At 44.6% G+C, this 1,153,433-nt stretch overlaps 5 protein-coding genes and 1 long non-coding RNA gene across 7 annotated transcripts; 3 read left to right on the forward strand and 3 right to left on the reverse strand.

Annotated features, from left to right (window-relative positions):
• Window positions 1-35,341: 35,341 nt before the first annotated feature.
• ITGAL (integrin subunit alpha L) lies at window positions 35,342-465,738 on the reverse strand. Its single transcript, XM_030209478.1, has 30 exons — window positions 465,451-465,738; window positions 372,259-372,376; window positions 366,787-366,881; window positions 339,801-339,871; window positions 325,895-326,009; window positions 323,062-323,192; window positions 316,933-317,078; window positions 295,733-295,889; window positions 258,758-258,905; window positions 255,625-255,686; window positions 255,248-255,383; window positions 241,230-241,387; window positions 240,132-240,269; window positions 209,718-209,921; window positions 208,069-208,190; window positions 184,456-184,616; window positions 183,660-183,811; window positions 183,337-183,459; window positions 171,451-171,524; window positions 142,435-142,576; window positions 142,169-142,288; window positions 136,980-137,059; window positions 123,473-123,559; window positions 123,067-123,142; window positions 98,266-98,373; window positions 97,206-97,295; window positions 95,833-95,913; window positions 69,732-69,827; window positions 37,127-37,237; window positions 35,342-36,475 (listed from the first exon to the last, which is right to left on the reverse strand). The coding sequence occupies exons 1-30, from the start codon at window positions 465,497-465,499 to the stop codon at window positions 36,344-36,346; spliced, it is 3,483 nt and encodes a 1,160-aa protein (XP_030065338.1). The 5' UTR covers window positions 465,500-465,738; the 3' UTR covers window positions 35,342-36,343.
• Window positions 465,739-470,753: 5,015 nt separating this feature from the next.
• Window positions 470,754-605,093, forward strand: LOC115473918 (septin-4-like). The gene is made up of 12 exons (XM_030209123.1): window positions 470,754-470,770; window positions 475,350-475,455; window positions 476,073-476,160; window positions 502,618-502,704; window positions 510,658-510,781; window positions 511,107-511,241; window positions 540,170-540,287; window positions 556,050-556,151; window positions 561,044-561,143; window positions 576,195-576,360; window positions 587,490-587,574; window positions 604,913-605,093. Exons 2-12 carry the CDS (start codon window positions 475,453-475,455, stop codon window positions 604,991-604,993), a joined length of 1,089 nt encoding a protein of 362 aa, XP_030064983.1. The 5' UTR covers window positions 470,754-470,770; window positions 475,350-475,452; the 3' UTR covers window positions 604,994-605,093.
• Window positions 605,094-628,183: 23,090 nt separating this feature from the next.
• Window positions 628,184-650,442, forward strand: LOC115474942. Its single transcript, XR_003942942.1, has 4 exons — window positions 628,184-628,194; window positions 633,691-633,694; window positions 646,701-646,709; window positions 650,163-650,442. It is a non-coding gene; the product is annotated as an uncharacterized LOC115474942 (long non-coding RNA).
• A 2,450-nt stretch (window positions 650,443-652,892) lies between these two features.
• On the reverse strand, window positions 652,893-671,464 carry MYLPF (myosin light chain, phosphorylatable, fast skeletal muscle). Its single transcript, XM_030209777.1, has 7 exons — window positions 671,356-671,464; window positions 667,874-667,969; window positions 661,010-661,085; window positions 658,902-659,006; window positions 658,691-658,769; window positions 657,950-657,998; window positions 652,893-653,417 (listed from the first exon to the last, which is right to left on the reverse strand). Exons 1-7 carry the CDS (start codon window positions 671,356-671,358, stop codon window positions 653,313-653,315), a joined length of 513 nt encoding a protein of 170 aa, XP_030065637.1. The 5' UTR covers window positions 671,359-671,464; the 3' UTR covers window positions 652,893-653,312.
• A 47,827-nt stretch (window positions 671,465-719,291) lies between these two features.
• Window positions 719,292-860,901, forward strand: TBC1D10B (TBC1 domain family member 10B). The gene is made up of 9 exons (XM_030209494.1): window positions 719,292-720,597; window positions 788,498-788,597; window positions 794,972-795,079; window positions 795,182-795,288; window positions 795,815-795,929; window positions 796,041-796,106; window positions 856,674-856,863; window positions 857,153-857,307; window positions 857,780-860,901. Exons 1-9 carry the CDS (start codon window positions 719,699-719,701, stop codon window positions 858,620-858,622), a joined length of 2,583 nt encoding a protein of 860 aa, XP_030065354.1. The 5' UTR covers window positions 719,292-719,698; the 3' UTR covers window positions 858,623-860,901.
• Window positions 860,902-897,940: 37,039 nt separating this feature from the next.
• On the reverse strand, window positions 897,941-906,325 carry LOC115474255 (sesquipedalian-1-like). 2 transcript variants are annotated; one of them, XM_030209641.1, is made up of 2 exons: window positions 906,091-906,325; window positions 897,941-898,771 (listed from the first exon to the last, which is right to left on the reverse strand). In XM_030209641.1, exon 2 carries the CDS (start codon window positions 898,745-898,747, stop codon window positions 898,058-898,060), a length of 690 nt encoding a protein of 229 aa, XP_030065501.1. In that variant the 5' UTR covers window positions 898,748-898,771; window positions 906,091-906,325; the 3' UTR covers window positions 897,941-898,057. The 2 variants fall into 2 exon arrangements, with proteins under 2 accessions (XP_030065501.1, XP_030065500.1); XM_030209640.1 differs by lacking the exon at window positions 906,091-906,325 and adding an exon at window positions 904,944-905,038.
• Between the last annotated feature and the right edge of the window lie 247,108 nt (window positions 906,326-1,153,433).

Genomic DNA, 1,153,433 nt, shown 5'->3' on the forward strand with positions numbered 1-1,153,433 from the left:
TTGCTTTAGGTAGGGTGGTGCAGTGTGCACTTCTGACTTTGTGTCTAGTTTCCCTGCTTGCTTTTGCTAAAGGCCAGGTTAGTGTTAGTGCAGTGTGCACTGGTGACTGTGTGTTTAGCTTTCCTGCTTTTCCCTTATGGTTCCCCTGCTTTTCCCTCTTGGTTTTGGAAGCTCTGTTGTTGATAGAAGTACTTCAGGGTTTGGTGTTGTTAGGAACACTGCAGAGTTTGCTGTTAGAAGTACTTCTGGGTTTGTGCTATTGGGAGCATTGCAGTCTTTGCTGTTGGTGTTTGGTGATTTAGAATCACTTTTGGCTTATGTGTTAGCTTCCCTGCTTTTTCCTTGTGGCTCCCCTGTCTTCCCTTTTAGTGCTAGGAGCTCTTCTGGTTGCTTGCCAGAGTAGTGCTTAGGAAGCACCTTGTTAGTTGTATCTAGCTTGCTAGAGCAGTGCTTAGGTAGCTTGTTAGTTTTGTGTTTAGCTTATTAGTGTAGAGCTCTGCTTGTAGCTTGGTGCTTAGTAGCACCTGTGTTAGCTTTGTGTTTAGTTCCCTGCTCTGTTAGTTTAGGGCTTAGGAAGTCCCTTTCTTGAGCAGGGCTTAGGAGCTCCTGTTTAGTATAGGGCTTAGGAAGTCCTTTTGTCAGTTTACTGTTAGAAACACTCCTGCTGGTTTAGGGCTTGGGAGCATGTACAGTGGTGGAAATAAGTATTTGATCCCTTGCTGATTTTGTAAGTTTGCCCACTGACAAAGACATGAGCAGCCCATAATTGAAGGGTAGGTTATTGGTAACAGTGAGAGATAGCACATCAGAAATTAAATCCGGAAAATCACATTGTGGAAAGTATATGAATTTATTTGCATTCTGCAGAGGGAAATAAGTATTTGATCCCCCACCAACCAGTAAGAGATCTGGCCCCTACAGACCAGGTAGATGCTCCAAATCAACTCGGTACCTGCATGACAGACAGCTGTCGGCAATGGTCACCTGTATGAAAGACACCTGTCCACAGACTCAGTGAATCAGTCAGACTCTAACCTCTACAAAATGGCCAAGAGCAAGGAGCTGTCTAAGGATGTCAGGGACAAGATCATACACCTGCACAAGGCTGGAATGGGCTACAAAACCATCAGTAAGACGCTGGGCGAGAAGGAGACAACTGTTGGTGCCATAGTAAGAAAATGGAAGAAGTACAAAATGACTGTCAATCGACAAAGATCTGGGGCTCCACGCAAAATCTCACCTCGTGGGGTATCCTTGATCATGAGGAAGGTTAGAAATCAGCCTACAACTACAAGGGGGGAACTTGTCAATGATCTCAAGGCAGCTGGGACCACTGTCACCACGAAAACCATTGGTAACACATTACGACATAACGGATTGCAATCCTGCAGTGCCCGCAAGGTCCCCCTGCTCCGGAAGGCACATGTGACGGCCCGTCTGAAGTTTGCCAGTGAACACCTGGATGATGCCGAGAGTGATTGGGAGAAGGTTGCTGTGGTCAGATGAGACAAAAATTGAGCTCTTTGGCATGAACTCAACTCGCCGTGTTTGGAGGAAGAGAAATGCTGCCTATGACCCAAAGAACACCGTCCTCACTGTCAAGCATGGAGGTGGAAATGTTATGTTTTGGGGGTGTTTCTCTGCTAAGGGCACAGGACTACTTCACCGCATCAATGGGAGAATGGATGGGGCCATGTACCGTACAATTCTGAGTGACAACCTCCTTCCCTCCGCCAGGGCCTTAAAATGGGTCGTGGCTGGGTCTTCCAGCACGACAATGACCCAAAACATACAGCCAAGGCAACAAAGGAGTGGCTCAGGAAGAAGCACATTAGGGTCATGGAGTGGCCTAGCCAGTCACCAGACCTTAATCCCATTGAAAACTTATGGAGGGAGCTGAAGCTGCGAGTTGCCAAGCGACAGCCCAGAACTCTTAATGATTTAGAGATGATCTGCAAAGAGGAGTGGACCAAAATTCCTCCTGACATGTGTGCAAACCTCATCATCAACTACAGAAGACGTCTGACCGCTGTGCTTGCCAACAAGGGTTTTGCCACCAAGTATTAGGTCTTGTTTGCCAGAGGGATTAAATACTTATTTCCCTCTGCAGAATGCAAATAAATTCATATACTTTCCACAATGTGATTTTCCGGATTTAATTTGTGATGTGCTATCTCTCACTGTTACCAATAACCTACCCTTCAATTATGGGCTGCTCATGTCTTTGTCAGTGGGCAAACTTACAAAATCAGCAAGGGATCAAATACTTATTTCCACCACTGTAGATCAGTTTAGGTTTAGGAGCACTTCTGCTGTTTCCAGTCCTGGTCCCTGTGTCATCCGGTATCCAGTAAGTCCTGCCGGCTACTTGAACCCAGGAGCTCAACTCCTGGGGGGCTTAGTAGCTAAGTGCAGGTGAAGCTGTGTGGACCAGTCCGGTGTGCTCCAGTCCGGTGTTCCAGTCCTGTGTCCTCCAGTCCGGGGGATTCCAGTCCATGTGTTCCAGTTCGCTGGGCAGTGCCTGCAGTCCCTGCTGGTGTGCTTGCCCAGTGTTGGTTGGTGGGTTTTGCCTGCTGCTGTCGCTCCTCGGCAGCAGCCCAAGGGCTCATGTTTGCTCCAGAGCCCGGCCCCGTGGGCTCTGAACCTGAGAACCTGACAAAAGCCCACCTTTTTAAGGCTGATTTTAACTTCTAACTCCTGTTGGCTATTTTATTATTCCCACCTTAAGTAATTCCCTTATCCCGTATTTGTCCTGTTTGTTTGTCTTGATTAGGTTATAAGCTCTGTCCAGCAAGGACTGTTTCTTACATGTTTCATGTACAGTGCTGCGTAGGTCTTGTATTTATGGAATGATAAATAGTAGTAGTAGGATGCTTGACATCAGTGATCAACCAAGTGTTGAAACAGTCCGGATGAAAACACTCAGAGCAAATATTCAGCTGGTGAGAAAACATATAAGACATACATTTAGGACTAGATTCTATATATGGTGCCTAGGTGTATTCTGTAAACTGTGCCTAGATTTAGGCGCGGTTTATAGAATACTAGGAAAAAAGGCCCGTTTCTGACACAAATGAAATGGGCGCTAGCAAGGTTTTCCTCGGAGTGTGTATGTTTGAGAGAGTGTTTGTGAGAGTGATTGTGTGTGAGAGAGAGAGAGAGAGAGAGTGAATGTGTGAGTGTGTGTGTGTGACAGAGAGAGAGTGAGACTGGGTGCGAGTGTGTCTGTGAGAGAGAGAGTGTGTCTGTGAGAATGAGAGTGTGTGCCAGAGCCCTCGCCTCCCTCCAAGTTACAGGGTCACCCCCTCCCTCCCTCCCAGTTCCAGGGTCGTCCCCTCCCCCACTCCCTCCCAGTTCCAGGGTCCCCCTCCCCATAGGCGCCCGGTATTGGAGGCTTGGGGAGGCTAAGCCTCCCCAGCCGCAGCGACGGTGGTGTACTAATTCTTCGGGGCAGTCTTGCCTGCCTGCCTGCCCACCCCGCTGCCAGCGTTGATTCCCCCGCTGGCGCTGCGCTGCCGGCGTTCGCGCTTTAAAAATGGCTGCTGAGACTTCCAGCGGCCTCGCGAGACTTCTGTAAGTCTCGGTGGCCATTTTGAAGCGTGAATGCCGGCAGCGGCAGCGCCAGTGGGGGAGAGTCAGCACTCGCAGCGGGCAGGCAAAACTGCCTGCCCGCCCGGCACCTGCCCCAAAGAATTTGAAGTCAGGATCCGGAGGGAGGGAGGAGAATAATTCATGCAGGGCAGGGGAGGGTCACTGCTGGACATGGGTGGCTGGAGGGCAGGGGAAGGAGGGTCACTGGGCATGGGTGCATGCAGGACAGGGGAGAGGAGGGTCACTGCTGGACATGGGTGGATGAAGGGCAGGGGAGAGGAGGGTCACTGGGCATGGGTGCATGCAGGGCAGGGGGAGAGAAGGGTCACTGCTGGACATGGGTGGATGGAGGGCAGGGGAGAGGAGGGTCACTGGACATGGGTGCATGCAGGGCAGGGGAGAGGAGGGTCACTGCTGGACATGGGTGGATGGAGGGCAGGGGAGAGAAGGGTCGCTGGACATGGGTGGATGGAGGGAGGGCAGGGGATAGGAGGGTAGAGAGAAGAAATGCTGGACATGGATGGAGGGGAGGGAAAAGCGAGGAAGGAGATAAGATGAGGGAAAAGGAAGAGAGGAGAAAAACTGCACATGGATGAAGAAAATAGGCAGAAGCTGAGGACCAGAAATGAAGAAGAAAGGCGGAAAGTAAAAGAAATAAATGGAAAGGAAGCCCTGGAAACGGAGTTAAGAGGACAGATAGTAGCAGAATCGGATACTGGGCCAGCATGATCAGAAAAACAAAGTCACCAGACAACAAAGGTAGAAAAAAAATCATTTTATTTTCATTATAGTGTTTGGAATATGTCCACTTTGAGAATCAGGTGCTCAACATTAAAAGTTTATATTTATTTACTTATGTATGGCATTTTATCCCACATTAAACATGAATTAGGATGTTTTGTGGCTCTACATGAGAATTGTGATATTATGATCCCTTGTTTCATATTGTTGACAGTCTGCATTTTCCGTATGGGTGGTATATTGGTGTATTAGGTTCTGCCCAGTGTAATATTTATGGTACAGTAAGGTTCTGTGTGTGTTTTTGCACAAAGTTGTGCATAGTGTTTTGCAGTTGAGCGATTGTGGTTAGTATATGCTTTGAGCAACCACTTTATTCTTTGACATATGATACATAGCTAATATCTAAATTTAATAAAAGGTATTAATTGTGACTTTTATTTATTTTTTCTGTGTGTTATCAGACAATTATGGATTTAAGCTCCACCCCTGGCCCCACCCCTAACCCCACCCCCTTTAGCCTCCCCAAACAGTTGGGCCACCGACCGCCTATGCCCCTCCCTCCCAGTTCCAGGGCCTCCCTACATCCCAGTTCCAGGGTCGCCCTCCCCCCTCCTTCCCTCAGTCACCTTTGGGGGCATACCTTACTTCAAGGTCCCTGCCTCCCCCTTTACTCTCATCTGACAGGATTTTGTGCTCTCTGCTTGGATCTCTCATTCTCTCCTCACTTTGGAAAAAAAAATCTGTGAACCATAAAATTTATTTTAAACAAAGAATTTGCGGAGAGTTAGGGAGTTACCTGTCCGACTGACTGCTGCTGTTTTCAGAGCCAGAGCGTTTCCCTTGGCTCCGGCTGTCAGTGCTGCGCTGCAGGGGGGATCAGCTGGTAAGTGCCGGCTTTGTTTTTTTTTGTAGTGGCATGGCGATTCGGGAGGGAGTCGGTCGGGGAGGAGGGGGAGGTCCGAAGTTGGAGAGGAGAGGGCAGGTGTCTGAAGTCGGACAGGAGAGGGAGGTCTGTGGCAGTGTGCATCAGTCCGTTGGTGTGCCTCGTGCTGCTTTCATGTGGTTGGCCAGTGTCTCTGGTGACATATCAGGAAGTACTGACGTCAATTCATGAGATGGAGAGCACGAATGCCTCAAGGTTTAAGTGCCACGGAGTCAGCTTCAGAACGTTGGAGGTGCTTTTTATTATATAGGATGCCTAGTGGCCATGCCTACGCCTAACTCTAGGTGTATCTAATTTTCCAAGTAAAACGTGATGAAAATACCAGCACCTAAGTTAGGTGCAGAGTAGGTGTATTCTATAACCATATGGCCACATCTCCTTTTTGGCAGTGCTCATTAAAATTTGCACGCACCATTTTACAGAATATGCCTTTCAAGTTGTGCATGCAAATTCTAATTAATGTCAATTAGTGTCAAAAATTGCCTAAGTGACAATTATCAGCACTGATTGGCTTGTTAAGTAATTAAATTGCGTGTGCAAATCCAGAATATGTGCTATATAGGATCTGGGGGTTAAAGTTAAAAGTACATTCTGTGAATTTATGATTAATAGAACAAATGTTAATTTTTAAGTATGTCTATCTCCTGGATTCTATATAGGTCATCCAAATCTGCATATCTACTAATTAGTTAACAAGCTGCTATCAATTATTTAAGTTAACCAGCACTAATTAGGACTTCTTGCATATCTGCCTGCACGCCATTCTACAATGCAGAGTGGAGGAGTGGCCTAGCGGTTAGAGCACCAGTCTTGACATCCAGAGGTGGCTGGTTCATGTCCCACCGCTGCTCCTTGTGAGCTTGGGCAAGTCACTGCCTCAGGTACAAAATTAGATTGTGAGCCCTTGAGGGACAGAGAAATACCCAGTGTACCTGAATGTAACTCACTTTGAGCTACTAATGAAAAAGGTATGAGCAAGATATAAATAAAATAAAAATAAAATGTTGTCTCACATACAACTCAAAAGGGGGTGTGGCCTTGGGATGGGCATGGTCAGGGCATTCCCAAAATTTGGATGCAGTGTTATAGAATACCAGAGTTATGTGCACATGTTGCCCCTGGATTTACTCCAGATTTCAGCAGCCATAAGTCCTCATACCTAAAGTTGAGCCTGGAAATCTGTGCTAAGCACTATTCTCAAAGGGGGCTCAGCCTGGAGCATCCTTTATAGAATAGCGCTTAGTGCAGATTTTTCCCAGTGTCTAAATTCGAGCACCATTTACTGAATCTGGTTTAATATGACAGGCTTGTTTATTTTTGTTTGTTTGTATTGGATTTTATCCCATGTATGTTGTAAGGCATCTGGAAATTTGTGACAGATGCATTATAAATCTTTTAAAATAAATATATAATAAATTAATAATTGCTTGCTGAAGATAAATTTTAACTTTAAATATACTTTATGGGTCCGATATTCAGCTGGCAGTGGACAGTGTGTTTGCTGTCCACCGCCAGTGTTAAACCCAGATAGTCAATGCCAGGCCATTTCTAGCAACCAGCGATTATTAACTGATTCAACGGTCAATAATATTTTTCTGCTTCTCTTTCTTCTTTTAATCCATTGTTTTCCAGTTCTGCTTCTGAAATTGTCAGTGATTTGAATAACACATTGATCGCATGGCTCCCTGTCACCCCAGCTCTAGTTTGGCAAGACATTTTGCTCCTTGGTTCACTAGTAATCTTAAATTAATTCGTGCCCAGCTGTGAAGGGCAGAACATCAATGGTGCAAATCTAAGTCTTCATCTCTTCTTCTAATCTATCGTAAGCGATGTCAGGAATACCGTCTTGTCACTAAGAATGCCAAATGGAAATATTTTGACGAATGTATTGCTCAAGCTAACCAACCACAGGATCTTTTCTGATTTTTAACAAAATTTCTCCTACTGATACTCTCATTTCAACATATAAGGACAATGTACTCCCTCGCTCTGCTTTGGGAGATAGATGGCAAGACAAGATTCGGCTTCTACATGCTTCTTTCATTGCATCACCTTAATACCTTTCTTGCTCCCTAGTACAACCCCCATTCTCAGCTTCAACATGGTGAGCTTTCAACTTGCCATCAGCTTCTACAGTTTATAAGGTTGGTTATTCAGTCTCTCAATCCTACTTTTACAGCAGACCCATGGCCAGCTCATTTAGTTAAGCGGCTTGCCTGCCCTCTTCTTCTCCCATTGCTTCATGCACCTCTCTCCACCGGTGTGATTCCCTCTGTATTCCTTTCTGAGAAGTTCTGAGAGAAGAGGACATTATTTTATTCTGAGCTTGGTAACTTAAAGATTAGGGTTTAAAATAGGAATTGTAGGATATTGATAAACACAGTTAGAATTTTAAAATAAAAAAAAATAAGCAAGCAAACTTTATTAACTAGTCTCCAGACCCTTTTCCCCATAGTTATAAAACTTGAAGTTTCTGCCACAGCTTAAGGGTTAGGGTTTAAAAGAGGAATTGTAGGATATTGATAAACACAATTAGAATTTTAAAATAAAAAAAAAAGCAAGCAAATTTTATTAGGTAGTCTCCATACCCTTTTCCCCATAGTTTTAAAACTTGAAGTCTTCCATAGCATTAAGAGATAGTCTGTAGAAGGCACAGAAGAGCTCAGTTCAGTCCCCATTCCTGCCCACTCGCCCCATCTCCTGCCCACCCCTATCTCAACTCTTCATTTGTAGTCAATTATTCTAATTAAGACAAGAGGGGAATTTTCAATTTTCATTAGAGTCTGAATTACATTTAATTAGTTTATAAGAAGCAAACCCTAAATAAATTACAAATTACAACAGTCAAAAGAATCAATATATTCACCTGATATCCCTAGTACCTTAAGAAGTTTTAATTAAACAACTCTATAATACTAAGATGCAGTCAGTAGTCCAGCAGCGAGAGGGGTTGCATTGAGTGTCACATGTATGACTGTCTCCCAGTTGGTGAGATGTCATATGTGTGCTTGTTGCAAAGAGCTCCTAGCTTTCAAGAGAACAGACTCATTTTCTGAGTTTCTATGTACCTCTCTGTCTCCCTCAGCTCCTCCAAGTCTGCTACTCTAGCCTCAAGAGGAGGCTAGCGTAGCAGACTTGGAGGAGCTGAGGGAGACAGAGAGGTACATAGAGGAGGCCTACAGGGATGTTGTAGAGAAGTCCCATCTCCAATCTGGCAGCCCCTGTGCTGCCTTGGAGGAGGGAGGTCTCCTAGAAGGATAGCATTACCCTGTTGAAGTAGGAAGTACTCCTGTAGACAGGATCTGCCCATCAGGGTGATGAACTATCGTCTTGCACCGAGGTTATGTCTCCAAGTGCTGCCCGGGAGGGAAGGGTTAGGACAGCTGTTGTAGTTGGTGATTCGATCATTAGGCATATAGATAGCTGGGTGGCTGATGGACGTGAGGATCGCCTGGTGACCTACCTGTCTGGTGCGAAGGTGGCGGACCTCACGCGTCACCTAGAAAGGATTTTAGATAGTGCTGGGGAGGAGCCGGCTGTCTTGGTACATGTGGGTAGCAATGACATAGGAAAATGTGGGAGAGAGATTATGGAAGCCAAATTTAGGCTCTTAGGCAGAAAGCTCAAATCTAGAACCTTTAGGGTAGCATTTTCTGAAATGCTACCTGTTCCACGCACAGGGCCCAAGAGACAGGCAGAGCTCCAATGCGTGGATGAGACAATGGTGCGGGAAGGAGGGTTTTAGATTTGTTAGGAATTGGGCAACATTCTGGGGAAGGGAGAGCCTATTCTGAAAGGATGGACTCCACTTTAACCAGGGTGAGTCCAGGCTGCTGGCATCAGCATTTAAAAAGGAGATAGAGCAGCTTTTAAACTAGAGACTGGGGGAAGGCCAACAGTTGCTCAAAAGCGCATGGTTCGGAATAAGGTATCTTTTGAGGATATCACTAAAACAGGAAAAATAGGGTATCCCGATAGTGAGCTTGCAAAAGAGACCATAGTAGATGTGCTAGTGTCCTTAATTAAAAATAAAAATCAGACAAAAGATTGCAAGTTAATACTGTCAAGTACTGAGCATGTTGTAAATAGGAACAGCAAACATAGTTTGAAATGTCTATATGCGAATGCTAGAAGCCTAAGAAATAAGATGGGAGAGTTAGAATATATGGCACTAAATAAAAAATTAGATATAATAGGCATCTCTGAGACCTGGTGGAAGGATGATAACCAGTGGGACACTGTCATACCAGGGTACAAATTATATTGTAGTGATAGGGTGCATCGAATTGGTGGAAGGATAGCATTGTATGTTAAGGAGGGCCTTGAATCAAACAGATTGAAAATTCTGCAGGAGACAAAACACATCTTGGAATCCCTATGGATTGAAATTCCACATGTAAAGGGGAAAAGGATAGTGATAGGAATGTACTACTGTCTGCCTGGCCAGAATGAACAGACAGATGTAGAAATGTTATAAGAAATTAGGGAGGCTAACAATGTGGGCAATATGATAATAATGGGTGATTTCAATTACCCTGATATTGACTGGGTAAATGTAACATCGGGGAATGCTAGAGTGGTAAAATTCCTTGACGAAATCAAGGACTGCTTTATGGAGCAGCTGGTACAGGAGCCGACTAGAGGAGGAAAAATTCTAGACCTAGTCAGTGGAGTAGGTGATCTGGTGTGGGACTTAATGGTGATGGGGCTGCTTGATAAAAGTGATCATAATATGAACAGATTTGATATTAGCTTTGGAGTAAGTATAAACAGGAAATCCAATACATTAGCGCTTAATTTTCAAAAAGGAGACTATGATAAAATAAGAAGAATGGTGAAAAAAACTTAGAGGAGTGGCTGTGAGGGTCAAAGATTTACATCAGGCGTGGATGCTGTTCAAAAATATCATCCTGGAAGCCCAGGCCAAATATATTCCTTGAATTAAAAATGGAGGGAGGAAGACCAAACGACAGCCGGTATGGTTAAAAAGTGAGGTGAAGGAAGCTATTAGAGCTGAAAGACGGCTGAGGGGAGATATGATAGAGGTCTATAACATAATGAGTGGAGTTGAACGGGTAGACGTGAATCGTTTAATACTAGGACTAGGTCGCAAGCGATGAAGCTACAAAGTAGTAAATTTAATATGAATCAGAGAAAATTTTTCTTCACTCAACGTGTAATTAAACTCTGTAATTCATTGCCAGAGAATGTGGTAAAGGCGGTTAGCTTAGCAGGCTTTTAAAAAAAAGTCTGGACGGCTTCCTAAAGGAAAGTCCATAGACCATTATTTAATTGACTTGGGGAAAATCCACTACTTATTTCTGGGATAAGCAGCATAAAATGTATTGAACTTTTTTGGGATCTTGCCAGGTATTTGTGACCTGGATTGGCCACTGTTGGAAACCGAATGCTGGGCTTGATGGACCTTTGGCCTGTCCCAGTGTGGCAATACTTATGTAGTTATGTATTGAAGCATGCTATAGTCACTCTATTGCTTAAGAAACCTCACTCAGACCCCTCTCAGGCATTCAATTTCCATCCGATCTCCAATCTGCCATTCTTCAGAAAAAATTTAAATAAATTACTATTGTATCAATTGACTCATTTTTTGGAACAGATTAATGTCCTTCCTCTATTCCAGTCTGGTTTCTGCACTTCACACAGCACTGGAATTCTTCTCATTTCCCTTTTATGATACTATTTGGGTATCTTTAGACCAATGTTTTACTGTTATTGTAGTATTTCTTGACCTTTCTTCTACATTTGACTCAATGGATCACCGTCTTCTCCTTCATTTTCTCATCTCTGTTGGAATCTCAGGCACTGGGCACTCTTGGTTCTAGAGCTATCTCTCAAACCATACATTCCAACTTAGTCACTCTGGGTCTTTTTCTTTGATCTACCTGTTCTTTCTGGGGTACTTCAGGGTTCTATTCTTTCTCCCACTTTATTTAACATCTTTCATTCTCCTTTACTCACTCTCATTCAAGAACAAGGTTGTCAGCCATATTGTTATGCGGACAACATAGAGATACTTTTTTGTACTTTGGGGTCTTTGTCATCCACTCCACATACTTTAAACTCTTGCCTTTTTGCTGTGTCTACCTGGCTGTAGAACAGTGGTCTTTTCTTAAACAGAATTAAATGTGAAACTATAGTTTTCTCCAACCCGAATGTACCAAGCCCTCTACCTCCAACCTTGGATGATACTCCACTTGCCTATAGTGAATCTATCAGAATTCTAGGTGTAATATTTGATTTTAAATTAATCTTTAAAGAACAGATAGATAACATAACCAAATCTTCTTTTTTTGCACTTTCACGTATTTGTTCAGTTAGACTGTTTCTATCTCAATCTATGCATTCCCTTATTTTGGCACTTATCACAAGGTTGGGTTACTGTAACTTTCTGTATGCTGGCCTACCACTTTGAAGCGACTGCAGTTAATACAATCTACTGCAGTAAAACTTATACATAGGGCACATGTTTCGACCACGTCACCCCTCTTCTTCATCTTGAACACTGGCTTCCAGTTTCTTACCGCATCAAATATAAACTTCTTATGTTAACGTTTAAATGCCAAGATTCTTCAGTTCCTGCATAAGCTCCCGATTCCTTACTCCCTGCCATGCTCTCCACGATCTTCTTCGGGTAATTTACTTTGTGTACCTTCACCAACAGCTCTTCGCCTATTCATTTCACGCGAGACAACTTTCATCTACTTAGGGCCCAGATCTTGGAATGATCTTCCCACATCTCTTAGAGCTGATATGTCCCTGTTGAAGACCTTCCTCTTCTCTGCTGCTTTTCCACATGACCTATAGTTTTTTTTCTCCTCCTCACTCGCAATTACAGAAAGGACTTATTATTTTTTAATTATTGTTAACTGCTAGCTGCCTGTATAGGCTCAATTTGCAGTCTATCAAGGTGGTATATAGTTTGGGTGCTGAATATCCATGCCTAACTGGGTAGCAGGCTTATTTTTGAAAGAGAAGGGTGCCCATCTTTCCACACAAATTGCAAGATGGGCATCCTTCTCCCAGGGTCGCCCAAATCAGCATAATCGAAAGCAGATTTTGGGTGTCCTCAACTGCTTTCCGTCACGGGGATGACCAAAGTTCACAGGGGCATGTCAGAGGCATAGCGAAGGCGGGATTGGGGCGTGCCTAACACATGGGTGTCCTTGACCGATAATGGAAAAAAGAAGGGCGTCCCTGATGAACACTTAAGACTACTTTACTTGGTCCTTTTTTTCTTACGACCAAGCCACAAAAATGTGCCCTAAAAGACCAGATGACCACCGGAGGGAATCATGGATGACATCCCCTTACTCCCCCAGTGGTCACTAACCCCCTCCCACCCTCAAAACAATTTTTAAAAAATATTTTTTCCAGCCTCTAATATCATACCCAGCTTCATGACAGCAGTATGCAGGTCCCTGGAGCAGTTTTAGTGGGTGCAGTGCACTTCAGGCAGGCGGACCCAGGCCCATCCTCCCCCTACCTGTTACACTTGTGCTAATGCATTCCTCTGTACCATGTATGTATGCACATTAATGCAAAACCATTTGTATGCAATACCACAATGTACTCTTCTTTACCAAGTATGTATGAACCTAAATGTAATACCATTTTAAATCCTGTACCCGGAAATGGCGATCGCCATCACGGCATAATGTAAGCCACATTGAGCCTGCAAATAGGTGGGAAAATGTGGGATACAAATGCTACAAATAAATAAATAAAATAAAATAGCCTAGAACTACAGTTGTCTTTCTACCTTGTCTGGTTTCAGTTATCTTTTGGACAATCCCTGGAGGCACAGACTTGAAGGATTCTTGCAAGCATCTGAACTATGGCCACTCCACTCTTCATTGGAACTCCCCTCAGGTACTGCAACCAAGCCAGAACACTCTGGGAGGATCCTTCTCGGTGCCTTCCTGTTCTGTTCCACTCTAGGGCTTTAACCTCCTTTCTGCCTGAGCCCTGCCATTCTGACTCAGCAGGCTAAATAAGCTATTCCCTGCCTTAAGGTAGCTTAGTTCTAGCCTCAGTTATTGAGTGTCCTTAGGAAAACCCTATCTTGTACCACTCAGTCTCTCACAGGGCATCTCTTATTCTCTCCACCATTTGCTCTTTGGCCATACTCTTGGATCTAGCAGTATCACTTATCTGCTCATCACTTATCATGCTATGAACTAGCTCATTCAAACTCTCCTCAGCTAGTAAAATATCAATATCTTCTGATTCTGGAAATTGCTCACATGGTACATAGAAACAGAGAAAATGACAGAAGATAAAGGCCTATTCCTTGCACTGTCCCTCCCCAATCTTTTCCCCCTCCAACCGCCATCTACCACACGATCTCACTACCCATCCCTGTCCTCTTCCGTCCTCCTCGCTACTCCAATACCCTACCTACCCCTGTCCCCCACCACCTCACCATCCCTACTGTCTTCCTCCTCCTTCCTAGCTCTCAACCTTCAACACCTCCTTCCTGCCATGAACCCTTCCCCTTTCTTCCTAAGCGCATCCCGTCTTCGTCGACCTTCCTCTCCCACCCTTCTCCGCACTGTCTTGCTCCTTCTCCTGCTATCCACGGGAGACATCAATCCCAACCCAGGTCCCCCACACTTGTCCTCGCCTTCACCTCATCTATGCAAACGTTCCCGCGATAGCTCCAATCTCATCTCTATCCCCCTCCTCCCTCCCCTTCTCGTGCGCCCTGTGGAACGCCCACTCCATCTGCAACAAACTTCCCTTTACCCACGATCTCTTCATCTCCCATTCCCTTCAACTGCTTGCCCTAACTGAAACCTGGCTCACCCCTGACAATTCTGCCTCAATCGCAGCCCTATGCCACGGTGGATATCTTTTCTCCCATTCGCCCCGCCCAGCTGGCCGCGGTGGCGGCGTCGGGCTACTACTTTCGCCCTCCTGCAGTTTTCAACCTCTCCCCCTACCTCAGTCTCACTGCTTCTCATCCTTTGAAGTTCATTCCATCCGTCTATTCCACCCACTGCCACTCAGAGTTGCAGTCATTTACCGCCCCCCCGATAAATCCCTCCATTCCTTCCTTACCGACTTCGATGCCTGGCTCACCGTTTTTCTCGAGCCCTCATCCCCAACCCTCATTCTTGGCGACTTCAATATTCACACTGATAACCCATCCGACTCATATGTTTCTCAGTTCCTCACTCTTACCTCCTCCTTCAACCTCCAACTGAGCCCCACCACCCCTACTCATAAATCTGGCCACTGTCTTGATCTCGTCCTCTCTTCCACTTGCTCTCCCTCCAATTTCTGCGTTTCAACTCTTCCTCTCTCTGACCATCACCTAATCATATTCACACTTCAGCACCCTCCCCCTCAACCTCACCCCACACTAACTACTATGTCCAGAAATCTCCAGGCTGTTGACCCCCCCACCTTATCCTCTTGTATCTCTGACCTCCTCCCTTCCATCTTGTCCTCCAAATCTGTTGACAAAGCTGTCTCCACTTACAATGCCACTCTCTCCTCTGCTCTTGACACCCTTGCACCGCCCATCTCCTGTCCCACAAGGCGTACCAATCCCCAGCCCTGGCTGACCCCTTGCACCCGATACCTTCGCTCCTGCGCCCGTTCGGCTGAACGCCACTGGAGGAAATCTCGCGCCCATAATGACTTCATTCATTTCAAATTCATGCTATCCTCCTTCCAATCCTCCCTATTCCTCGCTAAACAGGACTATTACACCCAATTGACTAATTCCCTCAGCTCTAACCCTCGTCGTCTCTTCGCCACCCTCAACTCCCTCCTCAAAGTGCCCTCCGCTCCCACTCCCCCCTCACTCTCTCCGCAATCTCTGGCCGACTACTTCCGTGACAAGGTCCAGAAGATCAACCTTGAATTCACCACTAAACCTTCTCCTCCTCCTATAATCCACTCTCTCAACCAACCTACCCAGGCCTCCTTCTCCTCTTTTCCTGCTATCACCGAAGAGGAAACCGGCTATCTCCTCTCCTCCTCGAAATCCACCACCTGTTCCTCAGACCCCATCCCCACCAACTTACTTAACACCGTCACTCCTACTATCACCCCCACCATCTGTCATATCCTCAACCTCTCTCTCTCCACTGCAACTGTCCCAGACACCTTCAAGCATGCCGTGGTCACACCACTCCTCAAAAAACCATCACTTGACCCTACCTGTCCCTCCAACTACCGCCCCATTTCCCTCCTACCCTTCCTCTCCAAGATACTTGAACGCGCCATTCACAGCCGCTGCATGGATTTCCTCTCCTCTCATGCCATCCTCGATCCGCTTCAATCCGGCTTTCGCCCCGTACACTCGACAGAAACAGCACTATCTAAAGTCTGCAATGACCTGTTCCTCGCCAAATCTAAAGGTCACTATTCAATCCTCATCCTCCTCGACCTATCCGCCGCTTTTGACACTGTCAATCACAACCTACTTCTCGACACACTGTCCTCCTTTGGGTTCCAGGGCTCTGTCCTCTCCTGGTTCTCCTCTTATCTCTCCCATCGTACCTTCAGAGTGCACTCTCATGGCTCATCCTCCTCCCCTATCCCGCTCTCTGTTGGAGTTCCCCAGGGTTCTGTCCTTGGGCCCCTTCTTTTTTCAATCTACACCTCTTCCTTAGGCTCCCTAATCTCTTCCACTATCATCTTTATGCTGACGACACCCAGCTTTATCTCTCCACACCAGAAATCACTGCGGAAACCCAGGCCAAAGTACTGGCCTGCCTATCCGACATTGCTGCCTGGATGTCCAACCGTCACCTGAAACTAAACATGGCCAAGATGGAACTTATTGTGTTCCCACCCAAACCCACTTCTCCTCTCCCTTCACTCTCTATCTCAATTGATAACACCCTCATCGTCCCTGTCTCATCTGCCCGCAACCTTGGTGTCATCTTCGACTCCTCCCTCTCCTTCTCTGCGCATATCCAGCAGATAGCCAAGACCTGTCGCTTCTTCCTCTATAACATTAGCAAAATTCGCCCCCTCCTCTCCGAGCACACCACTCGAACTCTCATCCAATCTCTCATTACCTCTCGCCTTGACTACTGCAACCTACTCCTCACCGGCCTCCCACTTAGCCATCTATCCCCCCTTCAGTCCATCCAGAACGCGGCCGCACGTCTTATCTTCCGCCTCAACCGATATACTCATATCACCCCTCTCCCAAGTCACTTCACTGGCTTCCGTTCAGATACCGCATACAGTTCAAGCTTCTCCTACTCACCTACAAATGCACTCGATCTGCAGCCCCTCCTTATCTCTCTACTCTCATCTCCCCTTATGTCCCCACCCGTAACCTCCGCTCTCTTGACAAATCCCTCCTTTCAGTACCCTTCTCCACCACCGCCAACTCTAGGCTTCGCCCTTTCTGCCTCGCTTCACCCCATGCTTGGAACAAACTCCCTGAGCCCATACGCCGGGCCCCCTCCCTACCCATCTTCAAATCATTGCTCAAAGCCCACCTCTTCAATGTCGCCTTCGGCACCTAATCACTACACCTTTTCTCAGGAAATCTAAACTACCCCAACTTGACATTTCGTCCTTTAGATTGTAAGCTCTTCTGAGCAGGGACTGTCCTTATTTGTTAATTTGTACAGCGCTGTGTAACCCTAGTAGCGCTCTAGAAATGTTAAGTAGTAGTAGTAGTAGTAGTATATGGTCTATCCGGTGTGCCCATGTACTCCAGTTAAGAGGCTCTACAATTGCTTCCTGTCCCTCAAAGATCCTCTGTACTTGTCCCATGCTTTCTTTAATTTAGATCCCTTCCTCATCTCTACTAACTTTACTGGGAAGCTGTTCTGTGAATATGCTATCCATTTCATAAAGAAATAATTCAGTAGAGTACATCTGGGTCTATCTTCTTTCACCCTCATCCTATTACCCTTCATTCCAGAAATTCCTTTCAATAGAAAAAGGCCTGCCTCCTGTGCATTTATACTATATAGGCATTTAAATGTTTCTATCATTTCTCCTCTGCCTTGCGTTTCTTCCTAACTACTGTATAGATATTCATATAAAAAAAACATAAAGAGGTGAACTTAAAGTGCATATAGTGGAGGTGCATGTAAATAGGGAGTGACTATTATTGTCACCTCCACTATATGCATTTTTAGATACATACTTCTTAGACCTTAAGGTTTTTTTTTTTGGTTCATCTCTTTATGTTTTTATACACAATTGCACTTTTATGCTTTATTTATTTATTTACCTCAATATTCCTTCTCTCACAATAGAATTCAACCTAAACCTGAAAACCTCAGTGATGCACCTTTCCAGTAGTTTTACCTGTGGCAAGAATTGCTTGCACCCACCTTGTCATCTGTTCTCAAGTGGTTTTGAAAATCATAAATACAAACTTCCCAATACTTTTTCTGTGTTGTAAATGCTTGAATGCTTCAGGAAACCTATTTAAATACAATGTTAGCTTTAAATTGCATAAACTTTATCAAGCTGCTGGTTTCTCTCCCGCTTCCCAGAAACATAATGGTGTAGCAATACTGAATTGCAGATCCTGTCACCATCATAAAGCAAGCCTATAATAATTATGGTAGAGGGGATATTGTTGGATATAAATATCTGTAATTGCCATTTTCTGATGGTTAATCTGTACACCGCAAATGCGGACTCTCCTCAATTTTTCCACAATATTACTACTGCAATTACTGATATAGGTAGTTCCCAGATCATATTAAGAGGAGACTTCAATCAAGTACAAGATCTCATTTTAGACAGGAAGTCTTCTTGCCCCTCCCCCCCAGGTTGACCAAATCTTTGACCAAAATAGCAGACTTAAAAACAATCTTTGGTTTATTTGACCCTTGGTGCCTGTTTCACCTCATGGAAAGAGCCTATACATTTTTTCTCCCCCTCCCCATAGTTTCTCCCATATTGATTATTTTAAATCTCCGCTTCCCTGATCCCCAGTGTACTTAATGCAGACATTCTTGGCAGTTTCTTCTCTGACCACTCTCCGATTTCTATTAACTCTGGGTAATGTCGTTACTAATAATAAACCCACTTGGAGATTTAACTCTGCACTCCTTCAGGATAAGGCATTTGTTAAATTCATGAGATGTAAAATATCTGATATTTTTTGTTTTAAACCCATTTAATGATACCAAAGCAAGTGTCTGGTGGGACTCAATGGAAGCTACTCTGAGAGGCCATATAATAAGTTATACTGTCGGTAAACATCGCGAACACAAAAAGAAATTACTGAATCTTGATTCTCATTCATCAGGCTATGATATTGCTCAGCAGTTTCAAAATTATTACAAGAAGCTTTATGCTTCTGAAATACAATTTACTTCAGAGGCCTTTAAGCAATTCACTGGGGATACTGCACATCCCTCTGTTTCACTTTCCAGAACTCTCTTCTGGACAGAAAAATCTCAGATCAGAAGATTCTAGAAGCCATTAAAGCTCTCCCTAAAGGCAAGGCACCGAGAATGATAGTGTCATGGTGGAATTCTATCAGGCTTTTTCAGACCTACTAGTGCCTCCATTAGACTATGTTTTAAAATCACTTAGGGGGGGTCTTTTGGTAAACTGCGGTAGCATTTTTACCTCACGGTAAATACTTTTCAGATATGATACAGATGTTCAAATATTTGAAAAGTATTAGTCCGCAAACGAACCTTTTCCGGAGATGCGAAGGAGGTAGAACGAGAGGACATGAAATGAGATTGAAGGGGGGCAGACTCAAGAAAAATGTCAGGAAGTATTTTTTCACGGAGAGAGTAGTGGATGCTTGGAATGCCCTCCCACGGGAGGTGGTGGAAATGAAAACGGTAACAGAATTCAAGCACGCATGGGATAAACATAAAGGAATCCTGTTCAGAAGGAATAGATCCTAAGGAGCTTATCCGAGATTGGGTGGCATAGCAGGTGGCGGGAGGCGGGGATAGTAGTGCAGACTTATACGGTCAGTGCCAGAGCCGGTGGTGGGAGACGGGGCTGGTGGTTGGGAGGCGGGGATAGTGCTGGGCAGACTTACACGGTCTGTGCCCTGAAAAGAAGAGGTACAAATCAAGGTAAGGTATACACAAAAAGTAGCACATATGAGTTTATCTTGTTGGGCAGACTGGATGGACCATGCAGGTCTTTTTCTGCCGTCATCTACTATGTTACTATGTTACTATTTGTCCACATTAAATTTCATCTGCCATTTGGACGCCCAGTCTTTCAATTTCCTAAGGTCTTCCTGCAACATTTCACAGTCTGCACGTGTTTTAACAACCTGGAATAGTTCTGTATCATCTGCAAATTTGATCACCTCACTCGTTCCGAATTTCATATCATTTATAAATATGTTAAATAGTACTGGTCACAGTACAGATCCCTGTGGCACCCCACTGTTCACTCTCCTCCATTGAAAGAAAAGACCATTTAATCCTACCCTCTGTTTTCTGTCCAATAACCAATTCCTAATCCACACCAGAACCTTGCCTCCTATCCCATGACTCTTTAATTTTCTCAGGAGTCTCTTATGAGGAACTTTATCAAAAGTTTTCTGAAAATCTAGATACACTACTTCAACTGGCTCACCTTTATCCACATGTTTAGTCATGCATTCAAAGAAATGAAGCAAATTGGTAAGGCAAGACTTCCCTCTGCTGAACCTATACTGACTCTGTCCCATTAAACCATGTTTGTCTACGTGTTCTGTAATTTTATTCTTTATAATAGATTCCATTACTTTGCCCAGCACCAAAGTTAGGCTTACCGGTCTATAATTTCCTGGATCTCCCCTAGAACCCGTTTAAAAAATCTATGCATGTTGTTATAGAATACATCACCTCTGCACCTAATTTAGGTCTTGGGATTTATGACAAGTTAAAACATGGCGTAAATGGCAGCAACTAAATTTGGTCACGTGGAAAGGCTCTCGGCGTATTCTATAAAATATAGGTGCACTTTATAGAATACACCTAGGTGTATTTTTTTCTGAGCAGAATTTTCAGGTGCCATATATAGAATCTAGCCCTTTGGGGCTAATTGACTAAAAGAGTATGTAGAAAAGTATTTTACATGCCAAAGTACTCATAAAATTGTTTGGGGCTATAGAATACACAAGTAGATGAACAGCTACACAGAGCGTAATTTTATAGGACACACACGATCCCTCATGTTTTTCTGGGCATGACAGGAGTGATTTGCCATTGTTTTCTCCTATGCAATGTGAGGCACAACTATGTTGCCATTGCCCAACATAGGGGCCAATTCTAAGAACTCCGGCACAGTGTTGGAAACATCGCAGGAAAGAGCACAGATAAAAAGCTTCCCAATGCTGAGCATTGGGAAGTTAAGGGGGAGGAATATGCCTGGCACATGAGCACAAGAATTTTGTGGTAAGTGCAGCTCTTGTGCGCATGCTCAGGTAAAAGAGGAAGTGCAACCACACATTGTTGCCATTGTTTTGCATCCTTAAATATAAGCTTTTCAAAAATTGAATGTTTGAATAGTTGTATTTAAGCGTAGAAAAACAGGCACATATGTGAGCTTTCACTTTTGGTTGTGCCTGGCCCTGGACATGCTCACGTTTGTTTTTTCACTGTCAGTGGCAGAGGCTACACAGACTGCCCTTCTGCTTCAAACCCCCGCCCCCTCAAAACTGGCAGTTACAGTTAGATGTTTAGAAAATACTTTCAACAACCTCCTGAATGACACCTCCAAGCTGGCTGTAATTTTTCTGCATTCTGTTTCTGTGCTGTGTTCTGAGGTATTGGGGGGGGGGGGGGGGGGGGGGGAATACCAACTGACTTCATTAATAAAGCATTTGAATGTATTTAAATTCAAACTGTGCACATCTTTGGTGTGCATGTTCACAGTGGTGGTATGGCCCTCTGAATATTCTGCTCAGAATAATGCTGGTGTTACTCCAGCGTAACACCAGCATTATTCTGAGCAGAATATTCAGAGGGCCATACCACCACTGTACTAACCCCTAGGCTACACCTCTACTCCACACAAGAGGTGCCCCAAATGACCAGATGACCACTGAAGGGAATCGGGGATCACCTCCTCTTACTTCCCCAAATCACAAAACATTTTTCCAAACAGTATTTTCAAAATGAAAAGATAAACTTTTTTTGGTAGAAAATAACCTTTCCTGTTCTGATTTTGGACGTTTTACAAAAAACGGCCAAATTCAGACTTAATTGTCATATCCAAAAATGCCCCTTGTGCATTTGACTTGCCCAAAGTCACAAGGAGTAGCAGTGGGCATTGAACCCATGCTATCAGGACCAAAGCCCACTGCACTTACCATTAAGCCACTCCTCTGTTTTGGATGTCTTGCATTTGGACGTCTTTTGTTTGAAAATTGACCAAAAAAGGGCCCAAGAGACAGGCAGAGCTCCGGAGTCTCAATGCGTGGATGAGACATTGGTGCAGGGAGAGGGTTTTTAGATTTGTTAGGAACTAGGCAACATTATGGGGAAGGGGGAGCCTATTCTGAAAGGATGGGCTCCACTTTAACCAGGGTGGGACCAGGCTGCTAGTGTCTGCTTTAAAAAGGTGATAGAGCAGTTTTTAAACTAGAAATGGGGGGAAGGCCGACAGTCGCTCAAAAGCGCATGGTTTGGGATAAGGTATCTTGCAAAGATACCTCACAAACAGGGAAGATAGGGGTTCTGGATAGTGAGGTTGCACAACAGACCGTGGTAGGCCAGGTGCCCTTAAACACAACTAAAGATCAGACAAAAGATGGCAAATCAGTAGTGTCCAGTACTAAGCATCATGCAAATAGGAACAACAAACATACTTTGAAATGTCTATATGTAAATGCTAGGAGTCTAAGAAATAAGATGGTAGAGTTGGAATATATTGCACTAAATGAAAAATTGGATATAATAGGCATTACTGAGACCTGGTGGAAGGAGGATAACCAGTGGGACACTGTCATACCGGGGTACAAAGTATATCGTAGTGATAGGGTGGACCGGACTGGTGGAGGGCCCCTCCAGGGGTAGCATTGAACAGACCGTGGTAGGCCAGGTGCCCTTAAACACAACTAAAGATCAGACAAAAGATGGCAAATCAGTAGTGTCCAGTACTAAGCATCATGCAAATAGGAACAACAAACATACTTTGAAATGTCTATATGTAAATGCTAGGAGTCTAAGAAATAAGATGGTAGAGTTGGAATATATTGCACTAAATGAAAAATTGGATATAATAGGCATTACTGAGACCTGGTGGAAGGAGGATAACCAGTGGGACACTGTCATACCGGGGTACAAAGTATATCGTAGTGATAGGGTGGACCGGACTGGTGGAGGGCCCCTCCAGGGGTAGCATTGAATATTAACGAGAGCCTTGACTCAGATAGAATACAAATTCAGCAGGACACAAATCACACCCTTGAATCATTGTGAGTTGAAATTCCATGTATAAAAGGGAAAAGGACGGTGATAGGAGTGTACTACCGTCCGCCTAGCCAGGATGAGCAGGTAGACGCAGAAATGATAAAAGAAATCAGAGACGCAAACAAAATAGGCAATGTGATAATAATGGGTGATTTCAATTATCCAAATATAGACTGGGTAAATGTAATATCGGGACAAGCTAGAGAGGCACAATTCCTTGATGAAATCAAGGACAGCTTTATGGAGCAGCTGGTGCAGGAGCCGACGAGAGAAGGAAACATTCTAGACTTGGTCCTTAGTGGAGCGCATGATCTGGTGAGGGACATTATGGTACTGGGGCCGCTTGATAACAGTGATCATAATATGATCAGTTTTGATATCAACCTTGAAGTAACTATACACAGGAAGTCAAATACGTTAGCGTTTAACTTTAAAAAAGGAGACTATGATAAAATGAGAAGAACGGTGGAAAAAAAACTTAGGGGGACAACTGAAAGGGTAAAAACTGTACAACAGGCATGGACGCTGTTCAAAAATACCATCCTGGAGGCCCAGGCCAAACATATTCCACTAATTAGAAAAGAAAGACGGAACTCCAAAAGACAGCCGGCCTGGTTGAAAAGTGAGGTAAAGGAAGCTACTAGGGCTAAAAGAAATGGAAAATGGAAGAAGGAACCATCTGAAAATAACAAGAAGCAGCATAAGGAGTGTCAAAGCAAATGCAAGGCGCAGATAAAGAAGGCCAAGAGGGATTACGAAAAAAAGATAGCATTAAAGGCAAAAAAGCATAGTAAAATTTTTTTTCAGTATATTAAAAGCAGGAAGCTGGCAAAAGAATCGGTTGGGCCGCTGGATGACCGAGGGGTAAAAGGGGCGATCAAGGAAGACAAAGACGTAGCAGAGAGATTGTAACATAGTAGATGATGGCAGAAAAAGACCTGCACGGTCCATCCAGTCTGCCCAACAAGATAACTCATATTTGCTGCTTTTTTGTGTATACCCTACTTTGATTTGTACCTGTGCTCTTCAGGGCCAGCACTATCCCCACCTCCCAACCACCAGCCCCTCCTCCCAACCACCGGCTCTGGCACAGACCGTACAAGTCTGTCCAGCACTATCCCTGCCTCCCAACCACCAGCCCCGCCTCCCGATCTTGACTAAGCTCCTGAGGATCCATTCCTTCGGCACAGGATTCCTTTATGCTTATCCCACGCATGTTTGAATTCCGTTACCGTTTTCATTTCCTCCACCTCCCGCGGGAGGGCATTCCAAGCGTCAGTCGTTGTCAGACAGAGGGCAGGAAGGAGGTGCGGTCAGAGGCTCTGAGGAAAGGGAGCCAGGCCTGGTCCCTTCCCCAGCTATGCGGAGGGGGCCTGGGGAGAGAGGCCCAGGAAACTCCCAGGCTATGGGGCCTACAAGGCCGAAGGATCTGAAGGCCCGGCGGAGTAGCTCTCAGCCAGTCCCTCCTCCAGCACGAAGGGAGCGTAGTCCCCTGGACCGTAAAGCGCCCAGGGCCAGGGAAGATTGTGGATCTGAAGCCTCCTCCATGACCCAGCGGCGTCCAGGTAAGGAGCCTGAAGATCATGGGGGAGGAAGGAGGAAGGTTGAGGCCCTAAAGGTGCAGACCCAGAAGGAGCAAGGACAAGAAGGAATGGAGGTGGGGCAGGAGGCCCAGTTGGGATTTGAGGCAGCCGGCAGTGAAGAAGAGTGGTCAGAAGAAGGGGAGGAGGCCGGTGAGTGGGAGAATATGGACCCAGGACAGTGTGCCAGAGAAACGGTGGAGCGGGTGAGGCACATCAAGTCTCTGGAGAAGGAAATAGAGGAGCTGGGGAAACGGTTGAAAATGACTAAAGCCATGAGTAGGCTGGCCCCAGCAGAGCATGGTCAAAAGTATAAGACTGAAGAAAAGCGCTTAACAAAGTTGCTGAAACAGAAGGAAAAAAGAATTGCTTGTTTAAAAACAGGCTCTGCAAATCCCTTGAGGGAGGTTTATGAGAATCAAGAGAGGATGCAGGCTGGCACATCTAAAACTATGAGCCAGGAGGTTTTTTCCCCAGCACAGGAATCTACCAGTTTAAGCTCAGGAACATTGTTTCACAAAAGGCAGTTGGTAACAGAGATTGTACAAAGTCCAAACAGTCAAAGTACATTGCAAACTATGAAAGCCCTGATGAGCCCAAGGGAAGAGGGAGTACTCAGGTTGGATACAGCTCCAGGAGAAGGGGGAGGGGCGGATTGTTTGGCCTCAGGTATTACGGTAGAACAGAAAGGAAAAGACACAAAGTTACAACACTTTCATATTATTGAAACGGATGGAGACAGGTTTTCCACCCAGGACACTTTTTTAGTACCCACTAGTGGGGAAGAAGAACAGGGTGTGGAAAAAAGTATTGAACTTACCTGTGTGGAGAGATTGCAAGAGAAGCAAAAACCAGCAGGCTTCCAACTGCAGGAGCACTCCAAAGGTGCTCTGATTGAGGCAGCAGTTTCTGGTGATCAATTATCATCAGCTGTGCAGCTTGGCTCAGAGCAGGTCTGCCCGCGAGGTCAGGACGGACAGGAGGAAGAATCAGGAGAGATCTCTGTTCAATCTGCAGCCAAGTTTGCAGGGGACCTGCTAGGGTATGGTGCCCAGGACATAGAGAATCAGCAGGAGAAAGAGGAACTGGAACAGGAGTTGCATGGAATGGAGCAGGACATTGGACCAATTGCTCAGACCAGAGTAAGCTCTGAAAGTGCACTAATTTTTAAAGCTCCTGATGTCCCAGTTGAAGGTCTGGGTTTGAACTGGTTGAGGGGGGGCTGTGTGCGAGGGGAGGGTGGGGGGCGGGGGGAGGGTCTTGGTCAAGAGAGGGGTATGCTTTCTTGTCGGAAGGTGGGGGAGGGGGATGTGGGGAGCCGGGATTCGGAGGAAGGGAAGAAGGGTAGGGGAGAAGTGAGGGGGGCGGGGGAGGGGCAGGGTGCTCTTTCCTTTGCGGCGGTGGTGAGGGGTGAGGGGGGAGGGGAGATGGGGGGGCGGCCAGTGTCTGTGGAGGGATCAAGGGGGAAAGGGGGGGAAGGGAGAGGGGCGGGGCAAATCCCCAAATGAAGGAATGTGGTGCAGATTAGATGGGTGGGGGAGGGGGCTATGCCTTCTCGGGAGACGGTTTTGAGGATGGTCATGGGCCTGGGGTTTGTGCCGGAGGACTTCTATGCCTGTATTCACCCAGTTAATTTGCCTGAGTACGATGTTAGTTTTCTAACGCAGAGGGGTATGGAAATCTTTTGGGAGAGGTATGAGGGGGTGAAAGGAAGGGGGGATTGGAGCAATTATGTGGTTATTCCTATTAGTAGACCTGACTTGGTGCGAAACGAGTCCATTTCAGGGGCAGACCTGGCCTACTGGTTACAGCGGCATGCGGATTTGAGAACCCCGTTATCCAAACTCCCGGATCCAAGTAGGGTGTGGGCAGGGGGGTGGGGGGCTTGGGTTAAGCTAAGACAGGAAGGGCAAGTGGTCAAGCACATTCCTTCTGCGGCTTTTATTGGCCGGGACAGGATTCTCTGTTTTTACAAGGGACAGCCACGGCAGTGTTTCCGTTGCGGATCCTTTCGCCATTATAGTATGTCTTGCCCAGTACAACAGTGTGTAAAGTGCGGGAGTAAGGAGCACTATACAGAAAATTGTTCCTCTATCCGTTGCAATTTGTGCGGGGGTCTGGGGCATGCCTTTAGAGACTGCCCGAGGGCGCGTCATAATAGGAGGGATGAGGGCAGGGGGAATATGATTCGGGGAGAGGGGCAGGATCTAGGTCAGGGTTCTGGGGGTCTGGGGGTTGGGAGGGCTTGGGAGGAAGGGGGAGGAGAGGGAGGTTTGGGGGTACAGGGGAGGGGTGGTTTGCAGGGGGAAGAGGAGGGTTTACGGTTAGAGGAGGGCGGGGGTCTAGAGACTAGAGGGGGACAGGAGGAGGAGGGAAAGGGAGAGTGGGTTCAAGTGTCAAAATTAAAGAAACGGAAGGTTTCAAAGGGAAAGGGTTTGACATTACAGGGGTTGCCTGGGGTGGGGCAGGGGGGTAATCGATTTCAGATTTTGGAAGAAGAGGATGGGGGGGCAGAGATACAGGGGAAGGGGGATGATGGGGAGAAGGGACCTCAGGAAGAGGGAGGAGGGGAGAGGAGTCGGGGAAAGGTCAAGGGGGAAAGGAGTCAAGGTAGGAAGGGAAGGGGTACCCATGACGAGGAGGGGGGGATGGAAGTGGAAGATGTTGAGGTTGGGGAGGAGGAGGGGGTTCCGGTAGGGAAGGGAGGGGGGGGGGAAGAGGAGGATGGGGCAGGGGGTGGTTAGCCAGGAGCAAGCTCAAGGGGACGGTAATGTAGAGGTAGGAAAGGAGGGGGAGGGGGTGCAGAGGGGAGAGGTTCAAGAGGGGAAGGTTGCAGGGGGGGATTCCGTAGGGTTTAAAAAGAAGAAAGGGAGGAAGAAAGGTATGAGGGAGGGGGGAGGGGAAGGTTGGGATCAGGATACAGGGATACGGGACTGGGCGGCAGAGATAGGGGATAATGGAGAGGAGGATTACATTCTGGGTAGCAGGTTGCCACAGAGAGTAGATAGTATGCAAAGGAAGGAGGAGAGTGAGGAGTTGCATGAGTCTTAATGGGGGGTATGGCAGGGCTTCTTCTGACGTTCGCCACCCTAAATGTGGCGAGTGTGGCTTCCCAGAGAGCTCAGTGTTTGGCCTATGAGTGCTTTTCTCAGGTTAAGGCCGATTGTTTTCTGCTTCAGGAAACGCGTTTGCAGAACCTGGAGCAGCTGAGAAGGGCGCGCAGGGATTGGAGATGGGGACCCTCGGTGTGGGGGCTGGCAGGGGAACGATATGGGGGAGTGGGGATTTTATTTAAGACACATAAGGTGGAAATTCAGTGTGTGATGGAACTCGGGGTGGGGAGGTGTTTAGTGGTAGACGTATTATGGCAGGGTATGGCGTTGCGAATTATTAATCTTTATGGGCCGCAGACTAGGAAGGAGCGCAGTTTGTTATTAGGGAAGATCAGGCCTTACTTGTTTACTGCACGCCAGGTAATTTGGGGGGGAGATTTCAATTTAATTATTAGGAAACAGGATAGTGGGGGTACTAAGGTACAGGTGACATATGATGGGGTGCGCTTGCTCGGGATCATGAAAGAGGGGGGGCTGATAGATGTTCACATAGAACATTTCCCAGATGAGGATGGATTCACGTTTAGCAGGGGGAGATGTAGGAGCCGAATTGATCGGTTTTCGGTTCGTAGAGGGGTATGCCAGCGGGGTCCTCGCCTGCTGGACGTGGATTTTTCCGACCATAAACTGCTTCTTGTGGAAGTAGGGGGGTCGGCGGCTCATAGGATAGGTAGGGGGTTGTGGAGGATGAATTTAAGATGGGTCCAGGATGAGGAGGCTCAAAAGAAATATTTGAATTTTTTAGAAGACCAGTTATCCTTACGGGGGATCTTTCCCTCCAGAGGAGAATGGTGGGAGGTGGTGAAAAAACGGACGCGTTTCCTTTTCATGGGACAGGCACGGAGGAGGGGAAGGGAAAGGACACGTTTGGGGATGGCCTTGAAGCAAAGGAAGGATTATTTGATTTCCAAGGGAGGGAGGAAAGAGGATATCCAAGAATTACAGTCTCTGTTAGAGAAGACGCAATACGATCGGTATTCCTCTTTAGTTTATGAGAGGGACTTTGGTAAATTGATTAGCCCAGATCCCTTCGTTTGTTGTAGGGAAAGAAGAGAGCATAGGGTGGTGGAGGGTTTTAGGGATACTAGGGGGGTGATGCAGGATTCCAAAGAGGGAATATTGAAGGTGGTGGAAGAGCACTTCAGGGGTTTTTTTTCGGATCAGCACTTGGATGGGGGGAGGATGGATCAGTATGTGGAAGGGACTCCGGGGGTGGGGAATTGGGGGTCTCATCTCCAGGCCCTTTCGTGCCCCTGGACACTGCAGGAGGTTGAGGAGGCTATAGGGGCCCTGAGAAAGAGGACATCTCCGGGGCCGGACGGGCTGCCGGCAGAATTCTATCATACGTTTCGCAGGCGCCTGGCTCCGATTTTATTGGATCTCTGGGAAGAGGCACGTCAGAGGGGGTCTCTTCCAAAATCCTTGTTGGAGTCTGCATTGATTTTGTTAAGTAAGGGCAAAGATCCGCAGCTGTTAACTAACTGGAGGCCTATTGCGCTACTAAACTGTGATCGTAAGATCTTTGCGCAGATGCTCTTCAAGCGTATGCGGCAATTCTCGGGGGACTTGTTGGCAGCCTCACAGGCTTGTGGGGTGCCGGGTAGAGGGGTGCTGGAGGCTGCGGCATGGGTGAGGGAAGGTTTAGAGCGGAGTCGGGAGGAGGGGTCAGGGTGGCTGATGGTGGCGCTTGACCAAGAAAAAGCCTTTGACAGGGTCCAATGGGGATTCCTCTGGCGGGTTTTAGAGTATTACGGGTTCCCTAGGGATTGGGTGGCACAATTACGGTTGTTATATTCTCATGCACATGCATTTCCATTGATCAATGGGTGGAAAGGGGGGGAATTTGAGCTGACGGCAGGGGTTCGGCAAGGGTGCCCTTTAAGCCCTTTGCTGTATGCATTTTCTATAGACCCTTTTATTAGGCGTCTGGAGCAGGGTGGGGTGGGAGGATTGAGGGGGGTGGAGGTAAGCACGGGAGAACAGTTGCGGGTGGTGGCATACGCAGACGATATTACTGTGTGGGTGGCAAACAAAGCAGAAGGGGATAAACTTTTGGAGTTCATCCACGATTTCGCAGGGGATACAGGGTCACGGGTGAATATCCACAAATGCAACAGTTTGTGGTTAGGGCCAGTAGGGGAGCAGTTTGAATTAGGAGGGGGTTTCCCGGGGGTGGTGGATAGAATGAGGGTTTTGGGGATTTACTTTGAGATAGGAGATTATGCTAAATTCAACTGGGACCGTTGTCTTCAGGAAGCAAAGGGGCGGGTGGACAGGTGGAAGAGGTGGAAAATGTCCATGGAAGATCGGGTGAAACTCATCAAGACCCATTTGGTGCCCCTCTTTTTGTTCATCAGCTACATTTGTTTGGTACCTGAAAAGTGCTATGCCTCGTTGTATAGCATTTTCTTCCAGCTGCTGTGGGGCAATCGGTTGAATCCAGTCAAACGAAACACCACATATCTATCTAGGAAGGAGGGGGGGGGTAGGGATGATCAATCCGGTTTTGTTTTTTAGTTCTTTGTTTGTGCACTTTAATCTAGGGAGAGCGGTGGGTCAGGCTCCTCCAGGGTGGGCGAGTAGTGTGCTGGGGTGGTGGGAGAGGGTTTGGGTGGGGTGGAGGAGAGGGGAGAGGGTAGGGGTATTGCGGAAAGGGGCTCCGGAAAGGGTAGGGTACTATAAAACGTTAGTAAAATTAGTTCGGGTCTGGGGGATTCTAGTGGGGGAGATTAGGGATGGGAAGAGAGGAATCTGGGTGGAGAGAGTGCGCTCCCAGATGTTCTCGTCCCCTCTGGTACTTAGGGATGCTCCCGGGGAAGTGCTGAGGCAAGGGCTACGGAATATCAATTCGGAGAGGATTCCGGCTAAATATCGGGACATTGCCTGGCTGTCCCTACACGGCAAATTATATGTCAGAGAGAATCTGAGAGATAGGAAGATCCAGGACAGGAATTGTCCAAGGGGGGAATGTGTGGGGAAGTTAGAAACCATGGACCACTTTTTGAAGGACTGTCCCTTTTCCCGGGGGGTGGGTGACAGGGTTTCTGCTCTCCTCCAGATCCCCACGTTCCGTTCCTATACGTATGCGGACTGGGTGTATGGATATCGATTCAAGAGAGGTCAGCTGGATCCGGGGACGGGGTTCTTGATTTCGCTCATTCTCCGGTTCTGTCTTTGGATGGCTCGTTGCCGGGTATCCCTGCACCAAGAAGATCGATCCATTGAACAGGTCAGTTGGGATGTGGTGCGGGCTGTACAGCAAGTGGCGCAATGGGAAAGAGTGGAGAGGGATTCACAGATGGTGTCCCTGTGGTGGAAGCATGTGAGGTTAAAGGCCTTATGATTATAGTTACTGTGATGTTGTGTTGGTTGTAATTTTAGGGGGGGAATAAGGGGGGGAAAAGGGAGGGGGAGGGGTGTATATATGTATAGGGGCAGAAGGGATTGTTTTGGTGATAGAATGGTTTGTGTTAGGCATGTGAATATTGGTATTTATATGATTTCTGTATTTTTGTTATTCGTTGCTGTAAATAAAGAAATCTCCAAGCATCCACTACTCTCTCCGTGAAAAAATACTTCCTGACATTTTTCTTGAGTCTGCCCCCCTTCAATCTCATTTCATGTCCTCTCGTTCTACCATCTTCCCATCTCCGGAAAAGGTTCGTTTGCGGATTAATACCTTTCAAATATTTGAACGTCTGTATCATATCACCCCTGTTTCTCCTTTCCTCCAGAGTATACATGTTTAGTTCAGCAAGTCTCTCCTCATACGTCTTGTAACGCAAATCCCATACCATTCTCGTAGCTTTTCTTTGTACCGCTTCAATTCATTTTACATCCTTAACAAGATATGGCCTCCAAAACTGAACACAATACTCCAGGTGGGGCCTCACCAACGACTTATACAGGGGCATCAACACCCCCTTTCTTCTGCTGGTCACACCTCTCTCTATACAGCCTAACAACCTTCTAGCTATGGCCACCGCCTTGTCACACTGTTTCGTCGCCTTCAAATCCTCAGATACTATCACCCCAAGATCCCTCTCTCCGCCTGTACCTATCAGACTCTCCCCGCCTAACACATACGTCTCCCGTGGATTTCTATTCCCTAAGTGCATCACTTTGCATTTCTTCTCATTGAATTTTAATTGCCAAACCTTAGACCATTCTTCTAGCTTCCTCAGATCCTTTTTCATGTTTTCCACTCCCTCCCAGGTGTCCACTCTGTTACAGATCTTAGTATCATCCGCAAATAGGCAAACTTTACCTTCTAACCCTTCGGCAATGTCACTCACAAATATATTGAACAGAATCGGCACCAGCACCGATCCCTGAGGCACTCCACTACTCACCTTTCCCTCCTCCGAGCGAATTCCTTTCACCACCACCCTCTGGCGTCTGTCCGTCAACCAGTTCCTAATCCAGTTCACCACTTCAGGTCCTATCTTCAGCCCCTCCAGTTTATTTAAGAGCCTCCTGTGGGGAACCGTGTCAAAAGCTTTGCTGAAATCTAAGTAGATTACGTCCATAGCTCGTCCCTGATTCAATTCTCCTGTCACCCAATCAAAGAACTCAATGAGATTCGTTTGGCACGATTTCCCTTTCGTAAAACCATGTTGTCTCGGATCTTGCAACTTATTGGCTTCCAGGAAATTCACTATCCTTTCCTTCAGCATCGCTTCCATTACTTTTCCAATAACCAAAGTGAGGCTTACCGGCCTGTAGTTTCCAGCTTCTTCCCTATCACCACTTTTGTGAAGAGGGACCACCTCTGCCGTTCTCCAATCCCTCAGAACCTTTCCCGTCTGCAAGGATATATTAAACAAATCTTTAAGAGGACCCGCCAAAACCTCTCTGAGCTCCCTCAATATCCTGGGGTGGATCCCGTCCGGTCCCATGGCTTTGTCCACCTTTAGCTTTTCAAGTTGTTGATACACACTTTCTTCCGTGAACGGTGCTCTATCCACTTCATTCTCAATTGTACTACTTCCAATCCATCGCAGTCCTTCTCCAGGATTTTCCTCTGTGAAAACAGAACAAAAGTATCCATTTAGCAAATTTGCTTTTTCTTCATCATTTTCCACATAGCGGTTCACAGTATCTTTTAGTCTCACAATTCCCTTTTTAGTCATTCTCCTTTCACTAATATACCTGAAGAAATTTTTGTCACCCCTCCTTACATTTCTAGCCATTTGTTCTTCCGCTTGCGCTTTTGCCAGTCGTATCTCTCTCTTGGCTTCTTTCATTTTCATCCAGTATTCCTCTATGTGTTCCTTTTCTTGAGTTTTTCTGTATTTCTGGAACGCCAACTCTTTAGCTTTTATTTTCTCAACCACTTGCTTGGAGAACCATATCGGTTTCCTTTTTCTCTTGCTTTTATTTACTTTCCTTTACTAAAGGTTCGTGGCCCTATTCATAGCTTCTTTCAGCCTGGACCACTGTCCTTCCACTTCTCGTACTTCCTCCCAGCCCATCATCTCCTTCCTCAGGTATTCCCCCATTTTACTAAAGTCAGCATGCTAGAAATCCAGGACTTTGAGTTTTGAGTGGCCGCTCTCCACTTTAGCTGTTATATCAAACCAAACCGTTTGATGGTCACTGCTGCCCAGGTGGGCACCCACTCGGATATTTGACACGCTATCCCCATTTGTGAGCACCAGATCCAGTGTCGCTCCCTCCCTCGTGGGTTCCATCACCATTTGTCTGAGCAAAACACTTTGGAAAGCATCCACGATCCCTCTACTTCTTTCCGATTCCGCAGACGGAACCTTCCAATCTACATCCGGCAGATTGAAATCTCCCAGCAACAGCACCTCTCTCTTGCTTCCCAACTTTTGAATATCTTTTGAATGAATTCTTTGCTTCGGTCTTCACCGAGGAAGATTTGGGTGGGATACCGGTGTCGGAGAAACTTACTGACTTCACAGTAAACCTGGAGGACGTAATGGGGCAGTTCAGCAAACTGAAGAGTAGCAAATCTCCTGGACCGGATGGTATTCATCCTAGAGTACTGATAGAACTAAAAAATGAGCTTGCGGAGTTACTGCTAGTGATATGCAATTTATCCTTAAAATCGAGCGTGGTACCAGAAGATTGGAGGGTGGTCAATGTAACGCCCATTTTTAAAAAAGGTTCCAGGGGAGATCTGGGAAATTATAGACCGGTGAGTCTGACGTCGGTGCCAGGGAAAATGGTAGAGGCTATTATTAAAAACAAAATTACAGAGCACATCCGAGGACATGGATTACTGAGACTGAGTCAGCACGGCTTTTGTCTGGGGAAATCTTGCCTGACCAATTTACTTCAATTCTTTGAAGGAGTAAACAAACATGTGGACAAAGGGGAGCTGGTTGATATTGTGTATCTGGATTTTCAAAAGGCGTTTGACAAGGTGCCTCATGAAAGGCTACAGAGGAAATTGGAGGGTCATGGGATAGGAGGAAAAGTCCTATTGTGGATTAAAAACTGGTTGAAGGATAGGAAACAGAGATTGGGGTTAAATGGGCAGTATTCACAATGGAGAAGGGCAGTTAGTGGGGTTCCTCAGGGGTCTGTGTTAGGACCGCTGCTTTTTAATATATTTATACATGATTTAGAGATGGGAGTAACTAGCGAGGTAATTAAATTTGCTGATGACACAAAACTATTCAAAGTCGTTAACTCGCGACAGGATTGTGAAAAATTACAGAAGGACCTTACGAGACTGGGAAACTGGGCGGCTAAATGGTAGATGATGTTTAATGTGAGCAAGTTCAAGGTGATGCATGTGGGAAAAAAGAACCCGAATTATAGCTACGTCATGCAAGTTTCCACGTTAGGAGTTACGGACCAAGAAAGGGATCTGGGTGTCGTCGTCGATAATACATTGAAACCTTCTGCTCAGTGTGCTGCTGCGGCTAGGAAAGTGAATAGAATGTTGGGTATTATTAGGAAAGGTATGGAAAACAGGTGTGAGGATGTTATAATGCCGTTATATCGCTCCATGGTGCGACTGCACCTTGAGTATTGTTTTCAATTCTGGTCGCCGCATCTCAAGAAAGATATAGTGGAATAGGAAAAGGTACAGCGAAGGGCGACTAAAATGATAGCGGGGATGGGACGACTTCCCTATGAAGAAAGACTAAGGAGGCTAGGGCTTTTCAGCTTGGAGAAGAGACGGCTGAGGGGAGACATGATAGAGGTATATAAAATAATGAGTGGAGTGGAACAGGTGGATGTGAAGCGTCTGTTCACGCTTTCCAAAAATACTAGGACTAGGGGGCATGCGATGAAACTACAGTGTAGTAAATTTAAAACAAATCGGAGAAAATGTTTCTTTACCCAACGCGTAATTAAACTCTGGAATTCGTTGCTGGAGAACGTGGTGAAGGCGGTTAGCTTGGCAGAGTTTAAAAAGGGGTTAGACAGTTTCCTAAAGGACAAGTCCATAAACCGTTACTAAATGGACTTGGGAAAAATCCACAATTCCGGGAATAACATGTATAGAATGTTTGTACGTTTGGGAAGCTTGCCAGGTGCCCTTGGCCTGGATTGGCCGCTGTCGTGGACAGGATGCTGGGCTTGATGGACCCTTGGTCTTTTCCCAGTATGGCATTACTTATGTGCTTATGTGTTTGAAAATGCTATGGACGTCTTGTAATTTGGACGTCCCTTTTTTGGTCCATTTTCAAAGAAAAGACGTCCAAATGCAAGACGAGGAGTGGCTTGATGGTTAGTTGTCTATCTTTTTCAAAAATTACCTGTTCAGAATTTGGACGTTTTTGTAAGACGTCCAAATTCTGATTTAGATGTTCTATCGAAAATGCCCCTCCATACCTCTCATAAACAATTTTTTTTAGGGATCCTCAGAATTACAGCATACTCTAAGCACAATCATTTTTCTCAGTGCTAGAGATGCCTTTCCTCACTGGTCTCAACTTTTTATATGAAAAACATCTTCTTCTGACATTTTTAATAACTTCAGCTGCATAAACATAAAAAAAATACTTATCTTGAACTGCTATTCAGCACTCTGCTCAAAATGGTTTTAATTGTTTTTATATATAATTATAGACCCCTCATAAGATCTATCCGAATCTTGCCAGGTCGGGTCTTGTTTCTAATAAAATCTTGTTTGGATGAACTCTTGCCCAATCTTCTTTCCCTGGATTGTTGCTGCTGTTGTTATGCCGTTTGCTTCTATTCTGCAGTGGGTGGCTCCTGTTTGTTTTCATCTTCTAAATAACAATGGTCAGCTTTTTTAGACATGGATGTCTCTTCCCCTTCTGTGATCGGAGTTGGATGTCTATATTTTGACCCTTTCTAAACACCCCCCCAGACCATGCCCCCTTGCCATATGGACATACAGCAGTGTAAGACATCCTTTACATAACTGTAATTTGGACGTTCATGCAATATGGACATCTAAATGCCAGTTTTTCACACGTCCATAACAAGAATAGAGCTTGTACAATAACCACCACAATATGTAAAATCTTGTCATAGCATCTGTAGTTTGCCACCATTCTCTGGCATGACACAGTCAATGAATAACCTCTTCTTGATTTCCTCTATTGCTCTTCTGTGACATCCTGACTGCCGAGACAGGCCAGCTGCCCTGATTCCAGACACAAGTTTCAATCTTCTGTTTAAAATACACTAATACACATTTTCCTACTCAGTTCCATTAATTAAAATAAAAAACAATCGTCTCATATAATTGTTTTCAGTGGATATGTACCTAACATTGATTAAAGTCACTAAATTAAACCTATAGAGGACAAACCTCTGCAAGAGTTTGACCTTTAAAAAAGAAATTCTAGCAAAAACCATAACGCCCCCCCATAAAAAACAAACAATAAAACCTCTGCTATGATATAAAAAGTGGTCCATTAATGCTGGAATTTTCTGTTTGGAAAGAATTAAACCACTCTCATGGGAAGCTGAAAGCCAGTCTCTTCCCGTCTTTAACAGTCTGCAGAGGAAGGAATATGGTGATCTTTATTCACTGACTGCTGGTTCATTGAGAGGCTGATGAGAGTCTTTCTCCTGCTCTTCCCCTTCCATGGGACTCTGCTCTTGATCCTCTGTGATTTCCATCTTGTCTTTATAAGAGCGTTTGAAGAACCCACACTGAAAAAGAAAATGGAAATGAAGAGTATGCTAAGATCAGATTCAATACAAGTCTTGGGTTGTAATCTCAGCTTGGGCTCCAGTCCCTGAGGCTGAAGTGTTGCTGACATTTAAGAAGATTTGGACTCTGTTCTTGGCTTGAGCTCCAACTTTTCATCTCATGCTCCTGCAGTTAAGCTAGCAGTGCTGAAAATGTTTATGAGACCTGGACTTCACTCTTGGTTTGGTCTCCAGCAGTGCCATAGCGAGGGTGCCTGACACCCGGGGCGGGTCGCCGCTGCGCACCCCCCCCAGGTGCAGGGCACGGCGCCCCCACCCCCTCCAGAGCGCACCCCCCTCCGAAATGCACCCTACCTTGCGGCGGGGGGGCAGGCGGGAGGGCCGATCCGCCCCCAGTGCACGTCACTGGGAGCTGCGTCGGCTCTACTGCTTCCCTGCTTTCTCTGCCCCGGAACAGGAAGTAACCTGTTCCGGGGCAGAAAAGAGCAGAGAACCAGCGAGCCGACCCCCCCCCCCCAGCGCGTGCACCCGGGGCGGACCGCCCCATCGCCCCCCCCTTCCTAAGCCACTGGTCTCCAGATCCTTAGTCTATAAATGCTACAGAGATTAAGCGACATAGCTTCCATTACTTCTAGAAAACAGAGCTCTTACCTTGTACAGGGCTATGCCAATGAGAAGTACAAGCACTAGACCTCCTGCACTGCTGCCAATGATAATGTAAAGGAGGTTCTCAGGCTCAAACAGATCCACCTGGGTTATAGCCTGCAAACACAAAAATCAGAAGAGGAACATAAAAGAAACTACAATAGATGGAGAGGTCAAACACAAATCCTATAGCAGGAGGTTTAGATATATTGAAAGTGATACCTCACATTTGTTGTTAGCTTCTGTTGGACTATCCTCTGATATTTTCATTCCTTGAGAAATCAACTAGTACATCTAGGGGCACTTTCACAAAGCCACGTGGAGGGGCATAATCGAACGTCGCTGGCGCTACAGCTGGCCGGAACCATATTATCGAAAAAGATGGCCAGCCATCTTTTTTTTTCGATAATACGGTTTAGCCCGGCCAAATGCCGTGGAGTTCACTGGGTTTGAGATGGCCGGGTTTGTTTTTCAGCGATAATGGAAACTTATGTCGGCCATCTCAAACCCCGGCCAAATTCAAGGCATTTGGCCATGGGATGAGCCAGCATTTTTAGTGCACTGGCCCCCCTGACATGCCAGGACACCAACCAGCCACCCTAGGGGTCACTGCGGTAGACTTCAGAGAAGCTCCCACGTGCATAGCTCCCTTACTTTGGGAGCTGAGCCCCCCCAAACCCTCCCCCCCCAAACCCACTACCCACAAATGTACTGCACCCACTAAAATTGTTCTAGGGACCTGCATACAGCCTCTAGGACTTATTGCTGCTGTATAACTTTGGCACACCAGTTCACACCTGAAGACTAATCTCTCTGAAAAAGTCCTTTCTTGAAATAACCACGTTTACTCACAGTTAACTGCAGATCAGAGGTTGTGCCCCACTGGCAAAGAGTCCCCTGGTACTAAGATTAGCAGTAGGTCAGAGCTGGCACAATGGTGTACAATGCCCTCTTTCAGCACCATTCAAGGTAAGAACTACGTTCTCTAACGTGGGTAACACAGAAAAGGGAACTAAAACTGGCTTACAAAAATGGCCACTACCGCATGGACTACAACAGGAAACAAAACAGGGCACAGTCTGACCCAGTTAGCAGGGGGGAAAAGCACCATGGGAGTAGAGCGCAGTACCCTACACCCACCACAATGCATTGCTAATGTGACTCTGCAGGGCACCTAACAGAAAAGGTGTCACACTCACCCGAGAGCCACATCGCAACCAGGGAAAGGCTGTCGGAGGATACAACACATTCTGCTGTCATGGAGGTGGGTACGGCATTTGAGGCTGGCATACAGACTGGCAAAAAAGGTTTTTAGTTTTATTTTTTTAGTTTGGAAGGGGATTGGTGACCACTGGGGGAGTATGGGGAGGTCATACCCCATTCCCTCCAGTGGTCATCTGGTCAGTTGCGGCACCTTTTTGAGGCTTGGTTGTGAAAATAAAAGGACCAAGTAAAGCCGGCGAAATACTGCTTAACGCCGCTTTTTTTTTCCATTATCGGCGAAAGCCATGCCCATGTCCCGCCTTCGCTAATCTACCAACCCGCCCCCTTGAACTTTCGCTGGCGAAGCGACGGGAAAGCGGCGATGCTGTCAAAATGCCGCTTTCGATTATACCGATTTTGCCGCTTTTAAGAAATCACCGGCCATCTCCCGATTTGTGTCGGAAGATGTCCGGCGATCACTTTCGATTATAAGCTGGATAGGTGCCCATGCGTGTCCAATGCGTGCCAAGTCAGAGTTACTGCCCGGATACCGTATGGCTCGTGCGGTAATTTCATTTTTTACGGCATCAGCTATGCACACCAGAAAATATATTTTATTTTCTGGTGCGCAGAAAATTCGGGCGGTAACTCCAACTTGAAGCGCGTAGGTGATTACCGCACGGTTAACACGAGAGACCTTACTTCTAAGTCAATGGCTGGCGGTCATGTCTCAGACCCAAAATGGACGCGTGACAGTTTTTATTTTGCCACACGCCCATTTTCATCAACATTTTTTAAAAAAGGCATTTTTTGCAGGTGCGCTGAGAAATGGATCTGCGTGCGCCCAAAATTAAATTAAAATTAAATTATGCACCAAAAAAAAATCAAAATTATGCAAAAGTAAATACTTGTATTTTTCACACAACACATTAAATACCAACTACTAAATAAATTAAAACCCTGCATATTAGAATCTAAGAGTAACAAATAGGAAGTTCATGTTAATATTTTGGCAGCAGGTTGGATGAGATGCATGGGTGGATGGTAGGCTGGTGCTAGAGAAGTGAACATGAGGAATGTCTAAAGGGGTATAGTTGGTTCTCCACAGGTAAGCAAGGGAGATGTATGTAGGCACACTGAATAGTGATGTCATCCAGCTGAACCTGTGTATGGAGCTCTCCTGTAGCTCAAGAAAGTCTCCCTCCTTGGTCAATCTTTTCCTGTGACCTGAGAGGCACAACTTTTATCTCTCCTCAGAGAAAGCACACAAAAAACTTTAAATTTCACCAGCACTTTGTCAAAAAGCAGCAGAGCGTCTCAGGTGCAAGATGCTCAGGTGACTGCAAACCTCCAAATCAGTGGCCCATTGGACCAAGTACCTGTACCCATGGGAACCACAAGCCACACTAAAACTCTCTCTTCTTGCCAAGACCCCACCCTGATATTGTCATTGGGAGCAAGTTCAGACTACAAAAACCAGCTTCAAAGGCACCAGCATGCCACACCAACCACGAGAAATGCCAACAGTACTCGGCATGCTTTCCTGGGAGGTAATCAGCTGGTATCAAATTTCACTTCAGTGTTGCCTGCCTCTAATGGCTCCCACAGGAGACAGCAAACTGCCCCTGTATCCACAGCAACGGAATCTATAACCCAAAGGTATTCCCCTTACACTGCCCAGCTTCTAGCAGAGCATGGAGACATAGTAACATATAGTAACATAGTAGATGATGGCAGAAAAAGACCTGCACGGTCCATCCAGTCTGCCCAACAAGACAAACTCATGTGTATACCTTACCTTGATTTGTACCTGCCTTATTCAGGGCACAGACCGTACAAGTCTGCCCAGCAGTACTTCCCGCCTCCCAACCACCAGTCACGCCTCCCATCACTGGCTCTGGCACAGACCGTATAAGTCTGCCCTCCATTATCCTCGCCTCCCAACCACCAACCCCTCTTCCCCCCACCTGCTCCGCAACCCAATTTCGGCTAAGCTTCTGAGGATCCATTCCTTCTGCACAGGATTCCTTTATGCATATCCCACGCATGTTTGAATTCCGTTACCGTTTTCATCTCCACCACCTCCAGCGGGAGGGCATTCCAAGCATCCACCACCCTCTCCGTGAAAAAATACTTCCTGACATCTTTCCTGAGTCTGCCCCCCTTCAATCTCATTTCATGTCCTCTCATTCTACCGTCTTCCCATCTCCGGAAAAGATTTGTTTGCGGATTAATACCTTTCAAATATTTGAACGTCTGTATCATATCACCCCTGTTCCTCCTTTCCTCCAGGGTACACATGTTCAGGTCAGCAAGTCTCTCTTCATACGTCTTGGAACGCAAATCCTGTACCATTCTCGTAGCTTTTCTTTGCACCGCTTCCATTTTTTAACATCCTTTGCAAGGTACGGCCTCCAAAACTGAACACAATACTCCAGGTGGGGCTTCACCAACGACTTGTACAGGGGCATCAACACTTCCTTTCTTCTGCTGATCACACCTCTCTCTATACAGCCTAGCAACCTTCTCACTACAGCCACAGCCTTGTCACACTGTTTCGTCACCTTCAGATCCTCAGATACTATCACCCCAAGATCCCTCTCCCCCTCAGTACCTATCAGACTCTCACCGCCTAACACATAAGTCTCTCTTGGGTTTCTACTCCCTAAGTGCATCACTTTGCACTACTCACCTTTCCCTCCTCCGAGCGAACTCCATTTACCACCACCCTCTGTCGACTGTCCGTCAACCAGTTCCTAATCCAGTTCACCACTTTGGGACCTATCTTCAGCCCATCGAGTTTATTTAAGAGCCTCTTGTGGGGAACCGTGTCAAAAGCTTTGTCACACTGTTTCGTCACCTTCAGATCCTCAGATACTATCACCCCAAGATCCCTCTCCCCCTCAGTACCTATCAGACTCTCACCGCCTAACACATAAGTCTCTCTTGGGTTTCTACTCCCTAAGTGCATCACTTTGCATTTCTTCGCATTGAATTTTAATTGCCAAACCTTAGACCATTCTTCTAGCTTCCTCAGATCCTTTTTCATGCTTTCCACTCCCTCCCGGGTGTCCACTCTGTTGCAAATCTTAGTACCATCCGCAAATAGGCAAACTTTACCTTCTAACCCTTCGGCAATGTCACTCACAAATATATTGAACAGAACCGATCCCTGAGGCACTCCACTACTCACCTTTCCCTCCTCCGAGCGAACTCCATTTACCACCACCCTCTGTTGACTGTCCGTCAACCAGTTCCTAATCCAGTTCACCACTTTGGGACCTATCTTCAGCCCATCGAGTTTATTTAAGAGCCTCTTGTGGGGAACCGTGTCAAAAGCTTTGCTAAAATCTAAGTAGATTACGTCTATAGCACGTCGATGATTCAGTTCTCCAGTTACCCAATCAAAGAATTTAATGAGATTCGTTTGGTACGATTTTCCTCTGGTAAAACCATGTTGTCTCGGATCTTGCAACTTATTGGCTTCCAGGAAATTCACTATCCTTTCCTTCAGCATCACTTCCATTACTTTTCCAAAAGTCAGAATAGGCAGCATGCAGAGTTATTCAAAGTTGGACTCTAAACTCACGTAAGCCATCCATCTTAAAGCAGACTACAGTGAGAACAAAAGGCACAAGAAAAAAAAATCCAAACATTTAAATGGAGATAGAAATATACCAAAAGACCATTTTCTCCACAGCAGGAGATTCCTTCTGAACCTCCTCAAAAGTGCATCAGGTCTGAAGTACTGAGCAAGCAGATGCCATTGCTCTCCACTTAGCATCCATTACCAACAGCAATAGTTCTACCTAGTGGTCAGGAAGTCACTCACAGTAATGTGCTGCTGCTCCTTCAGAAATTTATCCAGGATATTTCACTGTTTCTTCAAAGTACTAATGTGATAGGGGATTCACACAGTGTTCCACAATCCTACTTTCTATAGTCTTCTTTGCTTCAATCGCCTCACATTTCTCCTAGGACTCTCCAGCCCAAGAGGTTTTGGGCCTTCCTGATTCAGATGATGCCCACTCCTTCCATAGCCTCATATATTCTTGAAGCTGTGAAAATGTGGAAGAAGAGAGCCCTTTAAATCCAGAAGTTCAGCCACCGGACCCTTTAATTATTTCACCAGAGGAGCATCTAGAAGACTATTCATATTCAAAATTTCTCTTGAAAATCTCAAAGGTGTTGCAGTTTGGTCCTTCACAGGCAGCCAGTAAAAAGGCCAACTTCTAAGGCATTCTACAGTTGCTTAGTGATTTAAAGGAAGCCATTGCCCTCCCATTGCACCAAGTTCTGCAAGATTTCGAGCTAAACACTCCTCCCTCCCTCCCAGTCCCATCCTATCTTATCTAATTTATCTAGGAATCTTCACGATATTGACCCTTCATCTCTATCCTCCCATGTTTCAAACCTCCTCTCTACTGTGGCACCATCCACGTCTGTCAACGAGGCTGTTTCTTCTTACAACAATACTCTACACTCTGCCTTAGACACTCTTGCACCTTTGATGACCCGCCCTATAAGGCGTACAAAACCCCAACCTTGGCTGATTTTTAATATCCGCTACCAACATTCCTGTACCCGCTCCGCTGAACGCCTCTGGCGGAAATCTCAGGCCCTTGCTGATTTCTTACACTTTAAGTTCATGCTGACCTCCTTCCAATCTGCTCTTTTACGCACCAAACAGGATTATTATATCCAACTGACCAACTCTCTTGGCTCTAACCCTCGACTTCTCTTCACCACATTGAACTCTCTCCTCAAGGTGCCCCCTCCCCCAACTCCCCCTTCATTATCTCCTCAGACCCTTGCTGAATTCTTTCACGACAAGGTTCAAAAGATAAACCTTGAATTCTCTACCTCGCCACCTCTCCCTCCACTAGTCTGTTCCCCTCTCTCTCCTTCCCCTCATTCCTTTTCCTCCTTTCCTGAAGTTACTATAGAGGAAACTACACTTCTCCTTTCTTCCTCAAAATGTACCACCTGTTTCTCTGATTCAATTCCAACCCACCTTCTTAATGCCATCTCACCTGCTCTTATTCCTTTTATCTGTCACATTCTCAACCTCTCACTTTCCACTGCAACTGTCCCTACTGCTGTGGTCACACCTCTCCTTAAGAAGCCTTCCCTCGACCCTACTTGTCCCTCTAATTACTGACCCATCTCCATCCTCCCTTTTCTCTCCAAATTACTTGAGCGTGCTGTTCACCACTGCTGCCTTGATTTTCTCTCCTCACATGCTATTCTTGACCCACTACAATCTGGTTTTCGCCCTCTCCACTCAACTGAAACTGCGCTTACTAAAGTCTCCAATGACCTATTACTGGCTAAATCCAGAGGTCTCTATTCCATCCTCATTCTTCTTGATCTTTTCGCTGCTTTTGACACTGTCGATCACAGCATACTCCTCGATACCCTGTCCTCACTTGGATTCCAGGGCTCTGTCCTTTCCTGGTTCTCTTCCTACCTCTCCCTCCGCACCTTTAGTGCTCACTCTGGTGGATCCTCTTCTACTTCTATCCCTCTGCCTGTCGGCGTACCTCAGGGTTCTGTTCTTGGTCCCCGCCTCTTTTCTATCTACACTTCTTCCCTTGGTTCATTAATCTCATCCCATGGCTTTTCCTACCATCTCTATGCTGATGACTCCCAAATCTACCTTTCTACCCCTGATATCTCACCTTGCATCCAAATTAAACATGACCAAAACCGAGCTTCTCATTTTCCCCCACAAACCCACCTCCCCACTCCCCTGTTTTCTATTTCTGTTGATGGCTCTCTCATTCTCCCTGTCTCCTCAGCTCGAAACCTTGGGGTCATCTTTGACTCTTTTCTCTTCTTCTCTGCTCATATCCAGCAGATCGCCAAGACCTGTCATTTCTTTCTTTACAACATCCGTAAAATCCGCCCCTTTCTTTCCGAGCACTCTACCAAAACCCTCATCCACACCCTTGTCAACTCTCATTTAGACTACTGCAATCTGCTTCTTGCTGGCCTCCCACTTCGTCACCTCTCCAGTCGGTTCAAAACTCTGCTGCCCGTCTCGTCTTCCGCCAGGGTCGCTTTACTCATACTACCCCTCTCCTCAAGACCCTTCACTGGCTCCCTATCCGTTTTCGCATCCTGTTCAAACTTCTTCTACTAACCTATAAATGTACTCACTCTACTGCTCCCCAGTATCTCTCCACACTCGTCCTTCCCTACACCCCCTTCCCGTGCACTCCGCTCCATGGATAAATCCTTCTTATCTGTTGCTTCTCCACTACTGCCAACTCCAGACTTCGCGCCTTCTGTCTCGCTGCACCCTACGCCTGGAATAAACTTCCTGAGCCCCTATGTCTTGCCCCATCCTTGGCCACTTTAAATCTAGACTGAAAGCCCACCTCTTTAACATTGCTTTTGACTCGTAACCACTTGTAACCACTCGCCTCCACCTACCTTCCTCTCCTCCTTCCTGTACACATTAATTGATTTGATTTGCTTACTTTATTTTTTGTCTATTAGATTGTAAGCTCTTTGAGCAGGGACTGTCTTTCTTCTATGTTTGTGCAGCACTGCGTACGCCTTGTAGCGCTATAGAAATGCTAAATAGTAGTAGTAGTAGTAAACACCTGGAAAATTTCAATCCCAATTCTGAAGGGATCCAGATGTCTTGAGCTCAAATACATAGTTCTTTCAGCACCAGGTTATGACCAGCCACAATAACCTCATCAACCTGTGGTAATCCAAAGCATTTTTAATAAATCTAAACCCTCAAAGCCTTATGTGCAGATACCAGCAGTAAAGGACCAGAAAATCAAAGATACTGTAGGAAAGAAAGTCTACCAAGTAACAATGCTGAAAATGAAAGTTCTGGCACATCAGTTGCAAATTTTACACTACCATCACTCACTCCTTCAGTAGATGGGAGAAGTCCTAACTGCACCATTCAAACGGCTGCAGGACCATATATCTAAATTACATTGTAACCTTCAAAAGTGTACTTATCATCTTATTCACACTACATACAATGCCTATGATATGGTTTCCTGCACAGCTGCAGTAGAGCAAGAAGAATGGCATAGCAGAGAGTCTCTGAACTCTTCAAGGAGCACCTAGACGATGCTCCTGGCCTAAGGGACAACATTTTTGCAGACAAGGTTAAGGATGTGATGTCTTAAGGTTAAGGACAGTTGTTCTGGGGATCACGTGATGTGTTGAAGAAAGCGGAGGTGGTACAGCTCTCCTCCTAGGCCGAACCCTCCCCGCCGACTAGAACGATTGAAGTTACACTCCAAACGAATAAAAATTCAAAACGCGAAGATTGCGCGAGTGCATGGACAACTTTGTTACTTGCCTTGATTCGAAGATGCCGCCGAAAACTGTAAAGAAAGATGCGGACAGGCCTTGCACGGCGGAAAATAAGATGGCGATAGATCCGCCGACAGAAATGCCTGCTACGTTGTTCATCACGCCGCAACTGGAACAAATAACTGCGGCGGTGAAACAAGCGTTGGACCCACAGCTACAGCAACTTTCTAGCCAACTAAAAGCAGTGGAAAGTTTGCTGGCTGACACGACGAGATGAACAGGGGACCTTGAACAACGAGTGTCCACAATAGAAGATGAAGGGACCGGAACAGCAAAGCAGCGTAAAGAATTAAGGAGCCTCGTGCACAAGCAAGCGCAACAACTGGACGATCTTGAAAATCGATCAAGACGAGGTAACCTGCGAATATTAGGAATACCTGAGAGGGTATTTGATCGTGCGCTGCCTTCGATACTAGAAAAATGGCTACAGGCGGAATTCGCGCTGTCGGATGGAATGGGCCCGATTTGCCTCGAGCGCGCACACCACGTGGGAAGGAAGCCTGAACATAACCAGAGACCTAGAATGGTAATGATTAAAATCCACAATTTTGTGCACAAAGTAGAAATACTAAGGGGCGCAAGCCTAAAATGAGATACCCTGACCTTTGAGGGCTCACCTGTTAGAATTCACCAGGACTACTCCCTTGCTTTACAAGAACGGAGACGGGCATACGGTCAGATCTGCAATATGCCGATACAGGCAGACAAGAAATTCATGTTAATATACCCAGCCACTCTACAAGTCAACCATCAAGGTAAATGGCATGTTTTAACAACCCCCAAAGAAGCACAGGACTGGGTGAATACAATTCCTCGCCCACAACAGAGCAAGGACAGCCAGCAAGAAGCCACAGAAACCTGAGGCTGGTCCCAATCAGCATGGCCAAGAGTCTCTAAATTGGAGGTACTGGATAAATATTGCAATTAAGAAATGGCGGGGGGGATGGGGGAGGCCCACATCATTGATCTTCCCATTTCTCACTTTAGACAGGTGGGAATAGGTTGGGGTTTAGGGATGGGCAGGGGGGTAGAAGAGTGTTGGGGGGGAAGGGGAAGGGAGCAAAATCATAGAGGGAGGGTTAATAAGGGTAGATTTCAATTAGTGACCATGACACTGTTAATATATATAGTTCAAAGAATTATAATAGGTATCTGTATAAATATATATAAAAACGTGCAAAGGAAGATCATTCAAAGGAAAACATGCATCATGCGTATAGAAAACACCTTTATACTCACGCGTCTTCAAGAGCGTCCCAGAAGTGGAACCTAAAACATAAATTACTAATTGGCGGAAAGCCCTATGCTTTTGCCGCAGGTTAAATAAACAGACAATTGAAAGTTACAAAGGTGAAAAGTGTAAGAAAATAGAGCAGAAGGTGTTTAGTGTCAGCTATTATATATTTATACTACTCTATCCCAAATTAATAAATACTACTCCCCAGAGTGTGCTTCTAAAGGCGTAAAGAAACCCAGTTTCCCAGCCTACCAAGAACTATTCCGTATACATGGCAGAGCCCCCAAAAAGGGACCTTGCAAACACTCCCAAAAAGGACTCAAGAAACCAGCGAATAAGGTGTCATGAGTCGAAGAGCAGCGGTCCAATGGGTTTTCGCTGACTAGTGAACTTCTCGTGTGCGTTTGAACTTCTCGTGTGCGTCTAATCACCCCAAAGGACCTGTAGTTTGAGAACTTCTCATGTACAACAACCCACTCAAAATTTTGTGGTTAGGAAACATCTCGTATATGACTAACCAAACTACAACATTGGAAAGTTAGGAAACTTCTCGTGTAAAAGCTAACCATCCAAAAATATTGAATGCCCACCTTAGTACGGACACCCGATCGGCATAGCACACTGCAGTCCAGAACTCCTGGACTCAAGCGATCCGCCAGTCTCAGCCTCCCCAGTAGCTGGGATTACAGGCACGCGCCACCGCGCCCGGCTTTCCAATTCAATAACACAACATATCAGTGGACCCGTCTCCCTCAGGGATTTACTGACAGTCCTACAGTTTTTTCCCAGACCTTAGCCGCACACATACAAGAATTCAAACAGTACAGATATAGCCTCCCACCACAAACTTCCATTGTTCAGTATGTAGACGACATGCTCATCACCTGCCCCGATTTTGACACATGTGTTCAGGTCACCTGTGACTTTCTTGGCTTTCTTGCTACGAAAGGTTACAAGGTTAACAGAAAGAAATTAAAAGTTGCTCAGACACATGTTACCTTTCTTGGCCATCACATTGGCCCCCGTCAGAAGGGCCTAGGTCCCGACACTTTGCAACATGTCTCCTCCTTGCGTTTGCCCACCACCATTTCTGATCTCAGAGGTGTCCTTGGCATGTAAAATTTTTGTCGCCTGTGGATACCAAATTATTCAGCCCGAACTCAACCCTTTTATATGAAACTACAAGGCAAACAGAAAGCAAAACATGAACCCGTTCTTTTTACACCTCAAGAAACAGCTGATCTTATGGCCCTTGTAAAGGATGTTATGCTTTCCTCACCATTGGCAACCATTGATGTCTCTCAGGATGTGCACCTTTGGGTCGTGCATACTGAGAATACCTGGTCTTGCCTGATCACTCAAGAACATGATGACCTTGCTTGTGGTTATCTCTCGGGTACTTTTTCACCTGTCGAAAGAGCTTTTGCTACTTGTGAGAAAGGCCTTGTTGCCGCCAGCACAGCTGTTACAAAACTATACAGCTACATTCCTCACCTTCCGGTGATTCTTCACACATCCCATGATGTTAAATATCTGTTGGATAAACAGATCAGTCACATGACTGTCTGCCGATTACAAAAGTATCAAGTGCTCTTGTTCAGTGTAGTGCACTCTATTCACCCATTAACTTTAACTGATCTTCAACGCCTGGATCCATTACTCACTGTAACAGAGACAGCACAAAATGCTATTTTTCCCCATGAGTGCACTACCCGATTATCTGTTCCTGAATCACTCCATCTACATTCAGAAATCTTGCAAAGTGGCGAGGTTTGGTTTACAGATGGTTCTCAGCAAAACGGAGTTGCCGGTTTTGCCGCCCTCCGTTATACACCAGAAGAAGATATTCTGGAGCCTATACAATTCAGGTTACCTGATTCATTCACAGCCCAAACTGCAGAACTTGCAGCAGTTCTGTATGTTATACTATTTAAAGCACTACACTCAGATTTGAGCATTGTCACCGACTCAGACTATGTATTCACTTCCTTGCATTCCCATGTTCGCAAATGGAACCAGAGGGGTATGATCTCCTCTATCGGGCAACCCCTAAGTCACTTACCTTTGTGGACTGCACTTTTTGAAGCACTGGAGAAGCGCCATCAAAAAGGCCTTCGCACCAGTATCTCCTGGATTAAAGCACATCAGGAGACAGTTTTCTCTTTCGCCATTAATGGTAACCATGCTGCAGATGAACTAGCCCGTGAAGTCACTTCCTTTTCCAATCTTCCTACTATATCCACTTGCGATGTTACACTTCCTGTACTCGCGTCCGAAGCGCTTCCCTTTGAGACGCCCCCTTCTACTCCCACGGATTCATCACCCTCTAAATCCTCCTCCCCTGACATCCCACCTGCTTTCAACACTCCTCCTGTCATCACCTCCTTGCAATCTCCTGAATCTGAGCCCCCGGTAACGTCCCCTCCCTCCGAATCCTTAATCTCAGACTTCTCTACTACCCTCACTTCCTCCCTTTCACAAGCAGAACTCACTTTGTGGAAGCAGGCAGGATGTTTCCTAAATCCGAATGGAATTTGGACCCATCCCAATGGGCAATTATGTATTTCACAGCATGTTTTATCTCTTCTTTTGCATGCCCTCCACTACCCCTTACATTTAAATGCTACTACACTGTATGATCAATTGTCTTCCAGATTATGGGCTCCCCAAATGATGCCCATGTGTCACACCGTAGTTCATAATTGTTACAAATTACTCGGCATTACTCACAGAACTGTCTGTGTTTACAAACCCACCAGTAATGGTCTGGTTGAACGATACAATGGATTGCTCAAAACAAAAATGCGTCAGCTTATGGCAATGGGATAAAGAATTGGCTAGATGCCCTTCCTTTGGCACTATTATCTCTCCGTGCCACTCCATCCTCTTCCCTTAAACTGACGCCGTTCCAATTATGTACAGGTCGCCAGATGCGACTCATACCTGGCAATCCAGACACTCAAGTACCCGATCAATACTCAGTATATTGGGATATCTTGCAAACTATTGTAAGTTCTCTGTCCTCAATTCCACAGGCCATTTCGGACAGAAGAGGGGATTGTGATGCCGATAGATCCCCCCCTTATAAAGTGGGAGATCTGGTGCACCGGCGTTACTACACGCACAAGACCTGGCGAGATCCGATCTACGTTGGGCCCTTCAAGATAGAAGCCCTGTCAGCCACAGCTGCAAAGCTGGAGGACCACACATCCTGGGTCCATCTGAAAGATATACGAGCTTATCCAAATACCCCATCAGGTCTCCTGGATATTCCATTGATGTTCCCACGAACCCAATCTCCACCGCCATTGTTTCCAGCACATCAGTCACTGGAGAGACCAGTCCCAGTACGAACCCCATCACCACCGCCCCTGAGCCCGAGACCACCGACCCCGCACCCAACACTTTTGAATCATCTTGATCAACTTGACCAAAGACTTAACCACCTTATCCCCTCTCCTGAATCACACCTCCTTGATCTGGCTGACATTATTATCCAAGCCTTCGCAGAATCTCCAGAGTCACCATCTGAACAACCACCTGTATCTGAACCAGTATTTGAGTTGCCTTCTTCACCTCCACCTCCCACAGTTCCTGTTCATCCACTTCCCTATGTGGATCTTCGCATCCGCCTCATCAGAATCCGTAATCTGGCAGACGATCTCCTCCAAGTCCGCAACCTAGCAGGACAGTTGACCCCGGAAGACCGAGAGTCCATTGTATTTCCCACAGTAAACATTTTGCACAGCAACACCTGTGAGCTGCTCGATATTCTACATCGGTACTTCCCGAATCAAGCCAGATAAATGCCACAGCAAATTCCGCCGCTGTGCACTTCAGAAGAACCTATCCCCTTACAGACTGTTTCTCTACATAAGTGTGACTCTGAACAGGTATCTGATACAAATTCCCATTGGTCCAAAGACTTGGATGACAATTATCTGGAAGCCGACACCATTTCTGATGACAAGGTCGGAACCAGCGCTCGTCCAAGTGTTGCCTCTGCTGTAACGGTGTTACATCAATACACCCTCTTCTTCTGCTTCCCATCTGCCAGACTGTTTGCTGTTGGACTCGTGTGCATGATCATACTGTGTATAGGTTTGGTTTTGCTTTTCACTACCTTGTTTACCTATACTGCTGCCAGTGATCTTTGGATCACCCTTACTGCCTTTCCCACTGGCAACGTTACCTTGCCAGCCGGAAACGCTACGGTACTTGCAACTACTTCTGTACTTGCAATTACCCCAACAGTACTTGCAACTACTTCTGTACTTGCATCTGCTCCTGCTCCACTACCTACTACAGTAGCCAACACAAAGCTCCAACAGAACATCACATTCCCACGCCTGGTTGGATATAGCCCCCCCCAGACGATCTCAAAGATCAGCCTCGCTGCCACCAGTCATCCCACCCCCTGGGCAGACACATCTGCCACGACAGACTTTTCAACTGGCAATCCTCCAGATCCTATTGAAACCTCTGCAACTACTCCTTTCCTCACTGATCCTCCTGTTTTGTATTCTACAACTGTTCCCAATCCTATCAGTAGCTCGGTCCATATTGTCCCCAATCGTACAACTATTTTTGGGGATAATATTGCCTTGCTTGAATTACAACCCACCCCTCCTCTTTATTCTCTGTCTCCTGCTAGTGACGCTCCTCCTCCCACACATACTACTTTAGCCACACCAGTCACCACTGTCCCAGCCACTCGTCCTCCCAGATAGCTCAAGTGATCATCAATATATGTCCCAGAATTTACCAGACACTTCGCCTTCTCCATCTGATCCTCCCCCACCGTCGCCTTTAAATTTAGGTGCACACTTGATCCCTGAAACCCCAGAAAGAGAATTACTGTATCCTCATTGGGACCCTGCTCCAGAAGACGATCCCAATTGGGACCCCTTTACCCGATACCACACGCTGTGTGAAACGTTGTTTGACAGTTGGACATTAGGTCCTAGCCGTACGGTTACACATACTCAGGTATTGTTTGGAGGAATCTTAGGCTTACAAATTGAACAAACAGACGACCTCCTAATCAGACCACAAACTAGTGAAGTTGTAGACTTTTGGGTAATTACATACGCTGTATTGGGCACTGACTGGATTCCCTTCCTGTTCATCAGAAAAGTTGGATTGGGACCTTTGGAAGTATATGGTATTTTCGAAATCCCAGATCCAACTGAAATAGGGGCTATTAGAATTTACCCCCCATACCCAAATACCTGTTGCTAAACCCTTGGGATAATTTTGTCACTGTCCTTAATCAGTAGCCGTTACTCACCCTTCATACAATTACAGTGCCTCATTATGAAAACTACCAACATGAACTGCGTAGCTCTCCTGTTGTGTGTGCTCACCACACCCATGATACATGGAACACAGCACCTAGAAAATTTTCGGGAACACCTTACAACCACTTATGATATAACATTACCCACTTCCAAGGACACAACCACAATCACCCTTGATGTGTGTGCTTACACAATGTGTGGGGAACATCCTGTGCAGCAATATTTGTCAGCTTTTGAAGTATACCTGTGTCCCTTCCCCAATTGTGGAAGTTGGGCACAAGTATGGTGGTATACAGGTTCATGGGTTCCCTACTCAGGTACTGAGATTCCAGATCTAAAAAGGAGCATTTCCATCATGAAATTGCGAGTCACTGGCCTCTGCCAAATGACCAAATGTAATCCAGTGGCTATCACTTTTAGAGGAGTGACGGATGTTACATACAGAACTTATTCCATAGGAATTGATGCCACAGGTAGAGATCCCATAGGAAACTTCAAGGTTGTCCCACCCCCCGCTGTACCAGAAAAGAATGAAACTAATCCCTTAATGCCAACAACAATCCCAGAAATAAAAATCCCTTACCAGATTGTACGAATTAATGATTCTAAAGATTTAATAGCACTAGAAACAGGATTTGGAGAGACAAACCTATGGCTCGAATGGGCCCATTATACTACAAAGAGTTTGAATGTCTCTAATTGTTATTTTTGTTCCCATGCCAGAGCAGAACCAACATTAGTTCCTTTCCCGTTAGACCTCCACAATGATCCAGATGGATTTTGGTGTATGTTGCAGTTATTGCAGGTTAAAGATGACATAAATCAGTCTTGTCTACATCTTGACGAGCACCACCCCTACTTACCTCCTCGGATGAGGATTCCACCTGCATTCAGGATTCCAAATCCTGCTACCAAATATCATACATGTCTGGAACGATATGGGGTGAAACAGACACGGTTTTTAGGAAACTTAACCAATTGTAACACAACCTTAGGAAATGGGACTCTGAAAAATCTGACCCTAACACGGTTCTCACAAGCTAGAGCAGACATATGGTGGTACTGTGGAACCCGCACTATTCGCCATACACTTCCTAACAACTGGACAGGCAGATGTGCCCTAGTCAAATTGGTCATTCCAATCATTATAGCATCCTTGCCTCCTCCTCATAGCAGCTCTTCCTCACGAGTGAAGAGAAATGCAATGCCTGGATCTTTTGATGATCGGGTCTATATAGATACTATTGGAGTTCCAAGAGGGGTTCCTGATGAGTTTAAAGCCAGAAACCAGATAGCCGCAGGATTTGAATCAGTTTTCTTTTGGTGGGCGACTATCAATAAGAATCTGGACTGGATCAACTATATATATTACAACCAGCAGAGATTTGTGAACTACACTAGGGATGCAGTTCAAGGAATTGCAACACAATTAGACGCCACTAGCCGGATGACGTTGGAAAATAGATTAGTTCTTGACCAGCTTCTAGCAGCGGATGGCGGGGTGTGCCAAAAGATAGGTACCCAGTGTTGCACCTTTATCCCCAACAATACAGCTCCAGATGGATCAATTACCAGAGCTTTAGAAGGCTTAACCTCACTGTCGCAAGAATTGGCAGAGAACTCTGGCGTTGATACATCCTGGACAGGTTGGATGGATAGAGCTTTTGGTAAATGGAAAACATTTATCATCTCAGCAGCCACGACAATAATCATAGTGGTGGCAATTTTTGTTTTAGTAGGATGTTGCATAATCCCTTGTGCTAGAGGCTTAGTAGAACGCTTAATTGAAACCGCAATAATGAAAAGGACCACAGCAGGACAATATGCCCTGTACGAAAATCTCCTTCCTAACACCACAGGAGATAACACATTGGACTATCTCTCTCTGAGAAGGACCAATCGCTATGCAACTGTTAGAGACACAGAGATGTCTGCAACTGTATAATCAGATAATAGCACAGGGGGGATAGAATGTAACCATATAAAGCTATATAAGATGATATGATCAAGTGTGCAAATCTATGCAAATGTATAATTAAGATATAATCAGTATATAACCAAAGAATTTTTGATTGATAGTAATGTATATATAATCACATAGATAAGATTAAGACAAAACATGCATTCTTAAAGGTTGAAGCAAAATAATAAAATTGTACCAGTTGATCTTAAGACGCAGACAATTTGATGGCCTCCTAGAATACCTTCTGGAATGGATGGTACCAAGGTACGTTAACCCTGGTGTCACCCTATGGGATAGGGTGAAGAGGGGAATGTTAATATATGGCCTAGCTTTAAGGCTACCACTGGAATATTGCTGGCCAGAGCTATGCAGCCTAAAAACAACTGAAAAAGTACTGACCAGGCCAAACAACAAGTAAATGATGTAATATTTGAAGAATCTGCAAAAAGCAGGTCTGAACAATGAGTTCTGCCACAAATTGGTACAATTTTTAATTCAAATATAGCACCTGTAATGAAAGATCAGATGAATAAAATGGAGCTTATTAGTTTTGGTATACAATGATACAGAGGTAATACAGAGTTCATGAGAAAGGTATGAAAAGTATTGCAGCCGGAAGATGTGAAACTGTTATCTCAACGCTTCCCAAAACATGTTGATAATTAGCAGTAGCTGAGAACGGAAGGAGGTGGGCACATCAGATAGCAGATCACATGGGAAAGTATGATCTCAGGAAGTTGAGACATATTAGGAGCTAGGTATCTCACCATTCACTTCTATGGAGAAGATAGAGTATAAAAGAGGGGAGAGTTTGGCTCAGTTTGAGAGTCTCTTCTCCAAGGCTTCAGTCAGACGGCGAAGCCCTGTGCGGTTGAAACCAGAATCTGATGTCTGTATTTGTACCAATTTGAAGACTTGTCTTTGGGTAAGAAATAAAATGTATCTATTTATCTAAACCTATCTCTGTCTCTATTTTTATAGATTCTGTCTTCTCTTTACCTAACATTTAGCCTACAAGGTAGATCATATACAAGTGACACTCAGTCTTTGCAGAAACTTAGACAGATGTTTAATAAGATTTATGTGGGAACATAAATGGTCCAGAATATACCTAGATCTAGAAAAACAGAAAGCAGTAGTTATGGGAATTAGTTTTCAATTACGGCTCCTAATGCCACCCCAGAACAGACCCCCTTATGATTGGGTGACAATGGAGGTTAGAGAAACTATACAGAACCTGATATATGAAATAGGTACTATTAGTCCCCCGTGTGAAGGAGTCAGATAGAGGTCTAGCAGAGGGGAAATTAAAACAACACATATCTTACTTAGGAGATCCTTGCATACTCCAGGAGGAACGGGGATGGGAGATACACCACATAGAGCCTTAGGTGAGGCTGGGCACCTGAGGCAGATAAGGCAAGGCACTTGGCAATGTAGCAGTTTCCAGTTTAAAGCACATTAAAACAATCCGATTTGCTTCCTGGAATGTGTTGGAATGTATTGTATTTTACATGCATTGCCTGTCACCTATTATTTCTCTGTGATTACTCTGTGACCTCTGATGTGAATTACTTAGAGAGGTCACACAGCTATGCAACTTCCTGTGGGGGTTAGACACAGTAGATGCAGCAGATGCAGCACATGGAGCACATGGAGCTCATGATCTCTCCTAACCTGAGAGGATCTATGGTGGTGTGAGCATCCATTACCATCTAAGCACATGGAAGGAGCTGATAAGACAAATGTATAGTAATATGTAAATATAAGCCTGTCTGATTATAATCTAACTACAAACTGTGAGTAAACAGATGTTTTGTTACTTCAACTTTAAAGTGACTCAGCAGTGAATTATTCAGGGGTGAATGAGAGAGAGATGAAGAAAGAAATTAACATTTCTAAAGCTGAAGCTGTGTGTACTAAAATCTGCTAATTATTTACTACAAATAATCCAACAAAAGGGTTATGGGCCCAGGGTCCAGGAATTGAAAAAGAAGAGAAATATTACCAGGCAGAAAAAAAGGCCACATTTTTCTCTTAAGTTTTAAAGGAAAGATTCAGTCTGTCTCTCTCTCTCCCCCCACACAGCAGACAGAAGGCTAAGAAAATGGCTGAGGGAAGAAATTCACCATTGTTCTATTCTCTCAAGGTGCCTAAATTAACTGAGTTTAATTATCGGCAGTGGGAATTAAGATTCATATGTCTCCTTCGAGCAAAAAGATTAAATATATGCTTAGATCAAGACAGAACAGCTGAAAATATGGCTGAATGGGACAATGCAAACTATTATGTGAAGTGCATGCTTTTGGAAGCTCTCTCAGAGAAACAAGCCATATTAGTGGAGGGAAAAGATACACCAAAGGACATTTTATATAAACTGAGAACTATGTATGCAACTACATATGCAAAGCAGCAACCAATTTGGTTGGCAGAGTTGAATGAAACCAAATTAAGGGATAAAAGTAAATGTAATGATCACATTATGCATCTTATGTCTTCATTTCAAAAGTTAGAACTTTCAGGAATTCCCATGTGTGATGCATTGAAAAGAGCATTTCTTTTTACCTCACTATCAAAGAAGTTTGATGTTTTTAGGTCTGTAAATGAGGCCATTGAAGGGCAATCTTTTGAACAGGCAACATCAAAACTAAGGCAGGAATGCATAATAAATGATTCTGAGGAGATGTGTTCTCAAAGCAAGTCAGAGAGAAATGAAACAAATTTCTTGGCAAAGAACAGAGGAAGGCGGAGCTATGGGAAAACTCCACCCAAGGGCAAGCTGATTTGCTACTCATGTGGAAAGGAGGGACATGTATCTAAATGGTGTAAGGAAACACAAAACACTCCCTCTAGCTCACCTAAGCCAATGGAACTAAAGAATTTTCAAACCAGGAAATGTATGAAGGACAAAGATAAACACAAGGGCTTTCTAATGGCAGAAAAATCTTTGACTATGGTAAATAATAATTCAAATGAAAGTACTTGGATTTTGGATTCGGGGAGCACATGCCATTTAACCAATTGTAAGAATTTCTTTCAGGAAATGTGTCCAGAAGAAGGAATTCTTAAAACTGCAAACGCAGGGACTGCTAAGATCCAAGCAAAAGGTATTGGATTCTTAAAATGCAAAGTGTCTAATGAAGTTAAAGAAATTCCTGTAAGTGATGTCTTGTATATTCCCCAAGCAGTTTGTAATATGCTTAGTGTATCTACATTAGATAAGAAGGGATTTGTGATTCATTTTGAAAACAGTAAGTGCACAATCTCTAAAAATGATGAAGTGTATGCTGAAGCTTTTATGCATAATGATGTTTATAAACTGAGCATTTCAGGTGAAGCCTCACATATGGCGCAAGTAAGGAAGAATGATGGTAAATGTAGTCTGGAAATCTGGCACCGCCGCCTGGGACATCGTGATTCTAAGGTGATCCAGGATCTTTACAGTAAGCAACTAGCCACTGGCATTCAGATAAGTGCAGATGCTGGTAAAATGGAGAAATGCATAGACTGTGTTACTCAAAAAGGTGTGAGACCCTCATTTCCTGCATACACAGGAAATAGGAGTAATAAAGTGCTGGACTTAATACACAGTGACTTATGTGGACCGTTTAATATCCCATCATTGGGAAATAACAGATTTGTGCTAATATTCTTGGATGATTTCTCTAGATACTGTGTGGCCTATTTGCTGAAAGAAAAAAGTCAAGTCACAGACATGCTGAAGAAATACGTAGCCATGGTGAGCAATAAATTTGAAAGAAAACCAAAGGTTCTTCAGACCGACAATGGTGGTGAGTTCACTTCACAAAGCATGCGCACATTTCTAGAACAAGAAGGCATTCAGCATATCACAACAGTAGCTTATACACCAGAGCAAAATTCTGTTGCAGAGAGAAAATTTAGGTCAATTGTGGAAATGACCAGATGTATGCTGTCAGATAGCAATCTCCCTAAAAGACTATGGGGGGAAGCCATTCTCACAGCAGTGTACCTACAAAACAGAATGCCAACTAAAGGCGCTGAGCGCACACCACATGAGACATGGCATGGTAGGAAGCCAAACCTGTCACACATAAGAACATTTGGAAGTACAGCATATGCTCATGAACCAAAGCAAAGAAGGCATAAGCTGGATTCCACAACAGAAAGGGGCATTTTAGTTGGCTATGCTCCAGGACACAAAGGATATAGAATTTTGAATCTGAAAACTGGCATTGTTGGCATAAGACATGTTACATATTTTGATGAAAACAAAAGGGTTGATAAAGGCTGGATTATCCCAGATGAGCCTTATCATCCAGAATATGAAACTAGAACCATAATAGACATGCCAGTGTATATAAATGCCATACCAAGGCAGATGTCTGAAAGCAACTCATCTGTATCTAACGAGGAACAGACAGAGGAAGCAGACACAGAAAGGATCATTGAAGAAGACAGTACAGTTGGAGAAGGGGAATCAATTGGAGAAGAACTCTCAGATTTTGAGGATGCGGAAAGGTCAGACCAACCTGTTGTCAGACGCTCATCCAGGGAAAACAAAGGTGTTCCACCCCCAAGACTGTCTTACCTAACAAAGTCAGCAGAAGCTCAAGAGCCCTTAACATGGGATGAGATTGAGAAAATGTCAGCAGAAGAAGCTGCTGAATGGCATAAAGCTGCACAAGAAGAAATTGATGCATTGGATAAAAATAATACTTGGATTCTTACAAAATTACCTCCTGGCAAGAAAGCTATAGGATGCAAATGGGTATTCAAGTTAAAAAGGAATGCACAAGGAAAAGTGGAAAGGTATAAAGCCAGATTAGTGGCAAAGGGATATCTTCAAAAATATGGAGAAGATTTTGATGAAGTGTTTGCACCTGTAGTGAAACACACGACAATAAGAACACTTCTGAGCATTGCAGTCTCAAAAGGCATGCAAGTCAAACACATTGATGTGAAAACAGCGTTTCTTCATGGAGATATAACTGAAGACTTGTACATGGAACAACCAACAGGTTTCATAAATACAAAACAAAGACAGCTAGTGTGTAAATTAAACAAAGGTCTTTATGGATTAAAGCAAAGTGCAAAATGTTGGAATGAAAAATTGCATGAAATATTGACAAATTTAGGATTTAAGCAAGGTGAAGCAGATAAATGCTTGTACACTAGGTGCACAAATGGACAATATGCATACATTTTAGCTTTTGTTGATGATCTGCTCATTGCAAGCAAAAGTGAGCAAGAGTACAAGGGCATTGTAAAGTGTTTAAACCACAATGTTGAGATAAAAGAACTGGGTAATGTGTCATACTATCTTGGTATAGAAATTGAGAAACAAAATGATGGTTCTTATCTTCTAAGCCAGAAGCAGAAAATAAATGAGCTTATTGAAAGTTTAGGTATGCAAGATGCCCAAGTTGTAAGCACTCCCATGATCACTGATTTTCTGAAGGATGAAACAGTAAGAGAACCTTTACCAGATAACATCCAATATAGATCAGCCATAGGTAAGCTTTTATATCTAGCTACCACATACAGGGCTGATATAGCAAATGCAGTAGGAATTTTGAGCAGAAGGGTCAGCTCACCTACCAAATCAGATTGGACTGCAGTTAAAAGGATGGTAAGGTATTTAAAGGGTACCATTGATTGTAAATTAAAGATTTCAGCCAATAGTAATCCAAAACTAATATGTTACTGTGATTCAGATTGGGCAGGGGATCATTCTGATTATAAATCCACAAGTGGATATGTGTTTATGTATGGAAATGTACAAATTTCATGGGCCAGTCATAAACAAAGTATTGTGAGTTTGTCTTCTACAGAAGCTGAATATGTGGCCGTATCGGAAGCGTGCAGAGAACTGATGTGGATTGAAAAACTTTTGCTGGATTTTGGTATAGCTGAACAGAGACCAATCCAGATAATGGAAGATAATCAGAGCTGCATCCGACTGTCACAGAATGACAAGGTTCAGTCACGCACCAAGCACATCGCAACGAAATACCACAACGTGCGAGAGTTGGTGAAAGAAGGGGTCATCAGTCTACACTATTGTCACACCAGTGAGATGACAGCTGACATCATGACCAAACCGTTACCCAGAGAACATTTTGAGGATCTGCGTATAAAGCTTGGACTTTGTATGAATAAATAATTGCATGACAGTTATGCATGAGAAGGGGTTTGTTGGAATGTATTGTATTTTACATGCATTGCCTGTCACCTATTATTTCTCTGTGATTACTCTGTGACCTCTGATGTGAATTACTTAGAGAGGTCACACAGCTATGCAACTTCCTGTGGGGGTTAGACACAGTAGATGCAGCAGATGCAGCACATGGAGCACATGGAGCTCATGATCTCTCCTAACCTGAGAGGATCTATGGTGGTGTGAGCATCCATTACCATCTAAGCACATGGAAGGAGCTGATAAGACAAATGTATAGTAATATGTAAATATAAGCCTGTCTGATTATAATCTAACTACAAACTGTGAGTAAACAGATGTTTTGTTACTTCAACTTTAAAGTGACTCAGCAGTGAATTATTCAGGGGTGAATGAGAGAGAGATGAAGAAAGAAATTAACATTTCTAAAGCTGAAGCTGTGTGTACTAAAATCTGCTAATTATTTACTACAAATAATCCAACAGAATGTGGGAGGCATAACGACCCCAATTAAGCGGACAAAAATCTTAGCAAGCCTCAAAAGACACAAAGAGGACGTTGGGTGTCTCCAGGAGACAAAATTAACTGAGGAAGAACATAACAAATTGAAGAGACAGTGGGTGGGGGAGGTTTATGGAGCATCCTCGGGAGATCGTAAAGGAGGAGTGGCAGTGCTCATACGCAAAGGGTCTGGGGCCAAAACAGAACTAGTGAGAGCAGATCCGAAAGGACGCTATGAGGCATATTTTCAAAGCACTTAGCCTTCCAAAGTTCCATAGGTTTCTATGGAACTTTGGAAGGCTAAGTGCTTTGAAAATATGCCTCTATGTCTTAGTAAGGCTATGGATTCAGCAGAGAACCTTTCTACTTTTAGGAATATACGGGCCCAATACTTATGACCCAAAATTTTACCTGAGCCTTGTCCAGCTGTGCCTCCAGTATAAGTCAGCTCCCCTGATAGTAATGGGTGATTTTAATTTAGTAGCCGATCCTACTGCAGACTGTTCTAACCCGAGAGTGACTTCCAGAGGAGGGCCCCAGGCGCACACTTTAACATCATTTCAACGTTCACTTAACCTGGTAGACACTTGGCGCAGCTTACACCCTGGGGAGCGCGACTTTACCCATCTATCCAGGGCCCATGGTACGCATTCCAGAATAGACTACATATTTATAGCCCAGAAGGCATTTCCGTGGGTGTTAGCCACTGAAATAGGCCCGGAGGAGATATCGGACCACTCTATTTTATGGATGGATGTGGAGGTGCCCGGTTTTTATCAGCAGGGTGGGAGATGGAGGTTCCCTAGCTATCTTTTCCACAATAGTGAACTGAAAGAGTTTGTTAGTCGGAAATGGGAGGATTATGCCCATAACAATAAGGAATATATCGATAGACCCGGTCTGTTCTGGAATGCCGCCAAAGCAGTTCTCCGAGGAGAACTAATTGCTTTTATCCATGCTAGGAATAAAAAACAATCAGCAGCAATAGTGAGTCTCGAACAGAGCCTTAAGAAAGCTAAAACCCAATATATTAAGCAACCGACCCAAAGAAATAGAGAACAACTTAGAGCGATACAGGTGACACTTAACGCCCTATTACATGAACGAGGCAAGAGGTTCTTAGCCCATCAGCAATTCAAATTTTGTAGATTTGGAAATAGATCTGGAGCGATGCTAGCAAATTTAGTTTCAGCATGGGGGCCACGCAAACCGATAGTCACACTCCAGGATGAGGCTGGGCATACTCATAATAAGAGCGAGGAAATTGTGGAGATTTTGACAAAATTCTTCACCGGACTTTATAGTTCTCCCGGAGACCCTAAAGAAGTGGAGATACACAACCTTTTGGAAAAGGCAGGACTCCCCAGGCTAACAGATAGGGAGCGAGCGGATTTAGAAAGGCCCTTAGATGGCCGGGAGATCCAGGAGGTTATAAAGACCCTGCCCCTGGGATCGGCACCCGGACCTGATGGTTATTCTGGGGTATTACGAGCAGGTGGCTAGAGATGGGCATTTCCCAGAACATGCAAATATGGCCCTGATCTCTTTGATTTTGAAGCCTGGGCGGTCTGAACAACAGGCAAATTCCTATAGGCCCATCTCATTAATAAATGTTGACTTAAAAATTTTGGCCAAGATCCTTGCAAACAGACTGGCGAGCATTTTACCTAGATTAGTGGACGAGGAGCAAGTGGGCTTTGTCAAGTCCAGACAGGCAGCCAAAAATGTCCGCCGATTGTTGTTAGCAATGGCAACTGGACAGTTGACAGAAACCCCCACGTCTATGTATTCATTGGATGTAGAGAAAGCATTTCATCAGGTGGGATGGTCCTACTTATTCCAAGTCCTAAGCTATATGGGATTTGGAGGCTGGTATTACCAAGCCATCGCAGCTTTATACTCAAATCTGATAGCCTCTGTGATAGTGAATGGGATTTGAGCTAAACCATTTGGGATTTTCAGGGGTACCAGGCAGGGCTGCCCTTTATCGCCTGCACTGTTTATTTTGTCATTAGAACCACTCCTAAAACTCATAAAGAAGGAGAAGGGAATTCCCGGGGTACGGGTGGGGGACGAAGTCATTAAAGCCCTAGCCTTTGCAGACGATCTGCTGATAGTGTCTAGTCAGCCACATGATTCCTTAACTGAGCTGTTGAGGCTGATTCGGGAATTTGGACGAGTGTCGGGTTTTACCCTGAACACTCAAAAATCCCAAGCCATGGCCATATACCCGAGTAGAGCCCATCAAGAAGGGGGAGACTGCCCCATAACTAACATAGAAGGGAAGATCAAGTATTTAGGAACCTATATTCCGCAGGATTTAACCAAGCTATATCAAGAAAATGTGGAGCCACTTTTAGAGACAACTCAATTAAAGCTTAGACTGTGGGAAAACTATCCATTATCCTTCACGGGACGAATTGCCATATTTAATATGATGATAGCGCCAAAGTGGATCTACAAATTCCAGACTCTTCCGTTATTTTTAAAAACAGAGGATGAAAATCATCTAAACCAGCACATACAAAGATTTCTATGGAAGGGACGAAAAGCATGTATTCCGATAAAAACTTTACAAATACCACGAGAGTATGGAGGCATGGGCCTACTCAGCATCAGATATCTCACAGTTGTCGGCGGTATGCGCCATATCTCTGACTGGTTTAGGTCCACCTCAGATTTTTCAGCAACCAATTTGGAACTCAGCCTGACTCAGGGACTACATTTCAGCCACCTACTACACGCAGGAGGAGGACTCATTCCAAAAGCTCTACAGCAATCTCATATACTACCCACAGCGAAGGCGGTTTGGCAATGGGTGTGCCGATACCATCGATTTTCGGGACGAGTTACACCTTTCCTATCAATCTGTGACAACCCGCAGTTTACACCGGGAACCCTGCACCACAGATTCCGACAGTGGCAGCAGAGTGGAGTGGTGTATATCCTTCAGGTGTTGACAGCAGAAGGGCGTATTAAACTTTTTGTTGAACTTCAGACCCAATACGCATTTAAGTCCGAAGACAAGTTTTATTACTGGCAATTAAAACATTACATAAACAGTCTACCCTGGGTATGCCTTACAGAGGATGTACAAGAAGAACTTTCGTCAGCTTACTCTTTGCAATCACAGGGCAGAGTGTCATTAACCATGCATCATAGACATTTAAGAGATATGACAGAAGAGCTTGACTACTCTACACTGGCAAAGTCCTGGAATGAAGAATTACATACAGAAATGACCCCTCAGGCATTGCAGGAGTACATTTATTCGATTCATAAATCCTCCAAGATGGCTTTGTACAGTGAAATGGAATACAAATTTGCTTTAAGAACTTACATTCCACCTCATAGAGCCTTCCATATGGGGGTCTCCCCGGACGGAGCATGTCCCACAGGGAGCAACATTGGGACATATGTTTTGGACATGTAGAAAAGTTCAAAGATTTTGGAATAAAGTTACGCAAATGACTTCAAGCATGTGGGGCGCAACATGGAAAAAGGGTCCAATGCAGCTGTTCGGCCGGCCAATAATAGTTCGCCCTGCGCCACCAGGCTTCCAGGGCTTCACTCTCAGAGCCATAATGATGGCGAAAAAATTAATCCTCACAGAGTGGATTACAAATAAAGAGCCAACATTACAACACTGGCGATGCCTGCTTATAGAGTATATGAGGTTTGAAAAGAAAATGGCAGAGTATAAAGGGGATCGAATATTTACAGATAAAGACTTCTTTCGCATATGGACCCTGTTCTGGCAGACCATACCCTCAGGGGGTAGAGGACGTATTTTGAATATGTGAGGATAGGTCAGTACAATATTATAGAGCACCAGATAGAACATTATAGGGGTGAGATGGGGAGGTTCGGTGGGGGGGGGGGGGGGGGGGGAGATATAGAGGGGGAGAACTTGTGTATAGCGAGGAAGTTACCAGCATAAAGTTTGGGGTTTTAGGATAATATTAACAACTAGAATCTGCAACGAGAAGGCAATGTTTCATAAGGGTTATAGACTAGTCGTAGAATACAGAAGATAATTCTATTCTTATGCTGTAATGCCACTTATAAACCTGTATGTTGTTGCATTATGTTGTGAAAATCAATAAACAAAATTGAAAATAAAGGATAGTTGTTCTACCATACATGAACTGTTGTCCTCAATCATTAGAACAAGAATCTCAGTTACACAGAGCACAGAAGTCATTTTACAAGAAAGCCAACCATCAACAATATTTCCAACAGTTCTATGCACAGTGGCATTACCAGCCTTATATAAGAACTACCATTCACTGCCAGTCACCTTAACCCTATGCTCAAAGGTCTAAAGAGCTGAGGATTCAGTTGATCATGCAGGCTGCAACTAGTAAACCTAATCCTAGTTTTTTGACAGTTGGGCTGGAGGGAGGCAGGATTCAGTATTTGGAGAGGTTTGGTAATCTATCAGCATAATTGTTGGGTGCTATAGAATAACATTTTGTCACGGGTGCAGCCATGCCCTTTGTCCTGATTTACCCTTTTCTTCCAGTGGTTGGGCTCTGTGGCTTCTCCAGACTGTCTCTCCCTGCATTGATATCACTGTTGCCTGTTTCCCTGTTTCTCAAGCCTCATTCCAAAGATTATCCAAGCCTCACTCTGGTGTTCCTGCATTCAAGCGTCATTCCAGAGTCTACCCAAGCCTCAGTCTGATGTTCCAGTATTTTTTTTTTTATTTATTCTTTATTCATTTTCACTTATACATTTACATAAAATAAATGCCAGAAAAATAAAATATCATACCATAATTACTCAAGTTAAATAGCGGGAAAAATAACATTTAAATTCGTCAACAAATAACTCCAAGATATAAGGAAATTATTTAAAGAGAAATGTATTATTTCAATCTTTAACAAAAAGAGATATTATGAGAGGCTAGGACTCGTTACACAACCCGCGGTTTCAGCTACCTGTTGGAGCAGTCAAGGACCGCTCAGCTCACCTGTGTCACTTTCCTTATGGGAGATAAGTTGTGCCAATTTACCAGGGTCAAAAAAAACATAATTAACTGAGTTCAGAGAAATTAAACATCTACAGGAAAATTTTAAAGTAAAAGTGCCACCCAGTGCTAAAATATGTGGCCTCAGCACTAGGAATTCCTTTCTCCGCCTCTGAGTAGCTTTACTTAAATCCGGAAAAACTTGTATCTTAGACCCAAGAAATTGTTGAGAAATGTTTCTGAAGTAGAGCCTCAAAGCATTATTTCTGTCAGACTCGAAGGTGAAGGTTACCAATAAAGTTGTACATTCTGTAATTACCTCCAAAGAGGTTTGCAATAACTCAGATAAATTTTGTGATACATTTGGGACAGACGGTACTCTCTGTCCTGTAATATAATATGCCTTTACAATAGATGGAAATAAATCAGTTGGTATTCCCAAAATTTCCAAGAAATATTTTCTCAACATTTCTATTGCAGGTAACATTGGTGACTTTAGAAAGTTCAGGAATCTGAGATTATTCCATCTTAACTGATTTTCTAAGTATTCAGTCTTCTTCTGAGCCTTATCAGTATCAGCAATCAGGGTTTCAGAGCACACTTTTAACTTTTTAATCTCAGAACTATTAAACTCACATTTTACTTCTTGTATCTTCACCCTTTTGTCTAACATATGATGTTGAAGTTTCCTTTCAGCTACTTCAGCTTTAAGCAAATCATTAGTTTGTTGCACAGTCGAACCCAAAGCCTGGATTGCCTCCAACAGGGTTTCCAATGTAACAACGGCAGGGCTTACAAATCTTCCAGGACCCATCGCTGGGGTCGCCAGGATAGGGGAGGCTGAAGAGATATTCCACTCAGGCCACCTTCAGTTGATAAGTTTCCCAGCATTGACGTTCCCGCAGGGCCTCCTGTAGATGCTGTCGATATCTGCAGCAGCTCTCCTTGCGGAACAATCACTCCAGCAGGTCTTGGAGGTGCCGTTTGTTGAGGCGGGCTCAATGAGACCGTCTCTGAGCTAAGATCTCCAGAAAGGACCCCCGGAGACCCAACCAAGGTCGGTAACTGTAGTCCTTGTAATGGGGTGTAAAACGTCTCTATCGTGGTCTGACGCGCACCAGGGATAAGACCCGGGCTAGAGGAGGCTTTAGCCACTGTTTTCCCCTTTCGTTTCCCCATTGATTAAGGGGTTAGAAAGAAAGCGCAGATTGGCGGAGAGTTAAGAACGCTCACAGCACAGCGCCTCTCACGAACGCCATCTTGTCTCCCAGCGATGTTCCAATATCTTAGCCTCGTTCTGGTTCCCTGCTGTGTTTCTCAATGTGTTCCACGCCTCATTCCAAGTTGTGACATCATCTGTGAGGACCTTTATAAGGAATCTTGGGACTTTCATACTTTGCCTTCACAAGAGGTCTTTTAGCCTTATCTTTGTGTTCCTGTTTTGTTCCAGTTCCTGCCTTGGCAAGTTCTTGCTTAGTTCCTGCTCCAGCTTTGTCAAGTTCCTGCCTTGTTCCTGTGAGTTTTGCTCCTGAATCTTTGTTCCTGTGAGTCTTGCTCCTAAAGCTTTGTTCCTGTGTATCTTACTCCTGAAGCTTTGTTCCTGCAAACCTTGCTCCTGAAGCCTTGCTCCTTTGTACTCTGCTCCTGGTTTTTACTACAGCCAAGCTCTGTTCCTGGTTCCTGCTATAGCCAAGCCCTGATCCTGATTCCTGCTACAGCCAAGTCATGATCCTGATTCCTGATACAGCCAAGCTCTGATCCTGGTTTCTTCTTCAGTCAAGTCCTGTTCCTGGTGTCTGCTACAGCCAAGCTCTGTTCCTGGTTTCTGCTTCAGCCAAGCCCTGTTCCGGATTTGACCTCTAGCCTTGCTTCTGTTGTTCCTGTTGCCTCTAGCCTTGCCTCTGTTTGTTCCTGTAGCTTTTCCTTGTCTAGTCCAGTCCAGTCCTGTCTGGGTCTAGTTCTTGCCTCGTCCTTCTCTTGCCTTTTCTGGACCCAGTTTTAACCTAGTGCTGTGTCTTGCCTTGTTCTGCCTGGATTCCAGTTCTAACCCTTTGCTTTCATTTCCTTGCCTCGTCTGGATCTGGTCCCTGTCTTGTCTTTGGTCCCTTGCTTTTTCTGCCCTTTAGCCTTTGTTTAGCCTTGTCTAGCCCAGCCTTGTCTTGTTTTGCTTGGTTTATTCTAGCCTTGTCTTGTCTAGTCTTGTCTTGGTTCTTGTTCTGACTCCTGCACAAGGTGGTTCTAGGTACTCATCCCAAATTCCTCCCCAAAGTCGATTCCAAATTTCACATCAATTAGTCCATCACTCTACCAGTGTTTTTTCCTGTGCCACTCCAGGGTTTGCTGGAAGACAATCTTCATTCTCTAGATCGTAGAAGAGCACTACTTTATTATCTACTATGAAAGTCTTGCACAAAGCTTCATAGCTCCTTGTGACCTACAACCTAGGAATACCAGCATCAAAACACACTCCCTCCACATGAGTCTCAGATTGTGTAACTTATCATAAGGCCAATCTACCATTTCAGGGCACAATTGGGCACCATCGCCTTAGAGCTGTAGCAGCAATCATCACAAACTCCACATGGCTATAATAAGAGATAACTGCAAGGCTGCAATTTGGCTTTCAGTTCACACATTTACCAAGCACTATAGTGTGGAACAGTGGTGTAGCCATGATGGGGTCCCTTGGGGGCCTGGGCCCCCTACTTTGGTCTCAGGCTCCCCCTATGTGCAGCTCTTGTTAAATGGCTGGTGGGGATGCCGAAGCCCCACAAGCCAAAGAAATTCATTGCCGAACTGCTCCCTCCTCCTCACGCTGCTGCAGTATAGAAGAGATTAGTGGCGTGCCTCCAACTGCTGACGCCAGAAGTCCTTGCATATGCTCAGTTCGCATCTTCCATGTCAAGACAAAGCCTTTGGACAAGTAACGCTTTGTAATCTATATGCTTACAAAAGTTAAAAAGAAAATTTTCCAACCGTCCATATTGAATCTATGGATTTCCTACAAACTATCCTGCAAATTCACTTATGGCTCTAAGGCAACTATCAGGTTTGAAATCACACTTCAGTGTGCCTGCATCTACCCAGCTTGTCTGCAGAAAAAGCAGAATTGCTTACCAGATAGCAGAGGGGTGCAGCCACACTTTTCCACCCTACCCGCACATGTTAAGGGAAGCCAAAAGTCTTTCCTGTGCTACAGAAGGGCTCTGCACACAGGTTTGTCTAGACAACATCATCATTCTGTGCAGTTGCATTCCCCTGCTTTTCCCCATCAATGAACCCTTTTTCTCCCACATCAATCTCTCCTTTGCTTCCTGCTCCTTTCCTCATCAAGCACTTGCCCATCTAATTCCCCTTTCCCTTCTCCATCCTCATTAGGTACTCCTTCTTTCTTCAGGTCCACCCTTTTTTTTGTACCCCGCGCTTTCCCACTCATGGCAGGCTCAATGCGGCTTAGGTACTTATTTGTAACTGGGGCGATGGAGGGTTAAGTGACTTGCCCAGAGTCACAAGGAGCTGCCTGTGCCTGCAGTGGGAATCGAACCCAGTTCCCCAGGACCAAAGTCCACCACTCTACCCACTAGGCCACTCCTCCACAAAACACCTTCACTTTCTCCCCTTCCCCATTAAGTCCCCCTGCTCTACCCATGAGGTACCCCCCCTTTACTTCCTTCCTCTCTATCAAACATCCTTTCTTCCACCTCCCCCCATTGGGCACCCCAGGCTTTTGAAATCTCCTTCCCTGTCAGAACCCATCTCTTTCCTTCAGGTAAGGCATCTTCAGGGCCTGTCTGTATACCGTCAATTTATGGGACTTAATGAAATTATGCACATGCTTATTAATTATGCACAAAGCTAGGTGTGCACATAATCATGTAATTCCTTGGGGCATATATAGCAATGGAGACATTACATAAGAATCTGTTACCTGTGCTTGAGTGAAATCAATGCTGTATAAACTAACGTATTTGCTGGTGTTGAAACTGATCCAGAGTGCACTATGAAACTCAAAACTGGATGCATCCTGCAAAAAGAAAGAGAGACTGAGTGAGAGACAGATGTCTGATTGTAGATCTTTCTATATACTTTGGCTATTGCCATAATTCACAGCCCTATTAGTCAATATACCGAGGTAATTTTCAAAGGCATTTGTTGGTAAAATGGTACTTTGGGTGTTTACAAAACTACCTGCCTGATATGCAAGTAAAGTTACACGTGTGAAGGGCAATTGTATGACTGTGTGCCTGCATTTACAAGCCCCTTGTATAGAATATACATTTCTGTACAGAAATGTACAGAATACTAGCACTTATGTGCGTTAAGTGCGCACTTACCCGCTCAAGTGCCAGCAGGGTCCCTTAGCATATTTCTGTAATGGTGCACGTAAGTAGCACAGCATGTAAATGCAAGGGGGCATGCATATGGGCAGGACATAGGTGTATCTCCCACTTATGTGTGTAACTTACAAAATACTGTAAGATACACATGTCTCTGCTGCATTTATGTGACCTTACTTTTTACACCAGGTCTATGGCTGATATAACTGCTGGTACATAAATGTAAGGTTTATTGATACCGGGTTAAGCTAGTCTTCTATAATGGAATCTGGGTGCCTAGACTCCCTTATAGAATAAGCTCTCCTCACGGAATGTCAGGGCACATACATGGAGGTGTCCACTTATAGATTTGCTCCCCCTCCCCCATAGAGTACACACACCAATTTTTACCTGCTTCTAAACAGGCATAAATTTGTGCATGAGAGTTTTCATGCTGTTGGGGCTGGATCTGGATGCCCATTTTATAAAGGCACACAGGTGCCCATGTTGCATTTATAAAATAAGATGTCTGTCTGGACTCTGGAGTGCCACATTTCATCCATGTTTCACCCATACTTAGGCAGCATCACTGGCTACTGATTACTTTCCACCTGCAATACAAGATTCTCATCTTAACAGTGCTCTGTAAGCCACACTGAGACTGCAATAGGTGGGAAAATGTGGGATAAAAGTGCAATCAATCAATCAATCAATCAATAAATAAATAAATACACACAAACCCCTGCATATTTATCATCATTGATTATACCATATAGCCCTATACGTACCCTGTGCTCTTCAATCCAAAACCAGCTAGTTATTCCTTCATTTACACACACTAGACTCCAATCTACCTGTCACTCAGCTTTTTCTTTCTGTTACTCTATCCCTAATGGAACACTTTTTGCCCTTCACGCTGAACAATCCTATCAGAGTTTTAAGGTTGCTCTAAAATCCCATCTATTTATCTTAGCTTTCCCTAGTTACCCCTGAGTTGAAGGTGGGCCAGCTGGCTGGGCAACTATCAGGCTTATTTAGGAAAGAGAAGGACACCCATCTTTCAACACAAATCGGAAGATGGGCGTCCTTCTCCCAGGGTCGCCCAAATCGGCATAATTGAAAGCTGATTTTGGGCGTCCCCAACTGCTTTCTATCACGGGGATGACCAAAGTTCCCGGGGGTGTGTCGGAAGCATAGTGAAGGCGGGACTGCGGCATGCTTAACACATGGGCATCCTCGGCGATAATGGAAAAAAGAAGGGCGTCCCTGATGAACACTTGGCCGACTTTACTTGATCCATTTTTTCTTGCGACCAAGACTCCAAAAGGTGCCCGAACTGACCAGATGACCACCGGAGGGAATCGGGGATGACCTCCCCTTACTCCCCCAGTGGTCACTAACCCCCTCCCACCCTAAAAAAAACTTTAAAAATATTTTTTGCCAACCTCTATGCCAGCCTCAAATGTCATACCCAGCTCCATGACAGCAGTATACAGGTCCCTAGAGCAGTTTTAATGGATACAGCAGTGCACTTCAGGCAGGCGGACCCAGGCTCATCCCCCCCTACCAGTTACACTTGTGGTAAATGTGAGCCCTTCAAAACCCACCACAAACCCATTGTACCCACATCTAGGTGCCCTCCTTCACCCCTTAGGGCTATGGTAGTGTTGTACAGTTGTGAGGAGTGGGTTTTGGGGGGCTCAGCACACAAGGTAAGGGAGCTATGCACCTGGGAGCAATTTATGAAGTCCACTGCAGTGCCCCCTAGGGTGCTCGGTTGGTGTCCTGGCATGACAGGGAGACCAATGCACTACTGGCTCCTCCCATGACCAAATGGCTTGGATTTGGTCGTTTCTGAGATGGGCGTCCTCAGTTTCCATTATCTCTGAAAACTGGGGATGACCATCTCTAAGGACGACCATATCTAAGGTCGACCTAAATGTTAAGATTTGGGTGTCCCCGACAGTATTTGTCTGTTCGTCTGTCCAATTTAGATTGTAAGCTCTATTGAGCAGGGACTGTCTTTTCATGTTAATTTGTATAGTAGCGCTATAGAAATGTTTAATAGTAGTAGTAGTAGTATTATCGAAACGTAAGATGGACATCCATCTTGTTTCGATAATACGGGTTTCTCCGCCCCTTCCCAAGGACGTCCTACCAGGACACCCTCTGGAAAACCTGGGCGCCCTGTTCGATTATGCCCCTCCTTGTGTCCTGTATTTATTTCTCTCTCTTATTTTCTTGCTGCCCTAACTTCTCTTTTTCTTTAAGGTTGGGTTTTTTTCCTTTTTCTATTGATTTTATAGAATAAATTGTAAACCGCTTTGATTATATGAAAGGCAATATACTAAGCCTCAATAAACTACATAAGTACATAAGTAATGACATACTGGGAAAAGACCAAGGGTCCATCGAGTCCAGCATCTTGTCCACGACAGCAGCCAATCCAGGCCAAGGGCACCTGGCAAGCTTCCCAAACGTACAAACATTCTATACATGTTATTCCTGGGATTTTGGATTTTTCCAAGTCCGTTTAGTAGCGGTTTATGGACAATGGTGTCCTTTAGGAAACCGTCCAACCCCTTTTTAAACTCTGCTAAGCTAACCGCCTTCACCACATTTCCGGCAATGAATTCCAGAGTTTAATTACACGTTGGGTGAAGAAAAATTTTCTCCGATTTGTTTTAAATTTACTACACTGTAGTTTAATCGCATGCCCCCTAGTCCTAGTATTTTTGGAAAGCGTGAACAGACGCTTCACATCCACCTGTTCCACTCCACTCATTATTTTATATACCTCTATCATGTCTCCCCTCAGCCGTCTCTTCTCCAAGCTGAATAGCCCTAGCCTCCTTAGTCTTTCTTCATAGGGAAGTCGTCCCATCCCCGCTATCATTTTAGTCGCCCTTCGCTGCACCTTTTCCAATTCTACTATATCTTTCTTGAGATGCGGCGACCAGAATTGAAAACAATACTCAAGGTGTGGTCGCACCATGGAGCGATACAACGGCATTATAACATCCTCACACCTGTTTTCCATACCTTTCCTAATAATACCCAACATTCTATTCGCTTTCCTAGCCGCAGCAGCACACTGAGCAGAAGGTTTCAGCGTGTTATCGACGACGACACCCAGATCCCTTTCTTGGTCCGTAACTCCTAACGTGGAACCTTGCATGACGTAGCTATAATTCGGGTTCTTTTTTCCCACATGCATCACCTTGCACTTGCTCACATTAAACGTCATCTGCCATTTAGCCGCCCAGTCTCCCAGTCTCGTAAGGTCCTCTTGTAATTTTTCACAATCCTGTTGCGAGTTAACGACTTTGAATAACTTTGTGTCATCAGCAAATTTAATTACCTCGCTAGTTACTCCCATCTCTAAATCATTTATAAATATATTAAAAAGCAGTGGTCCTAGCACAGACCCCTGAGGAACCCCACTAACTACCCTTCTCCATTGTGAATACTGCCCATTTAACCCCACTCTCTGTTTCCTATCCTTCAACCAGTTTTTAATCCACAATAGGACATTTCCTCCTATCCCATGACCCTCCAATTTCCTCTGTAGCCTTTCATGAGGTACCTTGTCAAACGCCTTTTGAAAATCCAGATACACAATATCAACTGGCTCCCCTTTGTCCACATGTTTGTTTACTCCTTCAAAGAATTGAAGTAAATTGGTCAGGCAAGATTTCCTCACACAAAAGCCGTGCTGACTCGGTCTCAGTAATCCATGTCCTCGGATGTGCTCTGTAATTTTGTTTTTAATAATAGCCTCTACCATTTTCCCCAGCACTGACGTCAGACTCACTGGTCTATAATTTCCCGGATCTTCCCTGGAGCCTTTTTAAAAAATGGGCGTTATATTGGCCACCCTCCAATCTTCCGGTACCACGCTCGATTTTAAGGATAAGTTGCATATCACTAGCAGTAGCTCCGCAAGCTCATTTTTCAGTTCTATCAGTACTCTAGGATGAATACCATCCGGTCCAGGAGATTTGCTACTCTTCAGTTTGCCGAACTGCCCCATTAGGTCCTCCAGGTTTACCGTGAAGTCAGTAAGTTTCTCCGACTCGTCCGCTTGAAATACCATTTCCGACACCGGTATCCCACCCAAATCTTCCTCGGTGAAGACCGAAGCAAAGAATTCATTCAGTCTCTCCGCTACGTCTTTGTCTTCCTTGATCGCCCCTTTTACCCCTCGGTCATCCAGCGGCCCAACTGATTCTTTTGCCGGCTTCCTGCTTTCAATATACCGAAAAAATTTTTTACTATGTTTTTTTGCCTCTAATGCTATCTTTTTTTCGTAATCCTTCTTGGCCTTCTTTATCTGCGCCTTGCATTTGCTTTGACACTCCTTATGCTGCTTCTTGTTATTTTCAGATGGTTACTTCTTCCATTTTCTGAAGGCGTTTCTTTTAGCCCTAATAGCTTCCTTCACCTCACTTTTCAACCAGGCCGGCTGTCTTTTGGAGTTCCGTCTTTCTTTTCTAATTCGCGGAATATGTATGGCCTGGGCCTCCAGGATGGTATTTTTGAACAGCGTCCACGCCTGTTGTACAGTTTTTACTCTCTCAGTTGCCCCCCTAAGTTTTTTTTTTTACCGTTCTTCTCATTTTATCATAGTCTCCTTTTTTAAAGTTAAACGCTAACGTATTTGACTTTCTGTGTACAGTTACTTCAAGGTCGATATCAAAACTGATCATATTATGGTCACTGTTATCAAGCGGCCCCAGTACCATAACGTCCCTCACCAGATCATGCGCTCCACTAAGGACCAAGTCTAGAATTTTTCCTTCTCTTGTCGGCTCCTGCACCAGTTGCTCCATAAAGCTGTCCTTGATTTCATCAAGGAATTGTATCTCTGTAGCGTGTCCCGATGTTACATTTACCCAGTCTATATTTGGATAATTGAAGTCACCCATTATTATCACATTGCCCATTTTGTTCGCATCTCTGATTTCTTTTATCATTTCTGTGTCTACCTGCTCATCCTGGCGAGGCGGACGGTAGTACACTCCTATCACCGTTTTTTTTCCCTTTTATACATGGAATTTCAACCCACAATGATTCAAAGGTGTGATTTGTGTCCTGCTGAATTTGTAATCTATCTGAGTCAAGGCTCTCGTTAATATACAATGCTACCCCTCCACCAGTCCGGTCCACCCTATCACTACGATATACTTTGTACCCCGGTATGACAGTGTCCCACTGGTTATCCTCCTTCCACCAGGTCTCAGTAATGCCTATTACATCCAATTTTTCGTTTAGTGCAATATATTCCAACTCTCCCATCTTATTTCTTAGACTCCTAGCATTTGCATATAGACATTTCAGAGTATGTTTGTTGTTCTTATTTGCATGATGCTTAGTACCTGACACTATTGATTTGACATCTTTTGTCTGATCTTTAGTTGTATTTAAGGGCACCTGGTCTACCACGGTCTGTTGTGCAACCTCACTATCCAGAAACCCTATCTTCCCTGTTTGTGAGGTATCTTTGCAAGATACCTTTTCCCGAACCATGCGCTTTTGAGCGACTGTCGTCCTTCCCCCCAACTAAACTAAACTAAACTTTCCACCTACTGTGGGCTCACTTGCAGGCTAGAAAAAAAGTCATGCCTTATAACTATTTGCAAGGATGGAAAGACTATCTTTTACACCAAGGATGTCAAACTACAATCCTGGGGAAAGGTCAGGATTTTAGAATATCCTTAATGAATATGCATGAGAGAGATTTGCATGAATTGTCTCCTTTGTAAACCAAACAGAAACAGCACCAAAGGAGTGGACTGCCAGTTTCTTTTGTAGCTACGTAGAGAACCTTTGGAGTGTTCTCATATATTGTTCTTGGTGAGATGAAATTCCCAGTTTGACATCCTATATGCTGTACTTCTGACTGACCCCTGATGCAGGCGATTGCTGAAACATGGGCTGTGTTGGGTCTTTGAATAAACATTGTTTCCTTTGACTTCTGTGTCTGCCTTGTAGTTCCATCTGCGGCCTGCTACACTCTTTTTATCTGATGACATTTTGTGTTGTTATTCCCTCTGATTTGCCTGCTACTATACGGACAGAGCCAAGGTGGCTATTGCCTCTTACCGCTGGTCAGCCCTGAATCTGGATACTCAGTGCTGGTCAGTATCCAGATACTGGTGCTGAATATCCAGTTTTATTTTCACCATGGCGGTCAGCGTTTTAAAAAATGCTGACTGCTGTGGGCTGAATATCGGTCCTAAGTTTTTCTCACGTACGTTTGCACCTGCTCTATGTGTGTCATCTTGCTGTTTTATGAAAAATGTTTTATGATAGACCAGCAAGGCCCATCCATCTGCTCAGAAAGGTGGCTAGGGTACATGTGACTCCATATGGGTTGTAACTGATGCCCTTGTGCAGTCAAGCACCATCTATGCTTTTTTTCCCCTTTAAATTATGATAGTTATTTAAGTTTTACTGCAAATGGAAATGTTCTGTACATTTATTCCATCTTCTCACCATACAGGGAACCTCTGTGTTTATCCCATGCTTTATTGAACCCTGTCACCATTTTTGACCCAAGCAATTCCCGTGGAAGAGCATTCCAGACATCCACCCTTTCTGGGAAAAAGTATTTCCTGATTGATTTCTTTGACTGGGTGACAGAAAAACTAGATCAAGGGCATGTGCTAGATGTGGTCTACTTAGATTTCAGCAAAGCCTTAACATCAAAACCAGAACACTGTACCAGTGATTTTATGGTAAGGATCCTGAAAGGGAACTTTAAAACAATACAGGAACGTAAGACGTGGAGAGGAATAATGGAACGGCGCCGGCGATGTATTTTGGCAGCGCCGCAAACAGCTGGCCAGACCCGTATTTTCGAAAAAGATGGCCAGCCATCTTTTGTTTCGATAATACGGTTCCGGCCAGCCAATTGCAATGGATTTGGCCAGGGTTTGAGATGGCCGGCTTCATTTTTTAGCGATAATGGAAAGTTATGTCGGCCATCTCAAACCCCGGCCAAATTCAAGGCATTTGGCCATGGGAGGAGCCAGCATTTTTAGTGCACTGGCCCCCCTGACATGCCAGGACACCAACCAGCCACCCTAGGGATCACTGCGGTGGACTTCAGAAAAGCTCCCACGTGCATAGCTCCCTTACTTTGGGAGCTGAGCCCCCCAACCCCCCCCCAACCCACTACTCACAAATGTACTGCACCCACTAAAACTGCTCCAGGGACCTGCATACTACTACAGCCTCTAGGACTTATTGCTGCTGTATAACTTTGGCACACCAGTTCACACCTGGACTAATTTCTCTGAAAAAGTCCTTTCTTGAAATAAGCACGTTTACTCACAGTTAACTGCAGATCAGAGGTTGTGCCCCACTGGCAAAGAGTCCCCTGGTACTAAGATTAGCAGTAGTTCAGAGCTGGCACAATGGTGTACAATGCCCTCTTTCAGCACCATTCAAGGTAAGAACTACATTCTCTGACGTGGGTAACACAGGAAAGGGATCTAAAACTGTCTTACAAAAATGGCCACTACCGCATGGACTACAACAGGAAACAAAACAGGGCACACTCTGACCCAGTAAGCAGGGGGAAAAGCAGAGCCTACCAATACCTATACCCACCACAATGCATTGCTGATGTGACTCTGCAGTGCAAATAACAGAAAAGGTGCTACACTTACCCCAGAGCCACATAAAAAGCAGGCAAAGGCTGTCGGAGGACAGAACACATTCTGCTGTCATGGAGGTGGGTACGGCATTTGAGACTGGCAAAAAAGTATCTGTAACCTGTTTTTTATGCTGGGAGGGGGTTGGTGACCACTGGGGGAGTACGATTCCTTCCATAGTAACATAGTAGATGACAGCAGAAAAAGACCTGCATGGTCCATCTAGTCTGCCCAAGATAAACTCATATCTTGAATTTGTACCTGTCTTTTTCAGGGCACAGACCGTATAAGTCTGCCCAGCAGTATTTCCCGCCTTCCAACCACCAGTCCCGTCTCCCATCACCGGCTCTGGTACAGACCGTATAAGTCTGCCTCCCCTATCCTAGCCTCCCAACCACCAACCCCTCTTCCCCCCACCTGCTCCGCCACCCAATTTCAGCTAAGCTTCTGAGGATCCATTCCTGCTGCACAGGATTCCTTTATGCATATCCCACGCATGTTTGAATTCCGTTACCGTTTTCATCTCCACCACCTCCCGTGGGAGGGCATTCCAAGCATCCACCACCCTCTCCGTGAAAAAATACTTCCTGACATCTATTTTGAGTCTGCCCCCCTTCAATCTCATTTCAAGTCCTCTCGTTCTACCGCCTTCCCATCTTCCGGTGGTCATGTGGTCAGTTCGGGCACCTTTTTGAAGCTTGGACCTGAAAAAAAAGGGACCAAGTAAAGGCAGCCAAATGCTCTTCATCGCCGGGTTTTTTTCCCCATTATGGGCTAAAGCCGGCCATTTCGTAACCCCGCCCATACCCGCCCATGTCCCGCCTTCGTGTTGCTGCCAACACGCCCCCTTGAACTTTCACTGGCTCTGCGATGGGAAAGCGGTGATGGTGTCAAAATAGCGGCTTCGATTATACCGATTTGGCCGCTTTTGCGAGATTGCTGGCCATCTCCCGATTTGTGTTGGAAGATGGCCGGCAATCACTTTCGAAAATGAGCTGGATAGTAACATAGAGGGGCATAATCGAACGTTATGTCCAATAAAAAAGGTATCATCTAATTTTCTTTTCCATGTTTTATTTCTATTGATTACCTTTAAAAGTGGACTAACATGGCTACCACACCTCTCTACTCAATAAAAGACGACATCTTATAAACTATTTTTTCCAATACTGTAGAGAGGAAATGTAAGTTTGATATTGGTCAGTAGTAGACTGGTATTTGAGGGTCTAGTGAAGGTTTCTTTAGAATGGAGTGTAGCAGTGGTGTACCAAGGGTGGAGCGGTGGGGGCGGTCTGCCCTGGGTGCACGCCGCTGGGGGGTACCGCGGCGTGCGCCTGTCGGCTCCGAGTTCGCTAACTTCGCTCATTGCTGCAGCTCCCTCTGCCCTGGAACAGGTTACTTCCTGTTCCGGGGCAGAGGGAGCTGCAGCGAACGAGCGAAGTTAGCGAACTCAGAGCTGACAGGCGCGTGCCGCGGCACCCTCCCCAGCGGCGTGCACCCGGGGGTGGGTGTCATTTTGCAGGGGGGCGCATCGGCGATCCGCCCCGGGTGCCATCCAAGCTAGGAACGCCACTGGAGTGTAGTATCTCAGATTTCTAAGAGGTTGGTATTGTCCAGATGAAAGGCTAGTATTGATTAATGATAGGATCTTTGGTAGTAGTTGCAGCTCAGAAGCTTTCAACCAGGAGAATATTGTCTGAGGATCTCAAGGTGACAAAGCAATGTGACAGGGCAGTGGCCAAGGCCAGAAGAATGTTTGGCTGCATAGAGGGGGCATAATCAGCAGAAAAAAAAGAGGTGATAATGCCCCTTTATAAGTCATTGGTGAGACTGCATTTGGAGTACTGTGTTCAGTTATGGAGGTTGTATCTTGCCAAGGACATAAAGACTTGAAGCTATTCAGAGGAAAACAACCAACATGGTATAGGGTTTGTGCAAGGAAACATATGAAAAGAGACTTGAAGTCTTAACTGGAGAAGAGGAGGGACAGGGGAGATATGATACAGACATTTAAACTCTAGAAAGATACTTGTAGTTCCATTCCAATGTATCTTAGCCTGTAAACCACTTAGTTCTGTTCTTGGTTATAGCAGTATAGCAAATGTGAATAAAGAATAAATAGCGGCACTCTTTATGTCTATCTTGATTTGAATTGATTTATTAACTTGATATACTGCTTAAAACAACAAAGTTTTAAAATGGTTTACAATAATACTGCAAAGATATAACATATTATTACAACAAATCAAAAAGCATTATAGTATATAAAAGAACATTGCAACCAAAGAAAATAACCAAAATTACTCACAAAAAGCAAGGCCTTTAAGGCTTTACAATGCCAACATAACTAGTAATGCTGCTGTTTTCAGCTGACAGAGAGTTCCACAAAAAGGGTCCCATGTAACAAAAAGTTCTATTCCTAGTGGAAGTTAGTTTGATTGAACTGAGTGAAAGGAATTGAAGCAAAGTAAGTATTGATGCATTTGTTTGCGGAAATCATCAGAAAGATATTTAGAGGTACCCATGTGAAAAGACTTGTAAACAAGGGACAACTTAAAGGTAATTCTTGCAGAAATTGGTAGCCAATGGTGCTCATTTCTGAAGCACACAGACTTACAAAGTTACATGGAGGGGCATTTGCAATATGACATCTAAGTCCAACTTTGAATGTTTTGCATAAAATACGAGAGAAGGTCATTTTCGAAAAAAGGAATACATCTATCTTTTTTTTTTTCAAAAATACCGTTTTGAACAAAGTTTTGTACTTTGTACATTTTTTTTGACCATTAAAAAACAAAGTGAAAAACAGAGAAAATCAAACCATTGGGATGTAGAAGGGGCCAGAAGTTTTAGTAGACTGGTCCCCCAGACATTCAACGAGAACAATGGGGCAACCTAGGAGGCACTGCAGTAGACTTCAAATAAATACTCCCAGATACATATCTCTCCATTGCTCCCTTATCTTGTCTGCTGAGCCCCCCAAATCCCATTACCCCCAACTGAACACCACTACAATAGCCCTTATAGGTGAAAGGAGTATCTATATGTGGGTACAGTGAGTTTCTGGTGAGTTTTGGAGGGCTCACAGTTTCCACCACAAGTGTAACAGGTAAGTAGAGGTATGGGACTGGGTCCACCTGTCTGAAGTTCACTGCACCCACTAGACTACTCCAGGGACCTGCATGCTGCTCTAATGGACCTGAGTATAATAGCGGAGGCTAGCATAGAGCATGTTTTAAACCACATTTTTGGAGGTAGGAGGGGGTCAGTGACCACTGGGGGAGTAAAGGGAGATCATCCCTGATTCCCTCATCTGATCATTTTGGGTACCTTGTTTGTGCCTTATTCATTATAAGAACAGGTCTAGCTCAAAACATCTTAGTTTTAGTCCTGGATGGTTTTGTTTTGTTCCATTATGGCTAAAAAACATCCAAGGAATACCCAAATCCCACCCTTAATACACCCCTGACATGCCCCCTTGAGATTTGATGCACTACATACAAACAGCATAGAAAAATGTCTAAAAAACAGGTTTTGAAAATACTAATTGTATGTTTTTGTGAGAAAAACGCCCAAATGCTGCTTTAGGCCACTTTTTAGATGATTTCTCTTTCAAAAATGAGCCCCATAGAGGGGCGTAATCGAACGTCGCCGGCCAAATAGGTCGCCGGTGATCTATTGTGGCGGCGGTGCTACAGTTGGCCGGAACCGTATTATGGAAAAAGATGGCCAGCCATTTTTTTTGATAATACGGTTTAGCCCGGCCAAATGGCATGGATTTCGCCGGGTTTGAGATGGCCGGGTTTGTTTTTCAGCGATAATGGAAAAAAATACTGGCGATCTCCAACCCGGCGAAATCCAAGCCATTTGGTCGTGGGAGGAGCCAGCATTTGTAGCGCACTGGTCCCCCTGACATGCCAGGACACCAACTGGGCACCCTAGACATGTGGGTACAGTGGGTTTTGGAGGGCTCCCATTATCAGCACAAGTGTTACAGGTAGGGGGGGATGGGTCTGGGTTCGCCTGCCTTAAGTGCACTGTGGTACCCACTAAAAGTGCTCCAGGGACAGGACTTGTTGCTGCTGTATAAGCTTGCCACACCAGTTGACACCTGAACACTAATCTCTTTGAAAAAGTCCTTTATTTGAATAAGCACATTTACTCACAGTTAACTGCAGATCAGAGGTTGTGCCCACTGGCAAAGAGTCCCCTGGTACTAAGATGAGCAGTAGGTCAGAGCTGGCACAATGGTGTACAATGCCCTCTTTCAGCCACATTCAAGGTAAGAACTAAGTTCTGTAACATGGCTAACACATGAAATGGATCTAAAACTGGCTTACAAACATGGCCACTACCTCATGGACTAACGGAAGTAAAACAGGGCACACTCTGACCCAGTTAGCAGGGGGAAAAGCAGCATGGGAGTACAGCCCAGTACCCTACACCCACCACAATGCATTGCTGATGTGACTCTGCAGTGCACCTAACAGAAAAGGTGTCACACTCACCCGAGAGCCATATCACAACCAGGGAAAGGCTGTAGGAGGATAGAACACATTCTGCTGTCATGGAGGTGGGTACAGCATTTGAGGCTGGCAAAAAAAGTTTTTAATTTTATTATTTTAGTGTGGGAGGGGGTTGGTGACCACTGGGGGAGTATGGGGAGGTCATCCCCCATTCCCTCCGGTGGTCATCTGGTCAGTTGTGGCACCTTTTTGAGGCTTGGTCGTGAAAATAAAAGGACCAAGTAAAGCCGGCGAAATACTGCTTAAAACTGGGGTTTTTTCCCCCCATTATCAGCATAAGCCGGCCATCTGGTAGCCACGCCCACACCCGCGTCCCGCCTTCGCTTAGCCGGCGACACACCCCTTTGAACTTTCGCTGGCGAGGCGACGGGAAAGCGGCGATGCTGTCAAAAACGCAGCTTTTGATTATACTGCTTTTGCCGCTTTTCTGAGATCGCCGGCCATCTCCCAATTTGTGTCGGGAAATGGCCGGCGATCACTTTCGATTATCAGCTGGATAGTAACCTATGCAACTTTGTAAATCTATGTGTTTTGAAAATGAGCCTCAATGTAAGTCAGCTAAATGAGGAAAATATGATCCGACTTTTTCCCCCCAACAACTAGGCACACTGTTGTACTATGCACCAGCTGAAGTCTCTTTAAATTAATCTTGGTAAGGCCTTGAAAAAGCAAGTTACAATAGCAGATTGTGGACTTTTCTTCCAGGAAATTGTCCAATCCTTTTTAAAATCCAGATATGCTAACTGGTTCCAGGGCCTAACTATTCACTGAGTGAAAAAAAAAACATTATTTTTCTCTTATTTGATTGAAATGTTTTAACATGTAACTTCATGGAATGCCCCCTAGTCTTTGTACTTCTTGAAAGAGAAGGCATTCTATTCTAATCAGGCTTTTGTAGACCTCTATCATATCCCCACTCAGCTGCCTCTTTTCCAAGCTGAAGAGACCTAATCTCTTAAGCCTTTCCTCATATGAGAGGAGTTCCATCCCCTTAATCATTTGGTTTCCCTTCTTTGAAACATTTCTAATTATGCTATATCTTTTTTGAGATACAGCAACTAGAATTGCACACAATATTCAAGGTGAGGTTGCGCCACAAAGCAATATTCTTTGTCTTATTTTTTAACACTTTTCTAATAATTCCCAGAATTCTGTTTGCTTTTTTGACTACTGCAGCACACTGAGCAGATAACTTCAACGTGTTGCCCATGATGACCTTTTTCTTTGATGATGACTCCTAAAGTGGAACCTATCATCAAGTAGAGGTCAACTAAATTTTGCTCATTTTTGGCTGAAATTGAACCTCTCTCGTGCCCCTCTTCCTGCCCGAACACTCATAGGCCCTCCCAGGGCTTACCTTTGTGAAGCCCTGGTGGTCTAATGGCTTCTTCGGGGGCAGGAATGAGCCCCACTTTTTCCTGCCCTGTGCGTTGTTCCAATCCAAATGGCTGTTGAGACTGCCACGGGAGGTCTTGGCAGCCATTATCTGATTGGAGCCAACATGGACAGAGATTGAGATTTTTGAAAATGATGTTATTTATACTCACTTACAGTTATCCAATATTCTGCTAGTTTTGTATGCTGGAGAGGATACCGGGTGCTAGACACTCACATTCAGATGTTGTGATCCTGGGCCCACATATCACATTTCTTGAACTTAGTGGCAACTGAAATTGGCTCCATCACTAATTTTTATTTTGTTCTCACCCTCACATTTTGTTTTTATTGGATTTATGGAGTAGGATTTTCTTGGGAAGAAGACTCAGATTATTCATTTCACAGCTAATTCACGCTGCATATTTGTTTCTGGTTAATTTCTGGAATTGTTGCTTAGTTTTTTTGGAAGCAACAGGTGCAAAGATCAACATTTCCAGAGATTTGCTTTTTAGCTGAGGGTGACCTGGAAAATTGCATCAAAATTTGGAGGCCTACTAGTCCTGCTCTAAGAATCTATAAATGATATCCTCTCTCATGCATGAATTTTGATTTTTTTTCCCTCCTGTTTTTCAGTTTCGTGGTGTAGAACAGATGCTGCTCTCTCTGTTTAAATTTTATTGTATTACTGTGCTCTTAATGCACCTTGATTTCCCATGAGAGTCACCAACCTGCAGTATCTCTGCACCACAAATTGCTGACTCCCGTGGTAATGGACTGCGAGCCACCACACAAGCATAGTTAGCCCATCGGACTGGTAGCACTCAGCTGCCAAGCCACAGCCTTTTTCCGGCCATCTCTTACAGGGGCAGCACCAGTAATAACAGTCCCCTGTGTGTCCCTTCTCAATATACGTCCCTGTGTGTGCTCCTCCACCCCGAACGTGCCCCCAAGTTCAGAAAGACACCCGAACCCTCCATGACCCTCCCTCATGCTTACCTTAAAATATCCGTGGTGGTCTAGGGAGTAGGCAGGAGCAATCCCCAGTCAATCCTGCCTTGCCAGCACCAGGATCCAAAATGGCACCAATGACCCCTAGGGGTAGTCTTACAAAGGGTCATATTTCCAGATAAGGGCATATATGGGCAAGGGAAGGTCTTTCTGAACTTGGGGGGGGGGGACACCCTTCAGGGAGGAGAGACACAACTGTGGGGGAGTATATTGAGGGTACTAATTGGGGGGGGGGGTGATCTTGATGGGGAGTGTGAAGCTGCACCTGCCTTAGGGTTATCAACAATCACACAGATCCACCCCCAACTCTGTATCCAACTTTTGTGCCCTCCCTGTGCAAGCCCCTGGGGGAGAGGCAGAAACATTCCAGTCCTCCTTGGTTCAAAAAGGCTTTACTCAGTTCACATCAATGCCAAAAATCTGTGGCAACAATACTCATGAATAGCTTTATTCAAAAAGTCTCCCAACAATCACATAAAAAGAAGAAGAAAGGCCATGCATGTTAGTCCACCTATCACCACTCTCTCATATATCCTGAAATTTAATTCCTACTCTAGGGATACATCGTCCTGCTGGCAGGTAAAATAACAAAACAAAAAAAGAAATTCAGTTTAGGTTCCCAGGCAGCTCAATGCCATAGTCCCAAGATAGAAATATCAAAATAGTTTGTATGTTATTGGTACTTGCTTGTCATTTGGCCAGGAGCTCCATACTCTTCGGTCCCTTAGTGGAGCCTCAGCCCTGCTTTGTTTTCTCTCCTGTTATAGAGCTGTTGATTCCTCTTCCTCAGTGTTGCCAATTACCCGTCCCCAAAAAACGTCCAAAAGTTCACACCCCCAGCCCCCACTGTCATCAACCCTGCCCCCGCCTTAATCAACCCGCCCCCGGCGTAATCAACCCCGCCCCGCCGTCATCAGCCCCACCCCCGCCATCATCCAACCCCGCCTCCTCCGTCATCAAACCCAGCCCAAAACATCATTAGCCCCGCCCCTGTGGCCCGAAAAAACCGCACAAAAACCAGGTCAAACCCCCCCAAAATAGCCCAAAAAACCGCGACCCGCAGCGGACAAAAATTTCCCGTAGCGGGTCGTGGAAAACCGCCCACCTGGCAACCGTGCTCCTCCTCACCCTGGTTCTACCCTCTCTGATTGGCCAGGAATTTGTTCTCCCCCAGATCTCTTTGCTGAGGCATTAGGTCTGTACTGATTGGCTTGGAACCTATCCCTGCCCAGCTTCCCCTGCTGAGGCTTTAATTCTGTGCTTCAATGATTGGTTAGGGACCTATCCCCATCCAGCTTTCCCTACTGAGGCTTTATTTCTGTGGTACCTGCTGCCCTCCTGGCATTTCTTCTGTCTTTATTTGAGACTTAAATTCTCTGGTAAGCATTTTCTCTCCCCTGAGCTTCTACTACTACTATAAATCATTTCTATAGCGCTACCAGTCGTACGCAGCGCTTCACAATTGAACATGAAGAAAAGACAGTCCCTGCTCAAAAGAGCTTACAATCTAAATAAGGACAGACAGATAGGACCAATAAGGATAAGGGTAGGACAGATAGAAGGACACATAGGGAAAGGGACTATTGAAGAGAGGAAGACAAGATAAAGGTTACGAGCAAGTGACAAGTTAGGAGTCAAAAGCAGCATCAAAAAGTAGGCCTTTAGCCTGGATTTGAAGGCGGCCAGGGGATGGAGCTAGACGTACGGCTCAGGAAGCTCATTCCAGGCATAAGGTGCGGCGAGACAAAAGGAACGGAGTTTGGAGTTAGCGATGGAGGAGAAGGATGCAATTAGGACAGATTTGCCTAGTGAACGGAGTTCCTGGGAAGGAGTGTAGGGAGAGATGAGGGTGGAGAGGTAGTGAGGGGCTGCAGACGTGAATGCACTTATCTTCTAATATAATAAAACGCACCCTCAACGGTTCTGAGGACAACGTTCTGTGAAGCCTTGAAGCTTGAAGCCTGAAGCCTTGAAGCCTGAAGCCCTGAAGCCTTGAAGCCATGAAACCATCTGACGTCACTCCCAGGCTGAAGGGTTCGCGCCGGATTCGTGGTGTGAAGCCTTCAAGCCAGCCAGCCGTCTTTGCCCCGCCCTCGCCTCAACCAAACAAATCCGGAAGCGAAGCGTCAGGGAAGGAGGCGGCGCTCCCGACGTCTAGCCTTCCCTTCGCTGTGTTCCGCCTTCAAAAGAAGGCGGGAGACAGCGAAGGGAAAGCAAGATGTCGGGAGCGCCGCCTCCTTCCCTGACGTTTCGCTGCTACGAACCGCCACGGAGGTAAAGTTAAAACGAAGAAGAAAAAAAAAAAAGGGATGCATGGATGCGAAGGGGGGGGGGCATGGATGCGAAGGGGGGGACATGGATGCGAAGGGGGGGGGGAGAAGAGGGCGGGCCAGGCTGGGACATGGGAGAGAGAGGAGCATGGATGCGAGGGGGGGGGGGGTCATGGAAGGGAGAGAGGGGACTTGCTGGAAAAGGATGAATGGAGGCGGCAGGGGACAGAGGAGCATGGATGGGCATGGAATGGGAGGGCAGGGCTCAGGGAGAGAGGGGAATTACTGGAAATGGATGAATGAAAGGGCCAGGGGACAGAGGAGCATGGATGGGCATGGATTGGGAGGGCAGGACTAAGGGAGAGAGGGAAATTGCTGGATAGGGATGAATAGAGGGGACAGATGGGCATGGATGGATATGGATTGCAGGGCAGGCCTCAGGTAGAGAGGGCAATTGCTGGATAGGGAAAAATGGAGGGGCCAGGTGACAGATGAGCATGGATTGGAAGGGCAGGACTAAGGGAGAGAGGGAAATTGCTGGATAGGGATGAATAGAGGGGACAGATGGGCATGGATGGATATGGATTGCAGGGCAGGCCTCAGGCAGAGAGGGGAAATGCTGGATAGGGAAAAATGGAGGGGCCAGGTGACAGAGGAGCATGGATGGGCATGGATTGGAAGAGCAGGACTCAGGGAGAGGGGAATTGCTGGATAGGGATGAATGGAGGGGACAGATGGGCATGGATGGATATGGATTGCAGGGCAGGCCTCAGGCAGAGAGGGGAAATGCTGGATAGGGATGAATAGAGGGGCCAGGTGACAGAGGAGCATGGATGGGCATGGATTGGAAGGGCAGGACTCAGGGAGAGGGGAATTGCTGGATAGGGATGAATGGAGGGGACAGATGGGCATGGATGGATATGGATTGCAGGGCAGGGCTCAGGCAGAGAGGGGAAATGCTGGATAGGGATGAATGGAGGGGGCAGGTGACAGAGAAACATGGATGGCCATGGATTGGGAGGGCAGGGCTCAGGGAGAGAGGGGAATTGCTGGAAAAGGATGAATGGAGGGGGCAGGGGACAGATGGCCATGGATTGGGAGGGCACGGCTCACACTCTCTCTCTCATATACAATGTCTTTCTGACTCTCACTCTCACACACTCTGTCTCACACTGTATCACATTCACTCTCTATGTGCCACACAGTCACTCACACACTCGCTTGGTCTCATACACACACTCTCTCTCACACTGTGTCTCACATACACACTTGCACACACTCTCATTCTCACACACACACTCTCTCACAAACACACTCACACCCAGACTCACTCTCTCTCTCACACACTCACACTTTCACTCTGACTCTCAAACAGTCACTCTCACATACACTCTCCCAAACATACACACTCCAAGGAAAACCTTGCTAGCGCCCGTTTCATTTGTGTCAGAAACGGGCCTTTTTTACTAGTAAGTCAATAAGAGGAGCTTGAATTTTATACGGAAACGGATAGGGAGCCAGTGAAGTGACTTCAGGAGAGGGCTGATATGGGCATAACGACTTTGGCGAAATATTAGTCGTGCAGCAGAATTTTGAACAGATTGAAGAGGAGAGAGGTGGCTGAGTGGAAGACCTGTGAGAAGCAAGTTGCAGTAATTAAGCGAGAAGTGATGAGAGTATGGATGAGGGTTCTGATAGCGTGTTCAGAAAGGAAAGGGCGAATTTTGGCGATATTATAAAGGAAGAAATGACAGGTTTTAGCAATCTGTTCAATATGTGCAGAGAAGGAGAGGGAGGAGTCGAAGATGACCCCAAGTTCAGTGGCGTAGCTAGGGTAGTTGACACCCGGGGCCGGTCATTTTTTAACACCCCCCCCCCCGGAATCGAGTACTAGGCATACCGAGAATACAAAACACTCAGGACCTATAGAGCAATTCTACCATACCATAAGCAGTAATTTGTACGAGTCACACAAGGAAAAGGAATGCATCTTAAACACTACAGTGAGCACTAGAACATCAATTCACCTATTGTAAAACAAAAACAGACAGATTAGTACAGATCGTCGATCCTGCACAGTCAATGCCAACTGAAAGCCATGTCTTTTTCACAAATAGATACACCCTAATCCACTATAGAATAAGTAATCACAAACTTTCTATTTAGACAAAAATTAAACTGAACCCCCGATGCCAGACTCTGCATACAATGCAACACCACAGAAACAGAAAATGTCCTCTAGTACTGTGCAAAATATAAAGACAGCAGATGTAAATTTGAAAAAACTAACAAATACCAATCACCACTTTACAAATTAACAAATAGAAATAAAACAAATAATATCATTTTATTGGACTAATACATTTAGCTTTCAGAGGCCAAAACCTCCTTTCTCAGGTCAATTCAGTATAGTACTGTTAGTGTCCTATCCTGACCTGAGGAAGGGGGTTTTGTTCTCTGAAAGTAAAATGTATTAAAATTAGTCCAATAAAAAGATTACCTTATTTACATGTTCTATTATAAACATTTATTAACACAGCTACAATACTACTTTATCCTAAAGCAAAAAAATAAAAATATATATTTACAGTTCGTTGTCTCTGGTTTCTGCTTTCCTCATCTTTTCACTGTCTTCCTTCTGTCCAGCATCTGTCTTCGCTCTCTCTCTGCCGTCCAGTGTCTCTCTCTCTGCCCCTTCCATCCACTGTCTGCCCTCTCTCCCTTTCATCCACTTCTGCCCCTTCCATGCACCATCTGCCCCAGTCTGCCATCTCTCTCTCCCCCTTCCATCAACATCTGCCCTCTATCTCTGCCCCTTCCATCCACCATTTGCCCCAGTCTGCCCTCTTTCTCTCTCCCCTTCCACCCACCATCTGCCCTTTCTCTCTGCCCCTTCAATCTGTCTGCCCTCCCTCTCCCATTCGTCCAGGGTCTGCCCTCCCTCATGTGCCCCCCTTCCATCCAGGATCTGTCCCCTCTCTCTCTCTGCCCCCTCTTTTCAGCCCCCAGTTCCAGTCCCCTTCATCCACCACATGCCTTGCATCCCCCCCTTTCAGCCCCAGAATCATTCTCCCACCTGCCCCAGGCATGGACCCATTTTCCCTCCTGCCCCCTTGTCAGACCCCAGTTCCAGCTTCAGACCCCTTCTCCCATCTGAGCACTCCCCTCCCCCCCAATCCCCTTCTCCCCTCTCTGAGCACCCATCTGAGCTCCCCCACCCTCTCTAATCCCCTTTAAGCACCGCTCTGAGCTCCCCCACCCTTCCCAATCCCCTACTCCCCTCCTTGATGCTCTCCCACCCTCCCTAATCCCCTTTAAGCACCCCTCTGAGCTCCCCCACCCTTCCCCAATCCCCTTCTCCCCTCTCTGAGCTCCCCCACCCTCCCTAACCCCCTTTAAGCACCCCTCTGAGCTCCCCCACCCTTCTCCCCTCTCTGAGCTCCCCCACCCTCCCTAATCCCCTTTAAGCACCCCTCTGAGGTCCTCCACCCCTCCCCAATCCCCTTCTCCCCTCCTTGATGCTCTCCCACCCTCCCTAATCCCCTTTAAGCACCCCTCTGAGGTCCCCCACCCCTCCCCAATCCCCTTCTCCCCTCCTTGATGCTCTCCCACCCTCCCTAATCCCCTTTAAGCACCCCTCTGAGGTCCCCCACCCCTCCCCAATCCTCTTCTCCCCTCCTTGATGCTCTCCCACCCTCCCTAATTCCCTTTAAGCACCCCTCTGAGCGCCCCCACCCCTCCCCAATCCCCTTCTCCCCTCTGTCCCCCCCCGACCCGACCCAAGGTCCGTTCTCCTACCCTGTCCTGCTTTAAAAAAATTTTTCGAAGCGCCGGAGAGTGGCAGGCAGCACACCTCGTGTCTGCCCTGCTAGTAAAGAAGATCTCGCTGACGTCATCGCCCTTCCCACATTGAGTCCCGCCCCCCTCTGAGGCAACTTCCTATTACTGCGAGGGCGGGCGGGACTCAGTGTGGGAAGGGCGATGACGTCAGCGAGATCTTTTTTACTAGCAGGGCAGACGCGAGGCGCGCTACCTGCCACTCTCCAACGCTTCGAAAAAAAAAATTTAAAGGCGGAGCAGCGGGAGCGGAGCACCCCCTCACCCGATGACACCCGGGGCGGACCGCCCCCACCGCCCCGCCCTTGCTACGCCACTGCCCAAGTTACAAGCAGATGAGACAGGAAGAATGAGCATGTTGTCGACAAAAATAGAGAATGGGGGAAGGGGAGAGGTTGGTTTAAGTGGGAAGATAAGGAGCTCAGTTTTGGACATATTGAGCTTCAGGTGGCGGTGAGACATCCAGGTAGCAATGTCAGAGAGGCAGGCAGATACCTTGGACTGATTTCTACCGAGATTTCTGGTGTTGAGAGGTAGATCTGGGAGTCATCAGCGTAAAGGTGATACTGAAAACCGTGGGAAGAGATCAGAGCATCAAGGGAGGAAGTATAGATGGAGAAAATGAGAGGTCCTAGGACGGATCCTTGAGGTACTGTTATGACCCGGTAGTAGTGAGCCCCTGTGCCCCGACTGAGCACGGCAGAGATGGAGTGACGCCGCACTCGGTCAGGCAGCCAGACAACCCCTAGCTTCACCTGGGAAGCGACCACTATTCACCAAGAGTTGAGCTCCCAGCTGCAGGTGGCCACCAGGACTTCTGGAACCAGCGGGGTTGAACAGCCGCTGACCAGGATGGCAGGAACCAGTACTCTGACAGGCAAAGAATAGTCAAAATCAGTCCAGGGTCAAGGCAGGCAGCAAACAAGCGTTATCCAAGAAAATTAGCCAAGGTCCGGTGCACAGGTAAACAGGAACAGAAGAATAGTCAGAACAGCACTCCCACAGCAACTCCTCAGAATAATTGAGGCCAAAGCAATGAAGGCCTGGAGGCAGTGCTTTAAATAGTGAAGCAATCTGAGCAAACCAAACTCAGGTGAATCCAACATGGCTGCCCCCATAGGCGATCCTCCCAAGCCCAAATATGGAGTTCCTTCCTGTTCTCGTTTATACAAGATGGCTACCCCATCCTGAGCTAGCCAAGATGGCTGCTGCCCTTGCTCCAAGCCTGATGACAGCTGCCAGACTTAGGAAACTGAAACAGACCCTCCTAAGACTGAACCTTGTCCCTTTTGGACGGAGCTGAGGAATGACTTAGCCGGGAGGAGCGTTGAACAGGTGAGGGACGTAACAGGTACACCCACTGACAGCGGGATAGAGGACTTTAGTAATGGGAATGGGATATACACCCCATCACAGGGGGATGCCTACACAGGAGACTATTACTACAGGTAATGTCCCTTTAAGAGATGGTCCAGAAGCATCAGGCAGTGGCTTGGCAGCCTGATGTTTTCAGGCAGTAAATAACCCCAGCTAAAAGCGAGCGACTGTACTCTATTTCTCCAGAACCAATGCGATGGGGAAACATTACCTATCCAATAACATGTTACATCAGGGCTTTTTTTGAGGGGGTACTTGGGGGTACTGAGTACCGGCACCTTTTCCATTGTCTACTAAAATTGACCCATGGATCCCAAGTTTTAATGAAAGAACTCAGGCTCTACACAACAATTCTGCCTTGTCATAGATTCTGTGACTGGTTGCAGGGGGCCTGGCTATTGTGGGGTGGGTCCCTCAGTGATCACCCCACCCCGTCATTTGAGTACAGGCACCTTTTTCGCTAGAAAATATGCACTGTGTTACATTATTTCACCACCAAATCATTTTGTACCAGGGACGTAGCCAGACTTCGGCGGGAGGGGGTCCAGAGCCCAAGGTGAGGGGGCACATTTTAGCCTCCCCGGAGACCGGGGCTGAAGAGGACTTCGGCTGGCAGGGGTTGGGGACCCCCGTCAGCAAAGGTACCTGACGGCGGCGGCAGCAGCGGGGGAGGATTGAGGACAGCGGGAGGGGGAGTCGAATGTGGCGGGGGAGGGTTGGCAGCGGGGGGGGGGGGGGGGTGAAAGCAGGGGGGCCAGGGCTAAATCTGCGAGGGCCCATGCCACGTGGTCCCACCTAGCTACGCCCCTGTTTTATACGCAACCAACCATGGCACTCTTGGAGATCTGCAGAAACAAACAGGAGACAGTCTACTGCAGAAGCAGAACAGACAACCAAACAGCTGTTTGGTTGTCTGTCCACTCTTAGAGGTCTGCACCATGCACGGCCTTAGGGATTTGCTTGAGAAGGGTCTTAACATCAAGAGCATGTACTCCCATACCTAAATCGAGTTCTCAACAGCATAGAAGTTGTTCAAAATTCTTTGGAGGTGTGATTTGGGCCTTATGGTAAACGAAAACAAACCCCGATGCAAATGTTCAGAACCCAGTGCTTCCTAATGAGTAGTTATGTATGCTCCCAGAGCCTGTGTGTGTGTGTGTGTGTGGGGGGGGGGGGGTCCAAAGAATTAATATAATAGACTGTGCATAGGCAAACTGTTCTCCCCCAGTGATAAGTTGTAACTTTTTCTGAAGAGATTCATAGGGTATCAATGAACCATCCTCCCTTAAAAAGTGCTCAACGCAGGCAAGCCCTCTCCTATATCAATTCTGTATTATCCCTGAGTCCATTCCCCTAATAAGGGAAGCAATTCACTGCATGTTGTAGAGTACCCTCAACAAGATATTAAAGAGCGCCACAGCTGGTGCAAAGGTTGCAACAAAATACTGTTTTCTATCAAGGGGTAGATGGTCTGATGTCTTACAGTGGGGGAAATAAGTATTTGATCCCTTGCTGATTTTGTAAGTTTGCCCACTGACAAAGACATGAGCAGCCCATAATTGAAGGGTAGGTTATTGGTAACAGTGAGAGATAGCACATCACAAATTAAATCCGGAAAATCACATTGTGGAAAGTATATGAATTTATTTGCATTCTGCAGAGGGAAATAAGTATTTGATCCCCCACCAACCAGTAAGAGATCTGGCCCCTACAGACCAGGTAGATGCTCCAAATCAACTCGTTACCTGCATGACAGACAGCTGTCGGCAATGGTCACCTGTATGAAAGACACCTGTCCACAGACTCAGTGAATCAGTCAGACTCTAACCTCTACAAAATGGCCAAGAGCAAGGAGCTGTCTAAGGATGTCAGGGACAAGATCATACACCTGCACAAGGCTGGAATGGGCTACAAAACCATCAGTAAGACGCTGGGCGAGAAGGAGACAACTGTTGGTGCCATAGTAAGAAAATGGAAGAAGTACAAAATGATTGTCAATCGACAAAGATCTGGGGCTCCACGCAAAATCTCACCTCGTGGGGTATCCTTGATCATGAGGAAGGTTAGAAATCAGCCTACAACTACAAGGGGGGAACTTGTCAATGATCTCAAGGCAGCTGGGACCACTGTCACCACGAAAACCATTGGTAACACATTACGACATAACGGATTGCAATCCTGCAGTGCCCGCAAGGTCCCCCTGCTCCGGAAGGCACATGTGACGGCCCGTCTGAAGTTTGCCAGTGAACACCTGGATGATGTCGAGAGTGATTGGGAGAAGGTGCTGTGGTCAGATGAGACAAAAATTGAGCTCTTTGGCATGAACTCAACTCGCCGTGTTTGGAGGAAGAGAAATGCTGCCTATGACCCAAAGAACACCGTCCCCACTGTCAAGCATGGAGGTGGAAATGTTATGTTTTGGGGGTGTTTCTCTGCTAAGGGCACAGGACTACTTCACCGCATCAATGGGAGAATGGATGGGGCCATGTACCGTACAATTCTGAGTGACAACCTCCTTCCCTCCGCCAGGGCCTTAAAAATGGGTCGTGGCTGGGTCTTCCAGCACGACAATGACCCAAACATACAGCCAAGGCAACAAAGGAGTGGCTCAGGAAGAAGCACATTAGGGTCATGGAGTGGCCTAGCCAGTCACCAGACCTTAATCCCATTGAAAACTTATGGAGGGAGCTGAAGCTGCGAGTTGCCAAGCGACAGCCCAGAACTCTTAATGATTTAGAGATGATCTGCAAAGAGGAGTGGACCAAAATTCCTCCTGACATGTGTGCAAACCTCATCATCAACTACAGAAGACGTCTGACCGCTGTGCTTGCCAACAAGGGTTTTGCCACCAAGTATTAGGTCTTGTTTGCCAGAGGGATTAAATACTTATTTCCCTCTGCAGAATGCAAATAAATTCATATACTTTCCACAATGTGATTTTCCGGATTTAATTTGTGATGTGCTATCTCTCACTGTTACCAATAACCTACCCTTCAATTATGGGCTGCTCATGTCTTTGTCAGTGGGCAAACTTACAAAATCAGCAAGGGATCAAATACTTATTTCCCCCACTGTATGTAACAAATCATGTTCCGTGGTGCAAAAAGGATCTGTTCATAAGTAATAGGGGTAAAATAGTCAGACATACATACCCTTTAAGAAATTCCAATGTCCATTTGAAGCAATGTATCTTAAATTGCTTCCCTCATACTCCAAAGATAATTCAAAAATGTTGAAAGAGAGGAAAAAGCCTCAGAGCCCAACTGGAACTCAAAGTGTTGCTCTCAGATTTAACGGATCAAGTCACCTCATTGTCTGAAAAAACCTCCCTCTACAAAGGCAAACTTTCAGTAGAAATTTTCAATACAGTGCCTAGTGTCCATAATTCAAAACAGGTATATTACATAATTGTCTATTAAAAATCTTTCACGATCATCAACTGAATTTATATTGTAGAAAAAAATCACTTAGCTGTAAACTTTTTCATGCCGGTAAAATGGTCCCACTGACAATGACCAATGTTTTGCCAGGGAGCTGCTTCAGAGTTTTAAGGACCATATTATTCAAATTACTGCTGTTAGCAGTCCACCGCAACCAGTCAGAAAGGTGCCAAAGCTGACACACCTAATTCCTTACCCCCCCCCCCCCCCGGCTTACCTCACTCTTATTCTGGATGAAGAGGTCCCCAGAGATGTCATATTGTACCATGTCTATGCCTTCCATGCTGCATTGAAAGACCTAGGGAAATAGGCAGGGACAGAAATAAAACAGCAAAGAGTGGGGTCAGGTCAGGGTGGGTGCAGGAGGAGACAGACTATCATAAGGCTCAGGGGAGCAGGGAGAGACAGAACAGTGTGGGGCAGTGACAGATAAAACAGGGGGCAAGGAGAGACAGAATAGGAATAGGAGGAATGGGAAGGCAGAGCAGTACCAGAGTAAAAGGGTAAAGGAGAGAGAGCAGGAAGACACAAGTCAGGACCAAATAGGTCAGGGAAATAGAGAGAAGAAAATCAGACAATCAGGAATGATTGAAAAACAAGAAAGCCATGCAACCTGGATCACTATCACTCCAAGAAGAGGGGATGCACTGAGCACTAGAGTCTAGTGAAATAGTTGTCAAGCCAGTCCTTGGGTCATACTCTGTCAGTGAGGTTTTCAGGATATCTACAATGAATTTGCATGAGATAAATCTGCATGCATTGCCTCTATTGTATTCAGACCTATCTCCTGCATATTCATTGTAGATATCCTGCAAAGTTGTCAAGCTGGGTGTGTCCTGAGGACTGGCTTGAGAACCACTAGTTAAGAGGTTTAGATACATTGTAGAGCATATTTACCAAGCTGCAGTAAAATAGCACATTTCTACTCCATTTTGTCATGGGTAAATTCCCATGAAAAGTATTACAGTTCATTGAATCTCATGATGGTCCTCACTTGCTCCTGCTCTGAAAGCCCTGGGTTAAAAAATGGTCACTATGACTTTCCTGTTGCCATTTTAGCAAGCTATTTACAAATTGTCATTGAAATAAAGTTTCTTGCATCTGAAAAATCTGAATCTATATCACTAGCATTTTCAGGTATCATTTTGAAGGTTTTGAGACTTCCCATATCAATTAAAGGATAGGCAGCCTCAGACTATTTAATTGCTTATCTTCTTTTCCCCTTTCTATTAATTCATTCTGCTTTGAAAGGAGAATGGTTGCACCTGATTTCACCTGCGAGAATTTCTCTTTTGGATCCCACTGCCAGACAGGCCTTAGCTCCCATGGTTTCATATAGGTGGAAGAAATAATGATCTGCAGCTATGGCTTCTCCAGTCATATGGCCCTAATTTGGCCCTACCTAATGATACCACAATTAGAAGAGTTCCATATTGCAGGTCTTTCAGCTGCACTGTCTTCTTCCTTCCATCCGCAATTACCCCAGAACTTGAGGCAACAGGGTCCCTGTTGCTTTTATGAGGTTGCTTAATTCCTTTTCGCCTTGTCATTCCCTTTGACTTTCCCTGTACTTAATAGAAAAAAAATTACCAGGATCTTCCCGGAGATGTTTTTAATCAAGTGTGCTTGTGATATTTCTCTCTCACCATCCAGGAGTGGTCTACATGGCACCTTAGGGACCTGAATGGAAAAATAATCAGTGATTAGCTAAAGATGGATAAAGAGAATAAGATAGACAGGATAAAGGGGAGCGGGAAGTGGGAAGGGATGGAAGAGTGGAAGAGATTGTTGAACCAAAAGATATAAGAAAACAACCTATTGGCTCATAGGAGTATCTTATTGTAACAAAGTTACTTCACTGGCTTCCTATCCGTTTCCGCATTCAGTTCAAACTCCTCTTATTGACTTATACATGCATTCACTCTGCAGCTCCTCAATACCTCTCCACTTTCATCTCTCCCTATATTCCTCCCCGGGAACTCTGTTCACTGGGTAGATCTCTCTTATCTGCACCCTTCTCCTCCACCGCTAACTCCAGACTCTGTTCCTTTTATTTTGCTGCACCATATGCCTGGAATAGACATCCTGAGCCGGTACATCAAGCTCCATCTCTGGCCGTCTTCAAATCTAAGCTAAAAGCCCACCTTTTTGATGCTGCTTTTAACTCTTAACCCTTATTCACTTGTTCAGAACCCTTATTTTATCATCCTCACTTTAATATTCCCTTATCTCTTGTTTGTCATATTTGTCTGTCCTAATTAGATTGTAAGTTCTGTCGAGCAGGGACTGTCTCTTCATGTTCAAGTGTACAGCGCTGCGTATGTCTAGTAGCGCTATAGAAATGATAAGTAGTAATAGTAGTAGAAGGGGGAGGAGATTACAGTGGATTTTGCATATATAAAGTCAGATAATGTTTTGGTCTTTTTTTTTTTATTCATTGAAATCTATATACTTTGCTTTGTTTAATAAAAAGATTTAAACAAACAAATAAATAAAAATAGCCAGGATATGGATTTTGGGGAATTCTATGCTAGTGGTGGTATTGTATTTATACAAGACATATTTCATCTTTCAGCACAGCAGCATGATGTGAGAAGTAATCTAGCAGTAATGGAAGAAAGACTACTCCACTCGGTTATCCAGTACTTACTGTTGTTATATTTGTCACATTCCACACCAGTCCTTTGGGGAAGGTGACAGGCACTTCTAAGGTGACAGTAATTGGAGGACAAGGATACTTCAGGAGGAGGTTCTGTACCTGTAAGAGGATACCTAGGTTAGTGCAGTCAGCCAAGGATGAGAGAAAAACACTCATATTTAGAAATATTGTCCATGAGACTCATAGGAGAGATGTGAAACCATATTCTAGTTGATATGACAGAAACTTTATTAGGCCAACTACCAAGGAGAAGCATGCAGGGTAATTTTATAAAGAAGATTATATAGAACCAGCTAAAGGGTCCTTGGGAAAAGGGAGAGGGAAAATTACAGGAAGTGGGACAGTCAGAACTCTGCCCCTTTAATCCAGCTGAACCCAGATAAGGCTTACATAAGAACCATGGGTGTGTTGTAAATGTGGCTGCTGGGGCAAGAAAGAGGAAGTCAGGTATAGACTACAACAGTCAGAGGTTCAATGGAAAACCTGCACCCCCTGGAGGATCAAACGACCAGAAACAGACAGAGCTACATTTCCAAGACATAGGCACCATGGTATAGCAAAGAGAGGGAACAAAGTACAAGCAAAAGTCCAAACAAAGAAAACAGCACCAAGGGCCTTAAAAAGAGGGACACAGTTCTTTAATTATAAACTTTGATAAAAACAGTCATTGGAGAAAGACCCGACACGGGCCGTGTTTCAGTGCTCCGCATCTGCGTCAGGGGTCTACATAAAATACAAAACAATGAACATTGAGAAAATAACATAATATAATAAAATAAAATATACACTACAGTCAAACATGAATACAAATTATATTCAAATAGGAACCTGTAATAAATAATGTAAAATAATAATGATAAAGATGCACTCATCAAAACAATTAATATCATTTCAAAAAAACTTCACACTGGTATATAAAAAACCATATGATGATATATAAAGAATTACATACTAGTATATATCTATTCAAAAAATCTACATAATGGTATGTAAAATATAGAAAATAATGCAAGGGATGAGTATTTAGGAAAATAGCTCAGGAAATCTACATAATAAGATGTGAGAGTTACATAAAAGAATCCTAACATTGTCCAGATAAGGTTTAAAATGTGGCAAACATTTCATATAATAGTATTTTCAAAACCATATCAAACAAAAAATATATTGGTTCATCAAAAATAGGATGCCTTGAGATGTGAAACACAGATCGTGTAGTCAATTAGTGTGAACAGTATATTGTAAAACATTTAACAAACTTAAAAGAGACTCACCACGATAATGACGGGGAACATATTTGTAGGGTAACTCGAAACAGCTGATAGTCAGGGGCGTAGCTACGGGTGGGCCCAGGCCCGCCCAAACTTAGCTGAGGCCCGCCCAGTTTGTCCTGCTCCAATGGGTGCCGGTCTTCTAGGCACTGGTTAGGCAGCAGCTGCACTGTGGAAGTGCACAGTGACATAGCCTTTTAGTTTGCCATGGCTCAGCCATGTGTGTTTAGGAAGCATCTCCTACCTGCAGCAGCGGAACCAACATTTTTTTGTGCAGGTCCAGGTCGGGAATGGTGGCTCCTTCCAGTGCTGCACCATTGCTCCTCCCTCATCAGTTTTTATATCCGATTTACCGCATCGCTCAGACTCAGATCTGGAGGATTTCCTCTTTAGAGAGAGCCGTGGAGCACGCCTAGAACTGCCACCATGAAAACTCCCTCAAAACTTCCTTTAAAAAGGAAACCAAAGTGCTGAAGACCCTTTGCAGTCACTGCTCTCCGACCAGTCCGACGAGCGTCTCACTCAGGATGCCTGCCTTGCATTGTCCCCATCCCCCGCACCGAGCAGGGAAAATCTGCTGCCAGTGCCGCAGCTCACTCTTGGCCTAGAGGGTTTCCTTCACTGTTCCAGCCAGGCTGCCAGCAATAGTTGAAAGGTTTCTGCACCAGCCCGCGGCTCCAAACAGGCACAGGAGTCAGCACAAGGAGCACACTGCATTGCTGTCTCGTTTACACAGATAAGCCCAGTTGCCAGGTAAAACAAATGTTTTTTTTTTTTAAATATATGTACAGTGTAATGCTGGTGGTGGGCTATTCACTGCCTGGGGGGGGGGGGGGGGAAGTATATTTGTTTAATCATTAAATACACCTTTTTTTTTCCTCCTTGGCAGTGAAGAGCTTACCCCCACCCAGAAACCCACCAACATTAAAACTTTTTGTTGGTGGGTTTCTGGGTGGGGTGGGCTCAGTGCTCAGGTTAAAATTTTTAAAAAGGTGTATTTTTCATGTTGGTGTGGGTTTTTGAGTGGCGATGGTTCTGCAGTACCCAGGTTAAAATTTAAAAAAAATGTTTTATATGTAATGGAGAGGTTTCTGGTTAGGTTAGTCTCTGCAGTACCCAAGACATTAAAAACAAAACCCCAAATGTTTTATATTTAAAAATGTTGGTGTACTTCAGAGTGGGGGGAGGGGAGATGCCACACTATGGGGGGTGGTGGGTAGGAGGTAGGACAGGGCTGATGCTAGGCTACAGGGGGGAGTGGGGGTGGGGTAGGGTAGGGCTGATGCCTAGCTATGGGATGGTAGGAAAGGGAAGGGCTGATGCTGGGCTATTAGGATGGATTGGGGGGGGGGGGGGTAAGGATGAAAGGGCTGATGCCGGGCTATGGTGATGGATGGATGAGGGGCTATGAGGATGGATGGATGGGGGATAGGGAAGGGCTAATGCTGAGCTATGGGGAGGGAAAGGAAGGGGTAATGCCTGGCTAAGCGGATGGATAGTGCCCACCCATATTAGCTTTGGGCCCACCCAAAATGTCAGGTCTGGCTACGCCACTGGTTTTCAGATATGTCTACAGTATATATTCCTTATAAAGATAAATGTCATGTTTATTTATTTTATTTATTTATTTATCACATTTGTATCCCACCTTTTCCCACTGATTGCGGGCTCAAAGTGGCTTACAATAATACTGTGGTAAAGTTACAATGCAAGAAGTACAATTTTTGCAAATTGAGAGCAGGATAGAAATAACAGTTAACAGAAAGGTATTGAAGTAAGATATAATTAACAATTAATCAGTAGTAAATAAGAAGATAATAAGGTGTAATTAGAGTCCATTGGATATTATAATAGTAAGGGATAATTCTGATTATGTTGAACCTGAGGAATAAGCCTTCTTGAACAATATTGTTTTCAATGATTTCCTAAAGTTTAGGTAGTTCTGGGTAGTTTTTGTTAATTTGGGTAAGGCATTCCACAGTTGAGTGCCAATGTAAGTGAAGTTTGAGGTGTAAATTGATTTATATTTTAAGCCATTACAGTCTGGGTAGTGTAAGTTCAGATATGATTGTGAGGAACTAGTTCTATTTCTGGGTGGTAAATCAACCAATTCAAGCATGTATTCTGGTACCTCACCATAGATTATGTTAGTAGAGATACTTCCCAATGCGGCAGGCATTGATGAATTAATCGGCAAAACTTATATCGCTAAAAGCAGGAGTATATTACGTCTAACCGCGATGTATACAGCTTGCAATAAAATCTAAAACAGTACGACTGCGATGCGTATGTATTGTAATAGTAAATATCTTGCTCATAAATAACAGGCATTGAAATTCGAAAACGGTACATTACAATCTATGTTTTCAATAGTTAAAAGTGAATGAAAGCACTTACCTACGCATATTCGGAAAAACAGTACTCATAAGATACAGAGCTAGCACTCTCTTTTGATATTGGTGTCCGATAGATGAAAAGAGTACATTTTACAGAACCCAGTTTAAATGTGTACAACCTAGTGACGTCAGTGATGACGTTTGACGTTCGGTATTGTAAAAGAAATTAAAAATAGCGATATAATTTAATTTTTGAAAGATGTGTTTTAATTCAAAGTGTTTATTACAAACTGCAGCAATAATAACCTGAATAATGAGATAAATATAACTTAAGCGCTAAAAACGTCATTGATGACGTATAGATTCAAATAGCCTACTGTTTATGTATAGGTTGTAGCTCCCGCATTGATAAAATTAAAAGAAGTTCAAACAACATAAAAGAAAATGTAAAATCATATAAGAATGACTTAATGGTGTCAAGGCGATAATAGCCAGAATAATAACAAAAAATGGTTTGTTAAAAACGTCAGCGATGACGTATGAGTTCACATATTTACAGTCAATGTATAACTTCTGGCTCCTGTGTTAATAACGTCTTCTAATGTCAACCTTATGGGTGTTTGGGAATTTAACAACCTTGTTTTCCTGTGTATAAAAGGGAAATTAGAAAAATGTAAAAATTAGAAAAATGTATCACTTATTTATGTTAATTTTTTAACTCTCTGCTCTTAAATTTGTTTCATTTAAAACCCTGCAGTTTTCTGTCTAAATAGATGGATGTCCTTTAAAAGCCTGCAGTTTATTGTCCCCTTATATGACATTGTTACTAGTGTAGTAGGTCTCACTGCCTTGCATTTATAGGGTATCTTTTACAATATATATTTAATGGATATCCCTTACAATTTGCTCACCCAAAACACATAGGGTTTAAGTTAGCCGCCTGCACTGCTCTTACGTGGGCTCATCAAGGCTTCCTACATGATATCATTACTAGCGCTGTAGGCTGTAATGTACCGTTTTTGAATTTCAATGCCTGTTATTTATGAACGTGATATTTACTATTGCAAGAAGTACGCATCGCGGTTGTACTGTTTTAGATTTTATTGCAAGCTGTATACATCGTGGCTAGACATAATATACTCCTGCTTTTAGCAATATAAGTTTTGCCGATTAATTCATCAACGTCTGCCGCATTGGGAAGTATCTCTACTAACATGACATTTATCTTTATAAGGAATATATACTGTAGACATATCTGACAACTATCAGCTGTTTCAAGTTACTCTACAAATATTTTCCCCGTCATTATCGTGGTGAGTCTCTTTTAAGTTTGTTAAATGTTTTACAATATACTGTTCACACTAATTGACTACACGATCTGTGTTTCACATCTCAAGGCATCCTATTTTTGATGAACCAATATATTTTTTGTTTGATATGGTTTTGAAAATACTATTATATGAAATGTTTGCCACATTTTAAACCTTATCTGGACAATGTTAGGATTCTTTTACGTAACTCTTACATCTTATTATGTAGATTTCCTGAGCTATTTTCCTAAATACTCATCCCTTGCATTATTTTCTATATTTTACATACCATTATGTAGATTTTTTGAATAGATATATACTATTATGTAATTCTTTATATATCATCATATGGTTTTTTATATACCAATGTGAAGTTTTTTTGAAATGATATTGTTTTGATGAGTGCATCTTTATCATTATTATTTTACATTATTTATTACAGGTTCCTATTTGAATATAATTTTTATTCATGTTTGACTGTAGTGTATATTTTATTTTATTATATTATGTAATGCAGCTGCGGAGCACCGAAACACGGCCCATGTCAGGTCTTTCTCCAATTACTGTTTTTATCAAAGTTTATAATTAAAGAACTGTGTCCCTCTTTTTAAGGCCCTTGGTGCTGTTTTCTTTGTCAAGACATAGGCACCAACATTTCAAAAGATGGAGGTGTGAAACGCATTACAAATTACCAAAATGAAAGAATTTACTCAATATTGGGGGTACTCAGCATCCACTGGCACCCACAGAGCTGACTCCTATGTTCCAAGTTATTCAGCTCCAAAAAAGTAAAAGTAAGGACTTCTGGTTGAATCTTGAACAAGATGGCTGCCTGATTAGTGAGTTTCCACTGCTATTTCTCATCTTTTTCCTCGCCTTGGCATCTTATTTTACTTCAATTTAATATCCTATTTGACTACTATATGACACAAGATGAAGAACAAATCCAAGGCAAATTACATTTCCTCTAACTTAAAACAGCTCAAATCTAACCCACCTTCACCCAATAAAACCAGTGGGCCATGCGTTGACTCTGCTAATAAAGATCCTGTTTTATCTGAGCTCCGTAGTATAAAAGAATTAATGTATAATTATATGGCAATCTTTAGGGATACGAGGCAGGAACTCAAAATGATACACTCGCAGATAGTTGCTTCACAGCAAACTATTGAAGACTTCTCCTCCTGTACCATGCAGCTTGAAGCAACAATGCTGCAGATAGAAACCATCTCTTCAGCCATTAACATACTTAAAGACAACCTCGAGGATCTGGCAAACTGCAGTTGGAGAAACAATATTTGGATCCTGGGTCTCCCTGAGGGTGCAGAGGGCTCAGATGTTACTTCCTCCCTAGAGACCTGGCTTCCAAAATGTCTTGATATTGATTTGTTGTTCTGCCATACATGATAGGCACTATGACTGTGAAAGCATTAATCCATAAATTCTGGGAGGTACTCTCTATTCATCAATCATCCTATAGTAGCCTATAAGCATGGAAAAACAATAGGGGAGATTCTATCTTACAAACGCCTTGATTATGAAACATCTCAACAGACATTAACTGGCCATACTACTTGTATGCATTGCCAATGGTGCAGTTCTGCTATTATAGGCAATTTCCTGTAGGGTACCGGGAGTGAATAAACTTATATATGCTCATGTTGATGCCAACTGTGATAGCCAAAATGTGATTTATACTTTGATCTACCCTTGTAATAAGGTTTATGTTGAGCATTCCATCACACCCATTAAACTTAGGCTTGCTGAACATAAATCTTGCAACAGAAAGTCATTTCAGCTCCCATTGTTTTATAGATTTTAAACATACTATACAAAAGCTACAGTGGAGGGTTATTGATAAAGTAGATTTAGGGTGGGTGGGGGGGGGGGGGGAATACTGAAAATGTATTGAATTATAAGGAACAACATTGGATATGCATTTTGGACACTTTCAGGCTCATTTTTGAAAGGGAAGGGCATCCAAAAAGCGACACAAAAGGCACATGGGCATCCCTGTGAAAGAAGATCGTCCAAATCCAATAATCAAAACAGGTCCACAAGGATGTCCTCAGCACGAGGATGCCCATCTAAGGACGTCCCCACAGGAGGCGTGTTATGGGTGGCGTTACAAGATGGGTGCCTTCAACGTATAACGGCTAGCGAAATGGTTTCGCATGGGTGGGAACATGGGCGTCCTTAGTTAGACCTGAAACAAAAGCGACCAGGGTAAGGGGGAAGTCGTCTTTAGACCCATTAGCGATTTTGTGGAGTTAGAGAGTGGCGAGATCATTGTTGGGAGAGAAAGCTGAATTGTTTTTTGGAGAGAAAGCTAAGAGTTTGTTGAGTACCTGATACCTTTGTCTGTGTCCCCTAGTTGGAATGTTTTCACCCTCACCTGCCTCTTTTGTGTTTTACCTTTTCAGCTTTCCCTATCCCTTCTAGCCCCCAAACCCACACACCACTACTCCTTCCTCTATCTTCCCCATCCCCTCCCCCTATCCCTCTACATTCACTGTCCCCAAGTTCATATTTCATTCCCTTACCTGTTTGTTGTCTCTGTTTGTCTCTTTGTCCTGTGCACTGCTGCAGCGTGTTTGTGAAGACTGCCATTTGCTGCTTGGAGAGTGAGTGGCTAGAGGGTGTGGCAGGAGAGTTTGTAGTGGGTCAGAGAGTGCTTGGAGTGTGGCTCTGCTGTGTATGACCGCATTGTTTGTCGGTGGTGGGAGAGTGAGTGTCAGCTTCTGTTTGTTGCTGCTGTGTTTCACCAAGTTGGTAGGGAGAGATGAGCACTGGTGGCACTGCATTGCACCTGTAGTGTGGGGAAATGGAGGCACTAAATGCACAGGTGGCTTACATGTTAGAGGAAGAGGGGAGGCACCGCAGGAGGTACTCACGCCCCAGATTTTTCAGGCCCCGTAGCAGTTTCCTAGACATCACTGACCTGCAGTGTCTCACTAGGTGCCGGTTTGATAGGGCTGCCATTCAGCACCTTTGTGACCAGCTCCAATCCCTCCTGCAGCCCAGGACCCATAGGAACAACCTCATCCCTGTGCACCTAAAGATCACTGCTTCTCTATCTTTTCTGGTCACTGGGAGTTTCCAGTCTGTCCTATCTGTGAACACAGGTCTCACCCAGGCTTCCATTTCTAACTACCTCACCCAGTTCCTTGATGCCTTCCTTACACACACCTCTGAGTACATCACCTTCCCCACCACCCCCAGGCCCTGCAGAACAACATGGCTGACTTCGCCATAGCTCGCTTCCCCTCGGTCATAGGCACCATTGACTGCACACATGTCACACTCAGACCCCCCCCGGGCCCGAGAGGCCACTTATAGGAACAGGAAAGCATTCCATTCACTCAATATGCAAGCTGTGTGTGACGCCCAGGGGGAGATTCTAGACGTGTGTGCCCGATACCCAGGTTCCACCCATGACGCCTATATATTGCAGCACTCAGGAATCTTCCGCAGGTTTGACAGAGGGGAGATCACCGGCGGATGGCTCCTAGGTAAGGGCAGCATAGATCTGCCCAAACTATACCTCCTCCACCGGGCAACCCTCAGCACTGTCTCCCTCCAGCTCACTCCACAACCCACTATTCCCCCCCCCCACCTCCACAAGGTACTCACTCCAAACACTCATATTTCTCATCCTGCTTCTCTCCAAAGGTGACAGAGGCTGCCCACAGCGGAGTTGGCTCATGACCCCCATAGTGCACCCAGAAACAGGGTCGGAGAACTACAACAGTAGACATCGGACCACACGTGGCATCATCAAGCGCACCTTCGGACAACTTAAAAACAGGTTCCGATGTCTGGACTGTTCTGGAGGGGAGCTCCTGTACAGCCCCCAAAAGGTGGCAAAGATATTTCTGGTCTGCTGCATGCTACATAATTTGGCAATGCACAGAGGACAGGTCCTCCCAGAAGAGCCACAACAACCACAGCAGCAGGCCCCAGATGAACAGGATGAGGAGCCCCCTCCACCTCCCGCCCACAGAGCACAACAGAGTGCACACCAGCTGGGGGTCAGAGCCAGGCAAAAACTGATCGAGACAAGTTTTGTGTGAGAGTAAGTTGACATTTATTTCTATCACAGACTGTTTACACACCACCCCCACACCCCCCTCCTACCACCATCACCCGTTGTGTGCATATTCCCCTCCCTCCCTCCAACCCTCACCCCCACCCCCCACCATGTCCCATCACTTTCCCCGCCCCCGGCCTCATCCCTGTTCCCTCCTACCCCTTCCACTGTGTTCCTATGCAGCTGGTGCTGCAGGGGAACTCTGTTGAGAGTTCTCCTCTGATGAGCTCCCACTCTCCTCCTCTGTGTCCACAAGGCAGCCTGCTGCCTTGGCTGCCCTGTGGAAGTATGGCCACCTTGCAACCTGGGCACAGGACCCAGAAGGGGAGCTGGTGTGGTGGCTGCTGGACCAGTGGCTGGGGAGGCTGAGGATCTCAAGCACCTCTTCTTTGTGGGTGGTTGCTATGCAGTGGTGGAAGTAGACGTCACTTGTTGCTGCATCAGGGCTGTACTAGGTGCTTTCAGGTCATGGCGTAGGCCCTCAATGCTGTGCTCCAGCCGTTGGAGCTGCTGTACCACTTCACGTTGGTCCTGTACCGCTTCCTGTTGTAGCTCCAATTTCTGGCGCTGGTATTCTTCCAGGTGCACATTGTGGCCCAGCAATCGTGTCGCGAGGCACAGTAGCTGCCTCCTCTGGCTGGATGACCTCTGCTGAGGATGTGCCCCCCCTTCTGCATCTTCTTCTTCTGTGCCACCATTAGCAAAGGCTGCGGGTGGTGGAGGGAGAGCCTCTGCTGTGGGTGGTGGAGGGAGAGCCTCTGCTACGGGTGGTGGAGAGCTGGCGCTGCTGCTGCTGGGTCCTGTGGTTCCACCCCTTGTGACTGGTCTTGCGTGCTTTCTTGTGCAGGCACACCTCCAGACCCACTGGTTTGCTGCTCTGTGTGCTGGGGCTGGTGGCCACTAGGGCCAGCTTCTTCCTCTGACTGGCTGTCATCACCTGCATAGCAAAAGGGGAGGAAGTGTGTTGGTCACAATAAACCACTTTTGGTTTTCAGCATTCATATACATAGCCCCACATGCAAAGACCCAGCAAAGAGATGGTGAGGAATGGGATTGGCAGGCAAGCCAGTGATGTCATTGTACATGGTACAGAGCTGGAGACAAGGAGCGCAGTGTACAACAGAGACTGATGTGCAAGAGAGTCACACAGGCAGGTGGGTAGACATAGAACTGTGGAAGGAGTGCAGAGGACACAGTGGCTACAGCACAGAGGTGTGGGAAGGAGATATGCACAGTTTGGTGATGGGAAAAGAGGAGGGAGTGTGGAAGGCCCCCAAAGCTGTGAAACAGTGGTAACCTACACACACATTTCTGGAAACCCTCCCCCTCCCCCTGGCTATTCCCTGTGTCATGGTCTGTAATGGATAGTGATTTGTATTGCATGTGGTGTTCTCACCCCTTCCCCTACTTAGGAGCACCACACTGTCCCCCACTTGTGTAAAACAGAGTGTAGTGCAGCACAACACAACAGATACCCCAGGTTCCTAATGGTGAACCTACCTGAGCCCTCAGGCTGTGCTGATGTGTCCAGGGACCCAATGCCGTGGATCCCCTCCTGGGGCAAGAGCCCATGAATGATGCGCTCGAGGGGGGTCAAGTTAGCAGTGTCATCTGCTGAGGGGTTGGCACCAGCCTTCTTTCTGACATCATGTCTCAGCCGGCACCACTTCCACTTACAATCTTCCACATCCCTGCCACAGTGGAAGACCGCATTGACCCGGTCCCTTACTGCTTACTATTCTCTCTGCTTTGTTGTAGCAGCCAGCTTCTGGCCCGTGGGAGCAAAGAGATGTGTGTGCCTTCTCTGGATTTCCTGAACCAGCAGTTCAATTTCAGGGTCGCTAAAATTACTCTTGCGGGTGGGTGCTTGCTTTGGTGCCACTGTACCAATGCGATGCAAAGATTCGAAAATACTAAGAAGGGCGCTTAAATACTATCCCAGGGACGCCCATGTAAGAACTCGATGGGCGTCCCTGAGATGGGCGTCCTTATTTCGATTATTGACAAAATCCCTAAATGTCCACAGCTGCTGTGGCGATTTGGGCGTCCTGGGGGAACTATGGATGACCCCAGCTGCTCTGTGTTTTGGACGCCCTAATTTCGATTATGGGTGAAAATGATTAACGTCCCCAGCTGCTCTTCCGATTTGGAAGTTTACATTCCCTTTATTGGTGCCTCTTTAAAATGGCTTTCTCTGTGCTTGCACTTTAGAGGTTTTTCTTTAGATTATAGGGTGGTATTTGAAAGCGTTTTAGCTTCAGTTATAGTAAACCTTGTTTTTGTCACTGTATGATTTTCGTACACTTGTTTGTTTTTTTGGGGGGAAAACATTTTTGCAAATTCTTGAAAGATAACTGATGTGTGGGCTTTGTAGCTTTCCTTTCCAAAAGTTTCAGACTGGGTATTTGCTGGTAGCTTAGCATATACTCTGCATTTTCTACATCTGACCAACTATCCATTCTCTACCCTCCAGGAGCTCCTTGCTGTGTGTGATGTGCTCCCTCACTGCCCCCCATTCTTTCTCTCCTTTGTTGAAGCAGGCAGCCTCTGGTCCCCTGGAGCCAACAGATTCTTGCACCACAAGTTCAAGGTAAGCTCATACCTCTCAGCCACCTCTTCCCTTTCTGCCATGTAAGTGCTAAACAAACACGTCTTGCATCTTGCAGGACAGCTGGTCAAGAGGATTGCAAGATTCAGCAGTGAACTGTAATACACTGGACTCTGAGAGCCATGATTGTTTCTACCCAATTCATTGTACAGATGTCTTGTTCTCTATTGGACACACTCAGTTGTGGCTGCCTGTTGGGTGGGGGAGGGGAAGAGGCCCTGAGAATGGATGTGTGCATCCCTCATTGTCAATGGCTCCCCATTCTCTGTATGTTCTCTGCATTCAAATCTTACCTCTATTTTCACCAGGTTCACGGGTATCCACAGCTGGTAGTTTTTCTCCCGCTTTGCACCTCATGTGTCTCCCCGCTAGGTTCCATCCTTCTTTATGTGGTGAACCCCAGTCCCCTTTTATGAAGTGCCCACCCATTCTCAAGGTTGTTGGGGGTGGGCAGGGGGGACGCATATATGCACTCAATGTCTGTTCCACATTATTCAACACAGTTCTACAATCCTCCATAGTTATGAAACAACAAAAAAACTAAATTCTATCCTGCAAACCATTTTCTAGGTGGCCACAGGTGCGTGCCTACCACGGTCTTCAGCCCTTAAGTCATGGTGAGGGAGAGGGGTTCTGGTTACAGTTCTTATTCTAAATTACCTGCAGGTGGCTACAGCCTGGTGCCTATATAATTCCCCTAGCCTGTGCCCTTCTGTACCTGAAGTATTACATTGCAATTGTGATGAAGTAAACATCCATCTAATGCTTTTACTGTTGTTTTCCCTTTTCTCCTGAGCACTATATACCATTGCTGATACATTCAATGTGAAAAGATGACCCAGCTGTTTGTAGCTCCTTCCTCGCCCTCACCAATGTGGTTTGGTTGTGGTTAACAGTGTCTAGTGATCAGAGAGCAAACATCGTCTATGAGCTACCTATGGTTATCTGCAAGTTTGTACTTGGCAGATCACTAGTGCTAGACAACATACCTATTATTTACACAACTCTGTGCTGTGGGACTCTATGGTAAGGGGGGGGGGGGGGGGGAGAGGTTGGATGGGCATTTCTGTTCCTCAACAGAAATGCCCACCCAGCCTCCCTCCCTTACCATACAGCCATGCAATTTGGAAGGAACAGGTGACCTTCTGTATGGCCACACTTATGACACATATGTACCAAAGTTTCTCTGTCACAGTTCACCTGTCATGCAACCCAGATTGCTGCCTCCTCTCACATCAACCCCAGCATTTGATAATATGTAGTGCACAAAGTAGAGACACACACCCTGTTATGTCAAAAATATGAAATGTTTATTTAACAAAAAAAAAAGAACTATTTACAATTATTTTTCCCAAAGTCTCTCAAGGGAGGCCACGTCCTCTTCCCTGCATGGCCTTTTGCAGCAGGCTAACGAGCAGCACCAGGAGCAGCCTCTGTGCCCTGAAGTGCTGCTCATTATCCTGCCTCATCGCTGCTGACACCTCCTGCAGCAACTGGTTTTGGCTATGCACCAGTTGCTGCAGGAGGTGCAGTGCTGGTGCTGGGGCTGGTGTGGAGAGGGCTGGTGGCATTGGGCCCTCCTCCTCAAGGGAAGGCATATCATGCCAGGGGTCTGGCCCTTCTGCTATCGCCTCCTCCTTCTCCTCCACCACCGGTGCAGGCAGTCCTGTTTATAATACTTACATCGACCCCTGAGGCGCTGTCGCACACTCCTGATGATATAAGGGTGGTCCTGCCGTTCACGGCGGAACCTTCGCCTTAGGAACTCAAGGCCCCTCCTAATGCCAAAACATCTGTAAGATACAAGTTTGTACACCAGGAGTCAGGGGATGGCCCTTCTTGCCTTCACAACATAAAATCATTTGGCAGCCAAATTGTAGAGACACACAACACTGATGAGAGGGGGAACATGATATTGGTACAGGTGATGTCATTGAAGTGGACATGAGGACAGAGAGTACCATTTGTGTGCAGTATTGTTGGGAAGTGAGAATGTTTTTCCTTTCTAGTAAATTGATTCTATTAGTGAATGTGCGTGTGCACATACTGATTACCCTTGAATGCAGACTACAGTTAGTGCTTACATTGCTGAGGAAGCTCTTATATGTGTAGCTACAAGAGGGGGACCTGATAGGCCAAGACCAGGGGGGGGGGGAACAAACAGTTACCTTTGCAAACTGTCTCTTATATGACTCCAGGCTCATATAGAGACAGTCCTGGGAGGCAGGTGGTGGTGGTGGTGCATGAAAAGTGCACGCTGGTGCCTCAGGCACAGCTCGATGAGCCGTAGATTTTCAGCAACGCTGAAATTTGGCTCTTGCCGTAAAGACATGTTTGTCAGTGAATAACCGTTGGAAAACATGCATCGCCTTATATGGACTTCCATGCGTGATGGATGTCTTTAGATGCATAGTTCCATCTATGGATGTCCTGGCATATATAATGGGTCCGCACGTGGACGTCCATGATGTGCATGGACTGTCGTCACGCGTGCGGGGCCTTATCTGGATGAGTACGTGTTCACACATGTGGAACCTTCCTTATATGGATCATTATCAAGCGTGCAAACCTCTTCATATATTTATTTATTTATTATTTATTTATTAGGATTTATTTACCGCCTTTTTGAAGGAATTCACTCAAAGCAGAGTACTGTAAGAACAGATCAAACATAAGCAATAGGCAATTAGAGCAGTAAAAATATTCGAATAACAATACAAAGTATGGCATGGTATACTACTTATAATACAGACAGAGAGGGTAATACAGTATACAATCAGAGAAACTAAAAGAAAAAAGCAACATTGGGCCTTCAAGACTAGTACTCCTGTTGTCCTAGTCTTGAAGGCCCAGTGTTGCTTTTTTCTTATGGTATACTACTTGCAATGACAACACAATTTCCAGCTTATAATCGAAAGAGAAAAACGCCTATATTGCGACCCAAATCGGCAGATGGGCATCTTTCTCCTGTGGGAGCCCAAATCGGTATAATCGAAGCCAATTTTGGGCGTTTCCAACTGCAATCCGTCACGGAAATGGGTAAAGTTGACGGGGGCGTGTTGGAGGCGTGGTGAATGCAGAACTGGGGCGTGGTTATCGGCCGAGGAGAGATGGGCGTCTTTAGCTGATAATCGAAAAAAAAGGCGTTTTTACCGCGATTTTGGCTCACTTTTTTGGACCCTTTTTTTTCACGAACAGGTCCCAAAAAAGTGCCCCAACTGACCAGATGACCACTGGAGGGAATCGGGGATGACCTCCCCGGACTCCCCCAGTGATCACTAACCCCTCCCACCAAAAAAACCCCCACTTTAAAAACTTTTTTTCCAGCCTGTATGCAAGCCTCAAATGCCGTACCCACTTCCATGACAGCAGAATGTGTTCTATCCTGTGACAGCCTTTCCCTGGTTCTGTGGCTCTCAGGTGAGTGTGACACCTTTTCTGTTAAGGTCACATCAGCAATGCATTGTGGTGGGTGTAGGGTATTGGGCTCCGTGATTCCACTAGCTTGTGTTAAATGTTCACGATGTTGGTAGTTGGTAGGCTCTACTCCCATGGTGCCTTTCCCCCTGCTTACTGGGTCAGAGTGTACCCTTTTTGTTTCCGGTAGTCCATGAGGTAGTGGCCATTTTTGTAAGCCAGTTTTAGATCCCTTTCACGTGTTAGCCACGTTACAGAACTTAGTTCTTACCTTGAATGTGGCTGAAAGAGGGCATTGTACAGCATTCTGCCAGCTCTGACCTACTGCTCATCTCAGTACCAGGGAGACTCGTTGCCAGTGGGGCACAACCTCTGATCTGCAGTTAACTGTGAGTAAGCGTGCTTATTCCAATAAAGGACATTTTCGGAGAGATTAGTCTTCAGGTGTCAACTGGTGTGCCAATGTTATATAGCAGTAACAAGTCCTAGAGGCCTGCGTGTATGCAGGTCCCTGGAGCACTTTTAGTGGGTATTGCAGTGCACTTCAGCCAGGTGGACCCAGGCTCATCTCCCCCTACCTGTAACACTTGTGCTGGTAAATGGGAGGTCTGCAAAACCCACTGTACCCACATGTAGGTGCCCCCTTCACCCCTAAGAGCTATGGTAGTGTTGTACATTTGTGGGTAGTGGGTTTTGGGGAGGGGGGGCTGGGTGCTCAGCACCCGTGGTAAGGGAGCTATGCATGTGGGAGCGTTGTATGAAGTCCACCGCACTGACCTCTATGGTGCCCAGTTGGTGTCCTGGCATGTCAGGGGAGCGAGTGTACTACGAATTGTGGCCCCTCCCACGACCAAATGGCTCGGATTTGGACGTTTTTGAGCTGGGCGTTTTTAGTTTTCATTATCACTAAAAAAAACAAACGCCCAGCTGAAAAACGTCAATTTTTTCGAACATACGGTCTGTCCTGCCTCTTCACGTACCCGTTTTCGGACATAGTCGCCCATGGAGATAGGCGTTCGCGTTCGATTATGCCCCTCCACATGTACTAGAGCATTATAATTGGTAGTGAAGGGTAAGGTAAAGTTGTAATATATAGATGAGTAAGAAAGTAGGAAGAATTAGAAAGTAAGGTGATTGATTTGAAGAAAGTTGCACGTGAGGTCAGAGAGATGGTTAAATATTATCTCAGCTAGGGTAGGAGTGGATAAACATGTCCCGCTGCAGTATATGCAGCCCGAGTCAATCCTTGTGTGTGTGAGTGAGACTAACAAGTTAGTTACTTCTTCCATTAAAGGCTTGGTTGAAGAACCAAGCTTTCACCTGCTTCCTGAAGTAAAGGTAGTCTTGTCTTAAGCGGAGCCTTTCAGGCAATGCATTCCAGAGTGTGGGGGCTACTCCGGAGAAGGCTCGCATGCGGGTGTCACATCGTTTAATGTCTTTTGGAGAGTGTGTAGTTAGTGAAAGTCCTTGGGAGGACCTTAGTGTCCTTGGTGGTGTGTGGAGGATCATCCTATTCTTCAGATACTCGGGGCCATTTCCTTTCAGGGCCTTGAAGATCAGACATAGAGTTTTAAGTTTAGCCCTGTATTGTACTGGTAGCCAATGAAGTTTTTGCAAAAATGGTGTGATGTGGTCACTTCGCTTGCAACCTTCTATGAGTCTTGCTGCTGCATTCTGAATCAACTGGAGCTGGTGCAGGCCCTTTGTAGTCAGACCATTGTATAGTGCATTGCAGTAATCCAGTCTTTATGTTACCATGGCATGCACAACTGGGATAAGATTTACCTTCTCGATGTAAAGAGAGAGGCAGCGTAGCTGTCGCAAATAGTAGAAGCAGCTCTTGAAGGTTGCTTGGATTTGGGGAATCAGAGTAAGTGTTGAATCTAACTGTATTCCAAGGTTCCTGACTTGTGATTTGAGGGGGAGTTCATACTTCCCAAAAGGGATTTTGATGTCAGGTATGTATCCACTTATGTTAGGGACCCAGAGAAGCTCGGTTTTACTTGGGTTCAGGCAAAGTTTGTTGTGTTTAGCCCATTCTTGAATTGATGTTAGACAAGTGATCAGTTTATTCAAAGCTGTAGGTAAGTCAGGTTCAATGGGTATGAGTAGCTGCACATCATCCGCATAGATGTAGAACTGAGTGTCCATTGACTGAATCAGCTCAGCTAGTGGCTTGAGGTAGATATTGAACAGAATAGGTGACAGTATCAATCCTTGTGGTATCCCACAGGTCAGTGTCCATGGTGGTGATGAGTTGCTGCCAATCATTATGGATTGTTGCCTGTCTGATAGGTAGGATCTGAACCAAGCAAGTACTGTTCCATTGATACCTGTTTCTGTCAGTCGTGCTAGCAAGGACCGAAGGACAGTTCTGTGAGAAACACGTCCTTGTTACTGTACTTTGCACTTATGAATGTTCCTTATATTTCCTGTATCTGGATGTCCACAACTACAAGCACTGTACCTGCGGAACAACCAGGTACATCAGAGAAGTCCAAAGTATAGTAATAAGGACGTTTTTCTCGTAGAACAGCCAAAGGACATTCATATGGCAAATGTTGGCAAGTAGAAAACATGTCTTGGGGACGTCCTTTGGCGGTTCTGGAAGATGGGTGTCCTTTTTTACTATATTTTGGACGTCCCTGACTTGGGCGTTTCGCACTGCGATAATGGAATGTCTAAGGATGTCGATACTATTTTTCGATTATACCTACCTGATTTTGGACAACTTCATGAGGACGTCCTAATTCAGACTTGGACAACCTTTCGAAAATGCCCCTCCACATTCCCACATGGTCTAAATTGTAAAACCTATGTGAGCCTGCTTGTTTTACGAACATAATCCTTATAAGCTAGAGTTGGGCGTTAGGTTGGTTTCTGTTGACAGAAAAAATATTGACATTCTTCTATTACAAGAAACACATTTAAATTTTGAAGATTGTTCTAAAACTAATTTTATCTGGTCTGGTAATTATTACTTTTCCCCTGCTCAATCAAAAAAAAAAAGATGTTTCCTTTTTGTACACTGTTGTTGTTAAATGATTATCATATTTGGAAATGAGAACATCCAGGAAGGATATTTGAGAGGAATGGTGGTTCAGCGTGAACTGAATATTCTGATGGCATGTATTCAGCCACTCAAAAAATTGGAATAATCTGTCCTCTGTATCAGTCCACAACAACAACAGTGTAAAAAAAGGAAACAGATCGCAACACATTTTTTCGCTTTACTAGTGATCCTTCTCCTCTTCTAAAAGAGTCTCCCCTTCTCGAGATTCCGTCGTATTTGTACTAATGTCTCTGACTTCAAAATGGAATCCAAGGCATTTAAAGCATGCCTTTCAGAATGGGGATATCCTAAACGAATCATTCACGGAGCATATACAAGAGCACGTTTTTCGAACTGTGATTTATTGTTTGCTTCAAGACCGACAACAAATAAATCTGAGGATTGTATAACGTATTCTGAAATATACTCCAGGCATTGAGAAAATTTCAAAGATTATCAAAAAACATTGGAACATTCTTTACATCTCACCCACGTTTCTAAAACCCATTTACGTTTTGTATATACCAGAAATTCAAATTTGAAGGAGCTTACAAGCCAATCGGATATCTCCAAGACAATTCCTAGAATGAAATTACAAGGGAGTCATTTGAGATGCTTCCGTTGCTTTTTATTCCATAATACTTTTGAGGTTGTGGAACATTTTATTCATCCCACAACCTGAAAAAAATTATTTTTGAATTTTAAAACTACCTGTTCATCAGACTATGTAGTATATCTGATTATGTGTCCTTGCCCAAAAATCTTTGTGGGGGAAACTACGCGTCCTTTAAGAAGACGGATTTCCGAACACAAAAGCTGTCTAAAACAACGAAGAATAGAAGCTTCAATTGTATCACATTGCTTGGAGATGGAACATGGTTTTTCCTCACTTCAGATCTGTGCGGTTGATTATATTCCAAAAGATTCCCCTAATAGATTGAGAAAATTGTTAGAAAGGGAACAATTTTGGAGATTTACATTGAAGACAGAAGAACCTGTGGGCTTGAATCTAAGGTTAGGATGGAGAGGTTTCCTGTTATTAATCTCTGCTTTATTTGATTGGGATCCTCTAGTCACACCATGATTAGAATGGAGACGTTTCCACGATAAAAAAAATTTGCTTTATTTAATTGCGATTCTCTAGCCATACCATCATGAGATAATTGTAATCTATAATAATTTTTTAATACATTCTTAAGGCAGGTTGTTGGCATTATACAAGATTACTAATATAAGATCACCAATATACTATGTTTGCTGTGATGAATACCACAGGATATGACATCATAGGATATTGGGTAGTAAACCTATAAAGAACAGAAAACACCATGGTCATTTTGATAGGGATCCTAGAGCAGGAAGTTTGAACGCGTTGAAACTGCTTGGCAAGTACTTTCTTTTGAACTATTTTTTTAATTTTGACTTTTTGGATCTGGCACATATTTTGACACTTTGATGTTTACATGTGTTTTGTTTTGCCACTAATGTTTGTTCACTTTTTAGTTTATGCATGTTTTTGTTTTTTAAAGGTTTGCTCATGCCTTGAGACAGCTACTATATAGCGAAACTCTGGCCAAAGTCGGTGTGTTGGACCGATTATCTACATGAGATATCTTCCCTGCATTTGAAAGTTGAAGTTAAGTTTGAAATTAAGTTTATAATTTTCTTCACACTTCTCTGGATCTGTAGTCAGTTCTGTGAAGGTTTAGCATCTCTTGCACTACAAAATGGAAGGGTTTTTTTGTGCCAATGATAAGGAACCCATGATTTCTTCCAACCTGTGTTATTAAAGATAATTATTTGTTTTGGAGGATGGGTGGATTTCAGAGGCTTTTTCCCTTTCGTATTTTTAAAGTTTAAAGCTTGATGCACTTCACAGAACTTTAGTCTACTTTAAGTACAAATTTTGCCTTTTTTGAAGAGAGAAAGTTTGTGTGATAACAAATTGGTTCTATAACATTATCTATAATGAATATTTATATTCCCAGTGTTGACTTCCTCTTTTATGATCTTTCTGAGAAACTCTTATGGAATACAGTATTCATCCAATTTTAATTGGTGGAGATTTTAACCTATCCTTAGACACTATACTTCATCGTCAGTCACTTTGCTCATTTCATCCATCCAAAATGTGGCAAGACCTACATCATATTATTAAAGACCTCGGACTATGTGATCCATGGAGAATACTTCATCCCACCAACAAAGAATTCACATTCTACTCATCCCCTCAACAATAATACTCATGGATTGACTTCTTCCTCATCTCCAAATCTCTGTTACCTATGACCAAATCTGCTAATATTTATCCAATTGTCATATCTGATCATGCTTTGATCTCCTTACAGATAGAACTTCAGCCTTCTAAGCTATCTGTCTGCTGGAGAATGAATACTTGTTGACTGATCCAATTTTTGTAAATTAAAAATTAACTCTTTTCTAACATTTCCACACCAATACCCATTCTGTTTCTTCCTTTAATATTGTATAGGCTGCCTTCCAGACATGTTTAAGAGGTGAGATCCTCAGTTACATAGCCTGGCGTAACAAGCAAGAACAAGCTCACTTCAACTCACTTGAAGAGGAAATTTCAAAATTGGAACAGGCACACACATATTTTCTCTGGTCTCTATTCTTTTCCTTCAGAGTTATTACCTCTTAAATATGAGTTCAACAAATTGTGTAGCGACAGCTCAGCAAGACGTGGAGGGGCATAATCGAACGGAAATGCCTATCTCCATGGGCGTTTATCTCCGAGAACGGGTCCGTGAATGGGCGGGCCGAACCGTATTTTCGAAAAAAATGGACGTTTTGAGCTGGGCGTTTGTTTTTTTTAGCGATAATGGAAACTAAAAACGCCCAGCTCAAAAATGTCCTAATCCGAGCCATTTGGTCGTGGGAGGGGCCACGATTTGTAGTACACTGGCCCCCCCTGATATGCCAGGACACCAACTGGGCACCCTAGGTCAGTGCGGTGGACTTCAGAAAAAGCTCCCACATGCATAGCTCCCTTACTATGGTTGCTGAGCTTCCAACCCCCTCCCCCAAAACCCACTACCCACAAATGTACAACAGTACCATAGCTCTTAGGGGTGAAGGGGGCACCTACATGTGGGTACAGTGGGTTTTGGAGGCCTCACATTTACCAGCACAAGTGTTACAGGTAGGGGGGGGATGGGCCTGGGTCCACCTGGCTGAAGTGCACTGCGGTACCCACTAAAAGTGCTCCAGGGACCTGCATACACGCAGGCCTCTAGGACTTGTTACTGCTGTATAACATTGGCACACCAGTTTACACCTGAAGACTAATCTCTCCGAAAACGTCCTTTATTGGAATAAGCACGCTTACTCACAGTTAACTGCAGATCAGAGGTTGTGCCCACCACTGGCAACGAGTCTCCCTGGTAGTGAGATTAGCAGTAGGTCAGAGCTGGCAGAATGCTGTACAATGCCCTCTTTCAGCCACATTCAAGGTAAGAACTAAGTTCTGTAACGTGGCTAACACAGGAAAGGGAACTAAAACTGGCTTACAAAAATGGCCACTACCGCATGGACTACAACAGGAAACACAACAGGGCACACTCTGACCCAGTAGGCAGGGGGAAAAGCACCATGGGAGAAGAGCCTACCAACTACCAACATCGTGAGACTGTAACACAAGCTAATGAAATCATGGAGCCCAATACCCTACACCCACCACAATGCAATGCTGATGTGACCCTGTAGTGTACCCGAGAGCTACATCTGACCCAGGGAAAGGCTGTCAGAGGATCGAACATATTCTGCTGTCATGGAGGTGGGTACGGCATTTGAGGCTGGCATAGAGGCTGGAGAAAAAGTTTTTAAAGTGGGTTTTTTTCGTGGGAGGGGTTAGTGACCACTGGGGGAGTCCGGGGAGGTCATCCCCGATTCCCTCCAGTGGTCATCTGGGCAGTTGGGGCACTTTTTTGGGACTTGTTCGTGAAAAAAAAGGGTAAAAAAAAAGTGACCCAAAATCGCGGTAAAAATGCCTTTTTTTCCGATTATCAGCTATAGACGCCCATCTCTCCTCGGCTGATAACCACACCCTAGTCCCGCCTCCACCACGCCTCAGACACGCCCCCGTCAACTTTATTCGTTTCCACACGGAGTGCAGTTGGAAACGCCCAAAATTGGCTTTTGATTATACCGATTTGGGCGCCTTTGCGAGAAAAACGCCCATCTCCCGATTTGGGTCGAAATATAGGCATTTTTCTCTTTCGATTATAAGCTGGATCATGTTACAACACTTTGGTCAATATACTTCGGCCAATAAGACCGGTCAATACCTTGCAAGATACCTAGCTAATCGCTAGCAGAGATCTAGAATTGCCAGCATTATCAATACTAATGGCCTTTCTCTACCTGATGATGTTGTCATTACCAAAGAATTTGAGATCTTCTATCAGAAGTTATACACCTCTTCGCTGCAAGGTTCCTTTACTTCTTCTGCTGACATCTTTTTTGCAACATTTACCACATCCAACTCTTTCAGAATCTCACAACATATCTTTAGATGCTCCAGTAACCAAAGAGGAAATCAAAGTGGCCATTAAATCTCTCACAGAACATAAAACTCCTTTATCAGGTGGTCACCCTGCTGAATTCTTAATTTTTTTTTCCTCATCATTATCTCCCATATTGTGTGAACTGTTTGCTTACCTTAAAACTCATCCTACAGATCAAGGTAGATTCACAGAAGCACAAATCTCTGCTCTCTCCAAACCTGGACCACTCTAAGGTTTCTAACTAAAGACCCATTTCCCTTTTGAATCTGGACTGTAAGATACATGCTAAAGTTCTCTCCCATCTTGAGAAAATTCTTGGCTACATTATCCATCCATACCAGGTTGATTTTATAAAGGGTTGCTACATTGATTATAATGTTTGCACCTTTCATTCAATCATTGATCTGGCCCACAAATACAACCAACCAGCTATCACCATTTCACTCAATGCCAAAAAGGCGTTCAATATAGTTGAATGGCCTCATCTTTTTAACATTCTTAAATGGTTTGGCTGTAATGACAATTTTATACAATGAAGACAGATTCTTCATCCCTTTCTCTAGGTTAAAAATTAATGATGCTTTATCTAATCCAATTAGATTAGATAGGGGTACCAGACAAGGCTGCCCCTTCTCCCCTTTACTTTTTAATATTGCCTTAGAATGCTTGTTAATTGCTATTAGATCCTCCTCCATAATTTATGGTGTATCCTTTGGCTCTGAACAACACAAGACTCTGTCATACAAACATGGCCTTATTACTTTCCTTTCTCAACCATCTATCTCTATTCCTATGTTATTGAACTTAGAGGCATATTTTAAAGCACTTAGACTTACAAAGTTCCATAGTACCCTATGGAACTTTCTAAGTCTAAGTGCTTTGAAGATGAGCCCCTATGCCTTCCAGTTCTCGTCTTTGCAGGCTACTGCATCAATTGGGACAAATCTGAGGTTATGCCCTTAAATGATGTCACATCTCAATCAGATATTGGTTCATCCAATTTAAAATGGTCCTACACACAACTGAAATATTTAGGAGTTCTCTTTCATAAAGTCTGTGACCATCTTATGTCCGTTAATCTTAATGCTACTATCAGTTACAAGCAGGAATGTTTACTTAACTAGAAACGCTGATAAGAACCCCCCCCCCCCCCCCGTTGCTATGGCAGCCCAATAACTACCCCTCCCCATGAGAACTAATTCTTTGTGGCTGAGAATCTTTCATTCATTCTTTCTTTCTTCCTTTCTTTCTCTTCTTTCTCTCAGCTGTGACCTTTGTATGATAGTGAGGAATAAATTTTCCTTCCTCCTTTTTCTCTTTTCTCTAAGTTCAGACTGATTCTTTTACAGATTCCAAAGCTACTGTTGTTAGACTGTTCTGTAAAACCACTAATGCTGAGAGCCAATACTATTTTTTGTACTGCTGTGGTAATAGCATAGCCAAAGAATAGCATAGCCAAACGCTGCCATTACACTGTAGAGGAGGGGACCCAGGCCAATAATCTGCTACACTTATGGTGGAAAGTGTGAGCAGTGGCGTCGCGAGGGCAGCTGACACCCGGGGCGGGTCGCCGCTGCGCACCCCCCCCAGGTGCAGCGCGACGCACCCTCCTCCCTCCATAGCGCAACACCCCCCCCGCCCCGCCCGCCCGCGAAAACATACCTAGAAGACGGTGAGGGGCGGGTGGGCGGGCCAATCCGCCGAGAGCACGCCGCTGGGGGGAGTGTCGGCGCCTCGCTGGTTCCCTGCTCGCTCTGCCCCGGAACAGGAAGTAACCTGTTCTGGGGCAGAAAGAGCAAGGAACCAGTGAGGCGCTGACACCCCCCAGCGGCGTGCACCCGGGGCGGACCGCCCCACCGCCCCCCCCCCCTTCCTACGCCACTGAGTGTGAGCACTCAACAACCCACCAAAAACCCACATGGAAGTCACCTTACAAAAAACAATTATGATTCTCATGTCATCTGAGAAGTAGCTAAAGTGTTTATCTATTGCTAGGCTCATCTGTTGTCTCCTTAAAAGACCAGTACCTCTATTTTACCAGGAAGAGAAAAAGTGATGTGCTATCAAATGAACATAGACCTGAATGGCTAGTTTTGGTGTCTCCTTCCCTATAACCAGCTTGAGCACAATGCCATTTAATCACACACAGAGACAGAAAGAGATAGAGACAGACAGGCAACCTCACCTGATAAGAATGTTTAACCAACTTAAATTCTTGCTCCTTAGTGCTGAAGTTAACATACTGAGTGGAGTCTTCAAGCCTATAATGGGTGATAAAAGCAATTGGCCAAAAGATAAAGAAATAGTTTTTCCTTATATGGCATCCTTGCCTTGCTCAGTGCATCCCAGAATTTACCACATGGGGAAGGGTGCCGCCATTTATGCTGTGCCAAGATAAACTCACACTAAGCACCATCCTTCATTGCTCACCTTGTGGTATCCATGCAGCAGAGCTTGTGGTTGCTTTCTGCATTGGTCCTTCAGAGAACTAACCTCTAAGGACCTTTACCACACACACACACACACACACACACACACACACACACACACACACACACATGTATATAAAAGTAGGATATAAGAATATGTACTCTTTAGCAATGATGTTGATGGGGTACAGGACAGGAATCTTCCAATCTGCTACGTTGTCCTTCAATGTTTCGTTTTTCTCATTGTCACTGAGAGAGAATCAGACATAACAGAAAACATAAATCTATCTATATAAAGTAAGATAGTAAAATTCATGTGTCAGGGCATTAAAGGAGCAATCATTTCATCTTTAGTATAATATTATACAGAGTACTTAATGTATCAAAGAATAAAGGAAGTCCATATTTTATCCTTAATATACTGGTAAATTTACACAGTGTATCTCAAGAACTCATGCAATTGGAATAACATGAGAATAGGCACTTTGGGGCATGTGTACTAAAACACACGTGTGCTAGTGCCATATAATAGCACAGTATGCATGTGAGGGACTAATTCTATAAACTGCCTAAATGGATAGCATATAGTAGTGTATTCTGTGATAAGAAGCATAGAAGCCAACTTTTCAAAATGATTGGTGGTGCTAAACCCAATGGAAAATTTTCCTCTTTGGCACAGTCAAGGAGTTTGTTCAATATTGAGGGTGTCCAAGCAACCTAAAAATATGCAATGGAAATTCAGGTGCCCACAACCTGTAGAATACAAGTGGCTCATTTTCAAAGCACATAGACTTACAAAGTTACATAGGTTACTATGGGGTTCATTTTCAAAAGAGGAAAACGTCCAAAAACTGGCAAAAATCTGCATTTGAACATTTTTCTCATAAAAATGTCCAAATTGGTATTTTTGAAACCAATTTTTAGACATTTTTCTATAAAGTCTGTCAGAAGTGTGTTCAAATCACAAGGGTGTGTGTCAGGGGCATGTTAAGAGTCGGATCTGGGTGTTCCTAATACTTACACATTTTTCTGCCATAAAAAGTAGTTACTTACCTGTAACAGGTGTTCTCCGAAGACAGCAGGCTGCATATTCTCACAAGTGGGTGACGTCACGTCGGCCCTGGAGGATTTTAAAGCAGAATCTAAAAATCTCTTTAACGGCGTTCCGTCACGCGAGCGATCGCACTGCACATGTGCGCACACATCTTCCCGCTTGCCGTGCAGACACGCCCCTCAGTTAAATCCAAAAGATGAAGGAGACAACTCCAAAAGGGGAGGTGGGAGGGTTTGTGAGAATATGCAGCCTGCTGTCTTCGGAGAACACCTGTTACAGGTAAGTAACTACTCTTTCTCCGAAGACAAGCAGGCTGATATTCTCACAAGTGGGGTATCCCTAGCTTCCAAGCTTACACAACACAACAAACAGTGGTCAATTGAGTCTCGCAACGGCGAGGCCAGAATAAAAATTGACCTGAAAAGAAGAAACATCTAAATGAGTGTAGCCTGGAACAGAACAAAAATGGGCCTAGGAGGGTTGGAGTTGGATTCTAAACCCCAAATAAGTTCTGCAGCCCCGATTGTCCAAACCGACTGTCGTGTCGGCTATCCTGCTGAAGGCAGTAGTGAGATGTGAATGTGTGGACTGATGACCACGCCGCAGCTTTGCAGATCTCTTCAATAGTGACCGATCTTAGATGAGCCACCAACTCAGCCATGGCTCTAATTTTGTGAGCCGTGACATGGCCCTCTAGAGTCAGTCCAGCTTGGACAAAAATGAAGGAAATGCAATCTGCTAGCCAAGAAGAAATGGTGCGGTTTCCGACAGCAACTCCTCTCTATTGGCATTAAAAGACATAAACAACTGGGCGGACTGTCTGAGGGGGCTTGTCCGCTCCACGTAAAAAGTGCGCAACTTGCTTTCGCCAGGGCTTGTAAGATGAGGGAGAAAGAATGTTGGCAAGACAATTGACTGGATCAGATGGTACTCCGATACCACCGCCAGTAAGAACTTTGGCTGCATGCGGAGAACTACCCTGTTAAGATGAAAAGTAAGGTAAGGCGCTTGAGCTACTAGAGTCTGAAGCTCACCGACCTTACGAGTTGAAGAAACAGCCACCAAGGAAAACGACCTTCCAGGTCCAATACTTCAGATGGCAGGAATCCAGTGGCCCGAATTGAGCTTTCAGCAGCTGGATGAAAACGACGTTGAGACCCCAAGATTCTGGAGAAGGATTGATAGGGGCTTTGACCGAAGCATAAGAGCCAACTTTCAAAATTATTGGGGGTGCTAAGCCCAACAGAAATAACCCCCCCTAGACACATACAAGGAATTCTCTCAATATTGGGGGAGAAGTAAACCTCTCATGAAGTGGACAGCTAAAGGCTGACCTTCTACACGTTGATGATAAGCACTTATTGCACGAAGATGAACACTGACAGAGTTGGTCTTGAGACCAGACTCAGACAGGTGTAGAAAGAACTCAAGCAAGGTCTGTATAAGACAAGAGGCAGGATCTAGGGCCTTGCTGTCACACCAGACGGCAAACCTCTTCCATGAAAAAGAATAACACCTCTTCGTGGAATCTTTTCTGGAAGCAAGCAAGACTCGGGAGACTCTCTCTGGAAGACTCAACGAAATCCACACTCTCAACATCCAGACTGAGCCAGAGATTGGAGGCTGGGATGTAGAAGTGCCCCCTCGTTCTGCGTAATGAGAGCTGGAAAACATTCCAACTCCAGAAGAAGAGGGAACCATATCTGACGCGGCTAGAAGGGAGCAATCAGAATCATGGCTCCACAATCTTGCTTGAGAATCAGCAAAGTCTTTTCCACCAGAGGTATGGGAGGATACGCATACAGAAAGCCTGTCCCCCAATGAAGGAGAAAGGCATCCGATGCTAGCCTGCCGTGAACCTGCAGCCTGGAACAGAACTGAGGGACTTTGTGATTGGACTAAGTGGCAAAAAGATCCACTGAGGGGGTGTCTCACTCCCGGAAGATCTTTCGAGCTACAGCCATGCTCAACAACCATGACTGTAGCATTATCCTGCTCAGCCTGTCGGCCAGACTGCTGTTTACGCCAACTAGATAAGTGGCTTGGAGAAAACATGCCGCGTTGGCGGGCCCACCGCTACATCTGCATGGCATCCTGACTCAGAGGGCAAGATCCAGTACCCCTTTGTTATCGAGTACATCGCAACCCGATTGTTTGGTTGAATTAGAATAATTTGGTTGGATAGCCGACCCCAGGAGAGATGCAACCTTCGCCAGCAGCTTTTGTGGCTGAGGAAGTTGGATGGGACGCCCCAGAATCAAATTGGAGAGAATTGACCACCTCTGAAGGGAATTCCGAAAACTGGTGAACAGTTGGGTCACATCCTCTAGATACCCTGAACCTGATACCACTGGGAAGCTAGGATGCACTGAGCGGATGTCATGTGTAAATGTGCCATGGGAGTTACGTGAACTTTGGAAGCCATGTGCCTAGAAGTCTCAATATTTACTGAGCTGTAATCTGTTGAGACGGGCAATCATTGGGATAAGGGAACACATGCACTCCCAGTCCATGAAGAGACGCTGCAACAACAGCCAGGCACTAGGAAAACATACTCTGGATGCAAACTGGGTATAAGTATCCTGTAAGTCCAGAGAGCATAGCCAATCGTTTTCCTGAAGTATGGGAAGAAGGATGCCCAGGGAAAGCATCCTGAACCAAATATCTGTTTAGGCCCCTTGTATCTGTGATGGGACGCAACCCACAAGGAAGCACCTGGAATAGAATCTCAACCCTTCTTGCCCTGGTGGAACGGGCTCGACTGCATTGGCGCTGAGAAAGGCGGAGAGTTCCTCTGCAAGTACCCACTTGTGATGGAAGCTAAAGGATTAAGCTCCCAATGAGCAATGTGGAGGGTTTGATTCCAGATTGAGAATGTATCCTAACCGGACTATTTGAAGAACCCACCGGTTGGAGGTTACAAGAAGCCACCTTTGGTGGAGAAAATTTAAACCTCCCCCCGACAGGCAGATTGACCGGTATGGACATTTTTTTTTTTTATGGTGGCTATGCTGAATTGGAGCCAGTCAAAAACCCGTCCCTGGTTTTTGCGGAGTAGCTGCAGGGGCCTGATTAGGTGCACGCCGTTGACTAGAACGAGCGTGCTGTGGCATAGCCTGAACCGGCTGTCGAGAAGCAGGAGTATACGTACGATCCCTTAAGGCACAAGGAAAACTTCTCTTCCCTTTAAAGAACTTCCGAGATGAGGAAGTGTATGCACAGAATATCTACAATTTTTTGCTGAGTCCCCTCCTCCAGGTGAAAGGCACGCAGTCATGAGAGTCTGCGCATCACTATACCCTGAGCAGAAATCTAGATGTTACATTACAAGTGTCGAAAATGCCCCTGGACAGGAACCTGCGACACACCGTGTGCTACCTGACCACCTGGTGAAAAGGTTTAGCCTGCTCCGGTGGGAATGCTCGTAAAGATCTGGCAGGACTCGATTTTGGACGCGATAATGCCAGCCTGGTACGCCGTTCTCCCAAAAGAGGCTAAGGATGTATGCTCTGGCCCCGGGGGCGCCGAAGCAAGGTTTTAGAACTCCTATCTGTTCTGAGAGCAGAATCCACCACCGCAGAATCATGAGGTAACTGAGGCCTAATGAAACTGGGTTCCCCGTGGATCCGATACTGGGATTCAGTCTTCTTGTATCATGTGGTAGAAGACTTAGGTGAAGATGGATAGTCCAGGACCTCGAGCATCTGGGGCCTTGGGCTGATTCACAATCTCCACTGTAATGTGTCGAGACAGATAGAAGATCTAGAGAATTCTCAGCAGAGAAAACCCCATGACCTTCATGTTCATCAGATGAGCCATCATTGAATTGAGCTAACAACTCAGACAGAGCAGCTCAGATCCAAACCCGTCCGACATGGAGGCGCGGTAACCTCTACGACAGGGTCGAGAAGTTGACTCTCCAGACGACTCCAGTGAAGGAGAATCGACCCAGTAGGCTGCGAACACCAATACCGGAGGCAGCATCGGTGAAGGAGATCTAATCCCAGGTGAAAAGCTAGATGCCGCAGGAGGCGCTAGCACCAATGGCACCCGATGGTACCCATGGTACCGAAGCCGAGGGCAGAATCTGGAAATGCTGGGGAATCGATACCAGACTGCCAGATGACTTGTGTGTCCATAACAGAGATGGGACCGATGGTACCGATAGTACCCATGGCACCGACGGTACCGATGGTACACATGGTACCGATGGTACCCATGATACCCGGTACCGATGGTATCCATGATACCTGGTACCAATGGTACCCATGGTACTGATGGTACCTGGTACCGATGATAGTCATGATATCTGGATTCGATGGTACCTATGGTACCGATTATACCTGGTACCGATGATACCCATGACATCTGGTACCGATGGTACCCGTGATACCTGGTACCGATGGCACCGACGGTACCGATGGTACACATGGTACCGATGGTACCCATGATACCCGGTACCGATGATACCCATGATACCCGGTACCAATGGTACCCATGGTACTGATGGTACCTGGTACCGATGATAGTCATGATATCTGGTATCGAGGGTACCCATGGTACCGATTATACCTGGTACCAATGGTACCCATGATACCTGGCACCGATGGTACCTGGTACCGATGGTACCCATGATACCTGGTACCGATGGTACCCATGGTACCGATGATACCTGGTACCGATGGTACCCATGACATCTGGTACCGATGGTACCCATGATACCTGGTACCGATGGTACCGACGTCCGATGCCAGGATACCTCCATAACAGAGGAAGCAACGCTCTCGGCACCGACCGACGTCTGATGCCAGGATACCTCCATAACAGAGGGAGCAAAGCTCTGGGCACCGATGGTACTGACGTCCGCCGATGCGCCCAAATGACCTGCAAAGCAGGAGGCGCCGAGGCAGGTAGAGACCCACTCGATGCATCACTGTACCCAGCGTGCATCGGTCTCTATCGGACTCAAAAATTGATCTCCTTTGGGCATCCCTGGCAAGTAGCATACGTCTCGTCATTTTGAGACACTACTTGCACTTCTCAGGGAGATGATCCGGCCCAAGACACGTCCGCTGATGCGCCCGAATGACCTGCAAAGCAGGAGGCGCCGAGGCGGGTGGAGACTCACTCGATGCATCCGGTTGCAGCGGGTACAAGGCTTAAAGTCAGTGGTGTGCTGGAGCAGGCTCTCACAGCTCTCGAGAGCCATTTGTTAAGTTTTTAAGAATTTTGGGACTTTAACAAATGGATCCTAAAATGTGGGCTTGGCCTCCTGAATTCTCTTTTAATTTACTGGCGAGAGAGAGCCCACAGATAACAATTTATCAGCACACTCTTCTTTAATAAGAAAAAAGAAAAAAAGAAACTTATAAAGAAATACCTATAAGTTTTGATTCTCATTTCAGGCACAGCCCCTTGTGACTCTGGCAATTACTTAACCTTTCCTTGCCCCAGGTACAAAAAGTACCTGTATATGTAAGCCACAATGAGCCTGCCATGAGAAAGTACAAATGGAAAAAATAAAGAACACCCAAAAGGGTAAAATAAAAAAGAGATTTAACTCCAAGGACCTGAAGAAAACACGAAGCATTAACGAACTCCGTGTCTCCTCAGACGTGGAAAAAGAAGAACTGAGGGGCGTGTCCACACGGCGAGCGGGAAGATGTGTGCGCACATGCGTGGTGCGATCGCTCGTGCGACGGAACGCCGTTAAAGAGATTTTTAGATTTTGCTTTAAAATCCTCCGGGGCCGACGTGACGTCACCCACTTGTGAGAATATCAGCCTGCTTGTCTTCGGAGAATGGAACAACCCCCCCCCCCCCCCCCCCCATCCATTGTAACATAGTCTATAATGGCAGATAAAGACCTGTATCCAGTCTGCCCAACAACATAAACTCATTATACATGGTATGTGATACTTTATATGCCTACCCGAGTTTGATTTGTCCTTGCCATTTTCAGGGCACAGACTGTAGAAGTCTGCCCAGCACTATTCTTGTACTAAAATTTCTGAAGTTAACATTGAAGCCCTTAAAATTTACACTCCAGCCAATCCATATCTATTCAGTCATGATCAGGGCACAGAATGTAGAAGTCTGCCCAGCACTGGTTTTGCTTCCCAATTACAAGTGTTGCCACCCAATCTCCACTAAGATTCCATAGATCCATTCCATTCCTTCTAAACAGGATTCCTTTGTGTTTATCCCACACATGTTTGAATTCTGTTACCATTTTCATCTCCACCACCTCCGCGCGAGGGCATTCCATGTATCCATCACCCTCATCATGAAAAAATACTTCCTGACATTACTCCTGATCTGCTCCCTTCAACCTCAATTCATATCCTCTAGTTCTACTGCCTTCCCATCTCCAGAAAAGGTCTGCTTGCGGATTAATGCCTTTCAAATATTTGAACGTCAGTATGATGTCACCCCTGTTTCTCCTTTCCTCCAAGGTATACATGTTCAGGTCGGCAAGTCTCTCCTTGTACGGTTTGCAATGCAAATCCCATACCATTTTTGTAGCTTTCCTTTGCACCGCTTCCAGTCTTTTTACATCTTTAGCAAGATACGGCCTCCAAAGCTGAACACAAAACTCCAAGTGGGGCCTCACCAACAACTTGTAGAGGGGTATCAACATCTCCTTTCTTCCTCTCTATGCAGCCTAGCATCCTTCTGGCCATGGCCGCCGCCTTGTCACATTATTTCTTCACCTTCAGATCCTTGGACACCATCACCTCAAGGTTTCTCTCCTGAGTCAAGCATACTAATCTCTCCCTTCCTATCCAGTATCTTTCTTTTGGGTTTCTGCAACTCAAGTACATCACTCTGCACTTCTTGGCATTAAAGTTTAACTAAAATTACTAATTAGGGGATAACTCTTTTAATTCCAGAGTCACTTTTAATATCTATTACACAAAGACTCCAGTATTTTTTTCATATCACAAAAACGTTTTATTGTATTGCAATGCCCACTAACCTCACCAGCACTGCTACCTAATGTTAAAACCTCACACATTCATTCCTCCACTCACCTTGCACCACCTGTATTTGAATACAAAACAACTGGTTTTACATTTTAAACTGCATACTTATGCTGTTTCTTATTTTACATATGTTTTACCATACTTATACATTATATCATGCACAAATGATCAGAACTCAGTCCTGCCAGCTAGATAGTCCTTTTCCTACAGACGCCATGCCTTCCGCTTGGACGCTGTAAAAGTGTTTCCACGTAAATGCTGGATGACTGCTCTTCATGGAAAAACAGTGTATGTCTATTGACCCTCCGTTGGCTGATTAAATACGCCACCTCCAATCATCTGTATGAATCACAATACAAGTGCTGTGTGCTCGATGACTAACTCAACAGTCCACCATATCTGTTTCATATTGTGCCCTTCTCATTGTTTCTACTCCCTCCAGAATATCCACTCTATTGCCTATCTTCGTGTCATCTGCAAAAAGGCAAACCCTTCAGCAATATCTCTCACAAATATATTAAACAGAATCGGCCCCAGCACCGACCCCTGAGGAACTCCACTGCTCTCCTTCCTTTCCTTCGAGCAGATTCCGTTTGCCACCACACTCTCCCACCTCTCAGTCAACCAGTTTCCTATCCAGTTCACCACTTTGGGTCCTAAGTTAAGCCCTCTCAGCTTATTCACAATTTTTCTGTGGTGGACTGTGTCAAAGGCTTTGCTGAAATCCAAGTAGATTACATCTAGCACATGTCCTTCATCCAGTTCTTTGGTCACCCATTCAAAGAAGTCAATTAGATTTGTTTGGTCTGGATATTCCTTTGGTAAAGCCATTTTGCCTTGGATTCTGTAACCCATTGGCTTCTAGAACTATTCTTTCTTTCAGCTGCGACTCCATTATTTTTCCTACCACCGATGTGAGACTTACTGGCCTGTAGTTTCCCACTTCTTCCCTCTCTCCACTTTTGGGACCACATCTACTTGTCTCCAATCCCGCAAAACTTCTCCTGTCTCTAAAGATCTATTAAATATATCTTTAAGAGCTCCTGCCAGGACATCTCTGATCTCCCTCAGTATCCTGGAATGTATTCCATCTGGCCCCATAGCTTTGTCCACCGTCAAATTCTCGAGCTGTTTATAAACACTTTCTTCTGTAAATGGCACAATATCCACTCCATTCCCAGATATTCCTTCAGCAGCCGACTGTGGTCCTTCTCCAGACTTTTCCTCTGTGAACACCGAAGAGAAGTAATTATTTAGCATGTTGATTTTATCCTCATCTCTCTCCAAATAGCTATTCTCAGGGCTATAAGTTGGATGTTTTGGTCTAGACCTGCTTTATTAAAAAGTAAGCCACAAAAGAGTGCCCTAAATGACCAGTTGACCACTGCAGAAATAATGAATGACACCCCCTTACTCTGTCAGGGGTCACTGACCTCCTCCCACCCCACAAAGATGTAAATTAAACAGTACATAGCAGCTTGTATGACAGCTTCAAATGGTATGGTCAGTCCTATTAGAGCAGCAAGCAGGTTCCTGGAATAGCTTAGTGGTTGGTGCATTTCACTGCAGAGACGGTGACTCATGACCCATAATCCAATATAGCTATTACACTTGTGGTGGAAAGTGTCAGCCCCCCCCCCCAAAAAATAAAAACTCAGACCTACTGTACCCACATATAGGTGACACCTGCAGCCATGAGGGCTATTGTAGTGGTGTATAATTGGGTACAGTAAGTTTTTTGTGGGTTTTGAAGGGCTCACCATATAATATAAGGGGGTGATGGTGAAATGTGTACATAGGACCTTTTATGTGAAGTCCACTGCAGTGCCCCCTAGGGTGCCCCACTGCTCTGCTGGGTAACTGTGTGGTAGGTCCTCCTATATTTCCAATGGCTTGATTTTGTGTGTTTTTCACATGGATTTTTTTTTGTTTGAAAATGGTCCAAAAAGATAGACATACTAAGCACAACAGCGTCTAGGAAATGGTCATTTTCAAAGAAAAAAAGATAGACGTTTTTCTGGTTTGAAAATGGTCATTTTCACTATTTGATTTTTTGATGTTTTCAGCAAAACATTCACAGTCGGATTTAGACGTCATATCGAAAATACCCCTCCATGTAACTTTGTAAGTATATGTGCTTTCAAAATGAGTACCACAATATCACGAAGCAACCTGAAATTATAGCTGAAATGAATCACAACCACACTATGAAAGAGAGAGGAAAAAAGACCTTGGAGCTCATACTATTCTATAAATATGAATATATCTTACACGGTGCGTATTTACTGGTGCATATCACTGGCACTTAGGCATACACCCTTATGCTGACTCTATGGTTGGTGTAAGTACTTACACCTAAGTGAATACACATATCTATCCTGTTAAGCTAATATTTTATAAAAGAAAGTAGACACCTGTGTTTCTTTATAGAATAGGCTCCTGGTGCCCTTGTGCCCTCTGGGTGCCTAATTATAGATATCCAGTTATAAAACTACCTTCAAAGATACTACTATTCATGCTTAAGTATTTCAGCAAAATGTTAGTGCAAATTTAGCACACATGCACGTGCAAATTAAGAATGTTGATAGAAATTTGGATTAAGAGTGTGCACGAGAAATAATATGATGTGTTATCCACCACACTCTAGTTAGAATGTGTCCACTAAGACCTAAAATGTAATACCTAAATTTTACATTTTCTTTAAAAGGCTTAATAACAGGATGCACTTAGAGTTAGAGATCATAGAGTTATGAATGCCACAGAGTACCCTTAGTCAAGCTGTATGTTTCAAAGAATCCTTAAATAAACAGAAGCTAACAACTTCTACATAATTATTGCAGTTGTCTGGGTCTTGTGCATCTGAGTAAGTGGAACCAACATTTCAGCCGTCATGCTGTGGCTTTCTTCAGGGTAGGTTGTGAAGTCTGCAGTTATAGTGGGTTCTCTATATATAGGTCTTTATATATAGTGGGTCCTCAAATCTGATTGGCTAGGGTTTGAGGTAGGTGGCTTCCTCAGGAAGGAAGGAGATTTCGGCAGGAAATTGAGGGGGAAAGTCCATTGGTCACAAATTTGAATTTTGGAAGGAAAGTTTGTTGGTCAGAATTTTAAATTCTGGCAGGAATGAGGCTGGAAATTCATTGGGACAGTTCTGCTTCTGGAGGGGGAAGGAATTTTTGTAGGTCATAATCTAAAACTTTGGGAGGGGTGGGGGAAGCAGACACTAAATTTACACTACATTACTTTTTGAAAGAGTAGTTGTCATGCTTTGTTTAGGATGAGCCCTTTGTTTCCATTGAAGTTATTAGATTGTCTTGCTATTTCTTTTGCTTCTTTGATTCTTCTTGGGCACCAATGATCTTCTTTCTCCAACATTTGTGTGTCCTTGGAGAAAGAAGATCATTGGTGGCCGAGAAGAATCAAAGAGGCAATAGAGACAGGAAGACACCAAGTCCCTCTTGTTGTTCTTTGATGCAGTAGGAGATTTTAGGTTGGGCCTATCAAGTTCCTCTTTCTGTTCTTGCTGGAGTTGGAGGTATGGTGATGGGATAGAGCTGCCTAGTCCCTCTTGTTGTTTGGCACATCTACTGAATTCTCTGTTGTTAATTTTACTGCACACAACTGAGTACTACCAAAGCAGTTTACATATTATATACATGTACTTTCTCTGCCCCTAGTGGGCTCACAATCTAAGTTTTACTCTTCTGGAATCCTTTCAGGTACTTATCACCTGGTTTGGCCACTGTTGGAAACAGGATACTGGGCCTGATGGACCTTTGGTCTGAACCATTATGGCAATGCTTTTGTGCTTGTAACAGCATTTTTAACCACCTATAGTATCCGTAATGTAGAGGCGGGAAGAACAGAACAGACAGCACCAAATTAATCAACATATAAGATCACTAATCATTGAATTACACCTTGAAATTTGTCTGGATTTAAATATAGCTTTAATTGGTAAACACTGCATAACTCGAAGAAAACATTTTTTTACAGTAGCTTTCATTTACTAAGTCACTAAAAAACTGGGGTACATTGTGAGCCCAAAATGAATAGGTATGTTTGCTGCAACAATTCTGCTTAAATAATAATTTGGTTTTACCAATACTTAAAGCAAGTTTATACTCAGACATCTGTGAAAGCCAGGCCATTCTGCCTCCCAAGAGCTGTGTACTTTCCTTAAACAGATTCCCCAGATCTGACCAGTCTGAGAATGGGAAGCTAGGTCCAAAATTGAATTCAACTCTCTTATGCAGCAAAATATTAGTTTATAAAATATTACACTGGTGAACCACACTATCTTGTTTCACCATTTAATTCCTATGCATAAACCCACCCTCCCACTCTGTCAGACAGTCAAAGTAATGCTTTGATGTTTCTCTCATATATACTATCTGCTACCTCATTTGCTTATTTCCGATCTGAGGAAGAAGGGCAACCTTCGAAAGCTAATCAAGAAATGTATTAAGTTATGTCCAATAAAAAAGGTACCATCTTATTTTCTTTTCCATGTTTTATTTTATTTTATTTCTATTGATAACCTTTAAGAGTGGACTAACACGGCTACCACACCTCTCTACCATTTAATTCCCAATGCATCCAATCACGATTTGAAGTCTTCTGAACAAAATTTGCTAATTGTTCCTTCTTTTAGGTTTGTTTAGACCCTATCCTCTGAATTCTGTAAAAAGCGCAAAATATTGTGTGTGCAAATTTGGACATGAAATTTAATTGAATAACAAACTAATTAGCACCGATAATTGACTTTTAACCAAGCAATTATTGGCACTAAAAAGAATTAATTAAAATATTCATACCTAAATTTTATGTGCAAGTGAAAAAGGGGGGGGGGGGGGCACAGAAATGGGAGGGTCATGGGTGAATTGGGAGCATTCCTTTCAGTTACATGTATAATTATAGAATAAGTTGGGATCTGAACCTAATTTAGATATGAACATTTTCACCAAGTTTCTACTGGTGTAAATGGCCGCACTTAAATGTAGTCATAGTTCCTGGGCATAAGCACTATTCTATAAACCACACCTAACTTTAAGTACAGTTTATAGAATAGTGCTGAGCGTTTTTTTTCAGCAATTAATTTTTAGGTACCATATCTAGAATTTAGTCTTACTTGTGCCATAGCACCCATTCTTTGGAACAATCTGCTTTTGTACCTCAGATTGGAGCAACCTATTCAAAAATTTAAGACTGGCCTTACAACTTTTTTTTTTTTTAACAAAGGTTCCTAGATTCTTAATTCTATCCATTTGTATGTAATTTTTGTTTGGGAGGGCATCAGCAGGAGCAGTGATCCCTGGGACGTTCAACACTGGTTTTTATTTTTGAATTTTATATTGCTTTTGTCTCTCTGAACTGCATCTTTCATATTTTGACTGTAACTTCCTTTCCTTTTATAATTTGATAATTTGATTCTATTTTATTTATATTTGGTCTTTATTTTAATGAATATCTATAATTGTATTTTTATGTAAACCACCTAGATAGTTCACTAATAGGAGGTATATTAAAATAAATCTGAAACGCATTGCTGTCGGCAGGCTGTCAGACTAGCCATTAATACACTGTGACTTATGTATTGGAGACAGTAAGAGGAACAGACTTCTTCTACCTGCTGACCCAAGCTCTCATATCCAGAAAGTCTTCCCAGGAACTGTTTGTAAGCACATCAAACATCAGATGAAGCACAGCCTGATACAGGAAAAAAATGAGATACTATGAGGACACAAATTCTTAGAAAATCGAGACAGGCATTTATTTTGGCTGAGTCCTAAATGCATCACAAACACCTGCAATTTAATTGGCCGACACAACATGAGTACCTTATATCGATACATATGTATGTGTATGTGTCAACTATACTGAGTGTGGCGAGATGATGTCCATTATCCCTTCTGAGTCCACGTGAATGCATATATGTGTTATGGCATGGGTGTAAATTGATTAGTTACAGAACATTACATGCAAGCCCCCTGAAGACTTTTGCTGCTGTGTTTGTGAGACAAAAATAGAAGTGGCTGCATTCACACTGAGGGATTCTGCTATATGGGGACCCTAATATATATTGAGGAAGCACTAGTAACTGGTTCATATAACTTACATGAAACACCTATCACTGTTACAGTATGTTAAGTTTGTTTCTCCCTGCAAAAGCCCTAATATATATTGAGGAAGCACTAGTAACTGGTTCATATAACTTACATGAAACACCTATCACTGTTACAGTATGTTAAGTTTGTATCTCCCTGCAAAAGCCTGCTAACTGCCTAAGCAAAAAAGTTAAAACAGGTGGGGGTATTTTTACAAAGCTTTTTCCGCATGTCAAGAATGTTTAATATATGGCAAAATGCACTTACAAAATTGTGTGGAGTTTACATGTGTGAAATCTAGTTGCATAGAAAGACATGCAGACATTCCTGGGTGCATAGTTTGGGTAGAGCTGGGGTGAAGTTGTGATATATACATATATTTTATAAAATACATGAGTACATGCATATAGTGGAATGGAACGGCTGTAAAGAAGATATAGCTACAAGCTAAGTACTAGCTCATTTTTTCTAAGAATTTAAATAAATACATTAACTAAAGACTTAAGGGAGGTTTTTAAAGCCAAAGATGATGTTGTGAACTCTGTGAAATGTTGGGCTTGGAGCCTTAAAATGAGTCAATTGAGGCTTTTTCCTTCCGTCTTAGATGATATATATAAAAACATAAAAATTAAAAAAAACTCATTACTATATACTCATTTGAAGAGGATTGTGTTTAAGCAGGTATATGATATTATCATCCTCGTGAACCCCTGGTAAAAGTATTATACATGCATATAGTACACACATGCATTTACACTTTCATCAAAACAGGTATAAATTTGTGCAACAGGATTTGGAGGCTCCTGGGGCTGATTCTAGGTGATTATTTTATAAAGGCACATGGGCACCTATGTTGCTATTATTAAATAGATACGTTTTGCAACATTTCACATAGGTGCCCTGTTATAAAATCAGGTTCACAGTGTGTGTGATTGACAGAGACTGCTGTTCTGCAGCCGCCTAGCCAGACAGCTGATATAGGGCAGGCCCAAGCTCAAAGTGGGTGGGCCATAAATTTCACCTCCGCCCCTCCCTGCAACGAAAACAAAACCATAATTTGATTTCCACCGCCCCTCCTGGCACCCCTCCTAAAGTAAATGAAATAACTGCGCTGTCAGGGATCCCCAAGCCCTGCCAGCTGAAGACCTCTTTCCCACTGAATGAACTTATATCTTGGTCAGCTGGCACTATCTGCTGCTTCCATGTATGCTCAGTTTCGAGCATGTGTGAAAGCTGAGCATGTATGCAGGGTGGGGGGGGGGGGGGGGGAAGGAGGGCCTGCAGCTGGCAGTAGAGACTCGGGGACAGTGCTGGCAGCCACCGAAGATGTAAGTTTGTTCATTGGGGAGGAGGTCTTCAGCTGGCAGGGCGAAGGGAGAATAAATTTTGGGTGGGTCTGAGCCCAATGTGTTCTGTCTGGTTAGCCCTATCGAGCTGAGAAAGAGCTTTTGACTTGTGATGGGGATCTGATTGGGTCACAGAACAGTGTTCCTGTCATAGGAGCCAACTTTTCAAAATAATTGGGGACACCAAAAAATGACAAATGGTGTTTTGGTCCATTTCACCTGCTTCTGGGGAATAAACAGTATCTGGCATCTCTTTTAATTCTTTCCTTCAGGGGTCAAACTTAACCCAGGGAACTGCAGCCTGTGTCCTTTCTGTCTCTTCTCTCTTCTTCCTCTTTAGCTCCTTCATATAATGCCTTTTGCCTTGTCTCCTTCATATAATGCCTATGGGTTCAAATCCAACCCTTTTCATTCTAAGGAGCTGGCTTTTAAAAAGTCTGATGTCCAGATGCTAACATGGATTTGGGTGTTTATCAGCATAGGAATAAATGGGTTACCTCATTAAATGCCTGAAAGATTGAATCATGCCAATATAAGGCTTAATCTTCCAGTCTTAGTGCTAAAGAGGTGCCCAAAAAGGCCTGGCAAGGGCAGCAAGAATGAACTTTATCTAGTGATTTCAGGTCACTCAAGATTCTAGTTATCTGTATTCATGTGATTACTGGTATGGGGAAGGACAAATCAAAGATCATCAACATGTGATCAGTCCAAGAAAGTGAAATAGCGGTAACAGTGGTCAGTGAATCAACTGAAATCCTCAAGGTAAACAAGAGATCAATGGTCTAAACACCTGAATGTGTTGGCGTATTGACCCACTGAGAGAAATCTGTGGCTTCAATCAAAAGGAACTCTACCTTTGGTAACATAGCAACTTAGTAGGTGAGAGCAGATAAAAAGACTTGTATGGTCCATTCAGTTTGTCCAACAAGATAAACTCATTACATATGGTATGTGATACTTACTATGTATACCTGACCTTGATAAGGACAAATCAAGGTCAGGTATACATATTATACCATTTTCAGGGCACAGACCAAAGAAATCTGCCCAGCACTGGCTTTGTTTCCCAATTACCAGTGTTGTCACCCAATTTCCGTTAAGCTTCTGTGGATCCATTCCTTCTAAACAGGATTCCTTTCTGTTTATCCCACTCATTTTTTAATTCCATTACCATTTTCATTTCCACCACCTCCCACGGAAGGGCATTCCAAGTATGTATCACCCCCTCCATGAGAAAATTACTTCCTGACATTCCTGAGTCTGCTCCCCTTCAACCTCAATTCATGTCCTCTAATTCTACCACTTTCCCATCTCTGGAAAAGATTTTTTTGCAGATTAATACCTTTCAAATATTTGAACATCTGTATCATATCACCCCTGTTTTTCCTTTCCTCCAGCATGTTCAGGTCAGCAAGTCTCTCCTTGTAAGTGTTGTAATACAAATCCCATACCATTTTTGCAGCTTTTCTTTGCACCACTTCAAGTCTTTTACATCCTTAGCAAGATACGGCCTTCAAAACCAAACACAATACTCCAAATGGGGCCTCACTAATGACTTTTCCAGAGGCATTAACACCTCCTTTATTCTGCTGGTTATACTCTTCTCTATGCAGTCTAGCATCCTTCTGGCTGGGGCCACCGCCTTGTTGCATTGCTTCTTCACCTTCAGATCCTCGGACACCATCACCCCTAGGTCCCTCTCCCCTCCTATCTGGTATCTCTTTTTTTGGTTTCTGCACCCCCTCAATCGGTATAATTGAAAGCTGCTTTTTTGATAGCATCGCCGCTTTCCCGATAATGGAAAAAAAAAACCCTGGCGATAAGCAGTATTTCACCGGGTTTACTTGGTCCTTTTATTTTCACGACCAAGCCTCAAAAAGGTGCCCCAACTGACCAGATGACCACTGGAGGGAATGGGGGATGACCTCCCCATACTCCCCCAGTGGTCACCAACCCCCTCCCACACTAAAAAATAAAATTAAAAACCTTTTTTGCCAGCCTGTATGCCAGACTCAAATGCTGTACCCACCTCCATGACAGCAGAATGTGTTCTATCCTCCTACAGCCTTTCCCTGGTTGTGAGTGTGACACCTTTTCTGTTAGGTGCACTGCAAAGTCACATCAGCAATGCATTGTGGTGGGTGTAGGGTACTGGGCTGTACTCCCATGCTGCTTTTCCCCCTGCTAACTGGGTCAGAGTGTGCCCTGTTTTACTTCCGTTAGTCCATGAGGTAGTGGCCATTTTTGTCAGCCAGTTTTAGATCCCTTTCATGTGTTAGCCACGTTAGAGAACTTAGTTATTACCTTGAATGTGGCTGAAAGAGGGCATTGTACAGCATTCTGCCAGCTCTGACCTACTGCTAATCTCAATACCAGGGAGACTCTTTGCCAGTGGGGCACAACCTCTGATCTGCAGTTAACTGTGAGTAAACGTGCTTATTCAAATAAAGGACTTTTTCAAAGAAATTAGTCTTCAGGTGTCAACTGGTGTGCCAAGCTTATACAGCAGCAACAAGTCCTAGAGGCCTGCGTGTATGCAGGTCCCTGGAGCACTTTTAGTGGGTACCGCAGTGCACTTAAGGCAGGCGGACCCAGACCCATCCCCCCCTACCTGTAACACTTGTGCTGGTAATGGGAGCCCTCCAAAACCCACTGTACCCACATGTCTACGGTGCCCAGTTGGTGTCCTGGCATGTCAGGGGGGACCAGTGCGCTACAAATGCTGGCTCCTCCCATGACCAAATGGCTTGGATTTCGCCGGGTTGGAGATCGCCTGTAGTTTTTTCCATTATCGCTGAAAAACAAACCTGGCCATCTCAAGCCTGGTGAAATCCAAGCCATTTGGCCAGGCTAAACTGTATTATCGAAAAAAAAATGGCCGGCCATCTTTTTTGATAATACGGTTCCGGCCAGCTGTGGCGCCGCCGCCACAATAGATCGCCGGTGAACTATTTGGCCGGCGACGTTCGCTTATGCCCCTCCACATTATATTTGTATCTTTATAAAATGGCTGCTCCTGCTGTATGAGCCGGCCAATACATATGCACTTCTGCAAATATTTTTTAAAAGGCTCTGTATAGGCAGATAATTTTCTAAAATACCATTGGAACTGAACACGTCCTCACCCAGATATCTCAATTCCAATCTCTACATTCTATGTAATGGCCACAAATCTACCCTGCATTCCCATTTCTTTGTTTATATTTGTAGACGCACATTAGGGAAATCATCTTAACTACAAGCACACATTGTTGGGTTCCATATTAGGAAATTACTACCCACTATAGCCTGAAATTGTGATACTGGAAAAATTGCTCCCTGCCTACCACTACAAAAGCTAACAGTCGTACACAGATTGGACTAACCTTAATATTCCTTCTGAAGATGGGATGGCTGATGTTGCAGGATACCTTGCTGGAGTTTTCTTTCTCCTCACCCTCCAGCTTCAACATTTCAGCACAACTTACAATGGTCTTACCAGTGGACTGTGGAGGAGAATAGTAGTAGATGTTTCATAAACATGTAATATAATGCTGCTATTTGCAAATTCAGAGTTACTTCAGTCTATGGCTCAAAGCCTCAATCCTCCATTCTTTTTATTAATTAGATGGTTTTCTTTTTACTTTCATACCTTCTTTACAGATGCCTTCCTGAAGGAGAGGCCCTGAGGGAACTCAAACCACAGCACAGTGCGATAGGAATCTTCTCCATTATTCTCCAGCTCCAGGCTAGGGTTCACAGTGGCAGCTTCCCTCAATACCATATTCTTATCTCTGCAGGGCAGCAAGGATGTTACTTCTAGTTATTATGTGTGTGGGAGGAGAAGATGATTTAAGATACAAAGCTAATAAGAATTTTCTAATGAGATGACATTTTGAAGTGCCTTTCAGCCCTATTTGTTTTTAATTCCAAAATGTTGTGAATAGCAAAATATCATCACTTATCATCACTTGGTGCTACACCTAGATATCAATACAACTCAATTCATTCACATGAAAAGGTAATTGGATGGTTCCAGCTCATCAGGGACAGGCTGAATCAATCCTTGTTCTTCCCCTTTTCCACTTCACCCATGGAACTTATAGTTTCTATTCTTCAAAATTAAAGCTGGAACTACAGATTCCATCATACAAACAGGGCTGGGCCAAATTCTTTTGCAATTACTGCTGACCACCTAAATGGTATTTCTTGTGACTTTGTAATATATAGAGGGACCTTTGCGGAGAAAATATGGGGGACCTTAAAAAAATGTCTTGATCAATTTTTTGTTTATCTTTGGAAAACACCCCCCCTTGAAAATTGCCCCTATGGAGGAACATAGATAGCGGATGGGGGTGGGGGGGTGGGGGAGTAGGCCTGAGTCAGCAGAAATATGTACCAGGAGTTTTGTTGAAATCCCCTTGTCTGCCTCCTTCTGCTTTCCCGGCATACTTTGCACCTGCAAAATATGTGGGGAAAAGCCTCCTTACAGCACCACCTGCACAGCAGAATTTGAAAAGGAATCTCCATGGGGAGTTTCCCTTTCAAAATTTGCTAGCATTCCTGACCTTGAAAAAGACCTTCATTATGTATAGAATTATGTGCACATGCATTATTTTGAATACACTAGAGCATCAATGTGTTACTTATGTCAACCTATACAGAAAATTATTTCTTATTCGTACCTCTTTGAAGTGCACTTCCTGTCCCAAAACTCCACAGATAAATACACAGACTACCTTGAAGATCTGATAGATAAACACACAGACTATCGATGTCCTCTCTAAGGAAGTGGTAAAATACTAGTGCAATTCAGGGCTGCCAAAAGGGAGGGTCGGGGGGGGGGGGGGGTGTCAAAATTTCCCGGGCCCGGGCCTCAGGGCCGTGCTGACACGGTAAGCAAGGTAAGCAATGCAGGGGGGCGCCGACCTCTAGAGGGCGCCACTCACTTGCAAAATCTTTTACCTGAAGTTGTGATTCTCCTCTCTCCCCTGCCCGCATCAGGAAGTGAAGGTAGCCCACCAGTGCTGAGACAGACACTCTGCTCTGCTAAAGCTGTTTGAAAGAGTACAACCAGCAGCTATTTATGGCTTTGGTGTGTGAACAACTTTCATTCAGGGTAAGCTGGAACAACATTCAAATTAAAGAGAACAGGTTTGGAGGCAGGTGTGCAAGTGAGACTGGGGAGAAATAAAAAATAAATAGTGTAATTGTTATCTGTAAGTGGTTCAAAGTTTTTGTTTTTTGAGCATGTACACTGAGAAGAGGGCATGACTGCAATGATGTGTACATAATTATCATAGCTACAGCTAGAATCCATTTAATTGGCTGAGGTTCAAAGAGGAAGTTTAGCTGACGTATAGTGTAGAATAGCTGGTAAGTAAAAATCTGATTGCTTTTTTTGTGTGTTTGTTTTTATATAAAACATTCTGCTTGGATAGGGAGAGTTTGTGATATTTGAAAATACATTTTGCTTTAATGAAATTGCTAAACTTTAGAGTCAGAGACTTATCAATGAGGGATACATACAGTGGAAAGGAAGCCTTGGAAACAGAGTTAAGAGGACAGATACCAGCAACAGAATCAGATACTGGGCCAGCATGATCAGAAAAAGAAAGTCACCAGCCAACAAAGGTAGAAAAAAAATCATTTTATTTTCATTTTAGTGTTTGGAATATGTCCACTTTGAGTATTTACATCTGATATCTTATTTTGCAATGTATAGCAGTCTCCAAGAGACTGGGCTCCCAGTGAGCCAGGGAGGTCAGACTGTGTAAATGAGATGGAGACCCCCCCCCCCTGTAACAAAGACAGGAACATGCATAATCAAAGCTTAGGTCTCTGCAGTTACAAGGGCTGGCCATTCCTAATTATGCTAATAGTGTTAAGTAGTTTTTAATAGGCTAAGTCCCACTGAAAAGCCTCTTTATAAAGGCAGTGCTTTCTCTGGAGAGTAGTGTTAAGAAACAGCAGGAATTGTGTTTATTTTTTTAAACTGCTTTCCTGTGTAAGCTAATTTACAGTTTTCTAGTATATGCTTGACATTGAAGGGTGTGGTAGACCCTTTTGTCAGGTCTGGCTGGGCCTGTAGTTTTCAGTCTAAAGGAAAGACAGGTAGCAATGGAGAAACATCTAATGAAGAAGTGAGACGGGGGGGGGGCACCAACTGATAGTCTGCAGGGGGGCACCAGAGACCCTTGGCATGGCCCTGCCGGGCCTCCAATGGGGGCCCAGCGTTGGGGTCTCTCTCTCTCTTTCCTGCTCCTGATGGGACCCGAGCAGGAGCAGGAGAGAGAGAACTCTGGTGCCGGGCCCCCCTTTGAGGCTGGGGAGGACCCGGAGCTTCCTCCAGCGCCGCTCTACTGAGCAGCTGCTTTTCCTCTCAGGCGTGCATACTCGGTTTTGAAATCGAGCATGCCCTGAGAGAAAAAGCAGCCACAGGGGCAGGCAGTCAGAGCTGTAGGAAGACATCTTCTGCTGGCGGGGGCCTTGGGATCCCTGCCAGCCAAAGTATTTCCTGTTGCGGCAGCGATGGGGGGGGGGCTGCGGCGGCAGTGGCAGTGATCAGGAGGGTGGCAGCGTACGACGATTGAGGGGGGGGGGGGAGAGGCAGCGGCCCTGCCCTGGGCCAGGCAGCGGGAGCCCTGCCCCGGGCCCAGTTCAGTCTGTCAGTGGCCCTGCTGCAATTCTCACCTAAAATGTAAACTGTAAGTCACTTTGAACCGAAACTTGTTTTTGGATAACAGTGGGATACAAGAATGCAGAAATAAATAAATTTACATGGGTAAGCCATTTTAACATTCTAGATATTTGGTCTTTGTTCTAGTCTATAACATGTATCTTATAAGCTCTTTGAGCAGGGATTGTCCTTCTGTTGTACAGCGCTGCGTAACCCTGGCAGCGCTTTAGAAATGTTAAGTAGTAGTAGTAGTACATACTCTTTTCTGAAAGGTATAGTCAACTTCTTTTCAGTTAATGAGCTTTTGATTATAGACAGAACTGCTAGGATCTATGACATTGCTGTGTATTGTGCATGATTATCCACCTTCTTCTATACTTTGTTTAGATTGGCTGTTAACCATTGTGAAAAACAAAATTCCATAAACATTGGCAGAGACATATTGAAAACTTTTGCATGAAAAAATACTTCCTGACATTACTCCTGAGTCTGCCCCCCTTCAACCTCAATTCATGTCCTCTAGTTCTGCTACCTTCCCGTCTCTGGAAAAGGTTCGTTTGCGGATTAATACCTTCCAAATATTTGAACATCTGTATCATGTCACCCCTGTTTCTCCTTTCCTCCAAGGTATACATGTTCAGATCAGTAAGTCTCTCCTTGTACGGTTTGCAACGCAAATCCCATACCATTTTTGTAGCTTTTCTTTGCACCGCTTCCAGTCTTTTTACATCTATAGCAAGATACAGCCTCCAAAACTGAACACAATACTCCAGGTGAGGCCTTACTTGGAGTATTGTGTTCACTACAAAGAAAAAGAATACTGAAGTACATTGCTTTTTTTTTATCGGTTGGAATAGATTGCTGTATCTGACCTTGGACATTTTGGTGGTAAGGCATGTTATAAATTAACTTCTTGATATTCAGCCTATGGTAAGTGAATGATCTTAAAGAAGCTGACTATTACAGACTGAATCTGACCTGGATATTCAATGCCAGACACTGGTATTGAATATCCAGGTCTTTAGTGGCCACTAGAAGTTACCTGACATAGGCCAGTATTCAGATTGGTGCCCGGGAGACAGGAGAATGAGACTGGGAGAATTACTTGCCCTATCTACTGTTTGCATACAGAGAAGTACCCCAGGAGTTTACAGGGTTCTCCCCATTTGAACTACTTTATGGCTGGAAGGTGAAAGGGCCTCGACCTAATAAGAGAACATTGGGAGATCAACTCTGACACCACTGTAGTTGAATATGTAGTTAATATGCAATAGAAATTAGAAGACCTTATGGGCTTTGTCACAGATAACTTGCATGCGGTTCAGACTAAGCAAAAGACCTGGTATGATTGCAAGGCCTAAAATAGAGAATTTTATGAGGGCCAACAGGTACTTGTTTTAGTCCCAGTACGTCAGAATAAACTTCAGGCTAATTGGGCGGGACCTAACAAAGTCATAAGGCGCCTGAATGATACAAACTATGTTATATCTATGGACTCTCAAGACAGAAAGCAGTGTACCTTTCATGTAAATATGTTAGAAGTCTATGCAAATTGCACAGCCATAGTACTAGCTGTGTGTAGCCCACCAGAACAGTGTTAGGATAGTGAATCCATACCTGACCTTCTAGCAGGGACATTACCCGAGGGATCTGACACTGAAAGAGACCATCTAAATGCACAGACTATGGAAAAACCTTCAGTCAAAAAGGAGAACTACAAGGACAACCGGAAACATGTACAAAAGAGGCACATTTTATATGCTCTAAGTGTGAGAAAGATTTCAGTATGAAGAAAGAGCTAATGCAGCACCTGAAAAATAATAAAGAAACTGGAATTTGTACAAGTGTAGAATATGGAAAAAGCTGTATCAATAAAGCAAACATTACAGAACATCAGGAAAGCATTCATAACAGAATATCTTCATGTCCTGGTTATGACATTAGCTTCAATCAGGAAGAAAGCTCCTCAAGAAATGCAAAATTTCACCCATAAAAGAGACCAGTTTCAAGTACGGAATATAAGAAAAGTTTCAGTTGCAGGAAATTATTGTCAAAGCAGCACAGAATCCATTCACGATTGAATCCGTTTACATGCACTGAATGTAGGAAAAGCTTTATTTATAAATCACAGCTAACAAAGCACCAGAGAATCCACACAGGAGTAGCATATGCTGAGTGTGATAAAAGCTTCTGTCAGAAGATACTCCTCACTATTCACAAATTGAAGCATACAGGATTAAAACTGTTAGCATGTACTGAGTGTGGTGAAAGCTTCTGTTATAAGCACTGGAAGGGCAATGAACATGGTAATGCTGATAGACTCTCTAGATAGGAAGAGCCAGAAATGCCCTGACACTGGACTGTTGAGACCCAACCAGAGGTCTATAGAGGCTGCAGTTTGGGGTCTCTCTCTTGAGGGAGGTGCAACAAAACAGTGGGTTTTAAGCCTATCAATTGTATTGATTATTTCTTGAAGTGTATCTCTCTAGTTTGGCCATCAGGTGGTGCAAGTTTATGTTTAAAGCTGTTACAGAGAAATGACTGTTCCTTCTTTAGTTAGCACACAGAGAAGAAGTTAACCTGCAGTGATGAGGCCAGTTACTTTTAAAACTTGTTGTTCTGGGCTCTGATTGGCTCAGGAGCTCAATTTCAGCTAGGATGTACTGGCTTTTTCTCCAGTCTTTGCCATGAAGAAGAGAGAGAAAGACCTCTTTGCTGAGGTCCTGTGAACAGTTATATTTGATAACCTGTGAGCAGCTATATGTCCTGATCTCCCCAGGTACTATTTAGATAGTAAACAAATGTTTAGATAGTGTTATATTTGATCCGTATTTTAGTTACCTGTTATTGTTTTGCTGATTGCACCTTTTCTGTTCATTGTTCTAATTTTTCATGACAATAAACATTTTTAGTTTATTGCCTCTACTTGTCTGGAATGACTAAGAATCCTGGTGGTTTGTGTATTGGGTCTGTGGGTGCTTTCTAAGAACTATGGGACCACTGGGAGTGTGGCCCCAGTAACCTAGGAATCAATGGGAATAATTTGACAGCAGGACACTCACCAAAGAGGTGGCTGTGACCCAGTTGGCAGGAGGAGGGTGCTAGTGTACAGCACAAGTGGCAGATGCAGATGGACCTGAGCTATGCTGGGGATAGACCCTCTAAGTGGCTGTGGGGTAGCCCCAGGTGGGTGGCTAGGCATTTCATGACATAGTGCTAACTTTATCTGGGTACTTAGTCCCAGCTCAATCCTAACTCCACTCTCAAACCACCCTGGCACTAACTGAACAGTACCACGGAGGTCTGTGCTAATATTTAATGTTTAAGTGCTGTTAAATATCAGTGGTATAGCCTGCCAGAAGAATTTAATCAGGTAGGAGCCTTCCTACCTGGTTAAATTCCACTGAATATCTACCCCTAAAATGTTATGTTGTGCTATGTTAAAAAATTTAATTCTGTGTGTTGCAGGATCCAGAACATAATGGTTTGAAAAGAGGGAGGATGTGTCAAGCAAATTTGATCAGTTTCTTTGTGTGAGTAGAGAATTAGATAAGGGGCTTAGGCTTCATGTGGTGTGCTTGGATTTCAGCAAAGTTTATTTTATTTATTTATTAGGATTTATTTACCGCCTTTTTGGCGGGTTCACTCTGTTTAGTATTTTCATGAGCTATATTGCCAAAGTGTCCTTAGGAAAAGTTCAGTATATTTATGATCAATATTGCTGAAGTGTCTTTAGATAGAATACCTTCTTTTCTGTTGAAAGATCCTTCTCCTGAGTTATTGAATTGACCAGCTTTTTTTGTTAGCACTACTCTGGCTTCTGGTTGGTTTAAAAACAAAATTACAGAGCACATCCGAGGACATGGATTACTGAGACCGAGTCAGCACGGCTTTTGTGTGGGGAAATCTTGCCTGACCAATTTACTTCAATTCTTTGAAGGAGTAAGCAAACATGTGGACAAAGGGGAGTCGGTTGATGTGGAGGGGCATATTTGAACAAAAACGTCTGTCTCCATGGGCGTTTATCTCCGAGAACGGGTCCGTGAAGGGGCGGACTGAACTGTATTTTCGCAAAAAATAGACGTCCATGTTTTATTCGACAATTTGTGAGCTGGGCGTTTTTGTTTTTCAGTGATAATGGAAAATGAAAGCGCCCAGCTCAAAAACGAATAAATCCAAGGCATTTGTTCGTGGGAGGGGCCAGGAGTCGTAGTGCACTGGTCCCCCTCACATGCCAGGACACCAACCGGGCACCCTAGGGGGCACTTTTACAAAAACAAAAAAAAAGGTGAAAGAGCTCCCAGGTGCATAGCACCCTTCCCTTGTGTGTTGAGCCCCCCAAATGCCCCTCAAAACCCACTGCCCACAAGTCTACACCATTACTATAGCCCTAAGGGGTGAAGGGGGGCACCTACATGTGGGTACAGTGGGTTTGGGGGGGTTGGACGACTAAGCATTAAGCAGCACAATTGTAACAGGTGGGGGGGATGGGCCTGGGTCCACCTGCCTAAAGTCCACTGCACCCCCTAATAACTGCTCCAGTGACCTGCATACTGCTGCCAGGGAGGTGGGTATGACATTTGAGGGTGAAAATAAAAAGTTGTGAAACGGCATATTTTGTGGTGGGAGGGGGTTTGTGACCACTGGGGGAGTCAGGGGAGGTCATCCCCGATTCCCTCCAGTGGTCATCTGGTCATTTAGGGCACTTTTTGGGGCCTTATTCATGGAAAAACAGGGTCCAGGAAAAGTGCCCTAAATTCTCGCTAAAAACGCATATTTTTCTTCCATTATCGGCGAAAGGCGCCCATCTCTGATCGCCCGATAACCACGCCCCAGTTCCACCTTCACCATGCCTTCGACACGCCCCCATCAACTTTGTCCGCATCCCCGACGGAGTGCAGTTGAAAATGTCCAAATTCGGCTTTCGATTATACCGCTTTATTCGTTTTTGTGAGATAAACGTCTATCTCCCGATTTGGGTCGCAATATAGGCGTTTTTCTTTTTCAATTATAAGCTGGATTGTGTATCTGGATTTTCAAAAGGCGTTTGACAAGGTACCTCATGAAAGGCTACAGAGGAAATTGGAGGGTCATGGGATAGGAGGAAATGTCCTATTGTGGATTAAAAACTGGTTGAAGGATAGGAAACAGAGAGTGGGGTTAAATGGGCAGTATTCACAATGGAGAAGGGTAGTTAGTGGGGTTCCTCAGGGGTCTGTGCTAGGACCGCTGCTTTTTAATATATTTATAAATGATTTAGAGATGGGAGTAACTAGCGAGGTAATTAAATTTGCTGATGACACAAAGTTATTCAAAGTCGTTAACTCACGACAGGATTGTGAAAAGTTACAAGAGGACCTTACGAGACTGGGCGGCTAAATGGCAGATGACGTTTAATGTGAGCAAGTGCAAGGTGATGCATGTGGGAAAAAAGAACCCGAATTATAGCTACGTCATGCAAGGTTCCTCGTTAGGAGTTACGGACCAAGAAAGGGATCTGGGTGTCGTCGTCGATAACACGCTGAAACCTTCTGCTCAGTGTGCTGCTGTGGCTAGGAAAGCGAATAGAATGTTGGGTATTATTAGGAAAGGTATGGAAAACAGGTGTGAGGATGTTATAATGCCGTTGTATCGCTCCATGGTGCGACCGCACCTTGAGTATTGTGTTCAATTCTGGTCGCCGCATCTCAAGAAAGATATAGTAGAATTGGAAAAGGTGCAGCGAAGGGCGACTAAAATGATAGCGGGGATGGGACGACTTCCCTATGCAGAAAGACTAAGGAGGCTAGGGCTATTCAGCTTGGAGAAGAGACGGCTGAGGGGAGACATGATAGAGGTATATAAAATAATGAGTGGAGTGGAACAGGTGGATGTGAAGCGTCTGTTCACGCTTTCCAAAAATACTAGGACTAGGGGGCATGCGATTAAACTACAGTGTAGTAAATTTAAAACAAATCGGAGAAAATGTTTCTTCACCCAACGTGTAATTAAACTCTGGAATTCATTGCCGGAAAATGTGGTGAAGGCGGTTAGCTTAGCAGAGTTTAAAAAGGGGTTGGACGGTTTCCTAAAGGACAAGTCCATAAACCGCTACTAAACGGACTTGGAAAAATCCAAAATTCCAGGAATAACATGTATAGAATGTTTGTACGTTTGGGAAGCTTACCAGGTGCCCTTGGCCTGGATTGGCCGCTGTCGTGGACAAGATGCTGGGCTTGATGGACCCTTGGTCTTTTCCCAGTATGGCATTACTTATATACTTATATACTTATATACCCATGATATGGGGAATATTGTACTGACTCCAATTCCTAAACAGGTAGATGGTGATTTATCTCAGGTTTCTTACTTTAGGCCTATTACTAATATTCCATTTCTTACTAAACTGGTAGAATTTGTTGTGGGGTCTTAGTCATCTGATTACATTGAAAGACTTACCTGCTTATAATCGAACGAGAAAAACGCCCAAGTTCCGACCTAAATCGGGAGATGGACGTTTATCTCACAAAAACGAATAAAGCGGTATAATCGAAAGCCGATTTTTGGACGTTTTCAACTGCACTCCGTCGTGGATGCGGACAAAGTTTATGGGGGTGTGTCAGAGGTGTGGCGAAGGCGGAACTGGGGCGTGGTTATCTGCCGAACAAAGATGGGCGCATTTCACTGATAATGGGAAAAAAGTATGCGTTTTTAGCTAGAATTTAGGACACTTTTCCTGGACCCTGTTTTTTCACGAATAAGGCCCCAAAAAGTGCCCTAACCAGCTTATAATCGAACGAGAAAAACGCCCAAGTTCCGACCTAAATCGGGAGATGGACGTTTATCTCACAAAAACGAATAAAGCGGTATAATCGAAAGCCGATTTTTGGGCGTTTTCAACTGCACTCCGTTGCGGATGCGGACAAAGTTTATGGGGGCGTGTCAGAGGTGTGGCGAAGGCGGAACTGGGGCGTGGTTATCTGCCGAACAGAGATGGGCGCATTTCACAGATAATGGGACAAAAGTATGCGTTTTTAGCTAGAATTTAGGGCACTTTTCTTGGACCCTGTTTTTTCATGAATAAGGCCCCAAAAAGTGCCCTAAATGACCAGATGACCACTGGAGGGAATCGGGGATGACCTCCCCTGACTCCCCCAGTGGTCATAAACCCCCTCCCACCTCAAAAAATGATGTTTCACAACTTTTTATTTTGACCCTCAAATGTCATACCCACCTCCCTGGCAGCAGTATGTAGGTCCCTGGAGCAGTTGTTAGGGGGTGCAGTGGACTTCAGGCAGGTGGACCCAGGCCCATCCCCCCCCTACCTGTTACAATTGTGCTGCTTAATGCTTAGTCGTCCAACCCCCCCCCGAACCCACTGTACCCACATGTAGGTGCCCCCCTTCACTCCTTAGGGCTATAGTAATGGTGTAGACTTGTGGGCAGTGGGTTTTGAGGGGGATTTGGGGGGCTCTACACACAAGGGAAGGGTGCTATGCACCTGGGAGCTCTTTTACCTTTTGTTCTGATTTTGTAAAAGTGCCCCCTAGGGTGCCTGGTTGGTGTCCTGGCATGTTAGGGGGACCAGTGCACTACGACTCCTGGCCCCTCCCACGAACAAATGCCTTGGATTTATTCGTTTTTGAGCTGGGCGATTTCATTGTCCATTATCGCTGAAAAGCAAAAACGCCCAGCTCATAACTTGGCGAATAAAACATGGACGTCTAATTTTTTCGAAAATACGCTTGGGTCCGCCCCTTCACGGACCCGTTCTCGGAGATAAACGCCCATGGAGATAGGCGTTTTCGTTCAATTATGCCTCTCTTAATCTACTTTATGGATCTCAACATGCATTCTAATCTTTCCACAGCCCTGAAACTTTACTGTTATCTCTGACCTCTGAGGTCAGGCAGGTTCTGTGTCAGGGCGGCGAGATGGTGTTCCTACAGTTCAACATCTGTGCTAACTTTGACACAGTTAACCATGAAATATTACTATCAGGGGCATTTTTGATAGAACGTCTAAATCAGAATTTGGACGTTTTACAAAAATGTCCAAATTCTGAATAGGAAAGAAGGTCATTTTCGAAAAGATAGATGTCTATTACTACTACTACTACTATTTAGCATTTCTATAGCGCTACAAGGCATACGCAGCGCTGCACAAACATAGAAAAAAGACAGTCCCTGCTCAAAGAGCTTACAATCTAATAGACAAAAAATAAATAAAGTAAGCAAATCAAATCAATTAATGTGAACGGGAAGGAAGAGAGGAGGGTAGGTGGAGGCGAGTGGTTACAAGTGGTTACGAGTCAAAAGCAATGTTAAAGAGGTGGGCTTTCAGTCTAGATTTAAAGGTGGCCAAGGATGGGGCAAGACGTAGGGGCTCAGGAAGTTTATTCCAGGCGTAGGGTACAGCGAGACAGAAGGCGCGAAGTCTGGAGTTGGCAGTAGTGGAGAAGGGAACAGATAAGAAGGATTTATCCATGGAGCGGAGTGCACGGGAAGGGGTGTAGGGAAGGACGAGTGTGGAGAGATACTGGGGAGCAGCAGAGTGAGTATATTTATAGGTTAGTAGAAGAAGTTTGAACAGGATGCGAAAACGGATAGGGAGCAAGTGAAGGGTCTTGAGGAGAGGGGTAGTATGAGTAAAGCGACCCTGGCGGAAGATGAGACGGGCAGCAGAGTTTTGAACCGACTGGAGAGGGGAGAGGTGACTAAGTGGGAGGCCAGCAAAAAGCAGATTGCAGTAGTCTAAACGAGAGGTGACAAGGGTGTGGATGAGGGTTTTGGTAGAGTGCTCGGAAAGAAAGGGGCGGATTTTACGGATGTTGTAAAGAAAGAAACGACAGGTCTTGGCAATCTGCTGGATATGAGCAGAGAAGGAGAGAGAAGAGTCAAAGATGACCCCAAGGTTTCGAGCTGAGGAGACAGGGAGAATGAGAGAGCCATCAACAGAAATAGAAAACGGGGGGAGCGGGGAGGTGGGTTTGGGGGGGAAAATGAGAAGCTCGTTTTTGGTCATATTTAATTTCAGGTGGCGTTGAGACATCCAGACAGCAATGTCAGACAAGCACGCTGAAACTTTGGTTTGGATGCAAGGTGAGATATCAGGGGTAGAAAGGTAGATTTGGGAGTCATCAGCATAGAGATGGTAGGAAAAGCCATGGGATGAGATTAATGAACCAAGGGAAGAAGTGTAGATAGAAAAGAGGAGGGGACCAAGAACAGAACCCTGAGGTACGCCGACAGGCAGAGGGATAGAAGTAGAAGAGGATCCACCAGAGTGAACGCTAAAGGTGCGGAGGGAGAGGTAGGAAGAGAACCAGGAAAGGACAGAGCCCTGGAATCCAAGTGAGGACAGGGTATCGAGAAGTATGCTGTGATCGACAGTGTCAAAAGCAGCGGAAAGATCAAGACGAATGAGGATGGAATATTGACCTCTGGATTTAGCCAGTAATAGGTCATTGGAGACTTTAGTAAGCGCAGTTTCGGTTGAGTGGAGAGGGCGAAAACCAGATTGTAGTGGGTCAAGAATAGCATGTGAGGAGAGAAAATCAAGGCAGCGGCGGTGAACAGCACGCTCGAGTAATTTGGAGAGAAAAGGAAGGAGGGAGATGGGTCGGTAATTAGAGGGACAAGTAGGGTCGAGTGAAGGTTTCTTAAGGAGAGGTGTGACCACAGCATGTTTAAAGGCAGCAGGGACAGTTGCAGTGGAAAGTGAGAGGTTGAGAATGTGACAGATAAAAGGAATAAGAGCAGGAGAGATGGCATTAAGAAGGTGGGTGGGAATGGGATCAGAGGAACAGGTGGTACATTTTGAGGAAGAAAGGAGAAGTGTAGTTTCCTCAATAGTTTAAAAATGCGGTGGACATCTTGTGATTTGGATGTCCTTTTTTTGGTCCATTTTCGAACAAAAGACATCCAAATGCGATACATCCAAAACAGAGGAGGAGTGGCTTAATGGTTAGTGCAGTGGGCTTTGGTCCTGGCAACATGGGTTCAATTCCCAGTGCTGCTCCTTGTGACTTTGGGCAAGTCATACAGTGGTGGAAATAAGTATTTGATCACTTGCTGATTTTGTAAGTTTGCCCACTGACAAAGACATGAGCAGCCCATAATTGAAGGGTAGGTTATTGGTAACAGTGAGAGATAGCACATCACAAATTAAATCCGGAAAATCACATTGTGGAAAGTATATGAATTTATTTGCATTCTGCAGAGGGAAATAAGTATTTAATCCCTCTGGCAAACAAGACCTAATACTTGGTCTCATGATGAGCTTTGGGTTTGGCTTGGGGGTTCTGGTTTATGCCCCACATGAAAGTTGGCGGTGTGCCTTGTAAGAGACATGAGTTCTAACTGCTAGGTAAAGTAGAAGCGGTTCCTCCATGGGCAATGGCTTTCTGCTGCACTGCAGGTGCTTCCTGGTCAGCACCACAGGTGTCCACCATACCTGACTAGCTTTGGGAATGGCGTTTTCCAGACCAATCTTCCACAAGGGGTGCACTTGCATTCACCATCTGATATTATGTCCTCTGGGACCGTGCCATCTGGAGTCCGAAAAGCAGTGACTTTTCCATTCCCTGGTGTGTAGTGTAAACACTTTGTGGGTTTTTGCAATAGCTGTGTTAGCGAATATTCAATTTTAATACTTTTAGCAGGTTGGAAGGAAAGAAATTGGGTAGGTTGCGGAGTTTGAGAACTGTGATTGATGTCTGTATTTAAATTTAACATATAAATAAGTAACTAAATACATAAGTACATAAGTACATAAGTATTGCCATACTGGGAAAGACCAAAGGTCCATCTAGCCCAGCATCCTGTCACCGACAGTGGCCAATCCAGGTCAAGGGCACCTGGCACGCTCCCCAAACGTAAAAACATTCCAGACAAGTTATACCTAAAAATGCGGAATTTTTCCAAGTCCATTTAATAGCGGTCTATGGACTTGTCCTTTAGGAATCTATCTAACCCCTTTTTAAACTCCGTCAAGCTAACCGCCCGTACCACGTTCTCCGGCAACGAATTCCAGAGTCTAATTACACGTTGGGTGAAGAAAAATTTTCTCCGATTCGTTTTAAATTTACCACACTGTAGCTTCAACTCATGCCCTCTAGTCCTAGTATTTTTGGATAGCGTGAACAGTCGCTTCACATCCACCCGATCCATTCCACTCATTATTTTATACACTTCTATCATATCTCCCCTCAGCCGTCTCTTCTCCAAGCTGAAAAGCCCTAGCCTTCTCAGCCTCTCTTCATAGGAAAGTCGTCCCATCCCCACTATCATTTTCGTCGCCCTTCGCTGTACCTTTTCCAATTCTACTATATCTTTTTTGAGATACGGAGACCAGTACTGGACACAATACTCCAGGTGCGGTCGCACCATGGAGCGATACAACGGCATTATAACATCCGCACACCTGGACTCCATACCCTTCCTAATAACACCCAACATTCTATTCGCTTTCCTAGCCGCAGCAGCACACTGAGCAGAAGGTTTCAGCGTATCATCGACGACGACACCCAGATCCCTTTCTTGATCCGTAACTCCTAACGCGGAACCTTGCAAGACGTAGCTATAATTCGGGTTCCTCTTACCCACATGCATCACTTTGCACTTGTCAACATTGAACTTCATCTGCCACTTGCACGCCCATTCTCCCAGTCTCGCAAGGTCCTCCTGTAATCGTTCACATTCCTCCTGCGACTTGACGACCCTGAATAATTTTGTGTCATCGGCGAATTTAATTACCTCACTAGTTATTCCCATCTCTAGGTCATTTATAAATACATTAAAAAGCAACGGACCCAGCACAGACCCCTGCGGGACCCCACTAACTACCCTCCTCCACTGAGAATACTGGCCACGCAATCCTACTCTCTGCTTCCTATCTTTCAACCAGTTCTTAATCCATAATAGTACTCTACCTCCGATTCCATGACTCTGCAATTTCTTCAGGAGTCTTTCGTGCGGCACTTTGTCAAACGCCTTCTGAAAATCCAGATATACAATGTCAACCGGCTCCCCATTGTCCACATGTTTGCTTACCCCCTCAAAAAAATGCATTAGATTGGTGAGGCAAGACTTCCCTTCACTAAATCCGTGCTGACTTTGTCTCATCAGTCCATGTTTTTGTATATGCTCTGCAATTTTATTCTTAATAATAGCCTCCACCATCTTGCCCGGCACCGACGTCAGACTCACCGGTCTATAATTTCCCGGATCTCCTCTGGAACCCTTCTTAAAAATCGGAGTAACATTGGCTACCCTCCAGTCTTCCGGTACTACACTCGATTTTAGGGACAGATTGCATATTTCTAACAGTAGCTCCGCAAGTTCATTTTTTAGTTCTATTAATACTCTGGGATGAATACCATCAGGTCCCGGTGATTTACTACTCTTCAGCTTGCTGAACTGACCTATTACATCCTCCAAGGTTACAGAGAATTTGTTTAGTTTCTCCGACTCCCCCGCTTCAAATATTCTTTCCGGCACTGGTGTCCCCCCCAAATCCTCCTCGGTGAAGACCGAAGCAAAGAATTCATTTAATTTCTCCGCTACGGCTTTGTCCTCCTTGATCGCCCCTTTAACACCATTTTCGTCCAGCGGCCCAACCGACTCTTTGGCCGGTTTCCTGCTTTTAATGTATCTAAAAAAATTTTTACTATGTATTTTTGCTTCCAACGCTAATTTCTTCTCAAAGTCCTTTTTTGCCCTCCTTATCTCCGCTTTGCATTTGGCTTGGCATTCCTTATGATCTATCCTGTTACTTTCAGTTGGTTCTCTTCTCCACTTTCTGGGATTGGGATTGGGATTGTAGCAGCTCTGACCACTATCCATGTGTTAGTGGTGGTCAGTTCCTTCGTGGTTCATTTGGTTTGAGCAATTGTGCTATTCATCGTGGTAGTAGAAAGGGAGTACAGGTCACCTTCTGTAGGTCCCATGACATACTTCTGCCCTCCTTGCTGCATACCTTAAAGCTTACACCATCTGCTGGTGGCCATCTTGGTGAGGTCAGATACTGCTGCTTTTTCATGGCACTATGGAGAGGTCAGTTGCTGCTATTTCCATCAGGGGATTGCTTCAAGATGTGGACATATTAATTCAGTCATTATATAACTTCCAACTCATCATGTTTGACAATATTGGTGACATATGGGACAGCAGACCTGTAGTGTGCAAAGTTCATTAAGTATGGTTTGAACATAGGCCTCTGATAATGGCCATTTTTTACATATAAAATATTAACTAGAGCGCTTTATTGATGACATATGGAGACAGCAGCCATGTATAGCGCAAATTACATTACGTATGGTTTCAGTATATGCCTCTGATAATGGCCCTATCTAGTACTGTAATTGCATGCATGCTTATAATAATGCCCTTCTTGAGTTGTTTTACAGACATGCCTCTGGCTATGAGGTGGCATGCTAGCCTTCTGCTTGGAGCAGTGCCCTTTGATCCAGGTGAGGGATGTTTGTTTCCACTACAGCGCATTGTGGTGCTGGCCAAGTCACATATGTTAGGTGGAGCCTGCTAAGTGCTCATGGATGGCGAGCTGACCACAAAGAGCACCGCCTGAGCACAGGAAGCACCTCTGATTGCCTCCCGAGCCTTGGCTATGTGCCTTGGTGACCTCTAAGACTTAATATCTTTAGGTTGGCAGACAAGGCCTAGGCATTATTATTTTATATATTTATTTTCTTTCTTCTCACTGTATACCTCAAGTGATCCCAGAGGCCATTATGTGGTTTACAATTTCAATTTACAGGTGGTCATTACTAGCATATGTCAGGACCAGGCTTACGAAATATCAGTCATATTTGCCTCACTAGCATGATGTTAACTACACGAAATATAGTTCTATCCTCCACAGCACTAGTTTCATGTTCGTTTTCAGAGAAGGGATGCACACTGAGGTATTTACTGCATTACCTTATGGACATTAGAGTCAGGGGCAAGGGAGCTTAAGAATTCTATTTTGCATCCACATCAGATGGGATTTCCTCCATCATTTATTTCCATGAACCTGTTTTCAGGCTTGGGTGTCAGGGTAGAACTGTGCATGGAGGTTGTTGTTATTTCATGTGCATCCATACAGTTAGCTTCACTCCGCATTCAGTGCTAATACACAGCTAAGTTGCTCAGTTGCATTTACCTCTGGGCATGGGGATATGAGCTATGGGACTTGAGGAGCACAAATGCTGGCAGTAGGTGCTAGTTATCTCAGGTTGGTTTGGCCAAGGTACTTGCTCAAACCTGCTTTCTGTGTGGGATGTTGTGGAGTTTCTGTTGAGTGATTGCATCAGCTCATGTGTTTTCATCGTTAAGATATTGTTTTTGATATTGCATTTGCAACGGAACGTCAGGTCTCGGGGTCAGTTGCGGTTTAACTTAAGGGCTTAAGGAGCTTACTTGTCGGCAGGAGTTGCCGCATTTATATTAGAATGGATTTCACACTGGAGCTCCCACAGGAGTAGCAGCAGTAACTTGTTTACATGGTGATATAATTTTGGAAGAAACAGAAATGGTACTGTACTTTCATCAGCACAGAAGTTTTACTTCCCAAAGGAGCAATGGCATTCCCTGGTTCACTTTGCTAGGTAATCTTTGATCTAATACACACTGAATTAGTACTGTTAATTCATTAGCATTGCAGTTTGCACAAGCAGTTTTCATCTGCATAAAATGTTGTTGTGTCCAGTGTAGGTTTGACATGGAAAGAGGACGTGTCGGAACTGTTAGCATTCACTCGGGACAGCAGATCCTGAGTCATGTTACCTATGGGTTTTCCTCCTATTGCCAGCTGACATACCTGAGTCTTTGATCTGCATGTACCTAGGCAAATTCTGCTCTGAACCACAGGACTTGTGGTAATAGGTTAAGGAATCCCTGGGAGGACTTTAGCAATTTTGGAGGTTCAGAGAGGGAGATCCTGTTCTTCAAGCAGTTTGCCCCATTCCTGCTAAGCGGCCTTGAAGATCGACGTTGCAGTATTGGGTATGTTGCACAGTAGTAGTTGGAGGAACAATTGCTCAAACCTCTTAGGAATAGTTGCTAAACTTCTTTTTCATTTGTCTGGCTTTCACCGAATAATTTTGGATGGCCTTTCAGTTGTGTTTTACTGAATAATTTCGCATAGCCTTTGGGTTAGGTTTTGGCATCCTTGCATTAGCTATAATGGGCATTGAACTGCTTGTTGATTGCATACATCAGGGCATCGTTGTCATGGGTACATATCGTTTCCACTTCAGTCTGTTTGTTGCAGGACTTCGCATCACAATTCGGCTATTGAACTTATCTTTTAGGTCGCTAGCAAGGGACTCTGAATACCTCATTGCCGCTTATGTGAGGATTGCATTCTGGTTTTATGTTGGCAAGGATTTATTTAAATATCTCACTTCAAGCATCATATTGTTGCATTTATTAGGGATGAGTTGTTTTTTTTTATTGAAGGATATCACATCGCAAACTGAAGCTTACTGTTGCAACTTCCTTCAGGTTCCAAGCAAAGGACTTCTTCCTTTAGGTTCCAAGCACAGAACTTAAGGCTCTTCATGGTTGCATTTGTCAGGACAAAAGTCTGGTTTTATATTTGAGGGATTTCACATTGAAGCTACAGCTGTCTAATGCTTCTAGCTATTTTTAGTTCAGTGATGCTAGACACCAGGTATAATTGGAAACAAATTAGTTAATTTAAACCTCAGTCAACTTTGTAGGAGGAAGAAGATTCAAACAAAAATCTGAAAATAAAACACCCTTATTGAACAGTCAATTTCAGCACAAACAAAAAACACAAGGCAAAAAAACAGTTATAAAATCATCAGGAAGACAGAAGTAGAGCATATAGGAGCAAGCAGCTGTGCAAATGAGAGGACAGAAAGCCCCCCCTTTTTTTCTCCTGAATAGGATAGATGGAGGTAAAGTCAGCAAATCATAGAACTCCTGGAGATGTACCCACCACCAAGACACTAAAACCTTCATGAGCCAGTAGAAATTTCAGCAGTTGTTTGGGTTAAGAGAAAATATAAAAATGTTACCATTGTACATAACAAAACTTAGAAGACAATTTCAATATACATGTGGCACCTAGTACAAACACTTGCGTACAAAGTGAAGAAATTCTTCCTGCACTTTTGTGTCACTTGAGCCAAATCAGGAAAAATATGAACAGTGGAGTGCCCAAACCACTCTTGTAGATTTAATTTAATTTAATTTAACTTTAGAATTTATAATCCGCTTTCCAATCGAGTTCAAGTTAGAGAATAACTAAAAAAGGATACAATTAAATACAAAGATCTTAAGATTTCTGCATAATCTAAATACAATCAGTTCAGCTTATAATAAAATAAGAAACAAAATTCAGTTCCAAAAGACAAATCAGCATCCAAAATATTTTTGAAAAAGCCAGGTTTTCACTGATCATCAAAAGCTCATATAGTTCGTTATCAGTCTGATTCCAGTAGGTAAAGAATTCCAAAGTTCTGCTCCTCTTTCAAGTATAGATGACAAAAATAAAGCTGAATAACTAAATTACAGTCATGCTGTAAGGCAAAAGTCACAAGGGATGTAGTCCTGTTGGTGATGACATAATAGGAAAGCTCTCAAGATAGAATGAGGCTCTTTTGCAGTACTTGGAATAGAATTACTTGGTAAGCTCCCCAATACAAGATATTGTGCTCTCACTATAGGGGGCATCATCTCTGTTAGTAATAGCAATATCTCTTGAAGATATTTCTAAACCATCTCTGGCGGGGATATCAAAGGAGACTGGAAAATTCATGTCTATTATTCCTCTGCTACTGATTTTCCATGTATTCCACCTTACGGCTTATCGCTTCTCTTTCTTTAACCAGTGTCATTTCCAGCTTTCTCATTTCACTCATTTGCTCTTCTAATTTCCTCAGTCTTGTCAACATCTCTCAAATTCAAATTTCCAACCTTTGCAATTTATTTTCAAAAAGGAGTCTAGAGTCTTAAAGGCCTCCTAGATAGCATCCAGATCGACTAATGCTGGCTTCTTTAAATCCCTAAATGTGTGGACTACTTGAACTGCAGTGGGATCTCTCACCTTGGTGCATCTCAGGGTAGATCTTGACCCCAAAAAGAAACTCCTCTAATTGAAGTTGCTTGAGACTCTGATAGCCCTTCAGAATCAGGGCATGATTCCTCACATTCTTTGGCTACTGGCTTGCTCGTACTAATACGTTTGCAGCACTTCTGGTATGTTGGGGAGCCAGTCTCTGTTGTAGGCTCAGTAATGACCAGGTGACATTAAGGTTCATGGTTTCACTTACTTGGGTTCTGAGTCAGCTGTCATAACTCCACAGAGAAGAATGCCAGAACCCAAGAGAGGCATTTGGATCAAGCAAGGAAACTGATCATTGCTCAGAAGGTAAGTGCAGTTCTTTTTGCATTCTCATTTCTTGGTAGTTAAGCAGAAATGTTGACCAGATGCAAAGTTTGGAGAACACTCTCACCACACTTCTGCTCCTAATGCCATTTTGGTCTCACTTTGTACTTCAAATGTTTTTCAATGGCAAGGAAGAAGAAATCATGACATATGGCCCCAAGAGAATAGACTCAGAATAACACCAGCAACAATTTCTTTACAGAAAGGGTGGTTGATATATGAAATAGTCTCCTTTAGAGGTAGTAATGGGAAAAACAGTAACAGAATTTAAGAAGGTATGGGATAAACATAGAGGATCTCTTGTTTAAAAGACAAGATGAGAAAGCCAGCTAGGAGTGGCCTAGTGGTTAGCATAGTGGACTTTGGTCCTGGGGAACTGGGTTCAATTCCCACTACAGGCACAAGCAGCTCCTTGTGACTCTGGGCAAGTCACTTAACCCTCCATTGCCCCAGGTACAAATAAGTACCTGTATATAATATGTAAGCCACATTAAACCTGCTATGAGTGGGAAAGTATGGGGTACAAATATAAATATATGAAGTCTATGACATTGCATCAGACTAATTGGACTCTATGATCCTTATCTGCTGTCATATGCTTGACATTCATGAAAAATATTTTATTTATGGTATGCATTGCTTATACTGATATTTACATGGAACTTGGTTTTATTGTTTCTAAATCCTCATTTTTAGTTAAAAGCAGTAGACATATAACATATATTTTTACTTTTTAATCACTTCAGTTACAGACTGGTTGAATATGATAGACTTACAGTTGTTTATACTTTATGGAATATTTTTTGTTTGTAAAAACTGTTAAAATAATACTCATACCATAGGTTTGCCTTTTGTAACTGTATTTATAGTATGATTTTAGATAACTATCAGCATTACTCCAACCTATTACATTTTCTTAGTGTGACTTAGTAAACAGGGGGGCCAGTTAGTAGACTAAATATTGCCAGTAACTGGATAACATTCGATTTTGCCTTTGCTTTGTCTCTGTACAACCCCAGCACTATCCGGATAGCGCTGCTCAACATTAAAAGATATCCCCAGTAAGTAGCACTTATTCAGACAACAGGTGCTACTACCTGGATACATGCATTTGAATATTTGGCCCATAGTGGCTGATATTCAAAGTGATTTAGCTGGCTGCTGACTGGTTAAATTGCTTGGTTGGGGCTAGCTGCTAAGTTTCAGTGACACCTAATCGGCTATGTGCTGCTGAAATTTGTGGTTAGTGTCTAACTCAAAACTGGCTATGCTGGGGGCATTCCAGAGGTGGAGTCAGCAGTTGGCTGCTTAAGTGCTGATATTGAGCCTTAAGCGGCCATGTTTAGCTCATAAATTAGGACCATAAATGGGACGCATAAAAGTCTGTCCTATTTTTATGTGCTACCCCATGGCACCTTAAGTGGCTATCAGACTTATTTTCGAAAGAGAAGGACGCCCATCTTTTGACACAAATCGGAAGATGGGCGTCCTTCTCCCAGGGTAGCCCAAATCGACATAATCGAAAGCTGATTTTGGGCATCGCAAACTGCTTTCCATCGCGGGGACGACCAAAGTTCCCGGGGGCATGTCGGAAGCGTAGCGAAGGCTGGACTGGGGTGTGCTTAACACATAGGCATCCTTGGCCGATAATCATAGGCGCCTGGTATAAGAGGCTTGGTTTAAATTGTTGATTGCAGCAGCTGCAGTGAAAGCCCATCTCTAGCCTTCCAGTTGTAGAAATTGGTGTAATTTGATTACCTTACTGCTGGGAGAGCAGGGTGGTTGGCTGGAGGTGTCGGCTGGAGGTGTCCTGGGTTGCCAGAGAGATATTTAACTAGGATCATGAATTCCTGCACATGAGCAGTTCACACCAAAGAGACTTGCACTGACCCCTGAAATTTTAAAAGTGCTAAAAATAAGTTTTAAAAGTATTTGCATTAAATCGAATTGCAGAATTTAGGTGCTAGGAAGTGAGATTGGTATGCTATGTACTCAAATTTGCTCAAGCCATATGCAAATTAGTCCGTTTTTGGGAGGTTCTCATTTGCATATTTATGGGTAAAAATGGTTGGAAATGTTTACAGCCTTAATGTTAGGGCATGGCTCTGATCAAAAATGTGAAGTTTGATCCAAAAATGAAGGGTTTATCTAGTGTTTTTGACTAAAAATTCCCATTAGAGTGTATGTTAATCTGCATTCAAATAGAGCTCTCTGATTGGATGAGCAGCTCCTGTTAGAAAATCTGCCCGGTAATAGAGAGATTTGACTGAGACAGGATCTGCATGTTTGAGCTCCGTGTGTAAGAAAGGAAAGAAAGAATTGTTGTTTGATCTAAGTTGACTAAAATTATAAAAGAGTGCCTGATTATGTGGTAAATGAGAAAATATGTGAAAAGAGATTGGTGGAAATTTACAAGTTTGAGGTTTCTCTATTGAGAAAAGGATATGAATATTTCACTTGTAAGCCTTCCCTTCGTTCACATCAGTGTCCCGCCTTCTTCTGACATCATTTCCTCTTTCCGCAAGGGCGGGACACTGACGGAAATGAAGGGAAGGCTTAGAAGGCTAGAGACAGGCTTTCACTGCGGCTGCTGCGACGGAGGCAGGGGAGTGAGGAGAATTGCTGGGTGGGTGTGGATGGCTGGAGGGGGGCAGGGGAGAGGAGAGACTAGCTGGGTGGGTGTGGATGGCTGGAGGGGGGCAGGGGAGAGGAGAGAATCGTTGGGTGGGTGTGGATGGCTGGAGGGGGGCAGGGGAGAGGAGAGAATCACTGGGTGGGTGTGGATGGCTGGAGGGGGGCAGGGGAGAGGAGAGTTGCTTGTCATGGATGGAGGAGAGGGAAGGGAGAGAGAAGAAATGCTGGACATGGATGGAGGGGAGGGAAGAGTGAGGAAGGAGATGAGATGAGGGAACAGGAAGAGAGAAAAACTGCACATGGATGAAGAAAATAGGCAGAAGCTGGATCCACTGGACAGTCAAGTCTGCGGAGGACCCAGCTTTTACTTACGGATGTAGGACAAGAAATGAAGAAGAAAGGCGGAAAGTAAAGAAATCAATGGAAAGAAAGCCCTGGAAATGGAGTTAAGAGGACAGATAGCAGCAGAATCGGATACTGGGCCAGCATGATCAGAAAAACAAAGTCACCAGACAACAAAGGTAGAAAAGATCATTTTATTTTCATTATAGTGTTTGGAATATGTCCACTTTGAGAATCAGCTGCTCAACATTAAAATTTTATATTTATTTACTTATTTATGGTATTTTAGCCCAAATTAAACATGAATTAGGATGTTTTGTGGCTCTACATGAGAATTGTGATATTATGATCCCTTGTTTCATATTGTTGACGGTCTGCATTTTCCGTATGGGTGGTATATTGGTGTATTAGGTTCTGCCCAGTGTAATATTTATGGTACCATAAGGTTCTGAGTGTGTTTTTGCACAAAGCTGTGCATAGTGTTTTGCAGTTGAGCGATTGTGGTTAGTATATGCTTTGAGCAACCACTTTATTCTTTGACATATGATACATATCTAATATCTAAATTTAATAAAAGGTATTGTGACTTTTATTTTTATTTAATTATTTTATCTGTGTTATCAGACAATTATGGATTTAAGCTCCACCCCTGGCCCCACCCCTAACCCAGCCCCCTTTAGCCTCCCCAAACAGTTAGGCCACCGACCGCCTATGCCGATAATGAAAAAAAGAAGGACGTCCTTGATGAACACTTGGTCGACTTTACTTGGTCCACTTCTTTCTTACGACCAAGCCTCAAAAGGTTGCCCAAACTGACCATATGACCACCGGAGTGAATCAGGGATGACCTCCCCTTATTTCCCCAGTGGTCACTAACCCCCTCCCACCCTAAAAAAAAACCTTTAAAAATATTTTTTGCCAGCCTGTATACCAGCCTCAAATGTCATACCCAGCTCTATCACAGCAGTATGCAGGTCCCTGGAGCAGTTTTAGTGGGTACTGCAGTGCACTTCAGGCAGGCGAACCCAGGCCCATCCCCTCCCTACCTGCTACATGTCGCGTGCTCGAGGACCTTGGCATACTGTCAGGCTTCTTCCCCGGGAGCACTGGGTTCGTGAGCCCATGGGCCACTACCGTGGAATGGCAGTGGCAGGCAAGATCACCTCCAAGGTAGAGATGAGACAAAACTGGACCGGAACCCCGGACTGGAGTTCTACACCGGAATACACGGAACTGGAATGCACCGGACGGGTGCGCACTGGAGTGGAGCCCGCTGGACTGGAACACACTGGAGGGCCCCACAGGACTGGAACATACAGGAGTGAAACCCGCTGGACTGGAACACACTGGACCTAGGCTTCACCTACGCTTGACCACCTTTCCCCGAGGGTGGAGCCCTCAGGTTCTGGCAGCCGGTAGGACTTACAGGAAAACCCAGAACTGGAACTTGCAAGCAGGAACAGCAGGAATGAAGATCCAGGAGTGCCCCCTGGCACCTAGGCGCAGGCAAGGCCGACAGGCAGGGACTGTCCGGGTTCTGGCAGTCGGCAGGTTTAAACACAATGACTAGTAAACTGTACCTAGGCTAATAGAAACGCTATACCCAGGCAAACCAGTCATACACAAGAAACATACACAGAGCACACTCAGGAGACTTGAAAGCTATACACCAGCTAACAACAAAGCTGTGCCCAAGCTAACAAGTCATGCACTGGAAACAAACACAGAGCACTAGCAAAGCTATACACAGGCTAACAAGCCACACGGTGCCTAAGCTGGCTAGTCTAAACAAACACAGAGCACTAGCAAAGCTATACACAGGCTAACAAGCCACACGGTGCCTAAGCTGGCTAGTCTAAACAAACACAGAGCACTAGCAAAGCTATACACAGGCTAACAAGCCACACGGTGCCTAAGCTGGCTAGTCTAAACAAACACAGAGCACTAGCAAAGCTATACACAGGCTAACAAGCCACACGGTGCCTAAGCTGGCTAGTCAAACATAGAAACTCACACAGAGCAAACACTGAAACAGTGTACAGAGCACTCTATACACCAGGGCCCTTAGATGAAATGCAAAGGCTAGGGCTGTAGTCTCTAAGTGATTAATAAAGCCCTTCCACACCAGAGGCACAGCTGCAGTAATCACCTTGCATCCAAACAGAGGCTTGACACACAGAGAAGTCAGCCCAGCGGGAGCCATCTTGGATACTGGCATAGAGGAGTTGGCGGCAGCCATCTTGGAAAAGGCATAGCCCACACAGGTGAGGTTCAGTAGGGCAATCAGCACACAGAGCCAGAGAGAAACTAAGACAGAGACAGACACAGAGACAAGCAGAAGCCAGCACAGCCACTGACTCCCAGAAACAGGGTAAGTCTGAGGGTGGTCACGGCCACAGACATAACACTACACTTGTGGTGGTAAATGTGAGCCCTCCAAAACCCACCACAAACCCACTGTACCCACATTTAGGTGCCCCACGTCACCCCTTAAGGCTATGGTAGTGTTGTACAGTTGTGGGGAGTGGGTTTTGTGGGGCTCAGCACACAAGGTAAGGGAGCTATGCACCTGGGAACAATTTCTGAAGTTCACTGCAGTGCCCCCTAGGGTGCCCGGTTGGTGTCCTGCTATGTAAGGGGGACCAGTGCACTACAAATGCTGGCTCCACCCACGACCAAAGGGCTTGCATTTGGTCGTTTCTGAGATGGGCGTCCTCGGTTTCCATTATCACTGAAAACCGGGGATGACCATCTCTAAGGTTGACCTAAATGTTGAAATTTGGGCGTCCACGACCGTATTATCGAAACGAAAGATGGACGCCAATCTTGTTTCGATAATACAGGTTTCCGCGCCACTTCACGGGGACGTCCTGTGAGGACACCCTCAAGAAAGCTTGGGCGCCCTGTTCGATTATGCCCCTTCATGTGTTAGCTGGCTCAAAAATAACTGGATATTCAAAGCCAAAGCCTGGACAGGGCCTGGCTTTGAATATTATTATTTATTACATTTGTATCCCACATTTTCCCACCTTTTTGCAGGCTCAATGTGGTTTACATAGTACCGTAAATGGCGTTAACTGATTCCAGTATGAACAAATACAGGTTTGAACAATACAAGGTGAAATTGTGGTAGAATGGGTTGCATGTATGGTAAATACAATTGGGGGAACTAGAGACGGAGAGGAAGAGTTAGGATATGTCCATTATGGTCTTTGGTTACGTTGTGTCGCAGGTATCCAGGTTTTTTTATGTTGGGTCGGTGGGGTATGCTTTTCTGAACAGGTCTGTCTTTAGTAGTTTCTGGAAATTTAGGTGATCGAACGTAGTTTTTACTACTTTGGTAGTGCGTTCCATAGTTGTGCGCTTAAGTAGGAAAAGCTAGATGCATAAGTGGATTTGTATTTGAGCCCATTGATGCTTGGGTAGTGGAGGTTTAGGTATGATCGTGCTGATTTTATTGTGTTTCTGGTTGGCAGGTCGATGAGGTCTGTCATGTACCCCAGTACTTCGCCATAGATGATTTTGTGGACTGTCATGCAGATTTTGAAAGCAATACGTTCCTTTATTGGAAGCCAGTGCAATTTTTCTTGGAGTGGTTTGGCACTATCAAAACGCGTTTTTTCCAAATATCCTCCTAGCAATACTAAAGGAAGGGTCCTTTCACCTTCATTGTGGCACCTGCTGGGGGGAGGCTGCCCCTGCCTCCCAGCTCCCTCTGTGTGCCACTTGTCAAACTTAGATGGTCCCACTGAGCCTCACGGAACCTGCCTTCCACTGAACCTCAACCATGAGCTTGTCCTCCAACAACCTAGTGATCTTGGCTCCTGTGATGGAAAATATTAAGGATTGCTTTTCAGTCTTGCTTTAATCGATAATACATTTTTAAAATCCCCTGTCTTTGACCAAAAGTGACTTTCCTGGTATATCTCAAAGAATAGGCTGGAATGTAAGGCACATCTCAAGAACAATATATGAGATAAGACACACTCAAGAACAATCTATAAGATAAAGCACATCTTAAGAACAATATATGAGATAAGGCACATCTCAAGAACAGGTTGGAATGCCTCTGAAGCAAGCTTGTGCAGGAGGGAGGCAGGGTATGCTTGAGGTTCGGGAGATAAGCCACCTGGCCAGTGGTTTGTTTACCTGAACTGAGAGCATATGACTGAAACCTCATGTACATTCCTGGATAAGTTTTAGCTTACTAAAAAGGGGGCTTTTTGCAGCAGAGCCTTGGGGCTCATTATGTGGATAGACTCATCGTGCAGAAAAGACTTGTTCCTGGTCATATGGAGACTTCGGGCTTTCGCTGCAACGGGCCCCTCAGCTGATGAGATAAGGGCCTGAATGATGTAATTCCTGACCAGTGATGTTGTATATATATATATATATTTCTTATTTTACTTTCCTATAGCCTTCCTTTAGTAATGTACTCGATTAGTGTGTGTATTTCTTAATCATTGTGATGCAGTAACAATAATGACTTATACACTCTCCATTTAAAGTACTAATAAAGAGTTTCATTTACCCAATACAAATCCAAAAGAATCTGTAGTATTTTATTCTGTGAGCAGTCTGTGGTGATCAAGTGAGCAGGCTGCAATACCGAAGCAATACAGCTCCCTAAACTTTTCACCAACTTATCAAGCTCCCTGAAAGGGAAGCCTGCTCAGCTTGGACTTGGATGCCATATCCGCAGACCAGTTCCACAACCAGAAGTGCAATCTCCTTTGCTGCAGCTCAGACTACACACCTAAGCATACTCACATTCAGGTCACATAAAGAAGTACATGCCTTCCTGTCACCAAGTATTGAGTAGGGTAGTTATATCTGGGAATAACTCAGTTGGTGGCGAGCAAAATGCCCACTGCCATCCAGGGCTGCTGTGAGACTGAGCTGAGCCTGGGGCAGGGCTGCTGCTGCTGGGCCCGGAGCAGGGCTGCTGCCTCACCAAGGATTGTCGATGCTGCCACTGCCGCCCCCCAGGATTGTCACCGTTGCTGGCACCGCAACAGTAAATACCTTGGCTGGCAGGGATCCCAAGGCCTCGCCAGCAGAATAGTCTTCCTCCAGCACTGCTCTTCTTCACTCTGCCACATGGCCTGCCCCTGCAGCTGCTTTTCTTTCATGTCACGCATGCTCTGTTTCAAAATCGAGCATGTGTGGCCTGGGGGGAAAAGCATCCACTTAGCAGGCAATGCAGCAGAGTGAAGAAGAGCAGCGCTGGAGGAAGATCTATTCTGCTGGCGGAGCCCAGGGTGCATCCCCACCAGCCTGCTGTGTCTGCTACTCCAGCAAGTCCTCCCCAGCCTCCCATTGTGGCCCAGCACCGGAGTTTTCTCTCTCCTGCTCCTGTTGGGATGTGATCACCTGGGTCCCATCAGGAGCGAGAGAGAGAGAGAGAGAGAGAGACCCCGTCGCCAGGACCCCCTTGGATGCCCGAGCCCGGGGAATTTTGCCCTCCCTTCCCCCCCTCTCAGCGGCCCTGCCGCTGCCAGCTGAATATCAGGACCTCTGTTTTTAGCATATTGATTATATTAGTCTAAAGTCTCTCAGATTTGTAGGAAGAGGAGGGTGAAATGGGCAGGCCTGGGAAGGGGGTGCTTTACATACCCAGAGGAGTGGAAGGCAATTCTCAGATCTGTCTCACATACTCCATCTTCGCCACAGTTCTTCTCAAAAGGAATCTGAAAAAGTGAAAGGGGGAAACTTTAAGGAGTGGCCTAGTGGTTAAAGTACCAGTCTTGACATCCAGAGGTGCCTGGTTCATCCCACTGCTGCCTGTGATGCTGGGCAAATCACCTCCATTGTCTCAGCTACAAACTTAGATTGTGAGCCCAACAGGGAAATACCCAGTGCACCTGAATGTAACTCACCTTGAGCTACTACTGAAAAAGGTGTGAGCAAAATCCAAATAAATATAAATGATACCACAGGTCAGAGGTTGGCCAACTCTTGAGATGACAGGAAAATGATATATTTAATGTGAATAGATGTTTAATAGAATGTCTCTGGCATGCTTGGTATGGTAATGAAATGAGTATCTTTCATCTATCTAAGAGAGAGAGGCTCTCATTTCATTACTTAATCAAAATAATTTATAGAATTTTGGGTTTTATGCAACAAAGTACAGCAGGCATACTATAATATGGCAGTTTAGAGTGTACTAAAAATGGGGTACTATGCAAGTGGGCAGAATTTCATAACAAGATGCCTATAATTTCCAAAAATGTACCTATTTTATAAAAGCAATAGAGACATCACATAAAGGATCATAGATCTGATATAAGGCCATAGGCGGTCGGTGGCCCAAATGTTTGGGGAGGCTAAAGGGACCAGGGGCCAGGGGCGGGGCTTACATCCATAATTGTCTGACAACACATAGAAAAAAAAATAAGTAAAAATAAAATAGTCACAATTAATACCTTTTAATAAATTTAGATATTAGATATATATCATACTAGTAAAAAAAGGCCCGTTTCTGTGAGCTTTGAAACGGGCGCTAGCAAGGTTTACCTGCGGCAGCATCAGGAGGGCGCAGGACGGCAGCATGGCAGCGTGGGGAGGGTGCAGGCGGGTAGTTTTGTTTTTGCGGGCGGCAGCTTCGGGTTCCCGGCAACTCACGTGTTCGGACGGCACTCCTCCCCCTGCATAGCTCGGCGTTTGTCGCTGTGCGTCGGGGGTGGGGGGTGGAGGCCCTGCATTGTCCGCTGTTTCTCGCAGTGCGTGGGAGGGGGGTAGCGTCGGAGGGCGGTGGAACCGGCGATTGGCTGAGTGTCATAGCCCCGCCCTCCACGTCATCACGTTGTGACGCGAGGGCGGGGCATACACTCATGGGATCTTGCAACTACAAATTTGCATTTAGAATGTTGGGGTTGTGAATTATGTGTGGATGGGGCGTGGCTGAGGGCGGGTCTGTGAGTGAGAGTGAGTGGTGCTGACAGCCTAGAAGACTACAGGGCTTCAGTGTTTCCCTGCCACACAGTGAGGTTCTGAACGTTGGAGGTGAGAATTATTTATAGAGATGAAAAAGAATAAAGTGGTTGCTCAAAGCATATACTAACCACAATCGCTCAACTGCAAAACACTATGCACAACTTTGTGCAAAAACATACTCAGAACTTTACAGTTCCATCTAAGCTTAAATCCCTGTTCTCTCACATTCCCATGTCCTCAGTTATCTGCATTTCTGCCTTTTCCCCCATTCCTAAACATCCATTGTTCCTGAATCCTCCCCCATTGCTTTTCCTAGGATAAGCAGCATAAAATCTGGAATCTTTCCAGGTACTTGTGACCTGGATTGGCTACTGTTGGATACAGGATACTGGGATTGATGGACCTTCAGTCTGTCTCAGTAAGGCAACACTTATGTTCTTATTTCTCTCTTTCCCCAGTGTCTTTTCTTGCATATGTCCCTGGTTTTCCCCTTCACAGCAACTGTCATAAGAACATAAGAATAACCCTTCTGGGTCAGACTAATGGTACATCTAGCCCAGTATCCTGTTTCCAGCAGTGGCTAATTCAGGTCACAAGTAGCTGACAGAATCCCAAATAGTCTCTACCTTCAGCGCTGTGCCATTGCAGTATTAGCTAAGTATTAGATCGCTGACCTTTGGTTTTATTGCACAATTTATACATAAAAGTCATTAAAATTATAATAATAATAAAAATTCTATCCCAGTATAGGAGGCAAATGATTAATATGCTGCAGATCTGGAAAAGCTTAGCATTATAGGAAATCACATAGCCTATTCATTTGCTTTATGATGCCTCCTATCTGGTTTGTTCTTGTTAAGCTTTTTTGGGCTTTTTGGTAATCTAACCTTTCGTTTCTCACCACTCTTGTTCAGGTTTGTTTACTCCCTTTACTGTCTTATTTTCTTAGAATCCCAAATAGTAGCAAGATTCATGCTACTGATCCCAGGGACAAGTAGTGGCTTTCCCAATGTCTATCTCAATAGCAGTCTATGGACTTTTCCTCCAGGAACTTGTCCAAACCTTTTTTAAATCCTAACCGCTGATCCTAAGGCAATGAGTTCCAGAGCTTAACTATTTGTTGAGTGAAAAAATATTTCTTCTTGTTTATTTTAAAAGTAGTACCGTGTAACTTCCTTGAGTGTCCTATAGTCTTTGTATTTTTTGAAAGAGTAAAAATCAATTTATGTTTACCCATTCTACATCACTAATTATTATGTAGACCTCTATCATATTCCCCTTCAGCAGCCGTCTCTTCTCCAAGCTGAAGAGATCTTATCTCTTACACCTTTCCTCATATGAGAGGAGTTCCATCCCCTTAATCATTTTGTTCACCTTTCTTTGAACCTTTTCTAATTCTGCTTTATCTTTTTAAAGATATGGTGATCAGAATTGCATACAATACTCAAGATGTGGTCGCATCATGGAGTGATACAGAGGCATTATAATATTCTTTGTTTTATTTTCTATCCCTTTCCTAATAATTCCTAGCATTCTGTTTGTTTTTTGGCTGCCACTACACACTGAATAGAAGATTTCAGCATATTGTCTACGATGACACCTAGATCTTTTTCTTGGGTGCTGGCTCCTAAGGTGGATCTTAGCATCAAGTAAATATTATTTGGAATATTCTTCCCAAAGTGCATCAATTTGCATTTGTCTACATTAAATTTCATCTGCCATTTGGATGCCCAGTCTTCCAAATTTAATCACCTCACTCATCATTCCCATTTCCAGATCATTAATAAATACGTTAAATAGCACCAGTCCCAGTACAGATCCTTGGGGCATTCCACTATTCACTTTAATCCACTGAGAGAATTGGCCATTTAACCCTACTCTCTGTTTTCAATTCATCAACCAATTCCTAATCTACAACAGAGCATTGCCTTCTATCCCATGATACTTTAATTTTCTCAGGAGTCTCTCATGAGGAACTTTGTCAAACGCTTTCTGAACATCTAGGTACTCTACATCGACTGGCTCAACTTTATCCACATGTTTATTCGTTACTTCAAAAAAATGAAGCAAATTGGTGAGGCAAGACTTTCCTTGGCTGAATCCGTGTTGACTCTGTCCCACTAAACCGCATTTGTCTATGTGTTCAGTGATTTTATTCTTTATGATAGTTTCCACTATTTTACACAGCACTAATGTCAGGCTTACCGGTATGCAATTTCCCAGATCACTCTGGATCTCTTTTTAAAAAGGTACTACTGGATTATTTTAACGGCAAGTTACAGATCACTAACAGCAGACCTTTGCTTTCATATTTGAGTTCTTTCAGTACCCTAGGGTGTATACTATCCGGTCCAGGTGATTTGCTAGTCTTTAATTTGTTGATTTGGCTCAATACATCTTCCAGGTTCACTGAGATTTTTTTCAGTACTGCCATATTATCATCCTTGAAAATTGTCTCTTGTACAGGGAGATCTCTCACATCTTCTTCAGTAAAGACTGAGGCAAAGAATTCATTCAGCTTCTCTGTATGGCACTGTCCTCCCTGAATGCCCCTTTTACTCCTTCTTCTGATATACCTGAAAAAGTTATTACTATGAGGCTTTGCCTCTGAGGCAAGTTTCTCTTCATATTCTCTTTTGGCCTTCTATATCAATACTTTGCATTTAACTTGCCAGGGCATAGTTTGCTTCTTGTTTTCTTCATTCAGATATTTTTTTTCCATATTCTGAAAGACATTCTTTTGACTCTAATAGCATCTTTCACATCTCCCTTTAACCATGCTGGCTGTTGTTTGCTGTTCTTTTCACCTTTATTAATACATGGAATATATCTAGTCCGGGTTTCAAAATGGTATTTTTAAACAACATCCATGCCTGAATTAAAATCCTAACCTTTGCAGCTGAGCCTTTCAGCTTTTTTTAAAACCATTTTCCTCATTTTATCATAGTTGCCATTTCAAAAATTAAATGTCACTGCTGTAGATTTCCTTAATGATTACACTCCAGTTAATTTGATCAAGTTATGATCACTGTTTCCCAGACTTGGAGTATTGTGCTCAGTTTTGGAGGCCGTATCTTGCTAAAGATGTAAAAAGACTGGAAGCGGTGCAAAGAAAAGCTACAAAAATGGTTTGGGATTTGCGTTGCAAACCGTTTGAGAGACTTGCCGACCTGAACATGTATACCTTTGAGGAAAGGAGAAACAGACGTTCAAATATTTGAAAGGTATTAATCCGCAAACGAACCTTTACCGGAGACAGGAAGGTGGTAGAATTAGAGGACATGAATTGAGGTTGGAGGGGGGCAGACTTAGGAGTAATGTCAGGAAGTATTTTTTCATGGAAAGGGTGGTAGATACGTGGAATGCCCTCCCATAGGAGGTGGTAGAGATGAAAACGGTAATGGAATTCAAACATGCGTGGGTAAACACAAAGGAATCCTGTGTAGAAGGAATGGATCTATGGAACCTTAGCAGAGATTGGGTGGCAACGCCGGTAATTGGAGAGTAAAACCAATGCTGGGTGGACTTCTACGGTCTGCGCCCTGATCATGGCTGAAAAGATATGGATGGGCTGGAGTGTAAATTTTAAGGGGCTTCGATGTTAGCTTCAGAACTTTTAGTACAGGAACAGTGCTGGGCAGACTTTTATGGTCTGTGCCCTGAGAAAGGCAGGGACAAATCAAACTTGGGTATACATTTAAAGTAGCACATACCATGTAAAATGAGTTTATCTTGTTGGGCAGACTGGATGGACCATTCAGGTCTTTATCTGCCGTCATTTACCATGTTACTATGACCCAACACTGTTATCTCTTGTACTAAGTCCTGCATTCCACTAAAGACTAGATCCAAAATAGCTCCCCCCCTTTTATTTATTTATTTTATATATTTGTTACATTTGTATCCCACATTTTCCCACATATTGTAGGCTCAATGTGGCTTACATAGTACCGGAGAGGTGTTTGCCGGCTTTGGCGAGAACAAATACAAAGTGATGTTGTGGTAGGATAAAGATCATGTGACACAGCCACAATTAGGGACTTGTACAATGGAAGAGTTGAGTTATGTCCATTACGTACTTTAGTTTTGTTGTGTCACAAAGATCAGGCATTTAGGTTGGATTGGCAGGGTATGCCTTTTTGAATAGATTAGTTTTTAGTGATTTCCGGAATTTAGGTGCGTCGTTTTCAAGGCTTTTGGTAGTGTGTTCCACAGTTGTGTGCTTATGTAGGAAAAGCTGGATGCGTAAGTTGATTTGTATTTGAGGCCTTTGCAGCTTGGGTAGTGCAGATTTAGAAATGTTCGTGTTGATTCTGATGTGTTTCTAGTTGGTAAGTCGATCAAGTCTGTCATGTATCCAGGGGCTTCACCGTAGATAATTTTGTGAACCAGGGTGCAGATTTTGAAGGCAATGCGTTCTTTGATTGGGAGCCAGTGTAGCTTTACGCTGAGGGGCTTTGTGCTTTCGTATCGTGTTTTTCCAAATATAAGCCTAGCTGCCGTGTTCTGAGCAGTCTGAAGCTTCTTTAAGGTCTGTTCCTTGCATCCCGCATAAATTCCATTGCAGTAGTCTAAGTGGCTTACTACCAGGTTGCAAAATGTTTCCCATGGGAAGAATTGTTTCAAGCGTTTGAGTTTCCAGATTGAGTGGAACATTTTCTTTGTTGTGGATGCCACTTGGCTCTCTAGCGTTAAGTTAGGGTCTATTGTAATGCTGAGGTAACTTTTCAGTTACTGGACCAGTTGCTCCAAGAAGCAGTCCTCTCACTTCTCCTAGGATCAGCCTCCAGTCCTCTTCTCCCAACCCTCAGCCCCCAGCATTAGCCTCAGGCCCACCTGCCAGTCTCCATCCCCCAGCAACTGCCTCCAGGTCCCATCTCCCAGCCTGTAACACCAACATCAGCTCCAGCCCCCTATATCCAGGCCTCCCCAGGCATTGGTCACAGCTCCCTTCTCCCTGGCCCTCTCCCAACCATTGACCCAGCCCCCTTCTCCCTCCCCCTCAGTATCTGTCTCAGCTCCCTTATCTCCAAATTCACAGCTTCTTAGTATCAGCATCAGCCACAGCCCCATTTCATACCAGCTGCAGCATATTTCTCCACTTCCGCAGCTGTTCTTTTTTCATAGATTGTAAGCTCTCTTGAGCAGGGACTGTCCTTCCCCTTGTCTAAACTTGTACAGTGCTGCGTAACCCTGGCAGCGCTATAGAAATGCTAAGTAGTAGTAGTAGTAGTATTGTGCTTCAGCCTTGGGCTGAGCAGCAGCTTTGAAAAGTGAGATGAGATACTTCCTGTTTCCAAGTGCCTTGTCTTGAATTTCAAAACTGCCTGAGGTAGAAGGAGCAGAGCTTCATAAATCTGGATTTTCCTAGGTTTAGGAATTACTACAGTGAATATAAGTTTATAATAATTACCATACTGGTAAAGGTCCCTTGACCCCAGTATCCTGTTTCCAAAAATGGCTAATCCAGGTCACAAGTAACTGGCAGGATCCAAAGTAGCAAAATTCCATGCTACTTTTCCCCAGGGATAATCATCTTCTGGCAAAGAGTTTCATGTGTTGAATGAAAAAATCTTTGCTTCTGTAAAAGAATGAGGCACTTTACCTGTTCTGAGGGCCTGATTTAACATTTGCAACAACAGAGGAGTAATCAATTAAAGGGATTTCTTATACAATTCCACCAGGAACCCATTGGGAATGGAGGCCTTACCAGATGGGAAAGGGGATAGAATTTGATAGTAACCACAGAAAGGTAGTGTAACAAAGCAGTTTATATATTATGTATAGGTACTTATTTTGTACCTGGGGCAATGGAAGGTTAAATGACTTCCCAGAGTCACAAGGAACTTCCCTGATAAGGAAAGTCTGATTTAATTAAATAAGGGTACTACCATGGTAAGAAGTTTTAATTCTCATTATTTACTTGGGGCTCACAAACTTTTTCTCAGCACTGTATTTTGTCTTCTTTTTATTCTCCTGACTGTTCTGCTTTTGCCATTATCTACCATTGCTCCCTATTCTGTCCTATCTGCATGCCATGTTGCTTGAGTACGGATAACTTAAAAAACTTTCACTGAACTTTAAATATGAAGATAGGCTGATTCTTAAATTCCAAAATATTATGGGACAATTTTCAAAGGAATTTCAGTGCATAAACTAGTATTTATGCAAAGAGAATTACCCGAGACTGCAGGGCTCAATTTGAGTCCCTTTCTTTATGGGGATAAAGTTTGGTCAGGCCATTTGAAGCATGCTCTTTGCTTTCCCCTCTCTCTACACCCCTTGAATTCCAGTAGTCTAGTGGTTAGTGCAGTGGCATGAGAACCACAGGAATTGGGTTCAATTCCCACTGCATCTCCTTGTGAATCTTGGCAAGTCACTTAACCGTCTGTTGCCCCAGGTACCAAATAAGTACCTGTATCTACTATAATAATTTGCACCTCCAACATTCTGAAGCTGACTGCCAGGAAGCTGAAGCCTGGTTCATAATGTCTGAAGCCTTCCGGTGACGTCACCATGTTGCCTGGGAAACCGCGACGCGTCTCAAGCACGGACGCTACGAGTTCGCAGAACTCAGAGTACATGCTGGGTCAACAGGCAGGCAACAGGCACAAAGAGTAGTCAGAGAGCCAGGCAGAGTTCAGCAACAAGGAATCAAGCAGATAGAAAGAAAGTAACAGGGCAAAACAAACACCTACCGAGGTAGAAGCAGAATGCAGGAGGAGAGATCCGTAGATAAAGTGCTGGCGTCTGATGTCAGCAGGGGTCTAGCAAGAAAGGAAGAATAGCCATAGGGCGCGAGGAAGGAGAGGAAATCATCTGGGCCAATAGAAAAGGATCAGAGGGAGGCTATGAAGGAAAAGAGACACCAGATTGGCCAGCAGAGGGGAGAGGGGAGGAACTGCGAAGGCAGGAGTGGCAAATTTAGATACACCAGGGCCGGAGGGAGAAGACGAGGGAAAGGAGACACCAGATTGGATAGCAGAGGGAAGAGGGAGGAGCCGTGAGTCCGGACAAGTTGGGGCCGAGCCAGTGTGAGGTGAGCTGTGACGCGGAACGCCAAAGAAAATAACAAAACAGCCCAGCCTGCGTGTGCCGGAGGTGTGCGCCGCGTAGCTATGTCAGCCCAGGCTCCGTGTTCCCCAATGATGTCGCCTGGACAGGGGTAGGACGGAGGGAGGGAGGGAAGGGGGCCCTGGAACCTTGCTAGTGCCCATTTCCTTTCTGTTGGAAACGGGCCTCTTTTACTAGTATGATATATAAGACTGCTTTAACTGTAACTACAAAAAGGTGATATATCAAATTCCATCCCCTTTACCTTTCATCCTGCCTGCCTCTTCTCTCCCCTCATTGCTTATCTCTGTTGCCGTCCTCTCTCCACCTTTGATTTCTCCTATACAGAGCTACCCTTAGGGTTATGAAGGGCCATCTTAAAATTTTTATATGACACTCATGCCTTCTCTCTTGCTTCTCCCGAAAATTATGCATTTTCTCCTTCCTATCTCTGAGTCTTGTTCTCCCAAGTCCCCACTTTGTTCTCCAACCTTCACTCTCCTCAGTCTTCCTCTCCCCACTTAATTCCACTTTCCCTCCCTCCATTCTGATTATTTGGATCACACTTCCCAACTTAATCCCTCAGTCCACTCCCTACTCTTCTCTCAAACCAATCTCCCATCTCCACTTTTCCCCACCTCATTCCTCAATGCCCAATCTTCATTCCCTAACCTAATCCCTTAGACCCTGTTTCACCTCCCCCAAACCTATTCCCTACTCTTCCTTTTCCATCTCCTCTCTATCCCCATTATCATCCCACAACCTGAACTGTACCACATTCCTGAGTCTCTGCTAATCCCCATGTCTCCAGCTTAAAAGATACTGCCTGTTAGTCCATCCTCTCTCTCAACTCACTCCCCTCTCAGTGATCCAGTGCCCCTGGCGTTTCCTGTTGCTGTAAAGTCCATTCCCTTAAGTGTTGGTCAAATCACCTGTTTGATTGGTGTAGCAGGGAGAGGACTGGGAGGCAGCAGGAACAGGTTAGAAGCACCTGGCCCTTTTTTTCCTTGTTAGTTGGGCTATGGAGGAAGCAGAACAGCATCCTAAATTTTTGGATCTAGTTATCCACAAGCATGTGGAGAAAAGTGGTGATTTTTTTTTTGTGTGTGGCATCCCTGGGCTGCTTTATGAGAGAGTTTAATGATATTACCTGGGAGTAGGGCTACATTGAGTCACATAGAGTCTGGAGTACTAGACCTAGTTCATTAACTTTTAAGAACAGTCCTGCTCGTATCTCTCCCCGTTTTGCTCTTATCTCTTTCCCTTCCCCATTGTTCTTACCTCTCTCTCCTTCCTTCTAGCATTTTCTTCCCTCCTTTCCTCTTATCTCTCTCACTTTCCTCCTTGTACTTTCACCATTTCCCCCTCCACTTCTCTCTAATCATGCTTTTTTCCCATCAGTCTTTGCAGATGATGGCAGCAGCAGCAACAGCAGCAGCACCACCGTGATAGCTACAGGAAGGGGAAAATTGTTTTTCTACATTAGGCTGCGTCTTCCATCTCTCAAAGCTGAATCAAATTACTTGAACGCGCTGTCCACAGCCGCTGCCTTGATTTCCTCTCCTCTCAGGCCGTCCTCGATCCGCTTCAATCCGGCTTTCGCCCTCTACACTCGACAGAAACAGCACTCTCTAAAGTCTGCAATGACCTGTTCCTTGCCAAATCCAAAGGTCACTACTCCATCCTCATCCTCCTCGACCTATCTGCCGCCTTTGACACCAACAATCATAATTTACTTCTTGACACACTGTCCTCATTCGGGTTCCAGGGCTCCGTCCTCTCCTGGTTCTCTTCGTATCTTTCCCAACGCACCTTCAGAGTATTTTCTAATGGCTCTTCTTCCACCCCCGTCCCGCTCTCTGTTGGGGTTCCTCAAGGATCTGTCCTTGGACCGCTTCTTTTCTCGATATACACCTCTTCCCTGGGCTCGCTGATCTCATCACATGGTTTCCAGTACCATCTCTATGCTGATGACACCCAGCTTTACCTCTCCACTCCCGACATCACAGTCGAAACCCAGGCCAAAGTTTCGGCCTGCCTCTCAGACATCGCTGCCTGGATGTCCAACCGGCATCTGAAACTGAACATGGCAAAGACTGAGCTCCTTGTCTTTCCACCCAAACCCTCTTCTCCTCTTCCCCCACTTTCCGTCTCTGTTGACAACGTCCTCATCCTCCCCGTCTCTTCAGCCCGCAATCTCGGAGTCATTTTCGACTCCTCCCTCTCCTTCTCTGCCCATATCCAGCAGACAGCTAAGACCTGTCGCTTCTTCCTCTTTAATATTAGCAAAATTCGCCCATTCCTCTCTGAACAGACCACCTGAACCCTCGTCCACTCGCTCGTTACCTCTCGTCTTGACTATTGCAACCTTCTCCTCGCTGGCCTCCCGCTTAGCCATCTATCCCCCCTTCAATCTGTCCAAAATTCCGCCGCACGTCTTATCTACCGCGTGAACCGATACTCTCATATCACCCCTCTCCTCAAGTCGCTTCACTGGCTCCCGATCGGCTACCGTGTACAGTTCAAGCTTCTCCTATTGACCTTCAAGTGCACTCAATCTGCAGCCCCCCCATTACCTCTCTACCCTCCTCTCCCCGTATGTTCCCACCCGTAACCTCCGCTCTCAGAACAAATCACTCCTATCTGTACCCTTCTCCACCACCGCTAACTCCAGACTCTGCCCCTTCTGCCTCGCATCACCTTATGCCTGGAACAGACTTCCCGAGCCCATACGCCATGCACCCTCCCTGCCCATTTTCAAGTCCTTACTCAAAGCCCATCTCTTCTCCCTTGCTTTTGGCGCCTAACCACCTTCCCCATTCATGATACCTACACTGACTACATAGTTTGTTACCTTTAGATTGTAAGCTCTCTTGAGCAGGGACCGTCCTTCCCCATGTTTAAACTTGTACAGCGCTGCGTAACCCTGGCAGCGCTAAAGAAATGCTAAGTAGTAGTAGTAGTAGTAGTAATCAGTCTGTTCAGGTGTACCAAATAGAGAAAAAGGAAAGCAGCATTCAGGTTCAATGTCATTTCATTCTGGCTCCTACTACTGCCAATTTGGAGCCAGACCTGTAAAGATGGAGAAATAGCTACACTGCCAATCAGTCCTGTGTGATAGCTGCTCCACCCCTCTCCTTCTGCCATCACTTTAAATTCTTTCACCTGCCACTGACAAGCACTGCACCAAGCCAGCTCTGCTACTCCTCTGCACTTTTCTTTAGGCCTCTATAGGTGCAACGGCCATGAGCTTCAGCTGCAGGGCTGGTGAAGTTGCAACATTTATGAAAGCCTAAAAATGGCTCTAACTATTCAGTCCATTCTGTATCTCATGAAGGCTTTGAATGGTGAGAAAATAATTTTATTTTTATTTTATTTTAGCAGTTCCCCTAGCCTATAAACTACCAAATCTAGTGGATAATGCTTGTGAATTCATAGTCAAATGGAAACTTTTGGAACCACATTTAAAGCCACGCTTAATAAAAGATCTATAGCCACATTGATTCTTACCTCCGTGAATGAGATAGCATTGGAAGACAGGTCAAGAACTGGGGTTGGGCCCTCTCTTGAGAGGTCCTGGAAGGAGAAATTGAGGGATACCTTGATGGGAGACACATAATCCTCAATGCAATTCTGCAGGGAAAGAGGGAAGCAAAAATCAGTCATTGAGTAGTAGCAGCGTGGCTAATGTGTCATGGATTGGGCTTCAAAGAGCCAGAAAAACCCACTGCAGAGAAAGAGCAAAAGGGGTTGACTCCTAACAGCATTCGGGAACCTGAAGAAGCAGCAGCACTAGGGTCAGGTAGCAACAAGAAGCAGGAGCAGATACTTACAGGAAGAAGGATCCTTCTGTGGATACACTGCCTCCCTTCAGAGACTTCCAGGCTATCCATTATAGTTCTCTGGTGGCTTTCAAAAATGACTCTGCTTCTCATTCTGCCCGAGTCTAGCTCTAGGCTGTAGGACAAGTTGGCAGACAGTAGATCTAATGGGAATGAAGGTGCAGGATGGAAGAAAAGTATTAGATATTTAGTGATCAATTTTTTGAAAAACACTGACAGCCTGAATTATCCAGCGAAATCTAGCCAACTAAAACTTAAGGGGGAAGTTATTAACATGGGCTACTATAAAGGCATGTTATAACTACGGGGCTCATTTTTGAATGAAAAAAACTTCCAAAAAGTGTCAAAGTACCATTTGGACAGATTTCTTCTCTAAACGTCCAAATCGGTATTTTTGAAACCAGTTTTGCAGACGTTTATCTATGCATTTCATCTGCAGTGCATCCAAATCACAAAGGGGCATGTTGGGGGTGTTTCAAAGGTGGGATTAAGGTGGGCTTAGGGTGTGCCTAACACTTGGATGTTTTACAGCCATAATGGAACAAAAACAAAACATCTAGGTCAAAATCTTCAATGTTTTGGTCTAGACCTATTTTCTGATCAATGAGACACAAAAAGGTGCCCTAAATGACCATCACACATCTTAATGGTAGCCCATACTGATAACTTCCCCCCTACATCCTTTCTTAGCTGGCTACAGCCCTTTCAAAGCTGATCCCCCTTACCCCGAGAAATAAGTCCCAACCCACAGAAGAAGGAGGAAAAGAGACAATGGAGAATATTTGACCTTGGTATGCAGAGGTCACTTTGCTTGCATTGAAGCAGAGAGTGAGGTTGGTCCCAAAATTGCTCCTGCTCCCTGTAGTCCCTTGGCATTCGAAGTTCTGCAATAGTAACTCTGGGGGATCAAATTCCAGGCAGGCAGACACATTCATGATGGGTCTGGACCTGCAGAAAGAAAAACAGGCAATAATACTCACAGGCAACTTTACAACCTGACTTAACTCAGCCTTGGTAGGCTCTGATACTTTAATTCCTTATACTTCCTCTAGACCTCTTCACTCTCAAATCTCATTTCCTGCACCAACGTTTGCTCAACCTGAGGCAACATGTTGTTTGACTTATTTTATTTTTGGCACCTTACTTATGGAATTGTGTTCTCATATTCCTTCAGAATGAAGCCTTCTATCAAGTGTAAAATAGGCCTGAAAGCCTACCTTTTTGCACAGGCTTTTGGTGATAATTGAGTACCCATGCATTGTTGGGACTGTGGAGCAGGCTCAGCATCATTACATCTTTCTTCTTGCTTTCCTTTTAACTATTATTTTTTGTTTATTGCAAACAAGGCCGGCTTAAGGGACTGTGGTGTCCTGAGCCAACTTACCTTGGTGGCACCCCCTCATTGCATTGCTCTCCCCTCCCCCACAGGATCTGCATCTCTTCCTCCCCTCCCATCTCTTTCCCTCTCCTCTGTCCACCTCCCCGCATGTCAAACACTACCTTCTAACTCTCTCACTCGTCTGTGATCCTGAAAAGTGGCAGCAGCATGACAGACTCATCAGAGGAGGCAGGATGCAGCAGGACCACAGGGGAGTGAGAGAGGTGAGGGAAGAGAGAAAGATCTGACTGAGGAGGAGGAAATGCTTAACCAGTACACCAGGTAAGGTCAGAAGCCAATTTTTAAAAAAGGTTCCAGAGGTGATCCGGGAAATTATAGACCGGTAAGACTGACGTCGGTGCCGGGCAAAATGGTAGAGACTATTATAAAGAACAAAATTACACAGTATATTCAAAAGGTACTTGTGATCTGAATTGTCCACTGTTGGAAACAGGATGCTGGGCTTGATGGACTTTTGGTCTTGTCCCAGTATGGCAATACTTATGTGCTTATGGGTATTTTGACACCCTGGAGCAGAGCCTCACCTGGTCCAGTGGTTAAGCCAGCACTGATTACAAACTGTTCTGACATTCTGTGAAGCAGGGGCGTATCTGGACTCCGGCGGTAGGGGGGGCCAGAGCCAGAGGGAGGGGGCACATTTTAGCGCCCCCCCCCCCGCCGCCGCCGCCGCCGCCGCCGCCGCCGCCGAGCCCCCACCGCCACCAATGACTTAGTCTCTCCACCCCCCTCCCGCCGCCAACCCTCCCCCGCTGCCGTTCTTACTTTTGCTGGCGGGGGACCCCAACCCCCGCCAGCCGAGGTCTGCTTCCACCTGCCGCTGCCTTCAAAACTTCTTCTTCAGCCGGCGGGGGACCCCAAACCCCCGCCAGCCGCCCCGCGCTGTTTAAAATTCATCTTCGGCCTCCGTGGCCGTGCTGCTGGGATAGGCGGCGCTGTTGAAATCCACTTCGGAGTCTGACGTCGCAGCACGTACAACGTACAACGACGTCAGACTCCGAAGTGGATTTCAACAGCGCCGCCTATCCCAGCAGCACGGCCACGGAGGCCGAAGATGAATTTTAAACAGCGCGGGGCGGCTGGCGGGGGTTTGGGGTCCCCCGCCGGCTGAAGAAGAAGTTTTGAAGGCAGCGGCAGGTGGAAGCAGACCTCGGCTGGCGGGGGTTGGGGTCCCCCGCCAGCAAAAGTAAGAACGGGCACGGGGGAGGGTTGATGGCGGTAGGGGGGGCCAGGGCAAAATCTGCGGGGGCCCAGGCCCCTGAGGCCCCACGCAGATACGCCCCTGCTGTGAAGTACAGTATATTAAATAATGTATTAATCTAAACTAATCCATTCCTCACTTGCCCCATTGCATCTATGGATTTATACCTTTATACCTTTTTTTCAACTAACTCAGTACATCTGTGACTAGCAGTCAGGAGCTATAATCCCTTTATCAAGTCAGTTTGCAGAGGAGGCCTTAAGATGTAGTTTTCTGCCCAGAATGGGACATGGTCTATTAAGAAAAGCAGTGCAATAAAAGGTTTTAAAATATGTTATCATTAGATGTTGGGACATTTATTGTGAACTATTTTTTTTTAAATATGATTGAAGAAATTATCTTTTCAATATGAACCTAATTAAAAAATTTTTTTTTTAAATGAACACCTATGTCAAAGTTGGGAAAAGACTCCAAGTTTATAAAGGTAGCATGCCTCTACGCCTTTATAAAATAGGCTTCTAGAACCAGGACCAGTAGCACATAAATGTTCTCATGCAAATTTAAACTTGCTCTGAAGAAAGTGTAAATTTATGTGTGTTCTATGCATGTACCTGTGTAACTTATAAAATATGTGTGTACACTGTAACTTGGTTTGGGGGGATGCTTTTCTGGTTGGGAGAAGGAGTCAGGAGGGAGAGTCGGTTCAGTTTGGGAGTGCTTTTCTTGTTGGGTGAGTTTGAGGAGGGTTGGATCAGTTTGTGGAACTGCGTCTTGGGGGAGGGGGTCAGGAGGATGGTCAGATGATGTTGGGGTGGGATGATAAGATCTGATATTCCCTTATGTGGGTCTCTGTTGAATACAGGCCAGAACTCAAATAAGAGCCGGCAGCCAGCACATGCCCGCATTGCTCTGCTTGTGCCTGGACATGGCCCAGCATTGAATATCCAGTGCTAATTTAGCTAACCATGGTTAGGACTTTAAAAAAATGCTGCTGGCTACCAGCTGAATATCATTGGTTATATTTCCAGATTTTACGGGCCTCATATTACCATATTTTTCGGACTATAAGACGCACTTTTTTCCCCAAAAATTTGGGAGGAAAATGGGAGGTGCGTCTTATAGTCCGAAGGTAGATTTGGCTGGCTGGCTGGCTGGCCGCCCGCCCTCCGAGTTCAGGATCGCCCTCCCCCCGGCCCTGTCACCACTTCTCCCTACTCACGTCACGGCGGCCATTTTTAATCTCGCCGAGACCGTCAGACTGCATACAGGAGGATGGAGAGCAGCGCGCTGGGCAGGAAAGAGGGGGCTCTTTCCTGCCCCTACGTCACTAGACCACCAGGGAAGACCGCATGACGTGAGTAGGGAGAAGTGGTGACAGGGCCGGGGGGAGGGCGATCCCGAACTCGGACAAGACGCACCGGAGCACCTAGGTTTTAGAGGAGGGAAAAAAGAAAATTTTTTTTTCCTATTTCCCTCCTCTAAAACCTAGGTGCGTCTTATGGTCCGGTGCGTCTTATAGTCCGAAAAATACGGTAAATCTTGAGCTCCTAAATTTATGCTCCTAAGTTAGTTCACAGCACCTAAATTTGTGTCCTATTTTCAGTCAAACATAGTTATCTTAATTTGTGATTTTGTGATTTGTGATTTTAAAGTTATGGTTATAATTTTAGGCCTCTTTATTCATTTGCTTAAATTTATGAATCTAATTTATGGGTGTTGTGCTGAAAATGAGTATTATACTCCTATTTTTCCCAACCCTAAATCTGCCTCTGTTGCCACTCGCTTTTTATGCTCCTAAATTAAGGAGCTTAGCATAGGTGCCCAGTATAAGAGGCTTGGAGAGGCTTAGCCTTCTCAGCCCCAACCATATTTTTTCTTACCTCCCCCCCCCCCCCCCCCCGTTGCTACCTTCACCTCTGCTGCTGCTTCAAATGACTAGCAGAAGCAGCAGCAAACTGAAACAAGTGTGGCAGAGAGAAGAGGAGAGATACTGGATTGAAGGGGGAGAGGATAGAATGAGAGAAAGACTGAGGAATAAGAGGAAGAGGAATAGGAGAGCCGGGTGACAGAAAGTGATGGAAAACTGTTTGTAGATGCAGAAAAAAAGAGGGAAACTGGATAGTATGAATGAAAGAAATTTGGCCAGTGGCAGAAAAATAATTGAAAGAAAGCTGAAAATTAAAAATCCATATTGGAGATAGATGTAGTGAAGGAAACAAGCAAAAAAGAAAAAAGAATCCACACTCTGCACACAGCAAGCATGAAAAAAACAGCGGAGTCAACGAGAATGGCTGAGAACTTTAATAATAATCCTTCAATCTGACTCGACACGGATGTGTTTTGGCAATATGGCCAGTGTTAGGAGTCTATGGGTACGTGGAAAATACAACAAAATGCACACATATAAATAATACAAATGCAATGATAATATAAAAGTATAAAAACATAAAAACAACTTACCCAAAATATTAAGGTGTGAGAATGCTATGAACATAAGTAAATACTTCATGTCAGTTGCCTCCAAAAAAATGGGTACATGCAAACACATATATAATCATGTAAAATTTTAAATACTCAATCAATATAAACACATGCAAAAAATGTAAAAATATGCTTAAACAACCAGTATAGCATAAATATGGAACACATATAAAAATATGAGTAAGAAAAACCATATATCATAGTGATGTATATATAAAAATAATATGTTAAATGGAAATTAAAAATGACAAAGTACAATCACATACAATGGTGTGCAAAAAAAACATACCTGTAGCTTTTTAGCAAAGAGCATACAGGCCTAGAGTCGAAAGAACGATTAAATCATCAACCTGTTTAAGCACTTAACCCTTGTTATTTGGATAGGAAAAACAGAGGAGAATGTGCAATATACATGGTGTATCTCATAATGGAGACAGAGGAGAAAGTGCAACATGCAGAATATATCTCATGGTACAAAAATCAAATGAGGGTGTGAAATAACATTGATATCTCAACTTCAATGTGGCAAGAAACAGAAAGACATTCCCAGGGAAGTGTGAAAGATTAAAAGTGAAAATAAAGAGGTTAATAAACTATATGGAGAGACATGGCAAACAATGAAATACTATAAACACATATACAGACCTTCCAAAGCTGGAAAATCAATTTGAAACAGCTGCCATCATGAGATACTAACAAAGCAATGTGAGCCATGGATCTATAGAAAGTAAATAGCGTACTTCTTGAAAAACGTATTGAAAGTAAATGGCGAATATCATAAAATAGCTAAATATCAATGTTCATGGAGAGGGACATAATAATGTGACATATGAAAGAATGTCAATACACAATGAGTCAAGCAAGAGAAAAATGGCAAATGGACAGAAAACCCTATCAAGAGAGACAAAAGAAAGCAGAAACCAAAGATGGGACCAACACAATTAGAACAATTAAATGGCCAGATATTTGCCGCAAGGGAATCGTTAGTGTGGCTTTGTAAAAGAAGCCCATTGTGAATAAGTAGAATCCTAAGATCTTAAAGGAGTACTAGGTGCTGCAGTAATAGGAGACAGAGCTAGGACCTCAGCTGTTTTTTCATTGAGGATCGAGGTTAATTATTGATAACTGAACATTTGCAAGGAAAATACCCCCTTTCCCAATCTGCATGACTCCTGTTTCCTCCTCTTCAGTGTAGATGCAGCAACATCTGGGGACATCCAGACTTACAAGCCCATAAATAAAACATTTTTAACCCTGATGAACTTCTTCATAGGCCAGTTTCTATCAGGATCTAGGAAACAAGTTATTAATAAAGTAGAGAAGGTTGCCCTGAGCCAGTCCCCTCTAAAACTGCAGTCAGTTCCAGGCTATCCAGAGTCAGCTGAGCAGGTTGTCCTAAATTCTCTAATTCCCTCCTTCTAGCATGATGCAAGTAGAAGGCTCATGGGGGGATCTTCTGTACAGTAGCTACAAACTTTTTAAACAGATTCAGTGATGAAACTGTTCATGTGGAAAATTCAACAAATGTAAGCTCCTTCTTGTTACAGTGTCTTTCAGGGACTCCAATTTTCTATGCAGGACTGTAGAATCACAAATAAAAGTCTTTTCCCTAACTTGAGATATAGCAGCTTTCCCCCCTATATTTGTGACCAATTGTTTAACCACAATTAAGTCCTGCTCTATATCAGAAACAGGAATTAGGACCCTCAATCTGTTTTGCAAGACCTTGAATCTGAAATGACAGAATACTCCAAGGCCACCAAACCCTCCCAAATGGAATGGAAATCAAGATAGTCAGGTCTGACCAGAGTTGATCTTCTTGAAGCTTCTGCAGCTCCATCAGTGGAGTCCAAGGTTGTTTATTAATATGACCACTCAATACAGCTTCAATCAACCCCTCTGAAGCTGCGATTGATGTCAAGGCACCTTCAGTTCCCCATGATTGTTGTGAGGGTACTCGATTCTTTGGACTGAGGGTAACATCAAGCCCAAGGGAGAATAGAGGTCCTCCTGCTATCCCTTCAACTCCCAATGGACTGCTCAGAGGAACATCCATTGCCAAGGGTCAAGAGACAAGGGACTTATTGGTCCTCTAACCACCAGGGCCTGCCATTCAGTTAAATGTTGCAGCTTCCCCTTGCACTCACTGTTCCTTCTAAGCTAAGTGGGAGTCCTCCAACTGCATTGCTGCCAGTGGTAGGTGGTGCTTCAATATTGTGTTTTCAATAGCTAAGGACAGACAGGTTCCCTGGACTCCTGTAATGTTTGCCTACGCCTTAGTATTGAAAATGTAATAGTGAAATAGCACCTCCCATTGACAGGACTGTAGGTGGAGGACTCCTGCTCAGCTTAGAGGGAGCAGTGCTTGCACTTGCATGCCATTAGTGCTTTTCAGTGCCATTAGTGAATAAGGAAAAAACTCAAACTAAGAAGGAAATACAGGAAACTGTGCAGCACTGATGTTGACTTGATGCCATATTTGATCTCCCCTTGGTGTTTGCCCCTATGTATATTTTCAGTTTAAGGTTACTTCTCCAGCATGAAACGTTTATACCATTTGGCTATTCTATATGAGGCTGCCTTGGGCTCTACTTACTAATGTGCATTAAGTCCTCTGTGTTTTTCTTCCTTGCCCCTGCCCTCTGGAACTCGCTTCCTCAAAGTCTGAGGCTGGAGGATTCATATAAACCTTTCCGAGTACTCTTAAAAACTTAGGGACCCTTTTACTAAGGCACGTAGGCATCTATGCGCGTGCCCCGGGTGGTAATTCCATTTTTGACACACGTCCAAAACAAGCGGTACAAAATATTTTCTACTGCGTGGTGCTTACCCGGCAGTAATTGACAGTTTACGTGTGCTGACGCTTACCACCTGGTTAGCACGTGAGACCTTACCGCTAAGTCAACGCACTATACAATGGTCTGACTACAAAGGGCCTGCACCAGCTCCAGTTGATTCAGAATGCAGCAGCAAGACTCATAGAAGGTTGCAAGCAATGTGACCACATCATATCATTTTTGCAAAAACTTCATTGGCTACCAGTACAATACAGGGCTAAACTTAAAACTCTATGTCTGATCTTCAAGGCCCTGAAAGGAAATGGCCCCGAGTATCTGAAGAATAGGATGATCCTCCACACACCGCCAAGGACACTAAGGTCCTCCCAAGGACTTTCACTAACTACACCCTCTCCAAAAGACATTACACGATGTGATACCCGCAAGCGAGCCTTCTCCGGAGAAGCCCCCACACTCTGGAATGCATTGCCTGAAAGGCTCCGCTTAACACAAGACTACCTCTACTTCAGGAAGCAGGTGAAAGCTTGGCTCTTCAACCAAGCCTTTAATGGAAGAAGTAACTAACTTGTTATTCTCACTCACACATACAAGGATTGACTCGGGCTGTACATACTGCAGCGGGACATGTTTATCCACTCCTACCCTAGCTGAGATAATATTTAACCATCTCTCTGACCTCATGTGCATCTTTCTTCAAATCTTCAAACCTTACTTTCTAATTCTTCCTACTTTCTTACTCATCTATATGTTACAACTTTGCCTTACCCTTCATTACCAATTATAATGTTCTAGTACATGTGGAGGGGCATAATCGAAAGCAAACGCCTATCCCCATGGGCGTTTATCTCCGAGAACGGGTCCGTGAAGGGGCGGGCCGAACCGTATTTTCGAAAAAATGGACGTTTTTGAGCTGGGCGTTTGTTTTTTTTAGCGATAATGGAAACTAAAAACGCCCAGCTCAAAAACGTCCTAATCCGAGCCATTTGGTCGTGGGAGGGGCCACGATTCGTAGTACACTCGCCCCCCCTGACATGCCAGGACACCAACTGGGCACCCTAGAGGTCAGTGTGGTGGACTTCAGACAACGCTCCCATATGCATAGCTCCCTTACCACGGGTGCTGAGCACCCAACCCCCCTCCCCCAAAACCCATTACCCACAAATGTATAACACTACCATAGCTCTTAGGGGTGAAGGGGGCACCTACATGTGGGTACAGTGGGTTTTGGAGGCCTCCCATTTACCAGCACAAGTGTTACAGGTAGGGGGGATGGGCCTGGGTCCGCCTGCCTGAAGTGCACTGCGGTACCCACTAAAAGTGCTCCAGGGACCTGCATACATGCAGGCCTCTAGGACTTGTTGCTGCTGTATAACATTGGCACACCAGTTGACACCTGAAGACTAATCTCTCCGAAAACATCCTTTATTGGAATAAGCACGTTTACTCACAGTTAACTGCAGAGGTTGTGCCCCACTGGCAACGAGTCTCCCTGGTACTGAGATTAGCAGTAGGTCAGAGCTGGCAGAATGCTGTACAATGCCCTCTTTCAGCCACATTCAATGTAAGAACTAAGTTGTGTAACGTGGCTAACACACAAAAGGGAACTAAAACTGGCTTACAAAAATGGCCACTACCGCATGGACTACAACAGGAAACACAACAGGGCACACTCTGACCCAGTAGGCAGGGGGAAAAGCACCATGGGAGAAGAGCCTACCAACTACCAACATTGTGAGACTGTAACACAAGCTAATGAAATCACGGAGCCCAATACCCTACACCCACCACAATGCAATGCTGATGTGACCCTGTAGTGCACCCGAGAGCCACATCTGACCCAGGGAAAGGCTGTGAGAGGATCAAACACATTCTGCTGTCATGGAGGTGGGTACGGCATTTGAGGCTGGCATACAGGCTGGGAAAAAAGTTTTTAAAGTGGGTTTTTTTTTGTGGGAGGGGGTTAGTGACCACTGGGGGAGTCCTGGGACGTCATCCCCGATTCCCTCCAGTGGTCATCTGGGCAGTTGGGGCACTTTTTTGGGACCTGTTCATGAAAAAAAAGGGTCCAAAAAAAGTGACCCAAAATCGCAGTAAAAACGCCTTTTTTTTCCGATTATCAGCTACAGACGCCCATCTCTCCTCGGCTGATAACCACGCCCCAGTCCCGCCTCCGACACGCCTTCGACATGCCTCCATCAACTTTATTCATTTCTGCGACGGAGTGCAGTTGGAAACGCCCAAAATCGGCTTTCGATTATACTGATTTGGGTGCCTTTGCGAGAAAAACGCCCATCTCCTGATTTGGGTCGAAATATAGGCGTTTTTCTCTTTCAATTATAAGCTGGATTGTGTTGTCATTGCAAGTAGTATACCATCCTAATAAGAGGAGTTTGATTAGTATATATAAAGTTAGTTTGGAGGTGTCCCTTTAAATTAATGGAAAAAATTTTCCAACTCTTGTATGAAATGTATATCTCACAAATGGAACCTCAAACCTCCAAACAAGGAACCATACCGAAGTATTGACAATGCCTTGTATAACCAGGAGTAGGTTAATATCATAGGTTCCTATTTAAGGAAGAAAAAGAGAAAAAAACCCAAATGCAAAAACTCATACTACATGAGAAAACCGTATGGGATGAAAAACTCTCTTTCCCTCTTAAAAAGTTATATAGATTATAAATTAAACGGACACCAAACAACCAAACTACCCAAAACTGACCCCAGCCAGAAAAAAGACTACCTAAAGAAGCCCCCCTGGGAGGAAGGAACCTGAAGTTCAATTAAACATAACATAAAGCCTCAGATAGCCGAGGCAAACGTTTATAAACCCACTCTATCCTACCAAAGTGTATAGCAAACATGCCCAACACCTATGGCAAAGGGTTTACTTAGCTTGATCCAGGCGAAACAGCTTCAGGAAAGTTTCAATCAAAAAATCCCCCCCAAGGACTCCGGAGCCTTGTAGAACTTCTACAACGGCGAAAAAAAACGTCGACCCTTCAACAAGAGCGCCTTGTTTTGCCAACCTCGTGGCTGCTTCAGGAAGGGCGCTTCAAATCCATCTGGAAATATAAAGCCAAATCAATACTGAAAACCAAAGCTCAGTCGTATGGATCCCAAAGATGGTGCAGGAGCAGGAACTCCAGATCTAACTGAGTTTTTTAAAGAAACGTGTAGTGACGTCATGATGTCATAGCGTCATTGCATTACATGTCCAATCCTAATGTCCAGAAGGCGAAGGAAACCACACCTCCCCAATTGCACCTCATTAATAGTAAGCATTCCATTCAATGTTTCTATTTAATCCTTGAGGAGCAACTGTTTTAAGTAAATAAATCCAATGTTGTTCCTTACGCCATAGAATTGTTTTTAAATCCCCCCCCCCTCTCTTACCCATAAACACTTGATCAATGATCATGCACTGCAACTGGTTGAACCGATGTTGAGCTTGTTCACAATGACGAGTCATAGGTGCTTCCAACTTGGCATTAGTAATACAATGCCGATGTTCTATGACCCTTGTTTTAAACTGACGAGTGGTGTGACCTATATAGAGCAAATTGCACGGACACCGAAAAAGATAGACCACATTTTTTGATTCACACGTGGTTCTGTATTTCAATTTGTAAATCTTACCGTCCGTGGACTTAAATTCTGTACTTTCCACTGTTATAGAACAAATGAAACAATGTCCACATTTCTGATGATATCCCTCTAATTGTGTGGTATTTGACCACACATCTGCCACGCTAAGTTGGTCTTGTAAATTTTGATTCTGAACATAGGAAAGCATGAGATGATGATCCTGAAATGCTTCCTGAGGAAGCATGACATTCCAATGTTTCCTTAGAATTGCGGAAATCTGAGGAGATCTATCTGTAAACTTCAAAACAGAAGAGATCACTTTCCATACTCTTAGTCCTTTTGTATTGATTATCTTGGATAAGAAGATCTCTATGTTGAAACAGAGCTCTTTTATCCTAGATCAAGCTAAGTAAACCCTTTGCCATAGGTGTTGGGCATGTTTGCTATACACTTTGGTAGGATAGAGTGGGTTTATAAACGTTTGCCTCGGCTATCTGAGGCTTTATGTTATGTTTAATTGAACTTCAGGTTCCTTCCTCCCAGGGGGGCTTCTTTAGGTAGTCTTTTTTCTGGCTGGGGTCAGTTTTGGGTAGTTTGGTTGTTTGGTGTCCGTTTAATTTATAATCTATATAACTTTTTAAGAGGGAAAGAGAGTTTTTCATCCCATACGGTTTTCTCATGTAGTATGAGTTTTTGCGTTTGGTTTTTTTTCTCTTTTTCTTCCTTAAATAGGAACCTATGATATTAACCTACTCCTGGTTATACAAGGCATTGTCAATACTTCGGTATGGTTCCTTGTTTGGAGGTTTGAGGTTCCATTTGTGAGATATACATTTCATACAAGAGTTGGAAAATTTTTTCCATTAATTTAAAGGGACACCTCCAAACTAACTTTATATATACTAATCAAACTCCTCTTATTAGGTTGGTATATTCTCTATAGAGTTTGTATTTTCCTATAGTTGTTAAAGTAGTATACCATGCCATACTTTGTATTGTTGTTCGAATATTTTTACTGCTTTAATTGCCTATTGCTCATGTTTGATCTATTCTTACTGTACACCGCCTTGAGTAAATTCCTTCAAAAAGGCGGTAAATAAATCCTAATAAATAAATAAATGAATTAATGGATGGCAGTAAGGTCTCAGGCCAAAAATGAATGCACACTGGTTTTAATTTTGCTGCATGTCCATTTTCAGCCACAAAAAAAGGACCTGCGCTTGTCCAAAATACACGCCTCCACCAGTGCAGACCACTTTTCAGTGCGCTATAGTAAAAAGGCCCCTTATTTTTTTCAATTTGGCCTTTGGTTAATAATTGGTGCCTCAATTTGGCTTCAGAGTGTCTTTCAGTTCTCTAACCGATCTCTGCAAAGGGAGACAGGAAATAATTTGATGTTTCTATGTCGATGATAATGTAGTTGTATTTATTAACACTGTTTGTAACTGACCTGAATTGGGAGAATGTCTGTGATATTGAGTGTTTGGTCTTGAGCGTTTTGAGCTTTACTATGAATTATGGAGTTCCTTGTGTTTTTATGTTATATTGTTTTTAATTGTTTTACATTTATATTGTAAACTGTTTTGGTTTGACTACAAGAGAAACGGTATATCAAATGTAATAAACGATAAACAAAACTGGTTAACATGCAGTAATGCTATAAAACACTTAAAAAAATGCAAGCCCTATTATTACTAGTGGGGCTTTGTTACTAGCTATACACTTAATTCAAATTACTGCATGTTAATGGTTGTATAGCAACTGGTTAACACACATTAGTAAGCAGAGACCTGAGTTTGTAACAAAATGTTTTTGTATTTCAGCAATCTGGATATTACTGGGTTTTTTTTAACCCCATTGTGTATATATGGAGACACTGTCCTGTTTTTCATCAAGAAATCAATTGAAAAATAAAATTAGAACTACATCTCCATGAATGAATGAAGCATATCATATTCTCCTTGACATGGGGCTACATGGTTATCTCATCTATTCACTCAACACATATTGACTTTTCTTGTACTAAGATTAAGTGCAGAGACTCTATAATATTGAATACTATTTAAAAAACCCAGTCTGTTGATCATATCATCATGTATTAAAGTGATCCTCTAGTAAGAGAATTCCAGTGGCCTCAAATTCTTGAGACCTTTTATTCCTTTGTCTTGAAAGATAAGATGTTTGTATTCCCCTCTTGTTTGGGCTTGACCTATACCCCCACAAGGCTGCATATACAGTGAGAACACAGGAGACAGACTGCAGAAATATCAGAGGTAATATTCAGCCTGCAGTGGTCAGTGTCATTTTAAATGCTAGCTGCTGCAGTCTTTTTGAAGTTCAAACTTTAATTGAATTTTCATTACACAAAGCATATAAAGCCATATGTATACAATAGACTGTAATATAAGACAGTAGTTAGGAGAAAGTGATAATGTACATAGAAGTATCATTATATGGTCATATTAGACATTTACAATTTGCATAGTTGTAAAAATATACCCCTCACACCCACATCCTTGATCTCATTGCTATATAGTTAACTATATTGCTATATAGAGAACCAACTGAAAGTAACAGGATAGATCATAAGGAATGCCAAGCCAAATGCAAAGCGGAGATAAGGAGGGCAAAAAAGGACTTTGAGAAGAAATTAGCGTTGGAAGCAAAAATACATAGTAAAAACTTTTTTAGATACATTAAAAGCAGGAAACCGGCCAAAGAGTCGGTTGGGCCGCTGGACGAAAATGGTGTTAAAGGGGCGATCAAGGAGGACAAAGCCGTAGCGGAGAAATTAAATGAATTCTTTGCTTCGGTCTTCACCGAGGAGGATTTGGGGGGGACACCGGTGCCGGAAAGAATATTTGAAGCGGGGGAGTCGGAGAAACTAAACAAATTCTCTGTAACCTTGGAGGATGTAATGGGTCAGTTCAGCAAGCTGAAGAGTAGTAAATCACCGGGACCTGATGGTATTCATCCCAGAGTATTAATAGAACTAAAAAATGAACTTGCGGAGCTACTGTTAGAAATATGCAATCTGTCCCTAAAATCGAGTGTAATACCGGAAGACTGGAGGGTAGCCAATGTTACTCCGATTTTTAAGAAAGGTTCCAGAGGAGATCCGGGAAATTATAGACCGGTGAGTCTGACGTCGGTGCCGGGCAAGATGGTGGAGGCTATTATTAAGAATAAAATTGCAGAGCATATACAAAAACATGGACTGATGAGACAAAGTCAGCACGGATTTAGTGAAGGGAAGTCTTGCCTCACCAATCTAATGCATTTTTTTGAGGGGGTAAGCAAACATGTGGACAATGGGGAGCCGGTTGATATTGTATATCTGGATTTTCAGAAGGCGTTTGACAAAGTGCCGCACGAAAGACTCCTGAAGAAATTGCAGAGTCATGGAATCGGAGGTAGGGTATTATTATGGATTAAGAACTGGTTGAAAGATAGGAAGCAGAGAGTAGGATTGCGTGGCCAGTATTCTCAGTGGAGGAGGGTAGTTAGTGGGGTCCCGCAGGGGTCTGTGCTGGGTCCGTTGCTTTTTAATGTATTTATAAATGACCTAGAGATGGGAATAACTAGTGAGGTAATTAAATTCGCCGATGACACAAAATTATTCAGGGTCGTCAAGTCGCAGGAGGAATGTGAACGATTACAGGAGGACCTTGCGAGACTGGGAGAATGGGCGTGCAAGTGGCAGATGAAGTTCAATGTTGACAAGTGCAAAGTGATGCATGTGGGTAAGAGGAACCCGAATTATAGCTACGTCTTGCAAGGTTCCGCGTTAGGAGTTACGGATCAAGAAAGGGATCTGGGTGTCGTCGTCGATGATACGCTGAAACCTTCTGCTCAGTGTGCTGCTGCGGCTAGGAAAGCGAATAGAATGTTGGGTGTTATTAAGAAGGGTATGGAGTCCAGGTGCGCGGATGTTATAATGCCGTTGTATCGCTCCATGGTGCGACCGCACCTGGAGTATTGTGTTCAGTACTGGTCTCCGTATCTCAAAAAAGATATAGTAGAATTGGAAAAGGTACAGCGAAGGGCGACGAAAATGATAGTGGGGATGGGACGACTTTCCTATGAAGAGAGGCTGAGAAGGCTAGGGCTTTTCAGCTTGGAGAAGAGACGGCTGAGGGGAGATATGATAGAAGTGTATAAAATAATGAGTGGAATGGATCGGGTGGATGTGAAGCGACTGTTCACGCTATCCAAAAATACTAGGACTAGAGGGCATGAGTTGAAGCTACAGTGTGGTAAATTTAAAACGAATCGGAGAAAATTTTTCTTCACCCAACGTGTAATTAGACTCTGGAATTCATTGCCGGAGAACGTGGTACGGGCGGTTAGCTTGACGGAGTTTAAAAAGGGGTTAGATAGATTCCTAAAGGACAAGTCCATAGACCGCTATTAAATGGACTGGAAAAATTCCTCATTTTTAGGTATAACTTGTCTGGAATGTTTTTACGTTTGGGGAGCGTGCCAGGTGCCCTTGACCTGGATTGGCCACTGTCGGTGACAGGATGCTGGGCTAGATGGACCTTTGGTCTTTCCCAGTATGGCACTACTTATGTACTTATGTACTTATGTACTCATTTATAGAAAACATTTAAAATGTTATGACGCTGATTCAGATACCAAGATTTAATTTTAGAGGTTCCCATATTTTTCTCAGAGAGTTTTTAAGGGACATTTCTGAGCAATATTGGTTTCATGCTAATGTATACAGCATATAGGGCCCCATTTACAAAGCAGCGGTAAGGCCAATGCGGGCTTACTGCTTGCTAAAAAGGAAGAACCACCAGGCTACCACAGCAGCCTGGCTGTAGTTCCCACCCCCAGCACACCATCATTTCTGGTGCTACAAAAATATATTTATTTTTGTAGCGCTGATGTAAACCCGGCGGTAATGGGCAGTGCCATGCACTATCTGGTTACAGCAGGGTTAGCGCAGGAGCCCTTAACGCCACCTCAATAGGTAGTGGTAAAGGCTCCCCTCCAAAATGGCTGTGTGGCAAGTGCTTCACTTGCCGCATGGCCATTTCCTCAAGAAAAGAAAGACGTAAATTTTAACCGCTGCAGGGGGGCATTGGCGTGAGTCAAAAACACACATTGATGCCAGCACAGGCCCCCTTTTGCTGCAGTTTGGTAACAGGGGCCCATAGTTTGCCACCAGCGATGCACATTCAGGTTTTATGGGGTTTTCCAGTTTTTAAAAATGTCTTGTATAGCAGTAGCAGTTAGTATGGATATTAGTCGAGTGTTGTCTTCTGATAAACTGTGCTCTTCCTGAAAAATATTAAAAATTACAGCTTTGTATGATAATGGTTCTGATGTATTCAAAATCTCTTGTATTTTATGCCAAATTTGAGACCAGAAAGTGAACACTATTGGACAATTAAACAGTATATGATCCAATGATCCTTTATCTGTTGTGCAAGACCATCAGCTGTCTGACGAATTTGAAGAAAGTTTTTTTTTAATTTGTCAGATGTCTATATGGATCTGTGAGCCATAAAAACATTGATTGACAAAATGATGATGATTTACAAGGTCAGAATCCTTTAGACCAAAGATCAGATCATTCTAGATCCTCAAGAATTGTTTCCCATAATTTTGTCCAAGAGGTTTTAAATTTTCATAGATTTCTCAGTGTGGAGTTTGATCATTTTATTCCCTTTGGATGTTTCATACTTGGATGCTTGAATTTTAGTACACGAAATTTGTAGGTCTAGTGTTGGAAGACAGTCTTTAAAATCTGCCTTGAGTGTGTGTTTAATTTGTATCCATTTATAACACTGGGTAAATGAGAGACCAAATATTTATGTGCCTCTGTAAATGAAAGGTATTTACCATCTCTTATTATATCTCCAACTCGTTGTCTTCCTTTTCTGGCCCCGGAAGACCAAGTCTGACATTTGCATTCGATCTTTAGTTCGGGATTATTCCGTAATGGCATTGATGTGGCGTTAATATTCCATCATTTTCAGTGATTTAAGAGTAGATGTAAAAATCATAATGGGTTCCTTTTACCAAGCTGTGTAAAAACAGCCCTGCAGTAGCAGTGGGTCTGTTTTACTGCAGTGGGTAAAACTCCCTAAAAAACAAATGGTCATGCGGGGGGGGGGGGGGGCTCCCAAAGTAACCCGCTATAACTAGAAAGCAATTACAGCTGGGTTAGCACCGCGCTAGAAATGACAGAATTATTTTCTGTAGCATCAGAAATGATGCACTTGAGGCAGAACTACCACTGGTAGTCACGTTGGGCTGATGGTAGTTCCAGGTTGTTGTGCAGCAACCCTTTAGTAAATGTGCCCCATTATGTTTTATATGTCTGGGAAGAAATGTTCCAATAACATGTTTCAGTGCAGTCAGATAGCACATATCAACTTCCAAAGTAATCCAACTAGGTTGGTGAAGAATGTTAGAGTCTTGAATCCATAACATTCTGTGTTGCAAGACATAAGCCTGATAATAATTGTATAGATTAGGGAAGTTGAGTCCCCCTTGACTTTCACTAAATATAGTTTGTTCAATGCAACTCGTGGTTGTTTAAAAAGAAAAACAAAAAAGGCAACAGTCTAATTGCTACATAAAAGTCTGTTATAAAAAGTAGACCGATACACATATATAAAAACAAATAAATAATTTATTCAAACCAAGATAAAAGCAGTACCCGACGTGGCCACGTTTCGCCCTCAGGCTGCGTCAGGGATAAAACTATAAATAAAAACATAAAAATAGTGATAACATCATCTCAAGTTATGTATATATATATATATATATATATATATATATAAAGTCATAACAGCAAATGATAAAATAAAGTACAATAAATGCATTACACATTCAAAAGTAAAATGGAGGAGATAAGACAAGCTACTTTCCAAACATATAAAAGTGTATAAAACGTTGGATGGATTTAATCAAATCCAATAATGTATCAATACATACCTAAAAATCAGGGGTGATCAACATACCCCTTCAAAAAAAGCCTAAAACAAAATTAAAAAGATATACATTAATCCCATCTTGATCAGCCCATGTATCACAAACTCTACATCTCACCAGTCAGCTCAATTAAAATTCTCATCATATCAACAATTGACTATATTTCATGGTGTAAAGCATTCAATTACTCACTGTTATAAATCTTCTACAAATACACCACCTTGAATCCTAAAACTTTATCAGCCTTTACTATAACATCATCAAAAGACATGGCTGCATAAATGAAGCTAACTTTCAAAAGACCATAACTCATTCTATAGTAAATATACTTATACATCTGCTTTACTCCATGCTGCCATCTCCCATAACATCACATAGATTAAAGCTGACTACTTGTCAGCAGACACTGCTCTGGATCAAAATGCAACAGCAATACTATCTGTGCTGTGGCTTCCCATTTTTTTTAAAAAGTGAAAACACTCTATTTCTCCCTCAATCACCCAACAAGCTCATTCTTACTACATATACTTGTACATCTACTTTACTCCATTCCAGTGCCGTAGCGGGGGCGGCTGGCACCCGGGGCGGGTCGCTGCTGCGCACCCCCCCGGTGCAGCATGGTGCCCCCCCTCCGGCGCGCACCCTCTCCCCCCCGGAGCACATTGTAACTTACTTTGGCAGCGAGGGGCGGGCGGGAGGACCGATCCGCCCCTGAGCCCACGTCGCTGGGAGCTGCGTCGGCTCCATTGGTTCCTTGCTCTCTCTGCCCCGGAACAGGAAGTAACCTGTTCTGGGGCAGAGGGAGCAAGGAACCAACGGACACCCCTGCAACGTCAGACTCCATCCAACTGGAAGGATGCAGCTTTCACAGCACGAGGATGAAGAAGTTAAAGAAGACCTCGGCTGGGCTGGCGGGGGTTGGGGTCCCCGCCAGCTGAAGTAATATTTTAAAAAACCGGCAGGAGGAAGCGGACCTCGGGGGTAGGTGACAGTGGTAGGCGGGGAAAGGGTTGAAGGCGGTAGGTGGGGAGGGTTAAAGGCGGTAGGGGGGTCCAGGGTGAAATCTGTGTTTTCTCTTTTTTTTAAAAATGTGAAGCCACAGCACAGATAGTATTGCTGTTGCATTTTGATCCAGAGCAGTGTCTGCTGACAAGTAGTCAGCTTTAATCTATGTGATGTTATGGGAGATGGCAGCATGGAGTATAGCAGATGTATAAGTATATTTACTATAGAATGAGTTATGGTCTTTTGAAAGTTAGTTTCATTTATTCAGCCATGTCTTTTGATTATGTTATAGTAAAGGCTGATAAAGTTTTAGGATTCAAGGTGGTCTATTTGTAGAAGATTTATAACAGTGAGTAATTGAATGCTTTACACCATGAAATATAGTCAATTGTTGATATGATGAGAATTTTAATTGAGCTGACTGGTGAGATGTAGAGTTTGTGATACAAGATGGGATTAATGTATATCTTTTTAATTTTGTTTTAGGCTTTTTTTGAAGGGGTATGTTGATCACCCCTGATTTTTAGGTATGTATTGATACATTATTGGATTTGATTAAATCCATCCAACGTTTTATACACTTTTATATGTTTGGAAAGTGGCTTGTCTTATCTCCTCCTCCATTTTACTTTTGAATGTGTAATGCATTTATTGTACTTTATTTTATCATTTGCTGTTATGACTTTATATATATATATATATATATATATGTACATAACTTGAGATGATGTTATCACTATTTTTATGTTTTTATTTGTAGTTTTACCCCTGACGCAGCCTGAGGGCGAAACGTGGCCACGTCGGGTACTGCTTTTATCTTGGTTTGAATAAATTATTTCTTTGTTTTTATATATGTGTATCGGTCTACATTCATGGTTGTTTGCCATTCCATAGACATTATACCAGAAGTTTAGACAGTGTTCTATAGTATTTCTTATCAAAGAAAACAGGTAGCATACTAAAATAATATAAACTCACAGGAAAAATAGACATTTTGATCATCCTAAGTCTACCACACCAGAATAACCATTTTGACTTCCAATTAGAGCATTTTAGATAGTAAGTTTTGTTTGTCAGTATTAACAGCATTATGGGGCCCTTTTACTAAGCCGAGTAAGCATCTACACACGCCCAATGTGCACCAAAATGGAGGTACTGGCTGACTACCACATGGCTCTTGTGGTAATTTCATTTTTGGCGCACGTCCGACACGCGTGTCCGAAAAATATTTTTTTATTTTTGGACACGTGTAAGGGACATGCACCAAGTGGCATTTGACGAGCATAGGTCATTACCTCCCGGTTACCGTGTGAGTCTTTACCACTAGATCAATGGCTGGTGGTAAGGTCTCAGACCCAAAATGGACGCGTGGCAATTTTCATTTTTCCGCACGTCCATCTTTGGCAAAAATTTAAAAAGTCATTTTTTACAGACGCGCTGAAAAATGGATTGGTGTGTGCCCACAACCTGGGCCTATACTACCACAAGCCATTTTTCAGCACGCCTTTGTAAAAGGACCCCTATATGATAGGAAGAAGTTTCAAACCAAGATATTTAAGTCCCTCTGCCTTCCATTGAAAAGGATAGGAGGCGATTAAACCTTTAGTGGCATGTATGTTTAGTGGTAAAATTTCTGATTTACCCCAGTTTATTCTGTAGCCAGAGAAAGTACCAAATCTGTCTATGAGCCTGAGGAGAGATGGAATTATTTCCTCTGGTTTGGTGATGTATAACAGAACATCTTCTGCGAATGCAGATAATTTATATTCACGATCTTGTAAAGAAATACCATGAATCTCAGAATGTTGCTTTATAGCAAGCAATAATGGTTCCAATGCTAAATCAAAAAGGAATAGGGGAAGTGGACATCCTTGGCATGTACCCCTATGAGGCTTGAATGGATTTGCAAGTCTATTTATTAACATATATTCTAGCAGATGGATTGTTATGTAGTGATTTAATCATATGACAGAATTTAGGGCTGAATCTAAACTTTTCCACAACCCTGAGCATATATTGCCGTTCAACCTTATCAAAGACCGTCTTGGCATCAAGAGATATCAAGAAAGCTAGTTCAGATGTTTGCTTTGATAACTGCATCAATTGGAGAGAGAGCCTAACATTGTTAGATGAGTGTCTATTGCTGATAAACCAAGCTTGGTCTTGGTCTGGTTGTATTAGCTTAGAAAAATGTTTAGATAGTCTATTAGTCAAAACCTTAATATACATTTTATTATTTATGTTTATAAGTGACAGAGGCCTATAATGTGAGGTAAGTAGTGGATTTCAACTTAGTTTAGGGGCGGCTGTTTTTGCCATGTGTCCGGGCCCCTTTTACCTCAGCGGGTAAGAAGCTCAAAAGAAGAAATGGCGGTAAGTTCACACTTGCTGTGCGACCATTTCAGAGGGAGCACTTACCGCTCCTTGCAGAAATATTTTTCAAATATTTCCGCTAGTGCTGGAAATGCCATGCTAGGGGTGGAACTACCGCTGGTGCCCACATTGTGCCAGTGGTAGTTCTGGATTGCCATGCAGCAAACCTTTAGTAAAAGGGCCCCTTAGGTAGAACAATAACCAAGGCCTCTGCCATAGTACCAGATATTTCTCCTTTATTTAACATTTCAGTATAAACATCCAATAAAATTGGTATTAGAATGTGTTCTCACCATCTGTGCAGGCTAATGGACTTATAGATCAGAATCCCAAACTTTTATACCCAAATCCACTTCTCAACAACTGAATATTAAAATTCTGGTTAGATTTGAATTTGGAGGATGAAAAGACTTCAGAATCACTGTCGCTTAACTTAATAGCAATTGGTTATTAATATCGTATGTCAAAAACCTCCACCTCCCTTTATTGAATTAATTTTGTACTTTTTCTTTTTTTTGTATCTTAATATTCCAATCATTTAATCTCAATTGCTAGACATAGAGGGGCATAATCGAACGAAAACGTCTATCTCCATGGGCGTTTATCTCCAAGAACGGGTCCGTGAAGGGGTGGACCGAACCGTATTTTCGCAAAAAATAGACGTCCATGTTTTATTCGACAATTTGTGAGCTGGGCATTTTTGTTTTTCAGCGATAATGGAAAATGAAAGCGCCCAGCTCAAAAACGAATAAATCCAAGGCATTTGTTCGTGGGAGGGGCCAGGATTCGTAGTGCACTGGTCCCCCTCACATGCCAGGACACCAACTGGGCACCCTAGGGGGCACTTTTACAAAAACAAAAAAAAAGGTAAAAGAGCTCCCAGGTGCATAGCACCCTTCCCTTGTGTGTTGAGCCCCCTAAATCCCCCTCAAAACCCACTGCCCACAAGTCTACACCATTATTATAGCCCTAAGGGGTGAAGGGGGGCACCTACATGTGGGTACAGTGGGTTTGGGGGGGGGGTTGGACGACTAATAAGCATTAACAGCACAATTGTAACAGGTAGGGGGGGATGGGCCTGGGTCCACCTGCCTGAAGTCCACTGCACCCCCTAACAACTGCTCCAGGGACCTGCATACTGCTGCCAGGGAGGTGGGTATGACATTTGATGGTGAAAATAAAAAGTTGTGAAACATCATTTTTTTGTGGTGGGAGGGGGTTAGTGACCACTGGGGGAGTCAGGGGAGGTCATCCCCTCCGATGGTCATCTGGTCATTTAGAGCACTTTTTTGGGACGCGTTCGTGTGAAAAAAGGGTCCAACAAAAGTGTCCTAAATGTTCGCTAAAAACACCTTTATTTTTTCGATTATCGCCCTAACGCGTACATCTCTCCTCGGCCGATAACCACGCCCCAGTTCCACCTTCGCCACACCTCTGACATGCCCCCATCAACTTTGTCCGCATCCGCGACGGAGTGCAGTTGAAAACGTCCAAAATCGGCTTTCGATTATACCGATTTATTCGTTTTTGTGAGATAAACGTCTATCTCCCGATTTGGGTCGAAATCTAGGCGTTTTTCTCTTTCGATTATAAGGTGGATAATAATTGCAGAAAACAACTTGGCTTTGCAATTACTCACGTCTAGCAATTGACTTATGATGTTAATAACTGGTTGCTATTAAGTTAAGCGACAGTGATTCTGAAGTCTTTTCCTCATCCAAATTCAAATCTAACCAGAATTTTAATATTCAGTTGTTAGAATGTATTTAAATTTAGTATAACATTCAACTGTTACCCATATCAGGGGTTTTACCATGTTGCAGTTCAGATATGGCTTTCAAAACTTAATCTCTAGTAATATCAGCTTCAGGACTTTCACATTCCATATCCGATAATTTAGGCATAGAAAGAGTTTAAAAACTCTTCTCTAATGTTAATATCATGCTGAGTATCAGAGTTATATATAATTTGATAGAAGGAAGTTAATTGTTTCAATATCTCTTGATGATGCGTATGAACACAATTATCATCATCCTTTATGGCTACTATTTGTTCTTTCATTTTTTACCATGCAAATAGGAAGCCAGCAATTTGCCTGTTGACTCATAATAATTTACATTTTGTATGAAAATGTCACCTCTTGCTTTCTTACTCATAAGGGTATTATACTTAAATTTGAGTTTCAATAAACATTCAGATGACCACTTATTCTTTAATCTTTTTTTTCCATTTGTTCAGTGTGTGATTTTTGCAATTAAAGGTTTAACAGTGTATCTCATAATATGATCTCTAATAGATGACTTGAAAGCATCCCATAAAGTAATTATTGATTCAACCGATCTGTATTCAAGTCAAAAAATTCTTGAATGGCCTGTTCCATATAGGTAATAAAATCCTTATCCATTAATGATGAGTTATTAAATCTCCACAGGGAGGGAGGTGTCGGAGGAGTGGTAATGAGGAGTTCTAATATAATACAAAAAATTCCTGGAAAAGATACATAAAAATATTCTGGCTGAACACCCCTATTTGATAGTAGGCATGCAACTAGTATTGATGAAGCCAGCAGGCTAACAGGAAAGATATTTTACTAAGAAACGGGCTCACCTTAACACCAGGACTTTCCCGAGGGCCCCCACCACAACGTCTATCAGTTCATCTCCAGTGAGGTCCATGATTCCGTGGATGGACTGACCAAAGAATTTGACTCCATTGGAACCCAAAATCCGCTGTACAGAGGGGAACAGTCAAGGTCAAGGTCAACTTCAAAAACATGAATAAAGACCCCCAGAGCCATTCTGTCTGGCCCATTTTATTACCCTTCTCCTGCAGACCCTACATGATATCTGATTTCAGCCTCAGTTTCCCTAACTATTTTAAATCCTGTATGCAGGAGGATTGTGAAAAATTACAAGAGGACCTTACGAGACTGGGCGTCTAAATGGCAGATGACATTTAATGTGAGCAAGTGCAAAGTGATGCATGTGGGAAAGAGGAACCCGAATTATAGCTATGTCATGCAAAGTTCCACGTTAGGAGTCACGGACCAAGAAAGGGATCTAAGTGTCGTCGTTGATGATACGTTGAAACCTTCTGCTCAGTGTGCTGCTGCGGCTAAGAAAGCAAATAGAAAGTTAGGTATTATTAGGAAAGGAATGGAAAACAAAAATGAGGATGTTATAATGCCTTTGTATCGCTCCATGGTGCGACCGCACCTCGAATATTGAGTTCAATTCTGGTCGCCGCATCTCAAAAAAGATATAGTGGAATTAGAAAAGGTGCAGAGAAGGGCGAAGAAAATGATAAAGGGGATGGGACAATTTCTCTATGAGGAAAGGCTAAAGCGGCTAAGGCTCTTCAGCTTGGAGAAAAAGCGGCTGAGGGGAGATATGATAGAGGTCTATAAAATAATGAGTGGAGTTGAACGGGTAGATGTGAAGCGTCTGTTCACGCTTTCCAAAAATACTAGGACTAGGGGGCATGCGATGAAGCTACAATGTAGTAAATTGAAAATGAATCGGAGAAAATATTTCTTCACTCAACGTGTAATTAAACTCTGGAATTCATTGCCAGAGAATGTGGTAAAGGTGGTTAGCTTAGCGGAGTTTAAAAAAGGTTTGGATGGCTTCCTAAAGGAAAAGTCCATAGACCATTATTAAATGAACTTGGGAAAAATCCACTATTTCTGGGATAAGCAGTATAAAATGTTTTGTACTTTTTGGGGATTTTGCCAGGTATTTGTGACCTGGATTGGCCGCTGTTGGAAGCAGGATGCTGGGCTTGATGGACCTTTGGTCTTTCCCAGTATGGCAATACTTATGTACTTATGTATGTATAATCCATACTTGTTATTACTTTTACTTAGCAAAGCTCTTCCATGTACCTACCACCATGTGAAGAAAATTCCTGAGTCTGCCCTACCTCCAGCTTTAGACCAGACATTTCTCCTAGAAGTTCCCTTAATCTGAAAAATACTCATGCAATATGCATGATTTGTACATTTGCAGTAGTTTGAAATCTCTATCATATTTTCTCTCATTCCTATTCTCAAAGGGTTATTTACTTAACTGCTTTAATCTCATATACCCTATCAATATTCCTCCTTGAAATGCTGTCTCTTGCTTTGGATAAAACATTTCAGATGCAATCCCCAGTGGCACTAGAATCTTCTGATGATCAGCTAAACGGAAAATTAAAGAGAGCATTTTCTATTTGCAAACCTGTTTTTATCCTACAGGGGATACTCTTTCACTCACCTGACTGTATTTCTGGTGAATCCCAGACGTTTTTCCATTGAATATGTACACAGCTCCCCGTTCCTCACTTTCCATTGGCGCACCAATGGCAACGTCCACCAAACCATCTCCATTGAGATCAGCAAGGTCAGCAATGGCAGCTCCAAACCTTGCAAAGGGATGGCCAATCTTCCCTCTCAAGAATGATCTGCAGGTGATATTGTACTAAAAATAGGAAACAAATGATTGGAAGAGAGCTAAAAAGATTTCTAATCTCTGTTTTTTGCATTCATCTGGACTTTCCAACTAGTTTGAGGCCAGGATTCCAAAAAGCTGAGCTAAATTTAGACAAATAATCTAGGTTCCTAAGGGGTTCTTTTACAAAGCCATGGTAAAAAGTGGCCTCAGTAGTGTGGGTGCATCTTTTAGGCGCACACCGGGCCATTTTTTTACCATGGCTGGGAAAAAGGCTATTTTATAATGGGCTGGGAAATGGGCCTGCACTAATATTAAAACTAACGTGTGCCTATTTATGGCCTAAGCCCTTACCGCCACCCACTGACGTAGCAGTAAGGGCTTACACGCTACCCACACAGTAACCATGCAGCGCGCACCAACATGGGTGCACTGCCGGTTATGCCCCCCGGTACAAAATAGAAAATTATTTTCTGCTGCAGGATTCAGCATGCACCAAACTTGGAATTACTGCTGGGTACACGTGCTACCCCAGCAGTAGTGCCGATTGGGCACACACTACCCTCGCATTAGCCCTCCTGCGCCTTTGTAAAAGGGCCCCTAAATTTGTTGCCTATTTTCAGCCAAATTTAGGAGCCTAAGGGCATCTTTTACTAAGATGCACTCATGTTTTTAGTGCGTGCTAAAATTGTGGGCACACTAAGTTAGAGACGCCAATAGGAATGCATTGGCGTCTCTAATGTAAGAAATATAACGTGAAAAGAGTTGAAAAAAGTTCACAGCAGCAGGAAAGTGCTGACAGTGATTGATTAATGCAACCTCCCCCCCATGTCTTGAGAGAGAGTGCTGCAGAACGGGCAAAGGCAAGGCGCCTGAGTGTCTGTAAGAGAAAGTCTGTGGGATAATGGGAACCAGATGCAGCATATGTTCTGCTGTAGGATTTATGGTATGGTACAGCCTGCAAGCACGTGATATCAGGAGAAGATTATAAGGAGAGTGGAACAAAGAAATAAGTAAGCATTTTGAATTTTTCTTTGTCTGTCTAGAGCATTTTTGATTTGCCTTAAGCTTGCTGTATATTGCTTGTGTGTGTAGATGTGTTTTGAGTAGAAATGCTTCCTGACTACCCCTATTGATGGTAATCAGCTTGTACACTAAACAAATGAGTAAATTTTTTATATTAAATATGAAATTCGTCTAGCCGTCTCTTCAAGTGGCGAGCCAGCCAGGAGTAGGCCGCACACGGAAAAGAGAAGGCGAGACGAAGGACAAATTAAGTTGTTGTTAATGAAGTTTTTTACAGGATTGAAAGCAAAGCAAGCGTTGTTTAAACCTGATGATTTCTGTGCTCCATTGATGTGGGATTGATCAAACTACTGACGTGGACATACAGGTGATAACTCCTGGGCTTGCTAAAAAGAGAAATAAGAAGACGCGTGAGTTTGTTTAGCTTTGTAGTTTTCTTTTTTGTATATTTTCTTTGTTTAAGTGCATTAGTATATTTTTGTAGATTGTGGCTTTATAGGAGAAATTGTAATAGTCAGAATAAAATGAAAGGGAAAGGGGCAGATAAGAAAGAAAAGCCTCCTGTGTATGCTATGTATTTAGATTTAGATAGTTCAAAAAAATGCTCCCCTTTGCAGCATGTCATAGAATTATTCCCATTAGAAAAAAAACAGATTGAAAAAATACATGAGAAATGGGTCAAATATGAAGGAAAAGATTCTGTTTTGAGCTGGTCTCAGGATGGATCGTTTGATCGTCCAAAATTATTATCTCTCCTGAGCTATTTACAAGAAAATAAAAATAAAACTAGGCAGAAGAAAAGCTTAGAGAAGCATCTTACAATTTGGAATTTATTTTCTTTAGCAGCAGATCTGTTTCATGCTGATGTAGATAGGATACAAAAAGAGGCAGAAAGAAATAATCCCCCGTCATATGAATCTAGCAGGGACACGTTGTGCCCCCTAAGGGCGACTGATAAAATGAAGGAATCCAAGGCAAAGCGCCCTGTGCCATGCGCTGGGTATTCGGCTCTTGATGACCCCCCCAGTGAGTCAGAAAGTGAAAAGGGAGGGGATAATGAGGACAGTGATGTGGGGATTAGGGAACAGAAAAAGGAAAAAAAACGGGTGAGACAGAAAGAAAAAGGAAAATCTAGTGCAGAATCAGGCACTTACCCTGATTTGAAAACTCTAATTACATCAGAACAATATGATTTGGCAACGCAGTTCCAAATTGAGGGTAAAATTCGAGTATGCTCTCCAGAAAAGGACATATTCCCTGGTAAGGTTGACAAAGTAACAGATAAATCTGTTCCTGTCATCTTCCGGAAAGAGAATGTTAAGAAAGAAATGGCTGACACAGGCTGCACTAAATATGGTGAGGACTGGTGGGGGGCAACAAAACATTTTTTTGATTCGCGCCGTATTGAAATGCCATGCCACCAGGGAGGTCCTGGAACATTACAGGATATTGAAGTCCTTGCCTCAGCAGTACTGCGCCATGGTTCAGGTTTAGGAAAAGATTCCTTCGTAAGGGAAGGCTTAGAATACTGGGATAATTGGTTTAAGATTCTGGCCAAAATGGAGGCTGAGGACGCTGCCCATTCCTTACATTCCTCATCTAAATTGAAAGAAGGAAAGGAAGGGCTGTCGGAGAGTGCATGTAATCAATCAGCCTTCCCAGTCATGACACGAATAGATGCAGGAGGAAACCGCATGCAGCATTATAAACCATATACTCCTGTAGATGTTACAATGTTGATTTCCAAAATTCCTAGTGTTGTGAAAGGAGCCCGCATGTGGTTAGAAGGGATAGAACAGGTTACAGCAGGCACTCTATTGACTATAGGTGATTTTAAAGCTTTGTGTGCAGCCTCGGGCATTAATATTTCTCAATTGGCAGTACAATGTGGATATCCGCGCCTGCCGTCATATACGGCCGACGGGGATATCTACGCGGGACAAATTAAGGCGCAGCTTGCTGCAGCGTTGCATATTATGTACCCAACCCCAATTGATTTTTCAGCCATTACTGGTAGTAAGTGGGATCCAAAGACTGATTTTGCAGCCCACTTAACGCAGTGTTTGACCTTGTATAAAGCACAGACAGGGCAGGATGCGGATGTAGCTCATAATGTTGCCGTGTTTTTGCATCTTTTTATGTCTACCTTGCCTGGTAATATGCGTAAAAATTTGGATGCTGTTATTGCTCTGTCTTCAAAACCATGGCCAGAAATAAGACAGACTTTGATGCATTTTAGCAATGTGCATCGGAAAATGATAGAAACCCCTCAGAAAGAACAGGCAAAATTAACTTCTAAGTTAATGACTATGCAGTTAAAGGATTTGGAAAGCAAGGAACAGGATAGAAATAAAAAACAAGAAACAATTGTAACACCCTCTGCCTCACCTCCACAGGTCATTTACTATGTACAACCGGGATATAGCCGGCCGTACCAACCAAGGGGACGAGGCATGGTTAGAGGCAGGGGTAGAGGTCGAGGGATGCAAGGATCAGGACCATCACCTAATAGAAGGGCGCATGTACAATGTTGGGGCTGTAATCAATTTGGTCACTATGCTTCAGAATGTTATCAGAATGCAGGAATGCCCCAAGTACAAATGCAGACGCAGCAAGGATTAATGCCACAAGTAGTAGGGATACCTGCGAGTGCCCCGCAGACTGCAATACAGCAGCCGGCGACGCAATCACAGGGACCAGGGGCTGCAGTACAGAGACAGGGTACTGTAAATGCTTTTCCAACTTGGCAGAATACTCCAGACCAATGCTATTGACTGGAAGCAGACCAGTGTCAGGAAGAGGGAATGATTTTCAGATTAGACACAAGGGAACCCTTTATTACATTGACAATTGGCAAATATGGAACTCCTGTGAGATTTTTGATAGATACAGGGGCGAGTACCTCTGTGTTGTGTGCAAAACCACAGGGAGTTAAGCTTTCAAATCAGTATAGAACAACAGTGGGATTTACGGGGATAGAACAAAGAAAAAGGCTAACAGAACTCACTCTGGTGCGCTTGGAATGCCAACCGCACGGTTCAAGGGAGGCTGTGGTACCCTTCTTAGTGGCACCTGATTGCCCAGTAAATTTGTGTGGTAGAGACTTATTGTCTCAATTAGGATTGTGTTTAGATTTTGGAAATAAAGAACTACCAAGTTTGCTCACTATGGTCCAACAGTTGAATAATGAAAATAAAGTAAGGGTTATGGAAGAATTACCACAGCATATTTGGAGTACAAGTGATTCACCATATGGACTAGCCGTAAATGCAAAACCCCATAAGATAGAATTAATAGAAGGGGCAAAGGGGCCGAAGCAAGACCCTTACCCCATACGACCTAAATTAGTATCCAAAACCTTGGAACACATTGGTAAATTATTGAAATGTGGTATTATTGAACCTTCAGTATCCCCGTATAATACCCCATTGTTTCCGGTCCCGAAAGGGGAAAACAATGTAAGGATAGTACATGATTTAAGAGAGCTAAATGAGATTACAAGAAATCAATTTCCGATTTGTGCAAATCCTGCTACTCTTTTGCATACCCAGAATATATATGCATATAACACTGTTATTGACTTGTCTAATGCATTCTTTTCAATACCTCTTCATCCAGAGTCTAGGGATTTGACGTCATTTATAGTACAGAATGAGGCATATCGGTGGACTAGGATGCCTCAAGGCTTTACTGATAGTCCATCGGTATTCTCAAAACAACTAATGATGGATTTAAAGGATTTCAGGAGTCACTTGCCTGACACAGTGTCATTGTTTGTCTATGTAGATGATATTCTACTGTCTGCTGAGACTGAAACAGAATGCCTAGAATGGACTAGAAAATTATTTTTGTTATTAGGAGAGTTAGGATATAAATGTAACAGGGAAAAATGTGTTATAGCTCAGTCTACTGTCACCTTTTTAGGACAAAATGTTTCAGCAGAACATAAGGTCATTATACCGGAAGTTATATCTATTTTAAATGAAACCCCGGTACCGCAAACAGTTACCCAGTTACGTGCTGTTTTGGGAATGTTAAATTACTGCAGACAATGGATACCAAATTATACACAAAAAGTAATGAGACTTTATAAACATTTGAAACTGCCCGCAGCCACACCAAAGAATACACTAATTGTATTGGAAGAACAGGATAAGATGGTATTGGCTAAGATTGTGAGGGATTTATTATCTCCAGGACCGTTAGCAGTAATAGATATCCAATCACCTGTGCATTTGTGGGTAAAAGACATGGGAAATAGTTGGGCAGCTATGATTAATCAAAATAATGAAGTAAATGCACCAGTAGCTTTTTTGTCAGGCTCTTTTAATCATGTGGAAAAAGGAATGAAAGAAATACCAAAGTTACTGACAGCTATAGTGGCTGCAGTAGGTAAATGGAGAGCACAAATGCCTTTTGTTCCTATTGTAATACATACCAACCACACGATTAAAACGCTGTTGAGCCCTAGCCAAACAGCATTGACAGCCACTAGATTTGGAAAATATCAAGCAGTACTTTTAGGACAAGATATAAGAATAATACCATTAACTAAAGAACAGAGAAATAAGATAGATCTGCTTTTTCCTGTCAATCTAGAGGGTGAGATCGATACTATAGAAATCCCTACATTTCACTATCTTACTTTTGAACCCTTATCTGATGGGTTAATATGGTTTACAGATGGAGCTTGTGAAAGGACTGTTGCAGGCTTTGCCTGCGTGCAGGTAGATGAGAATCTAAGAAAGATAATGCAAGTACAATATAAAACCCCTCCTGATCATACTGCACAGCATGCTGAACTTTTAGCCGTTATTACGGCCTTACAACACACTGATATGACTCAAAATGTCACTATATATACTGATAGTGGTTACGTTGCAAGTTCACTACAGTATCATATATTAAAATGGCAACGTAGGGGGATGATAACCAGTGCAGGTAAAAATCTACAACATTACACATATTGGAAATTGCTGTTTGAAATTTTGGCAAAAAGGGAACGTGAAGGTAGAAAAACTGCAGTTGTGTGGACCCCGGCCCACACTGAAAGGCCAACCTTTGAGGCACTAGGTAATGCAATGGCTGATGCAGCAGCAACGGAGGTGGTTAAGCAAAGTGAAAAGATTTTGTATAATACTAGACAGACACAGGAAGGGCCACTTACGAATGTAGATAAGATTGAAATGTGGCAGCCAGAGGAACAGGAAAGTGAAAAATGGTTGAAGAGAGGATGTATGAAATTGGGAAGTGAATGGTTTAATGCAGAAGAAGGATTACCTTGTATGCCAATGAGCCAGGCGATTAAGGTATTGGCTGGTTGGCATGCAACCATGCATTGGAATAAGGAAACAATGAGGCAACAATTTGAGCAAAGATTTTGGACTTTAAAAATTGATAACCTGATTCAACAGGTTGTGCAAAATTGCATGGTATGCAATATTAACATACCTAAACGAGGTCCTAAAATATCACCTGGGACACTTCCAATACCAGAAGGCCCAGCAAAAGAATGGTATATCGATTTCACTGATATGATTGTTCCAGTGCAGGGAAAAACTAAATTGAGAGTATTACTGAAGGCTTTAAACAAGGAAACAGCAGGTAAACCATATACCTGGCTTGATTTGTTACCATTAGCTTTGATGGTTATAAGGGCCCAACCTAATGGGCGTACTAAATTGACCCCATTCCAAATTCAGACAGGACGTCATTTCTTCCCGATGCAGACAGCAAGTACTGATAGCACAGCTCAGTACTGGCAAAAGCTACAACCTATGTTGAACCTGACAAGTGATATGATCCGAACAAATGTAGCATCACAGGCAGGGACTACTAATGATGTTTGTGCTTTTAAAGTAGGTGATCTAGTACTGCGAAAGAACTTTACACATAAAACATGGAAAGATCCTGTGTATGTAGGGCCTTTTGCTATCACGGCCCTTACTCAGACTGCTGCCCGTCTGGAAGGTCATACTTCCTGGATACATTTATCAGATATTCGACGAATCAATAATACTGAAATGGACAAAGAATAAACATGATGGTATTGGACTGTTGTTGTTTGTTAATGGACAATGAACACATATGATAATAGACTTGTTGCAGCGGCCAAGATGTTGAATTTGACTGATTGTATCATATGTGCCCACTGACTGACATCATCCTTGTCCTTGCCAGCTATGATGTATGGGACTACAATGATAAAATTGAGTGGGCACCATGACTGTGATCCCAATAATACCTGTGTAAGAGATGATGAAAACCTTCATTGGACAAATGAGACTATTTATAAGCAAGCCTTGCTTATGGACAAGTACCCACAGACATCATGTTGGTGTTTGATTAATAGTATGACAACTGAACACATTCCCCCGATAAAGTGCACTTACACGCAGAATGTTGTAACAACTGATTCAATGAATATTATGCTTTTAATTTGTGTAATTTTTAATGCCACATCAACTAATGAAAAGTAAGAATGAATGACAGTGTATTCCCCTTTGATGAAGCTCACTGTCTGTATTCAAAGGAAATATAAATTTTGTACCCTAGTACAATTGAATCTGTTTAATGCAACATGTATTAGCATGTTTGCAAAGATGTGCCAGGATGTTTTTAAAATGATAATGATAACTGAAATCAGGAATGAATAGAACTTTAATATGTCAGCTGAAATATTGAAAGATGTATGATAAAGATGATGGAAAGACAGAGCTTGCAGGCATAGCATGCCATAAATAATGAGGGGGTGGATTAGAGGAGGTATATATATATGAATGTCCTATTTTCTAATCTCGCAGACAAAAGGAAGCCAGTACCAGACCCAAAAGAATACTTGCACGCACATAAGAAAGTGTGAGACCTGACAAGTCAGATCTCACAGGGAGGATTGTAAGAAATATAACGTGAAAAGAGTTGAAAAAAGTTCACAGCAGCAGGAAAGTGCTGACAGTGATTGATTAATGCAACCTCCCCCCCATGTCTTGAGAGAGAGTGCTGCAGAACGGGCAAAGGCAAGGCGCCTGAGTGTCTGTAAGAGAAAGTCTGTGGGATAATGGGAACCAGATGCAGCATATGTTCTGCTGTAGGATTTATGGTATGGTACAGCCTGCAAGCACGTGATATCAGGAGAAGATTATAAGGAGAGTGGAACAAAGAAATAAGTAAGCATTTTGAATTTTTCTTTGTCTGTCTAGAGCATTTTTGATTTGCCTTAAGCTTGCTGTATATTGCTTGTGTGTGTAGATGTGTTTTGAGTAGAAATGCTTCCTGACTACCCCTATTGATGGTAATCAGCTTATACACTAAACAAATGAGTAAATTTTTTATATTAAATATGAAATTCGTCTAGCCGTCTCTTCACTAACGTTTAGTGCGCCAAAAACGTGAGCGCGTGTTAGTAAAAGTCCCTCTAAGGAATTATTTTAGAAGTGTTAGATGCTATTTGCATGTGTAAATATCTATAGGCCGTTACTCAAAGGCATTATGTAGGCAGGAACGGCTCTTACCAGAATAAGTGCAGTGGCAGAGATATTGGCAAATCAAAAATCTCAGGGAGACAAAATTAATATCCTCAATCATTCAACTCTTCCAGACCCTTATATAAATATTTTTATTTTTTTTGGACCATCAGATGGTGGACGGATACCTTCAAATAGTCATGTCAACACCAGCATTCTTCATCAGTCCCTTTTTTCAAAAATATCTTCTTATTCTCACATCTCATTTCTCATCTGTTATTTTTCAAATGATCCATACAATTATCAAAAGGCTTAAAATTTAAGATAACCAATACATAGCATTTAAGGGCTAAGCCTTCACTGCTATCACAGAGATATTAGCAGCATTAACTGGATAGTGCCAATGACTATTTCCTCTGCCTTGGCATTATTTGGATAGTGCTGGAGCAGTCCTTGGCTGGAACTTGGGCAGAGCCAGGTGTTATCCAGTTACTGGTGATATTCAGATGGATAACTGGCCACCTATCTAGATAAAGAGGAGAGCAAAAAGGCTGTCCTAACTTTATCTGGATAGCACGCCGTAGTCACACCACTCCTCAAAAAACCATCACTAGATCCTACCTGTCCCTCCAACTACCGCCCCGTCTCCCTCCTACCCTTCCTCTCCAAGATACTTGAACGCGCCGTTCAAAGCCGCTGCCTTGATTTTCTCTCCTCTCGTGCCATCCTTAATCCGCTTCAATCCGGTTTTCGCCCTCTTCACTCGACAGAAACGGCACTCTCTAAAGTCTGTAATGACCTGTTCCTTGCCAAATCCAAAGGTCACTACTCCATCCTCATCCTCCTCGACCTATCCGCCGCATTTGACACTGTCAATCATGATTTACTTCTTGCCACACTGTCCTCATTTGGGTTCCAGGGCTCTGTCCTCTCATGGTTCTCCTCTTATCTCTCCCACCGTACCTTCAGAGTACATTCTCATGGATCTTCCTCCACCCCCATCCCGCTCTCTGTTGGAGTTCCTCAGGGTTCTGTCCTTGGACCCCTTCTTTTTTCAATCTACACCTCTTCCCTGGGCTCGCTGATCTCATCGCATGGTTTCCAATATTATCTTTATGCTGACGACACCCAGCTTTATCTCTCCACACCAGACATCACTGCGGAAACCCAGGCCAAAGTATCGGCCTGCTTATCTGACATTGCGGCCTGGATGTCCAACCGCCACCTGAAACTGAACATGGCCAAGACTGAGCTTATCGTCTTTCCACCAAACCCACTTCTCCTCTTCCTCCACTCTCTATCTCAGTCGATAACACCCTCATCCTCCCCGTCTCATCTGCCCGCAACCTCGGAGTCATCTTCGACTTCTCCCTCTCCTCTGCCCATATCCAGCAGATTGCCAAGACCTGTTGCTTCTTTCTCTTTAACATCAGCAAAATTCGCCCTTTCCTCTCAGAGCACACCACCCGAACTCTCATCCACTCTCGCATTACCTCTCGCCTCGACTACTGCAACCTACTCCTCACTGGCCTCCCACATAACCATCTATCCCCCCTTCAATCCGTTCAGAACTCTGCTGCACATCTTATATTCCGCCTGGACCGATATGCTCATATCACTCCTCTCCTCAAGTCACTTCACTGGCTTCCGATCAGGTACCGCATACAGTTCAAGCTTCTCCTCCTAACCTACAAATGCACTCAGTCCACGGCCCCTCATTACCTCTCCACCCTCATCTCCCCTTACGTTCCTACCCGAAACCTCCGCTCACAGGACGTTCCTTTTCTCAGTACCCTTCTCCACCACCGCCAACTCCAGGCTCCGCCCTTTCTGCCTCGCCTCACCCTATGCTTGGAATAAACTTCCTGAGCCCATTCGCCAAGCCCCCTCCCTGCCCATATTCAAATCCTTGCTCAAAGCCCACCTCTTCAATGTAGCCTTCGGCACCTAACCTTTATACCTCTATTCAGGAAATCTAGACTGCCCCAATTTGACTGCCCTATTTGACTGACTGTACATTTGTCCTTTAGATTGTAAGCTCCTTGAGCAGGGACTGTCCTTCTCTGTTAAATTGTACAGCGCTGCGTAACCCTAGTAGCGCTTTAGAAATGTTAAGTAGTAGTAGTAGTAGTAGTAGTAGTCATCAAGTTAATGGTCTGAATATCACCACTAACCAGATAGCACAACTGGTCAGCTCTGACTGGATATTCAGCAGCAGCCACTATGTCGATTCTGCTGATGAATATCCAGATCTTTTTATCCACAGCGGCTTACATAAAAAAAAAGAATTAGAAGAGCTGCAGGCTCAATATCAGAGAACGAGTGTACACATATAAATGGGCATATATGTGTAAGTAGTGATTATAGAAAAACTGCTACTTACACATGTCTACCCACAATATACATGGATTTCAAGGGGGAGGGGTGTTCTGGGCATGGTTTGGGCAGACTTGAAAAATATATGTATAGTTCAAAAAGTTTCACAGTCACCATTTACACCTGTTCCAAGTCATGCCTAAGTATTTGGGTTTGGATTTAGCTTATGCCTTTCTCAGTAGTTCAAGGTGATATATTCAGGTATTGAAGGCTTCCTGTCGCAGAAGTGACTTACCCAAGATCACAAGGAATAGCAGTGGGATTTGAATCTGGCTTCCTTGGTTCTCAGCCTATTGTTTTTACTGATCAAGTGGAGGACCTGGGCATTGTAGGAGTGATTGAGGGAGCAATTGTGCACACCTTTCTGGTATTCAAAATCATCTAAAGAATCCCCACAGTTGAGCTTTGGTGCTCTACTCCTTATCTGGCACCATTAGTACATGTGTAACTGCTGTTACTTGCACATACAGGTTGCAATTTTATAACAGGCCACATGTGTGTGAAGGTTACATGGGTACCTATATTCTGTAAGTTATGTGCATAAATGTGACACCTGCCCATATGCCGCCCATGCTCCTCCCCTTGTGCATGCCCCCTTACATTTGCTTGCTAAGCGAATTGCGTGCTAAAGTTATATAATACAGATTAGCAGGAGTCACGTGATGCGTTGAGAGAGTAAGACGTGTGTCTTTGCTCTCCGAGGCCCCAACGCCCGTTTTCGCCATTTAAACCGCAGAAAAACCAATAATTAAGTGAATCAACCTGTCAGCAGAAGTAGAAAGCCGATGGATAAGTTTGTAGCGACCAAATCAATGCCGGCACGTAGCGCCAAAAAGGAGAAGGACAAGGCAAAGGCGGTGGACATCGCCGAGAAGGCCCTGCCGCGAAGTGAGCAAAACTTTTCCCCTGCGCAGCTGGCACAACTGACCGCCGCAGTGACACAAGCGCTGGAGCCGCGCTTAGCAAAAATCTCAGCACAGCTAGAACAGTTTGAGTCGTGTTTAGAGGACACAACACAACGGACCGGGGAGCTAGAGCGGCATGTATCTGAGATCGAAGACGCGCAACACCCCGTAAACCGTCAGCTAACGACCATGCAATCCACGGTTGAGGCGCTGCAGCACAAGGTAGATGACTTAGAAAATAGGGCCAGACGGAGCAACCTACGTCTGATCGGCATACCAGAATCAGTGAGTGATTTGGTGCTGGCCACGGTGATAGAAAAATGGCTGAACGATGAGTTTGCGCTGTCCGACCATGCAGGAGCGCTGTGCCTGGAGCGAGTCCACTGAGTGGGCCAGCTTCAAGATGGCCGCCAGGCCCCGCGTGCAGTCATATTGAAAGTGCACAACTATCTGCACAAGATGGAGATTTTGAAAGGCTACTGATTAAAGAGAGATGATACAAAGTTCGAGGGGAAGATTATAAGAATCTTTCAGGATTTCTCGGTGTCTCTACAGGATCGCAGAAAGAAATTTACACCGCTATGCCGACGATTGCAGGATTTGCAGATTAAGTTCATGCTGATTTATCCAGCAGTGCTAAAAATCCAACAAGATGGCAAATGGAAGTCCTTTGATTCAGAGGCTGCTGCTAAAGAGTATATAACAGCGCTGGAACAGAGGAGACCGCAGCCGGTCTAAGGACACTCAGGGGAATGAGGATGGCTTTCTAAGGACTTTACAGTTGGTGAGAACTAATAAAATGGTCATTGTTAGTTGCACACAGTACAGAGAAGATTTACACTGCAAATTTAACAGATCGGGTGGAAGGGCCTCGGGCATGGCAGAGGCTCCCATAAATTTTTGTTGTCTAGGGTATGTTTGGGAAAGCAGAGATAGATAGGGGGAGAGGGAAGTCTGGGAAGGGTAGGGAAGGGAGGGAGGGGGTAGCAAAAGGTAAGGGAAGCATCCATAGGTATTTTAAAATTGCGTGGGAACCTACACAAAGAAGACCAAGATGGCAGGTGTGGAAAAGGGAAGACAGGTCGGAGATATACATGTTGATGCACGGTGGGAGAGAGATGTCTCCGGGGCCAGGCTGGGAGTCCGGGAGGCACAGGCCTCAGATGTATTTACCAATGGAAGTTCCAGGGCACCAAAAGGGGGGTGGGTAAAACGCATTTGATTTCTTGGAATGCATGTGGCATCACATCCCCAACCAAGAGAACTAAAATTCTATCAGCTCTTAAACGTCACGGGGTGGGCATAGCCTGTCTCCAGGAAACTAGGCTCTCCAAAGAGGAAAGTGAAAAATTAAAAAGAGGCTGGGTGGGAGAGGTGTTCTATTCCCCAGCAACAGGCAGAAGGGGAGGGACAGCAATTCTGTTGCATAAATCCTTGATGGGCACTGCGAGAATGATGTTCAAAGATGGAGAGGGGAGGTATGTAGGAATTCAGCTCAGCCTACAAGGGAAAGAGATGCTCCTGGTATCTGCGTACGGCCCTAACACATCAGCTAAACACTTTTATGCTCAGCTGCTGGCCCACTGTCATGCACACTCAGCCCTCCCTATAGTGATCGCAGGAGATATGAACCAAGTGATAGACCCAGTTCTAGATAGGTCGAGGCAATCGCACCCGGGAACTCCATCAGACATGTCCCTGCTAGATTACTTCTGTCAGAGGGTGGGTCTACTAGACCCATGGAGGATACTGCATGGCGAGGAAAGAGATTACACACATACCCCTCGAGCACATCATTCGCAGTCTCGTTTGGATTATATACTAACCTCCCCTGATATATTCCAGAAAATAACAGGAGCGGTCATAGGCCCCGAAGAGATCTCGGACCACTCCATCATATGGGTGGATCTGGTGATAGCAGCACACTTACAGCAATCCCCTGGGTGGAGGTTCCCTGCACATCTGTACTCCTCAAAAGAATTTACAGAGTACATGCACAAGAAATGGGATGAGTTCCAAACACATAATCAGGCACATGCAGAAGATCCCACCTTGTTCTGGTCCACGGCCAAAGCAGTACTAAGAGGAGAGGTTATAGCATACGTAAGTAGACGGAACAGGCAAATAACTCAGGGTATAGTGGAGCTGGAACGGAAGATCCGGGTATTAAGAAGGCAGCATGGCAGGCACCCAACACAGCAAAATCATGAACTTCTCACATCCACGAGGGTGGCGTTTAATAGTTTACTTCAGGAACGCACGGCACGCTCCCTGCTATTCAGAAAATACAGATTGTGTAAATTTGCGGACAAGGCGGGAGGGATGCTAGCGAGGCTGGTGAAGGGCGCATGGAAGCCCCATTACATCGCAGCGATATGCAGGCAATCAGGGGGGATCACCAATAATCCAGACGAGATAGCGCGGATATTTCAACAACACTTTGCCCATTTGTATAAGGGAGAGGACAATGAGAGAGGTGTTAAAGAGGCCATAACAGCATATTTGGACACAGTTAACATGGGGAAGATTCCCTTAGAACAACTAGACCCCTTAAATAAACCGATTGAGGCAAAAGAGCTTCAAAAAGCAACAGGCGCACTGAAGATGCACTCTGCACCGGGACCCGATGGCCTCTCCGGTGAATTTTATAACATGTTGCAGCTGCAGATCTTGGGACCCCTAACCAGTACCTTAATGAAGTCATAGAGACAGGCCGATTCCCATTGCATGCCAACACGGCCCTCATAAGCTTAATACCAAAAAAAGGGAGAGACCCACTGCAACCTAGTTCCTACAGACCAATCTCACTGATTAACGTGGAGGCCAAGCTTTTGTCTCAGATTTTGGCGGACAGGCTGGCCCCACTGTTGTCACAGCTGGTGAAGGAGGACCAGACCGGATTTGTCCGGGGACGTCAGTCAGTCCTCAATGTGCGCAAATTTATCTTGGCCATATTAGCAGATCCTGACACAAAATCACAAAGATTGGCGGTGAGCCTTGACGCAGAACGGGCATTTGACCGGGTACTGTGGCCCTTTCTGTTTGAAACACTACGGTGGATAGGTCTCACGGGATGGTTCCTGCAGGTTGTCACTACGCTATACACTGACCCCCGAGCCATGATATTAGTCAATGGGATAAGAACAGAAGGGTTTGAGATTAGGAAAGGGACACAACAGGGTTGCCCACTGTCCCCGCTGTTATTCTTGTTGTCCCTGGTGCCTTTGCTGAATGAGATCAGAACACACGAGCAAATACAGGGGATCAGACTTCATAAACATGTGATAAAGGTGCTGGCATATGCCGATGATCTGTTGTTGCTGCTGAGTAATCCTCAGACATCTCTTGGGCACCTCCTGCACACGGTTCAAAGGTATGGTAGGCTTTCGGGCTTTAAATTAAATCTTGCAAAATCACTGGCGCTGCCTCTGGACCAGGGGCTGCAGCATGATTGGAAGGATTCATTCCCACTGCAATGGGCAGAAGGGCAGATTCGGTACCTGGGTGTGGTCATTCCCTCTGATCTGGGGCTACTATATGATAAGAATGTAATCCCAGCTCTGACGGAAACAAGGCGTTTGTTACATCTCTGGGGCACATGTCCACTCTTTATCAGGACGCATAGGACTAGTTAACATGATGATAGTCCCCAAATGGCTCTATCTGTTCCAGATGCTGCCCTTATACTTAAGAAAGAGAGAGGAGCTGGCTCTTAATAAATTGATACAGGTGTTTCTGTGGAGCTCGGCTTCCCCTGCACATAATACAAAAACCGAAGGAACACGGAGGGATGGGTCTACTTAATATAAGATACTTGACAATAGCATGCTCGATGAGGCACATCAGAGATTGGCTAACAGGGCATCAGGAATTCTCGAACACACAATTGGAGCAGGCACTCTCTCCCACAGTGCATCTGGGGTGGTGGTTGCATGCATCTGGCAAGGGAGTCATACCCAAGCTTGGAAACAATCCATTAATTCTGTCAGCAAGAGCAGCTTGGAAGTGGCTTTGCAAAAGACATTGGTTTAAATGGACTGCAACACCTTTTTTACCTCTGTTTCACAACCTGGATTTCCCGGAAGGATCATCCTCAGTGGTATTTGCTCGCTGGCGAAAGAAAGGGATTCATTATCTGTACCAGCTGCTGACAGATGAAGGTAAAGTGCAGCCCTTCCAGGAGTTGCAAAGAGAATTTAATCTGCCCGGGGCGGACCAATTTGCGCACTTGCAGATCCAGCATTACCTGGTGGAATTGGGATGGACTAACTTGAGCGAGGACGTGCAAGACACGTTTAACACAGCACTGACACTGGGGGTTCAGAACACAGTGCCTCTGAGGTTTCACCACAGATACCTTCAAGACTCCACAGAGGACATTGACTATCGAGGCAGAGCGCAGAAATGGGCGACAGATTTGGCAGCGGAAGTATCGGACGAGATAGTGCAGACCTTTTTGTCCTTTGCTTTATGCACCTTTGTATACACCCGATACTGGGAATTACAATATAAGTTCGCGTTGCAGCTCTACATTTCACCAGCCAGAGCATCTAAGGCAGGGTTTGGGGGCACTGGAGCCTGCCCTCGCTGTGACCAGACCTCAGTGGACTTGGGCATATGTTCTGGTCTTGCCCTCGGGTTGTGAGATTTTGGTCTCAAATATTAGCTGAAACCAAACAGTATTGGGGCTGCAGCCATAGGCGTAGTTTGACTGTTTCATTTGGGGGGGGGGGGGCAAAGGATGGGGCGGAGCATATTAGCATATTCATTTGCATATATGCATATGCAAATTAATATGCTAATATGGAGGAAGGAATTGAAATTTACAGACAAAATATCACAGATGCACATTTCAAAAAGCTGACATATTTCAGTTAATAAATTCTGAATAAAATACTTTTTTCTACCTTTGTTGTCTGATCATTTAGTTTCTCTATTCGCAAATGATATGTATGCTTAATTTGCAGTTCCCTCTCTTTCAAGCATCCCCTCCTCTGCAGTTTGGCAGCTGGCCTCTCTCTCAACTGTCCTCCTATTGTCCAGCAGCTCACCCTTCTCCCTCTCACCTCCTGATTCTGCAGGCCTTCTCTCTCTCAACTCCCCCCCCCCCAGCCTTGTGATTCAGCTCATTCAACCTCCCTAGTCCAACAGCTTCTCCCCTTTCACCCCCCCCCCCCCCCACTGATCTGGCAGCTTCCCTCTCTCTGACCCCCTCCAATTCGACAGTTCTCCTCTCTCTCAACCCCCCAGGTGCCTGTAATCCAGCAGCTCCCCCTATCTCAATCACTCCCAGCCTGTGTGATCCAGCAGTTCCCCCTCTCTTAACCCCTCCTGCCCCTGTGATTCAAACAACCCCCCCCATTCCAATAACTCTCCTCTCTCTCAAGCCTCCCCACCAGCACTTGCAATCCAGCAGCTCCCTCTCTCTCAAATACTCCATCCATCGACCACCTTCCTTCTCTCTCACCCGCACCAATATGGCAGCTCTCCTCTCCACCCCCCACCCCATCTACTTTTAAATAAATGCTTCTCTTCTCTAGCAGTGGCGAACGGACAAGCGTAAAAACAGCAAGCAAGCGCAGCCAGGCTCAAGTACTCCGTCCTTCGCTTTCTGAATCCTGACCTCTCAGCGTCCCGCCCGAAAGGAAATGACATCAGAGGAAGGCGGGACGCTGAGAGGTCAGGATTCAGAAAGCGAAGGACGGAGTACTTGAGCCTGGCTGCGCTTGCTTGCTGTTTTTACGCTTGCCCGTTCGCCGCTGCGGGAAAGAAGATTAAGTTGTTTTCGTCGTCTTCGTCGTTTGGGGGGGCATTGCCCCCCCTCCCCAGTCTACGCCCATGGCTGCAGCACTATACAGAGACAACCACTGCTACTTTTCGGAAGATACGAGTGTGCAAGGTCTGCCCCTCCAGGTCTAAACTCCTTTCTTCATAGAGCGGTGCTGGTTGGAAAAAAGACCATCCTGCTGAACTGGAGAGAGAGCGGGGGCCCCTCTTTTGGGGCCTGGAGGACACACATGATCAAGCTTTTGAAACTGGAACGATGTGGAATTACAGATCTCTCCTCTGTATAGGGCAGAAAGCTGGAAAAAACCTGGGTGAATTTTTGGGAGACCTTACAACCAGCAGCAAGAAGTAGAATTCTAAATTGAGAGACTGTGTAGGAAGACAAGAAGACTTGAACACGTGTGCTTTGAATAGTAGGTTTACAGGGGCGGGAGAGGGGTGGAGAAAGGGGGTTGAGAGAGGGGGGGAGAGGGGGGTATGGGAAGGGGGGTGGGATAGAAACATGTTAGAAGCACATCCTTTGTTAGTAGCGTTATTAATATGTTAATTCCTTAAAAGAACTGAGCATAATTGTACACTGTTCATTTACATGTTATCAATAAAAATGATTGAAACATAATACAGATTAGCACAAACTAGCACACGCACGCAGAACTGTAACAGTCTCACAAGTGCTAGTGTTCTATAGCTTTATGCACGCAGTTGCTCCCGGATTCTATATATGGTGACTAAAGTTGCATATGCAAATTGTTTAACAAGTCAATTGTTAATTGTTTAACAAGTTAATCAGTGCAAATAATTGATCACTAACAAGCAATTATTGGCACTAATTGGCACTAATTATAATTTATGCGTGCAACTTTCTAGTGTATTCTGTAAATTCGTGCATGTAAATTCTAATACATTGATCTCAAAAAGGGGCACGGGCATGGGAGGGGCCTAAGTGGGTCATGGGCATTCCTAACACTTACATGCACTGTTATATAATATGCCTGATCTGTGCCTAAGTTAGGTGCGAGCACTTACACCAGGTTTAAATGGTAGCACCTAAATTGCACTCATGGGGATGGGCGCTATGTGTATTCTATCAACTGTGCCTAACTTTAGGCAAGGTTTATAGAATAGCACTAAGCAAGTATTTTTTGGTGTCAATTTTTTAGGTGCCATTTATAAAATCTAGTCTTTGATGTTTAACTTTAGGTGACCTGTTATAGAATTAGGAGGAACATGTGTAAATCGTGACAGCACTCTACACAAAATCCTCCCCAGACCATTCCCACATGCAGGTTACATAAAGTAAAAACATTCTTGTCACCAGCAGCAGTGGTAGCAAAACAACAGAAAGCAAGCATGGGGCAGCAGCTGCTGCTCATTGGAAGACGCTGGATGGAAGGGTCGGAAGAGAAAAAGAGGAGATGCTGGATGGAAGGATACAGAGAGAAAGAGGGGAGGATGGGGATAGAGGGGACACACTGAATGGAAAAAGGTAGAGAGAGACACACACTGGATGGAAGGGGAGAGAGGGAGACACTGGATGGAAGGATCAGGAGAGATGGTATATGCTGGATGGAAGGATGGGGAGATAGAGAAGACGCTGGATGGAAGGGTAGGGAGAGAGAGAAAGAAAGAAGGAAGACACTGGATGGAAAAGTAGGGATAGAAAGAGGGGAGATGCTGGATGGAAAGGGAGAGAGGATAGAGTTAGTGAAAGACTGGAGAATAAGAGGAAGGGGCAAAGAGGCGAACAAGGGTGAGGGAAAGATAAAAAGCCGTGCTAGATGAAGTAAAAAAAGAGGGATATTAAAGACTGATAGTAAGAATAAATTAAATCTGGACAGAGAGGCAGAAAAAAAAAACTGAAGAAACCCAAAAGAAAAAGGAAATAGAAAAATGACATATGGACAGGAAGCCCTGGCTAGACTGTTAAGAGAAGATGAAGGAAAGCAGAAACACGAGAATGGGACCAACACAATTGGAAAAAGTAAATGGCCAGATAACAAAGGTAGAGAAAATAATTTTATTTTTAGTTTAGGATAAAGTAATGTGGTAGCTGTGTTAACAAAGGATAATAATATTTATTTATAATAAATATAAATAAAACACTAAATAGAAAATAAGGTGATACCTTTACATTGGACTAATTTTAATACATTTTTGATTAGCCTTCAGAGACCAAAACTTCCTTAGGTCAGGAGAGAATACCATAACAGCAGTATACTGTTTCTGACCTGAGGCAGGAGGTTTTGGCCTCTGAAAGATAACTGAAAAACGTATAGTCCAACAAAAAGGTATTATTTTATTTTCCATTTTCAAGTGCCTGAACTGAGCATATTTGGGAGGTCCAGCATTGGCGGTTGAAGCACGCTGCCAACTGCTGCACTGCTCAAAGAGCATGGTAGGAGGCTCATGCAGTGGACCAGCTAGTGGGGCTTGAGCATATCTGCCAGCGATTCAACCAGTGCCACAATTTTGGAGTAGGCTTAAGCTCAAAGTGGGGGGCCCCCTCACGGTTATGTCCTTGGGGGGAATAGGTACTGGATAGGGGGTGTAATAGAGTGAATTGAAACACTCCCTCTTACCCATCCCTGCTGTCACTGGTGTAAATAAAATATTTTCTGGAATGGCTGTGAAATTGAGGTGTGCCAGGGGGTGGGGCCATGAGGTAGAGTGGACGGGGTCTAGGCAGAATGAGTGAGGCTGGGGGCATGTACTAAAACCTCCCTCTCAAAAATCGGGGTCCCTTTGCAGCTCTGCATCAAGGTAGTAATTCTATAAAAGTTAGGTGCTATTTGCCTATTCAGAATCAACATCAGGTTGTCCAAAAAGCTGTGAATGTGCTCAGTGGTAGTCTATAATAGTAAATCAGGTGCATGCATGTTTGAGGCAGAGAGTAGGTGTGCACTGGGCAGAATCAGCAGCCAAGCACACAGAATTTATTCTATAAATGTTGGCCGTGCAGATGTCACATACAAGATGTGCTCATATGTATACTTTATTCTTTATTCAAATTTACTGTACCGCTATAACTGAATACAGAACTAAGTGGTTTACAGACTAAACACAGCAGGAAAGGAACTCCAAAAATATAGACAGGAAAGCATACCTCCTATAAATAGCAATGAAATGGCAGAGAGGATGTCTCTTTTGACCTACTACTGCTACTTATCATTTCTAAAGCGCTACTGCACGTACGCAGCGCTGTACACTTGAACATGAAGAGACAGTCCCTGCTCTACAGAGCTTACAATCTAATTAGGACAGACAAACAGGACAAACAAGAGATAAGGGAATATTAAAGTGAGGATGATAAAATAAGGGTTCTGAACAAAGTGAATAAGGGTATATTTGGTGCAGTGTGCTGCTAGTTGGCATGTCAGTGCATGGACAGGCCTCACTTTTCCTTTAACTAGTTACCTTACCTCTGCCCTTACCTAACCATTTATAGCCCAATTAATTCCTAATCTGCTTCATTTTGCCCCTTTCTATCTAACACCCTCTCCAAATCCCAAATACCGTCCCCCCTCTTCAGCCCCTCCACTTCATCTCTCTGTACAACAGATAGTGTGTGTGTTTGTTCTTTTGATTGTGGCCTTCTACCACTGCCAATCTGTGTGTCTGAAACAAGCTGTGTCTGTCTAACACAGTAGATGTGTGTGTGTAGACCTATACTATAGTTGGTGGTAGTCACTGGGTGTTTCTGCTGATGGGTATAAATATGAGTGGAAGCAGGGCATTCCTCCTGTGGGCCCTCATAGGAGAGAGGGGTAACAGAGAAGGAGGGCCCTGTGCAGAGGGTATATAGGCTGAGAATGCAGTTCATGGACATGAGAAAGAAGCAGTGCATGCACAGGTTCAGGTCTGGTAAGGAGACTATCGTGTACCTGTGCAATCAGCTAGTGAGGACTTGAAGCCCAATCCATGGAGGACACAAGTCCTGACAGTGTATCTGAAGGCCATTATAGTCCTAGTATTTTTTGCCACTAGAACCTTTCAGACACCTCTAGGGGCAAAAGCAGGCATCAGCCATTCAGCTACTTCATGCTGCACAGCTGTTTCTACAGGCCCTTCTGAGGAGTGACACTCAATACATCCTCTGGCAGAATTCTTTGAGTCAGCACACTTCCCTTTGATTCTAGGACTGCATATACATTGCCATTAGACCACTTGTTGACAAACAGGTCATTTATAGGAACCACAAGTCATACCATTCCCTTAATAGGCAGGTGGTCTGCAATGCCTCCAACATCATAACTGACGTGCATACCGTTTACCCAGGCTCCGGTCACAATCTGGCTTTCATGACTGTATTGAGAGTGGTAAGATCACTGGGGGATGACTGATAGGTGACCTCACTACACTCATTCACAACCTCAAATGAGCCATGCCTCTTCACAAGTTTCACCTGTGCAGATAGTCTCTGATTGAGTCTCATGGACCTACTCATTTCCCTATAAAGGGTCTCATCAACGATCATGGGCCTTCCCTGTCTATCTCCCAACAGACCCTCTCCACACAGGATATCTGTACCCCTGTCTTTATTATGGTGCCTACCTATGATGAAAATAATTATGTCTGGATAGGTGTGCATCCTGATATGCCTTCCTTACTGGGTGTGTTCCTATTCTAGATCATCTAGCATCCCTAGCATGTCCAGTCTGTGCAAATAGCACCGAAGAAGGGAAAAAAGGTCCCTGTTAGGCCAAAAAGGGGAACAATCTGTTCTTCCCAGGACTTGCAGGACAAACAGGGCCTGGACTATTGGAGAACTGCCTACTCACTCTGAATTTAAAGGGAGAAGCCATTAAGGACTCTGTGGTTGGTGGGACCAAAGAGTTGGATCTGGCTCTCTTCCCTTCCTGAAATTGAGAGGCCTTTCTGGAGGAAAAGCATGGTCTATTGGTTGCTGTTGGACTTTTGCTAAAGAATCATGGACTCCTCTTGGTTTTGGAAACAGGTACTCAGTCTACACCTGGGGGGGGGGGGGGGGGGTTCCTTGAGACCACACATTGTGCTGGAACAGCCTGTTGATTCCTACAAAGTGCAGACTCACCTGTACTGCTAGTAAGAGTATCTTGGAGATACAGTTTGAGGATAGAAGACAGGGGTTCTGAGAAGGGCTAGGTAGGGCCTAGTACCCAAAAGGGGAGAGGCACACCTGAAGCTTAAAGGAGTGGAACTTGGTGTTTCTCTCTTTTTCCCATTTGCAGAAGATGGCGTTGGAAGCCTTCATGAAATGAGTCATAGAGCAGATTAGGGGCCAGCAGGAGGCAATGGACTTCCAGTTTTCCAGGACCTTGGAACAACAGACACAACAGCAGCAACCTTTTTTGCAATTACTGGAAACGCAGGCCCTGTAACTAATAAACCTTGCATCTGGTCTTCATAGATGAGAAACCCAATGGTGACTCTGAGGTGAGACTTTCCGATGGAGCAGTTGGGATCTCCCATGTGGAGGGTTATCCCTTACTAAGTTGGAACCAGAGGATGACCCAGAAGAATTTTTGATTACCTTCAAGCAGGTGGCCATGGCCGCAATGTGGCCTCCTGAATAATGAACTATTATTTTGGCCCCTTACTTAACTGGGGAGGTCCAAGATGAGTATAGGGCATTAGATGCCACCCAGGCCTTGGACTATAAGGAAGTCAAAGTGGCTATACAGGACAGGTTGGGCCTCATAGCTGAGGGAGAGTTAGGGTATATAGCACTAAATGATAAAGCTGGAGTTTGTCCACTCTCCCTGACTTTAAAGGGCGAGTGGGCATGGCAGTATGTTATTGGCCCTGACTTCTGTAGCCACTTTTTATGCTGTGGTGCTGAGAAACCACATCATAGGGCATGTCTGTAATGTGCAAAGGCATCCATCCCGTGGGAAAAGACATGCCAATCTGGGGCTGCTCACAGACAATATAAAGCAGTGTTCAATTCATTCATTAGAGCCAGATTGTTTCCTGTTTTATTTCAAGGGATGTGGGGTATGCTGTTGGGATGGACTCCTTCATGTGCTCACTGTTATGCATGTTCAATAGCAAAGGTTTACATTATTTTTATCTTTATATACAGGCATGTAATGGTTTCTCACACTGTTATTGACTGTCTCCTTTTTAAACATTTATTTGTTCATTTTGTCCATAGGTCAGGATGGTTGGGAGGGGAGTTCAGTGGCGGTTAGTGTAGGACCCATTCACATGACCTATATATTGGCAAGATGGGATAGCAGGAACTGTGATGAATGCTGGGGTGACAATGGTGCAAAGGCCAAATTTTATATGGATTACAGTATGTGAAGTGGAATCACTTTATAGCTATATTTTCTCATGTCCTAGTGTCATAAGATATGGCTGGTGCCTTAACATATTGCAACCCCACCCTGCACCCTTGGAAATCATCTGTATGTCTGCTGCAGGGGTTATACATCAGATGAAACATCAGTCTTAACTGTGCTATACTACCATCATAGAGGAAACGAAGGTTGACTTCCTTGTCATTTCTCCCTATGCGCAGTATCATGTGAATTTGGAAAGAAATGAGCTCCATAAAAGGAGTAGCATATGGGATCTAAGTAGCCAATTTGGAGAGGGCAGGCATACAGTACATTTGGGTTGTCTCATGTCCCATACTTCTCTCACCATTATTACAGCTTTGGAGTAGAAGCTGTGCACCAGAATGAGTACATATGGACATGGCAGAGGGAGTGACAAATATAGAGATAACAGGGGAACTTAGACCCTGAAAAAAAATTACCATCATAGGTTAGAACAACTCTATTGCTTATATAAGCTATATGGGGCTAAAAAAAAAAAGAATATTACCAGTGTCCATAAATCACTTCAATAAAATAATGGCAAACCACTAAATTAGGGCTTAGAAACATGCAAAAACATAGTAAAAGAAATACTTAGTTTAGAGATCAATAGAGAACTCCAGTGACTATAAGACCGAAGGAAAGGGATCTAAGCGTCGTCATTGATGATATGTTGAAACCCTCTGCTCAGTGTACGGCGGCAGCTAAGAAAGCAAATGGAATGTTAGGTATTATTAGGAAAGGAATGGAAAACAAAAATGAGGACGTTATAATGCCTATGTATTACTCCATGGTGCGACCACACCTTGAACATTGTGTTCAGTTCTGGTCACTGCATCTTAAAAAAAATATAGTGGAATTAGAAAAGGTACAGAGAAGGGCAACAAAAATGATAAAGGAGAAGGGACGACTTCCCTATGAGGAAAGGCTAAAGTGGTTAGGGCTTTGGAGAAAAGACGGCAGAGGGGAGATATGATAGAGGTCTATAAAATAATGATTGGAGTGGAATTGGTAGACGTGTGAATCAATTGTTTACTCTTTTCAAAAATACTAGGACTAGGGGACATGCAATGAAGCTACAAAGTAGTAAATTTAAAACAAATAGGAGAAAATGTTTCTTCAAACGTGTAATTAAACTCTGGAATTCGTTGCCAGAGAATGTAGTAAAAGCAGTTAGCTTAGTGGGGTTTAAAAAAGGTTTGCATGGCTTCCTAAAGGAAAAGTCCATAAACTATTATTAAAGTGGACCTGTGGAAAATTCACTGCTTATTTATAGGATAAGCAGCATAAAATGTATTGTACTTTTTTGGGATCTTACAGCGCTGCGTACGTCTAGTAAAGCTATAGAAATGATAAGTAATAGTAGTAGTACTTGTGACCTGGATTGGCCACTGTTGGAAACAGGATGCTGGGCTTGATGGAACTTCGGTCTGTCCCAGTATGGCAATACTTGTGTACTTATGGCTTTATCCACCAGATTCTATATATCGCGCAAAGATTTCCGTCCAGAAATCAAAGCATATTCCATAACAATGCACATAATTTAATTAGTTAACAAGCTAATCAGCACTGATAATTGGATGCCAACAAGGAATCAACAGCATTAATTGGAATTTACATGCACTACCTGCTAAGCATTCCTGTAAAGTGGTGCATGCAAATTCTAATGTGTACTGCCAAAAGGGGGCGTGGCCATAGGCATGGGATGGGCGGTTTGTGGGCATTCTGAAAATTTATGCACAGGGTTATAAATAAACCTGTTCTGCATCTAAGTTAGGCACCGATATTTACACCAAGTTTTACATGGCATAAATGGATGCACCTAGAGTAAGGCATTGTCATGGCCGCTAGGCGTATTCTAAAACCCGCTAGGTGTATTCTATAAAGAGCACCTAAATGTAGGCGCTGTCTATAGAATATGCCTAGGTGGAAATTTTTTTGGCACCAATTTTTCAGGCACCATAAATAGAATCTATTCCCATATACTGAAGAGCAAAAGACAGTTTAGCAGCTGAGCCACTCCTGACCGGAGCTCCGTTTCACTGAAAGCTTCATCAGGGCAGGGCACTCATGCAAAAAGGAAAACCAGCCTTCACCAGCAGCAGCCTCCAGAGGCACAAAATGGCTACTTGGCTTTTTGAACTCTTCCCAAACAGACAGAGCCAATAGGGAAGCTTAAACCAAAAGCTTCAAAATAAAGCCTGTGCTCAGTGAACAGACTATGCAAAAAAGGGGGCATTTATGTTTTAAATTAAAATATATATATATATTTTTCAGTACATTGCAATGTTAAGCCCAAGGGACTCAAGGCTCTCTCTATAAATGATAAATCTAGCGTTGCTCTGAGTAGCTTTTTAAAATCACCACCAAGGGGACCAGGCTGCACTTGCTCTATAATCCAGCAGCATAAATCTGAAAATATTTTGCTTTCTTCATCCATTGCAGTACCAAACGTGCTTCTACTTTTTATTTAGAAGTGTAATACTTATGCTCAGTGATACATTTCTTAAATATTCTGGAGGTCTGCCCCATATAAAGACATCTACAGGGATACACCTTTTGTTTGAATGGTTACATCTTTTGAAGTGCAGGATTAGTAAATGCAGACAGTTCAAAAGTGATGTCACATATAACATAGGCACCACAATTAAAATGTCCCTCCCTCCTATCCCTAACCAGTAAAGGATTTTCAATAATACCTGTACTAGTTGGAAATAACAGTTCCTGTAACTGTGACATCTGGTAAAGGCAGTAACCAATTGCGTGTTCTGAAAACAGGAATGAATCTTCAAAATGTGACAATACTTCTTTAAAATTCATGCAAAATAAATAAAGAAAGAGAAAAAATAGAAAACAAAAAAAGGTATACCTTGAGTGTATTGTAGAATGCAAGTAACAATATCCTCCTAGGGAGTTTCTGGTAATCTCCAGGAGTTTCCAGTTTCATGGATTCAGGTGCAGCCTCTTCAGCAGCCACAGTATCCTCCAAGGAAACTGGAGCTCCTTCTCCTACTCTAAGATGATTGGTTCCCTTTCAAATGTAAGGATTGGCCTGGGTAACTCATGTGCCTGTTGCCAAGGTAATACCTTGGATCCTCTCCCCATCCCTGATTCTGCAAGAGTCCTTTCACTTCTGCTGGCTGGGCAGTTTCTCTTGCTTCTACTTTTGCTTCCTCAACACAGTATGTGCTGGTGATATGTCTGACACTTCTGCCAATCAAACCCATGTGTGTCAGTGTTTTGAATTCTTTCATTTTCAAACCAGTCTACTTCCTTTATATATCGGGCACAATCTTCAGAAAATGGTGAGCTCCTAAATTTATGCTCCTAAGTTAGGCCCATAAATCTGTGCCCTATTTTCAAACAAATTTAAGAGCATAAGTTCTGATCTAAGCTCCTCACTTCTTTTCCCCACCTTAAATCCACCCCTGTTACCATCTACTTTTCATGCTCCTAAATTTAAGAGTTTCATAAAATTCAGAGTAAAAATTTATGCACTCAGCCTTAGTAAATTTTCAAAGTGGTCAACTAATGAACATAACTCTCAATGTTAGGAGCATGAATCCTTTGATTATCGGATTCATCCTATCTAGTGCTCTCCTCCCAGCTTCATCCCCCTGTTGCAACTTACCTCTCTGAAGAATGATGCTTGCCCACTGAATCTTCTCCTCAGATCTTTCTCATGTACATTTTGGCCCATCCTCTGGCCAGACACAGAGAACAATTTGTGTTTCCTTGGCAGGAGCCACCTGGCTAGAAGAGGGTGTCTGCAACTCCACATTCGGGGAGTCGAGTTATTGCAGCCATTTTGTGAGTGTCCTCAAATATGCACATATGACACTGCATATGAGTACTTATATTTGTTACAGTATACATGCCTATTCTGTAAAGGGAATGCCCTAGAATACATGCATACATTTTGACGCTGGCATTTAGGTGCATCCTTTTTTTTAAGTGAGTACCCTTTATAGAATTGCCCTTTTAGGGCTTTTACACATTTAAAAGCCACTATTCAAATGTATAAAAGCCAGAAAACACTTCTAAGATGAATTCTTTAAGAGCCTAGTTTAGGTGCCTAGTGATGAAAATAAGTGGTAAGCTCCCAACTTTTTTTCTTTCACGCCTGTGTGCCCCCTTTAAACACTCACTTTTTATGTTTTTATATTTAGTAGCTAATTGAAACTAGAAATGTAAATTTAGAAACACAAGCCTAGTAAATTTTCAAAGAGGCAATATTAGGTGCTTAACTCTCATAGTTAGGAGCCTACACCTTTGAATATCAGCTTCTGTATTGTCAGTATTCCCCCTCTCTGGTGAGAGTGCTTCCTGCTAGTATCAGTAACATATTTCCATTCTTTGTACTCTGAGAAGTATAGAACTCTTCTTTTGTACTGTCAAGCTCGATGATCAAAACTCCAGCATTGTATAGATCAGTGCTAGAAAAATAACACTGGAACAGCATGGCAAAACAGCTCCCTAATGCTCAATGCTAATAGTATATAAATATAAGTGCTCTATTAATATTGAGCATTAGGAAGTAAGGAAGGGGGAACTTGTCCAGTGCATGCGCAGTCAAACTGGGAAGCAGGGAACCTTGGCCAGGGGGAAGAGGCAGATGTGGACCACTTTTAAAATTCCTCCAGAAAGTGCTATCCTTGCCACAGCCTTCTAGCACAGAAGGTTGAGATTTAGCCCGGCTGTAGAGGAAGAAGCCTTCTCCTTGCCTGGGGTAAGAATTGCTATCCCTCCCCATTCCAGGGTTTTATTTATTTATTTATGGTTCATTTGTAGCCCACATTTTCCCAAACATGCAGGCACAATGTGGCTTACAGTAAATTAAGAAAATTTACAATAAAGGAAATATTGCAAAGAGGACAGAGAATAGACAGAAGGAGCAGTAGCTAACAATGGTAAACCAAGCAGGGTGGGGTTCAAGAAGGGTGCATCAATCAGAAGAGAAACTAGGGGAGTAAGCTTTGGCAAAGAAGTGAGTCTTCAGCAACTTCTTGAAGAGGATGTGGTCCACTTGCGTTTTGAGGTGTTGTGGGAGAGCATTCCAGTATTTAGGGCACCAGTAGCGGAAAGAAGAGGTGAACATCTTCTTATACTAGACACCCTTACAGTTTGGGAAGTGTAGATGGGAGATATGACCGTACTGCAGGCATTCCTGGGTGGAAGGTCAATCAAGGGGAGCATATAGTCCGGAGCAGGGAAAGAGCAAACAGGAGTGAAAAAGAAGAGGTTGGAAAGTTTCCCTGAGGAGGAGAAGAGTGAGCTGACACTCACCGGACTTCGGTCCATGTCTGGCAGATCCCCCACCTACTCATGATTTTCTGCTTCTAACTTAAGCTGCTGTCCAGTTACCTAATGCTGGCTCTGAGTTGGTGTAAGGTTTTGGAGCAGTATGGGCACCCTTGTGAAGAGCCCTGTTCTCTGAGCATCGGAGGGAATAGAAAATACCCCTATTTGCATCCTTTTGACTATATTAGCATTTTAATTGTGCAGCTCCTTTACAGGCTCCTTCTTTCCTGCAGTAAGGGTTCTGTGCATTGTGCACTGGTAAATACGGGTGCTAGACTGGCACTAATGGCCTCTAGCACCTGCGTTTACTTCTGAGCATCGGTGCAGGGCCGTGCCAAGGGTCTCTGGCGCCCCCCTGCAGACTACCAGTTGGCGGCGCCCCCCCCCCCCGCACCTGCCTGGCTCCAAGGCAGCGATTCCCCTCTCTCCCCTGCCCTCCCGCTCCCATGTAGGAACTGCCCGCCCTCTTCTCCCCCCCAAGATCCCGTTCCTTTTTTTTTTCTTTTAAATTTACCTTCCTCCGGCAGCGCAGCGTCATTGAAGGAGGCGGCGCTCCCAGTCCCGACGTCTCTAGCCTTCCCTTGTTTGCTGCTCACTGCCCCGCCTTCTTCTGACATCATGACGTCAGAAGAAGGCGGGGCAGTGAGCAGCGAACAAGGGAAGGCTAGAGACGTCGGGACTGGGAGCGCCGCCTCCTTCAATGACGCTGCGCTGCCGGAGGAAGGTAAATTTAAAAGAAAAAAAAAGGAACGGGATCTTGGGGGGGGAGAAGAGGGCGGCAGTTCCTACATGGGAGCGGGAGGGCAGGGTAAGCACGCAGCGGCGGCGCCCCACAGAGGATAGCGCCCCCCTGCGGCGCTTACCCCGCTTACCGCATCGGCACGGCCCTGCATCGGTGCCTCAGTGTTCCCAGTCTGTAGAGCGTGCCTCCTCCTACTTTTAGTGTCCCCCACCCGTCATAAGGAAAGCATCTTCTGCTGATATCAGGGAACATTTTCATTCTTTGCAATCTCAGTCCTGGGAACCTAATGTGCTGTTATTGTCTACCCCACGGCATCTTTTCACCCAAAAGTCACTCACTCCATTAAAGAGACAGACGTGGACTCTTCCTCCTCTTCGGTCTCCATAGTAGAGGGGCTCTCCTATCAAGAGGACATCAGTCTCCTTATCTCCATCCACATCCACGGCACAGAGCTCTGCCCCAAAGTACGAACCAATCTATGACAGATCCCTAGACATCATCAATCATGTGCTAATGTGTGCATATGAGGTCATTACAATCAATATGAAACAAATAGAAGCTAGAATGTGTGAGAAACTGTGACATCATAACCAACAGAGACAGTTATCAGAAACCATTCAGAAATGAGCATTTGTATAAGATGTTTTTTTCAAGACCTACCACATGTTAATATGTGCAAGATTATTCAGATTATGTACGTGCTAAAATGTGTGAAGTAATTTCTGGTGTTGCTTTGAATATTGGAGGGATATGGAAGAGCACAACTGTAAAGGAGATTATAAAGAACTCTCTTAGTACTATAAAAGGCATATAGTCAAACTAGAAAAGGTACAGAGAAGGTCAACAAAAATAATAAAGGGAATGGAACTCTTGCAAAAAACAAAAAAAAGGCTAAACAGGTTAGGGCTTTTCAACTTGAAGAGACAACTGAAAAGGGATATGATTGGATTGAGGCTTATAAACTCATGAATGATGTGGGACAGCTAAATAAGGAATAACTGCTTAACCTTACAAAATAGAAAAAGGAATGAATCACCTCACCGGGATCTGCCAGGTATTTCCTACTAATCTGGCTTAGCCAGTGTCATAGACTGGATGTAAATTTGATGGGCCTTTTATCTGACCCAGCATGGCACATTTTAGGTTCTTGTGTATTATGGTGCATTCTGGTAGCTACAACTTACTAGGACAGGTAAGGACAGCCCCTACAGATCTCAGAAATAAAGTTTTGATAAGGGACTAGAAAATCTAGGAAACATTCATAGAAGCTCTTTCTACTGAGCACACTGAAAAGGCAAAGTAGTTTTATCAGCACAAAGAACACTCATTTGCTGTTCTACCTGTTATAGCTATTGCAGGGCTTATGCACTGTGATTTCAGTATTGTGGGGCAAGTGCAATGCTGATGCAAAGTTACTTCAGAAGTCATGCACTCACCTGTTCACCCATTATATGCTGTCTGTCTGTCCAGTTTGTGTTGAACGGGCTGGAGTGGTTCACCTCATATATAATCACCTTGCCGAAGTGCTGGTACCTGGGAGCTCCTGCAGCATAGAATATCCGCTCCCCATATCTCAGTAGCTTTACAGAGTAACCTAAAATGGCAGCACATATAGAACAGCTTAAAAAAACAGAAGTTTAATCTATGGCAGTAGTTCTCAATCCAGTCCTCAGGATACACCTAACCAGTTAGGTTTGTACTTATGTACTACTACTACTACTTATCACTTCTATAGCGCTACAAGGCATACGCAGCGCTGTACACCATACATGAAAAGACAGTCCCTGCTCAAAGAGCTTACAATCCACAATGAACATGCATGAGATAGATCTGCATACAACAGAGGAAGTATAATCTGGTTCTCACCCATGCACTAGCTCCTGCCCCAGGCCATAAAGCAGATATTTCACATTCAGGGCCACTCTCACTTCACTCAACTATTCCAGTCCACCTGAGGTCGAGCTTGGGAGTGGATCTATGGTCTGGAATAGCGATCTGGGGGTTTGGGAGGTCAGATTCTCTCACCAGTTCTGGGTTCCACTCAGCTCTCCAGAAACCACACAGCACTCCAATATTTGCAAACCGCTGCATCCAGGTTCTGGGATGAGCTCTGCCTGGCTCCAGTCCCCTGCTCCTGGGCTGGGCCTTCTTCTACCCACCCGTAGCACATTGTTTCCCGGTTGCCATTTATTGGAGCCGCAACCTGCCTCTCACAGCCAGTGGATCTCTCCAATTCTCAGGACTCCCCTCTCTCTCCTTCCAGTCAATGGCAGGAGATGTTAAGGCAACTCCAGACCTACAGGCAACCTAAAAGGCATAATTCTAGCTTTATATCCTTTTAAACCCCCCCCCCCCCCCCCCCAATCGTCAGTATCTCTCTGCATTCTATTTCAAAACTACTCCCCATGGGCCAGACCTTCCTTCCACCAGGGACCTCCCAGTCACTCCCCCCCACTCAACAGGAATTCACACTCTCAGTAATCTCCATATATTGGGGGATTACAGAAGTGTATCCAAATTTATTTCATGCATATTCATTGTGAGTATTCTGAAAGCTAACTGATAAGGTGTGTACTGAGGTCTGGGTTGAGAACCCCTGCTCCAGTGTACAGCAAAAGCAGGTAGAATGCATGAGATGATCTGTGTTCTAATCCTGGCTTTGTCATTGACATAGAGGGGCATAATCAAATGTCGCCGGCCAAATAGATCGCCGGCGATCTATGTTGGCGGCGACGCTACAGCTGTCTGGAACCGTATTATCAAAAAAGATGGCCGGCCATCTTTTTTTTCGATAATACGGTTTAGCCCGGCCAAATGCCTTGGCGTTCGCCGGGTTTGAGATGGCCGGGTTTGTTTTTCAGCGATAATGGAAAGTTATGTCGGCCATCTGAAACCCCAGCCAAATTCAAGGCATTTGGCCGTGGGAGGAGCCAGCATTTTTGGTGCACTGGCCCCCCTGACATGCCAGGACACCAACCAGCCACCCTAGGGGTCACTGCGGTGGACTTCAGAAAAGCTCCCACGTGCATAGCTCCCTTACTTTGGGAGCTGAGCCCCCCCAACCCCCCCCCCCCAAACCCACTACCCACAAATATACTGCACCCACTAAAATTGCTCCAGGGACCTGCATACAGCCTCTAGGACTTATTGCTGCTGTATAACTATTTGGCACACCAGTTCACACCTGAAGACTAATCTCTCTGAAAAAGTCTTTTCTTGAAATAACCACGTTTACTCACAGTTAACTGTAGATCAGAGTCCCCTGGTACTAAGATTAGCAGTAGGTCAGAGCTGGCACAATGGTGTACAATGCCCTCTTTCAGCACCATTCAAGGTAAGAACTATGTTCTCTAATGTGGGTAACACAGGAAAGGGAACTAAAACTGGCTTACAAAAATGGCCACTACTGCATGGACTACAACAGGAAACAAAACAGGGCACACTCTGACCCAGTTAGCAGGGGGGAAAAGCACCATGGGAGTAGAGACCAGTACCCTACACCCACCACAATGCATTGCTAATGTGACTGTGCAGGGCACCTAACAGAAAAGGTGTCACACTCACCCGAGAGCCACATCGCAACCAGGGAAAGGCTGTCGGGGGATAGAACACATTCTGCTGTCATGGAGGTGGGTACGGCATTTGAGGCTGGCATACAGGCTGGCAAAAAAGGTTTTTAGTTTTATTTTTTTAGTATGGAAGGGGTTTGGTGACCACTGGGGGAGTATGGGAAGGTCATCCCCCATTCCCTCCAGTGGTCATCTGGTCAGTTGGGGCACCTTTTTGAGGCTTGGTCGTGAAAATAAAAGGACCAAGTAAACCCGGTGAAATAATGCTTAACGCCGCTTTTTTTTTGTTCATTATCGTCGAAAGCCGGCCATCTGGTAGCCACGCCCATGCCCGCCCATGTCCCGCCTTCACTAATCTACCGACACGCCCCCTTGAACTTTCGCCGGCGAAGCAACGGGAAAGCAGCGATGCTGTCTAAAATGCCGCTTTCGATTATACCGATTTCGCCGCTTTTAAGAAATCGCCACCCATCTCCCGATTTGTGTTGGAAGATAGCCGGCGATCACTTTCGATTTATAAGCTGGATAGTGGGCTAGATTTTGTATATGGCTCAGAAAAAAATGAGCACTAAGTACTATTCTATCAACAGTGCTCTAAGTTGGGCGCCATTTATAGAATAGCGTTTGGCACTGGAATCCAGGCTAAATTGTGGGGATGAGGATTTACACCAATTGTAACCTGGTGTAAATCCTCATGCCTGAATTAGACATGGATCTGCCTTATTCTGTAACACTGCGTAAATTCCAGGAATGTCCCTGACCCACCCATGCCCTCTCATGTTCACGGCCCCTTTTCAGATCCAAATGTAAGTTATGCATGCTTCTTTATCAAATAGCAACTATAAAGATGTGTCCGCAAATTCTAATTATTGCCCATTAGTGCCGATAAGTGATGGTTCCAAACATTTCATATCAGATGTAAAATATGGACAACTCAACAATTTTTTCTTTTTATTGGGAAAATCAGATTAGCTGCATATCACAACCATATGAATAGTCTTATTCTTTCGCTCAGGCGAAATGGTGTGTAGCAAATCCTCATATATCTCCCATCAATCCATATTTTTTATACAAAATTTTGTTCTTAAAGATTGTGCATATATATATATTTCACTCCCAAAGGCTGTGTAAGTATGCCCAGAGCATATAGTTTTTACAAACGTTCACTTATCTGTGAAACGGCAATCTAGCAGTAACAGGGAACCCCCGCCGACCTGGCCAGGTTTCGCATAGCGCTTTTTCAAGGAAGAGGCTCTCTTAACATCCTGCTTTACTCCTGTATACCAAAAGATGGCGGCCATCTTTTGGTATACAGGAGTAAAGCAGGATGTTAAGAGAGCCTCTTCCTTGAAAAAGCGCTATGCGAAACCTGGCCATGTCGGCGGGGGTTCCCTGTTACTGCTAGATTGCCGTTTCACAGATAAGTGAACGTTTGTAAAAACTATATGCTCTGGGCATACTTACACAGCCTTTGGGAGTGAAATATATATATATGCACAATCTTTAAGAACAAAATTTTGTATAAAAAATATGGATTGATGGGAGATATATGAGGATTTGCTACACACCATTTCGCCTGAGCGAAAGAATAAGACTATTCATATGGTTGTGATATGCAGCTAATCTGATTTTCCCAATAAAAAGAAAAAATTGTTGAGTTGTCCATATTTTACATCTGATATGAAATGTTTGGGACATAGATGAACATTGATAACTTTTTTGGTCCCCACATTATATGAATAGGGTGAGTTATTCTTAAGATAAGTGATGGTTAGCATCCCATTATTGGTACTAATTGCTCATTATGCAATTAAATTGCATGCACAAATTGGGAATGCACCCAAATTTGTATGTGCAAATTTAGTGCCACAGATAGAATGGGGGGGGGGGGGGGGGAGGAACCTTAGGACAAGTCTACATGATGCAAGGCTCCTCATTAGGAGTCACCGACCAGGAAAGGGATCTAGGTGTCATCGTTGGTGATACATTGAAACCCTCTGCTCAATGTGCGGCGGCAGCTAAGAAAGCAAATAGGATGTTAGCGCTGCGTACGGCTAGTAGACGTGAATCGATTGTTTACTCTTTCCAAAAATACTAGGACTAGGGGGCACGCAATGAAGCTACAACGTAGTAAATTTAAAATGAATTGGAAAAAATATTTCTTCATTCAATGTGTAATTAAACTCTGGAATTCATTGCCAGAGAATGCAGTAAAAGCAGTTAGCTTCCTAAAAGAAAAGTCCATAAGCCATAAGCTATAAGGGCAACAAAAATGATAGCTGGGATGAGATGACTTCCCTATAAAGAAAGACTAAGGAGGCTAGGGCTTTTCAGCTTGGAGAAGAGACGGCTGAGGGGAGACATGATAGAGGTATATAAAATAATGAGTGGAGTGGAACAGGTGGATGTGAAGCGTCTGTTCACGCTTTCCAAAAATACTAGGACTAGGGGGCATGCGATGAAACTACAGTGTAGTAAATTTAAAACAAATAGGAGAAATTTTTCTTCACCTAACGCATAATTAAACTCTGGAATTCATTGCCACAGAACGTAGTGAAGGCGGTTAGCTTGGCAGAGTTTAAAAAGGGGTTGGACGGTTTCCTACAGGACAAGTCCATAAACCGCTACTAAATGGACTTGGGAAAAATCCACAATTTCGGGAATAACATGTATAAATTGTTTGCACGTTTGGGTAGCTTGTCATGTGCCCTTGACCTGGATTGGCTGCTGTCGTGGACAGGATGCTGGGCTCGATGGACCTTTGGTCTTTTCCCAGTATGGCATTACTTATGTACTATTAAAACAGACTTGGGGAAAATCCACTGTTTATTTCTAGGATAAGCAACGTAAAATGTATTGTACTGTTTTGGGATCTTGCCAGGTACTTGTAACCTGGATTGGCCACTGTTGGAAACAGGATGCTGGGCTTGATGGACCTTTGGTCTATCCCAGTATGGCAATACTTATGTTCTTAAGTCATGTGGAGATCTATGTACTAACTCATGCTAGAAGTGATCTATCTGCTGGTTCTAATGCAGATGTTATATCCCACCTTAAGACTAAAGCAATGTAGAATGTGACACTGTCAAAAGAGCCAAATATTTAAAACAATGAACTGTGGCCTAGTATCCAACTACATTCATAAGAACTACTACCACAATAATATAACTCATTAAAGGTAATCCATATAGAAATATTTTTGTGGCCCAGCAGACGGTAAGTCATAAGACATGTTGAATCTTTTATGACTTACCTTCTGATGGTCCACAAAAATATTTGTCAAAAGGGTAGCATTGTTTTGGGAGGGGCATTAGCAAACCATGGTAGGAATAGCCAGTTAACTTTCTTCTTCTTTTCTCTCTCCCAATTGTAGGAAATACAAATCATTTTTTAGGCCCAAAGCCTCAGCAGTTTACTTAGGTGAGCAAGTGTGTTTGTAGTGGATGAGCTGCAGTGAATCCATGGACCTCCCAAGGATAGGTAACTGTGCCAGGGGTATGTGCATGTGCTGCCTTGGGGAGGCTAGAAAAACCAGTGACCTGGGTTGTTATAGTGAATTGTTTGTTAGACAAAGGCTGAGAGCAGGAAGTGAAGTGAAACTGCACTGAAGGAAAAATGCTAAATATAAAACCATGAGCAGGCTATAGGAGCTGTCATGCGTGCAAGGAAGAAGCAAGAACTATATGACAGAAATGAGTGAGTTGCATAAGATCTGGTGGCAGTGCTACACTAAAAAAATCAAAGAAAAAGAGATGGTGAAAACCACAAAGTAGAGGTCTGCAAAAATAAAAGGAGTGAGACATGGGGAGAGATAGAGTATCTACAAATGAAAGATATTGATGAAAGTGATGCTGTTCTGGGAGGAGAGGAGTGGTATAGAAACACAGAAAATTTGTAACTGGTGTTCTCTGTTGACAGCACGCTTAACAGTCCCATGTGGAGATGATATAGTGAGAATGCTAGCTCATTGGCTAGAAGCTTAGAAGGCTTTGCACTTGTGCAGTAGACATTCTATAATAGAGATAGCAGCATGGAGCCTTAAGAGGTGAAAGAGAATATGGGGATGTTAATCCTGCTGTCCATGGAGAACATCAGTTATAGGTAAACAACTTTACTCTTTCCACGGACAAGCAGAATGAACTTGCATTTCCAAGCCAAGAATTGCCTTGATGCCCCCACCAACCACCACCACTATTTGTTTCTACAAGACAACCGTCAGTTGGTCAATAATAGAAGGAATTTAATCACTATAGTTGTGTGCAAAAGTTTAGGCACATTTGGTCACATTGTATGCTTAGGTGAATTCCTAAGTGAACAGAAGCTGACACAACCTCTATATGGTACAAAGTTAAATGTAATGGGGTTGATATTCCAAAGCACTTATAAGTTATGTAGTCAGAAGTGGCACTGATTGCATAAGTGTTAAAAACCCCCCAAGGTAGTTGAATGGACAGTTTTGGATGTATAACATTGTTATATGCCACAAAAAAGTGGGTGTGATTTGGAGCATTCTCGAATGGCACCACCTAGACATATATCCCCAGATTCTATAAATGGCGACTAAAGTTGCATACACAAAATCATCGCGTATAGCCAATTTGCGTGTGCAACTTAATTGCTTAACAAGCCAATCTGCGCTGATAATTTGCCACTAATAAGCAATTATGGGCACTAATTAGAATTTATGTGCTCAATTTTCTAAGCGTATTCTGTAAAGTGATGCGCACATCACAAAAGAGGGCATGGGCGGGGCATGGGCATTATAGATTATCCCCAATCTGCGCCTTAATTAGGCGCAAGCATTTGCACCCGGTTTTAGTTGGTGTAAATGGTCATGTCTAAGTTTTAGTCACAGGGACAGGTGCTACATAATTTCTATAAACTGCGCCTAAGTTTAGGCGAGGTTTACAGAATAGCGGTAAGTGTGGGGGTTTTTTTCAGTGCTGATTTTTTAGGCACCATTTATATAATCTAGTTTATAAAGGGCAAGTCAATATTCTGGGCACCCACACTTACGTTTCCCTTGGGTGCATAAATGTCTAGAGTACATAAGTGTACACTTACCTGCAAAGTACAAAAAGAGCACCTAGGTGCTGTTCTGCAAACACCTACTTAACTTACATGCTCCCAGATTCCATATATAGTGCCCAAATTTGGACACGGAGCAGAGATCTGCATGTAAACTAATTAGTTACTGAGCCAATAGCAATTAGTTATTGATGTTAATTGATACTATTTTGGACTTACACATGGATCTGCCTACATGCTATTCTGTAACTTGGTATGCCCAAAGTGTCTCACATGCAACACAAAAGGTGGCATGGCCATAGGAGGAGCAAAGGAAGAGAATGGATCATGAAGATGAAACAGAGCACTTTTATTAAAAACTGCCAACGTAACCACATTTTGTCAATTGCAGGGGCAACAACTATCAATTAGATATGATCCATAAATTAAACATAAGTCATAAATTAAAACCACAATTACAACACTTAAAACATAAAATCTTCCATAAATAAGTGAACATACTTAATTAAAACCATAAAAACATGCAAAGCTATACAAATCATGCACTGTACCAAAAAGTTAATAACAATAACACAATAATGCTATTTAACTGGCCAGGAATCATTCCTGTGTTATAGAATAGTGCACAGTTAGATTCCCGCAAAAATTCTAATTGGTGCTAATTAATGTCAGTTGATTGCTAGTGTACAACTATTGCTGTTAATGGCTTATTAACCAATTAAGCTGTATGTGTATCTCAGGATCTCGCCCAAATTTGAGCAGTATTTATGGAATCTGGGGACTAGTTTTTAAAAAGTGTTGACTGCAGCATTGACTTGTTTGTTTCTTGGGATACATCTAATAAACGAAGGCATATTTCCAAAAATATACCCTGGAATGGACTTGAGTTCTTCTAAATGTGGAGCAGTGTGAAGCTTTTCCCAGCGTGATCAGGATCAGACCTCCTTTTGAGCAAAACATAACAAACACATTAGGTGGAGGTTCTATCCATACAGCAATATTGAGGGCTTACGGAAAAGGAGAGTCTTATTTTTATTTGAGCTGCCAGTGCAACGCATTTGGGTCAGATACCAACTGTGTGTGTCATACTTGTTTTAAACATAAGGCTAGCCATTAGTAAGCGGTGCCGAACCAAAATGTTAAAACTTGTTGGCCAAATGATATTAAAATATGATTTGGCATCAGCATGTATAATTAGAAGACAATAAAAGATAACTTACCAAAACTAGTTCTATAAAATCTTCCCACATTCAACAAAACAACCTATAATGGTGATCCAGTGGTCCACTAATGCCAGAATGGAACTTCCCTCTGCTGTGACCTGTCCTTGTGGAAGAAGGAAGTTACCTCAGAGAGGGGCAGACCACAGGAGAGAGAAACTCTGGCATCATCAGCACTGGCCAATGTAGCTGCTGGTGCTGCCATTCCTGCATGGAGGAAACAAGATTGTGTGTGTGTGTGGGGGGGGGGGGGGGGGGGGGGTTCGGTGACGGGAGCAGAGCACTGAGGCATAAAGAGATTGGGAGCGTTGTGATCTGTAGAGAGAGTGGTGTGGGCATTAGGCACATCACATGGGAGGTTATCACTGGGCCCCCCACTGCCCTGGGCCCTTGGGCACTGCCCGGTTGCCTGAATGGTCAGCCTGCCCCTGCTCTGATCTCAGAAGGGCCAACAAACATAGTAACATAGTAACATAGTAGATGATGGCAGAAAAAGACCTGCACGGTCCATCCAGTCTGCCCAACAAGACAACTCATGTGTGCTACTTTTGTGTATACCTTACTTTGATTTGTACCTGTGCTCTTCAGGGCATAGACTGTATAAGTCTGCCCAGCTCTAGCCCCGCCTCCCACCACCGGCTCTGGCACAGACCGTATAAGTCTGCCCAGCGCTATCCCTGCCTCCCAACCTCCAGTCCCGCCTCCCACCACTGGCTCTGGCACAGACCGTATAAGTCTGCCCCGCACTATCCCCGCCTCCCAACCTCCAGCCCCGCCTCCCACTACCGGCTCTGCTATCCAATCTCGGTTAAGCTCCTGAGGATCCTTTCCTTCTGAACAGGATTCCTTTATGTTTATCCCACGCATGTTTGAATTCCGTTACCGTTTTCCTCTCCACCACCTCCTGTGGGAGGGCATTCCAAGCATCCACCACTCTCTCCGTGAAGAAATACTTCCTGACATTTTTCTTGAGTCTGCCCCCCTTCAATCTCATTTCATGTCCTCTCGTTCTACCACCTTCGTATCTCCGGAAAAGGTTCGTTTGCGGATTAATACCTTTCAAATATTTGAACGTCTGTATCATATCACCCCTGTTTCTCCTTTCCTCCAGGGTATACATGTTCAGGTCAGCAAGTCTCTCCTCATACGTCTTGTTACGCAAATCCCATACCATTCTCGTAGCTTTTCTTTGCACCGCTTCGATTCTTTTTACATCCTTAGCAAGATACGGCCTCCAAAACTGAACACAATACTCTAGATGGGGCCTCACCAATGACTTATACAGAGGCATCAACACCCCCTTTCTTCTGCTGGTCATACCTCTCTCTATACAGCCCAACAACCTTCTAGATACAGCCACCGCCTTGTCACACTGTTTCGTCACCTTCAAATCCTCAGATACTATCACCCCAAGGTCCCTCTCCCCGTCTGAACCTATCAGACTCTCGCCACCTAACACATACGTCTCCCGTGGATTTCTATTCCCTAAGTGCATCACTTTGCATTTCTTCGCATTGAATTTTAATTGCCAGACCTTAGACCATTGTTCTAGCTTCTTCAAATCCTTTTTCATGTTTTCCACTCCCTCCGGGGTGTCCACTCTGTTACAGATCTTAGTATCATCCGCAAATAGGCAAACTTTACCTTCTAACCCTTCGGCAAGGTCACTCACAAATATATTGAACAGAATCGGCCCCAGCACCGATCCTTGAGGCACTCCACTACTCACCTTTCCCTCCTCCGAGCTAACTCCATTCACCACCACCCTCTGGCGTCTGTCCGTCAACCAGTTCCTAATCCAGTTCACCACTTTAGGTCCTATCTTCAGCCCATCCAGTTTATTTAAAAGCCTCCTGTGGGGAACCGTGTCAAAAGCTTTGCTGAAATCTAAGTAGATTACGTCCATAGCTCGTCCATGATTCAATTCTCCTGTCACCCAATCAAAAAACTCAATGAGATTAGTTTGGCACGATTTCCCTTTGGTAAAACCATGTTGTCTCGGATCTTGCAACTTATTGGCTTCCAGGAAATTCACTATCCTTTCCTTCAGCATCGCTTCCATTACTTTTCCAATAACCGAAGTGAGGCTTACCGGCCTGTAGTTTCCAGCTACTTCCCTATCACCACTTTTGTGAAGAGGGACCACCTCCGCCATTCTCCAATCCCTCGGAACATCTCCCGTCTCCAAGGATTTATTAAACAAATCTTTAAGAGGACCCGCCAGGACCTCTCTGAGCTCCCTTAATATCCTGGGGTGGATCCCGTCCGGTCCCATGGCTTTGTCCACCTTTAGCTTTACAAGTTGTTCATACACACTCTCTTCTGTAAATGATGCTGTATCCACTCCACTATCATTTGTACTTTTTCCAGTCCATCGCGGTCCTGCTCCAGGATTTTCTTCTGTGAAAACAGAACAAAAGTATCTATTTAGCAAATTTGCTTTTCCTTCATCACTATCTACATAGCGGTTCGCAGTATCTTTTAGTCTCACAATTCCCTTTTTAGTCATTCTCCTTTCACTAATATACCTGAAGAAATTTTTGTCACCCCTCCTTACATTTCTAGCCATTTGTTCTTCCGTTTGCACTTTCGCCAGACGTATCTCTCTCTTGGCTTCTTTCAGTTTCCTCCGGTATTCCTTCCCGTGTTCCTGTTCTTGAGTTTTTGTGTATTTCTGTAACGCCAACTCTTTAGCCTTTATTTTCTCAGCCACTTGCTTGGAGAACCATATCGGTTTCCTTTTTCTCTTGCTTTTATTTACTTTCCTTACATAAAGGTTTGTAGCCCTATTTATAGCTTCTTTCAGCCTGGACCACTGTCCTTCCACTTCTTGTACTTCCTCCCAGCCCATCAGCTCCTTCCTCAGGTATTCCCCCATTTTAGTAAAGTCAGCACGCTTGAAATCCAGGACTTTGAGTTTTGAGTGGCTGCCCTCCACTACAGCAGTCATATCAAACCAAACCGTTTGATGGTCACTGCCGCCCAGGTGGGCACCCACTCGGACATTTGACACGCTATCCCCATTTGTGAGCACCAGATCCAGCGTCGCTCCCTCCCTCATGGGTTCCGTCACCATTTGTCTGAGCAAAACACTTTGGAAAGCATCCACGATCTGTCTACTTCTCTCCGATTTCGCCGACGGAACCTTCCAATCTACATCCGGCAGATTGAAATCTCCCAGCAACAGCACCTCCCTCTTCTTTCCTAACTTTTGAATATCCGCGATCAGATCCCTATCTAGTTCTTCCAGTTGTGTCGGGGGTCTGTAGACAACACCCACATGGACTGAGGTTCTATCATCTCTTTTTAAGGTGATCCATATCGCTTCTTCTTTTCCCCAGGTCCCTGTCATTTCAGTCGCCGTGATATCATTTCTCACATACAGAGCTACTCCTCCACCTTTACGACCCTCTCTATCCTTCCTAAATAGATTATAGCCTGGTATGTTTGCATCCCATTCATGGGAACCATTTAGCCACGTCTCCGTGATTGCAACAATGTCTAAGTCTGCCTCCACCATCAGGGCTTGAAGGTCATGAACGTTATTGCTTAGACTGTGAGCATTTGCGGTCATTGCATTCCATCTACATTTCCTGGTATGTGTTTTAGTGATTTGGGGGCGTCTTAACCCTTTGGGTACCTTCCTATCTTTTTGTTCCACCTTCATTCCTTTTTCTTCTGCATCCGTTCTATTTTCAGGACTATCACAGTGCTGTAATGGTGCAAAAGAATTCTGTAGGGGCATCACTTGTGAGGGCGGATGCTTGTGTGTCACATAACGAACTCTGCCTGAGCCTACTGTGAACCATCTATTTTTAGGTGGTTTTATCCTTTGAGGCAGTGGTGTAAATTTGGTTTGATTCTGAGCAGTATGATTTTGTGGAGTCTTTGAAGCTGCTTTAAGTGTATCTAATTCCTCCTTTAGTTTACTGAGCTCCTTTTTTAAACTAGCGAGCTGATGACATACAGGACAAGCTTTTAGTGTCCAGATGATTGGCCTTGAAACTAAAGCACCACAATTATTACAGAGAATAAGAGTCATGCTGATGTATTTGGTATGAATAGGTATGCTATGATGGGGTTAAGAGTATGCAAGATTTACTTTACTCTTAAGCCACACAGGCAGAGAGATTTGTATTTGGGTGGAGTTAATTTGTGATAAATAGTGTATGTAGGTAAAAGAAAAGCAATCATCATTTTATGCTGCTTCTTTTTTTATTTAGAAAGAAATATGACACTTAAAAATCTCAAGATATATACCCTGGATGTACCAGCTGAAAATCACTCTTTGGCGTTCAATCTAACATTGTGGATGGTAAATTTCGCCCCATTGGCAAGTCTGCATACTTTACAACCTTTATGCTTTCACAAGAGTCTGAGATGGAAGTATAAAAAAATATTTGGGTTCTGTATTGGAACTTTGAAAGTAAATCCACTTTGCTCAGCATAGAAACATTAAACCTTGGGTACACTGACATTGTTCAGGTGAAGCAGCATGTACATAAATGTAGCGATTTTAGAACAAGCCGCAGAAGTAGATGTGGTCGCTGTATGTGTAAAAAGCAGGAAAATATATGTTTACGTTCCCTAGCAGCCCAGCAAAACCTCCAGCCCAAGGCAGGCAGTACACATGTATATTTACATTTACTCTGGAGCAGATAAATACTAGAGTTGCACATTTAGGACTCGATTCTATAAATAGTGCCCAAATTTGGGCACTGATAAAAATTTGCGCTAAGCGCTATTCTATAAACAGCGCTCAAAGTAGGGCACTGTTTATAGAATAGTGTTTGGCACTGGGATATACGCCCAGTTTTGGGTGTAAGAATCTACACCAAGTAAAATATTGTGTAAATTCTCACACCTAAATTAGGTGTGGATCTCTCTTTTTCTATAAAACTGTGTGAAAATTCCTGGACTGCCACTGATCCGCCCATGCTCCTCCTGTGGCCACACCCTCTTTTTGGATTCACATGTAAAATTTATGTACAGATCCTGGCGCCTAAAGATATGTCCATAAATTTTACTTATTATCGCTGGTAGTTGATTATTAGTGTACAACTATCAGTACTAATTGTCTCATTTATCAATTAAATTGCACGTGCTTTATCTGTTTTCACTTCAGGTGTGCTCCATCCATTGCAAGGGAAATGAAACTAAGTGGCACATGCTGCTGCAACCCGAGGAAGGAGTGCAGCTGAGAATGTAGACTACTGGGGCTTATGCAGTCACATCTCCTGCCTTTGTGTTTCCTACTGTTGCTGCTACCCCCTCCCCTTCAGAGCCGCTGCCCCCTCACAACCACATTTGAGAGGTGAGATGCTGCACTGTTAGGAAGGGAGAGGGAGAGGGGAGATACTATATGTTGGGGGGGGGGAGGAGAAAAGGGAGATGCTGCACTGTTGGCCAGTTTATGTGATTAATCTTGCAATTAAAAATGTTAATCATGATTGAATGATTACAATTATTAATCAATGTGCAGCCCTAGCAAATATGCCTGTGTATGTTTGCTGGGCTATGCAGCCAGTAAGTGTTACATCATCTGTAAACCCAGTTTGAAAAAAATGCAGTACAAGAGCTTCCTCTTTAACTCTCTGTGCCTTAGTTGGATGGGAAGAAATATACCATATTACTTACCTAGATATGCATTTTTCATTGTTTCAGTGACTGAATCATTGATGTTGATTAGGGTCTCCTGGTTGAAATCCTCCTGTATTTCAATGAGTCCCCCAGCCCAGTCATTAATGCCAACAGCTCCCAGCACTGTTATGTTCTGTGAGAGAGTGGCACCAATGTGGTTAGGGTGTCATAGCAAGGGTTAATAAATCCAGAAAATAGTACAGATCTAATTGAGCATTTTCCTGTTGCCAGTTGTATAGGCAGAGAATTTAATACTTTGCTTGTGCTTTCGGAAACTCATCATTAGATTCCTTTGCGTGCCTATATTCCTGTTTTATTGCTTTTGAAAATGTAAACCCAATAACTTGTGAAAACAAATGGTGCTGAAGACTCACAGGTGACAGATCAGCACTGAACCCACTGGATGACATTTCAAGGTGAAAGGAACTCCCTGTACCTGCCACCAGAAGAGCAAAAAGAGGGATTATTTTTCTTATTTTAGCTCATGCTGAATTGCATTCATATACAGTTAGTTGGTGTTCCCTCGTCCACTAGGGCAGTGCTTCTTAACCCTTTGCATTGTTTTTAATTGATATACATGAGAGAGATTTGCATATGAATGACCAATATATGCAAATGTATTTCATGAATATTCATTGGGGTAATCCTGAAAACCTGACTGACGAGGTGTGTTTCTAAGAGAAAGATGAGAAGCACTACCCTAAGAACTTATACTCTAAGCTTGTACCTGAAGTAGTTTAGTTTTAGATTGGTGATTTAAAATACCAGCCTTTATAACGTCAGTGGTTTACAATTAGGAAAGGAATTCCAACTAATATAAGAAAAAGAGAGGATAGGTAAAGCTAGAAAAATAGCAAACAGAGAAGGAGCATTGAGCTATTCAGACCATCATGCCAGCGGCAATGGGGAGGAGCCTAAAAGGCTTTGGTAAAAAGATAAGTTATGAGAGTAATTTTAAACTAGGAATAAGACTGCTCTGCATGAAGGGGGAAGGTAAGGAATTCCATAAGGAAGGACTGAAAGTAAAGAAGGAAGAGTGAGGAAATAGACTAGAGTGTAGTATGAGAAAGCACAGGAGTTGAAAGTTGATGGGCCGTAGCAGAACGAAGGGTACAGGCAGACCTATAAGGGATTATTAGTGATGACAAATAGGCAAGGGCAGCAGAAAAGAGAGCTTTATGGGTTAACATCAGGACCTTGTACTGTATATGATAAGAAATAGGTAACCAGTGATACTGTTAAACAAGGGAGTGATGAGATGAAAGCGTTGAACACAGGAAAGGATTTGTATGGCAGTATTCTGAACAGTTTGCAACTTTTTGATGAGTGTTGATGGCAAACTAGAGTAAAAAATATTGCAGTAGTAGTTGAGCTTAGAAATTATTAGGGCATGAATCAAGATAGCACAAATGGAACGCAAAGAGCAGAAACAGGAACGTATTCCAGCAGAAACCCGAGGAACAAAGGATAAATGGGTATCAAGGACAATCCCTAAATACTTAAGAGTATCAACCAGCTTTATAGGGTTGCCACAAATTGTAGGACTGGAGGAGGGAATAACTGTAGATCTGGTTAACCAAAGCACTAAAGTTTTAGAAGGATTAAGTACCAAGCAATTAGGCACATTAGGATCATGGGTGGAAAGCAGGAGGATATCATCAGCATAGATATAGAGTGCATCACCTAAGTTTTGGAAAAAGGCAAGCGGGGACAGGAAGATATTAAATAAAATTGGTGACAGAATAGAACCCTGTGGGACACAAGAAAGCCCTTGTGAAGTTTGAACTATAAAGTTATCATCAGAGAGATGTGGGGAGAACCATAAAACGACTGTACCAGAAGTACCTACAGAAACAAGTCGTGCAAACAAAAGAGAGTGATCCATCAAATCAAAAGCAGCAGTTAAATCTAGAGAAATTAAGAGAATATTCTTTCTTTTATCAAAAGGTTTATGAATGTCATACAAAAGGGAAGTAAGGATAGTCCATGGTGAAAACCGAATTGTCTAGGGTGCAAAAGAAGAGAAGCCTCAATATGATCACTGAGTTGGTGAAAAACAATTTTGTCCATAAGTTTCAGAAGAAAGGGAATATGGAAGATTGACCTAAAATTACTAGGATCAAGCTTATTGAGAGAGGATTTTTTCAGTAAAGGATGAACAACTGATGTCTTCTAAGCAGAAGGTATGATATCAGAGGAAAGGTTGTTTCTAATCATAGACAAAACGAGAGGTAGAAGTTCATGGAGAGAGCTGTTAAGCCAAGATGAGGGCAGAGGATCCAATACACAGAATGTTTTCTTTATGGAACTGTAGGTCCTAGAGAGGTCAGAAAGGGATGGAAGATTGAAAGTGAACCAGGAAGAGCTAGAGAAAATGGTAGAAACTACAATAGACTGTGAAGCGAAATCAGATGGTGGATGTGAAGAGGCAGACAGGGTAGAAGAGGGATTGGAAACTGGATAACTGGGCTAAGATGACAAAGGAGCAGGCCTAAGGTTCTGGATCTCTTTAGAGAAACACTGAGCAAAAACATCAGGGGTCAGGGAAGAACGAGACGGTCCAAGTGAAAACAATTTTGAAAGAAGTTGAAAAAGGACATGTGGGACATTGGGTGCTTCACAAACTAGTTTAGAATAGTAATCTCGATGGACATTTCTCAATTGGATAAAATATTCCTGAAGGAGTTGGCGATAGTGGGCGAGGGATACAGGGTTTTTAGGTTTATGCCATTCTCTTTCCGTGTGGCATAGTTTACGCTTAGTCAAACGTAAATCACCATTATATCAAGGCTTGCCAGATTAGGCAACCAAGGTAGGCAGTCGGAGGGGGGCATAAGGTTCAATGGCCAACCTGAGGTTAGTGCACCAGAGGGAAACCTAGTCATTAAGAGGTAGGGAGGTGAAGTCAGCTGGAAAAGCTAACTAAAGAGGAGGAACAGTCGTCAACAGCCCTAAAGTCGAGGAAGGATGGGCTAGAAGAAAGGATAGTAGGATAAGCGGGAATAAGGGACATATAAAATTTTATAAGGTAATAGTCCAACCAAGGAAGGGGAGAATGACTGAATGAAAAAGGAATGGAAGAATGGGTTAGGACTAAGTCTAAGATATGACCTGCTTGGTGAGTGGAAGAAGAAATATGTTAAAGGAAAGAGAGATCAGATAGTAGAGAGAGGAACTGTTGAGGGTGAAGTACCTTTTTCCAAGGTCACAATGATCCATGGGATTGCAATCCTGTCCTCCCTGGTTCTCAGCATACAAGTGTAGCCACTAGACTACTCCTGCACCCCAAAGTTGCTTGTTACTCAAATAAAATATGTATTCATGAATAATGCCACACCCCTGTTGTTAACCCCTGTTCTGCTTCTTTCTTATTATATGTTGATCGCACACACATCCAGAGGTCAATTCCTGAAGTTTGCTGGTGTCTTTTCAGCATTTCTCTCTGAGAACTACTCTAAGGTGTCTAGGTCTTCAGAACAAATTTAGATTCAGTAAATAGTTTCTTACCTTCAATGGAGAAAATCTTTTCCTGCAGCTCACTGAAAAATGACTTCAGTTTCTCAAAGCTGAGCACCTTGACATGTTTCTCCACTGGATGGGAAGCAAATCTAGCTAGGTATGCTGTCACATTCTTGCTGTCAAAGTTGTTCCCAACCTATTGAAATCCAAATTTTATTACCATGTTGAACAGGGCCAGCCCAAGCGTTTCTAATGCTCTAGTGAATACTCAGGAAGTCATTCTCTCCCCACTAGGGGGTCTTTTACTAAGGTGTGCTAGTATTTTTAGTTTGTGCTAAAAATCAGCTGGTGCTAAGCAGAGATGCCCTTTATATTCCTATCGGTGTCTCAGTGTTTAATACCAGCTAAAAACGCTAGCACACCTTAGTAAAAGGCCCCCCATGTGGTGGCTCAAGGCAATCTGCTGCCTGAGACAAGGGATAAGATGGTGCCCCAATGCACCCAAAAAGGAGTGACCATCAAGAGCTCTGGTTAGGGAATAGGGAGGGAGGGTTCCCTCTTCAGAACACTGGTTAAGCAGTTGATCCAAGAAACAAAAATGCAATTTATATTCCCAGGCTATATAATAATGTAATGAAAGCATTGCCGTTGTTGGTTAGGCTCAGCAATAATTGTAGCAGTTACATTATGTAGTCTGGGTCTTTAATATAAAAATACTGACCCTGACCCTACACACTGGACCATCACGTTGTTAATTGTAAACATCTATCCTGCAGAACCAGGAGATTTTCCTATCAAACTTGCTTTGCCTTATTCTGTTTTAATTCTTTACCAGCAACATAAACTGTTTCCAGTACTAGGCATATTATAATACAAAACCCTACAAAAGCCACCCTGGACCAGAGCTCACACAATAAGGAGCCCACTTAGAAAAGGACAGCACTGTAGATGTTGTAATGGGCTGTAGAACAGTGTTTTCTAAACAAACCCTGTAGTACCTCCTAGCTAATCTGGATTTCAGGATATCCACAATGGGTCACATTTTCAAAGAATTTATGCTCTTAACTCTGAGAGTTCACTTCTAAGTAGATCTCAGAAAATTTGCTAGGGCTGAGTGCCTACATTTATACTCAAAGGACCTGACATTCAGCCGGTGGCAATCAGAATTTTGCTGACCGCCGCTGGCGTAATCCCTGGAAATTCAATGCCAGGGACATATCCGGGTTCTGGAATTGAATTTCTGGGTATTAACAGGCTATAAGTGAACCATGTAAAAATAGGACTGTATTTTATGTGATCCTATTTATGTGGTTACCTTGGCCGGTTAAGTGTTGAATTAACTAGCCAAGTGATGACTCCACCCTTGGAATGCCCCCCCCCCCCCCCGAAATAGCCAGTTTCACATTGAGCGCTAACATCTTCAGCAGCACTATCTGGTTAAGTGCCACTGAATATGTCTGATTAGTCCTGGACAGGCAATTTAAACAGCTAGGAGCTTCTTCTGACCGTTTAAATCATTTTAAATATTGGGCTCAGATTTTCATTGAAATTGAAGAGCAGGGACAGATTTAGGACAGGGAAATAAAGTTAGGAATTTGCCACTCATTTTTAGTACTGGGCTCATAAAAATAGACAAATGTTTGTTAAAGTTCAGCTAGCAGCGGTCAGCGTTTTTTTTTAAAGCATTGACCGTCGCTGGCTAAATCAGATCCAGACGTTCAGTTGGCATCAGTCAGCATTTCTTAAAGCACTGACTATCTCTGGCTAAATTAGACCTAGATATTCAATGTTTGGCCATGTCCAGGCACTGGTATTGAATATCCAGATCTGACCAGATAGGTGCTGGCCACCATTTTTGCCTTGTTCCTAGATGGCAAGTTAGTGCTGATAGTCAGTGGCATTGCTTAGTTAATACTGATATTGGTGGCTGGCTCACTGAGCACAAGGGGACAGGAATCTTTCCTGCCTGCTTAAATCATTTTGAATATTGGGCCCAAGATCTTTATCAGGGGAATCAATTAGGGTGGAACCCAGAATATTGATGTTCGGGTTGATGTCTAGAAGAATAAGGAGAAAAGAGAACTTGTTAAAATGGGAATTAGTGCCATAATGGGGCATTGGAAATAGGAATAAGCATTTAGTATTGGAGGAATAGATGGTTTGATAGCTGAACTAGAAAAATTAGGTGACATGTGTAATAATAGGTACAATAAAGAGGGGAAGGAGTGAGAAAGGTTGGCTCAATATTTGAAATAGTAAATATAAGGGGCAGGGGAAGCACTTAAGAAGGTTAAGAGGGGATGGAAAGTAGGGGGAGTTAAGGGAAGAAGGAAAGCAATGATATTATAATATGAAGGAAGGGGGAAAGGGAGAGGGGCTGCTGTTTTTTTTTCTGTAAGTGTGGGATAGATGAAGGTGGGGGCACAGAAGGAACAACTGTACCCCTGTTGTTATAGGGTGATTAGTTTATGGGGAGAAGGAGGGTAATAGACATTAGGGTCTGTGCAAAGTTTCTGGTTGGTTTTTGTATTATAAGTCCCTGAAGTGCAAGGAACCTGGGGAAAGGAAGAAGCTATATGGATCGTCCTGGAAAGAGAAGATGGAGCCTGTATCCACACGGGTGTTGAAGACCTCCAGCACAAATGGAGAAGCTGAACAAGGATCTGATCGAAGATATCCATAGGCTTGGAATGAAAGGGAAAGCGCTATAGCTGGGAGATTTCAACCTGCCTGATGTAGATTGGACATCCCATCAGCAGAATTCAGTAGCGTTCCTAGGGGGGGCTGACACCTGGGGCGGATCGCTGATGCGCCCTGCCCCCCGGGTGCAGCGCCCCCTCTGGTGCAGCGCGACCCCCCCCAGTGAAAGGACACCCCCCACCCTGGCGAAAGAACCCCCTGGGTGCAAGCCGCTGGGGGGATGCTGCGCGCCGGTCTGCTTCGTTCGTTTCCATGCTCCCTCTGCCCCGGAACAGGTTACTTCCTGTTCTGGGGCAGAGGGAGCATGGAAACGAATGAAGCTGACCTGCGTGCGGCACGCACCCGAGGCGGACCGCCCCCGCCGCCCCTCCCCCCCTTGGTACGCCACTGGCAGAATTAGACCTTGAGCTATTACTAAAAAGGGCGTGAGCAAAATCGAAATAAATAAATAAAAGAAGCAGAGAGATCGTGGATGATTGTCAAAGTGCTTTGAACAGACAAATGGTGACATGAACTCACAAGGGAAGGATCAATGCTGGATCTAGTTGTCACAAATGGAGGAAGTGTTTCCAACATCCGGGTAGGTGCCCACTTAGGCAATACTAATCATGCACAAGAAGTCCCAGCATGCTGCTCAGAGCCAGAAACAAGCAGCAGGGAGCCGCAAAAGTCTATTTGGCTGGCGAGGCTCAACATCCCCTCCAGCAAAGTAAAGGGGAGTTCAAGAGGGGGCAAAAGCCCAAATTTTGTGAGCCGACTGTTAAAGTAGCCACAGGGGGCCTACTTTAACAACTGGCTCCCAAAATTTGTAAAAACTTAACAAACGGCTCTCGAGCTGGTGCAAGCCCACTCCAGGACAGCACTATGCATAGATTTAATTTTCAAAACTAAACATATTGTTTTGCACTGGTTTGAATACTTACATAAATAGCAAGTACAAAGTAACTGGGTAGTTTTATTTTAAAAATTAGCTATAAGGTAAAGCAGTCACCTGCTTTTAGATTGTATAAGTTATTGAAAATTGTCACAAATATATATATATACAGTGGGGGAAATAAGTATTTGATCCCTTGCTGATTTTGTAAGTTTGCCCACTGACAAAGACATGAGCAGCCCATAATTGAAGGGTAGGTTATTGGTAACAGTGAGAGATAGCACATCACAAATTAAATCCGGAAAATCACATTGTGGAAAGTATATGAATTTATTTGCATTCTGCAGAGGGAAATAAGTATTTGATCCCCCACCAACCAGTAAGAGATCTGGCCCCTACAGACCAGGTAGATGCTCCAAATCAACTCGTTACCTGCATGACAGACAGCTGTCGGCAATGGTCACCTGTATGAAAGACACCTGTCCACAGACTCAGTGAATCAGTCAGACTCTAACCTCTACAAAATGGCCAAGAGCAAGGAGCTGTCTAAGGATGTCAGGGACAAGATCATACACCTGCACAAGGCTGGAATGGGCTACAAAACCATCAGTAAGACGCTGGGCGAGAAGGAGACAACTGTTGGTGCCATAGTAAGAAAATGGAAGAAGTACAAAATGACTGTCAATCGACAAAGATCTGGGGCTCCACGCAAAATCTCACCTCGTGGGGTATCCTTGATCATGAGGAAGGTTAGAAATCAGCCTACAACTACAAGGGGGGAACTTGTCAATGATCTCAAGGCAGCTGGGACCACTGTCACCACGAAAACCATTGGTAACACATTACGACATAACGGATTGCAATCCTGCAGTGCCCGCAAGGTCCCCCTGCTCCGGAAGGCACATGTGACGGCCCGTCTGAAGTTTGCCAGTGAACACCTGGATGATGCCGAGAGTGATTGGGAGAAGGTGCTGTGGTCAGATGAGACAAAAATTGAGCTCTTTGGCATGAACTCAACTCGCCGTGTTTGGAGGAAGAGAAATGCTGCCTATGACCCAAAGAACACCGTCCCCACTGTCAAGCATGGAGGTGGAAATGTTATGTTTTGGGGGTGTTTCTCTGCTAAGGGCACAGGACTACTTCACCGCATCAATGGGAGAATGGATGGGGCCATGTACCGTACAATTCTGAGTGACAACCTCCTTCCCTCCGCCAGGGCCTTAAAAATGGGTCGTGGCTGGGTCTTCCAGCACGACAATGACCCAAAACATACAGCCAAGGCAACAAAGGAGTGGCTCAGGAAGAAGCACATTAGGGTCATGGAGTGGCCTAGCCAGTCACCAGACCTTAATCCCATTGAAAACTTATGGAGGGAGCTGAAGCTGCGAGTTGCCAAGCGACAGCCCAGAACTCTTAATGATTTAGAGATGATCTGCAAAGAGGAGTGGACCAAAATTCCTCCTGACATGTGTGCAAACCTCATCATCAACTACAGAAGACGTCTGACCGCTGTGCTTGCCAACAAGGGTTTTGCCACCAAGTATTAGGTCTTGTTTGCCAGAGGGATTAAATACTTATTTCCCTCTGCAGAATGCAAATAAATTCATATACTTTCCACAATGTGATTTTCCGGATTTAATTTGTGATGTGCTATCTCTCACTGTTACCAATAACCTACCCTTCAATTATGGGCTGCTCATGTCTTTGTCAGTGGGCAAACTTACAAAATCAGCAAGGGATCAAATACTTATTTCCCCCACTGTAGGCAGCATTTCTCTTCCTCCAAACACGGCGAGTTGAGTTCATGCCAAAGAGCTCAATTTTTGTCTCATCTGACCACAGCACCTTCTCCCAATCACTCTCGGCATCATCCAGGTGTTCACTGGCAAACTTCAGACGGGCCGTCACATGTGCCTTCCGGAGCAGGGGGACCTTGCGGGCACTGCAGGATTGCAATCCGTTATGTCGTAATGTGTTACCAATGGTTTTCGTGGTGACAGTGGTCCCAGCTGCCTTGAGATCATTGACAAGTTCCCCCCTTGTAGTTGTAGGCTGATTTCTAACCTTCCTCATGATCAAGGATACCCCACGAGGTGAGATTTTGCGTGGAGCCCCAGATCTTTGTCGATTGACAGTCATTTTGTACTTCTTCCATTTTCTTACTATGGCACCAACAGTTGTCTCCTTCTCGCCCAGCGTCTTACTGATGGTTTTGTAGCCCATTCCAGCCTTGTGCAGGTGTATGATCTTGTCCCTGACATCCTTAGACTGCTCCTTGCTCTTGGCCATTTTGTAGAGGTTAGAGTCTGACTGATTCACTGAGTCTGTGGACAGGTGTCTTTCATACAGGTGACCATTGCCGACAGCTGTCTGTCATGCAGGTAACGAGTTGATTTGGAGCATCTACCTGGTCTGTAGGGGCCAGATCTCTTACTGGTTGGTGGGGGATCAAATACTTATTTCCCTCTGCAGAATGCAAATAAATTCATATACTTTCCACAATGTGATTTTCCGGATTTAATTTGTGATGTGCTATCTCTCACTGTTACCAATAACCTACCCTTCAATTATGGGCTGCTCATGTCTTTGTCAGTGGGCAAACTTACAAAATCAGCAAGGGATCAAATACTTATTTCCCCCACTGTACATAGCTAGGCTTGGTAGCCATCCAAAAAAGAAAAAGAAATCCAACCTTGAGAAATTATTAAATTAATTTCTACGATGAACTATACACATGTTCTTAATTGCTTTTATAGCTCTAATTACTGCTGTACAATGGAAAAGCAGTGGTACAACAGATCATTCCTGGCCTGTTTAGATGTGATTGATAGTACAACGGCAGCTCCTTTTGCAGTGTGTAGAAAAATCAAGTCACAACTGCAGTTTTTTTTTGTACACTGTGCATATTTCCTACAAATGTAAAAATCATTGAGGCATAGTCTTCCTCTCCTCTCCCCCCCCCCCACCCAAGATCACCAGCACTGTGACATTCTCCCCCACCCCTGCAGTTACCGTGATTCTTACCGGTATCAGTATGCCTGTCGAATCTGAAGCTACCGTTGACACAGAAGGGTAACTGCAAGCTGGGCTGGTGAGGAGCCCTGAGCATTTGTGCATGCTGAAGGCCTGTCCAATCCTGCGGGCCTTGAGCATGCACAGTTGCGCAAGGCCCTGCACCAGTCCAGTTTGCAGTTACCATAGTTATGTGGCAATCGTAGCTTCAGAGGTAGCTGCAAGTTTACTGGTAAGGAGAATCACGGTCACTGCGAGGGGGGTGGAAAACAGGCAGACCAGAAATGTTGTGCAAACTTGACTATAAGCCAATTCCCCAATTTCTGGACTTTTTAAAATATATAAACCGAGATTTTGGGGCTTTTCAAAATTGGGAAATTGGCTTATAGTTGAGTACACATGGTAACAACCGGCTGGCAAAATTGCTCTATAGTTAACAACTGGCTCTGCAGAGCCAATGCGAGCTGGCTCCAGCACACAACTGGATACATCCCAGGATACTGAGGGAGCTCAGAGAAATCCTTGCGGGACCTCTTATGGATTTATAAAATAGATTTTTAGTGACAGAGAAGTTCCATGAGTTTGGAGACAACATGATATGGTCCCTCTTCACAAAAGCAGGGACAAGGAAGAAGTAGTAAACTACAGGCTGGTAAGCCTCACATCGGTGGTAGGAAAATTAATGGAGTCGCTTGCTGAAGGAAAAGATAGTTAACTTTCTAGAATCCAATGGGTTGCAGGATCCTAGGCAAACTGGCTTTACCAAAATAAAATCCTACCAAATGAATCTGATTGATTTTTTTTTTTTTTTACTGGATGACCAATGAACTGGATAAAGGACATGCACTAGATGTAATCTACTTGGATTTCAGCAAAGCCTTCCATAGTGTCCCTCAAAGGAGACTCATGAATAAGCTGAGAGGGCTAAACTTAGGATCTAAAGTGGTGAACTGGATTGGAAACTGGTTGACCGACAGGTGACAGAGGCTGGTAGCAAATGGAATCCGCTTGGAGGAAAGGAAGGTAGTAGTGGAGTGCTTCAGGGGTCGGTACTGGAGATAATTCTGTTTAATATATTTGTCAGAGACATTGCTGAAGGGTAAGAAGAGAAAGATTGCCTTTTTGCAGATGATATGAAGATAGCCAATAGAGTGGATACCCTGAAGGGAGTAGAAACCATGAGAAGAGATCTCCAAAAATTAAGTGCAGAGTGATGCAATTGGGGTGCAGAAATCCAAAGGAGATGCACCAGAATGTTAGGTATTAGGAAAGGAATGGAAAACAAAAATGAGGATGTTATAATGCCTTTGTATCGCTCCATGGTGCGACCGCACCTCGAATATTGTATTCAATTCTGGTTGTCGCATCTCAAAAAAGATATAGTGGAATTAGATAAGGTGCAGAGAAGGGCGACAAAAATGATAAAGGGGATGGGACGACTTCCCTATGAGGAAAGGCTAAAGCAGCTAGGGCTCTTCAGCTTGGAGAAAAGGCAGCTGAAGGGAGATATGATAGTATAGGTCTATAAAATAATGAGTGGAGTTGAACGGGTAGATGTGAAGCGTCTGTTTATGCTTTCCAAAAATACTAGGACTAGGGGGCATGCGATGAAGCTACAATGTAGTACATTTAAAATGAATTGGAGAAAATTTTTTCACTCAACCTGTAATTAAACTCTGGAATTCGTTGCCAGAGAATGTGGTAAATGCGGTTAGTTTAGCGGAGTTTAAAAAAGGTTTGGACGGCTTCCTAAAGGAAAAGTCCATAGACCATTGTTAAATGGACTTGGGGAAAATCCACTATTTCAGGGGTAAGCAGGATAAAATGTTTTGTACTTTTTTGGGATCTTGCAAGGTATTTATGACCTGGATTGGCCACTGTTGGAAACAGGATTCTGGGCTTGATGGACCATTGGTCTTTCCCAGTATGGCAATACTTATGTACTTATGAGGAGAGAGACACCTTAAAGATTCTTGGAGTAACCATTGATTGTAACATTACACTTGAATGCCATGTTAAGAATACAACTAGGAAGATGTTTCAGTCAATGTGGAAACTCAGAAGACTAAAACCTTTCTTCCCTAGAGGCATCTTTCGCAACTACTACTACTACTACTATTTGACATTTCTAAAGCGCTACTAGGGTTACGCAGCGCTGTACAATATAACATAGAAGGACAGTCCCTGCTCGAAGAGCTTACAATCTAATGGACAAATGTACAGACAATCAAGTAGTGGCAGTCAAATTGGGGCAGTCTAAGGTTAGGTGCCGAAGGCAACATTGAAGAGGTGGGCTTTGAGCAAGGATTTGAAGATGGGTAGGGAGGGGGCTTGGCGTAGGGCCACAGGAAGTTGATTCCACGCATAGGGTGAGGCGAGGCAGAATGGGCGGAGCCTGGAGTTGGCGGTGGTGGAGAAGGGTACTGAGAGGAGGGATTTGTCCTGTGAGCGGAGGTTTCAGGTGGGAACGTAAGGGGAGATGAGGGGAGAGGTAATGAGGGGCTGCAGACTGAGTGCATTTGTAGGTGAGAAGGAGAAGCTTGAACTGAATGCGGTATCTGTTTGGAAGCCAGTGAAGCGACCTGAGGAGGGGGGTAATATGAGTGTATCGGTTCAGGCGGAATATAAGACGAGCAGCAGAGTTCTGAATGGATTGAAGTGGGGATAGATGACTAAGTGGGAGGCCAGTGAGGAGAAGGTTGCAGTAGTCAAGGCGAGAGGTAATGAGGTCGTGGATGAGAGTTCGGGTGGTGTGTTCAGAGAGGAAAGGGCGAATTTTGCTGATGTTAAAGAGGAAGAAGCGACAGGTCTTGGCTGTCTGCTGGATATGCGCAGAGAATGAGAGGGAGGAGTCGAAGATGACTCCAAGGTTGCGGGCAGATGAGACGGGGAGGATGAAGGTGTTATCAACCTAGTACAATTGATGACGTTGAGTCATCTAGATTATTGCAATGCGCTGTATGCTGGTTGTAAAGAGTATATCATCAAGAAACTTCACACAGCCCAGAACACCGCAGCTAGACTCATATTTGGAAAGTCAAAATACGAAAGTGCAAAACCCCTAAGAGAGAAGCTCCACTGGCTCCCAGTCAAGGAACGTTCTGTTTTCAAAGTTTGCACTGTGGTTCATAAGGTCATTCATGGAAACGCTCCGGCATACATGTCAGACCTTATTGATTTACCACCCAGGAACGCTAAAAGATCAGCACGCACATTCCTGGGACTTCACTTCCCTAGCTGTAAAGGTCTAAAATACAAACTAGTACATGCATCCTGCTTTTCCTACATTGGCGCACAGCTGTGGAATGCATTGCCACGTCACCTGAAAACTATTCATGACCTCATCAACTTTCGAAAATCACTAAAAACTTTTCTTTTTAACAAGACTTACCATAATGATCAACAATAGGAACTCTAACACATCACCAATTACTTGATAATCTAACTGTTTTCTGATATGTTTTTTGAATTGATTATATCCATTATGTTACACCTGTTCTTTATGTAACCAATTGTTTATTTACTCTTGATTGACGCTTGCTATGATGTACTATTGTAAGCCACATTGAGTCTGCAAATAGGTGGGAAAATGTTGGATACAAATGCAACAAATAAATAAATAAATAAATAAGCACAGCTCAGGTGAGGGACCTTGGGGTGATGATGTCTGAGGATCTCAAGGTGACAAAACAATGCAACATGATGGTGGCCATGGCCAGAAGGATGCTAGGTTGCATAGAGAGGGGTGTAACCAGCAGAAAAAAGGAGGTGTTGATGCCCCCTATACAAATCATTGGTGACGCCACACTTGTAGTATTGTGTTCAGTTTTGGAGACCGTTTCTTGCTAAAGACTTAAAAAGACTTGAAACAGTTCAGAGAAAAGCAACAGAAATGGTATGGGGTTTGCATCACAAGATGTAAGAGGAGAGACTTGAGGACCTGAACATTTATACCTTGGAGGAAAGGAGAGACAGGGGTGATATGATACAGACATTCAATTATTTGAAAGGTATTAATAAACAAACAAACCTTTTCCAGAGACGGGAAGGTGGTAGAAATAGAGGATATGAATTGAGGTTGCAGGGGGGGCCGACTCAGGAATAACATCAGGAAGTACTGCAGGGGTAGTGGAGATGAAAACGGTAATAAAATTCAAAAATGCATGAGATAAACACAAAGGAATCCTGTATGGAAGGCATGGAACCAAGCAAACATAGTGGCAATTAGATGACAACATCAGTAATTGGAAAGCAAAGCCAATGCTGGGCAGACTTCTATGGCCTGTGACTTGATCATGGCTGGACAGAATCAGCTTCAGCAGCAGAACAAGGTCAGTTGCAGGAAAACCTCTACCGCCTGTGCCCTGATCATGGCTGGATAGATTCAGCTTCAGCAGCTGAAGAACAAGGTCAATTGCGGGAAAACATCTACCGCCTGTGCCCTGATCATGGCTGGACAAATTTGGATGGGCTGGAGTGAGGCTTTAATGACTTCAGTAGTTGGAGAACAAAGCCAGTGTGGACAGACTTCTACATCTGTGCCCTGAAAATGGCAAGGACAAATCAAGATCAAGTATGCATATGTAGGATCATATCATACCTTATGCTATGAGTTTATAAGTTTAAGTTTAGCAATTTGATATAGCGCCTGTTTCGAAGCATGAATTGAGGCGATTTACTTATAACTATACAGGTACTTGCACTATCTCTGATGAGTAATGGAGGGCTTAGTGACATGCCCAGTGTCACATGAAGCTACAGAGGGAATTGAACCTGGTTCCCTAGGATCTTAACCCACTGCCGACTGTTAGGCATCAGTGGGAATCAAACCTGGTTCCCCAGGTTCACAACCCACTGGGTATACTGGATGGACCATACAGGTCTTTATCTGCCATCATCTACTATGTAAGTCATTTGATGGATGTTTTATTTACAATACTCAAAAAATATTTATAGCAAAAAAAATTCTCTATCCCCCCAGACATCCTAAATCTCCCCTATCACATACATTACCCCAACCTGGGTCCATGAGTTGCAAAAAGCATACTCCAAAATGTTGTCCACTTCACCATTTTGAAATTCAAATTTGGTAGAGAAAGAGCCTGGGGATTGCTCCTTCCCTTATGTGTATGCAAGGTGGGGGTTAGGCACATGGTAGGGGGATTTTTAAAAAATCTGGTATGTTTATTTGGTCAAATGAAACAAAATCAACCACATGGAAAGAAGGAAAAGCTTCCCTGCATAGCACTAAAATGTCTTTGCTCAATCATTAATACAATACAATAAGTACTTCTACCTCGTAATGTCCCACATGAGTTCTCTACGATTTACAATTTAAAGAAGCTGGGCATTCCCAGGAAAACTGCATTTATATCAAATACCGTGGTTGTTTACTGCTAATGCATTATTGGAATGATTTATTAAAAAGGTAAGCATTAAGAGCCCTTCTACAAGAATTATAATGAGTGAGTTTCCTAATACTCAGCGGTAGAGAATTCCACCACTAGGTGGACTGGAATGAAAACAAACCATTGAATACCATTTTGTAGGCTACTCGTTTTGGGCTTGGATATTGTAACAACAAAGGAAGCCTACCAGAAAGAGTCCTATTCTTGTGAGTAGGATTAACAAGGCTTACCAAATACATTGGAGAGAAACCATGGAAAATAAGAAAAGTCATGGTGCACAGTTTAAAAATAATGTGGGGCCTTAACTAGGAGCTAATGCAGGCTCAGCAGGAAAGGAGAAGCTGATTCAAACCTGGATGATGAATTTATCAGCTGAGCCACTGTATTCTGCAGGGTCTGCAGTTTTTAATCAAACCTTCAGTTAGTCCTACAAATATTGTAATCAGCTATGCTCACGCTCAGTTAACAGTGCTTCGCTGGGATTCTGATGGAATTAGTAGTGGCCAACTCCCAGTTCCCACACCACTGAGCATCAGAAGCTGTACAGGTCACTAACCTCGCCCTTCACTCCCGTGAAGTGAAGGGGGAAAAAAACTAAAAATTAGATTAATCCTGATTTAGGGAAAAACCAGACTTGCTAATATAATTAAATAATTTTGAATTTATTGTATAACACCAAATATTAAAGAGGAGTTGAAATAGCCTTAACAACATTAAAAATTAAACTTTTATTCCTGTTACCAGTTTCTTTTACCGTACCAACACTTTAACAGAAGAAAAACCCTTTAACTTTTTGTTGCTCTTTTTTTTTTTCAGGTATCTCAAGGATCTTCACTCCCGGGAGACTTAAGGTAAGTATGTTCACTGTCTGTTTATGTTAATTGCATTCTTTATCTCTCTTTGTTTCTACAATAGTACTTAGCTGTAGCAGAAATTGTCCATGGGGTCTTTCTTGCGGTGGGGCCCAACAATTCTTCTGGATGGTTGCTCTTTTCTCCGTGCAGTATTCTAGCTACACCTCTCACTTAACAAATTAAACAGGAGCAAAACCCTGCCTTCCTACTTTTAAACTTGAAGAATTTCTATTTATAAGGAATTTTAACAGAAAAACTGTGGGCCGCTATCTAAAGTAAAACAAAATTAATTTAAATACCCTTTCTTTTCCAACCCTGGGCTATGTATTTTTTATTCCCTAAGCTAAAACAGAGTGTTTGATCACTTTCAGCAGTGCAGCACAGCTCTCCACATTCCGCTGACAGGCTTGCTTCCCAACATTCCACTCCTTCACTCTCTTTGCACACGCACAGCCTTTAAAAATTCTTTTCTCCTTTCCCACTTAAGATCCCAAAACCCAACTTTAATCACACTCAACACTGCCACATAGCCTCCCTCCTAGCTTAATTAACCTTACTTTCACTCTCTCTCACCTCTTACACTCCCAAGACATCCCAACTCAAAAATTCTCAAGGAAGCACTCTCCACTCTAAGCTTTAACTCCCACCAAGATGTTTCTTAATTACCCTTAATAATCACATTTCCCTAAAAATATTCGTTCTCTCCTTTTTCTCTTAAAATCACTCCCTCTCACTCACAGACACTGCAGCACTTCCTCACTCACTGAAGACCAAAACCACTCAGAGCTCACTCACACATCATCCTTCTCCTACAAAGCAGCAGGCTCAACACAACTGCCACAAACCCCCGTTTCCTAGGAAACCCCTCCTTAGCTTCCCATTCCAATTGAAGGGGGGCAGACTCAGGAAAGATGTCAGGAAGTATTTTTTCACAGAGAGGGTGGTAGACGCTTGGAATGCCCTCCCGCGGGAGGTGGTGGAGATGAAAACGGTAACGGAGTTCAAACATGTGTGGGATATGCATAGAGGAATCCTGTGCAGAAGGAATGGATCCTCAGAAGCTTAGCTGAAATTGGGTGGAGGGGGTGGTGGTTGGGAGGCGAGGATAGGGGAGGGCGGACTTATACGATCTGCACCAGAGCCGGTGATGGGAGGCGGGACTGGTAGTTGGGAGGCGGGAAATACTCCTGGCCAGACTTATATGGTCTGTGCCCTGAAAAGGACGGGTACAAATTCAAGGTAAGGTATACACATATGAGTTTGTCTTGGGCAGACTGGAAAACTCTTTTTATTGGAAAAAACTAAAAACAAATAACATACAAATCAAAAACAAGCCCCTAGCTATACACGGTCCTCCTATCTATGTACACCCCCTCCCCCTCCTCAATAGTACAGTGGAAACTGTTTATTAGAAAGACCAAAGAAAAAAACCGGACATGCAAATCAAACCCCAGGCTCCTAGCTAGACATGGTCTGCCTATCTATGTACACCCCCTCCTCAATAATACAATGGATCAACCCCCCCCGACCCCCCACAACCCCTTCAGACAACTGGCACACAATCCCCTGGGAAGCATGTCCCCTCATGGCGGCTTAAGCCTCACGTGTCTCCACCACCTCGAAGCCACCCCCACCCCTTTTTCCACCCTTTCCCACTTCGCCGCTTCCTGCACCGCCCTTACCACATCCCAGCTGACTACCTCCGCCGGCCGGACCTCCTGGTACAGGGACACCCTGCAGCGCGCCATCCAGAGGCAGTACCGCAATATCACTGAAATCAGAAAGCGTGTTACCGGATCCCCGCGTCCCTCTCCACCCTCTGGGCCATACACCCAGTCCGCATAGCTGTAGTTGCGGAAACTGGGGATCTGCAGCAACGAGGAAACCCGGTCAGAGACCTGGACTGTAAATGGGCACCTCACCAGGAAATGCTCCATCGTCTCTTCAGTTCCAGCACATTCCTCCCGTGGGCACCCTCTATCCCGCACATTGCGATATTTCAAATTTCCTCGGACGTACAGTCTACCGTGAAAGGACAGCCACGCCAGGTCTTTATACTTCACCGGGATGCGGTTCGAAGCAATCAACCGTAACCCCTGCTGCATCCGTGGGGCCGGCGCGTCCCTCAGCGCCAGAGGAGCTGAGAACACCTGCGCCCGTACTCTGTCCATCCAGACCCCCCGTTGTCCTGCCTTCACCTCCCCCACCGTCAGCCCCCACACCCTCACCAATTTCACTAGGGTCTTGCAATAACTCACCCCCCCCGGAGCCCCCCTTCGCAGTGCCACTACCCTCCCCCCCTCCCGCCATAGGTCCCAATATCTCGGCCACCACTGCAGGACACTCCTAGCCCACCCCGGTGGCTCCCGCCCTACCGCCCTCCCCAGATTGAACTGCAGGAACAAAGCGCTGAAAAACAGGACTGGGTTTATCATGCCCACCCCCCCCTCCCTCCTAGGCAGATAGGTAACATTCCGTTTTACCGGATTCGTCCTGTTGCCCCAGAGCAGCCGGAAGAACACCCCATACAAGGCCGCGTACCGGCTCTCCGGCAGCAGGCAGATGTAACTGACGAACAGAAACAAAGGAACTAAGTGTGCCTTGATGAGCTGTACCCGCTCCCCCATGGTCATTTTCCACCCCTTCCATCTATCCACCCTTCCCTTCACTTCTTGGAGTCACCTATCCCAGTTGTAGAGCCTATAATCCCCCTTCTCGAAGTATATTCCCAAGACCCGTATACGTTCCACAGCTGTAGGAAACCTACCTCCCAACTCAAATTGCAGCCCCTGATCCCCAACCCACAGGCTATTGGACTTTTGAAAATTGACCTGCGACGCTGTTGCCTGCGAGTATTCCTGGATCAGGTTCTGCAATCTACCTCCCTCCCTCTGGTCCGCTACCCACACTGTAACGTCATCTGCATACGCCACGACCCTTAACTGGTTATTGTCCCCCACCTCCACCCCTTCCAGCCCCTCCGCCCCCCCCTTCTCCAGCCGTCTTATAAAAGGGTCGATGGCGTATGCATACAACAGCGGGCTGAGTGGGCACCCCTGTCGGACCCCTGCCCCTACCTCAAACCCCTGCCCTTTCCACCCGTTAACCAGGGGAAAACACCCCGCATGCCGATAGAGTAGCTGTAATTGCTCTATCCAACCCTTCGGAAACCCATAGCGCTCCAGAATGCTCCATAGGACACCCCACTGCACTCTATCAAACGCTTTTTCCTGGTCGAGTGTTACCAACAGCCTACCATGCCCTCCCACTCTACTGCGTTCTACCCCCTCCCGCACCCACGCTGCAGCTTCCAAGACCCCTCTCCCTTTAACCCCACATGCTTGCGAGGCTGCTAGCAAATCCCCAGACACCTGCCTCATTCTCTGGAATAGCATTCGCGCGAAGATTTTTCGATCCGTATTAAGCAGTGCTATAGGCCGCCAGTTGGCCAGCATCGCCGGGTCCTTCCCCTTACTTAGTAGGATAAGAGCCGCCTCTGTCAAGGAACTAGGCAAGGAACCCTCCAACTGGGCTGCCCCCCATACCCTCACCAGGATCGGCACCAGCTGCTCCTTAAAGGCCTGGTAGAACTCAGTTGTTAGCCCATCCGGCCCCGGCGAGGTCTTCCTGTGGAGCGCCCCGATGGCTTCCTCCACCTCCTGTTCTGTCCACGGGTTCAAGAGGGCCTGAAGCTGGGGTCCCCCGTGACCTATCCCCGGGGTTCCTTCCACATAACACTCCATCTGCTCCATATCAATCTTCTGGGCTGAAAGGAACGCCGCAAAGTGGTCCCTCACTGCCCCCAGAATCCCCTCCTTGGTGTCCTGCAGGACCCCCTGTGCATCCTGCACCCCCTCCATCACCCTGCGCGCCCTCCGCTCCCGGCAGCATGCGAAGGGGTCCGGGCTACACATTTTCCCGAAGTCCCGCTCATACACCAAGGAGGTGTAGCGGTTGTACTGTACCTGCTCCAGGAGTGCTTGGAGATCATGTATTTCTTCCTCCCTCCCCCCTTGTGAAATCAATGTGTCCCTCTTTTTCTTTATTGCCATGCCCAACTTTGTCCTTTCCCTCCCCTCCCTTCTCGCCTGTCTGAGAAAGAATCCCCGCGTTCGTCTTTTCACTGTATCCCACCACTCCCCCAATGACTGAAATGCCCCCTGCACTGACACCTGATCTTCCAAAAACCGGCGGTACTCCTCCCGCACCTGCTCGCTACCTAACCACTTTAAATTTAGTCGCCATAACCCCCTCCCTGGCCTCTGTGCTGCCGCCCCCCCCACCTGAAGGAGGACCATGTGGTGGTCTGAAAAGTCCACGTCCACGGTTCGTGGACCCCCCAGACAAACCCCCTTCTTTACCAGGAATCTATCGATTCTACTTTTACACTGCCCTCGAAAGAACGTGAACCCCTCCTGTTCCTCACAGAAGGCCACATGCGCGTCTACCAGCTCCGCCTCCCGCATGATCCCTGCCAGCCTCACCCCGTCATAGCCCACCTGTACCGATCGTCCCCCACTATCCTTTTTCCGCAATATGGTGTTAAAATCTCCCCCCCAGACTACTTGGCGCGAAGTGTTTAGGTAGGGCTTGATCTTCCCAAAGAGGAGCACCCTTTCCTTCTTGCTTTGGGGCCCGTACACATTCACCACCCTCAGTGCTCTATCCTCCCAAATCGCATCCACAACAAGACATCTCCCCACCCCCAGCTCCACCACTCGCTGAATATTCACCCGGTGGGACTTAAATAAGATCCCCACCCCACCATACCTCTCCCCCGCCAACCCCCACACCGAGGGACCCCACTTCCAGGCCCGCCTTGCCCGCCTGATCACCTCAATGGACCGCAGCCGAGTCTCCTGGAGCAGGAAGCAATCTGCTTGGACCCTGGCGAACCAGTCATACGCTAAACCCTGCTTCTTCGGAGAGGCGATGCTGGCCACATTCAGCGTGGCAAATGTCAACACTAAGCCTGCCATCCTCATTGCGAGTCACGGGTCTGCTCACTCCCAACTTCTTTCCTTATCTCCTGGGATACCCCCTTCTTACCCTGAAGCAGGTCCTCTGCTATGCGGTCTACATCATCCCCTGCCAGATCCCCCTCCCCCCCCCCGCAGCCGTCCTGTCTGCACCTTACCCCCCCCTCCCCCTTTCTTCCTTCCTTTCTTCTTTGCTCTATCCGGACCCACCCCCTGATCCCTCCCTCTCCCCTCTTCACCCCCGCCCCCTACCTCCTCCTCCGAGTCCTCCACCTCCCCCAAGTCCTCCAAGTCCTCCAGATCCTCCTCTAGCTCCACTCTGTCCCCCCAAGCCTGCACTTGGGCCTTCACCACCTGCCCGGCCCCCTCAGCTTTCCTCTTACTCCCCTTTCCCCTCCCTCCCTCCCTTCCCTCTTCCTCCTCCCTCACCCCTCCCCCTCCCCCCAGAGCCTTCCCGCCCTTCTTCCTACCACCAGTACCCTCCTCCAGTGCTTCCTCATATTTACGTTTGCCCTCTCCAATCCCCCCTGCCGCCCCCTCTTCCTCCATTAACTCCACCTCTTCTCCTTCCCCCTGTTCTTCCTCCTCCCTCCCAACCTCCCTATCCTCCTCCTCCTCCTCCAACACCTGAAATCTGTTCCCCCCCCTCTTCCCCTGCAGCGACCCCTCCCTGCCCACCCCTACTTTCCCCCCCCTCCGAAACTTCCCTTTCCTCTGTGGCACTTGTACCCACTCCCCCTCTCCCCCCTGCTCCACTCCTGACCCAGCCCCCTGCCGCCCCCCCTCCTGCATCCCCTCCTTCTCCCCCCCTTGCCCCTCCCTGCCTATCAACCCCTGCCCTATCCCCTCCTCCATTACCCCCCCTCCCCGTCCCTTCCCCCACATATCCCACTCGTTATGGGCCGCCCTAGGGCAGTTCCGATATGCATGGCCTAACCCGCCGCAGAGGTTGCACCTGATCGCGGTGCAGTCCTCTGTGGCATGCTGATCCCCGCATCTTCCACACTTTACCACTGGGCATGACATGCTGAAGTGCCTAAACGAACCACATCTGAAGCACTGCCGCGGCTGCCCCTTGTAAAGCACAGTATCCTGTCACGACCGATAAAGGCAGCCGAAGGAATGTGCTGGACCACATGGCTCTCCTGTCTCAATTTGACCAGGGCTCCCCAACCTCCTGCCCAAACCCTGCTTGGATCCGGTAACTTTGTAAGTGGGGATCTCAGCTCCGCGTACCTCTGTAGCCAGTAGGCTAAATCTGCCCCAGAGATAGACTCATTTCTCACGAGCAGGGTGATCTGCACCAGGTCCGGCTTGCTGACTGGAATGGCCCTGAGGTCCCGCCACTCCCCCTTTCCCCTCACCCCCTCGTACCTTTCCCAGAATATTTCCATCCCCCTCTGGGTCATGAAGCTCAAGTCATATTCTGGGATGTTGATGGGGTGTATACACGCGTAAAAGTCCTCGGGTATAAACCCCATCCCCATCACCAGCCTCAAGACCCGATCCCTGGAGGGCATTGCCCCCTCCCCTATCCATTTGAGCTGTACCACATTTCGCCGCTTAGGCAGCTGTCCACCCCCTGTCCCCGCTCCCCCCCAACCCCTCCCTGAGCCCTCAAAACCACCCGATCTCCCCCCCTCCCTCCTTCCCCCTCCCTGGACTACTGCCGCAAAGGACTTGGACCCCAGCCCCCACCGCCCCCCCTCCACACTTGTTCCAGCCCTTCCCTCTGCCTCCCCCCCCTTCTGTCCCTCTGCCCCTCCCCTCATCCCTCTCCCTTCCTCAATATCCACCGCCCCCTCCCCCTCCCGTTGTCCCCCGTCCCCTTCCCTCTCAGACAAACATCCAGCAACGTCCATAGTCAGTTCTGTGGCTTGGGCTGCCTCCAACTGATTGTCCTGCCCATCTCCACTTCCTGGAACGTCCCTGCTCGTCCCTGCCACTGCAGGCTCCAGCCTCTGGGCTAATCGCCTCCTCTCCTCTGTCTCCTGGCGATACTCTGGCACCTGCCCAGTCAGGTCTGCAGCTGGCGATACCAGACTCCCTGCTCGCTCTGCCCCCGAACTCCCTCCAACCTCCGGCACCAGGGGCGAAGCCTCCGGAACTCCGCCGCTCCCCTTGGCTCCTCGCTCCCAGCCGTCCTGCTGGCAGGTCTGCTCCACCACCCGCTGCACATCTGTTAGACTTGCCATGTCCACTTCTGTAGTCAACGAAAGTCTCTCAACAATCGGGTTACTTCCCCCTTGCTTCTGGTGCAGTCCCTCCTGCGTTCTCCCAATGGCTGGCGCTTCCCGGGGGCATGGCTTGTCTGTTCCTGATTCCGCCACAGGCTGGCTGTTAGCACCCCCCGATTTCACCTCTTGTAATGGACAGCTGGTCAAATGAGCTCCCAGCTGCTGCCCGCTCCTATTCCTCTCTCTCCGACCCCTCTCCTGTAAACCGCCAGCTACTCCATGCTCAGGGAAGACCTCCCCTGCTCCCGGACTTCGTGGGCGGGGCTTCTCCAGATGCCATGCTGCTTCGGTTTCCACTTCAGTCATTGCAGACCCGGCCAAAAATACCGGAGTCTGCCTCTGCTGACCCTTTTCCAACAGGGCCTCCTTCACGGCAACTGTCTCTGCTGTTTGCACAACTGCAGGTAAGCCCTCTGAGACTTCGACCACCACCTCTGTAGAAAACAGGCTGCTACCTGCGTCTCCCTCTGCTGCCTCCATTATCTGGAGTTTTGAAAAGTTACTGAGTTCTGTCCTCCCCTCCACAGGTAGGATCTCTACTCCAGCCCCCACCTCAGAGCCATGTCCTGCCGCTGCCTCCTTATCCTCTGGCTGCTGGGTAAGTGCTCTGGACTGTGTTGCCAACTGTCTCATGTATTTTAAAGTGGGGTCACCTCTGAACCCAGACAACTCTTTTGAGTCTAATGCTGCTGAAGACACTGAAGCTTGCTGCAACTGTAGTGTTCCTGAACCCCCAGACTGTGGTATTGAAGCCATCCTTTCTCGGTTAACATAGAGCTCCCTCAAAGGATTCACAGAGCCCTTTTTTAAACAGTTCAACAAGTGTTCTTTTTTCCCCAACAACTTTGATATCCGGGCTTCCTCTTTAACATACATTTGTCTGTGCTCCGCTGGGGCAAATTTACACATAGTTCTTGCCATTTTCAGACGTTTTCCTAGCTCCACTACTTCTTTTACCACCAGCTTAATTCGTCTTACAATATTTACCACACTACTTGCTGGATCATCAGGGTCATAGCTCACTTCAAGGAACTCCTCATCTGACGATCCACTCTCCTCACTCTCACTCTCAGCTGCCTCCAGCAAAGGCTTCTGGCAAACTTCCATCGCCTCTTCCTTCTCCCTTCCTTGGAAGCGCCCTTCTGGGGCCTGTACTATCTTCCTCCCCCCTCCACTGTCTTCTCGCTTACCTTCCGCAAGCTGGGCCATAGAGGGGGAAATGCTCTGGTGGCCTCCACTGGGCTGCTTCTCCCTTCGGTCCACTGGACTCCTTTCCCTTCTCCCGGTAGTCAAACCAGGGAGAGAGCCACTCCTTTCGGCCTTCTGGTCCCGGGCCCCAGGAGGCCCCATAGCCTGGGACTTTCCTGAGGCCTTCTCCCCAGGGACCCTCCTCATCTTTGGGGAGGGAGCTAGGTCTCACTCCCTTTCCACTGGAAGTCAGCAGAGCTCTCTAAAACACCTCCTTCCTCCTCAGCAGACTGGATGGACCATGCAGGTCTTTTTCTGCCGTCATCTACTATGTAACTATGTAACTTCTCAAAATTTAAAGCTACATTGCTGACCGGCGGAATGTTCGCCAGCACAAGTAAATCCCCATTTTACAACTTTGTTTTTTCTTCTTTCCCTAACCCAATGTTACAATATGGCATTACAAAAATCAATATGATATAATAGTAATGTTTGGGTGACAAGTCTAAAGGCAGTGAAGTTAAGACTAGATCTAATCCTTCTCAATTTCCTCATTGCGTAAAATACCTTGCTTAATACCAATTTGATATACGGCTCGAATGTGAAGTGTTCCTCAAATATTTCTGGTAGCAAGTGAATAAGTTTTATATAAGTCAAGGTACAGACAACATGTATCTATTTATGTTAAGAAGGGACTAGAGGTGTTCCACGGACAGAGTCAAAAGGTACATGGCAGCAAGAATTGCTTACATCATATACACCTTTTCTGCTGGATTCTATATATTGCGCCTTAATTTTTGTGTGGAAATCGAAGTGTATTCTATAACAATGCAAATAAATTAATTGGTTAGTTAGCTAACCAGCACTGTCAATTGGATGTTAATTATCAGCACTAAATTGGCATTAATTATGATTTATGTGCACAACTCACTAAAGGCCCTGTTTACTAAGCCGCGCTGAAGGCACACAAACGTTTTAGTGTGAGCTAAAAATTAGCATGTGCTAACGCTAGAGACACCCATGGGTGTCTCTATTATTAGTGTGCACTAATTTTTAGTATGCACTAAAAAGTTAGAGTGCCTTTAGCGCACTTAGAGGGGCATAATCGAATGGGGCGCCCAAGTTTTCGTGAGGGCGTCCCTGCAGGACGGCCCTGTGAAGGTGCAGGGAAACCGCTATTATCGAAACAAGATGGGCGTCCATCTTTCAGTTCGATAATACGGTCGGGGATGCCCAAAGCTCAACATTTAGGTCGACCTTAGAGATGGTCGACCTAAATGTTGAGATGGTTGACCTTAGAGATGGCCGTCCCCGGTTTTCGGCGATAATGAAAACCGAGGACGCCCATCTGAAAAATTACCAAATCCAAGGCATTTGGTCATGGGAAGAGCCAGCATTCGTAGTGCACTAGTCCCCCTCACATGCCAGGACACCAACCGGGCACCCTAGGGGGCACTGCAGTGGACTTCACAAATTGCTCCCAGGTGTATAGCCCCCAACCCCCCCCCCCCCAAACCCCACTCCCCACAACTGTACACCACTACCATAGCCCTAAGGGGTGAAGGGGGGCACCTACATGTGGGTACAGTGGGTTTCGAGTGGGTTTTCAAGGGCTCACATTTACCAGCACAAGTGTAACAGGTGGGGTGGGGGGGGGGGAATGGGCCTGGGTCCGCCTGCCTGAAGTGCACTGCACCCACTAAAACTGCTCCAGGGACCTGCATACTTCTGTCATGGAGCTGGGTATGACATTTGAGGCTGGCAAAAAATTAAAAAAAATTTATTTAGGTTGGGAGGGGGTTGGTGACCACTGGGGGAGTAAGGGGAGGTCATCCCCGATTCCCTTCGGTGGTCATCTGGTCAGTTTGGGCACCTTTTTGAGGCTTGGTCGTGAAAAAAAATGGACCAAGTAAAGTCGACCAAATGCTCGTCAGGGACGCCCTTCTTTTTTCCATTATCGGCCGAGGACGCCCATCTCTTAATCACGCCCAAGTCCCGCCTTCGCTATGCCTCCGACACGCCCCCGTGAACTTTGGTCGTCTCCGCGATGGACTGCAGTTGAGGGTGCCCAAAATCGGCTTTTGATTATGCCGATTTGGGCGACCCTGAGAGAAGGATGCCCATCTCCTGATTTGTGTCGGAAGATGGGCGCCCTTCTCTTTCGAAAATGCCCCTGATAGTAAACAGGGCCCATAGCGTATTCTGCAACACGGTGCATGTAAATTCTAAGTTGCAAAGCTGAAAAGGGAGCATGGCTATGGGTGGGGCATGGGCATTTCTAAATTTTTTGCACATTGTTTTACAATACACTTGCTCTGTGCCTAATTTAGGCATTTGGATTTATGCCAAGTAAAATGTGGTATAAGTGGTTGCAACTAAATTTGTTCGCTTGGAGAAGCACTCGGTGTATATACTGTGTGGAAATTTAAACCCATTCTATAAAATTTAGGTATACTTTAGAGAATACACCTAGGCATATTGTTTTTCTGTGTGGAATTTTCAGGTGCCATATGTAGAATATAGCCCTTTATGACTTCATGTGCAATTTTTGCTTTAGTTAATCACACTTACTTTCTATCTAAACTCATGGTACTCTATCATATCTATCTATATATTTTGCCTCTGTTTACTCCCTATGCTATCTATTAAGATGTTTTAATGCATGTTGTGTTAACATTGAAAGTAACATATTATAATGTATATTGTTATTTGAATATTTTTTTTACTGCTGTGATTGCTTATTGTTTATGTCCAGGTTAATCTTGCTGTACACCGTCTTGGATGAATTTCTTCAAAAAGGCAGAAATAAATCACTAAATAAATATGGATAACAGTGATATACAGTCACCATCTAGAAAGCTTTATCTGTTTAATTGGACCCCATAAATAGCGCTCCTAACTTTAAACAGATTGTGCTATTAGAGATCTTTAAGCAGTGGCTGCTCTGCTGAGTATTGACCTTTCTGGGTTTATGGTTTATTCGGTTTATACGTACGAATACACCAAAGTGGTTTACAAACCAAAATACAAGAAATATACAAAGGAAACTATGAAATATTAGGAAAAGGAATACTATATTCAGACAGGACAGAAAGTGAAAATTTTTTTTAAAGGAGGGGGGAGGGGATAGGCAGGTGCACAGTTCTCAGTGCATATCACATTTGTCATCTATGGACCCCAAAAGCCTGGTGAAAAAGTTAGGTCTTCAGAGCCATCTTGATAGAGTGTTCCATAGAGGGGGGCAGCATCAAAGAAGGCGTGGTGTGGAGCAAAATCTAAGTGAGTGATCCACATAGTGGATATAAAAAGATAGCCATCAGTAAGGCTCTAACCAGCTTATAATCGAAAGAGAAAAACGCCTATATTGTGACCCAAATCGGGAGATGGGCATCTTTCTCCCGTGGGCGCCCAAATCGGTATAATCGAAAGCCGATTTTGGGCGTTTCCAACTGCAATCCGTCGCGGAAACGGGTAAAGTTGATGGGGGCATGTTGGAGGCGTGGTGAAGGCGGAACTGGGACGTGGTTATCAGCCGAGGAGAGATGGGCGTCTTTAGCTGATAATCGAAAAAAAAAGGCATTTTTACCGCGATTTGGAGTCACTTTTTTTGGACCCTTTTTTTTCACGAACAGGTCCCAAAAAAGTGTCCCAACTGACCAGATGACCACTGGAGGGAAACTTTTTTTTTCCAGCCTGTATGCCAGCCTCAAATGCCGTACCCACCTCCATGACAGCAGAATGTGTTCTATCCTGTGACAGTCTTTCCCTGGTTCTGATGTGCCTCTCAGGTGAGTGTGACACCTTTTCTGTTATGCGCACTGCAGAGTCACATCAGCAATGCATTGTGGTGGGTGTAGGGTATTGGGCTCTGTGATTCCACTAGCTTGTGGCAAATGCTCACGATGTTGGTAGTTGGTAGGCTCTACTCCCATGGTGCTTTTCCCCTTGCTTACTGGGTCAGAGTGTGCCCTGTTTTGTTTCCGGTAGTCCATGAGGTAGTGGCCATTTTTGTAAGCCAGTTTTAAATCCCTTTCACGTGTTAGCCATGTTACAGAACTTAGTTCTTACCTTGAATGTGGTTGAAAGAGGGCATTGTACACCATTCCGCCAGCTCTGACCTACTGCTCATCTCAGTACCAGGGAGACTCATAGTAGATGACGGCAGAAAAAGACCTGCACGGTCCATCCAGTCTGCCCAACAAGATAACTCATATTTGCTGCTTTTTGTGTATACCCTACTTTGATTTGTACCTGTGCTCTTCAGGGCACAGACCGTATAAGTCTGCCCAGCACTATCCCCGCCTCCCAACCACCTGCCCCTCCTCCCAACCACCGGCTCTGGCACAGACCGTATAAGTCTGCCCAGCACTATCCTCACCTCCCAACCACCGGCTCTGGCACAGACCGTACAAGTCTGTCCAGCACAGTGGCGTACCAAGGGGGGGGGGGGGGGGGGCGGTGGGGGCGGTCCGCCCCGGGTGCCAGTGGGTGGGGGGTGCTCCGCTCCCGCCGCCTCCCGTGGCCGTTCCCGCGGCGCCTCACATTTAAAAAACCGGCGAAGCAGCGCCTCGTGCCCTGCTTGTAAAAAAAAAAAAAATCAAATCTCCTTCCTCCTTCTCGTCTTGACGTCGACTCAGGCCTTCCAATCAATTTGATTGGAAGGCCCGAGTCGACGTCAAGACGTCAAGACGAGGAGAAGGAAGGAGATTTGATTTTTTTTTTTTTACAAGCAGGGCACGAGGCGCTGCTTCGCCGGTTTTAACGGGACTGAGGTGGGGAAGGAGAGGGGCGAAAGGGACTCGGGTGGGGGTGTTCAGAGGGGAGAAGGGGACTGGGGTGGGGGTCTCAGACAGGGGAGGGGGAGGAGAAAAGGGGACGGGTGGGGATCTCAGAGGGGAGAAGGGGACTGGGGTGGGGGTGGGGGTCTCAGACAGGGGAGGGGAGAAGGGGACTGGGGTGGGGATCTCAGAGGGGAGAAGGGAAGGAGAGGGGAGAAGGGGACTGGGGTGGGGGTGTTCAGAGGGGAGAAGGGGACTGGGGTGGGGGTCTCAGACAGGGGAGGGGAGAAGGGGACTGGGGTGGGAATCTCAGAGGGGAGAAGGGAAGGAGAGGGGAGAAGGGGTGGGGGTGTTCAGAGGGGAGAAGGGGACTGGGGTGGGGATCTCAGACAGGGGAGGGGAGAAGGGGACTGGGGTGGGGATCTCAGAGGGGAGAAGGGAAGGAGAGGGGAGAAGGGGACTCGGGTGGGGGTGTTCAGAGGGGAGAAGGGGACTGGGGTGGGGGTCTCAGACAGGGGAGGGGAGAAGGGGACTGGGGTGGGGGTGTTCGGAGGGGAGAAGGGGACTGGGGTGGGGGTCTCAGACAGGGGAAGGGAGAAGGGGATTGTGGTGGGGGTCTCAGACAGGAGAAGGGGAGGGGAGAAGGGGACTGGGGTGGGGGTGTTCAGAGGGGAGAAGGGGGCTGGAACTGGGGGTTGAAAAAAGGGGCAGAGAGAGAGAGGGGACAGATCCTAGATGGAAGGGGGAGCGAGAGGGAGGGCAGACCCTGGATGGATGGGAGAGGGAGGGCAAATGGTGGATTGAAGGGGCAGAGAGAAAGGGCAGGCAGTGGATGGAAGGGACGGCAGAGAGGGCAGACACTGGATGGCAGAGAGAGAGAGAGAGAGAGAGAGAGAGAGAGAGAGAGAGGAGAGAGAGAGAGAGTGAAGACAGATGCTGGATGGAAGGAAGACGGTGAAAAGAAGATGAGGAAAGCAGAAACCAGAGACAACAAACTGTAAATAAAATATATTTTTTTATTTTTTTTGCTTTAGGATAAAGTATTGTAGATGTGTTAAATGTTTATAATAGAACATGTAAATAAGGTAATCTTTTTATTGGACTAATTTTAATACATTTTGACTAACTTTCGGAGAACAAAACCCCCTTCCTCAGGTCAGGATAGGATACTATAACAGCACTATACTGTACTGACCCAAGGACGGAGGTTTTGGCCTCTGAAAGCTAAATGTATTAGTCCAATAAAATGGTATTATTTTACTTTCTATATTTGTTTTATTTCTATTTGTTAATTTGTAAAGTGGTGATTGGTACTTGTTAGGGATTTTTTTTTCAAATTTACATCTGCTGTCTTTATATTTTGCACAGTACTAGGGGACAGTTTCTGTTTCTGTGGTGTTGCATTGTATGCAGAGTCTGGCATTGGGGGTTCAGTTTAATTTTTGTCTAAATAGAAAGTTTATGATTACTTATTCTATAGTGGATTAGGGTGTATCTGTGTTTGTGAAAAAGACATGGCTTTCAGTTGGCATTGACTGTGCAGGATCTACGATCTGTACTATTCTGTCTGGTTTCGTTTTACAATAGGTGAATTGATGTTCTAGTGCTCACTGTAGTGTTTAAGATGCTTTCCTTTTCCTTGTGTGACTCGTAGAAATGACTGCTTATGGTATGGTAGAATTGCTCTATAGGTCCTGAGTGCTTTGTATTCTCGGCATGCCTAGTACTGGATTTGGGGGGGGGGGGGGGTGTTAAAAAATGACCGGCCCCGGGTGTCAACTACCCTAGGTACGCCACTGGTCCAGCACTATCCCCGCCTCCCAACCACCAGTCCCGCTGCCCACCACCGGCTCTGGCACAGACCGTATAAGTCTGCCCAGCACTATCCCCGCCTCCCAACCACCAGCCCTGCCTCCCGATCTTGACTAAGCTCCTGAGGATCCATTCCTTCGGCACAGGATTCCTTTATGCTTATCCCACGCATGTTTGAATTCCGTTACCGTTTTCATTTCCACCACCTCCTGCGGGAGGGCATTCCAAGCATCCACCACTCTCTCCGTGAAAAAATACTTCCTGACATTTTTCTTGAGTCTGCCCCCCTTCAATCTCATTTCATGTTCCCCTCGTTCTACCACCTTCCCATCTCTGGAAAAGGTTCGTTTGCATATTAATACCTTTCAAATATTTGAACGTCTGTATCATATCACCCCTGTTTCTCCTGTCCTCCAGAGTTGTACATGTTTAGTTCAGCAAGCCTCTCCTCATACGTTTTGTAACGCAAATCCCATACCATTCTCGTAGCTTTTCTTTGCACCGCTTCAATTCTTTTTACATCCTTAACAATACGGCCTCCAAAACTGAACACAATACTCCAGGTGGGGCCTCACCAACGACTTATACAGGGGCATCAACACCCCCTTTCTTCTGCTGGTCACACCTCTCTCTATACAGCCTAACAACCTTCTAGCTACGGCCACCGCCTTGTCACACTGTTTCATCGCCTTCAAATCCTCAGATACTATCACCCCAAGATCCCTCTCTCCGCCCGTACCTATCAGACTCTCCTCGCCTAACACATACGTCTCCCGTGGATTTCTATTCCCTAAGTGCATCACTTTGCATTTCTTCGCATTGAATTTTAATTGCCAAACCTTAGACCATTCTTCTAGCTTCCTCAGATCCTTTTTCATGTTTTCCACTCCCTCCGGGGTGTCCACTCTGTTACAGATCTTAGTATCATCCGCAAATAGGCAAACTTTACCCTACGGCAATGTCACTCACAAATATATTGAACAGAATCGGCCCCAGCACCGATCCCTGAGGCACTCCACTACTCACCTTTCCTTCCTCCGAGAGAGTTCCATTCACCACCACCCTCTGGCATCTGTCCGTCAACCAGTTCCTAATCCAGTTCACCACTTTAGGTCCTATCTTCAGCCCCTCCAGTTTATTTAAGAGCCTCCTGTGGGGAACCGTGTCAAAGGCTTTGCTGAAATCTAAGTAGATTACGTCCATAGCTCGTCCCTGATTCATTTCTCCTGTCACCCAATCAAAGAACTCAATGAGATTCGTTTGGCACGATTTCCCTTTGGTAAAACCATGTTGTCTCGGATCTTGCAACTTATTGGCTTCCAGAAAATTCACTATCCTTTCCTTCAGCATCGCTTCCATTACTTTTCCAATAACCGAAGTGAGGCTTACCGGCCTGTAGTTTCCAGCTTCTTCCCTATCACCACTTTTGTGAAGAGGGACCACCTCCGCCGTTCTCCAATCCCTCGGAACCTTTCCCGTCTGCAAGGATATATTAAACAAATCTTTAAGAGGACCCGCCAAAACCTCTCTGAGCTCCCTCAATATCCTGGGGTGGATCCCGTCCGGTCCCATGGCTTTGTCCACCTTTAGCTTTTCAAGTTGTTGATACACACTTTCTTTCGTGAACGGTGCTCTATCCACTTCATTCTCAATTGTATTATTTCCAGTCCATCGCGGTACTTCTCCAGGATTTTCCTCTGTGAAAACAGAACAAAAGTATCTATATAGCAAATTTGCTTTTTCTTCATCATTTTCCACATAGCGGTTCGCAGTATCTTTTAGTCTCACAATTCCCTTTTTAGTCATTCTCCTTTCACTAATATACCTGAAGAAATTTTTGTCACCCCTCCTTAGATTTCTAGCCATTTGTTCTTCCGCTTGCGCTTTTGCCAGTCGTATCTCTCTCTTGGCTTCTTTCATTTTCATCCGTTAATCCTCCATGTGTTCCTTTTCTTGAGTTTTTCTGTATTTCTGGAACGCCAACTCTTTAGCCTTTATTTTCTCAACCACTTGCTTGGAGAACCATATCGGTTTCCTTTTTCTCTTGCTTTTATTTACTTTCCTTACATAAAGGTTCGTGGCCCTATTTATATCTTCTTTCAGCCTGGACCACTGTCCTTCCACTTCTCTTATTTTCTCCCAGCCCATCATCTCCTTCCTCAGGTATTCCCCCATTTTACTAAAGTCAGCACGCTTGAAATCCAGGACTTTGAGTTTTGAGTGGCCGCTCTCCACTTTAGCTGTCATATCAAACCAAACCGTTTGATGGTCACTGCTGCCCAGGTGGGCACCCACTCGGATATTTGACACGCTATCCCCATTTGTGAGCACCAGATCCAGTGTTGCTCCCTCCCTCGTGGGTTCCATCACCATTTGTCTGAGCAAAACACTTTGGAAAGCATCCACGATCCCTCTACTTCTTTCCGATTTTGCAGACGGAACCTTCCAATCTACATCCTGCAGATTGAAGTCTCCCAGCAACAGCACCTCTCTCTTGCTTCCCAACTTTTGAATATCTGCGATCAGGTCTTTATCTAATTCCTCCAATTGTGTCGGAGGTCTGTAGACAACACCCCCGTGGACAGAGGTTCTATCATCTCTTTTTAAGGTGATCCATATCGCTTCTTCCTTTCCCCAGGTCCCTGTCATTTCAGTCGCAGTGATATCATTTCTCACATACAGGGCTACTCCGCCACCTTTACGACCCTCTCTATCCTTCCTAAATAGATTATAGCCTGGTATGTTTGCATCCCATTCATGGGAACCAGTGTTGCCAGGTGGGCGGTTTTACCGCCCAATTGGGCGGTTTTCCGCGACCCGCCGCGGGAAATTTTTGCCCGCGGCGGGTTGCGGTTTTTTGGGCGGTTTTTAGGGCTTCCGGGCGGCTTTTTGGGCGGCTTTTTGATTTTTTTCGGCCGCGGGGGGCGGGGTTAGTGACGTTTTTGGGCGGGGTTAGTGACGTTTTGGGCGGGGCCGATGACGTGGGAGGCGGGGCCGATGACGTGGGAGGCGGGGCCGATGATGGGGAGGCGGGGCTGATGACGGGGAGGCGGGCCCGATGACGTGGGAGGCGGGGCCGGTGACGGCGGGGCCGGTGACGCGGGGGTGGGGGTGTCAGGGGCGGGGTTTGTGTTTGGGCGGGTTTTGGGCTGGTTTCTGGCCTGGATTGGGCTGGAAAAAAAATTTCTACCTGGCAACCCTGATGGGAACCATTTAGCCACATCTCTGTGATTGCAACAACATCCAAGTCTGCCTCCAACATCAGGGCCTGAAGGTCATGAACTTTATGCTTAGACTGCGAGCATTTGTGGTCATCGCTTTCCATCTACATTTCCTGGTATGCGTTTCAACAATAGTGATTTGGGGGTTTCTTTTCTCTTTGGGAACCTTCATATCTTTTTGTTCCACTTTTATTATTTTTTCTTTGGCTTCCGTTCTGTTTTCAAGAACATCACAGTTCTGTAATGGAGTAAAAGAATTTTGTAGGGGTAACACTTGTGAGGTCGGATGTTTTCTTGTCACATAACGAAGTCTGCCTGAGCCTACGGTGATCCATCTATTTTTAGGTGGTTTTATCCTTTGTGGTAGTGGTGATAATTTGGTATGATTCTGTGCAGTATGATATTGTGCGGTCCTAGATGCTGCTTTAAGTGCATCTAGTTCCTGTTTTACTTTACTGAGCTCGTGTTTTAATCTAGTGATTCGCAGACAGATAGGACAAGCCTTAAGTCTCCAGATAATTAGTCTTGAAACTAAAGCACCACAATTATTACAGAGAATAAAAGTCATCCTGATTGATTGAAATGGGTATGAACAGGTATGATATAGTGAGAACAGCAGCCTATGGGTCTGTTGGCTGAGATTCTTATTTTTAGAGCAGTAATCCTTAGCTGGTGAGTAGAAGACTGGGGATTCCTGTGATAATGAGGGGTTTTCTTTTCAGAGACAGTTGTAATATGGGTGGAGTTAAATTGAGATAATTAGTGTATTTGGGGAAGTTATTTATGAAGTGTCCGTCTTGGGGTGGGTGGGCTTAAGCTTAAGACTGTAGTTATGCTTAAGACTGTAGGAATGTCTCCTCTGTAACCTATCTGAAGAGCTGCACTTAAATTCACCAGAAGAAATTTGCCGGTGTACAGCTCTAAGGATTGGGACATGCAAATCACTATTTTAGCAGAGTATGTAACAAAACAGGAAAGATATAAAGATATAAATGCAGAATTAATCCAGAATTAAAGGCAGAGCAATTCTTATCTGTGTGTATCTTTCAGGCAGGAGCCAGTGAAGACCATGTGGTTTAACTGCTCCTCCTTACAACACAACCTCACCTTTGCCTACAGATTTACAAGCCAGATGGGGGAAGGATACATTTTTAGGGAGCAAACAAAAGATCTAATTCTTTTGCTAGTTTTCAGATTAAACAGATATCAAACCAGTTTAAAACACAGCAAGTAAATCACAATATTAGCAGATATACAGATTTTTTTTTCTTTTTCCTAGGGAAGCTTAAGACTGTAGGAATGTCTCCTCTGTAACCTATCTGAAGAGCTGCACTTAAATACACCAGAAGAAATTTGCCGGTGTACAGCTTTAAGGATTGGGACATGCAAATCACTAATTTAGCAGAGTATGTAACAAAACAGGAAAGATATAAATGCAGAATTAAGCCAGAATTAAGATATAAATGCAGAATTAATCCAGAATTAAAGGCAGAGCAATTCTTATCTGTGTGTATCTTTCAGGCAGAAGCCAGTGAAGACCAGGGTTGCCAGGTGGAAATTTTTTTTCCAGCCCAATCCAGCCCAAAAAACAGCCCAAAACCCGCCCAAACACAAACCCCGCCCCTGACACCCCCCCCCCCGCGTCATCACCCCCGCCCCCGCCGTCATCAACCCCGCCCCCGCCGTCACCGGCCCCGCTTCCGACGTCATCGGCCCCGCCTCCCACGTCATCGGCCCCGCCTCCCACGTCATCGGCCCCGCCTCCTACGTCACTAACCCCGCCCAAAAACGTCACTAACCCCGCCCCCCGCGGCCGAAAAAGCCGCACAAAAAACCGCCCGGAAGCCCAAAAAACAGCCCAAAAAAACCGCAACCCGCCGCGGGCAAAAATTTCCCGCGGCGGGTCGCGGAAAACCGCCCACCTGGCAACACTGGTGAAGACCATGTGGTTTAACTGCTCCTCCTTACAACACAACCTCACCTTTGCCTACAGATTTACAAGCCAGTGGGGCACAACCTCTGATCTGCAGTTAACTGTGAGTAAGCATGCTTATTCCAATAAAGGACGTTTTCGGAGAGATTAGTCTTCAGGTGTCAACTGGTGTGCCAATGTTATATAGCAGCAAGAAGTCCTAGAGGCCTGCGTGTATGCGGGTCCCTGGAGCACTTTTAGTGGGTACCGCAGTGCACTTCAGCCAGGTGGACCCAGGCCCACCCCCCCCTACCTGTAACACTTGTGCTGGTAAATGGGAGGTCTGCAAAACCCACTGTACCCACATGTAGGTGCCCCCTTCACCCCTAAGAGCTATGGTAGTGTTGTACATTTGTGGGTAGTGGGTTTTTGGGGAGGGGGGTTGGGGGCTCAGCACCCGTGGTAAGGGAGCTATGCATGTGGGAGCGTTGTCTGAAGTCCACTGCAGTGCCCTCTAGGGTGCCCAGTTGGTGTCCTGGCATGTCAGGGGGGCGAGTGTACCACGAATCGTGGCCTCTCCCACGACCAAATGGCTCGGATTAGGACGTTTTTGAGCTGGGCGTTTTTAGTTTCCATTATCGCTAAAAAAACCAAACGCCCAGCTGAAAAACGTCCATTTTCTTGAAAATACGGTCTGTCCCGCCTCTTCACGTACCCGTTTTCGGACATAGACGCCCATGGAGATAGGTATAAGGTCTTGCAGCTAACTACCGGAGATATGAGCATAGGGAACCAAGAACAGATGGTGTGTTGCTTTGAATGGTTCGTTTTCACCCTGAAGAAGAGGAAAGAGTCTGCGAAAACAAGGACCTTGTTGGTGGATTGGATCATGATTTTCCGGATGAATATTCTATTCACTTGAGGTCCCTATAGCTAGAGTACCTATAGCTGGATGTTATGGTTGGGAGTAACTCTCAGGACAAAGGCTAAGGCTTATGTCAGACTGAACCCACGCCAGCAAAAGGAAACTAAAAGGCTACAAGACCCCCACATGCACAATAGGACCAGAAAGCAAGATAAAAGAAGAAGAGGCGAAAACACTCATATGGGCTGCAAGGCCAAAATGGAACCCATGCGAAACACAGTCCAGTCACTTGGGACGCAAGGCTGAACTGGAAACCAATCAGTAAGCAAGAAAGGAAAGAAGTGTACAGGAAGCAGACTGAAGGAAAACACAGGGTGAAAGACAAGCCCACACAAACACAAGCAGCAACACGCTGTACTGGAATCACTCAGTAAGCACAAGACTAAAGGCAAACCCACTCAATGTGCAATTAAACTCTGGAATTCTTTGCCAGAGAATGTGGTAAAGGCAGTTAGCTTAGTGGGGTTTAAAAAAGGTCTGGACGGCTTCCCAAAGGAAAAGTCCATAGACCATTATTAAATTGACTTGGGGAAAATCCACTGCTTATTTCTGGGATAAGCAGCATAAAATGTATTGAACTTTTTAGGGATCTTGACAGGTATTTGTGACCTGGATTGGCCACTGGTGAAAACAGGATGCTGGGCTTGATAGACCCTTGGTCTGTCCCAGTATGGCAATACTTACGTACTTATGCACTTAGATACAAGCTGCAACACGCTGCATAGGTAACACTCACAAGCAGAAGGCTAAAGCCAAGCCCACAAAGGCACAAGCACAAGATATCTCAAGACCCATAGCTGAGCGAGAACTGTAAGCTAGGATGGCTTTGATGCTAGAGTGTCTGTTTGAAATATTGGCGGGATTAAATCGGGTCTGGCTTCTGATGTCATGCAAAATAGACACTGGCCCATCCAATCCCCGAAATAAGCTCTATGCATGTCGGCAGAGTGCACCGGTGGATGCAGCTGCAGACTCCTCCTCCACACTCATCAGTGCTCCCGCAGACCTGCCTAGTCCTTGGACATTGCCAAGTCATGGTAGGACCGTGACACTGGATGATAACGGAGTTCCTGTTGCTATGAACTGTGGTTGAACAGATAAGTTTTGAGCTTTATGGCATTTGAAATATTGGAACTGTGTTTCATAATATTGACCATGGATGGAGGGTTTTTATGCCGGTGTACTGTTTAGGTGAATTTTCAGCATTTATGCATGCATCACATATGTATATGCTAGCATTCTATACATTTATACTCATAATTCATGTGTAACATATGGAGGGGCATAATCAAACAGAAACGCCTATCTCCATGGGCGTTTATCTCCGAGAACGGGTCCGTGAAGGGGCGGACCGAATCGTATTTTCAAAAAAACATGGACGTTTATCTTTTTTTGAGCTGGGCGTTTTTGTTTTTCAGCGATAATGGAAACCGAAAACGCCCAGCTCAAAAACGAATAACTCCAAGACATTTATTCGTGGGAGGGGCCAGGATTCGTACTGCACCGGTCCACCTCACATGCCAGGACATCAACCGGGCACCCTAGGGGGCACTTTTACAAAAAAAAAAAAAAAAAAGGTAAAACAGCTCCCAGGTGCATAGCACCCTTCCCTTGGGTGTTGAGCCCCCAAAATCCCCCTCAAAACCCACTGCCCACAAGTCTACACCATTACTATAGCCCTAAGGGGTGAAGGGGGGCACCTACACGTGGGTACAGTGGGTTTGGGGGGCGGTTTGGAGGGCTCCCATTTACCAGCACAAGTGTAACAGGTGGGGGGGGGGGGGGGAATGAGCCTGGGTCCACCTGCCTGAAGTCCACTGCTCCAGTGACCTGCATACTGCTGCCAGGGAGGTGGGTATGACATTTGAGGGTGAAAATAAAAAGTTGTGAAACGGCATATTTTGTGGTGGGAGGGGGTTCGTGACCACTGGGGGAGTCAGGGGAGGTCATCCCCGATTCCCTCCAGTGGTCATCTGGTCATTTAGGGCACTTTTTGGGGCCTTATTCGTGGAAAAACAGGGTCCAGGAAAAGTGCCCTAAATTCTCGCTAAAAACGCATATTTTTTTTCCATTATCGGCGAAAGGCGCCCATCTCTGATCGGCAGATAACCACGCCCCAGTTCCGCCTTCACCACGACACGCCCCCATCAACGTTGTCCGCATCTGCGACTGAGTGCAGTTGAAAACGTCCAAATTCGGCTTTTGATTATACCGCTTTATTCGTTTTTGGGAGATAAACGTCTATCTCCCGATTTGGGTCACAATATAGGCGTTTTTCTCTTTCGATTATAAGCAGGATAGTAACATAGTAGATGACGGCAGAAAAAGACCTGCACGGTCCATCCAGTCTGCCCAAAATGTGTAAATGTTAGCGCCTCCTTTACAGAATTACTCCCAATTGTTTCCACTTTGATGGTATTTTTTTGGATGCTCCAAAGAAAAGTAAATATTTTAAGCTGTCTTTTCATTTGCAAAGCATCACTATGCTTTAATATTTTTAGATTTATACCTCATTTGCATTGCCTGAAAATTCTCACTCTTTAGAATTTGTACTTATTTATTGGGATTTATTAACTGCCTTTATGAACAGATTCACCCAAGGCAGTGTACAGCAGGTCCAGTATAACAATTTTGTTAGCATTGTAACAATAGTAAAATGACCAAATATAAACATAAATACAATAAATAGGGTAAACTTGGAAATATGCTGTCAGTACAATACAAACAATACCATAATAGACAGCATGGAAGAATATTCAAATAACATAGATATAATACGATGTCAGCATAATACCAATAAAACACATAACAAGCAAGTAATTGAACATTCAAATAACATAGATATGATTTTAATGCTTTTCTAGCTACCTGAGGGGCCAAGTGGAGATATATAGACAGGGACAAAATGGGTAGTACAGAGTCAATTGGAATAAATAGATGGGTGGCTAAACTCAAGACAAAATCTTTGTATAGTCAAACAAGATTTGAGGAACTGGTCTAAGTAACATTATTTTAGTTCTTGTAGAGTGCTACACCACTCCCTTGGCACCAAGTACAAGGATAATGAGGAGGGGGGAGGGGGGAGGTGCTGTAATGCATACTTGTATAGCTACATTACTTTACCCCAATGATGTAGCGGACGATTCCTCTCTTTTCAGCCACATCTACAGGATTTGGATTGTACACAATTGTCCCATCACTAGCATCTCCATCAGTTATGATAATCATGATCTGAGTAGCATCTTTCCGGGCTCCTTCTTCCTCGGTGAAACTGTAGTTCCTGAGAAATGGAGGCAGAATGAGAGGTACAGTTACTTTAGTGATAAACTAGCTGGAAAAGGCCAAACACACTGAGAAATCTGAAGTCTAGAAAAGGGCTAATGTCCTTGTAACTCATAGTGCAAGAGGAACACAGAAGTGGAAAGAACAGCAGCCAAAAAAGGAGTGAGAACAGGATCAGGCTCTTTGAAACAGACAAGGGACTCTCAATATATAGTTTGAAACTTTTATTTGGTGATGACTTGACACGGTACCATGTTTCAGCACGTGTGTTCCTACTTCAGGAGCCTGCACAGATATAATCACAAATATAGACATATCTAATATAATAATTCGCACCTCCAACGTTCTGAAGCTGACTCCGTGGCAGCGTGGCAGTGAAGCCAACGTTCACAGCCAACACTTATAGACAAATGCAAAGATCAAGACCATTGAAGAACAGCATAAGCTAAGTTGAAAAGCTTTAATGTTCTTAGTTTAAGTTGTGATTGGAGGTTTTTTCAGCCTATGATGAGAAAGTCCAACTTCGATTGAAGCATTTGGTTGCACAAAAGAGGAGTTTTCTCAAGGCTTTTTCCTCCTAATTATACCCACACCTGTGCCATATTATATGTCAACCCTGCTGTTATTTTTGAATTATTTATACTTTATGACATTTTTTATTGTATTAATATGCCTATTTTTGCGATTTTTTATATTTTTGATTATTTATATCTTTGCAGACTCCTGAAGCAGGTACGCATATGCCAAAACATAGTACCGTGTCGAGTCATCACCAAATAAATTTTTCAAACTACATATTGAGAGTCCCTTGTCTGTTTTGAAGCGCCTGATCCTGTTCTCACTCGTTTTTTGGTTTGTAACTCACAGGACAGCAATAAGCCTATTGCAATGTGTTAACAACTTAAATATAATTTAAAAAAAGAGATAAGCTATTAAGGGGTCCTTTTACTAAGCTGCAGTAAAAAGAGACCCTAGCATGCCCTTATGCGGGTATTTCCTGTGCGCTAAGGCCATTTTTACTACAGCCAGAAAATGGCTGACTCTCCTATTGTCTGCATTAATGGCCATGCACTCATTTTGTAATTAGTATGCAACCATTACAAAAATTAGTGTGTGAGCACTTTCCAACACCTATATTGGAGGCAGTAAGGTTTCACAAGCTAATCCTGTGCTAATCAGTTAGTGCACAGTAAAATAGATGCACTGATTAGAACAGAAATGCCCACTCTTAGTCCCCAGACACGCACCCTCACAGAAAAAGATAAAATTATTTTTTAGTGCATGGTTTGCACATGCAGATCCCAAACTTACTGAGGGATGCCTGAGCACATCCTGCGGTAAACCATTTTAATCTGCAGTAAGAACGTGCTAGCCCTTACCACAGCTTAGTAAAAGGACTCCTAATTCAGGTAAAATATTTAAATTGAGACTTAGTTGTGAAGTCAGTTTTCTTAGGGTTGTTATATTACTCCAGGTCATTAGAAGCAAAACTTAACAAATCCCGATTTTAATTTGACCGTTACGTATTCCCAAACCCACAATTATTATTATTATTTATTTGGATTTTGCACATACCTTTTTGTTTAGTTTAAGAAGAGTTATATTCAGGTATACTAGGTATCAAACCATCACCACCACTACAACATGTGTTTACATTCTTAGATGTCTGTCATGAAATGCCTAGCCACCCGCCTGAGGTTACCCCACGGCAACTTAGAGGGTCTATCCCCAGCACAGCTCAGGTCTGCCTGCACTTGCCGCTTGTGCTCTACACTAGCACCCTCCTCCCACTGACTGGGTCACAACCACCTCTGGGCAAGTCTCCCGCTCTCAAATTATCCCCAGTTATTTCTAGGTTACTGGAGGCCACACTCCCAGTGGTCCCACAGTTCCCCCGAAAGCACTCACAGACCCAACACACAAACCACCAGGATTCTTTATCAGTTCAGACAAACAAATTAGGTGTTAATTAAGGTGTGAGGAAGTAAAATATTTGCAAAGGTTACTAAGGGCAATCTGATTACTGGGCTAGCTTCAAAAGGTTTGTTTGAAACAGTCTCCTTAGAATCCAAACTATATAGAGAAGAAAGGTCCCACTTAACTTTCTTTCTGAGAAGTTCTGAGAGAAGAGGACATCTCTGTTGGTAAGTGACATTATTTTATTCTGTGCTTGGTAGCTTAAAGATTATGGTTTAAAAGAAGAATTGAAGGATATTGATAAACACAGACTTAAAAAAAAAAAGAAGTAAGCAAACTTTATTGGCTAGTCTACATAACCTTTCCCCCATGGTTTTCTGCCACAGCATTAATAGATAGTCTCTAGAAGGCACAGAAGGGCCAAGTTCAGTCCTCATTCCCACCCACCCCTAGCTCAATTCTTCATTTATATAGTCAATTATTCTAATTAGGACAACAAGAGGGGAGTTTTCATTAGAGTTTTAATTACATTTACTTAGTTTCTAAGAAGCAAACCCTAAATAAATTACAAATTACACCAATCTTAAGGCTCATTATATTCATCTGATATCCCTAGTACCTTAAGAAGTTTTAATTAAACAACGCTATAATACAGACAGTAGTCCAGCAGTGAGAGGGGTGTTATCCAGTCTTTTGCATTGAGTGTCACATGTATGATTATCTCCCATTTGGTAAGATGTCATATGTGTGTGCTTGATGCAAAGAGCTCCTAGCTCTCAGAGAACAAGTCCGTTCTCTTGAGGCTAGAGTAGCAGACTTGGAGGAGCTGAGGGAGACAGACAGGTATATAGAGGAGGCATACAGGCAGGGGTGCAGCCAGACTTCGGCAGGAGGGAGGTCTAGAGCCTGAGGTGATGGGGCACATTTTAGCCCTCCCCCCCCGGCACCGCCGACCCCCTTCCTGTCATTTTTGACCCCCCCCCCCCCACCGTCACCACCACCTTTGACCCACCCGGCGCCAACCCTTTCGACCCCCCCCTTCCCACCACCCTCAACCCTCCCCCGCCGCTGCCTTTGGGTACCTTTGCTGGCAGGGGTCCCCAGCCCCGCCAGCCGAAGTCCTCTTCTCCAGCGGAGCTGCGTTGCTGATCTGCAAGGGCAGGCTTCTGTTTCTGTGAGTCTGACGTCCTGGACGTCAGACTCACAGAAACAGAAGCCTGCTCTTGCAGATCAGCAACACGGCCGTGCTGGAGAAGAGGACTTCGGCTGGCGGGGGTTGGGGCCCCCCAGCAAAGGTACCCGACGGTGGCGGCGGCAGGGGAGGGTTGGTGGCGGGAGGGGGGGGTCGAAGGGGTCGGCGGCAGGGGGGGCCAGGGCCAAATCTATGGGGTCCATGCCCCCTTGGCCCCATGTAGCTAAGCCCCTGCATACATGGATGTTGTAGAGAAGTCCCACCTCCAATCTGGCAGCCCCTGTGCTGCCTTGGAGGAGGGAGGCCACCCTGGTGCAGCTGGAAGTTATCTTGTAGACAGGACCAGCACACCAGGGAATACAATATCCTCTCGTACCGAGGATGTGTCTCCAGGAGCTACTGCCCAGGTGGGAAGGGTTAGGACGGCTGTTGTAGTTGGTGATTTGATTATTAGGCATGTAGATAGCTGGGTGGCTGGTGGACGTGAGGATTCCCTGGTGACTTGTCTGCCTGGTGCGAAGATGGCAGACCTCATGCGTCACCTAGATAGGATTTTAGATAGTGCTGAGGAGGAGCCGATTGTCTTGGTACAAGTGGGTACCAATGACATAGGAAAATGTGGGAGAGAGGTTCTGGAAGCCAAATTTAGGCTCTTAGGTAGAAAGCTCAAATCCAGAACCTCTAGGGTAGCATTTTCTGAAGTGCTACCTGTTCCACACACAGGGCCCAAGAGACAGGCAGAGCTCCGGAGTCTCAATGTGTGGATGAGGTGATGGTGCAGGGAGGAGGGTTTTAGATTTGTTAGGAACTGGGCAACATTCTGGGGAATGGGGAGCCTATTCCGGAAGTATGGTCTCCACCTTAACCAGGGTGGGACCAGGCTGCTAGCATCGGCATTTAAATGGAGATAGAGAAGCTTTTAAACTAGAACCTGGAGGAAGGCCGACAGTCATTCAAAAACACATGGTTTGGAACAAAGTATCTTACAAAGATATCGCCAAAACAGGGAAGATAGAGTATCCTGATAGCGAGGTTGCAAAAGTACATAAGTACATAAGTAATGCCATACTGGGAAAAGACCAAGGGTCCATCGAGCCCAGCATCCTGTCCACGACAGCAGCCAATCCAGGCCAAGGGCACCTGGCAAGCTTCCCAAACGTACAAACATTCTATACATGTTATTCCTGGAACTGTGGATTTTTCCCAAGTCCATTTAGTAGCGGTTTATGGACTTGTCCTTTAGGAAATCGTCCAACCCCTTTTTAAACTCTGCTAAGCTAACCGCCTTCACCACTTTCTCCGGCAACAAATTCCAGAGTTTAATTATGCGTTGGGTGAAGAAATATTTTCTCCAATTTGTTTTAAATGTACTACACTCTAGTTTCATCGCATGCCCCCTAGTCCTAGCATTTTTGGAAAGCGTGAACAGACGCTTCACATCCATCTGTTCCACTCCACTCATTATTTTATATACCTCTATCATGTCTCCCCTCAGCCGTCTCTTCTCCAAGCTGAATAGCCCTAGCCTCCTTAATCTTTCTTCATAGGGAAGTCGTCCCATCCCCGCTATCATTTTAGTTGCCCTTCGCTGCACCTTTTCCAATTCTACTATATCTTTCTTGAGATGCGGCGACCAGAATTGAACACAATACTCAAGGTGCGGTCGCACCATGGAGCGATACAATGGCATTATAACATCCTCACACCTGTTTTCCATACCTTTCCTAATAATACCCAACATTCTATTCACTTTCCTAGTCGCAGCAGCACACTGAGCAGATGGTTTCAACGTATTATCAACGACGACACCCAGATCCCTTTCTTGGTCCGTAACTCCTAACGTGGAACCTTGCATGACGTAGCTATAATTCGGGTTCTTTTTTCCCCACATGCATCACCTTGCACTTACTCACATTAAACGTCATCTGCCATTTAGCCGCCCAGTCTCCCAGTCTCGTAAGGTCCTCTTGTAATTTTTCACAATCCTGTCACGATTTAACAACTTTGAATAACTTTGTGTCATCAGCAAATTTAATTACCTCGCTAGTTACTCCCATCTCTAAATCATTTATAAATATATTAAAAAGCAGCGGTCCTAGCATAGACCCCTGAGGAACCCCACTAACTACCCTTCTCCATTGTGAATACTGACCATTTAACCCCACTCTCTGTTTCCTATCCTTCAACCAGTTTTTAATCCACAATAGGACTTTCCTCCTATCCCATGACCCTCCAATTTCCTCTGTAGCCTTTCATGAGGTACCTTGTCAAACGCCTTTTGAAAATCCAGATACACAATATCAACCGGTTCCCCTTTGTCCACATGTTTGTTTACTCCTTCAAAGAATTGAAGTAAATTGGTCAGGCAAGATTTCCCCACACAAAAGCCGTGCTGACTTGGTCTCAGTAATCCATGTCCTCGGATGTGCTCTGTAATTTTGTTTTTAATAATAGCCTCTACCATTTTCCCCGGCACTGACGTCAGACTCACCGGTCTATAATTTCCCGGATCTTCCCTGGAGCCTTTTTTAAAAATCGGCGTTACATTGGCCACCCTCCAATCTTCCGGTACCACGCTCGTTTTTATGGATAAGTTGCATATCACTAGCAGTAGCTCTGCAAGCTCATTTTTCAGTTCTATCAGTACTCTAGGATGAATACCATCCGGTCCAGGAGATTTGCTACTCTTCAGTTTGTTGAACTGCCTGCCCCATTACGTCCTCCAGGTTTACCGTGAAGTCAGTAAGTTTCTCCGACTCGTCCACTTGAAGTACCATTTCCGACACTGGTATCCCACCCAAATCTTCCTCGGTGAAGACCGAAGCAAAGAATTCATTCAGTCTCTCCGCTACGTCTTTGTCTTCCTTGATCGCCCCTTTTACCCCTCGGTCATCCAGCGGCCCAACCGATTCTTTTGCCGGCTTCCTGCTTTTAATATACCGAAAAAATTTTTTACTATGTTTTTTTTGCCTCTAATGCTATCTTTTTTTTGTAATCCCTCTTGGCCTTCTTTATCTTTTAGTAGATCAGGTGTTCTTAAATAAAAATCAGACAAAAGATTGCAAATTAACACTGTCAAGTACTGAGCAAAATGTAAATAGGAACAACAAACAGTTTGAAATGTCTGTATGCGAATGCCAGAAGCCTAAGAAATGAGATGGGCGAGTTAGAATATATTGCACTAAATGAAAAATTAGATATAACAGGCATTTCTGAGGCCTGGTGAAAGGAGGTCACTGTCATACCAGGGTACAAATTATATCATAGTGATAGGGTAGATCGAATTGGTGGAGGGGTAGCATTGTATGTTAAGGAGGGCCTTCAATCAAAAAGATTGAAAATTCTGCAAGAACCAAAACACATCTTGGAATCCCTGTGGATTGAAATTTCATGTGTAAAGAGGAAAAGGATAGTGATAGGAGTGTACTACCGTATGCATGGTCAGGATGAACAGACGAATGTGGAAATGCTATCGAAAATTAGGGAGGCTAACAAACTGGACAACACAATAATAATGGGTGATTTCAATTACTCCGATATTGACTGGGTAAATGTAACATCAGGGCATGCTAGGGAGGTAAAATTCCTTGACGAAATCAAGGATTGCTTTATGGAACAGCTAGTATAGGAGCCGACAAAGAGAAGGAATAATTCTAGACCAAGTCCTTAGTGCAGCACATGATCTGGTGCGGGAGGTAATGGTGCTTGGGCTGCTTGATAACAGTGAATATAATATGATCAGATTTGATATTGGCTCTGGAGTAAGTATACACAGGAAATCCAATATGTTAGTGTTTAACTTTCAAAAAGGAGACTATGATAAAATGAGAAGAACAGTGAGAAAAAACTTAGAGGAGCAGCTGCAAAGGTCAAAAATACTATCCTGGAAGTCCTGGCCAAATATGTTCAGTGTATTGAAAAAGGAGGAAGGAAGACCAAACGATAGCCGGCATGGTTAAAAAGTGAGGTGAAGGAAGCTATTAGAGCTAAAAGAAAATCCTTCATAAAATGGAAGAAGAAACCAACTGAAAATAATAAGAAACAGCATAAAGAATGCCAAGTCAAAAGCAAAGCGCTGATAAGGAAGGCGAAAAGGGACTTTGAAAAAAAGATTGTGTTGGAGGCAAAAACACATAGTAATTTTTTTTTTAGGTATATTAAAAGGAAGGAGCTGGCAAAAGAATCAGTTGGACCACTAGATGACCAAGGGTTAAAGGGGCAATCAGGGAAGACAAAGCCATAACGGAGATTAAATGAATTCTTTGCTTCAGTCTTCACCGAGGAAGATTTGGGATTGATACCAGTGGCATTCAAAGCTGATGAGTCGGATAAACTGAATGAAATCTCTATAAACCTGGAGGATGTAATGGGGCAATTTGACAAATTGAAGAGTAGCAGATCTCCTGAACTGGATGGTATTCATCCCAGAGTACTGATAGAATTGAAAAATGAACTTGCGGAACTATTGTTAGTAATATGTAATCTATCTTTAAAGTCAAGCGTGGTACTGGAAGATTGGAGGGTGGCCAATGTAACGCTGATTTTTTAAAAAGGTTGCAGAGGAGATCCGGGAAATTATAGACCAGTGAGCCTGACGTTGATGCCGGGCAAAATGATAGAGACTATTATAAAGAACAAAATTATTGAGCATATTCAAAAGCATGGATTAATGAAACAAAGCTAACATGGATTTAGTAAAGGGAAATCTTGCCTCACCAATCTATTACATTTCTTTGAAGGGGTGAACAAACATGTGGATAAAGGTAAGCTGGTCAATATTGTGTATCTGGATTTTCAAAAGGCATTTGACAAACTATCTCTTGAAAGACTCTAAAGGAAATTGGAGAGTCATGGGATAGGACAGTGATGGCGAACCTATGGCACGCGTGCCAGAGAGGGCACACAGAGCCCTCTCTGTTGGCATGCGTGTCATCACTGTCCGCCCACACTCCCTCTCTCCAAGCACCAGGCCAGCCTCCCTCCCTCCCACCAACCAAGCACCAGGCCGGCCGCCCTCGCTCCCTCCAACCAACCAAGGAAGCACCAGGCTGCCCGCGCTCCTTCCCTCCCAGCACCAGGGCCCCCCTCCTCCGAAATTTAAAAGGCGTACCTCCGGGTTAAGGCGGTGGGACCAGAGCTTGAGAGACAGAAGGGAAGGCCGAAGGCGCGCCGAGCAAAGAACACATGAACACGCTTGCCGCTGCCTTAACCCGGAGGTGCGCTTTTTAAATTTCGGAGGAGTGGGGACCCTGGTGCTTCCTTGGGTGGTTGGAGGGAGCGAGGGCGGGCGGCCTGGTGCTTGGTTGATGACAGGGAGCGCGGGCAGACCTGGTGCTGGGAGGGAGCGTGGCGGGCGGCCTGGTGCTTGGTTGGTGGGAGGGAGGGAGGCAGGGCAACCTGGTGCTGGGAGGGAGGGAGGCCGACGTGGTGCTGGATGGGCGGGAGGCCTGGTGCTGGGTGGGAGGGAGGCCTGATGCTGGGTGCTGCTGGGTGGGAGGGCGGTGGGAGGGAGCGCGGGCAGACCTGGTGCTGGGAGGGAGCGCGGGCGGGCGGCCTGGTGCTTCCTTGGTTGGTTGGAGGGAGCGAGGGCGGGCAGCCTGGTGCTTGGTTGGTGGGAGGGAGGGAGGCAGGGAGGCAGGCCTCGTGCTGGGTGGGAGGGAGGCCTGGTGCTGGGAGGGAGGGCGGCCTGGTGCTGGGAGGGAGGGTAGGGGGGAGAGAAGGGTGGCTGGACATGGGTGGCTGGAGGGGAGAGGAGGGTTGCTGGACATGGATGGAGGGAAAGAAATGAAGAAGAAAGGAGGAAAGTAAAGAAATAAATGGAAAGGAAGCCCTGGAAACGGAGTTAAGAGAACAGATAGAGAGCAGCAGAATCAGAGACTAGGACCAATATGGATAGAAAAACAAAATCACCAGACAACAAAGGTAGAAAAAATCATTTCATTTTAGTGTTTGGAATATGTCCAATTTGAGAACTTACATCTGCTGTCTTATTTTGCACTGGGTATACTGGAGCTGTAACAGCTTACAGAAATGATTTATAATGAAAAAAAATCATGTTATTTGTTTCTCCTATACTAGTATAATATTTTCAATGATGTCTGTTTATATGTGCCATGGCTGGTGTAAGGGGTGTGGCTATCATAGGGGTGGAGTCATATGTGGTGACCCCGCCCATAATGAGTACCGGCACTTTGCGATAGATAATTAGATTTTGGGTTGCTGTTTGGGCACTCGGTCTCTGAAAGGTTCGCCATCACTGGGATAGGAGATAGTCCTACTGTGGATTAAAAACTGGTTAAAAGATAGAAAACAAACTCTCTGTTTTCTGAGAGTAGGGTTAAATGGTCAGTATTCTCAATGGACAAGGGTAGATAGTGGGGTTCCCCAGGGGTCTGTGCTGGAACCGTTGCTTTTTAACATATTTATAAATGATCTAGAGATGGAAGTAACTAGTGAGGTAATTAAATTTGCTGACGACACAAAGTTATTCAAAGTTGTTAAATCGCAAGAGGATTGTGAAAAATTACCAGAGGACTTCACGAGACTGGGAGACTGGGCGTCTAAATGGCAGATGATGTTTAATGTGAGCAAGTGCAAAGCGATGCACGTGGGAAAGAGGAACCCATATAATGCAAGGTTCCACGTTAGGAGTCACCGACCAGGAAAGGGATCTATCATCGTCGATGATACGTTGAAACCCTCTGCTCAGTGTGATGCGTTGGCTAAGAAAGCAAATAGAATGTTAGGTATTATTAAGAAAGGAATGGAAAACAAAAATGAGGACATTATAATGTCTTTGTATTGCTCCATGGTGCGACCACACCTTGAATATTCTGTTCAATTCTGGTCACCACATCTCAAAAAAGATATACAGTAGTGGAATTAGAAAAGGTATAGAGAAGTGTGACGAAAATGATAAAGGGAAGGGGGACCTGATATACTGCCTTTCTGAGGTTTTTTTGCAACTACATTCAAAGTGGTTTACATATATTCAGGTACTTATTTTTGTACCAGGGGCAATGGATGGTTAGGTGACTTGCCCAGAGTCACAAGGAGCTGCAGTGGGAATTGAACTCAGTTCCCCAGGATCAAAGTCCACTGCACTAACCACTAGGCTACTCCTCCCTATGAGGAAAGGCTGAAGCAGCTAGGGCAGCTTGGAGAAAAGGCAGCTGAGGGGAGATATGATAGAGGTCTAAAATAATGAGTGGAGTGGAACAAGTAGATGTGAATTGCTTGTTTACTCTTTCCAATGAAGCTACAAAGTAGCAAATTTAAAACAAATTGGAGAAAATATTTCTTCACTTGACATGTAATCAAAGTCTGGAATTCGTTGCCAGAGAATGTGGTAAAGGTGGTTAGCTTAGCGGGGTTTAAAAAAGGTTTGGCTAGCTTCCTAAAGGAAAAGTCCACAGGCTATTATTAAAATGGACTTGGGGAAAATCCACTGCTTATTTCTGGGATAAGCAGCATAAAATGTATTGTACTTGTGACCTGGATTGGCCAATGTTGGAAACAGGATGCTGGGTTTGATGGACCTTCGGTCTGTCCCAGTATGGCAATACTTATGTACTTATATTAATGTGGAGGGGCACTTTTGATATGATGTCTAAGTTCGACTTTGGACGTTTTGCAAAAAAAAACAAAAAACGTCCAAAATCTGAATAGCAAAGAAGGTCATTTTCAAAAAACGAAAAATGTCTATGGTAAAATTATGTATCATACCTGATAATTTTCTTTCCATTAATCATAGCTGATCAATCCATAGACTGGTGGGTTGTGTCCATCTACCAGCAGGTGGAGATAGAGAGCAATCCTTTTGCCTCCCTATATGTGGTCATGTGCTGCCGGAAACTCCTCAGTATGTCGATATCCAAGCTCCATCCGCAGGACTCAGCACTTAGAGAATTACACCCACAAAGGGACACTCTGGCCAGCTCACCACCGCCGAAACGGGGGAGGGGAATTAACCCAGCTCATCCCCACACAAGTGGGGGAGGGGAATCCGTCCAGCTCATCCCCGCGGAGCGGGGGAGGGACACCACACCCGCCGATGCGGGGGGATCTGGCTTATCCTGCAACCGCAACCGCGGGAGGAGCTGACTGACCCTAACACCGCCGAAGCGGGAGGGGTACAAAGCTGCCCTACTGCCGCACGAAGCGGGAGGGAGCGCCGGCAGAATTTAAGTCTCAATCCAGCCCCGTAAAACGGAGGGGAGAGGAATGCAGCAGCTCACTGTAACACAAATTCGTCTCAACTCTTGAAGAATCCATTGAAAAACTTGAACACGAAGTCCTCCTGAACAGGAACTGAAGACTAAACTTGAACCTGAAATGCAACCAGAATATAAACAATACAGATATCTGGGAGGGGCTATGGATTGATCAGCTATGATTAATGGAAAGAAAATTATCAGGTATGATACATAATTTTACCTTCCATATCATCATGCTGATCAATCCATAGACTGGTGGGATGTACCGAAGCAGTACTCACCCAGGGCGGGACATAGAAATCCCTGACCGCAACACTGAAGCTCCAAACCGGGCCTCCGCCCGAGCAGCCACAGTCAAGCGGTAATGCCTGGAGAAGGTATGGGCCGATGCCCAAGTTGCCGCCTTGCAAATCTCTTCCAAGGAGACGGACCCGGCTTCTGCCATCGAGGCCGCCTGAGCTCTAGTGGAGTGAGCCTTCAGTTGGATAGGCGGCACCTTCCCCGCGGCCACATAAGCCGCTGCAATGGCTTCCTTGACCCATCTTGCCACTGTAGGCTTAGCAGCCTGCAGACCCTTACGAGGACCTGCAAACAGGACAAACAGATGATCCGACTTCCGGAAATCATTGGTCACTTCCAAGTATCTGATGATGACTCGTCTCACATCCAGATATTTGAGAGCAGAGTATTCCTCTGGGTAGTCCTCCCTACGAAAGGAAGGGAGACAGAGCTGCTGATTCACATGGAAGCGAGAAACAACCTTGGGCAGGAAGGAAGGCACTGTGCGAATAGTCACTCCTGCCTCAGTGAACTGCAGAAAGGGCTCTCGACATGAGAGTGCCTGGAGCTCGGAAACTCTTCTGGCTGAAGTGATAGCCACCAAAAAGACTGCTTTCAACATCAGGTCTTTCAGAGATGCCCTTGACAAGGGTTCAAAAGGCGGCTTCTGCAAGGCTCTTAGCACCAGGTTGAGATTCCACGCAGGCACCACTGAGTGCAGAGGAGGGCGCAGGTGATTAACTCCCTTGAGAAAGCGCACCACATCTGGCTGCGAAGCCAGGGAAGCACCCTTCAGGCGGCCCCTGAAGCAAGCCAGAGCCGCTATCTGGACTTTAAGGGAACTGAGCGACAGGCCTTTCTCCAGACCTTCTTGCAGGAACGCAAACACTGAAGAAATTGGAGCAGTGAAGGGAGAAAGTGAGCCTGCTTTACACCATGCTGCAAAGGTACGCCAAACCCTGGCGTAAGCAGTAGAAGTAGAGCGCTTCCTCGCTCTTAGCATAGTGGCGATGACCTTGTCTGAGAAGCCCTTCTTTCTCAGACGCTGCCGCTCAATAGCCAGGCCGTAAGACCAAAGGGGGAGGGATCCTCCATCACCACGGGACCCTGATGCAATAGGCCCTGCTCCACTGGCAGCCGCAGAGGATCGTCCACTGAGAGCCTGATCAAGTCCGCATACCAGGGACGTCTGGGCCAGTCCGGACCCACCAGGATTATCCGGCCCGGATGCTTTGCCACCCGGTCTAGCACCCTGCCCAACATGGGCCAGGGCGGGAACACATAGAGAAGCTCCTGTGTCGGCCACTGTTGGAGAAGAGCATCTACTCCCAGGGATCGAGGGTCCCGTCCTCTGCTGAAAAAGCGCGGCACTTGGCAATTGGCCGATGACGCCATCAGATCTAGGCTCGGCTGGCCCCAGCGCTTCGTGATGTCCAAGAACGCCTGAGCAGATAGCTGCCACTCTCCGGGATCCAAGGTATGGCGACTGAGAAAGTCCGCCTTGACATTCATGACTCCGGCAATGTGAGCCACTGACAGCTGTTCCAGGTTTGCTTCCGCCCACTGGCATAGATTCATGGCCTCCTTGGCTAGAGGGGCGCTCTTGGTACCTCCCTGGCGGTTGACATAGGCCACAGCCGTGGCATTGTCCGACAGGACCCGTACTGGCTTCAACGCCAGTACCGGGAGGAACTCCAAAAGCGCCAACTGAATGGCTCTGAGTTCCAGGAGGTTGATAGACCACTTTGCCTCTGCAGGAGACCAGAGCCCCTGCGCTGTCCTTCCCAAGCAGTGGGCTCCCCAGCCCGTCAAAGAGGCGTCCGTCGTGACGACAATCCACTCCGGGGTCACAAGAGGCATCCCTGCAGACAACTTGTCTGTCTGCAGCCACCAGCTCAGCGCCTTGCGCACTGCTGGGTCCAAGGGAAGGCGCACAGCATAATCCTCCGACACCGGAGTCCAGCGCTGCAGCAGAGAGTGTTGTAGTGGTCTCATATGAGCCCTGGCCCAGGGCACTACTTCCATCGTGGCCGTCATAGAGCCCAACAGCTGCACATAGTCCCAAGCCCGGAGCGGAGAGGCTACTAGGAACTGGTCCACCTGAGCCTGAAGTTTGACAATCCGATTGTCCGGCAGGAACACTCTGCCTACTTGGGTGTCGAATCGAACTCCCAGATACTCCAGGGACTGAGTCGGGCGCAGCTGGCTTTTCTCCCAGTTGATGATCCACCCCAGGGAGCTCAAAAGAGCAATCACCCGGTCCACAGCTTTGCCGCACTCTGCATAAGAGGGGGCTCGGATCAACCAGTCGTCCAGATAAGGATGGACTTGTACTCCTTCCTTTCTCAGGAAGGCCGCGATGACCACCATTACTTTGGAGAAGGTCCGCGGAGCAGTAGCCAACCCGAACGGGAGGGCTCTGAACTGGAAGTGTCGGCCCAGGACTGCAAAACGCAGAAAGCGTTGATGAGGAGGCCAGATGGGAATATGCAAGTACGCTTCCTTGAAGACCAAGGATGCCAGGAACTCCCCTGCCTTCACTGCCGCTATAACAGAGCGGAGAGTCTCCATGCGAAAGTGCCGAACTTTCAAGGCCCGATTGACCCCTTTGAGGTCGAGGATAGGCCGTACAGAACCTCCTTTCTTTGGTACCACAAAGTAAATGGAGTAACGTCCCTTGCCAAGCTGATTTTCTGGCACCGGAACGACCGCACCCAGGCGGATCAGATTGTTCAAGGTCTGCTGCACTGCCACAGCTTTGACCGGAGACTTGCAGGGAGAGAGTACAAACCCGTCTCTTAAGGGTCGGCAGAACTCTAGCTTGTAGCCGTCTCTGATGACTTCCAGCACCCAAGCGTCTGAAGTTACCCTGGTCCACTCGCCCAGAAACGAGGACAGGCGTCCTCCAATTTGCACTGGGCCATGGACCAGGACCCCGTCATTGGGTACGAGACCCTGGGGGAGGACCGGAGGGCGCACCTCCGGGACGGCGGTCTCTGCGAAAGGAATGCTGCTTGGGGGAGAAGTTCCTCTTGAAGGAAGAGGGGGCAGAGGAGCCCGACTTGCCCGGGCGGTACCGACGGGCTTCCTGAAACCGTCCTCTGGAGATACCGGGGCGAGCACTTGCCCGAGCCCTGACCTCTGGTAACCTCTTGCCCTTAGACGTGCCGAGATCGGTCACAATTTTGTCCAGCTCGACCCCAAAGAGCAGCTTGCCTTTAAAAGGCAACTTAGCCAGGCGGGACTTAGAGGCGTGGTCCGCAGACCAATGTTTCAGCCAAAGCCACCGCCGCGCAGAGACTGTCTGAGCCATACCTTTAGCCGAGGCTCTCAAGACATCATACAGCAAGTCTGCCAAATAAGCCAAGCCCGATTCCAGGGCCGGCCAATCAGCCCTCAAGGAAGGATCCGAGGGGGAAGCCCGCTGCACAATCGTCAGGCACGCCCTTGCCACATAGGAGCCGCAAACTGAGGCCTGCAAACTTAAGGCAGCTGCCTCGAAGGACGACCTTAAGGCCGCCTCCAATCTTCTGTCTTGAGCGTCCTTTAGGGCCGTGCCACCTTCCACCGGCAATGCCGTTTTCTTAGTCACCGCAGTGATTAAAGAATCCACGGTAGGCCAAAGAAAGGCCTCACGTTCACTTTCAGGCAAAGGATAGAGGCGGGACATAGCCCTAGCCACTTTGAGGCTCACTTCCGGGACATCCCATTGAGCCGAAATTAAGGTGTGCATGGCATCATGCACGTGGAAGGTTCTAGGCGGGCGCTTCGTCCCCAGCATAATGGCAGAGCCAACAGGGGCTGAGGGAGAGACGTCCTCTGGAGAGGAAATCTTCAAAATGCTCATGGCCTGCATTAACAGGTTGGGCAAATCCTCTGAGCGAAAGATCCGCGCTGCAGAGGGGTCATCCGCTCCATCCGAGCGGGAATCCGTCTCCTCCAAGAAATCCCCAAAGGACCGTTGGGAGAACTCAGATACGCTGCCCTCATCTACATCAGAGGAGACAGAGCCCTCTAAGCCCTGGGAATCCACCCGAGGGCGTTTACTTCCGGGGGCCTCAACCCCTTTATCGGACAAGGGAGAAGGGGCAGCGTTTTGCATAATGAAGGCCTGATGCAGCAGCAAAATAAACTCGGGGGAGAAACCCCCCAGACTGTGCACTTCAGCAGCCTGGGCCACAGCCCTAGACGCACCCTCAACCGGCGCTCGCAAGAGCGGGGGAGAAACATGCTGCGCATCCAAGATGGCGTCCGGTGCGACACTCCGCGAAGGAGCCGCACGGGAAGAATGGCGCTTAACTTTAGCCGCTTTTTTGCCGTCGCCCAAATCAAGGGCGGCCATGGCATGAACGTCTCCCAGCTCAAGGGCGGCCCAAGAAGAAGCCGTCCGAGCAGAGTGGCCGGCCAAGATGGCGGAGGCGAGCAGCGGGGGATGGGCGTTTATGGCGGGAAAAACCGCCGCACCGGAGGAAGACCCGGGACACTGACCGGCCTCCGAACTGACACCCAACAAGGGCGAATCAGACTTTAATACCCCCGCATCCCCGCTAGGAGCGCACACGCGGTCCGGGGAGCGATTCTTCGCGCCCTCGCCCTCCGACGCCATAGGCCACATGGAGATCAATCGGGGAACCCCCTGCCCGCTATAAAAAAGGTAAAAATTACCTGCTTCTCGCTCCGAGCTGTAACGACCTGGTGTCCCAGTGAGTAGCTGCAATAAACATTTAAATAAACGTCGAAATAAACGCCTTTAAGGACGTCCAAAATTTTTTTTTTTTTTTTTACGGAGCCAGCGGGAGGGGGGAGAAAAGGAGGGACCTGGCGCCACCAGGTTTGCACTTGCTCAAGAAGAGCCCTCAACCCCAGGCACTCAACAAAACCTAAAAATTAGGCTTGGAGGCCTAGCCAGAGCTGCTGCTGTGTGTGACCACCACCTGCTGAGATAGAGAACATACAGAGGAGTTTCCGGCAGCACATGACCACATATAGGGAGGCAAAAGGATTGCTCTCTATCTCCACCTGCTGGTAGATGGACACAACCCACCAGTCTATGGATTGATCAGCATGATGATATGGAACTTTTGTTTTCGAAAATAGAAAGTTTTGTGATTTGGACGTTTTGTTTTTTGGTCCATTTTTGAAAAAAAAATGTCCAAGTGCAAAACACACAAAATGAAACCAATTTGATATAGGAGGAGCCAGCATTTTTAGTACAATGGTCCCCCCGACATCCCAGGACAGCAATAGGGCACTCTAGGGGGCACTGCAGTGGACGTCATAACATTCTCCCAGGTACACATCTGACAATTGCTCCCTTACCTTGTCTACTGAACCCCCACCACAAAAAACCCTCCCAAAGGCCATGACCCCAACTGTACACCACTACTGTAGCCCTTACGGATGAAGTGGGCACCTATATGTGGGTTTCTGGTGAGTTTTGGAGGGCTCACAGTTTCCTCCACAAGTGTAACAGGTAGGAAGAGGTAGGAGCCTGGGTCCACCTGTCTGCAGTGCACTGCACCACTACTAGACTGCTCCAGGGACCTTCATGATATTCTAATGGACCTGAGTATAACATTTGAGGTTGGCATAGAGACTGGCAAGTAATGTTTTTCATCACATTTTTGGGGGGTGGGGTGGGAGGGGGTTAGTGACCCCTGGGGGAATAAGGGGAGGTCATCCCTGATTCTCTCCAGTGGTCATCTGGTTATTTAGGGCAGCTTTTTGTGTCTTGTTCATTATAAAAATAGGTCTAGCTCTAAACGTTTTAGTTTTAGTCCTGGACGTTTTTGTTTTGTTCCATTATGGAGGAAAAAACATCTAACTCTTAGGTACACCCAAGTCCCACCCTGAACATACCTGTGACCCTCCCCCTTCAGATTTGGACGGACTCCTGACGGACTACATGGAAAAACGTCTAAAAATAGATTTTGAAAATACTAAAACGTCCAGCTGCTGCTTTATGCCACTTTTTAGATGTTTTTCTCTTTTGAAAATGAGCCTGACAGTAACCTACAGAAATTTGTAAGTCTAAGTGGTTTGAAACTGAGCCCCAGTGTGTAACAAATGAAAGTTATTAAATTATTTTTTTCCAACATAGAGCTCTGTTTTGTATTTGTTTGGAGGGGAAGGGGCCTTTGCACACATTTTTCTTTTGTCTATAAAATATACATATACATTGCATAACCACCTTTGCTCCATCTAAACTATGTCCCAAGAATTCCTACATGTATATCATGAAAAAGCAGATGCATGTTTTCTGTGCATGTACTTTTTCCGTGCATATATGGTCACATAATTATATCACAACCATATTCCTCATATAAAACAGGCTACATACACAGACAAAATTTTCTAAAATTTTTCCACAAAAGTCCCCTAACAACACACTTCCCTACCTTCTATCTCTTGTGGCTACCTTATTACAGTTGAATTAAAGATTTCAATTTTTCCTTTGCCTTGGAAAATAAAATGTTCAATTTACCCCCTTCCCCACCCTGAAAATCATTACTATGTTATTCAAAACTTAAATGGCAAGGAGCCAAATATATTGATAAAGAAAGGGGGAAGAAATGGAATTTAATGTCCAACCAAAATGGCTCATGCGTCAGATTTGGAAATAAGAATCTCTGTAGGATGAAACAATCTCAGTTGCATCAGTGGTACCTGATGTTTTAATTTCCCTAAGAAAAGCAGGAACTAGAAGTACAAAAGATTCAATATGGATAAAACCAAGACTGTGGTAGCCTGCCTTGACCATCTGGGACCCTCTAGTCATATAAAATTGATCATCAACACTCCCCTGTTCCCCGGAACAATTTGAGATACATTCAAATTAGAAATCGTACAAGCTGCTTTTATTGCCAATTATAATAAAGCTATATTTTGATCTATAAAAAAGTCAATTTGTAAGTAGTACATTCCCTCCTGTGAAACCCCGGCTTTGTCTTGGAGGGAAACTTTCTCCCATGTACTCCCTAGGAAGAGTATGGGGTACAGTAGATGTATATTCAGTCAATTCTGAGATCTTCTAAACCTTCACACATTCCCAGATTCTACAAACACACACATCTGGATGTCACCTACAAACCTGGATCTATCTTTATACACATCACATACAAATGTGCACCCTTTTTCTAAGAACACAGACCCTGCATCTACATATAAGTTTACATAAATGGACTAACCCCTACACTCAGTGGTGTGCTGGAGCAGGCTCTCACAGGCTCTCGAGAGCCGTTTGTTAAGTTTTTAAGAATTTTGGGAGCCGGTTCTCCATGGCTACTTTAACAAATGGATCCCAAAATGTGGGCTTGGGCCCCTCCTGAATTCTCTTTTACTTTGCTGGTGAGAGAGAGTCCCCTGTTAACAATTTACCAGCACACCCCTGCCTACACTTCCAACCCTTAATGCTCAACCACCACTACACACAAACATACACATAGCTATACTGCACAGAAACACAGCTTTCATACAGATGGATGTGTACCCCCTCCCCATACATACTTAAAAACCTCAAAACACAAGTTAGGAAACTAGAACGTGCGTGGAATAAAAAGAAAGATGATCCCACACTTAACGCTTGGAAACAACTCCGAAGAAAATATAAATACACCATAAGACAAACCAAAAGACTATACTACAAAACAGAAATTGGACCAAACTACAAGGACACACACAAACTCTTTCAAATCATGAATAAACTACTAGACACCACACCAGTCACGAACAACAGCAAAGACACACCAGGAGCTGACAACCTCGCAAAGTACTTCAAAGAGAAAATCGTGCAACTACGGCTTATAATACCTGTCAGCCCCATTGAATACACTACACTCCTAGACTGCCTAGACCCAAACCCTGGAGTATACCCAGCAGATAGGATTTGGATTGAATTCAAGATGCTACTGGAAGATCTCATCGCCCAAACGCTTAAAAGATTTGCCAAATCTCATTGCAAACTAGATATATGCCCAAATAACCTCATGAAATTGGCCCCTCAACAATTTATAACAGACCTAACGATACATGTGAATTTCATGCTACAAAATGGACTCTTCCTAAAGGAGAAAGGAAACATTCTACTCACCCCCATACCCAAAGATGCAAAGAAAAATGCGAGTGAACTAATCAACTACAGACCAGTAGCATCCATTCCCTTAATAACCAAAATAATAGAAGGGATAGTGACCAAACAACTCACAGACTATCTAAACAAGTTCTCAATACTACACGACTCCCAGTCAGGATTTCGTTCTAATCACAGTACTGAAACAGTACTAGTTACGCTCATGACTAAAATCAAACAAATGATTGCAACCGGCAAGAACATACTACTACTACAATTTGATATGTCAAGCGCCTTCGACATGATTGATCATGGAATTTTACTACACATCCTTGAATACTTCGGTATCGGAGGTACTCCACATCATGCACTCCTGGGCAGATGCATTTCAGTTGAAACTTAATGCAGAAAAAACCCAATGCCTAATACTCACCTCTCAACACAATACGAACAAATTTACCACCATCAATGCACCAAAACTAAACCTACCAATCTCGGAAACCCTAAAAATCCTTGGAGTTACCATCAATTGGCATCTAACACTTGAAAATCAAGCGAAAAACACAACCAAAAAGATGTTCCATTCAATGTGGAAATTAAAAAGAGTAAGACCATTCTTCCCAAGGACTGTCTTCCGTAATCTGGTACAGTCATTAGTACTCAGTCATCTAGACTATTGCAACTCAATCTACGCAGGCTGCAAAGAGCATGTACTCAAAAAACTCCAAACAGCCCAGAACACGGCAGCCAGACTCATATTCGGAAAACCAAAATACGAAAGTGCAAAACCCCTGCGAGAGAAGCTACACTGGCTCCCACTCAAAGAATGCATCACGTTTAAAGTATGTACCCTAGTTCACAAAATCATCCATGGTGATGCCCCAGCCTACATGTCAGACCTGATAGACCTACCACCCAGGAATGCTAAAAAATCATCTTGCACATTCCTTAATCTCCATTTCCCCAACTGTAAAGGTCTAAAATACAAATTAATGCATGCATCAACCTTTTCCTATATGAGCACGCAATTCTGGAACGCGCTGCCACACAACCTAAAAGCGATCTATGAACTGACCAACTTCCGAAAACAACTGAAGACCCATCTCTTTGACAAGATATACCACAGAGATCAACACATGTGAAACTCCCCACATATATCCAGAAATGTTTATAATGCCTTTTGTTATAGTCTATCGTGTATTCTATTACCATGCAACCCCAAATCCTTCTGTAATACCAAATATCTATTCTCTTCTTACTTCCACTATCCATGATGTATTGTAAGCCACACTGAGCCTGCAAAGAGGTGGGGAAACGTGGGATACAAATGCAATAAATAAATAAATATAGGAGTGCTTCTAGTACTTACATCACATGCTGTATCCCTTTGAAAGTGTGAGTGAGACTCTTCATTTGATTGACATTGGACAGGAGCTTCCTGGGGTCCTTCACATGCAGATAGTCCTTGAATCTGAACTCTGTTTTCACATTCACTGAAAACTGCACTGCTGCAAACTGAGGACAGAGACAGTAAATAAATAAATGAAAAATAGAGGCACAAATATAGTAATATAGAGAGATAGACACAGAGATAGAAAGAGACAGAAGTGGATTTTTAGTTTTCATATTTACTTTGAAAACCTTTGCTGTATGTTAAAGAAATATTGTTTGTGGTTGTTTATTTATGCTATCATTGGAGTGGAGGAGTAGCCTAATAATGCAGAAGGCTCAAAACCAGAGGATCCAGGTTCAAATTACATTACATGACATCTGGACTTATATCCCGCTACCACCTTTCAGTTCTGAGCGGGTTACAGACACCAAATAAAGAGATCAGAGCAAAAATTCCATTGCAGCTCTGTGTAATCTTGGTTGTCACTTAATCCTCCATTGCCTCAGGTACAAATAATTGTGCACCCTCCAGGGACAGAAAAATACCTACTCTACCTGCATAGACACTGTTTTGATAGATTTTGGGCTTGAAGGCAGTATATAAGAAACTGAATAAATACAATTCATTGGTCTCACCAGCCTTGCAATTGGTTTTGTAAACCACTTTGACATTTTGGTAATAAAGGTGGTATATCACATTCTACAATAAACAATAGTGTTGCTAAAAGGCCTATTTCCCACCTACTACATTTATCATTGTACAGTGGTTATAGTTCAGTGTACAGCGCTGCATACGTCTAGTAGAAATGATAAGTAGTAGTAATAGTTCCATAAACAGAAGCAAGGTTGAAATGAGATCACTGTCGCCAATATGGCTGAATTGCACAGAATCATACAACATTGCTTCCCCCCCCCCCCCCCCCCCCCACACACATATTGAGTCCACAGAGTTCAGCATTTTTGATAGTGCTGACTGCCACTGGGAGAATTAGGCTGGATATTCAGCGCTGGCACATATCTGGGTGTTTGGAAGTACCCAGAAATTATCCAGGTATGGTCAATATTCAGTGCTGTACCCAGAAAGCTAACCTGACATAGGGGTCCTTTTACTAAGCTGCGGTAAAAGGGGGCTTGTGATAGCATCAGCATGTGTATTTGACACACCGAGGCTCCCTTTTAGCACAGCGGATAAAAAGCTGTCTTTTTCACAAAAAGAAATAGGCATGTGGTAAGTGAGCCACTTGCTGCATGGTCATTTTTTTTGGGGGGGGGGGGGGAGCACTTATCACCACCCTTTGAAGTGGCGGTAAGGGCTCCCATGCTAACCCAGCGGTAACCAGGCAGCATGCGGCACTACCTGATTACCGCTGGGTAAGCACTGGTGCAACAAAAATAGAAAATATTTTCATAGTGCTGGAAATGGGACACGCTGGAGGTGGGAACTACTGGTGGGCTCCTGTGGTAGCCTGGCAGTAGTTCTGGCGCACGACAAGCCTCTTCCGCGCGCCAATGCTTTAGTACAAGGGCCCTATAGTTAGGACTGTATTATTTGTGATCCATCATGCCCAGTTAGCTATCCAAGCATCAGCACTGAATACCTGTGATGCCGGGATAACTTCTAGGTCTGCTCTGGCATTAACCAGATAGTGCTTCTGTGGTCAGTGCTAACATTCAATGGTGTAATCTGGTTGACACTGCATATTAAAGGTTGGGCCAGCCAGCACAATTTAACCAGGAAACAGCCTCTTTAGCCATGTTAAAATGTTTTGAATACTGGGACCTGCAAATTCTTAATGATATAGTTCATAACCATTTAGTTTGTGGGATCCAGGAAGAGGCATTTCAGTGCTGAGACAAATCTGATCCTTGTGACATAACAGCAAAATGTTTTGGCAGCTGAAATGGTGCTGCAGCACATGAAAGGAATCTAGATCACAGCAACTGATATGGATACTATCAGTCATAATAAGAAAGTAATTCAGCAGCCAGCCAAGGGATTTTCATTTCCAAATGTATTTTAGCTGTGAAAGACAGCATTGATGCTCTATATACAGTTTGAAAGAGGCAGACTGCCATTTTAGCAAAAAAGGTGCATTGAATGAATGCAGATCTAAATTCATCGGAGAGAAGCACAGGTAGAAAAATAAAGATACTTATTCCCAAACAAATGAAATTGACACAGTAATAAGTAATGAGATTAGGAAGGACTACTGCAAGTGTGTCAGATTTTTGGGTTATCATATTAATGTTTCAGGAAATCATCTGACAAAAGACAAGGTGAAGACAATCCAAGATGTCCTCAAACTGACTTCTAAAAATAGTTTTGTTCATTTTTGGAAATGCTCAACTTCAATCATATGCTTCGTTCACAAAAAGCAACACTTCCTGAATCACTATCAGGCTTATTTTCGAAAGAAGACGCCCATCTTCTGACACAAATCGGAAGATGGGCGTCCTTCTCACAGGGTCACCCAAATCAGTATAATCAAAAGCTGATTTTGGGCATCCCCAACTGCTTTTCATCGCGGGGATGACCAAAGTTCACGGGGGCATGTCGGAGGCATAGCGAAGGTGGGACTTGGGCATGCCTAACACATGGGCGTCCTCGACCCATAATGAAAAAAAAAGGGCGTCCCTGACGAACACTTGGACGACCTTACCTGGTCCTTTTTGTCTTACGACCAAGCCATAAAAAGGTGCCTGAACTGACCAGATGAACTCTGGAGGGAATTGGGGATGACTTCCCCTTACTCCCCCCCAGTGGTCACTAACCCCCTCCCACCCTCAAAAAATGTTTTAAAATATTTTTTGCCAGCCTCTATGCTAGCCTCAAATATCATACCCAGCTCCACGACAGCAGTATGCAGGTCCCTGGAGCAGTTTTAGTGGGTCCAGTGCACTTCAGGCAGGCGAACCCAGGCCCATCACCTCCTACCTGTTACACTTGTGGTGGTAAATGTGAGCCCTTCAAAACCCACCAGAAACCCACTGTACCCACATCTAGGTGCCCCCCTTCACCCATAAGGGCTATGGTAGTGGTGTACAGTTGTGGGTAGTGGGTGTTGGGGGGCTCAACACACAAGGTAAGAGAGCTATGCACCTGGGTGCAATTTATGAAGTCCACGGCAGTGCCCCCTAGTTTGCCCGGTTGGTGTCCTGGCATGTCAGGGGGACCAGTGCACTAGGAATGCTGGCTCCTCCCACGACCAAAGGGCTTGCATTTGGTCGTTTCTGAGATGGGCGTCCTTAGTTTCCATTATCGCCGAAAATCAGAAACGACCAAGTCTAAGGACGACCATCTCTAGGGACGACCTAAATGTCAAGATTTGGGCGTCCCCGGCCATATTATCAAAACAATAGATGGGCGCCCATCTTGTTTTGATAATGTGGGTTTCCCCGCTCCTTCACCGGGACGTCCTGCAAGAACGTCCTCACGAAAACTTGGGTGTTCCCCTCCGGGTTGCTTTTTTGATTCTGAGATGCCATGGAAGGGAACCTACCAACATGCAGATGCTTTCCAGGATGTTAAAAAAACCAAACAAACTTCTGACATCAGAGTTTGTGCTCAGTCACTATGATGAACAGCAGACTCTCACTCACCTGTAATACCACCTGAGCCAGCCTTTGTAGATAGTGCAGAAATAACAGTTACTTACTATTACTGAACTTTGCAGTCATCTTAATGGAATTATGATCAGATTGATAGAGAGGTGCTTGCTTTGGTTGCCAGGATTAAAGAGTTCCACAAAACTTTTGAAATCTGTACTGACTAAGGCAATCTCAAATCTCTTATTTATAAAGGCCAAAAAGAGAAATTATAGGCTGAGGATCTGTGTTAGAGAAAATGCCCACTGCCTATTAGAGAATGACAAGGGGACGTGGAGGGGCATAATTGAACGAAAACGTCTATCTCCATGGGCGTTTATCTCTGAGAACGGGTCCGTGAAGGGGCGGACCGAACCGTATTTTCGAAAAAAATAGACGTCCATGTTTTATTCGACAATTTGTAAGCTGGGCGTTTTTGTTTTTCAGTGATAATGGAAAATGAAAGCGCCCAGCTCAAAAACGAATAAATCCAAGGCATTTGTTCGTGGGAGGGGCCAGGATTCGTAGTGCACTGGTCCCCCTCACATGCCAGGACACCAACCGGGCACCCTAGGGGGCACTTTTACAAAAACAAAAAAAAAAAAGGTAAAAGAGCTCCCAGGTGCATAGCACCCTTCTCTTGTGTGAGGAGCCCCCCAAATCCCCCTCAAAACCCACTGCCCACAAGTCTACACCATTACTGTAGCCCTAAGGGGTGAAGGGGGGCACTTACATGTGGGTACAGTGGGTTTGGGGGGGTTGGACGACTAAGCATTAAGCAGCACAATTGTAACAGGTGGGGGGGGGGATGGGCCTGGGTCCACCTGCCTGAAGTCCACTGCACCCCCTAACAACTGCTCCAGGGACCTGCATACTGCTGCCAGGGAGGTGGGTATGACATTTGAGGGTGAAAATAAAAAGTTGTGAAACATCATTTTTTGTGGTGGGAGGGGGTTAGTGACCACTGGGGGAGTCAGGGGAGGTCATCCCCGATTCCCTCTGGTGGTAATCTGGTAATTTAGGGCACTTTTTGGGGCCTTATTCGTGAAAAAACAGGGTCCAGGAAAAGTGCCCTAAATTCTAGCTACAAACGCATACTTTTTTTCCATTATTGGCGAAAGGCGCCCATCTCTCCTCGGCCGATAACCACGCCCCAGTTCCACCTTCACCACGCCTCCGACACGCCCCCGTCAACTTTGTACGCTTCCGCGATGGAGTGCAGTTGAAAACGTCCAAAATCGGCTTTCCATTATACCGATTGATTCGTTTTTGTGAGATAAACGTCTATCTCCCGATTTGGGTCGAAATCTAGGCGTTTTTCTCTTTCAATTATAAGGTGGAAAGTCTGTCTCGTCCCTGCAACAGTACAAATCTCATTCATACAAAAAGCAAGCAATTGTCTTTTATAGAAAATGAAGGAACTAGTGTGGTGGAGTTTGAGTTTGCAGGGATAGGTACAAACTCTGTCTCTGTGTCATTCTCTACTGCCCATCTCTCAAACTAACATCTTATCTGAGCCTTGCTGAACAAAAAGAGAAGAGCAGTAGAGGCTGTGGAGACAAAAAAAATGTGAGACAATTTAAAAACAACTGGAAAAGTATGTACTAAAAGAATTGCATAAAGTCACATTTCCCTTTCTCAATCAAAGTAGGAGCTGGCATAGTGGACTGACAGGTGTGCGGAAAAGGTAACCAATGGTAACATGGAGAGGGGAGAAGAACAGCAATGCCAACTCCAGTAAGGGGAGAGAACTGAGTCAACAGCTCTGGGGGAGAAGGGAGAAATAGAAACCCCCGGGATAAACAAAGTAGCAGCAGCTCCTGGAGACATAAGAGAGAAGAAAAAAACAATTGAGGGAAGGGGGTGGAGGAGTGGCCTAGTGGCTAGGGTGATGGACCTTGGTCCTGAGGAACTGAGCTCAATTCCCACCCCAGGCACAGGCAGCTCCCCATGACCCTCGCCAAGCCACCCAACCTTCCATAGCCCCATGTAAGCCACACTGAGCCTGCATGAGTAGGAAAGCACAGGGTACAAATGTAACAAAACAAACAAGCCAGCTGTCAAAGATAACATAGCCTTCAAAGAACTCAAAGTTTTGTCTATCATTTTCTTTATGACCTAACCCTGCACTTAAGATCCTCATTTTGCCTAATAACTCCCTGCTTCATGTCATGATTGTTCCAAAAGTACAAAGACTAGGTGGACATTCAATGAAGTTACATGGAAATACTTTTAAAACAAATAGGAGGAAATATTTTTTCAATCAGCAAATAGTTAAGCTCTGGCTCTCTTTGCTAGAGGATGTAGTAACAGCAGATAGCATATGTGGGTTTAAAAAAGGTTTGGATAAGTTTCTGGAGGAAAAGCCCATAATCTGTTATTGAGACAGACATGGGGAAGCTACTGTTTCTGCCAGATACTTGTGACCCGGCTTGGCCACTGTTGGAAACAGGATACTGGGTTAGATGGACCATTGGTCTGACCTAGTATGGCTATTCTTATGTTCTTATGCCAGTCATACATTAACTGAGCTGTTTTTCAGCCCCTCCATCACGTTGGTCATAAACTCTATGATGCCACTGAACTGTTCTGGGGTCATGCTGCCTGAGCCATCAAAGAGGAAAACCAGGTCCACGTTTCTCTTCACACATTCTGTTCAGGAAAAACAGAGAGAGAATCCTGTGAGTGCTGAGAAACCAGGGAATAAGAATAAAACCACTTAAAGCCCAGGATGGTCCTTCTGGACCAGAGACAGCACCTTATACTGGAGCTCCTCTTTCCTTCTGATGTAGGCTTTCCCATAGATATTAGTCTTCTACTAATGCAATCAGCCATCAGATACAGAATTAGCCTGTCCTGAATTTGTCATGCAGATCCCCTATGGGTGAGGTTTATAAAGAGGGTGGTACAATAATAAAATCACGGTGTAGGGTCCCACAGTAAACACTCACCACTTAGGGAAGGTACAAAGAAAGATGGGGAAATTCTGTATATTATACAGTGTGCAATTCAAGATGTTAAACGAATTTCCCTAGATGTTACAAAATTTTAATGATGACAATATTGCACACTAAATGTTGGATTTAAATAATTTATTGCACAAGATGGTTTTAAAGTGCAATGAATGTTTTATAATAACAAGTGTAACACACAATAACTTTCAACTCTTGTATAATTTCAAGAAAACATACGCTGTGAAGCGATCAATTTCTATTCAAACCACAACTTTACACATCAGATAAGTACATTAATCAATTTTTCCTCTCTTTACCCAAACTTTCACCAGTTTTCATACACTTAAGCAAAGGAATTGATTCTTTGTGTTCAATTCTTTGTTTCAGAACCCAAATATCTACTTAAAGTGACTCAGACAGTTTATGAACTACACTCAGCAATCAGGTAAGTACCCATATTTAGACATAGTCCCTTAAATTACTGAAAGAGATGGAGGCTGGAACACTTAGCTGCTCTGTAGACTTTTCTTGTAGGATGGTAACTTTTCTTTCGTGGTAGTTGGTGCACTTGTCGCTCCTGCGTTGATCCTCCTGCGTTGGTACCTGTGCTTTAATTAACTGAAAGAATTTGAAACCCTATCTCCCTATTTGACCAGAATTCTGTAAGGGTTTTCTTATTTTTAAGACTGTGGCCCACTTATCTAAATCAAATCAAAAGATAATTAACTTCCCTAAAAATAAGACCTGTCTAATTACTTTTTCCCCTACCTATTGAGGAACACTTTTGGATTTCAGTAGGTCACACCTTATAACCAATCTTGCATTTCTCATTCCAAACAAGAACCATCCAGCAATAGACATAGACTTCACTCTTGCTGGAATTCAGGTTTTACAATATCTGGTCATCAAACTCACTTTACTCACTTCACAGACCAATGTCCTCACAAACACACGGTTACACCAAGGACAACAGTCTCGCTTCAATTTTTAATCAGCACAAATTCTCACTGCAGACAGGTGCAAGGTGATCACAACCCTGCTTCGTGGCAGGTCAGTGGGAACACACCAGATTTGCACACTCACTGTCACTAGCCACCTTCACTTGTTACCAGCAGCTATTATATAGCTTATAGCCTATTTCAAACTCAGGCAAGCCTTTCTGTAGAACCACTTAGCAAATTTATCAGGTATACTGTGATTTTCAGTGTGATTATCAGCCTGTCTAGTCACACAAATTTCTTATACATACATGGGCAGATCATCTTTCATGCAGGTATATCTCCCCTGTACCTTCAGTCTCTCAGCTTTACTGAATTCCACTCTCTCTGTATCACCAGGTGTTCTGATTCAGTCAAATTATACTCTATTGAGGTTTTCCTCCTCATCCACACTCAATTTTCCAAGCACACAGACAGAGCACCTCTCATACTGGTCCTGTCTCTCCTGTGTCTTCAGTTCATCTCACCTTGTATCAGACAACTCTTTATTTAAGCTCTCTCTCCTGTATAAGTCAACTCTTACACAGGCACAGCACCTTCCACACACAGGTCTGTCCTCTCCTGTGTCTTCAGTTCCTCTGACCTGGTCACCAGCTCTGTCTCCCCTAGCAACAGGACTGCAGCTTGGCCCTCTGACCTTACAGCACCAATAGGACACTAGCTTGTGGCAGGTGAAACAACTTTTATAGTTTGCAAACTTTTCCACAAACTCCATTTTGAAATCAAATTTTCCCATTAAAGTGTATGGAGAAAATGGATTTCCATACAAAAGACACGATAAATTACATTACACTTTAATAAGAATTATACCATCATCCAGGCCACATTTTCCTGAATCTAATCCTTGTTCTTTTTTCTTTAAACCATAAACAGGCACCATTTCACATCATTTGCATGTAAAACCCCCCAAAGTGCCAGCAGACCCAGGATGGCTCCTTTACAGGGGACACCCAGCATTTTATTTATTTATTTTTTTAATACCCCATCTACAGTCACATTGCATTTCTGTGGTTACTATGCTAAAGAGTAGAAACTACAGATCTATAGATGCGAGAAAAGAAGGTTGAACTCTACAAATTTCTAGTTTTCCTTGCAAACTAACTAGGTAATTAGGGTTAAGGTTTATGTCCAGACAGCTTCATGTCATAAGGAAAAAAACAAGCTAGTCCCGGTGTTATTCAATTGTGGATCTGCAGCTCCAATACAATTCCTTTAGACACAAAATTACAACTGTCTCAGCCTGTCCCTGATGATCTGTAAGAAGAAAGTATCCTTACATGATACATTGACAAAGAAAACATACCAGTGCTTCAGCAGAGAAAGTTCACTCTTTAAGGGATCAGATTGTCCAAGGTGGATTATATTCTGCCCCATGTAGTTCTGAACTGCAGCTCTTCCTTACCTTGATACCCAGGTGTCAGCTTTCTGGGGCTCTCATGGTGTCTCTTTAAGACATAGCAGACACCACTGAAGTATGTGCTCTTGTCGCACTCACGAGGAAGTCCTGGGCCACACGTCTGAAGAAAGAAGGGCAATTACATCCACACCAATTTTGGGGTAAGACAGCACAAGTAACATATACATTTCTTATCTTTGTGCATTGCTGAAAGTAGGAGGGTGCATCATATTATTGTAAACTCATTATCCAATCTTTCTGGCAGAGAGGTTATAATTGAGCACGATGGAGAAACTCAGCAAGGCTAGTGCCGTCACCTGGTCAGGGGGAACCTAGTGCTTCAGGGCACTTGAAGGTCAGGATTCTAGTCTAGTAAATAAAGCTTTGCGCACATCTATATGTTGTTGTAATCAAATAAAAATTTACTGATGCAAAATGTGAAGTTGGCTGTGTTTATAAAATTACTTCTTTCAGAATTACAATACAAAACCATAGTCACAAATGGAAGTTCCTGAGGTTTATTTGGCTTCCCTTGCCTACAAGACTTCCCTAGTGGGATCAGTTGCATGCACCTTTCCTTTATTACATGCATATTGTTCCCTCAAGTTAGTTGCCCTTATCAGCCTGTTACTCTATCTTACCTATTACTAGGAAAAAAGGCTCATTTCTGACACAAATGAAACGGGCGCTAGCAAGGTTTTCCTCGGAGTGTGTGTGTTTTACAGAGTGTGTGTGAGAGTGATTGTGTGATAGAGAGAGAGTGAATGTGTGAGTGTGTGTGACAGAGAGAGACTGGGTGCGAGAGTGTGTGTGTGAGAATGAGAGTGTGTGCCAGGGGCCCCCCGTCCCTCCCAGTTCCAGGGTGGCCCCGCCCCCTCCCTCCCAGTTCCAGGGTTTCCCACCCCTCCCTCCCTCCCTCCCAGTTGCAGGGTTGGCCCTCTCCCCTCCCTCCCAGTTCCAGGGTCCGCCCCCCCTCCCTCCCACCCAGTTCCGGGGTCGTTGCTCCCCTCTCTCCCTCCCTCCCAGTTCCAGGGTTTCCCACCCCTCCCTCCCTCCCTCCCAGTTGCAGGGTTGGCCCTCTCCCCTCCCTCCCAGTTCCAGGGTCCGCCCCCCCTCCCTCCCACCCAGTTCCGGGGTCGTTGCTCCCCTCTCTCCCTCCCTCCCAGTTCCAGGGTCGTTGCCCCCCTCTTTCCCCCCCTCCAGCCACCCTGTGATGTTTAACTGCAAAATTAGGGAGCTGTGTAGTGTAATAAAACGCACCTGCAACGTTGTGAAGCTGATTCCGTGGCTTCTCTGAAGTGAAGGGTTCGTAAGGCTCGTCAGATTCATCAGTCTGTCACCATTTCTCTCGGCCCTGCCCTCGCACCTCTGATAGGTCCGCCGCCCTCGACGTCTTCACGATTTGACGCGAGGGTGGGGCCGAGAGAGATGGTGACGAATCTGATGAACCTTACGAACCCTTCACTTCAGTGAAGCCACGGAGTCAGCTTCAGAACGTTGGAGGTGCTTTTTATTATAGTAGAGATATTTCACTTCCACATGTCCCCTTTTATGTCTATTAAGATGTTTTAATGTGTATTGTGTTGACATTTTAAGAGGCCTGTTATCTGTTTATTTTACTGTTGTAATTGTTTATTGCCTATGTCTGGGTTATACTTGCTGTACATCACTTTGAGTGAATTTCTTTAAAAAGGTGGTAAGTAAATTCAAATGCAATAAACAAAGTAGAGGAGACAGCAAGAGTAGCAGCTCTGGGAGTATATGCAAAAAAAATCCCACACAGGTAATTGTCTAGGAGAAAACCTTTATTTGCACCAGTATGGACTCAATCTTTTCAAAACTGGTCACGTATAAGATAGCCACATTTGGTACCATACTTGATCCCATCGCTGTGCCACATATTTGTAAGTAATAGTGGTTTAGGAAACAAAAAAAGTTTTTGGTGAGGGCAATAGTCGCTAATGTGATAATAAACCAACTTGAAATGTTAGTAATGTTAGTATTGGAAGCCATTAACATCATTAATGAGGCATTACATGCACGTACTACTGATCGTCGCATTTCAAATTGGTTTATTACCACATTAGCGACTATTGCCCTTATCAAAAACCTTTTTGTTTCCTAAACCACTATTACTTACAAATATGTGGCACAGCAATGGGATCAAGTATGGTACTGATAATTGCCAATAAACAAGCAATTATTGACACTAATTGGCATTAATTAGAATTTACACGCCGAACTAAGCATATTCTATAACATGATGTGAATAAATTCCAAGTCACATAGTTGAAAAGGGGGCATGGCCATGGGCATGGAATGGGTAGGTTGTGGGCATTTCTAAAATCTATGCGTGTTGTTACAGAATACACCCGGTCCCCGCCTAATTTAATTTTCATATTCCCCACATGGCTGAAAATTTTGCAGCTACTTTTTTGCCATAGACTTTGAACCAGTTCTCAACATGAAAAGACACCCATAGACATTTGCATCTGCTGTTCCTGAGGCTATCTTTTTCACATCAAAACAACTTGTGTGGTTTTTAAATATACAAAAGTACATTCATTTTAAATCTTTGCTCTAACCTCACCTCAAGGAACAGTGCCAACAATGCAGGATAAATTATGGATTGTTGTGTATTCTGGCCTTCCTCAGCTGGCCCTGAAATGCCTACAGATCGTGCAAAATACTGTGTTCGGTCTTCTTTCACACATACATAAATTTGACCATGTCTCGCTCCTTCTTGCTCATCACCACAGGTTGCCGGTTCTGCTTCGTATTCAGTTTAAGTTTTTCACTCTGTTTCACAAGGCTCTATATACCCATGACCCTCATTTATCCCTATATCCCATCCAGGCCCCTGAGCTCTGCCCTTTCCTTTCATCTTTCCCTCCCCTCTACCCATTGTTCTCGCCTTGAATCTACCTGTTGCTTTGCTTTCTTTTGTGTGGCTTCTTTCCTCTGGAATGCCCTTCCTCCCTCCCAGGGGCGTAACGACAGGTGGGCCTGGGCCCACCCAATTTTGCCTCATGCCACCCAGAAACACACATCCATTTCTTTCTCACCTTCTCCCACCCCTGCTGTGGCGCTTGCACTTTACTATCGGCATTGCCTGGCAGCAACTCACAGACACGGCGTCCTGCTCCGGGGCCTTCTCTCTGCCGTGTCCCTGTGTAAACAGGAAGTTGCATCAGTGTGGCGGAGGGAGGGCTCCGGAGCAGGACACCACGTCTACAAAGTGCAAGGCAGGCGCTGCCCCTGTGGCAAGGGTGGGAGAGAGGATCGCTGCAAAAGGACGGTATCCATGTAGCTCAAGGGCCCGCGGCAATGATGTAGTCTGTAGAAGGCAGCGCGGGACCTCCCAGTCATGTTACGCTGATGGCTCTGCGGCGCCCGACACGGACTTCCTGTTTCTGAGAGGGCAGGAGGGGCGGGACGGACATCGTTGCTGGGTTTAGCGGTAACTAACCATGGGTAAGGACTGTTGGCAGTTGAAGGGGAGAGAGCTGCTGTAGGGGACAGGAAGACTTGAGAGTGCCAGAGAACAAGAAGGGGAAAATTGGGCATAAAGAAGGACTGAAAAATAGAAGTCATGCTGGATTGGGGGTGAGGAAAAAGGACACTGAGGAGGACAGAAAATAGAGGAGATGCTGAATTGGGGGTCGGGGATATAGGGAAGGAATGCTGCTCACAAGAGAAGGAATGGGAGGGGGGCGTGGACACAGGGAGGAACAGGACATAGAGAGGGCATGCTGGTTATGAAGGAAGAATGGTGGAAGATTTTGGATACCCAGAATGAATGCTCAAAAGGGTTGCTGGATAAGTGAAGGAATGAGGGAAGGAACGGCAGAGGGGGGCGGGGGGAAGAATGGATGCAGGGAAGGACTGGACACAGAGAGGGGTTCATGGACATGAGTCAAAGAATGGGAGAAGAATCTGAACACAAGGAAGGACAGGATGCAGGACATGTTGGACATGAGGTAAGGAATAGGGGGAGATTATGGCCACAGGGAAGGATAAGAGCAGGGTCACAAAGGTGAGGTGCTGGACATGGGGGAGGATAAGAGCAAGGACACAGAGGGAGGATAAAGACATGGACACAGAAGGATGGTGGACACGGAGAGAGAAGAAAGGTCAAATGGACAGAGGATATTGGAAAAAAAGTTAAGAGAAGACAGAGGAATGCAGAAACCAGAGACTGGGACAACATGATTAGAAAAATAACATGACCAGATAACAAAGGTAGAACAAAAATGTTATTTTCTATTTAATCATTGGAATATGGCATGCATGAGCATGCCTATGGTGTCGAAGCCAGTGTCACTAGCATGGAGCAGTGCCTTTGACTGCTGTGCTTTTCTAAACAGGGGTCTGTGGGCCAGTGGCGTAGCCAGACCTGAATCTTTGGGTGGGCCCAGAGCTAACATGGGTGGGCACCAGCACCATGCACATAGGCACGAGCAGTGCCTCTCGGGACACCACAAAACAATGCCCCAGAATGCATCCAATGATGGACCGCCCACCTAGCAACCGCTCCGCACCAACACAAACCACACACACACACACACCCAAAAGGGAAAATGACAAACATAGCTGCACCAACCCACATCCCAAACCCGACCCGATGCAAGTCCACTCCAATGGCAAACATCCCAACACATGTGACAGGATCCCACAGCACAACCACAGCAATGGCTCCACAACAAATGCAAATGACTGACCAAGCAAAACAGGCAAACACCCTACATCCCTCAAAAATATCAATCCCTGTCTGCTCTTCAACACGTCAAAAACCGCACGAAGCACAACTGCAGAACTCCCACCGATGAAATAAGACTTTCCACCAATTAAACAAGAAAAATCCCACTGTCATCATCAAGACACCCCTCCACCCACTGTGGAATCTGTAGAACACAGAACACAACCAGAACATTTCCTCCCACAGCCCCCCACAGGAAAAATGCACTCAAATTCCGGCAGCACCCCAACAACACAAAATCCCTTCACCGCCAGGCACCCCGCGAAGCAACACCAAATCCCACAAAGAATTCCCTCAGAGCCTGCATCACAAACCCCAGCACCAACTCCGAACATGAACACCAACAACAGCACCTCCAAAACCGCACCAGTGAATATACACAACAGCAACGCACATCCCATTGGAAAAGCCAAACAAGCCCTCCACCCCTGCAGCCCTCCCCTCCCCACCATCCACCCCGCAGCTAGGCATCAGACCCTCCCCTCCCCACCCCCATCCACCTCCGCAGCCCAGCACCAGCCCCCCACCCTCCATCCCTGCAGCCCTCCCCTCCCCACCATCCACCCCGCAGCTAAGCATCAGCCCCGTCCCACTCCCCACCCATATCCCCCCACAGTCCAGGCACCTACTCTGCCCCTCCCAGCACCCCCTCACCCACCCACCCACCCACCCTGAAGCACACCAACATCCCACCTACATCAAACATCCTTGAAAAACCATCTTAACCCGAGCATTGCAGAGACCATCCCCACCCGAAAACCCACCAACATGAACAAACACACAACCTCCTTCTTCCTCAATTTCAAACTGGGGACTGAGCCCACCCCCATCCAGAAACCCAACACCAAAATCCATTGCCAGTGGGTTTCTGGGTGAGGGTGGGCTCTTCACTGCCTAGGGGGAAAAAAGGCACATGTAATGATTAAATATACCCTTTTCCCCTAGGCAGTGAAGAACTCACCCCCACACAGAAGCCCAGCACCAGCATCACACTGCAGATAGATACAAAAATTCTCCCTTTCCGTTGCTGTTTTACCTGGGCAGGCACAGACCCAAAGAGCAGTGCAAGTGTGCTCCCCACACCGCCTCCGGGACCGCAGTGGAGTGCACCGCCTGCAGAGGACTGAGGGACTCAACCAAAGGCAGACTGAGCAAGGGGCAAGATGATGAAGCAAGGCCCCAACAGCCCCTCCAGCAGCCCGCAGCACAGTGAGGGACCCGCCCAGCCGAGCCGCAGCACCGGCGGCAGACCCTTCCGTGTGGCGCAGGCATTTGTGAACCACGGCAGACCCCTCTGTGCGGCGCCAACATCCGCGCACACCACAACCCGCGGGGGCAAGGCAAAGCACGCAGGCGCCACGACCGTCGGAGAACGGAGACCAGAGCAGCAGAGCACAGCACTGAGCACGCCAACAGCAGTGCTGCAGCGCGACGCCAGAGCGCCCGCTCTCAACCCGGACATGCACTTCCAAAACATGAGGCAGAAATCTAGGCAGGCCACTGCACTGAGGTAGTCAGCCCGCTGTAAAGCTATCTTTGCTGCTGGCTGCTCAAACACTCCCGACTGAACCGCGGCAGGAATAAAAGGTTGTGCAGTGCACTCACAGTGCACCGACCGGAGGAGGACAACGCAAATGGGGTGGGCCCGAGCCGAGACAGGCCCACCCAGGCCCACCCCTAGCTATGCCCCTGCTGTGGGCTAGAGATCTTCACCAGCTAAAGTATTTCATTTTTTTACGTTCATGGTTGGGGGAGGGGGGGAGGGAAGAGGAAATGCATGCCCAGCCAACCTGCCCACTGGCCCACCCAAAAACTGCCTTTTGGCTATGCCACTGCTCCCACCTGTGTCTTACCACCATTTCTGATCCCTTCTCAAAAGCTCATATCTTTGTGCAGACTTTCCCTTTCTGCAATTGTGCGGTAGTGCCCGGCTCTCTATCCTAACATAAGAATAGCCATACTGGGTCAGACTAAAGATCCATTTAGCCCAGTATCCTGCTTCCAACAGTGGCCAATCCAGGTCACAAGCACCTGGCAGAAACCCAATTAGTAGCAACATTCCATGCTACCAATCCAGGGCAAGCAGGACTTCCCCCATGTCCATCTCAATAACAGACTATGGACTTTTCCTCCAGGAACTTGTCCAAACCTTTTTTAAAATCCAGATATGCAAGCCACCATTACCACATCCTCCACCAGCAAGCTCTAGAGCTTAACTATTCTTTGAGTGAAAGAATATTCCTCCTATTTGTTTTAAAAGTATTTCTATGTAATTTCATTGAGTACCCCTGGTTTTTCTACTTTTTGAAACAGTGAAAAAAATCAATTCACTTCTATCCATTCTACACCACTCAGGATTTTAAAGACCTCAATCATATCCCCCCTCAGCCGTCTCTTTTTCAAGCTGAAGAGCCCTAACCTCTTTAGCCTTTCCTTATATGGGAGAAGTTCCATTCCCTTTATCATTTTGGTCACTCTTCTTTGAACCTTTTCTAATTGCACTATATCTATTTTGAGATACGGCAACCAGAATTAAACACAATAATCAAGGTGAGGTCGCACCATGAAGTGATAGAGACATTATAGCATTCTTGGTCTTATTTTGCATTCCTTTTCTAATAATTCCTAGTATCCTGTTTGCTTTTTTGGTTGCTGCTGCCACACACTGGGCAGAAGATTTCAGCCTATTGTCTACAATGACACCTAGATCTTTTTCTTCAGTGCTGACTCCTAAGGTGGACCCTAGCATCAGGTAGCTATGATTTGGAATATTCTTCCCAGTGCGCATTACTTTGCATTTGTTCACATTAAATTTAATCTGCCATTTGGATGCCCAGTTTTCTTGTTTCCTAAGGTCTTCCTACAATTTTTCACAATCCACATGTGTTGACATCTCTGAATAGTTTTGTGTCATCTGCAAATGTAATCACCTCATTTGTTCTGTTTTCCAGACCATTTATAAATATGTTCAATAGCACTGGTCCCAGTACAGATCCCTATAGCACTCCACTATTTACTCTCCTCCATTGAGAAAAATAGCCATTTAACCCTACCCTCTGTTTTCTGTCCAATAACCAATTCCTAATCCGCAGAAGGACATTGCCTTCAATCCCATGACTTTTTAATTTTCTCAGGAGTCTCTCATGAGGAACTTTGTCAAAAGCTTTCTGAAAATCTAGATACACTACATCAACCGACTCACCTTTATCCACATGCTTATTCACGCCTTCAAAGAAATGAAGCAAATTAAGGAGGCAAGACTTCCTTTGGCTGAAACCATGCTAACTCTGTCCCATTAAACCATATTTTCTATGTGTTCCATAATTTTATTCTTTATAATAGTTTCCACTATTTTTCCCAGCACTGAAGTCAGGTTTACCGGTCCGTAATTTCCCAGTTCACCCCTGGTACCCTTTTTAAATATCGGCGTTACATTGGCCACCCTCCAATCTTCAGGTACTATGGATGATTTTAATGACAGATTATAAATCGCTAGCAACATTTCAGCAATTTCATGTTTGAGTTCTTTCAGTACACTGGGGAGCATTACATCCGGTCCAGGTGATTTATCACTCTTTAACTTGTCAATTTGGCTCAGTACTTCTTCCAGGTTCACCAAGATTTCTTTCAGTTCCTCTGCATCATCACCCTTGAAAACCATTTCCTGTACAATTATGCTACTCCCTCTTCCTCTGTTCTGGATTTTGATGGTGTTCCTTTCTCTTTCAATTTATGATTATGCACTGCTTTAATCTGTAGTGAAGGGTGGTATATGAAATATGTAATAAACTAAGCTAAACTTCTGCAATGCATGTAGGTTTACCTATATACAGGATGAGAAATAGCCTATTTCTGTTGACAAAACTTTGTTTTAGCCATAGGAATAGCTTTGAATGTTGCCTTTTGTACAAAGATTTGAATTCCCTCCTATTTGGGATATAAGCAAATGAAGTAAATACTCCTTTTTATGTACATATACATATGAGGTAACTAGGGGTTCTTATATTATTAATAGATAGTCTATCTATGGCCAGCAATGGCCATCACTTTCTCTCTTTCTCATTAGGTGCTTTGAAGACATGTGACTGCAGTCATGAAGCTTCTCAATTCCTATTAAATAAACTCAGGGCTAACATGGTGGCTTAGTAGAAGCATTATGCACTACCCTGCATAAGGCCATGGGTGTTATTCCCAATTCAGGTGTTCTGCACACACCAGGCTGCAAACCAAGGAAACCAGAGTTCAAATTCTGATTCTCCTTGTGACACTGGACCAGGTGAAGTGGAACACATTTTTGGTTTGGATTGCCAAACTAACCTTTTAAGTACATAATGCCACACTGGGAAAAGACCAAGGGTCCATCGAGCCCAGCATCCTGTCCACAACAACGGCCAATCCAGGCCAAGGGCACCTGGCAAGCTTCCCATTTAGTAGCGGTTTATGAACTTGTTCTTTATGAAACCGTCTAACCCCTTTTTAAACTCTACCAAGCTAACCGCCTTCACCACATTCTCCGGCAACGAATGCAATGCAGGCCAAAGAATTGGATGAACTAAGACCTCAAAGGCCCAATCCACTCTGTTGTCTATACCTTGTTTAGTCACTTCATCCTCTATTGCTTCAAGTATAAAAACTTAGGGCCATACACAGAAGTGTAGCCAGGTTGAGGGTGCAGGGGGAGCAGAGAGCAGTGCATATTTTAAACTCAACAGATCGCATGAAAAATAGGTGCCATTGCCGTCAGAAGTCCATTTGTGGGAGCAGCTGCTCCCCTGGCGACCCATCTAGCTATGCCTCTGGCCACACACATTAATATGAGTTATATGCTTATGAAACAGATCCTATTGAGAATAATGGGGCTTACATTAACATATATTAATGTGTGTTAATACACAGTAACAATACAGATTGGACTCCCCAGCATGAGGTGGTTATTTTATTTTCCCTGATGTTTGCATTATTGGGTGGTTGTTTTTTTTTTCTTCTGATCGTGTGTGTTTATCTTTACTATCATTATTGGAGTTCCTTTCGTTTCTAAACGTTTGTATAGATTGTACACTGCTCTGCTCTGCCTTTGCAGCTAGAGCAGTTTAGTAAGTTCTAATAAACTATAAATTTTAAACTATATTGAATATACATTGGATAAATTTGCGTACAATGGATGCAGTCCAGGCAAATTTTTGTCATGCATATTCATTGTGGATATCTTGAAAAAACAACTGGCTTGATGTGTCCTGAGGACTGGGTTGAGAACCCCTGGTATAAAATTATACCCACATTTTCAGCATTCAGACTTGAATGCATAGTGTTCTGCTCCAGTATTCATAGACGAAGGTTGCTTGTTATTTATATGTATATAGTGGACAATGCTATAGCCAGATTTAGTCCCTGTGCCTTTAAAAAGAATAGGACTACAGATTCTATGTAATTTTGTAGTTCTCTCTAATGGGTTCCATCAGAGCACATGTACAGTTCCCTGTGGATTATGGGAGGCTTCCTATTGGTTGCTTGCCTTCTAGCATGCCAGGCTTGTAGTGCTTGCTCTTCTCCTCTTCTTCTCACCCCTTAGAGCATGGTGGCAGCAGCCCTGTGGCCCAGAAGGTTGTGCATGTCTCCATAGTAACATAGTAAATGATGGCAGATAAAGACCTGAACAGTCCATCCAATCTGCCCAACAACATAAACTCATTGAACATGGTATGTGATACTTTATATGTATACTCAAGTTTGATTTGTCCTTGACATTCTCAGGGCCCTGACCGTAGAAGTCTGCCCAACACTGTTCTTGTACTAAAAGTTCTGAAGAAAACATCGAAGCCCCTTAAATTAACACTCCAGTCCATCCATATCTATTCAGTTACAATCAGGGCGTAGACCGTAGAAGTCTGCCCAGCACTGGTTTTGCTTCCCAATTACCAGTGTTGCCACCCAGTCTCCATTAAGATTCCGTAGATCCATTCCTTCTAAACAGGATTCCTTTGTGTTTATCCCACGTATGTTTGAATTCCATTTTCATCTCCACCACCTCCCGCGGGAGGGCATTCCACGTATTTACCACCCTTTCTGTGAAAAAATACTTCCTGACATTACTCCTGCCCTCCTTCAACCTCAATTCATGTCTTCTAGTTCTACCACCTTCCCGTCTCCGGAAAAGGTTTGTTTGTGGATTAATACCTTTCAAATATTTGAACATCTGTATCATGTCACACCTGTTTCTCCTTTCCTCCAAAATTCACTGTAATTCCATGAAGTCTTTTTTACCCTTTATTATTAAGTCCCTTTACTCTTTACCCTCTCCAATTTACCTGTACTGTCTATCACTCACCATCTGCTATTGCTGTTTAGCATTATCTCTTACCCAGTGGCGTAGCAAGGGCGGGGTGGTGGGGGCGGTCCGCCCCGGGTGTCATCGGGTGGGGGGGGGGTGCTCCGCTCCCGCTGCTCCGCCTTTAACATTTTTTTTCGAAGCGCAGGAGAGTGGCAGGAGGCGCGCCTCGCATCTGCCCTGCTAGTAAAGAAGATCTCGCTGACGTCGTCGTCCTTCCCTGAGTCCCGCCCGCCCTCGCGGTAATAGGAAGTTGCCTCAGAGGGGGGTGGGACTCAATGTGGGAAGGGCGACGTCAGCGAGATCTTCTTTACTAGCAGGGCAGACGCGTGGCGCGCTGCCTGCCACTCTCCGGCGCTTCGAAAAAAAAATGTTAAAGGCAGGACAGGGTAGGAGCAGCAGGAGAACGGATCTCGGGGGGGGGGACTCAGAGGGGAGAAGGGGATTGGGGAGGGGTAGGGGAGCTCAGAGGGGTGCTTAAAGGGGGTTAGGGAGGGTGGGGGAGCTCAGAGAGGGGAGAAGGGGATTGGGGAAGGGTGGGGGAGCTCAGAGGGGTGCTTAAAGGGGGTTAGGGAGGGTGGGGGAGCTCAGAGAGGGGAGAAGGGGATTGGGGAAGGGTGGGGGAGCTCAGAGGGGTGCTTAAAGGGGATTAGGGAGGGTGGGGGAGCTCAGAGGGGTGCTCAGAGAGGGGAGAAGGGGATTGGGGGAGGGTGGGGGTGCTCAGAGGGGGGAGGGGAGTGCTCAGATGGGAGAAGGGGTCTGAAGCTGGAACTGGGGTCTGACATGGGGGCAGGAGGGAAAATGGGTCCATGCCTGGGGCAGGTGGGAGAATGGGCTGAAAGGGGGGGATGCAAGGCATGTGGTGGATGAAGGGGACTGGAACTGGGGGCTGAAAAGAGGGGGCAGAGAGAGAGAGGGGACAGATCCTGGATGGAAGGGGGGCACATGAGGGAGGGCAGACCCTGGACGGATGGGAGAGGGAGGGCAGACAGATTGAAAGGGCAGAGAGAAAGGGCAGAAGGTGGGTGGAAGGGGAGAGAGAAAGAGGGCAAACTGGGGCAAATGGTGGATGGAAGGGGCAGAGATAGAGGGCAGATGTTGATGGAAGGGGGAGAGAGAGATGGCAGACTGGGGCAGATGGTGCATGGAAGGGGCAGAAGTGGATGGAAGGAAGAGAGGGCAGACAGTGGATGGAAGGGGCAGAGAGAGAGGGCAGACACTGGATGGCAGAGAGAGAGCGAAGACAGATGCTGGATAGAAGGAAGACAGTGAAAAGATGAGGAAAGCAGAAACCAGAGACAACGAACTGTAAATATATATTTTTATTTTTTTGCTTTAGGATAAAGTAGTATTGTAGCTGTGTTAATAAATGTTTATAATAGAACATGTAAATAAGGTAATCTTTTTAATGGACTAATTTTAATACATTTTACTTTCAGAGAACAAAACCCCCTTCCTCAGGTCAGGATAGGACACTGTAACAGTACTATACTGAATTGACCTGAGGAAGGACGTTTTGGCCTCTGAAAGCTAAATGTATTAGTCCAATAAAATGATATTATTTGTTTTATTTCTATTTGTTAATTTGTAAAGTGGTGATTGGTATTTGTTAGTTTTTTCAAATTTACATCTGCTGTCTTTATATTTTGCACAGTACTAGAGGACATTTTCTGTTTCTGTGGTGTTGCATTGTATGCAGAGTCTGGCATCTTGGGGGTTCAGTTTAATTTTTGTCTAAATAGAAAGTTTATGATTACTTATTCTATAGTGGATTAGGGTGTATCTATTTGTGAAAAAGACATGGCTTTCGGTTGGCATTGACTGTGCAGGATCGACGATCTGTACTAATCTGTCTGTTTTCATTTTACAATAGGTGAATTGATGTTCTAGTGCTCACTGTAGTGTTTAAGATGCTTTCCTTTTCCTTGTGTGACTCGTACAAATTACTGCTTATGGCATGGTAGAATTGCTCTATAGGTCCTGAGTGTTTTGTATTCTCGGTATGCGTAGTACTGGATTTCGGGGGGGGGGGGGGGGGGTGTTAAAAAATGACCGGCCCCGGGTGTCAACTACCCTAGCTACGCCAGTGCTCTTACCCAGTTCCCTGAATTCAGGGCACACTGGTTGAGAGTGGTAGCAGAAGCTACACTGCCTGTCAAGTAACAAACTGTAAGTTATTTTCTCCTTGTTCAGGTTACTACATTAAAGAAGATTTACTTAAGAATTGAGACTGGAATCTGGGTGATGTTGTATGGTTACAGTTTTGGGTTTAAACTGCATGCTAATCATTCTGGGAGTGAAGTAGCAGAACAGTGATAAAGGCTTGCCTAAAACTTTATTCATTTATTTAGATCTTGCTTATGCCTTTTAATAGTAGCTCAAGGTGAGTTACATGCAGGTACACTGGGTATTAACTTAACACATAGCCCTGCTGAAAGTCCACATAAAGTTAGAAATATCCATATAACTTTAAGCGGTCACCTTTTTACTGTTACCTGTGCTAGTAGATAATCTTTCAATGCCATATGAATTCTCTTCTTCAGATGCTACCTGTTTGCTCTCAAACATTCATGTTGCATCATTATCTTTACATAATTCATATGTTGGTCTAATGCAAAATATTGAAGCATGCAAAGACTCTAACGTCACTAAGGATTTATACAGTTAATACAGCCCCACCCTGTTGTTTGTTCTTCTTCTTCAGGATGTACTGCATAGCAATGAAAACAAAGCAGATGTCTTTTAGAACGGGGCTTCCCATGCAGTCCTTCAGCAGTGTCATGAGTTTTTTGTTGATACAACCAGGAGTTTCAACTGTAATTACTCACAATCAGGCGTGAAGTTACATGGTCTGTCACCAGAGTAAGGCCAAGGTGTGCAGTCTGAGAATCCAATGCTTCTACAATGAGAGAGAGAGAGAGAGAGAGAAAATAAGACGGATATTGAAGTTCAGAAAATCATAACTGTGAACTTTGAGATGTGATCACCATGAGATTGGTGCTGATTAGTAGAGGGAGCAGGGCATGTATCTGCTTTCTTTCTCCTACTGTCTTTCTCCCTAATCCAGATGCTCTTTTTCTCTCTTTCTCATGCAGACATATTTGTACATGCACACACACTCTCCCCCCCACCTTCTTTTTCTCTCTCACACACTTAAACAAGCACACATTTTTTTTCTCTCTTCCTTTGTATTTTACCTTACCCTCTCCAAGGATTACCACAGCTTACTTCTCGTTCCACAGGACCAGCCCCATCATTCCTCCTCCTCCTCTGGTCCCATTTCCCTATCCCTTAATCTAGAACTTTTCCTAGACCCTAGCATCCAATCTCTGCCCCTCCTCCAATAAATCATTCACTGTTCTCTGACATATGCTCTTGTTCCTCCTCCTTTCTGCCCTCAGCCAAGTCCTGAGTCTCTGTATGTTGTTACAAAACTGGCAGACTGGGCATCCAAATGACAAATAAAATGTAATGTGAACAAGTGCGAAGTGATGCACTTAGAGAAAAGCAACTCAAACTTTAACTACATGATGGAAGGTTCCACATTAGGAGTCATCTCCCTAGAAAAGTATCTAGGCCAGTAGGAAAAAGGAGGTAATGATGCCCCTATATAAGACTGGTGAGACCTCATTTAGAATATTGTGAATATTCTGGATATACACAGGATGGAGTCAGTCCAGTGGTCTTTTTCATAGAGTGTATGGGGAAAGAAAGACGAGAGAACAGTGGCCTAGCTTTGGGGGGCCTTGGAGGCCCAGGCCCCACCAACCCTGGTGGCCAGTCCAGTGCCTGGGTTCTGGGCACTACTGGTTGCCCTCCTGCTCCATGCTTCAGCCATCATGCCATCTCCTGTTCTCAATCTAACCGCCTTCGTCAGCTCTCTCCTACTCCTCACAGCCTTGCCTTCTTCAATTTTCCGGGCCGCCGGCAGCGTCAGTGAGGTAAGCATACTGCCTTCGGCAGCCCAGAAGCTATTCCTCTTCTGCAATTTCCTGTCTTGTATAGGTGGGAAACTACAACAGAGCGACAGCTTCCGGGACCACAGAAGGCAGTGTTTTTACCTCACTGACGCTGCCGGTGGCCCGGAAAATTGAAGAAGGCAGCAGTACTGGGAGCCGGAACTAAGGGAGAAAGTAGGAGAGAGCTGACCAAGGAGGTTAAGTTGAGATGGCTGAAGTCATGAGGTTTGTGTCCCTTTCCCTCTCCTCAATGCACCCGTCAACTCATTACCCAAACAAAGCAAGCAAATCTATGAGCATCTCTATCTACATTGTTCTTTATTGTTGGAGGCATTTTTATTTGATCTCACTTATATTTTTCAATATGCTGGCTTGTGCAGCATACAGATGTACACAGAGGAAGTATTGCTTTCATCAGTTAGAGTAGTAACTAGTTCTAAATCGTAATCATTGTGCCATTTGGAGGGGCTGGTTAAAGGGACTCACTATATTCTGATGTTTTCACCTAGTAAAGGGCTACCAAAACAGACATTATGAGTATCAGATGCTTAACAATCAGACTTACTATTTATAAGTACAGTTAACAAAATCATTAATTAGGTTGAGACCTGGAAGCATTTAACACCTTTTTTTCCTGTGCCTATATCAAAAGAAAAGGATGGCATGTGGAAACTTGCTCCTTTTGTTTTGGGGAATGCAGTGGTATATTATAAAAATGCACTTGCCTTTTTTTTAATTACTACTATTTCACAGAGAAGGTATTGAATACTGAGGGAAGGGTTTCCTTCATGCAGAACTGTCCAGAGTCAGTCTAAATGTGCAAACATTGTCCAGTTCAGTACACTATTAGCCGCCAAGTTCATATTGTGTTCAGTGGAAAATAAATCTGTTGGCTCAGGCTGCTTGCTATGTGAAATTTCCATCACTGTTTCATTATTGCTACCAAGTGTTACATGTTAAGGGCATTTGCTTTAAACTTTGTTTTAGAAGAATGTGGCATCATAAAGGATTTCAGACAAGAAGTATGGAAAATAATTTCCTCTATCTTGAACATTACTCAACCTTTCTCCATGAAAATTGATATTTTTGGCTGCCTTTCCCTGGAACCCAATTTGGTCAAACTGGACAACTACGACACTAAGCTTTTCCATATTCTCCTTGCTTTGGCCCTGAAAATAATATTGCAAAATTGGAAGGACATCTCCCATATTAACATTCATTTCTGGTGGCAATCAGTTTTACAGGTTCATAAATTCGAAACTTCACTAGCTGGTAAAAGAGGTTCCTTGTTATCTACTGTCAAGGTATGGGCAAAACTTGATAGATATTTGTCTCATACTTAAGTCATTTTTACTTAGCTTCTAACTAGTTTTCTTCCCAGAGTGTGATGTGATCAGACGATATTAACATATGAATAGTATATATTTCTTTGGTCCTCACCAGGCTGGGTTTTCAGGATTTCCGCAATGAATATGCATGAGATCTATTTGCATACAATGGAGGCAGTGCATGCAAATAGATCTCATTCATATTCATTGGGGAAATCCTGAAAACCAGACTGGATTGTGGCTGTCAAGAGCCGAGGTTGAACAATCCTGTTCTAATGCATGTTCATTTTTAAAATTAAACTGAATGCATGAAACAAACTGAGCAAAATAACCTTAAAATAATGAAAAGTTCTAAAATTTCCAAAAATGAACCAAACTTGTTTTGGCCATGCACATTCCTAAGTAGAGAATGAATGAGAGGGGTTTTAGGAGCAGACAGATGTATTATTTCTAACTAATATTGGACAATAAGTATGTTTTCAATGAAATGATTTGACTAAACACCGTATTGGCCTTGAAGAGGCCAACCAAATGATCAATGTGGAATAATGAATTAGATGAGTAATATCTGGGGATAACCAGGTTAATACCATGGTTTTTGTTTCTGTTTACTGTTTAATTGATCCCCTTATCTTGTTTCACTCTCCCTATTTAGTGGTCTAAGGAAGAGAATAGAATTACCTGACTGAAATAATTCCTACATATTACTTTCTCTGTATTTCTAGCAAGTTGTTTTATCGCTTGTAAAAATTTAAATGGTTATAAATAAAAAAAGAAATAGGAGTAGGAAAACGAGTGAATGGATTGGAGGGTGAGAAAGAGTGTTACTTGCTAATTCAAGAGGTAAACATCATAGTACTTAGGTATGATTCCAACTGCGCTAAAAGTTCAGAGGACCACAGTGTAAATAGTAATATTTCAATTGCACAGTGTGATCTGCTGTGCATACAGCCAGAAAAGTGGGGAAAAAAACAGGGAAAGTCCTCTGTTCAAGTTCAAGCACTTTTAAGCTGGGTCCCTTTAAAAGAGGTTTTACTTTTAACTACAATTCTTAGAAGGCTATGTATTCTGAAGCCAGGAGGGTGGTGCTCAGCAGAGATGGGCAGGGTGGGAAGGGGAGAGGAAGCTGATGACTCATCAGGCTTGCAGTTGAGCTAATTAGCATTGCCAAGATGAAGTGATGTCAGCTGTTGGGATGGCAGCCTGAACTGTGAGCTCCTGCGCATGTATGAGCAACTGTCTCACTCCATCTGAGCCCTTTCTGGTTGCCTGCAAATGTGATTACTGGAAACACTGATACCCACAATGTCTCAAAGACTGAAAACTGGAGACATTAAAGACTCTTTGCACCAGATTCGTCTGGCGGAGAGGAGGCCTCGCAGCCTATGACATGGCCTATACCCCCAGACCCGCGAAAAAGAGCAGACATCACCAGATGCATCCGATGACGAAGATGACTCGGTTCTGATAACCTTAATAAGTTTAAATCGATGTGCTTTTCTGACCTTCGCACTGAGTTGAAAGTTATGAGAGGGGAATTAGCCCCCCGGATCGACATACTGCACAGAGATGTGCATGATTTGGGGACTCATCTTGAAGACATGGAGACCCAAGTAGCAGGGAGAGGCTGTGCTGGATTTGCAAGCAAAATATTCCTCTCTAGCCACACAACATGAGGACCTACAGTATAAAATGGATGACATTGAGAACAGAGGGCGCAGGAATAATTTACGTTTCAGTGGTGTCCCTGAAAGCAATAACCAAGAAAATGTCTCCTTAATAATGCAAACCTTATGTAGTCAATTGCTGGACTTGAATGATGATGTTCCAGCTATCGCAATGGTTAGAGCTCACTATGCCCTGGGAAGAACCTCAGAAATCGTCCATGTGATATTGTGGCTTGTTTTTCCCATTATGTGGACAAAGATACAATTTTATAGAAAGCCTGTTTGAGTGTATCATTATGCTATCAGGATGCAAATGTAATTGTTTACCAGGATTTGTCAGCATTTATGATGTTGAAATGACACAAATTCAAACTGGTTCTGAAAATCCTGAAACTTGAGCAGATAAAATACCGCTGGGCTTTTTCCTTAGCTTTTGTTTCCAATTGAATGGAACTTTGCATTGGGTAAAGATATTAGATCATGCTTGGAAACATTTGCAGGAATTAGGCCTAATGATTAAGACACTTTTTGTGACCAGGCCTACCGTGCAGCCAACTACTAAACTTAAACATTGGGTGTGACCCTCCAACAAAGGAAAAAAGTTAACCAAGTGTGCTGTTGATAATCCTATGTGATTGATGGAATGCTTTGTTGCGTACTACTGATCTCTGATGGAATTACTCAAATCTGGTGAAAGGTTTTCTCTTTTGCCTGTAGGCAGTGTAGGTTATAGTCCAGAGATATTGGACATGGTCAAGTTAATTACACCACTTCTAATGGATCCTACTGTGCTTTGGAATTGAGAGCAGTGTAAAGTTGACTGTATGCAATTTTATTGTTGAACTTTATTTTGTTGCAAACATTTAATGGGTGATTCACAGTGATGTTATATGTTAAATGGAAGAGTGAGTGGTAACTGAGTCTATCGGGTTGGAGTTTGGTTTCCTAGATGGCAGATGAGTCTATCTCATCTCCCTTTGTAGGCCTCTTGGTCTGCCTTGGTTGGGAGTTTCAGGAAGGGTTTGGAGTACTAGAGGGTGGGGGTGGGAGAGAGGTATTTGGGAGGACAATGAGGGGTTTGGTGTACCTCTAAGTAGTTCTCAAACCCGGTCTGGGAGGCACCCCAGCCAGTCAGGTTTTCAGGATATCCACAATGAATATTCATGAGAGAGATTTGCATTCAGTGGAGACAGTGCATGTTACTCTGCCGGTTACTGGTCGAATATTGAAGTGGTTGCATTTGGCATATTAAAAATCCAGCTGTATCTGTGATTATTTGTGGCATCTGTTAGCATCCTCAGCTTGACCAGTGTCTCACTGCAATTTCATGCACATTTTGTGGACATTGTGCACTGTTTCAGGACCCCTGTTGAGTCTGTCCAATAAAATAAGAGTTGATGCCCCTATCTTGAAGGTTCCTTGTGCTTTTGTTCTTCGCTGTGGTGTGAGTGTACTTTGGTTTCCCTCTCTGGTGTTTCCTGTTATTCTGAAAACCTGGCTGGCTGGGGTGCCACCAGGACCGGGTGTCACAGTTCTACCATGACTTGGGGACGTCCAAGGACTGGACAGGTCTGCAGGAGAATTGATGAGTGTGGAGGAGGAGTCTGCAGCTGCATCCACCAGCGCATTCTGCTGGCATGCATAGAGCTGATTTTGGGGATTGGACTGGCCGGCATCTATTTTGGATGACGTCAGACGCCGGACCCAATTTAACCCTGCCAATATTTCAAACAGGCGCTCTAGCATCAAAGCCGCCCTAGCTTACGGTTTTTGGTCAGTTGTGGGTCTTGAGATGTCTTGCTGCTTGTGTTTGTGAGGGCTTCCCTTTAGCCTGTGCTTTGTGAGTGATTCTGTGGCAGCATCTAGCTGTTTGTGTCTGTGTGGGCTTGCCGTTAGCCTTCTGCTTGTGAGTGATTGTTACATCTGTGCTCACCTCGCCCTCTGGTGGCCAGAACCGGTGGCTGCTGTGGACCGTCACCCGTTCCAGATTTCAGCTCAGTCCGGTCCGGATCTTCCAGGCTGCCAGATTTGCTTGTGCTGTTTGAGCCTGCACAGCACCCGTAGCTGCCTAGTGATTGAAGCAGCTGAGTTCCAACTGCTTCTGGGCTTATCAGCCATCTTGGATCATTTCTGCTTTGCCTTTGCATCGCGTCTAAGGCCCTGGTATGTTGGTGCGTGTTGCACATCAGCCTAGTTTGATTCCTGTTCTAGTTCCTTGCCTGATTCTGTTTAGTTTATGTGTAGCTTAGCTTGTACTGCCCTAGTCTTGACTCTTGTTTGTATTTACTGTGTCTGGTTCTGGGTTCTCTGTGTTTCTTGTTTAGTGGCTGCCTGGCAGCTTTCAGTCTGTCTTTTGTTTTTCAGTGTTTGGTTCCCTGCTGCAGTGGCTGTTTACAGCTTTCAGTCTGGTCTTTTGGCTTCTCATTCCCTGCCTCTGTATATTTCTCTCCTCTCTGACCCTCAGTCCTGGTTCAGCCTAGTGGGGTATCCAGTCCTGCCTTGCCCAGTAAGCCCTGCTGGCCACCTGCAGCCAGAAGCTCAACTTTTGGTGAAAAGTGGCCAAGTGCAGGTGAAGTTTAAGGGTGCCTGCTCTGCTTACTTCCTGCCTGTTTGCCTCTGCTGCAACTCCAGTCCGGAGTTCCAGTCCTGTTCTGCCTAGTCTCCGGTGTGGGGTGGTTTTGCCTGCCACTGCCGCTCCTCGGCAGTAGCTCAACAAGGGCTCACAAACCAGTTTCCAGCTTTGAAAACGTGACAGTGATACCAACTCAGCATCTTGCTGCTTGTGTCCGTGTGGGCTTGCCTTTAGCCTTTTGCTCGTGAGTGATAGCAATGCAACACCTAGCTGCTGGTGTCTGTGTGGGCTTGCCTTTAGCCTTCTGCTTGTCAGTGATACCAATGCTACGCCTAGCTGCTGGTGTCTGTGAGAGCTTGCCTTTAGTCTTGTGCTTACTGCGTGATTCCAGTGCAGTGTGTTGCGGCTTGTGTTTGTGCGGGCTTGTCTCTATCCCTGTGTTTTGCTTCAGCCCACTTCCTGTACGCTTCTTTCCTTTCTTGCTTACTGATTAGGTTCCAGTTCGGCTTTATGGCCCAAGTGAGTGGACTCTGTTACACATGGGTTCCAATTCGGCCTTGCGACCCATATGAGTGCTTTGCCTCTTCCTCCTGTATCTTGCTTTCTGGTCCTATTGTGCATGTGGGGGCCTTGTGGCCTTTTAGTTTCATTTTGCTGGCATGGGTTCAGTCTGACATAGGTCTCGGCCTTTGTCCTTGGGCTCACTCCCAACCATAACATCAGGTTTGGGAACCGCTGCTCTAACTTCTATTTGCTGTTGTGTAGATGGGGAGAAGGCATACCTGCCAAGTCTCCACCATTCAGCGAGAGACTCCCGCTTTGGTGGGTCATCTCCCGCTCTCCCACCAAAGCAGGAAAGTCTCCCACTGAGACACACGCCGCCACTGCTTCTGCTGCTGCCACAGCTGCTGCTTCTCTCTTGATTAGCAGCTGCAGCAAAACAAGAAAAACAAGCGCAGTGGCACAGCAGCCTTCAGGTATGTGTTGTCAGAAGAAGGAACTATGTCATACACCAGTACAAAGAACCTACAGCACAAGGGGCCAAATCGACCCACTTGAATTTTGGCAACAGATATATGGCAATAAATGGAAGGCTCGGCCGGATTCCACACATTACCTCTCTGACTGGGATAATAGATGTAGTAGAGTATTAGACAAAATTGCTCCACTTAGTACGAGAATTTCACGAAGACTTAATGTTTTCCACTGGTTCAATGATGAACTTAAAAAACTAAAAACACTTACGAGAAAACTGGAACAAGCATGGAAAAAGTCTAAGGATGAGAATATGCTTTATGCATGGAAACAAACACAAAGAAAATACAAATATACAATAAGGCGAACTAAAAGATCCTATTACAAATCTAAAATAGGACCAAATTACAAAGATCTGAAGAAATTATTCCATCTAGTAAGTACGTTACTAGATACCTCTCAAATCACAGCAAATAATTCAGGAATCCCTCCTGCAGATGAAATGGCCAACTACTTCAGGGAAAAAATAGAAAATTTACGTAATACACTTCCTAAACGCAACACTGTTTTTGGTAGCTTCATCAATGGTATGAATCCAACCAATGAAGAATATCCAGCTGACTGCTACTGGTCTAAATTTGCACAGATCACTGTTTAAGTTGTCACCAAAGCTATTCAGAAATTCTGCAAAAAACATTGTAAATTGGATGCCTGTCCCAGCTACCTACTTAAATCTGCACCCAAGTGCTTCATTGAAGACCTTACATCTTACCTAAATTACATGCTCCAAAAAGGCCTCTTCCCCGAGGATCATGGCAGTATCTTACTCACCCCAGTACCTAAAGACATAAAGAAAAAAACCGAACGACCTAACTAATTATCGTCCTGTTGCATCCATTCCACTAGTAGTTAAATTGATGGAGCGTATGGTGTGCAAACAACTAATGGATTACATAGACAAATTCTCATTACTGCATGAATCACAGTCAGGATTCCGCCCCTTAAACAGTACAGAAACTGTACTAGTCACTCTTCTAGCAAAATTCAAACATGAAATTGCAATAGGTAAAAGTGTTTTCCTCCTCCAATTCGACATGTCGAGTGCATTCGATATGATAAACCACAGTATACTCTTACATTTACTTGATCACCTCAGGATTGGAGGTAACATACTTAAGTGGATCAATGGTTTCTTAACCACAAGGACATACCAAGTTAAATCAAATGTAAATATTTCATCACCATGGAATGCACATTGTGGAGTACCCCAAGGTTCCCCATTATCACCAATTTTCTTCAATATAATGATGTCCCCATTGGCCAACTTTTTATCCAGACAGCGCTTCCAATCGTTCATTTATGCTGATGATGTCACAATTTATATCCCCTTCAGACATGATCTCTCTGATATCTCCAATGACATCGCTTGTTGCCTGAACATCATGGATTCATGGGCTAACTCATTTCAACTGAAATTAAACACTGAAAAAACACATTGTCTTATCCTCTCATCCCATACAATAATTACAAGCCTACAACCCTAAACACTCCTGCTTATTCTCTCCCTATTTCTGATAGCCTCAAAATCTTAGGAGTTATTATCGATAGCCATCTTACACTAGAGAGCCAAGTTAACGCCAGTATAAAGAAAATGTTTTATTCTATGTGGAAACTTAAACTTATAAGATCTTACTTTCCGAGGGATATATTCCATAACTTGACACAATCAATGGTATTGAGCCACACAAATTATTGCAATGGAATATATGGGAGTTGTAAAGTACAGCTTATGAAAAAACTCCAGACAGCCCAAAACACAGCTGCCAGACTGATATTCAACAAAAAAAGATTTGATAGCGCTAAACCTCTTCGATTGAAACTACACTGGCTCCCTATCAAGGACCGCATTACTTTCAAAATTTGCTCTCTGGTCCACAAGATAATCTACGGTGAAGCCCCAGGATATATGATCCTCCAGCCAGAAACAGAATTAGTTCATCACGTACTTATCTGAACCTTCATTATCCAAGCTGCGTTGGACTCAGATACAAATCAACCTATGCATCCAGTTTTTCTTACTTAAGTACGCAAATGTGGAATGCATTACCAAAGAGTGTGAAAACAATGCACGACCATCAAAACTTCAAGCGAACTTTAAAGACCTATCTGTTTTGCAAGGCCTACCCTATTGATTCTACTTAAATGCCTCAACTCTACAATGCATCTATACATCCATTGCAATGGACATTTTATTTCTTATTTCCTTGTGCCTTACTGTACCCATTTACCCCTACCTCACCTGACCCTTTTTCTAATTGTATTTGTTTAATACTTACCGTACTTGGCGTTCACCATTACGGTATTTTGTAAGTCACATTAAGCCTGCTAATATGTGAGAAAATGCGGGATACAAATGTTACAAATAAATAAATAAATAATGTGGTAGCTGTGTTAATAAAGGTTAATAAATGCAAATAAAATACAAAATAGAAAATAAGGTGATAACTTCACTGATTTTAAAACATTTTTGATTAGCCTTCAGAGACCAGCACTTCCTTCCTCAGGGTCAGGAGAGCATACCAAAACAGTATTATACTGTCCTGACCTGACCTGAGCCAGGAGGTTTTGGCCTCTGAAAGCTAATTGAAAAGGGTATTAGGCTAGTAAATAAAATATTTTCTGAAATGGCCATGGGATTGAGGTGTGCCAGGGGGCGGAGACATGTAGAGTGGGTAGAAATAAGGCAGAGTGGGGCGGGGCTGGGAGTGTGTGTACTAAAATCTCCCTCTCAAAAATTGGGACCCCTAGGCAACTCTGAGAAGGTTTGAGACTTTGTTGTGATTTACGTTTTCCATTTTCAGAGGAGGGAGGTATAACATATTACAAATCAGTGGGACATTGTTTTGAATGAACGGAGTCAATCTGTCTTTTGCCTGTGCAGTGACCTCAGATATTAAGGTACTTACCTGGAATGTTAATGGCCTTAACTTGTCGGGTAAAAGACACATGTTATTTTGGGAGTTGATTCGCCAGAATAGAACACCAAGAAGCGGGGTGTTGCACTTCTGTTTCATAAAGATTTATGTTTACAAATTCAGAAAGTGAAGCAGGACCCTGAGGGGCACTATATTTTTGCACAGATCCTTATTGATCAAATTGAACCGACAGTTGCTAGTCTGTATGCCCCAAATACTGATCAGGCTGAATTTTTCAATAATATTAAGGTGTCCTTGGGGGGATTTCTTAAGGGTGCCCTGGTGGTTAGGGGGGGATTGTAATACACGCTTAAATCCAAAATTAGATTCAACAGATATTAGCCCTGGAGGGAGTTCTAAAGCAAGTATAGCATTGAAATCTTTACTACATGATTTTAGCTTATTTGATGTTTGGAGAGAAACTAATGGGCAACAACAGAATTATACTTTTTACTCCTCTTCACATGATTTGTATACTTGTATTGATTACACCTTCCTAGATACCTCTCTTAGGGGCCCTTTTACTAAGCTGCGGTAAAAGGGCCCTGCACTTACCACGTGCCCATGTGAGGGGGAGCACTTACTGCCACCCATTGAGGTGACGGTAAGCGGTCCCCATGCTAACTCAATGGTAACCGGGTGGCGTGCAGCGCTGCCTGATTACCACCCAGTAACTGCCCCACTAATAAATAATGCCCTGTTTTCCCTAGAATGGGAAATGGTGCATGCTAGGGCTGAAACTACCACTGGCATCTGTGTTAGACCAGCGGTAGCTCCAAATTGGCGCGTGGTAAGCCTGCGTTGGGCTTACCGCCGCTTAGTAAAATGGTCCCTTAGAGGCCATATTGGGAAGGCAACTATAGGGAATAGAACACTTTTCAGACCATGCTGCTTACTGGATAGATCTTGAGGCTATACAAGATGAGCCTCAGGAAAGATTTTGGACCCTTAACATTAGTTTTTTGATTAAGGATGAGGAGATAGTCATTAAGTGTTTGTTTATAGTCCTGTACTATCTGGACCATAATTTAAATTCAGGTCTACCCTTTTGTTTTGTTTGGGTGCCTTGAAGGCAGTCACAAGAGGCTTTTTCTAAAACATACAACTAGGAGAAAGGAAAAAAGAGAAACCCAGAGAGAATAATACATGGCTCAGATAACTCAATTTGAAATCCAATATAAACAGATGGGGAGTAAACAGGTTTTGAGCTGGAAGATAGGCTTAGACAAAAATGCTTTGAATACATGGGGAAGGCAAGTTCCTTGTTAGCCTATAAGCCTTGTAAAGCTTGTTCTAAGCGATTGGTGGGAAAGATTAAGGACCAATCTGGCCATTTGTTTTATAAATCTGCTCAGATTAGGAGGCGTTTCTAGGAATTTCTAGAGGAACTGTATACAGGAGATATTCAAATACAACTACATGACATACAGACTTATCTGATTGCCCTGGAACTGCCTGCCCTATCTCCTGCCCAAAGAGATGGTTTGGACGCTTTGGTGAGATCTAAGGAAGGTCTATTCAAGCCTTGGTGTCTAGTATATTTCCAGGTTTGGATGGTCTCTCAGTTGAATTTTATAAAACGTTTGTGCCTGAACTGTCCTCTCTAATGTATGACTTATGAATGGGATGAGAGATGGAGGCCTTATACTGCCTACCATGTTAGATGCATGGATTTGTTTCATTCCAAAAGAGGGCAAGGACGGGTCAGAGTGTCAGTCTTATCAACCCATATCAGTTCTTAACACTGATGTAAAAATGTTTGCCAAAGTACTGGCCATGAGACTTCGATGGGTTTTGCCAAATTTGATTCATCTGGATCAAGTGGGCTGATAATATTAGGAAAATTGTTGACTTGTGCTATATATCCAGATAAACTGCACAGCAAAATTTCTTACTAGGGATCAACATGGAAAAGGCTTTTGAAAGAGTTCTCTGGGGATTTTTGAACTGTACACTTTCTAAAGTGGGTCTTGGGGATGCTTTCTGTGGCTAGGTGAAAGAACTATATTCTACCTCTCGGGCTTGTGTTCGAGTTAATGAAGGCAATTCCTCTATGTTTCCCTTAACTTGAGGTACAAGACAAGGCTGTCCATTGTCCATGCTATATTGGACCAGTGGGAAAACCTGGCTTGGACCATGAATTAAAATAAGATTAGGTAGAGACCTTAAGTAAGAGATTGAGAAACACTAAGGAATATGTGGAGTGTACCTTTATGCAGAAGTTCGTTGCATGCTATTTAATTTAGGCTTATTACAAGAACCTGCATTCTACTGACTTATATTAGACTGTGTCTCATTGTGGGCAGTCCAAAAGATATGGGAGTCTTCCCAGAGCAGAGGGTGAAAGCCTTGTTCTTAGGGCCAGAGGAGGTGTCCAGGTGGGAGTTATCGCAAAAGGAAGTCTAAAACAAACTGAGACCTTATTAATTCATATCATATAGAGGGAATTTTCAAAACTACCCACACTGGTAATAAGCCCACAACTACTAACTTGGAGACTTTGTAACATACCCACAGAGATTTACACTTCTTTTTTCTGTAGAATAATGAAAACTACATGTTGTTGCCTTCCAAACCACCCCAAGAATGCCTCACTTTGAAAGCACTGGTAAAAGTATGAACACTGTAGAGCAATTTGTGCACTTTTACCTGCATAAAGGATGGACAAATTTCACAAAGCTACTTACCTAGATAAATAGTTCATGAAAAAAAAATCTCAAAGGAGAATTATTTTAAGGCAGGCTGAGTGAGTGCCGAAAAGGACACTTGAGCCAGATTGCAGAAAAGTAGGTAAATATTTAATAAAAGACTCAATGGTACGGAGCCTTTAATAAAGTATAACAGCACCAGCCAAAAATGCCAGCAATTTTATAAATAAACTTACTGTCCTCCAGGAAAGTGAGGCAGGGACTTGTACCCCAGGAAATAAAATGTCAGTAGAAGAAAAAAAATAAACAGATGAGGGAGGAGGGACTAGTAAACCAAAAATTAAAACGGAAGAATGAAAAAGGGAAAACTAGGAGGGAGGCAACTATAACCAAATAATTTTCCTTTAAGAAGTATGAATCAGGTGTGACAGGTTCCTGTGACAATCTGAGAGACTGGAACCAAAAGTCAAAGAGCACACTGCTTTATAAATGCTGAAAGATAGAACAGAGCCATTTCTGCCTGGGGATTAGAAGGTGAGGAGCTTGCAGACCAGACTGAAGAAGATCAATATGTTCAAGATAAAGGATGTTTCTCTAATAGAAGTGGTTAGATGTAACTCTGGGAAATAGTTAAAGACCAGACACTACATGAGGGATGATAGACAATTCAGTTGCCAGAGTGGAGGAGTAGCCTAATGGTTAATGCACCAGACTTTGATCCTGGGGAAGTGGGTTTGATTCCCACTGCAGCTCCTGGTGACTCTTGGCAAGTTACTTAACTCTCCATTGCTCCAGGTACAAATAAGTACCTGCATACATTATATAAACTGATTTGAATGTAGTTGTAAAAACCACATAAAAGTAGTATTTCAAGTCCCATTCTCTTTTAAAAGCAAAATTGCAATTCATGCCTGCATATGAGGAACATGTGTATGCCCTCTTATTGAGGATGAACACGGACATTAAGAAACTGGAGAGATCTAGATCCTGGTGGGAAGACAGTTGTACTTGCCTGACTGCTAAAACATGAATATTCTTGTGTAGGACTGCAAATGTACCTTTCTATAAAGTTGCAGGAGGAACATTCTAGGTCTCCGCTCGAGAGAAGGTGCCTATCAAATCTGAATAGCAGGAGGTCTGTTCTGAGTGTGTGGTCCAGTTCATTTGAACTTGAAACATCTAATATAATAAAACGCACCGTGAACGTTCTAATGAGGACAACGTTCTGAAGTCACTAAAACACTCCCTGAAGGGTTCGTGGCGTTCGTGGTGTGAAGCCAGCCAGGCTGCCAGCCGTCTCTGCCCCGCCCTCGCGTCAAGCGTCATGACGTCCAGGGCAAAAGTCATCACGTCGACGGCGCAAAAAAAAAACCGCAGCGTCAGGGAAGGAGGCGGCGCTCCCGACGTCTCTAGCCTTCCCTTCGCTGTGTTCCGCCTTCTTCTGACGTCAGAAGAAGGCGGAACACAACGAAGGGAAGGCTAGACGTCGGGAGCGCCGCCTCCTTCCCTGACGCTGCGCTGCCGGAACCGCCGCCACGGAGGTAAATTAAAAAAAAAAAAAAGGGATGTAGGGGGAAGAGAAGAGGGTGGGCAGTTGAACAATGGGAGCGGGAGGGCAGAGGAGAAACGACAGCAAGGATGCGAAGGGGGGGGGAAGAAGGGGGCGGGACATGCTGGGACTTGGGAGACAGAAGAGCATGGATGCGAGGGGGGGTCATGGAAGGGAGAGAGGGGAATTGCTGGAAAAGGATGAATGGAGGGGGCAGGGGACAGAGAAGCATGGATGGGCATGGATTGAGATGGCAGGGCTCAGGGTGAGAGGGGAATTGATGGAAAAGGATGAATGGAGGGGGCAGGAGACAGAGAAGCATGGATGGGCATGGATTGAGATGGCAGGGCTCAGGGTGAGAGGGGAATTGCTGTAAAAAGGATGAATGGAGGGGGCAGGGGACAGAGAAGCATGGATGGGCATGGATTGAGATGGCAGGGCTCAGGGAGAGAGGGGAATTGCTGGAAAAGGATGAATGGAGGGGGCAGGGGACAGAGAAGCATGGATGGGCATGGATTGAGATGGCAGGGCTCAGGGTGAGAGGGGAATTGATGGAAAAGGATGAATGGAGGGGGCAGGGGACAGAGAAGCATGGATGGGCATGGATTGAGATGGCAGGGCTCAGGGTGAGAGGGGAATTGATGGAAAAGGATGAATGGAGGGGGCAGGGGACAGAGAAGCATGGATGGGCATGGATTGAGATGGCAGGGCTCAGGGTGAGAGGGGAATTGATGGAAAAGGATGAATGGAGGGGGCAGGGGACAGAGAAGCATGGATGGGCATGGATTGAGATGGCAGGGCTCAGGGTGAGAGGGGAATTGATGGAAAAGGATGAATGGAGGGGGCAGGGGACAGAGAAGCATGGATGAGCATGGATTGAGATGGCAGGGCTCAGGGTGAGAGGGGAATTGATGGAAAAGGATGAATGGAGGGGGCAGGGGACAGAGAAGCATGGATGGGCATGGATTGAGATGGCAGGGCTCAGGGTGAGAGGGGAATTGATGGAAAAGGATGAATGGAGGGGGCAGGGGACAGAGAAGCATGGATTGAGATGGCAGGGCTCAGGGTGAGAGGGGAATTGATGGAAAAGGATGAATGGAGGGGGCAGGGGACAGAGAAGCATGGACGGGCATGGATTGAGATGGCAGGGCTCAGGGTGAGAGGGGAATTGATGGAAAAGGATGACTGGAGGGGGCAGGGGACAGAGAAGCATGGATGGGCATGGATTGAGATGGCAGGGCTCAGGGTGAGAGGGGAATTGCTGTAAAAAGGATGAATGGAGGGGGCAGGGGACAGAGAAGCATGGATGGGCATGGATTGAGATGGCAGGGCTCAGGGAGAGAGGGCAATTGCTGGAAAATGATGAATGGAGGGGGCAGGGGACAGAGAAGCATGGATGGGCATGGATTGAGATGGCAGGGCTCAGGGAGAGAGGGGAATTGCTGGAAAAGGATGAATACAGGGGGCAGGGGACACAGAAGCATGGATGGGCATGGATTGAGATGGCAGGGCTCAGGGAGAGAGGGGAATTGCTGGAAAAAGATGAATGGAGGGGGCAGGGGACAGATGGGCATGGATTGGGAGGGCAAGGCTCACACTCTCTCTCTCATATACAATGTCTTTCTGACTCTCACTCTCACACACTCTGTCTCACAATGTATCACATTCACTCTCTATGTGCCACACAGTCACTCACACACTCGCTTGGTCTCATACACTCACTCTCACAGAGAATCTGTGTCTCACACACACTCTCTCTCTCGCACACACACACACTCTCACACTGTGTCTCACATACACACTTGCACACACTCTCATTCTCACACACACACTCTCACAAACACACTCACACCCAGACTCACTCTCTCTCTCTCTCACACACACACTCACACTTTCACTCTGACTCTCACACAGTCACTCTCACATACACTCTCCCAAACATACACACTCCGAGGAAAACCTTGCTAGCGCCCGTTTCATTTGTGTCAGAAACGGGCCTTTTTTACTAGTTTGGAAGAAAGTATAAAAACCTAAAGAGAGAAGCCAGGTCTTCCTCCCTCAGAGAGTGTCCAATAAGGAGCATGTAGAGGAGCAGAAGGTGGGAAACCCACACTGGGTCCCACTAGAGCCTTAGTTTCCTTCCCTAGGGACTAGGGGAAAGGAAAGGGAGGAACAAAGTAAAGGGGGTTGACAGTCATACTCTCAGCTGTCCCCTGGACCTGGAGTAAAGGATAGAAAGAGAACTGTTCCCATATTAAATGACTTGATCAGGGATGGTCAGTCTGACTCACTGCTGCCTCTGAGGCACAGTGTGCCTTAAAGAAGGTCTGATCACAGGGAGACTTAATCCTGAACCTTAGTCAGAAAAGGAACCTAGAGTGAAGCTGTTGACTTTCAGGAGACCCAGTCAGAGAAGGGATTTGAAGGTGGGTGACAGTGAAGCAGTAAGTACTGTCTACCTTTAGTAACAGGGGATAACACACTCATCCATGGGCTTATCCTTAATCTCTTCTACCTAGTTAAAAACATACAACACTTAGGAAACACAGAGAAAAACCTAAGAGTTATTTACCATCTAAAAGGAAGAGCCCAGAAGCCCTGTTGCTACCTGCTAAGATATAAGGGTACCCATAGGGCTTATCTATCAAGTTCAGGAGGAGGAAAAGAAGCTTAATATACCATCTTTCTGCGGTTTTTGCAACTACATTCAAAGAGGCAGTGGCGTAGTTTGACTGTTTCATTGGGGGGCAAAGGATGGGGTGGAGCATATTAGCATATTCATTTGCATATATATATATATATATATATGCAAATGATATGCTAATATGGAGGAAGGAAGGGAAAAAGAGCTGGCTTTTTCGGGAATAACCATAATGAATATGTATGAGATATCAAGCCAGCTCTTTCTCCCTCCCTTCCTTCTTTCCTCCTTACCCAGCACTCCCCCCTCCATCTTGTAAGGCACTGCCTACCCAACAAAAACAGTGTTAGAGATCTGGCCATCTGAATTGATTTATTTTCTCCAGGTTACTTCCTGTTCCGGGGCAGAGGGAGCATGGAAACAAATGACGTTGACCGGCGCGCGGCACCCCCCCCCGGCGGCGTGCACCCGGGGCGGACCGCCCCCCCCCCTTGGTACACCACTGCTGCCTACCCAACAAAAACAGTGTTAGAGACATTTAATATCACAATTGTTGGATGTATTTTCTTTTAAGGATTTTGTGCAAGCTGATTTGCCCTCCAAAATATTTATTGGCAAGGTTGCACTATTGAGAACCATTTACAGAATTAGTAAAGAAAGAGAAAAGGCAGGCAAGTGGTTTCATAAGATAGCCTTTAGGTCCTGCATTGTAGAAAATAATGTGGGGAGGTGCTCAGAAGTCACATGTTCATAGACCCCTCATCTCAAAAAAAAAAAAAAATCAGCCAACAGCCTCCTAAAACACTTATTTCTAACCAGTGGGCACTATCCATAGTCATTCCCTTGTTTGCCAGCAACTAGAAAAATCATTCACCATCTTGGATATTAGGGAGGGGATCTCTTCACATTACCTGATATGCTTATTGCTCTGACTGTGAAAACACTACCATTGTAGTTGATGTTCAAACTTATTGAAAGAATCATGGGTTGGTCAGCTTGCTAAATTAATTATTGCTAATGTACCTATTTTACCAAATTTGAAGCCATACTGTGTCAATATAGGAATAATATTAAATTGAATTTAAACTCATGATACAAAATACCACCCAAAATAGGAGAATATCCAAAGCCGAGAACTTGGAGATACTCCCCCCAAAAAGCTGTCTGATTTCATTATGTACATCTTTTGTACCTGACTCATAATTGTTACAGAAATCAGTTTGATTTTTTTTTAAATAAAATACCCTTCATAAACATAAGAGTTTGTCATTTTAGGCACCTTAAAATTCCTCTTCGGGAAGGAAGTGACGTCATCTTATAGAATGGCAGCCTAGTTCTTGAGCTCCCCGCTGCTCGGACTTCCAAAAGCATTTACAGGCGGCCCCAGGGTCTGTACTTGACTGAAAAACGAGAGACGAGATCAGCAAAGCGCCAGCAACAATGAGTAAATCAGCTGCGGTGCGAAATAAAGAAGCGGAGCGGCTAACGGGAGGTGGGCCTAGCCGGGCGTCTAAGCGCCATGAATCTGCGGCGCACGTGTCTCCGTCGGACTCGGATTCAGCGCTATCCCTGGCCGAATCGCGGCAGCCTCCTAATAAAAAAAAAGGCGTTTCAGTTGAGCTTCGCCAGCTCTTGTCAAAAATACAAGAGGATATTAAGGGCTCGAAGGACGAGATACTCGACCGCATGGAAGCGCTAAGCACAGACTTGCGAGAGTTAGGGGGCAGGGTAGAAGATGTTGAAACAAGAATGGATGAGCATGCCGAAACCCTGAATGCCCACGAGATACAGTTTCAAGATTTGGCAAAGAAAAATGCTGAGCTGGAGTACAAAATTGACGACTTAGAAAATAGAAGCAGGAGGAACAACCTAAGGTTTAGAGGGGTGCCCGAAAGCGAGATCGAGGATGTCCCACAGATTGTGAGAACCCTGTGTGCGGCATTATTGGGCCCAGAGGATGGAGCAGTGGAGATTGTGCTGGACAGGGCACACAGAGCACTTGGCAAAAGGCAGGACAATAAAGTGCGGGATATCATCACAAGATTTCATAAATACGAGGTGAAAGAGAAGATCTTTAACTTAGCGCGGAAGGCGCAGGACCTTGAATATGCTGAAGCTAAAATATCAGTATACCAGGATCTTTCACAATTCACGTTGCAACAAAGACGGCTGATGAAGCCGGCCCTGGAAATACTAGCCAAAGAACATATCCCCTATAGATGGGGGTTTCCCTTCTCGCTCTTATACACACTGCAAGGAGTTAAGCATAGAGCTCAATCACTGAAAGAAGTATGGGGGACCCTTCTTGAAGCGGGCCTGGTCTCGTCGAGTGTGCCGCAGGGGACAATGGCGCCAGCCACAAAGGCAAAGCTGCAAGGATGGAAGCGGGTTCCTGATTCTGGCAACCGGCGCAACTCGAAAAGACGTGGTGGAGCAGAGGAGACCTGATCTACCTCAAGGAAGGTTTGATGGAACTGTTAATTCTGGGGACAAGCTGGAGTTGAGACTTTTTGAGTTTTTGGACAGTAATAAGGGAACCGGAATTCTACTGGGAAGTCTTGAATGTTTTAATGTGCGGAGCAAGGCCTTGCCAGAAGCCTGGGCTTTGGGGTATGGCTAGTGGGGCTGTAAGAAGGTTCTGGGGAATGCTTTGGGAATATATGCAAGAGTGACTTGGGGCCGAATGTGGTGAGCTGTGAAGTGTTATGTTATGGATTGGGAAGCTACAGGATGGAAGAAGGTGGGGTCGGGGGAGTGGGGGAGGGATGAGGGCTGGGCTGTCAGGGATTGATGGGTTGCTTTCTTCATTCCCATTCAGGGGAAATGTGTCCTCTGGTTGGTGTTTCAGTGTGGGGGAAGGGAGATAAGGGGTGGGAGGGTGGGATACTGGGGGGGAGATGGGAGGGAAGGTTAGGTCCAGCCTATTGTTTGAAAAAGGTGGTTTGCCTCTATGATGGATTCACCGGCAGGAAATGCGGTGGACCTTGATATTAAATACACATGAGTGCTGATTTAAAGATTATGTCTTACAATGTCAGGGGCCTGAATATGCCTCAGAAACGGCAAAAATTTTTTAAGGAGCTGATGCACCTAAAGCCGCAAATAGTTTTATTGCAGGAAACGCACCTTCGCCGTAAGCACGAAAAGCTCCTCTCTCATCCCAGCTATCCACTTATTCTATTTGCATCCTCTGCTGAAGGATCAAAGAGAGGGGTGGCGGTGATGCTACATGCATCGGTGGCGGCGCAGATAAGGCAGATTAAACGGGATCCTGGGGGACGGTTCTTGTTTGTGCACATAATGCTTGACCAAGTAGACCTAACTCTGGCCTCTGTGTACGCCCCAAACGAACAACAAGGGGCCTTTTTCACTAAGGTGAAAAACATACTTGCCACTTTTGTACAGGGCCCCCTAATCCTGGGTGGAGATTTTAATGCTGTAATGGACCCAGCACTGGATAGGTCGGGAGTCAGCCGCTCTGGGGACAGTAAGGAGTCAATTGCACTAGGAGCAATGGCATACTCTTTGGGTGTGTTGGATGTGTGGAGGGTGAATCATGGGGGGGAGCGGGATTATACATGCTATTCATCTGTCCACGACTCTTATTCCCGAATTGACTGCATTTTTCTGGACATTGGGCTGGTAGAGAGGGGCCCCATAACAGGGATAGGCAATATGACCTTATCCGATCATGCCCCAGTTTGGGTGACCTTGTCATCTATTCGGGCAGAGGTTAAGGAAAAAAGGTGGACGCTCAACACGACTATGCTCCAAGAGGTAGAGGTGGTGGAGGGTTGCAGGAGAGTTTTGAAGGATTATCTAGAGCTTAACATGGAATCGGGGCCTCCCCTTAGCACGGTATGGGACGCAATGAAAGCAGTCACGAGAGGTTATTTTTTACAATTAGCAAGTAAGAGAGCGAAAATCCGTAGAGCTCAAGTGGCGAGTTGTCTGGGAAACATACAGCGCTTAGAAGCACAGCATAAGGTTGGGAGATCACCAGCAGTATTAGAAGAACTGAGGGGTGAGAGACTTAAGTTGGACTCCATTTACTCAGAGCAACTAAGTCTGTTACAATCTAGAATTAAAAGTAGCACTTATGAGTTTACCAATAAAGCAGGGCGCAGACTTGCCACGAAATTACGCAGACAAAAAATAGACCGTACAGTAACCAGGGTGAGGGACAGTAAGGGTAATATACTCACTACATCTGAGAACATACGTAAGAGGTTTGGGGAATACTACCAAGCCTTGTACGCACAAGGGGGAGATCCGTCCCCGGAGGCCATTGATGAGTACTTGGCAGAGAGTGATCTCTCACCTCTGACATTACAACAAAGAACAGAGCTGGAAAAGCCAGTCACGCCATTGGAGATACAAAAAGCTATACAGCATTTGCCGTCCAGCAAATCTCCGGGGTTGGATGGCTTCCCTAATGAATTTTATAAGAAATTTGCTTTGGAATTGGCGCCCCTGTTGGCAGAAATGTTTAACCAGATTGGAGGGGGTGAGGTTTTGCCCCCTACCATGCTGGAAGCGTGGATTGCCATCTTACCCAAGCCGGATAAGGATCACACAGAATGTGGCTCTTATCGCCCAATATCAGTTCTGAATGCGGACGTAAAAATATTAGCTAAAGTGTTGTCTAACCGATTGGCTCCGTTGCTTCCGGCGATTATCCATCCTGATCAAGTAGGCTTTGTGCCATATAGGAAGGCTATGGATAATACCCGAAGGGTAGTTGATCTAATGCACCTGGCTGGGAGGGTGAAGAGGCCAATGTGTTTCCTTAGTTTAGACGCTGAAAAGGCCTTTGATAGGGTCCAATGGCCATATATGTATAAAGTGTTGGAGGCATTTGGGATAGGCCCCCAGTTTCGCAACTGGATTCACTCTTTTTATGACTCACCCAAAGCATGCGTGCGAGTTAATGGGGCAAATTCAGCTATGTTTACCTTGTACAGAGGAACTCGTCAGGGTTGCCCATTGTCTCCCTTGCTATTCGCCATGGCGATGGAGCCTTTCGCTTCCACAATACGTGCGGATCCAAATATTACTGGGGTTACAGTGGCGGGCAGAGAGCACAAAATGGCGCTCTTTGCAGATGATGTGCTTCTGTTCGTTACTCGACCCCAGGTTACATTCCCTAATTTGTTAGAGGCGATTGATAAGTACTCGGCAGTGTCTGGCTTCAAAGTGAATATGACAAAGTCAGAGGCCCTGAATATATCTCTCCCTGATGAGTTAATGCAGTCATTAAAATCCTCATTTGCCTTCAGATGGGCACCTAAGCAGATTAGGTACCTGGGTGTAAACTTGACAGCAAAGTCCTCTTTACGGCAAATTACAAGGGTTTAGCACAGGTTATTACGGCTGACCTTGAAGGGTGGGGTGACCTGGGACTATCATGGTTCGGCAGAATAGCTGTTGTCAAAATGAACGTATTGCCCCGGCTGCTCTACTTATTCCAGGCCCTCCCAATTAAGATGCCTAAAAAATATCTCTCAGCTTTACAGGATCGTATCGTAAGATTTATTTGGGCGGGGAAAAGACCGCGCTTGTCGCGGGCGTACTTGTACCAGGCTAGGAGAAGGGGAGGTTTGGGGGTCCCTAACTTGAGTTGGTACTATAGAGCAGCTCAAGCACGCGCAGCCATTGAATGGTTTCAGGACTATCCAGATAGACAATGGGTACACTTGGAGCAATACTCTATAGGTCAGAGACCTTTGGGGGCAGTGATGTGGCTCCCCAATCAGTTTCGGGCGCTTGGGGAAGAGTTATGTCCCTCTATCCAGGTTACCTTGCATTACTGGGATAGCCTGTTTCCCAAAAGGAAGTGTGCATTGTCCCGCTTATCTCCTATAGCTTTCAACCCACTATTTTACCCTGGGACAGAGAAGGGGGTATTTACGCGGTGGCACCAAGAAGGATTAAAAATGTGGGGTCAATTGTTTGAAGGGGATCAGTTACTACCGTTCAGTGCTGTGGTGGGGACTTTTCCAAATCTGAAGGGTGACGATTTTGCTTATAGCCAATTGTCACACTTCCTCAAAACACGAGCTGTTAGAGAGGTGGTAAGCAGGAACAAAACCACCTTGGAGGAAATTTGTGAGGGAACCACCATGACTAGTGGACTAATATCACGCTTATATAGCACCATTAATCTGAAGGAGTCTAATTACACTCTTCATAGGAAGAGTTGGCAGAAGGAGTTGGGCATATCTTTGGAGGAGGGGGAATGGGAGAGGTTGGAGAGAGCTACGGCGAGGGTGTCTTCACATGTTCCATTTAGGGAGAATGCGGTGAAGGTGATGTTCCGGTGGTACTTGACGCCGGAGCGCATCCAGCGCATTTACCCCGCATCAACGGGTTTGTGTTGGAGGGGTTGTGGGGTTAAGGGCACGATGGGTCACATCTGGTGGACCTGTAGGAAAGTACAGGCCTATTGGAAATCAGTGCACAGCAGGCTGCAGTACTGGCTGGGATGCGTGGTCCCGTGGAATCCAACTACTTTTCTTTTCTCTGCGAAGGTGGCGGGTCTCCCGCAGGCTCGCCAGACTTTGCTGAGGCATGCTATAAGTGCGGCTAGAGTGATTGTGGCAACTTTTTGGAAGAAGCCCTTGACGCCTCCAATAGCGAGATGGCTTAGTAAACTGAGGTATGTTTGTGAAATGGAAAGGCTCCTGGCGGAAAGGCGTAATCAGCAGCAAAGGTGGCACTCAATATGGGACCCTTTCACCAGCACGACCATGAGTCAGTGAGGCATGTGGGAGACCAAGCATTGTTAGAGGAGGCGAGGACCTAACCGGGAGGGAGGGAGGGGGGAATGGCGTTGGGAAGGGGGGGGGGACTTGGTTAAGTATATAAAAAATGTTCTACAAATTTTGGAGTGTGTGTTTTTGCCTACAAATGAAAGGTTGAACAACAATGACAGGACTGTTGCTGTTAGGTCTTTAATAATTGCGTTGACTGTGGATTGATTTAATGTGGCTTGGTGTTATCTTCTTTTTCCTCTTGTTGTATGTTTACCTTGTCAATAAAGACTTCATGCAAATAAAAAAAAAAATTCCTCTTCATCTTTCAGCCATACATTCAGAAAATTATACTTTAGGATAAATATTACAGCTCATATCTAACACAGTGAATTCTACTTTAAACTTCAAGTTCCGCCATGAGCGTTCAGTGCGATTTACAATTAAAATCAACAAATTCCAGTTAAGAGTCTTTGCAGCAGGAAATCTGCTAAACAGAAGATGCTTTTCCTGGGAAACTGTCTATTTAGCAGCTTACAACACATCCAGCATTCAAACGAGTAAGAACCGCAGCATGGTGATTAAGCAGAAGTATTAGCTATAGTTATGCAACTTTATGCTATTTATACACACAAGGTTCAAATGGGGTAGGTTTGCTTGCTTTATTTTGAGTGAATGGCGACAGCTGCGTGGGGGAGTGGAAAAAAATGAGATTTACCAAATGACGTCTTCTTCCTTCTGTGGACTCAGGACGCTCAGGCTTAGTCACTTCACTTCCACTAAGGACAAGGCTTGCAGCGGCGAACTAGCACCAGTAAAAGCACCAACAGGTAGGCTCGACTCCGTCCTTCGCTTCCCTGCCCTCTCAGTGTCCCGCCCGAAAGGAAATGACATCAGAGGAAGGCGGGACACAGAGAGGGCAGGGAAGCGAAGGACGGAGTCGAGCCTGCCTGTTTGTTGGTGCTTTTACTGCGACTTTGGGTGAAATGAAAGTCGTAAGTCATTTCATTTGGGGGGGCACTGCCCCCCCTCGCCCCCCCCAGTCTACGCCCATGCAAAGAGGTTTACTTAGTATATACAGGCACTTATTTGTACCAGGAGCAATGGAGGATTAAGTGACTTGCCCAGAGTCACAAGGAGCTGCAGTGGGAATGAAACCAGTTCCCCAAGATAAGAGTCTGCTGCACTAATCACTAGGCTACTCCTCCACTCCACTACAAAGTAGCAGAAGTCAAGAAAAATAATAACAGAAGCACCATCAGGAGTATGACACACTTTTTGCAACAAGCCAGAGGTTACATTACACTTACTGTCTGTAGATGACCTGAAGCTCTATAGCTTCAGTGACCAGCAATTAGCGGAACAACTTCAGGTAGTGAAAAGCTTTTCAGATGACATCAAAATTACTTTTGGTCTGGACTAATGTGCTAAGGTGACTTTCATTAGGGGAAAGTTGAGCAAAACTGAAAACTTCTCTCTGACTGATGATTGTAAGATAAAGAAGCTTGAACAGGAAGGTGTATATAAATATCTAGGAGTGGAGGAAGGAACAACTATCAAGCAGAAATCGCTGAGAGAAAAAAAACAGTAAAGAATATTCTAGTAGACTAAAGCTGGTATTGAAGAGTGCAGTAACATCATGGCTATTAATCAACTGGCATTTCCTGCACTCTCATATAGCTTTGGTATTGTAGACTGGCCTCTTAAAGACCTTGAAAAACTAGATATGAGAATGCGAGAACTCTTCCATGTCCACGAGATCATCTATAAGAATCAGTGTATGCCAAGACCGTACATTCCTACAGCTGAGGGAGGAATGGGACTCTTAGAAATAGATTATATTTAGTGAGCTACTATCATAGGCCTGCAGGCTTACTGAACAGTATCATCAGATACAATGCACAAAAAGTGTTGAAAAAGGAAATAAAACTTCCAGAATCCAGTTCCATTTTTAAACTTGGACAAGCATTCCAATGAGTAGAATGAATGGGGGAAAATCCATTGGTACCAAAAGGGAAGGAAGCAACAGCGTTTGTGAAGGAAGAGAAAAAACTCTTTCAGGAATTGGGTTAGCATTCGGAAAAAAGAAGTGGCAAATGCATAAGTACAGCGGGAAATACAAAGTGTTACTCCAGGAACTATGTTGTGCCGTTTGCACATGTCCACAGCACATTTTATAAATTTGCACACACACTACCAGTGAGGAAGGGAACCTTCCTCAGAAAATCAAAAACTTTGCTCTAGAGGAGGTGGATTTAGTAGTCAAAGGGGTAAGCAAATCTCCACAATAAAGCAGTTCTCCAAGCCCCAGTTCTCAAAAGATGAATTAGTTGGAGGCTATGCATGCTTCCGAACAGGTGCTGTTGGGTAAAAGAGCTGAGGTATGTGAGTATCACAATTATAAAATAGGGAATATTTGTATACTTGGAAGGGTTGCCCAGAATATGCTTTCTTTCCATATGTATAAATCTCTGCATTTTGCAGTGTACATATATAAGTTCCACCCTTTATAAAATTGCTAGTTTGTGTATATTTTTCCAGTTATATATGTATCTGGCCTTTTAACCAATATAAGGGCAAGAAATCTTGTAGAGCTTTAGCCAAATTAAGCTTCCTGGTAACAAAGAAATCCCTTCTTGACTGCAACAGAATTACAGAATACATCCCGAGTCTTGAATTCCATTGTCATTCTGCAGGGCCTGAGTATGCCAGAAAAAGGGCCTGTTTTATTACTTTGAGCCCACTTACCATTCAGGTTCAAGGGTTCACAGGACTGTGAGAAGAAGTCACACTCATATAGTCTCCCATTCTCGTTTCTTTCACCAGGGGCCCCAACGATTATCCTAAGAGAAACAATGTACAGAATCAGCAGAAAACAAGGAGGAATAACTGGGTTAGTAGCTGAAACCTATTGTTTAGGAAACCCTGAATAGAGAACTCTTTTAAAAGGAACTTCCAATCACAGGAACAGATCCTTTCATAGAAACCTCAAATCAGAGCAATGGCCCGAGAATTCATCAGTACCATTGCTGAGAAGCCTGCCACTTGTGGTCTCCATGCTGAGGATGCCTGAAGGGTGTTTCTCTGGGCCAGCAAGCTCCTGAGGATGTTGTGAGCACAGTTGGGGATAAGATTTCTTCAGAAGGAGTGCTGAAGACCTTCATAAGACCTGCAACAATTACATTAGAGGTACTTTGGGATTTTCTCTCTGAGTTGAACTCTTCTGTGCAGAAATTGTTGGTTAAAGAGCTGTTGTGGAGCTTTCTCAAGGTTTGACTAAGAATAACACCAGAATGGTAGAGACTAAGATTCAAGAAATCTCTCAATTAACTCAGACACTAGTGAGGGATAACATGTATTTACATAGGTGGAGTAAATGGAAAATCTAGTGAGAGGTAACAACTTATGCTTTTTTTTGTTGTTGTTGTTACATTTGTACCATGTGCTTTCCCACTCATGGCAGGCTCAATGCAGCAGGCAATGGAGGGTTAAGTGACTTGCCCAGAGTCACAAGGAGCTGCCTGTGCCGGGAACCGAACTCAGTTCCTCAGTCCACCACCCTAACCACTAGGCCACTCCTCCTAGATTGCCTCTTATTACACCTGGAGACATGGTTAGGAAGTATTGTATAGATGTGCTAAAATTGCCATCTGAGTCCTTACCACCTATTACTAGAGCTTCCTTCAAGGGGCTAAATAGCTTGTAGACCATGATCATCTTGGCCAGTCTAAGTTTGACCTCACTATTATTTTGGAATCTTCTCTGGAAGTTGTAACTCAAAGGACTACCATGATTGTTACATTTGCGCTTGAGATAGACCACAATAATATATTATCCAGCTTATTTTCAAAAGAGAAAGACGTCCATATTTCGACCCAAATTGGCAGATGGGCGCCTTTCTTACATGGGCGCCTAAATCGGTATAATTGAAAGCCGATTTTGGGCGCCTCCAACTGCAGTCTGTCGCGGGAATGAACAAAATTGACGGGGGCATGTCGGAGGCGTGGTGAAGGTGGGACTGGTGCGTGTTTATCGGCCGTGGAGAGATGGGCGCGCTCGGCCGATAATGGAAAAAAGAAGGGCGGCAGAAGCGAGAATTTGGGCCACTTTTTTTGGACCCTTTTTTCACGAACAAGTCCCCAAAAAGTGCTCCAACTGCCCAGATGACCACCCAAGGGAATCGGGGATGACCTCCCCTGACTCCCCCAGTGGTCACTAACCCCATCCCACAAAAAAAACAACTTTAAAAACTTTTTTTTGCCAGCCTGTATGCCAGCCTCAAATGTCATACCCAGCTCCATCACAGCAGTATGCAGGTCCTTGGAGCAGTTGTTAGTGGGTGCAGTGGACTTCAGGCAGGTGGACCCAGGCCCATCCCCCCCTACCTGTTACACTTGTGCTGGTAAATTGGAGCCCTCCAAACCGCCCCCAAAACCCACTGTACCCACATCTAGGTGCCCCCCTTCAGCCATAAGTGCTATGGTAATGGTGTAGAGTTGTGGGCAGTGGGTTTTTGGGGGGGGGATTTGTGGGGCTCAACACCCAAGGTAAGGGAGCTATGGACTTGGGAGGTATTTTAATTTTTTTTTTTACTTTTTACAAGTGCCCCCTAGGGTGCCCGGTTGGTGTTTTGGCATGTGAGGGGGCCAGTGCACTATGAATCCTGGCCCCTCCCACGACCAAATGCCTTGGAGTTGTTCGTTTTTGAGCTGGGCGCCTTCGGTTTCCATTATCGCTGAAAACCGATACCGATACCGCCCAGCTCAAATCCGATGCATTTGCCCGGCACCAACCGTATTATCAAAACAAAAGATGGACGCCCATCTTTTTCGAAAATACGGTCTGTCCCCGCCCCTTCGCGGACCCGTCCTCAGAGATTGTTGCCCATGGAGATGGGCGTTCGCGTTCGATTATGCCCCTCTATGTCTTTGCTTCAGACATATTAATGATGAGTATTTTTGGATCTAAAGTTCATATTTTTCCTGATCTTTCTAGCATTTCTAAAAGGAAATGCCAGGAATTTCTGACTCTCTGTCCCAGAGCAATAGATCTGGGGGCAAATTTTACTTTGAAATTTCCTTGTCAATGTGTGGTTTTGTTTCAGAATAAGTAATTTTTGTTTTTTGATCCAAAACAGCTTATGGAATTTCTTGAGGCTAAAGAAAAGGTTCATGTCAAGGTTTCATTCTTGGGTTTATCTGCTCTTCCTATAAGTGTGGGCTAATATGAGGGAAGGGGTAATATATATTTTCCTTTACTTGTGGATTGTTTACCTTTAACCTTGCAACTCTTTTTCCCTTATTATTGTCGATGAATGATTGTAATTTTTTCCTTTGCTATTTCTTTATCTTCTAATGGATTTTCCTTATTGCTTATTGTGGTGCAACGGGGGGTTTTCAAGCCTGTGAATTGTAGTATTATAATACAGTGTATTTCTCTTGTTAGGCCAGTAAGTGGTGTTTGTTCTGTGTTTTAAAGCTGTTGCAGAGAAAGCTGTTTTTAGTTTAGCCCTGTGGTAATGCAAGCTGCAGTGCCATTGGCCAGATACTTTCAAAGCTGGTGCTTTGGGCTCTGATTGGCCCTGGAGTTCAAGCCTGCCAGGGGGTACTGGACAGTGTTGCCAGGTGGGCGGTTTTACAGCCCAATTGGGCGGTTTTCCGCGACCCGCCGCAGGAAATTTTTGCCCGCGGCGGGTTGCGGTTTTTTGGGCTTCTTTTGGGTTTTTTGGGCGGTTTTTAAAGCGGGGTTTTCGGCCGCGGGGGCGGGGTTAGTGACGTTTTGGGCGGGGTTAGTGACGTTCTGGGCAGGGCCGATGACGGGGGAGGCGGGGTTGATGACGGCGGGGGCAGGGGTGATGACGCAGGGGTGGGGTGTCAGGTGCGGGGTTTGACTTTGGGCGGGTTTTGGGCTGGATTTGGGCTCGTTTGGGTGGGTGTTATGATTGGGGTCTGAACCCCTCTCAAACTTACCTCTTTCCTGGGGGTCAGCTTCTTAGCTGGCTTCTGTTTCTTTTCTCTGTCCTTTCTGAGCTGGCTCTGTCTCTCTGTGCTGGCAGCTTCCAGCAGCATGGCTCTAATTGTTTCACTACACTGCACCTGTGGGTATGTTGCCTGAGTTGCTCTACCTCTCTTTGGGTGTACTGGCTTCAAGTGTTTCACAGTTTTGCATTGGTGTGGGTTGGGCCTCTCTGGGTCAGTGTGCTTTTGCCTAGGTCTAGGGAGTGTGACATCATCAGGGAGGGCCTTGATAAGGAAGTGGTCTTGTTTCCTTCAGGGCCTTTGCAACAGTGGTGTTTGCTGTAGGTAGGGTGGTGCAGTGTGCACTTCTGACGTTGTGTCTAGTTTCCCTGCTTGCTTTTGCTAAGGTCCAGGTTAGTGTTAGTGCAGTGTGCACTGGTGTTTGTGTGTTTGGTTCCCCTGCTTTTCCCTCTTGGTTTTGGAAGCATTGCTATGTGTAGGGCTTTGGAAGCTCTGTTGCTGATAGAAGTACTTCAGGGTTTGGTGTTGTTAGGAACACTGCAGAGTTTGCTGTTAGAAGTACTTCTGGTGTTTGTGCTATTGGGAGCATTGCAGTCTTTGCTGTTGGTGTTTGGTGATTTAGAAGCACTTTTGGCTTATGTGTTAGCTTCACTGCTTTTTCCTTGTGGCTCCCCTGTCTTCCCTTTTAGTGCTAGGAGCTCTTCTGGTTGCTTGCCAGAGTAGTGCTTAGGAAGCACCTTGTTAGTTGTATCTAGCTTGCTAGAGCAGTGCTTAGGTAGCTGGTTAGTTCTGTGTTTAGCTTATTAGTGTAAAGCTCTGCTTGTAGCTTGGTGCTTAGTAGCACCTGTGTTAGCTTTGTGTTTAGTTCCCTGCTCTGTTAGTTTAGGGCTTAGGAAGTCCCTTTCTTGAGCAGGGCTTAGGAGCTCCTGTTTAGTATAGGGCTTAGGAAGTCCTTTTGTCAGTTTACTGTTAGGAACACTCCTGCTGGTTTAGGGATTGGGAGCATGTAGATCAGTTTAGGTTTAGGAGCACTTCTGTTTCCAGTCCTGGTCCCTATGTCATCCGGTATCCAGTAAGTCCTGTCGGCTACTCGAACCCAGGAGCTCAACTTCTGGGGGGCTTAGTAGCTAAGTGCAGGTGAAGCTGTGTGGACCAGTCCAGTGTGCTCCAGTCCCGTGTTCCAGTCCTGTGTCCTCCAGTCCGGGGGACCAGTCCAGTGTGCTCCAGTCCAGTGTGTTCCGGTCCGGTGTGTGTTCCAGTCTGGTGTGCTCCAGTCCAGTGTGTTCCGGTCTGGTGTGTGTTCCAGTCCGGGGGATTGCAGTCCAGTGTTCCAGTCCTGTGTCCTCCAGTCCGGGGGATTCCAGTCCAGGTGTTCCGGTTCGCTGGGCAGTGCCTGCAGTCCCTGCCGGTGTGCTTACCCAGTGTTGGTTGGTGGGTTTTGCCTGCTGCTGTCGCTCCTCGTCAGCAGCCCAAGGGCTCACGTTTGCTCCAGAGCCCAGTCCCGTGGGCTCTGAACCTGAGAACCTGACAGTGGGAAAAAATTTTTCCACCTGGCAACCCTGGTACTGGATTTTCCCCAGTCTCAGATAGGGAGTGTAGAGGGTAAACATCTCTGCTCTGAGGCCTTGTTCAAGGACTGTGAGCAGCTTTTTCCTGAAACTCCCCAGGTGCTACCCAGGTAGTGACAAAGTGTTTAAATATTGATCCTTATTCAGTTACCTGTTGTTGCTTGTTGTTTTCCCACCTGTTTTATATCATTCACTGTTCTATTTCTGTGATAGTAAACCTATTAGTTTATTATCTCTGATGCCTTTGACTAAGAATCCTGGTGGTTTGTGTTTGGGGTCTATGAGTGCTTTTTAGGACCTGTGAGACCCCTGGGAGTGTGGCCCCAGTGTCCTAGAAATCACTGGGGAATAACTTGAGAGTGGGAGACTAACCCAGAGGCAAGTGGGATCCAGTCGATGGGAGGAGGGTGGTAGTGTAGAGCACATGCCCAGGTGCAGGCAGGCCTGAGCAGTGCTGGGGATAGACCCTCCTGGTGGCCTCAGGGTTAACCCTAGGTGGGTGCTAGGCATTCTGTGACACTTATCATGGAAATATTTTGAAGTGATGTATTACTGAAATTGCATAAATTAAAAAAAAAAAAAAAGAAACCTCAAATCAGACTCCCCTTCTTGTGGAACCATCTGTTGCTGAGACTTCATTTCTTATATTATCCCATTACAGAAACACCACTCACCGTCTCATCTCCTTTCTTGCAAACTGTAGCACTTTGTATCCGAAAAATTGACTGACGTTCCTGGGAATAATGGGGACCATTTCCAGGTCTATGTTGATGGCCATGGAGGGAACCAGTGCTGAAGAAGGGAGAAGAAAATTATCAACTACTGTAAATTATAAGTTGTGTGTGAGAAATCATTCAGGCCAATATTCAGCTGGGAAGGTTAGTATTTTGTTAAATGCCAATTATCACAGCTGAAACAAATCTGTATATTCAGCACCAGTATCTGGATAGTGACTGGATTCAGTGGTGACCACAGGTACTATCTGGATAGTGGCGATATTCAGCCTGTTATCTGGATAATTAACCGGATAAAGTTAGGACGGTCTTTCTTGCTGTCCTAACTTTGGGACCCTTCTACTAAGGGTGATCATATCCCCCCTTATTTTTGTTGTTGTTATTGTATCAGATACAAAGGAATATACCCAGTGCTGGCTTGTAAAGCACAGCCTTCCTCCTTTCTCTACCTCCCCTGTCTTCATTCATCTGTCTCTCCCTCTGTCCTATCAACAATTGTTGATCCATTTTGGCATTACTTCCACCTTCATTTACCTCTAATTATTCTTCTACTCAGTTTTTAGACTATCCAGCTTATTTTCGAAAGAGATCGCCGGTCATCTTCCGACACAAATCGGGAGATGGCTGGCCATCTCCTGAAGTCAGCCAAATTAGTATAATCGAAAGCCGATTTTGGGTGGCTCCAACTGCTTTCCGTCGCCGGGATGGCCAAAGTTCCTGGGGGCCTGTCGGAAGGGTAGCGAAGGCGTGCCGGGGCGTGCTTAAGAGATGGGCATCCTCAGCCGATAATGGAAAAAAGAAGGGCATCCCTGGCGAGAATTTGGTCCACTTTATTTGGTCCCTTTTTTTCAGATCCAAGTCCCAAAAAAGTGCCCGAATTGACCAGATGACCACCGGAGGGAATCGGGGATCACCTCCTCTGACTCCCCCAGTGGTCACTAACCTCCTCCTACCCTCAAAAAAACAACTTTAAAAACTTTTTTTGCCAGCGTCTATGCCTGCCTCAAATGTCATACTCAGGTCCATCACAGCAGTATACAGGTACCTGGAGCAGTTTTAGTGGGTGCAGTGGACTTCGGGCAGGCGGACCCAGGCCCATCCCCCCCTACCTGTTACACTTATGGTGGAAAATGGGAGCCCTTCAAAACCCACCCGAAACCCACTGTACCCACATGTAGGTGCCCCCCTTCACCCCTTAGGGCTATGGTGTAGAGTTGTGGGGAGTGGGTTTTGGGGGGATTTGGGGGGCTCAGCACACAAGGTAAGGGAGCTATATATATATTTTAATTTTTAGAAGTGCCCCCTAGGGTGCCCGGTTGGTGTCCTGGCATGTCAGGGGGACCAGTGCACTACAAATGCTGGCTCCTCCCACGACCAAATGCCTTGGATTTGGCTGGGTTTGAGATGGCCGGCCTCGGTTTCCATTATTGGCGGAAACCAAAGCCGGCCATCTCAAACCCGGCTATCTCTGACATTTGGCCAGCCCGAACCGTATTATCGAAATGAAAGATGGCCGGCCATCTTTTTCGAAAATACGGTCGGCCCCGCCCCTTCGCGGCGCTGTCCTCAAAGATGGGCGCCCTTAGAGATGGGCGTCCCCAGTCGAAAATGCCCCTCTATGTAAACTACTCAGACAATCCTCAATGGGTGGTAGGTATGACAGGGATCGGTGGAGGAGTGGCCGATTGTGACAGCTAGCACACAGGTCTTTACCTTGAGATAGCTGTGCTGAGCAGCTGAACTTACTGCCATCTCAGAGGAAGTGGTAAGTATAGTTGTGCTACTGGACGTCTGTAAATATGCAGAGAGAAATTTGCATGCACTGCCTCTGTTGTATGTAAATCTCTCATGTTAAAGTGAAAACTAACTAACTAAATAAATAAATAAAACCAGACTGGGTCCAGAACCCCTGTACTAGAGCATTTTAGGTTTTAATTTTAGACTGAAGTGCTGCATTGGTCCTACCTAGAACAAAATTCATAATAACTAATGTAGTCAGCCTCTCTGTAGGAGGTGAAGGTCACCCTGGAGGCCCAGTACAAAAGATATTTATAAGGCTGACCCCCTACAGAAAAGATATTTATAAAGGTAGCTTGCTGTAAATAGGGAGAAAACAGAAAAGGTCCTGGTAGATAGGGGAAGACAGATATGAAGGTCTAAACTAGAGAAAATTAAAAGACAAAAAGGCAAAAATATACAGAAGGACACCAATAGGCATGTTTAACTAAAATATTTAGATGATCCACCATAACTATTTACAGTTCTCTAAAGATATGCAAAAGCAATATAATTAAAGGGAATTGGAATCTCATAGTGATTGTCTTGACATAATCTGTAATGCTCTTCCTTTGGGATTCTCCTGTCTTGCTGGTCCATCACCTACAATGCTGTTCTAACATTCCTTCAGATAGTTGAGGTACCTAATAGAGACCCTCCAGCTTAATAGGCCACTTCGGGATTGAAGGAAACATACTTAACTGGATCAAAGGCTTTCTAACCACCAGAACTTATCAAGTAAAATCAAAGACAAACATATCACCACCTTGGAAAGCAGTCTGCGGAGTACCTCAAGGATCACCATTATCACCAATACTCTTCAACATGATGATGATTCCACTGGCACAGTCCTTATCCAACCGAGGCCTTAACCCATTCATTTATGCAGATGATGTTACAATATACATCCCCTTCAGACATGATCTGACAGAAATAACCAACAAAATCAACGATAGTCTGAACATCATGGACTCCTGGGCAAACTCATTCCAACTGAAACTGAACACCAAAAAAACACATTGCCTCATCCTCTCCTCTCCATATAACAAATACAAACCCACAACCATAAATACTCCAGGACATACCCTCCCTACCTCGGACAGTTTGAAAATACTCGTGTCACACTCGATCGTAACCTTACCCTCGAGAGCCAAGTAAACTCTGTAACAAAGAAAATATTCTATTCAATGTGGAAGCGCAAACAATTAAAACCTTTCTTCCCAAGAGCAACTTTTCGATACCTAATACAATCAATGGTCCTAAGCCATGCAGGTTATTGCAACGGAATCTACGTGGGCTGCAAAGAACAACTCATAAAAAAAACTCCAGACCGCCCAAAATACAGCAGTCAGGCTGATATTCAGCAAAACACACTTCAAAAATGCCAAACCCCTCTGGGAAAAGTTGCATTGGCTCCCAATCAAAGAACGGATCATCTTCAAAATCTGCACCTTAGTACACAAAATCATGTACGGCGTAGTCCCAGGATACATGACAGACCTTATAGACTTACCAATAAGAAACAAAGTCAGATCGTCAAGATCCTACCTAAACCTACACTACCCAAATTGCAAAGGACTGAAATACAAAACAACTTACGCAGCCGGCTTCTCCTACATAAGCGCACAACTATGGAATGGGCTCCCAAAAGCTGTGAAAACAATCCATGACCACTTGAACTTCAGGAAACCACTAAAAACCTACCTCTTCAAAAAGGCCTACCCCAACGACCCCACGTAACCCTCTTCACCTACCAACACAGCATGACTATGATCGAACAGGACATCATGCAATCTTCATCCATTCCGACCCTCCACTTATACCTCATGCGATCACTATACAACTTTGTATTTGTTATCCACCGACTGGGCAAACACCTCTGACGGTACTATGTAAGCCACATTGAGCCTGTAAATAGGTGTGAAAATGTGGGGTACAATGCAACAAATAAATTGCTTGTTCTGGGCTATCTGCTAATTTTCAGTGGCACAACCAGTTCTCGCCACTGAAAATTAGCAGTTAGCACCTAAGTGAAAGACGGCTTATGAAGAAAGACTAAGGAGACTGGGGCTTTTCAGCTTGGAGAAGAGACGGCTGAGGGGAGACATGATAGAGGTAAATAATGAGTGGAGTGGAACAGGTGGATGTGAAGTGTCTGTTCACGCTTTCCAAAAATACTAGGACTAGGGGGCATGCGATGAAACTACAGTGTAGTAAATTTAAAACAAATCGGAGAAACTATTTCTTCACCCAACGCGTAATTAAACTCTGGAATTCGTTGCCGGAGAACGTGGTGAAGGCGGTTAGCTTGGCAGAGTTTGAAAAGGGGTTAGACGGTTTCCTAAAGGACAAGTCCATAAACCGCTACTAAATGGACTTGGGAAAAATCCACAATTCCGGGAATAACCTGTATAGAATGTTTGTACATTTGGGAAGCTTGCCAGGTGACCTTGGCCTGGATTGGCCGCTGTTGTGGACAGGATGCTGGGCTCGATGGACCCTTGGTCTTTTCCCAGTGTGGCATTACTTATGTACTTATGTATTTTGGGACATTCCAGGGATGGAGTCAGCACTTAACTGGCCAGGGTAACCGCATAAATGGGACCGCATAGTTCTATCTTTATGAGGCAACCCGTGACCAGTTAAGTTCTGAATATCGACTTAACCGGCCATGTGTTAGCCAGTGCCGCATAAACCAAATAGTCAATGCTGAAGCCTAGACATGGCCTGGTATTGAATATCTGGGAATAATACTGGCAGCGGTAAGCAAAATGCTCACTACCACCAGCTGAATATTGACCCCAAATTATTCTGTTTATCCCCTTGAGAAAGCAGGCTGATAACAGTATTCCAATGGACCCAGGTTATGCCATTTAACTTGTACTATTACCTTTTAAGGCTGCAACTACTCCTCTATGCAAGTTACTTCCAATGCTTTATTATAGACCAATTGAATTTAGAGTTGAAATTGGCACTCTTTGCAGGTTACCCCCAATACTATTTTACTTTTTAGATTATAACTGCTGCTCCATGCAGGTTACCCACATTCTTCATTTCCATCCTTTGTTCACCAAGGATCCTTTGTGTTTATCCCACAATTTATTTCATTCTGCTACTGTTTTTGTCTCTACTATCTCCTAAGGGAAGGCATTCCAGCCACCTACCACCTTTATTTATTTGTTGTTACAAATTTATATTCTATGAGACACTGGTTCTAAAGTTGTTTACAATAAACCACAATTCCTATACAATTACGTAATAAAAGCAATCAGTGAACCATTCCCATTTCATAAAATAATAATCTACTAGCTGAATATAACTCACTTTGAGTTACTTTGAAAAGGCCTGAGTGAAACTAAAATAAATAAATAACACAATCACACAGTCTAAATGTATTGCCTTACAACCAGGTTTTCGACCATTTCTAAGATCTATAATACTGAGTTTCCTCTCATGCCTCTGTAGTCAGAGCATTTCACAACACATGGGTGTATCTTTGAAAACACCCACAGTTTATTAACCACTAAATGAATACATAGGTAAATGACACCAGAGGAAGATCCTGTTGCAAACACCATGCCTGGCAAGTAGGTCTACAGAACTCCAACAAATTCATTAGGCCCCCCATATTATTTAAAAACTATTGACAAGATGTTAAGTGCATCCTATAGGCCACATGTTTCCAATGGAAATCTTTTAATAAGGGGGTAACATGATCAGATCTCTGTTTCTTGAGAAATACCATAGAAGCACTATTTTGCAACAGTGGCAACCATTTCAACTTGAGACCCGAGATACCTTGCTACGGTGGTTTACAATAATCAGTATGATTCAAAATTTTAAAATGAACAACAGTCAGCCGCTCCAAAAACTAATCATTATAGCTGCCTCAGTATCACAAATTAAGTTTTCACAACAGATGCTCTACAAAATGTTGTCCATCTAAATGGAAGTCTAAGAATGTAACCATCCACTTTGGCTAAAGAGACAACCCTTGCATCATAGGAAAACTATGTAGCTCATTGCTAGTCCTACTCAGGTATAATAATTTAATTTTTTTCATGGGTTATGTTTCAACTTATGCAGTTCTAACCAAGAAGCCACATTGTCAAGATAGTCATTCAAGCTATCAGTCATTGTCTGCTGATATCCATAGAAATGAGCAAAGGAATACCATCTACATACAAATGACAAAGGTCATTCCAAAACTCAAGCACAGTGGCATATCTGGTGATAGATAAATATTAAACAATGGAGTGGTACTGAAGACTCTTCATCCCATACAACCTGCTACACTCAGTCTGACAGAACAAATCTAAACACAACACTGTCCCACCAACCCCCACTTTAGTTAACCTTTGCAATACAATAGAATGATCCACAGTGTCATAAGCTTCAGACAAATTGATAATTATTAACAAACTATCCAATCCATTAGCTTTGTACCCTAATTTCATCAGTAATCACCAGGACAGTTTCAGTTCCATGATATTTCCTGAACAGATTGACATGGGTGCAGCACCTGCTTTCTTCTCACAAAAATCTGGAACTGATCAAACACAGCTCTTAATTAGCTTACTCAAAAATGGTAATGTATGGGTGAGTTGATATTGTTCAGGATCAGTAAGAAGCTTAGATCTTCTCTTCAGAAAAGCACATATGACAGCCTTTCAATCTCCCAGGTAAATAACCTTGTTGTAATGATTGATTTACAGCTCATAATAACCAGGGCACCACCCTCTGACCTGCTTTTTAACATAACGATTCAATATGGGATCCAAAATACAACTGCATGCCCTCATACTGTTTAACAATGTACCAAGTCCCACATAATTAAGCACATGAAACTCTACCAAAGTCCTGTTTCTAATCACTCAGTTCACATCAAACTTACTCTCACTCCTCTTAGCCTTTGATTTTCCATGGGCGATGAACTAACTTTGATGCAATTAAGAAAAATCCCTCTGTCCTCACCTACCATTCCTATCATAGAGAATTCATTACTGTTCATATTACCATCCAAATGAAGCCAATTGTCCATTCCCCTTTAAACTTTCAACCTAATGAATCTCTAATCCTCACTATCTTTGCCTACCAAAACAAAAATGAAACAAAATAAAACTCAATTTGTAAAATCCTCACAGGGTAATCCAAATGGAGCCATTTTTCAGCACTTGAAACAGGTCTTATGAACCATCTTCAATGTCACTGAAAAGTTTCTTTTTATTTATCTTAACAGCATTCTTATAAAGTTGAGTAACCTCTCAGCAGTGCACTAAGTTAACCTCTGCCTGTGTTGTAAGTACATTTGCCGCATTTGTTGTTTCAGCACGTGTGAGCCCTCGTGAAATCACGAGGCAGACATTTTTATTCAGTCTAACCAAGACAGTTTTCTCTGGGACCCAACTGTGAAAAATACTACCCATCACTATAATTCTAATCTTCCACCAACTCCTCCAGTTCTTTATCACTAGAATTTCAGACTAGGGTCATTATCTACAAGAAAAGGAGATCCTCCTGTGGCCTCTTGATTGTTCACTCTTTACTACCAGTCTGTGGTCTTATGGAATTCTCTACCTTAGGAATCCTGATTAATCCTAGTTATTTGATATTCCGAAAAACTTTATAAACTTGGTTATTTGAAAAGTATTTTCATTCATCTAACATTCATGACTACCATCCTTTCTGATGATGAAGCATAAATACATAAGTACATAAGTATTGCCATACTAGGACAGACCAAAGGTCCATCAAGCCCAGCATCCTGTTTCTAACAGTGGCCAATCCAGGTCACAAATATCTGGCAAGATCCCAAAAAAGTACAAAACATTTTATACTGCTTATCCCAGAAATAGTGGATTTTCCCCAAGTCCAATTTAATAATGGTCTAAGCAAACACAAGATCTAAAATATGTCCTCCTTTATCAATACAGGCCAACATCCACTGCACTAACCCCAGATCTTGTATTATCTTCTTAAATTCACCAACCAACCTATGTTCCCTATAATGCATCTGAATATTAAAATAATCTTGGACTAATAATGCCACATTCTGCCCACAAACAACCCACCCCCCCCCCCAAAAAAAAAAATCTAATTTCCTCAATCTTTGCTCTTTCTTTTTGTCTGTTGGTTTTTCCTATGCACCTCTGCATCTCTCTGGCTGTAATTGCTGCCTCAACACATTATTTTGCTATACTAAGATCAGATACTATCACCCTGAGGTATCTCTTTTAGTTGGTAGACATACTTTTCCCCTTCCCCCTTTAGCTTTCTGGACACCAAATGCAAGACTGATATTTTTTGCTTTGAATTTTAGTTGACAAGCTTTTGACTGCAAAAGGAGTGTATTTAGGTAACTTCTCTTCCTGTCTGCTGCCTTAGGGAGTCTACTCTGTTGTAGATCTTTGCATCATCCACAAAGACAAATTTCCTTCTGACCCTTCCACAATATCGCTTCCAAAGATAGTGAACAAAATCAGGCCAGGAGAAGGCACAGAGAAAGCATACCCTGATGTCCATTACACCACATCCTTCCTCCGTTGTTGCAAGAACAAATGTAGAAATGTGCAGTCTGGATATTGCGTATTCCCTCCAGTAAGGGTAAAAGTATACACACTGTTCATAGCACACAATTCTTTTACACACCCAACACAAGGGTTGATTTTAGGTTGGTGAAGGAAAAATATGTGTGGAGATTTCATTTTAAAATCTCCATTTATACTTTCCAGCGCAATCTTTTTGAAAAAGAAAGCAATAAATAAAGAAGCAAATACATACCACAACCATGGTGAAGGTATGGGGAGTTGTGGTATGTACATACAGCTGCAAAATCCATGGGTAAGGTAAGAATAAAGGTCATGTATTTGAAATACTGCCTGTCTGTAGTACAACCAAAGCAGTTTACATATTATATACAGGTACTCCAAGAACTTTTTAAACCTGTAAGAGATTTACTCATTTTCAATTTTTGCATTGATTTTCAAAGTAGAAATATGCTAAGATTGTACTTAAAGCAGAAGATCATTCTCAACACAAGAGCTAGGGGATAAATCACTCCCTGGCTGTGTAATCTGATATTTAGAGAAGTAGCATATAGATAGCTTGTGACCAGGGGTGGTCTTGGGGGATAAGGAGGGATTATGAAGTCATATGTAGACACTTACAGGGCAATTCTATATATTAGTGCCTCTGTCTAGGCATCCCAATGCCATGAGCTTAGTGCCAGTTCTATAACAGCATCTTGATGCCAAGTTTCTATTATTTATTTATTTGTTACATTTGTATCCCACATATTTGTAGGCTCAATGTGGCTTACATAGTACCGGAGAGGCGTTTGCCGGCTCTGGTGAGAACAAATACAAAGTGATGTTGTGGTAGGATAAAGTTAAAGTTGCACAGCCACAATAAGGGAGTCGTGTAACGGAAGAGTTGAGTTATGCCATTACGTACTTTAGATTTGTTGTGTCGCAGAGATCAGGCATTTAGGTTGGATCAGCAGGGTATGCCTTTTTGAATAGGTTAGTTTTTAGTGATTTCCGGAGGTTTAGGTGGTGGTGAGTCATTTTCAAGGCTTTTGGTAATGTGTTCCACAGTTGTGTGCTTATGTAGGAAAAGCTGGATGCGTAAGTTCATTTGTATTTGAGGCTTTTGCTGCTTGGGTAGTATTATAAAATACTAGCATAAATTGGCATTGGTGTGGCCTTTTATGTCTTGTCAATGGCAGGTGTAAATTGGTGTGCCTACATGCGCCAAACAAAGTGCGTAATTTATAATATTCTATAAAGTATGGACTAGATTCTATATATGGCACCAAAAAAATCAGTGCTGAAGAAACATGCTTAGTGCTATTCTATAACGTTAGGCATGTTTTGTAGTGAAGCTTGAGGAATGGTCCAATATTTGGCAACTAATATTTAATGCTAAAATAAAAAGCAGGATCATGCACTTGGGTCACAAGAATCCGAGGGAACAGTACAACATAGGGGGTGAAGTGCTTCTGTGTACAAAGGAAGAAAGGGTCTTGGGGGTGATTGTTTCTGATGACCTTAAGGTGGCCAAACATGTAGAAAAAGCGATGGTCAAAGCCAGAAGGATGCTTGGGTGCATAAGGAGAGGGATGACCAGCAGGAAGAAAGAGGTAATGGGGCCCCTATATAAGTCTCTGGTGAGACCCCATTTAGAGTACTGTGTGTGATTCCGGAGACCACACCTATGGAACGTTATAAACAGGATGGAGTCGGTCCAGAGGGTGGCTGCAATAAGCAGTCTTGGACATAAAACATACAAGGACAGGCTTATGAACCTCAACATGTATACGCTGGAAGACAGGAGAGAAACAGGAAATATGATAAAAACATTTAAATATCTCAGGGGCATTAATGTACAGGAAAAGAGCCTTTTTCAAATGAAGGAAAACTCTGGAATGAGGGGGCATATGATGAAGTTAAAAGGAAATAGGCTTAGGAGGAATCTATGAAAGTATCCTTTTATGGAAAGGGTGGTGGAAGCATGGAATGGCCTCCCGGTGGAGGTTGTGGAGACGAGGACTGTGTCAGAGTTTAAGAAAGCATGGGACAAGCATGTAGGATCCCTTAAGAAAAGGAAGCGTTAAGGGTTACGGAGGATGGGCAGACTGGATGGACCATTTGGCCTTTATCTGCCTTATGCTTCTATGTTTGTTTAGATCATAAAGGAGCAAAGGGGGCACTCAGGGAGGACAAGGCCAAAGCAGAAAGACTGAGGTGCCAATGACAAAAGTCCCCGTAAAAAACCTGCTGCTTTTAGATCCCTGGTAAAAGTTAACAAGTGATGCTCAAAGGAAGTCTCATGCAAATGAGTTGCTCACAATTACCGTAAGAAGCTCGGTAGGGAAAGCACCAGCTTATGCATAGAACAGCCACATTCTAAATAGTGCATGTGTAGGACAGTCACTCGCTACGTGTCGATGCTATGTGCATGCCCAGAACAACACCACACGCTACTGCTGCTGCTGCTTTCGAGGAAAGAAGCTTTTTTAAGTCCAGTAGGTGGGATTGCTTAGACTGCACAACTGGGTTGTGATTTCAAGCTCCTGACGCAACCCTATCAGAGGGCGAAATACGGTTGTGTCAGGCTTTTTATTCATTTTTTAATGGATTCTTGTGGTGAATAATTGAACTTTTTATGAAAGCTTTTGGTGTTTTGCTTCTTTTTTTCACTCAATACAATAAAATGACAGCAGGCAGCTCCCCTGAGAAGCCACCGTCATGCTACGACAACTCCTGACCTCCCATTAAAATCCCATGCTACCAATTCCAGGGCAAGCTGTGGCTTCCCCATGTGTGTCTCAATAGCAGACTAGGGACTTTTCCTCCAGGAACTTGTCCAAACCTCGTTTAAACCCAGATACGCTAATTGCTGTTATCACATCCTCAGCAAAAAGTTCCAGAGCTTAACTATTCGTTGAGTGAAAAATATTTCCTCCTATTTGTTTTAAAAGTATTTCCATGTAACTTCATTGAGTGTCCCCTAGTCTTCGTACTTTTTGAAAGAGTAAAAAATTGATTCACTTCTATACTCATTCTACACCACTCAGGATTATATAGACCTTAATCATATCTCCCCTCAGCCGTCTCATTTCTAGGCTGGAAAACATTTGAGAGGAGTTCCATCCCCTTTATCATTTTGGCCACTCTTCTTTGAACCTTTTCTAATTCCACTATATCATTTTTGAGATGTCGAGGGGCATAATCGAACAGGGCGCCCAAGTTTTCCTGAGGGCGTCCTCGTAGGACATCCTGCGAAGGGGCAGGTAAACCCGTATTATCAAAACAAGATGGGTGGCCATCCTTCGTTTCGATAATATGGTCGGGGATGCCCCAATCTCAGCATTTAGGTCGACCTTAGAGATGGTCATCCCTAGAGACGGTTGTCCCCGATTTTTGGCGATAATGGAAACCGAGGATGCCCATCTCAGAAATGACCAAATCCAAGCCATTTGGACATGGGAGGAGCCAGCATTCGTAGTGCACTGGTCCCCCCTCACATGTCAGGACACCAACCGGGCACCCTAGGGGACACTGCAGTGGACTTCAGAAAAAGCTCCCAGGTGCATAGCTCCCTTACCTTGTGTGCTAAGCCTCCCAACCCCACTCCCCACAACTGTACACCACTACCATAGCCCTTAGGGATGAAGGGGGGGCACCTAGATGTGGGTACAGTGGGTATATGGTGGGTTTTGGAGGGCTCACATTTACCACCACAAGTTTAACAGGTGGGGTGGGGGTATGGGCCTGGGTCCGCCTGCCTGAAGTGCACTGCAGTACCCACTAAAACTGCTCCAGGGACCTGCATACTGCTGTCATGGAGCTGGGTATGATATTTGAGGCTGGCATAGAGGCTGGAAAATATATTTAAAAATTTTTTTATGGTGGGAGGGTGTTAGTGACCATTGGGGAAGTAGGGGGACGTCATCCCCGATTCCCTCCGGTGGTCATCTGGTCATTTAGGGCACATTTTTGTGGCTTGGTCGTAAAAAGAAAAAGGACCAAGTGAAGTCGGCCAAGTGTTCGTCAGGGACGCCCTTCTTTTTTCCATTATCGGCTGAGGACGCCCATGTGTTAAGCACACCCCAGTCCCGCCTTCGCTATGCTTCCAACACGCCCCCTTGAACTTTGGTCGTCCCTATAACGGAAAGCAGTTGAGGATACCCAAAATCGGCTTTTGATTATGCCAATTTGGGCGACCCTGGGAGAAGGATGCCCATCTCCCGATTTGTGTTGAAAGATGGGCGCCATTCTTTTTCGAAAATAAGCCTGATAGTGACCATAACTGTACACAATACTCAAGGTGAGGTTGCACCATGGAGCGATACAGAGGCATTAAAGTATTATTGGTCTTATTTACTATCTCTTTCCTAATAATTCCTAGCATCCTGTTTGCTTTTTTGGCCACTGTCGCTCACTGCAGCCCTCGATAAAATCTGTGGTTGACTAAGCTGCACTACAGTGCCAGAGCTCTCAAAGGGGCCCAATTTTTGAGAGGGAGATTTTAGTACACACCCCAGCCCCACCCACTTTGCATCATGACTTCACCCTGTAGCACTACTGAATCTCATGGCCATTCCTGAAATTACTTTATTTATACTGGTGACAACAGAGACTGATGAGATGAACTACAGATATCCATTTCTTCTATTCTTCCTTTCATCTCCTCAACTCTTTTTTGTTTGTTTGTTTTAACTAAGTTTCCCAGCAGTCACTTTCCTTCTCTTAGGATGTAGGATAGCTCTGTAAATAGTATGCCAAGCCCTAGAGCATCAATACAGCTACTATTGCAAAACTAGAACATAGGAACTACTTGCTAACTGAATCCCTCACCTCAACTCCTGCCAGACTTCTGCGCAAAAATAATCAAACTTCTGTACCCAAAATTTGTAAATTCTGCAAGTTTATTTGTCATAATTTAAACAATATTACAGTCTCCATACACAGATATCATCCATAATTCTCCCAGCACTCATAGCATCCACCTTTTTTCCAGTCCCCTGTATCCACACATAACATCCACCTTTTTTCTAGCTCCCCACTCTCATACCATCCAGCCCCCCCATGCACATACTATCCATAAGTTTTTTCCAGTCCCCTATACCTACACTCCATCCATATTTTTCCAGCCCCTCTGCACCCATACGCCATCCATTATTTTTCCAGCCCCCTCCACCCACATTTCATCCATTATACATTTTCTAGCCTCCCCCTGCACTCACACTCCATTATATTTTTCCAGCTCCCCTGCACCCACACTCCATCCATTATATTTTTCTAGCCTCCTGCACCCACACACCATCCATTATGTTTTCCAGCCCCCTACACCCACACTCCATCCATTATTTTTCCAGTCCCTGGTGCACCCACACACAATCGATTAGCTTTTTCCAGCCACCCCTGCACCCATGCACATATAAGTATATAAGTACATAAGTAATGCCACACTGGATAAAGACCAAGGGTCCATCGTGCCCAGCATCCTGTCCACGACAGCGGCCAATCCAGGCCAAGGACACCTGTCAAGCTTCCCAAACGTACAAACATTTTATACATGTTATTCCTGGAATTGTGGATTTTTCCCAAGTCCATTTAGTAGTGGTTCATGGACTTGTCCTTTAGGAAACCGTCTAACCCCTTTTTAAACTCTGCCAAGCTAACCGCCTTCACCACGTTCTCTGGCAACGAATTCCAGAGTTTAATTATGCGTTGGGTGAAGAAATATTTTCTCCGATTTGTTTTAAATTACTACACTGTAGTTTCATCGCATGCCCCCTAGTCCTAGTATTTTTGGAAAGCGTGAACAGACGCTTCACATCCACCTTTTCCACTCCACTCATTATTTTATATACCTCTATCATGTCTCCCCTCAGCTGTCTCTTCTCCAAGCTGAAAAGCCCTAGCCTCCTTAGTCTTTCTTCATAGGGAAGTCGTCCCATCCCCGCTATCATTTTAGTCGCCCTTTGCTGCACCTTTCCCAATTCTACTACATCTTTCTTGAGATGTGGTGACCAGAATTGAACACAATACTCAAGGTGCGGTCGCACCATGGAGCGATACAACGGCATTATAACATCCTTACACCTGTTTTCCATACCTTTCCTAATAATACCCAACATTCTATTCGCTTTCCTAGCCGCAGCAGCACACTGAGCAGGTTTCAGTGTATTATCGACAACAACACCCAGATCCCTTTCTTGGTCCGTAACTCCTAACGTGGAACCTTGCATGATGTAGCTATAATTCGGGTTCTTTTTTCCCACATGCATCACCTTGCACTTGCTCACATTAAACCTCATCTGCCATTTAGCCGTCCAGTCTCCCAGTCTCATAAGGTCCTTGTCCTTCTGTAATTTTTCACAATCCTGTCACGAGTTAACGACTTTGAATAACTTTGTGTCATTAGCAAATTTAATTACCTCGCTAGTTACTTCCATCTCTAAATCATTTATAAATATATTAAAAAGCAGCGGTCCTAGCACAGACCCCTGAGGAACCCCACTAACTACCCTTCTCCATTGTGAATACTGCCCATTTAACCCCACTCTCTGTTTCCTATCCTTCAACCAGTTTTTAATCCACAATAGGACATTTCCTCCTATCCCATGATCCTCCAATTTCCTCTGTAGCCTTTCATGAGGTACCTTGTCAAGCGCCTTTTGAAAATCCAGATACACAATATCAACCGGCTTCCCTTTGTCCACATGTTTGTTTACTCCTTCAAAGAATTGAAGTAAATTGGTCAGGCAATCCATAGTTTTTTCCCTCCACATTCCACACCTACTACTTGAGAAGGAACTGCATCAGTCCTCTTCGGGGCAGGAAAGAACCACACTCTTTCCTTCCCACTGAAGCTGCTCTGGGCCGGTACTGCTTCTTCATCCAAATGACTGCCGAGACTTCATGCCCAGCCTCATGAGATTACCGCTTGAAGTCTCGGCATCCATTTTAAGAAGTGTACCAGTGAGAGAGCAGCAGGACAGGGCAGGAAAGAGTGGGATTCTTTCCTGCCCCCGAAGAGGCCACTAGACCACCAGGGCATATGAAGGTAGGTCCCAGGAGGGAGGGAATGAGGCCACAATGAGTGAGGGAGCGAGGCAGGCCCTACTGAATGGGGTTCAGCGGTGGCGGGCCAGCCAGCCAGCACCATGGCTTTACTGCTACAGTTTAGAGGTATGAGGGTAAAAAGAAAATAGCCCCCGGTGACTTTGCTCATCTACTTGTCTTTGACTCTTATTCCCTCACCAGCCACAGATCCTTCCCTGTAGCTCAACCTTTTGTGACTTCTAGGCCATTTCCTCTTTGTTTTACTTCCTACCCAGCTTCTTATTTCTCCTCAACTTATCTCCCTTTCCATATTCTACACCTGCCAGAATTCTGTGCCCCCCCCCAAAAAATCAAAATTCTGCTCAAACAATTTCAAAATTAAGCGCATAAAATTTGCAAGTTCTGCAAAATTCTGTGCACAAAATTTGCAAATTCTGCAATATTACAGCCCCCATACACAGATACCATCTATATTTTTTCTCAGCCTCCTCCCGGCATTCATAGCATCCGCCTTTATAGCACCCTCCCTCTCACCTACCCACCCAACCACCCACATATATCCACCATTTTTTACAGCTCCCTCCCTCCACACACAGAAAAACACACACTCACACACACAGCATCCGCTTTTTTTACAGCCTCCTTCCTCCACCTACCCACATCCCACATATAGCATCCACCTTTTTTTTTTACAGTTCCCTCCCTGCCTGCACCTACACGTCATCAATATTTTTTTCAGCCCGCCCCTGCACTCACCCCTGAGGTAGGAGCAGGAGGAGCTGCATGGGAGTACCTCTTTGGGGCAGGAAAGAACCCCACTCTTTCCTGCCCACTGCTGCTGGTGTAGGCTGGTGCCACTGCTTTTTACAAATAGCCACTGAGACTTCCTGCAGCAGTCTCATGAGATTACCGCTTGAAGATTCTGTGGCCATTTTGAAACAGCAACGACATAAGCTAGAGAGTGGTGGCAGTGGGCAGGAAAAAATATGGCTCTTTCCTGCCCCTGAAGAAGCCACTAGACCACCAGGGTGTACTCAGGTAGGACAACAAAAACTGGCTGCAGTATATGCTAGAGTTATTGAAAGTAAACTGATACTACAACCCTTGGAACACAGCCTTCAGTTTTTCAAATGAGCAAGCTAAAGATCTGCTCAGCTTCCCTTCAGATTTCAGCATTGAACAACATGATTCAACAACCGACTGTGGATGGAATGAGATCACATTAAAGAATAAGAATATCATCAAAATAGAGTTAAACAGTGGTCTCCTGATTGAATACTGTAAAAAAGAAAGAATTCCTAGGGGCCTTTGTGTAAACAAAGCTCCACAGTGCTTCACTGATGATAAAGAATTTGTGGAGAAATGGAATAGAATACTCAATAAGTGTTCACTTGACCTCATGTTACTTATTCTAGAAAGGAGTCAATCCTGCTTAAACTCATTAAAAGAAGAGCTTGATTCAGAATTAGTTAAACTTAAAAGTAATACAGCACTCACTGATTTTGAAAAAAACCCACCCAAATCTCAAGGAAAACATAGAAAAGTTTTGAGAAAATATCAAAAAATCAAAACTAAAAAAATTTGCAAGGGACAAAAAAGTTTATGTTACTAACAATGTATATCCCTGGACACAAGTATATGAGTCTGAAGTCATGCAGACAGACAAGAAACAATTAAGATTCTATGATTCCTCTTCTTCCAGCAGCAGTGATGATTCAACAAACAATGGCAACTGGAGAGGTTTTTTAGGAATGAGATCCTCCAGACGCGGGAAAGCAAGCAGAAGAGGGCGAATGAGTCAAAGAAACAGACCCTGGACTCGGTCCCAGAAAGAAAGCCAGTGGTAATTAATTTATCCAATAGAATTTTGACATCTACAGAAGAATCTATCTTATCCAAAGGCCTCTCGTTCGTTCCTTCTCTCCAATTCAACGAGTTCCAATTCAGCATTGACCTAGAGAAATTCATAAGGAAATTACAACTCAAGTTGTTCTTCCAAGATCATGCTGAAATCAATGGCAGAACTATCATCAAGCCGAAATCCATCTGGAAACCACAAGGTCCACTAGATCCTGCATTACAAACTTTCAAATCAATGATCCTACAAGATGTAGACAAGTCTAAAAGGAACAACAGACACAGTTTCCACAAACAACACAATCTCTTCAAATCAGAGATGGAAGCTTTGAGGACTTTGCAGAACGATGAGAATATCATCATAAAGAAAGCTGACAAAGGAGGTGCTATAGTCCTTCAAAACCAGAGTGACTACTTGAATGAGGGTCTACGGCAGCTAAATGATACAAAATTTTATAAAACGTTATTGTTGAATCCAACTAAAAGATTACAATCATTAATCACTAGAGTCACCAACAAAGCACTACATGAAGGCATCATTACAATAAGAGATACAAAATTTTTGAACTGCAACAATCTGACTGTACCAGTAATGTATTTTTTACCAAAAATACACAAAAGACTCATCAATCCTCCGGCAGTAGAAATTCTGTTTTGGAACCTCTCTCTACATATGTAAATGTTTTTTTGAAATCTGAGGTTTCCAAAAGCCCATCTTACATTAAGGACAGCACACATTTTTTATGCACAAGAAGATGCTATGCAAACCATAAAAATCACACTTGAAGCCAAGGAGAGACCTCACTTGGTACCAACTGATTTTCTATTGACTCTGGCAAGAATTGCCATGAAAGAAAATTACTTCATGTTCAATGGGAAGTTTTATTCACAAACCAGTGGAGTTGCGATGGGGGCAACATTTGCACCTTCCATTGCAAACCTATACATGTCACAGTTTGAATGAAAATTGATAGCTCGATCTCCATTTAGTGGTGCGATAGTAAACTGGTGGAGATACATTGATGACGTTTTTATGCTCTGGAGAGGCACAACGTTGGATTTAAACAATTTCATGTCATGGATCAACAGTTGTAACTCTGACATCCAGTTCACTGAACAGCATTCTTTTGAGACCATCCATTACTTAGATATAGAAGTAACAATCATTGCCAACACTTTTGTAACTCAGGTCTACAAGAAAAACACTGACCGGAATACTTTTCTACACAACTCTAGTTGTCATCCAGTACAGTTAAGAAACAGTCTTCCGTTTTCACAAATGCTGAGATTGAGAAGGATCTGCACTGACTTACACACTTTCAAGCAGCAAGCAAAATATTAATGATCAATCTAGAAGAAAGAGATTATTCAAAATCAGTTCTTAAAAAAGCATACAGAAGAGCTAAATTTAACAACAGAGAACTACTTTTATCCAGCACCAATAAAAGTAAAACGGATGATGAAATGTTGACCATGGTGATGCAATACACTGAAACCAGTTCTCATCTAGCACGTATAGTCAAGAATAGGGGGGAGGTTATGCAATCTATCCACATTTTTCACAGTACGAATTTGCGCATAGCATTCTCTAGAGGAAATAATATTAAAGACATCGTAAGTCCTGCAGATGTAAGGTTAAAAAGGAAACGCAATATAAATCAGATCCGCAGCCATTACAAGTGTGGGTTGTGCCAGATTTGTCAGATCACTAAACAAACAAAAGAATTCGTCAATCCTCATACCAATAAGATATACAAATGGTATCATTTCACTAATTGTTTGTCTGACCATGTTGTATATTCAATCAGTTGTCCATGTAAAAAGACTTACATAGGAATGACAACCAGACCTTTAAAAACTAGGATTCTTGAACATAAGTCCAATATTAGAAGAATGGTTTGCAAAGAACCCCTTGTAGAGCACTGCACAGAAAAAAAGCATAAATTTGAAGACTTAGAGGCAGATGCAGCAACCAAACGTAAAAAAATCAAAATCGTTAAAGTCCCTAACGATTTTTAAAAAACGAAGAATGCACAAAAAAAAAGAGTCACACATGCTCAGATCGGTATTCAAACGTACAATGTATCAAAGAATCACAATACACATCGGTAACCGGCCCCTAAATCATGCGCAGAGCAGCCAAGCGTTTTGCTGGCTGCTCTGCGCATGCTGCAAACGTAAAAACAAAACCAAAAAAAAGCCACAACAAATACACGTGGCTACCGGGTCAGCAAAATCCAAAAACAAAGGATCGGGAGGGGGCAAGGGCGCTCATCAGGAGCGTCCTGTATGGACGGCCTTGCCCCCCCCCCCCGCTGCTCCCAACTTTCCGCCGCTCCCCCCCCCCGAAAAAGCAAAATACTAGCTGCCCCGGTCCCCCTCCCTTCCTGTTCCTGTGTTCTACAGAGCTAACTCCGCCTCCCGTCATTCTTCTGCCCCGTGCCCCGCCCCCGCTGCCCCCCCTGAGGTCGACTACGCCGCTCCCCCCCCTCCACCGAGACCCCCCTCCCTATTAACGACCCGAGCAGCGCCTCTTACCTCTTTCAGAAGCGCTGCACGGGCAGGAAGATCTATTGTGTTGGTTGTAGTCTCCATGACGTCTCTTCTTCCCTGGCCTAGGCCCGCCTCCTTCTGACGTAAGTAACCTACGTCAGAAGGAGGCGGGGCCTGGGCCAGGGAAGAAGAGACGTCATGGAGACTACAACCAACACAATAGATCTTCCTGCCCGTGCAGCGCTTCTGAAAGAGGTGAGAGGCGCTGCTCGGGTCGTTAATAGGGAGGGGGGTCTCGGTGGAGGGGGGGAGCGGCATAGTCGACCTCAGGGGGGGCAGCGGGGGCGGGGCACGGGGCAGAAGAATGACGGGAGGCGGAGTTAGCTCTGCAGAACACAGGAACAGGAAGGGAGGGGGACCGGGGCAGCTAGCATTTTGCTTTTTCGGGGGGGGGGGGGGAGCGGCGGAAAGTGGGGAGCAGCGGGGGGGGGGGGGGCAAGGCCGTCCATACAGGATGCTCCTGATGAACGCCCTTGCCCCCTCCCGATCCTTTTTTAATTTTTTTTATTTGATGTGTTTTCTGACGTCCTTTGGACCAATCACAGCGCTTTTAGCTCTGCTAATGCGCTGGGATTGGCTCAAAGTTTGTTTATTTTTTCACTTAATGATTTTTCCTGGCACAGAGCTGTCCTAACGAGAGGTCCAGACCTCTCGTTAGTTTTCCTGCCTTTTTCCTGCGTAAAGGCAATCGGAAAAGGTTAGTGCATGTCGTTTCAATGGGGTTTTCACACTAATTGCTCATCTCCATTCCGTTTTCGTTAGCTGCTGGCTTCCTCGGTAAAAGCCCTTTGATGCATGCAACGGATCAAATTTTCCTCGTTGGAGGGTCATTAAAGGCTCATTTAGCTTTAGTGCATCTGCCTCTCAGAGTGCTTTGCAATAGACAAAGTAGATCAATTAAACAGAGGTGGTAACCGTAAATTGCTGTTACAAAGAAGAGAAGCTAAGTGGATTTTTGATTTAAAAACAATCGAACCAAACGGTTTGAACAGCTCTATAGATTGGTACATTTTCAATTAACACGTTAAATCATTGACTGCTTTAGCCAATTTACGTGATTTTTTGAGCAGTTAAATGAGGAGCTTATTTAAACAAGCTGTTCATTCTATGACGCTGAGGCGCCATTTTAAATATTCGAGTGCTTCCACTGCAAGTAAGTGAACCTTCGGGTTGTTGTGGTATGTGCACATTTGACTTCAAATTTTGAAATATTTAACAATTAATCTTTGTCTTTTTAGACCCTCAGCATCTTAATTCAACACTTCGTTCCTGAAGAAGCCTTTTTTCCGGGGTGAAACGATGGCCCCTGTCGAACGAAGACAGTGCTGCATATATGGCCATTTAAGCTAATTGCAAGCTTGTCAATATTTACACAGTTTGATGCTGCCGACAGGGTCGATTTTCAATGTGACTCATAGAAGCTGATTAGAATATTCTTTAAGAGTAAAAAACATACATAATCATACTGTGGAGCTTTTAATGCCCTATGATAGAAATCAAACGTCTGTTACATATAAAAACCATACAACGTAACAACGCTTAAAACCTCAGGCAGGCTGCCTCTGGTTTCTGAGGGCTTTTCTCCAGAGCATGACATAAGCACAATTTATGTAAGAACGTTTCGCTAGAGTCCTGTGGTTGGTAGTATCAGTGTACTCAGGCTCAGGGGGGGGGGGGGGGGGGGTGCCAGGGAGGCCAGCCAGTCAGTCTCAGATCGCAGATTCTATGCAAAACTGCAGAATTCTGTGTGGCTGTGGAATTCTGCAGAAATTATGAGCTCCACAGTCACGCAGAATTCCAGCAGGAGTATAGTGTTTCAAGCTACTCAGCTCCTTTTCGAGTTGAACCTCGTGAAGGAGGGGGGAATGTAGCAGCAAGACAAGCACTATAAAGCACTACCTGCTCATATAACATCTGCTGGACATCTGTATCATCTACTAAGATTGTATAATTACCATATATTGATGTTTATAAGTGCTGTGGGGGTAGAGTAGCTGATGGATTTATAAGACTGTCTAGGACAATGTGTGTTTACTCTGAGCTGTTTCTATGGTGAGATTTTAATTTTATAATATACTTGGTGTGGAGCTAGTTCTTTTATTATTTGGGTGTTTGTGCATGGATCAAAGATAAGAGGGAGCATATTTGCTTCTGACACTTCATTGCCTAATGTTAGTAGTGTAGCAAAGTTCCATTCCTCTGTGATTTATACTGTCAGGTTCACCAATAACACGCCAAAAGGTTTCTATCTGTACGTCCCACAGAAATACATTGACAAATTCACATATACTTTTTAATGGATCAGAACCAAAAACTTAAATATAATTCTGATTGATACCGGCAACCAGTGAAGATGTTTCAACACTGGAGTAATATGCTCTGTTCTAGGCACTCCAGCAATCACACGTGCTGCTGCATTCTGCATGATCTACAGAGCCTGGAGTCTAGCTGATGATCAACCCAAATAAAGAGAATTACAAAAGTCTTGTTTAGACAAAACCAGGCTCTTCATGGTCGCACGGAAATCAGAAGCAGGCACCATATTCTTCAGCTTGCTCAGCATATGAAGCTGACAGAAAGCTGATATAATAACATGATCCACCTGATTTTGCATAGTTAAACAAGCATCTAACATTACTCCCAAATTTCGAATACAGAATTTAACAGTAAGTTTTATTCTCTGATAGTCTATCACTGTTGGTAACAATGGGTCAATAACCCTACCTACATACAAAATTTCTGTCTTGGAAAAATTTAATGACAGCTTATACTGCATCGTCCATTCTTGAAATTTATCACGAGAAACTGTTAGCTTAGAATCAGGATCACACACAGTTTTATCAAGGGGAAAAAAAAACTGTATGTCAGCATACATTCTGTAGGATACATTTAATTTCTGAAAGAACAGATCAATAGAAGACATAAACAAACTGAAAAGTACTGCCAACAGGGCAGAGTAGTGTGGCACCCTGCATGTAATATTAAAATTGTCAGAACTAGCATCCTGAGTCTGGACATGAAAAGATCTATTTTGAAAATACAACACCTTTCCTCTGACACCCTTCTCCAGTCCTCTGGGACCACTCCAGACTCTAAGGAAGTATTGAAAAGGTCAGACAATGGAATTGCTAGAACTTCTAATTCCTTGAGTACCCTCGGATGTATCCCATCAGGCTTCATTGATTTGTCTATTTTTAAATTAGCTAGCTCCTCATGAACAGTCTTCTGAAAATTGGTCCTGGTCTACCACACATCCATTTCCATTTTGTTTTCTGCGGTAGTACCCCCAGCCTTTCATCCGTAAACACAGAACAGAAATAATTGTTAAGCAGTTCAGCTTTATCCTTATCAGCTTCTACATATTCCTCCCCTTCACCCTTGAGCATCGCAATGCCATTTTGGTGCTTCCCTTACATATCTAAAAAATGTCTTGTCCCCCAATTTTACCATATCGGCTGTCTTTTCTTCCATTTGCATCTTTGCTTTCCTGACAGCTTTCCCAGTTTCTCTTACCCTTTTCATGTATTTCTGCCTGTCTTCCTCTTTCTGCGATGTCTTGTAATTTATAAAGGCAAACATTTTACTCCCTTACTTTTTCAGCTAATTCATTTGAGAACCAAAGTGGCCTTCTTTTCCTCTTACTTTTATGTCATCTTTAAAATAGCTCCTTTCAATTTTGTCCACTGCTGTTCTACTTCTTTCAGCTGTTCCCATCCAACTAACTTTACCTTGAGAAATTCCCTCATCTTAAGAAAGCTAGTTCTTATGAATTGTAGAGCATAGAAAGCGTTACATTTATTTTGTCCACTTTTTATCTTACCACACCTGTGGTGTATTATTGGCATGCCCTCACTTTCTACATATACATGTACAACAGGGTTTACAAATATTACATAAAACTACCCCAATACAGCCCTCAATGTTGCTACTCTATTTTGAGCTTATTTTTTTTAATACAATGGCTGTTCCTTCTCTAAGTGTCACCACAATGCATGTGCTTTTACTGAGGCTGTACAAGCATTTTATAAAAGACTTTGATTTCAGTAAGCCTTTTATAAAATAGTCTGTAGATTATGAATATCTTGATTTGGACTCTGCTTTCTAACCTAGATTTTTACAACTATCAGCAATTTTCCAGTCTCACTCCTACATTTTCTTTTCTTTCAGTACTAGAACTATCTAGACTGACCTTGTTTCTGGAGAGAGATTTTCGACCAGTCCAGACTCTTTGACAGTTCTCCTATTGCACTGTGATATTATATAGAGCTGATTTCCAAATGGTAGCTGCAGATTACCATATGGAAGTAATTTTAGAAGCACTATTTGTTCTTTAAATATGGATATCCTAGCACATTCATGTTTAAATCCCCAAAATGTATAAAGCACAATTTTATAACGGGCCGGAGAAAAATGTGAATGTGGCAAAAATAGCAAAAATAGCTGGAGGCGTGTCACGGACATGTCATGGGCAGTGTGCCATTCCCAACATATATCGGCGATTCCAGGTAGCACGTCAACATGCAGGGAATGCAAGAAAAAATGTCTGGACTTTTACCACCGCAGCATTTCTTTGTGATTGCTTGCACTGGTGTTGACTGGAGGAGAAATGATATGAGAGTCTATGAGCCCAGTTGCTCAAACGATTCAGGAACCTAAATCAATCAGGAGGGCAGTTGCTCTACAAATTGGAAAAGGTTTGTCCACCCAAGTCTGTCCATCTTTCACACCCATTGGTCCCACCCATGCCACAGTCCCTCTGGATCACATCTCTCACCCCTCTGCCCTGCCTACCTCTATAAATCTCTCTCCTGCTACCCCTTTCCTATACCCATCTGTGAGCTCTGTTTATATCCATTCCTGTCCCAAATGAATCCTGTCTGCATCTGTCTTGCTTCCTCAATCCCTAGCCCCATATGTAGTCTGTGTCTGTGTCTGCATGTGTATGCAAGTGAGGTGGTGACTGTGTGTCCATCAGTGAGGGCTGCTGCACTGTGTGTCTGTCTGGATGTTAGTGGTGGAGAGCACTCTGGGTTTTGGTGATAGGCTGGGGAGGCCATTCTGCATGAAGCACAACAGAAGAGGAGGGTCAAAAGGCCTTATCCTTACCATGGGATATATAGGACTGTGTGATAGATGGAAGGACCTGCCCCTCTCCCTGAAGGGCAGGATAGCTTTAGTAAAAATGATCCTATTACCTAAGATCTTATACCCGTTACAGGCAGCCCTGATATGGGTTCTTAGGAGGGAGGAGCGACTGTTTTGATCCACCATCCGGTCATTCATTTGGCAGGGGAAAGGGGCACGGATTGGGTTTTCAAAACTATCTCATAATAAGGATAGGGGAGGCTTGGGACTACCGGACCTCCGCCGGTATAATGTGGCGGCGCTGATGCGCTTCATTTATGAGGGAATAGGAGGTTGTTCTCGCTTCCTGCCTAGAGAGGGATTGAAGGAATGGAGTCATCCATGGACCTTCCTTAATCTGCTTCACATGGGTTCAAGTAACAATCTCAGAATCTCTTGTAAACTAGATTTCCTAAAACCTATGAGGAAAGCGTGGACATGGTGGAGAGGGCAACAACAGCATTCCCCAGATGTCTCTCCATACTTGAGCATGACGGGCAATGCAGCATTCCAGGCGGGCATGGGGTACTCCATTTTCTCCAAATGAGGGGACTTAGGCTGCAGGATACTGGGCCAACTCTTTGATGAGGGGAAGGATGTTTTTATGACTTTTGACCAAGTAAAAGAACAGTGGGATATCCCAAACAATAATCTGTTACAGTACTTGCAGGTCAGACATTACTGGTCATCCATTAAGGCGCAACATGGAGACAAGTGGACATGGGGCCCCCTAGACAAAATTTTACTGCGCATTCCCACCAAGGCTAACAGCCTATCTACTTGGTATAAGATCTTAACGGTGAACGGGCAGATGGGGGACATGGAGAAGTTGGTAGCCGTTGGAATGAGGAACTTGGAACTAGGTATACGGGGCAAGAATTCGGAAAACACTTTACTATACTACTAGAAAAGAGGCCCGTTTCTGACACAAATGAAACGAGTGCTAGCAAGGTTTTCCTTGGAATGTGTATGTTTGAGAGAGAGAGTGTGTGTGAGAGTGACTGTGTGAGAGAGAGAGTGAATGTGCGCGTGTGTGTGTGTGTGTGACAGAGAAAGAGTGAGTCTGGGTGCAAGTGTGTCTGTGAGAGAGTGTGTGCGTGAGAATGAGAGTGTGTGCAAGTGCATATGTGAGACAGTGAGTGTGAGAGAGATTGTGCTTCACACAGATACAGTGTGTGTGAGAGAGAGTGTATGTGAGACAGAGAGAGTGTGAGAGAGTATCCGCCTTATTTTCGAAAGAGAAAGACGCCCATATTTCGACCCAAATTGGGAGATGGGCATCTCTCTCCCATGGGTGTCCAAATCGGTATAATCGAAAGCTGATTTTGGGCGTCTTCAACTGCAATCTGTTGCGGAAACGGCCAAAGTTGATGGGGGCATGTCGGAGGTGTGGTGAAGGCGGGACTGGGGCGTGTTTATCAGCCAAGGAGAGATGGGTGTCCTCGGCCGATAATCGAAAAAAGAAAGGCGTTTTTAGCGCGAATTTGGGTCCCTTTTTTGGACCCTTTTTTTTTCACGAACAAGTCCCAAAAATGTGCCCTAAATGACCAGATGACCACAGGAGGGAATCGGGGATGACCACCCCTGACTCCCCCAGTGGTCACTAACCCCCTCCCACCCAAAAAAAACAACTTTAAAACCTTTTTTTTCCCAGCCTGTATGCCAGCCTCAAATGTCATACCCAGCTCCATCACAGCAGTATGCTGGTCCCTGGAGCAGTTGTTAGTGGGTGCAGTGGACTTCAGCCAGGTGAACCCAGGCCCATCCTCCCCCACCTGTCACACTTGTGGTGGTAAATGGGAGTGCTCCAAACCACCCCCAAAATCTACTGTACCCACATCTAGGTGCCCCCTTCAGCCATAAGTGCTATGGTAATGGTGTAGAGTTGTGGGGAGTGGGTTTGGGGGGGGGGGGGAATTGGGGGGGCTCAGCACCCAAGGGAAGGGAGCTATGGACTTCAGAGGTAGTTAATTTTTTCTTTTAATTGTTACAAGTGCCCCCTAGGGTGCCCGGTTGGTGTCCTGGCATGTGAGGGGGACCAGTGCACTACAAATCCTGGCCCCTCCCACGACCTAATGCCTTGGATTTGTTCGTTTTTGAGCTGGGCACCTTTTGGTTTCCATTATCGCTGAAAAACGATACAGCCCAGCTCAAATCCGCAGAAATCTGATGCATTTGGCTGGCACAAACCGTATTATCGGGAAAAAGATGGACGCCCATTTTTTTCGAAAAAACGGTTTGTCCCGCCCCTTCACGTACCTGTTCTCGGAGATAGACGCCCATGGAGATGGGCGTTCGCGTTCGATTATGCCCCTCCACGTGTGCAATACACAGACTGTCTGTGAGACCGAGAGAGTGTCTGTGTGATACAGAGAGTGAATGTGATACAGTGTGAAACAGAGTGTGTGAGAGACAGTGCGTGTGAGTAAGAGAAAGACACTACCTTCCCCCCCCTCTGGTCTCAGCCCCCCCCTCTCTGTGGTCTCAGGCCCCCCCTCTCTCTGACTGGTCTCATGCCCCCCACCTCCCTCCCTCTCTGGTCTCAGGACCCCCTCTGAGGGCTCAGGACCCCCTTCCCCCCTCCCTGTTGTCAGTACCCCCTGTCCCTCACCCCCCCCCCCTCTGGTCTCTGGACCACCTCCCCCCCCCCTCATCTCTGGACCCCCTCCCTGTGCAGAAGCTTGCTTTTCAATTCAAACCAAACTCATCTTACTGTTTCTTTGATCTGTGTTGCAGTGGCCGGCTGTTAGTTACTTTCTTGTGTTTATCCGCTTTCGGTTTTTTTGGGGTGCTTTGCAACTTTTTTGGTAGCTGCTGCTGACGGTTTATTGGGTCTCTTCAGACTCTCTTTCACTCCCGCCGATGCCGCCTTTTTCTGCTTCTTAACAACCTTTTTGTTTTTTGGAGCGCTGTTGTTCGTGTGTGGATGTGTCTTCACGACCGTTTTTTTTTGTTTTTTGGAGAGCTGTTGTTCGTGTGTGGGTGTGTCTTCACGACCGTTTTTTTTTTTGTTTTTTGGAGCGCTGTTGTTCGTGTGTGGGTGTGTCTTCACGACCGTTTTTTTTTTGTTTTTTGGAGCGCTGTTGTTCGTGTGTGGGTGTGTCTTCACGACCGTTTTTTTTTGGAGCGCTGTTGTTCGTGTGTGGGTGTGCCAAATTACCCGTCGATTGAATTATTTCGTCAATTGAAGAAGTTCGGGCGGGTTTGGCAGGTTTTTTTTTTTTAGTCCATTGGTGTTGGTTGGCTCTGCTATGTTGTGATTGGGCACTTTCGCTGCTGACACATCCGGAAGTTGGAGACGTCATCATTTCAGGAGATGGATACAGAAGCACGAATGCCTCAAGGCTTATGTCTACGCAGTCAGCTTCAGAACGTTGGAGGTGCATTTTATTATATAGGATATGGGATGGTCAAGGCAGCAGATTTGCAAGAGACACAATATAAGATATTACACAGAGCGTATATCTCAAGGGCGAAGGAGGCAGTTATGGGACTGTGGACAGTCGATAGATGCAATCAATGTAAAAATATGGGGGGAACTCTTATTCACTCCTTTTTGGAATGCTCGGCTCTGGCACTGTGGAATGAGGCATTTCAGATACTAAGTGCTGTTTTCCAGCGGAATCTGGAATGGGACTATGCAACCCTACTCCTTCCATTTCCCTCTATCTTTCCTTACCATCCTTACTACTCCTTAACCTTCCCTATCTCTTCTCCGTTTGTTACCCATCTTTGATTGCATTTATATCAAAACATACAACTACTCGTTTACTACAATTTGTAATTTTCTTCTCCAGACTCTGTAATTGTATTTACTATGTAAGCCTCATTGAGCTTGCAACATGTGGGAAAGCGTGGGGTACAAATGTAATAAATAAATAAATTATTGGGAGACCAGTCATTACTGGTGGCCCAGGGACTTAGATACCCACATCGGAGATTTTTGTATGTTTCCATGCTGCTGGTCAGGAAAACTATATTGCACTTCGGGATCTCCTCTGAGCAAGTATCTGGGGAGGTGTGGAAAGCAAAGATGAGGGAAGTGGGCAAATATGAGAACCAGATTTATCATGGATCTTTTAAACTGACCAACCAACAATACGCTTACTTGTGGGCCTCTTGTTTAAATATAATCGGATAAGGATCCGGAGGAAGGGGGAGTGGGAGGGTGGTAGGGTGGAGGGGGGCAAGGGTAGAAGGGTGTATGGAGTATGTATGATGTGAAGGGGTGTATATGAGTGAAGGGATGTCAGAGTGTGAATGCAAGGCGGGGGTAAAAGAAAAACTCGATATGGAGTGCATTTCAACCATGAAACCTGTTATTGAATGTCATGTTAAACTACGTATTAACACTTGCTAGCTGAGTGTGTTGTTGTAATATTTCTTTTTTGCGAATGCATTGTGTATTGAGAATATTTTTAAAAAAGACATAATTCAGGAACCTAGATCGATCAGAAAGGCAGCTGCTCTACATACTGGAAAAGTCTGCAAGATATTCATGGTCTGCTGTATACTACACGACCTGGCATTAATGTATAGAATACCACTTCCTGAGGGACTGAAGGCTCTGGATGGGGAGACAGAGGATGAGGAAGAACAGGCACCACCAGCACAAGAGCATGCACATCCACACCAACAAGGCATTGCAGCAAGGAATGAATTTATATACTGCTCATTTCTGTGAAGGTATATTTTCCATTTTAGAGCAAGTGAGGTAAGTGTGCAAAATATTACCCACATCACTTAACCCATTACTATTCTCCACCCCAGTAGGGACTGTCCCTGCCACCACCCATAGGCGCCACCTACAACCAACCACTATTACCATCCCCATCACTCCTAAAGGGAGTGCATGAGAGAGAGAGAAAGACCGGGTAAAGGCTAGGGGAGTACATGAGAGAGACTGGATAAAGGCTAGTGTAGCGGGCTTTGATCCTGGCAACCTGGATTTGATTACCACTGCAGCTCCTTGTGACCTTGGGCAGGTCACTTAACCCTCCGTCGCCCCATGTACAAAAATAGATTGTGAGCACTCTAGGGATCTAAAGTACCTGCATATAATATGTGCAGCGCTGCGTACATCTAGTAGTGCTATAGAAATGATTATTATTGATAGTAGTAGTAGAGAAAGAGAGAGACTGGATAAAAAGCAGGGGGAGGGGTACATGAGAGAGTGAGAGAAATGGGTAAAAGCTGGGGGGGGGGGGTTCATGAGAGATAGAGAGAGAGATTGTGTAAAAGCTAGGGGTTCACAGTGTGTGTGTGTGTGAGAGAGAGAAAGAGAGACTGGGGGTACATGAGAGAGAGAGAGAGAGAAATGGGTAAAAGCTAGGGGGGGGGTTCATGAGAGATATATATAGAGAGAGATTGTGTAAAAGCTAGGGGATCATAGTGTGTGTGTGTGTGTGTGAGAGAGAGAGAGAGAGAGACTGGGGGTACATGAGAGAGAGAGAGAGAGAGAGAGAGAGAAAATGGATAAGAACAGTGGGGGGAGGGGTTATGAGAAAGAGATTGACTAACTCTTGGGGACACAGGCTATGGTAATACGTGAAACAAAGAGGCAATTGCCTCTTTCGTTTACTTACCAAAATGGTGCTGACCGTGCTGTCCCACAGCTGGCAGCATGATTTGGGAAGGGGAAACTGCTGACTTCTACCAGTGACTTGCATAGGCACCTTAAGGAACTGATATACTAAAGTTTCTTTGCCCACAGACACAGAATAGGAAAACAGCCTTAGTAAATCAGTTTCTAAAAGAATTATTGCTGATCTGGGAGGGGATTCCCACCACTCCTTCCTTCCTTCCCTGCCCTCTGCCCCTCCCCCCCAAAAATCAAATTTAATGTGGGCAGTTTGGGAGGACTGGTGAAGGAGAAGAGAGAGAGTTCTCAACTGCTGGCTCCTAGATTTAATAAAAAGTGGTGAGGCCTGCCATAGTTGTGTTTTGTTAGATTCACATCTCTCTCCTATACATTTGTTCCACGTCTAATACGTCTTTGTCGGAGGGGTGGAGATATGTTGATTTTTCTTGCAAATACATGTACAGCCCTGGTCTTGTTAAATATATAGTCAAGAAGAGAGTAGAGGATGAAACAAATGATGATCAGCCGTGGGGATGAGGTCTTCAAGTCTTTATTGAAAGCACCAGTGCAATGGGCCTTGTTTTTGGTGGCCACAGCCACCTGCCTCAGGGGTCACAAGTATAACTGTTTAAAACATAAACGTTAGTTAAACAGAAATGACATTTTCACAAGTATAACTGTATAAAACATAATAGTCAAACAAAAATAACATTTTTAAGGTTGAGACAAATTAAAGAGATAAAACCACGTATAAGCAAGAGAAAGACCTATGAAAAATGCCTATATTCTAATAGTAAAAACATGAACGCATGATTAAAAAACTGAATGATAAAATTCATGTACTATGTGCAATATACAAATAGTAAAAACATGAATACATGATTAAAGAAAGTAAAAAAATAATAAATGGATAAGTAAGTTTCATGTACTGTATGCAATTTTACAGACATTTAGGGTGTCTTTAGTAAAGATTAGCTTGAGTTATGTACAGCAGGGCCCATTTTATTCCTATGGGCCCTGCTGCAGATTACTCAAACTAATCTTTAGTAAAAGACCTCCTTAAGGTGCTAAAAAAAGGGCAAAAAACATGACCTTAGGCTAAGAAGGAGCACACGAGGGTACATCAAAAAGGCAGTGAAATGAAAACACATTGATATAAAAAAAACTTACTTATAAAGCAGGTACGTCTAAGCCTGATATCTGGCTAAAAAGTCTATTTCTGGTGCACAAAAGAAGGGACCGAGCCTTATTATGGGCTAGCGGAGGGGAGAAAAAAAAGTATGAAAACAATTATTAATCTGTTTGAAAGCAAATATTAATCTGTAATTCTAACCAACAAGTAGTCATAAGATCCATCAAAAATAGAGAGAAAACTAACCAGAGAAATCAAAATCTACAATGAACAAGTAAACAAGCAGAAAATGTTAACAAGCAGAAAAAGCGGTCACAAAGCGGGAAATGTACCAGTGAGTCTAAAGAGTCAGCTGCCATTGCTGTTCCAACCAGTGGCGTAGCTACGTGGGGCCACGGGGGCCTCGGTCCCCCCAAATTTCTTCTGGGCCCCTGAAGCATTGTCCAGCGCAGGTGTCCGGGGCCACCACATTGCCTGCCTTCTCTGTCTTCTCATCATGTCCGGCATGCTCCTTTTAGTGAAACTGAGAATTTCACTAACGGGAGCGTGCAGGACACGAGGGGAAGAGAGAACAGGGCAGGCAACGTGGCGGTGGTACCGGAGACCGGTGCTGGACAATGCTTCAGCTGGCGGGGGTTGGTGACCCCTGCAAACCAAGGTATTTGCTGTGGCAGTGGGTGGGGAGCGGCAGGGCAGTGAAGCGGTGGTGGGGGGGCAGGCAGCAGACCAAAATGTGCCCCCCCACATCAGGCTCTGGCCTCCTTCCATGGCGAGGTCTGGCTAGGCCCCTGGTTCCAACTGAACCTGATTTTTTAAAACCATATGAGGCTTATTTTCGAAAGAGAAGAGCGCCCATCTTTCAACACAAATCAGGAGATGGGCGTCCTTCTCTCAGGGTCACCCAAATCGGCATAATCGAAAGCCAATATTGGGCATCCCCAACTGCTTCCTGTCGCGGGGACAACCAAAGTTTCCGGGGGCGTGTCGGAGGCATAGTGAAGGCGGGACTGGGGCGTGCCTAACAGATGGGCGTCCTCGAGCGATAATGGAAAAAAGAAGGGCGTCCCTGACGAGCACTTGGGCGACCTTACTTGGTCCATTTTTTCTTATGACCAAGCCTCAAAAAGGTGCCTGAACTGACCAGATGACCACCAGAGGGAATTGGGGATGACCTTCCCTGACTCCCCCAGTGGTGACTAACCCTCTCCCACCCTGAAAAAAACAACTTTTTTTGCAAGCCTGAAATGTCATACTCAGGTCCATCGCAGCAGTATGCAGGTCCCTGGGAGGGGAGGTATGTGTGTGTCAGCGGAGGCATAGCAAAGGTGTGGATGTCCTTCTTTCAAACATTTTGGATGTCCTAAACTGCCCCCCTCCCCCACTGACAGCCAAATTTCAAAGAGTGTGGCGAGGAGTGGCCTAGTGGTTAGAGCACTGGTTTTGCAATCCAGTGGTGGCTGGTTCAAATCCCACTGCTGCTACTTGTGATCCAAAATCCAAATGAATGAAGAGGGTGGTAGAGGTATAGCAAGCATGGATGTCCTTCTTACAGAAACACCCAGGCATAGACATCCTTCTCACAAAAACATCCACATTTTGAACATCCTCAATTGCGTTGCAGGTATGGAGCCATAACCAAGGACTCCTTCACCCATACTCTAAAAAAAAAAAAAAGACATCCCTGACAAGCACTTGGACGTTTTCACCTGGACTTGCATTTTTCTAAGGTTGTAGACGGCTATTATACACGCAGCTTGTCTGCATGTATGAAGCCATCTTTGGCATGCGCAGAGCAGCCACACATAATGCTTGGCTGCTCTGCACTGGCTTCCCCTCCTTCGGAAGGGAATCATGTGCAAATGAGCTAACAGCGAGCAGCTCATTTGCATGCAATTTCCTTCATGCATGCCCGTTCCTTTCAGAATCGCTAAGGGATCAGTAAGGGTAGGGCTTTTTCCATTCAGTTAGTGCATCAGTTAGTCCACTGCAGTGCCCCATAGGGTGCCCGGTTGGTGTCCTGGCATGTGAGGGGGACCAGTTCACTATGAATGCTGGCTCCTCCCATGACCAAATGAGTTGGATTTGGTCGTTTTTTGAGATGGGCGTCCTCGGTTTCCATTATCACCGAACACCGGGGACGACCATCTCTAAGGTCGACCTAAATGTTGAGATTTGGGCATCCCCAACTGTATTATCGAAACGAAAGATGGACGCCCATCTTGTTTCAATAATACGGGTTTCCCCGCCCCTTCACGGGATGTCCTGCGAGGACGCCCTCAGGAAAACTTGGGCACCCCATTCGATTATGCCCCTCCACGTATTTTAAAAAAACATGAGATTGGATACAATAACCTTTACATGAATGGTGATGAACGGTTGAAAATGCCAGTGCCGCTGAATGTACAAATCAGTAAATGAAGAAGAGCTCTATAATGAAACAGTAAAAACTATGCTTTACCTCAGTTACGGGGGTGTCTAAGGAGCTAGCTGTATGAACTCTGTGGTGAAACAGTAATCAACATTGCCTGCCAAAAATATGGACGCCATGTTTAAATGCATAATATATAAAGGAAGAATACAACACGTTTGGATATGTAAAACACATTTTAATGTATTAAATGATATATAAAAAGGGGAACTGTTTGAAAATTGACTGGTAAGGAATCTATGTATATTAGGATATCAATGTGTAAAAAGGTACCAGTACCACTGAACGCTGTTGAATGCATGTAATGATGAATGAATGTACTTTACATAAATAGTTGTGGTCAGTGCTTTTTTTGTACCGGTACGCAACGATACGGCGTACCGGCACCTTTTTTTTTTGCTCCCCCCCGCCCCGTGAGTCCATGTCCCGCATGCAGTGCCAGCCCCCATTTCCGGCTGCTGCTGCTTCTCCTGTTGAGCAGCAGCGGCCGCTACACAAAGAAAAAGATTTTTAAAAAAATTGGTAACCTGGCTGAAACGCGGCACCCCGGCACTGTAGACAGCCATTAGGCATTGGCTGTTGTTGCCCCGCAGCCACTCCTCCTCTTGCCTGTACGTCACTGTGCTCCTCCGGGGTCTTCCTCCAGGGGCAGTGACGTAGAGACAAGAGGAGGAGCGGCTGCGGGGCAACAGCCAATGCCTAATGGCTGTCTACAGTGCCGGGGTGCCGCGTTTTAGCCAGGTTTTCAATTTTTAAAAAAATCTTTTTCTTTGTGTAGCGGCCGCTGCTGCTCAACAGGAGAAGCAGCAGCGGCCGGAAATAGGGGCTGGTGCCGCGTGCGTCGCGACTTCACGCCGTTCACGGGAAACTTGGCAGGGAGAGGGAAACCAACAGAAGGAAGGATTGGGGAGAGAGAGAAAGAGGGAAACCAACAGAGGGAAGGATTGGGGAGAGAGAGAAAGAGGGAAAACAACAGAGGGAAGGATTGGGGAGAGAGAGAAAGAGGGAAACCAACAGAGGGAAGGATTGGGGAGAGAGAGAAAGAGGGAAAACAACAGAGGGAAGGATTGGGGAGAGAGAGGGGAAAACAGATGGAAGGATGGGGAGAGAGAGAGAGGGAAAACAACAGAGGAAAGGATTGGGGAGAGAGAGGGGAAAACAGATGGAAGGATGGGGAGAGAGAGAGAGGGAAAACATCAGAGGGAAGGATTGGGGAGAGAGAGAAAGAGGGAAACCAACAGAGGGAAGGATTGGGGAGAGAGAGAAAGAGGGAAACCAACAGAGGGAAGGATTGGGGAGAGAGAGAAAGAGGGAAACCAACAGAGGGAAGGATTGGAGAGAGAGAGAAAGAGGGAAACCAACAGAGGGAAGGATTGGGGAGAGAGAGAAAGAGGGAAAACAACAGAGGGAAGGATTGGGGAGAGAGAGAAAGAGGGAAACTAACAGAGGGAAGGATTGGGGAGAGAGAGAAAGAGGGAAACCAACAGAGGGAAGGATTGGAGAGAGAGAGAAAGAGGGAAACCAACAGAGGGAAGGATTGGGGAGAGAGAGAAAGAGGGAAAACAACAGAGGGAAGGATTGGGGAGAGAGAGAAAGAGGGAAACCAACAGAGGGAAGGATTGGGGAGAGAGAGAACGAGGGAAACCAACAGAGGGAAGGATTGGGGAGCGAAAGAGGGAAAACAACAGAGGGAAGGATTGGGGAGAGAAAGGGGAAAACTGATGGAAGGATGCGGAGAGAGAGAAAGAGGGAAGGACTGGGGAGAGAGAGACAGAGGGAAACCAACAGAGGGAAGGATTGGGGGGAGAGAGAGAAAGTGGGAAACCAACAGAGGGAAGGATTGGAGAGAGAGAGAGAAAGAGGGAAACCAACAGAGGGAAGGATTGGGGAGAGAGAGAAAGAGGGAAAACAACAGAGGGAAGGATTGGGGAGAGAGAGAAAGAGGGAAAACAACAGAGGGAAGGATTGGGGAGAGAGAGGGGAAAACAGATGGAAGGATGGGGAGAGAGAGAGAGGGAAAACATCAGAGGAAAGGATTGGGGAGAGAGAGAAAGAGGGAAACCAACAGAGGGAAGGATTGGGGAGAGAGAGAGAGAAAGAAAGAGGGAAACCAACAGAGGGAAGGATTGGGGAGAGAGAGAAAGAGGGAAACCAACAGAGGAAGGATTGGGGAGAGAGAGAAAGAGGGAAACCAACAGAGGGAAGGATTGGAGAGAGAGAGAAAGAGGGAAACCAACAGAGGGAAGGATTGGGGAGAGAGAGAAAGAGGGAAAACAACAGAGGGAAGGATTGGGGAGAGAGAGAAAGAGGGAAACCAACAGAGGGAAGGATTGGGGAGAGAGAGAACGAGGGAAACCAACAGAGGGAAGGATTGGGGAGAGAGAGAACGAGGGAAACCAACAGAGGGAAGGATTGGGGAGCGAAAGAGGGAAAACAACAGAGGGAAGGATTGGGGAGAGAAAGGGGAAAACTGATGGAAGGATGCGGAGAGAGAGAAAGAGGGAAGGACTGGGGAGAGAGAGACAGAGGGAAACCAACAGAGGGACGGATTGGGGGGAGAGAGAGAAAGAGGGAAACCAACAGAGGGAAGGATTGGAGAGAGAGAGAGAAAGAGGGAAACCAACAGAGGGAAGGATTGGGGAGAGAGAGGGGAAAACAGATGGAAGGATGGGGAGAGAGAGAGAGGGAAAACAACAGAGGAAAGGATTGGGGAGAGAGAGAAAGAGGGAAACCAACAGAGGGAAGGATTGGGGAGAGAGAGAAAGAAGGAAAACAACAGAGGGAAGGATTGGGGAGAAAGAGGGAAACCAACAGAGGGAAGGATTGGGGAGAGAGAGAAAGAGGGAAAACAACAGAGGGAAGGATTGGGGGGAGAGAGAAAGAGGGAAACCAACAGAGGGAAGGATTGGGGAGAGAGAGAAAGAGGGAAACCAACAGAGGGAAGGATTGGGGAGAGAGAGAAAGAGGGAAACCAACAGAGGGAAGGATTGGGGAGAGAGAGAAAGAGGGAAACCAACAGAGGGAAGGATTGGGGAGAGAGAGAAAGAGGGAAAACAACAGAGGGAAGGATTGGGGAGCGAAAGAGGGAAAACAACAGAGGGAAGGATTGGGGAGAGAGAGAAAGAGGGAAAACAACAGAGGGAAGGATTGGGGAGAGAGAGGGGAAAACAGATGGAAGGATGGGGAGAGAGAGAAAGAGGGAAGGATTGGGGAGAGAGAGAAAGAGGGAAACCAACAGAGGGAAGGATTGGGGAGCAAAAGAGGGAAAACAACAGAGGGAAGGATTGGGGAGAGAGAGAAAGAGGGAAAACAACAGAGGGAAGGATTGGGGAGAGAGAGGGGAAAACTGATGGAAGGATGGGGAGAGAGAGAAAGAGGGAAGGACTGGAGAGAGAGAGACAGAGGGAAACCAACAGAGGGAAGGATTGGGGGGAGAGAGAGAAAGAGGGAAACCAACAGAGGGAAGGATTGGAGAGAGAGAGAGAAAGAAAGAGGGAAACCAACAGAGGGAAGGATTGGAGAGAGAGAGAGAAAGAAAGAGGGAAACCAACAGAGGGAAGGATTGGGGAGAGAGAGAAAGAGGGAAAACAACAGAGGGAAGGATTGGGGAGAGAGAGGGGAAAACAGATGGAAGGATGGGGAGAGAGAGGGAAAACAACAGAGGAAAGGATTGGGGAGAGAGAGAAAGAAGGAAAACAACAGAGGGAAGGATTGGGGAGAAAGAGGGAAACCAACAGAGGGAAGGATTGGGGAGAGAGAGAAAGAGGGAAACCAACAGAGGGAAGGATTGGGGAGAGAAAGAGGGAAACCAACAGAGGGAAGGATTGGGGAGAGAGAGAGGGGAAAACAGATGGAAGGATGGGAGAGAGAAAGAGGGAAGGATTGGGGAGAGAGAGAAAGAGGGAAACCAACAGAGGGAAGGATTGGGGAGAGAGAGAAAGAGGGAAACCAACAGAGGGAAGGATTGGGGAGAGAGAGAAAAAGGGAAAACAACAGAGGGAAGGATTGGGGAGAGAGAGGGGAAAACAGATGGAAGGATGGGGGGAGAGAGAGAGAGGGAAAACAACAGAGGAAAGGATTGGGGAGAGACAGAAAGAGGGAAACCAACAGAAGGAAGGATTGGGAAGAGAGAGAAAGAAGGAAAACAACAGAAGGAAGGATTGGGGAGAGAGAGAAAGAGGGAAAACAACAGAGGGAAGGATTGGGGAGAGAGAGGGGAAAACAGATGGAAGGATGGGGAGAGAGAGGGAAAAACAGATGGAAGGATGGGGAGAGAGAGGGAAAACAGATGGAAGGATTGGGGAGAGAGGGGAAAAACAGATGGAAGGATTGGGGAGAGAGAGGGAAAAACACAGATGGAAGGATTGGGGAGAGTGGGAAAAACAGATGGAAGGATGGGGAAAGAAAGAGGGAAAACAGATGGAAGGATGGGGAGAGAGGGGGGGGGGGAAACAGATGGAAGAATGGGGAGAGAAAGAGAGGGAAAAACAGATGGAAGGATGGGGAGAGAGAGGGAAAACGGAAGGATAGGGAGAGAAAGAGGGAAGACGCTGGATGGAAGAATGCAGAAAGAAATAGGGGAGACACTGGAAGGATGGGGAGAGAAAGCAGAGCTGCTGGATGGAAAAGGGGAATAGAGAAAGACTGGAGAATGAGGAAGGGGCATGGGGAGAGCAAGGGTGACGAAAAGATGAAAAGCCACAGGTAGATGAAGGAAATTAAAGAATGGATAGTAAGAATGAATTAAATCTGGACAGAGAGAGAGCCTGAAAAATATTGAAGAAAGCAAAGAAAAAGGAGACAAAAATGACAAATGGCACAGAAGAGTTAAGCGAAAACAAAGGAAAGCAGAATCACAGACTGGGACCAATATGGAAAGAAAAACAGTCACCAGACAACAAAGGTAGAAAAAAATCATTTTATTTTCATTTTAGTGTTTGTAATATGTCCAATTTGAGAATTTACATTGGCTGTCTTATTTTGCACTGGGTATACTGGAGCTGTAAGAGCTTACAGAGATTATTTATAATGAAAAAAAATCATGTTATTTTTTTCTCCTATAGTACTATAATATTTTCAATGATGTCTGTTTATATGCGCCATGGCTGGTATAGGGGGTGTGGTTAATGTGGGTGTGGCTCATAGGGGTGGAGCCACATGTGGTGACCCCGCCCATAATGAGTACCGGCACCTTTTTTTCAACAAAAAAAGCACTGGGTTAGATTCACGTACTATAAGTGCCGAGGAGCCGTACAGCCAAAACAGTGAAGCAAGGAAAACTGTGTCTTACCTCAGTAACTGGGGTATCTAAACAGCAAGCACTGTGAACATCGTGGCAGAAAGGTAGACAAAACAGCCAGCCAAATGCTGCTTGTTTACATTGCCTATTTTGATTTCTCTGATTAGTTTTCTCTCTATTTTTTGATGGATCTTATGATTACTTGTTTGTTAGAATTACAGATTAATATTTGCTTTCAGACAGATTAATAATTGTTTTCAAATGTTTTTTTCTCCCCTCCACTAGCCCATAATAAGGCTCAGTCCCTTCTTTTGTGCACCAGAAATAGACGTTTTAGCCAGATATCAGGCTTAGAGGTACATGCTTTATAACTATGTTTTTTATATCAATGTTTTTTCATTTCACTGCGTTTTCGATGCACCCACTCCTTTTTAGCCTAAGGTCATGTTATTTTGCCATTTTTTAACACCATAAGTGCCTGTAAAATTGCATATAGTACATGTATCTTATTTATCCATTTATTATTTTTTTTAGTTTCTTTAATCATATATTCATGTTTTTACTAGTTGTATATTGCACATAGTACATGAATTTATTTTTTAGTTTTTTAATCATATGTTCATGTTTTTACATTACAATATTGGCAGTTTTTCATAGGTCTTTCTCTTGTCTATATTTGGTTTTATCTCTTAATTTGTCTGTTTTAAACAGCTATACTTGTGACCCCTGAGGCAGGTCGTTGTACCCACCGAAACACAGCCCGTGTCGGGTCTCATTGCACTGGTGTTTTCAATAAAGACTTGAAGACCTCATCCCCATGGCTGATCATCATTTGTTTCATCCGCTACACTCTTCGTGACTCTTGTTAAATATATCCCATATTATGCATGTTTTCACTCTAACATGATATTCACTCTTCTACAACCTGTCTAAAATGGTGCTGCACATCAGTGCAGGACTGGACCTAAAGTCTCTTTGAAGAAGTCAGTCCTTCTGCACAGAGCCATCAGAAATACCCTGAGATAATACCATTTTCCACAGCCATAATTGGGCTCATTTTCAAAAGAGAAGGACGCCCATCTTTCGACATAAATCGGAAGACAGATGTCCTTCTCACAGGGTCATCCAAATTGGTATAATCGAAAACCGATTTTGGACGTCCCCAACTGCTTTCTGTCGCAGGGATGGCCAAAGTTCAAGGGGGCATATCGGAGGCATAGCAAAGGCGGGACTTGGGCGTGCCTAACATTAGGATGTCCTCGACCCATAATCGAAAGAAACAAGGACGTCCCTGACGAACACTTGGACGACTTTACCTGGTCGTGTTTTTCTTACGACCAAGGCACAAAAAGGTGCCCGAAATGACCAGATGACCACTGGAAAGAATCGGGGATGACCTCCCCTTATTCCCCCAGTGGTCATTAACCCCCCTCCCACCCTCAAAAAACATCTTTCAAAATATTGATTGCCAGTCTCTATGCCAGCCTCAGATGTCATACTCAGCTCCATCACAGCAGCAAGCAGGTCTCTGGAGCAGTTTTAATGGGTACAGTGCCCAGGCCCATCCCCCCCCTACCTGTTATGTTTGTGGAGAAAACAGTGAGCCCTCCAAAACCCACCACAAACCCGCTGTACCCACATCTAAAAGCTAATCAGGAAATGTATTAAGTTGTGTCCAATAAAAAAGGTATCATCTTATTTTCTTTTCCATGTTTTATTTTGCTTGATTTCTATTGATAACATTATCACCGAAAATCAGAAACAACCAAGTCTAGGGACGACCACCTCTAAGGACGACCAAATTTCAGGTTTTGGGTGTGCCTGACCGTATTATCGAAACGAAAGATGGACGTCCATCTTGTTTCGAAAATACGGGTTTTCCCCACTCCTGGATGGGGACATTTTGCGAGGACATCCTCATCAAAACATGGATGTCCCTTTTGAAAATTCTCCTCTGTCTTCTGAAGAGTTGTCAAATATAGGTTTAAAGCAGGACATGAACACAAGACTCTTGCTAAGGGAATGTTGCCTTGGAGCATGGTGCCTTGGGAAAGGGCTGTTGTAATCACTTCCTATTCCCCACTGCATTTATTCACATACTCAGCTGGAGGCACAGCTCCCAGCCCCACACAGCGGTAGGTTGGGCCAATGTTACCCACCCTAAGGAGTATGGTTAAGATAAGAATAAAGGTCATGCATCTGATGTACTGCATTTTTTGGTACAACCAAAGCAGTTTACATACTAAAATATGTAACCTGGGTTTTGCTAACCAGCTCATTTCTCTCTCTCTAAAGACACAGGCCACAAACAGAACTTTCAGCTTTTCTTACCACCTCTTTCAGTCCTTTTGATTCGAGCTTGGGTGCAGCCGGGCTGGATAAAGATCCAGAAGGCCATAGGATATTAAGCTGGGCTTGTTAGTGAGTATCCTGTAGCAATCCAGGAACAGATTCTCTGCTTTATCTCCCAAAATAATACTCAAATGACTACTACAAAATTTATTATAGAAACATTTTTTTCAAAATAATCATCATTTACATAAAACACTCTCATTCACCCACATTTACATACCACAAAAATACATTTAAATCTATAAACTGTGAACAATTAAGTCCATGAAAGAATCACTTGTCCATGTTGTAAACGATCCACCTTTACATTCCTTAAATAAGTCTTCAATAAATCTTCTTTATATTAATCCAACGATCAATCCCATCATATGATTAATCGTGTCTTAGTAGATCCTTCAATGAACTCCAAATGGAAAAATTTTTGACCAGTCCAAAAGATGAAAAAACTTATCTATTCCAGATAATATTGACCAGTCCAAAAGGTGAAAAGCTTAACCAGTACACATGGAAATTAAGAAAAGAAGAGAGGTTGGTTGAACGGGAGAGGCTGGGGGGCCATGCACAATGTGGAGCGTGTGTTTATTGTAAACATGCGATATCACTGATCGAGTGTGGATTCAGGCAATTGGTAAAGATTTCCAGTTGAAGGGTAGATCTGATTGTAATTCTAAGAATGTCGTGTATGGGATATGTTGTCCATGTAACTTGTGGTATATTGGGGAAACCACATGTAAGATTAAGATGCGTATTGCTCAGCATTTAAGCAACATTCGTCTTCAGAAAATGGATACCCCATTGGTCTCCCATTGGTCGCGATTACAGCACACTGTTAGTGATTTGAAGTTTGTAGTGTTGTTTTGTTGGAGAGGGGAAGGGAGAAACTGTGAAAGTGAATTGATTAAGAGGGAACAGAGGTTGATTTTTAACTGGCAGACGGTGGAACCTTTTGGTTTAAATAAAGAGGTGGATTGGCCATTATTGATGACACTATAAAAGGTGTGGTAAAAGTGTCTAGGGTCATTCTGTTTGTGAAAGTCGATGCAGGCAGTAAGGGGTACTGTCTTGGTGTACTAGACAATGATGTGAAGCTGTTTCAGGTATTGAAATGTATATTTGGTTTAAGGATATTGATATAATTGTATGAGTTGATGTGTGTGATAATAATTCATGTTTGTTAGTAGGTCTCCTGAAGAAGGATATTGAAACACGGCCAGTGTTGAGACCGGATGGAGGGTATGCTCTTGAAGAGAGATTGACATAAGAAGTGGTGTGGAGCAGTTAAGTTTCCATGTGTACTGGTTAAGCTTTTCACCTTTTGGACTGGTCAATATTATCTGGAATAGATAAGTTTTTTCATCTTTTGGACTGGTCAAAAATGTTTCCATTTGGAGTTCATTGAAGGATCTACTAAGACACGATTAATCATATGATGGGATTGATCGTTGGATTAATATAAAGAAGATTTATTGAAGACTTATTTAAGGAATGTAAAGGTGGATCGTTTACAACATAGACAAGTGATTCTTTCATGGACTTAATTGTTCACAGTTTATAGATTTAAATGTATTTTTGTGGTATGTAAATGTGAGTGAATGAGAGTGTTTTATGTAAATGATGATTATTTTGAAAAAAATGTTTCTATAATAAATTTTGTAGTAGTCATTTGAGATTATATTCATGCTGTTTTGACTTACTAGAATTTAATTTAACCCTTGTATTGGAATTGAGTTTGGCCAAAATAATACTCAGCACACCAAGGAGTTGTGATTTTATGCAAAACTTTATTGAACTTCTGCAATGGCAGTAAATCCAAACGTCAAACTCTATTTACAGTCAGCATTTGGTTTAAGAGGTTTTTGTTTTAATCCAGCTAAGACTATTCAATACAGTTTTATCCACTATTCCAACTTCAGATGATAACTCGAGATATGTACAAAATATACACTCCTCCTGTCCATCATCCATCCCTTTGGGTTTTAAAATCCAAGGCTGCTCCTGATGTCTTTGCTCACCATCTATTACCCTCAGGATCAGATGTCTCTGTGTGTCCTCTTTCCAGCGATGCTAAACCCTGGCATTGAACAGGCTTCCCCTGCTCCAACTGCTGCTCCCAGGCTGGGCTCCCCTTACCTACCCGGAGCTCTTTCACCATCACAGTTACTGCTTTTATGGGCAGAAACTCCTCTTTATTTCAGCCTTAGTTTATTCTGCCTTTCCAGGATACCCCATCTCCTTCTAGGGTTCTAGTGGGGGTGAAGGCAACCAAAGATCATGTGCTTCAACAAACAGGAACTTTTATTACCTTCAAACTCCACCCACATTGTCAGTCATTTAACAAACCCCCTTTCTCTCTGCAAAATATTTCACAACACACTCCCCTTGGACTGGGCTGGGCTTCCCTCCCACCCATGGACATCCCACACACCCCTCCCAGTGATTCCAGAGAAGAACCACATCACTCAGTAATCCCCATATAATGGGGGATTACATATATGGGTATTTTCTCTGTGCAAACCCAAATATCTGCAGTGGTCTGGAGGGACTCAAGGAAAGAAATTTATCAGGTAAGATTTAATTTCTCCTTTAAAGGCAGGAAAACCAATCCTTTATTTGTGTAGGTAGGTTCAACACATACAATAAGCTTGTCTTCCTTCTCAGGCTGACAGTTCAGGTTCAACAGAGTCTAAGTCATCCTTCAGCTACTCCCTGGGCTTTTCTGACTTTACTGTACTTGGAAGTTTTATCTTTCCTAATCGAGGCCACAATCTCCTGCCTAGGCTTCCTAGTGTTACAACGATCCACGGAAGATGTGCCTTAAAGGGAACTAGGGTTTGCTTATGCAAATCCTCACAAGCAAGTGGAAAAGAAGGATTGACATCTACATACAAAGTCACTGATTGAAGAAGATGTAAACTGACAGCATGGTTGGTAGGGTCAGAATGGCAGATCATTTGTAAGCAATGTTAGCAAGAAGCAGCAATGTCAAAGAATAGAGAAAGGTGCAGCAGAAGCTTGCTAGAGGCCTCTCCAGTAACATCTGCATGAGGCAGTATAAAAATCTATTTTCCAGGTATAAGCCAAAGCATAGCTACAACCATGATATTCCTTTCAAAATACTTTTAAGTTCTGTGACACGAATAGGAATATCAGTCAAAACAGATTTTAGTAGGTTGCATATCTGACATGGCTGCCACTAATCTGGCGTTAGTTCTTAATCTGGACATTTTGGGTAATGCAGGGAATTCTGTGCCTGGGAATTGGCATGAGACTACATCTGAATTTTCCATAAAGCATCTACTAAGTCCAACCCCAGGAAAGGGGCTGGATGATTATATGATGAGACAATATAAATATAGTTTTGGAGAGAAAAGTATCTTTTTTATGAAACCTAAAAAATCAGAGAGAAGAGAAACATCTTGCCCTAAAACTCAAGCCAATTCACTCAGCAGGGACCTGGAATAGTGAAACACTCTGTTCCAATAAGAGAAGGATGAGTAAAGTGGCTACTTGCTTCAAACGTTGCCCTGGATGCTCTGACTTAGCTCTCACATGTGGCTCAGCATTACCTCAGGTACAATGTGGAAGTATCCATCTGGAAGGCTTCCTTTTTCTATCAAGCTAGCCTGCACACTGGACTATCCAAAGTCAGTGAGGTCTCTAAGCTCACACAGATTTGGAGACAAAATGAAATACTGAAGGTCCCCATATATCTGAACAGAAAAAGGAAAAATAGAGCAGCAGGTGCAATCCGTTCCCCAGGAGAGATTCTGCCATCTCTAATTCAGCAAGGGTCCTGGGAATCTACCTGTTGGGTCTAGGAAGAAATGAGTGAGAGGAATGCAAGAAAGAGCTAAACCCATATGTACCTTGAATTATCCTTTTGTTATTGATAACCCTGAATAATGTCTGTTCCTGGTTACCGTTACACTGGAGTTTGTTATCTGTCCACATGTGGAATGCACTCAGTTATAGCAACAGCCCTTTGAGAGAGAAACCAGAAGGCATAATTCGGGGGACCAGAAGAGCTGGAAAGAAGGTCTCGGAGATAATTTTCCATCCCCCCATGGGATCCATCATCTTATTGTTTGTACATCCCCAGAGATTGCCCTCAAACAAATGCCTGTCTGGGTATCGCTAGTACCATGATACTACAGCTAGAGATAGTGGCGACCATTTTCAAGACATAGCTGCTAGGGGCAGGAGCGAGTAGGCTTCACTCTTGCCCCCATCACCCTACTGGACCACCAATGAGGTGAAGGAAGGCTGAGGGATCTACTGTGAGTGGGGAGGGTGGGTGGGAGAAGAGAGGATCTGTGCTTTTGGAGGGGGTAGAAAAGGGGGTCTGATCTTTGTTGGTGGGAAGGAGGGTCTGAGCCTTGGAGTGAGGGGAGGTTGGAAGAGAGGGGAAGACATTGGTAACATGCTGGATGGTACTGGAACTTATACGGGTCCCGACCAATATTCAGAGCCAGGACCCACATACCTTACTGGTCAAATTTAGGACTACTTTTTATGCAGTCCTAAATGCCTGGTCATCTATGCGGGTTCCGGTACAAAATATTGTCGACACCCACATATCTCCCAGCTCCTCCCTGACTCTGCCCACGTAGCACCCCTGTGCGAACCAGCTCCAAAATGGTCGGTCTGTGCTGATATTCAGTGGCACTGCCCAGTTAAGTGCCACTGAATATTGGCAGTTAGCTGGCTCCAAGTGATTTAAGTAGACAGGAGCCTCTCCTGTCCACTTAAATTGCTTTATCGACTGGACATTTCCTATGCCATTTCAAGTCATTTTTAATCTGAAACAACAAGAAACTTCCCCTCTCTCATTTTTGATTTTGTGAAATATTATGCAGTATTTCAACAAAAAGGCATACTATTTCATAGTAGTGCTCACTATTGCAAGACAGTGCACAGCTTTGATGACATTGCCCCCAAACAAAATAAATAAATAAGATCAAAATGAAAAGAAATATAAACAACAGGGGAAGCTAAACAAAATGAAAAGTTTTACCCTGTACTACTAGATATGATACTGCAAGGTTTGGGGGGAAGTCGCATTCACCCTTCTCCTCACTGATGTCTACGTATCATATGCTGAGTTGTGCAAAAGACACACAACCTTTCCTGCCCCTATTCTGCTGAAGAAAGACTGAGATGTAGCAGGCAGGAAACCAGGAGATAAGCATACCCAGAACATTATCTCCTTACTTGATCTCTTTCTAATTCCTCTTTGTTAAAGAACCATTATGATCAGCCCATTGGAGGTGCAGTGTAAGGAAGTGTGTGTGTGGTGGTGTTAGTGGGGGAATGTCAGTTGATGAGGGATGTCTGGGATAGTGGCACAGCAGGGGTATCTGAGATGGGTGTGTATGTCAGGGATCTATAGCTGTGATACTTCTTATTCTCCAGTTATAGGGTCTGATCATTTTATGTTGAATTTTCAACTGAAATGGGAACAACTAGAGAAACGTAGACAGAAATGTAGTAAAACTTAGTCCACTAGAGGAAAGGTTGACTATGATCAGTTTTGGGAATGTTTTTCTCAAATGGGTAGTTCTGAAGACTTTGATACAGTTTGGAATTCTTTCTGTAAATCTACTTTAGATGATATTGCCCCATTGCGGAGTAAAACCATATTAAATAGGAAGAGTTACAAGTGATGTGATTTGGATTTATTGTTGCAGAAGCAGTTTTATAGGAGGTTAGAGCAAAAACGGCAGAAAACATCTGATTCTGAGATATATAGGGCCTGATTTTATATATGGTGCCTAAAAATTCCAGGCAGAACTAAGCGTATTCTGTAAGATTTAGGCGCAGTGTATAGAATATGCTTAGTCAATTCCATAGTGCCTAAAACTATATGCGCTTATTTACACCAATAAAAACCTGGTGTAAATCCCTGTGCATAGATTTAGGTGCACTGACCATTCTGTAATTATGCATGGAAATTTTGGAACACCCACGAAATGCCCATAAAAAGTCCCTTTTAAGCTACGCGTGCTTATTTTTAACTGAGCACTTTGCAATTTAGACACAGTTCTTTATAGAATAAACTTAGTGATTTCAGCGCATAAATTGTGATAATTGCCAATTAATGTTCATTATTGCTTGTTTAATGCTGTTAAAAATGCTGATTACCTTGTTACACCAATTAACTTACACGCGTATCTCTATGCGGAATCTAGGTGCCATATATAGAATCCGGGGGAAAAGGACTGGAAATTAGCTATTCATAAATATAAAATTTCTTTAAATGCTAAGTGTAAGGCATGGTATTCTATATATACTAGTAAAAAAGGCCCATTTCTGGAACAAATGAAACGGGCGCTAGCAAAGTTTTCCTTGGAGTGTGTATTTTTGAGAGAGTGAGAGAGAGAGAAAGAAAGAGAGTGAATGTGCGAGTGTGTGTGTGTGACAGAGAGTGAGTGAGTGTGGGTGTGAGTGTGTCTGTGAGAATGAGTGTGTGTGTGATGTGTGTGGAAGTGCGTATGTGTGACAGTGAGTGTGAGAGAGTGTGTTTCACACAGATACAGTGATTGGGAGAGAGAGAGTGAGACTGTGCGTGAGTGTCTCTGAGAGAGTGAGTGTGTGTGTGGGAATGAGTGTGTGTGTGAGAATGAGTGTGTGCCAGGATGGTCCCCCCTCCTGCAAGGTGCCCCCTCCCTGTCTCCCCGCCATGTGTGTGTATTTGTGAGAGAGTGAGTGTGTTTGTGAGAGTGTGTGTGTGTGTGGGAATGAGAGTGAGTGTGAAAATGAGAGTGTGGCAGGATGGGCCCCGCTCCCTCAGATGTGGCCCCCTCCCTCTCCTCCTGCCAGGTGCAAGTGTATGTTTGTGAGTGTGAGAGAGTGAGACTGTGTGCGAGTGTCTCTGTGAGAGAGTGTGTGTAAGAATGAGAGTGTGTGCCAGGGTGGCCCCCTCCCTCCCAGGTGCAAGTGTGTGTTTGTAACAGAGAGAGAGAGTGTGTGTGGGGGAATGAGCGTGTGTGCCAGGGTGGGGCGCCTGCCTCCCTCCCCTCCCCCTCCCAGATTTAAGTGTGTGTTAGTGACAGAGAGAGAGTGAGTGTGTGTGAGTGTGTTTGTGAGAGAGAGAGAGTGTGTGTGTATGAAGGAGAGTGTGTGCCAGGGTGGCCCCCCTCCCTCATTGTCTGCTTCCCTGCCAGGGGCCCCCCTCCCTCTCTCCCCACCTCCTCCTCCTCCTCCAGCCCTCCCTGCCACTTGATCCCGTTCTTCGGTACTCCTCCCCCTGCCTGCTAGCACTGATGTCTACCTCCTCCTCTTCTGTCCCTCCCTGCCTCTTGATCGGCGATCTTCGTGACTCCTCCCCCTGCCTGGTACACACCCACCTTCTCCTCCTCCGGGCCGCCCTGCCACTTGATGTTGTATCTTTGGTACTTCTAGGGCTGGTGCTATAAAAAGAAGCGCTCAGCTGTCCTGAGCGCTAACTACAAAAAATGTTTAAGAAAATGTAAAAACGCGGCACCGCAGGCAGCCTTGAGGCATTGGCTGCTGGCTGTGCAGGCTCCTCCCGTCTCTTACGTCACTGCCCCCGGAGCGACGTAGGGGCAGTGACGTAGAGACGGGCGGAGCCTGCACAGCCAGCAGCCAATGGCTCAAGGCTGCCTGCGGTGCTGTGTTTTTTTTGTTTTTTTTTACATTTTTGTTGTTTGCGCTCAGGTTAGTCAGCTGATTGTTTTTTTTTTTTTTGTAGCACCGGCCCTGCTGCTGAACATGAAAAGCAGCAGTGGCCGGCAATGGGAGCTGGGGCTGGCGTGGTGGAGAAAAGTGGGCTGGCAGGGCCCGTCTAGGGCCAGCCGTGGCTACGCCCCTGGCAGCAGTCTTGAGCGATTCTACTCCTCCCCTGCCTGGGTTGGTGTTTGCTGGGGTGTGGCGTTCAGTGTGTTTGCGGTGTCAACCTTGGGGGGGGGGTGTTTTGGTGACGGGCGGCGACTTTGGTGGGTGGGGGACGTGCTGGGGGATTTTGTTCCGTGTGTTAGCGGTGGCAACCTTGGGGGGGGGGTGTTTTGGTGACGGTTGGCGACTTTGGGGGGGGGGGGAAGTTGGGAAGGGCGGATAGTGTGTTTCCAACCTTCTAATGGGACGTCATTTTAGGTTGAGCGCTGTTATTTGCTGAGTGTCATTGCTCCGCCCTCGACGTCATTACGTTTGATGCGTGGGCGGGGCAGACACTCATGGAGCAAAAAAGTGGTCTCAGCCGCCTCATTTTAGAATGTTGGGAAAGTGAGGCTTCATTAGAATGTTGGAGGTGCGTTTTATATAGGCAATGATGTTATGGATATTAAAGCTCTTTTTCATGTAGTTACAACCTTGACTGATATATCTCAAGTAATGCTAGCATGTGTTTTCTACTAATGGGATTCCTAATGATATTTTGATTTCCGAGAAGCAGGTGGAAATTCCAGCAGATCGATCATGATCTATTTTCTCTTCTGATTGGTCTAAGTTTCATTTATTGCATTCAAAATATTCAAAGGCTTTCTGTATTTTGGATATGTGTTCACCTTACTTGATGACCTCCCTTCTACCAGATATTTTAGTTATGTTGTTTAAATGGCTGCAGTATAAACTTTCAACTTTTTCCAGATGGTTTGGGAGAGATAATAATTACTCCAATTATAAAAGATCGAAAAGAATCATGTGGATTATATTCAAACTATAGACCAGTGGCATCTATTCTACTATTCTCAAAGCTTATGGAGGGTGAAATGGGAGAGTAAGGATGAAAACAGAGGGACAAGCAAAGGGAGAGAGCACTAGAGGGAGAGAGGAAAAGGGGATGGGGAGAGGATATATCAACAGCTGAAGCAAACGGGGAAAGCAACAGTGTGTGGGGGTAGGAGGAGAGACTGGGGAGTGAGAGGGTTGAGTAAGAGTGGGACTGGGGAGTAAGGGTTGAGTAAGAGTGGGAGGAGAGTTGAGAGTGAAAATGGAAAGGGGGTAAGCAAGAGGAAGCAGTAAGAGTGGGGAGAGAGGAGAGCATGAAATGGGGCCAGGGAGAACAAAGGTGGAGCATAGGGAGGAGAGGGTGGAGTGGAGGAAGGGAAAGGAGTGAGGGGGAACGGACAATGGATATCAGGAAATGGAGTAGGAGAAGACCCTGGGTTGGGGGACAGAAATAATAATATAGGAGAAACAAATGGAGAAACAGTGAAAGGAGAGCAGATCAGAAGATTACTAAGTAGAGAAAGAAGAAAAAAACAGAGAGGGTCAGAAAGAGAGGGAAGAGAAAGTATTAAAGTATCTGCAGTTGAAGAAAAGCAAGAAAGAAGGAAGTGGTAGTACTGAAATAGAATAGAAAAAGGAAGAAGGGACACTAAGAGGCAAAGAACAAAAAAAAGGAATAGAGACAAGGACAGAAACTGAGAAAAGAGATGTTGAGCCAACTGGGAAACTATTTTACTTTCTGATACAGAATATTAGTTAAGTAGAAAATTGGTGCAGACAAACAACTCCCCCTCCCCCTCACTTCAGCTCTTCAAACAAATGAATTACCAGCTGCCTATGTTCCTAGATATACCCAAGGGATATGTACATTCCTTGCCTAAGGAAAAAAAGAAGAATTCTGATGGGGAATAGGGTTTCAAAAGCCAGAAGTACCCGATGGGGAAGGTGGGAGATGGGATGATTAATGGAGAAGGAGGAGGCAAGGAGGGGTGCCTCGTGAAGAGGGGAGGGAGGAGCTGATGAGAGAGAGAGTGGAGATCCTTGATGGAATAGGAAGGGCCTGAGGAGAGGATCATTCTCTCTAAGAGAGCAGATATGATGATGGGACAGGCCGCTTAAGGGGCATTCCTTGAAACAGCTAGTGTGAAACATGAGCCATGTCAGAGAAGAAGTCCCATGGCTGTGTTAAATATAGATGAGCATTTTTTTCAAATTTTTATTAATGTTAAAAAATAGAAAAATGCATTACAAATTTTGAGATAATAAAATTGAAGAATTGAAGTGAAGATTTATGGGACCGGTGAGGATTACGATCTGTAAGTCTCCCTGATCAAAGTTTATTTAAGGAGTGACACCACTGAGGTCCAAATAATTCTATAAAACAGTTTTGGATGCAAGTATTATTGCTGTTGTGGTTTTCCCTGTATATTATATATTGAAAGACGTGCCTGTATTCACGGTCCTTATCCGTGTTATAAAATGGCTACATAGACAGCTCTGTGTAGTGGAAGAACAACCTAATGGTTAGAGTTGTGGGCCCCACATACGTCAGGATGTGCAGCTGTACACTCGAGGTTGTCTGACTTGTTGTCAGTTCCAGCCATCTTCTCCATCTCATTGAGCACCCCTTAGGAAGAAGGGTATTGCTATGCCCTGGTCAGACATCCAAATTGATTGGGTTGGACCTGTGGTTCGATCCACACAAGGCAATAAGTACATGCTTACTGTCACCTGCCTGTTCACTAAGTGGGTGGAGTGCCTACCTGCACCCAATTGCACCACCGAATCTACGGCTACCTTACTATTGAATCATGTGTTCAGCCGGTGGGGTTTGCCAATGCGAGTGGATTCAGACCAAGGATCTCAGTTTACCGCAGAAGTTATCCAACACATGTGGAAGATGCTAGGAGTGAAGAGTAAATTGCACATTGCCTACCGACCCCAGTCCTCAGGACAAGTGGAAAGAGCTAATCGTACCATCGTTACCATCCTGAAGAAGTATGTATCCTCATCAGGTAAGGATTGGGACATGAAGTTACCATTGGTCCTCATGGCCATACGTGCCACACTCCATTGGTCTACAGCAGTGTCACCTTTTGAGATGATGACAGGTAGGGAAATGATGTTACCAATTCATTTGCTTTACAGGACTAATGATGTGAACTTGTCCAGTGCTACTACCTCTCATGAGTATGTCACCCATTTGCGTTCACATTTGCAAAGTGCCTTTGCCTTTGCCCAAAAGAACTTGGAAAGTAGTGCTAGAGGTAGAAAAGCCTACTATGATCAAGGGACTACCTCCAAAGAATACCAAATTGGCGACAAGGTATTCTATTTCAATTTTGCCAGAAACAAGGTAAAAGAAAAGAAGTTTCTGCCCAGTTGGCATGGTCCTTTCCCTATAGTGGAAAAAGCTTCACCTGTGGCTTATCAAATTTGCCTCAGAAAAAATTCTCAAGGTGAAGATAACCTTAAATGGGTCCACATCAATCAACTGAGACCATGTCACCCCAGTCATTTGGTTCCTGATACATGCATTGTTGAAATGACCCAAACTAACCATGAAGCAGAATAGCTTTGTTTTCCTTTGTTTTTCAGCTACAGAAAAAAAAAGTCTTGAAGATTCGGTGCAGTTGCCAACCGGATTGATCCTGTTTCCGTTCCTGATGTCGTTCTTCAAGATATTCCTGACGCCCTGCTTCCTAATTCATTGGTGGTTTTCAACATTCCTTCCCTTTGTTCCTCATGATTTTCATTGTTTAGTCATAACTGTTGGATTTTCTTTGCCCAAGAATCATTCTTCTTGTTGGGGGGGGGGGGGGGGGGGGATTTGTTTGGTTTTACTTTTATTTCAACCGATCCAGTGTTCCTGAAAGTGAAGTTTTGGATGTGTTTGTTTGTTTGGACATTTCATTGACTTTCTTTTTGAACTGTGTCCAATGCTTATGTTTGAAGACTTTCTTCATCATCACCATTACGTGGACCATTTTGTTCCTGTTTGATGTCTTGTTGATGTGAGAAGTTGTCCATTTACACCTCATCATTCATCAAGATCCACAACCATTGACTTTGTTATATTTTGTGGAGTTCAACCTTGAGTAACTCTCCACTATGCAACATCTTAGTTTGACTTCATATTAAGGACTAATTTTGCTAATGCTTTTGCCATACATTTTACAGTATAATGATGATTAGATGTTGACTATAATTTCATGTGTTAAGACCAGGGGCGTATCTGGAATCCGGCGGTAGGGGGGGCCAGAGCCAGAGAGGGGGGGCACATTTTTGCCTCCCTTCCCCCCCTCCCACCGCCGCCGCCGCCGCCTCTCTCCACCCCCCTCCCCGCCGTCAACCCTCCCCCGCTGCTTACTTTTGCTGGCGGGGGGCCCCAACCCCCGCCAGCCGAGGTCCGACCTGCAGTCTTCATATTTCGTCTTTCTCCGTGGCCATGCTGTAAGGAAGTAACGCTGCAGTGCTGCTTCATTGAATCCAGTTCGGAGTCTGACGTCGCAGCACGTTGTACGCGCGTACAACGTGCTGCGATGTCAGACTCCGAACTGGATTCAGCGAATTAGCACTGCAGCGTTACTTCCTTGCAGCATGGCCGCGGAGGAAGACGAAATATGAAGACTTCGGGTCGGACCTCGGCTGGCGGGGGTTGGGGCCCCCCGTCAGCCAAAGTAAGCAGCGGGGGAGGGTTGACGGCGGGGAGGGGGGCCAGGGCGAAATCTGCAGGGGCCCAGGCCCCTGTGGCCCCACGCAGATGCGCCCCTGGCCGGCAGGACTTACTGGACAGGGCCGGGACTGGATATCAGCTAGGCAGCACAGGGACTGAGGGTCAGAGGGAAAAGGAATAAACAGGGACAGCAAGGCAGGGAAAGGATAGGCTAAAGGACAGGACTGAAAGCTGCGAGCAGCCACTGAAACAGGGAACCAACACAGCTAGACAGGAGACTGAACTGAAAGCTGCAAGCAGCCACTGAAGCAGGGAACAAATACAGATAAACCCAGAACTAGGCAAAGACATACAAACAAGACACAAGACTGGGAAACAATCAATACAGTAAACAAGCAATACCCTAAACTAAACATAGACTAACTAGAACAGGCAAGACTTCAGGCAAGAACTAGAGCAAGGAAACAAACTCAGGCTGAAGTACAAAAGCACCAACATACCAGGGCCTCAGATGCAATGCAAAGGCCAAGCAGAGAGTTTCAAAATGGCTAATAAGCCCAGCAGCAGCTGAGGCTCAGATGCTGCAATCACCAGGCAACCAAGGGTGCTGTGCAGGCACAAAAAAAACAAGCAGGTCCGGCAGTCTGGAAGATCCGGACTGGACTGGGCTGAAATCTGGAACGGGCGATATCACACAGACAATCTAATGCAGCCAGCACACAGAGACAGAGACAGAACTAACTCACAAAGAACAGACAGAAGCCAGCTCAGAAGCTGACCACAGGAAATAAGGTGAGTCTGAGAGGGGGCACGGCCACAGATGTGACACCATCTCTAAGGACAACCTAAATTTGAAGATGTGGGCGTCCCCGACCGTATTATCAAAATGAAAGATGGACGTCCATCCTGTTTCGATAATATGGGTTTCCCCACCCCTTCATCGGGATGTTTTGCGAGGACGTCCTCAACAAAACTCGGGCATCCCTTTCGATTATGCCCCTCTAAGAGTTGTAACTTGCAAGAACTATCCAGAGTTTCGGGAGTGTGGGGAAGGGAGGTGTGTTGTGGGTGGATGAAGATCCAGCCTTGGAGGTGTGCTTAAATAGTAAATGGCAGGAAGAAATTGTTACAAGATTAGTGAATGACACTTGGGGGGGGGGGGTCTAGGAATATGATAAATAGGGGTGTTGCATTGTATGCAGGGACTTTGGTTGCCTTCACCTTTGCCAGGACACTTGGAAGAGAGGGGGTATCCTGGAAAGGCCAAATAATCTAAGGCTGAGTCAAGGGAGAGGTATTGTCAGCCAAAGGCAATAACTGTTGGAGAGGAGTGCTCTGGTTGGGAAGGGGAGCCCAGCTCATGAGCAGGAACAGGGTTGCAGGTCAGAGGGTTCAGCTCAGCAAAGTGGATCTCTGGAGCAGTGGTGTAGCTAAGGGTGGGCCTGGGTGGGCACAGGCCCATCCAGTCAGCAGCCCATGAGGTCCCCAAAACTCTTCAGTGGCAGCGCCTCACTACTCTCTCTTCCTCTTCTCCACTCGTGACCTGGCATATGCCCGTTTCTCTCTGAAACCCCCCGGCCTACCTCAGAGCTACTGCTGTCGGCAATTCCTATAGGCATCCTGCGCCGGCCCTGCAGGCTTCTCTCTATCATGTCCTGCCCTCAGTGATGTCACTTCTTGTTTCTTTGGCGGGGACGTGGTAGAGAGAAGCCTGCAGGGCCAGCGCAGGTTACCTATATGAATTGCGACGGGCAATGGCTCTGAGGTTGGACCAGGGGAGGGGGTTCAGAGAGAAACGGGCAGATATCGGGTCATACTATATTGTATGTGTGTACAGGGGTGGGGGTGGGAAGGACCCACCCAGGTTAACTCTGGGCCCACCCAAAATGACAGGTCTGCCTACACTCCTGCTCTGGAGGACAGGACAGATGAGAAGGTCTGATCCTGGAGAAATTGCTTGTGACAACTAATATTACAAGCACAGTTGGACTATTACTGCCCAAAGGGATGGGTAAGGGACTGAAGAAGCTGTAGATATGTACATAATTTAGGATTGCTACAAGAAACTGTTTAACTAAGAATAAGGCTGTAACCAACAGTCTTGGATGGACAAAGAACCAAATGCTGAAAGTATATAAGGAACTACTAAGCTAGAATCAACTGCCTGTTGCAGAAGTTAAGTAAAATTTGTTTGCATAAAAGATTACTCTCTCTCTCTTCCAAGGAATACTAACCACACCAAGGAGTTAAGAGCTTACTCGCAGACTGTTCAAGGGTGCTCAGTGTAAAGCCCAGCTTAACATCCTACAGCCTTCTGGATTTAAATCCAGCCCCCACCTGTGCCCAAGCTTGAGAGTGGAACAATCGGATTGTGTGTGAACTGTGGAGAGTTGTGATTTCAGATATATTTGAGATATATTTTTTTTGTGACCCGGGTCGGACAGAGAAGTGAGCTGGCCAGTGAGACCTGGGTTACATGTAGTTCTAACTTGTGTTCAGTGCTGCTATCACTTCTTGATTGTCCTTACATTGCATTCTGCAGTCTCATAGGTCAACCTCTACATATGTGATAGGTCAACCTCTACATGTGTCCCTCTCCCTTTAATCATTGAAGTCCTGGAAGATGCTTGCACCTCTGTCCTCTTAGTGACATGCACTGTACTTTAGTCTATAGGTCCCTTTCCTTGCCTACTGGTATTGTGGGTTTTCTTCTTGCTCCCACCTCCCTAGAAGGCAGAATCTCCATTTTGGCTCAGAGCATGCGGTACTGCTGTGCTGTCCTCTTCTCCTCTTGGAAACCAGACCATCACCCCTTTATAAACCCAGTACTCTCACTTTTCTTTTTTCCTAACTTCTTACATTCCTCTGTTTTATGCATGCAGGAAGTAAACTGTTCGGAGAACCACTAGCCTGTCAGGTTTTCACAGAATATCAACAATGAATATGCATGAGATAGGTGGGCATGAAATGGAGGAGGTACATGCAAATCTATCTCATGCACATTCATCATAGATAGTTTGAAAGCCCAATCAACTGGTTTGGGAACCACTGCAATAAACAGTTGAAATTCAGGAAAACAGTCTTGTTTGTGGATGTTAGGCTGTTGGTTTATCTGTCTGGATAGTACTGCATCTGCTTACTTTATGAAGTCAGAACAGCCTCCATAAGACATCATTGGCTGTCAGCGTCACACACTTTCTGTAGCCCTGCAAATGGGGTCACGTTCACAGAAAAATTGTTAAGTACTGACTTGAAATATAAAAGGCCAGAATTTACAAACTCCTGCCAAATAATGTAAGCTATCAGTGGCTGCTGGGAATCCTATTAAGTTCAGACTAGAGAGATCTGCATAAGCTAAGCATTAAGGTAGGACATGCAAACTGCGACATTCATTGGTAGGGAAAAAAAATTATATATGACTGTTATTACACACATAAATAATTATATAACTCTACGGCTAAAAAAAAAAAGAAAAGGAGATATGTTGAGACATATTTTGGAGACAGTGAGAAGGTTTCAGGAATGCTAACTCTCATCCCAACCAAAAAGGTAGGGAGTGGTAACATAGGTCAGCTGGGTTTCAGGCTGCAGAAAAGGTTAGAGTAGGAGAGAGCTTATACATATTGTCCCAGTAGCTGTATTCCTGACACTTGGCTTTTTTGTTGTTGTTGTTGTTGTTGTTGAGAGGGGACAGTTGTTCCAAACTAGGAGAAAGCTGAACTGTAAATCATAAACTTGGCTAGAATCACTAAGAGTTAGAGCCAATAACAGCCAAAGTTACTGAGCAGGATGGCAATCTCTGGTGATGAAAATCCTTCCCAACAAGGAAAGCCGTGCAAGATTTTGTGCTGCTGCTGAGAAGAGATAATGGAAAAGCCGGACAGCAGTGAATTGTGGCTTCAGGTTAAGCAGGACAGGGAGGCAGCAGAGCAATGACCTCCTCTCCCAAAAGCTGGATGAAGGCATGGGTCCCGGCGCAGCAAGGTCCAGTGGTTGAGACAGCAGATGTTCCCAGGTGGCTCAAGTAGAGTGAGGCCCAACAGCTCTTACTTGCCACAACTCCAAGACGGAGGAAGGAATAGCAGTTGAGGGGCAATACCCCTGGCAGAAGAGGTCCAGCAACTGAGAGGTTGCAGAGCCACAGCCCAGGGAGGAGTGGTCTGAAACTAGTTTCAGAAGTGGGGCTTTGGACAGACAACTGAGCAACAGGTCAGGCCAATCACGAAAAGGTCCTCCTGGAACTTGCAGCAGCCATTGGTCTACTCACTCCTGCACATGAGTGATACTTGAGGTACAATGGAGAAAAGGGGGGGGGGGGGGTGACTAAATGGAACCCGAGGGAAACAGAAGGGCTTCATATCTACCTGATAATACTATGTGGGGTTTAGGACCCCCAAACTGAGAGATTATCTGATACTTTATAGGAATCTATAAGGTTCTTTCTGATGGTTATGGTCAACTGCTTAAATGCACTATTGGTATTTTCTATGAATGTAATGTTGTGTAAGTCAATAAAACTGGTAAATACTGCCAGCCAGTGTTGTTCACAGTCACACTTGTTTTCAGTTTTCCTGGGGAACAAGGAGGTAAATCCCACTCGCTAATACTCTTTTTCCACAGGTGCAGACATCAGGCACCAGTTTCTCAGGTACTTACAAAGTCTGCCTGAAGAGGACTTCTATAATACACAAGGAAGTGGGAATGGAGGAAGGCTAGACAAGCCTCAGGAACAATGCAGTTAAAGTTTAATGACAGAGCTTCTGAATTTAGAGCTATGTGGGATAGCCATTTCAGCATGCAGAGACAGTGATGTGCTTGCATTTCAAAGAGTGTGGCAAAGATATTGGAATACACTTCAACCCACCATAAAACGACAGATACTGAACAAGTTAACCAGAATATGACAGCATTTAGAGTCGCCTTCCTTTTCATGAGCTGACTGTTCTTTCATGTGTATTTTTAGAAGTTGGGGTAGGGGGGGAAGAAGGGAGGGAAAAAGGAACAAGGGAAGAACGAGGGGAAGGGGAGGGGGAATAGATGTAAGGATGGGGAACGAACCTGTGAAGTAGGGGTAGTGGGGAGGAAAGGGGGGGGGAATGTTTCTTAACAAAATATTTACTAATGTTTAATGTTCGATATACACGATTTCGCTTAGACATGTTGTTAAAGATATTTTTCAAACATGTGACTGTACTTTCTAATAAAAATGATTTAAACATAAAATGTGTGTAAAAGTAACATAAAATCAATGCTCTAAATACAATGTGTATAAAACAATACACAATAAAATAAATATACTAAAAATTCAGCATTGTACACTAAAAGTAATGTCAGTGCTCAAGAGTCTTTTGTCTAGCCTTCCTCCATTCCCACGTCCTTGTGTATTATTCTTTGTCCCGTGGGACTTTGTTGTTCGGTTACCTTCCGGTTTGAGGAGGACTTATGCCAGACCAGTCCTAGTCCCAAAGATGCCCCTGCAAGATGATTGGGCATTGGGTGTTACATTGTGAAAATGTTCCTGTTATGTCCTGAGTAATGCCAATAGCTCCACCTTTACAGGAAGATTGATTTTGTAATTTTGCTCACCTTTGCACTACCCTAACCTTTCTTGAAAAGACTTTTTTGTAGTGGCTCCATATTTTTTAACCTGTTGTGCTATCAGTGACGTACCTTGATATTTTTTGCTTATATTTGTTTTCCAAAAGCTATTTTTATGTGCCATAAAATTTCTTTTATGTCATTTTTTTTCTTGATTTGTATTATTTAAATCCTGCAAAATTAAAAAAAAAGAGCAATTTTCAGCTAGCTTACAGATCTATGAGTACTTTATACCCACATGCATTCAACCAGGTTATAAAGTGAAAATTATCATGGAGTTTCCTCTAACCCCCCCCCCCCCCCAAAACAAAAAACAGTAGCTGGCTGGTGCTACAGAGATCTTATTCCAGTTTGGAATAACTGATGGACTTCAGTTGCCCCAACTCCATCCATAACTTTGTCTCTTTTCCCACCTGGGAAAGCAGACTGCAGAGTACCTCAAGGATCACCATTATCACTAATACTTTTCAACATAATGATGAACCCACTGGCCAAGTCCTTATCAAAGCAAGGTCTCAACCCGTTCAACTATGCAGATGATGTCATAATATACATTCCCTTTAGACATGATCTAACTGAAATCGCCAATGAAATCAAACTCGGTTTGAACATTATGGACTCATGGGCAAACTCTTTTCAATTGAAACTTAACACTGAAAAAACACACTGCCTTATCCTTTCATCCCAACACATTATGTACAAACCCACAACCTTAATCACCCCAGAACACTCCCTCCCTATCTCAGACAGTCTGAAAATACTCGGTGTCACTATCGACCGTAACCTCACACTCGAGAATCAAGTGAACTCCACAACAAAGAAGATGTTCTATGCATTATGGAAACTTACACACGTAAAACCCTTTCTTCCCGAGGGAAATATTTTGCAACCTAATATAATCAATGGTACTAAGCCATGTAGATTACTGCAACGGAATCTATGCGGGATGCAAGGAACAACTCACAAAGAAACTCCAGACCTCTCAAAATACAGCAGCCAGACTGATTGTTGGCAAATCGCAATTTGAAAGTGCCAAACCCCTCCAAGAAAAACTGCATTGGCTCCCAATCAAAGAACGCATCACCTTCAAAATCTGCACACTGGTCCACAAAATTATCTATGGCCAAATCCCAGGATACATGATAGACCTCATAGACCTACCAATCAGAAACATTACCAAAACATCCCGCACATACCTAAACCTCCACTACTCAAACTGCAAAGGACTGAAATAAAAAGCAACCTATGCATCCAGCTTCTCTTATATAAGCACGCAACTATGGAACGCACTGCCAAAAGCTGTGAAAACAACCTATGACCACCTAAACTTCAGCAAACTACTAAACGAACCTGTTCAAAAAGGCATATCTCACTGACCCAACATAACACCTACACCCTGCAACACAGCAAACCCAATCCTCAAAATGGACACTTCATAACCTCCCTCTCCTCGACCCCTACTGTACCTGCAACACAGCAAAACCAAAACTCGAAACGGACACTTTACAACCTTTTCTCTCTTCAACCCCATTGTACCTGTAACATGTGTACTCTACCCGACCACAATATCACATTGTAACTGTTTCTACCGGATTGGTGAATGCCATTACGGTACTATGTAAGCCACATTGAGCCTGCAAATAGGTGGGAAAATGTGGGACACAAATGCAATAAATAAATAAAATAAAAATAAAATTGAGTGAAAGACTTACCAATAAGAAACAAAGGCAGATCATCAAGATCCTACCTAAACCTACACTACCCAAATTGCAAAGGACTAAAATACAAAACAACTTATGCATGCGGCTTCTCCTACATAAGCGCACAACTATGGAATGGGCTCCCAAAAGCTATGAAAACAATCCACGACCACTTGAACTTCAGGAAATCACTAGAAACCAACCTCTTCAAAAAGGCCTACCCCAACGACCCCACGTCACCCTCTTCACCTACCAACACAGCATGACTATGATCAAACAGGACAACACGCCATACCTCATACGATCACTATACAACTTTGTATTTGTTATCCACCGACTGGGCAAACACCTTTGACAGTACTATGTAAGCCACATTGAGCCTGCAAATAGGTGTGGTACAAATGCAACAAATAAATAAAATAAATACATTTCTCTCCCTTTTTTGCCTTCTCTATCCTTCCTGGACAGAGTATAGCCTGGTACAATCCATGAATGGGACTTCTTGAACCAACTGTGACAGTAGCAGTATCTAGGTCTGCTTTTGCCATAACAGCATATACATATGGAATTTTATTGCCTAGATCAGGACTATTTGCACTCATGGCTTCCAGCTTTCTTTCTTGTTTAAACTCTGTATAGCATTATGCTTGCTCTTTGTCTACCTTGCTGGTCAAAGGTAGCCATTTTAGATGGTTTAAGTATATACTAATAAATTAAACTGCATTACCAGCTGATATTCAGACATGATGTTCAGACACAATGTGTACAGGTACCTTGAATTTGAAAAACATCTGGAATTAACATAAGAACATAAGAATAGCCATACTGGGTCAGACCAATGGTTCATCTAGCCCAGTATCTTGTTTTCAACAGTGGTCTCTCAAGTACCTGGCAGAAACTCACTTAGTTTCAAGATTTCATGCTACCAATCCCAGGCAAGCAGTGGCTTCCCCTATGTCCATCTCAATAATGAATGTTTCCTCCAGGAATGTTTCCTCCAAGAACTTGTACAAACCTTTTTTAAAACCAGAAATGTTGACCGCTGTTACCACATGCACTGGCAATGAGTTCCAGAGCTTAACTATTCTTTCAGTGAAAAAATATTTCCTCCTATTTTGTTTTAAAAATATTTCCATGTAATTTCATCAAGTGTCCCCTGGTCTTTGTATTTTTTGAAAGAGTGAAATATCGATTCACTTTTACATGTTCTACACCACTCAGGATTTTATAGATCTCAATCATATCCCCCCCCCCCCCCCCCCCTCAGCCATCTCTTAAAAAATATGTGCCAGTTAGATGACCTACTAAAAATTTACCCAGTACCCAATAATGCAGGACTCCTCTGCATAATTACTCTCTGTCCCTCTTGTTTCTTAGTTGACTTATGAATTTTGTGATATTGATCCTCAAACAACTAAAAAACAAAGAAACAAAAAACCCCAAAACTGAATAGATAGCTTCTGTTTCCCACACCCGCCCAAACATCTGCCCATCTCAACTGCCAAGAAACACAGTGACATATATATATATACATATGCAAGACCACTTCCTCTATCCTGCCAGCTATTTCTGAGTACCGTACAAGCTACTGCCTAATAGAATATGGAGGGACAGAAATACAATTTGAGCTCTGGGCACAAAACCCTCAAATACCTTTGATTAAACATCTCCTAAGAGTTAAAGAGACAGGTAAGGTAAAGACAGTCAGAAATTGGTACAGCTTCAGTGACTTGGTAATATCACATGACCTTCACTGAAAGATAAATCTGGTCCTAAGCATAAGTGGTTGTGTATCTCACAAATGGCCTGCTTTTCAGCCCTTAGGGGGGCCCTTCTACTAAACTCACTGCATGCTAAATGCTAAGAAGCTCATAGGGATAAAATAGGCTTTTTAGCATTTAGCATGTACTAATTTTGTTAGCACATGCTAACCTTTAGTCTTGGGTGTAGTTTGGGGGGGCGAGGGGGGAATTGCCCTCCCAAATGCAGGACCAGTGCGGTGCAACGCAGCATGCAGCTCTCGGACGGTCCCTCCCCACCCTCAGCTCTCTGACCGACAGCCCTCCTCTCCGTTCCTTCCTCCCCCCCCCCCCGCGTGTTTAACCCTTTTACTTTCAGTCGCAGCGATGACAATGAAGAAGACAACATAGCGGGCTTGCCTCCAGCTTCTCCCTTCCCTCACACAGTGTCCCGCCCTCACAGAAGCAGGAAATACATCATCGCAGAAGGCGGGACACTGTGTGAGGGAACGGAAGCTGGAAGCGAGCCCTCTGTGTTGTCTTCTTCACTGCCATTGCTGTGCCGAAAGTAAGAGGGTTAAACATGTTGGGGGGGCAGGAAGGAATGGAGAGGGCTGTCGGGGAGCTGAGGGAGGGCAGGGAGAATCGCTGGACATGGATGGGAGGGAAGGGCAGGGGGAGAGAAGAGATTGCTGGACATGGAGAGGAGGGCAGGGGGAGAGAAGAGATCACTGGACAGGAGAGGAGGGGAGAGCAGGGGAGAGAGGAGAATTGCTGGACATGAATGGATAGAGGGGGCAGGGGAGAGAGCAAATTTGCTGGATATGGATGGATGGAGGAGAGGGCAGGGGAGAATGGAGAGTTGCTGGACATGGATGGATGAAGGGGAGGCCAGGGGGAGGGGAGAATTGCTGGACATGGATGGATGAATGGGGGCAGGAGAGAGAGGAATTTTGCTGGATATGGGTGGATGGAGGAGAGGGCAGGGGACATGGGCATAGTTTTACTGTTTCATTTGGGGGGGGGGGCAAAGGATGGGGCGGGGCATATTAGCATATTCTCCAGCACGAAGGTCTTGTGGTATGGTTCCCTGATGAAGGATTTCGAAACGGGACCGTTGGAATCAATACGCAAGCTGGAGGAGACATTTCTAAGATAAGTAGTTGTGTGCATCTTACAAATAATTCATTATGTGATATAAAGAGAGTACACATCACTACAATCTACCTGTGTAAAGCACTACATTTAAGAAGAAAATATTAATAAAAATTATATATTGATCATTTTTCTTTTCATGGGGTTTTTTTTTAGTCTATGATGACTTTTTGTGCATGCAATAAGATTCTTTGATATTTATTGCCCCATTGGTTGAGACTTTTTTCCACCCTTTTCTAATATAGACTTTAACTCTGCTGTGGTGTTTTTTTGAGATATCAGATTATTCATCAGCAGTTGTGGATCTGTGTAAGATATTTTGATGATTTAGGCTCTACACCCTTTCTCATGTTTTGGTGCCACCTCAGTAAGGCCAACACACAATCTCTCCACTGCAAAACACTATAAACAAACTTGTGCAAAAACCCACTCATAACCTTACCAAACCGTAACAGCACTAATTCCAAGGACAGGATGAGCTACAACCTTATGCTTGGAAAGGCAGCACTGTAATTACACCAGGCTCTAAAACACCAGTACACTACCTAATGAAAAAGACAGAAGAGTTTTCCCTTTGAGTGCATTAACGTCAGCACACCCCAAGTGGCAGTGTGCTACACCAGTGGCCCTTTAACTTCTGCTGTTCCGAGACACTTGGGCCTTCGGTAACTTTTGTGCTCCTGTTACCCTGACATTTTGCTTTGTTGTACAAAGCTCTCAGACCTTGACTGCTACAACCAAGTCTGTTCCTGATTTCTGATACTGCTTCAGCCAAGTCTGTTCCTGACTCCTGATACTGCTACGGCCGAGTCTGTTCCTGACATCTGATACTGCTACAACCAGGGCTGCTCCTGTCTCCGGTCTTCCTTCCTAGTGGTGTTACTCCAACCAGCTGCCCGCACCTGGGGACTCAACCCCTGGGGAACGGCGTTTGGACTTGGTGAAGACATCAAGGGTTTGTCAGCTGGCCCTAGCCCCCTGGACCAAGTATTTTCCTCACCTTCTTCCTTTTACGGGTGGTTTTTTTCTGGCCCGCAACACATAGTAAGCACAACTACATATAGGAAATGGTCATTTTCAAAGAAAAAAAGATAAATGTTTTTCTGGTTTGAAAATGGTCATTTTTACTACTTGATTTTTGGACATTTTCAGCGAAACATCCAAAGTCAGATTTAGATGTCACATTGAAAATGCACCTCCATATTAACTATTTTTCATACTGTAGAACCCTTTTCCCTATAGTTTTTTTAAATTGGATTTTATATCATACACATATCAAAAAAATTATACAGAGGAATTGAGAACAAACTTTAACAAAGTCAAAGAAAGTAGCAACATCAACAAATGGAGTACATATAGTCCAGATAAAACAGCTGGAATGTGATGGAATTATGTGAAAAAGAAGCCGTTTATTGAGATTTCTGATAATTATCGAAGAGAAGCCATAACTTCTGAAAATGTTGAAGGCATCAAGACTTCATTGCAGCTGATTCTTCATAGGATCGGATAGCACCAAGATGGTTCTACCATTCATGAACATTGAGGTTCCAGTTGTTTTTCCAATGAATTATAATCATATGAGAGGCTATAACCATCATTATGTCAAAAAGTTTACAGGAGGGTTCTGGAACAGGAAGATCTGGGGTATTGGGATGTAGAATAATGATTTTGCATGATATATTGTGTTTAGAGACTACTGAGAGAATTGAGGATATTTTTTGCCATACCTCATACCAGTAAGAGTTAACATCCGGGGCAGAGAAAAAGTAAATTTTCAAGAGTGCCATCTGAAGATAAGCATGGCCAGCAGGTAGATGGAAGCTGATTGCGAGTTACCTTAGATATTTTTGTTGGAGTCCGGTAGGCATTGTGGCTAATAAAGAAGGATGATTTTGAGATTCCAGCAGATAATGTCAGACAATTTATTTTGGACCAAAATATCTTCCAATCTATAGTGTCGCTGGCAGGTTCAAATGGCTTTCCCATGCAAAATATTTTTTTACAGGGATTAGACATTCATGAAGTTGTTTATAAATCTAGAAGCTTTTTTACATTACCCATACAAAGTAATTGACAATGTGAGGAGATTTCAGATTTTGAAGGAGATGTAGAAGAAGTGGTAAGAAAGGAGGATAAGCAATCCTTAAGCTGTGTCCATGAATGGTATTGGTCAAGAGATAGATTGTATAATGAGTTCAGGATTTCTAAAGGTTGTAAAGTGTTGTTAAGGAGAAGTTGAGATATAGATAGAATGCCACAATTACATCATGTTAACTAATTAAGGTAAGATTCCTTATTTTTAATATGAGAGCTAAACCAGAGCGAATTCATTTCAGAAGCAAGATTTAAAAGTTTGAGGGTGTCACTGTATTCTTTTAGGGCAGAAACAGTAGTTTTCAGTAAAGCAAAGCATTCAGGGTATTTGAACTTCTTCATAGATAGTAGGGTATGGAGGGGATATGGATGGGCTATATGTTTTTCAAGAATTAACCACCTTTGGACATCTGGTAATTTGGATTGTTGATACCATAATACTGCCTGAGATAGTCTATATGCTAAGTGAAACATTTTAAAATTGGGAAAGTTAATGCCACCAGAGGATTTATTCATTTTGAATTTTTGTAGCGCAATATGGGGCAGTTTATTATGCCAAAGGAATTTAGATATTTTACTATCAATTTTCTTAAATAGACTAGATGGAAAAGAGAAGGGGACCATACTGAGTATAAAGTTTAACTTTGGAGCTAAAACCATTTTTATTGCCTCCGCTCTACCCCACCACAAGAGGTATAGAGGTGACCATTTGTCAGGGAGAGTAGAAGTGATGTTGATTAAAGATGTTGCATTTAATTTAAGTATTTTACCCTTTTGTATTACTATACCAAATTCCCAGATATTTAATTTTTTGAGGTTCCCAGGTAAAGGGAAATTGAGATACACGGTGTTTAAAAACATAAGGAGAAAGGGGCATAACTGCGGGTTTGGTCCAGTTGTATCTGGAGATTTTTGAAAAAGATTCAATACAGATAAGAATGGAAGGTATAGAACCTATAGTAGTATAAAGAAGAATATCATCTGCATATATCGAAAATTTGAATTCATTATTTGCTAGACGGATTCCTTGTATAGAAGAATTAGACCTTACAACCATGGCGAGTGGATCTAGGGCTAAATTAAATAATAATGCAGGTAGTGGGCATCCTTGTTTTGTACTTCTTTTAAGAGAAAAAGGGGCAGATGATATCCCATTAACAGTAATGGTAGCTTGGGGATTATTATATAGGAGCTGAATCATAGAAAGAAACTTGCTACCAATTCCAAACCATTTGAGGGAATAGAATAGATTGTCCCATTCTATCCTGTTGAATGCCTTCTCCGCATCCAGGGATATAGTTATATATGATTTGGGGGAAGATTTGGAGTACAGCAATTTATTCCAAAATAGTCTGGAATTATAATTAGGGAGACAATAGCGGGTAAAATCGTTTTGATCCCTATAGATAAGGAGAGGTAATGTTTTTTGGAGTGCCAGGAGTTCAGCATAAATTTTGTTATTTATTTATTTATTTATGGCATTTATATCCCACATTATTCCCACCCATGGACAGGCTCAATGTGGCGTACAATAGTCTATTAAACAACATTAATACAAAATACAGGAATTAGCGTCAGAGAAGGGAAAGAGGAACAACAGGAGGGAGAGGGAGAGAGGGGAAGGTGACAATTTGTCGATGTGGCTGCCGTGGCTCAGAGGGATGTAACACCAGGAGGGCCCACAGCATATGCTCTACCGAAAAGGAAGGTCGTGAGCCGCTTTTTAAAGGTCCGGTGATCTATAAATTTTGTTATAGATGTTAATAATGGAGATGGGCCTATAACTCTCAACTTTGAAGTGATCTTTATCAGGTTTAGGAATAACTATTATATTGGATTCGAAGAAGGAGCCCTTAGATAAGTACATAAGTATTGCCATACTGGGACAGACGAAAGCCCAGCATCCTGTTTCCAACAGTGGCCAATCCAGGTCACAAATACCTGGTAAGATCCCCAAAAAGTTCAAAACATTTTATGCTGCTTATCCCAGAAGTAAGTAGTAGATTTTCCCCAAGTCCATTTTAATAATGGTCTATGGACTAGATGAAAGATCATTGAGCACTGAGTTAAAGAGTTATAACAATTTTGGAACCCAAATATCTGAAAATATTGAAGAAAATTCAGAGTTCAATTCATCATTACCATGAACTTTTCCTTTAGGAAGATCTTTAATAGCTGAAAGGATTTCTGATTCAGTGATACCATTTTCCAACATGTTAAGGAGACGAGCTGGTATTTTAGGAGGAGAAATAGAGAGGGGCATTTTCGACCGGGGGCGCCCATCTCCGAGGATGACGCTGTGAAGGGGCGGGGCTGACCGTATTATCGAATGAGATGGCCGTCCATCTTTCTTTTAGATAATACGGTTGGGGGCGACCAAATCTCAACATTTAGGTCAACGTTAAAGATGGTCGACCTAAATGCTGAGATCGCCGGATTTAGAGATGGGCGCCCTTGGTTTTCGCCGATAATGGAAACCGATGGCACCCATCTCAAAAATGAACAAATCCAAGGCATTTGGTCATGGGAGGGGCCAGGATTCGTAGTGCACTGGTCCCCCTCACATGCCAGGGCACCAACCGAGCACCCTAGGGGGCACTACAGTGGACTTCGCAAATTGGTCCCAGGTGCATAACTCCCTTACCTTGGGTGCTGAGGCCCCCAAAACCCACTCCCCACAACTATACACCACTACCATAGCCCTAAGGGGTGAAGGGGGCACCTACATGTGGGTACAGTGGGTTTCGGGTGGGTTTTGAAGGGCTCCCATTTTCCACCACAAGTGTAACAGGTAGGGGGGATGGGCCTGGGTCCGCCTGCCTGAAGTCCACTGCACCCACTAAAACTGCTCCAGGGACCTGTATACTGCTGCGATGGACCTGAGTATGACATTTGAGGCTGGCAAAAAAGTTTTTAAAGTTGTTTTTTTGAGGGTGGGAGGGGGTTAGTGATCACTGGGGGAAGTCAGGGGAGGTCACCCCGATGCCCTCCAGTGGTCATCTGGTCAGTTCGGCACTTTTTTGGGACTTGGACATGAAAAAAAAGGGACCAAATAAAGTGGACCAAATTTTCACCAGGGACACCCTTCTTTTTTCCATTATCGGCCGAGGGCGCCCATCTCTTAAGCACGCCCCGGCACGCCCCTGTCCCGCCCTCGCTACCCTTCCGACACGTCCCTGGGAACTTTGGCCGTCCCGGCGATGGAAAGCAGTTGGCGCTGGCCAAAATCGGCTTCCGATTATTCCGATTTGGCCGGCTTTAGGAGATCGCCGGCCATCTCCCGATTTGTGTCAGAAGATGGCTGGCGATCTCCTTCAAAAATAAGCCGGAGAGTGTGTGAAATCTGAAAAAGCTTGTGATGAAAATTCTATCTCAGGACTATAGAGTTTTTTTAAAATAAAAGTTTTGAAATTGTTGTGCAATTGCAGAATCATGAGTATACATAGATCCAGTGGGATCTGTAATTTGGGCTACTCTTGATCGATTACTTTTAGATTTTAGGTATTGAGCTAACATATGGCTAGATTTGTTATTTTCTGCATAATATTTGGATTGTAGGGAGTGTATACAAGGAAGAGCTTCTTCTGTGAGTATGGAATTGTATTCAGTTTTTGCATTTCTGCATATGTAGAGGATGCATGATTAGTAAGATACAAGTTTTCAAGTGATTTAATCTTATCTTGCATATCTTGTAATATTTTCCTACGTTCTTTATTATTTCCAGCAGTGAAATTTATTATGGCTCCTCAAATTGTAGCTTTATAGGCATCCCACCAACTACTAATTGCGACATCAGAGATGTGATTATTAAAGAAATATTTCTCTGAGGTGTATTTTATAAGGTTAACTAGTAAAAAAGGCCCGTTTCTGACACAAATGAAACGGGCGCTAGCAAGGTTTTCCTCGGAGTGTGTATGTTTGGGAGAGTGTATGTGAGAGTGACTGTGTGAGAGACAGTGTGAGTGTGTGTGTGTCAGTGGCGTAGCCAGACAGCCAGTTTTGGGTGGGCCTGAGCCCAAAGTGGATGGGCACAAACTTTTCTCTGCTCCGCCCTACCTCCACCTCAAAATATAAATACTTTAGCTAATGAGGATCCTCAAGCTCAGTCAGCTGAAGACTTTCTCTGAAGGTGGCCAGAACTCTCTTTTACCAAGCTTGGCAGGCAGTAGCAATGACCCTAAGCCACTGATGCCAGCACCCCACACATGCTTAGCTGTCGATGGCTCAAGGATGCTGTTGTCAGAGCTTGGTAGAAGGGAGTTCTGGCCGCCTTTGGAGGAAGTCCTTAGCTGGGGATGCCTGGGAATCCTCACCAGCTATACAGCAAGGGTTAGGACTGTTGTAAGACCTACTTGGCCCAGGTCAGAAAATAAAGGAGGGCTCCCCTCCCCGATTCCCTCTCCTCTTTGCCTCCCTTCCAATTTTCCACCTGCCATTACTATCACACCAACAGAACCTCACCAAACACAGAACAAGGGATCATAAATTAGAAATAAAAATATTTAGACAAAAATTGAAAAGGAACCCCAAGAAGTTAAACATAGCATTACTGCAACACTGGAGACACAAAACATGCATTTCCTTTTCTACAGAACACAATACAAAGACATTTCCTATGCACATTTCCAAAAGCTAACATATTCCATTTAAAACATTTGAAATAAAATGCTTTGTTTCTACCTTTGTTGTCTGGACATTTTATTTTTCCATCTTGCTGGTTCCAATTTCTCTTTTCTGCTTTCCTCTCTGCCGTCTGCTAATTCTTCTTCAAGCGGCTGTAGTCCATTTGTCTTTTCTCCTCTCTCCTGTCTGTTCCCTCAATATTCCTGCCTCTGACATGTTGGTCATTCCTTTGTAGCTCTTTTCTGCCTCTCTCTCACCCTTCTTTGTCTCCTTTTTACTTTTCAACTACCTATCAAATTTCCACCTTCTTCTTTCACTAGCTCTCCCATTCCCCATCTTACTCCTCCCCATCCCTACTTTCTCTTTTATCTTTAATCTACTCCCCATTACCATATTTCTACCCTCTGTAATCACTATCTCTCATTCATTTCCTTGCCACCCCCTCCTCCCCCTCTTGCCCTCTCCCACAGGGTTCCACCATTCCCATCATATTCTCCCTCCACCCTTCTAACCAGCATCTGATCCCCTCCCCACCCCACCCCACCATGGTAGCCTTATATTTTCCTGCCCCTTCTCTCTTCATTCCTGTTAAATAGTAATAGTAGTAGCCCTCTCCCCCATGGCCCAGCATTTTCCCCCTCACCACCTACTGTGTACCTCTCATCCACCCCCATGTCTATCTCCCCCTCTCATTCCCACTGTCCAACGTCTCTCTCCCCTTCCCATACAGCATATCTACCTTCCTCCCCTCTACCAGCATGTCTAACATTTCTCCCTTCCCTCCACCCCTATGCCCACCATTTTGCCCTCCTCTCCACCCCTATGTTTAACATATTTCCCCCTCTCGCCACCTATCCCCTCTCTATGCAGCATGTCTCCCTCTCCTCCACCTCATATGCAGCCAAGACTTCTCCCTTCCTGACCCCTCCACCCCTTTACTGGATCTCTCCCTTCTTCCCCATGCAGCTTCTCCCCCACCCACCATGCCTCATCATTCCATCTTCCCTCCTCCCTGTGCAGCATCTTTCCTTCCATCTTCTTCCCCCCCCCCCCCCCCGTGCAGCTGCTGTCCCCGTCTTCCCTCCCCCATTCCAACATCTTTTCCCCATCATCCCTTGCCCCGTGGCATGCCACAACTTTCACCCCCATCTTCCCTAACCCTCGCAGGCCCGCCCAGCAGCGATTCCGATCGCAGGCAGCTCCTTCGGCTCGTACATGCTGCCTGCCGGCTGCCGCTCAAATCTCCTTGCAGCTACTAGCAGCGCTAACCCGGAAGCCTCTCCTCTGAGCTTCCGGGTTAGCACTGCTAGTAGCTGCAAGGAGATTTGAGCGGCAGCCGGCAGGCAGCGTGTACGAGCCGAAGGAGCTGCCTGTGATCGAAATCGCTGCTGGGCGGGCCTGCGAGGGTGAGGGAAGATGGGGGTGAAAGTTGCGGCACGCCACGGGGGAATGGATGATGATGGGGACCGGAGCCTCCGGAATTGCTGTGCTGCTGGGCGGGCCTGACCCCAAATTTGGTGGGCCCAGGCCCACCCGGGCCCACCCGTGGCTACGCCCCTGGTGTGTGTGAGAGAGAGAGAGAGTGAGTCTGGGTATGAGTGTGTTTGTGAGAGAGTGTGTGTGTGAGAATGAGAGTGTGTGCAAGTGTGTATGTGAGACACAGTGTGAGAGAGAGAGTGTGTGTGTGTGTGTGTGTGAGAGAGAGAGTGTGTGTGAGACACAGATTCTCTGTGAGAGTGAGTGTATGAGACCAAGCGAGTGTGTGAGTGACTGTGTGGCACATAGAGAGTGAATGTGATACAGTGTGAGACAGAGTGTGTGAGAGTGTGAGTCAGAAAGACATTGTATATGAGAGAGAGAGTGTGAGCCCTGCCCTCCCAATCCATGCCCATCTGTCCCCTGCCCCCTCCATTCATCCTTTTCCAGCAATTCCCCTCTCTCCCTGAGCCCTGCCCTCCCAATCCATGCCCATCCATGCTCCTCTGTCACCTGCCCCCTCCATTCATCCCTATCCAGCAATTCCCCTCTCTCCCTGAGCCCTGCCCTGCAATCCATATCCATCCATGCCCATCTGTCCCCTCCATTCATCCCTATCCAGCAATTCCCCTCTCTCCCTGAGCCCTGCCCTCCCAATCCATGCCCATCCATGCTCCTCTGTCACCTGCCCCCTCCATTCATCCCTATCCAGCAATTCCCTTCTCTCCCTGAGCCCTGCCCTGCAATCCATATCCATCCATGCCCATCTGTCCCCTCCATTCATCCCTATCCAGAAATTCCCCTCTCTCCCTGAGTCCTGCCCTCCCAATCCATGCCCATCCATGCTCCTCTGTCCCCTGCCCCCTCCATTCATCCCTTTCCAGCAATTCCCCTCTCTCCCTGAGCCTTGCCCTCCCAATCCATGCCCATCCATGCTCTTCTGTCCCCTGCCCCCTCCATTCATCCTTTTCCAGCAATTCCCCTCTCTCCCTTCCATGACCCCCCCTCGCATCCAGGCTCCTCTCTCTCCCATGTCCCAGCCTGGCCCGCCCTCTTCTCCCCCCCCCTTCGCATCCATGCTGTCGTTTCTCCCCTGCCCTTCCGCTCCCATTGTTCAACTTTACTGCCCACCCTCTTCTCTCCCCCCAACATCCCTTTTTTTTTCTTTTTAAATTTACCTCCGTGGCGGTTCCGGCAGCGCAGCGTCAGGGAAGGAGGCGGCGCTCCCGACGTCTAGCCTTCCCTTCGCTGTGTTCCGCCTTCTTCTGACGTCATCCTTGACGTCAGAAGAAGGCGGAACACAGCGAAGGGAAGGCTAGAGACGTCGGGAGCGCCGCCTCCTTCCCTGATGCTGCGCTGCCGGAACCGCGTGCGTGGGTGCGATCCGTTTATTTTCCGCCCTCGACGTCATGACGTTTGACGCGAGGGCGGGGCAGAGACGGCTGGCTGGCTTCACACCATGAATCCACGAACCCTACAGCCAGGGAGTGTTTGAGTGACTTCAGAACGTTGTCTTCAGAACATTCACGGTGCGTTTTATTATATTAGATGAATTGTGGATCTTGTAGTAGGGAGGCCTGAAATCTCACCTTGAGTATTACGTTCAATTATGGTCACCGTATCTCATAAGTACATAAGTACTGCTACACTGGGACAGACCAAAGGTCCATCAAGCCCAGCATCCTGTTTCCAACAGTGGCCAATCCAGGTCACAAAAAAGCTCAATACATTTTATGCTGCTTATCCCAGAAATAAGCAGAGGATTTTCCCCATGTCAGTTTAATAATGGTATATGGACTTTTCCTTTAGAAAGCTGTCCAGACCTTTTTTAAACCCCGCCAAGCTAACCGCCTTTTCCACATTCTCCGTCAACGAAGAAAGATATAGCAGAATTAGAAAAAGTTCAAAGAAGAGCAACCAAAATGATAAAGGGAATGGAACTCCTCTCATATGAGGAAAGGCTAAAGAGGTTATAGTTCTTCAGCTTGGAAAAGAAACAGCTGACGAGATATATGATTGAGGTCTACAAAATCCTGAGTGGTGTAGAATGGGTAAAAGTGAATCGATATTTTACTCTTTTAAAAAGTACAAAGACTAGGGGACACTCAATGAAGTTACATGGAAATACTTTTACAATAAATAGGAAGAAATATTTTTTTCACTCAACAAATAGTTAAGCTCTGGAACTTGTTGCCAGAGGATGTGGTAAGAGTGGTTAGTGTATCTGGGTTTAAAAAAGGTTTGCATAAGAGAGGGAAATCAAAGCAAAAAATACAAAACAACAATAACAAAAACAGCACTAAAGGCCTCTAGAACTGGGATATCAAGTAGATCTTTATTGTGAGATCCAACACAGGCCATGCTTTGGCATCTGCGCCTGCGTCAGGGGTCAACCTATGAGATCCTCTTTAGAAACAAGAGCTATCCAAGATAAAAGTCCAAACAATCACTGCTCAAAGTAAATTGCAACTTATCTGAAACTGCATCAAAGACTTTCTATTCCGAAGCGTCACTATGGCGGGTTACTTTCAAACCATGCCACAACCAAAACAAGCACACATGTGCAGTGTGCCTAAATTCTTAGTGCTGTTTTTAAAAAGGTTTGGACAAGCTCCTGGAGAATGTCCATCATCTGTCATTGAGACAGACATGGGGAAGCCACTGCTTGACCTGGGATTGGTAATATAGGTACTTGTGACCTGGACCGGCCACTGTTGGAAACAGGATACTGGGCTAGATGGACCATTGGTCTGACCCAGTATGGCTATTCTTGTGTTCTTATGTACTTTAGCATTCACAAACTATAAGAGACCACAGAAAGTGGAAGACAGGCAACATTTCGAGGAGAAGCTAAGAGAATCTGTTAAAGTAGTCAGGAAAGCAAAGATGCAAATAGAAATAAAAACAGACAATACAGTAAAATGGGGCAGGGTGGAACAAGACATGTTTTAGATATGTTAGTGAAAGAAGTAGAGAGTGACTAAAACTGGGTTTTAAGGCCAAATTCAAATCTATGGCTTAAATCCACTACACAGTTTTGGCCGAAACAAAGCCAAACCAAAACTTAGATGGCATGGCCTTCCCTGAAAGAATGCGGGCCATATGCCCCCCCCCCCCAAAAAAAGTGGGCTGCACAGCCCCTCTGCAGAAAGCAGGCCCCTTGGCCCCTGGTCCCCCCCCCCCCATCAGAAAGCCATCCACTGCCCTCCCACCCATAGTCCCTGCCTGGGCCTACTAGTAGCCTAACCAGGGCAGGTGCAATCCTCAGTCACTCCTCTCTCTATCGTCTCTGCCATAAAACTGACTGCTCAAACCTTCAGTGGCAGTCTCTCAAGACTTCTGCTGAAGATCGCAGAAGTCATTTTGAAATTGGAGCCAGCATAGGCAGAAGTGATTCACAGCTACTCTTGCCTATTCCAGCTCTAATCTCAAAATGGCTTCCGCAGCTCTCAGGGACAGTTTCATGAAACTGCCGTGGAAGGTCCTAGCAGTCATTTTGAACGTGGAGCCAGCATGGGCAGGTGCCAACATGGGCAGGAACGACTGGGGATCACACATGTCCCAATTAGGCCAATAGACCACCAGGGGCTTCTAAGGTAGGCTTGGGAGGGCAGCAGTTGGCTTTTTGTTTGAGGGATTGGGGGCCAGGGAGTCCGCTTTCTGTTGAGTGGTGGGAGGGTGGTGCCTTTAGTTGGGTGTGAGGGTTCTGCTAAAACTGAAATATGGCTGAATCCAAATTTTGGGCTGGCTTTGGCACCAAAGCTGAAGCCGAAATTTGGTTGGCCTCTAGATAGAAGGAAGTGTAAAAGTGGCATTGTGAGACTCAAGGGTGAAGAGCATGAACGTGTACAAGCTGATAAGGATAGAGTGGAATTGCTTAATAAATATTTGTGCTCTGTGTTCACCAATGACGAATCAGAAGTAGGACAGCAGAAAACAAACACATATGTTAATTGAAGTGGGATAGATCTTGAATGATTTTCAGAAGACTAAATTAAAAGCAGGCAAAGCAATGGGGCCATATGGCATACATCCGAGGATACTGAAGAAACTTAGGGAAGATCTGGCAGCTTACCTGTATGACCTTTTCATTGCATCGTTAGAGTCTCAAGTGGTCTCAGAGGACTGGAGAAGGCTGGATATGGTCACTCTCCACAAAAACAGAAGTAAGGAGAAGGTTGAGAACTACAGGCTGATTAGTCTGATCTCTGTGGTGAGTAAATTAATAGAAATGCTTCTAAAACAGAAGATAGTATGGTTTCTGGAATCCAAGGGATTGCAGGACCTGAGGCAGTATGATTTTACTAGAGGTAGGTCTTGTCAGATTAATCTGATTAATTTATTTGACTGTTGGATTGAGTGCGAGTGCTAGACATAGTTCTCTCTGATATTCAGTACTATTTAACCGGTCAGAAATGGCTGCTGACCGGTTAAATAGTGTTTGTGTGGCTAACTGTGAATACTCAGCAGGAGATAACCAGTTATCTCCTGCTGAATATTCGCAGTTACAGCCTACTGCTAAACCAGCTATATCATGTAACTTATCGGTTAGGCATGGATGTTCAGTTAAATCGGACTGCATAAATAGCAGTCCTATCTTTAACCACTATAACTTAACCAGTCAGCTGCTGAATATCAGCTTAACTGGTTAAGTGTTTAGTGGCCAAAAAAACCCTGAATATTCAATGCCGGTCACCAGAAACAGCCTGGCATTGAATATCCAGGTTAAACACTGCTGGCTGAATATGAAAGGGAATGTATTTAGATTTTAGCAAAGCATTTGATACAGTTCCACATCGATGACATATATAAACTGGTTGAGTGAAAGACAACAAAGGTTGGTGTAATTGGAATTCACTCTGAGGAAAGGGGCATTATCAGTAGTGTACTGCAGGGATTCATTCTTGGTCTGGTCCTTTTACAAATTTTTGTAAGCGATATTGCAGAAAGCTACCTGGTAAGGTTTACCTCTTTGCTGATGAAACCAAAATCTGCAGAAGGATAAACATCTCAGATGGTATGTGTGGATAACATGAAACAGAAAAATGTAGGCAAATAAAGACCATATGGTGTGTGCCATCTACTCTCTCTATCGCTCCCTTAGAGATCCTGTGTGCTTGTCCCAGGCTCTATTAAAGTCAGATACTGATTTTGTCTCCACCATTTCCATCAATTCACCACCCTTTCCATGAAGAAGTATTTCATCAGGTTACTTCTGAGTCTATTCCTCTTCTCCTTCATCCTCAGAGCTTCCTTTCAATTGAAAGAGACTTGCCTCCTTTGCATTTTTGCCACATAGGTATTTAAATGTCTCTATCATATCTCCCCTCTCCCGCCTTTCTTCCAAAGAATGCATATTGAGATCTTTAGTAACATAGTAAATGGCGGCAGATAAAGACCTGTATGGTCCATCCAGTCTGCCTAACAAGATAAACTCATTTTCACGGTATGTGATACTTTATATGTATACCCGAGTTTGATTCGTCCTTGCCTTTCTCAGGGCACAGACCGTAGAAGTCTGTCCAGCACTGTTCTTGTACTAAGTTCTGAAGCTAACGTCGAAGCCCCTTAAAATTTACACTCCAGCCCATCTATATCTATTCCATCACGATCAGGGCTTAGACCATAGAAGTCTGGCCAGCTCCCGTTTTGTTTCCCAATTTCCAGGGTCGCCACCCAATCTCCGCTAAGATTCCGCGGAACCAGTCCGTCTAAACAGGATTCCTTTGTGTCTATCCCACGCACGTTTGAATTCCATTACCGTTTTCATCTCCACCACCTCCCACGGGAGGGCATTCCACATATCCACTTTGTCCCCATACGTTTTATGACGAAGATCACTGACCATTTTAATAGCTGCCCTATGGACTGATTCCATCCTGTTTATAAATTTTTCAAGTTGCGGTCTCCAGAGTTGTACACAGTATTCTAAATGAGGTCTCATCAGAGTCTTATATAGGGACATCATCACCTCCTTTCTCCAACTGGCTATTCTTCTCAATATGCACCCAAGCATCCTTCTAGCTTCCACTGTCGCCTTTTCTACCTGTTTGGCCACCTTGAGATCATCACATACAGTCATATCCAAGTCTCATTCCTCTTTTGTGCACAAAAGTTATTCACCTCCTAAACTGTACAGTTTCCTCAGGATTTTGCAGCCCAAATGTATGACCATGCATTTTTTAGCATTAAATCTAAGCTGCCAAATTTCAGACCATTCTTTTAGCTTTGCTAATTCCTCCCTCATGTTATCCACACCATCAGAGGTGTTTATCCTATTGCAGGTTTTGATATCATCCGCAAAGAGGCAAACCTTACCAGATAGCCCTTCAGCAATATCACTTACAATAATGTTAAAAAGAACCGTCCCAAGAGCCAAACTGCGGCACACCACTGGTAGCATCCTTTTGCTCAGAATGAGCTCCATTTACCACTACCCTCTGTTGCCTTCTACTCAATCAGTTCCTAACGCAGTCAGTCACTTTAGGGCCCATACCAAGGGCACTCAGTATATTTATTAGTCATCTGTGTGGAAACGTGTCAAATGCTTTGCTGAAATCTAAATATACCATTCATTCATTTATTTCAGTACTTAGAGGTTGTGGAGAGGAAAACGGTAACGGAATTCAAACATGCGTGGGATAAACATAAAAGAATCCTCCTCAGAAGGAAGGGATCTCCAGAAGCTTAGCCAGTGGTGGGAGGCAGGGCTGGTGGTTGGGAGGTGGGGATAGTGCTGGGCAGACTTATACGGTCTGTGCCAGAGCCGGTGGTGGGAGCCGGGGCGGGTGGTTGCGAGGCGGGGATAGTGCTGGGCAGACTTATACGGTCTGTGCCCTGAAAAAGACAGGTACAAATCAAGGTAAGGTATACACAAAAAATGGCACATGTGAGTTTATCTTGTTGGGCAGACTGGGTGGACCGTGCAGGTCTTTTTCTGCCGTGATCTACTATGTTACTATGTTACTAGACCTAAGCGGTTTACAGTTTCATTATACAGGTACTGGGTCTGTTCCTAGTGGGCTCACAATCCAAGTACTACATTGTACTACTGTTGTACCTGGGGCAACAGAAAGTTAAGTGACTTGCCCAGGGTCACACAGAGCTGCAGAGGGAATTGAACCTGGTTCCCTAGGATATTGAGAAGACGCATATCTATTCTTAATGTTGTACCTTTCATCACCCTCCTTTTCAAGTCCTACCGAATCAACCATCTTGCAGACCATTATCCTCCATGGGTATAAGGCCCTTTGATTGATCTACTGGATGAGGTCCTGACTCCTCCAGACTCTAGGGATGGGGAAGAGCTGCTCCTTCTGGGTGGCTGTGAACTTCACCGGGAGCTAGGTGTATACAGTTACAGTTAGTTAAGTACATAAGTGCATAAGTAATGCCACACTGGGAAAGACCAAGGGTCCATCGTGCCCAGCATCCTGTCCACGACAGCAGCCAATCCAGGCCAAGGGCACCTGGCAAGCTTCCCAAACATACAAACATTCTATACATGTTATTCCTGGAATTGTGGATTTTTCCGAAGTCCATTTAGTAGTGGTTTATGGACTTGTCCTTTAGGAAACCGTCTAACCCCTTTTTAAACTCTGCTAAGCTAACCGCCTTCACCACGTTCTCTGGCAACGAATTCCAGAGCTTAATTATGCGTTGGGTGAAGAAATATTTTCTCCGATTTGTTTTAAATTTACTACACTGTAGTTTCATCACATGCCCCCTAGTCCTAGTATTTTTGGAAAGCGTGAACAGACGCTTCACATCCACCTGTTCTCTTCTACTCCGCTAATACCAAAACATAGTTCATAGCAGATTACAACCAAGAAACTAGACTAAGTAGATCTAGAATGTAACAAAGATAATCAACTATAATTAAAAATGAATTAAAACAACCTTCATTAACAAGGTAAAAAAGTAGTCTCGGAAAAGTAACTGCTCAGAAAAAGTTGGGTTTGTGGACCTGCGGAGCCATTCTGCTGATGTCATTATGCATACCCAGAAAAGTGTGAGTTATGCATGGAGCACACATACATAAGATTTGAGTGCATATTCTCTGTGCTCATATTTTCCTCATAACTATGTACTGTACTTATTTTAGGAAGAGGAGATAGGCATATTTTATAAACTGTGCGGCTTTCTTTGCACATTTAGAAAATATTGACACAGTATTTCTGCACCCCCCCCCCCCCCAGCATGTTCCTGGTGACTTATGCATAATGCACCCTACAATAAAATTACCTTCTGGGGAGGGGCACAGAGTGCATGGGAATTTAGAAACAAGATTAATGTAGACATAGAATCAATTGGACCTACCTCCTCAACCTGATAGATATTTTGTGAATGTTAGCAGACAATTGATGCCATAAGCAAGATTGCTATAGTTAATTTTGCTAAAGTTTTTGATATGATATTATACTTAGGGAGTAATTCCATAAAGTGGACATTAACAGTTACAGGACAATTACACACATAAATGATATACACGTGTGTACATACAAAGGCCAAAATTCCACCTAAGCACTATTCTACTTGACGCCCATACAAAATTTAATTCACTAATACCTTCAGGCACACCCAACACCACGAACCATAGCCAATATGAACACCAACAAATTGCTCATGATAATCTACTTCCTCCCCCTAATCTACCACGCATGGACTACTCCCAACATAAACAACAATCTACCCACAGCACACAAACCCTACAGACAACCCATTCATAGCTCACCAGACCAAAAGAACAACAACCAACTAAAAGGAAAAACAAACGGAAATAACCAACAGAAAGAGAAGAAAGGACATAACAAAACCAGATACCAAGAAAACAGGCAACTAATAAAAATCAACACATCAGTGTCCCGAACCGAACCTTACCACTCAATCCAAATGGGATACGTAAACGCTAGATCAGTAGTAAATAAAACAGAGACTATAACAGACTGGATCACTACAGACAATCTTGACCTCCTATTCATCACTGAAACCTGGATCCATGACATTAAAGACCCCATAATCTTAGACATATGCCCACCAGGATACAAAGTCACTCACTGGACAAGAAACTGAAAAAGAGGAGGAGGAATAGCCATAGAGGGGCATAATCGAACGGAAACGTCTATCTCCATGGGCGTTTATCTCCGAGAACGGGTCCGTGAAGGGGCGGACCGAACCGTATTTTCGAAAAAAATAGACGTCCATGTTTATTCGACAATTTGTGAGCTGGGCATTTTTGTTTTTCAGTGATAATGGAAAATGAAAGCGCCCAGCTCAAAAATGAATAAATCCAAGGCATTTGTTCGTGGGAGGGGCCAGGAGTCGTAGTGCACTGGTCCCCCTCACATGCCAGGACACCAACCGGGCACCCTAGGGGGCACTTTTACAAAAAAAAAAAAGGTAAAAGAGCTCCCAGGTGCATAGCACCCTTCCCTTGGGTGTTGAGCCCCCCAAATCCCCCTCAAAACCCACTGCCCACAAGTCTACACCATTACTATAGCCCTAAGGGGTGAAGGGGGGCACCTACATATGGGTACAGTGGGTTTGGGGGGGCGGTGTGGAGGGCTCCCATTTACCAGCACAAGTGTAACAGGTGGGGGGGGGGATGGGCCTGGGTCTACCTGCCTGACGTCCACTGCACCCCCTAATAACTGCTCCAGTGACCTGCATACTGCTGCCAGGGAGGTGGGTATGACATTTGAGGGTGAACATAAAAAGTTGTGAAACGGCATATTTTTGTGGTGGGAGGGGGTTTGTGACCACTGGGGGAGTCAGGGGAGGTCATTCCCGACTCCCTCCAGTGGTCATCTGGTCATTTAGGGCACTTTTGGGGGCCCTATTCGTGGAAAAACAGGGTCCAGGAAAAGTGCCCTAAATTCTCGCTAAAAATGCATATTTTTTTTCCATTATCGGCGAAAGGCGCCTATCTCTGATCGTCCGATAACCACGCCCCAGTTCCGCCTTCACCACGCCTTTGACACGCCCCCATCAACTTTGTCCGCATCCGCGACGGAGTGCAGTTGAAAACGTCCAAATTCGGCTTTCAATTATACCGCTTTATTCGTTTTTGTGAGATAAACGTCTATCTCCCGATTTGGGTCGCAATATAGGTGTTTTTCTTTTTCAATTATAAGCTGGATAATATACAAATCCGAGTTCACCATCACAACCACAGCTGAATCCATTCTGCCACAACTTGAAATCGCCTCAGTAAGAATCAATCACCCAAATCTGCAGGAAAACCTCAACGCAGTCCTACTCTATAGACCGCCAGGCAATTGGCAAGATTCCCAAACACATTTCATGGACTTTATCTCGAACACTTGCATCTCTACCTCAAACCTTATCATAATAGGAGACATCAACCTGTACTTTGAAGATCTCACCTCAACAAGCACACAATACTGCACGACTCTCAGTCAAGATTTCGGTCTAACCACAGTACTGAAACAGTACTAGTTACTCTTATGACTAAATTCAAACAATTGATCGCAACTGGCAAGCACGTACTACTCCTACAATTTGACATGTCCAGCGCCTTCGACATGGTTGATCATGGAATACTACTACATATCCTAGAATACTTCGGAATTGGAGGCAACGTTCTGAATTGGTTCAAGGGGTTCCTAACCACACGATCATACCAAGTGACATCTAACTCGACCACATCAGCCACATGGATACCTGAATGCAGAGTTCCACAAGGGTCCCCCTTCTCACCGACCTTAATCAATTTAATGATGATACCCTTGGCCAAACTATTATCAAACCAAAACCTCAACCCATACATATACGCAAACAATGTAACGATTTACATCCCATTTAAACAAGATCTCAATGAAATTTCCAATGACATCAACCAGAGTCTACATATAATGCATTCATGGGCGGATGCATTCCGGCTGAAACTCAATGCAGAAAAAAACCCAATGCCTAATACTCACCTCTCAAAACAACACGAACAAATTCACAACCATCAACACACCAAAACTGAAACTTCCAATTTCGGTCACCCTAAAAATTCTTGGAGTTACCATTGACCGTCACCTTACACTTGAGAATCACGCGAAAAACACAACCAAGAAGATGTTCCACTCAATGAGGAAATTAAAAAGAGTAAGACCTTTCTTCCCAAGGACCATCTTCCGTAACCTGGTATAATCAATGATACTCAGTCATCTAGACTATTGCAACGCACTCTATGCTGGCTGCAAAGAGCAAATAATCAAGAAACTTCAGATGGCCCAGAACACAGCAGCTAGACTTATATTCGGTAAAACAAAATATGGAAGTGCTAAACCCCTACGAGAAAAGCTACACTGGCTACCACTTAAAGAATGTATCACGTTCAAAATATGTACCCTAGTTCACAAAATCATTCACGGAGATGCCCCAGCCTACATGTCAGACCTGATAGACCTACCACCCAGGAACGCCAAAACATCATCCCACACATTCCTTAATCTTCACTTCCCCAACTGCAAAGGACTAAAATACAAACTAATGCATGCGTCAACCTTTTCCTACTTGAGCAAACAATTCTGGAACGCACTGCCGCGCAACTTAAAAACGATCTATGAATTAACTAACTTCCGCAAATTACTAAAGACCCATCTCTTTGACAAGATATACCACAAAGACCAACAAATGTGAACTCCTACACATATATCCAGAATTGCCTTACGATAATTGCTTGTTTTCCACTGTCATGCTTTATCATTATCATGTAACCCAAGATCCTTATGCAATACTAATTGTCTATTTTCTTATGTATTTCCACTATTCATGATGCAATGTAAGCCACATTGAGCCTGCCAAGAGGTGGGAAAATGTGGGATACAAATGCAATAAATAAATAAATACATTGCATATTTTACATTGTACATATTTTATAGGTGGACATACACATAGGCCAGTAGTTCCCAAATCTGGTGCTGGAAGCATCCCAGCCTGTCAGGTTTTCAGGATATCCATAATGAATATTCATGAGAGATATTTGCATACACTACCTCTACTGTATGCAAATCTCTCTCATGCATATTCATTGTGGATATCCTGAAAACCTGGCTTGCTGGGGTGCCTCCAGGACCAAGTTTGGAAACCACTGACATAGGCAAAGTTTGGGTGGAGCAAGGTGAGACTCAAACTTATACGCATAGCTGATAGAATATGTGTCTAAATTATACATGTGTATCTAACAAGCAACACAAACAGTGGAGAAGATCAAATTAACGTATTGGACTGGATGTGATAGTAAATAACCACAGCTCTTTATTGGTTAGACCACCTCACATAAAATCTAAAACTGGAGTCAACACAAGTCTTGTTTTACCACAACTGCCTGCATCAGGAGTGCACATCAATCTGATACACATATAATAATCATGGAGAAATGATTCACATCTTAGATTGCAGTATTGTGCTGCAAAGGAATAATGTGCATGATTCAAACAGCTGTAATAAACTCTCTCAAAAGTTGCTTTTGAGAGAGTTTATCACAGCTTGTTGGATCATCCACATTATTGCTTTGGAGCGCAATACTGTAATCTAGGTTGTAAATAATTTCTCAGGCCTCTGCACTACTCATTAAGTTACATAAGTACATAAGTATTGCCATACTGGGAAAGACCAAAGATCCATCAAGCCCAGCATCCTGTTTCCAACACTGGCCAGTCCAGGTCACAAATACCCGGCAAGATCCCAAAAATGTACAAAACATTTTGTACTGCTTATCCCAGAAATAGTGGATTTTCCCCAAGTCCATTTAATAATGGTCTATGGACTTTTCCTTTAGGAAGCTGTCCAAACCTTTTTAAAACTCTGCTAAGCTAACCGCCTTTACCACATTCTCTGGCAACGAATTACACGTTGAGTGAAGAAAAATTTTCTCCGATTCGTTTTAAATTTACTACATTGTAGCTTCATCGCATGCCCCCTAGTCCTAGTATTTTTGGAAAGTGTGAACAGACGCTTCACATCTACCCGTTCAACTCCACTCATTATTTTATAGACCTCTATCATATCTCCCCTCAGCTGCCTTTTCTCCAAGCTGAAAAGCCCTAGCCACTTTAGCCTTTCCTCATAGGGAAGTCGACCCATCCCCTTTATCATTTTCATCGCCCTTCTCTGCACCTTTTCTAATTCCACTATATCTTTTTTGAGATGCAGCGACCAGAATTAAACACAATATTCGAGGTGCGGTCGCACCATGGAGCGATACAAAGGCATTATAACATCCTCATTTTTGTTTTCCATTCCTTTCCTAATAATACCTAACATTCTATTTGCTTTCTTAGCCGCAGCAGCACACTGAGCAGAAGGTTTCAACGTATCATCAACGATGACACCTAGATCCCTTTCTTGGTCCGTGACTCCTAACGTGAAACCTTGCATGATGTAGCTATAAATCGGGTTCCTCTTTCCCACATGCATCACTTTGCACTTGCTCACATTAAACATCATCTGCCATTTAGATGCCCAGTCTCCCAGTCTCGTAAGGTACTCTTGTAATTTTTCACAATCCTCCTGTGATTTAATGACTTTGAATAACTTTGTGTCATCAGCAAATTTAATTACCTCACTAGGTACTCCCATCTCTAGTCATTTATAAATATGTTAAAAAGCAGCAGTCCCAGCACAGACCCCTGGGGAACCCCACTAACTACCCTTCTCCATTGAGAATACTGACCATTTAACCCTACTCTCTGTTTTCTATCTTTTAACCACTTTTTAATCCACAATAGAACACTACCTCCTATCCTATGACTCTCCAATTTCCTCTGGAGTCTTTCATGAGGTACTTTGTCAAACGCCTTCTGAAAATCCAGATACACAGTATCAACTGGCTCCCCTTTATCCACATGTTTGTTCACCCCTTCAAAGAAATGTAGTAGATTGGTGAGGCAAGATTTCCCTTCACTAAATCCATGTTGACTTTCAGGCTTATTTTCGAAAGAGAAGGACGCCCATCCTTCGACACAAATCGGAAGATGGCCTTCCTTCTCCCAGGGTCGCCCAAATCGGCATAATCGAAAGCCAATTTTGGGCGTCCTCAACTGCTTTCCATCGTGGGGATGACAAAAGTTCACGGGGGCGTGTCAAAAGCATAGCAAAGGCGGGACTGGGGTGTGCTGAACACATGGGCATCCTCGGCCGATAATGGAAAAAAAAGGGCATCCCTGACGAACACTTGGCCGACTTTACTTGGCCCTTTTTTTTTTACGACCAAGCCACAAAAATGTGCCCTAAATGACCAGATGACCACCGGAGGGAATTGGGGATGACCTCCCATTACTCCCCCAGTGGTCACTAACCCCCTCCCGCCGTAAAAAAATTTTTTAAATATTTTTTCCAGCCTCTAAGCCAGCCTCATATATCATACCCAGCTCCATGACAGCAGTATGCAGGTCCCTGGAGCAGTTTTAGTGCATACTGCAGTGCACTTCAGGCAGGCGGACCCAGGCCCATCCCTCCCACCTGTTATACTTGTACCACCACAAGAGGGCTATAACCTAGATTGTAAATATGAGCCCTCCAAAACCCACCACAAACCCACTGTACCCACATTTAGGTGCCCACCTTCATCCCTAAGGGCTATGGTAGTGGTGTACAGTTGTGGGGAGTGGGTTTTGGGGTGCTCAGCACACAAGGTAAGAGAGCTATGCACCTGGGAGCTTTTTCTGAAGTCTACTGCAGTGCCCCCTAGGGTGCTCGGTTGGTGTCCTGGCATGTCAGGGGGACCAGTGCACTACGAATGCTGGCTCCTCCTATGACCAAATTGCTTGGATTTGGTCGTTTCTGAGATGGGCGTCCTCGGTTTCCATTATCGCAGAAAATTGGGGACGACCATCTCTAAGGTCGACCTAAATGTTGAGATGTGGGCATCCCCGACCATATTATCGAAATGAAAGATGGACGCCCATCTTGTTTCGATAATATGGGTTTCCCCGCTCCTTCGCGGGGACGTCCTGCGAGGACGTCCTCAGGAAACTTGGGCACCCCATTCGATTATGTCCCTCTTTGTCTCATTAATCCATGCTTTTGAATATGCTCTGTAATTTTGTTCTTAATAATAGTTTCTACCATTTTGCCTGGCACTGACGTCAGACTCACCGGTCTATAATTTCCCAGATCTCCTCTGCAACCTTTTTAAAAAATCGGCGTTGCATTGGCCACCTTCCAATTTTCCGGTACCACGCTCGATTTTAAGGATAAATTACATATTACTAACAATAGCTCCGCAAGCTCATTTTTTCAGTTCTATCAATACTCTGGGATGAATACCATCCGGTCCAGGAGATTTGCTACTCTTCAGTTTTTAGAACTGCCCCATTACATCCTCCAGGTTTACAGAGAATTCATTAAGTTTCTCTGACTTGTCAGCTTCGAATACCATTTCCGGCACCGGTATCCCACCCAAATCTTCCTTGGTGAAGACCGAAGCAAAGAATTAATTTATCCTCTCCACTATGGCTTTGTCTTCCCTGATCACCCCTTTTACTCCTCAGTCATCTAGCGGCCCAACCGATTCTTTTGCCGGCTTCCTGCTTTTAATATACCTAAAAAAAACTTTACTATGTGTTTTTGCCTCCAACGCAATCTTTTTTTCGATGTCCCTCTTAGCCTTCCTTATCAGCGCTTTGCATTTGACTAAACTAGATCCTGCAGTGCCTGCTAGATTCTATCTGTTAATGCTGTGGTATAAAGTTTTTAAAACTAAGTGGAAGAGACTATGGAGATTAGTTGATAACATTTGCTTTTATATTTTTATTTTGCCTAACACTAACCTATAATTCCTCCTTTAAACCCCAATCTTTAAGTTCCCAAAGCACAAAGCAAAATAGAGTTCACTTACCAGAGAAATGCCCTTGTCTCTCGGAACTTCTCAGAAAAGTTACCCTCTGCTCTGCATGGACCTCTGTGTCACCATTTTCTAAATTTTATAAGATGGATGTCCTGTCCCTAGTTCCTCGCCTTCCCCCCCCCCCCCCAATTCATAATTTGGACATTAAATAGATGTTCATGCTGGACATTTCCAGCACATGGACATCCATCTCACATGTGATGTTCTGACTTGGACATCTATATTCTGAGTTAGATGTCCTTTCTAAAATGCTCCTCCACATCTTCTTTGAGTTGGGGTGACCAGAACTGAACACAGTGCTCAAAGTGTAGTTACACTACGGATTTGATACAAACACATTATAATATTCTCCATTTTATTCTCCATTCCTTTTCAAACAATTACTAACATACTATTTGTTTTTTTGACCACTGCTGCATAGTGACCTGTGAATTTTAATGAATTGTTCACAGTGACTCCAAGATCCTTTTCTTAATTGATGATTCCCAACATAGAACTCAGAGTTGGACATATAAAGAGAATAATTTTATGACACTTGATTAGTTATGCAACTAGGCAAAAAGAAGCATATCTTATTATTTGAGAACCATCATGTTTATTTTCCAGATTTCTCAAGAGTTATGTAAAATAGGCACAGAAACTTAGATTCATTACAGGCAAAAAATATTAAGCTGATATAGCAGTTCTGTATCCTGTTCAAATGAGAGTTATTAAGGGTCAAAATGTTCATATTCACAGAATACTCTCGGGCAAAGATTTGCTCGTAGAATAAACTTTCATACTTAAGTCCTTTTGAGTGGGAAGAGAGCAACAGATGTTAAGATGATACTTTAGCAGTTCTTTTTATTAAATGAATGTTAAGAACTTAGAGGTACTTAAAGTGTGCTATCATGTTACTGCTTGCTAATTCAGTTAACACACATTATTATTAATTAGGTCTCATTGCATAAAATGGGACCTGCAGTAAAATAACGTGTGTTAACAGCATCAGTGTGAGCTAATGCGGTTATTCTAGATCATAGTGAGATTATTATTAATAATTTTTATATTTTATAATTTAAATTTATCTATTGGGTACTAGTTAGGTTTTTCCAGATTGCTGCTTACTGCTTTTATTTTATTTGAATTAGTCATTAATAATAGGTCTTGACCTCTCCCATCCTCTGAGTTGGTTTATGTGCTACTGAGAATCAGTCTACTGTTACCCTTTTTTCTTGTATATTTTTAAGGTACTCAAAAAAAATTAAACTTTCCTACATCTTTATATTTATTTACTACACTTTTGATTTTTATATTGAAAAAAGATACAAATAAATGAATATCATTTTTCTTATAGGAAGAAAGGGACCCTTTTACTAAATGCGTTAAGATCTGGGCAGGTGGGGACAGGGAACACAATGGGATATCTGTTCAAGAGAAAGGGAAAGAATCAAATGTTGTAAGCTTATACTGGGAAAACTTAGAATTGAAGATCAGAAGAAGGGTGGGATCAGCAGTGTGTGTGAGAAAGTAGATATGCTGTGTGAAACCTAAATCACCAGTAACAATCTCCCAGCTTTACACCATCAATATCAGGAAGCATTTTTGAGTCAACACATTGTCTAAATCATTTTTTGGACCATCGGTAACATCACAATCCAACAGACAAATCATACTGTCAATGCAGTTAATACTACTGCTCATCTGTATGCTCGTAGTAGTCATCAGTTCCCCAACATGTAATTTTTTTTTTTTACAAATAGTGCAATTTCATTCAATTTCATAACTTCTTAGTCTTTCAATTTCTTAGCTTATTAAGCAATACTTAACTTTTATATCACCACACTGCCAAACCTAAGCCATCCATTTAGGGCCAGAAAGAACAAGTCCCTTTGCCTACAGGAGTTGTCTGTGTGAACTTTAAAATCACTCAGAAACATCAAATTTGGGAAATGCACTGCAAATTTCTGAAACAGACATGCACAGATTATTCTAATTCACCAGATCAACTGAAGGAGGCAATGTAATAACAAAACAAATAACAGAATAGGAAGATTGAGTTTAAATAATACAGATGCTTTGTAAGTCAAAACTGATTGGTCACGCTAAGAAACATGCAAGGCGGTAGAGAAGATAACTGCCATGCCACCCCCTGAGTGGGCTAACACAGACATGGAAAGAAAGGAATAACCAAGCGGAAGACCCGGGGTCATGTAGGCCATTAGTGTGCAGCCATTCTAAAAAATTACCATGTTAGCACTTAACGATACCTTATTTTGTAGGTGGTAAGGGCTTCCACGATAATCCTGCACTAATCAGTTAGTAAGCGGTACTGTGGATGGGCTGTCTGATTAGTGCAATCTCTGCCCCTCAGATGTGCTTCCTCTAAGAAAAATTTATAAAACTTTGTAGTGCATGCTAATTGGGAACTCACTGCAGGATGCCTGAGCGTGACCTGTGATAAGCCATTTTAAGCCATTTTAAGCAGGCCCCCTCCCTGCCCATCTTCAAATCTCTGCTTAAAGCCCACCTCTTCAATGTCGCTTTCGGCAACTAACCTCTACACCTCTACCCAGGAAAGCTAGACTGCCCCAACTTGACATTTCGTTCTTTAGATTGTAAGCTCCTTTGAGCAGGGACCGTCCTTCTTGGTTTATTTTGTACAGTGCTGCGTAACCCTAGTAGCGCTCTAGAAATGTTAAGTAGTAGTAGTAGTGTTAAGTGTGTGGTAAGTGCTTACTTCAGCTTAGTAAAAAGACTTCTTAGTTTATAAATGCAAGGGAGCATTCACCAGAAGAAAAGCAAGGGCAAGACCAACATTTAAGCTCGTAAATTACTGAGGAGCCAATGCAGAAAGCTACCACAAGCTCTGCCACATGGAGACTATTTTTATTACATTTGTACCCCGTACTTTCCCACTCATAGCAGGCTCAATGTGGCTTACATATTATATACAGGTACTTTTTTGTACCTGGTGCAATGGAGGGTTAAGTGACTTGCCCAGAGTCACAAGGAGCTGCCTGTGCCTGCAGTGGGAATTGAACCCAGTTCCCCAGGACCAAAGTCCACCACTCTAACCACTAGGCCACTCCTCCAGCGAGCAATGCAGGATGGGGCTGAGTGCAAGTTTACCTCAGCATGGCACATTACATTCAAATGAATACATATGAGGCCATTAAATATGTCACGCTAATGCACAAAATGAAAATATAGTATTTACTATGTGGTTACCGCATGAAATTTTAGTCCGACTTGATTTCCCTGCCGGTTAGCTTTCTGCACCAGTCTCTACTGGACCCAACCAACTCTCCATCCCAAATTAAAAAAAAAAAAATGTCCTGGTGTCTAAGGTATCTCCCACCCATTACCCCTCCCTACCCAACTAAAAAAAATCACAAATTTCCTGGTGTCTAGTGGCTCTCTTCCCTCCCACCCATCCTCCATCTGACCTGACAATAACATGTTAAAAAAAGAAATGTCCCTGGTGTCTAGCGGAAACCTTCCTCCCCACTTGACCCTTGTCCAGGCCCCTTAGATCCGTTATCTCTAAATGAGGCAGGAGTGATGACCACTTGCTCATGACTCCGGCACCATCATCCTCAAAATGGTGGTGTCCTGGCCTGAACGGTGCATTCTGGGATGCACCGGGCAGGGCCAGGATGCCATATAAGGGAAATGTAGGTACATAGATGCAACATGCACTAGCATTCTATAACAGAATCTTGGCTACCAGATGCCATCATTGAATTAGCACTCAGTGTGCTGTATCTAGATCCCAAATTTGGGCACACATTTTTGGAAACACAAAAGTATGCACATCTACTCAATACTGCCCTTACACACTCTCTCTCTCTCTCACACACACGCACACACATTCATTTTGGGCAATTTTGAAAATCCAGATTTCTGCACAAAAAGACCTGTTTTATGCATGGAAATTCCCTTAAAATGTCTTATAACATGCCTTGTTTGTGATAAATAAGTATGGATTTATTTTTATTTAGGGTTTTTTTTAACTTGCCCATCTGCAGTTCTTGGCAGACAACATATGACATAATCAGTCATTTATATAACACAAAATAGAAACCACAAATAAAAACAGTAAAATCTTAATAAAATGCTTCCAATAAACATCACTCAGCATATATGCTCCACATAGCATCACTGCATTCTAAACTAAATCAAAAATAATCATATTTCCAGTCCACATCTTGTAAGAATGCCAAATAATGTATTTGTCTTGGACATACCTAAAGAATCTGTTAAAAATATATATAGTACTAATAGAAGATTATTGTAACCCATGATTATACTCAGAGCATAATGTAGGTCAGTGATTGAGTTGCTGCGATTTAACTCTATGGTCTGATGGTCCTTTGAGTATTTTCAGTTTATATGGCCCAACTGGGGTTTTTGTCAGCTGAAATGTAACGAACTGGATATTTGGGGGATATATTGCTCTCTGTATGATTTCTATTCCTATGGTGATACCTTTTCTTTTTAGATATGCATAGAACGTATCACATTCTCATAAAAATACAATGTACATGACTACTGAGAAAGCACCAAGATCAGCAAAAATCTGCCATATCCCAGTAGCTAATCTGGTATGAAAAAGGGACTGTGACAGTGGCACAGGGACATACATAATCAGTCATATTCTAAAATGATATCACATTAAGTGGTAACATAATGGCATCAACCTGGGAGCAGAGAGATCGAGTAAGAGAAGAGACTGTGCAGAAAGCAGAAATTTTCAGAATGTACAGCTGAAAATGATCAGGATACTCTAGAAATACAGGGAAAATGTAATGCTTCGTGTCTTGTGAGCTCAGTTCAATTGCATATTGTACTGAATATAGTTTTGTGAGAATTAGAGAGAGAGAGAGAGAGAGAGAGAGAGAGAGTGTTTGTGTGAGTGTGCCTTACCTTGCAGAAGAGACAGAATTGTGAGAGGCCAAGGTACACAAGTCCTCATGTTTGAGACCAGCAGGCTGTGCCTTCTTGAACAGAAGCTCTACAAATTCCCAACAGTTAGGAGCAGTCACCCTTTCACCATCTCTCAGAGAATGTGAGGGCCAGCTGGGGGTTTGCTTGTTATGCTGGACTTAAAAACCAATAACTTCTGCAATGAAGGAGACAATAGAAGTTACAATTTGTAACAGATTCTGCCCCCTGGGAGTCCTGCCAGCCCTTCTTGTCTAGGTCTTCAGGTGACTGAAGCAGCAAGAGTTTTTCAGAGATGGAAATGACTGTTGCTCAATGTGGAAATGATTCGTCACTTCTGTGCTGAAGAAACTTTGGGTGAGTGTTTCTTATCTCATAAAAAGGCTGGCAGTTCTGCAAAGCAGGCACTGGGAGGAAAACAGGTTATTTATTATTTATTTATTAATTAAGATTTATTTACTGTCTTTTTGAAGAAATTCACCAAAAGAGATGTACAGCAAGAATAATCTGGATATGGCAATAGACAATACAATTTATATTATTTGAATATTTTTATTGCAGAAATAGTATGCTATGCCATACTATATAGTATTTATAGTATGGCATACAATGCTACTTAAAATCCCCTAAATTCTATATATGGTGCCTTAACTTGTACACTCTAATTTGGCCACATGGCCAAATTGTATGCACAGCTAAATTGATTAACAAGCCAATCAATGCTGATAATTGGTACTTAACCAATTAGCGGCACTAATTGGTTTTAATCAGAATGTATGTGCACAACTTTCTAGGTGTATTTTACAACACAGTGCGTGTAAATTGTAATGCATGCAGTCGAAAAGGGGCGTGGCCATGGGTGTAGATTGAGCGGGTTGTGGAATACACCCGATCTACACCTAACTTGGGCACAGGTATTTAGGCTTGGTTTAGGTGGCCTAAAGGGGTGTGACTAAATTTTAGTCACAAGAATGGCACGTGAGCATATTCTATAAACTGCTCCTAACTTTAGGCATAATTTTTAGAATCACTCTAACCGCATGGTTTTTCAGTGCCAATTTTGAAGGCACCATTTATAGAATTTGGCCCAATGTCAACACAATATACAGTAAAATACTTTAATATACTGCATAGGATGTAAGTAAAAGTGGAACACGTGGAGCGGCATAATCGAACGCAAACGCCCATCTCCATGGGCATCTATCTCCGAGAACGGGTACGTGAAGAGGTGGGACAAACCGTATTTTCAAAAAAAATGGGCGTCCATCTTTTTTCCGATAATACGGTTTGTGCCAGCCAAATGTGTTGGATTTGTGCGGATTTGAGCTGGGCGGTATTGTTTTTCGGCGATAATGGAAACCGAAGGCGCCCAGCTCAAAAACGATCAAATCCAAGGCATTGGGTCATGGGAGGGGCCAGGATTCATAGTGCACTGGTCCCCCTCACATGCCAGGACACCAACCGGGCACCCTAGGGGGCACTTGTAACAATTAAAAAAAGGTTAACTATCTCTGAAGTCCATAGCTCCCTTCCCTTGGGTGCTGAGCCCCCCAAATCCCCCCCAAAACCCACTCCCCACAACTCTACACCATTACCATAGCATTTATGGCTGAAGGGGGGTACCTAGATGTGGGTACAGTGGGTTTTGGGGGTGGTTTGGAGGGCTCCCATTTACCACCACAAGTGTAACAGGTGGGGGGGGGGGGGGGGGGCTGGGCCTGGGTCCACCTGGCTGAAGTCCAATGCACCCACTAACAACTGCTCCAGGGACCTGCATACTGCTGTGATGGAGCTGGGTATGACATTTGAGGCTGGCATACAGGCTGGAAAAAAAAAGTTTTTAAAGTTATTTTCTTTGGGTGGGAGGGGGTTAGTGACCACTGGGGGAGTCAGGGGTGGTCATCCCTGATTCCCTCCGGTGGTCATCTGGTCATTTAGGGCACTTTTTTGGGACTTGTTCATGAAAAAAAAGGTCCAAAAAAAGTGACCCAAATTCACGCTAAAAACGCCTTTCATTTTTCGATTATCGGCCGAGGACGCCCATCTCTCCTCGGCCGATAAACACGCCCCAGTCCTGCCTTCATCACGCCTCCGACATGCCCCCGTCAACTTTGGCCGTTTCCGCGACAGATTGCAGTTGAAGACGCCCAAAATTGGCTTTCGATTATACCGATTTGGGCGCCCAAGGGAGAAAGACGCCCATCTCCCGATTTGGGTTGAAATATGGGCATCTTTCTCTTTCGAAAATAAGGCGTATAGGCAGATAGGATAGAGCAAGAGGAGTTAGAAAATAAAGGAACAAATTTAAAGAAAGTTGCATGTGAAATCAGAAAGGTGCATGAATGCAGTCTCAGCTAGGATAGGAGAGGATAAGCAAGCCCTGCTACAGTATGTGCAGCCTGTGATAGTCCTTGTGTGTGGGTGTGTAGAAAGTTAGTTGGTTCTTACTGTTATGATTCTACTGAGACAGGCAGGGAAATGACTGGGACGCGCTTCTGATTAGCCTGTCAGGGATTGAGCTGATGTCTGAAGCAGCAGACTTCAGAAGTCAGACCTATTTAAACTTACCTTTCCCTATAGCATACATTCCATGGCAGGAGCAGAGGGGAATCACTCCCACCCTGTGCCAATGAATCAGCAGGGATCAGCTCCACATAAATTCCATGGGTGGCTAGGGAACCCAGGGGGGCTGAGGAGAGTTTGGAGGGTGGGGGAGGACTTGGACACATTTGGACAAAATTTGGCCTAAGAAATCTGGATTATCAGAGGCTCTGGGGGGCAGTGGCATCACTAGACAAAAGTATTTGGGGGCAAAGGGGATGCAACCCAGGTATTGGGAGAGGCTAAAAAACATCCAAGTGTTAGGAACACTCAGATCCCACCCTTAATATGCCCCTAACACACCCCCTTGTGACTTGAATGCACTTCTGGTGGACTTCATAGAAAAATGTCTAAAAATTGGTTTTGAAATTGCCCCAACTCCTTTGTGGCTTACTTTGTGGCTTACTTACCAAAAGATCGTACTACAAAACTAAAATTGGGCCAGATTACAAAAACACGAAGAAATTTATACCATTTCTTTAACAAATTACTAGATACAACACCGGTCATCACAACCAACACTGATATCACATCTGCAGACAATTTTGCCAAATATTTTAATGAAAAAATTGTTAACCTACTCAAAACTTTACCTCAGGACAACACAGACATAGAAAACTTCATGAATGGGCTAGACCCAATCCCCGGTGAATACCCTGCGGACCAAATATGGTCAAATTTCGCCCTCCTCAGTGCTGACACAGTCACTCAGGTGATGAAACGATACTCCAACAGCCACTGTCAATTGGACACCTGCCCCAGCTATCTAATACAATCTGCTCCCCACCGCTTCATAACAGATCTCACATCCCACTTAAACTTCATGCTTCAGCAGGGTATTTTTCCTAAAGGCAACATCCTGCTCACCCCAATACCAAAAGACACCAAGAAAAAAACAAACGATATCACTAACTACCACCCAGTGGCATCCATCCCATTAGCAGTCAAACTAATGGAAGGACTGGTGACCAAACAACTCAATAACTATATAAACAAATTCACTATTCTACATGAGTCACAATCAGGATTTCGACCTCGACACAGCACTAAAACAGTACTACTTACTCTCCTAACTAAATTCAAGCAGGAGATAGCCATAGGCAAAAAGCATTCTCCTCCTCCAATTTGACATGTCATGTGCGTTCGACATGGTTAACCATAACATACTACTAAGACTCTTAGATTACTTCGGAATCAGTGGTAATACTCTCAATTGGATCAAAGGCTTTCTAACCACCAGAACATACCAAGTGAAATCAAGCACGAACATATCATCACCCTGGAAACCAGATTGTGGAGTACCGCAAGGATCACCACTATCACAGATCCTTTTCAACCTCATGATGGTCACACTAGCCAAGGCCTTATCCACCAAAGCCTTAACCCATTTATCTACGCTGATGACGTTACATTATACATCCCCTACAAACATGATTGTTACGTCTGTGGCTGTGACCACCCTCAGACTTACCCTGTTTCTGGGAGTCAGTGGCTGTGCTGGCTTCTGCTTGTCTCTGTGTCTGTGTCTGTCTCTGTCTTAGTTTCTCTCTGGCTCTGTGTGCTGATTGCCCTACTGAACCTCACCTGTGTGGGCTATGCCTTTTCCAAGATGGCTGCCGCCGACTCCTCTATGCCAGTATCCAAGATGGCTCCCGCTGGGCTGACTTCTCTGTGTGTCAAGCCTCTGTTTGGATGCAAGGTGATTGCTGCAGCTGTGCCTCTGGTGTGGAAGGGCTTTATTAATCACTTAGAGACTACAGCCCTGGCCTTTGCATTTCATCTAGGGCCCTGGTGTATAGAGTGCTCTGTACACTGTTTCAGTGTTTGCTCTGTGTGAGTTTCTATGTTTGACTAGATAGCTTAGGCACCGTGTGGCTTGTTAGCCTGTGTATAGCTTTGCTAGTTCTCTGTGTTTGTTCCTAGTGTTAGACTAGCCAGCTTAGGCACCGTGTGGCTTGTTAGCCTGTGTATAGCTTTGCTAGTGCTCTGTGTTTGTTTAGACTAGCCAGCTTAGGCACCGTGTGGCTTGTTAGCTTGTGTATAGCTTTGCTAGTGCTCTGTGTTTGTTTCCAGTGCATGACTTGTTAGCTTGGGCACAGCTTTGTTGTTAGCTGGTGTATAGCTTTCAAGTCCCTGAGTGTGCTCTGTGTATGTTTCTTGTGTATCACTGGTTTGCCTGGGTATAGCGTTTCTATTAGCCTAGGTACAGTTTACTAGTCATTGTGTTTAAACCTGCCGACTGCCAGAACCCGGACAGTCCCTGCCTGTCGGCCTTGCCTGCGCCTAGGGGCCAGGGGGCACTCCTGGATCTTCATTCCTGCTGTTCCTGCTTGCAAGTTCCAGTTCCGGGTTTTCCTGTAAGTCCTACCGGCTGCCAGAACCTGAGGGCTCAACCCTCGGGGAAAGGTGGTCAAGCGTAGGTGAAGCCTAGGTCCAGTGTGTTCCAGTCCAGCGGGTTTCACTCCTGTATGTTCCAGTCCTGTGGGGCCCTCCAGTGTGTTCCAGTCCAGCGGGCTCCACTCCAGTGCGCACCCGTCCGGTGCGTTCCAGTTCCGTGTATTCCGGTGTAGAACTCCAGTCCGGGGTTCCGGTCCAGTTTTTTCTCATCTCTACCTTGGAGGTGATCTTGCCTGCCACTGCCGCTCCACGGTAGTGGCCCGTGGGCTCACGAACCCAGTGCTCCCGGGGAAGAAGCCTGACAGTATGCCAAGGTCCTCAAGCACGCGACAGAATGCAAAGGCCATGAGCCCGGCAAGAACCCCCACCCAGCCGACCCAGCTGGGGTCCAGCTCCGTCATTGTGCTTGATCCTTCTATGACTCTTCGTCAGTATCGTGGGAAACTGTTGTCTCATCCTGTTTTGAAGAAGACCCCGGAAGCGGCAGCTGAGAGAAAACGTGTCCGGTGGCTTGGAATCACTGAAAGCCCAGTTTCAGATATGGACCCTTTCATCACGCTCTCAGAGTATCGCTGCAGCCTTGTCCTGAATCCAGCTTTGTGGGATACTCCAGAAGCTGTCGCTGAGAGAAGACGTCTTGGGAATTCCACGCTCTGGGCCCAGCAGGGGTCCAGTCCCATTCAAGCAGTGCGCGCAGACAAGCCTCTGAATCCAGTCCGAGCAGCGCGTTCAGACAAGCTTCAGAGTCCAGTCCGAGGGACGCTGCTGACCGAGCCTCCTATCCCAGTTCAGGTGGCGCTTCCATTTGAGTCTCTGAGTTCAGTCCGAGGGATGCTTTCTATCGAGTCTCCGATTCCAGTCCAAGCAGCGCTTCAAGCCAAGTCTCTGCGTCCAGTTCAAGTGGCGCTGTCTACTGAGCCTCCTAGTACCAGTTTGGATCCCAGTTCCAACCCCATTTTTGATCTGGATCCGTTTCTGACGCTCCAGGAGTACCGGGTTGCCCTTTTGTCTGATCCAGCCTTGAAGGATACCCCTGAAGCTGCCGCAGAAAGAAAGCGTGTCTCCTGGCTTGGGTTTGAAGAAAACCCAGTTTCTGCTATTGATCCCTCTACCAAGCTGTTCTTTTACCGCTTCCAACTTCTCTCGGAGCCAACCCTACGGGATACTTCTGAAGCCCAAGCTGAAAGAAGGTGGCTTAGTAGTTCCGGACCAAGTGCCAGTCCCAGCCGAGATGCTGAGTCCGTGCTGTGGGCTGAGTCTACACTGAGTACTGAGGCCAGCCATGATGCTGTGTCCACTCCGAGTTGCAGCAGTGGCAGCCAAGATGCTGAGTCTGGATCGAGTTGCAGTTCCAGTCAAGATGCTGAGTCTGGATCGAGTTGGGGTTCCAGTCAAGATGCTGAGTCTGGATCGAGTTGGAGTTCCAGTCAAGATGCTGAGTCTGGATCGTGTTGCAGTTCCAGTCAAGATGCTGAGTCTGGATCGTGTTGCAGTTCCAGTCAAGATGCTGAGTCTGGATCGAGTTGCAGTTCCAGTCAAGATGCTGAGTCTGGATCGAGTTCCAGTTCCAGTCAAGCTCCTGAATCCAGTTCCAGTTACAGTCAAGGGGTTGATTCCAGTCCGGGTCCAAATCCCGGCTCCGTTTTGGATGCCAACCCAGGTTCCAGTTCCAGATCTGCTTCTGTTCAGACTTCTAGTTCTTGTCAAGACTGGGATGCCACTTCGGGCCCCAGCCCGGCTTCTGATGTCAGCTGGGGTAGTGGCTTCAGCCTTGCTCTTGCCATTACATGGAATTCCCAAGAGGTCCAGGACGTTGTGGGTTCCCTCTGGGAAGGGTTACTTTTGAATTTTGTTCCTCTTGATGCATCCATGTTCCTGAGGTTGCCCCGTGGTGATTCAAAGGAGCCTCCTGGTCACAGGTTCTACTTTTGTCTGCCAGTTTTGAACTTCCTTGTGACTTCCAGTCCAGTGATCTATGTCTGGCTTTTGAGACCCATCAGGAGGTTTCACCATAGTTACCCCTGGACACCTGAACTCCTCAGGGAGACCGAGAGGGGGGTCTTGAGGAGGGGGTACTGTTACGTCTGTGGCCGTGACCACCCTCAGACTTACCCTGTTTCTTGGAGTCAGTGGCTGTGCTGGCTTCTGCTTGTCTCTGTATCTGTCTCTGTCTTAGTTTCTCTCTCTGGCTCTGTGTGCTGATTGCCCTACTGAACCTCACCTGTGTGGGCTATGCCTTTTCCAAGATGGCTGCCGCCGACTCCTCTATGCCAGTATCCAAGATGGCTCCCACTGGGCTGACTTCTCTGTGTGTCAAGCCTCTGTTTGGATGCAAGGTGATTGCTGCAGCTGTGCCTCTGGTGTGGAAGGGCTTTATTAATCACTTAGAGACTACAGCCCTGGCCTTTGCATTTCATCTAGGGCCCTGGTGTATAGAGTGCTCTGTACACTGTTTCAGTGTTTGCTCTGTGTGTTTCTATGTTTGACTAGATAGCTTAGGCACCGTGTGGCTTGTTAGCCTGTGTATAGCTTTGCTAGTTCTCTGTGTTTGTTCCTAGTGTTAGACTAGCCAGCTTACGCACCGTGTGGCTTGTTAGCTTGTGTATAGCTTTGCTAGTGCTCTGTGTTTGTTTCCAGTGCATGACTTGTTAGCTTGGGCACAGCTTTGTTGTTAGCTGGTGTATAGCTTTCAAGTCTCCTGAGTGTGCTCTGTGTATGTTTCTTGTGTATGACTGGTTTGCCTGGGTATAGCGTTTCTATTAGCCTAGGTACAGTTTACTAGTCATTGTGTTTAAACCTGCCGACTGCCAGAACCCGGACAGTCCCTGCCTGTCAGCCTTGCCTGCGCCTAGGGGCCAGGGGGCACTCCTGGATCTTCATTCCTGCTGTTCCTGCTTGCAAGTTCCAGTTCTGGGTTTTCCTGTAAGTCCTACCGGCTGCCAGAACCTGAGGGCTCAACCCTCGGGGAAAGGTGGTCAAGCGTAGGTGAAGCCTAGGTCCAGTGTGTTCCAGTCCAGCGGGTTTCACTCCTGTATGTTCCAGTCCTGTGGGGCCCTCCAGTGTGTTCCAGTCCAGCGGGCTCCACTCCAGTGCACACCCGTCCGGTGCGTTCCAGTTCCGTGTATTCCGGTGTAGAACTCCAGTCCGGGGTTCCGGTCCAGTTTTGTCTCATCTCTACCTTGGAGATGATCTTGCCTGCCACTGCCGCTCCACGGTAGTGGCCCATGGGCTCACGAACCCAGTGCTCCCGGGGAAGAAGCCTGACAGTATGCCAAGGTCCTCGAGCACGCGACAATGATCTAACAGAAATCACCAACAAAATCAAGCTCAGCCTAGACAACATGAACTCATGGGCAAATGCATTCCAACTAAAACTCAACACAGAAAAGACACACTGTCTTATCATCTCATCCCAATACAACACATACAAACCCACAAACATTAACACCCCAGAATACACCCTCCCTATATCAGACAGCCTGAAAATTTTTGGAGTAACAATCGACCAAAACCTCTCACTAGAGACCCAAGCTAAATCCACCATAAAGAAAATGTTTCTCTCAATGTGGAAACTGAAACGCGTGGATGCATCTAACTGTAGGCAGTTAGGCACATAACTGCTAGTATTCTAGCAGTCATTTCACTTCACCGGCTTTATGGAACTCTCTGTCACAGCATCTCAGACTTGAAACTTCTTATACATCGTTTTGTGCCTTACTAAAAACACTTTCTGCGTTTAGGCCAGGGTGGATTCAGGACCAAGGCTATTAGATGTTTTTAATCTACTATGTTACTATGTATTTTGTTTGTCCTTTCTTGTCTTTGTATTCTTGTATCACTTTCCTTTCTTGTGTGTGTGACCTTGTATATGAATGGAATAACTTGTTAGTACTTTTCTATCCACAAATGGCATTCTTTTTCTGAGTATTTAGTGTTTTTTTTAACTATTATTGTAAACCGCTTCAATTTGCATGCAACGTAAGTGGTATAATGATAAACGATAAATGCATGCACATAAGTGTTAGCTATGCCCCTGACCCACTCATGTTCCTCTTAGGACCACGCCTCCTTGCAGTTGCATGCTATAAATTTTATGTGTGCAACTTGCAGAATCCTGACAAAGAGTAGTTATCATGTAACTGCTAATTAATGCTAAATAGCACCAATTAACACCAATTGCAGCCAATAGTTATTATATTAAGATACATGTGCAACTGACACTGCTCTACACGGTGTCCAGAAAAAACGGGACCCCAACATTTTTCCAAATACTCACAAAACAAATGTACTATTGTTAAAAAATTATTACTGTTATTGAGAGGTGTTACTGCAAGATACTGTAAAAACTGGATGATCCCTGTTTTCAAAATGATGTCCTTCAGGAAGTGATCATTAAGATCTGTTTTAGCAAAATGGTGTTTAGCAAAAAAAATAAATTTGCGATTAAATTTTTGCAACAAAATTAGGCATACGGCGCAAAGCGCTTACTAAGGGAGTTTCCTAATAAAGGTTGGACTAATTCATTTTCAAAGGTAACACTGACACCATGTATAACTTGCATGTGCAACTTTCCATGCTAATTGTCCAATGTGAGTAAATAGGTGCAATTACTGATGTTACTGACATGATACTGGTTTTGATAAAATTCAGAATACAGGGATTGGAAAATGCCAGAGCAAACTCTGTAAAATGCAGAAAAAGCAAGAGACAGAAGACAGAAATTAATAACTCTCTGGTTCTTTTTCAGTCTGATAGATCTGTCTATCCAAACTTAGTGATTAGCCAATCAGTAACCTCTTCATTGTCTGCTCCCCTGGGCAGGTTGCCTGTAGCACCAGCAATGATAAACAGTCAACCAATGAGATGTGAAATGTGGTTTTTAGTATGAAGCATCAGAGTTTCCTATGTTACCTCGGCAGAGGATGTGGGTGAGATACGGTTCTAGAAGAGATAGCTGTGTTGGAAGCTCTCTACGCTCACGGTATCATGGTGAGTATCCATCTTATCAAAAAGACAGCTACCCCCACACATTGCCCCACTATAGAACAGATACTTCTGGACAGCTGAAATAGAAGTTTCCCTTATACAATGTCCCACCATAGAACAGGTATAATGCGAGCAGCAGCAATGTAAGCTTCCATCAAATATTTTGACCCCTCCCCCCTCTCCCCACAGACAAATACAGCATAGATTGCAGCTGTGCAATCTTTCCTCACACAACTGCCCCATTACCAAACAGGTACAGTACAGGGAGCAACAGTGCAGGCACTCACTCGCACTATCTTTATCAATAGTTTATTTCTTTAGGTGTATGGTCTCAGAATATAAACTCAGAATATAACAAGACATCTTAAGAAGGAAGTTAGTGACACAAATATGCAGCTATGACTGAGGAACTGAAAGTACAGAACTGAGCAAATGCAGTACAGATATGTTCTAAGAAGGAAAGTCACCATGATTCAAAGCAGCTTCTAAGCAACATCCTCAATGCCCCATCTGTTGACAATGAATACATTGCTGCTGTACTTTATTAACATTAGATTTATACAATATCCATATTAAGAGTCCTCTTTGTTTTTCTCTCTCTCTTTCTTTCTCTCTTTAAGGACAATTATGTTGGCTTTGCTACGCTTCCAAACCAGGTTCATCGCAAGTCTGTAAAGAAAGGCTTCGATTTTACTCTGATGGTGGCAGGTAAGAAAATTCTAGCCCTAAGTGTGTATGTAAATTCTGTTTTGACTGCATAATATGGGTTCTTGATGCACTAATAGTGGTGGTTCTTAGTTGGTTTGTCATTCAGACCATGAAGTCTCTAAACAGAAATATTGGGGGGGGGGGGGGGGTCAAATTAAGTATGGAATGAGGCAAACCAAGCATCTTCCAAGATCTCATGAGGCAGGTGGATGCCAGTGGTTGCTGATCACCCTCATTATTGAGCAAGGTCCTTCATTATGTCCAGGGTGTGGTAATTTGCATTTTGTTTTGCACTCCTCCCCCAATCATTTTGAAATGTCGGTGCCTATATTCCCCTTGAAAATCTGATAGCTCTGAGAAGGAGTGAGGTACGAAGTTCTTCTCCTCCCCCAGGATCTTTAATAGGAGCAGCAAGCACAAAAACAAAGCAAAAAGCACAGGGCCTGCGAACCACTGTACCAACCCCATGCATGTTTCCTAGTGAAAAAAAATGGGAGGAGGAGATGGACTGCCACCAGGTTTGTGCACACATATATCACTTCACAGGTGCTGTGCTGACTTTTTTTGTTGTTGTTTACTTTTCTTCATTGCAGATGCACCTAAGGGATTGATATTCAACGTGATTTAACCAACCAGAAATGGCTACTGGCCAGTTAAATCATCAGTTCAGGGCTAACTGCTAATTTTCAGCAGCACTTAACTGGTTAGCGCTTCGAAAAATAGCCGGTTAGCAGGGGCGTAACCAGACACCCAATTTTGGGTGGGCCTGGGCCCAAGATGGGTGGGCAGAAGAACTTTGCCTTGCCCCACAAGTGATATGGTCTCGCCCTCTCTCGCCTGCATGCCATATGGTCTCTCAAACATCCCCCCCCCTCCCGCAATATCTTTTAAATAGTAGATTTTCATTGGCAGTGAGCAACAACTAGCATAGGAGCCAACTTTTCAAAATTATTGGGGGTGCTAAGCCCAAAGGTGATAACCCCTCCCTGGACACATACAAGGTATTTTCTCAGTATTGGGGGTGCTCAAGCACCCACTGCACTCACAGAGTTGGCTCCTATGGCAACTAGTACACACTGCTCATGTTGGCCCCACAGCATGTATCAGTTGTTGTTCGCTACAGATGAAGATCTGCTATTCACAAGGTATGCAGTTGTTGAGAGTTTTCGACTGGTGGGGCTTGGGATCCCTGCCAGCCACATCATAGGTGTGCTGCTACTGAGTGGGCCTGAGCTCAAAGTGGGTGGGCCTGGGCCCACCCTTGGCTATGCCACTGCCGGTTAGCACCTAACTGCAAACCAGCTATTTTGGGGGCATTCTGGGGGCAGAGTCGGCACTTGGCTAGTTAAGTGCCAATATTCAGCACTTAAGCGGCCAGGTTAACCACATAAATAGGACCACATAAAAGTCAGTCCTATCTTTATGCGGTAACCCATAGCCAGTTAAGTTCTGAATGTTGGACTTAACCGGCTCTGCATTAGCCGGCTCTGCAAAACTGTATATGTAGTGCCAAAGCCTGGACAGAGCCCGGCATTGAATATCCAGGAATAATGCCGGCAGCGGTCAACAAAATGCTGAGTGCCGTTGGCTGAATATAGACCCTTAAGGTCTTAGGGATATTTGGACAGTGTTTCTAAACCATTCCAAAAGTATCTTTTAACCAGTCTGTTTTCAGGATACCCACAAGGGGGTAATTCTTTTAGGTGCTGTGTGCTAAGTACAAATTCTGTATCTGTAATTTTAGAATACTAGTGTAAGTTCACATTTGCACACCTAACTTTAGGCTTGACCACTTAATCCTTACGTGGACAACTGACAATATTCTATAACCTTACCCCCGAAATTCAGCGTTACTTAACTGGCCAGCTAATCACTAATATTCAGCGGGAGATAGCTGCTGAATATTCATGGTTAGTGCCGATATTCAGCGCTGGGTTAAGTGGTTAATAGGACCGCTTAAATAGCAGTCCTATCTTTAACTGCTAGGAACATAATCGGTTAACTCTGAATATTGGCTTAACCGGTTAAGTTCTGGCAGCCAAAAATGAAACTGCATATTCAGTGCTGGTCAGTGGGAACAGCCCGGCATTGAAACTGTGGTACATATGCAAGCTGCCTCCTGCTGGCTGACTATCGGGCCATTAGTGCATAAGTGCTTGGCATGTCCCTGAACCCCCTGGTCCCTTCCATGTCTACACCCTGTTAGCAGTCACGCACTGTAGAATTTGCATGCGTGTAAGTGCAAATCAGTGTCAATTACTACCAATTTTGACCAATAATTAGTTATTAGTGCCAACTAACAATTTGTCAATTAAGTTGCACACAACTGGTATACAAGATTATAGAAGAGGAGGCAAATGCATATGAGAAAGATCTGCATACACTACCTCAATTGCATGCAAATATATCTTATGCATATTTATTATATATATACTGGAAATCAGACTGCCTGGGGTACTCTAGTGACCTCCCCTTACTCCCCCAGTGGTCACTAACCCCCTCCCACCATAAAAAACAAGTTTAAAAATACTTTGCCAGAATCTATGCCAGCCTCAAATGCCATACTCAGGTCCATCGCAGCAGTATACAGGTCCCTGGAGCAGTTGTAGTGGGTGCAGTGTACTTCAGGCAGACGGACCTGGGGGGGTTTGGGGGGCTCAGCACCCAAGGTAAGGGAGCTATGCACCTGGGAGCAATTTGTGACGTTCACTGCAGTGCCCCCTAGGGTGCCCGGTTGGTGTCCTGAGGGGGACCAATGCACTACAAATGCTGGCTCCTTTCACGACCAAAGGGCTTGGATTTGGACGTTTTTAAGATAGACGTCTTTGATTTCCATTATCACCGAAAACCGAGGACAACCATCTCTAAGGTCGACCTAAATGTCAAGATTTGGGCATCCCCCACCGTATTATCGAAACGAAAGATGGACATCCATCTTGTTTCGATAATACGTATTGCCTCGCCCCTTCGCGGCACTGTCCTTAGAGTTGGGCACTCTTACAGATGGTCATCCCCTTTCGAAAATGCCCCTCATTATCTACAAAAAGACCCATTTTATAAACTGGACCTTGTGTCAGGAAACATATGATAATGGCATTACTGCACATTAACTGTAACTAAATGACCCCCAGTATGCCTCCTATTGAACAAACAAAAGAAGCTGGACTGCTGTAGATCTTTATACAAAAACTAAACACTAGAAAAACATCTCATTTAATACATAGTAAGGGACCATAAATCAATAAATTAGACAAGTGCAATCAAAAACAAAAATGCAAATTCCTAAAAGACAAACTCTGCATCCATTGAGAAAGAGAACTATACTTCCTCCTATCCTGAGCAAAATATGTTGGGCCCGATATTCAAAAAATGTTGAGCTCCTAAGTTTATGTACTTAAGATATATTCCTAAATCTGTATCCTATTTTCAGTCAAATTTATGAGAATAAATTCAGCTGAAAATTCTTCTTAGTTTAGGAGTTAAAAATTATGCTCTTAAATGTAGGCCTGCCTTTCATTTGCCTAGATTTATTAGCTTAGTGCTGAAAATCAGTTATTGTTCTAAATCCACCCCCATTGCCACTTACTTTTTATGCTCCAAAATTTAGGAGTTTAGTCAGATCATCAATAAAAGCTGAGCTCCTAAATTTGTGCCTATTCTCATCTAAATTTATAAACATAAATTTTTTACTGAAAGTTCATTTTAATTTAGGAGCTTAAAAGTTACGCTTACAAATTTAGTTTGCCATTCATTTGCCTAGATTTATTAGCCTAGTACTAAAACTCACTGCTAAACTCATAACTTATCCCCACCTTAAATCTGCCACCTACTTTTTATGTTCCTAAATTTAAGTGTTGTGAAATTTTCTAAAGTTAATATGCAGCCCATAGCAATCAGCATTTTTTAAAATGCAAACTGCTGCAGGCAGAATTGTCCCCAGATATTAAATGCTAGACCATGTCTGAGCACTGGCATTGAATATGTGGGCCTAATTCAGTATTTGCTAGCCGCCAGGTCTTATGAGGTTCCGGCTGCAGGGCCGGAGTTGGGGGGTAGGGACAAACAGAGCAGCTGTCCTGGGCCCCATAGCTCCAGGGGGCCCCGTGGGTTGCCAGCTCTTATTGTTCTTGCCACCCCATCCAAGGTCTCCGTCCATTCCCCTCACCTTCCCTGTCTTCCTAACATCGCATTTTGTTGACGGGGGGGGGGGGGGGGGGGGGGGGGAGAGATGGTAGCACGGCAGCAATTCTTATACACTGTTTGCGTCTGTCTGGAAGCTGTTTCTCTGTCGCATTCCCCTTTCTTATGCAACTTCCTGTGTCAGCCTCTGAGGAATGCATCATGGCAGAGAAACAGCCCTGGGACAGATGCAGGCACTGTATAAGAATCATTGCTGCACTACCAACACCCCCCCCCCCCCCCACCTCCGTAAATGCGATGTTAGGAAGATAGGGGAGGTGAGGTGAACAGAGGGAGATCTCAGATCTGGGTGGCAAGAATGGGAGAAGGTCGCAGACTGCAGAAGCCTCCTGGATCTGTTTTAAAGTAGACCGGGGAGGGGTTTTAGAGATGGGGACATGCCTGTCATATTAGGAGTTGTGGGTGGATATGGAAGAAGAAATGAAGGACCCGGGAACAGAGAGGAGGAAGAGAGAGAAAGAGAGAGAGAGAGAGAGAGAGAGAGAAAGGACAGACAATAGGGTGGAGGGAAGAAGAAAGAGGGAAAAATGTTGGACCCAGGAGTGGTGGAGAGGGAGGGAGGGAGAAATGCTAGATGGGAGGGCAGTTGGAAAGAAGGAGAAAGATGTTGGACCCAGGTAAGCAAGGGAGGGAGAGGCAGATGCCGAACAAAGGGAGGGTGGGAGGGAGAGATGCTGGTTCATGTGATGTGAGGTGGGATGAGGTGAGGTGAGGTTGGGTGAGGTGAGGTGGGGGAACAACAGCAGGAAAAAGGAGGGAGGTAGTAGACAGTAAGAGAGATGGGATAGGAAAATGATGAGGGTGTAGAGGAAAAGGGACAGGGAGAGGAGATACTGAGAATGGAGAGAAGGAGAGGGAAGGGAAATAGTGGAAATAGCGGAACCACGTGGGAGAGGCCAAGAAGGGGTGGCAAGATAATCAGTGAGAGGTGGAGAGGCGGATAGTGAATACAGAGGTAGAAATGTAGTAATGGAGGGTAGATGAAAGATGGAAGGGAATAGCAGGCTGGAAAAGGAGTGAGATGGTAAATGGGACAGCTAGGGAATAAGAGAAGAATATAGAAAGTTAATAAATAGGAAGTCGAAAGAAGGAGAAAGATGAGAAAGAAGGTGAAATTTGAGTGGATAGAGAGGCAGAAAAGAAAAAAACCTAGCAAGGAAGAAGCAATACGTCAGAGACAGGTGTAGTGAAGGAATAGAACAAGACTGGAGAGAGAAGAAAAGACAAATGGACAAAATCCGTCAGAAAGAGAATTAGCAGGTGACAGATGGAAACTGGGACCAATATGATGGAAAAATAAAATGTCCAGACAACAAAGGTAGAAAAAAGTGTTTTATTTTGAATTTATTAACTGGAATATGTTAACTTTGGGTATATGTATCACAGATGTCTTTGTATTGTGTTCACTGGCATAGTCAGATGGGGAGGGGGAGGGGCAGGGCAGTCTAAACTCAAAAGTAGGTGGGCACCAGTTTTCCCCCTGCCTCCCACCTGAATGCAAAATAAATACCTGAGCTAGCAAAGATCTCCAGGTGAAAACCTCCTCTTCCTTTGCCGCTCCGACAGTCAGAACTCTCCAAACTCTGCAGCCAGCAGTAGGGTCCCCAAGCTGCTGTTGCCACTTTTGACCCACCCCTTGAATGCTTGATTTTTCTGCATTTATGAAAACTGAGCATGCATGGGGAAGGGGCAGCAGTGGCAGGAGCAATTTGGCTGCAAAGTTTGGAGAGCTCTGGCTGCCGGACCAAAGGAGGTGGTCTTCAGCTGGCACAGCTTGGGGATTCATGCCAGCTACAGCAGGGATGATGGGTAATTTTGGGGGGGTTCTCCATGGCTATGCCACCTATTGTGTTCAATACAAAAGGAAATGCATTTCTGTTTTTATTTCTTCAGTGTTGCAGTACTTGCCAAGTTAAGTTCTTGAGGTTCCTTAAGATCAGATTCAATACAAGTCTTGGGTTGTAGGCCCACCCAAAATCTGTTGTCTGGCTACTCCCCTGATTCCTTGTTCAATTTTGCTGTTCATATTTCTATTTCTAATTTCTGATCCCTTGATCTGTATTTGGTGAAGGTGTGTCTGTGTTTCGTGTGTGAAGAAGTCATGTAAAGTTGTTTTATATGTGGCAGTAATGGTGGGTGGGCAGATTGTTGGAAGGGGCTCCCTCTTTAATTTCTGCCCTGGGCCCCAGCATGTCTAAAACCAGCCCTGTCTGACCAATATTCAGCTGGGATCTGTATAAGACACTTATGAGAACCTCGGCTGAATATCGGCCAGGTCCCACACAAGGGTATTTAGTCAGGTGACCAGTTCTCAATCACTCATCTTCCTTACACCCACCCCCTGGAAGATCAGCAGATTCCCCCCCCCCCCCCCCCCCCCCCATTATGATCCCCCTAGAAGTTGTGGCAGACGTTTTGAAGAGGCAGCTGTGATGGGCAGGAGCAAATGTGCATTGCTCCTGCTCATTTTCCACTAGGCCACCAGGGATCAGGATGGTAAGCCCAGGGGTCTGGGGGGTGGGGTTTGTTGATGTTTCAGGGGCTGGGAAGGAGGAAGTAGGGATTCTTGGGGAATTTGTTGATGTTGTAGGAGAGGTGGGAGCGAGGGAGGAAGATCCAGGGGGCTTGTTGATGGCCTGAGGAGGATAGATCACTTCAGGCTGGTACCTAAAAGTTATGCAGGGGCTGGCTGATATTCAATGCTAGGACCCGCATAACTAAATGGAATAGTTAAGTGGGCATAATTAGGACTGCTTTTTGTGCTGCTGAATATGGGCAGTTAGTCCCAAGTGAATCAATTACCTAGAATATTGATCCATTTCAAGTACACAGTTATGCACTCAACCCTAGTACATGTTCAAAGAGGTCAATTTATGAACATAACTCTCAAAGTTAGGCGCATATATCCATTATCAGTTTTAGGAGTGTTTATTTCATATCTTTGGGCCCAATATTCGGAGGTTGGGTAACTATTACAATGGTTTGAGGAATTTTGAAATCCAGGAAGTATATGGTGTTGAAGGATGGTGGTTTTCTCTGAGCACTGGGTGCCCCCATGTGGTGTCCCATAGGGTTCACCAATCTCCTCTTTGTTGTATAACTTTTATATGAGCACATTATGTATGATTCAATTGTTACCAAATGAACGGATTTTTTTCCTATGCTGATGACATATTTCTACTGATTCCTGTGCATGTAGATTTACATCATCTCTACTATAATAAAAAGCACCTTCAACGTTCTGAAGCTGACTTCATGGCTTCAGTGAAGGGTTCGTAAGATCGTAAAGTCTGTCACATCTCTCTCTGCTCTGCCCTCGCGTCAAAACGTGATGACGTCGAGGGCGGTGGACCTATCAGAGGGAACTGCGTCAAAACGTCATGACGCGAGGGCGGGGCACAGACAGATATGACAGACTTACGAATGCGAAACCTTCAATGAAGCCACGGTGTCAGCTTCACAACATTGCAGGTGCGTTTTAGCACATCAACCCTCCCCCCCGGCCACAGACGACCCTCCCGCTGCCAACCCAACGCCGACCCCCTCGGTGCATCACACCCGCCACACCCCAGGCACATCAACCCCCTCGCCACAGGAGGCAGCGGGAACAATGATTCTTCGTAAACATGCAGCGGCTCACTCCCCAACCACCCCTCCAAACATTAAAGCGCCAGGTATGGCTCTCACTTCACCTTTTTCTTTTCTGTCTCTCTCTGGATCTCGGCCGCATGCTGTGTTTTCTCAGGGCTATGTGCTGGCACTGGCAGACACCTGGCGATAGCGCTGCAGGAACTGCCACTAACACACTGCACAGGCTGCTTGCAACGGAATCCACGTTCTGTTTGCATGCAGAAACAGCATCACTGTCACTCACACCCACACACTCCCCGCCAGTGGTGTGCTGGTAAATTTTTAACAACAGGCTCTCTCCCCGGTCCACCTCGGCGCCCCCCATCCACCTCTGCGCCACCCATCCACCTCAGCGCCCCCCCAAAATTGCAGAGCTGGCTATAGCCGGGGGGGGGGGGGGGCAATGCATTACTCTCTCCAGGAAAAAAAAAATGAAATGATCCCAGGTTCCAATCTAATTCGTGTTTAATATGGGATAAATATAAACTTTTAACGTTCAGCACCTGATTCTCAAAGTGGATATATTCCAAACACTATAATGAAAATAAAATTATTTTTTCTACCTTTGTTGTCTGGTGACTTTGTTTCTCTGATCATGCTGGCCCAGTATCTGATTCTGCTGCTCTCTATCTGTTCCCTTGACTCCGTTTCCAGGGCTTCCTTTCCATTTATTTCTTTGCATTCCTCCTTTCTTCTTCATTTCTGGTCCTCCGCACACTTGACTGTACAGTGGATCCAGCTTCTGCCTATTTTCTCCATCCATGTGCAGTTTCTCTCCTCACTTCCTTTCCCCTCATCTAACCTCCTTCCTCTATCTTCCCTCCATGTCCAGCATTTCTTCTCTCTCCCTTTCCTCCCCTCCATCCATGTCCAGAATTTCTCTTGCCCTCCCCTCCATCTATGTCCTGAAACTCTCCTCTCTCCTCTGCCCCCTCTATCCATCCATACACAGCAATTCTCTTCTCTCCCCTGCCCCCTCTACCCATCCATGCCCAGCAATTCTCTTCTTTCCCCTGCCCCCCTCTACCCATCCATGCCCAGCAATTCTCTTCTCTCCCCTGCCCCCTCTACCCATCCAAGCCCAGCAATTCTCTTCTCTCCCCTGCCCCCCTCTGTCCATTCATGCCCAGCAATTCTCTTCTCCCCTGCCCCTCTACCCATCCATGCCCAGCAATTCTCTTCTCTCCCCTGCCCCCCTGTACCCATCAATGCCCAGCAATTCTCTTCTCTCCCCTGCTCCCCTCTACCCATCCAAGCCCAGCAATCCTCTTCTTTCCCCTGCCCCCCTCTACCCATCCATACCCAGCGATTCTCCTCCCTCCCCTGCCCTCCCTCCCACTCCCATCCATGTCCAACGATTCTCCATTGCCCCCATCCTCCCCTCCCGCTCTCATCCATGTCCAGCGATTCTCCATCGCTCTCATCCTCCCCTCCCGCTCCCATCCATCTTTTTCTATTACCTCCATTGAAGTGCCGCGTTATTTAAAGCCCTGCTGCCCGTCTCTAGCCTTCCCTGTTTGCTTCTGATGAGTTTGTGCCCTCAGTCCCGCCTTTGCGGAAAAAGGAAATTACGTCAGAATGATGTCAGAAGGTGGGACTAAGTGCACAAATTCATCAGAAGCAAACAGGGAAGGCTAGAGACGGGCAGCAGGGCTTTAAATAACGCGGCGCTTCAACGGAAGTAATAGAAAAAGATGGATGGGAGAGGGAGGGGAGGGTGGGGGCGAAGGACAATCGCTGGACATGTTTGGGAGTGGGAGGGGAGGTAAGCATGGCCTGCGATGGTGCCCTCCTGCCATGCTTACCTCGTGTAATGGAGCCGGCTCGCCCCGAAGAACAACCGGCTCGCAAGATCTGTCAGAATTTAACAAGCAGCTCTTGCGAGCCGGTGCGAGCCGGCTCCAGCACACCACTGCTCCCCTCCCACCCCTCTTAATACACAAAATGTAAAATGCAAAATCAACATCTCTATCTCTCACTCAGACACACACACACACACACACTCCCCCCCCAAACACCTCCATAACATCATACACAAACTCTGCCACGTGAATCAAGATTTCTGTCTCCCACTCACACCTACACACTCCCCCCCCCCCACAATAAATACACAAGCTGCCATGGAGAATGAACATCTCTCACTCACAAACCCTCCCCCCCTCACAAAAACATACACACACTCTGCCACGGACAGACAGCATCTCTCCATCTCATTCACATACACAAACTCTACCAAGGAAATTCAACATATCTCTCTCAGACTCACACACAGACACATACACAAACTCTGCCATGGTGAATCAAGATCTCTGTCTCTCACTCACACCCACACACTCCCCCCCACCAATAAATACACAACCTCTAACATGCAGAATCAGCATTTCTCACTCACTCACTCACTCACTCACTCACTCACTCACACCCACACACACAACCAACACAAAGAAAAAAAACCAGAAAAACAACAAAAAAGATATTACACATAATACAACAATGTAAATTATTCTTTAGCGTGACAACATATTTCTCCTAACAATTCCTTACAAAACATTAATTGCAGGAAACCAATACCTTGTTAGCGCCCGTTTCATTGGTTTCAGAAACGGGCCTTTTTTCCTAGTTTTGTTATAAGGGTATCAGAAATATTGAATGTTGGTCAGTAAAATCCAGGTTAAAACTAAACATGGAAAAGATTAAGTTTCTATGGTTCAGTATGAAGATAGTATTCCAGAGTCTAGAAATAGTCTCTGCCTTGAAGACAGTACCATCAATTAATTGAATAGAGTATTGGATATTACTACTATTACTATTTAGCATTTCTATAGCGCTACAAGGCATACGCAGCGCTGTACAAACATAGAAGAAAGACAGTCCCTGCTCAAAGAGCTTACAATCTAATAGATATTCTTTTGGATTCATCTTTGACCTTTTAACCACAGGTTAGACCTCGCTTCCGGGGAGGTCACGTGATGCGGTGTGAGTAGCGGCTGTGTTTCAGTGGGATCCCCACCCCCCAACACTCGTTAAAACGCTAAATTTACCTCTTCAAGAAAGCCTCATGTAATATACAATTGTTGTACTCACTGCATGGATCAGTATTTGCGACCGATGCCTTCTGGAGTCGCTCGTCGAGGAACAAAAGCTGACAAAGAAAAATTGTCACCACCTAAAGCTAGCTCCAAAATGGCGGAGGAAAAAGAAGATGGCAGCAGAGAATTCACCGACAAACAGCTATCGCAAATAACGGAGGCGGTGGGCGCAGCTCTAACGCCAAGGTTTGACTTGCTAACGGGGCAGCTGGACAAATTGGAAACAACAATGGCAGATACTATAAAAAGACTGGGTGAGTCCGAAAACAGGATATCAGCCCTGGAAGATGCACGGGCCAGGAGTGATCTGGAGGTTTCGCACCTTCAGGAATTAATTAAGGCCCAGCAAGAAAAGTTAGAAGATATGGAAAACAGATCAAGGCGTTGTAATTTGAGACTCATAGGTCTGCCAGAAAAGATACCAGAAAAATCACTCGGACATATTTTGGAGCAATGGTTATGTAAAGAACTTGCCTTATCTGATAGCTATGGGGCATTGTGCATAGAGCGAGCACACAGAGTTGGAAGACAGCTACAAATTAATCAAAGGCCGAGGATTGTCAAAATAAAAGTGCATAATTATCTGCACAAGGAAGAAATCCTGAGGGGCTTTAGATTGAAGCTTGACTCTTTTGACGTATGAAGGAGCCCAGATTAAGATCTTCCAAGATTACTTGGCTGGAGTACAGGAAAAGAGGCGCCATTTTCACCCCATGTCCTCAACAATGGTGGAGAAGAAAATCCGATTTATGCTGTTATATCCGGCAGTACTAAGGATTCAACACGAGGGTCAGTGGTGCTCCTTTGCTTCAGCGTCGGAAGCGGAAAAATTTGTGGACATTTAACTGCAACTTGAAAGCGCAAGAGAGGAATTCAAGGTCTTATCTTGATTGAGTTTGAAAAGGTGTTATGGAAGAAGGCGAGGCACCATGGAAGAGAGAACGAGATGCAGACAGATGAAAAGTTTGAAGATAAGGTTATTTTCACCATGGTTAAGGCAGTTGCCTAAGAACTTATATAAGTGACTTTGTAATGGTTTAGTTCAGAATTTATATGGAGTTATGAGTTTCAGGGGCATGCTGTTAAAAAGTATTAGGGAAATGCTACTAAGAGGCATACTGGGGTGTGAGGGGGGGTGGGGATCCTGGCATGACTAGGACCCGGATAATGAGCATAGGCTCATCAGTGGAAAGAGGGAAATGTTTCAGGTCCCCCCTCCCTACCTCTCTGGTCCTCCCCCTCGTTACAGCCGGCTGTCGCTTTAAAGTTATTACCTCCTGCACGCAGGGACGCTGGCCGCTTCAGACAGCCTCTTCTTTCACTTGTGTTTCAGCTGTTCCTGTGGTCCCGCCCTCAAGGGCAGGTCCACAGGAACAGAAACCGAAGCGAAAGAAAAGGCTGTTTGAAGCAGCCAGCATCCCTGCGTGCAGGAGGTAATAACTTTTAAGCAGGTGGCTGTAGGAAGGGGATGGCCAGAGAGGGGCGACAGTGTCCTCAGGTGGGTATTTTTTTTTGGAGGGCGGCAGTTTCGGGAGCAGCGTCAGCTGTTTGTTTTTTTGTGGGCGGTGGCAGGTTCGGGAGTTGTTCCGTGCCTTGTCTTCGGGTTGCGTGCTTGGCGCCTGGGGTAATCCGTTGTCGGCTGGTCTGCTTGGTCCCGGTCCGGAGTGTGGCCATTTTCGCCCTGTCTTCAGTTCTTTGAGGTTGTTTGGTTGCTTTTGTGATGCGCGCGGGGTGGGGGTGGGGTGTTGCAGGGAGCACTGCCAGCTGATTCTCCGCGTGTTTCCCTACTCCTCCCCTTGCCTTGGATTCAGCTGTCAGTGACGTTATTTACGTCATTACGTTCTAAGCGGCTTAGCAGACCACATCGAGGGCTCCACGGTCCCAGGCAGGTTAGAACGTTGGAGATGAGTATTATTATATAGGATGTAGGGGGCAGGGAACGGGGGATTTGTGTGATACAGAAAGTTATAGTAATGAGAGCCAGTAGGGATGTTCGTGGGAAAGAAGGGTCTTTGGGGCAGGGCTGGGGCTCAGAGACCATAACTCATTATTCTTGCTGTTGTGAAAGGGAATTCAAACACCACATTGTAGAGTAATCGCGTGGAATGTGGGAGGGATCTCTTCCCTGATTAAGCGGAAAAAGATTCTGGCGCACTTAAAGCGTCTTAAAGTAGGAATCGCCTGTCTGCAAGAAACCCGGTTGACAGATCAGGAGCATGACAAACTTAAGCAGGACTGGGTGGGGCAGGTGATTTATGCTTCTTCAGGGGGGCGAAAAGGGGGAGTGGCAATACTGATTAATAAACGGGTGGCTTATACGGCCGAAACGGTTCTGAAAGACTCTAATGGGCGTTATATAATGACTAGTAAAAAAGGCCCGTTTCCAAAACCAATGAAACGGGCGCTAGCATGTGGCTTTTTTTTTCTGTGTGTATGTGTCACAGAGTTATTTTGTGTGTGTGTGAGGGTGGGGTGTGTGTGCAGGTTGTTGATGAGTGTGTTTTGTTTTGTTTTGTTTTGTTTTTTGCTTGGGGGGTTGGGGGATGTGCTGTGCTGTGCTGGCAAAGTGGGATGGATTGGTGTGTGGTTTTGAGGGTGTGTTTCTGTTGTATTGTGTGTGTGTGGCTTTGTCTGTCAAGGAGGTTTGTGGAGGGGGTCTTTCTGTTGGTGAAATGTAAATGTGGTTGTAGGGGGGTCAGCCTTTGCTGAGTGGTGGATTGTTTTTTCCGGGGTTTTTTTTTTTTTGTGTTGTGCTGAGGCAGCACTGTTGTTTTAGATGGGCGGAAGGTAGAGGAGCAAGTTCTTAATCTGTTTGTATTTTTTGGCTGTTTCAGGGCTGCTGTAGGGGAACGCTGGAAGAGAAATGTGCTGTGGGAAGCAGCGCCGTCTTTTTCCGTTGGGCTGGGGTTCTGGGCATCCTGGAGGTGGGAGACGGCTTGCCTGAGGACGGGGATGGTTGTTTTAAGTTGGCGGAAGGGAGAGGAGCACGGTCTCGGGCCATCGGGTGGTGATCCGGTATGTTCGGTCCATTTCAGGCTGGCTGCAGGGGAATGCTGGAACATGCGCTGTGGTAAGCTGCGCCGTATTTTTCCGGGTGCTCGGGGAATCCCCGAGGTGGGAGATGGCTTGCCTGAGGCTGGGGATGGTTGGGCACGGCCGCTTTGGCAAAAGGGGAAGAGGAAGGGGGTGGGTAGTTACCTGTAGCTGCATGAGAAAACGGGTATTCTTTGTTTTGTATTATTAGTTTGCATTTCTGTTGAAGAAAGAGTGGATGCCTTTTGAATGATGGAGGTGGTGCGTCGGTGTGCGGTTGTTTCGTTAGTTTGGCAGCCAGTCTCCAGCGATTCCTAGGCAGGGAAGGAGTAGGGAAACACACTCCGCGTGTTTCCCTACTCCTCCCCCTTCCTTGGTCGCTGTTTGCTGCTGGCTGGGTCGCGGGTAATCCTTCCAGCTGGGCCGCAGCTTGTCCTGTTCGCCCACGTCCCAGATGGTGACGGGCACGTTGTTTTCCGGCTCCTCTGACTCCATGTCAAGCGATCCCAAATATAGTCTTTGCTATGGGCCCTCTGGCACTCTTCAGTACTGGCATTAGGCATTTAAAAATTTCTTCCCCCCCCCCCCCGGTCTATTTTTGCACATACACACAGCAGGAATATTCTTCTCTCGTTCCAGCGGTGGTTCTGTGCTTTCCGTGCTGCACAGATAATGAGCCATTCTGCTGGGGAATGCTCCTCCCTTATTGTCACGTAGTTTCCTCTGATTGGTCCGTCTTACGTTGCCTAGTGTTGCCTGGGAACGGTGTTGTGATGGTCCTTTGTGTTTCAGAATGTTGAGGGTGTTTTTTCTGATTGGTCCGTCATGCGAGGGCGGGGCAGAGAGACATGGTCAGTGTTGTGGCTTCACCACCATGAATCCATGAACCCTTCAGTGAGTGACTGAGTGACTTCAGAACGTTGTCTTCAGAACGTTGAGGGTGAGTTTTATTATAGTAGATTAAATTGTGGCTGCAGGGGAGGGAATTGTATTTGCTTAATGTCTATGCACCCACACCATCAGAAAGACAGTTTTTCTCGGGACTTGTGGGCAGGCTATCCAATTTGTTGGGGAGAAGCTTGGTCATAATGGGGGACATAAATGCATTAATGAACTTAACTGTGGACTGCACGGGAGTCAGGAGGGAAGAAGCTGAAGGCCGGCAAGGCAGTGGCTTACCAAGGGAGGGGGGGGGCGGTGGGGGAGGTCCACCCCGGGTGCACGCCGCTGGGGGGTGCCGCAGCGCGCGCCTGTGTGCTCCGACTTCGCTAACTTCGCTCGTTCGCTGCAGATCCCTCTGCCCTGGAACAGGTTACTTCCTGTTCCGGGGCAGAGGGAGCTGCAGCGAACGAGCGAAGTTAGCGAAGTCGGAGCCAACAGGCGCACGTCGCGGCACCCCCCCCCCCAGGCTGGAGTTGGAGGCCCCTGAGTGCTTCCAACCGGTCAGGAAATGGAGATTTCCCAGCTATCTTTCTAAAGTTAAGGATTTTCAGAAATTCCTACACACAAAATGGGAAGACTATGTAAAGAATAATGGAGAGCACAAATCTAACCCACTAGTTTTTTGGTTTGCTGGGAAGGCAGTAATAAGAGGAGAGATAATTGTCTTGCCTATGTAACAGCAAGGAGAAGGAAAACTGCACTAAGTCTCATTCATTTAAATAGACAATTACAGAGAACCAGGTGCAGATATACAGTAATGCCCACAGAAGCCCACAGAGATAACTATTTATCAGTGCAAGCGACTGTTAATACGCTGCTACAAGAACAAATGAAGTGTAATCTGACATTCCAAAAGCATAGGTTTGACAGGTTTGGTAATAGGTCAGGAGGAATGTTGGCAAGGATGGTAAAAAAGAAAGGTGGAAATAGAACAATTTCAGTGATGAAAGACAAAAAGGGAATAATAACCAATAGACCAGATGAGATACTTGGGATATTGCATGATGACCATTCCAGACAATTATATTAATTAGATAACTCGGTTAAGCAAGAGGCCATACGAGATTTTCTTTAAAAAGTGGATATGCCACGGTTTGGTGAGGAGGCAATATCCTGGTTAGACTCACCGTTGCAGCCAAAAGAGTTGCTGAAGGCAATTAAAGAGCTGAAGGCTTACGCAGCTCCAGGGGTATTTATTGCATTTGTATCCCACATTTTCCCACCTTTTTGCGGGTTCAGTGTGGCTTACAATATGAGTTGAATGTTGGAAATACAATTTGTTACAGATTGGTTATGGATTACATTGTGCAGAGTTATGCGAAACAATTGAGGTGTCGTTAAGGAATGAAACAATGGAACATAAACATTGAAACTTTGGAAGGAAACAATGGGAGTTTAGAGGGCGATAAAAAGGCATGAAGACGTATGGTATATATCTTTCTGTGAGTAAAGGTATGAGTGATGTGATATTACGGGAATGAGAGTTCAGAGGTGAATGTATGATGCATTAGTGAACAGTAAGTGTGGACTTTATGTGTTTTGTTTCTTTCCGTAAATTTTTTCGAAAAGATGGGTCTTCAATAATCTGCAGAAGGAAGCTTGCTCGTTGATTGTTCTTAAGTTGCGCGGCAGTGTATTCCAAAACTGCGTGCTCATGTGAGAAAAGGTTGACGCGTGTAGCGCTTTGTATTTCACGCCCTTGCAATTGGGGAAGTGGAGGTTAAGGAAGGTTCGGGATGATCTTTTGGCGTTTCTGGGTGGTAAGTCTATCAACTCAGACATGTAGGCTGGGGCTTCGCCGTGAATGATTTTGTGGACTAATGTGCATACTTTAAAAGTGACGCGTTCCTTGAGTGGAAGCCAGTGCAGTTTCTCTCTTAATGGTTTTGCACTTTCATATTTTGGCTTTCCAAAGATGAGTTTGGCTGCCGTATTCTGGGCTGTTTGAAGTTTCCTCAGTGTTTGTTCTTTGCAACCTGCGTATAGTGCGCAGTTATCTGTTCCCTTAAAATTTTATCATCAGCAGTTGAAAGATACAGGGGCAGACCTGGATTATGTGTGCCTGGCTCTCAATTGGTCAGAGGACCTAGATTGTGAGGTCACAGCCAAGCTGTGCAGAATTTATATAAAGTCCTTATACCAACAGAGGCTCTCAATACCACAGAGGGAGAGACTATACAAATGGCTTCTACGAATGTATGTGTCCCCGCGAAGAGCATTCCGGGCGAAGTTCACGAATTGCGGCAGTTGTCCTAAATGTGGAAGCCAACTAGCTACGCTGGGACATATGTTCTGGAAATGTATGTTTATACAAAGATTTTGGAAAAATATACTATGGGGGGTAGACCAGATGTGGAATTGTACTTTTAATTTATGATCCTTTGTTATTATTTTACAACTTTAAATTTTCAACTGACCCACCAGAGGGCTTTAAAAGCTTTGCAAAGATAGCCATGTATTTTGGCATTACTTCTATTCTACAGTCGTGGAGATCTACGGAGGGGCCTTCACTGCAAAACTGGAGGTCACAGTTAATAAAACAAATGCGTACGGATAGATGTGGAATTACAGATTGGGAGAGTGTTCCGGGACTTAGGTTCAGAGCAATGTGGGAACCCATGTGGCTTACCCTTCCCTCTAAGGGTAGGAGTTCCTTGTTGAACTTCTCATAATATGAGTAAAGGGTGGGATAAGGGAGGGGGGAGTAGGGAGGGAGGGATATGTATAGAAAGGTTTGTTTACTGTAATTGAATATGACATAGGGGTTGGGATAAAAGTTTACCAATGGTAGTATTATATGTTTTACAGGTATTGTGGTTTGATATATGTATGGCAATGTGCTAATAATCAGTGTACTGAGATTGTCTGATGTAATTCAGTGTAAACTCAATAAAAGCTACTTGAACATAACCACAGGTTAACCTAGTTGTTAAGAAATCTTTCAAACTAAAACAGTTATGGCTTATTCGATCAAATTTTTATTAAGAACATTTCAAGTATTAGTTCAATCTATGATCTTATCAATGTTGTATACCCCGCACTGTCATCTAAGCTTCTAAGAAAGCTGTGTTTAGTTCAGAATACGGAGTTGGGATGGGCAGGAGAGATGCTAGGCTATGGAGGGGAGGGGGTGTGTTTAAAGGTTCCACCCATGTAAACTCTGGGCCTACTCAAAATGGCAGGTCTGGCTACACCATTGCTCAGCCCTATCCCTAATAAAGAACAAATTCCCTCATAATTTACACTTGTGTGTGCGTGTTCTCTATGCATGGACATGAGTGTCAGGTTTTCCAAAACGATATGTGTAGGAGAACCCAAGTAAGGAGTCGAATGCCATACCTCAAATGTTTGACTTTTTGCAGTGATATAAAAGACCAACGAGATAATCACAATTGCCCTTTCATTTACTACTTGAAACTTCAAATCCAAATGAGCAATTAGTTTACACTTATGTGTAATGGAGAGGAGGTGTAAATGTTAATGGAGAATTTTTTTTTAAAATGTGAATGCTGTTCATAAAATGGAAAGTACATCTAGGGGTCAACATTCAAAGCGATTTAACCTACCAGGAGAGGCTCCTTTCAGTTAAATGGCTTTTGTGGGGCTCTCCACTGATATTCAGTGGCACTTAACCAGTTAGTGTCACTGAATATCAACACTAACCACTAAAACTGTAGCAGGCCATTTTGTGGGCCGTCCGGGGACAGAATTGGCACTTATGATTATGTAACCCATATATTTTAAAAGCCAATACACAGAACATTACACCACCAACATGCCCCCTTGAAATCTCTGCTTACTAGGACATACGTATGAAGGCAGTGGCTTTTCTAAAATAACTACTTATATGTGTATGCCCTTTACATGTGTAAATTAGCTTTTTACATGTATAAATGCTGCCTAAACCTTAGGGGCCCTTTTCCTAAGCTGTGGTAAAAAGTGGCATGTGGTAGTGTGGGTGTGTATTTTTTGGCACATGCTGGGCCATTTTTTACCATGGCTGGGAAAAAGGGCATTTTTAATGGGGGCAGTAATTGGCCGTGCACTGGAATTAAAAGTAGTGCATAGCTATTTACTGCCTGAGCCCTTACCGCCACCAATTGACCTAGTGGTAAGGACTCACGTGCTACATGCTTGGTAACCTTGTAGCACACGCCAATGTAGTCATGTTGCCGATTACCGCCGGGAACACCCCCACGGTAGAAAATAGAAAAATATTTTGTACTGTGGGAAATGGTGAGTACCAAATTTGAAGTTACTGATTGGGGGGGGGGGGGGGTGCACTAGCCCAGTGGTAGTCTTGATTTGGCACGTGCTACCCGTGTGTAAGCCCTACCGTGTCTTAGTAAAAGGGCCCCTTAGTTAGCTATTTTCAACTAAGGAATAGATATTAAAAGCACTTATGCCATTACACTGGGTACTTCTTTTATTTATTTATTTATTGCATTTGTATCCCACATTTTCCCACCTCTTTGCAGGCTCAATGTGGCTTACAATATAACATGATTGGTGGAAATAGATTAGAAAATAAACACTTAGTGTTACAGAAAATCTTAGGTACATTGTGGAAATATAAACAAGCAGATATTAAAAGACAGTTCTGAATATATGTGGAGGGGATGTGTACATTTACGTTTGTTAATCTTTGTTGTATGCCTTATTAAAGAGATGGGTCTTCAGGAATTTACGGAAGTTGGTTACCGTATTTTTCAAACTATAAGACGCACCGGACCATAAGACGCACCTAGGTTTTAGAGGAGGGAAATAGGAAAAAAAAAATTCCTTTTTCCCTCCTCTAAAACCTAGGTGCTCCAGTGCGTCTTGTCTGAATCCCTCCCTCCGAGTTCGGGATCGCCCTCCCCCCGGCCCTGTCACCACTTCTCCCTACTCACGTCACGCGATCTTCCCTGGTGGTCTAGTGACGTCGGGGCAGGAAAGAGCCCCCTCTTTCCTGCCCAGCGCGCTGCTCTCCATCCTCCTGTATGCTGCCTGACGGTCTTGGCGAGATTCAAAATGGCCACCGAGAATTGAAGTCTCGGTGGCCATTTTGAATCTCGCCGAGACCGTCAGGCTGCATACAGGAAGATGGAGAGCAGCGCACTGGGCAGGAAAGAGGGGGCTCTTTCCTGCCCCAACGTCACTAGACCACCAGGGAAGATCGCATGAGTAGGGAGAAGTGGTGACAGGGCCATCCCGAACTCGGAGGGAGGGAGGGCGATCGATCCCGAACTCGGAGAGAGGGAGGGAGGGAGGGAGGGAAATCTCTACCTTCGGACTATAAGACGCACCCCCCATTTTCCTCCCAAATTTGGGGGGAAAAAAGTGCGTCATAGTCCGAAAAATACGGTAGTTCGTAAGTTGTTTTTAAGTTGCGCGACAGTGCGTTCCATAACTGTGTACTCAAGTAGGAAAAGTTTGGCGCATGCGTTAGTTTGTATTTTAAACCTTTGCAGCTGGAGAAGTGAAGATTAAGGAATGTGTGGGATGATCTTTTGGCATTCCTGGGTGGTAAGTCTATCAGGTCTGACATGTAGGCTGGGGCATCTCCGTGAATGATTTTGTGAACTAGGGAGCATATCTTGAATGTGATGCGTTCTTTAAGTGGGAGCCAGTGTAGCTTTTCTCGTAGGGGTTTGGCGCTTTCATATTTTGTTTTTCCAAATATGAGTCTGGCTGCGGTGTTCTGGGCTGTCTGAAGTTTCTTGATTATTTGCTCTTTACAGCCAGCTTAGAGTGCGTTGCAGTAGTCTAGATGACTGAGCACCATTGATTGAACCAGGTTTCGGAAGACAGTACTTGGGAAGAAAGGTCTTACTCTTTTTAATTTCCATATTGAGTGGAACATCTTCTTGGTTGTGTTTTTAGCGTGGCTCTCAAGTGTTAAGCGTCGATCGATGGTAACTCCAAGAATTCTTAGGGTGTCTGATATTGGAAGAAACAGGTTTGGTGTGTTGATGGTGGTGAATTTGTTTGTGTTATGTTGAGAGTTGAGTATTAGGCATTGGGGTTTTTTCTGCATTAAGTTTCAACTGAAATGCATCCGCCCATGATTGCATGAAGTGGAGACTTTGGTTGATGTCATTGGAAATTTCCTTTAAATCTTGTTTAAATGGTATGTAGATCATTACGTCTTCTGCGTATATGTATGGGTTGAGGTTTTGGTTTGATAATAGTTTGGCCAAGGGTATCATCATTAAGTTGAATAGAATCGGCGAGAGGGGGGATCCCTGTGGAACTGTGCATTCAGGTATCCATGTGGCTGATGTAGTCGAGTTGGATGCCACTTGGTTTGATCATGTGGTTAGGAACCCCTTGAACCAATTGAGAACGTTGCCTCCAATTCCGAAGTACACGAGGATGTATAGTAGTATTCCATGATCAACCATGTCGAAGGTGCTAAACATGTCAAATTGTAGGAGTAGAATGTTCTTGCCAGTTGCAATCATTCGTTTGAATTTGGTCATGAGAGTAACTAGTACTGTTTCTGTACTGTGGTTAGACCGAAATCCTGACTGGGAGTCGTGAAGTATTGAGAACTTATTTAAATAGTTGGTAAGTTGTTTGGTCACCATACCTTCTGTTAGTTTGGTTGTTAGGGGAATAGATGGTGCTGGCCTGTAGTTAGTTAAGTCTCCAGCACTTTTCTTTGCGTCTTTGGGTATAGGGGTTAGTAGAATATCTCCTTTTTCCTTCGGGAAGAGTCCATTTTGTAACATATAGTTCAAGTGTTCCGTTAGGTCTGTTAGGAATTGTTGAGGAGCAGATGTTATAAGGTTGTTTGGACATATATCTAGTTTGCAGTGAGATTTGGCAAATCTTTTGAGCGTTTGGGAGATGGTATGCTCTGATAATGTCTCGAAGTTGGTCCAGGTTCTATCTGCTGGGTATTCGCCAGGGTCTGAGTCTAGACAGTCAAGGATTTCCGCGTAGTCGATGGTACTAACAGGTATCTTAAGTCGCAATTTTACAATTTTCTCATTGAAGTATTTCACAAGATTGTCTGCTGCTGGTGCATCTATGCTGTTAGAAGTGACTGGAGTGGTATCTAGTAATTTGTTCACGAGTTGGAAGAGTTTATGTGTGTCCTTGTATTTTGGTCCAATTTCAGTTTTGTAATATGATCTTTTAGTTTGTCTTATGGTATATTTGTATTTTCTTTGGAGTTGTTTCCAGGCATTGAGTGTGGTGTCGTCTTTCTTTTTATTCCATGCACGTTCTAACCTTCTAACTTGTGTTTTGAGTTTTTTCAGGTCTTCGTTGAACCATGGTGTTGAGTTCTTTCTGTGTGAGGTTCTGGTTTGGATTGGAGCAATGTTGTCTAATATGGATCTGCATCTATTGTCCCATTTTTGGAGGAATTGGTTTGTGTCTGTCTTTATTGTCCATCTGTTGTAGTAGATATGTTGCCAGAATATTACTGGATCTCTTTTTCCTCTCGTGGTGTAGGTTTTTCGTCTTGTTTGTTAGGTGTATCTTTTGTTCGCCGTTGGAGGGAGATGTTTGCTTTATAATGATCGGACCATGGTGTGGGTGTCCATTTTGTGTTGTGATCGAATTTGTATGTAACAATGTCTAGTGTGTGTCCTTTAATATGGGTTGGCTGCGTGTTTGGTCTGTGAAGATCCCATAGTTGTAGGAACTCTTCGCATTCTTGGGTGCTTGTTGAGGTAAGATCTTCAAGGTGCAGGTTGATGTCCCCTATTATAATGAGATTTGAGGTAGAGACACATGTGTTCGAGATAAAGTCCATAAAGTGTGTTTGAGAATCTTGTCAGTTGCCTGGCGGTCTGTAGAGTAGGACTGCGTTAAGGTGTTCCTGCAAGTTTGGGTGATTGATTCTTACCGAGGCGATTTCAAGTTGTGGCAAAATGGATTCGGCTGTGGCAGTGAACTCGGATTTGTATATTATGGCTATTCCTCCTCCTCTTTTTCCATTTCTTGTCCAGTGGGTCATTTTGTATCCTGGTGGGCATAGATCTAAGATTATGGGGTCTTTAAGGTCATGAATCCAGATTTCAGAGATGAATAAGAGGTCAAGATTGTCTGTAGTTATCCAGTCTGTTATAATCTCTGTTTTATTTACTACTGATCTAGCGTTTACGTATCTCATTTGGATTGGTTGATAAGGTTCAGTTTGGGACAAGGATGTGTTAATTTTTATTAGTTGTCTGTTATCTTGGTATCTGGTTCTGTTGTGACCTTTCTTCCCTTTTGGTTGGTTATTTCCGTATGTATTTGTTTTTCCTTTTAGTTGGTTGTTGTTCTTTTGGTCTGGTGAGCTGTAATTGGGTTGAATGAAAGGTTTGTGTGCTGTGGGTAGTTTGTTGTCTATGTTGGGAGTTGTCCATGCGTAATAGATTAGGGGGAGAAAATAAATTATCATGAGCAATTTGTTGATGTTCATGTTGGCTTAGTTAGTGTTGATTGGTGGTGTTTGGTAGTGTTAGTGAATGAGGTTTTATATGAATATCAAGCAGTATCTACATTAAGCAGTAGTTAAATGTGGTATCAAACAGTATCAACATTAAGCAGTCAATAAATGTAGTATCAAGCAGTCTTAACATTAAGTAGTATCAACATCAAGCAGTTTCAGCATTAATCAGTACTTAATGTAGTATACATAAACATTCAGCAGTACGGTAATATCTCTTATACTTGGTGTGTTATTTAGTGTAATTTACCACTCTTTAGAAGGTTTCTAAGAGAGCAAAGGACATATCACAGATGAGCGTGAACATTACAGTATTGTTTAAGAAAGAGTTTCTAGAGAGCAAATATTTACAGGTCGTAGCTAAACATGGACATATCAGGACTACAGTAATGAATCGTATTCACTCTGCAAATAGTAATAGTGTGAGCAGTGTCCACATTGCAGTGAGGTAACAATATTTACCATTTATCAGGTTATTGTTGGCTGGTAGTCCGTTTTATTCAGGGTAGTATGCCACGTGTCCTCCTCGTCGGTCAGTTTGTGCTCCATGCGTTGCTATAGTCCAATCAGTGGGATCGTGGAGTGTTGGGCCTCATTCAGGGCCGTGCTGATTCAGTAAGCAAGGTAAGCACCACAGGGGGGCGCCATTGCCCTGCGTCTGCTCACTTGCAAAATCTTTCACCTGAACTTGTGATTCTCCTATCTCTGCTGCCCTCCCCTTTTCATGCAAAGGAGCAGTATTAATTGCAGCACACTCTTCAAATTATGTGAGAATACAACCAGATTGCTATTTATGCTTCAGTTTGGGGCTAGCTCCTCAGTCAGGGTGAGTTTCAGAGCTTGAAACAGCATTCAAATTAAAGAGAACCTGAAATTTTAAAAGTGCTAAAAATAAGTTTTAAAAGTATTTGCCTTAAATCTAATTGCAGAATTCAGGTGCTGGGAGTCTGTACTTGGTTGTCATATGCTCAGATTTGTTTAAATCATATGCAAATTAGTCCGGTGTTTTTCACTAAACATTCCCATGAGTGTCTGTATGTTAATCTGCATTCAAATAGAGCTCTCTGATTGGATGATCAGCTTCTGTTAAGAAATCTGCCCGGGAAGTGAACAGAGTGAGAGCTGTCCTTTGCCAAGAGAGACATCCAGCTGTGACTTCCTGTGTTTGTTGACTGAAGTTATAAAAGAGTGCCTGATTGTGGTAAATGAGAAAATATAAGTGAAAAGAGATTGGTGGCGATTGAAGTTTCTCTAGTGAGAAAAGGATCTGAATATTTCAGGATTACTTGAAGTTTATGAAGAATAGAAAAGGGTGAATTTCAGTTTAAGAGTGTTTAAATCCTATAAGCTATATAAAGGCTAGGTAGATTTAAGTGACTGTAAGCAAGGAAACCTTAATATTTGATCTGAATAAATATTTGATCTGAGATAGTTGATCAGAGATAAATGTTTGATCTGAATTATATCCTTTGGTGCAAAGGAGATTAGAATGCAATAGAGTATTTATTTCTGTTTACCAGTACAGTCAAATAATTCCATTCCACTTAAATAATTTTTTGTTATATATATGAGGGAGTAGTATCTGGATTTATTGTAAATCAAATTGATTCCATTCACAGGAATTCATATTCACCTTCATGCATTCATCCGATATTATCTTTTAAGGATGAAATTTTATTTTATGTTCACTCTGTCTCTTGTGAGCTGAGCACAGTTAGTTTCCTCGGCTGGCACGACTACATATTAGAGGTATTTTGATACTGTGTGAAGTTTTACCACAGATGGGTGACATATATAAAACATTCTCCTTGGATAGGATGTGATATGTGAAAATACATTTTGCTTTAATGAAATTGCTAAACTTTAGAGTCAGAGACTTATCAATGAGGGATACATACAGTGTTATTTTTTCCTGAGGTCCGGCTTACTTGCCTGCTCCCTTCTGTTCCTGCTCTGCTGGATGGGGGGGGGGGGGGGGGGGTGCCAACTGATAGTCTGCAGGGGGGCACCAGAGACCCTAGGCAGGGCCCTGGCCTCATTGGCGGTTGAGTAGGATCCGTGGCTCTGCGTCTCCGAGGTCGCAGGATGCTAGGCGATTTGGACCGTTTGAGTACTTGCCATTGGATGGAGCGATCGCCGCTTGTTTCCGTGTTTGTGTCTTCGGGTGGAGCGGTCATCGCTGGTCTTTGTGGGAAGCTTTGGACCGACTCCGGTCCGCGTTTCAGTCCACCGCTCTCTCACGCTTTCGCGCACGGGTAATATTATTAATAATATTAATATTAGGGTCTACTAAATGGATACCCATTGGTTGGAAAATTCAATGTCGATCCAACACATATCTGTCCAAATTTAGGAGGGGGCTGGGACATTAATCTAGATAGTAGCAATGTTCAGCTGCTATCTGAATAAATATATCCAGTTACGATATGTGTACTGCATAAAGGGCAGTCCTAACAAATGGATAAGGTTAACCTATTAGGTTATCAGTCTAGGACTCTATAGTCAGCAGTCCTACCTAAATGAGGGGTTCTTTTACTAAAGTTTAGCTTGCGTTATCTGCAGCAGGGCCCGTTTTATTCTTATGGGCCCTAATGCAGATAACTCGAGCTAAGCTTTAATAAACAACCCCCTGAATAAGCTTGCTGAATATCAAAGATAAAAAAGAATGGACAGATTATCTGAATATCAGTCCCCAAGGGGGTCTTTTACAAAGTGTCAGTAAGCCCAATGCGTGCTTACTACTCACTAATCCGGAACTGTCACCAGCCCAATGCGGTTGCTGGCAGTAGCGTACGCCATTTCTAACGCTCTGTAAATTTTTTTTCTGTAGTGTGGTGCTAATCCAGCGGTAATCGGGCATCGCTGTGCACTTTCCAGTTACTGTAAGGTTACCGCTGGAGCCCTTACCGGCACCCCTGGCATTCGGGAAAAATGGACCCCGCAGGTACCTTTTATCCCCGCAGTTTAGTAAAAGGACCCCTAAGTTTTTAATACATTTGGTCTTAAGTTTGCTGAACAAACCATAGGTACGTAGCTTTATCTAAAGTCTAACTATTATAACCAGAATCTAATTTGTTTTCTCTCTTTCTTTCTCTCTCTTTGCTTCTCCCCTTTTGTCTCTTTTTCCCCTAGGAGAGTCTGGCCTTGGGAAATCTACTCTGGTGGACAGCCTGTTCCTCACTGACCTGTACAAAACAAGGACCCTACTCAGTGCTCAAGGTGAGACCACAGTTCTCTCTGCTGCATCAGGACAAGAAATTCTATGCTCAGTGTAAAAGTAGTAGCATAGTGAATAAAGAAATAGACTGAGAACCAGGGTAAACCAGGATTAAAATCCATCTTCCTGTTACCTCAGGTACTCACTTAGGACTAGAGCTAATAATGTATGCTATCACGTTATCACGCACTAACTCTGTTAATGTGTGTGTTATTAGTAAAGAGGTCCCATTCCTTAAAGTGGGGCCTGCAGTAAAAGACTGTAAGCTCTTTGAGATGGGGGACATTGCACCTGAATTCTGAAAAATGACATAACACCATCAAGCCTTATTTGAAAAGAGCTCAAACTTCCAAATATATTATTGGTCTGAGCTTTGTAGTACCTGTCCTAGTCCTGGAAAAAAGCAGATTTTCTTTGCAGATCGTCATACTTTATATTAGACAAGTATAATAATTATCTAGAGTTGTTGATCTACATGAGATCACACTGGTCTTTTATTTGAATTAATTCAGTGTAAATGCTTAGGTCTTTTTACCACCTCTCCAAATCTTCATATACCAGTTACCCACAATTTGTAGAGATAAAAGACCGAGGCTGCCGCTTATGAGAAAAATAATTTATTTACTTACCAAGTATAGATACAATTAATATTTTTTCATGGGAGGATAGAACTACTGCATACATATGCTCTCTGTATCTATCGCTCCAACATACTGAACTGAAACAGCTATTTTTATACACTTGTACTTAACAATGATTTACAAGGCTTCAGCAAGTTATCTTACTCAGGATCATCTGGTCTTTTTTCAAAACTATCTGGTTTCCCTCACCTGCTAGACCACATTCTCATGTTTGTTTATGCTTCCTCCTTTCCCAGGCCTGTTTGCCCGTAAGGATATCATATCAGATCATAAGTTCCTGGGCCTTACGATTTATGGCCTTTGCCCTTTGACTGTACTCCAGGGTGCATAACTGTGTTTATTATCTACATCTTCTCCTTTGTCACTTAATGTACTCTCTAAAACTCAAATAGGGAGACATTTTATAACCCTTATTGCACATAAAACAGCATTTTACTCACAGCAGTAAGCACTTTAAAAAATGCCCATGAGTACTCTACACATAAAAGTGCATGTTACCAATGCATGATATATGTAGATTTTCCAGGGGGTGGAGGTTAGGCAGAGTTTGAGATAGTCACATATGTTATAAAATATGTGGAAACTTAGGTGGACCATTTGCAGCTGCCTTAGAGCAGATATAATTGTCTCTGTCAATCTTCTGATATGGAAATTTGATAAAGGTGCATATGGTGCATACGTTGCCTTTATAAAATAATTGATCTACTAAAGAATGCCTGATATCACTATCTGCATATCTATCTTGCATTTCAAAAGGACCTCAGCGGTGACACTCCCCAGCTGAATGGCTCCTCTCTTGCGCTGAGTGCGCTGCGGCGGTCTGCCTGCCCTGTTCCTCCACCACGTATCCGGTTGCGGGTGTCGGTCCAGGCTCACTGTAGTACAGTGATTGTACTACTGTGTAGTGTCTACAGTCTAGCTAGCAAGGTAGAGGGCAGGGCTGGAATAGGATTATAATCCGGCGGATGGTCTCCCAACCCAATTCCTCCTCAGTCATGGTCAGGACAACACAACACAGGTCACAGAGGACAGGAGGAGAAACGAGCAGACAAACTAGAAGAATTGTTATTTTGTAAGGTAATGATTAATTTTATTTTCCAATGCCATTTTCTTATGTACTGACTGTTAAAGAGAGAGACTGGTTCCCAGCAGTGTCCCACTCCTTCCCTGGTCCCCCATCTCCCACATTATATACCGCTTTTATGGGAATATGATTGGCTCCTTATTTTAGGCATAGCTTAAAGTCTATAGTCATTATTGCTTTTTTCTGAAATGACTACTCCTGCTATGCATGCTGGAAATACATGAGTATTTGACGCATCTATCTATATATTTTAATAAAGGCTCCACATTTGGCAGCCTTTTGTAAATTACTGGGGGACTCATAAATGTCTCAATCTGCATCTCAGTTACTATAATGTTTTATGTAAAGTGGGCAGGTCACATGTTTGACTTATGATATGTGGTGCACGGGGTGGGGAGGGCCCTTAAGATTGTTTGCCCTGGGCCTGGCTTTGTCTTTGCGGCCCTGTGAGTCATGTAACATAGTAACATAGTAGATGATGGCAGAAAAAGACCTGCACGGTCCATCCAGTCTGCCCAACAAGCATAGGCGCCCGGTATAAGAGGCTTGGGGAGGCTAAGCCTCCCCAGCCACAGCAGGAAAGAGTTAGACGGCGCCGTGAGTCTCCCTGTTCCCTCCCCTTGTTTACTGACTGCCCCGCGCCATCTTTAATTTACCTGCGTCGGCCCGCCACGTCATTTCAAAGCCCGCCCTGCTGCCTGTCTTCCCTCCCTTTGCGATGTGTTTGTTCGGCAGAGTCCCGCCCTCGAGGAAATGATATCAGAAGGTGGGACTCTGCCGAATGAATCACATCACGAACGGAGGGAAGAATAGAGACAGGCAGCAGGGCGGGCTTTGAAATGACGCGGCGGGCCGACGCTGGGACGCAGGTAAATTAAAGATGGCGCGGGGCAGATAGTAAACGAGGGGAGGGGAAGGGGAGAGGAGAATTGCACTGGCACTGGGTATGCATGGAGGGCAGGGGAAAGAGGAGGGTTGCTGGAATGGGTGGATAGAGGGGATGGCAGGGGAAAGAGGAGGGTTGCTGGAATGGGTGGATAGAGGGGATGGCAGGGGAGAGAGGAGGGTTGCTGGAATGGGTGGATAGAGGAGATGGCAGGGGAGAGAGGAGGGTTGCTGGAATGGGTGGATAGAGGGGATGGCAGGGGAAAGAGGATGGTTGCTGGAATGGGTGGATAGAGGGGATAGCAGAGGAGAGAGGAGGATTGCTGGAATGGGTGGATAGAGGGGATGGAAGGGGAAAGAGGAGGATTGCTGCAATGGGTGGATAGAGGGGATGGCAGGGGAGAGAGGAGGGTTGCTGGACATGGGTGGAGGGGAGGTCAGGGGAGAGGAGATTTGCTGGACATGGGTGGGTGGCTAGAGGGGAGAGGAGGGTTGCTGGACATGGGTGGATGGAGGGAAGGGCAGGGAAGAGAGAGGAGGGTTGCTGGACATGGGTGGCTAGAGGGGAGAAGAGGGTTGCTGGACATGGATGGCGAGACGGGAAGACAGGAAGGAGATGCACATGAATGAAGGGGAGAAATTCTGGACATGCATGGAGGGAAGGGAAGACAGAGGAAGGAGATGAGATGAGGGAAAAGGGGGAAAACCTGCACATCGATGGAAAAAATAGGCAGAAGCTGGATCCACTGGACAGTCAAGTCTGCAGAGGACCCAGCTTTTACTTACGGATGTAAGGCAAGAAATGAAGAAGAAAGGCAGAAAGTAAAGAAATAAATGGAAAGGAAGCCCTGGAACCGGAGTTAAGAGGACAGATAGCAGCAGTATCGGATACTTGGCCAGCATGATCAGAAAAACAAAGTCACCAGACAACAAAGGTAGAAAAGATTATTTTATTTTCATTATAGTGTTTGGAATATGTCCACTTTGAGAATCAGGTGCTCAACATTAAAAGTTTATATTTATTTACTTATTTATGGCATTTTATCCCACATTAAACATGAATTAGGGTGTTTTGTGGCTCTACATGAGAATTGTGATATTATGATCCCTTGTTTCATATTGTTGACGGTCTGCATTTTCCGTGTGGGTGGTATATTGGTGTATTAGGTTCTGCCCAGTGTAATATTTATGGTACAGTAAGGTTCTGAGTGTGTTTTTGCACAAAGTTGTGCATAGTGTTTTGCAGTTGAGCGATTGTGGTTAGTATATGCTTTGAGCAACCACTTTATTCTTTGACATATGATACATAGCTAATATCTAAATTTAATAAAAGGTATTAATTGTGACTTTTATTTTTATTTATTTATTTTTTCTGTGTGTTATCAGACAATTATGGATTTAAGCTCCACCCATGGCCCCACCCCCTAACCCCGCCCTCTTTAGCCTCCCCAAACAGTTGGGCCACCGACCGCCTATGCCAACAAGATAACTCATATTTGCTGCTTTTTGTGTATACCCTACTTTGATTTGTACCTGTGCTCTTCAGGGCACAGACCGTATAAGTCTGCCCAGCACTATCCCCGCCTCCCAACCACCTGCCCCTCCTCCCAACCACCGGCTCTGGCACAGACCGTATAAGTCTGCCCAGCACTATCCTCACCTCCCAACCACCAGCCCTGCCCCCCAACCACCGGCTCTGGCACAGACCGTACAAGTCTGTCCAGCACTATCCCCGCCTCCCAACCACCAGTCCCGCTGCCCACCACCGGCTCTGGCACAGACCGTATAAGTCTGCCCAGCACTATCCCCGCCTCCCAACCACCAGCTCCGCCTCCCGATCTTGACTAAGCTCCTGAGGATCCATTCCTTCAGCACAGGATTCCTTTATGCTTATCCCATGCATGTTTGAATTCCGTTACCGTTTTCATTTCCACCACCTCCCGCGGGAGGGCATTCCAGGCATCCACTACTCTCTCCGTGAAAAAATACTTCCAGACATTTTTCTTGAGTCTGCCCCCCTTCAATCTCATTTCATGTCCTCTCGTTCTACCACCTTCCCATCTCCGGAAAAGGTTCGTTTGCGGATTAATACCTTTCAAATATTTGAACATCTGTATCATATCACCCCTGTTTTTCCTTTCCTCCAGAGTATACATGTTTAGTTCAGCAAGTCTCTCCTCATATGTCTTGTAATGCAAATCCCATACCATTCTCGTAGCTTTTCTTTGCACCGCTTCAATTCTTTTTACATCCTTAACAAGATGCGGCCTCCAAAACTGAACACAATACTCCAGGTGGGGCCTTACCAACGACTTATACAGGGGCATCAACACCCCCTTTCTTCTGCTGGTCACACCTCTCTCTATACAGCCTAACAACCTTCTAGCTACGGCCACCGCCTTGTCACACTGTTTCGTCGCCTTCAAATCCTCAGATACTATCACCCCAAGATCCCTCTCTCCGCCCGTACCTATCAGACTCTCCCCGCCTAACACGTACGTCTCCCGTGGATTTCTATTCCCTAAGTGCATCACTTTGCATTTCTTCGCATTGAATTTTAATTGCCAGACCATTCTTCTAGCTTCCTCAGATCCTTTTTCATGTTTTCCACTCCCTCCGGGGTGTCCACTCTGTTACAGATCTTAGTATCATCCGCAAATAGGCAAACTTTACCTTCTAACCCTTCGGCAATGTCACTCACAAATATATTGAACAAAATCGGCCCCAGCACCGATCCCTGAGGCACTCCACTACTCACCTTTCCCTCCTCCGAGCGAATTCCATTCACCACCACCCTCTGGCGTCTGTCCGTCAACCAGTTCCTAATCCAGTTCACCACTTCAGGTCCTATCTTCAGCCCCTCCAGTTTATTTAAGAGCCTCCTGTGGGGAACCGTGTCAAAAGCTTTGCTGAAATTTAAGTAGATTACGTCCATAGCTCATTGCTGCCACAAACAAAACCCCCTTATGTTTAGCTAAATCCATCTTGCCAATGATTTCTCTTCTTATTTCAGTCAAGATCAGTAGATCAATTATTAAAGTTTGTGTGACACCTGAAAGAGGAATTATTATTGCCACATATAAGTTAGTCTTTGTAAAATAACCAAAACGTATGTGCCTATGTACTTAGTCAGTCTGGGCACCCTGTTCTAAAATTACATTCTCAGTGCATCAAAGTAGGAAAGGCATATATATTGCACCTATTTAATGAAGGCAACATAGGAACATATGTGCCTTTATAAAATAACCTATCTGTATAAAATTATACCTGCAGCAAGGCAGGCATTACACGGTGTGTGTTTGTGCTGGTAAGAATCAGTGCAGATAAATGTATTTCATAAAATAAGCCTGTAAGAGCCAATCATGCCTTTGGCCATCCATTATCCACCCCAGAATGCCTGTGCATTTATTGCATAAAGGTAGACCATATCCCCCAGATTCTATATAGCGTGACCAAAATTGCATGCACAAATCCGGTCATAATCTGGATTTGGATGCACAATTTAATTACTTAAAACACCAATCAGCATCGATAATTGCCACTTAACAAGCAATTATTGACACTTGCTAGGTGTATTCTGTAAAGAAGTGAGCATAAATTCCAATGCATGCTGCCAAAAAGGGAGCATGGCCATGTGCATGGAATGGGCAGACTATGGGTATTCCAAAAATCTATATGCATGGTTATAGAATACACCTGCTTTGCGCCTAATTTAGGTGCCAGTATTTACACCAAGTTTTACTTGGCGTATTCTATAAATCAGCTAAGCATATTCTGTAAACTGCATCTAAATCTAGGCACAGTTTACAGAATATGCCTAGGTGGAAATATTTTCGGCACCAATTTATCAGGCGCCATATAAAGTGCTTAGTTGTAGTTAGATGCAGATTATATTACAATAATGGCATATACGCATGAATGTCTGCACATATACATACATGCCAAAATTCCACCTAAGCTCTATTCTGTAAATACAAATGAACCTCCCCTCCCCCCTCGTGAGGTGGGTTTTGGTAAGAGTAAGAGGCGAGCAGAAATCTTGTTGAAGTGTCTTTTAAAAACACAAACAGGGTTATTCTTTCCGAGTTGATAACTGCCAGTTTGCTTGCCTTAGTGAAAGCTGCCAGGAGTGTGGCTGCTGGTGAACTTTGTCACAGTTTGCAAGAGGAGAGATGGATCCCACATCTCTGCTTGCATGCAAATTTAGACAGATAAGTAGATAGGAGCCTTCCCTCCCCTGGTTTCATGTCCAGCACCATCCCTCCATTCCCTTCCCCCTGCTGCCCCTATTGCCCTACCTCTTCCTGGGCCAATCCAAAAGTGTTTAGGGCTGGTACAGGGGCCTCCACTAGAACCCTGTGCTGAAGGACTACCACATCCTAACCTTATCCCCCCCCCAACCCAAAAGGATGTGTGTCAAAGGCAGAGCAGGACCTGGAATGCTTAAGTGCAGGCCTCTACTAGAAAGCCCCACACCAGCACTAAATACCTTGAAGAGGTAGGGCAATAGTGGTAGCAGCAGGGGGGAGGGAAGGGAGGAGATGCTGGACATGGGACCAGAGGAGGAAAGGGGAAATCAGATACTGGACCTGGGAGGTTAGGGAAGGGAAAAGAAGGGGACATGTTGGACTAGGAGGAATGATAGGGAAACGAAGGAGAGGGATGACATTAAACAAAAGGAGGGTGGTAGAGAAGATGAAGGGAAATGTGGGCTACCTGGGGAATGTAGGAAGAGGAAGGCAGGATAATGGCCACCTAGATGGGGGAGAGGGTTGAGAGAGGAAAGGAGTTGTTGGCTACATGGGGTGAGTGGGAAAAGAAAAAGAAATGCTGGTCACCTTGAAAGGGGGAATGGAGATACTAAATTTATGGGCAGTGGAGAATGCCTTGAGCAACCCTTGGGGATGGAGAGAAGTAGAAAGGAAAAAGAGAGTCCTTGGCCATCTGAAGTAGATAGGAAGGGGAAAGAGGATGCTGGCTATAGGGGGAATAGGGAAGGAAAGGGGAGATTCTGGATTGTGGGAGGCATGGGGGGAGCACATGGGGGGGGGGGGGGAGCCGAAGATTTACCTAGGCTGTCAGATGTCCTTGGGCCAGCCCTATAAACATGTTGAGTGCCTGGATGAGGTGAAGGAAGGAGCTTTTTACATTACATTGTTATAATTTGGGAGTATTTGCCCAATTTTTCTTTCATTACTCTTTTGTAATCCCCATTGAGCTGCACTTGGGTTAAGTGGAATAGAAGTGATCATGTTAGATTAGATTAGATTTTTCAAATCCTCTGTTCATGCCCTTCCATTGCACTTTGTTATGCTGTCACCACTGGGTGATTCCTGTAATTTCAGAGCGTCTCACAAAGACCCTGGAGATCCAGAAGCATGAGGTAGACATTGAGGAGCGAGGGGTCAAGGTGAAGCTGACTGTGGTCGATACACCTGGGTTTGGAGATGCTGTGGATAATTCAGAATGGTGAGATATCAATAGGACTGGCAGACTGAGGGGACAAGAGAGAGGGGGAAAGAGGGATACAAAAGAATGAGACCGAGCTGGAGGAGAAGGAGGAGAGCGAAAGAGAGGGGAACAGGAAATGGCAGGAGCAGAGATGAGAAGAGAAGGAAAGACTAGAGGGAGGAGAGAGGTGCTGGGAAGAACAATAAAGGAATGAGAGAGTGGATAAAGGGTGTAGAGGGAGAAACAAGTGTACAGGGTAAAAGATCCTTCCTATTTCACTAATTGCCTCTTTCTCGCTTCTTCTTCTTCTCTTCCGACATACTTCTCTGTTTCCCCACTATAGCTGGAAGCCTATTGCTGAGTACATCGACCAGCAGTTTGAGCAATACTTCAGAGATGAGAGTGGTCTAAATCGCAAGAACATCCAGGACAGTCGTGTGCACTGCCTCTTGTATTTCATCTCGTCCCTGGGACATGGGTAGGGAGGGGTTTGTCCCCAACAAGAAAACATCATATTTTCTTAACCTGATGTATCCAACTCACTGCCTTCCTTCTCTTTACTTTGTCTTCTTTTTCTTCTCTCTTCACTCTCCTTTCCAAATTTGCACCTCTTACTCTGACTCTTCCCTTCTCTCATTTTATCTTCTTGATCTTTGACTTCTTTATTTTTAGTCTTTCCAACCCGATGGAAGTTGGATTGAATTATAGATAAGAGGTCAAGAATGTTTGTCTGGGGACAAAATAACTCTCTGAAACTGTAAACAGAACAGGATCAAATTTGGCATGCGGATGGGGGGGGGGGGGGGGGAAGACACATCAAGTTTAAAAATGGGTCAGACTGGACTGCGCTTTCAGAGAAATATGCCCCCTAAAATACGGTCCAATGCATTTCCATGGGAGAAACAATTCCAGTTACTGCAGCACGGAAACTTACATACAGTTAACCAAACTGCCCCTACAATCTTCTCTACTTTCCAGGAATGATGCAATCCACTGTGCAAACTGCACAATTGGCATGGGGCAAGCAGCATTTAATAACACTGACTTTCAACTTTGTTTGTAGTCCTACCCCTCAAAACTACTCCACCCAACTAGGCCTCCCATAACTACTCATAATTACCCCCACTAAATCCACTCCTGCCCTTTTTCTCTAAGTCAAAGATATAGAGCTACAAACACACATGGAGGGTTAGAAAGAATTCAATGGGCCACACTCTATATGTTTTCCTATTTTTTTTAGTCTAACATATAATTATTTGTTCCAATTCTAGGTGGCATCCAACTATACTCTATGTAGCTTTGGGGCACCTTCTGAGTGAATTTGATATTAAGATTGAGGCCAATTTGGATAGGAGGAAAGATAACTTTTAAGACTCTGCCTATGTACATTTTTTTTTTTACAACCTCTCTATCGGCAGAAAACTCAGTCACTCTTGGAAAAGATCTTGTTGTCCAATGTGAATGGTTGTTTACGCTGAAAAGGGTTTATACTGAGAAATGTAGCCAGAACTGGTACAGATTCAAGTATTCAGCAGATAATGGGGCACCCTAGGGGTCACTCCAATGGACGTCACATGAAAGGTCCCAGGTATACATCTCACCCGTATCCCCTTATTTTGTATGGTGAGCCCTCCAAAACCCATCAAAAACTTACTGTACCAAACTATACACCACTACAATAGCCCTTATGGCTGCAGGTGTCACCTATATGTGGGTACAGTAGGTTTTTGGTGGGTTTTGGGTGGCTGACAATTTCCACAAGTCTAACAGGGTGGATTATGGGCCTGGATCCCCTTTTCCACAGTGCACTGCACCGATCACAAGGCTACTTCAGGGACCTGCTTGCTGCTCTAATAGAAATGGCCATAACATCTGAAGCTGTCATAGAGACCAGTATGTACTATTTCTTTCACATTTTGGGGGGCTGGGAGGGGTCACTGACCACTGGGGAAGGAAGGGGGAGGGTCGTGCCTTAATTCCTCCAGTGGTCCTCTGGTCATTTAGGGCACCTTTTTGTGGCTTAGCCGTTATTAAAACAGGTCCAGCTTTCTGGAGATTTGGAGACCGTACATCCAAACCCTGGCGCCGCGTGCGCGAAGCTTAATATTAAACAGCCTATAAAAGAATTGTGTGGTTTTTTTTTTGTTTTTTTTTTCAATTAAATGAGGGAACAGAGGGATTTACTTAATGGGTGGTGCAGACGAGCGAGGGGTGAGCAGGGAATACCGCCCCCCGATTCGTGGGCAGATCTTTGTCCCAGGGTACCCCATTAACGGTCCTAAGAGGAAAAGGACCAGGGCGAACAAAAGGCCAGGAGATTATGGATAATGGGATTACCCTGGAAAAGCTAACTGCACAATGGGCTGCGTAAATACTTATTAAGCTTAAAGGGTGAAGGAGAAGGGAGATTGGGGAATGAAGGTTAAAAGGCTAGATATGGTACATAAAGGTTAGTGGGTTGTTTGTAGGAGGGGGGGGGGGCGGAGTGGGGGGGAGGAAGGGGGGGAGGAGGGGGGAAACAGATAAACTATTGATGATGGCATTTTTGATGGTTGCATATAAGTTTATGATGTTGTTTCAAGGACACTTGTTAAATTTTACGTTTGGCCAAGTATTGTATCATCAATAAAAACCGTTAAAACATAAAACAGGTCCAGCTCAAAATGTCTAGCTTTTAGCCCTAAAAGTTTTTGCTTTGTTTCATTATGGCAGAAAAACAAATTGTTAGGAATTCCAATTGTTAGGAACGCCCAAATCCCTCCTCCAACACACTCCCGACATGCTTCCTTGTGATTTGGACGCACTTCACATGAGCTGCATAGGAAAACCTCTTAAAATGGGTTTAGAAAATAGTGATTTGGATGTTTTGGGGAAAGAAAAACCATCAAAATGCCAGTTTGTGACGCTTTTTGGACGTTTTTCTCTTTTGAAAATGAGCCCCATAGGGAGACAAAGAATCCTGTATGCATTTTTGGGTATCAGAAGCTCATTTTCTAAAGCTGAGAATACATAATTCAGAGCTTCCCAAACTGTGGGATTGGGTCACAAATCCTGCTTTGGGGGTCACGACCTAGGTGGGCTCTCCATAGGTAAGTCATTATTCTGCACCTCCAGGGAGGTCACACAGTTTTATTTGACTTCAATCATGGGGTCACAGGCACAAAAAGATTGGGAAGCAATGACTTAGTTAAACAAGTCAGTCTTTTACACTTGTATGAGCACAACAAATTTTTACAGTAATCCATTTTTAAGCATTACAGGGGCCGATATTCAGCCGGCGGGAGGCAGGCCACATAAGTGCTGCGATGGGCGCTGACACCGGATATTCAATGCTGTGTTGTTTCCAGTGAATGTAGTTGAATATTTGGTTTCATTGTTGGCTGCCGGAACTTAAACCGCTATTCAGCACTAACCGGTTAAGCTCCTAGTGGTTAAAGATAGGACTGCTATTTATGCGTTCTTAACTGCTTAACTCAGTTTTGAATATCGGTGTGAACCGGCTCTGACGCATGATATAGCTGGTTAGCTGCTGTGCACTAACTGTAAATATTCAGTAGAGATAACCGGCTACCTCCCGCTGATTATAAGCAGTTAATAGGCTAAGTGCTATTTAAGCGGCTAGGAACCATTCCTGGCCAGTTAAATTGCGTGAATATTGGGGGGTAACTCTTTAAGTAAGGTCAGTGGAAGAATGAGTATTAGTGAACCTTCAGCTTTGTGGTCACTTCAATTAACACCCAAGACTCTAGCATTTGATAATCCAACAGAACAGTTATAATAATCACCTCAACAGTACCCCTCCCATAATGAACAAAACACTCTAGTGGGAACAAGAGAGTGTCAGGGAAGGTGATCACACCAGGCAGCAGCATCTAGCATGTTATGAACAGGCCAAGGCTCCAAACAATGACATGAGCAGCCCAAGTCACTATAATTCTAAAGAAGGAAAACATTTTTTTTAATTGTTGTTTTTCGGGGAAAAACATCTCAATGGAAACAAGAGCACCTAGAGTCGCACTAGCAACATTACAGCAGAGCAGGCAGTGACTCAGTGAGTGGCTCTAGAAACAATAGCCTAGTGGCTAGAGCAGTGCGCTGAGAACCAGGAAAGCTAGTCAAGTCAATTTCACCCTCCACCCACCCTCTAGTACAAACCAGAAATACCAAGGGTAGACTGCCCCAAAAGTGAGATTTACAGGCAATGGGCTAGATTCTGTAAATTGCACCTAAAAACACTTAAGCATTATTCTATAAGCCTCGCCTAAAGTTAGGCATGGTTTATATCGCTTAAGTACTGGGGTCGTGCGTAATTTTAGGCATGTTCATTTGCACCAACGAAAATGTGGTGCAAATATCTGCACTTAAATTTTACACACATAACCCTTATTGCCCACTGACAAAGACATGAGCAGCCCATAATTGAAGGGTAGGTTATTGGTAACAGTGAGAGATAGCACATCACAAATTAAATCCGGAAAATCACATTGTGGAAAGTATATGAATTTATTTGCATTCTGCAGAGGGAATAAGTATTTGATCCCCCACCAACCAGTAAGAGATCTGGCCCCTACAGACCAGGTAGATGCTCCAAATCAACTCGTTACCTGCATGACAGACAGCTGTCGGCAATGGTCACCTGTATGAAAGACACCTGTCCACAGACTCAGTGAATCAGTCAGACTCTAACCTCTACAAAATGGCCAAGAGCAAGGAGCTGTCTAAGGATGTCAGGGACAAGATCATACACCTGCACAAGGCTGGAATGGGCTACAAAACCATCAGTAAGACGCTGGGCGAGAAGGAGACAACTGTTGGTGCCATAGTAAGAAAATGGAAGAAGTACAAAATGACTGTCAATCGACAAAGATCTGGGGCTCCACGCAAAATCTCACCTCGTGGGGTATCCTTGATCATGAGGAAGGTTAGAAATCAGCCTACAACTACAAGGGGGGAACTTGTCAATGATCTCAAGGCAGCTGGGACCACTGTCACCACGAAAACCATTGGTAACACATTACGACATAACGGATTGCAATCCTGCAGTGCCCGCAAGGTCCCCCTGCTCCGGAAGGCACATGTGACGGCCCGTCTGAAGTTTGCCAGTGAACACCTGGATGATGCCGAGAGTGATTGGGAGAAGGTGCTGTGGTCAGATGAGACAAAAATTGAGCTCTTTGGCATGAACTCAACTCGCCGTGTTTGGAGGAAGAGAAATGCTGCCTATGACCCAAAGAACACCGTCCCCACTGTCAAGCATGGAGGTGGAAATGTTATGTTTTGGGGGTGTTTCTCTGCTAAGGGCACAGGACTACTTCACCGCATCAATGGGAGAATGGATGGGGCCATGTACCGTACAATTCTGAGTGACAACCTCCTTCCCTCCGCCAGGGCCTTAAAAATGGGTCGTGGCTGGGTCTTCCAGCACGACAATGACCCAAAACATACAGCCAAGGCAACAAAGGAGTGGCTCAGGAAGAAGCACATTAGGGTCATGGAGTGGCCTAGCCAGTCACCAGACCTTAATCCCATTGAAAACTTATGGAGGGAGCTGAAGCTGCGAGTTGCCAAGCGACAGCCCAGAACTCTTAATGATTTAGAGATGATCTGCAAAGAGGAGTGGACCAAAATTCCTCCTGACATGTGTGCAAACCTCATCATCAACTACAGAAGACGTCTGACCGCTGTGCTTGCCAACAAGGGTTTTGCCACCAAGTATTAGGTCTTGTTTGCCAGAGGGATTAAATACTTATTTCCCTCTGCAGAATGCAAATAAATTCATATACTTTCCACAATGTGATTTTCCGGATTTAATTTGTGATGTGCTATCTCTCACTGTTACCAATAACCTACCCTTCAATTATGGGCTGCTCATGTCTTTGTCAGTGGGCAAACTTACAAAATCAGCAAGGGATCAAATACTTATTTCCACCACTGTATATTGTACACGCAAATTAGGCATGTGCCCAAATTTGTGCATGCAATTCTTGGCAACTTTTATAAAATCAGGGAATGTGTTTGAGGTATAAATTTAGGAAGTTTTAACTTTCAAAAGGGCTTCACAAATGAAACAAGCAAAAGATAATAGCTTTCTTTGATGCCTCTGAGAGGATATAGACAAAATGGAGACAGTATTTGGGCAATTTTCAAGAAAATTTCCCTATGTAACTAAATAACTGGGTAAATTCCCCAGCCTGGGCCTTAGCTATAAAAGACCTGGAGCAAAAAAGTAGATGCTAAGAAAACAGATGCAACTTATGCACCTATATACCTTCCTTGCCTAAGCACCCTGTGGTAAAATTGCCTTCCCTATCTCCTTTTGCTCCAGGGTACTCACTTAGATTGCAAACATTTTGAGGGAAAGGCTTATTACACCTTAAATTTTGTTATAACTGATCTTGAGCTAAAATTGGAAATGCGGGGGTTGATATTCAGCCAGCAGTGCTCAGCATTTTGTTGACAGACATAGAGGGGCATAATCGAACACAAACGCCCATCTCCATGGGCGCCTATCTCCGAGGACGGATACGTGAAGAGGCGGGACACCGTATTTTCGAAAAAGATGGGCATCCATCTTTTGTTTCGATAATACGGTTTGTGCCGGTCAAATGCATCGCATTTGGGCGGATTTGAGCTGGGCGGTATCGGTTTTCAGCGATAATGGAAACTGAAGGCGCCCAGCTCAAAAATGAACAAATCCAAGGCATTTGGTCATGGGAGGGGCCAGGAATCGTAGTGCACTAGTCCCCCTCACATGCCAGGGCACCCTAGGGGCACTTGTAAAAAGTAAAAAATTTTTTTTAAATACCTCCCAGGTGCATAGCTCCCTTCCCTTGGGTGCTGAGCCCCCCCAAATCCCCCCCCCCCAAAACCTACTGCCCACAACTCTATACCATTACCATAGCACTTATGGCTGAAGGGGGGCACCTAGATGTGGGTACAGTGGGTTTTAGGGGCAGTTTGGAGCGCTCCCATTTAGCAGCATAAGTGTAACAGGTAGGGGGGGATGGGCCTGGGTCCACCTGCCTGAAGTCCAATGCACCCAATAACAACTGCTCCAGGGACCTGCATACTGCTGTGATGGAGCTGAGTATGACATTTGAGGCTGGCATACAGGCTGGGAAAAAAGTTTTTAAAGTTCTTTGTTTTTGGTGAGAGGGGTTAGTGACCACTGGGGGAGTCAGGGGAGGTCATCCCCGATTCCCTCCGGTGCTCATCTGGGCAGTTGGGGCACTTTTTGGAGACTTGTTTGTGACAAAAAAGGGTCCAAAAAAAGTGACCCAAATTCTTGCTTCTGGCGACCTTTTTTTTCCCATTATCGGCCGAATGCACCCATCTCTCCTCGGCCGATAAACACGCCCCAGTCCCGCCTTCACCACGTCTCTGACATGCCCCCATCAACTTTGTTCGTTCCCGCGACAGAGTGCAGTTGGAGGTGCCCAAAATCGGCATTCTATTATACCGATTTGGGCGCCCATGAGAGAAAGGCGCCCATCACCCGATTCGGGTCGAAATATGGGCGTTTTTCTCTTTTGAAAATAAGCTGGTTAGCATTATCCTGGATATTCAACACCAGGCCTTGCCTGGGCTTTAATATTGAATATCCGTTTTTGCGGAGCCAGCTAATGCATAGTGTGATATTCAGCACTTAACCAGCTATGGGTTACCCCATAAAGATAGGACTGGTTTTTATGCAGTCCCATTTATACAGTTAACCTGGCTGGTTAGTGCTGAATATCGTCACTTAAATGGCCAAGTGTCAACTCTGTCCCCGGAATGCCCCCAAAATGACTGGCTTGCAGATCGGCGCTAACCGATTATTTTCAGCAGTGCTAACTGATTAAGTACCACTGAAAATGACCAGAAAACCCTGAACAGGGGATTTAACCAGCCAGGAGACATTTCTGGCCAGTTAAATTGCTTTGAATATTGACCCCCGTGGTCTTTAAAATAATAATTATTGCAAACTTATTTTATAAACTATGAAATCATCTGATGGACATTGTCATTTTTGATCAAATCTGCAACCCTGAGTCAGAGACAATATCAGAGTTTCGTGTGGTTTCTGTCCCTTATAAATTTCTTTACCGAACTCAATAGTTTCACCAGCTTTGGTTACAGAAATGTCTGGACCTATGGTGTTGCATATTTCAAAAATTGCAATTGGATTGGATTTATTAATTTGATATACCACAATTTACATCAGTGTCTGAGTGGTTTACAATAATTAAACACATACTGTATATATAAAATATAATACAATCCTACTTCTAAAAACAGCTAAAAATAATATAATCCCTAAAATACATATATATCATATAGACTCACTTAGAATACATATGCATCTTATGGACCTTAATTGTGAATAATATTGTTGAAATAAAGTCTTCAAAAGTTTTCGAAAAGCATAATAGGAAGAAATTTCAAGAAAACTATCCAGCCAAAAGTTCCATAAAAAAGGTCTAACATATGAAAAAGCCCACTTCCTGGTTGATGACAGCTTGATAACATCAAGTCTGGGTAGTTGAAGAAGTCCTTTTTGTGAAGAGCTCAATGCCCGCAGGGAAGAATATCTAGATATTTTCCTGGAGAGATATGTAGGGTGGCTTTAGGCACCCAACTAACTGCAGCTAAATTCTATCCAGACCTCTGACAATTGTATCACATAACAGGGAGGAATATTATATGTGTGGAATCCCATTTTACATCTAATATAATAATTTGCTCCTCCAACGTTCCAATGAGGCTACCTGCGATCGTAACCACCTCTTGATGTCACTGGCCCGCGTCAGGAGATGTTATTACTTCTAGCAGGGAGGTGGGAAGCGCACGAGAAAGGGCAGAGACGTTGCTCTTGAGGAGCCGCTTCAGATCTTTAGCGGACCAGTGACAGCTGAACAGTAGCGGGAGGCGGGAAGCATGCGAGAAAGGGCAGAGACGTTGCTCTCAGGCACAGACATTGCTCTCCAGGAGCCGTTTCAGATCTTTAGCGGACCAGTGACAGCTGAACGGTAGCGGAGCCACGGCAGCGGAAAAAAAGAAGAGCGGGAGTCGCTTCAGCACTCCAAAGACACTGACAGCTGAACGGAAGTGGAAAAAAAGAAGACTGGCAGCTGCGGGAGCTGCTTCAGCTCTTGAACGCCACTGAGAGCTGAACTACAGCGGCCAAAAATGGTAACCCACAAAAAGAAAACTCACACACACTCTCTCTGGAGGCTGGGATGGGGACAGAGAAAGGAAAGAATAGAAAAGCAGATTGGGGATTGGGGGAACAGCAGTGATTGATTGGGAGGATGGAGATGGAGACTTGGACATTGGCTGAAAAAGGTGAGCAGGTAGTGAGCTAATGGAAGGCAGGATGGGGAGCTACAAGGAAAAGGATGATGCTGCTTCCCCGCTCTGTCCGCCACCGGGCCGGGCCCCCTGCATTGAAATTGCAGTCTCACCTCCGTGAAAGCAGCGCTGCAGGTAGCAGAACGCCTCCCTTCGGCCCTCCTTCCCTTCTTGCATCTCGCCCTCGCAGAAGTTGCGTCAGATGAGGGCAGGACACAGGGAGGAAAGGAGGCCCAAAGGGAGGCATTCAGGACATTCAAAATTTGGACGTTTCTGTGACGGGGCAGTTGAGGACGTCCAAATTTTGGACGTTTCTGCAATGGGCAGTTAAGGACATCCAAAATTGGATGTTTTTATGAGAAAGATGTCTTTCTTATAGAAACATCTAATTTGGATGTCCTTAATTGCCCACTACAGAAACGTCCAAATTTTGGACGTCCTCAACTGCCACGTCGCTATACTTCCAACACCCCCTAGAAATTTGGCCGTCCCTGCAACTGATGGGAAAAGGGGGAAGGGAGGGAGGGGGGACACTGGAACTGGGAGGGAGGGAGGGAGGGGACCCTGAAACTCGGAGAGAAGGGAGGGAGAGACCCTGAAACTCGGAGGAAAGAAGGAAGGGGACCCTGAAACTCAGAGGGAGGGAGGGGACTGTGAAACTCGGAGGGAGGGGGACGACCCTGGAACTCGGAGGGAGGGAGGGGACGACCCTGGAACTCGGAGGAAGGGAGGGGGGACGACCCTGGAACGCGGAGGAACGGAGGGATGGAGGGAGGGGTACGACGACCCTGGAACAAAGAGGGAGGGGGGACACTGGAACTGGGAGGGAGGGGGAGCCTTGCACACACTCTCAATCTCACACACACACTCTCTCTCTCACAGACACACTCGCACCCAGTCTCACTCTCTCTCTGTCACACACACACACTTGCACATTCACTCTCTCTCACACAGTCACTCTCACATACACTCTCTCAAACATACACACTCCGAGGAAAACCTTGCTAGTGCCCGTTTCATTTCTTTGAGAAATGGGCCTTTTTTACTAGTAGAACATAAACATTGGAATTGAGACATCCAGGTTGTAATACGTTCAGTTCTGGTGGTATTTTACAAAAGAATCTGCCAACATAGAGCTTTTGCTAAAATAAATACAGGAGTGATAACTGTAGGAGTGTACATGTATTGGCCGGTATGTGCTGTGGAAGTATCCTTTTCCGAAGAGAAACGGGAAAAATCAACAGGGGAAATGCAACAACTTCCATGTGTATATAACAACACATACATGTGTAAGATAGCATTTTGCAACTTCCATGTGTAAGTGTCGGTATTTACAGGCATATGGCTATGTCAGCAAACCTGTTTGAGTGAAAGTTGTTAATTCATTCATTCATTCATTCATTCACTTTCTATACTGCCCTAACTGTCAGACCAGGGCAGTGTACAGACTAAAAAATTACAAATAAATAGTAGGAAAGGAACTACAATTTTGGATAGGAAAGAAATCTCATACATTCAAACAAAGTCAAGTTAAAAGGAAAAGGAAGGTAGGTAGGTAAGTAGGTCATCATGCACGGAAGGGGGAAGAAATAGAAGGGAACAAGGGGAAAGTCAAACCCTGACAGATGGACATCACCCCTCTATACAGGACGAAAAGCAAGGGTAAAAAGCCAGGTTTTCAAAGCAATCTTAAATTGTTTCAGTGATGATTCTGCATGTATGGCTAAAGGCATTGTATTCCAAAGGAATGGTGAAGCGAACAAGAAAGTTCTGTGTCTGGTGGATTCAAAAATAGCCTGTTTGGGGCCTGGGAGAACCAGGTGATGTTCATTCGAAGAGGCCACAATCTTTATTTATTATAATTTTGGAGGTGGAAATAAGCAATTGGGGATTAAAGAGAATAACTCCCTTAATACTTCCTGCAAATGGCTGATTCAATTAAGCATTTTGCAAAGAGCAGTAGCAAATCCCAATGTGGGAATATTAGGTCATACACATGCATTCTCTTTAAGTATAGGGAACAAATGTGTAGATTTTTGACCTGCCAATGCCACAACCAAATCATGTGCCCAACATGCCTCATTGCAATTTCTATGTACTGTGGACATTCACATATAAGTTGAGCCCTTTGTCAAATCACCATTTTCATATGGCTGTTGTTTCCAAGTGTAAGTGCTGGAATTTCGATGTGGAAATTGTAGAAGCCAAGCAGTGGTGTGCTGGTAAATTTTTAACAACAGGCTCTTTCTCTGGGCATAGCCAGCCCTGCAATTTGGGTGGAGGTGGACCCAGGGGTGGACTGGGGGGGGGGGGGGGGGGAACACACTTCTCTCCCCCCTCCCCCGTGCAGGCACGTTAGGCATTCCTTTGCTGGCAGGGATGCTGAGCCCCGCAACCTAATAAATGGACTGCCGCTGCTCCCCACTGCTTGTTTCTGGCTCTGTGCAGAAGAAAAAGCTTTTATTCTATGCCATAGGGAAAATAAAGATGCCTGTTTCTTCACCAGCTCCTTTCTCTTAGTAAAGTTTGTCAAGCTCAGTCTAGTACAAATACAGTCTTTGTGCTTCTCTCTGTACCATTTCATAACATACTTAGTATTCTTTTCCAGGGCTGGCTCCTAGCCTAGCCCAACCCAGGGTCCATTAAGATATTCTCCTGGTTTCCCTCTAAGTACAACCCATCAAGTATTTCCTGACTGTAATTCAGGTGTCTCCTACCTTGGACACGCTATGATTCTTTTGAGGAACTCTTTCCTCCTTAACCTTTTCTCTAGGCTTCTGTATCGAGCCTCTTGCTCGCTTGCTTGCTCTCCTTGGCCCTGCAGCTGAAACCTCTGTATCAGGGCCTCCTGCTCTCTCTTTCTCCTTGGGACCTCTGTATCAGGGCCTCTTGCTCACTCTCTACTTGGAACCTCTGTATCAGGGCCTCTTGCTCGCTCTCTTTCTCCTTGGGACTTCTGTATCGGGGCCGCTTGCTCACTCTCTTTCTCCTTGGGATCTCTGTATTGGGGCCTCTTGTTTGCTCTCTTTCTCCTCGGGATCTCTGTATTGGGGCCTCTTGTTTGCTCTCTTTCTCCTCAGGACCTCTGTATTGGGGCCTCTTGTTTGCTCTCTTTCTCCTTGGGACCTCTGTATCGGGGCCTCTTACTCGCTCTTTTCTCCTTGGGACCTCTGTATCGGGGCCTCTTGCTCGCTCTCTTTCTCCTCAGAACCTCTGTATCAGGGCCTCTTGCTTACGTTCTTTCTCTTTGAGACCTCTGTATTGGGGCCTCTTTGATCTGTACTCTACTGGGTTGAGCATTTGCCACTATCTGGGGCACTCCACCCAGGGGTTGGAGGGTAGTACTCACTAGAGTATCTCGGACTCCAACCGCCATCCGGGGACCACCAACCTGTCCTTGTGCCAAACCCAGAGACCCATCCCAGACAGGCACTGTGCCCATTACTATCATGTGGACAGGGCACATTAAGCAAAGTAGCCATTGGGCCCCGTTACACCAATGGCCTTGCATCATCTCCTACCTTGGACACACTGAGAGGCTTTTTCGAAAGGGACGTCCAAGTTTTGATGAGGACGTCCTTGCAAAACATCCGCATCCAGGGGCGGGGAAACCCGTATTTTCGAAACAAGATGGAGGTCCATCTTTCGTTTCGATAAAACGGTCAGGGACGCCCAAATCCTGAAATTTGATCGTCTTTAGAAATGGTCGTCCCTAGACTTGCTCGTTTCTGATTTTCAGTGATAATTGAAACCAAGGATGTCCATCTCAGAAACAACCAAATGCAAGCCATTTGGTCGTGGGAGGAGCCAGCATTTGTACTGCACTGGTCCCCCTGACATGCCAGGACAGCAACCGGGCATCCAAGGGGGCACTGCAGTGGACTTCATAAATTGCTCCCAGGTACATAGCTCCCTTACCTTATGTGCTGAGCCCCTTCGAACCCCCCCCCCCAAAACCCACTATCCCCAACTATACACCACTACAATAGCCCTTGCGGGTGAAGGGGGACAACTAGATATGGGTACAGTGGGTTTGTGATGGGTTTTTGAGGGCTCGCTGTTTCCTCCACAAATGTAACAGGTGGGGGGGGGATGGGCCTGGGTCTGCCTGCCTGAAGTGTACTGCACCCACTAAAACTGCTCCAGGGACCTGCATATTGCTGTGATGGACCTGAGTATGACATCTGAGGCTGGCAATCAATATTTTGAAAGCTGTTTTTTGAGGGTGGGAGGGGATTAGTGACCACTGGGGGAGTAAGGGAGGTCATCCCTGATTCTCTCCGGTGGTCATCTGGTCATTTTGGGCACCTTTCTGTGCCTTGGTTGTAAGAAAAACACGACCAGGTAAAGTCGTCCAAGTGTTCGTCAGGGTCGTCCTTGTTTCTTTCAATTATGGGTCAAGGACATCCAAGTGTTAGGCACACCCAAGTCCCGCCTTCACTACGCCTCCGACACGCCCCCTTGAACTTTGGCCGTCCCTGCGACGGAAAGCAGTTGGAGACGTCCAAAATCGGCTTTCGATTATACCGATTTGGACAACCCTGTGAGAAGGACGTCCATCTTCCAATTTATGTTGAAAGATAGGTGTCCTTCTCTTTCGAAAATGAGCCCCTAAGTATTCCATTAGTTGTTGTGCTACTGGTCCTAATGAACATAAACATAAGAATAGCCATACTGGGTCAGACCAATGGTCCATCCAGCCCAGTATCCTGTTTCCAACAGTGGCCAATCCAGGTCACAAGTACCTGGCAGAAACCCAGATTGTGGCATACATACAGTGGGGGAAATAAGTATTTGATCCCTTGCTGATTTTGTAAGTTTGCCCACTGACAAAGACATGAGCAGCCCATAATTGAAGGGTAGGTTATTGGTAACAGTGAGAGATAGCACATCACAAATTAAATCCGGAAAATCACATTGTGGAAAGTATATGAATTTATTTGCATTCTGCAGAGGGAAATAAGTATTTGATCCCCCACCAACCAGTAAGAGATCTGGCCCCTACAGACCAGGTAGATGCTCCAAATCAACTCGTTACCTGCATGACAGACAGCTGTCGGCAATGGTCACCTGTATGAAAGACACCTGTCCACAGACTCAGTGAATCAGTCAGACTCTAACCTCTACAAAATGGCCAAGAGCAAGGAGCTGTCTAAGGATGTCAGGGACAAGATCATACACCTGCACAAGGCTGGAATGGGCTACAAAACCATCAGTAAGACGCTGGGCGAGAAGGAGACAACTGTTGGTGCCATAGTAAGAAAATGGAAGAAGTACAAAATGACTGTCAATCGACAAAGATCTGGGGCTCCACGCAAAATCTCACCTCGTGGGGTATCCTTGATCATGAGGAAGGTTAGAAATCAGCCTACAACTACAAGGGGGGAACTTGTCAATGATCTCAAGGCAGCTGGGACCACTGTCACCACGAAAACCATTGGTAACACATTACGACATAACGGATTGCAATCCTGCAGTGCCCGCAAGGTCCCCCTGCTCCGGAAGGCACATGTGACGGCCCGTCTGAAGTTTGCCAGTGAACACCTGGATGATGCCGAGAGTGATTGGGAGAAGGTGCTGTGGTCAGATGAGACAAAAATTGAGCTCTTTGGCATGAACTCAACTCGCTGTGTTTGGAGGAAGAGAAATGCTGCCTATGACCCAAAGAACACCGTCCCCACTGTCAAGCATGGAGGTGGAAATGTTATATTTTGGGGGTGTTTCTCTGCTAAGGGCACAGGACTACTTCACCGCATCAATGGGAGAATGGATGGGGCCATGTACTGTACAATTCTGAGTGACAACCTCCTTCCCTCCGCCAGGGCCTTAAAAATGGGTCGTGGCTGGGTCTTCCAGCACGACAATGACCCAAAACATACAGCCAAGGCAACAAAGGAGTGGCTCAGGAAGAAGCACATTAGGGTCATGGAGTGGCCTAGCCAGTCACCAGACCTTAATCCCATTGAAAACTTATGGAGGGAGCTGAAGCTGCGAGTTGCCAAGCGACAGCCCAGAACTCTTAATGATTTAGAGATGATCTGCAAAGAGGAGTGGACCAAAATTCCTCCTGACATGTGTGCAAACCTCATCATCAACTACAGAAGACGTCTGACCGCTGTGCTTGCCAACAAGGATTTTGCCACCAAGTATTAGGTCTTGTTTGCCAGAGGGATCAAATACTTATTTCCCTCTGCAGAATGCAAATAAATTCATATACTTTCCACAATGTGATTTTCCGGATTTAATTTGTGATGTGCTATCTCTCACTGTTACCAATAACCTACCCTTCAATTATGGGCTGCTCATGTCTTTGTCAGTGGGCAAACTTACAAAATCAGCAAGGGATCAAATACTTATTTCCCCCACTGTAAGTACATAAGTATTGCCATACTGGGAAAAACCAAAGGTCCATCAAGCCCAGCATCCTGTTTCCAACAGTGACCAATCCAGGTCACAAATACCTGGCAAGATCCCGAAAAAGTACAAAACATTTTATACTGCTTATCCCAGAAACAGTGGATTTTCCCCAAGTCCATTTAATAATGGTCTATGGACTTTTTCTTTAGGAAGCTGTCCAAATCTTTTTTGAACTCCGCTATGCTAACCGCCTTTACCACATTCTCTGGCAACGAATTCCAGAGTTTAATTACACGTTGAGTAAAGAAACATTTTCTCCGATTCATTTTAAATTTACTACATTGTAGCTTCATCGCATGCCCCCTAGTCCTAGTATTTTTGGAAAGCATAAACAGACGCTTCACATCTACCCGTACAACTCCACTCATTATTTTAAAGACCTGTATCATATCTCCCCTCAGCTGCCTTTTCTCCAAGCTGAAGAGCCCTAGCCGCTTTAGCCTTTCCTCATAGGGAAGTCGTCCTAGCCACTTTAGCCTTTCCTCATAGGGAAGTCGTCCCATCCCCTTTATCATTTTCGTCGCCCTTCTCTGCACCTTTTCTAATTCCACTAAAATCTTTTTTGAGATGCGGCAACCAGAATTGAACACAATATTCGAGGTGCGGTCTCACCATGGAGCGATACAAAGGCATTATAACATCCTCATTTTTGTTTTCCATTCCTTTCCTAATAATACCTAACATTCTATTTGCTTTCTTAGCCGCACCAGCACACTGAGCAGAAGGTTTCAACGTATCATCAACGACGACACCTAGATCCCTTTCTTGGTCCGTGACTCCTAACGTGGAACCTTGCATGATGTAGCTATAATTCAGGTTCCTCTTTCCCACATGCATCACTTTGCACTTGCTCACATTAAACATCATCTGCCATTTAGATGCCCAGTCTCCCAGTCTCGTAAGGTACTCTTGTAATTTTTCACAATCCTCCTGTGATTTAATGACTTTGAATAACTTTGTGTCATCAGCAAATTTAATTACCTCACTAGGTACTCCCATCTCTAGTCATTTATAAATATGTTAAAAAGCAGCAGTCCCAGCACAGACCCCTGGGGAACCCCACTAACTACCCTTCTCCATTGAGAATACTGACCATTTAACCCTACTCTCTGTTTTCTATCTTTTAACCACTTTTTAATCCACAATAGAACACTACCTCCTATCCCATGACTCTCCAATTTCCTCTGGAGTCTTTCATGAGGTACTTTGTCAAACGCCTTCTGAAAATCCAGATACACAATATTAACCGGCTCACCTTTATCCACATGTTTGTTCACCCCTTCAAAGAAATGTAGTAGATTGGTGAGGCAAGATTTCCCTTCACTAAATCCATGTTGACTTTGACTCATTAATCCATGCTTTTGAATATGCTCTGACGTCACTACCACGTCAGACTCACCGGTCTATAATTTCCTGGATCTCCTCTGGAACCTTTTTAAAAAATCGTTTTGGTCATTAATTAATTTTATTTTTTTATTTGTTACATTTGTATCCCACATTTTCTCACCTATTTGTAGGCTCAATGTGGCTTACATAGTACCAGAGAGGCCTTTGCAGGCTCCGGTGTGAACAAATACAGGGTGATGTTGTGGTAAGATCAAGTTCATGTGGCACAGCCACATTAGGGAATCGGAGAATGGAAGAGTTGTCTTATGTCCATTACGTGCTTTAGTTTGGTTGTGTTGCAGAGATTAGGCATTTAAGTTGGATCGGTAGGGTATGCCTTTTTAAACAGGTTGGTTTTTAGTGATTTCCAGAAGTTTAGATGGTCGTACATCGTTTTCAAGGCTTTTGGTAATGTGTTCCACAGTTGTGTGCTTATGTAGGAAAAACTAGATGCGTAAGTTGTTTTGTATTTAAGTCCTTTGCAGCTTGGGTAGAGCAGATTTAGATAAGATCGTGTTGATTCAGATGTATTTCTAATTGGTAAGTCGATCACATCTGTCATGTAACTCGGGGCTTCTCCGTAGATGATTTTGTGAACCAGGGTGCAGATTTTGAAGGCGATGCATTCTTTGATTGGGAGCCAGTGTGTTTTTTCTTGGAGGGGTTTTGTGCTTTCAAATTGCGTTTTACCAAATATAAGCCTAGCTGCCGTGTTTTGAGTGGTCTGAAGTTTCTTTAAGGTTTGTTCTTTACATCCTGCATAAATTCCATTGCAGTAATCTAAGTGGCTTAGTACCATTGATTGTATCAGGTTGTGAAATGTTTCCCTTGGGAGGAATTGCTTCACGTGTTTGAGTTTCCACATTGAGTGGAACATTTTCTTTGTTGTGGATGCCACTTGGCTCTCTAGTGTTAAGTTATGGTCCATTGTAATGCCAAGGATTTTCAAGCTGTCTGAGATAGGAAGGGTGTGATCTGGGGTGTTGATACTTGTGGGATATCCGCGCTGTGTTGGGATGAGAGGATGAGACAATGAGCTTTTTCTTTATTGAGTTTTAGTTGAAATGCATTTGCCCATGAATCCATGATGTTCAGGCCGAGCTTGATTTCATTGGTGATTTCTGTCAGTTTGGATTTGTAAGGAATGTATATTGTGACATCGTCTGCATATATGAAAGGGTTAAGGCCATAGTTGGATAAGGACTTGGCAAGTGGGGTCATCATTAAGTTGAATAGGATCGGTGATAGCGGTGATCCTTACGGTACTCCACAGTCTGCTTTCCACGGTGATGATATGTTTGAATTTGATTTTACTTGATATGTTCTTGTGGTTAGGAAGCCCTTGATCCAGTTAAGTATGTTTCCACCAATCCCGAACTTATCTAGTAATCTTATTAATATATTATGGTTTACCATGTCGAATGCACTAGACATGTCGAATTTGAGGAGAAAGATGTTTTTGCCTGTTGCTATTTCCTGCTTGAATTTGGCTAGAAGAGTGAGTAATACTGGTTCCGTGCTGTGGAGGGGGTGAAAGCCTGACTGTGATTCGTGTAATATTGAGAATTTGTTTATGTAATCTGTAAGTTGTTTGGTTACCATGCTTTCCATCAGTTTGACCACCAACGGGATAGATGCTACTGGACGGTAGTTAGTGATTTCATTTGTTTTTTTCTTGGCATCTTTTAGTATTGGGGTGAGTAGGATATTGCTATTTTCCTTAGGGAAGAGGCCTTGCTGAAGCATGTAATTTAGGTGGGATGTGAGGTCTGCTATGAAGTGGTCAGGGGCAGATTTCATTAGGTAGCTGGGACAGGTATCTAGATTACAGTGAATGTTGGAAAACCTACTAATCGCCTGGGTAACTGTTTCGACGGTAAGGAAGGCGAAGTTTAACCAGGTCCGATCTGCCGGGTATTCTCCAATGGTTGGTCCAATTCATTAAGGAAGTTTTCAATATCGGTGTTGTTCTGAGGTAGCGTAGGTTTACAATTTTTTCATTGAAGTACTTCGCAAGTTTATCTGCAGATAGGATGTGTTATGTTCTGGTCTGTTGAGAGTTTGTGTGAGATTAAATCAAATGTGTGCCCTTTGACGTGGGTTGCTTGCATTTATGGCCATTTGAGATCGCATAAACGGAGAAATTCCTTACATTCTCGTACGTTGATAGAGTTCGGGTCTTTTAAGTGAAGGTTGATGTCTCCTAGTACTAGTGTATTGGAGTTGGTTACACATATGTTTGAAATGAAGTCCATGAAGTTGGTCTGGCCTTCGTTCCAATTACCTGGAGATCTGTAAAACAAAACACAATTCAAATGATTGCGTAGGGTTTTGTTGTGGATTCTGATTGAGGCAATTTCAAGTTGAGGTGTTATGGACTCAGCAGTGGTTTCGGTGGTAAAGTGGGACTAATAGATTAGTGCTATGCCTCCGCCTCTCTTTTCTTTTCTGGTCCAGTGTGTGATTTTGTATCCTGGAGGGCACAGGTCTAGGATTATAGGGTCCTTTTGGTCATGGATCCAAGTTTCAATGAGGAAGAGTAGGTCGAGGTTTTCTGACATGATCCAGTCTGTTAGTATTGCAATTTTATTTACAGCGGATCTGGCGTTGACGTAGCCCACTTGGATTGTTTGGAATGGGTCTTCTGTGTTTGGTGTTAAGTGAACTTTTGTTAGTTGTCCTTTCTTTGTTGAGGTGAGTTTGTTTGGGCCCTTCTTTCCCTTCTGTTGTGGTTGTTCACATGTAAGTGTTCTTCCTTTGTTTAGGTTGTTTTCAGTTTGGTGAGGTGTGGTGTACCTGATGAATCTATGATAATTGTGTAGTATGGGCATGATGTTTTTTTCTGCAAGTGGGTGGTTAGTGTTAAGTGGATCAGTGTTAAGGAGTAGATTAGGAGTAGTTTGAGGGTATTCATTATGGTATATATTTCCTGTGGTTACTATTAAGACCGTGTTGCCCCAATCTGCTCTCCTCACAAGCCTGCCTTCTCCGGTTGATCAAATGTAGTGCAAAAGGCTCCTTCTCAGGCACGCCCGTCCTGCTGAAGGTGTCTTCAGTTCACTAGCAATTATTCAATTTTTACTTTGGTTTTTACTTTCAGGCCTTTCAAGCCTTGTCAGTTGTAAAGTCTCTATATCTTGAAATATAATAGGCACTTTACTCACGGTCTGGTGATCGGACGCGTTGCCCAGGGCACAGAGACTCCGCAACCCTGGGAGCTGTGTCTATGTTGGAGGTAGACACCAGAGGGGGGCTGCTGCCACTGCTTTGCTCTGAGCACCTTGGACCTTGTCTCCGGGGCTTCCGCTGCGTTGCGCCTTCTCCTCTTGTCACTGCTGCTGTGCTCTGGTCTCGGTGCTGTCGACTAAGCCCTCGGCGGTTCCCTCCGAGAGCGTCCTCATGCCTCCATAACTCTCATGCTCCTGGGGCAGCTCCACCGAACAGTGCTCCCCTTTCCTGCTGCCATCTGAGGAACCGGCGGGCGGGCGAGAAGGCAGAGCCTGGCACACGACCGCTTTCATACAGCCCGTGCGGTCCCCCATGGGAGAGGCTTGATCATCTCTCCCTGCTCTGGGTGGGTGGGTGGGTGAGGAAGCAGAGTCGGGCGCGTGGTCGCTGTCCCGTGAGCCTCGTGCGGTCCCCCGACAGCGGTGCCATTCACCGGACCCACACGTGCCCCCCGAGCGCCGTCTGCTGCCTTGTGTGGTCCCCCTTGGGGGCAATTCAGACTGGTGCCCGATTAACTCAGCACAAGTTAGGGCAGCTGTTTTGCTTAACTTTATGCAATTGCTTAGATGGTAAGTGCAGGCTTGAATTACTGCAGGCAGTGGAGAGGGGAAGAGGAGATTATCTGAGAGGTTCAGGAATTTGTAAGACAAAGAGACGTCATTGACCATAACCATACCTTGGAATGTAGCCAGGGGAAATGCTTGGTAATTTGGTTGTTAAAGTCCAGTATCTAATATTTAACAGGCACTTCTGTTCATCAAAGACATGCAGCAGATGGATGTGTTTCATTCCTGTGAAATTATTTGGAAGTTTTAATGCTGAGGAAGCTTCAACAAGATAACAGAGCTTTAGAGGTAGTATAAGTTATAGATATTAACATTAACTCAAAAGTTGTAGTGGTGGTTTTAGTTAGCAGTTTTTGATCCTGGTGTCCTTTGTTCCAATTGATGCAGATCTCTGGAGGTTTTTCAGTTGTTAATCCAGTTTATTTCACAAGCAAAGAGAGTCAAATATCAAAGGCTTCCAAAAATAGAGAAACAAATGGCTGTACTTAGCACTTCTATGTGAATTTCTTTGGAAACTTAATGCAGGGGATGATGGTTGACTTTAGTTTTAAGAGATCTAACAGATTCAGAGTTTTAGAAATAGTTATGTGGTTAAAATAAAACTTTAACTCGCGGATTGTAGGTATGAACTTTATAGTTTCTGGTTCTGATATCCTTGGATGGTCCAGTTGAAGCAGGTTGCTGTAGGCTTTTTCTTTGTTGTCCAGGAGGAGGGTTAGATGTAAATATAGATCCAGTACCGGTCACAGGGCATGAGGAGAGTTATTTACAATATGAAGGGAAGATAAAAGTTCTTTTCTCCAGCCAAAATAAAAGAAAGAAGTTCAAAGTAAAATTGAGGACTGGTGCCTCAATACAGACAGCGCAGAAGTCACTAAAAATTTGTGTTGTAAATAAGCAAAAAGTGTATTATTTGCAGAGCCTCATGTGAACCCAGCCACCCAGTCAGGCAGCTTCCCTTTAAGCTGAGTGTGGGAAAGAACCTCGCTCTTAAGCCAGGCTATGTTGGGTATGATCTACGTCTTACTGCTAATGCAATTAATGGTATTGAGGCAACAGGTCTATAGTTTGTGAGTTTGTTGATCTTACTGGTGGCATTCTTAGGGATTGGGGTGAGTATGATGTCGCCCTTATCATAAGGAAAAAGACCGTTTGAGAACATGTATGCTATATGATTGGTTAAACGTTTGGTGAACCATTCAGTGGTGAACGTCTGGTGGGTTTTTCATCATGTAGTCGGGGCAGCTATTTAATAGGCAATTGGCGTGTGCGTATTTTGTTGATAGTGCTTAAACTGAGCTGGTTGTAGGTATCTTAAAGGACGATCAGATTCTGTCAGCTGCATTATGATCATTATTGGCTTCACATTCGTGATCATGTAGTGGTGTAGCTACTGTCCCGTTCCCCGGTCCTACCTGTGCCTCCGACGGAGGGGGCGCGGATCCGCGAGCCCCGCGACGCCCGGAATGGCGAAGGGGAGCCGCCGGGAAGACCAAGGTGGTCGCAGGGACCGGCGAGCCGCCCGGGCGAGCGCCGGCCGCGGAGAACGGGGCATCGCGCCAACCAAGATGGCGGCGCCAGCATCGACGCCTCCAAAGGGCGGACCAGCGCTCAGGCTCCGCCCATCGCTCCCGAGATTGGTGCACCGGTCCAGAGGCCCCGCCTGGAGAGCGGGCCGACCAATCTTGAGGCCCATTGTCTCCTGGGGTCGGGTTGGTTGGTTCCTCTCCAGGGGAGGGGGCGGAACGGCGCGACATTTAAACCAGGATGCAGGGAAACTCACTGCTTCCGGTTCGTTGGTTATTGAAGCCGTCACAGTGGGTTTCCCTGTGCTATACTGCTACCTCTTCCTCAGAGACAGTGCTTTCTTGCTAGCCGTCCTGCTAGCCCTCCTGCGGAGACTGTGCCTTCTTGCTAGCCGTCCTGCTAGCCCTCCTGCGGAGACTGTGCCTTCTTGCTAGCCGTCCTGCTAGCCCTCCTGCGGAGACGGTGCCTTCTTGCTAGCCGTCCTGCTAGCCCTCCTGTGGAGACAGTGCCTTCTTGCTAGCCGTCCTGCTAGCCCTCCTGCGGAGACTGTGCCTTCTTGCTAGCCGTCCTGCTAGCCCTCCTGCGGGGACTGTGCCTTCTTGCTAGCCGTCCTGCTAGCCCTCCTCCTAAGATTGTGACTTCGGCTAGCAGTCCTGCTAGCCTTCCTACAGAGACTGTACTTTGGTTAGCCGTCCTGCTAACCTCTCCTTCAGAGATTGTGCCTTTGTGGCTAGCCGGCCCTGCTAGTCCCCCCTTATAGACTGCGTTCTGACTACCATCCAGGTCAGCCGTCACCCCGCGGTTCCAGCAGTCCTGCTGGCCGCCTGCAGCTGAGGGCTCAACCCTCGGTGAACGGCGGTCGCCGCAGGTGAAGATTGGGGTGCTCGGCTGCCCTCTGGGCCTTGCCGGGCCTTAGGGTACCTAAGGGCTCACCAATCGAGACAGGACAGGAACCGGAAGCCATGAGCTCACCGACGCAACCTGATCTACGAGACCTGGCCAAGGTACTTCAGCAGCAGCAGGAGCAGCTGAACGCCCTGTCCGGGGCGCTACAGAACGTGTGTTCTCAACTCTCAACGCTTCAGGTACAGAACCAGGCCGCTGCGGTCCAGGGGGCCGCAGCGGCTCCCCGTTTGGGAGGGTTCCGCACGGGACCTCGGTTCCCTGAGCCGGCTCGATATGATGGGACCCCCGGAGGTTGTCGGGGGTTCCTCAACCAGTGCAACCTGGCCTTCCGGATGCAACCGGAGGCATTTGCTTCGGACCAGAGTAAAGTGGGCTACATTATGGGCCTCTGTGAAGGGAAAGCCCAGGCCTGGGTGGCCCCACTAAACGAACAACAGGACCCCATCTTGGATGACTACAGTGAATTTCAGCGCCATTTCCGGATGGTGTTCGACCTTCCTGGCAGACCCTCGTCCGTGGCGTCGGAACTACTGTGGATCCATCAGGGTGAAGGAACGGTGGCCGAGTATGCGATTCGTTTTCGGACCTTAGCCACGGAGCTGCGCTGGAATCCGGAGTCCTTGATGGCCATCTTCATGGAAGGATTACAAGAACGAATCAAGGACGAATTGGCTGGACGAGAGGTCCCAGGACAATTAGATGCTCTAATTTCGCTCTGCATACGAGTAGATACCCGGTTCCAAGAGCGAGCTAGAGCCCGGGCGGAGCGGCAGAAGTGGGCCCGGGGGACTTTCCGGAGGAGCAAGGGGCCGTCCCCTCGCCGTGGGAACCGGGACTCCAGGGAGAATGGGGAGGAGCCAATGGTAATGGGCCGTCAACGGCTAGCTCCCGCCGACAGGCAGAAACGTTTGTCGAACGGATTGTGCTTCTATTGTGGCGAAGCTGGACACTTCATCCGGACCTGCCCCGCCCGGGCGGGAAACGCCTTCCCCAAGGCACCCTGAGGGGAGGGGTCTTGGGGCACTCCGCTCCCCTACCGGACTCCCTCATAACACTGCCGGTAATATTACGATGGCACGAGACCACGATCCAGACCCGGGCTCTGGTGGACTCGGGGTCCGGGGGTAACTTCATCGGGCTCGAATTGTTGCAACAAATGGGCTGGCCTACGCTCCCACGGAGGCCCGCACTGCAGATAACCTCCATCCAGGGAACTACTCTGCCACAGCCGGTCACGGAGATCACCCCCTCTTTGGGATTGCAGGTGGGGGAGGATCACCGGGAGGAAGTTCAATTCCTGGTGCTATCCCGGACTATTCACCCCGTGGTCCTAGGATTGCCATGGCTACGGTGTCACAGTCCTGTTATTGACTGGACCGGAGGAAGTATCCAGGCTTGGGGTAGTTCCTGTCAGGAGAACTGTTGTAAGGGCCGGACCGGCAGCTGCCCTGCATTAACTATGGTGCCCGGTGGGGGACGGGTAGAGCTGGGCTCTCTGCCCATGGACTATAGAGACTTTGCCGATGTGTTTAGTCCAAGGGAAGCGGAGGTGCTACCGCCTCACCGGTCTTTTGACTGTGCCATTAATTTGATGACGGATACCATGCCACCCCGGGGCCGATTGTATACCCTGTCCCGGGGGGAGTCCAAGGTAATGCAGGAATACATCCGGGAGAACCTGCGGAGAGGGTTTATCCGGCCCTCGACTTCCCCTGCCGGGGCAGGATTCTTTTTTGTCACCAAGAAGGATGGATCCTTGAGACCCTGTATTGACTATCGAGGGTTAAATGCCATCACAGTTAAGGATCGCTTTCCGCTACCACTCATTCCCGAGCTCTTTGATAGGCTGCAAGGGGCCCAGATGTTTACTAAGTTGGACTTGCGGGGGGCCTACAACTTAGTTCGAATCCGGCAAGGGGACGAATGGAAAACGGCCTTCAACACCCACGAGGGGCATTTCGAGTACCGGGTGATGCCATTCGGCCTATGTAATGCCCCAGCGGTGTTTCAGCGACTTATCAACTATGTGCTGGAGGATTTGCTAAACTCCACGGTAATTGTATACCTGGACGACATCCTGGTTTTTTCCAAGGACCCCGCGGAACATACGGGCCACGTCCGTGCAGTGCTGCAGCGGTTACGACAAGCCCGCCTATTCGCTAAACTCAGTAAGTGCGCCTTTCATCAGCGGTCGCTACCCTTTTTGGGTCATATTCTGTTACCCGGGGGGTTACAGATGGAGCCGGATAAACTCCGGGCGATTCGGGAGTGGCCACAACCGCTGGGATTGAAAGCGCTGCAACGTTTCCTGGGGTTCGCGAACTATTATCACCAGTTTATCCCTCACTATTCCCAATTGACAGCTCCGCTGACGGCGCTCACCAAAAAGAACGCGAAAGTCCGGGATTGGCCGCTGGAGGCGCAAGCGGCCTTTCGTCAGGTGAAAGAGGCGTTCAATTCAGCGTCCATTCTCTTGGCTCCGGATCCTGGGAAACCCTTCATTGTGGAAGTGGACGCGTCCGCCTTAGGGGCCGGGGCAGTCATCTCTCAAGTCAACCCCAAAGGGCAACGTCAACCTTGCTCTTTCTTCTCGCGTAAATTCTCCCCGGCCGAACGTAATTACACGGTAGGGGATAGGGAGCTCTTGGCCTTGAAACTAGCCCTGCAGGAATGGAGGCATCTGCTGGAGGGAGCGGAGCATCGATTTACGGTGATCACGGATCACAAAAATCTCCTGTATCTGCAAGAGGCTCAGCGGCTAAATCCCCGACAGGCCCGCTGGTCGTTATTCTTTGCCAGATTTCATTTTCAGTTGGTGTTTCGGGCGGCGATGCAGAATACCCCAGCGGACTCTCTCTCCCGAGCATTCGAGGTTCCGGAGGAGACCAAGGAGGTCCATCCTATGTTAAACCCGGCATGTCTCAGTGCGGCTACGGGGAACGTCTCGCCGACAAAGGAGATAGTGCCGGCCGCCGACCGAGAAAGAATAATGCAATGGGGGCATTCCTCTAGCTGGGCCGGGCATTTCGGGTATCAAAAGACCCTCCGGTTCATTGCAAGACAGTATCAATGGCCTCATATGAGGCGGGATATTCTCCAGTTCGTTACTACATGTCCTGTTTGTGCACGAACGAAACCACTAGTGGGGCCTCCCGTGGGGGACCTGCAACCACTATCCGTACCAACCGCCCCCTGGACCGAGTTATCCATGGATTTTATCACCGACCTTCCCAGCTCCCGGGGGCACACCGTGATTTGGGTGGTAGTGGACCGTTTCTCCAAAATGGCGCATTTTGTCCCATTACCAAGCCTTCCGTCGGCGGCCTCGTTAGCACAATACTTCATTCAACACATTTTTCGGTTACATGGGCTGCCCATTCAGATCGTCAGCGACCGAGGACCCCAATTCACCTCACGCTTCTGGAGAGCCTTGTGCACGGCCTTGGGGGTAGAGACTCACTTTTCTTCCGCCTACCACCCCCAAACCAACGGCATGGTCGAAAGGATTAACCAGACATTGAAAGGGTTCTTGCGGGCATTTGTCAACAAACATCAAGATAATTGGGCCTCTCTGCTGCCATGGGCCGAGTTTGCCTATAATCAGAGTGACCACTCATCCTCAGGACACTCTCCGTTCTTCTTGGTATACGGACGACACCCTCGGCTTCCAGGGCCGTTCCCATCTACAGCGCTGACCCCCGTGGGGAACCAAACTCTAGCAGATCTGCAGAAGGTCTGGGAGTTGGCCCGGGAGCAACTACAAAAGACAGCTGCCCAAAACAAGGTCTTTGCAGATCGCCACCGGCGGCCCGCCCCAGTGTTCCAGCCAGGGCAGAAGGTGTGGTTAAGCACAAGGTATTTGAGACTCCGGGTGCCCTCCAGGAGGCTGGGACCTCGATACATTGGACCTTTTGCTGTCCAGGAACGAATTGGAACAGTAACATACCGGTTAAGGTTACCGACGGCCCTACGAGTACACAACGCCTTTCACATTTCGTTATTGAAGAAATTTCGTGGGTCCAGATGGCACCCTCACCAGCACGAGGATGAAGCCCTCGAGGTTACTCCCGATCCGGAGTATGAAGTGGAGGAGGTGCTGGATTCCAAGAAGCGGCGAGGAAGGCTGTATTATTTGTTAGCCTGGAAACATTTTGGTCCTGAAGACAACTCCTGGGAACCCGCAGCGAACGTTCATGCGCCGGACTTGATCAGAGCGTTCCACGCCCGGTTTCCATCTAAACCCGGGCCCGGGGGAAAGGGGGCATCCGGGGAGGATACTGTCTCGTTCCCCGGTCCTACCTGTGCCTCCGACGGAGGGGGCGCGGATCCGCGAGCCCTGCGACGCCCGGAATGGCGAAGGGGAGCCGCCGGGAAGACCAAGGTGGTCGCAGGGACCGGCGAGCCGCCCGGGCGAGCACCGGCCGCGGAGAACGGGGCATTGCGCCAACCAAGATGGCGGCGCCAGCATCGATGCCTCCAAAGGGCGGACCAGCGCTCAGGCTCCGCCCATCGCTCCCGAGATTGGTGCGCCGGTCCGGAGGCCCCGCCTGGAGAGCGGGCCGACCAATCTCGAGGCCCATTGTCTCCTGGGGTTGGGTTGGTTGGTTCCTCTCCAGGGGAGGGGGCGGAACGGCGCGACATTTAAACCAGGATGCAGGGAAACTCACTGCTTCCGGTTCGTTGGTTACTGAAGCCGTCACAGTGGGTTTCCCTGTGCTATACTGCTACCTCTTCCTCAGAGACAGTGCTTTCTTGCTAGCCGTCCTGCTAGCCCTCCTGCGGAGACTGTGCCTTCTTGCTAGCCGTCCTGCTAGCCCTCCTGCGGAGATGGTGCCTTCTTGCTAGCCGTCCTGCTAGCCCTCCTGCGGAGACTGTGCCTTCTTGCTAGCCGTCCTGCTAGCCCTCCTGCGGAGACTGTGCCTTCTTGCTAGCCGTCCTGCTAGCCCTCCTGCGGAGACTGTGCCTTCTTGCTAGCCGTCCTGCTAGCCCTCCTGCGGGGACTGTGCCTTCTTGCTAGCCGTCCTGCTAGCCCTCCTCCTAAGATTGTGACTTCGGCTAGCCGTCCTGCTAGCCTTCCTACAGAGACTGTACTTTGGTTAGCCGTCCTGCTAACCTCTCCTTCAGAGATTGTGCCTTTGTGGCTAGCCGGCCCTGCTAGTCCCCCCTTATAGACTGCGTTCTGACTACCATCCAGGTCAGCCGTCACCCCGCGGTTCCAGCAGTCCTGCTGGCCGCCTGCAGCTGAGGGCTCAACCCTCGGTGAACGGCGGTCGCCGCAGGTGAAGATTGGGGTGCTCGGCTGCCCTCTGGGCCTTGCCGGGCCTTAGGGTACCTAAGGGCTCACCAATCGAGACAGGACAGCTACGCCCTTATGTTTACCATTTCAAAATATGCTGAGACGCTCTTGGGATGATAGTAGTAGTTATTTATTGGGCTTGGGATTGAGATTGCCTTGTAAGTTGTGATTATCATTATTTATTGTTGTTGGGGTTTTTTTTTTTTTTAATTAAACCATGTGTTCTCAGGCAATGCAGGTTTGCTAGTCAGGAAGTCCCCTTTTTTAATTTGAAAGTGTGTGTGTGTGCGCATGCACTTGAGTCTAGGTTTGGTCTGTGTTTTCTTTTCTTTACCTGCGGGTCAGGTATTTGGTCCTGTGTTGGTTTCTTGGTCACTTTCCTCTGTGGTGTCGATTTCTGTGATGGGGCTCCAGCAGGAAGGATGTTGACAGGAGCAGTTTGCACTCCAGGTGGTCGTTGAAGGCACCGGCATCTCATTCCACATGGTGCTCTATGGTATCAATGCACTTGTTACTATCCCATCTCCTTCTGAAAATATCCCATTTTAAAGATGTTCAGCAAATACTCCTCACATTCTTTTGAGAGTAGGCAGACTCCTTGCAGCAGTAACATAGGTCTCTTTTACAGCCACTTTTAAGAACACGTTCTGAACTATAATGAATTATTTTATAATGGGGAACATTCAAATTATATCCCCATTGAGATACTTGTCTGCCACTCATGGTCTCTTTTGTCTTCCTTCCCTGTAGATTGCGTCCTCTGGATGTGGAATTTATGAAAGGAGTTCATGAGAAGGTGAACATTGTGCCAGTGATTGCAAAGGCTGACACACTGACCCCATCGGAGGTGCAGAGACTGAAGCAGAAGGTGAGGGACAGGAACCTGAGCTCTAGAAGACTGAGTCTTGCAATGGTAGAAGGGATAGAAGACAAATACCTAGTGTACTGAATGTAACTCACTATGAGCAACTACTGAAAAAGATGTGAGGAAAATTCAAATAAATTCATATCATAGGAGGCTCAGGTCTTTTCAAGCAAACTGCAGTTATTTGGGCTGCAAAGGTTTCATAATCCTGTTGAATTACAAATGCCTGTAATGAAAACTCTAGTGGAGTGGAGGAGTAGCCTAGTGGTTAGTGCAGCACCCTTTGCTCCTGGGGAGCTGGGTTCAATTCCCACTGTAGCTCCTTGTGACTCTGGGCAAATCACCTAGCCCTCCGTTGCCCTAGGTACAAATAAGTACCTGTATATAATATGTAAACCACTTGGAATGTAGTTGCAAACCCCACAAAAAGGCAGTATATCAAGTCCCATTCCCTTTAGGCACAGATACAGTGACTGCTCCTGTTGGAAACAGCACAAAACAGCAAAGGTGACAGAAAACACCACACAGTGCTCTTTGAAGTGCCAAAGAGGTTTTTATTATCAACAAATCTTGAGTCCTGATGCAGACCTAGTGGCCAAAGCACAGCTTGTGTTGATTCTTGTTGATAATAAAGACCTCTTTGGCACTTCAAAGGGCATTGTGTGGTGTTTCACTGTTTTGTTGTTATTCTTTATGCATTGCGGAGGTTTGTTCTGTTTTTTCGCCTGTTGGGAATTCACCATCTTTTCCCATCTCTTAAAGCAGCAAAAACCCAATAATTTCAGTGATTACATTGTAAATAGTTTTCTGGAGTCTGCTTTGTTATTTTCAGAAGATTTTGCTGGGGTATATTCATGGCTCTCCCATATTTCTTCATATGGAAACTTGGGCCTAGTAAATACCAGATCAGCCAATAAAAAATTTCCTATGATCCATGATGTCATCAATGAATACCACTTAGACATTTTAGGAATAACTGACTGGGTGAAAGCGAAGGAGTACCATTGGCTGAACTATGTCCCAGAGGATTCACTATCCTGCACCAACCAAGACAAGGGAAGCGGGATGGAGAGGTAGCAGTCCTGATCTGAGAGACAATCAGACTGTGCAGAGTCTCCATCCCCAACCTATCTGAGTCAGAATGCCTGCTAATCCAGCTGGGAGACAAGGGACCAATGTGGCTGCTCATGGTCTACACAGCACCTCGCAACACCACATCATCTGTGCAAGAACTGCTGAATCTGGTGACTGAGGTAACCCTGAGCTACCCTAGGTTACTGATCATGGGAGACTTTAACCTACACATCGAAACTCCAGACACCACTACTACTGCCTTCCTTGATACGATGGCAGCTCTAGGATTTATCCAGGTGATTCCAGGGTTCTGTTCTTTCCTGGTTCTCCTCCTACCTCTCGCTTCACAGCTTTAGTGTACACTCTGGTGGATCCTCTTCCAGTTCTATCCCACTACTAATTGAAGTACCTCAGGGTTCTGTTCTTGGTCCTCTCTTGTTCTCCATCTACACTTCCTCACTTGGCTCTCTGATATCATCCCATGGCTTTCAACATCATCTCTACGCTGACGACTCCCAGATCTACCTCTCTACCCCTGAAATCTCAACCAGCATCCAGACCAATGTTTCAGCCTGCCTGTCTGATATCGCTGCCTGGATGTCTCAATGTCATCTGAAGCTTAACATGGCCAAGACCGAGCTTCTCATCTTTCCCCCTAAACCCACCTCTCCTCTCCCCTCTTTCTCTATTTCTGTGGATGGCACTCTCATTCTCCCTGTCTCATCAGCTCGTGACCTTGGGGTCATCTTCGACTCCTCTCTCTCCTTCTCTGCTCACATTCAGCAGATTGCCAAAACCTGTTGTTTCTTTCTCTATAACATCAGCAAAATCCATCCCTTCATCTCTGAGCACTCTACCAGAACCCTCATCCACACTCTTATCACCTCTCACCTAGACTATTGCAACCTGCTTCTCACTGGCCTCCCACTTAACCATCTCTCTCCTCTTCAATCAGTCCAAAACTCTGCTGCGCGACTCATTGTCCGCCAAAATCGCTATGCTCACTTTAGCCCTCTCCTCAAATCACTTCACTGGCTCCCTATCTGTTTCCGCATTCAATTCAAACTTCTCTTACTGACCTATAAGTGTACTCACTCTGCTGCTCCCCAGTACCTCTCCACTCTTGTCTCTCCCTACACCCCCCTCGGGCAGTCCGTTCTGTTGACAAATCTCTCTTGTCTGTCCCCTTCTCCTCTACTGCTAATTCCAGACTCCGTTCCTTCTATCTCGCTGCACCACACACCTGGAATAGACTTCCCGAGCATGTACGTCTAGCCCCGTCTGGCCATTTTCAAGTCCAAGCTAAAAGCCCACCTCTGACGCCGCTTTTGAGTCCTAACCACTGCTCACTTGCCTGTACCTTTTATCACCTCCTCTTTAATTCCCCTTACCCCTTAGTTGTTCTGTCTGTTACCTGTCTTATTTAGATTGTGAGCTCTTTGAGCAGGGACTGTCTTTATGTATATGGTGTACAGTGCTGCGTATGCCTTGTAGCGCTATAGAAGTGTTAAGTAGTAGTAGTAGTAATGATCAAATCTCCAACCCACGAAAAGGGCCATATGCTAGACTTGGTGTTCTGCAAAGGGGTCGACATCTTGGAACACAAGGCTGGTGGCACAGAGATAACACCCCTATCATTGACTGATCATTTCCTAATCAAATTTTCTATTAAGGACTACAGAAAACAGATGGGCCCAATCAAAGTTTGGAAGTAAATCTGAGACATGAGAAATCTGACAGCTGAAAACTTCCAAGAGGCCTTATCCTACCCCCATGTAGATGAAAAGATGATGACAGTGTCAGAACAGGTTGATATCTGGAATGCATGCACAGCAATGACATTAGAAAAAATGGCCCCTCTAAAGAAGGTCCTTTGCTGCACAAACAAACATTCCCTGTGGTTCTCCCCAGAACTATGGATCCTTAAGTGTCAAGGTCAACCTGAAAGAAAATGGAAAAAATCTCACCTAGATGAAGACAGGCTCAACTGTAAGAAACACATGGCAATGTACTGCTAGGCCATTACAGCAGCCAAAAAAACAATATTTTTCTCAACACATAGAACAAGCTACAAATTCTACCAAGCAGCTATTTAAAATAGTAAACAGCCTACTGCAAACCCTGCAACAGAACCAGTCTTCCCAGTCACAACTAACCAGCAATGACTTTGCCACTTACTTTGCCAATAAAATTAAAGGTCTCCATCAGGACCTACAGATAGTCCCATCAAAGCTCCTACAGGTAATGAAGAGCCCTCTTCCCCACCATCCACGGCCATCTGGGACTCATTCAAAGAGGAAGCTCTTGAAAATATCCTGAAAGGTCTATGGCCTACAACCTACCCTCTTGATCCCTGCCCAGCAAGGATTGTACAACGAGCGAGCACAAGCCTCATTGAAGGGGCCACTAAAATTGTTAACTCCTCTGTTATGGAACTACAGCTACCAACAACACTGAAAAGAGCTATGGTGCACCTTCTATTGAAAAAGAGTTCACTGGACCAGGACTTCGCAAATTGCTCCCAGGTGCATAGCTCCATTACCTTGGGTGCTGAGCCCCCCAAAACCCACTCCCCACAACTATACACCACTACCATAGCCCTAAGTGGTGAAGGGGGGCATCTACATGTGGATACAGTGGGTTTCAGGTGGGTTTTGAAGGGCTCCCATTTTCTACCACAAGTGTAACAGGTAGGGGGGGATGGGCCTGGGTCCACCTGCCTGAAGTCCACTGCACCCACTAAAACTGCTCCAGGGACCTGTATACTGCTGCGATGGACCTGAGTATGACATTTGAGGCTGGCATAGAGGCTGGCAAAAAACATTTTTACAGTTGTTTTTTTTAATGTTTTTTTGAGGTTGGGAGGGGGTTAGTGACCACTGTGGGAGTCAGGAGAGGTGATCCCCGATTCCCTCCGGTGGTCATCTAGTCAGTTCAGGCACGTTTTGGGGACTTGGACCTGAAAAAAAGGGACCAAATAAAGTGGACCAAATTCTCGCCGGGGATGCCCTTCTTTTTTCCATTATTGGCCAAGGGCGTCCATCTCTTAAGCACGCCCCGGCACGCCCCTGTCCTGCCTTCGCTACCCTTCCAACACGCCCACTTGAAGTTTGGCTGGCTCCGAGACGGACTGCAGTTGAGGCCGGCCAAAAGTGGCTTTCGATTATACCGATTTGGCAGGCTTTAGGAGATGGCCGGCCATCTCCCGATTTGTGTCAGAAGATGGCCGGCGATCTCCTTCAAAAATAAGCTGGAGAGACAGTTCTTGTGTCCCCTCTTGATGATCTGCACAGAAACTGTGACAGGGGATTTGCCTTGATCCATTCTGTCTCCCGTTTTATTTAATATGTACCTCAAGCTTCTGGCTGAGCTGCTTCGGTCAATGAACACAAAATTCTACATCTATGCTGATGATGTGCAACTACTCATACCCACTGAACCAGATCTACTCACAGCTCTGAGTAACCTGACTGCCTGCCTAACCACAACTCAAGAATGAGAGAACAACAACAAACTTTGCCTGAACCCAAATAAAACAGAGATTCCTTGGATATCAAGTACAAGTGAAGAAATACCCTTCAAAATACCTTTTGGTAAGTATGAACTCCTCCAAAAATTACAGGTCAGGAATCTTGGAATACTGCTAGACTCATCACTCACTCTGATCTCACAAATTCAAACAACCTTCAAAAATTGTTTATCACCTACAGCAGCTACAAAATCTCTCTCCATAAATTGTTAAGAAGAATCTGACCACAGTGGTCCATGTCATGATAACATCGCGACTAGACTACTGTAATGCCCTGTACACTGGCAAACCAAAAAGAGTTTGTACTAGCTCCAGTAGAGGAGTGTGGTAGCCGTGTTAGTCCACTCTTAAGGTTATCAATAGAAATCAAACAAAATAAAACATGGAAAAGAAAATAAGATGATACCTTTTTTATTGGACATAACTTAATACATTTCTTGATTAGCTTTCGAAGGTTGCCCTTCTTGCTCAGATTACTAGCTCCAGCTAATTCAGAATGCTGCAGCATGACTGATAGAAGGCTGCAAGTGGTGTGACCACATCACACCCTTCCTGCGAAAGCTACACTGGCTACCAGTATCTTACAGGGCTAAATTTAAAACTCTGTTTGATTTTCATGGTCCTCAGACAAAATGAGCCAGAGTACTTAAAGAATAAGCTAGCTCGTTACACACCTTTGAGACCTCTAAAGTCCTCTCAAGGATCATCACTATCTGTTCCCTCATCAAAAGAAATTGTATGATGTGATACCCGCCAGCGAACCTTACATAACGTAAGAACACTAGTAAAAAAGGCCCGTTTCCAACAGAAATGAAACAGGCGCTAGCAAGGTTCCATGCCCCCTCTCTACCTCCCTCCCTCTCTCTCTCTCTCTCTCTCTCTCTCCTCCGAGTTCCATGCCCTCCTACCTCCCTCCCTCTCCTCCGAGTTCCAGGCATGCCTCCACTTCAAATTCCAGGACCCCCCGCCCCCTCCCCTTTAGGTTTCAGGACCCCCTCCCCTCCAAGTTCCAAGGCCCCCCTCTCCTCCGAGTTCCAGACCTCCGCGCCTCCCTCCCTCTCTCTCTCTCCCCTCCGAGTACAAGCACGACCTGTCCTCCGGCAGCCCCTCGCCTTCCTGCGTGCTGGGTGTAATTTAAAAATTCTTACCTCTGGGTACGGCGTCAGCAGTGAAGGCGAGCAGCGCTTCAGACTGCCTTCCCATCTGTCTCAGCTCTGCCTCTGATCCCACCCTCATTTCCTGTTTCCGGAAGGGCAGGACCAGAGGCAGAGCTGAGACAGATGAGAAGGCAGTCTGAAGCGCTGCTCGACTTCACTGCTGATGCCGGAGCCCGAGGTAAGAATTTTTAAATTACACCCGGCACGCAGGAAGGCGAGGGGCTGCCGGAGGACAGGTCGTGCTTGCACTCTGAGGGGAGAGAGAGAGAAGGAGGGAGGCGCGGGGGAGTGGAACTCGGAGGAGAGGGAGGTGTGGAACTCAGAGGGGAGGGAGGGAGGGCTGCAACTCGAAGGGGAGGGGGCGTCCTGCAACTAGGAGGGAAGGAGAGGGAGGGAGGTAAGGGGGCATGGAACTTGGAGGGGAGGGGGCTGGAATTCAGAGGAAGGACAGGGGGGAGGGGGGCGATTCTCTACTCATTTCCAATGTTCTGTGGCTGGCTGGTGCTGGCTTCCCTTCCCTCTTACAGATCCACCCACTGACATCATCACCAGGGCGGACCAATGGGAAGTGTGTTACGAACCCAGGCATCCAGATGGAGGTGCAAATTATTATATAGGATAAGAGAAGCCTTATACTGGGTCAGACCAATGGTCCATCTAGCCCAGTATCCTGTTTTCCAAACAGTGGCCAAGCCAGGTCACAAGTACCTGGCAGAAACCCAAATTGTGGTAACACTCCATACTACAAATCCCAGGGCAAGCAGTTGCTTCCCATGTCTGCCTCAATAGCAGAATATGGACTTTTCCTCCAAAAATTTGTCCAAACCTTTTTTAAATCCAGATACACTAACCACTGTTACAACATCATCCAGCAAAGAGTTCAAGAGTTTAACTATTCATTGATTGAAAAAATATTTCCTCCTATTTGTTTTTAAAGTATTTCCATGTAACTTCCTCGAGTGTCCCCTAGTCTTGTACTTTTGGAACGAGTGAAATATCGATTTACTTCTACTCGTGCTACACCTCTCAGGATTTTGTATACCTCAATCATATCTCTTCTCATCCATCTGTTTTCCAAGCTGAAGAGCCCTAACCTCTTTAGCCTTTCCTCATACGAGAGGAGTTCCATCCCCTTTATCATTTTGCTCGCTCTTCTTTGAACCTTTTCTAATTCTGCTGTATCTTTTTTTAGATATGGCAACCAGAACTGAATGCAATACTCAAGGTGCAGACACACCATGGAGCGATGCAAAGGCATTATAGTATTTTCCATCTTATTCACCATCCCTTTCCTAATAATTCCTAGCATCCTGTTTGCTTTTTTGACCACCACCGCACGCTGAACAGAAGATTTCAGCGTATTATCTACAACAACACCCAGATCTTTTCCTTGAGCACTGACCCCCAAGGTGGACCCTAGCATCAGGTAACTATGATTCAGACTATTCTTTCCAATGTGCATCACCTTACATTTGTCCACATTAAATTTGATCTGCCATTTGGACGCCCAGTCTTCCAATTTCCTAAGGTCTTCCTGCAATATTTCACAGTTCGCACATGTTTTAACAACCTTGAATAGTTTTGTATCATCTGCAAATTTGATCACCTCACTCTTCATTCTAATTTCCATATCATTTATAAATATGTTAAATAGTACCGGTCCTGGTACAGATCCCTGTGGCACTCCACCCTCCTTCAATGAGAGAAATGACCATTTAATCCTACCCTCTGTTTTCTGTCCAATAACCAGTTCCTAATCCACACCAGAACCTTGCCTCCTATCCCATGACTCTTTAATCTTCTCAGGAGTCTCTCAAGAAGAACTTTATCAAAAGCTTTCTGAAAATCTAGATACAGTACATCAACCGGCTCACCTTTATCCACAGGTTTATTCATGCCTTCAAAGAAATGAAGCAAATTGGTGAGGCAAGACTTGCCTCGGCTGAATCCATGCTGATTCTGTCCCATTAAACCATGTTTATCTACTTGTTCTGTAATTTTATTCTTTATAATAGTTTCCACTATTTTGCTTGGCACCGACATCAGGCTTACCGGTCTATAATTTCCTGGATCATCCCTAGAACCCTTTTTAAAAATTGGCTTCACGTTGGCCACCCTCCAATCTTCAGGTACTATGGACGATTTTAACGACAGGTTACATATTACTAACAACAGATCAGCAAAATCATACTTGAGTTCTTTAAGTACCCTGAGATGTATGCCATCTGGTCCAGTTGATTTACTACTCTTTAATTTGTCAGTTTGGCTCAGTACATCTTCCAGGTTCACCGAGATTTTTTTCAGTTCCTCTGCATCATCACCCTTGAAAACCATTTCTGGTACAGGCAGATCTCTTACATGTTCTTCCGTAAAGACAGAAGCCTTCTCAGGAGTATCCCCTATGCTCTGGAATTTACTCCCAGAGGGCTATGTGTAACTCAAGAACTGACATTTTGGGTGGGCTCAGCGCTAATATAGGTGGGCACTGTGTATATATACAGTGGGGGAAATAAGTATTTGATCCCTTGCTGATTTTGTAAGTTTGCCCACTGACAAAGACATGAGCAGCCCATAATTGAAGGGTAGGTTATTGGTAACAGTGAGAGATAGCACATCACAAATTAAATCCGGAAAATCACATTGTGGAAAGTATATGAATTTATTTGCATTCTGCAGAGGGAAATAAGTATTTGATCCCCAACCAACCAGTAAGAGATCTGGCCCCTACAGACCAGGTAGATGCTCCAAATCAACTCGTTACCTGCATGACAGACAGCTGTCGGCAATGGTCACCTGTATGAAAGACACCTGTCCACAGACTCAGTGAATCAGTCAGACTCTAACCTCTACAAAATGGCCAAGAGCAAGGAGCTGTCTAAGGATGTCAGGGACAAGATCATACACCTGCACAAGGCTGGAATGGGCTACAAAACCATCAGTAAGACGCTGGGCGAGAAGGAGACAACTGTTGGTGCCATAGTAAGAAAATGGAAGAAGTACAAAATGACTGTCAATCGACAAAGATCTGGGGCTCCACACAAAATCTCACCTCGTGGGGTATCCTTGATCATGAGGAAGGTTAGAAATCAGCCTACAACTACAAGGGGGGAACTTGTCAATGATCTCAAGGCAGCTGGGACCACTGTCACCACGAAAACCATTGGTAACACATTACGACATAACGGATTGCAATCCTGCAGTGCCCGCAAGGTCCCCCTGCTCCGGAAGGCACATGTGACGGCCCGTCTGAAGTTTGCCAGTGAACACCTGGATGATGCCGAGAGTGATTGGGAGAAGGTGCTGTGGTCAGATGAGACAAAAATTGAGCTCTTTGGCATGAACTCAACTCGCCGTGTTTGGAGGAAGAGAAATGCTGCCTATGACCCAAAGAACACCGTCCCCACTGTCAAGCATGGAGGTGGAAATGTTATGTTTTGGGGGTGTTTCTCTGCTAAGGGCACAGGACTACTTCACCGCATCAATGGGAGAATGGATGGGGCCATGTACCGTACAATTCTGAGTGACAACCTCCTTCCCTCCGCCAGGGCCTTAAAAATGGGTCGTGGCTGGGTCTTCCAGCACGACAATGACCCAAAACATACAGCCAAGGCAACAAAGGAGTGGCTCAGGAAGAAGCACATTAGGGTCATGGAGTGGCCTAGCCAGTCACCAGACCTTAATCCCATTGAAAACTTATGGAGGGAGCTGAAGCTGCGAGTTGCCAAGCGACAGCCCAGAACTCTTAATGATTTAGAGATGATCTGCAAAGAGGAGTGGACCAAAATTCCTCCTGACATGTGTGCAAACCTCATCATCAACTACAGAAGACGTCTGACCGCTGTGCTTGCCAACAAGGGTTTTGCCACCAAGTATTAGGTCTTGTTTGCCAGAGGGATTAAATACTTATTTCCCTCTGCAGAATGCAAATAAATTCATATACTTTCCACAATGTGATTTTCCGGATTTAATTTGTGATGTGCTATCTCTCACTGTTACCAATAACCTACCCTTCAATTATGGGCTGCTCATGTCTTTGTCAGTGGGCAAACTTACAAAATCAGCAAGGGATCAAATACTTATTTCCCCCACTGTAGGTGTGAGTAGTGTTTCTTGGGATGCTCCTAAATAATGCCTTATAGTACATTTGATGGATTTTTAATATACAGTCTGGCCAACAGCTGTCCTACAGCAACATAAACCACATACATATTCGGAACCTATGTTGCAAACCTTAACACCACCAATTTTGAACACTCAAATATCAATAACTGCGCCTTTCAGGGCCGGTCTTAGCAAGTGCGGGTCCCTATGCAGACCAATTTGATAGGGCCCCATCCTAGCCCTGCCCCCATCCTAACTCCGCCCCCACCCAACTCCACCCCCACCCTAGCTCCAGGGCAGGCCACCCCTCCCTCTGAGCTCTCGGGCCGCTCCCTCTGAGCTCCAAGGCCCCCAGCTCCATGGCTTCCCCCCCTAGGGCTCCCAGCTCCAAGGACTCCCTCCCTCCCTCCCTCCCTCCCTCCCTTCCGGTCATTTTTTAACACCCCCCTCCAAAATCCAGTACTAGGTATGCCGAGAATACAAAACACTCAGGACCTATAGAGCAATTCTACCATACCATAAGCAGTCATTTCTACGAATCACACAAAGAAAAGGAAAACATCTTAAAACACTACAGTGAGCACTAGAACATCAATTCACCTATTGTAAAATGAAACCAGACAGAATAGTACATATCGTCGATCCTGCACAGTCAATGCCAACTGAAAGCCATGTCTTTTTCACAAACACAGATACACCCTAATCCACTATAGAATAAGTAGTAATATTTAAACTTTCTATTTAGACAAAAATTAAACTGAACCCCCAAGATGCCAGACTCTGCATACAATGCAACACCACAGAAACAGAAAATGTCCCCTAGTACTGTGCAATATACCTGTATAAAGACAGCAGATGTAAATTTGAAAAAAAAACTAACAAATACCAATCACAACTTTACAAATTAACAAATAGAAATAAAACAAATATAGAACATAAAATAATGCCATTTTATTGGACTAATAGATTTAGCTTTCAGAGGCCAAAGCATCCTTCCTCAGGTCAATATAGTATAGTACTGTTACAGTATCCTATCCTGACCTGAGGAAGGGGGTTTTGTTCTCCGAAAGTTAGCCAAAATGTATTAAAATTAGTCCAATAAAAAGATTACCTTGTTTACATGTTCTATTATAAACATTTATTAACACAGCTACAATACTACTTTATCCTAGAGCAAAAAAATAAAAATATATATTTTATTTACAGTTTGTTGTCTCTGGTTTCTGCTTTCCTCATCTTCTTTTCACTGTCTTCCTTCCATCCAGCATCTGTCTTCGGTCTCTCTCTGCCATCCACTGTCTGCCCTCTCTGCTGTCCCCTCCATCCAATCTCTGCCCTCTCTCCCTGCTCCTTCCATCCACATCTGCCCTCTATCTCTGCCCCTTCCATGATCCATCCACCATCTGCCCATGTCTGCCCTCTCTCTCTCCCCCATCTATTCACTGCCCTTTCTATCCCTTCCATCCACTGTCTGCCCTTTCTCTCTGCCCCTTCAATCCACAATTTGCCCTCCCTCTCCCATCCATCCAAGGTTTGCTCTCCCTCTCGCTCCCCCATCCAGGATCTGCCCCTCTCTCCGCCCCTTTTTTCAGCCCCCAGTTCCAGCCCCACTATCCCACCAGTCCCCCATTTCAGCCCCAGCCCTTTTCTCCCACCAGTCCCGAGCTTCAGCCCCCAGCCACTTCTCCCTGTCCCCTTTTCAGCCCCCAGTTTCAGCCCCTGCCCCTTTTCAGCCTCCAGTCCCAGTACTAGCCCCCTTATCCCACCTACCCTCCTTTTCATCCCCCAGTTCCAGCCCCCTTCATCCACATGTCTTGTATTAGGGACCCCCTTTTCAGAACCATTCTCCCACCTGACCCACGCATGCCCCATTTTCCCACCAGCCCCAGGATGGTCCCCATTTTCCCATATGGCCCCTTCTCAGACCCCAGTGCCAGTCCCCTTCTCCCATCCAAGAACCCCCTCCCCAGTCCCCTTCTCCCATCCAAGAACCCCAGTCCCCTCCCCACCCATCCCCTTCAACCATCCAAAAACCCCTCCCCACCCGTCCCCTTCTCCCATCCGAGAACTCCCTCCCCAGTCCCCTTCTCCCATCCATGAACCCCAGTCCCCTCCCCTTCAACCATCCAAGAACCCCCTCCCCACCCCCTTCTCCCATCCGTGAACCCCCTCCCCACCTCAGCTTTAGAAATGTTAAGTAGTAGTAGTAGTCTCCTTCCCATTTGAGAACCCCCTCCCCACCCTTCCCCCACCTGAGAACCCCCACCCGACACACCCTTCTCCCATCTGAGTCCCTCCCCGACCCACCTACCAGCTCCGTTCTCCTGCCGCCCACCACCCTCACTGCCTTTAAAAAAAGAATTTGGAAGCGCCAGAGGGACAGGCAGCGCCTCGCGTCTGCCCTGCTACTAAAAATCTCTTCGACATCGTTGGGCCTTCTCACATTGAGTCCCGCCCGCCCTCGCGGTAATTGGAAGTTACCTCAGAGGAGGGCGGGACTCAATGTGAGAAGGCCCAACGACGACGAAGAGATTTTTAGTAGCAGGGCAGACGCGAGGCGCTGCCTGTCACTCCGGCGCTTCCAAATTCTTTTTTTAAAGGTAGGACAGGGTGGGAGTAGCGGGAGCGGGGCACCCCCCCCACACCCGCTGACATCCGGGGCGGACCGCCCCCACCATGCCGCCGTCGTGCGCCATCCGAGGGAGGGAGGGAGGGAGGACTGGAGCTCGGGCGGTCGGGGCGACCTCAGGCGCGCCGCGCGGGGCCCCCATGAGTGCGAGGCCCTATGCGGCCACCTCGGTCGCCTCACCTTAAGACCGGCCCTGGCTCCTTTAAAAAGACAGCAGTGAATATACATAATAGCAATACATGTCCCACTGAAAAGCCAGACAAGTCAGAGTCAGACTAATATAGATCCCCACATACACCACATGCCAGCAGTATCGCTTACCTCAATCATAGGCAGAACATAGACCAACCATCATTAATTGCAGAATAAAGGGCCAAAAATTTGAAATTGTCCTGTAGCCTGGCATCAGCCCTACCCTTCCCTACCCCCCATCACTCCATCTCTGTAGCCCATCATTGGCCCTAACCCCCCCCCCCCTCCCCCCATCCATCCCTGTAGCCCAGCATCAGCCCTAGAATGCATTGCCTGAAAGGCTTCGCTTAACACAAGACTATCTCTACTTCAGGAAGCAGGTGAAAGCTTGGCTCTTTAACCAAACCTTTAATGGATGAAGTAACTAACTTTTTAGGCTCACTCACTCACACACACACACAAGGATTGACTCGGGCTGCACATACTGCAGCGGGACATGTTTATCCACTCCTACCCTAGCTGAGATAATATTTAACCAACTCTCTGACCTCATGTGCAACTTTCTTCAAATCAGTCACCCTTACTTTCTAATTCTTCCTACTTTCTTACCCATCTATATGTTACAACTTTGCCTTACCCTTCATTACCAATTATAATGTTCTATTACGTATTGTGTTGTCATTGCAAGTAGTATACCATGCCATACTTTGTATTGTTAGTTGAATGTTTTTACTGCTGTAATTGCCTATTGCTCATGTTTGATCTATTCTTACTGTACACCGCCTTGTGTGAATTCCTTCAAAAAGGCGGTAAATAAATCCTAATAAATAAATAATAAAAATCCTTCCTACCCCCCCCCCAATCAGGAATCTGCTCTACACTTTCCTACCCCCCCCCCCACTCCTCCCAGTAGCCTAGCGTCAGCCCTGCCCTGCCCCCTAGTCTGGCATCTCCCCTGCCCTTTCCAATCTCTCCCTCATCCTGATGCATACCAGCATTAAATATAAAACCTTTTTTTAAAACACGTCCTGAGTACTACAGAACCCACCCCCATACAGAAACCCACCAGCATTAAATGCTGGTGGATTTCTGGGTGGGGGTGAGCTCTGCAATGCCCAGGTTAAAAAAATATTTTTTTTAAACCTGGGCAGTGCAGAGTCCACCCCCACCCAGCGGCCCACCAGCAATACACATACTAAAAAAAAATTTGCTGTTACCTGGTTTTGAGCTTCATATAGAAGTCTACTGCCCCAGTGATTGTGCACATGGGAGTCTGTGTTCTAGGAGCACACTTCCCGGTGTGCTGTGTCTGCCTGGTATGGGGGAGACCCGAGCCATGGCAGACCAGTGTCAACGAGCTGGGGGGGGGGGGGGAAGGAAGACTGTGTGCACATAGCCCGAGACAGGCAGTTTGTGTGCGTGGGCCAAGGGGGAGACTGGCGCTGTGTGCATGGGCTGGGGGGACCAGGTGCAGTGTGCGCGGGCCGCAGAGGGGACACAGGCACTGTGTGCGTGGGCCGCAGAGAGGGAGACAGGCACTGTGTGTGCGGGCTGCAGAGAGGGAGACAGGTGCTGTGTGCACTAGCCAGGGAGATCAGGTGCTGTGTGCATGGGCCAAGAGTCTGGGGACAGGCTCCAGCTAGCAGCATGCAGCAGCAGATACAGCTGCATATCAGAGCATGTTCTGGTGCCTGATTTCCTGAATGCTGCAGCAACAATATAAAAGGCAGGTAGGAAGGCTTCTCTTTGCTTGCTGCCACAGCGCTGGAGGCTTCCACGTGGCTGCATGCTGCTGTGCAGCCTAACTGGCTCTTAAGAAGACAGATATCCAACTGGTGGATCAGAGAGACAGGTACCGATTGGCAGGTCAGAGAGACAAGACAGGTGCCGATTGATGGGTCAAAGAGACTGAGTGGGCCTGAGCTGAGATTGAGTGGGCCTGGGCCCACCCAGGCCCTCCCTTAGCTATGCCCCTGTCTTCAGGAAGCAGGTGAAAGCGTGGCTCTTTTCCCAAGCCTTTAATACATAGGGTGACTGACTATACACTCATTCTACACTTGGACTAGCTTGCTACACACACTGTAACTTAGATCATAGTAACATAGTAGATGACGGCAGAAAAAGACCTGCACGGTCCATCCAGTCTGCCCAACAAGATAAACTCATATGTGCTACTTTTTGTGTATACCTTACCTTGATTTGTACCTGTCTTTTTCAGGGCACAGACCATATAAGTCTGCCCAGCACTATCCCCGCCTCCCAACCACCAGCCCCGCCTCCCACCACCGGTTCTGGCACAGACCGTATAAGTCTGCCCAGCACTATCCCCACCTCCCAACCACCAGTCCCGCCTTCCACCATGGCTCTGGCACAGACCGTATAAGTCTGCCCAGCACCATCCCCACCTCCCAACCACCAGTCCCGCCTCCCACCACCGGCTCTGGCACAGACTGCATAAGTCTGCCCAGCACCATCCCTGCCTCCCGCCACCAGCTCTGCCACCCAATCTCAGCTAAGCTCCTTAGGATCCATTCCTTCTGAACAGGATCAGTTCCTTATCTCTTGCTTAACTAAGAACTTGCCTTGAGTTTAGCTAACCATCAAACTATCCCAGCTGACTCTGTACCACGCATCTTGTTCCCATCATATATCTGCCTTTGGTCTCTCAGCTATATGGTAAGCCATATTGTACAAAATCTTTAGCATCATATCTATGTTAGTCGAATGTTCTAATGCATGCTTATTATGTGTATCATTAATATTATGCTAACATTGTATTAGTATTCTGGTATTTGAATTCCAGTGCTGTTAAATGTATATATTTTTGATGCTGTTTGACTGTAGTTCTATTATTAGGTTTCAATTTACTGTTTTCAAGTTTACCTCATTTGTTGTATTTATGTTTATTCTTGGTTATTTTGCTATTGTTATGCTGTTAAGAAAAGTGTAAGTTTTGTGTTAAACTATACCTGCTGTACACTGCCTTAGGTGAATCTCTTCATAAAGGTGGTGAATAAATCTCAATAAATAAATAAAATATATTCATTATAACCCCTTATCTTTTCTTCCACTCTTCCTCCCAGATCCGTAAGGAAATTGAGGAACACCAAATCAATATTTACCAGTTCCCTGACTGTGACTCTGATGAGGATGAAGAATTCAAACAGCAAGACTTAGCACTCAAAGTAAGAGACAGTTGATGTGATGAAGTCATAGTGACTCTTCCCTGCTTCATGATAGTTTTTAATTCAGATTCAGAAAAATTGTTGACATTAATAGGTTATCCATATGTTGTTCCAAAGAGAGAATAATTATAAAAGCTATTTCCACTGGTTAAGTTTATTAACCACAGATATGAGCTTTATTTACATTTTTTTAAACCTGCCCTATATATACAGCTGCCAGTTTCAGAGATAAATTTTGTGGGAAAAGTTTGAAAATCTTGTGATAATTATATGTGGCATATAAATAACCTTGCTTGGTGTCTGGATATTTTGCTCTTGAGGGAGTTTTAGGAGTAAAAAAAGTCAGATATTGATTTGGGGAGTAGAGAAAGAGGACATCTCAAGGATGGGAAGAGTAAGAGGAGGGGAATCGGGCACAGAGATAGGAGACAGAAGGAATGTTTAGATAGTGAGAGGAGAAGGATTAGGGATAAGGAGGTGAGAAGAGAGAGAGAGAGAGAGAGTATTGAGGAGGAGAAGGCTCTTGGTCCCTTCCTGTACCAAAACACATAACTTTTGACTGTATAGACACTTACACTGCCAAATTTGGCATTATGTATGATGAAGGAAAATGCTGACTGAACAAATCCTTTTGAACACTGCTGATTTTCTTCCTGTTTTTGTAAAAATCCAGAATTGTTTTAGTTGCTTTGGGTTTCATGGTCCTTATTGTGTCTTTTATTAGTTTTTTTTGCGCTTCTGCTATGCATGTTGGAATTTTGTTAAGGCTGGATATAAAATACTGCTGAGGGAGTAGCTTCTACACTGTGGCAGCCATGGCAGGAAGTCATTCTTTACTGTAATGAACCAGTTCCATATTTAACATTAAAATAAAGAGAGAGTGTGAGATTTGGAAGGAAGGGTTACCATCATTTAGATTTTTTAAAAAGCATTAACCAGTCAAAATTAGCCAGGGAATCCTAGCCACATTATAAGGGATTTTTACTGAATAGCTCTATAATAGCACAACATTAGCATAACAAAATTACTAAACTGCTGTATCCAAGTACAGCAGGTTAGTAAATCCTATTGAACTTTTCTCTGTTTTCCAGCTACAGAAATAAATGATATAATCACTTAGGGGTCCTTTTGCTAAGGCACAGGAGAAGTGACTATGGGCAGAGAGTAGGCTAGTGCAGGCACGTTGCTGCACACTGTCCGATTACCATGGTGTTAATGCAAAAGCCCTTAGTGCCAACAAAATGGGTGTTAGTAAGGGCTTCCACAGTATTGGCCACATGCTAATAGAAAAATTAGCACATGGCCATTAAAGAAATATATGACAATGCAGCCATTTTATTGCTGTGACTGCAAAGTGCGGAAAACCCACAAGCTGACAACACCGCTGGCCACTTTTTATCACAGTCTTGTAAAAGGGCCCCTTAGTCAATAGATCAACTCCTTGCAATACCTTCCAGCATTAAACTAGAGTTAGACACCACTATTTTGAAACATGGTTCTGCCAGGGCATGACTTATTGGGAATTGTTCTTGCCCCCGGCTCTATGGCTTTGATAGTTGAGGAAGGGGGCCGAAGAAGGAGCCTGGCTTAGTTATGAAGGGTACAGATAGGCCTACAGGAGGTGGGGCTATCAGGGATGTCTTTGACTTTTACATTTTGTTCTGAACTGCTGCTGGCAGTGTCACTGTTTGGACCACTAGCCTGCCCCAGTATGGCTATTCTTATGTTGGAACAGCAAAGAGGCGCCGAGTGTCTAGCAGCGACAGAAGGAAAAAAACAGAAAGCAGATACTGGAGGTCCAAACAATTTCTTTATTCATACAGACCCGGCATGGCCACGTTTTGCCAATTAAGGCTGCATCAGGGGTAGTAATATAAAACAGCTAATAAAGAAATAAAGGATATATCACAAAATAATAAAACAATTATGGGATATATAAAAAAATATATAAGAAGCACATCAATAAAATCTTTAATTAATAAGTTCTTAAACATCACATATAAATCAGAACAAAAAAAGACTAAAAGGGTAAGCTCATTGAGCAAATAATAAAAGTCAAAGCAATCATACCTAACCAGTGACAAAGAAAGACTTAGCCCAGATGCGCAACTGATCATCCAAGATGACCTAGAGGAATAATGTAAAAGTGTACTAGTAAAAGTGAAAGGCATCTAGCTTAGACACAAGGAAATTGTTTTCAGTCTTATCTGTGTCAGAGCCAAAAAGGTAAAAAAAACTTTTAAAAGAAGTAATGAGACATTCACACAGTATAAGAGCACTGCTGGAATGAAGGCTGAAAATAAGACTAAAATCATTAAACACTCAAGGGTGTGAAAGAAACCCACTCTATAAAAGACCAATATATAACACAACTAGACTGGCAATTCAAGAAATGTTTTAAAATATATGTTTTTTTTGAGAATCATACAGGAGAAGTAAGAATTTGAAAGATTTGTTTAGTGTCGGATTTTAACAAACATAATACATATGAGAAAACGACTCCCCTTGGTCATTACCCTTGTGGTAAATGCTCAGTCTGTCCAGTCAATCCCAAAACTACATCCATTATTCACCCTATCAATAAGAAACCATATATTTCAAAATATTTCTCGAATTCCCAGTCTAGTTGTGTTATATATGCTTGCATTTGTCCCTGCAATCTTACGTATATAGGCAAAACCAAAAGAACGCTCAAAAAAAGAATAATAGAACACAGAAGTGCCATCAAGAGAAGTGTTATAGAGAAACCCCTGGTGGAACATTCCCTAGCACACAGACACAAATTCAAAGAATACAAGTTCTTTGTTATCTGTAAAATCCAACCTTCAAGACAAGGTGGGAATGTAGACAAAATCCTTGTGAAAACAGAACAAAAGTTTATTTTTGATTTTACCACTGTGCAACCTAATGGTTTGAACAAGGACTTGGATCTTGTAACTTGTATATGATGATTTTGTTCTCACAGGCATTTATTTTGATTCTGTGACCTGTTCTTATCTATATATTTTACTCTATGTATTTTTATGCTTTTACTCTTTGAATGTTCATGGTATTTAATGACACCTTTTTACATATAAGTTGTTTTATATAAGCTGGTACCCTTGTTTTATGTATTTTGTAATGGATTGGTTGTTTTTATGTGTATTTATTGATCATCCATATCACACATGCGTCATTTTCACACATGCCTTCAATTATATGAAAATTCCACAATACGTTAGGTAGAGTCAGATGCTTTTAGAATAAGTTTTTTTAGGTTTTAGTAATGTTTTTTTTTACTTCACATGGCTTTGGATTTTATCTGTATGTATGTTTTCAAGCATCCTAGCCACAGGGACGCCCGATGACGTCACTGGAACGCTTCTAAGATGGCCTCTGGAACGCTTATTTTTTCAGCATTTTTTTAACCGTTTTTAAGTGGTGATTTTTACTAAAAATTATATTTTTATGGAGGGCATCACTTAAGGAATCAGATTCTGTACTTAGTTTGTATTTTTATTTTTTAACCCAAAACAACGCTTTTATTTCATCGATTTTTATTTTTTGCACATTTTCTTATGCTTTTATTCTGATTCTTTTAAAGATTTCACAGAGATGATATTTTATTTTTAAGTATTTTCAAACTTTTAAGTTTTAAATCTGAGAATAAGATATCTCAGCATTATAATAGTGGGCTAATCCAAGATGGCGGTCCCCATACAGAGGATTAAAGCTGCTGCTCCACTTATTTCAGCAGTGGTTCCTTCACAGAAGTCTCACATATTTTTACTATTAGAACCTTTTTGCATATAATTGGTCTTTTATAGAGTGGGTTTCTTTCACACCCTTGGGTGTTTAATGATTTTAGTCTTATCTTCAGCCTTCATTCCAGCAATGCTCTTATACTGTGTGAATATCTCATTACTTCTTTTAAAAATTGTTACCTTTTTGGCTCTGACACAGATAAGATTGAAAACAATTTCCTTGTTCCTAAGCTAGATGCCTTCCACTTTTACTAGTATGCTTTTACATTATTCCTCTAGGTCACCTTGAATGATCAGTAGCGCTATCCGGGCTAAGCCTTTCTATTGTCTCTGGTTAGGTATGATTGCTTTGACTTTCATTATTGCTCAATGAGCTTACTCTTTTAGTCTTTTTTGTTCTGATTTATATGTGATGTTTAAGAACTTATTAATTAAAGATTTTATTGATGTGCTTCTTATATATTTTTTTATATATCCCATAATTGTTTTATTATTTGGTGATATATCCTTTATTTCTTTATTAGCTGTTTTATGTTACTACCCCGATGCAGCCTTAATTGGCAAAATGTGGCCATGTTGGGTCTGTATAAATAAATAAACTGTTTGGACCTCCGGTGTCTGCTTTCTGTTTTTTCCTTCTGGCTAATCTTATGGACATCAAGCCCCTGAGGACCCTTTGACACAAGGTGGGGGGAGAAGGACCACTGGCCCACCAGAAAGTTTAACACTTCTATCAATAGAGGACACTGGAGGGTTTTCTTAATTAAGCCAGCATCTTTAAAAATTTCCTGTATTAGGGAGCTGATGTTCCCTGAGAAAATTTAACTATATCTCTGGATTGCACTTTAATGAGCTGATTCGTGTGCATTTGCATGCAACACAGCTCATAACATTACTATGTGTTGGGCCTGGTTTATTTTTATTTAAATGCCATATTAATGCATTTTAACATGCATTAATTGCCCAATAATGAGTGTTAACATGGTTTAGTAAGTAGGGTATAAATCTAGCCAGTCAAGTTCAGCAGAATATTTAACTAAAGATAAATGTCAGAAATTAGGTGGTTATCTCACATGTTCAGTGGACCTTTGAATATTGATCACCAGGTATTTTTGAATATTGACCCCCATGTGTTTTCTTCATTTCTAGCAAAGTATCCCTTTTGCAGTCATTGGCAGTAACACCATCATCAAGGAGACCAAAGAAAAGGCTGTTCGAGGGAGACATTACCCCTGGGGGATCGCAGAAGGTGAGATTAGAGAGGCAGAGAATATATAAAGTAGAATCTCAAGAGACTGTACACAACATGACTGGAGGGTACAGCACAGGCCAAACCCCCTGCAACATCTTGTAGAGGACAAAAGGCTGGTAGCACTATTCCTAGATGTGAACTAGGAAATTATAACATGGATACCTCAGAATTATCATATGTTATAAAATACCCTACACTTCAAAAACATAAGAATAGGCATTGCAATATACAGGGGCACAAAGCTGGAAAGACTGCAATTTTTAGAGGGGGCAGACAGACAAATGTTACTCATGTAAAATGAAAACCATATAAATTGACTATTCTGGACAGATGAGGGCCTGAAAGAGGATTCCTTTAAGACTTCAAAAGCTATAAGGAATGGGGGGATTGTTATATATTTGGTAGGTAGCTAATGTGTACCCAGAATATAGATAACCCCTGTACATAAACAATATTTATTTGGTTAGGACCAAACCCTCCAGAAGACCATAAGTAGCTTTATTCTCCCTCCAAACTCTTACTCACTCAAGCCAGTCAACTCCAAAGGCTGTTGTTCTGAACCAACTGTTTACTTAAATTAAGTCTCTTCAGGAAACAAATACAATGTGACAGAGGCACAATTGGTAACAATTGGCAATGATTATTTACAAAGCTTCTGAGCCTTTATTTCCCATCCAAATTCAAGAGAAAGTCTAGATTGCTCTCTCATTTAAGCCTACTACTTTAGGTATCAGGAGATATTGTTAGATTGATCGTAAGCCCTTGTGCCTAGGCAGAAGCCTAGCAAGAAACTTGGCCGAGGCCTAGGGTAGACCAAACGGATGCTATGCAGTAACAAGGGATGCAAAGTCCAACACACTCGGGAATCAGCAAGCACCACCAGAAAAGGGAAATAGACCACTCATTTGGGCCACAAGGCCGATCAGGAACCCACTTGTACAGAGTCCAAGCGTACGGGCTGCAAGGCCGAACTGGAACCCAATCATACACTAGGGAAAGGAAAAGAACCACGAGAGGTCCCAGAAGGGACTGGAGCTCAGGTGGTGCACACAGCACCGGGCACTGACACAAAGAGGAAGACGTCAGACCAAACTGGCAGATACAGAGAACAACCAGAGGGAGAGAATACAGACGAGGCCTACACGGAACCCAGGTAGCAGTGGGTAGTACCCACAGGGGTAAAAGGGAAAGGCAGGGTCAGAGCAGGACACTACTAGACTCGTAGAACCTAAAGGAGCGAAGCTCCACAGAAATGGCCACCAAGGAAAAGACAAAGAGAAGAGAAGGCAGCTTCTAACTAAATAAACCAGGAAAGGGAACCAGGCTCCCCCGAGCCAAATAACAAACACAGAACACCAAGAGTAAGCAGACCACAGGAAAGGACTGCCTTCAAATACAAAGACAGGGAAAAAGCAGGGCACACAAGAGAACAGAAAGGCTTAAGCAGACTACAGAGATAGGCTGCTTAGAGAGGCGGGGCTCATAAGAGTCAAATACCAAACACTACACACAAATGAGCTAAGCAGATACCGAGAAAGGCTGCTTGAAGAGGCAGGGCTCACAAGAGTACAGAAAGGGTTAAAGCAGACTACAGAGAAAGGCTGCTTACAGAGGCAGGAGCTTACCATGGACAAGTCAACACCACAACCAGGAAGAGAGAGGCAAGCAGAGGAGCGACAACTGACCCAGCTGCACTGCAGTGAAGTAATCAAGGAAAAAGTTAGATACAACCAGCACACACAGAAACTACAGACAAGGGGAAGGGCAAGCAAACTACAGAGAATGCACTCTGTGCCACAAGCACAGGCTAAGCAGAACAACGAGAGCTGACAGCTGCAAGAGATAATGCTAGAGTGTACACTGTAGGGAGAGGTAAGTTTAAATAAGGTCTGATGTCTGACGTCTGCTGCCTCAGATGTCAGCTCAATCCCTGACAGGCCAATCAGAAGCGAGTCCCAGTCATTCCCCTGCCTGTCTCAGTAGAATCATAACAAATGTTCACTTACAGTTCAGGTCAGGATCAACTGAGTTGCACTGGATCCTCAGAAGGCCTTTTGACTTTGATAGTAGAGAGGTGTGGTAACCATGTTAGTCCACTCTTAAGGTTATCAATAGATATCAAACAAAATAAAACATGGAAAAGAAAATAAGATGATACCTTTTTTTATTGCCCAAAAGGGAGGGTCCAAGAAAGCACGAAGGCAGACGATCTGCAAACTCCAAGATGGAAAGCAAAAAGAAGCAGATTGTGTAGAAATGAAATGTAATTTATTTAAACAATACAGCAATATTTATATGAATGCAAACAGCCCGACACAGGCCGTGTTTCGCCCAACTGGGCTGCTTCAGGGGCTATACAAAAAGTCCTTTGCTGCCAAATATAAGGCAAATTGAAGAAGTCATGTATAAAGGATTGGTTTGGAAAAAAACAGCTGAGTCAGAGATTTCAAAACATGATCCGCTGATATAGAGCCAGTACTTCGGTCACGTATCTCTGTTTGCATCTCTGCACAACAGGAGATAGATTGGCCTTGAAGGGGGAGACAAACCAATTGTGTTTGAAATTTTTCCAGGTTATTTGGACCCCTGCACACTAAAGTAAATTCTGACTTTATTTTAAAGTCCAAACTTCTCAACTTTCAGGCTAGAGGTGAGATACCTGATTCTTCTCTTAAATTTAATGCTTATTGCTTAATTAATTAATTAGCCCTGTGAAACCTTTTCTTTCTTTCTATCTTGTCCTGCCAAGCTCTGATTGATAGGAAGAGAGAGGAGAGGCTGTTAAAACAGCATTGAATTCATTTGAGACTCAAAAGTAACATTTTACACAGCTGTAATTATTGGGAATATTTAGATTAAAAAGTTATAATTCTTAGACAATTTTAAAGGTTAATTCAATTGGAAATTCTTTGGTCCTGGTCCCACCCAGCTAGAGAATTCCCTTGATAAAACAGCAGTTAGCTGACACTTGGGGACTTATAATCCCACCCACCCTAGGGTTTTCCACTCATTTATAGCAAACCAAACCTCATTAACTTTACTCCTCAATCATACACAGGCAGTCTTGCAGCCTGTTAACTCCAACATAGTACACCTGTTCATACCCATTTCAACCAATCAGGATGACTTTTATTCTCTGCAATAATTGTGGTGCTTTAGTTTCAAGGCAAATCATCTGGAGACTGAAAGCTTGTCCTATCTGTCTTCAGCTATCTACTTTAAAACAAGAGCTCTGTAAAGTAATGCAAGAATTAGATGCAATTAAAGCAACTTATAGGACTGTGCAGAATCATAACTTCTCACCACTGCCTCAAAGAATAAAACCACATAAGAACAGATGGTTCACAGTAGGCTCAGGCAGACTTCGTCATGTGACACAAAAGCATCCACCAGCACAAGTGTTGCCACTACAAAATTCTTTTGCTCCACTACAGCATTGCGATGTTCCTGAAAATAAAACTGAGGCAGAACAAAAACCAAGGAAGGTGGAACAAAAAGATAAGAAGGTACCCAAAGAGAAAAGACACCCCCAAATCACTAAAACCAAAACACATACTAGGAAATGTAGATGGAAAGCGATGACCACAAATGCTCATAGTCTAAGCAATAAAATTCATGACCTTCAAGCCCTGATGTTGGAGGCAGACTTGGACATAGTTGCAGTCACAGAGACATGGCTCAATGGTTTCCATGAATGGGATGTAAACATACCAGGCTATAATCTTTTTAGGAAGGACAGAGAGGGGCGTAAAGGTGGAGAAGTAGCTCTGTATGTGAGAAATGATATCGCAGCGACTGAAATGACAGGAAACTGGGGAAAGGAAGAAGCGATATGGATCACCTTAAAAAGAGAGGATGGAACCTCTGTCCACGTGGGCGTTGTCTACAGACCCCCGACACAATTGGAGGAACTAGATAAAGATCTGATCGCTGATATTCATAAGTTGGCGAAGAAAAGAGAGGTGCTGTTGTTGGGAGATTTTAATCTGCCAGATGTAGATTGGAAGGTTCCATCTGCCAAATCTGAAAGAAGTAGACAGATTGTGGATGCTTTCCAAAGTGCTCTGCTCAGACAAATGGTGACGGAACCCTCGAGGGAGGGAGCAACGTTGGATCTGGTGCTCACAAATGGGAATAGTGTGTCAAATGTCAGAGTGGGTGCACACCTGAAAAGCAGTGACCATCAAACGGTTTGGTTTGATATGACGGCTGAAGTGCAGGGCGGACACTCTAAACTCAAAGTCCTGGATTTCAAGCGTGCTGACTTTAGTAAAATGGGCGAATACCTGAGAAAGGAGCTGATGGGCTGGGAGGACGTACGAGAAGTGGAAGGACAGTGGTCCAGGCTGAAAGAAGTAAATAGGGCCATAGACCTTTATGTAAGGAGAGTAACTAAAAGCAAAAGAAAAAGGAAACCGATATGGTTCTCCAAGCAAGTGGCTGAGAAAATAAAGGCTAAAGAGTTGGCGTTCCAGAAATATAGAAAATCTCAAGAACAGGAACACGGGGAGGAATACCGGATGAAACTGAAAGAATCCAAGAGAGAGGTATGTCTGGCGAAGGCGCAAGCGGAAGAACAAATGGCTAGAAATGTAAGAAGGGGAGACAAAAACTTCTTCAGGTATATTAGTGAAAGGAGAAAGACTAAAAACGGAATTGTGAGACTAAAAGATACAACAAAACGCAATGTAGAAAATGATGAAGAAAAAGCCAATTTGCTAAATAGATACTTTTGCTCTGTTTTCACAGAAGAAAATCCCGGAGAAGGACCGCTAGGGACTGGCAAAAGTACACCTGAGAATGGAGCGGATAGAGCACCGTTCACGGAAGAGAGTGTTTATCAACAACTTGGATAGCTAAAGGTGGACAAAGCCATGGGACCGGACGGGATCCACCCCAGGATATTGAGGGAGCTCAGAGAGGTTCTGGCGGGTCCTCTTAAAGATTTGTTTAATAAATCCTTGGAGACGGGAGAGGTTCCGAGGGACTGGAGAACGGCGGAGGTGGTCCCTCTTCACAAAAGTGGTGATAGGGAAGAGGCTGGAAACTACAGGCCGGTAAGCCTCACTTCGGTTATTGGTAAAGTAATGGAAGCGATGCTGAAGGAAAGCATAGTGAATTTCCTGGAAGCAAATAAGTTGCAAGATCCGAGACAACATGGTTTCACCAAAGGGAAATCGTGCCAAACGAATCTCATTGAATTCTTTGACTGGGTGACGGGAGAATTAAATCAAGGACGTGCTATGGACATAATCTATTTAGATTTCAGCAAAGCTTTCGACACGGTTCCCCACAGGAGGCTCTTGAATAAACTAGATGGGCTGAAGATAGGACCCGAAGTGGTGAACTGGATTAGGAACTGGTTGACGAGCAGACGCCAGAGGGTGGTGGTGAATGGAGTTTGCTCGGAGGAGGGAAAGGTGAGTAGTGGAGTGCCTCAGGGATCGGTGCTGGGGCCGATTCTGTTCAATATATTTGTGAGTGACATTGCCGAAGGGTTACGAGGTAAAGTTTGCCTTTTTGCGGATAACACCAAGATTTGCAACAGAGTGGACACCCCGGAGGGAGTGGAAAACATGAAAAAAGATCTGAAGAAGCTAGAAGAATGGTCTAACGTTTGGCAATTAAAATTCAATGCAAAGAAATGCAATGTGATGCACTTAGGGAATAGAAATCCAAGGGAGACGTATGTGTTAGGCGGGGAGAGTCTGATTGGCACGGACGGGGAGAGGGATCTTGGGGTGATAGTATCCGAGGACCTGAAGGCGACGAAACAGTGTGACAAGGCGGTGGCCGTAGCTAGAAGATTGCTAGGCTGTATAGGGAGAGGTGTGACCAGCAGAAGAAGGGAAGTTTTAATGCCCCTGTATAAGACGTTGGTGAGGCCCCACCTGGAGTACTGTGTTCAGTTTTGGAGGCCGTACCTTGCGAAGGATGTCAAAAAAATGGAAGCGGTGCAAAGAAAAGCTACGAGGATGGTATGGGATTTGCGTTCCAAAACGTATGAAGAGAGACTTGCTGACCTGAACATGTATACCCTGGAGGAAAGGAGGAACAGGGGTGATATGATACAGACATTCAAATATTTGAAAGGTATTAATCCGCAAACAAATCTTTTCCGGAGATGGGAAGGCGGTAGAACGAGAGGACATGAAATGAGATTGAAGGGGGGCAGACTCAGAAAAGATGTCAGGAAGTATTTTTTCACGGAGAGGGTGGTGGATGCTTGGAATGCCCTCCCGCGGGAGGTGGTGGCGATGAAAACAGTAACGGAATTCAAACATGCATGGGATGTGCATAAAGGAATCCTGTGCAGAAGGAATGGATCCTCAGAAGCTTAGCTACAATTGGGTGGCAGAGCAGGTGGGGGGAAGAGGGGCTGGTGGTTGGGAGGCGAGGATAGGGGAGGGCAGACTTTTATACGGTCTGTGCCAGAGCCGGTGATGGAAGGCGGGACAGGTGGTTGGGAGGCAGGAAAAACTGCTGGGCAGACTTATACGGTCTGTGCCCTGAGAAAGACAGGTACAAATCAAGGTAAGGTATACACATGAGTTCATCTTGGGCAGACTGGATGGACCGTGCAGGTCTTTTTCTGCCGTCATCTACTATGTTACTATGTTACTATATAAATATTGCTGTATTGTTTAAATAAATTACATTTCATTTCTACACGATCTGCTTCTTTTTGCTTTCCACCTTTTTTTATTGGACATAACTTAATACATTTCTTGATTAGCTTTCGAAGGTTGCCCTTCTTCATCAGATCGGAAATAAGCAAATGTGGTAGCAGATAGTATATATAAGTGAGACATCCAAGCATTACTTTGACAGTCTGACAGGGTGGGAGGGTGGGGGTATGCATGGGGATATCAAAGCATTTCATTGATATTCTAACAGGATGGGTGTGGGTAGGTGAGAGAAGGGTGATAAACTTTGATAGTAAAACTTCCTTTAGCTCAGCAAATGTTCCTGGATCACCAGTGGATGGAAGTGTCTATTGAGCTCATTTTCAAAACAGAAAAACATCTAAAAAGTGGCATAAAGCAGCATTTGGATGTCATTCTCACAAAAACGTCCAAATCAGTATTTTCAAAGCCTACTTTTAGACATTTTCCTTTGAAGTCCATCAGAAGTGTGTCCAAATCTCAAGGGGGCATTTCAGGTGCATCTTCAGGGTGGGATTTGGATGTTCCTGAGACTTAGACATTTTTCAGCCATTATGGAAGAAAACAAAAACGTCCAGGACTAAAACTAAGATGTTTTGAGCTAGACCTGTTTTTATATCAAATAAGGCACAAAAAGGTGCCCTAAATAACCAGATGACCACTGGAGGAAATCAGGGATGACCTCCCCTTATTCCCCCAATGGTCACTAACCTCCTTCCACTCCCCAAAATTGTGATGAAACACATTTGCCAGCCTCAGATGTTATACTCAGGTCCATTAGAACAACATGCAGGTCCCTGGACTAGTCTAGTGGTGGGTGCAGTGCACTGCAGACAGGTGGACCCAGGCTTCTACCTCCCCCTACCAGTTACACTTGTGGAGGAAACTGTGAGCCCTCCAAAACTCACTAGAAACCCACTGTACCCACATATAGGTGCCCCCTTCACCCGTAAGGGCTATGGTAGTGGTGTGCATTTGGGGGTAGTGGCTTATGGGTGGGATTTGGGGGGGCTCAGCAGACAAGGTAAGGGAGCAATGGTCAGATGTGTACCTGGGAGCATTTTATGAAGTCCACTGCAGTGCCCCCTAGGGTGCCCTATTGCTTTCCTGGGATGTCAGGGGGACCAATGTATTAAAAATGCTGGCTCCTCCTATATCCCAATGGCTTGATTTTGTGCGTTTTGCACTTGGACGTTTTTTTTTCCAAAATGGACCAAAAAAATAAAATGACCTTCTTTGCTATTCAGATTTTGGATGTTTTTTGCAAAACGTCCAAAGTCGGACTTAGATGTTATATCGAAAATGCCCCTCTGTGTCATCTTTCTGGAAAACAGACTTATAGCCTAGTTCCAATTTTCTCTTCAGAATCTCAGAAGGGATGAAGAGGGCTCTCTATACCTCAGGCACTTAACAGGACAGATGTTTAAGTGTCTTCTTTCACCTTTGTGCTCCTGAATCACTCCCTAACCTTATTATACCAGATAGCATAGTACAGTATACAATCTGTAGAACTTCTGGGATCTCTATGGCTAAGGCTTAGAGTTGAAGGACTCTTCCCTAATACATATAGTCAGAGGCCAGGAAGGCAGTAAGCCAAAGACAGTTATTCACATGCACACGAGGAGTTTCCTACTGAAGATATATAATAACACCCTTTTATCACCTCCACTGTGTTGTTGGTTTCATTGGTTGTGGAGTTTGTTTCTTCTGTGTTCTGCTGGAATCACTGATGTCAGACAAGACAAAATTACATTGATTATAATAGAGGTACTGCAAATCTTTTCAGGCACCCATACTGCAAGATTTCAACTACATATAAAGATAGTTAGACCTACCATAGATACTCATCTATAAGTTGATCTCATGTATGTCAAGGGCAGTTTTAGAACTAAAAATGGCCCAAAATGCTGTGAGTACAACAAAAAAAAGTGGGAGAGCGACCAAGGAAGCCAAAGACAGGAAGATGTACATTAATAAGAATGTTTATTTGAAGTATGAAGACTCGACACAACGTCATATTTCGGCCGTTACGCCTGCATCAGGAGTCTCTTACACAGGATGTTTCTGAAAAATGATGAAGAGAAATCTTCAAAAGTAGCACAATAGTGTGTGCAGAAGTCTGTTTAGACCAATGCGTCCACGCTAGCAACAGTCTTTTTCAAGACTATTGTGCTACTTTTGAATATTTGTCTTCATCATTTTTCAGAAACACTCCTGATGCAGGCCTAGCGGTCGAAACACGACATTGTGTTGAGTCTTCATACTTCAAATAAACCTTCTTATTAATGTACATCTTCCTGTCTTTGGCTTCTTTGATCGCTCTCCCACTTTTTTTTGTTGTACTGTTGTATCTACCATGGGGCGTTTTGAGTTCTCCGTCTTCTGGCGGATTTCTTCTTACAAAAATGCTGTGACCCATGTATAAGTTGAAGCTGGGTCCCACATTACTCCCTCTCTCTCCCTTCCCTCCAGGTCCAACATTGCCCCCTCTCTCTTCCTCCTCTCCAGCATCTCCCCTGCCTTTCCCAACACCCCACCTTTCCCATAGCCCACATTTTCACAGATTTCAACAGGGTCAGAACTGACTTAAAGCCAGAATGAAACAGCTAAATCATCAGATTTTAATATGTAGAATTATATATTTATCCCTCACTGATAAGTCTCTCACTCTACACACTGACAAGTTCACTAAAGGAAGATGTATTCAAGGATAATGTTTTATTCAGGAATCAGTATTTCTCAACACCCACACATATTTCAATTAAAAAAAAGAGCAAAATTTCAGAATTTCACTCACCAACTCTTTCAACATCGTCTCAGCTAAACTTTCTATTTGAATCTACTGCTTGAGCCATCAGCCAGTCAGATGGTCTTTAGCTGTAGATGTTTCCTGGTCACCTTGATAATTATGCATACTTCCCTGCAGGTATGCCCTCCTCTCAGTTTACTTTCAACCACCTAGAACATTTATAGATTTTAAACAGTTACTACGATTTATTTTTATCACTCCCCAATCTTACTTGCTCACCTCCGTCCAAATGTCTTCTCTTTAATTTGAACAATGTGCAAGCTCCTCCTGAATTAAGAGATCTTCCCACACCAGGGACATATATAACACTGGTTGTATACTCTCAAACAGCTTCAGCACAGCCAAAGTCTATTCACCATACTTGCACAAAGTTAGTAAATAGCAAGAGTGTTATATATGAAGTGGAGGAGTGGCCTAGTGTGGAGCATTGGTCTTGTAAACCAGAGGTGGCCGGTTCAATTCCCACTGCTGCTCCTTGTGATCTTGGGCAAGTCACTTAACCCTCCATTGCCTCAGGTACAAACTCAGATTGTGAGCCCTCTTGGGACAGAGAAATATCCAATGTACCTGAATGTAACTCAACTTGAGCTACTACTGAAAAAGGTGTGAGCAAAATCTAAATAAATAAAATAAACAAACATGTAAGGTCTATGGCCAAGAAATGTACTTCTACACTCCTGTCTCTCTCACAGCACACAGGCTAGTAAAGGATCACTTACTAGGGAGCTTAATATGTTAAATGAATTAGTAATTAGGCATAGTAAATCCAAAACAGCAAAAACAGAATGGAAATTGTTGTAGCTTTAAAATAAAAAACTCTCTTTCAATGGGCTCTCCAGTAATGAACAATTATATACAAAAGAAAGATTATGAAAACCAAATTAAAAATAGACTGTAAAAGCAGGTTGCATAGTTTCAAAAAGAATCAAATATTTTTATCCGACATATAGCTCTTGGTCTCCTCTGTGCAGCGTCATTCAGCTCAAACTCCAATATGACTCGCACTTCTTCCCTAAGCTGGTCAGTTGTAAAACTTCTTACACTTCCTTTTGGTGCCTTTCTCTTCCTCTTCCTCTATGCTACTCTGTAGCCTTTATTTCCTTTATTATTTGGTGTATTTTTTTAGAGCAAAGATTAAGCCATATACCTCTCTCTCTCTCTCTGGGCAGCAACAGGTCTTCTGTGCTTTTATTCCTTTGGTGATCACTCTAGCTCTCCTTTGTGATTCCTTGGGTGCTATACATCCCTTGTTGAACAGGTTAATGAATGAGACCCATCTTTGCTACTTAAGGTGTTGGTACTATTCACAGCTCCACTAGTTCCAGCTTTCAGGTCCTTTCCAGTACTGTCTTGTGATGGCAGCTTCATTTTTTTTAGCTCTCTTTGACACAGGACTTCTATTAAGTTTCCCCAATGACCAGACTCTTCTTCCTTAAGGCATTCCATGCTTCAGGGGACAGCTAATCAGTTCAGTCAGTGTGAGAACACACTTCTTTCCTCCTTTATGTACCAGAGGACAGCTGTGAACCAAGATGGAAACCCCTGTGATTACTGCTCTCCTTCACTGCTCTTCTTCAGCAGCTAGGGCAAAGAGCTAAGACTCAGATGGGCCCTTGAGTAGGGTTACCCATCTGTTGCTGTTCTACATGCACCTCACTTAACTCAGAGTTTTATACTTCACCCCAAAAGCTCAAGCTTAAATGATATTGGGTCGAATTCTCAGAATAGACCTCCTCCTATTAACATTTTATTGGTAGCCTTCTGGAGTATAGCCTGCTACATATGTGTGTACTGCAGCAGTTGGATAACAGCAGCAAGGATGAAGACAGGCATAAAGGAAACAGAATCACATTTTTGTGACTCACAGGCATTTCCATGGAGTCCCCAAACCCAGGTAGTGCTGGGAATGATTGGGAAGGAGGGGGCGCAATGCTGTCAATAGAGAAAAATGAATTGATGTGGCTATTGCATGCTCACTCCTTATGTCAGGTCAGGAAGGGATAAGGTTCTTAGTGACATAAAATTAGAGTCTTGTCCAGATAATAGACAGAGAAGGAGACAGTTGCCACAGCTGGCGGAGGATTTCTTTATCAGCTGGAGTCTAGGGACACCAATAATGGCTTTCTACCTGTGGACTAGTGCTGCAGACAAGTACCAAGACTCAAGCTTACAACAAGGGAGATTACTTCTCTACCACCCCATATCCCTTCTGCCAGGTCATGCAGTGGAGCAGCATCAGGGTCCCTTCCTTTCTTATCTCACTTTCTGTTTTCTCAAGTGTCTCTCTCTGGTGTATTTTCAAATTCACAGGACCACTACAAGGGTATTAGGCATTCTAGGTAAATCTTCAGTTTTTCACTCCCCTTCCCAATTAACTTTCAAGTCTCTAGCCCTCTCCCTCCAAGAATTTGATAATTAAACTCAGCAATCATGATTACCCCAACATTATGCTTTGTTGGAATGTACTATACCACCTTTCATTAATGAAGTCAAAGCAGTTCACAATACTCAAACAATGTTACAGGTCTAGGAGGGTGAGCCCTTGGATCACCGCTGGGTTCCCAACCCGAAGGCCAGGAGGCCCCAACAGATGGCAGGTGAGTTGCTCAACGCAGGGAAGAGACCAATGGGTGGTCCTGAAAAGAGTTCTTGGGGGCAGGCACAACAGAACCAGGACCTGAGGCAGCTCTGGAAAGAGGCAGACCCAGGACCTGAGGGGTGGAACACTGGGCTAGTGGGAGATAGGAACAATAGGTGGGCTTGGGGCAAGAACACCAGGCAGGCTGAAGGCAGGAACCACAGACAAGCAGGAGATATGAACGCTGGACAGGCAGGAGTCAGAAGTGCTGGGTAGGTGGCCCATTGTGAAGATGGAGAAGAGGAGCTCAGGGATCCCTTAAGAGTCCCATGCCTCATGACATCTCCTAACACCCGAACCCAATGCCTGCCTCAGTGTCTTCAAAAATTCCATCTTCGGTGTGTGTGGGCACCCAGGGAGAAGGTACATCAGAGGAGTAGAATGCTGGGCTGAACAGTGGGTGTTCTGGCAAGACCAAAGGACTGCTGGAGGCCTGGACCAGCTGCACGGCCCAACCGCCAAGCGCTGAGTAGGTTGGGGTGTGGGAACACAGCCATGGCTGACAGCCCCCGTGGCCATGACAGTACCCTTCCCAAAAAGCTCCTCCTCCTCCTGGATCCAAGTTTGGATTTGTGGGAAAACAAGAGATGGAACCTTCTTAGGAGCAGTGGAGCATGAACGTGGGTCACAGTTTCCCAGGAGTTCTCCTCAGGTCTGTATCCCTTCCAAGCAATGAAGTACTGGAGTTTTCCCTGTACCCTCCGAGAATCCAAGATGCCCTGGACTTCATACTTCACATCGGGGTCAACCTCAATGGGAACTGGTGCTGGAGGTGCCCTACCTCTCCATCTTAGCACAAGGGGTTTCAGGAGGGACTCATGAAATGTGTCATGAATACGCGGAGTAGCAGGTAGCTTCAGTTGGTATGAGACTGGGCCACCCTGACAGATGACAGGTAAAGGCCCAGTGAATCATGGAGATTTCGGATAGGTAGCCAGACTAAATCCCCAGGAGAGAGAGAAGGGGCCAGGTGCTGTTTATGGTTTGCCTGCTTCTTGTACCTCTCAGTTGTCTGCTTTAAGAGTTCCCGTGTGCCTTTCCAGAGATTAGCTAGTGACTGAATCACTGCCTCTGCAGATGGAGTTGTGTCATCCGAATACGATTTGGAATGGGGAGGTACCAGTGGACTTGTTGACATGGTCGTTATAACAGTATTCAGCCTATGTCACTAGCTGTGAACAGATGCTATGCTGGGTGGAGACGTAACTGCGCAAAAAAGACTTTAGGACTTTGTTAATCCTCTCTATCTGCCCGTTAGTCTGAGGATGATAGCCCTAGGAGAAGTCCAGTTGGATCTGTAAGTTCTTACAGAGGCTGCACCAGAATCTGGGTGTGAACTGGGCTCCATGACCTGAGACAATGGTTTCTGGCAACCCGTGTAACTGAAAGATTTCTTTGAAGAAGTACCGAGCTAAAGCAGGTGCTGATGGTAAAACTGGGAATCTTTTCAACCACTAATAGTTGAGGATGTAAGATCAATGCTGTTGAAAATGCTCCCGAGCCAACTGCTCCCTGGATCAATGCCCAAAACACCTACTCAAATCCATCCCTAAAGAAGCAGTAAACTGGTTACTCAATAAACTCAATAAGCTGTTAAAAACTGGCTCTCTTCCTCCTGACATGGGCAAAATTGATCTTACTCCACTATGGAAGGGATCTGGGCTAGACGTAATATCGCCTGCAAGCCAGTGGCAAGCATACCCCTTTTTACTATAGTATTAGAAACCTACATTAGTAAACATCTCTCTTTATATCTGGAAACATTTTCTATTTTACACTGGTCACAATTTGGCTTCAAATTGTCACATAGTACGGAAACATTGCTGCTAGCTCTAACTACATATGTCAAACAACATCTATGCAAAGGTGACCAAGTAATTCTTCTCCAATTCGATATATCAGCGGCATTCGATGTGGTTGACTACACATTGCTACTCGAACGTCTGGATCAGATAGGAATAACAGAGACTGTGTTCAACTGGTTCAGTGAATTCCTTTGAAATCAAAGTTGTTCTGTCAAAACAACCAACTTTCCAACTTCTGGTCTCTTAACTGCGGGGCTCCACAGGGATCTCCCCTTTCACCTATCCTGTTTAATTTATTTATGTCATCCTTGGCCTCAATACACCTGGGACTTAATGAACTACTATTATCTTATGCGGTTGACAACCTGCTTCTCTTACCAGTGGCAGCATCAAACATAGATCCAACTCAGTCTGAGGTGAATGGTATGACCTAGGCCCTGACCAATAAACTGAAATTGAATGCACAAAAAACAAGGTCCTGTGGTTCCAGAATCAGGGAGTTGATGTCCCATCATCAATATCCTTGACCAATGGTCAAATCATTATAGTCGAATCTGAAACCAGAGTACTAGAGGTCTTGCTTGATTCTTTACTCACCTTTGCTTCCAATATTAACCAGTTATGGAAGAAAACACTATTCAAAATGAGACAGCTACGTCTAGTCAGATCACTGCAGGGGGCAGCAACACTGCAGTTAAACTTTGTGCAAGCTGGGGGAAGGGTGAGAAGAAAGGAGGGGGGCCATAAGGGGAATCATGGCAGCTTAGGAGATTTTTAAAGTTATATGGGTGCCAACCTGATATTTAGTGCCGGCATCTGCAACACCAAGTAGCTTTTGAGCTGTCTTAAATTAGGCCGCTTAGCGATGAGGGTGCTGGAACAGAATATTTTCCTGTACCTGCATAACCCCAGGCTCTTCCTTAACACTACCCCCAGTACAACTCCTGATCTGCCCACTTTTTTTTGTGAGCGGCCAGAGACCGATATTCAACAGCACTGCCCGATTTATTGCCTCTGAATATCAGGGGTAGAGTAGCCCCAGGGGATTTAAGCAGGAAGGAGCCTCTTCTGTCCACTTAAATTGCCTGAATATCGGGCTCAATATGATTACTCTTTCTTCTTACCTTGCAGTGGAGAATGCACTTCACTGTGACTTTGCCAAGCTGCGAAACATGCTGATTCAGACCCACATGCAAGACCTGAAGGACATGACGCAGGAGGTGCATTATGAAAATTATCGGGCCTGCTGCATCCAGAGCATGACACGTGTGGGAGCCAAAGATCGCAGCAGCCGCAGGTAATGTACCATTCTATCTTCTATCACTGTGGTCTCTGCTAGCAGGATTTAATTTTTTATTTAAATTCAGGTGTTAGCACAATGTTTATAACAAAATGCCCTCCCGCGGGAGGTGGTGGAGATGAAAACGGTAACGGAATTCAAGCATGCGTGGGACAGGCATAAAGGAATCCTGTGCAGAAGGAATGGATCCACAGAAGCTTAACTGAAATTGGGAGGCAGGGGGAAGAGGGGTTGGTGGTTGAGAGGCTAGGATGGGGGAGGGCAGACTTTTTATACGGGGTCTGTGCCGGAGCCGGTGATGGGAGGAGGGACTGGTGGTTGGGAGATGGGAAATACTGCTGCACAGATTTATACGGCTGTGCCCTGGAAAAGACAGGTACAAATCAGGGTAAGGTATACACATATGAGTTTATCGTGGGCAGACTAGATGGACCGTGCAGGTCTTTTTCTGCCGTCATCTACTATGTTACTATGTTACTATGTAAAAATAATGGAAATAAAAGCAAAACAAAACAATAATAATTACGTATAACACCAGGAAATACCACAGTTAATCCAGCACTTTTTATTTTATTGTCTCTTTTATGAGGAACTCTCTGCCTAGTTCTCTTAGATCTGAAACTTCCTTCTGACAAATTAAGATAGATCTCAAAATCCATTTTTTAAAGTTAGCCTTTGAACATAAGAACATAAGTGTTGTCATACTGGGGCAGACCGAAGATCCATCAAGCCCAGTATCCTGTTTCCAGCAGTGGTCAATCCAGGTTACAAGTACCTGGCAAGATCCCAAGACAGTAAAATAGATTTTATGCTGCTTATCCTAGAAATAATCAGTGGATTTTCCCCAAGTTCAACTTAATAATGGCTCATTAATTTTTCTTTAGGAAGTTATCCAAACGTTTTTTAAACCCTGCTAAGCTAACTGCTCTTACCACATTCTGTGGCAATGAAATCCAGAGTTTAATTATACATTGAGTGATGAAATATTTTCCCTAATTTGTTTTAAATTTACTTAATAGCTTCATTGCATGCCACCTAGTCCTAGTATTTATGGTAAGGGCTACTCCAAAGTGATGCTTAGCTTGTGTCCTCTTTCCCCCTACCTTGAGTATCCTTGCGTGAGAGACTTATTATTGCAGGTGGTTGTTTTGGTTGACTGATTACCTGTCCTTTAATACTATGCCATTCTTTTCGTAACTGAGCTGTATGCTTATTTTATTGTACTGTACTCCACCTTAATTTGCTTTAGTGATTTAATTAAATGAAATAGGGAAAAAATAAGGTGACGGGAATAACATTATTAAGGAAAAACAGAGCTAACTGCCCAAAATCCACTATCTAAAATGAATTCATCCCCTTACCCCACATTACACTATGCCATCTGATTTCTTATCCAACAGAAATTTCTCCAAATGCTGAGGGCCCTAAAAGACTAGATTGCTACCCTTATAGGAAACTAGTAAAAAAAGGCCCATTTCGAAACGCTATGAAACGGGCGCTAGCAAGGTAATTTCCCACCCATCCTCCCTTCCTTCCCTCCCGACTTCCATACCCCTCCCCCCTCACTCCCGAGTTCCATACCCCTCTCCCTCCCTCCCTTCCTTCCTTGCTGAGTTGCAGAACTCCCTCCCTCGCGAGTTGCAGACCCCCCTCCCTCCCAGTTCAAGGGCCCCACCCAAAGCACATCCACACACCCACCCCACCCACACACATGTCCCTCCCTCCCAGTTCAAGGGCCGTCAAGCCCCTCACCACTTTCCAGACTACCCCCTCCCTCACATTCAAAACCCCCCCTCCGCTTTAATGACCCCTGCACCCCCCTACCGCGACCCTTTGTACAACACCCTTCCCTCCGAAATACCTCCCCTGAAGCCGTCGCGTACCTCTGCTGAGCTGACGGATCAAGTTCTGTTCTTTCTCAGCTGCGGGGCATGGCTTCATGATTGAGCATCTGTTGAAGCCTCTTCACGTACCCGTTTTCGGACATAGACACCCATGGAGATAGGCGTTTGCGTTCGATTATGCCCCTCCACATATACTTACTTCAAAGCTAATATCAAATCCGATCATATTATGATCAGTGTTATCAAGCGGCCTCAGCACCATTACCTCCCGCACCAGATCATGTGCTCCCCTAAGGACTAGTCTAGAATTTTTCCTTCTCTCGTCGGCTCCTGTACCAGCTGCTCCATAAAGCTCTCCTTGATTTCATCAAGGAATTTTACCTCCCTAGCATGCCCCAATGTTACATTTACCCAGTCAATATCGGGGTAATTGAAATCACCCATTATTATTGTGTTGCCCAGTTTGTTTGCATCCCTAATTTCCTTTAACATTTCTGCATCCGTCTGTTCATCCTGGCCAGGCAGACGGTAGTACACTCCTATCACTATCCTTTTCCCCTTTACACATGAAATTTCAATCCACAGGGATTCCAAGATGTGTTTTGGTTCTTGCAGAATTTTCAATCTTTTTGATTGAAGGCCCTCCTTAACATACAATGCTACCCCTCCACCAATTCGATCTACCCTATCACTATGATATAATTTGTACCCTGGTATGACAGTGACCTCCTTTCACCAGGTCTCAGAAATGCCTATTATATCTAATTTTTCATTTAGTGCAATATATTCTAACTCGCCAATCTCATTTCTTAGGCTTCTGGCATTCGCATATAAACATTTCAAACTCTGTTTGTTATTCCTCATTTTGCTCAGTACTTGACAGTGTTAATTTGCAATCTTTTGTCTGATTTTTATTTAAGGACACCTGATCTACTACGGTCTCTTTTGCAACCTCACTATCAGGATACCCTATCTTCCCTGTTTTGGTGATATCTTTGAAAGATACCTTAACCCGAACCATGCGCTTTTGAACGACTGTCGGCCTTCCCCCCATTTCTAGTTTAAAAGCTACTCTATCTCCTTTTTAAATGCCGATGCCAGCAGCCTGGCCTCACCCTGGTTAAGGTGGAGCCCTTCCTTTCGGAATAGACTCCCCCTTCCCCAGAATGTTGTCTAGTTCCTAACAAATCTAAAACTCTCCTCCCTGCACCATCATCTCATCCACGCATTGAGACTCCAGAGCTCTGCCTGTCTCTTGGGCCCTGCACGTGGAACGGGCAGCATTTCAGAAAATGCTACCCTAGAGGATCTGGATTTGAGCTTTCTACCTAAGAGCCTAAATTTGGCTTCCAGAACCTCTCTCCCACATTTTCCTATGTCATTGGTACCCACATGTACCAAGACAGCCGGCTCCTCCCCAGCACTATCTAAAATCCTATCTAGGTGACACGTGAGGTCCGTCACCTTCACACCAGGCAGGCAAGTCACCAGGCGATCCTCATGTCCACCAGCCACCCAGCTATCTATATGCCTAATGATCGAATCACCAACTACAACAGCTGTCCTAACCTTTCCCTCCCAGGCAGCACTTGGAGACATATCCTCGGTGCGAGAGGATAGTGCATCCCCTGGTGGGCAGGTCCTGGCTACAGGAGTACTTCCCACTTCACCAGGGTGATACTTTCCTTCTAGCAGACCTCCCTCCTCCAAGGTAGCACAGAGGCTACCAGGCTGGAGGTGGGACTTCTCTACAACATCCCTGTAGGTCTCCTCTATATACCTCTACGTCGCCCTCAGCTCCACCAAGTCTGCTACTCTAGCCTCAAGAGAACGGACACGTTCTCTAGCTAGGTGCTCTTTGCATCGGGCACAAACATATGACATCTCACCAACTGGGAGATAATCATACATGTGACACTCAATGCAAAAGACTGGATAGCACCCCTCTCACTGCTGGACTGCTGACTCCATCTTAGCGTTTTTGAGTTTTTCAATAATTTAAAACTTGCTACAGTATTAAGGATATTAGCCTAATAGAATAGTCTCTTTTAGTTTATATAGTATATTGTATGATTTATTTAGTGTTTCCTTCTTAGATGGTAATGAAATGTATTTAACACTCTGTAAGAGCACTCCTTGCTTGTTACCCTAATTACAATGACTGACTACAAATGAAGAGTGGTGGGCGGGTGTTGGGGAGGGTGAATGGGAAGAGTAAACTAGATCCTGCAGTGTCTGCTAGATTCTATCTGTTAATGCTGTGGTACAAAGTTTTTAAAACTAAGTGGAAAAGACTATGGAGATTAGTTGATAAAATTTGCTTTTTATATTTTTATTTTGCCTAACACTAACCTACAATTCCTCCTTTAAACCCCAATCTTTAAGTTCCCAAAGCACAAAGCAAAATAGCGTTCACTTACCAGAGAAATGTCCTCTTCTCTCGGAACTTCTCAGAAAGAGAACAAACTATGGTTGTTGTTCCTAATTACATCTTGCTCAGTTGTTGACAGTGTTATTTTGCAATCTTTTGCCTGATTTTTATTTAAGGACTGATCTACTATGGTCTCTTTTGCAAGCTCACTATTGGGATACCCTATCTTCCCTGCCTGTTTTGTTGATATCTTTGAAAGATACCTTGTTCTGAACCATGTGTTTTTGAATGACTTTCTGCTTTCTCCCAGGTTCTAGTTTAAAAACTGCTCTATCTCCTTTTTAAATGCCAGTGCCAGCAGCCTGGTCCCATCCTGGGTTAAGGTGGAGCTCATCCTTCCGCAATAGACTCCCCCTTCCCCAGAATGTTGCCCAGTTCCTTACATATCTAAAACCATCATCCCTGCACCATCAACATAAGAACATAAGAGTAGCCATGCTGGGTCAGACCAATAGTCCATGTAGCCCAGTATCCTGTTTTCCAAACAGTGGCTAAGCCAGGTCACAAGTACCTGGCAGAAACCCAAATTGTGGCAACCCTCCAAACTACAAATCCCAGGGCAAGCAGTTGCTTACCTTGTCTGCCTCAATAGCAGACTATGGACTTTTCCTCCAGAAATTTGTCCAAACCTTTTAAAACCCAGATACACTAACCGCTGTTACCACATCCTCTGGCAAAGTGTTCTAAAGCTTAACTATTCATTGAGTGAAAAAATATTTCCTCCTATTTGTTTTAAAAGTATTTCCATGTAACTTCCTCGAGTGTCCCTTAGTCTTTGCACTTTTGGAATGAGTAAAAAATCGATTTACTTCTACTCGTTCTACACCACTCAGGATTTTGTAGACCTCAATCATATCTTCCCTCATCCGTCTCTTTTCCAAGCTGAAGAGCCCTAACCTCTTTAGCCTTTCCTCATACGAGAGGAGTTCCATCCCTTTTATCATTTTGGTTGCTCTTTTTTGAACATTTTCTAATTCTGCTATATCTTTTTTAAGATATGGAGACCAGAACTGAACGTAATACTCAAGGTCCGGATGCACCATGGAGCAATACAAAGGCATTATAGTGTTTTTGGTTTTATTCACCATCCCTTTCCTAATAATTCCTAGCATCCTATTTACTTTTTTGGCCACCACCACACACTGAGCAGAAGATTTCAGCGTATTTTCTACAACAGCCAGATCTTTTTCTTGAACGCTGACCCCAAAGGTGGACCCTAGCATCAGGTAACTATGATTCGGATTATTCTTTCCAATCTGCATTACCTTGCATTTGTCCACATTAAATTTGATCTGCCATTTGGACACCCAGTCTTCCAATTTCCTAAGGTCTTCCTGCAATATTTCATATCCGCACGTGTTTTAACAACCTTGAATAGTTTTGTATCATCTCCAAATTTGATCATCTCACTCGTCTTTCCGGTTTCCATATCATTTATAAATATGTTAAATAGTACCAGTCCCGGTACAGATCCCTGCGACACTCCACTGTTCACCCTCCTCCATTGAGAGAAATGACCATTTAACCCTACCCTCTTTTTTCTGTCTAATAACAAATTCCTAATCCACAGCAGAACATTGGTTCCTTTTCCATGACTCTTTAATTTTCTCAGGAGTCTCTCATGAGGAATTTTATCAAAAGCTTTCTGAAAATCTAGATACACTACATCAACCAGCTCACCTTTATCCACATGGTTATTCACGCCTTCAAAGAAAAATAGAAAATTGGTGAGGCAAGACCTCCCTCAGCTGAAACCATGCTAACTCTGTCCCATTAAACCATGTTTGTTTACGTATTTTGTAATTTTACTCTTTATAATATTTTCCACTATTTTGCTCAGCACTGATGTCAGGCTTACCAGTCTATAATTTCCTGGATCATCCCTAGAATCCTTTTTAAAAATTGGCGTCACATTGGCCACCCTCCAATCTTCAGGTACTACGGACGATTTTAACGACAGGTTACATATTATTAACAGCAGATCAGCAATTTCATGCTTGAGTTCTTTCAGTGCCCTTGGATATATGCCATCAGGTCCAGGTGATTTGTCAATTTGGCTCAGTACATCTTTCAGGTTCACCAAGATTTCTTTCAGTTTCTCTGCATCATCACCCTTGAAAACCAAATCTGGTAAAGGCAGATCTCTTACATCTTCTTCCGTAAAGACAGAAGCAAAGAATTCATTCAGTTTCTCTGCTATGGCCTTATCTTCCTTGAGCATCCCTTTTGCTCCTTCATGATCTAACGGTCCCATGGATTCTCTCACAGGCTTTCTGCTTGTGATGTACCTGAAAAAGTTGTTACTTTGAGTTTTAGCCTCTGCGGCAAGTTTCTCTTCATATTACCTTTTAGCCTTCTTTATTAATGCTTTGCATCTGACTTGCCAGTGCTTATGCTGCTTCTTATTTTCTTCATTTGGGTCCTATTTCCATTCTTTGAAGGACAATCTTTTGGCCTCTTTTACTTCACCTTTTAACCATGCTGGCTGACGTTTTCTCTTCTTTCCACCTTTGCAAATAAGTGGAATGCATCTGGACTGGTCTTCCAAGAAGGTATTCTTTAATAATGTCCATGCCTGATTTAGCATCCTAACTTTTGCAGCTGATCTTTTTAGCTTCTTTTTAACCGTTTTCCTCATTTTATTATAGTCGCCCTTTTGAAAATTAAATGCAGCTATAGTAGATTTCCTTTGTGGGTTCATCTCAGATAGTAGCTCAAACTTGATCATGTAATGATCACTGTTTCCCGGGGGACCCAACACTGCCACCTCTCGCACTATGCTCTGCACACCACCATCACCTCATCCACACATTGAGACTCTGGAACTCTGCCTCTCTCTTGGGCCCTGCGCGTAGAATGGGCAGCATTTCAGAAAATGATACCCTAGAAGATCTGGATTTGAGCTTTCTACCTAAGAGCCTAAATTTGGCTTCCAGAACCTCTCTCCCACATTTTCCTATGTCATTGGTACCCACATGTACCAAGACAGCCAGCTCCTCCCCAGCACTATCTAAAATCCTATATAGGTGATGCATCAATCTGCCACCTTTGCACCAAGCAGGCAAGTGTCCAGGTGACCCTCACATCCACCAGCCACCCAGCTATCTACATGCGTAATAATCGAATACCAACTGCAACAGCCATCCTAACCCTTCCCTCCTGGGCAGTAGCTGCTGGAGACACATCCTCAGTGCGAGAGGATATTGCATCTCTTGGTGTCCTGGTCCTGGCTACAGGAGTACTTCCAGCTGCACCAGGGTGATGCTTTCTTTTTAGAAGACCTCCCTCCTCCAAGGCAGCACAGGTTCTGCCATATTGGAGGTGAGACTTCTCTACAATGTTCCTGTAGGGCTCAGGGCTCCTCTATGTACCTTTCTGTCTCCCTCAGCTCCTCCAAGTCTGCTACTCTAGCCTCAAGAGAATGGACTAGTTCTCTGAGAGCTAGGAGCTCTTTGCATCGAGCATACACATATGACCTCTCACCAACTGGAAGATAATTATACATGTGACACTCAATGCAAAAGACTGGATAGCATCCCTCTCGCTGCTGGACTACTGTATGCATTATACAGTTGCTTAATTAAAACTTCTTAAGGTACTAGGGATATCAGATGAATATAAAGAGCCTTAAGATTGGTGTAATTTGTAATTTATTTAGTGTTTGCCCCTCACTTGCCTATCTGCAGGCTGGGACCCCTTGCCACTGAGAAGTGTCAACTCCTATTTCCACCCCTTACAAGGAAGAGCTTTTCTTCCCCCACTGCAGGCACAGCTGTAAGCTGACAGACTTAAGCCTTGCCCTGCACTCTATGATCCTCTTCTGCCTTTCTGTAACCCTGGAGGGCTAAGCTTCCTCTCTTTTACAAAACTAAAAGCCTATAAATTACCATTCTCTCATTCCTGGGAAAGCAACAGCTAATTAGCCCAGCCGGAAGCCTGAGTACAGCCCTCTAGGCTTCAAAGCATATAGCCTTCTGGGATTTGTAGTCAAACTGCCTTTTAAAGGGACCAAACTTAAATATACCTGAACTTGAACAAAGAACATTCCATGGGGTTTTTTTTTTCACTTTTCTGGCTGCATGCATAGTATCCCCCAGGCTGCATACCACAGGGTATGGAATGTGAGGGGAAGATCCTTCAGAACCAGGGGAGAGTAAAAACTGGCATCCAACCCAGTGGCGTAGCCAGACAGCCAATTTTGGGTGGGCCTGAGCCCAAAGTGGGTGGGCACAAAATTTTTTTCTCTGCCCTGCCCCCTTCCTCCCCCTATTCTCCATCTCTCCCCAGCACCTCCCAACTCAAAATAGAAACAGAAACACTTTAGCTCATGAGGATCCCCAAGCACTATTAGATGAAGATTTCCTCTGAAGACGGCCAGAAATCCATTTTACCAAGCTTGGCAGGCAGCAGCAGCAACTCCTCAAGGATGTTGCTGCCGCCTGCTAAGCTAAGTAGAAGGAAGTTTTGGCTGCCGTCAGAGGAGGTCTTCAGCTTATGGGGCTTAGGGATCCCCTCCAGCCACAGCAAAGGTCAAGACTGGTGTTTGACATGCTAGGGCCCAGGGCAGAAAATAAAGAAGGTTTACCCCTCCCCAATTCCCTCTTCTCCCTTTCTCCCCTCCAATCTCCCCACCTGCCATTGCAATCACACCAACAGACCCTCACCAAATACAGAACAAGTGACCACAAATTAGAAATAAAAATATTAGACAAAAAATTGAACTGGGAACCTTGGCATATACTGCAGGTTCTAGGTCAGTTTGCACCTAGGACAATTACCACCTAACCAATTCCCACTGCTCCAGGGAGGACAATTCCCACCCTTAACAATCATGAAACATCACAGTCTTAAATTTATCTCCTTCCCTGTTTGGGGGAGGGGGTAATGCCCCCCCCCCACACTCAAATATTACCTTTAACACGCCACACCAAAAAAATTAAAATAAGCCAAAATCCAAATTAACACAGAGCTTAAAATGTTATATATAAAAACTTACACAAAATATTACCAACATGTCCACAACACGCAACAACACTCCTCATAAAAAAATATGATGCATAAGAACCCCCCCCCCCCTCACCCCCCAACAAAACATCAACACAAAAAAACAAAACAAAACTACATGCCGGTAAGAACTAGCCAGGGGGGAACAGACCTAGGAGGGAATTGTCCACTTTGGGTAAACGTCCTAGGAGGGAACTGTCCAGGCATGAATTGGTGAGTGGCAACTAGCCGGATACCATACTGCAACAGTGGAGAAATAAAAATAGAAATATATGTCTTTTTCTACTGAGCACAATAAAGTGACATGAGCTATGCACATTTCTCAAGCTATCATATTTCAGTTAAGATTCAAAATAAAATGCCTTTTCTACCTTTGTTGTCTGGTCATTTTCTTTTTCCATCATGTTGATCCAGTTTCTCTTTTGAACTTTCCTATCGTTCTGCTATTTCTCCTTCAAGCAGCTGCTGTCCATTTGTCTTTTTCTCCTCTCTTGTTCCATTCCCTCACTACACTTGCCTCTAACATATTAAGCTTTCCATTTTAGCTCTTTCCTCTCTTTTTTTACTTTTCTGCTCTCTGTCCACCCAAATTTTATCCTATCTAACCCTTTACTTTTCAGATACCTGTCAAATTCCTTTTCACCCACTAGTTCTCCTATTCCCCATCTCTCTACTTCCCCAGCCATCCATTCCCTTCCATCTTCAATCTATTCCCCCTTACAATATTTCTTTCCCCTTTAATCACCATCCTCCTTGCGTTCATTTTTGGCCTCTCCCACATGGTTCCACATTTCCCAATGTCACTCTCCCTCCACCCTTCTAGCCCAGCATCTGCTCCCTCTCTTCTCCCCACCCTTCACCCCCTCCCAGCATCTTCCTGTCACTCCCTCTTTCCTTTTGCCCCCTCTCCCGTGATCCAGTATGGCCAGGATCTCCCCCATTCCTTCCCTCATGCCCATCACCCCCTCTCTGTGACCTGTCCCTCCCCATGGCAAGGATCTCCCCCCCATTCCTTCCCTCATACCCAGCACCCCCTCTCTGTGATCTGCCCCTCCCTGTGGCCAGAATTCTAACCCCCCCCCCCCCCCCCCGCACCATGCCCTCTCTCTGTCCAGTCTCTCCCTGTGTGTAGAATCCTCTCTCACTCCTTTCTTCAAGTCTAACATTCCTTCTCTATAAGCTTTTTCTTCCCCCCCCCCCCCCCCACCCAATCTAGCATCTCCTCTTTATTTCTTCACCCTCCGATGTCTTTATTCCCCAACTCTGGTGCCCTTACACGATCTAGGTCATATTTTCAAGCCATTCACCCCTCCCCATTTCCCCCTCTCTCCCTTCAGCTCTCTTATCTTCCGTTCACTGCAGCAGCTCCTTTCCAATGCAACATTGCTGGACCTTCATTAGTGCTTGCGTCCAGATGACACGAAGATCCGTGGGGAGATGGCATCCATTCCTCATACTGCAGCGTGGGACCAGCCGCATGCCCGCTAACAGCTTTGCAGCGTCCCAACTCCGAGTCCCGCCCCTTACAATACAAACTTCCTGTTTCTCTGTGTCGGAAACAGGACGTTTGTATCTTAAGGGGCGGGACTTGGAGTCGGAACGCTGCGCAGAGCTGTTAGCGGGTAAGTGGCTGGTCCCGTGCTGCAGATCTGCGGATGCTGCCGATTCGTCGCTGCTGAAGCTACAAAAACGGAGGAGGGAGGCTGGTTTTCCACTCTGGGTGGGCCTGGGATGAAAATGGATGGGCCCAGGCCCACCCGTGGCTATGCCCCTGATCCAACCTGAATACCTCCTTCCCTGGGGGCTGACATTCAGTACTAATCACTTTTTATTTTCATTTCTTACAGCAAGCTATCACGACAGAGTGTGACAGAGCTTTCATTGCTACCTCTAGCTGACACGGAAAAGCTCATCCGAGAGAAAGATGAAGAGGTAAGGAAAAGTCTGTAAAACCATCAACATTAGATGACTTACTCTACAGTATGTCCTCTACTACCACTGAATGTTGGCTACCTTGTGAGATATCTTGTTTGAACATTAACTCTCTCATTCTATTACGTCAGCACCTAAAGATACGCTTTGTATGTGTGCTCAGGCCATAGATTTCTAGCACTTGCACGTGTAAATGTTTCAGAGTTGTGTGTCAGTGCTACATGGACACAGTGTGGTATTCTATAATCTTAACAAGCAATTTGCACAGTGTGCAAATGCAGGTGGGGCATTCACATGGGTGGGGCAAGGGCATTTCCCACAATTATGCACACATGTAATAGAATAGTGTCATTTACACGCCAAGTGCAGCATTTAGGCACATGCATAGATATGGCATAAGGGGGCACACCTAAAAATTGGTGCATAGATGGTAACATGTTAGTATTATATAATGGAATCTGGGCGCCCAGATGTCGTTATACAATTAACACTTAGGGGCGCTATTTGCACACTTTATAGAATTGCCCCATGATATGAGTGCCCCAGGTACCCTGTAGGTGCAGTTACTTGTCCCCTTACTCAACCTTACTTTTGATCCTTCTGGTAGTCCTCTAGTGCTATTTCTACCCCTCATACTCAAACCACAGTTTCTCCCCTTCCTTATCCATCTATTCTCTCCTCTCCCCTCCCCTCGTGGGCAATCATTCCCCATTTCATCCCCAGCCCAATGATCCTTGATCTTTCAGGCTCATCTTTACGCCCCTCCAATGTTCTTTGTGCACCTACTTCCTGATGGTCTTCTTTGAGATTCCATGATCCTACTCCTGTAAACTCTCAAGGCTCCCTCCTTTCTTTCTGTCTCAGAAATCTTCAGATCGCCCCAGCCTCATTCCAATTCCCCAGTGGTCCAAAAGCCCCTTCACTAGTATCATGAGACAGGGACTGACCTGCCTAAAGGGGGAAGGGGTCAGGGGGCAACTGCCTGAATTAATGGCATTTGTTCTGGAAGGAGGACAGTCACCAGTGGAGGAGAATATGGGGATTTCTCCTGAAGAACTCAGAACTTCAGTTCATTTAAAAAAAACTTTTTATGTATCAACATTTAAACAATCACAACCAAGCAAAAATGCTTGCACAGAAAAGTAAAACTTCCAACATAATAACAGGAAGGAAAAACCTGTAATATAAATAAAGAAAATAATTAGCATTGGAAGTTAAACTCGAGTCCACTTCAATGGATCCAAGACTACAGATAGTGGAGATAAAAATGGATCCAAGACTGCAGGTAGTGGAGATAAACTACATTTAAGGAAAAGAAAATATTAAGACAAATGCACCTGACATGATGACAGGATTCTCAATAATACAAAATAGAGCTAAGAGTCACGAAAGTATCAACTAAACCCCCATGACATGTTTGTTGCAAGGAATGTCATGAGATGAGAAGGTTCAGAAAATACATATTTAACAGGCTGGTACCTAACTACACATTTACAGGGAGAACGTAAATAAAAAGTAGCACCAATCTGGAGTACACCTGGTTTCAGCAATAAAAATTGCCAACGTCGCTTCTGAGTATCTCTTGAAACATCACATGAAACTTTAAAATGTTTTTCAAGAATAAAGAAAAGACATTCTCATCAACCAATTCTTATCTGGTGCCAACGTTACAGTAGTGACCAATGTTGATGCAGCTGCAAAGTCTGTATCTAAGACTCCAAAACAGCAGAAACATCCAAAGACATAGGCGCTGACTCCGTGGGTGCTGTGGGTGCTCGAGCACCCTCAATATTGTCACCCGCTGGAAGTCGGAAGTTCCCTTCCCAGCCAGCCCGACCTGCCTGGTGCCCGCCCTCTTCTCCCCCAACAGTCCTCTGCTCTCGCGTTCCTGCGTGTTGCCCAGCCCAGAATTTTAAAAGTCTTCTTACCTCGGGGTCCCGGCGGCAGCAGTGAAAAGCGAGCAGTCTCGACGCTTCAGCCTTCCCTTCTCTCTCAGCTCTGGTCCCTCCCTTGCAGAAACAGGAAATGAGAGCGAGACCAGAGCTGAGAGAGAAGGGAAGGCTGAAGCGCTGAGCCTGCTCGCCTTTCACTGCTGCCGCCGGGACCCTGAGGTAAGATTACTTTTAAATTCTGGGCAGCACGCAGGAAGGCGAGGGCGGAGGACTGTTGGGGGAGAAGAGGTCGGGCTGGGGTCGGACTGGCACTCGGAGGAGAAGGGGGGCCTGGAACTCGGAGGAGAGGGGCTGGGCCTGGAACTTAGAGGAGAGGGAGGGGGGCCTGGAACTCAGAGGAGAGGGAGGGGGGAATGCACCACCTAAAAAAAAAAATTTCAGCACCCCCAATCATTTTGAAAAGCTGGCTCCTATGTCCAAAGGTGGAATATTCTGATCCAAATTTTGCTAAACATCCAGAGTTTTAAATGGTAGGTAATACACTTGACAGAAAAGTGGGATATTTTCCTAGGCAACCCCTAAATTCTTCTTGATATATCGTCTAAGCATATCCCTAGGGGTAATAGCAAAAGCCTTAGGAAAATTCAGGGAGTGAAGGTTGTTACTTCTAATAGTGTTCTCAAACGATTCCGCCATTCATCTCAAGGTAATCACATCCTTGATAATCATAGTTTGAACATTCTGGATGTTAACCAAATCTTTCTCCTGTTTATCAACCCACACATTTAGAGTCTTGGTTCAGAATCAATTTCCTTCAGTTTCCCTTTAAACAAAACTAATCTTTGCCCAGTTTTTGAACCTGGGGACACAAGGCTTTACCTAGGTCCACTATTAAAGCCCACAAGCTGTCCAAGGTCACCTCAGTTGGCTTTGCAAACAAAAAAGCAGGAATTTGTGAAGCAGGTACCTGTTCCATTGTAAAAGGAATGCCTTCCCACTCACTCCCCACAACCTCTGACTCTCCTGAGGTGGAAACCAAAGCCAATGTCTGTGGGGTTTCCAGCTCATCCTTTGGTTGACTCAGTGCCTTCATTGCACAGTCTCTGCAATACTTCCTGAAAGCTGAGTTGGTGATTCTCATAGCTGCAGGGAAGGAGCTCTTAAGTCAGGGCTAAGGGTGACTTCTAGCTCAGGGAATGCCATGGAGTCACCACTTACCCCATGTGATTCCAGCGGGCTGCCCTCCGACAGTGTAAGAATCCCGGTTCTCTGCACAAAGCTATCCATGGAGTGGACAACTGGAAGATTTGACTGCTGAGAGGCCCCAGTGGTGGACCTTTCCCTTCGCTTCAGCATAGTACAAGGTAATCACTACCAGGAACAAGGAGAGACATAATACACATCAGGTATGTGCAGCCATCTTGGATCCCCCTCAGAACTTCAGTTCAGTTGAGTGGAGTTTGCAGAGACTATTCCTAGCAGTCATAGCCTGTGACTGGGATCAGGTTAGTGAGAATATCTGAACAGTGAGAGGTTCACTAAGGAGCTCTAGAAAGCATCCTGGAAACGGTGGTTCAAACCTATGAGAAGTGTATGAATTGTCATAAACTAAAACTTTGTTGCTGGAAGAAATGTTAAACCCTTCCAGTGTTGTTTTGCATAAATCCTTTTGGAAGTAACGGGGCTGCTGAGAGACTGGGCCGGGCCCGGGACAAGGCCTCCCCTGGGCCCCCCCTAAGGTCGCCGCTGCCACTCCCCCCTCCACCCCCGCACCTAGGGGCTCAACCTCTGGAGAACGTTGGTCATCGCAGGTGAAGTATCAGGGTTGCCCGACCACTGAGTCAGGACCAGGACTTCTCCAGGAGCTACTCGGCATAAGGACTCACGAGTCTGACAGTAAGCCGAAGCCATGAGTTCATCGGACAAACCTGACCTGGCTCAAGTCTTGCAACAACAGGAAGCCCAGATTAATTGCTTGTCTGGAGTCCTGCAGGACGTTTGTTCACAATTGACTACTCTTCAGTCTCGGTGGCAGAACCCTGCCAAACAGGCTGGACCGGCACCACCCACACTGGGTCTGCAGTTGCCAGAACCCCCTCACTTTGATGGTACCCCCTCAGCTTGTTGCAGATTCCTTAATCAAATTTTGATGTTATTTGTGTCGCGTGCTCGAGGACCTTGGCATACTGTCAGGCTTCTTCCCCGGGAGCACTGGGTTCGTGAGCCCATGGGCCACTACCGTGGAGCGGCAGTGGCAGGCAAGATCACCTCCAAGGTAGAGATGAGACAAAACTGGACCGGAACCCCGGACTGGAGTTCTACACCGGAATACACGGAACTGGAACGCACCGGACGGGTGCGCACTGGAGTGGAGCCCGCTGGACTGGAACACACTGGAGGGCCCCACAGGACTGGAACATACAGGAGTGAAACCCGCTGGACTGGAACACATTGGCCCTAGGCTTCACCTACGCTTGACCACCTTTCCCCGAGGGTTGAGCCCTCAGGTTCTGGCAGCCGGTAGGACTTACAGGAAAACCCAGAACTGGAACTTGCAAGCAGGAACAGCAGGAATGAAGATCCAGGAGTGCCCCCTGGCACCTAGGTGCAGGCAAGGCCGACAGGCAGGGACTGTCCGGGTTCTGGCAGTCGGCAGGTTTAAACACAATGACTAGTAAACTGTACCTAGGCTAATAGAAACGCTATACCCAGGCAAACCAGTCCTACACAAGAAACATACACAGAGCACTAGCAAAGCTATACACAGGCTAACAAGCCACACGGTGCCTAAGCTGGCTAGTCTAAACAAACACAGAGCACTAGCAAAGCTATACACAGGCTAACAAGCCACACGGTGCCTAAGCTATCTAGTCAAACATAGAAACTCACACAGAGCAAACACTGAAACAGTGTACAGAGCACTCTATACACCAGGGCCCTAGATGAAATGCAAAGGCCAGGGCTGTAGTCTCTAAGTGATTAATAAAGCCCTTCCACACCAGAGGCATAGCTGCAGCAATCACCTTGCATCCAAACAGAGGCTTGACACACAGAGAAGTCAGCCCAGTGGGAGCCATCTTGGATACTGGCATAGAGGAGTCAGCGGCAGCCATCTTGGAAAAGGCATAGCCCACACAGGTGAGGTTCAGTAGGGCAATCAGCACACAGAGCCAGAGAGAAACTAAGACAGAGACAGACACAGAGACAAGCAGAAGCCAGCACAGCCACTGACTCCCAGAAACAGGGTAAGTCTGAGGGTGGTCACGGCCACAGACGTAACAATTTGAGATGCAGCCAGCAGTCTTTTCCTCGGGTAGGCTGAAGATCACTTATATTATTTCCCTACTGTCGGGGTCCACCCTGACTTGGGCCTCGCCCGTTTGGGAACAGCAGGACCCCCTGCTGTCTGACCTCTCAGAATTCCTCCACCGCTTCAGATTGGTGTTTGACATTCCGGGACGCCCCTCCTTCTCTGTGGCAGAACTCTTATGGATTCAACAGAGCAATCTCTCCGTGGGGTCTATGCGGTACGTTCCCGAACTCTGACTTCAGAGGTAAGATGGAACCAGGAGGCACTGACGGCCATCTTTTGGAAAGGTCTGACTGACCAGATTAAGAATGAATTGGCCGGCAGGGAACTTCCGGCCACCCTCTGTATCCATACTGATGTACGGTTCCAGGAAAGAACTCAGGAGCGTCTAGGTCAACGCCGGTTTCTGAAACCACCTCCTTCGGTGTCCCAATCTTCCTCTCCCAGAAGAAGCACTAGCTCTACTTGTGGTCCCACTGAAGAACCAATGGTGATCGGGCATCACTGCCTTTCGGAGAAGGAGAGGACTCATCGCCATGATAACCAATTATGTCTTTACTGTGGGCAGGCTGGTCACTTTCTAAGACAGTGTCCTAACAAGTCGGGAAATGCCTAGACCCAGGGCCTCTGAAGAGGGTAGCCCTGGTCGATATTCATCTCTTCCGGATAACCTGATTTCTGTACCCGTCTCTCTGCTCTGGAATCATCTCCAACTCAACATTATCACTTTGATTGACACTGGAGCAGGGGGAAATTTTATTGGCACCCGACTCCTGTCTCAATTGGGGGCTTTGGCCATTTCCTGCAGACCCACTCTGCAGGTGACCTCCATTCAAGGATTAACTCTTCCTTTTTCCATCACCCAAGTTTCACCCCCTTTGCTGATGTAAAGAGATCCAGTTCCGAGTACGTCCCCAGGCCATCCATCCCATTCTTTTGGGCTTATCCTGGTTACGCCAGCACTCCCCAAGCATCAACTGGACCATTAGTAATACATCCAGATGGGGGGGCCAACTGTTTTTCTACTTGCCTCACTTCGGTGGCATCTCCCACTAGGAGTGTTGTGATGTCCTCTACCTTCCTTGCTCCCTGCGATGCTTCTTGGCCTACAGAATACATGGACTTTCAGGATGTCTTTGACGCTGAAGAGGCTAACTGCTTATTTTTTATTTATTTATTTATTTATTGCATTTGTATCCCACATTTTCCCACCTATTTGCAGGCTCAATGTGGCTTACAGAGTTTTGTTATGACATAGTCATTACATGATATCAGATACAATTAGTAATGTACAAAGAATGTACAAAGAATAAGTAAGGGAAGAGAGAAGGAAGGTGTTATGGAGGATGGTATAGAAGGTGGACTTTAATAATTGGGTGGATTGGTGAGGTGGTTTGTGAGGATATGGGTTCTCTTTGTAGGCCTTGTTGAAGAGGTGTGTCTTCAATGATTTGCGGAAGTTAGTTATTTCGGCAATAGCTTTCAGAGATATGGGTAATGCATTCCACAACTGCGTGCTCATGTACGAGAAGGTGGTGGCGTGTATCAGCTTGTATTTTAGTCCTTTACAGCTGGGGAAGTGCAGATTGAGAAATTTGCGTGATGATCTTATGGCGTTTCTGGGAGGCAAGTCCACAAGGTTTAGCATGTAGATTGGGGCATCTGCATGAATGGTTTTGTGTACAATTGTGCAGATCTTGAATGTAATGCATTCCTTAAGTGGGAACCAGTGGAGTTTCTCTCTTAGGGGTATTGCATTTTCATATTTAGTTTTTCCAAATATGAGTCTGGTGGCGGTATTCTAGGCTGTTTGGAGTTTTTTGATACTGTTCTTTGCAGCCAGCGTATAGTGCATTGCAGTAGTCCAGATGACTTATTACCATTGACTGTACCAGGGTGCGGAAGATATATCTCTGGAAGAAATGTTTTACTCTTTTGAGTTTCCACATGGAGTGGAACATTTTTTTCGTTGTGTTCTTCACGTGATCGTCAAGTGTTAGGTTTCGATCAATGGTAACTCCAAGAATTTTCAGATTTTGTGCGACAGGGAGAGAGCAGTATGGTGTAGTTATGGTGGAGTATTTATTTTTGTTGTGTTGTGAGGTGAGTACAAGACATTGCGTTTTTTCTGCGTTCAGTTTTAGCTGAAATGCATCCGCCCATGAGTGCATGATTTGGAGGCTCTGGTTGATCTCGTTGGTGATTTTGTGTAGATCATGTTTGAACGGGATGTAGATCGTGACATCGTCTGCGTATATGTAGGGATTGAGGTTTTGATTGGCTAGAAGTTTGGCTAAAGGTATCATCACTAGGTTGAAGAGAGTTGGTGAGAGGGGGGATCCTTGGGGAACTCCATAATCGGGTATCCATGGGGGTGATGTGTCCTCATTCGTTGTTACTTGGTAAGATCTTGTGGTCAGGAATCCTTTGAACCATTTGAGAACTGTGCCTCCTACTCCGAAGTATTCTAGTATATGTAATAGTATTCCATGATTGACCATGTCGAAGGCGCTGGACATGTCGAATTGTAGGAGGAGTATGTTGTTACCAGTTGCAATTGCTTGTTTGAATGAGTTCATTGCGGATACTAGTACAGTTTCGGTACTGTGGTTTGACCGAAATCCTGATTGAGACTCATGCAAAATTGAGTGTTTATTTAGGTATTCAGTGAGTTGTTTTGTCACTATGCCCTCCATGAGTTTGGTTATTAGTGGAATGGATGCTACTGGGCGATAATTGGTTAGGTCCATTGTGCTTTTCATAGCATCTTTCGGCAGCGGGGTAAGTAGGATATTTCCTTTCTCCGTGGGGAAGAGACCATTTTGAAGCCTGTGCTTTATGTGATTCATGAGGTCATTTTTGAATTGTTTGGGGGCGGATCTTATTAGGCTAGTGGGGCAAATATCTAATTTGCATTGTGACTTGGCATATTTTCTGAGCCAATGTGAGATTGCATCTGACAATATTGTGTCAAAGTTGGTCCATGATCGATCTGCTGGGCATTCCCCAGGTTTTGGATCAAGACATTCAAGGATGCTTGTGTACTCAGTGGTGTTGGTAGGCATCTTGAGTCGGAGCTTTATAATTTTTTCATTGAAGTAGTTCGCTAGATTGGTTGTGGATGGTGTGTCTATGTTGTTAGTGGTAACTGGTGTAGTGTTTAGGAGTTTATTTACGAGTGAGAAGAGTTTGTGTGTGTCCTTGTAGTTTGGTCCTATTTTGGTTTTGTAGTACGTTCTTTTAGTTTGACTGATATTGTATTTGTATTTTCTTTGTAGTTGTTTCCAGTCTTTAAGTGTGTGTTCGTCTTTTTTCTTGCTCCATGCTCTTTCTAATCTTCTGACCTGTGTTTTTAGTTCTTTCAATTCTTCATTAAACCATGGTATTGAGTTTTTTCTGTGTGAGGTTCTGGTTTGAAGTGGTGCTATATTGTCTAGTACTGTTCTGCATCTGTTGTCCCATTCTTGGAGAAATTGGGGTGAATCTGTAGGTGTTGTCCATTTGTCGGTATAGAATTGCTGTCAGAATGTTGGTGGGTCTATTTTGCCTTTCATAGTGTAGGTTTTTTGCTCTTGTTTTTGTTGTGGCTTTTTTGTTCTCCAGCGGAGTGAGAGGTTTGCTTTGTAGTGATCGGACCATGGCGTGGCTGTCCATTTTGTATCTATAAGTGTGAAATTAGGTTCTGATGAGAATTTGTGGGTGATAATATCTAATGTGTGTCCTTTGTTATGGGTGGGTTGCATGTTTGGCCAGTGAAGCTCCCATAGTTGGAGGAATTCCTTGCATTCACGTACATTACTTGATGTAATATCTTCAAGATGAAGATTGATGTCTCCTGCTATGAGAAGGTCCTGGATGGAAACGCAAGTATTCAATATGAAATCCATAAAGTGTGTTTGTGAGTCTTGCCAATTGCCCAGTGGTCTGTAAAATAGGATTAGGTTTAGGTGATCACGTAGTTTGGGGTGGTTGATTCTGACTGAGGCAATTTCAAGTTGGGGATGCATAGATTCTGCTGTTGTTGTGACTGTGAATTGAGATTTGTAAATTATTGCTATGCCTCCTCCTCTTTTTCCATCTCTTGTCCAGTGGGCAATTTTGTATCCTGGAGGACAGAGCTCTAAGGTTATTGGATCTTTGGAGTTATGGATCCAAGTTTCGCTAATAAGTAGATGATGTTCATCGGTAATCCAATCGGTTATAATTGTGGTTTTATTAACTGCCGATCTGGCATTGATGTAGCCTATATGTATTAGTTGGTGGTGTTCAGTTGAGTTCGGAGTGGTGGTAATTTCTATCAGTTGTCTGTCTTCTTGATATGTGAGTTTGTTGAGTTCTTGCCTCCTCACTGCACTTTTATTGCCCTAACGAGTTAATTCCAGGGAAGATGCCTCCTCGGGGCCGACTTTACACCCTCTCTAGGCAAGAGTCTAAGGCGATGCGAGCCTACGTATAAGAAAATCTTCAAAAAGGCTTCATTGGGCCATCCTCCTCCCCGGTGGGGACAGATTTCTTCTTCATGACCAAGAAAGATGGCTCTCTCCGGCCCTGTATTGACTATAGGGGATTAAATGAGGTAACCATTAAAAACCAGGACCCTCTTCCCCTGATTCCGGAGCTGTTCGACCGACTACGGGGGGAATCTATTTTCACCAAACTGGATCTCTGGGGAGTGTACAATCTGATTCGAATTTGTCCAGGGGACAAATGGAAAACTGCCTTCAACACCTATGAGGGACACTTTGAGTACCTGGTAATGCCATTTGGCCTTTGTAATGCTCCTGCAGTTTTTCAACAGTTCATTAACTTTATCTTTCAAGACCTTCTCTACTCATCTGTCGTCTACCTGGATGATATCCTAGTCTTCTCGGCCTCCGTCCAGGAACACCTTCATCACATTTGCACGGTCCTCCAGCGTCTTCGGGACAACCATTTGCTCGCCAAGCTGGAGAAGTGCTCTTTTCACCAGCGTGCCATTTCATTTCTGGGATATATCATTTCCTCTGAGGGTCTCTGGATGGATTCCACTAAGCTCCGGGCCATCCAAGATTGGCCCGTACCACAAGGACTCAGCACTTTACAGCATTTTTTAGGGTTTGCCAACTATTACCGAGAATTCATCAATCAATATTCTATCATCATGGCACCTCTGACCGCCTTCACTAGGAAGGGCACCGACATCAAGAGCTGGGCACCCAAGGCTCGCAAGGCCTTCTCCTTGAAACAAGCCTTCCTGACAGCTCCGGTGCTTCGGTGTCCCGATATCCCAGCTGCAAAGGACTGAAGTACAAACTGATGCATGCCACTACCTTCTCATATATGAGCACGCAGTTATGGAATGCACTACCCACAGACTTGAAAGCAATCAACGAAACAACCATCTTTCAAAAATTGCTGAAAACATTCCTCTTCAACAAGGCCTACAATGAGCACCCACAACCTCATTAACTCACCCCACCAACCCTCTCAACTATGAAAGCTTACCTTACACAGCTATCCAATTCACTCCCCCCTTTCTTCTTCTCTTCCCTTCTAGATCACTACACACTACTAACTGTATCTGATATCCTGATATGACAATGTCAATAAATCTATGTAAGCCACATCAAGCCTGCAAATAGGTGGGGGAATGTGGGATACAAATGCAATAAATAAATAAATAAATATAACTAAACCGTTTGTCCTGGAAGTGGACGCTTCTTCACTAGGAGCCGGGGCTATCCTGTCTCAAGACTCCAATCTAGGCAAACGACATCCTTGTTTCTTTTTTTCGAAAACATTTTCCCCGGCTGAGTGTAATTATATGATTGGAGACCGTGAGCTACTGGCCCTTGTTGGCTCTTCAAGAATGGTGACATCGTCTGGAGGGGGCCCTGCATCCCATCACTGTGATTACGGACCATAAGAATCTTCTGTACCTCCAAGATGCAAAGAGACTGAACCTTCGGCAGGTTCGCTGGTCACTCTTCTTTGCCTGCTTCAACTTCTGCCTAGTATTTCAGCCAGCTGAAAAGAATATACTAACGGATGCTCTCTCTAGGGCCTTCGACGCTCCTGAGGAACCCGAGGAACCCTACCCGATGTTGAATCTTGCCTGTATTACCGCCACTAGAACCTCTGTTCCACCTCGGTCCAGGAAGAAAGTGCTCCAGTGGGGATACTCTTCTACCTTTGCTGGGCATCCTGGATTCCATAAAACTCTTAACCTAATTTCTCAATACTACAAGTGGCCACACATGGTCCAAGATATTTTACACTTTGTATCAACCTGTCCTACTTGCGCCCAAAACAAGTCTTTGCCAGGTAAACCTTGGGGGCTTCTGCGTCCACTACCTGTCCCACAGTCCCCATGCAGGAGGTCTCAATTGACTTTGTCACTGATCTACCTCCTTCCCAAGGCCACATGGTCATTTGGGTAGTGGCTGACCAATTTCCCCGAATGGCTCATTTCATCCCTATGCCGTCTCTCCCTTCTGCTGTAAGCCTTGCTAAAGCTTTTATCTGACACATTTTCCACCTACACGGACTTCCTCTATGACTCATAAGTGACTGGGGTTCCCAATTCACCTCCAAGTTCTTGTGAGCCTTATGTTCTGCTTTCAAGATTACCACCCACTTCTCTTCTGCGTACCACCCACAGACCAATGCACTTGTAGAGCGGGTCAATCAAACCCTCAAAGCCTTTTTACAGATGTACACGAATAACTGTCAAGATAAATGGTCCACATTTCTCCCCTGCGTGGAATTTGCTTACAACAACAGCCTTCACTCTGCCTCAGGCATTTCGCCATTTTTTACTGTATATGGATGCCACCCTAGACTACCCCTTCCTATTTCGGCAGTACAAGGCTCACCCCTGCTTCAACGGACCCTTACTAACATCCAGGACATTTGTAATAAGGTTCAGCAGCATCTTCAGCAGGCCTCTGACTGATATAAACTCTTTGCTGACTGAAAATGTCATGCCACTGCAGGTGTTCCAGAGTAGTGAGCCCTTGGGCTGCTGCCAGAGACCGGGAACAGCAGGAAAACCACCCAGACTGCTGGAACTGACTTGGCTTGGCTGGACTGGAACCAAATGCTGGAGCGGACTTGGCTTGACTGGACTGAAACCAAATGCTGGAGTGGACTTGGCTTAGCTGTACTGGAACCAAATGCTAGAGTGGACTTGGCCTGGCTGGACTGGAACCAAACGCTGCAACGGACTTGGCTTAGCTGGACTGGAACCAAATGCTGGAGCAGACTTGGCTTGGCTGGACTGGAACCAAACGCTGGAACGGACTTGGTTTGGCTGGACTGGAACCCAGATTAGCGAGCTAGACAGATCCAAGCAGGGTAAGGCAGAAGCTAGGATTTCCAGGATGATACAAACAAGAAAGAAGCAAGAGCAGACACACAGAGCAGCTAGATACAAACAGTAAGGAACTGAAGCTTAAAGACTCACAAAGCAGCTAGATACAAACAGTAAGGAACTGAAGCTTTAAAGACTCACAAAGCAGCTAGATACAAACAGTAAGGAACTGAAGCTTTAAAGACTCACAAAGCAGCTAGATACAAACAGTAAGGAACTGAAGCTTTAAAGACTCACAAAGCAGCTAGATACAAACAGTAAAGAACTGAAGCTTAAAGACTCACAAAGCAGCTAGATACAAACAGTAAGAAACAGAAGCTTAAGACACATAGGACAAGAACTAGCAGGGCTAGAACTGCAACAAACACTCCCAGACGAACGCACATCTGAAGACCTCTGTTGCAAAGGCAAAGCCTGCAAGTTTCCAGGTGCTTAATAAAGGCAATTACAGATGAGGTCACAGGTGAGGCTTGGCAGCAGAAACCTCAGGGCAAGTCTGGAATGCTGGAATGCCAGGACCGGAATAGAACCTGGAAGATGTCTGAGAAACAGGGAAAAAAACAGTCCACAGCAACCACAAAGCTCAGTCACCCGGGGGCCAGGTGAGTGTCGACATGGAATATAGTCACAGTCGTGACAGAAAAAGACAAGCTGCCACTGTTTTCCAACCTGGACAAAGGGTGTGGCTTAGTACCAAATATTTGAAACTCCATCTGCCTTCCTTCAAATTTGCTCCCCGATATATTGGACCTTTTGCAGTACGATCTCTGGTGGGAGCCATTACCTATCGCCTACAGCTACCTCCTACTCTCAAAGTTCATAACGCTTTCCACGTTTCTCTACTAAAACTATTTTTGTCTTCCAAATGGCATCCCGAACCTAAAAAGAGCATCATCCCGGACAGGGACCCAGATCCTGAATTTGAAGTAAATGAGGTCCTTGATTCTAAACTTCAGAGGGGACGACTGTTTTATCTGTTATCATGGAAACATTTTGGCCCGGAAGACAATTCATGGGAGCCCGCTGCTAATGTCCATGCACCTGACCTGATTCAAGAATTTCATGACCGCTACCCATTGAAGCCCGGACCGAGGCAGAGGGTGGCCCCTAAGGAGGGAGTACTGTCATGTCCCCTACCTCAATGCATGCAGCGTCCTCGGGCAGCGCGGGGCCCCGTCGACGTGCACTCTTGACCGGCACAGCGCATGCTGCCAGTTCCCTTGAGCTTGCGCTTATTCGGTGCTTTCATGCTGCGGTGTCTCTCGTGTTGCCTGGCTCCTGGCTTGCTCTGGGATTCTCTGCCCTGCCTCCTGTCCTGCAGGGGTTTGGATGCCCCGGCAGTCTGTTTCCTTGGCTCCTCCTCATTTCTCCTCCCCTGGCCTATCGGTGTCTTCCTTTCCTTTTGTCTTCCCTTGCTCCTCTCCTATTGGCCTCCTGGTTTTTTCCTCTTCCTGCTCGCTATCCTATGGCAGCACCCCTTCACCCTGCTGGTTCCTGCTGACGTCAGATGCCATCACTTTATCAGCTGATCTCCTCCTGGGCTCCATGCTTCGGCTTCTACTCTGGTAGGCCTTGCTTACTCCGCTGTGTGTACTTGCCCCGTTTGCCTGCCTTTTAACCCAGTGTGTTCCTGACTACCCTCTGTGCCTGCTGCCTGCCTTTGACTAGTGCGTTCCTGACTTCTGTCTGTGCTGGCTGCCTGCCAATTGCCCTCTGGGCTTCTGTCAGATCCAGACCCCAGTTCTCTGCCTTTTGGCTCCCATTCCACTCGGCCCCTGCTCACTGAAGCCCTGTCGGCCACCCGCACTAGGGGCTCAACCTCTGGGGAACGGCGGTCATCACAGGTGAAGTGTCAGGGTTGCCCAACTGCCGAGTCAGGACCAGGACGTCTCCAGGTGCCACTCGGCATAAGGACTCACGAGTCTGACATGTTAGTAGCAAGAATGGTGGTTGCATAAAACTGGAAAAAGGTGGAAAGACCCTTGCTTGGAGCTTGGTTGGAAAAGGCCGGGGAGATGATTAAGTATGGCAAACTTAGGGCACTAATTAAACACTAGAAAGGGATCTTTGAAGCCCCCCACTTAACATTTATGGAGAGTTTTTTTGAGGGGGGGAGAGGGAGTAAACAGAAATAATTTATTGCTGCTATTGCTTGGAGTGGAGGAGTAGCCTAGTGGTTAATACAGTGGACTTTGATCATGGGAAACTGGGTTCAAGTCCCACTGTAGTTCCTTGTGACTCCAGGCAAGTTAAGCCTCTATTGCTCCAGGTATAAAATAAATACCAGTATATGAGCCTCCATTGCCCCAGGTACACAATAAGTACCAGTATATAATATGTAAATAACTTTCCCTTCTCCCCCCCCCCCCCCCCCCCCCCCCCCCCACTTCCTTAGGAGTGGGAGGATTTGTTTTCTTTGGACTGGGGATGAAAAAACAAAATGGAAACATGGAGGGAATTGAAAGATTTACTGAGAAAGGGAAGGGCAGGGGACTGAGTTTCTGGAATGTATATTGGATAGTTATTAAGTTATTGTTACATAAGTACATAAGTATTGCCATACTGGGAAAGACCAAAGGTCCATCAAGCCGAGCATCCTGTTTCCAACAGTGGCCAATCCAGGTCACAAATACCCGGCAAGATCCCAAAAATGTACAAAACATTTTATACTGCTTATCCCAGAAATAGTGGATTTTCCCCAAGTCCATTTAATAACGGTCTAGGGACTTTTCCTTTAAGAAGCCGTCCAAACCTTTTTAAAACTCCGCTAAGCTAATCACCTTTACCACATTCTCTGGCAAAAAAATTCCACAGTTTAATTACACATTGAGTGAAGAAAAACTTTATCCGATTCATTTTAAATTTACTACATTGTAGCTTCATCACATGCCCCCTAGTATTTTTGGAAAGCGTGAACAGACGCTTCACATCTACCCATTCAACTCCACTCATTATTTTATAGACCTCTATCATACCTCCCCTCACCCACCTTTTCTCCAAGCTGAAGAGCCCTAGCCGCTTTAGCCTTTCCTCATAGGGAAGTCGTCCCATCCCCTTTATCATTTTCATCGCCCTTCTCTGCACCTTTTCTAATTGCACTATATCTTTTTGAGATGTGGCGACCAGAATTGAACACAATATTCGAGGTGCGGTCGCACCATGGAGCGATACAAAGGCATTATAAAAACCTCATTTTTGTTTTCCATTCCTTTCCTAATAATAACTAATATTCTATTTGCTTTCTTAGCCACAGCAGCACACTGAGCAGAAGGTTTCAACATATCATCAATGACGACACCTAGATCCCTTTCTTGGTCTGTGACTCCTAACTTGGAACCTTGCATGACATAACTATAATTCGGGATCCTCTTTCCCACATGCATCACTTTGCACTTGCTCACATTAAACGTCATCTGCCATTTAGATGCCCAGTCTCCCAGTCTCGTAAGGTCCGCTTGTAATTTTTCACAATCCTCCCATGATTTAACGACTTTGAATAACTTTGTGTCATCAGCAAATTTAATTACCTCACTAGTTACTCCTATCTCTAGATCATTTATAAATATGTTAAAAAGCAGCGGTCCCAGCACAGAGCCCTGGGGAACCTCACTAACTACCCTTCTCCATTGAGAATACTGACCATTTAACCCTACTCTCTGTTTTCTATCTTTTAACCAGTTTTTAATCCACAATAGAACACTACCTCCTATCTCATGACTCTCCGATTTCCTCTGGAGTCTTTCATGAGGTACTGTGTCAAACGCCTTCTGAAAATCCAGATACACAATATCAACCAGCTCCCCTTTATCCACATGTTTGTTCACCCCTTCAAAGAAATGTAGTAGATTGGTGAGGCAAGATTTCCCTTCACTAAATCCGTGTTGACTTTGTCTCATTAATCCATGCTTTTGAATATGCTCTGTAATTTTGTTCTTAATAATAGTCTCTACCATTTTCCCCGGCACTGACGTCAGACTCGCCGGTCTATAATTTCACGGATCTCCTCAGAAACCTTTTTTAAAAATCGGCGTTACATTGGCCACCCTCCAATCTTCCGGTACCACGCTCGATTTTAAGGATAAATTACATATTTCTAACAATAGCTCTGCAAGCTCATTTTTCAGTTCTATCAGTACTCTGTTGAGAGGTGAATTGAATGTTCACATTCAATGTGTTACGATATAATTCTGCCAGAAATAAAAAATTGAAGCTGAAAAAGAATTTTGCTAAAATACCAACATAAAGTACATTACAGTAATCTAAAACACACATAAAAAAAGACTATACAACATAGCATATATAGGAAAAAATCTGATTCACTAGGGAACAGGAAAAGCCATGAAAGAGCCAGTCAGTGCAGGGTCAGTGGTGGTTATCTTGCTCTTTTTTTTGGTTACATTTGTACCCCGTGCTTTCCTACTCATGGCGGGCTCAGTGTGGCTTACATGGGGCAATGAAGGGTTAAGTGACTTGCCCAGAGTCACAAGGCGCTGCCTGTGCCTGAAGTGGGAATTGAATTCAGTTCCTCAGTTCCCCAGGACCAAAGTCCACCACCCTAACCACTAGGCCACTCCTCCACTCCACTGTTCTGATGGTTAATGGCTTGACACATTGTTATTCTCTCAGGTCAACATGCACTGCCTTTACAGAACACAATTCTTGTGGGAGGACCCAGACACTGGTGCTGCACTCTCGGGATTTGTTCCTGGGCAAATGTTTCCCCTCACCATGCCCTCATGGTGTACTCTGCATTAATAATGAATGTTCATTCTTCTCCCCTTACAGTTGCGCCGCATGCAAGAAATGCTGCAGAAAATGCAGCAGCAGATCCAGCAGAGCCAAGGAGAGCAATCTGATACCCTGTAAGAGAAGATGGCATTTCAAGGACGGAGTGAAACTGAAAACTTTTCTTACTTTGAACAAGTTTTTCTTCTAAGAATTCAAAATAAAGTAAACTTTCAAAGACCATCTGCTTTTTTTTTTAGATAGGTTCAATCTTGCTGCTCTTGTTCCCAGAATTCCATGGCAAGTGTTTCATTTCTATGTAAATGCTAATAAATTTTTCTTCCAGTTTCTCCTGTAGACTTATGATAGCAGACAGCTCAACAAGCTCTGAACGTCCCGATAGAACTAGAATGTTCAGAGCTTGTTGAGCGATTGTGAAAGAAAAGCAAGTGACGGTAATTTGAGTACAGTACCCCCAATCGCATTGGACTCCTGATGCAGGCCAGGTGGCCAAATCACAGGCCTGTGTCGAGTGCCTTGATTGGATTAAAAGTTTTATCAGCATCAATATTGACTGGTTGTGTTTCCATTGTCATCTTCACTTTGTTCATTATATGTGATATCTGCAAAAATTGTTTCTTCTGTTTTGCTGTCCAAGAGTGAATCAAACCACAATGGGCAGATCAGTTAAACATTAAAGCAATAAACATAAAAGTAAATATATAAATGAAATGTTACAAACATATTTCTTTGAAAAGAATGAGCCCTCTATCTAACAGGAATAACTAAATACCCAACATGGCAATCAATATAAAAACAATCACAAAGGTTGTCATACAAATTTACAGCTTTTCCAGAGAAAGTGTAAATGTATGCATAGAGTCAAATAGTTCTGACCAAACTATGCCCAGGGAACATCAAATTGCATGAAAACAGGAACTATCTTGCTATGAGGAAAGTCAAAAAGAAGGCAAAGCAACAGCAAAAAAAAGCTGTAAAAAATAAATAAGCAAATAAAATCATTAGAAATGTTTGTCTTTGAAAACAATAAACACTTTATCAAATTAACATGAACAACAACAACAAAAAAAGAACATAGCCATGTTTTGGCATGTGCCCGTATCAGGGGTGCAACATAAAAATACTCAAATAGCAATCTATATAGAATCAGTCATAGACTATGCCTGTGTAGATTGTATCTCTGGTCTTTCTGTGAGAAAAGTCCAGAACTGTATGGAAAAGATCAGTCTTCTGCCTCCTAGGTTTGGAAAGATGCAAGAGAGGTTTGTCTTCTGTTCTCACATATCTTTGGAGCTTGAGGAAGAAAACTGTCTCTCATATAGGGGGGAGAAGGGGGGTTATAAAGGTGCAGTAAAAGTTGGACTGTTATCATACCTTGATTTACCATGGGACTCATCAACCTATCAACCTGGACCCATCTTTGCCAAAATCCTTGGTTTCTAGTAGTACAGGTAGGAGCACATCCCTAATCTTTATCTATCTATCTATCTATCCATTAGGGGTGTGCATTCATTTGACCCCTTGTTATTTGATATCCAGAGGCATAGCCAGGTTTTGATCTCAGGGGGAGCAGACTTTTATAAAATAGGCGCCAGTTGGTGTCAGCTAGACAGCAGTGTCTGCGTTGTTGCTCAGGGGCTGTGGCGGGCAATGATTAATACAGACTGTCTCGGTTACGTCCTGCCTACAAGGAAACAGTAAGTTACATCAGGAGGCAGGACACAGAAGAGGTCCCTGGACTGGCCAGAGCAGGCATCCTGTCTTCTTAACTTCAAATAAAAATATTCAAATTGTGACCATCACCTCAGGAATAGCACACCCAGTCCTTCCACTGCTGGACACGTTGTTTAAATCAAGATGGACTTTTGTTTATGTGGTGACTCTACAGGATGTGAAGAACACTAGTCTTGAGCATTTTTATTTTGGGTGACCTTGCCCCAGAGCCTACTTTCAAATAGGGCTAGACACTTTATGAAATAACACAAACCCCTGCAAAAAGACGCCCAAAACCTATACTGAAAACTTACCACACCATAACAGCCCTAACCCATCTATGAAAAGACAGTGCTAGAATATTACAGTGGAACCTAGAGAAGTGTTTCCCTAGTTGGTCCTGGAGTACCCCCTTGCCATTCAGGTTTTCAGGCTATCCACAATGAATCTACATGAAAAAGATTTGCATGTAATGGAGGCAGTATATGCAAATCAATGTCATGCATATTTATTGTGGATATCCTGAAAACCTGACTGGCAAGGGGGCACTCCAGAACTGCCCTAGAACACAAAACATATATATATATATATATATATATATATATATATATATATATATATATATATATATATATATATATATATATATATTACACTGGGCTCTGGAGCACCAATATACCTACTATTGGGAAACTGGAACAAGCTGCACTGTTACACATTCCTACACAGATACTACATGCTAGCAGAATTCTTCACCTCAGTCACACATGCAGAACATGGACAGACCCTTATCTATATAACATAAGAGTGGCCATACTGGGTCAGACCAATGGTCCATCTAGTCCAGTATCCTGTTTCCAATGTGGCCAACCCAGGTCACAAGCACCTGGCAGAAACCCAAATTATGACAACATTCCATGCTACCAATCTAATGCAGAATAGGGAGCCACAAAAAAAAAAAACCCAACAACAACAAAAATTGAAATAGAGACACCCCCCCCCCCCCCCAAGGAAGCCAGACTAAACAGTGCAATACTGGTAAAAAAAAAAAAAAAAAAAGGAGACAGAAATGCATTTTCTCCTGTACATTTTACAAAGCAGGTACATCTCAGTCCTTACAAAGTATTAAATAAAAATAATTTTTTCTACCTTTGTTGTCTGGGAATTTGGCTGGTCCCAGTCTTTTTTTCCATGTTCCATGAGTCAGCCTTACAAATTCTTTTCCAGGTTGCCTTTCCATTTCTTCTCTCGCCTCTTGTCTTCTTCCTTTCCTTCTCTACATCTGTCTCCAAGTGCACCATCCTTTTTTCCTCTGCACCACTATTTGTCCTGTCCAGCATCTCCCATCTGTGTCCCTTGTCCCTATCCTGCCCCCAAGTTTAGCATCTGCCCTTTCTGTGTCCCCATCTCCCCCCTTTTCAGCACAAGCCTACCTGGTCTCCTCATCTCCCCCTTTCTAGCATCTGCTGTCCTGGTGTCCCCACCTCTCCCTTTTTCTAACATTGTCCTGTGTCCCCATCTTCCCAGCATTACCCCTGTTACCATCTTCCCCCTTTTCCAGCATTACCTCTTTCTCCCCATCTCACCCCTTTTTCACCATTGTCCACATATCCCCCTTCCAGTGGTGCCCCTCTGTGTCCCTATCTCCTCCCCCTTTCCAGTAGTGCCTTCTCTGTGTCCCTATCTCCTCCTCCCCTTTGTGTCCCTATTTACTCCCCCCCTTTCCAGTAGTACCCCTGTGTCCCTATCTCCTCCTCCCCCTTCCCAGTGGTGCCCCTCTGTGTCCCTATCTCCTCCTCCCCCTTTCCAGTAGTGCCCCTGTGTCCCTATCTCCTCCTCCCCCTTTCCAGTAGTGCCCCTGTGTCCCTATCTCCTCCTCCCCTTTGTGTCCCTATTTACTCCCCCCCTTTCCAGTAGTACACCTGTGTCCCTATCTCCTCCTCCCCCTTCCCAGTGGTGCCCTCTCTGTGTCCTTATCTACTCTCCCCCCTTTCCAGTAGTGCCCCTGTGTCCCTATCTCCTCCTCCCCCCTTCCAGTAGTGCCCCTGTGTCCCTATCTCCTCCTCCCCCTTTCCAGTAGTGCCCCTCTGTGTCCCTATCTCCTCCTCCCCCTTCCAGTAGTGCCCCTGTGTCCCTATCTCCTCCTCCCCCTTTCCAGTAGTGCCCCTCTGTGTCCCTATCTCCTCCTCCCCCTTTCCAGTAGTGCCCCTGTGTCCCTATCTCCTCCTCCTCTTTGTGTCCCTATTTACTCCCCCCCTTTCCAGTAGTACACCTGTGTCCCTATCTCAGCCTCCCCCTTTCCAGTAGTGCCCCTGTGTCCCTATCTCCTCCTCCCCCTTTCCAGTAGTGCCCCTGTGTCCCTATCTCCTCCTCCCCTTTGTGTCCCTATTTACTCCCCCCCTTTCCAGTAGTGCCCCTGTGTCCCTATCTCCTCCTCCCCCTTCCCAGTGGTGCCCTTTCTGTGTCCTTATCTACTCTCCCCCCTTTCCAGTAGTGCCCCTGTGTCCCTATCTCCTCCTTCCCCCTTCCAGTAGTGCCCCTGTGTCCCTATCTCCTCCTCCCCCTTTCCAGTGGTGCCCCTCTGTGTCCCTATCTCCTCCTCCCCCTTTCCAGTAGTGCCCTTGTGTCCCTATCTCCTCCTCCTCCTTTCCAGTAGTGCCCTCTTTGTGTCCCTATCTCCTCCTTGCTTGTTTTGAACCGAATGGTGGTGGTGGGGGGGGGGGGGGAGTGGAAATAGATTACTCAAATTGGCTTCACCCTCTCTTCTGCCCATCTCTCCCATCTGTATGGTCACTTTTTACTTCCCGAAGCGTTCTCCCTCCGGCACCGGCGATTCACAGTCATTCAGCCTGCCAGCGTCGGGGCTTCTCCTCCTCAGGTGCGTCCTGACTACTGTAAGCAACTTCCTGTTTTCCACAGAGGTGGGACGCGCCTGAGGAGGAGAAGCCCCGACGCTAGCAGGCTGACTGTGAATCGCCGGTGCCGGAGGGAGAACGCTTCGGGAAGTAAAAGTGACCTCGCGGACTGGAGAGCACGGGCAGAAGAAGAGAGAGCAAAAGATTAAAGACTCGGAAGGGAGCAGAAAAAAATATTTATCGGGTTGAGGCGCATAGGCGCCATTTTTTTAAACAGCTGTTTAGGGGAGCGACCGCTCCCCCTGCGCCCCACCTGGCTACGCTTCTGTTGATATCATTTCTAGCCCAGATGACAGGAAAAAAACAAAAATGTCAGTTTTCTTTCCATTGTTAATAGCTATCAGCTACAAGCCAGCCTTGAACTTATGACCCTTGGGTTGGAAGGCAAGAGGAACTATTCTGCCTCTTGGGAGTCTGCCCATTCTTAGCTGTTTCTTGTGTTTCTGGTGATCTTAGTTTCTGTTTTCTGATTGGCTCAGCAAGTACAAGAAGCAGGCTTGAGGATTTCTGCCCCACCTCTGGGCTTATTTCCTGTTGCCTCAATGTTGTATTCTTGTCCATTTTTCATGCATTTGATTCCTGTTTTTTACCTTAGGATTCCAGCATCTTGTCAAGCTCTTTGCTTTGATCCTTGTTTGCCCTTTTGTGGAGGATGAACTTCTTGGAGTTAAAGTAATATTAAGACTTGCCTATTTTTTGTCTTGCTGTAATCTATTTATTTATTTATTTATTTATTGCATTTGTATCCCACATTATCCCACCTCTTTGCAGGCTCAATGTGGCTTACAATATATCATGGGTAGTGGAAATAATAGGAGAGTTGACATTTAGTGTTACAGAAGTGTTTTGAGTTGCGTGGTAATCGAAAACATGATAGTAATATGATATAAGGCATTCCAGACATAGGAGCCAACTTTTCAAAATTATTGGGGGTGCTAAGCCCAATGGAAATGACCCCTACCTGGACACATACAAGGAATTTTCTCAATATTGGGGGTGCTCAAGCACCCACAGCACCCACAGAGTCGGCTCCAATGATTCCAGAAATCCCTGCTAGGGGACTCGGTGACAGAATGAACAAGCTAAATTAAAGGTACCTAGATGTATTCGATGGACAGTATATCAAATACAAGTAAACTGTAAATAAATTATACTGAAAGATTGACTTGGACACATACATTTTAAAAAGATGGTAGAAGAACTCAGTTAAATTTGAGTACCCACATCAGCAGAGCTGCCAAATTACCCTATTCAAAAAGGGAGATTTTAAGCCAGTCCTAACTTTCTGACAATCCTATCATGATACATTATGGGACCTGCAGCATAAATTTCAATGGGTAGAATCAAGAACCATAAATCCCATTCTGTATGGTATAAGTTCAAAACCAGGATTGGACAAGTTTCCCTCCTGGAACTGGGTAATTTGGCAGCTTTGCATTAGAGAGGTTCCTTATGAAATGATTCCAGTGGTGCATCCACAAGAGATTCTTATAGAAAACGCCCAAGTGGGCTTTATTGCCCTCCTCAAAGGAAAAGCCCTATCTTGGGTTACTCCCCTGCTGGATAAGAACAGCCCACATCTATGTAAATTTGAAAAGTTTTATAACTAAGGTGCCCTCACATTCTCCAAATGCGCATTTCAAAGCCTCCAGCTTCCAATACTCCAACTCCTAGTATTCCAATCTAGGAGTTACAGCTACTTTTACTTTAGTGCAATGGGACTGGGAGCAAAGGGAGATCACATGCCCCAACATTATACCACCTATGAGTTTGTTGGGGGGGGGGGGGGGGGTTGCATTGGCTAATGCTGGTGATTGAGGGGACAGGAGGGGGTCAGGTAATACTCTTAGGAAGGTGCAGGTTATCTTTGGGGATTCAGCTGCAATTCAGTTGTGCATGGTGGCCCAGATTAAGAGAGACTGCTTCACTTCTGTACAGCCAGTAGCAGCTGCTGCTTGGGAACACTGATAGGTTGTCTTTGCTGTGGATGCACAGAGGAGAGGCAAGAATCCCACTCTGGGAGCCAGTGGAAGGAAGGAGAAAGGATGTAGAAACAGCAAACAGCTCAGACAGGCGTTGGGCAGCTGGTGGACCTGGTGTTGGAGAAGACCCAGTTTTGGAGAGAAATGCTGCCATTTTGTGTACAGCTTTGGCAGAAGCACTTGGAGATGGGCGACCCTGGCAGAAGGACGTCCATCTCCCGATTTGTGTCTAAGGATGGGCACCCTTCTGTTTCGAAAATAAGCCTGATAGTGTTCTAACTAGAGAATGATGCAGGGACATAGTTTGTCCCCATCACCACGAGCTCTGTTCTGGTCCTGTCCCTGTCCCTATGAGCTCTGTCTGATCCCATCTGCACAAGCCTCGAACAGGTATGATTTTATATTTAAATCATTTTATTAAAGTATAAAACAAAACAATATTCTGTACAACTGTCATTTTATCAGTGCTTTTTTTGTAGAAAAAAAGGTGCTGGTACTCATTATGGGCGGGGTCACCACATATGGCTCCACCCCTATGATAGCCACACCCCCTATACCAGCCATGGCGCATATAAACAGACATCATTGAAAATATTACAGTACTATAGGAGAAAAAAATAACGTGATTTTTTTTCATTATAAATAATCTCTGTAAGCTCTTACAGCTCCAGTATATCCAGTGCAAAATAAGACAGCCAATGTAAATTCTCAAATTGGACATATTACAAACACTAAAATGAAAATAAAATGATTTTTTTCTACCTTTGTTGTCTGGTGACTGTTTTTCTTTCCATATTGGTCCCAGTCTGTGATTCTCCTTTCCTTTGTTTTCGCTTAACTCTTCTGTGCCATTTGTCATTTTTGTCTCCTTTTTCTTTGCTTTCTTCAATATTTTTCAGGCTCTCTCTCTGTCCAGATTTAATTCATTCTTACTATCCATTCTTTAATTTCCTTCATCTACCTGTGGCTTTTCATCTTTTCCTCACCCTTGTTCTCCCCATGCCCCTTCCTCTTATTCTCCAGTCTTTCTCTATTCCCCTTTTCCATCCAGCAGCTCTGCTTTCTCTCCCCTTCCTTCCAGTGTCTCCCCTATTTCTTTCTGCATTCTTCCATCCAGCGTCTTCCCTCTTTCTCTCCCTATCCTTCCGTTTTCCCTCTCTCTCTCCCCATCCTTCCATCTGTTTTCCCTCTCTCTCCCCATCCTTCCATCTGTTTTCCCCTCTCTCTCCCCAATCCTTCCCTCTGTTGTTTTCCCTCTCTCGCTCTCTCCCCAATCCTTCCCTCTGTTGTTTTCCCTCTTTCTCTCTCTCCCCAATCCTTCCCTCTGTTGGTTTCCCTCTTTCTCTCTCCCCCCCCCCATCCTTCCCTCTGTTGGTTTCCCTCTTTCTCTCTCTCCCCAATCCTTCCCTCTGTTGGTTTCCCTCTTTCTCTCTCTCTCCCCAATCCTTCCCTCTGTTGGTTTCCCTCTTTCTCTCTCTCCCCATCCTTCCATCTGTTTTTTCCCCTCTCTCCCCAATCCTTCCATCTGTTTTTCCCTCTCTCTCCCCATCCTTCCATCTGTTTCCCCTCTCTCTCCCCAATCCTTCCCTCTGTTGTTTTCCCTCTTTCTCTCTCTCCCCAATCCTTCCCTCTGTTGTTTTCCCTCTTTCTCTCTCTCCCCAATCCTTCCCTCTGTTGTTTTCCCTCTCTCCCCAATCCTTCCCTCTGTTGGTTTCCCTCTTTCTCTCTCTCCCTAATCCTTCCCTCTGTTGGTTTCCCTCTTTCTCTCTCTCCCCATCCTTCCATCTGTTTTTCCCCTCTCTCCCCAATCCTTCCATCTGTTTTTCCCCTCTCTCCCCAATCCTTCCATCTGTTTTCCCTCTCTCTCCCCATCCTTCCATCTGTTTTCCCCTCTCTCTCCCCAATCCTTCCCTCTGTTGTTTTCCCTCTTTCTCTCTCTCCCCAATCCTTCCCTCTGTTGGTTTCCCTCTTTCTCTCTCTCCCCATCCTTCCATCTGTTTTTCCCCTCTCTCCCCAATCCTTCCATCTGTTTTTCCCCTCTCTCCCCAATCCTTCCATCTGTTTTCCCTCTCTCTCCCCATCCTTCCATCTGTTTTCCCCTCTCTCTCCCCAATCCTTCCCTCTGTTGTTTTCCCTCTTTCTCTCTCTCCCCAATCCGTCCCTCTGTTGTTTTCCCTCTTTCTCTCTCTCCCCAATCCTTCCCTTTGTTGTTTTCCCTCTCTCCCCAATCCTTCCCTCTGTTGGTTTCCCTCTTTCTCTCTCTCCCCAATCCTTCCCTCTGTTGGTTTCCCTCTTTCTCTCTCTCCCTAATTCTTCCCTCTGTTGGTTTCCCTCTCCCTGCCAAGTTTCCCGCGAACGGCGCGAAGTCGCAACACACGCGGCACCAGCCCCTATTTCCGGCCGCTGCTGCTTCTCCTGTTGAGCAGCAGTGGCCGCTACACAAAGAAAAAGAAGATTTTTTTAAAAAAATTGAAACCTGGCTGAAACGCGGCACCCCGGCACTGTAGACAGCCATTAGGCATTGGCTGTTGCCCCGCAGCCGCTCCTCCTCTTGCCACTACGTCACTGCCCCTGGAGGAAAACCCCAGAGGAGCGCAGTGACATAGAGGCAAGAGGAGGAGCGGCTGCGTGCGGGGCAACAGCCAATGCCTAATGGCTGTCTACAGTGCCGGGGTGCCGCGTTTCAGCCAGGTTTGAAGTTTTAAAAAAAAATCTTTTTCTTTGTGTAGCGGCCACTGCTGCTCAACAGGAGAAGCAACAGCGGCCGGAAATGGGGGCTGGCACTGCGTGCAGGACATGGACTCACGGGGCGGGGGGAGCAAAAAAAGGTGCCAGTACGCCGTACCGTTGCATACCGGCACAAAAAAAAGCACTGCATTTTATAAAATCACAAACAATAGAGAACAAGGATCAGCAAAACCCTTGTCTTCCCTCCCCCTTCACAAATATCCCCTCCACTATCTGGAAAACTGAACAAGCCAAATTACTACAGAATGCTACATAGAAAATTCATACTAACAGAATACTTCGCTCAAACACATACAGAAAAAAATGTCAAATGGACTTGAGGAAAATCCACTATTTCTGGGATAAGCAGTATAAAATGTTTTGTACTTTTTTGGGATCTTGCCAGGTATTTGTAATCTGGATTGGCCACTGTTGGAAAGAGGATGCTGGGTTTGATGGACCTTTGGTCTTTCCTAGTATGGCAATATTTATGTACTTATGTAAATACATAATAGCAGACCAAAAATAATAAACATATATTAAACCAAATCCCAAGAAGCCACACCAAAGAAACAAAGAAATGCATTTCCTCTTATACTGTGCAAAATATATTTATTTATTTATTATACTTATATCTTGCCTATCCATGACACCTATACGGGTTACAGCTAACACACTTACTATCAAATCAAAATTACAAACAAAATAAAACAAATAAGAAAAAAAACAATTCAGCAAAAGGCCTCCCAAAACAAATACGTTTTCAGACATTTCTTAAACAACTAGTAAAAAAGGCCCATTTCTGACACAAATGAAACGGGCACTAGCAAGGTTTTCCTCGGCTCCCCTGCAGCCACCCATGTCCAGCGACCCTCCTCTCCCCCTGCGCCCACTGCAGCCACCCATGTCCAGTGACCCTCCTCTCTCTCCCGCCCCCCCTGCAGCCACCCATGTCCAGCGACCCTCCTCTCTCCCCTGCCCCCCCTCCAGCCACCCATGTCCAGTGTCCCTCCTCTCTCCCCTGCCCCCCTCCATCCACCCATGTCCAGCGACCCTCCTCTAGACATGGATCAGCTGTGAGGCATGTTTTGTTTTCCTCCAGGTTCTGAAGTTGACATCATAATGGCTACGGTGATGTCAGCCTGATCTACAGAGCCTAGCAGACCAACTCAGAATGAGCCACGGTCCCAGGCAAGTCAGAACGTTGGAGGTGAGAATTATTATATAGGATGACAAAGCAATAATCTGACACAACTCCTAAGGGAGGGCATTCCACAATGTGGGTCCAGCCACCGAAAACATTCGTAGATGGCCGTCTTGATGACAGAACTGATACAACGAAGGGACCACCAGCAGGTGGGCATCCTGAGATCTCAATGCTCTCAGGGGACGGTAGGCCCGCAAATAGTGAATATTGGCCTCTGAGGCATCATCATGCATGGACTTAAAAAACAACAATAAAATTTTAAAATTAATGCACCAGCCCACTGGAAGCCAATGCAGATTGGTTAACTGTAGGGTGATACGACCCACCTTACTCAACTCAACAATTATCTGAGCTGCAGCGTTTTAGGCAACCTGCAATGCCCTCAGAGATGCACACATGCCAGGGTTAGTATTAGGGGAATGCAACTAGGACAACTGCTTCATGTCCAGAGAGAGTCCTAAGCCTGCTGGAAGCTGAAGAAAATAAATTGTTTTAAATTTAAACCCCAAGGGAGAGATATATCAACCAATGTCTATAAGTAGAATCAATCCCGCAGAAGGATATGTATACAATTATAAATCACTTAACAGCAATCACAGGAATTGTTTAAAGACACTTGTGCTGTATTTTAGGTTCAGAGCAAATGAGAAGCTTTCAGTATAGGCTGTCCTTTACTACCGAGCTAAATTTTTAGTGAGAAAACACCGGACTTCAGCTCACTTAAATGCTCTATTCATCATAATGCTTCTCAATATTTTCTAACACCATTTGTTTCTATACGTGATTCTTCAACTTACAATGTTAAATGTTAGTGAAAATTTCATCAGCTATATCAATTTCCTAGAAGCTGAACAAGTGCAATCAATTTTGGTCTGCTGAAAATGATACCTCTCAATTCAAATAGCTAGGTCAAAGTCATTTAATATTAATAGCACAAGATTTGCAAAAACAGCACAGCAACAAAAACTTATCTTAATATTTCTGTATGCTTCACTTATCTGCTTTCTATATTGTCCAACAGAGCACCCTGTTCAGGAAGCTGAAGAAGGTATGGCCTGATAGTGGGCTTTGGGGCCCCCTCCCAAATTTCTGCCCTGGGCCTTAGCCACGTCTATGACCAGCTATGGCAGGATATACATTTCAAATCTGACATATTCTAATCACAAAATAGAAAACAAACTTTTCTTCTACCTTTTGCTGTCTGGTCATTTTATTTTTCAAATCATGTTGGTCCCAGGCTCTGGTTTTTGTTTCCCACTGTCCTCTCAACTCACTTACCAGGGTATCTTGCCCATTTGACATTTCTTCTTTTTCCATGCTCACCATCCATCTTCCATTTCTGTGTACCTATCTTTCCCCATATTCAGCATCTCCCTTCTCTGTGTCCCCTATACTTCCCTGTCCAGCATCTCCCCTATGTCCATCTCCCCACATTCATTATCACCACTATGTCCCTATGCCTTCCTCCATGTCCAGCATCACTCCTCTGTGTCACTATGCCCCCAAAGTCCAGCATCTCCCTTCTGTGTTCCTATTCTCCCCCATGTCTAGCATTGTGCCTCTGTATCTATATACCCAATCCCATGCATAGCATTGCCCTCTCTGTGTCCATATACCATCCACATGCAGCATTTCTGCTTTGCGTCCCTGTCCCTATGCTCCTCTCTATGCATATAATCTCCCCTCTGTTTCTATATACCTCCCTATGTCCAGCTTCTCCCCTTTCTTCCCTTCCCACACCAATATGTCTCTTTCCCTCCCTCCCTCCCTTTCTCCACTGTCTGTTTAGTATTTCCCTTCTCTGTCCTCCCACATGCAGGTCCAGCACCTCTATCCCTTCCCTCCAGTAGCTCATCCATGGGTACAGCACTCTTCCTTCCTTCCCTCCCTCCAGCACCTCTATCACTTCCCTTCAGCTCCATCCCTGGTCTCCCTCCCTCCTACAGGTCCAGCATCTCTGTCTCTTTCCTTCCCTCCAGCGCTGCCTCTGTCCCCTTCAGTTCCAGCCCCAGCCCTCCCTCCAGTGCTGCCTTTGCCCCCTTCAGATCCAGCCCTTCCTCCCTCCAGTGCTACCTCTGTCTCCTTCAGTTCCAGCCCTCCATCCCTCCCTCCAGCACTGCCTCTGTCCTCTTCATTTTCAGCCCTCCCTTCCTTTCCCTCCAGTGCTTCCTCTGTCCATTCAGCTACAGCTGTCCCCTTCCTTCCAGCGTTGCCTCTGTCCCATTCAGCTCCAGCCTTCCCTCCCTTTCCTTCTCTCCAGTGCTGCCTCTGTCCCATTCAGCTCCAGCCCTCCATTCCCTTCCATTCAGCATTGCCTCTGTCCCATTCAGCACCAGCCCTCCCTCCCTCCCTCCCTTCCCTTCCTTCCAAAGCTGCCTCTGTACCATTCAGCTTCAGCTCTCCCTCCCTTCCCTTCTCTCCAGCGCTGCCTCTGTCCCATTCAGCTCCAGCCCTCCCTTTTCTTCTCTTCCCTCCAGCACTGCCCCCCAACACACACACACGGGTCCAGCATTTTGTTTTCACTGCTAAGAAGATCCCCCACAAACCTGCTCTGAGCCTTCCCTCCTCTGCCTGCTCTCGCTTTCTGATGTAACTTCTTGTTTCACGAAACAGTAAGTTGCTGGCTGTTGCTTCAGTCTTAGCCCGGGAGGAAAGAGAGACAGATCTCTTTGTTGAGGCTCAGTGAATTATATGTTCTGACCTTCCCAGGTACTGTTTAGACAGCATATAGTTGTTTAGTTAGTGTTATAATTGATCCATATTTCAGTTACCTGTTATTGATTGCTGATTGCACATTTTTGTTCACTGTTCCAGTGTGGCAATAAACCTGTGGTTTGTGTGTTGGGTCTGTGAGTGCTTTCTGGGAACTGTGGGACCACTGGGAGTGTGGGTTAAAAATTGGTTGAACGGAAGAAGACAGAGAGTAGTGGTAAATGGCACTTGCTCTGAAGATAAGGATGTTATTAGTGGAGTACCACAAGGATCAGTCCTAGGGCCGGCTCTTTTTAACATCTTTGTGAGTGATATTGCAGAAAGGCTGTCTAGTAAGGTTTGTCTCTTTGTGGATGATACCAAACTCTGCAACAGGGTAGACACCCCGAAGGGTGTGGATAACATGAGGAAGGACATAGCAAATTGAGGAATGATCCAATATTTGGCAACTAAGATTTAATGCTAAAAAATGCAGGGTCATGCACTTGGTCACAAGAATCCGACGGAACGGTACAATATAGGGGGTGAAGTGCTTCTGCTCACAAAGGAAGAGCGGGACTTGGGGGTGATTGTGTCTGATGACCTTAAAGTGACCAAACGTAGAAAAAGCCAGAAGGATGCTTAGGTGCATAAGGAGAGGGATGATCAGCAGAAAGAAAGGTGAGGCCCCATTTAGATTACTGTGTGCAATTGTGGAGACCGCACCTACACATTTAATTACATGTTGAGTGAAGAAAAAGTTTCTCCGATTTGTATTAAATTTACTACTTTGTAGCTTCATCGCATGCCCTAGTATTTTTGGAAAGAGTAAACGAATGATTCACGTCTACCCGCTCCACTCCACTCATTATTTTATAGACCTCTATCATATCTCACCTCAGCCGTCTTTTCTCCAAGCTGAAGAGCCCTAGACACTTCAGCCTTTCCTCATAGGGAAGTCGTCCCAACCCCTTTATCATTTTTATCACCCTTCTCTGTACCTTTTCTAATTCCACTATATCTTTTTTTGAGATGCAGCGACCAGAATTGAACACAATTGCACCAAGGTCCGATACAAAGGCATTATAATGTCCTCACTTTTGTTTTCCATTCCTTTCCTAATAATACCTAACATTCTATTTGCTTTTTTAGCTGTCGCAGCACACTGAGCAAAAGGTTTCAACTTATCATCATCAACAGCGCTGAGATCCCTTTCTTGGTCGGTGATTCCTAATGTGGAACCTTGCATTATGTAGCTATAGTTCGGGTTCCTCTTTCCCACATGCATCACTTGCTCACATTAAACGTCATCTGCCATTTAGAGTCTCCCAGTCTCTTAAGGTCCTCTTGTAATTTTTCACAATCCTCTCACAATTTAACAACTTTAAATAACTTTGCGTTGTCAGCAAATTTAATTACCTCACTAGTTACTCCTATCTCTAGATCATTTATAAATATATTAAAAAGCAGCAGTCCCAACACAGACCCATGGGGGACCCCACTATCTACCCTTCTCCATTGAGAATACTGACCATTTAACTTACTCTCTGTTTTCTATATTTTAATCAGTCTTTAATCCACAATAGGACATACCTCCTATCCCATGACTCTCCAATTTCTTCTGGAGTCTTTCATGAGGTACTTTGTCAAATGCCTTTTGAAAATCCAGATACACAATATCAACTGGCTCGCCTTTATCCACATGTTTGTTCACCCCTTCAAAGATATGTACTATAATACATTGGTGAGGCAAGATTTCCCTTCACTAAATCCTTGCTGGCCTTGTCTCATTAATCCATGCTTTTGAACATGCTATGTAATTTTATTCTTTATAATAGTCTCTACCATTTTTCCACAACGATGTCAGGCTTACCGGTCTATAATTTCCAGGATCCCCTCTGGAACCTTTTTAAAATATCGGCGTTACATTGGCCACCCTCCAATCTTCTGGTACCAGGCATTTAAAGATAAATTAAATATTACTAACAATAGTTCTGCCAGTTCATTTTTCAATTCTATCAGTACTCTGGGATGAATACCATCCAGTCCAGGAGATTTGATACTCTTCAGTTTGTCAAATTGCCCATTACATCCTCTAGGTTCATAGAGATTTCATTCAGTTTCTCCGATTCGTCAGCTTGCATCAGTGGCGTAGCCAGACAGCCAGTTTTGGGTGGGCCTGAGCCCAAAGTGGGTGGGCACAAAATTTTCTCTGCTCCGCCCTACCTCCACCTCAAAATATAAATACTTTAGCTAATGAGGATCCTCAAGCTCAGTCAGCTGAAGACTTTCTCTGAAGGTGGCCAGAACTCTCTTTTACCAAGCTTGGCAGGCAGCAGCAATGACCCTAAGCCACTGATGCCAGCACCCCACACATGCTTAGCTGTCGATGGCTCAAGGATGCTGTTGCCAGAGCTTGGTAGAAGGGAGTTCTGGCCGCCTTTGGAGGAGGTCCTTAGCTGGGGATGCCTGGGAATCCTCACCAGCTATACAGCAAGGGTTAGGACTGTTGTAAGACCTACTTGGCCCAGGTCAGAAAATAAAGGAGGGCTCCCCTCCCCGATTCCCTCTCCTCTTTGCCTCCCTTCCAATTTTCCACCTGCCATTACTATCACACCAACAGAACCTCACCAAACACAGAACAAGGGATCACAAATTAGAAATAAAAATATTTAGACAAAAATTGAAAAGGAACCCCAAGAAGTTAAACATAGCATTACTGCAACACTGGAGACACAAAACATGCATTTCCTTTTCTACAGAACACAATACAAAGACATTTCCTATGCACATTTCCAAAAGCTAACATATTCCATTTAAAACATTTGAAATAAAATGCTTTGTTTCTACCTTTGTTGTCTGGACATTTTATTTTTCCATCTTGCTGGTTCCAATTTCTCTTTTCTGCTTTCCTCTCTGCCGTCTGCTAATTCTTCTTCAAGCGACTGTAGTCCATTTGTCTTTTATCCTCTCTCCTGTCTGTTCCCTCAATATTCCTGCCTCTGACATGTTGGTCATTCCTTTGTAGCTCTTTTCTGCCTCTCTCTCACCCTTCTTTGTCTCCTTTTTACTTTTCAACTACCTATCAAATTTCCATCTTCTTCTTTCACCCACTAGCTCTCCCATTCCCCATCTTACTCCTCCCCATCCCTACTTTCTCTTTTATCTTTAATCTACTCCCCATTACCATATTTCTACCCTCTGTAATCACTATCTCTCATTCATTTCCTTGCCACCCCCTCCTCCCCCTCTTGCCCTCTCCCACAGGGTTCCACCATTCCCATCATCTTCTCCCTCCACCCTTCTAACCAGCATCTGATCCCCTCCCCACCCCACCATGGTAGCCTTATATTTTCCTGCCCCTTCTCTCTTCATTCCTGTTAAATAGTAATAGTAGTAGCCCTCTCCCCCATGGCCCAGCATTTCCCCCCTCACCACCTACTATGTACCTCTCATCCACCCCCATGTCTATCTCCCCCTCTCATTCCCGCTGTCCAACATCTCTCTCCCCTTCCCATATAGCATATCTACCTTCCTCCCCTCTACCAGCATGTCTAACATTTCTCCCTTCCCTCCACCCCTATGCCCACCATTTTGCCCTCCTCTCCACCCCTATGTTTAACATTTCTCCCCCCTCTCACCACCTATCCCCTCTCTATGCAGCATGTCTACCTCTCCTCCACCTCATATGCAGCCAAGACTTCTCCCTTCCTGACCCCTCCACCCCTTTACTGGATCTCTCCCTTCTTCCCCAGGCAGCTTCTCCCCCACCCACCATGCCTCATCATTCCATCTTCCCTCCTCCCTGTGCAGCATCTTTCCTTCCATCTTCTTCCCTCCCCCCCCCCCCCCCCGTGCAGCTGCTGTCCCCGTCTTCCCTCCCCCATTCCAACATCTTTTCCCCATCATACCTTGCCCCATTGCATGCCACAACTTTCACCCCCATCTTCCCTCACCCTTGCAGGCCCGCCCAGCAGTGATTCCGATCGCAGGCAGCTCCTTCGACTCGCACACGCTGCCTGCCGGCTGCCGCTCAAATCTCCTTGCAGCTACTAGCAGCGCTAACCCAGAAGCTCAGAGGAGAGGCTTCCGGGTTAGCGCTGCTAGTAGCTGCAAGGAGATTTGAGCGGCAGCCCAGCCGGCAGGCAGCGTGTGCGAGCCGAAGGAGCTGCCTGCGATCGAAATCGCTGCTGGGCGGGCCTGCGAGGGTGAGGGAAGATGGGGATGAAAGTTGCGGCACGCCACGGGGGAATAGTATCGCTGTGCTGCTGGGCGGGCCTGACCCCAAATTGGGTGGGCCCAGGCCCACCCGGGCCCACCCGTGGCTACGCCCCTGGCTTGCATACCATTTCTGGCACCGGTATCTCTCCCAGATCTTCCTTGGTGAAGACTGAAGCAAAGAATTCATTTAATCTCTCTGCAAAGGCTTTCTCTTCCCTGATTGTCCCTTTTACCTCTTGGTCATCTAGGAGTCCAACTGATTCTTTTGTTGGCTTCTTGCTTTTAATACACCTAAAAATTTTTTTACTATGTGTTTATGCCTCCAACACAATCTTTTTTTCAAAGTCCCTCTTTGCCTTCCTTATCAGCGCTTTGCATTTCACTTGACATTCCTTATGCAGTTTCTTATTATTTTTAGTTGATTCCTTTGCCCATTTTCTGAAGGATTTTCTTTTAGCTCTAATAGCTTCCTTCATCTCACTTTTTAACCTCCTTTTTTAATACACAAAATATATTTGGCCTGGACTTTCAGGATGGTATTTTTTAACAGCATCCACACCTGATGTAAATTTTTGACCCTCGCAGCCGCTCCTCTAACTTTTTTTTCACCATTCTTCTCATTTTACCATAGTCTCCTTTTTGAAAATTAAACACTAGCGTATTGGATTTCCTGTGTATACCTACTGCAAAGCTAATATCAAATCTAATCATATTATGATCACTGTTATCAAGCGGCCCCCATCACCATTAGCTCCCGCACCAGATCATACACTTCACTAAGGTGCCAGGGAGATGACATTTTTAGATGTAATAAATGACTGCTTCTTGGAGCAACTAGTCCAGAAGCTGACAAAAGGGAGAGCTATTTTGGATCTGGTCCTTGGTAGCGTGCAGGGCATAGTGCGAGAGGTAGTGGTGTTGGGTCCCCCGGGGAAACAGTGATCATAACAAGTTCGAGCTACTATCTGGGATGAACCTGCAAAGGAAATCTACTGTAGCTTCATTTAATTTTTTGAAACGGCGACTATAATAAAATGAGAAAAATGGTTAAAAAGAAGCTAAAAGGATTAGCTACAAAGGTTAGGACACTAACAGGCTTATTTTAGAAAGAGAAGGGCGCCCATCTTTCAACACAAATCAGAAGATGGGCGTCCTTCTCACAGGGTCACCCCCAAATCGGCATAATTGAAAACCGATTTTGGGCTTGCTCAACTGCTTTCCATTGCAGGTACGACCAAAGTTCACAGGGGCATGTCAGAAGCATAGCGAAGGTGGGACTGGGGCGTGTTTAACACATGGGCATCGTCAGCCGATAATGGAAAAAAGAAGGGCGTCCCTGACGAACACTTGGATGACTTTACTTGGTCCTTTTTTTTTTTTACGACCAAGCCACAAAAATATGCCCTAAATGACCAGATGACCACTGGAGGGAATCGGGGATGACCTCCCCTTACTCCCCCAATGGTTACTAACCCCCTCCCACCCTAAATATTTTTTCCAGGCTCTATGCCAGCTTCAAATATCATATCCAGCTCCATGACAGCAGTATGCAGGTCCCTGGAGCAGTTTTAGTGGGTACTGCAGTTCACTTCAGGCAGGTGGACCCAGGCCTATCCCCCTCCTACCTGATACACTTGTGGTGGTAAATGTGAGCCCTTCAAAACCCACCACAAACCCACTGTACCCACATGTAGGTGCCCACCTTCATCCCTAAGGGCTATGATAGTGGTGTACAGTTGTGGGGAGTGGGTTTTGGGGGGGGTATGGGGGGGCTCAGCACACAAGGTAAGAGAGCTATGCACCTGGGAGCTTTTTCTGGTCCACTACAGTGCCCCCTAGGGTGCCCGGTTGGTGTCCTGGCATGTGAGGGGGACCAGTACACTACAAATGCTGGCTCCTCCCACGACCAAATGGTTTGGATTTGGTCATTTCTGAGATGGGCGTCCTCCAGTGGCGTACCAAGGGGGGGGGGGGCGGTGGGGGCGGTCCGCCCCGGGTGCCAGTGGGTGGGGGGTGCTCCGCTCCCGCCGCCTCCCGTGGCCGTTCCCGCGGCGCCGCACATTAAAAAAACCGGCGAAGCAGCGTCGCAGGCAGCGCCTCGTGCCCTGCTTGTAAAAAAAAAATCAAATCTCCTTCCTCCTTCTCCTCCTCGTCTTGACGTCTTGACGTCGACTCGGGCCTTCCAATCAATTTGATTGGAAGGCCCGAGTCGACGTCAAGACGAGGAGAAGGAAGGAGATTTGATTTTTTTTTTACAAGCAGGGCACGAGACGCTGCCTGCCACGCTGCTTCGCCGGTTTTAACGGGACTGAGGTGGGGAAGGAGAGGGGCGAAAGGGACTCAGGTGGGGGTGTTCAGAGGGGAGAAGGGGACTGGGGTGGGGGTCTCAGACAGGGGAGGGGAGAAGGGGACTGGGGTGGGGATCTCAGAGGGGAGAAGGGGAGGTGAGAAGGGGACTGGGGTGGGGGTGTTCAGAGGGGAGAAGGGGACTGGGGTGGGGGTCTCAGAGGGGAAAAGGGGAGGGGAGAAGGGGACTGGGGTGGGGATCTCAGACAGGGGAGGGGGAGGGGAGAAGGGGACTGGGGTGGGGATCTCAGAGGGGAGAAGGGGACTGGGATAGGGATCTCAGAGGGGAGAAGGGAAGGGAAGGGGAGAAGGGGACTGGGATGGGGGTGTTCAGAGGAGAGAAGGAGACTGTGGTGGGGGTCTCAGACAGGAGAAGGGGAGGGGAGAAGGGGACTGGGGTGGGGGTGTTCAGAGGGGAGAAGGGGGCTGGAACTGGGGGCTGAAAAAAGGGGCAGAGAGAGAGAGGGGACAGATCCTAGATGGAAGGGGGAGTGAGAGGGAGGGCAGACCCTGGATGGATGGGAGAGGGAGGGCAAATGGTGGATTGAAGGGGCAGAGAGAAAGGGCAGGCAGTGGATGGAAGGGACGGCAGAGAGGGCAGACACTGGATGGCAGAGAGAGAGAGAGAGAGAGAGAGAGAGAGAGAGAGAGAAGACAGATGCTGGATGGAAGGAAGACGGTGAAAAGAAGATGAGGAAAGCAGAAACCAGAGACAACAAACTGTAAATAAAATATATTTTTTTATTTTTTTTGCTTTAGGATAAAGTATTGTAGATGTGTTAAATGTTTATAATAGAACATGTAAATAAGGTAATCTTTTTATTGGACTAATTTTAATACATTTTGACTAACTTTCGGAGAACAAAACCCCCTTCCTCAGGTCAGGATAGGATACTGTAACAGCACTATACTGTACTGACCCGAGGACGGAGGTTTTGGCCTCTGAAAGCTAAATGTATTAGTCCAATAAAATGGTATTATTTTACTTTCTATATTTGTTTTATTTCTATTTGTTAATTTGTAAAGTGGTGATTGGTACTTGTTAGGTTTTTCTTTTTCAAATTTACATCTGCTGTCTTTATATTTTGCACAGTACTAGGGGGCAGTTTCTGTTTCTGTGGTGTTGCATTGTATGCAGAGTCTGGCATTGGGGGTTCAGTTTAATTTTTGTCTAATTAGAAAGTTTATGATTACTTATTCTATAGTGGATTAGGGTGTATCTGTGTTTGTGAAAAAGACATGGCTTTCAGTTGGCATTGACTGTGCAGGATCTACGATCTGTACTATTCTGTCTGGTTTCGTTTTACAATAGGTGAATTGATGTTCTAGTGCTCACTGTAGTGTTTAAGATGCTTTCCTTTTCCTTGTGTGACTCGTAGAAATGACTGCTTATGGTATGGTAGAATTGCTCTATAGGTCCTGAGTGTTTTGTATTCTCGGCATGCCTAGTACTGGATTTGGGGGGGGGGGGGGGGGGGTGTTAAAAAATGACCAGCCCCGGGTGTCAACTACCCTAGGTCCTGGCGTCCTCGGTTTCCATTATCGCTGAAAACCGGGAACGACCATCTCTAAGGATGACCATCTCTGAGGTCGACCTAAATGTTAAGATTTGGGCGTCCCCGACCGTATTATCAAAACGAAAGATGGACGCCCATCTTGTTTCGATAATACAGGTTTCCCCGCCCCTTCCCGAGAACATCCTGCGAGGACGCCCTCAGGAAAACTTGGGTGCCCCTCCACGTGTTAAAGGTTTAGCACAACATTCTAAAGCAACTTTTACTGCACTGAGGCCAGAATGGGAAAATTGCTCGAGTAATTCAGTTCAGAGAGGGTGGTAGAGGCCCAGAAAAACTTCTCAGCAAAAGGAGTGGAAGCCAAATCTGTTATAACAGGGTGGGATAAATACAGGCAAGTCACTTCACCCTGTTTATTGAAATACAATTTAGGATTAGATTATTAATAGAAATCAAACAAAATAAAACCTGGAAAAGAAAATAAGATGATACCTTTTTTATTGGACATAACTTAATACATTAAGAGTGGACTAACATGGCTACCACACTCCTCTATTTAGGATTAGATTATTGTAATCTGATCTACTTGGGTGCTATGAAGCAGTTAATTAAAAAACTGCAAACTATTCAGAACACTGCAGTTAGACTAATTTTTTTTGTTTGCAGAAATTTTACAATGTTATGAGACTGGAAGGTGAGCACTTGGACTGCAGTTAGGTCCGTGACCGGAAGACCAAGAGGCCCAGGCCGACAGCAAATGAGTCACTGAGGGGGGCAGATGGAAGGCTGGACGGAAGACAACCATAGGGAATTAGGTGGAAGGCCAGAACTAGAGATGGGCTCAGCAGGAACTAGGACAGGAGATAAGATAGCGTTGGCTGGAACTGGAACTGGAGAAGGAACAGCAGGAACTAGTACTCGGACCAAGATGGCCTTGGCTGGAACTGGAGCAGGAACAGCAGAAACTGGTACTTGGCTGGAATTGGAGCAGGAACTGATACTGGAACCAAGATGGGCTTGACTGGAACTGGAGCAGAAACAGCAGGATTTATAGGAGCCAGGCAACCCATGGTTAGGTAAGGTTGGCAAATGTTGTGAAGGTGATGAGGGAAGGACTGGCCACCTTAAGTAGTCAAAAGTACTGATGTCATCATCGGGCGCCAGAGAATGTGGTAAAGGCGGTTAGCTTACTGGGGTTTAAAAAAGGTCTGGACAGCTTCCTAAAGGAAAAATCCATAGACCATTATTAAATTGACTTGGGGAAAATCCACTGCTTATTTCTGGGATAAGCAGCATAAAATGTATTGAAATTTTTGGGGATCTTGCCAGGTATTTGTGACCTGGGTTGGCCACTGTTGGAAACAGGATGCTGGGCTTGATGGACCTTTGGTCTGTCCCCGTGTGGCAATACTTATGTACTTATTATCAGGAATGACAGTTTAAAGTATGTTAAAGTTATCACTCTAAGAATGATTTTCTCACTCCCCAGCTTCAATCTACTCTTCTTTGGTAAAAGTTTCATCTAACCTCGTGCACTCCATCTTCCCCCACCTCTTTCTCCTAACAATTACTTCAGGCTAACAGATGGAGGCCAAACCTTTTAGGCATCCACCAGCTGTGTGTATCACCAGACAGGCTCTGCTACTCTCTGATAACATCAGCTGTTGAAACATCCATAACATCGTAAAACATTTCCCCAGAGGCATGTTAAAGTGACTCTTTCAGTGATTAACAGTAACAACTGTGTCCATGTCATTCAGATCTGAGAATTAAAAATCAAAATAGAAAAATTTTGAAACTGGAGAGCTAAAGATTTGATTAATTATGTTGTTCACTCATCAGAGCCGCAGCAGACAGCAATCATTCTGCAAATGGAATCTGTGTGCTGACCGCTATATGTGCCTGACAGGGTATGACATTTTATTTTAAATACCTGTATTTCTGTGGGGGGCACTGACAGAGAAAACAACCAAAGGAGCAGAACCAAACTCCATTAATGACTAAAGTATTAAGATCTAGAAAGCTACAGAGCTTGTAGGAAATAAATCTGAACTTAAATTCTAAAAATTAACAAAAAAATAAGATTTAGGAAGTGGGATAAAACAAATTTTAAATTGGAAGTAAAAACTGGGGTTTATCTCCATCCAATGATGTCCCTTTTTTAGACAGGAGTTAAAGACTGGCAGGTGGGAGATACAAGAAGGACATTACTAAAAGGAAAGCGGTAGACATAACATCAGCAAAACCTGCATCCACTAGGGCTACTTGATCTTAATTACTGGGGAGAGTTCTACACACCAGCAGGACCCCCCCCCCCCGGAATCCTGTGAGACAGCACAGCAGCAGAACAGCATACCAGACAGATTCCTATGATGGGGGTAGAGGGGCAGAATTATTTGCTGGGAGGACATCACATCTTCCAGTTTTAAATCAAATTGGTTAGGAAAGAATTAGTATTTTTTAAAGGAAGCGTTAAAAATATTAATAAGTGGGCAACTAAAAATAAATATAAACTGAACTTCTCTTTAGCTGGAAGCAGGGAAGTATCTGACACAGAAATCCACAAGCTGGATGTACTCTCAAGAATATGGCAGCCCTCTTACCCTTCCTTTCTACCTAAGAAATGGGCATTCTTGAAGTGATAGCCCCATGGCAGTACATAACTGCCCTTGTTTCTTGTTCGACACCATAAGGATGGAGGCAAATGTGGCTACCAAATTAAAGAAGCTCTCATTCATAATACAATGATGTGCTGCACTTTTAGATCATATCCTAGCTTCATAAAATCGGGATTTGGATGTCCAAAACACGAATAGTTTCTAAACTAAGGGCAATAGAATGCAGTAATAATGGCAAGCTGGAAGAAACAGGTAAAATAAGTGAATGAGGCAGCTTGAGTATTTATTTAATCATATGAAAGTTTTAGAGAGACAAACAGGAAAAAATGCCTGCCTGCGGGCAGAGTGGTGGTACAATTGCATCAGGTTTCCAAGAAGACTGGGGTAAACTGTTCAGATCGTCCATGGTTAAAACAAACATTAGTGACTATGGGTAATATGCATGTTTGATCCTCGAGGGCCACAACTCTTTCGTTTTTTCAAGATTTGCACAATGAAAATTCATGAGATCTATTTGCATACAATGGAAGCAGTACATGTAAATCAATTTCATGCTTATTCATTGTGGAAATCTTGAAAACCTTACTGTGTTGTCCACTCCTGTTTTAAATATATCCTCACAAATTTCTGGTGATAGAACATGAAAAGAACTTTGGTGTTGGATTAAGTATTGGTCTTGTAAATATCACAAAGGAAGACAAGGCCTGAATTAACCTACCAGTAGAGGCCAGGACTATAACATAATTTAGAGATGCTTTGAACTTAAAATAGAAGAAAGTGTTAAGAGTGGGGTTGAGAAGTCAGGTAAAATGCATGGGAAGCCACTGTTTCAGGAGGAATTGTACCTAATGTGGCAGAGAACTAGAGAGAACAAATCTCTTCTGGGCAGACCAGATTGTTCAATTGGTCATTTTTGGCCATCATTTATTATGATAATATTAGGTCTTAGAAAGATAAACAGAAAAACAATTTCCTTCAATGATGGTTACTCACAAAAGCTGTCACTTCTCCAACCTCCTCAACCAGTGCCAGCAGAAGGTTGTGAGACTGATGATACAGGTTCTAGTTCTCTCTGAAGTGAACTTTGCCTGCAGCTGCTGACTAACTCCAGTGAGGAAGGACACTAAAGTGGGCAATTTTCAAAACAGTCCCCATAGCAGCAAGTTCTCAAGGAGAACGAATTAACATACTTCTATTTGAAAACTGCCTGGGGAAAAGGTACCTACACACATAAGCAGCAGAATGGAGTAATCCACTAGAGCAATGGACCAACTAACTTTTTGCTCCACACAGTATCAACAACTAGAGCGCTTGGGGAGTCAGGGACAAAAGTGTCCTGCTGCTGTTGCCTACAGAAATTGATACCACCTTTTTTATGGGTACTCGTTCCCCTTTAAAATAGTTTACGTAGTTTGACAATGCAAATCTATATGCACTATTGTCTCAAGTCCTCAACCAACCTAACCCCACTCTGAGCTTTCCTACTTTATCCCTGGATAAAGCTCAGGTTTTGTTGCTCCCCATGTATTTTTAAATGTGGTAAGGTTAGATATTTTCAGTAAGGTAAATATCTATCCTGCTAAATAGCTTTTCAAAATTGCCCTCATAATAACTGTCCCCTTAGAAGAAGAAGAATATGGTTTCACTGACCACAGCATGTCCCTTTTCAAGCAAATAATTCTTGTTATAATCACATTACTTTCATTCTCAGTGTATCCTTTCCTTTATAATTTAATAACATAAACAATTTTCTATTCAGCTAGTAGGATGAACAAAAATAGAGTTGAACCTACGCTTGATACCCAAATGTACAAATATTTTATACGTTATTCCCAAAATTGTGGATTTTTCCCAAGTCCATTTAGTAGCGGTCTATGGACTTGTCCTTTAGGAAACCGTCCAACCCCTTTTTTAAACTCTGCCAAGCCAACCACCTTCACTACATTCTCCGGCAACGCATTCTAGAGTTTAATTATGCGTTGGATGAAGAAAACTTTTCTCCTATTTGTTTTAAATTTACTACACTGTAGTTTCATTGCATGCCCCCTAGTCCTAGTATTTTTGAAAAGTGTGAACAGACTCTTCACATCCACATGTTCCACTCCACTCATTATTTTATATACCTCTATCATGTCTCCCCTCAACCGTCTCTTCTTCAAGCTAAAAAGCCCCAGCCTCCTTAGTCTTTCTTCATATTATTGCTGGATATGGATACAAGGGAGGGAATAGAAAGGAGACATGCTGGACATGGATGGAGGGGAGGAGAGAGGAGAAATGCTGGACACGGATGGAGAGGAGGAAAGAGAAAAGAAGAAGATGCATGTGGAAAGGGAAGAGAGGAGAAAAACTGCACATTGATGGAGAAAATAGGCAAAAGCTGGATCCACGTTATACCTCCTCCAATAAATTCCACGGAGGACCCAGCTTTTACTTATGGATATAGGACAAGAAATGAAAAAGAAAGAATGAAAGTAAAGAAATAAATGGAAAGGAAGCCCTGGAAACAGAGTTAAGAGAACAGATAGAGAGCAGCAGAATCAGAGACTGGGACCAACTTGATCAGAAAAACAAAGTCACCAGACAACAAATGTAGAAAGAAAATCATTTTATTTTTCATTTTAGTGTTTGGAAAATGTCCAATTTGAGAATTTACATCTGCTGTCTTATTTTGCACTGGGTATACTGGAGCTGTAACAGCTTACAGAAATTATTTATAATGAAAAAAAATCACAAGTTATTTATCTCTCCTATACTGGTATAATATTTTCAGTGATGCATGTTTATATGTGCCGTGGCTGGTATAAGGGGTGTGGCTAATGTGGATGTGGCTATCATAGGGGTGGAGCCATAGGTGGTGACCTTCGCCCATAATGAGTACTGGTATCTTTTTTCCTACAAAAAAAGCACTGAGAATGAGAGAATACCTTTTTGCTTTCTTCTAGAGTAATACACCCCTCTCTTCTCCAAAGATGTTTATGACAGTTTTTTTTCCTTTCTTTCTGTGAGAGACACAGTAGTAAAGTATCCAGTGGCTGTGTGTTTTCTTTTGGGCTGGTGAAGTTCAAATCACTTCTTATGATTTCTCAGGTCCTGTGTGAGTTTCTAGATCAAACGTTTTTCTCTCCAGCTTGCACACCTGCACTTCTCCAAACCCTACTACTACTACTTAACATTTCTAGAGCGCTACTAGCATTACGCAGCGCTGTACAGTTTAACAAAGAAGGACAGTCCTTGCTCAAAGGAGCTTACAATCTAAAGCGCAAAATGTCAAGTTGGGGCAGTCTAGATTTCCTGAATAGAGGTATAGTGGTTAGGTGCCGAAGGCGACAATGAAGAGGTGGGCTTTGAGCAAGGATTTGAAGATGGGCAGGGAGGGGGCCTGGTGTATGGGTTCAGGGAGTTTGTTCCAGGCGTGGGGTGAGGCGAGGCAGAAAGGGCGGAGCCTGGAGTTGGCGGTGGTGGAGAAGGGTATTGAAAGGAGGGATTTGTCTTGAGAGCGGAGGTTGCAGGTAGGAACATAAGGGGAGAAGATAAGACGTGCAGCAGAGTTCTGAATGGACTGAAGGGGGGATGGATGGCCAAGTGGGAGGCCAGTGAGGAGTAGGTTGCAGTAGTCAAGGCGAGAGGTAATGAGAGAGTGGATGAGATTTCGGGTGGTGTGCTCAGAAAGGAAAAGGGCGAATTTTGCTAATGTTATAGAGGAAGAAGCAACAGGTCTTGGCTATCTGCTGGATATGTGCAGAGAAGGAGAGGGAGGAATCGAAGATGACTCCGAGGTTGCGGGCAGATGAGTCGGGGATGATGAGGGTGTTATCAACTGAGATAGAGAGTGGAGGGAGAGGAGAAGTGGGTTTGGGTGGGAAAATAATAAGCTCAATCTTGGCCATGTTCAGTTTCAGGTGGCGATTGGACATCCAGGCAGCAATGTCGGATAAGCAGGCCGATACTTTGGCCTGGGTTTCCGCAGTGATGCCTGGTGTGGAGAGATAAAGCTGGGTGTCGTCAGCATAAAGATGATATTGGAAACCATGAGATGAGATCAGTGAGCCCAGGGAAGAGGTGTAGATTGAAAAAAGAAGGGGTCCAAGGACAGATCCCTGAGGAACTCCAACAGAGAGCGGGATGGGGGTAGAGGAAGAACCATGAGAATGTACTCTGAAGGTACAGTGGGAGAGATAAGAGGAGAACCAGGAGAGGACAGAGCCCTGGAACCCAAATGAGGACAGTGCGGCATGAAGTAAATTGTGATTGACAGTGTCAAAAGCGGCGGATAGGTCGAGGAGGATGAGGATGGAGTAGTGACCTTTGGATTTGGCAAGGAACAGGTCATTGCAGACTTTAGAAAGTGCCATTTCTGTCAAGTGTAAGGGGCGAAAGCCGGATTGAAGCAGATCGAGGATGGCATGAGAGGAGAGAAAATCAAGGCAACGGCTGTGAACGGCGCGTTCAAGTATCTTGGAGAGGAAGGGTAGGAGGGAAATGGGGCGGTAGTTGGAGGGACAGGTAGGGTCAAGTGATGGTTTTTAGAGGAGTGGTGTGACTACAGCATGCTTGAAGGTGTCAGGGACAGTTGCAGTGGAGAGAGAGAGGTTGAGGATATGACAGATGGGGGGGGGTGACAGTAGGAGAGATGGTGTTAAGTAAGTTGGTGTAACACTAGGGGGCGCTGTGCTTATGACAACACAAAAGCCACCAGACACAATATGCGGTATATCGCTTTTATTGGTGATACATATGTGAACACATACACCAAGATACTTACAGCACCCGCAATTCAGTCAGCATCTGGGAAGACCACCAGGGAAGCACTAGCTCTTCCTCAGAGATTGCAGGGACATCACTGAACAAGGCGTCCCTACGTTCAGGCAAGCTTCTAAAGCAAGTCCCGTGCTCTCCCCTCTTTTATAGTGTGAAACAGAGGTGCCTTTCCCAGACTTGCACAAGCTGGCATCCCTTAAACAACCAGCCTGTTTCCCATAACAGAGAATAACTCTCCCAGACCTGCACAGGTTGAAGGTTCCTTTCCCAGAGGTGCTGGCATCCTTTAAACAACTAGCCTGTTTCCCATAACAGAGAATATCAACACATAATTACAGCCAAAACATTCCACTCATTCCATCCCCAGCTGACCTTCAATCCCATGTATTACATTCCACCCCTTGATATTCTCTGCTTATGAGGAGACAGAAGTATACATAGTATTATGGACCACCATAGGTCGTTTATGGAAAATCTTATATGAAGATAAAACCCCTGTACAGAATCGATCAGTACAGACTGTACTCTCTGAATGTGGGAACAACCACTCATCAACTGGAATATATCCAGCGAAAAGGGTCTGCAACTGGGTATGCATCCCCAATTGTAGAGCCATCTGGACTCTGTCCCGCTGATGCAAAGCGTACAACGTCTGTAATGAACACCAAGTATAATTCAATGCTTTTGTCAAAGTAGTGTCAGTATCATTTTCAAACTTAAAAGTTTGGGCTAATAAATTATTAATGTCTGCTATCGCAGGCACCATTAATTGTCCTGTTCCTGGAATGGCAGGTAACCAATTGGCTAAAATATTCAGTTCAGTATGCAAGTCCTTACCTAGATAGTGTAGTTTACTAAACAGAGTATCTGTATCTACAGTATTCAGAATTCCCAGTCCAGTTCCCGCACCCCCCAAAATAGTATCATACCATGCTCGCCGTACCCTAGTACAGCGAGGCAAGTGTGGAAATGTAACATTGTAAGTTAATACTGTCTTTCTATACTGCATAGACATGTTTTTGCATGTAGTGGGAATGCGTGACAGTGCAGCAGGATTAGTCATATTACTAACAGCAAGCAACACATGCAAGAAGTCCATCCAGGGTGTAAAACGGTTTGCAATTGGTGTAGCATTAGTGAAAATCCATTCAGCAGTTCGATTCAAAGTAATATTTACTATAGAGCTGTTACAAGTTTGGAGGAACTGCATTTTGCGTGTCCGATTCCATAGTCTCCATATCTGGTCCCGGAATCCCATAGGCTGGATGCACATAACCCAGGACGTAGCATTATGGATAGTCACATTCACAAAACTGGATGAAACAACTACAAAGCGCTGTTCAGTTTTATGAAACACAGCTTGGGAAGCAGTTACGTTCAATACCGGACATGCAGTATGACATGTATAATTATCTTGCTGTAAGGTCGAGTTATTTTTGTTGCTCCACCAATAGTGGACACGCGAGGTCACTCCCAGCACCCGCTCGCCGGGAGTACGGGCATCGAGTTCCCAACCCAAACAGAGAAACAGTATGCCCTGAAAGAAAAAGAAATAGAGAAACACATATAAATCCTATTCCCTTAAATAACAATGATCAGCAGGAACATTCGTCCAACTCTGTTGTCCTGGCTGAACTACTGTAACAGTATTGTCCTCCCCTCGGGCTATAATTTCAGCAGGTTGAGGAGGACCTGGGTGTGTAGGGTCCTGATGCCATACCCGACCACCCACACCCCTCCCAGTAGACCCAAACCCCTGTGTACCTCGCTCAGTGACTCCCACAAAATCAGAAATTTGAGTAAAAGAGGAGGAATTGACAGGAATTATCAACAATTGTGCTATCCTATCCCCAGCCTGCACCATTACATCCTCCTCAGTGTGATTCATCAGAAGGACTATGACCTCCCCCTGATAATCTCTGTCAATGACACCTCCCACAGGAAGTAAGCCACGAAGAGCCCAACTGGAACGGGCCACAATCTGAGCATAATGGCCAGCTGGGAGAGATAAAGCAAACCCGGCTGGAAATTTTGTCACCACTCAGGACGCACAAAGAGTGTCAAAGAGGGCTACAAGATCAAAACCAGCAGTGTCAACCGTATGACGGAGCGGTATAACAGCTTTCGGATGTAAGAGCTTAACTCCCAGGGTGACATGTGTACTGGGCAAGACTTGAAGATGGGGAGTCAACATACGCATCAATGGTGTTTCACTCTCCCCTATTGGACGATTATTGAGGATAGTAACTGCTGGGTACAAATATTTGCGCCATTGCGCAAGAGTGTGAGTAGGAGTTAATTTCTGGATCTGTGTTTTCAACAGACCGTTCATACATTCCACAAGACCAGCAGCTTGTGGATAATAGGGAATATGGAAAACCCATTAAATGTTAAATTGGGCGCAAAAGGCAGTAACAGGATGATTTTTGAAATGAGAGCCATTATCACTTTGAATTTGCAGTGGAACGCCATAATGTCTACATATGGATTCCAAAAGAACAATGGTCTGCTGAGCTGTAGCTCTACGACAAGGGTGGACTAGCAAAAATCCGGAATAAGTATCCATGGCAACACAGACATATTGACATCCCTGCGAAATTGGTAAAGGGCCAATATAATCTAGTTGCCAAATTTGGCCAGGTAACTTACCTCGAGCAAGTGTACCTTTGACTGGGTGTGGTATAGGGCGTTTAGTCAAATGTTGACAAACAGGACAGTGAGCAATAACATTTTTAATGGTAGAAAGAGACAATGCTAACCCACGCTGCCGCGCCCAGTGATAGGTGGCTTGCTCTCCGAGATGTCCACATTTTTGATGTGCCCAGCTTGCAATACCAGTCTCTTCTTCACCCCGATGAATAGTAGAATCATCTGTTCCAGTGATGACATTCGTGTGAATGGTAGCTAAGGAATCTGCTGTCTGATTAAAAATATGATCAGAGGTTATAGGGGAAACATGTGCATCAACATGATAGACATAGGCAGAAGTAGATTGCAAAAATTCACTAATTTCTTGCCATAACTGTGATCCCCAAACCAGTTTAGTATGAATATACCAATCATTCTGTTTCCATGTAGGTAACCAGGTTGTTAATCCATTTGCCACAGCCCATGAATCAGTATATATGTATGCCTCTGGCGCATTTTGTTTAAGTACCAGATAGACTGCATATAATTCAGCATATTGACTACTCCCATCTGGGCCCATGTTCTGCAATATCTGTTGTGTATGAGGATTGTAGGCCACACTTTTCCATGCCCGCTTACCATCAGTATACTTGGCTGTACCATCAGTAAACCAGGCATACTGACGTTGGTCAATAGTTAATTGGTCGTAAGGTACTCCCCATTTAGCAACACGATGGGTGGCACTACCACTACCACCCCCAGACACTAATACTTCCTCCCCCTCACCTACGGGAATCTGAGCAATTTGTTCATGTAATTGCGAGACCCCATTGGGACCACTTTTAGTCTGCCTATTTTGGATGTACCACTTCCACTTTATAATAGATGCCTCCTGTGCATGGCCAATTTTATGGGTATGTGGTTCACTATTAATTCAAGTTAAAATTGGAATTTCTGGTCTCAAAATTACTTCATGCCCCAAAGTTAGTTGTTCACTTTCCACAAGAGCCCAATAACAAGCCAACAATTGTTTCTCAAAGGGTATATATCGTTGAGCTGCATCGGGTAATCTACATGTCCAAAATCCTAACGGACAACGTTTCCCATCTTGTTTCTGCCACATGCTCCAATTGGCATACTCTGCATGCACTGATACTTGTATTTCAATTGGATCATTGGCACATATTGGCCACAGACTGACACTTTGTTGTACTACTAACTTGGCTTGGTCAAAAGCCTGTTGCTCTGTAGCACCCCACTGAAATACACATTTCTTTCGTGTTACTCTGTATAATGGCTGTAACACCTGCCCCAAGTGTGGGATATGTTTACGCCAAAATCCAAACAACCCAATAAATTTCTGTGTTTGCTGTTTGGTAACTGGTACCGGAAATTCTGCTATTTTGTTTAGTGCTTTCTCAGTAATTTCCTGGTGTCCCTTATTCCAATTAATTCCCAGAAACTTCACTGTCTGGGCGGGTCCCTGGATTTTTGCTGGGTTAATTTCCCAACCCTTATTCTTCATATGTTGTACTAGTTGTTCTAGCCCAGAGGCCACTAACTCCTCTGTATCCCCTTGGATTAGTATGTCATCAATACAGTGGCGTAGCCAGAAGACAATTTTTGGGTGGGCCAACAGGTTGGATGGGTGGGCACTAGAGTTGCCAACTTTTTTGAAAGAGAAAAAACAGCAACCTGATGCACCCATGCTCTGTCCCTACCCCACTCCCCATAACTTCAATGAGGGTTGCAGTGCAGGCTTCAGTGGCTGCAGGCCAATTGAGAGCTAAGGGAAGTACAATAGACTGCACTATTCAACCCCATTGAGCCACACATTCTGCATCCAGAGAACCTCCTGGCTCTCCACCAACAATGGATACAGAGCACAGCAAGGACAATTCTCCATAAAACTCATCATACAAAGAAATTTTGTTTTCTAGTGTAATCTCAATTACAGACATATTATAAATTAACTTTAAAAAAATCTATAAAACAAAAGTCACTCAGAACCTAGAGCAAAATACTATAGAATGCTACATGGAAACTTCATGCTAACAGAATACCTCAGTCACACACACAAGACACAAATGCCAAATACAGAATAAGAGACCACAAACTCTAGAAATATAAATTAAAGGAAACCCCAAGAAACTAGACCTTGCATGTAGTACAACACCAGAGCAACAAGAAAGAAAGGCATTTGCTTCTGTGCAAAATATAAAGATGGCACATGCCAGGGATGGTGTTAGGGGATGGAACTAGGGCAATTGTGCTTGGTTCCTTGGCCAGAGAAAGCCTGCATGCAGGAAGCTGAAGGCGCAGCCTGGTAATGGACTTTGGGGTCCTTTCCTAGATTTCTGTCCTGGACCCCAGCCATGTTTAACATCAACTTTGGCAAGATGTACATTTCAAATCCAACATGTTATATTCACAACATTGAAAATAAAATATTTTTTTATACCTTTTTGTTGTCTGGTCATTTTTTCTCAAATCATATTGGTCCCAGTCTCTGGTTTCTCCTTCCCTCTGTCTTCTCTTAACTCACTTGCCAGTGTCTCCTATTTGACATTTCTTCTTTCTTCATGTCCATCATCCATCTCCCATCTCTGTTTTCCTATATTTCCTTGTCCAGTATCTCCCCTGTGTTCATATCCCCTCATCCATCATCATTCCTCTGTGCACCTATGCACCCCATGCCCAGCATATCCCTTCTGTGTTCCTATTCTCCCCCTTGTCTGGTATCTCTCCCCCCCCCCCTCTGTGTCCATATACCCCCTCTCCAGTGTCCAGCATTTTATCTCTATTCCATATCCCCGTCCCCCCCCCTTGTCAGGCATTACCCCTCTGTGCCCATGTGCCATCCCCATACAGCATCTCACATTTGTGTCCCTGTCCCCATGCTCCAACCTAATGCCCATCATCTCCCTTCTGTATCTGTATACTTACCCTATTTCCCCTTTCTCCCTCCTCCACACCAATGTGTCCCTCTCCTCTCTGATCCCACCCCCCAACCAGCTTCTCTTCCTCTCTTTCCTTCCCCTTATGCATCTGGCTCTTTCTTCCTGCACCTCTCTCCCTTCCCTCTAACCCCTCCCATAGGTCCAGCACCTTTCTCCCTTCGCTCCAGCCCTCCTTGCAGGTCCACATCTGTCTGCCTTCCTTTCAGCCATCATCTGCATATCCAGCACCTCTCCTTCAGCCCCCCCCCCCCCACATGTCCAGCATATCTCTCCCTTTCATCCAGCCCCCCTACATGTCCAGCACCTCTCCCCTTCACTTCAACCCTCTGTGTATCCAACACATCTCCCCTTTCCCTCCACCCCCTGCATATCCAGCACCTCTCCCCTTCCCTCCAACACCCCCTGCAAATCCAAAACCTCTCCCCTTCCCTCCAACCTCCCCTCTTCCCTCCAACCTCCCCTCTGCAAATCCCAAACCTCTCCCCTTCCTTCCAACCTCCCCTCTGCAAATCCCAACCCTCTCCCATTCCTTCCAACCTCCTCTCTGCAAATCCCAACCCTCTCCCCTTCCCTCCAACCCTCTGCCCCTGGCAAGTCCAGCACACTTCACCCTTCTGTTCCCTCCCCTCCCCTTCCTGGGCCAGCACCCTGACTTCCTCACCCTCTCCCACCCCTGCAGCGCTTCTTTTAATGCTGTTGGCTGCTGTGCACAGTCTCCCACCCCCGCGGCGGCGCTTACACTTCCCTATGGCGCTGCCCGCCTGCCAGCAACTCTACAGATGCGTCACCGACGTCTGACGTCCTGCTCCGGGACCTTCCCTCTGACGTGCTGATGTAACTTCCTGTTTACGGAGGCTGGACGCGGAAGGCCCCGGAGCAGGACGTCGGACGTCGGTGACGCATCTGTAGAGTTGCTGGCAGGCAGCGCCATAGCTAAATGTAAGCGCCGCCGTGGGGGTGGGAGACAGTGCACGACAGCATTAAAAGAAGCGCTGCGGAAGGGGTGGCAGAGGGTAAGGATCTTCTTTTGGGCAGGCATGAGGCTAAACTGGGTGGGCCTGGGCCCACCCAGGCCCACCCGTAGCTACGCCCCTGCATCAATATAGTGGGTTAACTCTAGACCTGGTGGCAACGATAGTGCATCTAGATGTTGCGCTACCACCCTATGACAAATTGTAGGACTATGCAACCATCCCTGTGGCAACCGTGTAAAAGTGTACTGCCTTCCCTGCCACGTAAATGCAAATTGCTCCCAAAATTCCTCTTTCAAGGCTATTGTAAAGAAGGCATTTGCTAAATCTATCACTGCATACCATTTTCCTTTTCTATTTTGTATGTTCTCAATTAAAGTTACAATGTCGGGGACTGCAGCATGCAACGGGGGTGTAACCTTATTCAATTGACGGTAATCTACTGTCATCCGCCAGGATCCATCAAATTTCTTCACTGGCCATACTGGATTATTCCATTTGGTAGTAACTGGGACAATAACCCCTACTTCTTGTAATTCCTGTATTGTTCGCGTAATTTCTGCAATACCACCAGGAATCCGATATTGCTTTTGTGCAACTAATTGAGTGGCGGCTGGTATGGTGAGAGGCTCATCAACAATTTTTCCCACTAATACTGTGTGAATATTATAAGTGGAAATATACTTCAAACGCCGGGGAACTGCGGGAGACGTTCCAAATTGCCAACTTCCCCCTTCAATAGTAAGTTTTAAACCTCTCAGAATATCCATACCAATTATATATTCCGGCACTGGCGTAATCATTACAGCATACTTTTGGAGCTGTAAATCCCCAATTTGCATAGCCAATTGTGTTTCCACTGCAGGAATACTCTTCCCCCCTAGTCCTACAATATTACACTTTGGTCCTTTAGAAGGGTTACCAGCTGTAATTGTTGCTTCTGCTCCGGTATCTATCAAAGCTCGTACTTGTTGAAAATTTCCCGGACTCCATTGTATTACAACATCAATATAGGGACGCGGATCAATTTTTACATTGCATCCCCGTACTAGTCAATCCTCTCTAAACGGATTGGTTTCTGCTTTAGATGGGGGCAGAGTAGTAGTAGATGGAAGTGTCATTCTCTGCAGGAGAGTACAGACCTCATGATACAAATCTGAATAGTCCGGACCCTCCACAGGTGGGGCTGAAGGAAGTTTTTCTTTTCCCACTGTCCGGGTTTTCCGAACCGGTTTCATCCCTCTCTTATCCAATCCTAATTTTTTATATTGCTGCCATAACTCTCCAGTGGGAATTCCATCTATTTTCTCCCGAGCCACCCCCGCTTGTAGTAGAGCGGCAAACATATCCTTACGAGATACTTGCTCTACCTCTGAACCTTGCCCCTTCGGCCCTTCCCCAATTCTCTGCCCCTCATTATTTTTCCTATCTGTCAGCTTCAGACTCTAATCCCCCCAAACTTCTAATTGCTCGATTTTATCCATAATGCCCTCCAACGGGTTATCTGTTTCATTCATCAACAGAGTCAAAATAACTTGTTTATACATTGGAGGAGACCCTTTAATTACTTTGTTTCTAATTGCCGCTGACATAGGCACTTGGGTAAGTGTATCCATCTGTCCTGTGACAATACACACTTTCATTGCCTCTTCCTTTAATCGCTGGATACAATCTTTCAAAGTATACCAAGGCTTGTCATCCCCAGGCCAATCTGATTCTAAAGGGTACTTTCTACGACACCCTGTTCCCACTAACTCAATCAGAGTAGTAGCCTCTGACCCATTCCCATCAGGCATTGCTAAACTATGTTCCCGAAATGCACTTTGAATTATAGCATCTCGAGATAAAGGTATAAATTTCAAACAGTCCTCATTGTCCATCCGTATCCCCATTGTCCCAGTATCATGCAGCCTTACACACCAAGCAATAAGGGATTCATTTGGACGCTGCTGGAATTGCTGCATGATATTGAGAATTTCTTGTTGCATATAGTCTTCTGCTAAATCCATGCGCACTGGTGCTGCCCCACCCAACTGTGCTTGTCGCCGAATTATCGGCTTCATTTCCGGAGCAGCACTTTCCTCACCCCCTGACTCACTTTCGGATGTGGAAGTCCAGATATCCCCATCCCACGTCTCAGGATCCCATCCGTTAGGATTCTGTGTGGCAGTAGCCATCACCTTTGCAACCTTTACCTTACTCACACGCCCTCTCCTTTTCTGATACTTATACTGCGCTACTCGCACCGCCGCCCGCTCAGCAATTTGCTGGTACCCCGTACACTTATCCATCATCAATTTGCCCTGACACTGTGACATTACCAAGTCGCTTTTCAATGTCAGAATCTCAGCCTGTGATTCCAACAGCTTCTGTTGTAATAACAGATTCTGCTGGTGCATCAGGTGATATGCCGACAACAAAATCCACCCTCTCCGACCCACCGTTCTTAACTCTTTCCCTTTAACCACAGGGGCATTTTGTAAACATTTCAACACATCCTCACACGTTCCCTCTCCTAAACATACCTCCCAATTCTCACTCAACCCCGTATCTGTCGCCCATTCTGTTGCCAATGCCTGATATGGGTATTTATCCCATCCAGGAATTGCAAACAGCTGCGGAAGCTGTGCCTGCACAGCCTCCTGATGAGATTTGCTCTTCTTCCCTTTCTTCAACATATTCACAAAACAATAAAACAAGTATATATTCACAAATGTAATCACCATAACAACAATACGATATCCTGCCGACTACGCCAAATTGTAACACTAGGGGGCGCTGTGCTTATGACAACACAAAAGCCACCAGACACAATATGCGGTATATTGCTTTTATTGGTGATACATATGTGAACACATACACCAAGATACTTACAGCACCCGCAATTCAGTCAGCATCTGGGAAGACCACCAGGGAAGCACTAGCTCTTCCTCAGAGATTGCAGGGACATCACTGAACAAGGCGTCCCTACGTTCAGGCAAGCTTCTAAAGCAAGTCCCATGCTCTCCCCTCTTTTATAGTGTGAAACAGAGGTGCCTTTCCCAGACTTGCACAAGCTGGCATCCCTTAAACAACCAGCCTGTTTCCCATAACAGAGAATAACTCTCCCAGACCTGCACAGGTTGAAGGTTCCTTTCCCAGAGGTGCTGGCATCCCTTAAACAACTAGCCTGTTTCCCATAACAGAGAATATCAACACATAATTACAGCCAAAACATTCCACTCATTCCATCCCCAGCTGACCTTCAATCCATGTATTACAGTTGGTGGGGATGGGGTCAGAGGAACAGGTGGTGCATTTTGAGGAGGAAAGAAGATGGGCAGTTTCCTCTTCGGTGATATCAGGAAACGAGGAGAAGGAGGCCTGGGTTGGTTGGTTGAGGGAGCGGGTTATAGGGTGAAGAGGAGGAGATGGTTTGGTGGTGAATTCGAGGTTGATCTTCTGCACCTTGTCACGGAAGTAGTCAGCCAGTGATTGAGGAGAGAGTGAGGGGGGGGGGGGAGTGGAGGGCACTTTGAGGAGGGAGTTAAGGGTGGCGAAGAGACGACGAGGGTTAGAGCTGAGGGAATAGTCAACTGGGTGTAATAGTCCTGTTTGGCGAGGAATAGGGAGGACTGGAAGGAGGATTGCATGAATTTGTAATGAATGAAATCAGTATGGGTGCGAGATTTCCTCCAGAGGCGTTCAGCTGATCGGGCGCAGGAGTGAAGGTATCGGGTGCAAGGGGTGGGGATTAGTACGCCTTGTGGGACAGGAGATGGATGGTGCAAGGGAGTCCAGAGGAGAGAGTGGCATTGTAAGTAGAGACAGCCTTGTCGGACAGACTCGGAGGACATGATGGAAGGGAGGAGATTAGAGATACTAGAGGATAAGGTGGGAGGGTCGACAGCACACCTGCACTTCTCCAAACCCTCTCTCTTCCCTACTGGCTGTTGCTCTAGGTTGAGCCAGTGTTGCCAGGTAGTTGTGGAAAAATAAGCACATTTTGCTTTACAAGCAAGCACAAAACAAGCAATATCAGTTCAAAAACAAGTCTAAAAATAAGCCCAATTTTTTATGTGTCTTATAAAGTATGTCCCAGGTGTCAGAAGGCAGCCCTAATACAGGGGCTGTGCATGTTGTGATTAACTCCTTCCATAGCTAATGAGGAAATGAAAGAGGACAGAAAAAGGCGGGACTGAGTGCAGGCTGACACACTTACTTGCCATGTTATCATGGTGACAATTGTGGGCGATTGGTGGTATATCAAGTCAATTAAAAGAATAAAAGTACAAGCCCAAACACAAGCTGCCCACAAATTCAGAAAAAATCCCCACAACTTCAAAAAGTAGCGAGCTCAAACTTGAGGGAAATAAGCTAGTTTGGCAACACTGGGCAGAGGTCCTAGTTTTTCAAAGTAGCCAATAGTGGCAACTGTGTTCATGCAGTGGGAGGTGTCCAGGCAGTGTTCCACTAATAAATGATTAACTGGCTTTCTTGAAAGGATTAAATAACATTTGGATGCATGACTAGGGTCAAAATCAAACTTATTTATTCAGTATTACAATTCCTCATGTACACCCACAAAACAACCTTTTAGAGTGGATAGTGTTCACAATGAGTTCCTTTTATTATCGACCAGATAGAAGAGATAAAAGAGTTTTCAATTTTGGCACAGTATAAGTCATCACAAGAACAAACTATAAGAAAACCATTGGGCTGAATTAGGGGTGTATAGCTCATTTAGTTATGTTAAAATAAATCTGCAAAACATGAAGTGAAGATGTGATTCCATGAGCCCCAATGAAATGAGAGTTTAATTTTACTTCCATTTAGATTCAATATATTCCATCATCTTACAACAGTTAAGTCCTCCCCCCCCCCCCCCCAATAATAAAAACGTCCTTTTCGGATGTGCTTCACTCAGCTGAGAAACCTGGAAGTCTTTGAGCCAATCACAGCGCGTTTAGCTCAGCTAAATGCGTTGTGATTGGCTCAGAGACTTCAAGGTCTCTCAGCTGAGTGAAGCACGTCCAAAAAGGACGTTTTTATTATTCGGGTGGGGGGGGGGGGGGATGTCCAAAAAGGACATCTTTTTGGATGGACGTCCTCAACTGCACTCTTCTGCTACGATTGAGTCTACTACTACTACTACTACTTAGCATTTCTATAGCGCTGCCAGGGTTACGCAGCGCTGTACAAGTTTAAACATGGGGAAGGAGTCGCATTGGAGCCTTCCTGCAGCAGGCTGTGGAGGGGTTGTGCGGCGCGGCATCTTCCTTTCGGGCAGCACAGAGGCGTATTTGGCATTTGCAGAGCAGCCAGCATAACGCTTGGCTGCTCTGTGTATACTCGACTGGCCGAGTGGCTGACTGTTTACCGATGGAATAGAGAATGCAAGTGAACTACAATGAGCAGCTCATTTGCATTCCTTTTCCATGATGCATGCACGTTCCTTACCGATTCGCTAGGGGAATCGGTAAGGGAAGGGCTTTAACGATTTTTTAGTGCATCTTGGCCCGTCTTCATCCAACTTCCTTGGCTGATACCTACTCCAGTTCTCAGTCTAACCTCCTTGTTCCTCCCCTTCCATCCCTGAAATCTGCTTTTCTTTAGCAGCCCCTGCAGCGATAACACGCTGCCCGAGCTGGTGCTGAATGCTTCCCTCCTCTGCCGCGACCCACCCTCGCGTAAACAGGAAGTTGTTGTGTCAGAGGGGTGGAGCAGAAGGAAGCATTCAGCGATAGCTCAGGCAGCCTGTCAGCACTACAGGGCAGCAAGGAGGGGCTGCTAAAGAAAGCAGGTTTGATGGACTGAGGGGGAAAGGAAAACAGAAAGCGAAAGTGGTGTCTGCTAGACTTGGGCGGGGCGGGGGGGGGGGGGGGGATGGACGGTTTTGGTATGGGTGGGAGAGAGAGAAGAGTTAGTTATGCCACAAAGTTTACAATAAAATCCATGGTGCTGTGTGGTGGACCAGCAGCAAGAGAGGTAGGCGCCATTTTCCTTTGAAATCTGATTGGGGGAGCGGTCGCTCCCCTTGCACCCCACCTAGCTAGACTACTACTGGAGATGAAGACATCTTTGATTGTCTGTCAACTTCAAAGAATAACTTTCCAGTAGCCGAATCTGGAACAAAGGAAAAGGTTGAGGCTTAGTCAGACCTTACAATGGGAGGGGGCCAGAGCCCGAGGTTGGGGGCACTTTTTGAGTGCCACCCCGCTGTCACCCCACCAACTGCCGTGCCTCACTTCACCTTCCCCCCCCCGCTGCCACCGCCTCTTGCCTTCTTGCACCCCCTCGCCTCCTTGCACCCCCCTCGCCTCGCAAATACCTTTGCTGGCAGGGGTCCCCAACCCCTGCCAGCCGAAGCCTTCCTTCAGCACCGTCTCTGGCCATGTTCCTGCCCTGCTCTTCTTGCTCCTTCTGTCCTGTGCACGCTGACGCTCCTTCTCAGTTTCACATAAAGGAGCGTCAGCGTGCACAGGACAGGAGGAGCAAGAAGAGTAGGGTAGGAACACAGCTGCGCCGGAGACGGCACTGAAGAAGGCTTCGGCTGGCGGGGGTTTGGGACCCCCTCCAGCCAAACCAGGGGCCCAGACATAATTTGTGGGGGCCTAGGCCCCCGTGGCCCCCCATAGCTACGCCCATGGGTTGAGCATTACATGGAATGTTCAGACATTCCACAAACAGCTTGCTTGCATTTCCAAAAGTGGCAAAGGCTTTTATCAAGTTCAGTGCTGCACTTCCCAGCAGAGCAGCAGTAGAACGGTTATTTAGTTGCTAAGTAGAAATTTTAGTGCCACGACAATGTTCTTTTAGTGATGATAACTTTAAGAAACTGTTTTTTCTGCAGTATAAACTGAAGTAACATATTGAGAATTCTGAGACTTTAAACATAAAGCAGAATAATCATAGAGTATTTATAGGGCTGTTCCATTTAATGCATTTTAACATGATTAATCACATTAAAATTTTTAAGTTGCAGAAATAATTTTAACTCGATTAATTGCATCATGCTGCTTTCTCCTACCGCTACCCCCTCTTGCCCCGGTGTTTCTGCAGCTTGTTCTCTCCTACACACCACCATACACTGGTAGCCTTTTCTCTCCTACCACCCCGCTCTCTGGCATCTCATCCCGCCCACCCACCACCCTCTCTAGCATCCTGCCTTCTCTGATGAAATTCCTGTTTCCTGCTGCAGGAGTCAGATGCTAGAGAGAAGAGATGGTGCCCACGGAGTGGGAGGAGAGACCGGAGGAGATGGTACCCATGGAGGGGAGGAGAGAGGAGATGGTACCCATGGGTGAAGGGGAAAGGAAGGAATAGATATAAGGAGGCAGAAAAATGGCAGAAAGTTCAATGTGAAAGATGTTATAGGGGAAGAAGAGAGCAGGTGAGAAAAGAAATAGTGATGAGAGAAGAGGCTCTAAAAATAGAGTTCAGATCACAGAGGAACAGAACCAGAAAATAAGATTACTACTACTATTTAGCATTTCTATAGCGCTACAAGGCGTACGCAGCGCTGCACAAACATAGAAGAAAGACAGTCCCTGCTCAAAGAGCTTACAATCAAATAGACAAAAAATAAAGTAAGCAAATCAAATCAATTAATGTGTACAGGAAGGAGGAGAGGAGGGTAGGTGGAGGCAAGTGGTTACAAGTGGTTACGAGTCAAAAGCAATGTTAAAGAGGTTGGCTTTCAGTCTAGATTTAAAGGTGGCCAAGGATGGGGCAAGACATAGGGGCTCAGGAAGTTTATTCCAGGCGTAGGGTGCAGTGAGACAGAAGGCGCAAAGTCTGGAGTTGGCAGTAGTGGAGAAGGGAACAGATAAGAAGGATTTATCCATGGAGCGGAGTGCACAGGAAGGGGTGTAGGGAAGGACGAGTGTGGAGAGATACTGGGGAGCAGCAGAGTGAGTACATTTATAGGTTGATTAGAAAAATAAAATCACCGGACAACAAAGGTAAGAAAATGATTTTATTTTCAGTTTAGTAATTAAAGTATGTCAGTTTTGAGAATTGACAGCTGCAGGCTATATTTTGCACTATACAGGTGAAAATTAGTGGGGGACTCTTTATGCGATTAATCATGCAATTAAAATTTTTAATCGGTGAACAGCATTAAATATTTAGCATCAATTAGTGATTTGCTGAGAATTTATCAGCTCTGCTTTATGTGCAATGGCTGTGCAATTGATTTTAAGGCAAATTATAACACCATTGAATTAGGGTTTCATTTACAAAGCTGTGCTAGTGATTCCTGCGTGGCAAATGAGAGGAAGCCCATAGGAATTGAATGGGCTTCCTCTCATTTGCCACACCAGGATCAGTAGCACGGCTTTGTAAATGGGCCCTTAGTTAACTGCTAATTCTTTTGCAGTAGTTGTCTCATGTAGTTAAACTGTACTTCACAACCTGTTTCTACCCAAACTGTTCCAATCTAATTACATTTATAATGATGTTATTACAAACACCGCTAATACCAATCAGTGTTACTACAAAGTTTGTACAAACACTGCTTATACCAATCAGATTCAAACTATCCCACACCACATGACAATATTGGTTACCTTCAACTGAGACTATCTAATTGCTTATTATGTAACAATTTACCCTGTCATTGTTCAGTCTATGGCACAGCTTGCTTCCTCCAAAACTGCTGAATGCATTGACTTGTTTACTGTGTAATCGTTTGTTTAAACAACAACAACAACAAAAAAAAAAATAAAAACACCTCATTCAAGTGGTTCTTAAAATCTCATTTACTATGTAACTGATACCTATTATATGCAACTTGGTCCTGTGTCAAGAGCCTGTTGCTCAAAATATTGTTTGTTCTCCGTCTAGAGGTTAGCGGTTAAGCGGATTATAAATGTCAAAATTAAATTTAATTAAATTAAAAGAAAATGTAGTTAACCAGGTAAACTACCTTTTTTTTTTTTTTTAGTAAAGTAACTATAGTTAAAGTTAACTGGGGAGGGGGTATAGACCTGGGAGGGTGGGCTGGGAGGTATGGATCTTGCCTCATAAGAGGGGGGAGGGGAGGGATTGGACAGATGATGTGCTTTGGGGATAGAGGGGGATTGGGGTCATCTTTGACTCTTCTCTCTCCTTCTCTGCTCATATCCAGCAGATTGCCAAGACCTGTCGTTTCTTTCTTTACAACATCCGTAAAATCCGCCCCTTTCTTTCCGAGCACTCTACCAAAACCCTCATCCACACCCTTGTCACCTCTCGTTTAGACTACTGCAATCTGCTTTTTGCTGGCCTCCCACTTAGTCACCTCTCCTCTCTCCAGTCGGTTCAAAACTCTGCTGCCCGTCTCATCTTCCGCCAGGGTCGCTTTACTCATACTACCCCTCTCCTCAAGACCCTTCACTGGCTCCCTATCCGTTTTCGCATCCTGTTCAAACTTCTTCTACTAACCTATAAATGTACTCACTCTGCTGCTCCCCAGTATCTCTCCACACTCGTCCTTCCCGTGCACTCCGCTCCATGGATAAATCCTTCTTATCTGTTCCCTTCTCCACTACTGCCAACTCCAGACTTCGCGCCTTCTGTCTCGCTGCACCCTACGCCTGGAATAAACTTCCTGAGCCCCTACATCTTGCCCCATCCTTGGCCACCTTTAAATCTAGACTGAAAGCCCACCTCTTTAACATTGCTTTTGACTCGTAACCACTCGCCTCCACCTACCCTCCTCTCTTCCTTCCCGTTCACATTAATTGATTTGCTTACTTTATTTATTTTTTGTCTATTAGATTGTAAGCTCTTTGAGCAGGGACTGTCTTTCTTCTATGTTTGTGCAGCGCTGCGTATGCTTTGTAGCGCTATAGAAATGCTAAATAGTAGTAGTAGTATGCAGGTCTCGGCCAATATTCAGCATGTGTCTTATGGGGGTCCCGGATGAATAATGACTTGGACCCACATAAGCTCCAGCAGCCAGCAAAACTTACATTAGTCCTGGTTATTTAGTGCACTAAATATCCAGGGCTAATTTAGCTGATGATGGTCAGCATTTAAAAAAGCACTGACTTCCGCTTGCTGAATATTGACCAGAAAGTGATTAGTTGCAGAGCAGCAAAAATCTGGATTTGCCTTTCTTTCAAATTACCAGTCAAGAGGACCATGGATAACCTTTACACAATTAAAGCATCAACAATGCAGCCATGCTTCATGTTAACACTGCTGCTTCCTGGAGTTTTATTGGAATCTGAACCAACTGTTGATAAAATAAGATTTTATTGTCCAGTGAGATGAAAGTTTTTTAGGACTTCTTTTATGAAGCAGTGCTACAGATTAGCGTACACTGAATGCAAAGAAGCTTATTCAGGGGCCCTTTAACTAAGCCACATACGCACGTCCTACGTGTCAGTTTTGAACTACCGCCCAGATATCGAGGCCCGGGCGATAATTTCATTTTTTACACGCGTCCACTAGGCATGCCAGAAAATTTCCGGTGCATGGCGCTAACCAGGCAGTAATCGGCATTCTACATGCGTAGACCATTACCGCCCAGTTAACGTGTGATACTTTAACCAGTAGGGCAATGGGTGGTGGTAAGGACTCGGGCCCAAAATGGACACGTGCCAATTTTTATTTTGCCGCACGTCCATTTTCGTCCAAAAAAAAAACAAACCAGAGGCCTTTTTTGCAGGTGCACTGAAAAATTGACCTGCACACATTCAATACACACGTCTATACCAGCGCGGGCCATTTTTCGGCGCACCTTAGCAAAAGGACCCCTAATTCCCATGGGCTTCTTCACATTCAGTGTATGATAATCAGTTGCGCCGCTTTGTAAAAGGAACCCAGAGTTTTATAAGTTTTAAATAACTAAATAAATCAGTTGTGCTGCTTTGTAAAAGGAGCCCATAGAGTTTTATATGTTTTAAATAATTAAATAATACATTTTAGACTAGCAGGTATCCAGAAGTTCTACCTTGAATTGCTCTTGCAGTTGGGGAGCCACCATTTTGTGCTGCAGTCTCCTCATTGTGTAAAAAAAAGTGGGAGTGGAGAGAAATAAAGTGACACTGCTATCTCTGCTACTCCTAGAAACAGCACTAATTTTGGCATACCTCACACCATTGTAAAAAAAAAAAAAAGAAGGGAAATGGTATCACTCTGACTGTTCTGCTGCTGCAGGAAGTGGTTATTATATGAAGTATTTTCTGTGTGTAAAGTATATTTTACAAGCAGAAAATAGCTATTATATGCTTCCATGGTTGAATATATGATCTGTACTTAGGTGTTCCTGAGAGTGGTATTTGAGCAGAGCTGGGGCATAGTTCTGAGATATATGCGCACTTTATATAATATGTGCATTCCCACCTAAAGTACACACACTTAGCTGCACCTGCCTTGGACCAAGTGTAGCTGTGCAGGATCGTTTCTGCACTACTAGGGACTATTCTAGAAACCTATTTTAGATAGGCACATGAAACCCTATGCTGCCTCCATAAATAAAGGAGCATTTTTCAAATTTGAATAGGCATCCTGTTATAAAATTATACCCTTTAGATTAGATTATATAAATAGTGCCTAAAAAATCAGCACCGAAAAAGATAGCACTTAGCACTATACTATAAACCGCGCTTAAAGTTAGGCGTGATTTATAGACTAGTGCTTAGTGCCAGGAACCGTGATTACAATAAGGGGCGACCATTTACCCAAATGAAAACCTGGTGTAAGTCCCAATGCGTAAATTAGGCTACGATCCCTCTAATTCTATAACAGCGTGTATATATTTTAGAAATGCCCCTGACCCACCCATGCAGCTCCCATGGCCATACCCAGTGGTGTGCTGGAGCAGGCTCTCACAGGCTCTCAAGAGCCGTTTGTTAAGTTTTTAAGAATTTTGGGAGCCGGTTCTCCATGGCTACTTTAACAAATGGATCCCAAAATGTGGGCTTGGGCCCTTCCTGAATTCTCTTTTACTTTGCTGGCGAGAGAGAGCCCCCTGTTAACAATTTACCAGCATACCCCTGGATCCACACATTAGAATTTATGTGTACCTCTTTGTATAATACCCCTAAAAAATGTGTGTATAAATTCTAATTACCAATTTGTGCCCATAATTGCATGTTATTGCCTAATTATCAGCACTGGTTGGCTCGTTATTCAACTAATTTGCACACAAATTGGACGTGTGTCCAAATTTGTGCATGCAACTCAAAGTGTCATATATAGAATCCGGGGGTTTATGTTGTAGCAACTATTTTGTATGAAGGAACTGATATCACCATTCCACTGTTTCTATCACAAAATGGTTGTCTCAAAAGTTTTAGATCAAAGTCCAATTTGGTATTTGGGACCTCAATCAGAGTTAGAAACAAGCTTCATTTCTTCAGGGCAGGTTGATTTCTAGTCCATATTTTACCTCATTGTTTACTGGGACTTGCAGGACAAGTAATGATGGGAAGGAGAATTAGGGAGAGAGAGATAGAAACAAAAGGGGCCCAACACAACATAAAAGAGGGAGAAAGTTAAAGAAAAAGGGGAAGACAGAATGAAAACAAATAAATATATAAAAGACGCAAGGAAACTCAAAATTCAGAGATAGGGAAAGACAGAGATAGAAGAAACAGAAAAGATGGAAACCAAGATTAGAAAAGAGAGAAAGGAGATAAGACAAAGCATACTTTACAGTTCCTCATTTCTTCTTCTTTCCTCTCATCCTATCATATCCCCATTTCTTCCACTGTCTTGCCACATATCCACCACCATCCCTCCCTTAACCTTCCAGACCTTCAACACACAGAGTAGGAAATCAGGAAGAGAAGTACAAAAAGACTTGACTGTTTCTTTATTGTCAATGGTGTAATGCATCAGCTGAGTTCTCAGAGGATTCAACCATTCACGGAAGGATGCTTTTTGGTGTTCTTTAAGACATTTACAATGGTGAGGAAGAGAGAAGAGCATCAGGAGGGGACATCCCTTTATGAACTAGTAAATAAGTCCCTACCTAACCCTCGCACCTCAATAAATAAAAAAGGATCTTTATTGAGATTGTTGTGGCATGTTTATAAAACACAATAAAGAAGAAGAGATAAGAAATTTCACAGCGAGAGAGAAATCTTGGAAAGGAGGAATTCCAACAACTGACACGCTGTCAGTTCCAGGGATATTTTGGAAGACAAAAGAGGAGGTGGCAGGCTGGGAGGAATGGGGAAGTCACTGGGTGATGTCTAGGGTATATGCAGGCTTCTATTCCTGGTCTTTCTCCTCTCCATGGGTGAGGACATAGCAGATGTTCTTGTAGTCCACATTGCCAGCTACATCTGGGGGGAATGCAGTCCACATGTTCTTGATCTGGGAAAGAGAAACTGGATTCAAACTGGTATCAGGAAAGAACTGAGACAACACATTCTATGACTGAATTGACCAGCCTGTATGATTTGTGAAATCATCGCTGCCCCGGAGGCCTGGATTTTAGAAAATAGTTTTTTGGGTTAGTCTTAGCTTTCTTGAACATATAACCTAGGGCATTGTGTTATTTGTAGCCTTTGCTGTTTCTTCCATTTGAAATCAGCACTATGAGTGCATAAATACTGTGCAGAACCAGCTAATTTTCAAACTAAAAGTGTTCCAGGGAATTTATACCAATGTCAGTTTTAAAAAAAAAACAAGCATGCATATGTAATATTAAGAAGTATATTTTTTGCGGACCTCAGTGTGGGGGATCAGACGGTTTATAACTTTTTACCATACAAAATCACCCAGTATTGTCACTGGCCCTTATTAATTATGTTTTTAGCACAACTTCATGTTGAAAACAAGGTTCATATTGAAAAGCAATCTTCCTTCTTTCAATTTTCAAAATTCAAAAATGTACTATTACTTTAACTTTATATAATGTGACTTAACTTTATAGTGTCAGCCACGGACGGTCTCTTCAATCCAACATGAGTCAAGGGCTTAATGCAGAATTAGAATGGGTTATCTTAATTTGATCTCTGTTTCCTGATTGGTGGATTTCATAATCAGCTGTTCTTTAAACGTCAAGAACAAACACGCTGCCACCATCTTGACAGTGTGGTTTGGTCGGCATGTATGGCTAGGCATTAAAACTGGTAAGACACATGCTTTTCTGCAATAAATTTGCTTTAAGTTATTGTATAGATCCTAACTGGATTTTTTTCACATGGGGGGGGGGGGGGGGGGGGGGGTTGTTCCTTGACGCAGCCACTTGTCAGCGAAACATGGCTCATGTCGAACAGAAGAGACACTCCATAGCTGACACTATAAAGTTAAGTCACATTATATAAAGTTAAAGTAATAGTACATTTTTGAATTTTGAAGATTGAAAGAAGGAAGATTGTTTTCAACATGAAGTTGTGCTAAAACATAATTAATAAGGGACAGTGAGGACACTGGGTGATTTTGTACAGTAAAAAGTTATAAACCGTCTGATCCCCAAACTGAAGGCCACAAAAAATACATTCCTTAATATTGCATATAAGTACATAAGTACCGCCATACTGGGAAAAGACCAAGGGTCCATCAAGCCCAGCATCCTGTCTCCGACAGTGGCCAATCCAGGCTTCAAGAACCCGGCAACCCCCTCCCCCCCCCCCAAAAAAAAAAACTTAATTCTTAATAATGTTCAATGGACTTTTCCCTCAGGAATCTGTCCAAACCAAGGCCAGCTGCTGTCACTACATTTTCCGGCAACATGTTCCAGAGTCTAACTACACGCTGAGTAAAGAAAACCTATTTGTTTTAAATCTACCATATGCAAGCTTGTTGTTTTGAAACTGACATTGGTATATGTGCATCAAGTTTGTTAATCCACTTTTATATTTTGCCAAGTATGTATTGATTGCCAGGGAATTTATATGCATATATTTAAACCTATTTTTTTGGTATGCACACATTTAAATGGGGTAAAGTACATGCATAGGCACATGTTTGCAAACCCCTCCTATGCCCCACCTCCAGGAAAGCCATCTTTCAGTCCAGCAGAAACTTTTGCACCTACAGGCTGTCCCCTGTATTCTATATATGGTGCCAAAAATTGGGTACCGATGTTTGAGAACCGATCGAAAATGTGCACCTAACTAAACTGGTTAATGTGCCAATAATTGGTTGCTAATTGGAACTAATCGGCACCAATTTGGATTTGCATGTACATCTTGCTATATGTGATTTGTGCAACCCAAAATGAGGTGTGGCCATGGGTAGTTCATGGGCAGGTCAGGGAAATTCCTAAAATGAATGCGCAGTGTTACAGAATACTGGGGATGTGCATCCAAATTGGGTACCAGGAATTACACATGGTTTCAGCAGGTGAAAGTCCTGGCACCCAAATTTGAGCACCAAAATTGGCACTTTATTGCTGTTCTATAATGGGTGCTCATCTTTGAGGGTCCCTTATAGAAAGCATTGAGTGCCAATTTTTTTCAGCACAGATTTTCAAGCACCATTTACTGAATCTAGCCCTGTATGTACATAAGTTTATCCACAAATTTCTGCATATAAAACCAAAGGTTGTTGACCCAGTCCTTGAGACATACCAGTCCTTGAGCACAGTCCCAACCATTTTGGACTCAAGTCCACCCAGCAGTGGCCAGGGCCGCCGAGAGACACAGCTGGGCCTGGGGCAAGACCGTCCCCCACACCTGGGCCGCTGCCACCGCTGCTGCGGCGCCACCTCCTACACCGCCCCCTCACATTCGGGCTGCCTGCTCCCTTATCTTGTGTGTCTGACTGCTCCTGCTTCTGTGTGGCAGGACCCAAATGATTGCATTAACACAATATCCTGGGTCACCCGGGTTATTGTGTTAATGCAATCATCTGGGTCTCAGCCGGCATGCAGGAGTAGGAGAGAGACCTGGAAGAAGCTTGTCAGTGCCGGGCCTCCCCCCCCCCCCCCACCTTGGAGGCTGGGCCTGGGGAATTTTGCCCCCTCCCCCCGTTGGCAGCCCTGGTAGTGGCACAACACTGATGGGATCCCCAAGTCCTGCCAGCTGAAGACTCCCGGCATCTTTCCAGGAGATTTGGGGGGGGGGGGGGGGGGTCACTTAACTGTACTCCCCCAGCCCCCCCCAAGTGCCTTTAAATCCTTTAGTTCTTCACCAGCAGCAACACATTACCCCTACTTGTACCTGCCGAAGTCTTCCCTCCATGTTGGGTCAGAGGGAAGGCTTGGAGCCAGCACAAGAGGAATGAGTTGCTGCTGGCAAAGACCTAAAGGATTTAAAGGTAGCAGGGTGGGGGGGGGGGGGGGTCAGGGGAGTGGAGTTAAAAGATCCCCATTTGGAGGGGGAGAGAGAGATACCAGGTGGGCAGGGTTGGGGGTAGTCGTACCCACCCACTTTGGGCTCAGGCCCACTCAAAATTGGGTGTCTGGCTACACCCCTGAGACACACCCAGCCAGTCTAGTTTTCAGGATACCCATGGCATAAATCTGGATGCACTGCCTCCACTGTACAATACCTCATGCATAGTTATTGTGGATAACTTGAAAACTAGACTGGCTGCGTGTGTCCCAAGAACTGGTTGAGAACCCCAACCCCTGATGTAAAGTTCTGTTTTACTGATAGAAATGCCTTTCAAAATTACCCTCCCTAGATAGCAGGAGAAGAGTTGTAAAGTGGCCAGGGAAGAAAACTTCAGAACAGTTCTGGTTTATTTCTGACACCCCTGTAACAACATCCTTTCAATCCTGACCAGCTTTTGTTTTTGATTCCTACAAGTTCATTTCTGCTTGTACTGATAGTGTCATCAAGCTGCCAGGTGAGAGAAGTTGCATATGTGCAAGTGTGTGGGGACACATATGCATACCGATAGACTAAGAAAGCACGAAAGTAACTACACTGCAACATTGGAAGCTCCATATATTAAGAAATGTGTTTAGCTCAATCTCAAGTCTTGGTACTGATTTCTCAAACATATTGGGATACTACAAACCCCTCCTCATTCACTGGACCCACAGTGCTGGTGTCAAGTGGAATAAACAGTGACTACAAGAGTAACACCATGCCTTAGAATACAAGTTCCTAAAGTCTAGGAATGATCAAAAGCTTCCCTTTAAGAATAGGATTGCTTTGGAGGTTAGGCAGGATATATCTTTTAGTAGGCAGAAATTAGCCAAAGAGTTTCAAGTAGGCAGTAACATAGGGCCTCCCAATTCTTCTACTAACCAATGAGGGAGTTCGCTTTTCTAAGCCATATTCTTAGCTACCTATTCAGATTTCTGTTAGGCAGAAACCATAGGGATTACAGTAAGAAAATTGGAATCTTTATAGGCTGTGACACTTTTTTAAAGGCCCAACAAGAAAGATATTATATTATGAGTTATTGAACTCAAATAAGCCTATTCAGATGTGGATTAAAGTAATGTAATTATCACCAACACACCAAAGGAAGAAAATACATGCTATTTTACAGAAAATAATAGGTTCAGTTTATGAGGTCATTGTCAGTAAAATAATTACTCATGGTCCTAGAATGTATTGCAACTGATGAGAATGAGATTGCCACAGTGATTTTTGATAACATCACAAACAGAATTAAGGTTCTGCCTGTGGCATCATTATTGTCCTTCTTCCAGGGGAAAGGAATGAAGAACCATATAGCAGCTTATTTTTCTAACTTAATAAACGGCATCACCTGCAATTCTGAATGAGGAACAGCATACATATACAGTAAATTCTAAACTTATGGCCTCTTACAGTGAAATAAGATTGGCCTTAGGATTTTTGCTATGCTACTGTACCTATTGTAGGTGAAAGGAGAATTGAAAGAACGGAGTGGTTTGATATAGAAGAGAGCAGCACTTAGAATAGACTGAGGGATGGAAACTGAATGAAGAAATTCTGTGACTAGTGCAAGGTGCTCACCTCCTCCTTTGAGAATCTGTCACACTGGGTAGTCAACAGCTCCTCAAGGCTGTGTGAGAGAGACGGAGAGAGTGAGAGAGGTAGCCATAGTCAGTAACAGATGGATAAAAGACAGAAAAGAGGAAGAGACACAATAGAAATAGAGGCAGACATGCATTGCCTTGTGCACTGTGCAATACACAAAGATATAAGAACTGCATAGTTTCCAAATCTAATTTCAGAAAATTCGAGCAACAAATGAATGAACTAGAAAAATTGTGAGTAATCCTGGCTGAAACATCCAGATATTGAGCACTGAAATCTGGATTGTGGCTGGCGCTGAATATCTGGACAGAAAGCGGATTGAATACTGGTACTAACTGCACAACTAGCAGCTCTACCCTAGTTCCCCTCACAGACTGTGGATAGTATCGAGGCAGTCTGTAAGGATGTTGAATGATGCTGATGAATATCCCTGGATAGCCATGGATATGGGAAATATCCAAATAACTGCCACTGCTATCTGGATATTTCCGTTTCAATATCAGGCCCATTGTTTCCTGATACCAGGGCAGAAACTTTATATAGAGATAACATTGAACAAATAAATACTGTATCTATTTTTCTTTTGTACATTGTCATTTTTTTTTTTTAACAATTTCACATGGTACTTGGGTAACATACCTGCAAATTGTCATGCCAATACATTTTCTTAAATCAGAGAGACATAGAAAGGAAGACAGACAGAAAGCTAATACTCACAATTGCTTCTTGATTGAGCCTTTGCCCTCATGGTCTAGGATTTTGAAAGCTCCTGTGATGACATCCTCAGGATCAGCACCTGTATGGACAGGGGAGCCACTATGTTAGGTATGACAGGAGATATCACCATCAGCTAATCACAAGCTAACTGACAAGCAGTATGATACAGTTTTCAGCAAGATGCTGGGAGGAAAGAGAAAGATGGACTCACCCTTCAACTTCTCACCAAACATGGTAAGAAAGACAGTGAAGTTGATGGGGCCATTGGCCTCCTTGATCATCTCATCTAGCTCCTCATTCTTCACGTTAAGACGACCTGCAGAGGGAAGGGAGAGGGATAAGAGACATGTAAGAGGAAGACCACCTTCTCTTATATAGCTCAAAACTGACCCATTTTCCACATTTCCTTTCCAAAATGTTGTCAAAATGTTGTCAGACTGTGCATTCTACATTGGCTAAGAAGAAGACAACACTATGACTAGTTGCATAAAGCAGAGATTCCCAAACCTAGTCCTAGAGGCACCCCAGTTAGTCAGGTTTTCAGGATATCCACAATGAATATTAATGAAAGAGATTTGCATGCAATGAATTCCAGAGTTCAGTTACACATTGAGTGAAGAAATGTTTTCTCCGGTTTGGTTTAAATTTACTATTTTGTAGCTTCATTGTATGCCCCCTAATCCTAGTATTTTTGGTAAGAGTAAACAAGTGGTTCATATCTACCCATTCCACTCCATTCAGTATTTTATAGACCTCTAGCTCCCCTCAGCCATCTCTTCTCTAAGTCAAAGAACCCTAGTCTCTTTATCCTTTCCTCTTAGGGAAGTTGTCCCACCCCCATTATCATTTTCATCGCCCTCTGCACCTTGTTGTTGTTGTTTGTTACATTTGTACCCTGCGCTTTCCCACTCATGGCAGGCTCAATGCGGCTTACATGGGGCAATGGAGGGTTAAGTGACTTGCCCAGAGTCACAAGGAGCTGCCTGTGCCTGAAGTGGGAACTGAACTCAGTTCCTCAGGACCAAAGTCCACCACCCTAACCACTAGGCCACTCCTCCACTCCCTAATTGTCTAATTCTGTTATATGTTTTTTGAGATGCAGTGAACAGAATTGCATATGCGCGCCTAGAGATCTGTGCCAAAATCCAAGCATATTTTAAAACAACATGCATAACTTAATTGACTTAACAAGCTAATCAGTGTTGATAACAGCTCTTAACAAGCACTGAGCACTAATTGCCAATAATTATAATTTACATGCACTTGGTAAGCGCATTCTGTAATGCAGTGCACCTAACTTATAAAGCGTACAGGCAAAAATGGGCATAGTTATGGGTGGGGGAATGGGCGCTTTGTGAGCATTCTGAAATTTACGTGCATAGTTATAGAATATGGCCTAGTATGCCTAAATCTATGCATCGGAATTTACACCACAATTTCATTGGTGTAAATGGAGGTGTGTAGTTTTAGGTGCTGAGATATCAACTAAGTGTATTCTATATACTGTGCCTAAATCTAGGCACCACTTAGAGAATATGCTTAGTTGGCACTGATTTCAATGCTGATTATTAAAGTGTCATATATAGAATCTCCCTCAGTATTCGAGGTGCAGTCACACCATGGAGTGATACAAAGGCATTATGGCATTCTCATCTTTGTTTTCCACTCCTTTCCTAATAATTCCTAACATTCTATTTGCTTTTCTAAGCTGCCGCCGCAAACTGAACAGAGGGCCAATATGATACCTAGATCCAGTGGCGTTCCTAGGGGGGTGACACCTGGGGCGGATCGCCGATGCGCCCCGCCCCCACGGCGAAAGAACCCCCCCCGGGTGCACGCCGCTGGGGGAGGGGAGGGGGTGCCGCGCCTGCCGGCTCTTCGTTTTCATGCTCCCTCTGCCCTGGAACAGGAAGTAACCTGTTCCGGGGCAAAGGGAGCATGAAAACGAAGAGCCAACAGGCGCGCGGCACCCCCCCCCCCCCCAGCGGCGTGCACCCGGGGAAGACCGCCCCCACCGCCCCCCCCCCTTGGTACGCCACTGCCTAGATCCTTTTCCTGGGCGGTGATTCCTAATGTGGAATCTTACATCACATAGCTATAGTTTGGGTTCCTCTTTCTCATCTGTAGATTATTTATAAATATGTTAAAAATCAGTGGTCCCAGCACAGAAACGTGGGGAATCCCACTATCTACTCTTGTCCACTAAGACTAAAGCTCATACATATTTGTCTGGATATAATCTTAAAACTAGCCTGACTAAGTGGGTCTCTAGGACCTGGTTGAGAACCACTGCAAGTATAGTGTGTCATGTTTTCTTACCCATGGCAGCAAAAGTGTCCCTCAGATCTTCCTTGTCAATGATGCCATCTCTGTTCTGGTCAATTACAGTGAAAGCCTTGGAGAGCAAAGAGAGAATAATATCATGGAAGAGCAGAGGCTGACAGGGGAATCAACAACACAAAGAAGAGGATGGACTTTCTGGAATGTGCCTTGATGTCGATAAGGGATGAGAGAAGTAGATATTGGGTACTAGCCTTAACGGCCCTGATGATAATAATAGTCTCCATTGGATCAGCATGGGCATTATCCAGAATGATGTATTCAAGCTTTCCAGACTACATAGGTTCCATTCTGGTCCCTCAAATGGAGAAAGAACCACCTCAGGAATGATTATTTTTGTGTGCATCCCCACTGACATTTTAGTTATGAGGGATTTGATGGAAGTTGAACTCTAAGAACCAATGACTCCTTATGCTCAAATTACCTCTGTAAAAATGTCTCATGAAGTCATTTCATGCTTAAGAAGGCAGCATCTCCTTGAGCTACAGACAAGGAACTTTAGACTTGGGAAGGGAGGAGGAGGGAGGTAACTCAATCCCTCTACAGCTGTTTAGTTTTCTATCAATAAGACACTTTGATCCCCCCCTTCTTCCCTAGCACACATCATCAGATCTCCTTCTTTCTCCTCCCCCTCAAGCCCTCTCATATTCTGCTGATGGAAAGAATGTTGGGAATGAACTTTAACATCCCCAAAGAGACACATTGGCATGCCCGAGGAGTCCTGAATGACACTTAAGGGAAAAAGGAAGAGCCAGTAGCTCCTGAATAGTCTCTCTCAAATGCGCCTCTTTTATTTCCTCAGCTCACATACACCCAGGCACATACTTAAAAATCTTTGAAAGCTATTTTGGGCTCTTGATTGTAGGGGAAGAGGGAACTGAAGGCAGGAAAGCTTCTGGCTGAAATAGGGTTACAAAATCATTTCAGAATTTTAAAGAAGGCTTAAATGGTCATATTTGGAAATGAAGGTTTAAACTCCATTCCATTCTTGACAGGAGGTAAGAAACTTTTGTCAGAGGTGAGGGGGCATCATAGATGATAAGTTTAATATCTGTAATAGATCTGAGAGTATAGAGGCCTTAATTTCATTTTTAACCATTACAGGAGACAATAATCAAAGAAGTTTCAGTGGATGAACTTATGTTTATAACATTAAATCACAAGCTAAAACTGTTCCACCACTCTGTGGCTAAAAAGTATGGAGATATTCACAGTGTGTGCATTTTTACCTGCCTGACGTAATAGGCATAGTTATCATATATACCGATGTATAGATCACAAAATTGAAAACCAATTTAAATGCCAAGGTCGGGGAGGTGACCTATACAAGAGTCTATTCACAGGTGCACCATTTCTCCTTCCTCTCCCTAGCCCTCCCAGGGTCAAGTGTCTCACCTCTTCCAGTGCTGTATAGGTTCATGCTTATGTGTTCTCCCTAAAAGGAAATGCATCACAGGAGATCTTTGAAAAGAGGGCAAGCTCTATAAGCACACTCTCTTTTCAAAGAGAAACCATGATGTATTTCCTGTCGGGAAGAGGGTGACACACTTTGCAGCACCAGAAGAGATGAAAGGCACAGAAGGTGAGACTCTGGACCCCAAAAGGGGAAAAGAGGGTAAGGGGAGATGCAGGATCCAGCATGAGTAGGTAGGGAAGGGAAATGCTGAACCCATAGATAGTTGGGATTGGGGTGGCCTATATACAAGTCATCACATGTTCACAATAATTAATGCGGAAAGTGAGGGTGACCTATATGTAAGTATTTGCAGTATCAAAGGAAAAGAAAAATGTATGGACTGTAAGGTTGTGTAGCCCAAAAATGTTCATTTAGTTTCTGTTTTTGCAATGACACAGGAAAAAAATAAAGGGGGGGTGGGTGTTCCTGTCATTTCAGGCAAAAAAAAACCCCAAATGACAATATGGAAAACTGTATTTCCCATGTTGCTTCACCAGCCACATTTTCAAAGGGAAACTCTGAGCAGTTTCAGGGCTACAGCCCCCATGAGAGATTCACTATTGGTCTCCCCATTCAAACTGAGATGTGGGGGAGAGAGCAGATAGGCAGAGGCAGATTGCCTTATCCAAAAACAGGCATCCTTAGCTATGTTTGGGCAGTACCCAGGTAGCGGCAGTACTACTAATGCAATGCTAGTGACAAGGCACTTAAAGGCATAGGGGTTTATTTATTTTTATTTTTTGTTACATTTGTACCCCGCGCTTTCCCACTCATGGCAGGCTCAATGCGGCGGGCAATGGAGGGTTAAGTGACTTGCCCAGAGTCACAAGGAGCTGCCTGTGCTGGGAATTGAACTCAGTTCCTCAGTTCCCCACGACCAAAGTCCACCACCCTAACCACTAGGCCACTCCTCCATTGGAAGCATTGGAATCATTGTCCTTGACTATCACTGATCATGGCTTTGCTCATTTTAACATACTTTCTATAATAATACATCCAAAATAAATAAATAGATGTCCTGAATCCTCTTATTTTTTTCTGTGTCACATAAATAGATGTCCTGAACCCTCTTATTTTTTTCTGTGTCACTTGATTAGATTCTAAGTTCCATGGAGCTCCTCTAAGGGTGTACACTAGAAGGAGCTGCACTGCCATAGTTTCATGATATTGGCAACTGGCATAGGCTTGGAGACCTAGAAGCTAAAGGTGGTCACCCAGAAATGAGTGGACCTGGAGTTCTAGCAGTCTGCAGAGTTACAAGGTGAGAGCAGTAAGGAGGGGAGGAATTTCAAGGAGTGGAATTAGCTTTTACCTCTTTCTACAGCCCATAGGCACCCTGTATAAGAGACTTGGGGAGGCTTAGCCCCAAGCACTCAATCCCCCCCACCCCCCGCCTGAGTCTGCAGTGGCAAAAACAAATAGAAATGGTGATCTTCCTTTCCCTTCCCTGCTGCTGTCTCCCCAACTCAGAGGCTGCAAAGAGAATTAAGCATGTGCAGGGCCAGAACCCATGTGCACCATGCCAGCTCTGCTCATCTTCCTCCCTCCCTGCAACAGGAAATTACATCATGGGGGAGGGAGTAGAGCTGATAGCGGTGCGCACAGAGCTCCAGCCCCACAAATGCATTTGTGAAGAGGCCAGTTATGCTGATAGCATTGAATGTCTGTGTAGAATCAATCTGTACTAATCCAGTTTGTTTAGTTATGTTCTGTGATGGTATGGCAGATTTGCTTTATTGGTCCTGTGTGACTTTAAGGTTTTGTATACTTCACATTATGCCTAATACTATATTTTGGGTTTGGATTTAGCTCATGTCATTCTCAATTATAGCTCACTGTTCCCATGGTCATCAGGAAGATGCTGGACTTGGAAGCTAAGCTGACCAGGAGCCAAGTGTTAAAGTATCTCCATCTGTTTCCAGAATGCTGCAAATATTGTTTTCTTTAATATGTTGTATTAGTTTGGTGCATTACTTTGATTTTTTTGACACATAACTCCCTGGAGTGTGTTCAGTGTGTATAATAATATGAGTAATCGAGTTACTAGGTTGGGTGGGAGGAGGTAGTTGTGTTCAAAGTGCCCCCACTGTCCCTTTCCTGGTGACTCAAAGTTGAATGTGTCGCACCCCAAGAATTTTAACTTGGACCATCACAACCCATATCACCATGCCCTAGCCCCACCCAAGCCTCACCCTACTTTAGCCTCCCCAAACGTCTGAGTCACCGACCGTCTATGATACAGCCAATATCCCAGGACTGCCCCATCAACACCAGGATCTTAGCTTGGCCTCCTTCCTACCCCTATCCTTAAAATACAACTTGACCCAACTATTTCCTGAATTCATTCCACTCTTCTACCTCCCATAAGGGTCCCTTTTATCTATGCCTGCTCCTTTTCCTCCCCATAACCTTTCTTGTAATTCCTAGGCAAGATACTACATTGTATGCCTTATTCCCTCACTGTGTGCTTACTTACATCAAGAACTGAATTATAGAAAATGAGTAAATGCCAGTATCTAATTATAAGGATGTTGGGCACTTTAGAAGCACATGTTCTATTATTCAGTTCCAGGGAGCATCAGGGGAAGACTTGAAGATACATTAAAAGCACAATTATTCAGTTTTATGGAATCTTAATAAAAAAACATGTTATAATGCATTTTCATTCAGCTCTATAGAACCTTAAGAAAATGTTTAGAATGCGATATTATGAAGCTCAGTAATTCACTGAGATTGATTATGATATCAGCAGCTGATATCATCCTGCCCCCACTCTGGCCATATTCAAATGACTTCTAAAATTCCAGGGGGTAATATTCAGCCTGTGACAGAACTTGGCTTATATGCCGCTTCCAGCCACAGGCTGATCTAAACCCAGATACTCAATGCCAGGGCATATGTGGCTCCAGACACTGAATATTTGGGTATGTGTTTTGACTCAGAAGTTAACTGGCCACCAGCCGATGTTCAGACCGGTGCGGGGTTAACTCGGTATATAAATTACGCAGAGGCTTAGTTAGGTGGGTCACCAGGGGAGTGGCCACTTCCCAAGCAGACTTCCAGTGATGCCAGTGCCTATTTTTCATGTGATCTATCACGTTTAAAATACACGCTGGCGTCTTCAGCAGTCCACTCTCCACTCTCCCCCACGCCCTGAACCTGGCTACACTTCTGAAATTAGGACAGCCTTTTTGCTGTCCCAACTCTAAATGCACTCACTTAGCTAGTTAGTGGGCTGAATATCATTGCTAACCAGCTAAGTGCTGGCTCCTCCCAAGCTCTATCCCTGGATCACTTCTAACCTAGATGATTAGAGAATTAGCAGAGATAATCAGTGGCACTATTTGGTTAAGTGCCACTGAATATCAGTGGCCAGCCAGCGGCGTTCCTTGCCTATTTGCCACTCAGGGTGGGTCGCCGCTGCAACCCCCCCCCCCCCTCCGGTGTGTTACCCCCCCCCCTTAAGCGCATCACACCTCCCCCCCCCCCCAAAGTGCATCACCAGACCTTTCCTCCCAGCAAGGGGGGTGTGCGGTACAGGCATGCGGCTGTCGGCTCTGCCGGTCGCCTGCCACGGAACAGGAAGTAATGTTAGAAGAGGCAGGGGACCGGCAGAGCTGACAGCCACACGCCTGCTCCGCACACCCACTTGCTGCCTGCACCTAGGGTGTATCGCCCCCACTGCCCCGTCCTTGGCATGCTATTGCAGCTAGCTCAGCATCATTTAATCAGGCAGGAGCCTGTTGTGCACAGTTAAACCCTTTTGAATATTGACACCCCCCCCCCCCTTTTTAGGACTATTTTTAAATCTTAAATCTTGATGATCACTGATCAAAGCCTTGTTCATTTTAACCATGCTTTCTTTAATAAATACATTTCCTAAACCCTCTTATTCATCTATATCTTAACTAGATTGTAAACTCCATGATGCAGGCACTGACTCTTATGAGTAACTAACTGCACAGTACAGCATATGTCTAGGTGCCCTATAGAAATAAAAAATAGCAGACACTACAACATTGTATGAACCCTTGCTAGGAGGAAAGGAGTGGAGGAGTGGCCTAGTGGTTAGGGTGGTGGACTTTGGTCCTGGGGAACTGAGGAACTGAGTTCGATTCCCACTTAACCCTCCATTGCCCCAGGTACAAATAAGTACCTGTATACAATATGTAAGCCACATTGAGCCTGCCATGAGTGGGAAAGCGCAGGGTACAAATGTAACAAAAAAAAAATATGCAAGTTAGCATTTATGATAATAAGAATTTCAAAAACAAAATTTTTGATGACAGATATTTAACATAAAGCGTGAATATCACTTCTTGACATATCAGGCCATGATTCCTGTGGTGGTCCAATAAAAATATTTTCCAAAAATGAACCTTTGAAGCCACATAAATTCATTTTTCAGTTTGCTATGCCTACTTATGAAGAATTAGATAATTCATTGGGACAGAACATAACTAATCCTTTAGTGGGTCCTCTTTAAACATTGGACACTCCACCATAATTTAAATACATTTTACATCCCCACAGCTATAGCTACTACATGTATGTCACATTAATGTGGAGGTTTAAAAATACTCTCAGATCCCCCAGAAAGCACTCAACTCTTCACAACACACATTCTTTCCTTCTCTCTGCTTTCAGACATCAGCAAACAGTCTCTTCTCTCCACAGACCCCAGCAAGCATTACTCTGTTCACCATATCCAGATCCCAGGAAGCACTCTTTCCCTTCTCTACTCCAAGACCACAGTAGTCCTGAAACCAGTAACTCCCCTATAATCCACTCTGCCTCCCCTCAAACTCTCCACACCTGTTTGGCTAGTCACTACTTCCTGCACTTTTGGATGTTGTAGGGTCAGAGTGGGAAGAGGCAACATGCAGTGGTAGCTGATACTACCCTTTTATGAATGCTGGCCTATTTCCAATATGATGCCAAATGCACCATGTTGGCTAATGACACAAGCAGGTGATGATGTCATCTCATGTGCTATGTAGGCCAACGCAGCAGCCACAGCTCACAACATAATCTGTTTCTTGAGCAGGGCCCAGGAGAGATTAAGGCATATCTAACAAGGAACGTCCCCCACCACCACCACTACCAATTTTTGAGCTCTAGGCATATGCCTAGTTTATTTATGCCCTTAATCCCACCCTGCATGGAGAGTATTTCATTGAAAAGAAACAGTTTCCCTCTATAAGTAGTACTTATGATGGAATAATCCCATTGCTGAAAGCATCTTTCTATGGAAGATACACTCAAGCCACAACATATTCAGCCAGCTCAGCCATTTGATACATGATGTCACATAATCCCTACTTACCCCAACCCATTTTTCTCATTTCCCCAACCCCTTCCAAATAGGGCTACAACAACTTATTCACCTCTTTGAACTCCTGAATTTGGGTTTGGTCGAACATGGAGAAGACATTGGAAGAACCGCCCTCTGCTGCTGCCTTTCTTTTGGCCCTCTTTGCTGGCTGTGGGAATCATTACAAAATATATATTTAAAGAAATATTTATTTACACAAATGTTAAATATACATCAAGCAATACACTTGAGAAGAAACAAAAAACTGATTACGAAAAAGAAAATCAGTTATGGAGATAAACCTAACCCCCTTCCCCTCCAATAACAAATCAATTCCAGGCCTCAAACAACATATATGTTTAAATAACAATCACAGTTTGACTAGCTGTGATGCCTTTCACCAAAACAAATAATCTGCTTTCAATGCAAGCTGCCACCTCTGAAGTGAATAGTATACCAGTGCAATTTAGGCAGAAGGGGCGAAGAAACAGTATTAGTATTAATTACTATAAATACCCAGTAATGGTTAGAAAAAAATGAGGCACAGGGAAATAAAGGGGCCCTTTTACAAAAGCTTTGCATGCACTAATGGAATTAGCATGCACTAAATGCTAAGAAGCCCATTTTAGGGCTTCCTAGCATTCAACGCATGCCAATTCTATTAGCAAGTGATAAAAGGGCCTCAAAGTGATTTTGGGGCCCTTTTACTAAGCTGTGCTAAACAGTGGGTTTCCCATGCGCTGCAGCCACTTTTAGCGCAGCAGTAAAATGGTTGCATTTGCTAATTTCCCAATTTACGCCTGGCCATCACCGCGGGAACTCTTACCAACACCTATTTTGTAGGTGCTAAAGGCTCCCGTGTAACCCTGTGGTCATCGGGCAGCGTGCAGCAATGTTCCTGTGCTATTCAATTAGTGCAGGGCATGCCTACTCTCTGCCTAAAGTCATGCTTCCTGCACTGAAAAAATAAATTATTCCAGTGTAGGATTAGCATGCACTGATGCTAGACTACCAGGGTGCACCTCAGCACGTCCTGTGGCAATGCTTTTTGTTGCGCAGTTTGCACGTGCTAGTACCTACTGCAGCTTAGTAAAAGGGCCCCTTAATGGGCCATTATGGTCTGTATCTGCCATCATCTACTTTGTAACTCTGGGCTAGATTTATTAAAAGGTGTTACCGCAGGTCCCAATTTATGCAATGAGACTTATTTACTTACGTTACTTAGTTTATGCTAATGGGATAACCCATGCTAACACGATGGTGCATTTTAGTAAATCTAGCCCAATGTTACCTCGGGATCATGCAAAGAGAGCCTACAGCAGGACAAGTGATTGGAACAAGCATAGGAAAGGAACTAGAAAAGTGACTAGGTTCAAGCTCACACACAAGAGACAGTAGAAGAGGTATACAGCACCTGATTTACTAAAGGTTTTGTTACATTCTGTGCCTCTGGGGAAAATATAGTAAATCAAGCCAAAAACAACTTGATCCAAAGTCACATACAGAGAGTTATTTGTAGAGAACAGGACTCGTGAATCATAATTCCTCTCCTTTTTGGGTGCTCAGGAAGGGAGTGGCTACTCCACATCACAAAGATCTGGAGAGTTAGTCCCTGTTTTTTTAACTTCCTATTGCACAGTATTCTGTAAGTTCCTTCACATGAAAAATTCTGCAGTGAAAGCTCAAAACATAACTGGACCACCTGTTCCTTGTGACAAGGAGGGTGGGGTGGAACAGGATAAATCCTCTGGCTTAACTTACTGCCAAATACATAAAACGGCAAATCCCTCTACTAAGCAGCTTTGAGCTTCATGGGAGTCCTCCATCAGTGTTTCTGCCGGTGGAAGTATAATGATCTCGCACTTTCAGTCACGAGGGACAGTTAGATCACTTGCAATCTGCTTGTTTCTTGTAACTAGAGAGGTGTGGTAGCCGTATTAGTCCACTCTTAAAGGTTATCAATAGAAATCAAACAAAATAAAACATGGAAAAGAAAATAAGATACCTTTTTTATTGGACATAACTTAATACATTTCTTGATTTGCTTTCGAAAGCTAATCAAGAAATGTATTAAGTTATGTCCAATAAAAAAGGTATCATCTTATTTTCTTTTCCATGTTTTATTTTGTTTGGTTTCTTGTAACTGAAAGTGCAATATCATTGCACCTCTGTATGCCAGTAGAAGGCTCCAGTGGAGCTCAAAGGTGATTAATGGGAATGTTGCTCCACATTTCTTGTAAAAATTATTCTGAGCCCCTTCCTGCACATGCATGCATATATGTTCCATTCATACCACCACTCACTATTTGAAATCTGTTTAAGAGCAATGGTAGATTTCAGATTGTCATCTCCTACTAAATGTATTATGAATTAGAGAACTTTTAGGAAGGAAAACAGGTAACATTTTGTGGACATATGTGAGAGAGCTTCATTCAGAAAGAAGGTTGATTATCCTGGTATGATAAGGCTCTTGAGGATGCCTTGAATGCAAGGACAAAGGAAGCCAGGGAACAAAGATGGAAAAATAAGCTTAAGATGCTATCGTATTATTTCATTTCTCCTTCTAGAATTCTCAGATCTGCCTCCCTGTGCGGTATCTCTTCATCTCTATGGACTTTAATGGCTACATTATTTTAGATATTAAAATACCCCTAGGACCAATCAAAGAGGGGACCAGCAGGGCCATTTGACTCGGGCTTCACACAGAAAAATGACCTCCGTTTGGAAAAAATGTTTATTTAATATGTTTGCAACTAAATATGAAATTAATTCGGCTACATAATTATAGATGTTTGCACACTTCTGTAGCTAAAAATTTGCCTCTTCTATATCTGTTTATTTTAAATTATGAGGTCCACTTATGTAAAACCCTACCCCAGTTATCACTGTTACCATGTCTCCTTCCTTTTCCTGCTATTCCTTTCCCCAGTAAAACATTTGCATTATGAATAAATATGATACATCTTTAAACCAGGTAACAAAATATTGCCAGAAACAACATCCATGCTATCTCATTTAGGGCCCTATTACAAAGCCACAGTAGGGCTACCACGGCAATGGTGTGCAGCAAATCGGCCCTACCGCTGGGCTACCACAGGAGATCGGTGGTAGTGCCTGTGTGTGCCGTGCACCATTTCCAGCTCTCAAAAACAAATTTTAAATTTGTTTTAGTGCCAGGGGCTTACCCAGCAGTATGGCACTGCCTGGTTAGCGCAGCAGCCCTTACCACCTCCATAAATAGGAGGTGGAAAGAACTCCCCCAGAAAATGGCCATGTGGCAAGCTGAGTCCCTTCTCTCTCCTCTGTCATCCAGAAAGCATGATATAAGACACTCACAGATAGGGAGTGGTAATAATTATTCCTTGGCTTTAATGTATTGAAGAGTTGTTTTAGGACATGAACTTTGATGGTGCTCCAAGCACAGGGAATACCATATACATTGAGTTCCATGCTGAGTAATGGATTCTCCACAAGAGCACCCATCTATACGGAATGTCTCTCTTCCCCCCACCCCACCATCCCTCTATCTCCATCCTACATCCCAAATGTACTTACCATTTTCTCAACTGGCTTATATGTGCTTGTTCCTTGGGCTCTGAGGGACACTGAGTGGCACAGGACTCTGCCCGTCTCTGGGAGGTTTATATATCTTGGGGATTCATTTACATAAAGGGCCTAACTTTAGCTGCATCTTCAAGTTTGGGTCTGAGGAACAGAGAAGGGAGAATGGAATGGGAGAAGCAAGAAAAAGGAGGGAGGGAGGGGGAGCCAAGAACCAAGACTGGAATTCCAGATACCAAAATAGACACAGCAGCAGAGGGGCTGAGAAGCTCCTTTCTTGGACAAGCAAAGAGGACAGCTGCCACAGACACTAATAACCATGCAATCAAATCAAACCCTCTTTTAATGAGAGATTTCATGGCACAGGTATGTATGAACTGACCCTCTACTTTCTTACACTTCCAACCTGCTCTCAGCCTGCATGAATCTGAGGGAAAGAGAAAAAAAAAAGAAAGGCTTAGATCAGCAGTACTAACAATATAAATAAAAGATATACCTTTAGATATTTTCACTGATAATCAAAACAAACACTATTTTAAAGATTTTTTTAAGCTTGTTCATAGAGTGCTTATAAGCTAAGGAGTCAAAATGCCCTCCTCTCCCATTTCTAACATCTTCCCTACCATTCTATAGTCCAGTATCACCTCCCATATTCCTCCCATGGTGTCCAACAATCTCTTTCCTTTTCTACCTCTCAACCCCCCCCCCCCCCCCCGCCCCCCTCAGGAATATCCAGCATTTTTCTCCTTCCCTATCTTCCTTCCTTCCTCCCCCCCCACCCCGCAATGGTCTCCAGCATCTCTTTCCTTCCCTCCACCCACTGTGGTATCCTACATCTCTCTCTTAACATCCCACCCCTCCCCAACCCATGGTATCCAGCATCTCTCTCTTTCCCTACTTTCTGGCCCTGTTTGGTCAGCAGCATCTCTAGACTTCCTTCCTTTCCTCCCTCCTTCCATAAGGTGTTGAGTGGGTTACTTCCCTTCCTCCAGGGTGGTGATGCAGCAATCAACACCTATAGAAGATTCATTGTGAGCATATGATGAAGGCCTTCCAGCTCCAGCCCCCTCTGAACTTTCTATTTTAGAAGAGGACAGGAACCAACAAGTCTTGAGCATGTGCAGATACTCAAGGCCCCTCTGTGGGACTAGTCACTTTGATTACGTATCTCCTCTCTTGAAACAATACTATTTGGCCACCGGTTTCTCAAAGGATAAAATTTAAGGGTCTTATTCTTGCGCACAGGCCTCTGCACACCAATACCCACTTCCTACCTTTTCTTACATATCATACCCTATACTTTCTCCTGTGCTTTATGTTCCTTGGATGACCACCGTCTCTGTTTACCCAATTCTTCATCTGTTCATTTAGAATCTACCTGCTCTTCTGCATTTTATTAACTTAGCATCCTCTCTTTGGAACTCACTTCCAAAATCCCTGCATCTACAATCCTCCTATACAGATTTAAAACTGTCCTTAACACCCACCTGTTTCAAGACGCTTTTGATCTCTATTCATACTCCATTCTCTAGGCAGTTATTCACACCTCTGCAGCCTCTTTTCTCCCTTTCTCCTATTCTCTTTTTCCTTTAATAGTCTTCATCTTTCCTGTCTGTTTTTGTAGTTCCTTTCCTTTCTAAGCATTACTTGATTGTACATTGCCTTGCTGTATTCATGGAGGGTCCTTTTACTAAGGTACGCTAATGTATTAGCGTGTGCTAGATAATAAGAAGCCCATTATATTCCTATAAGTGTCTTATCATTTAGCGTGTGCTAAATCTGTTAGTGCATCTTAGTAAATGAACGTCCTAGTGAAAAAGAACCATAACAGGACTGCACCAAGATGTCTACACAGACCCTACATGATAGCAGAATACTGTATCTGGGTCACACATGGAAAACACAGACAGACCTTCAACAAATATGAAACAAAGGACCACAGATCAGAAATAGAGATATAAAGGCAAAATAAAATAAAATAAAATTAACTGGAAACCTCAAAGTCAGACTTTGCATACAGCAATACTAGAGAAATAGAAACTTAAAATGCAATTTCTAAAAACTGACATATTCCAATTAAAAAATTCAGAATAAAATACTTTTTTCTACCTTTGTTGTTTGAGCATTCTATATTTCTATTTGCATCAGTCCCAGCATCTCTTTTCTGCATTTCTGTTTTTTTCCTGTCTTTGTATTGTCCATTTGAAATGTATTCTCTCTATATATCCACTATCCATATTCCCCGTGTCCTCATTCATCTTGTCCAGCATCTCTCCTCTGTGTCCCTGTCTCTAACATCCCTCCATGTTCAGCATCTACCCTCTCTGTGTCTCTATCCTCTCCTTATATTCAGCATCTCTACTTTATGTCTCTATCTTGCCCTCTCTTGCCTTTCCCCCTCTACGTCCCTATCCAGCCCTGCCCCCATGTCTATCATTGCCCTTCTGTGTGTCTCTATCCCTTCTCTGTCCAGCATTGCCCCTCTGTGTCCCTGTCTCTATGTTCAGGCCAGAATAGCTCCCCTGGGAACACTGCTGTCTCTGACTCAAAGGGTCAGATGCCCAAAGCTGGGTGTTGGACCATGGGGAGAAATGAAAAAGATCACGGATATTACCTGACAATTGTCAGGGAGTGGCAAATGTTATTTATTTATCTATTGGGAATGATTAACTGCCTTTATAAAGAGATTCACCCATGGCGGTGTACAGCAGGTACAGTTTAACATAAAACTTACAATTTTGTTAATAGCATAACAATAGTAAAATACCAAAGTATAAACACAAATACAATAAATACAATAAATGGGGTAAACTGGAAAACAGTAAACTCAAACCTAATAATAGAACTACCATGAAACATTTTATTTTAATTTTAGTGTTTGGAATATGTCCAATTTGAGAATTTACATCTGCTATCTTATTTTGCACTGGGTATACTGGAGCTGTAACATCTTACAGAAATTATTTATAATGAAAAAATTCAAGTTATTTTTTTTCTCCTATACTGGTATAATATTTTCAATGATGCCTGTTTATATGTGCAAAGGGGTGTGGCTAACATGGGTGTGGCTATATTAGGGGCGGGGCCATAGGTGATGGCCACGCCCATAATGAGTACTGCGCTAGATGGACCATTGGTCTGACCCAGTATGACTATTCTTATGTTCTTGCTCCCTCCATGCCCAGCAGCTCTTCTCTGTCTCCCTGTTCCTCCTCTCTGTCTTCCCTTCCTCCTGCACCCCCCACCCTAAGGCCAACATCTCTCCTACTCTCTGGTCCAGTTTCATTCACTCCTAGGTCTCCAGTGTCTCTCATCCTCTCTTCCATCCAGCATCTTTCCCCCATCTTCCCCTCTTCCAGTCTAATCTCTCTCTCTCTTCCCCTCCACCTCTCCATTAGTCCAGCATCTATCCCTCTCCCTCCCAATCCCAGGCCCAGCACCTTTTCCTGTCTGTTCTCTCCTCCAAGTCCAGCAGAGCAGCACTTCTCCCTCCCTGGATCCAGCCCCTCGATCTCTTTCACTCCCTCTCACAGGTCCAGCATCTCTGCCTTTTCCTTCCACCTCCTCCCTGCAGTTTCAGCATCTCTCCCTCTTGTCCCCTGCCTGCTGTTCGGTGGTGCTGCTGTCTTGCCTTGATCGCCGCCAGTAGTGGCACTGCAATAATTAAAGCAGGTTTCCTCAGAACTTTGGCTTTCCTTGTGATGCATCCCACCTAGTCTGATGCAACTTTCTGTTCCATGTGGGTAGATGCATCATAGGGAAGGCCAAGGCCTTGAGGCAGCCAGCTTTAATCGCTGCAGTGTCACTATCAGCGGTGATCAAGGCAAGTTAATAGCACTGTTGGACTGCAGGAAGGGGTGAGAGGGAGAGGTGCCAGCTTATGGAATGGCCCTGATATTCACAGCCCAGGACAGTGCCTGGAGTGAGGGAGAGGGTGAAAGGAAGGGGAGACACCAATCACTGCAGAGAGAGGAAGTTCAGAGGTTCCCTAGGTTGCTGCTTGCTGTGGTAGGTTGAGTTCAAGCACCTTGCTGACCTGCATGATATAGCTGCTGCTGGTTTTAAAACTTGTGGAGGTCACACTAATAGCTAGGAAGGCTTAGCCTCCCCAAACCTCTTATATGGAGTGCCTGTGTTATCACTTCTTTTTTTTTTAATTAGCTATGTTCTAATGTTCGTTTATTAATGTGCAAAATACAAGCTTCATTGTTAGAACAATCTCCTCATTTCCGTCCTTGAACACCTGTTAGGTCCACCATGGCACCTAATATGACCCCACCCCCCAGTCATCACAAAAGACACATGGTCATATTTTGCAGATAGCCCATCAAAAGGCAGAAATAAACATGTAGACGCTTACTCCCCTCCCCCATTTTTAAATAGTGCCACATACATTCATCAGCTCCCTCACCAGATAGAACTAAGTATATTGTTTAACAATGCCCATATATACAGAACCCCCTCTCCCCAGACAAACAGGATGTAGTGGCCAACTGTCAGGTACAGCTATCAACTTTATTTTCATTGATCTTCTGCTGCACTCCCTGTCGTGGGATTCAAAGAACAGAGAAGAAAAACATGAGGACCATCCTTAGAAAATATGCCTATATACTCCTAACAACAAGGGAAGCTAAATCTCTAGAGGAAGCCTGGAGTTGAGAAACCCATCTCCACCTTGGGTGCATTCCTAAGCAGATTCATGGTAACAGTGCTCAATACACAGCCCCAGATGTCCAAAATGTGGGTGACAATGATAAATTATTGTGCACCTATTGGTCGATAACACACTGAAACCTTCTGCTCAGTGTGCTGCTGCGGCTAGGAAAGCGAATAGAATGTTGGGTATTATTAGGAAAGGTATGGAAAACAGGTGTGAGGATGTTATAATGCCTTTGTATCGCTCCATGGTGCGACCGCACCTTGAGTATTGTGTTCAATTCTGGTCGCCGCATCTCAAGAAAGATATAGTAGAATTGGAAAAGGTGCAGCGAAGGGCGACTAAAATGATAGCGGGGATGGGACGACTTCCCTATGAAGAAAGACTAAGGAGGCTAGGGCTATTCAGCTTGGAGAAGAGACGGCTGAGGGGAGACATGATAGAGGTATATAAAATAATGAGTGGAGTGGAACAGGTGGATGTGAAGCGTCTGTTCACGCTTTCCAAAAATACTAGGACTAGGGGGCACGCGATTAAACTACAGTGTAGTAAATTTAAAACAAATCGGAGAAAATTTTTCTTCACCCAACGTGTAATTAAACTCTGGAATTCATTGTCGGAAAATGTGGTGAAGGCGGTTGGCTTAGCAGAGTTTAAAAAGGGGTTGGACGGTTTCCTAAAGGACAAGTCCATAAACGGACTTGGAAAAATCCAAAATTCCAGGAATAACATGTATAGAATGTTTGTACGTTTGGGAAGCTTGCCAGGTGCCCTTGGCCTGGATTGGCCGCTGTCGTGGACAAGATGCTGGGCTCGATGGACCCTTGGTCTTTTCCCAGTATGGCATTACTTATGTACTTATGAATACCATGGCTCAAAACCTCTAAGCATACTGGCTATTTTGTGATAAACACTTGCATATCATCAAGACATTTAGAAGCTGATTATAAAGTGGCAGGCATATATATTTACCACCTTTAAACGTTTACAGCTGCCGGCAATATCAGAACACCCACATCTTGAATATCAACGATTTTTTAGCCACCTCAACATCTTCCTCCCTCTCCTAACACCCCTAATCTGACTCCTCACCCTCTCTGACATCCTCCAATCCAATTCCCCACCCAGCTCAAACACTGCCTCAAACCCAAGCGATGCAATAGCACAGAGCTCATTTAAATTAGATTTAAATGAGCTCTGCTTATATTCTGCCCCAATAATCAGAGAACGGTGCTCTGATCGTAGAGGTGGAATAGCACCTTAACCCTATTCCATCTCAGAGCTGGCGTTAGGTTAAGTCTCTGTTCCTTCGCCCTCCCCCCCATCAGAATCAAGCAACCCAGGTTGTCACAGCCGGGTTGACATCGTGTCCTGGGGGTCCACAGGACCCCTGGACACAACTCCCAAAGTGGTCCCCCAGGGTAACTCCCTCCCTCGACATGAAGGCATGGGGGACTGGAGGTCCAGTGGATCTCCAGTCTCCTTAACTCCACCACACCCAAAAAAAAATACCTGGTGGCCCAAGTGGGCAGCCAATGCAATCTCCCCCATCCTCCCTGGTGGTCTAGTGGCAAACCCACCTCCTCTCCCATACCTCAGCACTGCCTTCAAGATGTCGGCACCCTGCCCAATGCATCCTGGGATGTGCTGGGCAGGGCTTCCCTACCATATAAGGGAGAAACTCACTGGGCAGGGCACTGCCATTTTGAATGTGGTGCTGGAAAGAGGAAGGCTCCAATCCTGAGGTATAGGGTGGGTTAACTACTAGACCACCAGGGAGGGAGGAAGGGTGGAGGGTTGCACTGGCAGCCCACTTGGGTCACCAGGTATATTTGTTTGGGTGTGGGGGAATAGGGGCTCAAGCAGAACCCTCCCGCACTTTCCTAGGATGATCAACGCTAATAAAGTACATAAATTTGCATATTCTTAGCATTGATCATTGGGAAGTTAATTCCCCACAGTGTTCTGGTGCTATTTTTAGGGTGTTGTTTTGGAACAGTGCAGGGAATTGATAATCAGGGCATCAGTGTCCAACCTGCTAGTGCTCCTCCCCTCTTGCCATCTCTCCTCCACCCTCTCTCTCAGGAAGATTTGCATTATATCTTCCCTAACTTCATAGGAACTGACTGAACTCCTCCCCTTTTCCCAGCTTCTGGACAGCACTGTTAATCAGACTTATGTCAGCACAGGGAACCTGTAGAGCTACCTTATCCTTCTCTGGTTAACTGCCTGACATCTAGAGATGTGCACAGGGATGGGGACAATGGGAAACCTGTGGATATCCAAAAGGATGGGGGACAAAAAAGTCATTACTACTGTGGGGATGGATCAAATGTGAATGGGACAGGAGACTGACTGAAACTGAATGGATCTGGAAGGGGATGGGGGACCAGATAATGTCCCTGTGTACAGCTCAGCTTGGAAACTTGACACCAACACCTCAGCTAAAGAAAAAGAAAAAAAAAAAGAGGAGCTTATCTTGATGAAACTGGTGCTGTGTTCAACAGTTTTGGCAAAGAGGGAGGTCAGTGATAAACCGATGAGAATATTCATTGATTTGAGCATTTTGGCAGAATATAATCTCCACCGAGCTAGTCTCCTTTAAGTGACTGATAATGCAGCTCATATGAAAGCAGCATTTTGAGATGAGGTCTCGATAAATTGTGCAGGTAATAATCTCAATCTTGTATTCTCTCATGGACTCCAGCCATCAAAAACTGAAGTTGATCCAAATGGTTTCCTCAGTGAGGTAAGCGAGCTTATAACACTGTGGAAGCAGACGGTTACGCCTCCTTGCAAAAGTCAACCATTCACTGAAGAGAAGCTGTGCACAACTGACACTGAACCAGGTACAAAGAAGCAGCTCCTGACCAAATTATGCACAATTACTACTACTACTACTTGACATTTCTAAAGCACTACTAGGGTTACGCAGCGCTGTACAGATTAACAAAAAGGACAGTCCCTGCTCAAAGGAGCTTACAATCTAAAGGACGAAATGACAAGTTGGTGCAGTCTAGATTTCTTGAATAGAGGTAGAGTGGTTAGGTGCCAAAGGCGACATTGGTGGGCTTTGAGCAAGGATTTGAAGATGGGCAGGGAGGGGGCCTGGCGTATGGGCTCAGGGAGTTTATTCCAAGCATGGGGTGAGGCGAGGCAGAAAGGGCGGAGCCTGGAGTTGGCGGTGGTGGAGAAGGGTACTGAAAGGAGGGATTTGTCTTGACAGCGGAGGTTATGCGTAGGAACGTAAGGGGAGGGGCTAGAGAGGTAAGTAGGGGCTGCAGATCGAGTGCATTTGTAGGTTAGTAAGAGAAGCTTGAACTGTATGCGGTACCTGATCGGAAGCCAGTGAAGTGATTTGAGGAGAGGGGTGATGTGAGTATATCGGTCCAGGCAGAAGATAAGACGTGCAGCAGAGTTCTGAACGGACTGAAGGGGGGATAGGTGGCAAAGTGGGAGGCCAGTGAGGAGTAGGTTGCAGTAGTCAAGGCGAGAGGTAATGAGTGAGTGGATGAGAGTTCGGGTGGTGTGCTCAGAGAGGAAAGGGCGAATTTTGCTAATGTTGTAGAGGAAGATTTGTTGCTGGCAGAAGTTGTTATGGTGTTAGAAACCATTTGACAGAGCTACAAAAGAACTGTCAAAAGACACTGAGCTTTCACTATATCTGGTGGTCCCAACAAAACATCAGTTGAAATGACACCTGACAACTGCAAGCTCAGCCAGTCACGTGAAAGCACCTTTAAATAATCTTGGAGATCACCTGGATCGTTATTTTACAGTTATAGAGACACTTGTGGCAGTAACATTGCTGGATCCAAGACTGAAGGGTCATTTAGATCAAATGACAAAGGGTGGAACAGTGCCATTAACAAGATGCGAACACTGACAGCAGATCAAACTGTACTTGTGCAGTCAGTTGCTGAACTGCCACCAAAATGTCCAAAACAAGAAGAATCAGAGGCAGATTTTTTGAAGACTTCTTCAAGAGCCAGGAAACAGCTTCAGTGATCGACAAAGTGGATGCATACATTATTGAGCTCGAACAAGGAATTCTGTTTGTCTCTTACTACCTACTGCCAACAGAGATCCTATGTGTGGCCGAAAGTGACAGACACCTGCTCTCTGCTTGGAACTCCTGCCACCAGCACATCAGAATGCTCTTTTTCAGTTGCAGGACAAACAATCGATGAATGTAGAACAGAACCGAGCTCTAGCTCTGCAGATGGTTTATTATTTTTATATAGTTTGAAATGATTGTTTTCTCACAGTTCATATTAACAAATAATGTTTTCTTGTGTATTTAACAAAGTTATGCTTATTGTTTTCTGTTAAATTTTAACAAGTTATAGGACACATTATATGTTTTCTTTGAATTTATAAGATCTTTTAAATGCGGGTTGAGTAAGGGGATGGGGGAAAAACTGGAGGGATGATGGAGATGGTGCGGAGATGGAAAAGAATTGACTGAGGATGGTGAGGGAACGGCAGCAATTTGATGGGGATAGAAAAGACTTGACTGGAGATGGGTGAGGATGGGGACAAGATTATGTCCCTGTGCACACCTCTACTAACATCAGAGCATGGAGCCCAGCTGTGCTGCTTTGTCCTACTTCGTCCCCTCCCCCATGGCTTCAAAACAACCTGGAAGGGAGGGAAGGCAATACCTTTTAAAACTGTGGGGGGATATTTCTAACTTTCCTTGTGGTTCTTTCAGCTACTTCCGTGGCTTCCCTATATCCATACCATAATATGTATACACATATGTGTGTAAAGGTGCGAGATAAATCCAAATCCAAAATTCAATCCCAAGCAAATTAGTCTAACTCCTGGTCCTTGCCCATGCCGACTATTGCAATGGAATCTACGCAGAATGCAAGGGCCAAATCCTAAGGAAACTACAAACAGCACAAAATACAGCTGCTAGACTCATATAAAAAAAAACGATTTGAAAGCGCTAGACCTTTTCTTCAAAAACTACACTGGCTACCTAACAAAGCACGCATATCCTTTAAGATCTGCTCTCTGACCTACAGAACAATCTTCGGCCTCTCACCGAGATACATGACCAGCCTAATAGACCTACCAATATGGAACACAACCAGAAGCACAAGATCCTACCTTACCCTTCATTTCCCTAGATGTCAAAGCCTAATATACAAATCTTCATACACAATCAGCTTCTCATATGTTTGCACCAAACTCTGTAATACACTACCGAAAGACATAAAATTAATGGACAACTATCTATCCTTTAGAATACACCTGAAAGACCACTTATTCAGACAATTCCTTTCCGATGACACAATATAACCAAGCAGATCACCAGAAAACACTCCACAATCATAACAATGGACAGAACTGATCCAGGCCTGCATCACTCCAAATGGATATCTGTCACGTAACCTGACTACTCTAAGATATCTGTAAACCACATAAAGGGGCATAATCAAAAGGGACGCCCAAGTTTTGTTGAGGACACCCTCGCAAAACGTCCCGATGGAGGGGCGGGGAAACCCGTATTATCGAAAAAGATGGACGTCCATCTTTCGTTTCGATAATACGGTCGAGGACGCCCAAATCTTGAAATTTTGGTCGTCCTTAGAGATGGTCCTAGACTTGGTCATTTCTGATTTTCAGCGATAATGGAAACCAAGGACGCCCATCTCAGAAATGACCAAATGCAAGCCCTTTGGTCATGGGAGGAGCCAGCATTTGTAGTGCACTGGTCCCCGATATGCCAGGACACCAACTGGGCACCCTAGGGGGCACTGCAGTGGACTTCATAAATTGCTCCCAGGTACATAACTCCCTTACCATGTGAGCTGAGCCCCCCCAAAACCCACTCCCCACAACTGTACGCCACTACCATAGCTCTTGGGGGGGAAGGGGGGCACCTAGATGTGGGTACAGTGGGGTTTGTGGTGGGTTTTGGAGGGCTCGCTGTTTCCTCCACAAACGTAACAGGTAGGGAGGGGGATGAGCCTGGGTCCGCCTGCCTGAAGTGCACTGCACCCACTACAACTGCTCCAGGGATCTGCATACTGCTGTCACAGACCTGAGTATGACGTGAGGCTGGCAAAAAATATTTTTTGAGGGTGGGAGGTGATCTCTGATTCTCTCCGGTGGTCATCTGGTCAGTTCGGGCACCATTTTGTGCCTTGGTCGTAAGAAAAACAGTCATCCAAGTGCTCGTCAGGGACGCCCTTTTTTTTCCATTATGGGTCGAGGACGTCCATGTGTTAGGTACGCCCAAGTCCCGCCTTCACTACGCCTCCGATACACCCCCTTGAACTTTGGTCGTCCCTGCGACGGAAAAGCAGTTGGGGACGACCAAAATCAGCTTTCGATTATACCAATTTGGGCAACCCTGTGAGAAGGACGCCCATCTTCCGATTTGTGTTGAAAGATGGGCGTCCTTCTGTTTCGAAAATGAGCCTGATAGAAAGCAACATACTTTAAGATAACTGTAAACCACATGGAACTTAGTTATTTGGAACCTATTTACTCATAGATGATTGTGAGCCACATTGAACCTACCACTAGGTGGAAAAATGTTGGGTACAAATGCAGAAATAAATAAATAAATAAATAAATTGTGAAGTAATACAAAACCATACAAATGTCACTTGGGACCTATGGAGCAATTGTATCATGCCATAATAGCACTAACTGCCAGGAATCATACAATCAAGGCATATCTAGGAAAGGCAGTACCATAAAAATTGCAGTGTATACTAGGACATCAATACATCTATTGGAAAAACTAAACAAGATGTAGTAGCTTAGATTGATCCTACATAGACATTTAATGCTAACAGAATACCTGGTTTCTTTCACACATGCAGAACACAGGTAGACCCTCATCAAGTTTAGTATAAGTAACCACAAAAATAAAAGTAGAAATATATAAACAAAAATTAAACTGATAACTAACCAACTACAGGCCAGTAGCATCCATTCTATTAATAACCAAACTAACGGAAGGGTTGGTGACCAAACAACTCACAAACTATTTAAACAAATTTTCAATACTCCACGACTCCCAGTCAGGATTTCGGTCTAACCACAGTACTGAAACAGTACTAGTTACCCTCATGAATAAATTCAAACAAATTATTGCAACAGGAAAGAATATACTACTTCTACAATTTGACATGTCTAACCAGACAAAGAGAAACACTGACGCATGTCCCCCTTGTATTGTACAAAATACAAAGATAGCGGATATAAATTTCAAAAACTGAAATATTCCAATCACTATATTACAAATTAACAAATGATTTAAAAATGGAAAATAAAGTGATACCTTTTATTGGGATAAACTTAATACATTTTTAATTAGTTTTCAGAGGCAAAACCCTCCTTCTTCAGGTCAGGACAGTATACTACTGTTACGGTGCACTGTCCTGACTTAAGGAAGGAGAGTTTAGCCTATGAAAGCTAGTAAAAAAATGTACTACGTTAGTCCAATACAAATATCATCCTATTTTACATTTTTGTGTTTTATTTTTAACCTTTAGAGTGGTCTTACACAGCTTCTACACTACTTTATCCTACATTAAAATAAACTTTTTTCTACTTTTCTTGTCTGGCTATTTAATTATTCTAATCATGTTGGCCCCAGTATCTGGTTTCTGCTTTTCTCTTTCCTCTCAACTTTGTCATACTTTCCTGTCCATTTGTCACTTTTCTCTCTCCTCTTATCTTCTTCCTTTCCTACACTACATCCATCTCAAAATTTTCCTTTCAGCTTTCTTCCATTTATTTTCTTTTCTTCTGTCCAGATTTTATCCATTCTTACTATCCAGTCTTCAATCAAACATATAAACGGCGAGTGACCGTACTCACTCGCAAATGCGCAGTAGAAACTTCCCTCTCTGCCCCGCCCCCGCGTCAATACGTGATGACGGGGGCGGGACAGAGAGGGAAGTCTCTACTGGCATGCTGCAGACGTCGGAACCGCTCCCCCTCCCCCCCGAGTCGCTGCCGCCCCTCCATCTGGCCCGAGCACTGTGAACTTACATCACCACGCAGGGCGGGACACAGGCAGAGAAGGAAGCCCGCCCTGATGGCAGCTTTGCTTATGTGCCTGCTGCTGCAAGTTTACAGTGCTGCTCGGGCCGGGTGGAGGGTCGGCGGCGGCGACTCCGGGGGGAGGTGGGGCAGGGCGGCGCCGACCTCGGGGGGGGGGCTCGGAAACCCCCCCCATTCCAAAAGTAGCCCGTTTTCACGAGCTCAAAGGCTAGTTTTCCTATATTTTCTGTGTTTACCTACTGCTTTCCATCTCTTTCCATCACCCTGGCCCTCCCATTTCCTTTTCTCTTGTTCCCCATTCATTAACTCTATCTTCTCCCCCTTTCCACTGAGCATTTCCCCTCTCTCTGCCCTCTTCCATTTCTGCATCTCCCCTGCTCTTTCCCTCTTTTATCATCTCCCCCTTCCATCCAACATATCCACTCTTTCTCCACCTTCCATCCATCTCCCCTTTTCTTTCTCCTTCCATCCAGCATTTCTCCCTCTCTCCCACATTCCATCATCTCCCATCTCTCCCCTTCAATCCTACATCTTATCTCCCTTTCCATCCAGTGTTTCCCCTCTCCCCTTCTCTCTTTCTTCCATCCTGTACCTCTTCTCCCATGTGTATCCCCTCTCTCTCTCCCTATCCATACATCTCTCCTCTCTCTATTTCTCTCCTCCCCTTCCATCTAGTATCTCTTCTCTCCCTTCCTCTATCCACCCTCGGCATCTTCTGTTCTTCCTCCCCCAGCACCTCCAGCAATTAAATGAAAACGGGTAGAGGGGCCTTGCTCATTCCTCCAAAACAGGAAGTTGACTTTGGAAGGGACAGAACTGCCAGCAGACACACATAGAGACCATGGCCCTGCACCTGTTTTCTGTTTTGTTTTGGTTTTTTTTTTGCATTACTGCTGGTCTAAAGAAGTGGTGCAGCAGTGGCGGAGATGGCAGCGGAAGGGAGGTGGGGAAGGCTATGGTCATACTGGGCACCTATGGTGGAAAGGAGAGAGATGGGGAGATGATGGTGAGGAAGCAATGAGCCCCTACCATTCTCAGCCCTTGGGCACTGCCCAGTTGCCCAAATGGTAAGTCTACCCCTGAATCTGCGTTTGGGCCCTGAAGGAAAATCTCTTGCTCCCAAAGAGAACTTGTTCTCTAGGAGAAAACTGTAAATGTGCCAAGTGGAAGAGAGGAGAGGACTGGAATAGAAAAATGCTGTTTAGAGGGCCTTGAGGTGAGAGTTCCTGTATAAACTGCCCTGAGAGAAGGAACACCACCAGTACCTCATTATACTACTATATTTTTGTGATACATTTATTTATAGTTGAGCAACAAACCAATTTTAATTTTTTGGCAATACTGCACAAGATACATGCTCTTTAGCAATTTCTCCTGATTTTCTAAACTCTTGTGGGTCTAACATTCAAAACTTTGAGAGTTTTGCTCCTCTGGCCTCTAAATTCCTAAATATAAGAGCATAAAAAGTGAGAAAGAAGGGGTAGAGTTAGAAGCTTAGCATTGATTTTCAGCACTAGGCTCATAAATTAGGTTCTTAAATCTAGGCAAATGAATAGCAGGCCTATATTTATAAGCATTACTTTTAAGCTCCTAAATTAAATTGAATTTTCAGCTGAAAGTTTAGGCTCCTACATTTGGCTGAATAGGTTAGAAATTTAGAAACCTAACTTAGGAGCTTAAACATAGCTCAGCATTTATTTATCTTTTTAATATCAGGTGCTATAATTATACATAAACATACATATATCTTCTCAGGGCTGCTACCTAAAATGATCTGATCTCACCAAGATGCAATGGTGGGACAGTTTTTATTTGCAGGTGTTCAAACATGTATTGAAGATGGTCAGCTGATAAACCATTTTGTAGAGATACTTGTATCCTTAGCTGCAAAGAGGAAATATGTGGGAGGAAGGAGTGTGAGCTGGGAACAAACTGTCAGGAAGAGAGAGGAAGGAAAGGCTGTGTGTGCAATCAACATAAAGATCATTCTGTAACATCTGTGGTAAGAAAATGGCCACATTAGTTCATTTCTGGCTATCATAAATAGGAAAAGGGGAAGCACAAGATGGCCTTGTAGTCCTTGCCCTAGCCTCTTCGACAAACCCCAGGAGGAAGTATCTGCCTCTCACTGTAACACAGAGAAAGACTGTTATTAGTCCACTGAGTTCCTCCCACTCACTATAACACAGAAAATACAGATGGGGCTTATGGTCCATGTCTCTCTCTTTTAGTGTGACACAGAGATAGAAAGGGCCTATAGTCTTATCATGTATTTTTCTCCCATTGTAAAAGAATAGCACATACAGGACAGGTTTATGGCCTGTTATGTCCTTCCCTCCAGTTATAGCACAAATATATGAAGGACCTATGGCTCATCAGATCCCATCCTCTTGCTGTAGCAGAGAGATGGAAAGGCATTATGGATAAAATTGATCCTAATAAAGCTTTTGATGGAGTTAATTTACTGAGGGATGTCAATGAATTGATAGTTTCACACAGAATGTGGCCACCCCTAAAGCATCAGATTTGGCTCTATATTTTACAGATACGGAGGACAAAATTAGATCTCAGAAAGATCTGAATAGTCGACCACCTGAAGGAATTGATCAAAATAGATATGATATTTTGGTTGACAGGATTTGCGATAAATTTGATGTTACTACAGTAGAGGATTTGGAAAGACTGGTACATAAATATGCTAAATGCAATTGTACCTTAGATTCTTGTCTGCTTATTTGATGAAAACAGCCACCAATTTCTTCCTCACTGCCCTTACAGAGTGGGTAAGTGAGCAGTTTAAACCTGGAAAATTCCCTGAGTTTTTAGGGGAAATAGGGTTAACTCCGATGGTGGAAAATAAAAAAAAGGGGATATTCAAGATGTAATAAATTATAGACCGGTTCCGTCCATCCATCCCTCTTTTGATCAAGGTCATGTAAGGTTGGGATTCACAATCCACATAGGACAACATTCAATAGGAAGGTGAGAAAACAGGAAAACTCTGGCTGTGCACATAACACAGATTGGAGACTGGAAGATGATGTGATGAGAGAACATGTGGATGATGCAAGGAAGTTAAATTTTGATGCAGAAATAGGACAGATCATTTGTGTCACAGCTTGTGCTGAAATGGGCATCTCTCAGGTTCTACTTCCTACTCAAAAACAACACTTCTCCTTTCTTCACTTAACAGCAATGCTTCTTTCTTGCTTGATTTTTAGTTCAATAAAGAGAAACAGTTATCAGATATACCCTCTGGCTAAATGGCCCTTTCTCTCCTGTGTTTCTCACAATGAGAAAGAGAAATACTTTCAAAAACAATTTTGGGGTTACTTTAAATATGGATGCCAATCTACTTCTCGGGTCTGGAAGAGCAAGCTCAATATTCAGTCTTTTAGAGGATCTCAGGAGGCAAAAAAAAAAAAACCCTGTACAAAACATAATTTTAAATGGATATGTTCTCTTTTTACAGTTGTGCAAATATTCAACACAGCTATGTATTCAAGTGTAAATGCTTAAAACCTGCATAACTTTAGATGGCTAATTTAAATGTTTAAAGTTATTCCTGCTATTTCTGCATTCAGACTTGAATGCACAAGTTAAAGAATGGCTGAATTTTGCTGCTGTCTGTATAACTTTTAGTCCCATTACGGAAATATCACAAATCTCCCCCTCAATTACAGCAACGTTGGCCATGTGAAGAACAATTCTATCAACTGGGCGATCACATTTATGTACATGTTATGCTTAACGGCAATGTTCTGTTTAAAAGCTATTCTGTAAATACTTGCTTAATTTACTAAGTGGCCCTTTTACTAAGCCTTAGTATAAAGTGGCCTGCGGCAGTGTAGGCGTGTGTATTTGGCACACGTCAGGCCAGTTTTTACCATGTCTGCAAAAAGTTTTTTTTTTTTAATGTGACAGGAAAAGGACATGCAGTAAAACAAACCAGCGTGCGTCTAAAACTGGCCTGAGTCCTTATCACCACCCATTGATCTAGCGGTACAGGCTTACGTGCTACATGTGCGCCAACTGCTGATTACTACAGGAAACAGTACGCATGGGAGGAAATAAATAAATAACTCATCCAGGCATTATGGGCATGCACCAAATCTGAAATTACTGCCGAGGGGGTGCAGTAGCCTGGCTGTAGTCTCATTTAGGTGCGCGCTGCAAGTGCATAGAGCCTATCGTGGCTTACTAAAAGGGCCCCATAGTGAGTATTTGCAAAGGAGGGGGTGATGCAGGATGGGACAAACCTGCTTTTGTCAGTGGAAATTGGGCCCACATATGCTGACAATTGGACTTTCCAGCGGGCTCTCCCTCTCCCTAGGTATCCAAAGCCTCACATCTGTTTTTTTTTATTTGACATACCCATGTTTACATTGCTTTACCTCTGAATACCCCTGCCATGGCCAGAGACCTTCACCATCCTTTATCAGTTAGTAACTGATATGCAGATGATCAAAACTCCAGCGCTGAAACTGAAAAGCACCAGAGAAACAGTGCTGGAACAGCACACCAGAACTCCCGAATGCTCAATGTTAATTACATGCAAATATAGGCATGCTGTAAGCGTTCAGCATTCGGGAGCTGTTCTGGAATGTGGTTCCAGATTGTGCCTGGTGCATGTGCTCAGGCAACGACAACAACAACAAAAAAATCCAACCAGCTTGACTCCAGGGAAACATTCCAAGCCTATGACTGCAACCTGACACTACTTCTGTGACCTATCAGAAGCCAGCCCTACATTACACATAACCCAGCCCGCAACCAATGGATGAGCAGTACTTCTCTGCCTACGAGAATCTCCAAAGAAAGCTGGAATGCCAGTGTAGAGTCAGCGCAAGCCGCTGCAGAAATACAACATAAACAGACCCCAAAAGCTACTCTACCCCAGCTAGAGGGGAAGATGAGAGGAACCAGCACCTTACCGCAAGATGAAAGAGCAGGCTGGTGTCACTGCATTAGCACTTTAAAGTGCAAAGAAGAAGACCCTGATTTCAGAACCCACCTTAAGCAGCAGGATTGGTTATCCCATATGCTAATCTACAAGCAGCAACAGTTGAGAGAGGAGGAGGAGGAGGGGAGGGGAGGGGGCTTCTCATGTACCTTACACCAGCTCTCAGCTGGCATTAATTCTGTGGCAGTCAGGTAGTTTGGGTTTAAACACTATTCTTCTGATCATTGAGAGGGAATGGGTAATTACTTATTTTGCATGAATTTTCATACCTCTTGTGCTATGCTTTGGCACACTAGCAGGCTTATTTTCGAAAGAGAAGGGGGCCCATCTTTCAACACAAATCGGAAGATGGGCACCCTTCTCTCAGGGTCACCCAAATCGGCATAATTGAGTTCACGGGGGCGTGTCAGACGCGTAGCGAAGGCGGAACTGGGGCGTGCCTAACAGATGGGCATCCTCGAGTGATAATGGAAAAAAGAAGGGCGTTCCTGACGAGCACTTGGGCTGACTTTACTTGGTCCACATTTTCTTCAGATCATCCGCCCATGAGGGAGAGAAACATTCCTATGACTCAACATGATGCCCCTGACCCCTGCAATAATAAAAGCACTCCCACTCTCTGACATGACTGACCCCCCTTCCCTCACCCAACTTTAAAAAATCCCTGGTGTATAGGGCACCCCTCCCACTCACTCCTGTCTCTATGCTGTCATCTTGAAAAATGGTGGCCTCTGACCACTGTGTATGCCTCCTTTGCAAATATGCGCTATGTACGTTAAGTGGATATTTTGCAGAATAATGTTTAGGCAGAATATTGGCATTTATGTGCATATGTGTGTATAGACATGCATATATGTCATTATTCTAAACATTTACATATATAACACGAGCATACATGTGAGTACCTAGTTTATAAAATTGCCTTTTATGTGCATCTATGGCCCTGGGGCTAGGAGCTGTTGACTGCTGAGTTTCGAAAGCTTGGGAATGCAGGTGATGAAGCAGCTCATAGGGACTTCCTGGGCATGGAACTGCTGCTGCTGTCCTGAAATTTGTAATTTCAGGAGAAGCTCTGTAGGGGATGGAAAACAGGAGTGGTCTTAGGGAACAGAAAGGTACTGAAGCTCTGGAATAGGGAAATGGAAAGGTGATCATGTATGTAGGGAAAGAGGATTAACATACAGATATGAGCGGAAGCTGCTGAGGAGGGGTCCCCGACAACTGGTCTAATGACAGTTCATCCAATGGACAATTGATCTAAAATACACAACTCTAATGGGTCAGTTGGTCCAAAAGACAATTGGTCTAAATAAAAAAGAGAAGACAGGATACTGATGCAAAAATCAGTGTAATTATGTACGAAAAACTACAGCAAGATACAGAAATTAAAGATTAGCACATGAACTTTATGAAATAAGTTGAAATATTTATTTGTTGCATTTGTACCCCACATTTTCCCACCTATTTGCAGGCTCAATGTCGCTTACATAGTACCGTCAAAGGCATTTGCCCAGTCGGTGGATAACAAATACAAAGTTGTATAGTGATCGTATGAGGTATTGCGTGTTGTCCTGTTCGATCATAGTCATGCTGTGTTGGTAGGTGAAGAGGGTTACATGGGGTCGTTGGGGTAGGCCTTTTTGAAGAGGTTGGTTTTTAGTGATTTCCTGAAGTTCAAGTGGTCTTGGATTGTTTTCACAGCTTTTGGGAGCCCATTCCATAGTTGTGCGCTTATGTAGGAGAAGCCGGATGCATAAGTTGTTCTGTATTTCAGTCCTTTGCAATTTGGGTAGTGTAGGTTTAGGTAGGATCTTGATGATCTGACTTTGTTTCTTATTGGTAAGTCTATGTGTTTAAATATATTTTTGTTTGTTTCTATGAACCCATCCATGAACATAGTTTTCATCAAACTAGGAAGAACTCCCATCAATTCAAGCCATGCCAGTTGAATTTCATTAGAAGGAAGAAATGATAGTGTTGCGATCTGGTGAACCTTTATACTGAAGTCCTCATCTTTTGCATATTGGTTTGAGAGTCCTAAGCCCTTTATTTTCCTATATGCCCAAACTGGAAAAGCAAGCATTATGAAAGGATTTGGGAAATTCTTCTGCAGGGGCTCGTATAGCTGCCTGTTCAAAGTCAGAAATAACAATGGGATGTTTCCGGTAGACAAAGTCAGCTGCAAAGTCCACTAAGTCCTGAAATAATATTTTGTAGCATCTGAGAGACTTACGTGACATGAGGCCATAAGCCAGTGGTAGGATTTGACTTCTGTCATCAGGGCCAGCAGCAGCATGTATTGAATACAGTTTAGTGGGAACGGTTTTGAATGTCCCATCCATGATCCAGTACTGACTCTCGCTGAGTTTGCAAACATTGGCGACCGTTGTGAAGAGCAGGACTTTCTCTGAGTCAATGTCTGAGTTTTTAACAAGGAAAGTCTCCCCAATGAGTCTTTGTGTATTCTGGAGGAATAACCAAATCCGTCAAGGTCAATGGTTCTGGATGATCTTCTATTTGGACTCATTTAATAGTTTGTTTAAAAGACACTGTATTTGCCAGGTATGATCGTGCAGCAGGGTCCATCATTGCAAGTGTGGATTGAACGATTTGGGCAGGCTTGTCATTATTGTTTACTGTAGCTTGTTTCATGGCGGCTTTCACACGGGCGATATCAGCTCAGTGTACAGCAGCAGAATGCATCAGATGTTCTTCAAACTTTTGTAGTTGATGCTGGCTGGTAATGATTATTGTGACTACTGACCCATTACAGTCTATCTTCGCATCTCCAGTAGTAAGCAGTTTCTTGTATCATCTTTCTGATATGCTTACATCAGTCAGTGTACTTAGAGGTATGTGTATAGAGGTCGGAGCTGAAGGTTCTTATCACATTGTGTGCTTTCTGCTAGAGCTGTACCAACTATCATATTTTCCTATTTGGCTGAATACGAATCATGAAAATTATTATTTGGCCAAATACGAATGATGGGCATTGAGCTTAACATAACAAATAATAACAGAAACAACATGAAATCAGAGATCAAGTGTTTATTTAGAACAGGCTGGTGACTGCAAATGAAACCAACCTGATGCTCTCCCATCTGATAAGGGATATGAGGGGCTATATGGTCTGCCAAAACTTTAGCTAAAATCTTAAGATCCACATTGAGTAAGGAAATGGGCTCATATGATTCTGGGGATCTCTAGGTTTGCCTGGCTTTGGGATCAGCGTGATCAAGGATTCATTGACATGGGAGGGAAAGGAACCCTGAGAGAATGTTGTATCATAGTAAGCGACTAGTAGGCCACACAGATGGGGTGACAAAATCTTATAAGATTCAGTCGTAAAACCATCTGGGCCTGGAGCAGTACTGCCATGCAAAGTTTAATAGCCTTTTGTACCTCTAGAGCCTTTAGGGGGGGCATCAATTTTGTTTGCATCTTTAGGGTAAGACAAGGGAGACCAGATTTCTTGAAGTAGTCAGTCAAGAACAGCCCAGGAGAGGATGGTGATGCCAAAAACACAGTGGAGAAGTAATCATAAAAAATATGGGCAATATCAGCTGGTTCACATGCTCGTGTACAGTCCAAAGCCAAAAGTGTATGTTGTAAAGGCTCCTCGCTCTGGATCACCTAGGGAACACCTCCTCCCCCATTGAGGTCAAGGGACTGCTTCAGGAAATCCAGCTGAAGCTCGTTCACTGCTCCACTCTCCTAGGACCCTCTCCGCACCGATAGGGATTGTGGGTCCTTCAGGCCAAGGGTACACCGGAAGTCTCAAGGAGAAGGCTCTACCCTGCTGGGCCTAGCTGACCCAGCCACGGACCCCCCCTTCAGATCCCTTGAGCAACCCCCTCCAAGCTCAAAATAATGCTCAGCAACTCAGTCAGGGTCCATATATCGGTTTATGTACCTCCCCCAGCCAATCTGCAACCCCAGTAGTTCAAAAAGGCAAAACAAGGTTCAGACTTCTAGCAGTTTCTGTGAAGCAGTTCATCCCAAACATTTCTCAAACCCCAACAGTTCAACAAAAAACAAAGGTTCAAAATACCAGCAGTTCATATACAGCAGTTCTCAAAAAAAAAAAAAATATTTCTCAAACCCAGCAGTTCCAAGAGGGTTCAAAATGCCCCCAGCAGTTCCCCCCTAAAAAAAGGGTTCAAAATCCCAACAGTTCATGTAAGCAGTTCCCCAAAAAGGATTCAAAATCCCACCCAACTTGGCCAGCACTATCCCCCAGCCACCACTCCCCCTTTGACCCGCCAGGGAAAACCTGCTTCTCAGTTCTCCTTTGGAGATAACCACCCTTGGCCTTTTTTCACCCAGCCTCTATACCAAGCCCCCAGCTGCTGCTTTATCTCACCTTTGAGTTTAGCCAGAGCTGAGATATCAATCGGCTCCTCCTGTTCTCTTTCCTCTCCCTTTTCTGCCCCTTGCCAGTCCATGGGTTCCTCCCTACACCCTTTTTCCAGCTGCCCCTCCTTTCCTTGATTGGGCAGATTCAGGACCTCTTCCCTTAGCCTAGTTCTCTGTGTCAGGTTTTTCCAATTTCCCGCCCTTGTCCTTCACTGAACATCCTCCGGGGACTGATGGGAATAGAAGTCCCTGCTGCGATGGTTTGCCTCACTCAGGGACAGCTGGGAAACGTAGTCCCGCATTCTAGGCCGTGCTCCTCTCGGGGACTGGTGGGAGTTGTAGTCTCTCTCCTTTCTCCACTTCTCCGGGGAATAGGATCTGCTCCTTTCTCTAGCCCTGTCTTTCCCCCTAATATTCCTTACAATGTATGAACCGATTACCAGTCCAAGCCTTAGTCATCTTTGCTCACGGCTTATCTGCTTTATTATCAAAGCGATGGTATTGAAATTGGTGATGAAAAAGGTGCTTTTTGGTTCTTTCATGTAATAAAGAATTCAAAGCCACCAAAGTAGCTACTATGGTTTCTCAGTTGGTGTCAGACGGAACACAGATAATGCCTGTTTTGTCATTTGGTATTTATGTTCTAACTGAAGAATACCTTGCACTAAGCACTTGGATCATTCACACATATAAGCGATAATGTCTCCCCACAGGATTGCTTGGGACGTTTCCCAGAAAAGTGTGGGGTCTGTCATATGTGCAGCATTGGTCTCAGTGTAAAAGGCATACTTTTTACCTAGATATTCTTCAAATTGCTTGTCCAGTGACAGATAAGTGGGAAAATCGCCAGCCTCCCCTGCCCACTCTGGACTGGAAAAAGTCCAAATCCACCCAGAACAAGGTGTAGTCTGATACTTCCATGGGGCCAATGGTTGTCTGCACTATTCGCATCAGGATGTAGTCAACTCAGGACCAAGTTTTATGCGCCCGTGACAGATGTGTACAATCTCATAATATAGGGTTAAGAAATGCCATGGATTAATCTTTGAGCACTTTACCATTCCCCACTGCCATACAGGTTTGGGCAGAGGAACAGTCTAAAGTTGGATCCAAGACTTGATTAAAGTTCCTCAACATAATCCAAGGGGCATTAGAGAATTGGATTCCCACAGAAACCAATTTTTGAAAAAACTAAAACTCCTGACCTATACAGTTAAAATATAGTACCACATATCTACCTGCCCCATCTTTAGTCACCGATTTAGCTGCAAAATTCAGGATTTATTGATCAATATTGCTACATCCCCCCGCTTCCATCCACAGAAAAATAAAAACATTGTCCCACCCACTGTGTGCAAAGTTTTATGTTCCACATCAGACCACTTGGTTTCCTGTAGGCAGGCAATAGCTGCCTTGTGGTGTTTCAAAAGGGTCAAGATCTTATTGTATTTAATTGGAGACGAGATCCCTGAGACATTCCAAGACACAATTCTCAAGGGTGTGGACTTAATCAGTGTCCCATTGCAAAAGGGAAACAAAGAAAATCTGTAGTCTAGCCATTATAGACTTTGTGGGTGCCCAGCCCCCTCCTTCAGGGCAATCCACCAGGCCCTCATCCACATAGGGAGGCCAGTACCAACACTACACTAGTCAATGACAAGAGAAGCATCAAATAGTTTTGCTTTTGACAAGTGTGCAACAAGCAATAAAACAACATGGAAATAAATAGACGTCCCATCTCTCCATCCCTCCCAACCAACCCCCCCCCCCCCAAAAAAAAAAACCCCAAATCCACGGCAAACTTGCCCTCTCCCCATTAATATGGGGAGAGTCAAGTAGTCACGTTTAAATGCTAAGAGGGACCCCCTCTTCAATACTGAAAAGTATGAGAATAGTTAAAATGCACCCCATTGTTAGCTTATATCAGCTGGGGTCAGCTAGGCAGAAGGCCACCCAGGCCGCTCCACAAACCAAGCACCAACACTGATCAATACCTGATCCACATATGTAAGAATCAATCACTGTTGGTAGGCACACCAATGTCAGACCCAAAACTAAAATGGAGGAGTGGCCTAGTGGTTAGGGTTGTGGACTTTGGTCCTGGGGAACTGAGTTCAATTCCTACTTCAAGCACAGGCAGCTCCTTGTGACTCTGGGCAAGTCATTTAACCCTCCATTGCCCCATGTAAGCTGCATTAAGCCTGCCATGAGTGGGAAAGCGCGGGGTACAAATGTAACAAAAAAAAATTTAATCTGATGTGGTTGTATCTAACCATTCCAGTGCACTTTTCGGTGTAGCGTATGAAGACCAGTGGCTATCACAGAGAAAATGAAGCGGTATTTATTTTTCATCAGTTTCATGCAGGCTGGGCCAAAGGCCTGCTTCTTCAAAGTCAGGTCATTACTGCCCTGAAAAATCTTAATTGGCATATTGTCATAATGAATCTCATTACGGCATCCTTTATAGGTTTGTAAAAGTTACATTTTCTGGTTGTAGTAGTGGAATTTGGCAATCACTACCTATGGCCAAGGATCTCTCACCCAAAAAGTCCCAAGATGGTGAGCTCGATCAAGTTGAAAATGCATGGTTGCCCCTACCTGGGGGGAAGTTTGTCTTTGGTACCGATTCTGGGATACCCACAAATCACAGGCTGTCTCTTTGAGTACGGTTTTCCAAGTCCTCAAGGTTTTGTTGCATGATTGAGTTCCACCAGGCGAGTGAGCTTTGCTGCCTGGGCCTGTGTCGTATCTTTCACTTCTAAAACCCTACATTTGAGCTCTTCCATTCATCTGGCAAGATCCAAAGAAAGCTGAGATAGACCAGTAATTTGCTCAGATAGTTGCTGAAACTGAGGGTTCAGGGCCTTTACCACTGCCTCAGTTAACTTCGAAATTGCAGCCGCCGAGCAAAACAACTGTGGGGCCTGAGAGGACTCCTCCATCTTGTGGCCGAACTTTTTCCCTTTGCACTGAGGCTTAGAGGCCATCACTGAGCTGTGCCTCATCAAATATCTGTCCATAGACCACGAAGAAGCTTAAGATATCAGTATTAAAAGCTGAAAAGTCTCAGGATGTGGTAAATCAGCAGTTTTAAAGGGGGGGGGGGGGGGGAACGACGACCCAGGGCAGCTCTTAACCCACACACCTGGAGCTGCTCACAGCATCATATGATCTCGCTACCTTGATTTTTAAGGCATTAAGAGCCTCTTTTACCAAATTGCACTAGCAATTCTCACATAGCAATGCCGATGAAGCCCATTCAAGGTGAATGGGCTTTATCAGGATTGCCACACCGGGAATCGATACCTTGATTTAGCAAAAGACGCCCTAAATGATGAAGTCCCTTGCTTTGGCTACATTGCATTCTATGGATACATTTTTGTCGAATGTGTCTTCATTTAAACAAATCAGATTAGATGTGTTTCGTTCCATTATCTTTGCCATTGGACTTATGGAAAATCTCTCCCCCCTACAACCCATACCTGTATGGACCAACACAAGCAGAAACAATGAATCAATACAGAGAACACCATTATGTAAAACACAAAAGAATGCCAGCGATACACATAATGTAATGCCTACCCTCCCTTCTCACCCACAAGACATTCTGTCCCTCAGTGCTATAACATAATATCAATACTATAAGTGATTCAATATCAGATTTCTTGCTACAGGCGATATAGACTGTACATAGGGGTCCAAAACAGAAAGATATATTCTCTCTCTTTTCGCAGAAGTGGTTGCCTCCCATGCCTCCTACAGTGCCAGATTTTGGATACGAGCGCGCCATGGCCAAAAGGTTCAGGATTCATCCACAAACACAGTATATATTTCTTCTCCACTACTATAAAGTTTTGAAGAAGCACTTTTTTATACTTCCCTTCACCCTCAACTCACCAGTCAGATCAAACAAAACATGTTCCACCTTTGAGTGGGTTCCTTAAAGGAATAGATCACTCATGTAAAGTGCTTTTTCAGATCAAAGTTGCTGGATAAGTGTACAGTCCCAAATGGCATGGTAGAAACTACTATCTGTCCCACAACACCTTTCACAAGTTGGAGAGGGAAACCTCCCCGATCTACACATCTGCACCTGGGTAAAATATGGCCTGTGGCACACACAGAATGCAAACTCCCACAAATATGCACCATGGATCAGATGGGATATTCTCTTAATAGCATAGGCCACACTCCACTCCAACAATGGCCTTCTCAGATCTGCCCCTCAATGTGTTTTTACCACTGTAAAATCCTTTTACTTTATTTTACCAGGTGCTTATATTCCGCTCACACATTTAGAGGTTCGGAGCGGATTACAGAGTAAAGAGAATTCAACAAGATTGCATTGGGAAGACACATTTTATAGCAGATTACAGAGTGGGTTAGTAGGTAGATAAGTTAGTCTAATACATAGATGCAGTGAAAAGGACCAGTTTGTCTTGTATTGTAACATTTATACCCAGCGCTTTCCCACTTATTAGCAGGCTCAATACGGCTTACAAATATAACAGGTTTACAAGAATACAAAATGGATAAAACAGCAGAATATAGAATATAAAGAGGTGGACAATAAAAAGTGGGTAAGTAAGATGGGTAAGGGAGGAAGGTGGTAGAGGTAGGGAGTGGGAAGAGGTTGTAAATTGGGATATCGTGTTGTAATTAAGGAAGAATGTATAATTATGGCTGGAAGAGGGATGAAATCAAAAAGGGGTAAAAGAGGAAGCGTATTTCAGGTTCTGTCATAAGGTCAGATCCGAGAGGCGCTGAAGGGTCTTAATTTAAGTCAAGTCCTTTTGTGTAGGCTTGCTTGAAGAGGTAAGTTTTTAGCAGCTTCCGGAAGGGTAAATGGTTATTGACTGTTCGAATCGATCTTAGTAAGGCGTTCCAGAGCTTGCTACCTATAATGGAGAAATTGGATGCATAATATGTTTTGTACTTGATTCCTTTACAGTTGGGAAGATGTAAGTTTAGACACGTTCGAGAAAATCTAGAGTCATTCCTGACTGGAAGGTCAATCAGATTATACATGTAGGTTGGGGATTCTTTGTAGATAATCTTATGAATCATCGTGTGGACTTTGAAATGTATTCGTTCCATAACAGGGCACCAATGAAGTTTTAAATGGAGAGGTGTTGCACTCTCAAACCGCGGCTTACCTAAAATAAGTCTGGCTGCGGTGTTTTGGGCAGTTTGGAGTTTTTTCAGAATTTGGGCCTTGCATCCAATAAAAAACACTATTGCAGTAGTCAATGTGGGTGAGTACAGTGGATTGGACCAAATTGCAGAAGGTTTTTAGGGGAAGATAAGGTTTCACACGCTTCAACATCCATATCATGTTGAACATTTTCTTTGTCGTAGCTTTTGCGTGATTTTCCATAGTTAGGTGTTTGTCTAATAATATTCCTAATCTTTTAGGTTGTCTGATAGGGGGGTGGTGACGTCAGGGGTGTTGATTGTAGTCATAGATAGTGTAGAGTACTGGAATGTAAAGATTAAGCATTGTGTTTTCTCTGTATTCAATTTCATCTTGAAAGCATTGGCCCAAGAGGCTAAGATGTTCATTCCATTGATTATTTTATCGGAAATTTCTGCAATGTTGGATTTGAAGGGGATAAAAATAGTAACATCGTCTGCATAAATGAAGGGATTGAGTCCAAATTTAGAAAGGGATTTGGCTAGAGGGATCATCATTAGGTTAAAGAGGATCGGGGAACGAGGTGAACCTTGGGGTACCCCACATTTTGATGACCGGGGAGACGAGATAGATGTGCTTGATTTGACTCAATAGGACCTTAACATGATGAAACCTTTTATCCATTTGATGATGTTTCCACTGATTCCAAGTTTGTCAAGTAGCTTAGCAAGAATATCATGATTCACCATGTCAAATGCGCTAGACAGGTCAAATTGCCGAAGTAGGATGTTGTTTCCCAATGATGTTTCATTTTTGAATTTGGATATTAAGGTGAGTAATACTGTTTCTGTGCTGTGGGCCGGTCGAAAGCCCGATTGCGACTCATGAAGGATGGAGAACTTTTGAATGAATTCGTTCAGCTGGGAGGTTACTCTGTTTTCCAGCAGTTTGGTCAATAGCAGGATAGAGGCCACAGGGCGGTAATTGGTGATATCGTCTGCTGGTTTCTTGATGTTTTTTGATATGGGTGTAAGTAATATATTACCATGTTCGGTGGGGAAAGATCCCTGTTGAAGGAGGAAGTTTAAGTGAGTGGTGAGGTTTGTAATGAAGCGTGCAGGTGCGTTCTCCACTAGATAGTTGTGACAAGGGTCAAGGTGGCAGTGTGCTTTAGAGAGTTTGGATATTGTAGTGGAAATGTCTTCAGTAGTAAGAGGGATGAAGTTTGTCCAGGAGCGGTCAGCTGGTATTTGGTCCATATCTGGATCCAGTTCGTCAAGAAAGCTATCAGTGCTGGAATCGTCTTGGGGGATTGTGTTACACAGGTTGAAGATTTTATCTTTAAAGTATTTGGCTAGTTGGTCGGCAGATGGACATTACATGTTGTCACAGTCAGTCATGGATACAGATGTAGTGAGCCTTTTTGCTTCTCCAAGAGCAGATATAGAACCTCTGTTCAGGAGAAGCAGTCGGTGAGAACCCAGATCTTCACCTGGGATGACTGCCATTCCCCAGCGGTTGAGCCTCTGGGTGCGGGCAGCCAACAGGACTTGGAAAATCAGGGCAGGAGGTTGGAACAGGCTGATCTAGAAAGGAACAGAAATCATTAATAGACTTGGTTGGGCAACTGGAACAGACTAGACTTAGCAGGAGCAGGAACCAGGAACAGACTGAGAAACATGAAGGTGACATCCAGTCTTGGCCTCAGGTCAAGGCAGATGGTTAGCAAGCAGGCAACATCAGGTCCAGTCTTCTGGTCAAGGCTGGCGGCTAAGAGACGTCAGGTCCAGCTTCGGTCAAGGCAGGAAAAAGGCAGGTAGGCAAGGTCAGGTCCGGGCTTCGGGTCAAGGCAGATGGCTAGGCAGGCAAGGTCAGGTCCAGGCTTCTGGTCAAGGCAGGCGGCTAGGAAGGCAGGGAAAACTGACACACACCAGGTACTACCAATGGAGTAACTGAGGCAGAGAATCCCAGTCTGGCTCCGCCTTAAAAGGTGAGGGAGTCTGATGTCAGCATGGTGCCCCCACCTTGGAGGAGCGAGGCGGCGGAGGAGTCAGCTTAGTTAAAGGTTGTGGTGGCCATTCGCACTGCCGCATAGGACCCTGGGAGAGAGGTCACCACCATGGGGGAGGGGGAGGGTCTGAGCGCCGCCCAGACTGCAGGGCAGGACCCGAGGCCGAACGCTACAGCGGCCTCCCAGGCTGCCACAGAGAAAAAGGAGGAGGAGCCGAGGACCGCAGTGGCTGCCCACACCGCTGAACATGTGAGTCATGACAGACGTATTAAAAAAGTCATGTTGGGGAACCAGATTTATGAGGAGTTTGGTAAGATGTATTTCTTGAGTAGAACAGATTTTAAGGCTTTACAGAATTGAGTGTAGCAGTTGATGTTGAGCACTGGTGTCAGTATAGGCTTGAGAAAAGTCTCGAGTTAAAATTCCTTGAAGGATGGGAAGGATAATTTTAGAGAGTTTGTTGTCCCATAGTTCGAGTGCAGAGTTGTGATTACAGAGAACATATATTGGGGAGCACAGCCCTGAAAGATTTTAAAGACAAAACAACAGAGCTTAAAGATAATTTTGGCCTCTACCGGTAGAGTCCGTGTCTATAGTGTCCCATTCTGTCCCCGGCTTTCCCTTTTTCCCTGTAGGCTTTGCCCTCCACTACCTGAGTTTCTGTGTAGCCTTTTTGTTTGTATTATCTCCCTCTGGTCATAGGCTGTATCCGCCAGTTTTGTCTGACGTCCTTCCCTTTGTGTCACTGGCTAGTGCTATGTGTGTTGCTTGAGCTCCAGTCCCTTCGGGGACCCCTCGTTGTTCTTTTCCCTTCCCTAGTGTATAATTTGGTTCCAGTTCGGCCGTGAGGCCCGTACGCTTGGACTCTGTACGAGTGGGTTCCGGATCGGCCTTGTGGCCCGCCTGAGTGGTGTAGGTCCCTTTTCTAGTGGTGATTCTTGATTGTCCTGAGTGTGCGGGACTTTGTGGCCCATGGTATTGCTTAGCACCTATTTGGTCTACCCTAGGCCTTGGCCAAGGTCCTTCCTAAGCCTCGACCTAGGCACAAGGGCTCACGATCAGATTAACAGCGTGTCCCAGGGAAGTCATGAGGACGTTGAATAGAATTGGAGAGTTGCATGCCCTGGGGGATGACGCTATCTGCGGGCCATCTTTCTGAGTATACTGCATTCATCCTAACTAGGTTAGATCTGCTTGTTAGGAAGCCGCAAAACCAGTTTAGTTCGTGACCTGTTATGCCAATGTTGTTTAGGATTGTTAGGAGTAATATGTGATCGACCACATCAAAGGTGATTGAGAGGATGAACTGCATGTTGTTGTTCCCTTTGACCTGAAGGGTGTTTATGTCATGTATCAGAGCACATAAGAGTGGTCTCAGTGATGAAATTTGCTCAGAATCCTAATGTCTCCAGGTATTCAGTTAGATGTATGGTGACTATTCCTTCCATTAGTTTTATTAGGAATGGTATGGATGCTACAGTTCAGTAGTTGGTCACATTGGCCCCTTGATTCTTGTTTGTTTTTCGGTATGGGCCTCCCAGGGCCTGATTTGAAAAAGACATGAAATGGTTAGCCTTTCTGTTGCCACTGACTCAAAAAAAAATCCCTTTAATTTTCCCCCAACTTCAATTTTAAAACATTAGGATCTAGGGATTTGATGTAATGTTTAAGTTGACAAATGAAAAATTGATCACCCCACTTCACCTCCCACTGTTGGCAAAAGATCTCAAAGTGTATCATCATGCCCTCCTCAATAAGCAATTCCCCACCAAGCTATATCCCTAATTTTCCCACATAAGAGAAGTGGTATTACCCATACCTGGCGGGAACTGATCTGTTTCTGTGGAGGCACTAGCCAACTAACATGTCAAATGATTCCAAGAATCTTTTAATAGTCTGAGCAGTACACACCCTCCCAACAAATAAATAAGGAGGTGATTGAGAACTAGCAAGAAGGATCTAATGCTATATGGTGCATAAAGCAGCAATTCATACGTTGTAGGGGTATGATCCATCTGGCCCATCAACCAAACACCCAAGTGTCGAAGACACACATAGTTATAAAGTTGTAAATTTGGAAAACACAATCCCCCACTCCGCCAGCTGACATATAAATATGGTAAGCATAATTTTGCTTTCTTCCCCCCCAACAGTATTTAGTCAACAGTCAAACTAACTGTGAAAGATCTTTCTTAAGGAGGCGTATGGGGAGTACCTGAAGCATATACATACACCTGGGGAAGAGAATCATCTGATAGAGGGCAATTCGGCCAGATAAAGAAAGAGGCAATGCAGACCAACATTCTAGCCATTGTTTTATCATGGCTAAGAGAATTTCTACATTAAGGGAGTGTATCAATCTGGCAAAGTAAGGTAATTGAATCTCCAATTGCATGGCCCACTGTAGTGGAAAATCCCCTCTCTAACACTGGCATACTAAATCCTCGGTGGCCAAAGCCTCTCACTTAGAAAAAATTAATTTAAAGGCAGCATAGTCTCCATACTCTTGAAAGATACCCAGTAACTCCTCAAGGGAGCTCTGAGGATCGACTAGATAGACCAGTAGGTCATCTGCGAAGGCTGCTTTTTTTAACGTATTATGTTCCATCCCCACCCCTTTCACTTTCAATAAAAGTGGAACAAAAAGATATGAAGGTACCCAAAGAGAAAAGAAACCCCCAAATCACTAATGTTGAAACGCATACCAGGAAATGTAGATGGAAAGCGATGACCACAAATGCTCGCAGTCTAAGCAATAAAGTTCATGACCTTCAGGCCCTGATGTTGGAGGCAGACTTGGATGTTGTTGCAATCACGGAGACGTGGCTCAATGGTTCCCATGAATGGGATGCAAACATACCAGGCTATAATCTATTTAGGAAGGATAGAGAGGGTCGAAAAGGTGGAGGAGTAGCTCTGTATGTGAAGAATGATATCACGGCAACTGAAATGACAGGGACCTGGGGAAAGGAAGAAGCGATATGGATCACCTTAAAAAGAGAGGATAGAACCTCTGTCCACGTGGGTGTGTTGATGGGAGATTTCAATCTGCCGGATGTAGATTGGAAGGTTCCGTCTGCGAAATCAGAAAGAAGTAGAGAGATAGTGGATGCTTTACAAAGTGCTCTGCTCAGACAAATGGTGACAGAGCCCACGAGGGAGGGAGCGACGCTGGATCTGGTGCTCACAAATGGGGATAGTGTATCAAATGTCCGAGTGGGTGCCCACCTGGGCGGCAGTGTCCATCAAACGGTTTGGTTCGATATGACAGCTGAAGTGGCGGCTGGCCACTCAAAACTCAAAGTCTTAGATTTCAAGCGTGCTGATTTTAGTAAAATGGGGGAATACCTGAGGAAGGAGCTGATGGGCTGGGAGAACGAACAAGAAGTGGAAGGACAGTGGTCCAGGCTGAAAGAAGCTATAATTAGAGCCACAAGCATTTATGTAAGGAGAGTAAATAAAAGCAAGAGAAAAAGGAAACCGATATGGTTCTCCAAGCAAGTGGCCAAGAAAATAAAGGCTAAAGAGTTGGCGTTCCTGAAATACACCAAAACTCAAGAAGCCGAACACGGAGAGGAATACCGGAGGAAACTGAAAGAAGCCAAGAGAGAGATACGTCTGGCGAAAGCGCAAGCGGAAGAAAAAAATGGCTAGAAATGTAAGGAGGGGTGACAAAAATTTCTTCAGGTATATTAGTGAAAGGAGGAAGACAAATAAGGGAATTGTGAGACTGAAAGACGCTGCGAACCGCTATGTAGATAATGATGAAGAAAAAGCAAATTTGCTAAATAGATACTTTTGTTCTGTATTCACAGAAGAAAATCCTGGAGAAGGACCGCGATGGACTGGCAAAAGTGCAAATGAAAATGGAGTACATATAGCACCGTTCACGGAAGAGTGTGTGTATAAACAACTTGAAGAGCTAAAGGTGGACAAAGCCGTGGGACCGGACGGGATCCACCCCAGGATATTGAGAGAGAGGTTCTGGCGGGTCCTCTTAAAGATTTGTTTAATAAATCATTGGAAACAGGAGAGGTTCCGTGGGATTGGAGAACGGCGGAGGTGGTCCCTCTTCACAAAAGTGGTGATAGGGAAGAAGCCGGGAACTACAGGCCAGTAAGCCTCACTTCGATTATTGGAAAAGTAATGGAAGCGATGCTGAAGGAAAGCATCTTAACACAAAACATACCTCTCGAGGGTCTAGATGATGGCATTGTGGGAGATTCTCAAGTCCCTTTATTCAATTCTGAAATAAATTTTCGTGCCTCTTTAGGGGTGGCCAGGAATCTTCATCTGCCATTGGAGGTTACCACCAATTTGGCCGGATACCACATGCCTACACATAGGCCCCTATTATAGTTCCAATTTATACTGAATACTTTGATAGCAAAGTATTCAGGGAATAGAAATCCACGGGAGACGTATGTGTTAGGCGGGGACAGTCTGATAGGTACGGACGGGGAGAGGGATCTTGGGGTGATAGTATCAAAGGATTTGAAGGCGACGAAACAGTGTGACAAGGCGGTGGCTGTATCTAGAAGGTTGTTGGGCTGTATAGAGAGAGGTGTGACCAGCAGAAGAAAGGGAGTGTTGATGCCCCTGTATAAGTCGTTGGTGAGGCCCCATCTGGAGTATTGTGTTCAGTTTTGGAGGCCGTATCTTGCTAAGGATGTAAAAAGAATCAAAGCGGTGCAAAGAAAAGCTACGAGAATGGTATGGGATTTGCGTAACAAGACGTATGAGGAGAGACTTGCTGACCTGAACATGTATACCCCGGAGGAAAGGAGAAACAGGGGTGATATGATACAGACGTTCAAATATTTGAAAGGTATTAATCCGCAAACAAACCTTTTCCGGAGATACGAAGGCGGTAGAACGAGAGGACATGAAATGAGATTGAAGGGGGGCAGACTCAAGAAAAATGTCAGGAAGTATTTCTTCACGGAGAGAGTGGTGAATGCTTGGAATGCCCTCCCGCGGGAGGTGGTGGAGATGAAAACGGTAACGGAATTCAAACATGCGTGGGATAAACATAAAGGAATCCTGTTCAGAAGGAATGGATCCTCAGGAGCTTAACTGAGATTGAATAGCAGAGCCGGTAGTGGGAGGCGGGGCTGGAGGTTTTGGAGGCGGGGATAGTGCGGGGCAGACTTATACGGTCTGTGCCAGAGCCGGTGGTGGGAGGCGGGACAGGAGGTTGGGAGGCAGGGATAGTGCTGGGCAGACTTATACGGTCTGTGCCAGAGCCGGTGGTGGAAGGCGGGGATAGTGCTGGGCAGACTTATACGGTCTGTGCCAGAGCCGGTGGTGGGAGACAGGGATAGTGCTGGGCAGACTTATACGGTCTGTGCCAGAGCCGGTGGTGGGAGGCGAGGATAGTGTTGGGCAGACTTATATGGTCTGTGCCAGAGCCGGTGGCTGGGAGGTGGGGCTGGTGGTTGGGAGGCGGGGATAGTGCTGGGCAGACTTATACGATCTGTGCCAGAGCCGGTGGCTGGGAGGCGGGGCTGGTGGTTGGGAGGCGGGGATAGTGCTGGGCAGACTTATACGGTCTGTGCCCTGAAGAGCATAGGTACAAATCAAAGTAGGGTATACACAAAAAGTAGCACACATGAGTTGTCTTGTTGGGTAGACTGGATGGACCGTGCAGGTCTTTTTCTGCCGTAATCTACTATGTTACTATAGCAAGCTAATTTGATTTTACTCCATTTGCTACATGTGCTAACTATATTTATTTAGTTATAGTGAAGGAGGAAAAGACCTCAGAAGCTCAGCCTGTGTTTATAGTATACCACAGTAGCTGGGCGAACCTCCTCATAGGTCTGAAAAACCTCCTGTTAGTTTGAGAAATGTATTTGAATCTTTTTTTGTATTTTTCTTAAAGACATTTTTTAACTTGTCTCCTATGGTATTGTCTTAGAACGAAGAAAGGCACTTATCTGAAAATGTCGCTGCTTATACGGTGAGCTCAACAGAGCGCCTCCGTTTCACACTTTGCTTCACCATTAATCGTTTTATCATAAAGTTCTAAATGCAAAAAAAGAATCAATGAGTAAAATCCAAGGTTACATGGACTAATTTTCTGCTTATGGTTCATAGAATGTGCCTCCGTAGTGTTGCTTCACCAATGACAACTACCAGAAAATGGCGCCTGTTTTTAAAGGGCGTCCTCACTCTTTAACCAATTGGGAATCTTCCCGGAATGGTGGATCTTAAAGGGCTAGGACTATGCTCATAACAGACATCTTGAGTCACAAGAGTTTTAAAGAAACACCTTCCACTCAATTCTGTTGTTTAATCCTTTTGGGATGGGGGGATCACGTGATGACTGCTTCCTGAACAGCAGCAGGAAGGGAGAGCTCCCCTGAATTCTTTATAAAAACCAGCTATATGAAACCCTTTTTTGCACCCCGGAGGTCTTAGAGATAGCGTGAAGGGACGAAGCACTCACAGCACGAATTTGATAGCAATTGGTGTAAGGGGAAGCCCGGCATGCCCACAAGGAGTCAGGGCGCCAAAAATCATAGGCGCACTCCCGCGTTGAAAACCGCCAAGATGGCGATGTCTCCAGAAACGATGCCAGGGCCGGAGAAAAATGCGGGAGAGTGGGCGAAAGAGATCTCCTTGACAGTGGCAGCCGCACTGGAGGACCGGCTAAATAAAATCCATTCTGCGGTCGAGGAGATTAATGAAAAATTTGACACACAGGCCCGCAGATTATCAGAGGTGGAACAACGAGTGCTTACACAAGAGGATACGTCGACGCGCATGGCGGCACAGATAGAGGCCCTGTAACGGGAGGCAGCAGCCCTTAAAGAACAAGTAGAGGAACAAGAGAATAGGAACCGCCGAAATAATTTGCGGGTTTTGGGGCTCCCGGAGGAGGTGAAGGAGGGGGACCTCTACAAATTCTTCAGCGAATGGCTCCCCACAAATCTGGGCCTCTGAGGAGGAGCGGGCGCATGGCAGTGCGACCGGGCACATCGTATAGGGGCCCGGAAAGAAGGAGATAGTAAGCCAAGAACAGCGATCGCACATTTTACCAGCTGGCGGGAGAAAAAAATGCTGCTGAAGCAGGGGAGATCCCGACGAGTGCAGCTGGAGTACGAGGGTCATAAGATCCTGCTATTTAATGATTATTCATCGGCGGTGGCGCAGCTCAGAAGAGCAATGGCTCCCACGTGCTCCCAGATGTACAGCAAAGGCATTAGATTCTCGCTCCTTTACCCTGCAAAACTAAAAGTGTGGCATGGAGGGAAATCCCTCATGTTTCAAGAAGCAGCGGAGGATAACTGACAGGGAGATGTCTCCGAGGGACACAGTGATTGGGTCATAGCGGTTTGCTTTGATATTGTTGTTTCTTGTCTGTTTACCAGGAGCCTAGTTGGAAAGGCTCGGTGGGGGGTTAACAATGCTGTTAAAGAATTACTGGCAGAGGGGGAGGACATTTAAAAAAAATAATCATAGTAAAAAAAAAAATAATAGCAAAGACAGTAACGGGGAAACCTGGAAATGTGTGTCAGAACTTGGGCACAGACTTTATTATTAGGTTTGGAGCTGCTAGGAAAAGCCTTTATGCCTCCTCGTATTGAAATAAGTGGAACAGCAGTTTGGACAAAGAGCCTGAAAAGTCTGGAGCCAAGCACACAGGGGACTGCAGTAAGCAGGGACATGATGTTTTTGATGCAGAGACTGCTGATCCAGAATCATAGAAAAAGGTGCAGGGCTCTTGAGAAAGGTTAATGAGGAAAGTTCAGCAGGTTATATGAATGTTTTACACACGAGTGTTGATTTGTTGATTATGCTGTAGGGCATTAGTTAAGGGGTGAAGGGATGTATGATTGGGTAGGAAGGACGGGGGGGGGGGGGCTCTCGTTGTATGTTTCCTGCTGTATGGGTGAGGGAAGGGGAAGGATGATGAAGAGGAAGAATCAAACGGTTGATGCGGGAGGGAGGGCAGGGAGGGGGGTAGGTAGGGATTGTGTGACTGGTAGGGAAGGGGTCATCAAGGGAGGGATGGGTGGGGGCAATGGTGGGAGGATGGGATAGGGGGTAATTTGCCTGCAGGGGGAAGGAGGGAGATGTCTCTTGATACGACCTACAAGGCTGAAACAGAGAAATTCGAGCAGGTCTAGCTGGGAGGCCTGCCGGAATAAAAAAATGGAGAACTGGAGGAATATTGTCCACAGCAGGGGAGATGGTTAACTTGAAGATACTATCTCTGAATGTGGATGGTATCCATTCCCCAGTTAAACATACTAAAATACTGTCCTGGATGAGAAGGGGGAGAGCGGATATCACTTTTCTCCAGGAAACCCATTTGTCTAGCTCAGAGCATGTGAAATTGAAGAGGGGGTGGGTGGGAGAGGTAGTGTATTCATCTTTTAATAACAGGAAAAGGGGAGTTGCTATTTTAATACATAAACAGCTGCCTTTAGTCACACATAAGGTGATACAGGACAGGGAGGGAAGGTTGGTAATCGTGCTGGAAGAGCTATGGGGGCGAAAGATCGGTTTTTGCAACATATATGGCCCCAACATATATAATCACAAATTCTTTTCAGATATAGTGGCAAGGGTGGCATTGTACCCAGAATACCAGATGATCCTGGGAGGTGACTTCAAAACCACTGCAGATCCATCTATTGATTGTAAGCCAGGCAAGCCCAGAAGTCAGGGGTGGGATCACAAGGGGGTTAATTTTTTGATAGGATTGATAGATGCTTGGAGAATTTTGCATCCATCTGACTCAGATTTTACATTTTTCTACAATCCGCACAACTCGTATTCTAGAATAGATTATTTTCTCGTATCGCAGGCTTTGTTCCCCGTGACGAAGGCAACACATATATTGGACAACGCACTGTCGGACCACTCAGCGATCTCGTGCTCTGTAGAATACACAGAGGGGGGATCGGAACGGGTGTGGAAGTTTTCTCCCGCTTTATACAGGGATGTTGCATTTAGAGCTTATCTGAAAGAGAAGTGGGCAGAATACCAGAGCTTTAACGAAAGTCCGGAGGTGAGCCCAATTGTATACTGGGAGGCGGCCAAGGTAGTGCTGAGAGGCCATATCTTGGCCTATACTGCTGGGAAAAAGAAACAAACAGAGGCATTGTTAGCACTTTCTGCCGAGTACCAGCAAGCACGTAGGCAACATATGGGTAGCAGGAATCCAGAGCACAAGGAGAAAGTGGGGCGGCTTCGCAAGTGTATTAATCAACTGCTCAATACCAGGGCTGAAAAGGACATTTACTTTCAGAGATTCAAATTCTTTCAATGGGGAAATAAGGCGGGAAGGCTTTTGGCAAACTTAGTGCGACCATACAGTAAGTGACAGATTGTTACATCAATAAGGGATAGTGCAGGACGAGTGTACCAGCAGGAGGCCCAAATATATAATCAATTTGTTCAATTTTATCAATCCTTGTACGCAGCGAGGGAGCTGGACCCAGTGCAGAGGGATACCTTTTTTGAGGACATGCATATGCTGCAGTTTAGCAAGGATCAGGTGCAACGTTTGAGTGCCCCCATAACAGAGCAGGAGGTTCGGCAAGGAATTAAGGCCTTAAAGTTGACCAAAGCCCCAGGGCCGGACGGGTACGGGCCTAAATACTATAAAATTTTACTAGACCATTAGTTGAATTCTTCAATAGCTTATCGGGGGGAGGAGCAGATGGGCATCACAATCAAAATATGGCCCACATTATATTATTACCTAAACCAGGAAAGGACCCAGGGCAGGTGGGGTCGTATCGCCCAATTTCCTTATTAAATCAGGATGTGAAACTCCTAGCAGCCATTCTAGCTAGTAGAATGAATGTATCACTGGCCAGGGTTATACAGGCAGATCAGGCAGGGTTTATCCCGGGACGGTATGTTTCAATGAATCTTATCAGGGCTTTGGCGGCAATTCATACTTACAAAGGAACAGCAGGGAGGGAGGTGATAGCTGGGTTAGACATGGAAAAAGCCTTCGATAGCATATCATGGCAGTATCTCTTTTGGGTGATGAAGAAATACGGGATAAGTGGTAGATTTCTGGAGTGGGTAAAGACCCTATACACTAAACCAAGGGCGAGGTTGATGATCAATAACACATTAACAGAAAGTTTTGAGCTACAGAGAGGAACAAGGCAGGTATGCCCATTGTCGCCCCTTCAGTTCCTCCTGTCAATTGAACCATTGGTGATTAAAATAAGACAGAGTGACAAAATTAGGGGCCTCATGGTGGGGGGGAGGAGATCCGTCTAAATTTGTTTGCGGATGATATTTTGCTATACTTGGAGGACGCATCCGTTCATTTGGAACAGGCACTTTTTTTAGTAAATAAGTTAGGGGAAATATCGGGATTAAGGGTTAATTGTGATAAATCTGAATTACTCCCACTTTCAGGAAGTCATAATTCTAGGTTTGGGGGTCTCCCTATTCCGCCAGTGCTGCAGGCTATGCGATATTTAGGTATTTACTTGAGCACCAACCCAACCGTGATGTATAAGCATAACATATTAGATCAAATCGACAAGATCAGGCAAGCCTGTGTGAGGTGGAGGGACCTCCCCTTATCGCTCTGTGGGAGAATAGCATTGGTTAAGATGGTCCTGTTGCCCAAGCTGTTATACCCGATGCAAGCAATCCCTATATGGATTAAGAGACAGGATGAAAGGTTTTTTAGGTCCACTATAAGATCATTTATATGGCGAAATAAAGGTACTCGTATAGGACATCAGGTGATGTTGATCCCCTTGGCAATGGCTCTCTCCAAATTGGGGCTAAACCCGTTTATTTACGCAGATGACATCACTATCTACATCCCATTTGTGCAGAACCTGAATGAAATTACCAGTCGGATTCGTCACGGCTTTAACACCATGCTTGACTGGGCCAACTCTTTTCGATTCAAGCTCAACGCAGAGAAAATGCACTGCTTGATCCTCTCCTCTCCTTATTGTAAACGCTGGCCTCCTGCGCTAATTACTCCTGAGCTCACCCTGCCTATCTCGTTATCCTTAAAAATCCTGGGTGTCCTGGTTGATCGAACCCTGATATTGGAGCAGCATGTGAACTATACAGTCCAGCAAATGTTCTACTCTCTCTGGAGGCTTAAGCGTATTAAGCCTTACTTCCCTCGGGGTGTTTTCCGCAATCTAGTCCAGTCTCTGGTGATTAGCCGTCTTGACTACTGCAATAGTATCTACGGAGGATGTGCAGGTATGCTCCTAAAAAAATTGCAAACGGCCCAGAATACAGTTGCACTGGCTTCCTGTGAAGGACCGCATCGCGTTCAAGACCTGTGCATTGGTGCACAAAATTATCTATGGAGATGCCCCTTCCTACATGGACCCTCTTGTTAACCTACCACCCAGGAACTCCCACAGATCGGCCCGCTCGTACCTCACTCTCCATTACCCTGCTTCCCATGGCCTCAAATATAAGGCCATCTATGGCTCCTCTTTTCCTTATCTCAGCACTCAACTGTGGAACGGGCTGCCTCGTGAGATCAAAATCACTTCGGATCACCCGACCTGTAAGAAGCGTCTCAAGACCTTCCTTTTTGGCAGAGCGTTTGCCACGAGTCCTGCAGGAGCCGCAGCCTTTTAGCCCGCAGCTCACTCTGTGATACCCAATCACCCACCCTCTCTTCCTCTCACCTCATCAGTCATCTCATTCTCCATCCTGTGACCCTGTCCACTGTACTTTGTGCTATTGTGTTATGGTTTGCTTATTAACTACTGTACGCCACACTGAGCCTGCCCATGGGAGGGAATATTGTGGGATATAAATGTTATAAATAAATAAATACTTAACAGAGAGAAGGGGGGCCTTAACTTGCCTGACTTACACCTGTATAACGTGGCGGCATTGATGCTTATCATATATGAAGGTATTAGTGGCCAAACAAAATTCACCCCAGACATTTGGTGGGAAGAGTGGTGTAAACCATATACGTTTATAAACTTATTACACAGTCCACCGGGGCTAGGTACCATGGCAAACAGGCAGTTTAGCTTTCTCTTACCGCTCCGTATGGCGTGGAGGTGGTGGAGAGGTCGGCAGGTTAGAAGCCCACATGCTTCGCCTTTTCAGGGGCTGGTAAACTTTCCGGCGGGTATGGGACCCTCTGTATTTAAGAGTTGGGCAGAGAACGGGTGTGTGACGTGGGGAGATTTGGTGCCCGCGGGGGGTAGTGCGTTCCTCTCCTTCTCACAGGTTAAAGAAAAATGGCGGGTATCAAATAATCACCTGATACATTACCTGCAAGCACGACATTATTGGCAAACGGTGTGGGGGAAATATGGGCATAGTTGGACGTATGGAGGCCTTGATGAGATGGTGCTGCAATTGCCTTCGAAGGGTAATAAATTATCCATATGGTATAAACTGACAAAAATGGCTCTGCCAGTTATAAGAGAGGGAGGGGCGTTCTCTCACTGGAATAGAGAGCTGGGAACTGACTACTCTTACTCTCAATATAATTTCTTGTTTGTGTCGCTAACATAGTAGATGACAGCAGAAAAAGACCTGCACGGTCCATCTAGTCTGCCCACGATAAACTCATATGTGTATACCTTACCTTGATTTGTACCTGTCTTTTTCAGGGCACAGACCGTATAAGTCTGTTCAGCAGTATTTCCCACCTCCCAACCACCAGCCCCGCCTCCCATCACCGGCTCTGGCACAGACCCCGTATAAGTCCGCCCTCCCCTATCCTAGCCTCTCAACCACCAACCCCTCTTCCCCCCGCCACCCAATTTCAGCTAAGCTTCTGTGGATCCATTCCTTCTGCACAGGATTCCTTTATGCCTATCCCACGCATGTTTGAATTCCATTACCGTTTTCATGTCCACCACCTCCCGCGGGAGGGCATTCCAAGCGTTCACCACCCTCTCCGTGAATAAATACTTCCTGACATCTTTATTTGTTAAGTCTGCGGACTGGCAAGAAACCCAGTTTAAGCTGCTCCATAGGGCAGACATCACATGTGAATGGGGGAAGAAAATGAAGTTGTGGGAGTCGGATAAATGCCCTAAATGTCAGTCAGGAATTGGTACCTTTTTACATAGCTTTCTGGAGTGCCCTAAACTGACCTTGTGGAATGAAATTTTTAAGGTACTAAACACAGTGCTCCAGGTAGAGGTGGAATGGGCATACCAATCGTTGTTGCTGGGGGATCAGACAGTTCTCCTGGAGCAGGGGCTCTCTCAGCCACAACGGAGATTTTTATATATGACAACCCTGGCAGCAAAAAAAAGTTATCCTGCAGTGCTGGACAAGGGCAGAACCAGTACCGTACACTTGTTGGGTAGCAAAGGTTAAAGAAATGGCAAAGTATGAGATCACATTGTATCAGCAATCCCCATACATAGATAATAGGCAGTACGCCATACTCTGGCAGAAGCTAGAGGAGGTAATACAACAGTAGGGTCCTTAACACTAATGATGAATATGTAGGGGGAGTGGGGGAGAGGCAGGCAAGGGGTGGGGGAGACCGAGGGGAGGGAGGGGGGATAGTAGCATGTGTTTCCCTTTGTCTTATTGTACGGGGAAAGTTTGAGGGAGAGAGTGGGACAATGGAGGGGGGGGGGGGGGAAAGAGAAAAGTTGGTGCAATTATGCTTTCAGGATGTTTTATGATCTTATTACTGGTTTGAATGTTGTTTTCTCTAAAGTGTTGATAGCTTGTTTCAATTCGAGTGCTCTAAGGGCATGTATTGTACTAATGCCAATAAAGAGAATTGAAAAAAAAAATAATCCTTTTGGGATAAGCGTTTGGAGCAGCTTGCGATTTCTATCTCCTCCTCTGATGGTAGGTGTTATTTGATCAATCACTATGCAACAGTAATCTGCAAATGTTGTTCAATGTGGTGAACCGCTATTGGAGCAGATTATGTTTGTGCTCGCTTAATCTTTGTTTGAGTGTCCTAGTAGTCTTGCCTACGTATATTTTATGGCAGGAACAAATCAGAATATATACCACAAACATGCTTCTGCAGTCCGTATTGTGTTTGATTGCGTATGTTTTGTTGTCTATTGGGTTAATGAAGCTGTTGGAGCTTATCATGTGTGGACAGAAAATACAGGATCCACATCTAGTGTGTCCTACTACAGGTGTCGTAGACGAGGGATCAGTGTTCATCTGTAATACTTCTTTAATGTTAGGTCTACGAGAATAAGCTATGCGTATAATATGATCCTTAAACCTAGGATGATTTTGCATTACTCTCCAATGCTGTTTAATGACTTTAGTGGCTATGGGTGCCGCCTGAGTATATTGCAAAACGCATGTTTGTATGGTCTTGGAGTCTGTGTCTCATTGATGTGGAGCCAGTAATGATTCCCGTTGATTGTATTCTGCTCTAGTGTAGGCTTGCTTTAAAACGATTAATGGTGCAGCTCCCGAAGAAGCAAAGTGTGAAACGGAGGCGCTCTATTGAGCTCACCATATAAGCAGCAACATTTTCAGATAAGTGCCTTTCTCCGTTCTAAGACAATACCATAGGAGATAAGTTATAAAAAAATTTCTTTAAGAAAAATACAAAAAAAAGATTCAAATAAATTTCTCAAAATAACTTTCAATTTATACTGAAGCAATTCCCTGAACTTCCTTAACGTTTCCAAGCTTAAGTCTGGGAAAAAGCGAATCTCTGATGCACCGTATGAGCATAGTTTGAGCTGCTTCGCTCTCCGCAATACAAGTTCTGTCCCTTGGAAGTGCAAATTTTTTTTTTACCACAAATGCTCATAGGGGTAACATTGTCTCTGGTCAAGGTCTCAGGTTTCTGTGGCCCTTTCAATTTCAAACTTTGGTGATGCTGTAGTCTCAGGGAAACAAGCACGGGGCAAATTTTGAACATTTGTCACTGGGTCTCTACCCTCTCTGCCTTCTGGAACTCCAAAGATCTGGAGGTTAGAACATTTACTCCTATTTTCCAGATCTTCCATTTTGTCCAACTGATGTTCCATCTGTTTTTGTAACGTGCCCCTAGAGGATTTCTCTTACTTTCAGTCCTCTTCTAGTGAATGTATTTTCGATTCGAGTGAGTCCAAGCGAGTAGTAAGGGCTTCAAATTTATCCTCCAATCTGGCCACCACCAGATCCATAACTTCTGTCTTAGCCCCTCTAATTTCCTTAAGGACCAGGTCCCAAATTGCATTAGGTGTCTTGGAGTGATCATCTCTCATGGATGAGACTGCAGGTGCAGATGACAGTGACTTAGCTGGACTACTGGAACCTCTGCCCAGGTGCCCTGCTTTGGCTGCATAGATGACTTTTATAGATACACCTGTTTAGGCATATTGCAAAGGAAACTATGGTTCCCTAAGGTCCTGGGAGGGAACTGGGTAACAGGCAGTAAAACTGTCTGAGGCTACCAATCTCAAGGATGGGCCCCAAGCACCAGAGTGACTTCACGCTCCCCAATGAACCTGGGCCCCTCCAGCTCACTTTCTCCTGTTGACCCTCCGCTCCACAAACTGCATAAGCATCGGAGACCGCCATATGGTCTTTATCTGCTTTCATTTTCTGTTTCCATGTGATCCCACCACTGTCAGAGGCAAGACTAGACTCTACTCATGAATCAGCATTTCTTTTTATCTGGCTCCTGCTCTGTGGAATTCACTCCCCCAAAATTTGAAGTTAGAAGCCTGGTTGGAGCATTTTAAGAAAGCTATTTCTTCACTAAAGCCTTTATAAACCAGTGGTATACATACGTGTGGGACCAGGTGAGTACAGGCCCACCCAGTAGCGGCGCAACAGCAATGTGGCTGGCAGGTACGCCCGAGCCCCGCCAGCTGAAGCATCTCCCCCCCCCCCCCAACAGATCAGGAGGGTCACTTAACTGCACTCCCCCCCCCCCGGGACCTTTAAATCCTTTAGTTCATCTTAGTAAACAGGGCCATAGACCAAGTATTGAGAACTATTTCCTTGATTGCAACCTGGATGGCTAACACTCGTTTGAAACTGAATAGTGATAAAACAAAATTTCTTTTAATTGGGGCTACAGATGATTCAATCCAGGAACATACATTGGTGGTAAATAATATACCTTATAAACTAGAATCCTCATTGAAAATTCTGGGTATTATATTAGACCACAGGTTAACAATGGAATTAAAAGTAAACCATCTTGTAAAGAGCTGTTTTTGGCTTAATGCACACGGGGCCGGTCTTAACAATTGTGGGGCCCTGTGCAGACCAGATCGGTGGGGCCCCTGCCCTCACCTAGCCCTGCCCAAGATGTGTTTTAAAATTTATTTTCAAATAAAGACAAATCAAGCAAAACTTGTACAGAAAACCTAATTCAAATAAGCACAATGCTGTCATAGAAAACCTTTGTGTTTAAAAAGCAAAACCATATGCATAGAAGGACTGGATAAATGAATTAAACAAATGCCCTTAATATGTATGACTTGGTAGCAATAATGAAACACTGATTGAATATTCACATAGCAAGCAGCCTTAGCCGACAGATTTATTTTCCACTGAACATAATTAACGTTGTATGAACTTGGCGGCTAATAGTGTGCTGAACTGGACAATGTTGGCACATTTAGACTGACTCTGGACAGTTCTGCATGAAGGAAACCCTTCCCACATTATTCAATACCTCTCTGTAAAAAGTAGTAATAAAAAAATGGCAAATGCATTTTTATAATACACCAATGCATTCCACAAAGCAAAAGGAGCAAGTTCCCACATTTCATCTTTTTCTTTTGATGTAGGCACAGGAAAAAAAAAGATGTTAAATGCTCCCAGGACTCAACCTAATGAATGATTTTTTAAAACTGTACTTATAAATAGTAAGTCTGATTGTTAAACACCTGATACTCATAATGTCTGTTTTGGTGGCCCTTTACTAGGTGAAAACATCAGAATAGAGTGAGTCCTTATAACCAGCCCCTCCAAATGACACAATGATTAGGATTTAGAACTAATTAGATGAAACCAATACTTCTTCTGTGTACATCTGTATGCTACACAAGCCGGCATCTTTAAAAATATGTGAGGTCCAATAAAAATGCTACCAACAATAAAGAACGACAATGTGGATAGAGCAGCTCATACATTTGCTTGCTTTGTTTGGCTAAGGGGTGCGCAGAGGAGCGGGAAAGGGAGACCAAGAGGCATATTTTCAAAGCACTTAGCCTTCCAAAGTTCCATAGAAACCTATGGAACTTTGGAAGGCTAAGTGCTTTGAAAATATGCCTCCAAACTTACGGGCTTCCACGGCCGTTTCAATCTAACCGCCTTCAGCACTCTCCTACCTGCTCTTGTAGTTCTGGCTTGCAGGACTGCTGCCTTCCTGGACCACCAGCAGAGTGAGTGAGGTAAGCACATTTCTTTTGGCGGCCCAAGAACTCTCCCTCTATTGCAGTGTCCCGTCTATGCGGGACAGGGAATTGCAACAGAGAGACAGCTTCCTGGCCACCAAAGGCAGTATGCTTACCTCACTGACGCTGCCAGCATGCTGGATTGAAGAAGGCAGCGCTGCAGAGAGTCGAAAGGGAGTAGGAGAGAGCTGACCAAGGCGGTTAGATTGAGAACAGGAGACGGCAATGACAGCTGAAGCAGGGAATGGGAGGGAGATGCTAAGGCTGCCGTGAGGCCCTGTGCAACCGTCCCTGTCACCCCTGCCTAAGACTGGTCCTGAATTTATAGTCTCAGAATAATTTGTAAATATTTTGGTCAGGATTGATTTTGGTTGATAGTGCAAGCACTAATATTGTCAAAATTAGACAACTGTAATATCATCAATTTGGGATGTCCCAAGCATTTATTGAAGAAATGACAAACTATTCAAAATACCACGCTCCGATTGATCGGCTCACTGAATAAGGGGGTCTTTTACTAAGCTGTGGTAGCATTTTTAGTGCGCACTAATGATTAGCGCATGCTAAATGCTAGAGGTGCCCACATAATCCTATTGGCATCTCTGTTTAGCGAGTGCTAATCATTAGCACACACTAAAAATACTACCGCAGCTTAGTAAAAGACCCCCTAAGTTTGAGAGAATTACACCTTTGTACATACAATTTCATTGGTTGCCGGTGGAGGCCAGGATTGACGTCAAATTATATTGCTTCATATTTAAAGTCATTTATAGACTGGCCCCGCCCTATTTATTATTTCCCATTCTAAACTCGGAACTGGTAACACATTAAAACTGTTTCCATCCTTCACGGGTATCAAATCTAGCTTTTTCTATATTATTCTCTTATTGCGCAGCTTACTGCTCATGTCTGTGGTTCAAATGCATAAACATGCTGGTTTTCGCAAATCGCTTAAGACTATTCTGTTTTGAAAATACACTGCTTCTAGATAATAAAAGTTCAGTCTAATTGCAGTTGTTAGTTTTGTCACGCTGATTTAAACATTGTATCTTTCATATTTTAGAATTAGCAGTTTCTGGCGGGATATAAGTAACGGATAAAGTAAACGGGCACCCTTTTATTCCCCCTCTTGTCTGTACGAAAAGACATACACTTTGGGACTTAAAGTTTTAAACACTCAATACAGTGCTGTGCTACCACCAGCATAGCAACGAACCTACCATCTCTACGTTTGCCTTCCCTTTCTCTGAATCATTTCAGAAATTCAGACAGTGCTCAAGTCAACTGCTCAAGTGCCTGCCTCCGTGATGTCATCACAACTTCTGGCAGATTATCCTATCAATCGGATAGTGGGCGGCTCTACCTTTTGGCATCGCACAGCGATAGAGTACGTGTGACATCAGAGTGCCGGTGACGTTTACGTGCGACTGCGCAGCAGAGGAACGAGAGGCATTGCGGCGCAGCCATTATCTCAACTGTCTGTACTGCTGGTTCCGCCCGTACCGCGCCTGTAGGGGCCGATGCCTGCGGGCAGTGTGAAGGAAGGAGAGCGGCGGTAATTGCGGTGGAATATAGGGAGGTACTGGCTAGGGTGGCAATTTTGTTGGAGTGAGACTTCACCCCCTTCCCGTATCGACGTTCTTTTAGCATCCCACCCTTCTCTCTGGAGTTACTATCAAGGCATTCTAGTAATGATTTAAGTCCGGTAAGAGAAGATGTGCCAAGGAACGTGATTAGCATCATTTTGCATAGAGGTTTACAGAGCTCGGGAACAAGGGATACAGTTTTAACGTGGGAACTACATGATGAAGAGTCGAGAGATCTGCATTGTGCTTCTGTCTAGATAGATGTAATGGCCTCCACCAGTCTAATAAAGTCTCAGGATGGCACGTTGAATGACATAATTGGTGCTAGTCCACTGAGCGATTCCCAGGATGTGGAGATGAGAAGTTTAGTTAATGTTAGCCCCGGAAGGAGCTTAGTTGCTGCAGGGACTACGCCTATGGTTTGCCAGGATGTGGTGGTATCAAACTCTACCCTGAAGTTCAGTGCTGAAGGCCAGGGGGTGGTAGGTCCAGAAGAAATGCAGCCTTCCTCTGAGATGCAGCCATTGGTGAGACCCACAAGCCCCAAAACTGCTTCTGAGAGTCGACCATTGATGGAACTCGCTAGCCCCAAGAGTAGTTCTGAAAGCCAACCATCACTGGAATCCACCAGTCCAAAACGTTCTGCTGATGTTCAAATCCAGCCTAGCCTGTATTCTGATTCTAAGGTTAAGCCATCGGAAGTCTCCTCCAGTCCAGAGCACAACTTTGCATCCAAACCACCATTGCCTGGTGGTTTGGGACAGCCAGACTGCAACCATCCCAGATCCCCCTCATCCTCTGTCCCCTACCCCATAGCGCCTAAATCCACTTTATATTCTAGTCTCTGCCCTACAGTAACATCTGAGCTGGTTGTAGAATCAGGATTGCCTCCAACACTGGGAGTAGCAGGGCATCCTACTCTGCGGAATGTCATGGGATCTCTTTCTAGCCTGGGGCCTGGTATCCCACCCCCCAGGTCTCAGCCACCTGCCCCAGATACCCTTAGTTATTTGGATTCAGTGAGCATGATGTCTGGGACACTGGAATCACTTACCCACTTGGATGACACCAGTTCTCTGGGCTCAGACTCTGAGATAAATGGCATGGCGTACAGAAGAACGGATAAGTACGGCTTTCTTGGTGGCTCGCAGTTCTCAAGTGGCATGTGAGTATTAATTTAAAGCTGAAGAATAATCTTCTGTTTTTGTTTGCCTGTTCCCACTGCATTTAGAAGCAGAATTCTAGCTGTTTAGAGTTCCTTTCAGCCAATTTTGGAGGTTGAGATTAATCTTCATGCAGGGTAGTAAATACAAAATTTCTGATATTGAAAGCCTGAACATAGGACAATTGCAGTGAAAGTATGACATGTCGGGCCCATAAGCCTCATCCTTATTGGCCATGCAAACTCATTTGTGTGGTATCAGCTGCCTGTTGAAAAAGATGGGGAAACCACAGTGAAAATGCTTGCCCACACTTCTGTCTTCAAATCATTTTGTTTGCATACTGTCTGAAAAACTTATTTGCCCTGGTTTAGTTCTTATGAATGGGGAAAATCCCAGCATTCCTGTAAAAAAAAATTGTGTTAGTCATGAACTGCTACTGCCTTAGCAAGCTGTATGGCAAGAGGAGCTGTTGGCATGCAAGATCAGCATGTGTCCAAATGAAACCTGTTCTGGTTTTACTTACAGGGTCTTTTATTCTGTATCTTTCATTCACAGTTGTCCTCTCACTGAAGGGATCATTTTCACATTGTGCAGGTTCAACACCCATATTGCTATTATAGCCTCAAAATTTCACAAACCCTGACAGAACAGGAAGGCTAAGGGATTCTTGCCATTGGAACTTATGCACAAAGGTGTTAACCACTTATTCCTCTCTTGCAAGTATCCTGCTACCTTTTACAACACAACCCTCATACATACAGTTGGTATAGTGCCTCTAGGCTTGGATGCGCTGCACACTCCATTCTGTTAAATGGCTGTGCAGGGTTATATGCTATAGTCTAGTACACGTGGATAATGGAAATAACCATGTTATATACAAACACCTTTTTGAGGCCAAAATGTGGCTCTTGCCACTTACACATTTTGTTGCTTCATTTTAAAGCTTGCAATTTGAATCACCAGAAATTATTGGATATTTCTTTGCTGTGCATAGCAAAAATGAACGCAAGTCCTTCAAAAGCCAGTGTAATGTGTTCTAACACAGTGTAGCATTAGATATTCTTGCTCATTGCCTGTGGGCAGAGGATGGCTGCTGAGGCCAGTATTTTCCTGCCAAATCCCAAGACATTTCTCATCTACATTCCTATTTGCTCCTCCCAAATCAAGCAAGTTTAGTGTATCTTGTGTGTTTTGTGTGATGTCAGATGGATAAGGTCCTTTTACATTGCTGATGAGCCCAAAGTATGCTGCTGTAGTGTGTGCTAGACTTTGCCTTGCCATTGGACTTGGTCTACTAAAGAGTGTCCTTTTTGGACATTTTTCAGATTGACCTGGTGCTGAGGCAGAATAGATAAGGTGAAGATGCTCTAATGTTTGATGAAGGGTGGGGAAATCAGCTGTGACTCATGGAGATCATCCACCCATGAACATTTTCCTACATATGTCTGCCTTTCTATATGATATTCATCTCTGGCATACATTGGTGTGCCATTTGCTACAGTGGTGGAAATAAGTATTTGATCCCTTGCTGATTTTGTAAGTTTGCCCACTGACAAAGACATGAGCAGCCCATAATTGAAGGGTAGGTTATTGGTAACAGTGAGAGATAGCACATCACAAATTAAATCCGGAAAATCACATTGTGGAAAGTATATGAATTTATTTGCATTCTGCAGAGGGAAATAAGTATTTAATCCCTCTGGCAAACAAGACCTAATACTTGGTGGCAAAACCCTTGTTGGCAAGCACAGCGGTCAGACGTCTTCTGTAGTTGATGATGAGGTTTGCACACATGTCAGGAGGAATTTTGGTCCACTCCTCTTTGCAGATCATCTCTAAATCATTAAGAGTTCTGGGCTGTCGCTTGGCAACTCGCAGCTTCAGCTCCCTCCATAAGTTTTCAATGGGATTAAGGTCTGGTGACTGGCTAGGCCACTCCATGACCCTAATGTGCTTCTTCCTGAGCCACTCCTTTGTTGCCTTGGCTGTATGTTTTTGGTCATTGTCGTGCTGGAAGACCCAGCCACGACCCATTTTTAAGGCCCTGGCGGAGGGAAGGAGGTTGTCACTCAGAATTGTACGGTACATGGCCCCATCCATTCTCCCATTGATGCGGTGAAGTAGTCCTGTGCCCTTAGCAGAGAAACACCCCCAAAACATAACATTTCCACCTCCATGCTTGACAGTGGGGACGGTGTTCTTTGGGTCATAGGCAGCATTTCTCTTCCTCCAAACACGGCGAGTTGAGTTCATGCCAAAGAGCTCAATTTTTGTCTCATCTGACCACAGCACCTTCTCCCAATCACTCTCGGCATCATCCAGGTGTTCACTGGCAAACTTCAGACGGGCCGTCACATGTGCCTTCCGGAGCAGGGGGACCTTGCGGGCACTGCAGGATTGCAATCCGTTATGTCGTAATGTGTTACCAATGGTTTTCGTGGTGACAGTGGTCCCAGCTGCCTTGAGATCATTGACAAGTTCCCCCCTTGTAGTTGTAGGCTGATTTCTAACCTTCCTCATGATCAAGGATACCCCACGAGGTGAGATTTTGCGTGGAGCCCCAGATCTTTGTCGATTGACAGTCATTTTGTACTTCTTCCATTTTCTTACTATGGCACCAACAGTTGTCTCCTTCTCGCCCAGCGTCTTACTGATGGTTTTGTAGCCCATTCCAGCCTTGTGCAGGTGTATGATCTTGTCCCTGACATCCTTAGACAGCTCCTTGCTCTTGGCCATTTTGTAGAGGTTAGAGTCTGACTGATTCACTGAGTCTGTGGACAGGTGTCTTTCATACAGGTGACCATTGCCGACAGCTGTCTGTCATGCAGGTAACGAGTTGATTTGGAGCATCTACCTGGTCTGTAGGGTCCAGATCTCTTACTGGTTGGTGGGGGATCAAATACTTATTTCCCTCTGCAGAATGCAAATAAATTCATATACTTTCCACAATGTGATTTTCCGGATTTAATTTGTGATGTGCTATCTCTCACTGTTACCAATAACCTACCCTTCAATTATGGGCTGCTCATGTCTTTGTCAGTGGGCAAACTTACAAAATCAGCAAGGGATCAAATACTTATTTCCACCACTGTATGTTCTGTTTAGTGTCTGTGTGCCATTTGGGACAGCTTAACACTGCTTTTTCCATCTTTCGAGGGAGGGGGGTTCTGTTGTGATAACTTTTTTATGGTTTTGTCGAGATCCTCTGCTGGAAGTAGCAGAAAGATGTGTGCTACATAAGTAAACTGTCATGTTTTTAGGCTTGTTTTCTGTGGTCAGGGATGAGTTTCAAAAGAGGTGCTTTAGAACATATGGAGGTGATGGGGGAGGGGGGGGAGGTGTTCTCCTTCTCCAAGACCTTCACCTGTTTTTCACTCGCCCTAGCCCATTCCCAGTACAGTCTCCCTCCATTCTGGCACACCTTATTGAATCTGCTCTTCCCCTGTTTTCTTTCTTATTTTTTGGGCAGAGAGGAATGCAGACCCCTGGACCATGATGGCATGCTCTTATTCTGCTGCACAGAAGAGTGTTGCTGGTGCTGGCTCATGGGGTTGCAATATCAGGCTCTTCCTCCCTTCTCCATATGGTTACAATATAAAGGCCCCCCCCCCACACACACTAGCAATCAAGAGTGCTATCTCCTTGGGCAGCCTGCCATTGGTGGAGTCGTGAAAAGAATCCTGGAAAGCCATGTGTTTGGTGGACAGCTGAAAAAGATTCTGTATTGGTGACACAATATGATCCGGAACAAAATTATCACTACATGGTCACTTCTGTGCATCATGCTGTTGCTGGCTTTGTTCAGTTCATACATTTTAGTCTGTAGATCATGCATGCCACCAGTGAATGCCTGTATGCATTCCCAGGATTTGTTCTGGCATGGAAGAGAGACCCTTATTCCAGATCCAGATGTATCCTTGAGTCAGACTTGACTTAGGCAATCACACAGTGAGAGACCCCTCCCCGTTTGTGAGTTTCTTGGCGTGATATAGGAGTGGTTTGCCATTAGAGAGTTGCACGGGGACAGAAATCTAACCCGTCCCCGCCCATCCCTGTGAGAATCTAATCCGTCCCTACCCATCCCCATGGGGAATCTAACCCAATGAGTGATTTGAGCGGTTGGAATGTGGTATGCCTGTAAAGCACTCTAAACTAACCCAGAGTAAAGCATCACTGAAGGAACCCAAGATGGTGGAGGGCACCATGATGGTCACAGTGCCAGTGGGAGAATGGGCTCAGGAAATCTCCTGGACAGTAATGGCAGCACTGGAGGACTGCTTAAATAAGTTGCAATCCACGATGGACGAAATCAACAAAAAGTTTGACGCGCATTTCCACAGGCTCATGGAGATGGAATGACGAGTCTCAGAGCGCGAGGATGAGGCTGTGTGCATGGCAGGCCAACTGGGAGCTCTGTGACAGACTTGGAAGAGTAGGAAAATAGAGCTCACAGGAAGAATGTTTCGGTTGTGGGGCTCCTGGAGACTGTCTGTGATACAGAACTGTATAACTTTTTTAGAACCTGGCTCCCAACGCATCTGGGCCTGGATTGTACTGCTTTTACTTTTAGATGTCAGAGGGCCCGTAGGAAGGGGCACACTGAGACTCAGATACTAGGCCCTGCACAACCACTACTCATTTTCTTCAGCTCTCTATTTGCCATTTCCTTCTCCTGAGGCATGAAGGGTTAAGTGATTTGCCCAAGGCCTCAAGGAGCTGTTATAGGATTTGAATTTGGGCCCTTCCGGTTCCCAGACCTCTACTCCAACTATTAGGCTACTTCTCCATTATTAGAGATTTATTTACTTTTTTCTACGTTTCTTTAAAGGGACGAATAAACATGTGGATAAAGGTAGTTCATAGTAACATAGTAAGTGACTGCAGATAAAGACTTGAATGGTCCATCAAGTCTGCATGAACTAGTCCTGAGGAAATTAGAAAGTCATTGGATAGGAGGTAGTATCCTATTGTGGATTAATAATTGGTTAAAAGATAGAAAACATAGAGTAGGATTAAATGGTCAGTATTCTCAATGGAGAAGAGTAAATAGTGGAGTTCCACGGGGTTTTGTGCTGGGATCACTGCTTTTTAACATTTATAAATGATGCAGAGATGGGAATAACTAGTCAAATAAAGAAATTTGCTGATGACACAAAGTTATTCAAAGTTGTTAAATCACAAGAGGATTATAAAAAAATTGCAAGAGAAATTTACTAGACTGGGAGATTGGGCATCTGAATGGCAGATGATATTTAGTGTGAGCAAGTGCAAAGCTGTGCATGTGGGAAAGAGGAACCAAACTAAAGCTACATGATGATGCAAGGTTCCACATTAGGAGTAACCACCTAGGAGAAGGATCTAGGTGTCATTGTTAATGGCGCGTTGAAACCCTTTACTCAGTGTACAGTGGCAGCTAAGAAAGTAAATAGAATGTTAGGAATTATTAGGAAAGGAATGGAAAAGAAAAATGTGAATATTATAATGTCTTTTTATTGCTCCATGGTATGACTGCACCTCAAATACTGTGTGTAATTCTGGTTGTCGCATTTCAAAAAAGATACAGCAGAATTAGAAAAGGTACAGAGAAGGGCGACAAAAATGATAAAGGGGATGGGACGACTTCCCTATGAGGAAAGGCTAAAGAGGCTATGGCTCTTTAGATTGGAGAAGAGAAAGGTGAGGGGAGATACCATAGAGATCTATAAAAAACTGAGTGGAGTGGAACGGGTAGACGTGAATTGCTTGTTTACTCTTTCCAAAAATACTAGGACTAGGGAACACGCAATGAAGCTACTAAGTAGTAAATTTTAAACAAACCGAAGAAAATATTTCTTCATTCAACATGTAATTAAACTCTGGAATTTGTTGCCAGAGAATTTGATTAAAGTTGTTAGCTTAGCAAGGTTTTATATTACATATCAGTTTTATATTCCAGAAAAGCCTTTACAGTTCCATGCGGATCACAATAAAAAAATTTTTAAAAAAACCCATCCGGGAATTACAAACATTACATCACAATCTAAAATATAGATCAACCCCCAATTTTTAAATACAAAAGTTTTTAATTGTTTTCTAAATTACAAATAGTCCCTTAAAGAACGGAATTCCAAACTGAAGCAGCTTTATAAGACAAAAATGCAGACTGAACCAATTGAAGGAAATTTTAAAACAACCTGACCCTGTACTAGTTGTCTATTTAAAAGGGGGGGGGGGGACCCAATCAAATATGATGGAGCATCCCCATAAAGGGAGCAAAAAACCATAGTACATAGTTTAAAATTATGGAGTGGTTAGGGTGGTGGACTTTGGTCCTGGGGAACTGAGGAACTGAGTTTGATTCCCACTTCAGGCACAGGCAGCTCCTTGTGACTCTGAGCAAGTCACTTAACCCTCCATTGCCCCATGTAAGCCGCATTGAGCCTGCAATGAGTGGGAAAGCGCGGGGTACAAATGTAACAAAAAAAAAAATAAAATGGGACCATGCCACAAAAGGTAACCACTGAAGTTTAAAAAAGGCTTGGATACTTTGCTAGAAGAAAAGTCCATAAGCTATCATTAAGATGTTTTACTCATTTGCCAGGTATTTTTCCAGGTACTAGATTGGTCACTGTTGGAAACAGGCTACTGGGCTTGATAGACCTTATGTTCTTATGATAATTTATTACTTGCATACCAGAGATTTCTAGGTGAGTATAAAATATTTTGTTGTACTCAACATTCTATTAGTTGAAATGAACGACATTCTATTAGTTGAAATGAAGGAAATGCAGCATAGACATTACATTTCTGTTAAGCTTTTATGTGCATCGTGCGTAATCTGCAGTGAAATCAGAGATGCATTTTTATGTGCTACCTTCCTCCCTGCTTTGCAACTGCTTCTTTCTAATATGTCTTTGAAGCATCTTCTTTCTGCCTTCCAGCGTTGCTAGGCAAACTGATGCTCTACCTCCAGAGCCAGCAGGAGATCCCACTCCCCACTAAGGTGGAAGGAGGATCTTTATTCCTGTCTGCCCTTTTCTGAAAAGGAGAAGCAATCTAATTTTTTTTTTTAAATATATAGTAACACAATAAGTGACGGCAGGTAAAGACCTGAATGGTCTTTCCAGTCTGCCCAACAGTAACATTCATTCTCAATTCTAGATTAAATCAACATAAGTACATAAGCACTGCCATGCTGGGAAAAGACCAAAGGTCCATCAAGCCCAGCACTCTGTCTCCGACAGCGGCCAATCCAGGCCCCAAGAACCTGGCAAAAACCCATAATTTAATAATGATCAATGGACTTTTCCTTCAGGAATCTGTCCAGACCCCCTTTAAACTCAGCAAGGCCAGCTGCCGTCACTACCTTCTCCGGCAATGAGTTCCATGCGCTGAGTAAAGAAAAAACTTTCTCCAATTTGTTTTAAACCTACCACATTCTAATTTCATCTTGTGTCTCCTAGTTCTATTATTGTTAGAAAGCGTAAACAAACACTTCACATCTGTCCGCTCTACCCCACTCATTATTTTGTAGACCTCTATCATATCACCAATGAACATGATATTATATACTTGATCTGTCTGTCTTTGTTGTTTCTGGGACATAGACCATAGAAGTCCACCCTGCTGTTTCCTTAGTTCCAACTACTGGAGTTGCCGTCAAAGCCTATCTAAATCCGTCTTGCCATTTGTGGGACACACACCGTAAAAGCTGCCCGGCACTGTCCTCACATTCCAAATTACTGGAGTTTCCGACAGAGCTCTCTCCAGCCCATCCTAAACTGGATTGCTATATGCGGCATTCAAACCATAGAAGCCAGCCCAATACCAGCCTTAGTTGATACAGCCAGAGCTGCCACCTGAGCACCACTTGATATGTAAACACATATGCAACCCTTTAGGTTTTGTTTTTTATACCATTCATTTTCTAATTAGAGATCCTCGTTCATCCCACGCCATTTTGAATTCTGCTACAGTTTTTTTTTTCTCCACCACCTCCCTTGGGAGAGCATTCCAAGCATCAACCACCCACTCCATGAAAAATCCCTATATATAAAAGGCACCACCAATGTTGTAAATGAAGCCTCCAGCCGGAAGTGTGAAGTGGTAGAGATATCCGGTTTCCCCATGAGTGTCTGCCCCGCCCTCGCTCTCTCTGTAACACAAACAGTGAAGGAAAACACAGCACAGCACGAAATCGGCTCTCTCTGTAACAGTGAAGGACTCGGAGGAGGGAGGGGAGAGAGGGCAGATGCCCTCACTCTCTCTGTAACACAAACAAACAGCAGGAAACTTAACACTGAAGGACTCAGAGGGGGGAGGGGACAGAGAGCAAAGGGGACAGACAGCACAGGGGAAGGGAGAAAGGGCAGAGGGCAGGGACACACACACTCCCACATGCACACTCTGAAGAAAACCTTTGCTAGCCCCCGTTTCATTTGCATCAGAAACGGGGCTTTTTTTACTAGTAACTTTCTAAAATTACTCCTAAGTCTAATACCTCACAACCTCAATTTATGTATTGTACTTTTACTATTTCCCCTTCTCTGGAAAATATCTGTTTCTGTATTAATACCTTTCAAGTATTTAAACGTCTGTCATCTCTCCCGTGACCCTCCTGTCCTCTAGGGTATGCATATTCAGGTCTTTCAGTCTCTTCTCATATGTCTTTTGCCACAATCTGCATATCATTATTGTCACCTTTCTCTGGACTGCTTCAAGTCTTCTTACATCTTTAGCAAGATAGGCCTCCAAAACTGAACACAGTACCCCAGATGAGGCCTCATTAACGACTTGTACAGGGACAATATAAATTGTTTCTCTTGTTTGGTTGTTGTTAGCTGTTTTGGGCTTAGTGGTGTGTGTGAGTGCGTGAATGATAGAAACAGGAAATGTCAGGAAAAGACCATGTGGCCTTTCCAGTCCATGCAAACCAACAATCCAGATTTTGTATTTTTGAATTCTGATACTGTCCTTATCTCCACTGGGAGGCAGTTCCACACATTCATTACCCTTTCTGTAAAGATTACTACTGACTCCTGTTTTACCTCTTTCTTTGACCCCTTGTTCAAGAGCCTCTTTTCTATCGAAAAATGCCTGTCTCCCATTTATATTTATACTAGGAAAAAATGCCTGTTTTTGAGCGGAATGAAACGGGCGCTAGCAAGGGGCCCCCTCCCTCCGTCCCTCCGAGCTACTTGTCTTGTTCGCTGTGGCGTTTCCGTTTCGGCCCTTGTCGAGTGTCATAGCTCCGCCCTCGACGTCATGACGTTTTGACGCGAGGGCAGTGCAGACACTCCAGTGCACACCGGATATTTCGGGCGCCTCAACTTTCGTGGAGGCTTCAGAACATTGGGGTTGCCTTTTATATAGAGAGATATTGAAGGTACTTAAATGTCTCCATCATACCTTCTGTTTCCTGCCTCTCCTCCTTATGTACCTTATAACAAAGACCATCAACCATTTTAGTAGCTGCCTTCTGGACTTCCAGTATTCCAATTGTGGTCATCTATGTTTTTTCTGCTGGTCATTCTACTAGTACTATTACTACTACTTATCATTTCTAAAGCGCTACTAGATGTACGCAGCGCTGTACACTTGAACATGAAGAGACAGTCCCTGCTCGACAGAGCTTACAATCTAATTAGGACAGTCAAACAGGACAAACAAGAGATAAGGGAATATTAAAGTGAGGATGATAAAATAAGGGTTCTTAACAAGTGAATAAGGGTTAGGAGTTAAAAGCAGCATTAAAAAGGTGGGCTTTTAGCTTAGATTTGAAGACGGCCAGAGATGGAGCTTGACGTACCGGCTCAAGAAGTCTATTCCAGGCATATGGTGCAGCAAGATAAAAGGAAAGGAGTGTGAAGTTAGCATTGGAGGAGAAGGGTGCAGATAAGAGAGATTTACCCAGTGAATGGAGTTCCCGAGGAGGAATGTAGGGAGAGATGAGAGTGGAGAGGTACTGAGGAGCTGCAGAGTGAATGCACTTATAGGTCAATAAGAGGAGTTTGAACTGTATGCGGAAATGGATAGGAAGCCAGTGAAGTGACTTGAGGAGAGGGCTAATATGAGCATAACGACCCTGGCGGAATATTAGTCGTGCAGCAGAATTTTGAACAGATTGAAGAGGAGAGAGAGATGGCTAAGTGGGAGACCTATGAGAAGCAAGTTGCAATAGTCTAAGCGAGATGTGATAAGAGTGTGGATGAGGGTTCTGGTAGTGTGCTCGGAAAGGAAAGGGCGAATTTTGCTGATATTATAGAGAAAGAAACGACAGGTTTTAGCAGTCTGTTGAATATGTGCAGAGAAGGAGAGTGAGGAGTCGAAGATGACCCCAAGGTTACGAGCTGATGAGACAGGAAGGATGAGAGTGTTCTCCACAGAAATAGAGAATGGGGGAGGAGGAGAGGTTGGTTTAGGGGGAAAGATAAGAAGCTCAGTCTTGGTCATGTTTAGTTTCAGATGGCGCTGCGACATCCAGGCAGCAATGTCAGACAGGCAGGCTGGCCTGGATTTCAGTTGAGATTTCTGGTGTGGAGAGGTAGATCTGGGAGTCATCAGTGTAAAGATGATACTGAAAACCATGGGATGAGATCAGAGTACCAAGGGAAGAAGTATAGATGGAGAAAAGAAGATGTCCCAGGACAGATCCCTGAGGTACACCAACTGACAGTGGGATAGAAGTAGAAGAGGATCCACTAGAGTGTACACTAAAGGTTCGCTGGGAGAGATAAGAAGAAAACCAAGAAAGAACAGAGCCCTGAAATCCAAGTGAGGACAGCTTATCAAGGAGTAGGCTGTGATCAACAGTGTCAAAAGCAGCAGATAGATCGAGAAGGATGAGGATAGAATAGAGACCTTTGGATGTGACCAGGAACAGATCATTGGAGACTTTAGCAAGCACTGTTTGTTGAATGAAGGGGGCGAAATGCACTCAGGCATCTTTCTGGCTTTTCTTGTTGCTGTATTAATGTGTTTAGCCAACTTAAGATCATCAGGTGTGATCACCTGCAGGTCCACTTCTTATTCTCATAGAAGTTCACCCCTGTAATGTACCATTTCCTTGGGTATTTACAGCCCAGATGAATGACCCTGCATTTCTTAGCATTAAATCTTAGCTGCCAGACTCACTCCTTTCTAGATCCCTCATATTTTCCAAACCTTTTGGGATGTTTTTACTGTGTTGCAGAATTTAGTATCATCTGCAAAAAGGTAAATCTTTTCCAATAGCCCCAACACAATGTCAGTTACAAAACTAATTGGCCAATTGTAGCAGCCAATTAAGTTTGGGAGCAGCCTGTCACTCGAACCTGTTAGAGATGGAGGACTATTAGTTTGCCAACTTATTGCTCAGCAACATCAACAGTGCCCAAGCATCAAAGGGAGAATATAATCAACTAGTAAAAAAGCCCCGTTTCTGATGCAAATGAAATGGGGGGGGGGGGGGGGGGGGCTAGCAAGGTTTTCTTCAGTGTGCATGAGGGAGTGTGTGTCCCTGCCCTCTGCCCTCTCTCTCTCTCACTCCCCCTCCCCCCTTGGAGTCCAGTCCTTCACTGTTAAGTTTCCTGCTGTTCTGTGTTTGTGTTACAGAGAGAGTGAGGGCATCTCTCTCCCCTCCCCCTCTGAGTCCTTCACTGTTACAGAGAGAGGGATTTCGTGCTGTGCTGTTTTCCTTCACTCATGGGGAAACCGGATATCTCTGGCGCTTCACACTTCCGGCTGGAGGCTTCATAGAACGTTGGTCTTGCCTTTTATATGGTCTTGTCTTTTATATATATAGATGGTCTTGCCTTTTATATATATAGATCTTTGTGTCTCATGAAAGTTGATCAGAGATGATTGGAGTTAATTTATAGAAGATTTGGATTGCAGACATCTAGAGTAGCAGCATTGTGTCTAGAATAGAAATTGGTGTTGCATATTTATTTATGGTTCATTTCTACCCCACATTTTCCCACAATTGCAGGCACAATGTGGCTTACATGAATTATAAAAGAAAAGTACAATACATGAATTTTACAGAAGAATAAGGATACAACACTAACAACAATTAGGATGACTAAACAGCAGAGTTACTAATGGAGTATGTTTTCTAATATAATGTGATTACAGTTAAAGGTTAGAGGAGGCAGTCTTTTTAAAAGTTTGTTATATATGTTCTAAGAACTTTTGAACAAACATATAGAATTAGTTGGATATTGAAATTAATGATTTTAGGGTAGTTATATGAATATTCATAAAGGGTAGCCTGAAAACAGACTGGCTTGCAGCCCCCCTCCCCCCCCAGTACTTCAGTTTGACACTCCTTGATTTACCTACTTTCAATCTTAACGCTGCCACTTTTTTGCACTTCTTCCTGTTACTAATGCATTTAAAAATAAAATAAAACAATATGTCCCCTTGTTTTAGGGCCTCTTTTACAATGCCATACTAGCAATTCCTGCATGGTAAATGAGAGGAAGCCCATTCAGTTCCTATGGGCTTCCTCTCATTTGCTGCACGAGCATCACTAGGTCAGCTTTGTATAAGAGGCCCTAACTGTTTTAGTAGTTTTCCTTTTATTTCCATCTTTATTTGCCTGACTACATTTCCCAGCTTCTCTTAATTTTGCCAGATATTGCTGCCTGTCTTGATCTCTTGTAATTTATTAGTAGTAGTATTATGACATTTGTATCCCACATTATCCCAAACAAGCTCAAGTTCAATGTGGCTTACATTCAAGAAAAAACATTGAAAATATAATAGTCAGATAATTATAATATTTTAACATAATTGTGTGTTTGTCATGAAGCTAGGCTAGAGTATTGATTATGTTGAACCATATAAGAGAGACAGCAACATTAGTTTATTCGATGTTGGGAAAACATTTCCAGTTTCGAGCCTTGCCTTTTGGCCTCGCCACAGCTCCCCGAACCTTTTCCAAGGTAATGGTGGTAGTAGCTGCCTTTCTCAGGCAAGAGGGTATCCGGATTCACCCGTACCTCGACGACTGGCTCATCAGAGCAGACTCTGCAGGAGAGAGTCATCATGTAACAGCCAGAGTGGTCTCAGTACTGCAGTCTCTGGGCTGGGTCGTCAATATACCCAAAAGTCTCTTGACCCCACCTCAATCTCTAGTATATTTGGGGGTCCGGTTCGACACAGCCTCGGGGTTTGTCTTTCTACCCGAGCAAAGGCGGTGCAAGCTTCAGGACCAGGTCCGTCTTCCTGAGGATGCCTCGCCCATGAGCTTGGGACATAGTCTAGCTGTTGGGGTCGATGACGGCCACCTTGGAAGTGGTGCCATGGGCGAGAGTGCACCTGAGACCTCTGCATTGTTCCCTGCTTCAACAATGGTCTCCAATATCTCAGGATTACCAGCGCAGATTCACGTGGCTCCCTGCGGCCTGGCTCATTATGGAGTGGTGGCTCTCAGACAGCATGCTGCGGCGAGGATTGCTGCTAGCGCTTCCCGATTGGTGCCTGGTGGTAACAGATGCCAGCCTGCAGGACTGGGGTGCACATTGCCAGGGAAGGCATGCCCAGGGTCTCTGGACACCCAAGGAGTCGGAGTGGTCCATCAATCGCTTGGAGTTGAAAGCGATATTCCAGGCGCTTCTGGCCTTTCACACGACCCTGGAGGGACTGGCTGTCAGAGTTCTGTCGGACAATACGACAGCAGTGGCCTACATAAATCGACAAGGCGGCACTCAGTGCAGGGCACTGGCCGCGCAGGCTGCGCAGATTTGCCACTGGGCCGAGCTACATCTGCAGTTCCTGTCAGCAGCTCACATTGCAGGTCAGAGCAACGTGCAAGCCGATTATCTGAGCAGGCATCAAATTGACCCAGCGGAGTGGGAACTGGCAGATGAAGTGTTCCTTCAGATCTGTGCCAAATGGGGGACCCCCGTAACGGATCTTATGGCGTCAAGCGCAAATGCCAAAGTCTCGTGCTTTACAGCAGACGGAGAGATCCTCACTCGGCGGGATTGGATGCCTTGGCTCAACCCTGGCCTTAGGGCCTCCTGTATGTGTTCCCTCCTGGGCCCTTGATAGGACAAGTTCTCCTGCGGATTCGGCTACATCAAGGAGAGGTGGTTCTCATTGCCCCGGATTGGCCCAGGCGGCTGTGGTATGCTGACCTCCAGCGGATGCTGGTAGAGGCTCCCCTTCCTTTGCCTCTGGTACCGGACCTGTTGTCACAGGGTCCGGTAACCATCGAAGACGCCTGCCGCTTTGGTCTTACGGCATGGCTATTGAGAGGGCTCAATTGAGAGACAAGGGCTATTCCAACAAGGTAATCTCCACTCTCCTTCAGGCCCGCAAGCATTCCACTTCCGTTGCCTATGCTCGGATTTGGCGCCAGTTTGAGGCTTGGTGTGCTGCTAAAGCGGTTACACCCATGTGGGCTTCTGTCTCGCCGATACTTGACTTTTTGCAGGATGGTTTACAAAAAGGCTTGGCTTATAATTCCCTGCGTGTTCAAGTTGCAGCCTTAGCATGTTTTCGGGGGAAGGTGGCTGGCCTTTCCCTGGCTGCTTATCCGGAGGTGGCACAGTTTCTTAGAGGGGTGCTTCGGCTCCGTCCTCCCGTGCGGGCTCCGTGTCTGGCCTGGAACCTGGGGTTAGTTTTAAAGGCCCTTCAGTGTTCGCCCTTCGAGCCGCTTAGACGAGCTTCGGAGAAGGATGTGACCCTAAAGACGGTCTTTTTGGTAGCCATTACATTAGCGAGATGGGTGTCTGAGCTCCAGGCGCTGTCCTGTCGAGACCTATTTCTGCAGTTGCACCTTCTAGATGTGTGAAGGGCTCTGTTGCAGTATCTGCGCATGTCAAATGCTTTCAGGACCTCTGATCACCTTTTTGTTTTGTTGTCAGGTCCTTGCAGAGGATCTCCAGCGTCTAAAGCTACTCTGGCTCGTTGGCTCAAAGAAGCTATTTTTTTCAGCATATCTGCTGTCTAGCCGGGCTTCCTGAAGCCTTTAAGGCACATTCCACAAGAGCGATTTCCTCTTCTTGGGCTGAAACTGGAGCACTCTCTCTTCAAGATATATGCCTTGCAGCGACATGGGCTTCTAAGCTCTCATTTGCCCGACATTACAGGCTGGATGTGGCTGCCAGGAGGGATGCACGTTTTGGAGCACAAGTGCTGGCGTGTGGTGTGGCCTGTTCCCACCCTATCTAGGGATTGCTTTGATACATCCCATTTGTAATGGATTCATCTACTGCTGAAGGGAAAATTAGGTTCTTACCTTGGTAATTTTCTTTCCTTTAGTCATAGCAGATGAATCCATGAGCCTGCCCTGATTGATTGATTGATTGATTGATGCTGTTTTGGGTTCAGTTTTTCCTGTAGATATGTTCCCTCATTGGGAGAAGTTGGAAAACAGTCTTCAGGATTTCTGTTCTGTTACAGGAGGTTGAGTTCGTCCCTCCTTTGAATTACTTACTGCTCCTGTTCTGGGGCATTCGTTTGCTGTGAGGAAAGTTCATGTTATTCTACTTTGCAGTGTAACACTGCTTTGGAAGCTTCAAATACTGAGAGGCAGATGGAGCTAGCTGGCCAAGAGGCATTATAATTTTCAATGCTCTCTATCTCCCCCTGCTGGTAGGTGGACACAACCCATTCGTAATGGATTCATCTGCTATGACAAAAGGAAAGAAAATTACCAAGGTAAGAACCTAATTTTCCCATTTTGGAAATGCACAGATGGTGCTTTTCAGTTATATGCAGAAGGTAGGGACTGTGAAAACAGCCTTTGAACAGAGATGTCAAGATTTGCTGTGCCATGACCATCATGTTACTGTTTTTAAGCAGTGAGCAATGATTCTGAGACAGCAAGTTTTTTCCAGAGACTCTATTTCTGATTCCCTCTCCCTCCATGGAGTTAGTCAAAGGATATAATGTTGATGAGCTGGCTGCTTTTAATTCATCTAAGCAATGAATAGTAGCATTGCATTTCTTTTCTCTTATAGGAATTGATTTTGTAATTTGATTTAACTGACAGACAAAAGGAAAAAAAAAACAAGTAAATATATTTGAAGTAAAGTCCATAGGGAGGTTAATAAAAGTTGCTTAATTAGGAGGATGAAATGCCATTTGTAGGCAGGAGTAGGTAGAGCAGAATCAAATAATGTAGAATGTAAGTAGGCTCTGCATCTTGCATGTGCCAAATATTTTCTTTTGGCCCTTTGGAATAACTGAGAATTTGAAAGTACACCTAATAGCAACTAGTCTTCCTTTTACAGTAGAAGTTCTCAGGGGTGGCAATTTTAGAAAACTTAGGCACCAGCCAAAATTCGTAGGAGCCAGAGAAACAAAAAAAATCTTTATAGCTTTTATTAACTGTTTTCGTTTGCTTTTTTTTTTTTTCCCTTTCCTTTTCCATTCTAAATGTTTGCCCCCTCACTGCTTTCCTTCTGCAGCCCAGCAGCTGCTTCTACCTATCCTGATCACCATTGATTCCTATGTCTGGCTCTGGCTTTTCCTTCCAGTTTGGAGTAGCTATGGGGTGTTGATTCTCTGCTTATTTTGGCCCAGGACAGTTCTCATTCTCTCCATTCCTGAGGATGCTGTGTTTCTCCACCCTGGCTGACAATGACTTTTCCAGACCCCCCTTTCAGCTGTGGCTACAGGGCTACAGCTTCTTCTTTTAGCTTTGTGGCTCAGCTTTTCTAACAAGGCAGTCTGGTGCCCCAGGTTGTTGTTGGTGTTGTTTTTTTTTTTCCAGTGCTGAATATTTGGAAAAATCTGATATTTCAGCTTGCTGCCCTAAACCAGGGAGTAGAAGGGAAGAGATTGTATCTCCTTTTATGTAAACCACTTACAATCGCAGAGTGGTGAATGAGGAATCAAAATCAGGCTGAGGAATCTGGGGAAATTAAACCCATACAGTAATTGCTTTGGGGGAGGGAAAGGAAGGAGTACAGAAAATGAACATACTGTAATTCCACGGGGATTGGAGATTGCTGTGTGGCCTGGTGTTCAATCCAGAGCTTTGAATTTATTTTGCTGTTTTAAAACAGTACTCACAATGGAGCGTGCTATGCATACTGTGCATGTCTGGTGAACATTTATGCTCACCCTTGTTTAAATATTTTACTCGTAAAACATTAGTTTTCATGCTCTTTCAGTTCCTCTCCTTCTATTCACCTAGGAGCAAACTTGTTCAGAATAGTACTGCCAGTTCATAAAAAATGGATCCAGATAGTTTATGTAGGTCCTCTTGCACTTTACATTGTGCAGACCACGCCTTATAAATTCACCTCCCTGGTGGGAAAGGGGTTAGTGGTATCTCCCTTCCCACCAGAATTGAAAGGAGAAGATACGTACTTTACTGTTTCCGACATTTTCTTTATGAATTTCTGGCTCTTGGTCATATTTCTAGTAGTGTTTTCAGTGGGCTGCCTATAGTAACTGAATATTCCTAATACAATTCTTCTAGCTGTTTAAAAATATAGCGAGGTTCTGTCTTCTAAAGAAGATTTTTTGTAGTAGCATTTCTTTCATTGTAAAAGGTACAGTCAGTGTTCTCTGTTGCTATGTGCATCGATCTTGTTTTAATACTGATTAATTGTGCATCTTTTAGTTTACTTCTGTGGCATTGTTTGGCAACACTGTTGAAGAAAGTTAATAACGGAGACTGATCTGGTCCAGGATAAGTTTAACATTTTTACTGTAATTCGTGTTAAAGATGTGTGTATATATACAATCATGGGTTGTTGTTTTTTTGCTTGTATAACACACATTCAAAGAAGGGTGTAGAAAACACAGTGCTTTTTAATAAAATTATTATATATTCTCCTTCCATCATTGTCTACAGAAAGTTTTCTGCTGTCAGTGTTTACAGTTAGCCATTGTTCTCATGCCAGGTTTCTGTAGAACTTTTGTGTTGTCTTTTGGGTCCACAAAGCTTTGGGCCATTATGTTAGGTCTGCTTCAGAAGCTGGATTGTGTATGTCTGCCTTCTGTTTCATCACTGTCCATACGTTTGCAGTGACGATCAAATCAAGGCTGTTTCCTGGCCAGGGTTCTATTAGTTGTATTTGTTCCTGAGCCAACCATGCCCTTAAAGCTTTTGTTCAATGGCAAGGTGCACCATTGTCTTGAAAATGGGTAATATTGTGAATGAAGTTTGGGGAAGGGGGGGGGGGGTTCTTTCAGTACATTCAAATAAACAGTTCCTTTGGTTGTTGTTTTCTTAGGCATAATTCATAACCCTGCTTGACCAGCCCTGAGGCTACATTCTGAACCATGACCTTGGTTCCTGTTCTTCTTTGAGTATAACAAACCTGGGTTTGTATTTATGGTTTGATAGTTTCTCACATATATACGGATGCTATGTGAAGGCACTTTCATGTAAAAACTTAATACACTCACACTATTTAGCTGTCCATTTCTTGGCTTACTTTCTGCCATAAATATAGCCATGTAATATTCTTGGTAGACAACTTTGGCTTTTGAGCTGGCTGATATAATCAAAGGCCAGCGTTAAACAATCTTTTGCATATTCTGTTACTGGGATTCTCCATTGAAATACCTGGAAATCTTGATCTGATAACACTTGATGCCCTTGGGGATACTCTTGCTGTTTTTATGATTTCATTATCCATTTGCATATCTGTAGATCTAGGTTGTAGGACTGTGCCCGTGATTGAAAGCTGTTCGGCTTGTGACATCATCTGACTGTTAAACCGGGCTTGATTACCACTGCACTCCTTGTGACTGGGCAAGTCACTTAGGGCCAGATTCTATATATGGCACCTGAAAAATCCGTACGGAACTCATTTTCGACTAAGCATAGTCTATATATTTAGGCACGGTTTATAGTACATGCTTAGTCGATATAATAGCGCCTATATCTACACATGCCCATTTTATGTCAGTGAAACCTGGTGTAAATCCTGGCACGCAGATATAAGCGCACCAGCCTGTATTCTATAACTACGTGCATAAATTTTGGAACACCTTCAAAACATATGCTCATGCCTGTCCCACTAGATCCTATTTCAGGAAGGAAAAAGGCCTCAAAGAGCTCCTGGATAGTATATATCTAAAAGAGCTAACCAGATCAACTTGATCCTCTCTTCATCATTGGCCCCCAAAAAAAACCTTCTGGACCAACTGCACTGTTTTATTCTTTTTTTATTTTCTATTCAAATATTTATGTGAGAATGTCTTTCTCTTATTTACTTCAATGTTCAATGTTCTCTTGTGCGTTATTCACTTCACTTCAGTGCATAAGGGCTAATCAATTGATCACCCAGATGGGCTGCAATTTAGAGGTCTCAAGATAAGGCAGTGTTCCTGGTCATCAGCAATCGAAACTCTTGTGCTGTATCCTGCTGTCTTCACCTCTCTGCCCCCAAGCCGATGTTGGCCAGCGTTTTGTGCTGCTGCTTCAGGGTCTTGGCGACAGGCTTAATTTTAGAACAGCCTCAGGTTCTCTCTGCTATGCTTCCACAGGATTATAGGTTCAGAAGGGACAAGCTGGTATGTTTTGATTTTTGTTTGTTTAAATGCCACCCTGTCATTGCCTGAGCCAATCACTGCTCAGGCACTGACAGGAAAGGTGACATTCATCAATGAGCTGTGCATACTGCCTTAATTTTAACACGGCAGTAATTTGCATGCTGATTGATTAGAGCATGCTGCAATATTTTTTGTGCAATATTTTGTGGTAGAGCTGTGGCTCCACCATGAGGCTTGCTGTATCTCCATCCTTGTGAGCTTTGTTTCCTCCCTCCCTCCCCCCACCAAGAGTGGAAACCATTTGACAGACCAGACATGATTACCCTTCCCTCCATACTTCCAGCTTAGCAAACCCTTCTCTTAGGCAGTTCCTACCCTTGTCCAGCCCTCATTTGAAATCTTGGGGACTCTTGTACTAGAGAAAGCATTGCAGTGCTGCTGGAAGGTTCTGTCTTTCCACTACTGACACTGGGGTTGTGGTGGTGCACCGTCTGAGACGCCATCCTTCCAGTTCTGATACTGTGAGATATGCCAGAGGAAGTGCTACATTGCTAGAGCTGCTTTATCTCCCCCCCCCCCCCCCCCCCCCACCACCACCAAGTTTTCATGCTACTCGCTCAAGCTCTCTCTCTATTTCCTCTGGGGGTTTTTTCTCTCACTTTTTGCTTTGCCTTCCTTCAAAGCCCTGGTGTATACTGCATTTCAATGCTCTATAATACTCAGTTATTAAATAAAACAGAGCCATATTTAGTCTTCTCGCTTGACTCTGAGGCTGCTGCTGCCACCCAGCTTATTCTGATCACTAATAACAGGTGTAGATTTACTCTCCTTTTCACGTATAATATGGCTAAGAGATTGAAGGTTCCTTTTTGTATATATATATATATATATATATATGTATGTGTGGAGGGGGGAGAAAAGGAGGGAAGTTTGGCCAGCACTTTTTCACTTCCGATTTTCTACACAACGAAGTCTGCTTGCAGTTCACTCCTGCAGTGTATTCTTTGCTGTTGATCTTTGTAAGGAGCCATTCTACAGGAATTAGTGACTTCTTTCTCAATGTAAAAAGAAAAAAAAGGGACCGATAGTATAAGTGGAATGACCATAACAGGACTGTCTGAACATTGCTACTGTACAACAGTTGTAATCCCACACTTTTTGCACTTCTAACTGGCACTACAATTGAACTATGTATAGATAGAAGTGTAAACAACATAGTGTAAGGGGTTATGTTTTTAAACATATATTCTTTATCAAGTTCCACCACCCCTGCTTTCTCTTCCTTTTGCATCACTTTGCTTATAGCTAATACAACCATGGCTGTACTTCCTGTGGATGATAGGTCACTGGAGACACAAACGTAATTCTTTAAATTTACTTTATTTGTAGCCTTTCTGTGTGAATTGCCTCGCCTTGTTTCTGTCTGTCTCTTCCAAATAGCCTGCTTTCCAGTTCCTTGAAGAGTGAATTAGAACTGGGGTGGGAAGAGTGGAAAAGAGATTGTCTTAGGTCAGACTACTTCAAAGTTGGGCAAGCTATGGCCTGTGAATCACATCCATTTGCATCTGACCCACAGGACTGAGATGGGTTCTGGCTTATTGTGGCGACAGCATATCAATTTTGGATGGAAGTGACATTGCTGGGCTGGTACCAAAACACTTTTTTCTGCCATACTAGGTAGTACAGTATCTGCATCAGTTCTTGGAAAATGACACGAGGGCAGGAACTTATTAGAAAGCAGAACAATTTTTTTTTCTGTTGTATTCTGTCTGCTTCATTTTCATCCCTCCCCTCCTGATTTCCCTGTGTGGGTGGGTGAGTGAGGTGGAGGAGAGTTGAGGAAAGGAAAGAGAAAGCTGGGGCCTCTTCTCTGCAGAGCACTAGTTACTACAGCTGGGGCACCAGCCTTGTATGCTTAACTAGGGGACAATACCTGGTAATTGTCCGTAATATTAACCATTCTGTACCACATCATTTCAGTTGCTGTAATTATCATTATTACATATTTTATCTGTTCTTGCCATAGTTCCAGGGTATAGCCTTGCATCTTCATATGGATACCTTTTGAAGGTAAAAAAAAGTGCCCTTCTCATTTAACATGATGTTTTATGGGGCTTATAAGTAGATAAGTATTGCCACAGTGGGACAGACCAAAAGTACATGAAGCCCAGCATCCTGTTTCCAACAGTGGCCAATCCAGTTCACAAATAACTGGCAAGAGCCCATAAAATATCAATACATTTTATGCAGCTTAAAATAAGTAGTGAATTTTCCCCAAGTCATTTTAATAATGGTCTATGGACTTTTCCTTAAAGAAGCTTTCCAAACCTTTTTAAACCCCACTAAGCTAACCGCCTTTACCTCATTCTCTGACAACAAATTCCAGAGTTTAATTACACGTTGCGAGAAGCAACATTTTCTCCTATTCGTTTTAAATTTACTACTTTGTAGCTTCATTGCAATCTCCCTAGTCCTAGTATTTTGGAAAGAGTAAACAAACAATTCATTTCTTCCCGTTCCACTCCACTCATTATTTTATAGATCTCTATCATATCTCCCCTCAGCCTTCTTTTCCCCAAGCTAAAAAGCCCTAGCCGCTTCAGCCTTTCCTCATAGGGAAGTCATCCCATCCCCTTTTTCATTTTCGTCTCCCTTCTCTGTACCTTTTCTAATTCCACTATATCTTTTTTGAGATGCTGTGACCAGAATTGAACACAATATTCGAGGTGTGGTCGCACCATGGTCTGATACAAAGGCATTATAACGTCTTCATTTTTGTTTTCCTTCCCTTTCCAAATAATACCTAACACTCTATTTGCTTTCTTAGCCACTGCAGAAAACTGAGCAGAGGGTTTCAGTGTATTATCAATGATGCCACCGAGATTCCTCTCTTGGTTGGTGACTCCTAACGTGGAACCTTGCATTACATAGCTATAATTCAGGTTGCTCTTTCCCACATGCATCATTTTGCACTTGCTCACATTAAACGTCATCTACCATTTAGACGCCCAGTCTCTTAAGGTCCTCTTGTAATTTTTCACAATCCTCTTGCGATTTAACAACATTGAATAACTTTGTGTCGTCAGTAAATTTAATTGCTAATCACTAGTTACTCCCATCTTTAGATCATTTATAAATAGTGGTCCTAGCACAGACCCCTGAGGAACCCCACTATCTACCCTTCTACTACTACTTGACATTTCTAAAGCGCTACTAGGGTTACGCAGCGCTGTACAATGTTAAATTGTACAGCGCTGTGTAACCCTAGTAGCGCTTTAGAAATGTCAAGTAGTAGTAGTAGTACCCTTCTCCATTGAGAATACTGACCATTTAACCCTACTCTCTGTTTTCTATCTTTTAACCAGTTTTTAATCCACAATAGGACACTACCTCCTATCCCATGACTCTCCAATTTCTTTTGGAGTCTTTCATGAGGTACTTTGTCAAATTTTAAAAAATCCAGATACACAATATCAACCAGCTCACGTTTATCCACATGTTTGTTCACCCCTTCAAAGAAAAGTAGATTGGTGAGACAAGATTTCACTTCACTAAATCTATGCTGGCTTTGTCTCATTATCCATGCTTTCGAATATGCTCTGTAATTTTGTTCTTTATAATAGTCTCTACCATTTTGCCCGGCACTGATGTCAGACTCAGTGGTCTATAATTTCCCGGATCTCCTCTGGAACCTTTTTCAAAAATCGGCGTTACATTGGCCACCCTCCAATCTTCCGGTTCCACACTCGATTTAAAAGATAAATTACATATTACTAACAATAGTTCCGCAAATTCTTTTTTCCATTCTATCAGTACTCTGGGATGAATACCATCTGGTCCAGGCGATTTGCTACTCTTCAGTTTGTCAAATTGCCCCATTATATCCTGCAGGTTTATAGAGATTTCAGTTTTTCCAACTCGTCAGCTTTGAATACCATTTCCTGGGCCAGTATCTCTCCCAAATCTTCCTCGGTGAAGACCGAAGGAAAGAATTCATTGAATTTCTCCGCTATGGCTTTGTCTTCCCTGATTACCCCTTTTACCCCTTGGTCATCTAGCAGTCCAACAGATTCTTTTGCTGGCTTCTTGATTTTAATATTCCTAAAATATTTTTTGCTATTTGTTTTTGCCTCCAACGCAATAGCTGTCTTTGGCTAGAGCAGCGGTTCCCAAATCTATCCTGGGGGGAGCCTCAGCCAGTCAGATTTTCTGGACATCCACACTGAATATGCATGAGAGAAATTTATATGCAGCGCATACAAATCAATCTCATGAATATTCATTGCAGATATCCTGAAACCTGACTGGTCAGGGTTCTTCCAGAACAGGTTTGGGAACCACTGGGTTAGTGTCACAAGTGGTATCACAGATATCCCTTTTGATTTGTATAATCTGATTATGGCCTCCGAGTGACTGATATTGTGGCCAGTGTATATCAAGCTGATACCAAGAGGGTTAGACTTAATTTGTGACTCTCTTACCATTCTAGAATATTCTGTTATCCTGTGAAAGAAAATTGAGTGGTAGGTTCACATATGCTTATTACGATTGAACTCTTAGTATTCATATGGATCCTGGAGGGAATAAGATGGTTTGTAGTCTGTGATACCCTTATGTTGAATTTGAGATTTGTAATCCTGAGATGATGATGTACCTGGGGAAAATTATGTCTTACCTGAAAATTTTCTTTCCTTTAGTTCCAACAGATCAGTCCAAACTAGTGGGTTATGTCCATCGACCAGTGGATGGATAAAGAAGGGAAGTAATTCGTTACAAACTGACCATTAAGGGTGTTGTTAAGGCACAGCACCTCAGTACAGTAGAACGCCGATTATCCTGACTATCCTCTGCAGAGGGTGATCTGGATAATCATAAATCCAGATAATTGGACATATCAAATTTTTTCTATTTCCAGGCAGTGATAGTTTCCTCTGCCGTATCCCCGCAAGCAGCGATAGCAAGGCTGTTTCCTCTTCCGCGTCCCCGCAAGCAGAAATAGCAAGGCTGTTTCCTCTGCCGCATCCCCACAAGCAGCAATAGCAAGGCTGTATCCTCTTCCGCAAGTGCAAGGCAGAAAGGGCTTTTTTCTGCTGCGTATAAGTCAGGAAAGGGCAGGGCTTTTCTCTGCATGGACCATGAGGATTGGCTGGGAAGGTATTGGTGGATAATAGGTTCGGATAATTGTAAATTCCATATCATCATGCTGATCAATCCATAGACTGGTGGGTTGTGTCCATCTACCAGCAGGTGGAGATAGAGAGCAAACTTTTGCCTCCCTATATGTGGTCATGTGCTGCCGGAAACTCCTCAGTATGTTCTCTATCTCAGCAGGTGGTGGTCACACACAGCAGCAGCTCTGGCTAGGCCTCCAAGCCTAATTTTTAGGTTTTGTTGAGTGCCTGGGGTTGAGGGCTGTTCTTGAGCAAGTGCAAACCTGGTGGCGCCAGGTCCCTCCTTTTCTCCCCCCTCCCGCTGGCTCCGTTAAAAAAAAAAAAAATTTTGAACGTCCTTAAGGGCGTTTATTTCGACGTTTATTTAAACGTTTATTGCAGCTACTCACTGGGACACCAGGTCGTTACAGCTTGGAGCGGAAAGCAGGTAATTTTTACCTTTTTATAGCGGGCAGGGGGTTCCCCGATTGATCTCCACGTGGCCTATGGCGTCGGAGGGCGAGGGCGCAAAGAGTCGCTCCCCGGATCGCTTGGGTTCTTCTAGAGGGGATGCGGGGGTCTTGAAGTCTGATTCGCCCTTGTTGGGTGACAGTTTCGTGACCGATGAGTGTCCCGGTCCTTCCTCTGGTGTGGCGGTTTTTCCCGCCATAAACGCCCATCCCCTGCTGCTCGCCTCCGCCATCTTGGCCGGCCACACGGCTCGGACGGCTTCTTCTTGGGCCGCCCTTGAGGTAGGAGACATTAATGCCATGAACGCCCTTAATTTGGGCGACGGCACAAAAGCGGCTAAAGTTAAGCGCCGTTCTTCCCGCGCGGCTCCTTCGCGGAGTGTCGCGCCGGACGCCATCTTGGATGCGCAACATGTCTCTCCCCCGCTCTTGCGAGCGCCGGTTGAGGGTGCGTCTAGGGCTGTAGCCCAGGCTGCGGAAGTGCACAGTCTGGGGGGTTTCTCCCCCGAGTTTGTTTTGCTGCTGCATCAGGCCTTCCTTATGCAAAACGCTGCCCCTGCTCCCTCGTCTGGTAAAGAGGTTGAGGCCCCCGGAGGTAAACGCCCTCGGGTTGATTCCCAGGCCTTGGAGGACTTTATCTCCTCCGATGTAGATGAGGGCAGCGTATCTGAGTTCTCCCAACGGTCCTTTGCGGATTCCTTGGAGGAGACGGATCCCCGCTCGGATGGAGCGGATGACCCCTCTGCAGCGCGGCTCTTTAGCTCAGAGGATTTGCCCAACCTGTTAGTGCAGGCCTTGGGCATTTTGAAGATTTCCTCTCCGGAGGACGTCTCTCCCTCAGCCCCTGTTGGCTCTGCCATTATGCTGGGGACGAAGCGCCCGCCTAGAACCTTCCACGTGCATGATGCCATGCACACCTTAATTTCGGCTCAATGGGATGTCCCGGAAGCGAGCCTTAAAGTGGCTAGGGCTATGTCCCGCCTCTATCCTTTGACTGAAAGTGAACGTGAGGCCTATCTGTGGCCTACCGTGGATTCTTTAATCACTGCGGTGAGTAAGAAAACGGCATTGCCGGTGGAAGGTGGCACGGCCCTAAAGGACGCCCAAGACAGAAGATTGGAGGCGGCCTTAAGGTCGTCCTTTGAGGCGGCTGCTTTAAGTTTGCAGGCCTCAGTTTGCGGCTCCTATGTGGCCAGGGCGTGCCTGACTATGGTGCAGCGGGCTTCCCCCTCGGATCATTCCTTGAGGGCTGATTGGCCGGCCCTGGAATCGGGCTTAGCCTATTTGGCAGACTTGCTGTACGATGTCTTGAGGGCCTCAGCTAAGGGCATGGCTCAGACAATCTCTGCGCGGCGGTGGCTTTGGCTGAAGCATTGGTCTGCTGACCACGCCTCTAAATCCCGCCTGGCTAGATTGCCTTTTAAAGGCAAGCTGCTCTTTGGGGTCGAGCTGGACAAAATCGTGACCGATCTCGGCACGTCTAAGGGCAAGAGGTTACCAGAGGTCAGGGCTCGGGCTAGTACTCGCCCCAGTACCTCCAGAGGACGGTTTCAGGAAGCCCGTCAGTACCGCCCGGGCAGGTCGGGCTCCTCTGCCCCCTCTTCCTTCAAGAGGAACTTCTCCCCCAAGCAGCATTCCTTTCGCAGAGACCGCCGTCCCGGAGGTGCTCCCTCCGGTCCTCCCCCAGGGTCTCGTACCCAATGACGGGGCCTTGGTCCACGCCCCAGTGCAGATTGGAGGACGGCTGTCCTCGTTTCTGGGCGAGTGGACCACAATAACTTCAGACGCTTGGGTGCTGGAAGTCATCAGAGACGGCTACAAGCTAGAGTTCTGCCGACCCTTAAGAGACGGGTTTGTACTCTCTCCCTGCAAGTCTCCGGTCAAAGCTGTGGCAGTGCAGCAGACCTTGGACAACCTGATCCGCCTGGGTGCAGTCGTTCCGGTGCCAGAAAATCAGCTTGGCAAGGGGCGTTACTCCATTTACTTTGTGGTACCAAAGAAAGGAGGTTCTGTACGGCCTATCCTCGACCTCAAAGGGGTCAATCGGGCCTTGAAAGTTCGGCACTTTCGCATGGAGACTCTCCGCTCTGTTATAGCGGCAGTGAAGGCAGGGGAGTACCTGGCATCCTTGGACATCAAGGAAGCGTACTTGCATATTCCCATCTGGCCTCCTCATCAACGCTTTCTGCGTTTTGCAGTCCTGGGCCGACACTTCCAGTTCAGAGCCCTCCTGTTCGGGTTGGCTACTGCTCCGCGGACCTTCTCCAAAGTAATGGTGGTCATCGCGGCCTTCCTGAGGAAGGAAGGAGTACAAGTCCATCCTTATCTGGACGACTGGTTGATCCGAGCCCCCTCTTATGCAGAGTGCGGCAAAGCTGTGGACCGGGTGGTTGCTCTTTTGAGCTCCCTGGGGTGGATCATCAACTGGGGGAAAAGCCAGCTGCGCCCAACTCAGTCCCTGGAGTGTCTGAGAGTTCGATTCGACACCCAAGTGGGCAGAGTGTTCCTGCCAGACAATCGGATTGTCAAGCTTCAGGCTCAGGTGGACCAGTTCCTAGTAGCCTCTCCTCTTCGGGCTTGGGACTATGTGCAGCTGTTGGGCTCTATGACGGCCACGATGGAAGTAGTGCCCTGGGCCAGGGCTCATATGAGACCACTACAACACTCTCTGCTGCAGCGCTGGACTCCGATGTCGGAGGATTATGCTGTGCGCCTTCCCTTGGACCCAGCAGTGCGCAAGGCGCTGAGCTGGTGGACGCAGACAGACAAGTTGTCTGCAGGAATGCCTCTGATGACCCCGGAGTGGATTGTCGTCACGACGGACGCCTCTTTGTCGGGCTGGGGAGCCCACTGCTTGGGAAGGACAGCGCAGGGGCTCTGGTCTCCTGCAGAGGCAAAGTGGTCTATCAACCTCCTGGAACTCAGAGCCATTCGGTTGGCGCTTTTGGAGTTCATCCCGGTACTGACGATGAAGCCTGTACGGGTCCTGTCGGACAATGCCACGGCTGTGGCCTATGTCAACCGCCAGGGAGGTACCAAGAGCGCCCCTCTAGCCAAGGAGGCCATGAATCTATGCCAGTGGGCGGAAGCGAACCTGGAACAGCTGTCAGCGGCCCACATTGCCGGAGTCATGAATGTCAAGGCGGACTTTCTCAGTCGCCATACCTTGGAGCCCGGAGAGTGGCAGCTATCTGCTCAGGCGTTCTTGGACATCACGAAGCGCTGGGGCCAGCCGAGCCTAGATCTGATGGCGTCATCGGTCAATTGCCAAGTGCCGCGCTTTTTCAGCAGAGGACGGGACCCTCAATCCCTGGGAGTAGATGCTCTTCTCCAACAGTGGCCGACACAAGAGCTTCTCTATGTGTTCCCGCCCTGGCCCATGTTGGGCAGGGTGCTAGACCGGGTGGCAAAGCATCCGGGTCGGATAATCCTGGTGGGTCCGGATTGGCCCAGACGTCCCTGGTATGCGGACTTGATCAGGCTCTCAGTCGACGATCCTCTGCGGCTGCCAGTGGAGCAGGGTCTGTTACATCAGGGTCCCGTGGTGATGGAGGATCCCTCCCCCTTTGCTCTTACGGCCTGGCTATTGAGCGGCAGCGTCTGTGGAAGAAGGGCTTCTCAGACAAGGTCATCGCCACTATGCTGAGAGCGAGGAAGCGCTCTACTTCTACTGCTTACGCCAGGGTTTGGCGTACCTTTGCAGCGTGGTGTGAAGCAGGCTCATTTTCTCCATTCACTGCTCCAATTTCTTCAGTGTTGGCATTCCTGCAAGAAGGTCTGGAGAAAGGCCTGTCGCTCAGTTCCCTTAAAGTCCAGGTAGCGGCCCTGGCTTGCTTCAGGGGCCGCCTGAAGGGTGCTTCCCTGGCTTCGCAGCCAGATGTGGTGCGTTTTCTCAAGGGAGTTAATCACCTGCGCCCTCCTCTGCACTCGGTGGTGCCTGCGTGGAATCTCAACCTGGTGCTAAGAGCATTACAGAAGCCGCCTTTTGAACCCTTGTCGAGGGCATCTCTGAAAGACCTGACGTTGAAAGCAGTCTTTTTGGTGGCTATCACTTCAGCCAGAAGAGTTTCCGAGCTCCAGGCACTCTCATGTCGAGAGCCTTTTCTGCAGTTCACTGAGGCAGGAGTGACTATTCGCACAGTGCCTTCCTTCCTGCCCAAGATTGTTTCTCGCTTCCATGTGAATCAGCAGGTCTGTCTCCCTTCCTTTCGTAGGGAGGACTACCCAGAGGAATACTCTGCTCTTAAATATCTGGATGTGAGACGAGTCATCATCAGATACTTGGAAGTGACCAATGATTTCCGGAAATCGGATCATCTGTTTGTCCTGTTTGCAGGTCCTCGTAAGGGTCTGCAGGCTGCTAAGCCTACAGTGGCAAGATGGGTCAAGGAAGCCATTGCAGCGGCTTATGTGGCCGCAGGGAAGGTGCCGCCTATCCAGCTGAAGGCTCACTCCACTAGAGCTCAGGCGGCCTCGATGGCAGAGGCCGGGTCCGTCTCCTTGGAAGAGATATGCAAGGCGGCAACTTGGGCATCGGCCCATACATTCTCCAAGCATTACCACTTGACTGTGGCTGCTCGGGCGGAGGCCCGGTTTGGAGCTTCAGTGTTGAGGTCAGGGATTTCAATGTCCCGCCCTGGGTGAGTACTGCTTCGGTACATCCCACCAGTCTATGGATTGATCAGCATGATGATATGGAAGGTAAAATTATGTATCATACCTGATAATTTTCTTTCCATTAATCATAGCTGATCAATCCATAGCCCCTCCCAGATATCTGTACTGTTTATGTTCTGGTTGAATTTTAGGTTCAAGTTTAGTCTTCAGTTACTTCAGGAGGACTTCGTGTTCAAGTTTTTTCACTTGGATTCTTCAAGAGTTGAGACGAGTTTGTGTTACAGTGAGCTGCTGCATTCCTCTCCCCTCTGTTTTACGGGGCTGGATTGAGACTTAAATTCTGCCGGCACTCCCTCCCGCTTCGTGCGGCTGTAGGGCAGCTTTGTACCCCTCCCGCTTCGGCGGTGTTAGGGTCAGTCAGCTCCTCCCGCGGTTGCGGTTGCAGGATAAGCCAGATCCCCCCGCATCGGCGGGTGTGGTGTCCCTCCCCCGTTTCAGCGGTGGTGAGCTGGGCAGAGTGTCCCTTTGTGGGTGTAATTCTCTAAGTGCTGAGTCCTGCGGATGGAGCTTTGATATCGACATACTGAGGAGTTTCCGGCAGCACATGACCACATATAGGGAGGCAAAAGTTTGCTCTCTATCTCCACCTGCTGGTAGATGGACACAACCCACCAGTCTATGGATTGATCAGCTATGATTAATGGAAAGAAAATTATCAGGTATGATACATAATTTTACCTTCGGATGATCAGCGTTTGGATAATCGGTGGTCTACTGTATTTGGATTGACAAAGCAATGGTGGTTCAGTAGAAAAATAGAGCATATAATATATTCATACCTCACTCAAGCTGAAGCATGTAATATAAGTATGCATACTCGAGGCACAAGTGCAAGTAAGAGGTTCTCACAAGTCACCGAGACTCAAGCTAGGCCAGGCAACTGAGCTTGAACTAGCAACTGTAAGGAGGAACCAGTTTACCATTATAACATAAACAGAGTGAGAGAAGTAGGAGCCCAGAAAAACACAGTTGAAGCATCTAATTAAGAGCTATTGCCAAATAGCAAAACAAAGGAGCAGTTATTGTGATGTGATGTTTTTCTTATATACTGCTAACTCTCTAAACAGAGGTTCAAAGCAGTTTAACAATCAAAAACAAACAAAAAAAGGTCTAATTTAAGACATAAAGCGTTTAAATAGGGAAGTTTTCAACTGTTTTCCTAAAGAGAAATAATCATTAAACCCACATAATATCTGGGGTAAAGAAAGCCATAATTGAGAAGCTTGAAAACAGAACAATGATACCAAAATCTGTTTATATCTAATTCCATTAAAGGAAGGCAGTAGAAGATGAAATGGATCTCTGACTGTCAAGTATCTATGAATATGAGGAAGAGAGACAAATTTAAAAAAATATTCCGGTACAGAACCATCAAATATTTTAAAAATTAAACATGCCAGTTTAAACATAATCCTAAACCGGATAGGAAGCCAATGTAAAGTAGCTAGAGCAGCTTTTGAGCTGTCAAATCTCTTCAAACCCAATATTAGTTTGGCTGCCTTATTCCTCAATAACTGTAATTTGAAAGAAAATGTTTGCGTAAGGGAGGCATACAAGACATTGCAATAATCTAAATGACTTAAAATACATGCTTGTGCTAGAATATTAAAAATACGTTTGTCAAAATACTTCTGAATACAATGTAGCTGGCACAATTTGAAAAAGACTACTCATGAGAAATGGTTCACTTGGAGGCATATTTTCAAAGCACTTTGGAAGGCTAAGTTCCATAGGTTTCTATGGAACTTTGGGAGGCTAAGTGCTTTGAAAATGAGCCTCTTGGGGTCTCTTTTTCAAAGCACTTAGCCTTACAAAGTTCCATAGATTACAATGTAACTTTGTAAGTCTAAGTGCTTTGAAAATATGCCTCTTGGGGTTCTAAAGAGAGAGGAATCCAAAATAACCCTTAAAACCCTAGAAGTTGTTTCAATTTTGAGAGAGAAATCTTTAGAAAGAAAAGAATTTCAGGTATATTGCTAAACTTGTGATCTCATAATCTGTTTCCTAACTAACTGCTTAGTGGCTATTTCTAATTGATATCTGTATTCTATGTAACATTTTAAAACTGCTTATTGGCTATTTGTATTTGATAGTTGATAATCTGAGAACTGGATTTAACAAGTGCTTTAAAATCGGTAGTAGTTTCTCTTGTGTTTTTTTTCCCCTTCTGCTTCCATACTGTGTGGAGCCCCTCCCCTCCCCCATCTGCTTTTGTTGTAAGGTAATTGCATAGCACAGGTGGAGCTTCTCTCTCCACGTGGTTTTTGTCTCTGCACAGAAGCTAGACGGATTTGGGAGCTCTCAGATAAGACTATTTTCTGATTACGGCATTTCAATGCTGTTCTAGAGAGAGGTTACAGCAAACACATTCCATAGGTCTTAAGCTTAAGCCCACCCACCCTGCCCCACAACCCACCCACCCCAAGACTGACACTTCCTATATAGCTTTCCCAAATATATTACATATCATAAATTAACCCCACCCTAATTACAACCCCATCATAGTACACCTGTTCATACCCATTTCAACAAATCAAGATGACTTTTATTCTCTGTAATAATTGTGGTGCTTTAGTTTCAAGACCATGCTTCTGGAGACTTAAAGCTTGTCCTATTTGTCTTCAGCTTGCTAGTTTAAAACAGGAGCTCAGCAAAGTAAAGCAGGAATTGAATGCACTTAAAGCAACTTCTAGGACTGCACAAAATCATACTGCACAGAACCATACCAAATTCTCACCACTGCCTCAAAGGATAATACCACCTAAGAATAGATGGTTCACAGTAGGCTCAGGCAGGCTTCGTTAAGTGACACAGAAGCATCCGCCCTCACAAGTGTTGCCCCTACAGAATTCTTTTGCTCCACTACAGCACTGTGATGTTCCTGAAAATAAAACTGAGGCGAAAGAAAAAGCAAGGAAGGTGGAACAAAAAGATATGAAGGTACCCAAAGAGAAAAGACACCCCCAAATCACTAAAACCAAAACACATACTAGGAAATGTAGATGGAAAGCGATGACCACAAATGCTCGCAGTCTAAGCAATAAAGTTCATGACCTTCATGCCCTGATGTTGGAGGCAGACTTGGACATAGTTGCAATCACGGAGACATGGCTCAATGGTTCCCATGAATGGGATGCAAACATACCAGGCTATAATCTTTTTAGGAAGGATAGAGAGGGGTGTAAAGGTGGAGGAGTAGCTCTGTATGTGAGAAATGATATCACAGCGACTGAAATGACAGGGAACTGGGGAAAGGAAGAAACGATATGGATCACCTTAAAAAGAGAGGATAGAACCTCTGTCCACGTGGGTGTTGTCTACAGACCCCCGACACAATTGGAGGAACTAGATAAAGATCTGATCGCTGATATTCAAAAGTTGGGGAAGAAAAGAGAGGTGCTGTTGTTGGGAGATTTCAATCTACCGGATGTAGATCGGAAGGTTCCGTCTGCGGAATCGGAAAGAAGTAGATCGTGGATGCTTTTCAAAGTGCTTTGCTCAGACAAATGGTGACGGAACCCACGAGAGAGGGAGCGACGCTAGATCTGGTACTCACAAATGGGGATAATGTGTCAAAAGTCCGAGTGGGTGCCCACCTGGGCAGCAGTGACCATCAAACGCTTTGGTTTGATATGACGGCTGAAGAGGAGGGTGGCCACTCAAAACTCAAAGTCCTGGATTTCAAGCGTGCTGATTTTAGTAAAATAGGGGAATACCTGAGGAAGGAGCTGATGGGATGGGAGGAAATACAAGAAGTGGAAGGACAGTGGTCCAGGCTGAAAGAAGCTATAAATAGGGCCACAAACCTTTATGTAAGGAAAGTAAATAAAAGCAAGAGAAAAAGGAAACCGATATGGTTCTCCAAGCAAGTGGCTGAGAAAATAAAGGCTAAAGAGTTGGCGTTCCAGAAATACAAAAAAACTCAAGAAAAGGAACATGAGGAGGAATACCGGATGAAAATGAAAGAAGCCAAGAGAGAGATACGTCTGGCGAAAGCGCAAACGGAAGAACAAATGGCTAGAAATGTAAGGAGGGGTGGCAAAATTTTCTTCAGGTATATTAGTGGAAGGAGAATGACTAAAAAGGGAATTGTGAGACTAAAAGATACTGCGAACCGCTATGTGGATAATGATGAAGAAAAAGCAAATTTGCTAAATAGATACTTCCTTGTCATCAAGCAGATGAAGCCATTACGTATGGGTTATGTCCATCAACCAGCAGGGGAGATAGAGAGCACTCAAACTTTCACAGTGCCCTCTTGGCCAGCTAGCTCCACTGCCTCTTCAGTATTCTCTATCTCCCTTAGCAGGGTGGCTGCAGCTTGTTTGAGCTCCAGAAAAATCTGCCGGGAGGTGGTTCCTGGCTTGCCAGTTGTTAACCGGGGTGTTGGAGGCTATAGCAGCTTCACTTTAAAGGCACATAGGTTAGCCCTTTCCCTGCCTTACCCATACCTCTGTGGATGTGGACATATTGCCTTGCTTTCCCTGTCCTTACCCACCAACAGTGGATGCAGGCATATAGGTTCGCCCTTTCCCTGCCTTTCCCACTCATCTGAGCCTCCAGAGTCTTCAATACCTCTGCTTTCCTCACAGCTTAAAAAAAAAAAAAAAAAAAAAAAGTTGCGTCGCGTTTTTAAACGCAGAGACGCTGGAACAGAGGTTTTTGACCTGATTTTCAGCAGGATCGTAGTTGTACACTAGATCCTTTGAGGTAAGAGTGTTTTCCAACTCTTCCGGGGTGGGCCCGCGATCGGGGCGATTTTGGCGCGAAACCGCCATTTGGGATTTACCGCCGTTTTTCGGCGATGGCTGCGGACAATGTAAAGCGCTGTTTCACTTGTGGCAAGCGCAAATCAGCAGCAGGGCTCTGTAAATCATGCTGTATTGGCGTAGGAGCCGGCCCGAGCATGGCGAGCGATGTTTCTTCCCACTCTGAGCTGGCAGCGGGCACCATTTTGCTTACACCGCATGGCGCGGCCTCCGTGGACACGGAGAGACCTGAGCCGGGTGGGGCACCTCGAGATGAGGTTATTTCAGGAGTGGCTAGCACCGGACAGGATTTGGGTGCCCAGGGTGAGATTTTCTCCCCGGATTTTGTGCTTTTGCTGCATAAAGCATACATGATGAAAAGAGCCCTTCCTCAAGGGTCGCCTGAGGCTCCTCTGATTGCCCCCCCCCCCCCCCCCGATGGATTCTGGCCTGGGACTGCCCAGTGAGGCTTTTTTCCCGGATGCTTGGCCTAAAGATAAGCGCAGAAGGGTTAATTCCCCTTCAGATTGTGGTGCACCTTCCCCCCCCCCCCCCCCCCCCCCCCGTGGTCGGGGTGTGAGGATTCGGAGAACTCTGACAGACGTTCTTGGTCTGAGGAACCAGAGTCAGGTGCGGATTTACCACAGGATCTGGATGATCCCTCCGCGGTGAGGATTTTCCACCGTGATGAGCTGCCAGCGCTTATTTCAGATACCCTGCAGGCCCTCTCGATTGAAGATCCTGACAGTGGCATGGCCTCCTCGGGTAATCCCAGGATGGCTAGTACCAAGAAAGCTGCTCGGGCCTTCCCTTTGCATGACTCCATCCTAGAGCTTGTTTCGGCTCAGTGGGCTGACCCCGAGGGACCTTTGAGAGTTTCCAGGGCTATGGGGCAGTTATACCCTCTGCGTGAGGGACATATGGCTCGTTTTCAAATGCCTACAGTGGATGCCCTAGTTACTGCGGTGACAAAGAGGACTACCCTCCCTGTTGAAGGAGGTGTTGCCCTGAAGGATGTTCAAGACCGTAGGCTGGAAACAGCATTGAAACGGTCCTTTGAAATTGCAGGTCTCACTGTTCAGGCGTCTGCATGCAGCTGTTATGCTGTGAGAGCCTGCCTAGCTTGGCTGCAACAGGCAGTGGCTCAGCCCGGAGATGGAGCGGAGCCCTTCTTGGATGTGGCTCCGCGGATGGAGGTGGCCTTGTCCTTTCTGGCTGATGCCCTTTATGACCTTGTCAGAGCTTCGGCTAAACAAATGGCAGTAGCAGTGGCGGCTCGCTGTCGTCTGTGGCTATGACACTGGGCAGCGGACATGGCCTCTAAGCAAAGGTTGGTGAAGTTGCCTTTTCAAGGACTTCTCCTATTTGGTGAGGAGTTGGAGAAAATTGTGAAAGACCTGGGTGATCCAAAACCCCAGCGCTTGCCCGAAGATAGGCAGAGGCCTTCCTCTAAGGGCCAGGCGGTCCACTCCTCGTACAGACCTCGCTTCCGTGAAGCTAGGAGGTACCACCCGGGGCGTCCTGCTGGGTTCACTTCACGTGCCCGTGGTCAGCAGAGGAACTCCTTTCGCTCGGACAAGCGTTCCGCAGCCGGTGGCTCAAGACCAGGGCGACCCTCTCAATGATGGTGCGCCGGCCCTCTCCTCGATGCCTGTCATCGGAGGACGGCTTTCCCTCTTTGTCGAGGAGTGGGCCAAGATTTCCTCAGATCAGTGGGTTCTGGACCTGATCAGAGATGGATACAGAATAGAATGCAACGCCCCAGTAAGAGACGTGTTTGTGGAGTCCCGATGCGGTTCTGCCGTCAAACGGGCGGCGGTGGAGGAGACTTTACAAGGTCTGATTCAGTTAGGGGCAGTGACCCCGGTGCCTCCCGCCGAGCAAGGCTGCGGCCGATACTCCATCTACTTTGTGGTGCCGCAAAAAGGTGGGTCCTTTCGCCCTATTCTGGACTTAAAAGAAGTGAACAAGTCCCTGAGAGTGCGGCATTTCCACATGGAATCCCTGCGCTCCGTCATTGCGGTGGTTCAGCCAGGAGAGTTTCTCACGTCTCTAGACCTGAAAGAAGCTTACTTGCACATACCGATTTGGCCCCCGCACCAGAAGTTTCTGAGGTTTGCGGTGTTGGGAAAATATTTCCAGTTCAGGGCCTTGCCTTTTGGCCTCGCCACAGCTCCCCGAACCTTTTCGAAGGTAATGGTGGTAGTAGCTGCTTTTCTCAGGCGAGAAGGTATCAGGGTTCACCCGTACCTAGACGACTGGCTCATCAGAGCAGACTCTGCAACAGAGAGCTTACAAGCTACAGCCAGAGTGGTCTCAGTACTGCAATCTCTAGGCTGGGTCGTCAATATGGCCAAAAGTCACCTGTCCCCTTCACAATCTCTAGAGTTTTTGGGGGCCAGGTTCGACACAGTCTCGGGCTATGTGTTCCTACCCGAGCTAAGGCGGTGCAAGCTTCAGAATCAGGTCCGTCTGCTCCTGAGGATGCCCCGCCCGCGAGCTTGGGACATTGTCCAGCTGCTGGGATCGATGACAGCCATGATGGAAGTGGTACCCTGGGCGAGAGCGCACCTGAGACCTCTACAGAATTCCCTACTCTGGAGATGGTCTCCTATTTCTCAGGATTACCAATGCAGACTTACTTGGCTCCCTGCGGCCCGTCTCAGCATGGAGTGGTGGCTCTCGGACAGCATGCTGCGGCGAGGAATGCCGCTGACGCTCCCCGTTTGGTGCCTAGTGGTAACAGATGCCAGCCTGAAGGGCTGGGGCGCACACTGCAAGGAGAAGCATGCCCAGGGTCTATCGACACCCGAGGAGTCGGAGTGGTCCATCAAACGCCTAGAGTTGAAAGCGGTGTTTCAGGCGCTTCTGGCCTTTCAAGTGACCCTGGAAGGATTGGCTGTCAGAGTGATGTCGGACAACACGACAAAGGTGGCCTATATAAATCGACAAGGCGGAACAAGGTGCAGAGCACTAGCCGCGCAGGCCGAATTGATTTGCCACTGGGCCGAGCTGCATCTTCAGTGTCTGTCGGCAGCTCATATTGCAGGTCAGAGCAATGTGCAGGCCGATTATCTGAGCAGGCATCAAATCGATCCAGCAGAATGGAATCTGGCAGACGAAGTATTCCTGCAGATCTGTGCCAAATGGGGCAAGCCCGTGATGGATCTAATGGCGACAAGTGCCAATACCAAAGTCCCGTGCTTCTTCAGCAGACGGAGAGATCCTCGCTCGGCGGGGTTGGATGCCTTGGCTCAACCCTGGCCTCCGGGTCTACTTTATGTGTTTCCCCCCATGGCCCTTGATAGGGCGCCTGCTCTCGCGGATTCGGCTGCACCCAGGAGAAGTGGTCCTCATCGCCCCGGATTGGCCAAGGAGACCTTGGTATGCAGACCTCCGACAGATGCTCCTGGAGGCTCCTCTGCCGTTACCTCTGGTACCGAACCTGTTGACTCAGGGACCGGTAGCCATGGAGGACGCCGGCCGCTTTGGTCTTACGGCATGGCTATTGAGAGGGCGCAATTGAGGGATAAAGGTTATTCCAATAAAGTTATTTCCACTCTCCTGCAAGCCCGCAAGCGGTCCACTTCCGTGGCTTATGCCAGGATTTGGTGCCTGTTTGAGTCTTGGTGTGCTTCCAGAGCCATTGCTCCAATGCGGGCTCCTGTCTCGCCGATTCTGGACTTTTTGCAGGAAGGTGTACAAAAAGGCTTGGCCTATAATTCCCTGCGGGTGCAGGTGGCAGCGTTGGCCTCCCTTCGTGGTAAGGTGGAAGGCGTGTCTTTGGCTGCTCACCCAGATGTGGCACGGTTTCTTAGAGGGGTGCTTCGGCTCCGACCTCCAGTGCGAGCACCCTGTCCAGCTTGGAACCTGGGGCTAGTTTTGAAAACCCTGCAGGCATCTCCTTTTGAGCCGCTTCGGCGAGCATCGGAGAAAGATTTGACACTGAAGGCCGTTTTTCTGGTGGCCATTACGTCGGCGAGACGGGTGTCAGAGCTCCAGGCTCTGTCCTGTAGAGACCCATTTCTGCAATTTTCAGAGTCCGGAGTCACGGTTCGGACCGTGCCTTCCTTTATGCCTAAGGTGGTTTCAGCCTTTCACCTGAACCAGCCTATTTTCTTGCCCTCTTTTTCAGAGGAAGAGTTTCCAGAATCTTTTGGGCAGCTGCACCTTTTGGATGTGCGCAGGACTCTGCTGCAGTATCTGCGAGTTACTAACTCTTTCAGGACTTCTGTTCATCTGTTTGTTTTGCTATCCGGTTCTCGCAGAGGGTCTCCAGCGTCTAAAGCCACTATTGCCCACTGGCTCAAAGAAACTACCTTTTCAGCTTATCTGCTGGCTGGCAGGGTTCCGCCTGTAGTCTTTAAGGCACATTCTACTAGAGCGATTTCTTCCTCTTCTTGGGCTGAAACTGGAGCACTCTCTCTTCAAGAGATATGCAGTGCAGCAACATGGGCTTCTAAGCTCTCCTTTGCCCGACATTACAGGCTGGATGTGGCTGCCAGGAGGGATGCGCGTTTTGGTGCACAAGTGCTAGCGCGTGGTGTGGCTTGTTCCCACCCTATCTAGGGATTGCTTTGTTACATCCCATACGTAATGGCTTCATCTGCTTGATGACAAGGAAGGGAAAATTAGGTTCTTACCTTGGTAATTTTCTTTCCTTTAGTCATAGCAGATGAAGCCATGAGCCCTCCCTGTATGATTGTCTGTATGCTGTGAATCTGTTTTTCAGGTTCTGTTCTAATTTCCTGAAGTTCCTTCCTTGGGAGAAAGTTGGAAAACAATCTTCAGGATTCATGTTCAGTTTAAATTTAGGAGGATGTGTTCATTCCCTCCAGCATGTTTTTTTGGAGGATGTGTTGATTCTCTCCAGGAGGCGCGTGTGTTCCCCTCCAGTTCTATAAATAGGAGGATGAGTTCATTCCCTCCAGTGTGTTGGGAGGATGTGTGATTCCCTCCAGGAGGCGCGTGTGTTCCCCTCCACTTATACAATAAGGAGGATGAGTTTATTCCCTCCAGGAGGATGTGCATTCCCTCCTTTATGAGTTCATGCCCTTGTGATGGGCCATCGTTCGCTGTGAGGAAAGCTCTTGTGATTCCAATTGCGGTTTGCCATACTGCTTTGGAAGCTTCAAATACTGAAGAGGCAGTGGAGCTAGCTGGCCAAGAGGGCACTGTGAAAGTTTGAGTGCTCTCTATCTCCCCTGCTGGTTGATGGACATAACCCATACGTAATGGCTTCATCTGCTATGACTAAAGGAAAGAAAATTACCAAGGTAAGAACCTAATTTTCCCTTCTGTTCTGTTTTCACAGAAGAAAATCCTGGAGAAGGACTGCGATGGACTGGAAAAAGTACAAATGAGATTGAAGTGGATAGAGCACCGTTCACGGAAGAGAATGTGTATGAACAACTTGAAAAGCTAAAGGTGGACAAAGCCATGGGACCGGATGGGATCCACCCTAGGATATTGAGGGAGCTCAGAGAGGTTCTGGCGGGTCCTCTTAAAGATTTGTTTAATAAATCCTTGGAGACGGGAGAGGTTCCGAGGGATTGGAGAACGGCGGATGTGGTCCCTCTTCACAAAAGTGGCGCTAGGGAAGAAGCTGGAAACTACAGGCCGGTAAGCCTCACTTCGGTTATTGGAAAAGTAATGGAAGCGGTGCTGAAGGAAAGGATAGTGAATTTCCTGGAAGCCAATAAGTTGCAAGATCCGAGACAACATGGTTTTACCAATGGGAAATCATGCCAAACGAATCTCATTGAATTCTTTGATTGGGTGATAGGAGAATTGAATCAGGGACGAGCTATGGACGTAGTCTACTTAGATTTCAGCAAAGCTTTTGACATGGTTCCCCACAGGAGGCTCTTAAATAAACTGGATGGGCTGAAGATAGGACCCAAAGTGGTGAACTGGATTAGGAACTGGTTGATGGACAGACGCCAGAGGGTGGTGGTGAATGGAATTCGCTCGGAGGAGCGAAAGGTGAGTAGTGGAGTGCCTCAAGGATCGGTGCTGGGGCCGATTCTGTTCAATATATTTGTGAGTGACATTGCCGAAGAGTTAGAAGGTAAAGTTTGCCTATTTGTGGATGATACTAAGATCTGTAACAGAGTGGACACCCCGGCGGGAGTGGAAAACATGAAAAAGGACCTACGGAAGCTAGAAGAATGGACTAAGGTTTGGCAATTAAAATTCAATGCGAAGAAATGCAAAGTGATGCACTTAGGGAGTAGAAATCCATGGGAGACGTATGTGTTAGGCGGGGAGAGTCTGATAGGTAAGGATGGGGAGAGGGATCTTGGGGTGATAGTATCTGAGGATTTGAAGGCGACGAAAAAGTGTGACAAGGCGGTGGCCTTAGCTAGAAGGTTGTTAGGCTGTATAGAGAGAGGTGTGACCAGCAGAAGAAAGGGGGTATTGATGCCCCTGTATAAGTCGTTGGTGAGGCCCCACCTAGAGTATTGTGTTCAGTTCTGGAGGCCGTATCTTGTTAAGGATGTAAAAAGAATTGAAGCGGTGCAAAGAAAAGCTATGAGAATGGTATGGGATTTGCGTTACAAGATGTATAAGGAGAGACTTGCGGACCTGAACATGTATACTCTGGAGGAAAGGAGAAACAGGGGTGATATGATACAGACATTCAAATATTTGAAAGGTATTAATCTGCAAACTAACCTTTTCCGGAGATGCGAAGGCAGTAGAACGAGAGGACATGAAATGAGATTGAAGGGGGGCAGACTCAAGAAAAATGTCAGGAAGTATTTTTTCACGGAGAGAGTGGTGGATGCTTGGAATGCCCTCCCGCGGGAGGTGGTGGAAACGAAAACGGTAACGGAATTCAAACATGCGTGGGATAAACATAAAGGAATCCTGCTCAGAAGGAATGGATCCTAAAGAGCTTAGACGAGATTGGGTGGCAAAGCCGGTGGTGGGAGACGGAGATGGTGCTGGCAGACTTATACGGTCTGTGGCAGAGCCGGTGGTGGGAGGCGGGACTGGTGGTTTGGAGGCGGGGATAGTGCTGGGCTGACTTATACGGTCTGTGCCAGAACCGGTGGTGGGAGGCGGGGCTGGTGGTTGGGAGGCGGGGATAGTGCTGGGCAGACTTATACGGTCTGTGCCCTGAAAAGGACAGATACAAATCAAGGTAAGGTATACACAAAAAGTAGCACATGTGAGTTTATCTTGTTGGGCAGACTGGGTGGACCGTGCAGGTCTTTTTCTGCTGTCATCTACTATTTTACTATGTTTTACATGCTAGGCAAAGTAGCTTAGTTTTATCTTCATTTAATTTAAAACCATGAATGGAACTTAGATGTTTGATCTTGTTTATACAACTAGTCACCTTTGAAACAGTGTTAGACAGTTGATCACAAACTGGGACAAGCAACTAGTGAATATAGGTCTGCCACCAAGGAAGGAAGACAAAGCCATGAAACATATCCCCTGAAGATGAATCTGATAGAATCTAGCAAGGGGAAGCATCTGGACTGATCTGTTGGAACTAAAGGAAAGAAAATTACCAGGTAAGACAAAGTTTTTTCCCAACAGATTAGCCCAGACTAGTGGAATGAGCTGTAGGATAGGCAAGAGAATTCCCAAATGGCTCTGCGACCTTAAACAAAGCAGGAGCTATAAACAAGAGGGGCACACAACAGCAACTGTCATAGGGCTCAGCTTCCTAAATTAAAGGAAGTGCAGGAAAGACCTACCCAAAAGCAAATTGCCAATCTGTAGGGCGACCGCTCAGAAGCTGAAGACAGTGCGAAGCTGTTTAGATTAAAAAGGCGCAGAAGATACAAGATCACGCCTGACTACTAAGGAAAGGACAATTCTAGAAGGAATGAGATTCAAGATACGAGAGTTCTTGAGGATCAGATGCTACAAAATGCAGATATCATCACGCAGAAAAGGTTGTACCCCCCTCCTCCCAATCTCGTAAGAGGGGACCAGACCAAGCAAGGAGGATCATCCTGAGGTTGAGGCCAGGGGAGTGAGACACAATAAGCAGAGCGAGGATTTAATGGCAAAACTGCTTATATAGGAAAGCCAAGGTTGCTGGTGCCATGAAAGAAGAGTATTTCCTCTAGAAGCCCAAGTACAGCAGGCCACAGGAAACATAGGCCTAGCATTATCCATAAGCAAGGCCAAATGTAACCAGCTCTGAAGACTACCTGTGGTCACCAACTAAGCTCTACTAGCGCAAAGAGTCTCCCCAGATTCCACAGAAGAGAATTATGCCAGAAGGGGAAAGAGGACTAAGCCCAGCCATGACCCAAAAAGAAAAGACTTGGAAACTTGACAGAATTCAGAACTGGATAAATCTATACAGAAGATATCAACCAAAGACAATAGTAGACCAGACTGGCATATCCTCAGAAGTCCAGCCTATACTAGAAAGTATAACTCCTGTGCCAGTGTAAAAATACAGTAAGATAAATTTGAGTCTCTTGCTAACAGAGGACAGCCTTGTTGCACTCAGATGGAAGGCATTGTAGAGACTGATAATGAGGGAGCTGAGGACATAAGGAAGGACCATTGCCACCATATATGTTCTGCATGCCTAGGCTGTTCTTTCCCTCAACTTGAAAACCTGGCCTCCTGCAGGGAGATAATTGGTCCCTTATCTAGTATTTTTGGAAAGGGTAAACAGGCAATTCACGTCTACCCATTCCACTTCACTCAGAATTTTATTTTATATATTAAATCTCTCCTCAGCCCTAGCTGCTTTAGCCTTTCCTCATAGGGAAGTTGTTCCATCCCCTGTATGATTTTCATCACCCTTCTCTGTACCTTTTCTAATTCTGCTAGTTCTTTTTTAAGATGCGGTATAACCTAATTTGCACACAGTATTTGAGGTGCGGTCACATCATGGAGTGATACTCAAAACTCAAGGTCCTGGATTTCAAACATTCTGACTTCAGCAGAATAAGGGAATACCTGAAGAAAGAGCTGACAGGCTGGGAGGATATACAAAATGTGGAAAGGCAGTGGTCCAGGCTGAAAGGAGCTATAAATAGACTACTAACCTTTATGTAAGGAGAGTAAATTAAAAGCAAGAAAAAAAGGAAAACGATATAGTTCTCCAAGCAAGTGGCTGAGAAAATAAAGGCTAAAGAGTTGGCGTTCATGAAAATACAGAAAAAGTCAAGAAGGGAAACATAGAGAGGAATACCTGATTAAACTGAAAGAAGCCGAGAGAGAGATACATCTTTTAAAAGCGCAAATAGGAGAACAAATGGCTAGAAATGTAAGGAGGGGCGACAATAATTTTTTCAGGTATATTAGTGAAAGGAGGAAGTCTAAAAATGGAATTGTGAGACTGAAAGATGCTGTGAACTTCTATGTGAAGAATAATGATGAAAAAGCAAAAGTGCTACACAAATACTTCTGTGTTCACGGAAGAAAATCCTAGAGAAGGACCACAATTGACTTGCAAAGGTATATATGAGACTGGAGTATATATCGCACCATTTATGAACAACTTGAAACATTGAAGGTGGACAAAGCCATGGGACCAGATGGGATCCATCCCAGGATATTGAGGGAGCTCCGAGAGGTTCTGGCGGGTCCTCTTAAAGATTTGTTTAATAAATCCTTGGAGATGGGGGGGAGGTTCCTTGCGATTCACAAAAGTGGTGACAGAGGAGAAGCTAGAAACTGCAGGCTGGTAAGCCTCACTTCAGTTACTGGAAAAGTAATGGAAGCGATGCTGAAGGAAAGGATAATGAATTTCCTGGAATCCAATAGGTTAGAAGATCTGAGACAATCTAGGTAAATCATGCCAAACGAATCTGATTAAATTCTTTGACTGGGTGACCAGAGAATTGGATCGAGAACGTGTGCTAGATGTAATCTACTTAGATTTCAGCAAAGCCTTTGACATGGTTCCTCATAGGAGGCTCTTCATTAAACTTAACAGGCTGCAGTTAGGACCCAAAGTGGTGAACTGGATTAGGAACTGGTTGACAGACAGACGCCAGAGGTGGTGGATAAGGGAATTCACTTGAAGGAAGGAAAGTTGAGTAGTGGAGTTCCTCAATCTGTGCTGGGGCCGATTCTGTTCAGTATATTTGTGAGCAACATTGCTGAAGTTTTAGAAGGTAAGGTCTGCCTTTTTGCAGATGATACCAAGATTTGTAACAAATTGGACACTCCTTGAAAAATGATCTTAGTAGTTAGAAGAATGGTCTAATGTCTGGCAATTAAAATTCAATGCAAAGAAATGCAAAGTGATGCACTTAGGGAGTAGAAATCCAAGGGAGACATAGTGCTAGGCGGTGAGAAGCTGATGTGCACAGACAGGGAGAAGGATCTTGATGTGATAGTATCTGAAGATCTGAAGGCGATGAAACAGTGTGACAAGGCAGTGGCTGTAGCCAGAAGGATGCTAGGCTGTATAGAGAGAGATGTAACTAGCAGAAGAAAGGATGTGTTGATGCCCCTGTACAAGTCGTTGGTGAGGCCCCACCTTGAGTATTTTATTCAGTTTTGGAGGCCGTATCTTGCTAAAGATGTAAGAAGACTTGAAGTGGTCCAGAGGAAGGCGACAAGAATGATATGGGGCTTGCACCAAAGGACTTTTGAGAAGAGACTGGAAGATCTGAATATATGTATACCCTAGAGGAGAGGAGGGACAGGGGAGATATGTTACAAGCGTTTAATACTTGAAAGGTATTGATATAGAAACAAAAAATTAGATCATGACGGAGGATCCAAGATGGCGCTTTGAATCGATGACACGCCATCAGCGCTCTTGCTTCTCTGAATGAATCTGTTGGTGGTCAGGTCCATCTTGGACTGGTAATGGGGAAAAGGAGAGCTAAGATCAGAGGGCTTCCCCATCTGTTGTGTTTGTCTAGATGTGAGTGTATTTCACTTAAAAGTGCAGCAAGAATGGATTCCAGTACCGAATCCATGTAGGATTATCTAGGTTGCAGAATCAAGGGTTTATCAATAAATGCTGAGAACTGAACATTGACCACTTTTTCTAAAAGTGTTGAACTAAAGTACAGATTTGACACTGTGCGATAATGCGCTGGGATAGGAGGGTCAAGAGAGGGCTTTGTAAGAAAATGTTGGACAATGGCAGATTTCAAAGAATTGGGTATTTTGCCAAAGGAGAAACTGCTATTAATTAGTGCTAAGTCTTTAGGAAGCAACTGTAAATCGTCAATCAATCTTTACCTATGTTGATGGGAGAGGGTCAAGTAAGGGTCAAGTCCATCTGCTTCAGCCTGCTTGTTCCAGTCCATCTGCTCCAGCCTGCTTGCTCCAGTACACCTGCTCCAGCACATCTGCTCCAGCATGTTCCAGTCCGCCTAACCAGCTTCTCACTGCCTGCTCCAGCCCGCCCGATCCTGGCCTGTTCCAGTCCGCCGATCCAGCTTCCCCCGCTTGCTCCAGTGTTCCAGTCCATCTGCTTCAGCCTGCTTGTTCCAGTCCATCTGCCCCAGCCTGCTTGCTCCAGTACACCTGCTCCAGCCTGCCTGCTCCAGTTCACCTGCTCCAGCATGTTCCAGTCCACCTAACCAGCTTCTCACTGCTTGCTCCAGTCCATCTTCTCCAGCCTGCTTGCTCCAGCTTCTCCCTGCTCGTTCCTGTTCATCTGCACCAGCTTGTTCCAGCCCACCTGCTAGCTTGTCAGCCGTTGACTTACTTGCCTGCCTGCTAACTTGTCAGCCATTGACTTACCTGCTCTCCAGTTTCTCCCTGCTCGTTCCTGTCCATCTGCACCAGCATACTCCAGCCCGCCTGCTAGCTGTTCAGCCACTGACTTACTTGCCTACCTGCTAACTTGCCAGCCATTGACTTCGTTCCTGTCCATCTGCACCAGCTTGCTCCAGCCCGCTTGCAAGTTGCCTGCTGCTAACTTGTCAGCCATTGACTTACCTGCTCTCCATCAATCCCTTTAATTCCAAGCCTCCAATCCAGCTATCTGCTCTATCTATCTGCTTCTCACCTCTATCACTACACATACACCTGTTACACCGCAATCACTACTTATGGCCCCTGTCCACATCCTCTTCCTTGCCCTGTCCCTTCCTAATCTTTTCCCCCTCCCCTTACTGCTGTCTACCGCTGGAACTCATTGCCCACCCGTGTTCCCTCCCGTCCTGCTCACTACGGCATCCCTCACCACCTCACCATCTCTCTTGGCCCCCTCCTCCTTCCTCGCTCTTAACCTTCAACACCTCCTTCTTACCATTAACCCATCACCATTCCTCCTCAGTGCACCCCGTCTTCGTCGCCCGACCTCCCCCACCCTCCTCCGCACTCTCTTGCTCCTCCTCCTGCTATCCGCGGGAGACATTAATCCTAATCCAGGCCCCCCCTAACCTGTCCTCCTCCTCTCCATGCAAACAATTCGGTGATGTCTCCAATCTCGTTTCTATTCCCCTCCTCCCCCCTCTTCCCTCCCCTTCTCATGTGCCTTGTGGAATGCCCACTCGGTCTGCAACAAACTGCCCTTCACCCACGATCTCTTCATCTCTCGTTCTCTTCAACTGCTCGCCCTAACTGAAACCTGGCTCTCCCCTGATGACTCTGCCTCAGTCGCGGCCCTTTGTCATGGAGGTTATCTCTTCTCCCACACTCCCCGCCCAGCTGGCCACGGTGGAGGCGTCAGGCTACTTCTCTCGCCCTCCTGTAGTTTCCAACCCCTCCTCCTACCGCAGTCTCACTGCTTCTCATCCTTTGAAGCTCACTCCATCCAGCTATTCTACCCATTACCACTCAGACTGGCTGTCATTTACCGCCCCCCCCTAATAAACCCCTCTCTTCCTTCCTCACCGACTTCGATGCCTGGCTTTCCGTCTTTCTTGAACCCTCATCTCCTTCCCTTATTCTCGGAGATTTTAACATACACGTTGATGACCAGTCCGACCCTCACGCTTCTCAGTTCCTCACTCTAACTTCCTCCTTCAACCTCCAGCTTTGCTCCACCACCCCTACTCACCGAGACGGCCATTGTCTTGACCTCGTGCTCTCCTCTTCCAGCTCTCCCTCCAATTTCCATGTTTCAACTCTTCCTCTCTCCGATCATCACCTAATCACCTTCACACTTCTTCACCCCCCCCCCCCCCCTCAGCCCCGTCCAACTTTAACCACTACCTCCAGGAATCTCCAGGCTATCGACCCTCCCACCCTATCCTCTAATATTTCTAATCTCCACCCCTCCATCATGTCCTCCGAGTCTGTCGACAAGGCTGTTTCCGCTTACAATACCACTCTCTCCTCTGCTCTGGACACCCTCGCACCTTCCACCTCCCGTCTCACAAAGCGTACTAATCCCCAGCCCTGGCTGACCCCTTGCATCCGTCACCTTCACTCCTGCACCCGATCTGCGGAGCGCTTCTGGAGGAAATCCTGCACCCATTCAGATTTCCTTCACTACAAATTCATGTTATCCTCCTTCCACTCCTCCCTTTTCCTTTCCACTCCTCCCTTTTCCTTGCCAAACAGGACTACTACACCCAATTGACCAATTCTCTCAGCTCCAACCCCCGTCGTCTCTTCTCCACCCTTAACTCTCTCCTCAAAGTGCCCTCCGCTCCCACCCCACCCTCGCTCTCTCCTCAATCACTGGCTGATTACTTCCGTGACAAGGTGCAAAAGATCAACCTTGAGTTCACTACCAAGCCATCTCTTCTTCACCCTGCAACCCTCTCCCTCACCCAACCAACCCAGGCCTCCTTCTCCTCCTTTCCTGTCATCACCGAGGAGGAAACCGCTCGCCTTCTTTCCTCATCGAAATCCACCACCTGCTCTTCTGATCCCATCCCCACCAACTTACTTAACATCATCTCTCATACTGTCACCCCCTCCTTCTGTCATATCCTCAACCTCTCTCTCTCCACTGCAACTGTCCCTGACACCTCAAGCACGCCGTAGTCACACCTCTCCTCAAAAAACCATCACTTGACCCTACCTGTCCCTCCAATTACCGCCCCATCTCCCTCCTACCCTTCCTCTCCAAAATACTTGAGCGTGCCGTTCACAGTCGCTGCTTTGATTTTCTCTCCTCTCATACCATCCTCGATCCACTTCAATCCGGTTTCCGCCCTTATCACTTGACAGAAACAGCACTCTCTAAAGTCTGTAATGACCTGTCCCTTGCCAAATCCAGAGGCCACTACTCCATCCTCATCCTCCTTGATCTATCCGCCGCTTTTGACACTGTGAATCATGACTTACTTCTTGCCACACTGTCCTCATTTGGGTTCCGGGGCTCTGTCCTCTCCTGGTTCTCCTCCTATCTCTCCCACCGCACCTTCAGAGTTCACTCTCATGGATCTTCCTCCACCCCTATCCCCCTATCTGTTGGTGTTCCCCAGGGATTGGTCCTTGGACCCCTTCTCTTCTCAATCTACACCTCTTCCCTGGGCGCCCTGATCTCATCTCATGGTTTTCAGTATCATCTCTATGCTGATGATACCCAGCTATATGTGTCCACACCAGACATTACCGCAGAGACCCAGGCAAAGGTATCAGCCTGCCTATCCGACATTGCTGCCTGGATATCCAACCGCCATCTGAAACTGAACATGTCCAAGACCGAGCTCATCGTCTTTCCACCAAAACCCACGTCTCCTCTTCCTCCACTTTCTATCTCAGTTGATAACACCCTCATCATCCCCGTCTCATCTGCCCGCAACCTCGGAGTCATCTTTGACTCCTCCCTCTCCTTCTCTGCGCATATCCAGCAGACTGCCAAGACCTGCCGCTTTTTCCTCTTTAAAGAGAGCAAAATTCGCCCTTTCCTGTCTGAACACACCACCCGAACTCTCGTCCATGCTCTCATTACCTCTCGACTGGACTACTGCAACTTACTCCTCACTGGCCTCCCACTTAGCCATCTATCCCCCCTTCAATCTGTTCAGAACTCTGCGGCATGTCTCATATTCCGCCAAAACCGATTTACTCATATCACCCCTCTCCTCAGGTCACTTCTCTGGCTTCCAATCAGATACCGCATTCAATTCAAGTTTCTCCTTCTTACCTACAAATGCATTCAGTCTGCTGCCCCTCACTACCTCTCCTCCCTCATCTCCCCCTATGTTCCCGCCCGTAACCTCCGTTCACAGGACAAATCCCTCCTCTCTGTACCCTTCTCCAACACCGCCAACTCCAGGCTCCGCTCATTCTGCCTCGCCTCACCCTAAGCTTGGAACAACCTTCCTGAGCCCTTACGCCAAGCCCCCTCCCTGCCCATCTTCAAGTCTTTGCTTAAAACCCACCTCTTCAATGCTGCATTCGGCACCTAACTCTTACCATTCACTAAATCCAGACTGCCCCAATTTGACTGCCCCTATCGGTCTGTCCGTTCACTTGTCTCTTAGATTGTAAGCTCCTTGAGCAGGGACCATCCCTCTATGTTAAATTGTACAGCGCTGCGTAACCCTAGTAGCGCTTTAGAAATGTTAAGTAGTAGTAGTAGTAATATGAATAGAAGAAAGTATTTTTGAAAGAGAATACAAGGTCTGGAGTTGAAAAGCAGATCATACAAATGTCCCAGAGACCAGGAAAGCTGATGAGACTAAAATGGGAAATGTTGAAACAATTGGATCCCCAAGATCAGTACTGGGAGGGGGTGGGGCCTAGCAAGGAAAGAATCAATAAGATCCTGGACCTTGGTGGTGAAGTATTGAGAGAGAAGTTCAGCCAATGGTCCAGTATAAGAATTATTTACATTTGGAATGGGTGTCAAATTTTAAAAGATGGAAAACAACTCCCTAGTTGGATTTGTAGCTGTTTTGACATGATCCATGTAGAATTGTGACTTGGCGTTTTTCAGCAAGTAATTACAGGTTCTAAGTTCTCTCTGAAAAAGCAACTGAACAGAAGCTGATTTGTTGTTTTTCTATTTACGTTCCGCCTGACATAACCGACGTTTCTGTTGCCACAACCAACATGATACCAAGGTTTCTTATTAGGAGAGCTGGAGATCTTTGACAGATTGAGAGGAGCAGTTTTATCAAGAGCTGTGGAGAGCACCGAATGGAAAATGTTCGCCTGAGTGTCTAGGCTGAGCGACTCAAAATCATGTGGGAAAGGAAACATAGATACTGACAATGTAGACAGTTCAACCTTAGACGTATGTCTAGACCATTCCTGAGCAGTTGAGAGTGTAGAGGGAGACAGAGATAGGGGGATTGAACACCGGATAAGCCTATGATCTGACCAGGGAAGTACTGTGGGGAAAGTGGACTAAATATAAAATCACTGGGAGATAGAATTAGATCAAATGTGTGCCCACCTTCATGCGTGGGAAAAGAAATCCATTGAGTAAGATTCATATTTGAGAAAAAGTTTAGAAAGTGCTTAGAACTGTAGCATCTGTAATTGTCTGAACACAGGAATCCCATTGGGCCTGGGATAGGGAAAGAGTGCAATAGAAAAGCAGGAAGACAAGATGAGATACTGACTTAGAAATGTGAACAGCCATCATCTCTGGAAACGAAGATGAGAGAGTAAGCTCAGTGAATTCCAAATTATTCGTAGAAATTACTGCAAGTCAACCACCATGCCTAGAAGGTCTGGACACAGCAATGGCATTAAAGCCATTTGGTAAACATTCAGCTAGTAGACCTTTCCCACCAGTTCTTAACCAAGTTTCAGTTAAAAATAGGATATCTAAATTTCCTTGTCATCAAGCAGATGAAGCCATTACGTATGGGTTGTGTCCATCAACCAGCAGAGGGAGATAAAGAGCACTCAACTTTTCTCAGTGCCTCATGGCCAGCTAGTTCCACTGCCTCTTCAGTATTCTCTATCTCCCCAAGCAGGGTGGCTGCAGCTTCTTCGAGCTCCATCAAAAATCTGCCTGGGGGTGGCTCCTGGCTTGCCAGTTGTTAGCCGGGGTGTTAGAGGCTATAGCAGCTTCACTTTGAAGGCACATAGGTCAGCCCTTTCCCTGCCTTACTCATGCCCCAGTGGATGTGGACATATTAGCTTGCTTTTCCACTCAGTGGATGCAGGCACATTGGTTCGCCTTTCCCTGCCTTTCCCACTTATCTGAGCCTCCGGAGTGTTTTTATTTACCTCTTTTGCCTCTGCTTTCCTCACAGCGTTAAAAAATAAATAAATAACTAAAGTCGTGACGCGCTTTAGCTCAGCGATCTTGGAAAAGAGGTTTTTTTCTTGAGATTCTTCTGCAGGACCAGAGCTGTGATACTCGGTCTAGTGAGGTAAGAGTGTTTTCTGACTCCTCCGGGGTGGGCCTGTGATCGGGACGTTTTTGGCGCAAACCGCCATTTTTAAAATTTTACCGCCGTTTTCAGCGATGGCTGCGGAGACTGTAAAGCGCTGTTCTAAATGTGGCAAGCACAAATCAGCAGCGGGGCTCTATAATTTGTGCTGTACAGACGGTAGAGCCGGCCCGAGCATGGTGAGCGGCGATCTTTCGCGCTCTGAGCTGGCAGCGGACGCCATTTTGGATTTTCCACATGGCGCGGCCTCTGTTGCAACGGAGAGCCCTGAATCCGGGAGGGGGGGTCCTCTGAGTGAGGCTAATAATAGAGCTGATAGCCCTGGGCAGGATCCGGGCGGTCAGGGAGCGGTTTTCGCCTCTGATTTTGTTTTAATGCTGCATAGGGCATACATGCTTAAAAGAGCTCTTCCACAGGTATCTGCGGACCCTCTGCCTGCCCCCCCCCCCCCCCCCCCCCCCCCCCCCCCCCCCGGTGGATCCTGGCCTTTTGGAGTTGGCTTTGCCTGTTTCTTATCCTCCTGATAAACGCAGAAGGGCTAATTCCCCTTCTGAGCTTGATGATCCGTCTGCGGTGAGGATTTTCCACTGCGAGGAGCTGCCAGCGCTTATTTCAGATGCCTTACAAGCCCTCTCGATTGAAGATCCTGGGAGTGGCACAGCCTCCTCGGTTAATCCAAGGATGGCTAGTACCAGAAAGCCTGCACGAGCCTTTCCTTTGCATGACTCCATCCAAGAGCTTATTTCGGCTCAATGGGCTGACCCCGAGGGACCTTTGAAGGTTGCCAGGGCTATGGGGTAATTATACCCTCTTAGTGAGGAACATTTGGCTCGCTTTGCAATGCCTAATGTGGATGCCCTGGTCACGGCTGTGACAAAGAGAACTACCCTCCCTGTTGAAGGAGGTGTTGCCCTGTAGGATATTCAAGACCGCAGGCTTGATTCAGCTCTGAAGCGGTCCTTTGATTTGGCAGGTCTCACTGTTCAGGCGTCTGCATGCAGTTGTTATGCTGCTAGAGCCTGCCTGGCTTGGTTACAGCAGGCAGTGGAACAGCCCGGTGATGGAGCGGAGACCTTATCTGAAGTGGCTCCACGGATGGAGTCGGCCTTGTCCTTTTTTGGCTGACGCCCTTTATGATATGGTCAGAGCTTCGGCTAAGCAAATGGCTGTAGCAGTGGCGGCTCGCCGCACTCTTTGGCTACGACATTGGGCAGCGGACATGGCCTCTAAGCAAAGGTTGGTGAAGTTGCCCTTTCAAGGCCTTCTCCTGTTTGGTGAGGAGCTGGAAAACATTGTTAAAGGCCTGGGGGATTCCAAACCTTAGCGCTTGCCCGAAGATAGGCCGAAGCCTTCCTCTAAGGGTCAGGCGGTCTGCTCCTCTTACAGACCTCGCTTCCGTGAAGCTAGAAGGTACCGCCCGGGGCGTGCTGCTGGGTTCACTTCGCGTGCCCGCTTTCAGCAGAGAAACTCCTTTTGCTCGGGCAAACGTTCCGCAGCTGCCAGTTCAAGACCTGGAGTTCAGGGGTGACCCTCTCAATGATGGTGCGCTGGCCCTCTCCTCGTTTCCTGTCATCGGAGGAAGACTTTCCCTCTTTTTCGAGGAGTGGGCCAAAATCTCCGCAGATCAGTGGGTCTTGGACCTGATCAGAGACGGATACCGAATAGAATTCGATGCCCCGGTGAGAGACGTGTTTGTGGAGTCCCGATGCGGTTCTGCCGCCAAACGTGCGGCGGTAGAGGACACACTGCACGGTCTGTGCCAGATAGGGGCTGTGACCCCGGTGCCTCCTGCCGAACAAGGTCTAGGCTGCTACTCCATTTACTTTGTGGTGCCACGAATAGGCGGGTCTTTTCGCCCGATCCTGGACTTAAAAGAGCTAAACAAGTCCTTAAGAGTGCGGCATTTTCACATGGAAACCCTGCGCTCCGTCATAGCGGCTGTACAGCCAGGGGAGTTTCTCACGTCTCTGGACCTGAAAGAAGCTTACTTGCACATACCAATTTGGCCCCCGCACCAGAGGTTTCTGCGTTTTGCGGTGATGGGAAAACATTTCCAGTTCTGGGCCTTGCCTTTTGGCCTCGCCACAGCTCCCCGAACCTTCTCCAAGGTAATGGTGGTAGTAGCTGCCTTTCTCAGGCGAGAGGGTATCCGGGTTCACCCGTACCTAGACGACTGGCTCATCAGAGCAGACTCAGAAAAAGAGAGTCATCTAGCTACAGCCAGAGTGGTTTTAGTCCTTCAATCTCTGGGCTGGGTTGTCAATATGGCCAAAAGTTACCTGACCCCTTCGCAATCTCTAGAATATTTGGGGATCAGGTTCGACACAGCCTCGGGCTATGTGTTTCTTCCCGAACAAAGGCGGTGCAAGCTTCAGAATCAGGTCCGTCTGCTCCTGAGGATGCCCCGCCCGCGAGCTTGGGACATTGTCCAGCTGTTGGGATCGATGACGGCCACCTTGGAAGTGGTGCCATGGGCGAGAGCGCACCTGAGACCTCTACAGTATTCTCTACTTCAACGATGGTCTCCAGTATCTCAGGATTATCAGTGCAGACTTTCTTGGCTCCCTGCGGCCTGCCTCAGTATGGAGTGGTGGCTCTTGGACAGCATGTTGCGGCGGGGAATGCCGCTGGCGCTCCCCAATTGGTGCCTAGTGGTGACAGATGCCAGCCTGAAGGGCTGGGGTGCACATTGCCAGGGGAAGCATGCCCAGGGTCTGTGGACGCCCGACGAGTCGGAATGGTCTATCAACCGCCTGGAGTTGAAAGTGGTGTTTCTGGCTCTTGTGGCCTTTCAAGTGACCCTGGAAGGATTGGCTGTCCGAGTGATGTCGGACAACACGACAGCAGTGGCCTACATAAATCGACAAGGTGGCACTCAGTACAGAGTTCTAGCCGCGCTGGCCGAACAAATTTGCCACTGGGCCAAGCTGCATCTACAGTCCCTGTCAGCAGCTCACATTGCAGGTCAGAGCAGCGTGCAAGCCGACTAAGCAGGCATCAGATCGATCCAGCGGAGTGGGAACTAGCAGACGATGTATTCCTGCAGATATGTGCCAAATGGGGCAAGCCAGTGATGGATCTTATGGCGACCAGTTCCAATGCCAAAGTCTCGTGCTTCTTCAGCAGACGGAGGGATCCTCGCTCTGCCGGGTTGGATGTCTTGGCTCAACCCTGGCCCCTGGGCTTGCTGTATGTCTTCCCTCCGTGGCCCTTGATAGGGCGAGTGCTCCTGTGGATTCAGCTGCATCCAGGAGAAGTGGTTCTCATCGCCCCGGAAGGCCTTGGTATGCGGACCTCCGACAGATGCTGTTGGAGGCTCCCTTTCCGTTACCTCTGGTTCCGCACCTGTTGTCACAGGGTCCGGTGGCCATGGAGGACGCCTGCCACTTTGGTCTTATGGCATGGCAATTGAGAGATAAAGGCTACTCAAATAAGGTAATTTCCACTCTCCTGCAGGCCCGTAAGCGCTCCACTTCCGTGGCTTATGCCAGGATTTGGCACCAGTTTGAAGTCTGGTGTGTTTCAAGAGCGGTTTCTCCGTTGCGGGCTCCTGTCTCACCGATTCTGTACTTTTTGCAGGATGGTGTACACAAAGGCTTGGCCTATAATAATTCCCTGCGGGTGCAAGTGGCAGCATTGGCCTCCCTGCGTGGCAAGGTTGAAGGCGTGTCCTTAGCTGCTCATCCAGATGTGGCACGGTTTCTTAGAGGGGTGCTTCAGCTCCGTCCTCCCTTGCGGGCACCTTGTCCAGCTTGGAACCTGGGGTTAGTATTGAAGGCCCTTCATGGGGCTCCCTTTGAACCGCTTTGGCGTGCTTCAGAGAAAGATTTGACACTGAAGGCCGTCTTTTTAGTGGCCATTACCTCGGCGAGACGGGTGTCAGAGCTCCAGGCGCTGTCCTGTAGAGACCCTTTTCTGCAATTCTCAGAGTCAGGGGTCACGGTTCGGACCGTGCCTTCCTTCATGCCTAAGGTGGTTTCAGCGTTTCACCTAAACCAGCCTGTTTTTCTTCCCTCCTTTGTTGAGGAGGAGTTTCCAGGTTCATTTGGGCAGTTGCACCTTTTGGATGTGTGCAGGACTCTGTTGCAGTATCTGCGAATTACAAATTCTTTCAGGACCTCTGATCATCTTTTTGTGCTGTTTGCAGGTCCTTGCAGAGAGTCTTCAGCGTCTAAAGCCACTATTGCCCATTGGCTCAAAGAAGCTATCTTTTCAGCATATCTGCTGTCTGGCCGGCCTCCGCCTGAAGCCTATAAGGCACATTCCACAAGAGCGATTTCCTCTTCCTGGCCGGAAACTGGAGCACTATCTCTTCATGAGATTTGCAGTGCTGCAACATGGGCTTCTAAGCTCTCTTTCGCCCGACATTACAGGCTGGATGTGGCTGCCAGGAGGGATGCGCATTTTGGAGCACAAGTGCTGGCGCGTGGTGTGGCTTGTTCCCACCCTATCTAGGGATTGCTTTGATACATCCCACTCGTAATGGATTCATCTGCTTGATGACAAGGGAGGGAAAATTAGGTTCTTACCTTGGTAATTTTCTTTCCTTTAGTCACAGCAGATGAATCCATGAGCCCTCCCTCAGTGATTCATTATGTGATTGATGTTTATTTTATGTTCAGTGTTTCCTGTAGATATGTTCCCTCATTGGGAGAAGTTGGAAAACAGTCTTCAGGATTTCTGTTCTGTTACAGGAGGTTGAGTTCGTCCCTCCTTTGAACTGTTGCTCCTGTTCTGGGGCGTTCATCCGCTGTGAGGAAAGTTCATGTTATTATGCTTTGCAGTGTAACACTGCTTTGGAAGCTTCAAATACTGAAGAGGCAGATGGAGCTAGCTGGCCATGAGGCACTATGGTTTTTCAGTGCTCTCAATCTCCCCCTGCTGGTTGATGGACACAACTCATTCGTAATGGATTCATCTGCTGTGACTAAAGGAAAGAAAATTACCAAGGTAAGAACCTAATTTTCCCTTTGGATGTTTCCCCCCAGGCTCCCCCTGCTTCTATCAGGCTCCAAAACAAACAAACAAAAACCACACACAATTCTGGTCTGGTTACCTTTATTACCTGTTTAAGGTAATGAAGCTATATTTAGTTAAAGCTGCTAATACAACTTTAAGGGGGGAAAAAAATCTCGCACAGAGTGTACAGGAGTTTTCCATGTGCACAGCACCCTGGGAGAACTGGAGAATGGTGGAGACGCTGGAGCCCCGGGCTGAGCCAGACCCGAGCGGGAAGCATGCCCACATGTGCCTGTCACATGGTTGGGCATGCCAGCCGGCAGGTGCTGCAGGGTTTTACCAATAGCTGGCAGCTCAGTACAGCTGCCCACTTTGTCCCTTGTGTGATGGGAGCGGGGTAACCGCCAGAGCAAGTATTTCTTCTCTTGCTGAAGCATCGGGACTCACGATCCCGATGTCTTTGGCAAGAGTGGCATTCATTTTCCCTCAGCCTGTCTCTTCTCCATCTCCATCGGTGTATGTTGGGGTCTTGGTCCAACTGCGGGGGAGCTGTCCTGATGGTGCTCCTGGGGCTTTTTGGCTCAGATGGTCAAGCAGGCCCTGCAGTTCAGACAGTGTGTCCTCTCCCACTGGTGAAGCACCTGGGGCCCCCATTTTGGTTTCTAAGAGACGCAGAGTAGATTTGAGGGTGCAGGAGGAGGCAGGGAAGGACTTGGAGAACATCTTGGGCGCTCAGTCCCTGCAGATTCTGACTCTGAGGATCCTGGGAAGCTGAGAAATAGCAGTCCCATGTGATCCATCTCTTTCGGAGAGGGGAGTTATCTCGTCTCGTTGATGAGGTTACAGAGACCCTAGCGATGCTCAAGCCTCTGGCTTCAGATTCCACAGAGGAGGGTCCACTGCTGGAGGGGCTCGTAGGGCCCTCAAATCATTTTCCCCTTCACCAGGCCTCATCTGCATGATGATGGCATAGTGCGGGGCTCCAGAGTTCTAGATGTCCTTTACCCTTTCGCCTTTGAGGAGATCAAGTAGTACTTGGTGTTCTCTAAAGTGTATGTGCTGGTACGGCGATCACAAAGGCAACCACTGCACCCGTCCATGGGGGCTCTGCCCTTAAAGAGCTCCATGGAGGGAGAGCAGTAGCCTTGCCTGGCCTTTTTGGTAGGGGTGTCCTGCATTCAAGACACCATCTGTGGCTGTTATGTGGCTAGGCCATGCTGCATTGGTTTCAGCAGCTTCTGGAATCCCCAGAGGTTGCTCGCCTAGAGTCAGGGACAGCTTTTTTGGTGGAAGTTTTCTACAACTTGGTCTGCTTGGCTTCCCGCTCAGTTGCTGCTTTGGTGGTGGGGTGGCTGTGACTGTGGCGCTGCCACTTGGTAACAGATGTGGCCTCTAATAAACTGTTGAATCAGCTGCCCTTTTGGAGGTGCTTGCTGTTTGGTGGAGACCTGGAGAAGTTTATGAAGGATATGGGGGAGGTGCAGCCTTTTTGACTCCTGAGTTGAGGTCTAAGGGGGCACAATGATCTTCTGTCCCCAGGGGTGCTCCAAAGGGATGGGCTACTTTCGGTCCGCTTGTTGCTCCACTGGCTCAGATTGAGGGTTAAGATAAGTTCTTCAAAAAGGGCTTTATTCATGGCTCCAAAAGGACCAGACCTTCCAGGCCCTCAGGCAGTGCCACAGCCGCCAGTCCTACCCAACGAGGTTGCTCTGAGTCCCTCATTGGTCCCAGTGGGAGGCAGGTTGTCTCTCTTCTGAGATGAGTGGACCTGCATCAGCTCAGATCAGTGGATCCTGGATGTGCTCGAGAAGGGGTATTCTCTGGAGTTTGCCTTCCTGGTTCCCGAAGTCTTCATGGCCTCACCATGTGACTTTGTCCAAAAGGGCAGGTTGTCACTCTAACTCCACAGTATCTATGCATGCTGGGGGCAGTAGAACCAGTTCTGCCGAATGAATGTGGCTGGGGTGGTATTCCATTTACTATGTGGTCCCAAAGAAGAGCGGCTCCTTTCATCCCATCCTGGATCTCAAGGGGGTGAGTACTTGTCTGAGAGTTCAGCACTTTCAAATGGAAACTCTCCACTCGGTCATTGTGTGAGTGCGACCAGGGGAGTTTTTGACGGAGGTCTACCTACACATCCATATCACAGCTCATCACAAGAGGTATCTACATTTTTGTGTATTGGGGTAGCACTTTCAGGTTCGTGCCTTACCTTTTGGTCTGCTATGGTGCCTCACACCTTCTCCAAGGTGATGGTGACGGCAGCGGCGCACCTGTCAGGGGGTTCAGGTTCATCCCTAACTGGACAGCTAGCTGATTCGGGCCAACTTGGCTGCAGAGGCCAGTTTGGTCACATCCCAGGTTATTTCCCTCCTGAAGTCCCTGGGTTGGGTCATGAACCAGATGAAGAGCCATCTGGTTCCTTTTCAGTCCCTGGAGTATCTTGGTGTCTGTATCAGTATGGGTCTTTGTCCCGGAGGAGTGGATGGAGAAACTCCAGGCACAGCAGTACAGGCTGTGCAAGCTTCCAGGACCCAAGGTCTAGGACTGTTTACAGTTTCTGAGCTCCATGGCAGTGACTCTGGAGGTTGTGCCTTGGGCGAGGGCTGATTTGTGCCCTCTGCAGCGGACCCTGTTGTCACAGTGGGCTTTGTCCTTACAGGACTTCCATTGGTCTCTGCAGCTCATACCTAAGTTGAGTCTGGTGCATCTACTGAAAGGGGTTCCGTTGATCCTCCTCAGTGGGTACTACTCACTACAGATGTGAGCCTCCTTGGTTAGGGAGCTCACTACCTTGGCCGGGTAGCACAAGAGACCCGGTTAAGCCAGGAGGTGGCATGGTCCATCAGTTGTTTGGAGACTCAGGCGGTCCACCTAGCCCTGCGAGAGTTTCAGCCACTCCTGGAAGGGAAAGCGGTCAGAGTGATGTTGGACAATGCCACAGCGGTGGCTTACATTTAGTTATTTATCACATTTATACCCCACATTTTCCCACATGTTTGCAGGCTCGGTGTGTCTTACAATAAACCGAAAAGGCTATCGCCAGTCCAGTAGTTATACAATTACCGTGTTTTCCCGAAAATAAGACACTGTCTTATATTAATTTTTGCTCCCCAAGACGCGCTAGGTCTTATTTTCAGGGGATGTCTTATTTTTCGGGGAAACATCGGGGTCACCCCCCCCCCCCCACCCGAGGTTGCCGGGCCCCCCCCCCTCCACCCGCCCTCCGTCGCTCCTGGCCGGAACTAACCTTAAACGCCACCTTTCACCTTTGCACTCGCAGCAAACAGCAGCAGGGCAGGCCACTCCTTCCTTCCGTGTCCCGCCCTCGCCTGACGTAACGTCTGCGAGGGCGGGGCACGGAAGGAAGGAGAGGTCTGCCCTGCTGCTGCTTGCTGCGAAGGTGAAAGGAGGTGCTTCAGGTTAGTTCCGGGAGCGACGGAGGGCGGGTGGAGGGGGGGGGGGGCTGGCGATCTCGGGTGGGGGCGGCGGTCTTGTCCTGCTCTCAGCGGCCCTGCGTCAAAAGATAAACTTTGCTAGGTCTTACTTTCGGGGGAGGCCTTAATTTACCAATTGCAGCAAAACCTCTACTAGGTCTTATTTTCGGGGGATGTCCTATTTTCAGGGAAACAGGTACAATATATTGTGGAAGTCAGAGAAGATAGAAAGAACAAAGTAAAACGGGGAAAAGTGGGAAGGTAAGAGAGTCCAAAATGGTCCATTTATATGCTGTTTTGAAGGACTTTAGGATTTATGTTGGATCCTAGTGGTAGGCCTTCCCGAATAGGCTGGTCTTGAGTAAGTTCCTGAAATTGAGATGGTTTCGAGTAGTTTTGACAGCTTTAGGCAGTGTATTCCATAATTGGGTGCTGATAAAGGAAAAGGAGGAAGTGTAGGTGGATTTATATTTGAGGCCGTTGCAGGTAGGATAATGGAGATTAAGGAATGAACGGGATGTGCTTGATGTATTCCTGGCTGGAAGATTGATTAGGATATTCATTAATCCTGGGGCTTCTCCATAAAGAATTTTGTGGACTAGGGTGCAGAGTTTGAAGTTAATTTGTTCCTTTATTGGGAGCCAATGCAATTTCTCTCGAAGGGGCTTTGAACTTTCAAATTTGGATTTACCAAAGATTAGTCTTTCTGCTGTGTTTTGGGCAGTCTGAAGTTTCTTTACACATTGTTCTTTGCATCCTGCGTATATTCCATTACAGTAATCTAAGTGACTTAATACCATTGATTGTACTAGGTTTCGAAATACTTCTCTTGAGGAAATTTGTAGGGCAGCAACGTGGTTGTCGCTCCATTCCTTTGCTAAGCACTACAGATGAGCGTTTTGGCCGGAGTCTGCTCAGATTTTGGCAGGGCCATCATTTAGGGTGCCTTGTCTTCCTCCGCCCAGTGAATCTGCTTTGATGCATCCGTTCAGTGCAGAACAGTGGAGCTGATGCAAAGAAAGGAGAAATTGTCTTACCTGATAATTTTTTTTCCTTCCGTCAGCAACATTGTTGATGATGATGTGGGTACTTATAGCCCACTGCTCTCCGTAAAACTAGGTTCAGAGTGGGTTAACAAAAAAAAAAAAATCCTAATACTAAATACAATATTACCAAATAGCTACATTACAACAAGAGTTCCTGCAGTTCATAACAGAAATTTAGAACATAGATGAGACTTCAATTGTTTTTGTAAACAATAATAAAATGAAGATGCTCTAATATCTACTGGAAGTGCATTCCAATATCTAGTCATCATTCGAAATAATGCAGACTTTTCCTGAAAACTTTTAAGTTTGATCCCTCTAAACAAAGGAACTCTCAGCATAAGATAATTACAAGTACGTTGTTCTCTACCATCATACAATAGTATGACTAATAAAGTCAGATCAGATGGACGAAACCCTTCTAAAATCTTAAAAACAAAACAACAGATTTTTAAAAGTATTCTTGTGTTTATTGGAAGACAGTGCAGTTTAGCCAACAAAGGAGATACATGATCATTTCCGGCTTTGTGAAAAATTAGCCTAGCAGCTGTATTCTCAATCAACTGTAATCTTTGCAATTGTTTTTCTGTAATTCCAACGTACAGAAAATTACAGTAGTCCAGTTGTGATAAGATCAACAGCTGCACCAACACCTTTAAATGATTTGGGATAAAATAAGAAAGGACCAACCGTAGCTTTTTCAGCTTAAAAAAGACCTTTTGTGACAGATTTTTAATCTGAGAATCCATAGTCATAGTTGAGTCTAGAATAACCCCTAGCACTCTTGGCTTACTATCTACAGTCAACTTGGATCTATCCCAACATGAGACATAATTTGGGATATTAGCCTTATTTATACCAAACCATAAAATATTTGTTTTATATGCATTCAATTTGAGCTTAACAGAAAGAGACCAGTGCTTAATTTCCTCCATATAATAATTGATTTTAGTAAACAAACTATCTTGGGGTAGTCCAGTTGAAACCAATGTAAAAATGTGATCTGCTTAAGACAGCAGCTTCATTCCGTCCTCTATTTTAACACTACCGAGTGAACTTGTATATAGATTATACAATAGCGGAGATATAGGTGATCCCTGTGCAATCCTGCCCTTGGAAGACCTCAGCCCGGGGTTCTGGGTGTACTCTGTGATTCCTTTTCAGTTTAAAAGAAAAGTGCAGTGATGTAAAGGACAATCTTTTTAATTTTTTTGTGATTGACAACAATAAGGGGTTGCCGTGATATTGCTATATCCTGGTATAGCAATGTAGCAAAAAGTGAGCTTATGTTTTTGTATGGATTGACAACGTAAAAATAATAAATGAAAATTGAAAAGACCTCAGAAAATAGTGATCATCACCTCAAAGACTGAAGTGGCCACATCAAACTAGTCACAGTTCTTCTCATAAAAAACCCCAAACCGACCTTGAGTGTGGTAGAGCAGATGATTTCTACTCTTTTTAATTTTTCTAATGCAAAAATCAAGAAAACAAAAGGAAGGGCAATGCATCCAATCACCAAACGCTCCCCACCGCAATGCTGTAGTTTTCGTTTTGGTTTAAAGATTCAACTTAACTGGCTGAGCTTGACTGCGTGCAGTTATCCCAGGAAGGCATCCAGACCCGTTTCACCATGGGGCTTCTTCAGGGGATGTAGGACACCGAGCTTCTCAATGCAGGTTCCAACTCAGCAGTAGAACTGCAGGGAAACAGAAAATAACAAAAAACATCACCACCAAACCTGTCATGTAGTGCCACCCATACCAAAAGGTGGAAAAAGCTGACAAAACTACAAAAGCAAAAGGCAAGGTGAGCCAACCTCAGTAGGTGCTGCGGATTTTAATGCTTAAACGAAAAACCCAGAAAAAATGGCGCCAGTTATATACCGAACGCCCACGCATGCGTGCTTGGGAACCTGTCAGGCACCCAACAGCTGATCTTGACAGCCAACAGCTCACCTACCAATAATATATTGCAATACCCGCCAGGATCCAGTGAAAGAAAAAAAGGAAGAAGAAGAAAAAAAGGAATCAATCTTTGCGTTGGGGCCATGCGGTTCTGTGGACTTCAGCCAAACTATCCAGCGTTGTTCCAACTGTAACAATCTCCTGTTAGTGTCACCTCCTCGGGGTCTCGGAGTCACACTGTCAACCACTCTGACAGTGAAATCATCAAGGGAATGCGAATGTTGTAGACAATGGGGCACTAGAGGTGCACCCGCCCCCTGGTGCAAAATGCTATGTCTGTGTTCATTGATATGGATATTTAAAGATCTAATAGTTTTACCAATGTACAATTTCCGACAAGGGCACTGCAGTGCATAAATCACACAGGATGATCTACAATCCATGTAGTGGGTGGAGTGGTAGATTTTCTTGTCTACTGGGTTCGTAAAGACATCACCCTGTGCAGTAATATCACAGGTCTTACAATGGCCACACCTGAAGTAGCCGATCCTGGTAGAATCTGGTGAAGTTTCAGGCACAGGAGGTAATGCAGCCGGGCTGATGATCTCTTTGATGTTCCTAACCCAGGAGAATGCAATCATTAATTCTTGATTACTGAACACTGTATGTCATCTCATGACATCCCAATGTTTATATAATGTGTCGGTTAAAGCCACGCCTCCCTCAGTGTGCCGCATCACACACACCATCTTATGTTCTTCACATTCTGTTGGCTTGGGTGTAAACAGTAAATCCCGGTTCATGTAACAGGCCCTACGGTAGGCCGTTTTGAGGACTTTGTAAGGATAACCTGTGGAAAGGAGATCCTGAAACAGAATGTGAGAATGGAATTTAAAATCTTCAAGGGAGGTACAGATCCGATGAAAGCGTAAGGACTGAGAAAAAGGCAAGCTCTTACACAAAGAACATGGGTGGCAACTACTGTATGATAGTAAGTTGTTGCGGTCAGTGGGTTTTTTTGAAAACCTTGGTGACAAAAGCCTCAACATTCTGATGAACTTGGACATCCAAAAAGTGGATGTCTACGAAAGAGCAGAATTGAATGGCTAGGTTACAAGTATATTTTGCCAGTCTATTATTCCTGCCAAATTTTCTTCAGTCCCAAGCCAAAGAAGGAAAATGTCGTCAATGTAATGCCACCAGAATGCCAACTTGAGCTACTACTGAAAAAGGTGTGAGCAAAATCCAAATAAATAATAATAATAATAACTTGGATCTATATGGTGATATGTCGGAATCTCCAATACCATAGGTTTCAAAAAAGTCCACAAAAACTGGCAAAGGTTCTAAAAGGGAACCTTGAGAAGAAAGAATCATAAGTACATAAGTAATGCCACACTGGGAAAAGACCAAGGGTCCATCGAGCCCAGCATCCTGTCCATGACAGCGGCCAATCCAAGGGCACCTGGCAAGCTTCCCAAATGTACAAACATTCTATACATGTTGTTCCTGTGATCCTTGTGAATCTTCGGGAGCATATACAATACTGGGAAAAGAGGGTCCAACCCTTCCAAAGTCAAATCTCAGATGGAAGCCTGAAGACGGGGGGGGGGGGGGGGGGGGTCACTCGTTAGACGCTGATATACTCCCACTTGGTTCAACTACAAGATCTCATGGACATAATCCATCTTGTTCAATAACACCACCGCACCCCCTTTATCAGCTTTCTTTACCACGAGGTCCGTGGGCGATTTTAATTTAGATAAAGAAACTCGTTCTGCTTGTGTGAGATTGCTGCGATACATAGTAACATAGTAGATGACGGCAGAAAAAGACCTGCATGGTCCATCCAGTCTGCCCAACAAGACAAACATATGTGTAAACCTTACCTTGATTTGTACCTGCCTTATTCAGGGCACAGACCGTACAAGTCTGCGCAGCAGTACTTCCCGCCTCTGAACCACCAGTCCCACCTCCCGTCACCGGCTTTGGCACAGACCGTATAAGTCTGCCCTCCACTATCCTCGCCTCCCAACCACCAACCCCTCTTCCCCCCACCTGCTCCGCCACCCAATTTCGGCTAAGCTTCTGAGGATCCATTCCTTCTGCACAGGATTCCTTTATGCATATCTCACGCATGTTTGAATTCCGTTACCGTTTTCATCTCCACCACCTCCCGCGGGAGGGCATTCCAAGTCCATCGCCTGGTGTGCATTGTTTCCAAAACGTCCCTAGTCACCAGGTCCTTAAAAACTTTGACCATTGGGTCCAAGGGGATAGGAGGTACCCAGCAAGATTTGAAGTTAATTCGAGTTCTGTCAGGGCTGGATTCCTTAGCCCCAGCCACAACCTCGCCTGCGGGGCCTCTCCTCTAAAAAATCTTTTCCGTTGTCACTACCACTAGTGGAAGACTCTGAGAACACTGAGGTAAGAAAAGTAACATGTTTGCCAGTGGACGAAGCCAAATCAGTGGTATCCTTGATGGTCTAAGGATAAACCCGCTCATGCTTGTAATCGTCTTCATCCCTTGAAAACTTTTTGAGCTTGGCTTTCCTGATAGTGTCCCTAAATTGACTGAAAGTGGACTTCAGTTGTTCATACCCTGGGTCCAACTGTGGGAGAAGGGAGAAATGGTTAGTTTTGATAGGCTACAGGAGGAATATGGGCTTCCCCCCAGAGATCAGGTCTTTTATTGTAGCATCAGACATTATATACTGACATGCGCCAGGGAGGAGCTTGAATTAGAAGAAACAAAGCTTGAAGGCGCATTGAGAAAAGATGGGGAAGGGGTAGTGTAACGCGGATATACCAGGCCTTAATACAGAGGGGGAACCCTCAGAGACTCTATACAAATAGGTGGGAGGACATTTTGCAATCCTCATACACAGCAACACTGGGCAAAATGCTATAGATTCCTATTTAAACCATCTTTAGCGCAATCCACGAGGGAGAATGGATTCAAGATATATTATTGGTGGTACTATACACCGGATAGACTGCAACGTATATATGGGGGAACATCTGCTGACTGCTGGCGGGCATGTGGTGCAAGGGGCACATTCACACACATATTTTGGAAATGCCCAAAGGTGCAGGAATTTTGGAAAGCAGTGATGACCCAGATTAATATGGTGCTGCAATGTGTATATCCAGTGGTGTGCTGGAGCAGGCTCTCACAGGCTCGGAAGAGCCGGTTGTTAAGTTTTTAAGAATTTTGGGAGCCGGTTGTTAAAGTAGGGCCCTCCATGGCTTCTTTAACAACTGGCTCCCAAAATGTGGGCTTGGGCCCCCTGCTGAATTATCTTTTAGTTTGCTGGTGGGGATGCTGAGCCCCGCCAGCCAAGTAAATAGACTACTGCTGCTCCCCGCTCCTTGTTTCCAGCTCTGGGCAGCAGGCTGGGACTTCTCGAGCATGTGAAAGAAGTTCCAGCATGCTGCTCAGAGCAAGACGTTGGGAGTGGTGGCAGTCCATTTATTGGCTGCCTGCAAAGGTATGCCTAGCGTGCCCGCACGAAGGGATGGAGGAGAGAGAGGCAAGTGTTGCTCACCCCCCCCCCCCCCCCCCCCCCCCCCCCCCCCCCCCCAGCCATCCCTGGCCCTTCCAACTGCAGAGCTGGCTACGTCTGGAGAAAGAGCCTGTTGTTAAAAATTTACCAGCACACCCCTGTGTATATACATGTAAGATAGAACACTGTTTGCTGCACTTCCCTCCTACAGGGATCAAACTGATTCATCATAAGCTGGCGACGCAATATATGGTGGCAGCAAAGTTAGTAATAGCAAGAGCCTGGAAACAGCCGAATCTGCCAGACATGAGCATGGTAACCCACAAAGTGGGATATTTGTACCAGATGTCAAAACTTAACCGCATTGAAAAGGGGTAAAATGGACTTTTTTATGAAAATGTGGCAACCATATGAACAATATATAAATGGTGGTCAGCCCTGCCAGGAAGGGGGAGGGGGGGACAGCAGTAGTAGTATTTTGTATTAGAATAGATGATCTAATTTGTTGAGCATTCAGTAGAAATCAAGAATCTGTAACGCTACATGTAGCAAGTGAACAAAGTTGGCAATTCTTGTATGTAATTTGAGATTTTTTAACTTAATAAAAATATAAAAAAAAAACAAACTTGCCTTTCTCGATTTTTCAGCTTGCTTCCCTCACCACTTAAGTATTCCACTAATTATAATATTAAGGATGAAGTTATTTTCAATAGGATCAGAGTTAAAAAGTGCTAGAAAATCTGTGTGCATAAGTAGGTTTTGCATTTTGTTGAAGAGAGTGTCCTTGATAAGAACATACGAACTGCTTTAGTGGGTTGGATGAGAGGTCCATCAAGCCCAGTATCTTATTTTGGCAAATCCAGATCACAACTATATGACAGCATCACAAAAGTAGATTCTGTATTACTTGTCCCTAGGGACAAGCCGTGGATTTTTCCAAAGCTTATGGACTTTTCCTCCAGAGTTTATCCAAACTTTTCTAAATCCTGCTGTGAAAACTACTTTTAATATATCAAGATGTTTGTTTTTTGTCATGCTCTAAGACAGAGGAGAGGCTAGAGATACAAATGCAGCATGATTCCATGGCTAGGGGCATAGCTTGAGCTGTTTCCAGGGAAGTGTGGCAAGCAAGGTTGAACCTGTGTAAAGTATTTTTTTAGTGGGTTTGAAGATGCTGTACAGCAATCCTTGCTAACTGGTGCTAGACTAGACTAGGCCATGCAGTGCTTCTTGGCTGGAGCATTAATAGCCGAAGCCTGTGGGACGGGAGATGTTTATTTGGGTGGAATTAAAGCGGCAGAGGTTATGCAAGACTACACTTTTCTCACATGTTCATTATATTTGCTGTTGTTTCATTTAAGGGAGAGTTTGGTGACAGTTGATATTTCCCGGCAGCGTGAACTAAAATGGTTGGACATGTTCAGCCACTGGGACAAGTGGCTTACGCGACGCTTTCAGAAGGTAAGAAGAGAGTCACACTAAGGAAGCACTATGAGCCTACTCCTCTATCAGACTGTTGACCAAATGGAATTTTAGACAGGATTAAAATGTAATAAATCATTGGACGTATTTTAATAAAGAGACTCTGTGACTTGATTGGAGTGGAGGAGTGGCCTAGTGGTTAGGGTGTTGGACTTTGGTCCCGGGGAACTGAGGAACTGAGTTCGATTCCCACTTCAGGCACAGGCAGCTCCTTGTGACTCTGGGCATGTCACTTAACCCTCCATTGCCCCATGTAAGCCGCATTGAGCCTGCCATGAGTGGGAAAGTGCGGGGTACAAAAGTAACAAAATAAATAATTGTTATCTTGATTTTTAGAAAGGACTAGACGGCAACACAAGAGAGGATCATAGATATGGTGGAAAGGGACATTGAAAAGTCTTTTTTTGTTTGTTTTGTTACATTTGTACCTTGCGCTTTCCCACTCATGGCAGGCTCAATGCGACTTACATGGGGCAATGGAGAGTTAAGTGACTTGCCCAGAGTCACAAGGAGCTGCCTGTGCCTGAAGTGGGAATCAAACTCAGTTCCTCAGTTCCCCAGGACCAAAGTTCACAACCCTAACCACTAGGCCAGAGTCCCAGAGAATTGGAAAGGGCATTGAGAAGTCGGCAAGAATCATAGGAAGATAGGGTTGGAGTGGGCTACAAAAGTCCATCTCCAGCCTTCATGCAGGATTCTCCTGTATCTAAAGTTTCCCAGGCAGATTTTTGTGTAATCTACTCTTCTTTGTCATCTGGCCATACTGTTCTGCACAAGTGGGTGTTATCCCCTCCTACCAGCAGATGGAAGTAGAGGAAAAACTGATCTTTACCAGTGACCTCACAGGTATAACCTAGTGATGCTGAGTGGAAAGATCCAGTATTTGCTCTATCTTTTACAGATGGTATGTTGTGCCGACTGGTGCTCCTGGTTCCTGGACAAATCTCCACTCTGCTGGCTGAGGATGCAAGTTGTGGTGGAGCCTAATGGCCTCTCACAGGTTACCCAGTCCCCGGACCGGACCTGGTTCAGTGCAGAGCTTGGCACCGCTGCCCCCAGTTGTGCCTTTTAGTGGCCACTGGGTATGGCTTTGGCTTGGCCTGTGGGACCCTGCCTGAAGGGGTGTGGGTCCTTATCTCCCCCCCCCCCCCCCCCCCAACTTTGGAAACGGCCCAGGCGGGGGCACCAGAGCTGCTTTTTCCTCTCCCCATGCTGAAGCCTCAGGACGGCAGAAACAGTGGCCATCTTGGTCACTTGTTTTTACTCCTGCTGCCAGTTCTAAGCAGCAAGAGCCTTCTCAGTCCTCATTGGGACTTGATGGGGTGGGGTGGCCTTTCCTCCCTACTCACCTCGAGTCTGCATGTGGTTGGGGGAATCCTGATGGAGGCCCCAGATGCTTTTGGCTCCAGAGCTTTAACACAAAAGGTTAAACAAGCCCTGCAGGCAAGGGACCCCTAGAGGCCTGGATGTGCACAGCCAGAGCCTCACTTTGGAGGCCAAGCAATGCAAGGGGGATCGTAGGGTTCTGAATGCCCCAGGCAGTTTGGGAGCATCAGCAGAGGATTTGGATGCTCTCTCGGACTCCTTTGGACTCAGACTTCGAGACTCCGGCTCTTCTTTCGCAAGGAACATTCTTGTCTCATTGACAAGGCTATGGAAGCCCTTGGGGTGCTTAAGGCTCCCACCGCAGGCCCCTCTGAAGGGGCCCCCAAGGCATTTCCCACTTTATAAGGCTCTCACTCGCATAATTTGGGTGGAATGGAAGATCCCAGATGAGGTGCTCAGGGGAGCAGGGCTCTTGTTTGTCTTTATACCTTCGCATTGGAGGAGGTCGAGAGGTATTGGTCGTTCCATAATGTGGACCCACTGGTCACAACGGTTACCAAGGTGACCGCGGTACCTGTACAGAGAAGCTCAGCCCCCTTAGAACTCCATGAGAAGCAGATGGAACAACTATTTCACCTAGCCTTTTCTGTAGGGGCTTCCAGTGATAGACCACTATCTGTGGAGGCTATGTGGCTGGTGAAGGATATAGGAGAGGCTCAGCCTCTCTGTCTTCCTGAGCTGAGGCAAAAGAGTGTTCAGTGGTCCTCTGTCTATAGAGGGTGCTCCAGAGACGTGAGCTACTTTTGGTCAGCCCAGCGCTCGCTTTAAACCCAAGAAAGCCATGGCGTCCAGAACTGCCCAGTGAGGGTGTATTGGTCCCTCTGTAGTTCTAGTAGGAGAAAGGCTGTCTGTCTTTCACCACCAATGGACCCATTTCACCTCAGATCAATAGTTTCTGGAGGTGGTCAAGAGTGGCTACTCCCTAGAGCTTACCCACACTGTTCTCAATACCTTCATGATTTCCCCATGTGGCTCGGCCCTAAAGCAGCTGGCTGTTGCTCTTACTATGGAGCATTTATGCGAGCTCAGGGCAGTGGAATCCATTCCACCAGTGGAGTAAGGGTTGGGACTTTATTCCATTTATTTTGTGGTCCCAAAGAAGGGCGTCTCCTTTTGGCACATTCTGGATCTAAAGGGAGTGAATGCTTGTCTGCGGGTGCAGCATTTTCACATGAAAACCCTCCAGTCTTTGACCTGATGGTTTCTGGAGCCAGTGCGAAGGTGGACCGTTTTTCAGTCACCAAAGGAGCCAGCCTCTTGAGGGAAAGATGATCTGGTACAGCCCTGGCCACAGGAAGAGTCTTTACACACATTCCCTTCATGGCTCCTTACGTCCAACTGATCCTTCTGTTCCCTCTGGATTGGACCCGGGAGCTGTGGTACACAGACCTGATGCGCTTTTGGGCAAGCCCCTCCCCTTGCCCAGGAGTCAAGGCCTTCTCCAACAAGGTCTAGTGAAAATGGAAGGTCCGGATCCCTTCTGGCCATTGAAAGACAGCACTTACAAAGGAATAGCTTTTCTCTGGCAGTGGTTTCTACATTGTTTCACTTGTGGCAGTCTTCCATCTCCCTGGCGTAGGCTAGGGTTTGCAGGATTTTGAAACCTGGTGTGCAGCACAGTCACTGTTCCCTTGGAAGGCACAGATTCCTGATATTTTGGGGTTTCTTTAGCAGGTCCTGGATCAGGGCCTGGCATTGGACTCTTTGAAAGTACAGGTGGCTATCCTTGCCAGTTTTTGGTGCAAAGTAAAGAACAGCTCCCTTGCTTTGCATGGGGAAGGGGGTCTGGTTCCTGAAAGATAGGCACATCTGTTCCTTTGTGAGACCTGAATTTGGTCCCCCGAATGTTTGCTGAAGCCCCATTTGAACCACTGAGGATGGTTTCTATGAAGGACATCATACTCAAGACAGTATTTCTGGTGGCTATCACAGCCTTATAAAGAACATTGCAGTTGTCTAATTGTGACAGTAATACACTCTGTAACCACTAACCAAAAAACTGTTGGATCTAAGTAGCTTTGTATTATCCTTAGCTTTCTCAATAATAATAATAATGATTTCTTTACCAATGTGTTAACCTGTAACTCAAGTGTTAGGGTACTAGTCAAGAGAACACCCAGAATCCTCAAAGAAGCTTCAAATTTGAAACTAGGATTTTCAACTCTCAGTATGTTATTATTCCAAAAGTTATCTGATTATCCAGTTAACAAAAACTTTTTTTTATCCTTATTCAGTTTTAAAGTTTGGCCTAAGATCCAAGATTCTATCAGGTTAAAACAATCCTTAATTCTAACTGATGTGTCCTCTACTGATTGAAATATAGGAAGCAAAACCTTAATATCTGCATAGATGAAAAGTTTAAAACCAGATAAATCAAGTTTTGGTTTTTTTTTTTTTTTTTTTTTTTTTTTACCTAAAGAGCTCAGTGGCCTAGTGGTTAGGGTGGTGGACTTTGGTCCTGGGGAACTGAGGAACTGAGTTCGATTCCCGGCACAGGCAGCTCCTTGTGACTCTGGGCAAGTCACTTAACCCTCCATTGCCCCATGTAAGCCGCATTGAGCCTGCCATGAGTGGGAAAGTGCAGGGTACAAATGTAACAAAAAAAAAAAAAAATAAGAGTGTTAGACAAAGTTAGAAACAGTTGTGATCCCTGAGGGATCCCACATTTTACCCTCCAGGGATTTGACAAAAACCCCTGGAATTTAACTTTATATGATCTAAGAGTCAAAAAAACCCTTTAAACCAATGGAAAACATTGCCCACAATACCAGTCTCAGCAGTGACAATAAAATGTGGTCATCACGTTATATGGACTCGATGTAAGTGTGCAAGCGGAAGCACAGTTCTTAGGGCAAGAATAACAGAATCACACCCTTTTTCAGGATTGCTTTACTACATCCCAAGGTTTAAACTGGTCTGATAAGGACACTGAGGAAGATGATATTGGTCTGTCTGGTTAATTTTCTTTCCTTTAGTCCTACCAGGCCTGTCCAGAGACTCTCCCAATAGCTGTTTCAGTTTTTTAAGGGCTATTTGTTAGGTCTTCTACTACCATTACTTTTTTGAGTCTGTAAAGTTTCTTGTCATGTTTTCTAAGTTTAATGTTTATAGGTCTCTGCTGTTTTGTCATTCGAAATATTGAAGACCTAAGACTATACGGTGTCCTTATATAGTAAAGCCCACAAGTCTTTAGTCTTTGTCTCCATCTGCAGGTTGATGGGCAGCATCTGAACTGTTCTGGTAGATCTAAAGGAAAGAAAATTAACAGTTAAGACTCATTTTCTCTTGGCAGACTTAAATTCATTGGTACACAGATTGAGACTTACAGTGGTGGAAATAAGTATTTGATCCCTTGCTGATTTTGTAAGTTTGCCCACTGACAAAGACATGAGCAGCCCATAATTGAAGGGTAGGTTATTGGTAACAGTGAGAGATAGCACATCACAAATTAAATCCGGAAAATCACATTGTGGAAAGTATATGAATTTATTTGCATTCTGCAGAGGGAAATAAGTATTTAATCCCTCTGGCAAACAAGACCTAATACTTGGTGGCAAAACCCTTGTTGGCAAGCACAGCGGTCAGACGTCTTCTGTAGTTGATGATGAGGTTTGCACACATGTCAGGAGGAATTTTGGTCCACTCCTCTTTGCAGATCATCTCTAAATCATTAAGAGTTCTGGGCTGTCGCTTGGCAACTCGCAGCTTCAGCTCCCTCCATAAGTTTTCAATGGGATTAAGGTCTGGTGACTGGCTAGGCCACTCCATGACCCTAATGTGCTTCTTCCTGAGCCACTCCTTTGTTGCCTTGGCTGTATGTTTTGGGTCATTGTCGTGCTGGAAGACCCAGCCACGACCCATTTTTAAGGCCCTGGCGGAGGGAAGGAGGTTGTCACTCAGAATTGTACGGTACATGGCCCCATCCATTCTCCCATTGATGCGGTGAAGTAGTCCTGTGCCCTTAGCAGAGAAACACCCCCAAAACATAACATTTCCACCTCCATGCTTGACAGTGGGGACGGTGTTCTTTGGGTCATAGGCAGCATTTCTCTTCCTCCAAACACGGCGAGTTGAGTTCATGCCAAAGAGCTCAATTTTTGTCTCATCTGACCACAGCACCTTCTCCCAATCACTCTCGGCATCATCCAGGTGTTCACTGGCAAACTTCAGACGGGCCGTCACATGTGCCTTCCGGAGCAGGGGGACCTTGCGGGCACTGCAGGATTGCAATCCGTTATGTCGTAATGTGTTACCAATGGTTTTCGTGGTGACAGTGGTCCCAGCTGCCTTGAGATCATTGACAAGTTCCCCCCTTGTAGTTGTAGGCTGATTTCTAACCTTCCTCATGATCAAGGATACCCCACGAGGTGAGATTTTGCGTGGAGCCCCAGATCTTTGTCGATTGACAGTCATTTTGTACTTCTTCCATTTTCTTACTATGGCACCAACAGTTGTCTCCTTCTCGCCCAGCGTCTTACTGATGGTTTTGTAGCCCATTCCAGCCTTGTGCAGGTGTATGATCTTGTCCCTGACATCCTTAGACAGCTCCTTGCTCTTGGCCATTTTGTAGAGGTTAGAGTCTGACTGATTCACTGAGTCTGTAGACAGGTGTCTTTCATACAGGTGACCATTGCCGACAGCTGTCTGTCATGCAGGTAACGAGTTGATTTGGAGCATCTACCTGGTCTGTAGGGGCCAGATCTCTTACTGGTTGGTGGGGGATCAAATACTTATTTCCCTCTGCAGAATGCAAATAAATTCATATACTTTCCACAATGTGATTTTCCGGATTTAATTTGTGATGTGCTATCTCTCACTGTTACCAATAACCTACCCTTCAATTATGGGCTGCTCATGTCTTTGTCAGTGGGCAAACTTACAAAATCAGCAAGGGATCAAATACTTATTTCCACCACTGTACATGTCCATTCCTCTCCACTTTCCCATTTAAGTGCTCTGTCTTCCAGGTGAAGCTGAGGTGTCGGAAGGGGATCCCATCTTCTTTGCGTTCAAAGGCATGGCAGTTGCTATCTAACAGCAAGGAGCTCCTTGAGAAGAATCCGGGCAAGTTTGAGGTAATAAATTTAAAATATTATGGAATTTATGGTGATCATGTTACTGTATGGGTGGAGGGACAGGGGCAGGAAAATGTGGGTAAGTGCACATTTCTCTTGCAGGAGCTGGAGCGTTGCCCTGGGGAACCTAAGTGGCTGGATGTGATAGAAAAAGACCTTCATCGTCAGTTCCCCTTCCATGAGATGTTTGCAGCCAGAGGAGGACATGGGTGAGAACATACAAGGCTACTAATCTTGTGCTGTTTAGCACCCTACGTTATATTTTGTTACATTGGGCTTATAACCCGCCAACTCGCTCAGTTGAGATTCAAGGCGGGACACAAAGAGAAATACTGATACAGTTTATCAGGATATACCAAAAAAATCATCAAACCCTGCTGCTACTTAAAAGAATTAGAAAACAAATGAGTCTTCAATAACTTAGGAAAAGAAAAGTAACTCTGGAAGAATGAATTTTAAGAGGCAGATTGTTCCATAATTGCACAGCAAGATATAAAAATGAATGAGAGAAATGCTTTAAAACTCTCAATTCTAACAGTTGGAAAAGCCAAAAACAGATAAGTACAACTCCTAGATTATCTTCTTGTTTCAGGCAGTATGCTTACCCCTGATTTACTATGGCAATTCTTTTTTCCTATATGTTTTTTTTTTTCTTTCTTTCCTCTCATTTTACATTGTCCTCCTTTGGTTACTGATGTGTATTTCTTATGGACCTTTGTTTTCTCTTTGTTGCAGACAGCAGGACCTGTACCGAATTCTGAAAGCATACACTATATACCGCCCAGATGAGGGTTACTGCCAGGCCCAGGCTCCAGTTGCTGCTGTTCTGCTAATGCACATGCCTGCTGAGGTAAGAGAATTTCCTGTATGTTTTATCAAGTGTCTGCAGCTGCCCTGCTGGTAGCACTCCACCAGTATGTCTCCCCTCCCTGATCTTTCTTTTGTCTTCCTATCTTTACAGCAAGCCTTCTGGTGCCTGGTGCAGATCTGTGAGAAATACCTCCCTGGGTACTATAGTGCTGGACTGGTGAGTACTGCCACTTGCACAAGAAATTTGCAGCATGTGCGCCTCGTTCGCATAGCCACTTATTGGCTATAAGAACATTTTTTTAAATGCTATATTCAGACCAGTGGTCCATTAAGCCTAGCATCATGTCCTCTCCCAGTGGTAAAAATTTAAATCATTGGAAGAAGGCCCCAACAAATAATGGGATTATAGGTTAGACAAAACCACATCAATTTCAATTGTGTTTAAATATAGTAGCATATAGTTCAGTGGTAATTAAACAAAATTATAAAATTGTTCTGTTTCCAAATTTTATTACATTTCTGGTGGAGATGGTGTTTGTGAAAGCTTTTCCTGTTAGTCACTCCAGCTGTTATAGCACCAAAACAGTTAGGGGAATGTGAGGGAGTTTATAAGACATTGCCCCTCACCCTTAAGAAATGTCCCTCTTTAAGTAGCCTGGGCCACCTTAAGAGAGTAGGAGTCACTACCAGGAAGTTTAAAAGAGAGGGCCAGGGAAATGGTAAGGGGGCCCAGGGGAGGAGGAGAAGCCCCAGCGTTATCCCCTGACCAAATACATCTAAATGCTGTGCCCATTTGAAACAGCAGCAGCAGTAACAACAGATGCAGTAGCAAGTGTTACAGAAGCTCGTAGAGCTACAACTACTACTACTACTTATAATTTCTAATGCGCTACTAGACATATGTAGCGGTGTACACTTGAACATGAAGAGACAGTCCCTGCTCGACAGAGCTTACAATCTAATTAGGACAGACAAACAGGACAAACGAGATAAGGGAATGTTAAAGTGAGGATGATAAAATAAGGGGTCTGAACAAGTGGATAAGGGTTAGGAGTTAAAAGCAGCATCAAAAAGGTGGGCTTTTGGCTTAGATTTGAAGACGGCTATAGATGGAGCTTGACGTACCGGCTCAGGAAGTCTATTCCAGGCATATGATGCAGCAAGATAAAAGGAACGGAGTCTGGAATTAGCAGTGGAGGAGAAGGGTGCAGATAAGAGAGATTTACCCAGTGAACGGAGTTCCCGGGGAGGAATGTAGGGAGAGATGAGAGTGGAGAGGTACTGAAGAGCTGCAGAGTGAATGCACTTATAGGTCAATAAGAGGAGTTTGAACTGTATGCGGAAACGGATAGGAAGCCAGTGAAGTGACTTGAGGAGAGGGCTAATATGAGCATAATGACACTGGCAGAATATTAGTCGTGCAGCAGAATTTTGAACAGATTCAAGAGGAGAGAGATGGCTAAGTGGGAGACCTGTGAGAAGCAAGTTGCAATAGTCTAAGCAAGAGGTGTTAAGAGTGTGGATGAGGGTTCTGGTAGTGTGCTCGGAAAGGAAAGGGCGAAATTTGCTGATGTTATAGAGAAAGAAACGACAGGTTTTAGCAGTCTGCTGAATATGTGCAGAGAAGGAGAGAGAGGAGTCGAAGATGACCCCAAGGTTACGAGCTGATGAGAGTGTTCTCTGAGGACAAGCAAGGCTGCTTGTTCTCACGACTGGGTTGACATCCACGGCAGCCCCCACCAACCGGAACAAAACTTTGCGGGCGGTCCCACACGCAGGGCCCGCCCACTGCGCATGCGCGGCCATCTTCCCGCCCGTGCGCGACCGTTCCCGCTCAGTCTTTTCTTTTCCGCGCTGGAGAGAGCCGTGTTTGTCTCTCTTTCTCTCAGCCCCGGAAACCGGATCGCGCTTTTGCCGCGAGTTTTTTCTTCGTTGTTTCTTCGTTGTTTTCTCTGTTTTATTTTGTTCTAAAAAAAAAAAAAAAAAAAAGAGAAAACTTTGTTTTCCCCTCGTACTTTTAGCGGGGGCGCCTCGTTGCGGCCTTGTGGCCGCGCGGTCGATTTATTTTTCGAGGTGTGATTTTTACCGCCACCATCGACGACTTTGACTTCGCCGACGCGATTTTTCCGTCGATGTCCTCGAAGGTCCCGAGTGGATTTAAGAAGTGTGGTCGGTGCGGCCGGCATATCTCGCAGACCGACACTCACGCTTGGTGCCTCCAGTGCCTCGGGCCGGAGCACGATACCAAGACGTGCACCTTGTGTCTCGGTTTACGGAAACGGACACAGGTGGCGAGGCAAGTTCTGCGGGACCGTCTTTTTGGAACTTGCGCCGGCCCCTCAACGTCGACTTCGACGGCATCGGTGTCGACTGCCGGATCTTCGGTACCGGTACCGATGTCCACGAAATCGGCACCGACCCCAGGAGCACAGGTCCCGTTGGCCCCGCCGGTCTTCCGGAGATGGCAGGGGTGAGCGGCCGCGTAGGCAATCAGCCCCGGTCACTCCCTCTACCCAGGGCCCTCGGGACTGAACCCTGTCGGACCCGATCCCTCGAGGCCGAGGGGGATCTACCTCCTCCTCTTCGGTACCCCCGAGCGCCGATGACGGGCACCGAAAAAAGACAAAAAAGCACCGTCATCGGTCGCCCACGGCGCATGTGGCTACCGGCTCCAGAGATGACTCGACGCCGAGGAAGCGGCAGCGCCGGGAGGAGCGTTCCCCCTCGGTGGTAGAGGTATCGCTACGTCAGGGCACCAGCACTTCGGTGCCATCTCCTGGACCCGAGCACGCACCGGCTCCTCTACCGGCCCCCTCACCTTTCCCAACAACGGGCCTTGACGAGTGCCTCCGAGCCATCCTTCCGGGGATCCTGGAAGGGCTGATGCGCCAGACTGTGCCGGCGCCGGGGGTGCTTGCGCCCTCGCGCCGGCGTGCTCTAGCCCGGTGCCGAGGCCTTCGACACCGACGCCGCTTGCGGTGCCAGTCTCGACCGCCACGCAGGTGGACTCCCTGTCGACGTCGATGGAGGGAGCTTCATCCCCGCCGGCGCGGGAGTCCACCGCTCGACGACACCACCGAGGACTCTGTGCCTCGAAGTCGAGCCGGGCCCGGTTGAGGTCTGAGCTACAGGAGCTCATGTCCGACACCGAGGAAGAGGTCTCGTGGGGGGAGGAGGAAGACCACAGATATTTCTCCTCAGAGGAGTCTGTGGGCCTTCCCTCCGACCTCACTCGTTCACCAGAGAGGAAGCTCTCGCCAGCTGAGAGCCTCTCTTTTGCCTCCTTCGTCAGGGACATGTCTATTTGCATTCCCTTCCCCGTGGTCTCTGTGGATGAGCCGAGGGCCGAGATGCTCGAGGTCCTCGACTATCCATCACCACCTAGAGAGTCCTCCACGGTACCGTTGCACAATGTCCTCAAAGAGACACTGCTTCGGAACTGGTTGAGACCTTTATCTAATCCCACCATCCCCAAGAAAGCGGAGTCCCAATACAGGATCCACTCAGACCCAGAGTTAATGCGGCCTCAATTGCCTCATGACTCGTCGGTCGTGGACTCTGCTCTCAAGAGGGCACGGAGTTCAAGGGATACCGTCTCGGCGCCCCCGGGGCGGGAGTCTCGCACTCTGGACTCGTTTGGGAGGAAGGCCTACCAATCTTCAATGCTCGTGACCCGCATCCAGTCCTACCAGCTCTACACGAGCATACACATGCGGAATAATGTGAAGCAACTGGCGGACCTGGTCGACAAGCTCCCCCCGGAGCAGTCCAGGCCTTTTCAGGAGGTGGTCAGGCAGCTGAAAGCGTGCAGAAAGTTCCTGTCCAGGGGTATATATGACACCTGTGATGTGGCATCTCGTGCTGCGGACCAAAGTATAGTGATGCGCAGGCTCTCATGGCTGCGTGCCTCTGACCTGGACAACCGCACCCAGCAGCGGCTGGCCGATGTCCCTTGCCGGGGGGATAATATTTTTGGTGAGAAGGTCGAGCAGTTGGTGGACCAACTACACCAGCGGGAAACCGCCCTCAACAAGCTCACACACCGGGCGCCTTCATCATCCACCTCAGCAGGTGGACGTTTTTCCCTGGCCAGGCAGGCTGCGCCCTACGCCTACAACATGCATAGGTACACCCAGCCAGCCCGAAGGCCTCATCAGGCACAGGGACAGTCCCAGCGCGCTCGTTCCCGTCAACAGCGTGCGCCTAAGCAGCTCCCGGCGCCTCCACAGCAAAAACCGGGGACGGGTTTTTGACTGGATCCATGGGAACATAGCCGCCCTCAAAGTGTCCGTACCGGACGATCTGCCAGTCGGGGGGAGGTTAAAACTTTTTCACCAAAGGTGGCCTCTAATAACCTCCGACCAGTGGGTTCTCCAAATAGTGCGGTGCGGATACGCCCTGAATTTGGCCTCCCCTCCACCAAATTGTCCTCCGGGAGCCCAATCCTTCAGCTCCCAGCACAAGCAGGTACTTGCAGAGGCACTATTCACCTCCTGGAGCTGCTGGGGTTTGTGATAAATTACCCAAAGTCCCATCTCCAGCCAGTCCAATCTCTGGAATTCATAGGAGCTCTGCTGAATTCACAGACGGCTCAGGCATTTCTTCCCGAAGCGAGGGCCCACAACCTCCTGTCCCTCGCTTCCCAGACCAGAGCGTCTCAGCAGGTCACAGCTCGGCAGATGTTGAGACTCCTAGGTCATATGGCCTCCACAGTTCATGTGACTCCCATGGCTCGTCTTCACATGAGATCTGCTCAATGGACCCTAGCTTCCCAGTGGTGCCAGGCCACCGGGAATCTAGAAGATGTCATCCGCCTCTCCATCAGTTGCCACAATTCACTACACTGGTGGACCATTCGGACCAATTTGACCCTGGGACGCCCATTCCAAATTCCACAGCCCACGAAAGTGCTGACGACGGATGCATCTCACCTGGGGTGGGGAGCTCATGTTGATGGGCTTCACACCCAGGGGCTGTGGTCCCTCCAGGAACAGGATCTTCAGATCAACCCCCTGGAGCTCCGAGCGGTCTGGAACGCACTGAAGGCTTTCAGAGATCGGCTGTCCTGTCAAATTATCCAAATTCGGACAGACAATCAGGTTGCAATGTATTACATCAACAAGTGGGTGCACCGGATCTCGCCCCCTGTGTCAGGAAGCCGTCGGGATGTGGCGTTGGGCCTGCCAGTTCGGCATGCTTCTCCAAGCCACATACCTGGCAGGTGTAAACAACAGTCTGGCCGACAGACTGAGCAGAGTCATGCAACCGCACGAGTGGTCGCTCCATTCCAGAGTGGTACGCAAGATCTTCCGAGAGTGGGGCACTCCCTCGGTGGACCTTTTCGCCTCTCAGACCAACTACAAGCTGCCTCTGTTCTGTTCCAGACTACAGGCACACGGCAGACTAGCGTCGGATGCCTTTCTCCTCCATTGGGGGACCGGCCTCCTGTATGCTTATCCTCCCATACCTTTGGTGGGGAAGACCTTACTGAAGCTCAAGCAATACCACGGCACCATGATTCTGATAGCGCCTTTTTGGCCCCGCCAGATCTGGTTCCCTCTTCTTCTGGAGTTGTCCTCCGAAGAACCGTGGAGATTGGAGTATTTTCCGACTCTCATTTCGCAGAACGACGGAGCGCTTCTGCACCCCAACCTTCAGTCTCTGGCTCTCACGGCCTGGATGTTGAGGGCGTAGACTTCGCTTCGTTGGGTCTGTCTGAGGGTGTCTCCCGTGTCTTGCTTGCCTCTAAGAAGGATTCCACTAAAAAGAGTTACTTTTTCAAGTGGAGGAGGTTTGTCGTTTGGTGTGAGAGCAAGGCCCTAGAACCTCGTTCTTGTCCTGCACAGAACCTGCTTGAATACCTTCTGCACTTATCAGAGTCTGGCCTCAAGACCAACTCAGTAAGGAATCACCTTAGTGCAATTAGTGCTGACCATCATTGTGTAAAGGGTAAAGCCATCTCTGGAGAGCCTTTAGTCGTTCGATTCATGAGAGGCTTGCTTTTGTCAAAGCCCCCTGTCAAGCCTCCTGCAGTGTCATGGGATCTCAACGTCGTCCTCACCCAGCTGATGAAACCTCCTTTTGAGCCACTGAATTCATGCCATCTGAAGTACTTGACCTGGAAGGTCATTTTCTTGGTGGCAGTTACTTCGGCTCGTAGGGTCAGTGAGCTTCAAGCCCTGGTAGCTCATGCTCCGTATACTAAATTTCATCATAACAGAGTAGTGCTCCGCACTCACCCTACGTTCCTGCCAAAGGTGGTGTCGGAGTTCCATCTTAACCAGTCAATTGTCTTGCCAACATTCTTTCCCAGACCGCATACCCGCCCTGCTGAATGTCAGTTGCACACATTGGACTGCAAGCGAGCTTTGGCCTTCTATCTGGAGCGGACACAGCCCCACAGACAGTCCGCCCAATTGTTTATTTCTTTCGACCCCAATAGGAAAGGGGTCGCTGTCGGGAAACGCACCATCTCCAATTGGCTAGCAGATTGCATTTCCTTCACTTACGCCCAGGCTGGGCTGACTCTTGAGGGTCATGTCACAGCTCATAGTGTTAGAGCCATGGCAGCATCAGTGGCCCACTTGAAGTCAGCCACTATTGAAGAGATTTACAAGGCTGCGACGTGGTCATCTGCCCACACATTCACATCACATTACTGCCTCCAGCAGGATACCCGACGCGACAGTCGGTTCGGGCAGTCGGTGCTGCAGAATCTGTTTGGGGTTTAAATCCAACTCCACCCTCCAGGACCCGAATTTATTCTGGTCACGCTGCAGTCTCAGTTAGTTGTTCTTCGTAGGTCAATTTCTGTTATACCCTCGCCGTTGCGAGGTTCAATTGACCTGGGTTCTTGTTTTGAGTGAGCCTGAGAGCTAGGGATACCCCAGTCGTGAGAACAAGCAGCCTGCTTGTCCTCGGAGAAAGCGAATGATACATACCTGTAGCAGGTGTTCTCCGAGGACAGCAGGCTGATTGTTCTCACCTACCCTCCCTCCTCCCCTTTGGAGTTGCGTTTTCCTCTTTTCTTGCTTGTCATTCAACTGAGCGGGAACGGTCGCGCACGGGCGGGAAGACGGCCGCGCATGCGCGGTGGGCGTGCCCTGCGTGCGGGACCGCCCGCAAAGTTTTGCTCCCGTTGGTGGGGGCTGCCGTGGACGTCAACCCAGTCGTGAGAACAATCAGCCTGCTGTCCTCGGAGAACACCTGCTACAGGTATGTATCATTTGCTTTCTCTACAGAAATAGAGAATGGGGGAGGAGGAGAGGTTGGTTTAGGGGGAAAGATAAGAAGCTCAGTCTTGGTCATGTTTAGTTTCAGATGGCGCTGAGACATCCAGGCAGCAATGTCAGACAGGCAGGCTGATACTTTGGCCTGGATTTCGGCTAAGACTTCTGGTGTGAAGAGGTAGATCTGGGAGTCATCAGCATAAAGATGATACTGAAAACCATGGGATGAGATCAGAGTACCAAGGGAAGAAGTATAGATGGAGAAAAAAAGAGATCCCAGGACAGATCCCTGAGGTACACCAATTGACAGTGGGGTAGAAGTAGAGGAGGATCCACTAGAGTATACACTAAAGGTACGCTGGGAGAGAGAAGAAGAAAACCAGGAAAGAACAGAGCCCTGAAATCCAAGTGAGGACAGCGTATCAAGGAGTAGGCTGTGATCAACAGTGTCAAAAGCAGCAGATAGATCGAGAAGGATGAGGATAGAATAGAGACCTTTGGATCTGGCCAGGAACAGATCATTGGAGACTTTAGCAAGTGCTGTTTCAGTTGAATGAAGGGGGCGAAAGCCAGATTGAAGAGGATCAAGAATAGCTTGAGATGAAAAAAAGTCAAGACAACGGCTGTGAACAGCACGTTCAAGTATCTTGGATAGGAAAGGGAGGAAGGAGATGGGGCGATAGTTGGAAAGACAGGTAGGGTCCAATGAAGGTTTTTTAAGGAGTGGGGTGACTATGGCATGTTTGAAGGCATCAGAAACAGTCGCAGTGGACAGTGAAAGATTGAGGATATGACAGATAAAAGGGATAACAGTAGGAGAGATAGTGTTAAATAGATGGGTGGGAATAGAATCAGAGGAACAGGTAGTTAGTTTCGAGGAGGAAATAAGATGTGTAGTTTCCTCGTCAGTGATTTCAGAAAAGGAAGAAAAGGAGGCAGGGGTTGGAGGGTTGAGAGATTGGACTAAGGGAAGGAGAGGTGGAGGTGACCTGGTTGAGAATTCAAGTTTAATCTTGTGGTGGAGGTGACCTGGTTGAGAATTCAAGTTTAATCTTGTGAACCTTATCATGAAAGTACTCAGCCAGAGTCTGGGGGGAAAGTGAAGGGGTGGTTGGAGGTGAAGGCACTTTGAGGAGAGAGTTCAGTGTGGCAAAGAGACATCGAGGGTTTGAGCCAAGAGAATTTGTCAACTGGATGTAATAGTCCTGTTTGGCAAATAAAAGAGCAGACTGGAAGGAGGTTAGCAAGAATTTGAAATGTATGAAGTCAGCATGGGCATGGGATTTCAGGCAAAAGTGTTCGGCAGAGCGGGCACAGGAACGTAGGTAGCGGATTCTAGAGGTCAGCCAAGGCTGGGGTTTGGTACGTTTTACAGAACGGGGAATGGGAGGAGCGAGAGTATCCAGAGCAGAGGAGAGAATAGTATTATAGGAAGAGACAGCCTCATTGACAGACTTGGATAACATAGTGGTAGAGAAGAGATTTGAAACACTGGAGGACAGAGTAGAAGGGTCAATAGCCTGAAGATTCCTAAATATATTGGTTAAGATTGGACGGGACTGGGGAGGAGGGTGTTTAAGTGTGAAAGTTATCAGATGATGGTCAGAGAGGGGAAGAGTTGAGGCACAGAAACTGGAGAGGGAGTAGTTTTAGAAGAGGATAAGATCAAGACAGTGGCCATTCTGGTGAGTGGGGGGGCAGTGGAGCACAGTTGAAGATTGAGAGAGGATGTTAAAGCAAGAAACTGAGAAGCATAAGAGTCAGAGGGATCATTAGCATGAATGTTAAAATCCCCAAGAATGAGCGAAGGAGATGAAGGTTCTAGAAAGAAGGAAAGCCAGGCATCAAAGTCAGTGAGAAAGGAAGAAAGGGACTTATCAGGGGGTCGATAAATGACTGCTACTTGGAGAGGCAGAGGGGCAAATAGATGGATGGAGTGGACTTCGAAAGAAGAAAAACAGGGCTCTCAGGCTCCAGTAGGGATAGCTGCTCAGGTACCCCTCCAGTTTCTGTATTAAAGAAAATGGTGCCGGAAGATGACCCGGGCTATTTCATGATGAATTTTGAGAGAACTGCCCACTTTGCTGGTTGGCCAGAGGCATCGTGGACCACCCATCTGGGGAATTTATTGACTGGAAGCAGTCAGACAGCATTCCAGGATGTTATTCCTGCTGGGACAGCTACCTATGCAGAGGTGAAAGAAGCCATCCTGGAGAGGGCAGGCTGCACCACAGAGGCTTATCGACAGCAGTTCTGGAAGGGTTTCATGCAAGCCAAAGAAAACCACAGGCGTTTCTTCTACTTCCTCAAGGAGGTTGCCTGGAGATGGCTGCAGCTGAAGGGAAAGATAGGCCTGGAGATTGCAAGAATCATCCTCCTGGTGCAGTTCCTGGAAGGATTATCACGGTCTATGAAGCAATGGGTGCGGTAGCTCCACAAACTGATCCCAGAAAGTGCATTAGAACCAAGCGCAGCCAGAGTCAAAACCTTGCAAGGAGAAGAAGCGACCTGAAAGCCCTGTGAGGAGAAAGGAGAGACCCAGACCAGACAATCCTAGGATTCAGAGACTGCCCTGTAGCCAGGTGACTCCAAGGAAGGGGCTGGAGTGGTGGAAGCCCTCGTCCCCACGAACATACCATGACCCTTTTTCCCGGGCGAGGGAAGGATAGTTCTCCATCTGTTTGAGATGTGGAAGAAAAGGTCACATGACCAGAGACTGCCCAGATACAGAAGAGGGTGATATGGAGGTGAACCTGATGGCCACTCATGACTGCAGTTTTGTAGAAGCTGGCCAGCCGAGAGACAGAAATTGCATACTACAAGTCGAACTAGATGGACACCCGTATCAGACACTAGTGGATTGTGGTAGTGTCAAGACTTGTTCGAAGAGAATTACTCAACCATTCACACCTGAACTACAAGCAACTGTGACCTTGGCCTGTGTACATGGAAACCAGAGGCAGTACCCAACAGCTAAAATATCTTGTACAATACCAGTGGTGGTAGCAGTCTTGCCCTGGCTACCATACCCAGTGGTGTTGGTGCTAGGATTTCCCCAACTTCAGCACCAGCTGGGCTTTGCTGATTGAAGGGCCAAGAAAGGAGAGGAAGTTTTTTCAGAGACCTTCCCACTAGAGGATCCTGATTTATATGTTGAAAACCAAAGTTTGCCAAAACCCTGCTGCCAGCGACGGTTAGAGAAACTGAAATGCTCTCTGAATTTAGGAGCAGCTGTAGATAGAGATCTAGAGCAAGAAGAAGTTGTTGGGTGGGACAACCCCAACCCTTTGGACACTATACCTGTGGAGTAGTGAAGGGCTACTGAGGAATTCAAAAGGCACAGTCAGAGGATAAGTCCCTTAGGCCGACCCGAGCTAGGGTCGTTGTAGCAGATGGGAAATCCGTGGGCAACCAGGATATTCCTAAGGTAGCAACCCCCTATTTCATGGTAAAGAATGACTTGTTGTATAGAGTAGCCAAGGGACTCATAGATGGGGAAGAGGTAGAGCAGCTACTAGTTCCACAGTCCTATCGTAGGCAGGTCATGCAGCTGGCCTATAGTCACCTGCTAGGTGGTAACCTAGGGGAGGAGAAAACCCGGGAACGGATTTTAGCCCGGTTCTTCTGGTCCGGCATATTTAAGCAGGTAGAGCTCTTTCGCCAGTTGAGTAGTCCTGCAAAGATCCCACCTGCCCCTCTTGTGCCCATACCCCTTGTTAACACCCTATTTGAACAAATAGCAATGGACTTCGTGGGACCCCTGGAGTGCACCACCCGAGGATATAAGTATATGCTGGTAATTCTGGATTATGCTACTCGCTATCCTGAATCTATTGCATTGCACAACATGAAAATTACCACTGTGACTAACGTGCAGTGGGAAGTTCTCTCCCAGATGGGGATTCTGGCAGAGATATTGACATACCAAGATACTACTTTCATGTCCAGGGTGATGAAGCAGGTGCATTCCTTGCTCAAGGTGAAGACTTTATGGACCTAGTGTATCACCTACAGACAGTTGGCCTGGTCAAGCATTTTAACAATACTTTAAAACAAATGCTGAGGAGGTTTGTGGCCAAAGATGGGGAAAAACTGGGATTCCCTACTCTCTTACATACTATTTGCCATCCAGGAGGTGCCTCAGAATTCAACAGGATTCTCTCCATTTGAGCTATTATATGGGAGAAGGCCCAGAGGAATCCTGAATGTAGTGTGAGAAACTTGAGAACCAGCCCGGGGAAGAACCTAGCTGAATTAGAATTCACCATGCAAGCGAGGTTACAGAAGGCCGGTGAGGCGACCAAGCTTTGCCTGGAGAAGGCTCAGGCAGTCAAGCCAGAGCCTATAACCAAAAGGCCATTCAGCGAACCTTCCAGCCAGGGGATAGACTCTCAATCCTTCTACCTTTTTCTGAAAGTAAACTGTTATGCAAGTGGCAAGGACCTTAAGAAGTCGTTGGAAAGACGGACCTGTCAACTATAAAGTGGCACAACCTGAAGAGGGACAAGGCGAAGATTTTTCCACGTCAATTTATTGAAGACGTGGGTCCCTATTATAGCAGCCCTAGTGCAATGCAATGACTTTGGCCCAGAGGCAATAAGAGACTCCAGACCTGTGCAAGTTCCATTTGACGACCAGCTCTTTGACTCGCAGAATGCTGACCTGGAGCGGTTGGTACGCCAAAATGAAGTTGTGTTTTCTGAAGTGCCACGCAGGACCCACCTTACAAATGGCATTATTACTGAACCAGAGTGGTGGTTTGGCAGCATCCCTATTGAATCCTGGAAGCTCGGCATCAAGCAGTAGTGAAGGAGGTCGCTGAAATGTTAAAAATGGGAGTTATCAAGGAGTCCACAAGTAATTGGGCATCGCCATTGTATTGCTACCTAAACTGGATGGTTTTGCATCTATTTCTGAAAAGTGAATGCTATGTCTAAACTAGAGACCTATCCAATGCCAAGGGTGGATGAACTCATTGAGCGACTGGAGAGGCCGATTTTATTTGACCCTGGACCTGACCAAGGGATATTGGCAGGTACCTCTTACCCAGCCACTAAGAAAAAGACAGCCTTTGCAACCCCCCCGGAGTCTGTTCCAGTTTACAGTGTTCCCGTTTGGCCTTCATTGAGCCCCAGCTTCCTTTCAACACCTAGTGGACCACCTACTCAGGCCCCATGGCAACTACGTGGCTGCCTACATTGTTATGTACAGTACAAATTGGAGAACCCACCTTATACAAGTAGAAGCAGTACTTGATAGTCTACAAGCCGCTGGATTGACAGCAAATCCCAAGAGGTGTTTAGGAGGACAGGAAGTTCAGTATCTGGGTACTCAGTCAGGAGAGGACAATTCCAGGAGTAACATGTATAGAATGTTTGTACGTTTGGGAAGCTTGCCAGGTGCCCTTGGCCTGGATTGGCCGCTGTCGTGGATAGGATGCTGGGCTCGATGGACCCTTGGTCTTTTCCCAGTGTGGCATTACTTATGTAGACCCCAGATCTGAAAGGTAGAAGCGGTCGCCCAGGTGCCAGTCCCTCAGACAAAGAAGCAAGTATGAGCCTTCCTCGGGATTGTGGGGTATTATCACTGGTTTATTCCGGGATTTTGCTGAGAAAGCAGAGCCACTAATCCACTTCCTGCAGAAGAAGGGCCTTGAAAAGGTACATTGGACCGAAGAGTTGGCTGTGGCCTTCCAGACTCTAAAGAAGGCTATTTGCTCAGTGCTGGTGCTGACCAGCCCAGATTTTAACTGGCCCTTTATTGTCCAGATGGATGCATGAGCGGTTGGGCTCGGAGCTGTTCTGGCCCAGGAAGTGGATGAAGAAGACCACCTGGTGACATACATTAGCCGAAAGTTGTTCCCAAGGGAGAGAACTACAGGTGATTGAGAAGGAGGCTCTCGCGGTCAAATGGACCCTGGAGATGTTCCAGTATTATCTACTGGGCCGCAATTTTGGGTTGGTCTCTGATCATCAACCCCTGCAGTGCATAGCCTGCCATAAAGATTCAAATCACATGTAATGCGATGGTTCCTCAGCTTCTAACCCTTCAAGTATGGGGTACAACACCGGGAGGCCCAGAACATGCAAATACAGACTTTTTGTCCTGGGAGGTGGACCCTGATATGGCAGGCGCTTAACTGGGTATGATTGATCTGAGGGTAAGGGTATGTGACTGGGTTTATAGGACATTTCCCCTCACCCTTAAGAAAAGTCCCTCTTTAAGTAGCCTGGGCCACCTTAAGAGAGCAGGTCCTGCCCCAGGAGGAAGTAAGCCAGGTGGGGCAGAGTCACTACCGGGAAGTTCAAAAGAGAGGGCCAGGGAGGAGGTAAGGGGGGACCCAGGGGAGGAAGAGGAGAAGCCCCAGCTAAATACATCTAAATGCTGTGATCTGGCTGAGGTAAGCCAACCATTGTGGTTTTGTTAAGCTTTACAAGTTTTGCAGAAGTCTGGGAGGAGCCAGACCTAAACTTTGACAGAGACTTGAAAACTCATGGCTGTGTTTGGGGCATGATAACCCTGTCAACCACAAACTGTGATAGGCCTACCACCAGAGGCTTGTTGATATTGCAGTATAATTAAGGGGTATACCTGCTGGTGCCGGTTAAGGCTTTCCGATTCTTCTTGTGTGTTCCCTACTAAACATAAAAACTTGCTGACAAAAGAGTAGTGACTAAAAAGAGAGTTGGGGCTGTCTCCAAGGATGTCTGTTGGTAAGAGCAGTGTTCGCCCTGGTGGGGGAATTTCTGTTTACCCTCGAGTATTTCTTAGTCCCTAGTGGGTTTTCAGAGGATTGTGTTCTGGCTAAACTATAGGTGGACAAAGTGATGGGGCTGGATGGCATACATCCAAAAGTACCGAAGAAATTCTAATGATTCCACTTGCTGACCTTTTCAGTGCTTCTGTAGAGTCAGGGGTGGTCCCTGAGGACTGGAGAGTAGATGTAGTGCTTCTCCACTGAAGCGGAAGTAAGGAAGAGATTGGGAACTACAGTCCAGTTAGTCTGACTTCTGTGGTAAGTAAATTATTGGAAACGCTTTTAAAACAGAAAATAGTAAAGTTTTTGGAATCCAATGGATTACAGGTCCCAGGGCAACGTGGTTTGACTAGAGGCAGGTCTTGTCAGACAGATCTGATTAATTTCTTTGACTGGGTGACCAGATAGGTGGATTGAGGGAGAACTCTAGATGTGGTGTATTTAGATTTTAGTAAAACCTTTGACACGGTTCTGCAGAGACAACTAATGTGCCCTCGATATGGGTCCTAAAGTGACTTGACTGGGTTAGGAACTGGTTGAATTGAAGGCGACAGAGGGTAGTGGTAAATGGAGCTCATTCTGATGAAAAGGATGTTAACCAGTGGTGTGCCACAAGGTTCGGTTCTTGGGCCAGTTCTTTTTAACATTTTTGTAAGAAATATCGCTAAAGGGCTGTCTAGTAAGGTTTGCCTCTTTGCAGATGATACCAAAATCTGCAGTAGGGTAGACACCCCTTATGGTGTGGATAACATAAGGAAGGACTTAGCAAAGCTGGAGAAATGGTCTGGAATTTGACAGCTCAGATTTAATGCAAAAAAAATGCAGGGTCATGCGTTTGGGCTGTAAAAACCCGAAGTAATAGTACAGTTTAGGAGGTGAAGAACTTTTGTGCATGAAAGAGGAGCAAGACTTGAATGTAGTCGTAAGTGGTCAAGTGGGTAGAAAAAAGTGATGGCGAAAGCTAGAGGGACGTTTGCATGCATAGGGAGAGGAATAGTCAGTATGGAACAACGAGGTGATGATACCCCTGCATAAGATTCTGGCGAGACCATCATTTAGAATATTGGTACAATTCTGGAGACCGCACTTTCAAAAAGATATAAACAGGATGGAGTTGGTCCATAGGACGGCTACTAAAATGGTCAAGGGTGTTTGTCATAAATTGTATGGGGGACAAATTGAAAGATTCAATATGCATACTTTGGAAGAAAGGGGGAGAGGGGAGATATGATAGAGACATTTAAATACCTACGACGGCATAAATGCACAGGAGGTGAGTCTCTTTCAGTTGAAGGAAGCTCTGGTACGAGGGGGCATAGGATGAAGGTGAAAGGGGACAGACTCAGAAGTAACCTGAGGAAATTGTTCTTCACAGAAAGGCTGGTGAATTCGTGGAACAGCCTCCCGGTGGAAGTGGTGGAGACGAAAACAGAATCTGAATTCAAGAGAGTTTGGAACAAGCACATAGGATCTCTAAAGGAGTGATAGGGAGTAGATGGCTTCGATGGGCAGACTGGATGGGTCACATATTCTTTATCTGCCTACATTTTTCTCTTTCTATGGATAGTGCTAGTTGGTCTGTGTAGTTCCTGGACTGTTTGTCGAAGGCAGCTCCTGATCCAGTTGGAGAACTGAGCATCAGTTCAGCAGAACTGTACATTTCTTGAGGTTTTGAGCTCCATTACAAAAAAATAGTCATAAAGCAATTGAATTGAACCTAGAGCAGGAATATTACTTGGAGGAGTCTGAATTCTTGTCCCCACCCTCCTTTTTCCCGTTTTTTTTTTTTTTTTTGTTCACTTCTGCTTTCTCCTTTTCCCCTAGAAGGGGTTTAACTAATTGCATAGGAAGTTGTTTCCTCAAGTAGCACTGTATGTGAAGGCCTCAGCAGTATATCAAATTCACTAAATAAATAAATAAACTCAAGATATTAGAGGACCTTCAAACTTTGAAGTGTTTTTTTTCCAGGTTACAATACCAGTTACTGGAAACAGGTGGGAATTTGCACCTGCACCTTGAGGAGGGATGTTTTCTTATTTTATCAAAAAGCTCTGGGGGAGCTTGTGGCAGTAGCCAAGTGTTCACACCAGCAGCAGTATTTCTTCCACAGAATGTAGGCTGAAGCATTAGCCTTTACTGCCAGCTCAGCCCACACACCTGAGGTAATTTTCAGGGCACGTTTCTGGATGCAGGTGTTGGCAGAGGAAGATCACTCAGAAGAGTCTGAGTTTCCTCCTTTTCTTCCTCCACCCCTCCCCCCCCTTGCTGGTCTCTGTTTCTTAAGGCAAGCAGGTGCCAGGTAAGCAGATTTGATTTGGAAGGGTCTAGAACCCATGTGTGATGTACATGGTGTAAGACCTAAGTTAAGCATGCTGGGTCCTTTATCTGCCCCTCTCGCATCTCTTTTTCTGATAGAGAAATGAGAATATGAAGACTACATATCTGCCCTCAGGCATGGCAAAGCCTGCACAATTCCAGTTCTCTACTGAGTTAATATTTCAGCAGGTGATATGATATCACATGCATGAAAGAGCTCCTCTGACCTCCCTACTCCCCCTAGGGGAGCAATAGTAGAAATAGCTGCCTGCCTCTCTATAAGTGAAGCTTCCCAGAGTGCTTTTAAGGTCAGTTTAGGCTTTTGATGCATGAAAGATTTCTGCACCTTGAGAATAATTAAAAAAATAAATCCTGGATAACCTTCTTTAGCAGCACCTTCAGATTACACTTCGAGCTCTTCGCAGCCCTAATCTGTGTCCCTCTGTGGAAGAAAACCACAGGTTGCCTTTGGTAGTGTTGGGAATCCTAGAACATGTCACTGACTGGGGCAAGAGGAGGAAGAGAGAGCCAATTCAGCAGACAGAGGGAGATCACCTCCTCAGAAAGGGAAAAACAGAGAAGACTCTGGATCTGCTAAATGTCTTCATAATCCAGCCCACGGTTCTTCACAGTTCACAGAATCAGTGGCCTTTTTAGATCCACTTTCTGCCTCTGTTTGCGTCTCACAGTTTGCTAAGCTGCTTTACGGTCTTCCCATAGAAACTGTGGGTTCAGCAGACATTTTGGGTGTGCATATAGCCTCTGTTACTGCCTCAGGGACGTCTGAACTGCTTTCTTTTTACCAAGCAGGTGTAGGGTTGCCATCTATGGAAGGCATTCTATTTTCGCTTTGGATTTTATTTTGTCATTCTATCAAGCTTGTCTGCTGAAAAGAAATCCACTTCAGACCGCCTCCCTGCCTCTCCTGGGGCTCTGTGCCTCCAAAAGGATCTGTTTGGAACAGCCTGACGTTTTGGAACAGAGTCGTTACATTCAGATATCATAGCACATTCTCCTTTAGTTACTTCCGCGGCTTCCTTCCTACGAGGCTCTTTGGAGAATGGAGATGACCCTAAGGTGTTTAGGTTATTTAAGAATGAGCTCCCACTCTTAATTACTCAGTCATTGGAAGTCTTGGATATTTCAGCATCTTCTCAGCCCCCTTCATTGCAGGGCTGTTCCATTGTGTGAGGTCATGAAGGTCCACCAAAAGCCTTTCAGATTGATGAGGCTATTTAAAATCTCATTTCTAAGAATAGGTTCTCCTGACTTAGGCTGTAAGGTAGTCAGGTCTATGTCTAAATTGTATTTTCTGTTTCTAGCTGAGAAAGAGAGGTTTCTGCAGCTGAAGGTAGAATCTTTAGTCACTACATTCACTAGGAAAATAAAAATATCTATGGAAGGCAGTATGACTTTGAAGGCTTTGCAGGACCATAAAGTGGAGGCAGCACTTAAACATTCCTTTGAAGTGGATGCCTTTGCTCTTGCATGCCAAGAGCCTGTCTTCATTGGATTCCGAGAACCCAGAATTTAGACCAAGATCAAGATTCACAATTTGTCTCAATCAACTGCTCCATTTGGAGGCTGGTCTTTCATATTGGCTCGTGGCTTTTATGATCTCCTAAGAGTTCTTACCGGATGTATGGCCCTCTCTGTTACTGCTCATTGGCTTCTCTAGCTAAAGAATTGGTCGACAGATGTGGCATTTAAGTCTTGTGTCAAGTAAACTTCTATTAAGGTTACCTTGCTACTTACTGATGAGTTTGATAAAATTATTAAGAACTTAGGAGAGGCTAAACCTCATAGACTTCCTCAGGACAAGCCTAAATCCTCTCTAGGACCTCTGCTGGTAGACAAAAATTTAGAGACCTCGAACACTATAAGTCCAATCATTCTAACCATACCCTGTGGCCATGTTTCCTAACCAGGCAATCCTCTTTTGTCCTGATAGCAGGTCAAGTTCTCAGAGATTCTATGCAAACAATGCATCTAGAGCTAGCTAATGATGAGGTCTGGGTCTGCTCCTTGAGGTCAGTGATAGGAGGGCATCTTACTGGCTTCTTCCAGGAATGGATCTGGATAACATCAGATCAGTGGTTACTGAAAATAATCAGAGAAGGTTACAAATGTGAATCTTCTTTCCTAGAGTGGAGGAGTAGCCTAGTGGTTAGTGCAGTAGACTTTGATCCTGGGGAACTGAGTTTGATTGCCACTGCAGCTCCTTGTGACTCTGGACAAGTCACTTAACCCTCCATTGCCCCTGGTACAAAATAAGTACCTGAATATATGTAAACCACTTTGAACGTAGTTGCAAAAACCTCAGAAAGGTGGTATATGAAGTCCCATTTCCCTTTCCCTTCCCTTTTGAATAGTCTATCCTTCAGAATTTCAAGTTTTTCTTTATTTTAATGTACTGCTAAAGGATATGAGCCATCATAGCGGTGCCTGCTAGATGTCAAAAGACCTCTTTTGTGTTACTTAGAAGTCACCAATGATTTTTGTAGGTCAGAGAGATCTTACTTGGTAAGATTAGGAAAGGCGAGGCATTGTCTAAAGCCAGTTTGCCCAACCTACAGCCCATGAGCCAGAACCTGGCCTGCCAAGTGATTCTTCCTGACCCTCAGAAGCTTGGCAATTCTCAGAATCTTCCCCACCATGACTTGGCTTTTTGAAAGCTTGAGCCACATGGTGCCAGAAGTTTGGGTTGGTCTTGTGAGACTTGAAACCATGAGACCAACCCAAACCTCCAGCACCACGCAGCTCAATCTGATAGGAAGCAGGAATCCCACTGTTTCTTCTTTTGCTGAAGCCAGGCGACAAACTGGGTAAAGGCTGTGGGGGAGGTGAGGTTACATGGGAGAGAGAGAAAGAGACTGGGTGAAGGCTGTTGGGGGTACATGGGTTGGAGAGAAGGAGACTGGTTGAAAGCTGTGCAAGGGGGTACATGGGAAGGAGAGAGAAAGAGACTGGGTGAAGGCTGTAGGGGTACATGGGAGAAAGAAAGAGACTGGGTGGAGGCTGTGTGGGGGGGATACATGGGAGAGAGAGAGAGAGAGAGAGAGAATGGGTGAAGGCTGAGAAGGGTACATGGGAGGCAGAGAGAGACTGGATGAAGGCTTGGGGGTACATGGGGCAGAGAAAGAATGACTGCATGAAAACTCTGGGGGGGTGTGAGGGGAGAGAAAGACTGGGTGAAGGTTGGGGGGGTACATGGAAGAGAGAGAGACTGGGTGAAGGCTTGGGGGTACATGAGAGAGAGAGAAACTGGGTGAAGGTTGGGGGCATATGGGACAGAGGTAAAGAGGCTGAGTGAAGGCTGGGGGTACATGGGAGAGAGAGAAAGAGACTGGATGAGGGCTGGGGGGTATATGGGAGGCAAAGAGGCTGGGGGGTACTTGGGAGAAAGAGAGCCTGGGTGTAGGCTAGGGGATACATGCAAGAGAGAGCCTGGGTGAAAGCTGGGGGGGAGTACATTGGGGGACAGAGAAAGAGACTGGGTGAAGGCTGGGGGGGTACATGGGAGAGAGAGAGAGAGTGGGTGAAGACGGGGGGGGGGGGACATGGGAGAGAGAGAGAAAGAGACTGGGTGAAGACTGCAGGGGTGGACTTGGGAGAGAAAGAAACGGGGTGAAGATTGTGCTGGGTGAGAGGTACACAGGAGAGCGAAAGAGGCTGGGTGAAGGTTGGGGGTCTACATGGGAGAGAGATACTGGGTGAAGGCTGTGGAGGAGAGATACATGGGGAAGAGAGACAGAGACAGGGTGAAGGCTGTAGGTGCGTATATACCAGTTTGACGTCTGCATCAGAAGTTCATGCAGTTCATGATTTTTAGCATATTGCTGCCAGTTTAAGGCCATGCCTTATGGGCTGGCCACAGCTCCCTGGATGTTCCCCAAGCTGATGGTGGTAATAGTGGCAGTTATCCCTCAGAGAAGGAATTGGGGCCCTTCCCTATTTGGATGACTTGCTCATTTGGGCCAGCACAGAAGAGGAAAGCAAGCAAATAACAGATCAAGTTGTGCAACTGTTATAGTCCTTCAATTAGGTAATCAAGAAAAACAACCTGGTTACCTAGGAGTTTGAGTACCTAGGAGCAGAGTTCAACAGCAAAGAGGGAAAAGTTGTTCTTCCCAGGCAGAGACTTCTAAACATTTAAACTCAGATCCAGGATTTTTGGTGGCATTCAGCTCCTCAAGTATGAGATTCGTTAATCATGACAACAATGCCAGCTTGGGTGGCTGGAACACCCACTATCAGGATCAGATGGTTCAAGAGAAGTGGTCATCATCCAAGCATTTGGGTCAATCAACTGCTTAGAAACAAAAGCTTTACAAGAAGGCACTAGAGTCATTTGAAGCCTTAGTGGCAGGCAGGGCAGTAAAGATACTTTCCAACAGTGCTACAGCAGTGTCATATATCAACAAACAAGGAAGAACAAAGAGGGTGACAGTAGCATAGGATGCTGCTAAGCTACTTCACTGAGCCAAGACATATCCAGTCACTCTCTTGGCAACCCATATTGCCAGAGTCCAGAACCATTCAGGTAGACTTTCTCAGCAGGTACTCCTTGACTTGGGGGAGTAACAGTTATTGGAGAAGGCCTTTCTCTCATAAGGAATCAGTGAAGGTTACCTCTTCTAGACCTGATGGCAATGAGACAAAATGCCCAAGTGCCTCAGCTTTACAGTTACTGGAGGAAACTAGAGTCAACAAGCCTAGACATCTGGTTCAGCCCTGAACAAATTGGGGATCCTCTACGTTTCTCTTCCATGGCAGATGTTAGGCCATATGTTGCAAAGGATTGCTTATCAACCCAGAATGGTTTTTCTGATGGTACCAGAATGGCCTGGAAAGCCATAGTTTGCAAACCTGATTTATCTCAAAGTGGATCCGGCCCTCAGACTTAGGCAAGAGAGTGGCCTTCTGGTTCAGGTACCAGTGGTCATAGAGAATCAATCTTGATTTGGTCCTTGAGAGGTCGCATTTAAGGTGGCAAGGCTACTCTGAGGAAGTTATTTCCACTTTGTTACAGTCAGAAAAGGTCAACTGCTATGATGCATGTGTGAGTCTGGAGGGTTTTTGAGGCCTGGGCTTCTGTCTCACAGATTGCTGCTTTCTTACAGAAAGAGCACAAAAAAGGAATTGGCAGTTGATTCATTAAAGGTTCAGGTGTTAACCCTCACATGTTACAGGGGATTATAATGAAAAGGCATCCTTGGCCTCTCATTCAGATGTAGTTGTTTTCCTCCAAGGTCTGACTTATCTTAAGCCACCAGTGTGTCCAAGTTTTCCTGAGTGGAGTCTGAATTTGGTCCTGTGGGCCTTGGGTCTGCCTCCTTTTTTTTTTAGCAAACCTACCGCAACGCTTAAGGACCTTATTCTAAAGATTGTATTTTTACTGGCTATGCTTACAGCTTGGATAATTTCCGAGTTTCACATGCTATGTTGTAACACAGAGAAGCTGTGTTTTCATCTGCCGAAGGTGGCGTCTCCATTTTATGTAAACCAGTTTCAGATGCTCCCTTCTTTTAGGAAATAGAATTGTGGAGAGGAATTGAAAATTTTCAGGTTTTTGGATGTCTGTCAGGCACTCATGAGGTACTATCAATAAGCTTAGAAAATCAGATAGGTTGTTTGTACTTTTGGTGGTGCTAAAAGAGATGAAGCAACTTCAAACACCATTATTGGCATGTTGTCTTAAAAACAATTTTTTTTGGGATGACTATATACTCAAGGGCAGATTACACATAAAGGAGTTAAGGGCAAACTCTACAAGTGGATAGCAACTTCTTGGGCAGGGCTATATGCAGTGTTAGCCAGAGAACATTTGCAGGACTCCAACTTAGCCCTTGCTTAATACGTTTGCTAAGCAGTAATGACTGGATGTTGCCACCAGAGAAAAGTCCCATATTTTGAGACAGAATTGCTTAGAACAGGGTTTCAGGGGGTTTCGCATTTTAAGGCGCGCTTTGATACATTCCATTGGTTCTGGATTAGTTTGGGAGGACGATGAGGAAAGGAAAATTTGATCTCATCTCTATTTTCTTGTCTTTGAGCCCCATTAGACCAATCCAGAGTTACACTCCTTATTCTGTGTATTCTGCTTTATTGCTGTTTTTGATTAGAAGAAAAGGTCGGTGCTCCTTGGTGTGGTCTCTGGGTTTTGATGTTTCACCGCCGTTCCTCCTTTCTAGGGGAAATACAGGGAAGTTTGTCACATTGCTTTGTTATAGAAATACTGAAGAGCTTGGCTGCATAGTGCCCTTTAAATGGCAGATCACACAAGTGATTGGTCTCTTTATCTGCTGGTTGATGGGCACAACCCATTGGTTCTGGACTGGTCCAGGGGAGCTCAAGGAACAAAAATTAGCAGGTGAGACCAAATGTTTTCTGGTAAGTGCATACAGGTCATTTAACCTGGTTGACTGAGTACTCTTCCACAGCATTTTAGGAAAACTTTGGAGTATGTGCCTGGGTTCCCCATTTGATGCCAAACATACAGATCTTCATGAAATTATTAAGCAAGGCCTCTCAAACTTGTCTTGAAGATCTCATAGCCAGTCATGTTTTTAGGATATCCATAGAGAATATGCACGAGAGAGCATTTATCAGGTACACAAATTTAACTTACCTCATGCATATTCACTGTGGATATCCTGACAATCTGGCTCTAGTGTCCCCAGTCAGGTTTGGGAATAAGGTCTATAAGGCCTATCTAATCTAATCGGAGTGGAGGAGTGGCCTAGTGGTTAGGGTGGTGGACTTTGGTCCTGGGAAACTGAGGAACTGAGTTCGATTCCCGGCACAGGCAGCTCCTTGTGACTGGGCAAGTCACTTAACCCTCCATTGCCTGCCGCATTGAGCCTGCTATGAGTGGGAAAGCGCGGGGTACAAATGTAACAAAAATAAAAAAAAATAATCTATGTTACCCCCTGTTGCAAATGTATTTATATTTATTTGTGCAGTTGTTGTCTATTTAACCACAACTTGCTCAGAGTGATCCACAAGGACCATTTAATTTTAAAAACCAGCAAATGCTTACATATATTCACACAACCATAATGGAAACACAACGGACAGTACAATTTAATGTGTTTTCTTTTTTTGTGTTCTGCTTTGACTCTGTATTCAGTGTTGTTGGGCCTATTGCTTTGGAATAACCTCCCTTTAGAGCTGTGCTCAAACTTTTCATTGAAATGTTTCAAAAGTTCATTGAAGACATACCCATTTCAGAAGGCATTCACTACTTAGTCTCTGTCTTATCACTTTACTTTTTGCTGTTGATGGGAATTGGGAGCATGGAGACACAATAGTCAGAGGATGTATTGATGTTCATTTTATTTTATTGTAAGCCACTTTGGTCCTCCCTAACTCGAGTAATCAAATTAACTGAACCTAGGACCTTGAACCATGTATATTTGAGTAATCAAATAAACTGAACCTTAGACTTTGAACCATGTATATTCTAATATATTTTTGTAAACTGCCTAGATAGTTAACTAATGGACAGTAGATCAAATGAATTTGAGCTTGAATTTAAAAATCTAAATTGTCATAATCCCACACTCATCTCTGGCTTTCCATTGACTTCTCTGCAATTAGAAAACCTTTGTGCATACTCTATGCTTTCTTGAATTCTGGTTATTTTATTTTTTTTCCTACACTGTCTCCAGTGTAAGGCTGTTCATGGACCCATCATCCTTTCAGTGAAGAAATATAGGCTAATGATACTCCCCAAGTCTACCTCTGGGGCCTCACATAATAACATCATAGTTCTTCCTTTCCACTGCAAAATATATTTCATTTTCATCTGACCTTTAAATGTGTCCACTCTATAAACCCTCACTACCTCTCCTCTCTCATTTCTCCCTACAATCCTCCTGGTCAACTCTGCTCTCTGAACAAATCTCTCTTGTCGTCCCCCTTCTCCTCCACTGCTAACTCCAGACTTCGTTCCTTTTATCTTGCGGCACCTTATGCCTGGAACCGTCTTCCTGAACCCATACATCTAGCTCCATCTTTACCTGTTTTTAAATCTATGTTGAAAGCTCACCTTTTCACCTACTGCCTTTGGCCCCTAACCTACTCATTTGCCCTCCTCTTTACCCTGTAATTCCCTTGCCCGTAATGTCCTGTCTGTCTGTTTTACTTAGATTATAAGCTCTTTGAGCAGGGACTGTCTCTCTATGTCAAGTGTTCAGCGCTGCGTGCGGCTGGTAGCGCTATACAAATGTTAGTAGTAGTAGAATGGCTTTCCTTATCACTGCCACCATTGTATGCCTTGCTCCTGACTTCTCTGCCTCTTTGGTGTACCACAAATTATTCTTTGCCAGGCTTTTTTTTTTTGGCAGTCTTTTACATTTTCTTTGTTGTTCATGGTTGTTGCCTTAGCTGCATGCAAATCAGATATTTTTCTAGTATTCACATTTTCATATTTTGAGTTCATGTTCATGTATACTAGTTTTTGAACCATGATGAGAAGCAAGCCTGCAGCTCATATGGTATCCAACATGCATGCAGAGGATGTCTATCACAGATTGTATGAGAAGTGATGAGTTCCATATTATTACTTCACTAGTAAAAAAGGCCCGTTTCTGAACACAATGAAACGGGCGCTAGCAAGGTTTTCCTTGGAGTGTGTATGTTTGAGAGAGTGTGTGTGCGAGTGACTGTGTGAGAGTGTATGGGGGACAATTTCCGTTGTTCCCTTGTACTTCTCTTAGCTACCCTTCTGCATTGTGAATTCTGCCCACAGAGATAGATTGTGTGTGTGAGTGTCTGTGTGTGGGTCACAGGGAGAGTTCGTGTATGTGTGTGTGTGTAAGTGAGAGAGGGTGGGGCGGGCTGGGAGGTTGGGTGCGAGTGTTTGAGTTATTGTGTGTCTCACAATGACAGAGGGGAAGGGGGGTGGTGAACTGAGAGGGTGTTGCAGGGGGCTTGGGGGGGGGGGGGGGGGTTGGCCATGTTGTTGCTGGCTGGTATTAGTGTGGTGCTTTATTCTGTGTATGTGTGTGTGTTTTTTGCTGTGTTTTTGAGGGGGTGTGGCGGTGTTTTTGTGTGTGAGATTGAAAGATCATGTGTGTCACGGAGATAGATTGTGTGTGTGTGGAAGTGATGGAGAGTGTGTGAAAGTTGGTGTGTGGGGTTGAGTAAGTGTGTGTGGAGTTTATTGTATAATCAGTGATATCTGTATGAGGGAGAAGGACAAAAAAAAATTAGACACCCGGAATGCTAAAAAGAAAAGGGGAAGCAGTGACAGCCGCTGAAGAAGAACCTACTATGCAGAAACTATCTACTGCCTATGTCCATCGTATTCTTGCTGTTCGCCCCTTTCAGTGAAATTTCTTCAAAAACAGTGTAAATACATTCAAATATGCACGCATACATACCAATATGGGCAGAGGGAGGCATGGCCTAGTGGTTATAGCATATGAGATCAGATCCTACTTCACACATCAACATGCCTTGGGAACTTTAAGTGCATTTTTAAGCAAGAAGACAGGAAGAAAATCAGTTGGATCACTAAGGGGCAATGCACAAAACCGTAGGGTTTCAAGACGGCATGCTATTCATCTCCTGTTGCCTCGGGTACCCACCTATACTGTAAGCTCATCAGGACAGGGACTTCTTAAAAATTAACAGAACTTACGAAAGAAGAGGGACGTGACAACCCCTGAGGTAGGGGGTAGAGAGAGGAGATAGCAGTCTTGGGAGGAGGGAAGAGAATATGCAACAATAGCTGTCGACAGTGAAGGAAAGAGAAGATGTGACGAACCGGGAGGGAGGAGAAGGGAGAGGATATGTAAGAATACTTGAGGTAGGGTAGGATGAGGAAGTGCTGGCATTTCCCAGAGCGTACAGGTTCATGTGCACGGGCCGGGCGCCCGAGCTGATGCTGACAGGCTTGGCGGGCTGCGGGTAGGGGGAAGGAGCGACAGCGGTGGTTGTGGTAGCAGCTACTGCGGCGGTGGAACCCCGTACGGTGGGTGTGCTCACTCTTGGTCCTCTTGCGCCGCCGGTTGCACGTCCCCCAACCCCCGCTCCCCCACTGCTTCGTTCCCGCTCCGCCATGGCGGCAGCGGCATCCCATCCGCTCTCCCACCCTGATCAGAGGCACAGGGTCCAGCCGTTACCTGCCGCTCAATGCGCACATGCATGTTCTTTGTGCCCTCTGCTCCCGGCAGCAACCTCCCTCCAGTCGCACGCGCACGTGTCATTGCTCTGCCCTCGACGGGATAGGGGCTTGGTGATGCGCAGGGGGGGAGGGAGTTGTGTGATGCGCCGGGGGGGGGGGTATGCGCTTTGTGATGCGCCATTGCTGAGGGGCTGGGGTGATGCGCCGGGTGGGGGGGGTTAGAGTTGTTTCGTGGGCAGGGGAGGAATAGGCAAACATGCTCCGCGTGTTTGCCTACTTCTCCCCCTGCGTGACTCGCAGATTGGCAGGGGAGGGGCTTGAGTGATGCTTCGGGGTGGGGGGGGGCACTGACCGCTGTTGCAATTCGTTGAGAGTCAGTGCTCTGCCCTCGACGTCATCACGTTGGACGCGTGGGCGGGGCAGACACTCGAGGAGAAAAAGTGGTCTCTGCCGCCTCACTTTTAGTACGTTGGGAAAGTGAGGCTTCATTAGAACGTTGGAGGTGCGTTTTATATAGAGAGATATGCAAGGAACAGTGGACAAGGTAGAATCTGGGTGTTCACTAGATTGGGACAAAAGAATAGCATTTGGAACATTGTACCTATGATTGAGTTACAGGACCAACAGTTGGAGCTCAGATTTATCAGCCTTAGCTGCCTTTACTGAAGTCCAAAGAACTTGATGTGCAATTTAAAAACCCCCCAAAGAACAAACCCATGATAAGCAATGACAAAGCAGTTTACAGTCGTTAAAGATAGAAAGGAACTCCATGTATTTAATAGGATAGAATAATAGTGAACTTTAAACTGAAAGTAAATAAGAGCTTAACTCAGGAGAGTGTTATAGGTTTAAAAAAAGAAAAAAAATACTAATCCAGACAGCTCCTGTCTATGTGCCAAAGGCTTTGGAAAATAAATGTCTTCAGTCTGACCTTGAATTTTTGTAATATAGCATTCCAGTCACAAGTGGGCTGATGGAGAATTCCAGAGAAGGGGGGGAGGGCTACATAATAAAAAGCTGCTGTACGTGTGGACTCGAGAAAGATAAAGGGGGAAACAGTATGGATAAAGTAAGAATTTTGACATGTATCCTGAACTGTGCAGGAAGCCAGTGGTGATGTTTAAGTAAAGGTGTGACATGGTCAAATCCTGTGGTGTGGCACAGGAGTTTAAAAGTGGTATTTTGCTATAAGTTGAAGGCGCCAGGTGAGAGTTTGGTTAGTGCCAGCATTGACAACATTGCAGTAATCTAGCTGGGAAATAACCAGTGAAAATTACGGAGTGATCTGGTAGGATTTATCCAGGAATGAACAGACTATATAGAATTGCCATAATGTGTAAAAGCACTTCCTTACTAAGGAATTAATTTGAGCCTCAAAAGAAAGTTTGTGATGTAGAATAATGCCTAATGGGCCAATATTCAAAGAGAATTAAGCGGGCAGGAGAGGTTCCTGCCCACTTAAATTCCCTGGAGCCTCCTAACCCCTGATATTCAGTAGCACTAAACTGGGCAGTGCTGCTGAATATCACCTCTGACCGCTCACAAAAAAGTGGGCAGATCAGAAGTGGGACAGGGGGTGGCATTAGTGAGGAGTCCGTGGTTATGCGAGTGCCTGGTGGTCCAGCAGGGATCGTTGGGGGCAGGAGTGCAGCCCCAGTGTGTTCATGTTGTTTCTACCACAGAATTGGATCGTCAATTCTTGGTAAGTAGGGTTCTGCAATGAATTTGTTGATACCTGTTTTAGTCTCAGAGGAGGTTGAACTTGTCCATCGTAACAGAGTTCAGAATTAGTCCCATGCAGCCCAGAAATTTTTTTTTTTTTTTTTTACTTGGAGGTTCAGCAACTCAGTCAAATCCTGGCTGTCCTTCTTATCTGAAATATGTAGTGATTTAGAAGAATGTTCAGCGCCAACTTCGTGAGCAGTTGAGAAAAATTTCAGTTTGCCTCCGTCTGTTTAGATCAACATTTACTATCTGTAATTTAAACCTTGGGTCAATGTAAGTAGCAACAATAAGAAAGTCACCTTCAAAAAGTCATGAAAAGTGATCTTAGATTTCACTGTATCTAACAGCATTTTCTTTATTCCATCATCAGACAAGTTATTCAGGTACAGGAGCCAAAGACCTTACAGCTGGCAAAAGTACAGAAAGTGTAGATGACAACTTGCTTATTTCATGAGTTAAATTGTTCGAAGAGCTTCAACAGAGATATCACACTGCTCATCAACGACCACTGCTGCAAATTTAGTCCCTTGATGACATCCACTTTAGACTTGTAAAGTAGTACACCCCGTTTTTGTTTAAGCAAATGGTTCAACATATAAAAATTTGAATTACATCTAGTCACCACATCAGCTAGCTACTGATGCTGAGGCAGACTCAATTCAAGGTGAATGGCATATAGACGAGATGTGGCACTGGAAGAATGTTTAAAAGTGTCTAGTTTTCTGGATGTGTGAATTAATGATGTGACAGAAGTCTGTGATTAAGGAATCATGAATACATGATTGAAGTGTATGAGCAAAACAGAGTCCACGGACACTGCGTCTTTCAGAGCTTTAGTTATATTGGCCCCATTGTCTCGTAAGGCATCATAGACTCGGCTTTTCTCAGTGTTGCACTATGTGAGCATTTCCAGCAGAGGTTCTGCTAGACGAGCGCCAGTGTGACAACCATAAAAATACTCGCATTGGAAGACAGTAAACTGTTGCTGAAAATCATTGCTAATCCGGTGAGCAGTAAGTCTTAAAAATCATTCAGTTGTGTTTTCTGATGTCCAACAGTCTAGATCTAAGCAGTGTATTTCCCAAGTCCATATTAATAATGGACTTTTAGGAAATTATCCAAACCTTTTTTAAACCCCACTAAGCTAACTGCTTTTACCACATTCTGTGGCAATGAATCCAGAGTTTCATTATATGTTGAGTGAAGAAATATTTTCTCTGGTTTGTTTTAAATTTACTACTTAGTAGCTTCATTGTGTGCCCCCTAGTCGTCGTGTTTTTGGAAAGAGTAAACAAGCAATTCACGTCTATGTGTTCCACTCCACTCAGTATTTTATAGACCTCTATGATATCTCCCCTCAGCCATCTTTTCCCCAAGCTGAAGAGACCTAGCTGCTATAGCCTTTTCTCATAAAGAAGTCATCCCATCCCCTTTATCGTTTTCGGCGCCCTTCTCTGTACCGTTTCTAATTCTGCTATGCTATATCTTTTTTGAGATGCGGTGACCAGAATTGCACACAGTATTCAAGGTGCGGTCGAACCATAGAACAATACAAAGGCATTATAACATTTTCATTTTTGTTTTCCATTACTTTCCTAATAATTCATAACATTCTATTTGCTTTCTTAGATGCCACTGCACACAGAGCAGAAATTTCAATGTATCATCAACTCCTGGGCAGTGACTCCTAATGTGGAACCTTGCATCATGTAGCTATAGTTTGGGTTCCCCCACATGTATCACTTTGCATTTGCTCACATTACTACTACTACTACTATTTAGCATTTCTATAGCGCTACAAAGCATACGCAGCGCTGCACAAACATAGAAGAAAGACAGTCCCTGCTCAAAGAGCTTACAATCTAATAGACAAAAAAATAAATAAAGTAAGCAAATCAAATCAATTAATGTGAACGGGAAGGAAGAGAGGAGGGTAGGTGGAGGCGAGTGGTTACGAGTCAAAAGCAATGTTAAAGAGGTGGGCTTTCAGTCTAGATTTAAAGGTGGCCAAGGATGGGGCAAGACGTAGGGGCTCAGGAAGTTTATTCCAGGCGTAGGGTGCAGCGAGACAAAAGGTGCGAAGTCTGGAGTTGGCAGTAGTGGAGAAGGGAACAGATAAGAAGGATTTATCCATGGAGCGGAGTGCACGGGAAGGGGTGTAGGGATGGACGAGTGTGGAGAGATACTGGGGAGCAGCAGAGTGAGTACATTTATAGGTTAGTAGAAGAAGTTTGAACAGGATGCGAAAACGGATAGGGAGCCAGTGAAGTGACTTGAGGAGAAGGGTAGTATGAGTAAAGCGACCCTGGCGGAAGATGAGACGGGCAGCAGAGTTTTGAACCGACATTAAACATCACCTGCCATTTAGATACTCAGTCTCCCAGTCTCACTTGGTCATCTTGCAATTTTTCACTTTCTAATTTCTTTCATGAGGTACTTTGTCAAACAACTTTTGAAAATCCAGGTACACAATATCGACTGGCTCACCTTTATCCACATGTTCTTTCACCCCTTGAAGGAATGTAGTAGATGGTGAGGCAAGATTTCCCTTGACTAAATCCGTGTTGGCTTTGTCTCAATCCATTCTTTATGTATATGTTCTGTAATTTTGTTCTTTCTCCGAGGACAAGCAGGCTGCTTGTCCTCACTGATGGGTCGACGTCCACGGCGGCCCCCACCAACGGAATTTTTCAAAGCAAAAATATCTCAAAGCTTTGAGAGAACCTACTGGCGCGCGAGGTGTGTGCACCGCACATGCGCGGCCGTCTTCCCATTCATCGCGCAAGAGTCCCGCTCAGTTTCCTTTCTTTCTGCAGTGAAGAGAGGCAGTGTTTTTCGTCTCTTCGGACCCCTCAGAGAACCTTTGGCCGTTTTTTTGCGGAGCTTTTCTCCATTTATTTCTGTTTCCCTTCTTCTTCCCTTGCCTTTTACAAAAAAAAAAAAATCCTTTATTTCTTTAGCTTTGCCCTTTCAAAGTTTCCTTTCGCTTCCGCCGTGGCCCTCTTAGGCTGCGCGTACGCGGTTTCTCTTTTTTTGTGCTCTCCCTTTTGGCACAATCGCAAATTTTGATTTCCGCCGCTATTTTTCCGTCCATGTCATTGAGGACTCCCAGCGGCTTCAAGAAGTATACTCGGTGCAACCGAACGATCTCGGGTACCGACCCCCACGCGTGGTGTCTTCAGTGCCTTGGGCCTAACCATCGCCCAGACACATGTAAGTTGTGTCTTAGCTTGAAAAAGCGGGCACAGGCGTCGAGACAAGCTCTTCGGGATCGTCTTTTTGGAACTTCGTCCTGTTCCTCAACATCGGCACCGGGGATGGCATCGACTTAAGGAGCGCAGGTAATGGCTGTCCAGAGACCACCACACGCTGGGAGCAGTGAGCCATCGAGTGGGTCTCCACCTGTCTCAAAGACTCCTACTGTGCAGGCCCACTGGGACCGACCACTCTCGGACCCGACTCCGAAGAGGTGTGTGGATTCCACAACCTCCACGTTGGTACTGAGGAGTATCGATGACGTGCGTTGAGCAAAGGCGAAGAAGCGTCGTTATTGGTCTCCTTCCAAGCACGGTGCCGGGAGCTCCGAGGCGTCGACGGATTCAGCACTTGTGAAGCGCCGACGTCGGGAGGAACGCTCACCCTCCATTCAAGAGGTGTCGGTGCGACTGTCTTCAGGCAGCCCGGTACCGCCTCCTCAACCTCCACAGGTTCTGCTGCCGATTCCTGCACCGACCCCGCAGCCTTACTCGACAGCGACTCTGGATGCGCTCATCCATTCTTCCAGGTCTTCTGGAAGGGTTGCTGCATCAGTCTGCTCCGGTACCAGGGGTGCTTGCACCCTCCGTACCATCGATGGAAACGGCAGCTGGCTCTCCGCTTGTGGCCTCGGCCTCGGCTGCCACTCAGGTCGAGTCCCCGTCAACAAGCTGGAGGGAGCTTCATCGCTGCCGGCATGGGAGTCGACTTCTCAACATTGCCATCGAGGACATGGTTCCTCGGCGTCGAGACGGGCCCGGTTTCGGACTGCAGTTAAGGAACTCTTGTCCGATGCAGATGCCTCATGGGATGAAGGGCAAGATCCCAGGTATTTCTCTTCTGAGGAGTCTTGTGGTCTTCCCTCTGATCCTACTCCTCCAGAAAGAAAGCTTTTTCCCCCAGAGTCGTTCTTTCTCTTAATTTGTCCAAGAAATGTCTGTGGCTATTCCCTTCCCTGTGGTATCTGAGGATGAGCCCAGGACTGAGATGCTCGAGGTCCTTGACTATCCTTTGCCACCTAAGGAGTCATCCACGGTTCCGTTGCATAATGTGCTCAAGGAGACTCTTATGCGGAACTGGATGAAACCACTAAGTAATCCCACCATTCCCAAGAAAGCTGAGTCCCAGTATCGGATTCATGGAGAACTTGAGCTGATGAAGTCGCAGTTACCTCACGATTCTATGGTTGTGGATTCCCCTCTCAAGAGAGCCAGGAGTTCTAGAGACTTTTCCTTGGCGCCCCCGGGGAGAGAATCTAGAACCCTGGACTCTTTTGGGAGAAAGGCGTATCAGGCCTCTATGCTCATGGCCAAAATTCAGTCTTACCAGCTCTACTCGAGCATTCACTTGAGGAACATGTAGAAGCAACTGGCGGACTTGGTTGATAAGCTCCCTCCGCTGCAGGCCAAGCCTTTTCAGGAGGTGGTCAGGCAGCAGAAGGCGTGTCATAAATTCATATCCAGGGGTGCTTACAATTCTTTTGATGTTGCATTCAGAACCGTTGCCCGAGGTATAGTGATGCGCAGACTCTCATGGCTGTGTGCCTTTGACCTGGACATTCGAGTCCAGCAGCGGATTGCGGATGTTCCTTGCTGGGGGGGGGATAATATTTTTGGTGAGAAAGTCGAGCAAGTGGTTGATCAGATCACTCAGCGGGAAACCGCTATGGACAATCTCTCCCACCGGGCGCCTTCTGCTACTACCTCATCAGGTAGATGATTTTTCTGGGGAAGGAAGAATGCTCCCTATGCTTATAACAAGCGTAGGTACAATCCTCCTTCTTGACAGCCTTCTCAGGCTCATCTCCAGCGCGCTTGTTCTCGTCAACAGCGTGCACCAAGGCAGCCCCTGTAGCTCCCCAGCAAAAGTTGAGCATAGCCGCTGTAACAGTGTCCGTGCCGGACGGCTTGCCAGTCGTAGGGTGGTTAAAATTTTTTCACCAAAGATGGCCTTTCATAACCTCCGATCGATGGGTTCTTCAAATAGTCTGGTTAGGATACTCTCTCAATTTGATATCCAAACCTCCAAATTGCCCACTGGGAGCTCAGTCCTTCAGCTTCCAGCACAGGCAGGTACTTGCAGAGGAACTCTCTGCCCTTCTCAGCTACAATGCGGTCAAGCCCGTTCCACCAGGGCAAGAAGGGCTAGGATTCTATTCCAGGTACTTCCTTGTGCAAAAGAAAACAGGGGGGATGCGTCACATCCTAGACCTAAGGGCCCTGAAGAAATTCCTAGTTCGAGAAAAGTTCAGGATGGTTTCCCTGGGCACCCTTCTTCCCATGATCCAGGAAAATGATTGGCTATGCTCTCTGGACTTAAAGGATGCTTATACACACATCCCGATACTTCCAGCTCACAGGAGGTATCTTCGATTCCCTCTGGGAGCGCAGCACTTCCAGTATTGTGTGCTGCCCTTTGGTCTAGCGTCTGCGCCCATTGTCTTTACAAAATGCCTGGCAGTAGTTGCTGCGTCGTTACGCAGACTGGGAGTGCATGTGTTCCCTTATCTCGACAATTGGCTGATGAAGAACACTTCAGAGGCAGGAGCTCGGCAGTCCATGCAGATAACTATTCAACTGCTGGAGCTACTCGGGTTTGTAATAAATTATCCCAAGTCCCATCTTTTCCCTGTTCAGAAACTGGAATTTATAGGAGCTCTGCTGGACTCACAGACGGCTCGTGCTTATCTTCCAGAAGCTAGAGCAGACAATCTTCTGTCTCTAGTTTCCATGGCCAGGGCGTCTCAGCAGATCACAGCTCGGCAGATGTTGAGACTTCTAAGCCATATGACACCCATGGCCCGTCTTCACATGAGATCAGCTCAATGGACCCTAGCTTCCCAGTGGTATCAAGCTGCAGGGGATCTAGAGGATGCAATTCAGCTGTCCACCGATTTTCACAATTCCCTTCAGTGGTAGACAATTTGATCCAATTTGACCTTGGGACGTCCCTTTCAAATTCCTCAGCCACACGAAGTGCTGACCACAGATGCACCTTCCTGGGGTGGGGAGCTCATGTCGATGGGCTTTCACATTTAAGGAGTTTGGTCCCTCCAGGAAAAGGATCTTCAGATCAATCTCCTGTAGTTGCGAGCGGTCTGGAACGCTCTAAAGGCTTTCAGAGATTGGCTATCCAACCAAATTATCCAAATTCAGACAGACAATCAGGTTGCCATGCACTACATCAACAAGCAGGGGGGCACCGGATCTCGCCCCCTATGTCGGGAAGCCGTCAGGATGTGGCTTTGGGCTCGCTGTTACGGCATGTTTCTCCAAGCTTCTTATCTGGCAGGCGTAAACAACAGTCTGGCCAACAGATTGAGCAGGATAATGTAACTTCACGAGTGGTCGCTCAATGCGGGCATTGTACGCAAGATCTTCTGAGAGTGGGGCACCCCCTCGGTGGATCTTTTTGCCACTGAGGTCAATCACAAAGTCCCTCAATTTTGTTCCAGACTTCAGGCCCCCGACAGACTAGCGTCGTATGCTTTTCTCCTTCATTGGGGGAAGGGCCTTCTGTACGCATATCCTCCCATACCTCTGGTGGGGAAGACTTTGCTGAAACTCAAGCAAGACCACGGCACCATGATTCTGATTGCTCCTTTTTGACCGCATCAGATTTGGTTCCCTCTTCTTCTGGAGTTGTCCTCCGAAGAACCATGGAGATTGGACTGTTTTCCAACCCTCATTTCTCAGAACGAGGGGTCGCTTCTGGATCCCAACCTCCAGTCTCTGGCTCTCACAGCCTGCAAGTTGAGAGCGTAGAATTCGCTTCCTTGGGTCTCTCTGAGGGTGTCACTGGGGTTTTGCTTGCTTCCAGGAAAGATTCCACGAAGACGTGTTACTTTTTCAAATGGAGGAAGTTTGCCATCTGGTGTGATAGCAAGGCCCTAGATCCATGCTCTTGTCTTACACAGACCCTGCTTTGAATACCTTCTACATTTGTCAGAGTCTGGTCTCAAGACCAACTTTGTAAGAGTTCATCTTAGTGCGATTAGTGCTTATCATCACCGTGTAGAGGGTAAGCCTATCTCTGGACAGCCTGTAGTTCGCTTCATGAGAGGTTTGCTTTTGTCAAAGCCCCCTGTCAAACCTCCACCAGTGTCATGGGATCTCAATGTCGTTCTCACCCAGCTGATGAAGACTCCTTTTGAGCCACTGAATTCCTGCCATCTGAAGTACTTGACCTGGAAGGTCATTTTCTTGGTGTCTGTTACTTCAGCTCGTAGAGTCAGTGAGCTTCAAGCCCTGGTAGTCCATGCTCCTTATCTCAAGTTTCATCACAACAGTGTAGTCCTCCACACGCACCCTAAGTTCTTGCCGAAGGTGGTGTCGGAGTTCCATCTGAACCAGTCAATTGTCTTGCCAACATTTTTTCCCCGTCCTCATACCCACCCTGCTGAACATCAGTTGCACACCTTGGACTGCAAGAGAGCATTGGCCTTTTACGTGGAGCAAATGTTTGTTTCTTTTGATTCCAACAGAAGGGGAGTCGCAGTCGGGAAATGCACCATTTCTGATTGTCTAGCGGATTGCATTTCCTTCACTTATGCCCAAGCTGGGCTGACTCTTGAGGGTCATGTCACGGCTCATAGTGTTAGTGCCATGGCAGCGTCGGTGGCCCACTTGAAGTCAGCCACTTTAGAAGAGATTTGCAAGGCTGCGATGTGGTCATCAATCCATACATTTCACATCTCACTACTGCCTTTAGCAGGATACCCGACACGACAGTTGGTTTGGGCAGTCGGTGCTGCAGAATCTGTTTGGGGTTTAGAATCCAACTCCACCCGCCTAGGCCCATTTTTATTCTGTTCCAAGCTGCACTCTCAGTCAGATATTTCTGGTTTTTAGGTCAATCTCAGTTATGTCCTCGCCATTGCGAGGCCCAATTGACCTTATTTGTTGTTTTGAGTGAGCCTGGGTGCTTGTCCTTGGAGAAAGCGAAGATACATACCTGTAGCAGGTATTCTCCGAGGACAGCAGACTGATTGTTCCCACAAACCCGCCCACCTCCCCTTTAGAGTTGTTGTCCTTTACTTCTTGCTTTTGGATATAACTGAGCGGGACTCTCGCACAATGAGCGGGAAGATGGCTGCGCATGCGCAGTGCGCACGCCTCGCGCGCCAGAAGGTTCTCTCAAAGCTTTGAGATATTTTTGCTTTGAAAAATTCCGTTGGTGGGGGCCACCGTGGACGTCGACCCATTAGTGAGAACAATCAGCCTGCTGTCCTCGGAGAATACCTGCTACAGGTATGTATCTTCGCTTTATAATAATCTCTACCGTTTTTCCCAACACCAACGTCAGGCTCACTGATCTATAATTTTCCGGATCACCTCTGGAACTCTTTTTGAAAGTTGGCGTTACATTGGCTACCCTTCAATCTTTGGTACAATGTGTGATTTTAAAGACAAATTACATATTACTAACCATTTACTTTTTATTTTATTTTTGTTACATTTGTATCCCACGCTTTCTCACTCATGGCAGGCTCAATGCGGTGGGCAATGGAGGGTTAAGTGACCTGCCCAGAGTCACAAGGAGCTGCCTGTGCCGGGAATCGAACTCAGTTCCCCAGGACCAAAGTCCACCACCCTAACCACTAGGGCACTCCTCCATAGCTCTGGAAGTTCATTTTCAATTCTGTCAGTACTCTAGGATGTATACTATCCGGTCTAGGTGATTTGCTACTCTTCAATTTATCCAATTGCCCTATTACATCTTCCACTTTAAGAACATCAGCTTTTCCATACTTGGACAGACCGAAGATCAATCAACCCATCATCCTGTTTCCAACAGTGGCCAATCAAGTTAAGAAGTATCTGGCAAAATCCCAAAGAGTACAATACATTTTTTGCTACTTATTCTAGAAATAAGCAGTGGATTTTCCCCAAGTGTATCTTAATAATAGCTTATGGACTTTTCTTTTAGGAAATTAGCCAAACCTTTTAAAACCCTGCTAAGCTAACTACTTTTATCACATTCTCTGGCAAGGAATTCCAGAGTTTAATTACACATTGAGGGGCCCTTTTACTAAGCCGTGTAAAGCTCTATGCACGCCCAACGTGCACCAAAATGGAGTTCCCAGCCAGCTACCATGTGGCTCTTGAGGAAATTTCAGTTTTGGCATGCGTCCGATACATGCGACTGAAAAATAATTTTTATCGGACGCATGCCAAGTGGTATTTGGCGCGTATGTTATTACCATCCAGTTACCGCATGAGACTTTACCACAGGGTCAATGGCTGGCAATAAGGTCACAGACCCAAAATGGAAGCGCGGCAATTTTGATTTTGCCGCATATCCATTTTCGGCAAAAATTTTAAAAAAGACTTTTTTTTTTTTTTTACAGGTGCGCTGAAAAATGGATTGGCGCACCTTAGTAAAAGGACCCCTGAGTGAAGAAATATTTTCTCCTATTTGTTTTAAATTTACTACTTTGTAGCTTCATTGCATGCCCCCTAGTTCTAGTATTTTTGGAAAGAGTAAACAAGCGATTCACGTCTACCCGTTCCATTCCACTTCTTATTTTACAGATCGCTATCATATCTCCCCTCAGCCGTCTTTTCTCCAAGCTGAAGAGCCCTAGCCACTTCAGCTTTTCCTCATAGGGAAGTCTTCCCATCCCCTTTATCATTTTAGTCCCTTCTCTGTACCTTTTCTGATTCGACTATATCTTTTTTTTGAGATGCGTTGACCAGAATTACACACAGTATTTGAGGTGCGGTCGCACCATGGAGCGATACAAAGGCATTATAACTTCCTAATTTTTGTTTTCCATACCTAACATTCTATTTGCTTTCTTGGCCTCCGCACTCACTGAGCAGAGGGTTTCAGCGTATTCTCAACAGTGACAGCTAGATCCCTTTCCTGGTCGGTGACTCCTAATGTGGAACCACATATCACTTTTGCACATGCTCACATTAAACGTCATCTGCCATTTTGTATGCCCATTCTCCCAGTCTCATAAGGTTCTTTTGCAGTTTTTCACAATTTTCTTGTAACATAGTAAATGTCGGCAGATAAAGACCTGTACAGTCTAGCCAGTCTGCCCAACAAGATAAATTCATTTTACATGGTATGCGATACTCTATATGTATACCTGAGTTTCATTTGTCCTTGCCATTCTCAGGGCACAGATCGTAGAAATCTGCCCAGCACTGTTACATAAGTACATAAGTAATGCCACACTGGGAAAAGACCAAGGGTCCATCGAGCCCAGCATCCTGTCCACGACAGTGGCCAATCCAGGCCAAGGGCACATGGCAAGCTTCCCAAACGTACAAACATTCTATACATGTTATTCCTGGAATTGTGGATTTTTCCCAAGTCCATTTAGTAGTGGTTTATGGACTTGTCCTTTAGGAAACCGTCTAACCCCTTTTTAAACTCTGCCAAGCTAACCGCCTTCACCACATTCTCTGGCAATGAATTGCAGAGTTTAATTATGTGTTGGGTGAAAAAAACCTTTCTCCTATTTGTTTTAAATTTACTACACTATAGTTTCATCGCATGTCCCCTAGTCCTAGTATTTTTGGAAAGCGTGAACAGACGCTTAACATCCACCTGTTCCACTCCACTCATTATTCTATATACCTCTATCATGTCTCCCCTCAGCCGTCTCTTCTCCAAGCTGAAAAGAGGTGAGTCTTTCAGTTGAAAAGAAGCTGTGAAATAGGGGGCATAGGATGATGGTGAAAGGGAATAGATTTAGAAATAATCTGAGAAAATGCTTCATGGAAAGGGTGGTGAATTTGTGGTAATGGCCTCCTAGTGGAGGTAGTGGAGATGAAAGCTGAATTCAAGACAGGTACATAGGATTTCTAGAGGAAGGGAAGGGGATAGTAGATGGCAGGGATGGGCACATTGGATAGATCATATGTTCTAATACTAAAGGTTCTGAAGATAACGTTGAAGCCCCTTAAAATTTACTCTCCATATCTGTTCAGTTACGATCAGGTCACCAGTATTTGCTTCCCAAATACTGGTGTTGCCACCCAATCGCCTCTAAGATTTCGTGGATCCATTCCTTCTAAACAGGATTCCTTTGTGTTTATCCCACACACGTTTGGATTCCATTACCATTTTCATCTCCACTACCTCCCACGGCAGGACATTCCATTTATCCACCACCCCCTCCATGAAAAATACTTCCTGACATTAGTCCTGAGTTTGCCCCCCTTCAACCTCAATTCATATCCCTAGTTCTACCGTCTTCCAGTCTCTGGTAAAGGTTTGTTTGCAGATTAATACCTTTCAAATATTTGAACGTCTGTATCATGTCACCCCTTTTTCTCCTTTCCTTCAAGGTATACATGTTCAGGTCGACAAGTCTCTCCTTGTATGGTTTGCAATGCAAATCCCATACCATTTTTGTAGCTTTTCTTTGCAGCGCTTCCAGTCTTTTTACATCTTTAGCAAGCTACGACCTCCCAAACTGAACACAATACTCCAAGTGGGGCCTCACCAATATCTTGTAGAGGGGCATCAACACTTCCTTCTGCTGGTTATACCCCTCTCTATGCAGCCTAACATCCTTCTCGCCACGGCCGCCGCCTTGTCGCATTGTTTCTTCACCTTCAGATCCTTGAACACCAACACCCTAAGGTCTCTCTCTTCAGTTGAGCGTACTAATCTCTGCCCTCTTATCCGGTATCCCCAAGTGCATCACTCTGCACTTCTTGTCATTAAATTTTAACTTATCTAAGGGCAGCACAGTTTACATTTAATTTAATTGAAGAGTACCCCATACATCAACTTCTTGTACAAAAACTACAACAAGGACTTTTTCAATAGCATACAGAAAATTCTTGGCGTGCAGTTCTTTATTACATATACATTGTAACAAAGTACATCCGGATACTTATCTAAAGAATATCTTGACAAACTCCAGGCAGTCCATATCAAGAAAATTATATCCAAGTAATTCAATTCATCTTTCCATATCATCAAGCTGATCAATCCATAGACTGGTGGGTTGTGTCCATCTACCAGCAGGTGGAGATAGAGAGCAAACTTTTGCCTCCCTATATGTGGTCATGTGCTGCCGGAAACTCCTCAGTATGTTCTCTATCTCAGCAGGTGGTGGTCACACACAGCAGCAGCTCTGGCTAGGCCTCCAAGCCTAATTTTTAGGTTTTGTTGAGTGCCTGGGGTTGAGGGCTCTTTTGAGCAAGTGCAAACCTGGTGGTGCCAGGTCCCTCCTTTTCTCCCCCCTCCCGCTGGCTCCGTTAAAAAAAAAAAAAAAATTTTTGAACGTCCTTAAAGGCGTTTATTTCGACGTTTATTTAAGCGTCTATTGCAGCTACTCACTGGGACACCAGGTCGTTACAGCTCGGAGCGGACAGCAGGTAATTTTTACCTTTTTATAGCGGGCAGGGGGTTCCCCGATTCTTCTCCTCGTGGCATATGGCGTCGGAGGGCGAGGGCGCAAAGGGTCGTTCCCCGGATTGCTGGAGCGCTTCTAGAGGGGATGCGGGGGTCTTCAAGCCTGATTCGCCCTTGTTGGGTGACAGTTTCGTGACCGATGTATGTCCCGGTCCTTCCTCCGGCGTGGCGGTTTTTCCCGCCATAAACGCCCATCCCCCGCTCCTCGCCTCCGCCATCTTGGCCGGCCACGCGGCTCGGACGGCTTCTTCTTGGGCCGCCCTTGAGGTTGGAGACATTAATGCCATGAACGCCCTTAATTTGGGCGACGGCGCAAAAGCGGCTAAAGTTAAGAGCCGTTCTTCCCGCGCGGCTCCTTCGCGGAGTGTCGCGCCGGACGCCATCTTGGATGCGCAGCATGTCTCTCCCCCGCTCTTGCGAGCGCCGGTTGAGGGTGCGTCTAGGGCTGTTGCCCAGGCTGCGGAAGTGCACAGTCTGGGGGGTTTCTCCCCCGAGTTTGTTTTGCTGCTGCATCAGGCCTTCCTCATGCACAGCGCTGCCCCTGCTCCCTCGTCTGGTAAAGAGGTTGAGGTTCCCAGAGGCAAACGCCCTCGGGTTGATTCCCAGGCCTTGGAGGAATTTGTCTCCTCCGATGTAGATGAGGGCAGCGTGTCTGAGGTCTCCCAACGGTCCTTTGCGGATTCCTTGGAGGAGACGGATCCCCGCTCGGTTGGAGCGGATGACCCCTCTGCAGCGCGGCTTTTTAGCCCAGAGGATTTGCCCAACCTGTTGCTACAGGCCATGGACACTTTGAAGATTTCCTCTCCAGAGGACGTCTCTCCCTCAGCCCCTGTTGGCTCTGCCATTATGCTGGGGACGAAGCGCCCGCCTAGAACCTTCCACGTGCATGATGCTATGCACACCTTAATTTCGGCTCAATGGGATGTCCCAGAAGCGAGCCTTAAAGTGGCTAGGGCTATGTCCCGCCTCTATCCTTTGGCTGTGAGTGAACGTGAGGCCTATCTGTGGCCTACCGTGGATTCTTTAATCACTGCGGTGACTAAGAAAACGGCGTTGCCGGTGGAAGGTGGCACGGCCCTAAAGGACGCCCAAGACAGAAGATTGGAGGCGGCCTTAAGGTCGTCCTACGAGGCTACTGCTTTAAATTTGCAGGCCTCAGTTTGCGGTTCCTATGTGGCCAGGGCGTGCCTGACTATGGTGCGGCGGGCTTCCCCCTCGGATTCTTCCTTGAGGGATGATTGGCCGGCCCTGGATTCGGGCTTGGCCTATTTGGCAGACTTGCTGTATGATGTCTTGAGAGCCTCAGCTAAAGGCATGGCTCAGACAATCTCTGCGCGGCGGTGGCTTTGGCTGAAGCATTGGTCTGCTGACCACGCCTCTAAATCCCGCCTGGCTAGATTGCCTTTTAAAGGCAAGCTGCTCTTTGGGGTCGAGCTGGACAAAATCGTGACCGATCTCGGCACGTCTAAGGGCAAGAAGTTACCAGAGGTCAGGGCTCGAGCTAGTGCTCGCCCCGGTACCTCCAGAGGACGGTTTCAGGAAGCCCGTCGGTACCGCCCGGGCAGGTCGGGCTCTTCTGCCTCCTCTTCCTTTAAGAGGACCTTCTCCCCCAAGCAGCGTTCCTTTCGCAGAGACCGCCGTCCCGGAGGTGCTCCCTCCGGTCCTCCCCCAGGGTCTCGTACCCAATGACGGGGTCTTGGTCCACGCCCCAGTGCAGATTGGAGGACGGCTGTCCTCGTTTCTGGGCGAGTGGACCACAATAACTTCAGACGCTTGGGTGCTGGAAGTCATCAGAGACGGCTACAAGCTAGAGTTCTGCCGACCCTTAAGAGACGGGTTTGTACTCTCTCCCTGCAAGTCTCCGGTCAAAGCTGTGGCAGTGCAGCAGACCTTGGACAATCTCATCCGCCTGGGGGCGGTCGTTCCGGTGCCAGAAAATCAGCTTGGCAAGGGACGTTTCTCCATTTACTTTGTGGTACCAAAGAAAGGAGGTTCTGTCCGGCCTATCCTCGACCTCAAGGGGGTCAATCGGGCCTTGAAAGTTCGGCACTTTCGCATGGAGACTCTCCGCTCTGTTATAGCGGCAGTGAAGGCAGGGGAGTACCTGGCATCCTTGGACATCAAGGAAGCGTACTTGCATATTCCCATCTGGCCTCCTCATCAACGCTTCCTGCGTTTTGCAGTACTGGGCCGACACTTCCAGTTCAGAGCCCTCCCATTCGGGTTGGCTACTGCTCCGCGGACCTTCTCCAAAGTGATGGTGGTCATCGCGGCCTTCCTGAGGAAGGAAGGAGTACAAGTCCATCCTTATCTGGACGACTGGTTGATCCGAGCCCCCTCTTATGCAGAGTGCGGCAAAGCTGTGAACCGGGTGGTTGCTCTTTTGAGCTCCCTGGGATGGATCATCAACTGGGAGAAAAGCCAGCTGCGCCCCACTCAGTCCCTGGAGTATCTGGGGGTTCGATTCGACACCCAAGTGGGCAGAGTGTTCCTGCCAGACAATCGGATTGTCAAGCTTCAGGCTCAGGTGAACCAGTTCCTAGTAGCCTCTCCTCTTCGGGCTTGGGACTATGTGCAGCTGTTGGGCTCTATGACGGCCACGATGGAAGTAGTGCCCTGGGCCAGGGCTCATATGAGACCACTTCAACACTCTCTGCTGCAGCGCTGGACTCCGATGTCGGAGGATTATGCTGTGCGACTTCCCTTGGACCCAGCAGTGCGCAAGGCGCTGAGCTGGTGGATGCAGACAGACAAATTGTCTGCGGGAATGCCTCTGGTGACCCCAGAGTGGATTGTCGTCACGACGGACGCCTCTTTGTCGGGCTGGGGAGCCCACTGCTTGGGAAGGACAGCGCAGGGGCTCTGGTCTCCTGCAGAGGCAAAGTGGTCTATCAACCTCCTGGAACTCAGAGCCATTCGGTTGGCGCTTTTGGAGTTCATCCCGGTACTGGTGTGGAAGCCTGTACGGGTCCTGTCGGACAATGCCACGGCTGTGGCCTATGTCAACCGCCAGGGAGGTACCAAGAGCGCCCCTCTAGCCAAGGAGGCTATGAATCTATGCCAGTGGGCGGAAGCGAACCTGGAGCAGCTTTCAGCGGCCCACATTGCCGGAGTCATGAATGTCAAGGCGGACTTTCTCAGTCGCCATACCTTGGAGCCCGGAGAGTGGCAGCTATCTGCTCAGGCGTTCTTGGACATCACGAAGCGCTGGGGCCAGCCGAGCCTAGATCTGATGGCGTCATCGGCCAATTGCCAAGTGCCGCGCTTCTTCAGCAGAGGACGGGACCCTCGATCCCTGGGAGTAGATGCTCTTCTCCAACAGTGGCCGACACAAGAGCTTCTCTATGTGTTCCCGCCCTGGCCCATGTTGGGCAGGGTGCTAGACCGGGTGGCAAAGCATCCCGGCAGGGTAATCCTGGTGGGTCCGGATTGGCCCAGACGTCCCTGGTATGCGGACTTGATCAGGCTCTCAGTCGACGATCCTCTGCGACTGCCAGTGGAGCAGGGCCTGTTACATCAGGGTCCCGTGGTGATGGAGGATCCCTCCCCCTTTGGTCTTACGGCCTGGCTATTGAGCGGCAGCGTCTGAGGAAGAAGGGCTTCTCAGACAAGGTCATCGCCACTATGCTGAGAGCGAGGAAGCGCTCTACTTCTACTGCTTACGCCAGGGTTTGGCGTATCTTTGCAGCGTGGTGTGAAGCAGGCTCACTTTCTCCCTTCACTGCTCCAATTTCTTCAGTGTTGGCGTTCCTGCAAGAAGGTCTAGAGAAAGGCCTGTCGCTCAGTTCCCTTAAAGTCCAGGTAGCGGCTCTGGCTTGCTTCAGGGGCCGCCTGAAGGGTGTTTCCCTGGCTTCGCAGCCAGATGTGGTGCGCTTTCTCAAGGGAGTTAATCACCTGCGCCCTCCTCTGCACTCAGTGGTGCCTGCGTGGAATCTCAACCTGGTGCTAAGAGCATTGCAGAAGCCGCCTTTTGAACCCTTGTCGAGGGCATCTCTGAAAGACCTGACGTTGAAAGCAGTCTTTTTGGTGGCTATCACTTCAGCCAGAAGAGTTTCCGAGCTCCAGGCGCTCTCTTGTCGAGAGCCTTTTCTGCAGTTCACTGAGGCAGGAGTGACTATTCGCACAGTGCCTTCCTTCCTGCCCAAGATTGTTTCTCGATTCCATGTGAATCAGCAGCTCTGTCTCCCTTCCTTTCGTAGGGAGGACTACCCAGAGGAGTACTCTGCTCTTAAATATCTGGATGTGAGACGAGTCATCATCAAATACTTGGAAGTGACCAATGATTTCCGGAAGTCAGATCATCTGTTTGTCCTGTGTGCAGGTCCTCGTAAGGGTCTGCAGGCTGCTAAGCCTACAGTGGCAAGATGGGTCAAGGAAGCCATTGCAGCGGCTTATGTGGCCGCGGGGAAGGTGCCGCCTATCCAGCTGAAGGCTCACTCCACAAGAGCTCAGGCGGCCTCGATGGCAGAGGCCGGATCCGTCTCCTTGGAAGAGATATGCAAGGCGGCAACTTGGGCTTCGGCTCATACATTCTCCAAGCATTACCGTTTGACTGTGGCTGCACGGGCGGAGGCCCGGTTTGGAGCTTCAGTGTTGAGGTCAGGGATTTCAATGTCCCGCCCTGGGTGAGTACTGCTTCGGTACATCCCACCAGTCTATGGATTGATCAGCTTGATGATATGGAAGGTAAAATTATGTATAATCATACCTGATAATTTTCTTTCCATTAATCATAGCTGATCAATCCATAGCCCCTCCCAGATATCTGTACTGTTTTTATTCTGGTTGCATTTCAGGTTCAAGTTTAGTCTTCAGTTACTTCAGAAAGACTTCGTGTTCAAGTTTTTTCACTTGGATTCTTCAAGAGTTAAGACGAGTTTGTGTTACAGTGAGCTGCTGCATTCCTCTCCCCTCCGTTTTACGGGGCTGGATTGAGACTTAAAATTCTGCCGGCACTCCCTCCCGCTTCGTGCGGCTGTAGGGCAGCTTTGTACCCTTCCCGCTTCGGCGGTGTTAGGGTCAGTCAGCTCCTCCCGCGGTTGCGGTTGCAGGATAAGCCAGATCCCCCCGCATCGGCGGGTGTGGTGTCCCTCCCCCGCTCCGCGGGGATGAGCTGGACGGATTCCCCTCCCCCACTTGTGTGGGGATGAGCTGGGTTAATTCCCCTCCCCCGTTTCGGCGGTGGTGAGCTGGGCAGAGTGTCCCTTCGTGGGTGTAATTCTCTAAGTGCTGAGTCCTGCGGATGGAGCTTTGATATCGACATACTGAGGAGTTTCCGGCAGCACATGACCACATATAGGGAGGCAAAAGTTTGCTCTCTATCTCCACCTGCTGGTAGATGGACACAACCCACCAGTCTATGGATTGATCAGCTATGATTAATGGAAAGAAAATTATCAGGTATGATTATACATAATTTTACCTTAACTCTGTGTTGATGAAGTTCAGTTTTCAAATGGCCAATGCTATAAGCATACTATTTGGTAAAGATAATGCGACACATCCCAGATGAATCCACAGTCACTCACTGACGGTAATCAAGTTCTTTTCCCAAAATACAACTCCGTCCTGTGGTAACTGTAGTTTGTCACTAAGATCGCAACTGTAGTCCTTTACCATTACTGGAACAAATCCTGGGTGTTACTTTGTTACAGAAAAAGTTTTACAGTAGCGTATTTCCTTAAAACCACAAAGGCGTTTCCTTAACTCATGCAGAGTTTTGCAGATTGCTTCTTCAGAAGGAACCGCTACAGCATAAAACACCACAAGACAAACACTCAGCATACGCTAAAGACAGTCCAATCATATTAAATAAACTTATACATCACACTTTAAAACATTTTTCGTATTATGTACCTGCCTGTTGTGGCCAACACTCCCAGAATGCAGAGCTTCCTAAATGGCGAGCACACCGTTACCTGATTCAATTAATGCCATTTAATGTCTCTATTCAACACCCCCCCCCCACGGAAATGTAGTTCCCCATGTATAAATAAAGCGCTATTCTTTATACAGCAATCTATCTGTCAACAGGCAACTCGTTCCCAACACCTGAAGCAATACCACAAAGTGCAATTCAGACACCAAATGATTATATTGGTGCCAATGAGTCATTAAAGGTGCCTCTCTCTTGTTGGTTTGACTATTTCTAATGTGCTCACTTGTTCTCAGTTTTACCTTCCTTGTTGTTTGACCAATGTAACATAACCCACATGGGCATATTACACAACCCTTGAGTGCAAATAAAATTGGTGCATGGAGTGGGGTATGTTTACATCTGCCACACTTGTTATGACCTCCCTGTTCCTGCATAGAATTTTTTGGATTTGACAACATTTCACCCAAATTTCATCCCCTTTCATAGTCAACTTTTGGCTTCTCCTGTAAAAATTGATGAATTCCCAGTACATGCCAATATTTTAAAATTATTGATCTAATTATTTTTTACCGAGAGAAAAAAGGAAGTATACATACGGTTGCATCTGTTCTTTCAGGGGGAGATAATCTTAACATCCATTCCTGATCTGCATACAAAGCTCATAAGCTTTTTTTTATAATGGATTTAGGATATCCTTTTTGTAAAAACCAGGCAAACATGCTCATTGCTTGTTGTTTAAACTGATCTACTGTAGAACATATACGTTTCAATCTTTAAAATTGCCCGACGGGGATATTATCACGCAATAATTTAGGATGATAACTTGAATAATGCAAAATCATATTGCGATCAGTATCCTTAAAAAAACCTGTATTAAACACTCCCGTATCAGTCAGAACTATATCAATATCCCCCAAAAATATGCAACGATCATGAAATTGAGCTGAAAACTGAATATTACTATCCACTGTATTTGAATACTTTACTAAAGCAGATACCATGACTGAGATTCAGAGTAAGGTAGAGGTTATTGTTGACAAAGCTTCCCATAAGAGCTTAATTACAAATAAGGAAAAGCAGTTTTTGTATGTACGAAGTCCTCAGGGGGGTCACGTGTCAGTCAGAACTATATCAATATCCAAAAAAAATATGCAACGATCCTGCCATTGAGCTAAAAACTGAATATTACTATCCATTGCATTTAATTAGGATACAGAGTCCTCAAGTTCCTGTTCCGTGCCCTTCCAAATTGAAATGGCGTTATATATAAACCGCTTCCATGATGCAATATGAATTTCATAATCACTGCCATGCGCATATTTTTCCTCAAATTTGGTCATACAGTGGGGGAAATAAGTATTTGATCCCTTGCTGATTTTGTAAGTTTGCCCACTGACAAAGACATGAGCAGCCCATAATTGAAGGGTAGGTTATTGGTAACAGTGAGAGATAGCACATCACAAATTAAATCCGGAAAATCACATTGTGGAAAGTATATGAATTTATTTGCATTCTGCAGAGGGAAATAAGTATTTGATCCCCCACTAACCAGTAAGAGATCTGGCCCCTACAGACCAGGTAGATGCTCCAAATCAACTCGTTACCTGCATGACAGACAGCTGTCGGCAATGGTCACCTGTATGAAAGACACCTGTCCACAGACTCAGTGAATCAGTCAGACTCTAACCTCTACAAAATGGCCAAGAGCAAGGAGCTGTCTAAGGATGTCAGGGACAAGATCATACACCTGCACAAGGCTGGAATGGGCTACAAAACCATCAGTAAGACGCTGGGCGAGAAGGAGACAACTGTTGGTGCCATAGTAAGAAAATGGAAGAAGTACAAAATGACTGTCAATCGACAAAGATCTGGGGCTCCACGCAAAATCTCACCTCGTGGGGTATCCTTGATCATGAGGAAGGTTAGAAATCAGCCTACAACTACAAGGGGGGAACTTGTCAATGATCTCAAGGCAGCTGGGACCACTGTCACCACGAAAACCATTGGTAACACATTACGACATAACGGATTGCAATCCTGCAGTGCCCGCAAGGTCCCCCTGCTCCGGAAGGCACATGTGACGGCCCGTCTGAAGTTTGCCAGTGAACACCTGGATGATGCCGAGAGTGATTGGGAGAAGGTGCTGTGGTCAGATGAGACAAAAATTGAGCTCTTTGGCATGAACTCAACTCGCCGTGTTTGGAGGAAGAGAAATGCTGCCTATGACCCAAAGAACACCGTCCCCACTGTCAAGCATGGAGGTGGAAATGTTATGTTTTGGGGGTGTTTCTCTGCTAAGGGCACAGGACTACTTCACCGCATCAATGGGAGAATGGATGGGGCCATGTACCGTACAATTCTGAGTGACAACCTCCTTCCCTCCGCCAGGGCCTTAAAAATGGGTCGTGGCTGGGTCTTCCAGCACGACAATGACCCAAAACATACAGCCAAGGCAACAAAGGAGTGGCTCAGGAAGAAGCACATTAGGGTCATGGAGTGGCCTAGCCAGTCACCAGACCTTAATCCCATTGAAAACTTATGGAGGGAGCTGAAGCTGCGAGTTGCCAAGCGACAGCCCAGAACTCTTAATGATTTAGAGATGATCTGCAAAGAGGAGTGGACCAAAATTCCTCCTGACATGTGTGCAAACCTCATCATCAACTACAGAAGACGTCTGACCGCTGTGCTTGCCAACAAGGGTTTTGCCACCAAGTATTAGGTCTTGTTTGCCAGAGGGATCAAATACTTATTTCCCTCTGCAGAATGCAAATAAATTCATATACTTTCCACAATGTGATTTTCCGGATTTAATTTGTGATGTGCTATCTCTCACTGTTACCAATAACCTACCCTTCAATTATGGGCTGCTCATGTCTTTGTCAGTGGGCAAACTTACAAAATCAGCAAGGGATCAAATACTTATTTCCCCCACTGTACATAGGCACGCTATAGACGGCGCAACCGTAACCCCTATAGCAACTCCCTTAACTTAGAGAAAGAATTGTTGTTCGAACTGAAAATAATTATCTCGCTACCAGAGTACTCGTGGTGTTCAATAATTGTATTTTTTTCTCTTGTCAAGGAAGTCTGCTTAAGATAATGATCAATAATATGTAATGCCTCCTCTTGGGGGACATTAGTATACAAAGCTTTAACATCTAGTGTAGCCGAAAAACAAAATTCCCCCTCAGGCACCCTTAGCGTTTGTAAATGTTGCTTGTATTGTATAGAATTTGTCAAATAAGAACATTCTGTTTGAAGAAATGGTTTTAAATAGTAATCCACATATTAGGATAATGGCTCCAAAATGAAGCCACAACCCAGGACAATTGAGCGCCGGGGGGGGGGGGGGGGGGAAGGGGAGTTGAACAGACGTGTATTTTCCAGAGGCTGATCCACATATTATGCTGTCACATCAATGTGTTGTTTATTGGTCATCTGCAACAATCGCTCATGGTACCTCCACCAGAGACTACCACAGGGATGTGCGCACCCACAGGCAGGATCTGATGTCCCTCCTCTCTCCCAGTCCGCCATCTGTGTCATACTAGCATGCCATTTAACGAGGGGGGAGGAATCTTGTCCACCCAATGTTGTGGAATGATTTTTTTGGCCAATACTAGAGCCAGGAGAGTGAATCTACATTGATAAACAGATAGCCCTTGGTCCACCAAATCTAAGTCAGATCCCATAAGATCTCATAGGACCATTCTGGCGAGGTACCAAGGACCTCCTCCAAGAGGGCAAGGACTCCCCTCCAGAAAACCTGCAGTGTAGGGCACTCTAGGAAGTGATGCAGTATAGTTCCCTTACTTCTCATGCACTTATCACACTCCTCAGAGTCCCAAAGGCCCATTGCTTTGCCCTTGTTTCTGGTGAGGTATGCATTGTGTAATATTTTAAGTTTAATTTCATAGAGCCCTACATTAGTAGTTATCTTAAATGCCAACAAGAAGCAACGAGTTAGCTCCTGCTCCATTACTTCCACCCCCAGCAGTGTGCTCCATTGACCCGCTAGCTGAGCCAAAAAAGGAGAGAGTCTCCATGCCTTGCCCACTCAGTACCACTTGGCGAGTCTATTATGTTCGGTAAGCATCTGCATGAAAACTGTGTCTAGAGCAGTGAATGAAGTGTACCTCATTTCAGTGCTTCTCAAAGCATGAAGGAAATGTCTTGAGTTGTATGTAATAAAAGTGAAAGTTCTGAGGGAGATGCCAGGTATCTTGAGATGTAGAGAAACAGGGGCAGTGACCATCTGCCCCACATAGCGGCAACCCTTTTGTGTCCACTCTGTAAAGGAAGATTTATCCTGTCCTGCAGGGAATCCCGGGTTGTTTTGGAGTTCCAGGAAAGGCGATAGGCCAGACCCCCCCCCCTCCCTAATCCGAGTATGCCACCAATCCCAGGCCAGTTTAAGCAGTCTCAGGAGAGGTGACATTTTATTTTGAGACCCCTGTGTGTGTAGTGCATTAAATACGGAGAAGGGGGAAGCAGCAGTCTCCCATACATAGGGAGAGGCAAATACAAAGCCTCCCGTATGCAGCTTGTGGAGCCAACGGAGAAGCACTGCAACATTATGGAGCCTAAGATCTGGCAAATTAACTCCTCCCTTCTATCTCGAATGAGTTTGTTATTCCCAATTCGCGCTCGACGTGCTCCCCATATAAACGAAGAAATCACCCCTTTATACGTCCTTTCATCCTTGCTAGTAACCCACAGTGACGTCATTTATAGGGGGTATAAGACCTTGGGGAAGAGGACCATTTTGACTAAGGCCACTTGACCTAGAAACAAGATGGGAAAGTCCCTCTAGCGGTGACAGAGAGCTCGAATCACTTCTAATTTCTCTCATACATTTTTCTTATACATGATGATGAAGTCTAAGTGAAGGTATACTATGCCTAAGTATTTCATAAGACCTGAAGTCCATGTCGGGGGAGTCGGGCCAGCGCGTGCAAGCACAGTTAGATAACACCATTGCCTCCAACTTCTCGAAATTGATCTTGAGCCCTGAAAAGGTCCCAAATTTCTGAATGAGGTCTACCAAAATGGGGATCCCCTGAGACGCCTGACCCAAGAATATCAACATGTCATCTGCAAAGAGGTTAATTTTGTATTCATGTGTGCCAACCATGATACCTTGTACTTCCAGAGACTGTCTAATTTTGCTAGCCAGGAGCTCTAAGGGACCGAAAGCAGCCCTGTCTTGTGCCCTGTTCTAAAGCAAATGTAGGAGTCAAACCTCCATTTACCATTATTTGTGCCGTGGACTTACTATAAAGGGCCCGTACCCCATTGAAAAACTCTCCATAGATACCAAATGGCGTCAGGACCCAAAAGAGATGGTCCCATAGTATTTTATTGAACGCTTTTTCCACATCTAGACTACCAATAATGGCATCCTGTGGAAGCCCTCCCTTAGCTCGGAGGGCGCTCAGAGCACGCAGGATGTTAATTGAGGCAAACCTTCCTGGCACAAAACCCGTTTGATCCCCATGTACCAGGGAGGGGAGTACCTTCCCTAATCTAGATGCCATGATGCTAACAAATAACTTGATGTCCTGGTTTAATGATGAAATAGGACGATAAGAACCTAACTTCTCCTGATCGCGCCCGGATTTGGGTAGAACTATTATGGAGAAGTGAGTCAAAGTTCCCGTGGATTGGTTTGGAGTACACAAAGCATGGCACAGATCTTGAAATGGACCAGTGACTTGGGTCCCCAGAAGTTTGTAATATTCGTGTCCAAACCCATCCGGCCCAGGAGCTTTTGCTAATTTGAGTTTCTTAATAGTGGCTTGAATTTCAGTGCCCTTGATAGGTGCATTTAGAGTATCTAATTGTTCCTGGGACAGGGTAGGGAGCAAAAACTCCTGAAAAAATGCTTCACATTGCGTGTGGTCGCAATGACCAGAGTTGTACAAAGATCTATAAAAGTCCACAAACGCTGCTTGGATCTCCACCTCCCTTACTAGCATCTGCCTTGCGGGCCTATTTCGAACTAAAGTGGCTAATAGCCTACCCGCTTTGTTCCCCCATCTATTGAGTTTGTGTTTATATAGTTGAACATCCCTCAGAGCCCGTTGGTTCAAGTTATCGTTGATCCGGCTTTTCAGTTCCCTATAATTATGCCCGAGCTCCTGCATCCCTACAAGAAACTGCTGCCCGAATGTCTTGGAGCTGCTTAAGCTGGATGAGAAGTTCTCCATCCCGCTGTTTATGTGTACGAGCCATGTATTCTATGATTTCCCCTCTCATCACCACCTTCCTGGCGTCCCAGTAGATGACTGGGCATATGTCACTAGGGTCATTGTCACTGAGATAGTGTCCCCATTCCTTCATTAGGAAGGCCTGAAACTCGAGGTCTAAATATAACATTGGATTCATACACCACCCCGTAGGAGTCCTCCCTTTTGATAGTCCCAGATCCATCCACACCGTACAGTGGTCTGATATGGCTCCCACTTCAATTTCGGCAAAGCAAGCTACAGAGAAAAGAGATGAAGACAACAGGATATAGTCTAGTCTAGCCTGGACTTTGTGAACATGGGAGTAAAGTGCATTCTCGAGTGGGTGAAGCAGCTGCCAGATATCTACCAACCCTGATTCATTCTGTAAGAAGCCTATCCCTTTATCCTCCATCCCCCTAGGCCTCTTTTTCGAGGGGTTACAGTCAACAAGTGGATCCGCCATGATATTGAAGTCCCCTCCCAACACTAGATGGTAATCTCGAAGCGGTACCAGTGCAGCCAGTGACAAAGAGAAAAATCTCTGAGAGTACACATTTGGGGCATAGACAGAGCACAAAGCCATCCTATGGCCCTGTAGAACTCCCACCCAAATGACAAACCTTCATTCTGTGTTTTGAATAATCTTATGGCAAGTGCTATCCAACGATTTGTTAATGAGAATGGCTACCCCTCGCTGTCTATAATTAAAGGAAGCAAAATCAAACTCCCCCACTCAGCTCTGTTTCAGTTTTGCATGTTCTGTAGGGGAGAGATGGGTTTCCTGCACCATGAGAACGTCCACCCACAAACGCTTACTGTAGTTTAAAATTTTTGTGCATTTAATTGGTGGATTCCATCTACATTAAGAATGGCCACTCGTAAGCTACCCATCCCACCACCTGCACATTCTATGTTTATGAGACCAGAATGTTAGGATAGCTCCCTGGAGCGGCGTCTCAGCTAGTCTGCCCTAGTTGAGGAAAGAACTTATTTGCAGTTGTAGATACAGCACCAGCCATCTAAGTCCAAACACAAGACCACTCAGCCTCTTCAACCACCCCCCCCCCCCCCCCAAAGTATCAGCCATCCATTTCCCCCTAATTCTATGGAAATATCCCATCCTCCACATATACATACAGTTACACTTCCACTTCCCACACTCCTTACACTCCCCTTTACCCAAAGTCATCACAAACTCTCCCAGCCATACTGCGATCATCCAAAACCCATTCATACCTTCCCACTTTTCATGTTTATTCCCTGCAGTTCCCCCCCCCCCCCCCCCCCCCCCCCCGAGATATGCCCAAGGACAAATCTCCCACCCCCTCCCTATCAGTAGCAAAATGTTTCAACCGTTCTGTAACAACGTGCATACTCAAACTTGTAGAATAAGTGAAGGAGTTAACATGAAATGTCAGTCACAAACATTCCACACCGCCAGCTGCAAGGGCTGGGAGTTCCCAATCCACGTCAAGTTGGAAAGTCTCTCACTGCTGAACTGTATAGGCATTTCCGCCCACACATCTGATGGGCGGGCCTCGTCCCGCTAGCCCTTTCAAGTATGAGGATGAATATGAGTGCAGCCGGACCCCCGGCCAAGGCAGTCAGAACATTAATCTCATCGGGGACCTAGCAGCCATACTGCCCATCAGTTGGCTGAAATGATGAGTTCTTAACCCTACAGTCCTTCACTTCAGTTCCCTCGGGCTCTGTCGTGCCAGTGGGCTGTGGAATGTGAGTAACAAAATTAACTTTAAAACTGCATAGTGTCCCTTACAGTACCAAAATATGCCCTCCAGGGCAGCAAAGTTTGGAACCAAATCTTCAGGAACAGCGTGATCTTCCTAAACAGATGGGATCTTCTCCAAGAAAGCTTTCAGCTCCTCCTCCTTGGTCAATGGATATTGTGTGGTTGTCATTAGTGATCCGCACTCAGGCAGGGTATTGGAATGCTTATTTAATTCCTCTCTCAAACAGTTGGGAACAATAAGGAGCCAAACGTTTCCTCTGCTCCATGACTTTGATGGAGAAGTCTTGAAATAGCAGCAACCGGGTTCCCTTGTACTCCACCAAGCGTTGTTTATTGTAAAGCTCCAGCAACTTAGCCTTTACTGTGTAGTTTAAGAATCTGGCTATTACTGGGCATGCTTTCCCAGAGTCTTCCTTTCGCACCTCAATGCGATGCACTCGTTCCACATGAACAGGGCCTGCCTCCGAAGGGAGCCCCAGAGATCACAGCAGCCAATGCTCTGTCAATTCTCTCAGTTCAGCATCGGAAACAGTCTCAGGTACGCCAATAATGTGAAGATTGTTCCGGTGCCCTCAGTTTTCCTGATCTTCCACTATCTGTTAGGATTCGTACCTGAGCCTCCAGTTCTCCAGTACGGCTCTCCGCCTCAACCACGAGGTCCTCCTGGGCAGAGATGCGATCCTCCACTTGTTGGATCCACACCACGTGGCCAGCAATGCTGTCTTTGATTTCCTCCATTCCAGCATGCAGTTTACCGAGATTATCATCTAGGAGTTGTGACAGGTGCCTCATGAACACCTGCACTGTGTCTTCATGCAAGGCCACAGGCAATGTAGCTAGTTGTGGAGGCAGAGGCGGCGACATCATCTTTTTCAGAGCTGAACTAGCTTTCTCCCGCCCAGGCCACGGTGTCTTCACTGGCATCCAGGAGGAGCCTCGTGAGAAGCTCAGTCACTGCACCAAAATCTTCCACCTGTTTTCGGGTGGTTCGTGCATGTATTTTGGGAGCTAATCCATGAAGATTCCATCAGTTGTAAACAAGTATTAGAAGGTGAGGGGAGAGGTGCCGAGCCGTCAGGAGTCCGCTCAGGCTGATACCATCACGTGACCCCCCTGAGGACATTGTACATCCATAAACTGCTTTTCCTTCTTTGTAATTAAGCCCTTATGGGAAGCTTTGTCAACAATAACCTCTAACTTACTCTGAATCTCAGTCATGGAATCCTGCTGTAGTAAAGTATTTAAATACAGTGGATAGTAATATTCAGTTTTCAGCTCAATTTCATGATCGTTGCATATTTTTTTGGATATTGATATAGTTCTGACTGATACGGGAGTGTTTAATACTTCAGGGTTTTTTTTTAAGGATACTGATCGCAATATGATTTTGCATTATTCAAGTTATCATCCTAAATTATTGCATGATTATATCCCCATCGGGCAATTTTTAAGATTGAAACGTATAATGTTCTACAGTAGATCAGTTTAAACAACAGGTAACAAACATGTTTGCCTGTTTTTTTACAAAGGGGATTTCCTAAATCCATAATAAAAAAAAGCTTATTGAGGAGCTTTGTATGCAGATTGGTAATGGCTGTTAAGATAATCTCCCCCTGAAAGAACAGATGCAACCGTATGTGTACTTCCTTTTTCCTCTCTGTCAAAAATAAGTAGATCAATAATTTTAAAATATTGGCATGGACTGGGAATTCATCAATCTTTATGGGAGAAGCCAAAGCTTGCCTATGAAAGGGGACGAAATTTGGGTGAAATGTCAAATTCAAAAAATTCTATGCAGAAACAGGGAGTTCATTACAAGTCTGGCAGATGTAGTTACTGTCAGTATGTGTTGGAGACCACGTCTGTCAACATATACCCCATTCCACGCGCCAATTTTATTTGCATTGTAGAACAGACTGTGAGTTATCGGGGGTTGTGTATTGTGCCCATGTGGGTTATGTTACATTGGTCAAACAACAAGCAAGGTGAGAACAGGTGAGCACATTATGAATATTCAAACCAACAAGAGAGAGTCACCTTTAACGACTCATTGGCACCAATATAATAATTTGGTGTCTGAATTGCGCTTTGTGGTATTGCTTCAGGTGTTGGGAATGGGTAGCTGGTTGACAGATTGCTGTATAAAGAACAACACTTTATTTATACATGAGGAACTACATTTCCAGGGGGGTTGAATAGAGACATTGAGTGGCATTAATTGAATCAGGTGACAGTGTGCGCGCCTTTAAATATTGGTATAGGAGTTTCATTACGTCATCTTCCGTTTAGGAAGCTCTGCATTCTGGACTTGGGGTCCTTCTCGGAGTGTTGGCCACAGCAGGCAGGTAGATAATATGAAAAATGTTTTAAAGTGTGATGTATAAGTTTATTTAATATGGTTGGACTGTCTTTAGCGTATGCTGAGTGTTTGTCTTGTGGTGTTTTATGCTGTTGCGGTTCCTTCTGAAGAAGCAATCTGCAAAACTCTGCATGAGTTAAGGAAACGCCTTTGTGGTTTTAAGGAAATACGCTACTGTAAAACTTTTTCTGTAACAAAGTAACACCCAGGATTTGTTCCAGTAATGGTACAGTTGCGATCTTAGTGACAAACAACAGTTTACCATAGGACGGAGTTGTATTTTGGGAAAAGAACTTGATTACCGTCAGTGAGTGACTGTGGATTCATCTGGGATATGTCACATTATCTTTACCAAATAGTATGCTTATAGCATTGGCCATTTGAAAAGTTAACTTCATCAATACATAGTTAAAGGTGAATTGAATTACTTGGATATAATTTTCTTGATATGGACAACCTGAGATTGTCAAGATATTCTTTAAATAAGTATCTGGATGTACTTTGCTACAATGTATATGCAATAAAGAACTGCATGCCAAGCGTTTACTGTATTCTATTGAAAAAGTCCTTGTGAGATGAATGTGTCTTTGTTGTAGTTTTTGTATAAGAAGTTGTTGTATGGGGTACTCTTCAATTAAATTAAATATAAAGTGTGTTGCCCTTAGATAAGTATATTGATGAGCACATAATTATAATTATTAGATTCCCAGGCATAGGGATTGATTACATTTTAACTGCTAGACCCTCAACCATTCTTCTAATGTTTGGAGGTCCCTTCTTATTGTTTCTACTCCCTCCAGAGTTTCCACTCTATTGCCTATCTTCGTTAACTTCTCTGAATAACTTCGTGTTTTCATCAAATTTAATTGCCTTACTACTTACTCCCATCTCTAGATCATTATAAGCAGGTTGAAAATCAGTGTTCCCAGCACAGACCCCTGGGAAATCCCACTAGCTTCCCTCCTCCATTGAGAATACTAACCATCTTTTATCCCGTTTTTAATCCACAAAAGAACACTACCTCATATCCCATGATTCTCCAATTTCCTCTGGATACTTTCATGAGGTACTTTGTTAAATGCCTTTTGAAAATCCAGATACACAGTATCGACCGGCTCACCTTTATGCACAAGTTTGTTCAACTCTTCAAAGAAATGTATTAGATAGTGAGGCAAGATTTCCTTTCACTAAATCCATGTTGACTTTGTCTCACTAATCAGTGCTTTTGAATATGTTCTGTAATTTTGTTTTTTCTATAATAGTCTCTACCATTTTGCTTGGCACCAATGTCAGGCTCACCAGTCTATAATTTCCCGGATCACCTCTAGAACCTTAAAAAAAAAAAATCAGCGTTACATTGGCCACCCTCCAATCTTCCACTACCATGCTTGATTTTAAAGATATTACATATTAGTAACACTAGTTCTGTAAGTTCATTTTTAAAATTCTGTCAGTACTCTGGGGTGAATACCATCCTGTACAGGTGATTTGCTACTCTTCAGTTTGTCAGATTGCCCCATTACATCTTCCAGGTTAACAGAGATTCATTGAATACCATTTCTGGATCTGGTATCTCTCCCACATCTTCCTCGAGAAAACCGAAGCAAAGAATTAATTTATTATCTCCGCTATGGCATTGTCTTCCCTTTTACCCCTCGATCTTCTAGCTGTCCAGCTGATTCTTTTACCTGCTTCTTGTTTCTAATATACTTTAAAAGATTTTACAATGTGTTTTTGCCTCCAACATAATCTTCTTTTCAAATTCTCTTTTTTCCTTCCCTATCAGCGCTTTGCATTTGACTTTCAAAGCCTTATACTGTTTCCTATTATTTTCAGTCGGATCCTCCCATTTTCTGAAGGACTTTTTATTTTTTTTTTTTTGCTCTAGTAGCTTCATTCACCTCATTTTTTTTAACCATGCCAGCTGTTAATTGGCCTTCCTTCCTTCTTTTTTTAGTATATGGCATTCATCTGTCTGTGCTTCCAGGATAGTATTTTTGAATAGCATCCATGCCTGATGTAAATTTTTGACCTTTGCAGCTGCTCCTCTGTGTTTGGTGAGGGGGAAAAAACCATTCTCCTCATTTTATCATAGTCTGCTTTTTGAAAGTTAAATACTTAACATATTAGATTTCCTGTGTGTCCATAGTCTGTTATTTAGATGGGCACTGCTTCCCCCGGGATTAGTTGCATGGAATGTTGCTACTATTTGGGTTTCTACCAGGTACTTGTGACCTGGATTGGACACTGTTGGAAGCAGGATACTGGACTAATGGACCATTGGTCTGACCCAGTATGGTTGTTATTATGATCACTGTTATCAAGTGGCCCCAGCACCATTGCCTACTGCACCAGATCATGTGCTCCACTAAGGACTAGATCAAGAATTGCTCACCCTCTTAGAAACAGAGAAACATGATTGCGATAAGGGCCAAATGGCCCATCCAGTCTACCTATTCTCAGCAACCACTGTCTCCCTCTTTCCCTAAGAGATCCCACGTGCCAGTCCCACGCTTTCTTAAATTCAGACACCATCCTTGTCTCCACCACCTCCACCAGGAGGCTATTCCATGTGTCCACCACCCTCTCTTTGAAAAATATTTTCTTAGATGACTACTGAGCCTGTAACCTCTTATCTTCATCCTATGCCCTCTAATTCCAGAGTTTTCTTTCATTTGAAAAGGCTCACCTTCTACACTTCAGTGCCACGGAGGTATTTAAACATCTCTATCATATTTTCTCTTTCTTGCCTTTCTTCCACAGTATTCATATTGAGGTCTAATAAGTCTGTCCCCATACTCTTTACGATAGAGACCACTGACCAGTTTTGAGGCCGTCCTCTGGACCGACTCCATCCTGTTTATATCTTTTTGTAGGTGCGGTCTCCAGAGTGCACACAGTGTTCTAAATGTACATAAGTACATAAGTAGTGCCATACTGGGAAAGACCAAAGGTCCATCTAGCCCAGCATCCTGTCACCGACAGTGGCCAATCCAGGTCAAGGGCACCTGGCACGCTCCCCAAACGTAAAAACATTCCAGAGACTTACACAAGGGCACTATCACCTCATTTTTCCTACTGGCCATTTCTCTGTGCACCTGAGCATCCTTCTAGCTTTGAACAATGCCTTCTCTACCTGTTTGTCCAACTTTAGTCCTTGCCCAATCGTGACAGTCAGACTTCTGCTGACATCACTGGAAGCATTGCAGGGACTGCTGCCTGCAATGCTTCCAGCCCTTGGGGGTGGGCTTCCTCCGACTGTCACTGATTCTGCTGGACTTTTTTCAAGAAAGAGGCTGTGCTGAACAGGCCATCTCCCACTGGCTCTGGTTGAGCAGGTGAGTGGGGAGGAGCTAAAAGGGGTTTTGCGAGGTGCGATGGGAAAACGTGTGCAGAGAAGAGCCCTAGATTATTTAGAGGAGGAGCCTAGTGGTTAGTGCAGCTGACTTCGATCCTGGAGAGCTGGGTTCGATTCCCAGTGCAGCTCCTTGTGACTCTGGGCAAGTCACTTTAACCCTCCATTGCCCCAGGTACAAATGTAAACAGCTTTGAATGTACTTGCAAAAACCCACAGAAAGGTGGTAATATGAAGTCCCATTCCCCTTGCCTTTCCTTATTCGTCCAAATTCAAATAATGTATTTGGGGCACTATTCAGTAGGTACAGCTCTTATTACAAGCAAGTGATTTTCTTTCATCATCTTTCCCAGAGGTCAGACAGGGTTTTGTATTTGATTCCTTATCACATGTTGTGTTCTCCTCCTGCAGGAAGCAATCCAGCTGGATGGAGAGATCTTTTTTGCACTGCTACGCCGTGTGTCACCCATGGCCTATCGTCACCTGAAGAAGTACAAGATTGACCCTATTCTCTACATGACTGAGTGGTTTATGTGCATCTTTTCCCGCACCCTGCCTTGGTCATCTGTACTACGTATCTGGGACATGTTCTTCTGTGAAGGTAAGACCCTCCTGAGTAGATGTTGTTCAAAATGGAAGTTTGGAGTCTGTCGCACTGGAACATTGAATCCCCACTCTTGCTTTTGGAAATGGTGAGGGCAGAGATCCCATCAGGGAGGGTTGGAAAGCAGGGTGTGCACTTGCATACATGTATGTATTTATATGTTTATGTGATATGCATATATGTGGTACTTGTGTACATTTTTCTATGTCTTATGCATTCATGTGTATGTAAGTGGTCATGGGTGGAGACAGGAGTTCCACCACTGATTATCTTTCTTCTTCTACAGGTGTAAAGATTATCTTCCGGGTGGGGTTAGTGCTGTTGCGGCATACGCTGGGTTCAGTAGACAAGCTTCGCAGTTGTCAGGGAATGTATGAGACTATGGAGAAGCTGAGGAACTTACCCACACAATATATGCAGGAAGAGTTCCTTGTCCATGAGGTAATGTGACATTGCCCTTCTCTGCAGAATTAAATACTGCATCACAGTTCCAGATTCAGCTCTGGCCACTTTGCTGGGCAGACTGAATAGACAGTGCAGGTCTTTATGTGCTGACATTTACTTTGTTACTGTGGCTGCCTTTATCCTCAATCTTAGGGAAGTTTTAATGTCAGGCTAGACAGAAGTAGTCATTCCTATCACTGGCGACAGGTACAGCATTAGTATTTCTTTGATGATTTGCAGACTAATTGGGTTTTGCCATTTTCCAGAGATGAACTTCTTCCATTGTAGTTATTGTATAAAACAGCATTCCCAGTTTTTTCTCATTGATATCTCCTCCTCCATAGCTCTGTGAAACTTAAGATGAATATTTCTCTCTTCCTCATCTTAACTCTTTAGAAACTTCAGATGATCAGAATTACATGAAATATGGTTACCAGCATGCCTTTCCACTCCTTTTGTCCCTTTGCAGGTTACCTCTCTTCCTGTGACAGAGGCACTGATTGAGCGAGAGAATACCACACAGCTGAAAAAGTGGCGGGAGAGCCGGGGCGAGCTGCAGCATAAGCCGTCACGACGCTTGCACGGGTGTCATGCCATCTATGAGGAACATCGTCGCACAAATCCACCTTTGACTGCCAGTGCAAGCCTACTCAGCCTGACTGGCCTACGCCGTGCTTCCAAGGACAATAAATGGCGGGAGAGAGGACCATGGAACATATCTGGCATGTCACCAGCAAATTCAGTAGGCAACCTTCCTGTCTCATGTGCACCAGCACCCATCAGCTTAGAATCTGCTAGTTCTACTGCACCTTTGGAGGAGGAAAAAGAGGCAGAACCAAGAAAGGGACTGATGCTGGCCAGCCAGGTGGTGTCAGAAGGATTATTCCCTGCACTGCCATCACCCACAGGGACTGTCACACCACTGGGAGGCCCAAAGAAAAGCAAGGAGGAGCAGAAAAAGAAAGAACTGGAGAAGCAGCAAGCTAAGGAGATGGAGAAGCAGAGAGAGCGAGCCAGGGAACAGGAGAAGTTGCTGGAGAAGCAACGGGCTCGAGAGCAGAAGGAGCGGGAAAAGCAGGAAAGGGAGCGGGAAAAGAAACTGCAAAAGGAGCGGCTCAAAGAAGGAGCCAAGCAGAAGCGGGAGAAGAAAGCCTCCTTCCGCAAAAAGGAGCCCCTACCAAAGCCTCCCCAGACAGAAATAGATGAGAAAGGGGCTGGTGATATCAGTGCCACCAGCTCAGAGAAAAAAAAGGAAGCAGCTTCAGAGAATCGGCCCAATGCTAGTGCGGTGTCAGGGGATGCTTACTTCTAAGAGAGAGGACATGGCCCTAGGATCAACATTTATCATCTTACCCCCAAGAACAGTATTATGGGTCTATGTGTTCTGCCTTCACTCCAGTGGGGGATAACAGTGACCTTGTTTTGCCATCCTGTCTTCTGCTCATGAATGCCAGTCCCCTAAAGGGAGGTAGGAAAGTATTCACACAGGCAGGTGCTCAGTGTTAGTGATAGGTCTCATTGCATACAGCTCTGCCAACAGCCTGGAACCAGGCCCAGGTATGCTGTGAGAGAGACAGAAGTGCAGCAAGAGGAGGAGATGGAGAAATTACTTTTAATTTCCTGTCTGGTGTCTCCTAAATCATATTCCACACAGGGCTGACCAGTGCTTGCAGTAGCTGCTGCTATATTATGCTGAAAACCAGTCATTTTGACTTAAGGGAAGTGGATGAAATTGCACCATGTAAAATGTTTTATATTTGTTTTTGCCCGTTTAAAGGGAATGCTAGCAGTGATCTGTTTCTTTCATACTCTGGGAACTAGGAAAGACCTGCCCTAGCCACTAAGGAAGTACTTGAGAGCTAGCTTAGGATTTTCACAGGTAAACATTTTGGGATCTGTAGTCCTACATCAGTACTAGAAAAATATTGGTCCCAGATTGCAATACAGTTAAACCAGAATTGTCTTACATGATGCACTAAATCAACATCTACTTGTCACATGACCCCCATAACCCTGAATACGTATAAGGGAGCAGTCGTTTTATGTGACTTGTGAAATGAGGCAGAAAGTTATGTTGTAGTCTGACATCACTTCCCATTGCAAGCTTTTATAGAGAAAGAGTATATCCATGCATCCCTTTTAGAACTGGCTTGGTGGTTTTGGAGGTCTTTGCACTCCTGGTAGGGAACATGTAAAGCACAAAATCTGGATACAACATGGAAGAGAAAAAAAAATATCTAGATATTTTAATATCCCAGTTACATTTTTTTGCTAGTTTTTATTTCCTTATCATTATTTAATCAAGGTTTTCTCAGTTACCTGGACTGTTGAGATACACAGTTCACTTGCATTCCCTTTAGAAATAAAATATAGTACTAATTTATTAATGATCCATTTCCCTAATTTTAGGTTTTGTTTAATACTGCAGGCACAGAGTCATTTTCTCATCATGGTCTCCCAGCGTAAGCCCTTCTGGAAGGCAGTGGAGTGTAGGAGTCTTAAAAAGCATAAGATTCCAATACTATAAATAGTCTATTTTAAATTTAGCTTCCTCCTCCAGAGGTTTAGAGAAGTATGGAAGGTAAAGCATTGCTTCGTAACATTTTCCTTCAGAAATAAATCAGTTCGTGATAAGGAGATTTATTTATTTATTATAATTATAATGTGCTTGTCTGCTGTGAGAACTGCTTGGTTACATATTTGTGCCAGACTAATCAAAATCCTCTCCATTTCCCACACTTGTTTTAACTTTCATGTTCTTATATAATGAATATGACTCTACTGCCTTCAACTGGAATCTTTTCCCTTCCCCATGCTCTTATCGGCTCATTCATTTCTTTGGACACAAATTATTTTTAAGAGAGAATCTCTTTGATAAAGTGACCAGATGTCCTCAGATCATGAAGTACAGTCTATGAGTCGGTCCTGGTTTTGCCTTCCATTGCATCAGTGAGAACTGTGTTCCAGAATCTCAGAAATGTAGAAATTGCTAGTCCTAGTATGCTATGGGACAAAACCAAACCAGATTCATTTTCTACCTGGTGCCATTTTACTTTGCAAGTTGTTTGAGATTGCATCAGTCTGACTTCTCATTATCATTGGATCTGTGTGGCCTATATTATGATGTTGCTCTAGCATGAGTAATCCAAGGGCAGCAGTTTCACGTGCTGGTCTAAAAATGGCTTAACTGTAGCATTTAATGAAAAACTATTTTATATTGCCACTAACCCAACAATATTTCCAAAATATGCAGAGCAGCATGGCCTCTACTATTAAGAGGACAGTTTCAAGTGTTGGTAATAGAGGAATTTTGAAAATTGCTGACATTTCTTTATCACCATGTCAGAGTAAGCTTAACATAGACAAATTGGAACCACAAGATTGTCTCATGCTGTCAAGTTTTGTTTTGTTTTTTTTGCTTCATTTGCTTAACTTTGTTGTTTGGAAATGCCCATGTTGCCCTTTAATGTTTTTACTTTTTAATGAAAAGAGTGAAAAAAGTAAAGAAAAAAAGTCAGAATAAACACTCCACTCATTCAGAGGCAACAATAAAATCAATTAAAAGTAAACCAGCTGTATGGAAATGATGTCTTTATTAGACTAATAAGTGATTAAAGGTGTCAGCTTGCATGGCTGCAAAGGCCTGTTCCTCAAGTAATGCTAAGTCAGGAAATGAGAAAAACAGATCTGCTTTAAGGTCTAATGTAATAATCTGTTCTACCCTTTAGTGTGGCAGTTTATTTCTAATTCCTTATTGTGACATCCCTCCAGACTAGTCCAGACGTATGCATGTACGCTGTCCTGCCAGCAGATGAAAACTGAGGACCACTGGCATAGCTCTAAAAGTATCTTATGCAGTCAGTAGTTTTCATTCTCCAGCACATGGTAGGTAAGCTATTCTATTCAGTCTGACTGTGGTCTGGCAGGCTGTACTGGGGGGGGGGGGGGGGGGAGCATCTTAGCAAAAATCAATAAATAGATAAGGGTTTAGTCTCTCCTACAGAGCCTTTTGAGGGAAGAAAAGAACGAGAAAGAATAAGAGGCTAGACTTGGTCTGGTTGGGCCATTCTAAAAAGCCTGGAACTGCCAAACCCAGTTGGACTGGGCCCCTCCCACTCCCCCACCCAAGGAAATTATCCTGGTGGAAGCTTCAGGTTGTTGGACCTTGGTCCTCTCCACAATCATGGAAGAAGACCCTTGTGTACAATACCTGTGAACAGAATTCAGAAAACGAAAAACAAAAGACAGAGAAAGTAAAAGCTGTTCTGGCTGTCTTTCTGCAGCTGTGGCAGCCATGGGCAGTGGAATGAGCCTCTAAATGGAAGGGGGAGGGGTTTAGCTCATTGTGGAGTTCAGGCCTTTAGGGTAGTTAAGCATGTTAGCTGTTAGCAGTGAGCTCAACAGGTATGGCATTGCAGAGAGAATGAGGCAGATGTTCTATGTGTGCAAAGGGGGGGGGGGGTGCAGTGGTGTGACTTCCACAACTGGCATGGTAGAAAGTGGTGGGGCTGAAGGGCAACATAAGACTACAACCCAAGGATGAAAGAGAGGCCAAAGTTAGCAGGTGACCCAGCTTTGGTGGGCACTACCATCATTTTCAGCAGTTCATGGCCAGAGTCTTCTCAAGAACAGCCTCCAGTATTAAACCTAATTGATAGGCAAACAGGTGCAGAGCTCAGTAGGAGCAAAGAAAGGGGACAAATGCAAGTGCAGAGCTTTAGCCAGGATTTTATTGTTCTCTTGCATCAAGCATTTTGCCTTTAAAGGACTTGGGGCCAGGAGAGCTTTAAAAGAGGGACATTGGTGGCCAAAAGATGTACGATCACCATGGAGGGAGATCTGGAAGGCTTGTATTCGCTGGGGTCAGCAGATTCCTTGAAACTAGATCTTGGGTGGACTGCAGTGAAGATGGCCTGGAAGAGAATGTGTTACCTCCTGGTGAACATGCAGCAGTAATGCATATATTCATAGAGATCGAGTACCTGCCCTAATCACTAAGGTGCTGTCAGCTCTAAGAATTTAAGAAGCATTCTTAGAATAGGGTGCTAAGTCAAAAACACGCTTCTGAAAGGGACTAGAAAGACCTCCAAATCCAGACTCAACACATGCTAAAGGTCATGCGCTTGACATCATCTCCTTTAAGTTCCTAAGCAATGCAATTTTCAATATATCAGACAGCTGATGGTCAGCTACTCCTTGGTCTGATCATCATAAACTGCACTTCACCTTACACTGGCGGAAGTTGTCGATCCTATATCATTCTGGCAACTATTTTACAGCAACAACTGGTTGGCTCAGCCAGATTCCATTCATTTTCTCTCTGCTTGGGATGAAAGATGTAAAAATGTCTTAGATATTATAGCACCCCTGCAACGTAAAACCACTTATAAGCGCAACTCTACTCCATGGTGTACTCCCGAATTAAAAACTTTAAAGACACAGACCTGGAAACTTGAAAGAGCTTGGTGCAAATTTAGAAATGACAGCACACTAAACGCGTGGAAATTATGTCTCTGCAAATACAAATATGCTATCAAACAAGCCAAACGATCGTACTTTTCCATTAAGATAAAGTCAGCAGGCAGTGACGCAAAGCAACTTTATCAAGTCTTAAATGCTTTCCTAGATACCAACAGGGTTGCATCTTCACAAGCTGACCTTCCTTCGGCTGACAAACTGGCATCATAGTTCAATGAAAAAAATCCAAATGCTGCAACAGTCATTACCACGTTGTAACAATGCTACTGATGCCTTCCTCAATGGTCTTGTTCCACCACCAGACTTTTGTCCGGCTGATCGGTCCTGGACTACCTTTGCTATTTTAACAGAAGATAGTGTAGCAAAGACAGTAACCAAGTTTTCAAAAAAAAAAAAAAAAAAAACATTGTGGTCTTGACATATGCCCTAGTTACCTGTTAAAATCTGCTCCTGCATGCTTCATTGCTGACCTTACCTCCTATCTAAATTTCATGTTCCAGAAGGGTCTCTTCCCATCTATGCACAGAAACATACTCGTCATACCTATTCCTAAGGACCCGAAAATCAAAGCTAAAGTCATCTTAAACTATCGCCGAGTTGCAAAACAATGGAAAGTTTGGTTAACCATCAACTAACTGACTACTTGAATCACTTCTGTATTCTTAGCTCACAATCGGGTTTTCGTCGACATTACAGTACTGAAACAGTACTAGTGACCCTGCTGTCAAACTTTAAAAGATTAATATCTACTGGGAACAAAGTGTTACTACTCCAATTTGATATGTCCAGTGCGTTTGACATGGTAGACCATAATCATCTAACCCACCTGTTGTATACATTTGGAATAGGCGGTAACGTGCTTAACTGGATCAAGGGCTTTCTGTCATCGAGAACGTATAAAGATAAAGCCAAATCTGTCATTTCGGCTCCCTGGAAAGCCAATTGTGGAGTACCTCAAGGCTCACCTCTTTCCCCTACCCTTTTCAACATCATGTTGATTCCTCTTGTGAATGCCTTATCAAAACTTGGCCTCAACCCATTCATTTATGCAGATGATGTGACCATCTATTTGCCATTCAAATCCACGCTAGCTGAAATCCACGACGCAATAGTTGCTAGCTTTTCCATAATGGATTCCTGGGCTAATGTGTTTCATTATAAACTCAATAAAGGCAAAACGCAAAGTCTAATCCTTTCGTCCCAACATAATAAAGTTGTCCCGACCACACTCATCATTAAGGATAACACTCTTCCGATTTCTAAGTGTCTGAAAGTCCTTGGAGTGCTGTTGGTAATCACTTGATTCTGGATAGCGAAACTAATCTCATCACAAAAAGAATGTTCCTCTCAATGTGGAGGTTGAAGCGGATTAGGCACTTCCTCACAAAAGAGCTATTTCGAACCCTTATTCATTGGTTGGTCCTCTCACATATAGACTATTGCAGTGGAATTTATGCAGGTTGCCATGAATTCATCCTCAAAAAGCTCCAGACCGCTCAAACTACTACTGCAAGGCTATCATTGGGCGGATCACGCTTTGACCATGTGCATCCTCTTCGTTATACTCTACACTGGCTTCCAATTCAAGACCGTATTACCTTCAAAATCTGTTCTTTGACTCACAAGATTATATATAGGGAAGCCCCTGCCTATATGCTAGATTTGATTCATCTACCATCTAGAAATGCATCAGTGTCTGCTCGATCCTTCCTCAATTTACACTATCCAAGTTGAAAGAATGTTAAATATAAATTACTCTTTGCGTCAACCTTCTACGTTAGCACGAAATCTTGGAATGTTCTACCAAGGCAGCTAAAAGAGACTGATGACCACCAGCTCTTCAAGAAATCCTTAAAGATATTTTTATTCCAGAATGCTTACCCCACTGCCAATACCAAGTCCTAACCTTCCTCACATCGACTGTACCCGCCTGACCACCGACTGTACCTGCCTCGTCATGTACCCTTGTACCAGCCTCGTGATGCACCCTAGTCATATCCTCATGTTCTTACACCTCCCTTTGATTCCTTGAATCTGTACCCTCCCAGAATTGTATCCTTTAGTAATTTTGTAAGCCACATTGAGCCCACTGTTGTGGGATAATATGGAGTGTAAATGTACCTAAATAAATAAATAAATATATTCATAGAGATCGAGTACCTGCCCTAATCAGTCAGATGCTGTCAGCTCTAAGAATTTCAGAGGCATTCTTAGAATAGGGTGCTGTCAAAAACACGCTTCTGAAAGGGACTAGAAAGCCCTCCAAAATCTTTCTTTTGCATAGATCCATCAGAGAGATGGTTATAGAAAGAGTAGAATGTCACAGTTATGGGGCTTAGTCGTGAGGTCTCCATGTCTTGGAAATACCCAATTCCTATGGAGGAGGAAAGAAGGCATGTGTCTTAAAAGTGGACTTAATTGGTGTTAGTGGTGACCAAGAAGATGATTCCAGTGGAAGGGCGTACTGCTGTCGAGGTCCCACAGAATCATTGGATTCTCTCAAGTAGCAGTCCTTGTCCTGTAGGCAGCAGTCTGGGGGGAAGGGTTATGTTTGAGCCAGTTTTTTGATGGGCCAGACCATCAGCATTTTCAGAAGCAAACTGGCAAAAGATGGGCATGACATTTCTGTTGGGTATATGGTCTCATTTGGATCTCAGCTAAGAGTATGGCTCTGTTGGTGGCTGTACACTGTTTCCTTAGGTGCCAGGTGCTGGTTGGCAAATGTTGCCTCTTAAGGCTTGCAGAACAGCTACAAACGAGAGCACACTACAAGAAACAAGAACAAACAAAAACACATCAGAGTGGATGAAAGAAGCTGGAGATTTTATTACAGTTCTTCAGAGTGACTTGACACAGACCATATTCGGCAACAGGGCCTACATCAGGAGTCTACAAGACATCATGGTAGCAATGAATAAATAATAACATGTTTAAAAAACTTCTATAAAACTGATACAACCAAACAGCTAAATGTAATAAAAACAGATAAATATTTTAAAAACAGTAAGAAACACTAAGTTAAAAAAGGGATTTCAACCCAGAATATCCTTTTTTATATATATATATATATATATATACAGTGGTGGAAATAAGTATTTGATCCCTTGCTGATTTTGTAAGTTTGCCCACTGACAAAGACATGAGCAGCCCATAATTGAAGGGTAGGTTATTGGTAACAGTGAGAGATAGCACATCACAAATTAAATCCGGAAAATCACATTGTGGAAAGTATATGAATTTATTTGCATTCTGCAGAGGGAAATAAGTATTTAATCCCTCTGGCAAACAAGACCTAATACTTGGTGGCAAAACCCTTGTTGGCAAGCACAGCGGTCAGACGTCTTCTGTAGTTGATGATGAGGTTTGCACACATGTCAGGAGGAATTTTGGTCCACTCCTCTTTGCAGATCATCTCTAAATCATTAAGAGTTCTGGGCTGTCGCTTGGCAACTCGCAGCTTCAGCTCCCTCCATAAGTTTTCAATGGGATTAAGGTCTGGTGACTGGCTAGGCCACTCCATGACCCTAATGTGCTTCTTCCTGAGCCACTCCTTTGTTGCCTTGGCTGTATGTTTTGGGTCATTGTCGTGCTGGAAGACCCAGCCACGACCCATTTTTAAGGCCCTGGCGGAGGGAAGGAGGTTGTCACTCAGAATTGTACGGTACATGGCCCCATCCATTCTCCCATTGATGCGGTGAAGTAGTCCTGTGCCCTTAGCAGAGAAACACCCCCAAAACATAACATTTCCACCTCCATGCTTGACAGTGGGGACGGTGTTCTTTGGGTCATAGGCAGCATTTCTCTTCCTCCAAACACGGCGAGTTGAGTTCATGCCAAAGAGCTCAATTTTTGTCTCATCTGACCACAGCACCTTCTCCCAATCACTCTCGGCATCATCCAGGTGTTCACTGGCAAACTTCAGACGGGCCGTCACATGTGCCTTCCGGAGCAGGGGGACCTTGCGGCACTGCAGGATTGCAATCCGTTATGTCGTAATGTGTTACCAATGGTTTTCGTGGTGACAGTGGTCCCAGCTGCCTTGAGATCATTGACAAGTTCCCCCCTTGTAGTTGTAGGCTGATTTCTAACCTTCCTCATGATCAAGGATACCCCACGAGGTGAGATTTTGCGTGGAGCCCCAGATCTTTGTCGATTGACAGTCATTTTGTACTTCTTCCATTTTCTTACTATGGCACCAACAGTTGTCTCCTTCTCGCCCAGCGTCTTACTGATGGTTTTGTAGCCCATTCCAGCCTTGTGCAGGTGTATGATCTTGTCCCTGACATCCTTAGACAGCTCCTTGCTCTTGGCCATTTTGTAGAGGTTAGAGTCTGACTGATTCACTGAGTCTGTGGACAGGTGTCTTTCATACAGGTGACCATTGCCGACAGCTGTCTGTCATGCAGGTAACGAGTTGATTTGGAGCATCTACCTGGTCTGTAGGGGCCAGATCTCTTACTGGTTGGTGGGGGATCAAATACTTATTTCCCTCTGCAGAATGCAAATAAATTCATATACTTTCCACAATGTGATTTTCCGGATTTAATTTGTGATGTGCTATCTCTCACTGTTACCAATAACCTACCCTTCAGTTATGGGCTGCTCATGTCTTTGTCAGTGGGCAAACTTACAAAATCAGCAAGGGATCAAATACTTATTTCCACCACTGTATATATATAAAGAACTAAAAACAATGCATAAAACATAATGGATAAATTGATATGATGAATCAATAAATGCGATATAATGAAACAACCAATGGTGTGTACAGACATGCCTGTAGAAATGGCATAAAAAATAGGTCTAGATGAACACTGGATTCAGATAAAATCAACCACAGTGTGTTTGAGCACATAGATGCCAACTGGACATCACAGCAAATAACATTGCATTGTACAGGATGTGTCATACATTTGTCTCCGCTACATCGTCTATGTAAAAAATAATATCAATATGGAGAACATTTTGAAACACGTTAATGTTATATGATAATTCACATAACTGTTTTGTACTATTTTTCCTTGTGTCCTTTTTGTACAATGTTTATTGGTTTCTTGTTCATGTATTTACTATAAAAGCAATAAAAATTTATAGACTAAAAAATGTTAATGCAAAAATGGCTCAATGGGAGAACTGAACAAAGAAAAAGCCAGAATGGGTTCTGACTGACAAGTAAGTAACTTGAGAGAGCAATGCACAAAACAAAAACTGCCAATGTGTGTGACAAGCCGAAAATAAACTGAAGGTAATAATTTTTTTTTTTTTTAATAGAAAAACTAAAGGCAATAAAACACCAAAAAAAAAAAAAAAAAAAGAGCACCAAATGAAATTCAGTGAACTGACAAAGTGACTAGGACGGCAAATAAAAGGTAAAAATGACAAAATGTATGCCTGGATATATAAACAAAATTGAAACAATCAAAGACCTTATAGTATGTTAAATAAACTAATGAGTAAAACCAAGGGCCCTGTTTACTAAGCCAAGCTGTAGGCGAGCTAAGAATATATGGGTGTTTCTAACATTAGTGTGAGCTAAAAACGCTAGCAAGCTTTAGTAAACAGGGCCCCAAGTAAACAAAAGCAAAAAATAGTAGTAAACCTTCAATGAAGAAATCCACATTGTGTCAGTAAAAAGTTTCTATGGACAAAAATAGGAAGATGTAAACAAAAGGACAAGCATATAAACTGTGACTTAGTGGGCCCAAAAGTATAAATGTAAAAATATGCACAATAAATAATACCGTGATAAAAGGACACTGACAATCACTATCAAATACCAAGAAGGACACAGTCTACTAAAGTGATCAATAGAAAAAAGTGTGTATGTGATGAATGAACAATGCCTAAGGCATAAGTGAAATACAATTACAACATAGGCAACGTATGGACAGTAAATGACAAACTAAGGCAACTATTAAAAGTGAAAATGGAACAGAAAATGTGTTGTGTGTACATGCTAACTACAAATAGTAGTGATGCAGTGAAAGAAAGAAGAAACTACACTGTGAATGGTGATGAGAAAGCATTTATAAAAGGAGCTGAATACGTGGAAAGTGGAAATCCTTCACAGGGAACACAAAAGTGATAAGGCTACATGTTTGAAACAAATAAAATGAAGCCTGATCAACAAAGAGATCCAAATATCACAAGTACCGCAAAACAGAGTGCTGGCTTACCTAACGATTCTCCCGCCAAGCACATACGAGACGGTGCAGTGAAACGCATTGTTAAAATGTCCACAGAGGCTTAGGGTCCAGAAACAAGCGGTGCAACATCTGCTGGCTGACATATATGAATATGCAAAAGGTAAATGAACTGTTTCAAAAGAGAGAAGTCACACTTGAAAAAAGACTCCATCAAAAAAACTGCCAAAGGAGTATAGATGAAAGTGTAAACAATAAATATGAAGTGAAAAAAAAATGACAGCCAGATGTATAGAAAGAAAGTGACAACCAATTTGTGGGAGAAAAAGGTAAGGAAACCACACTTTAGAAATAATGCAAATTGGTCAACCCTATTCACTGCAAAAAAAAAAAAAATCATCAAATAAAAGTGCACCCCCAAACCAAATCAAAGAGGCATGGGATAAAAAGAATAAACTTCTGCTACAAAAAAGTTATAAATAGATATATAAATAGTATGTGAATAAAAAGAGGACTATGCTGAAAACAGGTAAACCAGATAAAATGAAAACACATACATGCAAAAGGAAGCTACAAACAGTAAAAATCCACTGTGATGGATCCATTCCACAGAAGCTTAGCTGAAATTGGGTGGCGGGGGGAAGAGGGGTTGGTGGTTGAGAGGCTAGGATGGGGGAGGGCAGACTTATACGGGGTCTGTGCCGGAGCCGGTGATGGGAGGCGGGACTGGTGGTTGGGAGGCGGGAAATACTGCTGCACAGACTTATATGGTCTGTGCCCTGAAAAAGACAGGTACAAATCAAGGTAAGGTATACACATGAGTTTATCGTGGGCAGACTAGATGGACCGTGCAGGTCTTTTTCTGCCGTCATCTACTATGTTACTATGTAAAACATAAGACAAAGCGTAAAACAAAACCAGGACAAGGGAGGGGGGGAGCACCCCATCCTAGTGCCTCTCACCGAAGTGCTGTACTGACTCTCCTGCTAACCCAAGAGCCGGATTAAACCCCGAGCGACCCCAAGTGACCCGAAACCGACTGGGAAGGCCTGCCTACCTCGCGGACGCGACCAGTCCCCGTCTTAAAACATTCTAATTGGACCGGAACGGACCAGAACAACATCAGAGCCCCACCGGACCCGATTGATAAACTACAGAACAGCGCCAGCCCGCTAAACCTAAAGCGAGTGAGCGGCCCGAATCTGACCGAAAAGGCCTGCCTACCTCGTGGCCATGACCGGTCCCCGACTGGACTAGGGCCCAACTGTGCCCAGAAGCGCCGAAAACGACCAGCCCGACAACCGGAGGCCCTCACGGAAACGCACCCATAGCTGAAGCAATGCAAGAGAAGACGGGTTACTGATCGGAGGCTGCGGAACAAGGACAACACAATCGTAATAAATAAAATAAAATAACTGCTGCTTTGCCTAACTGCATGCACTGCTTTAAGCTTGATTTAAATGTCCATACGCCGCTTTGCTTTGCTTGCTTTAAATAGGAAACTAATTGCATGCACAGCTTTCAACTGGATCTAAAAGCCCACAACTCTGCTGCACCTGCTTTAAATAGAGGGCAACTGAATCCTGTACCAATTGATTTAAATACAATTGCCTACCACGCTTTAAAAGGGTAAGAGAATAGCTTTGTCCTAGCATTGCTAACAGCATAATTTAAATGTACTTATTTAACTTGCTCTGATCCCCAGACAAATGAGCCACCTTGCACAATTATGCACCAACTGTAGATACATGCTTGCCTGCTCTGATTACAAACTAGCACTATCAGTAGAAACAGTTGCCAAGTTTAAATGCAAATGTAGGCTGGCTTGCTGTGAATTGTTGCCAAGCTCTAAACTGTTGCTAAAGCTTAAATGTAAACTGTGAATTGTTGTCCAGCTTTGAATTGTTGCTAAGCTTAAATGCAAATGTAAGCTGTGAACTGTTGTCAAGCTTTCTAAGCTTAAATGCAAATGTAAGCTTTCCCTCGCTTTGAATTGTAGCCAAGCTCAAATGCAAATGTAAACTTTGCACTACCAAGCCTCAATGCAAATGTGAGCTTGATTTGCTTGGATGTAAAACAGCTGAATGTTTGCCACAACGCCTTAGAAATAGATATGAATACCAGTAAAACACTCTTAACCATCCATTGTCTCTCCCTACTCATACGCAAACACAACCTACAACCCAGACAACAACAAACCCATTGCCCACAAATCACACAGCACTCACATACACACAATGCCCACCCTAAAGAACATCCACAACAACTCACCCACAATACAACAATCCTATGTACAACCGATCAACAACCCACCAAACCAAAGACACAACAACCAACCAAAAGGATTAATCTCCGGATATGAATACCGCCGACTAAAAGAGGAATGCAACAACAACAACAAATTCAACCACCGAAGAAACAGACAACTAATAAAAATAAACACATCGAACCCCCCCACGGAACCATACCACATAATCCAACTAGGATACGTCAATGCAAGATCAGCAGTAAGCAATTCAGTAGATATACTAGACTGGATTACCACAGATAACTTAGACCTTCTATTTATCACAGAAACCTGGTTCCACAGCCCTACAGACCCCGCCATCTTAGAAACATGCCCACCAGAATACAAAATCACCCACTGGACAAGAAATGGAAAAAAAAGAGGAGGCGGAATAGCTATTATCTACAAACCCGAATTCACCATCACAATCACGGGTGAATCTACCTAGCCACAACTTGAAATTGCATCGACAAGAATTAATCATCCAAACCTAATAGGACACCTTAACACAATCCTATTCTACAGGCCACCAGGAAAATGGCAAGACTCCCAAGTACAACTCATGGATTTCATCTCGAACTCCTGTGTGTCTGCCTCAAACATCCTCATACTAGGAGACATCAACCTACACCTAGAAGATGACACCTCACCAAGCACACGAGAATGCAAAGAATTCCTAAAACTCTGGGATCTGCAAGTACCCAACACGCAACCAACACACAAAAAAGGACACAGACTTGATATCATAACAAACAAATTCGAACCGGATTCAACTATCGTACTCACTGACACAAGATGGACACCTACACTATGGTCAGACCACCATAAAGCAAATGTCTCTCTCTGCTGGCGAAAAACACACACAAACACAATCAATAAAAAGGAGCGAACAACATACACAACGAGAGGAAAAATAGACCCCACAATATTCTGGCAACAGATCTACCAGAACGAATGGCCAACAAACGCTGACACCATCCAATTCCTCCAAAAATGGGACGATCTATGTACAACAACATTAGACAAAATTGCCCCAATCCAAACCAGAACATCACACAGGAAAAAAACAAATCCATGGTTCACCGAAGAGCTGAAAAAAACTTAAAACACAAGTCAGGAAACTAGAACGAGAATGGAACAGAAAGAAAGACAAATAAACACTGAACGCATGGAAATTACTTCGGAGAAAGTACAAATACACCATAAAAAAGACCAAAAGACTACATTACAAAACAATAATAGGACCAAACTACAAAGACACACATAAGCTCTTCAACCTTGTGAACAAACTGTTAGACACCACACCAGTTACAAACAACGGCAAAGATGTACCAGATGTGGACAACCTTGCAAAATACTTCAGGGAGAAAATTATACAACTACGACTCAAAATACCTGCTAGCCCTATTGAGTACGCCACAATTTTAGATTGTCTAGACCCAGAAGAAGGAACATACCCTGCAGACAGAACATGGACCGAATTCGAAATACTATCAGAAGACCTCATCTCTGAAACTCTCAAAAGATATGCCAAATCCCACTGCAAACTAGACACGTGCCCAAATAACCTCATGAAATCTGCTCCTCAACAATTCATAATAGACCTAACGAGCCATGTGAACTTCATGCTACAAAACGGACTTTTCCCAAAAGAAAAAGGAAAAATCTTACCCCAATTCCTAAAGACACAAAGAAAAGCACAAGTGAAATAACCAACTACAGGCCAGTAGCATCCATACCACTAATAACCAAAATAACCGAAGGAATGGTAACCAAACAACTCACAAACTATCTAAACAAACACTCAATACTGCATGACGCCCAATCAGGATTCCGGTCGAATCATAGCACAGAAACAGTATTAGTCACCCTTATGACTAGATTTAAACAAATAATTGCAACTGGCAACAATATATTCCTCCTACAATTTGACATGTCAAGTGCCTTCGATATGGTTGACCACGGAATCCTATTACACATACTCGAATACTTTGGCATTGGAGGAAATGTCCTGAACTGGTTCGAAGGGTTCCTAACCCAACGTTTGTATCAAGTCACATCAAATTCGACCACATCCAAGGCATGGACACCTGAATGTGGAGTACCACAAGGATCACCTCTCTCACCAACCATTTTCAACTTAATGATGATCCCTTTGGCAAAACTCCTACCAAACCATAACCTCAACCCATATATATACGCTGATGATGTGACAATATACATCCCCTTCAAACAAGACATTAACGAAATCTTCAACGAAATCAATCAAAGCCTACACATCATGAACACATGGGCGGATGCATTTCGTCTGAAATTAAATGCAGAAAAAACTCAATGCCTGATTCTCACCTCCCAATACAACACAAAAGAATTCACAGCCATAAACACACCAAACCTGAACCTTCAAATCTCAGAAACGCTAAAAATTCTTGGAATCACTATCGACTGCCACCTAACGCTTGAAACTCACGCTAACAACACAACAAAAAAGATGTTTTACAGCATGTGGAAACTGAAAAGGATAAGACCATACTTCCCAAGATCCGTCTTTCGCAGCCTAGTGCAATCCCTCGTGCTCAGCCATCTGGATTACTGCAACTCACTATACGCAGGTTGCAAAGAACAAGCACTGAGGAAACGTCAAACAGCCCAGAATACGGCAGCCAGACTCATCTTTGGAAAGCCAAAATATGAAAGTGCAAAACCATTACGAGAGAAACTGCACTGGCTTCCACTCAAGGAATGCGTCACTTTTAAAATATACACATTAGTCCACAAAATCATTCACGGCGAAGCCCCAGCTTACATGTCTGAGTTGATAGACTTACCACCCAGAAATGCCAAAAGATCATCCCGAACCTTCCTTAACCTCCACTTCCCCAATTGCAAGGGCGTGAAATAAAAAATGCTACACGCGTCAACCTTTTCTTACATGAGCACGCAGTTTTGGAATACACAGCCGCGCAACTTAAGAACAATCAACGAGCAAGCTTCCTTCCGCAGATTATTGAAGACCCATCTTTTTGAAAAAATTTACGGAAAGCAACAAAACACATAAAGTCCACACTTACTGTTCACTAATGCATCAAACATTCACCTCTGAACTCTCATTCCCGTAATATCACATCACTCACACCTTTACTCACAGAAAGATATATACCATATGTCTTCATGCCTTTTTATCGCCCTCTAAGCTCCCATTGTTTCCTACCAAAGTTTCAATGTTTATGTTCCATTGTTACTTTCCTTAACGACACCTCAATTGTTTCGCATAACTCTGCACAATGTAATCCATAACCAATTTGTAACAAATTGTATTTCCAACATTTAACTCATATTGTAAGCCACACTGAACCCGCAAAAAGGGGGGAAAATGTGGGATACAAATGCAATAAATAAATAAAATCTAGACCCATGTCCAAATTACCTTTTAAGAGATGCCTCAACATGCTTCATCTTGGATCTCACCACTCACATAAACTTCCTGCTTCAACGAGGTTCCTTCCCTACCACTCATGGTAATATTTTATTAACATCTATATCAATACCCCAGATGTAATCATCCCCATCTCCAGTAGTTTAAAGATCCTTGGAGTTACAATAGATAGTCATCTATCCTTCGATAACCACGCTAAGCTGATCACAAAGAAAATGTTTAATATGATGTAGATCCTAAAGCGAGTGAAATCCTATCTTCCATTGAACACTTTCCGGAACCTGGTTCAATCCACAGTCATCACTCAGGTTGATTATTGCAACAGTGTTTTCCTTGGATGTAAATCCCAAGTCCTGAAAAGTCTCCACACTGCCCAGAATACGGCAGCCAGACTTATATTTGGAAAGTCAAGATTTGAAAGTGCCTCACCCCTTCGAGAAAGACTTCACTGGCTTCCCATCAAAGAGAGAATATACTTCAAGGTCCATACATTTATCCATAAGATCATATCAGGAGAATCCCCCAGTTATATGAACAACCTGATTGACCTCCCAATTAGAACTAGAACAATGTCATCGCGAACATACCTCAATCTACACCTCCCAAACTGCAAAGGTGTCAAGTACAAAACATACTATGCATCCAGTTTCTCCTTTCTGGGTAGTCAACTTTGGAATGCTCTCCCAAGACCCATCCGAGCTATTAATAACTATTTACCTTTCAGGAAAATGTTAAAGTCCCATTTTCTTCAAGCACGTTTACCCTAATGGACCAGCTTAATTCCACCAGATCACCTACGATACTCCTGCTAAGACGTCGACGCTTACTCTGACCCCAATGTTATACTCAATCCCTCATCTTCTTCCCTCCATCCTTTACCATTTCCCTCCCATTCTCCTTCCGTTTCACCTATCATATCCTTGTCTACCTTCCCTATTCTAGTTCATTACGTTCTTTTCACATGTCCTTTGTAATGCCTTTCATAATGTAAGTAGTTATGATCATCACAATTTATAATACTGTTCCTACATTTCCTTGTTTTTACTGTATTCTTTACCATGTAAGATGCTTTCTTTTACTATGTAAGCCGCACTGGACCTGTTGTATGTGGGAAAGAGCGGGGTACAAATGTAATAAATAAATAAAAGGATGGTCAAGGATAGAAAAATTCATGTTTTCAAAAAGTATGACTAAAAAAAGACCATAAAAAGTGCAGAACAAAGAATTGTAAAAGGGAGATCATATGAAGGGACATAAATCCAACTCTAAATTAAGACCATTGGGTGTTACTGTATCAAATTCAAAAATGTAACTTTCTTTTAGGAGAATCAAATCCGCATCTCCTGCTTGCCATCTCAGTTGAACTCATCGAAACAAAAAATTGCAAATCATCAAGGTTAGGATTCATAGAGTACTTGTTCTACAACTGGTGCCAATTGAACATTGCATGAGATGCAGCTCCGGTGTTTTATCAGTCTAGTCTTAACCATCCTCTTCATTTTCCCAATGTACATTAGTTTGCATGAGCAAATAATTACGTAGACCATTTGAGAGGTACTACAGTTATTATTATTATTTAATTTGATAGTGCAGCCAGTAATTGGATGTGTAATCACAGATATATTATGCCTACACACCAAACATGCTCCACAAGGTGAATATCCCAGAAACATGTCCTTTCTTTGTATAAGTTGAGGCAGAGCCAAGAGTTTCTCCTTGAGATTCCTGTTGCATGAAAAGGCTACATATGGTTTCTTGTCCTTGAAACACTTGTGTGTTTCCAAAATGTGCCAATTCTTAAAGATAATCTTCTGGATGTCTCTTGAAAATCTAGAGAATCTGAATGTACAATCTATGGTTTTGCTTTAAATGCTTTATGTATCAAGAGATTCTCTACACCATGCTCTTGCTTTTTCACAACTCCTCTGGATACAGTTCTTTGGTACCCTCTGTGCCAAAATGTATTGTCACGATGGCTACCTATTTGCCAAATTCTTCCTTATTAGTACAAAGGCTTTTCATTCTGAGAAATTGTACTATGGTAGATTGAACTTAAGGCTCCTGTTATGAAAACTAGTAAAGTGTAAATAAGTGTTTTTGTCAGTACATTTCCTGTATATGAAAGTTGTGAATCTGTACCTGGCTTTCTTGATGAAAATATTCAAAAAAGGATTTTCTTCTATGTGATGTTTAATTTTGAACCTTAAATTTGCATCACATGTGTTGATCCATGTGAAAAATTGCCCTTCCAGAGCAAAGAATATCGTCAATATAGTGCTTAAAGAGTTTGAGCTCTGACGTAAATGGATGGTCCCTAAGGAACTCTTGTTCAAAGTTAGCCACATAGAGGTTCACAATATCCAGGGCCATGGCCGAGCCCATGGCCATACCTTGGTTTGTATAAAAAAACTGATTCTGGAAACAAAAATAGTTCTGTGTAAGGGCAATAGTTACCAACATCAGAATGAAATGATTGGGAATGTGTCTGATAGAAGTCCTTTTCTTGAGTGTTTCTTCAACAGTAATTAAAGCTTCCAGCGGGGGTATATTAGTGTAAAGTGCATCGATGTCCAATGTTACAAGCAAAGTATTGTCTAGTTCACCATCGTAATCCTGAAGTACTTGGATCATGCCAGAAGAATCTCTTACAAAAGATTCCATCTCAGGAAGAAAAGGACACAAAAAAAAGTTAACAAACTTGAAATGAGGCTCAGGAATAGATCTGTTACCGGAAATAATTAGTCACCCAGGAGGATCTATTATTGATTTGTGAATCTTTAGGAGGGTGTAGATGGTCGGAAAAACTGGATTCTTGACAGTGAGGAAATTCTTCTCATTGCTGGTAATATAACTGGCATCATAGGCTAGCTTCAAGCATTGTGTAGTCTCAATCTACAAATTATTAGTGGGGTCTAGATCCAATCTGGAGTATGTTGATTGTCAAAGATCTGCCTTTCTATTTTCCTCATGTAGCTCTCACGATCTTGGATCAAAATGCACCCCGCACCAAAAAAAAAAAAAATTTTATCAGCTGATTTAGAGGCATATTTTCAAAGCACTTAGACTATGGAACTCTTTGTAAGTCTAAGTGCTTTGAAAATGAGCCCCAAAATGACAATTTCACGGTTATCAGATAACATACTCAATTCCAAGGACTCTTCCTTTGTCAGGGGGAAAAAGTTTTTTTGCTGGCTTTTTTTTTCCCAGATCTTGTACATTTTTAATCACACATCTATAAAAAGCAAGGATAGAAGGATGTGACGGTCGCGGGTTATCCACTTCGAAGATCTTTTAGGTACAGATGGATTACTCTGACCAGTGCTGCTTCCTGAAAAGAAATGTATAATTTGCAATTTCCTACTGAAGCGAAATAAGTCAATGTGTTTCTGAATAGGTTGGTAAGGAGCCGTGGGGACAAAGGACAAATCCCTTCTGTAGGACTCAAGCTTGAGTATCTTGTTAGTGTCTTCCTGGACAGATTGAAAATAGGTATTTCATCAGTGTCTAGGGCCAGATGTATCTGCCCCGTCCTCTCCTCCGGCCTCTGGTCAGGTAGAAGGACCCTGGTGGTTGTGTGGGATAGTTCCAAATACCATAATTCCTGGTCACTGAAGCTCTGGAATGAGTTGGCCAAATTTTCTGTAAAAAATCAGCATGGTCACTACCAACATCGTTAACCCGAGAAGTGGCAGGCAGACTAGTGGGGAGAGATGCAAAAAATTTCTCCTGAGTCACTCCTAATGTGTTTGCAGCTTCTTGATTCCCTAACGTACTCTTGTATTGCCTGCATCTGGGCGGGGGCTAGATGGTCTGATAAATCTAGAGTGGGAATGTGATTGTCTAAAATTTCTGTTAAATGTTTTAGGTTTAGACCAAGGATAGATACCACCTTTCTTATAGTCCACAGTATCCTGTTGCATTTTATCAGCTTAACCTTCTTAATATCATTTTTAAAAATAACTAAATGTTCATATCATGATTAACTGCATCAAAATTGTCCTTTCTTAAGATTATCAGTTTTCTCCTCAACAATAGGATTTAAAATATAATTTTTCTTGTAAGCCTCTACTATTAAAATAATCAAATTAATGAACATTTATTTAAAATAACACACCATTGTTTAAAAAGCCAACATTATCTAAGAGCAATCGGGTCTCCTTTATAATTCTCAAGCCTCGTGGTATTTGCTTAACCTGACAGTACTACCAAATGGTTGTATAATGTAAATCATTTTGTATCATGGTCTGTCTTAAATTAATTAACTCTGACCATTTTTCTGTTAGACATTCTGAGGGAACATCTTGTTCTTCATCCGGTAATGGTTCTTGAAGTCTTTGCAACCTTTCTTTACTGAAACTAAGGATGTTGTCCCATGATTCAAAGGCCACTGTCTCTCTTGGAGAAGGCCAGCAGAACAGTAATAAACAAGAGAGCACACTGCAAGGAACAAGAGCAAACAAAAATACAGCAGAGTAGGCGAAAGAAGCTGGTGATTTTATTACAGTTCTTCAGAGTGACTCGACATGGACCATGTTTCGATGACAGGGCCAGTGTCAGGAGTCTACAAGCATACAAGATATCATGGAAACAATGAATAAATAATAATATGTTAAAAAAAAAAACGTCCATAAAACTGATACAACCAACCAGAGAATTATAATAAAATCATAAATATTTTAAAAAACAATATGAAATACTAAGTTTTAAAAAAAGGGATGTCAACCCAGAATATACTTTTTTATATATGTAAATACCAAATACACATAAAGAACTAAAAATGATGTACAAAATATAATGAATAAATCAATATGATAAATGAATCAATAAATATGATATAATGAAGATAAAATAAATGTGATACAATGAAACAACCAATGGTGTGTAGAGACATATAGAAAAGGTATAAAAAGTAGGTCTAGTTCCGTGTTTCCCAAGTCCGGTCCTTTTATGAATATGCGTAAAAGAGATTTGCATATAATGGAGGCATAGTCATTGTGGATATTCTGAAAATCTGATTGTCAAGGGGTACTCAAAAACTGGACTTGGGAAACACTGGTCTAGATGAACACTAGATTCAGATAAAATCAATCACAGCCTGTTAGAACACATAAAAGCCAATTGAACATCAGAGCAAATAACATGCACTGTGAGGGTTATATCACACATTTGTCTCCACTACATAGTCTATATAAAAAATAATATCAATAAGGGAGAACATCAATACTACCCCAATTGACCAATTCCCTCAGCTCCAACCCTCGTCGTCTCTTCGCCACCCTTAACTCCCTCCTCAAAGTGCCCTCCGCTCCCACCCCCCTTCACTCTCTCCTCAATCACTGGCTGACTACTTCCGCGACAAGGTGCAAAAGATCAACCTTGAGTTCACTACCAAGCCACCTCCTCCCCTTCACCCTCTCCCTCAACCAACCAACCCTGGCCTCTTTCTCCTCCTTTCCTGTAATCACCGAGGAGGAAACCGCCTGCCTTCTTTCCTCAAAATGCACCACTTGTTCCTCTGATCCCATCCCCACCAACTTACTTAACACCATCTCTCATACTGTCACCCCCTCTATCTGTCATATCCTCAACCTCTCTCTCTCCACTGCAACTGTCCCTGACACCTTCAAGCACGCCGCAGTCACACCTCTCCTCAAAAAACCATCACTTGACCCCGCATCACCAAAGCCCCCCTCCCTCGGCGCACCAACGCCCCCTCCTCGGCATATCAACCCCCCTCCCCGAGTTTCTGGATACAACCTCTCGACCGCCTCTGGTCACATTCCCCCAACCCCCGACATCAGACGCACGCACAGAAACTTGATCAGATCATTCAGCATTCAGCAAGCATGACGGCGCAGATGATAAGAGGACTTTGGCTGTCGGGGGTTGGGGTCCCACATCAGCACAGGTACGCGACGGCGGCGGGGGAGGGTTTTTGGCGGAAAGGGGGGGTCAAGAGGGTCACGGCAGGGGGGCCATAGGTCAGTAACGCGGAGGGAGGCGGGTCTGGAACTCGGTGGGAGGGGCGTGAGGAGGCCTGGAACTGGAAGGGAGGGGGTCTGGAACTCGGAAGGGAGGGAGGGGGCATGGGTCTCGGAGGGGACAGAACGAGACAGCGAGGGAGGGTGGGGGATTACCTTGCTAGTGCCCGTTTCACTGCCTACCGAAACGGGCCTTTTTTACTAGTATATAAATAAAATAGAAATAATCAAAGACCTTATAATGTTTGAAATAAACTAATGAGTAAAATGAAGTAAACAAAAGCAAAAAATAGTGACAAACCTCCAGTGAAGAAATCCACAGCATGTCAGAACAGTTCTCAGTGGAATGGATTTCTGGTCAGAGACCAGTCCGTTTGGGGGAATGTGACCAGAGGCGGTTGAGAGGTTGTATCCAGAAACTCGGGGAGGGGGGAGGAAATTAAGCCAGGTTCTCTGGAATGGGCCAAAATAACTTCAGACCACTGGGTTCTGAAAGTTATCTGTGAAGGCTAAGCTTTGGAGTTTGCTCAGCCTCTTTCCATTGCCTTCCTAGAATCCCTTTTCTGGTCATTGCTGAAAGAATCGGTGTCAAGGCTATGTGGTAACAGCTCTTGAAGCTAAAAGCAGTTATGCCAGTCCCTCCAGAGGAAAGGTGCAATCGGGATCAGACATCCGACGATCCCATCCTTAAGATAAGAAAAGATTCACCTTCATTCTCATCAGTGCCGAGGGACCTCAATGCAAGGTGGAGGCCAAGAAGCATCGGCATTGTTCTTCCTCAAGGCACAGCCTCGAGAGCACCTACTACTACTACTACTTTTCATTTCTGTAGTGCTACTAGACGTACGCAGCACTGTACACTTGAACATGAAGAGACATTCCCTGCTCAACAGAGCTTACCATCTAATTTGGACAGACAGGACAAATAAGGGATAAGGGAATTACTAAGATGGGAATGATAAAACATGGTTACTGAACAAGTGAGTAGGGGTTAGGAGTTAAATGCAGCCTCTAAAAGGTGGGCTTTTAGTCTAGATTTGAAGACGGCCAGAGATGGAGCTTGACGTACCAGCTCAGGAAGTCTATTCCAGGCATATGTTACAGCAAGATAAAAGGAACAGAGACTGGAGTTAGCAATGGAGGAGAAGAGTGCAGATAAGAGAGATTTACCCAGTGAACGGAGTTCCTGGGGAGGAGAGTAGGGAGAGATAAGAGTGGAGAGGTACTGAGGAGCTACAGAGTGAATGCACTTGTAAGTTAATAAGAGGAGTTTGAACTGTAAGTGGAAATGGATGGGGAGCCAATGAAGTAACTTGAGAAGAAGGCTAATACGAGCATAGCAACAATGGTGGAATACAATTTGTGCAACAGAATTTTGATCAGATTGAAGGGGAGAGAGTTGGCTTAGTGGGTGAAGCAAGTTGCAATAGTCTAAGCAAGAGGTGATAAGAGTGTGGATAAGGGTTCTGGCTGTGTGCTCAGAAAGAAAAGGATGAATTTTGGTGATATAGAAAAAGAAACGACAGGTTTTATCAGTTTGTTGAATATGTGCAGAGAGAGAGAGAGGAGTCAATGTTGACCCCAAAGTTACGAGTTGCTGAGTCAGTGAGGATGAGAGTGTTATCCACAGAGATAGAGAATTGTAGATGAGGAAAGGTTGGTTTAGGGGGAAAGATAAGAAGCTCAGTCTTGGTCATGTTTAGTTTTAGATGGCGGTGAGCCATCCAGCCAGCAATGTTAGACAGGCAGGCTGATACTTTGGCCTGGATACCTGCTGAAATTTCTAGTGTGGAGAGGTAGATCTGGGAGTCATCAGCATAGAGGTGATACTGAAAACCATGGGATGAGATCAGAGTACCAAGGGAAGAAGTATAGATTGAGAAAAGGACAGGACCCAGGACAGATCCCTGAGATACACCAACTGATAATGGGATAGAAGTGGAGGAGGATCCACCAGAGTATACACTAAAAGTACGATGAGAGAGATAAGAAAACCAGGAAAGAACAGAGCCCCGAAATCCAAGTGAGGACAACGTTATCAAGGAGTAAACGGTGACCAACAGTGGCAAAAGCAGCAGATAGATTGAGAAGGATGAGGATAGAATAGAGACCTTTGGATCTGGCCAGGAACAGGTCATTGGAAACTTTAGCAATCGTTGTTTCAGTTGAATGAAGAGGATGAAAGCCAGATTGAAGAGGATCAAGAATAGCTTGAGATGAAAGAAACTCAAGACAATGGCGGTGAACAGCACGTTAAAGTATCTTGGAGGGAGATGGGGCGTTAGTTGGAAGGACAGGTAGGGTCCAATGAAGGTTTTGAAGGCATCAGGAACAGTCGCAGTGGAAAGTGAAAGATTGAGGATATGGCAGATAAAAGGGATGACAGTAGTAGAGAGAGTTTTAAGTAGATGGGTGGAAATAGGATCAGAGGAACAGGTAGTTTTGAGGAGGAAAGAAAATGTTCATTTTCCTCTTCAGTGATTTTAGAAAAAAGAAGAAAAGGAGGCAGGGGTTGAAGGAGAGTTGAGAGAATGGACTAAGGGAAGGAAAGGTGACATGGTTGAGAATTCAAGTTTAATCTTGTGAACCTTATCATGAAAATACTCTGTCAGAGTCTAGGGAGAAAGTGAACGGGGAGTTGGAGGTGAAGGCAGTTTGAGGAGAGAGTTCAGTGTGGCAGAGACGTTGAGGGTTTGAGCCAAGAGAATTTGTCAATTGGATGTAGTAGTCCTGTTTGGCAAGGTAAAGAGCAAACTGGAAGGAGGTCAGCAAGAATTTGAAATGTATGAAGTCAGCGTGGTCACGTGATTTCTGCCAAAGGCGTTCGGCAGAGCGAGCATAGGAACATAGGTACTGGATTCTAGAGGTCAGCCAAGGCTGGGGTTTCGTATATGCCGTACAGAATGCGGATTGGGAGGAGCGAGAGTATCCAGAGCGAAGGAAAGAATAGTATTAAAGGAAGAAACAGCCTCATTGACAGACTTGGATAGCATAGTGGTTGAGAAGAGATTTGAAACACTGGAGGACAGCGTAGAAGGATCAATAGCCTGAAGATTCTTAAACATATTGGTTAAGATTGGATGGTCCTGGAGGGGGGGGGAGGGAAGTTATCAGATGATGGTCAGAGAGGGGAAGAGCTGAGGCGCAGAAACTGGAGAGTGAGCAGTTGGAGAAGAAGATAAGATCAAGACAGTGGCCATTCTGGAGAGTGGGGGTAGTGGAGCACAGTTGAAGATTAAAAGAGGATGTTAAAGCGAGAAATTGAGAAGCATAAGAGTCAGAGGGATCATTAGCATGAATGTTAAAATCCTCAAGGATGAGGGAAGGAGATGAAGGTTCAAGGAATGCCATGTGTCAAAGTTGGTGAGAAAGGAGGAAAGGGACTTACCAGGGAGTCAATAAATGACTGCTACTCGGAGAGGCAGAGAAGTGAATAGACAGATGGAGTGAACTTCGAAGGAAGAAAAGCAGTGAAACTGAGGTGGAAGAAGAAGTTGAAATCTACAGGAGGGTGAAAGTAGTAGCCCAACACCACCTGAGCGGCCAACCGGGCAAGGAGTATGGGAGAAAATGGTAACCTCCATGACACAGGGCAGTGGCTGAAACAGAGTCTTCAGGGCAAAGCCAAGTCTCAGGACAAGCAGATGGAGAGTACGAGAGATAAAGAGGTTGTGGATGTAGAAAAAATTGTTGCAGACAGAGTGGGCATTCCAGAGATCACAAGAGAAAGGCAGGAAAGAAGGGAGGAGAGGAACAGAAATTAGATTGGAGACATCACTGTGTGACCTGCACGAATAGGATGAGAGCTGATGTGCAGGACCAGGATTGGAATTGATATCCCCAGTGGAGAGCAGGGGAAGAGTAGGAGAGGCATGACAACAGCAACAAAGGCGAAATGTACTCAGAATGGAGATGGTTGAATGGAAGGAAGGCGATGTTGAAGGTTGAGAGCTGAGAAGAAGAGAGAAGACAAAAGAGATGGTGAGATGAAGAAAGCAGAAGGTGGGCAATGTGTTCCTGCAGTATACATTGGTTTCAGATGTAGAGAGAGATTGGGAAGAGACAGTATCAAGAAGAGAAAGTGTACTGGAGCCATAAGAAGTAACTGGGAGAAAATACAAAGTGTATAGAGAAAATAGTTTGATTGCCATCAGGCGCGCTGCACCTGGAGCGAAGGCTGTGGGAGGATCGGGGTGGACCTGGGAGTCACCCCAGAGAAGGCTGTGAGGATATGCAGATGGGCTACAAGTCCTCCACAGCACCTGGAAGGCAGCTGGTGGGGGGTGCTGGGCACCTCCACCACTCATCTCTCAGCCAAGAAAAGGCTTACCAGAAATTAGGCCTAAGCCAGTATGCCTCACCCTGAGGGTCACCTGGGGTATCAAATCCTTCAATACCCAAGAAACACCCCGTTGTGAGGGCCTCTCAACCTCCAAGGAATCAGAGTGTGCACGCCAGCCTCCATCAACCCAGAACTAGGCCATCGATTGGGCCCCAATGACTTTGAGAGACATGACCGCACAGACAGACCCCCAGGCTTTATTGATGGCTTCCCTCAAGGAACAGATCCGGGCCATATGCCAGAAGGGAATGGCTGACTTTCTGGCTTGATATAATGCCAAGGCATCAAGGGCTTCAACAGCAGCTTCAGTGGAACTTCAGCCTGTCCTGGAGGTCCATGCCCTGCCTGTTGCACATACATCGGAGTCGGTGCCTATTGAGATGGTGTCACATTCCGGTTCCTTGGGGTACTGGAGATCAGCAGTTCCTCATCGCCCCTGCCCAGGGCCTGACCAACATGTCAGTAGACTAAGGCAGGCACAGACTCAGAAATCCAGGGAGAATTATTTCTGTGATTCTTATTTGGATCATTCCTGAGGCATCTAAAGAAGCAACAGAGGTCCTGTCGGAGGAGAGGTCCCTTGGTATGGCGTAGCTACGGGTGGGCCTGGGTGGGCCCACCCAATTTCAGCTCTGGCCCACCCACCCAAGTGCACAGACACTGCCCGCCCACTTTTCTTCCAAGCCCGCGCCAGCACCAGTTCCCATTGCCGGCCACTGCTGCTTTTCCTATTGAGCAGCAGGGCCGGCGCTACAAAAAGAAGAAGCGCTCAGCTGACTGAGCTGAGCGCTAACGACAAAAAAAGTTGAAAAAAAAAAGCGCAGCACCTCCGCAGGCAGCCTTGAGGCATTGACTGCTGGCTCTGCAGGCTCCTCCCGTCTCTTGCATCACTGCCCCTGTGTCGCTCCAGGGGCAGTGACGTAAGAGATGGGAGGAGCCTGCAGAGCCAGCAGCCAATGCCTCAAGGCTGCCTGCGGAGGTGCCGCACTTTTTTTTTTTCAACTTTTTTTGTCGTTAGTGCTCAGCTCAGTCAGCTGAGCGCTTCTTCTTTTTGTAGCGCCGGCCCTGCTGCTCAATAGGAAAAGCAGCAGTGGCCGGTAATGGGAGTTAGGGCTGGCTCTGGCGGGCCTGAATCGGGAGAGGGAAAAAGCAGATGGAAGGATGGGGAGAGAAAAAGGGAAAAAGCAGATGGAAGGATGGGGAGAGAAAGAGGGAAAAAGCAGATGGAAGGATGGGGAGAGAGAGGGAAAAATCAGATGGAAGGATGGGGAGAGAATGAGGGAAAAACAGATGGAAGGATGGGGAGAGAAAGAGGGAAAACGGATGGATGGGGAGCGAGAAGGGACACTGAACAGAAAAGGGTAGAGAGATAGAGAGACACTGGTTAGAAGGAGGTAGAGAGACACAATAGATGGAAGGATCAAGAGAGAGGGTAGATGGGTGGAAGGATGGGAAGAGAAAGAGGGAGACGCTGGATGGAAGGGTAGGGAGAAAGGTGACGCTGGATGGAAGAATGCAGAAAGAAAGAGGGGAGATTACTGGAAGGATGGCCAGAGAGGGGAGACACTGGAAGGATGGGGAGAAAAAGAAGAGAGCTGCTGGATGGAAAAGGAGAGTAGTGAAAGACTGAAGAATAAGAGGAAGGGGCATGGGGAGACCTAGGGTGAGAAAAAGATGAAAAGCCATAAGTAGATGAAGGAAATTAAAGAATGGATAGTATGAATGAATTAAATATGGACAGAGAGAGAGAGAGAGGCAGAAAAATATTGAAAAAAGGAGAGAAAAATGAGAAATGGCCAGGAAACCGTGGCAGAAGAGTTAAGCGAAAACGAAGGAAAGCAGAACCTAGAGTCTGGGAGCAACACAATGAGAAAAAGTAAATGGCCATACAACAAAGGTAAAGAAAATAAATTTATTTTTAATTTAGGATAAAGTAATATGGTACCTTTGTTAATAAAGTTTCAGAGACCAATACTTCCTTCCATAGGTCAGGAGAGGATACCGTAACAGCATTATACTGACCTTAGGCAGGAGGTTTTGGCCTCTGAAAGCTCATTGAAAAGGGTGTTAAGCTATTAAATAAATTGTCTGAAATCTGATGCACTGAAAAGCAGCACTTTACCCTGTGTGACAAGTGCATCTGATTAGTGTGACTAAATTTTGCTGGGGGAGGGGGGTAGAGAGAAAATTTTGTGCCCACCCACTTTGGGTTCAGGCCCACCCAAAATTGGCAGTCTGGCTACGTCACTGCTTCAGACCCTGTCCTCCGTACAAAAGGAAGAAATCACCCTTTAAGGAACTCTCCTTATTTTATTAGGGAGATGGTTAAGTCTGATGGTAGCTCTGGTAGTAGCTATTACAGATTATTCTTTTGTGTCCCACTTAAAAGATCAGCTGCATCTTGAGGATCTAAAAATGTATCTTTCAACTTCCTTTATTTATAAAATGAAATTTATTCTATCTGAGGCAGTGGTGGTCAGTAATGGAGCCAAGCCTTACTTGGAGTGAGGTATACAAGCAGTGCTTCTCAGCCCTTTCCTGGAAGTACACCTAGCCAGGCAGGTTTTAAGGATTACCATGATGATTATGTATGAGAGAAATTTACAAGTAGAGGCCAACTGTATGCAAATCTATCTGATGCATATTCATTATGGTAATCCTTTGTCTGGCTAGATATGCCTCCAGGAGAAGGGTAAGAAGCTTTGGTATAGAGGGTAACAGCCCATAGTTTTTATTATTAAAAAATAAAGAAGAAGAACTACTACTACTTAACATTTCTAAAGCGCGACTAGGGTTACGCAGCGCTGTACAGTTTAACAAAGAAGGACAGTCCCTGCTCAAAGGAGCTTACAATCTAAAGGACAACATGTGCAGATAGTCAATTGAGGCAGTCTAGATTTCCTGGATAGAGGTAAAATGATTAGGTGCCGAAGGTGACATTGAAGAGATGGCCTTTGAGTAAGGATTTGAAGATGGGCAGGGAGGGGGCTCTGCGTATGGGCTCAGGGAGTTCGAAGCATAGGGAGAGGCAAGGCAGAAAGGGCGGAGCCTGGAGTTGGCGATGGTGGAGAAGGGAGCAGAGAGGAGGGATTTGTCCTGTGAGTGGAGGTTTCGGGTAGGAGCGTAAGGGGAGATAAGGGTAGAGAGGTAGTGAGGGGCTGCAGATTGAGTGCATTTGTAGATTAGTAGGAGAAGTTTGAACTGTATGCGGTACCTGATTGGAAGCCAGTGAAGTGACTTGAGGAGAGGGGTGATATGAGCATATCAGTCCATGCGGAAGATAAGACGTGCAGCAGAGTTCTGAACAGATTGAAGGGGGGATAGGTGGCTAAGTGGGAGGCCAGTGAGGAGTAGATTGCAATAGTCAAGGCGAGAGGTAATAAGAGAGTGGACGAGAGTTCGGGTGGTGTGCTCAGAAAGGAAAGGGCGAATTTTGCTGATGTTATAGAGAAAGAAGCGACAGGTCTTGACTATCTGCTGGATATGCGCGGAGAAGGAGAGGGAGGAGTCAAAGATGACTCCGAGGTTGCGGGCAGAAGAAATAAAACTGATTTTAAATCACTTTGATTTTCTATTAAAGGCGGTATATTAAGAACTTAATAAATGTTATGGCTTGGTTGCAGCTGCAGCAATTTCTTTGTGCTGCAACTAATGAGGAGACTGACATTTGGAAACCCTGGATGGGACTCCTGCTGTTTACCACTAATTGGGTAGTGGTGGAGTGGGAGAGAGGGGTGAGATGTGCAGTAACATGGGAGGAGAGCGTGATGGCATCATACTTGAATGGGAATAATAAGTGGTGTTGATCCAAGGCTGAAACAGGAAGAGTTGAAGAGCTAGGCTTACAGGTAGTGGAATGTGACCGCAGGTCATAGCAGTGATATGGAGGGAACATTCAGGTGGCACTGTCAGGGTATGCGCTTGAGATGAATAATTTATAGACACAGAATACTCATGCTAATGGCCAAAAGAAAGAGGGAATTTGGTGGCTGAATTGAACCAATATGTAGTGCCTGCAGGCTTGATGGTCATTACTGTATATTTAGAGCAGCAGGGATTGCACAGTCTGCAGGCTAGGGCGTACCAGGATACAATGAGTTTTCAGTTTTGGAAGATCTCATTGCAAACAAAACAAAAAAAAATGGAATTTGCTGCTGTCTTAACATTTTGGAGTGGTTAGTACATAATTATTGCCATACTGGGAAAGACCAAATGTCCATCAAGCCCAGCATCCTGTTTTCAACAGTGGCTAATCCAGGTCACAGATACCCGGCAAGATCCCAAAAATGTACAAAACATTTTATACTGCTTATCCCAGAAATAGTGGATTTTCCCCAAGTCCATTTAGTAACGGTCTATGGACTTTTCCTTTAGGAAGCCATCCAAACCTTTTTTAAACTCAGCTAAGCTAACCTCCTTTACCACATTCTCTGGCAACGAATTCCAGAGTTTAATTACACGTTGAGTGAAGAAAAATTTTCACCGATTCGTTTTAAATTTACTACATTGTAGCTTCATCGCATGCTCCCTAGTCCTAGTATTTTTGGAAAGCGTGAACAGACGCTTCACGGCTACCCATTCAACTCCACTCCGCTTTAGCCTTTCCTCATTGAGAAGTCGTCCCATCCCCTTTATCATTTTCGTCGCCCTTCTCTGCACCTTTTCTAATTCCACTTTATCTTTTTTGAGATGCAGTGGCCAGAATTGAACACAATATTCGAGGTGCGGTCGCACCATGGAGCGATACAAAGGCATTATAACATCCTCCTTTTTGTTTTCCATTCCTTTCCTAATAATACCTAATATTCTATTTGCTTTCTTAGCCGTAATAGGCAGTAATCAGGAGCACATGCCTATAACATGCTTCAGACTGTGGTGTGTGAATGGATTGGGAGTGACTTGGGTGAATGAGGTATCCTTAAGTGTGATGCCCAACTGATAGAGAGAGGGAGGCTGCAAAAGAAACCTTCAAAATTTATTTGCAAACTGTCAGCTGCTGCATCAACCCTACTTTGTTTTGAGTGTATCGAGATGGTGGCTGTGTGGGGGAGATGGCATAGCCTTGTCATGTGACACCATGTCCTGTCCATTAAACCTCCTTGTTGGCTTGTGAGCTTAGAATTCCACCTCCCCACCCCCCCACACACACAATTATCTTCATCCATAGCTATTTCCTGGTGACCCGAATGGGCTGGAAGACACCCCTCCCCCTCCAAACACACGCACACACAGTGCACCTGTGGTGGAGAGAGAGGAGAAAATGTGCACTCGCTTCTGCTTCCAGCAATGCCATCTTCTAAAAGGGCAGTCTGACCCCTAGTGGTACATTCCAATGTAGTGATGACAGACTTACAAATAAGGGATAACTTCCCTTGTTTGGCAGTCTGACCCCTAATAGTGCTTTTCTTATTTGACAAGCTGATGTTGCTACTATTTTGCAAAATGGTGCTGAAGGCCAGGAGCAAGGGAGAATTGATCCTGCTTCCCCTCCAAAGGTATGTTGGAAGGGTGGGGAGGCTTTGGGCTGTCTTGGGCTATCACTGCTTAAAGGACAGTCTTCTGTTCCCCTTCTTGGGTGATTGGCTCACACAGTGATAGGAACAATGAAAATAATGCCCACTGCAGGAAACAGCAAATTACCGCAGTAGCGTGCACTGTATTTTCTGTCATTGCATATTTGTTTGTTTTCAGTGCTGCTGTAATTTGCATGCAATTTGTTTATTGCATCAGGTGTAAATGTTTTGTTTTGTTTAGTGAGTGTATTAGGAAACTGCTGAAGCTCAGTGCACGGCTCTAAGAGGCAGATGATCAAAAGCCCCGCGTTGTTCCAAACAGCGCTCTAAAATTAGCGCTGGAACAGCGCGGGGCTTTACCGCACCTATGATCAGAGATAATTGCATGCAAATTTAAGCACACAATTCTCTCTGATCATGGAGTAGAAGTGCGGGAAGATTGTGCCTGAATCCTCCCGCACTTGTTTGCGAGGTCTGGGCTGTCAAAAGCCCAGACCTGTCAAATACAGGGGCTGGAGGTCCATGGGACCACCAGACCCCAACTACCCCCACCTGAGCCAAGCACAATGGAGACTGGAGATCCAGCAGACCTCCGGTTCCCCTAACCCTCCCCCACAGGTTCAGGGGGGGCTGGAGATCCGGTTGGTCTCCAGCTGCCCTAAAATCCTCCCCAAAGCATCCCTCCGATATCTGGTGGCCCAGGGGGCTGCGGGTAAGTTCCCCCCCCCCCCAACACACACCTGGTGGTCTCATGGCCCTTGCAGTTGGAGGAGGGAGGTGGACTCCCTCCTCTTCCATCAGCGCCACCTGGAAAATGGCAGCGCCTAGCGCATCCTGGGATGTGCTGGGCAGGGCTTCACACCATATTGTGAAGCCCAGCACATCCCACGATACACTGGGCATGGCTGGGTACTGCCATTTTCCAGGCGGCGCCAATGGAAGAGGAGGAAGGCCATCTCCCTCCAACTGCATATAGGGGGATGGGGAAGGGCCGCTAAACCACCAGGTGGGGGAGGATTTACCTGTGGCCTACTGGGCCACCAGGGACATCGGTGGGATGCGGGGGGGGGGGGGGGGTTAACCTGTGTCGGGGGATTGGGGAGACCGGAGGTCCACCAGACCTCCAGCTCCCTGTCACTGGGGTGTCAGGTCAGGGTTCCTGCCGGGGCTGCTGCATTGGGAGGGAATGTGGGCCAGCTAGCATGCAAATGCATGCTGGATAGGGCTCAGCTTTCCTCCCCAATGGTCTGCAAACCCTAACACCAGCTCTGAACTGTTGTAGGCAGCTGCCACGGGCAACGAGCCAATCTTTGGCGCGCTGGTCTCTGATCATTGGGGATGAATAGATTTATCTTGTATTTGCATGCTACTTGCGCTAAGAGCCCTGTTTAGCGTGCATTTACACCACTTAACCATCTATCCCCCCTTCAATCCGTTCAGAACTCTGCTGCCCGTCTTATCTTCCGCCTAGACCGATATGCTCATATCACCCCTCTCCTCAAGTCACTTCACTGGCTTCCGATCAGGTACCGCATACAGTTCAAGCTTCTCCTACTAACCTATAAATGCACTCAATCTGCAGCCCCTCATTACCTCTCTACCCTCATCTCCCCTTATGCTCCTACCCGTAACCTCCGCTCACAGGACAAATCCCTCCTCTCAGTACCCTTCTCCACCACCGCCAACTCCAGGCTCCGCCCTTTCTGCCTCGCCTCACCCTATGCTTGGAATAAACTCCCTGAGCCCATACGCCAAGCCCCCTCCCTGCCCATCTTCAAATCCGTGCTCAAAGCCCACCTCTTCAATGTCGCTTTCGGCACCTAACCATTGTACCTCTATCCAGGAAATCTAGACTGCCCCCGATTTGATTGACTGCACTTTTTTGTCCTTTAGATTGTAAGCTCCTTTGAGCAGGGACTGTCCTTCTTTGTTAGATTGTACAGCGCTGCGTAACCCTGGTAGCGCTTTAGAAATGTTAAATAGTAGTAGTAGTTGCGGTCAGAGCTCACGAGTGAGTGGTTTCACATGCTCGGGGGCTCTGATCATGAGGCGGTAGCAACGCAAGCGTTACTATGGCGCTAACAGCCTCTAGCTCCTGCGTTTGCTTCTGATCATCGGCCCATTAATTCACAGTTTATTACATTGTTCCTTGTTGGGCCGATGATCAGAAGCAAACGCAGGCGCTAGAGGCTGTTAGCACCATACTAGCGCCTGCGTTTGCTACTGCCCCATGATTAGAGCCCCTGAGCGTGTGAAACAATGCGCTCATGGGCTCTGAACACAACTAGCATGCAAATGCATGCAAACCTATTCATCCCCAATGATCAGCGAGCAGTGTGCCAAATATTGGCTTGCTGGCTGCAGCAAGCCCTACGCCAGCTTGTAGCTAGCGTTAGGGTTTGCAGACCATTGGGGAGGAATGCTGAGCCCTATCCAGCATGCATTTACTTGCTAGTTGGCCCCCATTCCCCCCAATGCAGCAGCCCCCCGCAGGAACCCCGCCCCCCAGCAACAGGGGGTCTGGAGGTCTGGTGGACCTCCGGTCCCCCTGATCCCCCCCCTCGAAACAGGTTCAGGGGGGGCTGGAGGTCCGGTAGGTCTCAATCCCCCTCCAACCCCACCCCCCCCAGCATCCCACCAATGTCCCTAGTGGCCCAGTGGGCCACGGGTAAATCCCCCCACCCACCTGGTAGTTTAGCAGCCCTTCCCCACCCTCCACATGCAGTTGGAGGAAGGAGGTGGCCTCTCTGCTTTTCCATCGATGCCTTGGAAAACGCATCGCCCAGCCCTACCCAGTGCATCGTGGCACCTGTCAAGCAAGTGCGGGAATATGTGCTCAGGCACAATCCTCCTGCACTTCTACCTCATGATCAAAGAGAATTGCGTGCTGAAATTTGCATGCAATTATCTCTGATCATAGGTGCGGTAAAGCCCCATTCTATTCCAACGCTATTTTTAGAGCACTATTTGGAACAGCGCGGGGCTTTTGGTCATTTGCCTAGTTTTAAAAGTTGCCATCAGATGCTCCACTACTTTCCTCCACAGCAGAATTCAGTCTTTTTAGAATAAAGACTTCACCTCTAAGCTTAAACAGCCTTCATTGTAGACATTTCATTTCTACATAATGTTCTCTGTATGTATGCATTTTATACATTGTAGCAGTCACACTAAGATAGTGCACCTACTTTTTACGTTACCCCCTATAAAATTTTATAATAGCCTTTTTTCCATATGTTAAAACACTATATAAAACTATCCTTATTTTATAGAGAGAGCAAGAAATGGCATCTGGAGTGAGGCAGTACTCCTGGGCAAATATGCAATGCCTGTGCTGCCTTGGAGGAGGGAGGTCTAGAAGGAGAGCATCACCCTGGTGAAGTAGGAAGTACTCCTGTAGCCAGGACCTGCCCACCAGGGGATGTACTATCCTCCCGCACTGAGGATATGTTTCCAAGTTCTGCCCAGGAGGGAAAGGTTAGGACAGCTGTTGGTGATTCGATCATTAGTCATATAGATAGCTGAGTGGCTGGTGGTCAACTGGTGACTTGCCTGCCTGTTGCAAAGGTGGCAGACCTCACGTGTCACCTACACAGAATCTTAGATAGTGCTGGGGAGGAGTCAGTTGACTTAGTGCATGTGGGTACCAATGACATAGGAAAATTTGGGAGGGAGGTTCTGGAAGCCAAATTTAGGCTCTTAGGTAGAAAGCTGAAGTCTAGATCCTTCAGGGTCGCATTTTCAGAGATGCTCCCCATTCCATGCACAGGACCCAAAAAGCAGGCAGAGCTCCAAAGTCTCCATGCATGGTTGAGACAATGGTGCAGGGATGAGGGATTTAGATTCGTTAGGAACTGGGCGACATTCTGGGAAAGGGGGAGACTGTTCTGAAAGAATGGGCTCCACCTTAACCGGGATGGAACCAGGCTGCTGGCTGTAACTTTTAAAAAGGAGATAGAGCAGCTTTTAAACTAGAATGGTGGTGGTGGGGGTGGGGGGTGGAAGCCGACAGTCACCAAGGAGCGAATGGTTCGGTGTGGAGTATCCTTGAAGGATACTATTGAAACAGGACATCTAGGGAACCCCAATAGAAAGGTTTCAACAATGTTTAAAGTAAGCCAGGTGTGCTTAATGAGAGAGCAGGATAATAAAGGATGTGCATTATCCCCTTCAACTTCTAAGCAGCTTGTAGATCAAAGGAAAAAACACAATTTGAAGTGCCTGTATGCAAATGCTAGAAGTCTAAAAAAATAAGATGGGAGAGTTAGAATATATAGCACTAAGTGATGTAGATATAATAGGCATCTCAGAGACTTGGTGGAAAGAGGACAATAAATGGGACACTGTGTTAACAGGGTACAAATTGTACCACGATGATGTATGTTAGAGGGAATTTAATCAAATAAAATAAAAATTCCACATGACGCAGATAGCAGCATGGAATCATTATGGATAGAAATTCATGTGTGAAGGGAAGGAGTATTCTTGTAGGGGCTGTACTACCGTCCGCCAGGACAGAACGAACAGACAGATGAAATATTTACAGAGATTAGGAAAGTTGGCAAATTGGGCAATATTATAATAATGGGTGATTTCAATTACCCCGGTATTGACTGGTAAATGTTACATCAGGGAGTGCCAGGGAAATAAAATTTCTAGATGTAATAAATGACTACTTCTTGGAACAGCTGGTCCAGGAAACGACGAGAGGGGGAGCCGTTTTGGATCTGGTCTTTGGTGGCGTGCAGAGTATAGTGCGAGAGGTGGCGGTGTTGGGTCCCCTGGGAAACAGTGATCATAACATGATTAAGTTTGAGCTACAATCTGGGATGAACCCGCAAAAGAAATCTACTGTAGCTGGATTTCAAAAGGGTGACTATAATAAAATGAAAATGGTTAAAAAGAAACTAAAAGGATTGGCTGCAAAGGTTAGGACACTCAATTAGGCGTGGACATTATTCAAAAATACCATCTTGGAAGCCCAGTCAAGATGCATTCCACGTATTTGCAAAGGTGGAAAGAAGAGAAAACGTCAGCCTGCGTGGTTAAAAGGTGAAGTAAAAGAGGCCACTACAGCCAAAAGATTGTCCTTCAAAAAATGGAAAAAGGACCCAAACAAAGAAAATAAGAAGCAACGTAAGCACTGGCAAGTCAGATCCAAAGCATTAATAAAGAAGGCTAAAAGAGAATATAAAGAGAAACTTGCCGCAGAAGCAAAACTCAACAACTTTTTCAGGTACATCAGAAGCAGAAAACCTGCGAGGGAATCAGTGGGACCGTTAGATCACGAAGGAGCAAAAGGGGCGCTCAGGAAGGGCAAGACCATAGCGGAGAAACTGAATGAATTCTTTGCTTCTGTCTTTACAGAAAATGATGCGAGAGATCTTCCTGTACCAGAAATGGTTTTCAAGGGTGATGATGCAGAGGAATTAAAAGAAATCTCAGTGAACCTGGAAGATGTACCGTGCCAAATTGACAAAAAGAGTAGTAAATCACCTGGACTGGGTGGCATACATTCAAGGGTACTCAAAGAACTCAAGCATGAAATTGCTGATCTGCTGTTAGTAATATGTAACCTGTTGTTAAAATTGTCCATAGTACCTGAAAATTGGAGGGTGGCCAATGTGACACCGATTTTTAAAAAGGGTTCTAGGAGTGATCTGGGAAATTATAGACCGGTAAGCCTGACGTCGGTGCATGGCAAAATAGTGGAAACTATTACAAAGAATAAAATTATAGAACACGTAGGTAAACATGGTTTAATGGGACAGAGTCAGCATGGATTGAGCCGAGGGAAGTCTTGCCTCACCAACTTGCTTCATTTCTTTGAACAGTGGAGTGCCACGGAGATCTATACTGGGACCAGTACTATTTAACATATTTATAAATGATATGGAAATCAGAACGACGAGTGAGGTGATTAAATTTGCAGATGATACAAAACTATTCAAGGTTGTTAAAACATGTGCAGACTGTGAAATATTGCAGGAAGACCTTAGGAAATTGGAAGACTGGGCATCCAAATGGCGGATGAAATTTAATGTGGACAAATGCAAGGTGATGCACATTGGAAAGAATAATCCGAATCACAGTTACCTGATGCTAGGGTCCACCTTGGGGGGGTCAGCGCTCAAGAAAATGATCTGGGTGTCATTGTAGATAATATGCTGAATTATTCTGCTCAGTGTGCGGTGGTAGCCAAAAGAGCAAACAGGATGCTAGGAATTATTAGGAAAGGGATGGAGAATAAGACCAAAAATACTATAATGCCCTTGTATCGCTCCATAGCATGTCTTGAGTATTGCGTTCAGTTCTGGTCACCATATCTCAAAAAAGATATAGTGGAATTAGAAAAGGTACAAAGAAGAGCGACTAAAATGTTAAAGGAGATGGAACTCCTCTCAAATGAGGAAAGGCTAAAGAGGTTAGGGCTCTTCAGCTTGGAAAAGAGACGGATGAGGGGAGATATGATTGAGGTCTACAAAATCCTTAGTGGTGTAGAACGAGTAGAAGTAAGTCAATTTTTTACTCGTTCCAAAAGTACAAAGACTAGGGGACACTTGAAGTTACATGGAAATACTTTTAAAACAAATAGGAGGCAATATTTCTTCACTCAACGAATGGTTAAGCTCTAGAACTCTTTGCCGGAGAAGGTGGTAATAGCAGTTAACGTATCTGGGTTTAAAAAAGGTTTGGACAAATTCCTGGAGGAAAAGTCCATAGTCTGCTATTGAGACAGACATGGAAAGCAATTGCTTTCCCTGGGATTTGTAGTATGGAGTGTTGCTATGATTTGGGTTTCTGCCAATTACTTGTGACCTGGCTTGGCCGCTGTGTGGAAAACAGGATACTGGGATAGATGGACCATTGATCTGACCCAGTATGGCTACTGTTATGTTCTTATGTAATGCAAAATTTACACAGAATTCTGCATTTACCTTATATAGGGGGTCTTTTACAAAGGTGCGGTAGCATTTTTAGTGTGCATTAATCATTAACGTATGTTGAAGACTAGAGACCTCCATAGAAATATATAGGTGTCTCTAGCAGTTAGCGCTGGCTTAATTTTCTCTCATGCTAAAAATGCTAGTGCGCCTTAGTAAAAGGACCCCATAATTTGGCATTGAGCCAGCATATGGTAAGTACGGAGGAAAGAAGCAAGAAGGAGTAATTGAACATACAGCAACTTGTAAGTGTAGAACTAGAAGGAGTAATAAACAGTAGCGGTTGAGGAGAGACAAATGGAGTGACAATAAGCATACAGGAACTACTGATAGGAAAAACAGGAGCAACAACATGCTATCAAACAAGAAACCAGCACAAAAGAAAACAGGAAATGGAGAAATACCCCCTACAGAGTGAGAAAATTAAAAGTAGGTGGTTTCAAAGCAAACATTTATTTATGAAACTTTTTATAATATTTTTTTATGAAACAATCATTCAAAATGGTTCACAGATAAAAAATAAATGTTTTATTTATTTATTTTATATTTCTTTTTAGATGCACTCATACTACGTACAAATGGGCCTACAGCTCTTAATCTTTTACTGATCCATTTACAATGGATCATTAAGTAAAGTCTATTAAGGCCTCCTCAGTAGGCTGGTCCCTTTTTCTCTCATGCCACTTCCTTCTCAGTTCTTCAATTTCCTCTCCAAACATTTGGTGCAGCCTTGGGAAGTTGTCTTCTTCTATTTCCCTTTCTACTAAGAGCTGACCCAGAGCACCATGGGCCAGTTTTCTGGGCCGTGACTTCATCAACTCAGGTTCTGTGTTGTCTGAGCTCTTTCTGTTTTTTGTCAGTTTGTCTTCCAAGCTTGGCACTGGTACACCGGGCCAGATTACATTAATGTCATTGCGAGCACAGCAGAGCTGTTTGTATTGTTGTGCCAGATCTGTCACCAGCATACGTAGGTAACTGAAACTTGCAGAGGTTAGGGCTCTTATCCAGGCTTCCATTGATGCCTGGTCCTCAGCAGCCATCTTGTAGGCCCGCAAGCTGGGGCCCTGGAAGGCCACAGCAAAGGCAAATGCCTCATCAGACTTGCAGAGCTCCACAGAGCAACCCTCCAACACAATGATGCCCAGAGGCTCACGGTCCCCGCATCGTTCAAAGTAGAAAAGGAAGTTGCCACGGAGGCAAAACCAGCGGCGCTGGTAGGAGGTATTCAGCTCACCCTTCTTGTAGAGATAGCCTTCCTTATCTGGTGAAGTAATGCTGTGGCAGTATGACAGCACTGGGCGAGAATGAAGCTTCATAGTAAGAAGGTGGCATGAGATTATCTGATGGGTAAAAGAAAGAGATGAGTATAGTGTGATGAAGAAAGGGACAGAGAAAAAAACATGGTAGGGAAAACAGGAACGGACAAATATAGAGATGGACAGATAAACAGAAAAAAAAGAAAATGGGAAAAATTGGTTTATACAGAAATTAAACATAACTGAATGATATTCAAAGCAAGTTCTATGTTTACTGGTGGCTGTTCATGTAATTGGGCCATTTAAATTGTTAAATGACCCAATACTAGCCATATAAAAGGGGTGAGGGTGGGGTAGGCAAAAAGAAATTAATCAGATATATATTTTATACCTGTAGAATAAATAGGGAATAGATCTATAAAGTGGATTCCAATACGACAGAATATAAAAGGGTACCTAAATACAATGGCATGTAGGTTTAAACTAGGTGTACACACAGGTGACGTACACAGTTATGCATGTCAATTATAGAATACCTGCTCTTTGGGGGGGTAGCAAAGTAGGCATTAGCATTTATATCAGTTCTATGGCTGGTGTATGTCTTGCCTAATTTATACATGTGTATTTGCACTGCTACACCTAGTATTCTGTAAAGAAAAGTAGGTGCCTAAAAATAAGTGCCCCTTTATAGAATTGCCCTCATAGTATACTTACCATACTGGCTCAATCGTATATTTTGCATAACTACCCATATGGATAGTGGTGTTGAATACACATGCTAAGTTAAGTGTTGGCATTTATCTTAAACAGTCGTCATGCTGACGATATCCAGCTCGTGGGTTTCTCTAAATACTATGGGCTAGATTCTATATAAGGTGCCTGAAAAATCAGTGTAGAAAAAAAATATGCCTAGGCGTATTCTGTTAAGTATGCCTAAGTTTTATAGAATAGGGTTAAATTTCAGTGCGGTATATAGAATAACACTGAGCGCCTCTTCACGTGATGAAATGTAGTTGCAGCCATTTACTCCATGTTTTACTTGGCGTTAAATCCTGACACCTAAATTAGGTGTAGAGCAGATGTATTCTATAACAAGGTGCATAGATTTTAGAAAATGCCCATGGCCCATTTATATTATTTATTAAGATTTGATCACACCTTTTTTAGTAGTAGCTGAAGGTGAGTTACATTCAGTGGTGTGCTGGAGCTGGCTCGCACTGGCTCTACAGAACCAGTTGTTAATTTTTGAACAATTTTGCGAGCCGGTTGTTGTGCTATCAGCAGGGACTTGGAGGGGTTTTTTTTTCACAAATTGCAGCGTTAGGCTGGAGGCATGCATGCCCAAACACACCAGCTGTCACCTGATATTGGTGCATGCGTGGTGTGTGGCAACCTTTTCTCCTCGTGCTACACTGCAGACAAGAGATTTGTGTGCTTGCGGCTCATCTCTGCAGCGCTCCTGATCACAGCCCAGCTGGTTGTGGAGCTGTACAGTCCAACACTAACCTCAACTTGGCTGCCCCGCCGCTGTCCTGAGATTTCAGCTGCCAGAAAGGACAGGAGAGCCCTGCTGGGCTGATCATTTCGACAGAAGTGCACATTACCCTCTCTGCTGGTAAGAATTTAAGAAGCAGACTTGTAGCTGGGCCCATTTGTTGGGGGAGGAGAAGTCAAGTGGAAATTGGTTTGAGGGAGCATTGCCCCCCGCCCCTCCCCAAAACACTTGCACCGTCTGAGTTCCAGATTCTCTCTCCCCTGTTGCTGCCCTTCCCACTGCCCCATGCGTTGAACTTTCAGTTTCTTCCCTCACGCATTCGCTCCCTCTCCCTGCCTCCCTCCTTCAACCTCTCCCCCCCCCCCCCCCCCCGCCGCAGTTCGCCGGACTGTTACCGTACCTGCAGGCACTGATTAGGACAGGATGCCGGCGTCGGGGTCCTTCTGCTGCCACGTCCCACCTACTCTAATTCAACTTGCTGTTTCCGTGTAGGCAGGACGCGGTAGGCAAAGGACACCGTCGGGACCAAGAAGTTCGAAGTGATGAGCCGCCTATCTACTCCACGGTAAGCAAGGAAACCAATTTAGTTAATCTTTGTTTTCACTCCTCCGCACAGTTGTCATCTCCTTTAGTGTACACTCAAACCAAACCAAGCAAACCTATGAGTTGCTGCAATGCTGCATCCACGTTGTCGTTTTTTATTGTTTGTCCATCTGCAACAAGTCTAAAGCTTTTTCAATTGGATGTCATAGTGCCTTAAAAGGTAGAGGTCAATAGTTTGTTTTTTTACTTATTGGACAGCTTTTTAATTTATTTGAAAGCTTCCCATATGATATAAATATCATGAAATAACAATTGAATATCACTAAAACATCTTAAATTATTATAGCTGGTAGAAACAGCAATTTTAAACTCTGTATTTTGTGCTCATTTTTCTACACTAAAAAAAAATAATAATAATAAATAAATACATACATATATACACTCTCTGTATACAATACAGATGGCCAAATTTCAGTGAGGATATCCTGTTTCCTGATGAGTTCACCTTAACTGTTGTTGTAGTCTACCTTGGGAAGCCTTGTGTTATAAAGATGATAATGGAATATATTGAAATTAAATGGAAGTAGAATTAAACTCTCCTTTCATTGGGGCACATGGAATCAGATCTTAATCTGTTTTGTAGAAGTTTAACTTTTAGATACACAAATGGATTATTCTGTTTTGAACAAGTTTTAGGGGCAAGTGGTTTTTTAGTGGAGGAGTGGCCTAGGTTAGGGTGGTGGACTTTGGTCCTGAGGAACTGAGTTCGATTCCCGGCACAGGCAGCTCCTTGTGACTCTGGGCAAGTCACTTAACCCTCCATTGCCTGTCGCATTGAGCCTGCCATGAGTGGGAAAGCGCGGGGTACAAATGTAACAAAAAATAAAAATATTTTGTTTCATGCAGATTTCTTTTGTTTAAACATAAATGGGCCATAAGCCCCTAATGCAGCCCATTGGTTTTCTTATATTTTGTTCTTGTGATAAATTATACTGTGCCAAAACTGAAAACTCTTATCTCTATCTGGTCGATAATAAAAGGAGCTCATTGTGAACACTATCCACCCTTAAAAGGTTGTTTTGTGGCTGTACATGAAGAATTATGATATTGACTAAATACGTGTATGTGTGTGTCCATAGTCCTGCATCCTAAGTTTATGTAATCCTTTCAAGAAATCCAGTTAATCTTTTAACTTATTAGTGGAGCATAACCGCAGAGTCATGGTATGGTCACATTTTCAATATGGTAATACTAGTGCCCATCTAAGGAACAGCCAGATTATTTTGAGTTACTCTTCACTGGACCAAACTTGCTTTCCTTGTGCCATCACTATCCAGCAGGTAGGCAGTGTCTTAAAAGATGGAGGATAAAGGATTTTTTTTAACATTAAAAGAAGGTACATTTGGATGTAAGGATTGTTTGATAGCACACTCTCTCCCCGGGTATAGCCAGCTCTGCTTTTTTTTTTTGGGGGGGGGGAGGGGTTGCAGAGGTGGACCAGGGAGAGAGCCTGTTGTTAAAAATTTACCAGCACACCACAGGTTACATTCAAGTACACTGGATAGTTCTCTGTCCCAGGAGGGCTCACAATCTAAGTTTGTACCTGAGGCAATGGAGGATTAAGTGACTTGCCTAAGATCACAAGGAGCAGCAGTGGTATTTAAGACACTGTCTACCTGCTGGATAGTGATAACATAGTAACATAGTAGATGACGGCAGAAAAAGACCTGCACGGTCCATCCAGTCTGCCCAACAAGATAACTCATATTTGCTGCTTTTTGTGTATACCCTACTTTGATTAAGGAAAGCAAGTTTGGTCCAGGGAAGACTAAGTCAAAATAACCTGGCTGTTCCTTAGATGGGCATTAGTATTACCTTATTGAAAATGTGACCATACCATGACTCTGCGGTTATGCTCCAGTAATAAGTTAAAAGATTAACTGGATTTCTTGAAAGGATTATATAAACGTAGGATGCAGGACTAGGGACACACACATACACGTATTTAGTCAATATCATAATTCTTCATGTACAGCCACAAAACAACCTTTTAAGGGTGGATAGTGTTCACAATGAGCTCCTTTTATTATCGACCAGATAGAGATAAGAGTTTTCAGTTTTGGCACAGTATAATTTATCACAAGAACAAAATATAAGAAAACCAATGGGCTGCATTAGGGGCTTATGGCCCATTTATGTTTAAACAAAAGAAATCTGCATGAAACAAAATATTTATTTTTATTTTGACTAATAAAACCACTTGCCCCTAAAACATGTTCAAAACAGAATAATCCATTTGTGTATTTAAAAGGTAAACTTCTACAAAACAGATTAAGATCTGATTCCATGTGCCCCAATGAAAGGAGAGTTTAATTCTACTTCCATTTAATTTCAATATATTCCATCTGCAGGCTTCCCAAGGTAGATTACAACAACAGTTAAGATGAACCCATCAGGAAACAGGATATCCTCACTGAAATTTGGCCATCTGTATTGTATACAGAGAGTGTATTTATTTATTTATTTATTTATTTAGTGTAGAAAAATGAGCACAAAATACAGAGTTTAAAATTGCTGTTTCTACCAGCTATAATAATTTTTAAAGATGTTTTAGTGATATTCAATTCTTATTTCATGATATTTATATCATACTAGTAAAAAAGGTCTGTTTCTGACACAAATGAAACAGGCGCTAGCAAGGTTTTCTTCGGCTCCCCTGCAGCCACCCATGTCCAGCGACCCTCCTCTCTCCCCTGCCCTCCTCCAGCCACCCATGTCCAGCGACCCTCCTCTGGACATGGATCAGCTGTGACGCATGTTTTTTTTCCCCCCCGGGTTCTGAAGTTGACATCATAATGGCTACGGTGATGTCAGCCTGATCTACAGAGCCTAGCAGACCAACTCGGAATGAGCCACAGTCCCAGGCAAGTCAGAACGTTGGAGGTGAGAATTATTATATAGCATGGGAAGCTTTCAAATAAATTAAAAAGCTGTCCAATAAGTAAAAAAAAAAAAAAAAACAACTTTTGACCTCTACCTTTTAAGGCACTATTCCTATCCAATTGAAAAAGCTTTAGACTTGTTGCAGATGGACAAACAATAAAGAACAACAACGTGGATGCAGCATTGCAGGAACTCATAGGTTTGTTTGGTTTGAGTGTACACTAAAGGAGATGACAGCTGTGTGGAGGAGTGAAAACAGAGATTAACCAAATTGGTTTCCTTGCTTACCGTGGAGTAGATAGGTGGCTCATCACTTCAAACCTCTTGGTCCCGACGGTGTCCTTTGCCTGCCGCGTCCTGCCTACACGGAAACAGCAAGTTGAATCAGAGTAGGCGGGACGTGGCAGCAGAAGGACCCCGACGCCGGCATCCTGTCCTAACCACTACCTGCAGGTACGGTAATGGTCCATTCCGGCAAACTGCGGCGGGGGTGGGGGAAGAGGTTGAAGGAGGGAGGCAGGGAGCGGATGCGGGAGGGAAGAAACTGAAAGTTCAACGCATGGGGCAGTGGGAAGGGCAGCAGCAGGGGAGAGAGAATCAGGAACTCAGATGGTGCAAGTGTTTTGAGGGGGCGGGGGGCAATGCTCCTCCAAACCAATTTCTACTTGACTTCTCCTCCACCAACAAACGGGCCCAGCTACAAGTTTGCTTCTTAAATTCTTACCAGCAGAGAGGGTAATGTGCACTTCTATCAAAACGATCAGCCCCAGCAGGGCTCTCCTCTGTCCTTTCTGGTAGCTGAAATCTCAGGACAGCTGCAGGGCAGCCAAGTTGGGGTTAGTGTTGGACTGTACAGCTCCTCAACCAGCTGGGCTGTGATCAGGAGCACTGCAGAGGTGAGCCGCAAGCACACGAATCTCTTGTCTGCAGTGCAGCACGAGGAGGCAGGGTTGCCACACATCACGCATGCACCAATATCAGGTGACAGCTGGTGTGTTTGGGCATGCATGCCTCCAGCCTCCCGCTGCAATTTGTGAAAAAAAAAAACAACCTTCAAGTCCCTGCTCACAGCACAACTGGCTCACAAAATTGTTCAAAAATTAACCGGCTCTAGCACACCACTGGTTACATGCATTGTTATAGAATATGCTTCAATTTTCCTATGGAAATTAAGGCGCCATATATAGAATCCCCGGGTATTTGCCTGAAGTCAGCAGATGTATTGAAGCCATTAAGGTGGTGGAAGAGAATTCAGCAATACATTTGAGGCCTTACCTCTTCTTTTGACTTGTCAGCCTTCCTCAAGCTCCCTCTCTTTCCTTCCCTGATGCTAAGGATCATATATTGTAGTGTAGTTTTTCTATCTGGTGTTTATCCTCTAAAGTTTTAAACTTCATAGGTGGATTTTCTGTTTATATTTCTGCTGTGAGTCAGTCCAGTACCACCAGTTCAAGATCACCAGAACTGGTTCTACCGGTTTACAAAGCAAATAATGAAACTGGGTGCCCAGAATGCCACTGTGGCGCTCAAACATTACAATGCAGTTCAACTCATTCATTGCTGTTATTGATCAGGTCTTTAATCACTGCCACGTGTCCCCCCACCCCTGCTCACTGGCATGTGAAAGTTGCAGTTCATGCTGCATGGGTTACTTTGTGGTTTGAACACATGGGGCCCTCTTTTCTGACCTTCCAACCCTCTGTATTGAGACCATAAGCTGGATGATGTAAGTACATGCTGCTCTCTTGCCAGTCACAGGAACTTTGAGGGTGAGAGTATCAGATAGGATATGGACAGTAGTGAGTGAGAGAGAAGTTTGGGAAGTAAGAGGATAAGCCAGCACCGTCATTCATCTCATACACTATAATGGAGTCTCATTCCACTTATCACAGACCTTAGAGGCTAAGTTGGGCTCCTATTCATCAGATCACTGCTCCCCAGTCATAGTTTTATTAAAATGAAAAAAAAACTGCCAGTTTGATTGCAATAGCAACTTCCAGTTTCCACTCCAGGAGCAATGGGGAAATGAAAGCAAGTTCAAAAAAGTTCCAAGGCTATGACAAAAGGCTCCCAAGCTGGCACAAAATCACTATTGTTGCCCCCCTACACTCCTTCCTGGTTTGGGTAGTGGCTGCCCTTTTTCTTTTCCTTTTTATCTGGATAGTATGGGGTCATTTAGCAAATTAAATGGCCCACAATTGAAGGAGCTTGCTGCCTTATCTCCATCTGTTAGGATTTGCTTCCTCCTTTTCCCCACTTACTGTTTCCTATTTCTGTGATTGGGGCTGCTTTCTTCTTCCCTTAATCTAGCAGAAATTACCCATTTTATTGCACATCCTGATCCCCCCCCCCCCCCCCCCCCCCCCCCGAATATTGGGTTATCGCCTATTATGCTGATGAAACTGCTGTAAGTATTCCATACCTTTTTAGGTCCTGCAGCTGGTTTCGACTTCCGAGGCTCACAGTCATGTCTGGTTTTTAGCTCATAGACTTATGTATGTAGTCTCATAACACTTCTCTCACTCAAGCCCTGTCCTGTTCTCTGGACAGTCCCTATACATCCTTGAATAGGGGTCCTTTTTTATTTTGATTTCTGATTCCCAATTCAGCGTCTGTGCAGGTGTGCTGAGTGTACCTCTCCCATGCCCTTTCTCCTTTTTCTCGGCAAAGGGAAGGGAGTGTCTGTCTATAAAATAAATACTAAGTTTCACTTTCTCCTTGAAGTTGCCAAGCTCCCAAAGACGTGAGCCTGTAAATGTCTTCCTCATTTTTATAACTTCCTGTAAAATAGCATTTTTCAGCTCTTAGTATTGTGCAATTAGCTGGAGTTTACTTTGATATTTTCAGATTCTCCAGCATATTTTTGAAACATTTCTGATTTGATATCCTGTTCACATGTGAACACAGGGCTGGCTTAAGGGGAAAATCAGTGAAGCACTCACTGGCTCAGGGTATCAAAAAGCCATGCCTCACCTTTCACTCTTTGCTGCAGTCCCAACCAACCTTTTCAGCTGCATAAGCAGAGCAGTGGGAAACTGTCCCTTTACTCGCTCTCTCTTTTTTTTTTTTTTTATCAGCCACTGTGAGTGAGTATGAAACATGAAATATTTGAGATGCCCACCTACACCTTTCAAACATATTTGCAGTGCTTGTGACAGTGGGCAACTGGAGGAGAGCAAAGAACAGGCTCATGCAGCCACTGGAGGAAGGAAGATTGAAGGGGCCAATTACTGGCACATGTTAAAGGAGTGGGAAAAGACTGTGGGAAGAGGAGAAGCCATATATCACCTACACTAACTCTATAATTACATTCCCGATAGCTTCTAAAGTAAAATGTTCAGGTCTCTGAGGCTGAAATGCAATTGGAGAGACTCCTGCTGGCTGGCTGACTTCAAGCACGGCAGAGTTCATTCCAAATGCAGGTGAATTAGAGTATGCAATAGGAGGGGGTGCACAACCAAATCCGCTATTCCAGCTCCACCATTACCGGTAAAGGTCACAAGCTCTTTTTAAGCAGGGAGCTTGTTCTGTGCTCTGCTTCTTGAGCCTGTAATCCACCAACCACTTTGGTAGGGGTTTGCAAGGCTTCCACACCACCTGGGAGAAGAGCGGACAGCTGCAGTGACAGAATTCAAATGTCTGGGTGACATCAGACACCGGGGAGACCACCTGTCTCTGGAGTTCCTCCAATTGGCGTAGCACCAGATGAAACCACTTCATAAAAGTCTGTCGGACTAGAAATCAGTGTTATAAAGTAGAGAATGAAACGGGGATGGGGACCAGCTGTAACTGTGGAGATGGGTATGGGGACAGAATCTGTGGAGACGGGGAGGGGACGGGGACAGATCCCATGGAGATGGAGACGGAGCCTGTGGGGAAGGGGACAAATTTTGTCCCCGTGTCATTTTCTACTTTGAAGCCTGTTTATGAACTGGACTGTTACTTACAGTGGGGGAAATAAGTATTTGATCCCTTGCTGATTTTGTAAGTTTGCCCACTGACAAAGACATGAGCAGCCCATAATTGAAGGGTAGGTTATTGGTAACAGTGAGAGATAGCACATCACAAATTAAATCCGGAAAATCACATTGTGGAAAGTATATGAATTTATTTGCATTCTGCAGAGGGAAATAAGTATTTGATCCCCCACCAACCAGTAAGAGATCTGGCCCCTACAGACCAGGTAGATGCTCCAAATCAACTCGTTACCTGCATGACAGACAGCTGTCGGCAATGGTCACCTGTATGAAAGACACCTGTCCACAGACTCAGTGAATCAGTCAGACTCTAACCTCTACAAAATGGCCAAGAGCAAGGAGCTGTCTAAGGATGTCAGGGACAAGATCATACACCTGCACAAGGCTGGAATGGGCTACAAAACCATCAGTAAGACGCTGGGCGAGAAGGAGACAACTGTTGGTGCCATAGTAAGAAAATGGAAGAAGTACAAAATGACTGTCAATCGACAAAGATCTGGGGCTCCACGCAAAATCTCACCTCGTGGGGTATCCTTGATCATGAGGAAGGTTAGAAATCAGCCTACAACTACAAGGGGGGAACTTGTCAATGATCTCAAGGCAGCTGGGACCACTGTCACCACGAAAACCATTGGTAACACATTACGACATAACGGATTGCAATCCTGCAGTGCCCGCAAGGTCCCCCTGCTCCGGAAGGCACATGTGACGGCCCGTCTGAAGTTTGCCAGTGAACACCTGGATGATGTCGAGAGTGATTGGGAGAAGGTGCTGTGGTCAGATGAGACAAAAATTGAGCTCTTTGGCATGAACTCAACTCGCCGTGTTTGGAGGAAGAGAAATGCTGCCTATGACCCAAAGAACACCGTCCCCACTGTCAAGCATGGAGGTGGAAATGTTATGTTTTGGGGGTGTTTCTCTGCTAAGGGCACAGGACTACTTCACCGCATCAATGGGAGAATGGATGGGGCCATGTACCGTACAATTCTGAGTGACAACCTCCTTCCCTCCGCCAGGGCCTTAAAAATGGGTCGTGGCTGGGTCTTCCAGCACGACAATGACCCAAAACATACAGCCAAGGCAACAAAGGAGTGGCTCAGGAAGAAGCACATTAGGGTCATGGAGTGGCCTAGCCAGTCACCAGACCTTAATCCCATTGAAAACTTATGGAGGGAGCTGAAGCTGCGAGTTGCCAAGCGACAGCCCAGAACTCTTAATGATTTAGAGATGATCTGCAAAGAGGAGTGGACCAAAATTCCTCCTGACATGTGTGCAAACCTCATCATCAACTACAGAAGACGTCTGACCGCTGTGCTTGCCAACAAGGGTTTTGCCACCAAGTATTAGGTCTTGTTTGCCAGAGGGATTAAATACTTATTTCCCTCTGCAGAATGCAAATAAATTCATATACTTTCCACAATGTGATTTTCCGGATTTAATTTGTGATGTGCTATCTCTCACTGTTACCAATAACCTACCCTTCAATTATGGGCTGCTCATGTCTTTGTCAGTGGGCAAACTTACAAAATCAGCAAGGGATCAAATACTTATTTCCCCCACTGTATGTTTGAGTTATGCAGGCAATGATATTTTGACTTTTTGGAGAAACAAGCAAACATGCTGGCCACAACTAGCAAAATTTGCTTGGGGGATCCTGTACATTCCTGCTACCAGTACATCTTTTAAGAAGACAAGTTGCTCGTTTTTATTATTGTTTTATATTTGTGATTTATAAACAACAGTTACACAGCATATTCTTTTTATACTTTAATAAAAAGATTTAAATATGAAATCATAAGTGTTCAAGGCTTCTGCAGATGAGGACAGAGCCCACGGGGATTGGGCGGGGACGGGGACAGAACCTGCGGGAACAGGGCTGGGAAGGAGACAGCGCCCAAGGGGATGGGACAGAGACAGAACCTGTGGAGACAGGAGGACGGGGTGGGGATGGAGACAGAACTGACAGGGACAATCTTTGTCCCCGTGTCATTCTCTGTTTTAAAGGTCTCTGAGGGAAAGACCCTCACTCTACATCATTATTTACCCATAATAGCAATTGAAAAAGAGTGGTAAGTTAGAGAGCTGCCATCTTGACTGTCTCCAAAGTGTGTTTCTTGTTTTCAAAAATATGCATTTCTTATGTCTTTGTATTTTTCTTGCTACAAGAAGAAATGCATTTCTTTTTCTCTTCTCTCAGGATTCCACTGGTCATAGAGTTTGGTTCCTTAGGTTTTCTACTTTATTTTTTGTTTGTTCCTGATTTGTAGCCTGTTATTAGATGATTGTGTTTTGCCTGCATAACCAAACTGAGGGAAGACAGACCAAGCTCAAGTGAGGTGAGCACCACAGATGGGTGCGAGTTACTGGAGCAGGCTGAGGGAAGGGAGAGAGGAAGGTTGAATGTGTTCCTTGGGGTGGGGCAGAGAGAAGCTGAGTGTATGTCCTAGAGGTGGGGAATAGCAAGGCTGAGTGTGCCACGAGGATGAGAGAGGGATAGAGCAAGGTGAGTCAGAGTGCCATGAGCATTGGGTGTTGGGGGACGACGACAGAGCAAGGTTTAATTGTGCCAAGGGGATGCAGAGCTGCCAAGGGGGCCCGATCTTTGAAAGGGAGATGTTAAGCCATGCTCTCAGCTCTGCCCCAGTCCGCCCAACTGTACCCCAGTTCCACCTCACTGCCTGGACGACCTTAGCTGTGGCACCATGAGATTTTGCAGCTCTTATTGCAAAACTTGTCCTATGGCAATAGGAGATGGTGTCATATTAACACATCCTGCTCCTGCTGATGGAGGAGGAGGCTACATAGTGGGAGGTCTTCACTCAGCGGGAGTGCAGGAGATGACCTGTGAAAGCGGAAGTTTTCCACTGTATGTGGGAGTCTTGGTACATCTGGGGATAGGGGGGCAGGGACAGAGCAAGGTGAGTGTATGCCACGTGGATGGGGGAGGAGGCAGAGAAAGCTTATAGTGTTCCATAGGGATGAAAGGGAGGCAGCGAAAGCTGAGAGTTGTGTAATGGGGAGGTGAAAACACTTCAGCCCTAGAGGCTAAAATAAGAGAGACAATCAGACTTAGGTATAGGCGCAACCAGTAAAAATCTTTATTGGTATCTCACTATGCCAATACAAAATAATTGTTCTCTGTGGAGCAGGTGGTCACCCGGTAGCCAGACGCACAGACTGAATAACAAAACTGCTCAGCAAAACTTTTAGTTATCACTTATATATACTGTTGTAAGTTTTGTTTCTCCTAAATCATGTGGCTTCTCCTAAACTAACTTGTGATCATATATGGATTTTCCTGTTTCCTTCCATTACACAATATAGTAATATACAAAAATGGCAATTTCCTCTAATCTATCATCCTCTCCTGCTTGTGTTCACATGTACATTTTGTGGCCATTGACTAATGCCTTATCAGTAACGCGTGATCATAGCTTGCAAAAACCAGCAAACAAATGAATAGTATGAAACACCTGGTGTCCTGCTCTCTGAACACATATTTGCAGTGTAATATCTTAGACTTTGCAGGGTCCTCAGTCTCTCATCACCATCAAGGTTATATCCATTTGTATCTGCCATATATGGGCCGCATAGCCTCATTTCCTCCTGAGTTTCTCCTTGACGTGATATGTACTTTCCATTTACAGATAAAGCACGCTTGCTTACATGCGGCTGCAGGAAGAAAGTAAAATTATGCTGATGACAGCAAATGTAGGAAATGTGAGGGCTAGCAGGGCCATCTTACAGGCCTAGTATAGGGAGGAATATACAGAGTGTGATAGAGTTTGGGGGGGGGGGGGGTCATAGAAAGCTGAGAGTACGCCATAGGAATGGGGAGGGCAGAGAAAGCTGAGACTGTACTGTGGGGGGTGAGGGCAAAACAAACAGAGTGTGTTACTGGTTTGTAGGGGATCAAGCCTGAGGGTGTGCCATGGGGGAGGAATGAGAGGTGAGGGGGGGGGGGGGCTAATGTGTGCAGGAGAAGACTTTGGGGTAGACAGAATTAGAGCCTCCCTAGGAGTTAGAGAGAGAGAGAATTGGGAAGTCTGAAGTCTGAGGAGGGAAAAGGTAGGCGGGGATTTAAGACATTATGATGGTGGAATTCTGTGCAAAAATACTATAAATAAACGACGCAGACTTTTAAAATATTGTGCACAGAATTTCTCCAGGATTTGAACTTCCTTCTTCTTCATGTTCTTGTGTCTAGTGCAGTCTGTTGTTTTTATGTGCTGCCACTGGCCGGCATGCTGCAATAGCATTGGATACAGCTGCAGGTCGGACTCCTTCTCTCCACCTTAAAAAAAAAAAAGCAAGATTTGGACATGAGCAGCCGTGATGCAGTCAGCTAGGTACCAGCACTAATTAATTAGCTTTAGCTTACTCCTGTTCATAGTAGTTCAAGGTGAGTTACATTCAGGTACGGTAGGTATTTTCCTATCCCCAGATGGCTTACAACCTAAGCTTATACCTGAGGCAGTAGAGGGTTAAGTGACTTGACCAAGATCACAAGGAACAGCAGTGGGATTTTAACCCTGGCTTCCCTGGTTCTCCATCCTCTGCTCTATCCATTAGGCTATTTCTCACACTCCAGCAGAGGCAGTTTGAGTGTGTAGTGCAGTCAATCAGGTAGTAAACTTGATTCTGTCCAGGGCCCCTATCTGCCCTCCCTCCTACTGCCTTGTGCTGCTACTGTGGCCTCAAACTCAAACAGATGTGAGAGAACCAGGAGTTCTGTTCCAGTTGTGTGGCAGTCCAAGTCCCAATAAGAACATAAGAGTAGCCATACTGGGTCAGACCAGTGGTCCATGTAGCCCAGTATCCTGTTTTCCAAACAGTGGCCAAGCCAGGTCACAAGTACGTGGCAGAAACTCCAATCGTGGCAGCATTCCATACTACAAATCCCAGGGCAAGCAGTTGCTTCCCATGTCTGTCTCAATAGCAGACTATGGGCTTTTCCACCAGGAATTTGTCCATACCTTTTTTTAAATCCAGATATGCTAACCACTATTACCACATCCTCCAGCAAAAGAGTTCCAAAGCTTAACTATTCATTGAGTAAAAAAATATTTCTTCCTATTTGTTTTAAAAGTATTTCCATGTAATTTCCTCAAGTGTCCCTTAATCTTTGTACTTTTGGAATGAGTAAAAAATTGATTTACTTCTACTTATTCTACACCACTTGTGAATGCTGCTAACCTCCCCTTCACCTAAGATAAGTGTGTGCATACAGTGTACAAATATTTTTTGAAGCCCTTCTTCCTCAGTCAGTCACTGCAGATTGTTGGGTGGGTTACAGCTGTGTGCAGAGATGTAGACTTGGCAAATTTTTGACATGCAAAAGAGACTGGTAGATGGAAGGAAAGAGCAGCAATAAGAGTGAGAACAAAACCAGGAGAGTCCTCGGGACTTATGGATTTGGTGGAGCTGGGCTGGTGCTACAGTTTCTGACACTCCACTGCAAACTATAAGTTGGCACCTCCCCCCCCCCCCCCCCCACCTCTGTCCATCTCCCTTTTCTCTTCCCTCCCCTTCCTCTGTCCACCATTGCCCTTCTCTCCCCTCTTTCCTACCCACCCACCCAGCATCACCCCTCTCTCTCCTCCCCTTGGTCCAGCATTGCCCTATCTCCTTTCCCTCATCAGAATTGACTATATAAAGCCATACTGAGTCAGACCGAAGGCATTCTTCTAGCCTACTATCCTGCTTCCAACAGTGGCCGATCCAGTTCACAAGCAGTGGCGTACCAAGGGGGGGGGCGGTCCGCCCCGGGTGCACGCCAGTCAGCTTCCTTCATTTCCATGCTCCCTCTGCCCGGAACAGGAAGTAACCTGTTCCGGGGCAGAGGGAGCATGGAAATGAAGGAAGCTGAACGGCGCGCGCCCCCCCCCAGCGGCGTGCACCCGGGGGGGTGTCTTTCGCTGGGGGGAGTCACGCTGCACCAGGGGAGGCGCTGCACCCGGGGGGGCGGGGCGCATCGGTGATCCGCCCCGGGTATCAGCCCCCCTAGGAACGCCACTGTTCACAAGTACCTGGCAGAATCCCAGAGAATAACAAGATTCCATGCTACTAATGACAGGGATAACTTTTGGCTTTTCCCTTGTCTATCTTAATAGCAGTTTATTAACTTTTACTCCAGGAACTTGTCCAAACCTTTTTAAAACCCAAATGCACTAACTGCATCTGTCGTCTGTCAATGAGTTCAGAGCCTAACTATTTGTTGAGTGAAAAAATATTTACTCCTATTTGTTTTAAAAATATTACCATGTGGTGTTAAAACCTCAGATATTTCCCAAAGTGGCACGAGCCACTCAACAGCGAATGAAAATGTTTCTTCATTTGAAACATCATGCTCTGGCTGTGGGAGTGAGCTTCTTTTGAAGTTCCCCTGCAAATGTTTGGTTAAATTGCCTGATTCTAATTATGTTTACTTCAATACAATACAATTAGAGCAATTACTTATAAAGAAAGTTGCTAAATGACTTACATTTATTTGTGGAGGTTAACAATCAAGATTACTAGCTACTATGTTTATTTATTAGGATTTATTTACCATTTTGATGTTCTAGGATATATTCCTTATTTTTGTATTATATCTTATTCCCTTTGGTTTGGTGTTTTTTTTCCTCTCCCCATTAATATGGACTTGAATGTTTTCTTGTTGTTATATTGAAATGTTTGTAATACATGATGTAAAACTAAAAATACATTAAAAAGTATTACCGTGTAACTTCATGGAGTACCCTCTAATCTGTTCTTCTTTGAAAGAATGAACAATTGATTCATGTTTACCTGTTCTACCTCACTCAGGATTTTGTAGATCTCTATGATATTCCCCTCCCCCCCACCTCAGCCTTCTTTACTCTAAGCTGAAAAGCCTTTCCTCACATGAGAGGAGGTCTATCCCCTTAATTATTTTGGTTGCCCTTCTTAGTATCTTTTCTAATTCTGCTATATTTTTTTTTGAGATACTGCAACTAGAATTGCATACAATACTCAAAGTGAGGTCACCCATGGAGTGATACATAGTCATTGTAATATTCTTTTTCTTATTTTCTATTCCATTTCTAATAATTATTAACAATCTCCTTTTTTTTTTTGGCTACCACCACACACAGAAGATTTCAATGTATTGTCCATGATGACATCTAGATCTGTTTCTTGGAAGGTGATTCCTAAAGTGGAACCTAGCATCAAGTTGCCATTTCTCTTTCCTCCCCTACCACCTACATGTCCAGCATTACCTCCTCTTCTCTGTCTCTCTCTTTTCCCTTCTTATCCATTCATTCAGCATCATCTCTTCCCCTCCCACTCACCCACCCAGCATTACCCCTTATTTCTACCTCACCCACCCACAAGTCCAGCATCACTTTCCTTCTCCCCTTCCTCACTCCAATCAGCATTTCCCCCTCAAACCAACCTACTGTTGTCACTACCATGCCTTTAGGCACACAGCAGCCATGAATGAAGCAACCACAATAAGCGCAGGGGAGTGCCTCAACCCATGTTTTTGCAAAGGCCCTGCTGGCTCTGCCCTCTCTGATGTATGGAATGCATCAGAGGGGGCAGGACTAGCAGGGCCTTCACAAACACATATGCACCAAGGAGCCTTTGATGTATATTTTCAAAGCACTTAGACTTACAAAGTTACGTGGAGGGCATTTTTGATATGACGTCTAAATCTGAATTTGGACGTTTTACACAAAACGTCCAAATTCTGAACAGGATAGAAGGTCATTTTTGAAAAAGAAAAACTTCTATCTTTTTTCCAAAAATACAATGGACGTTTTGTATTTTGGATGGTTTGTGATTTGGACGTTTTGGGTTTTCTTGGTCCATTTAAAAAAAAAAAATGTCCAAGTTCAAAACATACAAAATCAAGCCATTGGGATGTAGGAGGGGCCAGTTATTTTAGTAGACTGGTCCCCCTGACATCCCAGGACAGCAATAGGGCACCCTAAGGGGCACTGCAGTGGACTTCATAAAATGCTCCTAAGTACACATCTGACCATTGCTCCCTTACTTTGTCTGCTGAGCCCACCAAGACCCACTTCTCCCAACTGTGCACCACTACCATAGCCCTTACGGGTGAAGGGGACACCTAAATGTGGGTACATTGGGTTTCTGGTGAGTTTTGAAGGGCTCACAGTTTTCTCCACAATTGTAACAGGTAGGGAGAGGTAGGAGGCTGGGTCCACCTGTCTGCAGTGCACTGCACCCACTACTAGACTACTCCAGAGACCTGCATGCTATTCTGATGGACCTGAGTATAACATCTGAGGGTAGCACAGAGGCTGACAAGTAATGTTTTTCATCACATTTTTGGGGGGTGGCAGGGGGTTAGTGACCACTGGGGGAATAAGGGAAGGTCATTCCTGATTCCCTTCAATGGTCATCTGGTCATTTAGGGCACCTTTTTGTGCCTTATTCATAATAAAAACAGATTTAGCTCAAAAAGTTTAAGTTTTAGTCCTGGATGGACTTCATAGAAAAATGTCTAAAAATATGTTTTGAACATACTGATGGGACGTTTTTGTGAGAAAAATGTCCATATTCTGCTTTATACCACTTTTTAGACATTTTCTCCGTTGAAAATGAGCCTGATGGTAACCTATGGAACTTTGTAAGTCTAAGGGGCCTGTTTACTAAGCTGCAGTAAAAAGTGGCCTTTGGTAGTGTGGGTGCATGTTTTTGCTGTGCTCTGGGTTATTTTTTTACTGTGGCTGGGAAAAAGGGCTTTTTAAAAATGGGAGCAGTAAATGGCCATGTACTAAAATTAAAAGTAGCGTGTGCCTATTTACTGCCTGAGCCCTTACTGCCACCTATTGACCTAGAGGTAATGGCTCACGCCCTACATGCATGGTGATCATGCAGTGTGCGCCAATGTGGCCGTGCTACCGATTACCGCTTGGACCCCCCTACCCCATGGTAGAAAATCGAAAAATATTTTCTACCGTGGGAAATAGAAATTACTGCCGATTAGGCACACTTACCCAGGTTGTAGTGTCGATTTGGCGCACGCTACCCACAAGGTAGCCCTACTGCATCTTAGTAAAAGAGCCCTAAGTGCTTTAAAAATGAGCCCCTTTGAGTCTGTTGTAGTTGCTTCATGCATTGCTGTTGCAGGCCTGGAGATGGCAGCAGCAGGGAGGAGGGGATAGGCCCAGGCCCTGTGATCCAATGCCTCTCATACCCTTCCCTCAGGCCTGGCACAGCAGATGAGAGCAGTCACAGAGCTTTTGATGCTTACCACATTCACTGGGTTGATCCGACCCTGCGGTGGGCTTGACATTTCAGTGGGAGAGTAGAAATGCTTTGATGGGGAGATTGCAGAGAGCCAAATCAACTGTTGCATTACGAGTTCTCTTCCAAGCAATAGAGAGATTTGAATGTACAGTATGGATGGAAGTCCATGTTGCTGCTCTACAAATCTCTTCTAAGGAAACTGATTTTGTGCGACAGAGTGGAGAGAGAAAGAGGCCTGAGGGGCAGAGGAGAGCTCGTGGATGATTGCATTATGATTTTGCACAGTACAAGAAATGTTTTCTGTCTCTCTAATGCTTCACTGACATGCATAGACTGGCTTCTCAAGGTCTCCAATTCAGCTTTTATCTGCAGATTTTCTAATTTGTGGTAATTTATTCTTTGTTCCTTATGTGGGGGTAGATATATGTGGGAACAACAAAAGGAGGCCCATTCTGAAAGGTTTGCCTTGGGCCCCTTAAGTGGTTAAGGTGACCTTGACTTCTGCAGTTGGAAAGGGTTCAGCACAATATTTAAGAAAATCTTTCCTACTAATTGACCCATTCACATTGGGCCAGTTAGCACTTGCAATTCCCCAGCAGCTAGTATGAGCCTAGCTTAGTGTCCATGAGGATAAATCTTACTGCGCTAACAGTAAAATTAATTGCTTAGTGACATAGTAGATGACGGCAGAAAAAGACCTGCACGATCCATCCAGTCTGCCCAAGAAGATAAATTCCTATGTGCTACTTTTTTATTTGTACTGTCCTCTTCAGGGCATAGACCATATAAGTCTGGCCAGCCCCATAGGCGGTCGGTGGCCCAACTGTTTGGGGAGGCTAAAGGGGGTGGAGTTAGGGATGGGGCCAGGGGTGGAGCTTAAATCCATAATTGTCTGATAACACACAGAAAAAAAATAAAAATAAAAGTCACAATACTTTTATTAAATTTAGATATTAAATATGTATCATATGTCAAAGAATAAAGTGATTGCTCAAAGCATATACTAACCATAATCGCTCAACTGCAAAACACTATGCACATCTTTGTGGAAAAACACACTCAGAACTTTATTGTACCAAAAATATTACACTGGGCAGAACCTAATACACCATTAGGGGCTTATAGCCCATTTAGTTATGTTTAAACAAAAGAGATCTGCAAAAGAGATCTGCATTAAAAAAATATTTATTTTTATTTTGACCTATAAAACCACTTGTCCCTGAAACATGCCTAAAAACAGAATAATCCAGTTGTGTATTTAAAATGCTAATTCCTACAAATGAGATGACATTAAAATGTGATTCCATGTGCCCCAGCTTTAGCCTTGTTACGATCAACAATCAAGAACAACCTGGATGCAGCAGCTCAAAAGTTTGTTTGTGTTGTTTGGGCTGAAGGCAGTGAGGATGTCATGCTGGGGAAACACATTAACCAAATTGGCTTCCTTGTTTACTTACTGGGCTACAAAGGCTCACTTCCACTCGTTTTGGGAGTCTTGCATCTTTCTCCCTGTTTCTTCTGCTGCCTGCTGTCTCCCCGGTCGTCATTTTTACTGCACTGAAGAGTTCTGCCTCAGCACCCGCAATTCAGAGACTCAGAGTCAGCCTTCTGCCAATGTCGGGGCTTCTCCTCAGGGGCGTCCAGGACTCTAACGTAACTTCCTCTTTTCTGCAGAGCTGGGAGGGAGTGAGACATGCCTGAAGAGAAAGCCCCAATGCTGGCAGAAGGCTGACTCTGAATTGCCGGTGCCGAGGCAGAACTCTTCAGTGCAGTAAAAATGACGATGGAGACGGCGGGCAGCAGAAGAAACACAAGATGGTCAGGGTTGGGCTGGTGAGGCTTAGCCTCCCCAAGCCTGTTATACGGGGCGCCTATGGCCAGCCCTATCCCCGCCTCCCAACCACCAACCCCGCCTCCCACCACCAGCTCTGGCACAGACTGTATAAGTCTGCCCAGCACTATCCTCGCCTCCCAACTACCAGTCCCGCCTCCCACCACCAGCTCTGGCACAGACCGTATAAGTCTGCCCAGCACTATCCCTGCCTCCCACCTCCGGCTCTGGCACAGATCGTATAAGTCTGCCCAGCACTATCCCCGCCGCCCAACCACCAGCCCCGGCCCAGACCGTATAAGTCTGCCCAGCACTAGTCCCGCCTCCCAACCACCAGCCCTGGCACAGACCGTATAAGTCTGCCCAGCACTAGCCCCGCCTCCCAACCACCAGCTCTGCCACCCATTCTAGGCTAAGCTCCTGAGGATCCCTTCCTTCTGCACAGGATTCCTTTATGTTTATTGCTTAATATATTAAGTCCCATTTTAACATGTTCATACAAATTTTACACCTGGAGTCTTATAATGCTGTATTTATACATTTGTGCTCTTACAGGGTTTTCTTTGGAATTGATTCCTTTCCAATCACTGCAAGAAATTCAATCCAGAGAAAGAGACATTTTTCTTATACTTTCCTTTAGCCTTAGTTTTCACTGTTAGAGATGTGTATGGGTCTTAATGATGGGTAACAATGTAAGATAATTAGAGGCAGATCCGGGATTAGAATCCAAAATATATCATCAGCATTTCTTTTGACTATAAGAGGAACTGAATGAGTGAGGGTGAGGTTCATTTTTAACACAGCATATTATCAGAAAGCAGAAATTGCTGGTAATCTATCTGGGAAAGGGGAAGGAGCTGTGTGAAGGATAGAAACTATGGGGAACATTTTTCAGTGCTGGCTGCAGCATTTAAATAAATGTGTATTCCGCAGATCTGAATATAAGTACTAGCACGAACTACCAGCCATTATCTGGATAGTGGCAAATACATAGTAACATAGTAGATGACGGCAGAAAAAGACCTGCACGGTCCATCCAGTCTGCCCAATAAGACAACTCATGTGTGCTAGTTTTTGTGTAAACCCTACTTTGATTTGTACCTATGCTCTTTAGGGCACAGACCGTACAAGTCTGCCCAGCACTATCCCCGCCTCCCAACCACCGGCTCTGGCACAGACCGTATAAGTCTGCCCAGCACCAGGGGCGTATGTGCAATCCGGCGGTAGGGGGGGCCAGAGCCAGAGAGGGGGGGCACATTTTTGCCTCACTCTCCCCGCCGCCGCCGCCTCTCTCCACCCCCTCCCCGCCGTCAACCCTCCCCCGTTGCTTACTTTTGCTGGCGGGGGGCCCCAACCCCCGCCAGCCGAGGTCCGACCCGCAATCTCCATATTTCGTCTTCCTCCGTGGCCATGTGCTTCAAGGAAGTAACGCTGCAGTGCTGATTGGTTGAATCCAGTTCGGCGTCTGACGTCGCAGCGACGTCAGACGCCGAACTGGATTCAACCAATCAGCACTGCAGCATTACTTCCTTAAAGCACATGGCCACGGAAGAAGACGAAATATGGAGATTGCGGGTCGGACCTCGGCTGGCGGGGGTTGGGGCCCCCCGCCAGCAAAAGTAAGCAGCGGGGGAGGGTTGACGGCGGGGAGGGGGGCCAGGGCGAAATTTGCGGGGGCCCAGGCCCCTGTGGCCCCACGCAGATACGCCCTTGCCCAGCACTATCCCTGCCTCCCAACCTCCAGTCCCAGCTCCCACCACTGGCTCTGGCACAGACCGTATAAGTTTGCCCCGCACTATCCTCGCCTCCAAAACCTCCAGCCCCGCCTCCCACTACTGGCTCTGCTATCCAATCTCCGTTAAGCTGTTTTTCTTTTTTTTTTTTTTTTTTTACTTTATGCTTGCAGAATATTGCTGCTTTCCTGAGGACAAGCAAGATTGCAAAATCCTTACTTATGGATGACATCAATGACGGAGCCCAGCATGGGAAGCAGCACCCCAGCAACTTTTCGTAGAAGTTTTTGGACAGACTTACCACACATATGCATCTGTTTCCACCTGCCACTGTCAAGTGGAACCCCTTTTTCATCATAGTCACCTCAGGGCCTAAAGCTTCTTTTTTCAGATTCTTCATTCAGTCTATAAGTCCTGTTGTTGCATGGTTTTGCACAAAGTACCCAGTAGTTCCTTAGTAAGGTTTTCATTGTTTTTAATTTTTCTTTCCCTCTTTTTCTTTTAATGTTAGCTTGGTCTGGACTGTTTATAAGTCTCAAACTCTTGGCCAGGTATTTTTGCCACCATCAAGTGATTTGATTTCACTGTAGCTTTTTCTGGACAATATGTCCCAAAAGAAGACCCCCAGCTACTTCAGAAGGTGTCCCCCCTGTGCAATACCTGGGTCCCATCCATGATCCCTCTCATTGTATTTTCTTTTCACACATATCAGAGAGGGATTTGTGGTACAGAAAAGCTTTTCATTGATAAAGCCAGTTCATTGATATTGGCACGGGAAGCATCAGCCTCCATATGTTCAGCTGCTGCATCAAATGCTACTGATTCTTCAACATCATGAGCATCTCTGTCACCTGTGACATCTAGCATTGGTAGAGATCACTGGGAACAGTCATCATCTGATTCCTACCTGAAGAAGAGGAAAGATTTGACCTCACCTTTATCAATGCTGAGGGAGAGCAATGCATGACATTGGGAGGAGGCTGATATGTGGCACCAATAGCACCAAGGATGCTGGTGTCCCCAAAGCACCCTCCATATAAAGGCCAGTTTTCCTGCGGAGAAGCTTCCACAGACCCGACCCCATTTTTGATATATCTCAGGTGACTCAGGAGCATGTGGCCACTCGTACTGTGAAGCCCACACCTTTGTTGATGGCAGCTTTGGAGCAGCAGCTAATGTAGAAGATCGAGGAATGGATGGAGTGCTTCTTCACTGGACCTGATGATGCAGGTTTGACATTGTCAATATCAATATCATGATTCAGCCATTACTAGAGATCTGTGCCCTCCTTAAAACAGACACCTTGACACCAAGGCCTGGATAAGGCTTGGAGTCCAGGTCTGTTGCATCAGTATCCATTTCCAGTACATCTGAGTAACTTCTGACCCAGCCTCCTCTTCTCGGAAGAATCAGATCAGAGGGCAACAGAAGTACTAATACTTTCAGAGACATAGGCATCATTCACCCTCCTACTTCTCCCAGTCTAGACAGGTTTCTCACTGTCATCCCAGACAGCAGAAGGCCTCAAAGTCCTAACCTGCACTGCAGCCAAAACTAGGGACAGGGTTTTATAGCATCCATGAGAACATAGGTTCAGTATCTGCAAATCAATATGCGAAGTACTATTTGGCCTCAAGTCAGCACCTTGAATGTTCACAAAATGTGTAATGGTCATTGCAGTGTATCTAGACAGATTGAGGATGCATGTGTTTTCCTATTTGGATGACTGACTAATCAAGCACACAACTCAGGAAGGAGAAGAGAGATCTGTTCATTCAACTGTTTGGGTGCCATTTCAATTCTACATAATCCTTGAGCTATGATGACCAGAATTGCACAAGGTGAGCTGTACCATGGAGAGAAACAGAGGCATCTTTGTCTTCTTTTCCGTCCCCTTCCCAATAATTCACAATATTCTATTTGCTTCATTAGCAACTGCCACACACTGAGCACGAGATTCTAATGCATTGTCCTCAATGACACTTAAGTGACTCCCTATGTACAACCTAGCATCAAGGAAGTACAATTTGGATTATTTGACCCAATGTGCATTTGGCCATATTGTCCTCTGTAAGCGAGGATAGCATGAGGAGGGATCTAGCAAAGCATGAAGAATGGTCCATAAATTGGCAACAAAGATTTAATGCTAAAAAATGCAGGGTTGATTCGTACCTTTGTCATTTCCTACCTTGGTTACTGTGATACAGTGTACTTATGTAGAGCTAAAAAAAATACAATCATGTTCCCCCTTTTCTTATGCAGCTGCAATGGTTACCGGTTAAATATTGTCTTTGGTTTAAGGTCTTATATATTACACATAAATCCATCCACATAGTTACACCACTCTTCCTATTATCTTTGATGATTCCATATAGTCCATCTCATGATCTTCACTTACTTGAGGCCCACCAGTTAATTCTTCCCTCACCCAAGTGGGCTCATTATGAGTCTACTAGAAATTCTGCCTTCTTTTTCTTTTCACCATATCTCTGGAATAATTTTGCCACCTCATATATTTGTGTTGAATTGTCTTTCTCAAAATTTAAAGCCCTCCTTAAGACACATTTCTTTCAGTCTGCTTTTGCATCCTCTCAGTTGTGAGGCTTGCTTGGCCTGTGAACTGAGATGACTTCTAATCAGTGTTTTAACCTTTGTTCTTTCATCTTGTCTCCTGTTGTAGGAATGCTTTCTTTCCTATTTCTTTGTTACTTTATCTTACCACTATAAACCACTGTGACCTGCATTCAGTATCTATGGTATATTAAGTTGTGTTAATAAACAAACATGCATTTGGGCTGCAAAAACCTGAGGGGGATGAAGTAGTTCAATGCACGAAGGTGCAAGTGGGACTTAAGAGTGATTTTATCTGATGATCTTAAGGTGGCCAAACAGGTAGAAAAGGCAACAGGTATAACCAGAAAGATATTTGGGTACATAGGGAGAGGAATGACCAGAAGGAAAAAGGAGGAGATAGTGCCTCTGTATAAGTGTCTGGTAGGTCCTCTGTAAAATTCTGGAGACCCCACATTCAGAAAGTTGAGAACAGGATGGAATTGGTCCACAAGGCAGCTATTAGAAGTGGTCTACAAGGCAGTTACTAACATTGTTTGTGGTCTCTGTATGAAAGTATAGGAGGACAGACTTATAGATCTTAATATGTTTACTTTGGAAGAAAGATATGAGAGAGATGGTATGATAGAGACATTTAAATATCTCTGTGGCATCTCTCTTACCTATCTATATGTTAACCATCTCTATGACCTCATGTACAATGTTCTTTAAATTAGTCACCTTACTTTCTAACTCCTTTTACTTACTTACCTATCTATCCAGCTTATAATCGAAAGAGAAAAGCGCCTATATTTTGACCCAAATCGGGAGATGGGCGTTTTTCTCGCAAAGGCGCCCAAATCGGTATAATTGAAAGCTGATTTTGGGCATTTCCAACTGCACCCCATCGCGGAAACGAATAAAGTTGACGGGGGCATGTCAGAGGCGTGGTAGAGGTGGGATTGGGGCGTGGTTATCAGCCAAGGAGAGACGGGCATCTTTAGCTGATAATCGAAAAAAAGGCGTTTTTACCGCGATTTTAGGTCACTTTTTTTGGACCCTTTTTTTCCAGGAACAAGTCCCAAAAAGTGCCCCAACTGACCAGATGACCACTGGAGGGAATTGGGGATGACCTCCCCGGACTCCCCCAGTGGTCACTAACCCCCTCCCACCAAAAAAACCCCACTTTAAAAACTTTTTTCCAGCCTGTATGCCAGCCTCAAATGCCGTACCCACCTCCATGACAGCAGAATGTGTTCTATCCTCTGACAGCCTTTCCCTGGTTCTGATGTGGCTCTCGGGTGAGTGTGACACCTTTTCTGTTAAGGGCACTGCAGAGTCACATCAGCAATGCATTATGGTGGGTGTAGGGTATTGGGCTCTGTGATTCCACTAGCTTGTGCCACATGCTCACGATGTTGGCAGTTGGTAGGCTCTACTCCCATGGTGCTTTTCCCCCTGCTGGGTCAGGGTGTGCCCTGTTTTGTTTCCGGTAGTCCATGAGGTAGTGGCCATTTTTGTAAGCCAGTTTTAGATCCCTTTCACGTGTTAGCCACGTTACAGAACTTAGTTCTTACCTTGAATGTGGCTGAAAGAGGGCATTGTACAGCATTCTGCCAACTCTGACCTACTGCTAATCTCAGTACCAGGGAGACTCTTTGCCAGTGGGGCATAACCTCTGTTCTGCAGTTAACTGTGAGTAAGCGTGCTTATTCCAATAAAGTCTTCAGGTGTAAACTGGTGTGCCAGCAGTAACAAGTCCTAGAGGCCTGCGTGTATGCAGGTCCCTGGAGCACTTTTAGCGGGTATCACAGTGCACTTCAGCCAGGTGGCCCCAGGCCCATCCCCCCCACCTGTAACACTTGTGCTGATAAATGGGAAGCCTCCAAAGCCCACTGTACCCACATGTAGGTGGCCCCTTCACCCCTAAGAGCTATGGTAGTGTACATTTGTGGGTAGTGGGTTTTGGGGGAGGGGGGTTGGGAGCTCAGCACTCGTGGTAAGGGAGCTATGCATGTGGGAGCTTTTTCTGAAGTCCACTGCACTGACCTAGGGTGCCCAGTTGGTGTCCTGGCATATCAGGGGGGCCAGTGTACTACGAATCCTGGCCCCTCCCATGACCAAATGTTTCAGATTAGGACGTTTTTGAGCTGGGTGTTTTTAGTTTCCACTATCGCTAAAAAAAACAAACGCCCAGCTCAAAAACGTCCATTTTTTCAAAAATATGGTTCGGCCCGGCCCTTCACGGACCCGTTCTTGGAGATAAACGCCCATGGAGATAGGCGTTCGCGTTCGATTATGCCCCTCCACATGTTCCATCTTTCCTTATACCCTACAGTGTCAATTAAAATGTTATATTACGTATTGTGTTGGCATTGTAAGTAGTATACTATGCCATACTCTGTATTGTTATTTGAATGTTTTTACTGCTGTAATTTTCTATTTCTCACGTTTGATTTATTTGCATTGTATACCGCCTTGAGTGAATTCCTTTAAAAAGGCGGTAAATAAATCCTAATAAATAAATGCACAGAAGTCAAGTCTCTTTCAACTGAAAAGAAACTTTGGAATGAGAAGGTATAAGATGAATGCAAAGAGGATAGTCTCAAGAGTAGCCTAAGGAAATATTTCTTTAAAGAAGAGGTAATGGATGCATAGAATGACCTCTCAGTGGAGGTGGTGGAAAAGAGAACTCTATCTAAATTCAAGAAAGAGTAGGTCAAATAGTAGACAGGGAGAGGAAGAGGTAATAGGTAGTGCAGAGTGGATAGGACACATGTCCTTTATCTGCCATTATTTTCTCTGTTTCTATGTCAAAGATGAAATCATATAATAAGTAAATGGATGCAACAGAATATACTCTTGGAGGAACTATATGCAAATAAAATCAAATGTGTCAAAACTTCGAGTTTTTGCACACAATATTTTAAAATTCTGCATGTTTTGTTTGTCAAAATAATGAAGCATAATCATTGTATTTTAATGATACCTAATTTAAAATAAAATTCCAGAAACTTTACTACTAAAAATTGATAAATTTTGGATTTTTGGCAATCAGAATTTCCCCAGGACTACTGTAAGCCTACATCATAAGTCTCAGGCTCCCAAAGTTCTCTCTCTCATTCTTTCCATCTGTCTCACAGGCTTAAGTCACCCAGCATTCTTCTGTTCTGTCCCTCCACCTAGACTAGACTCCATAGGTCCTTCCTCCTTCTCACTTCTAACATTCTCCACAAATCTTCAACCAAATTAATTCTCTCTCCAACTCTCTCCCTTCCCAAATTTAAACTGCATCCTACCTTACCCCTGTACGATTCTCACCACTCATGCTAGCTACCGTTGGACACCTCATAAATTTTCAGGCACTAAATTGGCAAACCCTTGTGTAAGACTTGAATCATGAAGGAAACCAGTCAGCATTGGTTGTGACATATCAATATCAACAAGGAAAGACAAAACAAAGTGAAACATAAAAATAGAAAAAATGACAGCAGATAAAGACCGTCTGGCCTATCAAGTCAGCTCATCCATACTGCCTACTATCCATTCTTCTTTCATAGATATCCTATGTGCATTCCCATGCACTATTGAATTCAGATACAGTTTTGGTCTCCACCACCTCCATCAGGAGGCCATTCCAGGCATTCACCTCCCTTGCTATAAAGAAGTATTTCCTTAGACCCTATCTCCTTTCACCATCCTATACCCCCTTGTTCCAGAGCTTCCTTTCAATTGAAAGAGACTCGCCTTCTGTGCATTTATGCCATGTAGGTATTTAAATGTCTCTATCATATCTCCCACTTTTCTTCCAAAGTGTACATAATGAGATCATTAAGCCTGTTCCCATAGACTTTATGTCAAAGACCACTGACCATTTTAGTAACTGCCCTCTGGACTGATTCCATGCTGCTTATATCTTTCCAAAGCTATGGGGTCCAGAATTGCACATAGTATTCTAAATGTGGCCTCACCAAATATATAGAGGCACTATCATTTCCTTTTCCTGGTGGCCATTCTTCTCCCTGTGTACCCAAGCATCCTTCTGGTTATGGCTGTCATCTTTTCTTCCTGTTTGGCCACCTTAAGATTGTCAGGTATGATCACTTCAAAGTCCCACTGTTCCTTTGTGCACAGAAGTAATTCATTCCCTACATTTTACTGTTCCTGTGGGATTTTGCAGCCTAAATGTATGACCCCGCAACTTTTAGCGTTAAATCTTAGTTGCCAATTTCTGGACCATTCTTCAAGCTTTGCTAGGTCTCTCCTCATACTATCTACACAATCAGGGGTGTCTACCCTATTACAGAGTAGTTATCATCTGCAAAGAGAAAAACCTTGCCAGGCAGCCCTTCCATAATATCACTCACAAAGATGTTAAAAAGAGCTGGACCAAAATCGATTCCTGCATCACACCGCCGGCTTTAGGGAAGAAATGATGGAAGGACTATTGATTGGTTAAGATGGAAATTTGACAACTTTAGAAAAGAACTTCAGATGGGTGCAAGAACCCCTCTATTATTAGTGTAAGGTAGATCAGTTACTAGGGTCCACAGCTCACTAACTCAATGTGCCGAAGTAACCACCATCAAAACAATATGCCGTTTTAGGTCAGGTACTCTGAGTGGCAGATATTCAGTGGCTCCTAAGGAGCTTTCATCAGCTTGGTAAGTACAATGATGAGGTCCCATAACACTGCAGGAAGTTTGATGGGAGGTTTCATTAGAAAATAAGAAATGCTTACCTATAATGGTAGTTCTCCATAGACAGAAAATCTTCTAGCTACACAAATTAAGTGACGTCATGGTGATGTGACCAACCTGGTCTTCTGCAAGCTCTGAAAATTTCTAGAAAAGCCTGCTGCTCATGTCCCTAACTTCCTGCCTTAGAACACTCAGTAGAAATAGTAGATAACCATCCCCTTATTCAGTTCCATGGATAGCCATCGACAACTCTAGGAGGGAAGGAAGGAGGGACTGTGTGACTAGAAGATTTCTGTCCATGGAGAACAACCATTACAGGTAAGCAACTCTTATTTCTCTATGGACTAAAAGATCTTGTAGCCACATAGATGAAGACTCCCAAGCTGAACACAGGTAATAGACAGCAAATCACATTATCTACAAATTGAAAATGAAAGTAAAGATGTCTGATACTTGTGTCTGGAGGAGAAGGTAAGTTGTTGATTCATAAACTGGAAGCCAATACTGCTTGAACAAAACTGGAATCAGCAGCTGAAGCAGCATCCAGGCAGTAGTGTTGAGTAAAGGTATGTACTGATGTCTACGTTGCTGCTCTGCAAATGTCCATCATCAAGGAATGATGTAGGTGAACCGTAGAGGTGGCCATGGCTCTAAGTCTGTTAGCTGTAACACATGGAATGTTGTCAGAATGTTTACAGAATTGCTCTTATAACAACAATGTATGCAACTCGCAATCCAATGTGATATAGTATGTTTAGTAACCGGTTGAGAATGATCAAGGTTAATTGACAAAAAAAAACTGTGAAGGTCTTTGTGAGGAAGCAGTACGTCGAAGATAAATAGTAAATGTTCTGGCACAATCCAATGTATGTAATTGTTTTTGTCTGCTTGATAGATGAGGTGGAGGGGAAAAGGCTGGTAAAATTAGAGATTGGTTAATATGAAATGGGGAAACTATCTTTGGTAGAAACCGGGTGTGGACGTAAAAAATCACCTTATGCAAAATTTGTGTATATGTGGGATAACAGACTATTGCTTGAATTTCCCCAACACAACGTGCAGGTGTAATGGTAAGCAGAAAAGTGGTTTTCCAAGTAACAAATTTTAAACTTGCAGATTGCATTGGTTCAAAAGGAGGGTTCATAAATTGATTAAGAACCATACTGAGATCACATACTACTGGTGGGACTTGAATAGGTGGTTTTAAATGCAACAACCCCTTCATAAAACGTTTAGCGATAGGATGTTAGAAAATTGTAGTACCATCCAGAGGATCATGAAAAATTGAAAGAACTGCTAAGTGAACCCTGATGGAGGAGCACGCTAATCCACTGTTTGAAAGGTGTAGAAGAAGATAATCCAGTATCTTAATAGGTGGAGAAACCAAGCTGCTAAGTGGAATCTGGGAATGTCCGGATGGAGCAGAATGCCTTCTTCCTGTGTAAGCAAATCTGGAGACTGGGGAAGAAGTTGGGAAGGTAGAGCAGCAAGGTTCTGTAGTACTGAGAAACAGGGCTGCCTGGGCCAATACGAAGCTACAAGTATCAAATAAGCCTTGTCCTGAATTGCTTTCTGCAATGTTCTTGGAATCAGTGCAATTGGAGGAAATGCATAAAGGAGACAAGATGACCATTGGATGGAAAATGCATCCTCTGTTATGCGCTTCTGACTGGGCCACCTTGAACAAAATTTGTGACATTTGTTGTTTGATGGAGATGCAAATAGGTCTATTTTCAGAATACCCCATTTTGCAAACAGGTCTTGCGTAACAGTGGTGTTGAGAGACCACTCGTGCAGTCATAGTTTCCTGTTTAAGAAGTCTGCTAACACATTGTTGATGCCTGGAAGATACGTCGCTTTTAAGGACAACTGGAGAGAAAGAACTAAATTCCAAGTCTGAATAGCTTCAGAACAGAGAGTGTGAGAACCTATCCCTCCTTGTTTGTTGAGATAATACATTGCCATTGTCCATGCGGACTTAAATGACTTAATGACAAAGGTTCTTTTGAAATGTTTTAATTACCATCTTGACTGCCCTCAGCTCTAGAAAATTGATAGAGTACTGGGATTCCTGAGAAGACCAAACTCCTTGAGTTGACAGATGGTCTAGGTGCGCTCCCCATCCCATTTTGGATACATCCATCATTAACACCTTGGTGGGAACTGGACTGTGAAATGGTGCTCCCGTTAGTAAATTTTCTGGATGCAACCACCAGGTGAGCCCGTCTTTAATCTGTGGTGTAAGGAATATTTTGGTGGACAGTGGATGAAGAGACTGGATCCAATGGTTCTTTAATTACCACTGTAGAGGGCGCATATAAAGTTCAGTCAGTGGAATAACATTTACTGTGGAAGCTATATGACCCAGAAGTACCAACAGAGTCCTGGCCGTTGTTACCATAATGGATTGAATATGGTGCACAAGCTGAATTATTGCTGTTGATCTTGCTTTTGGCAAGCATGCCAATGGAATTATCAAGATTAATTCCACTCCTATGAACTCCAGTTTCTGCGATGGGGTCAAATATGATTTCCTGTGGTTGATCAGAAAACCTAACTCTGAGAGGAGTTGACTTGTGAGATTCAATGCTGCGAGATTTTCTTGAGAAGTATGTGCTACTATGAGCCAATAATCCAGATAAGGATATAGCATTATCCCCCTCTGACGAAGACAGGCCACTGGTGCCACTATACACTTGGTGAATACTCTGGGAGCTGATGTAAGGCCAATCAGACCTTGTACTGATAATGATTGTTGACTACAAAGTGTTGGAAAATCTGAAACAAGAATGGATAGGAATGTGCAGATACATATCCTGGAGGTCTATTAACGTCAGCCAGTCATTCTGTTGAAGAAATGGGAGGATCACTTCCAGAGTAGTCATTCAAAATTTTTCTTTCCGAATATATCTGTTCAGTCTTTGAAGGTCCAAGATTGCTTAGGTCCCTCCACCCTTCTTTTGTATGAGAAAGTATGTTGAATAAAATCCTCTGTTTTGTTGTGAGAAGGGAACTACCTTGATGACCTGGGCTAAGAGCAATTTTTGAACTTCCTGGAGCAACAGAATGTGTTGTTGTGTTGCTAGCCGGAAAGATGATGGCATCCTGAGGGGCTGCCAATAGTTAAAATTTAATCAATATCCCTGTTGAATAATTTTTAGAATCCATTTGTCTGTAGTGATTCGCAGCCAGGCAGGGTAGAATCTCTGAAGTCTTCCCCCTACAGGAATGGTGGAAAGGTGGAGACTGTCAAAAAGAAGGTGTTTGTTTTGGTTGGACTGTAGAGACAACGTTTTGATTTCATTTATCTCTTGTGGTCCTAGGTTGGTGGGAAGTTCGCTGACATCCTAACTTGGAAGTATATGATGATCGTGTAGTCATATACTGCCTGTGCTGATGATAACTAAATCTTGACGAATAGTAAGGAAGCTTTTTGTAATTTGATTTATTAAACTGATGCTTATTAGTCTCGAGAGTGTCTAAGGTGGTAAAATCATCCCTCAGACCTTCAATTAACTCTTTAATCTTGTTCCCAAATAAAGAGTCCCCTACCCACAGGGCATCCGCAACTTTTTCAAAAACTTCTTCACCAAGTCCTGAAGCTCGCAACCAGGCTAGACGACGCAATGCTTTAGCAGAAGCTGCACCTCTGATGGAAGTGTCATATTTTGGTGGGCAGATCTAATCATCTATTTGGAACAGTCTTCTAAGTTAGACATGATATTGTGAAAAACAGGATTTTTATCTTGTGGTATTACAGATTGAAGCTTCTCGAGCTCATCCACAATGGTGTATTTCACACGATGAAATGTGTGGACTGATATGTGAGCCAATAGCATCGCTATCTGAAAAGATATGAATGCCATTATATCCATGACCTTAAGATCCTTTGGGGTGAATGGTTGGTGAAATATTTTTGTGTTTTATTTTTCCTCATAGCAGATCTATTAAAGATGCATGAGAAAGTTGCTGTTTGCAGAATCCTAGAACGTCTTCAACTTTGTATTTGTTGCCTAACACCTGCTGGGTGGGTGAGGTACAATATGGGGTGAGCCAAAGTTTCTGGTGATGCTCTCAGAGAACTGGAGTGACTGGGATAGCCACTCTTTCCTTAGTAACATTCAGATATTTGGTAACTGCTCACTTGTCAGAAGATTGATGTGACTGCGAAGGAATTGTGATACCTGCAGTATTAGCTAACTTAATAAGAAATTTTGAGTAAAAGAAATTTTGAGTAAGACATTTCTTCCAAAGAAATTGGAGCATCTTTCTGAGGTGACTGAGCGGTGGAAGAAGGTTTGGACTGATGAGTAGACTGATGTTGTCCCGGTGATTGAGGACATGATAGCATCGGATCTTCTGGAGATGAGACTGGTGTGAGGGACAGAATCCTCTTCTCTAGAATGAGAAGACATAGTCCAATCATGCTGCCAGTGGGTTTAAAACCTGTAAAATTCTCTAGTTTGGCCTGAATGTCAGGCCCAATGGGCTCAGAAAGGTAATGCCAGACCCATCCAAGGTGTCTGTGGCAGTGGCGTAGCCACAGGTGGGCTTGGGTGGGCCAGGGCCCACTCATTTATGGCTCAGGCCCACCCAACAGTAGCACATGTTTAGTGGTAACTGGTGGGAATCCCAAGCTCCGCCAGCTGAAGATTTCCCCCTGATGGTAACAAAAACGCTACTCTCCATGACACCGCTCAGTTTTCAGTGCATTACTGCTGCCAAGGTGGAAAGAAGTGTTTTCCCACCAGCTGAGATTTTTTTTTTTGAGGGGGGGGGGGGGGGGGGGGGGGGGGGGGGGGGGGGGGGGGGAGAACACTTGGTGCCCACCCAATTCTTGCCTAGATTATAAAAGGTCTTTTTGTTGTCTTGTTTCTCCAGTGCTGCTATATCTTTAAGCACAACCGTTTCATATGTTTGTATTATATGATGAGTATTGCCAGGTGGGAGCCATTTGCTATTATTTTTGACTATTGATTGATCATTATAGTCAGATGTTTTTTTTTAAAAAAATTCCATAATTTTTAATTTCCTTACAAATTTGAAAAATTCTACTTTGGTCTTAAAAGCATTATATTTTGGTGTAGGTACAAACGACAGGCTTTTACTAAGAACATTATTCTCTGTATCTGTGAGTTTTCTATCTGAGATATTATAAACTTTTATAATCTAACAAAAGAAGAAAATTCCGCAATTAAAACATTACAGAAAGATCATAGCATTGTAATCAAACCAGCCGATAAAGGTGGAGCCGTCGTAGTTATGAATAGGACAGATTATATTGATGAGGTACATAGACAGCTCAATGATCCAACTTTTTACAAAATACTAAGTAAAGATCCAACAACAAAAATTCAAAGTGAAATTTCCTCATTAGTTGAAATAGGTAGAAAAGCACAGTACCTAACAGAAAAAGAAGCCAGTTTTTTAGTGGTAAAAGAACTGATCACACCAACTATATACATTCTTCCCAAAATACTTAAGTCCTTGACAAGACCTCCAGGCAGACCAATTGTATCTGCGTGTGGCTCTTTATTAGAACCCTTATCAATTTTCACAGACAAGTTCCTGCGCCCTTTGGTTCATAAAATTCCTTCTTACACCCGGGATTCATCTGACATCATCAATATGCTTAATACAATCACTCCAAGTAAAGACATGCTTTTGGTCACTTTTGACGTAGAGAGTCTGTATACCAATATCCCACAGAAAGAATCATTAAAAATCATTGAAGAGAAGCTATTGAATCAAAACATACGACCTAGGATACCAACACAGTTTATTGTCGAACTTGCAACAATAGCACTCACTAAAAACGTTTTTGCGTTTGATGGTACGTTTTACCAACAAATCAAAGGCACCGCGAAGGGTGCAACATTCGCACCATCCATAGCCAATCTTTATGTAGCTCATTTTGAAGAAAAATTTATTGTAAAGAATAGATATATAGACCATATATTCATTTGGAAGAGATATATTGACGATATTTTCATGATCTGGAAAGGAACAGAAATGGAGTTAAAAGACTTTTACAACTGGTTACACACCCGAGATGTAAATTTCAAATTTCAAATACATTTCGATTAAAGAAGAATTCCCTTCCTAGATATCAATATAAGTATAATGCAAAATAGATTCATTACTGACATTTACCGTAAACCTACAGATGTCAATAAATTTCTACATTACAAAAGTTGTCACAGTAGGAGTTTGAAAGCCAACCTACCTTATAGTCAATTCCTACGTCTGAGACGCCTTTGATCAGAGCCAAGAACATATGCACTTAGATCTAGAGATATGTCTAGTCGGTTAAATCCAATTCAGAGAAAAAATGAGAATAAAATAGTTTGCACACTACTGTTTACCAGTATGTCTAGTTCTATAGTTAACATTATCAAAAGACATTGGCACCTATTGGAAAATTTAAGAGTATTTCAACAAAAGAAAGTGATAGTTGCATATAAGCGAGAACGCAATTTAAAGGATTTTTTAGTTCCATCCACATTACCTGGTATAGACATTGCATTAAATAAGCTACCACCTGGCCACTTTCCCTGTGGTGGATGTTCAGTGTGCAATGTCAATATTAAAACTAGAAGTCTCCATATACCATCAGCAAATAAAGATATTCAATTACAACATTTCTCTAACTGTAAAACAAGTAATATTGTATATATTGCCATGTGCCCCTGTAAATTGGTATATGTAGGTAAAACGAAAAGGAAACTAAATGTTAGAATCATTGAACACAGAAGTGCAATGAATCGTAAATTAATAGAAAAACCATTGGTACAACACTCAATAGCATTAGGCCATAAATTTGAGGATTATAGGTTTTGTGCAATCTATGTATATAAAAATAAATGGAGAGGTGGACCAATTGATATTCACTTATTATGAAAAGAGCAAGTATTTATTTTTGAATTCAACACCCTTCATCCATATGGTCTAAATGCTGAAACAGATCTCTCTGTATTTTTATTATTATTAATATGCAGAAGACATCCATCTTATCTATTTTTTAACAACCCCCCATTTTTTGATCAGTATGGGGGGTCTAGTTACCACCCGCTTCTTAATGGCTATATATATTTTTTGCATACATAATAATTTTATATTATTATTTTTTGTACAAATATACAAACATATCTTTATTTATTAAAGCCATTATAGCAGCAAATCTAACTTCTTTCTCTTTTTTCTCATTTTTTCTCATTATTTTCTGGCCCCTTCTGTTAGCCACCAATAGATCTTATGACACTCATAGGTTTGTCTGAGTGCAGTCTCTCTCGGCGATATTCTGGCGATTTTTTGACCTTTGACCTTTTTATTGTTAATTAATCTTTTTACATTCTGATATTTTACATTCTGATGCATTTACATGGCAAGCAGTTTTGTTTTTAATTCCACCCAAAGGTCTTCGCTAGTGACCTTTTTTTAACTAGTGGTTTTTTTATCTCACATCGAGGTTTCCAAAAGACTAAGTGACGTCACTCTGGAACATAACAAGCCTATATAGTTTATTCGGCAAAAAAAAAAAAATATCCATCTTGCAGATTCATTTCTTTTCCCTCTTTTACTCACGCACATATTTTTATATCACTTTTTGGTAATTTTTGTAGTATTGAAGCACTTTGACCCCTTTCTTCCTTCTTTATAATCACTTCCGGTTTTGATCACAGCGTTTTTTCGGCACTCTGGGAGATAAGTGACTGTTCGATTGATCGTATGTAAGTTTTTAGCTAAAATCTGTTATATATACATTTTCGTCATTTGATTTATTGTTACCAATGGTCCCTGCTAGGCAGTAGATATAATGAGATGTATGTATTTTGTTTTTTTCCGTCGTATTTGTATATTTATCGGCACAGCGCTTTCATTCATACTAAGCTTCTGAGTGACACAATCGATTAGTAACGCCATTCAGGAGCATTGTAAATTTATTCTTTTTTCACTCACACACATATTTATAATTATGACACTTTGACTTTTTCGATTTTGGTCTCAGCGGTTTAGGCAAGCTGGGAGATAAGTGGCGATTTGATATTTTGCTATATATTTTGCCATATTTCTGTCGTTAGATTTGTCTCTTTATCTCTATATTGTTACTCCTGCATGTCTACATACTTATGAGTGATACTATTCCATGCAGGCTATTGATCATTTGTTTCAATATCTCTGGGAGAGTCGTTTTTTTCAAGATATCAACTGCATATGTGAGTCCTTTTTCTTTTATCTTTCATTACTCACTTAATTTTTTTTGCACTTTTCAATCAATTTTTTTATTTTATTAGCTGATGATTATTCTATTTTTAATATAATAGTTTTTCATGCTGGCTATCACTATTGCTCTCATTTGTTTTTCATTTTTCAGTATATTACATTTGCTTTTATCATCTTACTCCTCCTTTGATAGTGGAGAAACATTGAATAGGTGGGTGTCGTATGCATTCCATTCAGTTCTTGTTTATATTTACACGCATAACAGAATTATGATAGTATTATTGGGAACATTGATTCTAAAAATACATTGTTTTTGACTTTTTAATGTGATATTTTACTATATATATATGTATATTTTGATTTATGTGATATTTTACCATATATATATGTATGTTTTGATTTACCTGTTCTTTCATATATATGTTAATTCTGTGGGATTTAGATTGAATTTTTTAATTTTAATTTTATGTTCTGATTATTTATTATTTATGATATATTATTTTGTTTTGTAGCCCCTGAAGCAGCCCAGTAGGGCGAAACACGGCCTGTGTCGGGCTATTGTATGCATATTTTAATATATTATTAAAATCACTTTTTATCCATCAACGATCTGCTTTGTATATTTTCCATCTTGGAGTTTGCAGATCGTCTGCCCCTTTGTTTCCTAGGTACATGAATAGTACTGGTTCAGTAGTAGTACTGTTACTTATACATGTAGGGATATGTTTTCCTTTAAGTACCGGTGCTGGCACTTAAACTACCACTGTGACTGTGCTAGCTGAAACTGACCTGGTTGTTACCAATTTTTCAAACAGAATCTCTGGATGAAGAAAAGCCAGACACAAACTTGGGGACTTAAAATTTCAATTTATTTTTAAGCTACTTAAAGACATAAACAATATGCAGAGAAGTATTTAAGCAAAGACAGAAAAAGAAGGGCAACCATGAAATCACTGGGAAAAGAGTTGCCCTATGGGTGATGAAACTGAGCTATACCTGGTTCTCTTGCATTATATGAATATTTTAGCCTTCTCTCTCTCTAGAATAGAGCTGCTAATTCCACAGTGCAAGAGGGTAAAGTTTTAATATGAAGCCCCAAGTGCTGGTTAGTCTGATGCTAATGATTATGCATCTGGATAATGGGTTCCCCATTCTTTTGTACACTCTTAGAAGTAGAGATGAGGTTTTAAGATTAGTGCAGAAGCTGAAGCATTTTCTGGCCACACAGATGTTTATGTTCTTAAGCATTGCACAGGGAGGTGTTGCAGCATCTCACGGTCCGACCTGTGATCTTGTTGCTTCTCCTTTTACTCTCACATCTCCTTCTGGTGGTGCAAAGTCGTTCCCAGACTGAGGATTGAAGAAAAGAGAGAGAGGACTGTTTTTGCTGGAGGAATAAGAAAATGTCCTTTTCATTCTAGATTACATACACTGATTTTATTTTTTGTTACATTTGTACCCTGTGCTTTCCCACTCATGGCAGGCTTAATGTGGCTTACATGGGGCAATGGAGGGTTAAGTGACTTGCCCAGAGTCACAAGGAGCTGCCTGTGCCTGAAGTGGGAATTGAACTCAGTTCCTCAGGACCAAAGTCCACCACCCTAACCACTAGGCCACTCCCCAGCTTGAAGGGAAGAACAGACCTGCTTTAAACACTAACACCCAATAAATATATTAATTCCATTGTGAGGAAAGGCCAGTTCTCATGAGTTACATGCAGCTTCTAATGGTGATACTATGTCAGGCTTTAATGCCTGACTTACCAAACTAATGAGATGTCGAATGTAGGAGCATTGCTACCCTATAGCTGCATTAAAACCAGCATATACATGTTAATGCTGCTGCATGTGACTGCACACTAAGTGATCCAAAGTCTTGGGGTTCTAGTGACTCCTCCTTATCAATGAAATCTCAAATTAAAAGTACAAATCAAAAGACCTTTTTCAAATTAAGATTGATAAGGAAATGGAAAGATCTTTTATCTACTGATAATTTCATAAGTACATAAGGGCAGGCAGAGCTCCGGAGTCTCAATGCGTGGATGAGACGATGGTGCAGGGAGGAGGGTTTTAGATTTGTTAGGAACTGAGCAACATTCTGGGGAAGGGGGAGCCTATTCTGAAAGGGTGGGACCAGGCTGCTGGCATCGGCATTTAAAAAGGAGATAGAGCAACTTTTAAACTAGAAACTGGGGGAAGGCCGACATTCGCTCAAAAGCGCAAGGCTCAGAATAAAGTATCTTTCAAAGATATCACCAAAACAGGGAAGATAGGGTATCCTGATAGTGAGGTTGCAAAAGAGACCATAGTAGATCAGGTGTCCTTAAATAAAAATAAAAATCAAACAAAAGATTGTTTAATACTGTCAAGTACTGAGCATGGTGATGTAAATAGGAACAACAAACATGGTTTGAAATGTCTATATGCAAATGCCAGAAGCCTAAGAAATAAGATGGGAGAGTTAGAATATATTGCACTAAATGAAAAATTAGATATAATAGGCATCTCTGAGACCTGGTGGAAGGAGGATAACCAGTGGGACACTATCATACCAGGGTACAAATTATATCATAGTGATAGGGTGGATCGAATTGGAGGAGGGGTAGCACTGTATGTTAAGGAGGGCCTTGAATCAAATAGACTGAAAATTCTGCAGGAAACAAAACACATCTTGGAATCCCTATGGATTGAAATTCTATATGTAAAGGGGAAAAGGATAGTGATAGGAGTGTACTGCCGTCCACCTGGCCAGGATGAACAGATGGATGTAGAAATGTTAAAGGAAATTAGGGATGCTAACAAACTAGGCAACACAATAATAATAGGTGATTTCAATTACCCCAATATTGACTGGGTACATGTAACAGGGTATGCTAGGGAGGTAAAATTCCTTGACAAAATCAAGGACTGGTTATGGAGCAGCTGCTACAGGAGCCGACAAGAGAAGGAAAAAGTCTAGACCTAGTCCTTAGTGGAGTGCAAGATCTGGTACGGGAGGTAATGGTGCTGGGCCTGCTTGATAACAGTGATCATAATATGATCAGATTTGATATTAACTTTGGAGTAAGTATACGCAGGAAATCCAATATGTTAGCGTTTAACTTTCAAAAAGGAGACTGAGAAGAATGGTGAAAATAAAACTTAGAGGAGTGGCTGCGAGGGTCAAAAATTTACATCAGGCGTGGATGCTGTTCAAAAATACCATCCTGGAAGCCCAGACCGAATATATTCCGTGTATTAAAAAAGAAGGATGGAAGATCAAACAATAGCCGGCATGGTTAAAAAGTGAGGTGAAGCTATTAGATCTAAAAGAAAATCTTTCAGAAAATGGAAGAAGGAACCAACTGAAAATAATAAGAAACAGCATAAGGAATGTGAAGTCAAATGTAAAGTGCTGATAAGGAAGGCAAAGAGGGACTTTGAAAAAAAGTTTGCGTTGTAGGCAAAAACACACAGTAATTTTTTTTTTAGGTATATTAAAAGTAGGAAACCGGCAAAAAAATCGGTTGGACCGCTAGATAACCGAGGGGTAAAAGGGGCAATCAGGGAAGACAAAGCCATAGCAGAGAGATTGAATGAATTCTTTGCTTCGAACTTCACCGAGGAAGATTTAGGAGAGATACCAGTGCCAGAAATGGTATTCAAAGCTGAGTCGGAAAAACTGAATGAAATCTCTATAAACATGGAGGATGAAATAGGGCAATTTGACAAACTGAAGAGTAGCAAATCTCCTGAACCGGATGGTATCCATCCCAGAGTACTCATAGAATTGAAAAATGAACTTGTGGAACTATTGTTAGTAATATGTAATTTATCTTTAAAATCGAGCGTAGTACCGGAAGATTGAAGGGTGGCCATTGTAACGCCAATTTTTTTAAAAAAAGGCTCCAGAGAGATCCAGTAAATTATATCCGGTGAGCCTAACGTCGGTGCCGGGCAAAATGGTAGAGACTATTATAAAGAACAAAATTGCAGAGCATATTCAATAGCATGGATTAATGAGACAAAGCCAACATGGATTTAGTGAAGGGAAATCGTACCTCACCAATCTATTACATTTCTTTGAAGGGGTGAACAAACATGGATAAAGGTGAGCCGGTTGATATTGTGTATCTGAATTTTCAAAAGGTGTTTGACAAAATACCTCGTGAAAGACTCCAGAGGAAATTGGAGAGTCATGGGAAAGGAGGTAATGGCCTATTGTGGATTAAAAACTGGTTAAAAGATAGAAAAACGAGAGTAAGGTTAAATGGTCAGTATTCTCGATGGAGAAGGGTAGTTAGTGGGGTTCCCCAGGGGTCTGTGCTGGGATCGTTGCTTTTTAACATATTTATAAATGACCTAGAGATGGGAGTAACTGGTGAGGTAATTAAATTTGCCGATGACACGTCATTCAAAGTTGTTAAATCGCAAGAGGATTGTGAAAACTTACAAGAGAACCTTATGAGACTGGGCATCTAAATGGCAGATGATGTTTAATGTGAGCAAGTGCAAAGAGATGCATTTGAGAAAGAGGAACCTGAATTATAGCTATGTAATGCAAGGTTCCACGTTAGGAGTCATGGACAAAGAAAGGGATCTAGGTGTCGTCGTTGATGATACGTTGAAACCTTCTGCTCAGTGTGCAGCGGCGGCTAAGAAAGCAAATAGAATGTTAGGTATTATTAGGAAAGGAATGGAAAACAAAAATTAGGATGTTATAATGCTTTTTATCGCTCCATGGTGTGATTGCACCTTGAATATTGTGTTCAATTCTGCTTATCGCATCTCAAAAAAAGATATAGTGGAATTAGAAAAGGTGTAGAGAAGGGCAACAAAATGATAAAGGGGATGGGACGACTTCCCTATGAGGAAAGGTAATAGTGGCTAGGGCTCTTCAGCTTGGAGAAAAGACGGCTGAGGGGAGATGTGATAGAGGTCTATAAAATAATAGAGTGGAGTGGAAAGGGTATACGTGAAACGTCTGTTTACTCTTCCCAAAAATACTAGGACTCGGAGGCATTCAATAAAGCTACAAAGTAGTACATTTAAAATGAATTGGAGAAAATATTTCTTCACTCAATGTGTAATTAAACTCTGGAATTTGTTGGCATAGAATGTGGTAAAGGCAATTAGCTTAGCGGGGTTTTAAAAAAGGTTTGGACGGCTTCCTAAAGGAAAAGTCCATAGAACATTATTACAATGGACTTGGGGAAACTCCACTGTTTATTTCTGGGATAAGCAGCAGAAAATGTTTTGTACTTTTTTGGGATATTGCCAGGTATTTGTGACCTGGATTGGCTACTGTTGGAATCAGGATGCTGGGCTTGATGGACCTTTGGTCTATCCCAGTATGGCAATACTTATGTATATGTAAACTGAACTTTATCCAGTTAGTTATCTGGGTACCAGTCTGAATATCATCAATATCTGGATAAGTGCCAGCGGACAAATTATCCCAGATATTTAGCACCTGTCAGTATCCAGATAACGATGCTGAATATATGGGTGGCTGGCATTTAAATTTAGCGCTGACTGATGACTGAATATGGGGGAGGGGGAGTAAGATTATATTCTATAGACACTACTCTTTGCTATGCATGTACTTACACCCAGGGAGGGGGGATATATATGCTTGACCTTTGGCATTGACAAACTGCATTAAACCTCTTAGTCAGGATTTCCCGAATCTGTCCTAGGGATCTCATATCTAGTTGAATTCTCAGGGTAACCACAATGAGAATGACCAAAAGAGATTTGCATATGCAGCATCTCCAATGCATGCAGATTCATCTCATGCATAGTCATTGTGGATATCTTGAAAACCTCGGAAGCCTTGCACTTAGGTATTAATGCTGAATAGTACATCTGGTATTAAGACCCAAGAGATAACTTAAATATAAGGTTTTCTTTTCACTTTTTGATAGTTCTATGAATTTTAGAGTCATTGCTAGGGGATGATACCACACATGCAAATAGCAGTATACAGGCATTAGTCAATGCTTGTGCTAATGAATATAGCATAAGAACATAAGCGTTGCCATACTGGGACAGACTGAAGGTCCATCAAGCAAAGTATCCTGTTTCCAACAGTGGCCAATCCAGGTCACAACAAGTATGGGCAAGATCCCAGAACAATAAAACAGATTTTATGCTGCTTATCCTAGAAATAAGCAGTGGATTTTTCCGAGTCCATCTTAATAGTGGCTTATGGACTTTTCTTTTAGAAAATTATCCAAACCTTTTAAAATCCTGCTAAGATTAAGATAAGGCACTAAAGTAAGCAGAAAACCACTCAGGCAGCCATTATTCTGGACTTGTTTTCTAAGGAATATGATCAGTACCTCATGTCCCCCTTAGGCTCTGCTGACTGGCTGCACCCATGAAAGGAATAATGCCAAAATGGAAATATATTATCTATTATAAATATAAAAATAACATTATGGCAAAATGCAAGGCAAGTTACAAAACTCTGTACACTACCCAAAAAATATACTGATTATTCCACCAAATAAATAAATCTCTCTCTCTTGCTCTGTGTGTGTGTGTGTGTGTATATATATATATATATATATATATATATATATATACACACCTAACATTCTATTTGCTTTCTTAGCCACCACTGCACACTGAGCAGAGAGTTTCAATGTATCATCAACGATGGCACCTGGATCCATTTTGCTGGTCAGTGACTCCTAATGTGGAAACTTCCATCATGTAGTTATTGTTTGGGTTCTTTTTCCCCCACATGCATCACTGTGCACTTGCTCACATTAAACGTCATCTACCATTTGGATGCCCAGTCTCCCAGTCTGTTAAGGTCCTCTTGCAATTTTTCACAATCTTCTTGTGATTTTACAACTTTGAATAACTTTGTGTCGTCAGCAAATTTAATATTGAAATCCAGAAGAGGAAGCCAAAGTTCAGCAGGTAAAACAACTTAGTCCACAAAAGCAGAACACATGTCTTCAAAGGTTTTATTCTTTCCACTTAAAAAAACAACCCGACATGGCGATGTTTTGCCTCTCTAGAGGCTGCATCAGGGGTTTATAACTATTAGGATCCCAAAGGGCACATACACCTTAATAGTTAGTGAATTAGTTCACATAAAAGTTGCTAGGAAAACAGCTCAGCAGCTAGCAGCAAGATTCATACAGAGTGACACCTCCACATTCAATATTATACTAATCCACTAACTATTAGATGTATGTGCTCTTTGGGACCCTAATAGTTATAAAACTCCTGATGCAGCCTCTAGAGAGGTGAAACATGGCCACATCGGGTTGTATTTAAGTGGTAGAATAAAACTCTTTAAACCTTTGAAGATGTGTGATCTGTTTTTGTGGACTGTATCAGCAAATTTAATTTCGTTTAGTGTACTGTTGGTGTTAATGATGTTTCTAAGCACTAATGGGCTTCAGCATTAGTTCTTAGGCCACACAGATTTTAGCCAGAGGAGAGAACAGTTCTCCTTTCAATACTAAATTCATGAATTTCAGCCCAAAACAATACTTACCCCTTTGGTTCCCGGTGTTTGGAAATCTATTATTTGGATCGGGGCCGCTAAAGTCTACAATTGTAGTAGAAATTCTCTGGCAGGTGTCTTCTGAGCTGGAACAGGCACGCGTTGTTGTTTGCTGGCAGGGAACAGGACCTGCACACTGATAGCACTCCAGCCCTGTAAGGGAAGGCAGCTTGGATAAGCATATAATAATGAAAAGATTTCCCTAGCGAGAGCCCAGCAAAATCCAGGTAGCCGGGACTGAACATACAGAATGGAAGTATGGAAATGCTGAAGGGTATGCTGACAAAATGCAGAGCACAGGGAGTGAAAATGCAACAAAAAACTAAGAAAATGTAGGAGATAGAAATGACAGGGAGAATGAGCAGGAGAGTACACCAATAAAATGAGGAACGGGGTTGAAGAAATCATGCATTGTGATGTCATCAGCCATTGTTAAAGCTGCCTTTGCATTGGCTGCTGCCAAACTGTACTCTATCCAAAGCTCTGTGACACTGTAATATCAACTCCTCAAGGGTAATTCCACAGCAGAAGTGCAGCATCAGACACAAGAAATATTACCTCCACTTTGTGAATTTCTTGCCTGCAATTCAGCACCTGAGAGGGGGAAAGAAAGTAGGGAAATTATGTTTTGACTATTCCATGTCACTCCACTTTATTGTATCTTTGTTTATTGCCTCTACTTCCCCCCTGTCTGCCCCTCTCTTTCAGAACAACCAAGTTGCTCAGTTCCAGGAGAGACCATTTTTGCCAGTTCTGCCTTTCAACTTACATTTCATAACAGTGTGGTATTCTAGTACTTGAAACCTTTGCTTCTGTTCCATAGTGCACCCGGAGGATTAGGGTTACCATATGGCTCCAGAAAAAGGAGGACGGATTGAGCCAGCCGGGTTTTACTTCCATTGCTTTCCATTGAAAGCAATGGAAGTAAAACCCGGCTGGCTCAATTACTTCCATTGAAAGCAATGGAAGTAAAACCCGGCTGGCTCAATTACTTCCATTGAAAGCAATGGAAGTAAAACCCGGCTGGCTCAATTACTTCCATTGAAAGCAATGGAAGTAAAACCCGGCTGGCTCAATCCGTCCTCCTTTTTCTGGAGCCATATGGTAACCCTACGGAGGATGGAATTGTTAGAAATCCGAGACAGGTATAAATCTCCCTCCTAAAACTGGGCAACCTCTTTCCTCTTTCCTGGCCACAATTCCTTAAAAGTATGTTTATTATTTCTGATTCCCCCTTCTGTTCTGAAACATTTTGTATCTGTTTATTCCCCCTGCATAGTCCTTCTTTCCTTGCGCAGTTCCTCTTTATCTCCTGGCTTTTCCCATTTTGTTTTTTATGCTATCCATTTTCTTCTTCTTATGCTGCATTTCCAAAGGTTGGCCACCAGAAGGCAATGTCACATAGTAAATCATGGAAAGAGAATATAAATTCTCTGAGTGAAATTTTCAGGTGCCCTAAGATTAAGAACTTGAGACTCACCCTGGAAGAGGAATGCCGCAGCAAAGATCGTGATGAGAAGAAACACTTTCATCCTGTCCTCTGTCCTGGGTAGAGAGGAAGAGACACTGAAACATCAATGGGAGATATAGTATTGATTTCTCAGTACAGAGGTCAGCAACGTTTAGAGGAAAAAGCAGCATTTAAATTTTGTTCTGCAGAAAGCAAAACATCTTGAGGATTGCTATACACAGTTGCAGTTTTAGGCTTTAGTTAGTCCTGGTGCCATGACTTTGAATCTTGGATTACCTATCTCAATCTGTGTACTCCCCCCCCCCCCCCCCCAAGAGTTCTTAGGACTCCAGCAGCTATATCAACTAAAGATAGTGATAGTGGGGGCCTAATTTGGAAAGAATGGAGCCACTGTGTGCCTATGAGCATGGGCTAACTTAGTACTAGACTTATGGAAAGGCATTATGCTAAGTAATGTACATTAACGTATGCTAACACATGGTAATACAGTAGCCTCATTATTTCCAAACTTAGCTCCCATATCCTGGGGCCCATGCAGAAAGTTTTGTAGAAGAGCCAACACTGTACTGCATAATTACCGGAAACAAAATACCACAGCAAGCTCTACTCATTGAGCATTCAAATTACTGCAGCATTAATTGTGGGCGTAATTCACAGCTCATTGATGTGTCATCTTACCTGTTGGTGCCTGAGCATGATTGGCTGAGGCACTGACAGGAAGGATGACACTGAAGAAAAAAAAAGACTTCCAGCACTGTGACTCTGATTTCTGCAGGGCCTCTAACAACCTCACTCCCTCCCACTCCTTGACCTGATCTGACGTGACCCCCCTCATCCCTCAACAATTAAAAAAAAATGAATTATTTGGTGGTCTAGTGGCATCCCATTCATCCAATTTGACCCTCTCTTCTGTCCCAACCCCAACATCTATACAAAAGTCAGTGGTCTTTGTCATAAAACATACGGGGACAGACTTACAGATCTCAATATGTATACTTTGGAAGAAAGGCGGCAGAAGGAAGATATGATAGAGACATTTAAATACCCATGCAGCACAAATGCACAGGAAGTGAGTCTCTTTCAACTGAAAGGAAGCTCTTGAATAAGGGGGCATAGGATGAAGGTGAAAGGGGGTAGACTCAGAAATAACCTGAGGAAATACTTCTTTACTGAAAGGGTGATAAATTTGTTGAACAGAGATGAAAACATATCTGAATTCAAGAGAGCTTGGGACATGCACATAGAATAACTAAGGGAGTGCTAGAGAGAGTAGATGGCATGGATGGGCAAACTGGCTAGGCCATATGGTCTTTCTCTGCCTATATTTTTCTATGTTGTTATGGTAGTCTAGTGCCCCTCCTCCAACCAGATTCTCTGTCCCCAATTTAAAAAAAAACAAAACCCTGGTGTCTAGCAACACCCTCACAATCCTTCTCCGAGCCCCCCAGACCCATACCTCAAAAGAGGCAGGAGCAATGCCCACTTATTCCTGCCTCCAGTGCCGCCAAAATCCAGTACCAGGCAGATTGTAAAGTTATACAAAACACTACAATGTTATTCAGGACCTATAGTCTTGCATTTCTACCATGTGCCCCAGTACTTTGCAAAATATAAAGACAGTACATGTAAATATAAAATCTGATTAATTTATTTAACTGGGTGACCAGAGAGTTGGATTAAGAGAGAGCATTAGATGTGGAGTATTTAGCAAAGCCTTTGACACAGTTGTGTATAGACAGCTAATAAATAAACTGAGTGCCCTTGGTATGGGCCCTAAATTGATTGACCTCATTAGGAACTGTTGAGCTGAAGGTGACAGAGGGTAGTGGTAAATGGAGCTTATTTTGAGTACAAGATGTGCTGCAAGATTTGGTTCATTGACTAGTTCTCTTTACCATTTTTGTAAGTGATATTGCTGAAGGTTTGCCTCTTTGTAGATACAAAAACTGCAATAGAGTAGACACCCCTGATGGTGTGGATAACATGAGGAAAGACCTAGCGAAGCTTGGGGAATGGTCTGGAATTTGTCAGCTATGATTTAATGCTAAAAAATGCAGGGTCATGCACTTGGGCTGCAAAAAAACGAGGTAACAGTACAGCTTAGGGGGTGAAGAACTTTTGTGCATGAAACAGAATTAGTCTCAGGTGTGATCGCATGTGATGATCTTAAGGTGGCCAAACAGGTAGAAAAGGCAATGGTGAACGCTAGAAGGATGCTTGGGTAGGGTTAACATATGTCTGGGTTTCCCTTGACATGTCCTCTTTTTGCGGGCACCGTCGGGAGTCTGGGCAGGTTTGCCACTTTTCATTATTTGTCTGGGTTTCCCAGTTCAGTCACATGACCTGCATGGTAACAGCATGGTCAGGGCCGGCGCAACTTTCTTCCTACCGCCCTGCATTTTAAACTTTTATTTTACCTCGTCGTGGTGGCGGCGGCAGTGAAAGCAGCAGGCTCACCTCCAGCCTTCCTTTCCCTCTCATCCGAGTTCCAGGCCCCCCCCCTCTCTCCTCCGAGTTCCAGGCCCCCCTCCCCCTCCTCCGAGTTCCAGGCCCCCCTCCCTCCCTCTCCGAGTGCTAGCCCGACCTGTGCTGGACGCCCTCTTCTCCCAGTCCTCTGCCTGCCCGTTGCCTTCCTGCGTGCCACCCAGAATTTAAAAGTTCTTACCTTGGGGTCCAGCGGCAGCAGTGAAAGGCGAGCAGGCACGGCGCTTCAGCCTGCCTTCCCTTCTCTCTCAGCTCTGCCTCTGGTCCCGACCTCATTTCCTGTTTCCGCAAGGGCGGGACCAGAGGCAGAGCTGAGAGAGAAGGGAAGGCAGGCTGACGCGCCGCGCCTGCTTGCCTTTCACTGCTGCCACCGGACCCCAAGGTAAGAACTTTTAAATTCTGGGTGGCACGCAGGAAGGCAACGGGCAGGCAGAGGACTGGGAGAAGAGGGCGTCCAGCACAGGTCGGGCTAGCACTCGGAGAGGGAGGGAGGGGGGCCTGGAACTCGGAGGAGGGGGAGGGGGGCCTGGAACTCGGAGGAGAGAGGGGGGGCCTGGAACTCGGATGAGAGGGAGAGAGAGGGGAGGGAGGGGGCCAGGCTGAAACTCAGAGGAGAGAGAGGGGGGCCTGGAATTCGGATGAGAGGGAGAGGGGGAGGGAGGGGAGCCTGGAACTCGGAGGAGAGAGAGGGGGGCCTGGAACTCGGAGGAGAGAGAGGGAGGCCTGGAACTTGGAGGAGAGGGGGGCCTGGAACTCGGATGAGAGAGGGGAGGGGTCCAGGCTGGAACTCGGAGAGGGGGCCTGGAACTCTGAGAGGGGGCCTGGAACTCGGAGGAGAGGGGGCCTGGAACTCGGATGAGGGAGGGGCCTGGGAGGAGAGGGAGGAGGGAGATAGGGGGGAGGAGAGGGAGGGGGAGGAGGAGAGGGGGGCCTGGAACTCAGAGGAGAGGGAGTGAGGGAGGGAGGGCGGAGGCCTGGAACTCAGAGAGGGAGGGAGGGAGGGAGGGGGCCTGGAGCTCGGAGGAGACAGAGAGAGGCCTGGAACTCGGAGGAGAGGGGGGCCTGGAACTCAGAGGAGAGGGAGGGGGCCTGGAACTCGGATGAGAGGGGGGAGGGAGGGGGCCAAGCTGGAACTCGGAATAACCTTGTTAGCGCCTGTTTCATTTGTGTGAGAAACGGGCCTTTTTTACTAGTGTAGAATATTATGTACAATTCTGGAGACTGCACCTTTAAAAACATATATATAGGATGGAGTCGGTGCAGAGGACAGTTACTAAAATGGTAAATGGTCTTCGTCATAAAGATTAATATGGACAGAGTTAAAGATCTCAATATGTATACCTTGGAAGAAAGGCAGAAGAGGGGAGATATGATTGAGATATTTAAATACCCATACATCATAGATGTACAGAATGTGAGTCTCTTTCAATTCAAAAGAAGTTCTGGAACAAGGGGGCATAGGATGAAGGTGAAAGGGGATAGACTCAGAAGTAACCTGAGGAAATACTTCTTCACAAAAAAAGGTACTGAATTTGTGGAACAGCCTCCAGTTGGAGGTAGTGGAGACAAAAACAGCATCATAATTCGTGAGATCTTGAGACAAGAACATAGGATCTCTAAGGTTGTGTACTCTAATGGCTAGCACACCAACCTTTGATGCTACCAAGAGGGGTTCAAATCCCGTTATAGCAGTGGGTTTAGCATACACATCTTAACCAAGTCAGCAGGCTTGAGAGATAGAGATTTTTCTTTTATCATGGAATGTTGCTACTATTTGGGTTTCTGCCAGGTACTTGTGACCTAGCTTGGCCACTGATGGAAACAAAATACTGGGCTAGATGGACCATTGGTCTGACCTAGTATGACTATTGATAGGGACACTAGATGGCATGGGTAGACCATAGGTCTTTATCTGTCTACATTTTTCTATGTTTCAAAAACCAAATATTCTAATCACTACATTAAAGATTAAAACAAAAATTGAAAAATAAAATCTTTTTATTGGACTAAATTAAGACATGTTTTGGTTAGCTTTCAAAGATCAAAACCTCCTTGCTCAGATCAGGACAGTATACTGCTGTTTAAAGTATGCTGTCCTGACCCTGGCGAGGAGATTTTGGCCCCTGAAAGCAAGGGGAAAATGTTGTTAAATTAGTCCAATGAAAAAGTATCACCTAATTTTCTATTTTTTTTTACTTTTATTTGCCATATAGAGGGGCATAATTGAACGTCGCCGGCCAAATAGGTCGCCGGCCAAATAGGTCGCCGGCGATCTATTGTGGTGGCGGCGCTACAGCTGGCCGGAACCGTATTATCAGAAAAGATGGCCAGCCACATTCAAGGTAAGAACTAAGCAGTGGCGTTCCTAGGGGGGCTGGCACCCGGGGCGGATCGCCGATGCGCCCCGCCCCCTGGGTGCAGTGCCCCCCCGATGCCACGCGGACCCCCCCCGGCGAAAGGACACCCCCGCAAAGGAACCCCCTCCCCCCCGCCGGGTGCACGCTGCCGGGGGGGGGGGGGGGGTGCCGCACACGCCTTTCCTCTGTTGTTCGATGCTTCTTCTCTGCCCCGGAACAGGAAGTAACCTGTTCCGGGGCAGAGAAGAAGCATCGAACAACGGAGGGCAGGCGCGCGCGGCAACCCCCCAGCGGCGTGCACCCGGGGCAGACCGCCCCCACCTAGGAACGCCACTGGAACTAAGTTCTCTAACATGGCTAACACATGAAAGGGATCTAAAAGTGGCTTACAAACATGGCCACTACCTCATGGACTAACGGAAGTAAAACAGGGCACACTCTGACCCAGTTAGCAGGGGGAAAAGCACCATGGGAGTACAGCCCAGTACCCTACACCCACCACAATGCATTGCTGATGTGACTCTGCAGTGCACATAACAGAAAAGGTGTCACACTCACCCGAGAGCCACATCACAACCAGGGACAGGCTGTCGGAGGATAGAACACATTCTGCTGTCATGAAGGTGGATACGGCATTTGAGGCTGGCAAAAAAGGTTTTTAATTTTATTTTTTTAGTGTGGGAGGGGGTTGGTGACCACTGGGGGAGTATGGGGAGGTCATCCCCCATTCCCTCCGGTGATCATCTGGTCAGTTGGGGCACCTTTTTGAGGCTTGGTCGTGAAAATAAAAGGACCAAGTAAACCCGGCGAAGTACTGCTTATCGCCGGGTTTTATTTTTTTATTATCGGCGAAAGCCGGCCATCTGGTAGCCATGCCAGCCCATGTCCCGCCTTCGCTTAGCTGGGGACACGCCCCTTTGAACTTTCGCCAGTGAGGCGATGGGAAAGCGGCGATGCTGTCAAAAATGCAGCTTTCGATTATACCAATTTCGCCGCTTTCCGAGATTGCCGGCCATCTCCCGATTTATGTCGGGAAATGGCTGGCGATCACTTTCGATTGTAAGCTGGATATACTCAAATATAGACTGAGATGTTGGAACCAAAACAATGGGGGGCTTGGTTTATATTCCAGACCTACCTCCCTCCTGGTAGTGTCCCTCCTCCTCCGCCACTGTTGCTGCCACCACTGCCAATCTCCCTAAACTGGTAAAGTTTCACTCACTGACTCCATCCCTCTCCTCAACAGGCACGGATCGCCGTTAGTTCCTCCTTTCCCCTTCCATAGGTACCCCCCCCCCCTCGTCCTGTACCTCTCTGATGGTGTAGTGGTGTGTTGCAGCAGGAGCGATCCCCACTTGCTCCTGCCCATATCCTCTCCATGGTAAAAATGGATGTCATGAATTCCAGCAGAGTCTGGAGCAGTGGGTTAAGAACCAGGAAAGCTGGGCAAGTGTTTTTTTCTTCCCCCTTTTGATCCATTATTATTTTGTGTCTATACTATGTGAACTTTCAAGGGGTGAAGCGTTTTTTTTTTTTTTGGGGGGGGGGGGGGTATTTTGTAGGTCAGGCATTGAGGCTCTTGATATAACTGCCTCTCTCCCCTCCTATCAGGATACATCCTTATCTTACAGTAGTGACCCGACCCTTTTGAGTGGAAAACACATCCACTTATGGGATAATGGTTACACTTTGTTCCATCTCTTCTTTTTCCGTTTCTTCCTTCTTTCTCTCATTCCATCTTTCATTCTCCTCTCCCAATTTCTATGATTCTCTCCCTCCTCTTTTTCTCTTTCAGTTTATTATTTCTCTTCTTTATTCATTTCATTTATTTGGATTTTGCTCATACCTTTTTTCAGCGGTATCTCAAGTTAAGTTACATTCAGGTATACTGGATATTTCTATTTATCTTTCTTCTTTCTCTCCTTCCTATCTTATTCTCTCCCTTCATTCTCGCCCCTCCATTTCTCATTTCCTCCTTGTTCTCTGTTTTAACACTGGCCAATCAGCAGGTGTGGAACTTACTCCCCAATATCCCCTTTATTCTTTCTTGTTCTTTTCTGTCTGTCTCCCTTCACTCAATTTCTCCCCACTCCACCCCTAAGACTAGAATTATGGGAAAGAGATTGTGTGAACTTTCTCTCTTCCTCCAGCAGTCCAGCAGCTTCCTGGTCTCTCAGTTCTTTTCCCCTTCTGACGATAGGATAGGAGAAGCCGGGAACTTTCTCTTTCACACATATACACATTCTCACACATACACTTTCTCCTTCTTCGAGGCCTGACTCCAGCAGTATCTCCTATTTTGTCTACCTCCAAGATCCTACCATGTTTCCTCAATCCCTCTAACCTCCAGATCTCAGGTTTTATCCCTTCCTTCCCCTTGGCAGCCTTTGACCCTTCCAGCTGCCTGTTTGGCTTTGACTGTTTCCTTCTTTGGGTCTGTGAGAGCTGATACCATTGCTACTTTCTCCTCCTTCTATCTGTGTGGTTAACAACACTGTCTTTTCCTTTGTGTGACCAGTGATGCCACTTCTTCCTTCTCTAGCCTGTGTAGTCTGAAGATGTGATCTCTTTGTTCTTTTAGTTGACATGGGTCAGGTCAGCTAGTCCCATAGGGGTCCTTGTACTAAGGTGCGCTGAAAAATGGCCTGTGGTAGTTTAGACACGTGTTTTGGGTGCACGCAGAATCATTTTTCAGTGTACGTGTAAAAAATGCTTTTTTAAAACTTTTTGCTGAAAATCGACGTGCGGCAAAATGAAAATTGCCGTGCGTCCATTTTGGGTCTGAGACCTTACTGCCAGCCATTGACCTAGCGGTAAAGTCTCACGCGGTATCTGTGCTGTCATGACCTATACTCATCAAATGCCACTTGGCGTGCGTCCGATACGTGTGTCCGAAAATATTATTTTTTGGATTTGCGTATTGGACGTGCGCCAAAAATGAAATTACCACAAGAGCCATGCAGTAGCCAAGCAGTAACTCCATTTTGGCACGCATTGGGCGCATAAACGCTTATGCAGCTTAGTAAAAGGGCCCCTTAATTAGAAACTTCCAATATTCCCCTGAGGATCTGTAGATTGATGCAAAATCCTAGAGTTTCTTGGTAAAACCTGTATACGCTGTGCCCAACAATGTGTGGGGCCTGAGATAGTCATACTGATTCACCTCAACCAAGAATGACACTGCACTCTCATATCATTTTCTTCTGCTTCTCCTTCCTTTCTTTTCTCTTTTTGTACTTTTTTTTTCCTGCTCTCAGTCCCTCCAATGCTCTGCTTTCTCCTCATTCTCTAATTTTTTGCCTTGGGTATGAATAAATAAATTAAAACATTCTTTCTCATCTCTCATGTATTTACTCTTTTTCCAGCTTTGCATTCTTTGGCCAAGTAAAATACGAACACTAATAGCTCTTCCTCTTGAACCCTCTGTGACCAATGGTGAATGGTGTTGATATGGAAATGGATAACCTGCAACTTAAAAAGCTATATGTGGCTTGGGGCTTGCTGATCTTTGCTTTAGAGTTTTAATGCAAACATATTCCAGAACTATGCATACATCTACTTTTTTAATGGAATATCTAATTGTTTTGTTGCCCAGTTTGTGTGTGGTTTCCAATTAGAAATATAGAAAAAATAAGTTAGACCATACACCAGCTGCTAAGCTCTACAATCCTTTCAGCTCTCTCAAAAATCCTCTGTGCTTGACCCATGTTTTCTTGAATTTAGATACTGTCCTCATCACTATCAGTTCCACTGGGAGGATGTTCCATGTATCCACTATCCTCACTGTAAGAAATATTTCCTTAGATTACTCCTGAGTCTATCCCCTTTCATTATCTCTTTGACCCCTCATCCCAGAACTTATTTTCAATTAAAGGAGGCTTGGAGGTATTTAAATGTCTCTTTCATATCTCCCCATCCCACCTTTCATGATTTACGTATTTAGATCCTTACGTCTGTCCTCATAAGGTTTATGACAAATTTGACTGACCATTTAAGTAACTCTCACTGTTGACCATTTTAGTAGCCACCGTCTGGACTGATTCCATCCAGCTTATATTGTTTTTGAAGGCACAGTTTTCAGAATTGCACCTCCTTCTTTTTCTGGCTGGCTATTCCTCTCCTTCTCACCTTATGTACCCAGACATCCTTCCTTTGCTTTATCTACCTGTTTGGCCACCTTAAGATTTTCAGCACATGAAGATAAAGAGATTTAAGCCAAGATCATGTACACACAGAATCCATGGCAGAGCTGGGTTTAAAATTGAGGCAGACGGAGATGGAACAGATACCTGTATCTGCATCTGATATAGTTATGGGCTGCGACTACTGTGCTGTCATGTAGTAAGCTTAGTTAGTGGTAGCAGTACGATCAGAATCCAGGTGTCACAGCTTTTTGCTTTTACCAGTAGAGTATCACACAGTGAGACTAGTGATTGCAGAGGAGTAATTATCCAAGTGGTCCAAGTTTACCTCCAGCTTATCATAGATATCAATAAAAGAACAAAAGGGAAAAGGTTTTCTTACCTGATAAAAATTCAAACAGATCTTGAGTAATTCAGTCTTCTGAAGAAGTCTAGTAATAATCTCTACTTCGCTGTTGTGGAGTTTTATATACACAGCAAAAGTCATGTGCAGGGTCCTGCCTCCCACTCTACTGTGTATGTAGATAAAATTACAATTCATTGTTTGTGTTGGGTGTTTCCCAGGAATCAGGTTATAGGACATGTCGCTGTGTAACTATTTATTTTTGCTGAGTGCAGCCAACTTTGAAACTTAGAATAGAGAGAGGTCAAGAATGTCTGTCCTTTTTTCAGTCTGTCCGAAGGCAAAATAACTTTCAGAAAATTTAACAGCGCAGGACAAGATTTGGTATGGGGAAAACTGGTGAAAAGACCCATCGAGTTTCAAATTGGCCTGATTGAGCTGGAGGTTCTAGAGAAATAAACTCCCCCAAAATTGACCCAGTGCCTTTCTATTGGAGAAGCAGCTCCGCTTCCTGCAACATAGAAATTTTAACAAGGATTAAAATATAAGCAAATTAAAAGAGGGAGAAAATGTATTTGTAAAAATGTATGTGTACTGTGTTAGTGTCAGTACCCTGCCACTTTAAAAGGGATGAAAAAAAAAACAGTGCCCCTGTGACTGGTGATTTGCAACCACATCCAAAGCAGTTTATCTGGGGCAACGGAGGGTTAAGTGACTTTACCCAGAGTCACAAGGAGCTGCAGTGGGAACCCATCCCAGTTCCCCAGGACCAAAGTCCACTGCACTAACCACTAGGCTACTCCTCCATTTACATCTGAAGGGGAGGGGAAGGAAAGAAACAACAACATAGTAAGCAGGCAGGGTGTGGTCCTGGAAGGGTGGTAGTGAAAGCTTGAAATGTGCTGGACTTGGCTGGAGAGGATCATGTAGAAGGTGTGAGTAGGCAGCAGAATATAGTGGGCCACTGGGGCCATAGCCCTACCAATATTTTACCCAACAAAGCCTCAGCAACCAGAGAGCAAGTGGACAGGGCCAGAGACTGGGTTTGGTCGGCCCATCGAACCAAAATGGTGTTCTGCTCTCCTGTCTCTAAGACTTGTTGAGAAGGGCAGGGAATACTTCTTTAGCTGTGTATATCAGACCAAAAAATAAAGATACTATAGATACACCCATCCAGGGGAAACAGGTTCAGTAGATGCAACAAGAGTAAAACTTGCCAAGCTGAACAAGTCTATTGAGAGCTGTAATTGTAGAGGTGTGGTTGGAACCTGCAGTTGAAAGACAGTCTATAAAGAGAGGGTGTCAGAGCTCTGTGTTTGCTTGAAAGAGAACAGCCAACCAGGGATGAAAATGGAACAAAATCTGAGGAGGGATATTGTCTGTTTTGGGGAGAAATAAGTCCTATGGGTATGATATCCCAGGAATGATTGTGGTTAGTTGTATACCTACTGAGCCCCAAGGATTTAGGTACTTTTAGTCAACCCAGATTTACTTCCTGGAGATAGGAAGTCTAAAGCGAGGGAGCTGACAGTGCTGGATGTGCTGATCCTAAGTCTGAGGGACTACAGAATAATGTGCAGAAGATGGAGAGAGGGAACGAGATGTAGTGTGAATTAGAGCTTGATACAGTACATACCACAATAGGGCCACATTCATTTATTTTGTTTTATTACACAAATATATACACTAGCCTACAGAAGAGAAGCAGAGAAAGGGCGACCATATCTCTTTCTCTGAGTTCAATAAAACTATGGAGTGCAGTTTAACTGGGAGCTGCCAGTTAACATGATCAAAAAGGGACTAAATCACTTCATCTGACAAGCTGGATGGAGAACACCCGCAAGTGCTCCAATGCATCAAAGAATGTGAGCCCACTGATTGCAGACACAGGAGACAGATGCACTGTGTTGTATCAGTGAGGAGTGGAGAAGTAGTCTAATGAGAAGTTCCACTGCAGCTCCTTGTGATTTTGGACAAATCATGTAATCCTTTATTGCCTCAGGTACAAACTTACTCCCCTGTTTACTAAGCCACGCTAACTGCTGGTGGTGCGCTAATGCTGACACAGCCCATTCGGTGTTGCCGTGCGGCAGCTGCTAGCACAGCTTATTAAATAGGGGGGTTAGATTATGAGCCGTTCAGGGACAGAAAAATACCTAACTGCACCTGAATGTATACCACTCCAAAGCTTTCAGCTTGCAGGCAATATATAATAATAAATAAATGTTCTGATCCTAATGAGAATTAGGAAGTTATTTTAGAGCAGTTGTGCTGCATGTACACATGTAAAATAGATCTACAGTACATGTAAATGCTGATTTTATAATGTAGCTTTACACACATGTACATTCTGTGGGATGCACAGATTAAAGAGGGCATGTTATGGGATTGGTTTGGGTGTTTTAAAAAATGATATGTATATTCCTGATTTTGCACCAGAATATACATACATTTTTTAAAAATTCTCTTGTCAGATTTTGCACCTCCTCCGAGGTCCAAACAGCTTGTTTTAGCTAGGCCTTTATAGGAATGGTTGAGTAGGAAATTGTACTTAACCTTCTGGATTTGAAAATGACCCAAAAATGTGAAAATAGGACTTTAGGCACCTTAATTGGTGACTTATACATTTAGTTTTGTGAAATCTGGCTCTTAGTTGTAGAAGCACTGGTGCCTACATGTCTAGGTTGTGCAAATCAGCACTTGATACACGGAAATGCTTTCACTGAGTGATGACCAATCTTTTTTTTTAATGTATTTTTATGTAAAATAGCTGTTCCCGTTGTATATGCCAGAAAATTCATGTGTATTACTGTATATGCATGGCTCAATAACGCATAGAGCTCATGCTGTCAGCCCAGGCATGTAACCTGGTGCCTCTGCGGTAATTGCGTTAATTTTTGTTGTTAGCGCATGGTAAATGCAAAACCCTATTGCTCTTTAATAAATGAGCCCCTAAATGAAAGGGTAGGAGTGCAGTTTCTTTTTTCTGTTGTTCTTCAACGTTCTCAGCTAAATCTACAATTCTTTAAGCTGCCATTTGTTGTCTCAAGGGCAGCCTCTTTACTCTTTTAGTCATGTTTTCTTTCTTCTTATCATTTAAGATCAAACACAAGTGTTTCCTGTACTGATAACAATGGTTTATTAATGCAGCCTGGCCATTATCAACAATAGAAGCGCTACCCATTCCCAGCCCTTCCCGCCAATCATCCCCCCATCCTCTGATCAACCTATTAATCCTCCTATCCTCCACTATGTTTTAGTTGCATTATTTTTAACCTTCTCATCTGTTTTTCTTGCAGGGAAACAGGTCTTGGTGGTTTAATTTTACCCTCATGATTATGCTCTATTTTGAATATTGGGAATTCAGTAGCACACCAGGTGTGATTTTTCCTATATATAATTGTCCTGTAAAAGAGTGTTCCACTTTATGTAGTCTAGGATCCAGTAATGTGGACTTGAGTGTAACGCCCTTATTCGATTACCTAATTACTGCATGGCCATGCAGCGGGGAGCCATTGAGGTGACGATAAGAGCTCCTACCCTAACCCGGTGGTTACTGGGCAGCACGCGGCGATGCCCGATTACTGCCAGGTTATCGCCACGCAAGCCATTTCTGTGGGTTTTCTTTTACCCAACTATTCAACTATCGGGAATTTATTCAAAACCAGAGTCAGTTTTAACACATGGCTACATAAGACTTTTACCCCCAGAAATGGCGTGTGCTCGGGGTGGGACTACCACCTGTGGCCATGTTGGGCTTACCGCCGCTCTGTAAAAGAGCCCCTGTATTATTTGGATAGTTACACTTTTCTGTAAAAGTTATTTACTTCTTGTTAAAATTTTAAATGCTGATAAATAAAATTATTTTTAAAAATCCTCCTATCCTCCCCTCCATGTAACCTCCCAATCCTCAGATCCAACCTGTACCCCTCATTTCAATCCCCCCAAACCCTTGTTAATATGTGTTGTAGCTTGAGGCCTATCCACTGGAATGGTGGCGGGCCAAGTTACTGGGCTTTGGCCAGCTGAGCAGCCCTGACTAGGCCTGAAAGCCCACCAATGGCCTTATAGATGGGAACCTGCAAGAGCAGGCCTGCATGATGGGTCTTAACAAAATCTGGTAGAACTGTAAAATTGAACATAACACCAAAGATGTCGAAATAATGGACAAAAAGGGATGAAGTTTGGTTTTAAAATTAAGTCTGTGGCACTCAGATCATAAGATTATATGAAAGATGATATGAAACTGATATGCTAGTATAGAGATATTTTTGTATCAAGAGAGAGAAAAACAAGTGTTGACAAAAACGGAAATGGCATAATCAGGTGCAATAGCTAAAATATTTTGTAAGAAGAAGAACATGTTGTTTACAATACCGGAAATCTTGTAATAGCTAAAACGGAAAAAAAAGAGGGTACAAATGAACACCTGCCGGAAAAGGGAAAAAAATGATTCAGAGGTTGGGCAATGTTAAGAAAAAAAAAAAGGCTCTTGCCATTGACTTGTATTAAGACCTGTGCCTATAAAAGAGAGAAGATTTTGCCAGATAGTTGGAACATTTCTCCAACTCTTCTCGGAAGGCACAGCTCTGTGCAATTGAACCCAGAATCTGTCTGATGATGAATGTACCAAGTTGAAGATTTAATCTTGGTAAGAATAAATTGAACCTTCTTTCTGAAAACCAACTGTGTCTTTATTTCTACTTATTCTTTATCTGTCATTTATTCTACAAAGAAAACCATACACAAGAGATCCTCACTCCCTGAACTAACTAGGGTAGATCTTTATATGTGGGAACATAAATGGCCAAAGATCTCCTTAGACCCTATTAGACAGAAAGCTGTGGTCATGGGAATAAGGTGTGAACTCCGCCTTCTGATGCCTCCCCAGAACAGACCCCCATGGGACTGGGTAACCCCGGAGGTCAGGGAAACAATTCAAACCCTTTTGGATGAACTAACGCTCTTTACCCCTCTGTGTAGAGGGGTCAAGAAGGGGTCTAAAAGGGGGGCATTAAAACACCCTCCAGCCAGATCCCCACTTCTAATCCCTCCAACCCCACCACCCAGCTCCTTCCACAAAGTACAGCCCCTCCCACCTCAACCCTTCCCCCACTCCAGATCATTGCCAGATGGTGAAAACATTTTCCAGCCTAACTTGTGTCCAAAAGTAGCCCAACAAACAAAAATACCTATGTGAGGAGTGGGGAGGGGGGTGTCCGTCTGTCCCTCCCACGGCCTATAGTCACTGCATCACCTGTGTGCTGCTGTACGCTTGCCCGCAGGCAACTTTAAAAAAACACCCAATTCTTTGGGAAAACCACAGAGTTGGCACCTCACAGTCTCCTCCTTACTTATTAGGGGCATGAAATCAGTTCAGAGCTTTTTACTCTGTCTCCATCTTCTGGCAAGGGGTCATAACCCATTTGTCTGAACTGGTCTGGCATGGATAATAAGGAAATGTTACTCTCGTTACAATCAGGAAAACAAACTTACTGTTGCTTTTGCAAACATGAAAGAATGATACACCCATTCTTAGGGATATTTGTAGCAACCACAAAAATGTTAAAACATATGCCAATGGTTCCCAAACCTGGTCCTGGAGGCATCCTAGCCAGTCAGGTTTTCAGGATATTCACAATGAATATTTATGAGAGAGATTTGCATGCACTATCTCACTGAATGCATATATCTCTCATGAATATTCATTGTGGATATCCTGAAAACCTGACTGGCTAGGGTGCCTCCAGATCCAGGTCTGGGAACCACTGACATATGCAATGAAATATTCTTTAAAAACATGGCACCAAATTTTCTTCTAAAATCTTAGAACTTATGCGTTCAACTGAAGCACCTTGAAAGTACAGATAGCAATAAGGCATATATAATTACTCCATGTATGTTACAATGGGAAGACAAAGCTAAACTGAAAGTGTACACATCTTATACTAAAAAGTTATCTTTGATTGGCAAATTTGAAATGGTGCCCTGTAATGACTGAAATATCTGATATTTTAAAATTTAACCACAAAATACACATTCATTACATTATTTACCCATGATGTACTTATTTTAAACACATTAATAAGTATTTTATAAGTACCAACATTGCAGTGGCGTAGCCAGAAATGACATTTTCGCTGGGCCCAGAGCTAATAGGGGTGGGCACTATATATATATATATAGGAGTGGCCTAGTGGTTAGGGTGGTGGACTCTGGTCCTGAGGAACGGAGTTTGATTCCCACTTCAGGCACAGCTCCTTGTGACTCTGGGCAAGTCACTTAACCCTCTATTGCTCCAGGTACAAATAAGTACCTGTATATGTAAGCTGCATTGAGCCTGCCATGAGTGGGAAAGCATGGGGTACAAATATAACTAAAATAAATATATATAGTGAGTGCTTACCCCACCCAGAAATTCCACAACAACAAAAAAAAGCATTAAAAAATTTATTACCTGCAGGGCTGGGCTGGCAGCTGCTTGGAACTTGTCTCAAAGAACTTTTCCAACATTTCCAGGGCCAGGCTCGCACTAGCTCAGTGCTCAACCCTGTAAGCGACAGCGTGCACTGCGTGCAGCTATTGTTTAGCCTGCCCTGATGGCCAAGAGCAAGCAGAGCGAGAGCGAGAGCGAGCGGATCGAGAGTGAGGCTGAGCACGCCGCCGCGCACAGCCACGTCATACCGCATTGGATGGAACAACGAGCATCACGACGTGACCTGCATTTCAGTGCCGCTGCCACTGCGTGCCGTGCCGACCCAAATCTGCCTCTCTGCAAGCCCGAAAGGTAGGTGGGCTGGACTCTGGAGATCAGCTGAGCGGGTTCCATCTGCCATGCCGTGGTACGCTACGCGATGACTCACACAGTGGAAAAAGGCTGCTGCAGTGTGTGCGCTTGGGTGGGCAGGCCTGAGCCGAGATTGGATGGGCCTGGGCCCACCCAGGCCCACCCGTAGCTACGCCCCTGCGACATTGTACTCAACATTCTTTTTAAAAAGTCTTCAAAAATGGAGTATCCTAGTTAATTCATATTTTCATCTGAATAAAACAAAGTACAATTAGAAAACAAAGATAAAGCTAAACGTTTGGATATGTTTATATGTCATTAGGAGAATTAGGGAAAGGAGAAATGTTTTATGACCTCAGTAGCACATTCCAAGGTACAGATTTGTAGCAGGCTCAGGACGCATTTTCAAAATCCAAAAGCAAGAGGCAGTGCTATGGTGTGGCCTCACAGTACCCAGTCTGCTGCAGTGCCTTTCTTTCACTTGTAAACATTGTGTTATTAGAACAAGGGAAAGTGATACTTGAGAAAAAAGAGAAATAGGTAATAAAATTCCAATGTCTATTTTGGATAGCAGATCCACAAAATGTTCCATTTTGTAAACAATCATTTTCTAAATGTTAAAGAAGCATGGCACACTGAATTAAATCTACTATAATAAAACTCACCCTCAACGTTCTGAAGACAACGTTCTGAAGTCACTGAGTCACTCCCTGAAGGGTTCGTTACTTCATGGTGGTGAAGCCACCTCACTGACCATGTCTGCCCCGCCCTCGCGTCAAATGTCATGACGTCGAGGGCAGAAAACCTACAGAAAAATGAAAGAAGGGATCGCACCCAGGCAGGGGGAGGAGTAGGGAAACACTGGCTACCAACCTCCCGACCCACCCGTGGACAAACTGTGCAGGGAAACCACTTCCAAAGCTCCAGAGTCCCAATGAAGCCCCACCCACAGAATGTTCCAGGTCCACAACCCAACCCCGCGCTGCACCCCCCCAAACCACCCACAAAAGCTCCGGAGTCCCAATGAAGCCCCACCCACAGAATGTTCCAGGTCCACAACCCACTCCCGCGCCGCACCCCCCCCCAAACCACCCACAAAACCTCCGGAGATCAAAAGAAGCCCCGCCCACAGAATGCTGGAGGTGCAACACCCGCCCCCCCCCCCAAGCCACCCACCGTCGCATTGCTTTGCTAGCGGGGGACCCGAAACCCCGCCAGCACAAGTCCTGTCTTCTGACTACGGCGTGATCTTCGGCATTGCTAGCCTCTGCAGGCCTCTGCAGGCAGGGCTTCTGTGCGTCTGACGTCCTGTATATGGACTGCAAGCGAGCGTTGGCCTTCTATCTGGAGCGGACACAGCCCCACAGACAGTCCGCCCAATTGTTTGTTTCTTTCAACCCCAATAGGAAAGGGGTCGCTGTCGTAAAATGCATATGCAGGACGTCAGACGCAAATAACCCCGCCCTGCACAGGCTAGCAATGCCGAACATCACGCCGGAGTCAGCAGACAACACAGGACTTCTGCTGGCAGGATTTTGGGTCCCCCACCAGCAAAACAACGCGACGGTGGGTGGGTTGCCGGCGGAGGGGGGGGGGGGGTGCGTCGCGCAGAGGGGGCGGTGACAGCACTCATCAAACACAACCCCGAAAACTGGCAGCGCTTCCTTCCCTCTTCTTCAAAGCACAATCCCACCACCAACTGAACTATACAGCACACACACTCACTCACTCACTGACATCTGACAGTGCTTGCTGAACCACCCCTCCACACACACTCACTCATCTGGCAGCGGTTCCTGACCCCCCCCCCCCCACACACACACTTACTCACTCATTTGGCCACACTTCCTGACCCCCCCCCCCCACCACACACACACACATACACTCACTCATCTGGCAGCGCTTCCGGAACCCCCCCCCCCCCACAAACTCACTCTCATCTGGAAATGTTTGATAAACCGCCCCCCCCCACACTCACTCACACATCTGACAGCGCTTCCAGACCCCCCCACACCCCTCTTCTTCCAAGCTGAACCCCCAACACCCCCCCACACCCCTCCAACACACACACACACACACTCTCTCTCTCTCTCACTCTCATCTGGCAGCGCTTCCTGAACCCCCCTCCCCCCCCACACACACTCACTCTCTCATCTGGCAGCGCTTCCAGTAACCCCAGCCGCCCCCCCCCCCCCCACACAGTCACTCACTAATCTGGCAGCCGTTACTGACCCCCCCCCCCCCCCCACACACACACACTTACTCACTCTCATTTGGCCCAGGGGCATAGCTACGGGTGGGCCTGGGTGGGCCCAGGCCCACCCAATCTTGGCCCAGGCCCACCCAGTCGTTTGTAATTTTTCACGATGATGATGATGACTTTGTCTTCTTGCCTGCAGCGGCGAGCGGGCGGGCATAAAAGTAGCATGTAACCAGGCTCCGCTAGACTCCCTCCTTCGCTTCCTGCCCTCTCAGCGTCGCGCCCGCCCGAAAAGAAATGACATCAGAGGAAGGCGGGATGGCGCGGAGAGAGGGCAGGAAGCGAAGGACGGAGTCGAGCCTGGCTGCCTTCTGCCTTTACACTCGCCTGCTCGCCGCTGCGGGCAAGAAGACAAAGTCATCATCGTCACGCAGGTCCCACATTACATTCTTGATGATGCCCCACACCTGACATGCTTACCCTCCCCCAGCCATCCCTCCTCTTGTGCTCTCTTATTTATCCGTCTATCCCCCTTCAGTCTCCTCACCACCATCTCTCTCGCTCTTCCCAAGTCCATTCTCTTCTCAGACTCACTCCTTCACCTCTTTTCTCACTCCGGTTCTCCTCTGTTGCCCTAGTCTCTCATGTTCTATTGCCTTCCAAACTTCCCTCTCTGTGTCTTATTCTCTCTTCTCATTTTGATCCTGCTCTGCATGCCCTTCTCTTTGCTGCCAGCCATCTTTCTGATTTTGTTTTTTCTTCTCCTTTTGGAGGAGGGGTTGCTGAGTCCAGTGCAAAATAACCCCACTAAATTAAATTGGGGGGGAGGGGGAGTAGATTCTAATAGTACACCCATAGCAATGATAGTGAGTGAGGCTGAGGGGTCAGCACCGTCACACACAAGGCTCAGGTAAGGAGCAGAGAAAGTGCAAAATAGCTCCCCCAACATGTTGATAAACCCCTTCTCTGTTGCTAGCAGTACACAACTTACTGCGCTCACAACCTTTCTGTTTTGCAGCTGGTGCAAGCCTAGTTCAAAATCACAGTTGGTACAGTAAATATCTCATTGAGAGAGCCTCCTGCCACTAGTATAATAATATGGTACAGTGTGATGTTATATTTTGGTTTTATATTGCATTTGATTTACATTGCAATATTTAAATGGAAGGGAGGTTTTATAGCTGCAGAACAGAAGGTGAATTGCTTTTGACTTTATATTTTTTTTGTCCAGTGAAATGTGCACAAGTCCAAACTTAAAGCCCACCTCTTTACCACTGCTTTTGACTCCTAACCACTACTCACTTGCCCTGTCCTTTAGCCTCACCTATTTATCCCCTTACCCTTAATTGTTCTGTCTGTTTACCTGTCTTATCTAGATTGTAAGCTATTTGAGCAGGGACTGTCTTTTTTGTGTATGGTGTATAGCGCTGTGTATGCCTTGTAACGCTATAGAAATGATAAATAGTAGTAGTAGTAATAGTCCACTGTAAGGAAGGAAGCCATTTGGTAAATGTGTTTCCACTCCCCCGCGCAGCCGTCGCCGTTCACTCAAAACATAGCAAGCAAACCTGTGAGCTGCTGCATCCACGTTGTTGTTCTTTATTGAGAGAGGGGAGATGCTGCAAAGGGGGAGGGGGCGGGGGAGACGCCGGATAGAATGGGGAAGGGGATGGAAAGAAACAGGATGGGCAGGGAAGAGAGGAGAATTGCTGGATAACGGATTTATGGAGGGGACAAGGGAGAGAGGAAATTTGCTGGAGATGGATGAAGGAGAAGGCAGGGGAGAATGGAGAGTTGCTGGACATGGATGGATGGAGAGGAGGGCAGGGGAGAGAGGAGAATTGCTGAACATGGATGGATGAATGCAGGGGACAGAGGACATTTGCAAGATATGGGTGGATGGAGGAGAGGGCAGGGGAGAATGGAGAGTTGCTGGATGGATGGATGGAGGGAGGGAGGGAGGGGAGAGAAGTCAGGGAGGAGATGTGCATGGATGGAGGGGAGGGAAGAGAGGAGAAATGTTGGACATGGATGGAGTGGAGGGCAGGGAAGAGAGGAAAAATGTTGGACAAGGATGGAGGGAAGGAAAGACAAAGGAAGGAGATGCACATGGATGGAGGGGAAGGGAGAGAGGAGAAATGCTGAACATGGATGGAGGGGAGGGAAGACAGAGGAAGTAGATGCACATGGATGGAGGGGAGTGAGGAGAAATGCTGGATATGGATGGAGGGGAAACTGCTGAGTTTAAGGGCTGGTTTGGAACACGTTGAGGGCAGACACTGAAACTCGAGGAAGGATAGGGACAGGGCTACAGATGGTAGACAGGACACATAGGACACAGGAGGATGGTGGACTTGGTGAGAGAAAAAATATCAGATGGAAAGAAGACACTGCATAAAATAGAAGACACTGGGACCAAAGCGAATAGAAAAACTAAATGATCAGACAACAAAGGTAGAAAAAAGTATTTTATTCAGAATTTATTAATTGGAATATGTCAGCTTTTGGAAATGTGAATCTGTGATATTTTGCATGTAAGTTTCAATTTTTCTGGTATTGCTGCATGCTGAGTCTGACTTCTTGAGTTAACTTTCCAGTTCAGTATTTTGCCTTCATATTTTTTGATTTCTAGTTCCTTGTGTCATGTCTGTTGTGTCATGTGTTTTTCATGTGTGATCAAGGTGCAGTATTCTGCTAGCATGTAGTATTTGCAGCCCTTTTTGTTTTGCTTTTTTTTTTTTTCACAAGGTAGTGTATTGGTGTTTTAGAGTCTAGTGTAATTACAGTTCTGCCTTTTCAAGCATAAGGTTGTAGCTCATCCTGTCTTTGGAATTAGTGCTGTTATAGTTTAGTAAGGATATGAGTGTGTTTTTGCACAAGTTTGTGTATAGCATTTTGCAGTGGAAATATTGTGGGATAATGTAATTATATTTAAAAATATCAGTTTTTCCATTAAGTATGTATGTGGTTATACTGATGCAGGGCAGCTGTTGGGCAGACTACTTAGAAATCCATCATCAAGTGAATTCTAAGGCATTATTTTGTAGGATCCCAAGAGACACTACTCATACTTATATAGACAGTGTGTGCCCACCCATATTAGCTCTGGGCCCACCCAAAATCTCAGGTCTGGCTACGCCACTGATTTGGCCCCGCTTCATCAACCCCCCCCCCCCCCCCCACACACACACACCCTCACTCTCTCATCTGCCAGTGCTTCCTGAACCCACGCCCGAAACACACACATTCACTCTTATCTGGCAATGCTTGATAAACCGCCCCCCCCCCCCACACACACTCACTCACTCATCTGGCAGCGCTTCCTGAACCCCCCACACCCCTCTTCTTCCAAGCTGAACTCCCCACACACCCCCAACACACACACACACACACTCTCTCTCATCTGGCAGCGCTTCCTGAACCCCCCTACCCCCCCCCCCCCCCCACACACACACACACTCACTCTCTCTCTCTCATCTGGCAGCGCTTCCTGAAACCCCATACACACACACACACACACACACACACACACACTCACTCTCTCTCTCATCTGGCAGCACTTCCTGAACCCCCTGCCCCCCCCCCCCCCACACACACACTCACTCAGTCATCTGGCATTGCTTCCTGAACCTCCCCCCCCCCCACACACACACACTCACTCTCTCACTCTCATCTGGCAGCGCTTCTTGAACCCCCCACCCCTCTTCTTCCAAGCTGAAGCCCCCCAACACATCTCCCCCACTCCCACACACACTCTCTCTCTCCCCCTCCTCCAGCACACCAATTGCTTGGGTGCAGTGGCGGCAATCTCAGACACCAGAGAGAGAGGGGGGGGGGGGGCTGACACCAGAGAGAGAGAGGGAAGGAGGGAGGTATCTCTGTCACACACACACTCTCTCTCTCACACACTCTCTCTCTCACAGACAATGTCTTTCTGTCTCTCATTCTCACACACTCTATGTCTCACAGTGTATCACATTCACTCTCTATGTGTCACACAGTCACTCACACACTCGCTTGATCTCATACACTCAGTCTTACAGAGAATCTGTGTCTCACACACACTCTCTCCCTCACACACTGTATCTGTGTGAAACACTCTCTCTCTCTCTCTCACACACTGTGTCTCACATACGCATTTGCACACACTCTCATTCTCACACACACACTCTCACAGACACACTCACACCCAGACTCACTCTCTCTCACACACACACACACACTCGCACTTTCACTTTCTCTCTCACACACAGTCACTCTCACATACACTCTCCCAAACAAACACACTCTGAGGAAAACCTTGCTAGCACCTGTTTCATTTGTGTCAGAAACGGGCCTTTTTTACTAGTATCTTAATATTTTAAATAGAATATTTGTTAAACTTATCTAATGTAACCGTTACACCCACTATAGGAAAATCAGCCATCCTCATATCTGTTGGATTATTTGTAGTAAATAATTAGCAGATTTTAGTACACACAGCTTCAGCTTTAGAAATGTTAATTTCTTTCTTCATCTCTCTCTCATTCACCCCTGAATAATTCACTGCGGAGTCACTTTAAAGTTGAAGTAACAAAACATCTGTTTACTCACAGTTTGTAGTTAGATTATAATCAGACAGGCTTATATATACATATTACTATACATTTGTATTATCAGCTCCTTCCATGTGCTTAGATGGTAATGGATGCTCACACCACCATAGATCCTCTCAGGTTAGGAGAGATCATGAGCTCCATGTGCTCCATGTGCTGCATCTGACCCCCACAGGAAGTTGCATAGCTGTGTGACCTCTCTAAGTAATTCACATCAGAGGTCACAGAGTAATCACAGAGAAATAATAGGTGACAGGCAATGCATGTAAAATACAATTACATTCCAACAAACCCCTTCTCATGCATAACTGTCATGCAATTATTTATTCATACAAAGTCCAAGCTTTATACGCAGATTCACAAAATGTTCTCTGGGTAACGGTTTGGTCATGATGTCAGCTGTCATCTCACTGGTGTGACAATAGTGTAGACTGATGACCCCTTCTTTCGCCAACTCTCGCACGTTGTGGTATTTCGTTGCGATGTGCTTGGTGCGTGACTGAACCTTGTCATTCTGTGACAGTCGGATGCAGCTCTGATTATCTTCCATTATCTGGATTGGTCTCTTTTCAGCTATTCCAAAATCCAGCAAAAGTTTTTCAATCCATATCAGTTCTCTGCACGCTTCCGATACGGCCACGTATTCAGCTTCTGTAGAAGACAAACTCACAATACTTTGTTTATGACTGGCCCATGAAATTTGTACATTTCCATACATAAACACATATCCACTTGTGGATTTATAATTAGAATGATCCCCTGCCCAATCTGAATCACAGTAACATATTAGTTTTGGATTACTATTGGCTGAAATCTTTAATTTACAATCAATGGTACCCTTTAAATACCTTACCATCCTTTTAACTGCAGTCCAATCTGATTTGGTAGGTGAGCTGACCCTTCTGCTCAAAATTCCTACTGCATTTGCTATATCAGCCCTGTATGTGGTAGCTAGATATAAAAGCTTACCTATGGCTGATCTATATTGGATGTTATCTGGTAAAGGTTCTCTTACTGTTTCATCCTTCAGAAAATCAGTGATCATGGGAGTGCTTACAACTTGGGCATCTTGCATACCTAAACTTTCAATAAGCTCATTTATTTTCTGCTTCTGGCTTAGAAGATAAGAACCATCATTTTGTTTCTCAATTTCTATACCAAGATAGTATGACACATTTCCAAGTTCTTTTATCTCAACATTCTGGTTTAAACACTTTACAATGTCCTTGTACTCTTGCTCACTTTTGCTTGCAATGAGCAGATCATCAACAAAAGCTAAAATGTATGCATATTGTCCATTTGTGCACCTAGTGTACAAACATTTATCTGCTTCACCTTGCTTAAATCCTAAATTTGTCAATATTTCATGCAATTTTTCATTCCAACATTTTGCACTTTGCTTTAATCCATAAAGACCTTTGTTTAATTTACACACTAGCTGTCTTTGTTTTGTATTTATGAAACCTGTTGGTTGTTCCATGTACAAGTCTTCAGTTATTTCTCCATGAAGAAACGCTGTTTTCACATCAATGTGGTTGACTTGCATGCCTTTTGAGACTGCAATGCTCAGAAGTGTTCTGATTGTCGTGTGTTTCACTACAGGTGCAAACACTTCATCAAAATCTTCTCCATATTTTTGAAGATATCCCTTTGCCACTAATCTGGCTTTATATCTTTCCACTTTTCCTTGTGCATTCCTTTTTAACTTGAATACCCATTTGCATCCTATAGCTTTCTTGCCAGGAGGTAATTTTGTAAGAATCCAAGTATTATTTTTATCCAATGCATCAATTTCTTCTTGTGCAGCTTTATGCCATTCAGCAGCTTCTTCTGCTGGCATTTTCTCAATCTCATCCCATGTTAAGGGCTCTTGAGCTTCTGCTGACTTTGTTAGGTAAGACAGTCTTGGGGGTGGAACACCTTTGTTTTCCCTGGATGAGCGTCTGACAACAGGTTGGTCTGACCTTTCCGCATCCTCTAAATCTGAGAGTCCTTCTCCAATTGATTCCCCTTCTCCAACTGTACTGTCTTCTTCAATGATCCTTTCTGTGTCTGCTTCCTCTGCCTGTTCCTCGTTAGATACAGATGAGTTGCTTTCAGACATCTGCCTTGGTATGGCATTTATATACACTGGCATGTCTATTATGGTTCTAGTTTCATATTCTGGATGATAAGGCTCATCTGGGATAATCCAGCCTTTATCAACCCTTTTGTTTTCATCAAAATATGTAACATGTCTTATGCCAACAATGCCAGTTTTCAGATTCAAAATTCTATATCCTTTGTGTCCTGGAGTATATCCAACTAAAATGCCCCTTTCTGTTGTGGAATCCAGCTTATGCCTTCTTTGTTTTGGTATATGAGCATATGCTGTACTTCCAAATGTTCTTATGTGTGACAGGTTTGGCTTCCTACCATGCCATGTCTCATGTGGTGTGCGCTCAGCGCCTTTAGTTGGCATTCTGTTTTGTAGGTACACTGCTGTGAGAATGGCTTCCCCCCATAGTCTTTTAGGGAGATTGCTATCTGACAGCATACATCTGGTCATTTCCACAAGTGACCTAAATTTTCTCTCTGCAACAGAATTTTGCTCTGGTGTATAAGCTACTGTTGTGATATGCTGAATGCCTTCTTGTTCTAGAAATGTGCGCATGCTTTGTGAAGTGAACTCACCACCATTGTCGGTCTGAAGAACCTTTGGTTTTCTTTCAAATTTATTGCTCACCATGGCTACGTATTTCTTCAGCATGTCTGTGACTTGACTTTTTTCTTTCAGCAAATAGGCCACACAGTATCTAGAGAAATCATCCAAGAATATTAGCACAAATCTGTTATTTCCCAATGATGGGATATTAAACGGTCCACATAAGTCACTGTGTATTAAGTCCAGTACTTTATTACTCCTATTTCCTGTGTATGCAGGAAATGAGGGTCTTACACCTTTTTGAGTAACACAGTCTATGCATTTCTCCATTTTACCAGCATCTGCACTTATCTGAATGCCGGTGGCCAGTTGCTTACTGTAAAGATCCTGGATCACCTTAGAATCACGATGTCCCAGGCGGCGATGCCAGATTTCCAGACTACATTTACCATCATTCTTCCTTACTTGCGCCATATGTGAGGCTTCACCTGAAATGCTCAGTTTATAAACATCATTATGCATAAAAGCTTCAGCATACACTTCATCATTTTTAGAGATTGTGCACTTACTGTTTTCAAAATGAATCGCAAATCCCTTCTTATCTAATGTAGATACACTAAGCATATTACAAACTGCTTGGGGAATATACAAGACATCACTTACAGGAATTTCTTTAACTTCATTAGACACTTTGCATTTTAAGAATCCAATACCTTTTGCTTGGATCTTAGCAGTCCCTGCGTTTGCAGTTTTAAGAATACCTTCCTCTGGACACATTTCCTGAAAGAAATCTTTAGAATTGGTTAAATGGCATGTGCTCCCCGAATCCAAAATCCAAGTACTTTCATTTGAATTATTATTTACCATAGTCAAAGATTTTTCTGCCATTAGAAAGCCCTTTTGTTTATCATTGTCTTTCATACATTTTCTGCTAGGAAAATTCTTTTGTTCCATTGGCTTAGGTGAGCTAGAGGGAGTGTTTTGTGTTTCCTTACACCATTTAGATACATGTCCCTCCTTTCCACATGAGTAGCAAATCAGCTTGCCTTTGGGTGGAGTTTTCCCATAGCTCCGCCTTCCTCTGTTCTTTGCCAAGAAATTTGTTTCATTTCTCTCTGACTTGCTTTGAGAACACATCTCCTCAGAATCATTTATTATGCATTCCTGCCTTAGTTTTGATGTTGTCTGTTCAAAAGATTGCCCTTCAATGGCCTCATTTACAGACCTAAAAACATCAAACTTCTTTGATAGTGAGGTAAAAAGAAATGCTCTTTTCAATGCATCACACATGGGAATTCCTGAAAGTTCTAGCTTTTGAAATGAAGACATAAGATGCATAATGTGATCATTACATTTACTTTTATCCCTTAATTTGGTTTCATTCAACTCTGCCAACCAAATTGGTTGCTGCTTTGCATATGTAGTTGCATACATAGTTCTCAGTTTATATAAAATGTCCTTTGGTGTATCTTTTCCCTCCACTAATATGGCTTGTTTCTCTGAGAGAGCTTCCAAAAGCATGCACTTCACATAATAGTTTGCATTGTCCCATTCAGCCATATTTTCAGCTGTTCTGTCTTGATCTAAGCATATATTTAATCTTTTTGCTCGAAGGAGACATATGAATCTTAGTTCCCACTGCCGATAATTAAACTCAGTTAATTTAGGCACCTTGAGAGAATAGAAAAATGGTGAATTTCCTCCCTCAGCCATTTTCTTAGCCTTCTGTCTGCTGTGTGGGGGGAGAGAGAGACAGACTGAATCTTTCCTTTAAAACTTAAGAGAAAAATGTGGCCTTTTTTTCTGCCTGGTAATATTTCTCTTCTTTTTCAATTCCTGGCCCTGGGCCCATAACCCTTTTGTTGGATTATTTGTAGTAAATAATTAGCAGATTTTAGTACACACAGCTTCAGCTTTAGAAATGTTAATTTCTTTCTTCATCTCTCTCTCATTCACCCCTGAATAATTCACTGCGGAGTCACTTTAAAGTTGAAGTAACAAAACATCTGTTTACTCACAGTTTGTAGTTAGATTATAATCAGACAGGCTTATATATACATATTACTATACATTTGTATTATCAGCTCCTTCCATGTGCTTAGATGGTAATGGATGCTCACACCACCATAGATCCTCTCAGGTTAGGAGAGATCATGAGCTCCATGTGCTCCATGTGCTGCATCTGACCCCCACAGGAAGTTGCATAGCTGTGTGACCTCTCTAAGTAATTCACATCAGAGGTCACAGAGTAATCACAGAGAAATAATAGGTGACAGGCAATGCATGTAAAATACAATTACATTCCAACAATATCCAACAACCACCAACACAAAACAGTGTATTTCTATGCTTTTACTTAGTTTTTTTAAATGTTACGTTAAACAAATCTAGCCTACCACACTGGTTTATGACATCATGAGCCCACAAGTTTATACTAATATTTTTCTTCTGTACTAAACAAATTATTAAAACATTTACAAGCTGCACTAGAAAGTGCAAGGGTATTATATGCTACTAATTATCCAGTTATTCAAAAATTATTCCTGCATCTTTCCAACCAGACATTTACAGTAACTGATGCCAGCAAGTGAGAAATTGAAAACACAGAAGGATTAAAACAACTTTGCTGTTCCTTTGTTTTTTTGTGCACTGCTTATATTACAAGGCAACCTGATACTAGCAAACATAGTTCAGTTTTCTAGGTGATGTCCTTGAAATAAGACAGTGAAAGTGTGTGAAAAAGAAGGAGGAGGTGAAACAGTGAGAAACCTTGAATAAGAAAGGCAAAAAACAAACAAGGCTTGACTTTGTCTTTGTTATTTACTACTTGAATAAACTTGGCTTATGTGGGATCTATCAATCAATGCCAGAGTTCAATACACACAATTAAGGAACTATGGGCTCCTTTTACAAAGCCACAGTACTAATTTCCTCTCTGCAAGTGCAACAAAGCCCATAAGAATTGAATGAGCTTTGTTGCATTTACCACTCCAGAAATCAGTACCTTGACTTTGTAAAAGGAGCCCTATGGGAACAGATTAAAGGCTGAGAGATTATTCATCACTGCAGTAACCGTGATCAAGAAGCAGGTAAGACTTTCACATGAACAGATTATGAGGTTTCTGCAGTGCTTTTTTTGTAGGAAAAAAGGTACCGGTACTCATTATGGGTGGGGTCACCATCTATGTCTCCGCCCCCTATGGTAATCTTTATCTTTCTGCCCTCTCCCAGGTATAAAGGTACTAGTTACTTGTAACCTGGAATGTCCAGCACTCCAGGGATTATGGTCCTAACGCCACCAGGTGGAGAGACAGAAAGAACACAGAAGGCTGTAGTAATATGAGAATAATCAGTAATTATTTATTACACTTACCAATCAGGACTACAATTAGAATACATAATATAACTAATTAATTCTCATATGAGACAGCAACTGGGACACAAACATGACCTCTGACATTAGCTCTTTGATTGCCTCTGTCCATGATTCTCCTTTTATACCCTTTTCTCTCATAGGCTAGTATTGGAAGTACAAAGTCAGCATATTCTAACATATTCCAGCATATTCTAGTAAATTCTATCTTACAGAAGCAAAGTTCTTCATAACATATTTGCTTATCATAAGTAAAGTCAATAAGGTTATCCTACTTTGCAAAAACCATCTTCCCAGCAACCAAAGTTGTGTCTCTTCATTATCTGCTTTCATGGTCAGCAGCAAATTCCCCCTTACATTACTACATTCATATGCAGTATTCTCCTGCCACACATATTTCTGTTATGACTCCAACAGAAGGGCAAGCTGACATGAGATTCAGTACCCTGGTTTAATGAAGAATTTAAGATATTAAAAACACAAGTCAGAAGACTAGAACGAGCCTGGAATAAGAAAAAAGACGACTCTGCACTCAACGAATGGAAGCAATTACAAAGAAAATACAAATACACCATCAGACAAACTAAAAGATCTTATTATAAAACCAAAATTGGACCGGGCTACAAGGACACACACAAGCTTTACCAACTCGTAAACAAATTACTAAATACCACTCCGATCACCTCTACCAATAGAGATACAGATCAGCAGACAACCTTGCAACATACTTTAAAGAGAAAATTACAAAACTACGCCTCATGAGACCCACCAGTACAACCGACTATGCAAACCTCCTTGAATGCTTAGACCCAACACCTGGGGAATATCCAGCAGACCGTTCATGGACCAACTTTGACATAATGTCAATCGATAGCATCTCCCAATTGCTTAAAAACTACGCCAAATTGCAATGCAAAATGGACATATGCCCCAGCAGACTTATAAGGTCGGCCCCTCAACAATTCAAAACAGATCTAACGAGACACCTGAACTACATGCTACAAAACGGCCTCTTCCCAAAAGATAAAGGAAATATCCTACTCACTCCTCTACCTAAAGACGCAAAGAAAAATACAAACGACATAACCAACTATCGACCAGTAGCTTCGATACCGCTGTTAACCAAACTTATGGAAGGCGCAGTGATGAAACAGCTCACTAACCAGCTAAACAAACACTCAATCCTACACGAATCTCAATCAGGATAAACAGCACCGAAACAGTTTTAGTAACCTTAATGAATAAATTTAAACAAACAATTGCAACTGGCAACAACATACTTCTTTTGCAATTTGATATGTCCAGTGCCTTCGACATGGTCAACCATGGAATACTCCTACACATTCTGGAATTCTTTGGAGTTGGAGGTAACGTTCTTAACTGGTTTAGAGGATTCCTGACAACAAGATCATACCAAGTAACAACCAATGCGGCAACATCAGCCCCATGGACACCTGATTGTGGTGTTCCCCAAGGATCCCCCCTATCACCAACCCTCTTAAATCTGATGATGATACCTCTAGCCAAGCTACTAGACAGCCAAAACCTTAATCCATACATATATGCAGATGATGTAATGATCTACATCCCATTCACAAACGATCTAAAGGAGATCACCAACGAAATCAACCAAAGCTTCTAAATCATGCACTCCTGGGCAGATGCATTCCAGCTAAAACTCAATGCAGAAAAAACACAATGTCTTATACTCACCTCACAACACAACACAAGCAAATTCTCCACCGTAACCACCCCAAACCTTTCTCTTCCTGTCTCAAATACCCTGAAAATTCTTGGAGTTACCATTGACCGAAATCTCACACTTGAAAATCACATGAAGAATACAACTAAGAAAATGTTCCATTCCATGTGGAAACTCAAAAGAGTAAAGCCCTTCTTCCGAAGAGCCATTTTCCGAGACCTGATACAATCAATGGTACTAAGTCACCTTGACTATTGCAACGCACTTTACGCTGGGTGTAAAGAACAGATAATTAAAAAACTTCAAACCGCCCAAAATACCGTAGCCAGACTTATATTTGGAAAAACAAAATACGAAAGTGCAAAACCCCTAAGAGAGAAATTACACTGGCTCCCACTTAAAGAACGTATCGCATTCAAGATCTGCATGATCGTTCATAAAATCATTCACGGAGATGCCCTATCATATATGCTAGACCTCGTGGACCTCCAACCTAGAAACGCTAAAAGATCTGCCCGCACCTTTCTTAATCTACACTTCCACAACTGCAAAGGACTAAAATACAAACTGACACACGCATCCAGCTTTTCATACATGGGCACACAACTGTGGAATGCACTGCCAAAATAAATAAGGATCATTAACGAGTCAACTAACTTTCGCAAAGCCTTGAAAACCTACCTCTTCAACAAAGCCTACCATGAGAATCCATAACCAACTACTACACGTTACCACTCCTCCCTCATTCTGACTCTCTCCTTACTATTGTCAGGTTCTCAGGTTCAGAGCCCGCAGGGCTGGGCTCTGGAGCAAACGTGAGCCCTTGGGCTGCTGACGAGGAGCGACAGCAGCAGGCAAAACCCACCACCCAACGCTGGGCAAGCACACCGACACCGGCAGGGACTGCAGGCACCGCCCAGCGAGCCGGAACACATGGACTGGAACACTGGACTGGAATTCCCCGGACTGGAGGACACAGGACTGGAACCCCGGACCGGAACACTGGACTGGAATCCCCCGGGCTGGAACACTGGACTGGAATCCCCAAGACTGGAGGACACAGGACTGGAACACTGGACTGGAGCACACCGGACTGGTCCACATAGCTTCACCTACACTTAGCTACTAAGCCCCCCAGGATTTGAGCTCCTGGGTTCGAGTAGCCGGCAGGACTTACTGGACGACACAGGGACCAGGACTAGAACAAGCTGTAACTGAAGTGCGCCTAACTCCTAAACTGACCAAAAGAGTTCCTAAGCCCGGCACCAACAGAAGAGCTCCTAAGCCCTCCACTAACAGCAGTGCTCCTAACAGACTAACAGGGGTGCCCCTACGCCCTACACTAACAGAAGTGCAGGGAAGCCACAAGGGAAAAGGAAGGGAAGACAAATGCCAGACCTAACACTGGTGCTTCCTAAGCACCAAGCTGCAGCAGCTAAACACGGGTTCTCACCCCGGTGCTTCCCAAGCACCAAGCTACAGCAGCTAAACACAGGTCACGAGGAAAAGCGGGGAAGACACAAGGAAACAAGCAGGAAAGCCAAATACCCAAACAACACAGGTGCATCCTAAGCACTTACTAACAAGGGTGCTCCCAGCACCAGGGTTGCCAAATAAAAAAAAAAAATTCCCACACAAAACCGCCCAAAACCCGCCCAAAAACTGCACACCCCCCACCCTCGCCGTCATCAACCCCGCCCCTTCCGTCATCACCCCCGCCCCCGCCGTCATCAGCCCCGCCCCACCCGTCATCGCCCCGCCCAATACGTCAGCAAACCCCGCCCAAAATGTCACAAACCCTGCCTCTGTCGCCATTAGCCCCACCCCCCGCCAGCCGAAAAACCGCCCCAAAACCCGCATAGAAAAAACAAAACGAGCCCAAAAAACCGCAACCCGCCACGGGCAAAAGTTTCCTGTGGCGGGTTGCGGAAAACCGCTCAATTGGGCGGGAAAACCGCCCATCTGGCAATCGTGCCCAGCACCAAACTCTAGCACTGCACTAACAGCAGTGCTACTCACCGTAACAAAAGGGAAAGTAGGAGAGCCAAAGGGAAAAACAGGGAAGTCAAACACACAAGTCACAAGTGCACACTGCACTAAACTAACCTGGACCTAAAGCAAGTAGCCAGAAGCAAACGTTGCGAAGGCCCTGAAGGAAAGAACACCACTTCCTTATCAAGGCCCTCCCAGATGATGTCACTCTCCCTAGAGCCAAGCAGAACACACTGAAACCCCGAGAGGCCTAACCCACATCGATGCAGCACCGAGAAGCTCTTGAAGCCAGTACACCCAGGGAGAGGTAGAGCAACTCAGTCCACACCCACAGCTTCAGTGACGTGAGACAATTAACCCCATGCTGGCAGCAGCCGGCACAGAGAGAGAGAGAGCTAGCTCAAACAGGACAGAAAAACGGAACAGAAGCCAGCTAAAAAGCTGACCCCCAGGCAAAAGGTAAGTTTGAGAGGGTTTCTGACCACGATCATAACAGCACCTCCCCCTCAAGGCTCCCGTGTCCCCATGGGAGCTCCAGGTCTCCAAAGAATATTTAGGTCTCCATGGGTAACTGTGATGAAATCTCCCAATGGGTTTCACAACATAAATCTGGACGGCTGGGCAGGAAGTAACTAGTACATCTGGAACTTGGAAACCAGAGTGGCTTTGGCAGCCACTAGGCTCTTTAGGACGGCTGCTAGGCAGGATCAGAGTCTTGGATGCAACAAGTGGAGTCCAATTCAATAGGAACCCTCTCCTGAAGGAGTCCACAACTTCCTTGACTTCCTGGTACTCCACTGTAGCAGCCAGAACTGGGCTAGAGCCCACACCCATCCTGGAATCTGAAGCCGGACAGGGACTCGAACTGGACTTCAGACTAGACCTTGCCTCTTGGCTGGAACTGGAACTCAGAAGGAGTTCAACATCTTGGTTGAAGTGGGAACTCAGAGTAGACTCAGCATCTTGCCTGAGACTACAAACTGATCCGGCCTCAGCATCTTGACCGGAACTGCCACTCAATTCATACTCAGCCTCTTGGCTGGACTCGGTACTTGCCTGGAACTGGAACTCCCACTTGACCCAGACTCAGCATCTTGGCTGGGACTGCAACTTGACCCGGACTCAGCATCTTGCTCGGGACTGTAACTCAATTCTGATTCAGCATCTCGGCTGGACTCTGCACTCGGTGCAGACTCAGCACTCATCGTGGATTCATCATCTTGGCTAGGCTCTGCACTCGGTGTAGACTCAGCGCTCATCGTGGACTCGTCATCTTGGCTGGGCTCTGCACTCGGTGTAGACTCAGCACTCATCGTGGACTCATTATCTTGGCTGGGCTCTGCACTCATCGTGGACTCAGTGTCTCGGCTGGACTCGGTACTTGCCTGCAACTGGAACTCCCACTTGACCCAGACTCAGCATCTTGGCTGGGACTGCAACTTGACCCGGACTCAGCATCTTGCTCGGGACTGTAACTCAATTCTGATTCAGCATCTCGGCTGGACTCTGCACTCGGTGCAGACTCAGCACTCATCGTGGACTCGTCATCTTGGCTGGGCTCTGCACTCGGTGTAGACTCAGCACTCATCGTGGATTCATCATCTTGGCTAGGCTCTGCACTCGGTGTAGACTCAGCGCTCATCGTGGACTCGTCATCTTGGCTGGGCTCTGCACTCGGTGTAGACTCAGCACTCATCGTGGACTCATTATCTTGGCTGGGCTCTGCACTCATCGTGGACTCAGTGTCTCGGCTGGACTCTGTAAGTGCAGACTCAGCACTCATCATGGACTCATTGCTTGGTGCAGACTCAGCATCCTGACTGGGACTGCAACTCGATCCAGACTCAGCATCTTGACTGGAACTGCAACTCGATCCAGACTCAGCATCTTGGCTGCCACTGCTGCAACTCGGAGTGGACACAGCATCATGGCTGGCCTCAGCACTCGGTGTAGACTCAGCCCACAGCGTGGACTCAGCATTTCGGCTGGACTCTGTACTCAGTGCAGACTCAGAAGCTTGGCGGGTAGAGTCAGGAAGCCACCTTCTTTCAGCTTGGGCTTCAGGAGTATCCCGCAGGGTTGGCTCCGAGAGGAGTTGGAAGCGGTAAAAGAACAGCTTGGTAGAGGGATCAATAGCAGAAACTGGGTTTTCTTCGAACCCAAGCCAAGCAACACGCTTCCTCTCCACGGCAGCTTCAGGAGTACCCATCAAGGCTGGATCAGACAAAAGTGTGACACGGTAATCACGGAGCGTAATAAGCGGATCCAGATCAAAAATGGGATTGGAACTAGGATCCAAACTGGTACTAGGAGGCTCAGTTGACAGCCCCACTCAAACTAGATTCAGAGGCTTGCGTGGAGGCGCCATCTGGACTGGCACCGGAGGCTCAATGAGAAGCCCCCCTCGGACTGGAATCGGAGGTTCAGTCATCAGCGTCCCATGGACTGGACTCCGAAGCTTGAGTGGAAGTGCCACTTGAACTGGCATCGGAAGCTCGGTCAGAAGCGTCCCTCGGACTGGACTCTGAAGCTTGGCTGGACGCGCTGCTCGGACTGGATTCAGAGGCTTGTCTGGGACCGCTGCTTGAACGGGACTGGACCCCTGCTGGGCCCAGAGCATGGAATTCCCAAGATGTCTCTTCTCAGCGACAGCTTCAGGAGTATCCCACAAAGCTGGATTCAAGACCAGGCTGCGGCGATATTCAGCGAGCGTGATAAAAGGGTCCATACACCATCAGACAAACTAAAAGATCTTATTATAAAACCAAAATTGGACCGGGCTACAAGGACACACACAAGCTTTACCAACTCGTAAAAAATTTACTAACAACTATAACTGATCGATTAGAACATCTGACTTCCTTGATTTCTTTGTAACACCAATTGTATGCTGTACCCTGAAATGGCACTGCCATAACTGGTGTCTGTAAGCCACATTGAGCCTGCAAATAGGTTGGAAAATGTGGGATACAAATGCAATCAATCAATCAATCAATCAATCAATCAATCAAATAAAGAAATAAATAAATTCTGTGTAATTCTTATTATTTAGCTTCTCAATGACTCTTAACCTGTTCATAGCCTGTTCACAGAGGCCTAGCTTTGCTCATAATTCTCAGTTACTGTTGTAAAGTTATTTTATGGTTCATGACCTGCATGTCCCATATAAACAGTTCCTCCCTTGAAGGTCTTCATAAGCAAGACCTTCACCAAAGTTGGGAGTTACCAGTGTTATGTGACACCTAGTCCTACTACTAGGTGAATATTCACACCTCAAGATCTGCGTGTTCTCAGCAAGCAGATGTTTAGTGGTCCAATTCCAGGCTGTCTTAGGTTGCAGGCCTGAGAATCCCGTAGTAGGGGGAAGGACTCAGTCCTGACTTACCCGTTATGGCTAGGCAATTGATTGAGCACCAGGAGGTGGATAGTAAATAGGAGAGACACTAGTGTACTATAATTGTGAGGTACGGTGGTTAGGATGTGTAACAGATAGAGGGTAATGTGTAGCAAGACAATAAGGTGTAGGTGAAACCCTTTAAAACACCCACCCATGGTCTTATTAAGTTACCCATTGGCACTTGGTTACAAGGGACGATGATCTTGCATGGATGCATTATACATCACTTTCATTAAGAGCATCATCTATAAGGTTTATATGTGCAAGATCAGCATACAGTTCAGCACCCACAGCACCACACCCACAGTAGCCACACCCCTTATATCAGCTGTGGCACATATAAGCAGTATCATTAAAAATACTATACCAGTATAGGAGCAAAAAATAACGTGATTTTTCTATAAGCTGTTACAGCTCTAGTATACCCAGTGCAAAAAAAGACAGCAGATGTAAATTCTCAAACTGGACATCTTCCAAACACTAAAATGAAAATAGAATGATTTTTTTCTACCTTTATTGTCTGGTGACTGTTTTTCTGAACATGTTGGTCCCAGTCTCTGATTCTGAGGCTCTTTATCTGATCCCTTAACTCCATTTCCAGGGCTTCCTTTCCATTTATTTCTTACTTTTTCATTTCTTGCCCTACATCCATAGGTAAAAGCTGGGTCCTCTGCGGACTTGACTGGAGGAGGTATAGACTGGATCTAGCTTTTGCCTATCATCCATGTGCAGATTTTCTCCTCTTTTCCCTTTCCCTCACCTTGTCAGTATGCATCTCCTTCCTCTCTCCATCACGTCCAGCATTTTTCCTCTCTCCCTCCATCCATGTCCAGCATTTCTCCTCCTTCCCTCCATCCATGTTCATCTCACTTCTTCTCCCCTCCCCTCCATCCATGTCCAGCATTTCAACTCTCTCTCCTCTCCTCCATCCATGTCCAAAATGTCTCCTCTCTCCCCTAAATCCATGTGCATCTACTCCTTTGTCTTCCCTCCTCTCCATCCATGTCCAGCATTTCTCCTTTCACCCTCCACTCCATCCATGTGCATCTCTTTCCTTCCCTCCAACATTTCTCCTCTCTTCCCTGCCCTCCACTCCATCCATGTCCAGCATTTCTCCTCTCTCCCCTCCCCTCCAACCGTGTGCATCTATTTCCTTCCCTCCAACATTTCTCCTCTCTTCTCTGCCCTCCACTCCATCCATGTCCAGCATTTCTTCTCTCTCCCCCCATCCATGTGCATCTCCTTCCTGTCTTCCCTCCACTCCATCCATGTCCAGCATTTCTCCTGCCCTTCCCTCCATCCATCCATGTCCAGAAACTCTGCTCTCTCCCCTGCCCTCTCTTCCCATCCATGTCTAGATTCTCCTCTGCCCTCCCATCTGTATCCAGCGATTCTCCTCTCTCCCCTGCCCTCCATGTCCAGCGATTCTCCTCTGTCCTTTCCTCCCATCTATGTCCAGCGATTTCTCCTCTTTCCCCTGCCCTCCATGTCCAGTGATTCTCCACTTCCCTCCCCTCCCTGTCCAGCAATTCTCCTCTGTCCTTTCCTCCCATCTATGTCCAGCGATTTCTCCTCTCTTCTCTCCCCTGCCCTCCCCTCCCCTGCCTTCCTGTGACGTAGTTTCCTGTTTCCGCGAGGGCGGGATACTGAGAGGGAATGAAGGGAAGGCAGGAAGAGGCAAGCCTGGTCCTCTCACTAACGCTGGTGCTGCGACTTCATGTAAACAAAAAATAAATAAAAGATTTAAACGCATCATATGGATTAGATTGGCCACTGAAACCTTTGATGTGCAGAAATAATTACTCACCTTCTCCCCACTTAAACACCACTTGCAAGGCTGTGATATGTTGGAAATTGCCAGAAAGGAATTTGCAAAATTTGATCTAAATGTGGAAAAGCTGAGTTCACTTGCCACAGATGGGGCACATGCAATGAAAAGAAGAAAATAAGGTTTTAGCAGTTCAAGTCAAATAAGGTCAGTGTACCCAGGTTCCATTGCATCGTTCATCAGGAAAATTTGTGCTGTGAACTTTACAAATCAGGTTCATTGCATGATGTGATGGAAGAGGCGATCAAGATTATGAATTTTCTTTGTGCTCATGCCATTAACTATTGCCAGTTTATGGTGCATTTAGAAGAAATTGAATCAGTGTATGGAGATTTAGTTTATTTTAATGCAGTTAGCAGGCTAAGACATTATTGACTGGATTCTGTAAATGGTGCTTAACATTTGGTGCTGAATGATATTATATAATGGGTGTTATTATTATTATTTGTTGCATTTGTATCCCACATTTTCCCACCTCTTTGCAGGCTCAATGTGGCTTACAATACATCATGAATACTGGAAATATATGAGAAAATAAACATTTAGTAATAGAAGAAGGATCTTGGATAACATGATAATGATGAAACATGATAGTAGTTTAGCAAGCAGATAATGTGAGAAATATATAAGAAAATATAAATGTCTTTCTTTTTCTCCTGTCATTTCTGACAAAATTGCTTAACATTGCTTAATAGTGCTTAATATATGCTAATATATGCTCATATGTGCTTAGATATGCTTAATGCTGATACTGCTTGATACTCGCACAAAATTTCATTCACTAACACCACCAGGCATTACTAACCTTTACTAAATACAGCCAACATGAATACTAACAAATTGCTCTTGATAATCTACTTCCTCCCCTTAATCTACCACGCATAGGCCACTCCCAACATAAACAACAATCTACCTACAACACATAAACCCTACAGACAACCCAATGACAGCTCACCAGTCCAAAAGAACAACCAACAAAAAGGAAAAACAAATACATTCGGAAACAACCAACAGAAAGGGAAGAAAGGACACAACAGAACCAAATACCAAGAAAGCAGGCAAATAATAAAAATTAACACAACCAAGTCCCAAAATGAACCTTACCGATCAATCCAAATGGGATACGTAAACGCTAGATCAGTAGTAAATAAAACAGAGATCATAACAGATTGGATAACTGCAGACAACCTTGACCTCCTATTCATCACTGAAACCTGGATTCATAACCTTAAAGACCCCATAATCTTAGATTTATGCCCACCAGGATACAAAATTACCCACTGGACAAGAGACGGAAAAAGAGGAGGAGGAATAGCCATAATATACAAATCTGAGTTCACACTCACAACCACAGCCGAATCCATTCTGCCACAACTTGAAATCGCCTCAGTAAGAATTAATCACCCTAACTTGCAGGAACACCTTAATGCAGTCCTGCTCTACAGACCGCCAGGCAACTGGCAAGACTCCCAAACACACTTTATGGACTTTATCTCGAACACTTGTGTCTCTACCTCAAATGTTATCATAATAGGAGACATCAACCTGCACCTTGAAGATCTTAACTCAACAAGCACCCAAGAATGCGAAGAGTTCCTACAACTATGGGATCTTCACAGAACAAAAACGCAGCCAACTCACATCAAAGGACACACACTAGACATTGTCACACACAAATTTGATCCCGACTCAAACCTCATAATAACAGACACAAAATGGTCACCCGCACCGTGGTCCAACCACTATAAAGCAAACATCTCTCTCCAGTGGCGAACGAAAAACTCACCGAATAAACAAGAACAGAAAACCTACACCACGAGAAGAAAAATAGACCCAGTAATATTCTGGAAACAGATCTACTACAACGAATGGACAATAAAAACAGATACAATCCAATTCCTCTTAGAATGGGACGACAGATGTAGGTCCATATTAGACAATATAGCTCCAATGCAAACCAGAACCTCACATAGAAAGAATTCAATACCATGGTTCAATGAAGAGCTGAAAAAATTAAAACACAAGTTAGAAGGTTAGATCGAGCATAGAAGAAAAAGAAAGATGAACCCACACTTAACGGCTGGAAACAACTCCAAAGAAAAAATATAACATAAGACAAACTAAAAGATTATATTACAAAACTGTAATTGGACCAAACTACAAGGACACACATAAACTCTTCCAACTTGTGAATAAACTACTAGATACTACACCAATCATAACCAACAGTAAAGATGCACCAGGAGCAGACAATCTTGCGAGTTACTTCAACGAGAAAATCGTACAACTACGACTCAAGATACCTATCAGTTCCGTTGACTATGCTGAACTCCTTGACTGTCTAGACCCAAGCCACGGCATTTACCCAGCAGACAGAACCTGGATCAACTTCGAGACACTATCAGAAGATATCATCTCCCAAACACTCAAAAGATATGCCAAATCTCATTGCAAACTAGACATATGTCCAAATAACCTTATGACATCTGCTCCTAAACAATTTATAACAGACATAACGAAACACTTGAACTACATGCTACAAAATGGATTCTTCCCGAAGGAAAAAGGAAACATTCTACTCACCCCCATACCCAAAGACGCAAAGAAAAGTGCCAGTGAACTAACCAACTACAGACCAGTAGCATCCATTCCATTAATAACCAAACTAACGGAAGGGTTAGTGACCAAACAACTCACAAACTATCTAAATAAATTTTCAATACTCCACGACTCCCAGTCAGGTTTTCGGTCTAACCACAGTACTGAAACAGTACTAATTACCCTCATGACTAAATTCAAACAAATGATTGCAACAGGAAGTAACATACTACTTTCACAATTTGAAATGTCAAGCGCTTTTGACATGGTCGATCATGGAATACTATTACATATCCTTGATTACTTCGGAATTGGAGGTAACGTTCTCAATTTGTTCAAGGGATTCCTAACCGCACGATCATACCAAGTGACATCAAACTCGACTACTTCAGCCACATGGATACCTGAATGCGGAGTCCCACAGAGATCCCCCCTCTCGCCGACCTTATTCAACTTAATGATGATACCCTTGGCCAAACTATTATCAAACCAAAACCTTAACCCATACATATACGCAGACGACATAACGATCTACATCCCATTTAAACAAGATCTAAAGGAAATTTCTAACGACATCAACCAAAGTCTTCAAATCATGCATTCATGGGTGGATGCTTTCCGACTGAAACTCAACGCAGAAAAAAAACAATGCCTAATACTCACCTCTCAACATAACAAGAACAAATTCACAGCCATCAACACACCAAATCTTAACCTTCCTATTTCAGTCACCCTAAAAATTCTTGGAGTTACCATTGATCGACACCTAACACTCAAAAGCCACTCGAAAAATACAACCAAGAAGATGTTCTATGCAATGTGGAAATTAAAAAGAGTAAGACCTTTCTTCCCAAGGAATGTTTTCCGTAACCTGGTACAATCAATGGTGCTCAGTCATCTAGATTACTGCAACGCACTCTACGCTGGCTGTAAAGAGCAAATAATCAAGAAACTACAGACAGCCCAGAACACTGCAGCTAGACTCATATTCAGCAAAACAAAATATGAAAATGCTAAGCCCCTACAAGAAAACCTACACTGGCTCCCACTTAAAGAATGCATCACGTTCAAAATTTGCTCCCTATTTCACAAAATCATTCATGGAGATGCACCAGCCTACATGTCAGACCTGATAGACTTACCACCCAGGAATGCCAAAAGATCATCCCGAACATTCATTGATCTACACTTCCCCAACTGCAAAGGTCTAAAATACAAATTAATGCACGCGTCAAACTTTACCTACTTAAGCACACAGCGTTGGAACGAACTGCCGCGCAACTTAAAAATGATCTACGAACTAATGAACTTCCACAAACTACTGAAGACCCATCTCTTTAACAAGGCTTACCATAAAGATTAACCAATGTGAATATACATAACTCCACATATAGTAAGAACTGTCTTTAATATCTGCTTGCTATACTATCATGTTTCATTATCATGTTGCCAAAGATTTTCTGTAACACTAAATGCCTATTTTCTATTATATTTCCACTACTCATGATGTATTGTAAGCCACATTGAGCCTGCAAAGAGGTGGGAAAATGTGGGATACAAATGCAATAAATAAATAAATAAATAAAAATGTAATAATAACAGAAGGATCTTGGGTAACATGATAATGAAAAAACATGGTAGTAGTTTGGCAAGCAAGTATTGTAAAGGCAGTTCTGGATATGTGTACAGGAGTTCATATTTGTTGATCCTTGTTGTATGCCTTGTTAAAGAGATGGGTCTTCAGTAGAATTCAGAAGTTAGCTAGTTCATAGGTCGTTTTTAAGTTGCACGGCAGCACGTTCCAGAATTGTTTGCTCAGGTAGGAAAAGGTTGACACATGCGTTAGTTTGTATTTTAGACCTTTACAGTTTGGGAAGTGAAGGTTAAGGAATGTGCGGGATGATTTTTTAGCATTCCTGAGTGGTAAGTCTATCAGGTCTGACATGTAGGCTGGTGTGTCTCCATGAATAATTTTATGAACTAGGGTGCATATTTTGAACGTGATACGTTCTTTGAGTGGGAGCCAGTGTAGCTTCTCTCGTAGGGGTTTAGCACTTTCGTATTTTGTTTTACCGAATATGAGTCTAGCTGCATTATTCTGGGCTGTCTGAAGTTTCTTGATTATTTGCTCTTTGCAGCCAGCGTAGAGTGCATTGCAGTAATCTAGATGACTGAGTACCATTGATTATACCAGGTTGCGGAAGACAGTTCTTGGGAAGAAAGGTCTTACTCTTTTTAATTTCCACATTGAGTGGAACATCTTCTTGGTTGTGTTTTTCTCGTGACTCTCAAGTGTTAGGTGTCGATCAACGGTAACTCCAAGAATTTTTAGGGTGACCGAAATTGGAAGATTCAGTTTTGGTGTGTTAATGGTGGTGAATTTGTTTGTGTTGTGTTGCGAGGTGAGTATTAGGCATTGGGTTTTTTCTGCATTTTCAGCTTAAATGCATCCGCCCGTATGTGCATGATATGTAGGCTTTGGTTGATGTCATTGGAAATTTCCTTTAGATCTTGGTTAAATGGAATGTAGATCGTTACGTCGCCTGCGTATATGTATGGGTTAAGGTTTTGGTTTGATAGTAGTTTCGCCAAGGGTATCATCATTAAGTTGAATAAAGTCGGCGAGAGGGGGGATCCCTGTGGAACTCCGCATTCAGGTATCCATGTAGCTGGTGTGGTCGAATTAGATGTCACTTGGTATGATTGTGTGTTTAGGAACCCCTTGAACCAATTGAGAACGTTTCCTCCAATTCCGAAATACTCGAGGATATGTAGTAGTATTCCATGATCAACCATATCGAAGGTGCTAGACATATAAAATTGTAGCGGTAGTATATTTTTGCCAGTTGCAATCATTTGTTTAAACTTATTCATGAGAGTAACTAGTACCGTTTCCGTGCTGTGGTTATACCGAAATCCTGACTGGGAGTCGTGTAGTATTGAGAATTTGTTTAAATAGTTTGTGAGTTGTTTGGTTACCATCCCTTCCATTAGTTTGGTTATTAAGGGTATGGATGCTACTGGCCTGTAGTTGGTTAGTTCATTGGCACTCTTCTTTGCGTCTTTGGGTATAGGGGTGAGTAGAATGTTTCCTTTCTCCTTCGGGAAGAGTCCAGTTTGTAGCATATAGTTCACGTGATTTGTGAGGTCTGTTATAAATTGATGAGGGGCAACTGTCATAAGGTTGTTTGGGCATATATCTAATTTGCAATGAGATTTGGCAAATGTTTTGAGCGTTTGGGAGATAAGATCTTCCGATAATATCTCTAAATTAGTCCAGGTTCTGTCTGCTGGATATACACCAGGGTCTGGATCTAGACAGTCAAGGAGTACAGCGTAATCGGTGGTGCTGACTGTAACACAGTAACACAGTAGATGACGGCAGAAAAAGACCTTGCACGGTCCATCCAGTCTGCCCAAAAAGATAAACTCATATGTGCTACTTTTTGTGTATACCTTACCTTGATTTGTATCTGTCTTTTTCAGGGCACAGACCGTAGAAGTCTGCCCAGCAATAGCCCCACCTCCCACCACCGGCTCTGCCGCCCAATCTTGGCTAAGCTCCTGAGGATCCATTCCTTCTGAACAGGATTCCTTTTAAGTCTCAGTTGTACGATTTTCTCATTGAAGTATCTCGCAAGATTGTCTGCTCCTGGTGTGTCTTTGTTGTTGGTTGTGATTGGTGTGATATTTAGTAGTTTATTCACGAGTTGGAAGAGTTTGTGTGTGTCTTTATAGTTTGGTCCGATTTCATTTTTATAAAATAATCTTTTAGTTTGCATTATGGTATATTTATATTTTCTTTGAAGTTGTTTCCAGGCGTTAAGTGTTGGGTCGTCTTTCTTTTTATTCCACTCACGTTCTAACCTTCTAACTTGTGTTTTGAGTTTTTTCAGTTCTTCAGTGAACCATGGTGTTGAGTTCTTCCTGTGCGAGGTTCTGGTTTGATTTGGGGCAACTTTGTCTAATATTGTTCTGCATCTATCCTCCCATTCTAGGAGGAATTGGTTTGTGTCTGCTTTTGTTGTCCATCCGTTGTGGTAGATCTGTTGCCAGAATATTACCGGGTCTATTTTTCCTCTTGTGGTGTAGGTTTTTCGTTCTTGTTTATTAATAGTGTCTTTCATTCGCCATTGGAGGGAGATGTATGCTTTATAGTGGTCTGACCATGGTGTGGGTGTCCATCTTGTATCTGTTAGTAGAAGGTTTGAGTCTGGATCGAATTTGTGTATGATAATGTCTAGCGTGTGTCCTTTTATGTGTGTTGGTTGTGTATTTGGTGCATGAAGATCCCATAGTTGTAGGAACTCTTTACATTTTTTTTTTCATTTAAGTCTCTTTATTATTATACATTTTATACAAGCATATCACTTGCAAAAGAAAAAATTCCACTATGGTAATAATTCTAAGGGAAATTATCTGTACACAGATTAAATAATTCTATAGTTTCATATAAGTCCACTACCAGAGTCCAATAGTCCTATAAAGGAGAGAAAGGAAAATAATCTTTACATCAAATTGAGTTTCAGACAGGTTTCTGTTCGGTTTTTTCTTATATAAGAGCTCTTCTAGCTGTTATAAAGGAGGACAATTGGTCAGGATCAAAATATACATATTTCACTGACTGGTAGGAAATTAAACATTTGCATGGGTATTTAAGATAAAATGTTGCTCCCATTTGGAGTACCTCCTGTTTCATTTGCAAAAATATTTTCCGTCGCCTTTGCGTTTCCCTCGCTAGATCTGGAAAAACACGAGTTTGCAAACCACGAAAAGTTTTATCTTTCTTCTGAAAGAATTTTTTTTTAATCCAGATCTTGTCAGAGGGTAACGCTACTGTAGCCAACAAAGTAGTAGCTGTTATTTGCTCTGTATCTGACATTTCGAGCAAAGCTGAAACATCAAGTGGTTGATTATTTTGAATATTATTCCTTTGTTGATTGTCCAAAACCCTCACAGGAATATAAAAGACCTGTGAAAAGGGTGGTATATCTTTGACTTCTATTTCTAATATTTCTTTAAAGTAATTTTTCAACATTTCTCTAGGTGAAATTAAAGGTTGTCGCGGGAAATTAATAAAACGGAGATTATTACTTCTAGAGGTGTTCTCCAACATTTCTGATTTTCTCCTCAAATTGATCAAATCTTTAAGCATTGTTGATTGCAAAGTCTGTGACTCTGAGGAGACTTTTTCCTGTTTCACCATGTCTTCTTTAACAGCTTTCACCTCATTTTCTATTTTTTTTAATTTCCCATCTAACACCACAACTTCATTGGATATTTTTCTTATTTGGGGGCATAAAGTCTTCCCCATTTCTGCAATTAACAGCCACAGATTATCAAAAGTCACTTCTTGTGATTTTTGAAAAAGTTTTGCAAATGCTAAAGCCTCACTGTCTTCCTGTGAAACATGTCTCTCACCTCCCAATGTCTCTCTCGTCTCCTCCTGCATGTGGGACATCAAGGAGCTAGTTGTAAAAACTCCTATCTTCTCTGTTAAGGTTACAACTGCTTCCCGTCCATGCCCGCCCTGAAGCACTTCGGTATTCAGGGCTGAGGATGCTGCCAACGGAGAGCTGCTTCCCACAGGCTGTGGGGGAGGGGCCCTTCTGTCGGGGCTCAGGGAGACTTCCAGTTCAGGGTTCAGCTCTAGGTCTCCTGTCCCGGGCTGAACCAGCGAACTGCTCACCGACGACATAACTGCCGAAATTTGAGCTCTCTGAAGGTAAGACTCAATCAAGCCTGATGAGACTAAAGGTCTTTGCTGCTGGGATGCAGTAGCAGCTGCTCTGCCTCGTCTCTTCAGCATTCTCAGGAAATAACTTTAGTTTAAAGTGAAAACCACAGGAGCTCAGAAAAACAGGTCTGACTCAGTCAGCGGCCATCTTGGACCAGGAACTCTTTACATTCTTGGTTGCTTGTTAAGGTAAGATCTTCAAGGTGCAGGTTGATGTCTCCTATTATGATAAGGTTTTAGGTAGAAACACAAGTGTTCGAGATGAAGTCCATAAAGTGTGTTTGGGAGTCTTGCCAGTTGCCTGGTGGTCTGTAGAGTAGGATTGCGTTGAGGTGTTCCTGCAAGTTTGGGTGATTAATTCTTACCGAGGCGATTTCAAGTTGTGGCAGTATGGATTCGGCTGTGGTTGTGATTGTGAACTTGGATTTGTATATTATGACTATTCCACCTCCTCTTTTTCCGTTTCTTGTCCAGTGAGTAATTTTGTATCCTGGTGGGCATAGATCTAAGATTATGGGGTCTTTAAGGTCATGGATCCAGGTTTCGGTGATGAATAGAAGGTCAAGATTGTCTGTAGTAATCCAGTGTATTATGGTCTCTGTTTTATTTACTACTGATCTGGCGTTTACGTACCCCAGTTGGATTGAATGGTAAGGCTCAGTTTGGGGTGTAGATGTGTTGATTTTTATTAGTTGCCTGTTTTCTTGGTGTCTGGTTTTGTTATTTCCTTTTTTTCCTTTCCTGTTGGTTATGTCCGTGTGTGTTTGTTCTTCCTTTTAATTGATTGTTGTTCTTTTGTTGTTCTGGGATTGGCACCCTTTTTAGAATAGCACATAGTGCTGGGTTATGTGCTGAACTTTTGACACAAGGAATTACACCAACTGAAACCAGGTGCAGATCCCGGTGTGCAAATTGGGTGTGTATCCACACTATTCTATAACATTGCATGCATTTTAATGGAACACCCCTGACCTGCCCATGCCCCTCCCATGACCACGCACCCTTTCAGATGAATCACAGATACTATTCTACAAATGGGTGCATAAGTGTGTTTTCACGCAGATCTGCCATTTCTGTCCTATTTTGGGGTATTGCATTCATTAGAATATTACATTATATTACAGTAGAAACTTCTAATGATAATCAAACAGAGCTATAGGTAGTCCAAATCATTAATGTATTATCACTCAAAAATATAGGATACTTCTGAGGCAGGCGTTGTTTAACGCTGAAACACGGCCCGTGTCAGGTCACCTGTCAATAAAGGACTCCTGTTGTCTCAGTCTTGAAGGTCCAGTGTTGCTTTTTTTGTTTGTATACTTTTTATGTATACTGTATTACCCTCTCTATTTGTTCAGAGGATATTGAATCAAATTTACCCAAAGAGTAGATCAATTTAATTGCTGTTTTCTTCACTATCTGAAGGCATTTTAATAAAGCCTTAGAACAGCCTGCAAAGACTACATTACAAGTAGTGCCTAACATTTGGCGCCATATATAGAATTCTTTTGTAAATATCTTGTTGAAGAGATTTACTGAGCTGCCATGACTGCTGTCATGGTTAAAAAGTGAGGTGAAGGAAGCTATTAGAGCAAAAAGAACGTCATTCAGAAAATGGAAGAAGGATCCAGCTGAAAATAGTAGGAAACAGCAGAAGGAATGACAAGTCAAATGCAAAATGCTGATAAGGAAGGCAAAGAGAGACTTTGTAAAGAAGATTGCATTGGAGGCAAAAACACCTAATACGTTGTTCTAGGTATATTAGAAGCCAGAAGTCGGTAAAAAAACAATTGGACAGCTAGATGACCAAGGGGTAAAAGGGGCACTCAGGGAAGACAAGGCCATAGTGGAGACTAAGGGGTCCTTTTACTAAGGCGCACTAAAAAGTAGTTGGCACTGCAGTTAGTGCATAGGTTTGCAGCGCATGGCAGAAAAATGGCTATGCTCAGCTTTTTAAAAAAATGGCGATGCACTAATTTTGCCATTAGCGCATGGCCATTAGCACTTGGAGCCCTTACCGCTACCTATTTAGGAGGTGGAAAGAGCTCCTGTGCTAATCAGGTAGCACATGGTAATGTTCCCGTGCTATCTGATTAGAGCAGGCACACCTAATCTCAACCCCCAGACATGCCTTCCATGGCAAAAAATATAAAATATTTTTTACTGTGGGAATAGCGCCCGCTGCTATTCAAACTACCGTGGAAAACCTCAGTGCGTCCCGCAGTAGTTACCTTTTACCGTGCAGTAGGCCTGTGGTTGGCCTACTGCCTCTTAGTAAAAGAGCCCCTATATGACTTCCTTACTTCAGTCTTCACTGAGGAAGAGGTCAGGGAGATATTGTTGCAGGAATTACCACTATTGTTAGCAGGATCTGTGGTACTTCAGGAGTCAAACACCACACACCAGAATGAGAAAGAAGTCTTCTTTATTTGCCAGCAAACAAAGTAGGACATCAGCTCTAGCTCTCTCTGTGTCCTGTCCTTCTGTGTCTCTTCTTCTGAGCTCTCTGGATCCTGCGTCTCCTGTCTTCTCCTGTCTGTTGTCTCTCTCGTCTCAGCTCCTTCTCTTCTCAGCTCCTTCTCCAATATAAGCTGCTTCTGCTCTCAGTTATATAGGGTCCTACACCCTTCTAGCCCCCCTTTCTCACCAGATGGTAAAGAATAGATTGATTACCCTGTCTTGAACTAATTATCTTTACACATTTACTTAAAAATAGCAGTTACATAGGTTTGAGATATTTCCTAAACTGACCTATGACCTGGGGCCTCTCAAACTAGACAATGTGGCACCTATATCCTGCATTTTATTATTATACACATAATCAGATTCCCAATCATAGCTTAAACTGGGTTCATTGAGGGGCTAAGGGGCCAGTCTTGCTTAATGGCACACAGACATGGTTTATTATTACTTTCAGAAGACCAGTCCTACACTTAGCTATAATCAATCAAGGAGATGACTTGACTTTTCCTGACCTCTTTCACCTAGCTAGGACTGTGGATAATTCAAACCAGATGATGACCTCTTAAACTGCAGACAAATCTCACTTGAAAGTCAGACACTGATGTAACACTGAATTGAAAAGATATTCTACATAGAAATAGAACTTATTAATTAAACAGAATAAAACATATTTTAAAATAAGCAAAAATCAGAATTCCTTATAAGACAAAATCTAAATTATCAAGAATTATTTAAACCTACTCTATCTCCTTCTAAACAGCATTAGCCTAATCTTTTAAACTGCCTGCGAAACTGTCCAGTATGCCTTGCTCATAATGGCATCCAGATGTGGTATATTTATTATGAACAATCCATCACTCAAAAAGGGACAAAGAAAGTTTCATTTCTCACTGACCTTTCTAACCTCTAGTCTAGCAAAAGCTAGACTTCTGAGCAATTAAACCCAGATGGCATTCTTCCACTTTACAGGACTGAACCAAAGTTAAAATTAATATGATTTCTTTGCCCAAGCTGCCTCAATATCAGTGTCAGAAATTGTATTCAGTGCTGATGATTCAGAGAAACTGAAACAAATCTCTTTAAACCTGGAAGATGTAATCTTGCAATCTGATAAATTAAAGAGTAGCAAATCACCTGGACCAGATGGTAAACATCCCAGAGTATTGCTAGAATTGAAAAATGAACTTGCAGAGTAACAATAGCTCTGCAAGTTCATACAAATATGTAGTTTGTCTTTAAAATCAAGCATTGTACCGGATGATTGGAGGATGGTGTAGAAATGTAGAAAATGGCTGCTGTGAAGAACAGGTCAACTGGTTTTGAAACTGACAGTAGAAGCATAGCCAGGTGGGGCGCAGGGGGAGCGGTCGCTCCCCCAAACAGCTGTTTCAAAAAAATGGCGCCTATGCGCCCTGTGCCAATAATTTTTTTTCCTGCTCCCTCCTTCATCCTTCTCTTCTGGCCGTCTTCTCCCTACTGCGCAGCATAGGCGATTCAGAGTCAGCCTTCTCCTGCCAGCGTCGGGGCCTCTTCTCAGGCGCGTCCCACCTATTCTATTGCAACTTCCTGTTTTCCGCAGAGGTGGGACACGCCTGAGAAGAGGCCCCAACGCTGGCAGGAGAAGGCTGACTCTGAATCGCCGGTGCTGCGCAGGAGGGAGAAGATGGCCAGAAGAGAAGGTGAATGATGCAATGCTTGGGGGGGGGGGGGGTGCTGGAGAAGGGAGAAAGTGGGCGGGGGGGGGGGGGTGGCTGGAGTGACAGTGCTTGTGGTGTGTGTTTTTTTTCCCTGATACTGTGCTGGAGAAGGGAGAAAGTGGGCGGGGAAGGTTTAATTGACCAGAGTGGAAATGAGTCTATCTAGTCCACTTTAACAAGGGAGCCAAACTTACTTTCCTTGTGCCATCGCTATCCAGCAGGATAGGCAATGTCTTGAAAGGTGGAGGATAAAGGATTTTTTAAAATATATTTATATCACACATTATTCCAAGCAAAGTTGGATTCAGTGTGGCTTACATTTTAAAATACAGTGAGACAGAATAATAGAATTTAGTTATATCATGGGAATAAATAGATGGATGTGTCTGAAACATTTAAAAAAGTTGAGATTAGCATATATACCCAACTGGGCATTTAAAAGTTTGTCCTTTATTGATACCACATGTTCAGAAATCATATCCATAATTATAGACAGTTATTCAAAGATTATCACATGGGAGGGGAAGGAGATAGGGACACAAAGAGGGCACTACTGGAAAGGGTAGAGGAGATAGAGACAGAGAGGGGCACCACTGGTAGGGGGAATGGGGGCATGGGGACAATGGTGAAAAATGGGTGAGATGGGGACAAAGAGGTAATGCTGGAAAAGGGGGAAGATGGTAACAGCAGTAATGCTGGAAAAAGTAGGAAGATGGGGACACAGCACATTGTTAGAAAAAGGAAGAGTTGGGGGACACCAGGACGGCAGATGCTAGAAAGTGGGAGATGAGGAGATCAGGTAGGCTTGTGCTGAAAAGGGGGGGAGATGAGGACACAGAAAAGGCAGATGCTGAACTTGGGGGTAGGATAGGGACAAGGAACACAGAAGGGAGATGCTGGACAGGACAAATAGTGGTGCAGAGGAAAAAAGGATGGTGCACTTGGAGACAGAAGAAATGTCAGATGGGCAAGAGACCCTGTAAAGGCAGAAGAAACAAAAAAAAAAACAGAAAAGAGACAATGGGACCAAAGCAAATGAGAAAACAGTAGAGGGGTCCGAGTGCATTTTCTTAAGTCATTTTGGATGTACTGCAGCACAGATTTTGATGGGTAGAATCAGAGACTGCAAATCCCACATGAATTTGGGATGTGAGTTCACACTAGGACTGGTTGAAAAATCTTCCTTCTGGAACTGGATCACTTGGCAGCTCTATACACAGCTATTTGATAGTGGGGACATAAAATGAAAGATCAGTGCCAAACAGACGTAAAGAACGAAAGGAAGAAAACAAGAGGCGAGAGAAGAAATGGAAAGGTCAACCTGGAAAAAAATTTGTAAGGCTGACTCATGGAACATGGAAAAAAACACTATTCCCAGACAACAAAGGTAGAAAAATATTTTTATTTAATACTTTGTAAGCACTGAGATGTACCTGCTTTGTAAAATGTACATTTTTTCTATTTTTATTTTGCAAAGTACAGGAGAAAATGCATTTCTGTCTCTTTTTTTTTTTTTTTTAACCAGTATTGCACTGTTTAGAGTCTGGCTTCCTTGGGCAGGGGGTCTCTATTTCAATAATTTTTGTTGATTTTTTTAGGGGGGGGGGGGTTGTGGCTCCCTATTCTGCATTAGATTGGTAGCATGGAATGTTGTCACAATGTGGGTTTCTGCCAGGTGCTTGTGACCTGGGTTGGCCTCTGTTGGAAACAGGATGCTGGGCTAGATGGACCATTGATCTGACCCAGTATGTCTACTCTTATGTGATATAGATGAGGGTCTGTCCATGTTCTGCATTTGTGACTGAGGTGAAGGATTCTGCCAGCATGTAGCATCTGTGTAGGAATGTGTAACAGTGCAGCTTGTTCCAGTTTCCCAATAGTAGGTATATTGGTGTTTTAAAGCCCAGTGTAATATATACAGTGGTGGAAATAAGTATTTGATCCCTTGCTGATTTTGTAAGTTTGCCCACTGACAAAGACATGAGCAGCCCATAATTGAAGGGTAGGTTATTGGTAACAGTGAGAGATAGCACATCACAAATTAAATCCGGAAAATCACATTGTGGAAAGTATATGAATTTATTTGCATTCTGCAGAGGGAAATAAGTATTTGATCCCCCACCAACCAGTAAGAGATCTGGCCCCTACAGACCAGGTAGATGCTCCAAATCAACTCGTTACCTGCATGACAGACAGCTGTCGGCAATGGTCACCTGTATGAAAGACACCTGTCCACAGACTCAGTGAATCAGTCAGACTCTAACCTCTACAAAATGGCCAAGAGCAAGGAGCTGTCTAAGGATGTCAGGGACAAGATCATACACCTGCACAAGGCTGGAATGGGCTACAAAACCATCAGTAAGACGCTGGGCGAGAAGGAGACAACTGTTGGTGCCATAGTAAGAAAATGGAAGAAGTACAAAATGACTGTCAATCGACAAAGATCTGGGGCTCCACGCAAAATCTCACCTCGTGGGGTATCCTTGATCATGAGGAAGGTTAGAAATCAGCCTACAACTACAAGGGGGGAACTTGTCAATGATCTCAAGGCAGCTGGGACCACTGTCACCACGAAAACCATTGGTAACACATTACGACATAACGGATTGCAATCCTGCAGTGCCCGCAAGGTCCCCCTGCTCCGGAAGGCACATGTGACGGCCCGTCTGAAGTTTGCCAGTGAACACCTGGATGATGCCGAGAGTGATTGGGAGAAGGTGCTGTGGTCAGATGAGACAAAAATTGAGCTCTTTGGCATGAACTCAACTCGCCGTGTTTGGAGGAAGAGAAATGCTGCCTATGACCCAAAGAACACCGTCCCCACTGTCAAGCATGGAGGTGGAAATGTTATGTTTTGGGGGTGTTTCTCTGCTAAGGGCACAGGACTACTTCACCGCATCAATGGGAGAATGGATGGGGCCATGTACCGTACAATTCTGAGTGACAACCTCCTTCCCTCCGCCAGGGCCTTAAAAATGGGTCGTGGCTGGGTCTTCCAGCACGACAATGACCCAAAACATACAGCCAAGGCAACAAAGGAGTGGCTCAGGAAGAAGCACATTAGGGTCATGGAGTGGCCTAGCCAGTCACCAGACCTTAATCCCATTGAAAACTTATGGAGGGAGCTGAAGCTGCGAGTTGCCAAGCGACAGCCCAGAACTCTTAATGATTTAGAGATGATCTGCAAAGAGGAGTGGACCAAAATTCCTCCTGACATGTGTGCAAACCTCATCATCAACTACAGAAGACGTCTGACCGCTGTGCTTGCCAACAAGGGTTTTGCCACCAAGTATTAGGTCTTGTTTGCCAGAGGGATTAAATACTTATTTCCCTCTGCAGAATGCAAATAAATTCATATACTTTCCACAATGTGATTTTCCGGATTTAATTTGTGATGTGCTATCTCTCACTGTTACCAATAACCTACCCTTCAATTATGGGCTGCTCATGTCTTTGTCAGTGGGCAAACTTACAAAATCAGCAAGGGATCAAATACTTATTTCCACCACTGTATAGCACTGTCTTCTGATAGGTAGTTTAGGGCTGTTATAGTGTGGTAAGTTTTGTGTTCTAGGGCAGTCCTGGAGTACCCCCTTGCCAGTCAGGTTTTCAGGATATCCACAATAAATATGCATGACATTGATTTGCATGTACTGCCTCCATTACATGCAAACCTTTTTCATGCAGATTCATTGTGGACAGCCTGAAAACCCGAATGGCAAGAGGGTACTCCAGGACCACCTAGGGAAACACTTCTCTAGGTCCCACTGTAATATTTATAGCATTGTCTTTTCATAGGTAGGTTAGGGCTGTTTTGGTGTGGTAAGTTTTGGGTGTCTTTTTGCAGAGGTTTATGTTATTTCACAAAGTGTCTAGCCATATTTGAAAGTGGGCTCTGGGGCAAGGGCCCTTGTCACCCAAAATAAAAATGCTCAAGACCAGTGTTCTTCACATCCTGTAGTCACCACACAAACAAAAGCCCATCTTGATTTAAACACTTTGTTTCTTCTAGCAGTGGAAGGACTGGGTGTGCTATTCCTGAGGTGAGGGTCACGATTTGAATATTTTTATTTGAAGTTAAGAAGACAGGTTGCCTGCTCTGACCAGTCCAGGGACCTCTTCTGCGTCCTGCCTACTGATGTAACTTACTGTTTCCTTGTAGGCAGGACGCAACAGAGACAGCCTGTATTAATCATTGCCCGCCACAGCCCTTGAGCAACAACACAGACACTGCTGTCTAGCTGACACCAACCGGTGCCTATTTTATAAAAGTCTGCTCCCCCTGAGATCAAAACTTGGCTACGCCTCTGACTGACAGCTAGGCCTTAAAATCGTAATACCAGGTCTGACTCTGAAGTGCTCTCAGATGTTGCAAGACAAGGATTGTGACAATCTGAGGCAATGAAACTTGTAGGTGGGGAGACGTTTAGTGAAGTTGCCCAGAAATGACAGTTGTACCCAGCTGTACCAAGCCAATTTGGGAACATGTGGTTAGTGATATGTGACAAAAACATAAATTTACAGTTAAAGTGAGGGAACAACAGGATGGGCTGACCGGAATTTGAAAGATAAAAATGAACTTGCGGTTAAACGTACTAATTGGTAAACAGATTTGTTGAAGTTACAAGGAATTTCAAAGATGTAAACACCAGGTGCCAATGCAAAAGATATGATTTGAAAGGATATATAAACTGGCAGCAAAAGCAATCTTGGAAGTCTTCAGATACCATGCTACCAGATTTGGTCACGGTCTGTTACTTCCTATGAGAAATGATTATATTGATCCTGTATTGGCTATCCTATTGATCCTGCACTACTTTATGTTTGTAAGTATATAATAAAAGACGAGAGATAATTCTCATATCCTCTGTTTTATATCTGTTTATTATCTCTTACTTTAATCAGAGTAAATACCCTGCTCTGATCTCTAATGGAGTCTAGATAAATTGAACAAATGCAGTAGCAGCCTAGGATATTCTGTTCATTTCCAGCTAATCAGTGGGTGGACCACTGAACTGGGAAGGGACAGAAATACCCTAAACAAATAAACAGTGGCCAATGTAGTGGCCAAGAAATTATAGACTGGTGAGCCTGACTTCGATGCTTGGGAAAATGGTAGAGACAATTATAAAGGACAAAATTATATACTTAGGTATGGGTTAATGAGACAAAGCCAACACGGTTTTAGTCAAGGGAAATCTTGCCTCACCAATCTACTATATTTCTTTGAAGGGGTGAATAAATGTGGAAAAAGGTGAGCTGGTTAATTTTGTGTATCTGGATTTTCAAAAGGCATTTGACAAAGTTCTTCATGAATGACTCCTGAGGAAATTAGAAAGTCATGGGATATGAGGTAATGTCCTATTGTGAATTAAGAACTGGTTAAAAGAGAGAAAACAGAGACTAGGGTTAAATAATATTGTCAAAAAGAGTAGATAGTGGTGTTCCCAGGGGTCTGTGCACGGACCGCTGCCTTTTAACATATTTATAAATGATCTAGAGATGGGAATATCTAGTGAGGTAATTAAAATTGTTGATGATACAAAGTTATTCAAAGGACGGGTAAAAAAATGCAAGAGAACCTTACGAGACTGGGAGATTGGGCATCCAAATGGCAGATGACATTTAATGTGAGCAAGTGCAAAGTGATGCATGTAGGAAAAAGGAACCCAATCTATAGCTACATAATGCAAGTTTCCACATTAAGAGTCACCACACAGGAAAAGGATCGAGGCGTCATCATTGATGATACGTTGAAACCCTCTGCACAGTGTGCAGTGGCGGCTAAGAAACCAAATAGAATGTTATGAATTATTAGGAAAGGAATGGAAAACAAAAATGAGAATATTAGAATGCCTTTGTGTTGCTCTATGGTGTGTCCGCACCTCAAATACTGTGTGCAATTCTGGTCACCACATCACAAAAAAGATATAGCAGAATTAGAAAAGTTACATAGAAGGGCGATGAAAATAGTAAAGAGGATGGGACACTTTCCCTATGATGAAAAGCTAGGGCTTTTCAGCTTGGAGAAAAGACAGCTGAGGGGAGATATGATAGAGGTCTATAAAATATCGAGTGGAGTGGAATGGGTAGGCATGAATCGCTTGTTTACTCTTTCCAAAAATACAAGGACTAAGGCCACGCAATGAAGCTACTAAGTAATACATTTAAAACAAATTGGAGAACATATTTCTTCACTCAACATGCAATTAAATTCTGGAATTCATTGTCAGAGAATGTGGTAGAAACAGTTTACTTACCATGGAATTGGGATAATTCATTGCTCATTTCTAGGATAAGCAGCATAAAATCTGTTTTACTGTTTTGAGATCTTGACCTGGATTGGCCATTGTTGGAAAAAGGATACTGGGCTTGATGGACCTTCGCTCTGTCGAGGCAACATTTATGTTTTATGTTCCTATCAACAGGATTCTACACCAGGTAAGTATTTCTTTTGTTTTTTCTCTGTTTCTTTATTTTGGGGTCGCAGACTCCTTTCTATGTGTGTACTTTTATTCAGTTACTCAGTCACTTATCTCAATTTTCTCTTCATAGAACTCTCTTTAGTCAGTACTTCTCTCTTCCTTTTTCTTTCTTCTCCCTGGCACATACAGTACTCCCTACATTATCGCAAGTATGTGCACCATTTTAAAGTGTATCCTTTTCTTTGGCATCCCTAATTGTGTGGCTAGTCATTCAATAAAATTTAAATAAATAATTATTATACCTGGCTAGCCCTCCCAGATATTTTTTATTATCCATTATCTGTCTCACTCTTCACTCACTTACATTTATGAAGTCTCTCACTTTGCTTTCTATCTTATTCTTAGTATCTATTGGGTTTAAAATTTAGAACATGCAGACTCTTATTTTTTAATTATAATTTGCAAGATATTTACATAAGGAATGCAAAATATAGAAAGACGAAATCCAAAATCAACACAATTAAGATAACTATAACCATAATAAAGCCTAAAGTCCAGATCTCAAAGAGAGGGTAAACAATAAAAATACATACAGAAAAATAATAACATAAATCTTATGAGATAATTAAACCTCACCTCATTAGAGCCTTAATAATTTAACAAACCCAATGGTCTCAATTATTCCTTTGTCCATGATCTAACAAATATCTTTCCAGATGAGAGGGATCAAAAAATATAAATCCTCCCTAGATGAGGTAACAAACATCTACAAGGAAAATGAAGAAAAAGTGTTGCCCCCCAAGGCCAAAACCTTAGGTTTTTAAAAAAGAAATGCTTTCCTCCTTTGCTGGGTGGAGCGTTCTACATCTGGACAGATCTGTATAGTTTGCCCACAAAAAGTGCACGTTTAACCTTAAAATACAATTTTAAAATTTTACATTTATCCGTTTCAGACAAAAAGGTGACTGATAATGTAGTACACAAAGAAATACTGTCTTGTGAATCTTCTAAAAAATCTGTAGAAGGCTGCCTAGCTGCTTCAATACCCTGAGAAACATTAGTTGCCTTAGAAAGACAGTAGCATTTGGAAACAGTGAAACTTTCCCCCTGCTCTAAATGCAACACCTCCAGAAAATATTTCCTAAGCAAAATTTCAGGCAAAATCAAGTACGTCATTGGGAAATTCAAGAATCTCAAATTATTCATACAGAGCCAATTTTCAATCAATTCAATCCAATAAAGTATACCCAGGTTCCCTTTGACTGACGAGGCCTGCAAGGTTTGAACCTGAGAATGCATAACTGACATCATTGATTCTAGTTTAGCAACTTTTGTCGGGTTCTCGAGGGCCTTTGCATTCTGTCCGGTCTGAGGCAGGACTCGAGTTCGTGAGCCCTTGGGCCACTGCCGAGGAGTGGCAGCGGCAGGCAAGACCACCTTGGAACTGGATACCCAGAAGAGCAGGACTGGATCTCTGGACTGGAGTAGTAATAAGGCAGGCAACTAGAACAGATGAAACAGGAACAGCTTCACCTGCACTTAGCCACCGTTCCTCCGGAGTTGAGCTCCGGAGTGCGGGTGGCCGGCAGGACTTGCAGGATAAGGCAGGAACTGAAGATCCAGAGGACCCACCCTGGGTCTGGGAAACATGAGGGAGGCAGGGCACGGAACTAGACTAGGACGAAAGCTGCACGCAGCCACTAAGTCAGAAACACAAGACAGACTGAGGAGACAAGATGCACACAAAGGCTAGGCAGACGGGGTTCAGGATATACACTCAGGATATACACCCTAGCTAGGCAGAGACAGGGTTCAGGATATGCACTCAGGATATACACGTTAGCAAGGCAGAGCAGGACTCAGGGTAAGCAAGCAAGCAAGCTTGGCAGAAACAGGACTCGGGATATACATACAAGCTTGGCTGAAGCGGGTTCAGGATATGCAGACAAGCTTGGCAAAAGCGCACATAGAGCATCAGGGTTCAGGCTATAGTCAGAGACGGGCAGCAGGCAGAGAATATCCGGGTTCAGGCAATAGTCAGAGACAGGGAGCAAACAGAGAAGAATAAACCAGGGGCTAACCGAGTCTTTGGGCAGGCAGCGGACAGAGGAATTCACCAGGGATAACAGGGACAAGGCTGAAGCTTCAGACACCAAACACAGAGCAAGCACTAGAAGGACTAACAGTCCACAGACACAAGTAGCAGGGTGAAGCCCCCCACGGAAGGACTGGCAGTCCACAGACACAAGTAGCAGATGGGCAAGAGCCCCAGAGAAAGGCTAAGTAGCAGCGCAGCAGAGCACTCACTAACCTGACGGCCTTTAGGCATAGAACACACACCGTGCAGAGGCCCTGAATGCCAGCACAGCACTTCCTTATGAAGGTCCTCACTGATGAGGTCACAGGCACAGGACTCAGGCAGAAAGCACAGTGAAACACAGAGTGGCTCCCCACACCCAGGTGCAGTGTAGTGAAGCAATTAGAGTCACGCTGGAAGAAGCCAGCACACAGAGAGAGAGCTAACTCAGGCAACACCCACAGGTGCAGTATAGTGAAGCAATTAGAGTCATGCTGCTAGAAGCAGCTAGCACAGAGAGCCAGAGCTAGCTCAGAAAAGACAGACAGAAGAGACAGGAGCCAGCTAAGAAGCTGACCCCCAGAAACAAGGTAAGTCTGAGGGGGGTCACGACCACTTTGACTTGTAAATCAGAAAAATTATCAACCACTTGGGCTGAAAAATCACACAATTGTGCTACCTTCCCTTGCAAAAGACTTTAAGCTCTAGAAGCCACCTGCCAGATGTCCATCAAAGAAACTTCCCCTTCCACAACTGTTCCAACTGGTATCTCTGCACTCTGGTAAAAAATAATCACTTGCAGTTTGAGCAGATGTTGAACTGTGTCCCCCAAGGAGAGGGTTGGTTCAGTTTCCCCCTGGACCCTCTTTTGTCGTGGTTTCAATATGAACCCTGTTTGTGGATGGTAAGGGAGGGGTTCTACTGTTGGAGTTTAGAGAGGCTCCTTCGGATGACAAAATAGATGTACTCACAGTTTGTGCAATAGGTCTCATGTTTTTTCAAAGAGCCCTTATTCTTAGGAGTAGATGTTGTGGTTTTCATAGTTTTCACCTTAGACTTATTTTTCCTCTTCATATTGAAACTACCTGGGAGACTCCAAACTACCTCGAACTACTTCAAAGTGCTTTGAAGAGACGTGCCCCTTTGGTCACACCCCAATGGCTACACACCTTGGCATGCCCAGGAGATGTACTGGCAGAGAGGGACAGGGATAATGATGTCACACCCACAGGAGTCTCTCCTCGCTTCTCCAAATAGCTTCACAGGCCTCAGAACTTCTCACTCTCTCTCCATTCAGACTCTTAAGTTAAGTGACATGTTCATTCATGTAGGCAAATCTGCAATCCTTTTTAAAGGGCTTCTCATTCCAGAACCACTCACAATGATAAAGCATTCATATTCCAAATGAAACACTTCTCTTTTGCCTCAGTTTAAACAATTTTCATAGAGTCATGATACAACTGACCAACAGAACTTTCAGTGGCTTCAGTTAGCAAAGCAACTTTCTAATGCAGCCTACTTCACAGGCCAGAAGTTGATTTTGGGGAGGCCCGGGGTGGACTGGGGTGGGGAAGCATTTTTGAAAATGATGCATCTGTGTTTGATTTTATGATTTCAGGTGCCTTAAAATAATAATTCAAAATTAGAAGGATAATTCTAATCTTTCACGGTTTTCCTTGATGGAACTCTATTATTTCATAAATATGAAATAATATATATCAATTCATCTCCGAAATGTAAGCGGAACCTTAAATGATCAGCCAGAGATGCTTATCTTTACAATAATTCCATATATTTGGACACTTTTACACCCCTCCCCTCACACACACACACTCACACTTAAAACACTGCTTATGTGTTCGATTGTTACAGTGAACTGTAATATGTTCATCTCTTGTTATTCTTTTTCTATAATTCATGCAAGATTAATATTCTGATTGTAATCCATTATAGTGAAGTCCCCTGTCTTTACTCATGTGCGTGTGCATGCACGAAAATTTCCTCTGGGATTAGGCTGGTCAGAGAGATCTTCAGTGCTGGCTCCAGCTGTCACGTCTGTGGCCGTGACCACCCTCAGACTTACCCTGTTTCTGGGAGTCAGTGGCTGTGCTGGCTTCTGCTTGTCTCTGTGTCTGTCTCTGGGTGCTGATTGCCCTACTGAACCTCACCTGTGTGGGCTATGCCTCTTCCAAGATGGCTGCCGCCTCCTCCTCTTTGCCAGTATCCAAGATGGCTCCCGCTGTTCCTTCCTATGGGCTGACTTCTCTGTGTGTCAAGTCTCTGTTTGGATGCAAGGTGTTTGCTGCAGCTGTGCCTCTGGTGTTGAAGGGCTTTATTAATCACTTAGAGACTACAGCCCTTGCCTTTGCATTTCATCTAAGGGCCCTGGTGTATAGAGTGCTCTGTACACTGTTTCAGTGTTTGCTCTGTGTGAGTTTCTATGTTTGACTAGCCAGCTTAGGCACCACTTGGCTTGTTAGCCTGTGTATAGCTTTGCTAGTTCTCTGTGTTTGTTCCTAGTGTTTGCCTAGCTAGCTTGGGCACCGCTTGGCTTGTTAGCCTGTGTATAGCTTTGCTTGTTCTCTGTGTTTGTTCCTAGTGTTTGCCTAGCTAGCTTGGGCACCGCTTGGCTTGTTAGCCTGTGTATAGCTTTGCTAGTTCTCTGTGTTTGTTTCCAGTGTATGACTTGTTAGCTTGGGCACAGCTTTGTTTGTTAGCTGGTGTATAGCTTTACTAAGTCTCCTGCGTTTGCTCTGTGTATGTTTCCAGTGTATGACTTGTTAGCTTGGGCACAGCTTTGGTTGTTAGCTGGTGTATAGCTTTACTAAGTCTCCTGCGTTTGCTCTGTGTATGTTTCCAGTGTATGACTTGTTAGCTTGGGCACAGCTTTGGTTGTTAGCTGGTGTATAGCTTTACTAGTCTCCTGAGTTTGCTTAGTGTATGTTTCTTGTGTATGACTGGTCTGCCTGGGCATAGCTTTCCTATTAGCTTGGGTACAGTTTACTAGTCATTGTGTTTAAACCTGCCTACTGCCAGAACCTGGACATTCCCTGCCTGTCTGCCTTGCCTTCGCCTAGGTGCCAGAGGGCACTCCTGGATCCTCATTCCTGCTGTTCCTGCTTGCAAGTTCCAGTTCTGGTTTTTCCTGTAAGCCCTGCCGGCCGCCCGAACCTGAGGGCTCAACCCTCGGGGAAAGGTGGTTAAGCGTAGGTGAAGCCTAGGTCCAGTGTGTTCCAGTCCAGCGGGTTCCGGTCCCGTGGGTTCCGCTCCCGTGGGTTCCTCTCCAGTGTGTTCCAGTCCAGTGGGTTTCACTCCTGTATGTTCCAGTCCAGCAGGGGCCAATCCAGTGTGTTCCAGTCCAGCAGGCTCCACTCCAGTGCGCACCCGTCTGGTGCGTTCCAGTTCCGAGTGTTCCTGTGTAGAACTCCAGTCCGGGGTTCCGATCCAGTCTTGTCTCATCACTACCTTGAAGTTGATCTTGCCTGCCACTGCCGCTCCACGGTAGTGGCCCAAGGACTCACGAACCCAGTGCTCCCGGGGAAGAAGCCTGCCAGTATGCCAAGGTCCTCGAGCACGCGACACCAGCATGCAGCCATTTCTCAGGCAGCCCTCCAGCCTCTTTCCAGTTCACTAGCAACCAGTACCAATGGGGCTCCAAGCCCCTGAAGTCCCAGACATCCTACGTCATCCGGCCAGCCAGCCAGCCACCTGCAGCAGCCAGCCACAGATGAGCTTACAATTTTTACTACCCCTTTACACATGCATGTGTGGATTGTAAGAGCAAAAGCGAGTGTGTGTGCATATCTGAAAAGTAAGAGTGCTTGTATGTGTGTGTTTAAACTTGTACAGTGCTGCATAACCCTAGCAGCGCTATAGAAATGCTAAGTAGTAGTAGTAGTAGTAGTAGTGTGTGTGTCTGAAGAGTGAGAAAATGCATACATGTGATTATACACATGCATCTGAAGAACAAGAGTGCATTTGTGCGTGTACAGTATGTTTTTGTGTTTGTGATGGAGATAAGTATGGCAACTTTTTCAAAGAGAAAAATATGCCACCTGCCCCAATAAATAATTGCAGCAATGCAGGCTTTACCACCTGCAGGCCTCACTGAGGGCTATGGGATGGGAGAAGTACAGAAGGTCATACTCTTCAATCCCCATTGAATCACTGTCCCCCAATGAATTTAGTAAAAAATTAGGGTCCCAGAAAGCAACAAGGCAAACGATCTGCAAAATCCAACGTGGAAAACAAACCAGCAGATCAGTATAATATCCAAAAAGACTTTACACGGTATCCTCAATAAAGTCTTTTTGGATATTATACTGATCTGCTGGTTTGTTTTCCATTTAGTAAAAAATTATACATGCTCTTATAACAAATAGATTGGACTATTGTAATTCACTTTTTCAAGGTTTATCTCAGATCAGTTTGAAAATACTGTAGTTGGTGCAAAAATCCACAGAACGATTGATATCTGGAAAGAAGAGGACTGACCACATAACATCTGTTATACCTGAATTACACTGGTTGCCAGTGTCAGCAAGAATAACTTTTCATATGGGTATTTCAAGGTATCTTTTTGATGTAGTTAAAAGGTATGTTCCTACAATGTTTTTACACTCTTCTCAGCGTACTTTGTTGGAACTTCCTCCATTATCATTGGTCAAACTATCAACGACTATGAATCATGCTTTTTGCTACTCTGGTCCTTCCACAATATTACTCACAAAGATATTTAAAAAAGCCGGACCAAAACCAATCCTTGTGTCACACCACTGGTAACATTCTTTTTCTCAGAATGAACTCCATTTAACACCACCCCTTGACTCCTTCCACTTCACTATAGAGCCCATACCAAGGCATTCTGTTTATATATGAGTCACCTGCATAGGCGCCCGCCTGGTATAAGAGGCTTGGACAGGCTAGGCCTCCCCTGCTGTGCTCAGAGAGGTTTAAATTGTTGATTTACCTCCTTCCTCACAGCAGGAGCTGCAGTGAAAGCTCTCTAGCCTTGTGTAACCAATTGTAGAAATTGGTTTACGGTTTGTTTACCTTACTGCTGGGAGAGGGGGGAGTGTCCCGGGTTGCCAGGGAGATATTTAAAGAGAATGACTTCCTGACCTGCACTGAGCACAGATAGCAGCAGAATCATCGGATACTGGACCAGCATGATCAGAAAAAGTCACGAAATAACAGAGGTAGAAAAGATCATTTTATTTTCATTATAGTGTTTGGAATATGTCCACTTTGAGAATCAGGTGCTCAACATTAAAAGTTTATATTTATTTACTTATTTATGGCATTTTATCCCACATTAAACATGAATTAGGGTGTTTTATGGCTCTACATGAGAATTGTGATGATATGATCCCTTGTTTCATATTGTTGACGGTCTGCATTTTCCGTATGGGTGGTATATTGGTGTGTTAGGTTCTGCCCAGTGTAATATTTATGGTACAGTAAGGTTCTGAGTGTGTTTTTGCACAAAGTTGTGCATAGTGTTTTGCAGTTGAGCGATTGTGCTTAGAATATGCTTTGAACAACCACTTTATTCTTTGATATATGATACATATCTAATATCTAAATTTAATAAAAGGTATTAATTGTGACTTATTTTTATTTATTTATTTTTTTCTGTGTTATCAGACAATTATGGATTTAAGCTCCACCCCTGGCCCCACCCCTAACCCCGCCCCCTTTAGCCTCCCCAAACAGTTGGGCCACTGACCGCCTATGGTCACCTGTGTGGAACTATATCAAAAGCATTGCTAAAATCTAAGTACACCACATCTAGTGCTCCCCCTAAATCCAATTGTTTGGTCACTCAATCAAAGTAATTAATCAGATTTGTCTGACAAGACCTATGTCTAAATCATGCTGCTTTTGCACAATCACCATCTACTATCATTGCAGGACTTTTACAAACTTTTTACCTTGATGACATTTGTGCATAGTGCTTATTCTTGGGCAGCAAAAAGCAATCCTCTTTTTTCAATGTACTGATTTTAGGCCACTATTATCTTCTGATGTTTTTTCAATTTTCCTTCAGTATCTGAGTTAAGAACATAAGATTAGTCATACTGGGTCAGACCAATGGTCCATCTACCCTAGCATCCTGCTGTCACATCCGCGGGAAGCAGGAGCCGGCGTCCGCCACGGCGAAGGCCGACTTTCTTGAGGCCGCGGCGGGGAGCCGGGGCTCGCCGCGCTGATAGCCGCCCAGTCCGGGGCCGAGGCCGGGGGCCGGCGATCGCGGCTGCCAGACTCTCGATCACCGCCTATGGGGTCTGTGCTTGCGCCAGTAGGGGGAATGGCGCCAAGGCGCGATGGCCGGCGTTTCCTTCACTTTCGGGCGCGGGAACCCGAAGCTCCGCCTCAGAGGAGTTAGATTGGGAGGCCAGTGCTATAGTCCCGCCTGGGAGGTCGGACAGAGCCAATCAGAAGGGTTCTGTCGGTAACCAGGTTCTGATTGGCCGGCTATGTTTACGGGGGCTGGGTGGTTGAGTGCTGACAGTATTTAAGGAGCAGGCCTGAGATAGGACATTGCTTCAGGTTCTGTTTCCCGAGGCCAGTCTCCGTTTGTTCCTGTGCTCAGTTGGTTTCCTTGCTCTACTGGTTTTGACTTTTGGACTGTTCCTGGTTTACTCTGCTAGCCGCCTGCCTTGACCTTTTGCCTGATTCTGACTACGCTGTTAGCTGCCTGCCCTGACCTGTTGCCGGTTTTTGGACGTCTCCATTTTCCATCTGCCCTCTTCTCTCCTGGTTCCAGTCTGGGTCAGTTCGTCAACCCCGTGGTTCCAGAAGTCCCGTTGACCACCTGCAGCTGGGGGCTCAACCCTTGGTGAACGGCGGTCGCCGCGGGTGAAGACTTGGGGTTGCACGGCTGTCCCTTGAGGTCCTTCGGGGCCTTGCGGGACCTAAGGGCTCACCTTCCTTGCGGACAAGACACCTGCCTCCAACAGCGGCCAATCCAGGTCACAAGTACCTGGCAAAACCCCAAATAGTAGCAACATTCTATGCTGCCAATCCCAGGGCAAGCAGTGGCTTGGGCCATGTCTATCTCAACAGCAGACTATGGACTTTGCCTCCAGGATCTTGTCTAAATGTTTCCTAGTATCCTGTTTGCTTTTTTGGACACAGACACACACTAGGCAGAAGACTTCAGTGTATTGTCTACAATGACACCTAGATCTTTTTCTTAGGTGCTGACTCCTAAGGTGGACCTCCTTCGGGTAATTATGATTCTGATTATTCTTCCCAATGGACATTACTTTGCATTCGTCCACATTAAATTTCATCTGCCATTTGGATGCCCAGCCTTCCAGTTTCCTTCCTGCAATTTCTCAAAGTCTGCATGTGTTTTGACAACTTTGAATAGTTTTGTGTCATCTGCAAACTTAATCACCTCACTTGTCATTCCGATTCCAGATCATTTATAAATATGTGGATAATATATGCTGCATGTGAGATCTTTCTAGGAACTTTGTAATTCAAGGTTAATAGCTTAACTCTCACGTTCTCTGCAGCCTGTAGGATGCTTGTTGAGAATAACACTTGGGCCGATATTCAATGTAAGTTATGTGTTCGCTAGTCAGTGTTGAATGCAAAACTTTGTTATCCATATTTTTCCATATGGGTAATATCTGACCATTTAAATTGTTAAACAGCCAGATACTATCCGTATTATTAGAGGCTATGATGTATTTAGTTTAGGATTGCTGAATATCAGGTCTAAAGTACATGAATTGTACTGGTTCAGTCACTGCACTGTACATATATTCTCCACTGTTACCTATACATATATGTTTTCTTTTAAGTGCTGGTGCTGGCACTTAAACTATCACTGTGACTACGCCAGATGAAAAATGATCTGGTTGTTAACAATTTTTCAAACAAAATCTCTGGATGAAGAAAAACCAGACACAAACATGGGGACTTAAAATTTCCATTTATTTTTAAGATATGTAAAGACATAATTAATATGCAGAGAAGTATTTAAGCACAGATTAAAAAAACAGTAGGGCGACCAGGAAATCACTGAGAATAGTGTTTCCCTGTGGGTGATGAGACTGAGCTATGTCTGGTTCTCTTGCATTATATGAATATTTTAGCCTTCTCTCCCTCTAGAATAGAGCTGCTAATTCCACAGTGCAAGAGGGTAAAGTTTTAATATGAAGCCCCAAGTGCTGGTTAGTCTGATGCTAATGATCATGCATCTGTCTAATGGGTTCCCCATTCTTTTGTACACTCTTAGTAGAGTTTTGCTTTCTATGTGTAGCTCTGCTTTCTTCTGTTTAGCTCCTTGTCTTTGGAACACTCTACCACTTTCTCTGAAGTTAGAGCTTTCTTTTCCCCGTTTCCATGCTCTCTTGAAAACTCACTTGTTTTATCAGGCATTTCCCTAATCTACTCATTTTTTATTGGAGGAGAGGATGGCTGACAGGTGATTGGTCGTCTCTTTATCCCATCCCATCTTGACCTATTCTTTTCTATTCTAAACTGTGTGATTTCTTATGTCCTATTTTGATATTGGCATTCCTTTCTTACTCTTTTTATTTTTTAATTATGATACACTACCTTGATTGTTTGTGAAAGGCATTATATCAAGTTTGCAATAAACATAAACACAGAGATGAAATTTTAAGATTAGTCCAGAAGCTGATGCATTTTCTGGCCACACAGATGCTTATGTTTTTAAGCGTTGCACAGGGAGGTGTTGCAGCAACTCACAGCCATTCTTGGGATCTTGTTGCGTCTCCTTGCAGCCTCACATTTCTCTGTGGTGGTGCAGAGTCGTTCCCAGACTGAGAATTGAAGAAAAGCGAGAAAGAAAAGACTGTTTTTGCTGGAGGAATAAGAAAGCTTCCATTTCATTCTATATTACACACACTGAACCCAGCTTGAAGGGAAGAACAGACCTCCTTTAAACACTAAAACCAATAAATATATTAATTATAATCGAGTTTGATACGCATACTGTAACTTAGATCAGTTCCTTATCTCAAGTTTAACTATACAAAGAACTTGCCTTGATTTTAGCTAACCATCAAATTATCCCAACTGACTGTACCACGCATCTTGTTCCCATCATACAATATCTGCTCTTGGTACCTCAGCTATATGGTAAGCCATATTGTAGAAAATCTTTAGCATCATAGCTATGTTAATTGAAAGTTCTAATGCATGCTTATTAGGTGTATCAATAGTATTATGCTAACATTGTATTATATTTCTGGTATTTGAATTCCAGTGCTATTAAATGTGTATATTTTTGATACTGTTTCACAGTAGTTCTATTATTAGGTTTCAATTTACTGTTTTCAAGTTTACCTCATTTATTGCATTTTTATTTATTCTTGTTTATTTTGCTATTGTTATGCTGTTAACAAAATTGTAAGTTTTATGTTAAACTGTATCTGCTGTACACCACCTTGGGTAAATCTCTTCTTAAAGGCGATCAATAAATCCCAATCAATCAATCAATCCATTGTGAGGAAAGGCCTGTTCTCATGAGTTACGTGCCGTGTCTAATGGTGGTAGTATATCAGACTTTAATGCCTGATATACCAAACTAATGAGATGTCAAATGTGGGAGCAATGCTATGGCTGCATTAAAACCAGAATATACATGTTAATGCTGCTATATGTGGCTGCACTAAGGGACCGTTTTACTAAATGGTTGGCAAGTGACAATAGGCTTGCTGCACCAATGCAGAACTTCCACCAGACTACCACAGCAGCTCAGCGGTAATTCCGCCCCCAGTGCCTGACATTTCCTGTGCTATGGAAATTTATTTCTGTATTTATACCACAAGGGTTACCACCAGGTTAGCACAGGAGCCCTTACCGCCACCTCAATGGGTGGCGGTAAGTGCTCCCCACCAAAATGGGTGCGTGGCAAATGTGAACTTACGGCATGGCCATTTCATTTTTCAACCTTTTTACCCTCTACATTAAAAGAGGCCTCAGCACACAGAAAAAGAATAAGCTGCCGCTAGTGAAGGGCCCCTTTTACTGCAGCTCAGTAAAAGGGCCCCTAAGTGATCCAAAGTCTTGGGGTTCTAGTGACTCCTCCTTATCAATGAAATTTCAAATTAATAGTACAAATCAGAAGGCCTTTTTCAAATTAATATTGATAAGGAAATGGAAAGATCTTTTATCTACTGATAATTTCACAACAGTTGTGAGTTTCTGGTGACACCTTTATTAGATTATTGTAATACTTTGTATCTAGGCCTTCATAATCATATGGTTCATGCATTACAAATAACACATCTGCTACATATCTCTTACTTGGTCTGTCTCGCTTTGATCATATCACTCCTGTGGTTAAAGAATTACACTGGCTGCCTATCTAATAGTGAATGAAATGTAAAGTTTTGACTTTAACTCATAAGGCCCTGAATAACGAGAATACTCTAAGTGTTGCTACATGTCTAAGAATTGATCACCCAACATGCTGTTTGCAATCTTCTGATAAGTTAATGTTTGATGTATCACCTTTCCAACATATTTGATTAAATACCTAATGTTCTTCTATAGTCTGTTATTGAAATGGACATGGGGGAAGTCACTGCTTGCCCTGGGATTGGTAGCGTGGAATGTTGTTACTAATTGGGTTTCTGCCAGATACTTGTGACCTGGATTGTCACTGTTGGAAACAGGATACTGGGCTAGATGGACCATTGGTTTGACCCAGTATGGCTATTCTTATGTTCTTATGTTTATGTAGCAGGTGCAATATTGTGGCATATACTCCCTTTAGAGATCAGATAAATTAGCTTTGTTATTCAGTTCAGGAAACTGAAAGCTCATCATTTCTCACAAGCTTTTTGTGCCTGCTGAGCTTGTTGATATTGCATTGTATATTGTAGAATGTATTATGTGAGGTATGATTGTTACCCACCTAGAAATGTAGGATAAAGCAGGATAAAAATTACTAAATAAATAAAGGGCCAGTTAGCATAGGGTATCCAACTCACTAGACACAAATCCCTCCAGCTCTTCTAACTCAGCCTTTCTTCCAAATATAGTATCAGACTTGGGGGCTTGGCCTTCCTCCCATTTTCCTCCCAAACTAGTTAAGGGCCTCCAAGTCAGCATTCATTCATCTAAGTCAAACAAGGCCTTCATGCCCTCTGATACACATCCTCTAAAGCAGACAAGATCCTTCACACCTCTGCACAACACAAGGATCTCCAAGCCCGCGAAGCCTCCCTTTCCTTCAAATGAATTGAGCAGTAGCCTAGTGGTTACAGCAGTAAATTGAGAACCAAGGAGGCAAGAGCTCAAATCACTTTGCTTCTACTGATGCTCCTTATGATTTTGGACAAGTTACTTTGTCCTTCATTGCCTCAGGTACAAAACTTAGAATGCAAACCCTCTGAGGACATGGAAATACATTCTATATGTGAATGTATCTCATCTTGAGGTACCAATGAAAAGGTGTGAGCCATATCCAAACAAATCAAACAAGGCTCTCTAGGCCCAGTACCCTCCTCTTCCCACCTCTCCTAACCTCATGTGTTTTGCTGTTCAGATTAGAGTGTTGTCAGTACTATTTTAATTATTCTTTCCAACCCAGTAGAATATTGGAAATAACTGATATACAAGGGGTTGAAAATGTATGTCTATCTAGGGGTATAATACCTCTCTGAAAAACTAACAGAATGTGGTATGGGGAAAATTAAGGAAAAAACACAAGTTCATAAATAGCCGAATGAATTTCTATGGGAGAGAAGGTTCCAGCAGCTGTTGCATAAAAACACTCCTTAAGTGAAACATAGCATAAGAACATAAGTATTGCCATACTGGGACAAAACAAAGTTCCTTTAAACCCAGTATCCTGTTTCCAACAGTGGCCAATCCATGTCACAAATACCTAGTAAGATCTCAGAGCAGTAAAACAGTAGAGGAGTAGCCTAGTGGTTAGTGCAGCGGACTTTGATCCTGGGGAATTGGGTTCAATTCTCATTGCAGCTCCTTATGACTCTCGGCAAGTCATTTAACCTTCCATTGCCCCAGGTACAAATATGTACTTGTATACACTATGTAAACTGCTTTGAATGTAGTTGCAAAAACCACAAAAAGGCAGTATATCAAGTCCCATTTCCCTTTCCTTTTATCCTAGAATATGCAGTGGATTTTCCGAAGTCCCTCGTAATAATGGCTTATAGACTTTTTCTTTTAGGAAATTATTCAAACCATTTTAAACCCTGCTAAGCTAACTGCTTTTACCACATTCTCTGGGAATGAATTTCAGAGTTTAATTACATGTTGAGTGAAGAAATATTTTCTCCGATTTGTTTTAAATTTACTACTTAGCAGTTTCATTGCTTGGCCCTAGTCCTTGTATTTTTGGATATTTTTAGAAAGAGTAACAAGCGATTCATGCCTACCCATTCTACTCCACTCAGTATTTTATAGACCTCTATCATATCTCCCATCAGCCGTCTCTTCTCCAAGCTGAAAAGCCCTAGCCTTTTTAACCTTTCCTCACAGGGAAGGTGCCCCATCCCCTTTTTCATTTTCATCACCTTTCTCTGTACCTTTTCTAATTCCGCTATATCTTTTTTGGGATGCAGTGACCAAAATTGCATATAGCTTTCGAGATACAATCACACCATAGAGCAATACAAAGGCATTACAGTATTTTCATTTTTGTTTTCCATTCATTTCCTAATAATTCATAACATTCTAGGAGATCCTGGAAATTATATACCGGTGAGTCTGACGTCAGTGCCGGGCAAAATGGTAGAGACTTTTATAAAGAACAAAATATTCAAAAGCATGGATTAATAAAACAAAGTCAACATGAATTTAGTGAAGGGAAATCTTGCCTCACCAATCTATTACATTTCTTTGAAGAGGTGAACAAACGTGGATAAAGGTGAGCCGGTTGATATTGTGTATCTGGATTTTCAGAAGGCGTTTGACAAAGTACCTCATGAAAGACTCCAGAGGAAATTGGAGAGTCATGGGATAGGAGGTAGTGTTCTATTGTGGATTTAAAACTGGTTAAAAGATAGAAAAGAAAGAGTAGGGTTAAATGGTCAGTATTCTCAATGGAAAAGGGGGTTCCCCAGGGGTCCCCAGGGGTTTCCCCAGGGGTCTGTGCTGGGACCACTGCTTTTTAACATATTTATAAATGACCTAGAGATGGGAGTAACTAGTGAGGCAGTTAAATTTGCTGAATACAAAGTTATTCAAAGTTGTTAAATCACGGGAGGATTGTGAAAAATTACAAGAGGACCTTACAAGACTGGGCGACTGGGCATTTAAATGGCAGGTGACGTTTAATGTGAGCAAGTGCAAAGTGATGCATGTGGTAAAGAGGAACCCGAATTATAGCTACGTCATGCAAGGTTCCACATTAGGAGTCACAGACCAAGAAAGGGATCTAGGTGTCATCGTTGATGATACATTGAAACTTTCTGCTCAGTGTGCTGCTGCGGCTAAGAAAGCAAATAGAATGTTGGGTATTATTAGGAAAGGAATGGAAAACAAAAATGAGGATGTGATAATGCCTTTGTATTGCTCCATGGTGCAACCGTACCTCAAATATTGTGTTCAGTTCTGGTCGCCGCATCTCAAAAAAGATACAATGGAATTAGAAAAGGTACAGAGAAGGGCAACAAAAATGATAAAGCGGATGTGACGACTTCCCTATGAGGAAAGGCTAAAGCAGCTAGGGCTCTTCAGCATGGAGAAAAGGCAGCTGAGGGGAGATATGATAGAGGTATATAAAATAATGATTGGAGTTGAATGGGTAGATGTGAAGCGTCTGTTTACTCTCTCCAAAAATACTAGGACTAGGGGGCATGCGATGAAGCTACATTGTAGTAAATTTAAAACAAATTGGAGAAACATTTTCTTCACTCAATGTGTAATTAAACTCTGGAATTGGTTGCCAGAGAATGTGGTAAAGGCTTAGCGGAGCTTTAAAAAGTTTGGAAGGCTTCCAAAAGGAAAAGTCTATAGGCCATTATTAAATGGACTTCGGGAAAATCCAATATTTCTGGGATAAGCAGTATAGAATGTTTTGTACTTTTTTGGGATCTTGCCAGGTATTTGTGACCTGGACTCGCCACTGTTGGCGAGACTGGCTAGCAGCAGGAGAATTGCCTGGGCTAGAACTGGAGCTTTGAAGCTGGACTGGAGCTTGGCTGAAGTGGAAACCAGGAACAGGACTAGACAGGACAAAGCAGAAGGAAAGCTAGGCAGGGTGAAGGATAAAGATATAAACTTGGCAAGGCAGAGCACAAGGCAAGGCAAACAAGACAGGGCACAAAGCAAGGCCGAGAAGGCAGAACTCAAGGCAAGGCAAACGAGGCAGGACTCAAGGCAAGGCAGGATAAAAATGCAATACACATACAAACACTAGAACACTTTAGTAGACCTCTGTTGCAAAGGCAAAGTTTGAATGTCCCATCGTTTCTTAAGAGAGCCCTCACTGATGATATCATGCCCTCAGCAATGAGGCTTGAAGCTCACTGAAACACCACAGTGAGGCTTGGATATTGGGACATCAGAGTGAGGCTTGGATGGCTCGGGAATGAGGCTTGGAAGCTGGACCATCAGAGCAGGGCTAGAATAATCTCTGGAATATGGATTGAGAAACATGGAAAAGGCAGTCTTAAGAAGCTGCAGAACCTGATGATGATGTGGAGGAACTGAAAGAAATATCGGTGAACCTGGAAGATGTGCTGAGCCAAATTGACAAATTAAAGAGTAGTAAATCACCTGGACTGGAGGGCATACATCCAAGGGTACTCAAAGAACACAAGCATGAAATTGCTAATCTCTGCTGTTAGTAATATGTAGCCTGTCATTAAAATCATCCGTAGTACCTGAAGATTGGAGGGTGGCCAATGTGATGCCGATTTTAAAAAGGGTTCCAGTTGTGATCTGGGAAATTACAGACCGGTAATCCTGACAGCAGTGCCAGGCAAAATAGTAGGAGCTATTATAAAGAATACAATTATGGAACACGTAGACAAACATGATTTAATGGGACAGAGTCAGGATGGGTTCAGCCAAGGGAAGTCTTGCTGCACCAATTTGCTTCATTTTTTTGAAGACGTGAATAAACATGTGGATAAAGATGAGCCCATCAGTTTAGCGTATCTAGATTTTCAGAAAGCTTTTGATAAAGTTCCTCAGGAGAGACTCCTGAGAAAATTAAAGAGTCATGGGATAGGAGGCAGTGTTCTGGTGTGGATTAGGAATTGGTTATTGGACAGTAAACAGAAGGTAAGATTAAATGGTCATTTCTCTCGATGGAGGAGGGTGAACAGTGGAGTGCTGCAGGGATCAGTATTAAGACTGGTGCTATTTAACATATTTATAAATCATGTGGAAATTGGAATGACGAGTGAGGTAATTAAATTTGCAGATGACACAAAACTATTCAAGGTTGTTAAAACACGTGCAGACAGTGAAATATTGCAGGAAGTCCTTAGGAAATTGGAAGACTGGGCAACCAAATGGCAGATGAAATTTAGTGTGGACAAATGCAAGGTGATGCACATTGGAAAGAATAACCCGAATCATAGTTATCTGATGCTAGGGTCCACTTTGGGGGTCAGCACTCAAGAAAAAGATCTATGTGTTATTGTAGATAATACGCGGAAATCTGCTCAGAGTGTGGTGGTGGCCAATAAAGCAAACAGGATGCTAGGAATTATTAGGAAAGGGATGGTGAATAAAACTGAAAATACTAAAATGCCTCTGTATCATTCCATGGTGCGACCGCACCTTGAGTATTACGTTCAGTTCTGGTCACTGTATCTCAAAAAAGATATAGTGGAATTAGAAAAAGTTCAAAGAAGAGTGACCAAAATGATACAGGGGATGGAACTCCTCTCGTATGAGGAAAGGCCAAAGAGGTTAGGGCTCTTCAGCTTGGAAAAGAGACGGATGAGGGGAGATATGATTGAGGTCTACAAAATCCTTAGTGGTGTAGAACGAGTAGAAGTCAGTCAATTTTTTACTCGTTCCAAAAGTACAAAGACTAGGGGACACTCGAGGAAGTTATATGGAAATATTTTTAAAACAATGAGGAGGAAATATTTTTTCACTCAACGAATAGTTAGTCTCTGGAACTCTTTGGTGGAGGATGTGGTAACAGAGGTTAGCGTATCTGGGTTGAAAAAGGGTTTGGACAAATTCCTGGAGGAAAAGTACATAGTCTGCTATTGAGAGACATGGAGAAGCAACTGCTTGCCCTGGGATTGGTAACATGGAATGTTGCCACGATTTGGGTTTCTGCTAGGTACTTGTGACCTGGCTTGGCCACTGTTGGAAACAGAATACTGGGCTAGATGGACCATTGGTCTGACCCAGTATGGCTACTCTTACGTTCTTATGGACACAGGGGCACAGCCACAGCTGTGATAGTACCTCCCCCTCAAGGCTCCCATGGACCCCACAGGAGCTCTGGGCTTCCAGGGCTATTTTCGGTGGATCCTGCTGATGAGCTTTGAAGCATGAACATGGACTGAGGACTGGAAGTTGAGAGCAAGTCTGGAGCTTGAAGACAGGGCTGGATCTTGTAAACAGGCCTGGAGCTTGAGATGACAGCTGTGGTAAAACCACAGCCTGAGGACTTCCGTGGGCTGTTCTTGAGATCATAGGCCATCTTGGCGACATTGTCCTGAACCCCCTATCTAGGGTTCGGTTCTTCGGGCATGGTACAAGACATTGGAGCTTGAGAAGTTTTCTTAGGACGACCGCTGAATAGAATCTGAATCTTGGATGCAGTAAGAGAAGAGATCTTACTCTGAAAGAAGCTCCCTCCCAGGAGCAGGTTTGTAATATCCTTGCTCTCTTGACGTGGGGACCATGGTACCACTTGATGCTCAGACAGGCCTCGGCCAGGAATTCACTGGTCTGGAGTGGAAATCAGGAACATAGGCAGTGGCTAGGGTGACATCAGAAGCATCAGAATCCAGGCAATGTTGTTCACAGGCATCGCTCCAAGCCATATTTATTTATTGTATTTGTATCCCACATTTTCCCACCTCTTTGCATGCTCAATGTGGCTTACATTGCATCATGAATAGTGGAAATATATGAGAAAATAGACATTTAGTATTGCAAAAGGATCTTGGGTAACATTATAATAATAAAGCATGATAGTAATATAACAAGCAAATATCATAAGGCAATACTGGATATACAGTATGTGTAGGAGTTCACATTTGTTGATCTTTGTGGTATGCCTTGTCAAAGAGATGGGTCTTCTGTAGTTTGCAGAAGTTAGTTAATTCATAGATCGTTTTTAAGTTGCGCGGCAGCGCGTTCCAGAATTGTGTGCTCAAGTAGGAAAAGGTCGTCGCATGCGTTAGTTTGTATTTTAGACCTTTGCAGTTAGGGAAGTGAAGATTAAGGAATGTGCGGGATGATTTTTTAGCGTTCCTGGGTGGTAAGTCTATCAGGTCTGACATGTAGGCTGGGGCATTTCCGTGGATGATTTTGTGAGCTAGGGTACATATTCTGAACGTGGTACGTTCTTTAAGTGGGAGCCAGTGTAGGGGTTTAGCACTTTCATATTTTGTTTTACCGAATATGAGTCTAGTTGCAGTGTTCTGGGCTGTCTGAAGTTTCTTGATTATTTGCTCTTTGCAGCCAGCATAGAGTACGTTGCAATAGTCTAGATGGCTGAGTACCATTGATTGTACCAGATTATGGAAGACGGTCCTTGGGAAGAAAGGTCTTACTCTTTTTAATTTCCACTGAGTGGAACATCTTCTTGGTTGTGTTTTTCACGTGATTCTCAAGTGTTAGGTGTCGATCAATGGTAACTCCAAGAATTTTTAGGGTGTCCGAAATTGTAAGATTCAGTTTTGGTGTGTTAATGGTGGTGAATTTGTTCATGTTATGTTGAGAGGTGAGTATTAGGCATTGGGTTTTTTCTGCATTGAGTTTCAACTGAAATGCATCCGCCCATGAATGCATGATATGTAGACTCTGGTTGATGTCATTGGAAATTTCCTTTAAATCTTGTTTAAATGGGATGTAGATCATTACGTCGTCTGCGTATATGTATGGGTTGAGGTTTTGATTTGATAGTAGTTTGGCCAAGGGTATCATCATTAAGTTGAATAAGGTCGGTGAGAGGGGGGATCCCTGTGGAACTCCGCATTCAGGTATCCATGTGGCTGATGTAGTCGAATTAGATGTCACTTGGTATGATTGTGTGGTTAGGAACCCCTTGAACCAATTGAGAACGTTACCTCCAATTCCAAAGTACTCTAGGATATGTAGTAGTATTCCATGATCAACCATGTAGAAGGCGCTGGACATGTCAAATTGTAGGAGTAGTATGTTCTTGCCAGTTGCAATCAATTGTTTGAATTTAGTCATAAGAGTGACTAGTACTGTTTCAGTACTGTAGTAAGACCAAAATCCTGACTGGGAGTCGTGTAGTATTGAGAATTTGTTTAAATAGTTTGTGAGTTGTTTGGTCGCCATTCCTTCCGTTAGTTTGGTTATTAAGGGAATAGATGCTACTGGCCTGTAGTTGTAGTTCACTAGCACTTTACTTTGTGTATTTGGGTATAGGGGTGAGTAGAATGTTTCCTTTCTCCTTCGGGAAAAGACCATTTTGTAACATATAGTTCAAATGATTCGTTAGGTCTGTTATAAATTGTTGAGGGGCAGAAGTCATAAGGTTGTTTGGTCATATGTCTAATTTGCAATGAGATTTGGCGAATCTTTTGAGCGTTTGGGAGATAAGATCCTCCGATAGTATTTCGAAGTTGGTCCAGGTTCTGTCTGCTGGGTATACACCAGGGTCTGGATCTAGACAGTCAAGGAGATCGGCATAATCAATGGTGCTGACAGGTATTTTAAGTCGCAGTTTTACGATTTTCTCATTGAAGTATCTCGTGAGATTGTCTGCTCCTGGTGTATCTTTGCTGTTGGTTGTGACTGGTGTGATATCTAGTAGTTGATTCACGAGTTGGAAGAGTTTATGTGTGTCCTTGTAGTTTGGTCCAATTTTAGTTTTGTAATATAATCTTTTAGTTTGTCTTATGGTGTATTTATATTTTCTTTGAAGTTGTTTCCAGGCATTAAGTATGGGGTCGTCTTTCTTTTTATTCCACGCACGTTCTAACCTTCTAACTTGTGTTTTAAGTTTTTTCAGTTCTTCACCACTCTCCCAATCTAAGGTCAGATTGTGTCTCTTTAGCTGGGGTAAACCCAAGACGATGGGCTACATGGATGTCTGAAGGATATATAGAGTAATGTCCTCCCTGTGATCACCGATACACAGGCGCACCAGGACTGTCTGGGTTCTTAGGTGTCTGCTGGACTAGGGTCTCATCTATGAAGTTTCTGCCTGCCCCAGAATCCAGGAAAACCTGAGTATGTTCCTCTCCTTGATCTAAATCAAGTACTGCTGGAATTAGGAGTTGAGTGCAAAGAAGGCCCGGAGATAGGCCCAGCATGGTGCCCACATCCAGAGCTTGGTTTAAGGGTCCAGATTTATTTGAGCACTTGAATGCATAGTGTCCATTCTCGCCACAATACAGACATAGATTAAGGGTCCAACACCTCTGCTTTTCTTGTACCGAGACAGGAGAGTGACCCAGTTGCATGAGTTCTACAGGTTTGAGAGTAGGGCCCACTATCTGAGTAGGAGCATGCGGAGGGTACTGATAGCTTGGTGCCTTCATGGGCATCTTTTCTGAGGAACACCATTCTTGGGTGGACACCTGGAATTGAATATCTATCATACTGCAGAGACCAATAAGGTCATCTAATCTGTTTGGGAGGTCCCACCAGGCCAGTTCATCCTTGATTTGGGGTGCCAACCTCTGCCAGAAGGCCATGACAAGGCTCTCATTATTCCAAGTCAATTCAGAAGCCAAGGTGCAGAACTAAATAGCATAAGTTCCCAGGTTCCGTGCTCCATGTTTTAATCTAAGAAGCTCAGAAGCATCTGATGTAACTTTACACAGTTCTTCAAAGACCCTCTTGAAGTGTCCCAAAAAAACTGTGGCTATCATTAAGCACTGAATCGTTCAGTTCCCAGAGAGGAGACGCCCATGCTAAGGCTTGGACAGACAACATAGAAATAATATAGGCCACCTGGGCTCTGTCAGAAGGAAAATCTCTGGATTGAAGCTCAAAAACTATCTGGTACTGGTTGAGAAATCCTCTACAGTCTTTGAGATTGCTGTCATACCTCAGTGGTGCCATGAGACGAATGCCTGAAATTACAAGAGCTATTGCTGGTACTGAGACCGACCGGAGGTTGGGGTGCTGCTGAACTCAGATGGTGGTCCATGCAATCCGCCAGAGCCTGGAATGCCTCCATAAATTGCTGGAGCTGGTCCACATGTAAAGCCAGATTTTGGACAGTACCATTTAGTTGTTGAAGCTTCTGCAAGGCGGGTGATTCTGCCAGGCTCATGGCCTTTTCAAACTGTCATGAACTCAAGGAATGTGAGCCCTTGGGCTGCTGCCGGAGACTGGCTAGCAGCAGGTGAATCACCAGGGCTAGAACTGGAGTCTGGAAGCTGGGCTGAAGTTTGGAAGCCAGACTGGAGCTTGGAAGCTGGACTAGAGTTTGGAAGCTGGACTGGAACTGGAATTGTGGACTGGAGCTAGTACGTTGGACTGGAGCTTGGCTGAAGCGGAAACCAGGAACAGGACTTGGCTGGAGTGGAACCAGGAATGAAGTAGAAGCAAAGCTAGGCAGGAACAGGGTGCAGGAACAAGGTACAAACTTGGAAAGATAGGACAAAGCAGAAGCAATGCTAGGCAGGATCAGGGTGAAGGAACAAGGTAAACTTGGAAAGGCAGACAAGGCAGAGCACAAGGCAAGGCAAACAAGACCTGCAAGGTCCCCAAAAAGTACAATACATTTTATGCTGCTTTTCCTAGAAATAAGCAGTGGATTTTCCCCAAGTCCATTTTAATAATGATCTATGGACTTTTCCTTTAGGAAGCCATCCAAACCTTTTTTTAATCCTGCTAAGCTAACTGCCTTTACCACATTCTCTGGCAATGAATTCCAGAGTTTAATTATACGTTGAGTGAAGAAAATGTTTCTCCAATTCATTTTAAATGTACTACTTTATAGCTTCATTGCTTGCCCCATAGTCCTAGTATTTTTGCAAAGAGTAAACAAGCGATTCACATCCACCCGTTCCACTTCACTCATTATTTTATAGACCTCTATCATATCTCCCCTCAGCTGTCTTTTCTCCAAGCTGAAGAGCCCTTGCTGCCTTAGCCTTTCCTCATAGGGAAGTTGACCCATCCCCTTTATCATTTTTGTCACCCTTCTCTGTACTTTTTCTAATTCCACTATATCTTTTTTGGGATGCGGTGACCAAAACTGAACACAATATTCAAGGTGCAGTCGTACCATGGAGCGATACAGAGGCATTATAATGTCTTCATTTCTGTTTTCTGTTCATTTCCTAATAATACCTAACATTCTATTTGCTTTCTTAGCCGCTGCTGTTGCACACTGAGCATAGGGTTTCAACGTATTATTAACAATGATGCCTACATCCCTTTCCTGATAGGTGACTCCTAATGTGGAACATTTTATTACATAGCTATAATTTGGGTTCCTCTTTCCCACATGCCTCACTTTGCACTTGCTCACATTAAACGTCATCTGCCATTTAGATGCCCAATCTCCCAGTCTTGTAAGGTCCTCTTGTGATTTTTCACAATCCTCTTGCGATTTAACAACTTTGATTAACATTTTGTTGTCAGCAAATTTAATTACCTCACTAGTTACTCCCATCTCTAGGTCATTTATAAATACGTTAAAAAGCAGCAGTCCGAGCACAGACCCCTGGGGAACCCCACTAACTACCCTTCTCCATTGAGAATACTGACCATTTAACCCTACTCTCTGTTTTCTATCTTTTAACCAGTTTTTAATCCACAATAGGACACTACCTGCTATCCCATAACTCTCTAATTTCCTCAATTGGTGACCCCTGTGGAATACCACAAGTTGGCAGCCAACTTGAAGACCGTTGGCCATTCTCGTATATGATCTATATTTTAAAAATCCAGAAAACCAATTCAAAACCATTCCTATAAAGCCCACCTCACTTAATCTTAACAGTAGTAAATCATGGTCTATAGCGTCAAATGCTGCCGATATATCAAACTGTAACAATACTATAATCTTCCCTGAAACTAGATATTTTCTTACTTCAGTTAATAATGTAATCAACAATGTTTCAGTACTGTGCGATGGACGAAACTTGTGTTGTAAGCCCTTACTTCCTACACAATGAGAAAATTAGCACGTGGCTATTAATGAAGAAATTAGAAAAACTGACCATTTTACCCTGGCAGTGAAAATGGCCTTAGCGCAGGGGAATAATCCATGTAAGAACCTGCTAAGGCCATTTTTTACCGCAGTTTGATAAAATGGCCCCTAAAAGTGTACAGGTAAATTACATTCCATTGTCAGTAACAGCAACTTGGGATATGCCATATTGGGCTACTATAGACTTAGGTGCTCTTTTATCAAGTGATAGGAGGACTACTGCGCAGCCAAACAGCACTACTGCCGGGGGCACCTGGTGGTAGTTTTGTGTTTGCTGCGCCCTATTTCCTGTGCCAGAAAATAATTTTGTATCTTCTAGCGCGGGGGGGGGGGGGGGGGGGGAGGTGGTAGGGAGTAGCCATACTTGTCAGTATTCAGGCAGCGCCAGATTTGCGCATGAGCCCTTACTGCCTGCTACATAGGAGGTGGTAAGGGCTCAGGCAGTAAATGGCCGCACACCAATTTTTATATTAGCTCAAGGCCATTAACAACCTCCATTTTAAAAATAGCCTTTTCCCGCCATGATATAAAGTGGTGAGACACACGGCAATTCCACATATCCATACTACCGCAGGCCACTTTTTACCACAGCTTGGTAAAAGGGCCCCTTGGTATGCTTTATAGGGGTGTGCAGCCTCGAAATTTTCACTCACATTGTTTCTTCTGTCATTTCGGGGAATGTTCATAGGGGGGGGGGGGGGGGGGGGGTTAAAAAGTGATGTCATCAGGGGAGCCATTAATAATGCATGCTTTTTCAGAAGGAGAGTGTGTATTCTTTTGAAAGAGTACATGTTATTGACAGTGGAGGAAAAAATATCAAATTTTAATGTTTGTTTTTTCTGCTTGTTTTCATTGCCAATGGCATGGGATATGTCATTAACATTTTCTTTGTTGTTTCAAATGAATACACATCCCTACTGCTTTACCACCTCCTTGGTTTACAGATCTTACATCTTTGCCAACTCAGGACAGTTTGAGAAGTAATATGGTTGCCAGAAAGTTCTTTCCTTGAAGATTAAATTGTTCATAGCAATCATCAACCAAGATGAAAAAGGATGGTGGTTATCCAGGAACTTTTCTTTGTTTGTCTTGGTGAAACTTTGCACGTGTGTAGAAATGAGCAATATAATCAACTACTGTATATTCTCATTCATTTTGGGCCAGTAAAGATGGTTCGTTGCTCTTTGCTTGGCTTTTTCTAATCCAGTGTCCTGTGGGAGAAAACCTCAGAGAGAATCCCTCTTACAGGGCTCTGTTTACTAAGGTGCACTAACAGATTCTGTATGCGCTAATGAGCGCATGCTAAATACTAAAAAGTCCATTTTATTGCTATGGGCTTTTTAGCATTTTAGCATGCACTAATCATTAATGCACCTTAGTAAAAGAAGTCGATAGTGACATACAATCCAGAGCTGGAAAAACTGAGAAAAATCATAATAGCCACTATTACAGGAGGATGAATTACTGAAAGCGATATTCTCAACTCCACCAATGCTGGCCTTCCAATGATCACCAAATCTGAAGCAAAAATTAGTGAATAACAAACTCACAACAGAAAATCTAAAACAAGAGAATGGCACAAGTCCTTACAGTATACAAAACTGAAAATTGTGCCAGTACATACCACAAACTCCACAATTACCCACACTGGAAAAATATTCAGTATAAAAGGATCCCACATGCTCTTCCTCAAATGTTGTATATGTTGTTCAATGTTGAAATGGGAAGAAGGATGCATCTAAAGGAAGCCTGTTCCGTTTCAAGGCAGCTTGAAAGGCAAACAACTTTTCATATTGTCTTTTAGCAGTGATTTTATAAATAGATGGAAATCCTGATGATTAGTTTTTCCCTAGAGCAGAAGCAAGTAAAGAGCAATTATATAACTAAGCACCTGTGGATAGGTTCCCCCTTTGTGCTTATATGTGCCATAAGGTAGCACTTATGTGAATTAGTGCCCTAAGCACTATTCTACAAGGACACAGGTAAGTACTATGCACTGTCCCCTCTAAGCTGAGCGGGAGTCCTCCAACTGCATTGCTGCCAGTAGGGGGCTTCAATATTGTGTTTTCAATTGCTAGGAAGAGGCAGATTCCCTGGTGTCCAGCAGAGCTTGCTGTTCTTCACTATTGAAAATATGATAGTGAAACAGTACCTCCCCCCCCCCCCCCACACACACACACATACTGGCAGGACTGTAGGAGGAGGATTCCCGCTCACCTTAGAGTGAACAGTGGTGGTATGGCATGCTGATAGATGCTTATCTAGGACGATTCCCAGTATGTTTAGTTGTGCTTCAATTTGGTATGTTTGATTGTTGATTGTGAATTTTTGGTAAATTGTGGGGTTGTGTGGGTTGGTTAGAACCAGAAATTTAGTTTTGTCCCCATTTAATTTAAGTTAGAATGTTGTTGCCCAGTTTTCCATGAGGTCCAGGCCTGTTTTGATTTTGTCCAGTATTTCAGTGATGCTGTTGTTAAAAGGTATGTAGATTGTTACACCGTCAGCGTATGAATGGGTTAAAGCCCTTCCAATTTTTTTCCGAGTGGTGCCATCATTATGTTAAACAGTATTGGTGGATATTGGAGATCCCTGTGGTACCCCACATTCTAGGATCCAGGAAGCTGAAAACTGATTGCACATCTTTTCAATGTAAGATCTAGTTCTTAGGAAGCCATTGAACCATGCCGCGACTGCCCCGCATATTCCCATGTTGTCGAGTAGGGTCATAAGTGTTGTGTGGTCTAATAGATTGAACGCACTTGACATGTCGAATTTTAGTAGTAAAATGTTTTGTCCTCATCTTATTAGGCTTCTGAATTTCGTTATTAGAGTGATTAGGACTGTCTCCTTGCTGTGTTGTGTAGTCTGAAGCCTGATTGGGAGTTGTGGAGGATTGAGAATCGTGTCATGTATTCTGTTAATTGCTGTGCTACTAGGCCCTCTATTGTTTTGGTCAGTAGTGGTATTGAGGCCACTGGTCTGTAGTCTGTGATGTCGCTGATTTTGCTAGTTGTTTTTAGGTATTGGGATGAATACTATGTTTCCTTTGTCTGTCGGGATTTTCCCTTTTGTAAACGTGTGTGATGTGTTTGGTAAAACATTCAATGAACCAGTCTGGTGGGTCTTTCATCGTGTAGTTAGGGCAGTTATCTAGTATGCATCATGTGTATGCGTATTTTGTTAGTAGTGATCTTATTGTGTCTGGTTTGGGTATTTTGAAAAAGATCCATATTCTGTCTGCTGTGGTTTGGGCGTCTTATTGTTTCACATTCTTTTAGGAAGTATATGATGGTTGTCTGTGGTTTTGTTAAATCTGATCTTGTCTTCATTATATTGTGTTCAAAGTATTGTGCAAGTTCATCTGCCATTGGTAGTGTTTCAAAAGATGCTAGGACATCGTGGGTTTTCAGTAAGTTGTTTGTGAGTTTGAATAGTTTTTTCATGTTATTCTGTTCTGGGTTGGCATAAGTGCTATAGTATTCTGCTTCAGCTTTTTTTTTATGTTGTGTGTGAATGTTCTTACAGCTTTTTTCCACATGGCTTTGTTTGTGTCAGTCTTGGTTTTGCCCATTTTCTTTCTAGTTTCTTGTATAATTTTTTTCATTTCTAGGAGTTCATCGTTAAACCATGAACGTGGTTGTTTTTGGTTCTTTGTTTTCATTTTGAGTGGTGCTATTGTATTTAGTGTGTTTTTGCTTATTTCATCTCAGTTTTTTATGAAGTGAATGTCCTTGGGTGAAATGTTTCTGTGTTCATTCATCATTGTTGTCCAGAAAGTCTGATTGTCCACCTTCCCTCTGGTATAGAACGTGATTGGTTTCCTTGGTTCTCTGCTCTTGTGTTATGACCTGGTAGTAGTGAGCCCTTGTGCCCCGACAGAGCACGGCAGAGATGGAGTGCTACTGCACTCAGTCAGGCAGCCAGACTTTCCAGCTTCACCTGGAAAGCGACCACCGTTCACCGGGAGTTGAGCTCCCAGCTGCAGGCGGCCACCAGGACTTCTGGAACCGGCGGGGTTGCACAGCCACTGACCAGGATGGCAGGAAACAGACACAGTCCAAAACCAGTACTCCGACAGGCAAAGAATAGTCAAAATCAGTCCAGGGACAAGGCAGGCAGTAAACAAGCGTAATCCGAGAAAACTAGCCAAGGTCCGGTGCACAGGTAAACAGGAACAGAAGAATAGTCAGTGAACAGCACTCCCACAACAACTCCTCAGAACAATTGAGGCCGAAGCAATGAAGGCCTGGAGGCAGTGCTTTAAATAGTGAAGCAATCTGAGCAAACCAAACTCAGGTGAATCCAACATGGCTGCCCCCATAGGAGATCCTCCCAAGCCCAAATATGGAGTTCCTTCCTGTTCTCATTTATACAAGATGGCTGCCCCCTCCTGAGCTAGCCAAGATGGCTGCTGCCCTTACTCCAAGCCGGATGACGGCTGCCAGACTTAGGAAGCTGAAACAGACCCTCCTAAGACTGAACCTTGTCCCTTTTGGACGGAGCTGAGGAATGACTTAGCCGGGAAGAGCGTCGAACAGGTGAGGGACGTAACATCTTGCCATTTTCTTTCCATTACAGTGCAATGCTTGCTGTGGTCTGACCATGGTACCTCTTCCCATTTGTGGTTTTCTAGTATGTGGTTTTTGTTTGTTGTGAATCTGTACGCAATCATGTCTAGTAGGTGGCCCTTCGTGTGAGTTGAGGTGCCTTGCGCTGTTGTGAAGTTCCATTGATTTATGAAGTTCATTAGCAATCTGGTGTTGGTGTCATTTTGTTTTTCTAGATGCAGGTTGATGTCTCCTAGTATTATGACATTTGATTGATTTGTGCAGCTGTTCAATATGAAATCCATGAAATCGTCTTGCGCATTTGACCAGCTTCCTGGTGGGCGGTAGAACAGTATGATGCACATTTGATCAGCTAGTGTTGTATCTATGATTTTGCATGCCAAGATTTCTATTGCTAGGGATATATGTTTAGCAACCGGTTCTACTTTACAGGAGGATTTGTATATTGTAACTCCCCCTCCCTACTTTTTCGTTCTGTTGAGGAGTATTGTTTTGTATCCCGGTGGGCATAGTTCATTCAGTGCTGGGTCATCTTCGAGGTGTAGCCATGTTTCTGTTAGGAGCAGTAAACCTAGTTTCTCCATTTCTATCCAATGCTGATCTCGCATTTATAAATCCTATGGATATCGGGGCATATTTTTCATATTTGATGCTGGTGTGTTTGACTGTTTGCAATTGTCTGTGTTGTTTGTCCATTTTGATGCTGTGGGCTTGTTGATTATTGTACTGGTTTAGTTTTGTGTTGTTGGTTACTGGGTTGGCTTCTATGTTGTTGCGTGGATTGTGATTGAGTTCTTCCAGTTGCTGGTATGAGCATCATCTGGCGGTGATACGTATTGGGATTTTGTTCCATTCTTTCAGTGGCGCAGCCGGTATCCCCAGTGTCCATGATGCTATTATGTAGTAGACAACCCATATTCTTATGTTGGCCATTATGCAGGGAGCTTAGGGATAAGGGTGCTTAGGTGTAGGGGGGAGGCTCTCTATGTTTTTTCTCTATTTCAGTATATTTCCTGGTACGGGTTTTGTGTGTCTTTGTATTTGTGTGTGTGTGTTAGATAGTTATCAGTTATCTACCTTGGCTGTTCCTTCTTTCTGGCTGCTCGTCAGATAGATGTCTTTATTGTCCCTCGGATGCTCTCCATTGCTCTCAGTGCTGGCACACTCAAATCGGGCGATGGCTGTCCCGCTTCCCACCAGGCTCCTGCAAGCCGACCCGCAGGGGTGCTAGTCAATCCCCAGGAATGCTGGTTCCTCTCCAGTCTCTGACTCCTGTAATCCCAGCTCTACCCTCCTGGTCAGGTCCCAGTGTCTCCTGCCGACTCTCTGGGCTAGAGACGCGTCTCCAGCTATGTGGGAAGTGGGCTCAGCCTCGCCAGTTCTGTCGCCGGCAGTGGTGTTCTCTCTTTGTTCATGGAAGCAGATCCGCCACCGTGGCCAGTTCCAGTGCTCCCCTTCGCCTGCCTGAGCAGGAGACATCACACTGGCTGGGCTGGGCGTAAGCAGGAGTCGTCCGATCAGCCGTGCAGGGCTGAGCATGCTCCACAGAGTCTGGGGGGTCTCCACCATTCGCTGGCACAAGGAACCTGCACAGTGGGTCTTCCCAGGAGGTCTGGCTGATTGAAAATGCTCACCTACACTGTGGCTCTGACTCCCACCACCACAGTTGCCAGGGGCCTCTGGCTCAGACACAGAGCTCAGCGCAGCTCAGTGTCCTGCGTCCTCTCCTGCCACAATCTTGCAGCAGTCATAGCGCTTACACCTGGGAATTGTGCCTAACTTTAGGTGCTAACACTCATACCAACTGAAACGTGGTGCAAATTTCCGTGCCTAAATTAAGTGCATTTCTGTCTTATTCTATAACTATGCACATTAATTTTAAGAACGCCCCCATTCTTCCCATAACTCTCCCATTTCTGCACCTCCTTTTTGAACTTATGTGTAAAATGTAGGTATAGATTATGCACATAAGTTTATGTGCATATATTCCAATTAAATCTAATTAGCGCCAATAATTGTTTCTTAAGAAGTCAATTATTGGCGCTACTTAGCTCATTATTCATTGAAATTGCGCATGCAATTTTTAGCAACTTTTGTAGAATTTGGGGGATAGTGCTCAAAAGAATCAATTCTGAAACAGAAACTAAGTCATAGCAGTTTAGTTTTGGAAACATTCAATTTTAATTTGTATGTGTTTATTCAGTTCTTAATGAATTTAAAATCCCAATTTATATTTTTTTGCAGAATATGGAGTAAAGTATCATCTGCATAAGAAAAAAACCCTGCATACCTAATTCCTTCAAGCCATTTTGAAAGGAACTAAGAAAATTGTTAAACAAAATAGGGGACAGGGCAAGCCTTGAAGCACACCACAAAATGATTTTCAAGGAGTAGAGATAATTTTACCCATTCTCACCCAGTAAACTCTATTTGACAAATACTGTTGAAACCAATTAAAAACAGGGCCAGAGATACCTAATTCATTCAAATGTAAAAGCATTACATCATGGTCTACAATGTTAAAAGACACTGTGAAGTCTAATGTGCTAAAATTACAGAAAAAAGATATTATTAAAGTAACTGATAGTTTCTATACTAAGGGCGATCCATAACCCAACTGAGCAAGATGAAATAAATCCTAATGTTACAAATAAAAACTCAAGTAGCTTGCTATGAGGATTGCTATGAGGACATCATCTAATTTTGCTATGATTAGAACACTTGCAATAGGAATAGAAGTGAGAATAATTTCACCAATAGCTTTCAGAAAAAGTCCATCTAACAGAAGCGTAAGCCAGTGAACATAGGCAATTGGAGCATTCAGTATCCAACAATGAAGATGGACAACATGCAGTAATAACTGGCAAATTTCTTCAGTAGGTTACTAACTTCCTTTACATTTATAGGTAAAAACTGACACCATGAAGTTGCAAAAATGCCGTTCTAGTATTTAACAAAATCAAATGCTGAAATTAAGATGATGAAATATTTTAATACTCACCTGCTAGGAGCAGCAAATTGCCTTAAACTGTGAAAGAGTTTTATGACCAGTTTTGTAGCTTGACAGGACAGAGGTTAAGGAGTGAAAGACTACACACAACTGGGCACACTGAATAGATCTGTAACTCTAGGATGACTTTCCTGGAGTTGTCAATAAAGACTGGTCAACATGGCACTGTCCTGAACTGCCTGTACATGACATAAGTATTGCCATACTGGGACAGATCGAAGGTCCATCAAGCCCAGCATCCTGACAACTGACAAATCATACATATGCTCAAATAAAGCTTCACTAATTAAATGAATCTATGTGAGTATAGAGAAGGGCAGAGCCTGGAGCTGATGTGTTGACTGTTGGGGGACAGAGGTGGGAAAAGGCACTCCTACTTTTTGATCCTCTCCCCCCCTCCCATCAATATGTCTTCCTCTTTATAATGACTTGAGTAATACATGGCCTGGGTCTATGAATGGCTTCCAGAGTTTAGGAAGTAATGGATCCCACACCTGCACTGAGAACTTGTAAAATTTCAGATCATGGCTGAGAAATCTAGGATCTCCATTCACCTTTGACTCCTACTAGTTTGAACTCATCCTTCGCATTGGGTTCGGGGTCAGGGTTGAAAATATTCTGTGTTGTCTTCTGACAGACTGGATTGATTCCTGAGCAGAAAACTGTCTTCTTTCGATAACAGTCATTCACGTCTTTAACAACAGTGCAATTGTAGCACTGCAATCGTACATCTGGAAAGGAGAATGAGAAGTGTGTAAGTATGGAACTACTCATGACCATTTTTTGTCATTAGTACATTTCCTGGTGATTAGCCGATTAGACTATTGTAATGTACGTTATGCAGGATGTTTCTTAAACCAACAGTTGAAGACACTGCAAAATACCTCTGCCAGAGTGATTTTTTGAGCAAAGAGGTTTGACAGAGCCACATCTCTTTTGAGAAACCTCCACTGGCTTCCTATAGAGGCTGGTATAAAGTTTAAACTTTGTACTATGGTTTTTGGGCTAATACATGGTGTAGCTCCCCCACTTTCTATGCCATTGGTTTTGTTTCTTTTTGATTATAAACATTCGTGTCTGAAGAATTCATTGACATTTTTCCCCTCAGCTAAACAAGTTTGTTACAAATGAATTCATAGTCTCTTATTTTCATATCAAAGAGCTTTAATTTAGAAACAAACTATGAGAGATTTAGGAAGAAATTAAAAACATATTTGTTTAACAAATATGTTAAGGAACAATTTTAGAATATTTTAATTATTGAAATTGCACCCTTCCCAGTAATTATCTGGTCAATTCTTTTGTGATCCACATTGAACTGCCAAGGTAGAATCCTGCAGAATACAAGTGTAGTTTCAATTCTTTTATGTAGGGATTGTACAGCATTCCTGTAACACTTCTATTATGAAATAACAAGGAATTGTAATATAATAAAAGGGGGTACCTTTGTAAAGCATTTTCTGCATGGAAAGGGGCATTTATAAAATTGCATGACTACATATGCATGTTAAAAAGTATGCACATGGAAAGTATGCATCTACTTTTTATACAGCCTGTGCATAAACGTTCCGAAGAGCATAGTATGGAGGGAGAAGAGGATATGTGCATTCTTGAGTTGAGCGATAAGCATAGCTTCTTGTGAAGTTATGCTTATCGCTCAACTCTTGTGCACATGTGCTAGGCAGAAGGGGTGTAGGCAGAACCATTTTTGGGAGGGCCCAGGGATGGACTGGAGGGTAGGGGTACCATATTTGCCTTGACAAAAAAGAGGACACCAATAGCCATGCCCCTCCCCACCCACCATGCCCCTGTCACGCCCCTTCTCCACCCCCATGCCACATAGTCACCTTGATCCTCATCCCCTATCCACATTCCACACATGATCCACCTCCCCTCCCCTACCTTATAGTGCCCTGGTGATCTAGTGTCCTCCTCAGGGCAGAAAGGATCCCACTCTTTCCTGCCTAGCAATGCTGCTCCCGCTTGCTGCCAGCACCACTTCAAAATGGCTGCAGAGACTTCAGAGGTGACCTCGCATGACTCTCGCGAGGCTGCTGCTTGAAGTCTCAGCAGCCATTTTGAAGTGACACCGGCAGTGAGCGGGAGTGGCATCACTGGGCAGGAAAGAGTGGTGTCCTTTCCTACTCTGAAGAGGCCTCTAGACCACCAGGACATGATAAGGTAGGGGAGGGAGGACACCCTGAGGCCCACCAGCGCCAGCCTCAGCCTGCCAGCCAGCCTGCCCACTTGCCCACAAACCCAGACAAATGGGCAGTCTGAAAAAACCTGCCTGGACGTCCCGCGTTGTCCTTAAAAACCAGACATATGGAGGGGCCATGCATTTCCTCCCATTTCTTTTCCCCCTTCCCTGCCCCCAGAAGCATTCAATTCTACCTTAGCTGGCTGGAATGCTCAAGCCCCACCAACTGAAGCAGTCTGTTGCTCAAGCCCCCTCCTGTGCTGCCTGAGCAACACTGAAGTCAGCGGTTGCTTCAGCTGCTGACGCCTGCACTCCTGTGCATGCTCAGTTCATCCCACTGAACTGAGCATGTGTGAGAGTGCCAGCGTCTGCAGCTGATGCACGTCACTGATTTCTTCACTGTTAAGGCAGCACAGGAGGGGGCTTGGGCAATTCTCTACCCATAATATTTACATAAAATTATCTTTCTGCATGGCACAGTTTTGAGCTCACAGTAGAAGCCGCGTGCTCACCCATCTATGCATGACTCTACTGCGTGGCTTTCTGCAGTGACCCCAGAGTCACTCAAATGGGAAAATCCTATATAATAAAACGCACCTCCAACATTCTGAAGCTGACTGCATGGCTGAGGCATTCCTGCTCTCTATATCCATCTCCTGAATTGACATCACGTACTTCCGGGTTCGTCACAGGCAGAAGTGACCAACCACATGAGGTTTCTCGGCTTCAGAATGTTGGAGGTGCATTCTATTAAATAGGATTGGTCAGTTCCTTGAAGCAAAGCCAGAGCTCAGCGTCCTGCACAGTAATGCTCAGACACCAGAGAGTGAGGGGGGGCCTGACACCAGAGAGAGGGAGGGAGGGGGGGCCTGACACCAGAGAGGGGGGGGGAGGTATCTCTGTCACACACACACACACACACACACACACACTCTCTCTCTCTCTCTCTCACGCACTCTATCTCTCTCACAGTCAATGTCTTTCTCTCTCTCACTCTCACACACTGTCTCTCACACACTCTGTCTCACACTGTATCACATTCACTCTCTATGTGTCACACAGTCACTCACACACTCTCTTGGTCTCATACACTCAGTCTCACAGAGAGTCTGTGTCTCACACACACTCTCTCTCTCGCACATACTGTATCTGTGTGAAACACACTCTCTCTCTCTCTCTCTCACACTGTCTCACATACGCACTTGCACACACTCTCATTCTCACACACACACTCTCTCTCACAGACACACTCGCACCCAGACTCTCACTCTCTCTCTCACACACACACACACTTGCACATTCACTCTCTCTCTCTCTCTCACACACAGTCACTCTCACATACACTCTCTCAAGCATATACACTCCGAGGAAAACCTTGCTAGCGCCCGTTTCATTTGTGTCAGAAACGGCCTTTTTTACTAGTAAGTCTATAAAACAAGGACAGATTGTTGTCGTAGCATAGACACTCTGTCAGTCTAACATGGAGCTCTGTTTCTCTGATGGTAAAAATTTTCTCCCACTTTAATCTCTATTGAGACGCATTGATTTCAGTTATTTGTTAGATTAATGTTCTATTATAAACTGCTTTCTGTTGAACTTTTCAAGGAAGGGGACCTACAAGTGTAACATAATAGAATACCTACCTGTCTTGTTCGTAGAGAGCGGAAGAGATGAAGTAACGGAAGCTGAAGTAGTGGCTGAAGAGAAAGACAAGCCCAAGAGGAGGAGAGCCACAAAAAAAATAGTGGTGGGAAGGACTTGCATCCTCTGCTGTGGTGCACTGGAGAGAGAGAGAGAACACAACATGCTGATATCAAACACTGGAATTGAACTGGAACAGACTTTAGTAACACATGGAATGCAGATGCTGAAAAGTCAGAGGAACCTACCACAAAACTCAAACTGAATATACCAGAGCATACTGCCTTTAATAGCAGAAAAGTTTGATGGTACTTGAAAGACTCACCTGTCGACCTAGGGAAAGAGTTTGCTGTATATAATAGAGTTGGTTACTTGCAGAGTTGCTCTGATATGGTCTGTGATGGTTATCTTGATTTCCTGCTGCTCTAGTCCAACTTTAGTCTTACATGTCTCACCATATTTATAGTGGAGCATCCTCCCTGCATAAGATTTGTGTAACCTGTTTTTCTGGGATTGTCTATGTTTAGATTTGTGTGTGGGCAGGTCTGTTGATAAAGCAGATGCACCTGCCCATCCCTTAGACACTTTATTACATGCCTACTTTTCTAGTCACAAATCCACTCCCCTCATCATGAATGTAGATAATGCTCACAACTTGCATTCACGCCAAGCTCACTTTTGCCCAGGACATAGTACAAAGACCATCATAACAACTTTCATGAATGAGCTCCATTCTGCCTTTGAGAAAGGGAAGATAGCCCTGGCATTATCTTTGGATCTATCAGCAGCATTTGATCTTGTAGATTACACCCTCCTGCTGGCACATCTATATTTCCAGTAGAGTGCTTCAATGGTTTTCATCTTTATTACAGGGAAGAATTTTTTCTATGGCATTACCTACTACTTCCTCCTCATTGCACCCACTTCCTTGTGGTATATCACAGGGCTCCATGTTGGCTCTGTTACTTTACAACATCTTTTTGAAGCCACTCACCATCCTCATTCAAACTTACTGACTCCCTTTCTCCTGATAATCTGCTCATACAGTACTGCTTGGATAAAGTAATCACCAGGTTTAATGAGAATTGTTTCATTCTAAATCACTCAAAGACCATAGCTTCTTGGCTCATTTGTCATTCATCATGTTCATCACTCAGTCCAGTGATCATGGGAAACCAATTGTTCTTGTTAATCATTGTAAATATCAGCAGCTGTCTTTTGAGATTCAGGTCTCAGCAATAATTTTTAAAAATGCTTTTATGCTCTCTGCCAATTTAGACCTATTCATTGCCATTAGACCAGACATCTCAAACAAATCTTTTATAACCTTTAGTAGCATAAGAACATCAGAATAGCCATACTGGGTCAGACCAATGGTCCATCTAGACAAATATCCTGTTTCCAACAGTAGCCAAGCCAGGTCACAATACCTGGCAGAAACCCAAATAGTAGCAACATTCCATGTTACCAATCCCAGGGCAAGCAGTGGCTTCCCCATGTCTATCTCCATAGTAGGCTACGGACCTTTCCTCCAGGAACTTGTTCAAACCTTTTTTAAACTCACATATGCTAACTGCTGTTACTGTATCCTCCAGCAAAGAGTTTCAGAGCTTAACTACTGATTGAGTGAATAAATAAATATTTCCTCCTATGTGTTTTGAAAGTATTTCCATGTAACTTTCTTGAGAGTTCTCTAGTCTTTGTACTCTTTCAAAGAGTCACTCTTCTTTGAGCCTTTTCTAGTTCTGCTATATCTTTTTTGAGATATGGTGACCAGAACTGAACACAATACTCAAGGTGAGGTCGAACCATGGAGCAATACAGAGGCATTATAGTATTTTTGGTCTTACTCACCATCCTTTTCCTATTAATTCTTAGTATCTTGTTTGCTTTTTTGGCCATCGCCACACACTGGGCAGAAGATTTAAGCATATTATCTATAACAACACATAGATCTTTTTTTTTTATTGCTGACCCTTCAAGGTAGACCCTAGCATCAGGTAACTATGATTCAGATTATTCTTCCCAATGTGCATCACTTTGCATTTGCCCATATTAAATTTCATCGGCCATTTGGATGTCCAGTCTTCCAATTTCCTAAGGTCTTCTTGCAATTTTTCACAGACTGCTAGTGTTTTAACAACCTTGAACAGTTTTGTGTCATCCGCAAATTTAATCACTTCACTTCACTTTTTTTTCCGATTTCCAGATCACTTATATATATGTTAAATATCATCGGTCCAGTACAGATCCCTGCAGCACTCCACTGTTCACCCTCCTCCATTGAGAGAAGTGGCCATTTAACCCTACCCAGTTTACTGTCCAATAACCAATTCCTAATCCACAACAGAACGGAGATAAGGAGGGCAAAAAAGGACTTTGAGAAGAAATTAGCGTTGGAAGCAAAAATACATAGTAAAAACTTTTTTAGATACATTAAAAGCAGGAAACCGGCCAAAGAGTCGGTTGGGCCGCTGGACGAAAATGGTGTTAAAGGGGCGATCAAGGAGGACAAAGCCGTAGCGGAGAAATTAAATGAATTCTTTGCTTCGGTCTTCACCGAGGAGGATTTGGGGGGGGACACCGGTGCCGGAAAGAATATTTGAAGCGGGGGAGTCGGAGAAACTAAACAAATTCTCTGTAACCTTGGAGGATGTAATGGGTCAGTTCAGCAAGCTGAAGAGTAGTAAATCACCGGGACCTGATGGTATTCATCCCAGAGTATTAATAGAACTAAAAAATGAACTTGCGGAGCTACTGTTAGAAATATGCAATCTGTCCCTAAAATCGAGTGTAATACCGGAAGACTGGAGGGTAGCCAATGTTACTCCGATTTTTAAGAAAGGTTCCAGAGGAGATCCGGGAAATTATAGACCGGTGAGTCTGACGTCGGTGCCGGGCAAGATGGTGGAGGCTATTATTAAGAATAAAATTGCAGAGCATATACAAAAACATGGACTGATGAGACAAAGTCAGCACGGATTTAGTGAAGGGAAGTCTTGCCTCACCAATCTAATGCATTTTTTTGAGGGGGTAAGCAAACATGTGGACAATGGGGAGCCGGTTGATATTGTATATCTGGATTTTCAGAAGGCGTTTGACAAAGTGCCGCACGAAAGACTCCTGAAGAAATTGCAGAGTCATGGAATCGGAGGTAGGGTATTATTATGGATTAAGAACTGGTTGAAAGATAGGAAGCAGAGAGTAGGATTGCGTGGCCAGTATTCTCAGTGGAGGAGGGTAGTTAGTGGGGTCCCGCAGGGGTCTGTGCTGGGTCCGTTGCTTTTTAATGTATTTATAAATGACCTAGAGATGGGAATAACTAGTGAGGTAATTAAATTCGCCGATGACACAAAATTATTCAGGGTCGTCAAGTCGCAGGAGGAATGTGAACGATTACAGGAGGACCTTGCGAGACTGGGAGAATGGGCGTGCAAGTGGCAGATGAAGTTCAATGTTGACAAGTGCAAAGTGATGCATGTGGGTAAGAGGAACCCGAATTATAGCTACGTCTTGCAAGGTTCCGCGTTAGGAGTTACGGATCAAGAAAGGGATGTGGGTGTCGTCGTCGATGATACGCTGAAACCTTCTGCTCAGTGTGCTGCTGCGGCTAGGAAAGCAAATAGAATGTTGGGTGTTATTAGGAAGGGTATGGAGTCCAGGTGTGCGGATGTTATAATGCCGTTGTATCGCTCCATGGTGCGACCGCACCTGGAGTATTGTGTTCAGTACTGGTCTCCGTATCTCAAAAAAGATATAGTAGAATTGGAAAAGGTACAGCGAAGGGCGACGAAAATGATAGTGGGGATGGGACGACTTTCCTATGAAGAGAGGCTGAGAAGGCTAGGGCTTTTCAGCTTGGAGAAGAGACGGCTGAGGGGAGATATGATAGAAGTGTATAAAATAATGAGTGGAATGGATCGGGTGGATGTGAAGCGACTGTTCACGCTATCCAAAAATAATAGGACTAGAGGGCATGAGTTGAAGCTACAGTGTGGTAAATTTAAAACGAATCGGAGAAAATTTTTCTTCACCCAACGTGTAATTAGACTCTGGAATTCGTTGCCGGAGAACGTGGTACGGGCGGTTAGCTTGACGGAGTTTAAAAAGGGGTTAGATAGATTCCTAAAGGACAAGTCCATAGACCGCTATTAAATGGACTTGGAAAAATTCCGCATTTTTAGGTATAACTTGTCTGGAATGTTTTTACGTTTGGGGAGCGTGCCAGGTGCCCTTGACCTGGATTGGCCACTGTCGGTGACAGGATGCTGGGCTAGATGGACCTTTGGTCTTTCCCAGTATGGCACTACTTATGTACTTATGTACCTCCTATCCCATGATTCTTTAATTTTCTCAGGAGTCTCTCCTGAGGAACTTTATCAAAAGCTTTCTGAAAATCTAGATATACTACATTAACCAGCTCACCATTATCTACATGCTTATTCAAAGAAATGAAGCAAATTGGTGAGGCAAGACCATGTTTGTCCATGTGTTCCATAATTTTATTCTTTATAATAATTTCCACTATTTTACCCGGCACTGAAGTCAGGCTTACTGGTCTGTAATTTCCCAGATCACTCCTGGAACTCTTTTTAAAAATCAGCATTACATTGGCCATTCTCCAGGTACTACAGATTTTATTAACAGGTTACAAATGTCAAACAGCAGATAAGCAATTTAATGTTTGAGTTCTTTCTGTACCCTGGGGGTATATACCATCCAGTCCTGGTGATTTATCATTCTTTAACTTGTCGATCTGGCTTCTTCTAGGTTCACAGAGATTTATTTCAGTTCCTCAGCATTGCCACTCTTGAAAACCACTTCTGGTACAGGTAGATCTCTTGCATCTTCTTTAGTAAAGACAGAAGCAAAGAATACATTCAGTTTCTCCACTATAGCCTTGTCCTCCCTGAGTGCCCCTTTTGCTCCTTTATGATCTAACGGTCCCACAGATTCCCTCATAGGCTTTCTGCTTCTGATGCAGCTAAAAAACTTGTTACTGTGAGTTTTTGCCTCTGGCAAATTTCTCTTCATATTCACCTTTAGCCTTCTTTATCAATGCTTTTTTTTAAATCTAACTTGCCAGTGCTTATGAGGGGGAGGGTATGTGACAGGGTCTATAGAACACTGCCCCTCTCCCTTAAGGAAAGTCCCTCCAATAGCTTGGGCCATCATAAAAACAGTTCCTCCAATAGCCAGGATGAACAAGAACCCAAGACCTGCCCCGGGAGGAAGTGAGCTGAGAGAGGCGTGGCCATACTAGGAAGCATAAGACTAAAGAGACAGAGCTAGACTAAGGGTAAGGAGGCCCAGGGAAAAGAAGAGTTAAACCCCAGTGTCCTGACATGGGAAGTACTGTGCCATAATCATGACAGGCTGAGGTAAGCCACCTGATTTGCCAAAAGAGAGCATTATAACTTTGATTTAAGGTCTGGCAGGAGTCAGACCTGAACTTGACAAAAGCTGGGAGTTTAGCGGCTGTGTTTGAGGTGTGGCCACCCCGGTTGCTGAAGATTGTGCCTGGCCTACTGCCAGAGGCCACTGAAATTTATTGAAGTGTGGGAGTTTTCCCTACTCTACATCTTGAGTCCTGTGAAAGAAACAGGACCGAGACTTTCTTTAAATAAAATACTTGTGTTTATACCTTTGTGTCCAGTTGTGTTATTTCACTGGCCCACTCCAAACCTCCACTCAGGGTCTCACAGGGTCCTTTTTCCATTCTTTGAAGGACATTCTTTTGGCTCTAATAGCCTCTTTCACTTCACCTTTTAACCATGCTGGCTGTCATTTTCTCTTCTTTCCACCTTTGTAAATACGAGGAATGCATCTGGTATGGGCTTCCAAATGGTATTTTTCAACAATGTCCATGCCTGATTTAATGTCCTAACCTTTGCAGCTTATTTTTAACCATTTTCCTCATTTTATTATAGTCACCCTTTTGAAAATTAAATGCTGCTACAGTAGATTTCCTTTGTGGCTTCAATAAAGATAGTTGCTCAAACTTGATCATGCTAGGATCACTGTTTCCCAGCAGACCCAACACTGTTACCTCTCATACTATGCCCTGCACTCCACACCAAGGACTAGATGTAAAATAGCTCCCCCTCTTGTCAGTTCCTGGACCAGTTGCTCTAAGAAGCAATTATATATTACATCTAGGAATTTTATCTCCCTGGCTCTCCCTGATGCAACATTTATCCAGTCAATATTGGGTAATTGAAATCACAACCTAAATATAAATATATTCTATTAAATTATCTGTATCACAGGGACTAATTGAAAGATCGTGTAGAGAAAAAAGACCTCAGTAAACAAAAAAAGCAGAAAAGAAAAGCAGACCCATGGTGAGACTGAGAACAGAGCAGGGCAGGCAATGCGAGACCAGCACGGGAGAAATGCTTCAGCTGGCGGGGGTTGGGAAGCCCCACCAGCCAAGGTACTATCGTACAGCAGTGGGGAGGTGGGCCAAAATGTGCCCCCCCCCCCCACCCGTCGAGGTCTGACTATGCCCCTGAATGAAAGTACCCAAAAAATACAGAATATAAATAACAGAAGATAATTTTGGATCCTGTTCTATCTCTAGTCACTTGTTCTTAAAGATCTAGAACAATTGGAGGCTCATTTTTCCTAGTCTAAATCAAATCTTTCCCCTAATGCATAGGAGTCAACTTTTCAAAATTATTCGGGGTGCTAAGCCCAATGGAAATAACCCCTCCCTGAACACATACAATGAATTTTCTCAATATTGGGGGTGCTCAAGCACCCACAGCACCCACAGAGTCAGCTCCAATGCCCTAATGAACATGCTGCTTTGAAGCAGCTTCATCAGATGAGCGGATATAGGGGGAGCTGATTCAAGATACCGCTGATTATATATCTGAGATTTATCATCAATTATCTGATGAGAGGGTTTATACTAAGGTGGATGAAGATCTCTCTGATGAAGCTATTGCTTTAATTGCTCAGGTCACTAACATAGGGAGAAAACATGGCTTTTTTTGAGCAAAGCTGAATATAATTTTTTCAATTATCGTTTTTTCAAAATTATCTTGTTATTTATATTCTGTATTATTTGGATACTTTCACTGAATTTATTTCAGCAGTTATATTGAATAGTGGAATTTTCTTATGACTGATGATTATTGTGAACCACCTCTTTTGAAGGTTTTGCCTTGTGGTAGAGGTGTGGTCTTTTTTTCTCCACACATTTTTTAAATCTTTCAATTAGTCCCTGCAATATAGATAATTTAGTAGAATATATTTATAGTTAGGTTGTGGTTTAATTCTACTGATTCCTTGGAGTGTGGTAATTGAAATCACCCATTATTATAATCTACCAGGTTTCCTACTTTCTGTAAACATTTCTTCATCTGTGTGTTCATTCTGTCCTAGTGGACAGTAGTACAGCCCTACAAGAATATTCCTTCTCTCCATAATGATTCCACGCTGCTGCTTCATGTAGAATGTTTATTTTGTTTGACTCAATTCCCTCTTTAATATATAGTGCAACCCCCCTCCCTCCAATTTGTCCCCTCTATTATTACAATATAATTTATATCCTAACATATTGTCCTCTTTCCACCAAGTCTCTGAGATGCCTACTATATCTACCTCATCATTTAGTGCTATATACTCCAACTCTCCCATCTTATTTTTTGGCTTCTAGTATTTGTATATAGGCACTTCAAATTATGTTTTTTTCCTTATATCTACAAGCTGCTTAGAAGTTAAGGATAATGTGCATCCTTCACCCTGCTCTCTCCTTAAGCACACCTGGCTTTCTTTCACAATTGTTGAAACCTCTGTATTGGAATTCCCTAAATGTCCTGTTTCAGTAGTACCCCTCAAGGATACTCCATACCAAATCATGCGCGCCTGGGCGAATGTCGGCTTCCCCCCCCCCCCCCCCCCATTTTAGTTTAGAAGCTGCTCTATCTCCTTTTTAAAAGTTACTGTCAGCAGCCTGGTTCCATCCCAGTTCTGGTGAAGTTCATACTTTTGGAACAGGCTCCCCCTTTCCCAGAAAAGGAGATGGTGGACTATAGGGGAGGGAACAGAGAAGGAGAGATGGACATGGGGGGGTGGGGATAGAGAAGGGGGAGATGCTAGGCATAGGAGAGAAGAAAGGCCTTTAGCTGCCTCGAGTGTGTGTGTGTGTGTGTGTGTGTGTGGCGGTGGGGGGGGGGGGGGGCACATGGCTCACAGTTTGCCTAGATCAGAGGTTCCCAAACCTGTCCTAGGGGAACCCCAGTCAGTCATGTTTTCAGGATATCCACAATGGACATGCATGAGATAGATTTGCATACCAAGGAGGCAGTGTATGCAAATTGATTTCTTGCATGTTCATTGTGGATATCCTGAAAACCTGACTGGCTGGGGTTCCCTCAGGACAGGTTTGGGAATCACTGGCCTAGGTCATCAGATACCCTTGGGTTAAGGCTGCCAACTGGATCCAGATCTGCAAGACAGGGTTGATCCAGTTCTGGGTTTACCCCAGTGCATGCAGGGACTTGTAGTTCTGATTTCCCTAAGAAAAGCAAGACTATAAGTCCCAGCATTCACTGGGGGTAAACCCTGGACTGGATCAACCCTGTCCTGTGAATCTGGATCCAGATGGCAGAACTTACCTTGGGTCAGTTCTCTGGTTTCAGTTTTTGCTGGTGCTAGGGAGTGTGAGGAGATCCTAATGGCTCTGACAATGCTGCTTCCAGTGTGGAGGGCAACTGAAGAGAGAAGGGGAGAAAAGAAAAAAAAAACAGACTAAGGGACTGGCTGTCCTTTCTGCTGATATTCAAAGCACATTTCCAGGAACAGCAAGTTCCTGGTACTTTTGCAATAATAAAGCTAGACTGGAATGTTATTTTTTTTTCCAGAGAAGGTACCCTTTATTTACTTTCAATCAAAAAGGTTTGTTTGTAGCCAGTGCAGCGTTCTCTTAGCTCCTCGGTCTTGTTGCTTCCCTACTTCCTTAAAGTTTGTATTATCAGTAAATTGATCTTTGATTTGGTGACAGCGGAAGCTAAGCTACAGACAGAAACAACAGGTCAGCTTCCCTGGGTAACACAAAGCGCATCTTGAGCTAAACTGGGCTCCCAGTCTGCAAATCTTTCTGCTTTTGCCTCAGTGGCAGTAAGCGCTATTGTACTCAGAGCACTGAAATGCTGCTCAGGACCATTCCTGGGGACAAATACTAATCTCAGTGCTAAAACTATCTGTGTGTGACCTTGGGATGTGTATTGCCATATCCTGTGCCTCATTTCTAATCCTCCCACAACTATGTGACTTTTGGGTGGGTCACATTATCTACTCAAGCCTCCATTGTCCTATTACAAATTGGGTAATATAAGTGTAGGCCCCCACCTTTTACAGCGGCTCACTTGATTGCAGGACTAAATCCCATGGATCTTTTCCAAATCAGTATGGGATTCAGGATCCAAGGTGCATTGCTAAGAAGCTCAAGGATATACTCTGACATAGTAGTACTTGGATAAGATTCTTCAAAGCAAAGGAGTTCAACAGTAGCAGTTTCAAACATACAATTCCAAAAGCAGATTAGGGTTTCTAATCCTCACTTGCACACTCTTCTGGGATGTTCTCCCTCCTTTCCTTTAGGTTTTGGTTTCCCTCTGGACATATATTGGGTTCCCTGAGTCTCCAAGGAACCTGACACTACATTTTCTTAATCTTTTCTTTTCTTTCCCTTTAGTTCTTCTGGAATCCCGGATTAAGCACTAGTTGGGCAGCTTTCTCCTTTCATACACCTGGGTATCTGTGGATAGGCACATAGCACACTTCTTGCTACTTGTAATGTTCTCACAGTCAGTATTTTGTACACTACTAATCAATCAGCTAAACCAGCCCCATCATCCAAATGGAGACTCACTTTCTGAAATTCCAATACTTTATTCAACAAATAAAAAAGTAGAACAGAACTTACTGCATGCAGTCTGAAGCAGTGGGAGAGAGGATGGTTGAATCAGAATGGAATATCTGGATCTGCTGCTGAGTTGTTGGGCTTAAATGTGAACTGAAAACTGCTGGAAAACACTGAGTATGGGAACCATGGTGGCTGGTAAAAAGAAGGTACTTTTTCAGGCGGAGGAGAGGGACAGAGCTGGAGCTGCTCACAATGAGCCAAGATGGAGCCTTCTTCCAACAGGGAGAGGTGTAGTGCAAGACCAAGAGGCTAGAGAGCCCAGAACCTAGCCAATAGAGAAAAAGCAAGATTCCGGAAGTTCTCTCTGTAAGTGGGTGAAAGAGATTACTGCAAAGCCATGGGGGGGGGGGGGGCGTTGGGGGCCTGGGCCCCCCATTTTGGGCATGGGCCTCCTCCAGAACTGTAGCACCCCTTTAAACAGCTGGCAGAGAGCGCTGGAGCTGAGAGGAGCATCTACTATTGGCGCTCTTGATGGTGGCTCCACTGCTCCTGGATCATTAAAAGTGCTGGGTCCTGTTCTAGATCTTACATGCACATGGTATTGCTTATTAAACCCGAAGGCAAAACCAAAGTGTGGTTAAACAATTTGGTATAAACTGTGTTGTTTATGGCTTTACTTGTTATGAAATGCTTTGAGTCCTACTGATCTGTACATGTGTTGTGTTATTTTGGTGGGTGGAAACAGGTGGGTTTATAGGGAGAGAGGGGAGTACAGGAGGGGAAGGGTTCTTGGAGTAAAAGTAAAAGTTTGTATTGTGCCATGTTGGATGGTTTACTGTTTTTTTATGTTCTGTATGAAGCTTATCAACCAACATGTTTTGCTTTTAATAAAGATAATTAAAACATAATAAGTTTTGGATGTTAGTGAATTCTATTATTCTGTCTCACTGTATTTCCAGTTTTGGTACAGTATAAGCCATCACAAGAACAAAATATAAGAAAACCAATGGACTGCATTAGTGGCTTATAGCCCATTTAGTTATGGTTCCACAAATGAGAGATCTGTTTGACAGAAAATATTTTTATTATTTTGACTTGTAAACCACTTGTCCCTGAAACATGCTCAAACAACAGAATAATCCATTTGTATATCTAAAAGGTAAAGTTCTACAAAACAGATGAAGATGTGATTACATGTGCCCCAAGGAGAGTTTAATTCTACTTCCATTTAATTATATCATAGACCCCACTTTTTGGAAATTATGCATAGTTGACTTCTTTGGGATTTCCAGTTGTATCTTTTCTCCCATGTGTCTTTCATGGCCAATTCCAGTTATTTGGGGCCATCCCTAAGTCAGCCAGCCAGCTCCTCAGGCACATTGTATACAAGTAAGATAACTTTTATCTGTTCCATTTGTTCATTTACCACCTTTTCAGGCTTCTTCTAGGCTATCTATGAAAATAGGCCTTCTAAATACATGTTCAGCTCGACATAAACACCAACTCATACACTTAATTCAGGTTCACAAATTGAATCTTTTATGTATGACTGAAACATTGTTGTGGTGGAGATGTAGAAGTTATCTATTCACACTCCTTACCGTTGTGTGATTTTCAGGTTAACTCTGAACGGCCTATTGATTTGTTGACATTCAAAATTAGGTCCTTCCCTCCAACAGATTTTGTGCTCCCCTCCACCATCTTCCTATTCATTTCAGATTCTTCAAACATTACTCACAGACCACTACATTAACTCTAAGGCTCCCGTTATCTTAGAAGTCTTCAACTTCCACATAGATAATGCTTCAGCACCTTACACCCAAGATCTACTTGCCCTTTTTTCAGATCTTGATCTTACACAACACGTGACTAAACCCACACATAGTACAGGGCATATTCTTGATTTGGTTCTCTTACTCTCGTCAATAATACATCAGCCATCTTCTCTTTCTTCAGTCTCTCTGCCATGGACAGATCACTCTCTTCTGACCTTTTCTTATCCTTCTGTCACTGACTCTGGCATATGATCTGAGTGGAAAATCAAAACTAGAGACCTTAGTAAGGTAACTCCACAATCAATTTTAGAAAACTGTTCATTAAACCTACACGAATTTTGCCATCTTCACATCGTAGAACAGGTGCAGACCTGGAATGAATCACTTCATACCACTTTTAAAACTTTAGCCCCCCCTAACAATACATACAGCAAATAAACCTTGCCAACACAAAGATCCTGGTACTCTCAACAGCTCCACCTACAAAAACACCAACTCAGACAAGCTGAACACATTTGGAGGAGCCAACTTACGTTGCTCACTCTTACTATTTACAAAGATGTAGCTCATGCCTAAAAATTGGCAATTCTAGCAACAAAAAAGAATTACTCCTTCAAAATAGCTAAGGCACTCAATACGGCAGTCCTTTATCAGACTTTAAAATCCCTTACTATACCTCATCCCCCTCCAGTTGATCCAGCTTTGCTCCCTACTGTTCAGGATCTTTCAGACTATTTTGGTAATAAAAGTTCTACTCTGATTGCTTCTTTCTTACCAATAACTAGTACTGTAGTGACTCAATCTGTTTCTAGTGTCTTATTGTCAATTAGCTTGCTGACCACTTTTAATATCCCATCGGAGTCACAATTACACACTATTGTGCAGGGTATAAAATCCATCACAGCCCCCAATGACCCTATACCCTACTTTTGTTAAGCAGTCTTGCCAGGAGCTTGGTCCATTTATCTCACACATGATCTCTTCCTCTCTTTCTTCTGGAATAGTTGCAGAAGCTGGACAGACTTAGCCAAATAGGTATTCAAGATTTAGCATTCACCTGGTTTTATTCATATCTCTCTGTTCATATATATTCTATTTTCAAAACAAGGCATCAGCACAATTCTCATTAACCTCTGCAGTCCCAAAAGGATCAATTTTATCACCATGTTGTTTATCATCTTCTTAGCTCCACTTCTTACACTTGCTCACTGCTTATGTTTATGCAGATGACATCCGACTACTACATATCATAGACTATGCTGGTGATCACGTGATTCAGAACATTGACCATAATCTAACATAAATAACTGACTGGCTACAATATAATAAATTGTTGCTCAACCCAAACAAATCAAGCTGTGTTCGCTTTTCAAACTACCCTAATGCCTATCTCGACCAATTCTTTTAGGGGCAAATGTCACCCCTCAATTACCAAGAACAAAAATATTAGGTGTTATTCTAGATGAATAGCTCTCTTTTCATGCACAGATTACTAATGTAATCAAGCAATGTTTTCATAGACTCCGGCAAATCTGTTCAATTTGCCCTTTTATTGACCTGCCAGCAGTAAATATACTCATCCACTCCTTTGTCATTAGCAAAATCGACTACTGCAACTCACTGTACACATAGGTCTCAAAACAGCTGCTACTAGGCATCTATCATATAATCTATAAGATTCTACTCCTGGTCTATAAAATTCATCTATCCAGTGAACCACTCTGTCTCTTTTGTTTGCTAACACCATACTCAAATTTAAAAACATTGTGATTGTCATTTCAAAATCTTCTGACAGTACCATCCTTTAGAGGAACACACTAGAAAGGCAATTTTCTCAGTCCAGGGTCCCAAACACTGGAATAAAATACCTCAGTCATTTCAGAATTGGTGATCTCTAAAATAAAAAAATGGTGCGGGTGTTAAGGAATCAAATTTGAGATCTAAGGGGAGAAGAAAAGATATAGTGGCATCAGCAGTGCCTAAGAGCATCAAAGCCAAAATCCATGGCTAATCAGAACTACTGTAAGTGCAGGGACCATTTTTCTAAGATAAAGGTTACAGAAAGGGCCTACAGCATCACCGAGAATAATTTATGTACATAAGTATTGCCATACTGGGAAAGACCAAAGATCCATCAAGCCCAGCAACCTGTTTCCAACAGTGGCCAATCCAGGTCACAAATACTTGGCAAGATCCTAAAAAAGTACAAAACATTTTATACTGCTTATCCCATAAATAGTGGATTTTCCCCAAATAGTGGATTTTCCTCCATTTAATAATGGTCTATGGACTTTTCTTTAAGGAAGCCGTCCAAACTTTTTGTAAACTCCGCTAAGCTAATCGCCTTTACCACATTCTCTGGCAACAAATTCCAGAGTTTAATTACACGTTGAGTGAAGAAAACGTTTCTCTGATTTGTTTTAAATTTACTACATTGTAGCTTCTTCGCATGCCCCCTAGTCCTAGTATTTTTGGAAAGCGTAAACAGACGCTTCACATCTACCCGTTCAACTCCACTCATTATTTTATAGACCTCTATCATATCTCCCCTCAGCCGCCTTTTCTCCAAGATGAAGAGCTCTAGCCGCTTTAGCCTTTCCTCATAGGGAAGCAGTCATAGGCGCCCCGTATAAGAGGCTTGGGGAGGCTAAGCCTCCCCAGCCCAGCTGTGAGCTTTGCGACGGCCCCACCTGCCTCCCTTTCCAAATGTACCCCGAGACTCCCGATGATGAAATCTTCTGCTGTCGCCGCTTCTATTGAGCAGCGCAGCGGCAGCCGCTTCTCTCGGAGCCAGCATAACATAAGAAGAAAAAGAAGCGCAGGGCCGCAGCAGCGTTCAGACATGCGCGGTCGGCTCTGCCGGTCTCTGCCCCGTGACGTCAATTTCCCGTTCCGGGGGCAGAGGACCGGCAGAGCCGACAGCGCATGTCTGAATGCTGCTGCGGCTCCTCGCTTCTTTTTCTTCTTCTGTCAGCGCTGCTGTAAAGAAGCCCGGGCCGGAGGGAGAGAAGAGAACGTGTGGAAACTGTAGGAGGAGAGAGAAGGAGAGCAGGGGAGAGCCAGAGAGCAATAGGGAAAGAAAGAGGGGCCATGGAAAAGAGCAGGGGAGAGCCAGGGACATGGAAAAAAGCAGGGGAGAGCCAGAAAGAGATGGGGAGAGAAAGAGGGGCCATGGAAAAGAGCAGGGGACAGCCAGGGACATGGAAAAAAGCAGGGGAGAGCCAGAAAGAGATGGGGAGAGAAAGAGGGGCCATGGAAAAGAGCAGGGGAGAGCCAGGGACATGGAAAAAAGCAGCAGAGAGCCAAAAAGAGATGGGGAGAGAAAGAGGGGACATGGGCAGGAGAAAGAGAGAGAAGCTGCTGGGGAGAAACTAGGGGAGACCCTAGCTGTCAGACGGAAAAATGCTGGCTGGATGAAAGGAGGGAGGAAGAGGAAAAATGCTGGAAGGAGGGAAGAAACTGGTAGGGAGGGAAAGAGGAAAGACACTGGAAGGATGGGGTGAGAGAGGACATGCTGAATGGAAAAGGGTCGAGAGAGAACTGTCTAGAAGGAAGGGGAGATAGAGAAAGACAATGGACGGAAGGATGGAGAGAGAAAGAGGGATGACACTGGATGGAATGGTAGGAGAGAAAGAGGGAAGGTACTGGACATGGATGGAGGGGAGGGAAGTATATGCACATGGATGGAGGGGAGTGAGGAGAAATGCTGGATATGGATGGAGGGGAAACTGTTGAATTTAAGAGCTGGATTGGGATACTGAAGGATAGGGACAGGGCTACAGATGGTAGACAGGACGCATAAGGACACAGGAGGATGGTGGACATGGTGAGAGAAAAAATATCAAATGGAAAGAAGACACTGCATAAAACAGAAGACACTGGGACCAAAGCAAATAGAAAAACTAAATGATCAGACAACAAAGGTAGAAAAAAGTATTTTATTCAGAATTTATTAACTGGAATATGCCAGCTTTTGGAAATGTGCATCTGTGATATTTTGCATGTAAGTTTCAATTTTTCTAGTATTGTTCCATGCTAAGTCTGACTTCTTGAGGTAACTTTCCAGTTTTGCCTTCATATCTGTTGTGTCATGTGGTTTTCATGTGTAATCAAGGTGCAGTATTCTACTAGTGTGTAGTATTTACAGCCCATTTTGGGGTTTTTTTTTTTGTTTCACTAGGTTGTGTACTAGTGTTTTAGAGCCCAGTGTAATTGCAGTGCTGCCTTTCCACGCATAAGGTTGTAGCTCTTCCTGTCCTTGGAATTAGTGCTGTTATGATTTGCTAAGGTTATGAGTGTGTTTTTGCACAAGTTTGTGTATAGTGTTTTGCAGTGGAGAGATTGTGTATTGGCCTTACTGAGGTGGCACCAAAACATCAGAAAGGGTTTTAGAGCCTAAATCATGACACACTACCTCTTGAAGGATCTATATATAGTCGTTCATAAAAGGAGCTCATTGTGAACACTATCCACCCTAAAAGGGTGTTTTGTGGCTCTACATGAGAATTGTGATATTATGATCCCTTGTTTCATATTGTTGACGGTCTGCATTTTCCGTATGGGTGGTATATTGGTTTATTAGGGTCTGCCCAGTGTTATGGTACAGTAAGGTTCTGAGTGTGTTTTTGCATAAATTTGTGCATAGTGTTTTACAGTTGAGCAATTGTGGTTAGTACATGCTTTGAGCAACCACTTTATTCTTTGACATATGATACATATTTAATATCTAAATGTAATACAAGGTATTAATTGTGACTTATTTTTACTTATTTTTTTTCTGTGTTGTCAGACAATTATGGATGTAAGCCCCACCCCTGGCCCCACCCCCTAACCCCGCCCCTTTAGCCTCCCCAAACAGTTGGGCCACCGACCGCCTATGGAAGCAGTCCCATCCCCTTTATCATTTTCGTCGCCCTTCTCTGTACCTTTTCTAATTCCACTATATCTTTTTTGAGATGCGCCAACCAGAATTGAACACAATATTCGAGGTGCAGTTGCACCATGGAGCGATATAAAAAGGCATTATAATGTCCTTATTTTTGTTTTCCATTCCTTTCCTAATAATACCTAACATTCTATTTGCTTTCTTAACCGCCGCTGCATACTTGAGCAGAAAGATTCAACATATCATCAACAATGATGCCTAGATCCCTTTCCTGGTTGGTGACTCCTAATGTGGAACCTTGCATTATGTATCTATAATTCGGGCTCCTCTTTCCCATATGCCTTACTTTGCACTTGCTCACATTAAAGTCATCTGCCATTTAGATGCCCAGTCTCCCAGTCTCATAAGGTCCTCTTGTAATTTTTCACAATCCTCTCGTGGTTTAACAACTTTAAATAATTTTGTGTCTTCAGCAAATTTAATTACCTCACTAATTACTCCCCTCTCTGATCATTTCTAAACATATTAAAAAGTAGCAGTCCCAGCACAGACTCCTAGGGAACTCCACTATCTACCCTTCTCCATTGAGAATACTGACCATTTAACCCTACTCTCTGTTTTCTATCTTTTAACCAGTTTTTAATACACAATAGAACACTACCTCCTAACCCATGACTTTCCAGTTTCCTCTGGAGTCTTTCATGAGGTACTTTGTCATACGTCTTTTGAAAATCCAGATACACAATATCAAGCAGCTCACCTTTATCCACATGTTTGTTCACCCCTTCAAAGAAAAGTAGTAGATTGGTGAGGCAAGATTTCCCTTCACTAAATCCATGTTGACTTTGTCTCATTAATCCATGCTTTTGAATATGCTCAGTAATTTTTTTCTTAATAATAGTCTCTACCATTTTGCCCGGCACCGACGTCAGACTTACCGGTCTATAATTTCCCGGATCTCCTCTGGAACCTTTTTTAAAAATCGGCTTTACATTGGCCACCCTCCAATCTTCCGGAACCACGCTCAATTTTAAGGATAAATTACATATTACTAACAATAGTCAAGCTCATTTTTCAGTTCTATCAGTACTCTGGGATGAATACCATCCGGTCCAGGAGATTTGCTACTCTTCAGTTTGTAGAACTGCTCCATTACATCCTCCAGGTTTACAGACAATTCATTAAGTTTCTCCAACTTGTCAGCTTTGAATACCATTTCTGGCACCGGTATCCCACCCAAATCTTCCTCGGTGAAGACCGAAGCAAAATATTCATGTAATCTCTTCACTATGGGTTTGTCTTCCCTGATTGCCCCTTTACTCCTCAGTCATCTAGCGGTCCAACCGATTCTTTTGCCGGCTTCCTGCTTTTAATATACCCCCCCCAAAAATTTACTGTGTGTTTTTGCCTCCAATGCAATCTTTTTTTCGAAGTCCCTCGTAGCCTTCCTTATCAGCGCTTTGCATTTGACTTCACATTCCTCATGCTGTTTCTTATTATTTTTAGTCGGTTCCTTCTTCTATTTTCTGAAGGATTTTCTTTTAGTTCTAATAGCTTACTTCACCTCACTTTTTAACCACGCCAGCTGTCATTTGGTCTTCCGTCCTCCTTTTTTAATACGCGGAATATATTTGGCCTTGGCTTCCAGGATGGTATTTTTGAACAGCATCCACGCCTGATGTAAATTTTTGACCCTCCTCTAACTTTTTTTTTCACTGTTCTTCTCATTTTATCATAGTCTCCTTTTTTAAAGTTAAACGCTAACATGTTTGGTTTCCCACGTATACTTACTTCAAAGCTAATATTAAATCCGATCATATTTTGATCAGTGTTATCAAGCGGCCCCAGCACCATTACCTCCCGCACCAGATCATGTGCTCCACTAAGGACTAGGTCTAGAATTTTTCCTTCTCTCGTCGGCTCCTGTACCAGCTGCTCCATAAAACTGTCCTTGATTTCATCAAGGAATTTTACCTCCCTAGCATGCCCCGATGTTACATTTACCCAGTCAATATCAGGGTAATTGAAATTACCCATTATTATTGTGTTGCCCAGTTTGTTTGTGTCCCTAATTTCCTTTAACATTTCTGCTTCTGTCTATTCATCCTGGCCAGACAGACGGTAGTAGACTCCTATCACTATCCTTTTCCCCTTTACACGTGGAATTTCAATCCATAGTGATTCCAAGAAGTGTTTTGTTTCCTGCAGAATTTTCAATCTATTTGATTCAAGGCTCTCGTTAATATACAATGCTACCCCTCCACCAATTTGATCCACCCTATCACTACGATATAATTTGTATCCCGGTATGACAGTGTCCCACTGGTTATCTTCCTTCCACCAGGTCTCAGAGATACCTATTATATCTAATTTTTCATTTAGTGCAATATATTCTAACTCTCCCATCTTATTTCTTAAGCTCCTGGCATTTGCATAAAGACATTTCAAAGTATGTTTGTTGTTCCTATTTACATGATGCTTAGTACTTGACAGTATTAATTTGCAATCTTTTGTCTGATTTTTATGTTTATTTAAAGATATCTGATCTACTACGGTCTCTTTTGCAACCTCACTATCAGGATACCCTCTCTTCCCTGTTTTGGTGATATCTTTGAAAGATACCTTGTCCCGAACCATGCACTTTTGAGCGAATGTCGGCCTCCCCCCCCCCCCCCCCCCCCCCCCACCGTTTCTAGTTTAAAAGCTGCTCTATCTCCTTTTTAAATGCTGATGCCAGCAGCCTGGTCCCACTCTGGTTAAGGTGGAGCCCATTCTTTTGGAATAGGCTTCCCCTTTCCCAGAATGTTGCCCAATTCCTAACAAATCTAAAACACTCCTCCCTGCACTATCGTCTCATCCACACATTGAGACTCCTGAGCTCTGCCTGTCTCTTGGGCCCTGTGCGTGGAATGGGTAGCATTTCAGAAAATGCTACCCTAGAGGACCTGGATTTGAGCTTCCTACCAAAGAGCCTAAATTTGGCTTCCAGAACCTCTCTCCCTCATTTTCCTATGTCATTGGTACCCATATGTACCAAGACAGCCGGCTCCTCCCTAGTGCTATCTAAAATCCTATCTAGGTGACGCGTGAAATCCGCCACTTTCGCACCAGGCAGGCAGGTCACCAGGCAATCCTCACGTCCACCAGCCACCCAGCTATCTATATGCCTAATGATCGAATCACCAACTACAACAGCTGTCCTAACCTTTCCCTCCCAGTCAGCACTTGGAGACATATCCTCGGTGCGCGAGGATAGTACATCCCCTGGTGGGCAGGTCCTGGCTACAGGAGTACTTTCTACTTCACAAGGGTAGCACAGGGGCTACCAGACTGGAGGTGGGACTTCTCTACAACATCCATGTAGGTCTCCTCTATGTACCTCTATGTCTCCCTCAGCTCCACCAAGTCTGCTACTCTAGCCTCAACAGAACGGACACGTTCCCTGAGAGCTAGGAGCTCTTTGCATCAGGCACACACATATGACATCTCACCAACTGGGAGACAATCATACATGTGACACTCAATGCAAAAGACTGGATAGCACCCCTCTCGCTGCTGGACTGCTGACTCCATCTTAGTGTTTTTGAGTTTTTCAATAATTTAACACTTGCTACAGTATTAAGGATATTAGCCTAATATAAGAGTGTTTTTTAGTTTATGTATTATAAGCAGAACAAGAACAAGGGTGGGGCAGAGTAGAGGGCGGGAAGGTTTTCTTAACAACTATGCAACAATGACTCACATCTAAATAAAAGTTCCACCTCAGTGTCTAGGAAACTAAAACCAGGAGAAATGTAATGTAATGTATCTTTTATAGTCTGCCAACTCCCATTAAGGCCCAAAGTGGAGTACAAATTGAAAAAACGACAACATGAATGGCAAAAGAAATAACTTACAGAAGATATTTTCTAAATAGATATGTTTTCAAGTCCTTTTGAAAAGATGAATAAGAATTAATAGTTCTCAACTCCTTTGGTAGAGAGGACCAAGCATGTACTGCCTGCTAACAAACTGAGTTGTTCAAAATATTTTTTATAACACGCTCCAGGATAATGAAGGAAAGTAGATTAAACTAGTATCTATAAACAACCAAAGTTCCCTCCTTTTCCCTGTTCTCCCTAGGGCAACACAGAAATATAATGCCCTTAATTTGCCTTTTTCCTGCAGGTTGAAGGATCACTGCATGTTCTGTCCCACGATTTTGGTTAATAAATTCTGCTTGTGTTATCAGCACTATCTTCAATGTTAGGTGCAGAGTCCCAGAGGATCCAGGGACAAAAATCCATAAAAGAGTTTATCCACTATGTAGGAATTGGCAGTGCAAACATTTCATTCTCTTCAGCACACATTGTCTCAATCAAACCAGATTATTCCTCAGCCCTGCAGCTGCTGCGGAGACCTGATATCTGTGTGTGTGTCAAAATCCATGTTTACCTTATGCTGTGAAGCAACAGTGTAATAGTTAACTTTAATAAGTACAACACCCAAAAGAGGCAAAACCCAACTGCAAAAATAGCACTATGAGTGATGTCTTTAATGGTATAAATGAAAGAATCTTTTACTGATTGGTTCATGGGTGCTGTTTAATAAATTAGAAGGCACAATGGGGCAATTTGATAAAGATCACCAAAGGTTAAGCACCAAGATGCAGCACACTAACAACCTCTGGGTGCACAGATTTCAATATATGATACTAGCATTAAGTCAAAATTTACGTGCCAACATTTAGGTGCGCCCACTTACGCCATGTCAAGTAGCAGGTGTAAATGTGCATGCCCAATGCAGCACTACAAATGATAAATAAACCAGGGCAGTGCTGGAACTCTATCTCTGTTCTACTTTAACCACGATAAATATCCAGGATATGGATGGAGGGCTCAATGAACCTACCCAGTTCAAAGGAAATTAAATAATAATTTTTAATAGATAATATAAGTCTGAAAACAATGTTTATACAATATTTTGTGTGTGTGTGAAAGAAGAGATTCTCAGAGGCTGAACTCACCCAGGTAAGCGCAGGCTTATCCTAATGGGTGGATGTGTTTCTCTATCATGGAGTCTCTCCCAATGATTAACACGTGCACCCGTGAGCACCTGTGAGCACCCTTATGCTCTACAAACAAGCACAATAATGCCTACTCATTTAAACTAAGCAGACTTAAACTCTTGATCCATATCCTAGTGTAAATCCCTTCTAAATAAGTTCCCTACTTACTATAACCTCGCACACGTTAATTGCATCCAATTTTATCAATTTTTGTTTTTTGTTTTGTTACATGCTATGCGGCACTATAGCATGTAACCTAAGCTCAGAAATGTTGGACCCGCTCATGCCCCGCCCATACACATTTCCCTGTAAACGCTGCCATGCATTTGCATACTAAGGAGGGAATCCAATAAATGGTGGCAAAACTTAGGCAATGAAAAAATTCAGCGCTAAGTGTGACTCTATAAAGGGCATGTGCCTTAGTATAGAATAGCATTTAGCACAGATCCCGCACATAACTTTTGGGCACTGGACTTACACTTGCTAATACGTGGTGGAATGCCAGCACCCAAGTTAGGTGCAGTTAGACAATATTCTGTATTCCCGTGCAACTTTTCAGAATGCCCACAACACGCCCATAGCCATGCCCCCTTTTCAGATATGTGCCATGAGAGTTAGACACCATAGCCTTATGGAATAGTTTACATCCAGATGTGTATAAGTTTTAATGAGTATCAATTAACATCAACAATTGGTTGTTAACACCCAATTATTGATGGTTCAGTGTTTGTTACCCAATTTATTTGTGCACGCACCTCGGAAGCACACCCAAAGTTGGGAGCCATATATAGAATCCGAGGGTAAGCTTGTTGCATTCTAAAATTATAGAATACCACTGAGCAAATGGCTAGCACTTATATGCTTAACTGTAACAGTCACATGTATAAATACTAGTATTTTATAACCTATGTGAGCTCTTGGCAGCTAACTTTAGGGGATCAATGATGCTTTCTAATTATTTAATAGGTGCTTAGTGATATCTCATGGTATAAGAGATATCAGGGCTGTGTAGGGCTGATACAAGGGTCCTGGGGCCCTTATTGAACCTTCAACTTTATACCCCCTCAATTAATTTCAGGCCCCTAATCCCCAACATAATGTCATGCTTTTAAATATTAAACTTTGGCAATGGAGATCTCAAATGATATCGTTGACACTGAAACATCACAGAATGGGTGAATTGGACTCTACAAAGTGAGGCTAACTTTGCCATGTATGGAAGCCATTTTGGAACTTCTTCACATATATTGTACAGAGCAGAGTTTTAAATGTTTCAATGGGACTTAGTTTGAACTTTTCTGGACCACTATATTTTTACATGGGGGGGGGGGGGGGGGGGAAGTAATATATAAAAGACGGACCACAATGCTCTTACTTTCTCTTGTTCAACAAATGTTACCATGCTTCATGTCTGGTTCTTCACTTCGTTATTTGTTTAGATACTAAAATCTTTATTGTGTTAAGCAGTCCTGAACAATAAAAATAATTTTAAAAATAATAAACTTTGGTGTGTGTGCGTGTGTCTGTCTGTGGCTCAGGATGCCACTATTTCTGGCAATACCAGGTACTCAAGCAATAAATTATTATATAGTATGAGTGATAATGCTGCATACAATACAAACCTCTTCTGCTGCAGGTAGCTCACCTCAGGTTATCTACTGACTGAACAGGTTAAGACAGATATTAAGTATCTAAGGGTGTAATTAAACCTTACCAGCTGTTTTTTCTTTTATTACATAATTCATAAAGATAGTTAGGAGAGATTTCAAATACAAAGTGTTCAGTGACGAATTTCAGTAACCTGTCATTGACCTAAGATTGCAAATGTCATAGCTTTGTGTTCTCAGCACTGGTACCATGCTATCAAGTTTATACTGACAATGTCCCTTTGTTACATCACTCAGAGCTTCATATTAGGTAAAGACAGAATGAGCCTAATGAGTAGTCACTTTCAAGGTGTGGACTGCTAAAAGAACAGGATACTTTAAGAAAGATGTACAGACAAAAGGAAAATATGGATTAGCAAAAACAAAAGCTGGGGTGAGACTTGAAATCCTGAGACCAATCTGAATTTTCTTGCAACAGGGGGAGTACATGAGAGAGACAAAGAGAAAGAGAGATACTGGGGAGTTGATGCTGAAAACTTACTGGGCTTGTAACATTTTGTTTAGACTGATTTTAGCCAGTTTTGTACACATGCTATTGTGCAACTACTGCACAAAGGTTTTAGGCAGGACATGTTTATCACCCTGAGATAATATTTAACCATCTCTCGGACTTCATGTGCAACTTTCTTTAAATCAGTCACCTTACTTTCTAACTCTTCTCTCTTACCTATCTATATGTTACATCTTTGATTTACCCTTCACTATCAATTAAAATGTTCGATTACGTATTGTGTTGACATTGTGAGCAGTATACCATGCAATACTTTGTATTGTTATTTGAATATTTTTACTGCTGTAATTGCCTATTGCTCAGGTTTGTTCTATTCTTACCATACACCACCTTGAGTGAATTCCTTCAAAAAGGCAGTAAATAAATCCTAATAAATAATAATACTTTTACTGTTCGTGGAAGCAGCGACCAAAAACACAATGCAAATGTATTAAAACAAGCTTATTAGTATTAAGATGAGCATTCTGTGTGATGCACAGACGTTTCTGTTCAATTAACAGGAGGGAGCGCCTATCTGTAATGTTCAAATTTTTCCAGCAGGTTGGAGGTGGTGTTGCATGTGCATGGACAGCTTCTCGGTGGAATGGTCTGCATGAAATTTTTAATAGTATCTGCACTTTTCATGTGCATGTATTATATGTGTGTGTTCCTCCCAGAACATTACAGAAAAGTGTAATGAAAGAAAAAAAACGGTTATCCTGACACACACACATGACGTCCATCTATGACACACAAGGAAAGCGGTTTGCTTTACGGCAGGATCTCTTGCGAGGTTTCTCTCACTATAAAACTTTGCTGCAACAAAACCCATTCTTATAAGTGTGTGTGTCTTGCACTCTGATTAAGTGTGTATATCCTGTGCATGCATTCTGCTGCAACTGGAGATATGGATAGAGGTTCCTTCCTGCACTTTCTACAGAAGTGTGAAGATGGTGAGCAGAGGAGAGAGGACAACGATGTGAACAGCAAAGAGGCAGGTATAAGAAAAGAAGCGGGCTTTTAGAGTGGATTTGTGACACTTTACTGCACTTGAGCTCAGTACGGCACAATTTTATGAGAGACAGCAATGTTGAACACCTATAATGCAGTTGTTGCTAGTTCTACTTTTTTTCCCGTGGCCTGCACAAAAGATCGATGCTTACTGCAAGACCGGTCCTAGGTGCACACATTTGCTGTTATAGAATATTAGCTTAGCACTTCGATTTTAGGTGCCTAACGTTTAGTGTCCTTTATAGAATTGCCCCCTTTATGTATAAGCACATAAGTATTGCCATACTGGGATAGACCAAAGGTCCATCAAGCCCAGCATCCTGTTTCCAACAGTGGCCAATCCAGGTCACAAATACCTGGGAAGATCCCACAAAAGTACAAAACATTTGATGCTTGTTATCTCAGAAATAGTGGATTTTCCCCAAGTCCAATTTAATAATGGTCTATGGACTTTTCCTTTAGGAAGTCGTCCAAACCTTTTTTTTTTAAATCTGCTAAGCTAACCGCCTTTACCACATTTTCTGGCAACGAATTCCAGAGTTGAATTACATTTTGAGTGAAGAAAAATTTTCTCTGCTTCGTTTTAAATTTACTACTCGGTAGCATAAGAGCCAACTTTTCAAAATGATTGGGGGTGCTGAAATTTTGTTTTTTTTTACAGGTGGTGCATTCCCCCTCCCCCTCATCCGCCCTTCCTCTCCCCCTCCCTCTCCCCGTCCCTCCCCCTCCCTCCCCCTCATGCCCTCTCCCTGTCCCCCCTCCCTCGTCCCCCCTCCACCTCCCTCTGAGTTCCAGGCCCCCCTCCCTCCCCTCTCTCTCTCTCTCTCCTTTCCCTCCCCCTCCCTCCGAGTTCCAGGGCCCTCTCCCTCCCCCCTCCCTCTGAGTTCCAGGGCCCCCCATCCTCTGAGTTCCAGGGCCCCCCTCCCTCCCTCCGAGTTCCAGGGTCCCCCCTTCCTCCCTCCCTCCCAGTTCCAGGGTCCTCCCTCTGAGTTCCAGGGTCCCCCCTCCCTCCCTCCCAGTTCCAGGGTTGTCGTCCCTCCCTTCCTCCCTCCCTCCCTTTGAGTTCCAGGCCCCCTCCCTCCGAATTTTAAAAGTCATCTTACCTCGTCGGGGTTACCACGGCAGCAGCGGTAAAAAGCGTGCAGGCTTGGCCCTTAGTTCAGTTTTCCCTTCTCTCTCTCTCAGCTCTGGTCCCGTCCTTGCGGAAACAGGAAATGAGGGTGGAACGAGAGCTGAGAGAGAGAGAAGGGAAAACTGAACTAAGCGCTGAGCCTGCACGCTTTTTACCGCTGCTGCCGCCGTAACCCCGACGAGGTAAGATAGATGACTTTTAAAATTCGGAGGGAAGGGGCCTGGAACTCGTAGGGAGGAGGGAGGGAGGGAATGAACTTCCAGTGGGTGAAATATTGGGGGTGCTTGAGCACCCACAGCACCCACGGAGTCGGTGCCTATGCTCTGTAGCTTTATCACATATCCCCTAGTCCTAGTATTTTTGGAAAGAGTAAACAGATGCTTCACGTCTACCCATTCAACTCCACTCATTATTTTATAGACCTCTATCCTATCTCCCCTCGGCAGTCTTTTCTCCAAGCTGAAGAGCCCCAGCTGCTTTAGCCTTTCCTCATAGGGAAGTCGTCCCATCCCCTTTATCATTTTTGTCACCCTTCTCTGCACCTTTTCTATAAATGGGGTGTACTTTTTATATTGGCTACCTTAAACAAATTTTCTTCACTTACTCTGTTCTTTATTTTTCAGTGCTGAATACATGCTTTAGGTGTATTCCAGTAATGCCTGCATGAGTTTCTAACAAAAACTCATTCTTTAGCAGTCTGTGCTGTACTCAGGCTTTACATTGGACAGTTACATTGAATGTGAAATAGTGATACAAGTGTGTGAACAAGGAACACTGATACAGGTTTGTTGAATGGGGATTGTAATACTGTTGTACTGCATGTAAGGAAGTGAAACAATTGTATAAAAAGATGATTGAGATATTCTCCTTTGTCAACTTTGCAAGGCCATCTTCGTTGACACTAGCTTTCTACGGAGACATGGAGGTCAATATTCCAAAAGCACTTATACCTTTGAGCTGCATTTAATGTATAAGGCATTTTCTAAAATTCTCAACACAATTATATGAATGAAACTATATGTATAATCTGCCTAAAGTTAAGCATGAAACTGTGGACTTAGGCTAGTATTCTGTAATGGCGTGGAACTGCAGTTATAGAAATTGCACTTAGGGCATGTAGTGGTAATAGTCTAGACTACTGTCCATTGCCCTCTGGCTTACACAATGTAAACAGGTCAGCTGACCCTTAGAACATCTGTTGTCCTTTAATTGACCTGTGTATCTTGCGCATGCTCTGTTGCTTTATGTTATATAAATTGTTTTGTTCAGATCATTCAAAGCATGCCCGTCTAGGTCTTTGCCAGCTGACCCAGACAGGCAAGATGTGCATCAGGAAGAACTGAGCTGTAGAGTTCCAGAAGTTGAAGTCTCATTGTCCTGACAGTTCCTCAGAGATCTCCCGTGACACCACTCCTGGACTTTACCCCCTGGTCACAGGGACTTCCCCAGCCTAAGTTGAATGAAGTGACAGAGCCAGGATGTTGTCTTTTGTTGTGGTGAAGTATCATTGATATTAGTTGTAAATATCTATATTGCATTTGCCTTTTAAAAAAATCTGTGCTAACTGTAAAATAAGCTGTATTTATCTTTAGAAACATTTATGTGCTCTCTCCTCCTTTCTGGGCATTGTTCCAGGCCAAAACAACATGCATCATCTCAGCATCTAAATTTTGGCAATCTTTCTAGAATCTACCCCATACTGAGATATCACTGGACATCTCATTTAAATATTCACCATTTTGGAGGCCCTATCTTGCTAAAGATGTAAAAAGACTGGAAGCAGTGCACAGAAAAGCTACAAAAATGGTATGGGACTTGCATTGCAAACTGTACTAGCAGAGTCTTGCTGACCTGAACATCTATACCTTGGAAAAAAGGAAAAACAGGGGTAACATGATACAGATGTTCAAATATTTGAAAGGTATTAATCTGCAAATGAACCTTTTCCAAAGATGGGAAGGCGGTAGAACTAGAGGACATGTATACCTGCCCCCTCCCATCAGCTATCAGACAGGAAGACGCCAGGACATGTGCAGAAAGGAAAGACTTATAATGTAATCATGTGAACAGACTACATTAACCAGAATGCCTTGCAAATTATCCAGTGCAAACCAGGAAGCAAGTGCTGAGGTTCATATGATCATGTCCTCCTGCAACTTGCAATGTATAAAAGGCAGAAGTTGTTCCACACAGCTCTCAGATCTCTTCTATCCTGCTGCAGCCCTGGTCGTCTCCCTGCTACTGCTATAGAGACTCTCCCTCCTCCTGTAACCATGCTGCTCATCACTCAGCTTCTACAACAAGGATTTTTGTAAGTTAACCTTTGATCTAGACCTGTTGCCTTGCTTTAGCACAGATTCTCTGTAAGAACTACCTCTCGCTGCAATTGTATTATAAATAAACCCCTTTTGAAGCTAAATATATGGTCTGTTCTGTACCTATGTTCTTAAAACCTGGTAATGCAGGTTAATGTAATCCAATAAATATAGCATCTAATTCCTCGAATTCATTGCAATTGCGAGTCTCATCACCTTAATAGGTGATTGGTGGAGAATAGAATTAAAATATATAACATTTCTTACAGTACCTGTTGTTGAAATAAATTTTTTTTAAAGTTAAATGTGCACAGCCTTTGTGTGAAACCACATGGTCGGACCACATGCTCTTAAAAGCTTTTAAATATTAGCGAGTGCTCTGGAGCAATATCCCCAAGTATAAATTATTTCTTGTTACAAAATCATCATGTGAAAAATACAACTAAAAAGATGTTCTATTCCATGTGGAAACTAAAAAGGATAAGACCATTCTTCCCAAGGACCATTTTTCGCAACCTGGTACAATCACTAGTGCTTAGTCACTTAGACTACTGCAATGCACTCTACGCAGGCTGTAAAGAGCAAATCATCAAAAAACTGCAAACCGCCCAGAATACTGCAGCGAGACTCATATACAGAAAAACAAAATATGAAAGTGCTAGGCCCCTAAGGGAGAAGTTACACCGGCTCCCACTCAAAGAAAGCATCACGTTCAAGATATGTTCGCTAGTTCATAAAATCATTCACGGAAATGCCCCAGCCTACATGTCAGATCTAGTAGACATGCCTCCTAGGAACGCGAGAAGGTCATCTCGAAAATTCCTTAATCTGCACTTCCCCAGTTGTAAAGGCCTAAAATACAAACTAACTCATGCATCAAATTTCTCCTACCTGAGTACACAGTTGTGGAACACACTACCGCGCAGCTTAAAAGCTACTTACGAACTAGCTCACTTTCTCAAATCCCTGAGGACTCACCTATTCAACAAGGCATACCAACAAGATCAACAACTAGAAATGTAACACAAAGCAACCATGCCTATCATCAACAATGCCCCTGTTCATTCCTACTTGCTTGAATTTCGATCTCGACTTACTAACAGTATGTTTACTACTTATTCTCACGCTATACTACTTCTCATTTAACACTAACAGAAATTTCCTATTCTACTATCTACTAACAATGACACATTGTAAGCCACATTGAGCCTACAAAGAGGTGGGAAAATGTGGGATACAAATGCAATAAATAAATAAATAAATAAATAAATAAATAGCAGGGGCTCCTGAAGTTTGAATACTAAACTAGAAAAACAGAGCTGCCAAGGGGGGGGGGGGGGGGGGGGGGGGGGGGGGGGGGGTCAGCCTTCCGAGCGGGAGATTTAGGGCCCACAGATAGCTCTGTCCCAACCTGCCCATAGTTCTGCCCAGAACCACCCACAGCTCTGCACAGAACCGCCCACAGCTCCACCAACAACCACCACATTTCTGCCCAGCACAGCCTCCCTTTCCAGCAACAACAGGAGACACGTTATAAAACCTTATTTCCTGCTGCTGCGAGACCAACAGCAGCAGGAGATGATGTTTAATGAAGACATTTCCTGCTATCCCTGGAAAGTGGAAACGGCGCTGTTCAGCGGGTGATGCTGGCACTCTGGCGGGAGATGACTTGCAAAAGTGGGAGTCCTCTACTGAAAGCAGGAGACTTGGCAGGTCTGGAATAAGACAAGAACTAGAATTGCACAAGGTAAGTCTCAGGGCCAGCTCAGGGAATTGTGGCACCCTGAGCCAACTTTTGCTTTAATGCCCCACATCTTGAGGCCAATCTTGCAGTATAAACCACCCATTTATTGGGACTCAGTGGTAGCTCGATAACCTACTGCCTGAGGTAAAGCGTCATGGATTTGATATACTGTCTTTATGTGTGTGACGGGGTATATAGAATAACTAGTAAAAAAAGGCCCGTTTCTGAAACCAATGAAACGGGCGCTAGCATGTGGGTTTTTTTTTGTGTGTATGTGTCACAGAGTTATTTTGTGTGTGTGAGTGTGTGAGGGTGGGGTGTGTGTGCAGGTTGTTGATTTGTGTCTTTTTTTTTTTTGTTTTTTGGATGGGAGGTTGGGGGATGTGCTGTGCTGGCAAAGTGGGATGGATTGGTGTGTGGCTTTGAGGGTGTGTTTCTGTTGTATTGTGTGTGTGTATGGTTTTGTCTGTCAAGGAAGTTTGTGGAGGGGGGTCTTTCTGTTGGTGAAATGTAAATGTGGTTGTAGGGGGGTCAGCCTGTGCTGAGTGGTGGATTGTTTTTTCCAGGTTTTTTTTTTTTTTTTGTGTGTGTGTGTTATGCTGAGGCAACAGTGTTGTTTTAGATGGGCGGAAGGTAGAGGAGCACGTTCTTGGTCTGTCGGTATTTTTTGGCCGTTTCAGGGCTGCTGCAGGGGAACGCTGGAAGAGAAATGTGCTGTGGGAAGTAGCGCCGTCTTTTTCTGTGGGGCTGGGGTTCTGGGCATCCTGGAGGTGGGAGACGGCTTACCTGAGGATGGGGATGGTTGCTTTAAGTTGGCTGAAGGGAGAGGAGTACGGTCTCGGGCCGTCGGGGTGTGATCCGGTATTTCGGTCCATTTCAGGCCGGCTGTAGGGGAATGCTGGAACATTTATACGCTGCGAGAAGCAGCGCCGTCTTTTTCCGGGTGCTCGGGGTCCACTTCGGCAAAAGGGGAAGAGGAAGGGGGTGGGGAGTTACCTGCAGCCACGTAAGAAACAGGATATTCTTTGTTTGTTTTGTATTATTAGGTTGCATTTCTGTTGAAGAAAGAGTGGATGCCTTTTGAATGATGGAGGAGGTGCGTTGGTGTGCGGTTGGTTCGTTAATTTGGCAGCCAGTCTCCAGTGATTCCTAGGCAGGGGAGGAGTAGGGAAACACGCTCCGCGTGTTTCCCTACTCCTCCCCCTTCCTTGGTCGCTGTTTGCTGCTGGCTGGGTCGCGGGTAATCCTTCTAGCTGGGCTGCAGTTTGTCCTGTTCGCCCATGTCCCAGATGGTGAGGGGCACGCTGTTCTCCAGCTCCACCGACTCCACATCAAGCGAACACCCCCCGGTCTATTTTTGCACATACCCACAGCAGGAATATTCTTCTTTCGTTCCAGCGGTGGTTCTGTGCTCTCCGTGCTGCACAGATAATAAGCCATTCTGCTGGTGAATGCTTCTCCCTTATTGCCATGTAGTTTCCTCTGATAGGTCAGTCTTACATTGCCTAGCGTTGCCTGGGAACGGTTTTGCGATGATCCTTTGTGTTTCAGAATGTTGAGGGTATTTTTTTCTGATTGGTCCGTCATGCGAGGGCGGGGCAGAGAGACATGGTCAGTGTTGTGGCTTCACCACCATGAACTGACGAACCCTTCAGGGAGTGACTGAGTGACTTCAAAATGTTGTCTTCAGAATGTTGAGGGTGAGTTTTATTATAGTAGATGCCCCTCACCCTTAAGAATAGTCCATCAGGTACTCTGAACCACCTTATAACCCCTGGTCCCACCCAGGGGACTCACTTCCACTCCTGTTTATTAAACCTCCTTGTTTGGACTCCACACCTCCCATCTCACTTCCAATCTGAAGTGAGATGGGTGTGGAGTCCAAACAAGGAGGTTTAATAAACAGGAGTGGAAGTGAGTCTATCTAGTCCACTGTAAGCACAGAAGCCAATTAGGACAGTCTAAGTTTCCCCTTCCCAGCGCAGCCGTCATCCCTGTTCACTCAAAACAAAGTAAGCAAACCTATGAGCTGCTACATCCACATTGTCGTTTTTGTATTGTTGTTCCATCTGTAATAAGTCTAAAGCTGTTTCAATTGCATAAGCAGTGGCTTAAAAGGTGGAGGACAAAATTTTTTTTAACGTATTGGACAGCTTTTAAATTTATTTGAAAGTTTCCCATATGTAGATATAAATATCATGAAATAACAATTGAAAATCACTACAACAGCTTAAAAAACTATGTGCTCATTTTTCTACACTAAAAACTAAATACACTGTATACAATACAGATGGCCAAATTTCAGTGAGGATGTCCTGTTTCATGATGGGTTTATCTTAAATGTTGCTGTAATCTGCCGTGGGAAGCCTGGTTTTATAAAGATGATGGACTATATTGAAATTAATGGAAGTAGAATTAAATTCTCCTTTCATTGGGGCACATGGAATCACATCTTTATCTGTTTTGTAGAAGTTTACCTTTTAGATACACAAATGGATTATTCTGTTGTTTGAGCATGTTTCAGGGACAAATGGTTTATAAGTCAAAACAATAAAAATATTTTCTGTCAAACAGATCTTTCATTTGTTAAAACATAACTAAATGGGCTATAAACCCCTAATGTAGTCCATTGATTTTCTTATATTTTGTTCTTGTGATGGCTTATACTGTGCCAAAACTGGAAATACAGTGAGACGGAATAATAGAATTCAGTAATATTCAAAACTTATTTCTTATGTTTTAATCATCTTTATTAAAAGCAAAACATGTTGGTTGATAAGCTTCATACAGAACAAGAAAAAACAGTAAACCATTGAACATGGCACAATTAAAACTTTTACAGAGAACATACCCCAAGAACCCTTCCCCTCCCATACTCCCCTTCCTCCCTATAAGCCCACCTGACTGCTTCCACTCACCAAAATAACACAACAGATATACGGATCAGTAGGACTCAAAGCATTTCATAACAAGCACTGCCTCCACTGTATGCAAATCTCTCTCATGAATATTCATTGTCAATATCCTGACAAACCTGACTGCCTTGGGTAAGTCCAGGACCAGGTTATCCTAACTACCATAAGAGGCAGACACGGTCGTATAATTAACATTATAATTGTATTTGTATTTGAGTAATAACTGAGAAAATGCTATTAAAGTTATATTACAAAGCATGAAGTTGACTTGATTAACTTCTGCTGTATATCAACCAGTAGTAGATAATGGTAATAAACAATATTAAGTGCATTTTTATAATATATCACTGCATTCTTCAAAATAGAAGGAGCAAGTTCCCACAAACCATCTCTCTCTTTTGATCTAGGTACAGGAAAAAAAAAGCTTTCAAATTCTCCCTGGTTTCAACCTAATACATGTTAAATGTGGGATATGAATGTCATAAATAAATAAATGTCTGTTTTAGTGGCCCATTACCAGGAGAAAAAAAATCTCTGCACGAATATAACATGTGCTAGGGTGTCACTGTAACCAGCCCCTCCAACTGACCTCTGTGTACATCCATATGCTGGACAAGCTGGCGCGTTTGAAAATAAAAGCGAGATTAAATAAAAATGCTACTAACAATAAAGATGGATTCAGCAGCTCATATAATTGCTTGCTTTGTTTTGAGTGAATGGGGATGACGTCACTTCATCTCCTGTCTATTAAACCTCTTTGAGACGAAAGGACAGGAACCAGGAACTATAAAAGGGAGGGCCAGAGTGGGGTTAAGGAAGCCCAGGGAAGGAAGAAGTGAAGCCCTAGCATATGCCTTTACTGCATACTTCTAGCTACTGTGACCTGGCTGAGGTAAGCCAATCTTTTATTTGAAGACTTGTGAGCCTTGTTCTAAAATCCAGAGAGAGAGAGAAAGAAAGAAAGAAAGAAAGAAAGAAAGAAAGAAAGAAAGAAAGAAAGAAAGAAAGAAAGAGGGAAACTAACAAACTGTGTTTGGGGTGTGCAGTCACAGTTCATAGAATTTGTTACATAAGTACATAAGTATTGCCATACTGGGACAGACCAAAGGTCCATCAAGCCCAGCATCCTATTTCTAACAGTGGCCAATCCAGGTCACAAGTATCTGGCAAGATCCCAAAAAAGTACAATACATTTTACGTTGCTTATCCTTAAAATAAGCAGTGGATTTTCCTCAAGTCCATTTTAATAATGGTCTATGGACTTTTCCTTTAGGAAGCCATCCAAACCTTTTTTAAACTCCGCTAAGCTAACTGCTTTTACTACATTCTCTGGCAACGAATTCCAGAGTTTAATTACACATTGAGTGAAGAAACATTTTCTCTGGTTCATTTTAAATTTACTACTTTGTAGCTTCATCATGTGTCCCCCTAGTCCTAGTATTTTTTGAAAGAGTAAACAAATGATTCACATTTACCCGTTCCACTCCACTCATTATTTTATAGATCTCTATCCTCAGTCGTTTTTTCTCCAAGCTGAAGACCCCTAGCCGCTTCAGCCTTTCCTCATAGGGAAACAGTCCCATCCCCTTTATCATTTTCGTCGCCCTTCTCTGTACCTTTTCTAATTCCACTATATATTTTTTGAGATGCGCCAACCACAATTGAACACAATATTCGAGGTGCAGTTGCACCATGGAGCGATATAAAAAGGCATTATAATGTCCTTATTTTTGTTTTCCATTCCTTTCCTAATAATACCTAACATTCTATTTGCTTTCTTAGCCGCCACTGCACACTTGAGCAGAAAGATTCAACACATCATTAACAATGATGCCTAGATCCCTTTCCTTGTTGGTGACTCCTAATGTGGAACCTTGCATTATGTATCTATAATTCGGGCTCCTCTTTCCCAAATGCCTCACTTTGCACTTGCTCACATTAAATGTCATCTGCCATTTAGATGCCTATTCTCCCAGTCTCATAAGGTCCTCTTGTAATTTTTCACAATTCTCTTGTGGTTTAACAACTTTGAATAATTTTGTGTCGTCAGCAAATTTAATTACCTCACTAATTACTCCCATCTCTGATCATTTATAAACATATTAAAAAGCAGCGGTCCCAGCACAGACTCCTAGGGAACTCTACTATCTACCCTTCTCCATTGAGAATACTGACCATTTAACCCTACTCTCTGTTTTCTATCTTTTAACCAGTTTTTAATCCACAATAGGACACTACCTCCTATCCCATGACTTTCCAATTTCCTCTGGAGTCTTTCATGAGGTACTTTGTCAAACATATTTGAAAATCCAGATACACAATATCAACCAGCTCACCTTTATCCACATATTTGTTCACCCCTTCAAAGAAATGTTTTGGGCCCTGTTAACCACAGGCCCATGCCATGTCTTTTTCCCCTCTAAGTAAAGAGACTAACTTTGTTCCTGGGCCTGTGAAGTAACAGGCCTCAGATTTAAGTTAATAAAGCACTGATTTCATGTTTACAACCTTGTCCAGCTGTGTTATTGTAAAGGCCCACCCTCAACCTTCACTCACAGTAACACACTGTGGTACATCCAAAGCAGTTTATATATATACTAGTAAAACAGGCCCATTTCTGACACAAATGAAACGGGCGCTAGCAAGGTTTTCCTCAGAGTGTGTATGTTTGAGAGAGAGAGAGAGAGTGTGTGTGAGAGATGGAGTGTGTGTGTGAGTGAGACAGAGAATGAGTGAGAGACACAGTGTGTGTGTATTTGTGTCAGAGAGAGAGAGTGTGTGTGAGAGACAGTGTATGTGTGTGAGAGAGTGAGTGTGTGAGAGAGGGATAGAGTGTGTGAGAGAGAGTGTTTGTGAGAGACAGAGAGTGAGTTTGTGTGTGTGGGGGGCTCCGAGTTCCATTACTCCCTCCTTCCTTCCCTCCTTCTCCTCCCCTCCGAGTTCCAGGCCCCCCTTCCGTCCGAGGTGCAGGCCCCCTCCCTCCCTCCCTCTCCTCTCCTCCCTCCCTCTCTCTCCTCCCCTCCGAGTTCTTGGACCCCCCCTTCTCTCCGAGTTCCATGCCCCCCTCCCTCTCCTCCCCAGTGTGTTCCATGCCCCCCTTTCCTCGGAGTGTGTATGTTTGAGAGAGAGTGTGTGGGTGAGAGATGGAGTGTGTATGTGGGAGAGAATGAATGAGAGAGAGAGAGACAGACAGACAGACAGAGTGTGTGTGTGTGTGTTTGTGTCACAGAGAGAGAGAGAGAGAGAGAGAGAGAGTGTGAGTCTGTGTGTGAGAGAGAGAGTGTGTGAGAGAGAGTGTATGTGAGAGACAGAGAGTGAGTGTGTGTGTGTGTGTGTGTGTGTGAGAAAGTGAAGCCTTCAAGCCTTGAAGCATTCGTGCACTCTGTAAGGCTCCATCTCCTCAACTGACGACATCGCGCCAGCACGATTTATCTTAGACCTCACCACTCACTTAAATTTCCTACTTCAACAAGGCTCCTTCCCCACCGAGCACGGCAACATTCTGCTCACACCAATACCAAAAAACCTCCCAAAACCAGCTAACGACATCACCAATTATTGGCCTGTGGCCTCCATCCCTCTTCTGACTAAACTAATGGAAAACAGAGTAACCTCCCAACTCAACGAATTTATTCAAAAATTCTCCATTCTACATGAGTCACAATCGGGCTTCCATCCGGCACACAGCCCAGAAACAGTTCTACTCACCTTAATATCCAAGTTCAAACAAGAAATATCATTTGGAAACAACATACTCCTTCTGCAGTTCGACCTGTCCAGCACATTTGACATGGTAAATCATGACATTCTAACAAAACTACTGGACAAACTAGGGATCGGCGGTAGCATCATTAAATGGATACAAAGTTTCATCACAACTAGAACCTACCAAGTCAAATCAACCACAACACTCTTGTCCACGTGGTCATCAAAATGCGGAGTTCCCCAAGGGTCGCCTCTATCCCCAATCCTCTTCAATCTTATGATGATTCCCCTAGCCAAGGCCCTATCCAAAAACGACCTGAACCCCTTCATATACGCAGATGACGTTACTATATTCATCCCCTTCCAATCCAACCTAGCAGAAATCTGCGATAAAATATTCACTGGCATGAACATCTTAGCCTCCTGGGCTAACGCCTTTAAGATGAAAATGAATAAGGAGAAAACACAATGCCTAATCCTCTTATCCCAACACTCTACAATCCTCCCAACTACCCTAATCACCTCTGACGTCACAATTCCAATAGCCGACAATCTAAAAATCCTAGGAGTAACATTAGACAACCACCTGACTCTGGAAACTCACGCAAAAGCCATAACGAAGAAGATATTCAACATGATGTGGGTGCTGAAACGAGTAAAACTACACCTTCCCTTAAAAACTTTCCGAAACCTGGTACAATCCACCGTACTTACCCACACTGACTACTGCAACAGCATCCTAATTGGCTGCAAGGCCCAAATCCTGAAAAAACTCCAGACCGCCCAAAACACGGCAGCCAGACTCATATTTGGTAAACCACGATTTGAAAGCGCAACACCACTCCAAAAAAACTCCATTGGCTCCCTATCAAAGAACAAATAAACTTCAAAGTCCACACACTGATTCACAAGATTATCTACAGAGAATGTCCGAGCTACATGACCAAACTGATCGACCTTCCAACTAGAAATGGATCAAAATCTTCTTGAACATATCTCAACCTTCACCTTCCCAACTGCATAGGTCTCAAGTACAAAACTTACTATGCATCCAACTTCTCCGTCATAGGCAGCCAACTCTGGAATGCCATACCAAGACCCATCCGAACAGTCTACGACTATCTACCCTTCCGGAAGCTGCTGAAAACTTACTTCTTCAAGCAAGCCTACCCAAATGACCCAGCCTAAGCTACAAGCCAATCCCACATCACCACTACCTCATCCTCCCTCCCCCTTGCCAATTACACCCTTCTTAACCTACTCTAAACAACTATATCATAACTCTACTACACTTTAGCTATATTCTCTTTGTGATACTTGTAACCCATGCTTTGTAAGCCGCACTGAACCTGCTATTGAGTGGGAAAGAGCGGGGTATAAATGTAACAAATCTCTCTATATAAAACGCACCTCCAACGTTCGAATGAAGCCTCTGTTAGCCAAAAGTGAAGGGGGTGAGATCGCATTGTGTCTGCCCCGCCCACGCGTCAAACGTGATGACGTCGAGGGCGGAGCAATGACACTCATCCAATCGCAACGCTCGGCAGCGAAGCGTCAGGGAAGGAGGCGGCGCTCTCAACGTCTAGCCTTCCCTTCGCTGTGTTCCGCCTTCTTCTGACGTCAAGGATGACGTCAAAAGAAGGCGGAACACAGCGAAGGGAAACCTAGACGTCGGGAGCACCGCCTCCTTCCCTGACGCTTCGCTGCCGGAACCACGGAGGTACATTTAAAAACAAGAAAAAAAAATAAAAACCATGTTGGGGGGAGCGAAGAGGGTGGCCACAAAAGAAAAACAATGGGAGCGGGAGGGCAGGGGAGAAACGACACCATGGATGCGAAGGGGGGGGGGGGGGAAAAGAGGGCGGCCCAGGCTGGGACATGGGAGAGAGAGGAGCATGGATGCAAGGGGGGGTCATGGAAGGGAGACAGGGGACTTGCTGGAAAAGGATGAATGGAGGCGGCAGGGGACAGAGGAGCATGGATGGGCATGGATTGGGAGGGCAGGGCTCAGGGAGAGAGGGCAATTGCTGGAAAGGGATGAATGGAGGGGGCAGGGGACAGAGGAGCATGGATGGGCATGGATTGGGAGGGCAGGACTCAGGGAGAGAGGGAAATTGCTGGATAGGGATGAATAGAGGGGACAGAGGGGCATGGATGGATATGGATTGCAGGGCAGGCCTCAGGGAGACAGGGCAATTGCTGGATAGGGAAAATGGAGGGGCCAGGTGACAGATGAGCATGGATGGGCATGGATTGGAAGGGCAGGACTCAGGGAGACGGGAATTGCTGAATAGGGATGAATGGAGGGGACAGATGGCCATGGATGGATATGGATTGCAGGGCAGGCCTCAGGCAGAGAGGGGAAATGCTGGATAGGGAAAAATGGAGGGGCCAGGTGACAGATGAGCATGGATGGGCATGGATTGGAAGGGCAGGACTCAGGGAGAGGGGAATTGCTGGATAGGGATGAATGGAGGGCACAGATGGGCATGGATGCATATGGATTGCAGGGCAGGCCTCAGGCAGAGAGGGGAATTGCTGGATAGGGATGAATGGAGGGGCCAGGTGAAAGAGGAGCATGGATTGGAAGGGCAGGACTCAGGGAGAGGGGAATTGCTGGATAGGGATGAATGGAGGGGACAGATGGCCATGGATGGATATGGATTGCAGGGCAGGCCTCAGGCAGAGAGGGGAAATGCTGGATAGGGAAAAATGGAGGGGCCAGGTGACAAAGGAGCATGGACGGGCATGGATTGGAAGGGCAGGACTCATGGAGAGGGGAATTGCTGAATAGGGATGAATGGAGGGGACAGATGGCCATGGATGCATATGGATTGCAGGGCAGGCCTCAGGGAGACAGCGGAATTGCTGGATAGGGATGAATGGAGGGGCCAGGTGACAGAGGAGCATGGATTGGACTCACACTTTCACTCTGACTCTCAAACACTCACTCTCACATACACTCTCCCAAACACACACACTCCGAGGAAAACCTTGCTAGCGCCCGTTTCATTTGTGTCAGAAACGGGCCTTTTTTACTAGTAAATAAATAAATGTAGTTCCGGAACGTTGCAGGAATGCTTCAAGGCTTGAAGGCTTCACTTTCTCGGCTTCAGAATGTTGAAGGTGCGTTTTATTATATAGGATATTATATGGAGATACTTTCTTTGTCCCTAGTGACCTCACATTTAAGGTTTGTTTGGTCTTTTGTAAATATCTGGGCAAAGGAGGGTTAAGTGACTTGCTCAGGGTCAGAAGGAGCTACAGTGGGAACTGAACCTGGTTCCACAGGATATTAGCTCACTGAACTATTATTATGCTACTCCCCCACCAAGACACCCAAAATATGAGGGGGGGGTGGGGAGGATCTACATCAGAGTTCCACTCAGGGAGCAGGGTGCTAATGCAGAACACTGGTCAGGTGGCTGTCCCAAGAAAAAAGAAATCATCATATTCTGAAGCTACACATGGGTCAATTATCTCTGTTTGCTGCCCCGTGGAATCTATTGAGTTCTCTACATACGAGGATCCCCTTTAGCTTTCAATTTTCAAAAGAGCATTTGGACATTCAAGGACCTTTGTGAAACCATTTTCAGAAGTACATGTAAAGTTTCATATGTCAGGGAAATAAGGTCTGGAAGGGGTGTTCCTGAATGGCACCAAGTACACATACTCTCCACATGTATAGGCACTGATAGCACACCAAACTGTAGCTTATACATTTGGCCTGGACATGACAAAAAAACAGGTATAACTTGAAGTGTCCAGGTCAAATGTATAAGCTACATGTAGCTTATATGGGTATTTTCAGTGGCACAAAGTACACTGAAAATATGACTGTTACATATGTATAAGTCGTTGATGAGGCCCCACCTGGAGTATTGTGTTCAGTTTTGGAGGCCGTATCTTGCTAAGGATGTAAAAAGAATTGAAGCGGCGCAAAGAAAAGCTATGAGAATGGTATGGGATTTGCGTTACAAGACGTATGAGGAGAGACTTGCGGACCTAAACATGAATACTCTGGAGGAAAGGAGAAACAGGAGTGATATGATACAGATGTTCAAATATTTGAAAGGTATTAATCCGCAAACGAACCTTTTCCGGAGATGCAAAGGCGGTAGAACAAGAGGACATGAAATGAGATTGAAGGGGGGCAGACTCAATAAAAATGTCAGGAAGTATTTTTTCACGGAGAGAGTAGTGGATGCTTGGAATGCCCTCCTGCGGGAGATGGTGGAAACGAAAACGGTAACGGAATTCAAACATACGTGGGATAAACATAAAGGAATCCTGTTCAGCAAGAATGGATCCTCAGGAGCTTAGCTAAGATTGGGTGGCAGAGCCGGTGGTGGGAGGCGGGGCTGGTGGTTGGGAGGCGGGGATAGTGCTGAGCAGACTTATACGGTCTGTGCCAGAGCCGGTGGTGGGAGGTGGGACTGGTGGTTGGGAGGCGGGGATAGTGCTGGGCAGACTTATACGGTCTGTGCCATAGCAGGTGGTGGGAGGTGGGGCTGGTGGTTGGGAGGCAGGGATAGTGCTGGGCAGACTTATACGGTCTGTGCCATAGCCGGTGGTGGGAGGCGAGACTGGTGGTTTGGAGGCAGGGATAGTGCTGGGCAGACTTATACGGTCTGTGCCACAGCCGGCGGTGGGAGGCGGGGCTGGTGGTTGGGAGGCGGGGATAGTGCTGGGCAGACTTATACGGTCTGTGCCCTGAAGAGGACAGGTACAAATCAAAGTAGGGTATACACAAAAAGTATCACATATGAGTTTATCTTGTTGGGCAGACTGGATGGACCGTGCAGGTTTTATTCTGCCGTCATCTACTATGTTACTATCCTGCTTATAATCGAAAGAGAAAAATGCCTATATTGTGACCCAAATCGGGAGATGGGCGTCTTTATCCCGTGGGCGCCCAAATCGGTATAATCGAAAGCTGATTTTGGGCGTTTCCAACTGCAATCCGTTGTGGAAACGGGTAAAGTTGACAGGGGCGTGTCGGAGGCGTGGTGAAGGCGGAACTGGGGTGTGGTTATTGGCCGAGGAGAGATGGGCGTCTTTAGCTGATAATCGAAAGAAAAAAGCATTTTTACCGCGATTTTGGGTCACTTTTTTTGGACCCTTTTTTTTCACGAATAAGTCCCAAAAAAGTGCCCCAACTGACCAGATGACCACTGGAGGGAATCAGGGATAACCTCCCCGGATTCCCCCAGTGGTCACTAACCCCCTCCCACCAAAAAACCCCCACTTTAAAAACTTTTTTCCAGCCTCTATGCCAGCCTCAAATGCCGTACCCACCTTCATGACAGCAGAATGTGTTCTATCCTGTGACAGCCATTCCCTGGTTCTGATGTGGCTCTCAGGTGAGTGTGACACCTTCTCTGTTATGCGCACTGCAGAGTCACATCAGCAATGCATTGTGGTGGGTGTAGGGTATTGGGCTCCGTGATTCCACTAGCTTGTGGCAAATGCTCATGATGTTGGTAGTTGATAGGCTCTACTCCCATGGTGCTTTTCCCCCCTGCTTACTGGGTCAGAGTGTGCCCTGTTTTGTTTCTGGTAGTCCATGAGGTAGTGGCCATTTTTGTAAGCCAGTTTTAGATCCCTTTCACGTGTTAGCCATGTTACAGAACTTAGTTCTTACCTTGAATATGGCTGAAAGAGGGCATTGTACACCATTCTGCCAGCTCTGACCTACTGCTAATCTCAGTACCAGAGAGACTCGTTGCCAGTGGGGCACAGCCTCTGATCTGCAGTTAACTGTGAGTAAGCGTGCTTATTCCAATAAAGGATGTTTTCGGAGAGATTAGTCTTCAGGTATCAACTGGTGTGCCAATGTTATATAGCAGCAACAAGTCCTAGAGGCCTGCATGTATGCAGGTCCCTGGAGCACTTTTAGTGGGTACCGGAGTGCACTTCAGCCAGGTGGTCCCAGGCCCATCCCCCTACCTGTAACACTTGTGCTGGTAAATGGGAGGCCTCCAAAACCCACTGTACCCACATGTAGGTGCCCCCTTCACCCCTAAGAGCTATGGTAGTGTTGTACATTTGTGGGTAGTGGGTTTTGGAGGAGGGGGGTTGGGTGCTCAGCACCCTTGATAAGGGAGCTATGCATGTGGGAGCGTTGTCTGAAGTCCACCGCACTGACCTCTAGGGTGCCCAGTTGGTGTCCTGGCATGTCAGGGGGGCGAGTGTATAAATCCTGGCCCCTCCCATGACCAAATGGCTCGGATTAGGACGTTTTTGAGCTGGGCATTTTTAGCTTCCATTATCGCTAAAAAAACAAACGCCCAGCTGAAAAACGTCCGTTTTTTTGAAAAAACGGTCTGTCCCGCCTCTTCACGTACCCGTTTTCGGACATAGATGCCCATGGAGATAGGCGTTCGCATTTGATTATGCCCCTCCACGTTACTATGTTACTATATACTTACATGTATATATTGACCTCATAATTAACATTAAAAAAACCTGCAATGCTGTTTATAAGCAGCAACATTTGTAGCTGTTTAATTATGTAGCCTAGGACTCTAATATAGAACATTCCACACACTGAGCCAAAATGTTGTTAAATGTAAATATACCCTACACTGTTTATTAAAATGTTCTATTACATATTGTGTTGACATTTTTTAAGTATTAGACTATGTCATACTTTGTACTGTTACTTGAATATTTTTACTGCTGTAATTGTCTATTACTTATGTTTGATTTATTCTTACTGTACACTGCCTTGAGTGAATTCTTTCAAAAGGCAGTAGATAGATAGATAGATAGATAGATAGATAGATAGATAGATAGATAGATAGATAGATAGATAGATAGATAGATAGATATGGATATGCTGCAAAAGCAAAGGTGATGTAAGATGTGCACACACCAAGGAACCAAAAGAAAACAAGAAAGCGAGAACCACAGCCTAGTTTACAATGCCAAAATATAATTTCTATAACTACTTTTATTTTGGTGTTCTAAACTGCACTGCACTGTGTTGTTTTGTTTTGTTTTTTTAACATATATTTGGCATCCACAGAAACCCCTCACTCAACAATGGGTGGAGAATAGAACTGGGACATATCTCCATAGTAGTAAGACAGCAAAGATTAACAGCAAAAGGCCAAGGTAAGACAAAGATATCTGCTTCATTAAATATTCACTGCAGAAATCTCAGTTGGGGAACAAGACTCATCCATGAAGTACACGAGTCCATGAATTGAGAAGAAAAAAATCTCAACTGGAGAACAAAGATTCAAAAACTCAGTTGGAGGACAAAGACTCAACACAGCTGTCTTTTGGTGGAAACACCTACATCAGGAGTCGTATAATCCAGTTGAATACAATGATGTCAAAAACTGTTAAGCTTCAACAGAATGAAGGAGGGCATACACACTCTAAGTATATATGTAATAATGGAGCTCCATTACTACTCACAGTGATACAAACTTTAGAGAACATATGCCCTCATTCATTACGTTGAATCTTAAGAGTTTTTGACATTGTTATAATCAGTTGGATTATACGACTACTCCTACTACCATTACTTATAATTTCTACAGCACTACTAGATGTACGCAGCACTGTACACTGAACATGTAAGAGACAGTCCCTGCTTGACAGAGCTTACAATCTAATCAAGACAGACAAACAGGACAGATAAGGGAATTACTTAAGGTGGATGCCATGTCCCCCAGTCTCGTAAGGTCCTCTTATAATTTTTCACAATCCTCTCATGAGTTAACAACTTTGAATAACCCGTGTCGTCCGCAAATTTAATTACCTCACTAGTTATTCCCATCTCTAGAAGGGCTGTTTCAGTAGAATGTAGAGGGTGAAATCCAGATTGAAGTGGATCAAGAACAGTTTGAGATGAAAGAAAGTCAACGGTGGTGAACAGCATGTTCAAGTAGCTTGGATAAGAAAGGGAGGGGGGAGATAGGGTGAAAGTTGGAAGGGCAGGCCAATGAAGGTTTTTTTTTAGGAGAGGTGTATCTGTGGCATGTTTGAAAGCATCAGGAACAGTTGCAGTGGAAAGTGAAAGACTGAGGATATGACAGATTGAAGGGATGACAGTAGGAGAGATAGTTCTGAGTAGATGATGCAGGCATTTCCGCTAAAACACGACCATGTCGAGTCTGTATCCTTCAACTGAATTTTTAAATCTTTGTTCTTGAATTGAGATTTTTGCTTCTCAATTCATGGATGATTCTTGTTCCCCAACTGAGAATTTTGCAGTAAACATTTAATAAAGCATATATCTTTGTATTACCTTGGCCTTTTGCTGTTTTACTACATTACTCATCCTTTGAGGATCCTGGTCTTCTCTGGTTTTTGTTTGGTTTACGTGTCTCCAAAGAACTCAATATACAAAAAAAAAAAGCTTGATAGCTTGAATCTAATGTCATCTCAGTAACAGTACTAGGCATACTGTGAAGTTATACAAAATCCTACAGAGTCACTCGGGAACTATAGAGCAAATCTACCATACTGTAATAGCATCAACTTCTAAAATTCACACAAGGAGCCTATTCAGATTCCAGAAAAGACAGAGCAACAAAATTATCTCAGTGGGCTTTACTGGGAAAACTAAACAAGCTGGATTACTTAAGATCCCCACATACAAACTCTATGCTAACAGAATACCTGGTCTCAGTCAAACACTTAGTACTTAGAGGACAGGAACTCTGACTGTTGCACAGAGAAATTAGGCTCCCTATGCAGAGACATTGTGGTGCTCACTGAGGAGCATTCTTCCACGTGCAGGGGTATATATGCATGTTTTGCAGGTGGAGGGAACGTCTTGTCGCAGACATTTTCTCGAAGCAGGGACCAGTACTGCCGTTGCACATTTTGCATAGTGTATTTCCAATTGGCAGAGATGTTTTTCTTAAAATGTCTATTATGTTTGTGGTGTGTGTTTTTATTAAACATTTCTTTTAGTGTATTTTTGAATACTGGAAAACTTTTGCACTTCCTCCATTATGGACTTGGTTTTTAAAATATTTTCCGATAATCTTTTTGTTTTTTGCCATTTGGACAGCATATCGAAAATGCCTCTCTGTATGTACAGTTTGGGGCTCAGCACTTAACTTTGTTGGTGGGTTCCATCTGTGGACTGAGCTTAGGTTCTTGCCATTGTATATATGATGTGATAGAATGGGAGGATTTTTCTAGTTGGTTCTCCACACTAGAAGATGCCAAGGGTAGTGCTTAACTGCCTCAGAATAAGGCCTTCAACTTTTTAAGCAATGCCAACACATCATGCTCATCCTATATAATAATTCTCACCTCCAACATTCTGAGGCTGCCGGGAACCATGGATCATGTTGGAGTAGATAATAGTGATGTCACACAACCCACACCAGATTGGCCAGTAGAAGGAAGAGGGGCGGAGCCACAATACAGGGAGCAGCGAATCAGCACAACATGGGAAAAGCATAGCAGCAGGAAAAGAAGCCTCTCTCACATAGTCACTCTCTCAAACATACACACTCAGAGGAAAACCTTGCTAGCGCCAATTTCCTTTCAAACAGAAACGGGCCTTTTTTACTAGTGTTATATAAATCAGGTGGAAGAGCATTCCACAATACTGGGCCTAAGATAGAAAAGGCACAATGTCTGAAATTAACACACCTGTATATCTTTACTGATGGTACAGTCATGGATCAAATTCTAAGCAGAGGAACACAAACCATGGGAGGGTACATAAGGAGTCAATACCCCCAGAAAATGAATACATTATGTAAAGTTTTAAATACTATAAACAATTTGACCTGCCATTGTACTGGCAAACAATATAATGGAAACAACTTGGGAAAACATGGACATATTTATTACAGTCAAATAGCAGATGGGCAGCAACATTCTGAATCAACTGAAGGGTCTTCAAAGACCCTCACCATATGCCATTATAAACTGAGATACAGTAATCAATTTTAGTCCATGCTAAGCCCTAAAGAATCATTTTGAAGTCATCTGGCAAAACAAATGTTTTAATCTTATGCATCATATGAAGCTTAAGCTGGTCAATATTCAGCCCGCCGTGGTCAACATTTTTTTAAATTGTTAACCTCCATGGGCAAAATTAGCCCCAGATATTCAATGCTGAGCTATGTCTGGGCACATAAAAATGCTTAAGACTAGTGGTCTCCACATCCTGTAGAGTCACCACACAAATAAAAACCCATCTGACTGGCAGTGGAAGGAGCGGCTACTGTTCCTGAATTGATAACCATACTCTGAATATTTTTTGTGTAGAGTAAGAGGGATAGCTCCATTATTGGGGAATATGGAGTTTGTGATACAGAACTGGAGATGCTGAGTTTATATTGAGATTCTATTCAGTCCTATAGAAATCCAGATTTCATGCCATATAGAAAAATTTATTGAATAAAGCTATCAATTATAATGGTGGTTTTACCTGGTAGCTTAAACTATCTGGACGGGGAAGGTTTCTTTACGCATTCAAGGCTGTGTTGTCTTATTATGCCAATTTTAAAAAGGGGTTTGAGGGAAGGTGTATAATCTAGTGGGCATGATGTGCACAAATTTTGCTTTTGCTTGCCCTCCTCCATGCCTAGCTTGCTGCCCTGTTGCCACCCCAAATATTTCTGTCCGGAGATGCCACTGTCCAACGTAAGCCTGACTTCTATAGTTGAATTGACTTCTTTTTTTCTTTTCAGTATTATTAAGAGGCCCTTTTAACAAGTGGCAGTAGGGCTGCCACGCAGCAAAACAGAACTACCACCAGGTAAGCCCAGGTGCCCAGCAGTAGTTCCGAGTTTGCCACACACTGTTTCCCACACTAGAAAATAATTTTGATATTACGCACAGCCATTAATGACTCCAATAAAAAGTATGCCTTTTTACCGCTGCAGTAAAATGTGGCCTCACTGCGTGGCAATTCCATGCGTCAGCACTATTGCTGGCCACGTTTTACCGCCACTTTGTAAAAGGGCCCCTAAGAGGGGAAAAAAAGACCTCAGAAACCACTATGAAAGACTAATATGTTTGTCTTTCTACAAACTGTTCAATTTTTCTTTCATTGGTCTTTAAAAAAAAACCTCTCACATTTTTTTAAATTATGTATTGCTAGTGGTACTAAAGGTTCATTGATGTTCCAACATCCTAGTTCTCAAGGATCTCAAAGTCGGTCCCAAATACAATTTTGGACACAGACATAGAACTACATATATCACTAATGCATGATGTATTTTTTCCCATCCACTGGATTTGTAAACTTCTTAATTTGTAATGTATTCTCCAATCGTACACATTACACACTTAAAATGACCTACTGGCACATATTGCTTCAAGATCCTTGAGAACCAGGATGTTGGAACATAAATCTAACTTATAAAGGAAGAAGATCAACGAACCTTTGGTAGCACATTGTGTGGCATTTTCCCACAAGTTTGAGAAATTGAAGAAGTTTGTGATTGATTGTGAACCGATACAGAAGAGAGGTGGAGACAGAATGAGAAAGCTGTGACACAGAGAATTGCAGTAGATTCACAGGCTGCAAAGTTTGGAGCCATAGGGATTAAATAATATAGTAGACTGGAGCATGTGCTTCTAAATATTTTTTGAAACAACTCAATATTTTTGAGAATGGCGCGTCAGGATATGACATCAGCATTTTGGATTCTGGTGAAGCTGTTTTGGGAGTTTTTCTTGTTTTGTTTGTTTGTTTTTTTAAAGATAAGCACCTATTGCTTGAGACATCTACTTGAGTAAATATTTCAACTGTGCAGTTGGGTAAATCCCTGCTATTTAATTATATTGATGGGATATTAGGATATGGCAACACTCTATATCAGCTATTCTGTGTGTCTGATCAGACAAGCGCCATTTTTTGGAGAGATGTGAACTTAGCTGTAAGTAGTATCTGTAACTATTAAGTTGAAAGAGTCATATTGTGTTGTTTTGATAATTCCAGCTGACTTGAGATTTTTGTTACAGAAAGAAAAGCGTCTAGATGGAGCACACTTGCACATGTGTTTTAAAGAACTCCTGAGGAAGCCAGCAATTTTGGTGAAACAGTAGCCACCATTGGGTCATTTAAGATAAGTGTTCTGCTTGCTCCCAGTTTGTTGAATTGGAGTTTCTGTTGGATAATATGCTTAAGAAAAGTGCATACGCTAAGAAAAGTGCATAAAATATAATACACTCAGAAAAAGAGCGAGCATGTTGAGAAACAGTGTGAATAATTAAAGTGTAGCTAAAAAGTGTAGTACACAGTGTCCAGAAAAATTAGGACACACAACATTTTTCCAAATAACCCCAAAACAAATGTACTATTATTAAAAAGTTATTACTATTTGTCACAGTCCTACCATGGCTCTGGGCTGGTGCTATCTGCTAGCTCTGGGCGCTGGTAAGCACACTTCCTGACACTCCCAGAGGTCCCACAGAACCTGCACAGGTATGCTGTTCATGCCACGTCAAGATGCTGTCCTGACATCACCCTGGCTTGGCATTTAACTTTCCAGTTGCTGGACTTTGAGGCTTTTGCATTGATGGCCACCTGTAGTGGTTACTTTCCCCTCTATGGGTTCCTGAGCCACCTTCCACTTCTTGTGAGCGGGTTCCTGTATAATTCCAGCCTCTTGTGTGATTAGATTCCTGAGACATTTTCAGCATCAGCATGTGAGTGGGTTCCTGAGATGCTTTCAGTTTCAGAGTGTGAGTGGGTTCCTGAGACACTGCTAGCTTCAGTGTATATGTAGGTTCCCGAGACACTTCTAGCCTTATGCATAGGCAAGTGCCTAAGGGGCCCTTTTACTAAGCCATGTAAGCGTCTATGCATGCCAAAATGGAGTTACCAAATGGCTACCACGGTAATTTCATTTTTGGCATGTGTCCGATATGCCCGGCCAAAAAATAATTTTTATTTTCTATTGTGCGTATCAGACGCGCGCAAGTCATTACCGCCCAGTTACCGCATGAGACTTTACCACTAGGTCAATGGCTGGCGGTAAGGTCTCAGACCCAAAATGGACACACGGCAATTTTCATTTTGTCGCACATCCATTTTCAGCAAAAATTTTAAAAAGGCCTTTTTTACAGGTGCGCTGAAAAATTATTTTGCGCACACCCAAAACTCGCACCTACACTACCGCAGGCCATTTTTCAGCGCACCTTAGTAAAAGGACCCCTAAGTCTCCGAGGTGCTGCTTTATCCCTGCTTACACTGCTCCAGTATCTAAACTTGCTGCTGCACTCCCTTATTGTCTCTACCTTGCCTTACTACTCCTCGGGGTATCTAGTATTGTCCTTGTCACATTCTCCTGCTTTGCCGGAGACTCATCAACTGTAGCTCCCTGTGCTACGGATCAAGGGCTCACCATCCAGACTGTAACACTATTATTGAAAACTGTTACTGCAAGAAGCTGTAAAAACTGGACGAGCCCTATTTTCAAAAAGACATCACTCAGAAAGTGAACATTAAGATATGTTTTAGTAAGACGGTGTTTAGCAAAGAACATAAAGTTGCAATTAAATTTGTGCTACAAAATAATTGTTTGCTAAGGGAGTTTCCTAATAAAGGTTGGACTAATGTGTTAAAAGGTCATACAAAATGTTTAATGTACTAATGTTTAAACAATTGCAAAGTATTTTGAAACTATGTAAAGAGTCCCGTTTTTTTCTAGACACCGTGTGGTCAGCCTGGTGTGAAGGTGGCTGACCACACATATCACCTAGATAAAATTTTAGACAGTGCTAAGGAGGAGCCTGCTGTCTTGGTACATGTGGGTACCAATGACATAGGAAAATGTGGGATGGAGGTTCTGGAATACAAGTTTAGGCTCTTGGGTAGAAAGCTAGAAAGCTGAAATCCAAAACCACCTCCAGGGTAGCATTTTCAGATGTGCTCCCTGTTCCACGTGTAGGACCCAAGGGACAGGCAGAGCTCTGGAATCTCAATGCATGGATCAGGCGATGGTGCAGGGAGGAGGGTTTTAGATTTGTTGGAACTGGGTGACATTCTTGGGAAGGGGGAGCCTGTTCTGGAAAGAAGGGCTCCACCTTAACCAGGGTGCAACCAGGCTGCTGACATCAACATTTAAAAAGGAGATCGAGCAGCTTTTAAACTAGAAACTAGCGGAAGGCTGACAGTCACTCAAATGTGCATGGTTGGAACAAGGTATCTTTAAAAGATATCACCAAAACATCCCAATGGTGAGGTTGCAATAGAAATCATAGTAGACCAACCAGCTCATTTTTGAAAGTGATCGCCGGCCATCTTCCGACACAAATCGGAGGTAATGTCCTATTGTGGATTAAATGTCCTATTGTGGATTAAAAACTGGTTAAAAGGTAGAAAACAAAGAGTAGGGTTAAATGTTCAGTATTCTTAATGGAAAAAAGTAGATAGTGGGGTTACCCAGGGGTCTGTGTGGGACCACTGCTTTTTAACATATTTATAAATGGTCCTGAAATGGGAATAATGAGTGAGGTAATTAAATTTGCTGATGACACAAAGTTATTCAAAGTTGTTAAATCACAAGAGGTTTAATTCTCACTTTGTGCACAGCTTCTTTTGCTGTATCTCTGTTACCTAACCCCTCCCTAATCTCTGCCCTCCTCTCCTTTAATTTCCTGTCATGATTGGCATTCTTTTTCTTTCATTTTGTAAATTTGTATACTGTATGCTGTTTTGTTATTGCTTATGGAAAGGCAGTATATTAAATGAAAATAAACCATAAACCATATTTACCAAATCATCCTGATAGAGGAGGGATGCAGGCTACATACAGGTGGCCAGCCTATGGAGCAGGTTGGTAGGGTTGATGCCCACAAATGTTTTTCCAAACCCAGCACTGCCACATGATGTTTATGTTTATGGCATAACATTAATCTTAACTATAACGATGTCACTGTGCATCTGAAATGCCAGGTGGAAATATATAGACCTACTGTGACAGCACATTGAATCCATTGGGATGGTCTGTCAACAGACGTATGAGAAAAACCCGCTTGCAGAGGTTTCCTCTGTGACTCCACTGTTTGAGAACAACCAGAGCTATGACCTGGTCAATATAAGACTGTGGCTCTGGCTATATAAGCCGGTGGCTATATAACAACTCAGATGGGCATATGGAACACATCTGTATAGTGTTAATACCATAGGTCTCTGTGCATGCTGTTGGTCTGTGTGATACCCCCAACACAAGAGACATAAGGTACTATATAACATTTTTCCTGTCTGCAGGTGCAGCAACTCCAAGGCAAGGGTCTCAAGCAGAGCCTGTGAAGAACCAGGAGGAGGGGGACTGCACCAGAAGAGCAAGAGGCTATGCCAACTGCAGGCACCAGGGGTAGGATGAGGAAGATTATCCTCTGCATCTTCTTCCTGTTCAGAGGGTGAAGAGGAGGAAGGAACAGAGGAAAGGAGAGACCAGCAGCCAAGATGCGCTGCTGGCAATACTGGCTCTCAGAGCCCACAATCACTAATTGGGGAACTGGTGGATGAGAGCCAGCATTGACAGCATAGCCACAGTGTGGGTGGAGCTTGTGTCAATGGTGCGGGAACACAGCTGCCACTAGGGACCTCATTTCTCATACCACTGCCTACCCTCCTCTGGGCCTAAAGTGAAGGATTTTTCCATTTTCTTGAATGTTTTATAAGTTTTGGCATTATAAATAATTTTATCCTTTCCCATTTTACTTTGTCATGAATAATTTGTATTATTTTGGATATTATTGTAATTGTTTGCTTTTGCTTTCGTTATATTGTATTTTTTATTTGCTTCATTTCATGGCAAGCTGCTTTGACTTCTCTTAAATATCTTTTTATTTTATGAACATGTTTTCCGTATCACCTTGTGTGTCATTTCTTTATTTCTCAAGGGAAGATGTGATGCAATACTGTGAACATCATTCAATACAATACATGATCAAATGGTCAGCATTTGACCTTTGAATAGTGATACAGCAATATCTGAGGCCCCTGTAACATCACAGGATCTGTGCAGACTTACACTCATTAGTATTTCATGCATCACACCATACTGTGAGACATGTCCTCTAAGTATATGCACAGGGCATGCCTTTGCTGCAGGACATTCACAGAGGACCATATCGCTGAAACAGGCACCTGTCAGGGAGTGCATATTGTAAATGACAAACCAAGAACAATGTTAGTGTTATAGAATGTCATGAATATGTTCATGGAAGTTGAACCATGATGTGTGTGGCATTTGGCTAGTACCTCTGTGCATATCAATCATTGCTTCACTCTGTAATAGGATGTCTTTACCTCAAGTGAAAAAAGGTATTATACTATGGAGGCACAGGTTATGGATAATAGGATGTGAATGATATGAGGTATGTTTCAGAAGTGAGTAGGTATTTTATTTATTTATTTATTGCATTTGTATCCCACATTTTCCCACCTTTTTGCGGGTTCAGTGTGGCTTACAATACGTTATGAAAACTGGAAGTACAGTTTGTTACAACTCAGTTATGGATTACATTATGAGGTGTTATGCGAGACAAAGTCTTGTAACAATAAGGAATATAACAATGGAAAAGATCATTGAGACATTGGAAGGAAAGAACGAGAAACTAAAAGGGGCATACACATACATACATGTATAAACATACAGCTCTATATGACGTGGAATAGTTTTTTGCAAGCCTCTAGTAAGACAGGTTTCTCATGGACTGAATAGTTGTGTGTTTGACCAGTGCATTTTCACAGACATAGGCGCCCGGTATAAGAGGCTTGGGGAGGCTAAGCCTCTCCCCTGCTGCAGCAGAATGGATCAGCTGTGGAGTCCAGCTGCTCTGAGGGGATTAAATTGTTGATTTACCTCCATCCTCACAGCAGGAGCTGCAGTGAAAGCCCTTTAGCAGTTGTAGAAATTGGTTTATGGTTTGTTTACCTTACTGCTGGGAAAGCAGGGGAGGGGGGTTGGCTGGAGGTGTCCTGGGTTGCCAGGGAGATATTTAACGAGGATGACTTCCTGACCTGCACTGAGGACAGATAACAGCAGAACGGATACTGGGCCAGCATGATCAGAAAAAGTCACCAGACAACAAAGGTAGAAAAGATCATTTTATTTTCATTATAGTGTTTGGAATATGTCCACTTTGAGAATCAGGTGCTCAACATTAAAAGTTTATATTTATTTACTTATTTATTTATTTATGGCATTTTATCACACATTAAACATGAATTAGGGTGTTTTGTGGCTCTACATGAGAATTGTGATATTATGATCCCTTGTTTCATATTGTTGACGGTCTGCATTTTCCATATGGGTGGTATATTGGTGTATTAGGTTCTGCCCAGTGTAATATTTATGGTACAGTAAGGTTCTGAGTGTGTTTTTGGACAAAGTTGTGCATAGTGTTTTGCAGTTGAGCGATTGTGGTTAGAATATGCTTTGAGCAACCACTTTATTCTTTGACATATGATACATATCTAATATCTAAATTTAATAAAAGGAATTAATTGTGACTTTTATTTTTATTTATTTTTTCTGCATGTTATCAGACAATTATGGATTTAAGCTCCACCCCCGGCCCCACCCCTAACCCCGCCCCCTTTAGCCTCCCCAAACAGTTGGGCCACCGACCGCCTATGTTCACAGAGCAAACCATCTAGAATAGTAGTGTATCATGATGTGTGACAACATTTATTTGGCTGTAACTGTGTTTAATGTGTCAACAGAAACAATCAATATTGCCATCACTTTGACATAGTTTGTCTATGTTCTGCATTCATTATTTCACTAAGAGCCTGTGATGATAGCACAAATGGAATAATATCCAGTGTTGCAGACCCACCGTGCTTTGAGGTATAAACAGCACAGCTTAAAAAACACACACTGAAGTATCTGTTTGCACAAATTCTGCCTATTTGTGAAATTAACTGTATCAAGTACAGTGTGTTTTATTTTATTTATTGGGATTTATTTACCGCCTTTCTGAACAGATTCACCTAAGGCGATGTATTGCAGGCCCATTTTAAAACATAAAATTTATAATTTTGTTAACATCATAACAATAGTAAAATGACCAACTATAAACATAAATACAATAAATGAGGTAAACTTGGAAATATGATGTCAGTACAATACAAACAATACCATAATAGCATAGAAGAATATTCAAATAGCATAGATATAATACGATGTCAGCACAACACCAATGAAACACCTAATAGAACATTCAAATAACATAGATATGATGTTAATGCTTTTCTATTTAAGGGGCAACATGCAGATATAGAGAAGGGGACAAGATGGGTAGTACAGAGTCAGTTGGGATAAATGGGTGGCTAAACTCAAGGCAAAATCTTTGTACAGTTAAACGAGATATAAGAAACTGGTCTAAGTTACAGGATGTCAATGCAGCAAGATATTTGAGGTGCAGTCTGAGGGTATATCAATCACCATATGTATTAAAGGCTTGTGACAAGAGTCAGGCTTTCACCTGCTTCCTGAAGTAGAGGTAGCCTCGAGTTAGATGTAGCGCCTCTGGGAATAAATTTCCAGAGTGTGGGGGCTACTCCTGAGAAGGCTCACTGGCGGGTATCACATTGCACAATTTCTTTTGATGAGGGTACAGATAGTGATGCTCCTTGAGAGGACCTTAGAGGTCTCAAAGGTATGTAGAGAGATAACGTATTCTTTAAGTACTCTGGCCCATTTTGTCTGAGGGCCTTGAAAATCAAATACAGAGAGGGTGTTTTGCTAAGGCGCGCTCACATTTTTGGTGCGCGCTAAAATTGTAGACACGCTAAACAATAGAGACGCCAATGCATTCCTATAGGCGTCTCTAACGTTTAGCGCACCCACAATTTTAGTGTGCGCTAAAAACATGAGCGCGCCTTAGTAAAAGACGCCCAGAGTTTTAAATTTACCCCAGTAAGGTATTGGTAGCCAGTGTAGTTTTTGCGGGAAGGGTGTGATGTGGTCATGTTGCTTTTGTAGCCTTCTAAAGTGTTGCAATGGTAATGCCCACCCATACCTTTCCTCTCTGACAATTTATTAGTGTAGCACACTCTAGCAGCCCTTTTCATGACATACCTGTTGTCCATGTCTTCCTGTAGGGGTTAAAGTTTTAAAAATAGCCTGGCTAGTACTTACCTAACCCTGAGGTATTAGGCTGTTGCTGGAACCCAGAGTGAACAATCAAGTTTCAAGTTTATTGAAAACGTAATATATCACTTATAAGAAAACTATCACAATGCTGAGAATGCCAGGGAAAAAAGGTGGGCTTTAATGGAAGAACAGAATTTTGGATAAAATTGTTCATATTTGATATGGGTGGGAAGAGAATTCCAAAGACCGGGAGCAGTACAGAAGAAGGCAGAGTGAGATGTGGATTCTAAGCAAAAGCAAAAGACTGGAGGAACAGCGAGGCAATGCTGAAAAGCAGAGAAAAGGGAATGAGAAGGTATGCAGGGAGAGATGAGGGAGGAAAGATAGGAAGGCATCCCAGAATGCAAGACTTTATGAGTTAAAGTCAAAATCTTGTGTTGGATGCAAAATGAGACTGGAAGCCAGTGATGTTGTGTGAGAAGGAGAGGAATGTGGTCAAACCAATGAGCACGTGTAAGCAGTCTGATAGCAGTATTTTGAACAGATTGTAGTTTTTTAAGAAGAGAAGCTGGTAGGCCAGCACAGACTATGTTGCAATAGTCCATCCTAGAGGCCACAAGGGAATAGAACAGAAGGGCACAGACATCGTCTTTTAGGTAGCTGCAGAGGGAACGAATTTAATACAAACAGAAAAAACAGGACTTAATCACCAAAGAAGTGTGGGGACTAAACATTAGAGTCAAGGGTATTACCAAGATCTTTCAGAGAACATAACATAAGAACATAAGAGAATTAACCAGGGAAATTGTAATGCCACACAACAGGGGAGAGACAGTGGGCAGAAAGAATGCTCAGTGATCCAAATGGCTGAGGTTTTAGTGAAGTTTAAGACCAAGTGGTTGGATGATACCCAGTTGTCAACAGAAGTCAAACAGTTCTCTAGTGGTGATATCTTTGGATTATATGGATCTTGAGTGAATAGGAGTTTATCGTCTGCATAGAAGTAGATTTTGATTGTGGTTTCCTGAATCAGTGAAGCTAATGAGCTGAGAAAGATACTGAAATATAGGGTGGACAGGACAGAACCCTGGGGCACGCCTCAAGGCAAGAGACAGAGAAAGGATTTAGAGGTTGGAAAAGAGACCTAGAAAAAGCAGTCAGTCAAGAAGGAGGTGAATCATTTAAGTTCAGTTCCAGAAATACCAGCGGAAGAAAGACGAGACAGTAACAACAAGTGACTCACCAGGGCAAAGGCACCACTAACGTCCAGAGAAATAAAAAGGACAGCATTGCCATGGTCAAATGCAGCATGCAAATCATTGAGCAATGAGGGCATGATCATTTTGGTGGAGTTGCCTGGGCAGAAGTCTGACTGGTGAGGGTGAAGTAAATGGGATGACTGAGCATGGTGTAACAGTTGACAGAAGACAGCTCTTTCGGTAAGTGCAAAGATAAATGAGAATAGAAATAGGTCTATCATTTGATAAAACAGTAAGATTGAGGAATGGTTTCTTTGGGATAGGGTAGACTAAAGCATTCTTCTAGTCAGAAGGAATTTCACTGACAGAGGGACTATTCTTAATGATAACCAAAAGGAGGAAGAGAAGACCATGAGACAGGGTCTTCAACCAGGAAGAGGGAATAGGATCAAGTGGGCATGTGGTGGGTCAGGCTAGAGTTATGATCTTCTGGAGAGTAGTCAGGGATAATGTGTTGAATTTGGATCAAACATAGGAAAGTGAGGGGACAAAGGAAGTAAAGGTAATGGCAAGTTTCTAAGTATCAGACAGGGAGAATATGGGGGCCTGGTTTTAGGTGCAATGGGGCATAGAAAGTGCAAAAGAAGAACATAATTGCTCTATTTTAGATGAAAAATGTAAAGCAAAATTGGAGTCTGAAAGTATACTGGAAAGTGAAGGATTTGGACCCAGGGAAGAGAGTTGGAAGATAATGGAAAAAAAATTCTTTGGTTGGTTAGAGGATTTCTTGACCTGATCTGTGTAGTATTGTTGGCATAGAGCCCTTAGCTGAGAATGGTAAAAAAAAAAGTATAGTTGGTTGTAATGGGACAGAACCTCGCAAGATCAAGATCAACGCCAACTGCATTCTGCCTTGTGCAGTTGACATTTCAATAGATGAAGGTTGCCTTGATACCAAGGCTTGTGTAAACACGAGGAGAGGTAGTGCAAAAAGGGGCTATTTCCTTAACCAAGGACAGAAGAATGGAGTTCTAGAGTGAGACTTGTTCAGGTAATGGGAGAGATGTAAAATCACGGGGAAAAGAAGAGAAGAAAGTGGAAAGGGTCAATGAGCCAATGGAAGAGAAGTCAGTGAAAGAGATCTTGGGAGATAGGAGACAGGGAAGAGGCATACTTAAGACAAGTGTGAATGAGACAAGAAAATGGTCAGACCAGGGGACTGGGATAAAAGAGAGACCAGAAAGATGAAATGGGTCAGAGTGGTGAGTGATTATCAGGTGTGTGGCCAGCAGAATGGGTCGGAAACACAATGTGTTGAATGAGGTCCAAATCAGCAAAAAAGAAACAAAGCATTTGTTGAGAGGACCTAATGGAGTGTTGAAGTGAATATTGAAATCACCACCAAGAATGGTGATACACATATTAAGCAGCATGCCTGGCTAGATCTTGCCAGGTAGCTCAATACAGTGCATTATCATAACTGTTATGCTGAAAATCTTAAAAAGAAATGATGTGTGCTGAGGGAGGAGGCCAAATGCAAACAGACTGCCAATAAAACAGCAGGGTAATCGATCTGCAAACTCCAAGATGGACACCAAACGAAGCAGATACATATGTGGAAAACAATATTTAATTAATATGGATGAAAACAATATTTAATTGATATGGATGAAAACAATATTTAATTGATAAAAGTGCTACAGACAGACCCACAATGCGGGGGTCTCAGTACATGATTCCTCTCAGACATGACAGTGAGTATTATTCTATCCTTGTCTTATTCCTGCACACTCCTCCTCATCCTTCTAAAAACAGCACATGTATTGTTATGAGCACGCACAAATTATATGTGAATCCACATTCTCATGGGTGCTATGTTACTCCGTGTACTGTTAGAGCACTGTGTACTATTGTATTATGTAGTATGATACAGGTTATGTGTGATTTGAGGGTGGAGGTGAGGGGGACATACAGGGGATATAAGTAGTATCTCTGAAGGCACTGAAAAGGCACTGCTGTTATTCTGGGCTAACATACACATATAAAAGTTGCGTATATAGCATGGTGTACATATTTTAGTGAATATTACAGTGCCAGGAGGGATATGTTTCATGGTGACTCAGAGGTTCCGCAACCAGATATCACTGGAGCATATAGACCCATATCATCATTGGCATATGTATACCCTCAGGAAAGATGGCAAGTTAAGAGAAAGTGCAAAGATATGCTGCTTACCCATTGCCAGGTGTTACAGCATCAGGTAGATGTTCCAGACAGCATATCTGTTATAGACAGGTGGAATGCATGCTTAATCTGGGTACTGTTTGTTTCATGAGTATCCTTTTTCCTTTTGCTCCAAAGGGGCATCAGTGGCAGGGACTTACAGGTAACAGCAGAACACAATACCACCTGAGGAGAAGCCAGAAGAAGCAACACTTAAACCTTCATTGCCCTAGGTACAAACTTAGATTGTGAGTCCACTAGGGACAGAAAACGTTTCTGCAAATAGTATATGTAAACTGCTGTGGTTGTACCCAAAGAAAGGCGGTATATCAAATCAACCCTTTACATTGGACCAAAGGCAGTCAGAGTAATCTCTGTCACTGGAAGAAGAGGTGGAGAAGCCTCCACTCCCTGATGACCAGTAAGAGGAGCCATCATTCCCTCGGCCCCAGTGGGAGGCAGTACCATTTGTGGGCCAACCAAAAAGACAGCAGCCCTGCACCCTCCCTCACCATACCATCCAAGTGAGGAGGCTATGGAAGGGAAACATACAGAGGAGGAAGATCGCCTTCTACGTCTGGTACAAGAGCAGATGCCTCCCCCGCCCCCCCAAAAAAAAATTATGGCAGCTGATATAGGGGCTGGGGTTGCAGTACAGCAGCAGCAAATCGAGCTGCAGTGAGAACATCTAGAGCCATAGGAGACAACTTTTTACAATGACTGGGGATGCTAAACCCAATGGAAATTTCCCCATCCCTGGGCACAACCAAGAGTCTGCTCAATATTGGGGGTGCTCAAGCACCCACAGAGCTGGCTCCTATGTTTACAGCTATAGTGCAACCAACTCGGCACACAACAATATCACCTCCAGCAGGAACATCTGGCATTGCAGCATGAGCAGACTCAACATCTGGCCTGCATGGATGCCTCCCTACAATAACTCTGTGAACATCTTGTGGAAGATGATCAAGGGGAAGGCTGACCTGACCCATGACTGTCTTTAAGGGTACTGGACAATCACCAGGAAGGGGGGATAATGCACACTGCAAAGCGGGAAGCCCAACATCGGAACTTGGACCTTTGAGCTCAAAGTGCACGGGTAGGGAAGTGGACACACAAGGGGGAGGGGAAGGGATCTAACAATTTGAATTGATTCACTATATCGGCACTTTTTTGTGTATCATTAATTACCACATGTATCAAATATCTTACCTTTTGCACTTCAAAGGTCTATTGAAACGGTCTATTCTTGGCAGCACTGGTATTGCTGCCTGACTGGGGTGGGGTGGGGAGAAGTATCATCTGCTGAGCTAACCACCTATGAGCATTGTCAGTGATGTACTCTTTAGAAAGAGCTAGCCTTCTTTGGGTGCCGATGTTGTGCAGCATGCAGCATGTTGTGAATTCAGCACACACTTCTTGAGGGCTGTATAAGAGCTCACCCCCCGTCCTGTTGAAATACTTGAAGTGGCTCTTCAGGAGTCTGAAGGTGCACTCTACAATGGAACTGGTCAGCTGAAGGGCCCTGTTGTATCGCTGTTTCTAAGGGGTCATGGGTTTTGATATGCTGCCTTTCTGTGGTACAACCAAAACGGTTTACATTTACCATATACAGGTACTTTTTCTGCCCACAGGTGTGCTGGGCTGCCATACGAATGTCATGAGCCAGGTCTTGAGGGGATAGCCTATCACCTAGAGCAATTAAAAAAGACAACATGGTGCTGGTTTCACGATTATGTATATTCACATTTTACAATGCAACTACCATGGTGTGCTGATAGCATTGCTACAGTCAAGATTGTGTGCTGAACATTTATTATGTAGTGCAGGCAATCTGACAGCAGTGTGGCAATTAGTATTAGCTCCTGTCTTTCTTGGCAAGCAGAGATTCCAGTTGCATGTGTGTGGACTGAAGGGGACTGTTTATTGCAGAGTGAGAGGTTTACCATTAGAACTTGTATGATATATGAGGACACATGGTGGAGATATGTTATAGATTGTATAGAAGTGCATAGGTATTCACTTGTAGACCTTACTGGGAAACCCCCTACTCCTACTTCAATCTGTTATAGATGATCTTTACTTGGTACAAACACTCCTACGCACTCAGCAGGCCACATTCTGGACAACATAGTAGTACCCTCAAATTCTTATTCCAGGAATTACTATCAACCTTCCTCTTCCTCTCTCATGGACAGATCACTTCTTTCTCACTGTTACACTCACACCTCAACCCTTACAGAAAAAGACAAATCTTAGGACAAAGGTCTACAGAAACCTAGATAAACTCATTTTAGATAATTTTAACCAGACATTCCTTCTCATGCAAGAGGTTTTTTCACTAGATCCTTAGAGAAACAGTCATTTCTATGGAATTCATCCCTCACTGACACAATATATTGGCACCTCCTCAAACAAACATTCACACTCACAGGAACATGGAACCATGGTTCAATTATTCTCTCTGAATGCTGAAATACTTTGACATCTTGAGCATGAATGGAAGAAAGATCCAACCTCTAACATCTTAAATGCATATAGAAATGTTCCATCCTTCTATAAAAAAGTCTATTGAACAAGCAAAAAAGGACTACTATTCCGTGCCACACATTTTTCTAGAAAAATCTTTATGTTGTTCTCTTCAGCAGGCTCCCACACTCAAAGCCCTACATCCTTTAATAACCCAATCAACCTCTCACACACCTCTTCAGAATCAAATATCTCACTGAGGGCTCTCCATCTTTAATCTCCCATCAACGATGACCGTATTAAACACTTTCACTAATATTAAACACTTTCACATTTCATCAAACAATTCTCCGGTACACTACTACCATACCTCTCTACTATGATTACATTGAGTCCTGAACATGGTCAATTTCCTACAGCCTGGAAGCAGGCACTGGTTGATCCAAAGTTAAAGAATTCAACCCTTGAGGCTTCTAATTTTTCTAACCTTTGCCTCATTTCTAGTCTTCCATTTGTATCAAAAATAATAGAACCTATAGTTCAGGATGAACTGAAAGCTTCTGAAAAAATACAAATTCACTACATCCCAACCAGACTGGTTTTAGATGCCAAATTACTGAAGCAGCATTATTGGGCATTGTTACTTACACAAATTACCAACTAGCTAAAGATAAGATAGTGATTCTTTTGTCCTTGGACCTGCTTTTGATTTGATTGACCATGATTTATTACTCCATCGACTACATGAAATAGGTTTCACTGACACTGCTTATGACTGGTGCTCTTCTTATCTTAAAAATCATGCAAACACCATTCTCTGGCAAGAATCACAATCTCAGATATATACCCTTCCCTGTGGGGTACCATAAGGAGCCATACTCGCCCCTACACTCTAATATAGTCATGTCTCCAATACTCACCCTTATCTAATCACTTGATCTGACTCCTTATGTCTATGCTGATGACATACAGATTCTGAACATCCTGGACCATAACTCAACAGAACATATTGCTGCATTAAATAACAAATTGGTTCTTATTGCTGGATTCCATCTCACAAATTAAAACTGAATCCTGATAAAACACAGGCTGTCATATTCTATTGGAAAGAAGACCCCCAAACCAATAACACCTATTGTTATTGCAGGCTCTACAGTTGTTCTCCAACCAATCATTAACGTTCTAGGTGTTGTCTTGGACCAACATTTAACTTTCAAACCACAAATATCTAATATCGTGCATTCTTGTTTCTATAAATTATGGATGCTGTATTCCATGAGACACTTATTTACTCAAGGAACCTTTTGTGTATTAGCACATGCATTTGTCTTCAGCAAATTAGTTTTTTGTAATGCCCTCTTAAATGGTACCTGTTCATCTGACCATTGACACCTACAGATTCTGTAAAACTCAGCTGTCAAATTTATAACTGACTCTCACAAATTCTATGAGATAGCATAAATGTTATATTTGATTGCAAGCATTATAGGAACTGTTCAGGAGCTGATTTTAAGAGGTAGCTGGGACATGGGTCAAGTATACATTGATAGGATGCATATTTAGTAAGTAGTGCTTGACTGAGTCTGATGTTAGTTTGGAGAAGGAAATCTATATTCTGTCTGCAGGAAGGCAATTGGGAGATGTGGCAGGTATATTGAAAAGATTTGTGACTGGACTTGTAGAACTTTTCAGGTCGTTCCTGATTTTGACAATTTTCTGTTCAAAATAATTTACTAGTTGGTCAGCAGAAGGAGCTGATTCATTGCCAATAGTTAGGGGTTGTGTGTTTAGTAGATTGTTAACTAGGGCATAGAGTTTCCTAGTATTTAGAAAGAATTGGCCAATATATTTGGCATAGTTAGATGTTTGGGATTTTTTTTTGTACTCTTAGTGATTATCTTCAGTTTTCCCAATTCATTTTGGTTTTTGATTTTGACCATAATCTTTCTAGGTGTCTGCAGTTTCTTTTTGCATTAAGGATGTCCTCTTGAGAACCAGGGTGAGATTTTCTTGGTGGGTCTGAATTTTGTTTTCATTGGTGCTATATCATTAAGCACAGTTGTACATAGATTGTCCCAGGTGTGGTTAAAGTCATTATTGAGTGAAGATGTGAGGAGTATGTCTAACGGGATATTGGACCAAAATTCTTCTAAGTTAATTTTGCCTCTTGTTTTGAAAGTAGACTTTTTGTTTTTGTTTTTTAATAAATGTATTTGGGTTATTTTCTTTCCAATTAAGTGTGACATTTAATTTAAAATGCTCTGACTAAGGTGTTGGCAACTATGAGACTTCATTAGGTCAGAAAGGTGCTTGAATATTATATTAGCTAGGGTAGGAGTGGATAAAAATGTCCTGCTATAGTATGTGCAGCCTGTGTCACTCCTTGTGTTTTATGTATGTGTGACTAATGTGACCCCTCTGAAAATGGGTTCTGGCATAAGACTGGAGTAGGGAGAATTTTCTAGGGGTCACTAAGGAGACAGAGCTGGTATTGACACCCTGGTGACAGAATCAGAATAAAGCCCAACCCTAGGGATCTCTTGGAGAAAATTTTGGTCTTCAGGTCTTGGCATGAGTGGTCTACCAAAGACTCTTACTGAGACCTGTAGCACCCAAGGGGAAGTCCTGGGTACTAAGGCAGGAGAAGTTTGCAGTGTGTGGTGATTGGGATCATCTGCTACATGGCAGCAGGTGCCTGCAGGGAGTTCTCAAACTAGGAACAAGGAGTATTTGGGGGACAATACACCCTAGGTAGGAGAAGTAGGAGCTGGCGTGCCTCACTTCTGGCAGGAATTTCATTGCATATGTGAATGACCCTTGTTCCGGGATGACACAGAGAACAATTGAAGAGATTATATGGAGATGATTGTGGACTGAGAGTTTGATCAAGATTACCAAGTACAGTGTTCTGTTTGCAAATAGAGAAGATTTAAGATAGAACTGAACTGTGTGTTTGAAAGCCCTAATATCATGTGGAGACTATGTTTTGTGCTGTGCTGACCATCTGAAGAAATACACCCTGAATTGTACAGAACAAGTTGATAAATTTATGAACAGTTTTTTTCCAAGTTACTGTTAGTAAAGCAAGTTGAAGTTTAATAGGAGACTGCTAATTTTTGAGAGACAGTGCCCAGAGAAAGAGTACCCTTGGCGCGTGCTGTGAGCAAAACCCTGGGGTGGAGCTGAGCCGGAGGTGTGCCCGGGATTACACTAGCAAGTTAGTTACTTCTTCCATTAAGGCCTGGTTGAAGAGCCAAGTTTTTACCTGCTTCCTGAAGTAGTGATTGTCTTGTGTTAAGTGAAGCCTTTTAAGGAGTGCTTATTCTGAAGCATGGTTTTAACAATCATCATTCATAGGTAACTACAGTATTCTTAGTAGCCCAATACAGCCATACCACTTTCTGTGCAGAATTCTGTGTAGGCACCAGCATCAGCTACTCTCTTCATTCTCTCTCCTCTTCACCTGTAGAGACTGAGCAGCAAGGGGAGGAGGCCGAATTGTTAATTTGAAGTGCAGGGTGGTACAGAGGCCTGCTCAGTTCAAATGAACAGTTGGGCCTAGGACGGTACAGGAGGAGGAAGCTGCCTAATTTGAAGCTATTCACTTCGTTCTCCTCTTGCTGCTGTGTAATCTCTGTGGGGAAGGGGGAGAAAGCTTGAGGAGAGCAGCTAATGCCAGTGGCTGAGTGTGTGTCATGGGGGTGAGAGCAAAGCAAGATGAGTGTGCGCCATGGGAACTGGGGGAGGAGTACAGTAAGGTGCCATAGGGATAAAGGGGGAGGGGCCAGATCAAAATGATAGTGTGCCATGGGATTGGAGGATTGCAGAGCAAGGTGAATAAACCAAGGGGATTGGAAAGAGGCAGATCAAAGCGAGAGTGAGCCATGGGATTGGGGGGGGGGGGGGGGGGCAGAGCAAGCTTAGTTTTAGTTTAGTTTATTTTTGCTTGGTATACTGCTTTTCACAGCATGAACCAAAGCGGTTTACAACTAAATTCCACAAAACACAAGACAAGAGAAGGAACCCCAGTAAATCACAGCAAAGCATAAAACAGGGGAGAAAGACAGAACCTCATGTGCTGGCCAACTGGCCCCCAAAACGCTGATCAACCACCCCCAGAAGCCACAAAGAACAAATAAGTCTTGAGAGCAGGGATAGTGAACTTCAGCCAGCACTAAGCTAAGAGGGGAAAAAATTCCAGAGGGATGGATCCACAAATGAGAATGAGGCACATTGGGTGGACTCCAAACAGAAACAGGATAAAGGTAGAACAGAACGCAAAATCACTAGAGGCAGAGCGCAGCACCCATACTGGCCTATAAGGGACAAGTAGAGAAGAGAAGAAGGGAGGAGGTCCAGAATGTACTACTTTATAAATAAGCATCAAAACCTTGTAGCGAATTCAAAAAGAAACAGGAAGCTAATGATACTGTTTAAGGAAAGGGGTAACATGATCATAGTGACTGGAGCCAGAAGGAGATGAACAATAGTATTCTACACAGTTTGAAATCTCTTAAGTATGTAAAGGGAAAGACTAGAATACGAAATGTTGCAGTATTCTAATTTATAACAAAAGCATGAAGAAATGTTGCACAGGAGTCAGAATCTAAATAGAGGCAAATGGAATGAATACTGTCACAAAATGCCTAGCCACCAACCTGGGGTTACCCCCGTGGCCACTTAGATGGTCTTTCCCTAGCACAGCTCAGGTCCGCCTGCACCTGCCACTTATGCTCTACACTAGCACCCTCCTTCCACTGACTGGGTCACAACCGCCTCTGGGTAAGTCTCCCACTCTCAAATTATCCCCAGTGGTTTCTTGGTTACTGGAGTCACACTTCCAGTGGTCCCACAGTTCCCAGAAAGCACTCACAGACCCAACACACAAACCACTGGGATTCTTTCAGTCCAGACAAGCAGGACAAACAAACAAATATGTTTATTCTCAGAACTTGAACAGTGGACAGAAAATGTGCAAATAGCAAACGTAACAAGTAAACGAAATATAGATCAATTATAACACTAACTAAACATTTATTTACTTCCTAGTGTCACAGTTGTGGCCATGCCCTTATGTCCAGACCTACTGTTTCTCTGTATTTAGCTCTGTGACCTCTCCAGTCTGCCTTTTTTTCTGTTGTTCTTCCTGTTAGCCAAGCCTCGCTTTGGTCTCTCTGCTTCTGCTTCATTTCTTACTTGTGACATCATCAGCCTACTCCTTTATAAGGACCCAGGGAGCTTTCCTGTGTTGCTGTCACATTTTCCAAACTGGAACTAGGTTTGTGAGCCCTTGGACCACTGCCAAGGAGTGGCAGGCAAAACCACCCTACACCAGAGACAGGGCAGAACTCTGACAAACAGTTAGGCTTCACCTGCACATGACCACCTTTCACCAGGAGTTGAGCCCCTGGCTGCAAGCGGCCGGCAGGACTTATAGGACAGGGCAGGAACAGGATCCCAACTAGGCAGAACAGGGACTGAGGGTCAGAGGGGAAAAGAAATAAACAGGGGCAGCAAGGCATGGAAAGGAAAAGCTAAAGAACAGGACTGAAAGCTGCAGAACAGCCACTAAAAACACACACAGACAAGGACTAGACACAAAACTATAAGCCAGAGACAAGACTAGAGAACAAGCAACAACCTAATCTAAACTACACACAGACTAAGTAGAACATACAAGAATCTCAAACAAGAACCCAAACTAAGCAAAAGTGCAACAAGCACCAATGTACCAGGGCCTAAGGCGATGCAAAGGCAAGGCAGAAAGGTTTCAAACTAGCTAATAAGCCCAGCAGCAGCTGAGGCTCAGATGCAGCAATCACCAGGAAACTACGGGTGCTGTGTAGGTTCAAACAGAAAGAGCAAGTCTGGCAGTCTGGAAGATCCAGACCGGACTGGGCAGAAATCTGGAACGGGTGACAGTAATCAGACAGTCCATTGCAGCCACCAGGTCTGGCCACCAGGTGGCGAGAAGAAGGAGAGCACGAAACATGGGCACAACCATGACAGTTGCCTTTGCAACAGGTCTGTTTTCCCTTTTCTTGTTGTACTGTTGTTTGATTCTGTGGGAACTGGTCTTCTTGTTAAGCTATGCCTCTGGGCACAGCCCTGAGCCCTGTGTGTGTGGTTTTGGTTAGAATCTGTATGGATTACTTTCCTGTTAGGTTTGCTCTCAAGCAAAGCCCTCTTCTGTTTTCCTGTGTGTGTGTGTGTGTGTGTGGTTCTGGTTTAAACCTGTATGGATTACTTGCCTGTTAGCTTTGCTTCTAAGCAAAGCCCTGTTCTGTTTTTCTGTGTGTATGGTTCTGGTTTGAACCCAAATGGATTACTTCCTTGTTATCTAGGCTCTCCAGCATAAGCCTGCTCTGTTTCTTTGTGTGGTTTCCTTTGTTACCTTTCACTGTTTAGAGAGCCGGTTGTTGCCAGCCCAGCTGCTTTCCTTGATTACTTTGCTTCCATGCAGCTGTGTGTGCTCTGTCTACTCTGTCTCTGCCTGCTTTTCCTTTCCCTACCCAGCTGTGTGCTGGCTGAGTTCTGGTAAGAACATTGTTTGTTTTTTCCTTTGTTTGCTTTAAACCTTTGACTGCAGTGTAATCCCTGCCCCTTTCTGACTTGTGTATTAGAAGCTGCCCTTTCCTTCAGCCTGCTTTAACTCTTTGTCTGCTGTGTTTGTTTCCTGGTTCGTGTGAGCATTGCTCCTTATCTGATTTGTGTATGTAAAAGCAGCCTTCCCTTTTTGCTTGAGTGCTGTGTGGCACAGCCTTGTGTATTCCTATGAATGGCTTCCCTTTATCCTTGAGTGCTGTGTGGCACAGCCTTGTGTATTCTTATGAGTGACTTCCCTTTACCCTTGAGTGCTGTGTGACCAGACTTGTGTATTCCTATGAGTGGATTCCCTTTACCCTTGAGTGCTGTGTGGCCAGCCTTGTGTATTCCTATGAGTGAATTCCCTTTACCCTTGAGTGCTGTGTGGCCAGCCTTGTGTATTCCTATGAGTGGCTTCCCTTTTTCCTTGAGTGCCTGGCACACCCTTGAGTATTCCTTTGAGTGGCTTCCCTTTTCCCTGAGTGCTGCATGGTACAGCTTAGAGTGTTCATTCATGAATGGCTTCCCTTATCCTTGAGTGCTGTGTGGCACAGCCTTGTATATTCCTATGAGTGGCTTCCTTTTTTCCTTGAGTGCCTGGTGACACACCCTTGAGTATTCCTTTGAGTGGCTTCCCTCTTCCCTGAGTGCTATGTGGCATAGCCACGAGTGTTCCTTTGTGTGGCCTTGTCTTGAGTTTTCCATGTGTGATTTCTGTTTGAGTCCTCTCTGTGAGGTTTCTGTTTTGAGTTTGAGTGGGTTGTTCTTCCGTTTAGCTGTGACTACTAGCACAGCCCTGAGCGGTCTCTCTGTGTGGCACGAGTGGGCTGCTCTTCTATTTAGCTGTGTCTACTAGCACAGCCCTGAGCATCCTCTCTGTTTGGTTTCTGTTTGTGTTTGAGTGGGTTGCTCTTCTGTTTAGCTGTGACTACTAGTGCCGCTCTGAGCGACCTCTCTGTGTGGCACGAGTGGGCTGTTCTTCCATTTAGCTGGGAATAATAGCTCAGCCCTGAGCTACCTCTCTGTGTGATTTCTGTTTGACTTGGTTAGGACAATTCGTTTATAGCTGTGGTTCTAGCACAGCCCTGAGCATCCTCTCTGTTTGGTTCTGTTTGTGTTTGAGTGGGTGGTTCTTCTGTTAGCTACTAGCTCAGCCTTGAGCTGCCTCTCTGTGTGGCTCGAGTGGTCAGCTCTTTTGTTTAGCTGGGACTACTAGCTCAGCCCTGAGCTACCTCTCTGTGTGATGTCTGTTTGACTTGGTTAGGACTATTCGTTTATAGCTGTGGTTCTAAGCCCAGCCCTATGCTGCCTCCCTGTGTGGTTTTCTTATCTTTTATTTGTGGTTTCTACCATGTGAGTCTAAGTGGGGTTGTCCTTTCCCCTTCAGTTTGTTTGTGCCTGTGTGTAGGGTCTTTTGACCCCTTGTTTGTGGCTTTGTTTAGTGCAGTGTATGTGCACTGCTTGAGTAGTACTTGCTCGAGAGATTCCATTCTGATTCTTTTCCCTTCCCTCTGGTATGAGTGGGTTCCAGTTTGGCCTTGTGGCCCGTATGCTTGGACTCTGTTACGGGTGGGTTCCAGTTTGGCCTTGCGACCTTTATGAGTGTTCTTCCTTTGTTCCTGGTTCCTGTTTTGTTAAGTTCCGTTCCTGGTTTTCGCTTTAGCCAGGCTCTGGTTTCACCTTGTCTTGAGTGTGGTCTGTCTATTTGCCATGTCTGGAATCTTATGTATGTATTCAGTGCCTGGTGTGCCTCTGCTCTGCACCTCCCCAGAGAACTTGTCTGCTACAGCCTGGCTGCAATCCAAGGGCTCACCATCCCAGGTTCCATGACACCTAGAAAGTACCTGGGGAGATCAGAACATATAGCTACTCACCAGTTATCAAATATAATTGCTTTTTACAGGGCTTAAGCAAAGAGCTCTCTCTTGCTCTTCTCCCGAGCTGAAACTGGGGAAAGAACCAGTACAATTTTTAAAAAATGAGCTCCTGGGCCAATCAGAGCCCAGTCAATAAGTTTTAAGAGTATACTGTTCACAGTACTTTAGATTCACTTCTTCACTGAGTGAAACTAAATGAAGGTATTCACTTTTCTGTAACAGCTTTAACATAAAACATGCACCACCTGCTGGCCAAACCAGAGAAATGCGCTTCAGAATTAATTTAGGCAGTTTACAGGCTTAAAACACACTGTTCTGTCACAAATACTATTTAACAAAAAAATACCAGGAACAGACAACAGCAAAGACCTGAGAAATGAAAGTAAGTGGACCATCAAAAACCACCCCCAGATATTTCAAGGGGTCCACTAAAAACAAAAGGGACCCCCCCCCCCCCGGATTGACAGAACTGCAGAAGGATGAGCTGCTCAACCCGTCATCCAAAGGCCAGTTGATTTGCAGGGATTCAAGATAGAAAGCCACTCGTCAATAGCATCCAACCCAGCCTGCAATAAAGAGAAATAAGGTATGTAGGGATTTTGAGTAGATGCCAAGAGAATGTCATTTGCATATATGTAAAACTGAACGTGCATACTCTGAAGCAAAAAGCAAGGGGAGGGTCAAAAATGTTAAATAACAAAGGTGATAAGATGGAACCCTAAGGCACACCGCAAGCAAGGGAATATGGTTCAGACTCTGAAACAAGGTGAATGAGCTAAGGGGATTCGAAGGGGACAGAACAAGGTGAATATGTCATGAATATAGGGGGAGCGGGAGAAGAGTAAGCTGAGTGTGCCATGGGGATAAGGGGTAGAGCAAAGTGCAGTGCTTTTTTTGTGCCAGTACATGCCGGTACAGTGTACCGGCACCTTTTTTGTGAGGTCCAGCTCATCTGCCCGCTCCCTTCCGTTCGTGCGCCCATGCTCGCCTCCTCGTCACTTCCCTTTCTTCTCAGCGTGTCCCACTCTCGCGGAAAGGAAATTACATCAGAGGAAGGCGGAACGCGCTGAGAGGGAAGGGAAGTGATGAGGAGGCAAGCCTGTCTGCCAGCAGTTTTTACTGATGGTTCACCGCGACTGCGGGTAAACTAATAATTTCAAAAAAGGGAGCACAGGTGCACGAACGGAAAGTCAGGGAGCTCAGGGAGGCCTGGGGTTTGAACGAATCGCTGAACATGGAGGGGAGGGGAGAGAGGAGACATGCTGGACATGGATGGGAGGGGAAGGCAGGGAAGAGAGAATTGCTGGACATGTATGGGAGGGGAGGACAGGGAAGAGAGAAATCGCTGTATATGGATGGGAGGGGAGGACAGGGAAGAGAGAATCACTGGACATGGATGAGAGGGGAGGGCAGGGGGAAGAGGAGAATTGCTGGACATGGATGAGAGGGGAGGGCAGGGGGAAGAGGAGAATCGCTGGACATGGATGGGAGGGGAGGGCAGGGAAGAGAGAATTGCTGGACATGGATGGGAGGGGAGGGCAGGGGAGAGATGAGACATGCTGGACATGGATGGGAGGGGAGGGCAGGGGAGAGAGGAGACATGCTGGACATGGATGGGAGGGGAAGGCAGGGAAGAGAGAATTGCTGGACATGTATGGGAGGGGAGGACAGGGGAGAGAAAAGAATCGCTGGACATGGATGGGAGGAGAGGGTAGGGAAAAGAGAATCGCTGGACATGGATGGGAGGAGGGGGCAGGGAAGAGAGAATCGCTGGACATGGATGGGAGGAGAGGGCAGGGAAGAGAGAATCGCTGGATATGGATGGGAGGAGACGGCAGGGAAGAGAGAAATCGCTGTATATGGATGGGAGGGGCGGACAGGGAAGAGAGAATCACTGGACATGGATGAGAGGGGAGGGCAGGGGGAAGAGGAGAATCGCTGGACATGGATGGGAGGGGAGGGCAGGGAAGAGAGAATTGCTGGACATGGATGGGAGGGGAGGGCAGGGGAGAGATGAGACATGCTGGACATGGATGGGAGGGAAGGGCAGGGGAGAGAGGAGACATGCTGGACATGGATGGGAGGGGAGGGCAGGGAAGAGAGAATGGCTGGACATGGATGGGAGGGGAGGACAGGGGGCAGAGGAGAATTGCTGGATTTGGATGAGAGGGGAGGGCAGGGGGAAGAGGAGAATCACTGGACATGGATGAGAGGGGAGGGCAGGGAGAAGAGGAGACATGCTGGACATGGATGGGAGGGGAGGGCAGGGAAGAGAGAATTGCTGGGCATGGATGGGAGGGGAGGGCAGGGGAGAGAGGAGACATGCTGGACATGGATGGGAAGGGAGGGCAGGGAAGAGATAATCGCTGGACATGGAGGGGTGGGGAGGGCCAGGAAGAGAGAATCGCTAGACATGGATGAGAGGGGAGGGCAGGGGGAAGAGGAGAATCGCTGGACATGGATGGCAGGGGAGGGCAGGGGAAAGAGGAGAATCGCTGGACATGGATGGCAGCGGAGGGCAGGGGGAAGAGGAGAATCGCTGGACATGGATGAGAGGGGAGGGCAAGGGAAAGAGGAGATTCGCTGGACTTGGATGAGAGGGAAGGGCAGGGGGAAGAGGAGAATCACAGGACAAGGAGACCTGCTGGACATGGATGGGAGGGGAGGGCAGGGAAGAGAGAATTGCTGGACATGGATGGGAGGGGAGGGCAGGGGAGAGAAGAGACATGCTGGACATGGATGGGAAGGGAGGGCAGGGAAGAGATAATCGCTGGACATGGAGGGGTGGGGAGGGCCAGGAAGAGAGAATCGCTAGACATGGATGAGAGGGGAGGGCAGGGGGAAGAGGAGAATCGCTGGATATGGATGGCAGCGGAGGGCAGGAGGAAGAGGAGAATCTCAGGACATGGATGAGAGGGGAGGGCAAGGGAAAGAGGAGATTCGCTGGACTTGGATGAGAGGGAAGGGCAGGGGGAAGAGGAGAATCACAGGACAAGGAGACCTGCTGGACATGGATGGGAGGGGAGGGCAGGGAAGAGAGAATTGCTGGACATGGATGGGAGGGGAGGGCAGGGGAGAGAGGAGACATGCTGAACATGGATGGGAAGGGAGGGCAGGGAAGAGATAATCGCTGGACATGGAGGAGTGGGGAGGGCCAGGAAGAGAGAATCGCTAGACATGGATGAGAGGGGAGGGCAGGGGGAAGAGGAGAATCGCTGGACATGGATGGCAGGGGAGGGCAGGGGAAAGAGGAGAATTGCTGGATATGGATGGCAGCGGAGGGCAGGGGGAAGAGGAGAATCTCAGGACATGGATGAGAGGGGAGGGCAGGGGGAAGAGGAGAATCACAGGACAAGGAGACCTGCTGGACATGGATGGGAGGGGAGGGCAGGGAAGAGAGAATTGCTGGACATGGATGGGAGGGGAGGGCAGGGGAGAGAGGAGACATGCTGGACATGGATGGGAAGGGAGGGCAGGGAAGAGATAATCGCTGGACATGGAGGGGTGGGGAGGGCCAGGAAGAGAGAATCGCTAGACATGGATGAGAGGGGAGGGCAGGGGGAAGAGGAGAATCGCTGGACAGGAATGGCAGGGGAGGGCAGGGGAAAGAGGAGAATCGCTGGAAATGGATGGCAGCGGAGGGCAGGAGGAAGAGGAGAATCTCAGGACATGGATGAGAGGGGAGGGCAAGGGAAAGAGGAGATTCACTGGACTTGGATGAGAGGGAAGGGCAGGGGGAAGAGGAGAATGACAGGACAAGGAGACCTGCTGGACATGGATGGGAGGGGAGGGCAGGGAAGAGAGAATTGCTGGACATGGATGGGAGGGGAGGGCAGGGGAGAGAGGAGACATGCTGAACATGGATGGGAAGGGAGGGCAGGGAAGAGATAATCGCTTGACATGGAGGGGTGGGGAGGGCCAGGAAGAGAGAATCGCTAGACATGGATGAGAGGGGAGGGCAGGGGGAAGAGGAGAATCGCTGGACATGAATGGCAGGGGAGGGCAGGGGAAAGAGGAGAATTGCTGGATATGGATGGCAGCGGAGGGCAGGGGGAAGAGGAGAATCTCAGGACATGGATGAGAGGGGAGGGCAGGGGGAAGAGGAGAATCACAGGACAAGCAGACATGCTGGACATCGATGGGAGGGGAGGGCAGGAAAGAGAGAATTGCTGGACATGGATGGGAGGAGAGGGCAGGGAAGAGAGGAGACATGCTGTACATGGATGGGAGGGGAGGGCAGGGAAGAGAGAATTGCTGGACATGGATGGGAGGAGAGGGCAGGGAAGAGAGAATTGCTGGACATGGATGGGAGGAGAGGGCAGGGAAGAGAGAATCCCTGGACATGGATGGGAGGAGAGCCGGTTGATAGTGTATATCTGGATTTTCAAAAGGCATCTAACAAAGTACCTCATGAAAGACTCCAAAGGAAATTGGAGAGTTATGGAATAGGAGGTAGTGTTCTATTGTGGAGTATATCCAAAACTTAATTTTTATTTCCTCATTTTCATCTTCCAAAATACTAGACAGCAGATGTACAGATCAGTCCAAAACAAAGTCAGAAACAACACAGTTGATAGCTAATTGTTCAACCACCCTTAGGTTCTACCTTTGGGTTTAAAAAGCAATATTATGTGCATGTAAGGTCTGGATAAACGAATTACAGCTATCAAAGTTTTAAGCAAATACCCTAAATATGTAATACTTGGTAACAATAATGAAACAGTGATGGAATATTCACATAACAGGCTGCCAACAGATTTATTTTCCACTGAAAATAATTAACTTTGTTCCAGATGAATTTGGTGGCTAAAAGTGTGCTGCTTGCATTTACATCCAAACAGACTTGAAGAAGAAATAAATATATACAACAGAACTGGCACATTTAGACTGACTCTGGACTTCTGTATGAGGGTAGCTCTTCCCTTATTATTTAATACCTTTATTTTAAATAGTAGTAATTAAAAATGTCAAGTACATTTTTATTATATACCACTGCATTCCAGAAAACAAAAGAAACATACTCCCATATACTATCTCTCTCTTTTGATTTATGCACAGGGAAAAAAAAGATTTTAAATGCTCCCAGGTTTCAACCTAATTAAGGTTTAAAAAAAAAACCTTTGTAGTTAGAAATAAAAACTCTGAATATGAAGAACATAAGAAAAGCCATACTGGGTCAGACTAATAGTCCATCTAGCCCAGTATCTTGTTTCCAACAGTGTCCAATCCAGGTCGAAAATACCTGGCAGAAACACAAATAGTAGCAACATTTTATGCTACCAATCCCAGGGCAAGCAGTAGCTTCTCCCATGTCTCTCTCAATAGCAGACTAAGGACTTTTTCCTCCAGGAACGTGTCCAAACAACAGATGTGCTAACCACTGTTACTACATCTTCCAGCAAAAGGTTTCATAGCTTAACTATTTGTTGAGGGGGGGCTGTTCCAGGGTTTTGGTGGATGCTGCTGGCTGGAAAAGGTTTAAAGTTAGTTTGGGAATTTTTAATGGAGTTAGCTGAAGAAAGTGTGAGATGTTTCTTAAATATGGTTTTATTTTTCAAGGAATAAACCATGAGTAAGTGGGGATTGTACTATAAAATGTTCCTTTCTGTTTTGGGTACAAGTCAGGTTAAAATTTGACTTTGAAATTCTCTGTATAGGAAGTTTTGCCAGGGTTGCCAGGTGGAAAATTTTTTTCCCACCCAAACCAGCCTAAATCCAGCCCAAAACCCGCCCAAACTCAAACCCCACCCCTGACACCCCCACCCCCGTGTCATCACCCCCGCCCCCGCCGTCAGCGGCCCCGCCTCCCTCATCATCTGCCCTGCCTCCTCCATCATTGGCCCCGCCCAGAACGTCACTAACCCCGCCCAAAACGTCACTAACCCCGCCCCCCGCGGCCGACAAAAACGCCAAAAAACCGCCCAAACCACAAAAAAGAAGCCAAAAAAACCGCAACCCGCAGCGGGCAAAAATTTCCTGCGGCGGGTCGCGGAAAACCGCCCAATTGGACGGTAAAACCGCCCACCTGGCAACACTGAGTTTTGCATTTACTTCTATGGGGGAGGGAGATTCTAAACAGATCAGAAAAAAAAACTGTCTTTCTCTGACAAGCTGATTGGTTGAGTGATGTCAGATCCTCTAGGGGGGGGTGAGTTGCCAGGGAGACTGGAGTGAGCAGAGACAGTGTTGCCAGGTGGGCGGTTTTACTGCCCAATTGGGCGGTTTTCCGCGACCCGCCGCGGGAAAGTTTTGCCCGCAGTGGGTTGCGGTTTTTTGGGCTTTTTTTTTTTATTTTGGGCGGTTTTCCGGCGGTATTTTTGGCCGCGGGGGCGGGGTTAGTGACGTTTTGGGCGGGGTTACAGACGTTCTGGGCGGGGCTGATGACGGGGGAGTCGGGGCCGATGACAGCGGGGGCGGGGTTGATGACGACGGGGGCGGAGTTGATGACGGCGGGGGCGGGGTGATGACGCGGGGGTGGGGGTGTCAGGGGCGGGGTTTGAGTTTGGGCGGGTTTTGGGCTGTTTTTAGGCTGGATTGGGAAAAAAATTTTCCACCTGGCAACCCTGAGCAGAGAGACCAGGGCTGTGAACATGGATTGAGAAAGAAAAAACGTATAGTGTGTGTCTGTGTAAAATTAAGAATAAAAGTATGGATTTTGTGAGTTTAAAGTGAAATGTGATATTGAAAAAGGGTACTTTAATATTGAAAGTGAGTGAAGGTGAGCTTTGGTGCTGAGAATGAGATGATTTGAGCTTAAAAGTGAGTACTTCAATAAACAGACTGCCTTTTTCATGATTGTGTTGCTGAATACATGTGGGGAAAAACTGATGTATTTTGGGTGGGAGAGAGCTGTACTAATAGAAAGCTGTGAGAAGTTTTAAACCAAATTTAGTTTGGTTTGGAGTGAAACAGAGGTATGTATGTCCCAGCATGCAGTGAATGGAATGGTTAAGTTCTAAGGGAATTTAAGGTCATGGAAGGTGGAATGAGAGTCTGTAGGCTCAGGTATTAAGTGGACACATGGCTGCCTACTCTTTTTAGAATAGGGGAAAACAGTTGAGACTCAGGTTCTGAGAGACTGTGATTTCTGCTGGTAGTTATACTAAGTGAAAGAAACTATAAGGGTGTCAGGAAAAAGTGTGTAAGGATTTTAACTCTGACACAGGGGAAGGACTGAGAGGTGAATCTGTGATTTGAAGAAAGAAGCCATTAAGCTGTGTCTGGGGGAAGGTGTGTTGTTTGTGAGAGTTCTGAGTTCAGTGCAAGCAAGGTTTGGAATCTGACTTCAGAATAACGAAAATCCAGCACTGCTGTTGTCTGAGTGTGCTGTATTCTCCAGATTGATCTGATAGCTGTGAAGGGAAAAGTTATGCTTTTATGTGAAGTCTGTGAGATGGAATGTTGAAGCCTGCTGGATCATTTTAGACTAGGGAAACAACAGTGAGACATAGCTTTTGTAGTGAGAAAACCTTTAACTTATTTTATTTCAATTAGAGAGTTTGGCCACAGTATTGAGAATTGGTTAATAGTCACCAGAGCCTGAACCAGTGTTGCCATATAAAAAAAAAATTCCCACCCAAAACAGCCCAAAACCCGCCCAAAAACCGCACACCCCCACCCCTGACGTCATCACCCCCGCCCCTTCCGTCATCACCCCCACCCCTGCCGTCATCAACCCCGCCCCTTCAGTCATCACCGCCGCCCCTGCCGTCATCAGCCCCACCCCTTCCGTCATCGCCCCCGCCGTCATCGCCCCCGCCCTATACGTCACCTCGCCCCGCCCAATACGTCACCAAACCCCGCCTCTGTCGCCGTTAGCCCCACCCCCCGCTGGCCGAAAAACCGCCCAAAACCCGTGCGAAAAAAAAAAACAAGCCCAAAAAACCGCAACCCGCCGCGGGCAAAAGGTTCCCACGGCGGGTTGCGGAAAGCCGCCCAATTGGGTGGGAAAACCGCCCATCTAGCAACCCTGGCCTGAACAAGAACAGAGGGAGTTCAAGGGTCTTGCCTCCATTTATTTTCTTTATAAGTGAGGTTTAGGGAGAAGAAATCTGGGGGAGTCATCCTCTGAAGGGTTCCAGATGAGCTCCAACGCAAGAAAGACATCACCTAAATAAATTCAACCACAGCTAAGTGACATTGCCAAGGGTGTTGAAAGAAATATATTATTTTTTCACAACATTTTAAGGGAAAACAAAGGAACAGACCATCAGATATTAAAAATCCATGAGATCCCTGCAAAAACACCAATAGTGCACACAAAGAGACCAATTTCTACATCAGGAAAGAGAATAACCACAAATATCTGATTTTGATAAAAGACAATTTAAATACTTATCTAAAAAGGTTCTTTTCCACCTTTTTAGGTGAAACAGACAAAGTTAAGGGTATACATGTAGTTCTACATTTGAATGTTGAATATGTTATTGCAGTTCTATTAAGCTTCACACTAATTGTGAATTTGAGTTTATTTGAATGAAAATTTGCTTGCATTTGTATTCAATAAAGAAAGAGATAATTTTCAAATCTGAAAGTTTGGTCCTTCCATTTCAGGAACAAATCCTAAATTTAGATTCTTTTCCTCCTTTATTCTTTGAGAGTAAAGGACGAGGTTAGTTTATTTGCTCCACTCCCTCGGCTGTGAGTGTGTGTTCCCTGGATATTCGCCACGACTACAATCATCAGGTATCTGGGAGCACATCACTACAGTCCAGCCGAGAGGGGTGGTAACAATATTTCCTTCTATTTGTTTTAAAAATAACCTAATTGAGGAGTGAATTTATCCCTCTCCCCAAATACCAATGGGCCAGCCACCCGTAATTTGTGGAAATAAATCACCCAAGGCTACGTGTAGTTGAGAAAGCAATCAAATTCTTTTATTAGTAACTTACCAAATACAGGTACAATTGGTAATTGCTTTGGGGAGAGCAGTTGCTATACAAAAGTATAGCGAAAAAGCAGATAATACCGATTTGTCCGGGATCAGGAGATCGCTGGCAATCTCCCGATTTGTGTCAGAAGATCGCCAGTGATCACTTTCGAAAATGAGCTGGATAGTGTCCCTTCAAAATTTTTATGATGGTGTACGTATTTAAATGCTCCACTTAGGCATGTGATGTGTCAGCACCATTTTGAAGAGTGCGTTTAGCAACTGAAAGTAAGTGAACCAGAGGTTTTATTTAGTAGCTGTTGATATTAAAATGAATCAAATTAAAAGCGGATGCAAGATCTAACACAGTATGTTTACCTTTCTAGACACTTTTTTATGGTGCGATTCAGCAGCGCTTGTTCCTGAAGAAGCCTGACAGGGGTGAAACACTTAAGTTAAGTTCTGTCAGAACATCTAAGCTATTTGCTTTTGAATAGTTTTCATTGTATGTTAAAGATAACGCCTGAGAACGATCAACGAATTAACTAACTTCCGCAAATCTCTGAAGACCTACCTCTTTGACAAAGCCTACCACGAGAACCCATAACTAACCATAACACAACACCTTTCCAACTTTAGGCAGAATGTTTCTCTCTACAACTTCTTGATCAAATCCTCTTGTCTTCCTTGACTTCTTTGTAACATCAACCACCTTATAATCGAAAGAGAAAAACGCCCATATTCCGACCTAAATCGGGAGATGGACGTCTTTCTCTTGCGGGCGCCCAAATCGGTATAATCGAAAGCCGATTTTGGGCGTGTTCAACTGCACTCCGTCACAGGAACGAATAAAGTTGATGGGGGCATGTCGGAGGTGTGGCAAAGGCATAACTGGGGCGTGGTTATCAGATGAGCAGAGATGGGCGTCTTTAGCTGATAATCAGAAAAAAAGGCGTTTTTACCGCGATTTTGGGTCACTTTTTTGGACCCTTTTTTTTCATAAACAAGTCCTAAAACAGTGCCCCAACTGACCAGATGACCACTGGAGGGAATCGGGGATCACCTGCCCTGACTCCCCCAGTTGTCACTAACCCCCCCCCCACCAAAAAAAAAACCCACTTTACAAACTTTTTTTGCCAGCCTGTATGCCAGCCTCAAATTCCGTACCCACCTCCATGACAGCAGAATGTGTTCTATCCTCTGACAGCCTTTCCCTGGTTCTGATGTGGCTCTCGAGTGAGTGTGACACCTTTTCTGTTAAGGGCACTGCAGAGTCACATCAGCAATGCATTGTGGTAGGTGTAGGGTATTGGGCTCCGTGATTCCACTAGCTTGTGTTAAATGCTCACGATGTTGGTAGTTGGTAGGCTCTACTCCCATGGTGCTTTTCCCTCTGCTTACTGGGTAAGAGTGTGCCCTGTTTTGTTTCCGGTAGTCCATGAGGTAGTGGCCATTTTTGTAAGCCAGTTTTAGATCCTATTCATGTGTTAGCCACGTTATAGCACTTAGTTCTTACCTTAAATGTTGCTGAAAGAGGGCATTGTACACCATTCTGCCAGCTCGGACCTACTGCGAGACTCGTTGTCAGTGGAGCACAACCTCTGATCTGCAGTTAACTGCGAGTAAACGTGCTTATTCAAATAAAGGACTTTTTCAGCGAGATTAGTCTTCAGGTGTCAACTGGTGTGCCAAGGTTATACAGCAGCAACAAGCCCTGTCCCTGGAGCACTTTTAGTGGGTACTGCAGTGCACTTCAGGCAGGCAGACCCAGGCCCATCCCTCCCCACCTGTAACACTTGTGGTGGTAAATGGGAGGCCTCTGAAACCCACATGTAGTTGCCCCCTTCACCCCTAAGAGCTATGGCAGTGTTGTGCATTTGTCCCTCCCACGGCCAAATGGCTTGGATTAGGACGTTTCTGAGCTGGACGTTTTTATTTTCCATTATCGCAAAAAAAAAAAAAACCCGCCCAGCTCAGAAAGGATCAAATCCATGGCATTTGGTCCGTCCAAACCGTATTTTCGAAACAAAAGATGGACGCCCATTTTTTTTGAAAATACGGTCTGTCCCGCTTCTTCACGTACCCGTTTTCGGACATAGACGCCCATGGAGATGGGTGTTCGCGGTCGATTATGCCCCTCCAAATGTACACTTCTTTGTAACACCAAATGTATACTTCACCCAGTATGGTGATGCCACAACAGGTCTTTGTAAGCCACATTGAGCCTGCAAATAGGTGGGAAAATGTGGGATACAAGTGAAATAAAATAAATAATTGCAGTGCAGTGTCAACAAGTTTGTGATTCTGAATTTAATTCATCACCCTGTTAGATTTTTGCCACATTATTTACGATAGCATTAAAATCAAAGAATACAAATAAAAAAAACAAGGAGTTTTTAGCCCAATGATAAGTAGAGGAGTGTGGTAGCCGTGTTAGTCCACTCTTAAGGTTATCAATAGAAATCAAACAAAATAAAACATGGAAAAGAAAATAAGATGATACCTTTTTTATTGGACATAACTTAATGTATTATGTCCAATAAAAAAGGTATCATCTTATTTTCTTTTCCATGTTTTATTTTGTTTGATTTGTATTGATAGCCCAATGATAGAAACTGAGTGTCAGCAGAAAGTGATACCGGACCTTACCAGGGATTATTATCCATTTGGTTTCTGAGGGCTTTTCTCCTGTACACAAAAACAACAGCTTCAGTTGAAAGTTATTATCACTAGTGCAAATGCTGGGCATGCCCACTGCATTTATCATACCAGCTTTGTACTTCTTATGCTATAGTTTGCCCTACTACTGTGCAGAAAGTTCAGAAACTTATCACACTTTGGAGAAAGGATCCCAATGATTCTAACTTTGTTAAAGCCTTCTCTGTAATTGGACATCATGACAATGATAACAAAGATGAAGATGCACTAATTATAATGCAAATAATAATGACAATGACAATGATGATAAAGTATTCTTTGCTATAAAGAAGCCAAGTGTTTCAAACAGAGATTGCCTTGATTAAAACGTACAGACCCTGTCAGAAGACATCAGTAATATAGCAACCTGGCCTGATATGAAGGAACCTTCTATGAGACTGGGCTCTCCTCTTCCTGCCAGTACAGTTGCTGAACACCTTTTTCCATATCATCATGCTGATCAATCCATAGACTGGTGGGTTGTGTCTATCTACCAGCAGGTGGAGATAGAGAGCAAAGCTTTTGCCTCCCTATATGTGATCATGTGCTGCCGGAAACTCCTCAGTATGTTCTCTATCTCAGCAGGTGGTGGTCACACACAGCAGCAGCTCTGGCTAGGTCTCCAAGCCTAATTTTTAGGTTTTGTTGAGTACCTGGGGTTGAGGGCTCTTCTTGAGCAAGTGCAAACCTGGTGGTGCCAGGTCCCTCCTTTTCTCCCCCCTCCCGCTGGCTCCGTTGAAAAAAAAATAAAAAATTTTTTGGACGTCCTTAAGGGCGTTTATTTCAACATTTATTTCAACGTTTATTGCAGCTACTCACTGGGACACCAGTTCGTTACAGCTCAGAGCGAGAACCAGGTAATTTTTACCTTTTTGTAGCAGGCAGGGGGTTCCCCGATCGGTCTCCATGTGGCCTATGGCGTCGGAGGGCGAGGGCGCAAAGAATCGCTCCCCGGACCGCGTGTGCGCTTCTAGCGGGGATGCGGGGGTCTTAAAGTCTGATTCGCCCTTGTTGGGTGTCAGTTTGGAGGCCGGTCAGTGTCCCGGTTCTTCCTCCGGTGTGGCGGTTTTTCCCGCCATAAATGCCCATCCCCCGCTGCTCGCCTCCGCCATCTTGGCCGGCCACTCTGCTCGGACGGCTTCTTCTTGGGCCGCCTTTGAGGTGGGAGACGTTAATTCTATGGCCGCCCTTGATTTGGGCGACGGCAAAAAAGCGGCCAAAGTTAAGTGCCGTTCTTCCCGCGCGGCTCCCTCGTGGAGTGTCGCGCCGGACGCCATTTTGGATGCGCAGCATGTTTCTCCCCCGCTGTTGCGAGCGCCGGTTGAGGGTGCGTCTAGGGCTGTGGCCCAGGCTGTTGAAGTGCACAGTCTGGGGGGTTTCTCCCCCGAGTTCATTTTGCTGCTGCATCAGGCTTTCCTTATGCAAAACGCTGCCCCGGCTCCCTTGTCCGATAAAGGGGTTGAGGCCCCCGGAAGTAAACGCCCTTGGGTGGATTTCCAGGCCTTAGAGGACTCTGTCTCCTCTGATGTAGATGAGGGCAGCGTATCTGGGTTCTCCCAACGGTCCTTTGGGGATTCCTTGGAGGAGACGGATTCCCGCTCGGATGGAGCGGATGACCCCTCTGCAGCGCGGATTTTTCGCTCAGAGGACTTGCCCAACCTGTTAGTGCAGACCATGAGCATTTTGAAGATTTCCTCTCCGGAGGACATCTCTCCCTCAGCCCCTGTTGGCTCCGCCATTATGCTGGGGACGAAGCGCCCGCCTAGAACCTTCCACGTGCATGATGCCATGCACACCTTGATTTCGGCTCAACGGGATGTCCCGGAAGCGAGCCTCAAAGTGGCTAGGGCTATGTCCCGCCTCTATCCTCCGCCTGAAAGTGAACGGGAGGCCTTTCTTTGGCCTACCATGGATTCTTTAATCACTGCGGTGACTAAGAAAACGGCGTTGCCGGTGGAAGGTGGCACGGCCCTAAAGGACGCCCAAGACAGAAGATTGGAGGCGGCCTTAAGGTCGTCCTTCGAGGCAGCTGCTTTAAGTTTGCAGGCCTCAGTTTGCGGCTCCTATGTGGCCAGGGCGTGCCTGACGATTGTGCAGCGGGCTTCCCCCTCGGATCCTTCCTTGAGGGCTGATTGGCCGGCCCTGGAATCGGGCTTGGCTTATTTGGCAGACTTGCTGTATGATGTCTTGAGAGCCTCGGCTAAAGGTATGGCTCAGACAGTCTCTGCGCGGCGGTGGTTTTGGCTGAAGCATTGGTCTGCTGACCACGCCTCTAAGTCCCGCCTGGCTAAGTTGCCTTTTAAAGGCAAGCTGCTCTTTGGGGTCGAGCTGGACAAAATTGTGACCGATCTCAGCACGTCTAAGGGCAAGAGGTTACCAGAGGTCAGGGCTCGGGCCAGTGCTCGCCCCGGTAACTCCAGAGGACGGTTTCAGGAAGCCCGTCGGTACCGCCTGGGCAAGTCGGGCTCCTCTGCCCCCTCTTCCTTCAAAAGGAACTTCTCCCCCAAGCAGCATTCCTTTCGCAGAGACCGCCGTCCCGGAGGTGCGCCCTCCGGTCCTCCCCCAGGGTCTCGTACCCAATGACGGGGCCCTGGTCCATGGCCCAGTGCAGATTGGAGGACGCCTGTCCTCATTTCTGGGCGAGTGGACCAGGGTAACTTCAGACGCTTGGGTGCTGGAAGTCATCAGAGACGGCTACAAGCTAGAGTTCTGCCGACCCTTAAGAGACGGGTTTTTACTCTCTCCCTGCAAGTCTCCGGTCAAAGCTGTGGCAGTGCAGCAGACTTTGGACAATCTGATCCGCCTGGGTGCGGTCGTTCCGGTGCCAGAAAATCAGCTTGGCAAGGGACGTTACTCCATTTACTTTGTGGTACCAAAGAAAGGAGGTTCTGTACGGCCTATCCTCGACCTCAAAGGGGTCAATCGGGCCTTGAAAGTTCGGCACTTTCGCATGGAGACTCTCCGCTCTGTTATAGCGGCAGTGAAGGCAGGGGAGTTCCTGGCATCCTTGGACATCAAGGAAGCGTATTTTTAAGGGGCTGGATTGAGACCTAAATTCTGCCGGCGCTCCCTCCCGCTTCGTGCGGCTGTAGGGCAGCTTTGTACCCCTCCCGCTTCGGCGGTGTTAGGGTCAGTCAGCTCCTCCCGCGGTTGCGGTTGCAGGATAAGCCAGATCCCCCCGCATCGGCGGGGTGGTGTCCCTCCCCCGCTCCGCGGGGATGAGCTGGACGGATTCCCCTCCCCCACTTGTGTGGGGATGAGCTGGCTTAATTCCCCTCCCCCATTTCGGCGGTGGTGAGCTGGGCAGAGTGTCCCTTTGTGGGTGTAATTCTCTAAGTGCTGAGTCCTGCGGATGGAGCTTTGATATCGACATACTGAGGAGTTTCCGGCAGCACATGATCACATATAGGGAGGCAAAAGCTTTGCTCTCTATCTCCACCTGCTGGTAGATGGACACAACCCACCAGTCTATGGATTGATCAGTTATGATTAATGGAAAGAAAATTATCAGGTATGATACATAATTTTACCTTAGTTGTGTTGGTTTATTAATGACTGAGAAGCATACCCGCATAAGTGACAGACATTTTCAAAATGTAGTTTTATTAAAAGCAAAATGGGTTGAATTGTAGAGCAATAGAGTTGTTGGGGACAAAAATGTCAACAGTAGCTGCATTCATTGTAGTTGCAGTGCATTTACTTTTACTCAAAAAGTATTATGTTAAGTGAAAGTAAAAGAGATATTGCCTAAGTAAATTTTTTTATGTGTTCTTCACTGTACTTTTACTTAAGTACTTTGACCTAGTATTTTAAACAACACTGATAACTGCAAATGCCATGGCAGTCAGAACAGATAGTCAGTGGGCGAGTGCTTCTGAATATCACCTCCTGGCCCACTCATCACGGTTTAAGCAGACAGGAAGCTCTCCATGCTGAATATTGAACCCTGTGAGCATAGCATTGATTCTAGGGAGTAGTATTGGTTGCACTAATGGTTAATTGCCCTCCTTGGTGGCCAAGAATTTTGTCAACTTATATCTGTGTCCATCCATCTACTCAGGATATAACAGGGATATTTATATGTGGTACATGAGAAAATTCCCAAGTATATTACTGATACCTTTTGCACAAAGAAGGTGGATTGGCATTGACCGTATATGGTCACTGAAGCAGTAAGGATATTTGCTTCTGTACTTACCCATATATTTGCTGAAAAGAAAACAAGGAGGAAGATTAACCATTAGCTCATTCAAACTTGGCATGATTATTAGTGACCTGATTTGAATTTATGTCTTATCTGATTCCTTCTACTAATGACCTTTTACTATAGTCAGTCCATACATACCAGCAGAGAATAGGCACAGCCCACACAGAATAAGGTCAAATCCATGGCATCATGCCTAATCCCTCTTGAAAAAATGGGTAGCAAGGTAAACAAGCAAAAGTCCACACTCTGCAGAAAGCAAACAAGCAAAGGAAAACAGTGAAGTTGACGAGAATGGCTAGAGACCTTTTTATTGTCAAATTTGCAAACTGGCTTGATACGGACCGTGTTTCTGTGACAGGGCCACATCGCTTTGTCCACTATACTAAGCGTCTTTCTTTGCAAAATAACTTGCAATCCAATCTCTTCCTTATCTGTATCCCAAATCAATATTTAGAACCATCTGGCTCCCCACTAACCATCATGAGATGGCTGTTAATCCTCTATTCACCTTCTTTAAAACTTCTGTCTTGTCACCTTCCCAGGGTATAATCAACTGAACACCAACAGTATGCAACTCCCTTTGAAACCTACTTGTTTTATAAGTTCCCTCAATGGTTGCAAGAACATATTGAACACCACTGGAGATAGACCTGACCCTTGTGGAACTCCTTGTGAAAATTTAACTGGGCCAGATGGTTGTTTGCTTTCAACTAAGTAGTCCTATCCAAAAGACCTATGCCACTTCAAAACCAGCTCTCCTATCCCCATTCCCAGACAATGTTGGAGAAGCAGGTCATGGTTCACCAAATCAAATAAAATGGAAACCGAAACAAAAAAGGAGGTAAAAACCCTCACGGAACCGTGAGATATAAAACAAAAAGTGAGGAGAGTGAATAAGGATACCAAAAAATATTTATTCACATGAAAAATACAAAATAATATAATCTGCATTAAAAGTGAGTTACATTCAGGTACACTGGATATTTCTCTGTCCCAGGAGGGCTTACAATCTGTTTGTACCTGAGGCAATGGAGGGTTAAGTGACTTGCCCAAGATCACAAGGAACAGCAGTGGGATTTGAACTGGCCACCTCTGGATTACAAGACTGGTGCTCTAACCACTAGGCCACTCCTCTACTCCACTACAGGATTTCATCATGTAGTGTAAACATTGTCTCCATGCTATGGCCATGATGAAAACTCACTTGGATATCTGTGAACCTGCCTGATTCCTATGAAAAAATAAAAAATAATAATAATTAAAAAAAAATCAACCAGCTGCTACCATAATGTTTTCTCCAAACCCTTATCAAAAAATGGCAGGTTTGTAACTGGCATATAGTTCTTACAGTCCCAAGGATCTAACCAAGACTTCTTCAGGAGAGGAGAAATATGGATGCCATAATTTTTATGGCACTTCCCATTCCCTTAAAGACCACTTCACTAATTCAGCTATAAGACTAACTGCAGCTTCTGGAAGAAATGTTAACAAAGTTACGTGACACAAGTCCAATTATTAAAATGGCAAACTCAGCTTACTCACAATTTTTAAGCAGTCCTGTTCCAATAATTTCCCTCATATTCTCTATTATCTGACTACAATAACCAAGCTTTCAACTTCTTAAGGGACAAAAAACTTATCTTAAAATTATTCTCTCTCAGTAATCAATCTATTACCGAGAACAAATACGTAGTCTCATTACCTGATAGTCTAGAACAGTGTTTCTTAACTGTTAAGTCATGGGCCCAGCACAAACAGAAGCAGCTTGGAAGAGAGAGTGGAAGCAGGAAAACCAGCCAGACTGCAAGAGATGCAGCTATATTAACATTGATGCTGCATTCCTTCCCTGGATTGCCAGCAGCAAACCACGTTTATCAAGGTTTTTACTTCTGCTGCACAGAGCCATTAGAAGTAAAAGCCTGCTAAGCAGTTTGTTGCCTACACAATCTTGAAAAGACTGCGACATCAAGGTTAGTGTAGCCAAGTCTGCTGCAGCTGGACTGGGTTTCCTGCCACTTTCACCTCCAAGCTGATAAACATTGAAGCTGCACTTTTGGTGGGGAGTGGGGGAAAGGGAGCTACTGGACCATAAGGGTGGAGAGGAAGGGAGATCAGACAAGGAGTTGCTGGACCATAAGGTGGGGGGGGGGGAGGGAAAGAGGACAGGGAGCTGTTGGACCACAAGGGTGGAGGGGAAGAGAGGGGTAACAGGTAGATGCTGGACCATAAGGGTGGAGGGGAAAGGAGAGCAGACAGGGAGTTGCTGGACCATACAGGGGTGGAAGAGAGGGGAAGGGAGATCGAACAGGAAAAAACTGGATTATAAGGGTGAACTAGAAGGTAGAGAGGCCAGGGAGTTGCTGGACCATATGGGAGAAGAAGAGAGGCAAATGCTGGATCATAGAGATGGAGTAGAGAGGAGAGGAGAGAGGACAATGAAATGCTGGACCATAGGAGGAGAGGAGAGAAAAATGATACAGGGAGATGCTCGGCTACAAGTGTGTGTGGTGTGTTGGGGGGGGGGGGAGGGAGAAAAATGCTGGACTACAAGTGTTGGTGAAAAAGGGAAGACAGGGAGATGCTGGGTTACATGTATGGTGGAAACGCTCCACCCACATTTGTAATCCTTTAGGAAATACTGGCTACAGGTGTATAAGGAAAGAGAGGGAGGGGAGGTTCTGAGCATGGTGGAACCATGTGGGAGAGACAATGAGGGTTGTCAAGGAAATAAGAGAGAAGGATGGTGAGTACAGAGTGTAGACATGTAGTAATGGGGAGTGGGTGAAAGAAAAGGGTGCAGAGAAGGGCGACAAAAATGATAAAGGGGATGGGACGACTTCCCTATAAGGAAAGGCTAAAGTGGCTAGGGCTTTTCAGCTTGGAGAAAAGGCGGCTGAGGGGAGATATGATAGAGGTCTATAAAATAATGAGTGGAGTTGAACGGGTAGATGTGAAGCGTCTGTTCACGCTTTCCAAAAATACTAGGACTAGGGGGCATGTGATGAAGCTACAGTGTAGTAAATTTAAAATGAATCAGAGAAAATGTTTCTTCACTCAACGTGTAATTAAACTCTGGAATTCGTTGCCAGAGAATATGGTAAAGGTGGTTAGCTTAGCGGAGTTTAAAAAAGGTTTGGACGGCTTCCTAAAGGAAAAGTCCATAGATCGTTATTAAATGGACTTGGGGAAAATCCACTATTTCTGGGATAAGCAGTATAAAATGTTTTGTACATTTTTGGGATCTTGCTGGCTATCTGTGACCTGGATTGGCCACTGTTGGAAACAGGATGCTGGGCTCGATGGACCTTTGGTCTTTCCCAGTATGGCAATACTTATGTACTTATGTAGGAGAGCTAGGGGACGGGAGGAGGAGATAGAAAGTTGATTGGTAAGTAAAATATAGATGGAGGACTGAACAGTGAGAGGGTGACATTTTAGTGGGCAAACAAAAAAGAACAAGGACATTTGTTAAAAGACTGATGTAAGGAGGGAATGAGAGGATGTGGAAAGTTGGGAAAGGAGAAATAGATAACACCCACTGGAAAGACAGCAGAAGACAGACAAGAAAGCAGAAGGGAAAAACTGTGACCAACAAGCTTGGAAACAATAACATGCCCAGACAATAAAGGTAGAAAAAATGTTTTATTTTGAATTATTAAGTGGAATATTTAGATTTGGAGTATGTGCATTACAGATGTCTCTATATTTTATACAGTACAAGAGGAAATGTGTTTCTATTTTTATTTTTCCCATATTGTAGTACATGCCTAATTTGACTCCTTGGGGTTCCCAGTTTAATTTTTGTTTCCATATTTCTACTTCTAACCTGTAATGCTTTGTTCTCTATTTAGTGACACTTTCTCTATTTTATGTGTGACTAGGGTGTGGTATTCTGCTTGCATATAGTTTCTGTGTAGTACTCTCTAGCAGTCCTATTTCTATTTTATCAGTAGTGCGTGTATTGATGTTCTAGGGCCCCTGTAATATTTGTAGTGCTGCATATCTTAGATATCATACATGTTGTTTGAATCATAGGAATTAGTGCTACTGTTATATGGTAGGTTTGCTATATGTTGAATTATGATTTTTTTTTTCCAGGTTTTATATTATTTCACAGTGTTCCTGGTAGTGGATAGATTTATGTTTCTGTTATTCTGTTATTCTTCTCAATCTACACCTCTTCCCTGGGCTCCCTAATCTCATCTCATGGCTTCCAGTATCATCTCTATGCTGATGACACCCAGCTGTATCTCTCCACACCAGACATCACTGCGGAGACCCAGGCAAAGGTATCAGCCTGCTTATATGACATTGCTGCCTGGATGTCCAACCGCCACCTGAAACTGAACATGTCCAAGACCGAGCTCATCGTCTTTCCACCAAAACCCACTTCTCCTCTTCCTCCACTTTCTATCTCAGTTGATAACACCCTCATCCTCCCCGTCTCATCTGCCCGCAACCTCGGAGTAATCTTTGACTCCTCCCTCTCCTTCTCTGCGCATATCCAGCAGATAGCCAAGACCTGTCGCTTCTTCCTCTTTAACATCAGCAAAATCCGCCCTTTCCTCTCTGAACACATCACCCGAACTCTCATCCACGCTCTCATTACCTCTCGCCTTGACTACTGCAACTTACTCCTCACCGGCCTCCCACTTAGCCATCTATCCCCCCTTCAATCTGTTCAGAACTCTGCTGCACGTCTTATATTCCGCCAGAACCGATATACTCATATCACCCCTCTCCTCAGGTCACTTCACTGGCTTCCAATCAGATACTGTATTCAATTCAAGCTTCTCCTTCTTACCTACAAATGCACTCAATCTGCTGCCCCTCACTACCTTTCTACCCTCATCTCCCCTTATGTTCCCGCCATGCTGCTGTCCTCCGTTCACAGGACAAATCCCTCCTCTCAGTACCCTTCTCCACCACCGCCAACTCCAGGCTCTGCTCATTCTGCCTCGCCTCACCCTATGCTTGGAACAACCTTCCTGAGCCCATACGCCAAGCCCCCTCCCTGCCCATCTTCAAGTCTTTGCTTAAAACCCACCTCTTCAATGCTGCGTTTGGCACCTAACTCTTACCGTTCAGTAAATCCAGACGGCCCCAATTTGACTGCCCCTATCGGACTGACTGTTCACTTGTCTTTTAGATTGTAAGCTCTTTGAGCAGGGACTGTCCCTCTATGTTAAATTGTACAGCGCTGCATAACCCTAGTAGCGCTTTAGAAATGTTAATAGTAGTAGTATTCAGATGACATGAGAACCTGAATTTATTTACTATTTTTTGTATGGTAACTTCCATGGAGAAATATGTTCTGATTTGCACCTGTTATTGCAGGGAGATAGGGTTTTTGTGGATGCAGAGCATATGTACATTTAATTCATAAGAACCCCCACCCAGGGGGGTTGTGTATTGTAATGGGTCCTTTGGTTGTACTGCTGTTATGAAGCCTGGTTAGGGTCTTTTCTTGTCTCTTTGGAGAGGCTACTTAATAGCAGGCCTTGGAAAACACCAAAAATAATCTTACTGCAATCCCAATCCCTTAATCCAGTCCGGGATTTCAGTCTTGCTTATCAGGGCAGCTCTCTAGGTAAAGAAAAGTCAAATAAAGTACAAAACAATCAGGGTTAATCACAGTTTCATTTAACCTTTAGGTGACACTCTTGAAGCAGGTAATACCCTTACACTAGTAATTCTTTGGTAGAAACGGTTCTCCAGTAATACACAGTTCATGTCTGTTTGTTCTTTCACCATCTGAAGAAACAAGGGAAGGAACACTAACACTTCCCCCTTTCCCCCTTCAGGTAAAGCTCTTTTATAATCAGTTTGTTTTAAGCACTGCCACTCAGCTCTGATAGAAGGCTAAACCTTCTCCCTCCCGAGAGCAGTTTTGTCTCAAAAACAAACAAAAAACAGAACCAAAGCACATCCACTTTTTGCCAGTTTAAACTTCACTCCACAGTTTCAAGTAGTCAATAGCTTTTCACACATTCACTGACAGCCTCAACTTATCCTTAGCTAGGCTCATCCCCCCCCCCCCCCCCCTTTTACTGGAGATAAGCCAACACGGGTCCTGCCACTGGGACTGTCTGAAAACACAAGAATTCTTCCAGCCACTTACACACTTAAGAGCTGGTTTCATTCATGCTGGAGACACCTCCATTTCTTCCTCCTCTTCAGGAAACATTGTCTCTGGGACAGTCTGAGACACCACCTGGTCAGCCCACTCCATCTCCATCTCACTTCCTATCTCTGCTTTCTTGTTAGTCTATGGGGGCTCCTCCCCTTCCCAGCTGCGGCAGTGTTCATAATATATTGTCTAGTCAGCCAGGGAGCCTGGGCTATCTGTAGGGATTGCCTCTGAAATTGCCAGGGATCTACCTGTCTGGGTCCCCTCCCTTTCTCTGGCCATGCCGGGTTTTCTACCTCTTTCGGGATACTATGCTGGGGCTGGAGGTATTATGGGTTAGAGCTTTCCCTTCTCTACCTGTCGAGAATATACCCTTTTTTTTTTATTGATCTTCTTTCCATAGCTATTGACCTCCCTTCTTTGTTCTACTTTATTTACTAGGGAAGGATCTTTTCTCCAACTAGCAACATAGAAAATAATTTAGATAAAAGTCCATGTAGCCTATCCAATCTACCCATCTGTACCATCTGCTATCCCTTCCTCTCTCTTAGAGATCCTATGTACTTGTCTCGTGCTTTCTTGAAATCAGCTACAGTCTTCATCTCCATGACCTCCACTGGGAGGCCATTCCACCTCCTGCTTAATTTTTGCACATGATGTTTCACCAGTTTCACCTCCTCTGTAAATCATGAAGGCCTCACCTGTTCTCTTACTTTTATCTCTCTCATTAGTGCCAGTTCATTTAAAACCTCCTGAATTCTACTATACCACACCTCCACAATCTCATCCACTGAATACCTCTTTTCATCCCATTCTAATTCTAAGATCCTCAACTGATTACAGAAGTCCTTCATATTCACTTTTTCCTTGTCCTCCTGATGATTTTCACATTAGCTGAACATGCTAGCTCTGTACTTTCCCCAAATCAAAAAAAATAAAATAAAAAGCAAATAAGAGAATGGTTAGAACCAGGTAATGTCTCGCACTTCATGCACCTTCAATCCACCTTCCTGTATAATTTTTTCTGAACCAAACCAATTGATCTCAGCATGATTAGGACTCGATAGCAGTTTTAGAAAACTTGACTTTGTGTTAGTTGATAACAACAGCCAAGTTTCTCCACTACTGTAATCATCTATATGAATACTAAAATCCCCTGCCTTGAGAAAATAATTATATTTCAGAGCATAAATCCATGAAGTCAATAATAAAATCCAACTGTTTCCTGTGAGACCTGTAGTGAGACATACAACACCAATATAACTACTCACCTTTTCCTCCACCCAACTCAAAAAAATGTGGAGTCTCAACTGGAATCAATGTCGACATTTGCCTTTGCTGTCAGCACTCTGATACGCGCGGTTGCGTGTCTACATCGCAAGACTTTTTAAAGGTCTTTTTTAAAACCATTTTTGTTTTTCAATTGAGAAAGTTGATTTACTTTGTCAAATACACCATCAAGACTCCAGAGGCAGGCCTGTGGCCAAAACACAGATCTGTGTCAAGTCTGTAATAAAATATTTCTCATATATAATTCAGCCATCCCAGTGTCCAAAGTCATTGGTCCATTTCCCATTTTCCCTCAGACTCTATTGATTACGTGGGATTCTGCTGTCCATCTACCTAGGTAGATTTTCCTTCCCCGTTTGTCTCAACTGGAATACCATATTAACAGTTGCTGCCACCCCCACCTCCCCTTTTCTCTACTCAGAAAGAACCAAACAGATTATATCCCTTGGGGAAAAAAGATGAGGTATTACTTTTTCATGTAATGGCAACCATGCCTCCATAATAATAAAAAGATTTAATTTAAAATTCACAACTAAATCAAATATAATTACAGTCATTCATCAACAAACCTCTCAGCTCAGGAGCATGCAAATTGTTCAATTTCCTAGCAAACTTCACTTTCTGTAGTAACTTTGGTGACCTCTAGCACTTGGTTGGAGGCCTTCTATATAATGCATATCTCCCTTGTCCCATCACAGTAGAAATCACAGGTTCTACACAATACCCTTTAGCATTATAAGCTAGTTAGCTTGTTCATTTATTTATTCGTTCATTCCACTTATATTCTGCCTACAACCTAAGCAGATTCCAATATAAAATATACACAATATAAATATCACCAACAAAAACAAGAAAACACAGCTGCTCCACCATATCAGTAGTACTGTACAGTTTTACTCTCGACCCTTAAAAGACACAATCAACCTACAAAAAAGACATGCCCAAATAAATATTTCTTCAATAACTTCTTAAACTACCATACTATACTGCATAGACGTAAATTCCCTGGCAACTTATTCCACAAATAAGGGCCAGCTATTAAAAAGGCCATTGCCCTCGTGTCAGCATAGCACATCATTGCAAATTTCTCAGCATACCCTCCTCTGATCTTAGACATCAACATGGATGATAACGTAATATCACTTGGGATAGGTCCCCCAGTGTCTGCTTGTACACTATTTGATGGAGCAGTGTCACAACTTTATATTCAACCCAAAAATGCATTGGCAGCCTGTGTAATTGTTTTAAAATTGGTGTAATATGTGCAGATCTAGATCTTTCCACAATAAGCCATGCTGCTGCATTCTGAATTACCTGCAAAACATTGCTCGACATGCTGCAATTCCAAAAACCAGGCCATTACAATGATCAATGCTGGAGGATGTGGTAACAGCATTTAGTATATCTGGGTTTAAAAAAAGTTTTGGACACGTTCCTAGAGGAAACATCTATAGTCTGCTATTGAGATATACATGGGGAAGCCACTGCTTGCCCTTGGATTGGTAGCATGGAATGTTGCTACTATTTGGGTTTATGCCAGCTACGTTTGACCTAGATTAGCCAGTGTTGGAAGTAGGATACTGGGCTAGATGGGCCATTGGTCTGTTCTTATGTTCTTGTAATTCTTTTTAAAAACCATAGATTGTACAACCTGTCAAAAATCATACAGACACATCAGTCTCAAGCGACTTAACAAATGAAGATGGACAAAAGACGATTAAATCACTGCTGAGACCTGCTCCTGTATACTAAGCCTACAATCTAACACCACTCACAGTACTCTCAGGCTGTGTTTCACAGACATAAACAACAGACCCAACTACTACTGATTCTGGTCAGGAGTCAGCCTCCTGTCTTCCAATGAGCATAATTTCCATTTTGTACATATTCAACCTCATTTATTTTTGTTACATTTGTACCCCGCGCTTTCCCACTCATAGCAGGTTCAATGCGGCTTACATATTATATACAGGTACTTATTTGTACCTGGGGCAATGGAGGGTTAAGTGACTTGCCCAGAGTCACAAGGAGCTGCCTGTGCCTGCAGTGGGAATCAAACCCAGTTCCCCAGGACCAAAGTCCACCACTCTAACCACTAGGCCACTCCTCCACATTCATGCACATCCACTCACTTATTTCAGACAAATGCTCTGTCAGTCTCACTGACAGTTCATTCTCACAGTCAAAGACCAGAAAAATGAACTGCATATCATCTGCATAAACAAAATATTATACCCAACCCCCTAAAACCTTCCCCCAAAAAACAGATAAATATTAAAAAGCACAACTGAAAGCGTTGGCCCCTGAGGCACCCCTTTAGTCATCCAAATGATCTCTGACCAGTATTGTGTGCAATTTGTGCTACAGTAGTTAATTACTTTTTCCCGGTATTTAAGTAAGTGGTGAACTACTTATTAAGTAAGAAGTTTAAACAACACATTAATACTAAGATGCAGAGAGCAGACCAGCAGTGAGAGGGCTGCTATCCAGTCTTTTGCATTGAGTGACACATGTATGATTATCTCCCAGTTGGCAAGAGGTTATATGTGTGTGCTTAATGCAAAGAGCTCCTAGCTCTCAGAGAACGAGTACATTCTCTTGAGGCTACAGTAGCAGACTTGGAGGAGCTGAGGGATTTAGAGAGGTACATATACAAGGCCTACAGGGACGTTTTAGAGAAATCCCGCCTCTAGTCTGGCAGCCCTGTGCTCCCTTGGAGGAGAAAGGTCTCCTAAAAGAAGAGCATCACCTTGGTGAAGTAGGAAGTAATCCTGTAGCAAGGATTTTATTTATTTATTGCATTTGTATCCCACATATTCCAACCTATTTGCGGGCTCAGTGTGGCTTACAATACATTGTGAATGATGGAAATACAATTTGTTACAGTATGATTATGGGTTACATTGTGAAGAGTTATGGGAAGATAAAGTCAAAGTCAAAACATCATTAGGGAATAGAACAATGGAATGTAACAATGGGGAAATGATAGGGCGATAAACAATAGCAAGAGAACATTAGGGTATAACAATTTTATCTGTGGGTAGAGTTTTAAGTGTGGTGAAAATACGGGGGGAGAGAGTTCAGAAGAGAGTGTATTGATGCATTTCTATTAGTGTGTATGGACTTCATGTGTTTTAATCCTTGCAATAAATTTTTTCAAAGAGATGAGTTTTCAATAGTTTGCGGAAGTCAGTTAGTTCGTAGACCGTTCTCAGGTTGCGTGGTAATGTATTACAGAATTGCGTGCTCATATAACAGAAGGTTGAAGCATGCAGTACTTCGTATTTTATACCTTTGCACTTAGGGAAGTGGAGATTGAGGAAAGTTCAGGATGATCTTTTAGCGTTTCTGGGTGGCAGGTCTATTAAATCAGACATGTATGCAGGGGCTTCACCGTGAATGATTTTGTGAACTAAGGTGCATACTTTAAAGGTGATACGTTCCTTGAGTGGGAGCCAGTGTAGTTTCTCATGTAAGGGTTTTGCACTTTCGTATTTTGGTTTTCCGAAGATGAGTCTGGCTGCTGTATTCTGGGCTGTTTGAAGTTTCCTCAGTATTTGCTCTTTGCAGCCCGCGTATAGTGAGTTGCAGTAGTCCAGATGACTGAGTACGAGTGATTGCACTAGGCTGCGGAAGACAGATCTTGGAAAGAATGGTCTTATTCTTTTCAGTTTCCACATGGAGTAGAACATCTTTTTGGTTGTGTTGTTCGCGTGAGTTTCAAGTGTTAGGTGGCGGTCAATAGTGACTCCAAGGATTTTTAAAGTTTCTGAGATTGGCAGATTTAGTTTAGGTGTGTTAATAGCAGTAAATTTATTCGTGTTGTATTGGGAGGTAAGTATGAGGCATTGAGTTTTTTCTGCGTTTAGTTTCAATCGGAATGCATCTGCCCAGGTGTTCATGATGTGTAGACTTTGGTTGATTTCGTTGGAGATTTCATTAATGTCTTGTTTGAAAGGAATATATATCGTTACATCATCGGCGTATATGTAAAGGTTAAGGTTGAGGTTTGATAGAAGTTTTGCCAAGGGGATCATCATTAGGTTGAAAATAGTTGGCGAGAGGGAGGATCCCTGCGGTACTCCACACTCAGGTGTCCATGCAGCAGACGTAGTTGAATTTGATGTGACATAAGGTTAAGAACCCCTTGAACCAGTTTAGGACATTGCCTCCGATGCCAAAATATTCAAGTATGTGTAGTAGGATTCCGTGGTCAACCATATCAAAGGCACTTGACATGTCAAATTGTAAGAGGAGTACATTGGTGCCGGTTGCAATCATTTGTTTAAATTTGGTCATTAGGGTAATTAATACTGTTTCTGTGCTGTGATTTGACCGGAATCCTGATTGGGCATCATGCAGTATTGAGAACTTGTTGAGATAGTTTGTGAGTTGTTTGGTTACCATCCCTTCGGTTATTTTAGTTATTAGTGGTATAGATGCTACTGGTCTGTAGTTAGTTATTTCACTTGCGTTTTTCTTTGTGTCTTTGGGTATAGGGGTGAGTAAAAGTTTTCCTTGTTCCTTTGGGAAAAGTCCGTTTTGTAGCATGAAGTTCACGTGGTTCGTTAGGTCTGTTATGGATTGTTGAGGAGCTGATTTCATGAGGTTGTTTGGGCAGATATCTAGTTTGCATTGGGATTTGGCAAATCTTTTGAGCGTTTTAGAGATGAGGTCCTCTGACAGTAATTCGAATTTGGTCCAGATCCTGTCTGCTGGATATATTCCGTCTTCTGGGTCTAGACAGTTTAGCAGTGTGACGTATTCAATAGGGCTGGCGGGTATTTTAAGTCATAATTGTATAATTTTCTCCTTGAAGTATTTTGCGAGGTCGTCGACCCCTGGTGTATCTTTGCTGTTATTTGTAACTGGTGTGGTGTCTAGCAATTTATTTACAAGGTAGAAGAGTTTGTGTGTGTCTTTGTAGTTTGGTCCAATCATTGTTTTGTAATGTAGTCTTTTAGTCTGTTTTATGGTATATTTGTATTTCCTCCGAAGTAATTTCCAGGCATTCAGTGTGTGTTCATCTTTCTTTTTGTTCCATGCGCATTCTAGTCTTCTGACTTGTGTTTTGAGTTCTTTCAGCTCTTCGGTGAACCATGGATTTGATTTTTTCCTATGTGATGTTCTGGTTTGGATTGGGGCAATTGTGTCTAATGTTGTCTTACATATATCATCCCATTCTTGGAGGAATTGAATGGTGTCTGCATTTGTTGACCATTCGTTTTGGTAGACCTGTTGCCAGAATGTTGTGGGGTCTATTTTTACTCTCGTGGTGTATGTTGTTCGTTCAAGTTTGTTGACTGCGTTAATGTGTATTTTTCGCCAGTGGAGGGAGACGTATGCTTTATGGTGGTCTGTCCATAGTGTGGGTGTCCATCTTGTAAGTAGGAGAGTTGAGTCTGGGTCGAATTTGTGTGTAATGATGTCTAGTGTGTGTCCTTTTACGTGTGTTGGTTGAGTGTTAGGTGCGTGAAAATCCAAGAGTTTTAAGAATTCTTTGCATTCTTGTGTGCCTGTTGAGGTGTCATCTTCGAGGTGTAGGTTGATATCTCCTACGAAGCAAACACCCACAGAAGGTGAACTCTCCACAGGAAAACCAATGAAAGGCAAAACACACAGTGGATCCAAAAAAGTCCTCTCACAATGAGTCTCTTCCTGAACAAGGTCTTTATTGACAGTAGCAGAAATGACCCGACACGTGACGTGTTTCGGCCGTGAGGCCTGCGTCAGGGGTCTATAAAATAATATAATATACAAAGACATGCATAAAAATACAATTATAATTAAAAACATGAATAAAAACTTGAACATCCATATACAATTTCTTGTACAAATTTAGACAAATAAAACATCAGAATGAAAGATGCAAAGTATATATAATAAAAAATATATGATAAAATATGAAATTATACCACATTGTTAGCAGCTTTAGTGCTTTTTTTCATCTGATCTACAAGGTACTTTTTTCTACAGATAATACTAGGTATGTCCTCTATATTTATACTTTATTATGTTGTGTATTTTATTCCATGCCTTGTCCTCATTATCTCTATGTGGTATAATTTCATATTTTATCATATATTTTTTATTATATATACTTTGCATCTTTCATTCTGATGTTTTATTTGTCTAAATTTGTACAAGAAATTGTATATGGATGTTCAAGTTTTTATTCATTTTAATTATAATTGTATTTTTATGCATGTCTTTGTATATTATATTATTTTATAGACCCCTGACGCAGGCCTCACGGCCGAAACACGTCACGTGTCGGGTCATTTCTGCTACGGTTGATATCTCCTACCAGTCTACCAGTGGATGCAATATCCTCTCACACCGAGGATGTGTTTCCAGGAGCTTCTGTCCAGGAGGGAGGGGTTAGGACAGCTGTTGTAGTTGGTGATTTGATCATTAGGCATAAAGATGACTGGGTGGCTGGTGGGCATGAGGATCACCTGGAGGCATATTTTCAAAGCACTTACCCTTCCAAAGTTCCATAGAAACCTATGGAACTTTGGAAGGCTAAGTGCTTTGAAAATATGCCTCCTGGTCACTTACCTGCCTGGTGCAAAGGTAGTGGACCTCACGCGTGACTTAGACAAGATGTTAGATAGTGCTGAGGAGGAGTATCTTGATACATGTGGGTACCAATGACATAGGAAAATGTAGAAGGGAGGTTCTGGAAGCCAAATTTAGACTTTTAGGTAGAAAGCTGAAATACAGATCCTCCAAGGTAGCATTTTCGGAAATGCTTCCTGTTCAATGTGCAGGACCCAAGAAGCTGGCAGATGTCAGAAGTCTCAAAGTGTGGTTGAGAGGATGGTGCAAGGATGAAGGATTTAGATTTGTTAGGAACTGGGCAACATTATAGGAAAGGGGGGCCTGTTCCAAAAAGATGGGCTCCTCCTTAACTGGGATGGAACCAGGCTGCTGGTGCTGACATTTAAAAAGGAGATAGAGCAGATTTTAAACTAAAATGGGGGAGAGGAGGGAAGGGGGAGGAAAAGCAGACAGTCGCCCAGAAGCGCATGGTTTGGTATGGAGTATCCTCAAAGGATAATATTGAAACAGGACATTTACGTAATCCCAATAGAGAGGTTTCAATAATGGTAAAAGAAAGCCAGGAATATTTAATGGTAGTACAGAGTAAAGGTTGCAAGTTATCCCCATCAACTTCAGAGCTAGAAGCCAAAAAAATAAGATGGGAGAGTTGGAGTATATAGCACTAAATGAAGAAGTAGATATAATAGGCATCTCAGAGACGTGGTGGAAGGAGGAAAATCACTGGGACACCATCTTAGGGTACAAATTATATCACAATGATAGAGTGGATCAACTTGGAAGGGGGGTTGCACTCAATATTAAAGAACATAAGAGTAACCATACTGGGTCAGACCAATGTTCCATCTAGCCTAGTATCCTGTTTTCCAAACAGTGGCCAAGCCAGATTACAAGTAGCCGGCAGAAACCCAAATCGTGGCAACACTCCTTACTACAAATCCCAGGGCAAGCAGTTGCTTCCCTTGTCTGTCTCAATAGAAGACTATGGACTTTTCCTCCAGAATTTGTCCAAACCATTTTTAAACCCAGATACGCTAAAAATTGTTACCACCTCCTCAGGCAAAGAGTTCCAGAGCTTAACTATTCGTTGAGTGAAAAAAATATTTCCTTCTATTTGTTTTAAAAGTATTTCCATGTAACTTCCTCGAGTGTCCCCTAGTCTTTGTACTTTTGGAATGAGTAAAAAATCGATTTACTTCTACTCATTCTATACCACTCAGGATTTTGTAGAACTCAATCATATCTCCCCTCATCTGTCTCTTTTCCAAGCTGAAGAGCCCTAACCTCTTTAGCCTTTCCTCATATGAGAGGAGTTCCATCTCCCTTTATCATTTTAATTGCTCTTCTTTGAAATTTTTCTAATTCCGCTATATCTATTTTGAGATACGGAGACCAGAACTGAATGCAATACTCAAGATGCGGATGTACCGTGGAGCGATACAAAGGCATTATAGTATTTCCGGCCTTATTCACCTTCCTAATAATTCCTAGCATCCTGTTTGATTTTTGGCCACCACCGCACACTGAGCAGAATATTTCAGTGTATTATCTACAACGACACCCAGATCTTTTTCTTGAGTGCTGACCCCCTAGCATCAGGTAACTGTGATTCAGATTATTCTTTCCAATGTGCATCACCTTGCATTTGTCCACATTAAATTTCATCTGCCATTTGGACACCCAGTCTTCCAATTTCCTAAGGTCTTCCTGCAATATTTCATAGTCTGTACATGTTTTAACAATCTTGAATAGTTTTCTATCATCTGCAAATTTGATCAACTCGCTCGTCGTTCCAATTTCCATATCATTTATAAATATGTTAAATAGTACTGGTCCCAGTACAGATCCCTGCGGCGCTCCACTGTTCACTCTCCTCCATTGAGAGAAATGAACATTTAACCCTACCCTCCGTTTTCTGTCCAACAGTGGCGTACTGAGGGCGGGGCGGTGGGGGCGGACTGCCCTGGGTGCTGCTCGTGAGGGGATGCTGCCTTGGATGTCTTCCTCCCCTCCTGACTGGTACGGTGCTGCCGTCTTTACCCCCCCCCCCCCCGAGTGCAGTGCGGTGCTGCATGGGTGTCCTCCTCCCCCCCCCCCCCCCACTGCTTTCTGCCTGCCCCGGAAGCATCCTCTGTACAGCTTCCCACGTAGGCGGGACGCTGTCCAGAGAAGGCTTCTGGGGCTGGCTGAAAGCAGTGTTTATATTGTTGATGCTGCTGCCAGAAGCCTCAAAGTTGAAAGACGTGCAGGAGCAGAGGGGGAGAGTGATACCGCACTAGTCCCGGGGAGGGGGGGAAACGATGCCAGCCAGCCAGCCAGACCAAAGGGAAAGGGGGGTGGAGAGAGGAGGATGTGATGCCACATCTAAGAGGACGAGGGGGTGGATACTGCGATGCCAGACCTAAGGGGAAAGGGTGGTAGAGAGAGGAAGGAAAGCAATGGCAGGGGAATGGGAAAAGGGGGGTGGAGAAAGGAGTGACAGTGATGCTAGTCTAGATCTAAGGGAAGCAAGAAGGGGAAGGAAGAAAAAGGTAGGATGCATGAGGGCAAGGAGACTGGGAAAAAGCTGGATCAGGGGAGGGGGAGAACAAGATACAGTACTATGAAGCAGAGGAGAGAGATACTGGCCCTGGGTTTGGAGTGCAGGAGAAAGAAGTGTGAAGGAGATGGGAAGGGATGGGGACACAGAGCAAATGCTGAACATGGGTGAATAGGGTCAGAGACACAGAGGGGAGGTTATGGATAAGAGAGAGGGAGTAAGAGGGAATGACAGTGAACATGAAGAGAAAAAAGTCAAATAGGAGATAAGCAGAAGATGGATATGGATGGGGAACAGAGAGTGGAGAGAGAAAGAAGGCAAGAAGGGGAGATGCTGGAATGCATATAAAAAGGAGAGAGGGAGGCACATGCTGGATAGAAGGGAAAGAAAAGGCAGGCAGTGGATGGAAGGGGCAGAGAAAGCTGGCAGGCAGCATATGGAAAGGGAGGAGAGGGCAGACAGTGGATGGAATGGGCAGAGAAAGCAGACAGACACTGGATGAAAGGGAGAGAGAAAGAAAGCAGATGCTGGATGGAAGGACGAGAGTGAAGAGGAAAGCAGAAACCAGAGACATCAAAGGAAGAAAAAAAGATTTATTTATTTGCTTTAGAATAAAGTAGTATTGTGGCTGTGGTGATAAATAGAAAATGAAAATAAGGTGATCTTTTTGTTGGACTAATTTTAATACATTTTTGACTAACTTTCAGAGACCAAAACCTCCATCCTTAGGTCAGGACAGGACTGTAACAGTAGTATACTGTACTGACCTGAGGAAGGAAGTTTTGGCCTCTGAAAGCTAATTGAAAAATGTATTAGTCCAATAAAATGGTATTATCTTATTTTCTATTTTTTTGTTTTATTTCTATTTGTTAATTTGTAAAGTGGTGATTGGTATTTGTCAGTTTTTCAAATTTATGTCTGCTATCTTTATATTTTGCACAGAACTACGGGACATGCATCACTGTTTCTATGGTGTTGCACTGTATGCGGGATCTGGCCTCTTGGGGGTTCAGTTTAATTTTAGTTTGTGCTTGGTGAGGATGTATTGGTGTTCTATATTTGTGAAAATACATGGTTTTCTGTTGGCAGGATCATTTTTACCAATGTCTTGGTTAGTTTTACAATGGGTGTATTGATGATCTAGTGCTCACTGCAGTGTTTAAGATGCTGCCTTTCCTAGGTACACTCTTGTTGTGTGACTCGTGGATTATTACTAAAAATAATATTTTCATATAGAGGAGGGGGTGTTAAAAAATGATCGGCCCCGGGTGTCAAATTGTTGGAATAATGTATTGTATTTTACATGCATTGCCTGTCACCAATTTTTTCTCTGTGATTACTCTGTGACCTCTGATGTAAATTGCATAGAGAGGTCACATCCATGCAACTTCCTGTGGGGGTTAGAAACAGCACAGCACATGGAGCTCATGATCTCTCCTAAGCTGAGAGGATCTATGGTGGTGTGAGCATCCATTACCATCTAAGCACATGGAAAGAGCTGATAATCCAAATGTATAGTATTATGTATATATAAGCCTGTCTGAATATAATCTAACTACAAACTGTGAGTAAACAGATGTTTTGTTACTTCAACTTTAAAGTGACTCAGCAGTGAATTATTCTGGGGTGTATGAGAGAGATGAAGAAAAGAAAGTAACATTTCTAAAGCTGAAGCTGTGTGTATAAAATCTGCTAATTATTTACTACAAATAATCCAACAAAAGGGTTATGGGCCCAGCCCAGGAATTGAAAAGGAAGAGAAATATTACCAGGCAGTGAAAAAGCCAAATTTTTCTCTTAAGTTTTAAAAGAAAGATTCAGTCTGTCTCTCTCTCCCCCCACACACTAAACAGCAGACAGAAGGCTAAGAAATGGCTGAGGGAGGAAATTCACCATTTTTCCACTCTCTCAAGGTGCCTAAATTAACTGCATATAATTATCAACAATGGGAGCTAAGATTCAAATGTCTCCTTCAAGCAAAGAAATTAAGTATATGTTTAGACCAAAACAGAACAGCTGAAAATATGGCTGAATGGGACAATGCAAACTATTATGTGAAGTGCATGTTTTTTGAAGCTCTCTCAGAGAAACAAGCCATATTGGTGGAGGCAAAAGATACAGCAAAGGAAATTTTAGAAAAACTGAGAACTATGTATGCAACTACATATGCAAAACAGCAACCAATTTGGTTGGCAGAGTTGAATGAAACCAAATTAAGGGATAAAAGTAAGTGTAATGATCACATTATGCATCTTATGTCTTCATTTCAAAAGCTAGAACTTTCTGGAATTCCCATGTGTGATGCATTGAAAAGAGCATTTCTTTTTACCTCACTATCAAAGAAGTTTGATGTTTTTAGGTCTGTGAATGAAGCCATTGAAAGGCAATCGTTTGAACAGGCAGCATCAAAACTGAGGCAGGAATGCATAATTAATGATTCTGAGGAGATGTGTTCTCAAAGACAGTCAGAGAGAAATGAAACAAATTTCTTGGCAAAGAATAGAGGAAGGCGGAGCTATGGAGAAACTCCACCCAAGGGCAAGCTGATTTGCTACTCATGTGGAAAGGAGGGACATGTATCTAAATGGTGTAAGGAAACACAAAACACCCCCTCTAGCTCACCTAAGCCAATGGAACAAAAGAATTTTCCAAGCAGGACATGTACAAAGGACAATGATAAACATAAGAGCTTTCTAATGGCAGAAAAATCTTTGACTATGGTAAATAATAATTCAAATGAAAGTACTTGGATTTTGGATTCGGGGAGCACATGCCATTTAACCAATTGTAAGGATTTCTTTCAGGAAATGAGTCCAGAAGAAGGCGTTCTTCATACTGCAAACGCAGGGACTACTCAGATCCAAGCAAAAGGCATTGGATTCTTAAAATGCAAAGTGTCTAATGAAGTTAAAGAAATTCCTGTAAGTGACGTCTTGTATATTCCCCAAGCAGTTTGCAATATGCTTAGTGTATCTACATTAGATAAGAAGGGATTTGTGATTCATTTTTGAAAACAGTAAGTGCACAATCTCTAAAAATGATGAAGTGTATGCTGAAGCTTTTATGCATAATGATGTTTATAAACTGAGCATTTCAGGTGAAGCCTCACATATGGCGCAAGTAAGGAAGAATGATGGTAAATGTAGTCTGGAAATCTGGCATCGCCGCCTGGGACATCGTGATTTTAAGGTGATCCAGGATCTTTACAGTAGGCAACTAGCCACAGGCATTCAAATCAGTGCAGGTACTGGTAAAATGGAGAAATGCATAGACTGTGTTACTCAAAAAGGTGTGAGACCCTCATTTCCTGCATACACAGGAAATAGGAGTAATAAAGTACTGGACTTAATACACAGTGACTTATGTGGACCGTTTAATATCCCATCATTGGGAAATAACAGATTTGTGCTAATATTCTTGGATGATTTCTCTAGATACTGTGTGGCCTATTTGCTGAAAGAAAAAAGTCAAGTCACAGACATGCTGAAGAAATACGTAGCCATGGTGAGCAATAAATTTGAAAGAAAACCAAAGGTTCTTCAGACCGACAATGGTGGTGAGTTCACTTCACAAAGCATGCGCACATTTCTAGAACAAGAAGGCATTCAGCATATCACAACAGTAGCTTATACACCAGAGCAAAATTCTGTTGCAGAGAGAAAATTTAGGTCACTTGTGGAAATGACCAGATGTATGCTGTCAGATAGCAATCTCCCTAAAAGACTATGGGGGGAAGCCATTCTCACAGCAGTGTACCTACAAAACAGAATGCCAACTAAAGGCGCTGAGCGCACACCACATGAGACATGGCATGGTAGGAAGCCAAACCTGTCACACATAAGAACATTTGGAAGTACAGCATATGCTCATGTACCAAAGCAAAGAAGGCATAAGCTGGATTCCACAACAGAAGGGGGCATTTTAGTTGGCTATGCTCCAGGACACAAAGGATATAGAATTTTGAATCTGAAAACTGGCATTGTTGGCATAAGACATGTTACATATTTTGATGAAAACAAAAGGGTTGATAAAGGCTGGATTATCCCAGATGAGCCTTATCATCCAGAATATGAAACTAGAACCATAATAGACATGCCAGTGTATATAAATGCCATACCAAGGCAGATGTCTGAAAGCAACTCATCTGTATCTAACGAGGAACAGGCAGAGGAAGCAGACACAGAAAGGATCATCGCAGGAGACAGTACAGTTGGAGAAGGGGAATCAATTGGAGAAGGACTCTCAGATTTAGAGGATGCGGAAAGGTTAGACCAACCTGTTGTCAGACGCTCATCCAGGGAAAACAAAGGTGTTCCACCCCCAAGACTGTCTTACCTAACAAAGTCAGCAGAAGCTCAAGAGCCCTTAACATGGGATGAGATTGAGAAAATGCCAGCAGAAGAAGCTGCTGAATGGCATAAAGCAGCACAGGAAGAAATTGATGCATTGCATAAAAATAATACTTGGATTCTTACAAAATTACCTCCTGGCAAGAAAGCTATAGGATGCAAATGGGTATTCAAGTTAAAAAGGAATGCACAAGGAAAAGTGGAAAGGTATAAAGCCAGATTAGTCGCAAAGGGATATCTTCAAAAATATGGAGAAGATTTTGATGAAGTGTTTGCACCTGTAGTGAAACACACGACAATCAGAACACTTCTGAGCATTGCAGTCTCAAAAGGCATGCAAGTCAACCACATTGATGTGAAAACAGCATTTCTTCATGGAGATATAACTGAAGACTTGTACATGGAACAGCCAACAGGTTTCATAAATACAAAACAAAGACAGCTAGTGTGTAAATTAAACAAAGGTCTTTATGGATTAAAGCAAAGTGCAAAATGTTGGAATGACAAATTGCATGAAATATTGACAAATTTAGGATTTAAGCAAGGTGAAGCAGATAAATGCTTGTACACTAGGTGCAGAAATGGACAATATGCATACATTTTAGCTTTTGTTGATGATCTGCTCATTGCAAGCGAAAGTGAGCAAGAGTACAAGGACATTGTAAAATATTTAAACCTGAATGTTGAGATAAAAGAACTTGGTAATGTGTCATACTATCTTGGTATAGAAATTGAGAAACAAAATGATGGTTCTTATCTTCTAAGCCAGAAGCAGAAAATAAATGAGCTTATTGAAAGTTTAGGTATGCAAGATGCCCAAGTTGTAAGCACTCCCATGATCACTGATTTTCTGAAGGATGAAACAGTAAGAGAACCTTTACCAGATAACATCCAATATAGATCAGCCATAGGTAAGCTTTTATATCTAACTACCACATACAGGGCTGATATAGCAAATGCAGTAGGAATTTTGAGCAGAAGGGTCAGCTCACCTACCAAATCAGATTGGACTGCAGTTAAAAGGATGGTAAGGTATTTAAAAGGTACCATTGATTGTAAATTAAAGATTTCAGCCAATAGTAATCCAAAACTAATATGTTACTGTGATTCAGATTGGGCAGGGGATCATTCTGATTATAAATCCACAAGTGGATATGTGTTTATGTATGGAAATGTACAAATTTCATGGGCCAGTCATAAACAAAGTATTGTGAGTCTGTCTTCTACAGAAGCTGAATATGTGGCCGTATCAGAAGCATGCAGAGAACTGATGTGGATTGAAAAACTTTTGCTGGATTTTGGAATAGCTGAGCAGAGACCAATCCAGATAATGGAAGATAATCAGAGCTGCATCAGACTGTCACAGAATGACAAGGTTCAGTCACGCACCAAGCACATCGCAACGAAATATCACAACGTGCGAGCACTGGCAAAAGAAGGGGTCATCAGTCTAGACTATTGTCACACCAGTGAGATGACAGCTGACATCATGACCAAACCGTTACCCAGAGAACGTTTTGAGAATCTGCGAATAAAGCTTGGACTTTGTGTGAATTAATAATTGCATGACAGTTATGCATGAGAAGGGGTTTGTTGGAATAATGTATTGTATTTTACATGCATTGCCTGTCACCAATTTTTTCTCTGTGATTACTCTGTGACCTCTGATGTAAATTGCATAGAGAGGTCACATCCATGCAACTTCCTGTGGGGGTTAGAAACAGCACAGCACATGGAGCTCATGATCTCTCCTAAGCTGAGAGGATCTATGGTGGTGTGAGCATCCATTACCATCTAAGCACATGGAAAGAGCTGATAATCCAAATGTATAGTATTATGTATATATAAGCCTGTCTGAATATAATCTAACTACAAACTGTGAGTAAACAGATGTTTTGTTACTTCAACTTTAAAGTGACTCAGCAGTGAATTATTCTGGGGTGTATGAGAGAGATGAAGAAAAGAAAGTAACATTTCTAAAGCTGAAGCTGTGTGTATAAAATCTGCTAATTATTTACTACAAATAATCCAACACAAATATGCTAGGTACGCCACTGCTGTCCAATAACCAATTCCTATTCCACACCAGAGCCTATCCCATGACTCTTTATTTTTCTCAGGAGTCTCTCATGAGGAACTTTATCAAAAGCTTTCTGAAAATCTAGATACACTACATCAACCAGCTCACCTATATCCACATGTTTATTCACGCCTTCAAAGAAATGAAGCAAGTTGGTGAGGCAAGACTTCTCTTGGCTGAACCCATGCTGACTCTGTCCTGTTAAACCATGTTTCTCTACGTGTTCTATAATTTTATTCTTTATAATAGCTTCCACTATTTTGCCCGGCACCGATGTCAGGATTACTGGTCTATAATTTCCTGGATCGCCCATAAAACCCTTTTTAAAAATCCTCGTCACATTGGCCACCCTCTAATCCTCAGGTACTACAGACGATTTTAACGACAGGTTACATATTACTAACAGCAGATCAGCAATTTCATGCTTGAGTTCTTTGAGTACCCTTGGATGTATGCCATCCAGTCGAGGTGATTTACTACTCTTTAATTTGTCAATTTGGCTCAGTACAGTTTCCAGGTTCACCGATATTTCTTTCAATTCCTCCGCATCATCACCCTTGAAAACCATTTCCGGTACAGGCAGAAATTGAGTCAAACAAAATAAATATTCTACACAAAACAGAAAGCAGCATGGGATCCTTGTGGAAAGAAATTCCATGTGTGAAGAGGAGTAGGGCTGCAGTATGTCCACCAAGGCAGAACAAACAGACAGACAGATGAAGAAATGTTGATAGAAATTAGGAAAGCTGACAAATCGGGCAACATTATAATAATGGGTGGTTTCAATTACCGGGCACAGCAAACAGGAAGAACATCTACGAAAGCAGCACAAAAAGGAAAAAGAAGAGGCTGGCTAAAGGATGACCCACCATAGGAAATGTTACTTAAAGATACTTTACTCACAGCACCAGTTTAGGGACCCGACATGGTCTGTGTTTTGGCAGAACAAACTGCCTGCGTTAAGGGTCACAATCAAACAGCACTGATAAAAAAAAAGGTAGCTGTTTGCTCAGTTTTATCAGTGCCGTTTGATTGTTTTGCTTTCCTGTGTTTTACAAGCAATTGTGCACTAGCATTTTATCTTGCTTTGCTTTTAGAGAGTTTATGTGACTCCTGATGCAGGCGGTTTGTTCTGCTGAAACATGGACCATGTTGGGTCCCTAAACTAGTACTGTGAATAAAGTATCTTTAAGCAACATCTCCTGTGGTGGATTGTCCTTTGGCCAGCCTCAATGTTTTCTTTTTTTATCTCTATTACCTCAATATTGACTGGATAAATTCTACATCAGGGAGGTAAAATTCTTAGATGTAATAAATAACTGCTTCTTGGAGCAACCAAGAACTGACAAGAGGAGGAGCTATTTTAGATCCAGTTCTTAGTGGAATGCAGGGCATGGTGTTGGATCCACTGAGAAACAGTGATCATAACATGATCAAATTTGAGCTATCTGGAGTGAAGTCACTAAGGAAATCTATTGTAGGAGCATTTAATTTTTGAAAGGGTGACTGTGACAAAATGAGGAAAATGGTTAAAAAAAGCTAATAGGGTCAGCTGCAAAGGTTAGGACTTTAAATCTCTCTCAGTTTGGCTTCTTTTCCTATTCCCCACCCCCTGTGCAGAGTCCAGCATTTCTCCCTCCTCTTTTAGCCCTGATTGGCCCCATCTCCCTCTCCCAGCCACCTCAGGTCCTCTCTCCCTCCCCCTCCTCCTGGCTACCCCATGTTCTCTATCCCCCCCCCCCCCCATGGCCACCCCAGGTTCCCTCTCCCTTTCCCCTCCCATGGCCACCCGAGATTCTCTCTCTCCCTCTCTGCCCACCTCCATAGCTGTCATTGCCTGCATGTGGTCCAGCATCTCTCCACCCATCTGCACATGGTCTGGCATCTCTCCACCCCAACCCCTGATGGCTGTCTCTTCCCTCCCTTTCCCACCCATATTTACCTTTTTCTTCCATTTTCAGTAAAATCTTCAACCCTACAGATGCAGCAGCGGTACTGAAAAACTGCCTGCATCAGGCCTTCTCTCTGACCCTTCCCAAACAGGAAGTTGCATCAGAAAGGGGAGGAAAGGGTCAGAGGGAAGGCCCAGTGCAGGCCGCAGGCAGCTTTTCAGTACCGATGCCGCAGGAGCAAGTGCGGGCAGGCAGGGGGTGGAGAGATGCCAGACCAGTGCATATGGGAGGCAAGCAGAATGCAAATTATGGGCTAGGTGATTCTTGGGCTCTGGTGTTTGGCACCCTGGACCACAGCCTCATCTGGTCCATAGGCTGAGCCGACCCTGTTAAAAAGTGAAGAGGCTATTAGAGCCAAAAGGGCATCCTTGAGAGAATGGAAAAAGGATCCGAATGAAGAAAATAAGAAGCAATACAAGCACTGTCAATCAAGAAAAAAACTAGGTGTCATTGTAGACATTATGCTGAAATCTTCTGCCCAGTGTGTGATGGTGGCCAAAAAAGCACACATGATGCTAGGAATTAGGAAAGGGATGCAAAATAAGACCAAGAATATTTTAATGCCCCTGTATTGTGCAACCTCACCTTGAGTATTGCATTCAAGTCTGGTCACCGTATCTGAAAAGATATAGCAGAATTAGAAAAGGTTCAATGAAGAGGGACCAAAATGATAAAGGGGATAGAACTTCTCCTATATGAGGAAAGGCTAAAGAGGTTAGGGCTCTTCAGCTTGGAAAAGAGACAGCTGAGGGGGGATATGATTGAGGTCTATAAAATGCTGAGTGGTGTGGAATGGGTAAAAGGGAGAGAGAGAGATGACTGGACTGGGAAGGGCGGCTTTGTATGTTATTTTCCAAATAGTGTAAAAAAGTGATGAACCAAACAACAGGCCACTAGGTTTAAGATAACTGTCATCTTCTTTGCGTATGCAACTGAATTATTTCTCTAACCCAAAGAAGCCATACATTTTTTCTTCTGGCTGTAAATATTTATCAATTTTCAATAAATAAGGTCTGTCTCCTGTATTCACTGACCTCCACAAACCCACCACTACCCACAGAAACTGTCTTCAGGAAAGAACCATTTTGGCCCATGCAACTGCCCCTATGTATCAACCTGCTGTTTTCTCACAGGTCTTACTAATTTCCTTATTATCCCTCACACTCTGCCACCAAGTTCCCTGTGCATCTGTCCCATATACACTAGAATCCTGTCAATGTTTTGGATCATATAATAACCTTCTCTGGAAGTCTGTTTCAGACATTCACCACCCACCTTCTTAGTGAATAAGTATTTTCTCACTTTGGTTTCACATTGTTCATCTGTTGTATGTATTTCCTCCATAACATATGTTTATTACAAAAGCTACAAAGCTCATGTAGACTTGTGTCAATCACATATGGTAATTGTTAATTACTTATTCCCTTGATTCCAATCTGGTTTTATTAAACTGTGCTCTCACAAACTTCAAAGTCCACTTTCACATAATACTGATAGAAGACTTTTTAGTGCTGGTGGGCAAAGGTTTGACACCTTGTGATTGTCTATTATTATGTACCCTCATATAGTGTTGCATCCATCACATATGTTTATTACATATGTGATTACATATTATTTTTAACTATGTTCATTTGATTGAATAAGTATTGCATTCATGTTGTGTTCAAAAGTAATTAGCTACTCTAAACTGGTAACTGAAATTAACTATGTTCCTAGATGGGTAAGGAGGAGTGGCCTAGTGGTTAGAGCACCGGTCTTGTAATCCAGAAGTGGCCAGTTCAAATCCCGCTGCTGCTCCTTGTGATCTTGGGCAAGTCACTTAACCCTCCATTGCCTCAGGTACAAACTTAGATTGCGAGCCCTCCTGGGACAGAGAAATATCCAGAGTACCTGAATGTAACTCACCTTGAGCTACTACTGAAAAAAGGTGTGAGCAAAATCTAAATAAATAAATAAATATATACTATAAGTAGCTGTAAATACTTTGGATAAGTGGAAAAACACTGCATCTGATACCAAATCTCCACTCTTGACCTGCATCAACCATTCACTAAATAAACCAAGCATTTAGCTGCCAACCAAGCTCCCTCTACCTCAATCTATGAAGCAGCATATCTACATCAGCTGTGAATGTACAATCTTTGCAAGTTGTAATGAACGCTACTATTCATTTGTTATTTGGTTTATCTAAATAAGAAATGAATAACAAATAACAGCTGGAACGAAGGAGGGCAGCGGCACAGAGATTGGAAGACGCATCTGCTGGACCCCTTCGCTGAGCGCCGACCACCCAACCGAGGTGGCGACTGCCGATGGCACATTAAGTGGCGGGTATAGCAGGAGAGGCCTGAAATCGGCGGAACCAACTGGTGGAACGAGCCGTTACCACCCAACTGCCATCCCAGGTAGGGAGAGGCAGGCGAACCTCCCCACGGAGGCTGGCGCTGGAGCCAAGACCGGGATCGATCCTACCCAGGCCTGACCAACACCCGCACTGCCTCTTCCGAATCCATCTGGCGCTGACTGCCATGGAGACGAGCGACGAGCCGATACGCAGGCGGAGGTGAACGGCCTTGCCGCCTCGACTAACCACCCAGAACCGCAGAATCGAACGCAGCACACGACAAGGTACTGGTGACTAATAGCTAGTCGGACCGCCACTCCCACCTCGTTGCCCAGCCACCTGGACTCGTGGTGGTGAGAAAAGACCTGGCAGCAGCGTGGCGAGGGGAGAGCGAGTGATCGAGAGGTAGGCAAGAGGGAACAGCGCACCCTAGTAGCCCGACCGCACGATCAGAGACTTGGGACGTCCATGCCTCACCTGAAACGGAAGGCAGTCAAGGTGGAGACCCGCGTGGCGGCGTGGACTAGGCAAGTGACCTACAGGAAGTAGGCAGGAGGGGACGGACCACCCTTGCAGCCCGATTGCAAGGCCAGAGCTGCACGTTAGCATTACACTAAACTGTATCATAAATCACTCTCTACATACATTTGATAGTATGCTACTTAATTACAATAGGACTCTCTGACTTAGCTATCTACTCTAAGCTCCTATGCATATGTCAGCATTATACTAAATTGTATTATAAATCTACTAGTAAAAAAGGCCCGTTTCTGACACAAATGAAACGGGCGCTAGCAAGGTTTTCCTCGGAGTGTGTATGTTTGGGAGAGTGTATGTGAGAGTGACTGTTTGAGAGTCAGAGTGAAAGTGTGAGTCCAATCCATGCTCCTCTGTCACCTGGCCCCTCCATTTTTCCCTATCCAGCATTTCCCCTCTCTGCCTGAGGCCTGCTCTGCAATCCATATCCATCCATGCCCATCTGTCCCCTCCATTCATCCCTATCCAGCAATTCCCCTCTCCCTGAGTCCTGCCCTTCCAATCCATGCCCATCCATGCTCCTCTGTCACCTGGTCCCTCCATTTTTCCCTATCCAGCATTTCCCCTCTCTGCCTGAGGCCTGCCCTGCAATCCATATCCATCCATGCCCATCTGTCCCCTCCATTCATCCCTATCCAGCAATTCCCCTCTCCCTGAGTCCTGCCCTTCCAATCCATGCCCATCCATGCTCATCTGTCACCTGGCCCCTCCATTTTTCCCTATCCAGCATTTCCCCTCTCTGCCTGAGGCCTGCTCTGCAATCCATATCCATCCATGCCCATCTGTCCCCTCCATTCATCCCTATCCAGCAATTCCCCTCTCCCTGAGTCCTGCCCTTCCAATCCATGCCCATCCATGCTCATCTGTCACCTGGCCCCTCCATTTTTCCCTATCCAGCATTTCCCCTTTCTGCCTGAGGCCTGCCCTGCAATCCATATCCATCCATGCCCATCTGTCCCCTCCATTCATCCCTATCCAGCAATTCCCCTCTCCCTGAGTCCTGCCCTTCCAATCCATGCCCATCCATGCTCATCTGTCACCTGGCCCCTCCATTTTTCCCTATCCAGCAATTGCCCTCTCTCCCTGAGGCCTGCCCTCCCAATCCATGGCCATCCATGCTCCTCTGTCCCCTGCCGCCTCCATTCATCCTTTTCCAGCAAGTCCCCTCTCTCCCTTCCATGACCCCCCCCCCCCTCGCATCCATGCTCCTCTCTCTCCCATGTGCCAGCCTGGGCCGGCCTCTTCCCCCCCCCCCGCATCCATGCTGTGGTTGGCCACCCTCTTCTCTCCCCCCAACATGCGTTTTTTTTTTCTTCCACCCCCTCCCGCGAACCTGTCGATCCCCCCCCCCCCCCGCCGGAACGCCGAAAACTGCCGCTGCCGTTGTTATACTACCTTCCCTTCCCGTAGGTTGTTGAATCATCTTAGAAAGTTTAACTCCGTGCGTCTGACGTCAGACGCACGGAGTTAAACTTTCTAAGATGATTCAACAACCTACGGGAAGGGAAGGTAGTATAACAACGGCGGCGGCAGTTTTCGGCGTTCCGGCGGGGGGGGGGGATCGACAGGTTCGCGGGAGGGGGGGGGTTTCGAGGGGGCCATAGCGCGGGGGGGGGGGGGGTGACAGCTGATTCCAAGGCAGTAGGAGGACTTGCAATCAGCTGTTTTGACGTCAGTGACGTCAGTGCGTGTCTGCCTCACAGACCACCTCCAGCCAAGGAGCCACGGTCCCAAGCACAGAACGTTGGAGGTGAGAATTATTATATAGGATGCCTTTCATACTAACCCTATTTTCAGAAAATAGGATGAAAACTGCCTTAAATGCTTTGAATGCTTTATGCGTTCTAAATGCTTTAGATGTTGTGAATGCTTTACACCCGTAAACGCTTATATGATTTAAATGCTCTATGTAATTTCAAAGCTTATTGTCTGCATGTCTGAACCATGCTTGGATGAAAATTGCACTACGAATTATAGGCGCAATCCATGCTCTATGTGCTTTGATCGAACTATAGCACTAGATGCACTATGCTAATTCGGACTGAGCCATTGAAGAGAGCTACACCACGGACTATAAGGGAGACTCCTGTCGCATATGCTTAAATGTTGATACTGCTCAACATTAATACCGCTTGATGTTAAGACTGCTTAATGCGGACATTGTTTGAAATTACATTTACTCATTACTTAATTGCTCACACTGCTTGATGTTGAAACTGCCTAATGCTGACACTGCTTGATGCTCATACAAAATTTCATTCACTAACACCCTCAGGCATAACCAAGCACCACGAACCATAGCCAACATGAACACCAACAAACTACTCATGATAATTTACTTCCTCCCCCTAATCTACCAAGCATGTACTACTCCCAACTTAAACAACAATCTACCCACAATACACAAACCCTACAGACAATCCATTTACAACCTAA

Source organism: Microcaecilia unicolor, chromosome 7 (assembly GCF_901765095.1).
Source record: "Microcaecilia unicolor chromosome 7, aMicUni1.1, whole genome shotgun sequence".
Classification (NCBI taxonomy): Eukaryota; Metazoa; Chordata; class Amphibia; order Gymnophiona; family Siphonopidae; genus Microcaecilia; species Microcaecilia unicolor.

What these genes read in the sequence shown, in the direction of transcription:
- LOC115474255 (XM_030209640.1), bottom strand. Translation starts at nt 905,009, where the DNA reads ATGATCCTTAGCATCAGGGAAGGAAAGAGAGGGAGCTTGAGGAAGGCT. An exon ending in CTGACAAGTCAAAAGAAGAG is followed by an intron (nt 898,772 to 904,943) that starts GTAAGGCCTCAA and finishes TTTACCCATCAG; the next exon opens with ATAATCTCATGCCACCTTCT.
- ITGAL (XM_030209478.1), bottom strand. Translation starts at nt 465,499, where the DNA reads ATGAGGACTTGTGTACCTTGGCCTCTCACAATTCTGTCTCTTCTGCAA. An exon ending in ATGAGAGCTTGGGTCAGCAG is followed by an intron (nt 123,560 to 136,979) that starts GTAGAAGAAGTC and finishes ATTCTCTCTCAG; the next exon opens with TGACAATGAGAAAAACGAAA. An exon ending in TTGGCATAGCCCTGTACAAG is followed by an intron (nt 36,476 to 37,126) that starts GTAAGAGCTCTG and finishes TTTCTTTTTCAG; the next exon opens with TGTGGGTTCTTCAAACGCTC.
- TBC1D10B (XM_030209494.1), top strand. Translation starts at nt 719,699, where the DNA reads ATGGCCTCCACCAGTCTAATAAAGTCTCAGGATGGCACGTTGAATGAC. An exon ending in GGTACTATAGTGCTGGACTG is followed by an intron (nt 796,107 to 856,673) that starts GTGAGTACTGCC and finishes CTCCTCCTGCAG; the next exon opens with GAAGCAATCCAGCTGGATGG. An exon ending in AAGAGTTCCTTGTCCATGAG is followed by an intron (nt 857,308 to 857,779) that starts GTAATGTGACAT and finishes GTCCCTTTGCAG; the next exon opens with GTTACCTCTCTTCCTGTGAC.
- MYLPF (XM_030209777.1), bottom strand. An exon ending in AAATTCAGGAGTTCAAAGAG is followed by an intron (nt 661,086 to 667,873) that starts GTGAATAAGTTG and finishes TTGCTCTCCAAG; the next exon opens with GCTTTCACTGTAATTGACCA. An exon ending in GTTTGGTGAGAAGTTGAAGG is followed by an intron (nt 658,770 to 658,901) that starts GTGAGTCCATCT and finishes CTGTCCATACAG; the next exon opens with GTGCTGATCCTGAGGATGTC.
- LOC115473918 (XM_030209123.1), top strand. An exon ending in TTTTACTCTGATGGTGGCAG is followed by an intron (nt 476,161 to 502,617) that starts GTAAGAAAATTC and finishes TTTTTCCCCTAG; the next exon opens with GAGAGTCTGGCCTTGGGAAA. An exon ending in GCTGTGGATAATTCAGAATG is followed by an intron (nt 510,782 to 511,106) that starts GTGAGATATCAA and finishes TCCCCACTATAG; the next exon opens with CTGGAAGCCTATTGCTGAGT.